Source organism: Ceratotherium simum, chromosome 5, assembly GCF_057802395.1.
Source record: "Ceratotherium simum simum isolate JZ-2026a chromosome 5, ASM5780239v1, whole genome shotgun sequence".
Lineage (NCBI taxonomy): Eukaryota > Metazoa > Chordata > Mammalia > Perissodactyla > Rhinocerotidae > Ceratotherium > Ceratotherium simum.
In genome coordinates, this window is record NC_141904.1 from 26,964,861 (window position 1) to 28,118,293 (window position 1,153,433).

The 1,153,433-nt window shown below is 36.8% G+C and overlaps 1 protein-coding gene across 4 annotated transcripts; it reads right to left on the reverse strand.

Moving 5' to 3' along the window:
* Nucleotides 1-79,952: 79,952 nt before the first annotated feature.
* On the reverse strand, nt 79,953-897,412 carry ZNF385D (zinc finger protein 385D). Of its 4 annotated transcripts, XM_087430607.1 has the most exons (10): nt 896,803-897,412; nt 700,724-700,942; nt 605,722-605,823; nt 286,491-286,633; nt 192,815-192,925; nt 157,305-157,467; nt 94,301-94,534; nt 83,542-83,720; nt 82,450-82,551; nt 79,953-80,346 (listed from the first exon to the last, which is right to left on the reverse strand). In XM_087430607.1, exons 1-10 carry the CDS (start codon nt 896,906-896,908, stop codon nt 80,113-80,115), a joined length of 1,593 nt encoding a protein of 530 aa, XP_087286733.1. In that variant the 5' UTR covers nt 896,909-897,412; the 3' UTR covers nt 79,953-80,112. The 4 variants fall into 4 exon arrangements, with proteins under 4 accessions (XP_087286733.1, XP_087286734.1, XP_087286735.1 ...); XM_087430608.1 differs by lacking the exon at nt 605,722-605,823; XM_087430609.1 differs by lacking the exons at nt 700,724-700,942; nt 896,803-897,412 and adding an exon at nt 620,092-620,329.
* Between the last annotated feature and the right edge of the window lie 256,021 nt (nt 897,413-1,153,433).

Genomic DNA, 1,153,433 nt, shown 5'->3' on the forward strand with positions numbered 1-1,153,433 from the left:
CTATATGTGAAGGAGATTCAATCGCTGGAGGGGCAGGGGCCTGCTGGGATACTCTTCCAGGATGGAGGCACTGCTGGGAGCCATTTCACACTTTCCCTCTACATTGCTAAAGCTGGTGGTTGCATTTTTCTTTTTTTCTCAGCAGGTGCCATCTTTACCCTCCAACTAGTGGGCCCCATCTTTGCACTCTGCCTCTGCCTTGCTAAGGCCTGTGGGCACCATCTTTTTTTTTTTATCCCTTGTCAGGTGCCATCTTTGTGCTCTCCCCCTGCCATGATCCACAGTGCTAATGTCTCCTGGAGGGGAGCTTTTACATACATCTGGTGCCCTAGTTTTTGCAGCTGCAGCCCAAGGCACACCCCTTGATTGCCTGGCTCTGGACACCAGGGGGACTTGCATTCCTGAGTCTTATGGGACTATAACAATTGAAGAGACAGTTTTTGGCAGACTACCATACCCGGGCACTGCACAGATGACAGATTGAAACACACTCCTAGTCTTCCTAAGAAAGAGAACTATTTGTGTGTCCAGGAGCTTTGGACTGAGGGACAGGCTTCTGGTACAGCCTACAAAGGATCATAAAAGACTACTATGAACAATTATATGCCAACAAATTAGACAACCTAGAAGAAATGGATAAAGTCTTAGAAAAATACAACCTTCCAAGACTGAATCATGAAGAAATAGAAAATCTGAATTGATCACTTACTAGGAAGATTGAATCAGTAATCAAAAACCTCCCAACAGACAAAAGTCCAGGACCAGATGGCTTAACTGGTGAATTCTACCAAACATTCAAGGGAGAATTAATCCCAATCTTTCTCAAACTTTTCCAAAAAATAGAAGAGGAGGTAACTCACCCAAACTCATTTTACAAGGCCAGCATTACCCCGATACCAAAACCAGACAAGGATGCCACAAGAAAAGAAAATTATAGACCAACATCCCTGACGAACATAGATGCAAAAATCCTCACCAAAATTTAGCAAACCGAACACAATACATTAAAAGGATCATACACCAGATCAAGTGGGATTAATCCAGGGATGCAAGGATGGTTCACATCTGCAAATCAATCAACGTGATATATTACATTAACAAAAGGAAGGATAAAAATCATATGATCATCTCAATAGACGCAGAAAAAGCATTTGCCAAATTTAACATCCATTTATGATAAAAGCTCTCAACAAAGTGGGTATAGAGGGAACACACCTCAACACAATAAAGGCCATATATGACAAGCCCACAGCTAACATCATTCACAACAGTGAAAAGCTGAAAGCTTTTCCTCTAACATCAGGAATAAGACAAGGATGCCCACTCTTGCCACTTTTATTCAACAGAGTATTAGTAGTTCTAGCCCCAACAATTAGGAAAGAAAAAGAAATAAAACACATCCAAATCAGAAAGGAAGAAGTAAAACTGTCGCTATTTGCAGATGACATGATACTATATATAGAAAACCCTAAAGACTCCACCAAAAAACTGTTAGAAAAACACATTCAGTAAGTTGCAGGATACAAAATCAATACACAAAAATCTTGCATTTCTATACACTAACAATGAGCTTTCAGAAGGAAATTAAGAAAACAATCCCACTTACAATTGCATAAAAAAAATACCTAGGAATAAATTTAACCAAGGAGGTGAAAGACCTGTTCACTGAAAACTGTAAGACTTTGATGAAAGAAGTTGAAGAAGACACAAATAAATGGAAAGACAGCCCATGCTCACGAATTAGAAGAATTAGTATTGTTAAAATGCCCATACTACCCAAAGCAATCTACAGATTCAATGCAATCCCTATCAAAATTCCAATGGCATTTTCCACAGAAATAAAATACACAATCCTAAAACTTGTATGAAACTACAAAAGACCCTGATTACCCAATCTTGAGAAAGAAGAGCAAAGCTGAAGGTATTATGCTCTCTGATTTCAAACTATATTACAAAGTTAGAGTAATGAGAACAATATGGTATTGGCATAAAAACATAGATCAATGGAACAGAATAAAGAGCCCAGAAATAAACTCACGTATATATGGTCAATTTATGATAAAAGAAGAAAGGATATACAATAGGGAAAAGACAGTATCTTCAACAAATGTTGGGGAAACAGCACAGCCACATGCAAAAGAATAAAACCAGCCTATGATCTTATATCATACACAAAAATAAACTCAAAATGTATTGAAGACTTGAATGTAAGACCTGAAACCATAAAACTCCCAGAAGAAAACATAGGCAGTGAGCACTTTGACACGAGTCAAAGCAATGTTCTTGGCAATGTTTTCTTTGGATTTGACACCAAAAGCAAAGGCAGCAAAAGCAAAAATAAACAAGTGGCACTACATCAAACTTAAAACCTTCTGTGCAGGGCCAAACCCGTGGCTTAGCGGTTAAGTGCGCATGCTCCGCTACTTGCGGCCTGGGTTCAGATCCCGGGCGCGCACCGAGGCACCACTTGTCCAGTCATGCTGAGGCAGCATCCCACATACAGCAACTAGTAAGATGTGCAGCTATGACATACAACTATCTACTAGGGCTTTAGGGATAAAAAGGGAAACAAAGGAGGAGGATTGGCAATAGATGTTAGCTCAGGGCCAGTCTTCCTCAGCAAAAAGAGGAGGATTGGCATGGATGTTAGGTCAGGGCTGATCTTCCTCACAAAAAAAAAAAAAACCTTCTGCACAGCAAAGGAAATTGTCAACAAAATGAAGAGGCAACCTACTGAAGGGGAGATAATATTTACAAATCATATATCCAAGAAGGGGATGATATCCAAAATACATAAAGAAGTCATACAACTCAGTAGCATAAAAACAAAAAATCTAATTTTAAAAAATGGGCTAAGGACCTGATGAGACATTTTTCCATGGAAGACATACAGAGGGCCAACAGTCACAAGAAAAGATGCTCAACATCACTAATCATCAGGGAAATGCAAATCGAAATCAAAATGAGATAGCAACTCACACCTATTAGAATGGCTATTATCAAAAAGACAAGAAATAACAAGTTTTGTCAAGAACGTAGAGAAAAAGGAACCCTTGTGCACTGTTGGTGGGAATGTAAAATGCTGCAGCCACTATGGAAAAGAATATGGAGATTACTCAAAAAATTAAAAATGGAACTACTATATGATCCAGCAATCCCACTTATGGGTATTTATCTGAAGAAAACAAAAACACTAATTTGAAAAGATATGTGCACCCCAATGTTCATTGCAGCATTATTTATAATAGCCAAGGTATGGAAACAACCTAAGCATCCGTCAATGAATGAAAGAATAAAGAAACTATGGTGTATATATAGGTGTGTGTGTGTGCATATATATATACCCTATTCAGCCATAAAAAAGAACAAAATCTTGCCATTTGTAACAACATGGATGGACACTGAGGGCATTATGCTCAGTGAAATTAGTCAGACAAAGAAACATAAGCCCTCTGGTGGTTGCCAGAGGCAGGAGGTGGAGAGAGGGTGAAATGGGTAAAGGGGTCAAAAGGTACAAACTTCCAGCTATAAAATAAATAAGTCATGGGGATATAATGTACAGTGTGGTGACCGTAGTTAATAATACTGTATTGCATATCTAAAAGTTGCTAAGAGAATAGATCTTAAAAGTTCTCATCACAAGAAAAAGAAAAAAAAATTCTGCAACTATGTATAGTGAAAGACGTTAACTAGACTTATTGTGGTGATCATTTCACAATGTCTACAAATAGTGAATCATGTTGTACACCTGAAACTAATATAATGTTATATGTCAATTATACCTTAATAAAAAAAAGAAAGAAAACAAAGTAGAGATGCCACCAGTGTAAACCAAATAAAAATATGATAGATTTAAACCTTATCACATCAATAATCAAATGTAAATGATATAAACACCCCAACTAAATAACAGAGATCATCATATAAGATAAAATTATAAGATTCAATTATACGCCGCATACAAGAAATGAACTTCAAGTATAAAGGCATAAATAGAAAAAACATAAAAGATAGGAAAAGATACACAATGCTAACGGTAATCAAAATAAAACTGGAATGGCTATATTAATATCAAAGTAGATTTCATGGTAAAAAACATTAGTGGGGTAAAGAAGATAATTTTATAGTTATAAAGGGATCAATTTATCAGTATAACATAACAATCCTAAACTTTTCTGAACATAATAACAGAGCTTCAAAATGCATAAAGAAAGAACTGCTAGAACAGCAAGGAGAAATAGACAAATCAACAATTACAGTGAGAAATTACAATGCTGCTCTCTCCAGAAACAATTAAATAATAGGTAGAAAATCATCAAGAGTATAGCTGCCTTGAGAAATCCTATCAACTTTTTTGACCTAACTGACATTTTCAGAACACTCCAACCAGCGATACATTTTTTTTTCAAGCATACTTGGAACAACTATACAGATAGACTATATTCTGGGCCATAAAACAAGTCTCAACAGACTAAAAAAGATGAAGATAATACAAATACTTCTCTGATCATAGTGGAATTATTAGAAATGAATAACAGAATGATATTAGGGAAATTTAAAGGACTGACCATACCAACCATTAGTGAGAATGTAGAGCAACTAGAACTCTCATAAACTACTGGTGACACATTCATTCTGTTAAAAAGTTTGGCAATTTATTAAAAAGTGAAACATACACCTTTCATGTGATCTATCAACTCCTCTCCTAGAGAAATGAACAGACATATCCATAAAAGCCTTGTACGTGAATTTTCATAGCAGCATTATTTGTTATAGACAAAAACTAGAAGCAAATGTAATTAACAGTTGTAAGTAAATGTCCATTAACAGTTGAATGAATAAAAAAATTGTGTACATATGTACAATAGAACACTACTCAGAAATAAAAAGGAATAAACTATTGACACATACGACATGAATAAATATCCACATAATTATGCTTAGTGAAATATGCCAGAAAAAAGAACATAAGTTGTATTATTCCATTTATATATAATTCTAGAAATTGCAAACTAATCTAGAGTGACAGTCAAAACTTATCCATTTGTAGACTTTAAATATGTGCAATTCATTTAATGTCAATTATACCTCAATAAAGCTTAGTTAAAAACTAAGTAAAATTAAATTCATAGCTCAAAAATAAAACATATATAGAAATGTATATATGCCTCAGAGTAGTTTCACCTCCATCTCTGTATCTTTCACCATATTCTATACACTAGAATAAATTACTAATATATAAGACAGAGAAAAAATAAACATTAAAGTCCTAGAAAAAGTATATATGAGTGTCTTTTAACTGGCTATTGTTTAAATATAAGGCGGCCTTGGATTAGATTATTTTAATTTTATATTTTCTCCCTTCTTAAATTCTTTTGTGTTAGCTCTATCATGGATTGTCTTGGGTATGCCGTATCATATCATCAAATAGAGAGATTTACTTCTTTTCCAATTCTTATGCCTCTATTAGATTTGTTAACTACAGCTCCACTATAAAAAACATATCCTTTGTGCTGAGTGCCAAAAGATTTACAAACTCCTTCCATGAGCAAAATTTAGTCTAGTTCTCTTTCTTATTAGACATCAAGAAATAAAATCGGCTAACTGGGACAATGTTTAAGAATATTTAAACATTCATATACCTAGTTTTAAAGGAGGAATAGTCACAGAAAGCAGACATATATTTCAAAAATGTAAGTTGTATGTACGCTGGTTGTATACATCAACAAAATTCTTAGGATTAAAAAAAAAGAACATAAAGCTAGGGCCGGCCCAGTGGCGTAGTGGTTAAATTCGTGTGCTCCGCTTTGGTGGCCTGGGGTTCACAGGTTCAGATCCCGGGCACAGACATATGCACCGCATCGAGCCGTGCTGTGGCTGGCCTCCTACGCATAAAGTAGAGGAGGATGGGCACAGATGTTAGCCCAGGGCCAATCTTCCTCAGCAAAAAGAGGAGGCAACCAATGTTAGCTTAGAGCTAATCTTCCTCACCAAAAAAAAAAAAAGAGAGAGAGATAAAGCAGAAAAATACTTTTCATTCATTATCTCATATAATTCTCAAAACAGCCTCAAATAATAAGTGATACTATCATTATCATTTTATAAATAACGTCTCTGAGATTCAGAAACTGTTAAGAACTTAACCATACTAACCCAGTAGCTAATTTTAGAGAAATTATGTAAACCCAGGTCTGTCTGATTTCAAGGTACATGACCTGACCATTATACTTGGCTAATTCAGACTATAAACTTTAGAATTTGTTTGAATTATCTGTTACTGTGTAACAAACCACCCCAAAACTTAGTGACCTAAAATAACAACAATTATTTATTTAACTCACAAGCATACTGTTTGGGCAGGGTTCAGCAGGGAAGGCTTCTCTGTTCCACACAGCATCAGATTGGATGGTTTGACTAAGACTGAAGGATCCACTTTCAATATGGCTCATTCACGTGGCTGACAAATTGGTTCTATCTGCAGCTGAGAGCTTGACTGGGGTTGTTGGCTGAAATACGCATGGCCTCTTCGAGTGGCCTTTCTGCATGAGCTAGTTGTGTTTTCCTCACACATGTAGCAGCTGGGTTCCAAAAGCAAGCCTCTCAAAAGTACCAGGTAGGAGCTATATCATCTTGTATAACTCAGCACCGAAAGTTACGTAGCATAGTCACACTCACTTAGATTCAAAGAGAAGTTACATAAATCCCACCTCTCAATGGAGGTACATCAATACCACAGTATAAAAAGAACAGGTGAGATGGAATATAATGTGGGAGCCAACTTTAAAAAATACTATCTTCCATAGAAATCTTCTAGAATATTGTTTCTCAAAGTATGGTCCATATACCATCTCAACAAAAATTACCTGACATATATGTTCAAATGATGATTCTTTGTTATGTTTGAGAAATATATAATTTAAAACTTTGAGACCAAGGCCTAGAAATGCACACTCTTAACAAATTATTTGGGTGGGTTTTATGCTCCTAAAGTTTTAGAACCATTTATCCAGTCTAACACTCTCACTTGAAAGAAAAAGAAAAAAGAACTAGAGAAGTTAAAAGACTTTCCCAAGAACACAGAGTTAAATATGCCATTTTCAGTCTCTCTTTAAGAGTGTATTACCGGTGAGTTATTAAGAACAAGATTCTTGATGATTCCTATCATAACTATAATAAAGAGTAAGCCCAGGGAAGAGAGTTGCAAACTCAAATGCCTACAGGGGCAAGGAGGTGACACAAATGAGTGTGGCAGACCTGGTATAAGATAAGATAAAATAGAAAACGAGGGAAAGGTCACGAACTGGAAACAATTTGAATGATCAAAGAACCCAGAAGAAGATAAGATTTTACCGGGCACCCAGATTGCTTGGCCTAGGAAAATAAGGCAAAAGTCACAGCAGCTATAATAAAAATGTTACACAATGTTAGAGAAATAAAAGACCCCATAGAGGTCATAAATTGCCTTTCATCCAAAGATGGCTCCAGTGTTTTATGCCACGCTTGGTGGGCAAGGATGTTTGCTGAATGCTTATTGAACAAAGAGTAGAATTGGGTAAGAGAAGTCCGATTTCAAGGTCTCCAAGAAATGGCTGAAACTGAGCAAATGACACACACTGACTTGTTTGCCCTAAATTTTAAGGTGGATGAACATTCGGTTTTTTCCCTCTCTCTTTGAGTATACACACTCACACACACACAAATACATATAAATAGTCAAACATACATGTGTATGGTAATAAAAAAATTTATAACCATGTTTATGCAGACACAATTCCTTTAGAATGTATAATTCTGTGAACACTCTTTGCCATTTCTGTAGATAATGGAGTCAATCAAGAATTTATTGTTCTCCCCAACAGGTATAAGTTCTCCAAAACGTCAACGTTGGTGGTCCTCAAGGAACAGGATCCCTGCTGACTCTCGTTCATGACCTCTCCAATATACAGCTTGCCCTCTCAAGAAATTTTCAATTTTCATTTTTCAATGCCCCCTATTACAGAAAAAAGCAGCTTCCCCTCTCGAGGCCTGCTGGATCAAAAGCTGATTCTCAGATACTATTGTTTCTATGCAAGAGGAGAAGGAAAAATATTCTTCAATTCTGATGGAGAACCTAACTTTGGCCATGAGAGTACTTTTAAATGCAGCAGAAACAACCATCCTCTTAACAACAACAACAACAAAAAAGCTCCAAGGTAAATAGCCAGAGGCACAGTGGCAAAAATAAGACCTGCTTTTGCACTTCTGGGACACAGAATAAAATGCATTTGAAAGAATCAAAACCAGCGAAAAGGAAGTTCTGCTGCTGAATCTCTGCTGTTGTGAGCCCTTCGCTGGCCTTTGCCTGTCAGGGGCGCTTGAGGTCAGTCCATAAGCCCATTTTCTCTCTCTGCCATTGCTGATTGCTAATGTCCTGAGTATTAATTACAAAGTTCAGTCCTTCCTCTTTCGAGTCTGAAATAGAGAATGAGGGCTAACTTTAGAACAAAGGCTGTCAAATTCCCCCATCCACTCAGTGCATTTAAGGCCAACGACGTGCAAAGCAAAGAGACACATTCCTCCTCTTTCAGGAAAATTTCTGTGAAATTAGGATGACTCAAACATTCCTTCTAGGTCCTTAAAATAAAGGGTGAGTGTTAAAGGCATTCCATTTTTGAATGGCCCTAAAAAAATCTTCTTCTGAGAGATCTAGAAAGAGGGGTAAAATTACATCAGCTCATTGAACACAAATAAATGTTCTGGCCATCCTTCTCTGCAGGATTAAAAAATTGTCTTAGTCACAGCCTGGCCTCTAGTTCCCAAATGAGTGCATTGCCTTAGTGTTGTTTTTCAAGAAGAGAGAAAAAGAAAAAGAATTTCAAGATAATTAATTTTTTCCCTTTGGTCTCAGGGACAGATCCCACACTCTGGGGCTGCCAGCTTGTTTCAGCCACAAGGTTCAGTTTGTGGTACATCCTCATACTTCCCTACCAAGAATTTGTTTCGTGGTTAGCAATTCCCCTGTGGGGCAGAAAGGAGAGTCAGAGAAACATGGGGCCAATCTACCATACTAGCTGAGGGAAGATGGCAGTGATGTTAAGAGTCTCTACTGCCACAAATATGATTTGACTCAAGTGTACTGTCGCGGGGCTTACTTTAAAGCAAAAGGCATCTTCCATTTAAAAAATTTCCCAAGCAATTATGATAAAGTAAATGGAGAAGCTGAAAGCAAGTCAAATCTGGAGCTTGTATACCTATATCTACTTTTTAGGCACTGCGACTTCCCTTAGGAAAGAATCTTAAAACTCTGTAAAGTTAAAAAAAAAAATCCTAAAACCTAAAACACAAACTAAAACCTGAAAATCAATCTCAGTATTACTCAGTGACTGTGACTCAGGGGCTCCATTTCCTCATCTGTAAGATGAGAGATGCTGGATTGCACAAATGGTTCCCAATCTGTACTCTCTACATTTCTAGGGATAGGCCATGTTTCCAAAGCCTAATGGAAATTGTCTTTGTATCTGAAATAAAGATGCCCATCTAGCTAACCATTCTTTCTTTGCTTTTAGCTGGATTTAAATCTATTCTAAAAGATAAGTGTGATAATTCTACACTGATCAGAAGGCAAAGGTCAGCCTCAGGCCCTCTGACGTATTGGGAGCTGCAAGAAACAAACCCCATTTCCCCCATGCCCTCCCACACCTCTATCCCCTCCCAACCATTTTGAACGTGATGTGATACTCAGTCCATTAATTCCTCCCATACCAAGCAATTTATAAATGATGATAAGATGTTGGCTATCCTTCCACCATCTCCTGGGCAGCTCTCTTCTCTCTCACCGTTCTCCCTCTCTCTGTTCCTCTCCTTTTTGTTGTTCCTCACTGGAGCAAAATACGTGTCATTTAAAGCCATTTAGCTATGACTTTTTGAAATTTCCTTATGTCATTGAGTTCTCATTTTCCACCCTACATAGCTTATTTAAGATTTTTTTTCCTTTTCAAACTATTATAGGAATTGTTGAAAATACATTCTCTCCACCTCCTAACCCATATATCTTTGATGAAGATAATTCATTATGTCATTTGATGAACAAAAGATAGTAAAATGAAAATGTTAATCCAGACTAGTGTTTGACCAAATATCTGGTTACTGTGGCCAAGCCAACTTGGCATGCAAAATTAACGATCACGATAAATTATTACTCACTGTTGAATGTAATTTGATAAATCAATTCTTTCAAAAATATACATTCCAGATGATGAAAAGTTTGAAGACAAGGATCGAAGAAGTTTTCTGAGGTCTTTTCCAAATTCAAGGAAGGAGAGAAATCCTGACTCAGCCGAATTTGTCTGTTTCCTGGTTTGACAGTATTAAAGGTTTCTCCTAACCTTTAAAGTATCTTTGAAAAGGCTAGTTCAAGATTCAAGGTCCTCTACCTCTATCCCTTGGACTTATAGTGATAACAGTCTGTTTTTATCTAATACTCTCTGAGATTCACTTTTCCCTTGCTTCTCCCACTCTTTAATTATTTGGTTGTTGTTTATTTATTTATTTATTTCTGCTAAGATATTCTTAGAACCACAAGAAAGGGAGAAAAATGCTGATTGCCCCACAGCTTATCTCTTAGGAGATTTCAAGAAGGTGTGAATATGGAAAAATTTTTAAGCATTGAGGAATTAAAAATAAGTCAAAATAGAAATATAATATAGTAATTGCCTTTGGATTTTCATTGAAAGGACTTAAATAAGTTTTGAAGTCACTTTGGAATAAGTTCTGGGGCAATCAACATTTTCTTCTCTCTCTTCTGCAAAATTTTTCTTGCCAAACCTGGCCAATCAGAAATGACCGGGAGTGACACTTCTCTTCATGTCCCTCCTGGATCACAGTTCTCTGCCACCGCATAATGTCTGCATCTCTGAAAAGTTTGCCAAGCAAAGAATTTTTCTTTAAATGGATAAATTGCTGTATGCATTTTATTTTGCTATATTATATTTGGTACTTAAATATAGATAAAATTAGTTCTAGATATACACTTAAATTAAATAAAAGCATGAACACCTGTGTCCCCACAATACAACAGCTCCCTTCAAGATATGTTCCTGAGAAAAGGAGAAGCCCATGTATATTCTATGTCCCAATTTGAAAATCAGTGTTCATTTTTCAAAATACTTTTTAGAATTAATGTGCTTTAATGGAGATAAAAATGGAAAAATAATTAGACACTATCCTCCTTATTTGCATTCTCCAGACCCATTCCTGATTAAATCAAACTAGTGGGGTGTTTTTTTTCCATTGATGGCATTTTTTGTGGATTGGTAATTAAGTCTCAGTCATGATGAGTGACCCACCAGCACCATAGGAAAGCCACTTCCCGAGACACAGCACCCAACCAGCCTGTCTAATCAGCCATTGTTTGTGAAATGAGGATTTTTGTGCAAAGGCACAAAGACTGTGCAAAGGCACATCAGAACTTACTCGTAAGCTCCAAAAGGTAGAGTTAAGCTTGAATTTCCCTCTGAAACTGCTGAAATCCAGCCCTTATCTCCCTGCTGTGTGTGTTTGTGTGTGTGTGTGTGTGTGTGTCTGTATTGGCACTGAAAGGGGAAGAATCCAAAAACCTTGTAAACTTGCAAATATAGAAATGTGCAAATCACTGAACTCAGTTACAACGTCTGTTGGATGGAATTGGCAGGAAGCCGGAGCTGAAAGTAATGGTGTGGACAGCCTCACCTCATTACTTTCAAAGCAATTGATTCTGTTGTAGCCATTATATCACTCTCGATTTAAAAAGAAAAAAAATGGAGGTGGTTTATCATCTCTCCCTTCTAATGAATAGGAACATAAATTTCCTCTCAATGTGGCATAAGTGAACTAAATATAAGGTGTTCAGTTTGTCAGTCTCTGCATCTGACCCAATGATGAGACAATATGTGCTCAACTCAGTTGCCAACATTGTTATTTGTTTCCTATGTGAGGGAGTTCTTGGATTGTGCGCTTGTCTACACTGGCTTCTGAGATTCAGACCAGCTGGAAGGAAAAAGAGATAATGTCCTTTTATTTGATATGTCACCGATATTTCAAATACCAACAGGGTCGCCCATGGTGGACAGGTTTCAGTGGAGCTTCCAGATTAAGACAGACTGGAAGAAGGACCTGGCCACCCACTTCCAAAAGAATTGTCCGTGAAAACCCTGTGAATAGCAGTGGAGCATTGTCTGATATAGCACTGGAAGGTGAGAGGATGGCGCAAAAAGACCGGGCAGAGTTCTAGTCTGCTGTAAGCTAGGGTCGCTAGGAGTCCTGAATCTACTCGACAGCACTAACAATATTGTCCTATAGAGCAGATGTTTAAAAAAAAAAAAAAAAGAACAAGCTAAAGAAAGTTAGAGAAAATTCTGTATTTAATACCAATTACGTAGTTACTCCAACATACATGATAGGATTTTGTTCAAAAGTTGTTCTGCCAACACTGGTTTAAAAACAAACAAACAAACAAACAAATCCACTCCAGAAGAAAATAAGATATGAGAAGGGCAATTTTAAAGGCTAAATTAAGAACAAGGGGAAGCAGATATATTCTATAAGTTTGTAGTTACTTAGTTAATTGTTTAAGCTAGCTTTCTGTGCTGGTTGGTTGCTTGCTGGGTATGAAAGGAGAAATCTAGACATGGTTAGAAAGGACTTTGCAGCAGTGTCTCCACTTGGTTAGGTAACGATCAGTTCATGTCTCTGGGTTTAACATAATGCTTCTCAAACTTCACTGCACGTTGGAATCATCTTGGAGCTTTAAATCATACTGATGCCTGTGTCCCACCCCTGGAGATTTGGATTTAAATTTTCTAGGTTTTGGCCTGGTTATCGGGACTTTTAAAAGTTCCCAAGATGATTGCAATGGGCAACCAGAATTCAGAACCCTAATTCTCAGACATGAGATCCCCAATCGTGTCCATCTGTCTCATAAATGCCGGCATTTGAGCTCAACTTGGTCTGGGTTTTGACACACCCCTGTTACCATTAACAAATGAACAGGACCCATAGCTTGTTTTTCTACATCAAGATGTTACTATCTTGAAGCACCATTGAAGTCACATTTTTATTTGTAGAAACAAAAGCTCAACTGGGAATTATTGGAAATATTTGATGGCTCATTCAGTTGCCAACTTAAGTAAATTCTGAATATTGGTAACAAGTTATTCTTTAGCTTACAATTCACCTCTCAAAAAAATTTGATTTAAGTAAAAAAAATTCAAACCATGAAGGTCAAAGGGTACAAACTTCCAATTATAAGAGTAATAAGTTCTGTGGATCTAATATACAACATGGTGACGATAGTTAACGATACTGTATTGTATATTTGAAAGTTGTTAAGAGTGCATCTTAAGTGATCTCACTATAACAACAACAACAAAGATGGTAATTATGTGAGGTAAAGGATGTGTTAACTAACCTTATTGTGGTAAACATTTTGCAATACATACTTGTATCAAATCATCACATTGTATATGTTAACCTTACACAACGTTTATATCAATTATATCTTAATAAAGTTGGACAAAAACCATGACGGACCTTGGATAAAGTTTAAGTTTTGAGCTTTACTGTTTCTTTTTAAAAAACATTTATTTATTTAAGCATTTTTCTAAGTCAATAGAAGTGAGATTATTGAAATGACTCTAACACTTTCTCGTTCAGAAGATAATATTTACATATATGAATACATAATTTACAAATTTGTACAAATACATAACTTACAAATTATGTATTCATATATAAATATATATTCCACATATACATAAGTATACATGTACTTTTGTTATATTCACAATAAATCAACAAAATGGAATAGAAAACATTTACTACCTCTATTTTACAGATGCGGAAAATAAGTTTTTGTGATGTGAAATGACTTATCTGAGGCTACTCATCTACAAAGTAACAAAACCAGAATCAAAATATATATTTCCTCAATCCAAACTAATATGTCATTTCCCCGGTAGAATGGTATATTACAAAGTCTCTTAGAGCCTTAATTTCCTGAGGAGTAGCTAATGGAAATTTGAAAATTTTCCTTTATTTTAAGATCAGAGCCAGTAGCAAAGTGGCAGGAGGAAACATATCTAAAAATAAACTGAGTTATATTTGAGGAAATATCCCTGTACAATGAGAACACCTATTGCTGAATACCGTTGTTAGGTAAAGAGTTCTCAAATATGGTGCTTGGTAACTGCCTTATATAGGAATTAATTTTTAATCACTTAGAGATAGTATATTAAAACAGAAATATAAAGGAAAGTTCTTTCTTTTGTTAGTTGATGTGTTCAGTCACAAAAATATCTTTGTAAGTAGTAATACAGATTTGTAAAAGTTGGTTTAACGTCTACTGAAAGCATGAGAATATTTTGATAAATGTGTGTTGTCATAAGAATGTTAGGATTCTGAGAGATATACTTTGTCATTGATGTTATTTCTAAGGATTGAAATTCAGAAATTAGGATCATAGAATTAAGTACTTAACTCTGTGTAGTGACTCTTAAATATTTTTATATCACAGACCTCCTTGAGAAACTAATAAAAACTATAGAAGTTCTTTCTGGAAAAACCACACATCATCACAACATTTTAAATACAATTTTAAGAAATTCACAGATTCTTAGACCCCAGATAACAGCTGTGCTCAATTAAATGGGTAGAAGAATTCAACTGACACAAAGTAATCCATTTAAATATGAGTCATTTCAGATAAGGAGACTTTAAGTGAAATGATTTTTTAGTGTAGAAGTTTCTTGTTTAAAGAGTGACAGTGTCTGCCATGTGTTTATCATTCTATGTATCTAGGACTATAACTTAAGGTTCAGAAGACTGCTTATTTCCTCTTTAGGTATTTGCTTATATTTTGTAATACAGAACTAGACCAACTGACCACTGATATCTGGTAACAGGGTAAGCTAACAACTAGATTTGGTAGAATTTCTAATGAAGAGAACAAATATATACATTTTACTCAATTATCCTAAAAACAAGCAAATCAAGGACTCATCTCAGAAGAGCTCAAGTTAAATGAGTTAAGAGAATTCTTCAAATCAGTCTTAATGGACACTTTGGTTCAATTTGATTTCTTTCTCATTGATCCTTAACTAATATCACTTACTGACATTGATCCTTAACTAATATCACTTACTGAATTTAATTTAAATTTGTTATTATACCCGTTTTAAGATACACTCTCAAATCATAAGTTGTTACAAATCTTAGTGTTTGATCTTCCCTAGAATTCATTGGGAAAGTTTAAAATTTCAGAACTCCGTATTAAAAATAGCACTTCTGGTTTCAGCTCTGACCTGTAAAGAGCTTGGAAGTTTGTCACTTCAGTCCTTACAAGAAAATTTGACAGGCTGAAAATCAATGACTATTCTTGGACCCTCCAGGGAGCTAATGTTGCAGGACAAACTGTCACCCCAAAATCTAGAAAGACAGGCACATTAGAGAGATACAGCAACTGAGATGCGCTTACGTGGAACAGAAGCTACTGGAGACATAAACTGGTAAGAAGGCTTAAATGGTAATTTTGATGAATTGCTGGAGATGTGGTATGAATTAGCATGAGAATGAAGTGAGAAAATCCTGGGGACTACAGTCTTAGGGGATCGCCCACACTTTAGTGGTTCTACCTGTAGGAACCCCACTAAATTCTCACGATGAAGACTTAAGAAAGATTCTCTTATATCTCTGCCAAGGGGAAGAGTAGAGAAACCATTGTGAAATACGACCAGAGCTTTCTCTATAACAAAGGCCTAGTCTCCAGGGATAAAGACTTTGCCAGAACTTTATCCAAGCTGGAGAAAACGGAATCTCTGCCACTGCAGCGCTTCTAGCCCTTCTGTCTCACTGAAGGAGGAAAAAATATAGTCAAGGCCAGGCTTCAAGGAAATAGATTAGGAATATTACAGCCAGAGAGGGGTGCAGGGGGGCAGGGGGAGAAAGAACTCTACCAATGGAGAAACATTTCTGAAGTTCACAGCCCCAAGTCACAGACCTACTAAAACACTGAGATTTAGTTAGAAGATGTTGGAATGTTTCCCGCCCCAACACCTTACCACCACACCAACAGGGCTGCGGTATAACAACAGTGAATTACAGCTTGAAAGAGCTGCAGGACACAGATTTTCTGTGAGGAAGAGTACTCAAGGAAGGCTGAAGTCATGAGGAGAGACAAACACAAGGATACCAGAAGAATTGGAAGTCTCTAGCACATACAGCTGCACAAACATTAAACATAGCCTCACTCTTAGCTAGATTAACATAAACCCTCACACTAAAAGCCTATTTGCATCATCACAGTCATAGTTTGCTTAACAATGAGAATACTATCTGAGAACTGCTGATTTCATTGTTGTGCGAACATCATAGAGTGTACTTACACAAACCTACACGGTATAGCCTTCTACACACCTAGACTATATGGTACTAATCTTATGGAACCATCGTTGTGTATGCCGTGTGTCATTGACGGAAACGTCGTTATGTACATCAGTTCGTATTATGCAAAACAACATGTCTGGCTTTCAACAGGAAAATTACAAAGCATGACGAAAGGAAAAAACCAATCCACGGTCTGAAGAGACAATGCAATGATCAGAACCAGATTCAGATATGATAAATGTTGGAATTATCAGACAGGAAATTTAAAATAACTATGATTAATATGTTAAGGGCTCTAAATTAAAAAGTAGACAAATATCCAAAAATAGATGGGTAATGCAGGCAGAGAGATGGAAACTCCAAGAAAAAGTAAAAAGTAAATGATAAGAATCAAAAAGACTAACAGAAATGAAAAAATGTCTTTGATAGATTCATCAGTAGACTGGACACAACCGAGGAAAGAATCAGCGAGCTTAAAGATGTGTCAATAGAAACTGACAATACCAATTTCTGTTGAGAATATGGAGCAACAGGAACTCACATTCATTGGTGGAGGGCAGTTTGGCAGTTTCTTACAAAGATGAACATAGCAGCCATCCTCCTAGGTATTTATTCAATTGATTTCAAAATTTAAGTCTATGGAACTACTTGGGTGCATATTTTATTCTTTTTGTTGTGATTGTAAGTGGGATTGTATTCTTGACTTCTCTTTCTGCTAGTTTATTAGTGTATAGAAATGCAACCAATTTTTGTAAGTTGATTTTGTACCTTGCAACTTTGCTATAGTTATTGATTATTTCTAATATCAGACTAAAAAGCTACTGCAAGGCAAAGGAAACAATGAACAAAATGAAAATACAACTCACCAAATGGGAGAAAATATTTACAAATCATACGTCTGACAAGAACTTCATATCTAAAATATATAAAGAACTCATACAACTCAACAACCAAAAAACAAACAACCTGGTCAAAAAATGGGCAGAGGATATGAACAGACATTTTTCCAAAGAAGATATATAGATGGCCCACAGATGCATGAAAAGATGTTCAACATCACTAATTATTAGAGAAATGCAAATCAAAACTACAATCAGTTATCACCTTGCACCTGTCAGAATGGCTATAATTACCAAGACAAAAAATAACAAATGTTGGAGAGGATGTGGAGAAAAGGGAACTCTCATACACTGCTGGTGGGAATGCAAACTAATGCAGCCACTATGGAAAACAGTATGGAGATTTCTCAAAACATTAAAAATAGAAATATCATATGATCTAGCTGTCCTACTACTGGGTATTTATCCAAAGAACTTGAAATCAACAATCCAAAGAGATTTATGCACCCCTATGTTCATTGCAGCATTACTCACAATAGCCAAGATGTGGAAGCAACCCCCGTGTCCACCAACTGATGAATGGATAAAGAAGATGTGGTATATATTTACAATGGAATACCACTCAGCCATAAAAAAAGACAAAATCATCCCATTTGCAACAACGTGGATAGGCCTTGAGGGTAAGAGTTAAGTAAAATAAGCCAGACAGAGAAAGACAAACACTGCATGATATCACTCATATGTGGAAGATAAACAAACACACAGACAAGAGAACAGATTAATGACTACCAGAGGGGAAGGGGGTTCAGGGTTGGAAAAAAGGGTAGAGGGGCACATATATATGGTGACAGATAAAAATTAGACTATTGGTGAGCACGATGCAATCTATACAGAAACTGATAGATAATAATGTACACCTGAAACTTCACAATGTTATAAAATCATTATGACCTCAATAAAATAATTAAAAAAATACTTGCATGCAAATATTTATAGCAGCATTCTTTCATAATTGCCCAAAGCTGGACGTGACCAAGATGTTATTCAGTAGATTATTGGATAAACATACTGTAGTACATCCATACAAAATAATACTCTTTAGCAATAAAAAGGAATGAATTATCTACTGACACAAAGAAATGGATGAAAATTAAATGATATTTCTAAGTGAAAGAAGTCAGTCTGAAAAAAGCTACATATTTATGATTCCAATTATACGACATTTTGCAAAGAGCAAAAGTAGGGATCGTAAACAGATCAGCAGTTCATATTGGGAAGGAGGTTGAGTAGGTGAGGCACAGAGATTTTTTTGAGGGGGATGAAACTATTCTGCATGATACTCTAATAGTAGATACATAACACTGAATTTGTCAAATCCACAGAATTCTAAAGAATGATGCTTAATATATAAATTTTTAAAAATCATTTAGGTGGTTGAGCTATTCCATTATAGAATGCAGAATATGTCAAAAAATATAACTGTATTACAAATATGTGAAATAATCTAACTGAAGGGAGTGGGGGGGAAGGTGCTGACCTAAATAACTTTGGAAATGGAGTCTGTACACACCAAAAGTAAAAGGTACATAGACACTGTACTCTAGTTGATAAAGTCGTTTCCCATAAAGATACAGGTAAACAATTCTGAAATCACTTCACATGTATTCCGGAATTAAGCAATTAAGTAAACGGATGGTGATGGTGGGAAGCAGGTTTCTCACTGCTGGAGTGTGAGATTACAGATAAGCAAGGGGAGGAGGCCAGAAAGATCCATGTGGTAATGGATTAGAGTAGGAGACAAGTATGAACTCTTGTTTAGCTTAATATAGGTAAAATGGTTAGGGATAAAAATATTTATATTTATATAAGATATATATAGTATTTCCAAAGTGATATTGGATTAAAACCCAAAGTATAAAGTTAATATCTAGGAGTCCATACTGATAGAAATAACCGATTGAGTAAATAATGAATAATAATCTTCCTCACAGAAGAATTTCAAATAATTCACGTAGATACTCCACTTACAAGGTATTGTCATGTAACTCCTCACTATAAGTGTGAGCTGCACATAGTGACTTCCTTCCAAGAAGAACAGGGTAGAAAGCAGGAAAGAAGAGTAACTTACAGTGGAGAGACCTGGTGAACATGACCTCAGCCAGGTGATCAAGGTTAATACCAACAGTGATAAGTCGTATGTACCCTTGACACGGTGTGTTTAGAATAGATTTTACCTCTGCGGTCTTCCTTCCAAAAACCCATCAATCCAGTTGAATCATGACAAAACACTAGACAAATCCCAATTGAAGAACATTCTACAAAATACCTGACCAGCACTCATCAAAACTTTCAAGGTTATCAAAAACAAAGAAAGTCTGAGAAGCTGCCATAGCCAAGAGGAGCCTAAGGAGACATGACAACTAAATACTATGTGGTACCCCAGATGAGAAACTGGAACATAAAAACGACATTACCTAAAAACTAAGGAAATCTGAATAAAGTATGGACTTTAGTTAATAATATATCAACATTTGTTCTTTAATTGTGACAAATAGACTATCCTATTATAAGATGTTAATAGTAGGAGAAACTGGGTGCAGTGATATGAGAATTCTGTACTTTCTTTGTAATTTTTCTGTAAATCTACAACTATTCTAAAATAAAAAGTTGATTTTAAAAACTTGCATAGAGTATTTATCATTTGTCAAATTCTTATGTTTCCAAGGTATAGATCATTTATCCCTTGCTAGAATGTTATATCTACCAAAAAGCTTACTTTCTACTTACTTCTCTACACCTTGTTTTTCTATCACTCTCCGTATACATGTGTACGTTATATATAGTTTACTTCATTCACAACAAGATAAATCTTATTGAGTCCTCTGTCTATTACCATATAAAATGGTTATCTCCCAGTTTGCTTTGCTAAAGCTCTCTGACATGTCTTTGGATAGATGTACACTATGTTAATTATTTCTCACATTTGGGTCTTTTTTGGAGAACACTGCATTTTTGTTCTGATAAATGTGGATTAGACTCAAACTGCTTTCTCTTAAAAAGAACTAGTTAAAATTCGCTAGATTAACTTTTAATAACACATTGAAAAATAAGTTACTAAAACCGAGCTATAAATAGTTTTAATATACAGATGCATAGTGTTTGATCTTCAAATAATCAATAGAAGTAAATTTAGTAATAGAGATTCATCAGCCTTGCTGGTTTCCCACATTCTCTGAATCTGAGTCTGCAGTCTAGTGGATTGGGAAACATGATGAGACAAGAGTGCCTGCCTCTTGGAGGCACATTTGCTACTGCACCTGAACACAGAAACAAGAATCATAAAATGGCAAATTGCATGTTCAGATGCCAAACTGCAAGACTGGACTGATATTTACACCTGCAATTACATGCCAAAATGCACCGTACATTATATGTTCCAAAGAGATATGAGATCACATTCTGCAGGCACAGCCTGACTGCTAGAAATCATGGCCTTCACTGACACACAATGAGTTTTCTCGTCTATAATCATGACTGCAGTGATGTGACCATTTTAGAGTTATGATTTAGAGGACAGTCATGCATTACATGTTCCAGCTACAGAGCTACTTCTGCAAAAGAGATGGATTAATCGTTGTAACTAAAATAGCTAACAGGATAATTTCTATTCATTGGTGATAGAGATGGTGCCATTTTGGATCTCAGAAAGCTTCACAGTCATTTTTTTAAATGTTTATTTCAACATGGACAGGAGAATAAAAAAAGAAATGAAAGAATAAAAAAAAAGAAAGATGTGGGTAAAACATTTATTGGGTGAAATTCTGTCTCATGATGTGAATTATATGAGATCTTAAATCATACAGACTTTCTGGCTGCAGAAATGTGGAAGAAAGAAATAGGGGGAAATAAGGGGAAAGGAATATATGCAAGATATAAAGAAGGACTTCATCCTTCAAGAAGACAGCCAAGGAAAAGGGGAGACATTCAAATAAATATTTCTTCATTCCGCAAAGAAATTTCTGAAAATTAATCTCTCTAGACAAATGGCTCAAGAAAAAGATGGAAATATTCAAAGAAGATATTTCAAGACTGCAGAATTTGAAAATTGTGGAAAAATTTAAAGTTGACAACCTAAAGTTGACAAAAATCTAAAGTTATAATATGGAAGATGACAAAATAAATACAAATTAAAATATAATTCATGATGTGTTGGACAGATCATGGAAAATAATACAAAACAAAATGACAAAGAACTAAGATATGTGTTATAATTAAAATGATAGATAATGGAAAACAAGGGAGAGTTAAATTCCTGAAGCCCAGAACTAAGTAAAACAGAAAACATTAGAAATATAATAGAAGAAAACTATTGAATCTGCAGATCAAAAACTGAGCATATCCTGGGATTTACTAATAGAAAGCAAAATTATAACAAAGTGATAAAAACATTAAGTCACTTTTAGAGAGCACCAGTCCTGAAGTGGGTGATAACTTCAGATTGAGACACACTGAGTTTGTGGTTCCTTAAAATATCCCAATGAGATATTGAATAGGCAGTTGCAAATGTAGGTCTTGACCTCAAAGGAAGTATATGTTACATACTGTATGGGATATATATATATACACGCATTTTTTTATATGGGATCTTTCTGTAACTTAGTAAACAAATAGAGAACACATTTATAATATATCATATATAATAAAAATTGTGCCCATCATACAAAAAGCAATTTCAGAATTCATAGACTATTTTTAAACAGTCACATTAGATGAAAAGAATTTGATAAAAGAGGCAATTTCTTTGCTGGTCTCTTCATGGTGTTGGTTTCCTGGTTGGACCGTGAAGGGTAGAAAGCATGAGGTAGACACAACGTAAGAGGTCCTTTTTGCCACGTTCTAGTAGTTTATGCTTCAGTTTCTGACTGATTTTAAATATACGCTGAAAATAGGGAGAGGGGAGTACCTTGTCTGAGTAAAAGCAATAAACCCACCACAATAGAGTTCTTTTCTTCAGGTTATGGTAAGCTGATGTTAAGTTAAGGACAACATTTATGTGAGAAAAACCTGACAGGTACAGGTCTGTGATGGTTAGTTTTATCTAACAACTTGACTGAGCTATGCACAGGGTGCCCAGACATTTGGTCAAATATTATTCTGGGTGTGTCTGTGAGAGTGTTTTGGATGAGGTTAACGTTTGAATTGGTAGACTAAGTAAAGCAGATCGCCCACTCTCTAATGTGGGTGGCCCTTATCTAATCAATTGAAGATCTGAATGGAGCAAAAACGCTGGGCAAGAAGGAAAGTCTCTCTGACTAACTGTTCAGCTGAGACATTGGTCTTCTCCTGCCTTCAGACTCAGACTCAGACTAGAGCTATGCCATCAACTTTCCCGGGTCTCCAGCTTGATGACTACAGATTTTGGGACTTCTCAGCCACTATAATTACATGAGCTAATTCCTTATAATAAATCTCTTTACATATATATATATAAAGGTTATCTTTTATATATGTTTATATCTATATCCTTTATATATATACACATATCTATATCCTTTATATATATGTGTATATACCCTTTATCTATATCTATATCTATATATCTGTTATATACAGATATGTATACATATATCCTATTGGTTCTGATTCTATGGAAAACCCTAATACAGGGTCAGAGTAGAATATGGTAAGAACCTATATTGAAAGTATGAAATCAACAAGTCTACAGATGTCAGACATTAAGACGAGGCAATGGACAAGGCATGCTAGATAGAAGCAGGCAACCAACCACATGCTATTGGTCAGTAACTGGTGAGTCAAGAGTCATCGGTAATAGTCTCAAACCAAACACAGGTACTACAAATAATTCTTTGAAACAGAATTCATTTCTTACTTATTCAGAAATTTGCTTTCTTCTAGGATGGGAGGCAATTAAAATGCATAGCCATTCCAGGTAGAAACAGGTAAGACAGATTTGGAATTTGGTAATTCAAACACTTGATTGAAAGACGAGAGTCTAAATACAAGAATGTCTTCTGATGGCAGTATTTCATTTATAAAGGGGTAATGGCAGGTTTTCTTTTAATCAAAAATTGAAAACTAGCAAAGAAAGGCCATATAAATAAAAAATGTCATGATATTAGGTTATCTATGGATATTTATCACAATTGGACATGGCTTAGTTATATGTAATGGACGCTGTGCTGCACCACCCAGATGATCTATGTAGGACAGAAAGACCTATTTTCCCAGCTGCTTAGAGTACTGCCAGCTGACAGCCCTTAACTGTCAGCTCTCTCCAAGAACTGCCTTCATCTCAAGAAAGTCGCCTTGCCCAAGACCACACTCCCTTCTCTGAAGCAGCCTACATTCACTGACTGGCGGATGTGAGGGTATAAAGACCCAACCTCTTTGCCCCTCTTTGAGAAAACAATGAAAGGCCATCTCAGTGTTAGAGCCTCCCTATGGGATCCTCTGAAGTCTTTGTTAAGACTATGTTGTGATGACATTGCAGTTTATCATCTCCTCCTGGCAATCTTGCTTCTTTACCTTTCCCCCTAGATGCCTCCTTTCCTTACCCAAAGCTGAAGGTATGGTTGAAGCAACAGCTTAAAGACAATAGCCTGTAAGTGTGAGGTTTTATGCAGAACGCACTCTAAATCAACATGTATTATGTCATGCTTTGCTCCCAAAAGTAGAATGCAGAGTCTATAAATCAAAGGGTGACAATAGGGGCAGCTTCGCTAATCATTAATTTGAGTAACCTGCTTGGAAATTTTTGCTTCCTGTCTCCACAAATCCAGGTTCTGGAGGTTTACAGATCCTAGTTCCCAAATGGTAATTCTTTCACCAAGGGACACAGAAAGAGTCCCATGGAAATTTTAGATGTGGCTGCCACTAGGTGCTCCAGTCTCCTTAAGGTGCTAAGGGACCAATGGAAAGTAAAAGGAGTAATTGATCCTAATCAACAAGAGAAAGTAGGGCTGCTCTTATACAATGGGAGTATGGCTGAAGATGCTCAGCATCCAGAGGATCCCCTTAAGCAACTCTTGGCACTCACTTGCCCAATTTTGATAGTAAATGGACAAGTGCAACAACCAAGGGCGGAGATGGGCATGGTGACAAGAGACCTAGATACTTTAGGAATAAGGATCTGAGTCAACCCAGGAGAAAGGATAGCTAAGTGTGAGAGGAAACTGAAATAGTTAGTAGAGGAGGGAAATAATGAATATCAGTTTGGGGAGACCAACTTCAATGGCAGGAACTATCATTTATCCCACTAATCTTCCTCTTACAAATTCACTCCAAGAAGACGAGACCACCATAATCCTGAAAGACTTACTTCCAGAACTTAAATAAAGAAGTGTGTTTGAGCAATGCAAGAGGTGAACTTTGACGTTGTGATGCGCCAGTAGATATCACTTTAGAATGGACTAACCTAGTTTCCTAGCTGCTAAGAGTACTGCTGGCTGACAGACAGGGTTTGGTCTATGGTAAAACATCTAATCAAAATGCATTAACCATCTGGGTATTGTAACACGAACTCGCTGAAGCTGGCTATAACAGATGCTATCTAGTCGCCCTCAGCTGAAGAGAGTTGCTTCACCTAAGATCTCACCACTTTTTGGGTAGCCTGCATCCGATGAAATAAGGCTATAAAGGCCTGGCTCCTTTGGCTAACTTTGATATAACTGTGAAGGTATAATCCCAGTTTCACAGAACTCTGTGGGATCAACTGAGGCCTTTGCTATGATTGCATCATGGACCAACTTCTTGCTCTGCCCAATCCTGAATTATTTCCTTCTCATGCTAGTGTAAATCCAGAGAGCATTCCCTAAATAACTTCCTGAATGCTAATCTTTGTCTCAAGGTTGGTTTCCTTGGGAATTCAATCCACAACATCGTCCAAATATAAGAGATGATGGATTGAGTGGTTTCTATCCTTGAAGATAGAATGAATACTCTAGAAACATATGATTTTGAAGAATGCTTGGTAACGTGCATAAAAGTTCATAATGTAATGTTGAATGAAAAAAAGCAAGGTATCGAATATGATTATCAAGACATGTTAGAGAGGCAAAGAGAGAAAGAGAGATCTGAAATCAAATGTCTCAAGATGTTTATATAGGTTATCTAGACTTAAGAAAAATTGTGATTTTTTTCCTTTGTGCTTTTCTGTGTTTCTGAATACTCCACAGTTAATATGCATTGATTTTTAATTAGAAAAGAATATTTTAATTGGCATCTAAATGCTTTGTCTGATACCATGGTACATTTTAGAAAGTTTTGGTATCAGTGTGATTTTCACCCATAGTTAGGATGACTTTTTCTCCTGATCATTTTAAAGGAGCTATGAGTTTCTTTATTTTAGCCAATGTAGTAACGTTTGATGGTTAAGCTATATTTTCTGTCTTCCTTTGAGATGAAATATTGAATAATTTTTATTTTCAAATATACAACCCCCAATGAGAGCTTCCCGGCCTGGCTTCTGACTTGTCTGCCTTTAGGACAAGAGACCTAGGTGTGCACATTTCACTTCTCACAGTGCTCAAATGTCGAGAGTGGTGACGTGTGCAGGCTGACGTTCTTGGACTGTGACAAAGCATCTAATCCACAGCCATCGACTCTCTGGCCGTTAGGACCCAGGCTTTCTAAAGATGGTTACCAAGGATGCTATCTAGTTACCAATTTCAAGCTACTCTCCTTCATACTACACGCATTCTCCTCATGAGTCATTTCCTATCTGATGAATTTATTGTCCCCTCTCACTCCTCCAACACTGCAATTTAACCTTGGGCCAAAGAGCAATAGACTCAGCTGAAAAGGAGGGGAGTACGTGTTTGTATGTGTGTGTGTGTGTAAGGGGCAAGGTGCTGTCGTTTTTAACAACCAATTCCCCCAAGAGCCAATTTCTTCTAAATTGGAAAGATCCTTTATTTTAAATGGCTGGCGGATGTGCTGTCTGGTTAAGTGATTGCCTTCCGAGTGCTGGCACCAGTGACTGATACAGGCTGACAGGCCCAGGTAACCAAAATAGGCATCCACTGCCAGCTGTTGTTAAATGAAGCAACGAAAGAAGAGGATTCAAATATCCTACAACTGTGGTCCCAAGAATGAGAATATAGCAGCACAGCAGTGACAGGAGCAGCGAGATAGAGGCATTAACTAGCTTTCTATTCTTGTTACAACTTTAAGACGAGATGGCTGTGCATTTTAGAGGTAAATCTCACTCCTGTTATGTATTTCCTAAAACTCATATGATTTCTGCAAGTGTCATGCTACCTAGAATCAGCCACATGCATTCCATTCCTTTTGTTCATTTCCCTTTTTATATTCTCTCCCAGCAAAATCAATTTTTTTCCAGCAAATAGAAAATGAGACGTGTGACATTTGTTATCAGAATGAAAATGCTCTTGTCTTGCTTTTGGTAATTCATTTTTACGTTTGTATATCCACATTTAGATTTATTTATTATTTTGAAAAAACTTGAACCTTTAAAACTGGCCCAATAACTTGCATGGCATATACAGCTATTAAAGAAACCTGAATCTTTGGACAGAGCTTTCCAACAAATTAAGGAGGCAGATTATTACCCCAAAAATGTCACTATAACTTGAGGTTATACATTATAAAATCATTTCCAAGGCCTAATCAGCAGCTCATCTATTTTCAGCAATATTTGACATAGCATAATGTTACTGCATCAAAGGCATGTGGGCAGTCTTATGGCATTCCTGGCTGTGATGGATTTAACTAAGTGAAAAAGGTTTGGATTTATTCTGGAATCTTTGCTTCAAGTACAAGCAATTTAGAGCTGAGTATGCTTGAAATAGTCTCCTGCTTTCTCTCCTGTGTCCCAAATTTAGGCATACGCAATTTGCCCCAAATAAAAAGTAGCAGATTCACCACATGTCTAATTATTACTTGCCAGAGAGGCCAAATTCAGCATCTTCATTAAGAGTAATTGAACTCACTAGACAATGAAAAGTTCTTAAAATAATCAGATTAGGTAAACCTAATGGCAGCATGTGTGTGTGTGTGTGTGTGTGCATGTGTATGTGTTTAACTTCAAAAGAGAATACAAAATAATCAAGAGCTGAATGGCTGATTTAATTTCATTGACAAACACAGTGTTTGAAATGGAAATCAAGGGAACTATCTTGATAATTGCTTTTACAGCAATTGAGATAAAAATGTTCCTGAAATATTCAGATAGTTGTTTTACTTATCCATCTCATTTTGTACTTCAAAATAGAGATTTTGAGACCTCAGCTATCAAAAACTTATCAAGTGCATAGTCATTAAAAGGAGAGATAGATTTCTGCGTATAAGTGAGATGAATTTTTAAAAAACAAATGAATAAACAAAAGAATGAATATGAATGAATGAAGCTGGTAGCTATTTAGTGCTTTTTAGGTTTCAAAGATTTTTACTTACATGCTTTAAGTGCTAATTGTTAACAATAAGACAAACACAAAATTCAAATTTGAGAATTCAGTCTGTTTCTTCATTTCTTACTGCCACCACCAATCCATCTTAAGCTTTGCCTCAATTATTTATAAAATAAAAACAGTAGTGTATAGGAATACACACCATCTGACTTACCAGTAGGCGCAGCTCCCCTCATCTATCCTTCTCTGTTTTCTTGCACTCATGCAATCATTCATTCATCCATTTAATAAATATATATCATTACCAATACTATGCTGAAACTGTGATAAATACAAAAAGAAATAGGTATAAAGTTTGGTTTCGTAATTCTAGGTGCTTACACCACATATGATAGACTGAGTGATGTAGGGGCAAGTAAATCAGTGAGATCTGGGTTAAGATCCTGACTGTGTCACTTTCTAGCTGTGTGTGGTAGAGATTATAAGTTGTCTGCCCCAAACCCATCTTTGACTTTGATTTAGAAACAGAAACTTTTTCTCCTCACCTCTCCACCAGCAGCATTGCACTCTATCCTAGGATGCTATGATTGACCAATGGCACTTAAAAGACTGTTGTTGTTGGGGGGGGCTTCCAAGAAAACTCCTTAAAAGGGGGACACACAGCTGCAGTGGACCTGTTCATTCTTCCCCCTAGTTTCTCCTGCCTCCTGAGTGGAGTATAGATGTGATTTCCATAACTCCAGCAGCCATTTTGGGTAGTGAGGCAAACGTGAGGATGAATGTCAAGTACATAGGTTGGCAGAGCAGGAAAAGAAAGAGCGTGAGTCCATGATGACTTATTGGAGGCTCCATGCAAATCATGGGACTGCCTACTTCTGAATATTTTTAACCTGTGAGTGAAATTAATTTCTATTATGTTTAAGTTAACAGTTAATTAACAACAATTACTAATTGATAAAATGTGTAACCTGGGAGAGTCCTCTGTTCTCTCTGAGTCTCCTTCTCCTCAGCTTTAAAATAATACCAGCTTTGTAGAATTTTCAGTTAAAAGGTACAATGTCTGTAAAACAGCCAGCACATAGAGGTGAGCACAGCAGACATTCCCTAGGCCTGGAACACTCTGACACAGTCTTACTGCTTGATTAGTGAGCTCTGTTTTGATCAGTCAGAATCTACGTCTTACCAGGGGTCATCTAGTTTTGAATTCATCCCAGTATATGTTATAGAAATTAGCTCCTAATCTAAAGGTAGTTTTTACCTACATAAAAGCTGAAATCATAATATGATTTAAATAACAGAGAAAACCAACAGAGATGTCAGAAAGTAATATCAGTGAATGGTCAACTATTTGGTGCCAAACATAGCGCTTTTGCCTTTTGAGCTCTATGATTTGATAGAATTACTGGGAAGAGGAAAATATCATTGAGGAATATTTATCTCATATCCCTGGCATGTTGGCATTCATGGGAAATGAGGCCATTAGAAAAATTATCAACAAAATATAAGATGTACATCCTGCTACAACGAGAGTTGAAAAGTAAGAAAATCCCACACAATGCCATAGCTTTGTAAACTATTAAATATTGTCCAAATTGCTATTGTCCAAACCAAATGCAGTTTCTGTATATATTTTTAAAGTGTAATTATTATTTAATCATTTCAAGTACTCCTCAAATACATGTATCTCTTTTAAGTTGCATCAGTTGCTTTTTTGGAAATGAGTGGGAATACACTAAATAGTATTTATTAAACAAATGAATTGACAAATAAATGTAGAAGAATGGAGTGGAAATAGATAATGATGAGTTTTGTCTTTGGCTTTAGGTATAAAGGATTTATTGGGGCTGGCCCTGTGGCATAGAGGTTGAGTTCACTCTGCTTTGGTGGCCCAGGTTGGTGGGTTCAGACCCCAGGCACAGACCTACACCACTCATCAGCCATGGTGTGACAGTGACCCACATATAAAGTAGAGGAAGGCTGGCACAGGTGTTAGCTCAGGGCTCATCTTCCTCAAGCAAAAAAAAGAGGAAGATTGGCAAAGGATGTTAGCTCTGGGCAATCTTCCTCAGCAAAAAAAAAAAAAAAAAAAAAGATTTATTATTTCAACCTTCTCGTGAAATGCAGAATGCTCCTAAAGTAATATTTGCAAGTTTCTTTTAAGCCCTGATATTTAACCTAATTAACACAAATAAAGAAAATGATAGTTAACACATACCAGCCTCTACATGATGTTTATGGCCCTCAGTGTGATGAAAGAGGGGAAATGCATGGAATATTGAATGATGTGATAATTAAATAGGGAAAGGAGAGGGATTCATTGTCACCATCGTAATGAAAGATATGAAGTCTTTCTAAGAACAAAGACTGCCTCAGGACTTGCACAACTCTGCTCAAGACCAGAGAAAGAATAGCTGGATGTCTTTGTAGTCTGTCTTTATAGGCGAGTTGAGGGTTACTCATGACCCTTCAAAACACTTCCCTTAACTTCTTTGCCATAGAAAAAACACAGTTTAACAAGTGCACAACCTTCCACTCCATAGTTTAAGAGAAGAGAGAAAGTATCAGTCACAGTATCACCAACAGAAATGGAAGCATCTTGAGATCCAAACTTTCACATTGTAGATGAGAAAACAAAGGCCAAGAAGTATAATAGTAATTTTTTAGGAATTTTTCTGAAACAAGAAAAAGTGGGATGGGGCTTTTAGGGTCAAAGTATATTATGGGCATCTAAAAGGAAAATATCAAAAAAAATGTCTACACAAGTTTTCAAACACATTATTTTTGAAATTCAAGCATTCTATTTTTGAAATAAAAGTTTCAAACACAAATTTCTATTGTGTTTAAAGTAGTTTGAGTGGAATTTCTGTTGTTTGCAAGTGAAAGAACATTGACTAATTCAATTTTCAAGAATTCTCCATTGTTAAATCAATGAATAGTAATAATAATGATATAATAAAAAACAATATTTAGACCAAAATTAATTTCTGCTTAGAAGCTAGCCTAGTAATCTAATATATTTCAGTGATGAAATAAAATGCACTGCTCTCAGGCCCTTTGCTAACATGTCTGGTAATATTGGTGTGTGGGGGGGGCAGGAGGAGATGGGTGGGTACAGCATAAGGTCCAGAGTATCTGATCTGAAGAACTAGATATGTACAAAAAAAGTTCATAAAAGGAGTTTTAGGGGTAAGTTCTAGACAGGTCTGAAATATTCTGTACATGAAAATAAGAATCTATTTGTTTGTTTTGTTTGTCTCTTTTGACTTCTAAAATGGAGAGTCAATAAGATAAGAGTGAATGACAGAATGACTTGGTAGAATGTTTAAAGGATGTTCAAAAACAGATTTTAAATACTCAGTTTTAAATTTCTTACATTTATCCAATATAAATCTCCTCTATTCCCAAAACTTTCAATAAAATCTGTTATACACATAATAACATAATATACATGTGCGTGTGTGTGTGTGTGTGTGTGTGTTTGTCTAAATAAGAAAAAGAAGGGCTAAGTCTCCTTGGGCCAATGTCATACTGAAGATAAAGAAATAACAGGAAGATGGAGATATGGAAAACAAATATTTATTGGACACAGGACGTCAGACACAGAAATTACCATGAAATTCGATGGAAAAACAGGCACAGTATTCGACTTTCTACAAGACATGACAAGATGATTTAGGCATTGTTATGAATCACTGTTCAACAGAGCAATTATTGAAGAGCATGATACTCTGTAACGAGGAGGACATGAACTTTACTATAAAATAATAGATTCACGTTGAATAGTTCAGTGAAGAAGGGTATATAACAAACATTTTATTGAAGTAAAGGCCCTCAGAGTTCACACAAAAATCTGCTATCAATGTTATATCAATGTTTCAATCTGTACACAACCAACATAATAAACAGGGTGAACTTAAGGATATACAAACATGAAAAAATTTTACTATTCTCCAAAACTGACTTCAGCCATGTTCTTTTGCGCTTCTGTTTCCTGATTCTAGATCTTTCCATTCACTCTAGGTAAACCTTTGCCATCCTCCTTCCATCCTCTGAGTGTAGCCTACACCCTTTTTTGCCATTGATGGTGCACTGCACAACTCCTCAATGCTGGCATGCTCTGTCTAGTCACAGCAAGACATGGCTACATTCCAAGGAACTCACTGAACCCATTAGAAACCCACGTATTCATGCCATGCCCAGAAGCAAAATTACAAATTGCTCCATTGTAAAGAGGAAAGAAAAGCCTCTGTCTAGACAAATGACTCAGGACTCCAACAATGTCTTCAACTTCCCCCTTCCCTACACTTATCTACTTACATAGACCTTTGAAGTAGGGGAGGTTACAGTAGCAGAAGAAGTTGGCCATCTTGCATCAGTCTTGAGGAGATATATGTCCCAGTAATGCCACGCTCCCATCATCTTTTTCTTATTCTCAATAGCAGAGAAAAAGAGCTAGAAGACACAGACCTATTAAAGAGATGATGTGACACTAAAATAACACATGGATTTTGTAAATAATTAAAGGAAAATAGCTCTTGTTTTGCCAATCTGGCAATACTAATCAAGATGGCCAACCATTAACATGGCCTGACATCGTGTAGTCACATTTTTTCTCTGGTGATGTAAAAGCTAAGAGGTGAACCTGTCTTCTAACATGGTTACATGTATTTTAAGATGCCACTGATGATTTTTAGTTCTACAGGAGGAATAGTGCTTTAGCTAGAGAGAGAGAGATTTAAGCTAAACGTAATTAAGATTTCTTGTCAGAGAAAGAAATTTAGTGATTAAACACTAAAATAAGATACTCAGAAAATATTTACATGATTCCAAATAACAAGGGGATTTGGCTATCCAAGAATTGATCTTTTGGGTCAGTTCAAATGATGAATCCTTTCTACCTGTGCTGGACCTAGCCTCCTTTGGAAACAGCAGCCTGAATCTGACAAACTTTTTAACTTGAAAGGTAGTTGTCAGTGGAGTAGTATCGCCTTCTGTAGGGAAATTGGATGTTTTTTCATTGATGTGTTTATTGGTGGGTACAAATAGGCATTTACCAGTTAGGTGCCTAGAAGGATCGACATCTCGTAATTCTTGAGACCATCTGGCACAATAAAGAAATGTTCTGTATTGTGCACAACTTTCAAAGAATTATCCACTAGACAGTCAAGTAAGTGAAAAGCCTGTTTGTATTTACCTGAGCCTAAAACTTTTCATAATAAACCCAAAGTATTTTAACACTGTCGTGTATGTATGTATGTATGTATGTATATGCTGAATGATCCAGAAATGTAGCTACTACGCTTATAGATTGAAGATCTTGCTTTGTTTTCTAAGGAATTTATGTCGAGTTGTTAGCTACTTCAGAAAACTACATGCCAACAGCAATGCTATTCATGATATTTGGGGCTTCAGTTCACACTCCTATATTAATCTATATTTGTCACACTTCAGGGATTCTACAATTAGGTGGAAACATCTGGCTACTTAATTTATCTTCAAGTATAGTAGTGCCACAGGAGTTGTATATCAAAAAACCTAATATTTTATTATAAATTATGTTCACTTTATTTTAAATTTACATTATAATTTGAGAATTATATTAATTTTTAACGTGTGTAAATAGTTCAGTAAATATATGATTTTCATTTCAGGATAGTAAAGGAGCATTACAAAGTACTTGTTATCAAAAGTGGGCAGTGGGCTGATAGGCTGGGCTACTAGTTAACTACATTATACGAAATCTTCAGGTCCTGGACATAACATATAGAGAAGTTTCTCATTCAATTCTAAAGGCATTGCTATTTATGTAAATGGTTGAAAACCAATACCACAAAAATTGGTGGACTCAAATATATCCTTAAACAATTGTAAGAATTCTTTGGATTTTTGTATTCAGTCTCCTAAAATGATGTAAAATTGGATGCACATTGTCTAAACTGCAGCTTGGCTGAAAGGCCTACCAGGCCTAACAAGGTGGGATTTTCTTTGGTCATAGAGGAGGAGAGCAGATTCTGCTGAATTTGGAATAGAGTAAGAATCTTCCGAGAATTGAGAGACAATGCTCAAAGACAAAGGTAGAAAGATTTTTTAAAAATGGAATGCAAAATACCTTCGGGGTATTCTAGAGATTTCCCATATTATGAGGCAAAAGGCAAAGTATAAAAGTTCAAGTATGGAGATAAATGCGGGGCCCTCCAAGGAGAAGATAGTGATCACGAGTCAGGAGTAAATGATTAATACACTGAGATGTATTTAAATCACTGACAATCCAAAGAAAAAAGATTATCCAGCCTTGCTCTCCAGCCCTAGAGGTTTCATTAAGGTGCATCAAGGTAATATATTTGTCAAGGTACCTCAAGAAGGAGATGGAACATACCGCTAGGCTCTTCTCTTCAGCCACAGCAGCAATTCTGCAAGGTCCAATTATATATTTGGGCTTCCAAGTAGACTACTAAGTAAAAATTTTTTGAATTCTGTGTTTTTTTTAGATTGAAAGACACTATTCTAATCCAAAGCTAGAGTTAACTTCTTCTGTCTTAGTCCATTTGGGCTGCTACAACAAAATAGCACAGACTGGGTGGCTTATAAACAAGAGAAATTTATTTCTCACGGTTTTGGAGGCTGGAAGTCCAAGATCAGGGCGCCAGTGTGGTGGGGTTCTGGCGAAGACCCTCTTCCAGGTCACAAACTACTGCCTTCTTGCTGTGTCCTCATATGGTTAGAAGGAGCTAGGAGCTCCGTGGTGTCTCTAAGAGCACTAATCCCATTATGAGGGCTCTACTCGCATGATCTAAGCACTTCCCAAAGGCCCCACCTCCTAATACCATCACACTGAGCATTAAGATTCAACATACGAATTTGAGGGGGACACAAACATTCAGATCATAGGTTATGAAGTTGAGATAGACTGTTGAAATAGATTGTTACATTGAGGTGGCCTTCACTGAACCAGGTCTCCCACTTGGCTGTGTGACTTGCTTTGGTCAATGGGACATTAGTAAGTGTGACACAAGCAGAGACTTGAAAAGCACTCACACATTGTGTCTTCCTATATAGAACATTCCCTCTTGAGATGACCATACTGTGAGGAAGCTCAATTTAACTACATAGAGGAGCCAAGTGGAAAAGAATAAAGGAAACTATCCAACAGCCAGAACTGAGACATCAGTTATATGACTCCACTGGAGCAGTCATAGGCAGCTCCCAACTATTTGGGATTGACCAGCTGAAGCCCTACACAACATGGAAAGAGACAATCTATCTTCTGCCCTATCTTAATTCCTGACTGCCAGAAGGGGGAATAACAACAACAACACACAAAAAATGGTGGGTTTTTTTTTTTAAGTCACTAAGTGACATAAGATAAGTGAAACAGGGAGCCTTTATGATCCCTAGCTAAAGGTCCAAGGCTGTTTTATGTGTGAAAGCAAGGGTGATGTGTTTCAACTATTTTCCATAGAAATGCTGCTAAAAGTCCCTGCTCCTTCTTTCTAGGTCAAAATTCAAATGTCTCTGGATATAATAAATAGTATTTTCCAATACAAAATAGTAAAAGTGTTTGGGCAGGATGTGGACTAAATTATTTCCTATTTGTGTGTTTCAAATGTCAGTGTCATGCTGTTTCTATGATGTCAGTGGAAATTCTCCAGAATAGAAAATGATGTGGAAAATTGTAAGTTTGGCTCTTTTGTAAAAATGAAAATTCACCAAATAACATTTTTTTTTTCTGTTTAGAGAGTAAGATCCAGAGATCCAGAGTCCACAGCTCACTGCATTTGCACATTAGTAACATCATTAATATTCATTTACTAGTATATAGCTTGCCATGTAAATTGACCTCAACATCCATATACTGCAAGGCATTTAGAAATCTTTAACTATTTGCATCTTTTTAGCTCCCGAATTTAGCTCCACATTTTATTGACTGTGTTTTTGTCTGCAGTGAATCATGTGGGCCATTGCATTTTAATTTCTCCATCAATTAGCTGCTTGGAAAAAATTTGCACATCTACTGTAAGACGTGTAAGCTCTCCACTGATGCCAGGAAGGCCAACTCCAGCCCCACCCCCTACCCTGACCATGCTTTCACCAGCCTCTACCCCACCCTAACTGAATAATTATTTCAATGAAAATGAATGTAAGCCCTCAGCTGGCATAAATGAGTAGCTGTGTGGAAAATCTTGCTTCACCCTGCTACCACCTTGAAAGGACATGATGTCTCTAAATGTGCACCATTTAGTGAACACCTGCTGGGACTTCCAAAGGCTCAGAAACCACCAGGGTGAAAAGTAGCCCAACAGCAAAATCTCAGTTATTTTCTTCCCTCTGTCCTAATATGAGACGCTGGGCAAGTCATAAAACTTCTGAGTCTCAGTTCACCCAGAAGTAGGCTGGGATTAGATGGTTGTTGGGAGGTTAAAATGAGGAGGTAAAAAATATGTGCAAATCTGTTTTTATATTAATTCCTGGGTATGGAGGGGAGAGTTATGTGCTAATACATATTGTTGTACAAATCCAAGGTAGTATTTTTATTAACATTGCTATTTAAAGTTTGAAACAGATACTGACCCTCTTGATCTCAAGTTCATGTGCCCAATGTGCAGTAAGCCAGTTACTAAGATACTGGCGCTTGGAGATGGAGAAACGTTTATCTGAATTGGCCAACATGAGAAAGTGAGAGGATAGGTTCTCTCAAATCCACCTTAACAAAAGAAGAAAGCAGGAGGGTTTTATAGAGTTTAAGGGCTTGGAGGTGGAGTTTCAGAGAAACAAAGGGGAAGTCTGTGTTTCTTTCACTCCAGATAAGCCCTTGGGCAACCAGACTTCTTGGCACCAGTGGCAGCAGGGACCTGGTTATCTGGTTGTCATAACGTCCTTAAAGGCATTCTTTTTCTTCTGGTAAACAAGCTCATAAATCCTTATGACCCTTGAATCACCCCTCAGGTTAAACAAGAAAAGAGCAAATAAACAAGATCAACTTCTTTTCATCTGTGTCTGTTTTGGGAACAAGGTTGAAGGGTAATCATGTTCTTACTGAGGGTTACTCAGGTATTCAGCTTCAAAATACAAAAAATATCCAAAACAACCATTATGACGGTTAAGTTTATGTGTCAACTTGACTGGGCCACAGGATCCCCAAATAGCTGGTTAAATATTGTTTCTGGCTGTGTCTGTGAGAATGTTTCCAGGAGATATTAGCATTTGAATTGGTGGACTGAGTAAAGCAGATAGCCCTTCCCAATGTGTGCATCAACCAATTCCTCGAGGATCTCAATAGAACAAAAAAGCAAAGGAAGGTTTAATTTGCTCTCTGTCTGACTGCTGAGCTGAGCTAAAACATCAACCTGCCCTCAGTGCTCCTGGTTCTTAGGCATTCAGACTCAGAATAGAATCTACATTATCATCTTCCCAGCTCTCAGGCCTGTGAACTACACCACCAGCTTTCCTGTGTCTCCAGCTCCCAAACAGTTAATTGTGGGACTTCTCAGCCTCCACAGACATGTGAACCAATACCTTGTAATAAATCTACCATGTATCTATCTATCTATCTATCTATCTATCGATCGATCGATCTAATCTCCTGTTGGTTTTGTTTCTTTCTAGAGAATGCTAGCCAATTAACTATCTATAAATTGGCAAAGGAAACATTTTAAAATCAAAAGTAGATTTTTTTTTTAATTAGTAGTCGGTATTGGGTAGATTCCCCAATTACTTTGACAAGAAGAAGTTTAAACTGAAATTTTTTTGTTTTATTTTTCTTACAGTGAAATTAATTTCCTAGTCAAACTAAAATGTATGCAAATGGCTACATCTCAAAGGAGTATGTTTAAGCAGCTAAATTATTTTAGCCTTCAGCTATCATATAATGTTTTTGCAGAATAAATTTAAAAGAGAATTTTTTTTCTACCTTATTTTCAACTACACACTAGTTATATAAATTTATTTCCCTAAATTCTTCAACCATGACCTAATCCAGTAGGAGGTTATCACATTTCAAATATTGTTGGGGTTCTGTAGAAGAGGGAAACATAGAAGGAAAACTGTAGCTACACTTGCAGACTGCCATGGAGAATCTTAAAATGAGAAGCTGGAAACCACTATGCCATTTCAACTTAAATGCACATCCAGGGCAGTGTTAGAGGAAGGAGGTAGGAAGTTCTGAGCTCAGGAGGAGAATGAATGGACATGTTGGTGATGAGACAGGAAGTAACTAAATAATTTCCATGCTTATGTCAACTGAATTTCACTAATTTTATTCTGCTATCACCTGACAGTTTTACTCCCCTCCCCAACCTACTGTGCTGCATTATTTGTATTTGTCTCTTATGGCTGTGCATAACATCACACAGCATGAGGCTTTTAATACAATTTTCTTATGCTAGGGAAGGTCCCTGATTATAAGAACCTTCAAAACTCCCAAAAAGCCAAGGTAAACTCCAACAGTGAATCCCATTGAGTAACGGAAAATGCATTGGACTAAATCCCAGGAGACACAGTTCTCTCCCACTCCTACAAGGTGCATTTGTGCAAGCCACTTAACCTTTCTGAGCCTCTATTTCTATTATGTGTGAAAGAGGAATAACAATGCCTTCATCCTAAGGTTGTTGTGAATACCAAAATAAGATAAAAATGTAAAAGGGCTGTGTATGCCTGAAGAGCTTCTTCACAAGGGAGTTATCAATCAGATATTACTGCAATAAGGAAAAAAGGAGTAATGGCTCCTAATTTTCATCTCCCAGTCCAAACACATTGACACCATAGATCTACATGTTTGTCTCTCTGGTGTTTATACTCTATATGTTGATTGTATGGTAGGGCTCAATACTTCCTTTTAAAATGCCATTTTGTAAATGTACCTTTAGGAAGTCACAAGGGTAATAAGACAAAATGGATACAATAGCAAGTATTTCTATGTCATATATACACACACACACACACAGACACATACACACACACAATATGAAAGTGCATCGTTGTCTTTTAGTCTGAAATATAATTTCATGTGGAGACTTCCTCTGTGTCAGCAGGTTCCTTATTTAGGTTATAACGAATGGTGGTCATTTGTATAATATGGCACCTACTATACTCAGTAATGGATCAAGTTTTAAAATTGGATCGAGCTCAGGTTGTGCCTGGATGACAACTTTACTGTGCAAGATTGATTACTGTAAGTCATATGAAATCAGACATCAATGTCGCAAGCACTTTGCTAAGAGCTTTACCTGTATTATCTCACTGAATCTTCACAAAATCTCCAGCAAAGTCAACATTACTGCCATTTCATAGTTAAGTGCTTCATAAGCATTATCACATTGAATTCTTATGACAAAACTCGTGGATACTTTTATCCCCTTTCCTTGGAAATAGGAAAACTGACTTTGAGAGAGGTTGAAGCAGTTGAGCAAGATCCCTTAGGCAGTAAGTGTTGGAGATCAAATTCAAACTCAGTTGTCTCTGACTTTACTACTCCACCAAATTGCCTGTTTTGGCACAAATAAGTAGGCAGATATTTTAGAATAGATGGTGTAATCTGAAGTGCCAGACTAGGAGCATTTGGTAAATTTAAAGGAGAAATCCCCTAATAGCATCTCAATAAAACCAATTTGCATTTATCAAGTAACAGCTTTTGTCCTTGCCATGTGAAATTTTATACTATGTAAGCACCATCACAGTATTAGCCAATGAGAAAGGAAAAGAATTTGTGGAGCTGACGAAAGAAGAAGGAGGAGGTGAAGCAGGAGGAGGAACATGGGAGCAAGAGGGAAAAAAAAAAGAGGAGAAAAAGAAATAAATAATAAAATCATTCTCCAAATGATACTATGGCAGGAATGCAGGATAACTGTGGTATATGAAACTCATATAAGGATAACTACAGCATCTTCTTCCTAGAGAAGATTAAAAAGTACATATAATTAAAGTCCCTGAAAAAAAAATCAAAACAGTGGATCAAAATTAATATTTAAATATTTAAAAGTTTAAAGTTAAATACTAAATCCTGTCCACAAAATGATTAGTAATAGGAAAAACCGGACCACATCTATGCCAAACAACTTTAAGAAAAAAACAAATATTTTAAGTACTTAAATCATTTCAGATAATGAAAATTTTCCTCTCAAAATCAACCCAAAAATATAAAAAACTTATAGTGTCACTGTATTAATTTTAGATGGTTTTTGTAACAAATTACCACAAACTTAGTGGCTTAAAACAACACAATTTTATTATCTTATAGTTCCACGGACCAGAAGTCCAAAATCAATTTCATTGGATTAACTTTGAGATGCAGGTAGGGTTGGTTCCTTCTAGAGACTCTAGGGGAGAGAATCCATTTCCTTGCCTTTTCTAGCTTCTAGAACGTGCCTACATACCTTGGCTTGTGACCCCTTCCTCTTATCACTCCAACCTCTTGCTTCCATCATCACATCTCTTACCTCCTCCTATAGTAAAATCTTCCTCTGCTCCATTTTGTAAGTTTACTTATAATTACAACAGGGTCAATCCAGATAATGCAGGATAACCTCCCCATCTCAAAATCCTTAACTTAATTACATCTGCAAGATTCCTTTTGCCATATAAGGTAACATTCTCAAGTTCCAGAGATTAGGAGATGTATATCTCTGGGGACCATTATTCAGCCTACAATAGTCACAAACTAAATTAAATATTCTAATATATGCCTGTGGGATATGCAAAACAATTGGAATCTGTTATTCAAAACTTAAACACAGAAATGGACAAAAGCAGGAAGAAATCAAATGTGTTGATTGGACTTAAAAAGATATAGAAGAAGAAAAATACAAAATCATGTCTGAAATGAAGATAAAATTATAAGGTATCCAAGGAAGAATGAATGTAAAAGAAAATTAAATAAGGAATATTATAAACATACAAGAGAAGGAAAATGAGATAAAAAGAAGTAAAAAATAGTCAGAGAGAAAGTAGGTGAAATGGAAAAAAGGAAAATAGGCACCATGATACATACTAAAAATGAAAACATTGGAACAGAACAAATGTATAAAATTATGACCCAAGACAAATTATTAGATGTAATAGAAAACTTGAAAGATTCCACCAACTTACTGGAAAAATTAACTAGCAAGAATCAATTTTGAGACATAAAATGATTAGAATTCAAAGGTAAAGCAAATATCCTCAGTGTCTCCAGATGAAAAGATGAAATAACTTGGAAGGACAAGATAATTTAGCCCGCATCAGAGTCTTCAAAAACAATGTACAGATTAAGGCAGAATGGAGTAGGATTTTCTAAAAACAAAGAAAGTGTGAATAAAAGATTTTCTGTTGAGTACCAAGGCTCCTGGAGAACAATTGTAAACCTGCAGGCACTCAGAGAATGCTGTACACATTCGTTCTCCCTGAGCAGTCTGCTAGAGGTGAGCTTTATCCAACCAAGACATGGCTGCGAAAACTGGCAAACGGACCAACAGTGGGAGTTTCATTTGCTAGTGCCAAACTAGGAGCATTTGGTAAATTTAAAGGAGAAATCCCCTAATAACATCTCAATAAAACCAATTTGCATTTATCAAGTAACAGCTTTTGTCCTTGCCATGTGAAATTTTATACTATGTAAGCACCATCACAGTATTAGCCAATGAGAAAGGAAAAGAACTTGTGGAGCTGACGAAAGAAGAAGAAGGAGGAGGTGAAGCAGGAGGAGGAACATGGGAGCAAGAGGGAAAAAAAAAGAGGAGAAAAATAAATAGACCTGAGTCACTTACAAAAAGTGGAAGAATAATATGTATACATTATAGGCTCTGGTAAAATAAAAGGAATGCAACTAAAATATGGGAGAATATGAGAGAAAGAAAAAGAAGTAGAATAAGTCATAGACTGTTGTGTGGGAATACCAAGAAAGATTGGCCAACCAGACAGAAATAGGTTACTAAAAAATAAGGGAAAGGGGGTTTAAGGGCACTTTAAAAGGTAAGAAAGTAAGGTTATCTCTAGAACAGACAGCAACTAAAGCAAAAACACAAATTCTTCATAAGTACCAAAAAAAATTTTTAAAGCAGGGAAGACATACCAAATGCAGAAACACAGTAAATATAACATAATACACACAGTAAGAGACCAAACAGTTGAGACCAAATACGTCAGTCACAACAAAAGTTTATAGGCAATTCGTCTTTTAAAGAAAAGACATTTTCAAATTGGCTCATAAAGCAAAATCTACCCCTATGTGTATACAAGAGAATACCTAAAACATAGTGACTCAAAAAGGCTAAAAATAAAGGGAAGGACAAAGGCAAAGGGAAAATATATGAAGGCAGTGACTGCAATCCTGACAGCTAGATCAAGTCAAATTCAGACTCCTAAAGAAGCATTAAGTGAGACCAAAAAAGACAGTATAATGCTAAGAGTACATGCTTGGGAGAAATACAGCATTAAGTCCTACTTCTAGTTCTTTCTACAACTTTGAGATCTTAAGCAGCTTCACTACCCAGAGCCTCAATTTCCTCATGTATGAAATGGTAATAATAAATTTACTTTATAAAGAGCACTTTCCTTTTGTAGTAAATATAATCCACATTCCAACAAGAGGGATACAATTTCTGTCACCAACCAGCTGTTTTAATTCTGAGAGGAATATACGTGGTCTATTGGCTTCTGTGTCCAGAATATTTTTAAGTGCTCCTCTAGACCTTATTTATTTTAAGTATATAATTTAAAAGTAAGTACCTCATGGCCCTTTTGGATTTCCAAGATGACTGAATCATAATTTTGACTGTGGGTTTCCAAAGGAAGTATCCCATAGTCTCCCACGGGAAACACAGAGAGATATAACTGAGAAAAGCCCATCCAGCTTCTAGTAAAACTCACTGCTTTTTCCTCCTTTGGAATCAAGACATGTTTATTGAATCCTACTATGCACCAGGCACATATGGCCCTCTTTTTTGTGTTGTGATTTATCTTAATTCTGATAAAAATTTATCAAATTTTTATTGACAGACTATTGTGCCAGGCACTAAGTGCTGCCAGGGTTGCAGATATAAACAACAGAGAGACACAGTTCTCAGTGACCTCACAAGGTGGCCTGAGTTTCCCATCTCTCTATTCTAAGGAGTTCTCATACTCCTGCCCTATAGATTCTGAAAATGATTACTTGTCTGCAAATTAGTCTGGAGGGCCTTTAAACAGTGATATGAGAAGGTAGTTGAAGCATGCGCACAACAACTATAGGACTGTTCAACATGGATGAATGAGGGAACCCCCAGCTTGACTTTCACAGGTTGGATTGGGTTTCATTGATGTTGAGTAGACAAAATCAGAGAGCTTTTCCCAGCAGCCATACAAGCAAGACATTTTCATTGGAACACTAAAAGGAGGGCAAAAGAAGGAAGAAAGAAAGGAAGGGAGACTGAGAAATACAAGAAGAAAGAAGGCAAGAAATAAATCAGAGAGAGTGAGCCTTGTATGTATTTATAGATTTTCAAATGTCACATAATTTGGCCTTTGAATATCACTAGAACGTACCTGTCTTTGACTTCAGCTTTTGCATTATGTATTTATGTAAAATACATTTAGCCAAGAGGAGCCTTTGAAATTCTCATTACTATTCCATTGGGGAAAATTATAAACTTGTTCCTGCTCATGCAAACTCTCAGAGAGAGTTGTCTGAGATCCTCTGCAATTTAACTATTTAATCAAACATCACCGTAATATGTCTCTCTTCTCTTTCTTGCCATCTGACTGACTGACGTGAAATTATCCCACTGTTATTATATTTCATTAATGCCTTTGGGTCCTGTGTTCCCATTTTGTTGTGCCATCATTTGATTTTAAGTGCATTATGTATGGTCAGTTTAATCCCAGCAATACTATACCTAATAGTTTGCCACCTACAGTATTTCCAGGTGTATTTTCAATTTGCAGAGTAAATAGAGAATTGGGGGCCTTAGCTCTGACTGAAAATTAGAGCTAAACATTGGAATAGTAGAATCTGGAAGAACTGACATTCAAAGGTGCAAACTGTTTTCATTTTGCAAGAGTTGAAGATTTGAAGACAACTTTGGGCACATAGTTTATCGGATAGGACAAAACTACTTGAATGAACGTTTCTTTTACACAAACACAAAGCAAAGTCCATAATATAAATGCAAATATTGTGGCTTGTAAGGCCTAAACAATGGGGTAATATAAAATGCAACTTAAGTGTGTTGTAATCATGAGTTTTAAGAGTTCATCTTTGACTTTACCTGTGGATTAACTGCTGTATTAATATAATGCAAATTTGGGCCGGCCCCGTGGCTTAGCGGTTAAGTGCGCGCACTCTGCTGCTGGCGGCCCGGGTTCAGATCCCAGGCTCGCACCGACACACTGCTTCTCTGGCCATGCTGAGGCTGCATCCCACATACAGCAACTAGAAGGATGTGCAACATCTATCTAGAAGGATGACATACAACTATCTACTGGGGCTTTGGGGGAAAAATAAATAAATTATAAAAATATATATATATATAATGCAAATTTAATTTTTAACATTGTAAATACTGTGATCATATTTTCTAAGAGTTTAGATAATGAAAATGATTCCAATTCCAATGCTAGTGATGGGGTTCAGGGCAGGCCACCACGGGATGTGCCACTCTGGTATGCAGATTATTTCGAGCTAAAGACAATAAAGCCTCAGAAGACGCTGAAAGAAACTTTGACACACACACACACACACACACACACACCCCAGCCACTAACTGCCTAAAAAGGTTTAAGATAGAAGGACTGTCCACAGGACAGGCCATCACCATAGATAACTCTAGGTATCAAGAGACTGGGAGAGTGCTTGCTAAGCCCATTCTTATCAAAGTTCTGTTTACCAAACATTTACATTTGTAAGGGAAATCTCCATTTGTAAAGGTATTGTCCTCTCTGTACTGGGAAGAAGTGGGGATGACCTCATCTCTAGAAACTTATCAATTTGGAAGGCGAGGCCTTAAATCTGTATAATAACCTTACTCTTGTTTACTGTGCCTTTCTGGTAATCTCCCAAAACTGACTTCCCCCACCCCCAACATCCTCCTTTGTCTTTAGCTGAAGATAGTATTTAAGATGAGAACCTCTGCCATTTTGTCGAGCTACCCAGGTTTTCCGGGTCTCTCCCATGTACACACGTTATAAAGCTTTGGTTGATTTTCTCCTGCTATTTGGTCACATGTCAATTTAATTTGTAGTCCAGCCGGAAAGGACCCAGAGTGGATAGAGGATAGTCTTCCTCCCCCTCACTAGCATGACCCAGATATCACTGAAAAAGAAGGCTAAATATCTGTTTTCTTTTAATAACTGATAGAAGTACACCTGGGCCATTGTGGTAAATGACCAAACAAAGCATATTAAATAATATGCTGGAAAGAATTTGGGAATGGGAAGGGTGGGGAAAGGGATATAAAAGCACATATGAAGACTAAATCTCACAAGTTGGGGATGAGATAGGCAAATACTTCTAAATCAATTAAAAATTTTTTTGATCTCCCCAAAAGATATCAATCCTCAATCAAAAATAGCAGCCACTGATTTAGCTTGGGCATTCCTCACAAATGAACACACATATCTGTGGTGACTTTTCAGTTAACATTTGGTAAGTAGAGCTGAGGAGTTTCAGATAGTGAGTCTCCTGTTAACAAAAGACCACAAGGGAAATTGAAATAGAGAAGTTTAATACTCACAGGTCCTGGAATAAGTACACAGCATGCCTGGAGGGACCACATAGGGAGGTCAAGGCAGGGTGCAGGCAGAGAGAGCTACAGGATCTGGGGCACACAGCTTTATTAGGATTAGTGGGTGGGGTGCTTTGGCGTTCCCAGGCTAAGGCAGAATCAGTCAATTCAAACCAAAAAGAGTAGAGTTTTAGTAAGCTCCATGGGGATCTTATCTAAGGACCACACAAGGGGAGGACCCTGGGAGGTGGGACAGACTTTATCACAAGGCCATTGGGCAAGTGCTATCAGAAACTTACATTTGTTTGTGATTCTGCATGCTTTTATCTAGGATGTGAAAGGATTTCGATCTAAAATGGAACTGAAGGATAGGAAATGGAGAATCTGACGCATGTGCCCCCAGGATAAAAAACTTAAGAGACTTACTTCCAGTAAATGCCTGACTTAGAGAAAACCAGAACGTATCTTCTGATAGATGAACATCCATCAAGAATCTTTCCCCATCCTCAAGCCAATGAACTTACTGCTTGGACTCTGGCTGGACTTCTCCTTGTCTTTGCACTCCTTGCCCATGAATCCAGCCCACTCTAAGCCTTCAATGGACTCCCCTGTAGCTTGCTATAGTTTGCATTTCCCACATAGCAATTCTCAAATAAACTCAATTTCTGGTAATGCGAGGTTGCCTCAGTTTAGCTCTTAATTTAGGTTGACAAGGTTGTGCACTCGCACAAGGGGCTAATGTCAGTTTAAAGCCCCCACTTAGCCAAACAAAATGGATGCGGAGACAACAATACCACACAGTAACCTAGCTAAACTCACGACAATATTGTATCATTCCCTTCATTCTGTGAAAATGAGTAAAATTACATTTCCTGGCTCAGAGATTGCAACTAAAATGTCTTGTGGGTAAACAAAATGAGAAATTTTGAAAATAGATATGTTGGCCCTTTACAGTGTACAGCTTTTCTCTCAGATCTTATCAACGATCATCCTTTCTACAGTATATCAAGTGATAAGCTGAATCATGGCAAAAAATAAACAAAATGTTATCTATAGCTATTAGGTACTTTGATTTGAAAAATGAAGTTGGAAACCATTTTCTTAATTTCCATGAAAATTTTAACGAAACGCCAGTACGTGTAAAATAAAAGATTGCTGATATCGTGTCCAAATAGACTCTAGACTCTGCTTATCATTTAGTGTATTTCACTGACAGGGCAAATGTAAATTTTGAAAAATTGCATTCAGTTTATAAAATTCTTACAAAAGAAAATAAAAAGATATTACCTGTTAAATTTCCTCCAAACTTTGTACACAACAGTGTACATGCGCCTCCATGATATTGAGGATTTTATAATGAAAATTTTTTGTCACTTTTCAGTTTCCTCAAATGTGGAGAAGCACTTAATGGTACTTTAGACTTTATTGAAATAAAAGGAGATAGCCTTTCATGTGTCAAAGGACGACTCTCATTGATGTCAGCCATAGGAAAGATATTAAAATGTTGGCCTATTGTAAAATCATATTTTCAAAGTTTGGGACAAGAAGAATGTTCTCCAATTTAGAAACACATTGAGGATGAGAAATGGGAGAAGGATTATAGTAAAACAGAAAATTATATGCTGTTTCTCCAAAACTGTTTGATGATCTTTGAAAGGCCATAAAGAATCTAGAAAAGGATGAACTGACTGTACCCGAATTATCTGATGTTATCTGTAGGTTGCAACAAAGACTCATTCAGTGAAAAGCATGATTCATTTTTTTGGAAGTAAGACTGTTTCAGAATCCAAAATTATGACTATAGAAAATGGAAACCAAGTTTAACAGGACTTTCTCCATATGTTTACTAAAACTGTGACTTATTTGGAATCCAATTTTGATTTCACAAGTTCATATTATCTCTGTGTATTAAAACCACTTTCCCAGAGAGATTTAAATTATGATGAAATCCAATGTGCTGCTGAATACTTGAAAACGATGGACACTTTAGACATGGATAGTCTATATGATGAATTTGTAGATGCAAAAGACCCAACTGACAAACAGTTCATCTACCAAAACACGCCTATAGATACAAGGTGGATGACAATGTCAGTGTTTTTTATTTTAGCCATTCTAATGGGTGTGCAGTTGTATCTCATTGCTGTTTTTATTTGCAGTTCACTAATGACATATGATGTTGAACTTCTTTTCGTATACTTATTTTCCATCAGTATATCTTCTTTGGTGAGGTTCAGATCTTTGAACATTTTATAATTGGGTTGTTTGATTCTTTATTCTTGAGTTGTAAGAGTTCTTTATATATTTTGGACGCAAGTCCTTTATCGGGTATGTTTTTAGTAAATATTTTCTCTCAATTAGTAACTTACCTTTTTATTATCTTAACAGTGTATTTCACAGTTTTTAATTTTAATGAAGTCCCACTTATCAATTTTTTCTTTCATAGATAGTGCTTTTGGTTTTACATCATAAAAACTCATTGCCAAACCCAAAGTTACCTAGATTTTCTCCTAGGTATCTTCTAGAAATGTTATGCTTTTCCATTTCACATTTAGATCTATGATAAATTTTGAGTCGATTTTTGTGAAGAGTGTAAGGTCTGTGTCTAGATTTTTTTTTTTTTCTCTTGTGGATGTCCAGCCGTTATAGCATCATTTATTGAAAAGACTGTCCTTTCTCCATTGAATTTCCCTTGCTCCATTGCTAAAGATTAGTTGACCATATTTGTGTGGATCTATTTCTGGGATCTCTAGTATGTTCCATTGATCTATTTTCCTCTTCTTTCACCAATACCACACTATCTTGATTACTATATCTCTATAAGAAGTGAAGTCGGGTAGTGTCAGTCCTCCAAGTTTGTTCTTCAATAACGTTGGCTATTCTGAGTCTTGCCTTTCCATATATACTATTGAATAAGTTCATCAATATCCACAAAATAATTTTTTGGGATTTAGACTGGGATTGTGTTTAATCTATAAATCAAGCTGCGAAGAACCTGACATCTTAATAATATTGAGCTTCCTATCCATGAACATAAAATATCCTTCCCTTTATTTAGTTCTTCTTTGATTTCTTTTATCAGAGTTTTGTAGTTTTCTTCACATAGCTCTTGTACATATTTTTTTCAGATTTATACCTAAATATTTAATTTTGTGGGTGCTAATGTAAATGGTACTGTGTTTTTAATTTCAATTTCCAGTTGTTCATTGCCTGCTTATAAGAAAAGATTTGCCTTTGTATTTAACCTTGTATCCTGCAACCTTGCTATAATCACTTATTAATTCCAGGAATTTTTGCTGTTGTTGTTTATTTGGGATATTCTACATGTGCAATCATGACATTTGTGAACAAAGACAGTTTTATTTCTTCCTTCCCAATATGTATGTCTTTAATTTCATTTTTTCTGTCTTAGTGCATGAGTTAGGACTTCCTGTATGATGTTGAATAGGAGTGATGAGAGGGGATGTCCTTGCCTTGATACTGATTTTAGGGAGAAAGCATCTAGTTTCTCACCATTACACATGATGTTCGCTACAGGCTGTGTTTACTGTTTGCTCTAGCTGTAGGTTTCAGAGGCTAAAATTTCCTTTAGTGTCCCTTTTTGGTCTCCTCTGTAGTCTTTGGATAGTCCTAGAGACACCTTAAATAGGGCCTGAGGCTTGTAGTTCTTTCAGCTGGAATCTGTTATACTGGAGCTAATCTATGTGGCTGTAAGGTGTGGGAGAAGGAGAAGCTTTCTACATCTTATGATTAGGACTCAGTCTTCTACTGAGCCTGTACTCCTGGGCTGTGACCTTCACAAGTGCTTCTCTGCTTTTATTTTTCCCGTTAGGCGAGACAGGAAGGCTAGAGGGGACTGGGGTTGGATATTTCCTTTCCTCCAGGTCAATAAGGCTCTGATAAAACCCAAGTCCCTTAGGTTCTGGCAAAATAGTTTCCTTTGAGGGTAGACTTGTAAGGAGAACAGAATGTTCTTGGCTTATTTCAAAACGGCGCTTTCCCCATCCCCATTCCAGAAGCATGAGGAGATTTTTCTCTGATCTTCACCCTGAGATTCTGGTGGGGCTCTTGGACATGAAACACAAAAGTAGGGGGAGGCTTAGACCTGGCGCTCCTAGCAGTTTTAACTCTTCAGCTCATCCGTGCTGAACCTCCAGCAATCCATCCATCATAGTTTAAGTGTTCCTGCTGGTACTAGCTCCATTGGTGGGCTTCTGCTCCAGGTAAGCTGTGAATCTCTTTATTCAACTGTCTCTCTAATTTTATGGTTGTGGCTTGATCTGTGACCTCAAGTCTCTGATGGATGTAGCAAGACTTGGTGATTTTCAGTTGTTCGGCCATTTTCTTATTTTAGGAACAACAGTCACAACTTCCAAACTCTTTACATGTCAGACCAAAAATCAGCAGTCTCTGGATGATATTATTGGAAAACTGAAAACTAATCCCTACAAATTGAAAAGGCCTGCTGTTGCTGGTAAGTAAAATCCTAAGTACTCTATGTCCACACGCTTTTGTTGAGAGGATATTTAGTTTGATGTTATCTTATTGGACTCGCACCAAAAATCCATGTAATGTGGCTTTAATAATAGCAAACTGCAAGTCAAAGTGAATTTTACATTTAACTGGATTCAATTTTGTTACTACATAAAAGAAAAAAGGGATATCCTAAAGGCTACAAGAAGTTCAGAAAAGTACTATTGGAAAAAGAAACAAAAAAAATAAAAGTATCCTATTCTATCATGGAACAGAAAAAAGCACATCATTGTTATCTTTTATTAAATATAGGTAATATCTGTTTAATTAGTGCTATTATAGTTACGTTCTCCTTTTCAAAGGTCTTAAATTTATGTATCTTTAGAGTACACAGTAAAGCAGCCTACAATATATAAATATCCAATAAAGAATTTTACAAGAGTTAAAGTACTGTATCAAAGGACAGAAAGGGAAGTTATATTTTTCACACACATTGTTTATATAATTAGTCCTACTAGTAATTACTACTAATTGCCACTATCACTTAGTCCTATTTTAGTTACGCTTAAATTATAGTATTTACATAACAGAAAATTAAACAACACAGAATAATACATAATTTCAAACACCTATTTTTCATATTTGTATGTTAAGGTAATAACTCACAGTGGATAATTATTTAATATGTATTATATTATTAAAATATTGTTGGTCTGATATGGCTGTCTTGGGCTAGCTCTCTGAAATTCGGTCACTCTATTTGACCTTCACTCTAAGAAGTATAGGCTTTCTTAAGGCAACTTGTGAGCAGGAAGCCATTGGCTAGGGGCCAGTCAAGGAAGCACCTGTGGTAGACCCCGTGAGTAAATGTCAAAAGCCTATTCAAGCCCACAACGTATATATCATGTCACTCATTCTTTACTGTAATTTTCAAATATATAATAAAATCCATTAAATAATATCAAGCCTTATCCAGTACTGCAGGGAACAGAGGCAAGGGGCTGTGCACATGGTTGGAAAATGGTAGAAAAGAGGAGAATATATACTTTACATACCAGTAGTGCCCCAGGATGAAAATCAAGAGGATGCATTCGTCAGCTTGGAGGCTCAGAGGAAATGATAAGAACAGGTTGCTGAAGACAGGCTGGTGTAGACCCCGGAGGTTAGTCACAGGTGAGGTATGGAGTCTAGAGTGTTACACCACCAAAATGACAAAGGGGAGCTTCTACACAGCTAAGGTGGCAGTAACAATAGCTTAAAAATTGCTTGTCAGAACATGTGAGACCTTTACAGACTCCTACAACTATTAGAAGGAATAAGAAAGCTTAAAGAACTTGCATGGGGCGGGGCAGGGTACAAGGATAGAGAATAGATTGCTGTAAAGCTGGGAGCTGCAAGCCAGCAAAAACATGATATACAGGGGCCCGCCTGGTGGCATAGCGGTTAAGTTCACGTGTCTGCTTTGGTGGCCTGGAGTTTGCCAGTTCCGATCCTGCGCAGACCTACTCACCGCTCATCAAGCCACATTGAGGCAGCATCCCATGTAGAAGAGCTACAACTCTACAACTACGATAAACTATGTACTGGAGCTTTGGGGAGAAAAAAGAAAAAGAGGAAGATTGGCAACAGATGTTAGCTCAGGGCCAATCTTCCTCAAAAAAAAAAAAGATATACATATTAATATGACCACATTTTCACATAAGGAGGGTGAAGCTTGGTGACATTCAGGTGTCTGTATCTGTAAGGTTAACCTTATTAATTATATTATTCAAAGCCTTGTAGTGGACATATGTTGCTTGTTCCTGCCCGGCTTCCTTTTCCTCTTCGGAAACTAATATCTTAATTTCCCTGTGAATCACCCTATCCATGTGGTTTGAGTGAGACTGACCCTACCCCAGCCCCAGAGTTAAGCATGTGACTCAGTACTAGCCAATCGGAACTTTGCGTATCTGGTCACAGGCATCGCATCACAGAAGTTCACCTGACTCATAATACGCAAATATAGCCACAAGTATTTGCTGGATTGTTTGGAAAGATAAAATCTCTTTATATTTGTACTGCCAGTTATTCAGATGATGTAAACATGAAGCTATTTGTACAGAGCCAAAGCTAAAATACAAGAATGCAGAGCCTAGAGGTGGAGAAAGAAAATGTGAGAGAGTGAAAGAGCAGGAGATGAGACACACACACACACACACACAGGGAAAGATAGAGAGGGAAAGAGAGAAATGCTCAGTAATAATAAAATCATTGAAAAAAGGTGTCTGAATCCTATCTCTGAATTTTGGTCAATAGATCCCTTTCTTGGAGTACTAAGTTTTAGTTAATTTCTGTCACTTGCATCCAAAAGAATTATAACACAATCCTCTATATTTACTTTGAATAATCAAAGACTAATAAAGATATTAAAGTCTTGCATTATTAATGTATTATCTTTATTATTTCCTTCATTCTAATCACTTTGGAATCATTTTGCTCTTCTTTTTTTAGCTCCTTGAGGTCTGAGCTTGGATTACTGCTTTGAGGCTTTTCCTCTTTTGTACTATATATATTTAATGCTGTAAATTTCCCTCTCAACACTGCTACAGTTATGTCCACAAACTTTATGTTGAATTTTCATTTTTATTCAAGTTCAATGTATTTTTAATTTTCCTCGAGGCTTCCTCTTTGACTCAAAACTTTAAGTGTTTTATTTAGTTTCCAAGTGTTTGGAGATTTTTCCCCTATGTTTGTTATTACTTTCTACTTTGATTCCAATGTGCTCAAAGAACACAATTTTTATCATTATAAGTCTTTTCAATTTGTTAAGGTTTGTTTTTGGTACAGGATACAGCCTATCTTGGTACAAGGTCATTGGGAACTTGAAAAGAATGTATTCTGCTGTTGTTGAGTAGAATGTTTCATAAATATAATTTAGATTCTTTTGGATGATGGTTTTGAGTTCTTTTATACCTTGCTGATTACCTGTTTGGTTGTTCTGTTGTGAGAGGGGTGTTAAAACCTCCAACTAGAATTTTGGATTTTTCTATTTCTCTTTCAAGTTCTATCAATTTTTGCTTCACATATCTGACAGTTGTGTTGTTTGGTGCATACAGATTTAGGATTGCTATGGTTGCAGTTGGATTGGTCTTTTATCATTGTATGATGTGCTTCTCTTTCTCTATGATTTTCTTTGTTTTAAAAACTACCTTGCTTAATATTAATGTTGCCACCCCTGCTTTTCTTTGAAAAATGTTTGCATGATATATTGTCTTCTATCCTTTTATTTTTAACTTACCTATGGTTGAAATGAGTTTCTTATAGACAGTTGGGTCATGCTTTTTAAATACATTGGGAGATAGTTTTTCTTTTTCTGGAAATTATCCCCATCAGCAGGATGGATCAGCCTTGTTGGTAAGACATTGGTTTCAAAAACACTTTTATGATTTATAGACATTAGATTTGGTGAAGCCACACACTTATTTCCTCCTATGCAGTTACTTTTACAACTATTAGTTTGGAAGTGTGAAAATGGTATTAATTTTGTTTGTCCCTATTTCCCCCTGGTCTCTCTTAACCTCTAGACCATATTCTCTCAGATTTAGAAGTTACCTCTAATATTAGAAGGAACTGGTATTACTGTTAAGAAAGTAAATTGTAGAAAAACTTCACAGAGTTACAATTTCTCTTCCAACTCTGTAAATATGAGTTTGAAGTACTATTGATCTGTAACTATGTCAATCATATTCCAGCCTCAGGATCTTTGCACTTGCTGTTCCTACTACCTGGAATTTTCTTCCTTTCAGTATTTGCATGGCTTGCTCACTCATTTTATTCAAAGTCATGTTGAAATGTCACTTCCTCAAAGACCCTTTCCCTAGTATCTCCATTTTATAAGATTTTTCTCTCACTTTCTACCTTCTCAGACTCTTTCATTTTTATTTGTCACACTAATCACTACCTGGCATTCTAGCTTATACATCTATTTGTTTCTTTTTCTTTTTTTTCCTCCCTTTTAGAATGTAAGATCTGTCTGCCTGGATCACTCTGTTGTCACCGGCGCCTTAAAACAGCGTCTAACTCAGAAGAGGCACTAAACAAATATTCATCAGCATGTGGCCAGAAAGGACTCAAAATAGTTGCCTCCTTACTTATCTAGAATCTTTCAGCACATGGGTGTGAATTATGGGACTTTATTATATTTGGCTCAAACTATGCAATCGCGGCCCTAACTTATCATTCTCTTAGAAGAAAAACTATGTGTTGGTCCTTGATGTCTACTTTTAAAACAATCTAATCAGTTCTTATATAGCAAAAACTCCTCTATATTTGTGATCAGAGGTTTGGACTATTGCTTTGATAGAGTAACTGTTAAATAGATTTTCCCAACTTTTCTTATTAAATATTTTTGGCTGTAAGTTGCTATAAGCTGGTAATAGGGGAAAGGATTGGCAATCTGCTTTTATCCACTAGTTTTCCCAGGAGTCATAAATATATTCTTTTCCGTAACAGGGTATCATATGATCACTACAGGGCGGTGAGTACCTACCAACTGGGGATGTTGAGGGTATTGTGAGATGTCCACAAAACCGTACGTATATCAAACATCACAATAAACCAAATCAGTAATCCACATTTACTAGTCAAATGTGTATGTGGTTGTTAGAAGGACACAGAAACAATGTACTGTTTAAAATTACTGGATTCATTATGGCTCTTATTTTTTCATTGTAAACATGTATATAGCTCATTTTGTAAAAAACATATGAATATATTCCATTATATGTATATATTTTCCTACCAAAAAAAGAAAATTTAGTTTCTATTGTGTGAAGATCCTAAATATTTTCTAAGCAGTTTTAGTATATTAAAATATATTAATATATATTATGCATGACATAATCTATTCTAAAATATAATAATTTCGCTGGTCTCATTGAAGAACTGTGGTTTTGACAATGTGATAGACTTGAGATGAGTTTGTGGGCCTTCCTTTCACTTAGTTTTGAGACTTTGGGCATGTTAAAAAACTTCCTTAAAATTTCAGGAATTTTATATATAAAATTTTCATGTATAAAATTTAGATAAGAATCTTTAACATTTCTGTAAGATTTAGAAATAATATATATAAAATCTGTACAAAATTTTACAGTGCATAATAAATGAAAGTAAATATTATGGTTATTAAAAGACAATTGAGTTATATAATTAAATGTTTATTTCTATGCACTTCTAAGTTTTTCATGTAAATAAGTTCACAATTAGGGAAACCAGTTATTTGTTAGACTAAGTATATTGAGTTTTCACTTATTGTTTTGGGTAGAATGTCCCCAAGGGATATTCTATCTGCACTGGAATATTAAAAATACTTGACAGTCAGCTATAAGGATATAATTTCCTTATAATATTAGTGGGTTGCACCACAAAGGAGTTAAGCCAAGAATGGAAGAGAGACTTAGAGGAAAAGACAAAAAAAAAAAAGGTGAGAAAGAATTAAGATGCCAGGAGGAAGCTCTAAGTAGAGACACAGGGAACTCCAGAATTGAATGACAGAGAGTTTAACACATCTCCTTAGCTGTTTATTGAGGGTTGTGCCCTTAAGGAAGAAGCTCATAATTTTCTAACTTCTACTAACAGATGAATTCAGAGAAGACTGAGGAATTTCCTGAAGCTTTATAAGTCAATGAAGTATGTCTTATACAGAGTCCTAATACAAGACTTCAGACCTGTTAGTGAGATTGACAACAATAACTATGATATATCAAGTTCCCACTAGTATGTGGCAGTTATGTGCTATGGGATTTACACCAAAAGCCTATTCTAAATACAACTCTGTAAAATAAGTCTTAAAATATCTTTGGATTTTCTTTTTTAAAAAAAACTTTTTTATTACGGAAAATGTCAAATGTAAACAAGATACAATAGTATAATGAACCTCCAGTTATCCATCACTTGTATTATCTTATAGTCAATTTTTTTTCATCCGTAGACTCACACACTTAACCTTCTCAGATTATTTTGAAGAAAATCTCAAATATCCTATGATTTCGACCGCAAATATCTCAGTGTGTATCTCTAAAAATAAGAAATCTTGTTTTTAATATACCCATGATTGTATTATCTCTCAATAAAAAATTGACTGTAATTCCTTAATATCAAATATCCCTTCAGTGTTCAAATTTCTCAGGGCAGATATGGAGGACAAAAGGGGAAAAAACAATGAAACAACTAGCAAACAAGTGACAAAGTAACAATATCATAATCACATTAAATGTAAATAGTTCAAAAGTTCAATTAAAAACAGAGAGTGTGAGATTGGATAAAAGAGCAATACTCAACTATATGCTGCCTGGAAAACATCCACTCAAAAAATAAAAACAGGGCCAGCCCTGGTGGCATAGTGGTTAAGTTCTGTGTGCTCTGCTTCAGCAGCCCAGGTTTGATTCCCAGGCACGGACCTACACCACATGTCTGATAGCAGCCACATGGCGCTCACATAAAAAGGAAAGAAAGATGAAGATTGTCAATGGATGCTAGCTCAGGGTGAATCTTCCTCAGCAAAAAAATGAAAAATAAAAAAAAAAATGAAAGTAAAGAAAAAATGCATCATGATAACAATACTATAAACATGAGTGTCTATATTAATAACAAACAAGGTAGATCTTAGAGCAAAGACTATTACCATGGATAAAAAGAGTCATTTTATAATGACAAAAGAGTCAATTCTCCAAGTGGATATAATAATCCTAAATGTCTTTTCACCTTATAACAGAGTTTAAAAATGCATGAAGCAAAAACTGACAGAACTGAAAAGAGAAATAGGCACATCCATCATTATCATCAGAGATTTTAACAAGCCTTTTTCAATAATTAATAGAAGTAAATAGAAACTTAGTAAGGATATAGAATACTTAAACAAGACTATCAATCAACTCTCCCTAATTGATATTTATTGAACGCTCCAACAAAAACCAGCAGAATATGTATTCTTTTCAAGTGCACATAGGACTTTCACCAAAGTAGACCATATTCTTGACCATAGAACAAATATTAATGCATTTAAAATTTTCTAATAATACTAAGTATATTCTCTAATCAAAATGGAATTAATTTAGATATCAATAACAGAAAGATATTTGGGACATCTGCATAAATTTTGTAATAAAACAACAGACTTCTAAAGAACCCACGGGTCTAAACAGAAATCACAGGGAAGTTAGAAAGTATTTTGAATGGAATGAAAATACAAACACAACGTATAATGTGTGGGATGCAGCTAATGGAGCACTGGGAGAGAGAGAGAGCACGCGCTAAATGCTCATATTAAAAAGAAAGAAAGAAAAATCTCAAATGAAACAGCGCAGCTTCCACTCTTTGAAATAAAAATGAGAACAAAGTAAACAGAAGAGGGAAAAAAATAAAGGTCAGAGCAGAAATCAATAGAAATCAGGAAAATAGCAGAGAAAAATCAATGAAATCAGACATGGGTTCTATGAGATCAATAAAGTTGATAAATATTGGCCAGATTGATCATGAAAAAAGAGAAGCATAATGTAAATATCAAATATGAGTGACATCAATATTCATTCTACAGGTATTAAAAGAATAATAAAAGAATATTATAAAAAATTTCATGGAAATATATTTGATAACTGGGTGAAATGAGCAAATTCCTTAAACATCAAACTTCTAAAGCTCATTGAAAACGAATCCTGTTTCTATTAATGAAATTGAACTTGTAGTTAAGATTCTCTCCACAAAGAAAATTCCAGGACCAGATGGCTTCACTTGAGAATACTACCAAACACTTAAGGAATAAATAATACCAATTTTGCACACAATTCCCAGATAATTGAAGAGGAGGGTATACTTTCCACTCCATTTTATGAGGCAAGAACTAGTCTAATTCCAAAAAACCCAGAGATGTTACAAGAAAAGTAAACTACAGACCAGAATCCCCCATCAACACAAATGCAAAAATTCTTAAGATTTTAGCAAGTCAATAAGTATATAAAATGGATGATACATTATTACCAAGTAAGATTTATCCCAGAAATGCAAAGTTCATTTAATTTTCAAAAATCAACAAATGTAATTCACTATATTGCCATACTATGAAATAAAAACTATGTTATCATCTCAATAGGTTCAGAAAAAGTATTTGACCACATTCAACATTTATTCATGATAAAAACTCTGCACAGACTAGGAAGAGAAGGGAACTTCCTCAACCTCACAAAAAGAACCTATGAAAAATTTCAGCTACCATTATACTTAATCATGAAATACTAAATGATTTTCCTCTAAGATAAGAAATAAGAAAGCTTTATTTGTAGTAGCCCCAAACTGGAAGCAATCCTTCTGTTTAGCATTGTACTGGAGATTCTTGCTAGTGTAATGATGCAAGGGGAAAAAAAAAAAAAAAAGACAGGAAATTCAGACAGGAAAGAAAAAAACAAAACGACCAATATTCACAGATGGCATGATTGTGGTGTAGAAAATCTGATAACATCTAAAAACAAAATATTACAATTAATAAGTGAGCTTATCAAGATTTTATGGTATAATATGAGTATACAAAAATCCACTATATTTCTATATATTAACAGCAAATAATCAAAGATTGAAATTTTAAAGATACCTTTTAGAATAACATAAAAATATGAAATATGTGTGTGGGGATAAATTTGACAACAATATGAAAGACTGTAGCTGAAAATTTTCAAATATTGCTGACAGAAATTAAAGAAAACCAAAATAAATGGAGTGATACACTGGCTTCATACCCAAATTTCTCCCCAAATTTATATACAGATTCAACATAATTCCAATCAAAACTCCAGCAAGACTGTTTTGTGGAAATTGGCAAGCTGAATTTAAAATCCATATAGAGGGGCCGGCCCGGTGGCGCAAGCGGTTAAGTGCGCGCGCTCCACTGCAGCGGCCCGGGGTTCGCTGGTTCGGATCCCAGCATGCACAGATGCACTGCTTGGCAAGCCATGCTATGGCCAGCGTCCCATATAAAGTGGAGGAAGATGGGCACGGATGTTAGCCTAGGGCCAGTCTTCCTTGGCAAAAAAAAAGAGGAGGATTGGCAGATGTTAGCACAGGGTTGATCTCCTCACAAAAAAATAAAAATAAAAAATAAAATAAAATCCATATAGAAATGCAAAGAGCCTTTTAAAAAGAAAATCAAAGTTGGAGAACTAAAACTACCTGGTTTAAAACATTGTAAAACTACAGTAATCAAGACAGTATGATATTGACACCAAGATGGATGAATAGAGCAATGGAGTAGAATATGTAGCCCAGAAACAGAGCACACGTATATAGTCAACTGATCTTCAGTAAGTGTGCAAAGACAATGAAATGGAGAAATTATAGTATTTCAACAAATACTCTTGAAACAACTAGATATCCATATGCAAAAATAAAGAATTCATATCTTGAGCCATATACAAAAATTTACACCATTGGTTCAAAGATCTAAATGTAAAACAAAGCTGTAAAACTTCCCAAAGAAACACAGGAGAAAACTTCTGTTACCACAAAGGTAGGCAAAGATGTCTTAGATTTGACACCAAAACCATGACCCATAAAAAAAAAGATAAATTAGATATTAAAATTAAGAACTTCTGCTTTTTGAATGACACTGTTAAGAGCATGAAGAAAAAAGCCACAGAACAGGAAAAAGCAATCTTCGCAAAGCATATATCTGATAAAGGGCTTGATTTCAGAATATACAAATATTCCTCAAACTTTAATAACAAGAAAGTGAACAACCCACTTAAAAAGAGGGAGGGCAAAATATTTGAAGACACACTTCACCAAAGAAGATATACGGATGACGCATATGTACACAAAATTCTTACATCGTTAGTCTTTAGAACAAGCCAATTAAACCCCAATAAGATACCACTACACATCTATTAGAATGGCATAAATTAGAAGGACTGACCATACTATATATCACCTTAACAGTGGTGAGACTGTAGAGCGATTGCAAACTCTCATAAATTGCTGATGGTACAACTACTTTGAAAATAGTTTGGGAGATTTCTTAAAAAGTAAAACATATACCCACCATGTGACCCAGCCATTTCACTCCTAGGCATTTACCCAAGAGAAATGAAACCAAATGTCAATACAATGACCAGTGCACAAACAAAAACCACAAGTTTTCTCCTGTGTTTCTTCGGGAAGTTTTACAGCTTTGTTTTACATTTGGATCTTTGAACCAATGGTGTAAATTTTTGTATATGGCTCAAGATAGGAATTCAAGTTCTTTATTTTTGCATATGGATATCTAGTTGTTTCAAGAGTATTTGTTGAAATACTATTTGTGCATACTAGCTTTATTTGTAGTAGCCCAAAACTGGAAGCAACCCAAATGTTCATCAATAGGTCAATGAATAAACAAACAGGTATACCAATGCCAATGCTGTGGAATACCACCCAGAAATAAAAAGGAATGACTTATTGTCTCAAATGCCTTTCCTATGTCCTTTGGTGCCTAGATAATGCTTACTCATTTTCAACAAAATTCAATTATCATTTCTTCCACGAAGTCTTCTCTCACACCTTCTTCACCACCCATCTCAGGCTGAAGTTTGCGGTCTTGCTTTGTGTTACCTTTGAATCTGTGTTTCACCCTGGGTTGCAGGTGCTCTCTGGATGCTCATAAACCACTCCTTTCTTCCTGGGCTCATAGCTACATAGCATTTCCCAGTCTCCCTTGCAGTTAAGTGGGCAATGTAATTGATTTCTAGCCAGAGGAATTCAAGCAGAGGGGCATGTGACTCTTCCAGTTCCGGCTTTGGAAAACCTCTCTGGTACAATCCTCCATCCTCTCTGTCCACTACACTGAAGATTAACAAATGTTTTCAGAAGAGGACGAATCACAAGGTGAAAGGATCCTGGGGACTAAGTAAACGTGGGAAGCCCATTGACCTAACCATTAGGAACACAGGTGTTGAAATCATTAATAAAAAGTATTAAACTGCTGAGCTCTAGGGATTTATCTGTTAAGAGCAGTTAACATTACCCCAACAGATACACTCCATAATCGTACTGAAAACATTGTATTGAAATCATATTTTTATGTATCTGAATCATTTACTAGACTGCTGTAACAATTCTGAGTTTAGAGACTATGCTGTGTCGTATTCACATTTGTCTCTCTAAGTAAATGCTTATTCAATGAATGCTTGATTTTAATGAATGATGACCCGAAGTTCCACATTCATGGAAATAACATGTTTTAGGTGATTTATAAGTGTTGTCTCATTTAGTTATCACAACATTGCTCATGGTATATATCATTTTCTCTATTTTATAAGCAAGGAAAGGAATAGAAGAATACAAATATTTTGGGCAAGGTTGACAGTCAACATATTGAGAATGAGAAATGATAACCAGGTCTGCCTCACTCTAAAGCCCACATTACTTTCTTGAAACATGTGTTACAGAGTCTATGGAAATCTGCAATTTGTATCCATAAACTTGTGTCTTGTCTTTTTCAGAACTACTAGGGCCATATTTTGGTTCCATAGTTTCTGATGGAGATGAAAACTTTCAAAACTCCCAGAAGTAACCTTTCTAGGCAAGCCTAATAGAAGTTATTCTTTTCCAAAATATTTTTGTTCTATCTTGTGCATCTATTTTGTTTTTAAAAAGTCTTTAGGCTTATCCTTTGCATAAGTGCCCTAGGTTTTTATGGGTGGGCGAAGGTTATTTTTCTTCAATGAGGTAGTTTATGATTTAATCGAAAATAAAATACCAGCGACTTATCTTCCAACAAGAACTCTGCAGTCCTTTGCTTGCACACTCCTTATTAGTATCCTTGGCAACGAGTAATCACTTGTTTCCCTTAAATAGATGAGATGCCAACAAATATGTAATGGTGCTTTGATACATCAGCAAAGAAAAGTGCTATAATGACAGCATAATAAATCTGAACATGAAAAGTTAATAGCCACATTAGTGACAGCCTAACTATAATGTGAGAGGCACATGGAGCCTGAATTGTCTGCTTCTATTTCATTCTCTTTGGGATACTCAGTTCTCCCCAGAATGCCCTTCTCCCACCCTCCCTCCCTTTGAAGGCCAAAACCTGCAGAGGGATGGAAACCTTTCAAAATTAAAATAGACCTGTTAATAATTCCTTCTTTTCCCTTACAAGAAATGATTTTATTAAATTCAAATTTATCTGGATCTAGGCAAACATTTTTATAAAATATTTTATAAAATATGACTTCAGGGTCATCTTTAAAGAGTTAAATGTATAATTGGAACCCAATATGTTTACCTACGTATGTTGCATTTTGAGGTATTCACCTTGATTTATTCTAATCAGGGTCATGAACCTCCATTAGGATATTCTCTCTGCTCTCTGGTCAAGTATCAAAGCTCTGTCGTAAAGGCCAGTGCAGAGCTCACCATGGTTCTTTCACAACGGAGCCAGGGATAGCTGAGGTGGGCTTAGAGTCACTGCTTCTGAGGGTATAACTACGTACAGTGACCCTGCTTAACCTATGGGGTCCATCTCCTCTCATTGCTGCTGAGTATATATGGGCATTCTGCAGTAGCCAATGAGCAGCCATTGATTTAATTCATCCTCAGAATTAACTGTGCTTAGTAGTGGCACCAGATTTGGGCCAAAATGAGAAGCCAGTCACACAGGTCTCCTATTTCCCCTCCCTTCTTTGTTTTTAGCTTCACTTCCTCCACTTCCACTGGTTCCTTCTAGTCTTTTTCATCTTCCCTTAATCTAGGGTACCCAATTCTGTCTTTTCCCTTGACAGAGTAACAGAACTATCTGAAAAATATGTCTCATTTAAAATATTAAATAGCCCAACATAAAAAAGTGAGTCTAGAGAATGAAACAGATTAAAGAAGTAAAAACCCAAATAAACATAAATATTATGATAATATTAGAAATTATTGTTATCATCTACCAAGTACTTACCATTTGTCAAGCAGGGGGCTAAATTCTGTGTACATTATTTTTCACTGAATTCTTATAATACAGATTTTACTGTCAAGATTTTACAGGCAACTGAGGTTTCCACAGATGTTAAACATCTTGTCCAGAGTCACATAACTAAAAAGTGGCAGAGTCAGGATTTGAATCTACATCAGCTTGTTTCCAAAGCCAATGCAGAGTTGAAAGGGTCATTCAAGGCCGATGAATAATTTTCTACAAAATGTAATCATCCTTCATCCAGAATTCTTGGAGGGTGATTAACCAAACTCTGAATAGTTCCAGGTCCCTGCCTTCCAAGGCATCTACTCCATTATTAATAATAAGGGGAAGAATAGCTACATTTATGTAATGCTTGCAGTGTGCCAGGCACATTCCTAAACCCAGAACATGATCAGGTTATAACCATGGGTTCTGGAGTCAGACTGCCTGGGTCTGAATCCTTATTCCACCATTGTGAGACTTTGGGCCTCTCTACCTTACTTAACACCTGGGTTTTCTCATTTATATAGTGGAGAGTAATAATATTCCCTATAAGATAGAGTTATTATGAGAATTAGATGAGGTAACACTCATGTAACTCTTGGGACGGCGACTGCACGTGAGAGGCATTCAGTAAATGTTACCTAGATTGTGAGTTGTTTTTATTGTTGTAAAGCAAGACAATGTGCTAAGCAATTTACACTCATTAGTTCACCTAATCTTCTTAGTAATTCTGTGAGTTACGCACTATGGTTATCCTTATTTTACAGCTAGAAAGATGAGGCACAGAGGGGCTAAGCAATTTTCCTAAGGATACAGAGCAAGTAGTGGCCAAGCCAGGATTCTAACCCAGGCATTTGTCTCCAAAGCCTGCCTTTTCAGCACGGGGTACCCTGACTCTTTATCGTTGGACAACGCTGCTGATTAGAAAGCATGTTTCTATTTGAAGCCAAACTGTGTCCATGAAAATTTAACCCCATAATCTTAGTTTTTGTTATTAGTAGTTTACACACATCACTGAACCACGAGAATTTTCCCCTTTCTTTCCTCCCATCCTTCCTCATCCATCCCATACCAACACTGACTTTTTTCACTAATGTTTCATCACAAGCAATTTGTTAAAGATACTCTAGGGAAAATGTACAGAACGAACACGTGTAACCCAAAGCAAGAATGCAGAATTTTCCTAATGTGTTTGACCAAAAGCCTGTCTTAAATTTAACAAATGCAGGCCTACATAGGGATCAATGATTTTCTTATGATGGAAAATAATAATAGAGACAATCCATTGAATCTGGATTCTCTGAGAGGAGTTGGTTCTGTATTCTCCTTTGCTACAATGAGAGGGGCATACTTGTCCAGATTTTACTCTGCCCCAGAGAGGACGGGGGTTCTGGCTTGCCAGCCCAGGTTACCATACACCCAAAATGCCCTGGAACTGCCTCCCAGGAATCAGCAACTTAAGAGAAGTTGTGTGTCTGTTGCAAATTTGTATCATAGCAACGCACACATTTTTAATAAATAAATGGTTCTCCAAATAACTTTATTCACTGAGGAGAGATTTCAGGTTCTTGTCTCTCAGTCTGAATAGCACTTGATATTCTGTTCTTCCTGTGTTGAATCTAAAAACCACACAAACTTTCTTCCTCCTCTGTAAATTATTATCACAAGTGGAAAATGCTTTGGTTTTCAGAGGATGGTAAAACGCTGTTTTTCAAAATTCTCCAGAGTTGTTAGAGAAACGATGTCAGGGATGAGAGTTTGATTTAAAAGGATGAATCTCTGTCGGATGTCATTTCCGAATCCAACAGTAGAACAGTGACTTGGCTAAGAAATGTTCTGATTTCATTTCCAGTCAACGCATACCTTGAGCGTCTCTCTCAAGAATCTTGCAGTTTAGTGGGATGGGGGGATGGTGGAGTGGAGTAACAGAAAAATATACGGTACAAGATAAAATATTAAATAATTTTTTACACACAAAATTGTGTGAGGAATTATGCCATTGAACCAATGAAATCAGGTTAAGTTCAAAGTAATCTCTACTGAAATGCCAGTTATCTCTATTTTCACTCACATCTCATCCTACCCCACTTCTGTCCTCCATGGTCTATGGTGTGTGGATCTAACATAGGCCAAAGACTCGTCCTATACAAATGTCTCTAGGTATCTGAAAACTACTTTCCCCACCTCTATGGACCAGAACTTCATCATTTAGAAAGATGATGGCATCCGTTCCTGTGTGGCTCCAGACAAATTTCAGCTCATCTTTCAACTTTCTGAAATACTCTCTCATCTGGGAAGCTTTCCCTGCCCCTCCCTTCTCGTCTTTCACCTAGAAGTTAGGTTCTCTTTCTTTCAGTTCTCATAGCATTTTGTGTATCCCCCTAGGATAATCTATATTTATTTGTCTGCACATCCACTTACTTTCTGAAGTGGGAACTTCTCAAGACAGATGCTATATCTTAGGCTTTTTATTTATTTTTTAATCCTAATTGCTTAGCAAATTGTTGTTTCAAGAAATATTTGTTGGATGGGTGGATGGCTGAATTAAATGATAAGACCTAATAGTAGAAATCTTGGCATCACTACCTGTAAAGCTTACTAATTAAACATTCATTAATTTAGGAGATGATTAAATAGAGTGAAACGAGTAATTGGTTTTGAAGCAAGAAGACTTTGGTTTAAATACCTACCATAATACTTACTTGCTATTTGGTCTTGCTCTGATTGCTTAACTTCTTAGACCATGAAATATATGTTTCATAAATTGGGGCTAATAAAGTTTGCTTCAAATAATTTTTACAAAAATTAAGTAAGATTATGTATATAAAGGGTCCAGTCAATTGTAAGTTCTCAATAAATGGTAGCTATTATTATTTCTAAATCTAAGAACCTCTCAACACTTTAAAACATACTTTTGTTTCTAATAAAAATTATTGAAAACCTCCCAGCACACATAAATACATGCATATACATTTCCTTAACACTAATGTTCAAACCAATAGATGATTTATCACACATAAAGTTGTGCACACACACACATGCAATCACGAGTACAAAATTTCTATTTTTCCCTGAAAATATCAGTTTTGGCTTAGGAACTCTTGCTTGTTTGTATAAGGCATACAGAGAGCAATATCTGGGGCATGTAAACTCTCTAGAGGCTGCCTCAGCTATGTAATCATATAAGCTGGTATATGGGTATATATATACCCTCCCATATTTATTCTGGTCTGTCTGTATATTGATTACATCTATGAAGCACAATTTACCTGTCCTTTATTATAGAGATATATGGAGTCATCACTGATATAAATAAATAAATAAATAAATAAATAAATAAATAAATAAATAAACAAACATATATACCCCTATGGAAGAGGTATGATATAAATTAATACCAAATTCCAAAATAATGTATCTTTCACCTAAATAATGTATCTATCCACTACATACCAAAGTGGAAAAATCTCTTTTGGGGAAGAAGCCCAGTCACAGTGGTGACAGAATTCTAATATTGTTAGTGTCATGCCAAAGATTATGAAGGAAGGCCACTAAAAGATGTCAGAACTAGTACGTCTTTTAGACAATGGTTTAGGGTACAGAAGAATCACCAACAGAGTTGGAAACAGCCTTCAAAGATTCTGATTCTCCCTCTTAGGTGGAGCCCAAGTATTTGCATAATGAGATTTCCTGGTGATTCTGATGGGGGTGGTCTATGTACCATACTTGGACAAACACTGCTTGAGGGCATCTTTAGTTCTTTTAATAGTTAATACTATTTGTTTTAAATGCTTCAAAAACTGTAAAGAATTACAGAAACAATCTCTTAACCCTCATGTCATGACCCTAGATCCTAAGGTATGCAGGCATTCTTATACCAGAAATTGGAAGGCAATTAGTCTCAAACACATCATAGATCATAACAAGATCCTCCATTAACTGACAGAGATATTTTGGTCCTCAGAGCTTTTAGGGTGCCATCAGGAAGGCAAATTTGGCCTTCTATTTAAAACATCCATTTCCTGTCGTAGATGTCACCTGTGTCGGTTGGAGGTTGGAGCCCTTGCTTACAGACAGTGGGGGCAGGCAAAATGCCTTGTGCGGAAGTCCCATGTTCCAAGATTTCTAACTTCTCTTAAAGAAGTCATTAGGTTCAGCAGAGCTCTGTTGCTGCTGTGTAATTGATGACTCTTCTAACATCAATCTTATCATTGTGTTAAAGTGACTACGAGACACTGAAGACTAAAAGGAATTTGAGATTTGAATACAACAGGTATTGCCAAGAGCAATGAGAGGGTTGATGACTGGGCATAGATTTTGCACTTTTGTCTGAACATCTTAGTCACTGTACTGCAAAAGGAAAGAAGGCAAACAAACAGGAAGTGCTCTGCATTTGAAATGAGCTCAGAGTCATCAGCACCATCAGCATCATCATTGTGATTACTGTCATCATTATTAATCCGTCACCAAATTTAACTGAAAACTGTGCCCTTCATCCTGTACTACAAATGATTTCTGGTTGTCTATTCGTTAGCTAGATTCTATGAAATTTTGTCTTTCTCTCTGTAAAAGAGGTTGATTTAAAATTTGGCATTGTATGGTAGAAAAAATTAGGCACTGGAGTTCTAGATCTAAATATTCTCTCCAAACTCACTTACTATTTATCTTGGGGCAGTTGCTCAACCTCTGATCTTATTTATTTTACATTTGTAATGTGGGGATAGTAATATTTTGCCCCTGTGATCATTGAGAAGGTGGAATAAAAAAACAGAATCATAGGATTTGGCATAGATCCTGGTACTGAATATGTTTTAGTTACCTTCCCCTCATGTATCTGATACAGTACAGAGTACTATACTATATCACACTAATAAAAGATGCATGAATGGATAGATGGAGGAAGAAAGGATGGATACGGGGTGAATGGGTGGACAAATAAGAAATTCAATAACTTCATTTATAACTTAAAATATCAACTACTTCTCTAGGAGAAACATTCTCTCTCTTTCCCAAATAGATTCCCTCAAAAAGCAACATGTTTTATTAAATATGAAGTACTATACAGAAAATATGTCATTGGAAGGATCCTTATATATTACCTATTTGAACCCACTCATTTTATAATTTGGGAAAAGGAGAGTTAAAAATAAAGTGTCCATAATTTATCAACCAAACCATGGTACTTTTGAGCTTGAAATGGAGCACTATTAATGATTGCACCAGTGCAATGGGTACAAATTGGAGATCTTCCAGGCAGACTAGGATGATAATCAGCTTATCCAAAGATGGCTCATGATTTGCCAATGGTCCAAATAACTGATGTTGTTCATCTCTTTTATTCCTCAGTTCAGCATTTTTTCTAACTGCGTTTGTCTCTTTTAATACCTTATCCTTGGAATATCTTAATGATCAAATACTGTTTTAGAGAATTATTGAAAATATTCGGAGCTCCATATGAGACCAGTCTGAAGCTAGTCCTCAGCTTTCGTCTCTGACCCTATCTTGCTTCCCTCCTTCCTTTTCTCTTGAAAGCACACGCTCAGTAAAAATCAACTTTCATGAGAATCCCCTTTTAGGCTCTGATTCTGGGGGACCCAACCTAAAACAACAGGATTAATTGTGGAGAGCAGGGGACAGAATTTTTGAGAAATAGAAAGGATGGGGGAAAGATAGTTTTCAGGGCCTTGGTCTGCTTGCCTGCCACCGAAAACTTCGACAATAAAGACGGAGGCCTTGGTGGTACTGGTTTAGCTCAAGAACTGGGTAAGTCCTAAGATTATAAACATCCTTTTAAAGGGAAAAGTATAAATTGCACGTGTAAGTACTCTGGAAGAGGTGAGATAAGCCTAAAGTGGATTGATCTGTCTCCCGCAAAAAACATATAGTGAAGTCCTACCTCTGGAACCTGAGAATGTGACCTTATTTGGAATTAGGATCTTTGCAGATGTAATTAGTTAAGATGAAGTCATACTGGAGGAGAGTGGGTCCTAAATCCAATATAACTGGTGTCCTTATAAGAAAAGCAGAAGAGACACAGTCCTGCAGAGGAACACAACATGAAGACACATACAGAGAACACCAGCGTGAAAACGAAGGCAGAGATGGGAGTGTGCATCTATAAGTCAGGGACTGCCAGCAACTACCAGAAACTAGGAGAAGGCATGGACCAGATCGTCCCTCTGAGCCCCTAAGAAGGAACCAATCCTGTGAACACCTTGATTTTGGACTTCTAGCCTCCAGATCTTTGAGAGAATGAATTTCTGTAAATTCCTTAAGTCATCAAAGTTCACGGTAATTTGTTTTCAGCAGCCCTAGGAAACTAATATACCTACGTTTACAATGGCAGTGAGTGAGCATAAACTGGGCTTTTCTTCATAAATCTGGTGGAAACTTATCGGTACGAGGTATTGCTGGGAATTGTGCCCCCTGCCTCTTCCACTTCTCACCTAGAGGGATCCAGAGAAAATGAAACAGTGGCCAAAATAGGCTTCCTTCTCTCCTACCCACTATAGCATTTTGCTTCCGTTAAGTTACATCTTTGGCTAAATAAATCACAAACACACCGCAGAGAGTGTGTTTATGTAGTCTTTCCCATCATAACCCAACCCACCTGAAATGCTCTGGCACTCTTGAAAATAAATCTGATTAATGAATAAAACATGATAAACTGATAATTAGCGTTTGAAGGTGAACTCCTTAACAGAAGGGTAATTCAGTAATGTTCTAATTGTTTTCCCCAGCATTAGACCTCAGCTGACATTTGGTTTTAGCTTCAGCATAACAATTCCCAGGCTATGTTTAGAAAGACCATGAGCAATTTCCTAGGACTTGGCCAGAAATTATTCACAATGCCTGGATTATACGCTCTGAAAAATGTGAAGTTGTATGTTAGTCAAGATTCCAAATCTAGCTTTGGCTTAGGCTCCGGGCTTGGAATACTCAACAGAAACTTGTGATCAGCCATAGATTCCTATTTCTAAGCAAAACAACATGAAAGAGAGCCGTGCTATTAGATAATTAGCAATTTAAAAATCATAGATGCTAATATCAATGTCAGTGGGTCGGTTTATTGCCCAGGCAGACGGTAAAGATAGATATTTTGCATGCTGTGGCTAATTTTATATTTTGAATGCTGTTCCTAAATGTGGGGAGGAATGGGGGTTATTTCAAAAGTCAATAAATATACTTTGGTATGGATTTTTTTTTAACTAATAATCAGGCAGTTTACACGTATTTGGGGGAAAGTTGTCTGTGGTCCAAAAAAAGATGCAAAATGTATTCAGCAAATGTATGTTCAGAAACATTATTATTTGAGTTTTCTTCATATTTTACTTGAAGAAAGAATGAAAGAGAAAAGGACTTGTTTTCATTTGAAACATGAAATCCAATTTCTGCTATTAGTAGAAGCCAACTCTCCTACAGGGAAACACAAAGAAAATGACAGAATTCCTTTCTTGGGTATAGTCACCCGTTGCCTGAAACAAATCTTTCCTGAGTGTCAACTCTAAGAAATCCCACACACACTCCACTCATTTAATTTTTCACAGGTCATATTCTGGTGAAGGGAATCTTTACTGAAATTGATGTTTGCAAAACATCTCCCGTTATGAAACCACGTATCCAAAATGAGAATCAAAAGCATTCCAAGATGAATCCAGCAATAATGAATTGCGGGAAAGGGTGGAGCGATGAGAGGACCTTGATAACTGGCAAAAGCGTACGTGGTGGTTGAGAACCAACAAGCCATGCTGGGGTTTGCAAACCAAATGATCACAGGGGCCCGCAGGAAACGATGACTGGGCCTCTGAGTGTGGATCATAGCAAACTGCAAAACTCTGCTCTGTGTAAAGGGAGCAGTCACAATTCAATTGCAGCTAATAGTTGCCTAGTGAGAATGCAGTACCAGGGCTCTCAGATCTTTTCAAGAGAAATCTGAAATTCCATTTTTAAAAAAATCCTTTTTTTTTTTAAGATGTTTTGGAGTTAACTAAAATTTGTTTAAAACACACTTTCCGGCCAAAAATCTTTTTCAGCCCTATGGAAACATGGACTATTATCTTGCAACGTCTTATCTACACTGAAATTTTATTTCAGCAAAGGCCAACCACAAATTTTCAAAATTATAAATAAAATGATTGTTGTGCCTTTCACTTAATTGAAATACACTAAGTGGTCAGTTTCAAGATAAGAACTCTTGTCTTTCTCACAAGCAAGAAAGAAGGGACAATGGAACAGGCATTATTCAGAGCTGAATGAAAACAAAGTATTTTCCTTTTTTTCCCCCTTCACACAACATATTTCTTTTGAGAAACAGTCATGAGACGCATGTTCTGTGAGTCACTAAGAATCTTAGTTGGCACCTGGAACAACCAGGTTACATCGGTTTTCTGTACTTCTCAAAATGGTAAGATATTACAAACTAGTGAGTAGAATGTGTAGAATGCACACTTAATTTATTCTAATATTCCTCTTTCAAAGAGCCTTAAAACTTTAACAAGGAAAAATGTCTCCCAAATTGGATACATTGCCTACAGGTTATTTATGGATGAGAGGAAAATAAGCAACCATCTTTATTTCATGAACTAAGTGAAGAATAAGTATGTAAATGTACCAATTTTCTGAAACCACCAGTAATGTTATGTTTATCTGGACAATTTTGACATTGTCAAAGAGAGAGGAGATAATGGCCGAGGATGTTTCCAGAGCAGCTGAAGGAATCGGTGAGCTTTCATCACATAAAACTATCACTAGTGTCTTTCTCTTATTGAAATTGAAAAGTTCTTTTTAAATGATTCCTGATAAAAATAAAGATTAATTTGTTCACAGATGCACGTTTAACTTAGCGCAGGACCAGAGACAGGATAAAATGTGCTATATTTTACATTTTTCAATCAATAAAATCGATGGCGGCTTCATTTCATATTGGAGAAATTATTAGCATATGGGGGGATTTTATTACATGACTTAAAACAAGAATTGCATGATACAAATTATGTGAATTGTCTTGATTATTATTATTTTAAATTTAGGACTTTACTGGCATACAACGGGCAGTTCTTTGAGCCTGCAATTAAATAATAACATGAATTATCATAATTCAAGTATCAAAATGTAAAATTTACAAAAAAATTCTATCTCAATGGTCCACACCTACCTGGGGACATCTAGAACCTCTGATTAAAGGTTATTCAGCTTGATTTGGCAAGATGAAAAGAGCAAAGTCGTTTACTGAACACTCGGGCTGAGAAGGGGGCACAAATTTGCATCCTGAGCTTCTGTGACTCAAGTCAAGCTGCCAGATGTGCAAATGAAGATGGAACATGCTAGTTCTACACCAATGTAGCATCACTGTAGCTGACTGATGAATCAGAGACCCCTATCTGTGTGACTGGAGACAAGTCAATTTCTTTGATCTTTGGTTTCTTTCTCTTTTTTTGTAAAGTCAAGAAAGCCATGTCTACTGTACCTCTTCAATGTTCGTGGTAACGCTCTTTCAAATATGAGGTATTATTGTTATCAGGGAAAACCTTATAAAACCTGCTGCCAAGCAAATGATATTGGACAAAACCCTGCTTGTATTTTCTAATCTATGAGAATAGAAAAGGAGAAAAAATACATAAATTTTTTTTCCCTTAAGTAGTTGTTTGCAGGGTTACAAAAATGTTGGACAAGTCATAACCTATATATTTTAAATTTTAAAATATTTTCCAATTTTTTTTGAATATTAATACCAAAGTTTCCAATCAGAAGCCTTGTAGTATTTGTCAAAAACAAATACTACCTTCAATTTGTAGTCACTAAATGCATGTGGATTAAGCTATTTTTAGGTCTTGAGACTAAGGTTCAAATTGGCTCGTGTGGGTAAATAGGCATAGTCATCACTTGATTCATTTGATAGGGTCTGTTTTTAGTTCTGTTAAGAATAACCATTTAAAAATAGCTAAACCTCCAGTTTTCTTCAGAGTTGAATATTTCTTCATACATTGACTATTACTAAATTTTCCTTCGAACACTCTTAGGAGGCAATTTAAAATTAATTGTAAAATTCCAGGAAATTAAATATTACTAGCAGAAATGATTGGCTATAATTAAATGAGGAAATCTTAGTTGAACTGAAATAAGATTTCAATTGATAAAAGAAATGAAAAAAAATGACTAACAAATTTCCCAAGAAAAACAATGTTCCTAGCATATAGCTCTGTGTGCGTACAGTAGTCCCCCCTTATCTATGGGGGATACATTCCAAGACCCCCAGTGGACGCCTGAAACTGCAAATGATACCAAACCCTATATATGCTATGGTTTTTCCTATACATACATACCTGTGAAAAACTTTAATTTACAAATTAGGCACAGTAAGAGATTAACAACAATAACATAATAAAATAGAACAGTTATAATAAAATACTGTAATAAAAGTTATGTGAATGTGTTTTCTCTTTCTCTCTCTCAAAGTATCTTATTGTACTTTACTTGTACCCTTCTTCCTGTAATGATGTGAGATGATACAATGCCAACGTGATGAGATGAAGTGAAGTGAACGATGCAAGCATTGTGATGTAGCATGAGGCTACTATTTACCTTCTGACAATATGTGAGAAGGAGGATTATGTGCTTCTGGAAGGCAGTCGACCTCCGGTAACTGAAACCACAGAAAAGGAAACCTCGGAAAGCGAAATTTCGGATAAGGGGGGACCACTAAGTAAGGAAATATTTCTTTCTTTTTCTTTTTTTTAAATGTTTATTTATTTATTTTTTTCCCCCCAAAGCCCCAGTAGATAGTTGTATGTCATAGTTGCACAGCCTTCTAGTTGCTGTATGTGGGACGTGGCCTCAGCATGGCCGGAGAAACGGTGCGTCGTGCGTGCCTGGGATCCCAACCGGGCTACCAGCAACGGAGTGCGCGCACTTAACCGCTAAGCCAGGGGGCCGGCCCAAGGAAATAGTTCTTAAAACAATCCATCAAGTTTTTTTTCAGGACAAAATTGAGTGTCTAATATAGCTACATGTGGCATTGCTTTGGCATCAGATCAATTCCTTTTGTAGGAATATGGGCACTAAATATAAGATGCCTTTTAAAATACTTACTGAAATTTATAGTAATTAGGCTTAGATTTTGGAACCGATTTTGAGAGGCAAATGACTTTCTTTTACTAAAGTCAGCCTTTTATTTTTTAGCATATCTTTGTAAAATAGTCTCATTATTATCCCTATTTTTTTCAGAAGGGAATCATCAAAATATCAAGTGAATTGGCTCAGTTTCCTCATAGATAATTTGTGTTGAAGCCAGAAACCATGCTCATTGCTCCGTGATGATCAAGCTTGTGCCCAGATCCCTTGGCCACAAGTCTTTTCCCCAATATCCAACACTTCCACACATTTTTCCATAACCTCTTTAAAAAACAGATGTCATCCCATGAAATTCTTCTTGACTATTTCACAAAAGCTAAACTTCCCAGAATCTCAAGAACTTTATTTCTTTTCTATTTCTCATAATATTAGCTCACAGTCACAGTAGACACAAAGCATTTAATGGAGGGTCATTACTGATTATTAGCCTCCCCTAGTCCTATGCTGAAATTATACCACCGTGTATTTTAAATTCAGTTAACAAGTATGCAATAAAACCCATATTGTTGTTTTTGATTAATAAAATTCCATACACTCTCATTATAGCTTAAAAACTCCATAACAACATCATTTCTCAGTGGATTTATGTCTCACTAGATTTGGACAATCAAGTAGCCAAATGATTTTCAAAAAATTTGTTTCCTGGCAAAAATGCAATCTGGACTCCCAATAAAGGATTCTCTCTTTGCTGATTTTCTTTAGTCCTGTTTTACCACATCCTGTACACTACCTGGATTTGAAGAAGATTTGATAAGGGTTCAACTTCTATACTCAAAGTTAGTAACTTGTATGAAATGATACAATTGCGTTACCGAACTCAAACTGCTAGCATAATAATGCTACTAGAGAGCATAGTGTTATATCTACTTGTCAACCTCTCCAATGCCCTAAAATTATTAAGATTCCCAAGAGTGAAATTAGTTTCTCTTCTTAAAGTAAGACCAACCTGATCATTGAAAAAGAAATGATGTTGCCATGGCTTTGAAAAGGATGCTTTCTCTATCACTTTATACACACACACACACACACACACACACACACACATTAACCTTAGAACTGGTCACTGTCGAGTACTTATTTTTAGTTATACTTGTTTTTGCTCACAAATCATTTTAGCCTTACTTTTTGGAAGTTGCTTTTAAAGCTGACTTGTCCTTCATGAAAAGAACATGACCCCATTCTCTATGGTCTTAGTAAACTTGACTAAACTCTAAGATAGTCCACTTGATCATACATATTAATCATACATATTAATCATCAGATTTGACTTCAAATGCATTTCAGTAGTTTCCAGAGTCAACTCAACCATCTAAGAAGGATAGCTTTCCATCACTGAGAAGAGGGAAATGAAGATGCTCAGACTGAAGGTAATTCTTGCTCCTTTCACACCGGAGCACTGATAACCCAACCAGGGAATTCTTTAAACTTTGTGACTCTTCGTAACCTGCATGGACATCTAATCAAGTAGCATATACGAAGTTTTTCCAGTGCAGAACCTGCCTTCCATCACCATTCGTAATTCTGGTAAGCTATAAATCCATTCCTGGAAGTAACAACCTTGTAGGCGACCTGAGGATGATATATCAACATATCCATCTTTGACTGGAAGCCCTGATACCGCTCTTAGAACTAGTAAGTAGGCCATGGAGACTTGCCATATAAATGATTTATTTCACTTCGTCATAGTAGCCTCTGCAGTTATTGATGCCTACCATAGAAAGACCAGAAAAGATACTCCAGAAATAAATCTGCCCTTTTAATGAAAACCAACAGCAAACAATATGTAAAACATTCACTGTCAGGACTCAGTTCAAATAATTCTTGCTGTAACAATGACAAGAGGGGACAACTGATATCCCTTGGCTGTGGAAGAGGTGACTTAATAAGGTGGCCATTAGTTAAAACACACGCAAACCCAGAGCAGAATTGGTGATGGGGCCCCTTTCCACTGAAGGCAGGAATTACAACAAAAGGACTAAAGATGAGGAATTTAAATATCTGTTGCTCCCTTCCACACTTACACTGCCAACTTTATATTGCTTTTATTGGGACTGATTTTGTTTAGAATTTATTACGTTCTAGACTGAGGAAAGAGACGCAGCATATCCTTCATGACTTTGTTATAAGTCCAGTGTGAATTAGCAACTCCTCTGATAATTGTTGGTGAAGTCTACATTCTGATTGATTAGATGAATGACCTACTGTGTGATGTATACTCGGGATGTAAAGGAATACAGAACACTTTTCTGGACACATGCAAATATCTAACTAGCTGTACGGTTCACTAAAAGAAAGCAGTTTTATTCCTATGAGGATGAGAGAAGTGGTCCTTTAATGCAGAAATAGTAAACCAGCTCAGCCTTCACTCACCTTCACCCCTATTACTGATGAAGAAATTAAGGACAAAGCATTAGCTGACTATTTGTTACCTCACTAGTCAGAGACAAAGTCTACACTAAACTTTGACTTCTTTCAGGCTCATTGTTTTCCCCACCACTTCCTGATGCTCTCCTGTATACAAAGAGTTATTACTACAGTGTCACCCATGCTTATGTAAAGCATGATTTCAAATCAATTCAGATTTGAAAGAAGACGTCTCTAGACTTTTTGAGTCACCTTTCAGCTTTGTGTCTGATTTCTTCAGGAAAGTTGAAACATTACACGGGTATGGAGACAAAGATATTAATTTAAAATTTAATTGTAAGTGAAAATTAATGCCCATGTCTACTATGTATTGGTTCTGTGCCTTAGAAACTTACATGGGCAGATCCACAATAAACTTTGAACGATCCTATTTTTAAAACTTCATTATCTTTTAATTTTAAATCCCTTTTTTTTTTTTTTTTATGATTTCCTGCTCTTTCAATTTCCAAATGTGTATAAACACTCTCTTGGCTAAATAGTTCCTTGGCAGCAAAATATGTAGCACCTTTCAAAAAATCAAATTATATGTCTGGTGATAATGGCAATGAATTATTGCAATAGATGAGGAGAAGTCCAATAGTACCTAAAGAATGCAATCCTTTCAGATGAGGCAGTGATGATATAAACTGCCAAAGCCAACTGTGTTTGCTTATGTGATAGAACAACCACTCTTCAAAGTTTAGGACCAGTGAGAGGAGCAATTTGTCAAGTGTAATCACCTGTTTTCTCAGAAGAGAAATACAGTACCTCCCCAAAAACTGTTTTCCATTTGTCTGGATGATCTGGATGAGGTGTAACAGTGCTTTTTTCCACAGGCATTTGGCTCCTGCAATGCATTTATATTTGTTTCAAATGAAATTAGAGATGTGTTCTCTATCACTTCTTGCCATGGGTGTGATGCATGGGAAGTGATATAACCATAAAATCAGACCACCCTTGGGGATTTTCAGAGCACCACTGCTGACCAATCTGAATTATTGATCTTTATTCATGAAAAAAGTTCCCTAAGGGAAAGGATATAGCTTTATAGCAGTCTAAACGGTAACAGATGTTGATCTCGTGTTGATAAATATGTGGAGTGGGGGAAAACAATTCACAGAGAATCCACTATAAGTTCTATGGTTAGGCTTCATCCTTTATTAGGTAGTGAGTAAAAGACAACTGATGCTTACAACTCCAATTTAAGAGACCATTTAAACAAAAATGGTTCCATAGCGAAGTGAGGCAGAAGGGATTTAGGTATTTCTGAGATTTCTCATATGGCTGATGGAGAAAATATGGCTGATTTGTTTGCTCCCAGCAAATCATTAAAGTTAGTAACACCTTGAAATCCAAAACTCTTGTATCCCACAGGCCCTGACTTCTAGTGGACTGGCTCTCACTGTGGTGAAAATGAGGAGGAACGGCGAAAGAAAGCACATTGTAGTGAGATTGCATTGAACCACTAAGTTCTCCAAAAGAAAGGGAGGTTTTCTCAGGTGTGAAGGTTGTTGGATAAGGATTCAGGCTGACTTACAGTGAAAGATCAAAATATCTGACAAAGCAGAAAAAGGAAACTAAAGCTCAAAACAGTCAGAAGCTGGTCACATGGAACACAGAGCCCCAAACAACAGACTCATGAGCAACTCTCCACCTGGCTGAACTTGCAGGGTCTGTGGGTGAAAAAAGGAAACACTTGCTAAGACCAGAGAGTAGAGATATCGGTGAATGCAAAATCACCAGATACTCTCAAAAACAAATTTTAATGCTCACCAACAGGTTTAACCAGAGATGTATGGTTTGAAATTCTTTTTTACCAAAGACTGATGGAATACTTTTTCTTTTCCTTCCTGCCTGCGTGCCCTCCTCCTTTTTTTTTTTTTTTTTGTTTTGGTTGTTTGTTTAACAAAAGATATACGTTTAAAGCCAACTGCTTTAAAGATATGTTTATATGACAAATGTCTATAGCTAGATGGCGGAGAAGAACTCCAAAGACCATGTTTAATGTTGAGCACCAAGCACGCTATGGGTGTTTCTTAAATATAAAATGACAAATGCTAAATACCTATCTCTCAAATGGTTTCATTTGGAATCTTCATACCTCTCATAAGGTTACTAGAGTTTAGATAAGAGCAGTTTCAGGAAGGCCATACCCAGCCCTTCCCTATATTTTTAAATAGTCTTTACAAAACCTTCCAAAAATATTTTTTTCTCTAAACCTAAATCCTGTAGGGTTGATCTGTACATGTTTTATCATTGTTCTAAGTTTGAGTGTCATTGTTCTTATTAATGCAACAGACGGGCTGCATTGAACCCCACATGGTGATAGGCATGTGTTAGCTTTCTATGGGAAAAAGAAAATAGCCTTTATGACAAATTAAAGGCACAGCTATTTTTATGCTATCTGTTACCAACATAATGATAACATGTAACACAGACTGGTTATATAATTATTTTATATAGATTTTCTTTTTATAAGTTATTCTCTTAATCTTTCTAACATATATACAATATACATATATTTATATATAACCCCTGATAAATCTTGTTTTAAAGGTAAAACATCAACTCCTTTCAGCCTTATGGTGAATATCGAAGGCTGTCAGCCTTTCACAACTCCACTAGAGAAATAATGGTTGAGTGCATCTTACCAGTATTTTTTGTTTAACACCACATCCTTGGTCTGCAATTAACTCAGATTCATTTTTCTTGTTTTACTAACATTTAAATATATATTAATTGTTTATATCATGTCAGTAGGAAATCTAAAAAACAACAAAAAACCCACAATAGCTAATGTCTATCATCAAAGCCGAAACCTTTGCCTAAGAGATAACCCTACTGGTATGATATAAAGGGGATATTGCAGAGATATAATAGTCTCTGTTTTTATTGGATATGTACTACATGAAAAATCTTTACTTTGCATTATCATCCCAGGTTATGATCGTCCCTTATCCATGAAACAGAATAGCTGTACTGGTTTCTTTCTAAACACCCATGATGCATGGGTTTATCTGTTTTCAGATGGAGGCTCATTACAAACATTTCCCTTTTTCCAGCAATACTTTCAGGGTGGGAAAATAGTACTTTTTAAGAAATCATCTTTCTTACTATCTCCCCCACCTCTACGCTTAGCCCTGTTCTATTGTTCTGAACTTAAGGTCATCTCCAAACTGGATAGAAGGGGGAGACTGTGGACCAGGGAGACCTCCACACCACCTTCTGGTGTTCATCTATTTTTTGACTGCTTCCTGGCATGAAATAGTTGTTCGTTCTACCTTTTGCAATTCTTTAAAACCTAGTGGCATAGATTGAGACACAGCACTATTGTTTTACAAGACATCTACTGTATCTACTTTTGTTGGGATAAATACCCAGTAATTGCTGTCATAGCAAGAGGACCAGCACGGGTACTACTATTCACAGTGTTGCTTTTGTTTTTTGTTTTTGTATTATTTTAATCTACAGAGTAAATTATTATATATACATTGGAACCAGTTAATGCCCTTAGACAATGTATAGTTGTTTCATAAAGCAGGAAAGACAATGCAGAGGGAAATAGGTGCCCAAAAGCACAGTCACAAAGGCTTCGGAAGTTCTAGATACCACTACAAGTCAATGCTGGAGATCACTTCTAAAACAATCAATGTCCAAGAGGAATGCTTTAATTTGGAGAAAATACCACCCCGTCCCTCCCGCCCCCAAACCTCCCTCCTGTTTTTATAATCTTTTCAATTCACTATATAAAAGTCCTGGCTCTTCAGATATACTTTAAACTATAAATAAACACTGCATAGTTCTCTTTTGTTGGTTTTGTTTTTCGTTTTTTGAAAAATTATTGCAGTACAATTACTCCCATTTGGAATTCAGTAAGGAGCAAACAGCACAGGAGTGTGGGTGGTCCGAATGGGTCCAGGAGCTGGCCGCAGCAGGGCTGGAGGAAGTGCAGAAGTCTGGAACAGTGTCGCTGCTGGGGCAGTTCGAAGACTGAAGGGGGAATTCACTGCCACAGCAGCAGCGGCCGCTGCAGCTGCCAGAGGGTTTGGTAGAATTCGTGGAGCCAATGGCTTTGAAGGTTCTTTTGAAAAGACTAATTTTACCTGCAAGGGAGAGAAGAAAGAGCAGAACAAAAGTTTTGGAGTCTACCCTCAGAATCCAAAATGGCGGGCAGTTTTAACATACAGCAGTAAACAACTACAAAGATAAACTCACACTTGTGAAGCAACAAAAATAATGGAAAGTGTAGAACATTTTTCCTTGGAAAGAGTTGGAAGATCCTTGAAAATGGTTGACCTAGGATATTGAAGAGTCTTCCAGAAAAGTACTCAGCAACTTTATTTTATTTTCCTTGATAAATATATTTCCTGAGGAAAGTATTCATCTTGAGAAAAAATAGGGAACTTTTACTCCACCCTTTACACGCACATTATCATGGAACAGACATTTTTAAAGAGAGATTTATTAATGCTGTCAGCTACTATTAGACTATCCAAGTATGTAAACTGAGTAGATAGCAAGGTGTAAGGTACTAATCAAGAGAAATAAAAATAACAAAATTCCACTCTTAATAAAGAAGTCAAGAAAACTTATCTCCCCCAAAGTTTGACATGTTCTGCTTTTTCTGTGCAAATGTAACAACATTCTCTGAATCCCACTCTACAAAACTAGTTCATTCTCTCTGGCTCATAGCATTAGGAAGATGGCTGTTCTCACAGAGAGAATGTTCCCATTTATGGAAACAGTAACATAATGATAGTTAAGAAGGAGGTTTGGGATGATAACATTAACAGAATTTGACTTCTCTATTTATTTAAGAACCATTCACTTCATTGTTGAAAGCTGCATCTACGCTGGTCAGAAATAGCACTCAAGGTTATGACCAGTGATACCGAAACATCAGCTCCGCACAGAATTCACAGCCTCTCAAGGCAGTTAAAATTGCTTCTGTACAAAAGAGTCAAGTGACTTCATTTGCATAAAAATGAGTGATGCTACTAAATTAATTGGGTCAACTCATACTGAGGTCTCATAATAGATGATTGCAGTTTTCCTTTAACTATATTTTTCTGTGTCAGCAGCACACAATAGCACCAACTATTAATAAGATCTATTTTGAAGAGAACAGATTTAAAAATGCACAATTCAGCACATAACTATACATCAGTTGTTCTTAACTTTTTATTGAGCCCTGGGTCTCTCTGATGAAAGCTATGGTCAATTCAATCAGGAAGAAAAGCAAATGCTCATAAATATTAGTCTAAGATGTCAGGAATTTCACAGATTTCCCTCAAAAATTCTATAAAAATTCCAGGTCAGACATTAGTACTAGTAGGTTTACTAATCTAAAAGGTACATTTGGGGTAATGGGAAGAGGGCATTCCCCAGGCCTTAGATCGTGTCCTTGGGTAAATAATTAAATAAAATAAGCCACGCATTTGAGACTGTGTTATTCAAAGTCCAAAATTGTTGAGGGTATCAACAATACCGAAGCTTTGTCTCTTAAAGATAAGACCAGCCTGGTGGTGTAGCATTTAAGTTCGTGGGCTCTGCTTTGGTGGCCTGGGGTTTGCAGGTTCAGATCCTGGGCACGCACCGACACACCGCTTGTCAAGCTATGCTGTGGCGGCGTCCCATATAAAGTAGAGGAAGATGGGCGTGCATGTTAGCCCAGGGCCAATCTTCCTCAGCAAAAAGAGGAGGATTGGCAACGGATGTTAGCTCAGAGCTGGTCTTCCTCAGCAAAAAGAGGAGGATTGGCAATGGATGTTAGCTCAGGGCTGATCTTCCTCGCAAAAAAAAAAAAAGATAATAAAAAGTAAAAAGGAGATGCAAGAACTTGTTCTTCACTGACCTTTCTTAAATGTATCCACTAATGTCAAGCTCAGATTTAAATGTGATTACTTACTTGACTCAAAAGAGTTTGCCTTTTCTCCCTTCCTCATGCTCAGTCATAACCCTGAGCCCAACTCAAAAAGGTAAGGGACTGGACTCTGTCTAAAGGTGGCAGAACACCCAACAACTCATGAAACCAATAATCCTATTGGTGGAGCAGGGATTGGACTTTCAAATCAATTGTTTGTCATTACTTAGGTACCTTCCATTTATTTCATTTATTAACTGCCAAAAAAAAAAAAAAAGTCCAAGTTCAGCAGACTGTGAGACATTAAAGACTACTGTGTTTTGGGAAACAAAATGACACTCACCCCCAGCGGATGTGCTGCCTTCTGCAGTTTGTTGTAAGGACTGTATTTAGGTTTCGGGGGCTTCCCAGCAGCTCTGTCTTTGTGCCTTCTACTGCTAATGTGCTATTAAAAGCAATTAAAAATGACAGCTGTAAAACATCACCCAAAAACCCTCATAAATATTGCTGTAACCTGGGGATAGTAATTATTTCATGCAAGTTTCAGAAAGACAAATAAAAGAGCATGCACTCTTGCCCTTGGATTCTGATGCCTTGAGGATATATATTTTTATGCTATCCATTTTAGTACATTTTTAACAGATAGACAGATCTTCTTTTTCCCAGTCTTTCTCCTTATCACTGTGCAGATCTCCTTTTTTAGAAGAGAATTTACACAGGAAGGGAATGTCTGAAGGAATTTTATGTGCAAATAAACAAAGAAGCCCGGCAGGCATGAATTTATTTCCATACTAATATTTACCCTCACATTTGTACAGCCAAATGTCAACCCCTTAAATTCTACAGATAAATAACGAAGGTGCATAAAATCAGTGCAATATTGTACATATGCACATAAAACACAACACAATATGAGGGCTGGGCCTTTGATTGGCAATGTATAACTGAACTGTTTGGAAGGCTATTCAGAGTAAATGTGAATGCAACAGGATTAGTCATCCCTGTAGCAGGTGGCTGCAGGATTTAGAAATACAGTACACACCATGTAATAAAGTACATAAAATAAAAGAATAGCACAGTATAAAATTAGTTGTGGCATGTAAATATCTAAACAAGTAAAAATGGAACATTGCAATTTGACCTTTAAAGAAAATCGACCCTTTTGACTGGGAAACCTGGTAGAGAACAGATCTAATACCCCTTTTCCTCCCACTCTTCCTATATAAGAATAGTACAAACCCCAGACAATTTCTGAAAGGTCTTAGAAGCCATTATGTTTTAGCATAAATAAGTAGGGACAGTGAGTAGAAGATAAGTGCATGGATGCATGGGTAGACAGATGGATGGAAGGCAAAAACAGAAAAGACAGAGAGCTAAAGGAAACACACATAAGTGTCCCCTATCTGTTTTTATGTCAGGAATATGTGCCGCTCACCTGTTTAAGTTGTGTTTCCGAGTTGACGTGCACATCACAGATTTCACAGTGAAACGTTTTGTTTTGTAGGCCTGTATTTCCCTTATTAACTGGTCCTTTGCCTTTCACGCCTGCCCTAGGAAAGGCTTTGATAGTGCCGCTTCCATTCCGGGCTTCCAGCATGGTTTTGTGCTTAGTACCTGCCAGGCATAGTTAGAAAAAAAGGAAGAAGAAAGAGGAGAAAAATCTTAGCTAGTACATACATGCCTTTAAGAAGTGATACAATAACAAAATGTCACGCCTGGTGTTGGTGCAGTTCCGGGGATTACGGTTGAAATATGCTTATGACATAGAAGGCTGTAATCATGTGCTCTGACCACCTTATATAACATTACTTAATTAATTACTCATTTTTTTAATAATGCATTACCAAAAAGCACTATCAATATCAGCTTTAAACTTGAGAGTCCCGAGATGAAATTAAATGGGTGTGACTTTGTTTCATTTCCTCTTGATGCTAATAAGACATAAATGATAGCTGATGAGGAAGAGTGATTTAGTTGCTAAAGGTATAGTTGGAGGTGATGTGTAACAAATGTAATCAGTTTAAACATAGTGTGTTTACAGAAGTGGCACTAATTAAATACCCTCTTTCTAAACAGAATACAAACAAGCTTTCCTGGCTATGTGTTTTAGGTTCAAGGAGGAAGAGTAACAGAATAGCACAAGATCTTCATGACTCTGAAAAAAAGCAGTAATAGGATAGTAAAGCCCACAGTGATTGGCTAATTTCAAATGCAAACAACCAAGAAGATGAGGGTTTGATTCATAGGCTAAGCAGACACCCTATAAATAAATGTTTCTCTTTAATAAACCAATAACATCTTTGGAGTGTCATACATAACCAAGGTAACTCTACTTATCAACATTTGTTTTTTAAAAATTACTAAAGTTCACGATGGCAGCTTTCTCTCAAAATTTTGCTCACAATTTCCTTTTTCTTACAGTTGGTATTTGTTATTTTTCTCACTTAGTCATGTGTTTTTGCTATGAAATTTTCTCTTGTAACCATTTATGTCCTTTCTGCCATTCCTGTTTTTTAAATCCTTTTTTAGCGGTTTTTCCTTTCTAATGGTATTTATTAGACTGTTGTCAGTTCTGCAAGCATAAACAAACAAAGATTCTTCTGATTGTCGTGCCAGCTTCCAGAACCACTGAATTTTTTATTTTTTTTTTGGTAAGGAAGATTAGCCCTGAGCTAATATCTGTTGCCAGTCTCCCTCTTTTTGCTAAGGAAGATTGGCCCTGGGCTCACAGCTGTGCTCATCTTCCTCTACTCTTTTTTTAATATGTGGGACGCCTGCCACAGCATGGCTTGATAAGCAGTGTGTAAGTCCACGCCCCGGGATCTGAACCTGCAAACCCCGGGCCACTGAAGCAGTGTGTGCGAACTTAACCACTAAGCCACTGGGCCAACCCCACAACCACTGAATATTAATGATGAAAATATGTTGAGGGGCACTCTAGCTCAGCACCAATTATCATCATCTTGAATAAGAGGCAATGAATACATGAAATGGGTTTATAGCTATGTTTCTCTCTTTGAAAATGATTATAACTTTACTGAGTCCAATATAAAAAATGTATATTTTTACAAATTAGATTCCCTACTTTGAACATCGCATTTTTATCCATAGCTATTGCAATGTTCATATTTCAACGTATTAAGGAAAGAAAAGAGGCAACATCTTCTGAGAAGACTCGAGGAACTGAAATACAGAGCCACACAGCTGCCCTGTGGTGGTGGTTGTGAGGTCTCACTGAGGTTTGCTTTCAACCACCTCCCTTGCCATGTGGTGACACAAATGCTTTCTACTTTGTATGAAGATGTTCTTGGGAGCAAGAAATATATATATTACATACACACACACATTGTTTTGCACTATTTTCATTTACGCCATCTTCATACAAAGTAGAAAGCGTTTGTGTCACTGTGTGTGTGTGTGTGTGTGTATGTGTGTGTATAGATGGTTTGCCAACCTTCTTTATCCACACAACTGATTTTATCAAAATATTTCTTTTCCGCGGAGCTTCTTCAGTTACACGGAAAAGCATTCCTGGGGCCATTTTGGCTTATGAATGCCTAAGAAGTAGTCAGTAGAAGACATTCTCATCCTGACTTTCTTGACGGACTCTTGATTCACTTTGGTTAATATCTTTTGTGACTGGGAGTTGGTGTGTGGGTAGGTGGAACCTGAATGGATCAGACAACTGTTTTAACCTAGTCAACAACATTTAAGTAATTTATCTTGCATGGTAGGCGATAAAAGGCAGATGTAGGTGGCCTGCTTCAGGACTGAGTGTCAGGTAAGTTAGGGAGATGAGGAGAAAGTCAAAAGTTTTGGCCTCGATAGCAGGGGCTTAGCAACAGTAGGTAAAGATCCAGAAAATAAAATGTTCCCCATAATATCTTTGGCTAGCTAAGACCCATCTATGTCATGTCCCCAGGGGAAGGGTGGAAATGATATGTAGAAATATGTGAACATTTGAGAAATACGCATCCTCTCAGAAAATCATTGGATTGTTAGCATTATATTTCAATGTAATATCTTCACAGAAGCTAGAAAAGACAGAAAAATTAAATCTATCCACCCATGGGTGCCTTACACACATTCACGCACACACATACATACACCATACACATACAGTTAAAAATGTGGCAAGATTGGGTAAAAAACTTCAACTACTCTGACTCTGGGGTTACTTTTCGTCATCAAATAGAGTGGAACTTTTGTATAATATAATCTTCTGCATTTAGTAGCAGATTGAGAGTCATAATTAAATAGCTATTAGATAGTTTTATAAGATCTTAAAGCTTGAATAGGCTCGAAGGGTGGATGTATTGCCTCCAAGTACAGGTAAAATTAAGGAAAGACGTACTCAATTTTAAAGCATTTACATTTTTGAGAGATCAAATGTGCATTAATAATATAAAATTGGTGATTATTAATAGAACTCATACTTATTTTATTTTTTAAACATCGCACGTGTGCTAAATTATTTACCTGTTCACAGTGGCCCTATGAGTTAGGTGCTATTATTATGCCCATTTTAGAGATAACAAACTGAGATTCAGAAAGGATAAGTTACTTGCCAGGCTCACAAAGTCAGCACTACTTGAAGTTCCTAGCAGGTAAAAAGTGGATTTCTCACTAAGTCTCTAGAACTATGGGGACTTAGAGAGAAATCCACTAAGGATTTCTGAGCCAGCTGAATTCCAGTTACACACAAATCTCTCATAGCACCTTTAATTTTCTATTTTGTTAATGAAGTCTTTTCTAAACTCAGATTTTAATTTGAGTCTTTTAAATTCCACCTCTCCTTTTTTCCTTCCGAGGCTCCTTCACACTCAGCAGAGTATCATGAAACACGACGCTTTGAAATGCCCTGGCTCTGTGACGGGCGGGTTTGATCGCCTCTGGTTTCAGCATCCTGTAAACATCTCACAAGTCTTGTGCCTGCCTCTGTGATCACACAGCAGGGCAGTCACAAGTCTGCTTCTGTACTTTCTTCCTTCTTCCTCGGGAAAGACAATCTGCAAGAAGCGAAATGGACTATTTTCCTCCTATCACTTTTAAAAGGCTGACACTGACAATGACCCTCATTTGAAGCTTCATGATTCCTGAAATGTGAAACCATACTCCAACCACAGTTTAAATTCAGCAAGTCATAATGCTTCAAGAAATACTGTTTTTGTTTGCTTGTTCTTGATTATCTTAGATCAAGATATTTATTGATCTTATACCTTCAAAAATCAAAGTAATATATGGAGGGGGTGGAAAGAGGCTAGCCTTCCCTGTTATTGCCCAGCATCTTTATAACCTCCCTTTTTGAGATGGTTCTCAAGTTAAGGTACTCGCATAAAGAAAAGGTAAATGGGCAAGAAAGCTGACAAATGACTTTTTTTGCGTGTGTGTGTGAGGAAGATCAGCCCTGAGCTAACATCCATGCCAATCCTCCTCTTCTTGTTGAGGAAGACTGCCCCTGGGCTAACATCCGTGCCCATCTTCCTCCACTTTATATGGGACGCCGCCACAGCATGGCTTGACAAGCGGTGCATCGGTGCTTGCCCGGGGTTCCAAACCCGGGCCGCCAGCAGTGGAGCGCGCGCACTTAACCGCTATGCCACGGGGCTGGCCCTGACAAATGACTTTTTAAAATTAAAATAAATCACTCATTAAGTCATCAGGAAAATTTTTTAAAAGTGAAAAAAAATTCCATAATTCCATCAAGGAGAAGTTTATCAAAATATTAATAGTGGTAATCATGTACCAGTCTTTTATTTTCTCACTATTTGTATATGCACATTTTAAAAAGTTTAGATAACTTAAAGTGACTTTGTATAGAAATTCTCATGGAACTATATATATTTTTAGAAATGCACATGATTTTTAATGACAGCATAGGCTTACAATATATAGAGGTGATATATCTAACCATTTATCTAATATTAGACATTTGTATTATTTCCTTTTTTCCCTATATAAATAGGTTGTAATGAACATCCTACTCATTAAATCTTTTATCACATATTAGGTTGTTTCCTTAGGAGAGATTTTCATAAGTAGTATTATAGGGCAAAGGATATGACTATCTTTAAGTCTCTTGATTCAAGCTACCAAATTACTTTCTAAACATTACAAAGGAAGTATCAGAAGGATTCATTTTATAGGGAAATGTATCCTGCTATGGTCTGCCAAATTTGCCCCTCTATAAAATAAATTTCAATACCTTAAAAGTTCAATCTTCCAGAGTGCCCATGAAATGATATTTAATAGTCTAGACTAGACCCTTAACAAACCCATGCAACTTCCAGTGATACATTTAGTTACCTTCTCAATGACAAGTTCTGATGATTCCACTTATAGACAAATGGGCAGAAAAGTGGTCAGTCTCCATATAAAAAGCAACATGCAAAGGTGTTTTTTTGATGTGTTTATTTATGACATTCAGTAGAATGGCATTATATTCCAACTCGTGTGTGTCCTAAGAAAGAAAAGTTCTCTTGAATCTATATACCTGAACTGTATAATTGGCAGCAAAAGCCTCCATGTTCTATTTTTTATCCTCTAAATGTCAAATTAAGCTTTTATTACCCTGACTTCCTATATAATATATATTTTCCATGTTAATCATATTTGCATTGTGTCTTAGAGATGAAAACTTTGGCTGACTTGATCACAGCATATCAACAAACATTAAGCATCCATAATGGCATCCCTGGTATCAAGTGACCCAGTAATGCCCCAAAAGAGTAAAAAATTGTATTTTTTTAGCTCCCGGGTTGAAAGTAATTTGCTGATTCATCAGTAATGACTCTAAGGTCCAATTTGCAGAGGTGAAAGTAGAGACAAGGAAAACAAGAAGTCTAAAACAGAGGAAAGTAGTACTTTCTTTTAGCATCAGAAAGGGTCTCGGAGGGAGAGCTATGAAGTTGGGATGGGATGGGGGACAAGCTACACACAACACTAGTGGGGATGGACTTGGTGACCAGAGATCGCCCAGGAAAGAGCTCTGCTGGCTCAGAATGCAGTGGGCAGAGCACGTGGCTGGGTTTGATGGGGAGATAAACACGTGGATTCCATACAGCAGAAACCCTTGAGATCCCAGTATGCGAGGAGATAAATCAGGCATCCCAAAAGCCTCTTTTATCCACAATAACTGACTACAGGGAACACTGAGGCTTTCCTGTGCTGCTTCAGACACGTGTTTAACAATCTTTACGTGTACCCATCTCATCTCCTTAAAAACAGGGCCTTGAAGAGCATGGAAAAATGTGACGTTGCTTTTATATCCATTACCAAAGAGAGCCTAGCCAAAAGGTCTTCACATAATAAACACTAAACAATCAATAAATGGACAAATTAGATACACTTTCATAGCATAACAAATATGATGCTGTCTTAGTTATTTATAAAAGCAGTGTTCTTGTTTACATTTTGTGTAACTAGTTTTAAATTTAATTTTTAAATTTTTTTTTAATGAAAGTAACACATGCTCTTGGTAGAAAATTCAAAGAGCACAGAAGGGTATAAAGTGAAAAGCAACAGTCTGCCTGCCTCTCACCTTCAAGCTGCATGCTCTCAGGAGTGACACATTTTCATGTGTAGACTTCCTGAAATGTTCTAAACATCAATGGCTTTATATTAGGCAAGAGTGGGAAAAATACTATAGGTTGAACATTCCACTTGGTTTGCACAGGAAACCACTTTTTACAAGAATAGCATGTAAATGTACACAGTAAGAAAATGCATCTTAACACAACTCAAGTCACTCAGGGAGATGTCACCAAATGTGAAATAACTAAATCCTAATGCTCACAGGTATGTAAAAATTCTTTTTCTTTGGTCAGGAAGGTTGGCCCTGAGCTAACATCTGTGCCTATCTTCCTCTATTTTGTATGTGGGTCACCACCACAGCATGGCTGACGAGTGGTATGTAGGTCCGCATCCAAGAACGGAACCTGCGAACCCCGGGCCACCAAAGTAGAGCATGTGAACTTAACTGCTACGCCACTGGGCCGGCCCCAGTGAATTTCTTTAAAGAAAAAGACAAAACATACCTTTTGTAATATCTGTGTCCATAAAATATAGTAAAAGGGGCCTTTCAGACCCTTGAAAAGAGTATGTCCCCTTTAAGTGTTTTGAGCATTCTTAGACTGTTTTGTGAATCGTGTGAGTAAGCTCAGGAGAGCTACTTCTCTTCCTAAATTCTAAAAAAAGCAAAGTAGGAATGCCCCTATTCAAATCCTGTATTCCAATGTTATGGAATATAAACCAATTAACTGCAACTTTGAGTGGTTACACATTAGTGAAAAATAAAAAAAGCAAGCAAATGAAATAACACAACTGATTCCTGAATAACGCTAGCAGCAGCTGTGGTTACACTAATAACCATGCCATAATATTTCATCCTCACAAGGTGCCATATGGCCTCATCTCCATCAGAGAAGGGCGGGGGGAGGCAGGGGGTGAGAGAGAGAGAGGGAGGGAGAAGCCCAAAGAGGACAACTGACTTGCCCAGGTTCGCATAGAAAAGTTATCTGCAGATCTGAGGTAAAAATTAAGTCTGATCACTTCTAGTCCATTCTAGCCCATTCCATTGGACCACACCAGAGGCAATGTTTGATGGAAGTTGTATTCCCAGACTTTGTTTATGATTAAGAATGCATTTTATAAGATTAAAAGAAAAACATGTTTTGAAATGTTGTTGGCTTCCCATGAGCAGACCATAAATGCTTCACTCTGCACTCAGAGCTTCAGGCCTTATTTTATGTATATAACGTGTTTCCAAAGGGAAAAAAAAGAAAAACACTTAGAATTACAATTTAGATTCAAAGAACACATTTCCCCACCCTGCAGCCTGGTTGTTTCTGATCAAAATTGGTGTTCAAACCTGGTTCCCTGAAAAACACAGCCCAATCTTAACAGGTTTCTTAATATCTGGCTATAGAAGAAAGCAGAGAAATCTTTTAAACTTAGATTGGAGGGTTTAGGGTGAATGTAGTGGGCAGTGGAGTACTAACGGTGGGGCAGTGATTGTGGTCTGCTCTGGCTGCAGGTAACAAGGGGGTACATTAAAGAGAATTAGAAAACAATAATTAAATGGACTAAAAAAAGGAAGTCTCCTTTCCACTAGCACCATGAACTGGCAACTCTACATAATGTCAGTAACAAAGGACTACTCTCTAAAAAATATTTTGTTGGTCTAAATTCTAAACAATTGATACAATTACTGCTGAGATTTAGTATATAGTAAATTAGCTCATTTTATTACTTATCCTATAATAAACATCTTTGGCTACATGGAAATTAATTTGGAGAGCTCTCCATTATACAGTCAACCCCGAACACACAAATTCAGCTACAAGCTTTTGTTTTATCAGTAAGTTCATAACAGTTTGCAATCCTCTGAGCTCATAAAGGCAGCAGGTCATGCATGCATCCTGTGGGACCACATATTTTTTAATGCAAACAGTAGATTATAGATAAACAATGATAGCACAGTGATTGTAAAGATGAAGAAACAGAATTTGAGTGAATTCAATTCTGTCATTCTATATGGCCCCTGAAGTTTTTATGTCTAAAACAATGAAACAGAGTGTGAGCCGTGTGGTGTAAGCTGTGTTTGGTGAGCTCCAGCCGCCCACGTTGGGAACTGGCTAAGTGATGCACCTGCGCTGGCTGGCTGCCTGCCCTCCCTGTTTCCGTTTCCCACTCCGCTAACCTGTTTCCTTCACCTCTCCTAAAAACCTTCTGCCCTCAAATCCTTGTCTCAGAGTCTGCTTCTGAGGCAGGCCAAACTAAAACACACCAGAATAACCCTATGATGAATCCTGTGACTACTACGCCGATTCCTGACAGAGTGAGCTTATACAGAGCCTCTCTCCTGTATGCTCACCCCACGGGTTTCCCCATATCAGGCCCTAAGGGAAAGATGCAGGAAGCCAGTGTACAAGTGGCAGTGTGTGGATACCGGATGGACCGCATTCACCTTGCCTACATTTAGAGGAAGTCCCAGACACAATGAGCCTTCCCATGCTATTCCAGTTGCCAATAATAGAGCTGAATCTAGAGATCAAAAATAGTGCGCAAATGGCATCGAAGAGCATCTAGTTGTGTATATTTTCTTCTTCCTTTGCCACCTCCAGTCCTGGCACAGCCGGCTAATGCAAGTCTAGGGTGAGTCTTAAAATGAGCATTAGTCCCAGATTCTGGAAAATGATTTCTGATGTAGGAAGGAAAATACAGGGATAAGAAAATCCAAGCAGCAGCTTGGAGGGAAGGGGAGTGGCCGCAGCCCCCGGGATAGGCTGAAGGTTTGGAGGGGACACTCCTCTACAGGGGTTCAAAAGGGATTCAAGTAAGGGAGACAACTACATTCACTGCCTTAAACTCTCAGATGAGATGGTTATAGCAGCTCTCAGCTCTGCCTGCATAACACTTGTAGGTTTTTTGTTGTTTTCTTTTCCCAAACACTATAGCTTCTTATTATATAATAATCAGAGTCCCTGGATATAGGAAATATATTTTATATACATAAATATATATTTAAAGAAATATATTTATATTTTTATACTCATAAAATATATGAATATACATATTTTTAAAACATCATTGGTGAATATATTTTTAGAGCTCTGTGGGTAATTCTGACACACAAAGCAGAGATGAGGACTATAGAATTGGAATATGAAAAATGTTGACCTGATGTGATATTAATCAAATAAGTAATTTCTCTTTGCTTCTTAATCAGGTGTTTCTGATAAGAATTCAAAAAGGACATCCAAATTCTTGATAAATTAACTCCAGCCTCTAAGAGAATGGTTGATCTGTCAAAATTGATCCTCCCTCAAAATGAATGTGTTTCTCTGTCACTATGCAGAATGATCAAGAATTCTTGAGAAATAAATGGACTTCCAATGATGTTTATGTTCTCCCAATTATCTTGCATCCAGGAAGAATGTATTTGCGTGAGTAAACATGAGGCAAAACTACGAGGTATAGATTCTGATTTGGGGCCAGATGCTTCTCTGTGTTTCTCAGCCTCTGAACTCATGAACTCTCCCTGACTACAACTAATGTTGTATGCAGGAGGAAGATATGTGCTGAAGGAATTGTTCTCCATCTGCAATTACTTCCTTAGAGCCTTGAAGTCAATACTTAAATATTACTAGTACAGCACAATGATTGGTCAATAACTCAGTCAACATACAGGTGCAATATTAACTCAGGGTATGATTCACAAATGATTCTTTTTCTATTGTAATTGCCAACAGAGTCCTGGCAATGAACCTAGTCTTTCAGAGAGAAGCTGATCTTAGGCAAAAGGGACGGATAAAATCTCAAGCAGGAGATAAATATATATATATTATCTATATAAATATCTAGAGATACACATAAATACTCTACATATATCTAGATAGATAGCTACAGACATGACTATATAATAGCTCTCTCTATATAGATATATAGATATAGATATAAAACAGGTATATGGAATCCAAACATATTGGGAAAGCATTTCTTCCTGACTTAGCAGTATTTTCTGTTATACGCTAAAGTTTAGTGTTTAAGTTAGAGAGACATCAATTTGAATCACAGTTCAGTCACTTTGTGCCTTCTCTGAGCCTCAATCAAATAATAACAGTATCTTTAGGTTGTCAGAGAGAGTAGATAAAATATTACACGTAGAGATTATACCTCAATGGCTGCCCAGAGTAAAGCATTTTCTAAAAGGTCATATAGATTTAGCCCAAACAACTTTATTTGCCATAAAAACCATAATAGCAAGGTTTTAGCCAAAAATTCACGGAGTTATGCAACCAAATTGTGCAACTATATTATTGGTACAACTCTAGAAAACTTCATTTAGAAGCAAATACATGAAAATACACAGCAATCTAGAAATCAAATAAATGCAAAGCTTATACTTTATAATTATATTTTACTTTATCTCCTAATGTTTAATAAAATACACATCCACACATCCACACATGCAAACACATATACAACATGGCACGGGGGCCCTGGAAACCCTCCCTTCTCCCTATGTAAATGACACTTTGCATGTCATTTTTATTTTTTAACGGTTAATGAATTCTATGTCATAATTGCCAGTTTTCCACCATCCCTATGTCCCCTGCTGCAAAAGATCTAATCTATTTGGAGGAAGATAATTGCAGAGCTGTTGAGACAGAAAAGAAATCGCTGCATCTCACCACTGTTGTGCGCCTCCAGCTGCGAGGCGGAGTTGACAGCAACCTTGCATAGTGAACAGTAAAGAAGCCGTTTTGCCTTTTCTTCCTCAGTCTCCGCGGAAAGACATGAGCTATTGCCAGTGGCTGTCGTGGGGCTTTTCTCCACTTTGGAGGTGATCTCAGTCGTCATAACACTGCTTTTGCGAATTTCCATAGTTGTCGTCGTTGATATTGCTGGTGTCTCTGCGGTACTGTCTGCATTCAAAATAGCGTAGAAAAAAAGAGGAAAAAACAGTGGCATTATCTTTCCCTATTTGGAAATGTATCACTAATATTATATTCTGCTAATAATGATAAGAGCAGCTAGCATTTGCTGCTTGTCAACTATGAGTCAATCATCTCATGAGGAAATTTACATAGATGACCCCATGTAGTTTCATATATTGATATAAAATATTCAGACACTGCTTGAAAATATACACAAATGCAAGTTAAATTTTTTCTATGGGGTAAATAAACATGCCCACAAAACTTTCTTGTTAACGTATAGCCTTAATAAAATAACCTTTACAATGTATTGTACTTTGTATACATATATTTCTACACAAATGGCTTTTTAAAAACTAAAATAGATGATAAATGCTTTCAAGATATTTTAAATTTTCTTGACTACTTGTCTATTTTCCTTCTACATTTCTTTCTTTAATTAAAACAAAATAAGTACTGATGCTTTTGTATACACTTGTGCAAAGAAAAAGAAAAAAATGGAACCCTGATGACATATTGCTTTGTCCAGATCAACAGTTTAGAAACTCATTGCCCTATTTACAAAGAATTGCATATTCAATACCAGGTACAAAAATCATTAATATACAAATAAGAGGAACTCTAGACTAGCATATTTATTAAATGCATGCTCTATACCAGGCTGTGTTCGGAAAGTTTGTGACACAGTATTCAAAAATCAATGGCCACTCTTTACAAGGAATTTACACACTAGTTACACAGTGTTAATGTCACATCATTTGAAGAGTTTGATGACCACGAAAGCGTTGATGCACTGTAACCCCACAACCCTTCTGGCTCCAAAGTCTGATTCTAAATCTGGAGAGGTCAACATCTAAAGTGAAACTACCTTGTCCTAACTCTCTTGGGTATACACAGCTCTCATTCCAAACATGCCAATTACCATGATGTTAGCAATGTTTGCCATATCCAACAGCAAATTGCAAATCAGCCCTATGCTTATATCCTTTCTATTCTTATGCTATTTTTTCTGTCTCCCGGTTGGCTGGTTCTTAACCTCTTGTTCAAAATATTCTCAGGCTGTCTCTCCAGCTACAGCTGCTCTTGGAACTGTTTCTCATTCCATATGCTGCTGTGGTCACTATCTAATGCCACACTGAAAAGTTCATGATAAATGGATTGGGCAGTGGCTATAAAGGACAGTGGTCTGCCTGCAATGAAGTGTTGTCCTCATAAACGCTTATTTCTTGTTAGCTCATATCATCAAGAGTTGACTGCAGTTACAGAATGCCTTTTAACTTGGGTATCCCCTTTGATCCAGATATAGGGGTGAGAATATACATGAGATTGCGTATGGCTTCTTTCCCAAATATGGCATCAGAAACACTAGTCAATAAGCAAAGAAATGGGCTCTCGTTGAAGGCTGTTGTATAAAACAATTCATCTGGATCTTATTTCCTTTACCTGACACTTGACACATTCTTAATTACTCATTTAACTGCTAAGATCATCAAGCAAACCTCCTTCAGTGTCATGCAGAATATCCACCAACATGTAAAGGAAAAAATCATACTGTTGATTAATCTCTCATGGCTGGAGAAAAATAAATAAAATTACTCTAACATCAAGTTTTGTCACCAGAATACATTTACTCCCTTGAACACTGAATGGTCCATTTCCTGATTAGTTTTTACTGATTTGCCTACTAAGGTACCAATATTAAAATATCAGGTAATAGCCAGAAAATATTTCTGAGAACATAGATATGGCAAAAAACACAATGACTACTTTAAGATAGTCTAGTAGCTATTCACTGCTCCCAATAAACCACAAATGATTGTTTGAAAGCATGTGCATGTGTGTCTGTGAATAAATAACAAATGGTCCACTAATTTGCTGTTTTACATGCATAATTTTATTTAACCTTCACACAAACTTGTGAAAATAAGGAAATGCCAGAAGTTAAGGAAATTTCCCACGGTCGCACAAGTAGTATATGGTGAGCCATGGCAGAGTGTTTCATGGAACAAAGAAATCAGGGATTTTGAAAAAAAAAATGTTTTGAAAGATACTCTTGGCCGTGATTGTGATTCTCCATAGTAAGGTCACAAACAGCAGTGGGCTAAAACCATTAAATTGTCTTATCATCAGCTCTATGGGAAGTGACAACCATAAATATAGATATATTTAAGCTTAGTATGGCTCATACTGGAGCCAGAGTATGATATTGTAGGTATTTATTTCATTTAAATTATGTAAGGATATCCCAAGAAATTCTCTAACAACTTCTCCTCTGGACTGACAATGTTTATTTTATGCTTTAATCTAAAAATTGTACATAGCATAGATCATAGTAATCCTAAACCAAGTTCCCTATTTACAGCAAAATTCATAACAAAAGTATACAATAAACAAAACCATGGATCTTCCAACCCCTGTGACAACTACATTAGTGTCTTTCCCAACCCCAGAGGATAATGTACATTTATACCAAAGACGCCACAAGATTAGAGACGCCAGATTCTCTATGCCTAGAGCTTAGTGAAGTATTAACATTTCTTAAGGCAAGTCCCTTGCATGAGACAGGCTTAGGGGAATTAGTATCAAAACACTTAACTTCCCAGAGCTTTTACATTGTTGCATCCTTTAGACCACATAGCTGAGCACAGAGCTGTTATTTTATCAAGTTTGCAGTTAATTTGAAATAATACAAACAGAAATTTTTCATTTTAAATTTAATGCATAGATCTTGAGTCCATAAAGGTAGGATTACTATTAATTTATAACAAGACATGGATTTTTCACTTACTGTTCATTTATCAGTGGTGAAGGGGACTTTTTTTAATGAAAAAAGTAAGATAAACATATTTTAAGATAATGTGGTATTCAAAGAGAATCAACTATTTTACACATTGCATAGAAAATTACATATGTCAAAGAGATTTTGCTTAATATGGTACATTAAATTACCAATTACACATAGTTCTTATCCACTTGTTAAAAAAGAATCTTAAATTGGTGATCATGATAATAGCATATGCTCTTGATATGATGTGATGAGAATTACCTCTGTGAGCTTCCTCCTCAAAACTCATAACTCCTGTCTAACCATGAGAAAAGCATAAAACAAACGTGAATTTAAGGACATTCTATAAAATTCGTGACCAATCGTCCTCAAAACTGTCAAGGTCATCAAAACAGGGAAAGTCTGGGAAACTCTAACAGTCCAGATGAGACCAAGGAGACATGATGACTAAATATAATGTGGTACTCTGATCAGGATCCTGAGGCAAAAGACAAGGACATTAGGTAAAACTTAGGAAATCTGAATATAGTATGGACTTAATAATAATGTATCAATATTGTTTCATTAGTTGTGATAAATGCACCACAGTAATATAAGATGTTAACAATAGGGAAACTGGATACAGGGTATATGGGAACCTTCTAGAATATTCTTGCACCTTTTCTGTAAATCTAAAACTATTCTAAAATTAAAAGTTTATTAAATTTAAGAAAAATGGAATTATAAATAGTTAACAAATAACGCATCATTTCAGCTACTTTGTAGAATCATAGTCAGAAGGGATCTTACTGGTTTCATAGTATAACTTTCTTGGTTTTTAGATTAGGAAATTTCAGTAAATTTTTTCAAGGTTACATAGTACTCTAGGGTATAAACTGGTACTTAACATCGCATCTCCCAATTCCAAATTCAGTGCTTGTGATCCTACATTGCAATGACTCATGTATTCAAATTCATTCCATCAATATTTATTAAGCAGTTATTTTGTGATAGGTTCTATATTAAGTCACTGAGGATGAAAAGGTCAATAAACATCCATTATGTACTAAGTGGTTTATGAGAGATCCCATAATGACTTGAAATAATAATAACAGACTTAACAATCCTTAATCAGTTTTGTTCATTGCTATATCCTTGCACTTACACTTGGTATGAAAAAGGCACTCAAAAATATTTATTGAAAGAAAATAAAGAATGAATTAACAACAATTATAGCTAATGATTGTAGACACTTTTAAAGTGTTTACAGGTATTAACTCATTCAATCCTCATAAAAACCTAAGAGGGGCATACCACTTTTATCCCCTATCTTAGAGAATAAATTGAGGTAGGAAGAGATTCGGGAACCTGCCCAATGCCAGAGCTGCGAGCTATAGTGCAATGATTTGAACTCAGACGGTCTGGCTCAGAAGCACAGGTTCTTCATTTATTTTTTTTTACTGATAAAATTTTGAGTTTTTCATAAAAGAACTGACCATCTCCCCTTTCAGTTAATTCAAGTTGGTCATGATTTATTACACATGTTTGAAGATAGTATCTTAATTTGACTTTAAAAGAAACTAAACATGGTCCAAGCTAGAGTCAATCATGTACATCTAATCACCCATTTATGTTAAAGTATTAAGTTCCTGGAATCCATTTAGGAGGAGGGGAGGAAAAAAAACCCTATAGCTCTCAAATAACCTCTTGTGCAAAATCATAAGAGTAACGCACAGGCCTTCCTTAATGCACCTTTTTCTTTTGTTTTTTTTTTTTTTCAAAAGATGAGAAACTAGAATAATGATTTACTTTTCTTAATGTTTCTCAAAGGTGGATTCAGATTTCTTTGCACTATTCAGCCAATGACCCTCTAGGAACAATATATGTGACAGGGAGTCGAAAATAATGGGTGCAGTTCAGTGGGAAGAGAAAGGCTTGAGATAGTTTGGGTTTGCATTTCTGCACTATTTTTCTGCCAGCACCCTGTAGCAAATATTCATTACTGCAACTGTCGCCATTTGGCTTTGGCATCAAAAAGATTGCTAATACTTTGTGGGGCTTTCGTTGAGAATGAAAAGAAACTTATCAGTATTGAGAGTGAGTGGCCCTCGTCCTTATAAAAAACATCATAAATCCTTTTTTAAAAAAATCCATTAAAGCATAAGAAAATATTCCAGAAAATATCAACAATTTGAATTCCAGATAATAAAGTAGAGCACCCAAGTTACATGGTCTGGGTAAGAAATTTATTCTCCTAGTTATAGATCTCATAACCCAAGTGGGAGAACCAGAGGTGAGTTATTTAAGTTTCTTTCCAGGTAACACGAATTAATATTACACCCCAAAGATGCTCATTGTGTTTTCCTGTGGATTGAAGACTTAGAATTATATACAATTTATTTCCTTCTTCCCTGCATGAATTTAAGTCTCACCCAGGCTTGCTAGCAAGGGAGCAGAACAGCTGCTTCCTCTTAAATATGCTGATATTCTGAAGTAAAAAAAGGAGCTTCGTGACAAAAAAAATCACAAGTTTTTAGAAATTATTACGGGTGGTTTCTTTCCTAAGGATTTTATTTAATTTAACCAACATTCATTGAGCACAGTACCAGACTCATAGACATCGGCAAGAATGGCTGTTGCACTGGACTCTGTCCTTTTGAGAGTTCCGCATATCACGAGCCACTGAAACCAAAGTCTATTTTTGTATTTTTTAATCTTGTAAAAAAGTTTTTAGAGAGTTCTATAACCAATTGAGCAAATGGGAATTATAGGAATGGGAGATGAGAGCTGAACTGGGTGCCGCAAAGGCCACAGTATAGAGTCTGATGGTTCACAAGTTTGTGTTTGTGTGTATATATGTTTATGATTGTCTGTCCCTATGTGTGTCTGTGTGTGTGTATATGTCTATATGTGTGCATGTGTGGCTACGTGTGTCTAGAGGTGGGAGAAGATCACAGCCTCTATCGTAATCCAGAGAAGGAGGTTTGATTGTTCAAACTTGGCTACCTCAAATCGCCAAAATGTGTGTCTAAGCAAAGTCCCCAGAAAATATTCCCCTCTTCCCCTCTGCTATGGTGGTATAGGCAGTGCTTCAAACTGCCCGGGTATCCTGAGTCCACAAAATGAGGTTGGGGATAAGGACACCTCCTCCAGCAGGCAACTTGATTTGGGTGGGTCCAGTCACCACCCAAAAGTTCTGGCTTTGGGAACAGCTTCTGCCCTGTCCCTGCAGATCTGTGTTACCACTTGGTAGGGCTGACTCAGACGAGTGGATTCCTCATCCTCCAGGTCATAGGGAGATCCCTGGGGTACTGACGATGGGGCTGCTAGGTGAAGCTTGAGGTATAACTTGTAAATATTTAGCTGGATGGCACATGGTCTCCATTTGTACTTCTGTCTTGGCCCTGAGACTTTTGGGGTGGGCCTGATTGAACTCTCATGTGTCAGACTCTGTGCTAATCACTGGGGGTGAAGAAATAAACAGCACATAATTTGTATACTAAAGCGTGATAGGCTCTAACACGATGAGAGCGGAGGGAACAATGGATTCACTCTCCTTAAGGAGGATCAGCAGGAGGAGGTGTCATGAGAAAATATTAGAAAAATAAGCTGTACATCAAACTCCGATTTTATCACACCTCCAATGGTCTGTAACTTGGAGGTGCCATGCAAAAAGTGATCCACTATACTTTTTTTTTTTTGGTGAGGAAGATTAGCCCTGAGCTAACATCTGTTGCCAATCCTCCTCTTTTTTGCTGAGGAAGATCAGCCCTGGGCCAACATCTGTGCCCATCTTCCTCCACTTTATATGGGATGCTGCCACAGCATGGCTTGACAAGCGGTGCGGAGGTCTGTGCCCGGGATCTGACCCTGTGAACCCCAGGCTGCCGAAGCGGTGCCCAAACTTAACCACTATGCCACCGGGCTATCAGGTGGCACATTCAGTCCTAGAAATATCTGAATGATACTCATAATGTCCTAAGGGATCAGGTGAGCAATTCTTTCTACCTTTGCATCATTTGAACTAGATTTGCCACGTCTTGAATGTATTAGAAATTATAGAAAGGCAAGAGATTTCAAAAGCTTAGAAAACAAAAATATTGAACTGCAACTTTTGAGATGCTTCCCCAAACTGCCCAATCTATGATCTGTTTGAGGCAATTACACCAGGAGTAGATTCATACACAGTGATAAGTGTTATCTGTTGAATTCACTTTGTGCCATGTATACCACATGCATATTAGAAGATAAATTATTCTGAGGAAAAGTATTTGAGACAGTGCTATTTAAAAAAAGGTGATTCAACTTTTTAATTTCCCTCTTAAATCCAGGACCCATTAGTTTCACTGGCATTGGCCATTTTTTAGGAGGATCGTGTGACTTGAGAAGGTCATGTTGGATTAACTTTCATGTCATAGGATAATTTACCAGAAATTTTAGCTATTCCTATCACTGACTAAAATTTGGGGGTAAGAAAGCGAGAGAATCAAGTTGCCAGGTTAGCTTATGGTTGCAGAAGCCCTCAGAAGGAGGCGATGATCAGGACCAGGTCAAAGAAGGCTTGACTTGGGTCAGGCAATTGATAGTGGAGCTAATGAGAAGGAGAAGGGGCAGGAGGATCAGACCAAGCAGGAGAGAGATCAGAGGCTCCTGAAGCACAAAGCCTTAGCAGGAATTGTCCAGTCCTCTGGGGATTTAGGCAGGATCCAACAGTTGGCCAAGCAAAGCTGAGATCTTCATATCTTTAAGCCTTACATCTCCGAAATGTCCCTCAAAATGGACCCCTCTAGTTTGAACTGGAATTCCACCAAGTAAAAGCAGGCATAAAACTAGGCAACAGTCACACACACACTCCCCTCAACACACACATACACCAGCCAACAAGAAAAGGCAGAAGATGTGAATGAGTGAAGCAGGGCGATTGACAATGATAGTCTTAGCAACTGTGGTCAACTGGAGAGCACACAGCTCCACACCAAAGGAGTAATTCATTGTACCACTCTAGTCAGTTCCTGTCACTGTAGAAATACAGGTCCAGTTTTACCAGACGCTTTGATTATTATTTTGATAGAAGCAAAACGTTTATGTAAAATTTCCAAATTTTAAATGTTAGCAACTGTGTGTGTGTGTGTAAAATCCTGTGTGGGCCAAAATCTTCTCTGTGTTCTATGTGAGCCATGGGCTGCCAGTTTTGGAAGGTACTCTAGGGTCACTGTGCCTGTGTTCCCAAACACTGCTCATTTCCACAATGGTTCAGAAACTCTGGTCATCTGGCTTGACCTTCTCCCTCAGAAGGCAAGGTCTCTATTTTAAGGAGAGATAAGCTGATTGGAGTTAGTCTTATTTTTTTCTTGACAAGATAATTTGCTCTTGTGCCTTTCTTTTGAATCCACAAGAAGGGACTCATTCTAGGGCAGAAGCCTTGGCATGTCTTGTCAGCCACACGTAAGGGTTCCTAACTTAATCTCCCAATGATGTTTTTGGTTGGTAACAGTCACCTCAGCAATCTCTTTCTATGTCTTATCATGTTGGAGCCTTAGTTTCTGAAAGTCAGTGGGGATTCTATTCCCTATTCCTATAGTACAAAATCCACAACACAACTACAACAGAGCTTGTGCATATTTGGTACTTGATAAATATAGAGGCTGTTGTCAACAAATTTGTTCTGTTAGGCATTTGCTTTTCTTTCAAAAGTTGAGGTCGTATTCCCATAAGGCACTAGACTGAAAATTGGCATAGCAATATAAAGAGCAGAGCTCTGACCTGATAACTTAGGTTTTCATTCTTAATCCTTCTCATTTGATAATTTTTAAAATGCTGTTTCTTTTCACTCTATTTTCTCTAAGCTCTTTTGGCTCTCACATCCAACAATGATGGGGCCAAGATGTTGGAAACTTGCATGAATCAAAAATAATCCTGTTATTGTAAACTAGTGATTCCAAAACTTCAGTATACATCAGAATCACCTGGAAGGTTGATAAAGCACAGATTGTTGATTTCTACCTCCAGAGTTTATGATTCACGGGTCTGGGTTAGGGCCTGGATAGCTGCATTTCTAACAGATGCCCAGATGGTGCTGTTGCTGGTCTGAGGGCAACACTTCAAGAACCACCACTGACAGATCTGCCAATTAGTTTCTGGTCTAGCTTAACTGGTCTCAACTTCGAGCTCTAACATCGCTTAAATAGAAAGTCACGAATATAAAAAAGGAAAACGAGGGATCGGGTGACCACTGTCCTGTTTTGCCTGTGACTAAGGGAGTTCCTGAAACATGGGACTTTCAGCACTAATTCAGGAAAAATCCCCAGCAAGTCAGGACAAGTTGATCACCCTACAAGGGAATTCGGAATAAATTAGGAAACAATTCTTTAAAAAATATTACCTAAGCAAGCAATGAACATTTCTATTGAAAGATGCATTTTTTTTGAGACATATAGGATAATGAATGAGGGAGGATGGAGACACATTCAGATGCTTGAAGCAGAGAAAAAGAACTATGGGGCTTAATTAACCTTCCATTTAGCAGCTAAACCAGGAATTCTTTGTAAGAATATAGTCTTCTCTCCATAATTTAGAGTCTGTATGTTTCCAAGGGAATTCCTTTCCTATACTGCTCACAGAATGTATGTTTCGTCCCTTCCAAATGTAAATAAATCCAAAGTAACTTAATTCAAAATTAAGTTAATCAGAAGGCAGGCCTACTAGGCCGTGCTGGAGTTAATTGAGTGGGTCTGGCCACTGTACATACAATTGATGAGCACCAAGTAGAAGTGGTGACTTTTGTTGGAATTTGTGAACTTTCTGATAAATATTAAAAAAAGGGAAAGAAAGGGGAAGACAAAAAGAGAATCAATTTATTTCAAAGCTATTTTAAGTGACTTGAATGCCACTAGATTAGGAAGCTGCCTTTTCAGGCCTCAAATAGAGATTTTTTTTTTCCATCAGTAAAGCAGAAGAAAAAAATCTTTCCAAATCTATGAATGGTAGTTCCCCCGTTCCAAGAGCTTTCAGAGAGAAAAAAGCACTGCGTGCCACAGGAACAGCTCCCGTTTCATCAATGAGAAGACCTGTGTATTGAAAAACTCGATTTAAATCCGGCAAAAAGTCAATGTGTGGTTTTTCAGCAACTGCCTTTGGTAGTTCATCTGTTTAATATATATAGCAGTAGTCTTCTTCCTTTTTGTCATGTGCTTAGGCTAAAAGTAAGGGTTTACCTTGCGTCCTTAAGTTCCATAATATCTAACTATTAAGAATTATGACATGATAAGTCATGAATCTTGAAAGCTTTTACTAATTGAAATTGAACACAAAGTGAGGGAGAGTGTGTCTTCTGCCTAGTGAATTTAGAATGCGTAGAGAACTGAGGACATGGAGATAGTCATGCCAAGCCATTTAGGATACAAATCTTAGCTGTAGAATCCTGTTAGGCAGCCCATATAACAAAAAGGAAGTAATAATTGTCAGCTCTTCAATTTTTTTGTACCATGGAGCTGTCTTGAAGATAAGAAACAAGCTCTCATAATGGATGGCACAATGATAAAATATTTAGTGCGGATATGACTTACAACATTATCCCATCTGGTTTCAGGCATTGTATTGTGTGTCAGAGTTACTTAGTAGTTTTCATTACAGTGTTAATGTTTCATACATTAACTATGCAGAAAATGTTTTAATCACCAGAAAGATAACCATGATGTAACTGATATGCACCTTGCCACAATCCATTTCTCAGACATCTGGATTAAGGGATTTTTTTCAAATTTCAGGGGGCCAGAAAAAGAGTTTTCAGGGAGTAAGTTCCACTGGACAAATCATGGGAAATGGTTGGCAAAAATGAAAGAGATATAGAAAAAAAGACGACCTTTAAAGAAATTGAGAAAACATGTTAGACCTATTTATTTATTTAGTTTTTTGCTGAGGAAGATTCACCCTGAGCTAACATCTGTTGCCAATCTTCCTATATTTTGTATGTGGGCTGCCGCCATAGCATGGCCACTGATGAGTGGTGTAGGTCCACGCCCGGGGAACTGAACCCAGGTCGCCAAAGCAGAATGTGCCGAGCTTAACCACTAGGTCACCGGGGCTGGTCCGTTATACATATTTTTTAATGACAACTTTTCAAGAACTGCTAAGCATTCTATTTAAACTGTAAACTGTGTTGTCTCAAGATTCAAACTACCAGTCATTTTGCCCAAAATAGTAATTTATCATGATTTTTCCCTCTACAGGAAGGGGAACAAGAGGGACATCATCATATAAAACAATCACTTTTTGATAGAATTTCTCTCTTCAAAGTAGTTGTTTTCATTTAATATATTTCAGCCAAGAAAATTTTTAAGAGTTGGAGGACACATAAAAATTAGGGAAAATGTGCACATCAACATAGAACAGGAGAAATCAGAATTCTACTCATTATTTACAGAAAGGTTGGCTGCTGAAAAATTAATAGAACTGCTTGGAAAATGGTAAAATTCTGGAGCAAACGCCTCTCTTACCCAGCAAAGCCAACAGACCTATTTCTAAGATGGTAAGATTCCCTTTTCAACTACAGAAATTACATAAACCAAATTTTCATGAAATCCCAGATATAAAATTCTCTCTCCTATTATTTCAATAAACTATTGCACTGTTTCAGAAATTCTAAGCTACAGTGGACTGCCTCTTGCACAATAATTCACCACATCATGTATTCTTATTTTGGTTTTGAGAATACATTCATTGTAGTTGTATCATCATTTCATCAAAAAACTAATTGAAACACTAAAAATATGTCAATCTCTCTTTTGTCTAAATGATGCAGAATAACCATTTTGATCCTTAGGCCGCATTTAGGAGACTAGTTATTTTGGCATTATTTAAATAGCTTCAATTTGAAGCTATTTTTTTTTTTATTTTAAGTATAAACTTAGGAAAAAAAGACTTCTTCTTGGTTAGCTCTATCAACCAAGATTTAACTCAATACTTGAAGATAAATATATTTTTTAAGGTAGAGCTGTGCTAGTAAAGGATATACTGTCTGAGAATTAATATCAAAATAAATTTGTATTATCTTTGACAGTTAGTACTGGCCATTCTGATCCTGTAGAATGCTAAATATTTTTATAGCTACAAAACGATAGAAATCTAGTCCCATGCGATCTGACCTCTCAAAGGATGATGGTATTTCTGTTCCATTTCACCCTTTGGAATCTCACTTCATGAGTCAAATCAGAATACCATATTAGAGACCATTTTCTAGGAATAGAAGTTCTGATATTTCATCACTAATTCAGATAAAATAATTTTAAACTATAATTCTTAATCAAGTCATAAAAAAAGTTATTATTTTATTTAGGACACATTTTTATAGCTGTTTTTAATTATCACTATTTCTGTTACTATTAATCAAAACCCAACTGAAAATTAAAATTAGAAGCCAGCACTTTGGGTAAACCACTTTGCTTTATAGATCACTTTTTAAAAATGAATTTTCTTGAGATAGAAGGTTTTCTTGTTTGTGTATCCTGTTTTCTGTAAACCTGTTTTAAATCAACATTAGGTTCTTTTGAAGGTGTTTCTCTGGAAATGGAAAAGCCTTACTGCGATGTTGACTAGTTTTGTTCACATTCTTACTGGCAGGCTCCTCTTGCTTGGGGAGGAAGCCAGGCCAAGAATCCTAATGGTTCAGGGCTGGATGTGGGGAGTCAAAAGTCTGAGAAGACAGGGAGTGTGCGAGGCAGAGACCACATCCAAGCCTGGCACTTGAAAGGCTGCTGCCAAGCAGTCAAGATGACAGCCAGGTCACGACAGCCAATTCACAGTGCTGGGGAGAGAAGTCAGAGCCAGAAGGCAAGCTGGGTGAAGATTTTCATGAAATCCCAGGGTATCTGAGGACACAGCTTGAGACCATGGCAGACAGACAAAGTGGTGACCTTGTCAGGTTATTTTTAGCACGAAGGCCTTACCTCTTGGACAGCCCTGTCATCGTTTTACTGAGGAAGGAGTACTCACGGCCACTACCTGCACCTCCCAGAGAAGGAGAGAAGCGGCAAAGGAGGAGATGGTAGCTGTGTGTCCAGAGACTTTGGGCTTTATGCCCCTGGATCATTCTAGTGGAAACTGGAATGCGCAGGCAGGACAGCATGGGGCTGGTGCTCAAACTCCTTTCTTTTCTCCTCTTTTTCTCAACTTGCCTACTCCCTACCTCATCAAAAATAAAATAACAATATAAGTAAATAAATTAATTAAATAACACAGGTATGTCTGTATTTCTCTCTTTGAAATTTCAATTTGCTCCCTTAAGCTACCTCTCATTGAGAACATTTCTAGAGAAAGCAAATTAAAAACTTTCCAGATTGGCTGGGGAAAAAAGAAAGAAAGAAAGAAAAGGGACCAAGGATTGGGCAAGTCGGCTAACAGAGTTGAGTTGTTCGATCTGCTTCAGTGAAATCATCTTTCCTCAGAAGCTCATCCAGAGAATATCACTGCCTAGGCCTAGCTTTATAAAAATACAATGCTTTTTACCAAAATTGAAGCCCCCCAAAAATTCACATAGATAATTTAAGTGTACAGATACTTCTAAGTGTTGGGGGAATTCTTGAAGAATGCTTAGACATTGAAAAAAATAATATATTTTATTTCCACACAACACCTGATATAATTTTTAGCATTGCAATGCCATAATTTCAGTAGTCATTTGCTTTTACTTAACATTTCATAAAAATTCCACTGTGACCTAACCTTCAAAATACAATTCCAAAGCCAGTAAATGTCTCTTCTCTGCTGATTTGTCACTCTGGGTTAATACATCTTTCCTCCGACTGGAAGTTTAATTAACTTAAGTTGAATAGATCTGAATGAAATAGAAATTATTTGTATTTGCTTAATTTCTAACTCTGTTTTTTGCAAGATAAGAGAGAACTAGAAAGAAAAGAAGAGAGACATGTGTCTTATTTGCCCTCATAAATTACAGATTTTATAGGGAAAGAACTTTTGTGAGCTTCTCTTCATAAAGGATATTTTTATCAGTCAGTCCAGATGGATCAATACGATGAACCAATCCATAGGATTTGGATGAAAGTCTTCTCTTTCGATCTTTGAAGATCTCATCATCACAGATGCTCCATTTCTCTTTTTTTTTTTTATAATTTTTATTTATTTATTTTTTCCCCCAAAGCCCCAGTAGACAGTTGCATGTCATAGTTGCACAGCCTTCTAGTTGCTGTATGTGGGACACAGCCTCAGCATGGCCTGAGAAGCAGTGTGTCGGTGCTCGCCTGGGATCCAAACCCCGGCCACCAGCAGCGGAGCGCGCGCACTTAACCGCTAAGCCATGGGGCCGGCCCTCCATTTCTCTTGAAAGATATAGCTTGTTAAGATTTCTGAGATGTTAATGGAAAAGGTGCCATCAGATATGATGATTTATGAATTCTGATGTGAATATTACTGAAACCCGCAAATGAATGGTAAATGCCAAAGAAGTCTACAGCTGATTTTCAAGATATATGTTATACAATATACTCAAAATGATAGATAATGCATCACTCAAAATGAGATAAAGACTGCTTCTTCAACTACTTTAATGTCTCATTATTTTTTGCTATTTTAAATTCTGCATGATATAGAGTGGCTCTATAGTTAGTCCAAATACCTACCTGTCTAGTTTTATAAATCCTTATTCTAAATGTCATTACTGTTACATGAACCAGCTATCGGGTAGAGCAATGCATTCTCTCAGAGGTAAACCTAAATAATTACAAAACTAAACAAATGTAAGATAAAGAAAATTTAAAAGATGCAAGATAATAGTAATGTCCCACATTTATTTAGTCCTTTTTAGTTTTCAATAAATTTTGTAGACACTTCTCCCTTTTTATCTTTAACACAATACCGTGAGATAGACATTAGAGTTCTTATTTCATAAAAGAGAAAACTGGCTTATTGATATAAAGTCACTTGCTAGAACCATATAGCTATTATCAGTACCAAGATTTTTTAGGGTTTATTGTTGCCACCTGGTAGAAAATATTATCTTTGATCATTAAGAGTTAAGTGTAAAAAAATTACATAATATCAATAGGACTTTGCAGAATCATATAGTGATAACTTCTTATTTCTACAAAAATATTATTGCTAAGACAATGTGTATGACTAGAACACAATATATATTTAATTTTGAACTAATTTTATACTACTTAGAATAGAGACATTCATATTAAACATTTTTGTGTAGTAATATTACTATATGATTTAAATTTAATGAACCATGTCAGATTTTCAATACCTACTTATATTTGTTAAAGTTTCTAGCCTAATTTTAGAAATTTTAATCATTTAAAACATAAAGAGACTAATATATCCTTTTAAAATAGGGGTTAGATCACATCTCTCTTCTCAAACTACCACAACAGCTCCCTATTTCACCTCAAGTAAAATCCAATGTCCAACTGAAAGCTTTCCCCATTAGATCAGGAACAAGGCAAGGATGTCCCTCTCACCATTGCTATTCAACATGAAAGTTCCAGCCAGGACTACTAAGCAAGAAAAAGAAATAAAAGATATCCAGATTGGAAAGAAAGAAGTAAAACTATCTCTATTCGAAGATGACATGATCTTATATACAGAAAACCCTAAAGAATCTACTAAAAAAAATTAGAGCTAATAAACGAGTTGAGCAAAATTGCAGAATACAAGATCAATGTACAAACATCACTCGTATGTCCATACACTAGCAACAAACAATCTGAAAATAAAATTAAGAAAACAATTTGATTTACCATAGCATGAAAAAGAATAAAATACTTAGACATAAATGTAACCAATGAAGTGCAAGACTTGCACACTGAAAACTACAAGACATTGCTGAAGGAAGTTTTAAAACACCTAAATAAATGGAAAAACATTTATTTGATTTCAAAACTTACTAAAAAGCTACAGTAATCAAAACTGTGGCAAAAGGACAGACAGGCATATAGATCAAAGGAATAAAACGTCGAGTCCAGAAATCAACTGATACATCTAGGGCCAACTGATGGACAAGAGTGACAGATCATTCAATGAGGAAAGAATAGTCTCTTCAATAAATGGTCCTGGGACAAATGGATATCCATATGTAAAAGAATGAAGTTGGATCCCTGCCTCATACCATACACCACTCTAAATGGATCAACAACCTAAAGGTAAAAGCTAAAATTATAAAACTCTTATAAGAAAACATAATTGTAAATATTTGTGATATTGGATTAGGCAATGTTTTCTTCAAAATGATACTAAAAGCACAAGGACCAAAAGAAAAAATAGATAAGCTGGACTTCATCAAAACTAAAAACTTTTGTATGTCAAAGACACTATCAAAAAAGTGATAAAAACAACCCACAGAATGGGAGAAAATATTTGCAAATCATATATCTGATAAGGGTCTAGTGTCCATAATATATAAATAACTCCTACAGCTCAACAACAAAAAGACAAACAGCCCAATTAAAAAGTGGAAAAAAGATCTGAACAGACTTTTCTCCAAATAAGACATACGAATGGCCAATAAACACATGGAAACATGTTCAACATCATTAATCATTAGAGAAATGCAGATCAAAACCACAATGAGATATCCTTTCACATCCACTAGGATGGCTACAATAATGATGGAAAATTAAATTAAAAAACCCAGAAAATACAAGTGTTAGCAAGCATGTGGAGAAATTGGAACTCTCATACATTGCTAGTGGGAATATAAAATGGTGTAGTGTCTGTGGAAAAGTTTGATAGTTTCTCAAAAAGTTAAATATAGAATTAACATATGACTCAGTAATTCCACTTCTAAGTATATACCCAAGATAAATGAAAATATATTTTTACACACAAACTTGTAAATGAATGCTCATAGCAGCACTTCATAATTGGGAAAATATGGAAACAATCCAAGTGTTCATCAATTAATGAATGGATACACAAATGTGGTATGCCCATACAATGGAATATTATTCAGCCATATAAAGAAATGAAGTACTGATACACATCACAATATGGATGAATCTTGACAGTATTATGCTAAGTGAAAGAGGTCAGTCACAAAAGACCACATATTGAATAATTCCATTTACCAGAATGGCCAAATCCACAGAGACACAAAGTAGATTAATGGTTGCCAGGGAATGGAAGAAAAGAGGAATTAGGAGGTACAGGGTTTCTTTTGGTGGTGATGGAAATGTTTCTGGAATTGGTTGTAATGGTCATACAACATTGTGAATATACTAAAAACCTCTAGATTGTACACTTTGGAAAGGGTAAAATAGTGAACTATGTTAAGTGAGTTTTATCTCGATAAAAAAATTATTTTGAAAGCTGATGTCCTTGCAACGGCCAGAAGGCCTAATGTGGTCTGTTCCTCCACTGCCTATCTGACTTTGTCTTTTTCTACCCTCTCTCTTGTTCCATCTGGAACAACCACACTGCACTGGCCTCTTGCTCCTCTTCAAGAACTCCAAGCATGCTTGGAGAAACTCAGAAACTTTGAGTTTGCTGTTCCATCTATCCAGAATACTCTTCCCCAGATAGTCACACTACTCATCTCCTCCCCATCTTTAAGTCTGTATCATCTTCTCAGGGAGGCTTTATCTTACCACCCTGGATCAAACTGTATCCCTCAATCCAGGCCTGTAATTCCTCTTTTTCCATAGAATTTATCACATTCAAATATGCTACAAAATATATGATAGCTTAAGAGGTGTTTATTATTAGTCTCCCCTCAGTGGAATGTAAACTCTATAAGGGCAGGGGTTTTTAGTGTTTTGTACTCCGCTGATTCTTAGCATCTAGAATTGTATCTGAAACATAATAGAGTCCCAATAAATATTTCGTGAATGAATGAACAAACAAAACAGCCCAGGAAATAAAATGATGCTTGGAAAATGCAGAGTGAATAGTAGGAGGAGGCAAAGAAAGACCCAAGATCAGTATGTGATTGCATTTGTGTGGAAATCATTTTTTAATCTCTTTAAAATTTCTGCTTTCTTTGGTTCAAGTGTGATTTAATCACGTGTTTTAAAAAAAGTGGTTAAGATTTTTTAAAATGAAGAACCTTGTTACATGATTTCTGAGGTCCCTTCCAGCTCTAAAATAATATGATGCTCTGAAAAACAGGATGTTTATAAAAACTCAGCTGTAAGATCCACAGAGTTTCTAAAGAAATGATTAATAAGTTAATTTGAGAATTACACACAAGTAATTCTTCAGTAGCCCTTCTGTTACCAAAGGCCAACAGCTAAATTAGAGAGGGACAATTATTTTCTGCATTCGGGAAGTTATGCCAGGAATCAGATCAAGCATTATTGCCATACCTTCTGTTTTTTTCTTTTCCATTCTGCTAGGTCAGGAAGAAAGGGATGATATAGTCCAGAAAAGAAAGTTTCTGAGACTCTTGGGATAAAAAAAACCAAACAACTAAACTTGAAGCAGCTGAAAAAGAGATTAAGAGAAAAGCTAGTAATGAAAAAAAAAAAAGGCTATAGGAAAATGTGAAACTCTCGAGCATCAAGTAGTTGTGTATAACTTAGCAAATGTGACTTCATGCTAAGAAACATATCGAGGTTCTCTCTTTAAAATCATAGGTTAAAATATGAAAAAAAGGGGCCGACCCCGTGGCATAGTGGTTATGTTCAGTGTGCTCTGCTTCAGCAGCCTGGGTTTGTGGGTTCCCATCCTGGGTATGGACCTACACCCCTCGTCAGCCATGCTGTGGCAGCAACCCATATACAAAATACAGGAAGACTAGCAACAGATGTGAGTTCAGGGAGAATCTTCCTCAGAAAAAAAAATACATATATAAAAAAAAGTTTACTTTTACTAAATATGATGGTTCCTTAAATTTATTTTAAACCTAAATTAATTTTACATATATTATTAAGACTATAATAGTTATAATTTATGCTTATCCATTGCATATGTTTTGTTCTTTTTTACAGAAACACCATCATTGAGTAAAAACACACATTGATACTTTTTTCCAGTTATTTAATTCTATGAGGAGCCTACCTGCCAAGAGTATCAACCTAGGGAAACTTGACAAACCACTTTTGACCTGATAGCTGAGAACAAATAGTCTCAAATCTAATAGCCAAGAAGTTGGTGCAGCCACTTTGGAAAACATGTTGACACAGTTCCTCAAAAGGGTAAACATAGAGTTACCATATGACCCAGCAATTTCTATCCTATGCAATTCCACACATACCTAAGAGAAAGGAAAACATATGTCCACACAGAAACTTGCACACAAATGTTCATAGCAGCGTTATTCATAATACTCAAAAAGTAGAAAAATCCAAATATCCATCAACTGACAAAAGGAAAAATAAAATGTGGTATATCCATATAATGGATACTTATTCTACCCTAAAGAGGAATGAAGTCATGAGACATGCCACATGTTGAATAAACCTTGAAAACATTATGTTATATAAAAGAAATCAGCCATGAAATACCAGGTATTATGTGATTCCATTTATATGAAATACCCAGCATAGGCAAACCTACAAAGGCAGAAAGTATGTTAGTGGTTGCCAGGGGAGAGAGGATTGGGGGAGTAATGGAGAGTGACTACTAATGAGCATGGGGTTTCTTTTGAGAGTTCTAAAATTGTGATAAGTGCACAATTCTGTGAATATACTAAAAGCCATGGAATTGTACACTTTAAATGAGCGAATTGTATGGTATGTGGATTATATCACAATAAAGCAGTTATTAAACAAAAGTAATAAACTGTGAAAATTCCTCTTAAATTCTAGCTCCTTCATTTCTGGCATACTATGAGGAAGCATGACCAAATGCTGACTCCTGCCACCTGTGAGGATAAGATGGGAGCCCAGGTTATATTAACTCTTATGTTGGTGCAGCAGTGGCTTGCAGGAGGATCAAGAGCGGGCAGGGCCCTTGTGCTACTTATGCCTTCAGGTTGCTCTCTTGGGAGGTTGAGCCATATAAACCCACACATGCAAATGGGGTGATAGTCTTCATGTATCTCAAGCCAAAAAGAACCTCCAAAAGACAACTATAATCACTCCTCTGCTAAAAACCTTGCAGAACAAAATCTAAACTACTCTGTATAATATACCACTATGGCCCTTGAAAGCTCTCTAGCCTCAGTTCCAGCTCCTCACCCACACACTACATGTTAATCCCATCAAACTATCCTCCAAATGCTATGCTCTTTCCTAGCTTTGTGTGAGCTCTTTGGCCAAGGCCCAGCACAAAATGCCATTGTAGAAGTTCAGTGATTACTTCTCCATAAGCTTATAACATCTTTTCTATATTCCTATTTGGGTACTAATCATGTTACGATAATTATTTTTTAAGTTAATGATCTTTTCCCTAGACTGTGAGTTTCGCAAGGGCAATATCTGGCACATGGTAAGTGCTTCAATAAAGTACTTATTATTTGGCTGGATGGATGAATGATTGAATCCAGTGTTGCATTTAACTATCTCTGCTTGACATCTCTGTCAAGGGAAGCAGGGGGAGGGTGGAACGAAACAAGACTTTATAAATGAAATGTGAGTTTAAAGTGATTTAAATGGTGTGGGCAATCATAAATTAAATGAGTAGACAATGGTGTGGAATAAGGACAAGATTAACAGTCAGGACATGTTTTACTCTCAGTGAGTTCTCAATCCCCTCAAGAGAGCATTCCATCACGCTAAGTATATTTTATTTTTAAACAACAGTGCCCATAAACACAAGTCAACTACCTCATCTAGTGCTCACCCAATGCACCCTAATCTATTGTATTGCTTGATGAAAAATGGAAGAGGTTGGGCATTCAAGAGAGATGGAATGTCTGCACCAAACTGCCACCTCTCTAAGATATGTTCAAGGGTAACTATGATAATACCCAATTTTCACCACAGGTGAAGACTTTAGAACCCAACTCCCATGTAAGATGGGATTCCACTCTCTAATTTTGGGAATATGAAAATCGGTTGCAGGTCCTGGACCTACCACTTACAACTCACAGTGCTGCTTTGCAGCCTCAGCTGCAACAAGCATCGGCCCACATCACTAATATTATTGGCTGCTGCTAAATCACCTGTCAAATTTTCTGAATTCTTAGTCAATTAACTCTGAATATTAAGCTTGGTCTTTGTGCCCACGTTTCTGTTGATGCTGTTCACATAGGATTCTCCAGAGACTCAGGCCTCCTAAGTTTCATGCTCGAATGCTCTTTTGGAAAACTATCTTTTTTTTTTTTTTCCAGTGCTAGACAAAATAAAATTCAAATATAGTTTAATGTTGTATGCATTAGCTTGCATGAACGACTGATGTAAATTTGGAGCAGAGTGTTTTGGTTTCTATATCTGCCTGAAATTCAGATGTCCCAGCCTAATGCTCTGCATAACTATTTCATAGATATCAGATCATGTGAGAAATAGTGTAGAGAGTCATAAAGCAGTTGGTGGATATTGAGTACTTATCATTTAACTTTGCTCATACCAGATAATATTCAGTATAAGCCTTTAACAACATGCTTTTAAATTGTGTACTTCAATGGGGACGAAAGGAATAAAGCAATTGATTTTTCTTTAAAATATTATATTCCATGCAGCTTGAAGCTACAACGAATGGGTCCTTTAATAAACAAACAAGTGTTTACATGTGTGGTCTTTGTGCTCTGTGCGTAAGAAGTAATATTTGATATCATTTTCTATCAACTACAAAAATTTTTAAAGAAAGAAGATACAACAAAGGTACCCATTAGAGCAGCTGTAATCTAAAATTGATGGTATTCTAATTTGATATAGAGTCACGATGTAGAAATTTGTAAAGATAAGAGCAATTAATAAAGGCAACTGGATTTGTGATCTAGTTCCTGAAAGACTCGACTCATCTTTCTGTTATGAAAAAAATATGAAATTGATTGCCTTAATAATATCTAAGATTTGTTTAGCTCTCTACAATTTGCTAAATGCTTTACATCCATTCATTCTCACAAAATTCTTTACAACCAGAGCAGGCACTATTTTTGCTTCTTCTAAAATGTGGAAACAAAAGTTCGGAGACTTGCACTAGCTCTTTTGAAGACATAAGCTCTGTGTTGGAGCGCCAAGACCACCGTGTACCTCTTCCATCACGTATGGTATCTTAGGGAATTGAGGTGAGGAAAGGATGTAAAATGGAAGAAGACTCTCTGCCTTCCATCTTTTAAAATCATTTTCAAGTTTTAGTTTTTCCTCTTTGGTCTCCACATTTTAAATGACATGTGAATTTTTTAGTTTTAAAACTCCTCTTTGAAATTAAATTTTAATTTTGAGGAAGACAATTTAAGAGAGCAATTCTAGTAAACATGTTATAAATTCACATTATTCCTGTTGGCCAAATGTTAAATAGCAACTTAATTGCCTTCAAATTTACACAGCAAGTAGTCAGGCCTCCAGCCAGTTGAAATCACACACTCCCAACTTGTAGCTGTACATTTCAAACGTTCACGGAAGGGAGTCGGAGCTCTTCTGAGAGCGTGCTCCCTGGATAGCTGCAAACGTCCAGTAGAGCTGCTTGCTGGTGCAAACTGGGACAAAAACACATCTGCAGCTATATTAAAGTATTTTTAACCTCTGAACACTTACTACTCCCTATGACTTTTTAGTTCTTAGCATTAACAGATAATACACCACGTAGATACGTGGTGTATAGCAGTTGCTGAATAAATATTTTATGAGTGAGCTAATTTTTTTGGTTGCTTATAACATTTTTATAGCTAAAATTTGACAGTCTGGCACACTATCTACATGTACAATAGCAGCAACAACAATAACAATCAACAACAAATCCCTTGGACTAGAAATTCCAGAGCGCCCCATAGTGGCTTAGTGGTAGGAACTGTCATATTCAAATCTAAACACATGTTCTACTTTTAATTTAATCTCTTTTTTTTTCCTAGAGGTAAGGTGCAAGAATTCTCTGGTACTTAAGATTTCTCAGGCGATAATGTTGTGAGGCAGGATTTAGTTTCCAGAGGAAAAGTTGTACAATGAGATCTAGAGCAGTTGTTATGGAACCAACTGGAAGAGACAGAGAGATTTACCTCAGAGCTGATCCCAACGCCTAGGATGCTTGCTTGCAATTAAATAAGTCGAGTCAAGAGAAGAAATTTAACTTATAAGTAGAGATAGATAGATAGGTAGATATATAAATAGCTAAATATTATTTTAAAAGTAAAAAGTAAACATTAAAATATGTGTAACATTATGCTAGAAGTAAATAGCAATTTTTAGGAGGCTATGGATAAAAACATAATGCAAGCAAGGGACAAAATAAATTAAAATAAATTTTAAGTGCTATAATGTTTGAATTATATAAGGTCATATAAGGTTATAATTACATATTATAATTATGATATAATTATAATTATGTATTATATATTATAAATAATTATATAATTTATATAATATACAACATATAACTATATATAATTACATATAATAATAATATAATGTTTTACACGGTAAGCTAAAAAGATAAGCAGGCAAGCCCAAGTAAAACAATCTTTAAAACATTTTTTGATGAAAAAAAATATACAGACTTAAAAGATTAAAAAAGTAGACAAAGCTACAATAATATTAAGGGTAATACATATAATTTTATTAATCTAGGTAATTAAAATAGTAAATATACAAAAAATAAAATAGATTAAGAGGAAAAATAAAGTAAAACACAAAATACTCAATAATATAACAAGATTACAAAACATTACACATAATGTGATCCCATTTTTATTAAAAATACATCCCAGAGGGCCAGCCCGATGGCATAGTGGTTAAGTTCACACATTCTGCTTTGGCAGCCCGGGGTTCACAGGTTCGGATCCTGGGCACAAACCTACACACCGCCCATCAAGCCATGCTGTAGTGGTGTCCCACATATAAAATAGAGGAAGATAGGTAACGGATGTTAGCGTCACCGACACAGATGTCAGCTCAGGGACAATCTTCCTCAAGCAAAAAGAGGAAGATAGGTAATGGATGTTAGTGTCACCGACTAGGAACCTTGAGAAACTCAAAAGTGGGTTTGGAAGCAATTAACTGTTTTTCCAAGTTGTTTCTTTTCCTGTTAAGGAGATGTAACCACCAACCATCCTGAAACTGACCAAGCCTCACCCTTAAGAGCTATGCCCATGACCTTTGCCTTATTTTTAATGCAAAGATCTCTCCAGGAGGAGCTTAGGCCTTATTATGTGGAAGCGTGTTCTCCAACTGAGCCTGTGCAAGTGAATACCCGCCTCTCCCTTTTGAATATTCATTCCCCAACCAAATAAAAGTTCCTGCTTCCCTTTGCTCAGGGATGCCATGACTATGGAAATGATTCCTCATGGCCTCCTATTTGCTGTAAATACACTTTACTTTGTGAGACAACTTCCACTGGTGTAGAGTCTTATTTAACTCACCAGGAGGTGAGCCCAGTTGGTTTGGTAACGTTAGCTCAGGGCCAATCTTCCCCACCAGAAAAAAAAATACATCCCATACGTTTTTAAATGGAGACTAGAAGGAAATATAAATGATTGACGCAGTCTCTTTCTGTATTAAAATACATATCCAATTTATTGCTTTCACAACTAGAAAAAATACTAATTCATTAAAATAATGAAGATACAGAGAGCATGGGCAGTGGCTCAGCAAGGCAGTTACCCAAAGGTCAGTGGCTGAGCCCCACACAGAAGGGCACCATGTAGGAGCCCATGTAGTCCTGAGGGCACCCTCAGAGCTGAATGCCACAGTGGAGTGAGGAGCAGCTAAGCCCCTTCAGACCCCGCCTTAAAGACACAGCTCTCTATAACAGCTGGCTAGTTTTTTCTCACCCATGGCTCCAAACACACTAGCCTTCTTCATAGATGTCTACAGATATGAAAAGATGCCTGTTTTCAGATGGTTACGTGACAGCCCAAATATCTGGGAACCAGGAAAACCAGATCTGAGGTCTCTCACTTTTCAGTGACAGATCTTACTAGATAAAGTCCAAGATTATGGATAGTGTTAAATGTGTATAGATTTTTCTTCCCAGATTGGTACTATCATATAGAGTACTCTTGGGAAGGCCACTTAGCCTCAGTTCTTCATATGCAACAGGAATAAGAGTATATGTCCCACACTATCTTATTTATAGGAGGCAACAACACACATAAATGAAACAATTGAAACAAGGCAAGGAACTGAAGTGAGTTCAGCTAAGGTAAATGCTATATACAATTCTTGGCTTAACCAAAGGAAGCAGAGGTAGCAATAAACCTTAAACTCATTTAAATCTCTACCTAAAGCAAATATTTTAGATTATGGTATTCTCAGGGTATTTGATAAGGTAATGCTTCAAATACATAAAGCAGACTTTTAAGAAAGTAATTGCACAGATTTAAAGATAACTTTATAATCACTGACTGGGAGTTTAATGTCGAATAACACATTATATACATATACTTTTTTGTTAACTGTGTAATCTTATATTCTCAAACGGAAAACCAAAAGCCTTCTGTTTTTTTTTTTTTTTTGAATTATATATATATATATATATATATATTTTTTTTTTTTTTGTGAAGAAGATCAGCCCTGAGCTAACATCTGTGCTAATCCTCCTCTTTTTTTGGCTGAGGAAGACCAGCTCTGAGCTAACATCTACTGCCAATCCTCCTCCTTTTTTTACCCCCACAGCCCCAGTAGGTAGTTGTATGTCATAGTTGCACATCCTTCTAGTTGCTATATGTGGGACGTGGCCTCAGCATGGCGGGAGAAGCAGTGCGTCCGTGCGCACCTGGGATCCGAACCTGGGCCGCCAGTAGCGGAGCGCGCGCACTTAACTGCTAAGCCACCAGGCCGGCCCCAAAAGCCTTCTTTTATATGGGTTTATAAACTTGAAGAAAATAAATATTAATGCTAATAAATGCATTTTTATATTTAATAAAACCAAAAATATATTCCTATGCTCGCTCTCTCTTTCTGTCTGTCTTTCCCTCCTGTAGGCGCATGCGCTCGTGCACACACACACACACACACACACACGCGCGCGTACAGCCAAGGAACCTCAAACACTGAAATGCTTATTGCTTTTTTCTCTCTTGAACATTGTATTAGTTTCAGAAATAACAGCAGTCAACTATTCTCCAAATAGAGTAGATTCTAGAATTGTAATTTTAAACCACAGCTGTTAGGAGCTACAGTCCAAAGTTAATATGTTTACGCCTTGTTTTCAACCCGTAGTCTCCAAAAATCCCTTTGTGTGAAAAACACAGAAACACATACTCAATTATTTACAGCCACTGGAAAATAAAATACACACACACTCACATGCACAACTCATGAACACCATTTCTGCAATAATTTCTGGATTAAGAGAAAAAAAATCATAGCAGACGTGTAGCATATTAAAATGTTCACAGAAATATAACCCATGTGAAAATGAGATAGTACCCCTGCTTACCACACATTACAAGGCTACTCTCTGCTTTCTCAGCAGGGTGCAGGCAGAGGGATCCAAGCAAATTCATGAGGCCATCATGTGACCCCACTGCCGGCCAAAGGCTCGGATACAAAGTACGAAGCTATAAATTTCTTTCTCATTAACTACTTAGTCATCTTCACAGAAAGATTTTATATCTAAGTACTCTGCATCTCTTGTTAACAGATTTCCAGTCATTTCTCTCCATACAGGACATTTTCTGTCAAATATTTCTTTGAACATATGTTTTCACTGTCCCCTTGACCACCTGGAAAACCTAAATTTTATTTCTATGTAGGCAATTACATTTATATCTAGAGTTTTCCCAATTTCTTTTGCTTTTAGATTATATTTTTATGTAACCCATTAAGTGTTTAATGGAAAACACACTAATTTTTAAAGATTGTCCTCTTCACTGACTATTTTTCATTCAGAACCATGGTTATGTAGGTGCATATAAACTAGTCTACCAATGCCACATGTAATCTCAGTTAATTTGAAGTATTTTCTCTTTTCTCAATGGGAAGAATCATGTATTGAAATATTTCATGCAGAGCTTAGATCTAATGGGCCTCTCTTTTCCTGTCTATACTCTTGCGAGCCCCCTCCCCTCCAAGAGGACCACAGCCTCTCATCATCTGGCAGGGGTAGATAACACAAGGCAAAACATTTTAAAGTCCAGGAAAAGCCATGAAAGAATGAATGAAACAGAAGCCAAATCTGTCAATTATCACCAGGGCTTAAGCCTAAATTCTCAAATATTTCCCCCAGGAATGTATCAGAGTTATTTATTTTTCTTGGCACTCTCGTCTCACATCTGTGTGAGTCTCAGTGTGTCTTGCTTTCTGTCCTGAACTTGCTTCTTCCTTTACTGTGAAAAGTAAGCCATTCAGAGTCCACCTGTCTGAATTTTATAACATTTCTATAATCTGTTTCTTTATCACCCATTTTACGTTTGTGATTAATCGCACAGTAGACCTAAGCTGGGCACTGGGGATAGGATTTGGCACATAACTAAACTCATTGCCTGCAGAGTGACTCACTCTTGCAGGCTACACAACACTCACTCTCCATCATGCTTCAGCCTACAGAGTCTGCTGTGAGCACGAAGAGAGATGCTCTTCATCTGCATGAATTCATGCCAGGCACCTCTACCAGGATTTGCAAGGATCTTAAAAGTTGTCGTCTCCATCTATTTCAATAGCAAAGTTCAGAGCACTATTATTTCTCATCTACACCACTGAAATAGCCCTGTAAATGAGGTCTACATGTCTTCGATTACACCACCCCAATCCATTCTAATATGCAAATCTATTATCAATTTTTACCTTAAAATATGTTCATTTGCTCAACATTTTGGGGAACAAAATCCAACAACCTTAATATGGTTTATAAGGTCCTTAAGGATCGGGACTCATCTTTCACCTTGCCCACCCTTCCATATATCCGTTTTGCTCTAGTCATATTGAACTTCTTTCATTTCCTTGAAAATCATTCTTATCTGAAGGCTTCAAACATTATGTCTCCTTTGCCTTTAATATCATTCCTCCGCATCATCTGAGTAATGCCTATTTATCTCTCAGCTAAGAGAGTTCTTTTTCCAGGAAGCCTTCAAGGATCCACTAAAATGGGTTGTCAACCCCTCTTGCATGCTGTTACTAACAATCATGGCTTTCAACACCTGTATCTCAATTTTCCGCTCCCTAGTCGCGTTCCTCACTAGTCTGAAAGCTCCATAAGAAATGGTAACATTTTCATCCTGTTCTCCATTATGTCTTGTGATGCCTGTTCAAGGCATTTATTAAGCACAAAAATTTGTTAAATTAGTGAAAAGCTGGTTTCATCTCCTTTAACTCCATGTTCTCTCCCAATTACACATGCCCTCTTTCTCCTGCCTTAGGTCTCCATGAGTTATTGGTCTTGAGAGTAAATACAGAAAAACTCAGAGAACTGCAAACTCAGGAGGGTATCTATTATTGTCCCACCATTTGATAAATAAAAGCACACTAGCCCAAAGAGATGAGACAACTTGCCCAGGACACTGAGCTGGAGAGAAGCAGGCTCCAGACATGAACCCAAATCTTCTAAATTCCTGGTCTATGTTCTCTTGACTACACCGAGCTCTTTATCAATGATCAGGAATTTCTCATTAACTCTCCCTAACCAGGTTCTTGTGGCACTGGCCCTTGCATTTACATCCTTATCCAACCCAAATACTGATGGAGGTAGGCAGCTTATTTCATTCCTACCTCTTCATCAATGTGCTCATCAATAACATGTGAAAGCAAAATTAAAAAAAATCTTAGTAAAATTCTGTGACAAAACTTGAACACATCACACTTACTTTTCTATTGTGTGAACTTGACAGCTTCTTCAAAATATGAAAACTAAGAATTATTTTGTTTTTGTTGGTGCTGTAGCTGTTGTGTTGTTGTTGTCAGGGGCTTACAAAATATCATGCGTATTAAGTATTTTTTTTGTGAAAACAATTTTCTGATTCTAAGTGCACATAATTTGAAAGACTAAGTAAGATAGTTTCTTTGAGATACTATTACTAATGCATACAGATTTTGTAGGATTTGGGGAACAAAATAGTTTTCAAAATAGTTTACGGCATTTTTTGCCAATCTTAAGCATCTCCCATTGAGTCTAACCAGACAAACAGGAGAAAAGATGATGCCAGCAAACAGGCTGGTTTCAGTTCACTTTCACCACTAGAGTTTTGTTCTGGCCTTAGATGCCAGGTGTCAGTGATACCTTTTTGTGAGATTTCCCTGGTAATTCATAATATCCAAGTTCTGTCTCAGCAAACCCATGCTTCCCCTCAATGACCATTTGAGGCTTATTCTGGTGCCACATTCTACAAGACCCAGAAATTCTACTTGTGACAATATGCATAGTTGTTAAGAGGACACTGGAAATGCTGGTTCGGCCACCTGTGTGCAGTGTGAATTTGAACAAGTTAATATTTCTAAACTACAGTTTCTGCATCTATAGACTGGGGATATTAATCACACTGAGGTATCACATCATACCCACTTAGAAAAGCTAAAGTTTAAAAGACTGACAATTCCATTTGTTGGCAAGGATATGGGGCAAACAAGACTCAACTATTGTCTATGGGATGTAAAATGGTACAATCTCTTTGGAAAAAAGTTTGACACGTTCTTATAAACTAAAACATACTCCTATTCTAGAACACAACAATTATATTTCTAGGCATTTACCAAGAAAAATAAAAATATGTCCACAAAAAAAACTGTACACAAATGTTCAGAGCAGCTTTGTTCATAAAAGTACCACCAGGAAGCAACCCAAATAGCCATCACCAGGTAAACGGATAATTTGTGGTATATTCATAAAATGGGATAGTATTCAGCAATAAAAAGAAGCAAATTAATTGATGTAAAAACAACACAGATGAACCTCAAAAACTCTATGTTGCGCAAAAGACACTAGGCATGAAAGAGCACACGGTGTGATTCCATTTATATCTCATTCTAGAAAGACAAAACTAGTCTACTGCGACAGAAAGTAGATCAGTGGGTGCCTCCGAGTAGGGAGGCAATTGACTGGAATGGGGCACGAGTGAAGTTTCTGGGGTGATGAAAAGGTCCTATACAGTACTTTAACTAGGGTGATGGTTACACTGGTGAACAGATTTGTCTAAACTCATTTAAAATCTGTGCATTTGATTGTATATAAAGTATGTCTCAATAAAACAGTAAAGCACGGAATTTCTTCACTCCTACTGATTCTTATATTGTAAATGGAACATGGGAGGAGGCCACAGACTTTGTGCCATGAACTTGGCACAAAATAATCACAGTTGCACTGTGATTTCACCAAGGTAAATCTTGTCCTTTTGGGGACAAAATATAAGCACATTATACTAGTCCTTTTTTTTAAGCAGCTTTTTTCAAAAAGAATTTAATAAATACAGAAAGTGTCAACATAAGTGGAATTCTTTCAACTATATATTGGATATATATCAAATAAAAGAGTAAATTTAGGTTCTCATTACGGGAAAAGTTTATTAGTTTATTTTCATTATAAGTTATTCTACTGATGTTCCAGTTCCATTCTCTTTTTTTTTTTTTAATAACTATCTAGCTTGATAGAAGTTCAATTACTTAAGAAAGGTTTTTAAGTTTTCTTTTCCTTATTTTAGTGTAACAATTTGACATAGGCATGGCCACTTAAAGCACTTATTAAAATGGCACTTAGGGAGGTAGTAAACAACCATACAAAGAAGACTCAAAGAAAAAAAAAGTCAGTCACTGTTTTGTGGTCTAGAAGTTTAATACTGGAGATCCAAAGCAACCTCTCACTTCTTGCAAAGTACTCCACAGAGCAGGTGCATTAAGAAAAAATTGATGGGTAAGAGGACTAAGAATATAGCTACTAATGGAATGTGTTGATTTTAAAGGTGGATATAATGGAAGTTATACCAACGAAGTACAACTGCTTTTCTCTTAGCACTTTGCTTTACATGTATCATATTAGGCACTTATAGCACTTTATTCCCTCTTGAAAATACAACTTCGTTGTATAATCATGGTAAGAGAACATATCATGTACTTCTTTTCTGTTTTCTTGCTTTACCTAGCATAGTGCTGCGCAGACCAACTCTTCAATAAATGTGTATTGAGAGCACTAAAGAATTAAGAGCACATTTTGAAAGGCCTTTATATTAAAAATATGCTGGATACTAAGTAATTATCTAGTTAGCGTGAAGAAAGTAGGCAGCTGCCCAGATTTAGAATTCTCTGCCCAGAGTCTAGTATTATTCTAAAATGTGATGGGGGTGGGTGTATTCTGTCTACATTATCCTCAAATTTCTATAAAACTGTCAGAGTATAAAATGACTGAGAAAAATATAAATTTCCAAATAAACTTATCTAAAACTTTGAAATATTATTTCATAGAATTAGCATCAAAAGACATCATTCAAAATAAACTGGTGACATAAAAATACATAAAGAAAGGGCCAAATTAAATGTGCTGTGTACCTAATATGATTTCTATCTTTAATTTTTCAGGGAAGCAAAAACTTTTTTTTCAGCATTTTATCAGGGGATGTTCTTTATTGTCATATCATAGATCCTAAGTGAGCCACACCTACAGTTTGAAAACTGCTTCTGCAGACAGAAGTGTGCTCTGGGACCGACTACAGAGGGGAAAAAATATAGGACACAGCAAAATGCTAAGGAAAGAGCCTGGAGTCAACTACCTGTTTGTGGTGCAATTGCTTTTGCGTGCTTACTCCCGGTCTTCAGCCACCACTGGACCCAAGTATACCTTTATACACATGAAACACACTTTGGGAAGGTTTGCAATTACATTCCAACACAATGTGGCGTCTGACCGTAGACTAAAGCAAGTAGTGGTTTGCTAAAGTAGACCAAATTCATATTCTATATCCAATTCTTAAAGACATTATGGGCTAGTGATTCATAAAATCAATGAATTTTAGAATTAGATGGTGGGTCTCATGTCATAACAATCTCAATTTAATATGAAAAGACAGGGGTCCAGAAAAGTAAGAATGACTTGCACAAAGATATCACACATACCTCAGGTCATAGCCAGAGTCAATCCCAAATTCTCCTGAGTCTGAGTTAGGGCTTCTTTCATTAGTGCACCATTCTCTCTCTCTTGCTCTCTTGCTCTCATTCTCTCGTCCACTTATACCCCAGCTTGTTTTCTTACCATTACTTGGTAGGATCTATTCCTACAAGGACATTATTTTCATGAACAAAATTCAAAGCCATAGTCTGCTGATACTGCAGAAGCTTTGCCAATACATAACCCCTAAAGCAGCTCTACTCCTCTCACTCAAGAGCCCAGAGCAAATAGGAAAACTCATTTCTCTGTAACAAAATGTCAGCCTCTTATATTTATGGTGGAAATATTTCTCTGTTAATTAATCTATTATATGAAATCTTCTAATGATCAAAAATTCCCAGCGGATGGAGTACAGAGAACACTTCTCACCCCTCAAGTTAAAACATCAAAATATTTTTATTATAATCAGTTTTGTGTTATTCAAAAGAGCCTGCAGTATGTAGGGTAACATTTCCCTTAAGACTCTTTAGTTTTGATACAATTGGAAAAATGATTTCTTTCTAAGTATATTTACAGGATCTTTCTGAACATCTTTAGGCGTGAAAATCTCAGAGAGGCGAAAGAAATCAATTATTGTTTGCTGGTTATGTTTTTTTCCCTCCCTATTAGAGGGAAACATAATCATTATCTCTTCCCATTCCATTACATATATAGGTTCAGAAAATAAAATGCTAAGTTTGCTAAAATACTTTGCTTAATTTAGGGAGAAATTTTGTGTTTATGTGAGGACTGGTTAGTACTATGGTCATCTTGACATATGCTCAAGCGAGTGTCACCTGAGTATTTAAACTTTACCTCATGTTACACTCTTTGATGAATTCTCAAGATTCAACTTTTTCCAGAAGCTTTTAAAGTGATAATTCCTTATGTTTATAACAAAACCATGTTGCCAGAGGTCGAAACATTTAATTCCATTTTAAAATTTGCTGACATAAGGAACTCTGCTAGGCACATAGGGAATACAAACGTAAATTTTTTAAAAAGTATGACCAGAAATCTCTACTATTGAAGAGGTTAAAACTAAGAAAAAGAAGCAGACAAGAACTTTGCCTAATGGCAATGCAAGGGGACATAAAAGGAGGGCCACAGCATATGAGCAAGCAATGTATTATGGAACCCCAAAGAGAAAGTGATGATTCCCATTTAGGAAAAACGATCCTATGCCACAAATGCACCACTATGCAGCCAACTGCTTAAGCTTGAACCTGCGTTGTGCTTGTTTTCTTCCCTCTCACCTCCAATCCATCAATAAGTCCTCTTGCTTTTATACCAAAATGTACTTTACATCCACCCACCACTTCTGTCCCCATACTGTTCCAAGTCATAATCACTTCTTGCTTTGACTGGTGTAATTACCTTCAACCAGTCTCCCTGATTCCACTCCTAATTTCTAATCCACTCCCTGCACTGCAATGAAAGTAAACATTTTTGAAACATGAAAAAGATGATTCCTACTTAAAACCCTCCAATGGCTTCCTATTGCTACTAAAAGTCCAACTGCTTGTCATAGCTTACAAAACCCCAGTATGACTTGGTTCCTGCCTGACTGTACATCCTCCTCTCTTCTTTTGTAGAGGACGTGGCAGCCAGACTCAGCATCCGTGCTAGAGGCTAGAGAGCTACAGATTCTATGTCCTGGATTTACTCCCACGTAGGTCCTGGTTATAGTTGCATTTCTACCAGTTAGATTGCATGAGATTGGAAGAAGGGATTTAGACAACATTTCCGTCTTTTTTTCTCTCCTTTTTCCGGCAAGTAGTGTCAAAGAAGAGTCAGGTTTTTTCTGGGGAAGTTTCCTATGTATGGCTGTTTCTCGATTGTGGTGTCTCCCTGATACTGGAAGTGGTCCCTTGTTGGCCCAATTCTACAGCTTGGTTCTCAAGGTGGTTTCTTTCTTTAGCTTTCCTAACGAATCTCTAATCCATTTTATCCTTTCAACTAAAACAAGCTGAGATGAATTCTAAATCCTGCTGTTCAACCCTGAATGATATATTTATTTTCAGTTTCTCTACTATGCCAAACTTGTTCTTATTTTAAGGTCTTTGCACTTACTTTCTTCCTTGGTTGGGTTGGCCTTCTTTGGGCTCCTTCTCATATTTCACTTCTTGACATCAATTTTATCTCTTCAGAGATACTTTCCTTGGTTAATCAAGTCGACTTAGATACTCCCCAATTTTTTCCTATTAAATACTCTGCTTTTTAATTTAATAGTAGTTAACATAAGCTATATCAACATATAATAGATCATAAAATACCAGATATTTTGTATCATATATGAGATATATTTATATCTATATAACCTTGTTTATCATAAATTCAGCCACTAAATTGTAAGTTCTGCCACTTGCTCAGCAATGTATACCTCATACCTTAGAGAGTGCCTGACACAAATATTTAAAAAATCAATCTGTCTTGCTTCTAGGAGTTGTCCAACATTGGAACAAGCACACACTTCTTTCATTGCTTTTCATTGCCCATGGCTTAGCTAGGGAAAGCAAGAGGGAAGTGTCTATCCAGAGTGGCTGGGGAAGTTCCCCCAGAACACAGCATTAAGGCAAACCATAGCACAACCGTCAGAGATGGTGAGGATCCCAGAGGATGGAGGCTCTCTCTGTACCGTCCTATCTCCCTGCACCAAGCAAGGTCTCTGTACTTTGAGTAGGTGCTCAAGAAATAAATGCTTGGTAAATGAATTGATCTCATTCTATCCTTCAATCCGAGAGTAATATGAGGTCCTGGGAGGTTAAATTATGCTCACAAGGTCAAATATGTTGTTTGGAGGTGACTCTAGATCCGGTATCCTCAGCTACACGGAAATTATACTTTTCCCTACACCATTCTCTTATAGTTCAAGCTGCTCTACTTCTGAAATTTCTCCCATTTTATGTTTGAGGTTAGAAACATATTTCATTTATTTCAAATCCTGAGAGAGAAAACTGAATAATCATTTTGGATACTTAAACTTTAAAATGTACAGAATATTTTCTAATCAAAGGTCTCTCTCAAGTCTTGCTGATCTCAAAATCCAAAATGATTTTATACTGCTTGAAACCCAGATCTAGGTCTTTGCTAACAACATTATACATAAATGATAAATTCCTCATATTAATGATCACATTGTCCTGCCACGTTTTCTTAAACAGTTTTATATTTTAATTTTGACTAAGATAGATTTGGTATAATTGATAAGGACCCTTTTCTCTAGCTGTTTATATAAAAAATGCAGAAAAATTAATAAAAAATTTTGTTTTGTTTTACAGCTAAATCTCTGACATGTTATTTATTTTTCATATGGTAGACAGAGTGATAAAATGCTACTGGGATAGTCATAAATTTAAAAAAAATACATATCAAAAAAAATTTGGTTGGGGGAGGCAATAATTGTTTTGTGTTATTCCATTGATCATTACTAGTATTTGAATTGATATTTAGATTAGACAATGTGATTGGACTAAGAATTTTATATTAAAATATATATGAATTCTAGAACAACATGTCTGAAAGCATCTATTTCAAATATGGAGCAGTCAACTCCTGTTTTTAATGTTTAAATAAATAATGTCATAAACAAAATAAGAATATGCCTCTGTTTAAAATATCTAATTGCGGGGCTAGCCCCATGGCCTAGTGGTTAAATTTGGTGTGCTCTACTTCGGCAGCCCAGGTTCGGTTCCTGCACATGGACCTATACCACTTACTGGCAGCCATGCTGTGGTGGCGACCCACATACAAAATAGAGGAAGACTGGCACAGATATTAGCTCAGGGCGAATCTTCCTTAGCAAAAAAGAAAAAAAAAAATCTAATTGCCCTTTTGTTCAGCTTTTGTCTTCAAGAAATTAGGGATTTGATATACATTTTAAAATCTTTCATAGCTACTAAAACAAAAGGTTCCCCTTTTCTTAAAATCCAAAGCCCTTATATAGACTCATCTCTTTAATATTAAAAAGATCCAAGAGGAAATTCCCTCTCGATCCAACATTCTAAAATTGTATAAAATTTCAAGACATCTTTATTTTTCTTATGAGCCAAAGAGCTCCATTCTGCTCAAAGTTAAAGGCACACACATTTAAAATGTCAGGTCCATTAACTCTTTCAGTCTCCTAAGGAAATAATTAATGCATACCTGTATTAGTGCCAATCAAATTTAAGACAGAAAAAAGATTACATTTTATAGATACTTAAATCTTGAGTTCAAAGTAGACTTCACTGGCACACTTAGGAAAATCTATCTCTTTTCTCTTGGTTTTTATGACTTGATGTAAAATCATTTCCAGTACATTATATATGGAAAAGACCTCATCTGTTAGATATAGCTCATATGTATATGCATTTTGCATACCTAGTAAATCATCAACAGACACATAAGCATGTTGCTTTCTCAGCAACTGTTGGTCATGTGGATTAAGAGATAGAGCACAGTTAAATATTCCTGATTATTTGAACATAGCTCTGTAAACCTTCCTCAACTCTGAACTGCAGTAGTAGACATTTAAACAACTGAAATTTGTTTGGGCAGAGAAGCTGCAAGCTATGATAGTGTGTGTGGCAGCTTTACTCTATTGAAACATAGCATTTAAACACAGAATTAAATCCATTTTAGTTGTGGTCTCAGGCTGGATTTAAACATTGTCTCCATGAAGGAAGACCACTCCTTATTTAATTGTTCACTCAGCCCCTAAAACAGACCTGACAGAGTAATCATAAAAAAGAACTCCTTCAAAGGGATAACTGCCAAATTTATTATTTATCTAATATTCTAAAAATTAGACCCTGCACTTCCCTCACATATAAATTGTAATATTTTTTAATGACATGGAACTCAATTTTCTCCTTCTTACAGAAGAAGACACCATGTATATTTGTTTGAATTATGTGTTTAAGAATGTGTGTGTGCACATGCGTGTTGGAAGGAGGCCTATGCTCTCTTTTTTTTGCATTTGTAGCATACAAAATGTAACTGTTTTTAGGTGAGTGTCGCTAATCTTTTCAGATTACAAAACCTGAATTTAGGTCAGAACTAAAATAGAACATTTCTCTTCTTTTGAATAAAAAAATTCCTTATCCAAAATCTCTCATCTCTTTTCATCTTTAACTTTGGCTAGAACCTAATTCTCCCCCCAAAACTAGTTCCAGGAAGCTCTCATTCTTTCCCATCCACGGAAGAGATTCCAGGGTGACCACGTTGCTGGATGCAGTCACATCCATCCATACCCACAACCCTCTCTCTGTTTCCTATCATTTGAAGAGTCCACAGTAACTCCCTGAATCACTCTCTGTCACGAGCAATCATATTGCTCGTTTTTGTAATCGCCTCACAGATCTAAGACCCTCCCCAACTCACAGTCTTTAAGGCACTGTTACTTCTTCCTTTACTATGTTTGACAGACCAAATCCACCAGACTTCAATGCCACTCCAGCTCACCGCTTCCTTTCCTGTCCTATTAACATCCCCAGGTTCTGAGTAGTGACTGCATCATATTTACAATTTACGATTTAGCAAGATCTCCCTAACACACTTTCTTCTTCAAGTCACTGCTGGCTCCCAAATACCCTATTGACTGCCAGGTTGGGCTCTCTAACGTCAAGCCCTGAGTCTTTAATCTACTGTGTCTGCCCTTTCTTGCTGTAGTTCCACCTTTCCTAGCCAACCCTGGCATTCTAACTCCCTATCAACCAACATAATGTTCAATTCTGCATCCCTGTTTTTGTTTAAGGTTACTTCCACCAGGCTTGCTTTTTCTCTGACACCCCCAAAATTGGCGCCCAAGCAAATATTTCCTTTAAATTTTACATCTCTCATGGAGCCTCACCCCCAGAAACTAAAACCAGTAAACATATATGCATGGCCACCAATTTTCTGCCCTACATGCTGCCACCCCACATTTTTAAAATATACAAATCAATGGGTGACAGTGGCTTTCTCTACTATTATAATGGAGTTGGAGGGGGCATCTTCCAGAATTGATCAGACTCTCTAGGGATGAGTATGAAAACGTCCTTGGTTCATGTCTTGCTCCTTCATCCCTAATAAGAATTTCTTTCAGAAATGAGTATTTGCAGCCTCTATGAAAGTAGCATAAAATTTCAATCAACATAATATCAATGAAAGAAAAGAGTATATCTGTTATTCATTACCCTAACCTAAACTCCAGCACAGACCTTAGCACATATTAGATATTCCAAAATATGTATTATATAAACACATATTTACTACGTGGATGATAGCATCATTGTTCTAAATACTCAAACTCTTTCTCTCCAGTGCCCTTCCCTACCAGACGATTGTATATGCCTGTGCCCCACTGACGTTAGGACTCACCATGTGACTAACCTTGCCCCCACCAAAAGAACATGAGCAAAAGTGACCTCTTGGCAGATGGTTTAACAGATAATGTATGGCCTACCATTTCTTTCTTTTTCCCTGTACCATAAGACAAGCAATGCCCAGACACACCTGCTGCATCAGACTATCTTCGGAAATGAAGGCATCTTCAGCAGAGTCATAGCAAAAAACAAACCTTTGTTTTTATAAGCCACTGAGATTTGGGGGTCATCTATTACCATAACATAACTTAGCCTAAGCTGTCTGATACAGAGAGAATCAAATATTTGAAGTAGGATTATTCTCTCCCAGTATGGGCTATTGCCTCCGAAAGAAAGAAAGGGCATTCTTTCTTATTCAAGTCTGTGAATATCTTCAATACAAAAACACTGTCCGCAGTAACACAGAAAACAGACTGACTGAAGGGAAAGAAAGACATCTAATTTTTTTCTCTTTACTTTTGTTCACATTTGGTAGCAGGAGAAATTTGAGGAAAAGGGGATTATAGGAAGTTGTTTTTTACCTTTTAGGTCACATAAATTTTATGAAACGTGTATAGTGAGCTTGCATACGTATAATTAAAATAGTAGTAATAACAAGAAATATATGACAGGATAAAGTGACAACCATAAATTTCTTATAAACTTTGGGTAGAAACATTTTTGTGGATATATTAACTATTTCAGATGAAAACATAAATTATCAAGTTAGTGTTTTTATATCTGAACTGGTAGCCTAGAAGTATGGGTATTAGTCCCTCTATGGAAAATTTCAGAAGATTCTAGAGATGTGAATTAATTTAGTTAAATATTCAGTCAGGAAATGCATATCTTTGTATAATTTCATCTAGGATACCACTTGAGAAATTTATCTTTGCTTTATGTAACTTTTGTGGAAATTTTCCTTCTCAGATCTGATCCATAATTTAGCATGTGTAATTAACACATGTAATGATGTGTTAATGATCTCTTATTTATACAGCATCCCACTTCAAGGAACACAAAGTACTCTATTTACTTAATTTATTCTCTAAACATATGCATCTGGAACTAACTTTGGACTTAAATTACCTCCACTAAAGAGTAGATTTCTGTAAAAGAAGATTTATTTAAGGGCAAGATTAAAAAATTAAGACACGCAAATATTCTTTTGCATGACAAACTTATTTAAGGCTTTTGATTTAGAATTAAGAATACTAGGAAAGTATTTCCAAACTCCTATCAGTGTTCAGCTGGCTCCTGATGACTACCTAGACCCTTACATTTTTATTAACATCATAAGAGAACTTACTTTGTAATGTAATGAAAGGCTACTTTGCATTTGCAGTTAATTCTACATTTACCTGCCTCGATAATTTGCTTTACTTATGGTTGTCTCTTACATTAATATTCATTACAAAAGCCCCCTTCTAATATTACTTGATTTGGCAGAAATGCATTAGCTATGACAAATGCTTCTTAATGTACTCAGACAGTATTAATGCAAGCAGAATCTACGGTAATTATTGCTATTTAAACACAGAGTATTCCTTATGGTCTTCTCTTCAAAAATGGAAATAAAATCTACAGCCACCAGAGATTAGAAATATCTGCTTTCAAAATAAACTTCACGTTAATATCATTTCTCCATATTAAAACATATACAGAGGTAGTGGCATATAATAAATACGGTGGCCCCATATATTTATTCAGAGAAGAGAAGAAAATAAAAAAGGATAAACTCCTCACTTGTATGGGAAAAAGGGAGATCTCAGGAGGATGAGTTCTTTACTTGGTATCATAGTAAGGTTAAGGCCTCCTGTCACTCAATATCAGTTCATCCTCCAAAGGTCCCTTTCTTGATCTTCTCCCCTTTCCTCATCACATACAGCCAGATCGCCAGCTCCTTCCAATAAGGAAAAATCCAGAAGACAAAGAGGGATTTCTTTTTCACTTTAGTGATCACTAAAAAGCATAACACATATGGCCTGATTCACTAGTAAGTTATTTGCCTGGTGATATTTGATATTTGACTTGTTCCGTTTTGTAAGCTCAGTCCACGAACATAGTCATCTCCCAACAATCCATTTCAATTCAGGGCCTATGGATCATTTCAAAGGAGTAAGTAATTTAAGGCTATCCTATGATTCAAATATATTCAGATGGATATTTGGATATTGTATTCTCAAGGATTTTAACAAATAACAGTATCATTAACTGTCATTTCATCGGTTACATAAATCACTAAATTTCATTTTCAAAAAGCACATTTCAAATTTACTTGTCACATAAGATAGTCTTTATATATTTATTTTATCTTCCAGGTTTTCCATATTTGTGAATTGATTCACTGAAGCTTACTCCATGCTAGGCAGAGTGAAAGGCGATGGGAAACACAAAGCTGTCTAAGACACTGGCTGAGAAGTCACTGAGGGACTGAGTTTACCTGGAAGGGATACAATTAAGATTTCTACTATCATAAAAATGGGGACCTAGATAGAATTTTGTTGAATTATAGGAACATAAGTAATATATTATATATCAGAATATACAGACTGTAAAAAGTTGAACACAATGCCTACAAATACTGTTCCTGCTCATAAAGGGATGGCTATGCCTAGATTTATTGATAATTGAGTGGTGGATGTGAATGAATGCAGTAGCAGTCCTAATAGGTTAGTTGAGCTAATAAATAGAATGCAATAAATGAGATAAACCACTTATACAGAGAATAAAAGGCAACGTCCAAAGAAAAGTAAAAATAAGATACTATCGAAACTCCAAAAACAGGTATTATTTCCTACTGAGAATATAACCTTTGGGATTTCTATAAATGTCTCTCCAAATCTATAGATTTCTGATCATGTGTTATAATTTTGAAGGGCTCCACTTGCTGCTGTCTACTTTGATAAGATAATAGAATCTCAAATTTAGAAGGGACATATCTCGTAGGGCATTTGATTGAAATCATTATCTCAGTGGTTTTAAAATATTTTTTCAGCCAAGGGCTTCCTTCTTCAGAAAAAGATTATGCAGAAGTCCCACTGTTAATAGATAAACACAGAGATTGAAACTGGAGTGAGGAATCCAGAGGTCTGAACCCCACACCATGGTCCTTTATGGGGTTCAGTGAGAGCCCTAGGGTCCATGGAGCAGATTATAAACTACTAATACTCCCTTCTAAAAATGCCCCAGGCCAACTTATTCTATTTGCTAGACTGTTCTTGCACAACTCTAAAGACCGAAAATTCATCACCTCCCAAGGTACTCCAGCCCACTTGCAGATAGCTTTCAATTTTTAGAGAAGCCTTTCTTATTGAATTAAAATCCATCTTTCTGCAACTTCCCTTCACTGTCTGGTTGGCTAGTACTATCTCTGGGGCCTAGAACAGCACATGAATGTAGCAAGTATTCGATATATAGTCGCTGGATAAATGAATGGATAAACAACCCCAACTCTTTTTTTTTTTTTGAAGTCATCAACTTCATAATCTCTCTTCCAAATAACAAAATATTTGGACACCGTTCTCCACATTTTCTTCAGGTTAGTGTTCCAGTTGCTTCAAGTACTTCTCCCATGGTATGGTTGCTAGACCCTTCACTGTCCTGGGTGGTTTGTTCTGATCTTGAATAATTTCATTAACTTTTTTTGAAGTGAAGAGACCAGAACTAAGCACAGTGCACTAAGCATAGTTTGACAAGAGCAGAGTAAGTAGAGCCACTGGTTTTCTAAGTCTGGACTCATTTGTTTATGAATTCTGAGATGGACCGCAAAAACTCGTGGGCTAGGACCATCACATGGTTGACTCCTACTAAGCATGTGGTCCACTGAATCCTCTAAATCAGTGGTCAGTGAACTATGGCCTGCAGGCCAACTCTGGTCCACTATCTGTTTTTGAAAATAAAGTTTTATTGGAACACAGACACATCCATTAATTTATGTATTATCTATGGCTGTTTTCACACTACAATGGCAGAATTGAGTAGCTATGACAGGGACTGTATGGCCTAAAATGTTTCCATCAGGTCCCTTATAGACAAAGTCTGCCGACTCTGCTCTAAATCATTCTTGCCCAGGACCAATTAAAGTTTAGGCCAAGATAAGCAGTGCCACCAAATACCACAAACCCAGGGAACCTAAGAAAATACTCCCTCCTAGGCAAAGCTAACTTTTGCCTTAGAATTCCTTTTAATCAGCATTTCCCCAACTTCTATCATCAGTAGAATTACCTGTGAAATTTTTAAAAAGTGCTAATCCTGTGCCTCAAACCAGGTCAACTAACTCAGAAACTCAAGGGTATGGCTTTGAATAATCCCTCGCATCAGCACACCTGTCTCTGTCTTATCCTACCATGTTTTTGGTTATTGTTGTGGTTGTTTGTTTGTTTGCTTAATTTTCACTTTGAAATAATTTTGGACCCACAGAGAAGTTGTAAAAATAGTACAGAAAGAGTTTTCGTGCAGCCTTCAGCCAGATTTTTCTAGTGATAACATCTTATATACCACAGCACAATTATCAAAATCATAAAGTTGACATTGGACAGTACTATTAACTAAACTATAGATTTTACCAGTTTTAAGATACAATCTTTTTAAAATATATATTTCTTTGAAATTTCCTCACATGTATATATTCTTGTAATCACCACCACCATCAGGAAATATACATCACTCCAAAGAAACTTCCTCCTGCTACCTCATTGTAGTCACAGCCTCCTTCCAACCCTAAACCTTGAAAGCTACTACAGAGTATAATTTGGAGAATGCTACGTAAATGGAACAACAAAGTCTGGAACTTTTTTAGATTGGTTTTGTTCACTCACCATAATGCCCCTGAGATCTGCCCAAATTGCCGCACACATCCATAGTTTATTCCTTTTTATTGTTGAGTAGCACTCTATTGTATTGATGTACCACAGTTTGTTAATCCATTTGCCCAGTGAAGGACATCTGGGTTGTTTCCAGTGTTTGGTGAGTATTAATAGAACTGCTATAAAGGATTTTGAGTGAACATTAAGTTTTCATTTCTCTTGGGTAAATACCCAGGAGTAAGATTGCTGGGTCATATGGCAAGTATATGTTTACCTTTATTAGAAAATGCCATCTGTTTCCCTGAATGGCTATACCAGTTTGCATTTCCACCAGCAATGTGTTCCCCTTGCTCTGCATCCTCAGCAGTATTTGGTATTATCAGTATTCATTATCTATTTTATTTTAGCTGTTCTAGTAGGTGTGTGGTATCTTATCATGGATTTAATTTGCATTTCCCTAATAGCTAATGATGTTGAATATCTTTTCATATGCTTATTTTCCATCAGTGCATTCTTTGGTGAAGTATCTGTTCAAGGCTTTTGCCCATTTTCTAATTGGAATATTTGCCTGCTTACTCTTGAGTTTAATGTGTTCTTTATATATTCTGGATGCAGGATCTCTGTCAGATATGTGAATTGAAAATATTTTCTCCCAGACTGAGGTTTGTCTGTGACAGAGCAAAAGTTTTAATTTTCATGAAGTGCAGTTTATCAAGTTTTTTACTTTATGGATCATGCTTTTGGTGTCATTCTTTATCAGGCAGGATCCAATCAGGAGCAAGGAACACAGTAATTTGAACACAGAAAGTTTACTATTAACTGTAACTAGGGATTGCTTAATGATGATTGGCTAGTAAGAAGTAAAGGCTCTCTAAATAATATATGACTAGCAGATATGAGGAGCAGCCAGTACCCCTAGGACTGAGGTCATGTGCCTAAGCAAGAGCCCACCCTTCCCAGGGCTGAGCTCCAGACCTTGCTGGAGAGGGTGTGGCCACGGCTCACTGAAGAGTTGAGAGGTTGCTGTGAGACCTTGCTTGTGGAACCTGCTGGAAATCTTTCCTTTAGGTGCCAGAGAAAGCTGTTCCTGGGGAGGTATCTCACCGGAGGCACAAAGCTACAAAACTGCCACAGGGGTGTGTTGGGAGAAGCTGCCGGCCTGTGGGTTTACTTCAGGAGTTGCGTATCTATGGGAGAAGCTGTCCACGCTGCAAGAGTCTGGCCAATGAGTACTTTAGACCAGGAAGAAAGACCGCTTCCTCCTGCAATGTCTCTCCATTGCTCTCCACTGACAAAGCTTAAAATCATGCCAACTAGCAAAGGAAGGGTATTTAAAGGGCCCAGATGCATTTTCACAGGGTGGGGCTGGACAGCAGGGCTCTGCCCCACAGTTTTCACACTGCCTGTTGGAAAGAGGCACTGCCTCTGCTTGCATCAGTGCTGTGCATGGATGCTCAACAGGACTCTTCCCCCCAGTTTCTGAAGTGTCCAGTGGGGAGGAGGAAAGGCGTGGCTTCTTTGTGCTGTCCACCCGCAGTAGAATGTGTATACTCAAAAGGGTTCCATCCTACAGGGCCACCGTCTTCCAAGTCTAAAAGAGGGCTAGAAAGAACAGGCTTCTCTTGGGGCTGTTATGTTTGCAACCACTGGCAGCTCCAGGTTACAGGCTGCTCTAGCGCCCAGGATGGTGTATATAGGAGGCAAAACAAAAACAAAACAAAAGAGAACTTCTCACTGGGTCGTCCCTCAAGTCCTGAGGTTCCTAGTCAGTCCTACTTCCCTCTATCTTCCGAGTCGTCTTTTTTTTTTTAGGAAGATTGGCCCTGAGCTAACATCTGTTGCCCATCTTCCTCCTTTTTTCCTTTTTTCTCCCTAAAGCCCCAGTGCATAGTTTTATGTCCTTCTAGTTCTTCTATGTGAGACACTGCCTCAGCACGGCTTGATGAGCGGTGCACAGGCCTGCGCCCAGGATCCGTGCTGACGGACCCCAGGCCACCACAAAAGCAGAGTGCACAAAATTCACTGCTATGTCACCGGGCTGGCCCCCTTCTGCGTCTTCTGACGGTTGCCTTATGTACTTTGTCCAACTTTCATAGTTGTAATTAGCAGGAGGATAGAATGGAATGAGCTTACTCCATCTTCTCTGGAACCAGAAACTCTCCAGGGCCTATGTTTAAACTGATTTATTTCCTTAGACCACATGCCGAGGCTTGTTCCACCTGGAGGTGTTACTGAGCCATAATCAGCTGGCCCAGGGAGATTCCTTCTAAAAAATGCTTATCCTGATCCACAAGCCTTCCTTATTTGCTAAAGCTGGAGATGGGAAATAATGTAGGCATTAAAGAGACACCCATGTTACTATGAAAGGCAACTCTACTCAATACTGGAGCCATCCTGAAGAAAGAACTTGAATTGTCCTAAACTGCCAGCTGGTGGTGGCAAATGTACATCTGGCATCATTGATTCTCCTTTTTGTGACATGTCAGCGATCTCAGAAGGTCTTGGCACTCTTCTGGCTGTACCACCATTTCTGACCTTGCTAGCTGTCAGCTTCCTCCATGGGGTTCCTTTTCATAGATGACATCTTTTTAATCCTCCCCCCTCCTTTTTCCCATTTATGTGGATCACAGAGGAATGGGAAATTCCACTCTTATCTCAAAATTACACATAATCTTAATAATAATGATCACAACAAAAATAGTATCAGTAATCTTTCTACCATTTTGGTGTACCTACTGTGTGCCAGGCATTATGATAGGTATCTTAACTGCATTAGTGATCAGCCTCACTACATTTTATTATTTGACAGATGAATTAAATGGTACAGCAGAGACTAGAAACCTAGAGTCTGATTCCAAATCTCATCTACTTTTCTCAAAATAATCCCTTGCCTTTACCTCCCACCCCTCAACACACACACACCACATCTGTACCGCCCTTTTTGTCTGTACCTTTAGGCATACACTGTAGTATTTCCATTTTGGTTTTATCTACTAAACAAGACTGAAAGCTCCTTGATGGCAGTGAATTATCTTAGGTCTTAAAACAACTAAGTGACACAGAATCCTCTGTTAGGCATTGAGTGGCTGCTGATTTTCATAGCTGCCAATTTAGAGGGTGTCCCTCTCTGGAAATTGACTTAACAGACAGATTAAAAGAATTTATCTAGAGAGTCACAAATCCAGCCAACGACCAGCTGAGTGGAAGGGATTGCTCAGTGAATAATGAGGCTAATCTGATTGATGATCAAAATTTGACCATGCATACATATGAGCACCCAACTTGAAATGAGGTGTCACTATATGCATTAATTTATAGCTACATATGAAGAAATGGAGCCAAGTATCATAAATGCAAGCACAAGCCCTTCAAGCACACACATCTGAGAGACACATATTTGATGATGATACCTGATAAAGGCTCACATCAGTCATGTCACAGCCTCCTGTCCTGATTACAAAGTACATGCTGTCCATTTCTCTGAACATGATGACATGTTATCAAAAGATGATAAATGTAGGGCTCACAAACAGGTAAGGCTAAAAAAAATGCTTGTAATATTTCTCTGTGGTTTTGCAACAACAAACATCTTGACTGGATTTCCTATCTGCTGGGGAGTAAAAAGCAAAAGGCTTTAACTATCAGGAACGCTCAAATGTAAAGAGACAAAATTCAGAGGATCTGAACACTAGAATAGACATTACATCACATCTAGGATAACCACAATCTAGAGCTGGAACTTGCTCCAAAACATTTCTAACGACTAGTCACACAGCCTGTACCAGAATTCCTCCATAATCAGGAAAATATCTGGAGTGCTCTATAGGATAGAAAATTCTTTTGTTTATCTATTCATTCACTGATGACTATTTACATCATGCTTTTTGTTTTTTTAATGAGCCAAGACTATGCAAGGCACTAGGAAAATAGCCATGAACAAGACAGACACATTCTTGCTCTTAAGAAATTTCTAGTCTACTGGAGGTGCACAAGAAATAAATTTACAAGTGTGATGGAGAGTCCATAATGTGGTATCAAAAATAAGTTCTTTTTTATATTGAACCTAGTGAGTTCCTCTGTATTTTTCACCCATTAACCCTGGTTGTATACTTTCACCATGCAGAACAAGGCTGTTTTCATTCTCCATGGTGATACACAGATGTCTGAGGACAGCTAGCATCTTACCTTCAAAACTTCTCCAGGACAAATGCCTCCAGAATTTTTTAAACTTTTTCACATTTGGCAAAACGTTGTGGCTCTTCATTCACCACTCTGGTCCTACATGCTAGGATGTTTTCTCTGTAAACGCAGTGGTTCACACTCTATCACATCTGCTCATAAGCACATTTGCTACAATTAATTATACGCTCCTGATATAAATGCAAGAGGGGCTTGAAAATGGAGGGAAATACATAGATATTTAGTGAGCAATGTCTCTATCGCAAATTCCAAATCTCACCCACCTTCATGACAGTACATCTAACAACACTAACGCCTTTCTCGTTGTCAATCCTATACTCACTGATATTTCCAAATGTAATCACACACACACATATACGCCACATAATACACACATACATAACATTAATATAGTAATAGAATGGAGAAAACTTGATTGAGGAAAGAGAATCAAATAATATGCTTACTGAATACTCATATAACACATACAACTGGATCACAACCTTGCATCACACAGGCAACATGCCTCACGCTCAGGATCAGCCCGCTGGAGCTCAATTTGCTGGATTCCGATCCTGGTTCCATCATTACCGGCTGTGTCACTCCGGGTTAAGTACCAAAACTCTCTGTTCCTTAGTATCTTCATTCACAAAATGAGAAGAGGATCAGAACCTTTGTGCATTAAATAAGTCAATCTACGTAAAATATTAGAGTGCTTGACTCATAATAGATGTGTATGCTATTGTTATTATTACAATTAAATGTGCAATGAAAATGCAATATCTTTATATGCTAAAACCAAGTCAGTCTTCCTTAAGAGCTTCCACCATGCTAAGATGGAAGGAGGTGGGAAGATGTACTTGAACACTGAACTTTTGTATTTACATCATCACGATCTCTGAAGATTGAACAGTCTCTTCTGGAGTTTTTTTTAACTCTACGGCACAGAGATAAAATCTTATGTCTCTTTCTCTTCTTGTGCTCGAGCTACCTCTTCCTTTTCCCTTCCACTAACTTCAGCAGGATTACAATTGTTCATAAAATTTGTTCTAATCTTCCTGACAGTCGAGGCACAAAGGGAAACACAACTCTCATTATGGAAAAGGAGGAAGCACGCCAGTTCCACAGCGAGTTAATATTAATTTAGCTTTTCTGGTGCTTGCATGTATCTGCATATCTAAAATAGAACCTTCTACCATATACCACCAAGGCAAAACTCTTAATCTTGTTCTAGTGCACCTGACTCTGTAGAAAAATTCAAATGCATTCCTCTGATTATCCTGGTTCTCAACCATTCATGTCCATCCAGTCACAGCTCTGTAGAAACAGGACAGAAATGACATTAAGGAGATTGCAATTGGAATAGACTTGGGCCCACCGGGCAGTTTGCTACTTGTCTTGGCTGTTTTCTTAGGCCAGGGTTTTTAGAGCATGAATAAATCCAGTCAGCTTCAGCTCTCTGGAAGGAACGGTTCGGCATTTATTTGTTTAATCTCTCCAAAGCAGTCCAAAAGCATTACCTGAAGGTAGAACTAGAATTGGATTTTTAGTCCCAAAGGACACTGCTTTTGCTGCTAGAGTCGGCCTAAAGCCCTAGCGTGTAACAAGCACACTCGCAGTTCGAGTCTATTAATAAACTATTGAAAGCTCACCAGTTAAAAGCTGAAGAACGCTATTTAATGCTCTCTTTTGCTTTTAATGGACTGAAACTTGTTAAAACGCTGCTAAATAATAAGACGAATTCTTTTTGCAGTTGATAAAGGGACAGGAACACCACACACACACAGTTGGGAGATTAATTTCAATAGGCTCTGCACCAAAAGCAGCGGGAATGGAGCAAAACCACGAGTCTGGAGGGTTCAAGGAGCCCGCAGAAAGGCTGGAGATGAAACTCAAGACGTTTCACTCAGACAGAACTTCTATGATTACATTATCAACTTTTCCTGGGGCTATTAAATCAGTGGAGCAAAAAATAGGCACATTTGGTCCACAGACAAAGCGTGCTGGGTACAGTGGAGAGAGGATTAAAATGGCACAACAGATGTCTGGGGGCTCTCATATCAAGGTGCGTGCTCGGAAGGGCTCTTCCGGGGGCTCTACCGCAGAGAATGGCTTATGAAGCGCAAAAACGAGAGAAGTTAGGGGATGGAGTTTTAAAGACTTTCCTCCTTCTTTAACTTCCCAGATGGGTTGTTTCATCTATTTTTGGATTCGTGATGTCAAATCAACCAGTTGACGCAGTCATTTTGGTGAAATTTTTGCTTTTGTGACACCTGTCAGGATTCAGCTTCACTCAACACTTGCTTCTCCCTTTCCACCCAAGAACAGTCATCTGTCTGCCCCATCCTATGCTACGGGTGGTCTTTGACTTGCAATAGGTTCCAGACCTCCAGAAGGTTCTTAAGCTCCTGGTTGGGTCAGAGTGTGGCTTCACTGTCAAGGGGCATCTCACTCTTCCGGTTATGGAGGCCTCTTTCTGACTTCCTTTCCTAAATGTCTGGATTTGGATTCACAACTTTCCTGCGAAAACTTGAGGTTATCCATTCATCTTTTATATATATTCCTAAAATTCTTTTACTTCAAGACATGGCTCTGGTGTTTTGAACCTTATACTAACCTGGATTTGCTCCTGCTTGCCTTAGCCACCATACTCAATGTGTCCTTCCTATTATTGTCCCAATTTCTCCCTTGCTCTCCAAATCTGTTGTCCTGCCTTTTCTGTTGCTGATGTTAGAATAGGATAGAATACCACTGTGGCAGATTCCATTTTACAAAGATGGCCATAGCAATAGCTCCCATCTCACATGCCCATCTTTGCCACTCCGCCGTCATTGAGTGGAATCTAGGCCCCCTCCCCTTGTGCCTGTCTCAATCAATAGAGTATGGTGGAAGGATGCTGTGACTTGAAAGGCTGGGTCATAAAAGGAAACGGAGCTTAAGCCTGGCTGTCTTTTTGGAACCTAGATGCCATGCTGTGAGGAGCCCAGGACATAGAGAGGACACCAGTAGGTGCTCTGGCAGACAGCCTCAGCTGAGCTTCCAGCCAACAGGCAGCATCAACAGCCTGACATGTGAGTGAGGCAAGTCTCAAGATCACTCCAGCACAAGCTGCCAAGTGACTGTAACTACACAGAACTCAGCCCCCTCTCTTTCCTCACCCAAGCAAATACCATCTACTTAATCTCGGAATCATGAGAGAGATTAATAATAAAATACTAATACTACTACTACTAAGATACTAATAACCATGAGAGATACTAATAATAAATGATTGTTGTTTTTTTCCCACCACTGAGTTTGGAGTGGTTTGTTTTGCATACATAGATAATTGGAAAAAACATTAAATAGCTGAATATTTGGAGGTATCTAGACCAGAGATTCGCAAAGTATGGCCTGTGGGCCAAATCCAGACCACATGTTTTAGTAAATAAAGTTTTATTGGAACACACCTCATTCGTTTACATATTGCCAGTGGCTACTTTCATGTGACAGTGTCAGAGTTGAGTGACAGAGACTGCATGACCCACAAAGGCTAAAATATTTAATACCTGGCCCCTTACAAAAAAAGTTGGCTGAATCCTTACCTAGACAAATAGCTGACTTTTCCTTTCTTTTCATTTCATTTCTTTTTTTACTTTTGACAGTGAATATTTACATGTTGCAACCTAATATACTTGTATCCTATTCAGCTATGTAAAATTTTGCATTAATTTGCACACTAACGGTAAAGCTACACATACATATTCATGCATTTGGGTAAAGCTTTTCATTAAATTAAAATACACCACAGACATTCTAAATAGCCATATATGTAGTTTTCATAATGCTAATGTTGAACTGAGTATGAGTTGAGGTACCCACAAATAAATATGCTTACTGACCAAACCAGGGGAATGTGACACATTGTAGTAAGTATTTTATTTTTCTTTCTAGAATAAGAAGACAGCTGATAAAACTGACAACTTCTGACTGTGCAAAAGTTTACATTCGGTGGGATTTTGATAAAGATAAAACAAAGGCTTTCTCAGGTTTTTAATGAAAGATAAATATCCTTAAAAAGTAATATCTAAACTAAATTAATCTGATGACAAAGTACGCACAAATTGAACAGTCCTGCTTTATGGATTCTAAATGCGTTCTGTGTGAAAAAAATTACTTTGTCAATCAAGTCCCACTTGGTTTCTTTCTTTCATTACTCTTTGTATTATAAAAAATTAAGTTTCTGCAGGATACAACTCAAAAAAACTCTCTTACCCTCCCCTGCTGATTGCAAGTTTGATGGAAGACGTTACCTTTACCCTTTTGAGTAAAGGGAATAATAGTGGACAGAAATACTCAATGGATTTGACAGCCATGACAAGTAAATTATTCTATCACTGTTCCAACCATAGCTATTAGATCAGTAGTTTTCAACACAAAGACATAATCTGGTTAGAATCTTGGATTACTTTGAAGAAAGAAACCGGTTTTCACCTACTATTTCAAAAACCTTTTTAAGATCATTCCTCCTTCAGGGTGATGAGTACTTCCCCCTTCCTAGCACACAAAAGTTAACACATACTAGTACCCAAAATACCTAAAAGACAGAAACTACATCACTAACATATTTTCCCATAATATTTGGCAAATGAGATTTACGAAATGTTCCTACTAACAGGGAGATAGCTATGATATCTGTCCCATTTCTGATATTCACAGTCTTCTATAAAGCAAATTCTTTAAAATGGGGATGTCAATAACTTACTCTTTGCATTTTTTTTTGTATGAGGATAAAATGCAAAAAATTATGGTATCATATCAAAAATTTTAAAACTATATAAATAAAAACTACACTGTTTTTCCTATTTAGGAAACTGTCAACTTATAGGGAAAACTATTTATGACCTGAACTCTAGACTACATTACCTTATTTTTCAATATCACAATATACTGATCTAAAATGTCTTAGTAACATAGGAGGAAGCTTGCATTTATGGGCCCTGAATCAATCCTTTCTAGGTTACTGGATTTTCAACTGCCAAAATAACTGCTCTAAATATCACCTTAGTTGCCTAAAACAATTAAAGCATTTCCAAAGTGGAAATTCCCAGGAGATAATACATATCCTACAAGACTAATTCCTTCTACTGTAGATAATCTTGTATCTTTATTTGATAATTTTATATATTCATTTAGAAAAATTAACATTTGACTGCAAAAAATAATTCAGGTCTTTTTTTTTCTTTTATATTTAAGACCTGAGTATTTTTCTTCCAGAGATTTCTGTCATTGTCTAGATAGCATTACAAAATCAACATACACAGAAAAACTAATGTTGAAATGGTTTCACGTGCAAGTCCTAAATTATGTACTATAAATTTTACATAGAGAGATCAAAGATGTTACTTTCCAATACAGATGAAACTTTTCTGTCTGGTAAAATAATAAAAATAACAGCAGGATTTTCACTAACAAAATGCAGACCAGCAAAAAGCTTTGGTCCTTAACCTTATCTTCTCTTACTAGCTTCATGCAGGTGAAAACCACAATAAAGATGTGAAGCATAAATGTGGGCAGACACACGCATCAGAATCTTTTAACAGGTCCAAGGTCTGACATCAAAAGGCAAGTATTTATAGCAGCATCCTTAGGGGTGTCACAGGCTTTTGCAAAATAAGAGGAATCATACTGAATAATCCAACAGACATGGTAATATCAATTGGCAACCAAAATTGGGGCTAGTGCTACCAAAGATTATGGGAAGATAAAGCATTTCACGACCTTAGAGGAGACCGCAAAGCTAAAGGAATCAGAACTCAGTTAAAATCCTAGCTTTGTCTCTTACAAATTTGTTGACTTCAGTCAAGTTATTTAACTCAGAATCTGGTTTCTTTAGCAGCAAATTAAGAATGTCTACTTCCAAGAGTTAGGTACTCCCATAACCTTCACAAGCCCCTAGCACAGAATTTCTAAACCCCTTTGTTACAGCCTTTTGTTCTCTGTCTCCTCCACTAAAGTGAATCACTAGAGAACAGGAGCTACATCTAAAGATGAGCAAATATTAAGGACTTGCTAAATGTTGGTTAAATGAAACATTTCATCAAAGAAGTTATTTTAGGGATTATATATCCTTGATATTAAGTTTAGTACAGGCCGGTTAATACTATTTGCGTATCCTTCCCACCTCCCTCATTTAAAAGGGTCATTCCAATTACTCTACACTATCATGGCACCATATCTGCTACTTTCCCCTGACAAATCATTTCCTACTCTGGATTATATTTTGGATTTATTTCTTGTTTTCCCAACCAGACTGAAGATACCTAGAGGTAGATTACAAATATATATATATATATATATAATATATTGCAAAAATACTTGTAGATGAATGAGTGGTACGAATGAATGGATGGATGAGTAAAAGAATAAATAAATAACCTAGAATTCATGAGTCAGATTCTCAAATCTCTTCCCATTTCAGAGAAAGATGGGAAAGTTTTTCTTTTCCACGAGTTCTTTTACTTCCTGGGGAGCATGAAAAAAATGCATTATTATTATTATTTTTTTTTTTCTGGTTTTATTTAATTCTGCTAGAGAGATGGCAGGGAAACAGAGAGCTGGGCAAAAAATAAAGTAAGGGCCAAATGGGTCAGCGTCATTACTGCTACACATTCTGCATCTTGACCTTCACCTTGGAATTTGGACAGCCACCAACTGTTAGTCGGAGGATGATTGATGTGACAATCACTTAGGTGTAAAATGTTGTCAAAGCTGCCCCCAAACTGAGTCTTAACAAAAGCAAAGCAAACTAGAGCCCTGGCTGTGCACTGGCCGAGTGGCACAGACTCTACCCCATGGAGTTAAATATGCTCTCTGCCCTCAAATTTAACCCCATACCAATGTCACAACTTGAAGTTAGTAGACAGTCAATCTGACTCTATAGAGCTTTTAAAAATGTTCTTAATTCTCATTAGAAACTGGAGTAACTCAGTAATTTAATGATGAATCTGAATGCAATTATGATAATTAAAATAGCAACTTAATTTTATACTGTCTCTGAGAAATGCTCAACCCAAGGATTGCACATTCAAATTCTGAGTTACACTGGTTAATGCCTTGGATTTGTATTAAAAAATAGTTAAATTTAATAGATTTCAATTAGTAAAACTTATTAATTATATGCATTAAAATTGTTACTATATATTTGGGACTGTGTTAGTTTTCACCGTTAAAAGAATTCTTAGGATGATCTTCTTGAAAATAAAATTAACGCAGCACTGTTTATTGATATTTTTAATGTAAAACTGTTAGTTGCTGGGACGACATACGGGGTAAAGGTGCATGCTCCATCAAGGAGATGAAAATTTGATGGAGTTGACAAGTAGCAAGACATACAATTTCAATAGGTGCTAGGACAGAACTTACACAGAGGCCTGGAAGTAGGAATTTAGCCAAGCCAAGACTGAATATATTTGTACACATTTGTGTGCATCCATGCACACATGCCCTGGCACACAACATGTGCATCCTCTGTGCATCAGTATGTGACGCATGGGATGGAGTGTGGTATACGGGAGGATTTTGCCAAGCAAAAGAATGTATACACCTTGCTCTCAATCCTGAAGTGATTGAGTGATTTGTTGGGCTAGAGTTAAGGAGAGATGTGGAGGAATGCCAGAAATGGGAGGCAAGCGCTAGATTACAGAAGTTCTGATGCCATGCTTAAGAGTGCGGAATTCATAGAACATAAAGGCAAGGGTCATTCTTAATTCAAATATCTGTTTCAGATTGGGTTTTAAGAAGAATTCAGCAGAAGCTTTATGTTTCCTGACTGCAAGAAATGTGCTATTGACATGGTTTGTTTCCTACTTCATGTCTAGTGCTAATAGATATCAAACCTTCACTTTTCTGCTTTGGAGACAAAGTTCTCTAATGGTCCACATGTTTTTATAGGGGCTCCTTTTGCATTCTGTCATACTTGATCATTATTCAATATTTTTGTTATAGTTAAAGATTCTAACTTGAAGAATTATTATTTTGTAGTTGAAATAATTTATCATTCTGTAAGCTTATATCTACTCAATTCCTAAGAACAGCATAAAAGTAGGAAAAAAACACTGCTCCATGAATTAAAAAAACACATACAAAGGCACATAGATGTTTCCAGAAGTGTGGTGTCTGTAGACAAAGCCACTGGGAGTTTTAATATAATTTTTAAAATTCATCCAGATGTCTGGTATTTCATAGATCCTGGTTAGGTGTGTATCTTATCATTTATTTTATAGATTTAATATTTCTGATAAAGACAGACAGTCTCATACACAGTGTGCACACACACACATGTGCATGCATACACACGTACACACACAAGTCAGGGACCCAGTTGCTTTGGACTATAACATAAAATTATACACTAGCTTGTCAATTTATTTTTAATTCCCTCCTTATCTTATACACCATACACCAGCACACAAACAAAGCTAGATGGTAGGTCCTTTAGGAAGTAGAGGTCCTTACTGCTTCACTCATTCATTAAGTTGAGGAAGACAACATGATCTTGTCCAGATGAAGATTTCATTGTGAAATCCTTCTGTGATTCAAGGAGCGGTTTCACATAATGTATCGAGGTCAAAACTTTTATCAGCCTACTAGAACCAGCAAAATACCATTCATTTTGATCTCCTCATGCAAAAAAAGAACAGGGTAGAATATTTCTTGATATTTCCATGTCACCCCTAATACACAACCTGTCAGCACTGATTCACGTACAAAGACCTTGGAACCATAATATTCAAATAAGTGTTAGGTATTTTTCCCCCGTCTGAATTTCCCTTCTCTTTTTCAGTCTTTCTAGAGATCTGCTACCAGCACACTCTGCTGGCGTTTATCACACATCTTGAGAAGGGAACGCCCGATACAATCTTTTTCTTTGACCAATCTGAAGCACGTCATGAGCCAGTGCTAAGAAAAGAAAAAGCAAGTTAGGCATAAATGGTCTCACAATGGTGCTTCAACTCCTGTGCCAAGAGGCTTCCAATGTGGTCCTTTATCACAGAAGTAATTGTCCCAGGGACGCTTTGTTTGGGAGAACAGGTCAGAAAGGAAAGATCCCAGGAGCTATCACAATTTCCACTACGCCAAGAGGGGGCATCTGTACCAGATCTTCTAAGTCCTGATAAAAATGTGTCCCTTTTCAAATGACTTTATATTGCCTCTTGAACTTCAACAGAGCTATGGATTCGTAAACCACAAAAACATTTGTTTCTCTTCTTTTTTTTTTGTGAGGAAGATCAGCCCTGAGCTAACATCCATGCCAATCCTCCCCTTTTTTTTCACTGAGGAAGACTGGCCCTGGGCCAGGCCTGGGCCCTGGGCCCATCATGCCCATCTTCCTCCACTTTATGTGGGACGCTGCCACAGCATGGCCTGACAAGTGGTGCGTCAGTGCGTGCCCAGGATCCGAACCCAGGCCACCAGTAGTGGAGTGCGCGCACTTAACCGCTAAGCCACGGGGCCAGCCCTTGTTTCTCTTCTTAAAGAAAATGTACAGTGGTGATTATGAAGACCTGGTGTAGTGGGATATTTCAGGGATAGGTATTACAGACAGAATCTTGCATATAAATAAATGTGTGTATAATATTTATATATAATATATACCATGCTATATCATATATATAAATATATAAGGCAATATCAAAGATACAAGCTCAGCTTGTATTTTGTAATATTTTTCAACCTTTTGGGACTTTTGTTTAAAGCCTGAGTCAAGAAAAGCAAACTTTTCCCACCATCCTTATGAAAACACAAACAAGGATGCCTCTGCTGAAAACTGTGTGTCTCTTTTCCACATGACATTCAGATTGGCTTTTCCTCACAAACTATTCACCTACCACCTTTATTTCCAGCTTACCATTCTTATGATTTAGCTTCCACCTAAATGGCAAGCGAAAAAAACGTGTGTGCTGAGCTTTGCCTGGCACTGGGCCTGATGTAAACAGCTGGCATCCGAGGGTAACGCTCAGGAAGGAAAAGAGCCCAGACTTTGTGACCTTACAATTGATTTACTTTCCCAAAGAAGCTTTGTTTCCCGATATATTTGTTTGCAGTCATTGGCCATCATTTTACATCAGATATCTTCTATATCATTAGAAAAGTCTCTTTATCAATCTAAGTCCCTGAACAAATAATGTGAATTCTAATAAACACTCAACTATTAATCCAGAGCAAATAAATGCTCCTTTGCATTCACAGAGCTTCTCAACAATAGATTCAAAAGTATTTCCCTCTTGGCACCTTTTGAGTGAGGTGAGTACAATATCCCTGGATTATAATTTTAAATTTAGAAAAAGAAAAAGAGAGGGGAAAAAATGCATACAAAGAAGACTGAATCATAAGAGTGAAAAGTGCAAATTTAAATGGTAACATAGTAGCTTTATCTAATGAATATATTTGCAATTCACTGAGACTTAATAAAGAGAATTATGTAATAAAACCAAGGAGAAATATTCTCAGATCTTGCCAGTTATATGACTAAGGTAAATCTATATACTCAATATACTAATTAACTCCTGATTGGAAGTCACTGAAGGGGCAATAGAAATGTCAAGTGTTCTTTACCTGTGCAACTAGAGAATCTCAAAACAAACAAACAAACAAACAAACTTTAAGGGTTAGACTTGGTGACCTTTATGAAAACTTGCAACTCTGAAATTTGATGAGCAATATCTCAGAATTCCTTGGATTAATGAGAACCATTGTTCTTTCATGGAATCATCTATGCACAAACAAAGGTCTAGAGCTTCGTTATGCTTCATTTCAAGAACAAAAACACAAAACTGGTTGCATCAAGTTTTAAACTACTTATTTGTTATCTTTTATATAAAAAGTACTCCGTAAGGAAAAAATAAATAAAAAGATTAATCAAGGATGTACTCACAACTAGCATGTCATCTAGCAATAGGAGAAGGTAAAGATTTATAAAAATTATATTTTAACAAGAATATGATAGGGTAATTAGAAAGGTATGGATTCTTATGGGACTTCATAGGCAGGAGAAAGAAGAGAAAAATAACGTAGTTTTAAAAGAGAAATCTAGAAGAACAGTATAAGAAGCAAGGATGGAAAAACACGATGTGTCTCTAGTGGAGAATATTGCAGGTGAGCAATAGAAGAGAACTTTGGAAAGGCAGGTTGTGGTCAAACCACGGATGGCCATGAGGCTCAGCATAAAGGTACACTGAAGGCGTCTGAATGGGTAAGTGCTGTGACCTATGCACTGTGTAGTATAAATGGAGAATGAAGAATACGGTTGTCAAGGGGCAAGAATGGAGGCAGTTGGATTTGCACGGAGGCTAGGGCAATTGTATGGGGAAGACACAGACCTACAAGGCCAGGATATGGGTGTAACCATGTGTGAAAGAGTGAAAAATGTTTTCTGGGAATGTGAGGGAAGCGGATTCCAATTAACTGAATAGACGTGTGGATTGAGATAGCAAGAAGAGGCAAAGACAACTAAAAGGCTTCAAGTCTGTGAACCGCAGAACCAAAAATAAAACTAGGAAAGACAGGATGGAGAGAAGTTGGGGATGATGGTCAGGATTAGATCTATTTTTACCTTAACCTGTAAAAGAGAGGTGATGACAAACCATCCAAGTGAGTGACCAATAAGCCACAGAAAATCAGGTTAGGTTTTAGGGAATAAGGCTAAAGATGTGGAATGCTGAGTTATCTGAGCACAAGTGATAGTTGAAGCCAAGGTGCAATGTTCTGTTTTATTGCTCCTAATACCTGCTTCCCCTCCCTGGAGGAGATTATTCTTCCCTGTTCATTATAACCAAGCTTGACCAAGCGACTTGCCAATGAAAGTGAGAGGAATGTTATGTCGCTTCCATTGAAAGGTTTTAAAAGCTTTTGATTGATTCGAAACACTCTTTTTCCCTCTTCCATAGAATTGGTAATGCCCAGCTAGTGACTGCTTCATTAGCCTGGCCCTGGATTTAAATTAACAGGGAAAAAACCCACAGCTGCTATGCAGTGTGAATGAGAAATAATTAGTTGTTGTAAAAGCCGCTAGGAGGTGGAAGTTGTTTATTACTGCAGTATAACCTAGCCTAACCTGAAAGGCCATGGGAATGAATACAATTGCCCAAAAAGGGAAGTAAAGAAAGATCAGAGGACAACCTAGCACGAGACTTATTCCGACAATTCTGCATTTGTTATTTCATAGGAAAAAAATGCCAACTGAGTTACATTTGCCATTACTTTGAGCGTAATTTCTTAATTTTTGTCATTACTTTTTTCTGTATTAAAAAACTTGCATTTAAAAAAAATGTGCTAGATCAGACAAAGTTATTCTGGTTATCTTTGGAAATGTTTGCCCTATGAAACATTCTGTAATGAAAAGCAACCACCCTCATATACCAAGAATTTTGAGTGTTCAATATATTTTTTAAAAATAGTACTTTTGCCTGTAAACTTTTCTTTATAAAAATTCACCAACCTAATACTCCTCATTAGATCAAAAGAACTAAAATTATGTTTTAATGTCAGGGGGTGTTTTCTTGCTTAGTGATAGGGGACGTAGGCTTTCTGGGAGCAGTTGGTGGTTAATCACTGAATATTATCTATTGCTCACCACTCCAGCATGCAGACTGACATAAGTAATGACAAAGAACTCCGAGATCATCAAGTTAGTGAATAAGAGTTTATCCCATAGGTCACTTAGACATATTTGTTAGCCCAAGGCTGCAATTAAAATCCATAATATAGATTAGGAATGTAAGAGGATTCTCTTCTTATCAAGTTGATTTGCAACCAAAATTTGTTTTTTTTATGAGTATTTTATCTCTTGTATTTTAGAGAATCCCAGGAAAACTTCAAATCAATTTTCTAATACAAGTCCCCACCACTTCTTGCCCTTTTCACTATTGTTGCCCAATGTTCCCTTAAGGTTCTCATCTACCAAATCATTGTATATTCAGCATTTTTAAAAGCAATTATGTTTTTTTATTAAGAATGACTTAGTAGAATTAGTAAAATATGATTTAACACATTTATACCTTTTGTATGGAGAAGTCCACAAATCACATAACAATCTTGTGCATTGAGCAGAAGGGTTACAATGTTTTATTATTAAAAAATACATGGTCTTTGATTCTCGAGCTGTCTCTCTCTCTCCTTCTGCTTCCAGGTATTTAACTGTTCTAGGAAACTAGCTCAGAGACCCATCTTGTTTTCAGGGTTGTACTCCTTCCTAATCAGTATGAGGAAGCAGCCAATTATAAAAAGGACAAGTAATAGTTTTAAGAAAACTCCGATTTATCAGCACAGGTGCCTCTGACTTATATTGCAACACAAATGGGATAAGAGTCTACAAAATGACGGGAGCTTTCTTGGGCTACTTCTCTTAGGTAGTTTTGTGGAAATCCCAGTTTAAGAATAGAATTTGGCTTAAAACATCTGGCGGGTGTGCTGGAATCATTAGTCTTCCAACCTATATGACTTGTTTTTTTTCTAGGTATAGGTCCCCATGGCTTAGTAAAGCAACGTCCTTCCTGATGCTCATCACTTCCTTCCTTTGGCTTTAGGATATCTGTACTAACTTTACAGACTTTACTATCCCTTCTGTCCTTCAGGAATTTTCTCTAGCTCCAGGTTGAAAGGGCATTTCACCATTTCGACACCATTCCAACCATTACATAAGTTCTGATATCTCCACTGGGAATCTGTTTATTTTATGTAGTTTCTCTTCCACAGCCCATCCAAAATTTGTTTCCAGTCAACTTCTAAAAGGACAGAGCTTTGATGACTGCCACCCTCTCCCTTCTAGCCTCTAAGTTGAGGGATGGAGGTATGTATTCATAACTCATTTATGTGACAGAGACAACACACTTGGGAGCCTTTTCTAACCCAAGTTACCAGCTCTACCCACCATGCATACATATTTTTTTAAATGGTGTGCATCCTCAATGTAACAGGGATTTTTTGCATTTTAAAAAGGAGTCACGGTAACCCAAACAACCATTATTGATAAAAATGTCTAGGAGTAGAAAAGTTTGGGGACAAGCAAAAACTTTACATCAAACTCATTTCTTTGTTTTTCCTAACTACTATCTTTTCATATTTCTTTATGGCAAGTATGGCTTTAGGGATCCCAATTTGTGACCCAATATCTGGCAGCAGAAATTACACTCACCTATTTCATTATTACTCATTCTCCTACAGTCCCCAAAATAAGGCAGTGAGTTTTCAATTAATAGAGAATAGATTAATGCTTTACCTTTAAGGTTTTACATCTAAATTATTAAGAAGGCATAATTCAGCTCTTGCTCTGAATATCAAAGAAGTGAACATCACAAGCACTGTTGTTTTCCTTCAGTATGTTGTGACACAAAATTGGATGCATCAGAGAACCAGAGGGGTGAGAGAAAATGCAGCCACCCAATAGACATTTTACTCAGCACCTACATCATGCCAGACTGGGTGTCAGGGTACAAAGATGACAGAGGCACTCAACCTCAGAGTGTACACAGGGTTCTCAGGGAGGGGGCATAATGCATCTACCAACAATAGCTAGGAAAAGGACATAAAATTGTCATGAGAACGCAGAGAGAACATCATTATCCCTTATAGATACACATGAGAACAAACATCTCTTCAAATCCATTGAGCAGTATTTGGGTCTAACGGATGATACCATGTGTAGTGAAGTTGCTTTATTTTATTCTATTTGTTCACTGTAAAATTTTATATTTTCATTAGTCACAGCCAGAAGATTTTCTTCTAGTTAAGACATTACCATCGATGATGATACAAATGCTTCCTGACCATTGCCATTTGTAGGGACTGGAAAACTGACGTACCAACCCTTGTGTTCTAGAAAGTGATTTATTAAAAGTACATCCACGAATCACACAGGACTTCCTTTTTTGTAAATTTTGAGGACCAGTGGTCTTATATTTAAAAATGCCAGCTTAGGGAAACCCCACCGGCTTCCCCTGCCGTGAATAAACTGGTTGTTTGCAGGAGCTATCCCAAGGGGCCATTCAGAGGCCATTATTTCACTGTGAAGACTCTGTTAAAAAGAATAATTGGTATCAATAACACTTACCTGTGTATGCAGAGGGAAGGTTACCCAGCCATAACAAGCCCAGAATCACACAGCCACTACTTAAAACAATGCAATGTCTGGAACTTATGAGAATAGGGCCTGTCAGTGATAATGCCCTTATTGGGGCCTTCTCGATTCATTTGGCATACTTTGCTGTGTACTCACAGTTAAATCAAATCTGCCATGCAGTTATAGGCTAAGGTGCTGCATACGAGATGCAAAGGATGCACACTGAAAAGGTTCACTTCTCCAAAGGGGTTATCGGGGGCATGGCTTCAAATGCCTTTATGACTCTTGTGTTCCTCTAAAACAGCCACAGGACTGTTTCAAATGTAAAATCTGCAATATAACTAGTGATTATCTTACTCTCTTAAGGTTTTTGGAAAAATGAGGGAAAACAATTACCACTACACAGAAAGATGGATCAAGCATGAATCAATGTGGCAAGAACATAAGGAAATAGACACGGGGTTAGACAAGGGAAGGAACCTCCAAACAACGATGACAATGAGAACAACAACAAAGATCATCGCTTAACCTGTTTTGTCAGAGCTGGTATTGATGGTATTGGTAGTGATGGAGGTGAAGGCAGTCTTTGCGCTGTCCTTGGCAGTTACAGATTTCTGCTTATTTTTCATGGCTTCCAGTGCTTTGAGCTTCTTGGCATGTTTCGTGCCTTTGTAGTGGGCCGCAGCCTGGCTCTACAAAGGAGAACAAAATGAACCATGCAATCAGGCTCATTTCTAAACTGGCATTCTCTGTATTACTGCAAATACAGACTCCCTTTCAATAATAGGTACCATTCGAGCTAATTCTGGCCGTGGCCAAACAGTAGTAGGGTTCTATTTAGAATGATGCTGGAAAGCAATGGGAATCAAGTTCTAAAACCTCTGGATGGAAGGAAGAAATATTCTTTTGCTTCTCTTAAGAGAAACGTAGCTGAACACTAACACATCAACAACATTTTCTTTGTGGAGTGGAAGAAAATCAGAATTTATGCCTGTATTGCCTTTGTTCTGCCACAGAAGATGCTGGGCTCCCCAAGACTGACAAGGGCCCTAGAAAAGAGTAGCTCTCACCTTCTTGGCTCAGGAAGTGTGTTTTCTCTTTCTACAATGTGTCTTATTAGTACAGTACCCAACAGATGTCTACATGGAAGAGTTCACATGTAACAAGGGAAGTGGGCAGCCTGGAGACTGAGAGTGAAGCTTGGGAGTTCAAAAGCAAATGCACTGCCTAAGTCCAAATGGAGTGCACGGAAGCTGGGCAATTTTCTGATTCTTTCTTTCTCCTTGTTTCCTGCAGAGAGTAGTCTGAGAAATTCAAGGTAGTGGCATGCTTTCAACACCTGGGTGTTTCATGCCCAGTTCACTCCATTCTCAGGAGGCTCCATTGTGTTTTGACTACCTAATGGGGCCAAGGAAATTCTGTTGCTTGTGCTTTCTGAGATTTCTTTAAACAGTAATCTACATTTTCCCAAGTTTATATTTTCTTAACACTATGTTTTTTGTTACTGGAGAGATACATTAATTGAGACAGAAAATCATCTTAAAGAAATCTATATTTATTAATATTTATTTATTAGACAAAAAAGCCTTTGTGGCTTGGTGTGGGGTGGGAGTGGACAGGGAGATCCTTAGATAAGAAGGTTTTCCAGCTTAAAATGTTACCTCATAAAGAAGAAATCTCAGTGGAGGACTATGCCTGTTAGACTACCCATCACTTTCCATGGCTTATTTAAACTCAATGCTCCATTTTGCCAGAAAAATAATAATTACATTGTCTTCTTCATCACAGCAACTGTGGTAGGTAGGGTGTTGCAATATAATTTTATTTTTATAAGTAGATAAATAAATAATCCACACCTTCATTTGCATCATTCTGACAAGTATCCTCAAAAGACTAGGTACCCTTATTGAAAGAACACTGGACGAGGAAATTATATATTAGAAACAGTTTGAACAGAGAGGACACTCATGCATCAGTTACAAGTTTTCCAACAACACATAACATCAAAAGACATAGTGTGAGCCAAAATATGAAGTTAAGACTTGCTAGAGTTAATTGAAGAACCAGTGATAGATTGGATTGGTTTGATTCTATACAGAGAATGCTACTTTGATGGACAGAGTTGTATCCCTTTTTTTCCTGCGTAGTTTTCCTTTTTAATAAATCAAGTCCTTTGGCTATATCATTTGAGGGCAATATGCTATATTCAATTAAATCTACAATATAGCTGGTCATCTTCTTTACGCAGCTGGCTACATATTCCCTTAAAGCAAAGTTCCTCTCTTCTCTCTGTCAGCATTCTTACCCCTGGCATAGAAGCAAATGTCTTATATACAATACATATTAAAAGACAGGGTTTAGGTTAACAGTACTATCTTCACTAATCTCCAAAACATACATTTTAGGGTTCTTAGCAAATCTGCATTCTTAGTGGTATTTCAAATCAAACAGGACTTTGTTTTAATACACCATAAAACCAGGTGAATGTCACTATTTTGGATATTAAGAAACCTATTCCAAAAGAACTCCACAAGTTGAAAGTACTTACATTCCAAAAGTACTATCTGCGTAGGTACAGCTAAGCCAATGCTTCCAACAAGTGAAATGGCTTAGGGAGTTGTGGGGAGAAGGGGTGATAAAATGACCAATAGTTGGTGGGCTCCCAATGAGACACCTGATATACCAAAAAGCAAACAAAACAAAATAATAAAAATGCTACTCACTCATTCATTGAATAATAGTTCCAAAGCACCCTGATAATAATTATTTCAATTAAAAATTATCTGATAAAAAAACGCAATTAAGCTTCCCACAAATTGGAAAAAGAAATCAATGATATGAAGGTCCAAAATGCTATGGAGAGACCAAGACACGTAGAATTTAGGGGAAATGATGAACTAGAGGGGGGATGATAGCACAAGAGGAGATCAGTGCGATTATGATGGTGCACGGTGTGTATGTTGAGGGTGGAAGTGGGCATACAAGTTGGAAACTGAATGTAGACAGATAACCTTTCTGGATATTTTAATTTTTCTTTGTCATCGACCTTTATTTAATGTTTGTAGAATTTCTGGACTGCTCTTGGGTTATACTAGTATTAATTTTTCAAGTCTATGTATATTGACCCCATACCTCATGGTCCACCTTGATACAAGTGTGTTGTATAAAGGTATGTTCCTTGTGTAAAGAAAACTCAGCCAGCTCTCCTTAACCCTTTAGGCGATTTCACTGGACTACAGCAATCATTCAGCCACATCTAATCTTTCTGTGACTGCAGACAAAGCTGCAGCCTAAGAAGGAATCCTGCTGGGAGATTTTTAAAAAGCAGCAGTTGGCCAGAGATGTCTCTTTGGGACTCTTATGCTTTTCCTTTGGGCCGAGAGGTGCTGGATGTAACACAGCACATCATATTCCCTCCAAGGTTGTTTCCTATTATTTATTAGCCAGTCTCTGAGTCAAGTCATTCCCAGAAGCCTGGGAGCCATGAGACGCAAGCAAATAGTTATTTTTCACAGGAACGATTTCAAGGTTAAGTAAGTGTACTACTTCATGACGGCACATTTCAGAATTCTGTATTTTAAAACTAAAACAGAATCAGATGATCAGAGTTCACATAGAAGTGAGCAGAACAATTGGGCTTTGACAACTTACTTTTCAATAATAAGTGGAATATTAGGGTATTGTGTAATAAAAATCACTACCACCGACCTTGAAATAGCACCTGACACCATGAAATCTAACAAGTGTCATCCCAGAGACAAGTGCTGACATTAAAGATATGCACACACTCCTGTAGAATAGAATGATGCCACTTTAAACATTATTGCCACATCCTAGTCATCAGTAGCTAGACTTTTCAATCTTCAAATTTTATCTTCAATAGTTTAAAATGGCTTCCAGTTTAGATGCAACTGAAGTTCCAAGGCAGATAAAAATATTGTTAAATGGCTAACATGTGGGAGAGGAGTTTTATCCTTTTCGAACACACATACACATTTATTTTACTTATCTAAGTAAAAGGCTTCTTTATAAATCACTGTTATCCTGTAAAACTCATTGGAAATTTAATATTCATGGATCATTTTATTCATTCGCACCAATACCTTGTACACGTTCACTCTACATCTCACTCATATAAGGTGTCTTAATATGCTTCTTAGAAACGAGGAAGTTTATTGTAAGCATACGTATCTGGTTACCATAACCAATTCATTTTCATGAACATATGTGGCTTTAAAAGGAACAAGGTGGTCTTTGTTAGCTTGTGATAGGATGTAACTTTACCACGAATTAAATTTTATTAAAATAAAATGAACAATATCATATTAAAATGTAACATCAAAAAAAGGAAGGGTGGTTATGAAAGAAGTTGCCATCCTCTTTGGGGAGGAGAGACATGACACTTAAGCCAGAGGAATTCTTTTTTTTTTTAAGAAATTATCTGATTTTTAAAATTTTAGCTTCGATTGTTGTTTTGGAGATGAAGAAAAAATAAAATGATGAAACATGATATAGTATCCTAAACTCTAAAGTTTAGATATATATTTTGAGAACTATTACAAAAATTACTCCAGGAAAAGTTTAAAATTTTGATCTATGTACAGTTGTTTTTATGTTGCATACACTCACTCAGGTCTAATATTGAGGCATTGTGCACAGGCTCAGCCATATGGGTTAAGACTAGTATATATTCTAATTGATCAGTGACTTGTTAAGCATTTTGAATATCACTTTTGTATACACCAATAGAAGATTTCCAAGTTTTAATTCAATCTTAATTCCTTTATTATCAATTCTCAGCTTCATTTAACATTCAAATAAAACATTATTTCTCAAAGTGTGGGCCCCATACTGGCAGCAGCAGCACCAGCCAGGGAGCTTGTTAGAAATGCAAATTCTCAACCTCCATCCCAGTCCTACTGAATTCCAAACTATGGAGATGGGGCTCAGCAATCTGCGTTTTACAAACTCTCCAGGTGATTCTGATGCATACTAAAGTTTCAGAACCACTCACCTTAAATATTCGTGCATTTTCTCCAAAGATGGCCTCCTCTTGTATAAGTAGCCAAAGTCTAGGTTTTTTAAGATTAATGTATAGCCATTTGAAGATTGAACATTTACATATGTCTAAATGTGAGCAATGTGCATTACCCATGAAAAATCATTAAAAGTTTCTTTCCTTAAAAACAAGTAATAAAAAGAAGTCAAAAATAACTCAGATACATATGTAATTGGGGAACTTCTATCCAAGACAGATGAAGGCAAAATAGCTCATCAGCCTTGGAAATCTCCATACAATTCCCAAACCCCACATAAGTGCTTTCCAAGCCCTTGGCTTTTCTCTTTCCGGTTTTTACCTTTTCTCTCCAAGCTAATTATTGCAGCATGAGCCATTATTTTTACCTCTATATTGAATGCTTTGCCATGATCCATTTTGCAGGGGCTGGGGGAATCCCTAGCTCCGTGACAAAAGAAGCAAAAGTCAAGCCTTGTGCCACAACTCTTAAAACTTCACTATAACAAGTATCTAATTCTCTTCTTTATTTGTATTAAACTGATTTAGTGTTAGTCACGTCTAAGTTCTTTCACTATGTACTTAGAGCTCTTTTATTGAGGGAAACTTCTAGCCAGTAGGCAAATAAAAATCACTCTGGTACGCCAAGAAGACTGCCTTCTCTGTTATTCCACTTAACAAAATATTTGAAGAAGAAATTTAAAGATAGAATAGTTCATTGTTTTACATTTTCCTAACTGCTGTGAATACATGTACCTTTCAAAGACTCATACAATGGGGAAAATGGCGTGATATAGATATTTCTATCCCTTAATTTACATGCCCCACAAAGAATATTTAATAATTTATTTTAACGTGTGATTGTGTAGTTAACATGTAAGTGGATGACTACATTATGAATAAAAATGAAATTTCACTTCCATTGAGTCCCAAAGTGAAAAACACAATTCCATTAAGAGTGTTCTCTCTGAGCTTGAGTGATTGATGCTTTACTTTCAGTGTGTTCCTGCCTTCTGTACTCTTCAATACAGAAATGAATACTAACAGTCACAGGAATAGAAAAATAGAAGGAAAAAAAGATACTACAGCAACAGTAGAATGATTTTTTATACACTACTGCTACTCACTGAAAAAAAAATTCTAAATAACTAGAAAGAAAAAGAAAAGAGGCATGTCACCATTTCTCAGATACGTTAGGTCACTCTAACTTTTATTTCATAAGCAAAGAAAATACCCTGTCACTAACTACTTATGTGGTTGTAAAAAAATATTCTAGATGAACTCACTAATCTTTTCAAAGCTTCTCAACTCATCTACAAACTCCAAGATTTTTAAACATTAAGTATTTAATGTTTTCAAGTATCTAATGTGAATGATAAAGTAGAGAGGACTTGGAGCGAGAGTAGCCCAGAGGTTTTGCTTGGTTCCTGTTGTGAAACCATCATTTTTGTATATTTGAAATCTGAACAGCTGTCTCATTGACCTCTACTGGTGGGGTCCTCATTGGGGGACACTGGCTAACAGCGGGCTCTGAAAGCTGGTACACACGGTCCACTTGAGCCAAAAGGAACATTTGGCTCTGGCTATGTCTGCTCACTATTTGGGGGAGCTTTTTGTAAGCCAGAGACCTCAAAGGAGTTTTAACTCTGGTGATATAATCACAAAAATGTTTTGTATGGAACTGAGACAAATCAGAAAAATCACTTTGTCTAACTACTCAACCAGTGTACAATACCCCTTTACAATGCCCACAGCTTAACACTTTGCTCAGTATATGACTGCCATGTACCATTTAAAAATGTGTGGGGAATTAGAAATGTTGAATCTAATTATGTCCGAGGGTCAAGCTCTCATAGGTGTTGGTATCAATAGCAGAGAAAAAAGTCTTTATTTCTTGGCGTGATGTGCATGCTTCCTCTAAGTAACCTCCAACTTCCTCCTCCAGGCAACTTACTTGCCCCCACCCAAACCCCCACCACCCAGTCACAGTCACAATGTTTGCTCTCTAGCAAGAATAACTGCTTGCAGTGTAGATAAATGAGGGAGAGCTCTCCCTTTTATTCTCATAAGAAAAATACCACAAGAAGAAATCATTTTCAAGCCTTTGTACGGCTAGCTCCCTCTGCCTGGCGCACCTTTACTTGCCTGGCATATGTCTATTCATCATATGTCACCTCCCCCATGTAGTCTTGGCTATGCCTGCATTATAGCACTTATGTCATTGCCATAAGAAGGGTTAAATGTCTGTTTCTTCTCCACAGAGAGACAAAGACCTATGTTACTCATCATTCTGTCCCTAGGATCCAGCATAGCAATCTAAATAGGTGCCTCTTAAATGCACATTGAATTAATTTCACATTTTGATTTTAAAATGGAAATATGCATATGGTGTCTCAATGGATTTTGTATGTGAACAGGGTTCAACTTAATTCCCTGCCATTCTTTGGCACTTTGCCTTATCTGTTGAACACACTTCAGGGAATTTTTATGGCACTTAATGCTGGAAAAGCATCTGGCACAAACACAAACTATTATTTTTTCTCTGGGAGAAGCTTATCATCAACCGCAAATTATGCTCTTTATGGGAGCTCTCTTGCATGGGATGTAGCAACGGAATAATATGGAGATTGTTTCACTTTTTAAAAATTTTGATGAATAACTAACAAGTTTTTTTTAAATCCAGGAAATGCAATGAATAATTCCAGTGATGACTCTGCATTTTAAGATTTATCTAAAAGATCAAATTCTTTTTTAAATACACATATAGAAATTTTCAGTTCTCAGAGAATGCTATTTCTCTAACACCACTTTTAAACTTTCAAAATGGAACATTTTATGCTCTAAAACAATATAGAGAAATTACGTATGACATCATTAACCCATTTTCCTTCCTACAAATTCACATAATAATATACAGCCTGTATTTGCTGAAGATGAGCACCTTCCATTAGAGGAAAATGATTAAATTTCCTGCTTCTCCAGAAATCAAGGAAGGGCTTCCCTCTATAGTTTTGCAGCATTTCTAATCTCTAATTCATAAATCTGAGAATTGTTCTGATTGTTCCTTAATGAACTTGTTCAAAAGGTCACCTCTAAAATATGCAACTGTTAATGAGATTCATCGGGTCCACAAAATAACAGTTTATATTTGAGCCAGATGTTTCTGAAGCACTTTGGGTACACTGGGAAAAGATGGAGAATGAGACCACAAATAACCTCAAGAACTTAGACTCTTATAGGTAGAATCCACCTGTATTCCAGTCCTTCCACTGTTCATTCATTCACAAAGGAGTCACTGAACTGAGGCCAGAGTGCTATTGTAGTTATAGGGCTACAGTGGAGAATAAGTCAGACTGATCAACTACATCTACAAATCTTTTCCATAAAAAAATACCATAGGCAAAGTAAAAATATTTGAAAAAATACAAAAAATATTTGCAGGTCCCGTTGCAAAGGTAACTCCATGTTACATAAAGAATAACTAGAAAATCAGGAGGAAAAAACACCAACCATTAGAAAAGTTGGCAAAACCTTCACCCAATTCAATGAGATAAATTATGTTAAAGTACCTAATGCTTCTTGGGATAGAATAAGGGCTCAATAAAGAGAATAAATGCCAATTTGGGGTCAAAATAAAGGAAAACTAATGTTCATCTGTATAAATCAATTTCATGCCTAGGTTAGAACTCTGGACAAATTGCGAATAAACTATACTTTTGTGGAAGTTGCGGGTTTAGGAAAAAAGAAAAGAAAATGCTTTTAAACAAGAGAAGCTCCTGACCCCACTTCAGAACATCCCTTTGACCAAAAAGGTCTAAAGTGGGACATATTATGGGCAAAACCTGGGAAAATCACTAAACTTCTCAAATAATGGTCTTTTCCTGGACTTTGGAAGATATCTGGTGGGTAGAAAAAAGTGTTTGTTGTTGTTATTGTTGTTTTTAAATTTCACATAACCAAAGTTGCAGAAAGAAATGGCTTTGGCCTTGGATTAACTTTTAGAGGAAGGGTGAGCCGGGAAGAGACAGTGGCAATGACTCTGGAAGCTGAGTTATCTGGACAAGTATAAATGCCTGATTTCTTGTTATGCCAAAATTTCTTCCCATTGCATAAAAAAAAATTGTTTACGTTTCCTGACTGGCCATGGTGTAGATGAGTTGTGTTAGAAAAAAAGAGTTCTAATCCCATGAGTTTAGCGTTTAGAGAGAACTCCCATGAACAGTCAGGTGCTAACAGCACAGTATCCCCCAAGAGTACTCAGTAGTCTTTGATAGAATTTTGGCCAGAGGGTTGTTTTCCTGGGTGATGCAGGGAGGAAGAGTTCACTGTGTCATAAATGCATTAAGGAGACCCTGCTGTTCCTTTACACAATGGATGTTTGTGTCAGGCCTTTATCAAATGCTCATCTTTGCCAGGTAGTGTGCTAAGGGCTTTAAATGAATATTCTCACTTATTCCTTACAAAGACCTATGAGGGAACTACAATTATCATGGGCATTTTATAGACGGCAAGAATGAGACTCTGAAAGCTAGAGCAACTCAACCACATAGTAAAGGCCAAACAGGGCATGTACTCAGGTCTGTCTAACTCCAAAGACCACACTTATAGCTCCTCTTCTCAATCCAAAAAGGAGTAAACAATGGAAAACAACACTATTACGTGACTTCCTAGTTGCTTACCTTACAGAGGACATAAGTAAGACTATATAGTGCATAGATGTTATGCTCATTAATAAGAAATTATTATTGATTTCTGTGGTCACTAATTCACATAATTTCACTCATAGTCTATCCCAGGCCCATGCTTTAGATACTATTATTAGCATCATTCTATCTGAGAGTCTACCTACTTCAATTCTTTCACTACCAGCTCCAATAAATTAATGCTGATGTGTTAAACAAAGTGTGGAAAACTATGTGATGTTTGTTTTTATCCCAAAACATGAAGCATTCAGGCATTAGGAAGTATCACTGGGCATGCATCAGCTCTTGCACAGAGAACCTTGTGGGTTTAGTTAAGGATTATGTTCTTTACTCTCTGTTCAGAAGGCAGGCTGCTCAAAGGTTTTAAGAAACACAGAAACATAAACATGTTTGCATTTTTATGAGATCACTCTGGCAGGAGCAAAGAGGCTGGATGGGAGGAGGAGGGCAAGAGAGGGGAAGGAGTAGAGGGTTGGATTGTTATTGTAGTGGTCCAAGGAAGAGATGGCCACAGATAAAAATTTCATGATGACAGTAAAAGCAGAGAGAGAAGAGTGCACATATTTGATGAATATTTGAGTTAATAATGTCAAGAATTAATGGTGAATTTGAGTTGTGGTCTCAAAGATGCCTCGCAGGTTTCTACTTCTTGCAAACACGACTGAGGTTCCATTTCCTAAAATTGCTGATATTCAAAGAGGTCCAAATGTTTAGGGGAAGCGCATGAGTTAGGTTGGGATATGTTGAGTTTGAGCAGTCTTTAAAACATCTAAGTAAAATATGGGCTCTGCGATTACCTGTGTGGTCTGGAACTTAGGGATGAAGCCTAGGCTGTAGCTAAATTGGGGAGTTATCAGCAACAGATGGTAACCAAAGCCACTGGGAGATGCCATTTGAAAAGCAAATAGATTTTTTTCCCGTTTAACCACTGAAACACAATCCTTAATCAGCTGCAACATCTGAATGAATGAACTAAGACTGCAACTAAGATAACACTTATCATTTCCAAATTCTTCATTGAGCTAACGTATGCTTCAGCACTTAGCTTTAAAAAAAGTATTTTCTTAAAGTGCTTAAAATCTTCGAGTTTGAGCCACAGAGTGAATCACTGCCTTTTCATCCTCACACCAAAATAAGTTAACTAAGAAGAAAAGACAGATTTCTCTCTGCTATATAGAATATCATGTGTCAGCATTTGGTCTCTACAGGCTAGATTCATCAGGATTAAAGTTCTATTACTAGAGCAGCATAATGACTCTTGAAGGCTACAACGAGGTGGCCTCCAAACCTGGCAGGAGGTTGTTCTCTCAGTTAAAATTGTAGTGGATGGAATTAGCCATTTACGAGAACCTTATTAAAGGGTAAGTCAAAGCAACAAAGCAGGATGGAAGCACTAATCAAGGGCTGACTAAATGTAAAAGAGAGCTGTGCTTAATGAATATTATTAACATGTCTGAAGTACACTGTCTTAGCTGAATAGCTTTCATCCCGGCATCCAGGAAAAGGGAATTGAACGATTAACTTCATATAGATTCTTTCTCTCCCACTGATAAATACAGGAGGAAAAAAAAACCTTAATGCTATCTGTCTCTATCTACTAAGACCAAAGTAGAAAGGGTTTGTTAATAATATTTTTTAAATTTCATAAATATAACATTTAAAAGTCTCAATAATAATAAAATTTAAGCATTCTTTGGCTTTTACATGTGAAGAAATTAAAAGGTGCAACTCAGTGAGATTACAAAAACTAAGAATCTGGTCTATATTTTTTCAATACTTTCAAATGTTAATTTTCAATTTTTAAACAGACCTTTAATTTTAATGCTTTAGGGGATGGTGTCAAAACAGGGACTGTGTCTGACATGTTTTTCCAATAGTATTTATGATTAGCACTAAAAAAAGTCAAAAAGTTTTCTCTAAATAAAAATTATTAAAACTTTGACTTTGTAAATATCAAGAAATTTCTAACCATTGGATTTTCTATGATATCTCCATCTCTAAGTTGTTTGAATTTACAGGGTCAAAGTAAATTAACAAAATTAACATCTATATTTTCATGACAAGTTGGGATATTTTGGATCCAATCTTAAATATACAAGTTGTCTAAGTGGTGCTTGTTAATATCACCGCCTCCACTGCTTAAACCAGCAAGTGATTCCCCCCTTGGGCATATATTAAGAATTTACTTTTTGCAGACAAGTGCACAAATGCGATTAGCTTTTGCAAATTGCTCTTTATTCTGTTAGTGGTAAGTAATTTTTATATTATTATAGTGTAAACAGATGCTACTTTCCACTACATATTCAGCTGTAATGAGCTAATTTAATGTGTTAAAACAACAAAAGAACTTCAAGAATGATTCAGTGATTCAAGCTGCATGGAAAGCAAGAGAAAAATCAAGCATTAAGTTTGCAAAATTATTCCAAAATTTACTTTTCAGTAAGGAACTGTAGAGCCCCTGTTCTTTGAGGTTGTTGATTCAAAGTTGTGTTTTTACCTTTGCAGGGCGACTCTTGCAAACAATCTTCCAAGTGGAAGAATTCCACAGATTCCTCCACTTATGGTGCTCCCATTTCCTGAAATTCGCACTATTAGTGTCACTCCTTTGGGTTAAAGATTAAATTTACTTATTTGTTTATTTATCTGTTCATTTAAATATTTATGTATTCAACAAATATTTATGCTGTGGGGCCTTCCAACATAGAGATAGGCATTGCAGGAAACGGAGCAAGAAAAGGAGATGAAGAAGATGCAGTAATGGAAACAGGATAAAACCCTGAACATTCTGGTATCATGGAAGCCAAGAGAGATGATAGCTTCCAGAAGGACATGGTTATCACTATTGCCAGCTGCTGCCATGTCACGTAAAGGAAGAGCATAGAAGTGTCTGTTGGATTGTGCAACACATATATTGTTGGTGATTGTAATCCAGGACAGGATAATTTAATGCTTAATCAATTATATGGAACTACGGATTTTGGAAAGTTCTGGAATAAATGAAGGATATGAATGCTTGGACATAGAGTTGCCAATTCAGGCGGCCTGCAGATGCAAAGTTTATCCATCTGACACTATATTCTGAACTGAGCACTATCATTTTATTTAATTCTACTAATACATGTTTCCACACTATAAGTGGATATCTGGAAACAGACCTGCATTTTGATTCCACTATTTGTAAAAGCACAAAGATGAGTTAATATTTTTAATAACATCAATGAGTTATCTTAAAATACTTTCACTTTTTTTTTAAGAAGTCCGTGGAGTAGAAAATCTTAAAGCACTTCTATGCTTTAAGTAAAGAGACGGAATAATGCAAAATAACCTATAAATCAATCATCCAGTATTAATCCTTTCAGACTTTCAGGGATTTTTTTTCTATTAATAGAAGCATAGTAGATGCTCAAAATCTACTTGTTGAATGATAGTTATATGCTATACAAAAAATGAGATCACACTCTTTACTGTTACATAAAATACTTTATTCACTTATTAATATCTCTTCAACATTTCTACATTTGATCAAGATTTTTTGGTTCACATCCTCATGATGATTGCCACTCTTAGGGAGAGGTGATGTAGCTTGGTACAGTAAGCAACAAGCTAGGAAAGTAAAGGCACAGCTCCCAACTAGTCTCCTAACTTTATGCATATATCCAACATAAATCATTTCACCTCTACTATGAAATTTTCCCTATCTCTAAATTAGAGCAATGGTACAAAAGGGTATAATCAGGTTATTGAGAAAAATGATTTATTAGTTACTTTGAAAGTAAACTGTTAGATAAAGACTAAATAAGAGTCTAATCTTAATTATCCAAAGAAATATTAACTTTAGGCTTTCTTCCATAGATTAGTATTTTAAATTGGCTACCCTCTGGTCTTCAATGTCTTCAATGTCTGCAATGGCCATGACTTGCTAAATCACCAAACCATATGAAGCAGAGCTGCTTGGCAACCAGAAATGCAGAAAGACAATGTAAAAGAGAAATAAACATCTATGTTCTCTAAGTCTCTCTAGTTTACGGTCTGTTTGTTATAGTGTCTTAGCATTAACATAACTAACACAAATCCTTTCCATAGATTTTCAGGGGAGGAACAAAGAAAGTAAAGGTGCCTAGTAATGATAACAACAGCTACCAAATATTTGCCAACTAATATATTCTATGTGCTATTGAAGGGACTTTATGTAAAATTTATAGTTTCCCTCAAAATTAGATTTTCTTATATCCATTTCACAGATGAGGAAACTGAGGTTCATAATGTTTAAGTGACTTGCCCAAGGTGCATAAGGAGTAAGCCACAGAGGAAAGATTTGAAACCAGGTCTTCCTGTCTCTAAAGCTCAAGATCTTTCCATCACATCATGAAGAATTTTTCAAATATTTCTGTCTTCAGTTCAGATATTTAGCAAAATAAAAAAATAGATCCAGGAAGGGAAGAAAAGATAAAAAAGAAGTACCCTTGGTGGTGAACATGATGTAATCTATGCAGAAATAGAAGTACAATGATGTACACCTGAAATTTTTACAATGTTATAAACCAATGTTACTGCAATAAACAAAAAATTTAAAAAAAAAAAAAAAAAAAGAAGTACCTTTCTGATAGAGCCGATTTCCTACATCCTTCTCTGACCCTCTATCTTTTACCACAAAAACTAAACAGAATAATTTTTGTAGTATTCTAGCTAGTTTCTAGGGCACAATGTCAGAGATTCATAGAAGAAACTTATTTCTTCTTCTCCAGCACACAACAAACTATACTTCTTTTACACTTAAGTGGCCATGTGACTGAGTGATAGACAATGAGTGTGAGTGGAAGTGATCTGCAATATGTCCAGCCTTGGTCTACTAAAGCATAGTTTTCCAGGCTCTTTCCCCTTCTGCCTGTTTGATGCAGACAAGCACAGCCACCTTGGAAAGTACACATTAAAGATATTAAAACCACAAGGTGGAAGGGCTGGATTCCTGAATCACCACTTTGAGGAGACGTGTCAGTGGATGAAGGACACATATCTTGGATATTACATAAGCAAAATTTAAATATCTATTATTAGAGCTATTACACATCTTTTGACTGATTTACACAACAGCCAGAGTTACATTAAACTAACGAAAGCATCTACTTTCTTATTATGCTTTAAACCTAGATAAACATAGAGTTCCCAGGCAAAGTAAAGAAGAGAGGGTGTGTGAGCAGATAGGCACAATTAAGTCTGCAAAATTTATTTTTTAGTTAATCTTTGCCTAAATGAAGCACCAGAGTGCTCTGAAAGTCTACATGTTCCATGATTTTAAGAGAAGCAAGAATGCAAAGCATCTTTCTTTGGGTCCCTTTGGGCATTTCTTTGGATAGCCTGGAGTAAAGAAATATCTAGGAGAGGTGCTTAACTACAGATCTGGACAGACCCAAATCACCCTTTCTATATAATTCCTTGTCAGTTCTTACTAAATCCATGTTTTCCTGGTTGGCACACCCAGTTTCCCCAAATGCTCTACCTGAAACCAAAGGCGGAACCATGACTGAAGGGTTTTCTCAGTCTTCCATCAAAACCAAGTAATGTCCTCTTACCACAGTGCAATGGGATTTTAGCCTCTGATAGCCTATTTGACTTTGACAGAATAAATCAAAAGACCCTGCTCCTTCCTAAAGAGACCTGCAAATGATTGATGAAACTCCCCAAGATCTTAATATGCGCTTCAACAATAAGTACTACTTTCATTTCAGAAACGCTTCAAATCTACAGCTTTTTATGTTTCTTCATTTTGCCTGGCTGTTCTTTCTCATCACACACTTAGAAAGCTTAAGAAAATAAAATAATTCACTCGTGTCTTTTAAAAAATCTTTTCAGGAGACACAGAGATAATCTTGATTCTTTTTTCAGTCTTACATGAATTTCATCTATATATCTCAAGTCCCTTTTGTAAACATTCATTTATTTTTCACTATCTTCAAGGGAAGAAGGTAAGAAACGTTGCCTTGCAATAGGTATGTAAATGCAAAAAATGCATATATCTTTGTACAAATCTTAATAACAACCTAGAAGATCATAATCCCAGGTTTATGAGCTAGACATTAGGCATAGTCTTATTCTAAAGAAAATAGAATGAAACTAAGTTTGCATTTAATGGTCCTGGGTTTAAATTTTGGCTTTCCACTCATGGATTGTGTGACCTTAAGCAAGTTACTATTCTCCAAACCTCAGTTTCTTCATTTGCAAAATTATTATAGGAAATGCTATTTTTTACTTTGTGAGGATCAAATTAGAGAAGCAAAATTTCAGTGCCTTGAACAAAGACTGAATTTGAGTGAGAAATACTGGAGTCTCCATCCCAGTCTTTGATTTACTTACCTTTTATCACATTAGAACTTTTGTGGATGGAATAGCTCTTTTTCTGTCCAACTCTCAGACTCATCTCATTTTGGGAACCTCAACTAACTGCCCCCAATCAGCTCTGAGCTACTCTAACATGAGAAGAAAATATCAGTAGTCTTAGGTAGAAAAAAGGATGTTAAGAATGTTTGCATAATAACTTACAAGAGTTACACTAAAATAGACTCTCAGCATGGGCAAAAGTTTGTTTTATGGGCATTTCATCCCAAGGAACTTAAAAAGTCTAAGTTCCCCCTCCAGAGCCCAGAGGATGCAAGATCTAAAGTTGTCGTTCCCTGCTACAGTTACATCTAAAGGAAAACAGAATGGAAGGAGAGGACTGAGAGTCATCTATGGGGGAAGTACAGAGAGAACTTGCTGGGGAGTTAACAGACCAAGAGAACAGTAAAATAGGAAATGAAGAAGAGATCAGGTAGGAAGGAATCCCTGATTGCCATCCAAAGGAACTTATGGATGATTTTATGGACTGATAGATGACTGGATAAGAGAGGTAAATAAATTTGTGAACTTGCAGAGTCATCTAATACATGATTTCCTTACTGGCAAAGGGCTAGATCTTCCCAACCTAATATTATAGGCATAGCTATGTTCTTAAAAGTTCTTGCAAAGAAATCATCATTACTTGTACGCAATACAAGTATAAGCTATAAGCTAGGAGTAGAAGAGGGTGGGAAAATGATCCTCAACTTCTTGGTCTTCCTCCCCACAGACGCTAATTGATCCCTCTTCAGAGGGTTACTGAGAACCTTCTTTAGGATCCTTAAGACTCAAGGGGAAGGGATGGAGAAAAGGGATGTGCTCACAGGGATCTCTCAGTTAAAATGTTATAGTTAAATGCCACTGTCATAGTACATTTTAAAGAAATAAGGAGCAAGATATGTAGTGTTTCAGAAACATTTCTTTTTCTTCCTTGAATATTTTAATTCTTGTTAAAGTTACTTGAAAAGACATATTCTAGATTTCCTTTTTCCTTTTAATTTTTGGTGGGAAAATAAACAATGTTTTTTGTTGTTACTGTTTGTTTATTTTTAATTAAACGCTGGCTTGACTACTATCACACTTAGTTTCAACTCCCACTCTCTTATTTTCTCGATAACTCAGATCCGTGTCACATTTTCCCAAGCCCTTTAAAGAAAACAGGAAACAAAATCACAGTTTAAACTATCAAAAGATGTATCTTCCCTTTCGTGGTAGCTACAGGGAAGCACTATATTTAACTAAACGTATAGCTTTGTGGTCAGAAGACCTGGCTCCAATCCTAGCTCTACACTTGCTGGTACAGGGAATTTATACAGTCTATTGCAAGTTCGAGTTTCTCATTGGCAAAGTAGAAGTAACAATCCATGACTATTTGTTCATTCATTTCTGCATCAAATGTTGTTAGAATCCATACTATATATTAAACACTGTGCTGGGTACCAGGGCTGTAGTGGTGAAAAAGACAGACTCAATCCCCGTCCTTGGTGAGCTTGGCATTGTAAGGACTAGAGGAGACCGTGAATTCACAAACATTAAGTTCTCAATACGTGATAGTTATATCTATTATTGCTCAGGAGACTGTTATTATTATGACAGATAGACTAATCTTGGTGCAGGTTACAAGGCTTTTAGGGAATTTCTAAATTTCCATTAAAAAAAAAATAGCAAAAAGAGCAATTTGCTCTCAGATGAAGTATGTTTCTCCCATACTGGATTGTCATTAGTATAACCCAAATGTATTTGTATGCACATATGTATGAATCACATTAAACTGCCAGCATTTGACCACTTTTGACCTATAAAACCAGCAATTTCATATGCCCATCCTAATATGTCAGCAGTGGGAGGGGGTGCATGAAAAGATGTATGTGGGAAAGAGAACACAGACTGATGAACAGTACACGTTGCAAAAACTTCAGTTTATTCAACACCATATTTAACTAAATATAGATTTCTGATAATTAGATTTTAAGATATTCTTAAAAATGGAACATTTTGGCTTCCTTCTGGCTATAGCTCCAATACGAATTCTCAAAGCCTAATGAAAAATACTTTTTTTGTGTGTGTATGTGAGGAGGACTAATCCTGAGCTAACATCCCATGCCAATCCCCCCCTTTTTTCCTTGAGGAAGATTGGCCCTGGGCTAACACGCGTGCCCATCTTTCTCTACTTTACATGGGACGCCGCCACAGCATGGCTTAACAGGTGGTGCATCAGTGCACACCTGGGATCCGAACCGGCGAACCCCGGGCCGCTGAAGCAATTACGCGCACTTAACCACTGCACCACCAGGCCGGCCCCCAAAAATACTTTTAAAATGAAATCATCTACAACCCATATCTGAAACAAATGCAGGCAGCATTCGTACAAAAGTTAATATTTGTCAGTTGTTCATAGCATAATATTCTGAGTAAATATTCCAAACAGAAACACATCCAGCAACTTCAAGGGTCATTTCCTTCCTCACATTTCTGTTTATCCTTCACCAATTCATACCAGAATATATTGAGTTCATTCAATGCTTATTGAATGCCTATCATGGCCAGAAACTATTCTAGGTAAGGTGTATTCAAATACACACTTAAGGTAGTAAATGAAGCCATTTTACAGAGAAAAATAGCCTACAAAATTCATTATCTGGCACTCCAAAATCTCATTAACCTCTGATTTTGGAGAGTTTGAGTAACTGCCTCACACAGGTCTAGAAATTCGAGGGTTAAAGATCTTGTGACTCAAACCCTGAGTCTGTATTCCGTGAAGACGGATATAATCACTGCCATAAATTGACAAGTTATGCATAAAGCTACAGTGACAAACAAGGCCACAAGCCATCACCGGTCCCTGAAATTACTGATGTACTACCAAACCTCCAGTGAGTGAAAGAACAGGTGGTCCTCGCCCTGTAGGCTGCAGCTCTAAATCTTCCCAATGGCCTGGGAAATAAGCACTTCACCATTTAATATGAGCAGTGGAAGTCACTTCATCATTGGCTTGTCTCATGCATTGCTGACACAAGAAACTTTTCGCCACTTAGAAAACCACAAGTACCATGCGATTGCTTATCAGTTGGAAAATGCCTGTTTTTTTGCCCATGGTAACTGTCTCGTATTTGAAAATAAAGGCCTGTTCTCATGGAGGAACATTTTGGTGCACTAAGCATTTGAACTCTAGTCATCTTCCACTAATCCTGTAGCAGTAAACCTTTCGTGAATCTGTCAATGGCATATAAATTTATTTATAACTGTAGCTGTGCATCTGTTATCCATCTCTATGACTCAAAATGCCAACTGTCTGATACCTGAACAGCAATTCACTGGATACCATTTTCCAAAAATGTTAGGTCAAACCTGCATTTATTACACAAGATCTTGTGGCTTAGCATTAGAAAGCGAAAGAGAGAAAACCCAGAATCAACCTGTCAGTTACCAAGTCAAGCTATAAACTGCTCCCAGAATTAATTTATATCATCTATCTATATTTTTAAAAATAACTTAATGACTATGCATGTTCAAAGCTTTACTGAAAGAAAGACTTGGCCAAAAGGTTAGAATACATTGGCTGAGCCCAATTAACTCTCAATTATCTAATTGAGGAAGAAAGCTAGAAGAAGAATTGGACATCCAGCAGTCTTTGCCACAGACACGTAATTTGTGATTTTGGAAAGATACTGAGTATGAAAAACTACTATTTTTATGCCAATATCAAAAATAAGAAAGAAATAAAATTAACTCTGAATACCTACTGTGAATCTGCTACTTTGCTTACAATACCCCCTATAGTCCTCAGAGACATCTTATATGATAATGTTATTATCTTCATCGTACAAGTAAGAATCTGAGATTCACAGAAGTTAAAAAACTTGCTCAAAATCACACAACTGTTAAGCACTGAGACAGGATTGGCCTGATCCAAGTCCCTTAATCTTTCTATTTCATGAAGCTGGAGCAAACAGTAACCTGGAAAATAACTCATTTCTCATCAGAACTTGCATTGTAGACTCAGTACAAAACCAAAACAATGGTCTTGGTGATTTATCAAGGGATCATCCAAAGATTTGAACAGATTGCTCCATCAACACTCTAAGATGTTTACTATAGCAGGCTTAATATAATCCTCTCTCCTCCCCATCCAATATCCAACAAAAGATGGTTCAGCTCTCTGTCACAAGGAAACTGGAACTAAACTCAACTTTCCTCAGCAGCAAATCACTGGCATGCTGACCGGAGAAGGAGAGAGCTGGAGTAGTGCTTTTACAAATGCTGCTCACTCCGATAAGCACAGCTGGGCTGAGGAGCCCTCTTTTCCTAAATTCTGTTGCCAAGCTGAATTTTATGATCTTCACTGGCAGATGATCAAATGCAAACTCTTAACTTACAGCCAAGTTATCTCACAGCAGCTGTTGGAAGAACTAATTTAGAATGCAAATCTAGTCCTTAATCTATGGGAAAATTGTTGCAGTGATGGATGGCTTTTGAAGCAATAGTTCATGAAAGACACCCCGTTGCCCTCTAGTATTATGGAAGAAAAAATATTTAGCTGCTTTTGTGTTTATTTGTTTTCTTTTGAGCAATTGCCCCTATAGGGGTATTGGAGTCTCATGGAAAGAGGAGTGTATAAAATCTGCCTCAACTCTCTTTCCTACATAAGTAAAATTGAGGTCAGAAGGCAGATGTGTAGATTAAGTTTCAGATAACGTCTTCTTTGTTTCTAGGATTCCACTACTTTAGGCTAAGTCATCTAAAGGACAAGGCAATGGGATGTAACAATTGCCTAGAATTCTTTGTGACGTCAAGAAAGTAGAAACAGCAGCACCTATCATTGATCCTGCCTCTAAAGAATCCTGTTACTCTAGGTATGAATTATCAATTAAAGTTGATAAAGTCCTTTTTTCTTTTTATTCATTTAACTGCCAGCTAACTGTGACCTTCTAGAATACCTAATACATGAAGAGTTCACTGAATCATTCCACAGCTTTGATCCTCATCTCTTTAATTGAACAAAATCTTAGAAAATACTCAGTCCTGGCTATTAGGAAGTTTTTTATTATTCCATTGAGTTATCAAAGAAACCTGGGCTTGCACAATATCTGTGAAGATCTCATCTTACGGCAACTGTCAGAGTTAACGCAACAGAAAAGAGTACGTCTCTATCTGTTCCTGTTTTGCTAGGCATGAAGAATGATTATTGTGGAACTTCAAATCAATTCAAAGAATTATTAGAATAAGAATAATGGGATATTGCTCTAATGAGTAAAGAATTATAAAAGGGAAGATATATCCACTTTGGGGTTTTGTTTTTGCTGTTGTTGTTTCAGCTTGGCTTTGTATACAACAGAGAAATACTTGTAGTCTAAGTAATTTAACTTTGAATATTAGACTAGAAACTCTCTTAACCCATGATGCGCCTCTAGTCGCTTTCACGTGTGTTCACTGTTCCACATGAGCCAACATACACAGAGTAAAAAACAAAACGGGGGGCCGGCCCGGTGGCGCAAGCAGTTAAGTGCGCGCGCTCTGCTGCGGCGGCCCGGGGTTCGCCGGTTCGGATCCCGGGCGCGCACCGATGCACCGCTTGTCGGGCCATGCTGTGGCGGCGTCCCATATAAAGTAGAGGAAGATGGGCACGGATGTTAGCCCAGGGCCAGTCTTCCTCAGCAAAAAAGAGGAGGATTGGCATTGGATGTTAGCTCAGGGCTGGTCCTCCTCACAAAAAAAAAATAAAATAAAATAAAATAAAACGGTACCACTAACCAGGCCTGTTTGTGGCCCTGCTTTTCCCTGACCCCATCCCATCACTTGTCATCCCTCATTTTCTTAGATTCACAGCTGTCTGTATTACTGGATCTACACGAGTCTGTGGTAGAGAAGGTAGGGCTTCAATTGAGATTATGAAAATATCCTGGATTCCCCACAATCTCTACAGGAAGCTAGAGCTGGATCTATTACAGTTAACAAATATTCCCCTATGTTGTCTAAGACCAGGCACTGCCAAAGTCCTTGATCATCCTAAATTTTCTTAGTGACCAAACAGGGACAACTTATCTGGAAATACAGTGCACTATTCTTTCATTTTACCATTGCTGTAATTGACATGTGGGGGATTTACATAACTGAGTATTCATCTCATTTGTTGATGCAGTACATGATTGGGGACTCTAACAATGAGTTTGGTGTTAAGATACCAAGAAAAGCATGGATCCACTGTGAAACTTATCTAATGACCATGGAGACCAAATACTATGATGTTGGAAAATGAAGTAAGCTCTCAGGAGGAAGACGGTATTCATTCACCAAGGATGAACTGGGCAAAGGTAGCTTCTTCCATCTCTCCTAAGAATGTCTCCATTTGTTGTCCTGGGGTGTAGGCTTTTATGGTTTGAGTAGGAAAGAGGAACAGAAGAGGAGAGAGCTGAAATATTATAAAGCTTCGGTGAAATAAAGCTTGTATATATATAGTTGGTAAGCATCATGATATTCATTTAATCATTAATTTATACACTTAATAAATATTTATTAAGCACTATCTATCAAGCACTGCTCTAAGTACTTGAAATAAACAGTGACCCAAACAGGCAAAAATCTTTGCCCTAAAAGAGCATACATTCAAATTGGCAGTGTACAATAAACATAATAATTAAGTAAATTATGTAGTATATTAGAAGGTAATTAGTTCTTAGAAGAAAATCCATCAAGTAAGGAGAGTGGGAATCACAGGGGTTGAAATTCTAAATACAGTAGTAAGCATCCTGAGATGGTGACATCTGAGTAAAGCTTGAAGAAACAAACCATGTATAAGTCTGAGGAAAGAGTATTCCAGGCAGAGAGGAGAGTCTGTGCAAAGGCCAAGAGGTAGGAGTGAGCCTGGTGTATTCAAGGTATAGTGGGGGCAGGGCTGGAACGAGGTGGAGGTGAATGAAGTATTTGCCACAGAAGAAAAATTGAAGAGGATATTAAAAAAAATCACTAATCAAGATGAATAATACTATAATGCAATATTTTAAAAAATTAAAGTCAAAGCAAAAAAAAAATCCATGATGAACAAAATATCAACATTTTAAACAAGACAAGATCAGACTGTGCACTTATACAACCCTGCCTCACTTGCCTGGTTCCACTAAAAATTTATTTACAAAAACAGACTACCAGCCTGCGGGCCACAGTTTGCCAATTTTATCTGTTTAATATTGCATTTATTATTTGTCCTGATTACTGAGTCTTTTAGCAACCCTTAAATTTTGCACCCGAGTGCCTCACTTGCAAAAGAGGCCAATGTGGCCACAGAGGAGCAAGTGAGGGGACGCCAGGAGGAGATGACGTCAAAAAGGCACCTGGAGACCACATCTCATAGGGCTGTGTAGCCATACAAAGGATTTTGCCTTTCAGTGTAAGTGAACTGCACTACCATTGGAGAGTTTTAAACAGAAAGGCCACCTGATCTCCACTTACATTTTAAATGATGAGTAAAAGGAGTAGAAGCAGAGAGAATGATTAAGAAGATGTTTACAATAATCCAAAGGAAAGATGATGGTGGTTTGGACCACAGTGGTAGCATGGAGTGGGGAAAAGTGGTCAGATTCTGGATATACTTTGGAGGTAGAACTAACATGATTTGTGCAGTATTGGACATAGGGTGTGTGACAGGAAGAAAGGATGACTCCAATATTTTTACCAGATGAGCCAGAAAGATGGAGTTGCCTTATCAGAGAAATGCTGTCTGCAGAGCAGGTTAGGGGAAGTGAGCCACAGCCTTTTGTTTTGAACATTTTAGATTTCAGGTATCTATTAGCTAACTTAGTGAAGATACTGAGTGAGCAGTTGATATTCGACTATGAAGTTGACGAAGAGATTTCACCTGGAGATAGAAATACGGACGTCATCTTGAAATCTATATAAATAACTTATTCCCTTCCTCTACCTTCAGATACTGAAGTCATTCTTTTGTAAACTAGAATTGAAATCTTTTATAGAGAATATATCTCTTCATAGGATAGGATTGTGTGAACTTCCACTTTTTCAAGGCTCTTCAGTGGCCTAGGAGTTTGTTTAAAAACAAAAGAAACTTGAATCTGTACATGAAATACCTCTGGTAGAATCCATGTTTCCACTGAGGTTTTAATTTTTAGTATTTTTTTTCAACTTAAAGATTGGCAACGTGTTTCAAGTTGGAGGAGATGACATGGTCAAAATTTTAGTAACTGGATCCCACCACAGATGTGCCACTTCCAAAAATCTGCATCAAATTTTCTGCCAACATGTAACATGCCAATAGAATTACCATGTAACAAAATATCTCCACAGGAGAAAAATTAGAAAAAAAGAGAAAGAAAACTCTTCCCTGAGTTACTTATTTGAAATAAAGATCTGTCATTTCATATGTCTCCAATAAATTTTTCAGACAGTTTGAGTGTTGCATGAACATACAAACATGGTCATTTATGTTGGGCTGATTTTCAAAGTTAGGCATAGGGTGATACACTGTGGCTACTGTTTAAAAGTATAAAATTTGGGGGCCAGCCCTGTGGCCTAGTGGTTAAGTTCAGCACGCTCTGCTTCGGTGGCCTGGGTTCAGTTCCCAAGCACAGACCTACACCACTCATCAGTGGCCATGCTGTGGCGGTGACCCACATGTGAAATAGAGGAAGACTGGCAGAGATGTTAGCTCAGGGCGAATCTTCCTCAAGCAAAAAGAGGAAGATGGGCAACAGATGTTTGCTCAGGGCAAATCTTCCTCAGCAAAAAAAACAAAAGTATAAAAATCATATGGCAGGCTAAGATGACACGTTCCTTGTGACAAGCCATTTGACTAGCCTCTCTGGGCTAAGAAAAGACGAACTATTTTGACCCACTCTTCATGTCAAGATCCAGTCTGCTGCCTGTTAATAAGGAGTGACAAGAGTGGGTACAGAAAAATATTCACGTAAATTGTTAAACCTGAATAATGACAAAGTACCGCTTGACAAAACTGATCGGTTCCTACCCTGCGAAGATTCAAGACCACAGGTATATCAGGGAAACCATTTGAGCTTTTAGCTCAGCTTCTCAAAACCAAATCCCATTCAATGTTGTGTGGTTTATATGTTTCTACATGGATCCCTTTCTCATTAATTGATGCCATTTGCCCTTGTTTTGTTTCACAGATTGAAGTAAGAACTAATATCTAAATGTCAGAATGAAATGAAAACAGTGGCCTCTCTTTCTTGTCCTATTTAACTCAAAAATAGAAATATATCATTATCATAGAAAGTCCAGCCATAGAAGAAATTTTAGATTTTTCTAATTAAGACTTTTAATAGAAAGGCATGATTTCTAATCAAATCTACATTATTTTGTAATTTCCTATTCTATTCAGTTTTCTTTATACTTTGCACTTAAATGTTAAATTATCTTTTATGCATCTCTAAATTATTATTCCAGATTGTATAAAGTACTAAAAATACAAGAAAGAGAAAAAGAATGTCTTTGTAGAATACACAAAGGACATATTAAATGTTAATTAATCAGATATTTGTTTTAAATACTTTATGAAATCAATAAATATTTCATCATGATATTGTTCTATCATTGCTCCAGTACCACTCTGAAAATGCTACTGTTTTAAGAAATGTGAGTTGGCTTACAGAAATAATACTTTTACTGCATATAACACACACTACAGACACGGCTATGAGTAATGCTGACTTTGAGCAATTGATTTTAAAACATTTACTTCTCAACGTCTATTTAAACCATGAAGATAGCTAGTTAGTGTTACTTAAAATAAGATGAAAATTAAAGATAAATATTCCCTAGCCCAAGCCAAAACATAAAACCAAAAACCTAACTTAGGAAACCATTAAAAATCAACACAATTAGACTTGCAAACATTCTAGTAAAACATATGCTAAACTGTTTTTTACAGAAGTACTGAATATTCATTGAATTCTAATTCATATGATTTTAATTTCTACAATAACTGCATTAAGAATGGGAAAAAGTTAACATGAAAATAAGGAAACAATAGATCATAAGCTACTGTTTTGAATTAAGAAGGCAAAAGCATAATAATAATAACAATATAGTACAAATTATCAACCAGACTTTAGGAACTATTTCGGGAGAATATTTTATATGAGAGAGCAGACAGAGTCAAAGATAGACATGACAACTCAATGAGACCCAAATGTAAATGATAAAACTATCAACAAAAGCCTTGAAGGAAATGCTTTTCCCATCCAGGGATGATTTGTACTGGCCTCCAGGTGTAATATTATGTGCACTGATGAGCTGATCAACAGAACAGAACTTCTACCCAGCTGTAATCAAGAGTGATTGATGGTTGGGACAAAAAAGTTGATTATCATGACAAGTTCGCTGATGCAGAGAAAATAAGATCTGCTTGGGAAATGGATAAAACCTGTTCAGAGACTACCTTCTGAAACCTTATTTATAAAGGAATCTAGGAGAAGGTTTAAAGTGATACAGATGGACCAGATATCCCGATAAACCTGATAAGAATGAATTTGCCATACATCAATCTCCACAGATTTCCTAAGTCAGGAATTTAAAAGCTCATTTAGGTCCAATAAAAAGTAAACAGCATACGCTCAATGTTACATGTGCAATTCTTAAAAGTTATCTCTTTGCTTCTCAAAGTATCACTGAAAATCACACATGGACACAGAAAATTAAACTTTCATAGCACACCATGCCTCCATTTGCCCTCCTCAGCTCCCTCCTCACAAGGCGTGAGTTCCCCCAAAAGACTGTAGCCTTTACCACTATCAGATTCAATTTCCGTCAAAACATAGATTTGCACTGAGACAACAGATCCCAGAGGTAGGATTTTGCATTTAAAATGAGGGTTGGCAGGCTTGAAAAAGGTGAATCTGGGCTGGAATGTTGGGTGTAAGTACGGTGTTCTACAACAATAGCTACATTATGCAGCAAACCATAGAAAATGAAAGAATACATCTATCTTTCCAAGCTCTGGTTCTAAGGTCATATAAGAAATTCGAGCAAGATAATCCAAATGTAGTGTACAACTTATAGCATGCCTGGTAAAATTTCACTCTCCTTAAGCTCTCGATAAAACCAAATAGCCACTCTTAAACTAGCCATCATAAGAAACTTTTAGTGTGAAGAAGGTAAAATGAATGGGTAGGTTCATTTCACCTATATAGAGATCTTTGGCTCTGTGGACACTTGAGAAAAGTAAAAGTATGTCATCACAATTAGTCTAGTTAATTAATACAGAGAATAGGTCTCAGCAAAAGAGACAATAGCAAATAGCAGGATTCAAAGGGCCATAAAACCCAAAATGACACAAGAGCAGACACTAATATGAATTACCTTTTTCTCAAAATCCTTTGCTCCTCTGCCCAGGCACAAATCCCTCTACTGTCCTAGTTTCTGGGGCTATGGTGAAACTGATGATTTATTACATGCTGAAATAAACTATAATGAAATATACCAAAAAGGCCAAGAGGCCTAATAAACAGTGACTACAATGATGGAAAGGGATGAACCAATTTTATTTTTGAGACTTTCAATTATTGGTGATCATTAATCCAGTTTCTATGTTTGGTTTCTACAACTATTGTTAGTGCCTAGTAATACTCTGAGAAACCTATACGGTTGTCAAAAGAGATATAAAACAATTGATGTTTATATCAGATATGTATATCAAGCAATTTGTGGGCAACTGGGTTACATCAAATATTTTATTCCATGGGTAATAAAGATTTCATTAGTCCGACAGTGGTGAGGTTGCTGGTGTGCTCTGAAATCTTCAGGGTATAATCATAAAGGTAAAATTGGGGATTTTTGACTGTACCGTTTTTTTTGCAAATAACTTAAAATTCAGAGATTGCCACAAGGCAAGCTTTCAAAATCTTAAGAACCAGTTTCTAGGCTGTGCTCAAGTCTAATTCCACTTATTCATTTCCCTTTCAAGTCACGTGAATTCTCATTTTTAGGTTTAAGGACCCAGTTGCTAAGGATGTGAATCCTGCGTTGTAGAGGGATCAGGCACTGGGGAAAAGACAACCGAAAATGCCATTTTTTCCCCAACTATTTTATTGAGGTCATAATGGTTTATAACATTGTGTAATTTCAGGTGTACATTCTTGTTTATCAGTTTCTGTATAGACTGCATCGTGCTCACCACTAATAGTCTAGTTTTTATCCGTCACCATACATATGCGCCCCTTTACCCCTTTCACCCACCCCCCCAACCCCCTTGCCCGCTGGTAACCACTAATCTCTTCTCTTTATTCATGTCTGTTTATCTTCCACATATAGGTGAAATCATGCAGTGTTTTTCTTTCTCTGTCTGGCTTATAAAATGCCGTTTTTATCAAAATGTAGCAATTATTCTAAATGCCCTTAGGGAAGCTGAAACTTAGATCATCTTAGAGATTCCTGTTTCTATCTTCATTTTCTTGTTACGGCAATAAAGAAAAGTGTTTCTGGTCTTGAGCATGTCACTCATTTATTTATTCGACATTTATTGAATGATATCTAAGACTTGTAGAACTTTCCAAACATTAATAGGCTTCTTGCCTCATCTTTTGGGGACACGTGGACAACTTTTAGTTCATTTAATTGGAAACATACCTCTTGCTTCACCACATTCTACCCTCCCTGCCACCTTCTGTCCTCTCACGCTTTGCCCAGGCTTAACCCTCTTCTCAAACTCTTTGCATATAATAGGTGGCATTTGATGAAACAGACTCTCAGCACAGATTCTCTCTTGCTCCCTTCAATACTTACAACAGTATTGCCCTTTTCAGTGGTTCTCAATTTTGAAATGTGTTTCTATATTCTAGCAATCTGGACTACTAGCAATCTAGCAATGAATGTACTACTGGTATCAATCCTGACTAACTTGTATTGTGTGTAGAACTTAAGTGACCAATTGTCTTAGCTGAAAACTGTCAGCTGACACCAATGCAAGTCTCAAGTAAATTTCCCTCAGGACATATCACCTGATATGATAAACAAAAGCACTATTTCCAGGCCTACTAACTGACCTTAAAAAAGTCAACTAAATATCCTGCCCTTTGGTTTCTCCATCTATCCAATCTATAAAATGGACAGAATGATTTCTCAGACATCTTTAAGTCCTAATATACAATTCTCTGAGGTGCTCACAGTACTCATTATATCTACAATCAACTTTCTCTTTCTAGAAATGCAAGGTGAAATTTTCCATGTCCAAGAGCATTCGATAGAAAAGCAAACTTTATTATTTTGTTTTTCTTTGTCTATAAAGAAAAGAAGCCCAGAGAAATACGGATTTTTTTATAAAGACTTCTCTTTCCTCAGACCCTTACCCTTCATTCCATTCACAGATGAAACTCTGGAATATCAAAGCCTGATTCAGCGAGTCCTGAAATGTTCCAATGCTGAAATTTTACTTTACACAGCCTGCCAAAGAAGCACATTGCTTAAACAGATTCCTGTGCTCTTGACTGGCTCGTTTTCTCCTGAAATCTCTAACAGCCAGACCCAATGTTTCTTTCTTGCTTTTTCTGTTCAAGTTTTGTTTTCTGAGAATTCCTGACAGAGCCGTGGGCTCCATTCAAGAAGTAGAAGCCAGGGAAGCTGCAGGATGAAATCGGGCCCAAATGCACACTCAGAGGATAAGCCCTTCCAAAGAGATGTCCCAGTCACTAGTTTCAAATGCAGCCACAACCTACAGTCCATCGCCGCACACTCCAGAGTTAGCTCCTCACACAAGGGGGACCTGACGGCCCAACCAAACCTCATCAGGTCCCAGACGTGTCTCCTCTTTCATGGAAGCAGAATGGCTCTGCCTTAGAACTGCTTTCGAAGAACAAAAAAGCACCCCGTGGGAAGGCCACAGTGCTTAGGCCAATGCTCTAAATAGCTCTGTGAGTCCTGGAGACTAACAGGGGACGCTCTCTCATGAAAGAGATGCTTCAAAGCTGCTTGAAAAGTTAATTTGTAACTGGGTCCCTCAGAAGATCCTTTGGGACTTAGCAGCAGCAGCAGCAAGAGACTTAAAGAGGTTGAGAGTTTTTAATAAAAGCAGCTTTGCCAGGGACAAGTTGTCTCTGCAGTTTTTAAAAGGTAAAAGGTAAAGATTTACTAGGAGTGAGAACCTCAAATCAACACAAAAATATGCTAAATACAGACACTTAGAACAGGGCAGATCCCTTCAAGTACTTTTCTTAAAGATAGATATTTTCAAACTTCTATATTTCTTAAGAAGTAATTTAATAATAATAATGTAATAATTAATTAGTAATAAGTAATAATGGTTAATAAAACCATTGTAACTGCATTATTTATCCTATCAAATAAAAATGACCTTTCCATTTCATTCACTATACAGTTAATAATCTAATTGCCTACATGTTCTATTTTATAATCCTTACAACATCACTGTAAAGAACGGCTAGTCATTTTAGATGAGATGATTGTGGAACGTGTAAGTTCAACGAAGAGCCCAAGAACATGCCAATTAAGAGAAGGTAGATCTTTATCTAATTCCTGCTTCAATAATTTTCCTACCATTTCACTCAGCTTCTCTGGACGCTGTTTTAGGTTTGGGGTTAGATGCATATATTTTTATTACCCTTTCTCCCAGGATATGTAATAAAATGCTGTAATCTGAATGAAACAACAATATCTATGAACTCTCCTGGGCATGTTTTGAAACCACAGACACTGCCAGAAATAGGCAAGAAATATTTAGAAAATTGCATCTGAGGCCTTCAAAATGGAATTCATAATTTGGGACAAAACATGCAGTTTAAAAACCATAATAGGACAGTAGATGCAACAATTCCTTTTTCCTTTATAAAATTTAAGCATGCTTATACAGGAAATTTGGAAAATAAAGAAAAGCAAAAAGAAATAAAAGAATAGTTCTTCAACTCCAATACAACTACTATTAGTTTTTCTCTGCATCTAAGCAGTATTTCCTTTAAATATCAGCCCCCATAAATAATACTGATTTAAAGATTTAAAAGATGTGTCTTAAGACATGATGTTAAGAAAGTTTAATTATCTAATTTGGTAGGAAAAATACTCCTATTAGCAACTTCATGATTATATTGCCACATTTGGTTATGAAAGTTATGACAGAGATATGAATTAAATTCAGATATATTGCTTAGTTTCACTAAATTTCTGGATTCTAAAGTGCAGAACAATAATAATGATTTCTATTTTATAACACCATTGGAAAATGTATTTATTGATTACATTGGTGATGAACCCAAGGATCCCCCTTTGGAGGGATCTGAGGTCATAAGCAATGTTATCTTCTAAGGAGGTTGTTTTCCCTTCTGGTTTATCAAACAGTCCCCTGAGGTAATTAGTGCTTGACAGTCCTGAGTCATAAAGGACGCATTGCTACTGTATTATGGTCCAGTTAATTTGCTTTTATATTTAAATATTCACTGTGTTTATGATTGCATTGTGAACGTGACTGAATGCAAGTGATGCCATTTGAGAGCACTCATGGGTACTTGTGGGTGAGGCCTAGACTGGGCTGTGAATGACTTTCCACATCAGCTCTGACTACAACCAATTAGTTCCATAAGGGAAGGAGCCCTCAGGCCCTCTCTCTGACACAGCCTGAGTGGGCAGGAAACACACAGATCTCCATCCACGCCATTGTTGCAGGATCCACTGGAACCTCTGGATGGTTGGTTCTTGCTGCCCTACTGGACCACGTGAGACAGAAAAAGCCAGTCAAGGGTCAAGTGGACATTGATCCTGCTTCGCCAGCTGCTGGCCAGGTGGCCTTGTACAAGTCTCCTATACTCTTCGCACCTTAGTTTCCATATGTGAAAATAGCAAAGGTTTTCTTCTGTCTCTAACATATTATGAAATACTGTTGTTCGGAGGTTAACCATAGTGACCCTTAGATGCTACAATTTTTTGATTCCTTAGTTTGGAGACTGAGATCTTATTTTCCATTCTATAAACAGTCACTGAGTAATCATTCTCTACTTCACTTAATAATCTTACATCCAGGCTGGCCCTGCTATAAGTTGTCTTTCAAAGGCACACTTACTAACTTGCACTGGCCAATGGTAATTTATGCTTATTTTAAGATGCTGATAAAATAATTGGACAAATTACAACCTTTCAGTCTTTAATTGGAAGCTTTTTGCATAACCCCATGTGTGTTTCATATAAATGTTGAGAAGAGTTTTTTCAAAGAAAAAGCCTACGCCAGGAGAAGGCAATCTGATTTAAAGTGCATACAATATAATGTACCATTTAAAAAGATATCTGCAGGGCCAAAAATGGAAAATGTACTGTACAGAAAACAGGTATGGTATAACACCAAACTACAGAGTTTATAATATGAAGGGTTAAAAAAATAAATAAAAGCTTAGAGGGAAAGGAAATTGAATTTTCATGATGCAGAGATGAAAAGAACTACAAGCTATTATTTTCATTGGAAGGAGAAGTTGTTTTGAAATGTAAAAAGGTTCATAAGGCAAAAATACTTTCCTATGTGATAGAGGTTTCAACCAAGCATACAAGTGAATTACAGTGTTATTTTTCCAGGAAGATTGTAGGTTTAAGAATGGAAGTAGGAAGGTAAATTCCAGATTTACCTAGAAAGAGCAAAGAGGAAGTTGTATTGGGATTAAAATGATCCAATATGATATATACATACATATTTTCTCTTAATTTAGAGATTATTTTCTTATATATGGATGAAGAGATGATAAATTCAATTAATCTTGGCGTTCAGTACTAAATAGTTCATAAAATTAGTATCTATGGATATGACGGGTCAATAAGTACACAAATCTAATACTTCCAGCACATTAGTTCCCCTTTTTGACATAATAGTGCTACAGAGACATTTTTAAAGTCTCTAAAGGAGTTTCTACTTCCGTATTTCAGTAATTATGTTTTGTTTGTAAATCACAGTTAAAATGTTGCCATGTCATTTATAAATTCAATTATATTGGATCTTCCTATTTAAAAAAAACTACAATTTAAAAAATTAGCCATGCGTACTGAATTTATATTCAAGGTTCAAGATAAGAAAAAATGTGAGGGCAGTGAATTCACATGTGTCCAGTTTATATAGACCAACAAAACTGGACTGGGTAATTATCCGACAAATTCAAGTGGTCATGAAATTCAGCTCAAACTTAAGTCAACCATCCAGATGAGTTATCTGTGGAAGGCAGAATAATGATATTTAACTCCTAATCCCTGGAAACTATGAACATGTTACATGACAAAGGGGCATTAAGTGAGCAGATGAAATTAGGTTGTTCATCAGATGAGATGAGAAATTATCCTGGATTATCCAGTTGGGTCCACTGTGATCACAAGGGTCCTTAAATGTGGAAGAGGAAGACAGAAGAGTGATAGTCAGAGTACTTCGATGTGAGAAGGACGTGATCAGCCATTGCTGGCTTTGAAGATAGAAGGGAGTCAGGAGCCAAGGAAGAAGGCAGCCTCTAGAAGCTGGAAAAGAAGGGCAAAGAACTGAATCCCCTCCTAGAGCCTCCAGAAGGAACATAACCCTGCTGACACCTTGACTGTAGCCCAGTGAGACCCATTTCTGACTTCTCACTTCTAGAACTATAAAATAATACATTTGTGTTGTTTTAAACCATTAAGTTTGTGGTAATTTGTTAAAGCAGCAATAGAAGATTAATACAGTAACCATCCAGTTGAACGGTCAAGACTGCAATTGCATTAATTGCATAATTAATTAATTAATTGCGTTAATTATGACCCAGACTGATTAGTCTAAATCTCCCAAATATCTTGGCCATTTTCCTTTTACCAGATGCCAGACAAACCTGAAGGCAAAGTTGTGAGAATGAGAAGCAATTGTCTCTAATAAATACATATTGATTCCTATATCATCTTGAAACTTCATTAGCAAAATAAATTGCTATTCTCTCTTACCAAGAAAATACATAATAAAATTACATTTTAGAAAAGAAGTGTATAAATGTTCTTTATGTTCTTTATGTTAATGTGAATAATCATATATGTACACACATACGTTTCTTAAAGCACATCTGACAATATTTCTCAAGTCTTCAAACATGGCTTAGCTATCCATCACTAGGATTAGAAACACTAAAAAATAAAAAAATGGAACAACTATCCTGAAGTGGGGAGTAACCCATCACTGGGGATAATCAACCAAAAGACCTAGTCTGGATGTGGCAGATGGTTTTCTTACATTTACTAGCAGATTGGGTTCAATGCGCTTAAAGTCTCTTTCTGACTCTCAGTTTACAGGAAGTTTTCTTCATACAGGGGAGAATACTGATAGTAAAATTGTTGGCAGGGGGATATCTGAAATAGCCCCCATTAGATGAAAGAAGCTGCCAACATGGCTCCTGGGAGACTTTTGCATCATTATCTGATTAGTTCCAAAATGAAATATCAATATGATTTAAGAAGAAAAGAAACCAAGAAGGAGCCACTTAAATTAACAATTATGGAACTATATGATTGTTCACTGAGTGTTTAGAAATGATCAAAATTGCAATTATTGAGTTCAGAACTCTTCTTTACATGTCGGGAGGACTCCTCCTTTTTTTTTTTACAACAGCTGGAAGAGATTATTACATAACATTCATTACTTGAATACATTTTTTGTTGATAAATTAAACTATAGTAAATTTCATAAAATTCAAATCAAATCAAGCCGCTCAGCATTAAAAAATAAACAACAAAACAAAACACCAAAAAAAATCCTTCAAATAAAATGCTGTATGTTTAGTGTATTCTTTTTCACAGCAGCAAATACCATTCAGGTACTATGCCGGCAATCTACTCTTCTCTTTTTTAAGCCATCAGACGGAATGTTATAAAATTACCTGATGATTGTCCTAGCAGGTATATGTTCATAAGACATTAGCAATCCTTATACAAGATGAAATGTTCTCACAAAAGAAAAAAGCCACGTTATTTATGCCACATCTATTTCCTGTGCTTGATTATCTCATGCTATTCTCATCACCAGAGCACCGAAGGGACCCACTTGGGAGATTAATGTTAGAAAGCCTAACATTCTCCAGAATCCACACCTGTTTGGTCATCTCCACACTGCGTAACAATTTAGGGCAAGATAATGCCACCTTGGAGGGGCCATTTTGATAGGATGGGGTACGCTCTTTGCCTAGAGTGCCAACAAGGTGTTCAATTCTTATTTTTTCCAAACCATCATTTCCTCTCTTTTCTGTATCTCTCAGCACCAGCTTCACACCAAAGCAAGTTAGGGGGAGGAGGCAGTATTTTTTACATTGGCCACAGCCAAAATTAGCTTCACTGTGATGAATCCAGAGTCCACGTTGATCCTTAGAAAAGGTATGAAAGATGTAAATAACTCTCTGCAAATAATTTGCAAAGCACTGGTCAGGTCCACAAATGTCTCCCTTCTGTCATGTTCTCCACTTAGGTTTTATCTGTTAGGGGCTCGAGTGCTTTGAGGTCTTTAGGATCCCCTGTTAAAATGCCAATTCTTCCAGGACTGTAACTTGAGAGGTCTAACACAAATACAATTAAGGAGACAAAGGCTAATCTGGAATTGGAGACCACCAATGCTGGCAAAAACAATTTACAAAGCCAAAATCTTGGCCTTGTAATATAACTTGGGATCTATCTTATTTCAGAGGTGCAATTTATTGAAAGCTTCATTGATCCTAAATTTGACTATTCCTCAAAGGGAAAGCGTATTACATAAATTTAGCATTCCCAAGAGACTAAAAAAAATACCATTAAACTGCAAGTATATAAGACTGCATAGGTGTGATTTTTCCATAGTAAACAACCAAACATAATATAATAAACTCCAAAATTAAAGTACATAAGGACTTAAAATGTTATCTTTGAATTGTGACATGCTCAGTCATTGGAGAAAAATGTTTAAAAAATCTCTTCAGCAAGATTAAAATTGCATAATACATTTTTTTAGTGAATACTGAATGATAAACTTACATCGGAATTAAATCTCAACTGGCAAATGTTGCATGATATGATTTGCTTTCTTCGATGAGGAAGAGGAACCCCGAATGTATGATTTATTACAGCTTTCTGAATCGGGTCCATCTGTAATGAGAAAAAAAATACAACAAATAGGAATAAACATTGTCAGTTCCATTGGAATGTTGCCTATTTCATTAAAGAGCCAATCTGCACAGCTTCAATCTACTGCTCACATTATAAAAAACATTTTTATTCTAAGAAACAGCATTTCTACTTTCTTGGAAAATAGACAACAATAAGCTCGAAGCCCAGTATTATAAGGAAATGATAAATGTACCCATTAGAATCTGCATACTAACCGTTTTTCTCATTTAGGATCAACAATTATCTCAGTTTGATAATCCTAAAATATAATTAAAGGTTTATCAAAACTCTAGTTATTGCAAATGCCAGTAATCTTACACAGAAGTGTGTCCATACCATTGCCCCAAAATGGACTTGACGTAGACTTGGTCACACGAGCGGCTCTGAAAATAAATGATGCACCATTATCCAACATTAACCTTATGCTATGCTAGATAACTTTTCTATCTTAAGAATATAGTATACAAATCCTGCTTTCTAAGAATTCAAACATACAGAGCTATGAATTCATTGAACAATCATTTATTGACCACTTAATATATACTGCTATCCTATGGACTTATTATTTGAGGTTCAGAGAGTTTGGGCCAGAGGTCAGTTATCTCTCTCCATCCCATATTCCCAGGACAGGACAAGCAACACCAAAAATAGAGTGTCAGCAATCCAACTCTGATAAAACAATGTCTCCTCACCAAGCTTTGCCCTACAGTCCACATCAGTGGTTCTCAACTGTTAGAATCATATAAAAATTTTGATGAGCTTCTTAATAGTTGTGCAACCTCTTTGTTTATCTGTGTCTATCTCTTAAGGTTGTGATGAGGTTTAAAAGTGATAATTCATAAAATTCACTTAGCAAAGTCAGTGCTGGGCACAGGCATATTAAGAAGTCAATAAATGTTGACGATTATATTTTCTCTATTGCAGCATATGTGAAGATCGTTAACATGAATTGTTGGCATACTACCAATTTCTCATGTAACCAAAAAACATTTCAAAATAATTTAAATGTTATACATATAGCCATTATTTCTGTTGAATGTCTGCAAACTTTAGAACTCTTAACTCTCATCAGATACAAAGTTCTTATAAGAGCCCTCACAATGGGTTGAGACAGCTCAGAGATGCTTTGACACACATAAAAATGCTAAGAATATGTCTGTGAAATGATGCTGTAATATTCAGCTTCTGTGACACGTTGTAGTTTGTTAATTACCCTAAACAAATCATTGATAAATTCCACCTCGTTTTCTGTATTTCAAATCATCACAACCAGTTTACTCATAGGCTCTCTACACTGGTAGGTAGGAAGAAATTTCTGTCTATATTCACAACTCCTATTAAGTTGTCTAGGCACTCTTAAAGTACCGTTCTAAATAATAACAATAATAAAAATAATAGCACTGGGCTTTTATTAAGTGATTTCTATGTGCTAAGCACTAGGCTAGGTAGTTTATACATTAAACAGCTACAACGATCAAGAAGATCTCATGGGTGTAATCATTTTCATCCTCCACCATCACTTTAAATGTTTTACCTGATGTTAATCCTTGCTCAGATTCTGGATAAAATTCAGCTGTCCGTGATTTTTCTGGTCACTTTCAGGTATTAACAAATTCTAGGATCCTCTCCCCCTTTACTAGTGAATTCTACCATGCTTTCTTTCTAACCACTTTTATTCAGATATAATTTACATATAATAAAATTCACGAAAGTTAAGTGTAGAATTTGATAAGATTTGACAAATACATACAGTAACACTAATCATCACGTGGAATACTTCCATTACTTGGAAAAGTTCCCTGCTGCCCCTCTGTGGTCAATCCCTGCCTCCCACCCCCAGCCTCTGAAACCACTGGTCTGCTTTCTATCACTATATTTTTGCCTTTTCTCAAAGTTCGTATAAAGGGAATCATACACTATGTGGTCTTTTGTGTCTGGCATCTTTCATTCAGTATAACGCTTTTAAGACAAATCCATATTGTTGCATGTATCGGTAGCTTATTCCTTTTTGTTGCTGAGTCATATTCCTTTGTATGGATGTACCACAATGTGTCTGTGCATTTGTCAGTTGATGAACATTTGAATTATTTCCAGTAAATTCCATAGTCTTTTCAAGTCTTAATACACAATCTAAAAATCATTCCTAAATTTAGTTCAGGGCTGGCCCCGTGGCTTAGCGTTAAGTGTGCGCGCTCTGGTACTGGCGGCCCGGGTTCGGATCCCGGGCGCGCACCGACGCACTGCTTCTCTGGCCACACTGAGGCCACGTCCCACGTACAGCAACTAGAAGGATGTGCAACTATGACATACAACTATCTACTGGGGCTTTGGGGGGGAAAAAAAGGAGGAGGATTGGCAATAGATGTTAGCTCAGAGCCAGTCTTCCTCAGCAAAAAGAGGAGGATTAGCATGGATGTTAGCTCAGGACTGATCTTCCTCACAAAATAAATAAATAAATAAATAAATAAATAAATAAATAAATAAATAAATTTAGTTCAGCATCTTAATCCAGACATTAAAAATTAATTTAAAATGACAGTCTCTTTTCCTTAGCTTGGATCTCCTGTCAGACAGCAGTACGAAAGTTTACAGAGCATGGTACAGGTTTCTATATATATATATATATATATATATATATATATGGACAGAGAGAGAGAGAGAGAGAGAGAGAGAGGGAGAGTATATACATATATATACTTCTCAAAGTCCCCCACCCCAGCTAAGCTTCCAAACTTCCCTCAACCCCATCTCACTCCTAGCTCCTCAGAACCAAAATGGACAATGCACAAAGCCTGAGAAAGCCAACAGCCACACAAATGTGTGAACCCAGGCTGCTTCGTAGCCTTCATTCTGCTTCCCAGGATCACTCTTATACTACTTTAAACATACCATCACAATCCTTCTATGACAACAATCACAGAGAACACGGGGGGATAATTTCCCTTTCAGCCAACAGCTAAGGAAAATTAAAAGCAGAAAGAGGTCACTGACTTAGAGGTAGTTGTCTCATCATACTATATTGCATCTGTTCTGTGCATAAATGGGGCCCATTTCTATCAGAGAATAAGGTGAATTATGCCTACAACCTATTTAGGAATATTGAAGTTCTCTTATGATAATATCATGAAATAAAAATGAACTACACATTTATATTAAAGATGCTCTCTGACAATAGGCAGTACTGAGTTTTTATCCTATATTGGTGAGCATCATATTATTTTGGTCTTTCAGTAACACTGGTGAAGCAATGAGCACATTCAGTCCAAATTTGTGTAGGAGGTATTTTGGAACTAGACACTTCATGCAAATGTGGCATATTCTCTAGATTTAATTCTTTTGTTTGAATTGAATGATGTTCTCATCACTGTGACTATAAAATCAAATTTCAAAATGCAAAATAGTGTATTCTTCTTCAGAGACAATTTTATTTCCCAGTATACTTAAAAAAAAGCCACTTAACTGAATTATATTTTAAAGATGCATTTCATAATCTATAGCTATACCAACAAAAGTAATTATATTTTATCATTTTAGGACTCTAGTACAACAAAATGACGTTTAATGCCTTTATTAACGAACATAAATCATATTCACCTCTCTAATATATACATCTGTAAATATATGTAAAACCGTTGACAACAAGGAATTATGAAAGGGCAAAAATGTAAATACTAACCAGTTCTGTTGTGAATAGTTAATTAAATGATGCCACATGGTATGTAACTAAAAGTAGCATCTACTATCAACTCAGGGGACACACACACGGCCACTTTGATCATTTTGTCTAAAACATAACATTATTTACCACTATAATCAAATATTTTGTTTAAAAAGAAAGTCATATATGTTGCCTCCCCCCCATGAACCAATAGGTCTGATCCGTCAAAACAATCACATCTTATTGTGTATATGCATATTAATGTTAGGAGTTTTCTAGAAAATCAATCTCAAGAGATACCAATGTGTGTAGGTAAGAAAAGAGGGGTTTGGGGCCAAATTAAGTTGTAGGAAATCTAGGTACTACAGCCTGAACATTCACAGTGCACAACAAAATATTAAATTCTCTGAGATGTCTCACAATAAAAATATCTGTTTTAAATAAATGATTTCTAAAATAATATAACAAAGCTTTTGTTGTTTTCTTTGTTTTTAAATTTAGCATCCTTGTTCAATGCATACATTTTAGAAAACAGCGACCTGGGAAAATAAAATCATTATAAAAATGTGAATAAAACGTAAAGCCTTGAGTACAAAAGTAAAGATATTAAACTAAAAGTGGAACACATAGAAATCGGATCCATAAAAGCTACAATGCATTTCACTTAACCTATGTAGCACTGAATTAAAAACTAAAAGAAATGGTAAACTCTACCATCTTTAAGACATATTTGTCTAATTTCTAAAGAGGAATATTTTGAAAGCTAAAATATTCTCACTACATCATCCAACCCCCCAAAACAAACAAAGTGAAGAATGATACACTGCCTATTGATATGCTTACCCAAACTCTAGACTAAAATTCAATTTCGAACTCAGCCTATGGCCTTATTGAAAGCCAAATGAATATGTTTTTCTTCATTTCAGGCTCAAGGAACTTTGCATTTCTACCTCAGGCCTAGCTTTTCCCTCCCCTCCCCTCTGGGCATTCTGCTAAATTGATTTGTAAATGAGTGTACAAGGGACAGCCACAGGTAGAGCAGCCACTGCTCAAGAGTCCCTGCTCTAGGATGCCTGCTGCATTCCCAGAGAGGATGAAGCTTAACCCTGAGCTTACATGGCCTGCTCTAAGAGACGGCCTCTGTTCCTATTAATATTGTGGCTTTCAGTTTTAAAATCAAAGCATAAGAACTTAAATGCCAGGAAGTTTAGAAGTCCAGAAATATAAAGGCTGTCTCTCTCAGTTGGTATTTCTATGTAACAAAGACCAGCAACAATAACTCTAAAGGTTACACTTATGGGTACTTACTGTGTGTTTTTATGTTTATAGGCATTATTTCTATCCTAACAACTTACTGAGGAGCTCTCGCCCCTTGCCTAACATGACACAACTAATAAATGGCAGAGCCAGCTAAGATCCACTGCCTCCCGCTCTGTCCCCTGCCTCTCACAGGTACCACAATAAAGCTTTGTGATATCCATTATCCTGGATATTCATGACTTCATAGTATTAAGTGACACTGAGTAGAGATCCTGGTGGATTTATTACATCAACTATGAGTTAGTAAAATTTGTGTTTTATTACTTATATTCATACATTAGAAAACATTAATAAAAAATTCCTAATAATCCCACTCCTACAACAAATTTGTCCTTTTGAAACATCTGCAACTTTAGTCCCTTTTATTTAACCTTTTAAATGGACGTATAACTTATTTACAAAAACCTGCACCCATCTTAAGTGTATTATCAGTTAATTTTTTTTACATATGCATACTCTCATGTTATCACCATCCCAATACAGATAGAGAACATTTTAAGCATTTTAGAAGGTTCCCAGTCCTGCTCCTGCCCTATCAATACCCTCCAGTGGTAACCACCATTATGAGATCTATCAACATAGATTATTTTGGCCTGCTTTTATACATCATAAAAATGTAATTATACAGTATTTATTCTTGGGTGTCTGGCTTCTTTCATTTAACATTGTGTCTGTGAGTACTTTGTTCATTTTTCATTGCTATACAGTATTCTATAGTATGACCATACCACAACTGTTTGCCAACTCTACAGTTGGATATTTGAGTTCTTTTCAGTTTGAATCCACTGTGAATAAAGCTACTATAAATATTTGTGAGCACGTATTTTGTTGGATACAGCAGTCATTTCTCTGAGGTATATATCTAGGATTAAATTCCTAAGTTGTAGGATATGCACAGGGTAAGCTTTAATAGGTACTGCCAGACAGTTTTTCAAAATGGTTGTTGCAATACTGCAATGCAATTCTGGCACCAACTGCCCAGAGTTTGTGTAGACTCCACAAGAGTCTAGGTCCCAAGAGCAGAGGTCCCAAAAGATTGTCCTCACATCAGAATCTAGCCACAAGTTCAGAGGTCCCCAAGCCACCTGTACTTCTCAAAACTGGCTACAAATTTGGGGGTTACCATGACCCCTGGGTCATCTCATTAGCATAAACTCAGATGTGATCCAAGCTGTGCGTGCATAGACACTCTTCTCACTCAGGAAATTTCAAGATTTTAGAGGTTACCTCCCAGCAACTGAGGAAAAAAACAGCCAAATTCTTTACTATACAACAGTTGCACATCTTTGTACTTCTGAATGCATAATTTTACATAGCTGTAAGCGTAACAGAATATTTTCTTTAATAATATATCAAAAGAATATTTTCATTTTTCAGTTTTCATATTTGCCAATTAAATGGTGGCATACTATTTCATTAAATTATTGTCCCACAATTTACTTAGCCTATTCTCTATTGTTGGATATTTAGGTTGTCACAATTTTAAACAGCACTGCACAGATCGTCTCTACGGGTGTAACTTTTTATAAGAACCAGAGCATCTTAGAGCTCGGAAGAATCTCAGTGGTCATGTTTTGCCTTCTCATTACCCTGACAAGGCCACTAAAGCCAAGAGAGGTGAAATACTGGTAGCAGAAAATGGACAAGAAACCAACTCGCCACCTCCCAGTTCTAGGTTCTTGCAGCTGTAATATTTGACACTAAATCTAACTTTTACTTTTTCCCTTAAGATAGAAAGTAACAAATGGTTAATATGTAGTCTAAAATGTTGCTGCTTCATTTGCTAGCTTTTTTATTTTAATCTTTCTAAGCCTCTATTTCCTCACCTCTGAAATGGGGTGATAATCACTGTTGAGTTATTGTGAATAATTAATTATGTAAGGTGGATACAGAGCCCAGCCCTGTGTCTGGCACATAGAAAACACTCAATAAATGTAGCTGCTTCTGCCCTTATTATTTTATAGCAATAACAGTAAACATTACTAGTCCTCTCGACAAGCAAAAAACCTAGAAAAAATAGAAAGATGCCTCAAAGTGTCCATGTGATCCAAAATCATTCAAGAAAAGATATATAAATTCAACTACATTAAACTTTAAATTATGTTTGAAGAAAACAACAATAGTAACTTTAAGTGAGCACCTCGATGAGTGAGGCGCTGTCGATAGGGCCTGTATGTCATATCTCATTAGGTCTTCATGAGGTAGTATCCCTACAAGGTAGATATTATTTTTTCCTTTAAAAAATTGTATTTTTAGAGCAGTCTTAGGTTCACAGCAAAATTGAGCAGAAGGCAAGAGACAGTTGTTTTTGCTCCCATTTCACATATGAGAATGTTTAGGTACAGAGACATAAGTTAATTGGATTAGGGCTTCACAGCTAGGAACTTCTAGAGTTGTGATGTGAATTCAGGTCGTCTGACACCACCATCTTTACTCTTAAACACTGTGCTAGATTTTTTTTTTTTTTAGCAGCGACAGAAAAAATAAATATATTTAAACAAAAAAAGATGGGGAGAAAATGTCTGCAATAACTAAATCAATCAAAGATTGTATACTCCGGCTACAAAGAGGAGCTCTGGAAATCACTATGCAAAAGATAAAATATCAGTGACAAAATGGTCAAGACAATTTAAAAGGCAATTTGTAGAGGAGAATATCTGAATGGTCAATTTAAAAAAACGTATTGGTTATTGTGGAAATGAAATTTAAAATAACATGGAGATAGTTTTTACACAGACAGTTGGCAAAAATAAATCTGACAACATTTGAGAAGGATTTGGGAAAAGTGGAGAAGAATTTGGCAGCACCTAGTAAAATTGAAAATCAACTGAACATGTGACCTAAACATTCAACTTCTGGAGAAACTCTGGCTCATAGGCACCACAAGATCATTACAAGGAAGTTCCCTGCAGTTTTGTTGGTATTAGCAAAAATTTCGAAACAATCTAAATGGCCAACAATACGAGAAATGATAAATGGTCATAGAGCTATGAGATGGAATGCCATAAAGAAGCTACAGGGAATTCATTAATATTTCTTTGTCAGCACGGACAGACGAACAATACCAAAAAATACACTAAGGATATCTACAATATGACATCAGACACCAAAAAAAATCATACATGCATAGTCGATAAATAAAATAGGAAGGAAAAATTAGGATAGCACCATTTTATAACTCCTAAAGAAATTATATGTCTAGGAAATGACCTTCAATTACTGCTAATGAAAAAAAAGAGACAACCAGACATCAGGTGTCTCCTGAAGAAGTACAATACCAGCTATGAGGAAGTCTTGTCCAAAATAACAAACCTGAATCTGATCCAGCCTCTAGATGTAATTACCTGTTTGTAGGAAATAGAGGCATGGAAGAACATGTTAAAAGTCTCCACATGGATAAAATCAGCAAATTCCAAACTGTGGGAAATTACAGAACAAATAACGTGCTTTTTTGAACAAATAAATAGCTAGAACATAATAGGGGGAAGACCTATAACTTGAAAGATGCTTAAGAGACATAGAAATCAATTCTGAACAATGGGCTTACAGGATCCTGGCTTTAACAAACCATACAATAAATATTAGGAGACAACTGGAGAAAAATAAAACTGGATATTTATAAGAATAAGGAATTATTTTGGATTTTTAGTGGTGATAATTGTAGTGTGGTTATGTGCTAAAAAATTCATTAGCATCTAGAAATACACAGTAAATATATATACTGAGGAAATGATATTATGACAGAGATTTGCTTCAAAATAATCAAGAGTATTTGGAGGCTAAGTGGGTGGGGACATACATGAAACAAGATTGGTCCTGAGTTGATAATTGCTGAAGCTAGACGATGGCTACGTGGGTTTTCATTAGACGATTCTATTCTCGTACATATTTGCAATATTCCATAATAAAAAAATTAATAATAATCACACATCAAAAAAATCTATACATTGTTTGAGCATGCACATATTTGTCTATAAAAGTATGTGAACTAGAACGGAAATAAAAGCACGTGCCAAACTCAAAAGAGTTGTTGTCCTTTGAGGCTTTAGGATGGGACTAGGATAGTGGCTAAAGAGAACTAGAGCTATATCCATAATGTTTCATTTCTTCTAAAATATGAAACTATTGGAAGCAAAATGACAAAATATTAATAGTAATAAAATTCTGATTGAATATAAGTTTTGTTGTAATATTCACTATACTTTTTTATTTCTTTCAAAAAACCTAAAACTAAAAGTTCATGTGCAAATCATTCAGTAGATCATACATGAGTGAAATAATTTGAGGGATGATGCCTTTATTTTCCTTTCTGTAGGATCTGGGTTGGCAGGGAATTTAAAAAGAATACCAATCACCTAAGACCAAGACACAGATCTGTGTAGGGTAGGGTGGGGTGGGGTGGGATGTCGAATGGGGGTACACATGAAGTCTCATGGTTTCTTTGCTTTTGCTTTTTGCAAAGGACATGCATGAATTCATTCAGCAAATAAATTTATTCAAGTAGAAATAGGCTTATCCCATCAATCTTACGAATTAGGTCAAGCCCAAATCTGCTGACTTGATAAATTCAAGTGGGAAATATAAGTAATATGTGTATAAGTAAATATAAATAAATATAGTAAATATAAGTATAAACATAAATATAGTAAATATAAGTATAAATATAAGTGTATAAGTCACAAAAGTACATTAAGGGCACAGTCAAGTTTTCACTGCACTAAGCTCTCTTTTACCTTCAAGTAAGTACCCCGTGCTTTCTAGTTCATCTTCCCCTGCCTAATGTCTACCCAATTTTCAGGACTCAAATCAGGACTCATCTCTTCTTCCAGAATTCTTAGTTGACCTCCCTCAGATAGGCTGGGTCCTCCCACTCATTCTGCACTACACTCCATCACATCATCTGAAGATATCTCTCACCTTGTTTATCCCTCCCAACAGAAGGTAAAGTCAAGGCAGGGCTGGGTCCCCTTGTTCTTTGTGCCCAGCAATCAGCAGAGTGGCTCCCACTTATCAAGGGCTCAACACATGTCTGTTGAGTTGCTAAATAAATCGAATAATATGGAAGCTCAATATCAAAACATAATATCAGTCTTGGAAGGATATTAACAATAGCAGTGGGAAAACCTAGATTCACAAGGAAACCTTAGGCATAGAGGGTAAAGAGAACATATTAGAAGCAAAGGCATGTGGAAAGTGACTCCATGATATAATATGGGATGCAGGATATAGATTCTGGGAGTAGACTCTACAACTGCAAGCCACCAAGCAAAATCTGCATATAATCTTTTGTCATGTAAGCAATGGGGTAATGGTTGATAGGTTCTCTCATGTACACTCATGTGCTAACATCAGACCATTTTTGCACCAGGCATCTTCCTGGACAAGGGCTAACAGCCACACTGGACTCCTGGTCAGTTAAGGAAAAGCTGATTTTGTTCAGAAAACCAATGCCTGAACTTAAATGAACAAAGGTATTTGGATGCTCTCCAAGTACTCAGAACATGTCCAATGTAAGAGACATTGCACTGTAAGTAGCTTTCTGCTATGGCTATTTTCCCTAACGTTCTATGAGCAGGCTAATAAAGTGAAACATAAGAACTTCAAAGAAAGGGACAGATGAGCTTCAGGGGATCTTAAGACATTATTTTCCTTAGATCATTTACGTGCTCAAGAAAATTGCATTTAACCAATGCACTGTGGCCCTGTCATGTAATGCCCACAGAAACCTGCACTCTGAGATTTTTAAGTGAAATATGGAATTGTTACCAACACAATTTCTTGGTCATGGAAGTTTAATCCTGGGCACAACTTTAGAAATCACCTATTTGTGGTATTTTCAGTGGTAGGAGCTAGGTCTCACCCATATCCATATCCCCTGTGGTTCGCATTCCTTTCCCTGCAACCCAATAAGCACTCAATATATGCTTAAATTTTACTGAAACTTCTCACTTTATAAATGAAAAAAACTATATCCTGAAGAGGAAAAAAGGTCTGAGGAAAAAGGAAGGACAGAAGGTGATTTCATTCCATTGATGGGCTTCCTTTTTCTGCATAGGGATTCTTTTTCTAGCCAAAAGAACATTAGGTTTCTTTAAAAAGAATGAATGTTGCCTGATCGCACTAATATCGCCCTGTGGAGAAGGCTCTAGTGTTGAATTCGGACATGTTAGAAGTCTTGTTATCAGAATTACAGGGATTTATTTTGACTCAAATGTTTTGATCGGAATCCTGTTTCTGGTGAACTTAAATAGCAAAAACTCTTTCAAAGACAATGAACGTCTAGGGTGCCTGCCTGTGCAAGAAGTCAGGCTGCTCAGTGGTCTTCAGGCCTGGTCTCTGAATAAAGTAATTAGATGCACCAATTCCAGAGTTGGGATTCCATTTACACGGAAAGCCCCAGAGAGCATGGCATTATTGATTGAGTAAGAGACGAAATTCCAGAAATCCATTCTACTTCCAGCTATACCAGAAGCTCACAAACACATCTGGTTTTTGGGCAGGTCATTGAAATGTGGGCCAGGTGCTGAAATCTGCTGTAGTCTGAGGTGAAAAGAAAGGTAAGGACAATATACTTTTGTACATAAATCACAAATGGCTAAATTGAAGGAGTTTTCTCTTATTCTGAAATTATGTCCTATGTACTTTCCTGTTGTCAAACTCCTTCTTTTCCAAATCATGGTGCTATTAGATGGATTGATTGATTGATTGATTGATTGATTTATTATGTTCCAGCTTGAAACAATTAAAACATGAAAGTTCTATGTTAATTGGCCTTTTGATATTTCCTTTTTAATATTTTAACCATATATTAATTTCCTGGGGCTGCTGTGACAAAATACTGCAAACTTGGTGACTTAAAACAACAGAAATTCACTATCGCACAGTTCTGGATGCTAGAAGTTCGCAATCAAGTTGTTGGCAAAGCTATGCTTCCTCTGAAACCTGTAAGGAGAATCCTTTCTGACTATTCTTAGCTTCTGGTGTTTTGCTAACAATCTTTGACCTATAGATGTATCATTCCAATCGCCCGTCTTCACATCACATTTTTCCTGCTTGGTCTGTGTTTGTGTCCAAATTTCTCCTTTTTTATAAGGACACCAGTCATATTGGATGTACAGGTACCACTCCCTTGAACTCATTTTAACTTAATTACCTCTGTAAAGAGCCTATTTCCAAATAAGGTCACATTCTGACATACTAGTGGTTAGGATTTCAACACAGCTTTTTCAAGGGGACACAATTCAAACCAATAAACAAATGGAATGGACAATATAAAAATCTAGAAACCACTGTGAAATTTCACTTAGGTGCTAATTCTAGGATTTCTTGGTTAAAGGAAAACAAAAACGAAAATCAGTTTTCTTGTCTTAGTGACTAAAAGGGAAAGTGTGAACAATCAACAGACCACTGAGACCATTCCTTGCCCACCCTTTCCCCAACATGATCAATTTTAGCCTCAAAGAGTTTTGCAATCCCAAGGGTCTGGGAAGAAGAAACAAGTTCAAGAAATTGAAATGTACATAGAGATGAGGAGAACGGAATTGAAAGAAGTAGTGCAAAACTTTATGAGCAAGCCTGCAAATGATTTAGATGAGGTATTTTTGAAATGTCACAAAATGAAAGTTATGAAGTCTATAGAAAAATTGAACAATGGCACATTGATGAGCTCTGTAAGTGATCATACTAACTTTGGTTAAATTAGAAAAGACAAATGTGGGGCTACATGTTTTTGCATTGTACTTTTTTTTTTTTTGTTCCTTTGCTTGTTTATTTGTTTAAATTACCATTTAATGCCCTTGAAGAATATAATGATGCACGGGATGGTTCTTTTTATACAAATTCCATCTGTGTAAGTAATCTATATGATTTCTTCTATCATGAAAATTCCAAGATAACACACATATATGAAATTAAACATGTAAGAATATCCTTGCTTGTTTTTATGTTTAGTTCAAAAATGCAAATATACATATATGTCTGTGCATATGTATGTTTGTGTGTGTGTGTATACATATGCATACATAGTATTTATGTACCAACTTATGTACTAGTATTTATCCACCAATTCCCTACATAACGTCTCTCACTGCTTGGAATTTGGCATGACTCAATTTCTTTTGTTCTGTGTTTGGGCTAGACTTGATAATTTCTTGAAATATTCTACTTCTCCTTACACTGAAGTACTCATTTACTAATTTACACACACATTTCCCCCACCCCTCATATGTGGCTCACGTGATAAGTTTCTCGGAGCCAGTGATGTGGAATTCAAGCCACAAGAGGCATTTCATGCTGGCAAACATTGCCTTCCATGAACTAGCCCAGGCCCACATCACTGTATTCATTTGCATTTCTCTTTGCCTCAGATCTTATGGTCCAGTAATACAAATCTGCTGGCAATTCCTTGCATAATCTGGTATAGTTTATCATCTCCTTATCTTTTGTGAGGCTCTTTCCTTTCTTCTATTTTTATTACTTATATATTACATGTATAATTCCTGCCTATCCCTCCAAATGCTATTTTTTCCAAAACGATCTCCTCTAGTCTCTCAGTAGGCAGGTCCAAATACCCCTCCTCCTAGTCCTCAAACCACTCTATACATTCTTAGCATCACGTCATATACTGTCCACCACTCAAATATTCTGCTTGAGTTCTCCCCTCCCAAAATTGCAAAAGATGTAATAAGTTTATTTATCTTTGAAAAACAAGTGCCTGAGCACAAAAAGTGCTCAAGAAGGGTTTATATTTGAAAAAAGTAATTAGATATGTAAAAGCAGCTGTTCCAGTCAACTGTCAATCATTTCAAGAAGAAAGTGGCTCAAGATATAACTCTTGGTTGAAGCCACGTCATTCAATTTTGTAGAAAAATTGAGTTGTCATCTGAGGCTGATTGTGTTTTGGGGCCTTGATGTAAATATTCAAAATAAACTGCATGTTTAAAAAGTAAAAATAATAATCTGGCTCTTAAAATGCTTGCCATGTGTTTAAGGCAATCGTTCTGAACCCTGGCTGTACACAGGAACCACCCGGGCAACTTGTTAAAGGTACAGAGCCAGGGCGCCAACACAAGGCAAACTCGTTCAAGGTTTAAAAGGCTCCATGCGGATGGCTAAGAAGTACTGGTCAAAAGCTTGGTAATAGAATCAACTTCCTATGATTAAAATGTTTCCACCAGATGTTTCCAGGAACCCAATATCTTCTTTTCCACCAATAAATGATTCTTAGACAAATAATCCTATAAAGGATGTGGTATTATCCTCATTTTACAGAAATGGAAACTGAGGAATGGCCAGGACAAATGATTTGCCATGGTAACTGATATATTACCAGGCAGCGCCAAGATTTAAATCCAGGTTTGTTAAAATCCAGGGATCTGCCTACACATCACAGTGACTCGCCAACATGTGTAGCAGCTCAACAACCTTCTGAACTCAATTTAAAAACTGGATCTGAATCTGGGTTTCTTAGGAATTGGCAAACCCAGGCAGAAACACATACACATTAAAAAAAAAAAAAAAAAAAAAACTGATGAAGAAAACTAAACCAGAACAACTTGAAATAGGCGAGGGCTATTATAAAGTATTTCTAACAACTGACTGACTTGCTTTTATTACACTGTGGGCTATTTTAATCCCCAAAGTGTTGCTAACGCACTGCTTCACTTCTCTCCATATCTTTCTCTACTCTGCCTGTTTTTCACTTCCCAATCTTTTTTAAGGACTTAAGGTAAAGAAACTAATGTAAAGTTGAACTGTAGTTAGAAGCTTGAATTAGATATAATGAAGGACAAGTGGTCAGCAAGATGTTCTCAACTGTGGAGGTCAAGGAAGAATGAAGCTGAGGTTATCCGGCACTGCCAGAAATCCTAAAGAGCAAATCCACCTGAAGCCAAAGTCAAGGTAACCCAATACCTAAGAACCTGTCTTAACCATGAAGGTACAGTTTCATTTTGTTTGTATTTTAAACACTTCTGGTGTCCACCCTATAGAAACACATGTACAAATTTTTGAAAAACCCCAAATACTGTGCTGTTGGACTATTGGTGGCTTACTGTATAAATTACAGCATAAACTGTATAAACTAAAATGTAAATCTTAACCATTTAAACCACTCTTCACATGGTGCGAAGGGGTTTGCACATCTCAAATGGATTCCCATGAGCACTCACATTGAGAACCACTGACTGAAGAGATTATTTGTTTGTTGGAACACTACCTTATACGTTTTGTATTTCCCATGCACTTCAACTCTTCCTCCACAGGGACTCTCGGAATATATTGTGCTATAATTCATTTCTGTTTTTGTTTATTTTATCAAGTAATGCACACATGGTAACAAATCAAATAGTACAAAAGAGCTTCAGATGGAAAGCAAAATTTTCCTACTCTAACTTTCCCAACCCAGAAGTAAATGCTTGAAATGTTTATTATTATTATTATTTTCTGCCAGTTGACACCATAGCTCTAAACAACATTCTAATATATTTATATCTCTGGACACTAATAAAGATGAGAATTTAACATGTATACAACATCACACTTTCTTTTTCTTTCTTTCTACATTCCTTTACATAACCTTTTGAAGTTTTATTAATTAGAATATTCTATTATTTTACAACTATACTTAACATGGCTCCACTGTTATGTTTGGTTCCATTAACTTGAGTCAGGATCTCAAATTCCCTGTTTGAAGTTACTCATTTTCTTATATCTTTTCTCCCTCAATTTCCAATTTCCAAATTTTCTCAACTACACTTACACTTTTAAATGTTCAAAATTTTCTAACTGAGATATTTTGTCCTTTAACTACAACTCATTCTTCTAGGCTTTGCTCAAAGATGACTATAAAATTTAAAAGCTAATAAAAAACATCATTGTTTTGACTTCATTGGTTTTTTTGTCTGTTGACCAGGTAATGCGATAGGATTTGATTTATTTCTCTGTGGTTCCAATGCTACAAATCTTGGTCCATTCAAGAGAGAATTTTTTTTATCTGCAAGCAAAGTAGCGTCTACTTTCTTATCATCCATCAATTGCTTGAACTTCAGTCTTATTTTTGACTGTTATGTATATAAAACATATTTTTCTATTGTTTCTTTTTGCCTTCCTTTTTCTCTTAATGTGTTTTTTTTCTTAATTTAAGATAAATTTTCCTCTTCTCAATCAGTCTCCATGTTTCCAGTCCCACCAGTGCCTCACTTTCTGCTTTATTCACTCACCATTATACCTGCAGACCCCAATTCCAGACCTTCTCCAAGGTTCTGACTTTATACTGTTCTCTATTTTCTTTTCTGTGCGCTTCCTCCACCATCGGGCTTTGAAATGTTTAAACCTTCATCTGCTGCTGACACAAAATACCTTTGTCCTTTTGCAGCTATGTCTCCTTTTGTATTTCTTTAGATTTATCTCAAGGAAATTTTGGGAGAAAAGAAATTGTATTCATATGATCTTTGTCCTCATTTGAAATAAAACTAGAAGTTATTATGTGTTTTAAATCACGAATCTGAAGAAAGGTAACCTTGGCTCCTAAAAATATACATTGGTCTAAAATATTTGATATTTGATGTCAATAAATTATAGTTTGCAGGTAAAGGATTATTGTTGCTTGTATTTGATCAGAAAAACTACTCCATTTAAATAATCACCCTTCTAAACAATATTTTAACCTCAAGAATATGATTTAGGATCATGTCACTTCCTCTTAAATCTTCTGGGAACTCTTAGTGAAAATTGCTTTCCTCTACTTCTTAGAATATGTAATTCCTTCCAACATGGAAATAATACATGATAGCTAAAAATTACATTTTCATCCTTTCTCTGTTGCTGAATTTATTTGTATTTTAAGTGAACTTTCCAAAAATCTTTCTTGGTAACAATTTGCATTTTGTAAGGAATTCTTGGCTAAAAAAAAACAAACATAAAAAAGGCAATAACAATGAAGAAAATGTACTAGTACTACAGATTTACGCTAATTACCTGGCAAAATAATCTGGCTGCCTGAGCACCTCTGGGATGGCAATATTAACTCTTAAGAAAAACACATCACAGATCAAGTGTAAGGCTGCTAAGCTGAATTTCAAACAATTCCAAAACATTAAACAGGAAAAGACTATGTACTGCATGACATAGCTTGGCAAGAGTTCCTGTAACCATTTGCACTTTATCACATAAATCCACACAGGAATAAAATAAAGACAACACAGGGTTCTAAAAGGCAGTGAAGGGGATAGCTGAGCATTGGAAAATGGAGAGACAAAATTGGTCTAAAGAAATAAGGTATCTTGGAACACAAATCTTGTGGAGGATAGAGTTGGATTTACATTCAAGAACGGTCCCCTACTAATTTTTTGAACTTGAGAAAGAGTACTGGGAGGATTAAATGTGATAATATATGCAAGGCACTTGAAACAGAGCCAGGCATGTTTAGGATTCATAATGATATTGTGGTTTACAGACATCATTATCCTCTAGATATTGAAGGCCAAATGAGTGGGAGAAATAACAACTCCTATGCTGTTTTTCCAGGGCTTAAGATCATTCCTAAAATATAGAATTACTAAAAAATAGTCTGTATTGATTGTTGAGAGGTTAGTGAATATGATAGCAAACTGAAAGCAATGAATTAAAGACAAATTTCAAGGGTTGATCAGTTTGATAAGGTTTTAAGGAAGAACTTGAACATGTAAACTGACCACGTAGGCTCGCAAGAAGGATGGCATTCGATCAGTGTTGAGAGGGAAGGATGCCCTGTGAAGTAGACAGATGTTTTCTGGATCTCTGTGGATTTTTATCTGAGGGAGGATATGTAATCTAACTGCTGGGGCAGACACAATACTGAAAAAATAATGGTTCTGATCTCCAGAACTTAGAATAATTAAAGTTAGAGAAACATAAATAAATTTTAGTCCAAATTAGCAAGTGTTGAAATAAAGATATAAGCAAAGTGTCATGGAAAAAGAGGAGAGGAGGCAGTTAGTGTGGGGATGTCCTGGAAGACATCATATGAACGACCCTATTTGGGCTGAAGGAGTAGGAATTATTTAGATGGAAATGACAATTACAAAAGAAATAGCCCATGTAAAGGTATAAAAGAATGTGATGTTGTCAGTAAACATTTAACATTTAGGTATGAATGGAGAACAGTGTGAGTGGAAGAGACGAATGTGGCAAGGTAAACTGGGGCATGTAAGTACATAACGTGTATGCTATGTTAATGAGTTTGGACTTTTGTCCTTTGAGGGATGTTAAGCTATAAGAAAACATTCAACTCAAAAGTATATGTAACAACATTTGTATTTTTAGAAAATAATTTAGACAAGCACCTGAAGGGAGAAAAATCAATCTGGAGTCAGGAAGACAAATCAGGAGGCTGCTGCAGTAGTCCACTGAAAAATACAGGTCATAATTCAGCCAGTAGCGACTGGCAGATTGAGGGAGAGATTGGGGAGATTTTTAGGAGACAGGCTTTTAAGGCAGCATTATCTATCTGAAATAAAGCCCAAGGAAGACTGATTCTTCTCATCTGGATAACCGAATGGACAGTGACAACATTGATCATCACATGAATAAAGGAAAAATGGCAAATTTCAGAAGGGTGTGTGTGTAGGTGTATGTATAGGTAGGGGAATTAATGAGTTCATTATTGGGAACATTAAATTTTATGTGCTAACAACAGCTTTTATGAGATATGTAGCATGTATGTGGGAAATGAGAAATAAGTCCCAGGAGTTTAAAAGTGTGTTCAGTGTTGAAGTTACGAATTTAATAAATCTTGGTGTCATTGAAGACATAGGAGTGGATGATATGGAATAGACTTTTGAGTAAGTGAGAAGAAAGGAGACTGCAAAGAGATTCCTGGGTGAGCACTGATGTTTCTGGGGATGGCAGAGGGAAAAGATCCAGCAAAGGAGTCTGAAGAGATGAGAGTTGGAGGAGAAATAGGAGAGAATGGAACACTAGTATCTAAGAAAGAGGATCCAGAAGGAAGGAATTATCATGCAGGCCAATTTCTGTGTAATTTTTGAAGACTTAACTGAAAGTATATTCTATTATCTCCTTTGGATAACCAATTTTAATGCCTAAAAGCTTATAGTGCCTATATTCTACATGGTAGGCACTGTGACTGAGTCTGGTGACACAAAGACAAGATCAAGTCTGTGGTCTCAACAAATGTACAATCCAATGGGGAAGACAGAGAATGTAGAGATAATCACAGCACAAGACAATATTATGATAATTGCTGTAAAAAAGAGTCATAGTGAGAAACATAAGGGAGAAACTAATGAATTTTGTTGGGGATGGGTCATATAAGGCTTCATAGTGGGAGAAAAGTTGCAAGTTAAGAGCAAAGTGTTTTTCTTCTTAAGCTTTCTCAGTAGTTTTAATTAGGTTCTTCTTTTTAGATTCTCATCTCTTAGTTAAATGGAAATTTTCTGATGAATTACAATTACTAGCTTCTTTCAAAATTTTACCTTTATTCAAAAATCCATGATATTTTATGATTTAATTTTTAGAATGCATAGTGTCAATGTTTAGTTAAAGATAGGGACATCCTGATTTAATTGAAGAATATATGAATAACTTAACTGTGTCTGCAAGAATAATAAGACCTTATCAAACAGTAAAGAAATGTATAGAGATAATTTTTAAAATATACTGCAAGACATCAAAGAAGAACTAAATAAATGAGAAATATATCATATTTATGGATAGTAAGATTCGAAATAATAAAAATGTCTCTTTGATCTTTCCAAACCAAACTATAGAGTCATTGCAATGTGAATCAAATAGCTGTGAGGTTTTTTTGTGGGACCTGATAAGATAATTCTAGAATTGACATGGGAGAGGAAATTATCAAGAATAAACAAACCATGCTTAAAGAATGAGAACATGGAGCCGGCCCCGCGGCTTAGCAGTTAAGTGCGCGCGCTCTGCTACGGGCGGCCTGGCGGCCGGGGGTTTGGATCCCCACACACTGCTTCTCCGGCCATGCAGAGGCCGCGTCCCACATACAGCAAGTAGAAGGATGTGCAACTATGACATACAACTATCTACTGGGGCTTTGGGGATAAATAGGGGGAAAAAAAAGGAGGAGGATTGACAATAGATGTTAGCACAGGGCTGGTCTTCCTCAGCAAAAAGAGGAGGATTAGCACGGATATTAGCTCAGGGCTGATCTTCCTAAAAAAAAAGAAAAAGAATGAGAACATGGAAAGGCCATGTCCTATCAGACATCAAACTTTATTATAAAGCTATACATTAAGATAATGGTACTCACCCAGAGAACAAGAAATAGAGCAATGAAACGGGTCTGAAGCCCATGAAGAGATCCATTCTCAAAATGTAATATGCTCATTCATCCACTCATTCAGTATGTATTCCTGAGTGCTGCTTATGTGCCAGGTATTTTCCAGGTGCTGGGGTTCCAGCAGTAAACAAAACAGACAAAAACCCTTCTCTTCCTTATGCTCATGTTATAGTGGAGGAAATAAATAATAAAATAAATATGATAAAATATATACAAATTCAAATAGTCATATAAGAGTGATGGAGAAAAAGAAATCAGGGAAGAGAGATTGAATAAGTTTGGGGAAGTGCTGAATTTTAAATAGAAATGGATGTGGTTTCTCTGAAAAGTGACTTTAGAGAAAAAGCCTGAAGGAGGTGAGGAAGGGAGCATGTGACCACCTGAGGGAAGAAGACTTTAGGCAGAGGGCAAAGCAAGTGCAAAGACCCTGAAGCAGGAGTATACCTGAGGCAGCTATGTCATTGTCATTTGGTGGAGACAGAAATGACAAATCAATGAATGAGCTGGGACGTTTGTTTACTCTTATGGGAAAAAATGCAACTGGATTTATAGTTCATATCATAAACAAAAACTAATTCCCAGTAGATTATAGTCTTAAATGTGAAAGGCAAAACTTGACCTTTTAGAAGACAAGGAGAATATTTTAATGGCCTTAAGGTAGGAAAATTTTTTTACTTAAGACAAAACAAAGGTTCAAACAACTTTGAAACTAAGAATATTTGTTCATCAAAACTCACTGCAAAGAGAGCAAAAAGATACGTTACAAATCTGACAAAGGATTAATATCCTTAATATATAAAGAACTCCAACAATGTAGTAAGAAGAAGTCATAACCTAACAGAAAATGGACATTTCACACAAAAGGAAAAATAAATAGCTAATAAACATATTAAAAACTGATCAATCTTGTTATTAATCAGGGAAATTTTTGAAAACACAAAATTATTTTAGGATTCTATTTTTTATCCAACAGATTGACACAACTTGTTTAAAAGGTACAACAGCACCAATGATTGGCAAAGATGTACAACAAAGAGAACTCTTATGCACCCAAATGGGAGTGAACACTGGTATCACTTTTTGGAAACTTCTACTGAAGTTAAGATCCTAGTATTGTAAGAACCAGCGTTCCATTCCTAGACAATAGACTCTAGAGAAACTCAAGTGGCTGTCCACAAACAGGCATGTGCAAGAGCATTAACGGTAGGTCTTTATAACAGTGAAAACACGGACCCAGATATCCATCTGTAATAGAACAGACCTACACTCGATGGTTTATTTGTACAATGCATTAGCCATGCAGCACAAAAAGAAATGAAGTATAGCTAAACCTGTCAACATGGATGAACCTCAGACACATAGGACTGAGTGGAAAAATAAATGACAGAGAAGGTACATGTGTGTCCCTCCTCATACAGATATGATATTTCTGTGATGTCAAAAAATAACCAAAACTAAATAATCCTTTACTTAAGAGTATAGCCTTAGGGACTAAAACAACAAAGAAAAACCAGAATGATGAATAAATCATTTTGGATAGTGGTTACCTCTGACAAAAGGATGTGATCAGCAGGGAGAAGAACAAATTATTTTAAAAGTTAATGTTCAACTTCCTAAACTGGATAGGAGGTATACGATGTTTATATTACAGTGTGCATTATAATTTATATATATAGCACATAGATTTGTAGACAGCAAACATTTCATTAAGAAAAGCAAAAGAGAGTTTATGAAATGTTTAAGAAGAAATGTCCAAAAAAATGCACTATGAAAAAATGAATTACATTGCTTTTGTCTATTGAATTTTTATCCTGGAGAATTCCTGAAAAATAGCCCAAACTACCAGGAATCTAAGATAATTTAAATTAACTTAATGGAGGTAGTGATTATTTCTTCTGTTTCTCCTCCTCTTTCTTCATTTGGTGGCGGGAGAGAAGCAGGGAATAGAAGGAAAGCAGCATCAGTGGTGTACTGGAGTCCCTCACAAGTCTAGAATGATTCTGTCTCTCTATCTAATCAGGAGAAAACCAAAATATTCAAATGAGTCTCAACTCCATTATATTTTTTAGAAAGTAAATTAAAATTTTGAATATGTATACAGCATCTTAAAATCACATGCTAGACATGGCAACTCAGAAAAATAAGTATAAAAATATGTTTCTTGAGTTTCTCCACATCCTCTTTGAATTAAATTGTAATAAACTGAAATTCCAGATTATAAATTTCTCTTTTTTTACAAGTGACCCTTTGCCTTCTCAATAAACAAAGCTGTTTTACAGTGTTCTCTTTTACCTAACCAAAAGGAAATGAAGAGTCTGTTTGTTCCTATATTACTTCAATACTTCTTGGTGGGGGGTGGGTGGGTGGGGAATCACTGAATGGTTATTGAAATAGTATGATGTGAAAGAAATTTAATAGATTTCCAAAATCATTATTCACCCAGACTTACCTTTAATGAGTTGATTACATGATTAAATACTATGATAATCAAGGTCTAGTTTTAAAAGCCAACAATATTAAGTCTAATAACATAAATTAACTTAGTAGGTACTCATAAATGTTTACTACGCTGTCCTCACATAGAGAAAACACACAGTTAATTTAGTATGCATTAACCTAGTCTTAGGGTCACACCCTGAACCCTGATTTGCCAGGACCTTCCCTGCCTCTGAAATCTTAAATGCATCATTCACTCCGTCCACAAACTTCAAGTTCTACTCTATTTTTTTCTCACTGTATTCTGTTTTGAACTTCCTTCAGAACCCTAGCTCTTTCTAGGGTTATAATTCCTTCTCCAATATCTAGCCTAGAAACCTTTCATATTAATGGTTTTCATGCCTCCATTGTTCCACTATACTTCCATCACCTTTTTTCTTAAAAATTCCCAAGATAGATCAACCAAGCATCTGAAGCCTTAGTTCTTTTGATTATTACTGTTTATCTTTACCAGCTGCTCACCCTGATACTCCTTGCAGTATCAACTTGTAATTCTTACTAGTGGTGAGATGTTACACAAGTTAATTAATCTCTTTAAGGCTTCGTATTTATAACTAAGATAACATGTGACTTACAGGTATGTTACAGGAGATCAATTGAGATTACATTTGCAAAGAACTTAATTAGTATATTTTCTGACATATAAGAAATTCTCATAAATTCTCGTAACTTACTGTTGTTAGCAGTTTTCTTGTCTTACCTGAGACAAATGAACCTCTTGTAGATTTTCTGCTTGATTTCCACACTCTTGCTAATTCTCTGTAAATTCTATTACGAGATCATGTTCCCTTAAATGATACCATTCTCCAGTATTCCATCTCTATTCCAGTGTGATGACATTTATCTATTATGATTTAGTGTCCTTATGAAAGGATACTACTTTTAAACTTATATACAAACATCAAGAGAAACAAGTTAATGATTGCCATAGATGGCAATATATTCATGAGTCTTGTATTTCCCCTCTTCTAACCGTGTCCTCTATAATAGGATTTCTATTTCTCATAAGCCTTCCCTCTTTCATAATTCAGTCTTCATGGCAAAAACCAATTATTGCATTATGTGCTCTTTTCTGCTCTTTGAGGGAGAAAAAACTTTAAAAAAAAAATGTAAAACTTTGGTTTGCTTAAATTCCTGTTCTCAAATCAGATCTTTTAGATGTGAAAAGAATGGCAATTCCTATTTTAAGATTTCAAATCCAGCAACAGGTATTTTTCAAGAGTAAAACCTATTGCATTTTCTTCTAAGCAGAAAGCAGTTAGAATCTGTCAATCAAAGTACAAAACTTCCACAGGGGAAAATCATTCTAGAACATAAAGCCATTCGTTGATCTAAATCAAACGAAAAGGTCTTAGGCAGGCCTTTTTCTTAACGTGCTCTATTCCCTACTCTGGCTAAGAGACGACAAGGGCTGAAATATGGCCTGCAGAGCAAGCTCCTGACTTACTGTGAAACGACACCATGTGTGGCAGATCCTCATGTGACCTCAGAGTGTTCCCTGCACATCTACAGCCACCAGAGAATAATAGCCCCCGGTCACAGAATGCCTTTTCCCCCTGCTGCTGGGTAGCATGCTTCTGCTCTCCCATCTTTTCTGGCTACTGCCAACTGGTCCTGATTGAGATATAGTAACCCAATTCCAATTCTCATTTTGCAGTGGGGTTACTCTGGTTATCTCTCTTTAAAGGAAGGACTGGTAGGCTAGGGGTGGGGGTGTTATGACCAAGGGTCTGGCTTTTCTCCACCCTCCCCTATCCACCCCCTAGTGGTGGTGGATAGAACACCTGCTCCAAGGGCGGTGTTCTTAGCAATGTTTATGGCTTCCCTTCCATCACCTCACTTTCCAGACAAATCTTCTGTCTTGCTCTCCTCACCCTTGGATTAGACCCAGCTCTGGGCCAAAACACCCAAAACAACTTCTGAAATGTAAATGACTCTTACTCCATCCTTTGTGGAAAAAGTTGTATCTTTTCTCTGAGTTTAATTGAAAAAAAGAAGGATGAAGTGGGCCGGCCCCGTGGCATAGTGGCTAAGTGCACACACTCCACTGCTGGCGGTCCGGGTTTGGATCCCGTGTGTGCACCAATGCACCGCTTGTCAGGCTATGTTGTGGTGGCGTCCCATATAAAGTGGAGGAAGATGGGCACAGATGTTAGCCCAGAGCCAGTCTTCCTCAGCAAAAAGAGGAGGATTGGCATGGATGTTAGCTCAGGGCTGATCTTCCTCACAAAAAAAAATAATAATAATAATATTAAAAAAAGAATAAAAGAAGGATGGGAAAGGGGCAGCTAAGTAAAGCAGACCCTTTTTGCCATCTCTTGCTTATAGTATTAGTAGTAAATCTTTCTTTCTAAATACAACTCCACTCCACTCCAAAAATATGTGCACGCACACACACATGCACACATGTACACACAATGCATTTTAAAAACTTGAAAAGGGCTTATTTTTAATTCTGGGTCCCTAGGAATAAATTATAGACTTTGTTTAAAATTACAGTGGACAACAGGAAGGAAAATGTGATTTGAAAACATTGGCAATGAAAAGAGAGAGGCCGAAAGATAAGCTAATCCCAAAAATCTGCAGAAAAAAGAGGGAAAAAAGAGGCCTTAAACGAGAAAACAAAAGAAAAGAGCCAGGACACCGGCCAGAGCCAAGAGGCTTTCTGATGGGTTTATCCTGCCATAAGACCTACCCCCACCACTGCTTACTGTCTAAATCCTGGCTTCCCAGTTTAGAGCTTAACCGGCAGGGGAGTGGACATGAAATAGTTAAAGCAGTACAACTCCAAAGAGACAGAAAACATAGCTTTTCCCTAGAGCTGCTGTCCCAGAAGAATGTTGGGAATGGAAGATAAGAAGCAACTTGAGCAGATAGGCCTTTTGCGTGATGGGGTAGGTTCATTCGAGCAATGCTCAAAAGTTGTTCTTTTTATCAATTAAAACCATAGGGGTTTTTGTGTAATACTTCACACCAGAACTACCAAGACCATTGAGTTACCTTACAGTGTGTATTTGTCCTCTGGATTTCCCGTGATTGTAGCATCTTCATGAAAATGTGGAATGACAATTAGGACCAGAGCTAGCTAACAGATGAAATCTGCGTACCTTTATTTTAGAACAGCCCTGCCTTAGGTCTGGTTTCCCAGAAGCAGAGATAAAGATACACTGTACAAATGATTTTTAATAACATGCTCCTAGGAGAGACCAGTAAACTTGTGGAGGAAACAGGACAGGGAGAGGGAAGAAGCCAATCAATGGTGTGATTTCAGGCCCTGCCTATGGAGAATGACTTCAGCCTGGTCCTACAGGGGTGTCTGGAGTGTAGGCTATGCCACAGTTTGTAAGGGAGCTAGGCTTGCATATTCCCACATCTGCCAATCACTGCTAAGGACCTCCCAAGGGCATCTTAAACTTCCAGAGTCTTCTGGTTCTCTGCCTGGGTTGGCAATGTGGCTCTAGTAGTCCAATGACTGTCTTAGGAAGAAGAGTCACAGGTGTTGGAAGCAAAAGCACATCAAAGCTGGGAGGGGCACAGAGATACAGTCAAGCGGATGAAGGCGATCTGAGTGGATAATGGACAGTATCCACTACAGACCCTTTAAGCTGCCATGACACAGTAACTAGAAATTTTAAGCTTAGTGATATTTGACATGAATAAGAATTAGAGAAAAATATAAGCCAATCCTAAAGTGGAAGATTCCCTCCATCTTGCCTTATGCCCAACAAATTATTTATAACTTTTCAATCCGTTTAATCGTATGCTCATTCATAATGTCATTCCGATCTTCTAGCCATGACCAATAAAAAGAAGATGCAAAATAAACCCATGACCTAGGACAAAACTGCCCTTCACAACTAGCTACTGAATCATAATGATAATTATATACACATTTTTAAAAATGCATGGACATATATATATACACACCTATGTATCATATAGTCAATCAATATAGTACACAATTAAACTGATCATTTGCTACAACAGGTAAAATCAACAGTTAATTAAATGTCCTAACCTTTCATAAGAGGTATTAAATAGTTAAGTAGTTGTGGCATCCTCCAGCCCAGGCTTAAAAAGATACATTTGTCTTAATAAAACTTAGACTGGGAGAAGGAACCCTGGAAAGCATGCTAACCACTGTTCACACACACCAGGGGGCTACTGCGGGTTCCATCAGACAGCCACAAACTGGGACCCCAACCAATATTTCTCCCAGGGCCAAGAATACAGCACACTCATAAGCTTGGTTCTTTGTTGTTCCAGGCCCTATAAACACCTGCAGTGGTCAATCACTGCAGACCTTCTTAGCATTGAGACTTCTCAAGTTTGTTCCATTCTTTGCTTCATCCTCCAAGCCCTGTTATTCATGTGCAGGTCTTCACTTTGACACACCTGGAGACAGCAACCCACATATATATAAAACAGGAAAACAGGTTAACCTACATGAGCAATATTGAATACCAGACCACTTGTAGAAATTGGGATGGACTAATCCTCAGTTTCCAATTTCTTTAGTTTTCTCTTCCCTCCCAGGACTCTGTGTTCAATGTGCGGCAGCGCTTGCCCACTAGAGAGGAAGGCATTGTTCTCAGCTGAATCTCATTTTAGCAACCGAGGTGATTTTTGAGCAGCAGAAATAAGGATAAAGCTCTCTCAGTGAAGCAAACTAAACATATCTTCAGATATAAACCTTCTAGACCAAGACGGACAAAGCAAAGAAGATAAGCATGAAAGTCTTAGAGAGATCTTTTGTGAATACCAATGTATGTCGTACATCAGCCTCCAATCCTTCATTCTGTAGTGGGTTTTCACCCCAAACATGTACAATACCTAATTGTGGATTGAGTCTCTTCTAAAACATTAATCTAGAGGTATAAGTATCAACGCAATTTCACAATGTAAATGAATTTTTATTTTTCAGGGTCCTAAGAACCTGGAATTTGACAGCTTTGACTGAAACATAATGAACGTTTAGCTGCAAAGGTTCATAGAAACTTCTTTCTCCATCGTCTTTTAATTAAAAGAAAACTTATCCAAAATGGTTCTGAATTTCAGTTTTAGCAGCTGCAAGAAGGGAAGAGGGTAATTTGAGTCTGAGAGTAATTTACTGCCAAACACTTCAGTAATTTTAAAACAAAATTAAAAGGATAAATAAAATTACAAAGCAAAGATAAGATGAGAAGGTCACAAGCCACACTATCCAGTTTACAGAGCTGGGGAGCCTTATAAGAGGGGGACTTACTATTCTTTGGAGATTCCTCATCTTCAAATAGTCTACACGCTATGTGATGCAGTCAGAAGACAAACTTTCCATCTGTCAAACATCCTCTGATTTTCTGAGGTGATGCTATGAGGAAAGGGAAACCTGGGGTAGGAGATAATCAGGTGCTTCTGCAAGTAGTTTAAAATTTCCTCCATGTTCCTGGGGATTTGAGTCCTTGTCACCCTCACCCTTCCTTTTCTCCTCATAAGGAGGAGATATAGAGCAGGCTAACGATGGAGGGAAAAAGAGGGTATGACTTTATGACATACTTCCCCCTCCACTTCCACACCTGAAAACAACTAATTCAGCCTAAGAACGCATCCCTCTGCTAAGGTACTCAGAGGAGTTGCAAGTTTTGCTTTTATAATAGTTATGCTGATTTTCCCTATGTTTTTCTGGGTGTCAAATTATGCCGGTAGTGTTGGTGCTGCAAAATATCATAGCCAACGGTGGTGTATTTGTAGATTTAAAAAAAAATACTGACGATTGACCTAAAAACAAGGCATTTTAATTAAATAGGGTTTGCTTTAAAAATGAAGCTATGTTTCAATTCAAGGTTTAATCAACTAGTTATAACTTATAATCTAATTAATTAGTGGTTTTATTTTCTTTTCTAGTGGGAACACTCAGAGAGATTATTCTCAAGTCGTATTATCATGTGACTCAGGAAGTCCTGCAATTCACACTCATTGATATTTATTAAGTAGAATAAGCACAATTCCTGTAGCTGTGTTCAACTTATGTGAGCTAGAAACTGTTATTAAAAAAAGAAAAAAAGAACATAAAGAAAAATGAGACATTATCTCTACTCCAATAAAACTTAGAATGCCCACAGAGTAACAAACAACATACAAATAAAATGGCATAAAGGGAGAAAGAAAATGAGAGCGATTCCTGAAGGAGTCAAGAAGGAAGATTTCAGTGCAGAATGGCATTAAAGCTTAGACTTGAGAGTTGGGTAGGACTATAAAAATGGAAGGAGTGGTGAGAGGCACATTAGACAAGGCAACTACATATGAAAATGGATGGAATGCAAAAGGTAGGCAGGTAGCAAAGCATTTCCAGCCAACTGAGTGTTTTGTGATTTATCTGGAGTATTGGGTAAGAGTAGGTGATAAACCTAGGAAGGTTGTTTTAAGATTAGCTCAACAAAGACATTGAATGTGTTTTTCAATAGGTGAGAAATGGCATCATAGACAGCCTTTAGAAATTTTAATCCAACATTCATACAGCGAGATGGTTGAATAGGAAAGAAAGACGACGACAAAGAAACCTAAGATATGACTAAACAATGGTCCAGGCAACATTTAATAAGTGAAGAAAAACAAAAAGTGAACCGGAAGGATGATTAAGATGGCAAAAAGAAAGAATTAAATGGAATTAGCAAGATATCTACTATTCACATACCACCTTAAAGAAAACCTACTACTACTTTATAGAACACCTATTAGCAAATACATTTATAATAATTCATAACGGGCTGAACTATTTACGATAGAAGATAACCATGCCATGAGAGTCTTAGCAAAAGCAATCTTGGAAATAAGTGCTGATTTTTTTAATCCTTTTCAAACTTAATATATATAAGGATATATTGAGCTTAATATTTATATGGATAAAATTATGCACACACATCTCACTTCTAAATTATTTTCAAAGAATTCTAGATTTAGAATATTGTTTCATGGGGCCGGCCCTGTGGTGTAGCGGTTAAGGTCGCATATTTTGCTTCGGCAGCCCGGGGTTCGCCAGTTCGGATCCTAGGCGCAGACATACTCACCGCTCATCAAGCCATGCTGAGGTGGCGTCCCACACAGAAGAGCTACAACTCTACAGCTATGACACGCAACTATGTACTAGGGCTTTGGGGAGGAAAAAGAAAAAAAAGGAAGATTGGCACCAGACGTTAGCGCAGGGCCAATCTTCCTGAAAAAAAAAAAAATAGCGTTTCGAAAAGGTAAGAATGACAGTAGTAGAGAACCACATACACGTAGCTTTCAGCATAACAGGAGAAAAATCCACAATAATAATTTGAGAAAACATAGAAGCATTTTAAGCCTGGTCATTAAGAAGGAAACAGGAGAAAGAGCTGGCAAGCACTATATAACTTATTCCCAACTGGATCATTTATCTGTGAATAAACAATATAACTGGACCAAATACTATAATTGGACTTAATGACAGTGGAGCAATGTCATTGCTCAAAAGAAAAAATCAAGAAAGTGGGATTTCTGCCCAAAAGAGAAGAGACTAGAATCTCAAATAATTTCTGTTGACTTAGATCCTGAAAGAAAAAAATCTCAAGCATTAATTTATGCCTTTAGGGAATTTATGACTATATGAACTTATGTGCTTTAGTTTAAAGGACAAACTAGGTACTATGACTTAGTAAATAAATATTTGGGGACTTGAAAGGTGAATGCGAATTTCTAATACAAAATACCCACTGTTGCTGGAGTTTCTCTTGGCCTCTCAGGAAAATACAGATCTATTCAATTTCAAAACTATATATTATTTATTCAACTTCTTTAATGATTCCAGACAAGTTCACTATGTTCTCCAATGTTCAAAAAATCTTAATTAGGGATTATCTACATAGCTGACCCAAATAGAACAAAGCGCCCTTGAGTCTACCTGCCATGTTTAAAATTATTTCCAGTGCTGTATTTATAAAAATGGCTGAAGAGAATTCCACTAAAAAAGGTAGTGATTTCCAAGTGAACTTCAACTACCATTTACTGTGAATCTGGGGTCACATATAAACTTTTCTACAGAAGGTCACTGAAAAGTAAATGCTGCTTCCCATTGAGACTGGCTCTATTGTTTACAGATAAATATCCAGCCTACTTAGAGCAAATGGAAGGCAAGCCATTTTATAGATTTCGTTGGAATATTGTTATTGCACATAAGAGAATGAGAAAGTTGAAAAAGGATGCTGGAAAGGATTCTTTGAGGGATAAGTATAGAGCTTGCAAATACCAAATACTGAACACATTATTTATTGAATAGGTGAGTTATATGTGGTATCAAAAGATAAAAACATTAAACACAAAGAGTTTGCATTTTACACTTTTAAAACCAAAGTTTTTCCTAAGTTGCCTAAGCATTTCCTCCAAGGTTTGCATAGGAGACAATTTTTCCAGGTGAACTAGAATAGCCACTCTTTATTGAGAATCTGCCTTGTGCTAAGCCTTTTGCTGATTGCAATGTTGATCCAACATACAAGAAGTTTGAAGTTTGATGTTATTATTTCTGTCTTACAGATGAGGAAAATGATGCTCAGAGAGGTTACTTACTTAAAGTCACAGGGTAGAACAAATATTTAAGGCTGAGTAAAAAGTACTTTAGTTGAAAGAAAGCAGTAAGTAGTCTAAGGATTTTTTGATTTCCAGGAGTAGCGCATTTCTGTTTTGATATATACCCATGCCTTTTTCCATTTTTAAAAAATTTCAAAATAAGGCCTTCTAACCTGATTTTGATTTTTTCTTCAAGATGATATAATCAATTGTATCGATTATTATCAGTTATATAAAATCAATTGATATAAAATCAATTATATCAACATAATATACCAATTTTTAAAAGGGCAAATTGGGGCCGGCCCGGTGGCACAGCAGTTAAGTGTGCGAGATCCGCTGTGGTGGCCCAGGATTCGCCGGTTCGGATCCCGGGCACGCACCGACGCACCACGTGTCAATCCATGCTGTGGCGAAATCCATATAAAGTGGAGGAAGATGGGCATGGATGTTAGCCCAGGGCCAGTCTTCCTCAGCAAAAAGAGGAGGATTGGCAGATGTTAGCTCAGGGCTGATCTTCCTCCCAAAAAAACAACAAAAAAAAACAAAAATAAAAGGGCAAATTATTGGATCCAATATGCCTTATTTTTATTTTTAATGTAAAATTTTAAAATATCAATTTCATAATAAACTAAACTATATTTACTCATAAAATATACTATGAAGATGTATCAATCACTTATTTCATTGATTTTTTTAAGGAAAAAATAAAAACATGGTAATCAAATAAAATTTTCTAACCAAACATGGATTATTGTTTTGGACAGATCTGGACTAACACTATGAATTCTTATGTAGCAAATTACTAAATGATCAAGTATTTAAGAATAGAGATATTAAATTCTTAAGAAATTTGAATTTCTAAAGTGGTTGGCACAATTCCTAAATTGAATATTTGAAGACAGTCAAATAACAAAGTATTATTTTATGGAATCACAACAAATTCAAATGGAAGGTGAAGCAACTCTATTACAAGATGAAGGACACATAAATTTTTGCCTCTTTCTCCTTTGATTTATTGCCTGAAAACAATCACTGAACACAAGAACCAGAATCAAAATCTCTGTATGAAATAATAATAGTTATGTTCCTGTACCACAAATATGGAACAAAGTGAAAAAAGATGAAGTCTAGAGACTTCAAAAGAGAGAAAGAACAAAAAAAAATCAATCTGATTTACTCCTCAGAATCACAGTGACCATCAGGAATTTGGGACACTAAGTACCTTGCAGGTGACACTTAGGACTATAAAAGTAGTAGGTGCTTTATAAGGAGTGGTTAGACCCACAGGTCCCACCTCCATTTCCTATTTCATGCTTACTCTTGATGCATCACTATGGGTAGCAAGAGGTATATTATTTGAAATATACCTCTTGATTCTTCAAGACCAGAAGATATCAAACACAGTAGTCATTGGTGGTGGAGTAATTTAAATGGGAGTTTAGCAAATGTCAGTATAATAACTGGTGAAATTTCCCATCCCCTTCTTACTCCCAACATCTAGAACTGTGCTGTCCAATATGGTAGCCACTAGCCAGTTGTGGCTACTGAATTGAATAAAATAAAAACCCACTTCCTCAATTGCATTAGCTACCTTCCAAGTTTTCAATAGCTACCCGTGGCCAGTGGTTACTGCACTAGACAGCACGGGTACAGGACACGCCCGTCATCATACGACAGACAGTTCTATTGGACAACACTGAAGAAATGAGCGATCTGTGTTACAGCCACCAGAAAGATTAAATAATGCCTCTCAATAACATCTGAAAGCCCCAGAATAAGACCTACGGTCCTTAATGTTAGAGCCTTCTAATGAAAAATGGCTCTCAGTCTTACTACTCTCCATTGCTGATCCTACCACTGTTGACACAGGGCATCACATTAGCTTTTTTGTGATTTACTCTTGAAAATGAATTTAAAGCTGATGATGATGAGACATTTGAGAAAACCTTCCAACATGGAAGACAGGGGCCTAAACAAAAACAAAATACACACACACACATACACACACACACACACAGAGGAAATGCAGAGAAAACAGAAGCAGTGCGAGAAACAGAAAAAAAAATTAATTTCCATGATAAATAACAGAATGTATTCATGCATAAAATTAGAAGATGTTGTTAAAATGAAATATTCAAATGCAAAAATAAGCTCTGAGAAAGTATAAATATGAGAGTCTAAACACAAAAAGAAGTAGAAAATTTTAAAGATAAACTTGAGAAATCCTCAAAATTAAAAACAAAAACAAAACATAAGCCAAAGGTATGAAGAACAGATGAAAAGATAAGAAAATTAAAGACTAATCCTAGAGAGCCTACATCTGACTAATGGGAATTCAAGAAAAAAAGAAAATCCTGAGAAAATTTGCAGAGAAAGTTGTAGAAGCCCGGGGAATACTTAGTATTTCTATTGTTGTTGTTGTTGTTAGCTTTTACCATGTTTTTGAATCACATTGATAAAAATTAAAATAATAATTATTATTTGAAAATCCACAATTTTACAAAAGGAAGTTAGATCCATATATTCCACTGGGCAGATGACCAAGTTATTTACAAAAGGCATATTTGAGATCAGTTCCTCAGGGTGAGCTGAAAAGATTTTTCTCTTTAGAACGCAGAAGATAAACCACAGACCAAGACAGATCTGAATTCTTCCTGCTGACTCATTTGTATGAATGAAGCAAAAACATTCAAAACCTCAAGAAAGATAAAAATTTCAGCTAATGAGGCCATTTGTGCAAATTCATTAGCATGAATACTTCCAACTGATTAGCACAAAGTGTTACAAGGAAACCTCAAGAGTCAAAAGTAACATATAAGATTGGAGGCTGCTCTCCCAAGATGGAGCAATCCCCTGGGGATGAGGCACAGTGAAGTTAAGAAAAGCATCTGGCCTCCTTTGCAAATGAAAATCTCTTAAAAAGCAACATCTACTAGTACTTACAAGACTGGATGAGAACGAGCGCTCACTTTTATAAGGTTGCTAAATGTGAAATCAGCTAAGGAAAGCAAAATTTAATGCTAATTATTTGTAGAACATTACCATTATTTTATAAACAAATGATCGCATCTCTTTTGATCACAGGCATCCAAAGACGTCCTGCTCCCTGCCAAGCCAGGTAACTGCATTTCATTAGTGACCCCTGAGATGATTGTAGCTGTCCTTTCCTCAAGGAAGCTTGAGCAGATCAGCTCATACGGTCGTGGTGAGGTGCTCCAACTAATGGTACCCAGGCATCCTTATATGTCTCCGTTTGGAGAACTTCCCACAATACTGTAATAATCTCTTCATTTGGTCCCGATTTTCCATGACACTATTTGTTCCAAGAGAATGAGGAACCAGGTTATCTTATTCATTGCTGTATCCAGAGCTACTAATAAACCCTCTAGTGCACCTTGGCAGGTATACAAATATTGATGGAAAGAATGAATAAATAAATGCAACTCTTCATTTTAGAGATGAGGAAATGCAGTACTAGAGATGCAAATACCAGCACAGGGTCAATTAGTAGCAAAACCAAGAGCAGAACTTGTCTCCTGCTTCCCTGCTTACTGCTTTTTCTAAAGTATTAAACCAACTTCTAGCCCACATTCAAGAGCCACAAGAAAATGATTATAACCTTATCCTCCATTACTTATTCTCACTTCTCTTACACCTGCAGACAAAAAGATCTGTTTACTGTTTAGACAAACCCGGCTTACTCCCTCCTGCTCCTGTCTTTGATGGCTCTGTTGATACCAGGAATTCCCTACCTTTTTTAAATACCCCAAACCTACTATCATTCAGGGCCCAACTTAAATACCGTCACATTCAATTGTAAAAATAAAAAGAAATTAAATAAAACACTGAACACTTTCTATGTACCAAGCAATAGAGGAGACAAAAAGATAGATAATAAACAGCCTCTCTTAAAGAAGCATACAATTTAATTAGGTGTTTATAAGGTTGATAATACCTAGAATGGGTAAGAGGGTGAGAAAAAATCACTTTTATACACTGTTGGTAGGCTGTTGGTAGGATGTAAATCAGTGCCACAGTTTCGTTTTATTTTAGGGGAAGAGAATTTGGCAACATCTCTCCAAGTTAAAAGTACCTGTCCCCTCAGACCCAGTCATTTTGCTTCTAGTAACTTCTCACAAAGATACTCTCCTATATGTATACAAATGCTTATGTACATTAATGATGACTATAGCAGTTTTCATAAGAGTCCAGAACTGGTAAAACAATTGTTCATTTATAGAAGGCTGGCAACATAAATTGTATTATATCTACACAGATAATATTTTATGTGTAAAAAAGAATGTGCTAGTTCTTGATGAGCTAATATAAAAAAAATTCAAACATAAGAAGTGATAACAGCAAAGTACAGAATAATATGTCTATGTTTCCACTTCTTTAAAAATATCTATGCAAATATGTCTTTATACACATTAAAATTATCAGAGTCAAAAAAGTACAAATAGTAATCGATTGTCTCTAGGAAGTGTGACTGGTGCGGGGTAGGGATTGGTCTTTACTTTTCATTTTTTATTCTTCAATATTTGATTTTTTCTAACCACACACAGCTATCATATTCATAATTATTTATCTATTAAAATGAAAGTTTTTTAAAGTCTGAATATTTATCTAGTTGATGGGAAAGTGGTGTGAACATTGGGGAAAGATTAAATGAGATAGTCATATTTCATATGAAGGAGAGGAAGACTATCTTCTACCCACTCTGGGTCCTTTCTGGCTGGGCTACAAATTAAATTGACATGAGACTGAATAGAAGGAGAAAATCAAACAAAGCTTTATAACATGTATACATGAGAGAAACCCAAGGAAACTGAGTATCTTGACAAAATGGCGGAGGTCCTCTTTTTAAATAGATTCAGGTAAAGACAAAGGAGGATGTTGGGGGTGGGGCGAGTCAGCTATGGGAGATTACTGGAAAGCACAGTAAACAAGAGTATGCAGACTTCAGTCCTCACCTTCCGCACTAATAAGAGTTTCTAGAGATCAGGTCATTCCCTCTTCTTCCTGGTACAGAGAGGGAGACACCTTTACAAATGGAGATTTCCCTTATAAATGTAAATGTCTCTTACAGAGGATAACTTCTACTTTTACTTGGAATAGGCTTACCAAGGGCCCTCCCAGTCTATCCATACCCAGAGTTAAATTCTTTTAGGTCGTTAGTGGTGGGGGGCCAGGGGGAGGCAGGAGGTCAAAGTTTCTTTCAGCAAAAATAATCAAGGTAAAGAGATATATTTTGAGGGGGCCAATTCTGATCTCCCACACATACAAGCCTTGAGGGGTAGGTAGTGTTTCAATAGGCAGAGATGGTGGAAGGATTCTGTGCATAGAGCAGACTAGACTTCCTGGAACATGGCAGTCAGGAATGGCCATATGACTCTTTCCAGCCAATGAAATGTGAGTGGAAGTGACATATCATATATCCACCAATATCCATATAATTTGATTCAATCATAGAGAAGGATTTGTATTGAGGTGATAAAACAAGATTGCTGAGCAACTGCAAGGAGAACAGCTGCTCTGTTGTATCATGTGAATCCTCAAGAGGGAAAAATAAACTGTGTAAAACCACTGAGATTTGAAGGTGTTTGTTACCATAGCCAAGCCTAGCCTGACTGATAACAGACAACATCAGAAGAGGAAATAACAGTATATATAGGGAAAGGTGTTAAAAATGGAGGTCTATGTTTATAGCAGTGTTTGCTATGTGTGTAGAGAGAGATGGAGGTGATGCTCAGAAAGCGATCTGGAGTTGAAAGGTAAATGAAATTGATGGCCAAAATGAAGAGTTACATTCAATTTGTTTGGATTAATAAATTGCTGAAAGATTTTTGTTTGCTTGGTTTTTTGTTTTTGTTTTAAGCAGCAAAGTGACATGATCAAAGTTTAGGAATTTCAATTACTTAGGAAAATTAGCCTGACAGTGCTATGCTGAGAAGAATATCTAGTTTTGAAAATGAAAGAGGGGTACCCAGCAAAAAAGACATAAAAGAGTAAGAGAAAAGTAGGAGAATTTTGTGTTCTAGAATCCAAGGACAAAAGAAGGAACGGGTGTTCACAATGTGAAACCCAGGGAGGTGAAATAAGGTAAGGCCTAAGAATTAAGTGATTCTGGTAATTAACAGATAAACTTAGAGAACGTAATTAGGAGAGTAAGGTGGAAAGAAACTAGGTTGTAAGAGTTTGAGCAGTGAGTAGGTGGTAAGGAAATGGGGTCACTTAGCGAGAAAACTCTCTAAAGAAATATACAAAGGGAAGGGAAGGAGAGAAATGGGAACAACTTGAAAAAATTTTTTAAAGTTAAAGAAAGTTTAGTTGTTCTTTTTATTTAGCTATTTGTTTACACAGGGAAGATAATGAAATATTTGTGGACATAGAAGAGTTCAGTTAGGAGGATAGAAAGAACGTTAAAGGGTGGCAATTAATGGCAAGTCGTGACCCACACGTTAGCGACGGGTAAAATCCAATACACAGGTGAAGAGAGGAACTTTGAGCATACTTCTGACATGAGCAAGAAGTGTTAGAAAATGGGCAAAACCACTGAAAGATTCTGAAGTGAAGAAGAGGGAACTTAAATGGAAATTAACCTTAGTCCTAACACTTCTCAGTAGCAGAAACAAAAGGTACGTCCTTCCCATCAGAGTATGGAGGCTGCAAGTAGTTTAGAAGCGAGATCATTGGCTAGGGGTGGTGTGGGACTTAGGGGTATTTAATTTCCAGGAACAAATAGGGGGGTAGGATGGAAGAAATATAAGGATATCTGAGCCCCATTGAGGGTTCAGATACAAAGAGGAAGGATTTGTGTTGGACCCAATAGAGATGTTTGATAAATATCACCAATTAGGCTCAGCAGCCTGGGGACAGTGCAAAACACAGAGAATTGAGGTCTCCTTGGGCTTAAATTGAGGTGAGCAGAGTAAGGCAAAGGTGTGAATCATAGCATGTCTATCACTGAATTTTCTAAATTCGTGGCCACAGACGTGAGCCAGGGTAGGGAATTACAAGTGTGTTGATCACAGGTGATGCCAAACAGAGGGGATAGCAGAACGGCAGCAATAGACAACCTAGTTAATGAAGCTTTTCCTGATCACAGGAAAGAGATCATTCTCTCTTCAGATGTCTGTCAACATTTTCGTCTGACTCACTCCCAAGGTGTTTATAACCTCTCCATGCCTCAGTTTCTTCATCTGCAAAATGTATATAATAATAGCAAGCACTCAGAGGATTAATTGTTATTTTTTAATGTTTAATTAATTGTTATTTTTATCTCATTTAATCATTACTATCATCTGTTGAGTTAGGTATTATCATTAATTGCAAGGTTATAGATGAAGAAATTGAAAGATTCTTACCCTGATCTTTAAGGACTTCATTAAAATATTTGAACGTCAACATTTCACAATAGCAGCCTATTCTACTTAACACTATCCAACAGTTGATGAGTCAAATGCAAAATGATTCATATATACTACATATCGGAAAACCACATAATGCACACCTTAGAATGTGCAGACTGGACTGGATATTGTCCTTTGCCACCTCCACCCAGTCCCTGACTTTCTCTTACCTCCTCTGTTCCCCGAGGGGCTCACTCTATGGTCTCTATCACCTGGATCCCTTCCACCTGACTTCTGGTAGTGTTTGGCCTGTAGAAGCACCAACAGGAGAACTGAGGGATGGAGGCGAGAGAGGTCAGAGTACATCTTCCCCAGCTCTTTCCAAAGGTTCCTAGCCCTCTGACAGTAAATGCTGCTATTTAAGACCATCGCTTAAGCCCTGCAGCGCTTCCTGAACAGCCCAGCTCTCCCGGGCTCCAGTAGCATTACTTCCTCTCCATGTCCCTTCATGCCCAGGGGTGGTCATGATGCCAATCTGGGTGCCTCCATACAACTTGTCGGTTCCTTTAGCATTGCCCTCACCTCTGAGCATAGTCCTTTTCTTAACTCTCTTCTATTACACCCTTTTGAGTAGATTTTTTTCCTATCAGTACCCTGACTGATCCCCAGTGTACATGAAATACCATACATTTTATGTACAAAATGGAACATCAATAATAAATTTGAGATCCATAGGTGACTTTAGAACGCATTTGAAATAGATGAAGAAACTGAGGGCTGGAGAAGTAAATTGGCTCACAGGATGCAAAGCTAGTAAGAGCAAAAAGGAGGAGGGCCAGGTCTCCCGACTCCCAGAACAGACGGTTTGGTCTCCATCCTGCGGGCTCCCTCACAGGGGGACCTGAACTGGAAGACAGAAGGTTTTGATTAGAGGAAGCAGCTGCAAGACAGTGACTGTGGCTTCTATTAAATAAATTCCACTGTCAGACCTTCCCACCCCATTGTCAGAAGAGTCCTACCATCTCTCTCTGTGGAGATAATTAGGATTTAACCTCCATGTCAGAAGCAGAAAGCTGCTAGCTTTCAAAAACAGACATTACCTAAGGGTCAAAACTATTTTCTTCTGATCAATTCTGCTGCAAATGGATGAAGTTCTTATAGCTTTTTCTTGTTTCGGGGTGGAGGGGTATCTCGTTCCCTTTCCTGCTCATGCAGACTTAGAGCAAATCATGTTGGCAGGCAAAGTTGAGGAATGCAGTCTTTAATTAAAACAATTACTCAATTGTGATGCATTTACAGAGCAGAGAATTTATTTACATTAATCAAAATTAACTTCCTAGCTGTGTTTTGTTCTCCCCAAAATTATTCTTAAAATTGATAGTGTACATAATAATCAATGGCATCTTAAATACACACACAAAATATAGTCTTGAAAAACTAATATAAAATTAGTTTAATCTACAATAAAGAATGATGAACATTTATTTATTGTTTAGTTGGGGAAACTTTTGCATTAATGACTCTATGGAATTCTCCAACAACTGAAGGTGGCATTTATTATTATCGTCATTTAATAGTTGACAAAATTGAAGCAGACTGAAATTAATAAAATCAGCGTAAGCTAGCAAAGCTAGGAAGTAGGGAACTGCAAATTTGAACCTAGGCCTTCCTATATAAAAAGTATATATAATCTATAATCTATACCATTTTCTTTTTTTTTTTTATAATTTTATTTATTTATTTTTTTCCCCCAAAGCCCCAGTAGATAGTTGTATGTCATAGCTGCACATCCTTCTAGTTGCTGTATGTGGGACGCGGCCTCAGCATGGCCGGAGAAGCGGTGCGTCGATGCGTGCCCGGGATCCAAACCTGGGCTGCCAGCAGTGGATCAAGAGCACTTAACCGCTAAGCCACAGGGCCGGCCTTATACCATTTCACAATGATCCACAGAGGATAATTGTATTGATGAGGCCAAATGATGTCCTCTGTCAATCATTTCTTTCCAATCCCCACATCTTCTTGGAAAACGCTCCCATCCTCTAGTCCTTAAAGGGACAGCACCCCTCTGGTCAAATCCCATTCTCTCTCCTGGGAAAATTTAGATTTGGGTCTTGGGGTGGGAGCGTGAGTTGGAGGCCATGTGCATGTTGGACTCTAGAGAGCTAAGTAGAGAGAGAGAGAACAAAGGCATATCTCCAGAGAGAAACACAGATGAGAGACCACTTAGTTAGACAGAGAGTAATCCAGGTCCCTGATAGCTGTCTGGTCTCTCCCTTTAAGAGGCCTGATTGTCAGTCCTGCCTTTGAGTTCCATGAGATGTCCCTTTATTCTTCCAGTAAATTACCTCTTCCTTTAATTTACAAAAGCAAGTTTGAATAGTATTGTGTTAGCTGCAACCAAATGACCCATAATGCAAAACTATATTTTTTTCTGATAATCATGTGCATCTTGTAGGAATATCATTACAAACACGAATTCTGAGTGTGCCTGGTTATTAAACCACAAGCATTAGTGGAATGCCAGATAACTAAAAATGTAAAATTATCAGATAGTGGTTAAAAGTGCGGCTCTGGATTCAGAATACCTAGAGTCAAACCTTTGCATAACTGTAACATAAAACAAGTTATTTTTACCTGTTCTGCTTCTGCTTCCTCTGCTGTTGAATATGGACAATAAAAGAATTTACCTGAAAAGACTGTTATAAAAATAAAGTAATGTATGGAAAGTAGTTCCCACAGTAACTGACCCAAAGAAGAGCTAGAAAAATGTCACTTGTTGTTTTGGTTGTTGTTATTTTTACTCTGATCATCTCCACAGTTACTTTTCCCTATCTTACTCTATAGATAAAGCTTTATTTTGGGTTTCACGTAGAAGTGTCAAAATTCCATCTACAAATGAAAGTAGTATCAAATCTAGTCATGAAATTAAATCAAGGTCTGCCATAGTCATTAGTATTAACACTTCTGGTTCTTCTTTTATCTTTGTTTACATTTCCGGTAAATTTTGTTCATTCTCATAAGAATGCATTGAGATGATGAGATTTCACTGAGATAAGGAGGAAAATTCTTTTTAAACATCTTGTCAATGATAAGTCAGACAACCTTGAGATATAATCAGGCACCTAGTATCAAAATAATTCTGACATCTTTTATAAATGTAAATGACTGCCAACCACTTTTGCAAGGGTTATATTGGAGTTGCTTTCCCAGCTGTGCTAAATAGAATTGTGCTAAATAATTTCGCTTGTTCTGTCCCATATCCCAAAGCACATGTTTTCAGAAGGTTAGAGTAAGAATAGAGTCCATATTCCACAATGAGTAAAACCTACTGGTCCACACAGGGATTTACCCACCATATCAGCCTCATTAACACACAGCTCTAGCCAATTGAGCTAAATAATTAGGGTCAGCTATAGATAGAATTACCATTAATTGTTTTCAGATTTCAATCTCTGGGCCTTTCATCTCAGAATCACTAATTAAAATAAGGGGAAAAAAAAGTGCTCAGAAGTGTAGAGTCAATTTATGCTTCAAAATCATCTATTAGCAAGCCAAATGACTCATTTATGAAAAATGCTATCCAAATCAGGTTTTCCAGGAGGAAATATTTAAATTCCAGGCACTTGAAAAAAATGTTGCTAAATAAATTCTAGACACCACTGTTTTGTCTAGGTAACACATCTTTCCACCTTTTTTACAGGAATAGTTCCACCACCCCTAGAAACAGGAGTAGACTCATGAACTATTCTGATCCTGTTAAAGCACCTTGCCTCACGGTCCTCATACTTATTGGTCTGAGGTGTCAGAATAGAACCTAAGGGGAGGGGCCGGCCCCATGGCTTAGCGGTTAAGTTCGGGCACTCCGCTACTGGCACCCCGGGGTTCGGATTCTGGGCGCACACCGACGCACCACTTGTCCGGCCATTCTGAGGCGGCGTCCCACATACAGCAACTAGAAGGATGTGCAACTATGACATACAACTATCTACTGGGGCTTCGGGGAGAAAAAGGAAAAAAAGGAGGACGATTGGCAATAGATGTTGGCTCAGGGCCGGTCTTCCTCAGCAAAAAGAGGAGGATTGGCATGGATGTTAGCTCAGGGCTGATGTTCCTCACAAAAAAAAAAAAAAAAAAGAACCTAAGGGGAGTCAACAATATTCATCTCTGGAATTCTTTTCAAGAAGAAGCTAAGAGAGGATGTGTTCTTGACACTCTGGTCTTGGAACTGTTAATATATAAGCTAGACTGGCTTATAGCCATTTCCAAAGCCACATGAAGACAAATGAAACCCACATGCAGAGAGAAACAGAGATGACATGCAGAGAAAGATGAAAAGAGAGGCCTGATGGTATTTGAATCCCTCCCTCCAGCTGTCCCTAGTTTTACTCTTACCATTCCCAATTACATAAGCTAATCAATTTCCTATTTTTCTTAAACTAATCTAACTTGGGTTTCTGTCACTTGCAATCCAAATGTCTTGATTAACAAGCCACTACACCAGGATTACTTTCTTCAAATATTGTTGAGGTTTGCTTCATTTTAAAGACCCTAAAATTACAGGGGCAATTTAGGCAGTAGTTATATCTACAAATATATTTACATATTTATATGTATAAATAAATATATATACACATATACATATATACATACACATAGGAACATATCTTCAAGGCCTCATAGTGAGCTCCTAGGAGATTATCTTGGTTAAAAAATAAAGTCTGATGACGATACTAACTTTTATTGAGTTATTACAATCTGCCTGCCACTGATATAAGCACTTTACATCTATTACTGTAGTTAATCCCACAATAGCTCTATTAGTGTGAATTAGTTAGGTACTGAGGTATAACAATTTAACTACAAATTTAGTGGCTGACAACAGCATGCATTTATTATCTCACAGTTTCTGTGGATCAGGGGTCAAAACACGGCTTAACTGGGTCCTCTGTAAGACTGCAATCTAGGTGTCAGCCTGGGATGCAGTCTCATCTGAAGCTTATATGGGGAAGGATCTATTTCATTCACTTCATTGCTGGCTGAATTCACTTCCTTGTAGGCTGTTGAACCGGGATTTAGTTTCTTGCTGGCTGTTGGCCTGAGGCTGCCCTTGTCATGAGGATCTCTCTATAAGCAACTCAAAACACGGCAACCTGCTTCTTCAAAGCCAGTAAGAGAGAGAATCTCATTGCAAGACTAGTGTTTCAATTGTATGTGACATAATCGTGTACATATAATCGTGTTTGTCTCGTCACCTTTGCCATATTCTATTGGTTAGAAGTACATCATAGGTCCTGCCCACACTTAAGAGGAGAAGGGATTACACAAGAGTGTGAAAGTGGGGCTCATGGGAGCCACCCTAGGGTCTGTCTACCACAGAGGTATATATTATTATTTCCCATTTTACAGATGACGATGCTCAGGCATCCTTAACAGAGAAGTTAAGGTGCAGAGCTATGTTTCAAATCCAGGCAGTCTGTTTGCACTATGCTACTCTCTATAAAACAAAAACAAACTACATTTGGTGAGTTCAATACCAGTCTCAGACCTGATGTTTACCAGCTGTGTGAGTTGGGATAAAAGTCTTAACCTCTTTGATCTTCACTTTATTCTTCCTCTATAAAGAAGAAATGATAAAAACATCTCTGGCTTTTTGTGATGGCCAAGTGGCATAATGCATAAAATATACTTTGAAAGTGTAAGAATGTTATGTTAAAAATATTACCCTATGTCCCTATGATATAGAATGAAGGTATTAAACTAAATTGCTCTAAATTTATCTTCCCCAAATAATTAGGTACTATATTTCCTATAAGTTACATATATATATCTATAACATCATGATGCAATTCATTCATTTGTCCAGTCATCAAATCATCAAGGAGTAATTGGGCTCTTATATAAAAGCACTGAGAAGTCAGATTAAATGTCACAGCGTTTTGAAAGAGAAACAATTTACTGGACTCAAAAGACATGTATCTTGCATCTGGCTGTACTGCTCACTAGCCATGTGTCCATGTCAACTGATTTAGATTCTATAGTCTAAGCCTCAGTTTTTCCTCTGTAAAAAATTTGCTAATTCTCTCTGTTCTTTTTTCAAAAAGCAGCTATTGAGACCAAATTAATTCATATGTCTGTAAAAATAAAGCACTATAAATGTAAGGAATTATCACAGCCATGGGTAAACAAATCCAATCTTGGACCCATTTAGCTTTGAGTAATGGTCAAAAAACAAACATCCCCTGCCACATCTCCTTTCACCAGAGTGCTTAAGAACACACTCTATATTCAAGATGATAACTTTGAAGCCTCTCGAATTTAATAGTAAATGTAAAATATGTACAAGAAAGAACTAAATTAAAAAATTCTGGCTTCTAATCGTTACATGAGCACAAGGGGACTAATTTCAGAAAAATGATGATGCAATTTTATGAGCTATAGAGAGATAGAGGCATCCTATTTACAGAGACATATTTTCTCCTAAATCTTTCAAATTTCATTTAAAAACTTGATGGCTTTTAATAAAAACAATAGAAAACATACTAAGCTTCACACACCTGCTTCCCTAACCCATCAGTATGTATCTGTGAACACATGGAAGAAGAATGGAATTTTCTCTCCGTGTCCCTGGCAGAGCCAGGACTATTGGTTCAAACCAATTTCAGCACAACTGCCTCAAAACTAACAAGGAAACAACAACAGTAACAACACAACAAACGTTTTCATGATTAGGACTGCCTCACACTGACAGGAGAACCCTAGCGTGGGAGACCCTTGTCACCAGAAGAGTTCAAGCAAAGGCTTATTACTGGGAAGATTCAGGTTTTGTGGGGCCTGAAGTTGAAGTTATACAATTTTGGTGAGTATTTTTAAGAAAAAGAACATGTACTTACAAAAACAAAATTAGACTGAAAAAAGAATATTTTTTTAATAATGAGGAAATATACAACAAACTCCAAAAAAAAAAACCTGACAGACACCACAAACATTATAAAATTCAGGAAAATAATATATATATACATATATATATATATTTTTTTTGTGAGCAAGATTAGCCCTGAGCTAACATCTGTTGCCAATCCTCCTCTTTTTGCTGAGGAAGATTGGCCCTGGGCTAACAACCATGCCCATCTTCCTCTACTTTATATGGGACGCCGCCACAGCATGGCTTGATAAGCAGTGCATAGGTCCGCACCCGGCATCTGAACCTGTGAACCCTGGGCCACCAAAATGGATTGCACGAACTTAACCACTACACCACTGGGCTGGCCCCAATATATATTTTTTAATTAACCACTTGATAACACTTTTTTCCACTCTTCATCTTTTGGATACACACTCTCAGTGCCAGGCTTTTTAGAATCAGTTCATGCTGAGTTCTAAGAAGTTCTAAGAAGACAATCCAATATCACATGAAGTTTGGTAAAAAAAGACCCTTAGTGAACTTCCCATTGTTGTAATTACATAAACTTCTGTTTTTTTATTCATTAAATGGCCCTTTGAACTCTTGAAGCAGTAAACAGGCAGAGTTGTATTATCAGACACGGACAGAGTGAGAATATGGGGGGTTGAAAGTTGGACCTAAACATGTGAATGAATCTTAGAAAAACTGCTTTGTAAGGGACTGGACACACTTAGTCCTCAGCTCACTTCCATGCATGCCACACCCATGTTTATTTGAGCAATCAATCCCTTCCCTGTATCTTAAGATTATTGTGCATAGAAACTACCTTTACTAGTTGCGAGAGGCAAACCGCACTAACTGAGTCAAATACAGGAAGGGTTTAATTCTTGTGCACAAGACAATACTGGGAGGGTGAGCAGGTCTGAAGCGAGACTGTCATCCATGTGGTCACTCAGGGACCCTAGATGACAGAGGTTCCACCAGCTTAAACATGTGGTTTGTAAGGTCACAGTATTAGTTTGATAGGGCTGCCATGAAAAAATACTACAAACTGGATGGCTTAAACAACAGAAATTTGATTCCTCACAGTTCTGGTGCTAGAAGTCCAAGATCAAGGTGTTGGCATGTTTAGTTTCTCCCGAGACCTCTCTCCTTGGCTTGTGGATGGCCACCTTCTCACCGTGTCCTCACATGGCCTTTCCTCTACGCATGTGTATCCCTAGTGTCTCTCTGTGTATGTCTCGTTCTCTTCTTATAAGATTTATTGTGGACAGGTGGGCATCTCTGCCACAGCCGTGTATTCAAATCTGTAGGCTCCTTACTAAAATGTAGCACTGAGTTTCACAGAGCAAGAACTCAACAAATATGATTTTATTTCATTTAACTTCTATTTCTTGCTCTCCTCCCCTAATATTCTTGATCTTGCCCTCTAGCCATGTCCTCAACCCATTTTTTTCAACTTTAAAACACTAGAGTTTTGTTTTCCTTTTGCTTTATCTTTCATTTTCCATTTAAAAATCCTTCCATGGTTAGGGTTTCAGGTAGTGAAACCAGCTTATAAAGCCTCCTCTGTATAATCAATGGAGAGAATAACCTTATAGAAAAAGTGGGGAAAATGTGTGTGTGTGTGTGTGTGTTGAGACAGTGGTAAAAAAAAAAACTGATCAATTTGAAAAGACTTCATTATTCAGTGAAAAAGGGGAAAAAGCATAACAAGCTAATTTAAACGCGGCTTCAGGAATCTGAGCAGTTTTATGTACTTAGGATATGAACAGACAACTTTCTGAAAGGCTAATCAGAATTAATGAATAGAAAAATTAAGGAACAGAATTAATGCATGGAAAACAGGAAAAGAAAAATTGTAATCAGGCATCAAGTTTTACCCTATTTAAATAAGCTGAAATCTATTAGAATTTAAAAAATAAAATCACCTTTAGACTACCCTCCCCCTCAATCTTAAAAAATACGTGAATAAAATAAAACACTTAAAAAAGAAAAGGAAATCTAATAGTAATCATGTAATGTGCATGATGTGATGAAAACGAAGGTCAGCTGAAGGGGTAAGACACAGAATATCAGGTGATTCGAGAATCCAGGAGAGGCCACAATTCACACTATTTCCTTGCAAAGGAATCTGGGTAATAGAAACAGGATAAGGAATGGCTTACTTCTTGTTTACTGTTGGGAATATACAGACATCTGACTCTGCTGGTGCTAAATTAGTGGCTTCTCCACTGATGCTAAAGATACCCTTCAGTACCTGCCATCAGAAAATCAATTTTCCTTGCAGGAGAGTTTTTGAAGGAGGACTGGGGACCTTCTACTATTATGCTAAATAACTATTCACAGCAAAACACACTTTCATTCCTAAAATGACCTCTACAAAACAGACACATTTAGTCTTGCAAATCACGAATGTTTCTCCATCCTTTAAATCTAACTAGTTTTACAATTTAAAAAATTAAAAAAATAACTCATGTTCCTGCTTATTTCTTATTGCTTGTTACACTTAGTAATTGGTAATGTCCCCAAACAATAGTGAACAGCTCTGGATTGTGTGTCTGTAAGGCTCACTCATTAAGCACAGTATCTGATGTCTAAAGCCATAGGACAAAGTACTTGTTCATGATATTTGTATGCTTTTGATAATTAACACAGAAATTACTAACACAGGTCACTTTGAAGCTGGAACTTGAATGTGTTATAAAAAGAATGTGTACATTGTCATCACTTAAAAATCTGCAAGAGTTCTTTATTGCAGCAAATACCCAAATTATTACTTCCTCTTCCCTGATTATTTTTTGAAAGGCCACAAACAAGTCAGCAGGTACCACATTTGACTAAATCACTAGAACACATTGATTTTTCCTCTACTGCATATTTTAGAGATACAAACCTGATATTTTCCTTCTTTGCAAGAGCCTGAATTTCACCTATCTCCTCTCTGTCCTTGAAACCTGTGCCATCAATAACAATTTCAACATTTACAAGCCTTAATGTGTTGAGTAATAGAGAATTCTGGCTTCTCTAGCCACTAAGGATATCAAATTTTCATTTCTATTTAATACAGTTGAAAGCAAGGAGTCTTGACACTCACATGCTCAGAACAATAAGCTAAACTCTTCACGAAAGTTTTCTGGCAAGAACTTGGGGTGTTACAGGGGCGATGGGCACAAAGAACTGGACTAGGTTCCAGAGAGCTGGGTTTGAGTCTAGCTCTGTTAGTAAATAGCTGTGTGACCTTGAAAGAGTCACAACTCTTAGGACCTCCCGTGTGCATTTGTAAAGCAAGGTATTTGGACGAGATACTTGCTAATGACAGCTAATGTGACAGAGTGCTCTTGTGGCCCAGATACCTCCCCGTGCTTTACATGTATTAGTTCACTTCCTCAGAACAACCCCAAGAGAAAGGTACTTTTATAACCTTTGCTCTATAGTTGTAAAAACCCAAGGCATGGTAAAGTTAAGAATCTTGCCCAAGGTCAAAACAGCAAGTGAGTGCGAAGCAGATTCAACCTAGGAGTAAATGCTCTTAGCCACCCCATTATACTGCTAAGGTCTTTTCTAGCAATGATGTGCTCTGATTTATATCAACCTCTTCTATAAAGCACTTAGATTCAGTGTCCTTGGTAAGATTTTTGAGACAAGTAACATGGCTGAAGGAGAAGAACCTGGACCAGGAACCAGGCAACTGGCCTTCTCTCCCTTCCACACACTTAAGAAGTTGCGTACAGCCAGAAAGGTTGCCAATAAGCTTTCTGTGCCTCACAAATCCTTAAAGTCTCTTCCACTTCTCCCTTTTTGGGATTTTAATTCTGTATTAATAAATGGCACATCTCTTATTGTGAATGGAAACCTGGATTCCTGGTACAATGATTTCTTTCCTCCATGTAGTGAGTTGAAAGGTGGCCTCCCAAAAGGTATGTCCATGTCCTAATCCCTGGAACCTGTGAATATTACTTTATATAGCAAGAAAGTAAATGTTACCTTATTTGGGAAAAGAGTCTTTGTAACATAATTATGTTAAGGATCTTGAGATAAGATTTCCCTGGATTATCCAGGTGGGCCCTAAATACTAAATAACTAGTTACAGCAAAGCACACTTTCAATTCCTAAAATTGATACCAGTTCAACAGAAGATTGACATAAGGGAAGCTATATCGTAGAAAAGAAACCATACTGTAACGTTGAATGACCTCTGATTAACTAACCCAGCTGGATATGAACCCTCCAGGAGATCTACCTGCTGTGTAGATTTTATGACCCCTGCTTATGCGTGTACCTCCCAGCTGAGATAAGACAATAACTTTGTTCTTCTGAGTTCCTTAGGAATATGATGACCTCTGGACAAAGAGTCTATCTACGCTGATAGCCATCATCAATGACAACTGAAAGATCTGGTGTGGCAACTCCTAATCTGTAACACCAGACGGTCAACATTCCTAACTCCCTCCCTTATGACCCACTGCCTATACAACTGCTGTAAGATTCTGTGCCCCCGCCCCTTAAGATGGTTCTTGAGCACACTAGTCCCCCCATCTTCCTATTTGCTAGCTTATCACTTAATAACCGCTCTTTCTCCTCTGCCATCTTGCCTCTTGACAACTCGCTTTTGTCTTGTGGCCAGCAGATCATGTCGTACCCTTTGTGCGGTAAAACGACTTCTACAAAACAAGGCTTAGTCTTGCAAACCACAAATGTTTCTCTATCCTTTAAATCTAACTATTTTTACCATAACACAAACTTTAAAACAGCTCATATAAGTGTACTTATCAAATAGAGGCAGAGGGAGATTTTACCGATGGACACAAAGAAGGACATATAAAGACAGAGGCAGAGATGGGAGTGATGCAGCTACAAATCAAAGAACGCCATGGATTTCCAGGAGCCAGCAGAAGCTAGGAAAAGACAAGGAAGCATTCTTCTCTAGAGCCTTCAGAAGGAACCAATCCTGCCAATACCTGATTTTGGATTTCTAGTCTCCAGAACTGTGAGAGAATAAATTTCTGTTGTTTTAAGACACCCATTGTGTGGTAATTTATTATAGCAGCCCTAGCAAACTAATATGGTACCCTATTCAGTATGAACTGGGTACGTCAAAGAGCGGTATCTGATTCATCTTTATATTCCAGTGATTGCAGAATAAGTGAGCAACAAATAAATTCTTTTAAATATAAAATCATACATGGAAATCAATATACTGTAGGTCCTTTATAAGTATAAATTGGGAAACACTAGCTAGCATTGGTAAATAAGGAAAAAGTTCATCAGTAAAAGAACAGAAGTCTACCTAATATAAAGCAATATAGTCAAGACTACTTGAAATTTTTTTTTTTTTTTTTTAAAGATTTTATTTATTCATTTTTTTCCCCCCAAAGCCGCAGCAGACAGCCGTATGCCATAGGTTCACTTCCCTCTAGTTGCTGCACGTGGGACCCGGCCCCGCGCTGGACGGAGAAGCGGTGCCTCGGGGCGCGCCCGGGATCCGAACCCGGGCCGCCAGCATCAGAGCGCGCGCACTCAACCGCTAAGCCACGGAGCCGGCCCAAGACTACTTGAAATTTAAACTTATCTTCTTCTGGCCTCAACCTTTATGTGTCTGTGAATATATGTGTATATATGTATAAGTACATGCATATTTAGGTACAACCAGGCACGCCTGTAGTTTTCCTTTCTAAATTCATACTCCGTTATCCAGCCAAAACATTGATAAAACATATATCTGTTGATCACATTATTCTTCTGCTTAACACTAACAACGTTGTAAAAGAGAGACTCCGTTCCATTAAAAATTCCTTGGAAAAAACAATTCTCTGTCTGTCTGGAGGAGGGCAGTAAGGGTTGCAAAACCTGAAGCAGTTTTAGGGTTCTCAGCCCAGACCTGCTGAGGGAATGATGGGGAAGACCCCACTATATTCTAGATCTAATTGATAAGATGAATCTGGGAACTCCATCAGATAAAGGGAGGACAGATACTCAGTACTTGTAATCACTAGTAATTTGCCCATGTTGTACCTGGAAAAAAAACAGGGGAGGCAACTACTTCATGTGTATGGAGACAGCTCCTTGCTCTGGGTACCAACCAGGCATCTCTCTTCAAAGCATGATCTTAACAAACGCAATGCAAAGGTATGTGTCACTTGACTGAAAGCCCATCAGAATTAGCATTATAAGTACTCAAGAGCCTATTAGCAAAACACTTGCAAATATTTCAGTGTAAGAGAAAGTTATTTTAGAAAGCAATGAAGAGTGCATCAGAAATACAGCATGGGGAAATTTATGTTTGAAAACAAAAGCAGTCAGAGAACTCTGGCTACTTTGTGTTTTAAATTGAGGACAGAAAGGATCTAGGCACTGGGTCTCCCACCTATTGTGTTCAAAACAGAGGAACAACAGCTAAAATAGGGCTAATTGCTATTCAAATGAGTCATCATAATTCATTACAGAAGAATCCTCTTTTCAGCAATTTTTAAAAACTCCTCGTCTCCCCCCACCTCCTCAGTCCCTTCTTAGTGGCTCTTTTTGGTGAATAGACGTGCAATTGGGGTGAGACTTTTTCTATCTTCCTTAGCAGGAAGTTTTACGCGAATGAAGTGGCCTTTTATACTAACAAGACAATAATTAGTCTCATTCAAAGCAGTCACTGACTATAGACCTGAATTCAGGCTACTCCTAGGCCAGAGCATTTTTCTTTTAGCCCCTAGGTCTGTTCTTCCAGCATTATGTAGCACGGAATGGCAAGCAAAGTACTTTAACCTCAGCCCGCTGGTTTTTTCATTTGAATACCCTTAGCCTATTTGATTCTGTTTTGGTTTAGCCCAATATGCTGAATCCTGAGTCATATATGCAACAAGAACATGGGTGGCTATGGTATAATGCCTACCACTACACTTCACCCCTGAAATGTCATAGCAGCAGGCAGTTTCCCACAAAAGGGCTCAAGAAGCAGAACTGGCATAGGACTCTAAGTCTCAAACTGGAAAGCTACAGATGCAAACTTCTAATATTGCGTCATTACTACGCAAATCCTTGTAGATGAACTCATCACAGATCAAACACAGTAGGTAACAAGGCTGTGTCCCTGTGTGTGCTGCACACATGTACACACACACCCACACACACAAAACCACATAGACATTAATTATTTTCTGAAGTAGTAAATATCTAGCGTGGGTTAACTATTAAGCAATGGAAAGCAATCGTTTCCTCATAAAAACCTGCGTGACTTGCCATGATGTTAATAAGGAGGCTGCAAAAGCACAACTTTGAAAGCTGGACTCCTTGCTGCAAATACTGGGTGGCTTCTTCCCCTGATAATTATGCATTTGCCGTCGAAGATTAATCAGGGAAGTTAATGATGCAAAAAATTACATTTATAATCCAGTCTGAATACAGCTGTACTGCAAGCTAAGTTCTAAGTCCTATTAAAGTAAATGGAATTAATGGGCTGTCGCTGGCAATCTTTATTTCTATCAGTTACTAATTAACATTCTTCCGCAAAGAATAGTTTGTGGCGGAGAAAAAATAAAACATACCTGAGTAGCAGCTATGGTAAAGCTTAAGGAAAGTCTTAAAGGCAAACCTAAGCAATGGCTCCTGGGGATGACAAGCAGGATGTTCACAACGCAGTGAGCAAGAAACTGCCAATTCGTCATGTCATCATTTAAAAAAAAAATCTGAGTGTGTGTGTGTGTCTATGTAAAGTTGTTTGTTTTATGCAGCAGCAAATGATCACCACTAAGGATGACCTTTCAGTGGGAAATGTCGAGGTCAGCTAATAATGCAAGAACAGAGGCATGCGAGCTGTAAAATGGAGAGTTAAATTAGCTACGGAGGACAAATGAATGTAGTTCCTTATCTTCAAGATGTTCAAGCACATTTGCTGCTCTCATCGCAATAAACTCCTGGTTTGATTGCTAATTTTATGTTTTCTGTTCTTGTATTAATTTGAAGTGACACTTCCCACCCTTTATCACCGTGTGTTTGTGTTTGTGTGTGTGTGTATGTGTGTTTTGTTTGATCCTTAGTACATAAGGGGAAATGTATTACTCTTCTGGATTTTAATTCTTTTGTATTTTTGTTTTTCTTTTATTTCCTTAGCCAGAAAGATGTGCTTTGTCGCTTTATAATCTAGAAGAGACTCAATTGGCTAATAAAGGATGCAGTTTCTTTTACAGGAGACACTGAAGAGTTCCCACTCATTTTTTATTACTCACAAACTGAGACTCGGATGCAATAAAATCTCCCTTAGGTCTTCTTGTAGATAAAAGATGAATCTACTTTAATGGAAAAAAAGCAACTGAGGAGGAAGGCACTCAAAAATAATGCTTTGAAAAGAAAATAAGGTAAAGAGCATTTGCCCTCAAATTTTCAATATCCCAAATCGGCCTTGAGACCAAGCAGTTAACAACTTAGTCTGAAGAGATCATTTATTGGTAAACTTTCCGGATTCGCAAGGCGTTCCTTCTTCAGTTAGATTCATACTCAACCTCACAAAGCAGAGGAAAGGCAAATGTTTTGAAAAGCTGAGTGTTGGATTAAACTGAGTCCTAAATTTTAGGACTAACTAGACAACAAATGTGCACTACCTAGGCAACAAATGAACACATAAGTAGCTCTTCTCTACCCATTATTGTAATTTTTCTTCAATAAATCACTGTACCTCATATGAGCTCATGAATTTGGTTATACATTTTATAATCAACCTGTTTTATAGACAGGAGCCCCACCGAACAATATTGGCCCAGGCTCTGCATATGCTAGGGACAATTCTGTGGGGCATCCTGTTTTGTTTGTTTGTTTTTTAATATATATACATATAAAGTCAAATTAATCTCTGTGTTGAATTCAGTCTATCTATACAGCTCAAGAGGTCTTAATTTTAATTTCTCTTGGACATGATTATTCTTTTGCTTTTTAATGTAAAATAAATATTGTAGTTTGCCTACTCCTCACTTTACTTGATGATGGCTATAATACTTCTATAGCCTAGGCTCATTTTAACCAAGACTCATGTCTTTAGACTAATTCATCTGTTCTTTCAAAATGATTTATGTGAATACTCCAAGCAAAATTTAATGGTAAAGAGAAATAATTTAAAAATCTTGTCCCCAAATGAAAAAGAAAATGTTTATTAGCTTTTCTTCCTCAACTTGTCACTGAAACAAAGTGATGCTAAAATAATGTTCTCAACTAGAAGAACTACCATTTTTTATAGTTAGAGGCAGTGTAACTTGTGTCTGAGAACAGGGGTTCAGATTTTACACTGCCGGCCTTCACACCAGAGCTCAGGTCTTTACTGGTTGTCTGATTTTTTTTTTTTTTTTTTTTTTTGTGAGGGAGATCAGCCCTAAGCTAACATCGGTGCCAATCCTCCTCTCTTTTTGCTGAGGAAGACCAGCTCTGAGCTAACATCCATTGCCAATCCTCCTCCTTTTTGTCCCCAAAGCCCCCCAGTAGATAGTTGTATGTCACAGTTGCACATCCTTCTAGTTGCTACATGTGGGACGCGGCCTCAGCATGGCTGGAGAAGCGGTGCGTCGGTGCGCGCCCGGGATCTGAACCCGGGCTGCCAGTAGCAGAGCGCGAGCACTTAACCACTAAGCCACGGGGCCGGCCCACTGGTCATCTGATTTTGCCTCTAATTTCCTCATCTGTAGATAAAGACAATATAACACCCACTCCACTGACTTATTGGAAGGCTCCAAAGAAATAATGTAGGTCAAGCACTTAACATCGAGTACCTAGAACCTAGAGTGTGTTTAATAAATGCAAGTTCTATTATTTTATCCTAGATCATAAAATGATGTTTTGCCTTAATAACACTTTTATTACATGTTAGTAACAAATCTCAGAAGAAAATGATTTTGCACATGATCCTTCCAATATCCCTCCAGTATATGGTATGGCTGCAAGTACCATCGCAGTTTTGCTTTGCCTCTTTTTTTATAACACATGGCCCAATGATACTGATTTTAAACCATTTTTCCCCATTCAGTTAGGCATACTATCTGAGCTGTAGATTCTCTTTCTTGCAAAAATACAGCAATAAAACTTTGATAACAATTAGTTCTGAATCATGCATGTCGATGGGTTTGAAGTGAAAAGATGAAATATGCTAAACTCATTAGGCTGTATTTGAGAAAAGGGAGGAATTGCCTTTATGATGGTTTGTTTGTTTGTGTTTTCAGAGACACAGATGGACTGAACCATGTATCTAGTCAAGACGGAACAAGATACAGTAAAGAAAATGTTGAAAGTATTTAGTTTGGCTTCTAAACTTCTTTGGATTCCCACTTCACATTAAACCAATCAACGTTATTTATTTTGAGGAAACCAACAGCACTATTTTAAGAGATGCTTCTGTTCATAAAAGTTCTTTTTATTGCCATCACAACACAGTTTTGGAAATTACAGTTTGGTCCATCTTTGGAGTTTCCCAGGTTGGCCACAAACCTTACAATGGAGCCTAGCTTTCCCCTGCATGGAGAATTACTCCATCATATATCTGCTTTCTGGGTGACCTACAAAATTAGCCCAATAAAAGCATTAAAGGGAGTAATTCTTCCTTTTTTTCTTTTCAAAAAGTGCTGCAATAAAAATAACAATGCTATTTCCAGTTAGATACATACAAAAGACGAAAAAGATATATTACCTGAATTGGACAAGATTTAGTTTATTTTAAAATAACAGAAATCTGGGAAATAATCATACTCTGAGGCCTTATAATGACTACTGGCAAGAAATGGACTGGTGGAAATCCAGGCAGCTGGAAAAGTGCTGGCTGGACAAGTTCACAGAGAAACCTGGAGTCTCTACCCAAAACTCACGCAGGAAACCATCACTCCCCAGCTCTCGCCCACCAGCCTCAGAAGACCCAACTCAAGCATCATGCAGGGTTAGTGCCGAGCATTCCAGGAAAACTGTGGGCCAGCTGCAATCTGAATCCTGGAAGGTGAGGAAGGAACTCATTTCAACTGGAGTCACAGTGCAGTCTCCAGACTGTCTCCTATTACTGAGTTGAAGCCAAGTTTGAATGCATTAAAAGGTAGAGGTAAAAATTTCCTTTTCCTTACAGTGACTTGCCAAAACCACCCTATCCTCACCCCCAAACACATAGGCTTTGAAAGGAAAAATTAAGATTCCATGAAAATTGGACTTTGTAAGCATCTACTGGCTTATGAATATTTTCATAATGAACCTCTTGCCTATCTGTCAAATACTTTCTTTGACCCAGTTTTAAGGATAAATAAGTTAAAATCATAGTGTAACAGGATTGAACAGAATTGATTTTTACAAAATACTTAAAATATTTTGATGGTCGACTCCAAGAGTCAAATAAAACAGTAAAGATATAATCTAATTCCCTTTATAAATAAGAAGCAAAGAAAACATTTCTTAATGATCCTAAGTGCAGGGCAAGGGACTTTGCAAGTCTTCCCAAGGTTTGTATTCTTGAAGATGCAGGCATTTTACATGTCTTTGCCCTTCCTGTTGACAGTCCAATTATGAAATGATCCAAACGAGGAACAACCAGGAAGGACTACATGAGAATTCTGTAGGGCATGCTCAAATGGGAAGTTTCTAAACCAGCCATGGTAAAGCTTCAGGACTTTAGGGACAAAATCGTCTATAGCCTAGGCTCATTTTAACTAAGACTCACATCTTTAAACTAATTCATCTGTTCTTTCAAAAAGATTTTTCAAAATCTTTTTCTGAATCTGGTCCTCTTAAACAAGAATACATAGCAACATTTTTCTCTTCCTTCACTGGCGGCTATAGAAATACACACATACTCACTAAATTTGAACAATTCAAGAGAACAATGTTACTTGACTACATTAAGAGAAAGAGTCTTGATTTGGCCCCAAATTTAGCCCTTGGCAAATAGCAAAGTGTTAAGAACTCATTTTTGTCCATTTTGATGATTGAGTGATCAAGACACAAAAAAGTTATATAGCTTCTATTCCTCTGCTGTCCAATACCGTGGGCACTAGTTCAATGTCACTACTTAAATTTGAATTAATTAAAACCAAAAATTCAGTTCCTCAATCTCACTAGCCACATTTGCAGTGTTCAGTAGTCACATGTGGTGAATGGCTACCACATTGGACAGAAATAGAACCCTTTTATCACCACAGAAAGTTCTATTAGGAGCATTGCAGAGGTAGTCAAAGTGATCTGAGGTTACATTCAAGCCCTCTTTCCTTTCAGATTTCTTAAGGCTTCTGTTTTATTTAAATCTTACTATTGGTCAGGTACTTTCCACATTTTATCTCCACTTAATTCTCAGAGCTGCCCAATGAGATAAATGATGCAATTCCCATTTTACAGATGAGGAAACTGGAGTTGAGGGAGGTTAAACACATTGTCCAAGGTCACTTACCTAAGACTCAACCCCAGGTCCGCCTAGCTCAGGGGAGCTCTAGGCACAATGCTGTGAGGCTTCTGAAGTTGATACTGTCTGGTCCAAGATATTTCAGAGGCTCAGACAAGGAGAAGAAACCCACCCAAATGCCCTTCTAATTCGTCCTTTGGGTGAAAATGTGACAGGGTGAGGAAGCAGAAAAGGAATTAACATGGTCTAAGAGCCACTTCTGTGCCAGGAACTGTGCCAGATACATTACCTCAATCTTCACAAAAAGCCCATACAATGTATACACGTAACACAGACAGGCAAAGTGATGGTCACTGAGCTTAAGCAATAAAATGGCTTATTTACTGAAGTGGATGAAATGTCATCTCTTAAGGTCGGGTCTGGTTCTCATCTGTGACATTCCCTTTCTCACCTTGTGGGACGTTCCTATCTGACTTGAGGTAGAGATCTCGTGGCTATGGCAGGATAAAGCGTTGAGGAGCTTTATCGCTACCACCACCTTGTGGCGACCTTGGCCACTGCATGTACTCCCTCCCCTGAAGGCTAGGTAGGTCACGGAAGTTCCCCCCACTTTTGGTAGAGGTGCTTGAATGTGATGGGAAGTGTCAAGATGGAACCTGAAAAGTGAGTCCAAGATGAAGGCCAATACAAGAAAACCTAAGGCAAACATTTGGAGGCAGAATGGGGACAGAGACGCGGGGAGAAAGAGAGGTAGACAAGTGCACTAGAATTTGTAAATGGGCAGTAATCCAAGTGGGTCTCAGAGCCAGCAGCCAAGGCTGATGGACTATTTATATGCTTCAGTGCACATGAATGTGGTCCTGACAGGCCTGTTTAAAGGCTTTGGGTATTGAGGGGCTCAGGGAGAAAAAGCAAGTGTCAATTAGGGATTTGGTGCTTACCAATGATGAGTTTTTCAGTGTTTTGTAGTAAAATAAAATATAAAAATTAGGACAGTTTAGGGAGGGCTTTTTCCATAAAACTAAATGACTAGAATTAGAGGATTATGTTTTTTTTTCCCCGTGAGGTTATGTCTTTGGTGTTAAAAGATCTTTTTTAAATGAAATAACATTAATAGTATACGGTAGGCTCTTCATTTTAATGCCTTTACTTGGCAAAATTAAATATTGGCAACCTTATGTTAGCTCAAAAAGATACGTGTGTGTGTGTGCATATGTGTGTGTACATGCGTGCCTGTGTGTGTGAATTATTACTGGTTTGTGAAGGCCAAGTTTAGGGACCATTGTGCTATGAGATAACTAGTAAGGAAGGTAAACCCAGCCTCCATACTCTAAGGTCCCCCACATGTTCAAATTTACACTGGGTCCTGAACCTTTTTAAGAACAACCATTTAATCAGTGAGTCATTTTTTATGAGGGAAGCTGAGAGTTTACAAGACAAAAAAATGCTGTGAAAATCAGGTGCCGGTTCAAGTGTTTCTCTCATCATCTAACCCATTCTAATTACCAAAATTCTACATGCCTCCTTTGCTTATCGGGGCTTCTAAGCTGTGCAAATCACAAACAACAGAATACATATAGAAAAAAATAAAAATGCAAAAAAGGTTAAAAACAGCTACCGTAGGCAATGCCCAGCAGTATGAGGCAGACTTGGCTTTCCCATGAAACAACATATCAAACTGTGTGCCCCTGGAGCAGGCATCGCCCCTGCAGTATTTACTGTTCTAGAGTGGTAGGTAATCTTCTATTAAATTATTGTTCCCCAGTCACTTATGTGGAAAGAGGTCTGATGGTCATCCCAGTGCCTTTGAATCAAGCAACAATACTGGTAGATGCTGATTTATATCACAACTACAATCTGATTCAAAGAGTTTATTTTAAATTTTGTTGTGCAGACGACAAGCAGAGCAGACTAAAAATATCAAGTGTTTTCTTTGCAAATATAATCTAAAACAAGGAGAGGGTATACTAATAATCCTTTTGTTCACAATTTGCACGACAAAATGAAGCAATGTCCTGAAAGACTATTATTCCCACCAACTAGTGGTTTTCCCATTCTGCCCTAACACTATGGAGGAAAGCTTGTTGAATGACAGGCTGCTGTTTTGTAGATGTTCGGAAAGCATGTAAGGTGTCAATGCATTTAGGAAACCTGAAGCTGGAGTTGAGTAAACGGCTGTTGCAAAAAGTCTTCACCAACACCATGGGCTTTGAGTGGCATTTCATTGTCAGATGGGGTTGAGTTTAATTGCTCACAAGCAACACCTCTGCTGTGAGGGGAGGTGACATTAACTGAGAAAGGCTGCGGGGTTCAACGGAGGAAACATTAACTGGCAGTGGAAGAAGAGGAGGATTATTTCCCAATCTGCCCCCAACTGGCTATGTCACTTTAGGCAAGTCATTTTTATTCATTTCCTATAGGGAACTCGTGGAGAGAAAGGATTTGAGGTATACGAACAATCTAGATAAAAGAAAAAAGTCAATAAAATAAGAAGATAAAAGGAAGTTGCTTAACTTCTCCAAGCCTGCATTGACTGTCTTCTAAGACAGACAGGTGGGTTTGTCAGTGGTTGCTGATTGCCAGAATTGGAATAACCTGGGCTCTTCTTTATACAGATTCCCTGGAACCACTCCTAAAATTCTGACTTAGTAATTCTGAGGAGGAGCCACGGAATCTGAATTGTTACAAGCACCCCAAGTGACTCCAACACCTATAACCAAAAGGGGGAGGAGCAGTAGCAACAATGATAACAATAATAGCCTTCCATAGCACTTACCATGTGCCAGAGACCCTACTCAAATAACACATGCATGTATCTCTTCCAATGTGACCCACAATATCCTTTCTAACTCCATGATTTTATGACTCCATGTACCTTCCCACTCATATTTTGCCTGGGAAATACTTATTAAGGGCAAGACTGTAATTTTTGTTTTTAAAGAAAATTTCCCATCAGCACTGTACATTATAATGAACAAACACTTAGGAAGGGTTGGCTAAAATGCACAGGATCAGACTAAAGTCTCTTTTTGTTGTGATCTGTTCCCAGTCAACTCTGGGGAGAATGAGTCTGTCATACTGGGGAGCTGCACTTCCACTTTTCCTGGAGACTTGCTAAAAGTCGTGGTCTGTCCAAGTCTTTTGCTATGGGCAGGAGAAACAAAAGAGGTGTAGAGCTCTTCCTCGGGCCTCTTCTGGCCAGGCCTGCCTTGAGCAAGGGGTGGAGGTTGGGGGTCCTACAGAAGTTCATTCAGTGGCAGTTCCTCCCCACACAACACCCTATGAAAATCTACTTCTGATTTCTATCTGTTTTTCTCCAGGCCTATTCTTCTCTTACCAGGTAAGAAGCTCATTCTTAAAACAGAAGAAAAACTAAGAACCTATTCATGTTCTATGTTCCATCTTCCCTTATTCACTTTGAGAATGAAAGAATTAAACACATGAAAAATGACCACTTGCCCAGATAGTGAAAACTGCTGACAACGACTGCTTACTCAAGCACACACTTCCATCTGCCCATGTGGAGTTTCTTTTCTTTTTCACCCACCACCAGCATTTTCTCAGGCTTCCTCAGAGGAAAGGCGGCCTCAAATTCCACCAAAAGATGGACAGCCTCCTATGCCGGTTACTATAGGCAAGTGGTTTCCAGTATTTATCAGAGAGGAGAATCTAAAATGCAACACATAACACAAACTCATCTAGCTTTTGAAAGTCTAGATACGGATTAAACAGAAAGATGCAAAACTGGAACACACTGTACTGGCTTACTCTAGAATTGCTTTGATGGAATTGTATTCTGACATCATTTCATTGGTCTCTGCCAAATAAGGGCGAGGAAACCCATTACAACATTTGCTGCAAGGATGTGATTAAATATTCATCATACTTAGAGTGTTTTCTCTAAGAGGACCCATGGAAAAAGTGTCCCTCTGTATATTTTTCCTCACTGCATCCTCCCAATCATTCTATGAAGTAGGTTTCATTATCCTCATCACCATCTGACAGATGAGGAAAATGAAGATTATAAAATTTAAGAAATTTTCTCCTAATTATTTAGCTAGTAAATGATGGAAGCAGCATTTGAAATTAAGATTTTCCAAAACCACAACCTTTATTTTCAAAAGTTTAATTGCACTTCTGAAACACCACTCCTATCTCAGTGTCACTAATAGTATGTACACTCAGGCAACTCACATCATCTTTTTAAGCGCCACTGTGCTCATCTATAAAATAGTGAGATGCGGCTAAACAAACTCAAAAGTACATTCGAGTTTGGATGTTATGATGACTTTTTAATCACTGTTCTCATCAGAAATGTGGAATTCAAGTTCCTCTTCATCCTCATCATCACCTTCATCATAACCTCCATCAAGAATATCTATTGAGCACACATCATGTGTTTAAGCACAGTGCAGAGTTTTACTTCTCTTACACACCCTATGATTTCTCTATTTTAAAGATGAGGTAAGAGATTTAAAGAGATGAAGTAATTGCTCAAGTCCACACAATTAGTAAGTGATGAAGATAAGGTAAAAATCCAAATAGTCTATTGAGTTTCATCAATAGACAGCAGGGAAGTCCTTTGACTCTTATTAAGGAATACTCTAAGGATACCTGAGATAGCAGAGGAAGCTTCCAATGCTGGAACTTGGCTATAAAATAAGCAGATGCTCCTGGTAAGCACTGGGATAAAGTTTTTAAGGGTGTATTCTCATCATGTTACTGGACATAAAAGCCTTTTCTTTTTTTTTTTATAATTTTATTTATTTATTTTTCCCCCAAAGCCCCAGTAGATAGTTGTATGTCATAGCTGCACATCCTTCTAGTTGCTGTATGTGGGACGCAGACTCAGCATGGCCAGTGAAGCCGTGCGTCGGTGCGCGCCCGGGATCCAAACCCGGGCCACCAGCAGCAGAGCGTGCGCACTTAACCGCTAAGCCAAGGGGCCGGCCCCAAAAGCCTTTTATTTAAGGCTTCAGATTCCCAGAGGCAGATCCTTATTAATTTGGATCACTTATATGTGTATTGATACTATGTGTATGTCTATTTATGGATGTCTGATAGAGATTTCCCTCATTTAACCAATATTTATTGAATTCCTAATATGTGCCAGGCACTATTCTAGGCATCGGTGATATGGTGATAAAAAGTAATCTCCACTGTCACAGAGATTACAATCTAGTGGTGGGAGAGACAGCCAATTAAAATTGGGGGGGATTATAACATTCTTACCCTCAGATTATATCTAGTGGAGGAGAGACAGATAATAAACAAACAAATGTGTAAACTAGTGTCAGATTTTGGTTAAGTATCGTATAGAAAACCAATACTGGAAAGAAGGCACAGCATACTAGTGAGGTAATGGAAGCTGCTAAAATTTAATTAAAAGTGACCAGTTTGAGGCTGGCTTTCTGAATTTGTTCATTTACTGAGTTTATACCAATAGTTTAAACCCTTGGGAAATATATTAAATTTTTACTTACTTCTTATGCTGATTTTTGTCAATTCAAAACAATTCTGCATGAAATGCATTAAGTTAATTTCCAAAAGAATGTAGTTAAGGGGGAAAAAAGGCAATATAATAGCATTTTGCTCTAGGAGATTGAACAATAATGCCCGATATGAATTGGACCACAGAGTATATTCTTTAATGAAAGAAACCAGAGAAAGGAGACATAACAAATCTATTTTCAGATTCAGTTGCTATGGACTGTTGCTTCTCCCTAATTTATAGCAGAGCATACATCATCTCAGTTAGATTGGATGTCGCAAAATTTGGGGAAGCAAAATAGAAACCATCACTTTGTGTAAAAATCGGAATCAAGTTACATTGTCATCAAGCAGTTTGAAGTCCTGAGAAATTATGTTTTCATGTATCTTAGGCAAATCTGAATAACTGAGGCATTTGCATTATATCTATTTTATTTATTTGATGAATTAATTTATAGGAAAGTTATTCTTACATGTTTACTTCAAACATTTATTCTGAAAAAATGTATGATGTTATTAGAATGGGATTTTTTTAACTTTGTAGAAATTGAAATGCATTGAAAAAAATCTAAAATTCAGTGTATTTGCGAGATTTAACAGAAAAGTAAAAAAAAAATATGAACTCACTCATTTTGGTCCCTTACCATATGAGAGTGAAATTAAAATGAAATCATTACAGGTGTAGCAATTTTTATTTTACTATATTATTTTGTCTTTATTTTACTCTACTATTCATGACTATTCAATTACCTTGAGTAAGAGCTGGCTATAGCACTTGAATTATACAGTCACATGAGCGTGTGTGTCAAAATGATGGATCTTTACATTGGAGTATGTACATAAACGTAGACAACCAAAACCAACTAGCAAGAAAGCAACAAACAAAAGATAAAGTGGGGGGACAGAAAAAAAAACACTTTAATATATTTATCTGTATTCTGCTATTGCACCGAATTACTATTTTCAGGCCGGTTTGAGTATTAGTTCTGGATGTCCTGAAAACTTCAAATCATATCTTAAGTTATTTAGATAATCAATAAATTCATTAAGATTCTGAAAGATGGAGCTTTTAGCACTGTGTTCTTGTAATGATTCTAGTAAACAGAAAAATTATAATCAAGTATAAACAGCTCATAAAGCTACATATTTCTTCCAAGGCTAACTTCTCAATAATGAATATATTGCATTATTCATAACATATTGATAAACCTAATGAATCTATGGTTGTATACTTAAATACTGTTTTTGTTAATGTTTTAAGCTAGTGGTACCGGTGGCTAAACAAAGTAAATAAAAGGAAAAGATGGCTTTTCTTTTTCATAATGAAAATAAACCATACAATCAGCCATAAAAACAAAAATCCATGATCTTCTACCTCTAAATAGCATTGTATGCTACACATCTTTGTTATTTAAAAAAATAATATGTATTTAGTATTAAATTTGAGAGATACTTATCAAAATTTAATTCTCATTTTCTAGTCAATAAAAAGGTGAATATATGATATAATTAGTTAAGAAGGACATAAAGGTTAAGTAACATCCTTCTGGTTTTTCCAACTACATAATAATATTTCAGGTAAATTGCATGTATGTTATGTCGTTGTGATGGCTTCTTAAGTACACAAATATCCAGCTAATCAAATTATACGCAAATAAATCAATGTTCTCAAACCTGATATTTTCCTTCAGTTCTGTTATTTAAGACTTACTCTTTTTTGGGATTGCAATATTTTTCTTTTAGATTTCATTTTACAGAGAGAAGAAAATTGTCACTTAGAAGAAAGGTAATTTAAAATGTGAGTCAAGAAAATGAATTTATTCATACATATCAGGGTAACGTGTCAATGAGCTTATGATTTCAATGGGAGCAAACCATGGTTTTCTTCTTCAGGTCTAATTGTGCTATCAAGTGGCACTTCTCTAAAAGTCAAAGCAGATCTTTATGCAAATAGAAACCCACAAACACATACACACATGTACAGAACACTATCACAGTCATTCTTTATGTTCCTGTAGATTCGTTCAGAATTTTAATAAAATGTTCCTTTAATTCACCTACTTAATAAATATCTATTAAGCATCTACTTTGTATAAGGCATTGTGGTTGCCCAAAAATTTAATAGTGAGCTGGCTAGACTTGGTTCCTGTTTTTGCAGAATCAAGTGCAATCAGATAATGTCATTGTTTTCTAAGAAAAAAAAATTCATAAACAGTTAGATGATATCTAAAATAACTAAAATGTATTGAGTGCCCACCATGTGCCTTGCTCTATTCAAAGTGCTTAATGTATATTAACTGTTTTAATCACCACAACAATCCACAAGTTATGTTTCCCCTTTATGTAGATGAGGAAATTGAGGCACAGAGAATTTATGTGACTTATCCCAGGCTGCATAGCTACTAGCGTGGCTGGGATGGGATTCTAGCTTAGGCAGTCTTGCTCCAGAGCCCATGCTCTTAAGCACACATGAACTTCTGTAACTGACCCTGTAAGTGCACCACCACCAATCCATGTTTGCCAAATAAATTTCAATGTGGAGTTTAAAGAATGTATTGTGTCAAAAAGTGGTCCAGTTGTCTCTTTCCATCATTCCGCTTTTCCTCTCCAACATCTCTCCCCACAAAATCTAGATTCTAGATTTTAGAAAACTAATGAGTGACTCTCAGGTGAACCTTCTTTGTTAAAGGAGGAAATAAAATTTTAAGAAACTCTTGATTATTTCTACATATCCAAAATTTCTACTACTGACTCTGGATTTAACTGAATCTAACATTTAGTCCTAATGCATTTGTCTCTGTACTTTCCTATCCTTATCTGTTATGGACCATGTCATCTACAAAACTTCCAAATAATAATCAGAGGAAATTAAAAGAAACATAGCAGTAAAAATAAAATAATACTGGTCACTATATTATACTGTACACATATTAACAGAGAAATCTTAGCCTGCATTTTTCCTAAACATACTAACAAATATGAACAAACCCAAGCAAACAGACAAAATTTAAATAAAATACAAATCACTCACCAAAAAAGTTTAATATGAAATATTCAATTGGGAGAAAATTTTTCATGGGTTTTATGTTTCTGTACTTCTGAAAGGGCCTTCACATCTTTATTCTGGACTATCTTTTCAAGGATGTTTGTATAACAAACAGCCTTTGAAGTTAGGTAGTGTCTCCCTCTGGGTAGAGGACAGATTTGTTTCCTGACCAGTGTAATAAATGACCAGAGCCTTTCTCTGGGACAAAGGCTGGGCAGGTTTGCTAGGAGTCTCCTTTAAAAGACTGTGGTCTTCCTAAGCTCAAGGTTCTTCAACAGTAACACAAAGCCACTATGTGGCTGAGGCCACCCCCTCATCACCCTGTGGACTTGGGAGGCAAAGCGAACCAATGTGAACACGAAGCTCATGGTGCCTGTTATTCTGTCAGTAATAAAATCCTTTGTCTCTGAACCTAGGAGTCTCATGTCTTCTGCCAGTATCTGTAAAACCGTGGTAGACTCACTTGTTAGCTTGCAAGTGGTGTCAAGTCTCAGATCCTGTACTGTTCTTGACATATTCCAATTCAGTAAGAGGTACAGTGGTTTTGTGTACAGAAAGCTATTTTAGTTATACTTTATTTAAATCTTTATCTAACTCTTGTAATCCTCAGATTTCTAGAAGAATGCATAGTGAAATATAAGCTTGTACTTGAACTCGACAAGAAATGACCCAATGGTAATCATATACGAACTTTTTACCCAGAGAAATTTTCTCAATAGCTAAAGAATACACACATATTCATTGGTATGAAACTACAAAGAAATGGCAGTTCTGATAGACATTAAAAAGCAGTTTCTCAAATTCACCACATAAAGATAAAGACACACACATACACACATTACAACTTCAAAAAGAGTTTACCTCACATTTCCATCTAATCCAACTACCACTCTGTGACTTATCAGAATTTCAGAACCTAGATAGCAACCAACTACAATTTTTCCAATTATTCAAGAACAATTAAGATAATTGTTATATATGACATTTTCATACTCGGTTCCTTCAACAACATAAAAATACATACCCACCACTCTCACATTTCCTACATCTTGTCTCTGCTTTATTTTTTTTTCAGAGCATGCATCATCTGACATACTTTATATATCATTTATTTGTTTATTTACTGTCTGCCTCCCTCCACTAAAATGCAAGCAGTATGCTCCCTGGAGCCATAACAGAATATGATACATAGTAGGTACCCAATAAATGTTTGCTGAATGAATCAATACATTAAGTAAACGAATAGATGTGCTAATTGATTGTTTTTACTAAATTAGGAAACTACTGAAAACAGTTTTATATTCTACCTTATAAATTAAAATATTATGAGCCTTGTCTTATGTCATTAAATATTCTTTCAAACCATTATTTTTTATGACAATATAAAATTCCATTTTACCAATCTACCATAACTTAAATATTTCTTCATAGATAGAAACTTGGCTTTTGTCCAGTGTTTTGATATTATAAATGATCCTGCCTTATACCTCCCTGCATATTAATCTTTGGCTATCCTAACACTGCTAATGCATGATATTCTCATTTCAGTGAACTCTTATATATACAATTTTACATGAAAACTTGCTATAGACATGCCCTACTTTAAAAATTGGGGGATAGGGGCCGGCCCCGTGGCTTGGCGGTTGGGTGCGCACGCTCCGCTGCTGGCGGCCCGGGTTTGGATCCCGGGCCCGCACATACGCACCGCCTCTCCGGCCATGCTGGGGCTGCGTCCCACATGCAGCAACTGGAAGGATGTGCAACTATGACATGCGACTATCTGCTGGGGCTTTGGGGGAAAAAATAAATAAATAAAAATTAAAAATTGGGGGATAAAGTGTAATTATTTGTATTAGTTATAGATTTCTTATTTTAAAAATATTCATCATATGAGTATCCCGAAGAAAAATTCCTTCATCACGTTATTATAGTTTAGAAAAAAGAAAATTGAGACCAAACATCTCAGACAGTTTTATTATATAATGAATAGTTCAAGTATACTTTAAGGCTTTCAAATGATCTTTCTGTATTATTTCTCTTTCCCAATAGTTTAAGTAATTAAACATTTAAATTGTTAACTCAAAATTATTTTGGATTTTAAAATTAGAGTTCTTTTCTTCCTTGTTTTAAGTTTTAACTTATTTTCTTTTTCCAAATCTTTGAGAAAGAAAGCAGCTTGAAATACACTCTGTACTGTGGGAGTTTTGCAGATCTTATACTGGTCCTCTCAATGTTTCTACTTCACACATTATGCTACAATTTACATGACGGAAAGAGGGCCTTCCAGCTGAAATACACATACACACACACAATTATTGAGATTATCACAGTAATTTATCATCATAGTTTTGCCTCCCTAGCTTTTTTCTCACTTTTTGATGTAGCCATAGTAGAAGCAAAACAACAACAACAAAAAGCGTGAAAGAGTGTTCCACTCCACGCAAACCACGTTCCTAATGTCTATCTCCAAATAATGGACCATCTCAGATTTACCACCCTTGAAACTCAGATGCTTACTATTTTCCAAACCTATTACATTTTTTTCCAAGTACTAAAAAAGTACAATGGCTATTAAAGGTGGAGGTGCCTCATGATTGGGAACTACCAACTAAATGCCTATAACGACGATCCAGAACTTTCTGTGAATGTGTTCTTTGGTATATATGATGGCACATGTGAAAACCTACAGCTTTGCCTCCTAGGAAACATGGATGAAGGGGTGGGATGGTGTGATAACTCTAATAATTAATGTAATCTAATAATTAAAGGATTTCTCTGCTTTCTTATAAGCTCTAAGAAGAGCTCTTACAGGAAGTTAGAGCTTCTTTGTGATAAAGGCCGTTGTAGGTTGGCCCCTTCTGTTTTCTTGACAAGAGAGTCACAGTCACTCCAACACACTAAATTTAAGTGTTTCATCAACACTTAACATTTAACACCCAGTGCCGGCTGTATTCAGTGGTCTGTAAACTGGCTGTATGGAGAGCTGGGAACCACATGAAGCAATACCTGGTAGATGCTATTATAATGCAAAGAGGACTGGAAGGGGACTTAGTCTAGGCCAGGGGTCAATAAACTTTTTCTATAAGAGCCAAGTAGTAAATATTTCAGGCTTTGTGAGCCATTGGGTTTCTGTCTCAACTACTCAACTCCTCTGTTGTAGCTTGAAAGCAGCCACAGACAATATGTAAACTAATGAGCATGGCTGTGTTCCAATAAAACTTTATTTACAAAAATAGGTGGCCCACTGGATTTGACCCACAGGCTGCTGAGCTGACCCTCAGCTTCTACTGGCTTCTATTCTGGCATGGTGACCAAGCACAGGTAAACCACCTAATCACTCTGGCCCTTAAGTTCATCATCTATAAAAACATTTACAGAATTCTAGAGTCTTAATGTACTAAAGGATACTGGCATATGTCCACACAAAAAAGACAATCACACATAGACCTCCAAATACTTTTGCTATAAATACACATACACGTGAGGATTTGATAGGATGCCATAGTTGGTGTCTCTGCTTCAGTTACTCCAAAGATACCTTTTGAGTATCCAATCAGAAAAATGTAGTCTGAAGCATGGGTCTGTCAATTTCTAGCTTTGTGAACATACGTAAATTAATTACTGCCTTTATGTCTCATATCCTTTTGTAAAATGGGGATAATTTAACTATACAAAATTGTTCTAACTGCATGTGTAAATGAGATGTTCAAATCTAGATGTTTCTAAGTCATTCAATCTTTCAGTCCACTCACTCATAAGCAAGAGTGTCTTAATGGCAGTTGTAGTGTGGTGGAATGCCCCAAATTCTCAGCAATATCTCCAAAAGTTGGAAGTGGAGTTATAGTGTTCCTATATGCGCCCTTGCTGTGACTACTTGCCCACTAGTTCTGCAGTGAGGATCCTTTCTGATTGGTCTGTGTTTTTGTCCACACTGGAGATTACCCCTCATCTTCAATTTTCCTAGAGCTCTTGTGTGTAGTAGTGTTATAAACAATTAAGAGGTACCTAAGTAAATTTTAGCATGAGGAAGGAAGCAAAGTACCAGACAAGTTAGAGTAGAAGAAGGAGGAAGAAGACGAGAAGGAGGAGGAGGAGAAGAGGAGGCAGGAGGGAGAGGAGGGGAGAGGAAGGGGAAGGAGGAAGAGAAAAAAGAAGAAAAAGAATTATTATTATTATTATTTTATTATTATTTTCTATCACTGTGAATTTCATGGGTTATATTCCTCTATTGTCTAGTCTTCCTTCCATGTACTCAGGCTCCTCTTTCTTGTTAAAGCATTATTACATCTCTCCATTCTCTCTATCCCCACACATCTCCCACTTTCTACAACCAGAAAATGTAAAATTTTTCTTACTTTACTACGAGGAACAAATCAGCTCTCCTTTTAAGCAATCTCCTTAAGATCTCCTTAGAAGTCAAGATGCACGTTGAAATATTTTCACTCTACTGCCATTTAGTCAGCAGCATTCACTAGTTAGAGAAACCAGAGACTCTGGGGTATACTCAAAAGATTTGAAAGCAGAGACTTGAACAGATATTTGTACACCTATATTCATAGCAGCATTATTCACAATAGCCAAAAGGTGGAAATAATCCAAATATCCATTGATGGGTCAGTGGATAAACAAAATGTGGAATATACAAACAATGGAATATCATTCAACCTTTAAAAGAAAGGAAACTCGGACACATGCTACAACAAAGATGAAGCCTAAAGACATCCTAAGTAAAATAAGCCAGATACAAAAGGACAAACATTGTATGATTCCACTTAGATAAAGTACCTAGAGTATTCAAACTCAAAGAGACAGAAAGTAGAAGGGTGGTTGCCAGGGCCTGGTGGACAGGGGATGGGGAATTATTATTTAATGGGTACAGAGTTTCAGATTTGCAAGATAAAACAGTTCTGGAAGTGGATGGTGCTGATAGTGGCACAACATTGTGAATATACTTAATGCCATTGAACTATACACTTAGAAATGGTTAAAATGGTAAATTGTATATTATGTATATTTTAACAAAATAAACAAAGAAAATGCATTTGATTTTCAAAAGCCAACGTTTTGAATTCTAAAAGCTGGGCTTTTGAGTTTAAAAGCACACGCTCTAAAGGCCACAGTGCATAAAGTCTCCACCATAAAAAGGCAGATTGAGAAAAACGCATGCTCAGATAAGAGCCATTTTTCTCACCTCAAAGGATAACCCCATTCTCTGGGCTGCGGAAGGCAGCAGAGAGTTAGAGGAGAAGACAAAAACTTAGCTTTGGTTGGTAAATAATAAAAGCCAATCTGAGTAGCAAGATGACAGGACCATCAGTGGTGCTTTTTTTTGGAAAGTAGAGAAAAGGAGACCTGCTCCAGCTTCATCCCCACCAGCACCCCCAACACTAAGAAAGGCCAGTAACACAGCAGAGCCCCGACAGTCCTTGTGCCCACCATAACTCAGGAGCAAAATATATGTCTGCACGGCAGGGTAGAGGGGATCTAAACAAACGAGTGAGTCAATCTCACAGAATTCCAGAATGCTCCAGGGATGTGAAGCTCAGGAGAATGACTCCTCACGCACACCAGAGTAGCACTGAAGCTATTATCGACCTTAGAGAGCCCCTTCAAATTTCCAAGGATCTAGAATGTCGTGGAGAAAGGACTGAATTTATTTCAAGATCCTTCACGATGTGTAGAAATGACTGGAAGTGAAGTGACCTGCAGAGACCCTATGGTTTAGAAATGTGCTGTCCAATACAGTAGCCACCAGCCAGGTATGGCTCTCTACATATAAATAAATTGAAATTAAATACAATTAAATGTTCAGGTACTCAGTTGCATTAGCTACATTGCAAGTGCTCAGTAGCCACATGTGGTTACTGGCTACCCAATTAGAGCGAATATAGAACATTTCCAACATCACAAAAAGTTCAGTTGGACGACACTGGTTTAGAACAAAGAGCTACAATAGCAATTTATGTGGCCAGACAACCCAGAATCATATGGAATAGACCAGAGTGTATTCCACCTCTTGCCAACATGGACAGAAAAGGACCAAGGACCAGATGTCTTCTGCCCCCTGACATTTTTAAAGCACTCAGAATATAAATATAACCCAGAAAAGTAGAGAGAAAGACTCTGAATTAACTAAAATTGTGTTTTTACTACACACAGAATGGAAGTTCAAAATAGACACTAAGTTCAGTTTAAAAAAAAAAAATGTCAAGTTTCCTGCACACATAGCCTTATGAATCAAAATTGAAACCACATCACACATAAATCACACTTCCTTGAGATGAAACAGGCCACACTATTGTGTGAAAGTGACTGCAGCACCTTTTTAAGATAAAATTGTGGTCTTATCACCACCTATATGAAATGCCTAGGGCAGTGCCTAGTTTATAGATGACACTCAAAAATGGTAGCTTTTCTGATTATTATGCCCTAAACCTATCTTGTTATAAACACATAAAATAAAAGTACATAGCTGAGAAGAAGCAAAACCTCCATATCTGAAAACGACCAAGCTACCTTTGAGAACAAGCAGCCTTAAATAAGTTCCAAGAGACCTTGAAGTTCTCTAAGTCAGAAAACTCAGCATGTCTTTGACGCAACAGCCCCTGAGAAAGTTCTGTGAATTCCAAGTTGTAGAATATACCAGGTTCTTGCCCCCATTGGCAGTAACGGAATTGGCAACAGCTGTGCTGTCAAATTCACACTAATCAGTTAACAGTTGTCCAAATCAAATTGCAGCCAAGGTTGTTAGAGTCGCTGATAAAATAAACAGTTGTTGAGAGGGAGATGGTGCAAGCTGGTGAGATCACTCTAGCAGCTGGGTGTTGGGGTGTGAATGAACAGGCAGAGGAAGTTAAGAGGTCAGTTGAGACGCCTGCTACCTACACACTTATAGACTCCAGTATAACTAACCTACTAACACTTTGTCTCTAACCCTCCTGATCGTGGGGGATCTTAACTGCAGTTGGAATTGGCAGAGACAGAAAGGATAAATGAACAGATAAACCTCAGGGGTATTATTCCTGACGTACAGCCTCCTTTTTGAGGGTGAGAGCAGGGCTTGGAATAAACCTCTGAATTCACTGGCAGGCCAAAGTGGGGGATTTAAAGCTAGGCTGGGGCTCTGAGAAAAATAGAGCCATTAAATTAGCTAGCTGGTACAACCGCTACAGATGTGTGTGTGATCTATGAGTTTCCGGAAAAGCTGAAGTTCCCTACAGTCTCTAGATACTCCGGAGGCAGCCACCAACCCTGTCAGTCAAGTTTAATGCCAACAGTCCCTGCACGAGGGAAGAAAAGGCAGAAAGAAGGGCAACTGGACAAAGGTAAAGTGGCTTCTTCTAACTAGCTGGTTTTTTCTTCCTCATCACGAAGTCACAGCTGCTGGGTCTTGTTTTAAATGTAGCTTTTCTAGGTCCATCTTCAGCATTAGGTACAGAGAAAAACGACACGTTAATAAAACTTAGCAAACGTCTCTTGCACCAGCAGGAGTGTTAGGTTTTTGCATTTGATTAGTTTATAATTCCATCCAGGTGAATCTCAAATTTGTCTTCCACCTTGAAGGGCAGCCGACTCCAAGAACTGAGTTGAAACGTTCTCTGTGTAAAGCTCAGCCAGAGAAGTGCAGTCCTCGTTTACAGGGCCTGAGGAAAGCCCCAAAAGGAGCACGGCTGCCAACGGCCCCGGGGCCAAATTACCTTTTTTAAGGAGGAAAAATTCAAGGAAATTTTTAAAAATTGTTTTTCTTTTCAAAAATTGAGGGGGCCGGCCCGCTGGCGCAAGCGGTTAAGTGCACGTGCTCCGCTGCGGCGGCCCGGGGTTCGCCAGTTCAGATCCCAGGCGCGCACGGACGCACTGCTTGGCAAGCCATGCTGTGGTGGCGTCCCATATAAAGTGGAGGAAGATGGGCACGGATGTTAGCCCAGGGCCAGTCTTCCTCAGCAAAAAAAGAGGAGGATTGGCAGATGTTAGCTCAGGGCTGTTCTCCTCACAAAAAAAAAAAAAAATTGAGGAAGACAGGCTGGCCCCCTGGCCTAGTGGTTAAGTTCAAGGGCACTCTGCTTCAGCAGCCTGGGTTCGGTTTCCAGCCACAGACCTACACCACTCATCAGTGGCCATGCTGTGGCAGTGACCCACGGACAAAAGAGAGGAAGATTGGCACAAATGTTAGCTCAGGGCGAATCTTCCTCAAGCAAACAGAGGAAGATTGGCAACAGATGCTGGCTCAGGATGAATCTTCCTCAGCAAAAAAAAAAAAAAAATTTAAGGAAGGAGGCTATATAATTTTGGGATGTGGAAATAAGCCATGGAAGTAAATGCAATCATGGATTTGGTTATGTTTAAGAAAATGAAGAAAGGAGGAAAATGCCATTTACTGAGCACCTACTTATCCGAGGCTGTGCTTAGTACCGTTTGAAATTTTTAGATTGGAGGATTTGCTTGCTACTGTGTTACACATTATTATCCTTATTTTATAGATGAGGAATTAGTCAGTCAGGAAGGTGAAGTAAATGGCTAAGAGCCACATCTGCTAAGTGGCAATTCTTGGATTTGAACCCCAGATCTTCATCTTCGAAAGTAAGCTACAAATTTGACCAAGGACTTATCAGCCATAGTGGTAACTGAGACTAATTCATTCAGCCAATATTAAGTGAGTGTCTATTGTGTGTTGACCACTGCTATGGGAAAATGGTACATAGTAGATTTTGGAAACATGTCAAACCTAGAGAAAATCTGATAGTTTTGACAATTCTACAGTCTCCACCTACTTCAGAGGCAGTACAAAGAAAGGAACTAACCTTTCTTGACTTTTCCACCATCAGAGGCCTGTTTAGGCCACTCCATTTACTCCCTTCCCATACATCATCTGGGAATGTTTTCGACCAACATTCAAAGCCAATAGCTTCAGAGTATTGGGTCACAAATGGAAAGTGCTGGGGCACTGCCTGTCTGGCAGCACTGCCCAGCTCCTCTTCGTCTGATTCTATGGCTCGCTGAAATCAAGGCTAGACAGAATTGAGATCCAGTCCAAAGTGATTCTGTAATCTGTCACTTATACTATGCTACCACTGATCTTTTTAATTGGTAATCAATTTCTTAATGACAAGCAGTTTCATTTCTAAGCAAAACAGAATACTCAAGGAAAACAGCAGGTATAGACAGATCTAAGATTTTCAATATGTATTTACAGACAATCCCAATGTCCAGAATAATTCTCATTATCCAAATTCTGATACGGCTGTTAAGTAAATTATAATCATTTCCTAAGTGTTAATCTTTTAAAGAGATTGCCTAAATAACACGTAATAAAAACAACATAAAACCTCAATATAAGAGTTTCTTTATTGTCTTACTGTAAATCTTATTCAGACTTACATTTCTTTGGCAAAATATTCTAAAATGGCAGTGATGAATCAATCCTTCCTTCCTTCCTTCCTTTCTTCCTTCCCTCCCTTCCTCCTTCCCTTTTTCCTTCCTTGCTTCCTTCCCTCTCTCTTTCCCTCCTTCCTTCCATTTACTTACCACCATGGATGCAACAAATCCATGCTTATTTTTCAAGATCGTTTTAAGTTCTGATGAATATTAGGTAATACAGCTAGTTATATAATACCCATTAACACAACACAGCTGAATTCATAAAATAATGATTTTGTTCCATTTTCATTATCTATAAGCCTGTTTCTTTTACCCACGGAATTAACTGAGGTGGTAAAATGTGCTTCTCCCTTTATATTACTGACTAGTTTAATCAAATAATGTCTTTAAGTACATCACTTTTCATTTTAAATGTAGCTTTAAAAAACAGGTTAACAACTGCCCACATTTAACTGTAGATTTTATGTGCTATAATATTATATGTCATCCATTGCCAATTTTATAGGCTTAGCAGAATAAAATAATCATTGATCTTTTTCATATGAATGCTATTAAGAAAAACGGTATAAAATTCAACTGATTAAAATGTTACTTAAGATGCCTTATTAAAATTTATTTTAAAGCAATTTTTCTCACTAAGACTTGACAAATCTGGAGAGCACTTCATTTAATCTCCTTTACAAGAATGTTTTGCATGCAAAGAAGAACCTAAAGGACTGTGAGATTCCAGAGAGACTTGGGCACTCTAGAGTTGCTGGGACTTGTAGGCAGTTATTTCTTGCAGATCCGCTGTGCAAATTGCTTCTTACACAAATCAAGGTGGGAAGAAAGAGTGGGAATCACAATCTTGTTTGTAGGTTTAGTTTTCTATAAACATCGATAACACATAGAGAAGAGAACAACTGCCAATAAAAATCTGGGTGATTCTTACACATCTCTTATAATTACTTGATTAGAATATCCCATAACAAGAATTCAACAGATTTAAAGGATGTTAGAATGTGACAAAAGAATTGGAAAAGACCTATAAAGAAATAACAAAGGAGCAATCATCATTGTCACTCTCACAACTACCCACAACCAGTACAATATTCTTGAGGTTGGGTTTGTTCCAGGAAATAAGATATATGTGACATCTCATTTAATCCACAAATAACCCATGAGGCAGCTAGTAGTATTACTTCCATTTTACAGATGAGGAAACTGAGGCATAGGAAGACCAAGTAACTTCTCCAACATTACATATTTATTAAGTAGTGAATCTAGAATATAAACCTTAGACTCTGATTCCAAAACCCACCCTCTTAAGCTCTACAGCCCTGCTTCTTGATGTGTGGGCCATGGACAGGCAGCATCAGCTTTACATGTGACTTGGTTAGAAGTGCACACTCTGATTTACTTGCATACTGACATTCAGGAGCACTGCTCTGTACTATAACAATAATATGAATAATAATAGCATATATTACATTATATATTTCTTTATAGATTAAAAGTATGTGCTCATATACTACTTAACTGTGGGCAAGACAAGGCTAGAATGCAAATAAGAAGAATGTTCTGGAAGAAAAAGTCTATTTGGTGTCACCAGAGGGTGTTTTGTCCTGCAGTTTATAAGACAACGTGGACATGTTGTACTCTTGGAGGATTATGAAGAGAGTGGTCATGGGTTCATGTCCCCAGAAACTACTTAGTGGGCTGACATCATGGAAATTTGCCGAACTTGCCTAGGAAGGGTTGTCCAACCACATCAAAAAGCTATCTTACCAAAAGTAACACTAAATGCCCTTTCTGAGGATATAACGAAAGAAATTCATTTCATGCGAGTTTCCATTTATACCAGGAGAAATCTTGGCAAAGCGACTCTTCAGAACCAGAAAATATTTAAAGCTCCAGTCTCTCATTGAACGTTTTAAATAGTTCAAAGACCAAATTTAATTAATTTATATTGAATGCAAAACCAGATAGCTCTTTTAACATAAATGCATGTTAGCTAAAAAAACAATGGGATAGAATAGAATTTATTTTTTCTAGTTCTTTGTCTTTGTCCAAATAAGAACCAATTCATTAAAGGGAATCAGTCTGTCAAATTAGTAGTATCGAATTTACTACTTAAATTATTTAAAATGTGTTGGTTTCTTGTGCCTGCCTCCTCAGCTAAATTATGAGCTTTATTCTTCATTTATTCTATAACATTCCACGAACATTTATAAATCGTCTGTTATTTGCATTTCTGAGAGTGCCTAGCATGGTATGGACCAATATTAGTCACATAATAAATAAACGCTTATTGATTCATGAATTAAGATAAAATTTACTCAGGTTCCCTGGATCAAGACACTAAGTTTCTTGAAGGAAAGGACTGGGTCTCTGTCATTGTTGTATCTCCCATGGCTAGAACTTTGACAGTAACACAGTATTTACTGAATTAATGAATGAGTAAAAGGTTGCAGAGAAGTAGGAAGTTACCATTCTCTTGAAGGGTACATTGAAATATGTTAGTTCCAACAAACAAATAATGCCCATTTTGATGGCTATAACGTGAATATTTTACATTTTAAAATATAAATTAATGATGGAAACCTTATGTCCTACACACCTATCAGTTCAATTAAATAAGACCAGCTATTGTCAAAGTTTTCAGTTTCTATTCATTTCCTAGTAGTTTATATAATTTGTGGTTCAATATTATCTGCTAGCAATTAAGCTGATAAACACATTTATATATTTATAAATATTTTTTTTATTTCCCAAAGTTAACTTCGACTTAATGTATTATCAAGAGCCAAAATTTACGAGGGCAAAGCTCACAATTATAAAACACACCTTAACGGTTTTAGTAGAAGAATTCCTTAGGCCAGGTCCTTAAACATCAATGTTCCATAGAAAGACAATTTTTTAAAAAAGTATAAATAAAATACAGGTCTTTGTTATAATGGGTTTTTTTTAGAGCATTTCACATCCATAAGATTTTTGTTTATGTCATTCTTAAAACAATTTTAAAAAGAAGAAAATAATACAGATATATTCAGAGAAAAATCTAGAGCCATTTATTCTTCCACTTTACTTACTCAAAAATACAAGTTGCCAATGTCAGTTAAAAATAATAGCTACCCACCAGCCAATACATTCATATAAAGAAAGAAGAAAACAGCTTCTATTGAAGCAGGCCAATGGACTAAACATGGAATAGGGTAGTGATTACACAACTAATTACCGTATTTACTGTCAAACATTGAAGTTGGCAAGAAGATCCAAAGATGTGATCAGAAGGGAAGCATCCTGGAGTCCTAGCATTTCAAAAACTGAAGGTGTAGGAAAGGTGACCAAAATAAAAGCAGCCTGAGGAATTACATATGTAATCAACATTTCCAAAAACCTATGGAATTGTATATGAAATATAAACAAATTTCATGTTTTGTCAATTTTAAATCCTCAGAATAATTTCAGGAGCCAAAACTCAACTTGGAACATTTTCCTTTGCTCTTGTTGTGAGTATTTTTCTTCAGGTTGTTTTTTGAGGTTTACTCAGCTCTATTAAGAGTAAAGCTAACACTCCTCTCCCTGCCAACTACTGTCAGGGCCATCTTAACCAGTTAAAAACAGGCAGGCAGCACAAGACGCAGATGAGAAAGAAGCTGCTACATTCATTTATTTATTTGTTATTAGGCATGAAAGTCTTTAAAACATGCAATTTTAAAAAATTCTCCAAACTGCTCTTGGGCATCAGCAAATGATACAGTATTTAGTATAACGTATCATGCTTCCAAAAAAATTATAAGATCAACATGGGCTCTCCAATCCTGCATGTTCTCCTCTCACAGATTCCCAACGCTTTTCAGAAAAGTTAGAAATCAACTAGTACAACACAAGGTGCTGAGTTTTTCCTCCTCATTTTGGACTTACTAACAGTTTCTAATGAGTACACTTGGCTTTGAACAGAGTGAAAGTCATCAGGCAACACTTGAAAAAGTAGTTAATTGATTGGCAATTTGTTGTTGTTGCTGACGTGGGTTATTTTCCTTTTTAAGGAGTATGTTAGATTTTATATTTTTGTTTTTGCCAGAAATATGTTTTTCAGGCACTTAGAATTATTTAAAATTGTTTAAAAAAGAAAAATGTGAAGAAAGTTCTGTGGCTAAGGACCTATAAAATATTATCTCATTTATGTTCTGGCTCACGTTTTCATTATTTTCATTCGGCTAAAACTGAATATATTCATCAGTTGTGCCACCTAGCATATCTGTAATCACTAAATTCCACTGTGTGGAAGAAATGGTTCTATGGTTCTGTTTGGGCTAGTGAGCACAAGAGTCTGTTTTTTTCTTTTTTTTTCGTGGTGAGGGAGGTTCCTACAAGTTATTACTAAAACTATTTAGAATAATTATATTTACATAGCAAGTTGAATGTATAGACAAGTGCAGTCGACCTACTTTAAATTAAAAGTGGACTTTTTAACCTCATTCAGGAGTTCTATAATAGACATGTTATAGTGGGCTCAATGATCCTTGCTTCTAAAATGAAAATTTTCCTAATACTCAGAACACAGTGGTTATTTAAAAACTACAGTAATTCCTTGAAAAAGACGGACCTTTCAGCAGAAAATTAAGTATCAACTTGACATTTTAAATTTGCTGGCTGGATCAACTTGTTTTAAGGAAGTGTAAATAAAGTTAACCACTTCTGAGAAACAAAAGGCAGTATTGGAATGGTGATATTTATTTGCCCAGCAGTCTAAAATACCATCCCTACTATCCTATGAAACTTGATATAAGGTAGAGTACCATCTCAATCAAGCTCTATTACCTTGATATTAATAATAAAACATAGAAATTTTACTATCCTCTTTTACCTTTACTGAATGTGCAAGTGTTTAAAGTAAATGATGATGTCTTTAATAAGTAAATTTGAATTGGATTCTAGGAGTAAGTTGCCAAGGTTGGTCAACACATTTTCTCATTGACTTTGCGATAACATCTAAATAGTAGAAAGATCCAAGAATCAATGCATTAAACTTTCCTCCTGGATATTAATCTACTAGACGGCATTTGAGCAAGCCAAATCATAAGTGTGACATAGAAATCACAGTTGGAGACATGCTGATCAGAAAATACAAACTTGTGTCTGAAGCTGGCACATCTAAGTATTAGTATCAGCTAGGCTCTTAACTAATACTATATTATAGGTGGTAAATGTTACAATTAAGTATTTTGCTGAAGACATTTGCAACTTACAAAATTTGAAATGTTTTTTTAATACATAAAGTACATAGAATATTATAAATAACCATGTACTGGTCACCTAGAACAAAAAACTAAATGTTAACAACTCTTTATTTTTATTACAGATATTTCTTTTTATAAATTACAAAACTTGAACATTACAGATATGTGGAAGTCTTCTTTGTACCCTCACTAGTCCTTTCGTCTCCCACTCACTTCTCAGAACCATCTGCACACAAGGATTTGATGTGTGTTCTTCCAGACCAGGTTGTTATATACTGTACATCAATCTCAATCTTCCCTTTCTGTCTGTCTCTCGCTTGCTCTCTCTCTCATAGCCATATGATTTTAAAACACACACATATATTTTAAAATTCTGTACCATTCTGCAACTTGTGTTTTCTCCCACCCAACATTATACTTTTATAATATCTCCATGTAAAAACAATTCTTTCATTTCAAATGTCTCTTGAAGTACATTTCATAAATAGATCTCAATTTATATATCCATTTTCCCATTGATAATCATATTGTTTGTTATGTATTCTTTTTGTTTGTTTTTTTGCTAATAAAAACATTGCTGCAATTACTATCTTTGAATTAAGCCCCCTCACACACATATGCAAGAGTTTTTCTACATACTTGCATTCAGTATTTTAAACCATGATCCACAGTAGAAGCATACATACATGCATAAACATATATACCCACAAACACACGTGTATATGTATACATTTTTTCCATCTTCAAAATTCTAAATTTTTTACTATGATTTTAGGTAAGTAGAATTACAAACAAACTCCAAGTCAAAATCGTTCTTCTTTTTTCTCCGCATCATTCCAAACCAGGATCTCAAAACCAGAGTGTGTCAACAGGACCTTATAGATAGTCTAAGAGTTAATTAAGTTGATTCTGAAAATCAAACTAGTATTTTCTGAACTTTTTTTTTACTGAAAAAAACAAGCAAGATTATCTGGGAAAGGGGTGGTCAGTCTCCCCACATAGTCCATCATACACAAGTGCCATCTATCTGAGTGTATAAATTCTATATATGTGGAAAGTGCCAGAAAGTGCTGGTTACCTCTCTTGTCTCTCCTTCCTATCACAAGTTCCTAGGAAAGCAGAGACTGTTTCTTTTCAATGTAGTAGGTGACAAAAGTCATAGAAGCACTAAAACAGTAGATATGCTTAGATGTTATAAAGGGCACAAGGATGTTTTGATAAAACTGATTATTCTTCTGTGTGATTTCCTTGAAGAAACTCCTTTAAAAAATGTCCCCAACCTATTGTACCGCTAGACTATCATTATTCTAGTTTCTATTTTAAAAAAATAATTTAGATTTAGAAATCAAATAACAAAAGTTTCTTATCCCCATATATAGTCACTTAAAATTTCCATTTTTTTTTTTAGTTTCTTAAAATCCCTCAGCAAGATCCTTTAAGTAAATTCCATTTTAAAGTGTTCAAGAAAGGACACTCAAGAATTAACTACAAATTTTACCACTTTATTATTTGCCCAAACTCACGATAAAATGTGGCATAAGGGGTTATGCTTCAGAGTGAGGCAAACTACAAATTATTTTACTTCTGATTCCACTACTGTCTTGATTTATGTGTTTCAGAGAGAGCCATTTGCCATTGCCACAGCTCACCAGGATAAGAGAAATTGGATAGACCTAAAGAAATTTGAGTCAAGTTGTATTTGTGGCTTTCTCAACCATACAGCCTACAAATTACCTAAATAATTGCTTCGAACTGTCCTTCACTTTATATATAGACAGAACCCTGAAATCCTTACAATAATAGAGCACTGCTTCTCAACTCCTTGCTGAAGGACCAGCACTTCTTCCATCAATCACAGGCCAATACTTTTATAAAATATAATAAAAATGAATTACCAGGAAAAGTAAAATGAAAAAGACATACAAAATATAAGCTATAATTCTTATTAGTTTCAACAGATGTAAAATTGGTCTCTTAAGTTGCTATAAAAACTTCTAAATGATGCTCACTCTCAATTTCTGTACTTATCTCATTGCAGACCTATAAACAGTTCTTGGATGAGTACTGGTCTGTGAATCGTACTTTGAGAAGCACTGAGTCATGAAACAAAATAGTCTTGCTGGCAAAAAGTTCTCATTCCTTTGGCTAAGAGTAATGAGAAATGGCATTAACATTGTTCTTTACATTTGTACTGAGGGCGGAGTGTAGGAGAGACAACTTTCCTCAAAAGATAGTCTGAGAAGGTTATTCTTTCATCTGTACTTTGCTGTGAAAACAGATTTTCCCACCAATTGTTGGCCACAGAGTAGAATACAGTGACTCTCAACATTTAAGGGGCAAAGAAATCACCCTGGTAAGGGTATAAAAAAATGCTCATTAGGCACCCGACACCAAAGACTCTGATTCAATAGACCTCCTTAATGCCTACTATTTCTGTAGCACTTTCAATCTTTAACTCCTTTAGACACTCATACGAGGTCAATATGATTATTCTAGTTCCACAGACGAGGAACTGTGGACTCACAGCTTTGTCATGGATAAAGTATTAAATAGAACTCAAATCTTTTAGATTCTAAGTTTAGTATTGTTTTCCTTATGTGTGCAAATTGGTCTTGAATCTTAAAAAGCCTAAATTGTTACTGGGATAAGAATGATTTTTTTATTTACTCTCACTTAAAAGTTATTTATTCCCCTAACAATGATTGCCCATATACAACATAAATGCTTCTGAAGGTGACATGATGTACAGTCCATGGATGCTCTAGATATTCTTTTTCATAACTGTCCAATCATAGCCAGAATACTGTTCAAGAAATAACAGTGTAGCTTACAGTCCTGGAGTTAAGTCTTCTAAGAAACTACAGATTATTTCATTGATTAGCTATTATAGTATACCAAGGCTCTGACTGCTGATTAAAGAAGCTACAACTGCAGACAAGAGATCAGCTAGCTATGCTGTAGATGAAATTTCACTGGGCTTAGATCACTAAACCTAAATCTAGCCATGATTCAGTGATTCACTATTTGTGTGATTTGGGGAAAATTATTTTCTCTCTCACCCATAGATTTCCTTACCGATGTCATTCAGATAATACCTATACCACGCAAGGCTCTTATGAAATTAGATTCAAAAGATAATGGATGTAAAACTGCCCTCCTTAAAAGCCCTTGTCACTTAGTTCATGATCAATAGATACTTTTTATAAAAAAGCAATATATTGTGTATTATCTTCTTCCCTGGTTTATAGTCATTACAGAGAGCCTGAAGTAGCTCCAAGTAGAGAACTTCTTTATAGTGTAGGTAACCTATGGTGTAGAGTCTCTCTCCCTCAGGGGTAGGCTTATTTACCATCACTGGAGATAGTTAAGCAAAAAGCTGGATTACAAATCTTCAGAAACAAGTGTGGGTAGGTAGATCAGATGGTTCTAAGAATTCTTTCTCGTTAGGGCAGCCATAACAAAGTACCACAAACTAGGTGGCTGAACAACAGAAACTTATTTTCTCAGAGTTCTGAAGGCTAGAAATCCAAAATCAAAATGTCAGCAGGACTGGTTCTTTCTGAGGGCTGTGAGGGAAGGATTTGTTCCAGACTTCTCTTCTTGGCTTATAGATGGTGTTCTCCCTGTGTCTCTTCACATCATCTTCCCTCTATGTGTGTCTCGACATCTCAGTTTCCCCTTTTTATAAGTATACCAGTCATAATGGATTAGGGCTCACTCTAATGATCTCATCTTAACTAACCACATCTTCAATGACCCTATTTCCAAATAAGGTCACATTCTAAGGCACTGCGGGTTATGAATTTTGGAGGACACAATTCAACCCATAACACTATGATTCAATGATTAGCATCCTCATGAGAAAGAGAAGGCAGAGGTCTCAGTTTTCTTTCAGCTCGGTCACTTACTAGGCACGAAACTGGAAATCTCCCAATCATTCCAGACTTATCTGTAAAATAAGTGAGTTGGAATAGACACAAATTAACTCTGAGAAGTTCCTTTCATTTCTAAAATGTCTATATCTAAGTGTGGAGCAGGATCTCCAAAAGAGCTGCTAGATCACAAAATGAGCTATGAGCTTAGATATTCTCTAATTCAGGTCTCCTTATTTGCCCCAAATCACAGTTAGTAAGAAAGTCAGACTAGGAAACAGGGAAAATATATTACTTGCAAGAGCAAAGCTTCAGCTCATTATGATTAAACTGACTGATAAAGGAAAATAAATATATTATGTGTATTATGCCTCAATCTTTACTGAGAGGAACACGTTCATACATCAAAATATCTCTGGAAGGATAAACACAAAAGCAATTAACCATGGTGATTGTCACTTAAGAGAGGAGAACTGAGGGGCAGGGGAAGAGCAGTTAAGAAAAACTTTTTTGTTCTTTTCACATTTTGAATCACAGGAAAATGTGTTACCTGTTCAAGGAGTAAACAAGTATTAAAACAGAAAAATATTCATGTATCGTGCATTTGTTTAGCTTTTTATTTTCAAGCCTAGATATTCTAGATTTAAATCATTTTGTGTTTTGGGGTCTTTATATGTAGGCTTGACTTTTTTTTTTTTTAAAGATTTATTTATTTATTTATCCCCCCCCCCCCAAAGTCCCAGTAGATAGTTGTATGTCATAGCTGCACATCCTTCTAGTTGCTGCATGTGGGACGCGGCCTCAGCATGGCCGGAGAAGCGGTGCGTCAGTGCGCGCCCGGGATTCGAACCCGGGCCGCCAGAAGCGGAGGGCGTGCACTTAACCGCTAAGCCACGGGGCCAGCCCTGTAGGCTTGACTTTTACAACTTCAGGCTTCACAGGAAGCTGCAGAACTCAGCAACATGCTTATATTTTTGTTTCAGTGTGAAAACGTATAATGAAAGAAGACTTCTTAAGCAGATGTTTCTTAAGAGGCTTTTGCTATACAAATATGACACAGTTAATGCACAGAACTAGCTAGTGATCTGCCACATCTGTCTTCAAAGGACTAGGAACTCAGCAGTTAATACCATATTTACTATGGCATTTTTCACCTGAAAAATTTCCACACACCCTGCCAGTTGTGACTAAGAAAGACAGGCTTATTTTTCTACCCATAATTTCAACTTGGCTGCCTACCTATTTTAGTGACAGCAGCAATTGTAAAAACTTAGTAAGAGCAGTTATTAATGTGTTAATTGAATTTAATTAATATCTCTTTGAACCAAACACAAGGAAGTGTGCTTAACCACTGTTTCTATAACTCCAACCCTGGCTGAGGGATGGAAGACATCTCCACAGCTGGAGTAGGTAACAAAATATAGAACCACAGAGGAGAGCAGTAGTCAAGAATAATTTTTGAAAGGAAAGGAGACAAAGTGTGCTAATAAATACGGTAGTATTTCCATTTTAAAGATGGAGAAAGTGAAGATCCTGAAGGGTATATAACCGAGGATAACAAAAACTTGAATTTGAAATTTCCTATTTTGGGGTCTGTATTTTTGTCATTCACCTATAATATTATAAATGCATATTTAAAGCCACAGTTGTAGAAAAGTCTCAATATCCTTTTAGATTCCTAAAGTAACACACCAATGTTTTATGGTGACAGCCCTTCTGGACTCACATGAAATGGCTGATGAATATTATAAGGCACTGATTTTAGAGTATATTCTATAGGCAACCATTGAGATTTTTACATCACTGTCCATTTATATAACCAGAGTAAACAAACACAGGAGCCAACATAAAATTATGGATGCAAATTAAAGGGATGGCTTGATGCTATGCTTACTTACATTTCTTAATAATTGCTTAAATTAATAATTTCTGTTAGATGGAAATAATCTAATGTATGAAAACAATGAGTACCTAAATTTTTTAAAAATTGAGACATTTCCATCAATTACATTTCTTATGGTACAACTGTAATGGCTATTTCTCTTCTATTAATTATCTGTCATGCATTTTTCCTATCTATCTATCTATCCATCTATCCATGCATCCATCTTTCACTCATTCATTCCAGAAATATGTGTTAAGGCTTTGCGATATTCCAGGCTGTGTACTATGGTTACCTTAATGAACAAGATAAATATGGAACTGATCTCAGATCCCAAATTAAACCTTAACTTTTACCATATAGCTTTCCTTAGCCACCTCCAAGTGACCTCTCCTTCCCTTGAACTCAGGTAGCACTTACTTTCAAAGGACTTCATTTAAGCATTTAACTACTTTATAGAATGATTTAACTACTACACCCCATGTTTTCAACAAATGAAGCCAACTATATACAGAGAGTGCCTGCTTGCATAGAGCTTACTGTCCAATGTAGTGTTTCAACAACCAGATGCTTTACCACTTGCTGATAGAAGAGTGTTTTAAGCAGTGACTAATCAATTGTCTCACACCGTAGTTACAAGGACCATTCCTCCTCCTCCTCTTCCTCTTCTTTCCCCTCCTCCTCTTCTTCCTCCTCCTCCTTTTCATCCTTCTCCTCTTCTTCCTTCTTCTTCTTGTTGTTTTTGTATTCCTAGTGTCTACGATAGTCTGACACATAGTCAATGCTTAATAAATGCCCAGTGAGTAAGAGATTAATTACCTCCTCTCCTTCCTTATACTCTCTCTTATACTTATTAGTACTATCCTTATAACAGATGTTTTGATAGAGTTATTTTCAGGAGGTACATTTTTCAACATATAGAATTATTCAGGGAGACTCAAAAGTTTGTAGAATGAAGAAATCATGAATGAAAAAATGAATAAAAAACTCATGCATGTATTTTTCTCACCAGGAATTTTAAGACTGTGACACATACAAAGCTTAAAAATTTCATAGAAAAACTTTTGCTTCTAACCAGTTGGGATGCAAGTGATAATGTCACATACCTGGCACAGAATAAGCATTCAATAAACGGCAGCTGTAACCAAAGTCCTGAACAATGTCACACCTGAACAATGTCAGAAAGTTAGTCCCACAATGGCAGAGACTTAGCCTGTTAGTTTTACTGCTGAATCCTAAGGGCCTGGCACACAGTAGGTCCTCAATAAATATTTGTTGATGAGTTAAAAGATAGTCTCCAGGAGCATAAGAACTGTCCAGTGTATTTAATCATTCTCTTGGCTTCTCCTCCCTCCACCCACGTATGTTCAAAATCTCCCTCCACCCACATTATGTTCAAAATTTGAATGACTGAATCAGAATCTGCCTTTTAACATGATTCCCCTGGAGATTCATCTGTACCCTAAAGTACGGGAAGCACTGCTACAAATCACATAAACTTCACTTTCCTGCCCCCAACCAATAAAACTTCTGAACCCAAACAACACCACACTCAAGTTTCTAGGGCAGCTGGTATTTCTGAGAGATAGGAAGAACTAGAGTCAGACGCTAGGATCTGATCTCTTTTTCTCTCTCAGTATCTCTCTTTTTCCGCATCTCTTCCTCCCCCATTAGCTCTCTCTAACATAATAAAATGATATTATACAGAGGAGAACCACAGAGTCAAAATTTGTATGCTAATTTACTTTTTTTAGTGTTGAAGAATATTAGCCAAAGCTAACTGAAAGCAAAATAGTCACTCTCCTGTATTTGCCCATCTTTCTGCCTCTTTGCCCTCTGTGTGACCTCCTTATTCTTTCTTCTGCATCTCCTGGAAGGGAGAAGGACTCAATATTTACTGAGTATCTGGCATATGCAGGTGCATTAGGTCAAGTTTACTCATTTAATCTTTATGCCAACAGCCAATACAGCCATGGAAGGGGGACAAGGAATCAGGCTCACAGTCAGTCCCCAAGAATACGTTTTTCAAAAGTTGCACCTTTTCAACATTTTGAAGGTTCATTATTGTCATAACTACTGATCCGAATATAAGAAAATATATTAGAGAAATGAAAAACAAAAGGGAAACTGTGAGATCGTGGGAGAAAATTGTCAAGGAGTATAGCCATTTTTTAATGATTAGCTCCCGTTCTAAACAACATCCCAAGATCCTACCCAAGCCCATTCTCAGTTTCAATCTCCAGCATTTTAAAACTCAGCTACCTCTCTGATAACAAACCTAAGAGCTATTTAGTCAGTCTCATTTTACAGAACAGGACACTGGGGCTCCACTGGATTTAGTCTCTTGCCCATGGTGTTGGACACATTCAGATTTTTCTAATCCCACACAGCCCTGTCCATTCTGCCATTATGTCAAGTCTTCTGTTGGCAGCTCAGCACTGCCTCCCCTCTTCTATGTTCTCCCTTACATCACAAGGACCGGAAGCTTGAGGCTTATGTTCCCACAGATCTCTGCCAGCAGTGTTCAGGCTTAGAATCCACTAAAGAGAGGCATTTCATGGGATTTAGATGAAAGTAACTGGGATTACTTGCCGTCCTGTATACTTCCTGACTCCATGAAAGCACACAGAAAAACCAAGAGCCAGCAACAGCCTTCTCTGCCCTTTGTTTGCCCAGCACCTCCAAAGATTTTGTAAGCATCTAAATCCTTATACTAATTCCCTTCCTGTTTGCATGCCTAGAATAGTTGCTATTTTTCTCACCAAATCCTCCTAAGACAACCATACAGTCTTACACTCCCGTCCTTGAGCTGCCATTCTATCCTACACAACTTTCTCTATAAAAGCACCCATGTTTACAAATAATTCTTTATTTGTCCGACTTCCCCTTTATAAATTGAATTATTTCATGGCAGAGGTCATAACATCATTTTTGTTATCACTATTTCTGGCACATAGTAGGTGCTTAACAAATAGCAGTTGACTGAATGGAACAAGCTCATACCACTTAGGAAAGAAATATTTCTTTCCTAAACATCATCTACCTATTTCCAGGATTGATTGCTTTCAAGAAATGCAGACTCAGAATGGGATCCCTAGGATCAGAATGACCCTAAGCACTGAAACTTCAATGTCTTAAGAGATTGAGGGGCAGAGTGGGGGCACATGAGGAATTGAAAGAAGGCTTTCTCTTTTCTGGAAGCTCCTGAAACATTCAGGGATACAACATCTTTAGGTCAAAGATGAACAGCTTCTGTTGTTGCTGTTCCTTAAAAGTTGGCTTTAAGTAGACTAAGGGATCCTAATGGTTTTATTGAATGTCCTCTTTTATATCCATGTCCCAGCTCAGATCCTACGTCTGTTTTCCTTTCTCTCCTAACTGTGCTTATTTTTACAGATGTTTCATTATTCTTCCTGACTCACATCCAAACCCAATGGTTTATGCTCTTGCTTAAGGATAATAATCAAAGATATCCACTTATGTTCTTGTGTATTTTATTTTACATGTATATATTTAAAAATTTTTCCTTTGTCATTCTGCCACACTCTACTCCAAACAGACAGATGATTCCATACTCATATCCTCAGAAGAAGAATATAACAGGCAGATAGTCGCTGATTGTCATGGACTTTGATTTCAAAGAGGTCAGATCGAGGGAAGGTTGTTGGGTGGCAAAGAAGTAATAGCAGTATGGCACATCTAGGCAGGAGGGACCTCTGAAGCCTCACAAAGTTTGTGTGTCCAAAGTTGAGAGCTGGGGGCCTAAAAGGCCATGCTCACCAGGTGCTGACCATCCCATGAATGCCTATGTGGATGAATAACCTGATGAACAGAGGAAGTCTCCCACCAAAAGCTGGATGGATAACCGGTTAGATTCCAGAATCTTAGCATACCATGAAACAGAATTAAATTGCATTTCCCTCCAGTCTAATAGGATGGGATTTTGAACCAGAAATAAAATCAATTTACAGCAATAAAAAATTACATTTCATACACCCTGAATTTGTGGATTGTGATTCACACCTGCTACAAAATCAAGAACTCAGGCTGTTACTTAGAGAGATGCTCTGTACCCTAATTCTCAGTCCAAAGCCACCCGATTACGAGCTTTGGAACCATTCCCCTCCATTGGAAGCAAAGAGTGGCTTAATCCTTGGCTGGCTGAAGCCTGCCTAGCACTAAAAGGAAATAACCAACAGGTGTAGCAACAGAGGGTCCCTTGGTTTAAATGGAACAAATACCAATATAAGTCAAAATCCATCACAGATGAAAAAGAATCAAGTCAAAGTTTTGCAGTCAGTTAGTCAATGAACTTCTACATTCAAAATAAGAAGGGTTTACAGGCTATTTATGAACATAATACCTATCATTCAAATAGTGCTTGTTATACTCTAAGCCCTGTTCTAAATGATTTAACTCACATAATCATTACCACAAGCCTATGAAGTGGGTAAACTATTAGTCCCATTTTACAGATGAAGATATTAACACACATGGGGATCACAAGACTCACCCAAGGCCATATTGATGGTAAGTAGCAGCTCTGAGATTTGAACCTAGTCAGTCTAGCTACAGAGTCCAGCTTGACCACCACACAATGCTGCCTTTGCTCACAAAAGCTCAAATATTTGAATGGTATAACCCCCATACGAAGAGATTTTCAGGTCCACTCCCTTTATTTTAAAGAGGAAGAAACAGTAGCAAAGATGGTAAACAAATTTGCTCAGTGTCATATAGCTCAGTATATCACTCATCTTTGTTTTATGACAAATAATATTTATTGTCAATCAAGTTAATCATTTTGCTTTTAATGTTTCCCGAAGGGCAAATCAAAAGTTTTAAACCTAGCCTTTTACAACGTCCCAGGAATTTTACCTCCACTGCTCTAAAGCTGACATAAGACCTGAGTGACAGGATGCCAAGTGGTCTCAGAGGCCAGGTAAAGCACCTTGATGGATCATCTCCCAGTGTCCAGGAAGCAAGACTGTGCCAGGAAGCCACTTAACACAAGAGCAGACAAGGAGCTTGGAGAAAGGGATCCCAGAGGACTTCAGCGTGGTCATTTAAGAATCAGGGAATTTGATGCTGAGCAATTTTTTCTCCACTCTTACTGAAAAGCCTAGGATTAGAAACCTCTGCTTTGGATATATGATCTTTATGCTGCTCTATTTATGCTCCATCCATTTCAAAATAAGATTCCTATGGAAAATCCCTCACCCACCAAAAAGCAAAGGGGTCATTGTCATTCTCCCTTGTTCTTTTTTTAAACTACATTTTTTTATTATTATTTTGTGTGTATGTAAGGAAGATCAGCCCTGAGCTAACATCCACGCCAATCCTCCTCCTTTTGCTGAGGAAGACAGGCCCTGAGCTAACATCTATTGCCAGTCCTCCTCCTTTTTTTCCCTTTTTCTCCCCAAAGCCCCAGTAGATAGTTGTATGTCATAGTTGCACATCCTTCTAGTTGCTGTATGTGGGACGCCACCTCAGCATGGCTGGACAAGCAGTGCGTGGGTGCGCGCCCGGGATCCGAACCCAGGCCGCCAGTAGCGGAGTGTGCATACTTAACCGCTAAGCCACAGGGCCGGCCTCTCTCCCTTGTTCTTTAACAAGGACTAGCACATAACTGTACCATCGCATTGGCATGTCCAAAGTCGCCACAACAAAGTATTATTTAAAAAAATAAGACCCACTTCTGTCTCCTGAAGGAGAATGATCTAACTGTGGGCAGAATTGTTTTGAAAAAATCCATCATGGGGACAAGATGTTGCAACAAGAAATCTGTATCATTTAGATCCCTGGGCACTCAATGACCTCCCATCTTAATCCTCTTTGCTTTGGTTGTGTTGACATGTCCTGTCATTGATAAGCTCAGACTTGCATTATAACAACTGCTGAAAGCTGAATCAGATGATATTAGAAAAAAAATGTCACTTACTGGTTTCTAACCTTTTCAACTCTTATTTCTATTTCTATCCTAAGAATACTCTCACTGCTTGTACAAAAAAAGGTGATGATGAATATGAGAAATCTGCCAACTTATAAAGGCATGCTTAAGAGTGAAAACAGAGGCAAGTAAGTAATGAAACTTGTGTTGACAAGGCTGATGACAAAGCCCAGAAAAACAAGGTAATTTAAGAAAGATTTAACTTGAGCAACTGTGGCTGGGCAGGAAGGAAAAGAAAAAGAAAACTCTTACTACCGGAACCCTGAGTTGTTTTAAGTTAATGAGGAGAAAAGTGCTCTAGACATGGAATGTATCACTATTGTGATTATCAGGGTCCTCTTTATTAAAAAGGTCCTCTCTGTTAAATTAGAAAAGAAGTAACAGATTTAAAAAGTAAAGTAGAGGGCCCAGATAGAAGAAACACACGTTTAAGTTTTTAGACATATACTCCAATTCTAATGTTCTAACAAATTCATTAAATTTCAATGTGGATATATTCCAACAAAATAATAAAATTTTTAGTGTTACCCAGAAAGACACTAAAAGGGAGACATGAACTCATGATCAACTCAATCGATTGAATCTCTTTTAATTTTCCTGGCTCCGGGGACCATACATAACTAGGCAGACAACTAACTTCATCATGGCTTTCAGATGAGCCATGGAATAAGCAATACAGCAAAATAGAGGCAGTGACCAACTCACTTCTGGCCTCTAAGGTTTTCCGGGATCTATCACTCTGGCATACACAAATTTAGCCCTGGGACTTACCGCATTAAAATTGGGGAAGAGGTTGACTGCGGCCGCAGTGTCAAGAGGAAAGGGAAGAAACGGCTTAATATCCAGCGATGGTTGTAAAGGAGGGGCTGGTGGACGGACCAGGGCTGGGAGAGCAGGACTCTGGCATGTACCACCTGCAGAGAGGAGAGCAGAGAGAGCAATCAGGGACATGATGCACATAAAAAACACCAAGGTCTCTTTTGGGACCTAAAGGCCAGCTTTGTGGGTCACTGGAAAAAACAAGACATGGAGTGTATTAACCTCAACTGGGAACCGGCCAATGAGCAGATTTGCCATTAGGCAGAGGGAGCTAGTTGAGCTGCTCTCTTTTCCTCCTTGGATTATAACTCTCTGGTTTTGTAACAATTAACATTTCAAACATTTCATACTCCTCAGTCTATGCTTCTTTTCCTGCCTAGAGATCTGTAACTAAGATCCCTTGATTCAAAAGGAAAATCCCTCATGGCGCCCCCATCCCTCTTTGCAAACTAACTTTTGCTCAGAATATGCATCCAGTCTGAGTGATTGTTTTACAGAACTGCTCTTTTCCACCACATTCAAAACTCTGGCAGCAAGATGACACGAACCTGGCATAGAAAAGAACCGTAACCACAAACACAGGCAGCCGTATCTTAGTGCCCTGGCAACCGGAGGATTAAAACCAGTGAACCCGGCTACAAGTGGGACAATCCCTGGGCTGCTCAGCACCCCTGTAGCTTTGAGCATTCAACAGCTACCTGCCTCATAAGTAGGTGGAATTTAGAGCCACCAATGAGAAAGCAGTGGGATCATTATGCCAATAAAGACACCCCCTTGGCATACCAGTAGGTAACCAACCGTTTGTAAAGGAGCACACACCTTTGCCCCCCGTTCTAGGACTCCACTGCACTCAGAAGCTGGAAGGATGGAAGCCCACTGCAGCATTCAGTCTCTCATACTTTGGTAACATTCCAAAACATCAATTTGCTGTTAATTAAAGGCTGTTTGAATCCCAGGAAACTGTTAAAATATGCTAGCATTCTTCTAATCTGAGAGGCAACCAACAGACTGTAAAAACCTGCTGGTGAGAATCCAAGAAGCATTAGGAAAACAAAATGCAGTGGGATTTTTCCTCGAAAAGAATTCTAAGAGACGAGAAAAGAGAAGAGAGGTTCACGTCTGTGCCACTTACTTGCCTGCCATCTTGGTTTTAAAACAAAGTAGAGTGAGACTCCATAGGAATTATCTTTACAAATCTCACAATCAACTCTCCGGCCAACTGCACACAGACCATCATTCTGCCCTCGATCAGTTACCTGAATGCAAGACGAACAGTCTAAAAATGATTCCCCAATGGTAAATCTAACCCTACTGGACCAGAGGATCTGCTAACAAGGTGGGTGACTTAATACCTAAAACAGAAGCCATCAGCATAGGATTTAATTAACCATACAAAAAACCCATTAGCTCTCCTGCTCCCAGGTATAAAATCAGCTGGAGCCAAATTAACAAAAACAGTATTTTTCCCACTCTTTTTATTTACTTCTTGAAATGCTCCTCAACAACAGCAAGGCCAACAACAGCAAGTTTGAATCATCAAACCGATTAAAATAAAAAATAGGACAAGTCAGGAAATAGAGGGCAGATGTTAAAACAAACAAAGATAAAAGCAAAATATAACAAGTCTACATTCACCAGAGCACATTCACCAGAGCACACCATAAACTTAGTTTATTGTCTACCTGGTAATATATTGAGTGTAGGTATGTAAACTTTCTTAGTGAGGGCACCCATAAAACTTTGGTGATAGACTTGTTGTGAGTTTAGTACTGCTAAAAATTTCTCTTTTGATAAAAAGTTAAAGAACCAAAATAAATTTGTGGTTGGTACCTTTTTAGAAAACTCAGAAGTAAAATAAGTTTTGGTTGAAATCAGTGGTGTGGTTTAACACGTCCACAAATAATAGTGAGCCTTAATGAATAATTTAAAATTATTTTTATCTGTGTCACAAGTCATGCTTTGCAAAAGGTATTCATATGCATTTATTACCTTGTTTGATCCTAAAATCTCAGAAATTAGGTAAGGGCTAACATAACGTCATGGAGAGAAAACATAAGTTGATAAACTCTTTAGTTGTTTATGTTGCTTCTGCAGAAACATTCCATTCTTATAAATACAAGAATGCAACTTAGCATGTATAAATTTATAAATTTCTTTTATAAATCCCCTCTGGTTCGGGATATCCAAAGAGGTTAAGAGATAGCTCAAGCATATTTCTTTATCCAGCACAATGAGAGGCACAAAGAATAAACATATGTTGATTTGATTGCTAGATGAAGTTAATTCCCACCTTCTCTCTTCCTCCATGGTATGTATTTCACTTACACTTAAACATATAGTGCAAGGCCCTTTCTCAATATTGCAACCAGGGTTTCCTTCCTGGGAATAAAGATCAAAGAAGAGTATAAACTTTGGGAAGCTGAGAAAGCTGAGTTCCTCTCTTCCTATCTGTTTAAAGAGAGAAACCTAAAAGATCATTGGAAAGCAGAGGACATGTGACAACATATTCTTTGGCCATGTGCTATGCAAATACAGGTGTAGTGGATGCTGTGGTGTGCTTCCCACAGCTGCCTTCGGGACTGAGGCTCTCATTCCCCCAGCTGTTGGGAGTGCGGAGCTGATGACTCTCACCTAAGATCCTCTTCACAAAGTGCCTTGGGCAAAAGGAAGCTGCCTCACCCAAGGTCAAACCCCCTCCTTAGGGAAGGGTTTGGTAACCCCACTCAATGACTTATTAATGCAGGGGTTTGATGGCTTCTCCCCCTTCCTCAAGGCAGGACAACTCTGAAGCTCTGTTTCGGCTCTAAAGCTCCTCATAGGATCTAGGATAGACTGAGGTCTCTTGTTGTGACCGCATCACAGTTCAACTTCTTCCTCTGCCCAATCCTGCATTCCTCACTCCTCTCAGAAGATGCTTCCAAGAGCACACCCCAACCAAGTCTCAGAGTCTGCTTCCAGAAGAACTTCATCTATGACTCCAGGGTACAACAATTCATGAATCTAAGTGAAATTGCTCAATTGCTTTAAATCTATAGTACTGATATTGAGCACAAAATTGAGGATATCTCTTAAAAATTATCTGTGAATGACATTTCTGCTCTTAAAATTTGGATAAGTCCTGAAATATTTTCCTTGTACCAATCTGTACACGTCCAGCAGTAAGAATATTATTTGCAAATAGTGCAAAATCAAACCCAGCAAATATAACATTTCATTTGTAAAGCAGATTAAAATATGCTCTGTAAGAAAATATCTATTTCATTCCTTCATTTTTAATAGAAACTACTGATTTAGGATATGAATATATGTTTATTACTATTTTCCTTATTATAAACTTATTTTACAATAATAAACATCAAAATATATAGTGAATTTGTAGATAGTTCTATAGGTTAAAAAGAGTTGTCTTGTTGTTCATTCATTAGAATGTCACATTCTTGGAAATATTGATATTCTTAATCTGAGGAAAGCATTTGAAGCCTCCATGGAGTGGGGATTGAAAAAGATATAAATTCATGCCCTTTGTATATGAAACTCTGCCTATATCTAGTACCACATATTTCATAGCCTATGCAATTTTAACTTATGCAGTTTTAACAAATTAATCTGATTTCAGAGCAATTAATATCTCTTTATACCAAACTTCTTATATGCCATTAAAGTCAACAAGTTAAAAAAATTCATTGAGTATAGAATAGTTATTAGACATTGAGTAAGGTATTGAATAATGAAGATAAATAGGTAAATAAGATAAAGTGATCATTAAAGCTCACAAAACTCTTCTCTGGGCCTTTGTGATGTTTGTTTCTATTAGATTATATTCAGAATTGAACTATAGAGAAAACAAATTAAATATTACTTTGGTCTATTTACAAGAAAGCTGTATATTCACAAAAGTACAAATTTGTGAATTTGAAAAATATACTGGAGTAACATATTTGTTAACAGAGTATTTGTTAATGGAGAGTATATGAGAAAGTAAGACATGTTCACTTCAAAAATTTGAATTTTTGATAATCAAATTAAAATGTAAATTTGGAAATGCTTCTTTTAATAATTTATACAGATAAATAGGAATTCTAAACCAGTGGTTGTCAGTCGAAGCTTATCATATAATGCATATAAAGTGCCTAGCACAGTGCCTGCCAATTGGTGCTCACTAAGCGAGACATATTTTTTTCATGAACCTAATAAATTCCAATGAGCTGTTCAGGTCGGTCCAGAAACAAATCCAAGCTCTCTGAAAGCAGTCAATCACAATAATTTTAAAAGCACCTTCATATTCCTGACTTTGTTTATTTTGAGCCCTGCAGAAGGAGAGTCTTTACAATAACAGGTTACTTTGAAATATTTTGAAATACCCCCTGAGAGCAGGACAGTGTTCTTTCCATAATACAATAAGTTTTAACCTTGAACTTCTGCACTTGATCCATTCGGGGTTCATTAGACAGTCCAGAGCCGTCCTGTCTGACACCTTAAGCTACTACTGAATCTTTCATTTTCCCAAATGAAAAAAATGAAGTTTAAAATGATCGGGGGTTGCTGCTGTTAAATATTCATGCCAGTGTATGCTTTAGACCCGTGAATCATTAAAACATATGTATATTTTTTAATCTACATTTCTAGAAAGCAGCAGAAATCCCTGATTACCTGATGGGAGAAATATTTCTATAGTATCTTTTCTCTTCACCGTCAATTTAATTATATATATACATACACATATGTATTTCAATAGTGAGCTATGATTAAATTACTAAACTGCTCAGAATATTCATACCTAACAGCAAAACAGCTAGACCGTTTTATATAACATCAAGTCCTAAGTAGATACTTGTGAAACAACTAATTTGATACACATGGAACACTACTCACATCCATTTCCAACTATTTCAGTTAGAAGTTGCTATGTCCATTGTGGGAGGAAGGGGCACACTAGAAATTCTGGGGTCTATGTGATAGTGGGCATAAAAATTTTAGATCTGATACTATTAATAGGAAGTAGAAAAGAAATGGTGAATTCAGGGCATAAAGACAAAACCTGATTTGACACAAAACACTGGCCATGGAGTGCTGTAGCCAATGAAACTGGCCAGCCACAGTGGGTGGGAGTAAGTGTCAAGAATACAGCTAAATTTTATAAATCTATCGAGTAATTGGCATGAAGTAGGCCTGCTATCCCCTTAATTCCTTTAAATGCACAATAATTCTGCCAGATAGCTATTAAAATACCCAATTTACAAACTCAAAAGGCAAGGATCCAGGAAGCAAAAGATCCTACCTCAAATCACACAAGTAATAAATGGCATTTGATGTGAACCTGAGCGACTCTAGAATTTTCAATGCGCTGATGCAAATAGCTTTTAATTTACAACAACAACAAAAACAACCAACCAACCAAACAAAATAACAACAAAAAAGAACACTCTACTAAGTCAGTTATGTCATATTAGGCAAGCCAGCTCCCTTGCAGCCAGAATCTAATGTATCAAAATCAAAAATCTTGTGAGAAACTTTTATTACTGCTCAAAAAAAAGAATCGCCACATTCCTTATAAAGGAGCTGATAAAAGAATACTCAGTATTTATCTATCACGGAACATGCTGGCACTGTCCTATATTTGAGAAAGACATGCATATCATATCAAACATGTTTCAAAAGCCCTCTAGTTTACATTCTTTAATATCTACTTGCCAAATTAGAAAAATAAATATGTGTTTGTCGTATTCCCTTGTGTGTCTGCCTCTTGTGAGTTGGGGATTACAATGGTCAGTTTGATGTTGAAATTATTTTTTACTCCTTGGCTAGGAAAACTGTATGTTGACCACATTTCCTGAAACCTCAGTAATCCAAACTCCCATTCAGTTTCTATCTTTGTTTGAATGTTGTTCCCAACTGAATGATAAAACTAGAAACTTATTTTGAGATAAAATTCTAATTTAGTGGGATTTGGTCACAATTTTTCTTTCATTGCTTTCATTTTTTCCCTCTGTTTTGGAGTGTGGATTCACCTGCTAGGTTTTGGCAAGTTGATCCAGCACTTTCTACCTCAGGAGGAAGGTCCTCATTGCCCTAAAGTGACTTGCCCTTGGCAGGTCAATTCCAGTGTTAAAAAGGGCAGTTGGCAACACTAAGCCACCAGGATGGTGACTGCTGTCTCACACCTCCTGCTGTTGACCACAGTGAGGAATGAGGTGAGAATGGGAGTATGAGTCAGGGCAACCAGAGCACCATTCTGGAAACATTGATTCAAAACCATTCGCCAACGAATCAACGAGTCAACGGTCAGTGACTTGATCTTTACCCGGGAAAGAAAACACATGTGAATGATCCACATTTTCCCTTGTCCAAATTCTTTATTTATTCACTTTAAGTTGTGGTATTTAAATATTCCAGTAAGTCACCTCAAAAATCATTTTGGAAGGAAGCTAAGAAAGAAGGACTAACTAATGTTTTCTCTGTTGTCGTCACTGAATGCCATGACCAAAATCAAAACACAGCTATTATCTAGTTGCCAATATCCTGAGTCAAATTTTCACTAGAAAAAGGTAGAATCTCACACTTATTTAACCAAGTTTCATGACAATTTCTGGTGCCTGGAAAACACTAGAGAAGATTCTGTTAGAAGTGCCGGAGTAAGGAGTTTTAGACATTTAATCCCAAATATCCTTCTGTACTTCAGCCCCTCTGTCAAACAGTGCATAAATCAGGCCAAGTACCGTATCGCAGGAAATCAAAAGATTTTGCCTGGAAACTTCCTCTCAAGCCAGCACAGTGAAAGTAAAAATGTAAAATATTCCTCAAGAGGAAATTCCCAAGATTTAATTCCCTAAAATCAATTATAACTAATAAAAAAAGGTACTATAGTGCTGAGCTGTCCAATATGGTAGTTATTAGCCATATGTGGCTATTTTACATTAAAATTAAGTAAAACTAAAAATTCAGTTTCTCAGTCACACTAGCCACATTTCACATGCTTGACAGCCACACGTGGCTAGAGGCTACATGTTGTATAGTGCAGTTAAAAAACATTTCCATCATCACAGAAGGTTCTATTGGACATTACAGCTCCAGTGCAAAACCAACATTCTCAAGTGATGAGTAATCTACAAATCAGGTGCCTGATACGGTCTGTTTCAGAACGCATTGCTGACAGGAGGGAAAGTCTTGCTTTCTCCTGGGTCCTTCTCATTTTGGGACTGAGGAGGAGAGCTTTCCCAGAGCCAAACGTGGCACCTGTCAGAAGGCAGACACTGCTGGGATCATTCCAGAAAGGATTAGTCATGCCTTCCTAGAGAAGACAATGGCCAATCTATGAATCTTCATGTGTGACCAATGATGATAATATTCAAAGGGCAAACTAATTTTAAAAATTGTTAATGTTGAAATCAATATTAATGAATATGAGTGCTTTGGATAAAAATATCACATCTTCAAACAAAGGATGCAAAAAGGGGCCCGTTCTGGGGCAAATGGATGTTTATTAATATCTGATCATCCTTGAGAGTGCTATCACAAAGCTTTTATTTCACCAAAAAAAATGTGTCACCACCCAGTCTCACTAATAGCCGAGTTTTAAATCCAGCTAATGTAGGCAGTTAAATCTGCCTAGCTACATCTGTCTCTTGGGGTAATTTTGCTCATAATATCGAGGCTTTAGTCTTCTCACTCTTTCAAGAGAAAAAAAGATGCTGAAGTCTTGTTATATGGTCTTGTTTTTCCATGATCTGTGCCTTTCAATTGGGACTTGCCTGCATGAACTTCTCTATGCCAGTAGAGCTGTGTGTGCCATTCCTCTATAGCCTGATACATATCTTCCCTTTCCCATGTTTTTTCCACATGATGTAACTATTTTACATTCTTTGCTTCATCTCTAAGCACTTGCCAATCTGTGTAGGCACTAAATGTGATCTAAGGTATTAATGAAATATTTCCTGTGCTTAAATGGTTTAGTGTGGTTTTCCCAATACCATCAAGGTGAGTTAAGTAAGAATCACACAAATTAGGGAAAATCTTCGTTTATCTCCCTAAAGTGTCCTTATTATGTAGATGGTGAGGCTATTAGTTGAGATAGAGAACACCTGAGGAAGAGCAGGTTTAAGAGAAGAAGACAAGCTAAGTTTTTGACCTAATAAATTTGAGGTGTAAGTGGAAATGTAGCCATTGGATAAGTGGGACTAATGCTTAGAAGATAGTTCTGGGTTGACTTCATTCGGAGGATACACTGGAGAGTCATCAGGTAGAAATCGAAATCAGGGACACGAAAAAGATTTCCTTGGGAAAGCGTAGAACAAAGAGACCAGTGCCTAAGCCTGAAGCTTGAGGATCTTTAGCCCGGTGAAGAAGTCTGAGAAGGATTGACAAAAGAGCAAGACAGAGAGGGGAAGATGTGACCACCCAGAGGCCAAAGGGAGAGACTGTTTAGCAAAGGAAGAGGTGGTCATTTTTTCTTAAAAAAAAAAAAATGGTTCAAACCATAAAAAGCTCTGATCTTTTTATAGTATAATTTTATTAACATTTTTTCTCTACATAAGCTGCTTAAACATGGATTTCATTTTTAGGTGTGAATTTATTCTATCTTCTACCAGGCTACCTGCAGAAGGATCAAGTAAGATAGCAACACCTGTTAGATTTAATGTCGTGGAGATTTTTAGTGATCTTTATCAGTCACTTAAGCGCAATCACTTAAGTGGATAACATCAAAGAGGAGCTACTTTTGAGGAGAGCCAGGGATGGATAAGGGATTCAGACTGGAGACTACCAAAGAAAATTATTTTTAGAAATCTGGGAAGGAAAAGTAGAGTAGGTCACTATAGATATGGGTAAATAAGTTGTAAAGGTATGGAAAGAAACTGATTCGATCCAGAATATCTAACATAACTCACTTTTGGAATGGCAAATCTCAGCTAGCAATTAAGCCAAGAAAATGTGAACCCACGACAGCATATTAAGCATTGTAATTTGTATTTATCTTAGTTATATCCCACCTCACATATTCTCTAAACCTACATCAAAGTATGGCAAGTAAGCAATCATCTATTCCTGGTTCAGGACCCTGTGCAAGTATGACTTCCTCTATGTAGTATCTCCCAGACTTCACTGTAGAAAGATCTCTCCCTTGGCACCTTCCTCTGCCCTGCACAGGCTTCCGCCTGAACATACAATGCTGGACTGACTTGCTTCTCTGTCTATTTCCCCACATGAGGATGCTGGGTCTTGAGAAGTATGTCTATTGTACTCCTCCTTGACTTCTAGTATTAGGGGGTTCCTGGCACCTATTTAGTGATTTGTTTGTCTTTTTCAGGAATGGGTGGATGGATGGACAGAAGGAAGAGCAAACAAATGACTGAATTAAAGTGAATCACAGCCTGCTGAGATATTGTACTCTCTCTTCTATCGTGCCCAAATTAACAATCTTGTCCATTTCAGAAACCAGCAACTTCCTTGAAGAACTAGAAAAGAAACAGGGACTAAACAATCAGAGAGTTTATTGGAGTAATTGCTAAAAGGTAAGGAACATTTTATCATAGATTTTTAGTTCAATTAAGCTTCCATTGTTGATTTTTTCTTAAAAAAAAAAATGGTCCAAACATAGAAAGCTCTGGTCTTTTTATAGTATAATTTTATTAACATTTTTTCTCTACATAAGCTGCTTAAACATGGATTTCATTTTTAGGTGTAAATTTATTCTATCTTGTAAACACTACCGTTTCCTCCACAAGCATAAAAGCAATGACATTTCAGCCCCTGCACACTGGGCACTGTGCTGGGTACTCTATGTAGTATATCTCTTTTGTCATTTCATAGCCTCGTGAATAAGGAAATGGAGCAATGGTGAGGTTAAGACAATTGCTCAAGGTCATATAGTTAACAAGTTGTAGAGCCAAGATTCAACACCAAATATTCTGCTTCCAGAGTCTAAGTTCTTATATCTACATTTTATTCAGAGATTGACATTTTTTTCAATAACAGGTGGTAGAGAAAAATAATTCTATAAACAAAAAGCTTCAATTAAACTTCGCCAAAGCAAATCAAATCAAATCAAAGTATACAGAGAGGCAATCATTTGTAAGACAATGGATTATTCAAGAAGCAGTTTTACATGTTTCTTGCCTCCACTGGATTTTATAATACAGTACACTGTAGATTATGCATATATTGTGCCTATCAGACAGCATAATACCACAGACTGAATGTTTGTGTCCCCCCAAAATTAATATGGTGAAACCTAACTCCCAATGTGATAGTATTTGGAGGTGAAGCCTTTGAGAGTTGAATAGGTCATGAGGGCAGAGCCCTCAAGAATGGGATTGGTTTAGTGTCCCTATTAAAGAGGCCCCAGAGAGATCCCTCAGGCTTCCCATCATGTGACATGGCCATCTAGAGGAAGTAGGCTCTCACCAGACACCGAATCTGCTGGTGCCTTGATCTTGGACTTCCCAGCCTCCAGAACTGTGAGAAATAAATGTCTGTTGATTATAAGCCGCCCAGTCTATGATATTGTGCTATAGCAGCCCAAATAGACTAATACATATGCATTCATCCAAAGGTATTGGATTTTTAGTCTATTTGAATTAACCTGTTATTGGTTCAGTTCTCCCTTTCACTTTGTCTATAGTCCAGAAGAGCAAAGTAGAAACTAAATTTACATCATAATTAATTTTATTGAACTTAATAATATCTTCTTGAGCATTTGCTTGATTGTGAAAGTTTTCATTCAATGTTTCACTGTGATTTTTTTCACATTTTGATTGAATTTTCTTTCATAATAGCTGTGGCACAAAATTCCTAGGAAATGCCACTGGAGTTAGCAGTGGGTGACATTTACAAATAACTATGAAAGAAGAGACTATGTCACTACACCATCAAGAAATTAAATAAAATGTATTAAGAACAGTGAAGATCACATTTTTGCTGTCTTAAGGGTCACATCCCATTTGTAACATCCATTAGCTTCCAGGGTTTAGGAACTGAATCCTGGTTTCCATTGCTTTGGTGAACATTCTTACAAACTCTATAACAGCAAAAAGAAATTCTGATTTCAATTTCCTCAAGAACATTCCCTGCGGAGCTGACATGTGCTCTGTTTAGTCTCGGCCTCAATGTGATTGTTTCTTCTGGCAGTTTTGCTTAAAACAAAGCTAACTTTATATTTTCTTTTAATTCTGAAACATTTGGTCCTTGGAAAAAAAGTAAAATCAGTTACTAATGGAATTGTAGTGATTGTGGTATCCTGAAAATGACTAGCTTTAAATGGAAGAGAAATAAAATGCTTGTAAGTGATTGCAAGCAAGACGATACACATAACTGTACTTTATAAGAAGTCCTGTCATTTTGAGCATTACTATATTCTAGGTTCTGTGCTAGATGGCTTTACATACCTTTTTTATGTAAACAATGAAGATATCCTTGTTCTCATTTTACAAGTGAAGAAACGAAGGCTTAGTGAGATCATTTTACTAAAGATAAACCACCTTGTTAAATGGTACAGCCAAGAAGAATTAGAACCAGAGGTGTCTGATTCCAAAGCCCATATTCTTTGATTATATTACACCTTTCTCCTTCTCAAATACCTACCGAGTTGTGATTCCCACCAATTTGAAAGTGAAATTGATGGAAGCAGAAATTGCCTCTGAGGAAAGCACCTAACTTTTTACATTCAAATAGCCAGGAGGCAGCAGATACAGGATTTACAAACCCAGAAAAAAAAACAGAAATTGCTTATGGCCACAGGGAGGAGAAAGTCAAACAGAAATTGATTATAGCCTTAGGGAGGAGAAAGTCATCACAGGAAGGTTATGGAGCCATCACCAAAATGCAACACACAAGGAAAAGGGACATCTACATTGTGATCAAATAAAAGACATCATACAACAGTGCAGTTAAATACAAGGATTAAAGCTAACTTAAAATGAAAGGGAAGCAAATGATCAGTGGGAGCAGTCACTGCTGGGAGCCATGTTGGTAGAGATGATGAGCATTAAAGGTTAATTCTGAGATGGCCTTCTGCAGAGGCCCTGAGCTCAGAGAATACCAGGCACTGACCAGAAGCCCAAGATCAGAGGCCAAGGTAGATAAGAGAACATAGGTTTTTCTCATTGCCATGATCAAGTTCTCACCTTCCTGTGAAGTGCAGCCTAAAATACACAGTTCTTGACTTGCCAGGAGGCACATACATGTCTTAACTTGTGCTACTAATTCCCATCGATTTTCCTCAACTCAGACTGAACCAGAATTAACTGACTGACGTAGGATGCCACAAAAATGGTCTCTGATTTTTCTTTGACTGCAAATTTACTAGAAGCTCATCTTATTATTATTCCTTAGAATTTGGGTGTCCTGAGTAGCACAGGCCTAAATAAATTTCTAAGAGAAAAATTTAATTTAGCAATGACAGCAAAATAGTTCAGTAATTAAATTGCACTGTGCTGGTGTGTGGTGGACCATACAGACTGAATTATTCAAAGCAGTATCAATTTCAAATAATAATGATAACCACTAAAATAATAATAACCTCTCTCAATTTTTGAGCATTTCACATATACATAGAATTTTAACTTTCACAGCAATTCTGTTAACTCTTAATAACTTAGTTTTTTAGTACTGGAAACTGAGGCTCTATGAGATTAAGTACTTTGTAGCAGCTAACTCAAAGAGGGATGCAAACATAGGTTGACTGATTTCAATACTCCAGCTCTTTGTAAAAATCATATTCTATCCATTGTCCCCATAAGCCAAGGCTAGAAATCCATGACACTGCTTCCCTTTCTAGTACTTAGAGCATATGTTACCAATCAATCATATTTCTAGATTCCTCGTGGGCTTCAGAATCTTTCTAATGCAAGATACCAGTATCTAAACCAGCTGTTCAGAGTTTGTTATCCCCAACATAAATACTCACAATGACCTAAACATGATAACATTAGGGCATCCTAAACTCTACTCTTATGGACATCAGGTTAGAAGATGTACAGAAATTCTTTGTAACCCTTGGAAGATGGATAGTGGAATAATCCTCATGGTTTCCTTATGCCAAGCCATTTGGCAAAGTGTTCAGCCTTCTTTTGGCTAGAATCTGATGAGAGGTCTAAGAAGGGCATTTGACTTTTCTACCAAAGCTTGCCCAGGTTATGAGGATAACTGGAGATTTGCACTTGCTCCTCAATAAGTAGGAGACTTCCATTCCTTGGCTTTCTGCAACAGTGAGTGTTGCCATAGTACTAAACATATTTTCTGAGACCCCCTCATGATTCGAATGTGACTGAACGTCTTGAGAATATACAGCTCCCTCACAGCTATTCCTCCCCATTGATCTGTCCTAGAAAATGGAAGCCTGTGGATTGATCTGATCAACGTGAACCCAAAAAAGTTCTATGGAAAACAAAACAACTACTGACCCTAAAAAGAAACTTGAGAAGGGGCTCTGATCACAGGCATGGAGAATTGGATTTAGTCCTTTCAAATTCCTGGGCCTTGTTTGCCTTAAATTGTGAAGATTATTTTGTGCTTTTGAAAGGACTTTAATCCCGAAGGAAGAACAAGACAGAATGAGTCAAATTGCTTTGAGCAGGAATGCCTGCTGAGAGAAGAGAGAAATTTTGTAAGAAGCAGCTCTTCTGAAATTGGCCCCGCATTTTCCTCAATGATTCTGATCTGTCCTGCATATTGTTTTCAAAAGTCATTATGCCTCCCAAGTGCTAACTATCTGTCTCCTATGTTATCAATGTCATTATGACCTCTCCTTGGCTATTCATACTATTTAGTGGCCTCCTCATATAACTATAAGATAAGGAAAATACCTTTTAATGTTTTTTTAATTTGTGTCATTTTTTTAACTCCTCTCTGCCCTTCAAGGTTTCGCTGAAATGCCACTTCTTCCTGCCCTGGCCTCCCCCTCCTGTCCATTTAGCACCATAATCAATTTTCTCTTTTGCCAACTTCCACAGAATATTTTAAGTGGTTAAGAGAACAGGCTTTGTCATCAGAAACCTGAATCGAAATCCCAACATTTTCATGTCCTAAGGAACTTCACAGCTATTTAGTTTCCTCTTCTAAAAAATAAGGAATAAAACACCTAAATCACAGGATTTCTGTAAGGATTACGTGGAGAAATATTTAACAGAGTAAATGTTAAATTATAGTAACTCTTATTATTGTTATTGCCTTTTTTATTCATTATTATTTTATTAAAATGATAGGAAATAAATTGATATATTTTATTAAATTTGATTTTATTAAAGTTATTGTTTAAATAATTAATCACTATGTCTCTTATGGGTCTTAATTTTTGTTTAGTAGTAGAGTTATTTGGTTCTGGCTTAAAAGTTTTTGAAGGAGAGTGCCTATGTCTGTATTACCTTAATTTTTTTCCACGATGTCTAACGAAATGCTTTGAAAATGATGGGCACTCAAGTGTTCTTGAGTGAATGAATGATAAATGAATGAATGAATAAGATATTGTTTCTTTGAAAGCTAATCCGAAGAGAAAAAATGGAAATCCAAAGAGAAAAAATGGAAAAATGCAAACTATATTTACTTTTATTAATACTATTTGGTTGATTCCTACTGAGAACTTGTAATATTCATTCATGCCTGTTTTCAATGTATGAGCACTACAGTGGTAGGCATAGGAAACAATATTAAAAAGAGAGAGAAAAATAAAAAGGAAGAAAAGAAGGAAGGAAGGAATGGAAAGAGGGGTTGGAAAAAACAATAATCTGGGGAAATGATCATATCCAAATCAGATAGACAGATGACTCACTTGACCTAGACAGGACTGTCACTGAAACAGCCTGTAAACTGCATGGAAAATGCCCCAAAAGATATCCTATATGGAAATACCCACCTTAAAAGATCTCCTGGTAACCCACAGAAGTATTTCTATCTTTGAAATTGGAAAGTAACCAATCAAACACATGACATTACCTGACAAAGTATTGTATAGGATAGAGACTAGCACAGTGCCTAAACATAGTGGATACTCAAAACATGATAGCTGACTTGGAATCTGGGATAGAAACATTTAATGTTATTTTTGGTCAGTGGAAAAATGGATACAACTAGTTCATATTAATCCCTTTTAGCTTTGTTCTCAATTACTTATCTGCTCTGTCATCTCTTCTCTCTTACTGCCCACTGCGCCTCACTTCTCTTTCCTCTCAGATTTACATCTTGGCTCACTCATTAGTTCTCACAAACGTTCACCAAATATTTATTGGTTACCCACTCTTTTGAATGCACTGACTAAATTTCAATAAAAGTAAATATGATCGCAAGCCCTTTAAATAAAGATAAAACAAAAGCAATAGCAAGAAAATAAGCAAATATTTTTTCCATTCCTATTCTCTACAACTTCCCCTTTAAAATAATAGTTTTCTATTGTTTAATAAAATGAAATCCTTTTCTGAACCATCAAGTAAAAACAAGTGCAATTTGTTAATATTAGCATATATTAACAAATGCAAACAAGCTTCTAACTGGACATCGGTTAGTCTCAATTTGGTCTTTCCTCCATATTTTCAAATAGTTTAAAACCCACTTCTTTCAGTAAAGAGCCATATGTGAAGTTTAATTAGCAGTATCAGACGTGATGACAGACACTTTTTTTTCTACCAGAATGTGACATGTTCTGGTATTCACATGGACTAGAATCAAGGCCACTCAATTTCATGAATGGCTTTTTTGTCCATTTGCTACATTTTTACCAACTATTCCAGGCAGACAAAGTTTGAGATGGCATACTAGCACTGGAGAAATCTTGATAATAGTTTTTTATGGCAGTCTTGCCTGTAGCTGGAGAATTCAATTAGTCCAGCCAAAATTTTAGTTGGCTCTTTTTTTCAAATACCCCCATCCAAATCATAAGTGCTACACAGTTCTACACAGAAATATCCTTTCTTCTCTGCCCTTATACACAAGTTCATTATCTTACATTCCCTTTTCCCCGCAGACAGCCGTGTTGTGTACACAGCCTTTCTTCAATGGCCACTGCCACAAAGCCAGATAGGCATTTTGGATTTTTTGTATTTTTGTTTTTAATTTTGTATTCCATTTTGAATTGCCTTTGGCTACATTTTCATTTAGCTAGTTTGGGTTGGATCTTAACTGACTGATAAATTCCAGTTATAGATATGAGCATAGTAGAATTGTTTGCAAAGAACTCAGACTTTCCATCACATTTCAGAGTATTATACTGTTACAAAATATCTGAAGTCCTTCCCTGATAACAAAAGAATATAGTAAGGTAAATCTTAAGAAACATGTTATTTTTATTTTATATAAGTCATATGTTCAGAAAGCCTATGTGAATATATTCTATGAGTAAAAAAAAAATCTACATTTTTGGCACATGGGATGCAAATTTGATTGGCATGGAACAAATTATGTTATTCATTATGTTTCTGGAAAGTTAAAGGCTATACAATTGGTAAATTAAAAGTGATTATTTCAGTAATGAGATATTTCAAATAAGCAGGCTTTAATCTGCTGAAGGAAATGGCAGGGCGTACCTCAAGGGGCAAGCTTAGGAAAGCTGGCTGTCCCTCAAAGAAATCCATAATACTAAGAGCACAAATGTACATCATAGATAAAGTGGGAAGAAGGGAAACCAAAGGGGACAGAACAGCAGCTCTGCATATATTTGGAACACACACAAAGTTTTCTGGAAGAATCCAGACTAAGAATAATAAAAGAAATACAAAAAAAGTTGAAACAAAACAACCAAACAAAAAACAATCATGCATATTTTTAGTGCCACAAATCAGAAAATATCAAAACTAAGGATCAAATTTAATGTGATGAAAGGAAGGCAAGAGAAAGCAGAGATTTCAATGATTGATTGATTCACCAAGTATTGAAAAAATGGGCAGAAATGAGAAAAGGATTGTTAAGTTAGAGATGGGTACCTACAGTACGCTGAACCAATTGGTTGGCCAATTAAAAACATCCGATGCCCGATGGCATCCAAAGTGGAGAAAAATTCCATTATGCCAAATGTTTTACATCATTGAGTCCAGCCTCAGAAAGTAAGAATTAACCACACTAAGTCTGACTGTCAGACTGATTTTGGAGATAAAGAGATGCAAAGTAAGGGACGCGGGCCACATTTAGTGAACTTCGAGCAAAGGTAAGGTCGGAAGATGTACAATACAGAACTCAACAAAATAAAGAGCTGAAACCTGGACTCTTGGAGAGTTTGTTGTTTTGTTTTCATGTAGAAGCTAGAAAGATTGGCTATGTTCAGAGTCTAATAACTTATAAAAGATGTACACAGCCTATAAAATATCTAAAGCAGAGAAACAGACATGATTAAAGGGCAGGCAAAGAAGAAAAGGGAAGGAATGGGGGAAAGCTAAAGGTACTGGCAATGTTTGCCTGAAGGGAAGAGACTCAGCGTGACTTGATAGCCTCCAACTATTTGAAAAGTAACATAGGAAGGATGGTAAACAGATGTTCTCCATTTTCACTTAAGACAGAAAAAGCAGACAGAGGACTGAAAGTGCAGAGGAAAGATAAAAAACTTATTTTAGTTGCAATCACGTCTTGAGGAAATGACACACTTTCAGGCCCTCTAATAGGAATACTGTCAAGGGTTAATCCTTTTTAGGAGAATAAGCCCATAAATCTCATATGCAATTCTGTAGGATTCATATGGGAAGATGTGCAAAACAGAACAAGTTAGAATCAGATGGGACTTGAGCAATCAAGTAATCTACTTTCTGAGCAGGGGAAGGCAAACTTTTTTTTTCAAAAAACTCAAATAATAAATATTTTAGGATTTGTGAGCCATACGGTCTGAACTGCAGTTCTGCCATTCTAGTGTGAAAGCAGCCATAGACAATATGTAAACAAATGGGCATGGTTATGTTCCAATAAATTTTTATTTACTAAAACTGTCATCAAGCCAGATTTAGCTCTCTGGCACCAGCCATAGTTTGCTGACCCTGGTCTAAAGTGTTGGTTCTCTAACTTTAGTGAGCATCACAAATACATGGAGGGCTTGTTAAAACACAGACTGCTGAGGCCTACTCCTACCTAGAGTTTCTAATTGAATCTTGAGTAAGGCCTGCTAATTTGCATTTCTTACTGATTGCCAGGTAATGCTGATGCTGTTGGTCCAGGGACCACACGTTGAGGACCTGAGGCCAGAGAACAGAAATGATAAGCCCACAGTCCAGGTGAGGGTGTGCGTGTCTGTGTGTGTTAAGGAGAATTCTAAGATGGCCCCTAAGATTTCCTGCCTCCTGGAGTACACACTGTGCATAATCCCCAGGACTATGAACTTGGCGGATATTACTCCTGTGATCAGGTTATACTACATGGCACAACCTCAAAATTGAGAGATTATTGGAGTAGGCCTGAGCTAATCACATGTGCCCTTTAAAAGCAAAGAGCATTCTCCTGCTGGTTGCAGAAGCACCAAAAAGATTCAATGTGCTGTTGCAGGCTTGAAGGTGGAGGCCATGCATCTTAGCTGGGGAGCTGAGAGCAAGCCTAGGCTGACAGTAGCAAGGAAACAGAGACCTCAGTCCTACAACCACAGGAACTGAATTCTGCTAATAAAAATGAGCTTGGAAACACTTTTTTTTCCCCCAGAGCCTCCAGATCAGAACTCAGTCCAGCCAACATCTTGACTTCAGCCTTATGAAGCCCTGAGCAGAGAACACAGCCACACCAGTGCTGGATTTCAGACCAACAGAACTGTGAACTAGTAAATGAGTGTTGTTTTAAGCCACCGAATTTCTGGTAAATATATTACACACTAATTGAAATCTAACACCGTGTGTGGTGTGTGTCCCACCTTAGACCTAAACCTTCACAGTTGAACCAGTTACATATCCACTGCCAAACATCATCATTAACTCCAACGACTTCCAGGCATGCTCTGCTCTATGCACTGCCCCCTTTACACACATATTCCCCAAAGCACTGTGTTTAGGAAGCCTCTCCCTTTGAATTAAAACATCCCGCAACTGCTCACTCTCCTCTTCCAGTCAGGGGCTTAAAGAAACCAAGGCAATAAATAGTTTATCTGTTTGGTAAGCTTAGCCATACTAAACCTAAAAATAGTTAACTGCTCTTTTTTCCAAGTAGCTTTACATTCTTTAGCATCTAATTCAAGCCAACTCTGACTATTTCAATGACAGAACCCCTTTAAGAATCTTTAATAAGCCCCAAATTCATAAGAAGTTCAAAAATACCCTCAACAGTTAAGTATTATAAAATCACATTAATTTAAAAGCATTACATTTTCTGACATTTAAAAAGTCTCTGACATGGCATATCTATAGTTTGATTTTTCTAATGTTCTTCTAAAGGTCATGTTTATGGTATAATAAGCACACATTTGCAAGGGTTATTAATCAGAGCAAAGCTAGGTTGCAAACAGATTTCCAAAGAATTTCCCATTTTTATTCTGAACATATTAGCTACTTAAGAATGTCACATCTTTCAGGAGCCTACTTAGAAAAAAAATTAACGATTAATTTTGTTCAAAGGGATGTCTTCATTTTAAATGAAGCAGGAGTGCAGCTTAGGAAAATAAATGACAGGGATGTATTCTGCTAGTTCAGCAAACTTGCATGGCAATTTGGAAAATTCTAATTTTTAAGCTAATGCTTTAGAACAGGTACATGGCCAGTTAGCAAGGAATCCGACAGGGTCTACAAGCTTCATAAAAAATCCAGTGGGTACTGGTAATAGGCTTTTCTAATTCATATGCTGCAAGAAATGCTAAAATATGCTGCAAAATCCTGGTCCATATGGGTGTTAAACTTTATTTTCACAAACAATTACCTTCCCATTTTTTTCTTAGCAAGAGAGAGGTTAGATAGATTCCTTCTTGTTGGATGTAAAAAAAAATAGACTTCTTTTGTTTTGATATTTAAGAAATGCCAAGAGGAAGAGTGTCCTCAAAGATTTTTTTGGCTACTAGCTATTTGGAGACATTATTTGCCTTAGTGACAAGAATTCAGCCTATTCTTGAAATATAAGCACACTTTCAAAATATTTAAGCTTAACAAAAAGAAACAAACACACAATATGGCACAGCCTAGCAGTTCATAAAAGACAGCAGAAGTGGCAGACTTTTAAGCATCTGATTTTCAAATTTCTGTCTCTCTTCAGTTTTTCCATATAAGTTTCTGTAACCTTGTGTGTGATGAACTTTACAAACCACATAGACAAACTGGCACATGCAATTTTTCTCCAGTAAGAGGAAGTATCAGCTCCAAAGAGCTGCTTCACCTAATGGGTGTTTAACCAAACGCTCCAGCCAGATTTCAAGGGCTCCAACTAGCACAGCTCATAAAAAGACGAAGTAAACACCCATTAGAAAACGATGAAATTAGTAATGGGCATCGCCAAATTACTAATGACACAAGATTTCTGGAAACCTTTCTTGTACAGAATAACACATCTGCCTCTCTTAATTTAGAAAATAAAGTGCTAGAGGTACAAATGATCAGCCACCCTGAGGTTTTGGCCAAGGGACCAGTAAAGGAATAAGCCAAGCGTGACAGCAAGACAGGTGAATTCCCCGGGCAATAATTCCTCAACTGAGACAATCAGAGCAGCGAGAATGGGTCAACCAAGACAGGACAAAGAGAAAAACGGTGAAAACTGGCAAGCAGGCATCCTTGGCTGTCACAGACGCCCAGCTTGGGTTTCCACACAGATAAGGGACAAAAGCAAGTTGAAATGTGCCAGCCTTTCATGTGACCCACATAAGAATAATTAAAGATAAATAATACAGAAAAAAGAAATAGAAGCACAATGAAAATTAAGAAAGTAACTTTTTTTAAATGTGAAGTGATTTGGTAGTTGTAAATATTATAATGTGCAGAAACGCGTACCGGTTTGTAATACTTTATTTCTAATATAACACCAAACAATGATTGTGTTTGAATTTTAAGGTTGCTATAATTGTTTCTGGCAAGTGCAGATTATACACTGATATAAAGAAATTTAAATTTTGCACTTTGAAATTATGTGTGGTCTCTAGCCATGTAATTGAAAAAATAATGATCTGTAGGTGTTATGAGAAACTGTATAAAAGCATAAGTATGTAGAGCAACATTGGCCAATTGCAATATACTGTGAGCCTGAGATGTGAGTCACATATGTAATTTTAAATTTCCTAGTAGCCACACGAAAAAAAGTAAAGAAACAGGTAAAATTATTTTAATAGTATGTTCTATTTAATTTAATATACATAAAAGATCATTTCAACATATAAGCAATCCAAAAAGAATGAGCGATTAGGGCTGGCCCCATGGTGTAGTGGTTAAGTTCAGCACGCTCCGGTTCAGCAGCCGGGGTTCACGGTTCAGGTCCCAGCTGCAGACCTACATCACTCATCAGCCATGCTGTGGCAGCGACCCACATACAAGATAGAGGAAGACTGGCACAGATGTTAGTTCAGGGCTAATCTTCCTCAAGCAAAAAAAAGGAAGAGTGGCAACAGATGTTAGCTCAGGGCACATCTTCCTCAGCAAAAAAAAAAAAAAAAAGAGCTATTTTACACTCTTTTTTAGGTATTAAGTCTTCATAAATCAGTGTGTATTTTACACTTACAGTGCACCTAGCCAATTTTAGGTCTGCCATAGCCACTTGTGGCTAGAGGCTACTGCATTTGGCAGTGCAGGCATAGAGGTTAAGAAATCAGGCTTTGGACACAGACTTTGAATTTAAATCCTATCTCCACCATTAACTAGCTATTTTCAGACAACATGGTTACTATTTCTTAACCTAATTTCCCTTATCTGTAAAATGGAAAAGATGATAGTATCTATCTGTCAATTAAATGAGATAATTCACATAAAAATAACAAATACTGACTTGACACTTACTAAACATTCAATACTTTTTAGTTTTAATAATAATATTTTAATACAACATTGGAATTATTTATAGCCCCAAGATGTGAGAGTTACAAAGCACTTTTTATTGATACCTGTGGGATTCTCCCTTTGGTCATCCCTTGTGGCAAATTAAACATGGCCACCAATACTTGGCTGATCTTCCCATCATGAAGAGAAAGCTATTTTCTCACCCTATGAGTTATCGCTGGCCTCATGACCTGCTTTCCCAATAGAATATGGCAGAAGTGACACCATGTGCAATCCAGAGCCTGGGCCTCAAGAAGCCTTGCACTCTTGCTTTTGTTCTCTGGTAAGGCTGCCTGGGGAGCTTTAGGTAAGGAAGCAGCTCTAGCCTAATGGAGGATCAAAGGCCATTAAAAGGAGAACCAGGGTCCACAGTCAATAACCAGCTCCCACCTCTGGAAAAGTGAGTGAGGTCATCTCGGACCTTGCAACCCAGGAGACCCTCCAGATAAATGCTGCTCTATGAATGAGCCAGGCAAAACAAGGAGAGAAAGTGCCCAAACCCAAAATACCATGAGAAATAATGATATTGGAAGCCAGTTGGTTTTGGAGTTGGTTTGTTATGCAGCAATAGCTAACAAAACTATTACCGATTACCCACGATATGTTTTTTGGATAAAGAAAAAGTTACTCCTAAATTCATAAGGAATAAACACAAAAGGGGAAAACAATGGTTCATCAATGATGATCACATACAATTTTGATTTGTTCCGTTTGAGAAATAGCTAAATGGCTTAATGAAGCTTTATGTTCATTGTAGAAAAGTTAGACAATATGAATAAGCAAAGAATAGAAAAAATTTTTAAAAAATCACTATACTCTCACTATTAGAAATCACCTGTTATTTCTGGCATCTCTACAGCTTTGCTCTCTTTTAAAATATATATTTGAGGGGGGTAAAGATATTAGTTTACAATAACAAACAGTTGAAACTGCCTTTGTTCTATTGAGAATAACTGCACATCTTAGTAAATATACTTTTAAAACATCATTTTAAACTCTGAAAAGTACTTTATTTTGGGGATGTACCATAACTGATTTAACTAAAGTCCCATAATTTGGCATTTATGATACGTCCCATTTTTTCCATTATAAATAAAGCTGACATACAATAATTTTACAATCATAACTAAGTTATTACAAATGAAACAAAATAAGAAGCCAATGAATAAATTGAGGAGCAAAGATAAGGCATACCATGAAACACATAATGACATTATTCATTAATTGTCTTTATATAATAAAAGTTACAAAACAAGTCTTTATCACAGCTAGACATTAACTGCATTCTTTCCAAGTTTCAGCTGCTTTAACTGTTTTTATCAATCTCTACTCCCACAGTGCATGCATAGCAATAAATTGTTTTCAATATCCATGAATGCAGCCATAACTATTGTCATTTGATGAAATTCTAATATTCAATTAATATTCTAATATTCAATTAATAACTCCAGAAATGCAACATGAAAACTAAATACCAAGCCATATAATTTTGAAAACAACAAAGAGAAATTTCTCAGTTCCCACTCAACAGCTTTGTACTGTACCATATGTTTGAAAATCAATTAAGAGCACACCAGGGTATCTGAAAACAGTATGTGTATACTATGAAATTATTGTAATATGCTTGTGTTCCCAACAACATACTTCAATACATACAGAGAGCTAGTCCTTAGCTAAGAAGACTGCTGTCTAGTTAAACAAATAAGCTAAGAAAAATATTCTCCATGACAATGAAAGGGAACTAGGGTGTACAAATCTTATGGACTCCCATGGCTGAGACTGTGCAATCTCAACATCCAGAGATTTTTCTGATGTCCAAATATTTAGAATCATCTGGCTGGCCCTGCCTTCTTGAAACACAAAGATACTATCACATGTAAAGATTGAACAACTAAATGTCAGAACGGTTATGCCAAGCTGACCGTGCTCTAATACAATACTATAAAAGTAGATGCCCAAGAGAGAGAATTTTGCTGTGTTTATCTAGTGCTGTCCAGAGGAGACCACCACTAGATTTAATGAACCACTAGTATTCAGTCACTGGAGAGGTGTGTTCTGTTGTGGGGTAGCATAAGCCCTATTAAACTTACAAGGTCTAGATGAACTCACTCAAAAATGATCAACCTCCCCTTTCTCCCACTCACGAAGCAACCTACAGGTTGACTGGGACTTGGTAGAAACCTGGAAAGGGTGGACTTGAAAAGTAACTATAAACATAATAGTCACTGGAAATTCGGTGTAGACTCAACTGTACATTAGTAATTAGACACTTATGTTGAGATTTCATGTGCATTTAGTTCATAGGTGTCAATCTTTGAGAACCTGCTTGCTTCTTCTTATAGTAGTGTCAGATTATGGGGGAAGGCCAGCGAGGTAGCTGCCTGAGGCATCTTTCTATAACGACCTCTAAAAGCAGTGATTCTCAAACTATATCAGAATAACCCAGAGGGCTTTAAAAAAAACAGAGATTTCTGGGCCCCACCACCCGAGAATTTGTGTTTCTAAGAACTTCCCAGGTGATGCTAACGCTACTGATTTGAAGACCTTATTTTGAGAGTCACTGCCCTAAAATATCCTCTGCTTACTTTGGGAATGTTATGGCAGTTTACACTGGTTTCTAAATAGGACTCTTTACAGATCCAGAGAAATGTAAATGCTTCTGCTCCTGCCAAAATTGATAGTGTCCTTGAGTGACGTCTCAGACCTGGTTCCTTAGGAAACAGAGCTTAAGACAAGACATAAGTGTTAAGGCTTTATTCGGGAAGTGCAGGGCCAGGCCAGTATGAGTGAGGAAAAGGGGTGTGAGGCAGGGAAGAATGGCAAGCAATGCAAGGTGATACACTGCCAAGCTGGCCACTGCTTCCTGACAAGCTGTGAAAAGACTCACAGTCACTTCACAGTGACTGCTGGGTCCAACTCTGTTGAGCCAAAAGTGTCATCTCCAGCAAGGATATTCAGAGAAACTGTAGCTCGGAGTAGTCCATGAAAGAGAAAGAAGGAGAGGGAATTTTGCTGCCTTCCTTCTCCTTTTCTCCACTGTCCTAAGTGTGCCCCACACGAAGTTAACTTCCCTGCTCTTCCAGGTTGCATCGTCTGACCTCCTTGGGGAAAAACCACATTCCACTTTTCAAGAGGTGTGGCATTTCATCCAAGTCTGGAAGTTTCAGGAGAAGCCAGACACCCAGACCTTCGTGCTGACTCAACTGGCCTTTTAGCAGCAGCCTAGAAGGAGGGATTGGCCCTTCCAGACCAGCTTCCGGACTGCACCAGATGGTAGAACTGTGAGGGAAAAGGTACAGTTAATTCCTTGACCTTGATGGTGGGTGACACAGAGCAAGAAGCAAAGGGTCCAGAAAATGGAGGTACTGAGAATTTCCAAGGAAGCCCATAAAATCTGTCTAACGTCAGTAGAAATCAAAAACACTCTCTCATTTTCACTCACTCAGCTCCAATAAATGGGGGTAGCAAAAGCCTCTCCAACTCTGAAATGACAACCCCTGCACCAATTCTGAGATCAATGAGTTCACAGTTTTCTGAAAATGCTAGACATCATCAGCCGAAATTCTAAGGCTGAATGATGCATATCACAGTGGTGCTTACTGGGAACAAGGAGATTATTTTCATTATTTTTCAAATCTAAATGTTAAACTCTTTAATATGCCTTCCAAAAGTTGGCTGGGTCAAAAAAAAAAGTGTTTTTTTTTAAGTGGAAAACATTTGCCAATAAGAAAGAATGAGACCTTTTAAACATATTTTGAATGAGACTTTACAACTGTCTTAACGAGTGCGATCCACTAAATATTTCTGAGTGACGGAAAGCTGAAAACTAAATATACCAACTAGATGAAGTACATGTAAAAAACCCTTTTTCTAGACATAAAACTTGTATACAATTTTTATACATATAAAATTTTAATTTTTTTAGTAGAAAGATCCATTTTTTATTTTCCTCACTAAATATCATAATTTTAATATAAAATAAATATGTCTGGATAAACATATACATCCATATAACAAAAATCCAAAGAATATTGATTTGAAAGGGCACTAAATCATTAAACCATCTGGGATGTATATAGAACTCAATAAGCCTTGTCTAGGGGCTGCAGACTCAATGCCACACCAAGGTTTGAACACTATGTAAAGCCCTGATTAGATGGTAAACTGGTCAACCTGGCAGAGACCTCAGGCTTACCCCTCATCCTGCTTACATTCTTAATTTTACATTCTCTTGATCATCATCTTCAGACCCCAGGACATTTTCTCATGTTCTTTGAAAACTTTAGCACCTGGAACAGAGCACTCCTTCTTCATCTTCTGCTATATCTAACACCTATATGGAAGATCCACTCTAGCCCCTAATCATAGACTTTTCTCTATGCTCTACTCCAGTGGTTCTCAAAGTGTGGTCTCCAGGTTAGCAGCATCAGCATCAAATGGGAACTTGTTAGAAATGCAAATTCACTGGCCCCACCCCAGACCTACGGAATCAGAAACTCTGGGTGTTAGGCCCAGCAAAGCATGTTTTACAGAACCCCAAGTGATTCTGATGCACCTACAGTTTGAGAACCACTACTCTACTTCATTCACACCCACCTGCCTTCAGCCTGAGTACTTATCTGATCAATATCTGGAACTACTCCTCCTCCAAAATCTTGAACTCTGGCATTCTAAACTCTGATCACAATCCATGTTTACTCTATTTTTCCCTTCACGAAAATCTCTGGTCCCTTGAAGGCTTCCATGTCTCCTCTCAGTCTCTCAACCCCTCCTTCTTTGCTTTCTTTCCTCTCCAGCCTGGACCACATGGTCAACCAATTAAATTGTATTCTCAGGAGTACCCTCAATTCCCTCAACTCTTTAACTTTTGACCGCAACTATCCTGCCAATGCCATAACCTAAATCAATCCAACTGCCTGTTTCTCCAGGTTGTTTCTGCGTTGCCAAGTACTGCTAGAGAAAATGACATAGCCATGCTCACTGGCTCCATTACAAATTTATTATATCCTACCTCAGCTGGTTCCTCTCTGTTACTTGACAATTCTTTTATTCCTGCCCAGTCAGCTTCCTTTCCCACCCACAGCAGCTGGTCCACAGCTTTGTAACTTTCTCCATGCCCCCAACCTCACCTTCAACCTTCACACTCCTTCACCAAGAGAAGAGAGTCACCAGGCAGGAGCTCCATACACCACCTTCCCCTATACCTCAAAATGGACTCAAATATTTATGCCCATCCTAGATACTTAGGATATCCTTTCTTTCTTTCCTCTGAGAAGAAGTGTCTTGACCTCTTTTTCCAGGCCACCCCACCCATCTCCCTTTTCTCCTACCTCACATTTACCAAGATCTTGATGCCTGTCTATTGATAATACTGATCATCACTGTTAGGAAACTACGTTATTTGTATGCACAGCCCACCTTAATTCTCACAACACTTTATTTTTTTATTGTGGCAAAATATACATAACATAAAATTTACCATTTTAAGCATCTTTAAGTTCAGTGGCATTAAGTACATTCATACTGCTGTGCAACCATAACCACTATCCATCTCTAGAAATTTTTCTTCACCCCTAACTGAAACTCTATACCCATTAAATAGTAACTCCCCCTCTCCCCCTTTCCCCAGCCTATAATGACCACTATTTTACTTTCTATCTCTATGAATTTGACTATTCTAGGTATTTCATATAAGTGGAATCATACAATATTTGTACTTTTATGGCCAGCTTATTCACTTAGCATAATGTTTTCAAGGTTCATGCATGTTATAGCAGGTATCAGAATTTCATTTCTTCTTAAGGCTGAACAATAATCCATTGTATGTATATACCACATTTTGTTTATCCATTTATTCATCAATAAGCATTTGGGTTGTTTCCTCTCACAAAACTTAGAGTGGGGTCTATTTTTAGTCTGAATTTTAGTTGAAGATCCTAAGGTTTAGAGAGGTTAACTAAATTGTTCTTACACGGCTGTTAAGCAGGTGGAGTAAGCAGATCTAAAAATCTCTAACTTTATATCTCTGGATTTTCCCACTATGTCCCACAGGCTCTATCTCATACACTCCCACTTCTCTGGAGATTGTACTACATCAGTTTTCCACCCTCTGTCAAGCTGACTTTCTCCCTCACTTCCCACTCCTTTCTAAAATTATTCTCAATTTTGTTCAACCCTAAAGATAATTGACTTCTCACTTTTGATTTACTTCCCAAACTCTCTCAAATCTGGCCATCAAAGGTCACCGATGATGTCCTAAGTGTATCTTCTCCCTCCTCTTCCTACTCAGTGCCAGTCATTCTGTGCTTTCACAATTCAGCATCAATGTTCTTTTCCAGCCTTATTTGCCAAAAACACCCTCGCTGCACTCTACACAGAATGCCACAAGCACACAGTATGCCTGTCCCTCCTGAAGAGTGCATGTCTCTGTTCTTCTCTCCACATTCTCCTTAGAATGTCCTTTTTTGCCATTCCTCATTCTGACAAACCCTTGTTCAGGCCCAGATCATAAGTTGCCTTGGTGGAGTCTCCCAGGCCATCCCAACTCCCACCTGTCTCAGGCAGAGTAACCATATCTTTCTCTGAGCTACCATTATTGATGCTACTGCCCAGAATTTTATTAGCATTATCTGAACATCTGTCATTCTCCTCCAAGATACTGTGAACATCTTGAAAGCAATCACTATTTTTAAATAGAGTAGAAAACATATATTGACTATTTCTTGTGACCTCCTTATAACCTCTTAGCCATTTTTTCTCCAGCTATAGTTGCAGCAACCAGCTTCACACAGCTGTAACCAGACAACTCCTTGCCTCAGGGACAATGATTATCTCTTGCTTTCTTCCCTAGAGCTTTTCTGATTCCTCAATGAGGGATGCCTATGGGAAGCTGAGTTCGCACACATGTGCAGATTTGAATTTATGGGGCAGTTATCCCATGTTGCCACCCATACCCAAAAAGAAATTGGGAGCTGGTGGACTGCCTCCAGCTTCAGTCTCTTGAGTGGAAATTTCTCAGGCAACTGTGTATAGCAACTGCGAGGGTCCCAGTAGGATTGAGCCTGGCTGCTCATCATAGTGATCTTCTGGATAACATACCTTTGTTTCACTCTTCCCAGTCTTCCATTCTTGTTCCCTGTGATCCTGTCTCAAAATAAACTACTTGCAGTGCAGACTCTTGTCTCAGGTCTGCTTTCTTGGGTGATCTCAAACTTACAACCAGAATATGAAATCTTGAACATGGCTTTGCCATTTATAAGCTATGAGACCTTGAGCAAGTCACCTGACCGCCCTGTGATTCAGTTTCCTCATCCATAAAGAGGAGATACCAAGAGGAATTATGCTAAAGATCATAAGCTGAAAGAGTTTATGTCCTTTGTAAAGTATAACAAGTTTTAGAAATATCAGAAGTAATTATCTCCATATTGATATTTTTAAAGTTTTTAAAAGCATTTCCCACAGATTTATGGAAATCAACAGAAGCCAATAAAAAGTTTATTAATTTAAAAAATTAAGAAAAAATGATGTATCATCTCATCAGAGAAGGGTAGGAACTACGGTCAAAAGTACTGATACTATAAAACTTTAGGAAATCTTTTAGTAGAGTCTTTTAAGGAGTACCGTCCAATATATTAAGAGCTCATGGGGAAAACCTTGCAACTTGGATATATACCTAACAGCCTCATAACAAAGTAGAAGAAGCCCACAGTAGAGGGTGTCACTTCTCAATGTGGCCTGAATCTGCTTTCTCTCAGGCCTTCCTGGTCCTTAGTAAGATCAGCACTAACTGGTCTTACAGGCATATCTGGGCACTAGGGGAGGATTCTTAGGTCTTGGAACATCCCACACTTGACAGAGGAAGACAGCTGGGAAAAAAAGAGAAATCAGAACTATGGTGAACTAATTCTCTAGAAGGTAACTTGAGTTCTCATTTGTGTACATCTAGACAAAAGATGGAATCTTGGGTGCTTGAACACATGACAATGAACAAGGATAACTTAGAAAGCTTCTTGTGAAGGATTTCAATTAAGCAACCTTGTAATTTCAATTGAGATCTGTCTCTTATTAATTGAGCAAGATCAAGCCAGCTATTTAATTTCACTGAGTCTAATTAAAACAAACAAGCCAAAAAAGAAAATTTTTAAAAGGAAAGGAAAGGTGAGGGAAGGGAAGGGAAAGAAAATATAGAGAAAGGGAAGAAGGGGGAAAAAGGAAGAAGGGAGTAGGGGAAGAAGGGCAGAGGATAAGCTTGGCTTCTGAAGTGAAGCCGACCTGGGCTTGGACCCAAACTCCAAGACAGAATTGCTTTTGTGTTTAATAAATCATTTAACTTCTCTGTAAAATGAGTGCGTTATATTGAATATTACATATGGGTATCACAAGTGCCTGAAATTTAGGACTTAATGCGTAAATGGACATCATATTCGTCATCGTCATCATCACCATCGTTACAAGTGTTAGCATCATACCACCTCCCAGAATACTAAAGTGCAATGTGCGAGTCAGGTATCCAAAAGGACATCAAAAGAGGAGCAGTGTAATGGAGTTATTTTTCTCTTCTAAAGTAGCTTTCAGAAATTACTTTTCTTTTCCTTTTTTAAATTAATCTAAATTAATCTTTGAATGCCTCTGGAGACAGGTGATTTTCAAGAGCTGAAAGAAGTGATCCACAGTGGATAGTAATACCTAAAGGACACAGTCTGGTCTGCAAAATGTGTGTCAGCAGCCAGAACTGCCCCGTGCATCACTTTTTAGTTCAAAGGTTGCAGCCACATGTGAGTTTAAGCAAGCATCACTGCAGGACACAGTATGCATTATAGCTTAAGTAGAGCTGACCAATAGCCCATCTAGCTAAGACCAGGCTTCTTCCTCAAATAATGCTGGATGCTTCAATGGAAAGTATAAAATGCATCAAGTATTCCTCACCATGCTCTACAACACCATTGAGAGAGCTTATTCTTGACCTCAGCCAGTCATCGAGCTCTGCCCAGAAGCATGAGATCTTACAGCCCTCCTAATAATTCTACCCTTGTAGTCAAACTGTAGATGCTATTCTATATGTTATACACATATAGAGTCCATGGAGATATTTCATTTTATTCCTTTAAAATGCTCTTCCTTTCAATTCTAATTGCTGCTACCTCTTGTTAGGGCGAAAAGATGTCGTGTAAATAAGAACAGCATTTTATTCTCCTGAAGTACCCTGTTATTATAGAGATAATTGCCATTATTGTGTCTTCTCAACACCAGACCCTGTGCTAAGCAACTTAGATATGTGACTTCTCATCATAACAGTGCTAGTGGTATTAGAGCCCCATTTTACAAATAAGGGAAATAAAGCTTTCAGCGGGTAAATCATTTTCCCCAATTTTCTACAGTTAATAAGTATCAGAGTTGCATGGGGACCCAGTTCTGTCTGGCTTCAAGGTAATAAGAGTGCACGTCCTTTGAGGTGCCTTCAGTGAGTAGAGAGAGGCAGAGGCCTGGTGAGTTAGGATGCTTAAAATGTAAGAGGGGCATGCAAGAAGGTTAAACTCAGACTTGGATTCGGATCATTCAACTCAGAGCACTGACACTTAGCAGGTGTGTGATCTTGGGGAATTTACTAAATCTCCATGCCTCAATTACTTCATCTGTGGAATGGAGACAGTCAACTCCTCTGCCTGACTGTGCTCGAGATAATCCCTGGCCCCTTACAAACCTGGCACAAAGAAAACACACAACAAATATTGGTTGTTATTATGATATTCATTGTGTTGTGACAGCACATAATCATATACAGTTATGTAGAAGCTGGCCCCATGAGTGAAACCAAGACAGTACATTCAGCCACCATCCAGAGCATTTAAACATTTCTCTCTTAAACCACTTAATCAATGAATAATAGGATTTCTGATCTAATCAGCATAACTGTGCATCCACATAACGTACCCACATCCATCAAACTGCAGCTCTTTAAACAACTGATCATTGTCTATCAAGCTCATACAAAGCATTTCCAGAGAATTATCCAACAAAATAATGAGAACTTAGCTTCTACCAAACAATGCTTTATTGTGGGGAAAAATCTACTCCTGAGTCAACCTCCCCATAAATGAGGAGAGCATATGCAATTACCAGGACCAGAAGGGAGCAAGGGCATTACTATGGACCCAGTCCTCTCTGGCTAGCTGTGAAGGACCTGAAGTTATTATTTTACTGACTAGTCTGTGTCTCGTTAATATTTGTTTGTTTTAACATTATTTGAAACAAAGGACAATTATGAGGAAAACATTAGAAAGTCACAGTTTATCATTCTCATCAATATCTGTATTTTTTTAGTTCAGTAGAACAGCTTGGATTAAGTATGCGCTCTCAAAGAGCAGACGCCTGGATGGAAACCCATTAGCTAGCTGTGAGCCTGAAGAGAGGCACTTGTCCTTGTGCGCTGCCTCCTCCTCTTGCAAATGTGGGTGGTCGACGCTGAACCTGCTTCATAAGATTGCTATTCATCCAACAAAGATCTGAGTGCTTACTTCGGGTGAGATATTATTCCACATATGGTGGACACAACAGTGAATAAATAAACAGTCTAATTTTCCTGCCCTTAACAAGTTGATAATCACATGAAGAAAGATAATAAATCAATATATAATATGTTAAAAGTAATAAATTGAGCTTCGTCTTTAGTTCTGATAGCAGTAAGTTTTGTGCTCTGTTCTGAGTAATTCATTTGGCTTTGCTGAGCCTCATAATATAAAAAAGTGAAGTGGGGTAAAGGGCACAGAGCTGCACTGTCCAATATGGTAGCCACTAATCCCATGTGGCTTAAAATGTGGCTGGTCCAAACAGAGATGAGCTCCAAGCGTAAACACAGTGTATTTACCAGGTGTGCCCTAAATGTAAGTGCTAGATTTTGAAGACTTAAGTATGAAAAAGAGAAGATAGAATTTCTCATGAATGTTTTATATTGATTACATGTTGAAATAATAATATTTTGGGCATATTAAGTTAAATAAAATACATTATTTAAATTAATTTTTACTTGTTTCTTTCTGCTTTTTTAAAATGTGACTACCAGAAAATTTAAAATTACTTAAGTGGTTTGCATTTGCGGCTTGTGTTATATCTCTGTTTCTACTGGGCTAGGGAGTGAGGGCGGCCAGTTTTGGTTGAGGGGGTGGCATACAGTAGTTAAGGAAGACCTCTCTTAATAGTGTGACATCGGTGCAGGGACCAGAAAGAAGTGACAGAGAGAGCCAGGTGTGTTTCTGGGGGAAGAAGCATTCCAGACTGAGGGAACAGTCAGGAATAAATGAAATAATTTATGCTACCCAACTGAAAACGGACCTGACACCTAGTGAAGGAGTAAATTTCAACTCTAATGATTATGCAGGCCCCAAAGCACGGACTGCTATTTATGGATCTGCATTTACACCAAATGATTAATTTTAAAAATTAGTTTTGAGTTTTCTTTTTCTGAGAAGGAACAGCCAGGATTAACCATCATTAGGGATTATGGAAAAGCAACTGGACAGGACAGAAGACCTGAGTGCACTCTGGCTCTGATAAGCTTTGTGACCTTGTGACATTCAGTAACTCACCTGGCCTTTCTGACCTCATTTATTGGTGTGTAAAATGGAGGGGAAAGATAAATATGAATATCTGCTCTGCCTTCTGTAAAGAATTGTTGTGAAGCTTTAGAAAGTTATTTAAATTATATAATGCAAGAAAAATCACATTGGAATACTCAAGTGATATGCACATATTAATTTCATAATTGAAATGTACAGGGGAGACATTTAGAACAGTTCTAGTTCATCTGTGTTGCAACTGCCTATAAATGCTTTATGTTGAAAAGGATTTCCTTCAGATTAAAAAATATATGTATCTTCAATAACCGTTCTGGGCATTTATTCCTTGCTTCTCCATGTGTACTCTTTAGCTTTCTTCATCCTTTGCTGTGCCCTGAGAGGCTGACCTGTATGAACTCAGCAATGGGCTCCTTCCCCTTCTAGCTTCTGGTGGCTTTGGTCATTCAGATAAACTATCTGAAGGCAGAATGAGTATAAGTTTGGGGTCTTAATTCCTGATGGGTCTCCATTGGTTGTCTGTGTCCCTCTACCAAACCGCCTATGAGGCAGCACTCTCCACGTTGTTTAAAGATGACCATCCTTCTCCTTGCCCGGGATACTGCACAATCCTTGTTGGTTTCCTTAAATCCTACCCAATCTGTCAATAGTCCCTTTATTAAATTCTTCACAATTACATAGTTTTAGTGTGCCATCTGTTCTTGCTGGATCCCTGACTGCCAATGGCAAATATGTGTAAAATAAACTATTTAAATGAGAAAGCACTTATTACAACCTTATAAAAGTAGCTTATGCTGTGTATTTTCTTCAAATCTAGGACACACATCCTCCTGTGTAAAGACACCACTGTAGACAGTTGTTTTTCACTGGTCCATGAGGTTGACCACTAAGCTGGTGAATCCGCCAAATTTGTTATTTGCGGCTCCTCCTCTTCCTGACCTTTGGGCTTAAACTGAGCCCAGTCACTTAGAAAGCAAATAGCTATTACTCCTGCATGGCCAACTCTCCCCACTTCCCTCCCTCAACCATACACTCTAGTGCTGTGAAGGCATACCTGTCAGACCACTGAGCATCCAAACTCCCTTCAGTGCCTTGCACACTGTGCCATCTGTTGGCAGTGCCCATCCCTGCCTCTGTGTGGTTTTACCTGCTCAAGTCCTTTACCAATCACAAACACTGAAAAGAAATTGTGTGCCCCTTTTCCTTACACAGTTCAAAATAAAAACAGTACTCAATCATAAAAGGCAAAATGCATGTATTTGAAACTAGAATAGAGTTTCCTAGGGCTTCTGATCCCCCACAAGTTTCCTGAGACCAAGCTTTTCTTATTTTTGAGGTGACATTGCATGCCTGTTTTAACTTTGTCGTTGGTTTGCCTACTCAGCCACCCATCAATGTTCCCCTCTGTTCTTCAAGATTCTATTCAGGTACAATTTCCTGCTGAAAGCTATCACTAAGTCCTAGACTCTGGATTAAGAGCCCTACTTCATGAGTACCTGGAACACATTGTATGTACCTCCATCAAGGTCCTGAGCATACCTTCCTGTCATTACTGGGTTACCTGTCTTCTCTAAAGTGCCACACATCATTCTCTATCCTCTTTCCTACTTTATTTTATTTTACAGTCTTTATCAACATCTGATATTATTTATCTGCTCCTTTATTTATTATCCTTTTCTTTCACTAAAGTGTAAGTTCCATGAAATCATATCTTGTCCATCACAGTATCCTCAGTACCTAGAACAGTATCTGACACATAGTAGGCCCTCAATAAATTTGTGTTACATAAATGAATGAATGAATAATCTCACATTTCTCACACAGTGCTAGACAGAGTAGGTGCTTAATAAATGCTTGTTTGAATGCCGAGTAGCTTCACTCTAGTGCCCCATTATGTGGCATGCTAACTATTTCATATATTTCTAAGAAGACGTCTCACATGGGGTAGAGGTAACCATGGTAAACCGGAGAGAGTCCAAGCCATCTAGAAGGTGCAGCTGGGATGCAACACCAGACGTTTATTATCATTTGAGAATGTAGGCTTGGTGCTGCCAGATTCCCATATTTCAAGAAAAGCCAAAATTCATAATTTTTCTATGTTAAAATTTCTCCATGTTTAAAAGTGGTAGTTAATTTAAAATATTACAATTATGTGAGTCAAATGAAATGTCTTCAAGTGTAACGCATCCAGAAGGCTATCAGTTTGAGAATTCTACCCCACATCCCTGCCCTATAAAACGCATCCATAAAAGAAGGCAAACTTTACTAAATATCAGCACCCTGGACTAGTGAGCTGCTTTAAAAACATCAAAAGTAATCTCTTAATATATATTAAGAAGGAGCAGCAACTGCTCCTATATTTGCATTTAAAAATGTTCTCTTGTAGACGTCACAAAGGCTATGAGACAAAATGACTAATTTGAACTTATTTTGAAACTTAATCAAAGTGAATTGTGTGTGCTAAATCAAAGTGTGCTAAAAACGCAGTGCTCTCAAGGATCCCAAGACCTTCAATTTGTTTGTAATGTGGTTCTTCCTAACTGGGCAAAGGAGGGCACAGAACATGAGAGTAAGAAGAGTTCCTCGAAAGTCGTTTTGCCAATCTTTTCCTTTTTACCGCCGAGGAAATTAAGGATGGGAGAATAAGAGACTTGCCTGAGGTCATGTGATGGCAGAGCTGGAAACAGAACCCACTCTGCGTTCCAGTACCTCTTTCTACCATCCCCCAAATCCACTTGCTCCATCGTGCCTCTCCTGCGGTTCAAACTCTTTGCATTAGATGTGGACCTTGTTTCCCTCACATGTTTGGGTTTGACTCTCTGGACTATCCTCTGCTTCCTGAGCCAGCAGTACTCAATGGCTCAATTCCTGGCACTCCCACACCAAGCCCGAGTTGCCAAAGCCTCAGCCTGGGACATGTGCCCAGATGAGCTCAGTCACCAGGGAGAAAGCATAACTTGACCAGTGATGGCGGAGGTGGGGGTGGGAAGTGGAAACTTACCACCCCTGCACACTGTGGAACATCTGATGCACTGCTTTGCCTCTTCCAAGGGTCTAACTCACTTCCACATGGTGATTGCCCTTAAAAGAGTTACTCATTGGTGACAGGACTGGCAATGACTGAAAACTCACCTTACTGTCCCCCAGCACAAAAACAGAAGAGACATCAACAAGGCCATACAACCTTACATGATTACACATAGTCTTATAAAGCTCTTGTTGAGAAATTTGTCCATGTCATGCAATCAGCTTTTTCGTCTTGTTTTTCCTAACAATTTGATTGAGATATGGTTCACAAACCATACAATTCACCTCTTTAAAAACAATCACTTTTTGATAGGTCACCTGTAACTTTCTACACTGGGGTCAATGCAAGACCACATATCACTACAAAAAGGTGGGTCTTTTGGTAGAAACTACAGTGAGGCCAGGGATTAATTTTCCATGAGTCATAGCATATTTATGACGTGAGGATACAGAAGACAAGATTTTACGACTTTTGTCAAGCTATAGCTGGCTCCTTGATGAAAGGCAGAAATTGGAGCTCCAAGGACGTTTTCAAATTCCTATCTATATTAGCTTTATAATCTTATCATCAGAAGTGATCATGGACCAGTAGGGTTTATTCCAGTTTCTAATCTTTTTAGATGTCTAAGAGTTAATTATAATTAAGACCAATATGCAGAAACCTACTGCTTTGCAAGCACTATGCACCCTGAAGGCAGCTGTTGGGTGACAGAGGGCCACATCCCCAGTATTCCACCTCTGGGGGAGGAGCATTTAGATAGATAGATGATAGATAGATAGACAGATAGATAGATATTAATATAGATTCTAATCCTAGAGTCAAAATCAAGTCTAGAAAGCTGACAGTTTATTTTTTTCCCACCTCCTTCCAGTGGCTGCCTCAGTCTGCATTCCTCTGTATATACAGGCATATTCACAGAGACAATTTGAAAAGTTTGATGAAGTTTCACTTCCAAAGCTTTCAGTAGCTTACCTTTAATAAAACCCAGATGTGATTCAAACTTGAGTGGGCCTTACTTGCCGAGTATTTATTATTATTTAAAGAAAAACTGAGCGAGCTTATGATCTGAATCACACTGCCAGGGGGAGAGAGAGGCTTAAATAATTATTATTCTTTTTTAATAACTCCTATTTAGATTGGCTTCATTATGTGACTTACAAATCACACCATCTTTATTAAAGGCACTTAAGATATTCAACATGAAACGAAATTCCGAATGCTTGATTTACTATAAATTGTGCACAGGTGTGGGATTGTTTACAGTCCTTTGGTACAGGAGGAAGTCAAGCTTTCATTTACATTTCATGGTGCAGTAGGTACCGTTTAACTCTAAAATGTTAGGATCATTACAAGAAGGCTTTAAATATGAAGCAATTGTCAATGCAGATCAACTTTAAGACTCCTCCACCAACGTGGTATCTCCTTAAGGACGTTGCGAGTGCTTCTTTGTTAGAACCTTGAAGGGAAAAATCTCTACATACTGAAAAGGTTTAAACGCCTAAATGCTCCAGGGAGAAAAACGACTGCAGATTAAGGAAGTGTATGCTAATATGGGCAAAACCTGAAGTGGGCTCCCCTGGGATGGCAGCATTTGGAAAGGGCATGGCCCATCTGAGCACAGCTATAAATTTCTTCTGAAGGTGAGATCATTTAAGAATGTACTGGTCTCTTTAACTGTGTCTCCGTTAATGTTTCCAATTAGTAATATTTAGTCTCTAATCAGGCCCCAGAGACTGAAAAAAACACAAATTGTAGAAGATGAGAGATCAGCTCTTTTAAAATTTTAAAAGATGAGAAGTGAGTGAGTAGAAATATATGTGTGTGTCTGTGCTTAGTGACGTGCGGTCATTTATTTCGTGGTGATGTGGAGGAGGTCTGGGCTGGGAACAGACAGCTGAGTTTTAGCGTTGGCTCTGGTACTAAAGGCATATGGGATCTGGGAAAGTAACAACCTCTCTGTGACTCAGTTTCCGCATCTGTCAAAGGAGCAGCTGGAAATCATATCTGGACTTCCTCTCAGCCCCAAAACTCTATGACAAGGTGCCTTCTAATAGTAGGCCAAAGCTCCTGAGTATCAGTTTAAAATTGTTGGTAATTGTAAGTAAATAAGAAAAAAACAAAGTCATTTCGGGTTAATTTTGGTTACTATTACTAACATGGGCAGCAGCAGTAACTACAGAATACTTACTATGTTCTAGGTACTAAGCTAAGCACTTTGCAAGCTCACGTAATACTTACGACAACTCTGTGAGGGAGCTGTTATTTCCTCTAGGGTAAGATAAAGGAACTTACTCAAGATGGCACAGCTCACAACCAGCAGAAATAGGATTTAAACTCAGGTAAACAAGTTACTCTGGCTTAATGCCACTGCCCTTAATCACTATCACCTCCTCATGTAATATGAGATTCTTGAATGTTCCAGCCCATCTCATAGCTTCCTCCCACCCATGGACATTTAAGCTGCCTTCACATTTTACCAATTTTCTTTAAGAAATTGTTTGTTCCAAGTCCCAGCGTATGGAAATAAATTTGATATTATTGTTTTATGCTACTTAGAATTTAAAAGATGCTTTTACTCCTTCCTTTTTATTTCCTTTTTATGTTTTTTCATTGATTTTTTGGTATTAAATGTTAAAAATTATTTTATTATAGTATGGCTTGCGTCCCATCATTAGTCTTAATATTTATATTTCATCACCAACTGTTGAACAACTGTACATTTAATTATCTAAGAATTTCAACTGATCTGTGTTGATAGCTTTCACTGGCTCTTTTTTATTTTTAGAATCAACCTATTTAATTGAGCCAATGATTAAAACAACCTGTTTAATTATGCCAAAGTGTCTTATACATGCGTGCGCGCACACACATACACACAGCAATACCTCGATCATAATGTCTTTACTGGAACTTAAATATCATAAAGCAATTTTTCCTTGAAGGTGACATTTGTTTCCAAAGCTCCTATGGTAGAAGAATCCCTAGTCAGAGACTTGAGACCACATGGGCAGACTGGGATTAAAGTCGTGATGGAAACTCTTGCAGGCCCATACTTCCTTTCATATTTCTTAATATAAAATGTGCACAGACCACAAATATAATGCATGTCAGTGAGACATTACACATTCTACTTTAGGGGTAACGGATACCAAACTGTTTATTTCCATTCCCCATCTCCCTCAGGATCTCACATACCTTTAGTAACAATGATACACATGAATTCATTTTGCTTTGCTGAAGCAAGTAAACACACTAAAAGACAGGTATATCATTTATTTTCTGTCATATCCTCCTTCCAAATATTCAACGCCTTTCTGATTTGATGACCAAGAGTCACCTGCACCTACTTTTCTCTAATGCCTTGGTCCCCATACGTTTCCAGAAAGTCCCTCTAACCTTCGGCTGACTTACTGTCCTCTTAACAGAAGCAGGCTCTCTCTCAGAGGACTATACCTTTCCCTCCTTAGGTGCTTGAAAAAAACCTCACCTCTTTCTTTAGCCTCTTTTTCTATTTTCAAAGCATCAGTTTCCTCATTTCCTAATTCTTTTCAATAGAAGTGACTCTTGCATGACACTGAAACTAAACACCTCAAGGTTTTATAGACAACAAGAGAAAACCTTCAGATACTAAACTTAACAAAAGGAAACTCATGGATGGGTGAGGCTACTGTACATATTTTTTCAATATTTATTTTAATTTTTTTGTGTGTGTGAGGAAGATCGGCCCTGAGCTAACATCCATGCTAATCCTCCTCTTTTTGCTGAGGAAGACCGGCTCTGAGCTAACATCTATTGCCAATCCTCCTCCTTTTTTTTCCCCAAAGCCCCAGTAGATAGTTGTATGTCATAGTTGCACATCCTTCTAGTTGCTGTATGTGGGACACGGCCTCAGCATGGCCAGAGAAGCACTGCCTCGGTGCGTGCCCGGGATCCGAACCCGGGCCGCCAGTAGTGGAGCGTGCGCACTTAACTGCTAAGCCACGGGGCCGGCCCTCAATATTTATTTTAAAAGTAAACATTTTCCCAGTTTCTTATAAAGTGAAGTATACCCTTACCACATGACCCAGCTCTCCCACTCCTAGGTATTTTCTCACTATTTCTGAATGTATACAGCGGAGTTATTGTAATCATCAAAAACTGGAAACAAGGAAACTATCCTTCAACAAGTGAATGGATTGACAAGCTGTAGCCCACCCATACACGGAATACTACACATAAAATAATAAGTAAAAATAAATAAATCACAACAAATTACTGACACACAAAACAACATGGATGAATCTCAAAGGCTTTTTTAAGCTGAGTGAAAGGAGCCTGTCTCAAAAGACTACATACTCTACAGTTTCATTTATATGATATTTTGGAAAAGACAAAACTACAGGGACAGAAATCCATGAGCGCTTCCAGGAGCTGGGGATGGAAGTAGGCATTTACTACTAGGAAGCCTGGGGAAATTTGGGAGAAAATGGAACAGTTCTATATTTGATTGTGGTGGTAGTTACATGACTGTACACATTTGTGAAAACTTGCAGAACTATAGCCTAAAAGGATAAATTATACCTTAATAAAAATAACGATACTTTTTAAAAAGTAAATTGGGTCTGCTAGACCCCATGACCTGGTAAAACAGGTGTAGGATGACATGGGTTATAAAATGTCAGAGACAGGACTGCGAGGAGAAACTTCTGTCTTACGAATGACAGTCTCCTTCTAAGGGAAAAGACTAAGGAAGGAGTGACATGTTCTGCATTACATAATCTGGCCTTGTCTCTCCCTGGCCACAGTGGAACGGACCCAGAGTGAGAGTCAACGCCAGGGCAGCTTTTTGAAGTTTTTGTGATATAGACTCTATGAAAAAAAAAATGCCCTAGGCTTTAGCTGGGGCTCTCAGAACTGCTTTGGAAAATTTGAACCCGAAAAAGAGAAAATTGGGTAGCGGAGAGTGAAGACACAGTGTGAGGGAAGCAGCAGCTGAGTCAAGTCACTGGAGAAGGGCCAGAATGAGCCCAGGGATTGCTGCTGAGGGGACTACCTGCCCAATTCCTGAAACCCATTTTGTTCTTCATAAGATCCAGCTATACGGCTTTCCCTGAGTTCCTATGAGGTCCTTTGACCTCCTTTTATCTCTTGAATCTTTACCCTAAGCCCCCATTATCTGGATCGTTTGGCTGCACCATGCACACTGGTGGGCAGGGCCTCACCTGCACCGCATTTTTAACTTAGTGTTCCAGCGCTCATTGTGGAAGCACATACGCTAAACGAGTGTTTCACAGTCCTCACATTTTCCCAGTTTTGATCCTCATCATTTTTACCTACACTCGGGCATGTTTGTGAGAGGATTTGTTAAGTTACAGCAAGAGTAAAGAAGAGATCTGTGCTAATTCTGCAGACTCAGTGTTAGAAGTGACATCTAAGGTCTTTGAACCACGGATGCTTAACTGTCTCCTCTATAATATCTCCTAAGAGGAGTTATTTAGGCTCTCCTTAAATACCTCCAGGGTGGAAGAACTCATCACTACATGAGCTAGGCTGATTAATGCTTCCACAGCCCTGATGTTAAGAAGTTCTTTCTAAAATTCAGTCATTCACACTCAAATCGTTTTTGCTAATCTGAAGCTTCTCTGATTTTTCCTTACTCACTCCTCTACCATAGCTATGTGACCTTTGTCTTTGGGCAAATTTAACTGCTTTGGGCCTACCTTGCCAGTCCCACCAAAGGTTTTCTAGAAATAAAAAATATAATCCTCTTCCCCTATAATGATTTCAGGATTTCTTATATCCTATTAATAAGTTTGTAAAGGTGGGAGAAACAGGATATTTGGAGAGGATTCACCTCTAACTCATTTCAACATTCTTTTTAAACAACATTTTAGGACAACTTTTTACAACAATTTAAGACATACTTTTACAACAATTATAGGACAATTCTGTTATAAGTAATCCAGTTCTGACAGCCCCAGAGCCATACATCATTGACATGCAGTCTACAGCTATCATACGGAGAAAATGAACAGAAATTTTCCTAAAAATTCTCATTCATTCTGCCTTTTCAAATTTTAAAACACATCCAAGTAATCTAGGTGTTTATATTTAGCTTTACTGACATGCATTTCCAAAGATATTAAAAGGAAGTAAACAGCAACATCGAAGGCCAATCTCTATTTCCTCTAAGAGCTGGGAGAGAGATTCTGAGACTCAGGGAGATAGACAACAACACTGGGGCTGGGAACTCCATCCAGAAAACCCATTTTTTCACCTTTCCCATATCACTGGGCATGACAGTGAACAAATACAATTAGACCAACTACTGTCTTAAAAACATACAATGACATGAAATCATTTTGCTAATTAAAACCCTTCCATAATTTCCAAAATCTGTTATATCAGTAATATCTAAACCTTTATTGATTTTATGGAGCCTTTGAGGCCTTTTTGGAAGGCCCCACCACCATTTCTGGCCTCTTCTGCCACCATTTACTACCACAGCCTTTACTCACTATGGCAATGGACAAGTAGTCGCCCCAAACTTGCTGTGTTCTCTCACATTTTTACACCTCTGTTCACTGTGGTTACTCTGCCCTAAAATACCCTTCCCTATTAAAAACCACTATGGATCTCCACAATCCTCCCCTCTCTTCCTTGGACTTGCCTATTTCCAAGGCATCACTGCCAGAATGGGATGCCCATGTTATGGAGCAGGATCTCTGCCCCTTAGCCGAGTGTCCTCCATTCCTTATTCTCCAGTGAGCACCTCACCTACCTGCCCTGGCCCAGTCCACTGGCCAGTTGAGTTCATGGTCTCTTGTCTTACTCCTTTTTGTGGAATGTCATTCTCACCCCCATATTTCAACCTATAATGTTTCTATAACCGGTAACATCTTATTTGCTTGGTTTAAATCATCATGAAATAATGTTATTTTAAATAATAAAAAGTACAGATTTAAGCAAAAGATTTCTCAATAATTCATACACCCTTGCAAAATTCTATTAAATAAAACTTTTATTTTGAGAAATTTCACTCTATACACATTGGTATCCAATGTGAGAATTTCATGCAGAAAGAAATGAGAACAGTTTATATGGAGATTATTCAAGTTTGCAAATATATAAGCTCTTGAAAACATGGATTTTACTGTTGTCTAAACACATGATGTGTTGTGTTAGCTGCCTTTACCTACTCTGAGCAAATATAGTTGTCTCTACTCAATCAAGAGAAATTTATTTCTTGAATCCATCATATCCTCTCAGCCTCTACTGACAATGAATTAATTCATTCTCTATTTATCTCCTGAAATATTGCAGTGGACTCCTAAATGGCTTTGATGCTTTCCGTCTCAACCCACTACACACACAAATACACATACATACACACACTCTCTATTTGCAAGTTACCAGTGGTGCCATATTTTTTAAATATAAGAATCACTTTTCATTGTAAAAATAATTTTCTTTCGCTTCCCCACCATGCCAACTTGACCAACCTCGGGTCCTCCAACGGAGAGAGCCAACAGAATACCCATGTGCTTAAATTAAGATGGCTCTTCTATTTCCATTGTCAGATGCCAAGGGAAAATCTACACACATGGGGTAATAATCCCTTCCCAAAGGCTCCAAAGACTCCACCAGCAGGGTATACAAAGGGAGTCCCATTCTAGAGAAAACACAGCCCTTCTGTAGACTACTTGTCCATAGTTGGAGTCAAGCAGCAGCACCCAAACTCTACATGCTCCTGCAAACCTCTTCTGTAATGCTCCCTTTCACTGTCTCGGCACTGAGGGCACTGCTTCCCCTGTGTTCCTGTCACGTGGGGGCTGTTTTCTCTTCCACCCTCCCTGTACCACTGGGCATGGAGGAGAGGTATATGTTCTCCTTGCCCCTCGTCACCATCTCTGAGGCATTCTCCCTCCCCACACCCAGCTTCAAATTTTACATATTCAGAGCAACACTGTCACAACCATTGTTGCTATCACTACTGACCCCAGGGTGCTCCTCTTCTTTTCTTGATGGCTTCAGCACTTGTTTCTCTACTACTGTCTCCTACACTATTTCTGACATACCTTCTAGTGCTTTCAATATACCCATAGCCAATACTTCCAGTTCACTGGAGTTTCTGTTCTTTGCCCTCCTCTTCTCCAACAATCATGTCTTCCACTCTACCTCAGTCACTCTTTCCCATGGTCACAGGCTAGACCTTGTCATTCACAATAACTGCCCTTTCACCATAATCTCAGTTTCAAACATCCGGTCTTCCAAACACCACCTGCTTTATTTACAAGTCACTCCTATTAATACCAACTCAAACAATCTTTCATCCCAGGAGTACCTATAATCTGCCGATCTTACCACCTTTTCAGTCCTTCACCCTACTCATTTTTTTCTTTCTTTACTCAGCTTAAATCTTTGGTTAATCACTGTAACACTCTTGCATGCATTTTCAGCTCCATAACCATTTCTTGCTTCTTTATCCCCTTGACTAAATGAAACTAAATGCTCAAATTTAAATCTTTGCCTAATCAGGCCCATACTCAAGCAGGTGAACTGGGCAGAAGAAGAAATTAAACATCTCATAATGACCGCTCTCAATTTAAACCCAAGATAGTTTTCACATTCAGGGGGGCCTTCACGTTGCTCGGTAAACAAACTACCTTTCCTGAGTACATTCACTCATTCTCATTCTTTCCTAGACAAGTCTTTTATTTTTTCTCCTTTCTCCTGCAACTTCCAATACCTCTTCCCCAAACCACCTGTGAGCCATTGGCCTTGCTTCACATCTCAGAGAAAATGGAAGCAACAGAAGATCAATACCATAAATTCTCATAATCTCATCTGTGCCTACATCGTCTACCACTCCGGCTTTCTACGAATGAACTGTATTCCCAACTAAGGCCAATCCCTCCTCTTGATCCCTGCCCTAAAGTCTGCACACAGATATCACTCCTTCACTCCCCCCTCTCTCTTCTGCATCATCAAATTTCCCTCTCTACTGTATCAATCCTATTAATTTTCAAACATGTTATTATTTCTCTCATCTTCAAAAACAAAAACAAGCAAAACATTTTCCTAATCCCTCATCTTTCCCCAGGTAACACTTAATTCTCTCCTTCCCTTTACAGCATAGCTCCTTGAGAGAGTTGTCTACAATTGCTGTCTCCAAAATCCTTGTTCCTATTCTTTCTTGATGGCACTCCAACCAAGCCTTTGCTCACACCATGCCATGGAAATGCCTCTTACTAAGATCACTAAAGACAATGCCCAGTCCTCCTGTTACTTGACCTACTGAACCTTCCTCTTTGGATTTTAGGTATTGGTTTTTCTCCTATCACTCTAGCTGCTCCTTCTTATTCTCCTTTCTTGGTTCTATCTATCCCCCTGGCCTCTAAATGTTGAAAAACCTCAGAGTTTGGTCCTTATAACTTACTGAATTTCTATCTACATGGTATTTATACTAATTTCTTTGGCAATCTCTTCTAGTCTCATGTTTTAAATACCATCTATATGTTGATGACTCGCACATTTACATCTCTAGCCCAGACCTTAATGCTAGACTTCGGACTCAGTATATCCAGCAGCCTACTCAATATTTTCACTGCATATCTAACAGGCATTTCAAGACTTACATGTGCAAAACCAAACTCCTACTATTCACCCTTCATATCTGTTCCTCTCAATATCGTTTCCATTTCAGGAAATGGAAGCTCCACCCTTCCAGTTACTCAAGCCCCAAAACTTTGAATCATCCTCAATATCCCACACCCAACCCCTCGGCAAATCCTGTCAACTCTACCTTTAGAATAGACGTTTCCCACCACCTCCACCATTACCACCCTTGTCCAATACACTACCATGCCTCGACTGAAATGTTTTGATAGCTTCCTAACCTGTTTCCTCGCTTCCACTCTTGTCCATATCCAGGCTATTCCCAAGTAAGCAGCCAGAATGATACTTTTTAAACATGTCAGGTCATTTTTGTCCTCTTCTCAGAAGCTGTCAATACTGGCTCATCTTAGAGTAAAATCAAAGGTCTTATAATATCCTAAGGTCCATCTATAATCACTCTATTGTTTCCCTATATGATCCCCACCACTACCACCCTCACCACTGGAAGTTCATCTCCTGCAACTGTCTACCTCTCTCACGCCACCCCAGCCACACTGGCCTCCATGTTATGCCTCTAACATGTCAGGGACAATTCTCCCTCAGGCCTCTTACATTTGCTGTTTCCTGTGCCTGGGATAATTTTAGCCAGTATATCTTCCTAGCTTGATTTCTCAGCTTCCTAAATTTGATACTCAAAGTTGACCTTTTCATTGAAATCTTCCCTGATCTCCCAACATTTCTCCTCACCCTTCCTTCCTTTATTTTTCTACTTAAAAATTTATTTCCATATAGCATAGAAAACATTTTACTGATTTATATTGTTATATCTTAATATCCCCACTAGAATGTCACCTCCAGCAGGGTAGGGAATTTTATTTCTTTTTGTTCATTGTTCTGCCTCCAGTGCCTAGAAAAGTTTCCAGTACAAAGCAAATCCTTACTAAATACTGAATGAATAAATGCTTTACTTCTAGCTATCAGTTGATTGAAAAAAACATATGGCAGAAAGTTTTTATAAATACTATGACTTTACATGATTTAATCATAAAATCATTTAGTACATTCAATGAAGGGTAGAATGGATAAGTACAAGAGAAGGTTCTGAGCCCCTCTGGAATTTTTTAACTGGCAGACAATACGTGGAGCCATGTGAGATTTTCAAATCCCTTGTGATAACTTCCTGAATCTCTCTGCAGTTCTGATCCAGAGATTGGAACCAATGCTCCATTGTTCTGGTAAGGTAATCTTTCCAAAATATAAGCCCCATCATATCACTCCTGTGGTTAAAATCCTTTAAGATTGTCTATGCGTACAGCAATGCTTCACAAATTTTCCGTGCATCCTTAAGACACAGGCTATTGGCTCCCATGGCAGAGTTTCAAATTCAGTCAATCTGAGGTGGGCACAGAGAATCTGCATTTCTAACAAGTTCTTAGGAGATTCAGTTGTTGGGACCACACTTTGCAAACTACGGGGCTAAAAAGTGAATGTTTGCTTGCCATATGATGTCCCCCCCCCCCAGATGAATGCACATGATATACTTCAGAAACAGGTAGTCTGGGGCTCTCCAGGCCAACCCGCTGGGAGCTGTCCTGGAATGCTCGTCCAAGTTTGCTCCTGAACAAACCTTCTGGGGCTCCTACTCAAACAACTCCACGCTGCAATTTGATCCCCTGGGGTTGATATGAAGAATGGTTCTGATTTGGTCTCCTGAGAAAGCCTTCCAGGGACATTCCTGACAGCCAAGTCAGAGGACTAAGTCCTGGGAACCACTGGTGTCTACATCAGTCAGCCAGCTGTAGCCACAAGCCAATGAGGCAGGATAACAATGAGAGCCAACATTTATCTAAGCGCTTACTAAGTGCCTGGATATTTGATAAGAACTTTCCATGTATTGCCTTATTAAATCCTCTCAAAAACCCTATGAGTCAGGTACCATTATTATTTCCAGGCAGAACCAAAAAACGGAACTGGATCAATTTAAAAACAATTAGCATTATGGAATTTAGTTGTCTCCAAATCACTCAATTTTTACTTTTTTCTTACCTTTAAACTGTATTTTCAGCAGAAAGCTTAAAAGTCATTAAAATTCTAACCCCAAAAATGAAGGAAGGAAAATTATTCAAAAGCCTCTAAAATTTTAAATAGCTACAAATTGATCTAATATAGTTGCCTAAGATATGCCCATTTTCCTTGTGGTAGCGATTATCTTGTATTTGGGGTCATGGTTTCTAATATATTTGCATTTAAAATACTGACACAGCCCAGGTAAAGGTACATTTCAACCTCACTACTCAAAGCGTAGTCTGTGAACCAGCCGTATGGACCAAACCTGGAAGCTTGTTAGAAATGCAGAGTCTCAGACTCCACCCTAGACTTGCTGAGTCAGAATCCACACTGTAACAAGATCTCAGGCGACTCTCACGTAGAAGTCACGTTATACACTTGTTGCTAAATTTTAAATCCAGGTACACAGGTAAAGAAGTGTCATGTAGTAAAAGTACCCTGGTCCAGACATCAGGAGAACTCTCTCTCATAACTAGCTGTATGATCCTGAATGATTTCACTTTTCTTGACCTGCATTTCTTCATTTGAAAAATAAGGAGCAAGAAAGATGGACCTAGAACAGTGGTTTTCAAATTGAGCTGCACATTGGAATCACCTGGGGATCTTAAAAAAATACTGATGCCTAGTTCTCACCTCTAAAGATTCTAATTTAAATTGGTCAGGGCCAGCCCCGTGGCTTAGCGGTTAAGTGCGCGTGTTCTGCTACTGGTGGCCCGGGTTCAGATCCCGGGCACGCACTGCTTCTCCAGCCATGCTGAGGCCGCGTCCCACATACAGCAACTGGAATGATGTGCAACTAAGACATACAACTATCTACTGGGGCTTTCGGGGGGGGTGGGAAGGATAAGGATTGGCAATAGATGTTAGCTCAGAGCCAGTCTTCCTTAGCAAAAAGAGGATTAGCATGGATGTTGGCTCAGGGCTGATCTTCCTCACAAAATAAATAAACAAATAAATTGGTCAGAGGTGTGGCCTGGGCATTGAGATTTTAAAAATTTCCCCGAGTGATTCAAATGTGCAACCAAGGTTGAGAACCTCCGGCCTAGAGTGGTTCTTACAGTATTTTCCCCAGGCTAGCAGCATCAGGGTCACCTGGGAACTCGTTAGAAATGCAGATTCTCAGGTCCTACCTCAGACACCCCTGATTCAGAATCTCTGAGGGTGGGGCCCAGCAATCTGTGTTTAACAAGTCCTCTGGGTGAGTCTGCTGTGCACTGCAGTTTGAGAACACTGACCTGAGGAAATCATCAAGGTCCCTTCATTCCGTATAAGCTATAATTTTAGCACATATTTCTGATTGGATATGTTAACAACATGTTTGCTCCGTAAGTCCCATGACATCTAATTTGAAGACCTTCTATCTTGGGGTAGTGAACAGGAGATTCTCAGGAAGATTTCCAAATGGTGACAAAAAAATCCCTGATAGCAGCCATGCAATTATTTGCACCTTTTTCCTGTATGATGAACTTCACAATTAAGGGGGCATGAACAACATATGCCCATCTGCTGAGTGACATCTGCTTAGAATTCCTTCTTCTTTATTTCTTTTTTTAACGTATCTCTCATTATCACGAGAAAATTACAAAAGATTTTTTTCTATTGAGTGGAGTTTAAATGTAAATCTAACCCTGTGGTCTATAATCCTGAAAAGGGGCATACCCACCTCCCCTTCTCCATTGCTAGAATGCTTACCTAGAAGTTCCCTCCAAGATCTCAGCCCGTATTAGCACTTACTCTGCCCGTTCCAAGACCCAGGACCAGCCAAAGGATTTAAGATCTCTACCTTCAGGCAGAGAGTTGAAGCAGAGCGGGTGAGATCTGAACATGGTGGGACATTTCATTGCACAGGAAGAAAGGGCAACTGAAATCCTTTGGACAGGCTCTGTCCCTCAGTGGTCTGAAACATCTTTCCCATGGTTATAAAAAGAAATAATCCAGAGAAGAAAGTACCAAAAGTTGGCATATCCTAAAAATGACTCCATAAAAACAAGAAAATCCCCATCTTTAAATATAAAGAAATAATTTTCTTGTGCCTTGAGTTTCTTTGAGGTTTTATAATAAAAATGAGGATAAGAAAATCCTATTTTGGAGAGTGCCTAATTTATTTTAAAATGCTTTTGATCCTTAAATCCCTTAGCAATGATAGCAATATTAATTCAGAATATTTTAAGTTATGCAAGTGAAATGTTAGACTTTACAGAAAAGATGTGTTTATAAATACACAAAGCCTCTCCACTGTGTTTTATAAAGATCAGCATGGAATCTGGAGCCCAGCCTGGCATTTTATGTATGAACTGTAATAGGGTCCCATCTTCCAGAGATATTTGCAAACAAATAGCAGGGCAGCAGGGGTGGCATCTGGTCCCCAAAGGGGACAAGTAGTGTAAGTCAATGGCCTCCCCAGCATAGTCACTGTTTCTAACAGACACGCTGTACAATTATAGTTCCCTATATTTGTGCAACCTTGTGGTTGCACAAACTGGCAAGCAGCTCTGGATAAAACTTTTCCTTCGACACCATAGTGTGTGTACAATAGATATTTTCTATGTTATGTATATGTAGCCCTCTTCCTCTCTCTCTCTCTTTCCCCTTTACCTTTGAAAAACAATGCTTTCAGCTATCTGGTGCGTAGGCCCTACCTGTTTGCTTTTCTTTTCTGTTTCTCTGCAGCAGTAAATGCAGTGCCACCCACAGAGCAGGCCCAGGGCTGCCTGAAAGACCAGAGCCTGGGCCCCTCCCACTGGAGGAACTTAGAATTCTGACTTGCTCCCACCGAAGCCCAGAGGAGGCCTGGAGGCCACTGTGGCCTCTGAGATATAGCTTTGATTTTCCTCATCCTACCCTCTCCTAGGGTACATTAGGGTTCCACGCCTCACACTTCAAACTCCATCTATCTCCTGTCCCGTGATGTGACCTAGATTCTCTTGCCGACTTCCATACCAAGGAGACCAGATCCTTTTCTTCAGGTTTCAAACCAAATTCGAAGCCTGCTGGCACTAACCAAAGGTCCTAAAACCTGCAAGTAACCCTAATTGCCTCCAAATCGACAGTTAGTTAGCCTTGTTCAACGTCTTCTTCTCCGCCAGTCCACATCACGTTGGTGAGCTTGCTGCACCATCTGGACAGTGGCTTTCTGACCTGGCTGTCTTCAGCTGTCCCAGGCCCACGTAGTTCCAGCTCACCCTTCTGCTACCCAGCTATGTGCTGCCTTCTGGTCTTGATGCTTCACATAAGCCTGCTCAGGTTAGGACCAAGGTGGTTTCCTCAAATATTATATAAGGTGAAAGGAAGAAAAGATCAGATGCCAACCCAACCAGTATGGTGGCATTTTGTCTCCCAGGCTCAGTTTACGGGAAAAAAAAATCCAAGGTTTTACCGGGTCACTCAAGGCCTGTGTGACACAGGGCTCATCTCCATTTAAAAAAAGAAATCCAATTAAAAACTATTTTACTTACCTTTTCTAAACAAAAGTTTAGACCACAAAACAAGCAATAAAACCCTATAGCTTTCTGAGGATCTATTAGAGCTCAGTTGCTTTAACAAGGTTTGTTCATTTAATTCCCTCCACAGCACCATTAGTTATATATTTTTGCCACTTCATAGGTGAGGAAACTCAGCCTCAGTGTGTCAGGGATCTTGCCCAACATACTCAGCTAGTTAGTGGCAGAGGAGGGATTGAACTCATTCAAATCTTGGCTCACAGATGACCTTCATAATGAGGCCCCCTCGAGCAAGCTGGCCCACTCCTCCAGCGTTCTGCCAGATCTCTCTCGAACTGCATTTCCCTCCCATAGTGCTTATTACATCTAACACACTCTATGCTTAATTATGTTTGTTGTTTAATGTCTGTCTTTTCCCAAGAAAATGTAAATTCTTCAAGGGCAAGGATCTTGTTTTGTTCACTGATTTACTGTCTAGAACAGTGCCTGGGAGATGGCAGAACACAGCACGTGTGTGAGAAGCCTACTAATCAAATCGCTGAATGCCTTCCCGGCCGGTGCCCTTAACTACTGCTCTACACTGCCTCTGTTCTGAGTGCAGAAATAGAAATTCTATTTCATTCCATGCTGAGTCACTCTCTGGTAATGATTCAGGAAGGCTGAGCAGGAGGTCTTCTCCCACCATTCTGGTCTCACCGATAGCAAAAATCAAAGTTGTAAGTATTCAAGTATGCCTTACACCCTGAGGTATAAAGATTTATAAACAATGAGAACTTAAAAGCAATAAAACCCTAAAAGCTAATTGCTCATTAGGGCACATTTATTTAAACATTGGTTTGCTAGTCATTGGCTAAAAGGCCTTTATTCAAGCTATTTTAAGATTAAGAAGAGGTAACACTTATTTTATAACCTGCAGTGAAAATGGATTATCTTCCCACTCCACTGTCTTTGAAGATAAAACTGTCATTTCCACACTCAGTGGAAGGCAGTGTGACTCGAGGACTTTGGCGATCTTGTCAACTAGGAGGAACTTGGGTGCGATGGCAGCTTCTCTCTCCCCACAGAGTGTTTTAAAGATCAGGAGTCGGGCTCTCCTAGTGCGTTAACAGGCTGGGTTTCTGTAATCTCTCAGAATCCAGTGCTGAATCGGGCTGTCAATTGACTGGGTGGGAAATCCGGCACAAAATGAAAACAAGGGAGGTCTGGAGGGACAGCAACAGCTCAGAAAGCCAGGGCGATACAGAGGAAAAGCCTTAACGAGCCCAAGAAATGACACCACTCATGATGCTGCTGGGAACTGGGCCTTTAACACTAAGCAACTGGGCTAAGGAACAACAAATGGAGACGAAGATCTCCTTGAACATGGAAGAGGATTAACTGTATATCCAGCTTGGAGTAATTCACCAGATGATTTTTCATTAAATTCCATGTAGAGCTACTGAGATACAGGAGTACCTGCCTCAGGCCTCCCATCACAACGCATGAGCTTCATTCTTCATTTATCCATTCTTCATTCATTCAGGAATCATTTACTGAGTATACCACTCCATGCTAGATAACAAACTGCTACCATTCAACACTAAGAAGATTGGATTGTGCACACTACATACATTATCTCATGTAAGAACAACCCTATGAGGAAACTGAGACACAAACACAGGGCATTTGGCCAGGGTCACTCAGCTAACAGGCACAGGGGGTGGGACTAAAACCAGGCAACCTGACAACAGAGCATCTGGATCTAAGTCATTTCTCAGCACTGTTCAAGAGATGAATCTATCTGCAAAGGCCCGCAACCTAAAATCAGAGATGATTCCCAATCACAGACATCTGTCCTGCTATCTGAAAGAGACACTTCCCAGAAGCGGATAAGGTGATGCACTAACAGTGCTCTCCAACTCTGGCTGGGCATCAGAACCACCTGGGAAGCTTTTACATATATCTCATAATCATTTTAAGCTAATATATTTCCTATCTTTGTTAATGCAGAGAAATATAAATAAGAGAACAAAAAAAAGTGGCCAATATTCCAATGACAGATAACACTTGCTGAGAAATAAGAAGTAAACCAGTCATTCCACATAGAGTTACTGAGCACCTATGACTGCCAGACACTGTTTTCATGCTGGGCACAGAGCAGTGAACTAAACAGACATGAACCCCTGGCCGCGTGGAGCATTCTATCTGCAAAAATAATGAATGCTTATAATCTGCAAAAGATGACTTAAAAAGCATAAGTCCTGCCCAAATCTAACAACTGCTAATGATTTCTCATGTTTATTTTCAGAAACAAATGTGGTTATATCAGTATAGCTATCAAAGAACCTCTTTAAATTTTTCCTCCCAAAGGGATTTCTTTTGGGATTTCTCTTTACCCTTCTAAGCTTTGCTTTTATAGCTATTACATTCTAGATTTATTCCATATCACAATATAAAGATATACTTAATTTTTTCATGGCTGCACACTATTCCAACATTTTGAATGCGCCATAATTTTATTTAATGTATCTCCTACTGATGTTCACTTTTGTTGTTTCCAGTTTGTGCTTTAAAAACCAACATTGCATTTAACATCCTTAATCACATGTGTGAGTGATCTTTCGGGAATATACAGTATATTCCCAGTAACAAGCTTGCTAGGACAGAGTACTTGCTATAAGGAATATGTATATATAAATATTATCAAATCACCTTGTGCAGAGTTTGCAAAAGTTTATTCCCTTACACACAACTATGTATGAGTGGCTTTTTCCATACCCAACTCTTACAAGTTTGTCCAACTTTTAAAAATTTACCAATCTCCTAAGTGAATGACTACATATATTCCATTATTTTTATTTATGTTTTGTTAATTATGAGTGAAATTGAGTGTAGTTTTACAATTTCATTGTCAATATATATTTCTTTTTTGTAATGTGTTTGCTCATATTCATTGTTCTTTTTGAGTTGTTTGACTTTTCTTATTGATTCTTATAAACTCTTTGTTAATTAAACAAATTAGCCATTTATCTGACAACAGTGTTTAAACACTGTTTGCCAAATTTGTCATTTGTTTTTACTTAGTTTTTGAATTATTTTTCCCAAAATAACACAAGTTATTAATTTGATGGAGTTAGATTTATCATTTCTCCCCTTTATAGTTTGGGGTTTGTGTCCTGATTATAAAGGCCTTTTCCATTGCAAGAGTATAAATTTATTCACCTGGGCTTCCTTCTATAAATTTATGGCTTCAGTTTTTATGTTTGAATCTTTGTTCAATCTATAATTTATTTTGGTGTAAAGAGTGGAATACGAATCCATTTTATTTATTTGTCTAAATGTTTATCCAGTCATACCCAAACCATTTATTTAATAGTTCCTGTTTTCAACAATGAATTGAAATGTCATTTTTATCATAGCCTAAGTCCACATAAACATAAACATTGAGGTTTACTTCTAGATATTCTAATCTGGTTTTTATTACCTGTCTATTATGCAGGACCAAATTATTTAATTATTATGGTTTTATGGTATAATTTAGGGTAAGTCTTCCCTGTCAGAACACTTCTTTTTCATAATTTCCTAGAGCGTTTACTTATGTTTCCTCTTTCAAATAAATTCTTGTATCATTTTGTCTAGTTCACAACTAAATCCTATTCGTATTTTTTTTGTTGTTTTGAGGAAGATGAGCCCTGAGCTAACATCCATTGCATATCCTCCTCTTTTTGCTGAGGAAGACTGGCCCTGGGCTAACATCCCTGCCCATCTTCCTCTACTTTATATGGGATGCTTGCCACAGCATGGCTTGATAAGCCATGCGTAGGTCCGCGCCCAGGATCCCAACGCAAGAACCCCAGGCCGCCAAAGCAGAGCACGCGAAATTAACCACTACGCCACTGGGCCGGCCCCTCCTATTAGTATTTCATCTGCTATTGCATTACATTTATAAGTTTCTTTATGGAGAACCAAAAATCTTATAATATTAAATGAGGGGGGTTGAAAATACTGATTCCTGGGGTCTATCCCTGGAGATTCTGATTCAGTAAATCTAGGGTGGAGAATAAGAACACTCTAGGTTTAAAACACTCCAGGTTTTTGCTCAGTTTTGGGAAATACCATACGTGGAAATTCAGAGAAATGGTGTTTAATCCTTTTACAAACAATTAGATGGTCTTCCTAAAGGAGGTGCATTAGTAGTAGATCTTTTTGAAGAATTTGTAAGATTATTATTTTATATAATATGTGCAAAGGATAGAAAATAATAAGAATTAAAAAATAATGAATGCTTAGATTTTTGGCACACAAAGGCAAAAACAAACTACATAGCAGGTAAGAAGGACAACATGAGGCAAAGTCTCAGAAGAGTTAAGAAACAGGGAGTGGTTCTGCAGAGCCACAATTGAGGATGAGACAAGGAGAGTTGGTAAAAATGAAACTGCAAGGTAAATCGGGGCCGGAACCCGGACTGTACTGACCACCTGGAGAAGAATTTTGGAAGCTCTGTATCAGGAAGTAAGAACCACCACGGGCATCTGAGTATCTATGTGTGTGTTGGGGGTATCACGTCTGTAGCTACGCCTTGGGACACCCAAGCGTTGGTTGAGTTGTAAGCATAAGAGAATCAAGTCAGGAAACTCATTAGGGATGATTATAGCAGTTCACACAAGAGATAAATGATGTACACTGCTGACAGTGAAGAATGGAATAAGGGAGACTTGATCATGCTTTTGGGACTCATGTGGGCTGCAGTGATTTATTGCTCCAATGAGTTCCACCCTTTTATCCCCACAGCTATTGTAAGATCTGAGAATTTTAGGGCTGGGAGGGATCTCTGAATTCATTTAGATCCTGAGAAGTGCGGGGATCCACCCACATTCAAACCTAATACACATAACGGCAGACTGGAGCTCTGAATCCAGGGAGAAGAGAGATGTAGAAAGCACATGAGCCTGCATTCAACTCCTGGCTCCCACACTTTCCGTATAACATTGGGGAAGTAACAATGTCGGTTTCCTCATCTATAAAATGAGAATAGTAATATTCATCTCCTAGATTTGTTGTGAACAAACAATGAGATAATGAACATCCCCCCCTACATCCCAAGGAGGGCAAATGGTACTGGGAAGGAGTCAACAGGCTTGAATTCTAGGCAGCCCAGCTCTACCACTCACTACTGACTCTTTATTTGGGTTAAATAATTAAACTCATTCACTTCCTTTTTCTCACCTATAAACATAAGGATGTCAGATGAGATCCCAAGATGCCATCCAGATATGAGATCCTTCAAATGCATATTACACAAGGTTCATGTGGTCTCTAGGGTGTGGGGAACTTGAAACGGCTCAATGAACAGAGGGGCTATAAATTAGGACACTAGACAGTGAGCTCCATACCGCATTCTTAATTAGCATATCATAAAGTGCAGTGATTTAGTGATTTCCTTCACTTAATTTTTGTTGCTTTGACAGCACTGGAGACTGGTAAGACGGTCCAAAGAGACAGCAGGTAACACAGGAGACCATCTCTCAACAGAAAAGAGAAGAGACAACTGGTCATCCCTCCCTTCTCAGAGCCCCTACTGTAGCATAGGCCTCTTAGTACTATCTATACCTTAGCAGGGATTGCTGTGATTGTCCTTAAGACTCTTCAACTGCAAGTACCAGGGAAGTGAGACCCTCCACTTTATATAAATGTCCCTTCCTACCAAGATTCCACAGAAGTGGCCCAAGAGTAGTGCCCTGGACAGAAAATACCAAAGAGTGCTGTCAACATTTTGACATACAAGCTGTCCAGTCAGAAGGTCTTGGGTTTGGATCCTGTGCCTGCCATTTTCAGTCTCTTTGATCTTGGGCAATAAACTTAACCTTTAAGCGCATCTTTCCTCTTTTATAAAATAGAGAGACTGACATCTAGTTCATTAAAAACAATATCATTCCTTTAATGAGTAAATGAGTTGATGTTTGTACAGAGCTCAAGAGCTGAATAAATGGTGACCATCATCACTGCTTGGGGATTTTGTTTCTTTAATAAATGTAGCATATTTACCATAGAGATATGCTATAGACATTCCAGATTATTTCTAAGCCTAATGTATTCTAAATAGAGATGCTGAAAAAGTAAAAGAAGAATATGGAATTAGGAACAGAAGAAAAAACCACCAAAATATGGAATTAGGCAAATGTGTTTTTACCTTTTAACGCACACTGGCTCCAAAGAAAATGAAACTTCCTACAATATTTGGCTTTAGATCTAACTGATTTAGAGATCTTTCAAGGATCAACATTCTAGTTTTGAGGGAGGAGGGTACAACTTCACTTACAAGACACATTGTCTCTGCTGCATTTATCCCCATTCTTAAGGCACAGGGCATCTTTTAATTTTATGGCACCATTACTTTTTTTAATATTGAAACTAATACCCATAGGGAATTAGCACACCGGAAGGGAAATGGAGAAACAGCCTGGGGAGGGGAAAGCGAGGACAAAAAAGCAAGAATCCACTTCATTTTGCTCCACTTTGAGATTTCACGCTCTGAGAAGTCTGCAAGGCAGTTTTCATATAAACAGTTTACCACGTTGAAAGCAGCCATTCTATTTTTTAATGACAGACATATATGTAGAAACTGACCAACAAAAAATTTCCATGGGGCACTTTGGCAATACCAATGAGAATTAAATATGCCTTGCCCCATAAATTCCACTTCTAAGAATTTACCCTACAGATATGTGTGTCCATGTGCACAAAGAACTATGTACACACAATGATATTCATTGTTTTTATTAGTAAAAGAATAGAAAGATCTTATTTTTCTTTTAAAAGGGCCAGTAAAATAAATCTCAATATATTCCTGCATTAGAACACTATGTAGCCATAAAATTTTAAAAAATGAGAAATATTAATATATGCTAAATAAAGCAATATGCAAAACAAGGTACATGGTATGCTTCCATTGCATGTAAAAACAAGAGGGAGAGTATATACATACACCCTTCCATAGAATTTTTTTCCAGTTTTATTGAGATATAATTGTCATATAACATTGTATAAGTTTAAAGTGTACAACATAATGATCGGATATATGTATATATATATATATCCAAATGATATGATATGAGAAATGATCACCATGGTGAGTTTAGTTAACATCCATCACCTCACAGAGTTTCAAATTTTTTTCTTGTGATGAAAACTTTTAAGATCTACTCTCTTAGCAACTTTCCAATACACAATACAGTATTAACTAGAGTCACCATGCTGTACATCACATCCCCAGAACTTATTTGTCTTATAACTGGAAGTTTGTACCTCTTGATCACCCTCAATCATTGCCCCCACCTCCATCCCCTGCCTTCCATAGAATTTAGTCTCTCAAATGCAACAAAGTGCACTAGGGTAGAGGTAGGAGATTTAGTTTTCACTATTTACCCTTTTATAACATTTGATTTAAAAAGTTGTACATGTATTACCTTTTGAAAAAATAGACAACATTCTATTGAGAGTACAGAAAGAGTTCATAGTCTCTCTCAGTTTCTGGTGCTCCATGGACCTAAAAGAAGTTGGGATTATTATCTGATAAGAAAAGATCAGCCCACGTGTGGCACATTGCAATATGTGTCCAGGAAGAAGTCAGTGAGAAGGGAAATCCCTTGTTCCATTTGGAAGAGTGTGGTCCCTGTATCAGGCACAAACACACAGGGAAAGGCCCTGCAGCACATCTCCGGGCACACAGAAGCCAGCAATCATTGTGACTAGCATTATTTGTAAGCCATGATTTTGGACTATTATTACTGGGATTGGTGCTGCATGTTCCATGAACGAGATTTTCTATCTCCTGCCCTCGTGTAGACTTTCTGGAAGGGAACTGGAATCTTTCCCTGATCTCAGCCTCGGGCCCCACCACCAGGTGGCTGCTCGGCACGCAAGCTGAGAGGAATTCTGCTTGTGTGTTGGTTCACTTGTTAGTTTGTTGCCTGCTGCAAAAACCTGCTGCTCTGTCTGAATAGTGAGAATCTGCCCCTGGGCTCTGGTTTTCAGAGGCTTCGATTTAGTCAAGGTCACACAAAACAGTGTGGTGGGGGAGGAAGCTTGTGTTAGGGAGCCAGACATTTTGGGTAGGACCCAGGTTGGCCGCTTGCTGTAGTCTCATTACTTAACCTCTCTGTACCTCTGCTTCCTCATCTGTAAAATAGGCATACTGATCATTCTTCCATCCCAGGGCTGTTATGAGGACTGGCTGAGCTGATATACTTAGAACAGTGATGGCAGGAACTAAGTACTTAATAGACCTGAGCTATTTTTAGGAGTCAGCGCTGCCTTGGGAGGTAGGGTGACTTGTCATTATCTCAATTTACTGACTTGGAAGCTGAAGTTCAGGGCAATTCATCCAAATTCACACGGCTAAATCAAGACTTGGATTTTAATTTTTAGTTTGAGTATTGGTACCAGCCAGGTATGTGCATTTACTGATCATTTGGCCTCTATTTTCCCATCTATGAAATGGAGACTTTGACTCCATATGTTTAATGCCCTTTCAGAATGACATAGGCTATGACTATAGTTTTAAGCAGAAATGGGACCAGAGAAACATCTCCTAATTTTGCCTCTAAAATGGACATGAGTGAAAGTGTGACTGTGTTGGGCCCTTTCTGCAATTGCATTTTATGCTCGAGGAAAGCAAGAGTAGCTTCTGCTTTGTTGTTCATTTGTTTTCTTGTCTAAAATGCTGGTCGGCAGCAGTTCAGGCCCGGTAACCCCTACTGTGGAATAATTTGCTGTTTGTAGCAGCCCTACTTACTAGTCATAACAGAAAAACAAAAGTGCACTTTGCTTCGCACATAATAGTCACATATTTGGCAGACTAAGTGCTCTGATAAGCGGACGGCGTTTCACAGGAGGTGAGTGAACTGGCTTTCCTAGGTAAGGACTGGCAAAGCCAGCCTCATTCACTCAACACCAGCCAAGTGATCACGAGGAAGTGCAACCTCAGGTCTCTCCCGGAAATGCACTTGCATCAAAGAGAGATGCCGACGGCTTGGGATTATACTCAATAAACATTTATGATTCCAGTGCCCATGTGCCAGGCTGTGTGCTAGGAAGTGTGTGAGTTAAAAGTCTTTCTTTTCTCCTCTCCGTGGGCATTTTTAGTGGAAGCTGCGGTGTAGGTGTTGCCTTGCCTCTGCGTGTGAGCACGTGTGTGTGTGTGTGTGTGTGTGTTTAAGTTGTTTTAAGGATATCGATTGTTAACACAATGTCGGGTCAGGAGATGGAAGACACAGTCATCAGCAGCTGCCCTCATAAGTTGTTACAGAGCTCAGAGAAACACTAATGGATAAACAAGGTCAACAGGAACATGAAGGGCCAGTTCAGAATATCCCAAGGTGGCCAAGCTTTAGCCAGGCCTTTCTTTCCCTAAACAGCAAATAAAAAGCATTAGTATTGATATTCAGGGTAAGCAAACTGTACACTGAGCCAAGAATGACTTCACCCTGGCTTGCCCATCATATTTCAGGGCAGGAAGTGATTTACAAGCTGCCCTCTCCATAGAGAGAGTGCAGTCAAGATGATCCATAACCACTTACACTTGATCTTTGGGGTATTTCTTCTTCTTTTCAGTAATGAAGGGGAGTATGGACTCAGGTCTACAAATTCGTGGCAAGAGCCATTGCCAGCATTTAGTGAGAATGAACATTGTGACAGTGTGTCAAGTGCTTTACATATGCCATTTAATTTAATTCTTACAATTATTCTAGGAAGTATCATTTATTATTCTTGCTTCACAACTAGGGAAACTGAGGTCAAAGAGATCAAGTTACTTGCTCAAGTTCTCCATGGGAACTCAGTCTTGAGCACTGAAGTTTAGATTTGAACTTTATCTATTGGAGGGCCGGCCCCATGGCTTAGTGGTTAAGTGCGCGTGCTCCGCTACTGGTGACCCAGGTTCGGATCCCGGGCGCGCACCGACGCACCGCTTCTCCGGACATGCTGAGGCCATGTCCCACATACAGCAACTAGAAGGATGTGCAACTATGTCATACAACTATCTACTGGGGCTTTGGGGACAAAAAAGGAGGAGGATTGGCAATAGATGTTAGCTCAGAGCCGGTCTTCCTCAGCAAAAAGAGGAGGATTAGCATGGATGTTAGCTCAGGGCTGATCTTCCTCACAAAATAAATAAATTAATTAATTAAACTTTATGTATTGGAACTAGGATGACCAATTCATCCCAGTCTGCATGAGACTTTCTCAATTGCAGCACTGAAAGTACTACGCCCTCAGAACTTCTCAGTCACAGGCAAAGTAGGATGGTTGGTCACCCTACTTGGAACTCACACCATGGACCGTTCAGTATCTTGTGGAATAGAAACAGGGAAATTTAGGTTAAAGCCTTAGATGTGATTCCCTGTATCTGCAGAAAGCTGTAGCTCAGATAAATGACCTCTCAAGCCTTACTATTTCAAGTGTGGTCAGTGGGCCAGCAGCAGTGATACCATCTGGGAGCTTGTTAGAAAAGCAGAATCCTGGGCCACACTCCAGACCTACTGAATCAAGATCCTCATTTTAATATGATCCTCAGGTGATATGTGTAACATTAAATTTTAAGAAACATGGTTCTCAAGTCCTTTCCAGAACCATACCACTGTGATCCTGAATCACAGTGAATGCTACCTAGTGTAGCATGAGCCTCTTTTTGGTGTCAGCTCTACAAAGAGTCCCAAGTAGAAAGGAGGGGGGCCCGTCCCTTAGGGACTTCCACTCTGGAAACCAGGGGACAGCACAAGGCAGTTTGCAGTCAGGCCCGGACTTCATGCCCTGGACTGATTTCCCTTTGGGGAGGCAGCATGTGGAGCGGGGAAAAAACACAGACTTCAGACTCAGCTCGACCCGGGCTGGAATCCTGAACAGGCAGCCTGGATGATGCAGGGCAAGCTGGGTACTCCTAGGGTGCAGGATGTGCTCTATAAAGTGGTTACAATTACCCATTTCAGTGGTTCTCAATTCTAGCTGTCCTTCAGAATCAACTGAGGCATTTTTTTTTAAAAATGCAGATGCCTGGGCTCCACCCCAGGGAAGTGGATTTAATCCGACTGCAGTGGGGCCTCAACAATAGCATCATTTCAAAGTTCCTCAGGGGATTCCTTTGTGCAGCCAGGATTTAGATCCACTGATCTTCCTCTTAAGGATGGTGTGAGGTGCCAACGAAATAGCTCACGCCAGCACCTGGCACGCAGCAGGCATTCAGCCTCTGTTCAATTCCCTTCTCTGTCAGTGGGCCCGCATCATCTGTCAGCACCAGCCTCCTCTCCACAAATGGGAGTTGAGGAATTCTCTAAGGAAACCCAGAGGACCAGAAAGCCCACGTCTTAAGCCTCTCACTACAATATTCTTACTTATTAAGCATTTAAAAGTTAGGAAAAACCAGGTAACACTGCCAAAAAAGAAGTAATTTACCAGAAGGTTGGTATTTAGGATCCTACACAACTTTTTTATGAAGGAAACTTTTTTTAAAAGGAATCTGCCTTCTAAAGCACCTTTTAACTGACAAAGCTTCCTTAGGATGTGAATCCAAAGAATTCCCATAGACCTCTAAGTTATAGCCCGCCCTTCCTTGGGGCAGCTAATTAAAACACCTGGTGGTAATCATGCGACTTCCACACTGTGCACTGCATAGGCCACGATTCCCAGCAGCCCCCGCAGCGTCGCCTGAAAACAAGGGCACTGTAAGTTATGAACTGTCACAGGGCTTTACAACCAGGCTTTGAGCGAGATGCTAATAATTCCATACAGGAAGGGTGGAATGTTTTGCCTTAATTTTTTTTTTTTTAATAGCAGGGCCAGTCAGCCAAAGAAATCAGTTTTTAAAAGTCCAGCAACACATGGAAGGATAAAAATCGATACCCAATCCCTCTTCTCTTCCCAAGCAACTATTAATAAACTCCCTCAGCTTTCAATGTGTCTATCCCTGTTAGAGTCTTGGAGAGGAAGGAATATGGGGCACAGAATCTTTACAAAGGGTTTCCTGCCCTGCTCCCTTTCTCTCCCCTGCCTCTGCTTCTGCAGTTTCCCTTTGTTATAGGATAATGACAAAGAACAGATTAGATGTGGCCTTGAAGGTACATCTAACCCCACAATACAAGGGGCTATTTGAGGAAGTAAGCAAATTCTCCCTTCCTCAGTGAACTAGAAATCTCTGCTGGAATGCTAAGCTGCAGAGCTGAAAGTATATTTCCAAGCTGTTTTTATTTTTTTTAATCCACTCTTCTCTTTCTAATTCACTTGGTTTTTCACATCCTCATAACAAGGCCCATTCATATGGTGCTTTGCAGATTACGAAGCTTGCATTCAACATCTCATTGAACCTGGCTCTCAGAGAGACTCTTTAACCCATTGTATAAAGCGAAAAATTGACACAGAGAGAGATGCAACTATTCGTCCAACATCACACTACCAGCAAGTGACAAAGTCGCTACTTGAACTGGGAGGATTGGTGAGGACTTGCTGAAAGCTCTTCAACTATCCTCCTGTCTCTCTTACTTGTGTCTCTTCCAACCAAACCTCTCACTGATAATTGAGATGTTTTTACAGAGACATTCTCATTTAAAGTGCCACTTATATCAGGTGTAAGATCTCCTTCCAGGTCCGTGGCCAGTTTGCCCTGAGATCAGTTTATCCAACTCTCCCTGGACTGCCAGGTGCTGACACCTGCAGGATGCATTGCCCAGGCTGCCTTGTCAGTTGGCATCTGGCTCATTTCCACCAATGAGAGGCAGAGGCAATGCATTAGAGGGTGGGCGAACAGGAGAAGCCAGGGTATTTCTGTCTCTCTCTGTGCGGAAGGCTGAATCCTTCCATCTTTCAACGTCTTAGGCCTGCCATGATTCTAGCTCCTGCCAGGAGGCCCTGGGCCTTGTCCTCCAGGACTCTATCTCTTCCCTCTCCATCTTACAACCACCAGTTTCTTGCTATCGCTAATCTCTGGGTTACCTCACCATCCCTCCTGTGGCTTCTCAGCTCTTCTATCACCCATATAACAAATTATCGGCATTAAAGTCCTTCTTTGTGAATTAATTGGCATGGATCCTGATTTCTGGTTTGACCTTAACAGATATAATAACTTTTTTCAATTTTCATACATTTGTATATTGGGCTGATATAGAGGGAAAAAGTAAGAAAGAATCAAATTTCACTGACGGCTTAGCATGTACTTCCTGGGGCTTGGCACTTTTATATGCCTTGTATATTTCAGTCCTCAAAATAGAACTGTGGGAAACATATTATCATTATTCTCCTTTTACAAAAGAACTGAGTATCAAAAATGTGAGGTGACTTGCTCAAGATTACAGAGCCAGTAAGTGGAACAGTTAAGATTCTAACGTAGGCCATTTTTTTCCTCTTGATCAGTCACAGAATAAAGTGCCAGGCTGGGACTCCATCTTGAACAAATCCTGGAGATGGTGTCCCTGTAAATATCAAAGAGTTTCTAGCACACATGACTTGGATTTCTTTTCCAAGCATTGAGTTAAATAGTGAGACACCAGCAAATGTAATTATTACAACCCTTAATATCTAATAATGCCTTGGAAAAACAGAGAGAGTAGAGAAAGCCTGGGTCCCACCTGAGGCCAATTTATGTCTTCTAAGTAGTATTTTTTTTTCTGATTATTAATTATTTGATGTAAAAAGACAAGGCAGAATAAATAAAAGTATGAACTATGTTCAGGCCTCTGTTATCAATTTGTGATTCCACAAAGCCAAAACACAAACGTATTATAGAGTCCAATGATTTGTATTCATTTCTTTAGCTATCAGCTGGAATATTTTTTCTAGTGTTGATATTACACATAATCTTCCATTCATAAAAACATCCCCTATGCTCTGCTGTAAAGAGTCAAGAGCACTGAAGTAAGCCTCCGAAGTACTGAATTGGAGTCTTGGCCTTAACATTTACTAGCTGTGTGACCTTGAGAAAGTTGTTTCAGGCATCTGAGGCTCAGATTCCTCATCTAAAAATAGGAATAATTATCTTTTGTCTACCTCCTGCAATGGGTCATTTTGAGGATTACAAAAGCATAATGTTGATGCCTTTTGAAAAATACAAATTGCTATACAAGTGTAAGGGAGCATGTTTATTAAAGTACGTTTACATTCATTATTTTGTTTTTATCCTCAGCAATCTGCCACCAGTACTTTCCCTCATCAGCAAAATGCATGTATATGAAAAAGGTAAGTGTGAAGAACAATTTCACAAAAGCCTTGCAAACAGTAGTCAAAATTATCTCCATTTTCTTCAGCCTACACAAATGGCAATCTTCGAAATTGGTGGCCTTCCTGGACATTTTCAGCTACTTATACTCAGGGGGTTTTCCTGCCTACCCCAGCCTGGGGGCAAGAGAATGCTGTGATCAGATGAATCGATACAATGTGCAATTCTACCATCTTATAGGATGATTTTAGGTATTCTTCAGACATTTTTGTACATTGGTCTCAATATTCTTTGGATTTGTCCCTCTTCTCTTGACACTGCAGAGTTCTAAGTGGACATTGAGGGCATGATGCAAAGTGAAATAAGTCAGAGGGAGAAGGTCAAATACCGTATGATTTCCTTCATTAAGTAGTAGATAATAACAACAATAAACAAACACATAGGGACAGAGATTGGATTGGTGGTTACCAGAGGGGAAGGGGGGAGGGAGGAGGGTGAAAGGGATAATTGGGTACATGTGTGTGGTGATGGGTTGTAATTAGTATTTTGGTGGTGAACATGATGTAATCTATGCAGAAATAGAAGTACAATGATGTACACCTGAAATTTTTACAATGTTAACCAATGTTACTGCAATAAACAAAAAATTTAAAAAAAAAAAAAAAAAGAAGAAGTAAATGGAAACAGAAAAAAGATTGTGGACTTCCTTACATCTATTTCAAGATCTAATTGGTAAGGACTGGTCCTTACTTTCACAGATTAAGAAAAAAAACAGCTAGTGTTCAGGAACAAAGCAGAGCGTTTCTCTTGTCAACACACATACACCAGCTTGCATAGAGAACGTCACCCTTACAGGCTCTGCTAAGGAGGATTCCTCCTCTCTGATCTCCAACACAATCAGTCTTGCACATTCAATACGTTTGTAAGTGACTGTGTGCCTGGCACTGAGCCAAGCAGGGTGCTGAGGACACAGATCAAACACTCATCCATTAACAGAACTCTCAGCTGACCAACCCCATGCCCGCCCCAGAGCCCCCATCTCCCACCAGGTACAATCGTGCTCTGGGGCAGACGGCATTTGCTCAGAGCACCAATCCTGACTCTGCTGCCGATTTCCCTTCCGACCTTGGCCAGGATACTTTTCTCTTTCCTCCCTACTTACAGAAATGTGATATTGCAAGTGGGCGAAAAGGAGAAAACTGAAATGTTCATAAGGAGAAGGGGTTCGATGCATCCTATCCAGTGCTCTGATAGAGGTTCATATGCATTTCAGGATTCGGAATCATGAGGGTTTCATGGAAATACCTTCGATTTTAAAGGCTGTGCAAACCTGGAGTTCACATTCAATGAAGGCTGACTTCCAGCTGCTTCATAACGATTTTAACGCTGCAACAGAGCAAAGCATCTTCCTATTTTCAACCCTAGCAATTTGGTGCAAGCATGATCTCAACCACTTTAAGCTTTGATATTTCTAGCCACCTCTTATGCTGTATTTTCTCTTAATGCCACCAATCATGTGTGAAATTCTGTTGCAAAACTAATCTTTGTGGGAAATGATATGTAATGGTTTCTTTAAAAAGAGACAGAGAGAGAGAGGGCAGCGACTATGACCTTTGTTGTTTTTTGACAGGTTTTTCATAGTGTAATACAAATGGAAACATCTCTTTCTCAAGGTCAAAGTAGAAATAGGTTTCTGCTTATACAAGCATTACTCTTTCTTAAGCAGGTAAAGCTTTGAAAATTATCCTTATGACTTGATTTTTAAAACCTCTAATGTATATAATGGCTGTTAAACTTGAAAGCCAGCTGTGCTTAAAAAATAGTTTAATATCCATCTTATTAATTCAATATTTAATGTTTTACCTTGCAAATAATGTGAAAAGATTTAGGAATACATAACAGATGTGAACAAGGAATAATATCTGGGTATTTATATAACAAGGCACTATTTGACGATCCAGTGTGAAACACACACACACACACACACGCACACATACGCCAACACATCTCGTCTTATCAAGGGAAGTTTCAGTCAAAAGCAGTTGTGACCAAATCTTCTGGAATGGAAGTCAGAAACCACTAATTTAAATTATTCATTTGTTTTTCAGAACAATTATGCCACCCACAAAAGGGTAACTTTGCAAGTCGTCATTATCTCATGAATTTTGGAACTTATCCCTTAAATAAACCCATCTTATTTCCATATAATTACAGCAACTAAGAAGGTCCTTTAAAAAAAAATAAAAATTCTTAGCTCAAAATTTAAGGGTGTAATGAGGAATTCATGTTACTGGCATATTGATCAAATTTGGCTCCTTAAAATAAAAACTTCATATGAATTTAAAGAGGACTGTCTTGAGGGAGAAATCTATGGTTTTTTAAGTCCTCTTAGATTTCAGGTTTCTGCATATGATCCTTTCCAACAGTATTCACCTGCCACATTCTCCATCCCAGTTATGTAGTAATTTATTACATGTTATTTAGATTCATTTGTAATAAAACATAATAGTAATGACTTCAAATTTTAAAACAGGGGAATCTGGACTAAAAAGTTCCTTCCTGAATGATTCTCTCCCTCTGTGAGCCTCAGGAAGACAGAAACACCTCCAGAGTGTTAAATGACTCTAGTGGACCTAATTCCCCATAACAGATCACTCAGTACAAACTAATTAGGACGAGTTAAATGTTTCCACTGAAAACACAAAAAAAGAGGAATGTTTTTCTCTGCTGCCCGCTGTTTTTTGCTCATTTCCTTCCTCATAACCTTGCCACTTAACTATTTTCCTAACATACTGCTTTAGAGGTGAAACTTGATGGTCCAGCCACAACCAAAAGTGTAAATGCTGACTTGAGAATCTTTTAAACATCCCAGGGGAAAAACAAAAGTCCTTCCTATGACAATGTACAAATGTGTCTATTATAGGCAAGGGAATAGGTTTCTGGCCTAGAATTTTACTACTGGATTTTTTTTTCTAGCTGTTATATTAAAAACTTCCTCAATCAAGTATTTCTTGTTATGACAGGCACACCATTAAGTATTTTTCCTATTTTTCTTAGGCATTTTAAGGAAGACAGCAGATCCACAATTAACCCCAAGCTGAACTTGAATGGCTCATTCACACTTTCTAATTTTGCTCGCTGGTTTCTCCATGTTTAATTAATATGCCATTAATAGTAGCATTTAGAGTGGGCTTTCGTGTTTGTCTCTAAGTTCTGCTCATTTGTTTAAGATGTATCATTTCTTTTTTGGGGAGTATTCTCATGGAGCAAGCACCAGCCTCTCCTTGGCTGTAAGCTCACCATACTCTGCATCTGATTGACTCCGGCCTGAAAACGTCCTGATCTTCGGCCACATAGAATTTCCTCAGTGCAATCAGCCTCCCATTTTCTCTCCTGATGGCAAAGGGTTGCGACATGGCACCTCTCTGGCCAACCATGGACAATTTGTGAGGTTGACATGACCACTGGCAACGACTCACCATTCCAGCAGTGGAGAAATGTGTTGGGCCAGATGGAAAGGGGAAGAGGATTCAGACATACGGTGCTTAGAGCTGGAGACAGTTCGAGGTTACAACCTTCTGCCAGGCTCTGAGAAATAGCTGCGACGCACTCAAGCAAAGAACCTGCCCTTCATCCCAGCACACTCCTCTTCACAAACTGTAACCTGGCAGCTCAGGTCTGTTGTACTGACAACCACCCACGGCCTCTCTTCCTTAATCTGGGGAGAAATCTCCAAGCTGCCTTGCTTTTATTTCTGGATAAATTATTAATGGCTATTCATCCTTGGCACATGTAATTTTTAACTATGTAAAATATTTATGGGGGTGGAGAGGGTAACTTCATAAGTATTTGTTATTTCCCTTGCTTTTACAGTAAATCCCAATCAGGTTGCTGACTGGGATTTTCCTTGCTTCTTTCTCCCATGTGAACCTTATTTTTAACTCCCAGTAATGAACGCAGGATCGATAGAATAAGTAACAAAAGTATCCACAGTGACTGAACAGCAAACTCTTAAATCACTGCGCAGTAAGTGCAAATGAACAATTATTGAAAACACTGCACTAAAATTTCAATAGGAGATAAGAGTGAGGCTTAAGTCATTAAAAGGCTCCATTAGTCTTTTAAGTCTGAGACAGCACACTCAAAACATGAGCTATTCTTGAGAACTGGAAATATTACATATTCCACCAACTTGCATACACACAACTGACTCCAACTGAGCAAGGATATGGTCCAATTGTCCAATCTCTACGGGGAAGGAGGAGTACAGAGAAGCAGAGAGCCTGAGCCAGCCTGTTCCGGCAATGATTCTTCAGTTATATCTGAAGGGGCGGGGGTGTGCAACACTGACAAATTAGATTATTTTTACGGTAAGTAAATATCCTGCTTGCCTATCAATTCACTCAGTGTTACTCTCCATCACTCCTGCTGGGTATGCAAATAAAAGACTTCTGACACCTCTACCCCATTTCCACAAATCACCAGAAGAGCCCAAGAATGCAGCCCTGCTTTCAACCTTTGTCCCTGTTCTCCCTGACTTGATAAACCGTTTACAGTTCAAAAATGAAGAAGAAAGTAACAGGCAACCCAACTGCAAAGTGAAAGCACTGCTTTGAAAAATTACCCAAAATAGCTAAAATTTTGGACACACACACACAAATATACACACTCATAAATACAGATACATACATACATAGTCTTAGAGATTTGCAAGCGTTAGAATGCTATAGAATCTGAACATGCCTGGGTTGTACTGCTCAAGTCTTCTTGCCCTAGCTCTTGTACCATGGATTTTATTAGAGACAGGTGGGATCCCAGAGTTCTGGATGTCTAACAGCTTGAATGAGGGGCTGCATAACATAACCTGAAAGAAACAGCATTCCTAAACACACATGATTTCCTCCGTGAATAGAAAAACACATCTCATGCTGGAATGATGGTAAGACAGAACCATGCTCACGACACAGAGGGCAACTTTAGACTTGCCTTTCAAAGAGTACAGTTTCATCTGAAGTAGGACATCACATTTCAATTTGTACTATTAAAACCTGCATTACACAGTGAAACTAATTGTCCTGTGAATCACTGTGCTTTTCCAGACGGCTGGACTGGCATACAGTTAATAACATGAGCGAGCCCAGTGAACATTTCTCCAATAGCCACATGATAATCCAGTACAGCATGGATGGCCTCTGACTAGTACTTTTAGACTGTACCACTACTCTGGTTAACAGTACTTCCTCACCACAATCACGTAAGAATTGTTGCAAGAGGCTGAAAACTTAAGCTAAAATTATAATCTACTTTCCATTCTTCCGATATCATTACACATGCAGAAGTTTTATTTTGCCCAAAAGACATATTATCTTTATAAGCTTTTACACTTATCAAACATATATTCACAATAAATACTTGCTATTTTATTAATTGCCAATAAACAAGCTTACCACCTCCATCTCTCTCCCCTGAAAAGAGATGTTACCTCTGGATTCTGCTTAAATTTGGCTATGAAATGAGAATTATTTCTTCCCAATCCATTTCAGTTATTTTAAGACTTCTTTTCTAATATGACACAAATTATAGGGAAATCAAAACTGCTGTCAAGACAACTAAAGGCGTTCGGCTTTTGCAACTTGGGTTCCTTCCAGACTTTCGCAAATGTTTCAAAGAGGCTCAAGCAAACAAAACAAAGCAAACAGTACACACAGAAGTAAATGCCCAAGAAACTAATAGTGCCCAGTGCAAGTTTATCTAAATACCTCTTTAATTGAAAAATGACTCTAGACTTCATATTTAAAGCAAACCAAGAAATCACCCAGAGCATTTGCATCTTGGAATCCTTCCCTTGTCCCTCTCCAGTTGCTCTCACAAACCTTTTAATATCAGATAGAAGACCTTAGACGATGACGCGGGATGGAACTTACAGAAGGAAAGCATAACTGCAGGGAAAGAGAAAGGATATTCAGTCCTAATTCTTGGCTTCTTATTTAGTGAAGGGGTTTTGCCTTCTCTCCCAGCAGTAAGTTGCAGCGTTACAGTGCAAATGTACAGCTCCCAGCCCGCTCACAGTGCTCCACTGATAGCCCAGATCTAAGCCTCAACATGTTTTCTGGAAATGCAGACAGCTCAGCTGAAAAGCTAAGGGAGATTTCCACCGGGGCACACAACTAAACTGCACAAATATTTAACAGCTTCGAGACCTCTAACGGTTTAAAATAATATGCATTGTGTGCTAGGCTGCTCTAGCTAGATGGAAAACTGGGATGGTATAGACGAGTGTTCTCAGCTGCTCAACTATTGCACACCAAAGAATATTTTCCCCTTCTGCCTCAGAATTAGGGAAAAATCAAAATGCTTAATAAAACATTGATATCGACTAAGCCTTCACAGCATCAATAGTATAGGAACTTTCTTTTACATTCCATTAAGTTAGCCCATGACTTCCCATGCCTCATCATTTCTCCTTCTTCACCTAGCTAAAAAAAACCAACTTCATGCAGACAAATCAAGGCAAAGTTTATCCACCCCCACCCCTGTCTCTTTTCTTTTCCAACTTAAAACTCATTCATGACTAATAGTCCCAATCGTAGCACAAAGCAAGCTTTGAAGGCTGCACCAGTTTGGTCCTCCAGTTGCCAAGTGGAGGTAGGTTTAATGTAATATATTCTTTCGGCTTAAAGATTTTGTAAAGGGCTTGTCTGCACTGAGGAAGAGCTGGGCACCCCCAGAATTACATCATCAGAGTTAACACTCACCAAAATACATTATGTTTCTCATTAATCAGACAGCTGGAACCCCACCGCGGCGTCTTCAGCATCAGCTCGCACCCAAGGCTGACACGCAGAGCAGAGCCGTTTCATGCTACATTCCCTGGAAATGTCCCCGGCGTGCAGAGCAGCGAGCGCCGAGCGTGCCTCCTCCGCGGGATGAGCGCCTTGCAGGCTGCCTTTCCCGGGCTACGATCCCCGGCGGCTGGAGCGTGCGCTCGGGCTGCCTGCTGCACTGCCCATCCTTACTGTAATCCGACTCCTCCTTGCGATGTCCTTGCCGCGCCTGTGACATCAGGACTGAGAGTACTACAAACAGACACCCCCACCCCACCCCACCCCACCCCCGGTTAGCAGCGGCTCCATGAGGTGCTCCGATTGCCTGCCTGGACCAACCATGGTTCTCGGGAAGCTTTGACGAGCCCGGAGATCTGGGAGGGGGCGGAGTGAGGGGCGCGAGAGCTCTCTTAAAGAGAGAAGGGTCTGTGGATCCACATAGAAGCACACGGGGGAAATTCACCAAGGTGCGGGAGGGGACGTGGTTAAGGCGAGTTCTGCCATTAACATGTAATTAGACACACTTATCCCGCCCCTCCCGTGAATGTCATCCTCCTCGCCAAAATTTAGCCTCCTCTCCCAAGTTAAAAAGGCAGTGGGAAAAGGAATGGTGCCTTTATTCTCTTTGCCGTGGGCTTGAGGGTTAGTTGTTTGTGATGTCTATACCTAAAAGGAAGAAAAGACTAAAGGGACCATTGCTAGGGTAATAGAGGTTTTCACTTAGAAGTGATCATATCACAGAAACCCAGTAGATGGTGAAGAGTTATTTTTATTTCCTGAGTATTTTCTGAGCTAGGCTGATAGAGAAATGTAAAGAAAAATAACTGGTGATAAAAGTCACCTCCTACTTTTACGAGATCACATTTGCTGCCTCACTTAGTAGGCAGTAAGAACAGTAAAAAGGACACTGAGGCTGAAATGATCTTTGACCCCTAAAGGGGAGAGATATTTCAGCCTACAACACAGCCAAGATTGTCATAATTCTGGTCACCAGTATAATATAGAGACACACACACACACACACACACACACGCTCACACTCCCATTAAATTTGAGATGAACAGTCGAGAAAGGCAAAGCTTAGCCAAGCCTCTGGCTCCTCCAATGGGCTAATGAATTGCAGTCCTTATCTTACATAGAAAAGGATGTTAGAAAGAAATCCCTGAAAGCCGTGCTGATTAATACTTAAATGCTTAGCATGGAAAATAAACCCACAGAGCAAGTTCGGTTTCCTATGGACTCATCACTTCGGGACCCAGTTTACCTACTGGACCATTTAAACTTAAAAATTTCTATAAAAATCTATGAAATTAAGAACTGAAGATAAAGAAAGAACTGTAGCCTATAGAAGGAAGCAACTGATATATTTTATTATGGGTTTTTATAAGCCATGGTAGCATATATTTCTACATTCTGATATTAAAATATTCAGTTTTCTTTGCACAACTCTGTATCTGTTGGTGGACTTAATGCATATTGGAACCAGAGGGCTGAAGCTCATAATAACAGCTTGCTGCGCAATCTTGCAAAAATACTTAACCCCCTATTTCTTCTCTGTGAAAAAGCACTATGACCAATATCCTCTCTCACAATGGATTATAAAGAATTTAGTGAATGTGACTAGGTAATCACATATAAATCAGAAATATTTCAGTGAGTCGTAGGGTAAATCTAGCAATAGTCTTTTAGAAATACTCTTCATTAAAGCAATTTGGAGGGAGAACATTTAAATTGTAAAGAATGTTTACTTTTTTACTCCTTTTTTTTAAATTAAAAATAAGAAGACTGTTAACAGGAAAATACTGAAGAAAACACGCAAGTGTTTTTCCTTTTGGACAAATGGAAATAATCCAAAGGTACAATTAATGGCCCTTCCCTCAGGCAAAAGAACCATCTGTGGCGGTGCTTACTCACCAGGCTCATCAGCTGTCTTGACCTCCTACAGGGGCTAGGGGGCACTGTAGTTTAATGTTAGAGTTTTTGGTCCTCTTGAGTTCCTGTAGTTAGCAGATGCAGACATTGAGAGTTGAGGTTAAAACAGGAGGTTTCAGATGCTAAAGGAGTGTCTTAATAATTAATAAGACTCTTGAATTTGCATGGCATTTTGCAGTTACAAGGTACTTTCACTTATGTCCTCTTTCTTACTAACAAAGTGAGATATAGAAAGGTGGACATTATCAATGTCACAAATGAAGAACTTGAGGCTCAGAGATGTTAAGCAACTTTCTCAATGCTGTGGTCGGTAAAGAACAGTTGTCTTGTTATTTGTATGTTGAATTTATGTTAAAGTTCCCAGTAGATGTCTTTATTCAAAGACATAATTTATAAATTTCCCATTTATAATGGCTCAGGTAAAGGTCTTCCCCAATCAAATTATGTCACTGAATGTTCCAGAAAAAAAATACGTCTCTGTGGTCGTGAATATACAAGCGGAGAATATCTGGTAATAAAACATTCCAACCTCTGCCTGGTCTTAGAGGATTATGCCTGAAAGAACAGCATGTAGCCTCTGAAGGAGTATGGCATCCCAGAAGCAACTGAGTGTTACACCCGTACAATGGAATTCTGTCCAACCAAAAAAAGGAAGGTGTCTGCTTTATTTAAAGCTGTATGCCCCACCCTCCTTCAGTTAAGGGTTATCTGGAATGTGAAGGCCTCAAATACCAATGCTGCTTTTTTCTGGATGGAAAACAAGTGATTTTTATTTTAATTTTACGTTTTTTATTGTTTCCCCTAAAATTACTTTCTTTGTATATATTTTATTTATAAAGGAAAACAATGCAACTATTTTTATTTTGAAGCAGAATAATACCCAAATAAAGGCACAGCTGGTGTCGGCTAGACATGGTTTGTGGACATAGCAGCTGTGCCTGAGAGATGCTCCCACATGTCACCTCCAGGAGAGGACCCAGCAGTTTCCAGGGAAGGACATGGTTCACACCTCTGACCTTTATCTGTCTCTAAGAAGGTCTGAGAAGTTGGGAGATTCTGAGGGGGAATCAGGTCACTACTTGTCAGGTAGAAATACTCCTTTCGCTATTAAAACAAAGGATGCCCTGAAACCAGTTACGTATTTGAAGTGAAAACATTATGGTAAGATGAGAATTTTCTCTCTGTTCAAATATCCAGATAGATGCCTGCCTGGATCCCTCATCTCCTTCAAGTCTGGCTCAAAGATTTGTCAGTGTAGTCACTCCAGCTCTCCCTTTACAGAGTTTCAGACTGCCTTCGTCCCTCCCCTGGCATTTCCTGGCCTCCTCCCCTCCCTTTTTATTCTCTGTGGTAGTTATCACCACCTGACACTACTGTAGACATCTGTCTATTTTGATCTCTCTTCACTGGAATACAGTCTCCATGAGGGCAGGGATTTCTGTTTGTGGTTTACTGCTATATCCACAGTCCTTATAAGGGCATCTGCCACTTGTTGCTCCTCAATAGATAGTTGTGAATGAATGCATGAACATACTGAGTACAACCATATTGTGTGTAAAATATCATACTTGTCGATGTACCTGCAGTTAGTTCTTTGAGGTTGGTGGTGTTTTATGCAAAGTGTTTACACAAATTGAATTTGTCCATGCTTAGCAGCAGCTGTTCTTAAATTCCATGCAATACAGATGCCAGGTGGTACCGCAGGCCACAGTCTGTGAGCTTGCTTGGCCTCTCAAGTTCTCATAGCCGAATGCAGCAGTGATTTAGCGCTGAGTTAGCACAGCCTAGTGTGTCTTCCATTGCTTTCCCCTGAGCCTTAGTTTAGTCCACTTTCTCTCTTACCCATATTGCAGCAATAAAATTTTGTCCTATGTTCCTGACTCCAGGCTTGCCCAAGTCCAATCCATTCTCCATATTAGATCCATTATTACCTTTTTAAAACAGATATAATCAAGTTACTCTCTTGCTCGATACTCTTCACTGTCTCTCTGTTTCACCAACCAGGGTATATAGGGCCTGTCACAACCAGGCCCCGGATTACTCCTCCCTTTGTAAATGCTTTATCCTTCACACTCTTCACTCCAGTCCTATTGCAAGACTACAGTTCCCCTAAATACTATATTCCCTCCTACCCGCTCTCTTTACCTGAACAATTCCTATTCAGCCTTCAGCTCTCTGTTAAAGTATTATTTATGCTGAGAACACTTTCCTAACCTAAAGACTGAATGAGGAGCTGCTCTCATTTTTCTCATATAACACATTAGACTAATTCCTATTCTAGCACTTAAACACAGTGTGGGAATTTCCCTTGACTTGTCTGTCTCTCAAGTGAAAGAGGATGCTCTTTTTTTTTTTTTTTATCTCCATGACCTAATACAAATCAGTATTTAATGAATGAATTCATTATTTATCTATTCATTTATTCAATATTTGTTGAATAAATTCAATGTCTTTTAAATGCCTGCTTTGTGCCATGCATTGTTCTAGGTGCTGGATAAAGAAAATTGTAGAAAGTGCAAAGGGCAGTGGGGGGCATGCCTGAGGGGTACCAGGAAGAGTGATAAGGCCAATGTGCTAGAGCTGAGTAGGTTCTGAAGGGCATATTAAGACTTCAAGTCAAATAGGTCACATGGAGTCTAATTCAGTAGGATTTTGTAGGCCATATTATAAGGACTTTGATTTTTATTCTGACTTATGTAGGATGCCTTTGGAGTAACAGGATTTGACATATTTTAACAGGTTCACTACGGCTGATGCATGGAGAATGGATAAAAGGGAGCAAACAAAAGAAGATGCAAGGTGACCATTTAGGAAGCCTTTGTAATAATCTAGAAGAGAGATGATGGCTTGGACTAGGGTAGCAGCAGTGGAGGTAGTAAAAGTGGTCGGAGACTATACATATGTTAAAATGGGTCAATAGGATTTCCTGATGTGTTGGATAGGCAATAGAAGAGAAAAAAAGAGTAATGGATTATTTAAGATTTGGGGAGTGAGCAATTGAAGGATGGAATTTCCACTAAGTGATATGGAGAAGACTGTGGAAGAATATGTTTGAGTGGGAGTTAGGAGGTAGTCGATGGGAGCATATTTATTTTGAGATCCCTATTATATTTTCAAGCGGAAATATTCCATAGCAGTTTGGCTATATGGGTCTGTAGTTCAGACCCTGAACTACAGGGGAGATGTTTGGGTTTCATATTTAAATTTAGAAGTCAGACCTGCCCCGTGGCTTAGCGGTTAAGTGCGCTCCGCTGCTGGTGGCCTGGGTTCGGATCCCAGGCGCGCGCCGATGCACCGTTTCTCCGGCCATGCTGAGGCCGCGTCCCACATACAGCAACTAGAAGGATGTGCAGCTATGATGGACAACTATCTACTGGGGCTTTGGGGGAAAAAAATAAATAAAAAAATTAAATTTAGAAGTCATCATTTTATAGATGGTAATTAAATCCATGAGACCAAATGATATTTCCAAGGAAGTATAGATGGAAAAGGAGAAGGATGTCAACATTGAGCCCTGAGGCATTATAAGAGCAAGAGGCCAAGTATGTGGGTATTTGGTGTTGAATATTTGTTGAAAGCATAATAATCTGTTGAATGAATATTCGTTGACATATGAATGATATTTGATGGAAGGCTATTTATTTGAAGCCTGCGTTTGCGTCTGTCTAATATACCACCACCCAACGTCAAAACAGTTTTAAACGTGGAGGAATAAGTAATTGGTCTATATGAGAACAAATGCCTAGTTCAATCAATCTGTGTAGTGTTTTGATCAGAATTTTTCAGATTGAGTAGACATAACTACAAACTTATAAATCGTTTTTATTCCTAGATTCCCACTTGATGCTTCCATTAAAATTAAATGCCTAAGGACCTTAGTCTGGAAAATTAATTGCCTACAAGAAAAGAAGTGCTAATATTGTGATAAGAATAAATACTATAATATTCCAAAATCCTACCTATCTGAATTTCCCTGACTTTGGAGACATCCAATAAATCCCTTCAATATGTGGTCCTATCTATTCTGATAGTCAGTTAATAGGGGCTCTTTTACAATATTTAGTAACTGGCACTGAGAGCCCTCTTAGAATTCTTACCTTAGAGCTGGCTATGGCCTAGGCATGTTTATTCATTCAAAAAATAGTTATTGGGTACTCACGTGTCAAGCAATGTTCTAGGTGCTGAAGGTACACTGATGAAATTACAGAAATTTCTGTCTATCTGGAGCTTACATTCTTACATTTTAGCCTATCCAGTAGGATTTGGAACCTCTTCCACCTTACTCTCATGCAGAGAAAATACTTAAGACATCCTTCGTCTCATTCATTCATTGGTTACAGTTTATTGCTTCTTTACTCCCAACAGAATAGACATGAGGCAGGGGCATTTCTACCATCTTCATGCTTTATCCAGTGCCTCAAATAGTGTCTAAACAATAGGAGGCATGCAATAAATATGTGTTGAGTGAATAAATATCTCTCAACAGTCTTCTACCCCTAGGTGATGCTCCATCCTGATCCTACTGAGATTATAGTTATATTCTACCAGGAATGCCCTTTTCTATTCCCCTTTATTTGTCTAGATAGGTATATTCACCAGCCAAAACTGCTCAGATATTTTGTTTTCAAGATTTTATTTATTTTTATTTTTTCCCCCCAAAGCCCCAGTGGATAGTTGTATGTCATAGCTGCACATCCTTCTAGTTGCTGTATGCGGGACTCGGCCTCAGGATGAACGGAGAAGTGGTGCCTCGATGCGCACCTGGGATCCGAACCCGGGCCACCAGCATCGCAGCGCGCGCACTTAACCACCAAGCCACAGGGCCGGCCCCGATATTTTGTTTTCTAAGAAGTCTTTCCTGGGCTTATGTCTGACTCCTTTGTTCCCCTAATGAGCTCCCAAACATTCTTTGCATAACTCTATTATAGTATTTATCCGGGCTGGCCCCGTGGCTTAGCAGTTAAGTGTGCGCGCTCAGCTACTGGCAGCCGGGGTTCGGATCCTGGGTGTGCACCAATGCACCGCTTCTCCAGCCATGCTGAGGCCACGTCCCACATACAGCAACTAGAAGGATATGCAACTATGACATACAACTATCTACTAGGGCTTTGGGGAAAAAAAAAAGGAGGAGGATTGGCAATAGATGTTAGCTGAGAGCCGGTCTTTCTCAGCAAAAAGAGGAGGATTAGCATGGATGTTAGCTCAGGGCTGATCTTCCTTACAAATAAATAAATAAATAAATAAATATAGTATTTATCAGATTGCATTTCAATAACCTGCCCAGTTATCAATATCCCCCAAGTAGAATGAAGGCTCTTTGGAGTCATGGAGAAAGTTAGATAAATATTAACTCTTTGAATGTTTTAACATACTCCAGAATGTAGCATAAATGCATGCCAAGGACATAGTATATTGGGTTAGTGACTAAAGCATGCCATTAACATCAGACATTTCCCGCGATTTAGGAAGCAGCACACTTTGCTATGAATTACACAGACAAAAAGGAAACATCAAGAGTAATCTTAAGGTATAGAGAGAATCCCAAAGCTCTGAGGGGAGGCCAGCCAGGAATCAGAAGGCTGATCAGCCATTAAGCAAAAGTCAGATTAGAAATTTTGTGGGTGGAGCAGGTCAGGAGGCCAATATGGGAGCCAAGCACCAGAGTCAAGAAGAGAGTTTAGGCAGAGAGTGATTCAGGGAAAGCTAATCAAACCCTTGGCTGCTCTTATAGGTGCTTTTATTAGTACATTGGCCCTGATTGATTGATAGTCCCGATTCCCTTATAACGGGAAGCATCACAAGCTTCCTTTCCGAAGACACTCAAATTATCTCCTCACCATGCCTCCCTTTCTTCTTCCTTTTTTTTTCCTCCTCCAAAGCCCTTCAGGAAGTTGTTTATATTTTTATCTAGTTTTTTATAAAGTTGACTGAGCTCTTGCTTTATATCTATGTAAATTTGTCTCCAAAAATCGATGGACACCATGTCATAAGTTTAGTCGCCTCAGACCACTTAATTTGGCAGCTCACTCATAGGAAGTTATGTTATTATAACTATTAACATCACTGGCAAAAGGAAAAAAAAGAAGTGGAGATCCTATATAACAAGGCACCAAACTGTACTGTTTAAGCTGCCGTCCTGCTCCTCAAAGGAATTGATCTTATTTAAGAAGATGAAGCATATATCCAAAAATATAAGTAAAAACAAAGGTAATATAAAGTAAATGACAAATAAATAATCTATAACATGTATGTAAGGGTTTGGTAAAAGATGAAATTATGATGGCTTCAAGCAAACCTGGAAAGTGGCAGGGAAGAGGTAAAACTTAACTGGATCTTTAATATTGGCCTAGATTGATAAAATGCAGAAAAAGCTGGCAAATGACATAAAACAAGGGTGGGATTGTGAATGATATGTCTGGGAGACAAAGAACAAATTAGCATATTAAAGAGCAAGTTTCATAAAAGATTTTCATGCAAAGTAGGAGAGGAAAACACAGAGACCATATTAGATGTGATGTCACATTCCAGGTTAAAGGGTTTGAATTTTATTTGACACATAACGCAAGAAGTGTTTTCTGAATGAATATATGAATGAACCTGAAAGTGTTTCCAAGGACAGAAATGTAATAATATGCCTCCAAAGATATCTGGTGACACAATAACATGAGTTAAAACATCTTGTATAGCAGATTGAAAGATCTTGTAAACTCCAGAGATTTCCAATTTTTCTTAAAATAAAATTCATTTATGGTTCCTGGGCAGCAATTTGAGAATCAGCCCTCTCCCTACCCAGCCTCACAATAAATGTGCTTGCAAACAAAATGGAAGAAGAAAACAGCATCACGTTGAATTTCTTCTTTTGCTTTAAAAAAAGATCCTTCAAGATAAATTGAGTACAGCTCTAGTAAATTTGGATGCTTTAGGTCATGGATATTCCATTTTTATATATACTGTGATAATAACTATATAGAGTGAGCAGAGAGACAGTGCAACCGTGCCCCAATGTTGCAAGAATTCACAAAGTAATTGAAAGTGTTTCCAAGTGTGCATAATTCTGTGCCTCCAGTCAAATACAGTAGATGGAAATTTGTTTGGCTTCCTCTGTCAAAATGTCTAAAACACATAAAGGAAATGTGTAAACCGAAAACAAAATATTACAGTCTCAACATTCTTTTAATTATATCTCAATTTCAATCTTGGCTTTGCTCAAACACACTAATAATTGTAAGGGTTCATCTCTGATCCTTTTGGTGGATAAAATGACCGAATGTGATTTTTACCCTTGACTCAAAAGTGTCAGTTCTGGAAATCTACAGTATTTGTCACCATGAATACCATTTAACTGCAGCACTACCCAAAGGAACTCTGCACAGCCACACGTGAATACGATCGGAAGAACTTAATTAATCTTGCTGTCACTTCCATGATGCTTTTCATTAGTTTGGCTGCTATCTGATCAACTGGCCTTCTCCGTATTGGAAATGGCTACCCATAGCCTCTTGTAAAAGCATTTTTGAAAGGTAAACAAAGACTCACCTTTGTGGGAGGGAGCTTTTATACAAACGAACATTATTACTGCTACTTTAATAGGGAGGTAACCCTCACATTTCATATTTAAGATTATAAAATCACAGGAAATATGAATATATAGTCTGTCCCCAACTGAGAAACTGCTTTAAAATCTATATACAGAGTATGTATTGAAATAAAAGGTCATACTTTTCTTTATATTCTTTTCATGAATACTGATTCTTAGTGCATTATTGCAGACTGTACTGACTAAATATAAACTCCAGAGGTTTCCAATATAGAATAAATATAGAATATATTTATATATTCTATATAGAATATAGAATATATTTATATATTCTATATAGAATATAGAATATAGAATATTCGTATGACTAAATATAGAATATAATTCGTAAGAAATCTAGACTTTTTCACTGATATCTGGTAAGTGGATTAGATGAAAGTTGGATTTAACTGATAGAACAAAGCAAGTGATAATTCAATGATAGTATCAGCCCTCTCTGTGAGTCATATTTTTGAAAAATTGGTTTAATAGGTGTATATTGTAAGTATAATCTTATTTATATGCGTTCTTTTTTGCATCATTTTTTCAATGCTGACCATAGCTTAATTTGCTAAAAAACAAACTGGAATGATTTTCATTGCATTTTGACTATATGAAAGTCAATTCATACCTGTGGGATAGCCATGGAGAACCAGAAAATGAACTCACCAACAGCTCAGCATATGTGGTGGGCTCTGATGAAGAAATACAAGAAAGTAATGTGGTCTCTTTCTTCATGTGTGGAAGCCAGCCTCCAAATAGTCCCCAGTGATTCTTGTCTCCCAGTATTCACACTCTTGTGTAGTCCTTTCCCACTTTGGATAAGGCTGACCTGTGTAACTAATAGGACATTGTTGAAATGACCAAGTGTGACCTTCAAGATTTGGTCATAAAAGGCAAAGTGGCTTCTGTTTCTCTCTCTTAGATCACACACTCTAGAAGAAGAGAGCTGCCATGCTGTGAGGACACTCAAGAGACCCTATGAAGAGGTACACATGGTAAGGAACTGAGAATTCCTGCCAACATCCAGCATCAACTTGCCAGGCATGTGAGTAAGCCACCTTGGACATGGATCCTCACCTTGGGTCACGCCTTCAGATACCTGCAGCCATGACCAACATTTTAAATGCAACTTGTGAGAGACCCCAAGCCAGAACCACCCAACTGATAAACTCCCAAATTCCTGACCCACAGCAACTGTGTGAAATGATAAACATTTATTGCTGTTTTAAGCTTCTAAGTCTGGGGTAGTTTTTTTTTTTTTAAGTATCAATAGATAATTAGTACATCATGGACCTTTATAGCCAAGTTGTAACAATAAGACTTCTGTACAATATTAATTAAAATTATGACAATGTGATCTAGAGCTCAGCTGAGATAGAGATAAATACAGGGCCTTGAAGAGGTATGTGCCTGTTGGGTCTTAGTTTCTTAATACATGAAATGATGGTGTGGCTATGAGCGAGGGTCACCAATGCAAGAGTCTATAGAGAGAGATGAGGGAAGTAACACAGCTGCATAGGGTAAGCTAGATATATGTTTATAGAGAGCATTGGAGACTTTGGAGGATTGACGGGTGTGTGCCAACTATCAAGGGGCTCCCCATACTTAGCTTTAATTGATAGTACTCTACGAGGGAATGCAAACCCAATGTTGCCAGATTCTTCCATTTTTACCCCCGTTTTTACTTCCTATGACTAACATTATCCAGTTGGTAAAAACTTTCATGGAACTTCAATTTGAAGCTGTGGTGGTTTAAAATTATGATTGAAAGAGCATTTTTTTCCTTTCTTTTTTTTGCATTTTCCCATATCTTCAGGATTTTATTCAAGGATCTCTGCTATTGTATTCAGCTGTTCCATCTGCTTTTCCCTTCCATCACACTCTCTACTCTTCTCTCTCTATCTCATACACAAACTTCTACCAACGCGTATTCCTCTCTGCCTGGTATCATGCTCTTCCCTCAGCCTGTCAGGCCCTTCTCCATACTTTCTTAACCTGTTGAAATGCTGCTCATCCTTGATGGTTTGTTTGTTTTTGGTTTATAGGAGATATTGATTTGAAGAAATATTACAACATACAAACTACATAAAGTCTTAATTTCTACTCAGACAGAGGTAGATTTGATATAATGCATAATAAAAAACTTTTAAAAACCAGAATGCACAAAGTACTGCATAGTTTGATCACTAAGTCATTGGTTGATGACCATGATGGATGAGCCTCCTCTTGAAGGCTCTTCTTGGATGCCACAGTCATAATTAGTGACTACTTTACTTATGCCTCAAGAGTAATGTTCTTTATTCCTTGAGTCCTACTAGAAGCGTCTCCCTGTTCATATTGTGAAATCTCATTTGGTAAAATTAATATGTCTCATTTCTTCTGTTGTCACTGAGCGTTTGTACAATGCCTTTCTGTGATGCACCATCCCAGTCTCCCTAAAACGACAGAGTTGCTGCTCAGCTGCTAGGAGTGCTGGAGACAGAAGGCTTTCAACTGCCAGCCCCTGTAGGTATTCTCCCAGCTGCTGGGAGCTGCATTGCTAAGGTGTCGCCCCTTTGTGGTGGACCACATCCAGTGATCAAGGTGGAAATAAAAAGGCTTGGCCATCTTAGACCAACTTAGGGCAATTTGGTCAAGTTTGGCCATTCAGGCACCAGAGCATCTAAAGCTGTTGTTGGACCTGCATCACAGCTCAACTTCTTCATCTCCCCACTCCAAATTCCTCTTCTCTCTTCCATAGTGCTGACCCAGAGCAGTCCCTAATAAACATCCTGCATGCTAACCTTCATCTGAGTCTGTTTCCAGAAGCACCCATCCTGTGACACTGTCATTGAGTAGGGACTCAATAAATGCTTGATGGCATAAATTTAAGTCCCCAGTACCTACAAGCAAGCAAGACTAATTTCCCAAAGAAAAGAGTATGGTTACTCCCCAAGAAGCCCTTGAAATTGCTGGATAATTTAGGAAGAAAGCCCACCTTTTCTCCAGAGACTTGTTGATTTTGGAATTAATGCGAGGAAAGAAAAGCCCAGAATTTAAATGAATGCCCTGGTCTGTGTACTCTGAGTAATAGTGATGGCTCAGAGCTGTCAGGTCTGCCAGCAGATATTCAATCATGATGCTCTCCTCTTTCTCTTCAACAAAGGTAATCGCTCAGCATTTTATCTTTTCTAGAAGGTGTCATTACTTTGAAAAGACAATAAAAGTCTCACAAGGGTTTCTATGTAGTGGAAAGTTTTCTCTTCACCTTCAAAGAAAAAACTAAAGGAGAAAAAGGCCCTAATTGATCTGAGCATAAGAAATACATTAGCTTTGAGCAACTTCCATAATTTTGAAGTATAAATTTTCTTGGAAAATTCTTTCAAATTGGAGTAATTTGTCATGTTTTTAGTGTCCATAATATATAACACATATCTTTGAAAATTATGTTGTTTTAGTTAAATAACCAGACCATTCTTTGTGGAGGGAGAAGAAAACAAAAAACAAAACCACTTCGCCTTGGAAAAATCTATGATGCAGAGATATGTGTGGAGAGTCTACTCTAAAAAAACTATCCACAATAAGGCCCTTTTAACCACTGACAACATGTTAACAACAGCAGCATGGAATAAAACCAAGTGGTTTAGCACCTATTTTCAAGTCTACTGCTTAATCTAGAAGTCATTGAATTTTTTTCATTCATTCACCGGCTTAACAAATATTTATTAAGCACCCATCGCCAAGCACTGTGCTTAGGGCTAGGGATATAGGAGTGATCAAGATAGATATTGCCCTTAGCTGTGGAGCTTACAGTTTTCCAGAGAATGGAAGATTGCAATAACAGGTGGATCAATGGCTGTAATAATCTGTTGAGATGGGCAGAAAGGGAGGAAAAGGTGCAGTCAGGGAGGTTAGAGGAGGACTTTTGAGAATGTGGCATCTAAGTTGAAGAGTGCGAATAAGTTGGAATTAGTCAGATAAAGATAAGGGAAGAGTACCCCAGGCATGGTAAACAGCATGTGCAAAGGCACAAAAGAAAGAGGAGTGTGGCTACAAGAGCTAAGAGATGTTCAATGGGAGAGGCGGGGGAAGTGGTATAGAATGAGGTCCGACAGGTAGCTTGGAGGCACGTATGAACCTGCAACAAAGATTTGGAAAATTACAAAGGGTTTAATCAGAAAATCATCTATAACTCACATGGTTATAGAGTCAAAAGACACTAGAATAGTTAACTCCTAAGTATTCTGTGGAAATAAAGCTCTCACATAACCATGGGACTTTGAGGTAAGCATATGCAGTAATGCTGTAAATCTCTAGTACAAGCCACAGTTTTCCCTGCTCAGTTTTCTGTCTACATGCCATCCCATGAAACATAGCAGGCAAGGAAAAAAAAAAGGTGTCTTGCATGGCTGAGGTTGTCTAGTTGGGAGTCACCAATTCAACCAGTTTCAGAGTAAATCAGCTTTTTTACCTGTCTTGGGAGCTGAGCATTGAATATAAGAATGAAAACTGAACTGTTGGTTGGTTGACAATTGACTCAGATTAGCCTTCAAATGATGGCGTCAGTGTACTGGCTACATTGGATTCTGTGCCACACACATATTGGCACTGAAATACTATTAACATATATATATTTTATAATATATATTATTATATGTATTATATGTTATAATATTATACGATATTATATTATTACTGTATTATATGTATTATATGTTATAATATTATACCATATTATATTATTATTGTATGTTATATATATGTTGAATCATATATATATATGATTCATGGAAGAAAATGGGAAAAATGACACTTTGAGGCATATACCATAAGTTTTTATGTGTATATGCAAGTTGTGGTATAATTTTACATTTCTCGCTCCCAAGCACAACTTTGTTACAAATTTTGTAAATAATTTCTGTCACATTATGAGTGGCCCTGTTTTTGAAGATTCTCAACTACTGAAGAGTATTCTTACGCTGCCATGACCTATAGTTGCTTCAAGGAAATAGAGACCTACATATTTGCAGTGGCCAGAAATGCCTTGTTTCTTCTCTAAAGTTTCAAAAATGAGTGTCTTTCTAATCACAATAATATTTTCACAAAATAAGTTGATTGTTGCCTTTATTTCAGAAAAATAAAAGTAGCCATTTCCAAAAGGTTGTGTATGTATAGCACCCATACACTCTCTATTTATAATGTGAGCATGTGATTTCACTGTCTTACTTCCCTAGAAATAAAAGTAAGGCATCAGTCTTGGTAGGAAATATAGGGAACTTTGACATATTTCAGGGTGGCTGCCAAGCCATTCCCCTCTTTGAGGAAATCCCTTTTCCATGTGAAATATGCAGGGCTTACTCACCCCTAGACATGACTGATTTGATCAGGGTGGCCTCTGAATAGGATTTTCTGAGACCTATAACTTGTATGACCTAGCTTGAAAAGATGAACTGAGATAATCATGTTTGTTCTCGAAAACATAAACTAAGAGATGGAGAAGGAACTTGTCAATTGGTGATTGGCCCTGGAACTACGAGGTCATATAGACTCAGGTCATATAGACTCATGTGCCAGAAGGATATGCATAGGAAGGTAGAAAAGAGGGGAAGAGGCAGAGACACGGAAAGAGAGAGCACACACGCTGGATGCTGGATGGGGAGATAGGCACATTCTTATAGGTAAGCTTTGGTTATTCCCTGGTTTCTTTTCACATGCACCTTTCCAATAATCTCATATTTTCCCCCTGAGGCAACTTTAATAAGTCTCTGTTCCTTCAATAGTAATATCTTTTATGCCCTCCCAGTTAATTGGAAGAGATTCAGTAGACTGACACTAGGAGGAGTCATGGTCAAGTATTGTATACTAGCCTTTTGACTACTTCTAAATAAAAGAACACAAGAGGGCAGCATTGTGAAGAAGGGAAAGAATAGTCTAGGGAAAAAAGGAAGAGCCAGTAATGCTGGGGGAAATCCAGACCATTCAGGAAGTGAGCTAAGAGTAGTTATAGGACTAATAATAATGGTTTCTATAAGGAAAAAAATAATCACTTCTAGCTCTCCAGATTTAAGACCTAGTCTCTCCCAACCTTTATTTCCCACTAATATTTTATAAAGATGTACATGTAAACAGTAAGAGTAAAGGTTTTTGACTCAGTGTTGATATGTAGCCTGTATTCCTTATGTTCCATATATTGTTTTCCTGGTAATCAAACCTCTTTTATTAATAGAGTGATGAAGAGCATTTACTTTTGTCAACCAGATGATTTCCTATCTGTTGTGGATGAGGGACTTTGGCCCATGTTTTATGGCATGGTCAGCACATTTTTTAGAGATGAGTTTGTGTTTTTGCGAAGTGTTAGAGTGTGGCATATTATTGGCTATAAGTAACATAGATTCATCGATTCTCTCCTTTATCTCAATTTCTGGTAGTTCACAATAGATATGCTCTAAGATGCAAATCTCAGGGGAGATCTTGCAGGAGAAAGAAAATTTTATTAAACTACTATGGAAAGTCAGTTATGGGATGGAGGATAACAGAGAAATAAGTGGTAAGGACAAGAAGGGTAAGTCAGAAAAGATGAAATTTAAAAGAAGGTGTATTAAATGGAGTAAGGGTAGAGTGAAAGGATATAATGAGTGAGAAGGTGGGATAAAGTAGTGGAGATCCTCGAAGTCAAGAACACATAGTTAAAATTATATTTACTAGAAAAATCATTTGGAGTTGAACCAATGTACTTGAAAGGATTTGTGGCTGGGGGTAAAGAGGACAGCCAGATGAGATTCTATTAATATAAATCTTACCTAATCCAATACTTGATTCAAGTTGTGGGATCAATGACCATATATAATGTAGCTATCAAATACAAGATCTTTTCAAATCCAATCTTTTCTTTTTACTCACGAAAAGTGGCTAAAGAAGATGTGTACAAACATGTCCCCCCCCACACACACATGCACACTCCAGCTACTTCTGTCTAAGCCTAAATTGAAACAGAATTTGGTAGTAAATATTATCTGTTGAAAGCCATAGAGAAATTACAGTTCTTAGAAGAATACTAGGACAGCGTGAGACAGCCACGTTTAAACAAGACTGAAGCTACACATTTGTGTAATTAGCCTACAAAATAAATTTCTCTTTTCAGTTCAACTATCCCTTGTATCTGACAAATTTTTCACATTCTTTATCTCCAAGCTTAGACACCATTTCTTCCAGAGCATTTCATGACTCTGCTGATACACTTCCTATGTTCTTCCTTGGCACACTTTACTTAGCAATAATACATTTGTTATAATTGTCTTAACACCTGCCTCTTCCTTTATAAGACTGTAATATTCTTGAAGGCAGATGCCATGGTGAATTCACCACTGTGTTTCCAAGGGTCTAGTGTGTGATTCACGATAAGTACTAATACATTCCTGTTAAATAATGGGTGGATGAATGGTGAATGGAGAGAGTGTTGGGATGGAGTGTGGGGAGAGGGGAGAGAGAGACAGTGAGAGAGGAGGAAGAAAGAGGGTTATATACTGTGATGTGAGTATATGAAGTGATTAGTTGTTGTTAGTGTTGTTGAGTCAGTTCTGACTCCTAGTGACCCTGGGTACAGCAGAGGGGAACCCTGCCTGGTCTTTTTGAGCCATCCTCTCATCTTCTGGTGCTGTATTAGACAGTGCTTCGCTGCTATTCATAGGGTTTTCACGGCCAATTTTATCCTAAGTGGGCGGCATTCTTCCTAGTCTGCCTTAGTCTGGAAGCTCTGCTGAAACCTGTCCACCATGAGTGACCCTGCTGGTATTTGAAATAACAGTAGCATAGCTTTCAGCAGCACAGCAACATGCAGCCACCACAGTATGACAACTGGGAAACAGCAGTGAGAGTGCTGAATCTTAACCACTAGACCCACCAGGGCTGCCTCTATGAAGTGATAGTTGTAGATATTTGTAGATATTTGGATAACAGACAAATATGACCTTTCTTTTGGAACACTTCAGTAATTAAAGAAGTGGACTGTCTTTATAATGTTAGGTTAGAGCACAAAAATGCATATGATAGTTTTATATTACTATGAACATCCGTCGCATATCCAGTGGACTAGCCCCTTATCATAAATTCTATCCAACAGTTAGAAGAATATTTGTATTTTTACATTATTACAATTTGTTGTAATTATCCATGTAAGTACATTCTAAGCATGAAGGAATTATACAGACATATTACTTGTCTCTCATTACTGGCCTTGTTGTGTGTAATAATAGGTATTAGAAGGAGATATCTTGGTGGGATGTGGAGACAGATGAATGCAATGAATGAGAGAATCCCCAGGGATTCACGCCATATGACTTGTGTCTGCATTCTGGTCATTGGCAAAGATGGAGGATTTTCTTGAAGATAGAGTCATGACCCATTTTATAATCAGAATACAGCATTTAAAAAAGTGATATGCTATGATTAAATATACAAAAAAGGAAGTTGATAATTAATAAGAACTTCTTATAATGAAATATTACATTTTTTTCTTCCTAGCTTCTGTTTCCTCTTTATCTCTGTTTAAAGAACCAGAATCAAGGTGCAATTAACAAGTTTGCCCGTGCCAGGCAAGGTTACCATAAGGAATGAAACTCGAAAGAAAGTCTTACTTGAGTACCCTTTTCTCAAGGAAGAGATAGGGCCTTTCGTCTTTCTCCATCAATTTCAACCTAATCACAAATCTCTTGAAGCTTTGATTACAGAGTGTGGTATGTCTTTGTTTGTGTGTCCTCCTTCACTGGACTGTGCATTCCCTGAGGACAGAGTTTTTGTCTCTATATTTATCTTACTCATATCTGCGCTCCTGGCACCGACGACAGCATCTAGTACATGATGAGCTATCAATAGATGTTTGTTAGATGAGTGAAATAACGTATGTATGAAGGAGTGAATGAATGAACACAAGAAGAAAAAGAGTCACCATTGACCATGTGACTGAGAATCTGTATATTTTCTCTGATGAATATTTACAAAATATGATGAAATATTAGGATGGAATTTTGCCATGAGAATTTGTTTTGTTGTTGTCTTGCTTTGTTTATACCAGAAATAATAATTTATTGTCTTAAGATAGGAAAGCTTTTTCCAATGACTGATGTGCTACTGTTCCCTACCTACTACTTTCTCCCTTCCTTAACATCATGTAATGTGAATAATAGAAATATTAGTTAGATAACCGGTTGTTCTTAGGGAATATAACATCAGAACAAAGGGAGATGGAAAGACTTATGGGTTTATCCAGGCCATGGGGAGGTCCTCAGCAAAACTCCTATCTTATTATATCCCTAGTGTTTATGTCATTAAAATTTAATGTCCCACTCATCTGGATAGTGCTAGACAGATATTGCCAAGTTTAAGGCACTTACTTATTATTATTTAACCACAAAACTCCTATAAAACTGCTTTATTCCCAAACCTGGTTTTATAATGTTCAGTTGTGGAAATTCTATCTATCTTAATTAAGGTGGGGATTAGATGGGTACATTTGTCAAACTAATCAAATTTTAAACTTAAGAACTGTGTTTTTTATTAAACGTAAATTATATATTGCAAAAAAAAGAGAAATGAAAAAAATAAATGCTGAATACACACACAAATATGAAAGAATTGGATTGGGTAAACATAACGTTGAAAGTTGAAGTTAGCTATGAGACATGGTCAGAAAATAAAAACTCCAAATGGATCTTAAATGTGTAACAGGCTTAAACCCAGATTCTTACAACACCAGGAACAATGGGCCCCTTGGGCTTGCTGACAAGGCAAAATGTTACGGTAGAAAGAGCACGGGTTTGGAGTAATCCTGACCTAGGATTGAATCCAAGCATTGCCACTCAGCAGCTGTGTGACCCCATGAAAGATACTTAACCTTTTGAGATTCCATTTCATCATCTGTAAAACAGGGAAAATAATCTTTAGTTTGCTTTGTGGTTTTGAACAGTTGGCTCATATAGGTGCTTAATAAATAGCTGCTATCATTATTATTATCCATCTTCTTAATGACATGATATTAATTTCTGTAAATTTAAAATAGTTATATTAATATTAAAAAGAAATTTGCTATTTTGTACTTTCATCCCTGGTAACATCAGGCTTCTCTAGTCTTCTCTCTGAAGTGGGTTTGTCTGTTAAAAACAGAGGTCATAAAGAAGTAACAGCTTGGGCCAGCCCCGTGGCTTAGCGGTTAAGTGCACACGCTCCGCTACTGGCGGCCCGGGTTCGGATCCCGGGTGCGCACTGACGCATCGCTTCTCCGGCCACGCTGAGGCCGTGTCCCACATACAGCAACTAGAAGGATGTACAGCTAGGACATACAACTATCTACTGGGGCTTTGGGGAAAAAAAAAAGGGAGGAGGATTGGCAATAGATGTTAGCTCAGAGCTGGTCTTCCTCAGCAAAAAGAGGAGGATTAGCATGGATGTTAGCTCAGGGCTGATCTTCCTCACACACACACACACAAAAAAAGAAGTAACAGCTCTATGAAGAGAGGCCAATGGAACATTCTGATGGAAGCAGGAAAAGAGAAATAAGGAGTAGAGTCTCAATTCCATGGTATCACAAAGCCCAAAGACTAGTTAAAAAGAAATAACAATTCCCAGGAATGATATTATGGTAGGTGCAGAGATGGAGAGGAGTGGAGTGATTTGAGAAAAATTGAAGGGATTTGTTTACTAACTGGATAGATGATGATAGGTGTTGGTGAGGTTGATGAAGGAGCGAGTCTGATTAAAAATAACTTAGAGTTTTGACGTTTCCAGTTCAGTGCCTGTCATTGAAATAGGTACTTGGGGAACTTTGAAGATGCTCAGTTTGGGTGGCAAAGTTAACAGATTTGGATAAGGTCATTGTGGTACTTTGAAACCAGGAAATAGAAATGACATTAGGCAGTTGAACAAATGGTGTAAAACTGAGAAGACAGATCTAGGCCAGTGGGATGCTGGTAAAGGTTTAACAACTGGCTCTCCAGGGAAACAAAGTCCTGATTTATAGTGTTTGCCAATATCTACGGCTTAAATACTCCTACTAAGACACTGATTTCATGGTATAATACAATCAGCATAGCTACGGAAGAGATGTGCACAATTGGCTCTTGCAAGGGGGTGCAAGCCACCTCCATCACATAAGGGGTGATTCAAGAAGCAGGAAATAGTCAAAAGTGTAAAGTATTCACAGAAAGTTGAGTCAATTTCTCTGGATGAGGTATGGCTTTTGCATCTCTTTTGCTTCTGTTTCCTTTTTTTTATTATTATTAACTCTTTCATGCAGGATTGCTTAGTATTTGCAGAAAGAATTGGCATCTGTTCCTTAAATCAGCTTAGAGCTTTCACCTGTTACTTGTCAAGGTCATCTGAAGGTTAGGGTAAATGAAGAATAGCTTCTTCTTGCTGAAAGAAAAAGAGGAAGGGGCATGAAGGAGGGTGATAGAAGTTGCTTTTATGGTTCTATTCTCCCAAAAGTAGTCTAAACTCTCAATGAACCTATTTGCACCCATCTGAAGTTAAACCCCCGCTAGCTATCTCCTTCAGCAAATGGGACTCTGTATGTTATCTGATTTACAAATTTAAATCTTCTATAATTTTATCATGACTGTTTTGGTTATTCAGGCATCTTTTCTTCCTCCATACATTTTTGCTGTTTTTGTAACCCCAGAAATTAAATTTTTATACTGAAATACTTGAGGTTTTCAATGACAAACAAAAATTAATCATTTTCTTATTGATATAAGGATATGATTCTAGTGTACATTTTTGGATTATCTAAGCTAAAAATAGTATAATTTCTTTTTAGAGCTCGTTTTTAAAAATGGCACTTTTCACTATTTATAAAATTATGTCATACTCCTGTTAAAGAATTTGGAAACTTCAGAAAAAAGTAAAGAAGAAAATAAGTACCCTTAATGCTATAACAAATATTATTAATACTGTTTTCTTTCAGACAGTCAACTATACCGTTTATATTCATGATGGCATATACTGCTTACATATTAAATATTTTATAGTATTTCTTTGTATTCTGAAATTTTGTTTAATATTATACTATCAACATCTTCCCTATGTCATTAAAATTCTGCCAAATGTACGTAATACTAATTGTTGAACCATATCCTCTGTTATGAGTATACCACATGTATTTAAACATTGTTCTATTTTTGGACACTTTGATGGTTTTCAAGTTTTCGTTATTATAAATGGAATAGCAATGGACATCCTCTTCCATTAGTTTTGTGCTTATTACTCATTGCTTCCTTGGATAAAGTCCTAGAAATGTAATTACTGGGTTAAAAGGTAAAATTGCTGCAAAGAATTTTGGTACATAGTGTTCAATTGTGCTCTCAAATGATTGTGCCAATTTACAATCACATCAGCACTGTATGTGTCTATTTTCACTCTACCATCACCAGCATTAAATATTATCTAAAAAAAAAAAAGGAATGTGTGTGTGTGTGTTTATCCAATTTGATAAGCAATTACTGGTATTTCATTGTTATTTGCATTTATTTGTCTTTTCTTAGGATAGGTTAATGTTTTTTACAGAAGAAATTTGTGTGTGTAAGTGTGTGTGAATTTCTCTTCATATCACTTGTTCATTTTTCTATTGATGTTCAGTGTTTTACCTTACCTAAGGAACTTGTTGTAATTTAGAGGTAACTGAGATAATAAACTTTATATGAGCTTATGGAAATATAATTTCTAAATGGAGCATCAGCAGTTACTATAAAAGGAAAAATAAAACTTAACTATGAAAATGATGTTTACAAATCATAATTACTCAAAGGAAAAAGAAACATTATCCCTTATAGCTATTAGAACCTCAGAAGAAAGCACATTTTGTTACCTCTTTGGACAGATACTGAAAGGTTTTTTTTTGTCCATGGATGCAGTTGGATTTTAGAGTAAAGACTAGATTCAGAAGGGTTCCCAGGTACCTTCCCATCACTGTTGAACAGAACTGCAGAGGAATCCTTGCAAACAATTGCTGTGAGCTTTAGATATGATTTTCTAATTCTCCCTTGGCCCCCAAACACGCTACTTCCTCAGTCTTTTCACCACATGGGATCATGTTGCCAATAATGTCTTTGGGATAAATTTGAATTCATCAGGCTTGAATTTAATTACATTATGTAAACTAGAAAATGTCCCCAGTAGGCTTTGAGGGAATAGCTTCTGTGTGCAATTGCAACATCCTGTTTTGTTTAAAATATTTGCATTTTGATAAATCCACTCTGACTCCAAACCCCTTTTTGATCTTTGTCAGGAACTCATTTTCATCACATCGGCTTGAATTTACTTTTTTTCTTTAATAAATATTTACAAAATTTTGCATAAGTTCCTTCCCTCTAGTCTACATCCTTCCAAAATGCCTGCATCTTTACCCTGGTTGTGGTAGGCTGGCGAGAGGAGATGGACAAAGGCATCCTTTTCATGGGTTATCCTAGCACCACAGAAGTTGACAAATATTAATCAACTTCTGAATACAGAATATTCTTAGTGCATAGGGAAGAAAGGCTTTCAAAGTGATCAAACAGGGAAAGAAAGGAATCATTTGACACTCTACATGGACTCCACACTTAGTTTCATTATGACATCTGGGAAGTTGCTCATACAGATCCCCTGTTGTAGATTGCATCATTGGCCCCAAATTTTCACCCTTGCCCATATCCATGCCCTTTATCATATAACTGTGTAGTTTCTGCCTCTAGTGGGCGTATTATATTTCACCCATGCCTTCTATTGGGCTTGGCTTTGTGACCAATTTCGATTAACAGAATTGGGTATGCCATATTTGAGCCTAGCTCTCTTATGCCCCTGGTATCACCATGAGAAGAACCTATCTTGGTAAGCCTGCTGGTCCAAGGAGAATGAGAGACATGTGGAACAGAGACAACTCAGCTAGCTTAAAGCCTGCAATGAGAAGCAGAGCTGCCCAGCAATTGCAGCCTAAAGCAAAACCATCCAGCCAAGCCAAGCCAAGCCTAGATCAGCTGAACCTCAGCTGATATGCAGCGTGTGTCCAAGAATAAAGATAATAAGTTACTGCTGTTTTCAGTCAGTGAGTTCTGGGATGGTCTGTTAAACAGCAATAACAAACTAATATAATACCCTTAGAAGTTTTAGCAACTTACAACTTACACACTCAACGCAAAAATTGGAAAATTTAAAAACTAATCAGTTAGGAAGAAAGCCAGTCAGTGCCCCTGATCTAGGAATGTGATTTCTAATTTTCTCAGGTTCTTGTTTACAGCTCTTGAGATACGCCTCCCACTGGAAGCATTTCTACTTGTTGGCTTTTTGAGAAATATTTCTCACCACAAATACCCTTTTCCCCCTCAACGCACCTAGCTATCTCTCTTCAAAGCTCCTCCCAACTACTTCATTCTTTTTCTACCCACAGAGATGCAAAGAGCCTGAGTGAAAGGTGGCGACGGTTGAGTTCAGAAATAAAGCAAGCCTTTCCATTTCCTATTCACCTCACAGGGGTAATCTAAACATTGAAGCACTCTGTAGTCAATCAGACAAGTGCTCACTGACAGCTCTTGAAAGATGCAGAGAAACAATTCTGATTCAGGGCATGGCTCATGAAAAACAAAATCTACAACCACAGAAAATAATATATGTACACCTGTCCCAAATGAGGCAGAAAAATTGCAGCCCATGTCTTTATGTCATTTCTGATTTCTCACAATAGAAAAAGAGGATCATACTTATATCACAGTTTAATTAAAAATAAATTTAAAAATCTAAATCCAAACTCTCTAAGGGTTGTGTTGTGACTCAGTTTTACTAAAATCAGTAGGCCACTTGTGACTAAGTGTTTTATAAACAGTCAGCAAACTCAAAGAAAAATATTGTGATGAAAAGGCTATTTTAATAAGACAAAATCACTGTCTGGCACATAGTCCGGAACATTACTATATGTGGACCAGATCCTATTAATATCCCTGCTTTCCTAAGGGCAACAAACCTCGCCTGTTTTGTTAGGCAGAACTAAATCTTCCCCATGGAGAACCGGGTTGGAAAAGGGGATATTCTTTTAGCAGCCCTCAGTAAGTGGTGCTCGGTGGCTGATGTGGACAGAAGCATACCACTCTAGCCTGGAGTGGGAAAAAAATCAACCAGTCATGGCTGGGACAAGGACAACTGCCTAGAAATTAACCACCCACACACTTTACCTTCTCAGCACCAATGGCAAAGCCATGGGCATGAGTGCCACCAAGTACCACAGAGCGTTTCAGGACAGAGACATTCCAAATGCTCTGTACTCTGTGAGACAAAATCGAACAGATTGCGCAAGTCAAATCGATTTCTATCTCAACGATCCTAAGCCCTAAATGGTTCAAAGGTTTATATTCCGAAACACGTCTAAATAGCCCATACGGAAAAGTATATTCACTCTTTTCTACTTTTTTAAAAATGTGAGGAAAAAAAGACATTAAAAGGGCTAGTTGTTGCTTTTTTATAAATTGTGTGGCCTGAAGCATAATATTTAATTATAGTGTGAAAATAATAAAAAGGCAATTTAAATATCTATTGTAATTAGTGAATTTAGCATATTGAGTTTATACAATAGCTATTTCTGAATGTTAGAAACAAAAATCATTTTTGTGACTTTCATTTCTACCTTGGAGAAAAAGAAAAGAGTGGGGAATGAACATTGAATACCTTCTGAATGAGACCCACTTTGCATATGTAAGTTCATTAAATATGGTACAGTAAACAATCTATGACAAAAGAATAAGTAGAATGTGAAGCACATACCCATTCAGAACTACAAGGTCTCAGATATCTAGACATGTTTATATTAGTTTCTGGGTATGGTGTTAGATTTAGCAGATTTTATATTCTGTTGAAGAGTGCAAGGATCTACTAATACAATTATTCAAAATAACTTTTTATTCTTTTTCTTTTGTCCTCACTATATATTTCCTTAGACTTAGTCCAAAAATTAAATTTACATTTTTAAAAAACAGACTCAGAAGAATCCTGGCTCTAAATGTAATTTCTAGGCATTGTCTTATGAAGCTACTTTTTCACAAAGAATAAAGAAAGATAGGGTTATCTTTTGCATTATGTGAAAATGACTTGCAGGATTTAACTAGCATATTAGTGAATAGCACACATGCACACAGAAACACACACACCATCTCTATAGGAAATAAACACTTCCGGAGAGCCAACAACAATAGCATAACAACAAACACATAGCACTTACCATGTGCCAGGCACTGTTCTAAATACTTTACTTCTATTAACTATTTTAATCTTCCTAACAATCCTGTGAGACCAGTTTCACACATATCAAAGGAAAGGAACAGTTTAACAGAATGCTCACAGCTCAAGTGAATACTAGATATAGGGCATACTATCATTGTAACTTCCACCAGGGGATTCATGTCACAGTCGACTGAGTTTTCCTCTGACATTTCCCTTTCTTCCTCACTTGCTTGTTTCTATTGCTCAGCCTGTGTATTCTTCTGTCTCATTGTCTGCCGTATATGGATATAATATACATTTGTGCTATTTACTGGTATTATTTATTTACTGAAAATATGAATATGTTCTCTTTCTTAATTTTAAGTGAATTTGTTGAGTATTTACTTTTTCTTTCTCTTAGAATATTTAAGATACGTTAGGGACCAATAGAAGTTCACACATGGAGGTGCCTCTGAGACACACAGTATCTTTTGAATGGACCAAGTCCACAGGTGCAGCATTAATGCCCCTAACAACGTGCTAGAAGAGTAGCCCACAGGACCTCCAGGGGACTACTGCATTGTCCTCCAATAAACCCTTTTTCTCCAGCTTTCACCTGAGGAAACATTTTCTAGAATCTTCTCCATCAAGTAACCAATAACAATATTCAGCAACAATATGCAACAACAACAACAAAACCAAAGACTTCCTGTGGGGTCCATCTAGCATGACTGCTGGTTGTTTATTTCCAAAGCTCTCATAGAAATTACTTGAGACATGAGCATTTGAAGCAATCGGTTTTAGATCCACCATACTTGAGAAATTTTGAGGCAATGATTTTAATGAATTTCTCCAAGTTGGGACGGAGAAGCTAGGAGATTATAACAGAGAGGTAACCCAGAATAGATAGGTAAGGTTGGCTATACTAATCCTTCAGAAAATGAAAGAAAAGAGTACAAGATAAATATGAATTATAGGACTAGAGTAGCTATCGCTTTCTTTTAAAGATAGAGAAAAATAGGGAAAAGAATGGACTTCAGCAAGAGAAAAAATAAATTAAACATTTTCAGGGAAAATATTGTCAGAAGGAAAGGGAGGTAGAAATCTAAAGCTCTCTTGCCTGTGTAGGACGGGCAGTCTCTCTACATCTAAAATGGAGACAGTGCATAAAATATGCCAAAAAATTCTTAAATTATTTCAACTCCCTCTAGATTTCATTTGGAAGCAAATCATGTACAGCAAACATTAAATGTATCCAAAGCTGTGCCAAGCAGTGTCAAATTCTTGAGTGTCCATACGATATGTAAGATTTTGAGAAAAGAATTCTTTATAGAAAATGTTTTTGAATAATGGTTCATTTACAAGTCATTTGGGACAAGTGTTTCACGAGTCTCATCTCTAATAATACCTCATATAATTTCAGGCCAGAGAATGACTAAGGAATCCTTGCTGTTCTTGTCGACATGAGCCAGACATCTTGAACAAACACTTAAGTCCTAAACTCATAATATCAAAGGTTATAAATATCTAAGCAGCATGGGTTTTAGAGGCTCATCCCTTTAGCAGACTGACAGAGAAAAGTTCATACGAGTAGGCCTCTAGCCCATAGGTCAAGATGAATCAAATAATTGACATCCCCAGCAATGGCATTTGGCCCAGAAAAAAGCTTTAGCGATGGAGTGAAAGCTCAAAGGGCTAAATGGGGATGGAACAACCAGCAACTTTCATCACTGCTCAAACTGATGAAAATTGCCTCTATTGATAAAACAGGCACTTCACTTTCTGGGCCTTCTCTCATCTCCACGAGGGGGAACACTCATCTGAACCGTTTATCCTATACTCTCTGTTCCTTCTCTTTAATGATAAGGGACTCATTTCATGACTTGGATCAAAAACTGAAGCTCTCTCGTCATCTAATGCACCGTTAGCATAATTCATTCAGAGAAGACACTGCTCTGCTTTTCATGGGTCAATAGCTACTCCTGTAAGAGCCGTGCAAATATGGCTGACGGTATTCAGTATCCTGGGCAATATTTAGGGGTGCCTGCCAAGTGGAGGACACAATGTAAGCACTTGTCTTCACGAGACATCAGCATAAAATCGCCAGGCATGGAACTGAGAGAAATGATCTGTCACCTGAAGGGAAAGTAGGCATCAGAGAATTTAAATACATCTTTTTTAAGAGAGGAAACCGAGGATTGGAGAGATTAAGTGGTTTGTTCAACGTGACCAGTTGACTCAAGACAAATGAGCGTCTAATTCAGGGCCTTTTCATCTAGACTCTGATCATTTTAATTTTCATACTATTGGTTCAATTTAATTTGTATCTCCTTTTACAACCTGTCTTTGCCTTTAATTCTTTAGATTTGCTGTCTATGTGATTCTGAGCAGGTTACTTAACCTCTCTGAAGTTATTTCCTTATAAGTAAAAACATGCATCATGATATACCGACTAACATCACTCTATTCTTCCTAGGATTGTTTGGAGAATTAAGTTAGGCAACACTTTTAGAAAACATGGTCTATTACTTATCTTATACAATAAGTATTTGATAAATGTTAGTTCCCTACCACTGCTCGTCTAGTGAGGGTGATGAAATACATTGAACTGATGAATATGTAGGTTATGGTATGTTTGAACAGAGGATGAGAGGGAAAGTGTAGCAGGAACTTAATTTAACCCGGTCACTTCACATCCTGGGTAATTAGTCTTACCTACCTGAAAATTTGTTATGCAGTTCTAATTGCATTCAGACTTGGAGAAGCACGACTTCACTAAAATATTCATGCCTCCACTGCATTTCCCACTCATAGCCCTGCTGTTTTGCTTGATCTTCATGATTAGTAACTGATCACTGTTCTTCCTGATCTTTGGCTCAGTATTACAAGATCACAGGAGAAGAATACCATATTTCTTTGATAAATTATATTTAGGAACCCTTATGTATTGTGATTTTCTTGTATTGTAAATAGATAGACATCTGGAACAACCTGACATACGAAGGACCTGGATACGTAATGAACAAGCCATTAACTCAGACAGAGTTTTATGGTCAAAGGGTTTAGTTTTATCAGGGCTCCCATTAAACTATATTCAAAATTAAACTCTCTCAGAGAGTCTCAAACATTCCATCAGAACAGTGGAAAGAGAAGAGCCTGAGAAGAGACCGTCCCTGAAAATCTCCCAAGTAGAAGGGAAACAGTACCTTCTCTTAGGAAGGCACTTAAATGTTACATATTACCATTTGGCAAAAACATTTTCAGAGAGGTCTAGTTGGCTGTAGACTGTCTATCAAGAGCATGAATCTAAAAAATCATCTGCAAACGTCTTGGACACCTAACAGCACAGTTCAACGTATAAGCACTGAGCCCTTGGAAAGTCCATCTGTCTCATTTCATCTGAACCAGCAATTTCTCCATCCTTGGTCCCACTGTCAGACTCCTTACCTGGCCTTTCTGCATGCAAGAGGAACACCATTACAGAAGGGCAAAGGCACCAGCTAAAAGATGCTCTTTACAAAAATAAATAAATAAAATAAAATAGCAGCCCCGGACAAAGCCAGCTGATCTTTTCCCTGACGAATGTGGGGATATTTATTTGAATCAGGAAACATTCAAAAGCTTACACTATAGCTGGGCAAAATTAAGCCTTTCCTAAAATATCTTGATAGACACCCACTTCCTATAACAAGGCTAAAAATACAGCATGTAAGCAAGTCTTCCAGAAAGAAAGTCGTGGTAGTGATTTTTTTTCTTTCCTCTTTTTCTCTGAGACCTCATAGACCACAGTGAGTCGTTATCAGCATTGCCAGACTAATTCAGTGGGCAGTCAGATTCTCCCATACATGTGCTTATCAGTCTCCTGTAAGAAGTTTGTCATTTAGTGCACTCTGGGTATTAGGACTGAGTTACTGCGAGCAAATTCTGCCAAGAATAAAACTTAAAAAATCAGCCTATACAGAAGAAGATTGTTATTATGGCTTCAATATCCATATATTTTATATATATGGATTATAACATATATAATCCAACTATAATCAGCCATTGGGTGGGTATTCTTAAAAATGGAAATGTCTCTTTCTAGCCAACTCTCAGCGTGGGCTACTTATTTACTTACCTAAAGATCTATCTTTCAGTGTTATGTTTCAAAATACCAGCATAATCACATTAACCATTTTGTTGGTACCTGCAGTTCCTAAGATTGACAGCATCTCTATTCTGCATGGCCTAAATATGGTTGTTTAACATATAGATTTCAGGTTAATGGAAGCTATAAAGAAGTTTCAAATAGTCTACTTTTAAGTGTTATGTATATGTACACACACATAGATAGATAGATGATAGATAGATAGATAGGTAGATAGATAGATAGATAGGGAATTAGGAAATGAACAAGAGTGAGAGGGGTGAGCACCCACCTTGGGAACAAAATTTAAGAGGGCACCAAACATCTCAGTAATCAAGGTAAAACGAATTCAAAGCACTTAAAAATCTAAATTGATGCAAAAATCCCCATAATAAAAAAAAGTTTAATTTTAACAAAAGACAGAATCAGTCTTACTGATTTCTCCTCTTGTCTTAGGCTCCAATATGGCGCCACGTGGCACAGCAATTGATTGTGATTTTTATTTAAAACTTTCATAATTTGTTCATCATGGATTTTTTTGCAGTTTATTTTTAAATACTATTGCAGTAAAATATTACTTACCTTGATTACTGCATTTTTTTGGTGTTCCCTTGAATTGTGCGACTGAGGCAAGTACCTCACTTGCCTCCCCCTAATCTGGCCCTGAGAGATGCACACGTGGGCTTGGTGCCGTGGGCATCGCTTGTGGCATCACATCTGGTCCTCTGCGCAGGCCAGGGGGAGTAGGGTAGTGGAGACTAAGGTTAGAGCCCTTTAAGAACTCGTCCTAAATCACCTAACAGTTTAAGAGGGCAGCTAGCACATGCACCCTGGTCTGTGTGGTGCCTGAGTCCCACATTGGACCACTCTGCTACACTGTCTCTCCCTTTCTGTCCAGGGTTATCACAGCATAACAACAAATTTGATTCAACAAACACCTAGCAACTACCTACTCCATACTTACGGCACTTTGATAGAAATTTGAAGACAAACGTTGTCACTGACTAGGTGCCTTGAGAAACTCAAAGGTGGGTTTGGAAGCAATTAATTGGTTTTCCAAGTTGTTTCTTTTCCTTTTGTATTTTGTATGTTAAGGAGATGTAACCACCAATCATCCTGAAACTGACCAAGCAAGAAACTCAAGGGAGATGTAACAACCAGCCTTCTTGAAACTGACCAAGCCTCACCACAAGAGGTACGCCCATAACCTTTGCCTTATTTTTAATGCAAAGATCTCTCCAGAGGGAGCTTAGGCCTCATTATGTGGAAGCATGTTCTCCAACTGAGCCTGTGCAAGTGAATACCTGCCTCTCCCTTTTGAATATTCATTCCCCACCTGAAATAAAAGTTCCTGCTTCCCTTTGTTCCAGGACGCCATGACTTTCGAAGTGATTCCTCGTGGCCTCCTATTTGGTGCAAATACAGTTTACTTTGTGAGACAACTTCCACTGGTGTAGAGTGTTATTTAACTCACCAGGAGGCCAGCCCACTTGGTTCATAACATCATTTTGTTTCAGTGTATTCATGATCTATTGAAGCTCACATAAACCTATTCCACTAATTGCCTTTTTCCCCCTGCCTAGCCTCCACTCATATAAATCATATTGAATAATACTTCACTTCCATAGATCCTTAACCTTGATGTGAGAAAGGGAGGAAGAAAAGCGGGAAGCACGGAACATGGAGTCTATCCCAAGGGCTGGTACTTTAGGACTTTTTACATGTGACTTCATTTCTCCTTCATAAAATCCTTGCATGATATTGATGCCTTTATTATTCTAACGAAGAGGTTCTCAGAGGTCCGTAATCTGGGCAGCATCACAAATATAAAAGTTAGGACTGTGACTCAAATACAGCTCTCTCTGACTGTCCCTTTCCAGGATTCCTCCCCGAGAACTTTACAAGCTGTTCCGAATGCTAAGTGTGGCCCTACTGACTATGCTGGGAAAGGACAGGGCACTGTGTCCTGAGCACAGCGTGCCAGTTAATGACCTGACCAGAAATGTTCTTTTCAGTCTCAGTCCGAGAAAGCCAAGGACAGCTTGAGACTACAGTACTTCTCTAGGGAAGTCAGTTTTTGAAATCTTTGTTGTTTGCTTTGACATATTTCAGATTTTAAACATATACAATTCCCAGCAAATGGGATATAGTGCCTCCAGCAAGAATTATTCAAAAGGCTTTAATCAGAAATTTTGCTCTCATTCCCAGTGCCCTGAAACCACATATCCTGCCTTCACCCGTACATTATCTCTGAATCAATCTAGGCTGGGCCATCAGTGAGAAAAACAACTTTTAAATACCTCCCATTGTGCAAAAACTATGATCTGGAGCAGTACAGCATCAGCGGTGACAGAATAATAAGGCCATTTATACTTTTCTGTTTGGTAATTCATAAAGCCAAATTGCATCTAAGTAATTTTTTTAGCATTAAGCTTTGCCATATCTGTGCACATATTCTAATGAATGAAATGAACAGATTTTTTTTATGTATAAATGAACCTTATCTTTTAAACCAGAAAGAAATTCCCAAGCTAATCTCCAAATATATTTTTCTAAGCCCATGTGAAGTAGTTCATTATGTTATTTTAGGAATTGTGCTACCAAAATAAAAGATGAATAAAAGAAAAAGAAAATTTGACACTTATTTAAGCTTAATAATAAAACATAGTCGATTGGGGCCGGCCCCGTGGCTTAGCGGTTAAGTGCGCGTGCTCCGCTACTGGCAGCCCGGGTTCGGATCCCGGGCACGCATTGACACATCGCTTCTCCGGCCATGCTGAGGCTGCGTCCCACATACAGCAACTAGAAGGATGTGCAACTATGACATACAACTATCTACTGGGGCTTTGGGGAAAAAAAAGGAGGAGGATTGGCAATAGATGTTAGCTCAGAGCCGGCCTTCCTCAGCAAAAAGAGCAAGATTAGCATGGATGTTAGCTCACGGCTGATCTTCCTCACACACACACAAAAAAATCATTAAAAAAAAAAACATAGCCTATTGAATACATGTTTATCTTTATTCTTGCCTGAAACCACATTTAAATGACAGTAAGAAATAAGAAAAGTATTAATCTGTAAGGGCAAAAAATAAGAGAGGAAACACCAATATATGAGTGATGTCAACTCATTTTTGGAAGATAAACAGAGAATGGAGGAAAAATACACGACCAAGCAAAGCAGTGGAAGCTGAAACTGAGTATTCAGAGGAGATACTGACGAGAGATCAGCTTGTTGAACTTCTAGACCCTTGAGAGGCTCAGGAATTGAAGATGAGGTACCTCCGATGGTGTGAGTGCAACCGGAGAGCACGCCTCTCCCTTTTGCAGAAGAAAGGAGACTTCAAAGACTCCCTAAGTGGGGACATGAGGCACAGAGAAGGGAGGGAGTGAGCAGCTAAAATAAAAACAGAAGTATTTAATGAAAGCCTGAAAATTAAATGAAACTAGACACACCCCCTAAGCCCTCTGCGCCTGTTCATCATTCAGAGGCTAGCATCCAGCACGCCACTGAGCACACACACCCTGCCCTGCGGGACATTAGGAGTTCCTTCTCAGGAGAAACAGAAAAATGCCTTACAGATGCTGACATTTTGGAAACTGTCAAGAAAAAGCCAGCTTTCCACCCTACAGTGAAGGTCACCAGCCCATGAGCTTAGCCATCAACTATTTAACACATCATTCTTAAATATGAATGAACAGAAAGATCACCACATGTTTGAGGAAAGCCTCCATCATGAAAAGCAGAGACCAAGATGATTGAGGATAAAACTCATAGGAAGAGAGACAATGCTAGGGGCAGGAGAGAGACCTTTTTTTTAAAGAACAGTAGTTAGTAACCTCAGAGAAGTAGGAGTTAATATTGCACCATAAAAAAAAAAAAAAAGAATGCCATGAAAAAGAACAATCAGATAAGAGCTCTAGGAAATTGAAATTATGATAGGAATAATCAAATATTCAATAGAAGCATTAGAAGGTAAAATTAAGGATATCTTCTAAAGAGTAGAAATAAAAAGACAATTAGATGGAAAGTGGGAGAGAAATGATAATGAAATTAGAGAATCGATCTGCACAATTTGATATCTGCCTAACAGGAGATGCAGAAATAAAACCAAGGATAGAAAATTACAAAAAGAAAAAATAATACTTAAATAGAAAGACGTGTCTAGATAGAAAGGGCCCAAGTAAAATAAAACAAGGGGGAAAAGGATCCTCACTAAAGCACCTCGTGTAAGTGTGAGGCTAGAATAAAAACATTTTTGAGACAATAAGCTTGAGAATGCTAAGTTCTCTGACGTCTACTCTTTCTCTCCACTGCAGGTGGTGCTTCATTCTAAGGAGGCAAGAAACATGCTAGAGGAAACAGGGAGCCAGGAAACAGGAAGCATGGGATCCAACACATGCTAGAAGTTTGGAAATTTCCAAGGTGATGGCTGATGGGATGTTGTGATCCAACAGCCACACAGGAGGATGAGAGGACTACTGGTCCAGATTAGGACAGGAAGCCAGAGGGTATCAGGAAGGAGGAATAGCAAAAGAATGGATCAGAGAGAGAATCTGACAGACCAGACCATGTCTATTGAAAGGTGTGGAAAAAAGTATCCCTAAAGCCCTAAGCAAGTGAAAAAATTAAAACAACGTTTAACTCCTAGAAAAACAAAAAGAAATTACACAATAAAAGTAATTATAGTCCATTACTTGGCTTCACCTTGAACGGTATGTCCATAGGCATAATAAAGAAAATGCTAAATAGTTGATTTAATTAAATCTACAGTATAACTGTCTTTGGAGAATGTGGGAGGATGTGTGTGCCACATATATTCCAATTTAGGAATTCAAGACATGCTATCTAAAATTATAAATCAACCCAAAGCGATAAACTCCTGTTATTGGTTAAAAAAAAAAAAAAAGCAGATATAACAGAAGAAATACATAGGAGAACTGAAAGTGGCAGGTTCTGGTGAGCAGGACTTGGGAGTGGGGACAGTTAGGGCAGAATGTTGGCTTTGTTGTTACTCTAAATCTTAAAGTACCATTTGACTTTCAAACTATGGGCATGTGTTCATTTTTTAAATAGATAAGTTAATAAAAATAAAAATAAAAATAATAGATGCCTTTTAACTTCATTACTGTAAATAAACCTCCGTGAAAAATAAAGGTAGACATCACTGATTTACAAGGTCAGAAAACAACCTTATTTGCCAATCTTTAAAAAATTCTGGGGTCTGGCCCGGTGGCGCAAGCGGTTAAGTGTGCACGCTCTGCTGCGGTGGCCCGGGGTTCACTGGTTGGGATCCTGGGCGCACACCAATGCACCGCTTGTCAGGCCATTCTGTGGCGGCCTCCCATATAAAGTGGAGGAAGATGGGCACGGATGTTAGCCCAGAGCCAGTCTTCCTCAGCTAAAAGAGGAAGATTGGCAGATGTTAGCTCAGGGCTGATCTTCCTCACCAAAAAAAAAAAAAAAAAAAAAAAATTCTGGATTTGCATGTTTATGTTAAAAAAAAGCAAAACAGGAAACTAAATTAAATACAAAACAAAGATCCAAAATGCTTAAAGTATTTAGCAGGATTATTGCATTTTTATTTCATTTCTCACATATACTGTAACAAATTTTTGGATATAATTAATGAAATTCTATGACCTTGATGTATATGACTTCTTGGCTTCTTTTAATTTGTCCATGTTGTCAGAATATGGCAAGAGGATGAGGTGAAGAGACGCAAAGCTCTTCAACAGGAAACTGATTAAGTACAGGCAGACCTTAAAAAAAATATTTTGAAGCTGTTACTAGGCTGAGATAGATCTATATGAAAAGATCTCCAGAAATATTAAGTAAAAGCATCAAAATGCAGAGAATAGCATGTATTCTGTGGTTCTTTTTGTACACACACACACACACACACACACATGTATTTATGCTTGTGGATACACAGATTAATTTTGGGAGGGCATTTACTATACTGCTAACAGTGTTGGCCTCTCAGGAAGAAATCTCAGGGGGAAGATTCCTATTTCCTTCAAACTTCTTTAATACTCTGATTTTTTTTTTAACCTTATGCATATATGGCTTATTTTCAATAAAAAAGTGGTTATACAAAGGGGAAAAGGAATTGTGATCATATTTATGTAAAACTGACATACAGAGTTATCTCTTGGCTATAAGATTTGTAGTGGTTGCTGTTTCTTCTTTAGTTATTTTCAGGTTTACAAATTTTCTTCAGATATATTTCTATTACTTTAAAATGAAAAAGTATTGTTAAAAAGAAAAAAGAAGAAACGGGAGAAAATGCCATTCCTTTATAAATTCTCTAGGGCACAGAAGATGTTCAGTTAGAACGGAGCTTTTCTGGAAGGGGAGAGGAAGCATCTGGGTATTACATTTGCAGATGGACTTCATACAAAGCATATGGTAGATTTTCTCAAGGAAAATTGTTGCTGTAGAAGCACGAGTTGCTATTTAAACCTTGGCAGACTACGTCTTTTTTATGCTTGACTTTTCTCTCTCCAATGTGTGAATTAGGCATCTGCTCAGACTTTCTCAAGGAGTTCCCCATTATTGAAATTAATTTCTTTCTTTGTAAAGATTGTAAATTATAGATTGTGAAATTTTAATAGCTTGGATGCGCTGGGGGGGATAATGTTTTAACTTGTTGTTTAGGCATATTTATTTTTTCTTTCTGCTTCCTAAGGGGCCAGATACGTCAAAACAAGGACTAAGGAAAAAAACAGAACACTATAAGCCAATATGAAGATATTCACAGAACCAGTGGCACTTGAACCAAGCAGGCAGGGCACCGTTTCAGAATAATAAGCAACTTCATTCTCAGTTTACCAGAGGTTATAGCTCTAAAAATCACAAGTACTTTTCGTGGAAGTAAACACCTTTATAAAGGTCAACACAGAATTTATCAGCTTTATTGCATGTTTTCTGTCTTTTTCTTAGGTGTGTAAAAGGAACACAGCGAAAGGGTTTTTCTTAATTTCTTTTCTGCAACATGACTCAGTAGAGCAACTGCTTTGCTTCCAACTCAGCAAGTTGTTTTAATCTCATGTAGGCCCAATTTTAACAATAAACAAACAAATGAAAAAAAGTTCAGTGGCTTGAACTAGGAAACAGACATAAGGTGTGCAGTGGTTTATGAGATAGACAGGAAAGAATGACAAACATTTATCCAGGAGAAAGAGTGACAAATGCGGGCAGCATCACAGAAATGTCTTCACTACAGATAATCGGCCCCTTAAATTTAGGATTTTCAGCCGAAAGTTTTAAGAGAAACTCCCTTCCCCAAAGAAGAAATCTGGCTTCTTCAACTTCCCATCCTGCTTGCCTTGGGGACAAAAATCCGGAACTCAGCCAGTGCTCAGAGTTCCCCAGGGAATATTTTACAAAACATTAGCAACTCTAATGGTTTTCATTATCTAACGATTTCTTACATTATGCATCTGAATGAAATTAAAGCAAAGTTTAGAAAGTTTCAGTATTAACAACTTACAGTCTACATATTGGGCCTGACTTGAATCATTTTCATATTCATTTTGGCTTTTTCTGCAAAAGATAGTTGATAATCGAAAGATGGGGGCTCAAAGTTTTAAGCTTCTTCCCTCTGTAAGTTGTATTGTTTTGAGCAATTAGCTTCTTTAGGCCTTAAACTTTCATATCTGTAAAATGAAGTGATGGGGCAAATAAACTCTGATGTCCCTCCTGAATTTAACCAGGCAAATCTTGTTTCATTGCACTTTGCTTTATTGCGCTTCGCCGATATTGCGTACTATACAAATTGAAGGTTTGTGACAACCTTGTGTTGAGCGAGTCTATCGGCGCCATTTTTCCAACAGCGTTTGCTCACTTTGTATCTCTGTGTTGCATTTTGGTAATTCTCACAACATTTCAAACTTTTAAAATTATTATTATATTTGTTATGGTGATCTGTGATCAGTGATCTTTGATGTTACTATTGTAATTGTTTTGGGGTGCCATGAATCGAGCCCATATAAGACCGCAAACTTGATAAATGTTGTGCGTGTTCTGACTGCTCCACCGGACTGGCCGTTTGTTTCCTGGTCTCTTTCCCTTTCCTAGGGCCTCCGCAATCCCTGAGAGACAACATATTGAAATTAGGCCAATTAATAACCCTACAACGGCCTCTAAGTGCTCAAGTGAAAGGAAGAGTCGCACGTCTCTTGCTTTAAATCAAAAGCTAGAAATGATTAAGCTTAGTGAGGAAGCATGTCGAGGGCCCAGATAGGCCGAAAGGTAGGCCTCTTGTGCCAAACAATTAGCCAAGTTGTGAATGCAAAGGAAAAGTTCCTGAAGGAAATGAAAAGTGCTACTCCACTAGACACACAAGTGATAAGAAAGCGAAACAGCATTCTTGCTGATATGGAGACAGTTTTAGTGGTCTGGATAGAAGATCAAACCAGCCACCACATTCCCTTAAGCCAAAGCCTAATCCAAAGCAAGGCCTTTACTCTCTTCAATTCTATGAAGGCTGGGAGAGGTGAGGAAGCTGCAAAAGAAAACTTTGAAACTAGCAGCAGTTGGTTCATGAGGTTTAAGGAAAGAAGCCTTCTCCATAATATAAATGCAAGGTGAAGCAGCAAGTGCTGACGTAGAAGCTGCAGCAAGTTCTCCAGAAGATCTAGCTGAGATAATTAACGAAGGCGGCTACACTAAACAAGATTTTCAATGTAGACAAAACAGCCTTCTATTGGAAGAAGATGCCATCTAGGACTTTCACAGCTGGAGAGGAGAAGTCAGTGCCTGGCTTCAAAGCTTTAAAGGACAGGCTGACTCTCTTGTTAGGGGCTAATGCAGCTGATGACTTTAAGTGAAGCCAGTGCTCATTTACCATTCCAAAAAGTCCTAGAGCCTTTAAGAATTATGCTAAATCTACTCTGCCTGTGCTCTATAAATGGAACAACAAAGCCTGGATCACAGCACATCTGTTTATAACATGGTTTACTGAATATTTTAAGCCCTTTGTTGAGAACTACTGCTCAGAAAAAAAGATTCCTTTTAAAATATTACTGCTCATTGACAATGTACCTGGTCACCCAAGAGCTCTGATGGAGATGTACATCAAGATTAATGTTGTTTTCACGCCTGCTAACACAAGATCTGTTCTGCAGCCCATGGATCAAGGAGTAATTTTGACATTCAAGTCATATTATTTAAGAAATACATTTTGTAAGGCTATAGCTGCCATAGATAGTGATTCCTCTGATGGATCTGGGCAAAGTCAATTGAAAACCTTCTGGAAAGTATTCACCATTCTAGATGCCGTTAAGCACATTTGTGATTCATGGGAAGAGGTCAAATGCAACATTAACAGGAGTTTGGAAGAAGTTGATTCCAAACCTCATAGATGATTTCGAGGGGTTCAAGACTTCAGTGAAGGAAGTAAGTGCAGATGTGGTGGAAATAGCAAGAGAACCAGAAGTGGAGCCTGAAGATGTGACTGAATCTGCACGCTGCAATCTCATGATAAAGCTTTAATGGCTGAGAAGTTGCTTCTTATGGATGAGCAAAGAAAGTGGTTTCTTGAGACGGGATCTGCTCCTCATGAAGATGCTGTGAAGATTGTTGAAATGACAACAAAGGATTTAGAATATGACATAAACTGGCTTGATAAAGCAGCAGCAGGGTTTGAGAAGATTGACTCCAATTTTGAAAGTTCTACTGTGGGTAAAATCCTATCAAACAGCATCGCGTGCTACAGAGAAATCATTCGTGAAAGGAGGAGTCAATTGATGCAGCAAACTTCATTGTTGTCTTGTTCTAAGAAATTGCCACAGCCACCCCAACCTTCAGCAACCATTACCCTGATCAGTCAGCAGCCATCAATATCGAGGCAAGACCCTCCACCAGCAAAGAGATTATGACTCGCTGAAGCTCAGATGATGTTAACATTTTTAAGCAATAAAGTATTTTTTAATTAAGGTAGGTACATTGTTTTTTTAGACATAATGCTATTGCACACTTAATAGACTACATTGTAGTGTAAACATAACTTTTATATGCCCTGGGAAACCAAAAAATTTGTGTGACTTGCTTTTTTATTGCGATATTCATTTTATTGCAGTGGTCTGTAACCAAACCTGCAATATCTCCGAGATATACCTGTATTCAATGACAAAGATGTGCTTTTCCCTGTGGATCACTTAACATCCTCCATTAAAAGAAGAACACAGGGATTTATAAAGTCGTGGCAACCATTCTCTGCCTTTAAGTAAGTAAACATAGGGAAATGCATATTTCAGCCCTTCGGCCAAATCTAGCCAGCACTGTTTCTGTAGAAAATGTTTTATCAGAACAGAGCCATGCCTATTTGTTTGCTTATTGTCTATGGCTGCTTTCATGCTACAATGGTATAGTTGAGTACTTGCACCAGACACTATCTGGCATGCAAAGCCTAAAATATTTACTACCTGGTCTGTTACACAGTCTGCCAATCCCTGGGCTAGAAGCTGTCTGAATGCTAAGGACATTCTTGGCCTCTGGGCCTGGTGGGGATGCCAGGCAGGTGCAAGTGTTCAGGTTGGGAATGCAGAAGATGTGCACACATAGCCAAAGGCAGGCCCCACATCCCCTCTTAGCCAGTTCTTTTTTTTTTTTTTGGTGAGGAAGATCAGCCCTGACCTACCATCTGCCAATCCTCCTCTTTGTGCTGAGGAAGACTGGCCCGGGGCTAACATCGTGCCCATCTTCCTCAACTTTATTGGGACGCCGCCACAGCATGGTTTGCCAAGTGGTGTGTCTGTGTGTGCCCGGGATACGAACCGGCGAATCCCCGGCCTCTGCAGCAGAGCTCGTGCACTTAACCACTTGCACCACCAGGCCGGCCTGTCCTCTTAGCCAGTTTCATCCTGCTCGCTGCTCAAGGGCAGACCCCCATGTCCAATTGAGCAAAATCCTATATCCAGATTCTTTAGATTAAAAGACAAGCTTTTATCAGTACCATCCAGCATTTGATGCCAAATGGTTGTTTTCATCATCTTAAAAATGCTCTCAATAGTCCTTGTTTTGTACATTTTAACTAATCTCTGACCAGTACTCAAACTTTTTGGTTGATCTCTGATCTTTTGAGCATCTGATTAAAGCTATGGACCCTCCCTAGGAAAATGTGTTTGCATAATTCAAAGAACATTTTACACCCAATTTTCTGGGTGGAGGTTGGTTCACATTAGTCTAAGACTTCAGAACACATAGCTACCATAGCTTCTAAACGAGATAATTGGTACAATATTCTCACTATAAAGATCAATATTACTATATAGGATTGAATGCCAATGTGACATAGCAGGAAGAATATCAGATGAGAAGCCAAAAGAACGTTTATGTATTGTCTCTGCGGCTAACTCGACATGACCGACCATTGAAGCGCTCCATGCTTTGGGTTCCTATTTATTAAATAGTGAAAATAATAAATGTCCTGTCTACTCCACAGGCTGTGTTAAGAATAAAATGAGTTAATGTCAGAAAATTTTATAAATCATACAATCTTCCCATTTGAGTGGTGAGGGATTTTGACAATCCGTTTCATAGGAAGGAACAAAGAACTATAGATACTTTGTATTCACAGTGTGATCCTTGGGCCAGCAGCTGCAGATTCCCAGGCCTCTCTTCAGACTGAGTGAATCAGAATCCGCATGTTAACAAGACCACCAGGGGATTTGTGTGCATGTTAAAGCTTGAAGAACACTGCCATAGAAAGACCTCTCTGCAAAGTACAACTGCTTCATAAGGCTGATCTCCCTCAGATATGGAAACTGAGGTCCACAGAAATTACAGGATGTGCTGAAGTTTTGCACAAGTCAAGATGCAAAGAGAGGAAAGCACAAAAGATGTTAGATTTTAGAAATATTTTCAAAATAATTCTGTGCTCATGGCACTCCCTGCCTAGTGAGAGATAGACACATCATTAAACAAATACAGCATGCTGTGGGAAGCTTACAAACAGCGTGACCAGGTCGCTGAAATCCACAAAGAGGTGCCGTCTCTTATTATGACGTCATAGAACCCTTGTCAGGGCAACTCGCAGACTTCTAAATCTTCTTTTTATTTGCAAAACTGTCATATGGGAAGTAGCACATCTATTTCCCTGTGTCATCTCATTGAGATGGAGTAAAATTAGTAATGATAATTATATAGACTTTATTTTCTACTTTCCCTACCACACATCACTTCTGCCTCTAAAGCAGAAGTCCTAGAAAATAACATGATCAAGGACATGACACGGAAGATGATGTGGAGAGAGGAACAAGAATCACTGGGGATATTAAAAGAAAAAAAACAAAAACCCTGCTGCTGACAGTATAACCAAGAAAAACAAATGAAGGAGGGCCGGCCCCGTGGCTTAGCGGTTAAGTGCGCGCGCTCCGCTACTGGCGGCCCGGGGTTCGGATCCCCGCGCGCACCGACGCACTGCTTCTCTGGCCATGCTGAGGCTGTGTCCCACATACAGCAACTAGAAGGATGTGCAGCTATGACATACAACTATCTACTGGGGCTTTGGGGGAAAAAATAAATAAATAAAATTATTAAAAAAAACAAATGAAGGAGTATATGTGGGGAACAGCATTTCTTGGCGTGACGGAGGAAGGCACCCTATCTCCACCATCCCAGTCTCTGCCACCAGGTGCAACTTGCCAGGTTAGGGTAGTAGGAGCAGGGATGAGAAGTAAGGGAGAGGAAATGAAAACTTTTAAATGGAAGAGAGCTTAAACTGAGAGGGGACCTGGGTGGGGTTTAGACCGTTGGGAACTTGCGCTCTAGTAAGGGCATTGGACATTCCTGACAGTTTCTGGTTCTGAGGCATCTCTCCTCTTGAGAGCTAGAGGACAGAAAACAGAGAGTGGGTTGAGAGGTTTTGCCTCAAATTTGAAGGAAAGACAGCTTCTAGGTTGTCAGACCACCAAGTTGAGGGAGCAACAAGGATTCAGAGCAGAAGCCATATCCAGGGGTACAGTTGTATATACCTTACAAAGTGGGTTAAAGCGTTTTCCTTATCTTTTATCTCTCAGAAGCCTGAGCATGGTAGGCTGGAATGGAAGAGAGAATAATCTAAGAGGTGATAATATTTAAAAATGATAACCTTCGAAGCTGCTGTTGCTACTCACTCTGGGGGTGTTAAGAGAAAGGGCAAAGTATTTGGAATAAAAGAAGCCTGGATTTGAACTTCAGTTCTGCCACTTATCACTACTATGTGATTACACGTGTCACGGTTTACCTCTCCGAGCTTTGTCTGAAGACTGCAAATTATCGTCACATATCACGTAATGTTATTACAACAACCAGGTGAAATGATGATTATAAAGTGTTGACAAGTTGTGAGTGCCTATGACATATTCATTCCTTCCTCATCCTTTTTTGCTAAGGCTCAGTTTGTTAGTCCATACGTGCAGAGTCAGTATCCACTGTGTATTGAGTATTGTATCAAACGAACAACTCACGTAGGATCCTAAATTAAAACAGAATGACAAAGTTTAAAAAGTAAGGAATCTAACGCTTAAGTTTGCGTTTGCTAGCCCCGGCTGTCCTCAACTCACCCTTTAGGTTTAGTTCTCTAACAGCAGTATTAGCCCGCTCTAAGATCACCCAGTGTGAATGGAAAAGCCATCGAAGTCTTTCATGTAATTATGTACACAGTTGCTGTAGGCCTCAGGGGCCCCATTGGCCCTCTAATAATGGAAGAGCCTGGAAAGTCTGTGCCTCCCCAAATTACAGCAGTGGCAGGCTACGGACTCACCCCGGTAACAGATGGTTTTATTAGTGGCCACTGCCAGACACTTGGCTGAGGGCGGAGCACATGGTCATTAACGTCTGTTCCACTTTGGGGGAGGAGTAGCTGAGTGCACGAGGAAAGCTGGGGCTGAAAATACTTGACAGTTAGGGAGACAAATGCACTCTTGATGTCACCGAGGGAGAAAACAAGTTGAAAGAAATCAAAAAAAAAAAATCCTTTCCCTGTGCTCCTGAAACAGCAAAGATACACCCAAATAATTGTGTTATTTCCATGAAAGAGGAAGGTCAGGATGTCTTCTAGTGGGGAAAAAACAAAGCAGGGAACAAGATGTCCACAGGTCCCTAACAGTGAGTTTGTGTGAAGAAATTCTGACGCTGCCTACTTGGCAAACAAAACAATTAAAGACAAAACGAAACTAAACTCTTCTCCATCAACCACTTCCTCAAATTATAGGCACTCCAATATGGTGAAGGGAGGACTACCAGACAGTATGTAAGAGGAAGGACATGCTCCATCCTCAATGGCAAACAGAAAACATTCTTTTTAACAAAAACAAAAGAATGTTAATATTTAAGATTTGGAATGCAAAAGCTGGTAATTAGCTATGAAGACAAGTAAAAGTATTTAAGACATATATTTGAAAGATCTAGGAGTCGATCATCATCCATTCAGATAAAAGTAGATTTGCAGCAACAGCTTCATAGCAAGGCCCTCCCACTTGGTGTCTGGATGTAAATGCTGTGACCGACTGTTTTTTTAATCACTTTCTGGTAGATTTCTCTAGTCCTTTGGGGCTTTCACAGACTCAGGGTATACTAGAGAACTTCGCTGTGGTGAAGTCTCTGTATCCTTCTGAGTTTTCTATTGCTGTGTGACAAATTACCACAAATTTAGCAGCTTAAAGTAGCACAAATGTATTATCTCACAGTTGGATGGATACGGTTTCAGGCACAGGTGAGCTGGTTGCCTTCTCTCTTGGCCTCCCTAGGCTGAGATCAAGATGTTGCCCGGGCCTGGTATCTCCTCTGAGGCTCAGGATCCTCTTCCAAGCCCACTGGATGTTGGTAGAATTCACATCCTTAGGTCTGTACCACTGAAGTGCCCGTTTTCTTGCTAGCTCTAGATCAGGGACTACTCTAAGCCCCTAGAGGCCATCTTCAGGTCCTTACCACATGGCCCCTCCTCATACGACAAAGCACCTGACTTCTTCAGTGCTAGCAGGAGAACATCTGCTACTGCAGCTTGTCTTTTTGAATGCTTCACCTAATTAGGTCAGGCCCATCCAGGATAATCTCCCTTTTGATGAACTCAAAATCAACTAATTAGGGACCTTAATTACATCTACAAAATTCCTTCATCTTTGCCACATAAGAACCTAATCACGGGTGTGCTATCTCTTCACATTCAGAGGTTTTGCTACCACTCAGGGGGAGAGGATTATACAAGGCATTCACACCTGGGGATGGGAACCTTGGGGGCTATCTTTGAATGCTGAGTGCCACAGTCTTTTTTTTATTGAGGTAAAATTTATATAACATAAGATTAACTATTTTAAAGCATACAATTCAGTGGCATTTAGTACATTCACAATGCTGTGTAACAATCACCTCTATCTAGTTCCAAAATATTTTCATCACCCTAAAGGGAAAGCCCATACCCATTAAGCAGTCACTCCCCATTACCTTCTCCCCTTGGCCCCTGGCAACCACTAATCTACTCTCTGTCTCTATGGATTTACTTACTCTGGATATTTTGTATAAACGGAATCATACAATATGTAATTTTGTGTCTGGCTTCTAACCGTTGGTGGACGTTTGGGTTGTTTCCACCTTTTGGTGATTGGGAATAGGGCTACTCTGGACATTCCTGTACAAGTTTTTTGAACATCTGTTATCAGTTCTTTTGGGTATATATCTAGGAGTGGAAATTTCTGGATCGTATAGGAACTGCCAAACTATTTTCCACAGTGGCTACACCATTTTACATTCCTACCAACAATATGTGAGTGTTCCAATTTCCCTACATCCTCACCAAGTCTGTTATTTCAGACTTTTTTGTTTGTTTGTTTTAGTTATAGCCATTCCGGTGCATGTAAAAAATAACATCTCATAGTGGTTTTGATTTGCATTTCTCTAATGACTAACCATGTTCAATTATTTTCATGTGCTTTTTAGCCATTTTTATTTCTTCTTTAGAGAAATGTCTAAAGAACAAGTCCATTGGTCATTTTTTATTTGGGTTGTTTGTCTTTTTGTTATTGAGTTGTAAGATTTCTTTATATATTCTGGATACTATACTCTTATGAGATATAGGATTTGCAGATATTTTCTCCCATTCCATAGGTTGTTTTTTCACCTTTTTGATAGTGTCCTTTGATGCATAAAATTTTTAATTTTGTTTTTTTTTTGTGAGGAAGATCAGCCCTGAGCTAACATCCATGCCAATCCTCCTCTTTTTGCTGAGGAAGACGGGCCCTGAGCTAACATCTATTGCCAATCCTCCTCCTTTTTTTCCCCTTTTTCTCCCCAAAGCCCTAGTAGATAGCTATATGTCATAGTTGCACATCCTTCTTAGTTGCTGTATGTGGGATGCCGCCTCAGCATGGCCGGACAAGCGGTGCATCGGTGTGCACCCGGAGTCCGAACCCGGGCCGCCAGTAGCGGAGCGCACGCACTTAAATGCTAAGCCATGGGGGCAGCCCCCCCAAATTTTTAATTTTTATAGTTAATTTTATAAAATTTATCTATTTTTTCTTTCGTTCCCTATTCTTTTGGAGTCTTATCTAAGAATTAATTGCCAAATTCCATGAAGATTTACCCCTATGTTTTCTACTAAGAGTTTAGCACTTACATTTGGGCCTTTGATCCATTTTGAGTTAGTTTTTATATATGGAGTGAGACAGGGGTCCAATTCACCCTTTGCATGTAGATACCGAGTTGTCCCAGAAACATTTGTTGAAGAGATTATTCTTTCCCAATAGAATGGTATAGTACCTTTGTTGAAAATCAAGTGATCAAAGATTTATGGGTTTACTTCTAGATTCTCAATTCTAGTCCACTTATCTATACGTCTATCCTCTTGACAGTATCATACCATTTTGTTTATTATAGCTTTGTAGTAAGTCTTGAAATTGGAAAGTATGAGTAGTCCAACTTTGTTTTTCAAGATTGTTTCAGCTATTCGAGGTGCCCTGCAATTATGTGTGAATTTTAGGATCAGCTTGTCCGTTTATGCAAAAAAGTCCATTGGGATTTTGATAGGGATTGAATTGGATCTATAGATTGCTTTGGGTAGTATTGCCATCTTAACAATATTAAGTCTTTCAGTCCATGAACGTGGGCTGTCTCTCCATTTATTTAGGTCTTCTCTAACTTTTCTCAGCAGTGTTTTGTAGTTTTCACTAAAGTCAAGAATCTCATCAGTTAAATTTACTCCTAAGTATTTTTTCATGTTGTAATAAATGGAACTTTTCTTAACTTCCTTTTTCAGATTGTTCATTCATTACTAGTGCATAGAAATACAATTGATTTTTGCATGTTGATCTTATATCCTACAACTTTGCTGAATTTATTGTCTCTAACAGTTGTGGGATTTTTTTTGTAGATTCTTTAGTGTTTTCTAAATGTAAGATCATGTCATCTGCAAATAGAGATAGTTTTACTTTGTCTTTTCCAATTTGTATGCCTTTTCTTTCTTTTTCTTGCCTAATTACTGTCTAGAACTTCCAGTAATAGCATCCTTGTCTTATACCTGATCATAAGGGGAAAGCTTTTTCTTTCACCATTGAGTATACTATTAGCTATTGGTTTTTCACAAATGTTTTTGACCTTGTTGAAGAAGTTGGCATCTATTCCCAGTTTGAGTGTTGTGGTTTTGTTTTTAATCATGAAAGAGTGTTGGATTTTGTCAAATGATTTTTCTGCATCAGTTGAGATGATCTTGTCTTTTTTTCCCCTTTTTATTCTGTTAATGTAGTGTATTACATTGATTGATTTCATATGTTGAATTACCCTTGTATTCTTGGAATATATCCCACTTGGTCCTGGTGTATAATACCCTTAATAAGCTGCTGGATTCAGTTTGCTAGTATTTTCTTGAGGATTTTTGCCTTGATACTAAAAACGGTTATAGGTCTACAGTTTTCTTCCAATGTCTTTATCTGGCTTTGGTATCACGGTAATGCTGGCCTCATAGAATGAGTTAGGAAACGTTTCTTCCTCCTCGATTTTTTAAATGGTTTTAGAAGGATTCGTGCTAATTCTTTTTTAAATGTTTGGTAAAATTCACCAGTGAAACCATCTGGTTCTGCACTTTTCTTTGTCGAGAGATATTTTATTACCAATTCACTTTCTTTACCTTTTTATCTATATATTTTTAATTCTAAACTTCGAGCTAATGTAGCTGGAACTTAACTGAGGGACTGCTTTCTTTCTCTCTGTGGTCAAAACACTTGCATTATGAATCTATTGTGGTGAAGCCATCACCTTATTTAATAGGAAGACCACTTTGGAGTGAAATGGGACCTAACACATGCAGCTGCTGTGGCTTGTAGAGGGAGAACAGATTGTTTACCACCTTGAAACTGGGAGTTTTAGAAAATTGTTCTTGTTATTATCTTAGAGGTATTGAAGCTTGGGTAATTTAGAAGATAAATCATCTATAAGGAATTAATGTCTCATAAACGTTAAAAGGAAAATATAAACAAGTAAGAAATGGTACTTCTCCACAAAAGGGAAAGAATATAATATTCAACTTTTGTAAGAGACTGGATAACTTTCTTAAACTAGGTCACACACTGGGCAATCAGAGGCTACAGAAATGTCTAATCGATACATTTTTTTAGAGGCAAGGAAACTGCATAAAAATCTAATTTATGGCTCATGAAAATGTTGCACATTAGCTAATATAGATTGCAATTCCAATTTTGTCCAGAAGTTTATACTTATGAAGGAGTTAGCATATATTAAATATTGTTTCCAACAAGAGTAGAGAATAAGAAAGGCTTTGAGCTTCAATTATGGAGATGGAGTCATTTCTTTGATAAATCCAATTATTGTTTCCATAAGGAAATGAACTCACTCTGGAAAGGATTTTCCATTATTGTCTCCAAAACAGCTTGTTTTTCTTTGCTTAAGTCCTCTGAAGCAGAAGGTTATGAGCCTCTTCAAAAGGACGAAGTCAAAACAATGTTTATGTAATAGATATCTTCAAATAAGTAATATAAAACGCTTGAACCAACACCTCATCGTACAGAAACGGACCTTGATTTTTCGAGTGGGTCCATTTTGGTTTATAAAGTGTAGCAGGTACAACTTAAACTCTATGTGCATGGGTGACATGCAGGGAGTTCACACAGGCCAATTGCATCAGAGGATGATTTTCTTACTCTGCAGGTAGGAACATACTCAATAGAACATCGTTCTAGAAGTCCCATCTCACCAGCTGTGTGAACCCAGGGCAAATCGTTTAATCTCTGAGCCTTTGTTTCCTCACTTCTAACATAAGGATGAAAATGCTCACCTGCCCACCTGGGTTGGTTAATAACATAATGTTTATGAAATGCTTTGAAAGCCGCCAGACCTAAGCAAAGATAAGTCTTCAAGGATTTGTGTGCAAGTGATTGAGTGGGAAGTGCTCCCAGGAGAAACAAGAAAGCCAGGGAAGCAGGATAAGGAAGGGAGAGAAAAGAGAGAAGGGTGGGAATTTAGGCAATCTTGATCTTGCAGGGAGTTTTGGAGTTTTAATTCTGTCAGTTTATCTGGTCTCAAGGCAAGATGGCTGCAGGTCATTGCTAAAGTCTCCCCTGTGGGATTAAAACCCCTCAGGCACTCCGATTCTCTGCATATGTGAGCCAAGCAGCTCCAGGAACCTAAGGGCAGCCTTTCAAAGCGAGTCACAGATACAGGCGGTGGCACCTTAGAAGCAAGGCACCCAAAGTGAGGAAAAGGGCATGGGTGCTCAAATGGTAAAACTCATCTTCCAGGATCTGGCTGGACCAATAGTATCCACTATAACCATCCTCCAAAACTTTTCATTTTCTTCCCAGATTTTCATTTTCTAATAGTTTTCTAGAAAATTGTCTGGACATAGCATTTTTTCCCATGTAAGAGCAGATGCAGTCACTGCTATTTAAAATCAGCATGCTTTAATAACTGTGCAAATCAATTATGTTCCAGAACTCAGCAGAATGCCTAAATATTCCATAATAAAATAGCTTTTTTAAGTGTTTCAATTTTAAGCTTAATTTTACAGCAAAGAAAAAATATTTTTCTTTAAAACTATACAGAGGAGGTGTGAAAACAATTAGAAGAAATGTCCATTTGTTCTAGTGCATAAAACATACATGTACCATTCTTGTCATAATTCAAATAAAATATAACTTCCCCAGACAGCACATCAAGAAACAAAAGCACTTTTCTCAAGCTTCACCGTTTTTTAGGATTCCTGACATTGGACAAATTCAAGTAGCTTTTGAAGATCTGCATTTGAGATATAGTTTGCGTGGAACCATTTATCCCAAGAGTCTTGGAAAGCAAACTAGTGATTGGGGAAAATGCTTTAACAGGTCCCCATGGGATAATTAATCAGCGCTCATTTTGGAATTGCGCTCAGTTATCTGTGGCACTATCATTTGAGAATGAGAAACTTGGTTCTTCAACATCAATAGAAATATTTTCAAATTTTGTAGAGTTTCATTTCATACTTAGACAATGAAGAAATTTTTGTTAGCAGAAGCTCAACTCATCTAAAACCAAAGTTAAAATATTTTATAACGGTGTAAATTATTTTAGTTGAGAAATTAGTACTGTCACAGGCAAATTAAAACTATTGCACAGTTTTTACCTACAATGAAACTATTTGAATATAATTATGACTAAATTAAAATGTCTTTGACATGGTTTTTTAATCTTACTTCTAGGCATGATATTTTAGCTCACTTTCGTAACCGTATATGGCAGTGTTCATCTTTAAGTATTTTGTCAGATATGCGGTAACATAGAAATCATATTGCAAATTTACAAATAAGCCAAGAGGTTTGGAAACACAGACATTTTCTCTCATTATTTGAGAAACCTGGAAGACAGTGCTGAAACTCATACTCCCAGCAAAATGCCACTTAGAGTCTTCTATAGATAAGATGTCAAGCGAATAAGATGCCAGACATTAAGATATTCCATAATCACTAGGTTTTCCCACCTTTCATTTATTTGTTTTTTCACATAAAGGGGAAAACGTGTAGCCAAAGCAAGTGTCACCTTAGACAGAAGCAATAGTTTGATCCCTATTGACCCCCGAAGGTGGAGTGGAAAAAAATCAATTTCTTTCCCTCTTTTCCTCTTTCCTTCTTTACTTCCTTCCTTTCTTTTTTCCTTTTCCTCTTTCCTTTTTTCTTTTGTTTGTTATACCAATCTAAACTCCTTTTGCCTTTAGTAGCTGAAAAGAGAATGTTCTGACACAGCTGTAATGTAACACTTTGTTGATATGGCCTCCAACACCATTGTATCAGGATTCTTGCTCACTCCCTTTCTGTAATACTATCAGGATCGCCAGCACCTATTTACCAAGTGCTCTGTACCACCCATTTTATTTTTAAAATCTACTTCCTCTATTAAATATAAACTGCTATTTTATACTAGTTAACTAGGACCAGAAGAAACTATATGGACTAGAGAGAGCTTGTTTATGGTTAATCGAGGTCATAATAAAAGTATACATGAAGCTAGTGCTATTTTTATAGGGGAATAGAAGAGAATGTTGTTCTAGAAGTTCTTTCTCTAAACCACACATGCCTAATTTTTTAAAAGATTTTTGTTGTCAGTGCAAAGAAACATATGCTACATAGTAATGAAATTTAATTTTTAAATCAACTCATAAAAATTTTTGTTTGTATCTCCCACTATCAGTGGTTTCCCAGCTTTCCTAGTGCTGAGGATCTTGTTAAAAATGCTAACCCTGGAACCTTCCCCTGGACCTGGAATGAGAATCTCAGAAAGAGAAACCTTAGAATTTGTATGTTCACAAAGCATCAGCAGTAATTCTTACGACTGCCAAGTTTGGAAACCATTAAGAAAACCAGAAGAAAGAAAGAGGGAGGAAATGAAGGATTTAGAATAGCATTGTCCACTAAAAATATAATGCCAATCACACATGTAATTTTCAATTTTCTGGAAGCCACATTTTAAAAAGTAAAGAAATAGTTGAAATTAATTTTTATAGTATATTTTATATAATTCAATATATCCAAGGCATTGTCATTTCAACAAATAAATAATATAAAAATTATTGATATATTTTGCATTCCTTTTCAGAACAAAGTCTTAGAAGTCTGATTTACACTTGGAGTGTATCTCTATTTGGACTTGTCACTTTTTAAGTGTTCGTTGGCCATTGTTTCCAGTGCAGATTTAGAATATATTGGTTTATGACACTATGAAAGTAAACAGTAGCTCTAATTTGTCCCCATCATTTATCTCGTAAAAAATTGCAACAGTTTGTGGGCTTCCTAATGATGATTTCACTTGTCAAGATTAAAAGTAAAGAGAAAAACCGGAAGCACAGTTTACAAAAATAATATGGCCTGGCTTTGGAGTTTCTTGTAGATAATATTTCATTTCATTGTATAAAAATGGTATTGAGTTAAGAAATACAATAGAGAATATATTCTAATTCTCATTAGTAGGTATTAGATATTACTCCTTACCATGCCTATAAAACATCATACTGAAAATATATTTAAATAATTAACTTTAGTATTAGTTGATGGAATCATGGGGAAAATATTCCTTAGAATCTTTCAGTTCCTTCCTTTTTTATATTTTTAACAAAATAAGAGCTCTGTTTATATTATTTCTTAAATTTTTCAGAATACCAACCTCTGTTTTTCAATGGCATCTCTAAATACATTGGTTTTTGAAAAGGCCCCACTTCTAAAGAAGGTTTGAGGAAAGTTTCTGAGATGCTATTATAGTTCTTACAAAAGCTATTTATTCAATCCTCATATGTCATTTCTGAAAATAAGGTCCAGATAAATTTCCCACAGTAATTTTATTAAAATAAAGTAAGAATATAGACTAAGTCAAACATCAGTACAGGGATTCCCAAGTCAATCCATTTTCTTGATAATATCTGGAAACAGATTTGCTCTCTGAGGTAGACAAAGTCATAATAAACATTATAAGGTCACAGTTACCTAGTTGCTTATCCTAAATTCAAAATCTTCATTATTTTCAGGATATAAATTAAACTTATAGAAGAAAACTATTTCCTGGACATTTGCATTGTGCCAATAATTCAAATCTTAATTTTGTATTATGTCTAACCTCATATATGTCAAATGTGTTTGGAAACAGAATAGCTTAGTATAGATTTTATTTTTATCATTGCTCCCTGATACTGCAATGAAATGATTAAGAGATAGGAAGTCAAAAGCAAGATTAGGGCAAAAAGGACAAAAAAGTAATTTACCAATCAAAAATTTCTATGCATAATGGATAGTGACAATATTTGCCTTTCTTGTTGTCATTGCATATATGTGTTGTTGCATATATGTGTTTTCTACTTTTTCTTATATACAAACACACACTCACATGCAAACACATATGTTGTAATAAGGAAAACCGCTACAAATCTCCTGAGGTCCTAATATGAAAGAAATTCAAATATATCATATTGAACACAGTGGTACATATTTTGATTAATTTCCCACTCTCTAATCTTCTAGTGCCCTTGACAAACAGAATCCCAATTAAGTTGAGGCATCAATATTTCCCTGCCTATCTTGAACTTAGGGCTGCCATGTGACTCAGTGACAATCAATTAAATGTAAGCAGAAATTTCTGGTTGGAGCGTTTAGTTAAGCCCTTTACAATAGAAATGACCTAGTTAGCTTGTCCCTTTTTTCACCAACCTTCATGTTTCCTCTTGTTGACTAGACTAGAGTTGATGTCTGGAGATAAATTAGCTCTTTGATCTTCAGATCAAGTGGCGTGAGGATGGTGGCTTGCCCTCAGGATGGTGAAGTAAAATGTCAGAATAATCTCGAGTGCCTACTGACATCATGGATTACTGTTCCTGGACCAGCCTTCTGTCACCTAACGCTGAAATTAGTCCACTTAGTAACTTTTGCTGAAATACGCAGAAAGTCTTGGAAAAAATTGAAGAACTCTTCTGAATATGTTAGCAATATTATCATTTTTCAGAAAGAAGAGGTAGCTCAATGATAACAATATTCTCTCCTCTTCATGACAGCTGCCTCAAATAGTAAAAATACTAACAAGATCTCCTAATTTTCTGAATCTTTTGTCACTGGTATAATTTTACCTATGGACATTGGCTTGTGTGTTATTAAACAGGACATGATGAAATTACGGGTAGAAATCAATGATCAGGAGGGAAGTTTTGAAAGATTTGCCCATGGGGATTAAAGGTATTAATAGGGTCATCTTGACTTTGCTAAAGTGTGGAGTTGAGAAAACCGGAAAGCAGTTCACTTCTGCTCAAAATGTCTCCAAACACTGTCAGAAACTTCCTACAGTGTCCACAGACAGGGACTGCATTGTGCTGATAAGAAATGGAAAGTAATTTCTTACATATAATATATAAACTCTTCAAATTGATTTTTAAATCTGCTCTTTCCAAATTGTCTATTCCGTAGCTCATCCTGATATTCTCATTGCCTAGAAAGTCAATTGTGATGGCTCTTGCATGCCAAGCACATAGTCCTGTCTTCCCTTGACTTATAGGAAAACATAAGATTGCCCATCTGCTTCAGATGCGAAAGCTGTATCAGATGTTGGATTCCACAAAAAAAATGAGAGATGTTTTCAGCCATCAATTTTAACATGCGTTCTCTGAAGTAAGCTTCACTACAACCTACTAGGTTTCTTTCCGAAATAAACAGTTCATGCTATACAGAATTTTTATGGGTGTGGAAAAATATTTGCAGAGAACTAAGAGTTTTAGAAATAAAAAGCAAGCAAATAATTAAGGGAAATAAAATTAACACATTATGAAAATGTGAAAAATTATATAACTTATGAAAATATATTATTATATGTTATATAAAATATTATATGATATATGCAAAAAGTACATAATTTATGGTAGATAATTTGAACATCCAATGGTCAAAGATAAGGTAATGAATGTATATTTTTATTACATTTATTTATTTATTTATTTATTTTTGCTGAGGAAGATTCGCCCTGAGCTAACATCTGTCCCAATCTTCCTCTATTTTGTATATGGGTCACTGCCACAGCATCGTCGCTGATGAGTGCTGTAGGTCTGTGCCTGGGAACTGAACCTGGGCCGCTGAAGCAGAGCACACTGAAGTTAACCACTGGGCCACGAGGCCAGCCCTTTTATTACATTTATTTTAATGTGACTAGATTAATATAGGAACTACATAAAATATCATATGTACACATGTGATCATTAGCATTGATCTTTTTAAAAATACGTATAGCATAACAAAATCCTAGCAACTGTGAGAAGCATGACAGTAACTGTTTCTCAGGTAGTTAAAGTGATAAAGATGAAGGCAAGAACTCAAAGTTAAAGAGTTTATTAAGGAGCTTAGTTTTTTAACTTAAAAAGACAAAATACTCATCTATTCACTATGCGTCTATGTAAAATAAAAGTGACACGGTATAAACAAACGCGTATTGGAATTCTTTCAAATATATGAAAAAGAAAATTTGAAGATGCTTGAAGGAATGAATTAAATAAATAATACAGGCAAACTTTTTTTAAAAAGTCACCCCACAAAAACACAGTCTCTTTACAAAAGGACCTGGAATATAAAACTCTTTTGAAGATACCTCTCCTACTCCAGGCAAACACCAGAAGCTGTGACTCCCCACTCTCCGCTCTGTGCTGTGGCCTCAGAGACTGTGGGAAGTGGCCCTGTTGACCATCCCCACACTGTGCTAAGTAAATGCAAGCAGAGATGGCATCCATCCCACTCACTTCTGGGCATGGCAGCTACAGAGACTGTGAGGAAAACCCTGTTGACTATCTCTGCCCTCCATTAACGTAAGCACTGTGCCTCCCCCTCCCTTTGCTAGAGTTATGGCCATAGAGACCGTTGGGTGGAGCATTGTCAACTATTCCTCTCCAGCCCTAAGCTAAGGACATCAAGGGGGCAAAGTAACTCACTCTCCCAACTAGAGAGTGGAGGAAGGATTATAGAAAGGAGTGAACTGAATAAAGCAATTCTTTAAATCAGTATATAAAGTCCCAGGGCACACCCTGGAGCAGCCTGTGCACGTAACCAATTAGAATCAACACAGCGAAAGCCTTGAGAATTGAACAATGGTGTGGAACACTGCCCAGGTTTCAGATTGGCCTCTGGGTAGCACATAAGTAGGGCAGACTAGAATAAATAGTATTGCAAAGACTTTGAAAACTAAATTGACATTTGAACCACAGTCCATAAAGGATAGACAGGACATGCATTCTGAACTTCAATGGGTTGCCTGCATGCTACAACAGAAGATTTAAATAGGAACCAGAGTCTCATAACATAAAAAGTCCAGGATATAACGCAAAATTGCTCATCATCTCTAGAGCTGGGAAAATCTCAACTGGAACGAGAAAAGATAATCAAAATATGCCAAGTGCCAAGATGACACACATTTTGGAATTATCTGATGTAGATTTTAAATCAGCTCTTATAAAATGTTCCAGCAAGCAACTACAAACTCTCTTGGGGACAAAAAAGGAAAAATGAAATTCTCAGCAAAGAAAAAGAAATAGAAATTCAGGAAGTTTTCAGGAATAAATAAAGAGAAACAGATGGAAAATATCTGGGTAAATATAATAGGCTTTTCTTATCCTCTTGAGTTTTTAAAATTATGTTTGTTGATTGAAAAAAGTTATAACATTGTCTGATGTGATTTTTAATGCATGTATAGTTAATATTTAAGATAATTATATCACAAAGGGGAAAAGAAAGAAGAGGGAACTAAAGAGTGGTAAGGTTTTTACATTCCCCTTGAAGTCATAAAATATTGAAACCAGTAGATGAGATAACTTAGGAATTCATGAAACCCCCAGAGCAACCACTAAAATCACCATGCAAAGATACATACTCAAAAACACTAAAGATAAATTAAAATTGCATACTAAATATATGAACAAGAAGGCAAGGAAGGACAGAAGAGCAACAACAAAAAAACCAGAGAGAATAAACAGAAAACCAATAGATAACCTGAATAGAGTTATAACTAAAAAAGAAACTAAATTCATGGTATGTAAAAAAAAAAAAAAAAAAAAAAAAAAAAACAAAATATCCAGGCACAGATTGTTTCCCTGGAGAATTCTCCCAAACATTTCAGGAAGAAATAACACCTATTTTACACAATATCTTCCAGAAAATAAAAGAGAAGGGAACATTTCTCAATTCATTTTATGAGACCAGCGTTACCCTGATACCAAAACTAGGCAAAGACAGTACCAAAAAAAAAAAAAAAAGACAGATCAATATCCGTCATGAACATTGACAGATAAATTACCAATAAAATATTAGCAAATCAAATTCAACAATGTATACAAAGAAAAATACACCATGATCAAGTGAGGTTTATTCCAGGAATGCAAAGCGGGTACAATATTTAAAATCAAACAATCTGCATAATCAATCTAAAGACAGAAACTACATGATCATAACAATTGATGTGGAGAAAGCATCTAGCATTCATGATACAAAGAAAGATGCTTCTTTTTATTAAAAAAAGCTATATGTGTGTGTATCATACATACATATATATAAACAGACATAGACACATACATATACACATTTATATATGTTTATATTAAAAAATGAAAATGTAAACTCAAACTAAAGAGCTTGATTACCTATGGGGAAGGAACAGAACAAGGTGAAGAAAATAGAGATTGAAGCTGGATTCTCTGAATATACCTTGTTTTAAAATTTGTTTTTTGATCCATATAAATGATTTACATAATTATTCAACAAAATGAATCAAAAGAAACTAGCTATATATAAAGAACTCACACAACTGAACAACAAAAAAACAAACAACCCGATCAAAAAATGGGCAGAGGAAATGAACAGACACTTCTCCAAGGAAGATATACAGATGGCCAATAGGCACATGAAAAGATGTTCAACATCATTAATCATCAGGGAAATGCAAATCAAAACAACACTAAGATATCACCTCATGCCAGTTAGAATGGCTATAATCACCAAGACAAAAAACAACAAATGTTGGAGAGGATGTGGAGAAACAGGAACCCTCATACACAGCTGGTGGGAATGCAAACTGGTGCAGCCTCTATGGAAAATGCTATGGAGATTCCTCAAAGAATTAAAAATAGAGATGCCCTATGATCCAGCCATCCCACTACTGGGAATCTATCCAACGAACCTAAAATCAACAATCCAAAGAGGCTTATGCACCCCTATGTTCATTGCAGCATTATTCACCATAGTCAAGAAGTGGAAGCAACCTAAGTGTCCCTCAGCTGAGGATTGGATCAAGAAAATGTGGTATATATATACAATGGAATACTACTCAGCCATAAAAAAAGACAAAATCGTCCCATTTGCAACAACATGGATGGGCCTGGAGGGTATTATGTTAAGTGAAGTAAGCCAGAAGGAGAAAGACAAACACCATATGATCTCACTCATATATGGAATATAAACCAACACATGGACAGAGAAATTTGTATTGTGGTTACCAGGGGCAATGGGGGTGGAGGGAGGGCACAAGAGGTGAAGGGAGTCATATATATGGTGATGGACAAACAAAAATGTACCACCCAAAATTTCACAACATTAAAAACTATTAAAACATCAATTAAAAAAAAAAAAAAGAGAGAAACTAGCTATATATCAAGTTGAAACTTAACTACACAGGTAAGAACTATTTTGAGTGAATTTAAACAAAGGACTTGGAATATATACTCCTGGTGAATATATCCAAAGGTTAAAATAAATTACAAAAATAACTTAAACAGTAATCATATTGTTATATATATTATTTATGAAATAAGTAATTATGTCAAGGTCTTTAGTGACCGAATTTTCCACATAGGAGAAAGGAGATAGATAAGAGATACAGATGCAAAAATCGAAAGAGTTAATAATAAAAATAATCTGAAATCTTAAATTTGAATTGAAAATAACAGTATACATTTATTTTATTCTATTTAGCATAAATCCTATTCCTTTGCTTATACCATGAAAAAATCCTGGAAGCAGGGCCAGCCTGGTGGCGTAGCGGTTAAGTTCACACTGCACTTCAGCAGCCCAGGGTTCGCAAGTTCGGATCCCGGGTGCAGACCTATATACCACTCATTAAGCCATACTGTGGTGGTGTCTTACATACAAAACGGAGGAAAATTGGCACAGATGTTAGCTCAGAGACAATCTTTCTCAAGCAAAAAGAGGAAGATTGACAACAGATGTTAGCTCAGGGCCAGTCTTCCTCACCAAAACAAAACAAAACAAAAAATTCCTGGAAGCGATGACAAATATAGTAGCAATGAACACCCTAATCACTGAGACTGTGGTCTTTAAATGACATTTTCGACTTAGAACAATCAAGACTTCTTGGGAAAATTGCTGATTTTCAGGACTGGGAGAGGAAATATTCAAGACAAGACCAGAATATATTTTTATATTAGAAAGCAAGAAAGTTGTCAAAGACTATTATGATCATGTCAAAAAGACAAAGAATCATTAGAAGGGGCTCCCACTTCTCAAGAGGGGGCAATTCTAACAATAAAATAATAATGAATGTAATTTATTGAATATATATAAAACACATTAAAAGGTGAGAACTCAGTAAAAACAACTCAAAACAAAATAGAATTCAAACATATTTGGAGATGGCTAATATGTGACACCAATTAATTATTCTGAAAACTTGTAAAGAAAGGAAAGCATCTAGCTTTATTCTGTCTTTCTGTGAAACCACACAATTGATGAGGAATGGTACCTCTTTATAAAAGAATTGCAGCTAATTAATCAGAAAGAAAGATAGAATTGACATATCACCATTTAGCAAACTTTAATAAAATTATGTACTTAGGCAATGATCATCAATTGTTGCTCAATTATTTAGTAAAACGCTGATTGATGGTGAACTGTATAATGAATTCTTGAGGGGAACAAAACCTGAATCCACTGACCAATTTTAAAACCACAGAAAAAGAGACAAAAAAACATTTTGTACCTTCTGATAGAATGCTATTGAAAGCACATAGGAAAACCTACAAAATATTCTGGAAAAAAAAATCAAACCTGAACCTTATCAAGTCTGTAGATATAACTACTAGTTTACAGGAAACACGAGGAATAGAGGAACAAGTTAAATGCCACCAAAGGGATGTCATCAGTCAAATTCAGAACATGGAAAATTCTGCGAGAAAAATAATCTAGTTTTATTCAATTAAAAAAAAAATAGACAAGGAGAGGCCGGCCTGGTGGCATAGTGGTTGTTTGTGAGCTCTGCTTCGGCGGCCTGGGGTTCACAGGTTCAGATCCTGGGCGTGGACTTACACACCGCTTATCAAGCCATGCTTTGGCGGTGACCCACATACAAAATAGAGGAAGATGGGCACAGATGTTAGCTCAGCCACAATTTTCCTCAGCACACACACACACAAATAGACAGGGAAACTCTTATAGACTAAAAGATCCTTTAAAAGATACCTAAGAGACCTATCAATCATATGCTGCCTCTTGTTTGGAATTTGATTTAAATAAACAACTGTAAAAATATATTAATGGGACTATTGGGGGAAATTTGAACACTAATTGGATATTAGATGGTATGAAGGAATTATTTTCCATATTTAGGTGTGATCATGATAATGTGTTAGTTTTTTGTGTGTGTGTGTGAGGAAGATTAGCCCTGAGCTAACATCCGGTGCCAAACCTACTCTTTTTGCTGAGGAAGATTGGCCCTGGGCTAACATCCGTGCTCATCTTCCTCTACTTTATATGGAACGCCACCACAGCATGGTTTGACAAGTGGTGTGTTGGTACATGCCCGGGATCCAAACCTGCAAACCCTAGGCCACTGAAGTGGAGCGTGCACACTTAACTGCTGTGCCACTAGGCCGGCTTTGATAATGTGTTAATTTTTAATTAAAGAATGTTTGTCTCAGAAGTACCTTCTGAAATTTTTATAGATGAAATATATAATACATAGGATCTGCTTGAAATAATTTATTAGGATATGGGGAGTAATAAGAAAATAGAAGAAGGGTAATACTGAAATAAGATATACGGCCTCTATCAGATTATATATTTATAATTGTGGGAGCTAGGTGATGAGCATTCACTATACAATTCTCTTCTTTTCTGTATGTATTTTAAAATTTTCTATATTAATAGAATAAGTAATTTCAGGTTGAAGAAAACGCCAAAAAGAAGGAGGGAGATTAAAGATGGAGTCATGGACAGAAAAATTGAGAACACAGGGATGAATCTAAACCAACTTTATTACATTAAACAATAACAAATTTATCTAATTTTTCACAGTGAAAATAAAATAGAACCAAAGTTATGATGGAGAACTGCTTATAAGCTATTAGGAGGTGATTGACATTAACAAGTTCTAAGGGACTTATATTTTTCTAGACTGGAAGAGATATTATTTAAATTTATGCTTGGTTATAATAAACATGCTGTTAAATGTGTTAGAGTAACCACTGAAAATACAGACATAAAATAGAGAAAAAAGAACAAGAAAATGGCAAAAAGAGAACAATAAAAGAAACAAAGAGGCAGCAGAATAAATAAAAAGCACACATTAAGATATTAGAAATAGGGGCTGGCCCCGTGGCCTAGTGGTTAAGTGCGTGCGCTCTGCAGCTGGCGGCCCTGGGTTCGGATCCTCGGTGCACACTGAGGCACCGCTTGTCAGGCCATGCTGTGGCGGGTCCCACATAAAGTGGAGGAAGACGGGCATGGATGTTAGCTCAGGGCCAGTCTTCCTCAGCAAAAAGAGGAGGATTGGCATCGGATGTTAGCTCAGGGCTGATCTTCCTCACACACACACAAAAAAAGATATTAGAAATAAATTCAAATACATATATCAATAATCACCATCAATGTAAGTAGACTAAATTCTAGAATGAAAGGACAAAGATCGTCAGGCAAGACTGGAAAACAAAATAGTTATATGCTCTTTACCAGAGACTCAAACTTAAAATAAGATAACACAAAAAGTCTGAAAGTAAAACAATTGAAAAATACATGCCAGCCAAATACTGAGTATAAAGAAAATTTGGAGTTGTTATTTTAATATAAAAAATTATGCTTTAAGGAAAAAATTAATAGAGGTTAAAATGTATTACATAATGGTAATAGACTTAATTCTTCAAGAAGAAATAAATTACACAATGTAAATTAACAGTACTTCAAAATTAGAAAGCAAATTTTGAAACAACTACAAGAAGAAATCCGTGAATCACCATAATATGGTGCTATGTTATATGAATGTACCTTTTAGAAATAATATATTAAGCATATAAAAATCAGTAGTAAAATAGAATATGTGAATTACACATTTAATACACTTTATCTAATGGACATATTGGTAACACTTTATTTCCAAATTCCAGAATACACTTTTTTTTCAAGCACAGCTGGAACATTTACAGAAATTGATATTATTCTAGTTGAGAAAACATGTCTCAACACATTTCAAAGAATACGTATTATACAGATCATATTCTATGACCACCAAGAAATAAAACTAAAAATCAATAGACAATATAAATAAGAAAAACAATCAGAAGAAAATGAAAAGAAAAATAAAACTTCTAAATAATCCATGATTTAAGAAGAAATCAATGGAAAATTAAAAATACTTAAAATCAAATTGTAGAAATAGCTGCATATCGAAACTTAAAAGATACAGCAAAATCAGGTCATAGAAGGAAATTTATCACCTAAATTCTTATGTTTTAAAAACTGAAAATAAATTTTCTAAGCATCCAACTTAAGAATTTATGAAAAGGTAAAATAGAATAAATAAAAATTGCTAAAACTAGAACATAAAAATAAAAAAATGAAATAGAAAACAGGCTTAGTTCTTTTAAAAGACTAATAAAATTTAAATCTGTCTTGGAAGAAACCAGAGAGCTAGTACACATGAGTAGTATTAGGAATGGATGAAAAAGTGGGATATAATTATAGCTTCAGTTTGTATTCAAAGAAAAATGAACAAATTTATGTGTAGACATTTAAAAACTACTAAACAGAAAGAATTCCTAGCAAAACATATATTACAAAGCTGAAGAAAAAATTAAAACCCTCAATAAACTCATGATAATGAACTAACTGAATCAATAATTTAAAATATTTCAACAGGCACAGAAGGTTTCTCAGAGGTGTTTACCAAACTTCAATGAACAGATCATTCTAATCTTATACAAATTCTGCCCTTCCATAAAATTTTATAGGAAAAAATTTCTAAGTAATTTTATGAGACAAGGATAGTAGAAGGCAATTATATTACAGGACAATCCCATAAGTTTAGATGAAAAAATGTTCAATAGGGATGAGTAAGTCAAATTCAATAGGGCACTTAAAAATATAAACTATCTTGGTTTTATCTCAATAGCACAAGGTTAGTGCAAGCAAAAAACACATGATTATCCTAATATCCGAAAATTATTTAAGCATTTGACAATTTTTTGAAAAGGATTTCACAATAGAAAAACAAAACTCCAACCTACTAAAAGTTGAAGAGAGCTCTTTTTACCAATAAAGGGGACTTAGAATTAAAAAAAAATCTATATCAAAGATCATATTTAATAATGAAATGTAAAATCTATGCACTTTAAAATCGGAAATAAGATAATGCTGATAAACTCAACGGAGAATTTGGCAGAAGATTTGAATGTGCATCTCAGAGAAGAAAAAAGATCCAAATTATCATTATGCTTGTGAAAAGATGTTCAACCTCATTGGTGATCAGGAAAATGTAAATTAAAATCACAAGGCAATGCCATTGCACACTCACCAGGTCGTCAAAAATTAAAAAGTTGGCTAAATATAAGTGTTGGTGAACTGCCAACACCCTCACACTTTGCTGGTGGGCATGTAAAATTGTACAACCATTTTGCAAAACAATTTGTCATTACCTAGAAGAGTTAAAGATGCCGTCCTATAACCTATCCCATAACCCAGCAATTCTATTCCTAGGTATATTGTCTATAGAAACTCGTGCAAAGGTACAAAGGATGACCTGTACAAGAAAGCTGACTGTGGCCTTACTAACAGAGCAAACTCTGGAAAAAAGCCAAATGCATAGCTCCAGGAAAACGGCTTAATGAATTGTGGTGTACCTATCGACTGGAAAAGAGCAGGAAATAGCAACATGGATGAATCTCAAAAACCTAATACTGAGTGAAAAAAGCAAGTGACAAAAGAATGCATGCGAAATCTTACCCTTTACATAAAGATAAAAAGCAAGCAGGCAAAACTGCATAAAATATTGTTTAGAGATGTGTGCATATGTTATAAAGATATAAACAAAAGGAAGGAAGTGGATCATTCAAAATTCATGATAGTAGTTACCTGGGGAGGGAGCAAGAGAAGGAGTTTGCAATCGAAAAGGGTAACACTTCAAAGCTATTGTAATTTTCTACTTTTCAAGCTGTAGAGTGGATACACAGGTGTCCTTTTTATTGTCATAATTATACTGCATGCATACATTATATATATATTTTTAGCATTAATGATATGCTGCATGAAAACCTTCAAAGACTGTACAGAGAGTAGGTAGAGATTTCAACATCATAGTTTATGTGGTTGCTTATTCATACCAAATTCAACTGTATATAAATTAGTAATGTACCGTTGTGGGCAACTTCAGGCTTCAATCGTTGTAGCCAAATCTTCACTATGATAACTTTTTGGGTGTTGACAATTCCTATTTGTATCTTAAACATTGATTTACTGGACTTGCATTCATTACATGTCCAACGCCTGTGTGCTCCCTTCTAAGCCCCCTAAACACACACACACACACACACACACACACACACACACACACTATGTGTATGTAGTATATAAACACATTTTGTTTTAATTCACTTTTCTTTTCATCAGACATTACAGGCTCTCTAGGGATGAAGTCAAGCGTTGCTATGTTCAGATGAATTTTCTGGCCCAAGGAGATAATTTTGCACACAGTCAATAGCAATATCCCAGAAGTGAACCAGAAAACTCAACCAGTGAAACAAAATTCAATAACAATATCAGAGCAGAAAACTCCTTAACCACAGAGGGTATGTTTTCCAAAGAACACACCAGTAAATGCAAATGGAGCACATAATACCTACATATGATCCAAGCTGATTGTGCCACATTATCAGAGAAGGTTGCAACAGAAAAAAAAAAATTCTGCCTCAGTAACTCCTATGGGGTCTCTATTGCTTAGGTTTACTGAAAGTCAATTTATGTTAATGTATTGCACAGAGCCGTACATCACACCTGAGGTGAAGCTGTCACTTTATTGAGAAATCATTAAATTATTACACTATTTAATGATGCATGAAATCAAAATGCAATTGTGAAGAAAAGCATTTTGGGTATAGACTCTGCGTCTTAGTAATGCAAAATGGTGCATTTCTGTCAATTCCCCAAATGCAGCATGGCCATCTGTGCAAACCTAAAACTGAAAAGAGATGACAAAAGGTGACTAATTAAAACACGACTTCTTTCAAAATTCATTATATCACAGTACAGTGCACCACCGGAGGCCTTGGGACTTCTGAGCAAAACAGTGAAGGCTCGCCCTTCACATTATTTATATTAACTTTGTATTCAGAACAAAATATCTATGCCTTTAAAATTGATAAGAAACAAAATTTTCTTCAAGCCAAAAGAACACACGTGTATATATACACACATATATGCACATATACATATATTCATATACATGTGTCTATATATATATGCCTCACCTGATCTTACATAGCTTATATATCCTGATCATATACATATAGCTATATATAGTTATATATTACATCTGTATAACTATATATATGGATAGTTAAGTAGTTATATGTATAGCCTAGATATTTTTTTTAATAACTTGATATAGAATGGTGGTAAAACTGAGTACAAACTGAAATGAAACTGAAATGATTCCACTTGATGGTGTCATCAACGTAGGAGTTCTAGTAAGTAAAAAATATTAGCTATGGATGAAAATGGAATAATTTAATACCTTACTAAATAATTTGGAGAATTATGGAAAAACTACAAGTTGTTCTAAAATTCCCCTTTGAGAAGATTTGATGACTGTTTTTACACCATAAGGAAATGGTGGGGAAATGTTGGCTTGCTCCTTTTACACCATAATGCTGATTGTAACTGTGATATGATAACGTGACATTTCAAACAAAATTACTTTCATTAAAAATGTTATGCATAAACGCTTTTTAGGAAATTAATATATTCAAATTTTAAGATGGTAACAGACTCCTATATCATTTAAATATTGATCCAATTGTCTATATGAGATTTTTCAAAGTTCATCAGGATCAGTACCACATAGGTCAGTCACAAAGAAAAATTTTCTTCTAAAATTTACATCTTTTTCCACCTGCCAATATTTAATGAATGCACACATCAGTGCAAACAAGGAAAAGAATATAATTTTTTCCCCTAAAGAATGTTCTAGAATGACAAGCACTTCTAACTGGGATGTCAAAAGGAACTTGAGGTCCAGGTGAAGCCCCATGGGCCCCATGAAGCTGGCATTGAACTCATGCATCATTTCCTTTCTTACCTACAGCATTTATTGCCACAACTATTTTGCCAGAGTGCACACTATTTGGTATTCTCAAATTACTTCTAATGTTTGTGTTTTGTCTCCCTACATCAGTCGAATTGCTTTTAGCTTCAAGAAATAGAATATGAAACTAAAATTGGCTTAAGCATTTGATATTGTTTGCAAATAACAAAAGGTATACAGTTAGGTTGTCCCAGAATTGTTTCAGTGGCTTATAAACCTCATGAAAGACCTAAGCTCTTTATTTTCACTCTGTTTTCCTCATTTCATTAGCATTGTCTTTCCTCATGGTCACAAAATGGCTACAGAAATTCAAAAACCAAGTTTTCACAGTCCAACATCTAAGAGTGGGATAGAAGGGAAGGACAGTGGGAAAAAGGAGAAGGAGATCATCTTGCCATCTCTCTCTCTCTCAGTTCATGCAGGTTAATTTGTCCCACAGACTCTCCAGTAGATTTCCCTTATGTTTCTCTGACCAAAAGTAGGTCCACGATCATTTCTGAGAGTAAATGAAGCTGAGAAAATAAATATCTGGCCTTCGTAGTCTCTATCATGGAAGGCTGACTTTGCCAATAAGAAGATGGGAGAGGGGAATGCCTGGTGGATAGGAAACAAACAGTGTCTACTGCAATCCCCAATCTGATTGTGAGTTGCCCAAGGACTTGGGCTGGGTAATATATTACTTATGTCTCCAGCTGAGTGGCCTGTTGAATGCTGGTAGCTTAACGCCCATACACTACCAGTAAAATTCCCCTAGGCAGCACTAGGCAGAAGAAATATTTGATAGGGCACACAGATCGCCATATAGTTACTGATGTCTAAACAGTAGTTGGGGGTAGGGGAGATGTTCAGGTAGCAGTTCACTTGTAAATTATTCCCTTACTTCAGAAAATGTGGGCGATCTAGGTAACTTCTGTCACTGTTCAGACTGAAAAATAAGCAAGTTTGGGGTCATAGACAGCAGCTGTTTCACAGAACATAAACTATAATGGGCGTGGGGATGTGCTCCTTAAGTTCCAAAACTTTACAAATAAATGGAGGTTTCACACAGTAGTGAAGATTCTATTAATCATTAAACAACTGCAGAAAGAAAGCTAGAGAATTCGCTGTGATTAGTATAAACAGAGAAGAAATGGGAGAAGTGATAATCAGGCAACTGACATAAAACTCTCCTGCAGAACAAGGGTGTAGGTGCTCTCGGCATCCTCTTCTGGATGGACCTGAATGAAACAGTGACCAGTATGGGCTTCAAGGTCAAAGTGCCAGAGCATAGAGCTAGTCTCTGCCACCTGCTCAACCATAGAGCTTTTATCAACTCAACCTCTCTACCTGTTTCCATAACTCTAAAGTGAGGATCTCATACTACTTCTCTCACATAGTTATTGCGAGGACAAAATTAGGTAATACATGTAACATGCTTTGAACGTTGACTGACAACTGTATGTATTCAATTCTTGTTAGCTTCTGTCACCACTATCGACACTCTTAAGCCACACCTGACTCAGAGATTGGCAGTCCTTCATTTGAAATCAATACCACAACCTCCCTGAATATTGTTTATTTTATATTAATGCATCTTTAAATCAGCTGTTGTGTAAACTATGCATAAACTCATACACACACAAATATATACATACCTATGCACATATCATATGCATAAATATACATTTAACTGGATCATTTTAAGCCTTTTACAGGCTTCAGAATCCTGATTTATAAGGACTCATTAAAATATTTTTTAAAAGATCAACTGGCATTTGTAGGCAAGCAGCACCCTTTATAATAAGTGCCTGGTTTAAGTTTATTTGTGTGCCGAGATGACACATGCTATACTAGATCAGCAAAACCACGGTTAAACTAAATTTACATACTAAGCAGTTTATATTTCATCCAGATTTCATATAGGAAAGAGATCAGTAATCATACCAACAACCTCCTTATATTAATATACTGGAGTACCTCTATTTTGAAGCATTACAAGTACTCTTGGAATGCTGAAGGATGACAAATTATAAAAAGAATAATTCTCCCAGGAGTTACAACTCTAGAAAAGAAATGTGTATGACATTTGGCTCTTCATTCAAATGCAATTTCTGATGTTTTTGAAGTTTGCCTTTCACTAGCTAAATGTATAGTGCAGGAAGAAAAACACTGAGTTTGTGGCATATGTTTCTATATTCAGAGTATTGGTAAAGGGCTCACTATATTGAGGGCAATGAATCTTCAGCTTATTTACCTGGATAAATGCCATTATGAGTCACTTGTATTGGATAATAAGAAAAACTTGACTTATAGTTTATGCATTTTCTTCTGATTACCTTTTTTTCTCTTTCCTACCCTGTACTTACAACTAAGCCCAGGGGAATATCATGTCAATAAACTAATCAGAAATATAAACCATAAATGAGCACTGTGTATTTTACTAAGAAACAAATCCATGCATACTAGGGTTGGCTATAATTTCTAAAAACCAGAGCCATATTTCCTACACAAAATATTCCTTTTAAACCAATATATTCATCTGTGCTGAGGAGACGTGTGTGGCCATATAGTCACACATATTCATCCTGAACGTGCCATCTCTGAATGTCAGTTCCAAAGACACAGTCAGGTAGGCGTTCATAGACAGTTTTCAGTAAACCTTCAAGTTGGCAACAGTCACATTTTAAACAACTTCTGAATGATATAATCAACACATATTTTACTATGTTTTGTTACTCACTGGAGAAATAAGCAAGAGAATGGGGAAAATTTTATGACTTTTTAAAATGAATGGGGCTTATGATTATAGTCTTACTCATCTACAGTCTAAATCACTTCAGCATCCATGTCTTCCTGTAATGACATTTTGGTGTGCGGTTTACCATTTGTTTGTTCTACAAATATTTATCGACTATTTACTATGTGTCAGGAGGGTATTGACAGGATGGATTTAGCAAGGAACGAAATAAACCATGTGTATTAGTGTCCTATTGCTGCCCTAACAAATGATCACAAACTTAGTGGCTTACAACAATACAAATGTTGTAGAAGTCAGAAGTCTGAAATTAGTTTCACTGGACTAAATTTAAGGTGTTGCTAAGGTGGGTTCCTTCTGGAGACTGGGAGAATATCAGTTTCCTTGCCTTTCTCAGCTTCCAGAGGCCACCTGCATTCTTTAACTCATTGCCTTTTTTTCCATTTTCGAAGTACATCACTCCAACCTCTGGTTCTCTCCTTACATCTCCTTTTACTGGCTTTGACCCTCTTACCTCCCTCTTATAAGGGCTCTTGTGATTGTAGTGGGCCCACCTGGATAATCCAGAAAAATCTTCCCATCTCAAGGTCCTTAACTTAACTACATCTTCAAAGGATTAGGATGTCGACATCTGTGGGGGTTGAACATTATCCTGTCTACCACACCAGGTATCTGCTCTCAGGAAGCTTACTTTCTAGGAGGAGGATAATAAATATGTAACCAAATCAATTAGCTGCATAATTTCAGGTATGAAATTATGTTGAGATTCAGGTATGAAATTATGTTCAGGTATGAAAAATGTTGTATGTACTACAACAAAAATGTAAAAGGCAATAGGAGAGTAAGTAATTAGATATGGAGGGAGTGGCTCTTTTATCTGAGGTGGGCAGAGAAACCCTCTGAGATGTGAGACTTGAGATCTAAATGATGAGAAGGAGGAAAAGAACTTTCCAGGTGGAAGGACCAGCAAGTGCAAAGACCCAGCATTAGTTACAGGCTTGGGTGTTTTAGGGCAGAAAAAGGTCATTGTAGTGTCAGGAGACAGTCAGAGAGGAAGGCTGTGCCCTGACCACGTAGGTCTCTGTAGGTCGTGGTAAAAGCTTGAATTTTATCCAAATTAGAAGGGAAAGCAAAGGAGAATTTTAATCAATAGGAAGATGTGACATAGTTTATTCTTTGAGAAGATCAGTTTGGCTGTCATTTAGAAGTGTGGACTATAGAGGGTCAAGCTGGTGGCAGTGAGACGGGTTGGGAGGAGCAGTTGCCGTAGCCCAGGTAGGATGCCATGGTGTCTTGGATTAGGGTTTTCAAGGGGTAGAAGCTGAGAAGCTATTGGAATATATTTTACAACAGCTCCAAAAAGATTTGCATTTAAACCTCTAATTACTCTAGCAAAAATGTCATCTTTATATCTACCCAACTGACACTGTATCTACTATGTACATACATAACAGGCATGAGTATTTGGGGATTATTTTCAAGTTAATTTGGTCTGGCAGTTGATTTGACTGGTATTTGTTTAACTGAGTTGACCAGCTGTTTGGTTGAATTGATTGGATTGATCTGTTATTTTAGCAGTGTTGACGTAGCTGTCACCATCTCTAGGGTATCCCAGGCTCTACACTTATATTCCTTTGATGTAAAACTACTTGTAATCGTCTTGGTTGAGATGCTCTTGGCCCCACTGGGAAAAGCCTCTACATAAAATTTGTACCGATGGTTGTTTGATGTCAAATGGATTCTGTAGCCCAAACTATATTTGCTTAGCCATTCTTACTCAGTGTTTGCTTTCTTTTTTCACATCCCTGCCCCTGTCTGTCCAGGATGAGGTGAACTCTGGCCAACATCTTGCTACAGTATCTTTATTAGCAGAGTTGTGGAATGTGCCTGTCAAATTTTAAGTAGGTGTCCCATGTTTGTGATTTCTTTGCCTTAGCAAATGTTTGTGTCTGGAAATTTTGCTTGCAGTGTACAAAGAAACCTTGTACTCCTCCTGGTGAAAAAACAAACAAAAAAAAAGCAGGTCCATATTTGCCATTGCCTTGGAATAGACAGAAATCCTGGAATGTATCTGGAGGAAAATATTCACGCAATTGATCTAATCTATTTACCAAATTCATTTGGGGGATGCCATGTCATAAACTGGCTTTAAAAGCTGATGTATGAAATACTCTGTTAAAAAGAAGTACACGGGTTTCAAGAGTAAAGTCTTAAAAAACTAAACGAGTCAGATTCCAGGACTTCAGAATTTCTGTACACAGTGAGACTGGAGACTGAATCTAAGCATGAAAGGAAATGTTTTCTTGACACTTCTTTTCAAAACAAACCAACACCTGAGGTTGTTTTTAGAGGCACAATTCGATAACTGTGTAAAAACATTTTGCTTAAAAATTTCCTCTCCATTGCTACCTGGAATGCCCTTTCTCTTAGATTCTATCGCTTCCTTCAAAATTTAACTATTCCCGGACTCTGCCCTGATGAACCTCGCTTGTGGTGGGGAGGAGTGGAAATCATACTTACCTCAAAGGATACTATGATAAAAAAGAAAATATATATGAAATAGTGTGGCAGAGACATAGTATGTACTCAAAAGTGTTATGTATTTTATTATTTTTTTATACTCCTTCAGCTGTTTTATAGTAAATTGATTCACTGGCAAATTGTTCTTGATAAATGAGCCTTGCACTGGGAATAAGAAAACCTCAGCTTTGTTCCAAGCGGGTGATAGTGTTTGAATTTAAACCCAGACCTTTCTACACTCAGTTCAGCGGTCTTTCGGCCCACTTAGCTACTCGTTTATTCAATAAGTATTTACTAAGCTTCAATCTGGTTCAAGTCAACTCCATTCTATCCGCGAACACAACCTTTGGGAACATAGGGAGTTGGAACTCTCCCACTATTCTAACTAGTGGGGAGGTGGATTCTTTCCCCTCTGTGGGACATAGACACACACAGGACTCATTCACAGGCCACAGTTCCAACGCTGGAGTCAGAAAACTGAATCTGATCAAATCTACATTTTTATGGTGGGTTTCACCACATAGAATTTCAGCTATGTTATCTTAGTAATCTATTTAATATTACATAATTTTGTGCTCAAACCAAAATAACCTACAGTTTGAAAATATTAAAAGAAGCTTACATGCACATCTTTATACTTAAACATTTTATGAGAAATGGGGGAAGAAATGTGCTTTTAAAATGTAAACATTTCGACATTAAAATACACTAACCCTTTAACAAGCATGGATATCATCCTTCCAGATTTACTAATAAAAACATTAAAAATCAACCCCATGAATTTTCTAGACGGTGTTGTTAAATAATTTATCTTTTGCCTATTTCTGTCTTGTCTTCTCCTTCAAGCCCATATATTTGAATTTTTTCTTTTTATTAAATTTTACAATACTGAAGATGTTAATAAACTACTGGTCTTATTTAGTTCTTTTATTCACATCTATTTCCATTTAAAAATGATTCAATAAAAATATGAAAAATAATTATAGCATTTTTCTTTAATATAACAAATCTTATAGCAAATCAGCTCATCTCTACAATGTTGTCTGCCTTTTAGCATTTTATATGTTAGTCTCATTTACTTTCTGTCAGGGTTTTATGATAAATAATAAACATTGTTTTCAACAAATAATTTGAAAATCACTAGTGCTCAGTCCCTACTTCTGGGTAGAAATTACCTTCCATTTAATAGAGTGCTTTGCATTCTCACGAATCAGAAAAGCAAGTAACGCCTCATGATCATAGAAATTTACAATATGGAAAGTTGCTCTCTCTTGGCTACAAGACTCTCCCAAAACCTAGAAATGATAGCTGCCCCAGACAATGCCCTGTGCAATTGGTTACACTTATTTGAAGCTTCGTGTTATTCACTTTCCCCCTCCTGGATCAGCCCACTGATAAAACGGGCTGAAGAGTCGGGTAATGTGATCCTCAGCAATGGGGCATTTAAACAGAAGCCGTCAGTGTTTCACAAGTGTGATCGTTTGTCATTGGTGTGAAATTGGACTAGACACATTTCAGGTCCTTTCAAACTTGAAGACGATCTGCTTCTGGGTTCCTCTGCTCCATCTAGTATCTTCTGTTTCTCACTGATAACAGGAACAAGATTCATGCAGCAGATATTCAGTTATTCCTACGACTTCACTTAAGGATATCCTTATGGTCAAAAACTTTTTTATGAGAATATCTGAATATCTTATATAAAATCAATCTTACTTCCTTAGCTATGTTCTTCATCTGCAGCTTTTCTTCAATGGTAGGGCACATCCTACCAGTATCAGGACACTTGCCACTCCCACATGCTGATGTATTTATTCATTCATCCATTTAACAAATGTTTACTGAGCACATACTACCAGACATCATGTTGTGTTGGATACTAGGAACACAGCAGAGATCAGAATACACAGGAACATTTTATCATTGAGATTTCTTTTTTGTGTGTGTGTGTGTGAGGAAGATTAGCCCTGAGCTAACATCTGTTGCCAATCCTCCTCTTTTTTGCTAAGGAAGATTGGCCCTGGGCTAACATCCGTGCCCATCTTCCTCTACTTTATATGGGATGCTGCCACAGCATGGCTTGATGAGTGGTGCATCGGTCTGTGCCTGGGATCCAAACCTGTGAACTCTGGGCCACCAAAGCGGAGTGCGTGAACTTAACCGCTACGCCACCGGGCCGGCCCCTCATTGAGATTTCTTTTAATCAGGTTTTCAGCATGGTATGTTTAGTGGGCTGAAAGGTGGCCCAAAAGATATGCCCATATCCTAGTCTCTGAAACCTGCTTATTATCGTCTACTGCGAGTAAATATTAACTTAAATGGCAAAAGATGTGATTAAATTAAGGCTCTTGAGAGGAGGAGTTTATCCTAGATTATCCGAGTGGGCTGCAAATGCAATCACGTGTATCTTTATATTGGAGAAGAGGGGAAGGTTCAACACTACACACGGTGGAGAAGGCAATGTGAAGATGGAGCAGAGAGAGATGTGGCCTCAAGCCAAGGAATGCCAACAACCAGAAGCTGCTGGAGATAATGCCAGAAGCTGAAAGAGATAAGGAATGGATTCTGCCCTAGAGCTTACAGAGAGCGTGTGGCCCTGGAGACACCTTGATTCTGGATTTCTGACCTCCAGAATTGTGAGAGAATAAATTTCTCAATTTGTAGAAATTTGTTACAACTCCACGAAACAAAATAGTGTAGAAAATCGGGACTTAGAAGGCAATAACTTGGGAACTCTGAGCTGTGCCACCTGGTGAATGGATGACTTCAGGCAAATCACTTAATCTTCCTGGCTCTTTGTTGACTTATCTGTAAAATGGGAAATACTGTTTACCTTCTATTTAATCATTGGCTTAAAAGGTAGTATGTGTTTGAGTGGCAAGACTAGACCATAGGAAGCACACAATAATGGTAGGCATTTCAATATGCTAGCCATTAGTCATTTAGAAAATTATATAAAAGAGAAAGTTATTTAGAGGAGTTCTTCAATTAGAAATATTAAAAGTTCATCTTAGATTTACTCTTGTGGGGATAAAGAAATACAAAATCTTTTATCTATTTGTGATCTTTGTCAGTCACGACAACAAAATAAGAAGATGATAAAAGAAAAGAGGGTACAGCTGTTCTATAATATCAAAGTCTCATTACATTTCACACACACATTGTTGGCTGAAATGGATATCATGTTTGGTTACCTAACATCTACTCCCTTCTGTTTCTTTTCTGAAGTCCCCCAGAAGTACCTGTGTGCAAATAGCCACACGGCCCATGAGACCCAGAGCTGCCCTCGTCTCCTCATCTTGAGCTCCAAGCCTAAGCACCGAAACTCCATTCTCTTTATAAAGGATTGATTCAGGAATGGATACGTGCTACAATCTGACCAATGATACCCAAAGGACCCATTTATTGAGGGCTTCTTAGAAAGTTCTTGTTTGCTTATCTGGGAAAGAGTCTAGGAGGGTTCTCTTTCTTCTATCCAATGTGAATAAGGAAGAATGCTACTGTTGCCATCCTATGATATTTTAGGATGAAGGTGGCACTTTTGACTGCAAAATGGAGAGAAAGTTGATGATTCTATCATTGATCTTTTCAATCAGCCAACACTGGGCTTCACCCTACCTTTGCATTCCTGGTTAAGCAAGCCAGTGAAAAGTTCCATTTTTCAAAAAGGCAATTATTAATTATATTTTCTGTTGTTTGCATATATCTTAAGTGATAGATTAGAATAGCAAATGCTAGGCCCAGTTCTGGCTCTAAATAAATCCAAGTGTTCACTGGCAGACAGTCATGGCCCTAAATACTTATTCCCTGCAATTTAGTTATTAAATTCAAATCTAATAAAGGTAGTGTCATATGTGAGAATCAACCAGAAAACGAGATGTTCAATAGCTAAGAAGGAAAGATAAAGAGTAGTGAAGATAATTATAATTTGCATAATTTTTTTTTAGGTTTGGGGAAAAGAAGCAAAAATAGATGTAGCTCTTAGTACTAAATAGATTCTGTGCAACTATATAGCAAATGGTTCATGATCCTTCCATTGTAAAATTTGCTTATAACAAGTTTTCCCTCCAGAAAGTTGTTATAATAGCATATGTTGCCTCTGAAATTCTCGAGTTGGATACTGTTCCTTGCTGAAATACTCTTAGCCCTCTCAGGAATGTGGCACATACAATGTGATTTGAAGGGTGGATCAAAGCGAGATTATTTTTTAAAAATACCTAAACCAAACACATATGTTCACTAAGGTAAAAGACACAAGTAATGACTATTAGCATATGGTCTAACAGGAAAAGCTAAAAAACATGGGGAAAGAGGCATGCAGCCTAAAAGAGGGAAGGTTTTACACGTTATTTGGAAAGGTTCTTGGTAAACCAGAAATTATACGTGAAACTATATTGTTACAGGAAAAGAGGACTTGTTTTTCCTTCTTCCATTCATAAGTAATGGTGTGTCATTTCCAGAAAAAATAAAAACTTCTTCTAGGCCACAATTATTGTTTCTTTAACCAAATGTCACTTTCAATTTGGTATCCTGAGATTACATAATCCCTCCAAAGTTGTAGAAGCCAAGTATATTAATAGATTCTGAATATTATTTCCAAGGAAATCATAGGGTGCCCTAGGATCACGTTTTTGAGTGAGGGTGGGAAGGAGGCGAAGACTACAGATGCCTGGGAGCCTGGGAAGATCAGGCAGTTAGGGAAAAATGTGTCTAGCTTTTTTACTTATATATTTAATTATCTATTGTCAATGACACTATCACAATAAGAACTTTCGGAGAACCTTTAATTGTTGATGACGGAAGCAAATAGGAAAGAAAAAGTTATTTTTTAGGGCTAATGTTGTTAGTTTTTTGCTATTCTGGCTCTCAAAAACAGCTTTGATTTATAAACAAAAAAGTTATTTAGCAGATGTACCAGGAAAGAAACATAAATGTGGAGTTTTCAGAGTTACTTTTTCAATTGTTATCATCAAATACTTAATCTGTGATCTACTGCTCTCTTGCTCTCTCTCTTCCTCTCATCTCTTCTCCTAACCAAATTTAGAACTAAAACACATTTACATTTGTCCATATTAGACCAATAAGGTGTGAGGGCTGTGAGGGTGAGGTGGAGGAAGTCAGCTGGGTGTTTATTTATGGGTTCACAAATACTGCCACGAGATATAACACATTACAGCAACCTAAAAAGAAAATGCTCAATTCTGCATTTTAGACCAAGAGTTGACAAACTTTTCTGTAAAGAGCCAGAGAGTAAATCTTTTAGGTTTTGCATACAGCCTCTGTCACGACTATTCCACTCTGCTGTTGGAGTGAAAAAGAAGCCATAGACAATACGTAAATGAAGGAGCGTAGCTGTGTTCCCATACAACTTTATTCATGGACACTGAAATTTGAATTTCAGTCCAATTTCCACGTATCATGTAATATTATTACATATTCTTTTGATTTTCTCTTTCAATCACATAAAAAATGTAAAGCCCATTCTTACTCACAGACGTACAAAAACATATGACGAGCAGATTTGGCCCCTGGGCCATAGTTTGCCAACTCTGCTTTAGATCCACCCCATCTGACATATCTTAGACTGGTGAAATCTAGGAAGTATCATCCAGCTTAATCTAGGCTTCTTCCTCTTCCCATTCCTTGAGATATTCAGGTCACTTTTATATGTTGCAATATGAGAAACTTTTAATAGGGAAGTGGAACTAGTTTGAAGAGCACTTTGTGATGATTTTATGAAATAATTATTAAAAAATTCAAAATATCTTTATAGCCCCATAAAGTATAAAGTCTTTCACATGAAGCCAACATTGGAGTGACAGAAACAAAAGTTAAAAAAAAGTTAAGTGAAACTTTTTTTGTGTGTTTCATCGTCAGATACCTTCCTACAGGCCTCCTTCTTTTTAGTCTCTAATTCAGAGAAATGCCTTCTAGCTATTGAAAATCTTTGGCTTCTTTCCGTCACCTATTGGTGTGTAAAAACTACTCTGAATTTAATGTCTTCAAACAACAGCAATTTATATGTCTAGCAGTGTAGTTAGTGGGTTGACTGTGGAGTTTTTCTGCTGGTCTCCCCTGGGCTTACTCATGTAGCTGTGTTCAGCTGATGGGGAGATAGGGGTCTGGATTCATCTAGTGGGAACAGCTAGACCTCTCTCTCCACGTCCCAGGCTTCTTCATGGTATGGTGAGCTCAGGGCAGCATTCTAAGCGAGCATAGGTGGAAGCTGCAAAGCCTCTTGAAGCTCAGGTTCCAGAATTTGCACGTCATCATTTCCTCCACCTTCTATTGTTCCCGGTGAGTCAGAATCCCAGCTTAGATTCAACACAGAATTTGTGGCCAGCAAACAACCCACCATATCACACTTGTCTTGGGGCATGTGGAGTCTGTGGGCCCAAATTATCCCTTTTATTTTGATGTATTTAGATTTTCATAACTGCACATTAAGAGAAACAACCTTAATGGTATAGTTACAAAGCTTAACGATGAGCTTTCAGAACAACGTAGATGAACACCAGTTATAAGACTAGGTGTTGCCATAAAATTGGTTTGTGTTGGCTCTTGCCATTTTGGAAATATGGAAAATTCAAGGAGATTGCCTGTGGACACAATGTAGAGGATGAGCACACTCACAAAAAATGCAAGTGAAACCCTCAAATATGTCAGGGAGAGGCTTTAGGACAGGTAATTGAAGGATTTGGGAGGAAGAAAGGCATGGATGGTGTAGATTGTAGACACAAAGGTAATGGGAATGCTTTGGTCATGGTCACAGCATCGTGGATCAGGAGAGCTCCCAGAAGTTGTCATAGTCATGAACTTAGGCATGAGTCAACAATCAAGTGGCCAGCCTTCCTTGTTAGAGTGTTTTTAGTTCAGATTTAAGACCTTCTTTGTCTAGAATGTCACACTAGGTCTTTACGATACTGCAAAACACATTTTTAAAGGTCACTAGGAAACAAGTGGGGCTCTGAGTTTTGATAGTTGAAGTGATGGGAAGACGAGATGCGGCAATGTTATAATACTGCTGCAGGATGGCAAACTGATCCCATCCATCGTGACTTAATGCTCAAGTCAGCTCCACCCAGAAACCTATGAATGCTATTAATAATAACCTGTTCAAATCTAAGATGCCATCTATTGTAAGTTGCATCCCGATTTATATACCATTCAGTAACTATAATTATAAGGTGCCACCAATTGTAAGATGCCTCCTGATTAATTTCAGAGATAAGTTGCGAGAAAACATGCTTTGTTTCCATAAAACGTGGAGATGATGAAATTTGCTGGTAATAACAAAAACAACATGAACTAAATTATAAGCATAGGAACATGTTAAGCATTTTCCTATTTTTTCTATCAATTTTTATAACTGTCTGTGAGGGACTTTCTCTTATTATAATTCCTATTGTTTGGACAAGGCAACTGAGGATAAAGAGATTAAGTCACCTGTTCGAGGTCAGGTGGCTAGTAAATGCAAAGCCAAGATTCTATCCTGGGCCTTTCTAACTCCAAAACCTGAACTCTTAATCACTAATCCTACAGCTTTTCCTGCAAATTGGTCATAGACATGGGGCAAGATATGGCTCAATTAACCTCATGAAAACAAACAAGCTACAACAAATTAAGACTCGAAAATCTAAAATTAAAACAGAATGGAGAAAAGTTGCAGGTAAGTGGGATCATTTTCAATTTTCCACCCATCAGAGGGCAGTGCAAGGAATTTGATCATTACACAAAAGGCAGCATACCTTCTATTCCCAGACATCTTCATGTAGACATTTAACGCTTGCCTTTTGTGTAATCCTGTGGTGCTCAAATTTGAGCAAGCATAAGAATTACTGTATGCACAATCCTAAAAATTCTCTATTTATGGGCAACATTGGGAACTTTCAAGAAAAATCTTTAGCCAATGTTGGTGCACAAATGTGTTTGGGATTTGATAACCCTTAAGCTGGATACCACTGCTTCCACATGAAAGCATCTAGTGGGTGATACTCTTCAGTATTCAGTGGTATTCCATCTAATTCTAATATTCTACCATTACTTATTTAAACATGAACTTTTGGAATATGGCTGAACCATTACTTTTTTATTCATTTAACAAAGTTTGATAAATCACCCTTTATGTCAGGTACTACATCTATATACCATGCTGGGGATGCTGAGATAAAACATATAGTCCCTGGCTTCAAAGAGTTTGTGGTCTATGAGAAACTGAGAGTTGAATAAGTGGCCATGACTGAGGTCTGCTCAGGGTAACTTGGCAGCACAGGTAACGGACACATATCTCACCAGGTTGATCAATTTAGCTTCCTTGATAAGCTGAGGGTTCTGCTGCATTGTTAAGAATATGTAAGAATTAGACAAGATAGATGGTGAGAAATGGCTTGCAAGTAAGAGGGGGAAAGCAAGCCAAAGGCAAGGAAGCAAGGACATTCAAGGGCACCAACTATTCATATTATTCTGCAGCTTGTGTTTTTCACTAAATTGCATATCATGAGCATCCCTACAGATCACTGACAACAGATCTAACTCTCTTTTTAATAGCTCCATAGTAATCCCAAGAATAGAGGCAAATTATTTGGCCAACTATTCCTTTACTGGTGGACGTTCAAATTATTTCCAGAGTTTTGCTACTAGAAATAATATTGCTGTAAACATTCATTAATGTATAACTGTATGCTTAGGTGCTTTGATTTCTCCTAAGATCAATTCTGAAATTTGACATTGTTGAGTCAAAGGATATTTCATCAAAAAAAAATGCCAGACTACTGTATCAGTTTATCTTCTCACATAGCAGTGTAGGTTACAAATCTTATTAAATTTTGCTAATTTTATGAGCACAATAATAACAGATCTTCATTGTAATTTGTATTATCCTGACCACTGATGAGGTTGAAAATGTTTCCTTTTCTGTGATTAGCCTGTTTGTATCCAGTGGGCTTTTACCTATTGTTTTTTCCTTGTCATTTTTAGGTATTCTTTTTTTTTTAATGATACAATTCTATTATTTTATACACAGCTCATATTCAGGTTTTATCAATTGTCCCAATAATGTCCTTTATAGTTTTCTTTTTCTCGTTCAAGATCTAATCTATGCTCATACATTGGTTTAAGTTATGTCTTTTTTTATTGAGGTAACATTTTATTTATTTAAGGTTTATAATATTATGTAAATTTCAAGTGTATAGCATTATATTTTGACTTCTGTGTAAACTACATCATGTTCACCACCCAAAGTCTAATTGCCATCGTCACTGTACACATGTGCCCTATCACCCCTTTCTCCTTCCACTCCCCTCCTTCCATTCTGGTGTTCTTTTGAATACTTAGCTTATTAACTATTTTTCTTGAAAATAGTACACACTTTTCATATTATTTGTCTTTTGGCTTTTTTTAATGATGACTTTGACTGTGATGACTCCATTTATATTTTTTTTAAATCTTTTTTTTTTTTCTGTGAGGAAGATCAGCCCTGTGCTAACATCTGCCAATCCTCCCCTTTTTTTTTTTTTTGCTGAGGAAGACTGGCCCTGGGCTAACATCCATGCCCATCTTCTTCCACTTTATACGGGATGCCACCACAGCATGGCCTGCCAAGTGGTGTGTCAGTGCATGCCCGGGATCCGAACCGGCAAACCCTGGGCCGCCGCAGCAGAGAGCGAGCACCTAAACGCTTGCCCCACTGGGCCGGCCCCTATATTTTGTTATAACATTATTTTTAGTTTTTGTAAATGCCTATGCAGTTTTCTTTGCTTTTATAAATTTTTCGGTTTCTAATCTTCCTCTAGAAAGTTCCCATGCCTTTGAAGTTATACAAATGTTAATTTAAAATTTATTGTAATACTTTTGCCATTTCTAAAATTTACGTCTTTTGTTTACCCTAAAACTATATGTCATTTTAGGGTTGCTTTATCTTTCAGATAAAAAACCCATGATAGATAACTGATTTCTATATAAATAATAATTAAATATATAATCTTTTCTCACCAGTGCACGTCAGCTAGGACTCAACTCTGCTCTGTTCGCAGACCCAGGCTGACAGAACAGCCACTCTGGACTGACAAGAAATTAATTTAGAATATCTCTCAATTTGGATGGATGTGCTAACAGGGAGTTGGGAGAGGAAGGAATAAGGTAGGAAAGGGAGTGAATTTTATCTTGAAATCTGATTCCTATGAGATCTGATTCCTATTGCCTATGTAAGATTTTCCCCCACCTATTTCCAGCAGTTATTAATCGAATTTCATCTGTTTTTGAAAAACCAGGCAGTGGCTGGTAGGCATGAAAGATGACTTCAAATTCAATTTGGCCAACCAGAGGTTCTTTGGAGCCATGATGGATGCACATGGTGATACTTCTTTATATCAACGCTGTAATCAGATATTTGGAATGGTTGCTTATATATTGGTCTGAGGATGGGAATTTATATCCAAAGGGTTGTTTTACAGTTGTAAAACTTTGTAAGTGAAATGAAAGTCTTTTCTTGCTTAATTCAGCCCCACAGTCAATCCATCACCTTTTGAATGCCAAAATGGTACAGAAATACATTACTTTTCAGTTTTGGTTATCTCGACATTTGATCTTCTGTCAAATAGCAGTCAAGCTGATGCAGGAGGATTATTTTGATAAGGCCATTTCTAAAGACAGAATTCAAAACAAGAACATTATGATCTCCCCCATTAATGTTGGTATTCTGCCAGATATTATTGGGACACTTCTTGAAAATCTGTTCTCTTTCAAATTGCACTGCATTATATTTTCTGAAGAATGCTTGGTCCTTGTTTGAAATAGTTTAGAGTAAAAGCTTTTAAGAATGGTTGGCTTTTAATTGGAAACTGTGGTTTATCCTAGAGAGTAGTTCCTGGATAACTGCTAGAGAATGATCTTGGTCTTGTTTCAGAAGAAACTGAACAGGACCATCCCAGTGTGGGGAGCTCTGAATAGTTAGAAGATGGTGTAAGCACATTGAGCTCTTGGGTGTGGTGAAGAGAGTTTCATAACCAGCAGGTGACAGCACCGAGGAGATCAATCTTAGCTCCTTTACCATTTTGCTCTTTGCTGGGCATCATAAAATGGGCCTAGCCAAAAAGTCACCAATGTGGTGCTAGTGGCCCAGGAGTTATCTTGGCCATTTGAGTTATCCTTGAGGCTATGATTTAGGCCATCGGAAATGCAAGCCTGTTGTCTGTTTTAGAAAAGTGGACTCTGGGGATACAAAGCCATTTATATTTCTCATGCTCTGTAGTCCAAGCAACTGAGAGGTAGATTCTGATTCAAGGGGGATAACAATTGACAATGTTTATTTAATTCAACTAAAATTTATTTAGCCCTTAAAATATATAGGGCACTGTACTACTCACTGCAGGAAAAACCAAAGAGTTACCTAATAGTGGGCATACATGAAAGTCAGAATATGGTAAAGAGGAATAATCAAGGCATTACCAATTTTGAAAAGGAAAGAAATCCAAGCAGGTAGGAATTCTTAATGAAAGAGTTATTCGATATGAACTTTGATGAGGAGAAACAATTCCAAGGGTCCCAGGTGGAAATAGGAGGTCTGGGACTTTCAAGGTGAGGGGAGAACATTCATTCTAGTTTTCACTCTAGCGCATCAACTCCATTCAAAGCATTGGTTTCCTGCTGGGGGAACAAAGTTGAAACAGACATGGACTGTTGCAGGAAGGAACTCCAGCAGTGAGATAAGATACATTCATAAATAAATATGATACAGGATAGATAGTAATGCATTACACAGGAAGTATAGATACTTGTTCTTGGAATTGTGTTAGAATTTAAAGATTTTATTTATTTATTTTTCCCCCAAAGCCCCAGTACATAGTTGTCTGTCATAGCTGCACATCCTTCTAGTTGCTGTATGTGGGATGCGGCCTCAGCATGGCTGGAGGAGTGGTGCCTCGGTGCGCACCCGGGATCCGAACCCGGGCCGCCGGCAGCGGAGAGCACGCACTTAACCGCTAAGCCACGGGGCCGGCCCTGTGTTAGAATTTAGAGAGATGACACTCAGCAGGACAGGAGGCCAGAGATGGGGATTTGGAGACACTTGTATACATCTTATAGCATTTTCACTATGTTATCTAATTTTAATCTTAAAAGAACTGTGAGAGGTAGACAATATAGGACAGTCTAAGATTTATTATCACTGTTTTACAGATGATAAAACTCAGGTCAAGAGAGGAGGGTTTTTGTTATTATTTTTTGTTATAGTTTTGTTTCACTCCTCAACAGTAGTTTCAAAAGTGTTCTTGCTAAAATGAATTCATCAGGAGTTAGGACCAGAGCTTTGCTTGTTGTATTCTAGCTAATCATCTGATCGGACATTATGGATGGCTCTTTCTTGGTGTTTTTGATTCGTAACCTGGATGCTGAAGTTGTCTGAAGCTCAGTTTCCTCATGTGCCAAGTTGGGGGTAATAAAGCCTGCCCTACTTACAAAAATCAAATGGGAAAGCCCTTTAAAAATCATAAATCACCACACAAAGGTAAGATGTTAAGTTTTGCATGGTGAACATTCAATTCAAAATCAGTGCCATGACATCATTTTAAACATTCATCCCAATGAAAGATGCTTAAAATCTGACATATTGAGGCCTATAAAGAATTTGTCACAATCAGCAAAATTGCACTATCACTCAATTGTTCATATTCTACTTGGAGCTATATTTTCATTTAGCTTTGAAAAGCAAAGAAGATCAATTTTACTGTAATTCTACAGAGCTGCCTTTTCAACCTCACAAACAGATAAATATCAGTGTATAGTGCCACTGTGACTATGCTGAGATAATTTAAGAGATCCTGATGGCCTGTAGAATTGGTTTTATAGACGTTGGTTTCACTTACAGTACTATTGTACTTCTGACACTTTAAAACATGTGTTGATGTACTGCTAAACCATGAATAGAGGCAAAAAGCAACAACAAACAGAACTTGCTAATCTCTGACACACAGGTCTTAACGTTACTTTGCAACATCTTTCTTCCAGAGAATCACTTAGAGTTAAAATGGTGGAAACTATTATGAGTCATTTACTCTCCAGTCTAATACTCTGAATGCCAGATTACAGGTTGCATATCTGTGTTGCAAATTTGTTGTCTGTTATAGAATAGAGCTTCCTGAGATTAAAAATAAAGGAAAAAAAGTGTGGAGATTTCCATTTGTCTAGTGGCAGTATTTTTCTGCACAAATATGACTGCTGGTGTAATGGAATATAATAGAGATGATTGTTTTGGCTGTGGCATGAAGTCACGCATTAAAGCACCAAGTAGACAGTAGCTCCTACAACTAGTGTTATTTTCTCTCTCTCCTTCTCTGCCTTCTTCTCTTTCTTCTTTAAATCCCTTTTCAGTTAGGAAATCTATTCTCTGAATTGATATGGAGATCTTTCTAAGCAAAAATAAATTTGTTCAGTGTTAAATTTTATAAAGATGAACTGAAGAAGCCATGCCAGTTTCTGTTAATCCAGAAAACCTTGTTCAGCATCACAGTCTCTCCCAGGAGGGACATTTTTTTACAGTCCTGTAAGTGCTTTTTGATGTATAAATATACCCCCTGAAAAGACACTTGAATAACCTCAGCCACATTTGCCATATTATAAGATCAGAATGTTCAGTGAGATGGCTTACAAGACTTGATTATCAGAGATGGGATTTTTGTGGTTAATGAAAGCTCCTAGGAATCAACATCTCTGACTTTTAAAGGAGAGAGCTTGACTGCAGTTTCTACATCAATGTCAGGTTAAGAAAATATACCTGAATATAGGAAAATATTTGAAGATTCACGTAAAAAGAGGCCACTAGAGAAAAAAAAATTAATTTTATTGATAATGACCAGGAAGTAGCTTTACACAAGGCATAAAGTACCCAAAGCATGCTAGAGCTGACAACTGTACTGCAGTTCTGATCAATGGGGAGCCTGCTAGAAACATACAGAGAAAACTTCTGCTCCAATGTCAGAGTGAACATGTAGGCTGTATCAACCCCGGGGCCATGGGAGTTGGGAAAAGAACTGCATCACACTGCATTGCATTGCATCACGTTACATTACATTAGCCTTTGTTGTGGAAAGGCTTCCTAGTTAACAACTGCACAACTGGGGAAACTGAGGCCAAGGATGGTAGAGTGGAGGATTTGGATAAAGTATTTGAGAGGTGGTTTTCGGGTCTGAAGTTCTCTACAATGCTCAAATCTAAATAACGTATCCTATAGCCTTTCACATTTTCGCCCTTACATCTCTGCCCAACCCTGGAACAGGTAATGCCCAAATTATTCAAAAGTCTCTTAATGTTGGGGTAGGCTTTTACAGATTTTAAAAGCACTTTCTCACAAACTAGTGGAGTAGGGAAATTACTGACTTATTCAACTGTTTATGCTCTCTTGATCTTTTTCTCTTGTTTTTGAATTCAAGTAGGTAGCTCAAGTTTGCAATGCCTCGCTTTAGGGATTTAGCCACAGCTGAGAAATGAAGCAGCCTTTTCCTCCAGGCACGTGAAAAAACGAATTTATTGAGAAGACTAGGACATGTTGCTGGAAGGGGAGGAAGCAACAGAGTACCCCTGTGATGTAGGGGAGATCTAAGAGAATGGAAAGTGACTGGTATTTCTCTGGGTCCCTGGGTCTGGCTCCGAGGTATTACTCATCCCCAACATACACTGTACATTTGGAGAGTGAGAATGAGAAAGACTCAAAGGAGTGGCTTAGTGGTACAACTAAAGAAGCTCAAACCTGGCACAAATCATAGCCCAAAGCCACAGACACTTGGGGCCTGAAGGGACCTTGCAGGCTGAGATAGTGGCTGTACTGGCAGAAACCAATAAGTATTGATGGCCTATTACTGCTGTACTGATTTTCACAGCCCTATGGATTTATGACTTAACAAAGATCAGATGACTAGTTAAAGATAAAGCAAAGCAAGAACCCAGATCTTCTCAAGCCCCATCCAGATTCCTTTCTGTTACAGGGCTCCAACCTCAACTTTTTCAAATCAAGCTAATTCTAAATTCTAATCCCATATCAGCTGCCAAAGATTTCATCTCTGGAAATCCAGCTGTTAAAGCTATTTTTCACCAGTGGAAACATGGAAGAATTTATATTTGATTCATTTCCCAGGGACCCTGAATGAATAAAAAAGCTATATACACATAGGGCATTTTTAGCTGTTTGAAGCATCCCATTATCTATATTCAAAACAGTTGTTGCTGGGGTGCCTTTGCTTCAAGGGGATTGAGAACAGGATAAGAAGGAGTCTATGACTTATCACAAGGAAAAAAAAATGTATCCATTAATAAAGCTGAGTCAATTAAGTAAAAGACTGCATTTATATGCTTTTGACAGGAATAATAGCAAAATATTTTAATAATCCAATTGTTTTATGCTGATTAAGATATTTCTTAAGCTCTTCACATATTTTAGATTAATAGAAAAAAGAATTACATAATTACATAATGAACATAGTTTATTGACTAGAATAATGCTTTTGCAGTTTTCCCCCTCATTTGAATACGTGCATGTCAATTTTTTTGAGGTACAATTTACATACAATCAAATTCACTAATTTTAAGTGTATAATGTTATGAGTTTTGAAAATTGTGTAAAGTCTTATAAGTATCACCACAATCATGATATAGAACATTTCTATCACCTTCAGAAAGTTTCTTCTTGTTCCTTTGTAATCAATTGTCTCCTCTACCCTTGGCCTTTGGGAGCCACTCATTATTTTCCTTTTCTGTATTTTAATTTGATAAGAACATCTAACATGAGATATATTCTCTTAACAGATTTTTAAGTGTGCAATACAGTGTTGCAAAGTGTAAGCACAATGTTGTAGACCAGATCTCTTATTCATCGTGCGTATCTGAAACCTCATGCCTATTGATTAGCAACTCCCGTTTCTCCTCCATTTCCCCCAGCCCCTGGAAACCACTATTGTATTCTCTGTTTTCGGGAGTTCGACTATTTTAGATATCTCATAGGTGGAATCTTGCAATATTTGTCCTCCTGTGACTGGCTTATTCTACTTAACATAATGTCTTCAAGGTTCATCTTAACCATCACATATTGCAGAATTTCCTTCTTTTTAAAGGCTGAATAATATTCTATTGTATGTATGTACCACGTTTTCTTCATCTATTCATCTGAAGACGGACATTTAGATTGTTTCTACATCTTGGCTATTGTGAATAGTGCTGCTATAAATATGGCAGTGCTAATTTCTCTTTGAGATCCTGATCTCCATTCTTTTGGATAAATACCCAGGAGTGGGGTTTATGGAGCATATGACAGAAAATAATAAGGATTAGAGTAGCAACAAATGAAATAAAGAATAGAAAAACAATAGAAGAAATCAACAAAGCTGAGAGTTGGTTTTTTTGAAAAGATAAACAAAATTGACAAAGCTTTAGCTAGGTTAACTAGAAAAAAAAAAGAGAGAGGACTCAAATAAATAAAATCAGAAATGAGAGAGGAGACATTACAACTGATGCCACAGAAATAATAAAGATCATAACAGACTAATATGAACAATTGTATGCATACAAACCAGATAAGCTGGAAGAAATGGATAAATTCCTAGAAATATACAACCTACCAAGACTGAATCATGAAAAAATAGCAAGTGTGAACAGACTGATAAGTAGGAAGGAAATTGAATGAGTAATCAAAAACCTCCCAACAAAGAAAAGTCCAGGACCAGATAACTTCACTGGTGAATTCTACCAAACATTTAGAGAAGAATTAACACCAATCCATCTCAAACTGTTCCAAAAATTTGAAGAGGAAGGTACAATTCCAAACTAATTTTATATGTCCAGCATTACCGTGATACCAAAGACAAAGATACTATAAGAAAAGAAAACTATGGGCCAATATCCTTGATGAATATAGATGCAAAAATCCTCAATAAAATACTAGCAAACCAAATTCAACAGTATATTAGAAGGATCAAAAACCACGACCAAGTGAAATTTATCCCTGGGATGCAAGGATGGTTCAACATGAGAAAATCAATTAATGTGATATATCACACTAACAGAATAAAGGATAAAAATCAGAAGATAATCTCAATAGATGCGTAAAAAGTGTTTGATAACATTCAACATCCTTTCATGTTAAAAACTCTCAACAAATTAGAAGTAGAGAAAAATTATTTCAATATAATAAAAGTCATATATGAAAAGCCCACAGCTAATATCATACTCATTGGTGGAAAACTGAAAGTTTTTCCACTAAGAGCAAGAACAATGTAACGATGCCCACTGTTGGCACTTCTATTCAACATAGTACTGGAATCCTAGCCAGAGCAATTAGACAAGAAAAACCATAAAGGGCATCCAAATCAAAAAGGAAGAAATAAAATCATTCCAGTTTGCAGATGACATGCTCTTATACATAGAAAACCCTACAGGCTACACACACACACACACACACACACACACAACTTTTAGAACTAATAAAAGAATTTGGTAAAGTTGCAGGATACAAAATCAACATATAAAAATCATTTGCATTCTATATATTAACAGCAAACTACATGAAAAGAAAATTAGGAAAATAATCCCATTTACAAAGCATAAAAAGAAGAAAATACTTATGAATAAACGTAACTATGAAGTGAAAGATTTGTACATTGAAAACTATAAAACATTGATGAAAGAAATTAAAAAAGACACAAACAAATGGAAAGACACCCTGCACCCTGCGTTCATGGATTGGAACACTTAATATACTTAATATTGTTAAAATATCCAAACTACCCAGAGCTATCTACAGATTCAATGCAATCTCTATCAAAACCTCAATGGCATTTTTTATAGAAATAAAAATAAAAATTCTAACATTCTCATGGAATCACAAAGGACACCAAATAGCGAAACCAGTCTTGAGAAAGAAGAGCAAAGCTGAAGGCCTTACACTTCCTGACTTCAAAACATATTACCAGGGCTGGCCCAGTGGTGCAAGCAGTTAAGTGCGCAAGATCTGCTGCGGTGGCCCGGGGTTTGCTGGTTCGGATCCCGGGCTTGCACCAATGCACTGTTTGGCAAGCCATACTGTGGTGGCGTCCCATATAAAGTGGAGGAATATGGGCACGGATGTTAGCCCAGGGCCAGTCTTCCTCAGCAAAAAAAGAGGAGGATTGGCAGATGTTAGCACAGGGCTGATCTCCTCACAAAAAAAACAAACAAACAAAAAAACAAAACATATTACAAAGCTACAGTAGTCTAAACAATATGGTACTGGCATAAAGACAGACTGTAGACCAATGGAACAGAACAGAGAGCCGAGAAACAAATCCGTGCATACATGGTCAACTGATCTTTGACAAGGGTAACAAGAATACACAATGGGGAAAGGACAGTCTTTTCAACTGGGAAAGCTGGATATCTACATGTAAAAGAATGAAATTGGACCCTTATCTTAACACCATACACAAAAATTAAATGTTCTTGATCCCAATCCCAGTGGGTGGAGGGAGATTTCCCCCATACTACCAAGCAGTTCTCCAACACCAGCTGGGTGTCCTACAATTCACCTCAATTCTAACACTATCTGCCTGGAGATAGCATCAGATTCCTCAGGTTAAGGGCTCAGTCCACAAGACTGCTCTCCATCTCAGACACCAATTGCAAGCCCAGGTTGTTGCCTGTGCTTCTGACCAATCAGCTACAGATTGGAGTTTCCCGTGACCCTTGGACTTCAGATGCCAGTTGCAAGTATAGCAGGTTGCCTGTACTTCTGACCAACTAGCTATAAACTGGAAGTTCCCAGGACCCCCTCCTTGGGTTCAGTTAATTGGCTAGAGTGGCTCACAGAACTCAGGAAACCTATTTATTCACTAGATCACTGATTTATTACAAAGGATATTAAAGGATATAAATCAACAGCCGGATGAAGACATACATAAGGGAAGGTATGGGGAAAGGGCTCAGAGCCTCTTTTCCTCTCGAGACATGGCACCCTCCATGTGTTCACCAAGCCAGAAACTCTCCAAACCCTGTCCTTTGGGTTTTTATGGAGGCATCATCGTGTAGGCATGATTGATTAAATCATTGACCATTGGTGATTGATTTAACCTCCAGCCTCTGTCCCCTACCCTGAAATCAGGGGGTGGGACAAAAAGTTCCAACTCTCTAATCATGGTTGGTTCCCATGGCAACCAGCTGTCATCCTTAGGTGCTTTCCAAAAGTGACCTTATTAACGTAAACCCAGTTGTGATGGAAAGAAGCTTGTTATGACTAACAAGACATCCATGGCTCTGAAGCAATTTCAGGAACTGAGGAGAAGAGATCAAATATAACAGAAGATGCTCCCATTGTTCTTATCACTCAGGAATTTCTAAGAGTTTTGGGAATTGTAAGCGCAGGAACTGTGGATGAAGACTAACATATATTTCATATTATAAATCACAATATCACAAAAATCAAATCAAAATGGACTAAAGACATAAACATAAGACCTGAGACAGTAAAACTCCTAGAAGAGAATGGGAAAACCTTCATGATGCTGGTCTTGGCAAGGATTTCATGACTATAACACCAAAAAAAACAGTCAACAAAAGCAAAGATAGACAAATGATTTGTTTTCTATCATTCTTATTTTGTCTTTTATCTCTTCCAGAATTTCTTTATCAAAGGGATAATACAGGATGTACTTTTCTGTGTCTGATTTTTTTCACTTAGCACAATGCTTTTGATATTCACTTATATTGTTGCAAGTATCCATTTATAGGAGATAATGTCTATATCTGATGGCTATATTCTAAAATACAAGATCATGTATCTCTAGCTATTCACCCAGGGTATGTGATGTCTGTAGGCATTTTTAGAGTCCATTTCAGGCCAGAGAAAATTATTGGAAGTTTAGTAAGTGCAATACCATTAGTTATATACTGTTTTCTGATGGATAAAGAGAAGTCACATGATAATAAATAGTTCAAATTTCTAAGCTAACTAACCAGTTTTCAAGGTTTCAGTAATTTATGACTCATTTAGTGATTGAAATTATGTGAGTTTGGAACGTTTTTATTCCAGGTACTCTATGACTTGATTAAAATACAATACTCTGGATACCCGGTGTGGGAACAGATCCTTAAAATAAGATAGCAACATCCTGTTGGTAATTTAAATGCTAATCCCTATTAATAAATCTAAAGAAATCTACTTTACACTGACTTTAGTGCTCTAAAATATGTTTTATTTTTCTCTTGAGATTCCATAGGGAATGTCTAGAATTCAGAAGAGAAAAAGAAACATTTTAAATGGTACTTAAAAAACTATTTGTGGGCTGCCCAGTGGCGCAGCGGTTAAGTGCGCACGCTCCGCTTCGGTGGCCCAGGGATTGCAGGTTCGGATCCCAGGTACACAGCAACCCACCGCTTGTCAAGCCATGCTGTGGAGGCATCCCATATAAAGTAGAGGAAGATGGGCAGGGATGTTAGCCCAGGGCCAGTCTTCCTCAGCAAAAAGAGGAGGATTGGCATCGGATGTTAGCTCAGGGCTGGTCTTCCTCACACACAAAAAAAACCCAAAACTATTTGAAAGGTATTTTCATCTTTTAAATATAGAATAATTATTCTTAAATTTAATTTTTTATGAAATTAGATTGTGGATAAAAGTAGCCAAAAGTAAACAAGGCTATTGTTAATTTATTTTTGTCTGTTGTTTAACAGTATCACTCTGGATCAGAACCATTCATGACTGTAATAATCTGTCCAAGTCTCAGATATTCACATTGGATACTGGGATCCTGGAAGCCTGAGGTATAAGCAGCTCTTGGAAGGCGTAATCAAATAGGCTTCTAGCCCAAGACTCCTACTTCACACGTGGCAGGGACTTTTCCCCTAGAATTCAAACACAATGGCTAAGAGGTTTTTTTGGCTTTGCTTTTACTGCAGAATTCTAACAGCTGAACACAAATATATGAAAAAACAGTAGAAATCAGGTGAACATTGTTCATTACATAGGACCACAAGGTGAATGAAACTGTCTAGCAATTCTAAGAATAAAATTCAGCCTTAGGTAGGATTTCCCCAAATTTTACCAGCTAGAGTCCCTTTACTTCATCTTTTCTGCTATTTGTATGTACTGATGTTTTCAGAAAGTTATTCTTTGCTTTTTCATTTTCTTAACAGTTCTTTTTGAAGAGACAAACTTTTAACTTTGATAAAGTCCAATTTATTAAATTTTTCTATAGTTTGTACTTTCTATATCCTATTTTGAAAGTCTTTGCCTAGCCTAAGGTCACTCATATTTTCTCCTTTTTTACATTCCAGAAGTTTTATAATTTTTCTCTTACTTTTAAGCCTATAATCTGTTGTGAGTTAGTATTTGTGTATAGTGTGATATGAGGGTCAATGTTCCTTCTTCTTTTTATTTGTTATTTTTGCATACTGATATCTATTTATTCCAGCAGTATTAGTGGAAATGATTATCCTCTGCCCATTGAATTGCCTTGGTACTTTTGACAAAAATCAATTGGCCATGTATGTATGTGTGTATTTTGTATGGTCTGCAATTTTCCATTCATCCATATCTATTTCTACCTGGTACCACAGTATCTAGATTACTATAGCTTTATAATAATCATTGAAATCATAAGTGTGAGTCCTATAACAGTTCTTGTTTTTCCCAATTGTTTTGACTATTCTAGGTCCTTTGTATGTGCTTCAGAAAGCAGGGCAAAGAATAACTAACAGAGATAGAAAAATTATCAGAGAGCTAAAATTTAGAAAACTAACAGAGTTCATGCATGGTTGGAAAATGTTAAAGTTTTTACTTGTCAAAGTAGAGAAAAGTTGCTGAATGCTTGAGACATTCAGCTGTGATTCCAGAAAGGCCATGCCTTAAAAGGAAGAATAAACTGGCCCTACAATAAAATTTACTCTATATGTGTCCTAAAAAACCTTAAAAAATGCCTTAAAAATTTGACACACAAGTAAATTAATTGCTTTCCAGAACAAAACTTAACACTTTTTAAAAGAAAACAGCAAAATTCAGATAAACCACAATGTATAATTCAAATATCCAGCACCCAATCAAAACTAATTAACATATGAAGAAGCAGAAAAATATAAGTTGTAAATAGGCAATAGAAACAAGCCAAGGAATGAAAAAGTTTATTAGAGGAGAAAGATTTTAAAACAGCTATTGTTATTACTATGTTTAAAGATTTAACAGAAAACATGAAGCCAATGAAAACATAAAGGGAAACTATAAAAACAGAACCAAATAGAAACTGTAGTGGTGAAAAATACAACATCTGAAACGAAAATTTTACTGGATAGTTCTGATCGTTGGTTAGAAACTATAAAAGAAAAGATTTGTAGATCTGATGAAAGGGACTTATGAACTATTTGAACAGAAGAAAAAAAAGGAGGAAAAACCTGAAATAATGAAGAAAAACTCAAGAACTTGTGGGACAATATCAAGAGGCCCAGCATACAGATAACTGAAATCTCAAAAAGTAGGTAAGAAAAAATAATTTAAGGAAATAGTGGCCAAAAATATTTCAAATTTGATGAAAAACACCAACCCACATATGCAAGAAGCTCAAAGGAAATGCCAAAAAATAAATAAACCACCAAGATGCATCATAAGAAAATTTAACAAATATTAAAAAAATATAGAGCAACTATAGAAAAAGTATATTAAATACAAAGAAACAAAGATAATGATACCACTTGTTTCTCTTTAGATCAAATGCAAGCCAGATGATAATGGAATGACAAAGTTAAAGTAATTGAAGGAAAAAGTAACTGTGAATCTAAAATTCTACCACCAGAAAAGATATCCTTCAAAAACAAAACAAAAAGAATACTGTATGATCTCACTCATTATGTAGTAGATAATAAAAACAAACAAACACATAGAGGCAGAGATTGGATTGGTGGTTACCAGAGGGGAAGGGGGGAGGTAAGAAGGTGAAAGGGATAATCAGGCACATGTAAAAGAAGCATTTTCAGGAAAATAACAGCTGAGAGATTTTGTCCCCAGCAGAGCTGCAGTAAGAGAAATATTAAAGGATGTTTTTTAGGCTGCAGGACAGTTATAGCAAATGGAAATTTGGATCAATCTAAAGGAATGAAGAGCATAATAAGTAGTATACATGTAAGAAAATACACATTTTCCTCATTACTAAATTTCTTTAAAGGCAATTATGAGGTTTGTGTCAAATATAGAAATAAAATGTCTCAAAAAAAAGGATAAGATGGATAAAAATAAAATGTACAATTGTTAAGTTCTTTCATTACATAGGAAATGGTATAAAATTATTTGAAGGTAGGTTGTGACAAGTTAAAGATGCAAATTGTAAACCCTGGAGTGAAATCCACAAAATTAAACAAAGTATAGCCTATAAGCCAATAAAGGAGATAAAGTGAAATATTAACAAATACTCAATCCAAAAAATAAAAATAGAAAAAAAAAAGAAAGAATGGATGAGACAAAGAGAAAACCAATAGCAAGAAGGTAGACTTAAACTCATGTACATTCATCATTACATTAAATTTAAATTGTTTGAATACACCAAATAAAATGCAGATACAGTAAGAACAGATTTTTAAAAAGCAAGAAGCAACTTCTTAATGTCTTCAAGAAATGCACTTTAAATGTAAAGACTGAAGGAGATTAAAGGCATATGATGGAAAAGATTTATCATACAAATAATAAACATAAGAAATTTGGATTGACTATATTAATATCAGACAAAGTATTTCTGACATGGAATATTACCAGACATAAAGATGGATATTCATGATGATAAACATTATATATAAGACTATAATAACTCAGACTACTTAATAATATTTGTAGAATTCTATCAACAAGTATAGAAATATATGCTCATTTCAAGTACACAGGACACATTCACCAAGACTGACAATATTCTGGGTCATAAAATAAGTCTTAAAATTTTAAATCAATCCTGAAAACATGACTTCTGTTCAACATTGCCCAGACAGTTTAAAAGGCAAGAAAAAAAGCAATAGAATTAAAATAAAATAAAGTAAAATAAAATGGATACAAATTGAAAAGGAAGAAGTAACGCTATATTTATTTGTAGATGATATGATCATATACCAAAAAACCCTAATGAATAGACAGAAAGCTACTAGAAATAGGCAGTTTAGCAATATTATAGGCACAATATAAATATAAAAACTAATTATATTTCTATATATGATCAACAATCATATTATATTTACAAACATCATTTCAAGGCATTAAAAAGCTTAAAACACACAGCAATAACTTTAACAAAGATATGCAAGACCTGTACGTTAAAAAGAAGAAAATATTGCTCATAAAAACGAAAGAAACCAAAATAAATAGGGAGATATACTATGTTCATGGATTGGAAGACTCAATATTGTTAAAATGGCAATTCTTCTCAAAATGATCTGTAAATTCAATACCACCCCATTCAAAATCCATGCATGCTTCCTTGTAGAAATTGACAATCTAATTCTAAAAATTATATAGAAATGCAAAGAACATAGATTAGGAAGAAAAATTTTGAAAAATCAGAATAAAGTTGTGGGATTTATGCATGCTATAAAGCTACAATAATGAAGAAAATGTGGCATTTGGATAAAAAATATAGAAATATAGGTTAATAGGACTAAATAGAGAGCCCAGAAATAGACCTACACATAAGTGGTCAATTAAATTTCAATATGCCAATGTTATTTAATGGGAAAGATATAGAAAAAAATGAGCCTTGATACATATCTTGCACCATACACAAAATTAAACTCAAATGTGTCAAAGACCTAACTATGAAAGAAAAAATTACAAAATTTCTGGAAGAAAACATGGAAAAAATCTTTATGTCCTTGGAGTAGGCAAAGATTTCTTAGATACACCACAAAAGGCATTAAGCATAAAAGAAAAAAATGATAAAGTGGATTTTATTTAAGTTAAAATTTTCCGGTTCTCAAAATTTCTCCTGAAGCAAATGGAAAGCAAGCCACAGAGTGGAAGAAAATATTTTGAATACATATACCTAAAAGGAACTTTTATCCAAAATTTATAAATGACCTTACAACTCAATTGTAAAAAGAAAAATGACCCATTTTACAAAATGGCAAAGATTTTAACAAATACTTCACAAAAGAAGGTATACAAATGATCACACAAAGAGATTCTCAACATCATTAGTCATCATGGAAATGCAAATTAAAACTGAAATGACACCCCAGCTCTTCTCAACTAGGACGGATGAAATTAAAACTTCTGAAAATATCAAGTATTAGTGAGGCTGTGGAGCAACCAGAACTATAGCACTTTGCTTGTGAGTGTAAAATGAACAAACACTTTGGTTTTGCAGCTTCTTGTAAAGTTAAATATACATTTAGTATGTGACCCAGCAATTCCACTCCAAAGTATTCACACAAGCGAAAGGAAAACATACCTCCACGTGAATGTTCATGGAATCTTTATTTAAAATACTAAAAACTAGAAATCTTTCAAATGTCCTTAAACAGCTAATGGATAAACAAATTGTGGCATATTCACTTAAAGGAATACTAAGCAGCATAAAAAGCAACAAAGAAAATCTCCTGTGATCATAAGACTCTATGTTAAAATTTTCTTGTGATTATCAATTAACAGTAGCTGATTATTCTTAACGTATTCAGGACACTCCACACTGTTTTCCAGAGCGGCTGTACCAGTTTTCATTCCCACCAGCAGTGTAAGAAAGTTCTCTTTTCATCACTTCCTCTCCAACACTTGTTGTTTCCTGTCTTGTTAATTATAGCCATTCTGAGGGGCATGATGTGATTTCTCATTGCAGTTTTGATTTGCATTGCCCTGATAGTTAGTGATGTTGAACATCTTTTCATGTGTCTGTTGGTCATCTGTATATCTTCTTTGGAAAAATGTCTGTTCAGGTATTTTGCCCATTTTTTAATTGGGTTGTTTGTTTTTTTTGTTGTTGAGATGTATGAGTTCTTTATATATTTTGGATATTAACCCCTCATCAGATACATGGTTTGCAAATATCTTCTCCCAATTGTTAGGTCGTTTTTTCATTATGTTGATGGTTTCTTTTTACTTTGGTGTAGTCCCATTTATTTTTTCTTTTGTTTCCCTTGCTTGGTCAGACATGGTATTTGAAAATATGCTGCTAAGACCTATGTCAAAGAGTGTCCTGCCTATGTTTTCTTCTAGAAGTTTTATGGTTTTAGGTCTTACATTCAAGTCTTTAGTCCATTTTGAGTTAATTTTTGTGTATGATCCAACTATTCCACTTCTGGCTATTTATCCAAAGGACACGAAAATGGGCATGCATAAAGATACATGCACCTCTATGTTCATTGGGGCATTATTAACAATAGCCAAGACTCGGAAACATCCCAAGTGCCCATCAAGGGACAAATGGATAAAGAAGATTTGGTATATATACACAATGGAATACTACTCAGCTATAAAAAAAGATGAAATCTTGCCATTTGTGACAACATGGATGGACCTTGAGGGTATCATGCTAGGTGAAATAGGTCAGATGGAGAAAGTCAAATACATATGATCTCACTGATAAATAGAAGCTAAAAACAACAAACACACACACAGATACAGAGATTAGATTGGTGGTTACCAGAGGGGAAGGGGGGAGGGGGGAGGGTAAAAGGAGTGACTGGGCACATGTATATGGTGATAGATGGTAATTAGTCTTTGGGTGGTGAACATGATGTAGCCTACACAGAAATTGAAATATAATGATCCTAAAAATTTACACCTGAAATTTATATAATGCTATAAACCAATGTTACCTCAATAAAAATAAATAAATAAATAAATAAATAAAAGAATAAGAGCCAAAAAAATAAAATACACATTGGATTTCAAAGACTTAGTACGAAAAAAATTTAAAATATCTCCATCATAACTGTTTTATATAATTACTTGTGGAAACTATAATATTTTGGACATATTGGGTTAACCAAAATATATTATTAAAATTAAAAAAAAATAGCTGATTAAAAGAACATACAATAAATGTTATAAAATATTAAGAACATATAGGCTTTAGCATCAATTCTCTTTCTGTTTTTGTGTGTGTGTGTTTATAGATGCAAGCACTGAGCATTACATACACTTGCACAAGTAAATGGACAATGTAAGTTTTGTTACGGCAATATTACTGAATTATTGGATCTCTCTATATGCCAACAATCACATTGTGATCTACTCAAAAAATATTTTCAGCAATCTTGTTAAAATGAAGAACTATAAATCACCTAATTTTCAAAAGGAGTTATTCCATACTAGAGTCATTTACTCTTTCAATACAAAAACTGGTATTGCTAATTGTCCCTTTGTTTGGTGTCCTAGAGAGGTTTACCAGGGCAATATACCATAGTAGATTTTGGTGGATAAGAGGTGAATCTTTATTTTATCAATTATGAAAGGGGAGGTGAGAAAATAGAACATGCGTAGCATATTTTCAGGAAGACCAATTTTAGAAAAGACTGCATATGAAAGTTGAGAAGTTGTAAACTGATTCCCTTAAAACAATCCATGCCACAAAGTACTTTTGAGAATGACTGCCCCCAGGAGTGGTCTGAAGACCACTGCTCCAACAGCTCTCCATTCTTACCTCTTGCCTCCTGCAGTCCATTCTCTTGACAGCAGCAGCCTAAGCGATATTTTGGCAATGAAAATCAGATTTTTAAAAAATTCTCCTTCATTGCCATTCATTCGAAACCCATCTATACATGCCTACTGTACTTAGAATAAAGTGCAAACTCCTCAACTCTGAGGCCAGTCAGTCTCTTCTCTCTCATTTTGTACGTCTCTCCTTCTTCATTTCTGGGTTCTAGATACATACATCCTTCTGTTTCTCAGACATATCAAGTTCACATCTACTTCGGCCTTTGTCCCCTGGCTACTCAATCTAAAGCAGTTCCTGTAGACACTCCTTTTATTATTGCTCTGTTTCACCTTCTGTCTGCTATTGCTCGTTTCCCTCTTCTAATAGGCTCATGACAGCAAAATCAAAATCTTTCTTGTCTTTTTTTTTATTCATTGCTTAGAACTGGGCCTGGTAGGTTCTCAATACATATTTTTCGAATGAGTGAATGAGCCAATGAATGAATACCCAGTAGTTTTTATAAGTATTAGTATTTAGAAGACATTTTGGTGTTGTTGGGCCACAAAAAATTGCTCTATCTTCTGATGAGATTTTATTCTTTCCTAAAGCTAAAATATTCATGTTGTATGTCTCTCATTTGGCTATATATCTCTAAGGAATCTTTGACTGCAAGATAATTTAGAGAAGGTAGAAATTTCAACAAGTTCAATTAACTGCATGGTAGTTTCCCTTAGGACATTTCCAACACTGTTCCTAGGTCTTATTCATAAAGAGCTTCACTAAGTGACTATAATAGACAGCAGTCGTTTGAAAAGTGTCACCTCCAGACTTATGGCTTTATTGAGTTCTACATTGCTTTTACTTTCGAGGCATCAAAGTCAGAAACAAAATGAACATCATGATAAATGGTTGACTCTAAAGGGGAGTATTTTCTCCAAAGAATTCTGAAGAAATGTTGCTATTCTGAATAGGATAAGATTAGGCAGTAATTACTGCCCTGAGCTGAGCAGTAGGTTCTATGATTTCTACAGCAGTATTTAGAACAAGATGATGCAGTAATTACTAAGAATTGACTGAGAATAAAATCGTGGCCAAGATGAGAAGTTATGAATTGAGGAGCTACTTCAGGCATAAAGGTCAGTATGAAATAATTAAACCTTAATTGAAAAGGGAAGAGAAAAGGGGTTAGGATATTGAAAGATAATGGACCTGAAGGAAATTGTATCCAAAGAGAAAACGGTCTCCCTTAAGCCCCTTATAAAGTCATCATGAAATACAACAGGATAATCCCATGAAGAAAATAAGTTAAATATCCATGTTCAGAAATATTGTGGGAGACCTGAATTCAATTTTAATTTCTTCCACTTGTTCCCTCCATACACTAATGCAAAATCTGTTTGTACCTATTTCTAAGATTCCCTTCCCCAGTAGGAAAAGCCAATTAAAGTTCTACATACATTTCAAAAATCAGACCTCCAAAGAAATTGAAAGTGGTTCATGATAAAACTAAACAAAAAACAAAAATATACGTCCAGAGTAATGTTTTTTTTTTTTTTTTGTGAGGAAGATCAGCCCTGAGCTAACATCCATGCTAATCCTCCTCTTTTTGCTGAGGAAGACTGGCTCTGAGCTAACGTCTATTGCCGATCCTCCTCCTTTTTTTTCCCCCAAGGCCGCAGTAGATAGTTGTGTGTCACAGTTGCACATCCTTCTAGTTGCTGTATGTGGGACACGGCCTCAGCATGGCCAGAGAAGCGGTGCGTCGGTGTGCGCCCAGGATCTGAACCTGGGCCGCCAGTAGCGGAGCGCACGCACTTAACCGCTAAGCCACGGGGCCGGCCGCAGAGTAATGTTTTAAAAACCAGCAAATATATGTTAAAATTAGGTGTGACTGAAGTTATATATTCTTACCTATATAAGAGGATAAAATTTTTCTTATTGTTGGTAAGAAATTCCTACAGTTATTTTCAGTGAAAGGAGAATAAAAGGTCTAGAAAAATATATCTGACTCTTTTTAACTGTGTCTTTTCCTATTTGGTGGTTTAAAAAAATTGTTTTGAAGAAAAAAGGTGGCTGTCTTTATTAGCTCAGAAATAATATGCTTGATAAGTCAATTCACTTTCATATTTATAGCATGATGATGAGCAAAGTCATTATAATTAGTAATGAAAATGCTAAAGTTTTCAAGTGTTTTAGAATTTAATTTTTCAAAATTTGCATTCCTGTTCCTTTTGAGTTCTAGAATGTTACTTTATAGGATTATAAATGCCCAAGTAGGCAGTTGTGAAAAAAATGGAGGGGAACTTTAGCTTAGAGTTGGAAGAATGGATTTTGAGCTTTGATTTTATTACTTGTTAACCCTGTGATGGGACATGTTATTTCATAACTATGAGTATTATTTTCCTCAACTGTAAAAAGAGGACCAAAAATAATTTCCTCACAGTATTACTATAAGGATTAACGGAAAATATGGCTGTGAATTCATTCATTAAAATATAAAGTACAAAATAAAAGGAATAGTATATACTCTGTGGTTCCATTTATATGAAGGTCAAGAAAGACAAAACAAATGTATAGTGACAGAAATCAGATCAGTGATTATGGGGGATTGGGCTATTGATTGGAAAGGAACACAAGGGAACATTCTAGGGTGATAAAATAGTCTATACTTTTATCTAGGTGGTAGTTAAAAGATTACATACAATATTAAATGTCATAGAGATGTGCACTTAAGATTTGTGCATTTTGTGGTAAATTAAACCTCAATAAAATAAGTAGAAGGAAGATATTACTGTGATGCTTATCCATGTTCCTTTGCATGGACACAAGGACAGTCATGACCTGCTCCTTATCTGCGTTTCTATTCTCAAGTCTGGCCACTTCATTCTCTTCCTTCAATCAACTTTTGGAACAATTATTATTTCCTGGCCACAACATTTGCCTTTTTACAGTTGAAAAGAAATTGTAAAAGGTCCACCTCTTTGCTTAATTACATCCTATTCCAACCTTGCCAAGCAAACTTCAAGTCCTCTCTCAAAACAGAACTTATATACCGCTTATTCCAAAAATCTTTCCAGACGTATTCTACAGAGACAGAGATAATCAGATAGTCCTCCTTTGCAGAGCTAGCTTCATGAGCATGCAACCTTGGCAGTCGTACAGGGCCCCGTGCTTAGAAAGGCCTTGTGCTTGGTTAATACTCTGCTATAGCCATCTTGAAATTCTTAATTTTCCAACAAGGGGACATGCATTTTCGTTTTGCACTGGGTCCTGAAATTATTTGCTGGGTCCTGCTCTTTTGACCTTTTGCTGTACCTGTACCAGCATCTTTTTTGTTGGGATTGGTTATACACTTCTCTGACTCCTTGACTTACCAAGAATCCCTTTAATCATGACTATGGCTTTTCCATTTCTATTTGAAGAATCTAGCATAACTTTTACCATGTAGTAGGCAGTGAATGAGTATTTGTTGATTGATAGATTTACTAACTGACCCACTAATTGGATGAATTAATAACAGACTGAATTAATTAATGTTATTGGATAAGAGAGTGATATGGCAAGCTAAGACATGATAATAGAGTTGAGTAGTAAACTGAAAATTGTAATCACTCATTATTCAGATCTGTAAATTCATTCAACAAACATTAAGTATCTACTCTGTGTCAAAAGACTTGGTTGGCTGGCATTCACATCTATCATTTCCTCTCTCTAACAGCCTGATTTGACTGTCCTCCTCCTCCACATGCCTGGGCCAAATCAACAGAGACCATTACCTCTGTGCAGTGTATTGGTCCCTGAAGACCATGGCAGGAACTGAAGGTAAAGCTGAGCAGAATCAGTGAGTTTTAGGCATGCCACCATATTGTTTTCAAGCTTACGTTCTAATTTTCTTTTAAACTCTACTCATCTTATATCCTCATAAAATCATTCCATGGCAACTCACTTGGCAATTTACTCCTTGCCAATGGAGGGAGAAACAAAGGATAGGGGAAAATGGCTAGGGAAGTGGTGTTGGATACATCGCAACATCCATTTTGTTTCAGAGGCAAGCCCTCTATAAGGCAACTGTTGGAGACACCGTGATTTTTAGCACGTTCAGACTCCACCAGAGTTCTCACTGAGCCTTTCTCAGTGGCTTCTAGGTCTTTTAATAAACGAGCAATGTTGTTATCAACAGCTATATTACCATTCCCCAAACCCATTCTTATTCCCATCCTCGAAAGTAACTCAGCATGTTGTTATTTTCTCTAAGAATTTGCTTGCAATCTAGTCCTTACATACCGTCTCAAAATAATTTGTTTCTCTTCCTTTAAGAATTTTTTAGTTGATGAAAAATTGTACTCTTTGGCTTCGCAAACTGCCTCGCTCAAGCCGAGATTACGCCTGGACCACCCAGGGAATTAATCACAGCGTGGTGTGTGACCAGACTCGCACACTCCACAGACTGCTCAGAAGTTGCATTTCTTCATGAAGATAAGGTACTAAAGGCTCCATATCATTTGCCCTCTATGGAAGTAAGGCCTTCCTTGTCATCTTTAGTGTTTTAATCTTGTGAGTCTGGATTTCATTTCTTTCGTATTTTCACAGGAAATTAGAATAACTGCATTAATCACAATCCATTGAAAGCACAGTTTCTAGTTTTCTTCCTTTCCACGTATCAGAAAAGGTCGTCCAAATGAGATGTAGGCAATATAAACCTAGAGCTCTCTACTTGCAGAGTTGCCGTTTAGTCTATCCCAGACTTTTTCTTAACCATTTGCGCTAAGAGATACAGGTTGAGAACTTGTTTTTGAAGTAAACAAAGTAATAATTTATGTAAACTTCTATTGAATGTAAATATGCTTTAAGGGCTATGAGCTGATCTAGATCATGTCTGAATTTTTATAATAATGATTTGTGGCAATAACTCTAATATACTGTGATGTTAATTCAGTTTGTTTACATCTTGCTGAAGGTATTGAGAGGAGGTAGCTAATAAAAATACACCACCAAACACAGGACTGGATGAAATCTGTCTATCTATCATCTATTTTCACACAAATGTACATAGAATATACTATGTGAGTATAGTATGTGTGCATATGTATACATATGAGATTATGTTTATATATGTACATATATGTATAGTGTGTGTGTGTGTGTGTCCATGTGTTTTGTGTGTGTAGTAGAGTCCTACTAGTTGAAGCATAAGGGGAAGAGTATAAGTTACAACATGCTCATTATCTAAGAGGAGAAACTTTTTTCTTCCTATAATCTCCAGGAGAAATTATTCACATGAGGTATCTTATAGCATTGGTTGATATCAAACTTGCCTAGTTTTCTTCCTCACTCACTGATCATTTCTTCATAACCTTTTTTGGTGGACGTGTTTCAATAACTGAAGTTTAGACAGTGGAGTGTCCAGGGTTATTTCCATGAACTGCTTTACTTCTCTATATGCATTCACTCCCTGGTAATCTCATCTAGTTCCTGGACTTTAGGTTACATTCTGAATTTTTTTTTTTTTTTTTTTGGTGAGGAAGATCGGCCCTGAGCTAACATCTGCCAATCCTCCTCTTTTTGCTGAGCAAGACTGGCCCTGGGCTAACATCCATGCCCATCCTCCTCCACTTTATATGGGACTTCGCCACAGCATGGCCTGACAAGTGGTGCATCGGTGCGCGCCCGGGATCCGAACCAGCGAACCCCGGGCCGCCACAGCGGAGCGCGCGCACTTAACCTCTTGCGCCACCGGGCCAGCCTGAACATTCTGAAATTTGTATCTTCTTTCTGGACCTCTTCTGTGAGCTTCAAACTCAATTACCCCGGGGGCATCTCCCCTTGAATATCAATAAACATTTCAGAATTAACTTGTACTATGGGAAACTCCTGATCTTCCCTTCAAAATCTGCTCTAATTGCAATCTGTCTCATCCTTTCAGCTGCTCAGGCCAGAAATCTTGGAGATTTTTGGTTTGTTCCCCCCTAACTTCTCTCTTTCACATACTACATAGGATCCAGCGGGAAATTTGTTGGCTCCACATTCAGAATAAATTCAGGATCTGACCACGACTCATCCATTCCACCATTGCCACACAGTCCAAGCCACCATCATCTTTTGTATGGATTATTGCAGTGTATTCCTGCTTAGCTGACCCATTTCTCCTCTTGCCCCTATACCTCTGAGAAGGCAAATGAGGAACAAATAGCTCATAGGTGCTCCATAAAGACCTTTTGAACAAAATGCAAGAGGGCAATGTCCTTAAAATATGGTTTCAAAGGACACTTAGACATTGACTCCAAGTGACTATTTCAGAAATCTTTTTTAAGAAAAGAAATCACAGACATAAAATAAAAATAAAACTCAAGGGAGACAATTCTAAATGAGCTAAGGTAAGTAGGTAGCTTTCATGCATTCTACCGTGACTCCACCTAAGAAGGGTACTATTCATAGCAGAAATACAATTTCCACATCCTGCTCAGCAAGACCTTCCCTCACCACTGTATTTAAAACTGTAGTATCCTGATCTCAGCCCTCACTAGCTTTTCCTATTCCCTTGATCTTTTTTATGTTACTTCATAGTACCATCAACATATTATATATTTAGTTATGCATTTTTTTCTATATATATGTATTTTTTTCTGAGGAAGATTTGCTCTGAGCTACCATCTCTTGCCAGTCTTCCTCTATTTTGTATGTGAGCCACTGCCACAGCACAGCCACTGATAGACGAGTGGTGCAAGTCCGGGCCGGGAACTGAACCAGGGCTGCAGAAGCGGAGTGTGCCGAATTTAACCGCTAGGCCACCGGGGCTGGCCCATATTTCTATATTTTTTATTGTTGGCTTTCCCTATTAGAGTATAATGACAAGAGGGCAGAGTTTTTTGATGTTTTGTTCACATTGTATTCCCAGGTCTAGAACAGTGCACAGCACGTAAGTTTTATTGTTCGGGTCACAGCAGAGAATAAAATTCTGTTCAAATAGTAAGAGTTTTTTTTTTTTTTTTTTTTTAAGGAAAAAGTACATAAGGAGGTGTACTTTTTTCAACAAGGGATTTGAGGCACCCAGAAATGAGCAACCGTGGGAATGGGAAGTCCTTGTAATCCTGAGGCCCCAGGAGGAAGTAGGGAGGCTAAAGAGGTACTGGAGCTCAGTGAGAGCTGAAGTCATGGTGGAGGGGGCGGGATGCCTGCCAGGAATTGCAGTCCTGGAGGGAAAGTGAGTGGCCCAGTCACACAGCCTGAAGCAATGAGGGGCAGGGGATATGTCCCCTGACTTCTGTCTCTGCCTTTAAATCTCCTAATGATGCTGTCCACTGGCCAAACTCAATGGAAGGTTGAGGCCAATGGATCCCAGCAATTCAGGCCAGGGGTCAGCCTCCCAGGGCACAAAGCCAGGCAGAGAAGGCTGTGAATGGATCTAAGGGATGATGGGAGAACAACCAGCTAATATGCACTTAATAGATAGCCATGGAACAAATGTGAGGCAATATCCTGAAAATATAGTTTCAAAGGAAACTCAGAAATGGAATCAAAATGACTGTTTATCTCAGAGACCTTAAAAAATGTCAAGGACATAAAATCAAAATAAAACTCAAAGAGGCAATTCTGAGAGGGGTTAATATAAGGAGGTTCTAATGTGAACCAACGAGGAATGGTTATTTGCACAAGTGGACACTTTGGTCAAATTAAAATATTCACATGGGCGGGTAGATATACATGTCCCAAAATTTCATGGTTTTGTATAAGTTTTACCTGTAACCCCTTTGTTTAACTAGGTGGCATTCATGAATTGCATCATTAATTCAACTTCCTGCCATGTTGCGGCTCTAGGCTGCTCATCTAGCATGCAGGCAAGGTGTAAGGGCTTCACAGTGACAACAGATCAGATAACAGGGCCAATCTGTAAACACCACACGGTTCCTGTTTTCCTTGATTGTATATCCCACTTTTGGTGAGCTCTGCTTTATGTCAAGAGATCTAGGAACCGATTTGACATCAAGAAGCCAGAATAGCAGACATCATAGCCATCACCCCCTACATATAACAGGGGAGAAAAGGTAAAACTCAACTTTCAGATTGAGGTTTGAGGAAGGGGTTCTTTTAAGTAGCAATGCCACCTGGAACCAGAATTTATTATTTCTGTAAATAGTAAGGAACACAAGTGAGAGATGAAAACCACAAAGCAGCTACTGAGCCTTTCTGCTCCAAGGGATCCTAGAAGCTCAAGGAACTTCCATCAGCAAAACTGCCCTTTATACTCTGTCTGCAGATTTACTTCTGCTTCAGGAAGAAAGCTTGGAGCAAAAACAGCCTGTGGAGAGCCCACACGTCAGAGAGTTGGGGGTTATGCATGTGTGCATTTATCTTTCCTCTTAAGTGGTTGGGTTTGGAAAGAAAGAAACAGAAAAAGATGGAAAACAATGAAAGGAGAAATACAGTTGCCCATTTTTATGGTCATATAGATGAAAAGAACATTCTGCTTTTCCCCCCTTTGCTCTCATCAGAGGCCCACGGAATAGGGCATTCAGGAAAAAAGAGACAAAACAGCATGTCTCATGCCATGTCAAGGTGCAGGCCCATCAATTCAGCAGCCTGCAGAGCTCTCCTCCCTGCAAAGGGCCTGCTGCTGAAACAACGTTATTGCTGGATTTGACTCTGGAAGCTCTAAGGGCATTTTTTTCCCTGTAGCAATGAGGTGTTAACCTCACTACTGGAATTGGAAGATAAGAAAAATGTTTTAATCCGTATGTTAATTATTGAAATTAGAACTGCAAACAAATATTTTGGGAAACTTCAAGTTGCTTCCAAACGTGGCACTTTCCATTTTAAGCCCAAAGTGTAATTGTGTATTCAAAAGCTCACATCTTCCCTAAGATTCATGCATTATGTATGCTGTACTTGCCTGGGACACGGAGGATGTCACGCTCCGCATCCTGCTGAAATGGGGAAATAATTTCAGACAGAGTTTGACTTGAAAAAGTATCAAAATTTATAAAAGAAAAGAAAAGAAAAAACTTGGAACCCACTTTTTGGGACTCAGAAACTTTACTAATATACAGGCTCTCTTTTGGGTAAAAAAAATTATAAAATTAAGATGAAATAGCACATTAATAACTACAGAAGTACATTCTTTTATGCAAAAAAAAATATTTCTAAAAGAGGTTGTTATTGACTGAGGTTCAGCACACTTTTTCTGTAAAGGGCCAAATACTAAATATTTTAGGCTATGTGGTGACATGATCCCCATCATAAACATCCAACTCTGTCATTGCAGTGCAAAAACAGCCACGTGTAAACAAATGAGTAGGACAGTGTTCCAATTAAACTGTATTTACAAGGACAAGTGGTCAAACAGATTTGGCCTGCAGGCTATAGTTTGACAAGCCCTGTTATAAAATATACTTTTACAGATTAATTAATATTTTTACTAGGCAAGTTAAATATTTGAAAACCTACAATATTGCTTATTTTCGTAAGTTGAATATTCCCCATATAAATTCCTGGCCTCTTTCATCAGCTGGACAAGGACAGATTTTCCCACATCAACATCAGTTAAGAAGATAGATGTTTACATCACCAACATCAAAGTGCTCCTGGGAACAGATCAAGCATCCTGTCTGTATTAGGTTTAATATTTCCATCGTCAGATTTAATAAAATCTGAATAGTTTTCAAAGCCAGTCCCACAAACATTTTCTCTAACTTCTGCCTCGAAATTATATATTAATTTCAGCCATTGGTACCCAAGTCAGTTCCATTGCAACGGCATTCTGCTGCTCCAGGGAAGGCCAGGCTAAGGGAATTTGAACATCTGTCTGTGGCAACTCCACTCAGAGTCTCTATTCGGAGATTCCTGTCAAACCAAATGAAAAGGGGCAGAACGTAATAACATCCCTTTAGATTCACTGCCTGATTCTCATTTAGTTGTCCTGATTTCTTTTAGTCTCTGGGCACATCTGCCAGTGCTTATTTTTATGGCTGATTTATGGTAAAGGTTTGATTAAGATATCTCCATATCCTGCAATGCTTAAAGTATATAGCATAAAGCAGGAAAGGAGCAGAGTTTAAACTGTCGGTTCAAGGTCACACTAAAATATTTTAGTCCATCCAACCAAGCCAATGAGGTTGGCCGTCACTAGCCTCCTATTTCATCTTTGGTGCATCTGGGAAACTCAGGGAAACAGACTGCTTTCAAAACAAGCTCTATTTTTCCGTCATGCCACAGTACAGGTGTTTCAACTGTTTCAATATGGTCTGTCATCATAAAGCAGAAAATTCAGTGAATTATAATTTTCCTGTGTTCAAAAGTAAGTGAAATTTTTTGTGTAGGGGCATCAGTTGCCGCTCGTGAAAATGCATTTTTCTAATTGCCTTCACTCACATCACTTAATGTTCTGTACTCTGATGACATTTCTCACATGACCTTGAAAACAGGTAAACTCTCTCTTCTGTGCAGAGTGGAAATTCAGATAAATGTAATTAATTAAAATGAGTATGGGGAGAATTTGATATAATTGATTTGAAACAGCTTAACACTAAAATCACTGACCAGGCAGCATTGTTTTACAAACTCTGGCTGGGAAAGCCAGATGGCATATGGTGGAAGAATCTTTCCAATAGCCCTAGGTGAATGTGGCTTCAGTAAAACAGGAGAATATAGTGAATACTGTGGTTGTCTCCCCAAGAGCCTTTTCTTCTCTCATTTTATAAAGTGTGTGAATTTGTGGGTAGGATCTGCTTTGTCTAACCCAATCAATGTAATCCCATCCCCTTGCCACAGTGGTTGGTTGAACTAAACTGTTCTATGCCAATCAGCGCATAGCATCCCCGTGGTACTTTGCACACATAATCAGGGCCAGTAAGACAGGAAGAAAAGTCCAAGCAGCTATATGAAAAAGAGGTTACTCACATCTCAGGAAAGCTATGCCATGCCTTGAAAACATCCTTGCACAGTTAAGTCAAACCAACTCTAAAGCTAGACCATCTGGTCATATGACCTAAACAATCCCTTTACTGTCTTATACGTATAATTCATATTTTTAAATTATAAAGTATTTCAAATATACAGTATTTCAAATAATCTTTTTACTGTTTTATAAGTATAATTTGTATTTTTTAATAATAAAGTATTTCAAATATACGGAAAATATAAAGTACTTCAAATATACAAATTTGTATACGGAGAGTATACAAAATATACTAAGACATACACCCAAGTACCTCACTTTTATTAGGAAATGTCAACACTTTTGTATATCGATATGAAATCCATTTTTAAAAATAAAAGTGTTTAAAATGTTGTAGAATGTCTTAAGTCATAATTCTGTGCTCAAGGAATTAAAAAATAGAAATAGCACTACCACGGAGTGCTTACCACGGAAGCATTATTAATCAATTCTGTGTGATAGAGGCAGGATAGTTCTCCTTTTAGCAAGTTCAGGTTAAAAGCCTAAGAATAATACAGTAAATACAACAGCTTTGACACTAAAAACACGATCAAAGTAACATGAATCAGCATGGAATGTGAAATAATGTGAGATTCTTATACCACATTACGATTATAAGAATTGAAAATGAACACCAGAAACAGAACAAAATATTTTCCCTTATCATTCCTGACCAAAGATATGCCAATACTTTGATAAAGAGGCCACAAGTAACTCCCACCATTGCCACATCACGTGGCACATTTGAATGAGGAGTACTTTTCTCTCCATAGCCTCATTATGTTGTGTGTGTGGGATTCCAGCATAAGGGCTTACGCTAAAGAGAGGCAATTAAACTAGAAAGAGGCAAAAGACCTTGGAGATCATCATCCTGTAGCCCAGATGAAGCTGCCCAGGCAAACAGCTGTGCTTCCTTATAAAGGTCCTTTTCTTGTTTGCATGGGCCCTGTCACATCTGCCACTACAGATCTGAGAATGCCGTGCCAACAGCTCTAATGACCTAAGACACACCTAACTTCCAGTCAAACTGAACTATTAGCTCAATTACAACTGGTCTCAGTTGTTTCCAGGATTCCCGGAGCCTAATGAAGGTAGACTAATGGCATCCTACATCCCACTCCACTTAGTTTGTCTGAAAAACACACTTTCCCTTCCTTTCCTGACTTCACCTCATTTTGTGTACAAATATGTGAAAATATATGCAAATACTATGCTTGCAAAGGGGTATACATATTTGAAAATACACACATAAATATTCATAGACTCCACTGTCCTCAAAATCCCAGAGGCCAGTAGCATAAAATCATATTGGGAAACCATATTAGAGTTCCTATCTAAGCAAAATAACTTACTGATATTGGATTAGATGTATCATCTGAAAAATAAAACTGTATACTGATAGTTTAATTTCTTTTCCTTCTGTATTTCATCATTTGTCCCATTTATTTCAATTTTGTCAAACTAAATGTTCAAAATTGTTGACATTCTTTTTAAAATAAATGTCAGCATTTGATTATATTTTGTAATATATCTTCTCTTTTCTGGGTCATTGTAGGTAGTCATTACTTGTTGAGTGCATGGATGGAGGAATAAATTAATATATGTCAAAATGCTCATATTAAACATTTGTCTTCATTCTTTGAGCAAACTTCTTGGCTATGAGAAATAAAAATAGTAGTCACATTTAACACATATAGAATGGTCATCAAATTGCTGGTTTTAAACTTATGTTTCCCAGGGCAAACCAGTATTTAACCAAATAGCATTCGACTAAAGAGTTGGGGGAATTTAATAGTGGAGATTAGATAAGAAGCTTTGGAGGATCTACTGAATACTGGAAGAGAGTTGTTCAGCAAGGATTTAACACAGAAAAAGACAAGGACTTGCACAGAAAGACAGTCAATACACGTCAGTGTGATTGATGTGGAAAGACTGGAACTTTTAAAGACTGGACTCATGTTGCCAGCAAAGAAAGAAACTAAAAGCTATCATTGTATCTGTGCAGACACAAGGAAGTGGCCAGCTAGATCCAGACATCCATAGAATATAAACATAGTGAGTTAACAGTGCTTCTCAAACATTAAAGTGCACGTGAGTCACCTGGGGATCTTGTTCAAAATGCAGATGCTGATTCACTATGTCTGCGGGAGAGTCTACATTTGCAAGGAGCTCACAGATGATGCCAATACTGCTGGTTCATGGACCATACATTTTGTAGCAAAGAACAGGGTCCTTACAATTAACAAAGGAGCTAACTCGAGGTAAGATTATGCCTCAGCAATACATATGTTGTGTATATAACTTGCTTATGTGCGGGTGCACGTGCGCACACGCGCACACACACAGACAGTTCATTTCATAGTTCAGTTTTCAACTAGTCATTTTGTTGCCATTTTGAAAACCTGAGTTCAGCAACCCAGATCTTTTAAAATAAAGGTACATGATGTTTGATCCTTATCATGAGGTCTGATTGGTTGGGCAGGTAAACATCCTTTTCATATAAACCCCATTTATGTAAAAAGAGAATGTACTAGATGAAGAGTCTTAGGAAAGTGACAAATTCTCTGAGCATCAATTACATTGCCTATGATTTGGCTATTTGCCTTGTCTCTCTGAGTCCTCGTTCCTTTAATTCTAGCTGAGTGCCTGGAAAAATTGCTTAATCCGTATGAGCCTCAGTTTCCCTGTTTTTAAGTAATGAATACAATGTATACTTTTGAAGATCAAACAAGGTAATATATTTAAAGTGCTTAGCACAGTCTTTGGCACATCATAGATCCTCATTAAATGACAGTGTTATAAATACTAGTAAAATAATCCAATACTGTTATCTATATTCTAAACGACTATTCAGGTTTATTATTATTGTTATGACTCTAAAATTAGTGTTTTGGCTGTGAGTGTGCCTGTAGATAACTCTAAAGCTTTCCATTCCATTATTTATTTCCTTCTACCTTATTTAATTCGATTCATCGTATCGTCTTACTTAGAAGCTTGGTATTCAAGCCTAAAAATGTCCTCGTAAAATATCATTCTTTATTATGCCAATAACTCAGAAATGTAGGTCAAGTAAATACAATTGGTGTGTGAAATGAAGCCTTCAGAGTGAATAGTGCTACTGACCAAACAGTCAAACATCGTTAGTGTGATTATAACCGCCTGCAGGAGCCACCCTACCTTCGGAACAATGCTTTTCTTCTCTTTTGCAGCGAATACTCTCGGGGTTAGGGGGAAGGCATTTTTTTACTTTCAGAGGAGCCTACCACTTGCCATATTTACTTTCATTTGGTGTAATACAATTGTTTTTCTTCAAGTCATTATTTATAAGATTAGGCTATGATAGCACTACAAGTAATTAGAGCATTTGCTACACATTATAGGCTTCCGGAGTCCTTAAGAAACACCATGAATCTGCTATACAAACTTATAAATAGATGAAATCAATACACAGTGAAACCTCAAAAACTCATTCCATGCTAGTTTAGAATCTGTAATTTATCGGACATAGGTCTGACTGAATTTGCTGTTGCATTATCTGCGAAAGAAACAAAAATCTTTGTTAAGCAACTTAACAAGGTCATTTGCCTTTCTTAAAGAGTCTATTATTAGTAAGGCATTTTAAATGGGTCCAAGGGGATACAGCATGACAAACACCAACATTGCTTTCAGTTCATTAAAGCTGAATCTGGGGATCTTCTTTGACAATATTGTTAATGAGCATTCTTAAATATTATAAATAAATTTTTAGAAATTATTCAGAATGCCTTTATTGAGAACTTGCTAAGGTATGGTAGCGAGTTGAACACTACTGGGTAAACTGTTAAATTAGAAGGTCTTATAGCTTGAAAAACTCACTTTGTGGAAAAACTTGATCTTTCACTTACACAGATTGAATTTCTTTTCCATTAAAATTACCTTGCTCAAGGGGCCGGCCCTGTGGCTTAGCGGTTAAGTGCGCGTGCTCCGCTGCTGGCGGCCCCTGCTGGCGGCCCCTGCTGGCGCCCGGGTTGGGATCCTGGGCATGCACAGCTGCACCGCTTGTCAGGCCATGCTGAGGCCACGTCCCATATAAAGTGGAGGAAGACAGGCATAGATGTTAGCCCAGGGCCAGTCTTCCTCAGCAAAAGGAGGAGGATTGGCATGGATGTTAGCTCAGGTCTGATCTTCCTCACACAAAAAAAAATTACCTTGCTCAATACCAATGTACCTGAAATTCAAGTACTGCATAATTGATCTAGTCACTTTATTCAAATGTGTACACTTTACTACTTCAATACAACCAAGAGATTTTTAAGGCAAACATCAATATTTCACTTGCAGCTTAGTGCTATAATTTATCCCGTTTGGGTTACCGGATGCTGTGACAGTGCAAAGGACAGTCACAAAATTTACATCATTGGGCTTCAAATGACTAAACACTAGCTCGGAAAATAATACTAGATTATATCATGATTTAGAATTATAAATATAGTATGCTAGTATACTTCAATATGTATCTGTTAACATTAGTATGTGTACATATAAATACACACATTGATAATTTAAAAAATAGTAGCAAAATATAGAAAATAGTTTTATTCTGATTTTATAAATCTGGAATGAAAAACAAATACTGCCCAGGTTTTATGAGTGCACCACTATGCATTCATGGCAGTGGTTCTCAAACTTGAGTTTGCATCAGACTCAACTGGAGGGAGGGCTTGTTAAAAGAGTTTCTGATTCAGTAAGCCTGGGGTAGAACCCAGGAACCTGCATTTCTTACGAGTCCCCCCCGCTGCTTCTGCTGCTGCTGCTGGTCCTGGCAACCACACTTTGAGAGCCACTGCTCTAGAATATCTCATTTTTATTTGGCATACACAGTAGCTAGAGTTCTCTTTTGACTCTCATTTTTTCCCACGATAGCAAAGATTTACAGAATTTGTTACCATGCTTTTATCATCATATTCTTTAGATCAATCATTAGAATTATCCGAGTATTTAAAAAAATATGAATATCTGAGCCCCACAGCTTTAGGCTGAAGGTGAGGCCAGGGATTCTACATCAGTGGTTCTCAAACTTTGCTGCCTGTTAGAATCCACTGGGGAGCTTTTAAAAATCCTGAGGCCCGGGCTGTACACCGTACCAATTAAATCAGAATCTCTGGGGGTGGGACTCAGGCCTCACTAGATCCCCAAGTGATTCCAGCGGAGCCACAGTTGAGAGCAATCTGCATACTTGGGAACCACTGCGTTAGGAGTCTGTATTCCAAAGTGTGCTTTATGGCTCTCTTCCTAGAGGATTACAATAATCACGAAAATCAGTCTCTCTCTCTCTCTCTGTCAAGACTGCATCTTGATCACGTATTTGCATTTATGCTATTTACATTTAAGTCTCTAGTTTTTAGGTATTTATAAATGTTCTACTGGAAATACATATATTTCAATGTCATTTTTAAATAAGACGTGCTATTTTATTAGCATATTTTAAGGCCTTTCAATCTCTCACTTAATGCCAAGAGGAAATATATTTTAGTAGGAAAAAAGCCCAACAGAATTTTCAGTAAGTTTTGAGACCTTAGACCAGAGCTGTCCAATAGAACTTTCCGAGGTGATGGAAATCTTCTTTATCTGTTCTGTTTAATATGGTAGCCACTAGCCACATGTGACTTTTGAACGCTTAAAATGTAGCTAGTGCACCTAAGAAACTGACCTTTAGATTTTTTTAACTTTAATTTAAATTTAAGTAACCACATGTGGTTGGGTGGCCACTATATTGGACAGTACAGTCTTAAACAATAAACTTAATCTAACACAACATTGGCCTGCAACAAGTAGAGATAAATATTTTTTAAACTTCTAATAAAACACATATATGTACTATATATATATATGATTCTTGAAGGTTTACTATATACTAGGCTCTGTGTTAAGGAATCATGCATTATTTCATGTGATTCTCATGATAAGCAGTTGGTAAAATTTTTCTGTAAAGGTAGAGAGAAAGTATTTTAAGTTTTCAGGCCATGTGATCTCTGATGTAAATTCTCAACTCTTCTGCCATAGTGGAGGCATCGTAGGCAATCCATATATAAATGGGTATGCTATGTACCAATAAAACTTTATTTATAAAATAGGCAGCAGGAAAGGTTTGGCCTGTTGGGCATAATTTGTAGACCACTGTACATGGTAATCCTATAATTTTGTAAATGAGGAAATAATAGCAGAAAGTGAGTGTGTAGCCACTCCAGGCAAGGGTCTTGTTTCTACTATAAACACTTACTTCAACATTCACTTCCCTATTTCTCATTATCATTTTATTGGAACCATAAGAGGCAACTTCTTGACATGAATTATCTATAATAAGGAACTCCTTCCTCCACTTTGTTCCTGCTCATCTGTTTAGAGACAAATGTCCTTATACTGTTATTAGACCCCTATTATAATGTGCTTATAAGCTGGGACTTTATGGTGCAATTCTTGGTTCCAATGACTGGACAGAAAGGAGAGTTGTTACATGGCAGTTAAACATTTATGTGAGTGTACACATGTTATTGTTAAATACAGGTGTAAGAAGCTGATCTGCTATATATTTTTATTAATTCACCTAATAGTAATTAAATGCCTATTATAGTCAAGGTACAATGCTGGATACTATTGCAGAACACAAGAGAATACAGCATAATTCTTTCCAGAGAACTTAGAGTCTGAGTAAGGAAATGCAATGTACACGCATCACTATAATACAAGTTGACTTAACAGAGTTAGAGGCTAAGTATTTAGGAGTCCAGAGAAGCTAGAGATCACTTTTCACTGGAATTCAATTCAATTCAATTAATGTTCACCTACTAAATGTCTACTTTGCCTAGTATTTTGCTAGGCTACTGGCAGAATACGAAAGAAGAAAAATACTAGGTTTCTTGTCTCTTTAGTTTAAGATATTAACTAGAAAAAGCATGAATACACTCTTCAAACAACTAAAAGAAATTCCAAGGGGCTAGTTTCAAAAGTATTTTATCAACTATATAACATAGCTAGTCAAGGAAATCAAAAGCAAGGAAGACCTGGAGCCAGCCCAGTGGCATAGTGGTTAAGTTTGCACGTTCCACTTTGGCGGCCTGGGGTTTGCAGGTTCTGATCCCGGGCACACACCTACACACTGCTCATCAAGCCATGCTGTGGTGGCATCCCACATACAAAAAAATAGAGGAAGGTTGGCACAGATGTTAGCTCAGGGACAATCTTCCTCACCAAAAAAAAAAAAAAAAAAAAAGTAAGGAAGACCTTTGCAAAATGTAATTAGCCTGTGAAGAATCACGTCCTATGGGAGGACCAATGTAGAGGGCTAATAAGTTTGCGTTTACACAAGAAGCAATGTCATAATTTATTATCGTGTGGATATCCTGGTTTTACAATAAAAAAGAATTTTAGGTCAAAGTGATATCACTATCACCCAGCAATCAATAGAGTCAAAGACTTGCAAGTCTTGACATCGTATAATTTAAAACAAACTATGTCAAAATGTGTACACTCAACATAGAAATCTTAGAACTCTTGTGGCAGAACTGAATGATGCATGGGGTGAAGACTTTTGTGGTAACTGTGAATAGATGAAGGATGGTTAAATCTTCAGTAAATAAGTATTACTGGGAAAAAAGCTAATTTGGTATATATCTGCTCTAAAGCACATAGGATTCAATACAGTAGAAACAAACCATTAACAGGAATGGGACAGTAATAACAATTAGAATCCCTGGGTACACACCATAATTTTTCACCTACATTTTTAAAAAATGACCTTCAGTTTATTTTTGCTATTTCAGCATATTAAGAATATTCTTAAGAATATTCTTATCCTTGTTTTTCCTCTTTCTCCTCATTTTTCCTCTTCTTACCATTCCTTTAAAATGCATCATGTTGCCATTTTCAGATATTGCTTGGAAACCCTATTAGACATTTTTTTTTTTTTTTGCTGTTAATTCTAACTATACTGCCATCAATCCAAAATGTGTATTTGAAAGTATCATCATGAGAAAAAACACATTATTTCACATGTGTAAATCAGATGGGAAGTAAAAACTATTTCCCTATCAACTAAATAGGTTAGTAGAAGATAGTATGTTTTTACCTGAATAGAGCATAGTGTTCTCAGTTACAGTAATACCTTCTTGAACTGCGTTCTTATTTCATCGCGGACATGTTATCCATCTGTTACGTGGACACTTGAGGCAAATTGCGCCTTCCTGAATGAGACTCTATTTTCAGAGGTGAAATTTTAGGCTCTCTCATATACTATAGATTGCCTAAAACATGAAACATTAAAATGCCACAGCACCAGCTGGCAAGAATTATGGAAAAAGGATTCATTTTATCTCTATTTCAGTTGGAGTTTATGATATTTTTTTAATTTAAAGTGCCTGTTTTCCCTCCTACAAAAGTTGTGTGCTGCATAACAATGCTTTGAGGGACCTAGAAACAACATTACACAAACTCATTAGCACATAGATTAAGCCAACAGAAAGAGATTACTTGATCGTTTCATTTAAAGGCTATCATTCCAGTGCTAATGGCTTGGTATATTTTGACAGGGCAGAGGTGCAATGTCAAATAGTATAACATTTGGATAAGACTGAAATTATCTTCAGAGGGGGAATGCACACATTCTATTACTAGCTTCCCTAACACCGAGTCATCAAGATATGTTTTTTATTATTATACTTATTGTCATAAACTATAATGCCCATAGAAACTATCACGAACCTTCAAATCAAATATCTCTTCAACATATGACACCCCCACTTCCCATAAAGGTGTCTGTTTTAAAGTGGGAATATGTATTACAGTCGGAGAGTAACCCTGATACTGTCAGGTCTGAAGGTCAGCAAAATCCACTAAATGGAATAAGCACCATTAAACTATATTCTGAGGGATGAATAATGAATAATTAACAAGCTAAATACAGGCTTACAAAGTATCATATGTTGTAAATGATGCAGTTCACATGCAGTCTTAGTGAAAAAAAATACATAATACTCTTAGCTTTTAATGCTATATAAGAAGAAAAATAAATATTTTATGTATTATAGTCGTTTGTTAATGTCGCCTATTTTGAGTACAGATTAGATTCTTATACCATAAGACAGAAAATTAAGCCTGAAGCCAATCTAAGATATTATTTAAATATGTTTCTTGCCAGAACAGTATTAAAAGCAGTTTAGTAAAGTAGTTGTGGATCTCTTAAAAAGAGATTTGCAGCTTAGTGTTAGGGCAAATTTTTCTTTAACTTCGATGAAAGCTCATAAGCTCAAAATTGGTAAAAGAAGGTTTGTAAGTAACGATGATTAAACAAAAAAGATACTGTGCTTTTATATACTGTTGTAGAATTTAAAAAAAATTCTCTCAAATGTACAGAATACACATTCCCAGTTTAAATTTGAACAGTCAATTAAAAAATATCCACTAAATAAACTACAGCTACACATTTAAAGAACATTTCAGTGGTAGTTATCTAAACATTTTGGGAATCTTTTTCCCCCACAGGAAGTTTATATTCTTCCTGATCATGATCAGTTTTCAAAAAGCATGGCTGGACATTTTGACCTCTTTTCATCACCTATAAATTAAAAGGTCCATGCATGCTAGTCGGGATATACAGAGACTGAGCAATTCCTCTCTGACATGCCTTTTTATTTAGATATTAGCTCTGAAACAAAGGGCAAGCACTAGCACTGGTTTCATCATGGTAACAGTAAGACTGGATTCAAGATATGGATGCCCTTATATCCAGTAAATAAATAAATTTACCATTAAATAAATAAATTCTTACTGCGAGCATGGCTAAATAAATCTACAGCATGTACGTTATGTATGATTCATGTAAAAAGTAGCACTATTATAAATATGATTTCTGACTTTACAACTTGCAATTTTGGATTCATATTTACAATCAATAATTTTTTTTTGTCGTATAATAATCTTATTTGGTAGGGCATCATCCACCACATGAACCTGTTGTTAAAATGTACTGTTACTGGTCTCAAACTTTAGTGTGCATCAGAATCACTTGGAACACTTGTAAAAAACAAACTCTTGGACCACAGCCCTAGAGATTCTGATTCAATTGGTCTGACATAGGGCCCTTTGTCTGCATTTCTAACAAGATCACAGGTGATGCTCCTGGTGCTGTTCCGCAGAACACACTTTGAGTAACAGAAATAGAGGATGTCTATCTGGAGGATGACTATATCTCGTTGAAGATATACAGTATCTTCTCCTTGAAGAATCCCAAGGGCTCGCCAAATAAATTTCATTCACATAATGGAGCCTGTATTTAATTCCAGGCTATTTCAAATAAACCCTCCAAATTTGGTGAAACTCTTCTTATTGTCATAGGATGTGATAATAAAATGACAGACAACACTAATAAACAAACTAAAAGCCCTTTTCCATAATATGTATAATGACTTATACAATATAAAATATTGAGAAATTTTTAAAAGGAATATGGATGCTTAACCATTATTAATGAATGGGTAATTATACTCTAAAGCTGTACTTCAAGAATTACAAGTTAGCTATATGTAGAAAGATAGAATTTAAAAGATTGACTTCTGGTGTCAGCGTCAACATGTAAAAAGCTTGAAAGTCATCACTTCCAGCCTCACAACAAGAAAAAAGCTGAGCAAACTGAAATTCAATGACTTTCCTTAGATCCGTCTCAGAATTGCGGTGACAAGGCAAACCACCACCCCCAAATCTGGAGAGACAGGTGAATACAGAGAGTCACACCTGAGGGCAATTTACCTGAAGGAGAAGCCCCTGAAGCCAGTAACTGATAAGAACATTTAAAGGGTAGTTTGATGAATTGCTGGAGGCTGAATGTGGGCTAGTTAGAGAGTTAACGAGTCTTGGGGGCTGAGTTTTAGGAGGGAGCCTCACACTCCCATGGGTTTTACCTCTAAGAATCCCATCAGGTCCTCAAGAATGAAGACTGGAGGGAAAAAATCTACTTTTGTGTTGGGCAGATGGAGGTGAAAAGCAACAATTTTGAAATACCCCCAGGACATTCTCCATAAAAAAGACCTGCCATTCAGGTTACTATATCAGAGTCTTTCCCAGCTTGAAAAAGAGACAACAAAACAACTCCAGACCACTCCAGCCTTCCTCCTCCACCTAATGGAAGGAAAAAAAAACGCTGAGAAATTTTTCTGAAGGTCACAGCCCAGGGACTAAGGCCAATTAAAACAACTGAGATTTAATCATAAGATTAAAGAATGTTTTTCCTTCCACACATCATACCACTACATCAACAGGGCTTCAGGGTAACAGTGGACTACAACTGAGAGTGTTGCAAGACACACACACTCTTTTTAAGAAGGAGTTCTTAGGGAAGATATACAGGGATGAAAAATATAAGGAAACTACAGGAATCCTACAGCTATGACAAACATTAACATAGCCCACCTTCTAGCCAAATTAAGATAAAAATCTCACACTAAATGCCTAATTACCTCAGTTCCTAGAACCAGAAACATATTGTCCATTTTCAACAAAAAATTACAAAGCATATTAAAAGATAGGAGAAAAAAACAGTCTGAAGAGACAAAGCAAGTGTCAGAACCACATTCAGATATGACAGATATTTTGAATTATCACATAGGGAATTTAAATAACTATGAATAATATGTTAAAGGTTATAATTGAAAAAGTAGACAGCATGCAAGAACAGATGGATAATGTCAGCAGAGAAATGAAAACTCTAAGACAGAATCAAAAATATGCTAGAAGTAAAAACATTAACAGAAAAAAAGAATACTATCAAAGATTAATTAATTACATTGGTGTGTGTCTACTTATGTACCAGTGAAACTATCCTTCAAAAAGTATGGAGAAACAAACAAAAACTAAGGGAATTTTTTGCCAGTAGACATGTCACATAAGATATGTTAAAAGAAGTTCTGTTAAATGTTAAATGTTAAAAAAAGTTAAGAAGAAATGTAATATAAGTCAGAAACTCAGATCTACATAGGAAGGGTGTTAGAGAAGGAAAAAATGAAATTAAATATATAAATTAAAACACAATGCCATTAACATTAGCAACAATAACAATAACAAAGGAATACTTAAGTACAAAACTAACAGAATATGTATGGGTTCTATATGAGGAAGACTGCAATCTCTGATGAAAGAAATCAAAGAATATTTACATAAATGGAGAGATATCCCATGTTGATGGATAGGAAGACCAATACTGTTAAGATGTCAGTTCTTCCCAACTTGATCTATAGATATAACACAATCTCAGTTAAAATCCCAGCAACTTGTTTTCTAGATACAGTCAAACCAATTCTAAAGTTTACATGGAAAGGCAAAATACCCAGTGGAGCCAACTTCAGTGGCCCTGGTTCAACTTCAGTGAATATTGAAGAAGAACTGAAGTTGAAGGACTGACACTGCTGAATTCAAGATTTATCATAAGGCCTGGGTAATAAAGGCAGCGTGGTATTGGTGAAAAAAATAGACACATAGATAAATGAAGCATAATAGAGGGCAGAAATAGACACACACAAATGTAGTTAACTGATCTTTGATAGAGGAGCAAAGGCAGGTCAATGGAGAACAGAAAGTCCTTTCAACAAATGATGCTGGAGCAACTAGACAACCACATGCGAAAAATGAATCTAGACACTGACCTTACACTTTTCACAAAAGTTATTTCAAAATGGATCATAGACCTAAAGGTTAAAATGCAAAACTATAAAATTAGACCACAACATAGGAGAAAACATAGGAGAGTATAGATTTGGACATAAAGTTTTAGGTACCAAAAGCATGGTTCATGAAAGAAAAAATTGATAAATTGGACTTTGTTAAACTTTAAAATGTCTGCTGTTTGAAAGACATTGTTGAGAGAATGAACAAACAAGCCACAAACTGGGAGAAGATATTTGTAAAACACCTATCTGTTGAGGGATTTGTATCCAAAACATACAAAGAACTTATAAATTCAACAATAAGAAAACAAATAACCCAATTAAATATGGACAAAAGATCTGAACAGACACTTCAACAAAGAAGATATACAGATGTTAAATAAGCATATGACAAGTACTGAATATCTTATGTCATTAGGCAATTGCAAATCAAAACCACAATGAAGTACCAATATCTACCTCTTAGTGATGGCTAAAATCCAAAATTCTGACAATACCAAATGCCAGTGAGTATGTGGAGCAACAAGAACTCTCATTCATTGCTGGTGGGAATTTAAAATAGTACAATCACTTGGGAAGACAGTTTGGTAGTTTCTTACAAAACTAATTTAGTCTTTACCATATGATCCAGCATCACTCCTATATATTTATCCTGTTGAGTTAAAAACTTATGTCCATACAAAAACCTGCACACAAATGTTTGTACTAGCTTTATTAATAACTGCAAAGATCTATAAGTAACCAAGATGTCTTTCAATAGGTAAATTCATAAACAAACTGTGGTACATCCATACAATGGAATATTATTCTGTGAATAAAAGAAGTGAGCCATTAAGCCATGAAAAGACGTGGAGGAATCTTAAATGCATATTGCTAAGTGAAAGAAGCCAGTCTAAAAAGACTATATATTGTATGATTCCAACTGCATGGCATTCTGTAAAAAAAGGCAAAACTATAGAGACAGTAAAAAGAAAAATGGTTGCTAGGGATTCACTGGAAGGTGAGGACAAATGAATAAGTGAAGCACAGGGGATTTTTAAGGTGATGAAACTATTCCGTACGATAGTGTAATGGTGGATACATGACATATTTGTCAATACCCATAGAAATATAGAACACAGACTGAACCTTAATGTAAACTATGGACTCCAGTTAATAGCAATGTATCAATTTTGGTTCATTAATTGTAAAAAGGTATTATATTGATGCAATATATTAATAATAGGGGAAACTCTGTGTATGTGCTTGTAGAGGGAGGATATATAGGAATTCTCTCTACTATCTGCTCAAATGTTCTATAAATCTAAAACTTCTAGAAAGTAAAGTCTAGTAATTAAAAAATTTTCTTAACTATGTCAATTTAAAATGCCTGCTGATAATCCTAATGAAAAAATCTTTTAGCTTATTATATATAAATGTATATGCATACATATATACCATGAATATACCTATATACCACAAAAATATATGTGTATGTGTATATATGTATGTATGTCTGTGTGTGTGTGTGTGTGTATATATATATATATATATATATAATGAATATATATACCACTTTTTCCCCTGTGAGCTAGATGTTGGATTTTGCCAGCACACTATTGCTTAGACTAGTCCTTATGTCTCCTCTTTCTTTCCCATCTTTGAGGGCAATACTGTAATGTTGTTTTCATTTCCATCCTCATTGTTTTAAACAGTGCCTGGCATGTAGTAGGTACTCAATAAATATTTGTTTAACAACCCAATGTATGAAGGAATGAATGAGTATCATTATTAGCAATCTAGTAAATGCTTACATCTATTGGATCTATGCATCTTTTTGGGAGATTTAATTTGATTAAAATAGCAATTTCAACTAAGTTTTCTTTTTAAACTGAACTTAGAAACAGACTTTGAAATTACTCCATCATTTTGATTAATGGTAATTTTTGATAAAATATTTTTCTTGTGTAAGAATAGCATTTATTAAAATATGGGTTTTTATATCATCTTACTTAATGTCTACATTTGAAGATGTTTATGTGCATTACTATTACAGTAGGAGATCATTTATAGTTATAAATACATAGATATACACAAAACATAATAAAAACAATATAAAAATTTGCTGATGTTGATGCATGAGTCAATACATTTGGAGATAACTGCCTTTCCCAATACAGCCTTTGCAAGGTTTATTTCTATTTTAATGCATTTGTAGTTGCATTTTTCCATAGCACATTCTATAAAACTCTTTGAGGGCAAGAATCAACTTTCATTATATGTGTATTCCTAACACTGCGCACAACTGGAACTCAATATAAATGTTTTTTAAAAGAATGAAAATCTATTGAATTGAAAATACTGAAGGCATTCTGGACAATCAAGAAAGAACATATTGGTCTTATGCAATAACAACGCATCCTTAGGGGTAAGAGTTTAAAAATTACAGCCCTTAATCTAAAAGTCTTCTAACCACATGGATTTACTTACCACCCTTGTAGACTTAAAACAGTTCCCATGCCTCAGTGAGGACCTACTATTCAGACTCTGAGACCATGAAGTGATTGCTATTCACTAGGTGGTAAAATGGACTGATAGAGATAGAGTTTGCAGAGCTTGCAAATCTAAAGTTACGAAGGGTTAGGAGCATCACAAAACATAACAGTCTATCCTCAGCAAATTTTGCAGCCACTACCATACTGCCTTAATAACACATTTTCTTTAAAGATGTAATTGGATCCATATAACTTGGAGTATTGAGGGTATACAGCTGATAATGTCAGTGTTAACCACAGAGGATGCACACCAAACAGTTTTAACTTCTATTTACAGTTGAATGGTTATAGCGTGCATTCAAGACTGGCTGACACAATTGTTACCACTATTTTCTACTAGTTGATTTGTGTAAAAGGAGAGCATACATTCAGGTCAAATCAAGGTCACTGAATCACACAGTTTAGTCTAATTCCCTCTTTAAAGTTTATCTGGGGGCTGGCCCAGTGGCGCAAGCGGTTAAGTGTGTGCGCTCCACTGTGGCGGCCCGGGGTTCGCCGGTTCGGATCTGGGTGTGCACCGATGCACTGCTTGTAGAGCCATGCTGTGGTGGCGTCCCATATAAAGTAGAGGAATATGGGCACGGATGTTAGCCCAGGGCCAGTCTTCCTCAGCAAAAAGAGGAGGATTGGCATCAGATGTTAGCTCAGTGCTGATCTTCCTCACAAAAAAAACCAAAAAAAGTTTATTTGTATCAAATGGATTTGATCACTTTAAATATATTTTGAAATGAAAAAGTATATATGTTATAGGTAGACAGCTAGAAGACAGAAAGATAATGCTATGGTTTGGATGTAGGGACACAGAAATATGTGTGTATTTGTGTCTTCATGCAGCACACATGTACTATTAAACACTTTACATATGTTATGCATATTACATACGTTGTAGCACTTAAAATCACAGTGAGCCCATAAGGTATATGTTTTTAAAGTTAGTTTACAGATAGAGTAATCTCCGAAAGTTGAAATGAACCATCCAAAGGCACACAGCTAGCAAGTGGGAGAGCCATGACTTCGTCTCAACTATTTGCCTGTTCTCACATATAATACATCATACTGCTCCCCATATTTCTACTTATTACTGCATTTCCTTAGTTGCATAATATTTCACTCTTTTCTCTTCCTCATTCCCCCCAACAGATCACAGCTTCCATCAGTTCTTCCTTCATTATATTTCTTGCATCCATTTCTCTTGGATCCCACTTTAGTCACCCTAGTTTAGACTCTTTTCACCTGGTAGCTTGACTATTAAACTGCATTCCTGCTTCAGTGTATCCCTCCTGAAGATGCCAAATGTAGCATCTCTAAAGACCACTTTAAGCCTGTCACTCGTCTGCTAAAACCCCCATGTCCTTCGCGACCCCGTGCTCTGATCTTACTTTCTGAAGGTATCTGTCTGCTTCAGTGTGAAATGGTCTTGATGCTGCCGTGTGATTCTCATCTCACCTTTGCTCAGGCTTTCTCATACATGCAGTGTACTCTCGCTTCCCCCTCAAGCAGCTCAACTCCAGTCTAGCCTTTGATACCCAACTCTAGGCCCACTCTGAGTAGCAGCAGCAGTGTCATTGTCACTGTTGTCCCCATCACATTGTCATCATCATCATCTCAGTTCTATTTGTACAGACACTAACAGCATCACTACTCAAAGAGCAGACCATGGAAGACCCTGGTGAGTCAGCAAACCGTTTCCTACTGTTCCACAAGAAGCTAAGAACTGAAAGTGAGCGAAAGCATTTAGAAACCTCCATAGCAATTTAACATGGCTGACATTGACATGTGGAGATTTGAAAGTATCAGTTCTCAATGGATTAGAAATTAAAAATCAAGAAAAAAAAGCTAGTTCTTCATCACAGATGATTTGAGAAGTGTTGCTTTACAGTCTTTCAAAACATTTTCACACATAATATAGCATTGTATTTATGCTGAGATGTCAAGAGTAGATATTGTTTCATCTTATAAAAGCAAACAAAACAAAACAGACGGACAGAAAATGTATGTGATTTGCCGAAACACAGATCTCATTAGTGGTAGAACTTTTATTTCACATCTAGTGACCCTTCCTCTCCATTCTATTACCTATATACCAAGGGAACTGCACAGTGATTGTCCGCCTTCTGTCTGATCAAAATAGGACAGACGAAATAATTTACCTTGGATCACTAAAGAGCCGCTGGCTACCTGAATATTTCATCTATCAATACATATTAATCAAACATTTGTCTTCAAGAAAATGAAAGAGTAAAATATATATTTAGTCTTTCTACTAAGAATTACTCTAAAGGCTGGCTTACTTCCTCATCCATGCATTTATCTTTTCAATCAACTAACACTTATTCCATTTATTGAGCATCTACTATATCCTGGGCATTGTGCTCAGTGCTGGGTATACATGAAGGACAAAACAGCTTTTCTACAATAAGTTCATAGGTAGAAAAGAACAGCGGTTTGAATAAGTTTTCTCATATTTCATGTAATTGTTTTGTATCATTTGGAATCATCGGAAACTCAATTTTCTTGTGTTGTAGTACAAAAGCTTTGAAAGAATTCCATCTAATGTGGAAATAAAATTCTGCACAGCTTCACCCTGCTGCAAGCTACTAAGTATTAGCTTCTGCCTAAATGTTCTTTCTTTCTCTAATTGCTTTCTTTAGGATCACTAATCTTCCGGAGAATCGTTGTTTACATTATGCCTTTGCCCATTAACCAGAGAAGCGTTTCTTTCCACCCGTTCCCCACGCCGAGGAAGGATAAAGAGCAACTGTTAACACGATTAAAGCTCAGTTTAATTTCTATGATCCATTTGCATTTGCAGTAAAACACCAAGACTGTGGACTCCTGGAGGGTTTAAGCACCATGGGATCAGGTTTGTTCTCCCGCCTTCAGTGACCTGTATAGCAAGAAGACAAGGCTTTCGTGTGGAACACCAAAACACTCGGATGCTAAGCAAGGTCATTTTGAATGCTCTGTTTGCATAGGAATAAGTATTATAATAACTACCCTGTTTCGTCTCTCTATGAAGCCGAGAATCAACCTAGCAAACACTGTACCCAAATATCTATTACAGCCTGAAGTGGAGTCTCAAAAGCACAGTGGCCTGGAATTTTGATCCACTAAAGGAAATCAATTCAAGAGCAGATGACCTCAATACATGACCCATTCTCCGAGCCTATGACTCTAGGTAGCATGCACATTCCCAGAAACGTGTTAGATTAGAAGGATGACAGTGGTGTCACATGGACCGTGGTAGTTATTTGAAGTTAATTAATTTAACCTGACCTTTCCCTATAACCGTAAGGCACAATAGACTACTAGTGATAATTGATTCTGGAGAGTCTCTGAAATGGTTCAAGGAAAACACAGCTGTGCTGTGTAACAGTTCTTGTTTGCTCTGGATTATAAACTATCTTTAGCCCTTAGTTAATAAAGCTGATTTTCTTAAGGAGCCTGCAGTGGAATGCACAAGCTGCCGTGTCAGATGCTGTTGGGATTGGGATTTGCAATGGATGAACCTAAGAAAATTAACTCGCCAACGCTGCCTGATTTTTAGGGCTGACGCATTGGTGTGTCTGCTTGTGGGGATATCTAACGGAGGTAGTTAGAGCCTATTTCATGGTTTCCCGAAATAAACCTATGTTTGAAGTCACAGATGGACTCAATAAAGTATATCTCCCTTTTATTTTATGCATTGATATTTTATTAATTTTAACAGATCAATGAAGATTTTAAGTGTAACGATAAGCAACATATATAAATTGCTCCTTATAAATGGTTTGCATATATTTTTTCTGTTTTAAGATGCTCATCTTTCTCATTTTGACATCTTTGAAGATGTGATGTTATCATAACAGTACATCTTATGATCGATGATATCTTAGGTTCAGTAAAATATGGCAGCTGATGTAACCTTCCAAGCAACTTTCTTTAAAAAAATTTTTTTTATTACTATTTTTCTTTGGTGAGGAAGATTGGCCCTGAGCTAACATCTGTTGCCAATCTTCCTTTTTTTGCTGGAGGAAGATTGTCCCTGAGCTAATCTATGCCAATTTTCTTCTATTTTGTATATGGGATGCTGCCACAGCATGGCCTGATGAGCCGTATGTAGGTCCATGCCCGCGACCTGAACCACCGAACCCCAGGCTGCTGAAGTAGAGCGCGCAAACTTAACCATTATGCCACCAGGCCAGCCCACCAGGCAACTTTCTAAAGGAGGTATTGTTTTTACTCCCATCTTACAGATGAGGAAACTAAAGCACAGAGAAATCTTAAGTAACTTATCCAAGGTGATATTTATAAATTATATCTATATCTATAATACCTATAAATTACTATTTATCTAGTAAATAGTGGAGTTTTGATTTAAATGTACATGATCTGGTTCCAGATTCAAATTCCTAATTACTATGAGATGTTGTCTCATGGATCCATTTAGATCTGACTAAGGACCATTTGAACAAGACCTTCTCAGAAGGAACCACCATTATCAGTTTCATGTATGTCTAATCAGTATAAAGAAGGCATTTATATATATAAAATAGAAAATATAGTATTCTGTGTGTTTTTACAGAAGAGTGTATCATACTGTGCAAATCTTTCTATTTTGTTTTCATAATTCAATAATAATTTGTGCATGAAGTCATTTTTACATTTTAACATCCTTCTTAAATGCTGCATAGTATTCCATTACATACACGGACAAGTGATTTTCATGTTTACATTATTATAAACAGCTCTGTAATGAAACATGTTTAAATGTTCTTATTTAAACAAATTATTCTCTAGGTAGATACCAAGAATTGGAATTTCTGGGTCATCAATGTGCTTCTACTTGCTTTTTACAAGATTGAAATATTTTAGCTATAATACACCAAGCCTGGTATTTGTTCCTAAAATCAGCAAGTTATTTACAACTATACATTAGAGCAGTAATTTCTCACTCATTTGAAGTGCTTTTCTGTGTTATGCACAGAATCTTTTGTAATACCATTTTTATTTAGGTTCATACATACCCTAAAGATATTTTGTATAAAGAACTCCGTACATTTGCGGAACAGAAAGATAGATAAGACTTGCTGCCAAGAGTAGTTCTCCTGTGATATACTACAAGAAGAAAAGAAGTGCCCTTGTTATTTTTCATCATTCAAATGCCTCTCAAGTTTGTAAAACACGTCAAGACAGTGACATTTTGCTTGTCACAAATGACACTAACAAGGAATCAAATGATGTGATAATTTACCTCTTATTGGATCAAAAAATCGTGAATGGGAAAAAAGAAATCCTGTGTTTGTCATATTCTTTCAGCACAATGAGTTTAGTTCTCTTGACTCCAAAGTGTTTGTTTTCATAAATTATTTCTGCCAAACTGCAGCGTTGTCTAAATGACAGAATGTCTGCTCAGGAGAGGACATGCAGGATCCCTTTATTGCCATCTCTGGGATTAGAATGCTGGCTCTCAGCTACCTTTACATGTGCTTCTTGTCTGTATTCGTAATATAGTTGTTTAGCATTAAGAATAGTTATGTCATCATAACACCTAATATGAATAGCAGGACTGTAATCTTGAAATAGTGTAGGCTTTTGTGTGTTAGCTGATCTGCTATAAACTAACCTTTCTTCGAAGGCAAGAAGCTATTAAGATGAATTTATTAACTTAAGTATCAAATCCTTCACACACTCACTAAATACAACATTTTTCTCACAGCTGCTGTAACACACAACAGCACTTCAATGAAAAAATAAATATTCACACGGTTTAGGAATAACTACACATGACAAAAATAGCTGTCTCTGAGCCACTGGGCGCTACATTTAAAAGGGCACCAGAGGGTCATCATTTGATAAGTTGCTTATAAACTTCAGCATCAGAGGATGCACGAATATACAAGACTTTAGTTGGTTTTGTGATGTTATCCCTTGAGTCTTACAATGAAGAGCAGGAAGAGAGTTGACATTCTTTCTTCCTTCTTAATGTTTTCACCCTTCAAGGATAAGTGCAAGTAGGAGAGCAAACCCTTCCCCCATATACGTTCGAAGTGTTAAGTCAGTCCACCAAATTAGTTCTTGGCCATCATTTGGCTCTGCATGGCAGTCATAAAGCTAATAAATTAAGTAATTTTTAAAAATATAAAAGTACGATGGATATGCAAATAGCATGCAAATCAAGCCATTGAAATGCTTCAAATGGCCTTATGGCCTCCCACCTTATCCTTCTTTAAAGGCTCCAGAAGTACAAAAATGACTATAACAGAGTGATTTTGCTCCTCAAAATGTGCTCTGGATCAGCAGCATCAGCCTCACCTGTGAGCTTGTTAGAAATACAGAAGCTCTGGCCCCATTCCAGAACTTGCAGATCAGAATTTTGCACTTTAACAAGATCCTCGGATCCTCAAATATTCAAGTTTGAGGAGCATTGCTCTATATCACAGAGTCAGTAATAACTTTGCTTTTCATTTTCATTAGACCAAGCACATGCGCAGTTGCAACACTGTGTTTTGCTTAACAATTATGTGGACTTCATTTTAAAGAGCACGTCTACTTGGAAACCTTGCCAATTTCTCTACCTTGTCCTCAAAAAAGTGTGCAAGAGCCTTTAGATGAAGGTAAAAAGTGATTAGGAAAATCATGCTAATGGTGTTTAGAATTTAGAATAGTTACTCTGGAGAATGCAGTATAATTTCACACTTCTCACTATTTAACAAAACTCTCATTAGAAGACGATTCTGAAAAACAATATTATTTATGGTTATTTGGAGGTGACAGATTTATGCTTTGTCCCCTACCACATTAAAGAAGTGTCATAAGAAAACACCATACATCATCTATGGGCTAGTTTGTATGTTGAACATTATCTTACCATTTTGTCTAGATTTATGACAATGTCTTAGTAGTTTGTCTCCTCATCAAGAATTCTATTTTTTATTTTATAATCACTTGTTCTACAAGAATTAGTCCATGGGAGAAAAGTCAAATTGATTTTAAAGCTAGAAATATGAATTAGGATCATTTAAAATAATTTGTCTTTAAAAATAAACCAACAAACTCCTTTTTCCTCCCATAGAAAGAAAAATAAATAAAAATGTTTTTCCTAACCAGACAAGTGTCTAGCCAAATTGACCATGTCGCTAACATATTCTGGGCTTTCATTTTCCACATCTGTAAAATGAGGAGGTTTTACCTGATCATGAGGTTTTATGATATTATACATTTAAGATATAAAAATTTATGATTCTATGAATCTACCATTCATTTTCAGTAATGCTATTTCATGACATGAATAAACACCTACAGTTTGGCAGACTTTCCCCAAGATTCTTGAAGCTTGGAATGGTCGAAGTTTAAATAAATTTACTGGAAATAATGAGAAACGGGTTTGGTGATGTGCAATGCTTTCTGCACAGCAAAGAAAGCACACTGACTACAAAAATGAAGGTCGTTTCATTTTTACTATATTTCATCAAGTTGTTGCACATATAAGGTTAGAATTTATGAATGTGGAAAACACGATTGTTTATTAAAGCAATGCATTTTTATCACCATCTTTGAGGTTCTTTCAGCAGCTAATGTAGGTTAAACCACATGTAAGAAAAATTGGTCTCAGATTGAGACATGCTACACCATCTCATCCATTTCACTATCCTCAGCAGGAAATCATAGATACTAAGTCAGATTTCTCATCTTTCAAAGGGAATCAATTTGTGCAACATTTTATGGTATCCTAAACGCATGTTAATAGAGGGATGCTAAGACTTGCAGAGTTGACGTGTAACACAAGACACACAGTCATGATGCGGGTGGTCTGCAGAGGGGTAAGGAAGACTGAGGGTTTGCTATCTGATTGCTTGTTACTATTTTGCAAGAAAAAATCAGGATCACTAAGTTAAACACTTAGTAAAACTATTACTATGAATTCTATTTAATCCTATTTTGGCAAAATGTAATTTACTCATGCAAAAATGACCCCGTCTTTTGTATATGTACAGGCAGTCTCCAAGTTATGAACATAGTGTCCTAAAAAGGTCCTTTATAAGCTGATTGTTTGGAACCTGAGATTTATTTTCCCACAGAAATAGTGTTTTAAATGATAATTATGTTCTCTGGTCAATTCAGAAAATCCTTTTCAACCCAGAATGTTGCTAAACTGAAATTATCAAGGCAGTTGGTATCGAGTGCCTTGAAAATCAGTAGACAAGTCTGAAAGTAGTTTTGCCTAAGTAAAATGCTATTCCTTCATTGTTATGGCTCTCTGAGTGTCCCTCCTAATGTCTTTATCTTCTATCTAAGTTTCCACTCTATAGTTATCCCCTGGAACAGTTTCATGGCTTTGACCCAGACATTAAGTGTGTTCTACACCCTGGCTAGTGGTGTGCTGGAGCCAGCTTGTATTGGCTTACAAGAGCTAATTTTTAAATTTCAGGAATTTTAGAAGCCAGTTGTTCAACACAACCAATATTAAAAATTAGATTATATGTGCTTACAATTAAATTATGTTAAAAACAAAGGTAATAAATGGTTAGAACTCATCAATTCTTAATTACTTTACTACATTTTACTATTATCTATTCTCTTGAGATAATTTACGTGCATTGTATCTGTGTAGTGGAAATACTACACAATGGGGTGGTACTGCACATCTCTTTCCAACTCTAGGTTTAGTGACATCATGTTGGTAGCTTGAAATCGACCACGATGGGAATACATACAGCATGGAAATCAGCAAACACTACAAATCAAGCCCTCGCTTCATTGATTGTTGATTTCTAGACTAGGAGACAGGAAAGTATGACCCTTGAGCCAAAACTGTCCCGCCACCCGTTTTTGTTAATATAAATTAATGAAATACGGCCACGCTCATTCATGTACATATTGTCATGGATGCTTTTGCACTGCAATAGCAAAATTGAGTAGCTGAGACTCAGACTGGCCCACAAAGCCTAAAATAGTTACTCTCTGTCCATTTAAACAAAAAGTTTACCAGTTTCTTCTCTAGATTTAAGAAAGTGATAGAAAAAAATGTTGATAATTTAAATTAGGCTCAAAAGTGTGTCATGTCTGTACCTGTTACATTGAGCACAGAAATTGAGGAATTTTTTTCCAGTATTCTAAAACTATTATCCAATTTAGTAGAAATCAAATGAAGTACCAAAATAAGTCTTTGTTCTTCCACTTTTGCCTTACTTGTTAATATAAATTAAAATATCAACTACTATTCGTGTTCACGACGATGTGAGTGACTTCTTTGCTGAATCAAATAAACATTTATTTGTAGTCTGATTTTGTGACACAATCATTAGCAATAGAACTTTATAAAACTGATAGTGGATTTCAAAAGTTCATGTACCAGATTTTATGACAATAAGTTTATTGGGAAAAGAGTGAGCAGATTGGGATATAGCTCAATTTGTCAAATCATGGTTAAACTGCAACCATAGATTAGCTATGAATACAACAGTTTGTCAAGAACCAAGAAAGCATTTGGGAATCAACTGGTTATAAGGAGTTTACAATGAAGAATTCTAAATACTTTATTATTATTTTTATATTAGGTGCTACACAATTTTTATATCAGTAAACTTTATAACAAACTTACGTATATTGTATTAGTCAGGATTCTCCAGGGAAAAAGAACTAACAGTTATACATATATGGAGAGAGAGATTGATTTATTTTAGGGAATTGGCTCACATGATTGTGGAGGGTTGGCAAGTCCAAATCTACAGAGTAGGCCTAAAGTCTAGAGACCCAGAGAAGAGTCCAAAGGAAGTCAGCTGGAAGAATTCCTCTTTGCTCAGAGGAGGTCAGTCTTTGTTATTAAGACCTCCAACTAACTGGATGAGGCCCACCCACATTATGGAAGGTAATCTGCTTTACTCAAAGTCTGCTGATTTAAAAATTAATCTCATCCAAACACCACCTGCACAGAAACATCCAGAATAATGTTGATCAAGTATCTGGGTGCCATGGGCCAGACAAGTTGACACATAAAATTAACCATCACATACATATATACATACATTTTTTTTCCCCTTGAAGAGCCATTTATAATTTTATTTATTTATTTATTTTCCCCCCGAAGCCCCAGTAGATAGTTGTATGTCATAGCTGCACATCCTTCTAGTTGCCGTATGTGGGATGCAGCCTCAGCATGGCCGGAGAAGCGGTGCATCGGTGTGCGCCCAGGATCCGAACCCTGGCTGCCAGCAGCGGAGTGTGCGCACTTAACCACTAAGCCACGGGGCTGGCCCCCTGAAGAGCCATTTAAACATTGACCAGACACACTGACTCTGGCCCACTCCCATCTCTGCATATCCTCTAATGGTCTGCCTATTTCATGAATGCTCGTCAGTTTCCTACTTCAAAGTTATAGCTGAAGGATGGAAGAAGCTCCTCCCTCATATGAGTCATGGTATAGATGGGGTCTTGCCCCCAATTTACTACACAATGATTGTGGGTATAGTAGCTGGACCTGGGTGTGATTGATGAATGGTGTGGAGAGGAGAATAGAGTGGAAGGAGGAAGAATCTTCTCTTCCCTTTCTTGGTTCAGAACTAACAACCTTTTGAAGTGACTTCTGTCTGCATTTGGCATCCTTCCATCCTTCCCTCTGAACATCACCCTCCCTCACTGCTGTCCCTGTGACTAGCTCTGGCCCTATCCCTTCTGGAGAAATAGGCCTGAGGTGGATGTGGGATATGGCTCAGAAAAACCATAGCAAATTTTACAAACATGAGTCTGTGTAGGTCTAGTCCTGTTAAATCTTAGAATGCTTCCTTGTCCATATTGAATTGGAGTGCCTCTATACAAAGAAATGGAGGCATGGACAGTTGATATATATTTATGAAATTCCCCTTGGTTTACGTTTGGCCAAGACTGTAATAAGTTGATGAGATCTGAGTTCAAACACATGATTAGCATTACCCCTCCATAACAATCTACAATGAGTTGCATATTTTTCAATATTTTTTTTCTACCTAATGGAGTTAACTTAATCTTTAGCTGTGGTCATGATTAGATCTACAGTGTCCCTGTGGGTCCCCTTCTAGCATATTCTTTCATTCGCATGTGTGGACCACCTGGCTAGAACGTCTGTCACCCCATTTGATGCCAGATTTTCCAGTAGACTTGCCAACTGTTCCTTCCCTTCCTCACCTCTCCAAGGATGTCCCTCTGGAAGTAGTATTTATTAATTCTTTCTTATGGATGTTTCAAATTGCTCCGTTATGCTCCTTAGTGGAGAAAAGAAATAGTGCCTGCGCCTCCGGCAGGGGTGGGGGATCACATAAAAATTTTACCTTTGGGAAACTTTTTATGAGGACAAGATTTTAGCTTGGGTTTTTGTAGTTTGTGGATTTTCAATTGTGGAGTGACCATTTATTTCATACATTGAAATGTCATGAAAAAGATGTTTGATTTTTGTGGATTTAGTCTTAAATACCAGAGTTTGCTTCTGAGTGTGCCTTTTAGTTATCTACTACCAATAATTGATTCTAACATTTTGGAAATCATTCAGGGAAACATAAAGTGCTGCTTAATGGCATAACTTATAAAAAGCGAATTATGGAACAAAGGCAGAATACTTGTGGATGGAGAATTTAGGAGAACAAAAAACCAACAGCTACAACTAAAACTTTGAAGTTTCTTAAGTCTAGCAGACTGATACATGCTATAGAAATAAACAAAAAAATAGAGTTTTCTTTTAGTTTTTAAGAAACATTTTTATAACAATTATATATCAGCTGCTGCATGTTGGGGAGGCAAAAATTAACAACACAGATAGTGTTTGCTCTCTTGCAAGTTGTTTAGGGACAAAACCGTGTGATAAAAGCAAAAATAAAACAAATAATATGAATAACAACTGTTAGCAAAGGGAATAGGGAAATTATAAATTTAAAATCATCTAACAAAGTGGTTAAGACATGGCACAGACTCTGATGATTCCTAAATACAGAATGTGTAGAAAAGATACTTCTAAGATGCCTATGAACTTTTCCTACGTCACTAAAAACAACATAAAAAATAGAAGAGAGAAAAAAAGCATAATTAATATATTGGTAAAATGATTTAAAATGTTGCTTTTTAAAAATTATAACAGAATGTTTCCAAATGGATGACATAGTTCAACTGAAAGCGTATTAACATTTTATAAAATAAAGAGTATTTAGTGAAGAAAATTATATCACAATGAATAAAATTATTTTTTAAAATAAAGTGATTAAATGATTAAGAATTTATTTCCTTTTCATTTTTCCCTTTTATTCAAACTCAATAACTGTTCTCTCTCTTTTTTGAGAGATAACCTCCTCAATGTTTTTAATTCCAAGTACTTCTTCCTCCGCTGTCTAGATTGCAAAATTTTTGTATCAAGAATAATAGTTCAAAATCGTATAGCTTCAAAAATGTTCATTAGGTAGTTAAATAGTGATCCAAAATTTAGGAAAGTGAGCCAGCGTAGACCTTTAAATTTGGGAGTGATTAGAGAAAAAACTTTTATATTGGGTTAAGTTGCAAAGAGAGAAAGAAGAAAAGGTGCCACAGAAGAAAGCTGAAGACCGCTAGCGTTGATGAAGGGTGGAGGAAGAGGAGCTTTTGGAAAGAGATGGAGAAAGCAAGAGGAGAGAAAAAGGTGTCAGAGACCACAGCGGGGAGAGTTTTAGGAAGAAAGGAGAGGTTCAGAGTGGTTCACAGAAGTTCAAAAATGCCAGAGAGTTCTCACAGAGCAAAAATGCCGGTCAATTCTCAATGTTCAATTGGATGGAACAATCAAGAGTTTATCAGTAATTTCTTCCAGGACAGTTTTCAGTGTTGCTGTGGAAATACAAGTCAGAGCTGTGGACTGAGGAGTAGATGGAAAAAAATGGAAACAACAAGTCTAGCTACTTTTTGCACGAAGGTTGGCTGAAAAAAAAAAATAAAGAAATAAGGTTCAGGGGCAGGTAGACAGGTAGAAGTTAATATAAATGATAATAGGATGTTAAAACCAGACCTGTCTTTCATCTCATCCAAGACCTCAAATTGACAGCAAAATAATAGGTGATGAGTTTTCGCAAAGTGAGATGCCAGTTCACCTAAGTTGAGGGTACCAAGGAGGTGGCAGAGGGCCAGATCTGTGGCTCTTGTCTGACCATCCACCTCCAGGCAATTACCTGTTCAAAAGGCAGGACTTGCAGGATGACATCAGAAAAATTACTTTACTCTTTCCCTATTCATGACAATAAAAGAGGCTGGAGGCCTAGAGCTACTCAGGAAACTACAGATGATTTTTTTGAAGAGGGTAGATAGTGTGAGTTCCCTTGACATCTGGTGAGAAGCTCAGCAAGGAAAGTTCTCAGAGACCTTGATAAGAGCATCTTAGGGGACACAGTGGACAAGCATTTGACATGGAAAGCAGCCTACAGAGAAGCAACTAGCTGAGGCAGCTTGCGGCGCCAGAATAGGATATTTGAAATGCCTACAGCCCCTTTGATATCAAGTGAAAGGTATACATTTCCCATGAATCAGATGTGACACACAGGAGAAACAGAGCAGGCCTGGCATGGCCATAGTCCTGCCTAAGAGGCCCATCTGGAAGGGCAAGGAGACCTCAGCAGAAAGAAGACAGAGGTGAGGTGCCAGATGACCTGGCCTAAATCAGAATCCTCACCAATTAGACTGTGGAAATTTATTGGAACAGATCCTTCTCTAGGACCTCACAAAAGCAATACATGGCTTTTAATGTCTGCCAGGCCATCAGAAACAGGCATTTTACATTGGTGACAATCAAATAGGACTTGGTTGGCTCTTAAATTTCCTCAGAAACTATCGGGAAGAGACATCCCTGGGGGAGAAAGAAAAGGCTCCGGGTGGAAACATACAGAAAAGCAAGTAGGTCTGGGGGAAAAGTGAAGTTTTTATTCTCATGTCACCCTGTGTATTTAGTTTACTAGGGTGGACATAAAAAAGTACCACAAACAGAGTGGCTTCAACAACAAACCTTTACTGTCTCACAGTTCTGGAGGCTAGTGGTCTGTGATCAAGGTGTCAGCAGGGCTATGCTCTCTCTGAAGGCACTAGAGAAGGATCTGTTCCAGGCCTCTCTCCTAGCTTTTCTGGTAGTACTTTGGCTTGTGGCAGAATAACTCTTCATATTGGCATCTCCCTGTGTGTGTGTGTCTGTCTCTGTGTCCAAATTTCCCTCTTTTTTTCAAAGACATGAGTCATATTGAATTAGGGTCCACCCTAATGACCTCATTTTAACTTGATTACCTCTTTAAAGACCCTATCTCCAAATAAGGTCACATTCTGACATACTAAGGCTTAGAACTCCAATGTAATTTTTTGGAAGTGGACAAATTCAACCCATAACACTTGATAAGTCCTAATTTTTGAATATGCAGATTATATAAGCAAGAGAGGGAATAATTGATGTATTGCAAAAGGGAGAGGATTTAAAGTTAACAGAGTAGCCTCAAACTGAGCAAAAAAAAGTCTTCTTTAAAACTAGAAAGAAGTAGAAAAGAAAGAATGGTGGTAGGCTCAGAAGGGTGTAAAAAAAGTTGCAGGGAGCACAGGCGGGCATAAGAGAACATAGTCTGCTGAACTGTGTCTTCTTAGAGAGTAAGAGGGCTAGTGAAGTTGTTGCTCGAATATTCAAGGAGAGCAGCATGAGAGTTGCTCATGGAAGGAGTAATCAGAAGGGTCAAAACAAAGCAAAGATTGACTCATGGTATCAAGAGGCCAAAAGAGAACAGAAACCATGAACTTGCATTGACCTCAAACCACATTGGTTGTGTGATTTTGTTTAGTTTTTGTTTTTTTTGTCCTCAGAAGCACTTAAGTATTTGAGAGTGGGAGAAATGAAAGTGAATTTTTGAAGCAGCATGGCAAGGCAGCAAGCCTTCTTGAGGTGAATGGATATAGGTTTGAATTTTGTCTCTGACACTCAATGTGCAGCAAATTTAGACTTTCCAAAATGTTATGTTTCCATTATTTGTAAAATTGTTAAAATAATACTTTCCTTATAAGGTTTTTATGAAAAATAAATAAAATGATAGAGAGAAAGTGTTTATCTAATACATTGCTTGGTACACACTAGGTATTCAATTAATAGATATTTTTATTATTGTTATTGCTGTTCTGTTTTCAGTGTTAAGATTCTCATCATCATCATCATTTTTCAGGTTTAGGGGTTTGGTGGATGGTTGGGGTAAAAGGATATGGAGGAGTTCTGTGAGTTTTATTAGTTTTTTTGTTGCTGTGTAACAAATTACCAAAAACTTAGCTGCTTAAAACAACACACATTTATTATCTCAATGTTTCCATGGGTCAGAAGTCCAGGCCTGCTTAGCTGGGTCTTCTGCTCAGGATCTCACAAGGCTGCAATCAAGATGTTGGCTGGGCTGCATTCTCATCTGGAGGCTCAACTGAGGAAGAATCTACTTCCAAGCTCAATCAGATTTTTGGCAGAATTCATTTGTTTGAGGCTGTCTGACCTGGGGCCCTGGCTTATTCTTAGCTACCAGATTGAGGCTAACTCAGATCCTACTGGCATCCCACAGTTCCTAGAGACCATCTAGACTTCCTTGACACATGGGCTTTTCCAACATAGTCACTTACTTCATCAAGCCCATAAGGAGAATCTCTAGCTCCTGTCTGCTGGAGCTAGCATATTCATGGGAGTGACATTTCTGTTAGTCACATTCTATGGTTAGAAGCAAGAGTCACAGGTCCTACTCACACTCCAGTGGAAGCACTTATACAAAGGTGAGAACACCAGGAGGTAGGAACAGTTGAGGGCCTCTTAGGGTCTGTCTGCCAGACATAGCAGGTTATTAATAAATATCTCCGTTTACTTTTGACCATTGATCATATTGGCTCTACTCTTCAAGGTGAGTAGGAAAAACACACGATTTAAATGGCACTTGTTAAAACCTTGTGTTAAAAACAAAACTAAAAATAACCAAACACAAAATAGTCAATTCAGCTATGCTTGTAAGTCAAATAAAAAAGTCCTTTCCAAAACAAAACCTTAATTATCTTAAAAGAATCACTATTAATTAGGCATTAATGTGGCCAGCATGCAGATAAAATAAAAAGCCCACCAAACATTAGTGTTCTCTTATATAATCCTACCATCTTAGGCAGTTTCTAGAGAAAATTCTTCAACATTGTTCATAGGCAACAATGAACATTAAATGGAAACTTCTCTGATTAGGAAGGTCTAAAGGCAAGCCATTTACCATCATTAAAGTGCATGGTATTCATAGAATGCACAAGGGGCAGTGAATTGGAGACATAGGCAGGGAAGGAAAAGAAATCCATTTTGATATCTTGAAGCACAGTTTCCAAGAAAGAGTATAACTGGTTCAAATATCCCTTCCTCAGAGGGGTCTCCTCAACCATCCTGATTAAAATATCTCCTTACCTTTCAGTCTTCAACTCTTTACCCTGTTGGTTTTTCCTGAAAGTCCTTATCACTACCAGATGCTATATTATGTGGTTGTTTGTTATTATCTTTCTTACTAACTAGAAGGTAAATGATATAAGCATGGGATTTGTCTATTTCACTTGTGTGTGTCTATCTAGTGCTTAGAATGGAGCCTAGAACACGGGAAACAATAAATGTTCACTGAAAAAATAAATGCCATGGCTTCATAGCAGCAGCAAATACCCAGCTAATGTTCTACCTGAGTGGTTGACTTAGTTTGAAATCAGGCTGAGAGGCCTTGAAATTTGCTGATTATCTGAGATATGAATTAATAAGGTTGTAGTCTACTATCATTATTACTAAATGGTATCTATCTAAAATTCTGAAAACAGTAAGCTTCTGTTATTTTTAAATCTATACTAATTTTCCAAATTCAATAATCCATAGAAGGATTATATGTCATTGATGTGATTTAGAAAAGTTCCACTCTGTCTACTTAATAGGCTTTTGAAACAGAGATCCAAGCTGATCACAAAATACTAAATCAAAAGAATATTATCAATGGCAACAGATATTCGTCTCCACGTGTGCATGCAAAACATCCATTTTAATTCAACTGTAGCTTATATGATATCTATTCATTTCAAGGGCAATTGAAATTTGCTTTAAAAATTAAGTTCTAATACCTGCTTCATGGGGTAGGAGGCATTCTGAGTAAAAATATTACTAAAAGCAGTAGAACTTAAAATATCTCAAATGAAACTTTATTTTAATAATTGAAATGCATGAATTGAAATTTTTAGAGTGAGAGAGATGCTTGCCTGAATTTCTCAGACTCTTTAGTTTACAGCTTTGAAAACCTACAGTGTCAGGGATATGCTGGTTCAGCACAGAAACCTCAAGGGAAAAACCATAGTAAATGACAGCCTTAAGTTTGCCCAAATAAATTTCTCAAGAAATCTCTAAGGATGTAACAACCCAGAAATATCATTCTCAAAATGTACTCTTACCCTTAACTCAATATTGCTTCTCCAAATAGACTTGTTTGTGCTTTGTTCTCATTAGATTTAGAACTATTGTTATCCTTACTGATTTAATTTGGTAAAACTCGTGTTAATGTAAGCATGACTTCTCTCAAAATACACTTGAAGAAATATCGAGATTGAGATTTATTGATTTCCTTCCACAACAAGTCCTATTTATATTCAAAGAAGCTAAACATAGGTCTTTAATGGATTTTAAATTTAAATCTAATTTAATTTAAAAGACACTGCCTCTCTCCATCAACTTTCCTACTTCTTTTACCACAATTGGTCCATGACCTTCTGAAGTTAATTTCCAAAAACTATTTTGGAAGTCCAGAATAAAGTGATGATCAGTGTTTTTCCAACCACGGGTTGTGACCAATTAGTGGATTGTGAAATCAATTTACTGTTTTATGTCTTACAAAATGAAATAGAATAGAATGTAAAATATTAGAGTAAATCACATGTTGTAAAGATAAGTATTTTTTGAAAACGTTTTTGTTGTGTGTATCTGCATTTGGTCTCATGTAAAATGTATTTTTTAGAATGGATTCCAACTAGAAAAGTTTGAAAAACACAGGAGCAGAGAAGAGAATAGAATTTAGAGGCAAACAGGCCTAGCCTGAACGCTGGCTCTAACACTCCCTGTGTGACACTGAATAAGTAACAGCTCGGAGCCTCAAATTTCTTATCTAAAATGGTGGTGATATTTCCAGGTGGTGAAGTGGAGAAGTATCGGTAGATTAGAACTGCTTTGAACATGAGACAGAACAAATTGGATTGACATCATCTCATCCACATCCGCTTTTATCACAGATATACCTCATTCCAAATTCGAATTGCATATTTATGGAAACAAAGGAGATCTGTCACAAAATTTAAAACAATGGTAAAATTACCAACAAACAAAAAAAGTGTCTTGCACATTGCAGCCAGCCAACTGACTCTTACTTGGCACCCAAGTCATCGACCTGTTTTGCTGTGCTGGACTGTGGTCTGGGCGCTAGCACATGAGATATGTAAAAATGAACCATGATGGCTATGAATATTTTAAAAGACTAAGCAATAAATAACTTAGCATTTATGTGAAACATAAAACTCTTTAAACATTTTAACGTGTCCTCAAATAATTGAGCTTCTTGAATATTTTCCACTGAACTTATTCAAATCAGTTATCTTGAGAAGTCCATCTGAAATTTTAACTGTGCCAAGAGAGAGAGCATGAATAGTGTCCCAAAGGTTGAAAGTTGCTGTATAGAGAACTTTGAAATTGAGAGCTGACAACAATTAGAATTCCCCTGTCTCAGAACTTAGAGAATTAATAAAGAGATATTCCACATCTTATCAAAGCCACTGTTATAAATTCTAGTACCTGAGTTAGTCAATTATCAGCTTCTACTCTGTGCAGACTTTCAATAACAACATCACTTGAGATTGAATTTAGTCTTTTTATCATCCAAAAGAGAAAAAAATTTGGCTACAGAACAATCTAAAAATAATCACTGCCTCAGATAATTTACAAAAGCAACTTTTTAATATATTCAAAAGTCTTCACCTGACTTAGCAAGTTCTGAAAAATCCAGTGATGGATTATTTGTATATGTGTCTCTAGGCAATTCGATATATGTTTCATATTTCTTAAAATCTCTCAAATTTTTTAACTTGCATAATCATGCATATCAAATCATATTTTAAAATTGCCTTAATCTAGAAAATTTCTGATTTATTTCCCTTTGAACCATACAAGAAAAACAACAGCACTATCTTTATAGTAATTAATTAAAGCGAAAAATGCAGGCCACTCAGTTAAAAACGAATGCAGTCCAAATTATCACTAATACTAGTATGTCATAATTGGTCTATTCATCTAATATCAACACTTAGAAAACATGGTTTTTTAAAAAAAATGTTTAAAGATTGTATTGTCATAAATGCAAAGAAAAACCGTTGAACCAATTTTTCAAGCAAAAAACACCCCTGATTTTTGGATTTCCTATTTCTTCCCCATTTGTCCTCTCCCTTATCTTCTATAACATAACTTGTCTTTGTGGAAAAAACACAAACTAAGAGTTTTAGTTGATTTTTCTTTCAGCTTACAGACTAGTTATTTTAGAGCTGCAAAACTCACCTTATTTTAAACTTAAAGATCTACTTTATAATTATTTTTAATTAATATACTTTGTGAGTGGTAATGATTCTCTAAATTCATGGTATATGGGCTCCCTCCAGTGGCTAATTTAGCATCCGCAAATCTCTTGAAATGACCACTTAAACAACTAAGTTTGTTTAAGTAACAATCAGCCAGGGTTTCAAAATCTCTAAGTTTAAATCTCACAAGAAACAATAAGTATCAGGTGAGCACGCAGCCATAAACTGTTCATCCATTTATTCACTTAAAAAGAAATGGTAGAGCTTAAAAAATATGCCAGGTACCATGCCAACCTCTGGAGATTCAAGGTATGAGGCAACCTCTCTCTTGAAGCTCACTTTGAAGAGGTGACACAGATGTTTATAAAAAACAATAAGTACCACACATCAAAACATAGTGAGATGAGCACAATATTGGTGAGATGCACAAAGCAGAGTAGAGACCCCACAGAGTAAGAAAATAATCCTAGACAGGTAGATCAGGGAAAACTTCTCAATAGGTAATAAAATAAGAATATGTGATTTGGAAGAAAGGACATTCCAAGCAAAGAGAACAGCATGTTCAAAGGCTCAGATTCATAAAATAGTTGGGTTTATACGGTAAATTAAGTATTTCCGTTTGACTCATTAGAGTTCACCCGGGTAACTGGTAGGAGCTAAGGATGTTCAGGAAGATAGGAATCAGAATATGGAGGACATGAGATTCCTACTATGTAGCTGAAAGATACCATCTTAGTATGGATGGACGGCTAAAGTGTTTTTAAAAAGGGAGTGACGTGGTCAGATTACATTAAATTCATACTAGTGCCTAATTTGTACAATTTTTAAAAATTAAAATGATGTCATTGGAAATTTATATAATGTCATTAACGACCATTATATTGAATGGGTGGAATAGTTATTTGGACCATCTTAAAATTAAATTTGGGGCATGGGTAAGAGATTCCTTCTTTAACATTGGGATATGGGATGTTCCTGAGATAGCTCTGCTCCCACATCAGTAAAAGAAATTTTGTGACACTCTGAGTCTACTGGCAAGAATGTTAACGGAAATCAGGGAAAGAGAAGCTTGGGAAGCCTGCAATTTCAGCACCCAAACAGTTTACTCTACAAACACGTTATGTCTGAGTGGGCAATAAGTGACCTTGGGAAGCACTGATGCTTTGGATGTATGTCATTCATGACTGCCTCACAACTCCATAATTTGATAGTTGCTCATATTGTACATACCACCTTCCCAGAGTAGGATGAAAAAAAAATTTAATTTTCCCAGCCTCACCTAAACTAAGGCACATACACAAGAGTTGGGTTCTACAACAGATATATCCATGGGAGACATTGATTTTGAAGTGAGTTATGTAGGGTAATGAGGAAGCACCTGGAGTATTCTTTTTTTTTCCCCCAAGTGTAGTCTATGAACAGGCAGCATGTCCCTGGAACCAACAGCTTCCTGTTTAGGAACTACCTGATTGTGACAGAGACTGTGTGGTTTTAGAGCCGACAACTGTGTAGTAATTTACTGATGCAATGATACATGATTATGACAAAAGCAGCAGTTCCTTTTGGGGAATGGCGAGGGTTGGGAAGGTTAGTGATATGATCTGGGAAAATGTTCTTGACACTCCCCCTAGAGTCTGTTTCTTTATTTCTCCAATGTGTTCTTAATAAATTTATGCTTAAACTAGATAGAGGTGAGTCTGTTGCCTGTGATTAAGAATTCTGGCCAATACTCAAACTTCTAGTAGAAGTCATTGCAGGTATCAGAATCTTAATGGAACAAGAAACTGGGATTGGATTTCTGATGGCTGGCTTTTAGGCAGTGAGGAACCAGTTATCATTAGAGGCTGGAACATTGGTAGTCCATGAAAGGTAGTCATGAAACAGCTACTGCAATTATCATCCAAGGGCACATGGAATGTGGAGTATATTGAAGGTGAGACTTTGGCTGATCAAGTAGAGGTGTCAATAGACTTGCCACTTGAGGCTTTTCTAGTTTAGAGGATTTTTAATACCTGGATAAGAATGTTTAGACCAGTGAATACAGCAGCGGTTCTCTTGAGACTGCCACATGGCTCTTTCAGACTACTCATGACCTTGAAAACCAGGCAAAAGTGAATTAATACATTGCTTGGGTGTACATCGCAATACCTTGTGAAGTAAAAATAGAGTTCTTTACAATATTTAGGGAAGATGAATATATATTAAACCCAGGTGATCCAATGTGATTCTTTTGAGTATTTATAACCTCATGACTAGTTGCAGAAAACAGGACCATTAGCAGCTATCCTTATTTTCTTCCCTCCTTGTTGTGTCATATGTTTATTTACATATGGTAGCTAATTCTCCTTTCTCCTACCTCCCCTTCCCCTTACTATTTTATGTAGGGTGCGCTGGTTGTGGCTAACTTTATAACTTATTTCCCAAATTTCAGAATATTGAGATAGGATTGCGACTGCGCAAGAGGAGAAATGAACATCAAGCAAAGATTCTTGACTTGGAATTATGTGTGCACAGCTTCAGCCAGATGCATTCATGTGACCATCACGTTAATTTAACTAGGTCTGAGAGTTTAATCTCATCACTGTGTGTAGGAAAGGAGTGAGCTGAATCCTAATCAATATCCAACATGGATTTATTAGTTTTTGTTGTTATTATTTACTAGTTTTAAATAAACTATACCATCTAGCTTCTCTCTTTATATCAGCCAAAATTTATTTCTCATTTTTACAGACCCAAAGTTTCTTTTTATAAATATAGAAAGACGACTAAATCATGAGCACTGGAATTGTATTTTTGTTCATTCAAATGTTAGACTATGTAGTGTGTGAATAAAAATGTACAGCTTTCCATTCCTCTAGCATTTAAGTATTACTTTTGAGGCCAATTATTTTAAAACAAAAAAAGGAACAATGCACAATAAAGAGATAAAATTACATTTCAGTGATGTTCAATATCACAAAAAAATTTCATTATCACTGAACAGCAAAGACACCTGGGCACATATTCACTAATAAAACCCCCTTGAGATCTAGCATAATGGCACTGCTCTATACTAAAATAGCTCATTGTAATGGAATTTTCCTAATATAGATATCTGAATGTGACTTCTGGAGAGTTTCATTTTCATTGCTATTGGAAGACAAACTTCATACATAAACACATAAGAAAATGTTGTTCATGCATAAACTACTTCCAGATTTTCTTTTCTGTATAGTTCAGTATTGTTTCAGATTATTTATATTTGTAGTTTGCTGAAATTTAGTTATTTGAAAGGGACTAAGATATATACATATATATTATAACTTCTCATTTACCAGATTTTGTAAATGCAATATCTCCAGGCATATGCATATATCAGTTAGGGTGTTTTAGCTCCAAGTAACACAAACCAACTAAAGTTTACAAAAACAATAGGTTATTTTCTCAAATAACAAGAGGCCTGATGGTGGCTATTTTCTGGACTGATTGATGTAATAGCTCAATTATGACAAGTTCTCTCTGATCTTACAGGCATTCCTCCGATGGTGCAAGGGCTGCCACAACTCCAAGCATATGGCAGACGCAAAAGAAAATATCCAAAGAGAAGGAAGAAAGGAGACATTTCCTCCTGTGCATCTCCAATGTTACTGGACAGGAAAACCTTTCTGAGGACCTCTCAAAAGACTTCTCTTCATGTCTCATTCACCAGAACTAGGTTTTATGCCTTTAATCCCATCAGGAATGGGATTATGATGCTCAGATTAGAACAAGTATGAGTCATCCCCTAGGCAGTGATTCCAATCAGAAGGGGAGTTTTGTCCCCCAGGGAACATTAGGCCTGGAGACATTTCTGGTTGTCACAACTTGAAGTGAGGGAGTGTTACTAGAATCTAGTGAGTAGAGGGCAGGATGCTGTTATGCATCCTACAATGCACAGGACAGCCTCCCACAACAAAAAATTGTCTGGCCCAAAATATCAATAGTGCCAAGGTTGAGAAACCCTGTCCTAGGATTTCGCTCATATTCCCTGGTTAGATTGCCTTTGGATAAGTGAACAAAATCAAGGTTCTATTAGCAAGAAATCAATAGTCTCTCCCACAAGGGAAAAATAATGTATTATTAGATCAGAGTTTAGAAAACATCAGAGTTATCTGGAAGACCTGTTAAACACAGATTCCTGGACCCCATTCCCAGACATTATAATTCAGTAGTTCTGGGGTAGGGTCTCAAAAATTTGCACTTCTAACAAGTTTCCAGGTGATGCTTATACTGTTGGTCCATACACCACATGTTACAAGAACCACTGTATTCAATCATGCCGCAGGAGATTGTGAATAAGCAGTCATCAGATTGTGACATTGGGCAACTAACTTAACCTCTCTGAGTTTCTGCTTTCTCACTGGTAAAATCAGCAATACACTAAAGGTATATTACTTTATACTTGGTGAACTTTTTGACTCCTGTGTGACTAAACTTCCCGTTGAAACTACACCCCCTGCCTCCCATGGTATTGGGATTGCATAACAGAAGATCGGAAAAGTTGATGGTTTGTTGAAGAGATAGTAAAATTTGAGCCATATTAAAGAAAAAGCAAAGCAGTTGAATTTTTTCTAAGAAACAGCTCACTTCAGTGTCAGGTGATGCAGTTTACCTTAAACAGTTGGGCAGCTGGTCAGATCTGGTCAAATCTCTACTATTTGGTCAGAAATAGCATGGTGAAAAACTGCACCAAGAGCCTGAGTGGGCTATTTGCAAAAAAGAAATACAAATTGCTAACAAGAAAATGATAAAATGTTCAACCTACCCAACAAAGAAATGCAAATTAAAACAACCATGAGATACTTTCTGTGTTTTGACAAAGATAAAAGCGAACAAGGAAAACACTGAATGGTGGTGATTACGGGAAAATAGTTGGAGCCATACCTCACACTATTTAGAAAATTTCACTCTAGAAGGATGATAGAAACAAATAAGAAAGACAAATTATGGAAAAAATCAAGCAGGAAATAAAATGGGATATTTACGAAATCTATGAAAGAATGATAACTTCACCAGCTTCAAAACAAGAGAACAACATTATGGCTATTTCATCAGGATGATGTTGTTGATGATGATGATAATACACCTTTGCTTATTAACATACTAAAAAGAAAAAGGAAGAGATAATGGAAAATGTTCATCTATATCGGGAAAGCAGGTAACATGCATGCTTTATAAGTGCTCATTTGGGTGTAAAGGAAAAATTACAAAACAACAGATACATAGAAAAAGAATAAGAACTGATGAGCCATATGAGATGAACTATATATGGAACTAAACCAAGAAGGTAAATTGAAAAAATAAAAATAGTGGCATTAGGGTGGTGTCCTTATAGTTGACATATATATTTATGTACATACACACGTAAACAGAAAAACCATTTATTTGTTTGCTTGGTAGGTATTAGGCAGCTTGGTTAAAGGTCTGTAATGACTGACTGTCTTTGGACTAGAATAATTACTAAAGTTGCCATGCCTGGTGCTTCTTATGGAAATCATCTAATTTAGTGCATTAAACCGTCCTCTCAGGAAAGCATTATTATCTCCATTTCACAGATGAAGACACTGAAGTTCAGAGAGGTGAAGTGAACAGCCCCATCCAGCCTGACTTCAAAGCCTGGGCTCTTTCTACTGTAATTTTGGTGTTGCCCTTGGATGGTGATAATAAACATCCCAACATTAATGACTAACATTTATTGAGTAGCAAGTGCTGTGCTAAGCATATTGCCTGCATTACCCCACTTAACTTTCAATATAATCCTGTTATCTACTCCCATTCATAGATGATAAAATTAGGAGGATATTTTCAAGGTCCTGGAACTCTTAAAGCTAGGTCTGCACGATTCCAAAGCCTACCCATAAACCACTTTCTCCTATTTTCTTCTTTAAAGTAACTTTTTTTTTTCTTTTTAATAGAAGGTAAGAAAGGGGAAAAAAATCCAGTGGGAGAAACAAATTTTTGACTGATGGTCACCTGATCAGTGTGAAAGAGGCATTTGTCACTTTGTTAGGGATTAAAGAACTGGTAGGAAGACCCTACCTGCCTCGATTTAGCTCTTAATTTCTACCCTCACCTTCCACCCTAAACGCTGATTTAAAATGGAATCTTCATCACCAAATTTACTAGTGGTTCAGCCTCCAAAGTTTGGAAGAGTATGGAAAGTGGGAATTAAATTGGATTTAGAAGCTGCCTGTTTCTCTCAAAAAGTACACTAAGTAGCTAGCAACATATACATCAGGCAATGATGTTCTAATAGCAGAGGTAAGATAATTACAGGAGTAATACCAACAGCTGGCATGCATCACGTGCATACCAGATGCCAGGCTCTGTGCTATATGCTTTAAAAACTCATTGCTGTTTAAGCCTCACAACAGTCCTCTAAGGTACAACATTATCTCCATTTCACAGATGAGGGAAGTGATGGTTACGGATAGGTAAGTGATGTTAAGTGATGGGACAGCTTAGAATGGTTAAAGAAGCTGTTGACAGTAGAGTTGGGATTCTATTCTCTATTTAGCTCCAGAGCATACATGCTCAACCCGTGTGCTAAACGGCAAAACAGGCAGCTTTGTAAAAAGTTATGAGTGAGAAGTATTAGGACACAAGTTAGCACAGGAAGACCCAGATTGACAGCTCATTTTAAGAATAAAAAGGAAGGTAGGAAGACTTTGAGAATGGGTGAAGGATCTCAGCAAAAGGAAGGAAGACAGGATAAGCCTACAGCCTGGTACCAAAAATGCCATGTGTAATTCATTTGTTTGCCAGTGTCAGCTTTCAAGAATGGCAGGGATGTTCGTAGTCTCCCCCTTTACTGGGTGATAGGCTGTTATTCTTTGTTCCTTTTCTGTCACCTGAAACACAACCCTAAACTTCAAGTTCTGCTTAGTAAGGAAGGGTGCCCAAGTAAAATCCAATGTTGGTCCCACATAATTTGATAAAAAGTTGCTTTTCTCCATGTCAAAATATTTGTAGATGGGGCCGGCCCCATGGCCCAGTGGTTAAGTTGGGCATGCTCTGCTTTGGCGGCCCGAGTTCAGTTCCTAGGTGTGGACCTACACCACTTGTCAGTGGCCATGCCGTGGCAGTGACCCACATACAAAATAGAGGAAGATTGGTACAAATGTTAGCTCAGGGCAAATCTTCCTCAAGGATAAAGAGAAAAATTGACAACAGATGTTAGCTCAGGGTGAAACTTCCTCAGCAAAAAAAACCAAACAAAAAACATTGTAGAAGTGTATATTAACTACCTCCATTTAAAACTTTATTCTATTCATTCCAAATTTGCTTTAAATTTAGTGCACAACCTTCAAGGATACACAGTTTTTTGTATAGGCTTCAATGACTCATAAAGACCTCAAACTAATGATCAGTCAACACGAAATATCTGATGGGAATAGATCAAGTTATCTGACTTTACATTCTTCTGTTCCTTCCTCCTTTTATAGAATAAAGTTGTTTTCAATAAAAAATATAAAAAGCAAAGAAGCCACGCTTTGGTAATGGGAATTAATGGAGCTCTTCCATTAAACAATAGAACGATATCACTGAAAACTGTTTTTCCTTGGGTTATTATTTGTGTTTATTTTTAATATTTAATTTTTATTTTGTAGGAAGCAAAGCAAAGGTGTTCGAAAGACAATAGCATGTTTTTTAAAAAGATTTAGTGATACAGTTATTTAATAGGAATAACTAGCTGCTTTACGATATTTGTGTAGAATTGTGATTGTCTTTGTCTTTTAATTAACCTCATCAATACAAGCTTGGTTCTTTAGTCTTTGAGACCATGACCGAAACTTCACCACTGGCTAGTGGAAGGATAACTTAATTTCTGGCATGGGGATTTGTAGGTGAACAACCTCTACAGTGCTAACTTTGCAACCCCCCACCTACAAAATGATTGCACCTGCCACACCATGACATGGGGTCTTAAGGCCAGAAGATAAACCAAACCACCCGGTCATCTTTCTAAAAAGGGATGGCCTATGTTAATAACTAGTAATATGTACAAGCTCTTTAGCCTTAGGGCAGAAACTGATCAGTAGAGGATATAGGAAGGCATTTTCTCCTCTTTCAAACACAGTATCACAAAATTAAATATGTGTGTGAGGAGGCTCACTTCAAATAAAAACCACTGCTAGAGGAAAATATAAGCTTTGATGCAAAGATTCAGTCATTTAAAATAGGATCCAAGCTCTATTGTGTCACATTCACACCTGTGCTCTATTTTAAAAAGATCCTCGGAGTCTGCGAGGCTGGCTTAGAAACACCATCTCAGGCAGGCAAAAGGCCAAGTGTCTAACCAAGCATTCTATGAAAATCAAAATTGATGGCTGTCACAGAACTTTATAGGTTGATGAAATTGTTCTGTATTTTGATTGTGGTGGTGGTTACATTGGTGTAAACACTTCTCAAAATTCATCGAACCATACATTTAAAATGGGTGCTTGTCATTGTATGGAAATTATACTTCAATAAAGTTCCTTTAAAAAAATGACAGCTGTCTGTGTCGACCATGAACACATGCCCCTCTGGCAGCTCTGGGTGCACACTAATAAAGATTAAATAGAGCATTTCAGACTTTGTGCAGTCATGAGCAGGACTGTCTTGTGAGACATTGGGAGTGATAATTAATGATCTACTGGGAACTTTATCTTACACTTGAAGACAAAAATATTCACTTAAAATGAGATGCTGGAATTTGCTTTTTCCTTTATCAAACCAATCATAGAGAGTGTCAGCATGTTCAGTGGCTTTTCAAAGGTTTGTATCCCCATATATGTACCCAATTCATTATTAAAACTGGCAAAGATCACGCTTAGTATGCATATTAACTATTAAGAGTACATCTTCCTGTTTCAAGAAAATAAAATATAGCATAGTTCTCTGAGATTATTGAAAATATATCTAAGAAATATAATTATGAAGGCTAATTTTCTAGAGTAATATTGTACATACTGGGAGGCAACACATAGTTTTAGAAACTACCATTGATTGTGTGACCTTGACAAAATCATGTTATCTCTCTAGATCTCTCTCTATTTTTGCTTCTGTAAATTGAAGGGGCTAGACCAAATAAAGCCCTATGACATAGAACAACATAAACCAAAGTTATCTCGAGGATTAGAAGCTCTATTTTTACTCACTGGAAATTCTCTCTTTTTGTTATCACCTAATATTTTCTTTTCTTTTGTCATACTAGATTTGGAGAAAGGACGGTGCTGATGAGAGAATGAGAAAAAAAAATTTTAGTTATCTCGTTGAGGCACACAGAAGACACTCTAAAAATACTAATTTCTTTCAAGTGGACTGGATTTGATAGGAGGAATGTCCTAGAAGTTGGAATTGTCAAGAAAATATTAGGAAGAAAAAGAATATTATTGATGAGGGAAAAATAAAAAAGAAATGAAACTATGATTCATCTCATTGATATTTTAACAAAAGATCTATAATAGATTAAAATGTTTTTCCTTAAAAGAAGTTGAACACATCTTTGACTTTTGTAGAAATAACCATACATGTTAGAAATTATGACATTATGGAATCTTGGATTTACAAGGGAACATGAATGGCCATCAATACCAGTTTCCCCACTCAAAGTCTGATAGTGGCCCAGTATTTTAACATTAAATACAAAAATAACAAAACTTGCCTTGATTATTTTACTTTTGTAAGGGAAAAGGCATAAGAACAACTTCACACAGCTGTCACTTTGCATGTTTAAGTCAAGCTGTGATTAACATTTTAGAGATAAATATTCAGAGACAGCAGCAAGGACTTTTTCTTATCACATAGGGTCTACATTTTATCCAAGGTTGCATTTATTCATTTACTTTAACTTGTCAGCATCAGGCAATCTTTCTCAATTTCAAACCAGGTCACACTTCTCAACCTAAGGAGAACTGATACAATAATGGATTTGCCCCGGGGAATCTAAACCCAAAGTGTCTGGAGGATAAAAAGATAAAGCAAAGAAAGCAAATGATAAAAGTCCAGAGCATCAGAGAAATTATCTAAAACTTGGACACCATGTGCAAAGGTAGTGGCACATCATTTCAATGTCATTCGCGGGCAAAGGCCACCCAAGGACTCTGTACCAGAATATCCTCAGTTATATTATTATTATTATTGATTAAATTTCTCAAACTTAGTAAAGTTACTTGTTTACTTGTTAACTTAATGATTTTTGGCTGATAGAGGTGCAAGTAAATTTTTACTTTATTTTATTTTGTTGAAACAGATAACTCCAAAATTTATGGCTCTTTGGACATTTCCCAGTATTTTTTTTTTAAATATAACTCAGTTATCCTAACCTGACATTTCTCTGCTAAATGGTCTATAAACACATCGTTTCTTAAATGCTCTCTGAATTGGTTGTAACATCTTACTCTTTGTCTCATTAACTAAGGAGTTAAATGAAATAAAAGATTCCACATATTCACTTTATATTTGCTTGACAATCATGATTTTACCTTTTAAAAAATATATTTTAACGAAAAGATCGAGATGTTAAATGGAAACTGTTAATTGCTGTTTTTTTAAAAAAGAAGGTTAAGAGGAAAGTGCTGAGCCATGTAACTGGAAGTTATATGAATCATGGATGCTTGGAAGAAAACTCAACGAAGAAATGTCTTAAAAGTGGTTCGAGCCCTATTAAAAGGATGCAGTGTTGTATATGTAGTTCCCTTGATTTGGAAAGAACTCCATCTCCACAAGCCTAGCTCCTACTCATCTCTTAAAACCCAGCCAAATTACCATTTCTTTTGCAAGGCTGTCAGTATTTCCCCAAGAACAGGTATTGACTATGAATCATTTGGTTCATCCTTTTTTAAAGCACCTATCATTTTGTATTGTAATTGATCTGTTTAAATGTCATTACGGACTCCTTCTCAGCTTCATGCCCACCGAGGATTCCTTTAGATGCAGGCCCAGCATTGAACTAAGATGAACAATGAAAGATGCACTATAATTGCTCCTTGACAGACTTCTAGCTGGTGGCATCCCAATGGAGCTTTACCTTGGAGAGTTTAAGCTCTGCTTTCCTGGAAGGTCAAAGCCCTAAATAAATGATCACCTCTGGATCCCCTTGGGCTTTACCACCCCCTGTGACTGGAAGAACACAGGCTGTAGAACTTTCAGGGTGGATCCAGCTCTTACCTCTGCTTCACTTAAGGATTTTGCATCTGACCTTGCCTTCACCAATATGCTCTCTTTGTTTTTTCTGGGTTCCTTTCCCACAGCCACGGGCCAGCACTGCTCTAGTCCTATGCCCAGCCTTGGCTCCAAAAACACAGGTTTGGCCAGAGACTCAGGCTGTTTAAAAGTTATTCCCAGATGTTTGGCTTCTGGATGCCATTATTGTTCTCACTTCCAGGCCCCTTGCCTGTCTGTCGCACTACCATTTTCTCCGGCTGCCATGGGTATGAACAACTGAGAGAACATATTATGTGATCAAAAAGGACACACCCCAAGTTCCTGCATTCACAGTCCTCATTCTTTAGCCTCTGCACCCTTCAAAGTCCATTGGCAGGTTAACTTGGGCTTTGTATTAATTCTAGAGTTCTGCACTGCATGATTTCCCACTGCTCAAGAGCTAGCAATGTGGTCATTCTCTTTAGAGTGTTGCCATATTGTGCTGCATCTACCCATGATCCATGTGGATATCAACCTCTAGTGCTGCTAATTTGGCTCCTTGTACCAGACCATTTGAAAACATGTCTCCCACCTGCTTATCAAGAACGCTTGTCAGAACTTACACCTCCTCCTCCACAGGGAACCCAGTGGTCTCTTAATCTTAGTTTTTCTTTTATTTTCATTAGATATATAATAAAGCTCACTCTAGTGAAATTTAAATATATATATGTATTTGCAATAGGATAAAAAAAAAGCATAGTTGTAACTCTGCCATCCAGCAATAAACACTGCTACCATTGTGGTATATTAATTTCATACTTTACCTCAACAATACATAAATATACATTGTTATTATGAAAAATGACATTTTATTACCCTTTGTAGTCTCTTTTATTTTCATATAAGAAAATCCACTTTCATGTCAATATATATACTTTTAAATAGCTAAACTGCATTTCATTGTATAGATGACCAGTGTTTATATGAATAATTCCTTATGGTTGGAATTTAGGTAGTTTCCATTTTTTCACTTTTATAAACAGCACTGCAATGGACATTTTGATCATAAATACACATAGTCAGGTTAGGAAAAATTCCTAGACATGGAATCAGTTCAAAAGGGTGCACTGTAAGACTCTCTGATCCATATTACCCTTCACAAATGTCATTCCAGTTTACTCCTCCACCAGCGTGTCCTCATACTCCCATCAAAATTCTGTACTATCAATCTTTTATAATGTTTAACACTAACATATAAGAGAGGACTATCATTCCCTACAATAGAAAATGTTGCTACAGGCTGTGCACGTCAGTGTGCCCTTGACCTTACCCTCTGAGATCAGAATCCTAACAGAACCCAGGTAGTAGATGAGGGAGGCCAAAGGGAGTCTGTGAACTTGCCTGTTGGAAACAACAGTCCCAGAAAGATCTTTTCTTATGGAAGATAAACAAACCATGGAAATAAAAACAACAAGGGGCCTGTGAAGGGTGAAACATTTAAAGAATAGAGGACATTATACCCAAGAAGAAGAGGGAAAAAATATGTTTAAAACATTACTGATAGGAACTGGGGATAAAAGCTATTTGTTTACTTTCTTAATATATTTTACAAAAACAAGGACTCTAGGAAACAGGAAAAAGAAAGACGAGACCAAGAGCAAATGGATGAGTTGAAAATTAGATGGATGAATCAAAAATTGCAAAGAAAAGAGAAATGTAAAGACAGAAGGCAAAGCTGCTTTGGAAATAGGAAAGAGCCTGACTGATATTATCTGAGAAGCAGATACCTTTTCTGTTGAGAATGGTTAATGTTGTATATCACTCATTTATCCTAACAAACAGTTCTGGGCACCTACTGTGTGTGTCAGCATTTGTGGATAAATGCCAAGAGTCCCAGTTTGTAAAGTCCCCCCTGTAGAGGGGAGGCCAGCTGGAAATATTGTAACAGGCTGTGTTCTCAAACTGAGGCTGGGCACAGTGCCCCGGGAGCACGATGGAGGAAGGATTAACTATCCAAGTGTGAGGAAGGTCTTCCCACAGGAGGTAACCTGTAAATCAGGGCTTGCAGAATGAGGAGATTTGGCCAGACTCTGGAGGGACAGGAGGAATTCCAGGGAAAGGAAACGGCATGGACAAAGTTCTCAAATCCATCTCCATCTAGATTCAGGAACCCTTAGTATACTAGTTCTTAACATTGTGAGGGATCATTTTAGCTCCTTAAAAAAACCTTTGCCCGAGAAACACGCACATTACGAGCGTGTACACCTACCTGTCAACGTTATGACAATTTCAGCTGTTAAAAGTTTATATGAACACAGAATGTGAGAATTATTTTTTTCTATGGGCTAGCTCTATTTTGCATAGTAAATAATCACAAGATTTTTTGCCTATTAAAAAGTTACAAAAACCCTCAAATCTGTATTTTTAAAAATATGGTAGGGGCCGGCCCCATGGCTTAGCGGTTAAGTGCGCATGCTCCGCTACTGGCGCCCGGGTTCGGATCCTGGGCGCACACCTACGCACTGCTTCTCCGGCCATGCTGAGGCCAAGTCCCACATACAGCAACTAGAAGGATGTGCAACTATGACATCCAACTATCCGCTGGGGCTTTGGGGAGAAAAAAAAAAAGGAGGAGGATTGGCAATAGATGTTAGCTCAGAGCCGGTCTTCCTCAGCAAAAAAAAAAGAGGAGGATTAGCACGGATGTTAGCTCAAGGCTGATCTTCCTCACACACACACAAAAAATATGGTAAAACAAAGTAGAAGTACAGTTCCTAGTATTCAAGTTACTTTTTCTCTAAAGGTCTCAGTGTCTAAACAAAGAGTTAATTGCTCATTGATAGCTCAAGTGTTGAAAAGACAGATGTTCTATTTCTTTAAATAACTTCTCTTCCTACAGAATGGCCACGTCCTGTGAGCTATAAGCTCATCCACATATAATATGGATCACATGTGGAAGCAATCACATTCTATTTTGGAACCACTTGACAGAACTCTGTCACTGCACAAAATACAAACATCCTCCCCTTCCAACTTTTTTTCATCTTTATGCAGCAAGTATTCAGTTTAACCACACAAAATAACTCTGCTGTTCTGAGAATTTGGCAACATTTCGTTTTTCATGTCAGGTGGGAACGAAAAGGGACTGGACATTACTAATAATAATATTAGAAAATCTTGTCCTCTTGGCTTATGTGCAGGTGGGAATCATTATAGGTAACAAAATCTTTAAGACAATCATTTTATTCTAAATATAGCAAAACATTGAGCTCTGTACCCAATTTAGAAAGAGAGAAAGTTAATAGGTGGGCATACAAATTCTACTTCATCCTCAAATTTCTAGTTCAAGGCTCTGAATGAAATGCTCCAGTCATCCCATCTTCCATGGGTAAATGTCGTGGGAATAGCGCCGGTCTGGTAGTTATTGTAAGGGAGAAGGAACAGTGTATACGGAGCAGGACACAAATTCCAGATACTTAATTCTGAGAACACTTCAAAAAAAATCACTTTAATTTAATGGGTTTCAGTGTTCTTGAATGAAAAATTGGACTACTAGTGAGTGTATATTATGCAAAAGGAAAAAAATGAGAATATATGTGGGACAACTCTTTTGTAAATGATAAGGTATTATAAGCCTATGAATAATGCATCATTATTATTATATGAGATAATCTACAACAAATTGCTTTTGTGATTTTGACAATTAACATACAACTAAAGGTGGTTGGAGAAAAAATATAAACTGCTTTTCAGGCACTCATACTATTTAGCTAACTGCTGCATTTCAAAGTGTGTATAGACCCAACCAGCTATGGGTTAACTGTATGTTTAAATGTTAAATTGCCAATTCTCTTCCTTCCTAAACCATCATGTCCTGCTTCCCTCCCCTGATAGGATTGGTCTGCTACCAATAGTTATGTGGCTCTAGGGCTTCATTCAGCCATTTAGTTCATTGTTGTTGGAAACGATAACATTCGCCAGGCATTAGATCTGTTCCATGTGTTTATTATATAGGTTCCATATGTTCCATGTAGTTTCCAGATCTCTGAAACAGGGAAAAGACAGTTGCTTATTAAAAGCTGTTAAAATGATAATCTTGAAATTTCTCAGCTCAACAAACAATCTTTTAAAATATCAAAATACAGAGAGCTTTTGCACTTATTTCAAACTCTTTTAAATATTGTCTCCCTTGACTGCTGCGAAAAATACAAATACTAAAACTTTAAATTCCTGAATTTACTACTTTCAGGAAATTATTAAAGTTCGTATTTAAAAAATGATGTAAATGCTCCAGTGCAATGATTTAAAAGCCTTTGAAAGTCTAACCAGCAATCTGGAAACACATTCAGTAATCATTGTGTCTCATGTACAATAATGATATTCGTGTGTGAATGAATAGATATGATTGATAGGTCAAAATATGAATATGGAAATGTGGGATGTGACATGAGCTAGGGTAAGGGGAGCAGAGGAGGCTTTTACTGGAGAAAGCAATAGAGAATGCAAAGAACACTGCATAAATTCTCTGCAAATAAAATGATGGCATTTAAGGAACAAAATAAATATGGCATAATTTCAAATTGTAGAGTAAATGGTTTTAAAATTGAATTTAGTTGTGGAATTTCATCATATTTGGTGACTAAGTATTTATATACATTTGTTTGAAGTAAAAAATAAACATAATGCTCTTTAATTAGTATTTGAGAAATTGCATAGTATTTTCTAAAATCCCTGGAATAAAATATATGTGTGTGTCTCTGTGTGTCCTATATGTTGGGGAGGGATGCTGACGAAGAGAAAGGGGATATCTCTGTATATTCAAAATGATATAGTTTAATAATCTTTTACACATAATATTGGAGCTTCTAAAACTCAAAATGAATTTGTAAGTACTAATGACTCCTAAAACTGGAAATATTTGGGTAATTATCAAACTTAACAGAAGTAATTGCTACTTTTAAATAAACTAAAAAATATGAGTTTATGCAATCTTATTAGCTCTCATTTTTATATTTAATATATGTTGTAAGAAAAATTAGTAAAGTTTACTGTTAAGATTCTAACTGAAGTCAAAGAAAGTGTAAAGTGTGCTGTAGATCACGGGTTTCATGGTGACAATACGCCCACTGTGATAGGCCATGTTGTGAAGAGGCTGGAGACTTAAGTTCATGGTCTTGCTCTGCCATCTACTAGCTATGTGACTCCATGCAAGTTACATAAATTCCTAAGGTTTTGCATTTGTAATATGGTCATATTCGTAACATTCACCTCATAAAGTTGTTGTAAGAATCAAATGATCTAAGATGATGCTCAGAAATCATTCAACATGACAAATTGGAAATGCTCAACATTTTAGCATTCTTACTGAGAAATAAGAACTACATTGGAGAAGTTGTATTTTCCTACTGATGCACATTTTTTTGAACATTTTGATGGAATTTTATTTTTTTCAGAAGCTGTATTTTCCCACGGATGTACAATTTTTAAAAATATTTGATTGAATTATTTTTCAGCTTTATTGAGATATAATTGACATATAACATTGTGTAAATTTAAGGTACACAAGGTGATGATTTGATACATGCATATATTGCACAGTGATTACCACAAATGGGTTAGTTAACACTTTCATCTCATAATTACCTTTTTTTTGGTGGTAAGAACATTTAAGTTTACTCTCTTAGCATTGGACAATTTTTATTACCATTAAACTCCATTAAATAATTTCTCTAACTATTTGCCAACAAGTTATTTTATCAAAATTGGATAGATCTGAAGGATTTACCACACATCTATAAATAGGGATTTATCATACTTGGAAATCATCCCAAGGATTAGAGAGAACTGTATTATATGACAGATCTCTAAAAAATTGCAGTATGATCACGTTTATTGTTTCTCAGAAGTCATAGAAGATAGTCATATGGACATCCATCAATATATCAAACTGAAAATAAACTTGAGAGTGATTTAGGAACTTGAAAATGAAACTAATGAGAATTATAACCAAAATAAGGTCCTATCTCTGTGTTAAACAATACTCACGCTGAACAAAATCAACCTAGTTTCTTACTCCAAGAAATACTTGCTCCTGGAATCTAAGACTGCACCAACTAAGGAGGTTATTTATCAAGTTTGATTATTAAGACTCACTTCAAGACCCTCATTTTGCTATCTACACCAACCCAAAACTCATGGACTCTGCTCAATCTCTACCTTGCAAGATCTGTCCTAAAATTATCCGGCCCAGCCCCTACCATTATTAAATACCCTGCCCTAATTTCCTATTCTGAGACATTATTAACTCTAAGTGGTGCACTCCCTTGCTGCAGTAGGTCTAATCAACTTAGCTTTGCTTCCTCAACAGATTTTTCTAGTTGACTTTCAGGGAGTTGACAGCTGACATCCATTTTTAAGACCTTTATTTCTTATCTAGAGAGATAAGATATGAATGAGTATCATATATCCTTTTGATGGTAAAAGGTAAAGTGTTCTTCCCATTGATGTATAGATAAAGCTAAAGATGTGCAGAGGAAGGTAAATAGACTGTCACACTTTCGTCTAGGAGTTGTGCGCCACGCAAAGCAATCCAGTGGATTGTTCCCTTGTGCGTGCAAGCCAGGAGATAGGTATCTAATTGTGCATCAGTAGGAAATGGATATCATTAGAACTGCCCCCATCCTTCTGAAACTTAAAAAAGGAGAAAATCCAATTAATTATATTATATCCTACAATATACTGACAATAAATTATGCTATACTTGGCCCTCTACAGAAAAGCAGTTAATAAGATAGATCAGCATTTCTATTCTGTTACTTGTCCCTTTACTCTTGAACACCTCTCTGAAATAGCATTTGGCTGCCTACCAAGAATATATAGAAAAATCTTGAACTATCTTGGCTTCTACATCTAAGAAATTGAAATAGTACTGACAATCTTACTGTGGTTTGAGAAGACTGGAAATAGAATTGCAATGATGATAAGAAAAGAGTAAATCGTTCACTTTCTGGATGGGGTTTTCACTTTTGTGGACCAGTGAATAATCACTCTCAATGAGGGTTCTGGAAAAGTACTCCGGAAGAGTGATTGACTGAACCAAATTGAATCTTCTGGGTGAAGAAGCAATGTTCCATCAAATGTGAGTAATTTGCTACCTTCTCATCAGGAGAAAGAATTCTTGCGACCCATTGTGGGTACGATGGGGAAAAGAAGATCAGGAAGGAGAGAGTGACACCATGGAGGGCTGCATGAGTCCTAGTTATAACTGTTACACCTTAGCCTACAATACAATTCTTGTAGCTATATCTTCCTCATATAAAACTATTTCCTCAGGTTACATATCTGCTTTTGTATGAAATAACCCTTTAACAGAAAAATCCAGCACATCCTACTTCCCAAAGCTGACGTTAGAAGGAGACTATCTACACGAATTTCTGAGTTTGTCTTGCTAATTCATTTAAAAGCATTTACTGAATGACTATAATATTCCAGGTATTATTGCCATCCTTAAAATGACGACTTTTAATGTTCCAATAGAAAAGGTGGATTCTACAAACAGGTACGTACTCATATTATTTTGTTTATTTCATTTATCTTTGGGACTCTTCTACATCAAAAGCCTTGTCTTTATTAAACTGTAAATCAAAAGTCCTTTGCTATTCCTTTTGTGCATACAAAGGTTATTGTGTTTCTATCAATTTGGGATGAAAGTATCAAACGCCTGGCTTTCTGCAGAGAGAGTAGAACTCTCATTTGGTGGAGATTCGTAACTCCACCTCCCTCACCACTCATGCCGCAGCCATCCTTCCAGCCTTTGATCACAATGCTAGTTCATCATGAATGCATACCTCATAATGATCCATCTGTTTAGATTTTCTCATCAGTAGTTCTTAAAATTAGGCGAGGATTTGGTGGTTGGTTATTTTTATTCACAGCCACGCTGACGCAAGTCCTACAGTAATCAGTTGGTGTTGTGTGGCCTTTCACGCAGGGTGCGCAGACTTGCAGCTTGTTTCGTTTATCTAGGCTCATGCTTGTGCGGCAGCTGTTAGGCATTTCGTTAATAAAATCCTCTTCCTCCAGGGAACTGTGCTTTGTCCATTCACAGAGAGACACATGTAGCCTACAGTTTAACACTGGAAACATTTGAAATCACTCATCTTTTTGTTTTTTTAATGAAGCTTGCTCCAGAATTTTGGCAGACGTATTCTCTAAAACTAGTTAACTAATTCAAGCATGACAAAACTTGGCTACTGTGTTTCCTATGTTAATTTTCTTGAAGAGGGTGGGTTAACACTTCATATTATATTTTTTAGATAAATCACATTGACTTCAAGCGTCAGTAAGTAAATGATCTTTGAATGTAGTTCAACTATTCAGTCTCTGACCTGACTTCTGTTCAGTGCTTTATTTGACTTTTTTTTGGTTGGGGGGTCTTATCTGTCTTTTTCAAATATTGAAGAAATGAAAATATATGAGATTAAACCTTTTCTCATTTGATTGTGTCCCTGCCAAAAGATCATATCAATGAAAACTCATTCAAATACCTCATTAAAATTCAGTCCCTAGATGAGCAAACCTAATTGGCATTAAGTCAAGATACATAATTATTTAAATTATGAACATTTCTAGAAACAGAAGATTATGATGAAAGTCATCTATTTACATTACCTCATTCCATTGTGTTGGAAGTTACGGTAAGAACAATTACTGTATATTGCTGCTAAAAAGGAAGTGAAATATAAAATTATGAATATATAATATCTTTAAAACAAAAAAGGTTTTATTTAAAATATCTTAAATGCCTTTTGGTTCATTTGTAATGAAAAGCAGTTTCATTATCTGAAAGATAAATGATAAATCTTTCTTTTATGAAGAGTTTAGAACAAATCTAACAATATTGTGATAATTACCCTGATGTTTAGCACAGACAGTTTTGGATATTAAAAAAAAAACAAAAAGAAAACAAACAAAAAACCCCAAAACTAAGGGCAAAAAAAGTCAATAAAAAATATTTTCAAAATTAGTATGTGTACAAACACATACTAATACACATACACATACATAATACACATACACATACGGGGAGAAGTTTGAGACTTGGTTAATGTGACTCACCACAACCGTATTCAATAGAAAGCCAGAGTGTGAAAATTATTTTAAGAATTAGTAAAAGCACAATACAAAAGAGACTTGCATGTTTCTTAACACCCTGCATACTTCTCTGTCACTCCATTCATATGGCATATTTTTCTTACTAACCAGGGACCCTGGGTAGTATGCCTTGACAGTACTGTGGTTATCTGGGAATAAGATAAATACTTTCAGAATCTCAGAGAAAGAGTTTATAGTTCATTAAAATTCAACACACTACAGAACTGCTGACACTCTACTTTTCATGTCCCAAAGGCACCTTGGGTTGAGGTTATTTTTCTTTAAGATTGGTATTATTATTATTGTAGGTATTTGCTAGTTCGAGACAATGCAAATAGAATTGTAAGCATAAAACATCTAATGGCATTGTATAACTTTAGACATGCTATCATGCTTCTTTTTAATATAAGGGTATCTCTTTCATTTTCATTCTTTTAATGTTCTTGTTTTAACTATGTATTATTTTTCTTGTAGGTAACATGAATAAGAGTTTCTCTCTAAATACTGTCAATCGATATGATGATTTATATTAGTGGCTATGGTAAAGCAACTGGTTCATTCAAGAGACTGGAAAATACTCCCCTCCCTCCCACATTAAAAGGCAAAAACAAGAAAAACAACAAAAGTGGTATATACGCCTATATACAAACAACAAGTGGGTCCGTTGAATAGAGATTTAAGAAGCTAGACTATCAAGGGTAGGTTGGATGTCAGGGACTTATTGAAAGTTAGCAGAAAGCAAAGATACTGTTCACGCCTCATCCCTTTTATGGGACTCATGGCAAATGGAGGGCTAGTTGGGAAATTTTTCTCCCTCATGTATATGTTTCAACATACACATCAATAGATGACTCAGAAATGAGGTTTTCCTGCTGAGACTACCACGGCTATGGCTCTTCTTACACTGGCCAGTGGCAGCTTAACCAGTTTAAACTGGTTCCATAAAATTCTACTTTAAAACCAAAGAAGATGACCATTAACAACCATGTATATACTAGCCTTTGTTTTAATAGATAGATTTCAAACTTCTTACTTTAATTTCAAAAACGACTCTTTCTTTCTAAATGCCCATGAATATCGAAGGTATGTTAGACCACATCAAAAGCTTAATATATATCTAAAGGTAAAAACTCTATAGGTCATGTTCTGCTACCCGAAGGCAAAAAAACCTTGAAATATTCTAAGATGATTAGAATATTTGGAAAGTAATAAAGGTTTCCTGGAGAGATGATGTCAACTTAAGTAATGTATATTGTGTACAGTTTTTTGTAATATTTGAATCTTATTTATTATCTTGCTTTTGTTATCTTGTTATCATGGTTTTTTGTTCCTTAAGCTGATCTTCCACACTATTTATTTGATTTTTTCTTGGGTTGATTCTATACTTGGCTGCTTCTGATGCATACTTTTTTAAAGTTTGTTTTTTTTTTTTTTTTGTGAGGAAGGTCATCCCTGAGCTAGCAACCATGCCAATCCTCCTCTTTTTGCTGAGGAAGACTGGCCCTGAGCTAACATCTATTGCCAATCCTCCCCCTTTTTTCCCCCTTTTTCTCCCCACAGCTCCAGTAGATAGATGTATGTCATAGTTGCACATCCTAGTTGCTGTATGTGGGACGCTGCCTCAGCATGGCCTGAGAAGCGGTGCCTCGGTGCATGCCCTGGATCGGAACCTGGGCCACCAGTAGTGGAGCGCATGCACTTAACTGCTAAGCCATGGGGCCGGCTCCCCGACGCATATTTTTAATTGTGCATTTATGTTTAAAATATGATCTTTATGCAAAGAATGCCTATTATAGACTTAAGAGAATAGAATAAACAAAAAGAAGAACAAACATGACATATATTCCTATACCCAAAAGTAGCTATTTTAACCACTGATAATATGCTTGTATATAGTGAGTCATAGATATTTTGGCATACATTTTTTCAATATAGCATGTATACTGCATTGTAACTTTATTTTTAATTTTAACACTCTACTGTTAGTCTTTTCAAGTAGTTAAACATTCTCTATAAAAGCAATTTCAATTAATTCATACTAATTATTGTAAAGGTCTACCACAATTTATCTACCCAGTCCCTTATTGTTTGATATTTGGGTACTGGAAGAGCTATTATTATTCTTGTTGTTATTATTTTGGTTCATTTAATCAAGGATGGAGCAAGCAGAACCAGTGAGGTTTGTAATTCTAAAATTGCCTTCTTTGATATTTCAGAAAATTGTAGGCTGTTTGTCTGAATAATATAAGTATTTTTATTCCTAAATTAGAGAATGTATGTGAAACATTCATACTTGTCATTTTGACACTGTCAATACTTCTAGTGATCAGCATATTCGATATGAAAAGTGAAGTAATAACATAGGGAATTATGTGGTCTGTTGTTTAAAAAAAAACTATTCATTTTTTTTGACATTTTCTGTCTCTTCCTCTTTATTCTAATATCATTTTATAATTCTACAATATATTGTATTTATCTCTTTATTGGCTGAAGGGTACAATGTTTAAGTCATTTTATCTTCCTTTAATTTTTAATCATTTAAGTTAAATTGTCAGCTGAAATGACTACTTGACAGGGAAATCTTGTGATATTAATCAATGTCTTTATCTTCAGGCTCAGCCTTGGTTATTTATTAGCTCCAAGGTTATTTCAAATGCTTGCCCTAGATCCCAACATCCAAGAGGAAATATTCAAATCCTTCCAACTCCTATCAAATAAAGACAGCCTTAATTTAAAATCTCTTCACTTGCTATCAGATGGTTTCATAATGCATTAAATAGTATCAGGAACATGGTCTTCTCTAATAACATTTGTTTGAATAGTTGTCCCTCATATCTTTTCTTTGATAGTTTCATTGTAAAATTGCTGAGGGATTTAGAGAATGTTGAAGAATAATGTCAGCATTCAGCCTTTGTTCATTCATTATTCAACAAGCATGTATTATGGTCAACCCTGTATCAGGAACCAAGTTTGGCTCTAAGAGTTCAAAGATGTAATATACATGTCACCTGGCATCAAGGAGGTTGACATTCCAGCTGTAGACACAGACAAATACAATTATAATACACCTTGAAAGGTACGACCCTGGGGGCTGGAGTTGACCACCCAGGGGCTCCTCCTTTATTTATGTAATGTGAGGCAAATTAATTCCCTTAAGTCAGTGGTCAAATATGTAAAATGGTAATTATAACTGGATAGAACTGTTAAGAGGATTAAAAGACATGCTTATGTAAAGGCTTTAGCACAAACTCGGGCACACGGTAAACACTCAGTGAGTGTAAATTATTATCACTACTAACATTGCCATCATTTATGAGAGAATGAAATATACAGCCTGGTGCAATATTGGACTTTGAAGGGCTTACATTGTCTCCTCATATGGTGAAGGCTTTGCAGAGAAGGGAATAACCAACTATGACTTTAGGCATAAGTAGGAGTTTCCCTTAAAGTAGAGACGGGGTGAGAGGGCTTTTAGACAGAGGGTAAGCTAGAGTGGCCAGCCCTAGTGGTCTAGTGGTTAAGATTCAGCCCTCTCACAGCCATAGCCTGGGTTCGTTTCTTGGTCAGGAAACCATACGACCTGTCTGTCAGTAGTCATACTGTGGCGGTTGCTGTGATGCTATCTTGCTGAAAGCTATGCCACTGGTATTTCAAATACGAGCAGGGTCACCCACAGTGGACAGGTTTCAGCAGAGCTTCCAGACCACGATCGACTAGGAAGAAGGACTTGGCCACCCACTTCTGAAAAAGTTGACCATGAAAATCCTATGAATAGCAGTGGAGCATTGTCTGATATGGTGCTGGAAGGTGAGAGGATGGTGCAAAAAAGACTGGCCGGGGTTCTGCTCCGCTGTACTCAAGGTCACTAGGAGTCGGAATTGACTCAATGGCACTAACAACAAAACCAAAACAAAAGCGTGGAGAGGTGAAAATGCATGACATGATCATCTGCAAACAATCAAAAAATAGGAAGCAAATTGCTGCTTAGCTAAATGGTAATGGTTATGTAAATTACCGTGAGCCTATATCAGGGGTTGGCAAATTATTCTCTAAAGGGTCAGATAGTAAACATTTTAGTCTTTGGGTGTCAAACAGTTTCTGTTGCAACTACTCACCTCTTCTGTGGTAGCGATAAAGCAGCCATAGAGAGCACATAAACATATGAGCATGGCTGTGTTCCAATAAAACTTTATTTACAGAAGTTCACATTTTAATTTCATATAATTATCGTGTCATGAAATATTATTATTACAATTATTTTGACAGTTTCAACTATTTAATGGGCTGTACAGAAAGAAAGAGCTGTAGGCTGGATTTGGACTGCAGATGAAAGTTTGTCAACGTCTAGTGGATATGATGAAATATTATGCAGCACCTAAAAATATTATATTGATTTAGAAGAACATAATGGCATACCAAAGTGCACCTGTTTAATAATCCTAAGCCTAAAGAAAAGACTGAGAGAAAACGCACCAAATAGTCAACAGTAGCTTATTCTCTGTGTTATAGATTGTAACACATTATGGTGATTATACTCTTTGTTCTTTCCAAATTTTCTAGGCTGAGCATGATTTAATTTTAAAATTATAAAACATAGCTTTTAAATATTAATATGTACTCAAAGTTGTTAATTGATAAGTAGTCCAATGTGTTTTCAGTACCTGCTCATTCAAAACAAAATTCAAATATTCCAAGTCAAAACAAAATCTGTATCCCCAACAATTTTTATTTCTTTAACAATTGCTTCACAATTTTAATCTAAAGTCTGTGTTAATAATTAGGATTTCCTTTCCTTTCAAGTCTCACTTTTGTGTTACATGTACAGTTCTTATGGAAAGGAATATCAGATGGTGGCAATGAGTCCTGGACATTATTGACATTTGCTCATGGGGAGAGGAGTAGATGCTGATAAGTGGGAGCCCAAAGAAAATATAAGGGAGAAGAAGCGGTCTTTTAGGCAAGCATAAAATTTGGGAGGAAATTATTTTGGTTATCCTATCTTAAAATCCCAAAAATAGACAAACAAAGAAATTCTTTAGAAATAGAATCATTAAAAATGAAATATGGTACTTCCTGAGAAATATAACCAATTTGGAGCTCTTTCCTTTGCAAATATTTAATAAATCTCAACTTGACACAATCACTGAAGATAACATTGAGACAAAGTCATCATATTTGATAGGGAAACATTTTATGTATATCCAGAATGAAACAAGTATCCCCATTACCACAAAGTGCAGTCCACGTGAACATCCCAGTCAGCACAATAACCACAACAATAACTTCAAAAGCCGAAAAGTTTGCAAAAGAAAAACTACAAATGCTATTGCTTACCAACATACTCTAGAAAATCAAAAGAATCTATAAATTATTAAAAATAATACAAATATTCAGCAATGTAGCTAGATTCATGATCAATATAAAAATCAATTCCCTTCCTATGTAAAAACAGTAAAGAGCTGAAAATAAAATTAGAAAAGAAAGATAGGGCCAGCCCCGTGGGTTAGCGGTTAAGTGCTGCGCGCTCCACTGCTGGCGGCCTGGGTTCAGATCCCGGGCGCGCACCGACGCACTGCTTCTCTGGCCATGAGGAGGCCGAGTCCCACATACAGCAACTAGAAGGATGTGCAACTATGACAGTACAACTATCTACTGGGTCTTTGGGGGAAAAAGTAAATAAATAAAATTATAAAAAAAAAAAAAAAAGAAAGATAGCATTACAATAGCCACTTAAATATCAGTTACTTATCAATAAATCTGTAACAAAAACTGTGCAGGGTCTTTTTAGAAGAAACAGTATTGAAGGATATCAAAGAAGACCTAAAAGATGAAGGGCACCTATGTCATAAATTATTAATTCCCTCAAAATTAAAATATAAATTTAATGCAAATTCAATCTATATGTCAAAAAGTATTTTGTGGTGTTTGAGAAGATGATGGTAAAATTTGTATGAAAGAGAAAAGGGCAAAGGATAGCCAAGACAATTTTGAAGATGAACAAAACGAAAAGACTTGCACTATCAGATGACAAGGTTTGTTATAAAGTTACAGTAATTTATAGAGTATGTGGTATTGGTATTAGTACAAAATAGATTAACAGTTGTGAAACAGATTGGAGAGCCCAGACATATGTCGATTAGAGCTTAAAGAAAACTGTTTGATAATTCATCTAGGAAAACATTATTAGATCCTTACATAACACAATACAGCACACAAATAGGAAATCTCTATACTTTCCTATACGTATTTTCTGTGGTAAAAAAGTAAAAGAAGTTAGTTGAGCTCTAGCAGATGGTCCTTAATATGCATTTTAGTCCATGAGAAAGAATGCACTATTATCAAAAGTCAGCCTGATTGCATTGTTAGTTATTCGATTTCAAGATTATGGGTACTCTGATTACAGGTGACTTAAACCTTTCATGCCATGGCATTCTTTTAGTAAAGAGCACTGCAGTTCTCAACTAATCTATACAAGAACACATAAATGGAATTCACTGAACACGCTATAATAATCCCTCATTTCTTCTTAACCCAAATGTCATGGAATCAGCTCAAAGTCCTCAGGTCCAGTGGTTCTTCCTTCCAGTAAAATACTGGTTATCCAAAAAAAACCCTGGAAACTCTACTTCTCCCTTACCTCATATAGATGTAAGTGATTAATTATACAACCATTGTTGAGAGGAATTGTTATCCTCTTGGAGAATATGAGAGACTTGGCAGAGTCAGATTTGGACTGGAATATTATCTGACTCTAGTGGCACTGGGCTCACCATGTGGCCAATAAAATGACCTTAAGAATCTGCCTGCCCTTCTAGGATGAGCAGTCTATATCTTGCTACCACTGTGGGCTACATGAATGGAGGCATCTGCCAATTCTTACTGAACTGTAATTTTAAGACCCCTTTAATTTGTTACATGTAAATTATATCTCAATGAAAAAGGTTTTCAAGGAAAAAAATTAAGTGGTGTGGTGAGTGGGGGTGCTTGGGCAAAGAAGTTTGGGACCTATTTCTTTCCATACCCATCTTCCCTTTTGGAGAATGCACAGCGCACATGAATGTTAAAGTTTGATAAATGATGCAGGAAGACTTGAGATTAGCTTTGTTAATACAGACAGTGTGACACAGGCATAAGGAGAGGCAACCAACAGAACTGAGACCAGAAATTAATCCTTGTATTTATAACCAATTGATTTTTGGCAGTGATGTCAAGGCAATTCAGTGTGACACAGATAGTCTTTCCAACAAATTGTGTTAGGAAAATTGGATATCCATAAGCAAAACATAAATTTCAAACCTTACTTCCCAGCATACACAAATAAAAACCTCAAAATTTATGACAGGCCTAAATGTAAGAGGTAAACTATAAAAAATAGAGGAGAAAATCTTTACGACTTTTGGTGAGGTGAAGATTTCTTAGATATGACACTAGAAGTACAATCCATTAAAAAAACTATAATTTTGACATCATCAAAGTATAAAGATTTGTGCTTTAAAAGACCTCATTAAGACAATGAAAAGCCAAGCCACAGAAGGGGAGAAAATGCACATAAATCATATTTGCAAAGGACTTGTATGCAGAATATATAAAGAACTTTTACAACTCAATTATATAAAGATAATACAATTTAAAAAATGGGCAAAGAATCTGAATATCAAAAGAAGATATGCAAACTACTAATTAATAAGCACGTGAAGAATGTTCAACGTCATTAGTAATTAGGGAAATGTAAATTAAAATTACAATGGGATATGATTTTTCACCCCATAGAACAGCAGTAGCATAGAATCAAAAGACAGATGGCAGCAAGTGCTGGAGAGATCATAAAGACACTAGAACCTTCACACATAGCCAGTGGGAATGTACAATGATACAGTCACTTTAGAAATAATTTGGCAGCTTAAAAAGTTAAAGATATACTTATCAGATGACCCAGCAATTCCACTCCTGGGTATCTAGCTAAGAGAAATGAAAAACATAGGTCCACACAAAGATGTGTATGCAAATGTACATTATGGTATTGTTTATAATAACCAAAAGTTGAAATAATCTAACATTTCCATCATCTGGTGAATGGATAAATAAAATATGTTTATTGTATCCATACAGGGGAATATGATTCAGCAATAAGTGGGAACATACTACAACATGGATGAACCCCCTAAACACTACGCTATTGCAAGATGCCAGATGCACAGGCACACACATTGTATGATTTCATTTATATAAAAATCTATAGAGACAGAAAACAGATTAGTGGTTACTCTGGCCTGGAAGTGAGAGCAGGAATTGACTGCAGCAGACATGACAGATATTTTGGGGATGATAGAAATGTTCAAACTGCATGGTGGTGATGTTTGCACCATTCTGTAAATGTATTAAATGTCATCGGATTGTATACTTAAATGGGTGCATTTTATGGTATGTAAGTTATACCTCAATAAACCTGTTAAAAAAGTGTGAGTTGATCAAGGCAAATAAAAGAGAAAAAGACCCTTTGTGATATAGGATACAATACTCTGCATGACATCCTTACAGTAAATACCACATTTAGCTGACTTTGTTAATGTTCCTAGATCTAGGCCTATGGAAAAAAACGTGAAAATGAAATTAGTGAAAGTAAGTTTTCAGTACACGATGCAGCACTCTGTGGCTTAATACATGGATAGATTTTTCACATTTAAGTGATGGGCAGCCTCTCCCTCAGGCTGTCTGCCATAGGTATTATATCTCTCTACCTAGCTTTTGATTAAATATTGAATAGCAGTGAGTTTGATGTTATAATCCTTGACAAGTGTCTGGAGTGCAGTTATTCTATGTGGCTGATTAGGTGGGGAGCCATCAGCTTTTACAGTCAATTGAGCTGGAGTCAAGATTACTCTTTACTTGAGAAAGTTAAGTAGCTTGGAAAAATACATGCTGGAATAGAAAGCCACTCCACCAATTCCTTGACTTGCTGGTTTCTCAAACAGAATAGGTGAATAACTTCCAAAATGTCAGCCACATCTAGTCATATCTGCACTAGAAAATGCCGCAGAATAATAACAGCATATAAAACAATTTTACAACCATGCTTATTCTTTTTCATGGCCATGATTAGGATTTTATTTTATATTAACTATGACAATAACAATTACGTGTGGATTGTCACCCAGACCTATCTTGAAGTATTTACTGAAACTGACTATAGGGACAAGAGGCCATAGGGCTAGAGCAGATGCATGGCTTTCTCCAAACCAGGCTGGGTGGGATTTCCCTAAGGAGATGATGTTCTGAACCTGAGGGAAACGGAGGAAAACTTCCTGAATTGTGCAGGTCTGGACCAATACCTGTGTACCATTTCCCCACATGCTATGGACATTCTGTGGATCTTACAATACTGACACCTGCCTCGACTTGGAGACATATATATATTTAAAGACCAATAAAATAAGCTTAGATCAATTCTTTGTTTCCAAATAATATTTTATGTTGCTTTCCCTTCTTTCCTTCCACAGCTTAATCTCCTCTAGATCTGGGACCTAAAGCATTGAAAAGGTTCGTCACAGCTTCTTTTGTTTTTCTATCCCCAAAAAGAATTTCTCTGACTTTGTCTAGATTTTGCTATTTAACCTTCACACTTTAATTCATAGTATATTTGAAATCATGTAACTGTGAGCTGATTTATAAATATGTAATGAGATTAAAGATAGTGATTAAAAAAGATATTAGTATATAGAATTTTTACCCATTTATAAAACAGCCAATGCTTCCTAGCTATAATTTCCTTAGTATTTCAGGACTAAAACTGCTAGACCTGTTTTGTATCTACTGGGCCTAAAAGAAAACAGAAATATAACATTTACTTTTAATTTGGGAGAACTTTTACTAATTTCTGTATACTATGACAAATATCGATAAATGGGTCCTATGCAAGTATGACTCTACCAGAGACTTTTCAAAAAATTAAATCTGATTGAGAAAGTCAAAATATTTACAAGTCAATTCAAAGAGGCCTACAAATAGTAAAACCTGTACAACTTTCATATCTCCTTGTCTCTTAAATATAGCATTTAAACTCTGTTAGCCTCTGTTTCCTCAAATCCAAAAAGGAGTTAATTTTAATTACACTTAGGTCATAGGATTTCCAAGAATTGTGAATGAGATAATGCATAAAAGGTACTTAGCAAAGTTGATAGCACATAGTTGGCTCTCAATTAATTAGTTATTATTATTTACATAGTAATTCATTGGTAATAATAAAACTAATTTTCACAGAAAAAGTGTCAGAAAATGACAATTTGGAGAGAAAGTTGTTTTTTAGTATTAAGGAAATCTGAGCATGTTTTTCAGACAAAGGAAAAGAATCAATAGTCAACATATCCTATAATTTTTTGTTCTCAGCTCTGAGAAGCAAGCATTACTACTTTTATTGAATCTTATTTTAGAAACCATCTGAAAACAACTATTGTTGGATTATATTTCTCTTTTCGGATGGGAATATATTTAGAGTGAGGGAAAGTCTATAAAACCTGGAATAATAGGGGCTGTATTTGGTTGAAATATCCTCTATGCTCTGTGTATTCCCTCCAGAAAAGAAGAATTTGTTAGAAATAACTGTAAAAAGATTATCTAAGTTCCTAGGAAATCTCTATTGCTGCTTTTTAAATTACTAGCATCCATCATCAATTATTTACTCTGTGATTTGTAATAAATTAGCTTCTTAAATATTCAGCAGCTTGTAAAAATCTTGGCTTTTACCAGATGACCCCTTCTTGCAATCACATATGCAAAAAACAGATGTAACTTTAACTTCTAAGACTTCAACTATTTATTGACTACATCATAAAGACATTAAACTATATTAGTGATCAAAAATTGGGGACAGATTGATCACACACCATGACGGAATCCTAGTGATATAATAAGAGAGTTCAGATTTTGTGACCAAATTGCTCCAGTTAAGGGATAATTAAACAATTTCAGCCCTGAGGAAGGCTGCTTTGGCTGGCAACTTGACTGTACTAACAGATGAACTTGTTTTGCAAGCAAATGAGTAAACAAATCTGTTAAATATAATTAATTTGGTTTTTACACATTGTTCCTCCACTTTTTATTTACCAAATAATTCTCATCTCTACTTAAATATAGAGGATGGATTTCACAAATATTAGTTACTACTTAAATGATGTGAATAAGAAGTCGAACAAAAGCTGTTTCTACTTCCCTGTCCTGTGGTATTTGGTACATTGTTTGCTCTTAGTTGCATGTCACTATTAAGGATGCTCTTTAAAACTACACCACAATTAATTTACCTGATTTGTTTAATAAGTCCCCTTTATAGATGATTTATCTAGTTAAATATGCAATTATCTAGTAATAAACTGTACAGAAGGAGAAGACAGTGGAGGAGTATTTGTCCCATGATCATGAAAAGCATACACTAGTGGCATTAGTGATTAACAAGTCCATTTTTAGCCCTACACATGGTTTACAATAATCTTCATGAGAACACCATTTCAATGAAACATTGATTCATTTATTTTATATAACAAACACTTACATAGCACCTACTAAACAACAAATTATTCTAAGTGCTTTATTAACTCATTTATTCCTCAAAATAACCTTAGGATTAGATATTATCCCCATATAATGAAGAAACCAGGGCATGGACATGAAAAGAAGTAGTTCACTGAGGTCATAAAGCTACTAAGTGGATTTAAACCTAGGTATTCAGGTCACACGACATGGCTTCTAACATCTACTGGTGGTTTCAACTCTGTCTCCTTAGAGTTCATTTCGGAACAGTACAGTTGAAAGTTTTATTGACCAGATACAATTTTATACTGGTTTACTTTCTTGGACAGCCAAAAGTTGCATGTCTGTTTGGAAGTGATTTTTTTCTTACCATATAGAATGAAGACTACATGGGCTGACCCAGTTTCCCTAAAAGATCAGCCCAAGGAGAGCAAAGTTAAAGAGGATTGAACAGACACTGGACCTGAGTCTAAGCTTTACTTTGGCACCTTGTTTTCAGTTGGGCACACTCATAGGAGTACCTTCCTTTGCTGGCCCTGAGCATATAAGTATCCTAGGAGCCCACACCATGTGATGTTTTGGAATTTTTCATAACATAGTGCAAACAGAGTTTGGTTTATTTGAGTAGAGTCAGGTTTTAAAGGATCTTGAATGTTGAGTTTGAGGTGTTCAGCCTAAGTGCCAGAGAATGGAGGCCACTGAAGGTGCTTGAGGAGAGAAATGGCAGGTGGAAGCCATGCGTAAAGGCTAGTTTGTGGAAAGGTGTAGATTGAATTGGAGTAGGCACAGAGAGGGCCAGAGAGACAGATTATACAGGTAACTTGGGTGAGGAGGCGAGAGAGAGAAGGATAAAGAGAGAGGTCTAAGGGGATTCCAGAGCTTCAATGTGGGTAACTAGAAGAATGTCATTTCACTCACATCACCAGATCAGAAAAATCTTTTTGGAGAGGTGAGGAGAGGGACAGGGAAGATGGCATAGAATTGGAAGAGAGACGATGAATGTGACTTTAGAATAACATACATAAAGGCTTATTTCAGTCATCACTTAGCATAACAAGGCTGAAAATGCTAAGCTTTGTAAAAGGAGAACTGAGTTGAGATGTATAATTTTTTTGGCTACGCCAGCACTGGTCTGTGTAGAGGAGCTTTTTACCAATACTATCATTTCTTCACTGTAACTCGCCCTACTCTGTGAGGTAATCAATCTGTATTGGTACCTCCTATTACTTTCTCATGGAGCCCCTATGTTTTCCTTCATAGCATTTATCATAACTTGTAGTTATATACTTATTTATATGTTTACTTGTTAAATGTCTGTTTCTGCCAGTAGACTGAAATCTTCGTGCAGCCATACACTTTATCTCATTTTACAGCAATGTACACCCGATTATTAGCACAGTTTATGGCACCAGATGAATAAATAAATGATCCAGGTTTCTTCTCACTAAAAGCTAAGATTTTTTTTAAATCTTACAGACTAAAAAACTAAGGTAACACCTGGGAGATGTTATTCATTTTACTGTGTTAAAAAAATGAAATCAAAGTCTATAAACTTCCTGGGCTTTTATTAGAACTCAAAGATTAGGAATAGTTGCAACTAGGTTAGCAGTGAATTGCCAAATTTAAACATTCCTCTTCCAAGTGGTTCAATTCTATTAACATTCCCACTGTTCAAGTTCTTGGATGTAAAGTGTTCATGAGGGCCGGCCCCGTGGCTTAGCGGTTAAGTGCGTGCGCTCCGCTGCTGGCGGCCCGGGTTCGGATCCCGGGCGCGCACCGATGCACCGCTTCTCCGGCCATGCTGAGGCCGCGTCCCACATACAGCAACTAGAAGGATGTGCAGCTATGACATACAACTATCTACTGGGGCTTTGGGGGGAAAAACATAAATAAATAAAATCTTTAAAGTGTTCATGAGTACAAAAGATTGTAATGTAACATTGTAAAAAGCAGAGAGAAAAGCACTATTCTGGATCAGAGAGATTTACATTATAACTAATAGAAGTTAGCCTCACCACTGGAGTGCTACAAGAAAGAAAAAGTACTTCTTGAGATGGAAAAAAAATGTGTGTTCATAAAAGTTCAAATACTTCAATCAAAGTATAGTATGGCATACACTAATTTTTTTCACAGATGAAAGACCCAAATAAAGTAAGCTTTAAAAAAATCAAAGTACAATAAAGGTCTGTGATCCAGAACATCTTCAATCACAGCCTCTTATTCTGCTCTGTCATCTAATTTCACCATTCTCCACTCCAGTGCCTTTAACCTTCAGAGAACAATAATGCCAATGGCTTTTACAGTTATTTGCCCCATTGTGCCACTGTAATTGAGTTCACCTAAGGACCTATTTGACATTGTATTAATGATTGTTTATGCTAGAGGTATTTTAGCCACACTAAGAAGTCTTTGTAAAATCTAATCAAGAAACTTAAAAGATGTTTTTGTGTTATTGATGATGAAACATCCTTAACTATATTGAATTTCTCACTTGTTTGAATTTTATAAAATTGTTTATCTTTACAATTATGCTTAGAAGTAAAAATACAAAGGACATTTGTTCTTTTTTGTCTTGAAATTAAAGGAAAAATTCTCCTTATGGAGGTGTTCCTAAAGTTTGATATTAACAAGAAAACAATTAGTGTTTTCCTTTTGGTGATGAATGAAGTATGTGCCATTAAATTTTATTGTTTTATACATTCTCCAAGTTCTTATCATCCTAACATTCTCTTAAAATATATTCAATATAAATTATGTATACAGCTTAAGTAGTCTCTATAAAATAAGTATATTTTTCAATCATCAAAGTTTCAAGCAAAAAAAACAAAAGTAGAAAATAATGTTCTTCAAAAAATATCTCTGCTCCTTGCAACAAGTGTCCAAACTTTTCCATATGCCGGACATGTGATTTCCAGAAATATTAACACAGTGCCAAATCTCCACGTAAAAAAGAAGTTCCAAGTTTTTTTTATTTCCTTCAAGTAATACTCAAGACAACAAAATCCCAATGCATAGAATATTGTGGATGGTTTCATTGTTTAATGTAATTTTCTTTATCCACTGAACTAAGATTTTTAAGTGTACTCATTTAAGTTGAAAAACTCACCCTAACGCCTAAGTACGCTTTGACTTTATAGCTGGCAAGGGCTTCATCTAATCAGGCTAAGATCTGAAAAAACCACCAAGAACGTTTTTGTGTACTGACACCGGGGAGCCTGGAAGCTGAGAGTGTCTCCCAGGGCAGTCTGTCTAATACCATCGAAGTGTGTCAGGTCCAAGCCTGAACGAACCTCCTGTGAAGGTGCGTGGACTGCAAGTGTGAAGAGGGCAGGGATTGGAGAATGAAAGTAGGCAGAGTGTTTCTAGTCAATTATTGCCTGCCCACCTCCCATACATGACTTAGCTCTTTGTCAGACAATCATTTATCATATTCTGCCCCAGATGATGAACATGTGATTTTTTATCCACTCTCTACCTCTTCACAATAAACTACTGTTGACACTTTAAGCACGTCTGTAATTTGGCCATGTTCCTTCTCTCCAACTATGGCAGTCACACTTATTGCTCATCACCCACTACACATACTAAACTCATTCATTCCTCCCTGTGTTTTTTTTTTTTGGGGGGGGGGAGGAAGATCAGCCCTGAGCTGACATCCATGCTAATCCTCCTCTTTTTGCTGAGGGAGACTGGCTCTGAGCTAACACCTATTGCCAATCCTCCTCCTTTTATTTTTTTCCCCCCAAAGCCCCAGTAGATAGTTGTATGTCATAGTTGCACATCCTTCTAGTTGCTGTATGTGGGACGTGGCCTCAGCATGGCGGGACAAGCGGTGCGTCAGTGCGCGCCCAGGATCCGAACCGGGCCACCAGTAGCAGAGCACGCGCACTTAACCGCTAAGTCACGGGGCCGGTCCCCTCCCTGTGTTTTAAGCGCACTTTGCTTTAAAACTAATTTCCATCCCAACACCTGGATCTGAAATGTCCATCTTTCTACCTTCACTCAGTACAAATTCCTTCATCCCTCAAAGCCAAAATCAAGTTCATTTCTTCTACTATTCCTTTTCCAATTTCAGTCCATCCCAATTATTTTCACTCTAATGTTAGTCATTACTTTTAAATTTAGTACCTAAGTGTTTTTTAATTGTTTCAAACCCAAGGGTAGTCATCTAACTGAACTGTGAGATCTCTCAGGTCAGGGCCCATATCTTGTGCTTCTTGGGGTCTACCGGCAGTGCTGGATGTCATTTGGATGGGGTGGACTTTTCACTAAACTGATTTTCCATGCTGTTGGCTGAACTGGAAGTAGAAATCCACTCAGTAAAGACAAGGATAAGTGGACAGTAACTTTGTACTATCATTGCCAGGGTAAGAATAGTGGTGAAATCCCTATTTTTGCCTACTGAACTCCCAATGAGTGACAACGCTATCAAGCAAGTATTCCTCTCTCCACTTTATAGACGAGGAAAGGTAATCTTGGAGTAAGGAACTTGTTAAAGACCAGTCAGCAGGTGAGAGTAGTGAAACTTGAATTAAAATGTACTTTGGTCTGACTCTAAAGCTATTTACCATGGAACTCTAGGAAGAGTTTAGGCCTTTATATACTTGTTCACTAAAACATTAATCATCCACCAAAACCACCTGTAAGTGATGTATTAGTTATACCTTAAAAACAAAAGTCACTTGGGGCCGGCCCCATGGTGTAGTGGTTAAGTAAGGCGTGTTCCGCTTCAGCAGCCTGGGTTCGCGGGTTTGGATCCCAGGCGTGGACCTACACCACTCATCAGCCATGCTGTGGTGACAGCCCACTTAAAAAAAAAAAAGTAGAGGAAGATTGGCACACATGTAGCTCAGGGCTAATCTTCCTCAGCAAAACAAAAACAAAACCAAAAAACAATAATCATTCAATCAAGCCTCATGAGTGCCTAGATATTGTAAAATATACAAGGAATTAAAATATATGACCCTTACAATTAAGGATAAAACTTAGATAAATCGCAAGAAATCAAGAGTTACACAAAAATATAATAAAATAAGAAAAGTCTTAAAAGCAATATGTGATGTGTTCAGTAACAGCTGCCATGAGTTTTTGTAGGGAGGAACAGTTGTTGCAGGCTGAAGACTTCAAGAACTACATGGGCTAGGAGAAAGACCTAGGAAAACAAAAGGAAAGCTTTTCTAATCACGGGAAGGAAAGGCCTCAGAGTTGGGAGGAGATCTGCTTACGTAAAACAGTTGCTGGTTCCGATGACATTGAGCAAACTTATTTGACAAGAGGAGAGAGTCCACACAGGGAGTGATGGACGGTAGGCTCAGAAGTTGTCCCAAGGAAAGAGAAAGGAAAGCCCTTCCAGACTAGTGTGGCAGGAAAACTTGGAACTAAAAGAATTTTCTCTATGCATGCCGTGATCACTTCTTTCCAGTTCTTTTCTTTCCTCTCTTTTCTTCCCTGGGCCCTTCTCTTTTAGAGGCCTTTGGAGATTCTCATTTTGTTTATGTTCTTTTGTAAGTTCTGGCCAATCATGAACTGTGACATTGTTTACCCGTATCTCTCTATCCACCCCTCCTCCCCTGTTCTTTTTCCTTTTCAACAAGTGAAAGAAAATTTTTTTGCAAGTGAGATACATTACCAGACAATGTGAGGTAGCAAAAAGGTATTCACAAATTTTGAAGGCATATAGAGCTAGATTTGACTCCAGTTCAGCCATTTAGTGGCAAGTTACTTATTCTTTATGTATTGTACATTCTTCATCTATAAAATAGGGGAAGTAATAACTATTTGGCAAGTCTCATGTGAAAATTAGAAATATATGCAAAGCACCATTTTTATAATATAGTAAATACAATATTAGCTCTGGGTACTATCAATTCATTCGACATGCATGTCAAAAAGATTATATTTTATGCCAGAAACTCTCCTTCTTATTGTAGTAGAGCAATAAAGAAAAACAAAACAAAACACAGTCTACATGCTGTCAAGGAACTTATATTCTAGTTAGGGAGATAGAAAACAATCAGATAATAACTATATAATATAATTTTAGCTATAGTTAAATGCTGTGAAGGAAAATAAGACAGGTTAAGAGGATACGAGTGGGGTTAGGAGCGTGGATGGTTAAGATAGAGCAGCCAGGGAAGTCCCAATACATAAGTTTGTTCTCAATGAAAAAATATCACATGTAAAAATATGCTAAATGAAATATTTGTCCACAAAGCAATGGTTCAGAAATAGTTTTGAATACTGAAAAAATATTATCAACTTTACAAGACTTTACTTCAAACAGAGATATATCACAGAGGATCCATCTAAGAACTTTTGGATAATTAGTATTTTATCAATGACTAAAAGACAAAGAATATTAAACCTAAAGTATTTGAAACCAATAACTGATAACAATCAATGAGAAACAGAAACAAATTGTCTTTGAAAGTTTGCTTTCAGCCAGTGGAAAAATACGATACATTTCCTTTTAAGTATCTACTTCATGTTCTTTCAAGAACACACTATTAAATGAAATGAATTGAGTACTATCTCTATTGTGTGGTGGTTAAAAGAGAAGCTTCAGGAAACAAAATATCTGGGTTCTTAAGCTCTGACTTTTCTTAACTGTGTGACTTAGCTTATGTAACTTGTATGTTACTTTGTTGATGATGCCAATTTTGTGGAAATTTTATTTTTATATAAAGACCAATACACTCCACGGCACAAATGTGATCTCTTTGGAAAAAGAGTAGTATTTTACTCTTTTTATACTAAGCTGATAAAATTTCTTGTTCATCTAAAACAAGTAAAGAAAATAGTCCATAAAATACAGTGATTGGGCTGGATATTTTCTATGGTCTTTTCTAATTTTAATTCCATAACTCTTTAATTTCCTTATGTGTTATGGCCTACCTCGCTCTACAATTAATTTGAGGCAACTAAATCTTTAGGCTCTATGATTGGAAAGGAAAATGAAATAAAAAAATGTGTTTGTTCTTTCTCTTTTACAGGCTCAAGTTCTTTTACAAAGTGGCATAACTAGATGCCATCAAGTTACATACAATAATCCTCTTTGATTTGGGGAAATTCTACTATGCTAAAATTTTTTTTTCTTTAATAGAGAAAATGTATATGACACACACATATGTATGTATATGTATACATTACAGCTAAGAGCATGACAAAACAATAACACTGTAACTTGATATATTAGTATTATTTCAAGCAACTGATAATTTACCAATAATTTTATGGGATAATTAAAAAAATTTTCTGATATACCAAAAGGTTCTCATTTTTAGAGAAATCATACCCACTTAGTCCTCAAGTAGCTTGTATTTGAAATAAAAGGACACTTTTTTTGAGCAGACAGAAGAGAATAAGCAAATAATAATGTTCCTTTCCTAAAATTGTGCACTAGTAAAGGGCTCTTTAAGATTATGCTCCACATTCTAATTTCTAGTGAGTCATCCTTCTGTCCTATAAAATATGGTACAAACAGAAAGCAGGGACTCATCCTCCAGCTAATGCATTGTTTAGAGTCTTACTAACTTTGGATAAGAGCACATGGCTATGAGGACACAGGGAAATCTAAGCACTGCAGGAGCAACCACATAATTTGCTCCTTGATTTATTACATCTTTGGCAGGCAATGCTCCAAGCTTCCATGCATATATGGGCAATTGGGGCATCTGTGATGAAGTGCTGTTGACAGAAGTATGGCCCGTGGTAACATGATTTCTATAATAAGGAACCATGGTAAGTCAGACAGCTGTATCAATGGTTATTCTCTGCTTTGATATTTCAAAATGTCAACATACCTTCACAAACTGTCAGGGGAAAAAAATTCAAAAGATGTAGGGAGAGGAAAGAACATTTCTATCTGCAGTCCTTTAATCAAGTCATTGTTCGCAATGTTCCTATCACAGGTACATAATACATGCAGTTCTGCTACTTCTCTAAAAAATGAGGATTTCACCAAAAGCTGAATGCCAAGTTCATCAGTCTTATTTTAAAGTCATCATTTATTTTGCCTCATAAGATGTTACAACTTAACCCTTCTAGGTCCATACTGGAATATTCTTGACAATACATAAGAACTTATAACTGTAATATTACTTCACATAAAAAATTATATTTCTAACAATAAAATTTATATAAGAGAAGCCAGAAAAAGTCCTAACTTTAGGCTGAATTTAGCTATTTTATACCTGAAGACCTAAAAATGAGGGAAGAATTAATTTAGCCCACCCATTCCACATTTTGGTTCTGTCTATCCTATAGGAAAAAAAAAGCATCTTAATGAAATAACTAATTGTTCCTCATTTGATTCATCTTGTTTTTCTAACCTCTTTGTCTGTGGTCCAGTTTATCAAATACTGAACTTTAAAGTATTAATGATGTACCATAACAACTTCAAGTAAACAAATGCTATATATACCATTTATAATATAGAATATAGAATAAATTCTAAAAGAGAAATTAAGAACAACGTGTAACCAACAAATTATAGAGTAGATAACAGTAAAATCAATTTACAAGGGAAGTATCTTGTTCTTATATATGTATATATAATATAAATACATCTGTAGATTAGTATTCTGTGCTGTACCAAATATAAGTGTATTTTTCTCAACCAGAGTTAGAGATTTTACTAACCAGATAGATTTTTCCTAGCAAAGAAGAAAAGATGGATGCTACATGAACAGTAATTTAGTTTCAGCGGTTTAATGCAATGGCCAAATTAAGCCTGAAAATACTGATGCATTTTGTTGCATATGGAAATACAAAGAAATCATTAAATATTGTTACATTCCATGACAAGAACTATGATTGTGCTGAAAATTCAATCAGGTTTTCTTGCCAGTCCAATAACGATAATTTTAACATGTTCATACCAAAAAACCAGTGAACCATGGTATTGCATTCAACAAATAGAATGAAGTCAGACGCTAAGTCTATGGTTTAGAAAACACACAAGTATATTTACTATTTTTTTATGTTTTCAGCTGTTTTATACTTAAGTAAAAGGACAGTTTTTTAACATCGAATAAAAATTCATATATATAGCACTCTGCTTTTTTTATAGTCTTACACATTAACTTACCCAACAGCATTGCACTTGCTGCTAATGAAAAGAGAGCACGCTGTACAAATCTTCTTAAGTCTCCTGTGGCAAGAAAACTATTACAGAAATGAATAGAAGGAAGTCTCTGGAGCTTTCCCTTGCCTTCTTGTTTTACCAAAGGCTGTTAGGATCACACTGAGAACTGTCAAAGCTGAATAAACCACTGGCAATTGGGTTTATACCCTTTGGGCAGTCAGACTTTCATAGGGGATGGTTCGACTTTGTCCAAGCACCAATATATTAGAAACAATGTGAAAACTCCCAGGGACTGGAGCCTGGCTTATAACTGTAGACAAAGAGGCACTTTGCTGCTGGTGGTTTGCAAGGGAGGGCTTGTCAGAGAGAGTTAATTCAAGCAGCCTGAAATTACATCAACCCGGACATCTAAGTACTGTTAATCTGCAGCTTTGCACATTGTATTTTCAAAGCTGTTCAGCTGCAGGGTGGGAGAACAACTGGGTTTACAGAATCATTTAGAAATGGGAAATTTCTTAACTCTCATGTTGGACAAGAAAATGCTCATTAAGTTTTATGGGGTGAGGTGGGAGGGATGGCTTCCAAGCTACCTCTAGGAAATTGTTTGAAAGTTAAATTCAGATTATTATTTTATAATATTTTCTGAACACATTTATTTATTTTCAGATTAAATGAGTGAACTCAATGGTTACTAGAATTATAGAAATATAGATATATATGGAAGGTACTTGGGAGGTCAAGACTTCATCTTCATTCTACAGAGAAGTATAGATGAGTATTTCACAGTGAGTTTTGGAAATCTCATTTATATAGACAATATTACAAATGCATTATTAATATGACTAATTTGAAATTCTTATTTTCAATTTACACATAAGTAAACTCTTAGAAAATATACATCAATTTTAAGATTTCTCAAAATATTGCAGGCATACATTCACTGACTCTATATATGAATGTACGGATATGTACATTTGAATGTACACAGAGAGAGAGACGAGAGAGATTTTCTTATGCCAAGCAAGTCTGGCTGGGACAGGAAAATTGCATCTGACTTAATAGAGTTTATGAATATATTTTGATCCTCCAATATTGTCTGGACTTCAAAAGAATTTTTATAACCTATATGGATGTTCATGCATATACAATGCACGTTTATGGTGAGATTTATGGTAGTTGTATGTTTTCTGCAGGGAAGGGCAAAATTTTAAGCCTGGTTCCTCTATTGATTAGCTGTGTGAACTTTGCTGATTTAAAAACTTAATTTCAACGTCTATAAGCAGAAATAATAACATCTAATTAGAAGGCTGTCAAGATTAAATTATTTTACTCACATCAAAGAATATGACTTAAAGTAGGTTGAACAAATATTGGTTTTCCTGGACTCAGAATTTTACATGATGGCAAAAATTTATTTTCAAAAACATATTTTGCACTTGTATTAGAATGCGTGTTTGCTCAATGATCCCATGTCTAATTGATATACCATCTTAATCATACCCTTAACTAGAATTCTCATATTAACTTATATCCTCAAATTGCTAAACTTTGTGAAGATATCTTAGAAGAAAAGATATTTAAATATGTGCGCCGATATATCAAGTTCATGACCTGGTACTATGTAGTAATTCCAGAAACATTAGTAACTATGCTTCATTTCCTCTAAGGAATTCACATTAATAAAGATAAATTTCACATTCCACATTATGCAGCTCAGTTTTAGAGCTCTCTAAAAATTAAGAAATCAGTTCACAGTAATATGAATTTAAGCTGAACCCAGTAATTATCTCTTAATTTTACTTAATGCAGTGTGTATATTCACATGGCAAATTAGGTGATTTAGTTGACCCCTGCTCAGTTCATGGATCAGTTCACCAAATGTATTTATGTATTTCTCCAAAGTCATACACCAGTGAACCAGAAAATTAGGATCTCTTCTTTTTAGGATGCATCAGTTTATCGATTTTCCAACTTTTCCCTTTTAACTTAACCATTTCCATCTTTATTTAAAATAAAATAGAGAAAGTGAATAATGTAATAGTTTATTAGTTATTTTACATTATTTATATACACAAAACATTTTTACATCTGTCTATTCAATGCTTTGCATTATGTACATAATAATCAACAAAAAAATCAGTCTACGCAGTCACCTAATCTTTTATAGGCATTCCAAAGTTGAAGCTGCACTTATTATATTCTAAAGATAAAGAGTCATTGAATAGCTGCTGTGAATTTTTCTTTATTTTCCCTTATATATATTTTTAAATAGAATTTCTTAAAAGCTGATTTTTTTTAACTTATACTATGTTAAGAATGACTTTCTAACTTTGTAAAGAGTCTTCTGTGAAAGCAATTTTAAAGAGGCCAGATAGTATTGCAATGGGTAGCTCTATTATAATTCTTTAAATAATCCTCTGTCTTGAATGTAACAATGCCAATTTGACCCTCCGACAAAACATCAGTTTGAGCATTCCTGAGAGATTTATAAATCTCTATGATTCATTGTTTAACATAAATTTTTCAAAATGGAATTTTTGGACCAAAGATGATGTGAATATTTCGGTTTGCCCTCATGAAACTTTGTAATAGTTCATATACCACTTGTATTTAAAAATGCCTGAATATTTTACATGTAACTCTAGTAACTCTATACACAATGTCAAGTAGATAGATAAAAATATATATTTATAATTTAAATATATATATATATTTTTTTTGGTGAGGAAGATTAGCCCTGAGCTAATATCTGTTGCCAATCTTCCTCTTTTTGCTGAGGAAGATTGGCTCTGAGCTAACATCTGTGTCCATCTTCCTCTAGTTTGTATGTGGGATGCCTACACAGCATGGCTTGATGAGCAGTGTATTGGTCCATGTCTGGGATTTGAGTCTGCGAACCCTGGGCCACGGAAGCGGAGCATGTGAACTTAACCATTATGCCACCGGGCCGGCCCCTATAATTTAAACATATTTTTGAATTGCTTATTTATAAATGTTGGCAAATATGTATTATATTAGCCACTCTAATGAATTCATAACATTTTTTATTATTACAGCTCTTTCATGTCTTTTTCAAATTATTTTCGAATTGCCATTTCCATGAATTTTTTGTGTGTAATGATATATCTCTATATTTATCTATCTTCTATACTTCTGTTGATGCACAAAATTTATCAATCTTTTTCTTTACCACTTCAGCCATTGGTGTTATTCTTAGAAAGTCCCTTCCCAAGACAGAGTTATGTATTTGTCAATATTTAACTTTAGAATCTTATGTTATTTGTTACTTTTGAACCAGTATGTCTCGGGATTCATTTTACCATATCATATGAAGTAGATATCTAATTACTGTTTTTAACTTTTGATATAATTAGTTTTCATGTCCTGCTACTATTTGAAAAATGCACTATCTACTGACTTAAAATGCTGCTATTTTATAATTAATTTTCACATAAATTTGTGTCTGATTCTGATCTGCTATATTCCACTAATTAATATCTACCTTATTTTGTCAGTATCACACCATTATAGTTACTATTGCTTTGTAGCATCTGATAGCTGAATCCATCCACATTACCCTTCTTTTTCAAAACTGGGTTGACTCTTCTAATTTCTTAATTACATCAATACATTTTATCAGGGTGGCCATGTTTTGTGTGGCTATATTTGAATGCTATTGACCCCAAATAGCTGAGGGGCTTCTAAACTAAATGACTCCCTTCTCATACAAGCCTAGCCTCCCCTCCAGTCTGAATTAGGGCATGCCAGTAGGCTTCCGCTGCTATTTGCTCTGTTTGCTTTCCACAAAAATGCTCTGCTTCTTTAAAAGTAAGGCTGTGGCTGCACCCAGACAGTCTTTATCCTGATCCTATTTTTATTATATATTAAAATAAACCCTCCAAAATTTTTTTGTTTTTTGTGTATAATCCCTTTTCCAAATTCTCAGCTTAACTGCAGTTTTTTCCCTCTCAAGTTTATAATCCTTTATTTAGCTCTTGTAAAAAGAAAAGAAAGAAAAACTTTCCACTTCTGTAGCACTTGCCTAGGAGATAGCACAACTGAATGATATGTTTCCCCAAAACTAGTTCTAACCAGCTGAGGTTGCTAAAGAACCATGAACTTTGAGGGACCTCAGTCTGTCAGACGGTCACTGGACTGAAGACTCTGGAGCAAAGAACAATGGGCATTGCTTTAACCAACCATATACCATGATCTCACACCTTCCTATCCCAGAATGCTGCTTTCAATGCTTAGATAGGATAAGCCTGATGGAGCCTCCTCCCGTTCTAGGACTTAGAAACCCTGACTTGATCCCTCAGCAAAATGTTCAGTGATTTTTTTCACTGATCTGTGTTCCCTTGCCTGGCAGCTTCCCCATCTCTACTTGGTGGTCTCTGCTTTAGTCTCTAACATCCCATTTCCTTGATTCTACATCATACATTTTTAAGACATCATAAATTTAATAGAAGGTTTTATTGGGGGAAGGCATTAATAAACATAACCATGATGTAAAATTATTTACATTAATTTTAAGCCACAATCTGATTTCAGAATTGTTGAAATGTGGGGAAAAATGAACTTGAGCTCTAAGGTCAAATGTGTCGGGTTCAAGTCCTGATTCCACAACTTATTGTCCAATGATCCTGGAATTTCCCTCGACCTCGGTTTTCTCATCCTTAAAATGGATAAAAATAATAAAGCCTAACTCAGAGAGTGGTTGTGATGATTAAACAAAATAATTCAATTTAAGCACCTAACTCGAGAGTTTGGCACAAAACAATCAATCAATAAATGTTGATTAATATAAGTATAAATTAATTCTTCAGGACGAGTATCAAAGTTTTGTTATACAATAGTATAATTAAATGCACTTGATTCTTATCTTTTATGATGCTTTCAAAAAAGTTCTAAAAGTAAGCATATCCCTTCACCTTGCATTTCCACAAATAAACTAAACTCAAAGGAATGAAGTTTAGATGCCAAAAGTAGAACTGCTGGGTACATGGAAAATGTTGATGATCTATGAGCTCATTTCTAAGACTTCCAGAGAGGTTTCCCCTGGTGCCTTAACCACACTCTCTTCCTCTTCCTTTTCCCCCAGTGAACACATTCAGCAAGCACAAAGTCAAGATTACATGTGGCCAACTTTATTTTCTTACTTTATGTTCTTCTTTGGGTTACAAACCACCACAATTATCAAGCCTGAATACTCTATAATGTTATCTCCTCACCTGTCTGGATTTCCCTCAAGTGTCTTCTTACCCCCTTGTCACTGTCTAACTAAACTTAACAAAATATTTGTAAAGGTCATGTGGGTAATACACATTTCAAACAGCAGCACTTAAAACGAGACGCTCAGAATATACTTTTTTTCTCCCTCTCAAAAGTCACATCAAACTCAATGGGTAACTATTTAGTTTTCAAGTGGCAGTAAAACATCTAGAAAAAAGTGGAATTGACTGATTCTTTGAGTTCCATTCTGATTTTTCCTGACATCATTATCCTGTAACTCATTTTTCATGACGATATTCATTATGATAAACTTGAAACCTCCTGAATAAATATAACTTCAGTAAAATTAAATAGTTATCTCCAAGTAAAGATTTTTTAAAAGTTTCACCAAATGGCTAAAATACAATATATGAAATAGCTTTGGTTATTAGTGAATCTTTTCAAATAATATAGCTTCCAGGAAAATGACATTAATCATATTTTTGGTTTGACCTAAACCTTGTATTTTCTAAACATTCAAGGAATACAGAGCATTTTTTGCACTTTCATTTAATTTCAGCAAATAATATACCCAGCCATTTATATTTTTTAATGTACATGTAACTAAAATGAATGTGGGGGGTGAGAGAGCAATTTATTTAGGCTTGCACAAAGATATCACTGCAGTATTTGGAAATTGGAGGAAATTAGAACAGGCGGTTTTTAATTAGAATAGGAAACACACACAGATACAGACACACACACACACACACACACACACAAAATGAAGGCACATGTCATCTGCGACAAAACACTGCCAGACACTTGTTTTAAAATGAGACACTTTCAGGGTCGGCCCCGTGGTGTAGCGGTTAAGCACGTGCGCTCTGCTGCTGGCGGCCGGGGTTTGGATCCCAGGTGTGCACTGATGCACCACTTGTCAGGCCATGCTGTGGCAGCGTCCCATATAAAGTGGAGGAAGATGGGCACGGATGTTAGCCCAGGGCCAGTCTTTCTCAGCAAAAATCGGAAGATTGGCATGGATGTTAGCTCAGGGCTGATCTTCCTCACACACAAAAAAATGAGACTCTTTCAACCTGCTTTGCTGAGCCATATTTATAATATCAATGACAAATATGATCTGGCTGCAAACGTGGACCAAGGACAGCAGGATACTCTTAAATTATTTCTAATTGAATTCCTTAAAGTAAAAAGTCAGATTGGAGCTTAGTTTATTTAATTACAGGATGAGAGCTACGCTCTTTCCCCATTTAGAAAATAATAAAGATGCCAGAGATGTCACCAAAAAGCACAATTTTGAGTCACAGTCTTCTCATTCCTTTGCTGTGTAAATAAAACTCTGTGTCCCTCAGTTTCTTTGCTGTGACAAGGGTCTTACAATGACAACTTCAAATGCTGAATATTCTATTTTAACACATTTTTATTGGGTGATATTTGACCCAAAGCAGATGGGATTTATCTCTAACTAATCTACCACTATATATATAACTTCAATTAACCTCTTAGGGATCAATTTGCTCAAACTTGCAGTTTTTGATACATTCTCATAATGGAGATTTTTCAGTTATTTCATCGACTCATAGAGATCTAAAGAGTAATCAAAATAACTCCTCAACCCAGAGGTTTCCAAACTTTCTCATTTTGTGGCACTTTTAGTGTCTTAGTAATTTTTACACAATATTCACAGGTCAAAAGGAATATGTGAGTCCTGTTTATTAATCAGTTTGGTCCAAACAACTAAGTAAATATTTATGTCCTAACAACTTAGTAACCAAATGACTAAATAATATATATCAATGAAAGTGAAACATTATTTTTATTTCATTCTTAAATAATCACAATTCATTACTGGTGGGATGCACACATCTGCTGAGCCTGATACAATTTCTCAAACTTTGGAATAAGATTGATTGAAAATCTTCACCCCATTTCCTGTTGCCCATTGACTTTTGTGTTGTACTTGTTTTTTATCATAGCAACTACCGAAAACTAAGCTTTGCAAAAAAATATGACATTATGAAAAGTAATGTATGTGCTCTAACGTTGAAACTGTGAACAGCCTGCATCAAATGGTCTGTGCACTGTCTCACAGCCTGTGTTGCCTTTGAAAAATTTAAAATATCAGGTGACTGCCCCCCCCATGAGTTTAGTGACATGCTTTAGCCTACCTTCTCACACAATTTGGAAACCACGACCCTATTTTTCATCATGAAAATTCAAGGTATTTTATTTATTTATTTATATTTATTTATTTATTCATTCATTCATTCATTCATTTATTGTGAGGAAGATCAGCCCTGAGCTAACATCTGTTGACAATCCTCCTCTTTTGTGCTGAGGAAGACTGGCCCTGGGCTAACATTCATGCCCATCTTCCTTTGCTTTATATGGGACGCTGCCACAGCATGGTTTGACAAGTGGTGCGTCGGTGCGTGCCCTGGATCCGAACCTCCAAACCCTGGGCTGCCGCAGCGGAGCACGTGCACTTAACCACTATGCCACTGGGCCGGCCCTCGAGGTATTTTATTATCATCAAAAGACATTTTTGTGTCCTACTACAAGTGGAGTGTCATTTGGAAAGCTATGACAAATTCTTTCCTCAAACAAAGGAAGACAGCTAGATGAAATCCTTCATTCTCCCCATAACACGTGGCACAATAACACAAATTGGGATGTATTGCTCTTGGTGATTGGCTTCTTATCCTTCTTCCTGGCCTTGTCAAAATGGCTGGGAGGAGGATGTAATATAGGAGGTTGCAGCTAACGTTCCTTGTGGGGTGTAGGATAGGACAGGAAAGGGGGAACAAGGCTGGATGGAAAATACAGGTAACTCCACCCTAAGAAATGGGTAGGGGGAGGATGGGTCCTCTCATCTCCGAACTTCTCCCATACTCATCTCCTAAATCTGGCCAACACGTATCCACTAAACAGGTGATTCCTTAGGGCTCTGATGGTGTCCAGGAAGGCCCAGTTAGCCACAGGATCCAGAATCGTCTCTAGTACTTAAGCCAGGGCAAGCAAACACCACTAGGTGGTGCCAAACCAAGCAAGAACTTGGATTTGTCTAAATTTTTCAATCTGTTCCCAAATTCCTAGCTAGCCAGCTACATAGGCTCATCCTGGCCATTTCATTAACTCATATTTTACAAAGTTGAATATTTTGGATCCACTCATCAAGTTACGATGGCAGGAGGGTTAATTTTATCACGTATTAGATATCTACTGCAAGTCAGTTTTGTACTAGCACATGCTAGGTGCTCCAGGAATGACACAGATGATTAACTCTTCCATAATTCACAGAAGAGAATATCTTTAAGCACCTAAGTTTATTCATCCAGAGTCCTAGCCATGAGCCAGATCCTTGTCCCCAGCTCCAATATGGCCCAAAGGAGAGGCACCCAAACTTCTGCCAATAGGGCCAGATCCTGGAGAACTCAGACAGCCTGGTGGAATCTTCCAGTCATGCCAGAAGACAGGTATCCACCAGGAGTAGAAAGTGTACCATAGTACTCTAAAATATAATTGAACCTGTTTGAAGTAGGTGTAGAGAATGTCATTGATTTTTCAATATTTACTTTATAACTAATCATTTTATCGAATTTGTAATGTTTTTAGTAGTGCTTTGGTTATCAAATTATTGTAAAATTGTGTACCTTTTTCATAATATTTATACTTCCTATTCCCTCTCTTTCCTAATTGAATTGACTAGAGTTTTCAGAATAATTTTAAATGATATTACTGATAGCAAATTTAGACCATTCCTGACTTTAACAGAAATCTTTCTAGCATTGTACTATTAAATATATTTCTGGAAATATGCGCCAATTTAAAAATTGTGCAAATAGATATTAATATATTTTATATTACCCTTTCATTTACTGTCATACAAATATACATTTTTTTGTCAGCATGAGTATCTTTAAAATAGGTTAATTTTTGACAAAGTACATTCCATTACATAAAACAAAACATGTGTAACACAACAGGAAACAAATTCTATTAACAGTGCTCTGTTGTTTTCATTAAAATAACAATAATACAGTAGTAACAATAATAATTTAAGAATAGTGCCATTCCTCAAGACTTCTTTATGTATTTATTACTTCTTATTTTACTAATAGCCAACATTTGAATTTATGGTCTACCACTGACTCGTTATAACCAAAAAGTCAAACTTGAACCACTGAAACTTTGATTTGAACGAGCTCATTAAAAAAAAATCAGTTAGCACTAATGTTTGTAGTAACAAGACATATTAGATGATATCAGTTTAATATTTTTCTTTTTATCTGTAAAATCAGAGCAAATCAGAGCAAGTAACAAATAAGCCAAAACACAGACATCAGGGCTTTGATAACCTACCAGATGGAGGACAGACCACAAGACAGAGATACGACTCAATTCACTTAATTTTGCCACTTGATAGCTGTACTGATAATATGAGGGGTGGTGGAAACTGTTTAAAGGAGGTGATAAAGTACCCCATTTATTTAAGTGATATAGTCCTTTATTAGTGCCTATTTATCATAGATAAATTAAAGTGAATGGTGGGAATAGTTTATAATCATAGTCAAAGAGTTAGCAGATTGCTAGGGCTCAAGAAAAATATTATAACGGCTCTTAAAAGATCAATGGGTCCGAAAGATTTAGGTCTTTTAATAACCATTGCTGCACATATATAAAAACATTTAGGTCTCATGTGGAATATTTTTATTTGAGTTTTTTTCTTTTTTCTATTTCTCTCTCAATATTTCAAACTATATGCTGGCTTCAGACATCCTTCAGTGCAGTTGTTGTCAATAAACACCATCTTGCTCAAAATTCTTTCAACCTATAGATGAGAATCAAGAATATAAACCAAGGTGGAATAATATTTCTGAAAGAAGGTAATTAAAACACTGAGACAATAATGTGATGATCAAGCTTGACTTACTAACTTACTACGGGCTGATTGTTCCTCCTCAATCTAGAAGGAAACTTTGATTTGACATAGTATCCATTACCTTAAAAATGTCATAGAATTATCGAATGTTCACATAAATCTGAATTTTACAAAACCATTGCTTTTAGAGTAAATATAAATAGCTATGGATTCAAGATAAAAGCTGATTCAATTTATTGAATTTCCTAATAATTAATTGATTAGGGGGGCTGCTTCTATATTTTTTATAAAGTTGTTTCAACTTCTACCCTAAGAAGCAGTATTGGTTCTACCCAATTCTATCATTTGAGGTTTGCTTTATAAATGTGATATTATTGCTCCCTTTTAAATTCGACTACAGTAATAATAATAAGATGGAGTCAACTTTAAAAATGATAAAGTTTAGGTGGGAGAAGGAGAGGAAGGATTGACCCTCAACGGTGATCTAATTGTAAACGTTTACAAGGGAAACAACTAAGGCGTTACCCCAGGAAACTAAATACTTTCCATTATACTTAACTTGTCAATAATTAGGAGAGAGTCCCTGGCCAACAGAGGGACATATTTAAAGCAATCGGTATGTCAGAGAAACCTGTTCATACTGATGGATGAACCTTCCACTTTTGGATATATGTGTGCGGTGGTAAAGAGTGATTCACAATTCTGGTAACTTGAGTAAGTGCTATGCTAAGCGTGTTCTCTTAAAATAATCACGAAATGAGCCTGCTTTCAGAAAGAGGGATGCACGGCTACAGGGCCAATGCCAGACCTTCAATGAAAGCATACCTCAAGTAGAAAGGAATCCGTACTATTTTATCCTGTGATCTGCAGTCTCTCCTCAACAGCTGATCTGCTTTAACCTTGACTTGAGGTCGGTTGTCTCTAGATATTCTCTATCCTTAGCTTTGGTACTCTAATTGCTTCTTGCATTAAGGTTGTCCTTACCCTGCAAGTAATTCAGTAATTGTAGTTCCCGTCTATACTCTTCCCTTAAATTTCCACTTCTATTTCACAACTTTGTTCTGGTAACGACTCCATGACAGGTTTATTGCTTCCTGGTTCCAGAGCCCCAGGTCCTGTCCCGTTACTAAACTTCATGAATCTTCCTACCTTATGAACAATGGCATACTTGGGGATTATAATAGCTCTCATCCACATCTTCAAGAGGAGGACATTCTTCTAGGAGGAAAGGCTCTCTGCTTGCAATCCTACTGAACAGTCTTAAAAGCAAAATTATGTTCTTTTCTACCTCCATAAACTCACGTGGCACAAGCCTGCCCAGGTCCCAGAGGATAAACATAAGATATTGCTGAAACGGTGTGCTGCTTGACTTGGGGAATTACTGCAGGCTTTGTCTCCAGCCCTCTGCTTCTGAATGTCACCATCTGGCCACCCCTTATTTCCGTTCCATTTTCTCCTCCGTGGATTTTCCCTCACGGCTTAGAGGCTGATAACGCAGCTTAGCCTGCCAGCCCAACATTTTGCTTTGGCTTTTTCTCCTTTGCTTCTCCATTCTGTAGCCCATAGGACCTCCTCCAGCCCCACCATCACTCTACTGGTAAATAAAATGTCACAGTAGGAAACTCACTAGTTCCATTCGATGTTCCATTCCATCCATTGACAATCTTTTTGGGGATGCAGGTAGCAGGCAGTACTTGATGAGACAGTTCTATTTAAATCAGCACCCTAATTCTCAAGATCACCCCTGGTGTGCCTAAGTGCTACTCTGCCAGAGTGCTACTTCACACACTTGCACACACGCACATACATACACACACATGAGGAGAAGGAGGTGGTGGGAGCAAGGTAGCTATGGAGTCATGCTCTTTTAATAAAACTGCCATAATTCATTGGAATGGACATGTGCAGCCTTATCTCTCTCCTCCCTAAAAATCCTTGTCTCTTTAGTGGTTTTCAAAATTAATGTAACTGAGCCTTGTAGATCATATTCCATTTTCTCTACTTAAGAGTACCGGCTTGTGCAAATGACTGGCAAAATCATTTTGTTAGCCACTCGGAATAAGAGGACCTATGTCTTATAGTGTGGGAAATTGGATAGTGACAATAGAGGTCAGGAACATGGGCTTTGCTGTCAGATAGACCAGAGCTCAAACTTTATTGCTTTTCAGTTGCAGGAATTCCTGTAGGTTTCATATCTCAAAACCTCAGTACCTTCATCTCTAAAATGGGAATAACAACACTTCTCTCTAGGCTTGTTGTGAGAACAAAGGAGATAATATTTATATAGTGCCAACTTGCTGGACATGTGTTATGTAATTAATAAATGGGAGCTCATTTTATTGTTATTACCCTTATTGTTACTGGCAAGAAGTTTTATATCTAATAAAAAAATAAAACAATTGCTCTCAATCGATGAAAATGAACATTTTCACCCATAATATAATCCCAGGGTAGAAGTAGATTCTGTTGCAAAATTATATAATAACCAGATAATCTATTTTTCCAAATTATTTCAGGAAGTTTCACAATTGAAATAAAAATCCAAATAGATATTAAGCCAGAGATGGATGGCTGGGGGTTTAGAATTCAGAAAATTTGCTAAATGTAAACCGTGGATGTTCACAATATAATTTTTCTCTCTTAGTAAAGCAATATACAAGTATTTTTTTCATTACAAACAATCCAAAGAAAAGAAACCATTGACTGTAAATGAAACACTGTATTACATTTTATATAAGGGGGAAAAAATACAAACCGTAATGTTCTCCCCTTAAAGCCCTGAGATTTCATAACACAACGTTACAAGATAACACCTACGGGGATTGCAGCATAAAATATAGGCTTCTAGTATTTGTTGTTTTCATTTCATGTAGTTAATAAAGTTACATTTTTTTGTGTGTGTGTGTGAGGAAGATCAGCCCTGAGCTAACATCCACGCCAATCCTCCTCTTTTTGCTGAGGAAGACCGGCCCTGAGCTAACATCTATTGCCAATCCTCCTCCTTTTTTTTTCCCCCTTTTCTCCCCAAAGCCCCAGTAGATAGTTGTATGTCATAGTTGCACATCCTTCTAGATGCTGTATGTGGGACGCCGCCTCAGCGTGGCTGGAGAAGCAGTGCGTCGGTGCGTGCCTGGGATCCGAACCCGGGCTGCCAGTAGTGGAGCGTGCGCACTTAACTGATAAGCCCCTGGGCTGGTCCCATAAAGTTACTTTTAAAGTGTTTTTGCAACCAATAGTTCAGTTACATAAACGGCTTTGCTCTTACAGTGTCACAAATAACGTATGATATCCAGGTCAGAAATCTAGTTTTAACAATTTGAGATTTCTATGCTCTTCATCATTCAGAAATCCATTTAAATTAGCAAATCAGAATGAAGCTTAGTGCTTCCAACAGATAGGAAAAACATTCCTTAAATAGGACACAATGCATAGTCGAAAACAAATGAACGTGCTGAATGCAGTTAAAGAAATGCAATTGCTCCTTCAAGATATTTTTTGCCATCTGTCAGGCAAAAATGATAAAAGAAAATAATTCATAAAGTTGTAAAATATCACAGTATTTCTGAAGAACGAGTCAAAAACTTAATCTCTCTTTTTCCCCTCCAGCTGAGAATGCAGGCAGTTAAGGCATTCATTTCACTTTGATATTTTCAGAGCACTGGAAACAACCAGCTGAGGTTATTGCCCTGACTCCACACACACAGAAGTTGGTACTCAAATCAAAGCCCATGGATGTGATGCAGGGGACTCTGTCACCTAGTCTCCTCCCCTGGTGGATGGGGGCTGGCCCCATGGTGGGCACAGGGAAAAGGAACCTTGGTCAGTGTGACTGCCTGGGACAGGGGCATCCTGGAAGGCAGTTTACCTAATTGCTTCCCTCACCCCAGGACAAAATAGAGAATCTGACCCCAAAAGAGAAAATGACTCACACAGGCTGGGCAGAAGCTCCTCAAAGAGCAGAAGCCTTCTCTGTCTTATTCAGTTCTGGTTGACCAAACTCTAAAAGAACACCTTGCATATAAAAGGTCATAGTGAAAGAAAGCAGTGCTTCAGATTATAGTTCCAAAGTCTAGAAATATTATATTTCTACAGTAAATCAACTTGGATAAAGAGAGGTAAAGAGAGCTCATCTTTGAAATTATTGTTAAATAACAAAAGTAATAAAATCTTAAGTTATCTTTTAGAGTCCAAGCATGTTTAGAAATTCAGGGAATGAGGATGCATGCATGTATACATTCATTTTTTAATTTATTCATCCATTTATCCACTACCCATTTGTCTGTCTGTCCATCCGTCCGTCCGTCCATCCGTCCATCCATCCATCCATTCATCTGTCCACCCATCTGTGCATGCATCTATCCAAGCTTTTGTTCGTTCATTCAGCTACTAAGTGCTAAGTCTTATTGATTTAGTGGTGAAAAATATTATCTCTTTCTTTAGTTCTAGAGACATAGACAAATATTCAATAACTAATTAACCAATTAAGTATTAGATTAAAATTGTGATATATACTACAATGTAGAAATGTAGAATGCTGTGACTGCTTATGGCAGGGATTTCTGAAATTATTTGAGGATCAGGAAGGGCTTTCTTGAACACGTTAGTTCTGAAGGATACACACAAATCCATTATTTAGTGGGAGAGCATGGACTCGATGGGGAGTAGTTTTGAAAGAAGGAAGAAAATTTGCAGAACTCCAAAATAAAAAGGACCAAAGAACCTATGAGAAATTGAGAGAAAACTAATGTGACTAAAAGGAAGAGAGTAAGAAGAAGAGAAGTCATCCCAAAGAGAGGTGAGCTGGGTTGTTAGGATATCATAGAGGGTCTTGTGGGCCAGCTTAAGGAAGTGGGCCTTAATCCTAAAAACAATAGGACAACACTGAAGAATGTCAGGCAAGGGTAAGACATGGTCATATGAGTGTCTTTCAAAGATCCTTCTCACCGAAGTTTGGAGAACACATTATGAGCATCGTAAAAACAGGCAGAAGATGTTTAAGAGGCTGTTGCTGGAAAGAAATGATTATGTATTCAATCAGGATCCTGGTGGTAGACATAAAGAGAAGTAGATAAATAGGGATTTCAATGGTAAGCAACGTGACATTCAGAAAGAGGTTTGGTCTGGATTCGAAAAAATTAGTAGAGAAAATTGGGTTCCTTACATCTTTTTTAAGAACATAAAACTTGGAAGTACTGATTTCTTTCAGATAGAATCCAGCAATTCAGCTCCCAGAAGGGAAATCTGGTATAATACGCATGCTGGCTGCTAGCCACTTTTGTTAGCTGGTGAGGCGTCTGGCCCTCTGCATAAATGTATTCTTTGTACTAGATCATTTTCTTTTTCTGTGCTACAACTTCTTTGCTTACCATAAATTCTAATAGTTTTGTAGTGTTGAAATTGTGTTTTCTGATGAAGAAATATTAGTATGTACTTGGGAAATGTTTCATTAAACAAAGTCAAATTGATTTTGATCTTGCAAGACATCTTAGAGCCACATTAGTGTAATGTGTGAGTGGGACACGTAATGACACATTTCCATAATTATTTAAACAGCGAACACTCTTTCCAAGATCATTTCTTACAACTTTATGAATTATAATTTGGGCAACTCTTTGTTAAACAGTAGTCTCTTGCTCCGAGCAGTATCTTCTATTCAATAGTCCCATCCTGGCTTAAAAAACCAAAATAGCCACAATGGCCCTTTCTGGAGATTCAATAGGTGTGTCTGGAAATACTTAAAGATGTTCATTTGCTTTTCTGACTGTTAAAGCGTGAGCAAACTGGGGTGTGCCACTTGCAACTCTGTTGTAATGATCATTTAGGAGAAGAAGTTTAACGTCTGTCTAGTAGGTCGTCTTTTATTCTTGTGGTATTGGCTCTGTGTGTGGTGTGTTTGGAGGTAGGGTGGAGGCAGTGGTCAGCAGGAGGGTGAACAGTACTCAGATTATAATCAACGATCTAGCGATGGTAGCTTGTGGGACAGTAGTTAAGAACAGAGAAGGGAAAGAGTTCCTATTGCTGCTTCTACTCACTGCTTCCTAGCCTTAGGCAAATGAATACCCTTATTGCCTAAGGATCTGAACACAGTATCATTATACAAAACTTTCTCAATTGAATCTACTTTTTGAAAATCTGTACCCATCAAAACAATGAACTCCACTTCTAAAAACATTTTGTTTTATAATTTGCTATCCCTGGTGGTCAAATAATTTCTCCATCCATCTTCCTTTAAGGAACAATACAATTAATATGTAAGGGATCTCCTTATGAGAGCTTTATGTATTTCTTCTCTTTGGTATCTAAAAATGTATGTATATCCAGGATTCCAGAGACATACATTAAAAGCAGCAAAGTATAAATAAAAATGATGGTTCTGGCAATGATGCTGGTCAAAATAAAAGGACAAATTCAGAGCAGAGATACAATGACAAACTCGGAGCAATTTTAGAATGGCTGCCGATATTAATGTTACCTTATGTTATACACTATGCTGAGTACAAAGTATCATGAAGACATTTATGCAAAAGGAACTAAATATTACCTGAAATATTTTAAATAAACAAGCCATACTCAATGAATTGCAGGTAAAGTGTTCAGTGCAGTGCCTGGAATATAATAAATGGTATATAAATACTATTTATTACCACCATTCCAATTTAACTCTTTTAATTCAATTTTGTATGACAGTCCGCTTGGCCCACAAATCAGTTTATAATCTTGAGTAAAGAATGACCCAAATATCACTAGCCAGGATAAAAAAAAATCAAGATAAGTAAATGTAAGCTCTTTCAGATGTGAAACATAACTTTCTATCTCTTTCTGCATCTCCTCATTAAGTAAAACCTGGAGTTGGCATCATTATATGTGCAACAAAGTGAAAACACTTTCACAAATGGAAAAAAAAATCCCTGGGGCTTTTTCACAAACACTTGCATCAGAGAATTCTTCTTAAGTACTTGCTCCACAGTTGGTCCTTCAAGAAAAGAAAATGAGAAGAATCTCTGCTCTCAAAGATTTTGAAGCAACAGAATATCTTGTTTTATGTTCAAAGGTAATTTTATTCTTATTACAGACTATATTTGGAGACTAGCAATATGAGGATATGAAACATCCTTAGAAGCTACCGAACTTAGGAAGATGCATGTGTTTATGTACTAAGCAGATAAAAATAATGTTAGCCCTTAGGTTTCTTTCATTCCATTCAGCTACAGTTATTCCTTAATAGATTTCCAGCATAATGAATTCCAAAGTTGACACTGAAATCAGGAAGAACTGTGCTCAGAAGATGAAAGAATCTGTGCTCAGTGAGAGTGAGCAGAGTGTGAAGAGATTTTTGAACAAGAGAAATGTGGCTTCCAGTCACAGTACTGCAACTTAATAGCTTGTGTAACTCTGGTGATTAGTAGATTTTCCAATCCCAAGTTTCCTTATCTGCAAAACGGGTTTAAGGATAATTAGATCTCAAAGCTGTATCAAGGACTCAAAATGAAGTAATATGCATAAAGTGCATGCCACATATAAGCAATCATTTATTCAAAAATCAATTATTGGGCACATATAAGCACTCATTTATTCAAAAATCAGTTATTGAGCACCGATTATGTACCAAGGCACAGTCTTAATGATGAAAACACACAAGTGTACAAGACAGATACATTTCTTAGACATATTCTCTTCAGGGGATATAGAAAGTAACCAAGCAAACGAATACATTTTAAAAATATAATGTCAGAAACACAAACTCAGGAACATTCTTCAGAATAATTAGCTTGTACTCTTCACAAATGTCAAGAAAAGAAGGATCAAGAATGGTTGAAGAACTTTTTAACAATAGAAGTCTAAAGAACATGAAAACTAAACACAGTGCATGATCCTAGATTGGATCCTGGCCAGGGGAGAAATGGCTACAGAGGACTTTACTGGAATAATTGAAAAAGTTGAATATGTACTGTGGATTTGGTAACATTATAACAATGTTAAATTTCCTGATTTTGATAATTGTTCTGTGGTAAGAGGATATCCCTCCTCTTAGGAAACACACACTGAAGTATTTAAGGGTAAAGGAGCAAAATGTTTCCAACAACTGTCAAAATGCTCAAAAATATGGAGGGAAGAAGGGAGGGAAGTTGTAAGCAGGAAGGATAACAATAAAGCAAATGGGAAAAATGCAAATAATTAATGAATCTGGGTAAAGTCTATATGAGAGTTCCTTGTACTATTCTTGCAAATATTCTGTAAGTATGAAATTATATAAAAATAAAAAGGTACTTTGACAGAAGGTAGAGAGTTATTCAAAAAGTATTCATTCCCTTTTTTTCCTTCTTTTGGAACCTACCTTTCTGGAGTAAATTTTGCTAATCTTTAGAATTTCAGCCATGGAAATAGAGACTTACACTCGTGTAGCCTTCCATATTGAGTAGTACAGTTCTACCTCAACGGATTTGATGATCAATAATTTATAGTACAGGACTTTAAGTAGAATTATATTACTGACTTGAACGAGTTGAAAAACATCCCTAAACACCTGGCACAGCTTCTAAAGCTGTTGTTTTATTTGCAAAACAAACTCAACATGTAGCAAATGTAAAAAGCATGTTGACATTTCAAAGCTAAGGAACTGACCTCACCTTCATTTCCCATAACAAGTGAGAGAAATGAAGAACTTTAGGTTAGCAAAGATGCATCAGTGGCTTCAGTTTCATTACTCGGGCATTTCTTGGACTGGATCAAATCTAAAACATGCAGCACAGGCTCTATAATAAGAACTGCTCGTTATGTTCATTTACTGACTACTCTAATTAATAATGTCACACATGAACCCATCAGTGTCAACTAGCAGATTTACTTCTGATTTTTTTAGAATAAGTGTGCTTGAACATGCATGTGAACATATGAGTTCGTGTATGTGTTTTAGAGCAGACAACCTGGATACAAACCTAAAAGAACACATATAAACAGATAAAAATTTTTGACAGCATGGGAAAAATAAGGTCAAATGATTGTGAATAGTACTGTAAATCATATGTGCCACAAAGAAAATTTCTATCTTTGACTTCTGAAAAGTGGGTACTTGCGAAAATACTAAATCTAGAAGTACTGCAATGGTCATTATTTTAAGTTTTTAGCTTTGGCATTGTTGGCTTCTTTTGACTATTTCAGTCTTGGGCAAGGAAATAATATCTGGCCTATTTTACTCAAACTCCTTAAAATTCAATGATGTGAAGACAATTGATTTCTCCAAAATTTACTGTCTTAAATGTTGGCAACAGCTTTGTCTTATTACCATTTGAGTATTTATTCTAAAAAATAGGATAAATAGGGGCTGGGCTGGTGCCGTAGCAGTTAAGTTCACACGTTCTGCACCGGTGGCCCGGGGTTCGCCGGTTAGGATCCTGGGCATGGACCTACTCTCTGCTCATCAAGCCATGCTGAGGCGACGTCCCACATAGAAGAACTAGAAGGACCTACAACTAGGATATACAACAATATGTACTGCGGCTTTGGGGAGAAAAAGGAAAAAGAGGAAGATTGGCAATAGACGTTAGCTCAGGGCCAATCTTCCTCCAAAAAAAAAAAATAGGATGAATAAAAATTCAAGCCTTCCACTTCCAGTTATATTGGAGTATCTTACAGTAGACCAGTAATCCTGCTAAAAATAAAAAAAAAAAATAATGGTGAAACAATCAGATTTGAAAGCATGAGAGAGGTGCTGAAGTAGCTGGTTTTGAAGGGCCAGATCCTGGAGAGACGGAAATCTTATTGAGGTAAGCTAAATTTTCTGCACATTGGCTTTCTCCTTGGGACATTTACTGATTCTTGACATATGCCAAGATGTGACTAAGCTGGGTAGAGAAGCTGCTAAGAGTCCTAAAACACAAAAGAGATTTTGGTGATTTCACAGAGTTGGGGAAACAAAGATTGGAGTTCTGGTAAGACAAGGCATCTAGGACTTGATTGACCAAAATTCCAATGATGAACAAGGTTCACAGAAGTGAGACTGGCACTCAAGACCTGTGGTCCCATTGAGCCATTATTTGTTAAGCTATATGGGAAAAGATGCAAAGGAACCAAGCAGAAAGTGTATGAAAAGAAGTCAAATATGACTGAAGAGTAGTGTAGAGTTTTCAGCATTCCCACAGTGCTAGGGAGACCAAAATTGTACTTCAATACCTCCAAGGAGGAGCGGCACTAGTAAACACTCCAGGCTCTAATTGGGACCCCAGAGGGATATGCCATAGGTGTGGGGGTAAACTAGAGGCAGACTGAACCTTGCCAAGACTGCAAACTAGCATCAAGTTTGTTCAAGATCTAATCGGATTTAGGTGATATGTCATTTTTGTCCAGTCAGAGGATAGGGTAAATCGTCACTAAAAGTTTTCAAACATAAGATTGGTAGTGAAACCAAAATTGTTTGAAATATTAATAAATAAGACCAGAAGAAAAAGCAGGTAATAAAAAGTAACACAAATAATAGATTTATCAGATGAAATTTTAAAATAACTGTGGTTAATATTTTTAAGCAAATAGATGACCAGGTGGAGAATTTTAACAGAAAATAAGAAAAGAATCAAATGGAAATTTTGGAATTGAAAAACACAATAATTGAAATCATAGCATGATAGATGGGACACAGCTGAAGAGAAGATGAGTAGACTGGAAGATAGATCAATACAAAACATCTAGACTATAACATAGAGGACAAAACAGATGGGAAGTACAGAGAGGAGCACGAGAGACATATTATATGTAACAGATAAGCACAAAAATCATGTACTACATTGTTCATGTCTGTATTATTTATAACAGTTTCAAACTTTCCATCAACTGTAGAATGGATAACTATATTTGGATATGTTCATATAATGGAAAACTATTTAGTATTGAGAAATAATGAACCACTGCTATACACAAAAACATCAATGAATCATTCAAACATATTATACAAAAGAAGCCATGTACAAGAGTTCATGCTGCATGATGCCATTTATATACAACTCAAAAATGGGTAGAATCAATCTATTATTATTTTAATTATTAGAGCGGGGTTAATTACCCGGGCTGCCGGGGGTGGGGGGAGCTGTTAATATTCCACTTCTAGACTCAATAGTGATTACACAAGTGTATTTGCTTTGTGAAAGCCCATTGAATTGTACACTTATGATTCATGTGATTTTGTGTATATATGCTAAACTTCAGTAAAAAAAAAAAGATTTTAAGCAATTAAAGCCTGAGTATGTTAAAGTTAAAATTAAAATTAAAGTTTTATGGGATAATATCAGTCCCTTTCATTCTCCCACAGCTGATAAGGTTCTTTTGGACATTGATTGCTTTTGGTTTTCAAGGAATGTGAAGAATTAATCAAGAGAGAGAATGTCAAAATATGAAAAGAAAAGTAATCGGAGGCTGGGTGGAGGGGTATGTTTGCAAGGGTTAAAAAAATGAAAAGAAGTAATAGGGGCTTGGGTGGGGGGATGTGTGTATATCTGAAAGACTATTCGATAGTCCTGTATCTCCTTAAAGAAATGAGCAGAATGGAGGCTGCTTAAGAACACACAAACTGTCCCACCAATTCTTTCCTCCTCTAATAGTTAAGTAGACCTAGGGATAGTTCAAGTAGCTGAAGGCAAGAATCAGAAGAGCCAGATATTAACAATGACACTACTATAGAATTCATAAACAAACAATAAATCAAAGTGTTTCCAGTCTTCTTTTCCAGATAAAGACAAACTAATTTTTTCCTTTGTGGTTTTTTGTTTGCTTGTATGTTTGTTTGTTTGTTTGTTTTTACCATTTCCAGAGGTAAGATGTCCCAGACTTACTTGGAGCCTCTTTCACTGCTTTATACTCTTCTGATTAGGATCTCTTGATTCTAGACTCTGAGCTCCTTGAGAGCAGGGTCTGAGTCTTACTTAGTTGTGTATCTACATTGTCTAATCACCTATCAAAAAGTAAGCATTAAACAAATGTATGCTGTCTGTTACTAGCATGATCCAAACCCAGGATTTAAACTAAATTAGGGCTAATATTGTAGTATTTTAGATATGGTATATGTTTTGCCTTTGCTTTTTTCCCCCTGGAAAAAGAGAGGAAAATAACCCAGGAACTACGCCATCACTGGCAAACATAGATTAGGATGTGTTTGTCCTAATGTGACTTAAATCCTTGCTAATTTTCTCTGAGATTAGAGGTTTTGTCTGTGATCTGACACGTATGTTTATGATCAGCCTTTGTCTCTAGACCAGACTGGATATTAGTAAAAATTTCCATATACCTTTTTCTCCGATTACTCTTTTGTGTGTACAAGGCATTTCCACTAATCATGTCTCTAGATGGCTCCCTGCAAATGTAATCAGTAAGAAAATCACAAATTGGCAAATTAACACTTTAAAAAGTTTCCTGGGGAGTGAGGCTAGATGGCATGTGAAAGCTACCTTAAGGTGTTCAATATTACCACAAATGTTTCCTACACGATAGACCTCAATTCTATGAAAATATTCACAAACATACCCTAGAAGAATATAAAATCTATGAAGAAACAAAACACATTTGCTTCATGTTAACATCAAAATAAGAACTTCGGGTTTAAAAGCTTATTTGCTCTGGATACAACTTCCAAGAATCCAGGTTCTTCAGCTCCAACAGCCTCAGGAAAAAAAAAATATGTCCATAAATACTTTGATACTCTTGTCTTCAAAAGGCAGAACCTAATTCCCCTCTTCTTGATTTTGTGCTGGACTTAGTGAATCACTTCTAATGAAGAAAGTATGGTAGAAATGATAGGGCCTGACCTTCATGATGACATGAAGAACAATAGAAAATAGTTGCAACTGTCTCTAGTACATGCTAATTTTCTTTTTCAATGGTCACTTTGACCAAAGGATACACGGTTGATGATTCACTTGCCTGGAGAATTTTCTGGGCTAGGTCCAAACATTACAAAAAAGAGATACAAGAGGCATTTTGTCACTGCCCTGTACAACTGCACCAAACAGAAAGGAAACACACAATTCTGTGATCTTATACTAGGTATATTTAATTCTATATATCATTATTAATCATAATCATATAACATTTTTATTATTAAATAAAACCTTCGAGGCAACTCTACCATAGAAATGAGAAATACCGGGGTCTAGAGACTGAACTTCTAACCCAACACTTGACAGTTAAGTAGTAACTAAGCTGAACCACAACTTACTTATTCTGGCCAATGAAAAGGAGATTTTCCTGTAACAAACTGTTGGGGTAGCTCTTTTTAAAATGTGTGATTTTGAGATTTGAAATAAGTAGGGGAGGCATAAAACTCTTGCCCCACTGCAGTAAAACATTTACTTTCTAACCTGGAAAGTTCAATAATAATTGCCTCTTAGGCCCCTGAAATGACTAGTACTTTTCAGATGCTCTATCTCAACAGAAATGTTGAGAAAAGGAAGAGAGAAGAGTGAAGTCTTTGCAGGAAGAGTCAAGATGAAGAAGGGATAAGTAGTCAGAGAAAGAGAGCTCCAGGGTGGAAAAAAATATGTGTCAAGACTTAGAACAGAGGAACTTGTATTGAAAACGTTTTATGAATATCAGTCATATATGTTTGCATGGAGAGCAACCATTGCTATTGTGGCAATTTAAAAATATGTCCATGGGGCCGGCCCAGTGGCGCAAGCGGTTAAGTGCGCAAGCTCTGCTGTGGCAGCCGGGGTTCGCCGGTTCGGATCCCGGGCACGCACCAACGCACTGCTTGGCAAGCCACGCTGTGGTGGTGTCCCATATAAAGTGGAGGAAGATGGGCATGGATGTTAGCCCACGGCCGGTCTTCCTCAGCAAAAAAGAAGAGGATTGGCAGATGTTAGCTCAGGGCAGATCTTCCTCACACACAAAAAAAATGTCCACAAATTCTTTGATACTCTTGTCCTCAAAAGGCAGAACCTAATTCCCCTCTTCTTGATTTTGTGCTGGACTTAGTGAGTCACTTCCAATGAAGAAAGTATGGTAGAAATGATAGGGCCTGACCTCTAAGACTAGGTCATCAAAGGCATTGTGATTTCCTTTCTTTTTACTGGACCTCTTGCTCTAGGTTAACCCAGCTGCCATATGTGGGGACACTAAAGCAGTCTTATAGAGAGGCTGTTACGGCAAGAAACTAAGGCCTCCTGCCAACAGCCAACTAACTTGCCAGGCATGTGAGTAAGCCAGCTTGGAAATGGGTCTCCTAGCCCCAGTCAAGTCTTCAGATAACTGCAGCCCTGGCCAATAGCTTGACTATAACCTCATAAGAGATCTTGAACCAGAACCATTCAACTAAGCCACTTTTGAATTTCTGATTCACAGAAACTGTGACATAATAAATGTTTATTGTTTTAAACCACTAAATTTTGGTGTAATTTGTTACACTCTAATAGATAACTAATAATGTTGTCATGTTGAAGTGAAGAATATTGTCATAGAACTTACAAAACATAACTACTATTGTGGTGAACTATGTGAAATTGCTGTTTTAGCAGGTCACAAATCAGTCATTCCATATGGTTCCTCCTACTGTACAGGAGCTCAATCAACTTGTTTCATTTGAACTGGACCTTGGTCTCCTAGGACACATTTGTTCAGTATGTTTGCCATTTTCCAAATTATAATCACATGGCAATATAGTCATGATTTTCTGACACAATGTTCTGATGCAACAGCTGGAAACCAATTATTTGTGGATTACTGCTTGGTTTAGACACGTAAAAGATAATTATTAGCAAATGATCATCATTCTCTCTTTCAAAAGGTATTTTGGGTTTTGGACTTGGAGCAAATACTTGAATAAATGATGAAATATGCTTCAAATATCTTACACAATCCTAAGTACCAAAAGCTAGTTTCTTCCGATCCTTAGAAGCATGGGGTGGATGTTCTTAGGACATCATGTTTTTCTTTGCATTAAACAATAAAACAACAACAGCAACAAAAACAGAAAACAAAAAAAGCAGACAAACCATCCAGTTTGTAAGTGGGTAATTACCTTTGAGTGCTCTCCTCATTTTAATCCCATTAAGATGCCTCAGCTGGCCCAGGTAACACAAAATTAGCCTCTTGATAACTTACTATCTTTTTTGGCACAACCTTTGCCATTTTCACATTTCCATTGATGGTTTATGTCAAGCTGTTGAGTGAGAATTTATTTCCGCTTCTAATCTCCTGGGAGTTTTCACATGGGTGCTTGATTTAACGCAAAGCAGTACGTGTAACATTTCCAGCCCCAGATCACAACAACTTCTCACTTATATTTCTCATTTTCAGCTTTAATTGAAGATAAATCTTAAATGGCAGTTATAAAAAATTGGTACATTGTACCCTGACCCCAAATGCAAGATTCTGCTATTATTTTAAAGAGCTTTCACCAATTATCTTTCTTAAGAGTGTGGGAATGTATCACATATGAATAACTGTCATAGGGTACTTATTTTCTTCGAAAAAAGGATCCCCAAGCTAAAATTCCTGACTTGCTAATGAAATTACTCTGTCATCTTAAGGATCTATTGACAGTGGGACAAATGTGTTATTTACTTCTTCTCATAATTATTTTTAGCAAAGGTTTGGTCAACACCAGTAATTAATTGGAAGCAACAAGGAACTCTCCACAAATTCAACGTTAGAAATCAAGGTTCTATTTTGTATATTATAAGACCATGAACTTACCTAACTTCCTAGTAAGAGCTCGTAATGTTAACTGTGCCTTTTTCTGGGTAATGAGATTAGAATTGATTTTTATTTCATTTCTGTTCATTTCTGTTCCTTAACATTAATTTTAAGTTAATATGTATTTCTATTCTATTCTATTCTATAAATATGTCATTATTAGTAATAATATTTGTACTTAATATATAACTTATGTGTTATAAATTATATCTTTTTGTAAACATAGTGCCTCTATCTGGCACACTGATACTAGAAGTAATATATAAAGTTATCAGTTGACCCAAATGTAGGTACAGAAATCTTATTGAGTCTTTTTCCTTCTTTGCTTTTTATAGATCTCAACCTATGTCTACATCTTCTACAGAGAAAGATTATGAGCTGAGACACCTATTGATACCCACATGGGGAAATTCTGAGCTTCTTAAACTATTGAAAACTGTATAGCTTGGACTTCCTTTGAAACCAGAATTCTGCATTAAAGGACAACAAATCTTCTGGCAATAACTCAAATTTAATAGTTTGCTACAGAAATCTATTTTTCTAAACAACCAGTGTGTTATCTGACAGCAGTATCAACAGTGTACTGTACCGAGAATTAGAATGCTATATTAAAGTTGCAAATTTGCAGTGGCTTTTATGGAGGTATAATTTTCCATTTAAAATGTAAAATTCCCTGTACAAAAACACTTGAATAATTATGAAAATGTAAGTAATCCTTTGCAAAAAGTAATTGTGGTGAGGGAGACTCTCCTTTGCCTTCAGTGTTTTATGCATGTGTTTGGTTCCATAAGCAAACTAATTGCAAGACATACTGAAATGCTGGCATTTTAGATGGAAAACAGTTGCACTCCTGGCAAAGAGTGTTTCGTGTTTCTAAGGAATTTTAAAATTGTAGTTATAATAAACTATTCAGTCAAGCAAACTGAAAACAAGAGCCAAAATCATGCTATCAGATTTGAGATCTGTAGCCACATGCCACCACAAAGCTGTGAATGTTCTAAGTATAAAGCGCGACAAAAAACACATTTGTTTTGTTAGCAAACATTCGGGGCAAGGAGAGATAAAACTCTAGTATTTATACAGCTAAAATAAGAAAAATAATTTGGAAGTCGTCTTACTGTTTTAGGTTGATTGTTTCCATGATTTAGAAATGGTTGGCCAAATGGCTGGCAAATAATGTTTCCGCCACAAACAAGAATGCTGTAGCATGACAGCTAATAAGATGAAGAACCATGTTACGGTAGAGCCTCAATAGTAGGTACTTGACCTGAGAGCCCAGGAGGTAAACGGCAGCTGCAGAATGATTATCAGGAGTGCTCCATGCAACAGAATGCATTTGGAGCACGAAATGTCCATACTCTTCACTTTTTGGTCTGTAAGTCATGCTTTGAGCAAGATTTATTGACTTGCTACTTTGTATTAATCACAGTAGTTGGAAGTAGAGTTTCAGTGGTATATGAGTCTTATACAGTGTCTGCCTGCATGGATTTTTAAAGTCCAGTCTCTCTAGAAGGCAGTTTAGTGTGTTAATGAGTTATGGACTCCGGGGTCAGATCACATGGGCTTAAATCCTGGCTTGTCCACTAATTATCTATGTGACATTGGGAAAATTAACTAATCTCTCCAGTACGCTCTTCTGTGGAATGAGAGTAATAACAGTCCTGCCTCATATAGTTGCAATGAGAATTAAATGAGTTAACCTAGGTATAAATGTATCACGCCTGGCACTCAGTACTATATAGGTTCTTTGCTATTCTTTCTACCTCTACTCCAACCCAGCAGTACTATTAATATTGTCTACTAGATAACACAATACCTAATTTTACAAAAGGTAGATATCCAGTAAAAGTCAAAGATCAGAAAAACCCCTAGAATGTATCTAATAGCTGTGGGCATCTGATATCTTTTACTATTTATTCTGCATGCAAAACATAAGGATACACTTGGGCTATTACCCAAACAAGTTCATATTAAACATGTTAGAAGACGTACAAATAACAGCTGATGGCAGCAGGTTGTGTAGAAGAACCATTTCTATGAGACAGAAGAAAAATAGCAGCTTGAAATTATATTATCATCATCCATCATAACTACCACTTATTCAGTCTTCACTGCACTATAGTGCCAGGCACTAAACTCTTTAAAGGTCATCCCAATCAATCCTCACAGCAACCCCGTGGAACAAGTATTCTTCTTTTACCCATTTTATAGATGAAGAGATTGAGGCTCAGATAACTTAAGTAACTTTTCCCAGGCGATGTGGATAATTAGTGATGAAGATATGACAGGAACTCAGGTCTCTCTGAGGCTAAAGTGCATGTTGTTATACTCTACTGCAGTCCATATGAGCATGTTGCCATGTCACTAAATGTTCTTCAACAACATGTTTTCTAATGGCTGCCAAGTGTCCTACTCTATGGCTGTGCCGTAATTTATTTACCCATGTCTTGTTGAATATGTAGGTTGTTTCCAGTCCCTTAGCTATTATATTATTTGTAATAAAAATCTTCATGTGTAAGTCTTTGTATACATAGTTGATTAGTTTCTTAGTATAAATTCCAAGGAGTGGAGTTGAATGTTTTTAAAACCCTTAATGCAAGTTGCCAAATCACCCACCAGGAATGTTACAGCAATTTGCTCTCGCTTTAGCAATTTTCGAGCTTGCTCATTTCACTGCATTCTTGCCAATCCTGACTACTACTAGTACATCTTTTCTAAAAGTTTCTTATCAATGTTCCAGATAAAAAAAATGTCTGCTATTGATTTAATTTGTATTTTTATTTCCACTGGGTTGCTTAGAGAGAAAAGTATTACTTACTGAACACAAAACGTGTGGACAATACTGTAACGTTCATGTCTATCTCTATCTCTCAGCCTTCTCCTTGCATTCCATCTTTGCTTTTCTCTTAAAAGAATTTTATATAAAACTCCAAGTCTCAATTTAATTGTTACAATGTTTGGGAAGTTTTCCCAACTTGTCTAGATAAAATTTGTTACCTTCTCTGATCTGTGCACATGCCATTATGTTATCATTTATTCCATTGTAGTGAAATCATTGTTTACCTCTCTCTGATCTCTTCTAGATTATGAGCTACTGGAGAACACAGGATCTTATGATTTGTTGGATCCCAAGGACCCAAAACATAGTGAAAATTTTCATAAATAATTTAATTAGCACTTCCCACAAAAACATACTGACTTTGGATTTCAATCAATTTTTCATTGTTTGATTAAATTCTAAATTTACTCATCGTTAATCAAAAATATACTTGATTAGGTGCTATGGAACATGTTTGGAAATGAATACAGACAAGTAGTGGAATTACCTTGTTCTAAAAGAACTGTACTGTGAGAAAGTAAAAATCAGCCATACTGTCACCAGAATGTGAAGCTCTTATCAAAACGAAAGCAATGTTTCCAAGAGGACATTGATAAGGCCACATACACAATCTTTCAATGTTTCATCCAAGGTCAAAATGACAAACAATACCTCCTTTTTGGGTAATTTCTGCTTTTTACCAATGCCCAATGCAGCCCCATTTCACTCATCTTGTCTCCTCCATGAGGTTACTCAATGGTGAGGTACCCAACTGCTGAGCTGCCCTAAGACTCGAGAGTACCGAATCTGGAATTGGTTGCTGCTTTCCCAGATCCTCCCAGGAATCATTCAGCACAAGCCCAAACCTACACACAGCGCCTCCGCACACACTCTTACTGAGTCTCTCCCAGGATCTCTTCCTGGGGTGTGGTTTCTCTTGCTGCAGCAAGCTAAATAAACCCAACTTTGATGGGAGGTATGTTCCAGGTCATCTTCAGTGGGCTAGCTTTGGCTTGTGTTAGGTCACCACATACATACAGACCTATATAATGTTTTTACTTCCACAGAATTCACCAACTGATCAGTTACTTGATGAAAGAAAATTGATAAATCAAGGTTATTCCCAATTCGTAAACCTGAAAATACTGTCAAGACGCTCATGTCCTTATCATAAATGGGGAAGTAGGAGAGCTGCTCTTCAGAGAAAAACAGTTTGGTGTTAGACTTTTTTTGTTTGAGTGCCACTAAGACTTTCTCATTCTTCTGTTTAGTGGGTGGTTGGAAATGCAGAACTCTAGTTCCTGAGGGAGAACTAGGTTGGAGCCAAAGATTAGGAATCACAAAAGTAAAGTCTGCTCTTTAACTTACACTTACTATATGCCAGGCTCTTTGCAAGGCACTATATATATATACACATACATATATGCATATGCACATACATATATATGTAATTTCATTTAATTCTTAAACAGTCACGAGATATAGCCACTATAATTTTCATTTGATAAACAAGAACATTGTGTTAGAGATATTAGTTAACAGGTTCAAGGTCAAAAAGTAATGATAGACTCTTACTTGAATATTAGTCAAGCTGACGCCACAGATTTTGCTTCTGCCTTCCAACAATACAGTTAAAGAGTTTGATGAGAAGTCAGGTAGTCCAAAGATGGTGGTGATGGCCAATTTTTTCTCTTCCTTTTGAAGAACCGTACTCATAAAGTATCAAAACCAAATAGGCAATATTAAATATTTTCATTTTATATGCTTAGATTGCATTAAAACTTGTCCATGTTACCTTCAGATATGGCAGGATGAAGAAAAAAACAACTTTATTTTGTCTTAGGTCCCCTTTCAGATGGGAACAGCAGTAGTTAAGATATCCAGCTAGCTTCATAGAAATTGTTTGTCAGTGAAACCCCTAGAAAATGTTTTTGCCGTGTGGTATTTTAATGCAGTGTAATGCCCTTGGCTTTTTACTGATAAAAACAACAAAACTGCAAGGGAAAGGCTGCAGCTCTGTGAGCCTGACTGATGCGTATGGCTGGACTTCTACATTGCTAAAATAAAACTCAAAATGAGTATTATTTTTTAACAGCAGACGGGATTTAGGAGGTATGGTAAGGTCTTTTGAAAAGCTAAACCCAGGGAACCAATTCTATATCATTCTTTTTCAAGGAGCATGTATGGTAAAAGAAATTCTTTTTTCAAGGAGCATGGATTGCAAAAGAAAATTTATTTTTAAGTTGTATTTATTTATTTATTTATATATTTTTGAGGAAGTTTGGCCCTGAGCTAACATCTGTTGCCAATCTTCCTCCTTTTTTCTTTTTTTCTCCCCAAGGCCCAGTAGACAGTTGTATGTCATAGTTGTACATCCTTCTAATTGCTCTATGTGGGACGCCGTCTCAGCATGACTTGATGAGCAGTGGGTAGGTCCACACCAAGGATCCGAACTGGGGAAACCTGGACCGCCGAAGCGGAGTGTGTGTACCTAACCGCTGTGCCACCAGGATGGCCCCGAAAATTTCTGTTTAATATAATTGCATCAATTAATGCAAGAACTCTTCAGAGTGTGTGTGTGAGAGTACATGCAATGGACCACATTGGCAGTCTATTTAGGCCTATGCACTTCTAATAATGATAACTTAAAATACAAATAATTACAAAGCAAACCAATTACATTAAAATATTATTATGAAAATATTTTTAAAATGTGATATGGTCATATATGTTCTTATTTATTAACACATTAAATAACAGATTTCTTGGCAGGTCTAATAACGATTGTTATTTCAAGGTGGTGATAAGTATAAACAATAGGTCAAGATGTCTGCAACAACAACACGTATCTATTATGTCTATTGGTGACAAAGTCACTGTGACAAAGTCACAAAGAACCGTGGTTTGCTGTCAACATTCATAATTGAAAAAATGCTATATTTCCCTTAGAGGCGCTAAAAATAAAGACATGATTTTTTTTCTTTCTAATTACACACACACACACACACACACACCGAACAACAGCAACAAAAAAACAACTGGAGTCTATCCACAGACCCCAAGTTAAGAACTTCTAGATTAATGTGTTTCTACTTTGTAATACAATTTGCCATTTCCTTGAAAAGGTAAAGCAAATTAAATTATCCTACTGGGATTTCAAGTAAATAAATCTCTGAACACTTGAAAGAGAGAAAAGCTGAGAGAGAAATTAACTATGAAATGCAAACATATCATCACAAGGAAAAAAACATTTTTATGTGTATGTGTCTATAAGAGATGATGGATGTTAACTAAAATTAATGTGGTAATCATTTCATAATAAACGTAAGTCAAATCATTACGCTGTACACCTTAAACTATTTATAAAGTGACTTGTGTCATTATATCTCAATAAAACTGAAATAGAAAAAAATGCAAGCACATGAAACGTGCTTGTACATATGGAAACTAATTAAACAACAAGTTTGGAAATGAAATAGTTAAGATATCTAGCAGATCTGTCATTTTTCACTGATCGTTAGGGTCTAGTATAAGTTCAAAGAAACTAGTATAATTTTGTTGTGGTTTTAAATTTTACAGCATGTTGTCAAGAACATCACATTATTTTCCATTTTTTTCCTTTTGCTTGCCAAAGTTGTATTCTCTCTCTCTCTCTCCCTACACTCTCTCCTTTTTATACTGTTTCATCTTCAAGGAGAGTTACATTTAAAGAAAATCTTTGGATTAACAATAATCACGTTTTTAAAAATGTTAGTCCTCTGATGATTTTATTAAGAGATGAACTTCAGACAACATTGGTTTAATCTTCCAAGAAATAGAAATTTAGATTTGTGGTTTGGCAGCAAACCCTATTGCTATTCATGGACAGCTATGGCAGGATTAAAGTCTTGATTAATTACTGAGACAGAGAAGCAATGAATTCATCATTTTTTTCCCAAACACAAGTATGTACAAATCTGCCAATCCTCCTTACTCTTATATGTAATAGACACCCTTACAACTAAGGTTAAGATGACATTTAAAATTTTTAGAGGGTTTTCTATTCTTGGCAAAGGAAATTACACCTTCCAAGATAAAAGTAATATTTTGAATAAGTGACCTTTAAAAAATTTATGTAAGATTAATTCTGAACAAATCAATGAAAGTGCAAGGCTGTGCTAATATGAGCTAAAAACATCTTTGGGAAGTAAATGTGTGCCAGTGAGTGCCCACTCATTAAACTAATTGCTCAAGCTTTGAAAAGGATAGATTATTCTCAGAAAATGTGAGTTTCAGCAATTGCAATTCAACATTCAACATTCACCCCCTTCCACCTTCCCCTGCTCCCTACCCACTTAAGAAATGGACCTCTATAAACTCCCCTTCGAAAATTTAACATAATGAAGGAAGGACCCATTAGAAATTTTTTAGAACACTAAGTGTGAAATATCGAAGTGCTACTATTTTACTGAAAATGCTCATTCTTTTGTTCCAACAGGCATTTGTAGGAATGGGAATGAGCTGTAGAGTAGATAAAAGCAGAAGCAGAAATCCATGAAAGCCCATTATTTTGGGGTCTATCTCTATCTCTAATGACTGATTATTCAAAGCTATTTAAAATTTTAAAAACCTTTTCCCCCCTCTTGAATGTGTCTTTTTGAGGTTTGGCCATAAATGTAAAGGAGAAGACTAGCACTTTTATGTATTTAACACAGCTTAAGAGACACATCTTCTGGTTCTAATTCCATGACGGTCTGGGCTTGGATCATTCTTTAATCTTTAGATACACTTTTTTTTTAAGTAGAGGCAAAATGAACACATTTTAGATAAATTTATGTCCGGCTTAGCTTTTTGAGAAGAGACGGGGAAGGAAGTTAACTAGCGCATCTGTGATAAGACAAAATATCATCTTTGTTGATATCCATTACAAAAAAGTCAATTGCAAATGGTTTGGGGATTTTTTTACTCAAAAGACAATCTGTGTCGTGTTTCTACACGTTTTACTTAATGAAATGCTTGTAAAGTTGAAAATGTTTGTGACACAGTATTTCAAATTTATAACTCTAGGAAAACATGGGTGTTTTCAGAGATGTTGTTTTACATCATCTTTCATGATTATATACAAAGGACTTTGGATAATTACCTCTTTTGAACTATAGTAACACATGGAAAATAGAGATAGACACGAGATAAAGGAAGTTGAATCTCTGATGGATAGTAAGAAATAAAGTATCAATAAGAGTTAAAAAAGATAATTATGGAAAGGAGAGAGAAGTGGGAAGAAAGAGAAAGAAAAGGAACATAGAAGAGACATCAAGAAAGAATGTCTTTTATTTTTGGCAATGCAGTGAACTAGATTTGCTGAAAAACTTCTCTTTTGTAAAAACATAGAAACGTTGGATGAAATATAATAAACATCCTTTGAAGTATATAATTGAGCTTGTAAGTTAATACTACCAAAATCAAAGAGGAAAACCAAGGGGAAAAAAATGAGTGGTAAATAGAAACATAAAGCTAACACAGAGATGGTAGAAACAAAGAGGTTTGGGTTTTAATAGTGATGCAAGGCAGACATCAAGATCTTGGGCCTATGTGGAGTGTGACGTTGTTTACGTTGTCAATATGACACAGAGTTAGATTCAATTTTAGTTTTTTAAATCCTCATTTTTTTATTTTTATTTTTTAATTTAATTTAATTTTTTTTTGGTGATGAAGATTGGCCCTAAGCTAACATCTTTTTGCTTGAGGAAGATTGTTTCTGAGCTAACATCTGTGGCAATCTTCTTCTATTTTGTATGTGGGATGCTGCCACAGCCTGGCTTGATGAGTGGTCCTTAGGTCCATGCCTGGGATCCGCACCTGCAAACCCTGGGCCACCAAAGTAGAATACGCGAATTTAACCACTATACCACCAAGCCAGCCCTTAAATCCACATTTATTAATAATATTTTTGCAAAGGTAAATTGTTTACATGGTTCAAGAAAAATACTATATCAAAAGGTATACTCGGAGAAGTTTCAACCTCATTCATACCCCTTCTATTCTGTCTCACCTACTCCTATTAATAACCATTGTCTTTAGTTTTCTGTTTATCTTTCCCAAGTCTCTTTATGCAAAATAAGCAATACTCTATCACATCTTGATTTTTTTTCATTGAACAATAAATTCTGGAATTCATTTCATAGAAATTCATAGAGATCATCATTCTGGTTAACATTTGAATAATAGTCTTTTGTGTAGGTCTACCATAGTTTATTCAAATCAAGCTTTTATGGATATTTATTTAGGTTGTTTCCAAAACTTTGCTGTTACAAATAACACTATATGAATTATCTTGTTATAAGTTGTTTACTATGTGTGGAGGTTTATCCTCAGCGTATATAGCTATAAACTGCATTCATTGCTGGCTCAATGGGAAATGCTTCTGTAGTTTTGATAAATGTTGCAAATTCTTCCCCTGTGAGACTGTGTATGCCTATCGGCAATGTATGAGAGTAAGTATTTCTTCACATTTTCATCAATAGACTGTACTTCTTAGCTTTTGAATTCTTGACAATCTGATAGGCGAAAAATAATAGTTCAGTGTAGTTTTAGTTTATATTTTAAAATTTTTGAGTAAAATTTAATAATCATCATTTGTATAAAGGCCATTTGTATACATTTAATCTGAACTGCCCATGTATTCTGCCTACTTTTCTACTGGGTTTTCAGAAATTTTTCTTGATTTCTAGGAATTTATATATTGGGGATATTCATCCTTTATCTGTGATAAAGACAGATATATTTATATCCATTTATCAATAATATTTTCTCCTAGTTTGTCATTTATTTTACTTTGTGTTTATGGAATTTTCTTTTTGTTCATACAAAAGGTTTCTTCTTATAATTTTTATGGGGTCAAATTTATCGATATTTTCTTTATTATATCTGAATTTTGAGACTTGTTTAGGCTTTCCCATATCCAGATTATAAAGGCACTGAGCCATCTTTTCTTCTAGTCCTTGCTTGGTTTATCTCTTTACATTTGGATCTTTGATGCATTTGGACTTCATTCTGGTGTTTCGTGAAAAGTATGGTCCAATTTTATTTTTTAAAAATGATTATTCTGCTGACTGATCATTATCTATTTTTAAAAAACTATCTTTATATGTGCATTGGAACTGAGACTCCTCATAAAATTCAGACCTTCAAAGTGCTACGCTTTCAAAATAAAGCAGACTGGGAAAATATCCACTTAAAAGCAAAGAGAGATGAGAAGGAAACTTGCTTTTATTGGCCTGGGTTTTGGGGAAAATACTTTCTGGAATATAAGGCAAAGCTCAACAGATATAATCACATTCATACAGACCTCGTTTTTCTAGCCACAATACAATCAAGTTGGAAAGCAGGAACAAAACACAACTAAAAATGCAACAAAACACAACTAAAAGGTGTGTGGAAATTTTTACCCACACTTCGAGTAAAAAGAATTAAAATCAGGAAATGCTTAAAGCCAAACAATTATAAAACTACTGCAAATCAAGCTAAGTCAATCAGTAAATCAAATTGTAAATTTAAATGCTTATATTAGAAAAGAAGAAAGTTTGAAAATTAACGAGAGACATGCCTAACATAGGAAAACAAAATTAGAAACACAGAATAAATCAAAAGAAGTTGAAAGGAAGGAAATAAATGAGAAAGAACAGGAATTAAAGAAATCATAACACTACAAAATTATACAAATCCTAGTATCGAGAAAGATGTGGAGGAATGGAACTCTCATAAACTAAGAATAGAAGGGCTAGGAAGGTAACTTGGTCAAACCACTTTGGAGAACACTTTGTAATATCTAGTTCATTTAAAAACACAACATACGAGCCAGCCCTGATGGCCTAGTGGTTCAAGTTCGGAGTTCTCACCACGTTGGCGGCCTGGGTTCGTTTTCCCGTCACGGAACCACATCACCCATTTGTCACTTGCCATGCTGTGGTGGCAGCTCACATAGAAGAACTAGAAAGACTTACAACTAAGATATACAACCATGCACTGGGCTTTAGGGAGAAAAAAAAAAAAGAAGATTGGCAACAGATGTTAGCTGAGGGTGAATCTTTCCCTGTAAACAACAACAACACACAATACACCCAAAACCTAGCAATCCCCAATAATCCTATTCTTATGTGTACTATCTGTTAAAATACATATGAAAATGTTGTCCAGTAATGTTTGGAATAGGGTAAAACTATCAATATCAATATATCAATAGCCATCAATAGGAGAATGAACAAATACATTGTGGTATATCCATACTATGGAGCATTAAATAATATAAATGAATCTTTAAAAAAATAAATTCAATGAGAAGTTAAGTTGTGGAAGGTTATGTCAAATATAGAATTTTTATAAAGGTTAAAATATGTAAATTAAATATTAAAATACAGAACTTTTAAATGCCAAAATCTGGATAGTAGTTACTTCTGGTTGAAGAATATTCGGGAAATTTTAAAGTGGTCAGGGTTCATCAGTAGCATTGTCATGTTTTATTGCTTAAGTTCAGCTATGGGTATATAGATTTTTATTATATTGACTCTATAGTTTTATAAAGAATGTAATACCAAAATACTACAAAACAAAATAAAAGAGAAATGAAAAGGAACAGGATAGAAGTAGAAATAACAGTAATGATAGAAATAGTAGAATGGAGATAAAAAGGCATAAAGGAAAAGGGGGAAAATAGATGAGCATATTCCCTTCTGAACTGTTATCAAAGTCCTACAACTTGGCTAATCATCTGCCTGACTGTATTTCCCCTTAGTAGCCTGTGGCGGGAAAACAAAACAACAATAACACTCTAAGAGACTCCAAGACTAGAAGTTTACAATTAATAAATATGTTATTTATTTTAAAAAGCAGCTTGCCTGTGGGCCGGCCTGGTCTCACAGCGGTTAAGTGCGCGCGCTCTGATTCGGCGGCCCGGGGTTCGCAGGTTCGGATCCCAGGCGCGCACAACGCACCGCTTGTCAAGCCATGCTGTGGCGGAGTCCCATATAAAGTGGAGGAAGATGGGCACGGATGTTAGCCCAGGACCAGTCTTCCTCAGCAAAAAGAGGAGGATTGGCATTGGATGTCAGCTCAGGGCTGGTCCTCCTCAAAAAAAAAGAAAAAGCAGCTTGTGTGAAAACACAGGGTGAACGTGGAAGGCAGAATCATAGAAGGTGGGAAGATCAAGAGCCACGTTAGCAGGTGTTGCCACAACTACCTTATCAGCCTACGTCACAAGACTCAGAATATTCAGGAAATTAACTTTGGAGCAGAACAAAATTCACAAGAGTTCTACCCTTGTGATTTACCAACAGAACCCCGTTTGCCTTGACAAGGAAAGAAATATTAGCTTCAGGAACAATTATTTACTCCCAATACTAGTTCATCTCTAAACCAGCCCTTGAGTTTATTGGGAGTGATGGGGGTGGGAAGAGATATCTATTGAGTTTCCTCTGTTTAGGCTCAAACCTGCATCTTATCCAGTCTAGGAACTGGGAGTTCAATAGGATATAGTTGGGATAACTACATTTTAAGCCTAGAAATCCACAATATAATACTCTCTGATTGGCTCTAGATGGGCACGAGGCTCACATGGACCCAATACTACAAAAATATTTTGGGGCCAAACTGGATTCCAGAAACTCACCTCATCCTACAAGCAGAAGAAAACCAGCTGGACTTTTTCCCAGGTGTTATCACTATCTCCTCATAAGAATTTAACAATTTCTGCACTTCTGTATAAATAATTATTTTGACAAGTGTTATTTGTATTTTGAACAGGGATAATAATGTAAGGACAGCTATTTCAATAAATCTTGTCTTATTTTTTTTTCTTTCCTTCCTTTCTCCTGTCACTCCACCAGCAACCCCCAAAGAAAATATCATCTATTCAGAACTAAATGTACATCATAGAATCCTGGACAGAATATTTCAACAGATCATAACTGAAAAGGTTTCATTGCTAATATAACTCATTGAAGACATGATACATGGATTTCTACAAGTTTTATTAATGAATCATTCCTAAATTATTCCCAGAAGCACAGTAAATAATTACTTAGAGCTTGATTTATTTATGCATATAATTGCAGTAATTTATGAGTGAATTCCACAGTGTTTTTTGTTTCTAAAATATGTGTATGTAAACAAAAAAGTCCCCAATAAGAAATCTTTTTATGGAAATAAATTCAAAATGAGGCCAGATGGTTATTTTAAAGCATCTAAAATATCGAAGAACAGTATATTTATTCTTAGAAAAAGGTCATCATATTTCACCAGAGTTTTATCATCTGTTCCCAAATATATCTATCATTAAAATAGAAGAAAACTGCCTAAGAATGAACATACTGGGTTATTATCCACTTGACTTCATTTCTTCACAGTGATGAGCTTGGCAGATTCAGCTCAGGACAAGAAGAGAACAACTCTTACTAGCATGGAACTTAATGAATACATAGAGAAGAGAAACACATAATAATACAGTATGATATTCTTTAGGAACTTTTTAACTTTGATGCATAAATTAAAGTTGTGGATGATCAGAGGAAAATTTTGGAATCTACTTAATAGTAAATTAGGGAAAGGATTGTATGAATAAGTATGGTTGTAAACATCTAATGAAGTAATAATAAAATCTATAATTTATAAAATGATCATTTAATATTTACAACAATCCTTTGAAGAAGGTAGGAAATTATTATTCTATTTTAAGGAGAGAGTTGCTGAGACACATAGTGACACAGTAATTTACCTAAGATCACACTTTTGGTAAGTTGCAGAGCTGAATTCCAAGTGTAAAGGCTGATTATACTACTATAATACTCCTTGTATTTAGCAGCACAAATTAAACATTTTTTTAAGGACCTAAGCAGGTTGCAGCTTTCTTCCTTCTCCATCCCTTTCTTCTTTCTTTTATTTCTTTCAAGTATTGTGGCTCAAGAGACATGTAAAATAATCAGTACGTGTGCATGATATTATCAAACGGAATTATATTAACTTTCTCCAACAACTCCTAACTTGAGATTCATAGATGGACTCTCCTTCTGGAATTATTAGCACAATTTGTTTTTCATTTTTCTGATGTGAAGTGCCTTGTTTTCAACACCAGATTCTTGAAAGGGTATATGACACACCTCTTCCTTGACATTTGACAAATGATTATCCTAAAGTATTCACATTTGTAAGCTAAGACTGAAATGTAGCACTTTCTGAACTTTATCCAAAGTACTGGTTCCGTTAACAACTATCAAATGTTTGGTCAATCGTAACGAGATAACACACTAAATATATTCCACAAATGTGTCTTAATACTAGTTGTACTGTATTTACAATTGCAGTTGTAAAACATTGCTCATAAAGTCCTTCTCTCCCTCTCTCTCTCTCTCTTCCAGAAGATGCATGTGCTCCAGAAAATGTCCCATAATTGGGTATTAAAAAGACGAATAAACTATGACCCCTAATTGTAGCCTAATGAGGAGACCAGATTTACGTTGAAACAAGTATTTAAAATAATTACCATAAAATGGGAATATTGATGTGATACAGCAGCTTGGTGTACACCTTCCAGAGCTGGCTTCACCTTTACTCTCACTCAGCATTAAAGTACAATGACTTATTCTGGTCTTTGGATACATTCTGACTCATCCAGGGGTGTCCGCCCCACTGTGTTACTGTATAAGGTTAAGAACATTCCCCGTGAGCTGCCAAACATAGAATTCTTAGGAACTGGGAATCAGTTTCTGTCTAAATTTAAGTAGTGGTGATAGATTATATTTATTAAAAATGTATATGGTAAAATTGAGGGTTTCTCAAACAAGAGTGATTGCAAGTTCCTGGTCAAAACTCAACAACGGTGTTTAGTTTTCCTATCTCCTCATTCCATTATTATGACAGAAGAAATGCAAAATTAAAAATAAATCAATATTAGCACTGGAGGGAGAAGGTCAAATACCGTATGATTTCCCTCATTGGTAGTAGATAATAACAACAACAAAGAAACACATGGAGACAGAGATTGGATTGGTGGTTACCAGAGGGGAAGAGGGGAGGGAGGAGGACGAAAGGGATAATTGGGCACATGTGTGTCGTGATGGGTTGTAATTAGTATTTGGGTGGTGAACATGATGTAATCTATGCAGAAATAGAAGTATAATGATGTACACCTGAAATTTATACAATGTTATAAACCAATGTTACTGCAATAAACAAAAAGTTAAAAAAAAATATTAGCACTGGAAAGTAGAGGAGGAGCATTAGCAGAACAAAAATTTGAGGAATTTATGGAAGATTTAAAGTAGATAAGCTCAAATGGAAGATAAAATCCAAAAGAGCTAAGAAATGTGCGATCCGCTCAGGTTAAAAAGAGGGTCAGTGCTTAAGTTCTACAAATATGTTTCAGTATTGAAAAAATATAATTGGCATCAAAATACAAAAAGGACAGACTTCAAATAAAAAAAAAACACTTGCTTAATTTTCCTCTGAACTTAAAATTCTAATAATTGCCTTAATTGTTATACATAGCACACATAAAAATTCTATTACATTTGTTAATGAAGTTAGATATTCTCATTTTGCAAGAATTCCCAAGTATGATGATAATTACTGAGAGAGCAGAGCCAACTGTATTAAGTTAGTTACTTTGGGCCAAACAATTTGTTTTAATTAATACTTTTTTTGTACTGCAAAATATTTGCATTTATTGTTGATGTGGGAACACTTTAATGTGTTTGATATTTGGGTTGAGGCCTCCCCAAAATAATTGAAAAAAGTGAATTTTCTCAGTAGAGCTTTGATAGCAGGTTGGAAGCAAAATCAGCCAGTGGGTTGAAAGGTAGAAAACTTAATTAAGGAGCTGATTAGCTGAGAAAGTCCAGCCAGGCTAAAGCTTTAAGTACATCTTGCTAAATAAAGTGCACACTCCCCTAGGAGACACAAAGTGGGTGAGAGGGCTGGAGGATGAGCTGGGTCATCCCTCCTGTACCTCAGGGAGCATCTGGATCCCATGCGGGCAGAGGAGACCTCGTTCTTAGAGCACAAGTGTTCCACAGTTACAGAAAAATAAGCCAACTGGACTGCAGGTTCCCAGCAGCATCATCTAATTAATCACACAGATCTTTGAGAGTACTGAAATAAGACCCTCCATCAATAGTTTTGGTCAATCAAGACCCCCATTTACATATATATACAAACTGCCCAAATCACCAAATGTTTGAGGATAATCATTGGGAGGAAAGACTGCAAAACAAGGAGTAATCCTAAGAAACAGAGCTAAATCAGGAATGAGAAGAAATATTTGAGAAAAATAAATGTAAAATAAATGAATCTTCAAAGAGTTTCAAGATGCTATCACATAATTAAAAATAGAAGGTCCTGTGGTTTAAAAAACAAAGCCAAAAAACCCAGGTTACCTTTCTTAGAAATTAAAAGCACGGCTGCAAAATTTCGAAAAGAGAAAAGAAAGAAAGCAAGCAAGAAAGGAAAGAAAGGAAGGAAGAAAGAAATTAAACGGAAGTAGAGAATTACCCAATGGCAAAAGATTGAATCAGTATATTAGAAGTTTAAATGAAGGGAAGAAATTCTCCCAGCACACAGAATACAGAAGTATCATCACATCACCATGCCCCACACTCCTAGACAGTGAAATCTCCAAGGATAAAAATAACAATCCTATAAGCTGCCAGAGAGAAGAAAGATGATACCTATGAAGAAATATGAACCAAAGTCATTTGTAACAAGGAATGCTAATGAAACAAAAACAAAACAGGCGAAAATACAAAAATACAAAATACCAGTGTAACAATACATAAAACACAGTGAGATAAGACAGTTTTGAGCTTGAAATGTGCACCCACCCTCCAAAATATTTAAAACAGAGAAATTTTTACATATACAAATACTCAGAAAAATTACCACCTGTGGAACTTTATAAAAGGAATATGTTTATATGTGTATGCAAATGGAAAAATGAATTGAAGGGAAAATGAAGACATGATATACAAGAAATAAGAATGAGCAAACAAAACTAAGGATAGTGATTAACTTAATATATTTGTTAATAGTGGAATGTCTATGTAAGTATTCACAAAAAAGTGTATAATGCAATATAATAAAAGGGTGACAAAAAGTAACTCTTTGGAAACTGACTTCAAAAAAATTTTTAAAAATACCCTAAAAGTGAAGACTACAAATTAATCTGAAAACTATTTACAGTTTAAAGTGACTCTTAACAAAGTTTTGGGGAGTGGATTAGGGGCAGAAGAAGAGAGAATTTTCATTCTTTATGTGTGTCTTTATTGTTTGAATTGCTTATAAGGAGCATATATCACTATATCATTTCCTTTTTTGGTTAAATTAAACATCGCTGTGCCCATGGGATGGATCTACTTGCTATTTCCCTAAGCAAATAATTTATAGAGTAAGATATTAAAGAATTACTTCCTTACCAATTATAGGATTCAATTTAAAGCAAATAGGTTTAGTGTCAAGCATTAAACAAGATCCAGTGAATTCATGTTATAGCACCAATTTATCAACTTATTACACTCTGAATTAGCATACAAATATTGATAATAGCTAAATAGATTGAAAACACATACATTGCACTATAATTTTTATTTCCCTGTGCTTCATAATGCATCTTTCAAGGATACAAATTCTTTCATATCATTAACACCTAAGGAAACTTGAAAGAAAATATCTAGACTTGTCACATATTTCAGCTGATTATCTCCTTTCTCTCTCCATAGCAATAATACTAAGGAACTTTGTCTCTATCCTCCTTAGGCGGCCGCACTGCTCACTGGAATTCATTTCCAGTCCTTTGGTTTATCAGCGTAGAGGCTGGTGACTCTCAGTCCCATTCCTGTCCATTCACCCAGTCGGGCACCCTTGGGCTTACATCTCTTAGCCCAGAAATTTGAGCTATGAACACTCATCTATGAGTGAATACCAACATCAACAATTCTTGTTTACTTCTGGCAACAGCAGCCATATTACAGAAACCATCTGGCTCCTGGTTCTTGGTCTTTCCCTTGTTTCCACTGCCTTAATATGTTCTTTCGTCATTACATCTCTGGAAATTGATCTCCATCTCCTGGCTTCTCTTTGAAGACTGGCTTGAATTCACTCTTACGCTATTGATGTTTGAACCACCATGCCGGGTTCTAGAGAAACAGCCCAAGGCTGCATTTTTTGCCTGGCACTTTGATTAATGAGCCCACATGCCTGTCAAAAAGGCATCTTTTTCCACTGATGCAAGAAACAGTGGACATTCTATAAGAGTGTATGATCGTCATCCTTTTTGGAGCGAACCAAAAAGATAAGGGAGAGTTTCTCATATTGTTAAGAAGGACATCGTGAAAGTCATGGGTGAATCAATATAAACGTGGAGATAAACTTATTTATATTCTCAGGACTTGTTACTTCTTACTATAGAATCTCACGGATATATAATCTATTCTATTAAACAGTTCTTTTCTTTTCTGTTTTTTTCTTTTAGACCAGTGTTTCTCCAACAAGGGCAACTGTTCCCATAGGGGACGTGGCCATGTCTGGAGATATTTGGAGTTGCCAAAATTGGCAGATGCCATTGGCATTTAGTGGGTAGAGGACAGGGATGTTTCTAAACATTCCATAATGCATAGGACTGGCCTCTACATCAAGTAATTATCCAGTCCAAAATGTCAATAATGCTGATGTTAAGACATGTTGATCTAGACTCTACACTCAATTGCTAGTTCCCTGATGGCAGGAAAATTGTGTTTTTGCACAACGACCTAAACTAATAATTCTAGTCCCTTTCTCCTTCCTGTCACTTCACTGCTTATTTGAGGTTTGGCAGGGCCATCTGCCTTTCTTTCACCAATAAAACACAAGTAAGAGTGAGAACATCCAAGGGTGAGAACATTTAAGAACTGGTGTGCGATTCTCGACCTTCTCATTTTCCCTTCTGCGTAGACCAAAAGTTGGTGTTCCAAAAATTGTGGAGGTCTTTTCAGCCCACATCAGCCTGAGAAGAAAAGCTCTGGAGAGTCATCTGAACTTGCAATGGACTTTGCATAAGTTTGAAATCATCCTTTGTGTTAAACCTCTGAAGTTTTTGAAGTCGTTTGTTGCTATACCATAACCTACCCGTCCTCCCGACATTTATATTTACATCCCCAGCTCCTAGCTTGCCTTCATGGCTGGAAAATTGTAGGCATTTAATAAACATTTACTGAATTTATACATGTATATGTATACAGACATACATATACACAAAACCCTGGCATAGTTCAAACGGCTTAATTATAACAATAGTTTCCCGATTTCTAAGGTACAAAAACCACTCTTTAAACTTCTTAAATGTTATTAGGAAATATTTCAAACATAAAAAACATCCGAAGAGTAATATAAAAGACACCAGCATAACTGTCGCTCAGATTTAATATAGTTTAACATTTTGTTATCTATTTACAGTAAAATAGATTTTCTTATCTATTTTACAGACAATTTTATATTGTCTTAAGAAATAACATATTAGATAAAACTGAAGTTCATTTTTCTTCTGTCAATTTTTTTTTTTTTTTGGTGAGGAAGATTCACCCTGAGCTAACAACTGTTGCCAATCTTCCTCTTTTTTTGCTTGAGGAAGATTAGCCCTCAGCTAACATCTGTGCCAATCTTCCTCTGTTTTCTATGTGGGTTGCTGCCTCAGCATGGCTGACAAGTGGTGTAGGTCCACATCTGGGATCCAAACCAGTGAACCTGGGCTGTTGAAGCAGAGCACCCAGAACTCAACCACTATGCCACGCCCCATGTCATTTTTATGTTTAGGCTATGTTGTTAAGTGTTTGGGATTACGTAGTGAACTACATAGGAAGACATAGTGAATTATCTGTTTTTTCTGAGTGAAATTAACTCGCTTCATTCTAAGTGCTTTTTGTCTTATATTAGTATTGCTATATGAATGTTCTTTTGGTTAGTAGATCTCTGGCATATCTCTTTCCAGCTCTGCTTTCAACTTCTGTGTGTCATGTTTTATCTGTATCTCTTGTAAAGAAATCAAAGTTCTATTATTCTTTGTTTCTGACTCTGTTAATAATTTCTGTCATAATTAGAAAATTAATAAGTTTATATTTGCTCTGACTGATTTAGATTTATTTTTACTACATGTTTTTGTGCTACCAGTGCTTCTGTCTATATTCCCCATTTTCTGATAATGTGTTAGATTTATAGATTTTAATTTATTCCTCTTTCCCCCTTATTCATTTGCAATAAATGAATTCACTATTTTTTAATGCTTTTTAGCACTTAAATGTAATGAAGTTGCACACTTAGCAACAAAGTTTGTTAATAATATATTCCTTCTTCCATTTTAATTTTTATGGTTTTCTAGTATTTTAGCACACCTTGTTTTTAACACCCAGCCCAAATAAGTATTTTCTTATTATTTTTACCCATCTATCTTTATTTGGGTTTATTAATATGTTTACCCATGTATTTGAACCAAATTGCTCCTTGCGTCTAATTTGTTTGTTACAAATTCAATTTGTTTCTTACTGAACTACAACTTTGGTATTTCTTTCAGTAGATTTCTATGAGTGGAAAACAGGCTTTATGTTGTCTTCATTTCATATTTAGTGTTGAATGATATTTAGCTGGGTATAGGATTTTACAATATTTATTTCCCATTAGCGTTCTGAGATAATATTGCATTAACTTCTAGTTCATAAGAATTCAACTGTAAGTCAAATTAATTTTTATTTTTACTTGAACTGTCTTTTTTCTGGTTTCTTTTAAGGTGTTATCATCATTTTAATTTTAATTTTTAAAGATTTTTTGCAGTATTAATTGCTCTACTTAGAAATACGTGTGTGAAAGATTGTCTGCGAAAGACATGCTTTTCTTTAAACAATTTCATAAAATCATTGGTTATTTTCTTTTTTCTTCATTATCTCTATTTCACTTTGGATACTCTATCAGCATATAGATTGAGCCTTACCATCTAAACTCCATTTCTATTAACTTTCCTTTTATAATTATCTTGTTTTTATATCTTTGTAACATTTTCTGGTAATTTTCTCATGTGTTCCTTCTAATACACTCATCATTCCTTCTTCAAAATTGTAAAATCTGCCTATTAATTTACCTATTGAGTCTTACATATCTCTACTATATTTTTCATTTATAATTATATTTGATTAGTTTCTAATTCTTTAAATGTTTTTCATTTCATCTTTTGTTATATACTCTAGTTCTTCTCTATCACTTCAATAATTTTAGATATTATTATTTAGAGTTTCTTTGAGAGTATTCCCTTTTATCCAGCTTTCAAGTGTGAATGCCCCTGTTTCTTGTGTTTGCTTCCTCTCCCCCATTATGGTCTATTCACATTTTGCTGGTCACGTGCTTATCTGCAGTTTGGATTGCATTGTACATAGGATCCTGCGTGCATTGGGTTGTGGAAGTGTCCCTACAAAGACATTTGACTTTTGCTTTTGCAGGTGACCCAGTTGTTTTACACAATTGGTATAGTTTAAATGTTAATTTTTGAGTTTACATTCACAATACACAAGCTGTATAAATTTGGACTCTTTAACTATAGGGCACAGGTTTGGAAGTGCAATTTCCACCCCCTTTCCCTTCTCTACCCACACACGCTTACAGCCTTGATAGATATGTAACTTCCATGTCACTTCCCAGTTTCATGGGTAGAGTTATTTAAATTCTCTTTTATGAAGAAGTTATACCTACAGTGTCCTGGCTCCTTTATTCCAGTCTCTTGTCCCCTATGCACGGGTGAGTAATAAACTGAGGCCCTAGGGCACAGGACCTATAACTGATCCGAAATCCTCCAGAGCAAGGCATTTCCACCTTGTTTCTGGAGTATGAGAATTTCTGTAAGCTCAACTATGTATTCTTTTAAAATTATTGTTACATTTTCACATATTTTTATCTCTATGGGCAGAGATGGTAAAGTTCACTTTAATTCATTCAGAACAAGACATCAATTATGTCAAGGACACGTTTAATGTCATAATATATGTTTAGCTCCCCTCACATAGTAGTAGCTAAACTTCTAGCATTTATGAATTCAGTAAAGATAGTAAATGAAATTTTGTTTTATTAATCACAACTATATACATAAAAAATGTGAGCATGGGGGCAGGCCCTGTGGCTTAGCGGTTAAGTTCACGTGCTCTGCTTTGGTGGCCCGGGGTTCGCAGGTTCCGATTCCCAGGCACCGACCGACGCACCGCTTGTCAAGCCATGCTGTGGTGGCGTCCCGTATAAAGTAGAGGAAGATGGGCATGGACGTTAGCCCAGGGCCAATCTTCCTCAGCAAAAAGAGGAGGATTGGCATTGGGTGTTAGATCAGGGCTAATCTTCCTCTCTCACACACACAAAAAATGTATATATAAAACATGATTATTCAGACTAATTCTAAAGTAAACGCTTTATTTATGTATTATTTTCTATATTCATTACAATAACCAAAAGATGTTCAAGGTGTCTGTGACCAACATGTTTGGTGCCAGGAGTCTAAATATCCCCCAAAGTTCTGCCTAACCATTTTGGAGACATTAAGTTCATGCTCAGATATATGCTCTCCCTATGCAGGACCAGCTACACAAGCCTATGCTCCTATACATACTTTGCAGGAACTGGTGAAAAATGAAAATATGGGGCCCTTCTTCACAAATTATTAAGAATTTCAAGATAGTAACAGCAGCGCATTAAGCTGCCTTCTGATCATGGAGCCTTACTTGACTGCACAAGTCACAGGCCCAAGAAGCAGGCTTTGCTTCTAAGTAGACCACTTCTAGATTCAGTAAACCTAATTCATTCATTTATTCCATGTGTTTTATTAATTTTCTATGTCCCAAATGCTATGATAGAAAATGAACAAAAAAAAATAACACTTTGTAATTAAATTACTGCATAAATATTTTATAACTGTTTTACTAATTAAATTAAAATTAGAACTCTGTTGATTTTAAAAGCAAAATTCATAAAATTTCAAACATGTAATACAAATATTTAATTTATATTCTTCTCTAATAAGAATCTTTCCTTAATGGATGCTTGGGAAATTCTCAATTCTGTGTAACGAGTCCACGATTTGTCACGCAATACATAATAAGTAATTCTTAAAGTGGTGTAGGGTTACAGAGCTATAACTTGGAGTTAGGAACATAACAAAGAGAGACAGCCAGCAAGATCTTTCCTGAAAGGAGAACCAGGCGGCAGGGGCAACTCTGGATGCATAGATTTTAAGGATGTCGTGGAAGCTCTTTCTTTTTATCTCTCTGTTTTTTCAGTTGAACCACATGGGGAACACAAGACAGAGAGAGTTTCTGTGCTTCAGCAGTTTCATCAGCAAGAACAGCTGGAACCTAAATATAGACAAGGCTCTAGACACAGCAGTTAGCGTGATTAAGACTCTCAACATGGGAAGCAGAGTAATGCTAAATATGGAGGCTCCAAATCTCAAAGCTTCAGGAGGAGTTGGGGTCAGCAAACAGAAATGTTAGAAACCCACAACACAAATAGGCTCCCAGGCATTATAAGGATAAAAACAAAGAAAAGTGACCTCAAAATAGAGGCAATCAATATTATTCCCAGAGTCCCAACATCTTGGGTTCTGAGTCAAGCCAACTTGAATTTTGAATCCTGGCTCCACTACTAACTAGGTCTGTGACTTTGAGCAAGCTGCTTGAATTCTCTCAGCCTCAGTTTTCTTGTATACTCTATGGGAGGACTGAGTGAGATAACCCAGGTAAAATTCTCCGTTCAATGTCAGCTCTATTACAAGTTCTCAGTACCAGTTAAAGCAGAAAGATTCTTTTGGGAACCCCCAACCAACTGGGGGTGCCTAACATAATGAAAACTGGCTTAGGAATGAGGGTAGTTTGGCTCTTTCCAAGCATTTTCTCTAATTCAGTGTTTCCCAAACTTGTCTGGACACTGGAATCCAATGGGGAACTTCAGAAATTCCTGATGCCTGTGTCTTTCTCTCTGAGACTCTAATTTAATTGCTCTAGGGTGTGGATTGAGTTTGGAATATTTAAAAGAATCCTCAGCTGGTTCTAATGTACAGACAAGTCTGGGAACCCTGCTCTAACTTGTTCTGTGGGGTGGTGAAGACTATGAAATGTCGCTGAGCCTCAGTTTCCCTATATATGACATATGTGGAGGCAGAGAGGGGTACAGAACAAGGATTCTGTTTGGTTAATAGCACTAGATTGGAAACCAGAACTAATTGAGTGTGAATAAGGTTTAAGTCACTGACTAGCTCTGCAATGTTGGGCAACTTAATTTCTGTGCACTTAGTTTTCTCATCTATAAATAAGGTACCTAGAACTATAAACATCGGAGGATTATTATAAAAACTAAATGAGACAACTCATATAAGGTACATGAGGTACAGTGACTAGCACATCGTTAAACTTCTAAAGAACGTTAGACACTATTATTATTATCATTATTTGTAACTCACAAGCATTTCACACATTAATTATTGAGTTGCCATTTTCGTGCTCCCGTTTCTACATTGACTTATTGACTACAACATTGATTTTATAAAAGAGACCCTCCCCAAACTCTGATCTTCTCAACTTGTGGTTATTCTACGAACTTTCTACTCTCGGCTCCTCAAAACTTCTGAGAAAACTAACAGCATCAAAAAAGAACACACCACTCTATGATCCTAGTTCAGCTCTTTGTACCGAAAATAAATACACTCCAAACGAAATCAATAAAAAAGAAATGACACATCAAAAATTCCTAAGATCGGCAAATAAACAGCATGTGCACTGTGAGACCATACCCTAGATCTTATCAGAAATCTACAGTTCTAGAAAGGAAATAATATTTGTGCTAAGCAAACTCAACAGGTTCTACAGTACATAGCAAAATTAATTTTTTTAAGAATGAACAAGGAATTGAAAACAGAAATTGGAGAAGAAAAATGTCAAGGAGAATATTTAATTTTTTAAAAAAAATTACTATTCAGAAATAGCATCTATTCTCTCAAATAACATGCACAGTAGTTACCAGGAAAGTGAATATAAGAGCCAAAGCCACTGTGGCTTGTTTGTTTGTTTATTTATTTAGCATGGAAGGGAAAAGAAGGCTCACACGGTGAGCAGCAGGGAAGAAGCAAAGGACTGAAGAGAAAATTGAGGAGTCTGGAGGAGCCAAATAAAGAGAAAATAAAAGTACACGGTTCTCTGTACCTCACAAATAGCAGGTATTTCACTCTACTCTTTATAAGTGTTTTCCCCCTCCCTAAGATGTTTCTATTTTTATCTTCCCTACTCATGCCTTGTCTAGGGCATGGTATCATGAACCTTTCAATTAATATGATTAGATTGAAATAATGATGGTAGAGAAGTAGCAGAAAGAGATCGTGAGGGTTAAAACAAGAGAGATCAAGAGGAAGCGCTATGGCAACTCAGCCTGGTCAGCAATCAGCTCAACTCTCATTTACTCTTAGCGCCACCAATTAGCTCAGTCTATTCAGAGACCATACGCTTTAACCTCAAAGACCAGGACTGAGGGAACGAACTCATAATGTTATTATCATGCACGTATCACTTTTATATTAACATTTGAAAACCCAGCGGCATAGAACACTAAAAAGGATCACACTGAGAAACTAAATCCAATTTCTCCTTTCAAATTAAAGTTTTACATCAAGATCCATTTTCACTGAGAATAAAAGGGAGTCATTTTGACAATGTTTCTTCCCTTTGCACATTTAGATAAATTACAAAGCTGATTTGGGCCTAGGGCAAATGAAGAGAAGTTGATCAAAACAAACAAAGACATTCTAAATATGGTTTGAAAGCAAAGAAATGCATTTTATATCAAATCGATAGTTCAGTGCATTTCAGTAGAAATTACTATATTTTATCACGGATTCTACTATACTGCAGGTCGAGTCATGTGAATCTCATACTACTAAAAGGTACAATTTATTATAGACAAAGGCCAAAAGTAAGAACTTTGAAGAGTGCCCTGTAACTGGCATTGTGCTATAGGATGAGGCTGGTGACGTTGGGTTCATTAAGGGACTCAGTATATGTAAGTTCCAAGCATTGTTTAGAATTAATAACAGAGGTGACTTTCTTAGTTTTAGATGCTCAGATTTTAACAGAGATCTGCCAAATTAACTTACTGACAAATACTAACCAATTAAGTAAAATCAGAGCGTGGAGGCAGTGATACTTACTATAACGGTCAGATAAAAAATAATCAAGATTAATAATATTAATGATCACCAAATACTTAATGTGAGCTATGGACTGACTTAAGTGTTTTAGATGCATTAATTTCAATTTTCACATTATCCTCTAAGAAGTAGAGATCCTATTATTGCCCTAATTAAGCAGCAGAGAGTACTGAGACAGAGAGAGGTGAAGTGACTTGCGAAAAGTCCATAGCTGGCAAATAGTGAGCTCAAGTTTGAGCTACACCATTTAATTCTGAAGTTCTTACTCTTAACTATCACACCATACTGCAGACCAAGGGGAAGAAGGCTGAGCTGAAATTCAGAGATTGAGTTCTTATCCAAAACATTCAAATTGCATGATGATGGTGTGAGGGTCCAAGAGTAGAGTATGAACGGTGTGATGAGTTGAAGATGGAAGTTGACGGAACCAGGGAAATCCTAGGAGAATAAGGGAATGGGATATTTTTTAAAGACCTCAAGTTTCACTGAAGTCATGAGTAGATAGCAGAAGGAGATGTTATCTGTTAGTGTTCAGAGGGTAACTCCACCAGGAGGAATGCATTCTGAGAGCCAAAGGCAAACTGAAATCATTCCACGGGCAATCACCATGGAAATTAAGATGATTATACGAGGAAAAAAGTCTACAGCACTTCCTTGAACAATGTGCGATAGAGAAGAAATTAAAAACACGTAAAAAAATTTTCCAGGAAAAACTTGTTTGAGAAGACTGACCACATTAGGTTACACTGGATTATCATTAATATTCACTTCAATGCCAAGCACCATGACTAAAAATGCTCTAAATTAAAAACTAAAATAATAATCAGGATGTAGGGTCACCAATCATACCGGTTCACCTAGAGGTTTCCTCATTTAACACTGAAAATCCTGCATCCTGGGAAACTCCTTTGTCTCCAGACAACCTGGGATGGTCTTCCCAGGATAGTCTCAGTTTTAAAATTGGAAGTCTTGCTCTCAGAGAACTCTGTCAGTCCTGGGCAAACCCAGATGGTTGGTCATCTTATCAGAATAAAATATTACATTAAAGTCCCATCAGAATTATCATGAATTGGATCTCAAAAGGGAATTTACATGGTTAAAAATTATTGACAGAAAGTTATTTAAAATGAGGAAGAAGTAAAACGAATACAGTAACTTGTAAAACTATGTGTCATAGATTTAAACCACTGCGCAACCAAAAGAAATAGATGTTGGAGCCATCAAATGATCTCATAAGTAGTATCATCAGATGCTAATTCACACCAGCTTTCTTACTGACCTGTTGTTTTCAATAATATTATAATTATCACAACTGTTTAAGTCAAGGATAGCAACAAATATTAAAAAATAAGTAGCATTACATGTGGTAAAAAGCAATAATCAGGGAAATAAACTATTGTACATCTTAAGGCTGTCCTTGATAGTCTAGACAAAAGACATTATATGATAATTGAATAAAAAATATCCAAAATCAGCCCACAGATGTGTTGGATTTATCCTTTTGTATAATAGTATTTCAAGATACTTTTAAATATAGGTTCAACAGGAAAATTTACAAAATGGTACCATTTAATCGCTTCGCATTGTTTTTAAGTTACTCAAAAGATTTGCACATGAAGTCAACATTGCAGATTTATATACTGCTGTCTGTTCAAGGAAATCACTGAACACTAAATAGTCTAATGTTAGCTTACATCTGGGCATTAATGAACTGTAGAGAGGACATAGAATGTTCTGGATGAAGTGCGTTAAATCATATATCATTTAGTTTGATCTCCATTAAAAAGCACTCAGGTTCAAAACAACTAGTGAAGTAAGAAGAAATACTAGAAGAACAGATAAAACTTTCCAACCCTGTCCTCATAGGTCCAGATAATGCCATTTAAATGATCATGAGACACACAGCTGGACAGCCTTGTTCCCAGTGCTTATCTAGCACGCCCCCCCCTTTTTTAAAAGACATTTTGAATGTTAAGCAAAATGCTGGCACTATATCCAAGCATAATACACTTTCAATTAAAAAGAAGAAACCCTTTATTTATCATTTAAACCCAGAGCATGACAGAATATGCACAAAAAAGATAGTTCCTTGAAAACATGTTCAAATCAGTTGTAAAAATTTTCTTTGTTTTGAAATACCGTGGTCTAAGCCATGAGTATTTGCTACAGTAATTGTCTTTGATAAGTTGCATTAATAGTACAAATGTGGCAGAGACATGGGAAAGAGAAGTGGCCAGACCAGCTTAAAAGTAGCATCCCCCAAACTCCCACCTAATCAAGGAGACTCCTATAAAGCAAGCCAATGAATCATGGCTATTTCCAAGGGGAGTTTCTGGAAGGAGCAAGTGGTTGTGGTTCATTCTAAAACGCAGAATGTAGACTACAAAATTATGACCACTCTGCAGAAAAATGAAGAGAATTCTGGCATCCAAAAATGCTATGGATCCTGTTATGATTTCCAGGAAACAGAGACACGCAGCCTGCAGGTGGTTTGCTGATGAATGATTAGGGACACATTGAAAGTGAACAGTCCAAGAGAAAAGACATAGTTAAAAGAGAAAAGCAGAAATGGAAAGTGAAGGGTCAAAGTAAAATGTATTTAATACCTGGCATTAAAATGATATGCTGTCTGCAAGTGGTAGGGTGCCTACCATGAAGACAAGGGCATTCTGGCAGGAGTCTCATCTCCACCATGAGCATTTAAAACAACAAGCATGAAATCCTATGATGTTCAGGAGTTAGAGAAAGGATTCACATAAACAGTAGGAACTAAATCATCAGGGAAGAATACAAATAGTCACTTTTCCCCACCACAGAGCACAGTTAATCAACCAAATGACTATAGTTTAAAGCATGCTCGTGACTGATAGCACAGATATCACCAAGTTTGGTCCAATGAGACTAACAATTGGAATATATCTTCTATACATGAAAAGATCCAGTAAGAAAAGCAAGGGAGTAACATCAGTTGACGAGAGTATTGACCTGTAGAGAAATTCACAAATCAAAGGGAGATTGGAACAGTGGGAAATTCTTGAATGAGAAAGAAAGAAGGAAAATGGAGTAGTGATATGAACATCAAGGTATATGACATATGAAATTGTATTTCATCTGGATTTATTGGGCACTAACCAAAAGCAAAGTGCTAGATTAGGATATGTAGGAGATAACAAGATGGATAACACATGTAAAGGAATGTTTTCATGACTGAAATTATAAAACATTCAAGAAAGACAAAATGTGTTAGTGATGGGCTCCCTAAACTACCTGAAGTAATTTAGGAGTTGTTACCTAATTTTTGTTGGCCTCAGTTTCTTCATCAGTAAAACAAGGATAATAGTAGCATGTGTTTCACAGATTTGTTGAAGGCAATTAAATAGACAATACACGTAGAACAGTTAAATGGAACCTAGGGCAGAACTAACATTGGCAAATGTTATTTAGTGGTGGCGGCACTAACATTATCATCGTAATCTACAGACTGAAGTAAATCTTATTCTACTAAAGCAGAGTTCTAAACACATTGCTTCATTTGCTTTCCTGATGGCTTAATCAATCAAAAGTTTGGAGAAGTTAGCATTATTTCTGGCTTCAATTTGAATTCTTTCAGACGTAATCAAAAAAGAAAAAGTTAATATATTGGTATCAAGAACTTCAGATTTTGATAACGGATGTTAATCATCCTAGATTTCATACACGCTAAGGAAAAAAATAGACACCCGAGACTCTATAGTTAAGCACATTTAAAAAATATACACTGCAGTGATGAATATGGTCATTATTGGTTCTGTCATATCAAAGATAGTTATAATACATATGATCAAGCATGATCCTATGGATAGAGACTAAATTATAACCATATAATTTTATCTTTCATTTCAACAATGCCTTACCATTTATGTAGTGGTCTAGAGAGGTTATGGTCTATCACAATAAAATATCAGCAAAATAATTGTAAAAGATCCCTATGCAGAACATGTAAATGAGCCAGAAGTGAGACCACATAGCAAAGCTATTGCAAAAAAGTAGCCAAAAAACCTCTAAGGATGTCAATATGACTGATGGAAATAATGAATGGAGGTTTCTAAAAATATAAATAACAATAAAAACATTCTATTTGGCTATGATCCAAGCAAAAGAAAGAATACATATAAGCAGGCTGATTATTAGAGGCAAATAGCATGCTATTCCTGGAAAATATTACCTTCCTTTCACCAGGACTGGTAGCATCACACACCTGTTTTAACAGCTCAAGTGGCTTTTTCACTATTACAAGCTAAGTTTAGAACTTCGTAGCATGACATCCGATATCTTTATCTACCTGTCTCCAGTCTACCATTCCAGCCAAATTTTCCATCATTCTCCTTTAATTCAAAGTGTACTCTAACTCCTAGTCTCAGGAGCCTACAGGGGACTCAAGCCCAGTATATTATTTTGAACCACATGAAAGTGTAGGCACTAAGCTCTTTGTGACACACAAAATGACAATTTCACGTGGTTCAACCTAATGCACAACATAAAAAAGGGTAACCCACGGCTTCATGTTAAATTTTCTGCAAATCTAGGAAAATTACATTCCAGGATTGTTAGGGAACCTGAACAGGTAACTAAATGATTTTGGTTAAAAAAAATGGATAACTGGGGGCCGGCCTGAGGGCGTAGCAGTTAAGTTTGTGTGCTCCACTTCAGCGGCCCAAGGTTCACAGGTTCAGATCCCGGGCGTGGACCTACGCACCGCTTATCAAGCCGTGCTGTGGCAGGCGTCCCATATAAAGTAGAGGAAGATGGGCACGGATGTTTGCCCTGGGTCAATCTTCTTCAGCAAAAAAGAGGAGGATTGGCAACAGATGTTAGCTCAGGGCTAATTTTCCTCAAAAAAAAAAAAAGGATAACTTTTATTAGGGTGTACAGTTTTAGGAATTGAGCTTTTGCTGAATGTATTCCATTTGCTCCTTCAGTATCACTGTCCATGCTTTTCTGCTCTTTTCTGTGCTGGGGAGACTAATCTATACTCACTACCTTAACTGGCTTCCTTGTCTTCTGGCTTTTTTTTTTTTTTTTTAATTTTTTGTTTATTGCAGTAACATTGGTTTATGACATTGTAAAAATTTCAGGTGTACATCATTGTACTTCTATTTCTGCATAGATTACATCATGTTCACCACCAAAAATACTAATTACAACCCATCACCACGCACAGGTACCGAATTATCCCTTTCACCCTCCTCCCTCCCCCCTTCCCCTCTAGAACCACCAATCCTATCTTTGTCCCTATGTGTTTGTTTATTGTTGTTATTATCTACTACTTAATGAAGGAAATCATAAGGTATTTGACCTTCTCCCTCTGACTTATTTCACTTTGCATTATACCCTCAATGTCCATCCATGTTGTCACAAATGGCTGGATTTCATCGTTTCTTATGGCTGAGTAGTATTCCATTGTGTATATATACCACAGCTTCTTTATCCATTCGTCCCTTGATGGGCACTTAGGTTGCTTCCAAGTCTTGGCTATTGTGAATAACGCTGCAATGAACACAGGGGTGCATGTACCTTTACAAACTGGTGTTTTCAAGTTCTTTGGATAAATACCCAACAGTGGAATAGCTGGATCATATGGTAGTTCTATCGTTGATTTTTTGAGGAATCTCCATACTGTTTTCCATAGTGGCTGCACCAGTTTGCACTCCCACCAGCAGTGTATGAGAGTTCCCTTCTCTCCACATCCTCTCCAACACATGTTGTTTCCTGTCTTGTTAATTATAGCCATTCTGACGGGCGTGAGGTGATATCTCATTGTAGTTTTGATTTGCAATTCCCTGATAGTTAGTGATTTTGAACATCTTTTCATGTGTCTGTTGGCCATCTGTATATCTTCTTTGGAGAAATGTCTGTTCAGGTCTTTTGCCCATTTTTTAATTGGGTTGGTAGTTTTTTGTTGTTGAGATGCATGAGTTCTTTATATATCTTGGAGATTAAGCCCTTATCAGATGTATGGTTTGCAAATATCTTCTCCCAATTGTTAGGTTGTCTTTTCGTTTTGTTGATGGTTTCCTTTGCTGTGCAGAAGCTTTTTAGTTTGATGTAGTCCCATTTGTTTATTTTTTCTATTGTTTCTCTTGCCCGGTCAGACGTGGTGTTTGAAAAGATGTTGCTAAGACCGATGTCGAAGAGCGTACTGCCTATGTTTTCTTCTAGAAGTTTCACAGTTTCATGTCTACATTCAAGTCTTTAATCCATTTGGAGTTAATTTTTGTGTATGGTGTAAGGTAAGGGTCTACTTCCATTTTTTTGCATATGGCTATCCAGTTTTCCCAACACCATTTGTTGAAGAGACTTTCTTTTCCCCATTGTATGTTCTTGGCTCCTTTGTCAAAGATTAGCTGTCCATAGATGTGTGGGTTTATTTCTGGGCTTTCGATTCTATTCCATTGATCTGTGTGTCTGTTTTTGTGCCAGTACCATGCTGTTTTGGTTACTATAGGTTTGTAGTATATTTTGAAATCAGGGAGTGTGATACCTCCAGCTTTGTTCTTTTTTCTCAGGATTCCTTTAGCTATTCAGGGTCTTTTGTTGTTCCATATAAATTTTAGGATTCTTTGTTCTATTTCTGTGAAAAATGTTGTTGGAACTTTGATAGGGATTGCATTGAATCTGTAGGTGGCTTTAGGAAGTATGGACATCTTAACTATGTTAATTCTTCCAATCCAAGAGCATGGAATATCTTTCCATTTCTTTGTGTCTTCCTCAATTTCTTTCAGATGTGTTTTATAGTTTTCGGTGTACAGATCTTTCACCTCTTTGGTTAAGTTTATTCCTAGGTATTTTATTCTTTTTGTTGCAATTGTAAATGGGATGGTATTCTTAATTTCTCTTTCTGCCACTTTGTTGTTAGTGTACAGAAATGCAACTGATTTTTGTATGTTGATTTTGTATCCTGCAACTTTACCATATTCGTTTATTACTTCTAAAAGTTTTCTGGTGGATTCTTTAGGGTTTTCTATATATAAAATCATGTCATCTGCAAATAGTGACAGTTTCACTTCTTCCTTTCCAATTTGGATCCCTTTTATTTCTTTCTCTTGCCTGATTGCTCTGGCTAGGACTTCCAGTACTATGTTAAATAGGAGTGGTGACAGTGGGCATCCTTGTCTGGTTCCTATTCTTAGGGGGATGGCTTTCAGTTTTTCACCATTGAGGATAATATTAGCTGTGGGTTTCTCATATACGGTCTTTATTATCTTCAGGTACTTTCCCTTCTATACCCATTTTATTCAGAGTTTTTATCATAAATGGATGCTGTATCTTGTCAAATGCTTTCTCTGCATCTATTGAGATGATCATGTGATTTTTGTTCTTCATTTTATTAATGTGGTGTATTACGTTGATTGATTTGCGAATGTTAAACCATCCCTGCATCCCTGGAATAAATCCCACTTGATCATGGTGTATAATCTTTTTAACATATTGTTGTATGCGATTTGCTAGTATTTTGTTGAGGATTTTTGCATCGATGTTCATCAGTGATATTGGCCTGTAATTTTCTTTTTTTGTGTTGTCCTTGTCTGGTTTTGGTATCAGGGTAATGTCAGCTTTGTAGAATGAGTTAGGGAGCTTCCCCCCCTCCTCAATTTTTTGGAAGAGTTTGAGAAGGATAGGTATTAAGTTTTCTTTGAATGTTTGGTAGAATTCCCCAGGGAAGCCATCTGGTCCTGGACTTTTATTTTTGGGGAGGTTTGTGATTACTGTTTCAATCTCCTTGCTGGTGATTGGTCTATTCAAATTCTCTACTTCTTCTTGATCCAGTTTTGTAAGGTTGTATGATTCTAAGAATTTATCCATTTCTTCCAGATTGTCGAATTGGTTGGCATATAGCTTTTCATAGTATTCTCTTATAATCTTTTGTATTTCCGAGGTGTCTGTTGTAACCTCTCCTCTTTCATTTCTGATTTTACTTATTTGTGCCTTCTCTCTTTTTTTCTTGGTGAATCTAGCTAAAGATTTGTCAATTTTGTTGATCTTTTCAAAGAACCAGCTCTTGGTTTTATTAATTTTTTCTATTGTTTATTTGGTCTCTATTTCATTTATTTCTGCTCTGATTTTTATTATTTCCCTTCTTCTACTGATTTTGGGCTTTGTTTGTTGTTCTTTTTCCAGTTCCTTTAGGTGCATTGTTAGATTGTTTATTTGAGATTTTTCTTTTTTGTTGAGATAGGCCTGTATCGCTATAAACTTCCCTCTTAGAACCGCTTTTGCTGTATCCCATAAATTCTGGCATGTCGTATTTTCATTTTCATTTGTCTCCAGGTATTTTTTCATTTCTTCTTTGATTTCTTCGTTAACCCAGTCGTTGTTCAGTAGCATTTTGTTTAATCTCCACGTATTTGTGGCTTTTCTGATTTTCTTCCTATAGTTGATTTCTAGTTTCATACCGTTGTGGTCATGTCTTCCAGCTTTTAATTGGATTTAGCCATTGGGGATCCCTGGCAGGAGATAGACAATGGGAGGAGCAGGAGGTTGGGTATTTGGTCTCTTGCTGCTTCCATGCTGGGTTGCCTAAAGCTTGGCTGTGTGTCCCCACTAATGGTCACTGCTCCTCTGAAGGTTTTTCTATCTACCTGGCTACTTCTGGGCTTCTGCAACAGCTCCCTCCTCTCGCTGCTTAGGCCTCCACCATTATCCTCCTGATTCCCCTACTTGCTGCCCACATCTTTGTAAAGAGCCTCTTTATTAAACTCTTTGTGAATTATCCTAATTTGAATGTATCATCTGTTGTCTACTGGTATCCTGACCGATACAGGACTAAATTCTTTATATGCATTATTTACATCTAATTCTTACAAGTCTTCGAGGAAGGTTTGATTTTTATCCCCAGTTTATGGATAAGATAACTGAAGCTCAGAGTGCCTAATTAACTCACCAGACATCAAATAATGTGTTGCAGACCTAGTCCTGGGTTCCAGCAGTCTGACTCCAGAGGCTGTGGTTGTGATGGGTGATGTGAATTTGCTATCCTGATTTTCTAAAATGGGGAAAAAATAAATTTCAGAAATCACACATCGATACAAAAAATAATGCTGATCACAAGTTTTTAGGGTTATTAAATATGTAGATTGCATCATATGGTATGTTTTCTTGGGCATTATAAAGAATTATGGGAATGAGGTCTTAATTAGAGTTTAGGCGACTTGCCATTTGATGTTCCAGATTTTTGTCAACAACTTAAGGAAACACAGGGAAGAGAGACTTTTTAAATTTGCTAATGATGCAAAGCTGGGTTAGAAAACTAATGGAATCAGGATTTCAAAAATGTTGCTGGGCTGGAAACACTAGAAAAGGCAAATGAAATGAAATTGAATGAATAAATATTGCACTGTGCTATGTTTGTATTAGTCAATTGTCTTATTTGCTAGAGGCAGAAATCCACTCAAATAGGCTTAAGCAGAAGAGAGCATTTATAGCTCAGGTAACTGAAAATTCTAGAGGTAGACATTAAACAAAATTGAATGAAGGGGCTCAAAAGAGGTCATCAAATGGGTTCTCCCCTTCTGTAAATTTCTTCTCTGCCCTCCTCTATGTTGGCTCCTGGGAAAGCTCCTGTCACTATGAGGGTTATTTTGCCTCTCAGGTTCAGGTCCAGTAGAAGAGAAAATTTCTCTTGGAAACATCTCTACAAATGACCCAGAATTGTATATCACTGGTTCTGAAATAGATCAACTAACCATCACTGGACTACAGCCAGAGGAATGTGGTGCTCTGATTGGCCAGGCATGAATCCTATGCCCACCCCAAAGAGGGAGATGGCTCCACACAACCACATGAATACAAGTTGGAAAAGTGACACACCAAAGAAAATCAGGAAGATATTATTAAAAGAAGAATGAGTAGGGCCGGCTCCGTGGCTTAGCGGTTAAGTGTGCGCGCTCTGATGCTGGCGGCCCGGGTTCGGATCCCGGGAGCGCCCCGAGGCACCACTTCTCCATCCAACGTGAGGCCGAGTCCCACGTACAGCAACTAGAAGGATGTGAACCTATGACATACAACTATCTACTGGGGCTTTGGGGGGAAAAAACTGAATAAATAAAATCTTTAAAAAAAAAAAGAAGAATGAGTAAAGGTTATATTAGGCAAAAACACAATGAAAACTGAAAATGAAGACAAAATTTGAAATGATTTCAAAAATATAGAATGTGGGAGACATAGTTTAATTACAGTATTATTAATGCTAAAAAGGTCTTTTTTTTTTTTTTTTTTTGGTGAGGAAGATTAGCCCCGAGCTAACATCTGTTGCCAATCCTCCTCTTTTTGCTGAGGAAGATTGTCCCTGGGCTAACCTCTGTGCCCATCTTCGTCTACGTTATATGTGGGATGCCGCCACAGCGTGGCTTGATAAGCGGTGTGTATATCTGCACCGGGGATCCAAACCTGTGAACGCTGGGAAGCTGAAGCAGAGAGCATGAACTTAACTACTGCTCCACCAGCTGGCCCCGGTCTCGGGGCTTTTAGATGACATGAAACTCAATATGAACCAACAGGGTGATTTGGATACTAAAATAGGCTCAGACCGAGGGCTGGCCCAGTGGTGTAGTGGTTAAGTTTGCGCACTCCACTTCCACTGTGCGGGGTTTACAGGTTCGGATCCCGAGTGTGGACTGATGCACCACTTGTCAAGTCATGCTGTGGCGGCGTCCCATATAAAGTAGAGGAAGATGGGCACGGATGTTAGCCCAGGGCCAATCTTCCTCAGCAAAAAGAGGAGGATTGGCAACGGATGTTAGCTCAGGGCTGATCTTCCTCACACACACACATACACACACACAAATAAATAAAATAAAATAGGCTCAGACTGAATTAATCAATGTACATTGTTCACAGCAATAGAGGTTATATTTGTATTCAGCTGCACTCATCAGATTACACCTGGAATATCATTTTAGGTGCTAAACACTGCATTTTACGAGAGACATTGAAGAGCTGGTGTCCACCGAATTGAGACTTATGAATGTGCCTGGAAGCCACATCCTTTGAAGAATGATTGAAGAAACAGGGATGTTCAGATGGGAGAACGAACATTTCAGTGAGGTTATAGTATCTGTCTTCCATTATTGAAGAACTTCCATGTGGAAAACAAAGTAGATTCATACAAAGTAAATCCTGGTGACATAATTAAGACCAGTAAATATAAACTCAGCTGTATTTCAATGCTTTATAGAAGTTAGAAATATATTTAAACATGGAAGCCAGGAGCACCTGCCTCCACCTTTGTTGGTGTTAAGTAGAAGTTAGATGACCACCTCTCAGATATGCTACCAAAATAATTATCAGATTAGATTAAAACATTGGACTAGAATCAGCCTTAGGTTCTTCCAGCTTGTGCATTCTATAAGGAATCCTACCGGCTAGACCCAAACACATGTCCTATTGTTTAAGAGTTACGAGATTGTGGACAATTCACTTATCCTCAAACTTCCCTTTCCATCGGTAAAATGAGGATCATATTCTATCCCTTTTAGAGCTGCTGTATTAAATTATTAATATCCACAGGGCACTTATGTATGGCCCATATTGTGTTCAATATTAGCCATTATTAGTATACAGTTGATTAGGGATACCTAACTTTCTTTGCTCTACAGTTGGGGTGCTATACCTAGTTGTGATAGAGTTTTTTAAAAAAGTTTTTCTTTTGTGTTACTAAACGTATGGTTAGTTGAGGGTCTTAAAGAATTGTTCTACTGCAAAAGAGACTGTGTTCATCTAATCCTTTTGCAATAAGCTATTTCCTTGAGCTTATAGTCATTCAGGTCTAATTCTTTTTTTTTTTGTGAGATCAGCCCTGTGCTAACATCTGCCAATCCTCCTCTTTTTTTTTTTTTTTGCTGAGGAAGACTGGCGCTGGGCTAACATCCGTGCCCATCTTCCTCCACTTTATATGGGACACTGCCACAGCATGGCTTGCCAAGCAGTGTGGCGACGCGTGCCCACTCATCTCTATATTATGTAAGAGGTGTGAACTTTGCAATCACCAAATCAAGGGACTAACTTAAAATTCTAATTCTTACAACTAGGATCAGTTGTGGTCCTTTAATTTTCTGGACCCAATTGACAAGGCTATTGTTTGCAATGTTCCAGAGTTGAACAAGACTCCAAACTGAGAAGTCCACTTTGGCTGACTCTGCCACACAATTATCTCCTTGACGTCTTTGCCACTCAGAGAACAGAAGCCACTGTCATTCGGTTTAGAAGGAACAAAGCAAAAAGGTTTTTGGGTTATATATCCCAAACGCACATGTAGGAACAGGGAGTATATGGGAACTCTCTGTAACTTCCTCTCAATTTCACTGCGAACATAAAACTTCTGTAACAAAATAAAGTCTTTAAAAAGAAAAAAATAAAAAGATAAGAACTTCAGCTGAATGTGAGGAATGAGAGGAGGGAGGAAATGAACTAGTCCTATTGACGACTGAAATGTAGACAGTTCCTAGTAATGATTTTCTATAAATGGGATTAGAATTATGGTGCAGAATGGGGGGAATGTAAGAAGCGTTCTTTTTGCTTAGTGTGATTTAATACAGTACACATACACAGAAACCTAGTACAGAGAAAGAGATAATGAAAGGAGAGCGGTTCTTGAGAAATGGGAAGGGAGATGCAACCCAGAACACAAAACAGAATTTAGCCTTCCACGGCATTCGGAACTCTTCTTCCATTGTCAAGCTGGGAAGAGAATCCCACAAGCTCTTACCACGCTTTCAATTTCCACTTCACTTCCAGTTGCTGCCAAGTTATTGAGAACTTTAGAGATAGGAGTGCTTCATGTGCAACTTTTCATTCTAACACCACCCCAGAATGTGGGAACTTCTCTACAGGTTTCACTATCATTTCTAATGCTGAGGTAAGGTGATATTTAAAAATAATTTTTATGTATAAAATGCTGTAGTCACTTTTGAAGATTATTCAGAAAATCTAGCTTCCATGTTTTCCCTTTTGCTATTGGTATCCAGACCTTTCCCTCAAACCAATGAAGCTTGGAGACAAAGGGGTCAAGACCAAGCTGTCTATGTGTTGTTACTTGGGACTCCAACTACGCCTAAGAAATGAGACTCAAATCTCTTTGCCGTTAATCAGAGATAGAATTATAACTGAGATCTGAGCAAATTTCTCTATCTCTAAGCCCCAGGTGAAGAGCTAGGGATGGTTCATATCAATTGCCTCCAGGGAAGAAAAATAATGAGGGAGGCAATCTGAATGACTGAACATTACTGAACAAGCACTTGTTAGTATAATAATTGTCAGCCTTGGCAGATTCAACTGGGAGGAAAATTGATGATAGTGGCTCAGCACAACTGTTCCAAGCAAAAGGACAGTGGAGTGGGCAGCAGGGGATCTGCTAAGTGGAATAAACAAATGGCCACTAAGAGAAAAAAGTCAAAGGAAAATATTCACTTAGGGTTTCAAGTCAAAGCATTAATACACGTTTTTGCAGACCAGATAAACTTTTCTTTTCTAAAACTGCTCACGTTTGCTGCAATTTCATTAACCATATGTTTTCAGGCCTATTATTTCTTACTCTCTCTCTCACTGTTCCAGAATACTCAAAAGAGACATTTTCTAAAAAAGAAAATGCCTTGACAGCCCATTACATCTTATATTCATATGAAAAAGACATTATAGATTGCTTAAAATTTCTTTTAAGGTGGTTTGTTGACATTTAATCAGAATGGACAATCCACTAGTCATTTTTCCCCATGTTTTCTATCTGGAATGTTTAGAGAACTGCTATTGAAGGAAAGCAATTTCTTTCTCTTCTTCTATTGATATTAATCAACCGTCATTTTCTTCTTTCATTTTCATTCACAAAGCAGTTGCAAATACCTTGAGATTTACTAAATGAGTCACTTTTAATATCTATGAAATTCAACATCTGTTCATTAATTCATTCAAGACAAGCTACATTCCAGCTGTGATGGGTAGAGCTGAGTGTCATCTTGTCCTTAGGAAAGTATTTTATTTGGAGCAGATTATGAGTCAACAATGGGTACTTTTCTAAATGAAATTGTATTGGAAGAAGAAATTTATTTTATGGAATAATTTTAAGGCTTTTCCAGTATGAACAAAGGAAAAGTTGAAACCAGAAAAACTTTAAAATAGATTAAACTGCATAACATCCAACAGGTAACTGGGAAATATGTGTCTATATTAAATTACATCTACTTTGAATAAACAATGAGCAATTACTAAAATTTATAATAATTTTCAGGCGACCAACATTGAAGAATTTAAATGACAAATTATACTAGTAACTGGACTGTAAATTAACAGTTCACCTGATTTCTCTATGCCAATAGGGAAAGCTTCTGCCTTCTGATTAAATCATTAAATAGATATAAGCCACATCATTTTTCCATGTAAACTAAACAGTTTTTAATGAGTTAATTTCTCAGGTCTTACCTAATTTTATTTTTTTATTTTCTTTTTGGTTTGTTTGTTTGTTTGTTTGTTTGTGAGGAAGATCAGCCCTGAGCTAACATCCATGCTAATCCTCCTCTTTTTGCTGAGGAAGACCGGCTCTGAGCTAATATTTATTGCCAATCCTCCTCCTTTTTTTTTTCCCCCAAAGCCCCAGTAGATAGTTGTATGTCATAGTTGCACATCCTTCTAGTTGCTGTATGTGGGACGCGGCCTCAGCATGGCGGGAGAAGCGGTGCATCAGTGCGCGCCCGGGATCCGAACCCGGGCTGCCGGTAGCGGAGCGCACACACTTAACCACTAAGCCACGGGGCCGGCCCCAGGTCTTACCTAATTTTAAAGTTCTATTAATCCATTAAATAATATATATTTATATAAAAATATATGTTTATGTAAAATAAACTAAATAAAAACAATCCCAAACAGTGAATATTTCTTCCTGACTTGCACAAACTATCCAGCTTTCTGACTCGAAAAAGTTCAATATGAGATACAGATCTCTAGAGAGTAAAGCAAGAAGGAGGTAAAGTAACCCATGTGTAAGCTTAGAGACTCTCTATTACAGATTCTGGCAAAGATCACAAGCTTAAATTCTGTCAAGGGCCAGGAAGGTGGGAATGTAACCGGGTAAAATAAGCCCCAGGGAGAACTGGCTTGAGTTTTGGGAACCATGCGCACTGGAGGGTACATGCCCTCCTGAAGCCATTCCAATTAAAAAGAAAAGAAAGTGGTTCTGACCAAAAAACAAAACAAAACAACAAAATAAACAAACAACAAGTCTACAGACCAAATTCAGCTGGTGCAGTTTGACAGTTTAATTCAAATTCCTGTTCTACAGCACATGTCAGCTAATGCCATAATAAGGCTGTGTAACAAACCACAGCAAAATTCAGTGGATTAAAACAGCTGTCACTTATTCTCACGCTCACGGGTCTGAGGATAGACTGGAATCAGCTGATCTCAGCCGGTTTGGCTGGGCTTGGCTGAAGGCTGCAGGTTCCATTCAATTCAACCCCATGTGTCACATGGTGGAGCCCAGGCAGAATGGGCAACAGACACTCAGAGCAAGAAGGCAACTGTGTAAGCACATAAGTCTCTGTTCTCATCGTTTTTGCCAGAATTATATTGGCCAAAGTAAGTCACATGACTAAGTCTGAAATGAAGGGTTGGGATATGCACTTCTCCATCCACGATGAAGCTGTGCGGAGATGGGAACTAAAACACGAGAAATGAAAGATTGAAACCAATAATTGAACCAACCACATCTGATCATTTGCTGTGTGATCCTGTGCAAGATATCTGTGGTTAAAACTCAGGCTCTAGAGATGCATAAGGCTGATTTGAATTCTAGCCAAGCTGTTCACTAGCTGTGTGACCTTGGCAAGTTCATTAAATTCTCTTAACCTCAGTTTATTCTCTCACAGAGTAGAAATAACAATACTAATGATACCTACCTCATAGGTTCTAAGCATTAAATCAGATAATCATTTTAAAGTGACTAGCACTGCTCCTAGAACTCAGTAAACATTCAAAATGATATAACAGTACACATCATTATTAACTGCTTTGGAAAAGGAATTGAAGTAGAAAAATCAGTATTTTATTTTTATTATATCAACCAATATTGCAATCCCATTACCTAAAAACAGATGCAAATTACTCCAGAGCATTTTTTCAGCCCAATTTACTTTTTCTGACCTCCACCTGCTGGAAACACCAAATTGGCAGATAATCAGATCAGTTGAAATATAGACGAGTGGAGAAAATCATTACAACTCATGGTTTCACTCTGCCAAACCTGGCATTTACGCCGTATTCTTGTTTATCCCAATCAAGCAGTGTAATCGAAAATAAATAAAAAAATGAAGGAAGGCAGGCAGGCAGGCAGGAAGGAAGGAAGGAAAGAAGACCAAGTCAAAATAATTCCAGATGGTTATGCTGGACCCTTAGGCAATGCTACATAGGCTGACAGAGGGCAGAAAAGAATTTTATGCTGGTTGAAAGAGAGATGACTTATTAAATTATCTGTAATTCATGTTTTGATAATTCAACTTTATGGCACTGTATAATTCAATTTCTTGTTGGACAAAACAAACTGTATTAGTTAGAACACTTTTCACTTCAAATGAGAGAGATGTGACTCAGTGTAACTTAACTGAAGAATAAAAAACGAGAAAGAGAATTTGATGTGAGCTCCCTCCAAAAAGCTGCCTCTCTTTATCAACAGCTGACTGGGACCCAGGCCTCCAGGATTCAAGCTACATAGCAGCACTCCTGAAGGCCACTGTTTATAAGAGGACTTGACAAAATAGGGTTGCCCGTTCTGGCTGTCTCCCTCTTCTCACATGACTGTGGCCTTCACAGAATACATCCAGATAGTGGATGTACCATAAAATGAGGCTGCAATTCCAACCCCTAATTGGTCAGGGGGTATAGGAGGCAGGGAGTTGCTGGTAGGGGCAGGCAAATGAGTGCTGCCAAAGAATATTTCAGGACTATGAATTAATTTGAGAGTTTTGATATTTAAACAATTTAGTGACACCTAAAAGAAAAATAGAAACCTACTATGTGTTTTCTTTATATTTTTAAATATTTTTATTGCAAATCTATCCTATTTCAAATTTATGATGTATTAAATGAACTTTTGAAAGCCAGCCTGAAATTTTAACCTTAATTTATAATTTCCGTTGTATATTTGCTAAGGCCCTGTGGGTTGCCTGTAACAGAAATGACTAATGTTTAGATGGACCACTGGCCACCTCCATAGCAAGAAGTTTGGTATCTCGCTTTTCCTCTTAACATCATTTTCAGTGATCCTTATTAGCTAAGAATGTAATTGAACTCACAGGAGCTGTATTTCACTCACTCCAAAACCTTCTACTAGCTCTGGTTTGAAGAGAAGGTAAAGGACCTAGAAGGAACCCAGGAACACTTTCCTGGGGACAGCCAAGCAGCTGGAAAATCACTTGCTGATCTGGCTTAGGAACTAACCTATCAGGAGTTTTGTCTTCGAAATGGCACTATGTAATCACTGGGGGTTACTGCTCTTCTGGTCAGTACTAAGCGTTAATAAAAAAAACACCAAACTTCTCATTTAAGTGACCGGTGTGTGTGTGTGTGTGTGTGTGTGTGTAAGAGAGAGGGAGAAAATGAGGAGGAAGGGAGGGAAAGGGAGAGGGAGACAGAACAACAGAGACTGTGTGTGTGAGTGTGCCAGCGGGGGTGTGAGAGAACCAGTGGATTAGGGTCATTGGCTTTCTTAACATCAACACCAACCTTGAGGTTGGCTCTGAGAGGACTTTCTCCTCTAAAACAAGGCATGGAAGTAAGATAAGTAAGATAAGAGACGGGTGACAGGTCTCCCTTTCTTTTGCAAAGCTAGAGAATGTCCTTTGCTGTAGTATTGGTAGGGGGTAGGAGTGGGCAGGAATCATTTGCCAGGGGCTTTCTCAAGTACATTCATTTTAGGGAAGAGTATGCACAGAATTGAAAATCTGGGTATGTATTCCCTTTAAAACCATTCATCAGCTTCTAGGAATTTCTCTGGGTCCTCCAATAGGTATGTGGGCTTCACATGGAGACCGTTCCAAAGAGCAGGGATTATGTCAGTTTTGTTCACTGCTGTATCCCTGAGCCGAAGCACCTATAATAGATGCTGAACAAAAATTTATTGAAAAATTAATGGTAGCGACTAAAGTCAAACTGAATTTCAATCAACTACCAATACACACTCTATTTTCCATAATTAAGTGAATAGAGTAATATTAATGAAGAGAATGGGATAGGCAAGCCTTTTTCTAAAGAAGAAATTAAACCATTATTTGGTCAATAAGTTTTAATTTTGTAAACCATATTTCCTTTTTGTAAAAAAATGCACATTAATATACTAAATGCTCTAGAAAATTCAGAAAAATTTTCCTTTTGAACTTTGTTCATATTTCCAAAACTTATTTGAACAATAAATCAATTTTAATTCTCATTTAAAACATGTTAACATCCATGGAAACTAGTGATCTTAAAGCATAAAGAAAGTTTGGATTGTTCAAATTAAAGGTAGATACATAACACGACACAGTAGATTATTAAGTTAGCACTGCTCAATTAGAAAATAAGCGAAAATCTAATATGAAAAGCCATCCACATGAGAGTTTTTCCAAAAACAGTGAGTATTAATTAAAGAAGAGAGTTTTGAGCTCCAGTTCTAATTGCTTCATTATTCAATTACCAGACAGAGAACATTCAGGCTCTTACTAAAGAATAAAAAATATTATCAAAAGAAACTGTAAATTGATAATAAAGTTAATATCACATCAAATTAAAATTAAGTAATGATATTTTTACTAAATAACTTTTACACAAATGTATAATGAACTGATAATCATGGATATTTAAAAGCTTTATTGATTTCCTCATACTCTGCAGGCAGAATTAACGAGGCTATAGCTTGGGTAATGGGGAAAATGTTCATTTAATTACTTGATAGCTGTAAAGAACTATTTTCCCAAGCTAAGTTTGTTTTTTGAAATTTCTTCTAGGGGAAAAACTAAGTCTGAAAGCATTCCAACAGTGAGCATAAAGTATAAGGAAAGTAGTCATTTATATATTAATGAATAGGACCATAAGGCCAAAAGCCATTGGGTTACCCTTTACTCCTTTATTTCTCTCCTCTCCAGCTGTCTCTGAGTCTAACCATTTCTTTCCCCTTCCCTGCTTCCTGCTATTCTAAGACGCTGTGATCTCTAGATTCTGCAGTCATCTCCCAGCTGGGAGTCCAGATTGAACTTCTACCCCACTAGAGTTTATTCTCCAAAGAACTGCTAGAATCTTGCTTTTAAATGTACATTAGATCATGTTACTTTCTTGTTCTCAAGTGTCCCTTGGCTTGTATAACACTTAAAGTAAAACCCAAAGTCTTTAATTCCTATAGCTTCTAAGACTCTCGGGATCGTCCCCGGCTACATTTCCAACCTCACTTCTTATCACGCCTTTAACATTTCAGTCATAGTAGCCTCCATATTGTTCCTTGAACATGTCAAGTGTTATCTTGTCAGAGAGGTCTTCTGTGACCATCATATCAAAAATGTGCCCTTCCTTCCTCTGCCCCCACCCTCCACCACTGTTCCTGTGCACATACACTTCACCTGCAATTACTTTATCCCGATTCATAGCTCATATCACTATCTAAATTACTTTTTATTTATTCACCTTGTTCCTTGCTTATTGTTTGTCTCTGTCACTAAAATGTAAGATGTATAAAGGCATATTTTGATCCCTGTCTTATTTGTTACTTTATCCCCAGCGCCCAGAACAGCACTAGTGAATAGCATGTACTTGATAAATATTCACTGAATAAGTTTGTAAATACAATAATGTTAACATTGAAAATATTTATTATGGCATTAAAACAATCTTTTACTTAGAATATTCAAAATTGCCATAAAGAATTAACATTCATTCCACTTCATAACACTTTACTATGAGCAAATCTATATTCAAAACTAAGTAAATATTTCCATATAAAGGATCTGCTTCTTGCAGAAATCAAGAAAGTTGGTTCAATTAATGATGGTCCTAACTTGTGATGAAAATTTTGAAAATTAAGCATACGTGCTACTTTAACATTTTTAACATTGTGGTGGTTTTAAAATATGTCTACAAGGTCTTAGGTTACTCATCCGCCACCCCACCCCAAAAGCACAGCCATCTGCACTCCCCACAAGTGTGGGCCAGACTTCGTGAGTCACTTTTCGGGAATAGGATGATAGAATGTGGCAGAATTGACGGTGTGTAACTTGTGAGATTAGGTCATGAAAGACACTGCGGCTTCCTCCTTGCTCTATCTCTGGGGGACGTCAGCTGACACGTTGTGAGGACACACAAGCAGCCATATGGAAACATCCATGTGGCAAGTAACTGAGGCCTGCTACTAACAGCCTTAGGAGGGAGCCAGCATGGAAGTGGTTCCTCAGTACTAGTCAAGCCTTTGAATGACTGCAGCCTTGGCTCACATTCCAACTACAACAGAATGAGAAACCCAGAGCCAGAACCGCCCAACTGAGTTACTTCCATTACCCACAGAAACTACATGAGGCAATAAACGTTTATTATTTAACTACCTATTTGGGGGTAATTTGTTTGCAGGTATGTATAACTAATACAGACATATAGTGCACCTTTTTCACCAAAAGGGGGAATTCCTGAAGCAGCCGCTTGATATGTAGTTCTGGCCAATTTCTTTACCTTATCTCTCAGTTTCTTCATGTGAATAATGGGACTGCTATTATCTATCACACTGCTTTACTGTGAAGATTAAACAATTTATTGTATGTGCACAACACTTAGAACATTGTCTAATTAATTTTTATTTACTTACTTTTTCATCAGTGAGGAGCCAGCAAATATATTATATCATTTTGCTTGAAAGATTGATAAAAATGGAGTGGAGCCTCAGACTTATAGAGAGTCCAATTTCTAAATGCATCATGATACAAATTGAGTGCATACCTTTTGTATTTGAAATAGATTTTCTCATAAAAACTTCTAGGTAAAAAGAATATAACATTTGGAAAGCCCACTAAAGCCTATTAAAACTTATAAAGTCCCTCACAGTAGATTGGAAACAGCAATAGAATGATAATATATTTGTAGAGGATTTTGTGCTCAGATGCCCCTTTGAGACTGAAGGATTTATGTCCAACTGCTGGGCATGCTGCCTGCAGATAGCCCTCAGCTCTCAGCCTTCTCTGGGAATTATACTCAACTGAAGACAGCCGCCTTACCCAAAGTCACTCCCCTTCCCCGGGGGCAGCCAGCGTCGCATGACTGGTTCTTGTAGGGCTATAAATGTCCAGCTCCCTTGCTCCAACTCAGCACAACTCTGAGGAGGCAGCCCAGCTCCAGAGCTCCCCACATGGCTGGCTGCGGCCTCTGTTGTGACTGCAGGACAGCCCACCTTTTCCTCTGCCCAAACTTTCTTCCTTTCCTGTCACCAACAGTCACCAACCCCAGAGCATACCCCAATAAACTTCCTGCAGGCAAATCTCCATTTCAGAATCCGCTTCTTGGGGAAGCCAGATGGTGACTGACATCTTGGACTGCAGTGCATCTCCTCAGGGGTCTCTCTTTGTACCCCACTTTTCGGGGCCTGCTGGGATTTGAGTCTTGCTGTAGGTCTAGAAACACAGAGGTGTGCTGGGCGTGAGTCCTGAGGAGACTCAGCACTGTCTTGCCCGGCAGCTGTCCTAGGGGGCGCTATTACAGATTCTACGGGCAATGCAGGGTTAGTCCCCTCAGAGGCGAGTGGAAAGAGATTGTTCTCCAACCTAAGTGCTATTGTTTAGGGAGCAGGAAATTTGATTAGAAGAGCACAGAAGGGCAGAGATTTTGTGATAATTTGCGTGGTCACTCCATGACAATTTCAAGAACTATTAAAAAGTAGAGCATTTGCTGCTCATTAAATGTATTTCTTTAATAATTTTGTTTTCTAATGCTAGTGTATCAATAGCATGATTCACTTAGACCTGCACAAATCATGTTTTGACAGTATGTACAGTGTCATAATTAAGATATGGTCTTTAGAATCTTAGAAATGTGAGTTTAAATCCAAGTTATGCTACTTACTAGCTTTAAGTTCTCAAACAAATTAGTTAACCTTTCTCAGCTTTAATTTTCACAACCACATAATGGGGGAATATAATATCCACCTCTTAAAATTATTGTGATCACTAAATGATATAATACCTGTAGAACATTTAGGTGTGTGCCACACATATCTTAAAACCTCAGTACTTGGTGATAAGTTTTGTTTTTATTATTAACGCAGAAAGCGAAAATACTGAAAGAGATTTTTCTGATGTTTGCACTGGGTTATCTTAAAAGACAGGGGCAAAGAAAAAATATGACACAATGCTGAAGGATGGAGTCTTTCCCCATATCTCAGAAATTTGGCCAAAGCCCCCAAACACAACAACAACAGACATAAGCACCTCTGTACTCTAGAAAAATTCTCACAAGATTCTCTAGGAGGTGACAAAACTGGTGCTTCCGCCCTTAATTTACCTTTATTCAATAAATACAAATATAATCCAAACATAAATACTGTAAATATAAACTAAGAATAAATAGAAATATAAGCATTAAATACATACGGAAGAGGAACTTATTTAGCATTACGGAGTTGGTAAGTCTTAGACCCAAAGAGGAAGTTAGCTACTCTCTGGCGCTCCTCATAGAACTATGAGGGATGTACCAGGAGAAGCACTAATAAAGAATGAGCATCGTTAAGAAGACAAGACGAACATCCCACTCCCCAGCTAGATAGATGCCTGCAAAGTTGCAGAAAAAATCAAACCTGTACCAGAACTCAGATGCCCACAGAGAATGTGGGGAGAGCTTGTCTCTCTACTTGGCTGTGAAGAGTGGTGCCTTCCTCTTCAGAAAATTCTGAAGGTGGGAGGCAACTGGAACATTCTGCACTGGCAGAGTAAACAGTAGGGGCAACGAGAGTTTATGGCCGGCACTCCCATGTTGGTGTGGCAGGAATAAGTGAGTTTCTCCAATGCCAGGTGGGTGTACCATAGCATCCAGCATCCCCAACTTGATGGGACCTCAACCTAACAGGGCTTGGGCATGGCAAAAAGATCAATTTGTTGAGGAAAGGAATGGGTGTGAGTGTAAGCAAGTGGTAAGCTGGAGTGTGTATTGCTCCAATTAGGCAAATACCCAGGACCAGAAATCTGGGTGTGTGTGAGGGAGGAAGGGGGTGTTCCAGAAGAATATAAAATACACTGTAGAAGAGAAGCAGCACATCAATGCCCATCCTTACCGAAGGCCACCAATAGCCACGAACTGTACCAGTCATAAGAGACGGTTTGTCCTTTTTCTTCTAATCTCTACTTTCCCTGTGTTGATTCTGCAAAAGTCGGAAGGGAAAAGGGATAGAGAAAATGAAAGCATAGATCACAGCCCCATCTAAAACAGCCCCAGCTAAGTGGAGGGGGGGAATCTTTGAATAATATCTCAGGATCAATTTTGACATTGTATCACCTAAGGATCGTTTATTCCTGATTTGAGAATTATCAAAAAATAAGACAGTTCTGGTAACTGAAAGTGACAAGAGAGCTATTGTATCTTTCAGATATATCGTCAGCGGGCAGAGAAAGGAGAGCCGACAGAGCAGTGTTGAAAGGAGTGATGAGAGAAAATATAAAGTCTTTTCCTGTAGCATATTATGTTCAGCCCATTCAATAAATTGGTTTAGAGTTAAGAGCTATTTTCAGGCAGAAGAAAAAAGAGATTGTTTCCTTGGTGCTATGGGGGCCATGAGGGGAAAGAGATGAAAATGCTGGGTGAGATGGTTCCCTATCTGTGCACCAGGGGGCGCCATAAGACCAGAGCAGCTTTGTTGTGCGTGGTAACCAGACCTCAAGAGGAAAATGGAGTTAGGGAGGGCCTGCTAAGAAGGTAAGGGGTGTGCCCTTAACTATTTATGTTTACTTGACCTTCCCTAGTTGGTTGTTCATGACCTGAGATGTGTCTATTCTAGGAAGAGATTAAGCCACATGAAAAAGAAATAGAAAATTATATTTCCTTGGAAACATAATCCAGGTTGCTAAATAAGTCTCACCTCCACTGGATGCTTCTTCAAAATCAATGATGCCTGTAATCAGAAGTGCCCCATTCCTGTGTAGTTCCTCTACTTTCTAACATCCATAAATTCAGCAATGGATTATGAAAGCTTAGATCACACTCGGGCACCTAACGTGACTGTAAAGGAGCATTCTTTTCCTCAGTGGAATTAATCTTTTAATGTTCTTGCTTTCCAATTTACATCAGTTAGAAGCTATTAAAGAAATGGCACAGGCATTAGAAAAATAAAAAGAATATGAAAAGGAAGATTGCTCATGTCTGTGTTTTATTCATCACACTGCCTGTTGAGTTTATATCACTGCCTTCAGATTTATCCACTTGCTTTTCTTTTACGACTGGGGACATTAAGGGCAACCTGTCAGCTCTGTAAAATAACATTTGTAGTACTCTGAATCTTCTCGGTGTAATCTTTAATAACTGTCTTACGTTCAAGTTGACAGCAAGCAAGTAATAAAATGTCTAATACCATTTTATAGGTCACATAATACAGCAGTTTATTTTAGTTCAACAGGGCAATAACAGGTAACAGATAATGAAGTCACTATACATTTGTGTAACATAGTTTCCGAGATGGCAACAGCTTCAGACAAGCCTTAGAAATCTTCTTTTGAGCAATAACAAAACAGAAGTGCATTTCCCATTTTCTCTCTTTCTAATGGTTCATAGCACTGAAGTTAACCTCAGAGATGGTACACTTCAATTTTCAAAACTCGATGTAAATTGTGGTGTAAACTAATCAGCTTTTTAACGGGAAAGGCTGTCTCTGTCCCAGAACTTCAAATTACATAAGTGAAAGAAGCAATTATTTTACAACTATTTAGAAATACAAAAATATCTGAGACATCTCTGTTCAATACAGTAACCACTAGCCACCCATAGCTATTAAAATTGAAATAGAAATTAATTGAAGTTAAATAAAATTAAAAGTTCAGTAACTTTAACAAGGTCATATTCTTTTATTATGGGTTATCTCCCTTATATCTATTTTATTGGTTTAAACGTAGTTGCTTTAGAGGCTCTTTCTGATAGCTGTATCCTTTCTAGATGTTGTGGTGCTAATTCTACTCTTTGCTGTACCTAGTACTGCTGCGTCTTCATAGGAATGGGTACTCTGTGGCAGTTTTAGTTCCAGCCCAACATTCTTGGCAACTACAATTACTATCCCGTCTTGGGCATTAAAACTCAAGATGCCATCCTTAGTGCCTAATTCCGTGTATAATAATCCAAGAGCTAAATATTTTTCTATTTCCTTTTCTTTCTTTCTCTCTGTCTTTCCCCTCCCTCCCTCTTGAGATCTACACATTTTCATTATATTCTTTTGTGATCTACTCTAGCAGTTGGATGAGCCTGGCTTCCTACATGGCTTCTGTGCCATTCGCTCACAGCCTGGCTGGTTAGTGATTTTTCTTTGATCCGTTTGGATCTCCTTTTCCCCATCTCTTCCCACATATCTGTAAGGTCTAATTCCTATAACAAATTTTTCATTCTATGTACTCCTAGTTGAACCCTGAGTGAACTCTTATACAAAGGATAACTGAATTTCTACAGTTGATACATGAGGAAGGACGCTACACAAGCGTGGACAAATGTACAACCATGAAGAAATACTTCCAACTAAATAGTCTAATAATAGTAGCTTAATCACAGTGGCATGTAAAACTAACTTAACAATAAATATGGAAGATGGTATCTCAGAATTAGACACTTCAAGATGTCATTACATACCCAGGCTCTATCTTTACTCTCCATCATCCTCAGCTTTAATCTTTTGTTTTTATGCTCAGTGTTTCATTGTCACAAGATGGCTGCCATGTCTCCAGAAATTACGTCTGTGTTCATCTAGTAAGAAGGTATAAAGTACAAGACTAGCTGCAGGTGTTTTTTGTGTTAAAAAATCTGTTTTAACAAATTCTCCTCCAACTGACCTCTCCTTACATCTCATTGGTCAGTATTGAGTCAAAGGAAAAAATGAGATAACAGTAACTGGCTTAGAATAATATGGATAATCTCTTGGAACTGGAAGAAGGGTCTACATACTCTCACAACAAATGATTTCTCAGCACTGGCAAGAAATCAAGGTTCTGATAGCAGGAAACGAATATATGAGAGGAAAACAGAATGCTTTTTGGGTAGGCAATCAACAGTGTCAGCCTTGGGGTTGGGGGCGGGGGGAGGAGCAGGATATATTCAGGATATGGTGAGACCTCAGTGGGGCTGGATAGTAGAGTATATAGGTGATATAAAGGTAAAACAAACAACAAAAATTGCGTGCTAGAAATTTTGGACTCGACTGTTTAGAAAATTGAAGTTACTAGAAGAGTTTTAAACAAAAGAATGGCACAAACATATTAGTGTTTTAGAATGGTATCTAGGAGAATATTTGGTCTCTAAGGAGAAATAAAATATCTCCACAATGACTCCCTCTTCCTATAATCTTTCCCTAAGGAGGAGGAGTCATGATGAAATTCCAGGGTTCTGGACCCCTTTTCTAGGTGTGGAGCTAGTGGCTGTGTCACAGTGGGAAGTAAACTAGCACTCCTCCACACGGCCCTCCTTTCCTCCTTTGTCCCATGAAACAGCCAGGACCAATCCAGCAGCCTGGGGAACCTGAACAGAAGGCAGGCACCTTCCTTTGCTCCCCTCAGGCCCCTGTTGTGCTGCTGTCTGGTACAGGATGGATTCGAGAGAGCTAAGCTCTCTGCTGCACTTAGAGAAAAGAACAAGCTAGGGCAAATGAGCCTTTTGTTGCTCTACTATTCTTCTTGGTTTATTTTTTGTATCACAGATTGGCTGAGCTCTGTACTGTGTCCTCACATTGATAATGATGTTTTCCTAGAATTGGAAACACATTAATTTCCTTCTTGATTTAATAATTTTCTACAAATGTTTCACTTAAAACTTTAAAATAAGCTTATTTTTATAAACATAATCTACTCACACACACAAAAAAAATTAGTGGCCTTATCCATTTAAAGCACAATTTCAGTCTTGGATTAAAAGAAAAGATCTGTTTATTTTTAAATGGCACCACCTGAAATTATTTTTAAAAAAAAACAAGACAAGTAATACATACTGCAGAGAAATAGATGTCTGTGAAGTAATGCTTTCCAGACACATTGTTCCTAAACTTTAAAACTTTATATTTAACATATCATTGAATGGCATACACATTGCTAATTATTTCTGTTATAACTTATAGGAGGGAGTTGTTTACTCTGTTCATTATCTCAAATTTACACTTAGAAAAACGAAATGAGTTTCTATGAGAGTTCCTTCCATCCTTGGATACATTATGATGAGGGAACATAAAAGGGCAAACCTATGTTCAAATAGAAAAACAGCTGTTCTAGTCACAGGAAGTCCTATAGTCATTCAAGGACAAAGGGCATGAGAAAATACTGAATAAAGATGTTGAAAAAATAAACAAAACTTCCAAATAAAATCAGAATATTTATAATGTTGAAACTTTGTTAAGGGTCAGAGGAATCTAGATTAATGGTATTGCCTGAGCAAACCCCAGGTTTACAGGTAATTTATGAAATTATAGGAAGCATAAAAATTAACGAACAAAGTCACTTCCAATTATGCTATCTGTAACAACTTACAATTTTAGCTAGATTCAATTCAATCACTTTTATTAAGCTCTCTTCTCATGTGTCTTCAGAAAGCATTTACTACATTGAAACTATTTAAGAAATAGTTTTATGCATAGTATAGGTATTAACCTATGTTAAGAAAAAAATTGAATCCAGTGTTCTTCATAGTCTGCCAAAATCTAAAACCTTCTACCTGTTCATTCTCCAAAGCTATGACTGGAATACAAAATGTCTGTGGACTGAACACTTTGAAACAGAAAGGTAACACGACATTGATGAAGTAGCGCAATCCTGGATGCTGAATGGAATGGTCCTGTGCTGGCTTTGCACAGAGTTAAGAATGCATAGTTCTGCATTGCAACTTCACTTCTCCTCTAGCTCACTATGAGAACTACTTTACAACATTTGACAGATAGTATTCCAAAGTTTCCACCCCATTCTTCAATATTTCTCAATCATCTTAATCAAACTCCTGCCCAATGTGGAATCTCAGTAATATCTGTGGCAGATGGCAACCTATCAAAACAGTGGGAAGCCAAATATTTTTTTGCAAAGTAGTAGTTTAGATACAAACCTGAGAAAGAAGATTTTAAACAGCTTCATACTAGAGGTCACTGGGTGACTGAAGAGAAATTGCTGGCATTTGCCTCCCAGTTGTACCTTTGATTATTAAACCCCCTGCCATCTGCCCTCACTGGTCCTCCCTCCACTCTTCTGCAGGCACCTTTGAAATCGCTTTACCTCATTCCTCTATATGTCTCTCATTTTCCAGAGAATAAACATCAGCCTGATATTTCAACGTACTTAGAAAATATCCCTGATTATTTCTTCATAGTAACTTATAACTTCATTTCTGAGTTGGTGCATATTCTCTTGGGTTAGCAGATGAAGAAGCTGAGTTACAGAACATATCTTTTATCCAAGGACCCAAAGAAGGTCAGTAAAATCTCTAAATCTAGGTTTTTCTCTCTGGATGTGCAGTTAAATGCCTAATACGCATGCTCGCGCTGTTTTCACTCTGCCATTTATAGGTGGTGCATGTGATGATGGCCTCATCACAGCCTCCTTTGAAATAAGTCAAAGACCATTAACATACTGGCCCTGCAGTGTCTTCTTTCAGTAACTGATTCTGTTTATCAGTGCATCTGTAGGAAGCTATCAAATCCAGACAAAAAATATGATGTAAAGTTCTTTTCTTGAGAAAGGCAATAATTTATATCTGCAATTCCCATGGTAGGTAAATTGTAGTATTATTTTCATTTCCCAATCTCAGTGACAATGATGAATTCAAGCATTGAGGAAAATTGATCATGGGACTGTAAGTTAGACTCTTATTCCAAATAATAGTTATAGATAGTAACTGAAGCTACCCTGTGGTAAGAAGGACCGAGAAAAGGCAGAATATCTTAATCGGACATGGAAAATTCCTTAACTAGACATGGGCAAAAGCCATGTGAAACAGACCACTGTGGCTGTACTTTGGCGTTATATACTCCCTGGAAGTTACGTGTGGATTGAAAAATAAAAAGGAGTGTGATCATCTTATTAAATTACTCAAGATTTTGGTCAGATAAGAGACTTCTGTTCCTTCAAGCAGAATGGAGCATTCTCTACAGAATGCCACCAAGGATCACTAGAACTCAAGAATAACAGCTACTTGCTGAATAGCTGGTAACTAAAGAAGTATTATACCTATAAAATTTTCTTCTATGGATGTAGGTTACAGAGTTAAATTTTTTAAAAGCAAAATGATTTTTAAATCTAAAATATATTGTTATATAAAGTAAGCAAAATTCAACAAAAGAAGTACAGAAATGGAAGTTAGATCTGAAGGAAGGAAGAAAAGAAGGAAAGGAGGGAGGGAGGGAGGGAGGTGTGGAGGAAAGGAGGGAGGCAGAAGGGAGGGAGAAGAAGGAAAGAATGGAAGGAGAAGGAAGAGAAGGGGGAGGGAGGGACAGGAGAATAGTCAGACAAGGAGAAAATGAAGAGGAAATTAAAGGTTCGAGGAAGGGTGGAACAGAGGAGAGGAACTAAGGAAACCAAGAATAAAAGGAAAGGTCTAGATTTGATTCCTAGTGCCCTGGAATACTTATGTTTCCCTGAGGCTGTGCTGTTTGATTCTAAATTGAGATTCCTGGGGAAGACTCGGGTCAAGTTTAAAGCCCTGGCTCTCAGTTCATAGAGAAGAGAGGCCACGACTGGCTTGCCTCTCAGATGGTTTCCAGGCACTTTTATTCTTTTCAGAAGTTCAGACTTCTAGCTCCAAGCACCTCAAATCACCATTGAACTAGAAAGCTCTTCAGTCATGAAAAAGCAGCTTCCCTCAGGGCAGAGATAAGCAGACTTAAAAGGTTGGAAACACCCTTAGAACACACCTGCTGGAAAATAAGCTAGGTTCTGGTCAAAATCCAGACCTTTAATCATCTTTAAATTCTAAATTATTAATTAAAATCAAAATTTGGAGACAAATCCAATAATATTTCCCTTTCAGGTTGCTGCTTTTCATTTTCTAATTTACTTTAAGTTAAAATTAGTTTTATGTGAAGAAGAGATTGGCAGGGAGAAGGGGAAATGAGCATCATTTCCTCTGAAGGAGGATGGGGTGAGAAGGGTAAAATGCCATGATTTCCCCAGTGTTAATGCTTTATTCCTTGGGTCAAAGTAATTTAAATTTCCAGAAACTTATCCTTTCTTGAAATTTAATAATTGCTTATTTTTAAAAAGTGTAAAAAGCCATACTTTTCTTGGGAAGAAAAACATTAGCAAGAAATCAAAAAGCGTAGATCCTAGTCCCGTTTCTCGCACCAATTGCAAGACTATGCGAATAATTTAGGTTTTTTATTTTTCTTCATCTGTAAAAGGAGCATAATATTAGCTTCCGTATCTTACAAGTTTGTAGCGGATATTAAAGGAACGGAGAGCTTGCACAGTAGGAATTGAGAACAGTTTGCTGAATTGAAGAATACGTTTGGAAGCTCGCGGAATAGGTAGAAGCGCACGATTTTTAGCATCATAAAAAAACAATGTAGAAAGAGTTTAACTGCCAATCCCATACACTTCTCAAGGCAATACTCATTTATACCAAGAGAAACATTTATCTTTTATAAAGCAACTTCTTACAAAAAAGATTATTTTATATAATTCACAAATGGTTTTGCATCCTTTAAAAGTGTGGTTTGTCCTCATGTATTATTAAAAATCTGTCACTTTAATTTTTTTCTGCTTGTACCATGTACATAAAGTACATTGATTTAATGCTCCCTGCACATTTCCAGGGATCTTCGCATTTGGTTCCTGGGTATTCTGGTATCCTAAGTAACTCTTGGTAGATATTAATATTTTCCTAGGATAATTTTTTCTGTTGCTGTGTACCTATAAGATGAAGACATCTAGAGGGAGGTTCCCAAAGGGTTTTACAGAAACAAGTGTCAACAGCTGCGTGTTGCTTGCCTGTGCCAGCTTATTCACTCTGAAGTGAAAAGGCAAAGATAAGCTGATCCCACAATGATCAGCTGGAGTGAAGGCATTGATTATGTCAATGCAAGAATAATTAGATACAGAGTTACCATAAACAGCCTTTGAAGTGTTTCAATAGCTCTAATTCCATCCACTGCTGTCATCCAGCTCTTGGCAGAGAAGCCAACTCTATTTTTCTATGGATGGATCTAATCAAAAAGCATCTAATCCTAGAAAACTACTAATAAATGGTAGTTTAACAAGAATCTTACATACTGGTCACCTCTGATTGTTGTAAGAGAAAATTATACAAGTAGACTGACTGTGTCCCCTTTTAAAACTCCTGATTCAAACCTCAGATGGGGACTGCCTGTATTAAGCCTACTGTAGTTCCACAGTTTGCTTAATATCCACAATATAAGAAAAAAATCTTCCTCTTTCTTCAAACTTTTATGCTCCCGTTCCCCACCAACTCTTGCTTGATTATCTCACATATACTTCATTGAGATGGCCATGCCCTTGCCTTCCCATCACAGATCAGTCTTACATTTTTCCATCATCACTTTCCCCTCCCGTGATAATGGAGGAAGTGAGACTCTGTCCGTCAAGGGTGCATCCTTCCACTAGTATCCTAGACTCCTTTCCTTTCACACCTTTGTATGGGCTACATTTGTTCTGTTAGTTCAATGATTCTCAAAATGTGGTCCTCAGACCAGCCACGTCAGCGTCACTGAATCAGAGCCTGATTAGGAACCCGAATCAGAAACTCCGGGGAGTGATTCTGATGTACTCTAAAGTTCCAGAAACCATTGAGTTAGTTTAGTGGCCCTCAACACTGGCTACAAATGTGAATGATGTGGGGAATTTTTTAAAATATCTATGCCAGGGCCCCACTCACAGAGACTCTGATCAACTGGTCTGGGATTGGCTCAACTATTGATATTTTTAAAATATTCTCAAGTGATTCTAACACGACACCAGGGTTGAAACCACTGATGCCAATAGCCTTTCTCTTTCCTATGTTGTCAGTCTCATTCCTACCACTGGATTATTTCCATCAACACATATATACACCCTACTCACTTAACTTTAAAAAATTTTTCCCCTCAAGATTCCCCTCCAGATACTATTATTTGAAATTATGCACAATCACCTCCCCTTCTTCACCCCCCACTCACTCTTCAATGCACTCCAATCTGAATTATATTCTTAACACTCCTTTGAAAGTGCTCTTACAAAAGTTGCCAGTGAACACATGTGGCCAAATTCAAATGTTGCTTCCCTGCACACATCATCCTCTTTCACTTTTCTTCTCTCTCTGTAACAAACCTTCTTCCTTGGATTTCATAACACTCCATGCCCTTGGATTTTCTCCTCCAGAAGGAGCACCCTTTTGTGAGAGTGTCGTTCTCTGTCTAACTGCTGAAGCCTAACCTCAGGACTTAATGTTGTGTTCCATTTTCTTTCTTGCATACTCTTTACAAAGACGTTTTAATCCATTCCCTTGGCTTGGAAAATCATCTAAGTAAAAAACTCACATATATCCCAGATTTTTATCTGAGCTTTAGATTCAAATATCTAACTGTATTTCCCATTTTCTCTTGCAAGTTTCACAGCCATCTCTGATTTCAAATGCTGTAGTTTAGTACTAGTGTCTGCTTTGGGGAAGATTGTATGAGCGTATTATTTCTTTACTTCATCATTGCATGCTGCACTAATTAAGTCTAAATTCTCCTAGGGTAGATTCCATTCCCATCAAGAATTTTGCTTAAGTTCTGCTCTTTCCTTGCCTATTTCTACTACCCCCAAAAGAGCATCTTTGGTATTAGAATAGAATAATTTTAAAACAATCATAGACTCAACAGAGAAGATGAAATTGAAATTGTGCCCTATTGGTAATCAATTGAATACATCATCTATACTGAACACAATTTTCTCCAGTTCAGTCATGACTGAAACAGGTAAGATTCCTTGTCAAGAGACTGCTCCAGAAGCTGGTTGTCTTTTGTCTCAGCAAAGGCCCACTGAGGGTAAGGTGTGGCACCTAAACACAGAGCAGCCTTCCTCTTTAACACTTCCCTCAATGCAAAGAATCAGACGAACATTTTATGTTTTCTGGCACACATTAGCTATCGTTTCGGTTAGCATTTAACAACCCCTTCACGCAGACATTCTTCTCATCACTTGATTCAAAGTGCAGTTCTAGCCATCTACATAATTTCTGCCTGAGGAGCTATTTCTAACACAACAGCAACAACAAAAGAAATAGGGATAATAGAATGTCATTCCAAAGCATCATCTCAATTAATAGATGCATTAGTGACAGGTTACTATTTATTCATTTTCTAAGTGAGAAACACTTTTTTACAGAAAATGCTCACTAACTCCACTTCTGATACCTGAATCCTGGCTGTGGGGCGTCTGCTTGGATAGCTGGAAAGTCTACGACAGAAGAAAAAAATATAGTTGGCCAAATAAGATCATGTATTTTTATTAGATTTCAAAATTGAAGATGATCTATCTTAAATGCCCCCCAAATTTAGGAACACCATTTTATTTTATTTTAATTTTTTTTTTTGTGAGGAAGATTAAACCTGAGCTAACATCCAATGCCAATCCCCCTCTTTTTGCTGAGGAAGATTGGCCCTGGGCTAACATCCGTGTCCATCTTCCTCTACTTTATTTGGGACACTGCCACAGCATGGCTTGACAAGGGGTGCGTCAGTCCGTGCCTGGGATCCGAACCTGGAAACCCCAGGCTGCCGAAGTGCAGCGTGCAAACTTAACCGCTCCGCCACGGGGCCGGCACTTAGGAACACCATTTTAGTTTCTCTGGATTCCTTTTCATGAAGGCTGCAATCATGGGAGAATTTCCTAGGTTCATTATCTGATATGTCCAGCTGGTTATGCAATGCCTAGAATGTTTAGCAAACCGCCTTAAAAACAATCATGCCACAGACCTCTTTCAAAAGATATAAATGATACGTTTTTTAATGTTGTAGGAAGAGTCTCCTGTTGTTTGGTGCCTATTTTTAGAAAATGTTGACAAATCAAAGCCTGAATGATTGCATAATGTTGCAATATGACCATGAATGGTCATTATTTGGTGATTATAACAGATGATGCTGACCAGGCTCAAAAACTGAGAAAATGAACTAGCTACACAGTGCTACCATCAAGTGCATATGTGTCCTTCTTATTTATTTGTTACTTTTCTTCCTGTCAAAAGATGAGCAGATAAGGATATGATTAACTAAGATATTTTGTCTCCAGGTTCACAGATGAGAGGATTTTGCAACACTTTATAAAGAAAATCATAGAAGGCACAGTGTTTAGCAAGGCAAGAAAGTTCAGCAACAAAAACTGTAGTGTCTGGTCACCTTGTTGACAGTATCTTCAAAACAGAAATCTCTAATAGTGACAGGGGATGGCAATCAGTGTGTTTTCAAGTTACTTCTCAGGCACGGCTGTCAGGAGCCTGTAACATAAGTAGTGGCAGGTTGCAGAAGTAAATGTCATAAATTTGAAGAAGGATTTAGGAAATAATTTTTCTATATAGGATATAGTTTCAAAATAATATGGACAGATAGGCAAGGATGAGTTCAATAAAGCTGAACATGTAGAGCTTTATACCTAACAATTTCAATACAATTATGTTGTTTCTATAAAAGTGTACTTTGTCCAAAAGTGTGTGTAAATTAACCCATGTTCGTTTATTTCAAGTGCATTTTTTAAAGATTCTTTATGATTATCTTAATTTTTAAATAGCTAAAACTCTTGTCTTTAGACTAACCAGAACTTAAGTGGAAGATGTGGGAGACAGAAGTGCAATCAAAATTAGTCAGGATATGTGAGCAAATTCTGGATAAATAGGAATAAACAGAATGGCCACGTTCTCGGGATCTTACTGGTAACCTAGTTTAGCCAACCCTAAACTTGAGTGCCACAGTACACACATAGCTGTGACATTTCCTCCACTGTTGAGATGAAATGAGCTGATAAAAGAAAAATCCAACAAACCAAAAAATTGATCAGACTAGGGATTTGATTTTACAAATACGCCTTCAGAGTCAAATATGTTACTGCAAAAACATCATGCAAGAATCAAATAAATTATATGATTAAAACATTTTATATGAAACTATTTACCAAGTACAAATTAACTAACTATGATATTTAATAAGAAAACATTCTTTTGAAGGTCTTTGCTATATTTCTGAATGTGAGGGTTCAATCAAGTCTGTGCTGGAATAGGGAGAGATTTCTGAAGTGAATTAATCGTATTTACCAATTAATAGACAAGAGCACAACATAACGAGTGTTCCCTCACAGTTCTGCAAAGCAGGTGAGAGCTTTTTCATTATGTGGAAATGCCAGCATTCTACTCTAATAGGGAGATTTTGCCCTAAGGAAGGTAATTTCAGTTTTCATTTATAGCATAGGGTATCCAAAATCAGATTACCATATGCTTTTATTTGTATTATTATCTCTTGGGAGGATGGTTTCTGCCTTTGATTTTTAAAATTACAGCAAGTAGTACTTCTGTTGAGAAAATAAAGACATAGGAATAATGGGCCTTAAAGACGTGTGTGAAACGCACAAGGCTGATTCTGATCTTTGCATATGTTTAAATATAGGTCCCTAAAAATTGTATCTGAAAGTATCAGAGCAATCATTTTAAATATATGCTCAGGGGAAGAATATCAAAGCTGATACACTTACCTGGCAGACAGCCTACCCATACCTATGTTAATGAAGACATAAAATGTTCAGGGATCGTTTCATAAGACGTTTTTGCCATTATAGTTTGTCGTGTAATTACTTAGGAAGTTATAAAATGTTCCTTGTCTACCTCTTTACAGCTAATGGGTCCTGAAAACCATTCTGTTTTATCACACAAATTAGAGTGTTATTGATGTGGTAGCTCCCAACAACTCCAAAGTTGTGATGATCTTGTGTTAGTGACCCCAGGAGACTTTAATGCATAGACAATTGACATAGTTATCCATGCAGCTGACACGTTTGCTTTAAACTCACATGCTGAGAACACTCATTCTACTTTTGTCTTTAGAGAAGCCAGTGTCCATGTACAATATTTACCAAAGAAACAATTTCCTTTTATCCCACATCTTGAGAGAAACTCATAAACTTTAAAGAAAACTATTTCATCATGTAATGCAAAGCTGTAATAGTTATTTTCCACTCAATGAACATTATCACAGTTATCTTTTTTTTTTTTTTTTTGCTAAGGAAGATTCACCCTGAGCTAACATCTGTGCCAGTCTTCCTCTATTTTGTATGTGGGTCGCTGCCTCAGCACAGCCATTGACAAGTGGTGTAGGTCCGCACCCGGGAACCAAACCCCGGCCTGCCAAAGTGGAGCACGCTGAACTTAACCACTAGGCCACAGGGCCGTCCCACATTATCATGGTTATTACCTTTAGGTTTCTATGCATATACCTATATAGCTGTAATATATACTATAATAGCTATAGATATTATATATAAAACATATAAGTATAGATTATATATACACAATATTATAGTGTATATTATAATAGTGTCTAATATATTAATATATTATATTAAATATATTTAATAATAAATATATTTAGGAATAAGATATTCTACATTATATTATATTATATATACATATAAAATATAATATAATATGTATTATATATAGCCAACTAAATTATAAATCACTGAAGGTCAGCAAGCATATCTTTACACCTCTTTATATCTCTTCTATCTACACATTGCTGTATAAAATATAGTAGACGCTCAATTAATGATTTTTGTTAAATGCTTATTGTTAACTTAGAGTCATTTATTAATTTATTTGCACAAAATTCTTCCTACCTTCTTCCCATATTCCATCCACCTGTAGGTCCTAATTCAAAATTTTAGGACTATTGTACTATGAAACTGGTTTGGGAACATGAGTTTAAATCCTTGTTCTCATATTTAATAGTTCTATTTCTTTGAGCAAATTACTTAACTTCCATCTCCTACAAAATATTGTATTAAAATCCAAATTATCTACTTCACAGGTTTACAGTGAACATGTTTTTCAAACTGTGAAATAATCTGAAAGTCCAGTAATTGTTACAATAATGGCTGGGGCAGAGAAGAGCTAGCCATTAATCAAAGCAGTTACCTCTTACCCCTGGGCACACAGGAAGCTTATACTTTCCTAGGAGCCTGGTGTTCTAGAAGATTGAGTATGGTAGCCACCTGTTGGCTAGAAACACCCACATTAAGCCAGGATCAAATGCTGATAGCTACATGTTTTTTGTAAGTAAAAATTTATCGGAACATAAACATACCCATTCGTGTACATATTATCCACGGCTGCTTTCAAGGTAAAACGGCAGAGCTAAGTAGTTGTGACAGAGACTATATGGTCAGAAAACCCTAAAATATTTACCATCTGGCCCTTTAGGGAAAAGGTGCTGACCCCTACTTTAGCAAAAAATAATCGCTATTGTGTAGATTCACTGAAATTGTTTGATTTGCTTGATATAGCATATAGTACTACCTTAGCTAAGACTGTGATCTGATGTTCTCTTAAAAATAGTTTATTTCTTCTCTCTAATTGTCCCAAAGGCAGTTACCTGTTTTGTGGGGTTTTTGGTTTCCTTTCATGTTTTTAATTTAACAACCAAAATAAATGATTTGGAAGTACAATGTCAGGCATTTTCTGATTGGAGGATGTTAATCAGCAGAATGTATGATTGTGAGATCTTCTTTGAACAGCATAGATTATTTGAATATCACAAATTATTTCTGAAAATTATGTCTTTTATTTCAAACAAGACAGTAAAATTAAACAATATATTATTTTCTCACTTACTATGGCCACCATCAGTAAAATATGCATGTGAAGAAAATGCTAATTGTCTGCGAATATCCATTTCATTCGAGCCCTCCATTTTTTTTTTTTTTGTAAAAATGCATGGACGTCCAGAAGGAAAAAAAAAAAAGATTATATTACCCAGTCTCCCTTGCAAATATTTATCCTATGTGACTAAGTTCTGGCCAAAGAAAGTAAGTAAAAGTGAAATATACAAATTCCAGGAGTGGAAGAAGAATTCTTTCTCCTTCATCTGCCTCTGTCCTGTTTGCTGAAATGTAGCGTAATGGCTGGAGCTAGGGAGTTTTTCTTGGGCCTTGAGGTGGAAATTAGGCATGGAGAATGATGCCACCAGAGAGAAAGAGCCTGAATCCCTGGTGATTTGGGGGCCATTACACCACCTGAGGACTGACTACTTACATGAGACAGAAATAAACATCAATTTTTGAAACTATTTTTGAGTCTTCTTACTTCAGGCCAAACTTAATCCTATTTGATGGAATAGACAAGTGAATTAGAAATTAGTGATTTATTAATAATGAGAAAAAGAAAATAGAACAATGAGAATAATTTAAAAATAACAAAAGCCAAACAGCAGAGTATAGGAGTGATTATCCAAAAGCCTGTGTAAGAAGGATAATATTTTTAAACCATATTAATGGCCCTCGTCTCTCATATTTCCTTTTATCAACATTCCTGCTATTCTGCCAGAAGCACTTATTTCACTGGGAAAGGCTTAGGGTTGTTATGGCAAGAATGCAAAGAGAAAGAATGTTGATAATCAGCTTCTGACGCCCAAAATAGGATCCTGTAGCTAGTATTGAAGCAAGGCTTTGCCTAGAACAAGAGGATTTTACAAAATTAATTAACTTAATAAATCAAAAACAAGCATGAAAGAGAGGATAGAAATCATAGATTTTCTCCCAGGCAATTAGAGATAATCTTCCTTCATGATGCTAGCCTACAAGGCATGTAAACATGAGTACCATGTACACGTGCTGCAGAGAAAGACAGAAGCCAAGGGCTGCCTCTCCTGGCCCAAGAGACTGTGAGAGGAAGAAGGAAGACAAAATTTGAGATAACACATGAGGGGCCTCTGAATAACCGCCTTCCCATCTTGCTCTTTCTAGGTGACAACATTGAAAACGTTCTGATAAATGTGAGGGGGCCTCGCAACACTGAGTCTGGTGATCCCCTTCCTTTGTTGCAACACTGGGCAACTTTTAGGTCTGCCTTCAGCTTGGTACTATCCAACATGGCGCAAGAGCAAAGGTGTGTATGTGTGAATCTGAGGCCAGACTCCTAGTTACCTATGGTCTGAAATTGTTGTGTAAGAGACTTATAAATGCTCTTGGGCCTGTGTATGGACACCACTGATGAGAGATCTGGTGGAGTGGCACAGGGTAAAGGCAGAGCAGTGACTGGAATGTGTGGGAATCTCAGGTGAAGGTTTTGTGTGGGACCATGGGCTCCCATGGTGGAAGTCACTGCTCCACCAAAAAAACCCCCAAGATCAGACCTTAGTAGTAAAAGGAGAAAACCAGTCAACATTGCAGCAAGATCCAACGAGAATTCAGAAAACAGTGACCAGTGAGAACTGAGATTCATCTTTACCCACTGCAAGTAAGTTGCCTTGCCCATATACCATACACTAGATACCATCAAAAGAAGACCACAGGAAGAAGGAAGGGGTCAAAGAGATTGGACATTATATTTAAAAGGACTGAGTTTTTATAAAAGGACATTTTAAAACAATTTCATTAAGATTGTAAATTGTAAAATTTACACTGTAGTATTTTTTCCCTTACCCAGTGGGTAGGGATTATAAGAAAGATTACATCAGCTAAAATAATTAATAAAGATGTATATTCCTTTATATGTCTAAGTGTGGTTTGAGGTAATTAGCTAGATCACTATATTTACAGTGTTCAAAGAGAAGGCATGCCAGACACTGCCTTTTTAAAAACTGTACCAAAGAGCTTCGAACAGAATATTTTCTTAAAAGCTTAAAATAATTTATGTGTATATCTCTTATTTCTGAGATGTGGAAAAGAGCAAAACAGTTATATCAACACGACACATTAGAATGAGGCTGAATAAAATATCATGAAAAAAATATATGAAACTTCCTTTGGGTAACTTCAGAGAAAAATATATCAATTTATTCCAAGTTCAGATTATCCAATCTTCCTTTTATTCTTATAAACATCTGTTAAAATGTCATGTCGGGTGGCCTCAGTTGAACAGGCTCAGTTTTTCTCAAAGATTCTCTCTTCTGTTTCTATTATTGTTATCATTGTTGTTATTATTATTATTATTATACTGATCCTACATGGCTCCAATACTAGTATATAGATTTCTGCACCATTTATCGTCAGAAAAATAACATGGCTCACTCTCCCACATTCTCCACAGTATATTAAAGCATATGTTCATACCTGCTGGGTAAAATTATCTGCAAATATAATTTTAATCTGAGAGTGTTTTGTGATAGCCATTAATTTTTATCTTTCTAGTCTAAATCCGCCCTTCACTGCCTATTCTGTAACAGTGTTGATGGACCCTGTAAATATTTCTCACTTGTCAGCTGGCATGATGATAAGCTTTGTCACTAAAAAGTGCTAAAGGGCCACTGGAGGAGAAAAGGGTTTGTTTTCCTGGTTCCGGTGAGCTCTGGAGACAGGGTCCTGCAGCGTAAGCAGTTTCTGCAACACCTGGCTCCCGCTGTGTGCGTGGCTTCTGCAGCTGTGCTTCTAGCATCTCCCGGTGGCTGGCAGCCTGCAGTAGTTCCCTGGCGGCAGTTCCCTTGGCACTCCCCCAGGTGGCTCATGGCCTCAGTGAACTTTTTGCTGTCCAATGAGCCATGGATTCAGCCTCTCCAATGAGGTTTAGATCTCAGCCCTGGGAAAGGCTGTCTTCCAGTTCCTAATGATTCCTTGGCTACACTATCTCAGCCCAAGCGATAATGGGTGCTCCCTGTATGTGCTCTTCCTACATTCTTTAAAGTCCTCATTAATCATTATTAGCCTGTTTCCCGTTACCTCAATCCCCTGTTGTAATTAATAATTCTTTATATTAAACTTTTCCTGTTCAAATTACTATGAGGTTTCTGCCCTGGGAGGGGTCTCAGGTGATGGACCTGCAAAGATGGGATTGGGGAGTGATTTGGTTGTACCCTTGGGCTTGACTGCAGTGTTGAGCTCCTTGCTAATGGGGAATGGAATTCTAGGAATCCATGGCATGCAATGATATCACAGTTAATCAAACCGTCACCTGTGGTGTATTGTCATCAAGTGCCAACTGAAGCCAGTGTGTTGAGAGCCCAAGAGGCTGCAGCTCTTGACCCTTATGGCAGTAATGATGACTCCAAGGACTGTGGGGTAGGATAGATTTTTCTGAGTGCACTTGAGCACATACAGAGAAAAAATGACATGCTTTCAGCCCAAGTCACAGCCTGAGGACCAGAGAGCTACCAGGAGAACTATGAAAGACTATTTTATTTATGGTAGCCACAGAGCTGATATTTCTGAAAATCAAACACAATATTTAATTGTGTGAGTTGCTAAATGACATCAACAATTGACGTTCCACAATTCGTTGCCTTCTCTATGACAGTGGAGCTGAACCCTGTAAACATTTCTCCTTTGCCAGTTGGCACAACGTTAAGCTTTGTCAGTAGAGAGTCCTAAGGGGAAACTGGAGAAGGAATGGGTTTCTCTTCTGGCTTCTGGTATGCTCCTTGGGGCAGTTTCCTGAAGCATGTCTAGTTTCTGCAGTGGCCAGCTCCAGCCACACCCACAGCTTTTGCAGGGCCAGCTCCAGGCATTCGGGGAGTGCTTATTCCGGAGTCCTCTCAGATGGCTCATGGCAGAGTACCGCTGGCTTGACATCTCCTTGTGGATGGCTTCCACTGGCATCCCCTTGAGCAGCTTTGCAGCCTCAGAAAACCCTGCCATCCAGACAGTCACAGCTATGCCCTCTCCAGTGAAATCTGGATCTTAGTACGTGGTGTGTGGGCTACTTCCAGATCTTGTTCCATCCATTGTGCACTATTTAAGCCCTAGGAGCAGTGGCCCTGTTCCTGTATCTGCTATTACTATATTCTATACAGTTCTGTTTATTCATTGCTAGCCAGTCCTCTGTTATAGCTAATAATCTTTAACGTTCATACTACTGTGTGGGTTCATCTTCTCCTGAATCTTGACTGATATACTTCTTGAAATTTTAATACTTTAGTTGGGGAAAAAGAAAGTACTAAAACTAAGGTCTGATTTAATCATAATCTCCCAGGAATCATTCATTTTTAGTTCTTTATCATTTATAACTCGTCTATTCTTGAAATTATCTAAAATGAATTAGATGTAATGAAATAATTATTTTGAATGTTACATAAAGTTAAAATTAGTAAATGTACCAAAACTTAGTAGTACAAAAAGCCTGTATAAGAAGAATGTGTAAGATTCAATTTTGTCCTATTTATTGATAAAAATAATGACTATATTGAGGTTAGTGAAGACAAAATCTTGGAAAAGTCTGTTAAAATTCAGAGGAAATGTTTTATATATGTAATTCTAATGGAAATATTAAAAAAATAATAAATGGGATATAACTGAAATACAATTTAATTTTGTCTACCAATACTTTTCTAAATGTCAAAGGAAATCCATTTTTCTCTTAATCCACGATGAAATCTTGGAATCCAGTAGGTCTCATGGCTTACTGGCTAATTTTTTAATATTAAAAGAATCTCTAATCACTTAAATCATAAACACAGTGTCAATTGAGACTTCTTCAAAAATTGAAGCTTTATTCACTACAGCTAAAGTGAAGAGACACAGACCCTACTCCCACTCCATTTATGAAGAAGATGGGGTTCTCATTACTCCAGTGACTCTTTCAAAAGTCTTTCTCACAAAATATTCTTTTTCTGTTTTTGGTCATTCTTGTGAAATTCTTATTTCTTTTCTCTGGTTTAGGATTATTGAATGAAGGGCGGAAGAGTAGTGAAACCATATATAGTTTGCTAACTTCACATTTTGGTCTGACATCTCGTTTTTGTATGTGCATCTTCTGTTGCATCTTGGTGCATCTTTGAAAAGTCAAATTTAATATTATACATATACATGCACACACATAAATATAGTTATATCTCTTACAAATATTTACTATCTTATTTAATAAAATCTAACATTTTGATTGATAATATTAATTCATTTGAAGGAAATTTCAAATTATTGATAGTTTTACATCAAGCGATGTTTTTATAATAAGAAAGAAAGTTAGGAAGGACATTTTAGTTCTTCTTTATTTTGTCTTCTGAAAGATCACTTTTAATCTTTAGCGCATTTGTTGTTTTATCAATTGCCTAGTTTGACATGCTCTCAAAGCCTCTACAGGTAATCATGCTAAAAGTAAATGTAAAACTTGGGCCTTGGATAATATTTTATCAAATTACTTCTTTATAATTCCCTTGTATAATTTTTACTTCTAAATTCAACACCATTTTGACTTTTACGTGTTCTTTCCTTTCTTCCTATATAAATTGCCATTTAAAACATTTGAACAATGTATTTTAATTTCATGTAAGCAAATATAATGCTTATTGTTGTTACTTTAAAATAAATTCTTTATAAATTCACACCTACTCATGAAAGAGAGAGAAATAAGGAAAATCTATATTGTTTTAAAATAAGGAGATTTAAGTATTCCAAGTTTTGTTTTGTTTTCCATTAGATTGAGGTTCTTTGTTCATTAAATGAAATGTATTCTTCAAGGAGAAAGAACATATTAAAAGTACAGGGGCCGGCCCTGTGGCATAGTGGTTAAGTGCACGTGCTCCACTTTGGTGGCCTGGGGTCACAGGTTTGGATCCTGGGCGTGGACCAACGCGCCGCTTGGCAAGCCATGCTGTGGCAGTGTCTCACATAAAGTAGGGGAAGATGGGCATGGATGTTAGCCCAGGGCCAATCTTCCTTAGCAAAAAGAAGAGGATTGGCAACGGATGTTAGCTCAGGGCTAATCTTCCTCACACACACACAAAAAGTACAAAGACTACTCTGTAAAGCATCTCATCTTATTTATTAATCGTTACTATATATTGAATTGTAAGAAAATAAGGAACATTGCAAAAGTCTGTTAGTTATAAACATCCTTATTCTGAGCTTGAGAAATGAAGAAAAACCCTAGTTACAGATTTTTAGGGAAATTTGTTGTGGGCATTGTTCTGTAGAAGCGCAACATTAGAAACTTACAGACAAAATCCGGAGACAAATAGGAATTTTTTTTTTATAATTTTATGTATTTTTTCCCCCAAAGCCCCAGTAGATAGTTGTATGTCATAGCTGCACTTCCTTCTAGTTGCTGTATGTGGGACGCAGCCTCAGCACGGCTGGAGAAGCAGTGCGTCGGTGTGCACCCGGGATCTGATCCCAGGCCCCCAGCAGGGGAGTGTGTGCACTTAACCACTAAGCCACGGGGCTGGCCCCCAAATAAGAATATTAATTAAAGTATACTGTAGTGTTCTTTGCTCTTTGCTTTTAGCCTGGCTAAAGAAGCATGAAAGCAAAGCACTTCATTATTTGCCTATTTTTCCAAATATCATTATATCTGATATTAAGTACAGGTTGCTTTTCCAAAGATTTAAAACAGAAGGAAAAAATCAAGAAAGAAATAGTAAACATCTTTAATTTTAGTAATTTATAACTTATTTTAATTTATTTAATCATAATGTCTCTTCACTTATTTCTATAACTAAAAATGTGCTAACAAAGGGGCCGGCCCGGTGGCGTAGTGGTTAAGTTTGCACGCTCCTCTCGAGCGGCCTGGGGTTCACAGGTTCATATCCCAGGTGCAGACTGATACACCGCTCATCAAGCCATGCTGTGGTAGCACCCCACATACAAAGTGGAGGAAGATTGGCACAAATGTTAGCTCAAGGACAATCTTCCTCAAGCAAAAAGAGGAAGATTGGAAACAGATGTTAGCTCAGGGCCAATCTTCCTCACCAAAAAATATATATATACAACAGAATAAAAATAGTATTCAATCTGGTTTTGTTCATTCATTCATTCACTCACTCATACATCCATTCAACTATAAAGGGCCTATTTTATTGGAGGGTCGGGGTTAAGAAGATGATCTTAGAATCCTGGTATTCAAAGTGCTTACATTTTAGTGAGAAAGTTCTTCACATTAAAACAAAAAGAAACATTAAAGTGTAAATATAAATGTTCCAAGCAAAATGACAAATATGCTTGGAAATTCAGAGAAAAAGAAATAGCCTGTCTCTGTTAGGAAGGGAAGGAGAAAGGATAGATACCACTGAATGAGGTTCCATGTGAGCTAAGTCTTGAAGAACAAGTAGGATTCCAGCAGATGATGAAGAAATAATAGTGGAAGAAAGGTTTGAGGTCCTGGATGTGCCATATTTGGAATACACAAGCAAGAGCACATGTAGAGTCATGTAGAAAATGAAGCTGGAAAAATAGGACGGGCATGGACATCAAATATAATGTATAATTTGCCAAGGATTTTGAACTTTAGCCAATAGGCCAGCATTTTCTAATCTGATGTATTAAGGAACACTTTAATGATTTACTCCTACTAGAAAATAGTCAAATGCTTAGATATAGTTGATGAACGCACAAAACATATTAGAATAACGTTATCAGCTATTATTGCCACAATAATGCTGCACAACAAACAAACAAAACTTCAGTGGTATAAAACACAAGCATTTATTGTTCACTTGCCTAGAGTCAGCTGAGGGCTTGGCAGCTCTTCTAGTCATAGCAATGCTAATACACAGGCTCATATCATGTATTGCCTGGCTCACACCTGTCAACATTTTATTGCTCAAAGCATGTCATGCAGTTAAGCCCAGTGTCTAGTGGTAAGCAGGTCATAGCTCCTTGACCCCTCAAGTGGCAGGGCAATGTAAGGTCATATGACATGCATTGGGGCCTCATGATACAATCTACTAAACATAATAAAGAACTAAAAAAAAGAAAAACTCTCCAGGAAAAAAAAATCATTAAATTGTCTCTAAATCACTTACTTATTTAGTTTTAAGACTAGCGACTTTACTGTTCTTCATAAAAATGAAACATATTTCTTTTAAAAAGAGCAAACCAACCACCATCTAAAATGTAGATAGTGTAGTCTTTTAACGCATGTAAATCAACGTAGACGTCAGTTTACACATAAATACAAATAAAAGGATATATTATTGTTAGATATATAAAAAGATATTTAAAATAATTTAAATGCAATTTGAATAAAATATGTTAAATTTATTTTACTTGTTTTTTACCAAAAGCAAAAGAAATCAAAGTGAAATAAGTAGAATTGCTAAACTTCAGATAAATATTTCTTTTCTACAAAGAATCTTATTAAAAGGTCCATTTATGAGTAAAAACATTTTGTAAAGTACTAAGAGGTTGAAAAGCTTTGTGATTTTAACAGTAAATTTTATTCTTATCTATCAATTGACACCTCATTATGAAAAAAATTAAGAAAGTTAGCAAGCATTCAATCCTGTCCTCCTACCTACCCTTTTCCTAATTCCCATTTTTTTACTCATTTTATTTTTATTTTTTCAAGGACTGGTAACATCTAGATTATGTTCTGTAACTATAATTGCCACAGTTGTTTAGGTTTAGTTCTATATTAATATGAATTCTAAGCAAATTTTGTATTAAGGTATAATATATACACAAAAAGCACACATGTACTAATATTAAGCACCATAATTTTTTATAAACTAAGAAAACTTGTACAACCACATCCAGATCAAGAAATAGAAGATCACTGTCACTCCAAGTAGCCCCGAAACCACTGCTTCCTTACTGTCTGCTAGCCATATCTATCCCAGAGAAACTAGTATCTTAATTTCTAAACTGCTATCAGTTTAATGCTTTTGGTTTTTAATAAATGAGTTAACTAGACTTTATTGTCAATTTTTTTAAATAAAAGGCTTATTGCCGCTGAACTTCCCAAGTTCTTTCATCTTTAAAAATGTGTCTGTTGTACCAGTTTCCTTTACACACGAAATCATTGCTCTAATGTCTTCCGGCATCAAACATTCTATCGATCTTTTTTTAACAGTTATCACATTCATCTTTTGGTTGGTTATATTTCAATGTCAAATGGTACTGTTTTTTCAAAAAAATCTCATAGCTCTAAGTTCTTGAATATTTGAGAATGCATGCATCTTGCCTTTATACTTGAATTATAACTTGGCTAGGTATTTTGTTCTTAAGTTTCACATTTTTTTCATTCAGAAATGTATAGACATTGCACTGCCTTCTGTGTTTAATTTTGTTTAATAGAAATATAAAGGCACTTGCATCAGATGAATCCTCCAAGAAAAAGACACTAAGACAGACTTAGAAGTGCCAGACATTTATTGGGAGTAACCTCTATGAAAGAGAAAGAGGAGAGGGAGATCAGAATACGCAGGGAAACATTTCAGACCAAGACACAGGTCTGACATCTGTGAAAAGAGAGGGGTAGAGGAAGGAGGATTGGGTAGGAAGAGCCTTGGACTGAAGGGTGGTTCTGAGAACATCTCAGCCATCCCCATGAGGAGCTCTAGTTTGAAGCTTGCCCATTGAAGAGTCCTGGGCTGGGAGGCAATGGCTAGAATTGAGTATCTCCACCATGCTCAGTCATTTACCAAGGTGGCCACACCAGAAAATGTGTGGTTTCAGATCAAATGCTGTGGCAGATCTTGAAGACAGTGTAACTGTAGGTTCTCAGCCAACTACACTCCTCACAGCTGACTGACAAATTCTTTCTTGAAGGCACACCTCCCTGGCTGCCAGGGTGTTATCTCTTTTCCTTTCCAGATGCCTGGAAATTCTTTCTTTATCCTTGAAATCAAATAACTTCAGTATAAATAATGTTGTATTATTATTTTATTTTTTCTGGACCATTCTGTTTCATTTAATTTTTCAGGTCCATTTCTTTCTTTATTCAAGGAATTTTTTTGATATGCCGTCATTTTTTTTTCTCTCTCTCTTCTATCAGATGACATGGGTACTGACCCTTCCTTTGAGAATTTTCTTAAATATTCTCTACCCAGTTTCATTCTGGAGAGTACTTTCCACAGTATATCCCATTTCTATGGGGTGATACTGTCAAGCTATTGATCTACCTCCTGACTCAATATGGAACTCTGGATGTTGTGAGCTTTGGGCAAAATCCCTCCCTCTCAGAATGCTGCTCTGATATATAGAATCTTCTACTCTTACTAGTTTTTCTCTGACTTTTTCAGAGTGCAGCATATGAAAACCTATGGCATGAAATAGAACTCCTTTATTTTAGTTTTGTTGCTATTGGTGAATAATTGCTTTTAAAAGAAAACTATTCTTCATTTGGTTTTGAAAAAAAATAGATTCCATTACCCGGCATCAGTTAATATCTTTACCGTTCAATAAAACTTAATTCACTATAAATCCATTTTAAAAACTAATTAATTATGAAAGGAACAGTCAGTTTTTTATTTAACAAATATTATCTACTATGTTTCAAAATTCTTGAATCATGGAGCCAGCATTGACTGCATTATATTTACTAATACCACATTGGACTTTTTGTGTGGAATCTATTTTGGTGAATTCTGTAACTGACTAAAGATTATAAGTCTTTAATAATAAAAGTGGAAAATTTGAGGTTAGTTTTGAAAATGAAGAGTGGAAATAGAGTAAATGGTAGACAATGAAGGTGAAAAAGCAGCCTTGAGATGAAGAATAAATTGAGAATTGGGGGTTGATATAGGGCCAAAAATACACACTTGAGGAATGTTAAGATTTGCTGTTGAAGAAATATGGGCTTCTTTAATTATCATACAATTTCTTAGAAAAATAAAAAAATATCAATTGACAAGTTATAGCTCAAATCAGATTAATAAATATAGAGAGCTACAGAACTCTAACAAAATCTCTTCCTTTATCTTATCAGAGAATAATACTGACAAATGCTCTACAAATATAAATATGATAAACTTACTACTCAAAAATTGTTGAAGAGAAATTTTGTTCCTCCCCTATGTATTTCTCCCTTGAGATCAAAGCCTTTGGCTCTTTGCCCACAATAAAATTGAGAAGACAGATATCCCTGTACAGCACAATCTCTTTTTTTTGAGGCAGTCAGAAGGAAATGACATTTTTGTCCTCCTCTACTCTCTTTGGGACATAGAAAAAAGAAAATAACTGACATTGATATCTGTGGAGTTTTAAAATTTGGTCCACAATTCTTTGCTGTTCCTCCCATTGAGAGGAAGGACCTATGTCATTACTCCCTTGTATCTGTGCTCTGTAATTGATTGACTAAAAGGACACGGCCGAGGTGACCTGATGTTATTCTCCACGCCCAAGCCTTAAGAAGCTAGAAACTGCCACTTTCTGTCTTTTGGGATGTTCACTCCTCTAACCCAACTACCACGCTGTTAGGAAGCCCAAGCTTCCCCAAAGAGAGGCCCTCTCTGAGAGGAAATGACAGTCCGCATCGACTTGCCAGCTATGTGAATGAGTCATGAGAAATGAATCTTCCATCTTCAGTCAAGCAACCCTAGCTGACACTGCATAAAGCAGAGACATGCTGTACTTGCTGAGCCCTATCTAAGTTGTAGATTTATTGGCAAAGTAAATGATTAGTGTTCTTTTATATCACTACAGTTTGAGGTGGCTTGTTACACAGCAATAGATAACTGGACCGGATTTTGGTACCTGGAAGTATGGTACTGCCATAACAAAAACCTAAAATATATGGCGTTGGGTTTGGGACTGGAGTGGTGGGCTGAAGTTCAAAGGGCCTTGAGGAGAGTGTTAGTGGGAGCTTAAGATCCATGAGGAGGCTCTTGGTTAAGGCACAAAGAAAGGTCTGGAAATATCATTGGAAGCTAGAAGAAATTGACAGAAAAGTTGACAACACTATCACCACCAATAATGTACAAGGTAGGAAATATTTCTAATGAACTCAAATCTAGCTAAGGAGTTTTCTGGCCAGAATATTGGAAGATTTATCTAGCTTCTTCTCACCAAAGAATAAAATGTGAAATGAAAGAACTAGGATTTACTGTGTCTCCACTCCTATCCCCCAGGAAAGAAAGGCCAGTATTGTAATTTCTTAGGTCCATATATGAAATATTATGCTGAATCATCCCTGAGTAGAAGGAGATGTGTGCTTGGAGAAGTGGAAGAGGAGGCAGGTAGACTTGAAATAATTTGTACAGTACCCTTTGGGATAAAGAAAGAACAACTCTGGGCACCAGGAACCTCAATTTCATCCAGATACCCCTAGAAAGTCAGGGCTTTGATAGAGTGCCTTAGAGTTATTACAGCCTTGACAGGAAAAGCAATAATATCCCTTGCCCACAATAACATAGAGGTAGTGGAGTTGCCCTCCTTTAGAAGCTTATGTGGGCTTGGACAAGGAGTGTGTCAGTGTTGACCAATGGCCATTGAAAACCAGAGGACTTTTCCCAGAATGTCATAAACGTCTAGCCACATGGAGGTTAGGATGATACCCAGGGTGGGTCTGTGTGGATGGGTGATGGTGTATGTTGGGGGAAGAAGATCTCCAAAACACAACTGAAAAAGAATATTCTCCTATCTAGGCAGGGAGTGGAGTTCAAGGTATATTGAATGTGTTATGAGAAATAAAATATGATATGACCTGCAGCCTTGCATCATGGGCAAAAATGTGTATCTACAAAAAACTCCCAGAAAACCCTCGTATTAGAGGAAGCGACTATTCAATTGACTCAATTGTTCTGGGAGGAGTGAGATCAACAAGTTAAATACTTTAGACAAGTGCAAGAACTGTAAGTGCATGAATTGTTATTTAAGGTATAGACAATAGCTTTTCAAATATTTGATCAATTCAGTGTTTAAGACAAGGAAGCACTTGGGACTGGAGAAGATTTTCCTTTAATTCATTGAAAGAAAACATGATAAATGTATGAGCGTAACTGGAAATTGACTTAAGAGTTGGATGTTTAGGACCTTCTAGCTGACCTTCTTAGAATGGTCATCTTACCAAAACCAAACAGAGGGTTTCAAATCTGCTGCTTTTTAACTGGACACTCCTCATTTGAAGTTCCTCTCTGGGAAGCAGGGACTTGCCATGTAGTCATGGGTGCAAATGACATGAACAGTCTATTCACAAGACAGGAAATGTCACATGCTGAGTTAGCATGTGAAAAACTGTTCAACCTTCTTAGTATTCAAAGAAACACACTCTAAATAAAAAAGACTACATTTTTTTACTGGCAAATAAGCAAAAATAAAAATAAAAAGATCACATAGAGTGTTAGTGACATAGTGGAAAAATAGGAGAATACTGAGAATTCAGTTAGGCAAAAACTCCTGGAAGAAAATTTGGCACTATTTATCAAAAATTTTAACAACTGCCTACTATTTAAGTCAACAATTTCCATTCTAATACTTTATACTAAAGACATAAATAGCGTTGTGCACAGGTTCTTTTTGGATGTTTATCACGGTGCTATTTGTAACAGAGAAAGACAGAAAGAAGAGAAAAACATCTGCTTGTTCAAACTTGAGAGACTGCTTAAATAAAGCATGGTATTTCTAAATAATAGAACACTAAGCAGACAATAAAAATATTCACGTTACTATGTCATTTGACACGCAAAAACGTTCAGGATAAATTTTTAAGTGAAGCAGCAAACTACAAAATAGTATACACAGTGTTATACCATTGTTATCATAGAATATGTACATATACATGTAAATATATCCATATGAACTTGCACCGTGAAAGGGGAAGAGATGACCCGCGGAAAATGCTGAAGGTTTGGAAGAGACACGTGGTCCACGAAAAAGGAAGCCAACCAGGCACAAATAATGTAAATGATTTCTCCATATACTTAAAATATGAGTTGTAATTAATGATCAGAATATTACAGTGATAGCACTCAACCAGATTAAGCAATATTCTCCAGCTTGTCTCAAAGAGTTGATATAAGAATTAAGAATGGGGATGACTAGGGCTGGTCCTGTGGCTTAGCGGTTAAGTGCGCACGCTCCGCTACTGGCGGCCTGGGTTCAGATCCCGGGCGCGCACTGATGCACCGCTTCTCTGGCCATGCTGAGGCCGCGTCCCACATACAGCAACTAGAAGGATGTGCAACTATGACATACAACTATCTACTGGGGCTTTGGGGAAAAAAAGGAGGAGGATTGGCAATAGATGTTAGCTCAGAGCTGATCTTCCTCAGCAAAAAAAAAAAAAAAAGAAAAGAATGGGGATGACTGGATTTATCCACAGAAATTGGGATGTGTAGGAAAAGTGTGAGTGGGTGACAAGTGCTTAAAAGGACTGACAAAACAATTTAAATGATAAACCTAACTGAGTGGAAGTGGAAATAATTTCTCGTGTGTCCACACAGAATAAATACTAAAGTAGGCAGTCATCCTGGGCTTTACGGAAGACACTGGACTTGCAGTGGACCTTGAAGCATAGGAGGGATACCAACAGATGGATGGAATATAAGGACACCTGACACCAGCAAAGGTGAGTGTCTCCTGGTTGGCATCTGTGGAAAGGCCAGAAGCCAAGTATTTACAATGGTAGAGAGTGGGAGCAAATACTATAAGAATAAACAGTTGGGGTCTGGTTGTCAAGTCCTTAAAATGCTAGGTCAAAGAACAGAAATTCTGATAAGTGCCCTTGATGAAAAATTTCCAAAATTAAATGTCAGTTTTTAAGGTATTTCAGAAATGATAGACTTTCAGGGTTGCGCTAGAGATTTTAGGAATTAACCAAATGGTAAAAGTGAAGTCAGGCAACATTTTATTGAACAAAAATACTCAGATCTACAATATAATAATGGGGCCTTTTATAAATGGGCTACCCAAAAAGCTTTTAATGCTGTGGTTTCTGAGGTACATTAGCTGGAAGTTAATAGAAATTTACAGAAAATGAGATTTTGTTGAATCCTAATGCTCATAAATAATAGGGTTCTATTTGAACTAAAATTTTACAAAAATCAATAATTATTGTCTTTCCTAGTAGTATCCAAAATGCATTTGGGAGTTAAAAAGCACCAAAATTTACCATGAAGTAGTGAATAAAAATGCTTAACTTATAGCAAAGGTCCAAACAATAAGATAGATAAAGAGATCTATCTAGACTTCCATGAGTATGAATATAAGATGCTGGCAAGAAAGAAAAACCAAAGGATGTCAGTTCATTGAGCAGGTACCATGTACCAGTCTGTGTGCTAGGTGTCCCCAAAGAGGTGAAATAACATGTCTACTGTCATACTGGCAGTAAACAGTAGATATGGGATTTAAACATTAATCTAAGTGACTGAAAAATTGCATATTATTACTCCTACACTGAACCGTTTCCCTAGAAGTTCTATTTATACTGTGCTTAGACTGGCAACACCAAAATAGAAACTGACACATTTAATGTTGCCAACTATAGCTGCTAAAAAAAACAATAGGGGTATGTAAGTTTTGCAAAGTCTCAGTTCAGCTACAAACCATAGACAGGATTCTCTGGCAAAAATAATACCAAGTCAGCAGTGTTTTTGTGCCCATAAATTGTGGGCCCAGAAGAAGATGAAATCAATTATTAAAAAGTGTACATTTCTTGGAAATCTCAGAAGGAACCCAAGGACACAGTTTAAATCATCTGGTGACTACAGACTTCATTTTACAAATGAGTAAGCTAAAGCCCAGAGAGGCGAAATGATTTACTCCAAGTTAACAGAATGAGTTAGTGGACAAATTGGGCTTCTATAGAGATCAAGTTTTATGGGATTTGGGATGCTGCTACTTTTCCATTGTACCACATCAGGTTTTTTCTTAGTAGAATAAAAAGAGAAAAGTGTTTCCATGGGTGTCCTGATATGAAAGAAAAGCATCAACCATGGTAAGTTCTCCTTTAGAACTCAAAATGCCCCAGGATTAACAGTCAAGAAGGTTGAATTGTCTGTTTTTTCCCAGTGGGATACCTTTTATCCATTGTGCCATTGAAGGCTGATAGTACTTCTAACACTGGCCAATACTTACTGAGCACTTGATATTTGCAAACACTGTGCTAAGAGCTTTACATTCATGATTTCATTCCATTCTTCTAGTTACCATATGAAGTACAGTTATTTTTATTGCCATTTGAAAGGTGAAGAAACCAAAATGGAGAGAAGCAGTGAGTCCCAGGTTGCTCAGACAGTAAGAGGGGAATCTGAATCCCTGCGGTTTCAGCCAAGAGTCCCTGTACTTTACGGTTACTTGAAACCAATTCCCTATCTCTCACGTTACTGAGCATCAGTGTACAATATTTTTACTCAAAATTTATTCTAAAACCAAAGGAGGCTGGCTCTTGAGTACTGAGAACCCCCTAGGAAAGTTAGCAACTTCTTTGGTGTCATTGGCCAAACAAGGTATAGGCAGAGATGAGAAAAATATACATTGATGACAGGAAAACAGGAGTAGATAGAAAGGGGAAAGAAGAAAGGCCTTAACTCGTCTTTAAACTAAAAGGGTATTTTGACTGGTCTCTAACTCCCCGCTGGCCACAAGATTAAAGAGGAATCATATGCCATTCCATATTTGCTCACAGCACTTTGTACATACTTCTGTGATCCTTGTGATAGGACTTGTTACTTGCACTGGGGCCATTTTTCAAAATATGTGTTTGTCTCTCCTGATAAACTCGAGTTTCTTCAGGGCAAGGGCCATATCTAAATTATCATTATCTCACCAATGCCTACCCGTTTGCCTGGAACAGTAAGTGCTCAGTAAATGTTTGGGGAAAAGTAAAAATGAAATCATATGGTTACAAAGTAAATATTTGCCCCACATGCTACCCAAGACCCCCAGGCTGCCCAGGGCTCCCCTAGAGGTGATATTAATGATTCGGTGATTTTGATAAGTTTGTGTTCTCAGTCTACCTCTTTGTTTCTCATATTGAGTCTGAGGACGTGACCTCAGGGTACTGAGGAATTCTCTTAATAATTTATTTGTAAATGGCTTGTTTGCATTTTGACAACCTGGAAAACCGACATAATGTTATGGATCATCTGGGTGATCACAAAATTAAAACTGCATCCTGTTTTCCAACTTCAGTGGCCATGTTTGGGTTGGTGCTTATGGTAACATTGGTACCACATGAAGGTCAAGCAACATCACTGATGAAATAAACATCTTACGGTAGTACCACCAGAAACAAGTGGTAGGAAAGTTAAGTGTTCGTATGGCTCGTGTCAGAATAGCAAACTATGCCTTAGGACACTTGTGAGGGGTAATTTCACACTGAAAGGGGTAATCTCATCTTAAGAAAACACTAACTTCCATCCTATTAAATTAACATGATTAACTTGAATTATATGGCTTTAAGGTTTTGTTTGAATTTAATAGGTATATCAGTTTTGACTTTTTTTGTATAAAATCTGGCAGTATCAGTAATTTATTCTTCATTTATAATTTTATATATCATTATACATAATATCTATAATATATTACATACACATTATATATAATATATAAAAATCACATCATAAAAATAGTTTGCCTACTTTGGGAACAGAAGGAGGTCTGTGAGACTCTTTCGTTTTTTAAAAGGGGCCCATGTATTATTGAAGCTGGAGACAAACTGGTCCAGCTCTTATGGAAAATGCATTTCTGCCAATGCAATTGCCATCGCTCCATGATGGATTCCAGCAGATGCATCTGCAGAAACCTTCTCTCTTCCTCCATATGGCATCCTCTGTAGAGTGCCATCACTCTCAGCTTTCACGTGCAGTAAAATTCACCGAGTGTGCCTCCTGCTATCAAAGACTGCTTGAAAAAAGACGGTGTTTTATTACTTGTTCACTATAATCTACTTTGTTGATTCTTGTCATTGCCCTGCTTTAGAGGAAGAATAATGACGTTCTTCTGCAGGTAGTATTATGATGCTTGGACTCATTTTTTTTAAGATTTTATTTATTTATTTTTTTCCCCCAAAGCCCCAGCGGATAGTTGTATGTCATAGCTGCACATCCTTCTAGTTGCTGTATGTGGGACACGGCCTCAGCATGGCCGGAGAAGCGGTGCGTCGGTGCACGCCCGGGATCCGAACCCAGGCCGCCAGCAGCGGAGCGCGTGCACTTAACCGCTAAGCCACCGGGCCGGCCCATGGACTCATTTTTTTTAAACACAGCAATTTCTTCTATTTCACCGACTGTAAATGTTTCATTCAATACTTTACAACCCCCTGAGTTTGGCAGGCAGTTCCTGTTGGGATGTGTACTTCTGAGCAATATTTCTGGTCCTTCATTTTTTAGAATTATGAATTTCTAGTGCATTCTACATAAAAACTACAACACGAGACAGTGGCATAAAAAGGAGCCCAAAGTTGTTAGTCTCTTACTACCCAGACTAGAAAGAAAAATTGTTCCAATCAAAAGCACTAGAAAATAAAGAATTGTTATGGGAGATAAATTGCACCACCTAGCAAGTATGAATCATATTCTGTGCCACAAAGCATACTGCCTGAAAGTATATTGTCTGAAATAAAAAAAGAGTCTATGAACTTGAGTGAATTAACTAAAAGGAGATTTTCTCCAGGGAATCCAGTGACTACTGCCGTAACTGAAGAGAGTTCTGAAGAATGGTTGGTGTTTTACTAAAGTCTTTTGCTACTTGCCACGACATCTTTACACTGACCCAGCATTATTAGAGAATTAGAACGGTTCAGAAGATTAAAATTGCTGTTCTGTTTGAAACTGAACTGTATTTCAACAATAAAAAGAAATGAAATCCCTTTATAAAGAGATTTGGGCACTAAGGATAAGTATTCACTTTTACAGTCTATTCTTAGACACTGTCTATTTATCCATTCATTCATTCATTTGCATATGGAAGGACTATGGGAGGTAAGTAGAAGGGATTATAATCTTCTGTATATCGGAATCATGAAATAGTATCATCAAAATCACACTTCTCTCTTTTGTGGATATAAGTATCAAATAGTGCATTTTAACACACCTAAGACAATTAAACTCAGTGATTATTACATATTGCCCTTTTTCTTCAGAGACTAGTTTAGTAGTTATTTCAGTTCTAAACCAGTGAATTTATCTAATTGAATAGTATACATCTGTTACAATTGTGTTTCTTTAAGTAATCATAAATAATATTTTTGCATTACTTTAAATAATCACAAATAATTTTTAGTAAATGAATCACTACCACATGCTTAGTCATCCTTTACAGGATAAACCACCCCTGGAATTCTCTGAAAATTAGAGATCCTCAGATGTCATCCTGAGAAATTCTAATTCAATAGGGCTGGAGGCCAGGTATTTGCAGCTACAAAAACTCCATGGCTATTCCCGCTTGCTATCTGAGTTGAAAACCACTGGTAAAAACATTAGGTTATAAGGGAACTGGTCATCAAAAATAATCAAGTTCTCAAGGGGTTGTCCTGGTGGCATAGTGGTTAAGTTTGCACGTTCCTCTTCAGTGACCTGGACTTCACAGGTTCGGATGCTGGGCGCGGACCTATGCACCGTTCATGAAGCCATGCTGTGGCGGTGTCCCACATATAAAACAGAGGAAAACTGGCACAGATGTTAGCTCAGTGACAATCTTCCTCAAGTAACAAAAAGAAGAAGATTGGCAACAGAGGTTAGCTCAGCAACAAGCTTCCTCAAGTAAAAAAAGAGGAAGATTGGCAACAGACGTTAGCTCAGCAACAAGCTTCCTCACCAAAACAACAACAACAACAATAAAATAATCAAGTTTTCCCAATAACAAATCTAAGGACCTAACACACATTAGTTATTCCATACAACACTCGTATGAGGTAGGAACAATGATTGCTCCCATTTTACAGATGAGGAAACTGAGACATGTTCAGCCTATTAGTGATGGTCCTCTTGGATCCAGCTGCAAGGAGTAAAAGCCTCCATCTCACAGGCTCAGTCTCATACAATAGAGAGAACATGAATAGGCAGCATATTAGGACCCTCTGCTTTAAATTTCTGTTAGGGCCTGGAAAGTGTTTGCTGTTTTCTCTCCTGGTGTGACTTTCGTTATTGGGTGTCTGCTTTGAGGCCCTTGTTAGTCAGCTTGAGTCTCTCTCTCACCAGTCCCTACTTCCTTGGTTCAATACCAGCCTTCAAGCTCACCCCTGAACCTGAGCCCAGCTGGCTGAAGGCCTGACCTCTTGCCTAGTACTTATTGGTCCTAACCCTTTCAGAGTCCCCTCGAATTGCCTCGCGTGACCCATCTTCATCTATAACTCACTGTCTTACTTATGCTGAGAAACCTGAGCAGTTTAGATGAGTATCATCATTGATTAGACTCTGAGTCACTATGATCCCTTATCTTGGGGATTTGGACACTTGTTCTTCACAGGAGGGTCAGCTAACTCTTCCTGCACCCCTGCCAGCCCTGGCTAGTTGCTGCTTCTCTCAAACAGCTTCCTTATAGGAGCTCCCAGCAGGCTTCATTGATACAGCCACCTTATCTAACTATACAAAAAAATATGCAATTACCGATTTTAAAAGGCAGTTTCCCTTTTGACAGAAAATTATGTTAATTTTCTAGATTCTTTCTAAGAGTGGGGGTTGTAAAATGAACTAATACGTAGAAAAAAGTACGAGAAGAAAGCAGAGGTTATACATGGAAATATCTTTTTGAAACCGCCAAACAAAAAAAAAATCTACAATTTTCTGAAATAAAATGGGGCAGTTAACAATTATAGACTTTAGATGCAAATTGGAACCTAACTACTTCAATGTGACTACTTCAATGACTATAAATTCCATAACTTTATTTAAATTATAAATACAATATATGCTATTGCAAAAGATATATATTAAAATGTTGAGTAATTCTATTAATAACTAATTGTTACTGGTTGATATACTTCCTTATATAGTTTCTTCTTTTCTGTGCATGGGTCGTATTATACCAATTATACGTATGAATGTTATTTTATATACATAGGTAGAACGATTTTAATAATGTTGATTTATGTAGATATTTATATACATAATAAATGGAAATATTTGTATGTTTACATACATACACAAACTCAATATCATAGAGGATTCATTTTTTTTACCTTGCTTTATTTTCAGTAGCAATTTTCCTTCCATTTTAATCCATGGTTTTGGTCAGAACAGCTGTCAAGTGTGTGGTTTTCTCCCAAGAGGTCATTTTCAATGGAGAAGCTATACATATAATGGAGATTCTTTTGCATGGTCTGTCAAGGCATAAAATCCCTTAAGAGTGAAGAAGTAAGGGTGTGAAATGAAGCTATAGCTTGAAGGGGACAGAGATAGAAAGATTTGAATGACTGGACACATTTTTGATCTCGATCACCATGAAATGATTGCCAAATTAGTACACTGTGTATGAACTAAGGCTTTTGCAGTTAGAAGAATCGGAGTTCAAATTCAAGCTTTGCAACTCATTATCAGAGTGGCCTTAGGAAAGTTACTTAACCCCTCTGAGCTCAGTTCTCTCATCTATGAAATGGATATAATTTATAATTACTTCACAGAGTTGTTATAAAGTCTAAATAAGATTAATATGAAAAACATAAGCAACGATGCTTGCACAGGGTAGAGACTGCACACATAGTAGTTATTTGTCTCTGTCCTTAATACCACTGCTTCATTAAGGTGTACCCATCAGTGAAGGGAACTCCACCTGACTTCTGCTCCTTGAAGCTACAGATAACTAAAATCAACTCCTACTGAAGACAGGCTATTTTGGACGGATGGCTCAGCCAGAGGCCCAACCCTACACATTCATTCATTCACCCATTCATTTGTTTAGACACTTATTTGCTCAATAATGATTTATTGATCTCCCAGTATGTCCCAGGCGTTACAGAGATATGGACATGTAAGATTACATATAAGATACTGCCCTCTGTACAGACATGTAATATAAGCCCCTTTCATGTCATAGCTACTATTACAGAAGTGTGTGCACAGTAAAGCTTGAGCTATTGGAGAAAGGCATTACGACTTCCTGCTGGGTAGTGAAGAGAAAGTGGTTTAGAGCAAATGATTTTTGAGCCAAATTTGGAAATGAGAAGGTAATTGCCAGAAAGATGGGACTGGAGGCAGAATAATAGGTTTTCCCAGTGGAAGAAATGAAGACGAAGGGAATATGAAATAATGTTGGGGGAACTACAGGTACAGCGAAAGGTATGAGGTAGTTGTGAGGGGATTCGATACAGCTGTCAAGAAAGGCTGGACTTAGCTGAGAGTCTTGTATGCGAGGACAAGAAATTCGAAATGGATTCTGTAGACAATTTTGAAAAGTGGTGTGCTGAAGACTTTGGGGCTGTGGTGTGTGGTTTCCTCAGGTTGTTTGAGAAAGGCCCTTCTGGTGTCATTTTTAAAAACAGGTTAAAATGGTATAAATTCAGAGATTAGGACTAAGACTATTAGAAGAATTTATTCTAAAATGGATGGTATTCAGACTAAGGCAGTGACATATTGAGGCTCCATGCTGGCTTTCTGGACACCCACGAGACTGTTTTACTTTTTCTGAATGTGGAAAGGAGTCTGTAAACAGCTTGATTTACTTAGGAATAATTCAAGGAAAGATGAAGAATATCTAGAAAGTAGAAATCTGTCCTGACTGTGAACTTAGTAAATATAAATTTACTAAATATGTATGAGAGCTTCAATAGTAATCTCAAACAGATGCAAACAGAGGACACCTGGATTGGACACTGCAGGGATTGGCAAACTCCTGGAGAACACACATGATACAGTCACCAAACGTCATTATGTGCAGGATTGTGAAAAAGCCACACTGAAGTGACTGAGAACTGTGGATTAGGCACTATTTGATGCCTTCCCTAATTTGCCATCTTGGCATTTTGTTCAACCACTGCTGATTCCTTGCATATTTCCTTTCAGTGACTCAGTGAATTGAGCAAATGGGTTTGTAGTTAGACTTATACTGTGTTGGTAGATGGCAAGGTTAAACCCGTAAACGTAAAAGGCATCAGATCAAACTTTTATTTATTTTCTCTTTTACTTCTTTTGACAATTTTCCAAATGCTTTTGCTCAAGGGCTCTCATGAAAATCTGAACAGTGAAGCATGGAGTTGACTCACTATTCTGTTGGTTTTAGAGACACAAGCTGGATTTGTAGGACAGAGAACACACTACTGACCAGTAGAAAGCATAGGAGAGGCTACATTCAGTTTTAATATTTGTCTACTTCCATCAAATGCACCTCAGTCTTTAAAAAGTAGAAAAGCTGGCTGCAATAGTACAGCTAAATTAATCAGGCATCTACCCTAATCTCAAAGGCTTGCAATCAAATCTACTTGACTTGAATACTGATGAGGAGAAGTCAAGATGCTGCAGCAAGAGCCAATAAATACACTATAAATTAACATGGAAACGCAACCAAAGCGGCAGTGTCCTGAATTTAGAAACTGTTAAGGCTATTGTTTAATAGAGTATTATTTATTACCCTTATATCTGATTAGCTTTATCTGTAAAATTGTCTCCCTTTTTTGCATAAATTATAGGTAGAGTGATTTCTGAATTTCATAGTCTGGGAAATTAAAATAACTAATGAAAAACCACAAGAAAGCTTTTCAGTAATTAACAATTTAAACCAATCATTTTCCTGTAGCCATCAGGATCCAGCAGAAATAATGCACAAAAATATTATATAGCATAGAATCTTTAGAGGACATAAAAAGAACAAGAACGGTGGACGATGACTTTACTAATCACGCTAGTAATTCTTTTTTTCTTGCTGATAAATAAAATTATATCTGTCAATGTTATCAATCTATATGGTTTATAACTATTTATACCAATTTTATAGGTATTAAGACTTAGCATGAATACTTTCAGATTTAGCTTTATTTTTATAAATGAGGGCTGGATATGTGCAGATGCAATTTGGAACCGTGAACCTAGGTGGCATATGGAGAAAGCTGTGCAGAGAGGATTAAGAGACATGTGCTCCATTCTCAGGAAAGGGCGAAAGCTTTGAACAGAGTGTTAAGAAATACAGGTTCCATTCTTGGTTAAGCCTCTGTTTACTCAGGGGCTGAACTGTCACTTTCTCTATGGGGAAAAAATATAGAAGCAATTTCCTACGATGTTTATGTTCTTTTTAGTGAATCCAGAGATGAACAGGTGATAGACTGATACAACATACATGGGTAGTGAAAGTGAACACGCCCAGGAATTATGGAATTTTATTCTGTGCTTCAACTAACTAGCTGTGTGGACTTGGTCAACCCCATTAATTTCCTTGTTTCTTTTGTAAAAATGAGGGAGTAGATTAGGCCCAGAGTGACAAATCATTTTCACATCAAGCACCAGTAATGGTGGGTTGGAAGAAGCTGCTTGGTGCTCAGTGTTGAAATAGATTGTGAGCTTGTGTTACCGCTTAACAAGGAAGAATGGGGATGGGGATAAGGGCTTTGGCAGTTCAAGCACCGGTTATTTGCTGCTCCTGAATTGGTTTATCCCTGGGTAATTTCTAGTTCTAAATCTCTGACTCTATAATTTAACATCAAGATAATAGGCAATGCTGAAACACATACGGGAAGCAGGCAATCTTCTGACAGGCTTTAGGAAAGGTCCCAGTACTTAAAAATATCACCTTCAATTGATTGCATTGCCTTATACAGTGTTTAAATTTCTTTATTTGTTCATCCCTTTCGTTAAGGCGATGGAGGCAGCTGTTATCAGATTGAACAATTACTAATCATTAACACCTTAGTTCAAATTAATTGATCGATATACCTAACCTATAATGATAGAGATCTTGGAAAAAAGGAAGTCTATGATAAATATGTTTGCATAATTAAAAAGGAGAAAGGACTTATGTACAGAACATTACTGTCACTAAGGGTAGCGTAGACTGAAATAGACAGTGAGCAATCCAGGAATCAGCAGATCACAGGATTTGTCTTATTGCCAAATACTAGGAATGTGTCCAGAAGTCAGGGATATGGGTGGTGGGAGATTGACCAAATGATACCCAGATACAAAACTAAGCTCATATGTTTCTGCAGTTACTTGGGACCTGCTCTGCTAAAGGAAGTAAGAAAATTTGGCTCATTTTCAAGAATGAATATGTCAGTAGCGATCATTTATACTCCCCAGGATTAAAGTGCATGGTTCTACTTTGCTAATCTACATCAAAAGAATTAAATGTAAATATTAGAGTCCATTCATCAGATCTAGAATCAGCAATTTCAGCCAAGGCATTGGTTAATGTTTTTCATTTACCCTTAATAGAACCAAATTGAAAATAGCGATAAATCTGATTATATAAATGTTATAATTATTAACAGCATTAAAAATGCATTAATAAATATTTAACGAGGGAAATGAGAGAATACAAGTCATATTCTTTAGGAACATTTAAAATTAAATACTTACAGTAATTGGATGAAAATATAAAACCATCAATTTCAAATCACTACTAGAGACTAAGTGAAAATAATTATTTCTGTTTGTTGTATATTTATTTCTGTCCATAAAACATTACCTATAGATAAGGACCCATATAGCATTACATATTTAAATTGGCAGAAATATAAACATTTACATGTTCACATATACATTTGCGTATATGAAATCTGAATAGTTATATAGTTATACAGAGTAATAGTTATAATAGTTATACAGAGGCTGTGTATGTACGTATGTATGAATGTGTACATGGATATATATTTTACATATATATGCACATAAATATGCAGTTTTAACAAATTATATTCAGTTATTTTTATATTTGAAGTGCAAATTGAACTAATCTCTTTCAAATTGGTTGCACTGGTAAAAGCCTCCAGAAGAGATATACTGAAAAGGATTTGAAAAAATGTGCTCTCAGCAGGAATGAATGTTCTAATTGATCATTGGTGTCTGCCACAGGACGAGCAGTACAGTATTGACACTCATTTCACGCATTGATATTCCTATTCTGTGTGTTAAGGTAGGGGATAATCATTACTGAAAAAACATTTTCAATCTTTCAAATTATATTTTAATGCTCAGACCCAGGATAAGTAAAAAATGAGTGGCTGAGAAAGTGGCAAAAGCATGAGGGGGTGAAAAAAAAACAATCCTCAAATATCTAAGGAATTACAAACTTCAATAATAATCACTAGAATAATTACGCAGGATTATTAAGTAATAAAAAAAATCACAAAAGCTATAAGTTTTCTAGAATCAGGTCCTACGGCTATATTATGGTCATTATGACATAGTACTTTGAGAGACTAAGCAATAATGTCTGCAAAAATTGATATGTAACAAGCTTTTCTAGAAATATAAGCTATTATTGTTATAACACTGGGAAAGATAGCATCTAAATTGTTTGATTTTATATTGTTCTTGAAGTCCAAGAATATTTAGCAGCTACGATAATGAAGAATTTAATGCTAAAAGGTTATTTTAAAGTATATCAGGGTATGTATTGTTTACTTTACACTAAAATGTTATTTTTCATTTTTATTCACAGTGAACATATAACAATTGGAATTTTTTCATATAAAACTACTGATAGGATTTTCTGAAGATATTAATTTATTAATAGTAATATTTTCTATGATCTATATAGGATGGAGCTTGTGACTATAAACTGCAAAATCATAGTGTGTGTCTTTTAATGAGAAAACTTTCAGAAATAACACCATTTAAATTTTGCCTTAATAAAACCCAACATGCATGGAAATAAGAGGCAGCGTTTTTTCTTCATCTGTGTCTGATTTCTCTTCTCACTACAGCAATTATGTTGGATTTATTATGCTTATAGTTTGAAGTGACAATATCTTGACAGATTGTCCTTTTGCATTGAATTTAACTCAAAGTACAGTATCAGCTCTTAATAAATATCTGTGCAAAATAGCTATACTGGTCTTTCTACATATGAAGAGCAATTCATATTTCTCCTCCACTCAGTTACTGTGACAAAGGACATTTTATCTAGCTATTACATTTTCTCATGTTGATATTATATGAAGCAAGGAGATAACTGAGGAAATAGAAATAAAATGTTTAGACCGGTACCTCAGCTAATTGGATACTATCTAGTTAAAGTTTTCTTTAAAAAATGGAATACTTGATAACCAAAATAAAGGCATAATTTATTCACATCTACCCACCCACCCACCCATCCACCCATCCATCCATCCATCATTCAACAAGTATGTGTTGTGATCCTGGTATACACAATGTTTTAATTTGTGTTTCCCCAGCAGTAGATTCTGAAATAACGACTTGAGCACAAGTACTGTAATTTATTTGGGAGGTGATCACAGGAAACACTAGGGGATAGGGGAAGAGAAATAGGAAATGAAAGCAAGCCAATAGAAGGTACAATAATGAGCAGAACACTGTTGTGAGCAACTTAGGCTCAATCCCACTGGTGGCCATTGGGTAAGAGATCTCTCAGCTAATGGATAAGAAAGCCAGGGTATTTTCCTGTCAACTCCCATTAATTATTAACTGAGGGCTCATTCTGGGGTGTTAACTCTCTAGCACTTCTAGACTGCCTAGGGTGTATTATCCCATGGCCAGAGGAATCCATCAAGCAAACCATTGTCTAGGAGCTGGCAGCAAGAAGTCATTGGTAAAAGGTGAGAATCTAGTGGATTTGGTCAGGGCATTGAAAATATTTGCAACAGCCAGGGAGAATGCTGGACATTGCAGAGATAAAAAGGAAGCATAGACTCTGTCCTCATGAAGTTTCCAGTAGAATCGAAAAACCTTGGAAATCAATGATTTTAATAAATAAGAAAAAGAACAAAAAGTTTATGCACAAAACAGAAAGCGAGCATAGGTGTCCTCAAGTTTCCTAAAAAATTCGCTCTGATACCTGAGCCCAAACTATTTTGAATCATATGGTTATTGCCTTTCATCTTTAATTTTGTTGTGAATGAAAAGATAATTGTCATTCCCAACATATTTCAAATGATGAGACAATAATGCTATATGGCAGCCATCATTAACAGCGACAAAGAGAATTGGTTATATGTTGCCAATAACATCAAAGAAAGTTAAGGAGACTTTGCAGAGCGGAAACCCTAAGCTTCCAGTGAACCATAATGAGAACTTTCGGTGCTTAATTAGCTTTGTTGCAAAGCCCAAAATGTAATCTGGTAGTAGGTTTCCTAATGGAAGGAAAAATATGTGCAGCTTTAGTCATATGACCTCTGAAATACTTGGGTGATTTGAGTAATTATCAGGAAAGACCTCTAGAAGTAGAGTTACAACCTCAAAAGGCAAAAGGTTTTTGCTTTTTCAAAATAAAATGATCCTACATCATATGATCTTGATAGTACTGTAAAGTGAGCCGATGCCTGTGCTGAAAGCTGTCAGAGGTTGCAGCCATGGCCACTTACAAATTAAAACTGGAGGGTTAACAACAGCCTATTTGGGGTAAACTTTCACATCTTGAAAGCAGGATTAATTCCTGTATTTTCCTGTGTCCATATAAAGAATGCAGGCCTTGAGAACTATTAGCATTTATACGTGAATATGATTTCAACCATGCCAGGGTAGAATGATAATCTTTATGAACCAGTGAATTTTTATAATAAACAGATATTCAGGGTGAGAGAGCTGGGCGAATCAGTCTTTCAAATCACAAAGTGCCCGTTGCATTATCTCCTAAATCTATCGCATATATGCTTCTTGCATATCCACATTTGGTATTTAATGTCAAATAGTACTTTCTGTTCAGGTCGTAACTACTAGACCCCAGGGAGTGAAATCTTTAGTGGTTAATACACACCTCCTTCCTTTTCAATAAATTAGAAAGTTTGCTCCTCAGGAACCACTCAGATTCATTTTGTTCATTTCCCTGCATGAAGGAATGCACTTCATAACTAGTCCAAGAAGGAATTTAAGGCCTCTTGCAAAAATATGCACAATAAAATTTAATAGAAGTGAATAAAGAAAACAGAAACAAAGGGAAAACTCATATAAAGAAAAAGATATAAAGAAATGTGGAAGGTTAAATTACACAAATTTGCCAGAAATAAGGCAAAATTTTGAATGTAAGCTTTCTAACAACTAATGCAAAGACAGAACCATGACAGATAGTTGATTCAAAGTGATCTTTAGAGAAAGCCAAATAAATTGCCAACATAATCTAAAGTATGACAGTGCTAAAATTAGAAACACATTTCTTTCACAGGGCCTAGTAATATAGTGACAATGTCCTCAAAAATATATTTTCTATAATGGAATGATAGGTTTTAAATTTTTATTTATTTATTTTTTCCCCCAAAGCCCCAGTAGATAGTTGTACGTCATAGTTGCACAGCCTTCTAGCTGCTGTATGTGGGACGCGGCCTCAGCATGGCCGGAGAAGCGGTGCGTTGGTGCGCGCCCGGGATCTGAACCCAGGCCACCAGCAGCAGATCGCGCGCACTTAACCGCTGAGCCATGGGGCCGGCCCGAATGATAGGTTTTATAAGGCTACTTCTAATAACCTCTTTATAGAAACTAATATATATATATTATATTATATATAATATATTATATATATATAATATATTATATTATATATAATATATTATATATATATAATATATTATATTATATATAATATATTATATATATATAATATATTATATAATATATAAAACTAATAATAAAAACATTTATTGAGTAGTTACTATGTTCTACTCACTTTATTAAGTGTTAGGTCATTTACCCATCACAACCAGCCTATATAACAGGCAAAATTATTATCCTCTTTCAACAGATCAGGGAAATGGCTCAATAAAGTTACATAAATTGTGCAGGATCACCTATCTGTCAGTGGCATGGACAGGATTCAAATTGATGACTCCAAACTCAGGCTCTGAGAATCTGGGCTTTAAGGGTTCCCACTGGTTAAGTTCAAAGTCATAATATCTAAGTGTTTAGAAACAGAAAAATCCAGCAATATGGAAATATCTTAAATCATTACAAGTAGAAGTATGATTTTGCTATCATATTTGTGCTCTCTCAGAGTTTAGAGTAAATAGGAGCTCAGTAAACCACTCATAAGGCATCCTTTGAGCAATACAACTTAACGTTCCCTCCAAGATAAACAGGTTGCAGGACGGGTTCCTTGTAACTGGGTTAAATTGCTATGTGGGAATGTTAGCTATGAGCCAAATGCATTATGGGTGATGGATATACAAACAATGATTCTGAAATTAAGAAAATGCTTATCTCTCTGGCTTCAGGAAGAAGAGATGAGGCACAGGCATCTTGTTCAATCAGAATTGTATTAAAGGGTTAAGTAACAAGTTAAATAGAAAAGGTGTCTGAATTCACAGATTTATCCCACTGGATTTTATTTTACAAACACTTAATATTTTCTCAGTTAAAAAAATAGGCTCAAATTGAACATTTTATATATTTAATTTTAAATAATCTTAATGGTCATAAACTCTAACTTGATGAACATTACTGATAATATTACCATTGATTAATATTAATGAATAAAAAGTGTTTACATGATAGAATGTTCATTATGGCCATAAAAGAAGAATTTAAGAAAAAATATTCACCTTTCTATATTACAGCATTTAGCTAACAAAGCAATCTCTTTAGTCTAATATGATGGTAATAGTCATTCAAAGGTTCCGATTTTTTTTTTTTAAAGAATTTCATGAGGCACAAATTTCTTAACATCTGAACCAGGTACTCTACTGCCCTCTCATGGATATTATAAAAGTAGCAAGAAGAATAAACACATCACCTTAAGAAGGATCAACAAAATGAAACTTGTTTAAATGAAGCCTGTGTGTAACAGTGCCACCATAAAATAAAAAAATGTTGTTTTCTTCATAAATATTAGTTTTACAATAAATGTCACAAAATATTTATATACAGACACTTTCAATAATTGTAAAGTAAAATAAATGCAGTACACTTTACTTATGGTACAATGAACTTTGGAATTACTAATGTCCCGTTCACTTTCAAAATCCTCTGATTCTAAAGTATGCTACTATTTCTCTGAGTTTTGTAATCTCAGATGCCTTGCGGAGAGCAAATGACTTCAGGTTGGTAACCCCTCCAAATGATAAGCTGTTTGCCATAATTGATAAGTTCCTTCATGGAGCAAGAGGTAAGAAATCTCAGGAAATTGCAATATAAGTAGAAATACAAGCATGGTGTTCAGAGTAAGAGGTTGTGGTTATGGGGGTGGAAGGAGAGAGTGAGAGGAAGATTGCTGCATACAGTTGTACAGGTTGTAGACTGTACATCTCCAAAGGGTGTTGTATATATAAGATATTTTTAAATAATAGCACACGTAAATTATACCACTGGGACTTCTAGTACTTTGAATTAAGAAATTAAACATTTTTTCCAATGATATCACTGGGAAGTGAAAAAAATTCATTGGTACTCATGCGGACGTGCAGCCTATGCACTGTTAAGACAAGCAAAGAGCTGATAGGTATAGCATCTCTGAAGAATAACATCCTTAACGTGACTTAGCACATCCTCAGCTAACAGTAGCAGTTCTGAGTTTAGAATTTCACAAGCCTCAGGAACATGATGTAAGCACTATTTTAACACTGTTTCTTGGCTCATTCCAAACATATAAATATGAGCCTTCCACATGTACTTTCTTCTACTATTTTTTGGATAAAAGTTTTTAGAAACAGTTACAAGTCTGACAATATTGGCAACCAAATTGAAAATGCTTTTAGTTGTTCAACACGTAATATAATCCAAGACATAGGAGACTGGCACTGCTATTTGGATTGTTTCTTCAAGGATTATTTAATTCTAAAAGAACACAACATCCATACCTTATATACCAATGAATCAAGTCCAGATTAACTGTTCTGGAGGAGCTACAGAGCCCACCAATGGGATGGCAACGTGGGGCTGCCAAGAATGCCACCTGTCAGATAACTTTGCCATTGGCTCTGCCTTCAGAAAGGATTTGCTTGGAACTTAATATAAGTACCTAGTCAGCTACTCAATAAGGATTAAGGATACAAATCAACATCTTTATTGCTTTAAAACTAAGTTAGAAGAAATATTAAACAAACACCAAAAGAAGGCATTGACACGTCAAATTTTAACAAATCTATTCTAAAATCATATTTCCTTGGCATGTGAATTGGAACTCATTGGAGAGTAATTTACTTCCACTTTAATCTGAAAACATTTCATTTAGAAATTATTTTGGGGGTAGTATGCTTGTGTATGTGCATGCTCAAATAATTTTTATTAATAATCCTCATCATATTTTATTGATCTGTTCTCTGCTTCTTTAATTGGTTCCGTTTCCATAGTAGGCTCTCCACCTATTAATATTTAGAGTTGTTGCTCCCCTTTGAGCCGCTGTCTCTCCCTCAGTAGCTTCTGAGCATTCACTCTGCTGCCAGGGACTTCATATAGCTCCCTCAGCCACCAAGCAGCTCTGGATGCTGGGGCCTCGCAGATAGTAGTGGATTGGAAAATAGGCTGCTTATCATCAATTCAGTGGATTTACTCTCACGGGATTGATTGAGATCCCTCTGCTGAATTGTTTTGGGAGGTGTTTGATGAGCCTCTATTAGTGAATATTTATTCAGTATCTATTACATACTAGGTATTGTGGCAAATTAAAAAAAAAATGTGAAGGGACTTCAGGCACCTGGGAAAGGTATAGTGTCTCAGTCTGCTGGGACTGCCATAACAAATTACCACAGACTGGGAGGCTTAAACAACAGGAATTTATTTCTCACAGTTCTGGAGGCTGGAAGTCCAAGATCAAGATGTTAGAGGTTTGGTTTCTCCTGTGGCAGCTCTCCTTGGTTTGCAGATGGCCGCCTTCTCTCTGTGTCCTCACATGGCCTTTTGTCTACGTGCCGCATCTCTGGTGTCTCTTCCTCTTATAAAGGCACCAGTCATGTTAGATTAGGGCCCTACCCTTAATGACTTCGCTTAACCTTCATTGCCTCTTTAAAGGCCCTATCTCCAAATAGAGTCATATTGGGGGCTAGGGTTTCAGCATATGATTTTGGTGGGGGGCACAATTAAGTCCATAACATACAGCATAGCACATACATGTTCCAGCTTTGAATTCAGGCTGTCATAGTCTGAATTGCATCTCCACCTCTTAGTAGCTGTGTGATATTGCATAAACCATTTAAAGGAAAACTAAGCTGTCAACTTATTCATCTATATTTTGTGAATAATAACATAATCTAGTTCATAGTAATATCGTTTATCTCATTTAATACTCATAACAACCCTATGAGGTAGTTCCTAAAGAAAAAGAAGTCCAAAAATGCTTTCTTATTGACTTTTTATATTCCTAGCTTATTACATAGGACTTGAAACAAACAGGTCTTTGAAAAGTATTTGTTACTAAATGAGTACAGTATTACAAGCAGTGACTCTTAAAGGTAGAAGGGAGCTTTGAGATCATCTGTTTTTACTCCCATAAACCAAAATGAATCACCAAGTTTGTGTTTCCCTTCTGTCTGGGCCATATTCAATATCTGGAAGCCCACTGCCAATAACGCATAGAAATGCAAGGTTGCTTTATATCAAAATTATTTTTATTTAAAGAGACCCTGATTAATCCACCTGGTTGTTGCCCACTGTGACGTTATCAGTTTCTTTGAGTTTTCACTTTAACAACTTCATCACTAACGCCAAACTCTAAGCACAAGAAATTCAGCCTCCCTCTTTCACCTGCTCTTGAACACTCACCGTCCCAGGGATCTGTAAATAATTGACCAGGCAGGCACTGAAGCACAAAGGCAAATAGATCCATACTCCTCCTGCAAGCACTTACAGCACGGAAAGAAACCCTGCCTCCCTTCATTTCCTACCGCAGAGGACCTCATACGTGAATCAATTCACAGTCTGCAGCCCCAGATTTAATTCAGCATGTGTAATCAGCAACAATTGCTGAAGCCTTTGATTAAACTTTTAAATTGCCTCTTAATATGATGTAAATGGAAAAGGGTATTGATTACAGAATCTTAAAATGGTAACCTGTTCAGATGAGAAAGGAAAATGCTATGAGTTGGTGAGCCTGCGGGGCAAGATGAAGAGTGTGAACAATGCAAAAAGGATTTCCAATGCACAGATGCAAAACAAGCAGTAAAAATATCTACTAGGTATCATGTTCATGGACTTAGAAAACTTAGAGAAAGTTGTTGAACGGTGTGGCCTTTATTTATAATGAAAAATGAGATAGATAACCTGCAAAACATGATCCCTAAAGGCCTAAAAATGATTTGATTTTTACCCTAAAAAATTCTTTGTTTTTTCTACTACAATTGATTCTGGATTTTACAAAGTGACTAGTTGTACATGTCATTTCCCGATAGTATTCTCTCAAATAAAGTCATAACAATTATATCAAAAGGATTCTTTTCCTGAATGAAGAATTTATTCATTCACTCTAATCATTCTACAAATATTATTGAGCATACAATATATGACAGGATCTTTTCTAGGTATTGAAGATACAGCAATAAAAAATTCACAAAACTCTTTGTCTTCATGGAGCTTAGTTTCAAGTGGGGAAGAGAGAAAATGAATACAATAAAAAAATACATGTATGGTTTGTTGAATGATGATAAGTTCTAGGGAGGGAAAGGGAAAAGGAAGTATACGTATGGAGGGGTCACAATTTGTGTATAAAAAGTGTTAAGCAAGGTCTACTGAGATGATGACATTTCAGTAAAGAGTTAAATTGGTAAGGAAATGAGTCATGCAATTTTCTGGGTAACAATACTTTAAACAAAGGCAACAGCAAGTGCAAAGGCCCTGAGGTGAACTCAAGCTGAGTTTGCATCAGAGAAAGAGCAACCAGGCTGGTATGGCTGGTTTGCTATAAGTGAAGGGGAAAGGAGCAAGAGATGAAGTAAGGTGCCATAGGGGGAGCTCATGGAAGATCTTTGCTGCTCACTTTTATTTTCATAGTGACATAGGAAGCAAATTCATCAGCTGAGAATAAAGATAGGCAGAAGACTATGAAGATTTGAGGAGTGAGGGACAGTATGAAATTGTCATCTAGTGGATTAGGAGGAGAAATAAACCAGAGAAATATAGTATGATAATGCAGCAGCATTGAGAGCCCACTGGAAGTCAATGATCATGAATTTAAAATGAAACAAGTCAGCATGGGTATTTGTGTGTGTGTGTGTCAAATAAGTTCGCCTGCACGGGTGCAGTCCTGAAGTAGAAAGAGAGTTGTATGATTTAACTAGAGTTAATGTTTTGTCCACCAAGTGAGAAAGGAGGAAAGAAGTTTAGGGTATATCCAAGGCAGTTATTATAATGGTAAAATGTGTAATTTAAGCTAGATAAGGAGGGAACTAAGAACATGAGGGTAAGTTTCAGAGGATAGATGGTGAGAACGATGTGAGGGATTGGTTAATCCAAATTTATTTCAACACACACCTAAATATACTAAACAACCAGTGTTCCATTAAATCCATTTCATAAAAACATTCCTGTAGATGAATTGTAAAAACATTACTGAATAGTAATAACGATTAATAGTCGTTAATTATTTAATATTGCAGAAACTTATTGCCTAATGATTTAGTGCCGAGGAGACATTAATACTTTAAAAATCTAATAATTACCCATATGTCTTTAATAGTAACTTAACAAAAAGGCACTAAAAGTATATTTATGATAAATTAGTAGTGATTCATTCTTATTCTGAAATTCCAGAAAATGTACCTTGTGTAAAATGTTAAAGATATTTCAACATTTAAGGAGGAGATTAAGTAGTCCAAGTTATTCACTGAAAATTCTGGTAACTTATGAAAATATAACACAATAGATTCAGACTATGTAAATATTGTGACGTTGCCTTAAATTGTTCCTTTTTTTTTTTGTGAGGAAGCTTGGCCCTGAGCTAACATCTGTTACCAATCTTCCTCTTTTTGCTTGAGGAAGATTGTCCCTAAGCTAACATCTGTGTCAATCCTCCTTTATTTTGCATGTGGGATGCTGCCACAGCATGGCCTGATGAGCAGTGTGTAGGTTCGCGCCTGGGATCTGAACCCGCAAATCCTGGGCCACCAAAGCTGAGCGCACAAACTTAACCACTATGTCGCCAGGCTGGCCCCAAATTATTCCTTTTTAAGACGAAAGAATTAGACTAGAAAATCTCTATCATCCCTCCAAGGTCTAAAATTCCAGATGTTTATGAAACCTCTTAAATGGTTTATTAGCTGGAAGTGCATTTAAGTTATCTCTTTTAATAAAAGAGTAGTTATTTTTATATGAATGACTTTTTTAAAAAATACCCTCAAATATTCCCTTTCTAACCTATCCTGGCAGGGATAAACAAAGCATTTGCATTCTTAAATTAAATATTTTTGGCTTTGGGAAACACTTTATATTTTCAACATCCTTTTTTTCGTCCCCACAAATAAAATTTTCTTAATATCCTGCTCGATAACATGAAGACTCTGAGGTTTAAAACAACAGTTCTGTCAGATTAAGGAGTAGAATACTGAACAGAGACTCTCTATGTGGGATGTGAGCATGTACACACATGTACGCATGCGTGTGTGTGTGTGTGTGTGTGAGAGAGAGAGAGACAAAGCAAGAAAGAGAGAGAGGAAGGATATATACAAAAACAGTCAATCTAAAAAACTGCTATTATTTTATTTTATGCTATACTAGAGCACAGTACAATGGCCACATTAAAATAATAATTTAAAAATTTGATACAGATCACATTTCTGGTTTGAGGCAAGATAAACTAAACACATTCCACCCTATTCCTCCTACTAAGTACAACTAAGAACCCTGGACAAAATACGTAAAGCAACCATCAGAAGACTGAAAGACAGAGAAGAGAAGGCAGACTGGATAGAGACCTCAGTACTCAAGGAATGACCCTTTCAGCCCTCCCCAACCTGTACTAACACAGAAGAGGCAGCCCCCTCCCCTTCTCCACAGACCTGCAGTTGCAGAGACCATGGGGAGGAGCCTGGTAGATCATCCTTGCCATGAACTAAGTAAATGACAGCAGACAGTAGCCCCTCTTCCCCTCCCAACTATAGAGTGAAGGGAGGATTCTAGGAGATGACATCGCTGGTGAAAGGGATTTTTTAAGCTGTGTATGGACTTCTGAACAGATCCATGAGTGGCCCATATAAGAACCTGAATAGAATGTCCAGTAACCTATAGGAAGGCAGGAAAGGGGAAACAGGGAAGGAAAAATCAGAGAGAACAAACAGAAAACACACAATCAAATGACAGACTGAAATGCTAATATATCAATAATTTCATTAAATGTAAATGGTTTAAACAAACCAATAAAGATAGATTGTATGAATGAATTAAAAAATGAGTCAACTATATACAATCTATAAGAAATGCACTTCAAATACAATGATATAGGTACGTTAAAAATATCAATGGAAGAATAGATAAAGAAAATGAGAGAGAGAGATATATATGTAAAATATTACTCAGCCATACAAAAAGAAGGAAATCCTGTCATTTGTGACAACATGGATGGACCTTGAATCCTCAGCATTCTGCTAAGTGAAGTGAGTCAGACAGAGAGAGACAAATACTGTATGATCTCACTTATACATGGAAACTAAAAAAGCCAGACTTACAGAAATAGAGTAAAATGGTTGTTGCCAGGGGTTGGGGGCTGGAGGAAATGGAGAGATGCTGGTGAAAGGTTACAAACTTTCAGTTATAAGATGAGTAAGTTCTGAAGATCTAGTGTATAACATGATGGCTATGGTTAACAATACATATTTGTCAGTAGCTAAGAGAGTAGATCTTCAATGTTCTCACCACACACAAAAAAATAAAGGTCATTGTATGAGATGATGGAAGTGTTATCTAACCTTATTGTGGCAATCGTTTTACAATATATACGTGTATCACATCATGTTGTATACTTTGAAATTACACAATATTATATGTCAATTACATCTCAATAAAACTAGAAAAAGAAAAAAGTAAAAGGATAGGAAAAGAAATTGCACATAAACACTGATCAAAGAAAGCTGGAGCTCTGTACTAATATTGGACAAAGTAGAATTCAGAACAAAGAATATCACCAAAGGCCACTTCATCAAGAAGATATAACAGTGCTAAATGGATATGCATCCACCAATAGAGCTTCAAAACATATGAAGCAAAAATGGCAGAACTGAAAAGAAAAATGTTGTTAGGGACTTCAAAACCTTTCAGTAATTACTAAAACTATCAGACAGAAAGTCAGTAAGGATAGGGAAGATCTAAACAACACCATCAACCCACAAAATCTAATAAAAAATTATAGAACATTCTACCAAACAGCAGCAAAATACACATTCTTTTCAAGCACATGTGGAACATTCATCAAGAGAACCCACATCTTGGTCCATAAAACAAATTTCAACAAATTGAAAGTAATTAAAAATCATACAAAGTATATTCTCTGATCATAAGGGAATCATATTAAAAATCTTAAACAGAAAGAAAACAGGAAAATCTTCTAACATTTGGAAAGTCACTCTCCTCACTCCTATTCAACATCATACTGCAAATCTTAGCCAGTGAAATAAAGCAAGAAAAACAAATAAAAGGCATGTAGATTCAAAAGGAAGAAATAAAATCTAGCCTATTTGCAGATAACATAATTAGCTACATAGAAATTTGCAAGTAATGTACAAGAAAACTCCTGGAACTCATAAAGTATTTTAGAAAGGTCAACTCACATACACGTGCACGCGCGCATGCACACGCACACAGACACACACACATCAATCTTATTTCTATGTACAAACAATGAACAACTGAAAACAGAGATTAAAAATGCAATTTATAATAGTTCCAAAAGTTATCATATTTAAGTATAAATCTAAAAAAACATATACAAAATTTGTACGCTGAAAGTACAAAGATCTAAATAAATGTAGAGACACACCACGTTCGTGGAAGGAAAGACTCAACATAGTAAAGATGTCAAGTCTTTCCAAATGGATCTACAGGTTTAATGCATTCCTATTAAAATACCACCAAGATTTTTGCAGATATAGATAAGTTGACTCTACATTTAAAGGAACTATGACTCTACCATTTAAATCAAAAAGAACCAAGGAGCTATAATCACTGAAATTATTTCAAAAAAGAATAAAATTTGAGTCATCACATTACCCAATACTAAGACTTACTATAGAGCTACAGTAACTGGGACACTGTGGTTTTGGCAAGAGTATACACATAGATCAACAGAACAAAATAGAGACTCTGAAAGTTGACCCACACAAGTGCAGCCAATCGATATTTTACAAAAGTGCAAAAACAATTAAGTGAAGAAAGTTTAGCTTCTCAACAAATAGTGTTGGGACAATTGTACATTCATAGACAAAATAATAACAGCAATAATAATAACTTCAACCTCAACCTAACACCTTACACAAAAAGTAACTGAAAATGAATCAAAGCTCTTAATGCAAATTATAACTACAAAACTAATAGAAGAAAAAAATAGAAATTTTTTGTGACCTCGGATAAGTAAAAAGTTCTCAGGCTTGGCAGCAAAAGCGTAATCCATAAAAGAAAAATATCAATCACCTGACATCATCAGAATTAAATACCTTTTCTCAGTGAAATGCATTGTTAAGACAATGAAAATACAAGTCACAGACTGGGAGAAAATATTTCCAAATGACAAATCCAACAACAGATACGTTTTTAGAATATACAAAGAACTTTCTAAAATCAATAATAAGGGAAAATATTCTATTAATAAATGGGGAAAAGACTTGAACATACATTTGATGAAAGAGGATATATGGATAACTAGCGCACGAAAAGATGTTGAATATCATCTGTTATTTGGGAAATGCAAATTAAACCACAACAAAATACTTCTATACTCTTATTTGAATGGATCAAAAAAAAAATACTAACAAGTTAAAAGTGTTATGAGGATGTGGATAAACTGTATCTCTAGTATTGTTAGCTGGAAAGTATAATGGTATAGCTGCTCTGGAAATCAATGTAGCAGTTTCTTCTAAAGTTAAACATATATTACCATACAACTCAGCAATTGCACTCTTGGATCTTTACCCTACAAAAACGAAAACTATGTCCATACAAAAACCTGTACACAAACGTTCATAGCAGCTTTATTTGCAGTAGCCAAATGTCTTTCAACTGGTGAATTAATAAACAAACTGCAGCACACCTGTGCAATGGAATACTACTCAGCAATAAAAAGAAATGGGTTATTAAAACATACAACTTGGATGGATCTCAAATTCTTTATGCTGCATGAAAAAAAAAGCCATCTGAAAAAGTTAGATACTATATAATTTCATTTATATAACATTCTTGAAATGAGCAAATTATAGTAATAGAGACACTCTATTGGAGTGTCTCTATCACAGCAGCGATTGGAGAAAGGGAGTTAGAAATTAGCATCATAGGGAGTCTGGGAGTTTCTTTATGGTGATAGCACAATACTATATCTTGCTTGTGGTGGTGGTTATACGAATCTATCTACGTGATAAAATTTCACAGAACTATATAAAGCAAAATGACAGAGTGCACTTAAAAACTGGTACAATCTAAGTCTGTAGTTTGATAGTATAATACCAATGCCAATTTCCTGGTTTGATAAAGTACCATGGTTTTATAAGGTGCAATCATTGGCAAAAGCTGGGTAAAAGGTATATAAAAAGTTTGTACTATTTTTGCAACATCTTATAAGTCTTAAATTATTTTTTAAAATGCATATGGAAAAATAAAATAAAGTTGATAAGTTTGTAGGAAATTTGAATCAATATATATCTTCAGGATGTTGCCATTTCTGAAATTATTATCTTGAGGGCCAAGGGCAGGAGAAGGTTGTGCTAGAGTTGGTTACATTTTAATCAGAGGACAAAGGAGGCAATACCTTGGTTCTTTAAACATTCATATTTTGGGGTTGCTGACCCTTGGTTTACGTGAAACAAGGTACATCGAAGCTCATATAATTGCCGAACTCAAATACAAATGGTACAAGCCCGCTGGGATTGGAGTCCTGAGCAATTTTGAGTACAATAAATACTCAGAGATTAAAAGATATTACTATAATGCATTTGGAAGCCAAATATTTAAAGAAAAACACTTAATTATTTAAAAATACAAGAGAGGTTTATACAGCTCCTGAAGAAATTAAAAAACACTTCAAAAGAACATTAAAAATTTCCTTGGATGCTTTATATACAAATGTAAAGAGTCACCTGTTCTTTATGGAGTAGTACAGTAACAGTCCCAAAGCAATATTTCATTATTTAAAAAAAGCCACTGGCAAGACTAGTTCTCAAAGAATATATTTTCTTTCTCCTAAAGTCATCTCACTAACAGAGCAAAAGGATACTCAAAAAGAATAACTTTATTATTTAAAAATACACATTTTGAAAGTATATAAATTAATTCTCCACCTACCTTTTTCTAAATCTTGATTTGTTCACATCTTGGGCAAAGACAAAGCAGGAATCCTAGACATTTTTTTTCATTTGCTGAACTCTCTCAGATTATGGAGACAAATTCTCAATTATTTGCTCTGGTGGGGAAGAGCACTGTCATGTAAAGTAGAGAACACTTACAACTCAGCCTGGTGAACCTTAGACCTCCAGGGCCTGTCTGGGGAGACCAGCAATAGTTCACCTCTTGGAGGCGAGAATCAGATGAAGAACTGAAAACATTGCCCCCCCGGGAGAGGCAACATCAAGGGAAGAGAAGTCACCTGTGTTGAGCAAACATTACGTGCCAACACTTATTCCAAGTTATCTCAGTGAAATCTCAGTGAATTTACAATGGCCGAATGAGGTTGTTATTCATTTCTCAGTTTTACAGGTGAGAAAATTAAGGCTTAGAGATAGTAAATACCTTGACCAAGGACACACAATTAACCAAGTCAAATTCAGGTCTCTTATCTTTGCCTTGTTGTCTTTTACTGCCTCTTAAGCATGTACAGATCAGAACACACTGACTGGCTACATTTCAACATTTATCCACATAACTCATGGTTAAGTGACAGTCAATTTTACAGATAGCTAAAAAGCATCATCAAGTTGACAGCTTTTTCAGAGGAACTGAAATAAGAACACTATAATTCTCAGGTATAAAAAAAGACTTAGGGCTTGAAGGAACCTTGGAAAACATCCAAGCCTACCCTAGGAGATGTCTCTATTTTTGGCAAAATGTTTAGGCCACAGTATTATTGTGGGGTTATTTTTTGTTTTCTTACCATATTTTTTCAGTATGTTCTTCACTAGTTTTGTTGCTAAAATAAAAAAAATTTTTTTTTACTAGTTTTTTATTAGGAGTTTATATGTATAATGAATTTAATTCTCTGGGGTTTTCCTCAAACTCAGTTGCTGTTTTTTCCTTTGTCTGTTTGCTTGTTTTTATCTCCAGAGCTATTTTCTTTAAATTCTTAAAAAAGCCCAATTTAAATTGGTGATGTATAAGAAAGTCCAATGTGGAAAACCAAATCAAACCACAAAATGGGGTAGTTATGCTGAAGTTATGAAAAAAACACACCTATATAATGAATTTAATTCTCTGTGTGTTTATTTATTTAAATTTTTTTACCATTTGTTTGATCACGTAGCTCTTCTCTCCATCCTTCTCTACCCTGGTCTCCAACAGGAGAAGCTTACCTATATAGACTATATCTGTGAGTGTCCTTATTTTCTGGAAGCCTTTAGCCAATGGATAGCCCAAGCAGGCGATAAGAGCAGGAAAGATAAACAAGGGCAGTGAGCTCGGTGGCCTTGAGGTGTTTTATTTCCCAGTTCCCTCCCTGTGGGTCACGTGGGTCTAGCTGTATCTCCAGGCCTAAGAACACAACTTCTCTCAAAACAGCCTTCTCCACAGGATTTTCCCTTCCTTGGGTTCCAAAAATCTCTTTGCCCTCACTCCTTCACGAATAGGCGGTAATTGGGCACTAGGAACAGCCCCAGTGTTCCCTTTTCACTATCCACCCATTTGCGTATGTCGTTTGCTTCCTCTGGAGCCATGAATGATGACAATAATGATGAAATACATACAGAGAAACAGAGATTCATTTGACATATTTTATTAAATCATGCGTGTGTTTTATGTATTAAATTTAAAACAATAAAGACAATTACAAAGTAAAGTGAAGAGATCTTTTTCACACCCCAAACCTCTATGCTCCCCAGAAGTAGCCACTGTAATATTTCCTATGTATGCACCAGATCTATTTCTATCCATTTACACACACATGCTTGCAGATAATTTGTTCTCTTTGGTGTACTGGGATCACATGATACACATTCTTCTGTGATTTGTCTTTAAATATTTCTCTAATGGTGGCCATTTAGATTTATTAGGCTTTTATACTGTTATCAACAATAATGTAACAAACATCCATATGTGTGATTAATAATTACTTTCTAAAAAAATTCTTACTCAAGATCATGTTCTTCATTAAACAATGTTATTTAAGTTATGATCTAGTAATTGAATTTTATTTGGAGTTCATCTTCCAGGTCAGTGAAACTTTCTGATCTTAAGTTCATGTAATATTGTAACTACTAAATTCATTACTTCTTTATAAATAACATCATAGTTAGTAATATCTTTTTCATTTTTTTTGTGTGAGGAAAATTAGCCCTGAGCTAACATCCAATGCCAATCTTCCTCTTTTTTGCTGAAGAAGATTGGCCCTGGGCTAACTTCTGTGCCCATCTTCCTCTACTTTATATGGGATGCCACCACAGCATGGCTTGATAAGTGGTGAGTATGTCCACGCCTGGGATCTGAACCTGTGAACCCTGGGCCACCAAAGTGGAGCATGCAACCTTAACCACTACGCCACTGGGCTAGCCCCTATCTCTTTCATTTTTAACATTAGCAGTTTCCCAGGGAATTTTTTAAAAGTCTCGTTTTTAACAGGGGCTCAAAATAAATATTTAACAGCTACATTTAGTGTTATTTTATCCTTCTTTGTTTTTCTAACATTAGCATTTCATAGAAAGATTCTTTAACGAGTAAAATATTGCTTGGAAGATCATCTTTATAAGACTTTTTTTTCTAAGTGTGGGAGAATGTTTGATTAAAAAATGTATTTGCACAGACTTTGACAATCATACAAGATTCAATTTTTAGTTAAAATTGGACAGTTATAATTTCACAAAGAATAACTATAGAACCAGGATTCCAAAAATAGACACTCTGTTTATGTGATAAATATATGATAAGTTTAAATCATTTAAAGGCATAGCAATTTCATATTTTTCAAGAATGCCCTTCAAACACTTATTTATATCTTTAGTGACTATGATAGTGAATTTAAGGTAGTCTTAATTACTTGATATCACCAACACTGTATACAGATCAACAGTACTCAAAATACTTTCCGTGTTTTTATTATATGTACAATATTCAAGTAAATAAGGGGACAATATTTGGAAAAAGAATTTGAAATTTAATAAAAATATAGTAATTCTATTAGTTTTATTTTAAAAATTAAAGTCATTTATAACTTTATTACTACTTTGGTTCATGAAATTTGGGTTGAATTAGGCTGCTTGATAGAAAATGCGAAATGTTTAGAAATGCAAACCCTTCCTTATTAAAAAAATAACCGTAATTGAGAGAGCTAACTCTAAAAATGCAGTGTTGGTGGTATATACATATGTATGTATGTATAGATATAGATATGTATATATGAAACCCGAGCTATTACTAGAGAGTTTTCTTTGAACATTAACAACTATAATGTACTTTTTTATTTGACTGAATATTACATTTCATTCTTCATATGTATTTTTCTCTATTCATTACAATCACCATGAAATATAGCTGTATTTTTGTGAATCTAATGTTGAAGACAATGAGGCTGAGAAACTAAAACGCCTAAGCCTACACAGCTTGCAAGCAGACCTCTATTTGAATGCAAGTCCCCCTTTCTTCAGAGCCCCTGCTCTTGGAACTACCCTGTGCTCTCTCTCCTCACTAGACAGGCTCTTTGCCTGTGAAGGGAACTCAGTCTCCAGTAGGGAAGTTGGTTATAAACACAAGGTAGAATACTGTTTTTGAAATATTATTCTAGGCTTCTTTTCTGGATATATGAAGGAGAGCTACCCTTAACTCTTCTCCCTTGTGGCATCCCCAGATTTATGTCTAAAGGAAGAGATTTACCAGTAGGACGAAAAGAATAAACAAATGCAATTTCTGAGTTTTGAGTTTCAAAAACTAGTCTTGCTTGGGTAGGGATAAGGAATCAGCAGAGAAGAATCCAGACATAAAGAGCACATTTGTAAGAATAAGGATTCAGTCATTCTGCAGTTAGAGCAGGGCAGAATAATCCAGTGTGATAGAGAGCCTAAAAGTGGAGTCTAGAGGCCAGTCGTTACCTTACAAGGAGGCCTGTGTTTTAGCTGCTGACCACAGTGGCCACTAGTCAAGTCATTACGGGAGTTGGAGGGGCATAAAGCTTCAGGTAGTTGGGGATCAGAGAGAAGGGAACTTCTCTCCCCAATAAAGCAGTAAGATCATGGTTTTCCCCCATCCCAGCTGGGGGAAAAAGATAGATTTACTGCGGGTCTTAGAGCAGAGGAATGCAGTGATAGAAGCCCGTGCCTGAAGAGTCTGGCTATTCAGTGAAGGCAGAATGGAATAGTGACCTGCAGGAATGACGACCGTGACACATACACATGATTCTGAAACAAAGTGACTGTGGATGACATGAGCACAGTGGAAAAGGTGCTTAGGGAATCCTGTGAGCATTCACGGAAAGGATTAATTAGCCTAAGAGGGAATCATCTGGTCCACTAAAAATGTAGGAAACTTCCATTTTTATTTATAGGATTTGATCTAACATTTCTACAATGTTTCATTTAATAGAAATATACAATAATATTTGATAAATAGCTCCAGTTAGAATTTTATTTTATTTCCTATTACTTAATTAAGCATATTACAATATAAGCACTCCATAGGGTTTCTCCATTAATATCATTATCTGTTATAAAGCAAAAAGCTAAAACAATGGGTTGGACAGAATAAAATTTTTCCTGTGTATTTCCCCCTTATCTTAAAGCTTGAGACTAAAATAAATCACATTGAGTACCTAAAATAAAATCTACATAGTCCCTATACTATATTATACTATACTGGCACCATATTATACTATACTGGCACAATACATTTACAATATTTACTTTTTTATGGTGTCCATTTTTATTGTCTGTCTCTATTTTCTAAATTATAAACTCCATGAAAGCAAAGATCTTTGCCTGGCAAATAAGATTCTGTATAATATTTGTTGAATGAATGAACACATTACATAAAATATTTTGTTTATGATTACATTTAGATCATGTTGATTCTGATATTCTGGTTTACCTGAGACTGTAAACCTAAAAATCTGTGCACCTTTGAAAAAATCTTATAGAATAATTTAGATGAATAAACACTAGATTGCAGAGCAGACCAAAATAATACATTTCAGGGATAATCTTATAAAAATAAAGAGGATCTGTAAACCAATATGTCTGGAATATGTGAAGCATATTATGTGAAGATACTTGTTTTGTTGTGGGGTTTTTTGGTTTGTTTGTTATTTGTTTTCGGGAGACTATTTTGTTTTTCACTATCAATTGGAGATAAAACAAAAGAAATAATAGAGTAAGCTCTTCAAATGAGACAAAATTTTTGGTAACTAAAAGCTGTATCTTAGTTAGTGAATCTGATATTGTATTTACGGTTAGTGAACTATAGTTATAGTACTAAATATTCCTATTGCCGGTCTATAAATGCTTGTAATTAGAAAGAGACCAAACAACTTAGAACAAACATAATGATGTAGCCAAAGTGTTAGAATCCAAGTTAAAAGAAATTTAAAAATAAACAGCTATTGTTCTTGCCCGCCCAGATGGACATCCTCCTCTTCTGGTAAGAAGACCTCAATTTTCCTTGGAAAACCACCCCTCCCTACTTTAAGACTGTGTGGGACTGATGCCAGGTGAAGGAGTGGCCATGTGACCCACATCTGGCTTATCAGAGCAGGGCACATGGCTTAGCAGAGCAGGGCTTCCCTGCCATGGGGATTGGCCATAGCCCAAATCAGTGCTCAAGAGTGTTATCCCAAGCTCTTGCTTTAATAATTGGGAAAGTGATCTTCTCTTTTGCTGATCGTAGTGTTGGGAAAATGGAAGCCCGGAGCTGCTGGTAAGGATGGAGTCAATACAGAGGAAAGCTCACCTGAGGAATGCGGATTTGGAAATGGAATGTTTATGGTAAGATAGTATGGTTGCTATGTATCAGGTCTCATTCTAAGCACCTCATGTGTGTTAATACAATACTTTGAAAAGATAACATTATTATACACATTACATAGTTGAGAAAACTGAGGCCCAAGGGCTGTAAGTAATATGCGCAATATCACATAGCTAGTTAGTAGTGGAACCAGGACAGTCTGATAACAGAGGCCATGGCATTAAATACGGCTGTGCCTAAAGCCAGGTATATCCCACCCCTGACTTCATTAACTGAATCTCTAAACTTCCTTTTTAAGTTGTCAGTTTGATTTTTTTGACATTTGCAACTAAAAATTCTGAATAGTACAATACCATACTCATAAGAACAATAACAAGTATACTGAAATAACATAAAATTCTACTACATAATGTGTCCCCCAGAACAAAAAACAGAAGATGGACTATGTGTGTGTTTGTGTTTTAATAAAAAGCAAACTTCTTTGAAACTATTGCTCTCCTGAGGAGTGTAATTATATTTGAAATCCACATTTCCTATCAAGTCTCATTTATATATGATTACACTTTAAAATGCTACAGTTCCACTGGTAGGATATCTCTGGAAATAAAATTAAATTATTTTAAAATAATGTATGATTTTTAAAAGTTCCCCTTATAAGATAAACTTCGATCAATGACAATGAAACTCTATTAAAAAGGCTGTAATTGAAAGCAAACTAATATTTACACTAATGAATAGTAAACAAACTAGTTATTCAAGTGGTCTTAATAAGAGTCTTGGCTGGAAATTTTGAAGAGGTCAAGATGTGATAGATTCTGACAGAAAAAACTTTTTCCTTTTTGGGGCAATAATATGAAATTGAAAACTAAGGCTACCTACTAGTAGAGGACTCATTTATGATGAAAAAATTGTATCCTTCTAGGTGTTAAATATTAGAATCTAAACTTATAAAATGACAGAAGGCAATAAAACATTTTCTTAGCAAAGGTTCAAATTATTTTAAAATCTAAACAACAAGCCAAATGCTGCCCATGAAGTATACAAAACCGAGGCTACAATCAGACGTTTTAGGAGACACTTTTAAATTTATTATAGGCCAAAGTGTCCTTTTGAGTTGCAGAGATTATGTGATTTTTCCCACAGAAATTTTTGGCAAAGGAGATTTTCTTCTTGGCCCATACGAGAGCTTGGTTAATGTTTATTATCCTTTAAATTTTTGCTATTCCTGGTAAAGTCTTTAAAATCATAATTTTCCAGGTGTCTCTGCTCAGGAAACACATCCTCCACAGTGAGAGAGTCAGGTTGACTCTAGAACCTACTACCCATTTTCCCTAGTCCTGCATTTGCCATAGGATTCAGTGATAAATGAGGCTGTTTGCTGCAATAACTAGGAAAGAGATATTCTCTTTTATTGAGCATGGAGTTGGGAAAATGAAAACCTGGAGCTTCTGGTAAATGTGGCTTCAACACAGAAGAAGTTTGGCTCAAAGAATTGGAGATTTAAAAGCAATGTTTCTAAGGCTGACATTATGTAAATATTGCATTTCTGTGATAATTGTTTTATGACTTTATTATAAAAATGTAGTTTTATTATAGCTTATTCTTATTATACAATACCACTTTAGACTAAGAGCTTCATGAATAAAATTCTGAATGCGTAAAATTTGTGTAACAACCTTAAAATAAACCCATATAATTCAAGGAAACTCAACTGAGTTACAATTTGTGCTTTATAAATTTGTCTTCAACCATGCATGATGGAGTGATCCAATCCAATTAAGTACAAATTTACCAGACCTAAAAGAACAGAATCCAGAAGCAGTGAAAAGTCTTACGCTTAAATGGGTTCCACTTAAATAAGTTGTGTTATTTCTAGTCTGTCATACCACACTTTTAAACACTTAACTGTGTTGGTTAAAGGACAGAACCACTTGCTCAATGCCACCCAGCTCCTCTTTTAAAATGCAGACTATATTTTCAATCACTTTTCAGAAAACCCTCAAAATTGTAGAAGGAAGGGCTGCCCCAAATGAAACATAATTATTTAAAAATTCCCCTTGATGGCATCCATGTGGCTACATACCAAGAATCTATGTATATGAGTCAACAATTAAAACTAAGTTTAGCTTCAAAAAATGAGCTGCTTTTGAAAATTAAACATGAAAGGTTTACTAAGCAAAGCAGGAGCATGGACTTTTCTAGATGGTTTTGCAAAGATCTACATGGTGGTAGTTATATATGGCTTGTCTAAGGCATCTGCCTTACCTTTCGTTTAGTGCAGCAGTACTAATTGTTTCCCTCTGAAGTTATGTAATTAATGGGAAATGATCATAAAACTTTAGGAACTTATGGCTACTTTCCAAACTGTCTTTTCTGAGAAGTATTAAATTGCTTCCTAAAGAAAGATGGACAAAAGCTATAACTCAAGGGACTAGATCATGTGAACGCCAGAGAGTCCCAACTTGCTGCCAGCCTTCTATCCTCTGGCTTTCCCATGAATACTCAAACTTCTGTTTCAGATTGTTTTGGGGGCTGCAAAGAACCCTCAAGTGGAAGTAAAAAGGACCATGGACCAGATCCTTGCTACTCCAAGTGTGGGCCCAGGACCAGTATTTCTCACCTGGGAGCTGGTGAGAAATACTGAATCTCAGGCACTGCCTCAGACCATTGTGAATCGTAATCTGCGTTTTAGACTCCCAGGCGATCTGTATGCAAGTAAAGTGTGAGAGGTCCCTGAGCTACTTTTCTAAGGACACTATAAGTCCTAAAAGTCTATGTCTCTCTCTCTCTCTCTCTCTATATATATATATATATGTTAGTTTCCCAACCTTGACTTTCCTTCTAGCTGCTTATAGTGTTTAACAAGGACTAACTATAATTATAGCTAACACTTATTTTATTGAAGGTTAACTCCATACTTGCACTAAATATATTACATAAATTACCGTATTTAATCTTAAGATTATTGTTTCTGAGGGGCCGGCCTGGTGGCGCAAGCAGTTAAGTGCGCGTGCTCCGCTGCGGCGGCATGGGGTTCGCTGGTTCAGATCCCGGCGCAGACCGTCGCACCGCTTGTCATGCCATGCTGTGGCGGCGGCCCATATAAAATGGAGGAAGATGGGCATGGATGTTAGCTCAGGGCCAGTCTTCCTCAGCAAAAAGAGGAGGATTGGCAGATGTTAGCTCAGGGCTGATCTTCCTCACACACACAAAAAAGATTATTGTTTCTGAGATGGTATTTATCACATAGGGAAATGGTTCTCAAACTTGAGCCTGCAACAGAAGCACCTGAAGGACTCCTTAAGACACAGACTGCTTGGCCTACCGCCAGAGTTTCTAATTCAATAAATTTGGGGTAAGCCCCCAAGAATTGGGTTTTACCCAATACTCAGGTGATGCTGATTGGAAGTGCTAATATAGAGGCCCCAAATAGAAGTGTCTGTCAGTTCAACTACCTGGGCCCACATCTCAGATACAGGCTATTTGTTCTTCACACTCTTTCAAAAAATTTTCTGGCTAATCCTAGGGGCTCTGTTTGTGCTCTTCTCCTTCCCACAGTTGTCCCTGCTCATTTTCCCTTCCTTTCTCAGGTCACCTGTAAAAGACAGGGCATTTTCCCCACCTCTCCTCCTTACTGTCCCTAAGTCTCAACTCTTTTGGCTTCAATGCCATCAGTGTTAAGTACTACAGCGTGATGGGTAATTTCTACGTGTAAGAAACATTCCAGAAATCTCACAAATTCTCATAGTTTATTCTCTTGACTTTTACTCCAGGTTTCAATATAGAATGAAATTCCTGTTAAATTCTTGGAGGCCTTTATGTTCAAATAACTCAGAGTTACATCAGAGGAAATTAAATAAAATTCACATCTTTTGAAGAAAAAGAGATTGTTGAAATACTTCCACTTGCATTACCTCATTTGCTTCTTTCAAGAATCTTATTAAATAGGCAAGGTAAATAAAATAATGTCACAAATAATTACAAACCAGAAACAAAATAGCAACAGTAAAATAAGTCTTCGTTTAGGAAGATCCTCCTTTCACAATAGCCATATTTCCATCTTTTCCTACATATTTGAATAGGGCCTTATACACGTTTCAAACTATGCAGTAATTGTCAGTTACACGTGTGTGTGTGTCTCTACTATGTACACATGTACACAAACATAGTTTCATTGCTTTATTTACATAAACATTCCTCAGTAGGAAAGAGATGTGTTCGTACTAGATTTTGTCTAAAGAAATCAAGTGTTAGATGCTTGGAATAACATCCCCACAATTATGAAAATGGCAAAAAAGTTTTTCTTAGATCAATAATTAATAGTGAGAATTCATGCTTACTTTTATTCTCTCCTAGGTTGTGAATAGGAATTCTATACATAGAAGACATACTCATTGCATTGAGTTTTAAGTAAGAGATAAATATTTTTAATTTCTTCCTTCAGGCCATTAACCCAATTAGTCTGCTAACACATTAAATTACAGAAGGATAGGAACAGTGGTGAAGACATGATTTAACAAGCTTACTGTGAACCAACAGATTAGTTTTTAAAATATATTTAATATTCTAAGAGGAGCACTCAGAACAAAATTTAAATAAATATGACTAGTGGAGGCTTCAGTATAATCTGATCCACACTCATGTGAAAATCTAGACCTATCTGATCATGTGTAAAGTGCATATGGGGTCAGGTCCCTCAGGAGACAATTTGACTGAACATTAAGCCTTCTGAGAAAGCTTATCTCATAAGGGACTAAAAATAAACCATTCTGAGTGCATTGAAGGGAAAGAATGATTCTCAATTTACATCTATTTATATAGCGTATCCACTAACAATTTAGTTATAGTTATTTTTAATACTTTCGTCTTTTAACTTTTTTGTGTGTGTGTGAGGAAGATTAGCCCTGAGCTAACATCTGTCGCCAATCCTCCTCTTTTTGCTGAGGAAGACGAGCCCTGGGCTAACATCTGTGCTCATCTTCCTCTACTTTATGTGGGACACCACCACAGCATGGCTTGACAAGCGGTGTGTAGGTCTGCGCCTGGGATTCGATCCTGTGAACCCTGGGCCACTAAAGCGAAAAGTGTGAACTTAACCACTACGTCACCAGGCCAGCCCCTAACTTTTATATTAGAATTAAAAGTGATTACCCACCACTATTATGGTAACATGATATTTTGTTTTTGTCTATATATTTCTGTTACCAATGAGTTTCATGCTTTCTTATGCTCTAACGTTGCTGATTAGCATCCTTTTGATTCAACTTGAAGAGCTCTCTTTAGCCTTTCTTGTAAGACAGATCTAGTGGTGATGAACTCCCTCAGCTTTATTTGTTTGAGAAAGTTTTTATCTCTCCTTCATTTTGGTAAGACAGATTTGTCAGGTATAAAAGCTTAGTTGGCAGTTTTTCTCTTTCAGCATTATGAATATATCATCTCTCTCTCTTCTGGCCTTAAAGGGTTCTGCTGAAAAATCCACTGGTAGTCTTATAAGGGCTCCCTTGTATGTAACAAATTACTTTCCTCTTGCTGCTTTCAAAATTCTCCCTTTAACTTTTGACGATTTGATTATAATATGTCTCCATGTGGGGTCTCTTTGGATTCATCTACCATACGATCCAGCAGTCCCACTTCCGTGAATTTATACAAAGAATATTAAATCAGTGACTCAAAGAGATATCTACATTCTCATATTCACTGCAGAATTATTCACAATAGCCAAGATATGAAAACAACCTAAATGTCTGTTGACCTGATGAATGGATAAAGAATACATATATATACACATATACACACACTTAATATATATAATATGGAATATTATTCAATCTTAAAAAAAGACGGTAATCCTGCTATTTGAGACAACATGGACGAACGTGGAGGAAATTACGTTAAGTGAAATAAGCCACACACAGGAAGACAAATACTGCATGATCTCCCTTATATGTGGGATCTAGAAGAGTAGAACTCATAAAAGCAGAGAGAAAAATTGTGGTTTCCAGGGGCTGAGGAGTGGAGGAAACGGGGAGAAGTTGGTCAAAGGGAACAAAGGTTTGGTTTTGTGAGATGAATAAATTCTGGACATCCGATATACAGCATGGTGATGATATTTAACAATATTGTATTGTATACTTGAAATTTTCTAAGAAGGTGGATCTTAAATTAAATCTCACCACACACACATACACAAAAGGATAACTATGTAGAAGTGATAGATACGTTTTTTAGCTTGATTGTGGTGATCTTTTCACAATGTATACATATATATAAAAAATCAAATTGCACACCTTAATATACACAATTTCCATATGTCAAAAATATTTCAATAAAGTTGTCTCAAAAAAAAGTGCTTCTCAGATTGGCTGAAGCCCCAGCCCATATGGACTTCTTCCTAGGGACAGAAACTATGAACTAAAAAATAAAATAAAATCTTCTAATTGGGGGCTGGCCTGGTGGCACAGGGGTTAAGTTCGCATACTCTGCTTCAGTGGCCCAGGGTTCACAGGTTCGGATTCTGAGCACGGACACACATATCACACATCAAGCCATACTGTGGTGGCGACCCATATACAAAGTAGGGGAAGATTGGCACAGATGTTAGCTCAGGGACAATCTTCCTCAAGCAAAAAGAGGAATATTGGCAACAGATGTTAGCTCAGGCCCAATCTTCCTCACTAAAAAAAAAAAAAAAAATCTTCTAATTTTGATTTCCTAGTTATGTCAACATGAACAGGATATCTCAGCTCTAGATCTGTCTTCCCCTATGCCATAGAAAATGTTGAAGAGGATATCGTAAGTCATTGGCACAATTGGCAGTTTCCTTGGGCTGGGGCACCAATGCTGGGGCATTGGCGGATAGGGCTGGAATATCGCAGGTACATTTGGGCAAACTGACTGACAGTGGTAGCACTATGCTGGCAGCTAAACAAGACTTTTCTTTAATGAACCACAGGAAGAAAGAAGGAAATATCTAATACAAGGTGGAAACCAAGAGTATTATGTTCTTAAATACATGCAAAAGAGATAGCTCTTGATCTCTTTTAGACATTATGGGTTGAAGAGGTGAATAAGTGGGATTTGAATAGAGATTGCAATTCCTACAGTTGATGGAATACATGTATATTGAGGTTATAAGCTTACTTAAACTAAACTTAGACGTGTGTATTAGCCAGAGCTTTGAGATTACATTTGTCCTATCCAGATAATCCAGGATAATCGCCTCAATCTCAAGATTCTTAACTTAATCACATCTTCAAAGTCACTTTGTCATGTAAGGTTACATATTCACAGGTATCAGGGATTAGGGCGTGGACATCTTTGGGGGGATATTATTTGGCCTGCCACGATATCATTCTACACATACAGGTCCTGTACTATCTTCTGAATCCACTGGTCATACGTACAACCAGGGGTGTGGTGGAGCCTTCCATTGGCTCAAGAGAACCAGTTGTGTGCATTTCTTCCCTATCCTACTCTGTGTTGTGTGATGTCACGTTAGTAGCTTGAAACCAGCCATGGTAGGAAAGAGGTAAATGTCACAAATCATGGCTTTTATTTTCTGGAGAGCCAGATGTTAAACATTCACTAACATACCACTGCATGCAACCATTTTCTACACAGTTGTTGGGCTCCCTGCTGACCTCTGATGTACAAATCTTTGGCTGGTAAATTCATGTTCTGTTCTCTTGCTTTGAAAATGCTACCATGGAGAATGAGCTACGTACCCCCTGATTGAGCCCCAATTCTCTTCTCTTTGGTACCATAGTCTCCCTTGGGTCCAACTAGGACTCCCATTGCTTGCTGGATTTAGTGATCTTACCTGTAGCCATTGCCCACATGACCAGGTCTTCCCTGAGGCCATAAGCCCATCAGGCAAGCTCACAGCCAGGGCCAGCCTCACAGCCTGTGACCTGTTCAGTCACACAGAGCTCCTCACTCACAATGGCCTGAAGCCTGGTTTAATGCTCTACTGTCAGCATCCTGAATTTCTTAATAGATTTTGAACAAGTGACCACACATTTTCATTGTGCACTGAACCCTGCAAATTATGTGGCTGGTCCTGCTCACAGTGAGCATCCTCAGCTATATTAATAGGAACTTCTGGATACCTTTTTACTTCCACACCACGTGGGAGACATAGGAGAGTTGCAAATTAATATCTAAATATGCTAATCATGGTAGCTCTCTCTCTAGTGATTGAAATGTTCCTATTTGGATCATTCAATCACTTTTAGTGTTAATATTCAGTTTTTCAGCTTAATCTCTAGTTCCTCTGCTCCTGTCCAAGAAGGTTTTTGGTACATGGAGCAAGTCTTATGTGAATAAATTGAGAATAAGGGTGATCTCTGGCCTCATGATGCTGGTTCTTGAGAATATGTTGGCTGATGTCTACTGAGATATAGTTGGTTGGATGCCCATCCGAGGGTATTCTGCAATGTCTGCTGCTGAAGTCCTGTTGCTATGAGTGAAGCTCATTTCATTTCCATCTAGATCAGAAACCAAGATATCTGTGTGGCTAACCTAACCTTATATTGATTTATGTTGATGCTACAAACCACTCTACATCCCTGCTATACTATTGAACCAAGATGAGGTCTAGGATGTGGGCTTTCCTTGCCCCTCACCATGCCAGGCCCTATAGCAACTCAACCCAGCTAAATAGGGTTTCACCATGTAGGGAAATAGGGGAATATCTGAGTCTCTCTTCTCCATCAGAAGGGAACAGAGGAAAGCTCTAGCATGCAACCTAAGCTCTCTTTTTCTGATCTGTTTCCTTGGCAGAAACTCATCAGACAAAGTAGAGTTATTCTGGAGTCCTAAATGAAGCATGAGCCAAGAAGCTCTTTCAGGCCTTGATGTTTCTGTGAATCTCTCTAATATATCTTGCCACTCTGGGACTTCTTATCTCACTTCCAGTTTTCTTCTATATCTGCCCCCCGTCTTTCAATTTTAATCTCTTTCAAAATCACATATGATAAACAAATATATTTCACATAATAGAGAATAATTCAGGAATAATTTAGATATCTTTATTCTGCTTCAAATTTGAAAATCCTTCAACCGTTAGATTCCTAACAGGACCATATCTCCACAGGAAACAAAGAGCATTCCTCCTCCTGTGATGTTAAAAGAAATATGTTTTTTGGTTTATAAAATTTGATTGCAATTGAACCTCAAAGAAATTAATACTATAGCATATAATACTTGGTGGTGGGCTTTTATATTAAGTTTATAATAAAGGCAGTCCTTAAACAGTATAATGGGGAAAATGCATTGGGAAAATTTTTAAGCATCATTGAGTAAGTCAATCAATCTCATTATGTGATGGACAATGACAATGTTATTGATAGCTTGGGAAAGAAATTATTTAAGGATCAGATACATGGGCTGTAGGCGTCTTTACTTTGATTTTTTATTTCCATCTCAGAAATATGATTGAATTAAAATAGGCCCAATGCTCATATTAGTGAGAATATTGTATATTAAGATATTTCTGGAACTAAAGAAATATCTCAAGGAAATTCTATTTTACAAGAAAAAATACTTTATACAAGTAGGATTAAAAACCTGATAGCAGGAATTACAAGCATTGGGACACTTTCATTAGTCATGTTGCCAAATGGAGCCCTTGACCAGTTGAGTAAATAAAATGTGCCTGACAGGATTATAATCATAAGTTAATATTTATTGAGCACCTATAAGATATGTGAGGCTTTTCTGACACTATTCTAATTTATTGTCTCAAACGTTTAGGCACTCCTGACTAAAAGATTTAAATAATGAAGAGAAAATGTTCCTACTTACATAAAATTGTGTTTTTCAGCATTAAAAAAATAGATTTTGAAATTAGAGTAAGTACAATTCTAAACCTCTTATTGTCTTGATAAAAAATGATAAAAATATTTCTCAATTTTCGTTGAAATAAAATAAGGATAATATAGTTTGTTGCTAACGTTTTTCAATTTGGGTCTCTTTTACGTTTAATAATGGATGAAGTAAGCACAAGGAAAGGTAACAGTATTCAAAAGAGTATTCAGATACCTCAGGGTAAAAATCTATTTATCAAGTATCAACTTTGAATTTTAGATAAGAGATGAAATGAAAAGAAAAAAAAAACCTAAAGACTCCCTGTCCCAGTAACTCTCTCAGGCACAAAGATATCCTAGAGGTAGGGACTCTAGCACATATGTGACCGGTGTAGGAAAAGAGAAAAAGAAACGCGACAGAATACTCGGCATCAACATATATTGATAATTGCACAATGAGCATTTATCAGATGAAAAATAAATGTACTTCTGGGAACAAAATAACTTACCACTATATGAAGACAACATCCTCAACAACTGAAAATGTAACAAGAAAAAAGAAAAATATACAAAATATTGCTGAAGGAAGTAGTTTGGGATAAAATATACACACTTAGACACTCTTTCATGATGAAGCTGTAAAATTTGATGGTCAGAATGCTAAGAAAGAGCAATACCAAGTACAAACTGTGGTGTACATAACCCTCCTGCCCTGCACAGGTGGATTATCTGCTCCTCAAATTACCTCCAATGCTCAGAACCCACTCACAACCACCAGAGCTAGATTCAGAGGGTGATAGCCATTTGGTTTCATGACTTGTAGATCTATGAGAATCCCTAACACACTGCTGAAAATATAAGAAGAAACACTTCGATTAGTCTCATGGGCGTGCAATTAGTCTTTCCCCAACACATGTTAAAATAAAAACAGATGGTCACTAAAATGCCTCCATAGCAGAGCTTTTGTTGCCGACAGAAGTATGTAAATTAGCCCATGGCCACCCCATTCCTCTTCCTCCTCCGTTCCCTCTTACTGACTTTCTATTTCTTCTCACTAAATGGTCTTGGAGAATCCTAATTAAAGGAGTTGGAATGTATACCCAGGGAATCTGAATTTTTAAAAAGCACTCAGTGTGATTCTGAATCAGGCAGTCTAAAGCAAAGTTGTCTTTACTGAAGATTCCATAGGTGAAATGTAAGAGGGAATGAGAGCACACATTACAAAGGTAACAAATTAAAAATTCATGTGAGACGTGTCCGTTCCCTCTATCCTCTCTTATCCTTGACGCCATCAAGATATTCCCTTTCTGACCTTTCTGGCTCGTGTCCCCAGACTCATTTTCTTTCCACCTTTCCACTATTAGGCTGGACAGGTCAGTTATGCCCCAGCTTCTAACTGCAAACCAACATAAGTAAATTCATCACAGTGTTCATCAAACAGTGAGCCCCACCTTTAAGGCTACTTCAGATTAACCTTAGAGCTATTCTGAAGTTTTATTAGAAACCTAAGTTATAGAGCCCATTTTTCCACCTTTGGATTTTCTTACTTGTGTTTAGATTCAGTGTTTTACCTCATTTTCATCCCATTTCCTTTATATCTTCCAGAAATTCCTATTTTACTCTTTGCAATGTGCACTGTTGCTATGGACTTATTTACTTTTGTTCTCAATTTCTTGTGTCACATCATTGCAATTTTGGAAACAAGGATAGTAAATACACGTATCTGGGCTACTACTTTTGAAAATTACTTTCTTATCTCTTATTTAAAGATTTAAAATTAATATTTTAAAAGTCTATTTAATGAATTAACCTATGATACCATCTTAAAAACACATACATGCTCACACCATCACTTAGTATTTTTGAGAAACAAGCACAAAAAGATGAGGCGTCCCATCCTTGGGGTGAAGCTATAGAAATTGGGAAGCCAATTTAAATAGGGCTGGCCTCCAAATGCAAAATAACTTGTTCAGGAAAGGAAAATTCATACATAACAAAATCCCACCTTGGGAGGGGGTGGGAGGATGGACAAAATATGTGAAGGGGATTAAGAGGTACAAACTGCTAGTTATAAAATAAATAAGTTGTGGGGATGTGATGTACGGCATAGGGAATATAGTCAATAATATTGTAAAAGCTTTGTATGGTGACAGGTGGTAACCCAATTTATTGTGGTGATGATTTCGTAATGTATAAAAATATTATAATGTTTTTAATGTTTTACACCTGAAGCTAATATAATATTGTATATGAATTAAATTCAACAAAAATAAAAGAATCTCACTTCTATTACCAACTAGCTCTGTTATCATGGGCAAACTACTTTTAGGGGAAACATAGAAGAAACAGAATAAAAGTGAAAAAAAACTTGTACTTTCAAACCTAAAAAGTAGAAAAGTGATTATTTTCCTAAGATTGGAGGGTAGAGAAACACTAGCCTGGAAGATGTTGCTGCTGGAGGTGGTTAGTGACTGAAAGAGGCAAAAGGTGAGGAAACAAGAGGTAGTTCCACCTGTGCTAAACAGAATTGAGGTTCAGATGCCCAAGTTATTCTGCACTCTCCGTTTATACTACCACTGCAATAAGCTCCCAATTCCTGCAATTCTTCAAATTCCCCAAACACATACGCACATATACACACAGAGAATCACAAATGGAAATCTCTTCTATCCCAAATAAATTCCACTGTCAAACTAAATGAAATGCACTTAATTCACTTTTTTTTTTTTTCTCTTAAGGCTTCCCTTAATGGTTATTTCATCTAATTTTTCATGGATAACAATGGTTATGAAGAACTAGAGTATACTTCTTGGGTACAGTAGCCTACCAGGGTGGTCTCCAGATGGGTCAGACTGAATTATCCGTCTCAGATTGTAAAACCTCACCATTATCTCAGTAAAGAGGGGTTTCTTAAGGACACAGATTGGATAAATAAATCTCTGTGTTGAAAAAGATGATGTCCTTCAATGGAATTAATATTAAGTCCAGGTGAAGCAAGTAGCTGGTGGCTAGAACTCTATCCCTTTTGAAATGGTCAATGTGTTTTCTCTTTAGGGAGAAAAAAGTTGAAAAGCAAAGCCACAAACCTGCTCAAAATTTGAACATGGTAAAATGAGCATTTGTCATTTTCTCCCATATTTTTATCCTTCAGTGACAAAAAAGAAACTTAGATCATTCAAACAAGAACAAAATGTCTTATTACATAATGTTGGGAAATTCAATATCAGCATTTTTTCATTGCCTCCCCTTGGCTGATATGGTCGATAAGAAAGAAGTATGAACAAGCCATTATTCTTTATTGCCACGTTGAAATATGTCATATACAATATGGATAAGGTATTCTTAGAAAAGCAGTTATCATTATTATATAAAATGATCCCCAAAAGGATCACTACGAATGCACAAATATACTGGCAAGTTCTAATTAGTCTACTGACATTCTACAAAAGCACAAACTGTCCTTGGGGACTAAAGATGAGATGAATTTATATATAAATGAAGAATTTATATATAAAAATAAAGCCTTGAGGTACCAGAAAATTCTATGAAGCTATTTTGTTTTAACTATCACTGTTGCAGAAGAAGGAACATCTTGTAAATTTAAAATATACTAACACTTTAAACCTCATCTGGGACAATCGATGGAAAGAGGAAAGAAAATGGACCAGTGAGAACTAGAAAGTAAAATTTTATTTAGCTTTGGTGTTAAATAAAAGAAAATTTGACGCTAAGAGGATAGATAAGGACGACAATATTCTGGATTTTTGTGCTACAAAACAATGCACACCAAAAGACTCCAGAATACTGTCAGATAAAACTGAATTATTTGATAGCAGTTTCAGCCCAATAAACATAGAAAAGCAGGCTTAATAAAATAACTCAAATATGACAAAGATAGTGTGAATAAAATAAAGCTGCCACAATATGTCAGCTTATTACTCAATCTTTCAGCAAGCATTAACAACAGCTTAACTTTGATGAGCACATGAAATTGAGTTAAATTAGTTGACCATAAAACTTTAACATCCTGAAAGTTGTACACTTTGTAATATATTTCAAAATGCTCCTATGAATCAAAGAAGCATTTTTATTCTAATCTTCAAATTTCTGTTTTTGATAAAACCCTTACGATACTTCATTATAATGTTAAAGTTTTTCCACTGTAGAATATATCACATAGTTGGAATGCAAAATGACGAATGTGAGCAAAATCTAAACATTTAGCCAGAACTCTCAACTCCATTATTAATTTCTTTAGGGTAATTTTAAAATATGCATTCATAAAAAGGTGATGATCTGCAAACACTATTATGTTATAGTGAATGCAATACCATACATATAATACTGCTGACTCATATTTATTTGCATACCTGGGAGAATCCTGACAAAAAGTTTAGAAGTAATTACTTTTGTAGGATTCTTGGTGATTTTTATTTTATTTTTGTACATTTGTGTACAGCCCAGATGGGACAATATTATTTTTATCATCAGAAAATAATCGTTATTTGCAAAACTTAATTTCCTCATAAATATAAAAATCAGAGACCTTTTCCAAAAAGGAAATTAATAAGCTATGCAGTTTATACTGGAATTTCTTTGGTTTATAGTTTTCACGAGAAAGTGAAGCATGGAATCTCTGGAATATGATAAAGTCTACACATTTAAACAACTTTTAATTATAGAATACCTTTCTGCCACTGCTGTATCTCACCTCATCGTCAAAAAGTGTACTAACATAAAAATAATTGTATTTCTGAAATGAGAGAACATACAGTAATATGTTACAAAATAACCTGTTTACATGGCTCTATTTAGTCTGCACAAAATATTTCAGCAGATTTGGTGAAGATAATTGAAGAAAACATCAGCTTTGTTGTAATAATGTAAGTTAAGTGCTTTAAAAAATGACATAAAGTCAATAACATGAGAAAATACCCAAATGTATGCCATAATTTTGTTGACAGTAGAATTTAAGTTTACCAGGGAGATTAGTATGTTGCTGATAATGTAGACATGGGCAACTTTATGGACAAACAGAGTTATTTGGCAAGTCTCTATTCCCTTTGATTTTTGGCTATCTTATTTGTAAAACAGAAGTAATAACACTTGCTTTGCAGAATTGTTGGCTGGGGTTCAATAGATGATGTGTATAAAGTACCTGGAACAATAAATACTAGTTCACTTTTCATTCCTTTTCCATTTGTGATGATAAATCTTAACTCACAGACATCAAATGGAAAGTAAATATGGGGGAAAGTATTAAATTTTGTTGCTTTTGCATAATGAAACACATTATACATATTACTTATTAAGATATAGAAATCACTGGTGGTAGCTTAGATGGCTTCCCAGGAAGCAGACTCTGAGATGAAGATTTTGTGGGCGAGTGGTGGACTAGGGATCTATACGTGTGAGGCACGAGGGAAACAGGACAGGGTAGAGGGTGAGGTTGGACTGTGACACAATTGCAACAGTGGCATCTGGAAATCTGAAGCTGGAATGGCCTGTTGGAGATGTTCACTCACTTTTGAGGCAAGGAGCTGGGACTTCCTGCGGGCTGCCCTCAAGGAGGAAGAAAATTCAGGAGAGGGAGCTGCTTTGGCTGAGGGCAATGCCTGGGGAGAACTCAGCAGGCAACACTCCCACCTCTGCAGGAGGGACCTGGGGGGCTCAGGCCAGCATGCACTCAGGGGGTGAGCATGTGTTCTACACAACTTTACTTCTGCAGGGAGTGCAGCACTGTCAGGAATTGAAGTTATGTCTTACATGTGGGAACAATGGCCTCCTAATTAACTAGCACACACGATATATTTTTTCACTGTGAGCTTCAGAACATTTTCTCTAATAAGAGAGATGACATGAGAAATGCCAGATTTTGCTCAGAAATACAGAAACCATATTTCAGATACAGTGATTGTCTCTCCTGTTCATTCTTGCTCTTTGTAGTGTATATTAGGATACGCCTCTAGGCATGCAATTATACAATGTTCTACAATCATTCAAGATAGAAATGATATTTTTTTCCATTTAGATAATCCTGAATGAATAATAAAAACTTAGTTCTGTATCTATTATTTATTTTATTTGAACCCTTAAAAATAAATTATGTACAGGGTTGGATGAATTCAGGTAAACATCTCTATTGCCATATTTCTTTTCTTTTTTTTTTTTTTAAAGATGCAGTTCAGGCTGCAATTCAAGTAAACTTTTTTTTTTTTTTTTTGAGGAACATTGGCCCTGTGCTAACATCTGTTGCCAATCTTCTCCCCAAAGCCCCAGTACATAGTTGCATATCATAGTTGTAGAGTTGTAGCTCTTCTATGTGGGACGCTGCCTCAGCATGGCTTGATGAGCAGTGAGTAGGTCCACACCCAGGATCCGAACCAGTGAACCCGGGCCACTGAAGTGGAGCGTGCAAACTTAATCGCTACGCCACTGGGCTGGCCCCCATATTTTTTTCTTGGCACTACTTTATTTCCCATTTGAAATCTAAATTGAGGTGAGGATTTTATGAAGATGGAAGAAGTTCAAGCAGTCATTTTTGCAAGTGTGCCTATTCAAGGAGAAGAATAAAACAACTCCCATATCTTCCTCTAAATAAACTAAAAGTGATAATTCTCGACCAAGAATTTATAACATCCATTCTTGGGAATTCTCATTTTTAACTTGATCTCTGTGTAGGTAAAGGAATGACCATTATTAGGTGTCTAAAATTTGGAATTGGGCTCCCTTTTTATTCCCGACAGGCCCGAAAAGGTATGTTTTCAGAGAAAGGAGATAGGGGATATACAAAAGAAATAATATGTTTCTATAGTAATGTAAAGTACTAACTAAATTGTGAGATTAATTGCCTGCAGTTAGATCCACCTGTAGTTAAAGGTGAAGGCTCCTCTGACATATAATTTCAGGCCAAACTAATATGACCTAAGCCAAGTACTTCCCTTAATTCATAGTTTTTTTTAATGACTTTTACTAACATGATGAACCTGAACAAAAAAAGCCTTGGGAAACAATAATACAAGTAGAAAATGTAGCAATAAAATTTTGTTAAACACCATATTGATCAATGCATTGCTGATCAATTCATATGATAGAATTTTATTTTTTTATGTTCCCTTAAAATGATATCTTTCTTTAAATAAAGAAAGGCACAGTTTCTACAGACTTCATTGTGGGAAGACAGTAGACTTTAGTAGTGCAGGTATTTAAAGGAATAAGACCTGAGCTTGATTGCTAGTTTGACCATTTAATAGTTGTGTGACCGTCAGCACACTATGCAATCCATGTTATCCTTGATTTCTACATCTGTAAGAGGAAGATAATGGCAATATCTCTCTGGTTATGAGGAAAAATTAAATAAGAAAATGTACATAAAGCCTTTAGTACAATGCTAGCCCATAATAAGAGCATTGATATAATTATTTTAAAATATTCAATTTGAGAAAACTCATTTCTATTATTGTGACTGGAAATTCTTTGACCATTCTAAATTTTGTCTGGGACTAGCTCTGATTTGAGTCTCCAAGCCAGGCACGTCTTTTGTCCCAGTCTTTTTCTATGATATCATTTATTACTTCCCCAAAGGAGATTTGTAAATATCAAGGTAGGTGAAGTAAAAACACCAAAGCGGACACCATTACCACCAACACAAAGAAAAGCAACTTGAAATTGAGTCATACTGTGCCTAGGATGATTTTACCTAACTGTCTATGATAAGGAATAGATTTGCGTTAAGCAGTTCAAAATAGAGACTGAAATATATATTTTTAAACATAACTTGATAAGTACATTTGCCTTACTAGTTCATCTTTTGCCTATAGAATTTAGTGGTTCTCAATTACTTTTTGGTGACTCTTTTTGTTTTTTACATCTCTTTGACCAGCAACATCCATGATTAACTATTTGCCATACAATATAAAGAGAAATACAGAGTCTTTTCTATTAGAGTATTCCAGCTCATTCATATGAAAAAGCACAAAGCAAGCTGGAAAGAATTTCCATTTAAAAAAACGTACTGTTTTTTTCTTCTCATTATTTGGTGGCCTTGAAGCAAACCACAAAATTACATTAAAAAATCTCCATGATGTCAAATATTAGGACAGATAAAAATTCAATCTCATTTTTAAACGTCATTAAAATTTAGATAAAATGTATCTTATTTATCAAACATGAAACATACAACCAGAAAACAACATTGTAACTCTTTATAGTTGCTTCCAAAGTCACTACTGCAAGAGTCTACCCTCTTCTCCCTCACTTTTCCACGGTTTTTCTAATAAATTTCCATTTGTTTCCAAAAGTACTTTTGTGCTATTTTTAAAATCTATTTACTTCTAAATTCAACATACATTTTAAAAAAGTAGTCTAAAGTGATTAAACAAATCATTAATTCCCATTAGCAAATTTAAACAATTTGTCTGTACTAATTCATCATATTTTATTGGTTAAAACACCTACTTGAAAAGATATGTATTTTTTCCAAATCAATTGCAATCTTACTAACTGAAACCCCTAACATGCAAAAAACAAACAAAAAATATTTTTTTGTATGAAATGTAAAAATACGTTCGTTTCCAAAAAACTATATTAAAGGCAGACATCAAGGAATTCTAACGTCAACTTTTTCAAATTATAGCATCAAAATCACAATTCTAATACAGTCAGGTATATACAACAAACAAAATTTAACTTTTCCATCCAAAAAGCTGTGAGAAATTATTTATTTTAATGTACGGTGCTGATAAAGATTTTGTTTCATGTTTTGTCTTGCTTTTAAAAATAGAGATTAGCCCATTCTTTTATCTTCACATCTACAGGTACACAAATAACCTAAGTTGATGATGTAAAATTGAGAACACACTTTTAGAAAAACTTACCATTGTCATTTTTCAGCATCCCATTGCTGAGTTGTTTTAATCTCTTTTGATGTGATTTGCCATTGTAGTGGATTTGTGCTTGAGTGGCCGAATTCAGCTGAATGTTACACACGTTGCACAAAGTGAAATTGGCATGTTTCTTTTCTCTTTCTGTTTTTTCTTCAAAGTCATCAGGTAAAAACTCTGCCTCACTCTCTCCATCTTGTGCACACGTGAAATCTAGAGGTGCAAAGAAAGTTATGAACAAGCCAGTGAAGATTTCTGGATTCCTTCATATTACTAAATGAGTAGCAAAAAGTATTGTTCTAGACACTTAAAATTCAAATTTTCCACTTACTCCTGTTTTAATAGGTTGCTTTCATACTATCAAAGTGGGTAGCCTCTTTGATAGAATACAAACAGTAAACATTTTACTTTGTTTTTACTATGTCAAATAAGTGTCCCACAAGTGGTTAGCACACAATATCTCATTTAATCATCACAACAATAGAATAGGCACTACAACTTTTCCTATTTCATAGTTGAGGAAACTAAGGTTTAGAGTGGTTAAACAACTTGCCTAGGGTCCCATGGTTAATACACGGTATATTTGGGATAAGAATGCAGTTTTATTTATCTCCAAATCCCAAGTTCTTAATCATCTTGTTCTCCTGCATTTATTCTTGTATTAGATATTTCCCTTTTGATTCAACTAAATAAAATTCCCTTATTTTTATATTCCTTATCAATTAAATAAAGTCACTTACATCTGGATGGACACATCCTACACATACAAAAATGCTACAACTGTTTCAACACCTAAAATTATATTTTGTATACCTGAAACACAAAGGAGGTTCTGAATACCCAAGATAGCCTCATAATCGGGGTGCAGAAAAGTGTGACTGACCTATGTATTACATAGGGACATATTATTTTTGGATAAATGTAGTTTTTCTAGACTCAAATCTAAGAGCAAAGCACAACTGACAATACCAGCATTTCTGGCCTTAACATGGCAATAAGTAAAGTAGCTATTGTAATACATATCTTACTATTCATTTACAAGTCATTTAAAATAGTAATGGCTCCTTAAAATAATAAATAATAATAAAGGAATAAAAAATAATTTCTCTGTGCTTTCACTACACAGGCCTCTGCAGAACTCTTACGGTCCAGACATGATTTCTCCATTCCAATTTTCCATATTCTTCAAGGAGTTATTTTATAGTCTTTGGAAATATTGGCAGAGAAAAGCAATCATTATTTTAACTTGTATTTATCGGCTGCCAATATGTGGCAGGCACTGTCCTAGGTGGTGGAGATACACTGACTGACGAGCAAGACAAGGATGATTCTCGCCATTATACAAACTTACTGGTAATGATGGGAAGGGCATGGCCTTTGGCACAGGCAAATGACATAACAAGTGCCCACATAATTTTAACAATATGTAAAGATTAGTTTGCTAGTAAAATTTTAAAGAAAATCTAACTGCTGAACTCAAGCCAAACACCTAATACTTAAATCTCTTAAAGGATAAAGTATCCAATTTCCAAAAGGAGTAAAAGATTTTAAGTATATAATTCATGCTTTTGTGGGGACTAATTTATTTAAAATGTTAACGTCTTTCTAAAAAAGAAAGTTTATCTTTCTTACTCTGGTAGCCCCTATTAGAATAATATTAAATATACATTTTAAGTGGTCACATTTAAAAGAAAATCTATAGGTTTTGTAAAATGATTACATAATTTTAGTTGATGAAAAATATATAAACACATTAGCTTTTCTTATTTTATATAAATAAAGCAATTTAAATATCTGCTCCAGGTTGTATTCAGAATGTTTCAAAACTACTTTTTTTGTACACTCGATCTGTATTTTTAAATTCTTTTATCTCAAATATCATTAAGTAATAAAAAAGATTAAGTAAAAGATGGTGTATATAATCACTGTGATATTGTACAGCCAATAAAAGCAGATTGGGAAAGTTTTATAACATGGGAAATTCCTTCTGTGTAATAAGAGAAAAATAAACACAAGATGTAAATTTATGTATAATATGTTCACAACTATGTAAAACACAAATAAGAGAAGGAAAAGATTAGTAGTAGTTAGGGCGAGATTAGAGTGGCTTTTTTTACCCTCATCTTTTTCATATTTTCAAAATTTTACATCATCACCACTTATTACATTTATTGTAAAAAAAGTAAATCCATATATTTGAAAGAAATAAGCCAAAAAGAGAGGTTATATCCTACAGAAGGAATGGTTTAGATGTGTCAGAACTAGGCGAGAGTACACAGACAGTCCAAGTACATGAGCCTGCATGACTCATCATTTTTGCTAAATATATGCGAATGTTTGAAAGGAAACATTTTCTTCCCTGATTCACATTTACACCTTGACCATAAAATAAGAATTTCTGTCAACAATTTAGTAGGGGAAAATATTGGAGAAGAAATTTCTTCCAAGGCTGTGAGATTTATTTGCTTACACGTGGGATGTTCCCTGATCCCAAGAGAAAGTGAAGACTACGTCACCAGAGGAAGAATTAATTTTGCGCTGGGAGGGGAAGGGGCAAGGACTACAACTCTTAAAGGAAATAGAAAGTAAGAGATGTTAACCATGTGGTATGAACACTAGGAGAAAAGGGAATATCAAATAAATTCTTGTGACTGGGGTGTGACATCACAAAACATTTATAGATTTTGCAAGGAAACTGCAATGTTTCAAATTGCACTCTCTGAAGTAGGAGGCAATATGCGTAAATAATTTTTACTCCCAATATGGTAAAAGTATCATTTAAATTCTGGAAGGAAATTTTGGTTCATTTGAGTTCCATTGAGAAAAAATTCAGTGGTCATAGGCTTTAGGTAACTGGCTTGAAACCCAAAATATTTTATCAATTTGTCCATATATTTTTTCCATCTAACCTCCATGCCCAGAACCACTAAGATACTGTGAAAGTCTGTGGCTTAACGTGATAATGTGGATCTAGACTACATCATGTAATAGATTCAAGGACTTTAATTATCCTGGGAATGATTATTGTAGGAATGCTTGTGTGTGTTTTGTAATTTTGTAGATATGGAGCTTAAATTAATCCTACGGAATCATAGAAATAATTAAAAACTGGCATATATAAAAGAAATAATCTTTGGTAAGCTATATTAAACAATGTATCTGAGCACAATTTGAGAAAAAATAAAACTGGAAACTATTTTTCCTGGGAGGCAACATGGTTCTTGCAGTTGACTTATAGGGGATTGTTTTAATCCACTTGAGAGCTTTCTAAGACAAAAGCTGAAATATCACCACTTGTACCAATGCACCAGCTATTGTTATCAAGACTGCCCTGAATGTGCTGATCTTCTCTTTTCCTCCCCATCCCCAGGGAAACAGGCTATAACCTTGGTGGATCCTAAGCTTGATGTAACCCCACTGATCAATAATAAAAAATTGGGGAACAGACACAACAGCCAACTGAAAGAGCTCTCAATGATCAAAGCTGGAATAACAACCTAAATAACATGTTATTGGATTATAACCCAAAGTACAAAATAAATATCAATGAGTACATACTAATATAAAAAATTAAATGGGGAAGATACAAATTCCCATATAGAAGTATTCCAAATACTTTAGATGATACTCCCGTCTCAAGAAGGGATGGAGCATAACTCCCTGCTCCCTAAGTGTAGGCTATGCTTAGTGACTTGCTTCCCAATAGCACAGTATGGAAAGAAGAAACAAAGTAACTCTACCGTGGAGAAACCTGACAAACACTACCTCAGCCACAAGTGTAATCAAGGCTAACAACAGTGATAAATCATGTTGATAGTGTGTATCCTTGATATGGTGTGCTGAGAACGGCACTTCACCTCTGCAGTCTTCCTCACAAAACACATACTATCTTGGCTCTGTATTTCAAATTAGCCTAAAATTACATTCTTACCTTCTCAGTTGCCATATATGAACTTCAGCTGTAAAGGCTTCACATCCCTGAAGAAAAAGCCTAGAATTCTCCAGCTGCCCTGCATGTGACTGGGGAGGTAAATTCAATTCAGAAAGGAAAGGATGGGAAATCCATTATGGATCATGGTTCCAATCCATTTTCTCCAATTCAACTTTGCCTGCTAAATAACTAACCTACAAACCCACTAAGAAAAAATCTAACACACTTCAGCTGAGTTTTTGTGTCTATTTACGATTGGTTCCTATCAAGATGAAGGATGAGCTATTTTCACACACACACACACACACACACACACACACACACACACACACTGTGTTATCTGACCAATCTCCATATAATTATGAATTCATAAATTTCATTTTTTGTTTAGTATTTCAACTTTATCACAACAATCAGCAATCATTAGTACAAAATTAAAAGTATCTAAAGGAGTGTGTATTAGTTGACAACCAAACTTAATTTTATTTAGTGGAAAACTTTCCCCACAAATAAATTCAGTGTTGTATTTCAAAGTTAACAAGTCAGTTTCTATTGTTTGGCTCATGGTTGGTTTTATCCTTTGTTCTCGGATCTGCTACCTTGTCAAAATGGAAAGCCTCTGAAATCTCCAAGAATCTTGAGGTTCCACGATAATTGAAAATGACAATAGATGACTTGCTGCTAACAGGTAGTTTAGAGCACAAAAAACCATATTTTAAAAAGAGTTTTACAAATGACCTACAAAGTTGTACAAGTGTAAATAGCATAGGTAAACCAAACTAAAATATCCTTGTGTTTGCACTGGCTTCTCCAGCCATAGAATTTTTTTTTTTTTTTAGGAAGAGTGGCCCTGAGCTAACATCTGTTGCCAATCTTTCTCCTTTTTTTTTTCCTTTTTTCTCCCCAAAGCCCCAGTAGATAGTTGTATGTCATAGTTGTACAGCCTTCTAGTTGCTGTATGTGGGACGCTGCCTCAGCATGGCTTGATGAGCTGTGCGTACGTCCATGCCCAGGATCCAAACTGGCGAATCCCAGGCCGCCAAAGTGGAGCGCGCAAACTTAACTGCTACGCCACCAGGCCAGCCCCACATAGAAATTTTTAAAATGAGGTAGACAGGAACTTATAAGTGTGGAATGTATTTAGCAGACTTGCTTCCATAAACAGTGACAGAACCAATACTAAACACTGACAATCCCTTTACAAATCTTGGTCTGACAGTGGATCTAGCAATCATTTTTCAACCAAATGAAAATAAAATAAAAATTTGATGTACAGATATTTCACAGTCATACAGTTGAAAAATGACTAGTTAGGGTGGATGGCAACCAGCTATTTAGTAAAAACAAAACCAGAAATCTTAAGTCCATTTGATAAAAAGCTTTAATTCTTTGAGTTTTAATAGTATTTATACAGAAGACAACAGGTGATAAATTTTGGCTATTTCTTTCAAAATCAATTTCTTTGAGAAAATAAAAGTAAAGGTCTAAATATTGCCCAAATGTAAGACAAAGTTTGTTCTCAAAAATTCTCTCTCTGAAAGGAGGAATCTACCGAAACTGAATTCCTTATAGAGTCTATTATAAAAAGCTTTCTCAATTGCTTTACTGTGCAAAAAAAAAAAAAAAAAAATTACTCTTTGGGGAGAACACATCAATGTAGACCATTTCACTAAAGGGAAGTTGTACTTTGTACAATCTGTACAAATTCTTACAGAGTTTGTAGTTCTTAGGCAACTTTTCTTGACTGGGTCAATAATAAAGAAGGTAAAAAATATAACAAAGATTCAGGCATTATTTGTGAGGATATTATCTCACAACTGCAACTTTAATTTGTCATTTTGAAGAAACTTTTCAAAGCTCATCTTAAAAATTAGTAAAATGTTGTGGAGATCATTAACAAGCATTTATAGAATGAAATGGTTAGAAAAAAATACGATACTACTGTCATGTGATTGGATACTGGTTACTTGGAATAAGATTTCCAGAGTCAATATCATAAATGGATTTTAAAAGCACTCATTTAATTCAAAATAACTTACAAAAAATGAAACTATTCGGTGTTCGAAGGTGGTTCTAGTGATGACAAAGACATTGTTGCCAAAGGTGCCTGTGTAGAGTTTAAATAAAGTTGCTTCATGAAATTAGGGTCATAAATGAAACTTTACAAGCTAATATTTTAAAATCAGATCCTCATTTTTAAAACTTATAGAAGAAAAATCAGCCATTCTTTTGCCTTCTTGGTAGAAAAAATGAGGGATTAACTTTTATTAAACATTTCCTTATATGAGGATTTGTATGGTATAAATTACATCTTTATATTCTTATTTATATATATTCCAAATGTGCTGCAGGAAATCAAATGAACTGTTTTATGAGTGGATTTTGCTCTATTTTTAAGATCAATGTAGGGAAAAAACATATTACACTACAATGGTTAAATATTAAAGATATATATAATATATAAATTATATTTATAGCATGTCATCATTGAGAAAATTGTAGATCACAGCATTCTTCTACATTTCACTTTTAAAATTGTAAATAGTCTGTAATTTGTGCTATAAAGTACCAAGGTAAGAACGATTTTGCATTGATCTTAGTCTCCACTAGAGTGCAGTATGAATTTAAAATTAAAACTACAGTATCTGGAGATTCCCATAACACTAGGCATAAAAATAGCATTACTGTAATTTTGTAAATATATAATACATACTCACATATTTATAAACACAATATTCAGCTTTAGTGGCATATGTATGCAGAATATCTAATGAATTCCACATAAATTCACCAAAATATAGGCACAAAAATCAGACTTGAAAGATAAATTGGAGGAAAGTCACAGAAAAGCAGATAATCTAAATCAATCACCATATGTCATCATAAGTTCTTTATTAATAAGCAGCAATTGGTTCACATAGTCTCCTGACTTAAACATCACTCTGGAACTTTAAAAATGAGTACATTTTAATTAGTAATATCTTACCTTTATGACAGGAAAAAGATTATAGAAGATTACATGAGACAAATCAAGGTTAATGGATTTTTATTTCAATTACAGTTTTTATTACATCACAGCATCAGACTAAATTTGTCAGCCTCAATAAGATTATGGTTTTCACAAGGTGATAGAACTCTTCCTGAATATTCAAGGATTCACATACAAAAATTAAACCAGGAGTAGCAGGAATAGATACGGAATGAAACTTTTAAATATATTTTTCCCTTTTTTAAGCAGTACACTTTTAGAACTGTAAACTCAGAATTAGAATTTCTATTTTGAGACCTCAAATAAAGAAAATTCTACCTTATTTTTCAAGTGACTCATCAGGAAATATGGCTAGAACATCTTTGAGACCAAACAAGAGCTAGATGTTTTAATCTCAAAAATAAAAACAAAGGCAATTATTTTTTTTTAAGTCATTCTTCATCTAGAACCTATATTCAATAATAGGTCAGATATATCTTAAATTTCACTGTAATCAATGTTATCCCTCAAAGTTTCAAAGTCCTATAAAATGTATTATCATTTATTATTCTTTTTTACAAACAAGCTGCTAACAGTTTCCTATATTCTGACCTGTTTTTCTTATTTTAGGAATCTCTTCCTGAATCAGTCATGTCCTCAAGGCCTCCTTGGCAAAACACGACCCTCTGGATTTATGCCACCCAGGATCCTTGCCATCCCACCAGGGATGTTAAGACTGAATTATGAGCCATGCCCTTGAATTCTCAGACCATAGTTTTTTACAAGGCTACTTTAAATACTAACCCTGTTCCCTTGAGATTGCAACAAATATCTTTGTGCTTTTATCTGTACCCTACTTTGCATCTAAAACAGCTTATATAAAGCTTAAGAGTGGTTTGCCCCAGAAAAACTTCTGAAGACCCAAATTAGAGAGAGATTATTTTGGCTTGTATCTGGTGAAAAGCTACATCAAGAAAAGAACTAGGAATCCTAAGGATTGTAGAAAAGTGATTCAATAAACATATTTTAAGCATCTCCTCTGTGTCTAGCACTCTTTTCGGCACTTGGCATATTAGCACACCACGTAAGTAAATATCCTAGATCTCCATGGAGTTTGAGAAGAGGGTGAAAACATAGGTTATATTGACTTTAGGATGATTTTTGATAGTCAGTTACATGCTAAGAAAGAATACAACTGTGGTATTTATTGTGAATAAGATGTGTCTTGCAAATTCAGCAGTTGGATGCTTAAGTTGTTCTTTATTTTGAGAAACAGCTTTGTTTTCTCTCTCATTCATCATGCTTAAAATCCCAGGATTTTCTTCTTTTTTCATAGACTCTGTCTCCTTAAAATATATTTTGACATTTCAGTAAATTCAGCTGTTGTCTGTGTCTAGTCTTTTTGTAATATGGATTTTCTCATCATATTACCTGCATCCAGTTTTTCCATAAGCATTCTTTAAGAATGACATAATTACTCTTAGTTCTATGTTTCCTTTCACATTTTCCCCCTCTCAGTATCAGAGGAGTAAAGCATGTACTATTGATGATTCAGAATATCTTCAGGCTGCTTGAGAATATTTTCTCATATCAAGAGAAAGTTCCCTGATAAATATATGCATTCCAACTGTGGCAGGCATACTCGATGATGGCCTCTATGATTTCCACCTCCTGGTAGTCAGACATTTTCATAATCCATACCCCTGGAGTATAGGCAGAAGCCGTAACTTGCTTCTACCAATAGAATATGGTATATGATGGGATGTATGTGGTTACACGGACATCATTATGTTACACAAAATTGTAATGCCTGTTTTGCGAGGAGAGACTCTTCTTTGCTAGCTTTGAAAAAGCAAGTTGCCATGTTACGAGCCTCCCTACAGAGGGGACCACTTGGCAAGGAGCTTAGAGTAGTCTTTGGTCAACAGCCGAGAAGAAACTGAGGCCATCATAAGCAGCTGAAGGCTACCAGCAACCATACGAGGGAGGAAGTGGTTCCTTCCCAGGTCAAACCTTATATGAGACCACAGCCATGGCTGATATCTTGGTAACCAACTTCTAGGAGCCTGAAAGAATCAAAAGGGCTGCCACAACCTCCCTTCATCAGCTTTCTTATTCAGGATTTCATATAGCCATTTGCCCTATGACTCAGCTGATACAATTTGTTGAGAGCCATTTTGCTCCAAACCTCTTAGGCCTACAACAAGTAACTGATATATCACTGAGTAATTTAACTCTGAGTCAGAGCATTTTAACTAACCAATCAGATGATACTTTACATTTCACTTTTCTCTTTTTGCTCATCAGCTGCAAGCTGACAGAGGACCCAGCTAAGCAATGTCTAGACTCCTGATGCTCAGGAGCTATGAGATAATAAATCTGTGTTGTTTTAAGCCATTAAGTTTGCTGTGATGATCTTATGCAGCAATGGATAACTAATACACCAACCAACACTTCTGTATTAATTAATAGTGAAATTAGGAATTAACTCAAATTTCTAAGGATATGTAATTGTTCTTCAAGAAAAATTCCCACAATGCTTACCAGCTAAGATTTTAAAAAAGGGTTTAAGATATTTTTTTCTTAAATGCTTTAAAACATCCCAGCTGTATCCCTAACCTCAGACATATAAGGCATATTTGAGTAAAACAGATAGAAAAATAAAATAATTTCCCTCATGAAGATCTAGATAATCTGATGTACATCATGCAGACATTACTAATCAATTACGACACCCTTTCCTTCAGAGTCTGGATTTGGTTTTCCACACTCAACACATCAGGGTAGGGATCCACAAATTGTTCAGATTTTCCATATAAGATGAAAACTTATTTGCTAAACTAGACATGTTGACTAATATATCACTATCAAATTTGACTTATAAGTAGAAATCTATTCAAAAAAGATGAAATTATGTAGTCATTTTTCACTGTAGTACCATTTAACATATAGTACCATTTAATATATTTTTTCCATTATCTGAATGATAAGTTTGGAGATTGTTAATTAAGTTTGTAGAACTCAATAGTTCTAGACCCTGTAAAAAGAATCAAAATTGAAAATGACTTTGTTAAATTATAGCAGTTATCATAAATAAAAAAGTAATGCAGGTGGTAAGTTTAAGACAGAAAATAACTATACAAATACAATAGAGTTTTTTTTTTTATATATGGAAGACTTTAACAAAGATTGCCTTATACTCACGTTTCTCAAATACGTTATACTCAGCTTTAAGTTCCAAATAGAGTCATGATACATATGAACACAGGTCTAAGAAGAAGTGTGACAGACCATTAAATGTTAGAGAGTAGATTTATAAATTTAAATTGTAAGAAATCAGGTTCCTTAGACCTAAAAAGACCAAGAAGAACCTGAATAACTATCTCAAAATATATAAAGGAATATGATTAAATTGAAGGTGGTTTTCAGTTTCTGTCCATTTCTATTAATGAAAGAAAAATAACACATGAGTTTAAACTACAACATGAATAATTTGGCTTCATACAGTATTATTATTAAGAAAGAAGTTCCTTCGTTAGATGTTTTGCTTTTCTTTTGTTTTTTAATAGATTTTCATCCATCTAGGGTAGTTAAAATTAAATCTTTTTAAAGGTAAAAGGATGGATTCTGCTCATTTCAAGTGCTTTGATCTCCAGAGAATGAAAAATTTTACTAACAAGGATTCTTCATGAAATGAAAAGTTCCTTATAGGGTGGGCCCAGTGGCGTAGTGATTTAAATGCGCGCGCTCCTCTGCTGGCCACCAGGGGTTCAGATCCCAGACAGGCACTGAGGCACCGCTTGTCAAGCCATGCTCTGGCCGTGTCCCATATAAAGTGGAGGAAGATGGGCACAGATGTTAGCCCAGGGCCAGTCTTCCTCAGCAAAAAGAGGTGGATTGGCATGGATGTTAGCTCAGGGCTGATCTCCCTCACACACACAAAAAAAGTTCCCTGTAAAAGTATATTTATATTCTACCATTAATAATTATATTTTCATTTAAAAATAATTTTAGTAGACAAATAAATTTATAATTCCCTCTTTGAATGTTGCTTTATAATTGAAATGAAATTTAGCAAAATACTGGGTCTTAAGACAATAAGTGATTTTTTTCACCTTCTTTTAGCTTGAGTTTTTTCTTTAATTTGGTTTTCAACAATATACATATTTCATGTGTTTATTTCACTCTCATAACCTGAAAAATGTTAATTTAAAAAAAGAAAGTTCCAATTTTCATTTATTTAGGTTAGGTTGTATTTAAGAGCTGTGGGGTACAAAACGACGAGGTTCATTTTGTCAGTACTTGGGTTTTATGTAAATATCATCTCCAATTCTCTGGTGAATTCAAAGATAACTTTAAGGAGTTCAGATCATGAATTTACAGCTGTTGTATAAAGAACAAGGCTCATTAAAGTGTGCTGACCCTAACATTTTCCATGTGTGTGGTCTCCAGAAAACCCTTCACCCCGCTGGCTTTGTTTTCACTTTTGCAAAGTGGAGGAGGTGGGCAAATGATCTCGTTTCCTTTCCAAAGCTACAAAATGTAGCCCAGTTTGGGAAAGTGCGATTGTACGTTCCTGCTCATACTACCATTACTGACCTTGGTGCAACATAGTGTTTTGTCTTTAGAATTTTTTTAATCTAATATTTGTTTTGATTTTAAGAGTTGCTAAATCGTTTTCACATACATTTTCTCACTTAATTTTCCTCTAATTGTCCCAGGTCTCAATTCTTCAGCAATGCGTCTGTTAATTGATACGATCGTTGCTTTTGATTGAGACCTCTCACAATTAAACTACTCAAGCAAAGTCTTGATGGCCGAAGAGTCAAGAATGGGCAAGTGCACTAGATTGCCATGAAGTCTCTTCACACTCCAAGATTTTATGGATTTATCATTCCATATATCTTTAATTTTTAAATTTATAGTGGTCCTATGTGGTTATTGAAAAAAAATCCTTTTTTTTAATCCTAACTTTTGAGGTATGTTTGAATTAAAATATGTTTTAAATAAACATGTCTTTCCTTCTAGAAATGCTGAAATAGTAGATACATTGCTGTATGTTGAATATGATTTACTATCAATTTCAGTTCATTATAACTATAATTTACCAAATGAGAGAGCCATCTACTTTATCTGAGCCAAAGTGCCAGTGATGAAAAAGGAAAAGGCTGTGGAAAATTTAAAATTGTGAATTTAGGGGAATAAATGTATAGACCAACAATGGACTAGGAGAGAAATAGAATACTAAGAGAAGATTTAAGCCAAATTAAACTGCACAGTAGATAAATGTTTAGATATAGCATTGTCAGCATCATACTCATTTCTAACTCAATGATGCTTATCAGTAAAACAACTCTTATTGCAGCCTTAGTGCAAGCTAGACTACAATTCCATGTGCAAAAAGCATGCACATTGACAATATTTTTTCTCAAAACAATTCACAAATATATAAATATGATGAAAACTATTAAGCATTCATGTCCATTTTTTTTAAAAAAGGATTCCTGTCTCAGCTGAAAAAGCTGTAAGGGAGATGTTAGTTATGTTGTATCTAAAATCTGTACAGAGAAGAAAGGGAAATTATTGCTGATTGTCTTCTAGATTAAACCATGTGTTGACCTGAGAACTCTCTTCATTGCATAAAGACAGGACGATGGCAGAAACTGGCATGAAAGAGTAGATTTGCACTAAACTCCTGCTGGTTTATTTTAATGCAACTTTTAATAACAATACTTTGCTAAGTTGTAAATAGGCATAACTCAAGACTTTCCTAGTCAAACAGTCACATTCTTTTAAATATTTCAAAATGCAACTTAGCTTTACATTCCGATTGCTTAATTAAGCAAGCTAACTCAATATACATTGGAGTTAGAAAATGAGGCTTCTTCTTTAGGAACTTGAAAGTAAAAAAAAGTCACTGAATGGGGCTGGCCCTGGGATGTAGCAGTTAAGTTCGCGTGCTCCGCTTCAGTGGCTCGGGGTTCGCAGGTTCAGATCCCAGGCGCGGACCGATGCACCACTTGTCAAGCCATGCTGTGGCAGCAGCCCATATAAGCAGAGTAAGATGGGCACTGGTGTTAGCCCAGGGCCAATCTTCCTCAGCAAAAAGAAGAGGATTGGTAATGGATGTTAGCTCAGGGCTAATCTTCCTCACACACACACACACAAAAGTCACTGAAGAGTTAACCTTTAAAATTAATACATAATGAGTCAGAAAAGAGATTTGCAAAGTTACAGGAAAGAGAAAGAATGCGCCCAGGCTAGCACAAGTTCAGAGGAAACTTGAAGTAACTTGCACAAAGGCATCCAGACATATGAAGAAACATTGACTTCAAGGGATTGGTCAACCAGGAAAGCATGTGAAAGAGTCTGAGAGGCAAGTGTCACATGGATTTATCTATTAAAGCGCTTTCCAGGGGAGACCATGCCTATAGAAAAGACTGGCCATAGGTATGACCATCTCTGTTGTGAGAGATGTTGCAGGCTTCAATGATCTGATATCATAAAACTCTTGATTTTAAGAGTTCATTTAACTCTCCCTGTCCTGATTACATGACCACCATGGCACCTTTTGGTTTTGATCTGGCTTTCCTATGTGTATACAAGAGGAGATGTGTCTACAAGGGGCAAATGAGCTGATCATAGGAACTTGATATGGTTTTGGTCCTGTGGCAGTAATTTCCTACTGAAATCCTGGTGTCTTACTTCATTTCATTTTCTTACTGGAAGGACTATACCCTAGTATTCATAAAATATTCTTGTCCAAAACCAGTGTCCAAAGTAATTGGTACCAATACCATATTTGAAACGTGTTTGCAATTAATTGGTATTTTATGAATAACACTAATGAAAATGTCAGGGTTTTTTTGGTGTTTGTTTGTTTGCTTGTTTTTTGATGAGGAAGACTGGTCCTGCTAACATCTGTGCCCATCTTCCTCTATTTTGTATATGGCACACCACCACAGCATGGCGTGATGAGCGGTGCATAGGTCCGTGCCTGAGATCCGAACATGTGAACCCCGGGCCACTGAAGCAGAGAGTGCGAACTTAACCACTATGCCAGCAGACCAGCCCCTAGTGTTTGTTTTTTAAAAAACTAATAGTTTAGGAACACTTATATAATGTTTACTAGGTTCCATACTCTGCTGAAAACCTTACAAATATTAATTCATTTAATCCTCTAAATGTCACCAATGAAGTATATCCTATAATTAACCCAAATTTAAAGATGAAGAAATTGAGGCACAGCCAGTAAGTGGCAGAGCTGGGTTTTCAACTCAGGGTCTGGCTCTAGAGTCAGAGCCTAACAATATCTGCAATCTAAATGTAACAAATGACGAGATCCTGCAATCTAAAATCCCCTCACATCTAAAAAGTCATGTGTAAATTCTTAAGAAAGTACATGACCATTCTTTACTGAGATTTCTTCATTTCTTGGTTCAGTACCTTTTTCTAGCAACAACTTTTAACTGGCAATTTGTAGTCTGGATATACTGCAGTCATTTATTTAATTGAGATCTATTAAAATAAGATCACTAAGCACTAATCAACACCATATGTTTTTCAATTAACTGGTAATACATATCTGTTTCTCAAGCTCATGCTAACTAATGGGGCACTTTGGGTAGTTTAGAACTATTTCAGACCATAATTAATTTACAAAAATCAACTTTCAAAACATGAAATCTCTCCTACTGTGACTAATTTCTCTCTCTCTCTCTCCTTCTCTCTCCTTCTTTATTTGCCCCCATATATATACGTACACACACATATACTTATGCACACTTTTTAAACACTACACAGATATTTAATTCATTTTGTATGGAGAACGGAATTAGTAATGAAATCAGAAGGGAACAAATTTCCTCTCATGAGGAATATTTAGATATTCTAAGTAACATTTAATTTCACAGACCTGTGCCAATTCAGAGTACTCAAGCTTCTATTTAAAGAGGGAAGTGATAACTGAGGAGAGATTTGAATCAGGAGCAGGGGAACCCAAAAGAGGAAGAGAGGGAGGGAGGGAGGGAGTTGTGATAATACTGGGCAAATTTGGATAAGTTTGTAGATTTGTAGACCTAAAGCTTTAATAAACTGATTCACATTATCTAAAGAAAGGCATTACAGGAATACACGTCTTTATCTTTTTCCTCACATCAGAAATTTCACATTTTTAGACTTGTCTTGTGTGTCTCTCTTTAGGGGATGACAATAAGCCAAATTTAAATAGCTCAAAGTTGTTTTGCTTGGCATCTACAAAGGCAGCAGTTAATGGAGAAACAGGGGAGCTAAGCAGGTGGCTCTACATGGCCCTGTGTCCTATTGAGTGTCCCATTGTTCATTATGCACAAACACTGCCTTCCAAATTATATGAGGTACCCTAGAAAGGGAGCGCTACTCACAGAGCTATGTATTTGCTAACCCTCATATGCCATCTGTTATTCTTTACTTTCTAAGACACTTTTGCCCTGTTGTGTTTGCATTGTTTGGAAAATGAACACTTATCCATTTAATTCAACAATAAAGAATGGCCCAGTGGGTGTAATGAAGCAATAAAAACAGTATTCTTGGTAAGTGTTACCATCACAGTTTGAGATTTTATATTACTGCTGAGGAGTAATTTCTAAAACAATTACTTGTGGACAAATATATTAATAATAATCAAATACAGTCAAAATTGAAACGCAAATCTACAAGATGGGAAATTTGATGTTCAGACTGATAAGCTGCCACAATACGGTACATCCCCCAGGCTCAGATCCCCAGTATGTATTAATTTTATCCTGACTTGTGCCCTCTGTGATGATGGCCACATTTTTGAGGTAGAGCAAATAGATTTTTTGAGGATAGTTCTGTTATTAATTTCTTTTTTAATTCATATGTTGGTAACCTTGGTCTCATTTTAAATGAGTGAAAAGTTCTTTTTCAAGTGTCTAGAGGTAATTTCTCCAAATATATGTGTTAAGGCTTTTGCTGCACTCACTGAGCGTGTCTTGCAGTCACAAGTCCATAAAGCAATTGATAATATCATTAGCTGTACAGGGCCGAGGTTATGTAAACAGTAACATAGCAATGTGAAATAAGCCCACTAGAACTAGCTGAAGTAACTTGGTATGGAGGTAAAATAAAAGTAAATGTTGGTATATATAAATCTGATCTCTATGAATTCTCTGGTATTTCTTCAAGAAATTGCAATCTTCTAAACACATCCATCCACAGGGAATGATAAGTAATATGACATAGATATGTGCTTTTTTTTTTCTCTCTACGTAGATAGCTTTCCATTCTTGTCAATTTAGGTAATTTAAGCTAACTTAAAATAACAGTAGCATGACCCACTGCTTCACAATGACTATTTATAGAAGATACTCTGTGAAATTCTAAAATTTACAAAAAATGCTTGAAAAATACCTAAAATTCATATTCAAAGTTTTTTTCCTCAGATTACATGACTCTTGTTATTTATCTCTAAGAAATATGCCCGATTTTAATGAAATTGGCAGGATTTATCATTTCAACTGTTGATTTAGCATGAATTAAGTGCAGTGTTCTCTGTCTTTATAAACACAGGGAATACAAAGCAGAAATTGCTGTCTATATTGTTGGTTGGGCTAGATTATTTTTGGTCTAGTTAAACATATTTTTAAATAGTGTAAGTTATACTGACTTTTTAGGACTGTTGTGCCTAATGTGATCTCTTAGAGGCGTCCCTAGAGCATCCTCTTCTTCTAGAGTTAATTCTAGCTGGATAATATTGTGATAGAATAGGAGCATTTTGTTTTTATACAGCTCCCTATTGTGTTTAAGCCTTTAAGCTGATAAAATCATTTTTAAAAAAATCAGGAGACACTAATGAAATATGCAGTACTTACAAAACAGTAATTAATGAATAAATGTTTTTGATGCACAGTCTAAAGAAATATAATTAAATATTATAATTAAAAATATTTCAGTGAAGGAACAAAATGACCCAGACATTAATAATTCAAGCCTTTTAAAATTATACTTTATGAGAAACACAAGAAAAATATACCAATATCTTACTACCATGCTTATAGAATTACCCTGAAGTGTCAATCTCTAAAAAATCAGTGGTAATGTCCAGATCCATTTAACAAAGCAAGATTCTTCCCATATAGAACTCTCTCCCATATAGACCTTGTTATGATGATAATGACGAAAAAGATGTAATTTTCTTCTGCCCAGCTACCCTAAAAAGTCTAAACTCATTCCTCTCCTTCTCCACCCCACTTAAATAATTCAGGTGAATCTACCAACCATCGTCCTCTGCCCCTGACCTCAGGGTTAGGAGCATGATCCCAGGACTAACAAATCACGGTGATCTGTTCCAAAGGAAGACGTATGACCCAACACTAGGCTGATCAGAGAGCTTCTGTGAGACTTGGTGTTCAGATGCTGGAAGAGATATTTTCTTTACCCTCGATTGCAAGCTATGATGCCAGTGTTAGCTGTCAACAGCCATTACTTCCCTTTGAGTGAAGAAATCCTGCTGTAGCCCAAGAAAATGAAGCTGTGATACCCAGATTCCAAGATAGTTCCCAATGATCCTTACCTTGTGGTACTCATGCTACTGTGCAGTCCCCTTCCACAATGAATAAGGCTAACAGACATAACCAAAAGGATATATTACAAAAACGATGGTGTGTGACCCTGAGGTGAGGTCATAAGGTTTCTGCCCTGCACACTCTTGGATCATCTGTTTGGAGGGGAACCAGCTATTACATTGTGAGGTCACTCAAGCAGCTCTTTGAAAAGTTACCCATGACAAGGAAATGAGGCCTCCTGCCAAGAGCAAACCTCAACTCACAAGCCATGTGTGTGAATCACCATGTAAGTGGGTCCTCCAGCCCAATCGGGCCTTCAAGAGATTACTGATGTCATGGCCAACATCTTGACTGCAACCTCATGAGAAACCCTAAGGCAGAACCACCTAGCTAAGCTGCTCCTGAATTCCAAACCTACAGAAAATGTGTGAGATAATAAATGTTTATTGTTTTATGCTGCTAAGTTTTGGAGTAATTTGTTGCACAAAGATTGATAACTAATACCGATGCTCAGCAGTCATGAAGAAATGAGAAGCAGAAAGGGAAAGAGAATTCTAGCAGAAGTCTTCAACTTTGAGCCCTGCTTTACTTAACTTTTCCTTCCACTCTTTAAGTTACTCAGGATTCTTTCCATTTATGTGTCAGTAAACTTCCTATTATTTTTCTTGCTCACTATTTGATTTGCTTTTAGGTCACTTGCAACATAAAGAGAATTCATACAGTTGATAATGATGATGACGATGGTGCTGATAATAGCTACTATTTAGTGACACCTCTGATGAACTGGGTACTGTGTTGAAGACTTAATAACTATTCTCTCTAATCCTTTAACAACACTGCTAGGTTGTCATTATTATGATCAAATCAAAACTGAGTGTTCAAGTACATTGACCAGAAACAAAACTGGGTTTTAGACACAGGTCTACTTAATACCAAAACCCAAGTTTTTTCTGCTATGACTCTACAGTTCATATTTCCATAAATCTAAATAGGGTTTATTTTCAGATAAGGCAGGAATAACTGTTTATATCACTCTACATTCACAGGACATTAGTAGTTATCACAAATTAAATTTTAACTGTTAGAATATTAATAATGTTTCCTTATAGATATTTCATATCTCAACCAGTTTGAAGAAGTCTTTTGCTTTACTTAGTGCCTTCTTCCGACATTTCCCCTCCAGGCAGAATTAATTTTTCCATCACTTTGCTCACTTAGAAGTTCATTCATAAGGCTAACATATCCCTTTTACAATGTAGCTATTATTAGTTAGAAATGGCTTTCTCTCTCCAATAGATTATAAACTTTTTGAGGGCAGTAATTTGAGCTTAGTTCTTTTTGTTTTTTTGTATTTTTGTATTATAAAGTAAGACAATCATACCAATTTTAAATAAGACAAAAACATTAAAATCTTAATGCAGTTATTCTAACACTATTTTCCCTAAAATTCATTATATAAGATATTAACAGTTATTACATAGGAAATACGAGATATGAGGATAAATTAGTTTGGAAAAATCTGGATTAAACAAAGTTAAACAGAATTCTTTCCTGTAGGACAGACATCTTAGAATCTTTAATGTATAGGTTTTTATTGTGACTTTACAAATGAAGAATATAGTATGCAGGATTCTCCTAATTTATTTGACCACCAAAGCTTTACCACAAATCTTTTGGCCTAGTGATCCACAGAACTTTGGGAATGAGTGCAATATTCTAGTACATATTTAGGCTCTTTTCAAAGTCCAGGATAAAAATCTTTGGGCATGTACATTGTTTTGCATATACTCTGGATAATTTCCTTAAGTTAGAGTCATAAAGATGTAAGTATTGCTTCAGAAATTATGAGCAATTTAGAGATTATAGCAACTTCATCTGTATTGCTAAATGGCATTCAAAATGATTATACCCATTTTTATGCTACAATGAATGTCAGCCTCATTGAACTCATGTCAGCAGTAGGTATTATATTTTTTCCTTAATTTTCCTAGTGAAATGAGTGGAAAATGATAACATAGCTATGAATATTTTTATTTTTGTTTTATTAGGAGGTAGGACACTTCTGTGTATGCTTTTATTTGTAGAATTTTCTCTTTGTGAAATATATATTCCTTCCCTTTACCCATGTATGCATGGTAATTTGGAAGCCTTAATTTTCTTTAAAAAAGCAGTTTTATAATCTCTTTCTCAATGGGTATTAACTATTAGGTCATAGTTATTGACAATTTTTATTTAACCTGCTGAAGGACATTGGGTTTCCCCAAGTTTTGGTGATATAAGAAACACTCATGCACAGATTTTTGTGTGAACAGAAATTTTCATTCCTCTAAAGTGAATACCCAGAGGCAGTATTGCAGCAAGTGTGTGCTTAACCTTATAAGAAACTACAAACTGTTTTCTAAGGAAACATTTTGAATTCCCATCAGCAATTTATGAGAGCTCATAATCTCCAGTTGCTCCAAATCATCAACAGAACTTGATATTGTCAATAGCCATTCTAATAGATCTTTAGTGGATTAGTGGAATCACTTCATGGTTGTAATTAATATTTTCCTAATGGCTAATGATGTTAAACATCTTTTCATGTGTTTATTTTTTCTGCCCTCCTCCTTCTTCCTCCATCTAGACAGGCAGCTTCTTCTTACTTGGTTATGAGGGTAGTTATTTAAGGGAACCATAGTTTCCTCTGCGTTATGTAAGAAATATTAGTGGACAGACAAAACAAAAGATGTGAAGAGAGCAGCCTTGGTAACTAAGACTATCAACTTAATAATATATCATTCTCCTGGTGGAGCTTTTACACATAGAGGGTGCTCCAGGTGCTGAACCAGGATAATGGGTGCTGAAGAAAGAGAACATTTTTTTTAACCAAAAGAAGGAGAAAAGTTTACCCCGCATTATATCCTCGGATAAGAAATTTAGAAGTGTCATTTGCCAGAAAACTGGAAAAGAAGACTTCTCATTGCCACCACCCCTATCAAATTTACATACATGAAAATTGCTTTGTGATTTTTAGACACAGCACCAAAAGCATAACCCCTGAAAGGAATAATTGATAAGCTGGACTTCATTAAAATTAAAAACTTCTGCTCTGAGAAAGAAAATGTCAAGAGAATGAGAAAATACGCCACAGACTGAAAGACGATATTTGCAAAAGATACTTCTGATAAAGAAATGTTATTCAAAATATACAAAGAACTCTTAAAACTCAACAATAAGAACAGAATCCAATTAAAAAATGGGCCAAAGGCTTTAACAGACATCTCACCAAAGAGGATATACAGACGATGAATAAGGGCAGTGAAAATAGTCTGTATGGTACAATAATGACGGATACATGTTGTTACACATTTGTCTAAATCAGTAGAATGTGCAACACCAAGAGTGAACCCTATGGTAAACTGTGGACTTTGGGTAATACTGATGTGTCCATGTGGGTTCATCGATTGTAACAAATGTACCACTCTGGTAGAAGATGTTGATATTGGGGAAGGTTACACACGTGCGGGGGCAGGAAGTATATGGGAAATCTCTGCACCTTCGTCTCAATTTTGCCGTGAACCTAAAACTGCTCTGAAACAATTAAGTCTTTTTAAAAAATACTATTACAGATTGACAGAGAAATCATGAAAGATCGGGACAGGTTTTACATTTTAATACACTTAATGACACTTTTTTCCTGCTTTCTGAACAAGAGACCCTGCATTTTCATTTTGCACTGGGCCCACATATCATGTTTCCAACACTGTTGGATATGTGCATTGCAAATATTTTCTTCCAGTCTGTAGTATGTCTTTTCAGTCACTTAACAGGGTATTTTGCACAGCAAAGATTTTAAATTTTGATGAAGCAGAATTTATCAATTTTTCTTTAATAGATTGTGCTTCTGGTGGCATGTATGAGACCACTTATTCTGACCAGTTTATAGTGACTTTCTCCTATATTTTCTACTAAAGTTTTATAGTTTTACATTTAGAGATCTATAATCCAAACATTATGAGCAACTTATGTTTTTCATCAATATTATTTCTACTCAAGACTCTCTCTTCTCTTCTTCCAGGACTATACTTACATCAACATTAGAACTTTTCTTAAGGAACTATATATATCTTTTTTTTTTCTGTATTTTCACAATTTTGTTTCCTACCAGTGCTTCATTACAGATGTTTCACCTGAGTTGTATGACAGTTCAAAAGCCTCTCTTCAGCTTTGATTAATTGGCTAGTCAACTCACCTATTGAGCTCTTAATTAAAGATTATGTATTCCAGTTCTAAAATTCAGGTCTGACTTATTTTTATAGATTCCAGTCCTCTGGCGAAATTCTACATCATATCATTTGTTTTTGTCAATATATGAATCTCAATTATATTTTATATCTCTGAATATCCAAATAATCTGTGGTCCATGGATCTACTTTTTCTCTTGATTTTTGGTAATTTTTCCTGGTATGCTTGAAAATTTTTATAGAATGGTGGGAAATGTATATAAAAATTTATAGAGGTTCCTGAAGATGTTTGTCTCCTCCAGAGAGGATGACTTTTCTTCTTGCCTTCAACTAGAATTGAGGCAGATCCTCTTGATTCAATCAGAGAATGAGATGTTTAGAGTCTGGGTTTTTGACCCTTCATCCTAGGGTACAAGTCGTCAGCAGTCTCAGATGAAAGTCAGGAGATCTACCCCAGCTTTTCCTCCCGACCATGAACTCCAACCTTTGTCTCTCTGGCTCTGTGAGTCTTCCAGAAGCTCTCCTTAGAATTTCAGCCTCTTTGCACCTTCATTCTGTTAAGTGTCTGGGACTCCTGAACCCCCACATTTTAGCATTAGACCAATGCCTTAATGAACAAAAGCTGCTTAAAATATCCAACTCACCTCTTTTTGGTTTCCTTTGTTCTGGCATCTTGCCTCTAAAAGTCCTGCCTTCCTTTATTATGTTCAGATTTCAAACAGCCATTGTGGTATTTTATGTCACTTTCATAGCTGTGCTTGAAGGGAAGATTGGCTTGACACAAACCACTCTGTCATACTCAGAAATGGAGATCCTCTTTTACTTTTTACCCTATATACCTGTGTGTTGCTATTCAACAAGCATGTATTCATGAATTACTTATATACAATTTGTAAAGGAAAGTAAAATGTTTTCATAACCTAGAATAAAAGGCTAGGAACAGACATAGAAATTGTATATGGAACCATAAGATATGAGAATATTTAAGTAATGATGTAGAGAAGAGAACCAAAATGAACAAAGAACTCCTAATGCTTGGATTTGACAAGTTCGCCTAATAAGTTTGAAAGGTTAAGATTAAGTTTAAAGATAGGAAAAGGATTTTACTGATTTCACATTTAGAAGGAAAAGGACAATAGTACTCTCAATTTATGGTGTTGAGGCAAACACTGATATTTGCAGCAAAGACATATTAAGCTTGAGTTGTGAAAGGACATTCAATGAGAGAGAGCTGCAGGACAATTAATGATCTGGTACTAAGCATATTGTGAAAGACAGCTCTAAATCTCTTATACATAGGAGAAAATTGATGAGTCCTTGTTTGTATAAATAAGCTTTCAGGGAATGGATATGGAAAATGAGAGAGAAGTTAGGTTTTGTTGTATTATTGAATTGCAAGTGTTCTTAAAGCAAGGGAATAAAAAAAGGTTTATCTCAACAAAAGCATTGCTTTGGCAATTTTAAAATCCCCTTTTAGACTTTATATTGTTTTTCTCTCTTGTATTTCATACTAACACAAAATTTAAACAAACAGCCATGTATTTGTATGACTATTATTAGAATATTCACATGGCAAGCAACATGGCAATAGAGCATACATTTGATATATAACTAAACAGTTCAACAAACAACCTTTCCTCAGTCTCATTCATGAGAACTTGCCCCATCAACTTCCTTTTCTGAAGTTAGATTTCACCATTTCTTTTAAATAGAAAATGTTTTTTAAATTTACCATGTTGTCCTTATGCTACATATTAATTGAAGGAAAGACAGTAGCAGCTTCCTTGAGGTTGTACTTTCAATAAGGCTGCCTTCTTTAACATCTGCAAAAATATAAATTTTACACCATCTATTGCTCTTCAACACATCTGATGATTATTGATCATTACATACATCACTCCTCATTGACTAGATCTCATATGCCTTGCTTCTCGTCTCAAATTTCTGCAAATCTCAGAATTTCTGAGTTCTGAGATTTGAAAAACAAAGACAAAAATCAAACAAACAAAAAACACCATCTCATCTCCACATTCTTTTTGCCATTTTATGATCTGAAGTGTCCGGCCCCCACCCCGCCCCGCTTTTCTGTCTCTTTGTTTCACCAAGCTATAATTGTCTGCCCAATGTAGATTACATTTTACATCTCAGATCAGGGAAATGTGTGGAAGGAAATGCGGAAGTTATAAATAACGTGATTTGAATGCTTTATTCAATGCATACTTCAATAAGCAGTGTCATTAACAACACTGATTGACAATAAAGCTGAAAACAAGAGCTGTCCAAAAAGGGAGTGTTTTTCCCTGAAAAATAATTAGATGCTAGGCCATGGAAATAGTAAAAGTTTAAAGTTTCACTTGGAAGGTTCCACATAGTCAAGGAGTTAGACTTGCTGACTTCAAGTTTAGCATTACTATAAAAGTTCATTATGCACATTAAGAAGGAACAGAAGAAGGGAACTAGCACATGTACATTTCTACTATTGGAGAGGAACAATGTAACCCTGGAAGACACGTCTTATTGTTATCCTCATTGTTCAGATGGGAAAACTGAAGCCAAGAATTTTAAGCAAATTAAAGCCAGAATTCTGACTTAAATGATGTATGGCTAACTGTAAGGCCAAGAATTGAAGAGAATTAGCACGTAGTTAACCAAAGATATGCATATATATATGATGTACAGACAGAATTTATGAATTATACTTTAAATAGGAAACAAGATCAAATGTGGAGTTTTATGGAAAGAGACTCAAATAATAACAATAGCAATTAATACTTTACATTATTGGTATTTATTATATGCTAGGAACTCTTTTCAGATTTATCTGCCCTGATATATTTAATCAATAAACAAACCCTATGGAATATGTACTAGTATTTTTCTGATTTTATAGGTGGAAACTGTGTATGCAGAGGTCACAGAAAGGTGAAGATCATACAACTAAAAGCTGTCAAAGAGGAACTGGAACCTTCAGAATCCACGCCCTGACCATTATACCACACAGCCCTGAGAGAATTTACGTACCGTAAGTTTGATTAGGAAATTAAGAAAAAGAGGTCCATTCATTTTTTATTCTACTTGAATCACGGCAAGATGATGGAGTCAACTGAGAAAAGATGTTTAAAACATAGTTTGCTTCATTCTTGTTTTAATTCTTGAAGTTTAATTAATATCGAAACACTATTTGTCTACTCTTCTAGCCATTAAAAGTTTTTACTCATACATGAAAAATGAAAAAGTGGAGGTGGCTATCCTGATAAAAGAAATATAAAATCATTTTAATTTTTAAAATACTTTTTATTCAATTAATTTTTGAGGTAACATGGGTTTATAACATTATATAAATTTTAGGTGTACATTGTTATATGTCAACTTTTGTGTAGACTATGTCGTGTTCACTACCCAAAGTCTAATTGCCATCTGTCACCATACTCATGTGCCCTTTTACCCCTTTCTCCCCCCTTCTCCTCTGACAACCACCAATCTACTCTCTGTGTCTGTTTGTTGTTGTTTTTATCTTCCATGTGTGAGTGAAATCATAAGGTATTTGGCTTTTTCCATCTGATTTATTTTGCTTAGCATAATGCCCTCAAGGTCCATCCATGTTGTTGCAAATGGCAAGATTTCATTTTTTAAATTTCTGAGTAGTATTTCATTGTTCATATATATACAATATATACATTGTATATATATCTATATATATCTCACATCTTCTTTATCCGTTCATCTGTTGATGGTCACTTAGGTTGTTTCAAAGTCAAATAATGTTGCAATGAACATAGGAGTGCATATACCTTTTCAAATTAGTGTTTTTGTGTTCTTTGGGTAAATACACAGAGATGAAATAGCTGGATCATGTGGTACAACTATTTTTAATTTTTTGAGGGGTCTCCATACTGTTTTACACAGTGGCTGCTCCAGTTTGCATTCTCAACAGCAGCGTATGAGGGATCCCTTTTCTCCACATCCTCTCCAGCACTTGTTAGTTCTTGTCTTTCTAATAATAGCCATTCTGACGGGTGTGAGGTGACATCTCATTGTGGTTTAGATTTGAACTTCCCTAACAATTAGTGATGTTGAACATCTTTTCATATGCCTGTTGGCCACCTGTATTTCTTCTTTGGAAAAATGTCTGTTCAGATCCTCTGCCCATTTTTTGATTGGATTGGGTTTTTTTTGTTTTGTTTTGAGTTGTATGAGCTCTTTATATATTTTGGATATTAACCCCTTATCAGACATATGGTTTGCAAATACCTTCTTCCAATTGTTAGGTTGTCTTTTTGTTTTTCTGATGGTGTCCTTTGCTGTGCAGAGCTTTTTAGTTTGAGGTAGTCTCATTTGTTTATTTTTTTCTTATGTTTCCCATGCCTGAGGAGACATGATATTCAAAAAGATACTGTTAAGACTGATGACATCGAGCATACAGCCTATGTTATCTTCTAGGAGTTTTATGGTTTCAAATCTTACATTCAAGTCTTTAATCCATTTTGAGTTAACTTTTGTGTGTGATGTAATATAATGGTCTACTTTCATTTTTTTGCATGTGGCTGTCCAGTTTTCCCAACATCATTTATGGAAGAGACACTTCTCTCTCCGTTGTATGTTCTTGGCTCCTTTGTTGAAAATTAGCTGTCCAGAGATGTGTGAGTTTATTCCTGCGTTCTCAATTCTGTTCCATTGATCTGTGTATCTGTTTTTGTGTCAATACCATGCAGCTTTAATTACTACAGCTTTGTAGTATATTTTGAAATCAGGGAGTGTGATACCTGCGTCTTTGTTCTTTTTCTTAGGATTGCTTTGGCTATTCTGGATCTTTTGTTGTTCCATATAAATTTTAGGATTCTTTGTTCTATTTCCATGAAAAATGTCATTGAGACTTTTATACAGATTACATTGAATCTGTAGATTTCTTTGGGAAGTATGGATATTTTAACTATGTTAATTCTTCCAATCCATCATCATGGAATATCTCTTTCCATCTCCTTGTGTCTTCTTTGATTTCTCTCAGCAAGGTATTATATTTTTCAGTGTACAGGTCTTTCACCTTCTTGGTTAAATTTATTCCTAGATATTTTATTATTTTTGTTGCAATTGTAAATGGGATCATATTCTTGATTTCTCTTTCTGCTATTTCATTGTTAGTGTTTAGGAATGCAACGGATTTTTGTATGTTGATTTGTTCCCCACAAATTTACTGTATTAGTTTATCATTTCTAATAGTTTTTTGGTGGATTCTTTAGGATTTTCTACATATAAAATCATGTCATCTGCAAATAGTGACAGTTTCACTTCTTCCTTTCCAATTTGGATCCCTTTTATTTCTTTTTCTTGCCTAATTGCTCTCGCTAGGACTTCCAATACTATGGTAAAGAAGAGTGGTGAAAATAGTTGTCTTGTTCTTGTTCTTAGGGGGACAGCTGTCAGTTTTCTACTGTTGAGTATGATGTTAGCTGTGGGTTTGTTCATATATGGCCTTTATTATGTTGAGGCACTTTTTTTCTGTACCCATTTTATTCCGAGTTTTTAACATAAATGGATGCTGTAGCTTGTTGAAAGCTTTCCCTACATCTATTGAGACATCAGGTGATTTTTAGTCTTCATTTTGTTAATGTGGTGTATCATATTGATTGACTTGCAGTTGTTGCACCATCCTCGCATCCCTGGAATAAATCCCACTTGATCATGGTGTACGATCCTTTTAATGTATTGTTGTATTTGATTTGCTAATATTTCGTTGAGGATTTTTGCATCTATATTCATCACAGATATTGGCCTGCAATTTTCTTTTTTTGTGTGTGTTCCGTGTCCTTTGGTACCAGGGTAATGTAGGCCTCATAGAATGAGTTAGGAAGCATCCTCTCCTCTTCAATTTTTTGGAAGAGTTTGAGAAGGATAGATATTAAGTCTTCCTTGAATGTTTGGTAGAATTCACCAGGGAAGCCGTCTGACCTTGGACTTTTGTTTATTGGGAGGTTTTTGATTACTGTTTCAATCTCCTTACTAGTGATCAGTCTATTCAGACTCTCTATTTCGTCTTGATTCTGTTTTGGGAGGTTGTGTGATTCTAGGAATTTATCCATTTCTTCTAGGTTATCCAACTTGTTGGCATCTAGCTTTTCATAATATTCTTTAATAATCCTTTGTATTTCTATCTGTTATTTCTTCTTTATCATTTCTGATTTTATATATTTGAGCCTTCTCTCTTTATTTCTTGGTGAGCCTAGTTAACGGTTTGTCAATTTTGTTTATCTTTTCAAAGAACTAGCTCTTAGTTTCATTGAGCTTTTCTATTGTCTTTTTAGTCTGTATTTCATTTATTTCTTCTCCAATCCTTGTTATCCTTCCTTCTACTAACTATGGGCTTTGTTTGTTCTTATTCTAGCTTTATTGAGGTTTAAAGTTAGCTTTTCTATTTGAGATTTTTTCTTGTTTCTTGAGGTAGGCATTTATCACTATGAAATTTCCTCTTGGAACTGCTTTTGCTGTATCCCAGAAATTTGGTATGTTGTATTTCCACTTTCATTTGTCTCAAGGTATTTTTTGATTTCCTCATTGACCCACTGCTTGCTCAGTAGCATATTGTTTAATCTTCACGTTTGTAACTTTTCCAATTTTCTTCTTATTAATTTTTAATTTCATATCATTGTGGTCAGAAAGGATAGTTGATATAATTTCAATTCTCTTAAATTTATTAAGACTTGCTTGTGGCCTAACATAGGGTCTATCTTAGAGAATGTTTCCTGTGCACTTGAGAAGAATGTGTATTCTGCTGTTTTTGGATGGAATATTCCATACATGTCTTTGAAGTTCACGTGGTATGACGTGTTGTTTAAGGTTGACTTTTCCTTATTGATTTTCTGTCTGAATGATCTATCCACTGATGTAAGTGAGGGTATTAAAATCTCCTACTATTATTGTATTGCTGTATGTTTCTCCTTTTAGGTATGTTAATATTTACTTTATATATTTATGTGCTTCTATGTTGAGTGCATAAGTATTTACAAATGTTGTATCCTCTTGTTGGATTGACCCCTTTATTTACGGAATGCCCTTCTTTGTTTCTTGCTACAGTTTTGTTTTAAAGTCTATTTTAACTAAGTATTGCCACTCCAGCTTTCTTTTCATTTCAATTTGCATGGAATATCTTTTTCTATCCCTTCACTTTCAGTTTGTGAATATCTTTAGATCTGAAGTGTGTATCTTACATGTAGCATATATATGGGTCTTGTTTTTTTATCCATTCAGCCACATTATGTCTTTTTTGTGTGTGTGTGTGAGGAAGATCAGCCCTGAGCTAACATCCATGCTAATCCTCCTGTTTTTGCTGAGGAAGACCGGATCTAAGCTAACATCTATTGCCAATCATCCTCCTTTTTTTCCCCCAGAGCACCAGTGGATAGTTGTATGCCATAGTTGCACATCCTTCTAGTTGCTGTATGTGGGACGTGGCCTCAGCATGGCTGGAGAAGCGGTGCATCGGTGCGTGCCCGGGATCCGAACCAGGGCCGCCAGTAGCAGAGTGTGCACACTTAACTGCTAAGCCACGGGGCCGGCCCACCTTGTCTTTTGATTGGAGCACTTAGTCCATCTACATTTAAAGTAACTATTGATAAATATGTACTTATTTCCATTTTGTTACTTTTTTCTGAATGTTTTTGTAGTTCTTCTCTCTTCCTTCCTTCTTCTCTTGCTCTCTTCCCTTGTGATTTGACAGCTTTCTTTACTGTTATGTTTGGGTTCCTGTCTGTTGATTTTTTATGTATTTATTATAGGTTTTTGGTTTGTGGTTGCTATGAAGTTCATATATAATAACCTATGTTAATAGCAATGTATATTAAGTTGATGGTTTGTTAAGTTTGACCTCTTACTAAAAGCCCTACACTTTTATGCCTCCCCCCCACATTTAATGTTTTTGATATCATATTTTACCTCTTTTATTTTTTGTATCCCTTAACATCTTATCATAGATATAGATAATTTTAGTACTTTGGTCTTTTGACCTTCATACTAGCTTTATAGGTGGTTGATCCACTACCTTTCCTGTATATTTGCCTGTACCAGTGATATTTTTTCTTTGGTAATTTTCTTATTCCTATTTGTAGCCTTTTCTTTTCCACTTAAAGCAATCCCTTTAACGTTTCTTATAAGGCCTGTTTAGTGCTGATGAGCTTTAGTTTTTGTTTGGTTGGCAAACTCTTTATCTCTCCTTCCATTGTGACTGATAACCTTGCCAGGTAGAGTGTTCTTGGTTTAGGTTTTTTCCTTTCAGCACTTTGACTATATCAGGCCACTCCTTTCTGGCCTGTAAGATTTCTGCTCAAAAATCAGCTAATAGCCTTATGAGGTTTCCTTTGTATGTAACTTGTTGTTTTTCTGTTGCAGCTTTTAGGAGTCTTTCTTTATCTTTAATTCTTGACATTTTCATTATAATGTGTCTTGATGTGGGAATCTTTGGGTTCATTTTGTTTGATGCTCTCTGTGCTTCCTGTACCTGAATGCTTGTTTCCTTCTCTAGGTTAGAGAATTTTTCAGTGACTATTTCTTCAAATAGGTTCTCTGCCCCTTTGTCTCTCTCTTTTCCTTCTGGGACACCTATAATACAAATGTTAGTATGCTTAATGTTGTCCCAGATGTCCCTTAGAGTGTCCTCATTCTTTTTAATTCTTTTTTTCTTTTTTCTGTTCAGCTTGGATGATTTCCTCTATTCTTTTGTCCAGATCACTGATCTGTTCTTCTGTGTCATCTACTCTGCTGTTGAGTCCCTCTAGTGAATTTTTCATTTCCATTATTGTATTCTTCACCTCTGATTGGTTCTTTTTTATTCTTTTTAATTCTTTTTTGATGAGAATTTGTCTTGTTCTTTTATTTGGAACATAGTCCTTTGTCTCCTCATTTTGCCTACTTCTCTGTGCTTATTTCTATGTATTAGGTAGATTTGCTATGTCTCCTGATCTTGGAAGCGTGGCCCAGATGTAGAAGATGTCTGATGGGTCCCAGGTGTGTGCTCCCACTCCCCTCTTTTCACCCATGCTGAATGCTCCAGGGTGTCCCTTGTGTGGGCAGTGTGTGCCCTTTTGCAGTTGCAGGGTTGCTATTGCTGTGCACATGCAGGTAGGCTGGGATGGCCCTTGGGCTGACTGGTTGTGAGGCCCAGCCACGTGCAGCTGCTCTGGGCACCTTATTGGGTGGAGCAACCCCCCAGCATGGCTGGTTATGAGGTCTGGTAGCACTCAACAACTGCAGTTTTACTGGTAAGAGAGTCAGGCCCCCAGTGTGGCTCATTGCTAAGCTTGGGGGCACACAAGTGCCACAGGCCCCCAATGTGGCTGGCTGCATGGCCATGCAGTGCTCGGCTGCCTTAGATGTGTTGGCAGACTTCCAGTGATGCTAGCATGGCATGGAGCTTTTGCCTTCTAGCTTATGGGCGGGGCAGGCCTCTGGCAAGAACTGCCTATGCAGCTCTACAGTGCACAACTGCCTGCCTCAGGAGCACTGATGGGCATGGCAGGCCCCAGGCACAGCAGCACTCAAACGTTTCGGGAATTGGTAAGTGTGTCAGATCCCCTGTGTGGCTATTTGTGAAGCCAAGTGGCCCAAGTCTGCTGCAGGCTAGCTGGTGGGTGGGGTTGGTCCCTGGGGTGGGCTGCCTGCTACCTGGTTGCACTCAGTTGCCTGGGGTTCTCTAGCTGGCAGGGCAGACCCCTGCACAAACAGGCTAGAGAAAGGATTGCAGTGGTGCCTTCCAGCATCTGTGTCAGCACACTGAGCTAGGTCACAATGGTGGCTGCCACCAGTGTCTCAGTCCCTAGGGAGTGGGCCCAGCCACCTCCCGCCTCTCTGGGATGCACTCAGAGCTTAGTAAATGAGTCTCCTTTACCAATGGACTATGCACTTTTCTACCTGGTATTTTTGTGCTGGTTTCCAAATTGAGTGAGTCTGTGAGTGGGCCCTTTAAGAGCAGGTTTTTCTTTCCCTGAAGATGTATATAGTTTTTCTGGGTCTATTCCCCACTGGTTTTCAAAGCCAGGCATTATCAGATTCCATCTCGTGCTGGATTTAAGGGCTAGAGTGCATAATGTGGAGTTTGAATCTCTTGCTCTTCTGGGAAAAGCTCTATACCTTTGAAATCATTCCTGATCGTGAAGCACCATGGCTAGGGTGTGGTTTTTTCCTCAGCAGGTCTGTATCTCTGCCTCTTCTACCCCTGTCTGTGTTGATCCTTCCCCTGGAGGTTCTTTTTCTCTAGTTTCCAGATCTCTCTCAGAGGAAATTGTTCCACTGGTAGCCGGAGGTTTGTTGTGTCCATGGGAGGAGGCCAGTTCAAGACCCTCCTAAACCATCATGTTCCAAACTCTCTCAAACATTCTTTAATTAAGTAAAGATTTCACATATTCCATAAGGAGAAAAGTTAGGATAATTGTATTTACTGTTTACATTTGGATTATTTCATCATCAACTTTATGAAAACAATCAACAGGATTTTAGTGGAAAACCACTAATCTCTTTGCTTGCATCTTGGGTCTACGTTGGAAGCAGTGTTCTCTCTCCTTGGCCTTTCTTGGAAGTTTTCAAGGTCAGTAATTTCAAGGCAATATGTCTCAACCCTGGATGCCAAAAATCATTTCAATTTGATAATTTTGACTAAGTAGAATTATTTTTGCAGTTCTCCTTTGAACCTGAATATAGAGAAAATCAGTTGCTAATTGGAGGAAAAACACACGTTAAAGAAACAAAATAAACAACAACAACAAAAAGCAGGTGTTAGCCAAATTGAGATATTAAAAGAGGCTTTATGAAATTTCTTTAAATGTTCTATTGGTGGCTTTGGCACCAAAAGTCTTTCTTTCCTGTTTGAGACTAGCAAACTGGGAACTCAGAGGACTTCAGACTGATTATTTACCTTCTCTCCAAGTATTATTTTATTTTTTTTTAAATCTACACAATAACAGTTAACTATTGACACTTTACTAGGGTGATGTAGGGATTAGCTGAATTAAAGTACAGCATATAAGAAGAGTCTACCAGTAAACTTTATGAAAACCATTTTCCCTGGCTTCTGACACTGATCTTATAAAAGTTCTTTGGAAAAAGTTGGTAGTGCATCTTTTGGGGAGAGTTCAGACTCGCCATGTCTCTTTCATCTCAGAAGCAAGTGGAAAGACTTTTCAAAGAGATGACAGAACATGGTATAATGTCCTGGTGCCACCAAGGAAAGTGCGCCTTGGTGAGGTGAGGAACAATAGGGCTTTAGGGCCTTGAAGTTGCTTATTGTGCAGGACAGCTTTCTGACAGGTGTTATCAGCCATTAGATGAGGAGTGGCCAGCAGTTTCCAAAATTTACAAGCTGGCAAAACAAAGGAGAGAGTAGAGCTGACTTACAGTCCTTAAAGCTGAAAAGGCTCCTAGAGAACAAAATGATGGCGTTGTAATGAGGTATTGGGGAATCTTTGCTGCTGGTTTTGTAATGTTTCTTGCCAATTTATAGTTCCATTTACAGATTCCAATGTGATCCCCACTTTATGAGACTTTGAATGTTAAGTGTCTCAGTCTTTGATATGGCCATCTAGAGGCAAGGAGAATGGCATTGTAGTGGAGAAATGCTGGCCATAAAAGCATTCTGCTTCTCAGATTCGTTCAGTCAGCCCATAATATTTACCCAAGGCACACTGTGAACAAACACTGCGCTATATATATCTTGGGAGAGTTACAAAAAGAAGAGCAGATATGACACATTCCCTTGAAAGCTTGAAGTTACAAAACAGAAAGCTTCTTACAGACATGTCACAAATGCTCCCATTCATCTTTAGTCTTATAAACACAATTTAAATAAGCTGTTAAAATAAACTTACTAGTGGAAGCTAATAAAAGAGACTTGCAAACACAATAGGGGTTGATTCAACTGTAGAATATACCCACACATTGAAAGCATTCATATTTAGTAAAAACATTGTGCATTTTTTCATTAATGCTTTTAAATTCCTTTATTCTATATCTGGTATTATGTTATTTATACTAGTATCTATTTATAATAAAGTTGGTCAGGGAGAAAAAATATGAACATAAAGTATAAGTGAACCATTTTTGTGTGTGCACTGGCAAATTTTTTTGTATTTTCACAAGACTATTCATCATAAGTATTCTTGAAATAATTGTATTCCTTTATATTTATATCGTATATTTCTAGCAAAAAATCAAGTTACTGCTGACCCTACCACTGTCCTGCTAAGTACATTCATTTACTTGGCTAATATCCCTGATGAACATAGATGCAAAAATCCTCAACAAAATATTAGCAAAACAAATTCAACAATATATTAGAAGGATCATACACAATAACCAAGTGAGATTTATTCCAGGGATACAAGGATGATTCAACATCATCAGTCAAATATGTCAATGTGATACAAATCAGCAAATCAGTCAATGTGATACACCACATTAACAAAATGAAGGACAAAAATCATGTGATCACATCAGTAAATACAGAAAAAGGTTTTGACAAAATTCAACATCAGTTTATGATAAAAACTCTCAAAACAGCAGGTATAGAGGGAATGTACCTCAACATAATAAAGGCCATATGTGACAAGCCCACAGCTAACATTATACTCAATGGGGAAAAGCTGAAAGCTTTTCCTTTAAGATCAGGAACAAGACAAGGATATCCACTGTCACTGATTTTATTTAACATAGCATTGGAAGTTCTAGCCAGAGCAATTAGGCAAGAAAAAGAAATAAAAGGCATCCAAATTGAAAAAGAAGAAGTAAAACTGTCACTATTTGCAAAAGATATGATGTTGTATAGAGAAAACCCTAAATACTCCATCAAAAAACTGTTAGAACTAATAAACAAATTCAGTAAATTTGCAGTGTATAAAATCAATAAACAAAAATCTGTTGTGTTTCTATATACTAATAATGAACTATCAGAAAGAGAAATTAAGAAAATAATCCCATTCACAACTGCATAAAAAGAAAAAAATACCTAGGAATAAATTTAACCAAGGAGGTGAAAGACCTGTATATTGAAAACTATAAGATATTAACAAGAGAAATTGAAGAAGGCATCAATAAATGGAAAGATAGTCCATGCTAATGGATTGGAAGGATTATATTGTTAAAATGTCCATACTATCCAAAGAAATCTACAGACTCAATGCAATTCCTATCAAAATTCCAATTGCATTCTTCACAAAAATAGAACAAATAATCCTAAAATTTGTGTGGAACCACAAAAGACCCAAATAGCCAAAGCAATCTTGAGAAAGAAGAACAAAGCTGGAGGCATCAGGCTTCCTGATTTCAAACTATATTACAAAGCTATAGTAATTAAAACAGTATGGTATTGGCATAAAAACAGGCATATAGCTTAAAGGAACAGAATAGAGAGTCCAGAAATAAACCTACACTTATATGGTCATTAATTTATGACAAAGGAGTCAAGAACATACAATGGGGAAACAGTCTCTTCAATAAATGTGCTGGGAAAATTGGACGTTCACATGCAAAAGAATGAAATTGGGCCACTATTTTACTCTGTACACAAAAATTAATTCAAAATGGATTAAAGACTTGAATGTTATACCTGAAATCATAAAACTCCTAGAAGAAAACATAGGCAGTAAGCTCCTGGACATAGGTCTTAGTGATGATCTTTTGAATTTGACACAAAAAGGAAAAGCAAAAATAAACAAGTGGGACTACTTAAAACTAAAAGACTTCTCTATAGCAAAGGAAATCAACAACAAAATGAAAAGGCAACCTACTGAATGGGAGAAAATGCATACAACTCAATTGTAAAAAAACCAAACAATCTGATTAAAAAATAGGCAGAAGATCTGAATAGACATTTTTCCAAAGAAGATATACATATGGGCAATAGGTACAAGAAAAGATGCTGTACATCATTAATCATTAGGGAAACGAAAATCAAAACCACAATGAGATATCATCTCACACCTGCTATAATGGCTATTATCAAAGACTTGAAATAACAAAAGTTGGCAAGGACATGAAGAAAAGGGAATCTTTTTGCACCGTTAGTGGAAATGTAAATTGGTGCAACCACTATGAAAATAATACGGACGTTCCTCAAAAATTTAAAGATAGAACTACCATATGATCTAGCAATTCCACTTCTGGATATTAGCCAAAGAAAATGAAAACACTAATTCAAAAAATTATATGCAACCCCATATTCATTGAAGCATTATTTACAGTAGCAAAGATATAGAAACAAAGTGTCCGTCATTGGATGAATGGATAAAGAAATTGTGGTGTACATATACAATGGAATATTTTTCAGCCGTAAAAAACAAATGAAATCTTGCTATTTGCGACACTATGGGTGGACCTTGATGGCATTATGCTAAGTGAAATAAGTCAGACACAGAAAGACAAATAGTGTATGATCTCTCTTATATCAAACAAAGAAAAAACCAAGCTCATAGACACAGAGAACAGATTGGTGGTTGCGGGAGGTAAGGGGTGGGAGAAATAGATGAAATATTTTTTTTTTTAGTTTAAGTAAATTGAATAAAATTTTTTTAAAAAAAAGATGAATCCCCACAAAGGTTTAAAAAGAGAGCATTATATTCTAGATCATATTTTGCTAAGTACTAAAATGTGTTGAATGAAAGAAACCTATAGGAAACTCAAGAGCTAACTTCAAACTATTCGTATCAACCAACTCCCAGGAAAAGAGTCTGTGGAAGGCAAGGAAAGGAGTTTTTGAGTGGTAATTGCACTGCTGTGCTTAATACTCATTTAGAGACCTGCATTAATAATCAGTAAGATGTATCTCCAAATGTTAAATACACATCATGCTTTTGCATTGATTAATATCTTAAGTAGCTAATGTTTTAACAGGGATAATTTTTTTCTATTTCAGAAAGCACGAAAAAATAATGAAATTTGTATAATAGTCCTATACTTATATCTCTGGAGCAACAGACGCATCTGCAAGTGAACTGGAAATTAGGAAAGTCTAATTATACTTAAAATTAATGAGCATAAGGGCTTAGTCAGTTAAAATACATTTACTGATCACCCAAAGAACCCATAAAGCTGTAAGAGAAGAATACGTGTGTAGGCTAAAATACCATACTAAGAAAGAGATGATTTAGGTTAAGAAAAAATATGGTTCTTGACTGCAAGAAGCCTACAATCTATTGGAATGCAATGGATATGGATAAATATAAAGTCAATATAAATAACATGTCTGGTATTATATTTTTATTATGAATATTTTTCAGAAATTAACTGTTGTCAACACACAAAAGCCTACTGAGAGGTAATTCATCTCCTTCACCCTTCCCTCCTCCCAAACCATCTTCCTCTGCCCGAATCACATTTTATACTCTAGCCATAAGGAACAGGAACTTGTTCCTTCACACCTCTGGATCTATGCACTTGAAAGCAGGCCAGTATACTCAAAGCCAGTGCACTGAATTACAAATTTACTAAACACCAATTTCATCAAATGATAAATTCAGTAAAATTATAAAACTCTCTATGTATCTGTAAACATAACGTATTCATATTGAATATGTATTGAATCTATTGAATGTATTCATATTGAAAGGATGATATTCCTTAACAACAAGTTTTTACAATAGGCAAATTTAGTAAATTGATCCTTTGATGAATTGGTTTTTTAACAGTGTTCTTTTTCTTTTTTTATACGAAAACAGTTTATTCCCTTTCTTTCTTCTTTTGAACTTATTTCTTTTTACAGACTATTAAAATGACAAAACTAAGATGAGGTACCCAGTAAATCTTCCTATCATTACGGCTTGGTTTTTTTTTTTTTTTTAATTTTTTGTTTATTGCAGTAACATTGGTTTATAACATTGTAAAAGTTTCAGGTGTACATCATTGTACTTCTATTTCTGCATAGATTACATCATGTTCACCACTAAAATACCTATAATTAACAAGACAGGAAACAACATGTGTTGGAGAGGATGTGGAGAGAAGGGAACTCTCATACACTGCTGGTGGGAGTGCAAACTGGTCCAGCCACTATGGAAAACAGTATGGAGATTCCTCAAAAAATCAAGGCTAGAACTACCTTATGATCCAGCTATTCCACTGTTGGGTATTTATCCAAAGAACTTGAAAACACCAATTTGCAAAGGTACATGCACCCCTGTGTTCATTGCAGCGTTATTCACAATAGCCAAGACTTGGAAGCAACCTAAGTGCCCATCAAGGGACGAATGGATACAGACTGTTCTTTTTGACAATTGATCTTAATCAAATGGACTCAGACCCTGAACCATTTGTCGCTCCCTATATGGTTTTCCCCAACTATCTCTATCTGGCTAACTTCTATTCATCTTTTAATAGATGGCTTAGCTCTCACTTGCTTTTCCAGGAAATCTTTTGAGTCCCGCAGAATGCTTTGTATGGGCATCCTGTGCTTACCTAGCTGAAGAACTGATTTCAGCAGAAGGAATGTTCGCAGAGTTGTTTGTCAATCTCAGTAGATAATAAATTCCTTAAAAGAAAGGACTGTATCTTATTCATCACTATATCTCTAACACATACCAGATGCTCAATAAAGCATTTGGTGAATAAATGAATATTCCTCAATGTTCACAATGACTGGAAAACCAAATAAATGTCCTGAATATGTAAATGTCAATAGCCACTTTTCTCACCCTGAACTCCTGTCTTTTCAGATAATCTGATCTCTGGACCCTCTTGCAAAGTCAATGGATCATGTAACCTCACCCAAAAGATCGCAGTTCATTTGTGTCACAAATGAGCATCTAGCCCAAACAAGGACAATCTGCTTTTCGCATGTTAGCATTCGGAATTTAGATTCAGAGACTAGACTTAGAGTTTCACTTGGGTGATTGAACTAGGGGGGGAAGACAGAGTAGGAGGAGCAACTATGTGTTCTTCCTGTATATGATACCAAGAAATCAAATCTATACAGAAAGAAAGTAGAATGCTGCTGTGGGGCGGGAAGAAGAGAGGATGGAAAACAGAGGATAAGGATAGTGGGGCAGAACGTGGGAGTGAGCAAGAAAGGTTCTGAGTGTCTCATATTTCTTGGGTACACTTTTATAGGGACTTTACTGAATTTCTTGTATTAGAGTCTGTAAGATCACCCAAATACTTCTAGTAAATTTCTTCATCTCTCTTTTCCTTTCTAAATCTAGTTTGACTATGTTTTTAATTCAACCAAATGACCCCTGACTCTGGCAGCAGATATCTAAGCAATGCCTTCCAATTCTTCTCTCATTTTCTCTGCCCTGCAATATTCTTTATATATGAGGTGATTATAGCTGCACAAATGGTAATTCTCTAAGATGTTTTGACAATTGAGAAGTAATATTTTTACGGCATCACTAGGTCTAGCTTTCTTTTCCACAAACCTCTATTTTCTATTGCAAGTGTAAGAAAGGCCTGACAGTCTCTTGCTCAGTTAATCCCAGTGGACTACAACAGACAGAGGAAGAGGAAAATGGGTAGAAGATGGGAGAGGACCATCAAATGCTGCATCATCCCACCTACTCACCATAGCTCAGCCTCCGCTCTAACCTCTATCAATCCCTGATCCACAAAAGGACAAAAGAGCAACAAAACTTCTATGCTTCTATCTCTTCATGCCATCATGCTACACTCCCATCCCCATATGTCTTCCTGTAACAATTTTTGAGCCAAGAAGTTTGGAGGGAAAAAGAAATTGATTAGTTCAGATCAAGTGGCTCTGATCCACCTGTTATAAGGTAATAAATTGTTGACCTTTTGGAAGCACATTAGTGACGTTTCACTTAAGAGATTCTCTTTTCTTGGAACTAATATGTCTCTAAAATGTCAGGCTTTATTCCCTCATCATTAAACAAATCAGCCTTAATATGTTTCTCCTTTCAAGTGACTATTTTAAATAAGTCAAAAGGCCATTCCGAATGTCAATATGAAGATCATTTAGGTGAGAAAATGTAAAGGCAAATAAAGCTCATCTTGGGTTAAGTAATGTATAAAGCTTATTTTCTTCTTATAATTAGAAAAACTCAAAGCTAATAGTATAGCTATAGTTCGTGTAGAACTATTTAAACTAAAAGCATTCACTTTGCTTATTTATAGCCCTTCTGAGAAGAAATCATTAAGTAATACTTAATTGTGCGATACTGGGCTAAGATGTACATCCAAATTAATTACATTAACTAAGCTGAAAAGAACATAAAATGTGTTAATTTGGAACCAGTGAAAGATTGTTTAAACATAATGGTTAGAATAAATTTATTTGGAGGTAGTGAGTAAGATATAACTAAAATCTTTTGTTTTTTAGCCTCTGCTGTATCAAATGCAAGTTAATCTGTGGAAGTTTATAAATCACATTCTTTTCAGAAAATTCCTTTCATATGGAAAAGACATTTCTCAAGGAACAGATATAATTACAGGAAATTAGTCATATGACAATATAATTAGTAAATTATAGTAATGTCATAGCTTGGCTTGGTAATCTAAGGCAGAGATTGACAAACGTTTTCCATAAAAGGCTAGGTAGTAAATATTTTAGGCTTTGTGGGTCACAGACAGTCTCTGTTGCATATTCTTCTGTCTTTTGGTTTTTATTTGTTTGTTTGTATTTACAAGCTTTTAAAAATGTTAAAAACATCCTTAGTTCACTGGCAGTACAAAAACAAGCCACGGACCACATTTGCCCTGAGGGCTGTAGTTTGTTATCCTAAAGCAAAGGGTGATTGGGTTGTTGCATAACCAGATATGATTTCCCTCTGGGAGTAGAATACTGTGTATGTCTCGCATTCATGTTGGCTCCTAATTGAACAAATATTAATTTATGGCCTATTGCTAACAAAGCACTGCGTAGGCACTGTAGATAACAGGGTGAATCAGTCTAAGATCCGGTATTCAAAATTAGTAGGGCAAATTTATTTTAACATTCCCATCGAACTATAACACAAGACAGAAAGTGCTGAATGCCTTAAGAAAGCCTCAGGTTGTTGATGCTGGAGACATATTGTTCATTAGGTCACTATAACTCCAAAGGTTTCAGACGACAAATTTTCTATGGACCAGATTCTGGTACTCAGTAAAAAACACAGTCTTACCAGCATGCTAGAGGTGAGAAATCCCAGGGAGATTAATAATAGGTAAAATCATAAGAGACTGATTAAAGTCTCAAATATCAAATGCTTATATCTTTGTGACCCATTTAATCTCCCATTCTTAGGCAGATTTATATGGGAAGCCAATTTATAAAGCACAGGTTGTTGAGTTATTATGGAATTAGAGCAAGAAAAGCTAGTTGGTTGAGTCCAGTTTTTCAATTATTAAGAGCTCATTCATCAAACGTGAGGGGCACCCCCCTAGGCAAAGACTGGACAGCCCTGTCGGTCAGAGCCATCTTCTCTTGGACAGTGCTAAGGAATCGCTGCCAGTGCTGCTTCTATGACCTTGCCATGTCTGTGATTCAGGCAAAATATATTATTCCAGCTGACTCTCTCTTCTCCCTTTATCACCCTGACTCACTTACCCCCTTTAACCCTTAAAGTTTATATCATTTCCTCTGAAACAGTTTAGATATATAAGTAGAATCTGACTTTAAGTGGAATTACTCTCATTCTTGTTGCCAGAATAATTTTTTCTTATGTTAAAGGAACATATTTTATATTTATCCAATTTCATAATTTGATAAAAATTTTAATAAAAAATTGTCATAGTTTCATTAATATAAACATTCATTCAGGTTATAATTTACGTCTCAGACTATCATGGCTGTCTTGGCCACAACACTACCTTTGTGGATAGATTGCTGTTGGAAACAAAAATAATGAAAGCTCTTTTAATTTTAAGTCACAGAAGGTATGGGGACACTTCTTGATGGCATTGAACAAAGAAGTAACATTCTTCATGGAGAGCTGGGAGTGAGGAGGTAGGGGTTTCAGTAGAAGGAAATCTTGAGTATTGACTCAGATGTGACAACACAGGGAAAACACGTGGAGAATAAACATATTTCATTTTGGCTTAAACAAAGCTCATAAAAGGGATGAGTGTGATGTATGAGTTGGGACAGTAAATTGGACTGTATCACCGAAAAGATTGAATATCATGCAGTAAAGACTGCTTGCAGCTCACCAACCCATTTCTTCTTCCTCTGAGGCAACAAATGGATGATACTTCCCAGTCTCCCTTGCAGTTAGATGTGGCCGTATGACTAAGGTCTAGTCAATGAAGGATGATTGGAAGTGATCTATGGCAACTCCAGGCCTGGCCCATAAAAGCCTCCCATGCCTGTTTCTTCTTTCCCTTTTGCCTTGTGTGACCAGTTTGGAAGCCGTATGTTGAGGATGGGTGACCCACAAAATCACACTGGGAAGAGAAGTACCTGCCAAGTAGAAGCATCTGTCTTGAATTTTCATAGGTAAGAATTAAACTTTGATTGTGTTAAACTATAGGCATATCTTATTTTACTGCACTTCAATTTATTGTGCTTTGCAGATACTGTGTTTTTAATAAATTGAAAGTTTATGGCAATCCTGCGTCAAGCAAGTCTGTTGGCGCCATTTTTCCAACAGTATTTGCTCACTTTGTGTCTCTGTGTCACATGTTGGTAATTCTTGCAATATTTCAAATGTTTTCATTATTATTACATTTGTTGTGGTGATTTGTGATCATTGATGTTACTACTGTAATTGTTTTGCAGTGCCACAAATCATGCGCATATAAGATGGTGGTGAACTTAATTGATAAATGTTGTATATGTTCTGACTGCACCACCAACTGGCCAGTCCCCCATTTTCCTCCCTCCCCTTGGGCTTCTCTGTTTCCTGAGACACAATAATATCGAAATTAGGCCAATTAATAACCCTACAATGGCCTCTAAGTGTTCAAGTGAAAGGAAGAGTTGCACGTCTCTCACCTTAAATCAAAAGCTAGAAATGATTAAGCTTAGTGAGGAAGGCATATTGAAAGCCGAGCTAGGCCAAAAGCCAGGCCTCTTGCGTGAAACAGTTAGCCAAGTTGTGAATGCAAAGGAACAGTTCTTGAAGGAAATTAAAAGTGCTACTCCAGTGAACACATGAATGATAAGAAAGTACAAAAGCCTTATTGCTGATATAGAGAAAGTTTTAGTGGTCTGGATATAAGATCAAATCAGCCACAACGTTCCCTTAGGCCAAAGCCTAACCCAGAGCAAGGCCCGAACTCTCTTCAATTCTATGAAGGCTGAGAGAGGTGAGGAAGCTGCAAAAGAAAAGTTTAAAGCTAGAAGCGGTTGGTTCATGAGGTTTAAGGAAAGAAGCCATCCTCATAAGATAGAAGTGCAAGGTGAAGCAGCAAGTATATGTAGATGTAGATGTAGAAGCTGCAGCAAGTTATGCAGAAGATCTAGTTAAGATCATTAATGAAGATGGCCACACTAAACAACAGATTTTCAATGTAGATGAAACAGCCTTATATGGGAAAATGTCACCTAGGACTTTCACAGCCAGAGAGGAGAAGTTAGTGCCTGGCTTCAAAGCTTCAAAGGACAGCATGACTATCTTGTTAGGGGCTAATGCAGATGGTAACTTTTAAGTTGAAGCCAATGTTCACTTACCATTCTGAAAATCCTAGTGTCCTTAAGAATTATACTAAATACTAATTAATTAATTAATTAATACTAATTAATTAATTATACCAAATATACTCTGCTTGCGCTCTATAAATGAAAAAAAAAAGCCTGACGACAGCACTTCTGTTTACAACATGGTTTACTGAATATTTTAAGCCCACTGTTGAGGTGTATTGCTCAGAAAAAAAGATTCCTTTCAAAATATTACTGCTCATTGACAATGTACCTGGTCACCCAAGAGCTCTGATAGAGATGTATGAGATTAACATTGTTTTTATGCCTGCTAACACAAGATCCATTCTGCAGCCCATGGATCTAGGGGTAATTTTGACTTTCAAGTCTTATTATTTAAGAAATATATTTTGTAAGGCTGTAGCTGCCATAGGCAGTGATTCCTCTGATGAATCTGGGCAAAGTCAATTGAAAACCTTCTGGAAAGGATTCACCATTCTAGATGCCATTAAGAACACTTGTGATTCATGGAAAGAGGTCAAATATCAACACTAACAGGAATTTGGAAGAAGTTGATTCCAACCCTCATGGATGCTTTGAGGAGTTCAAGACTTCAGTGGAGGAAGTAACTGCAGATGTGGTGGAAACAGCAATAGAACTAAAATTAGAAGTGGAGCTTGAAGATGTGACTGAATTGCTGCAATCTCATGATAAAGCTTTAATGGATGAGGAGTTGCTTCTTATGGATGAGCAAAGAAAGTGGTTTCTTGAGACGGAATCTGCTCCTGGTGAAGAAATTGCCCCAGTCACCCTAACATTTAACAACCACTACCCTGATCAGTTAGCAGCCATCAACATCAAGGCAAGACCCTCCACCAGCCAAAAGATGTCAACTCACTGAAGAATCAGATGATGGTTAGCATTTTTTAGCAGTAAAGTACTTTTTATTTAAGGTAGGTACATTTTTTTAGACATAATGCTATTGCACACTTAATAGACTACACTATAGGGTAAACATAACTTTTATATGTACTGGGAAACCAAAAATTTTCTGTGGCTCTCTTTATTGTGATACTTGCTTTATTGCAGTGGTCTGGAACCAAGCCTGTAATATCTCCGAGGTACGCCTGTACTTAGATTTTGCTTTGTATCTGTTAGAGCAGCTAGCATGACCTTAACTTTTGGGTATTAACTGAAAGGTAAAAGAAAACCATTAAAGGATAATGTATTTGAAAGAGCAGGAGAGACCAGTCAGATAGTTGTTGCAATATTCTTCAAAAGAGTATACCTCATTCTCTGCAAATTAGAGTACAGACTCCAAAATTAGGTGGAAAAATTCAAGAAAAATTGCACAGGTAATATCATTAGAAATTCTTCAACATCCACCTAAACCTAGCTTTAAATTATCTCTCCAACTCTTTGCCATTCTTCAATTACTCTCTACTCCTTCTTTCCAATCCTATTATTCTCCCAAATACATACTCTTTTTATTTGTCATGATATGATATACTATAGAATGTTATATGTTATGAAATTTTCAGATTTTTTAACTCAAAAAGTCTACAAGTAAATAGGTGCAATTGCCTCTGTTATGGATTGAATTGTGTCCCGTAAAGTTCATATGTTGAAGTCCTAACTACCAGTACACAGAACTTATTTGGAACCTTATTTGGAATAGGATCATTGAAGAGGTAATTAGTTAAGATGAGGTGATACTGGACTAGAGTGGGTCTCTGCATGAATGTAGCTGGGACTTATTTTAATTGAGGATGAGTAGGCCCACAGATGAGGAGACTAGCGCCACAAGGGAAGAAGTTTTTACTCACAGTTCCCTAGAAACAGGAGGTATGGCACACCAAGCAGGGCCACGTGGAGAAATACCTGGGTCAATCAAGAAGCAGAAAGAATGAGGGGAAGGCATGGATAAAAGACTTTATTGTAGTTTTCATGGGAAGGAATGGGCAAGGCAGGGGGAACAGGCTGACCAGGTTTGGGATTGGCTAGTTTGAATATTTTGGTGGGCTGCAGTGAGTAGGGGCTGCCCCTAGTTGTCTGATGCCTGCCCCTGGGTTGATTAGGGCAGAAGAATATTGCCTCCAGGAGTGTAAAAGCCTTATAGAGGAGGTGATTCAGGGTATGCTCTTTGTATTGATTGGTTTGCATAGCAAAGATGTGCCGGCAGGCAAGTTGTTTACTGTCTCCAGGAATTAGCTAGCCCTGGGAGGGGCAGTCTCTCCACCCTAACATTTCACACCAATATAAAATACAGAAAATTTTAAAAACATGATTAATATAGCCTCTAATATGACTGATGTCCTTATAAAAAGGAGAAATTTGGACACAGGCACACACATAGGGTGACACAGTGTGAAGATGAAAGAAGAGATCAGGATGGTGCTTCTGCAAGCCAAGGCCAAGGAATGCCAAAAATTGCCAGCAAACCACCAGAAGCTAGGCAAGGGGCATGGACCAGATTCTTTCTCACAGCCCTCAGAAGGAAGCAACCCTGTTGACACCTTGATCTCAGACTTCTAGCCTCCAGAAATGTGATACGATAAATTTCTGTTGTTTAACCACCCAATTTCTGGTACTTTGTTATGCCCGTCCTAGCAAACAAATACAACCTCTAATGTCTTCACATTAAATTGCCATCCAGCAAACATTCATTCTACTCCTACTTCATCCAAAGGAGACACAGTGTAAGGTGTTGTAGGAGAAATAAACAGGTCATAGAGTCCGTGCTCTCATAAAGTTTGAAATCTGGAAGAGGAGACAGGAAAGACACAATCCCAACATCTATATCAGAAGGCAAAAACAAATGCTACAGGAATTTTCTCTTTTAACGTAGATAATCAAATCAAATACATGACTATTTTGGTTCAAAATGAGGTATAATTATAAAATTTTTTTTGAGGAACTTTAGTTCTGGATATAATTTCAAAAATTTAACTTTAAAAACTCTTTTAAGAATGGCAATGTCCCTGGAATCATGTAATAAAGAGAACCCTAGATAAAATGACCACATTTCAAGGTCTGGAGCTGTGAGCTGTGTGGCTTCTGAGAAGTAAACACACGTCTCTGAGCCTCACTTTCCTCTTCCAGAATCATGGGGATCTTGATGTCACCACTTAGTGTAGCCAGTGAATTCAAATCAGAGTGCTTTGATGTCTAGAAAACACTCTATATACATTAGGCATTATTATTCTACCATCCTACATGCATTTTTGTACCATAATATGACACATTTGAAGTGTTGGTTCTAATATATTTGTCAAAAAACAATCATGGTTACACTGTAGTTGTAGCTGCTGTATTTTTATAAACCATCTAATTTTAAATTACATATATGTTAGAGATATCTTTGGGCCTATATTTCTTGAGAGTACATAACAGGACTGCCCATGTCATGGTTACATATTTTAAGTACAAATAATTGTAATTAGACTTGAATGATTGGTTTCTTCTCCTGTTTCGGTGACTACTAGAGCTGATAGTTTCAAATTCTAAGAAAATGTACCAAAGGAACCACTACGTATGGTGAAATTTGTGAAGCTAACCATTCACATCCTGGCTGCTGGTGATCAAGAGCGCATTCTACTACTCTGCATCCTAAATGTGGTGTGCGGTATAGTGGGGCATGAAGACAGAGGGCCCCCGGTCTTGACTTGGCTGTATTCTAGCAATGTGGTTTTGAGAAAACTCTGAGATTGCTCTAGGTTTCCCATATATGATAGACAAAAATAGTTAAACCCAGGGCCCAGCATTGCTATGATGATGAAAAGAGGTAATGGTGTGGAACAGGGCCTAGAACAATGCCTGGTCCATAGCAAATACTCAAGGAAGTATGGAAATATTCAAATAGTTAAAGTTCCTCATTTAAAAGAAGTGACATTTAAAATATTTAACACCCAGTGCAAGTAGGGTTTCCTCTTTCTCTATCAGCCATGTTGGATCAACTAAATGGCTTATTGTGTATCTCACAGATGGAAAAATGAAATTTCTGAGAGCAGCACAAAACCCTTCTCACACATATATGTGCACGCACAAAATTGAGGACTGGCTGTCACTTCAGGCTCACTGTGAGTGCAATTGTAACTCCCGGAACCTTTTTTTTGTGAAGAAGATCAGCCCTGAGGTAACATCCAATGCCAATCCTTCTCTTTTTTGCTGAGGAAGATCAGCCCTGCACTAACATTCATGCTCATCTTCCTCTACTTTATGTGGGAAGCCACCACAGCATGGCTTGACAAGTGGTGTGTCGGTGTGTGCCTGGGCTCGGAACCTGCGAACCCCAGGCTGCCACAGCAGAGCGTGCGCACTTAACCGCTGCGTCACCGGGCCAGCCCTCGTAACTCTCAGAAACTTTAGCAGAGGAGGAGACTCTTCTTTGGACTACCGCTAAAGTAGCAGTCAAGGCAATTACCGGTGACCCAATGTAGCTGGTAAGTGATCTTGGTCTAATTGTAGCTATTAAGCAGCAGTGGAGGGAAATGCTACCTCCAGAGCCTAAAAAAGATGGAGATAGCATCCAGACCACAGGAATTTCAGATAAACTTATATGACAAGTTGACTTTTATCCCATTTTATACAGACATAAAATTTGCCAGCTGGGAAATTTCATTCACTGAAAAACAATATTTACTAGTTGTCTATTGTTTGCCAGACACTGTACTAGGCACGGAGGTAAAGTGGTAAATGAAACAGACCTGGTCACTGCCCTCATAGCACTGAAAATGCTGTAGTTTACCATATAACCATTAGCCTAGTTATTTGAAAATGCTTTGCATTATCCGGAGACCTCTCTGTTCCTTCCTTGTTGTATATTCTTTCTGCTGTGGAATGCTTAACAACATTCCACTGCAACCCATGAGTGATTATGGTTGGCTTCAGAGAGATGTAATTTAACGTACAAAAGTACATGGCAGGGATAGATAGGAGAAGGGTCAAGTTAGTGCTGCTTTGGTGCTATGAAACCAGACATCTTGTAATTCTCTTAACCAATGAAGAAACAAGCATAAGACAGACACAAAATGGGATAATGAGTTTGCCTTTTCTAGATGAATTGGAGGTTTGTACATGACAATAAATCTTTGGAATATGATTGAAACAACTAGCTCAAATTTCTACTAACCAATTAACAAGTATTTACTGAGTCTTGATTCTAAATTCAAACATAAAAAAGTAATCAGTTATTTGAATGCTAATGTCTAGTTATATTTACACCATAAAATCATGACTTAATTCAAGGAGCAATTTAATCCAATCAATATAGATATAAATAAAGAAGTATGTCTGTGAATGTCTATATATGTCTATCCATGTGTGTGTATATTATATGTATGTATGTGTATATATATATACACACACAGCCAGCCTGGTGGTCTAGTGGTTAAGATTCAACGTTCGCTCCACTGCCGCAGCCCAGGTTCGTTTCCTGGTCAGGGAACTACACTACCTGTCTGTCAGTTGTCATACTGTGGCAGCTGCGCGTTGCTGAGATGCTGAAAGCTAAGTCACTGGTATTTCAAATACCAGCAGGGTCACCAATAGTGGACAGGTTTCAGTGGAGCTTCCAGACTAAGACAGACTAGGAAGAAGGACCTGGTCATCCACTTCTGAAAACATTGGCCATGAAAACCTAATGAATAGCAACGGAGCATTGTCTGATAACAGCCCTGGAAGTTGAGAGGTTGGTGCAAAAAGAACAGGCAGGGTTCTGCTCTGCTGTACACAGCATCAGTAGTAGATTCCTACTCTATAGGCATTGTTATATCAATTTCAACATAATTCTGTATTTTGAGCATTTAATGGCCAAACAACATAAGTGTCCATGATTGATTTTAAAATTCCTTGACTATTAGGTGTTTAGGTTATTTCAAATGTACATACATCCACTTTTGTTATTTTCCAAGGATAGAGTCTTAGGAGAAATACTAGGTCAAGGACTGAAATATTCTTGCCAGACTGTTTTCCTATAATGAGTACCAATTTACAATACTGAGGTACTGCATTAATGTAAAAGTATTACCAATATTTCCTCAATATTCAGTATATGGAGGCCAGTTTGATAAGTGGTAGCTTGTTTTAATTTTATCAATTTTAATTTTGATTTTTAATTTGCTTTAATCTTGCTTTAATTTTTTAATTATCTTGCAATAATTTGATTTCAAGGGAAGCTGATTTTTGTTCTTATTTCTTTGTCATTTAGGGTTCTTCTTTTGTGAATTACCTATTCACATTATTTGTTCACTTTCACATTCACATTATTTCTCTCAGAAAATAGTCATTGGAATATTTTGTTCATTTTTATTTCTAAGAGCTTTTCAGACAACAGCAATATTATCATCTAACTTTTATGTTTATTTAAACATTTCTCCGGTTGTCATTTGCCTCTTTTTTATATTTCTATAGTGCAGAAAATTTTTATATCTATGTAGTCAAACCTTATGGGGTTAAATTATTGTGCTTTCTTTTATGTTAAAAATTCTTCTCTACCTCAAAATTTAATAGTTACCCACATTTTCTCCTAGTTTTTTATTCCATTTTTTTCCTTTTTCACTTTTAACTCTTCAACGGCCAAGAATTTATATTTCTATATTAGTTGCTGACTCTCAGTGTCTTAAGTTTTTACTAATACTATAGGTCTTTATTGCTTTCAAAAGAGTTTTTAAATATAGATTTTTGTCCAGAATTCCTATTTGTCCTTAGTGCAAGGCTCATCTGAATTATCTAATCAGCCGTTACTAGAGGCCTCACTTTTTTCCGCTAAAAAATACATCTTGGAGGTTGTTCCCTGTACCCAAGAAGGCTAATGTTCCCCTCAGCTTGACTGAACTTGAGACAAGTTTTTTCCTAACTCTAGGCCCCTAACCTCACTTTTCTTAGAGCATGCCCCCTTTGAAATGTAAATCTTCTCCCAGGATCTTGCCAGTTTTACAACTCACAGTGTCTTTCTCAAGGACCTGGGAGCCATCCCTGTGAAATGTTACCATCAAAAAAGATAATACCCCTCTCCAAGTCTCTGTGGGATGGTAGGATTCTAACTTGGATAAGTGCCAATTAGCAAACACAGATGGCCTAATCACATTGACCAACCTTCTCCCCAATGTCCTCCAGTACATTTCCTCTAGCTCACCCCAGTGCTTCAAAATTCTCTTACTTTTTGTTTGAATGGAGTTGAGTTCCATCTCTTTCCACTGTTGTAATAATCTTCACCTATACTGCAATAGTCTTGAATAAAATCTTCCTTGCCTGTTTAACTTTGCAATCATTCTTTGACATGTATTAACACATAAAACTCGACCTCACTCTTTTTATTCACTACAGAGAATTGCAAGGTATAAATATATCATAATTTAGTAATTCCTCTTTTGATGAGTATTTCAATTTAACATTCTCAAAGCTTAAGCTACAAGCAAGGCAAATCAATTGACATAACTCAGTCAAAATATATGGTGATGAGCTGGTATTTACTGCAGCTCTTTTTTTTTGGCTGAGCAGATTTTTTTTTCCTGTTTTGTATCTCCTGGAACTATGAAGATATGTTATCCTTTGATAATTTGCAATAAATTTGGTAGAAATTCTTTATCAAGTTGTATCAGAAACACTACACTCGGGGCTGGCGCCATGGCGTAGCAGTTAAGTGTGCGCGCTCTGCTGCTGGCAGCCCGGGTTCTGATCCCGGGCGTGCACCGAGGCACTGCTTGTCAGACCATGCTGTGGCGGCGTCCCCATAAAGCGGAGGAAGATAGGCATGCATGTTAGCTCAGGGTCAGTCTTCCTCAGCAAAAGGAGGATGATTGGCATGGATGTTAGCTCAGGGCTGATCTTCCTCACTAAATAAATCAATAAATAAAGACTAGAAATGTTTTAAAAAAAGAAACACTACACTCACTTGAGAATTCCTCCTTCAATGTTCTCCTAGCAAAGTCTCTGAAATTTTTAGTCTTTGTTTACATTTCCATCTCAGAGTTCCCTCCATTCCATGTTTTCATGTGTATTCTAGTCAGGGGAATATACACAAGCCAAATACTAGAAATCTGGAAATAGAGAAATTCGGAGTATATTCTATCCAGTTCACATGTGAGTTAATCATTGATAATTTTGCCCTTACACCATTCATTTTACAACCTATTCTCCAGGTAATGCTCAGAAAGGTCATGCTTGAATTCTATAGAGCTATTTTACCTTTTAAAAGACGAGGTGGCATCTTATTAATAAATGACATCCTGTTAAATAGTACTATAAATCCGTAATTCCTACTAGAAATCTTTAGGATTAGATATATTTTGGTATGCAGAGTATTTTGGATATTATAAAGATAATGAGATACATACACCATGTATTGTATATATACAACACTCTCAGTTCTTTTTAGGGCAATGACTCATAATTAAATATATTAATATTTATGCATCAAATGTATGAATATTTATACTAAGTGGAATAAATAAAAATTTTTGAATAGTCTTGCATCAATTCAAGAAATGGTTTGACAGTAAATGAGTTCTGGTAACAAGTTGGTAAAAATTTTCTGGTTTCAGAGGCTTGTAGATTTTGGCATTGTAGATAAGCAAATATGGACCTGTACTCTATGGTCATTTTCCCAAATTAGAAATCTGAGTCATTTTTTTGATACTTTCTTCCTCTTTTCTCACTGTCTTCAACATAATGGGTTAGTTCCATACTCTAGTTCTTTCAATTTATTCTCTATTGTCACTGCCTTTAATTTAGACCTTTGTTTCTGTCACCGGGACAGTTATAATTACTTCCTTAGAGTTATCTTTGACTCTAATCTCCCCAATTTCAATCAGAGTCTTATAGCGATAGTTACACAAGTGATCATCTAAAACTCAACTGGAAATATTACCTTTCAATTTAAAAGCATCAATGGAACCCATCTCCTATAGGTAAAAGTCTTTGACCTGGATCTCTCTCCTCTTCTAGATATTTTTGATATTTTTTAATACACATACTATTCCTAAGTCTTGTTAATCTTAGGATTTTCCATATACACCATTATTATTCATACTTCTGGGTCTTCACATGTGGTGGTTGCCTCTGTATGGAATTCCATTTTACCTCCAGATCACACGAACTCTTACAGACTCATTCAGTGTTAAATTCCTAAAGCCCTTAACTATCCATTTCTCCAACACACACCGCCACCACTATCATCGCTTTCACTAAGTATTCTTTTCTACAATGCTATTATAGCTATTTGGAGGTTTTTTCCTCAATGGAATTTAATTTTTTATTTTTATTTTTTGTGAGGAAGATCAGCCCTGAGCTAATGTCTGATGCCAATCCTCCTCTTTTTGCAGAGGAGGATTGGCCCTAGGCTAACAGCCGTGCCCATCTTCCTCTACTTTATACGGGATGCAGCCACAGCTTGGCTTGACAAGCAGTGCGTCGGTGCGTGCCCAGGATCCGAACCTGCGAACCATTGGGCTGCAGAAGCACTCATTTAACTGCTACACCACTGGGCCAGCCCCCAGAATTTAATTTTTAATAATTTTTGTTCCACCACCATAAGTACAGTTTGTTTATATTTCATAAAGACATTATCTGGAAAATATATTATTTTCCATTTTTCTTTAGGAAAGAGTTGATTCTCACATAGACACTTAATAATCTCTGGTGAGCAGAAAAATAAAAGTCTTCTTTCATCTCTACATATGGTAGCTTAATCTCTTCCAGAACATTGCAGCAATAGCACATAATCAGATCCAAAATATTTATTTACCATGCTCTCTAGTTGGAAGTGACATAAGTGTGTGTGTACGTGTCTGTATACATATACACACACAAACACAGAAACACACACATGCATACATACCCACACATAGACACATGCATACACACATGTGTAAATACAAAATGTATGTATATGTACTTTACAAATATGTTACCACCCAAAATTGGAGTTCTCTGCCCAATGAGCATAAACAAGCCAATTAATTATGGCATCAGGTTTTGGGAGAGAAATCAGCTTTATTCTGTGAGATTGATCTGCAGGGACACAGGGGGCATGTGCTCTCAGATATATCTCCCCGATCCAGGATTTGGGGCAAAATTTAAGAGGTTGGGGAGAACAAGTTGGCATGCAGAAATGCTGCTGGGACAGGTTTTGATTTGTGGGCTTCAAGCATTTGTGGTAAGGTTCTAAACATTTATGATGGGATTCTAAACATTTTTGATGACCTTGGGAAGGAATTTTAACACCAGATCTTCCTGAATGAGGATCCCCTTGCTTCTGATAAGAGTCCGACTTTCAAGCTCTGGCCGTGTCCCTGTCCTAGGCTTCCATGGGAAGGAAGATCTTTGGTTCCGAGGTCGTTTCACGTCATGATTTCTTCTTTTGCGCCTGCCCTGGTTGCGTGACTTTGCAGATTTTCTGACAGGCAATTCTTAACCACTCTGTTGATAAGAGATGGGGTCAATTGAACTGGTCCTAGAGGGCCCATGGTTACAAATATATGGAATATTAGAATGATAAACTTTTTTTATTTTTATTTTTCTTATAGGAGTAGAAAAATTATTATAATGAAGTTCATGTATTCATTGCCCACCCCTAACAATTATCAACTCGTGGCCAATCATACTTGCATCTATACCTGCATTCAGTTCCTCACTCCAATCTCATTTATTTTGAAGTAAATCCCATACATTATAACGTTTCATTCATAAACAGTAATCTGTATGCACATTAACGTTTGACAAGCATTTCTTTAGAACGTTCTTAAGACTGAAAATCTTCACTAATTTTCAGATTCACAGAGGCAATTTTGATAAATGATGGTTTAATTTCATTTTGCTTTATTTTATAGAGATTTCTAATCACTTCAGGGCTTATGAGAAAGCAGATTTCTTTGTAGCTGTTTTCGATCTTTTTAATAAAAAAGACAACTCATTTGCTCTTTTTAACTTGTTAATATAGACATCCTAATGGTGTATCATCTGCATGGCTGACAATAACTAAATTATAGAGTATACATACAAAAGGCTGGTGCAAAGATTGAAAAAATTGAATTTAATTTAAATATAAATTAAATTCATCTTTGTGTGGTTGATTCAATTTAAGCTTTGTCTTCTTTATTCATCAAAGCCTCTGAGAAATCCATAAAAGAAATATCTCCATGACTGAGTAGCAGATGTGAATGCCCTCAATGAATGCACAGAGAAGGCATAGGTTTTCTAGGATCTTTTTCAAAACAAGTGACACAGATTTCGTTAACCACCCTCAATTCTGCTGACCATAAAAGCCACGTAGTCTTTACCAGCCAGCCCCAAATTAGAAAAAGAAAAAATGTCTGAGATGACAGCCTAGTGAATGAACAAAATTTGTATCTACTTAATCAGTAAATCACAAAAATACAGTAAGTCCTGAGGTCAAATATATTCAAATTAAGGGCCATCAAAGGTAAAGGTCATTTCTTTATATATCTCCTTAAGGACAATGACAGTAAGGAGTGGAACAGTCAACTTCATTTTGAACTTGCTTTTAGCATAGCTGAAATTGAAGTGGGCTTACATAACAGAGACTGGCAGGATACTGAATTAGCTACGTGGACTTGGGCAAGCCACTTACTGCTCTGAGCCTCAGTATCTTCATCTATAAAATGGGAATAACAAGAGCTCACTTTCCATGGCTATTGTAAAAACCAAATGAAAGAACGGCTGTAAAAGTGCTTTTGCAAATTATAGAGCTCTAAGTAAAATGTGAGTTTTTATTTATTATTAGGCAGAGTATTCAGCAATTTAGAGGGTTTAAAGGATGGAATAATTGCTCTGTATTACTACCAAAATAAGAACCACAGGAGACTTTTTATAATGAAAATGAGAACGTTGAAACTTTTAAAGCCTTATTTGCTGATAGTGCTCATCTAAATATTCTTATGGATACTATCTAACTCAGTCAACACAACACATTTCAGTCCTTTCTGTGTGGCTTTGTTTTAATCATCTAACAATTATCCCTAAAGTCTTCACTCATGCAATCATCCTTTTTCCAAACTCAATTCAGTTAGGTATGCCATTATTTCCATTTTTTAAGATATTAAGAGTTTAGTTTCACCAGTCTATAATTTCTAGTAATAGCATCTGAAATTTTGAAAATAAGAATTTCAATAATTATATTTCAGTTCTCTGGTTTCTCACTAGCCCTCCTTCAATTTACAGAAGCCAATATGTAGGCTTTAATCATAAATGTTCTCAGCCCATGTTAAGTCAAGGTGGGAAAATGAAAAGCAGATAAGACAACTAATGAGAAATTTAATGCACTGTGCTTATTTTTTTTCCTTCATGTTTTGTATCTGGATTGTTTGTTGTAGAGCTTGTTGGTAATTTTCATAGGTGTAATAATGGTTTCTGGCAGACTAAGCTACTATGAGCTACTGTATATGTTGCTTAAAAATATAGGCTGTGAAATGAAACAAATCTTTATTTCTGCACATACACTTGCTGAATGGTGTAGCATCGGATATATTATACAATTTTCCTGGGCCTCAAATACCTTATATGTAAATTCGGGATAACAATAATGATTGTATCATAAGATTGTCGTGAAAGTGAAGTAGGGGTGATTGCAAAGAATGTGGCAGGGCTCCTGACTGTTAGCAGAACACAATGCATTTAACATTAATAGATAGTGTTTTTGGAAAGTATACTATGTGCCAGCCACTGTGCTTTGTATTAAATATACTTTAAAAATTTTAAACAAGTCAAATGCATAAGACAAAGAAACAAAAATGTCCAAGAATGTGTCAATAAAAAATAAGGTGAAGAAGGGGCTCCAGCCCCATGGGGTAGTGGTTACGTTTGGCACACTCCGCTTTGGCGGCCCAGGTTCACAGGTTCAGATATCAGGTGTGGAACTACACCACTCGTCAGCCATGCTGTGGAGGCAACCCACATATAAAGTAGAGGAAGATTGGCACAGATGTTAGTTCAGGGCGAATCTTCCTCACCAAAAATAAGTAAATAAATAAATAAGGTGAATAAAAAATTTGCACGTCAAATTGAGTGTCTAGCTTAATGATTTTGGACTATTATTTGTAAAATTGTAAGAGATACTATATATTTTCACGTAACCTAAATCATCCTAATAATTTTACTGATTGATTCTTTACCATGCGCCAACTTCACTAGAAGGAAGCTATGTAAAGGTAGGGACCTTGCCTATTTTACTCACCATTATGTACTGCCTATACCCAGTACTTGATACCTGCTTCATAGAGTAACCCCACAAACAGCTGTACAAAGAATGAATGCATTTAAAAATTCATTTAAAAAATGAATAATATCCTGCCCATTCTAAGTATATGCAAGGCACTGTCCTAAATATTTTGAGGCAAAGATAGACTGGTCATGAATTTGACCCACACAGAAGAATGAGGAGAAAGGTTATCCATATTGAGACAATAAGACATACATATAAGTAAATTCAATATAGATAGATTTCAGAGGAGGGAAATATTTCAACCATCAAAGAGAGATAATTAAATTGAAGTTTTTTGTTTTTATACTTTAATCTTTGGAGTAGTAGTCACAAACATGCCACATGCCAGCTCAGTACACCTCACATATGTATTTTATTTGGATGAGTGTTTAAAATGTTTTTATTTAAATGTCTTTAGTTGAGGCATGTATTTTCCATCTCACCTCCAATTCTACCTCCCTATACTGTCATACCTTTAAGACACTTCAAATGGTTTTACTGCCATTCTGATCCCGAAGGCATAGTAGACAACCTATAGTGTCTATTAAACAAAGCTTTGCAGTGACTGGCAAAGGATATTTAAGTGACAGCATGTTCAGGGAAATAACAGTTGAGACACAGTGATGCACAAGTTGAGAACACAAGGAAACACTTTAGGAAGCAAAAAGATGTGGAAGACCTTTATCAGCAAGTCACAGCAAAATTCAATTGAAGTTGAGTTATTCCTATTAAATTGATCTCATTATGTCCTGCACATAGGTGAAGCTTGGGACACTCTGGTTCCATTAGGATTAAGATCTACCAAGTCACCAGCCCAGCACAACTGACTGAGTACTGCTCACACTGTAGGGTACGACAGACCCACCCTGGGAGCCACCAGTGCACCTCTGTTCACTACAGTTTGGCTATAAACTTTGTTCATCACCAAATAGGAATACACATTTCTATATCTTCCTTTGTTCTCAAATAAAACACATCATCAGAAAATCAGATCACTGAAAACATACCAATATGTTCCTAGTAGATCTTATTCTCAAGAAAAAAAGTCTGATAGATTTCTAAGTATTCTAACAATGTGTGTATATTTACAATCACAGCTAAAATTATGTTCAGAAAACTTGTTTGTCACATTTTCACATCTCTACATTCCTGACTTCATATAGTAATCATGTGCTCCCTTTCCTTCTTACATTCAAAAAGAATTCTTATTGAGTAGCATATGCTTGTAGGAAAAGATGACACATATAAACTGGAATTCTATTTTATAGTATGTAGTAGACACTGTTGGTGCCCCATTCATATCTTTTCACCCTTACTCCTCCACTGTGTACCGGTCCAACTGGCAGCATGGGCATTTCTTTGCCTGAGGCTCTCTTGGAACCCAAGCCTGCCCTGCACCCATGTGGGAAACCACAAATGCCAAAGAAGTAAATCTCCCCTCTCCAATGGAAGCAGTTTTCAACTAATCGCTGATGGGAGTTGGCATATAAATACCCAGCCCCTTGTCTCTCAGTGTAGATGTGTGTGGGGTTAAGGGTGCAGGGCGGGGGGTGGGGACATGGAATAACACGAGATCTGTGTGGTATGTGTTCTACACTGGCTCCCAGGGGTTCTTCAGACATGTTAAGCAACAACTGCCCACTGTGGTAGCTGCATGATAACACCCCCTAAAGGCTGTCTTTCCCTCCCTGTCCCACTTTTCCATTTCTTCACCAGTATTTGCTGGGTTCAATACCCAAGAAATTATTTAATCTCAAATTGTTGTCACAGGTCTAACTCTGAGGGAACCTAAACTAACAGAGTAATATCAAATTTTCACTCTCACTCAAATGGAGGGAGCATTTATTTGCTAAACTTACACAAATGTGATCTTGTTAACATTCATCAAATGATCTTTGCCAGTAATACTAACACATTCACTGTGTTTAGTTCAGCTGAAATGACTTTTGCACATTCCTCTCTTTTTAGTCGTTTGTATCGTATCTGAAAGCACGGGAAGGGTCTCTAAACCACTCCCTCTACCTTAACCCACCGCTGATTCCCACTGAAATTAAAACCCCGGTGACTACTTCCACATGTGCAGTTATTGTCCCTTCACTGCAGGATGCAACATGAAAAGAAATTATAAGTGGACAGAATCTTAACTTATGTCTCTCCCAAAGCAAATGGAAGTGAAAAAAAAGTTATCTAAGTACTGCTCATTTTGTACCAATGTTCCATTTTCCAAGTTTGTCCCATAGAAAGAATTAAAAATACCCCTCAATTCCTTTTTTTAAGAGCATTTACTTTTACCACAGTTGGACACAAAAATTATAAGCAAGTTCTCAGCAGCGAAAAAGGTGCTGAGAAGCATGGGGCCTCAGCATGACAGGCCAGAGAAATCTTAGAATCATAAACAGACAATGGAAAAGACTGTCATTTGAGAAAGCTACACAGTGCAAACGAAGAGAACTCAACAGAAAATAGGTGAGGATTCCCTGATCCCCAGCAGATTAGCATTTTATACAGCCTTCAAAAGTTATTCCCAAAGCTCAGCTGTTTTGTTCTCCTATCTATAGGTGAGAAAACACTCAAATTGTGAAAACAGTAACCTTGGCAACAGATGTGTAATAATTACTTTTTGTTTGTTTAGGAATTTGTGATTAAAGTTACCAAGCAGAACATGAATTTCATTTGTTTATGGTGTGTTTCATTACGACTTTCTTTCCCTGGGGAAGCTTTCAACAGTTATCTCTTTTTTTTTTTTTAAAGATTTTATTTATTTTATTTTTTGCCCCCAAAGCCCCAGTAGATAGCTGTATGTCATAGCTGCACACCCCTCCAGCCTCTGCATGTGGGACTCGGCCCCAGGATGGACAGAGAAGTGGTGCCTCGATGCGCACCCGGGATCCGAACCCGGGCCGCCAGCATTGCAGCGCACGCACTTAACCACCAAGCCACAGGGTCGGCCCAACAGTTATCTCTTTTGACGTCTAGGTCATCCATTTATGGATGCTCCTCTCCATTTATGGAGAGGAGCATCCTCTCCACATACTTTTCAGTCATGTTTTTATTTTCATCACATTCTTTTACCCTCTTTGCTTGTCTTGCTTTTCTCTCTACTTCATCATCTGTCATTTTATTATATGGCATTGGTTAGCATCTGTGTTGATTCTCCTATGTAATAGTGCAATGCTGACAACTCCAGTGACCTTAATATTCTCTCCATTCAATCTCCTCGCATGTTTAATCACATCTTTGAGTTCATTCTTCCTTGACATATTTTTGCCTGCAAAGGCCAAGATGGGGAAGTACAGGCTAGAGCCTTTCATGGTGTGATTTAAGCACATCAGCATATTGTGGTAGCTTTCTAGAAATGCAGATCCTCAGGTCCCAGCCCAGACCTACTGAATCAGAGCATCCATTTATTAAGACCTCACATTATTCATATGTACATTAAATCTCAAGAAGCTTTAATGTAGGTGATATAAATGGTAATAAATAGAATTTATAGCTGTTTTAATTTTTTATCCTAAGGGTGTTCATTACTGGATCAGGGTCAAGTAATACAGCAGGAACCGCAAGGACTTCACAGAGAAGAAATGAGAAGCACTCGACCATAGGGCATTCTGGGAGCTCCAAATTAAAGAAAAAGGAGGAGGCTGAATGTAAGGTAGCACTGAGTTTTCTGACGAAGTACATATGGTTCTAATTACTTAGCCCAAAGGGCCTTCAGAGAATTCTAGCCCAACACAGGAAAGCATCAATCACCAAAGGACCCTATTTTAAAGAGAGGACACTTTGGTGTCTAATTTATGGATCATTAAATCACCCAAGATTCAATGGATTGGATGTTTTCAGATTCTCAACTGTTTTTTCCTTTTCCCTCACTCTTACTCTCCTCATCCATCAACTTCCTGGACTTTTGTTCTCTCTCAATCTAGATCCCAGAGTTAGTATTTTAAAGGATACTTCTCGTAGCACACGGAAACACTTCACTTTCTTGACCTCTCACCGTACTCATTGTGCCATTCCCAAATATAAGATCATCTGTGATTACTATCCCCCTATATTTCAAATGTTGCTAGAATAAGTAAGAAATGTGTTGCGTATACGAAGAAGTCATCAGCAGATTCAACATGCCTTATTAATAAAATGATATGAACCCTTTTCCTCGAATTTCCAACCCAAGTCTATATTTCTCACTCTCAGAGGATGGTTTCACTTTCTTATAGGAAAAATCTAAGCCATTTCATGTACATTTTATCCATTATCTTCTCTCTACCACAACTCCTGACATATTCTTTATATTCTGAAAATTTCATTTGAACTAGACTCTCTTTTTAGTTCACCTTATCTCCTTCACTCCGGTTAAAGAAACATTGTGTTTCTGGTTTATGTTTTGTTTGTTTGTTTTATTTCTAAGGCTAAATGCCCTACTTATACTCTTATTTCATGTTTTTTTTTTCCTGTTATAATGCATGGTCCTCTGGGAATATTTTAAGTAAATTTTTTCCTACTTAGTATACTCTATTTTCTCTATCAAGTCCTTTTATCTGCTTCATAAACACCCTCAGATTTTTGCTATCTCAAAAAAATTAAGAAATTTATTTGTATTTGTCTCTTATGGCCTATACCTTACCTCACTAATAAAACTGTTCAAAAACATATTCTACGTATTCAGCAATAAAAGAGAATAGATTACTGATACATACAATAACATGAATAAATCTCAAAATCATGCTGAGTGCAAAAGGCCAGACATAAAAGATTACACACTATATGGCTGCACTTACAAGAAACTCTAGAAAAGGCAAATCTAATCTGTAGTGAAGGAAAGCAGATCAGTGGTTGCCTGGAGCAACAAGTTAGGGAATTGAATTGAGAAGGGTCAGAAAATCACTTTTGGGCGTATTGAAAATATTCTATATCTTGATTGTGGTGGTGTGTCTAAATTCATCAAAACTCATTGAAATGCACACTTAAAATTGGTGCATATTTCTGCATGTCATTTATACTTCAATAAAGTTAATTTAAAAAATATTCCCCATTTATTGTGTATATGACCCTGAAACTACATTATTAGCCCCCAGGACATCTGGCTTCTGCTCACACCACTTCACTGACTGAAACTTCACTGACTGAAACTTCACTTCACTGAAATTATTTCAGTGACTATCACAAATATAGTCCTAGTAGTCTCTACCTTCTTGAAACTTTCTCTTCTTTGACTTCTAGAGAAAAATGGCTTACTTACCCTTCTACTTATTTGAACATTTGTTTTACACCTCTTCCCATAAATCTTTCTCCTCTGCTCTTATTTTGATATTTGGAAGCAATTTAACAATTGCATTAAAAGCTCCTTGCCTTGCTCATGAATTACTGTGATTTTCTAAAGCTTTAATTATCCTCTCCTTTGTGATGAGATCAAACTCTTCACTCTCCTGTCTCCTAATCTGCACCCCATAGTTCCAGCTCAAAGTTCACACATTTGAAAACAAATCCACTCTCCAATCTAAAGCCAGCCACTTCTCCTAACTTCTCTGACAGTTTTGCAGTCATTCAAATTAAAAATTTCAAAATAATTTTATCTGCACCTATTCACACCAAACATCCACCAAGTATGTAAATGCATTATTTGTATTGACTTTCAAATTCAAATTTTACTCTCCATTCCCATTACATCTATCTGAACTCAAGCCTTTATCTGCTGCCTTATCAATACAACTGGCCTCCTTCCATCCAGAACTGCCATTTTAAACTTCATCTCCTCAATGAACTCTATATACTGCCATCAGATTTATTGTCTAAAATGAATTGCAGTGGTTGTTCCATTTAGCGGCCCAATAAACCACAAAGATCATCCCAACGCCTTTTGAAGATAGTTTCAAATCTCGAGCTCTTGGCAATCTCTTCCTCTGCAGCCTTATTAAATTCCATCTTCAAACCAAATCACACATTTCATCCAGTCTGAAAGAGTCACTCTTCCCCAAAAATGCCCTAGGTTTTTCTCACTCCTGAACTTCTGTTTTATTCTTCTCTTTGATGGAAAAGTATCCCACCACCATCTTAGCCTACAGATGTCTTGTGATGACTATCAATGCCTTGATACACAGCAGATGTCAACTCCTTCAAAATGACTTTATTCATGATCGTTTAAGGGACACATCCCCTACATGTTCCTAAATTAGTTTATCCTAAATATTTGCCAAGTATATACTCCTTTGTATCGAAGTGATTTGAATGAATATGTGTTTTATTTTTTCATATCATATTCTCTCTGAATGGAAATACTACGAAACATATCTGTGTAATAGAGTGCTAACATGAACCTCCACATTGTGGGTGCTCAATAAAAATGGAAACTAATAATATTTCACCATCCATGCTGTATTATAATCTCATTAATTCTCAAATAATGTATTTAGGGCTACTTTTGATACCTAGACAGACAAAATATCTTCAGATAAACATGTTTTTAGCACCAAATAATTAAACGTAAATTTTCTTCATTTTATTATGTGTACCAAATCTCAACTACATAATAGGAAGATTTTAAATGGTGTCAAGATAGGTTGAAGCCACCAAGGCACAAGTCAACTTTTAGTAAAAGAACGCCCAGTAGGCCAATTAAGGACAATAACTATGTGTGTATGGGATTTTGTGTGTGGGTGTGTGAGTCTGTGTGTATCTAACCAAAAAATAAAAATAAACTTTTTCTATAAGAATCCAAAATTTTACCTTCAGCCAGACCCAAATCTGTGCCTTTCACATATTTTTCTATTCACATACTGTCTTCTCAAAAGGAGTAAATACTTTGACTTTAAAGATTTTTGCTTATTTTAAACTGGAATAAAGATTTAAATATGAAAAATAAACCTGAAAGAAACTAAATGTAAATAATTTTGTAATCTTGAAGGAAGGTAAAGTAAAGCTGATAACTAGGGAGAAAAGGGGGAAAGCAGACATTCATTGTAACATGGCAAAACACTCAGAAGCCATAAGATAAAAGATGGACAAAACCAAAACCTTATAATCATCAGCACGGCCAAAATACCCAAAACAATGCAAAAATAACAACTTGTGACAAAATATGCAACTCTTATGCTAAACAGAGAGTTTTCTTAATGTTTAAAGAGCTCTTGCAAAATAAGACAGTTACATCAAAAGAAAAATGGTCAAATGATGTGTGCAGGCAAATCTTTTAAAAAAGAGAAACAACAACCAAATATAAAAATATTCTCAATCACACTCAGAGTCAAAAATAGGAAATCAAAACAATTTGTGGTTATCCACTTATCAAAGATTGATATGCTTAATAACACTCTATACTAGCAAGGGCAAGAGGAAACAGAATTTCACACATAATCTGGTGGGAGTACAAATTGGTACAATCTCTTTGAAAGGTAATATGAAAATATCCATTAAACTAAGTGCCTAGATTCATGTCTGGCAAATAAGTGGAAAACATTTATTGGTGAATTAAAATTCAAAACTGCACATGCTTTTTGATCCAATTCCTCCTCTATAAATTTACTATGGAGAGATGCTCACAAAATGTACAAGATATAACATCAAAAATCATTGCAACACTGATTGTAATAGCAAGGAATTTGGAAAAGACTCAAAAGGTGCCATGGTACATCTAGAATAATATACTGCCAGCACAAAGAATAATACAAATTTTTAAGTGCAAATAAGGCACATTGCAGAAGTCATTTAAGCAATGATTTCATCTGGGAAAGAAAATTTTATGATATATCTATGTGTTTATAAGTATGTATATTTGTTATATGTGTATATTTATATATGTACACACATATATATTTTGTTTATATATAAAAGTATTTCAAATTATTGATAACTGTTATCACTAGAAAGTTAACCAGGAGAGAAAGGAGGTTTTTAATTATAATGGTATGTCAGATGAGGCTTTATTACTAATATTATCATATCTGTTATTACATTCAGGGGTTCACCAGGTCACGTTCTATTGTGTCTTTTAAAAAAAAAGGCTGCAAATTCTTCAACACTTTTTCTGTTAAAAGGTTTGGGGGGGGGGGTCTTTGTTTCCTTGCCTTGAATCTGAGTGGTGTCGTGACTACTTTGATAATGGAATATGGTAGAAGTTACACTACATAACTTCTGGGGCTGGGTCATAAAAGGCCATTCAACATCTGTCTGGTTCATTGGGGATGCTTAATCTGGGAGAAGCTAGACTCCACGTAAAAAGCTTAGAGGTCGGCCTGGTGGTGCAGTGGTTAAACTCAGCGCGTTCCACTTCGGCGGCCCGGGATTCACAGTTTCGGATCGCGGGCATGGACCTGCACCACTCATCAAGCCATGCTGTGGCAGCACCCCACATACAAAATAGAGGAAGATGGGCACGAGATATTAGCTCAGGGTCACTCTTCCTCAAGCAAAAAGAGGAAGATTGGCAACAGGTGTTAGCTCAAGGCCAATCTTCCTCACCAAAAAATAAAAGAAGAAGAAGAAGAAGAAGTTTAATTATCCTTGAAAGGCTACATGTAAATACTCTGGTTAACAGCCATGGCTGAGCACCCAGCAATCAGCCAGCATCAACTGCCAGCTGTGTGAGTGAGCCATCTTGGATGTCCTGCTAGGCCAAGCCTTCAGAATAGGGCCAACTTTATGGGCATTTGACCTTTGGAGCCGCAGAGGGCACCATGCTCTAAAGGACCCTATCCTTGGTGTAGTGCTCTTCTGTCACCATCTTAGAATTTAATGGTTTTATCTTTGAACTTGTGTTTTGCACATGGATTCCAATGGGGCAATGGAGCATGCAAGTGGGCAAAGGAGGTAAGTACAGTAAGTGCATCTGCTGTTTCTTGCTGCTCTGCTAACATATATTCATGATGCCCCAGGAGCACAAAATTCTGCTGGACCCACAATGTGTGGGAATTCAGCGACTCAAGTTGAGTACAAGGTAAGTGAGTTACATCTGCCACTAAGTAAGCATGGGGGCTGGCATGCCCAAAATGCCATGCTTTCCATTCAAACGAGAACTTGCTTCTAATTCAGAAGGCAGGCAGTGGCACTCTAAGAAATACAAATGACCAAGGAAAACTATCATATCCTTTCTTACTCATGTTACTTCCCTCCATTTGCCAACCACTTACCGTGAAAACAATGACGTAGGAGGAAAAGGAAAATAGGGCAATTCATAGTTCCTTTTCCTTTCAGCTCTTCCTTATTCAGTAAGGCAAAAGTAGAGAGTATTGGTAGAATATGTGCATATGAAGTAGTGAAATAAAAACAATTGTGTTGCTTTGTGCAGTGTTTCCACTGTTCTGGTAAGATTGAAATATACATGCATGTATTTTAATTTCAGTGATTCCACATATTCGTTAAATGTTCTTATATCTGTATTTAAAACTGGCATTGCATAATATAAAGATGAATGGTACAGTTCACGCTGATAATCAAAAATTTTAATTTTTCTTTACTTAAAAAGACGTTAAAAAGCAAATAAAATATACCATGACAAGTTGAGAGACCATTTTAAAAAAGGAAAGCTTTGTTTTTATGAACTTTAACACAGTACTTTTTTTCCTACTTTTTGAATAAGGGGTCCCACCATTTCCTTTTATGCTGGGCTCCAAAAATTATGTAGCTGAATCTACTTCAGATGATTATATCCCCAACAGATTTCTGACTACAACTTCATATGAGACCACAAAAGACCCGCCCAACCAAACCATTCTTCAATTCCTGACCCCAAAGTTGTGAGAAAAAAAATAAAATGATCGTTGCAATGCACTGTTAAGCATATTTTTTAATATAACAGTAGTAACCTGAACACCTGCTGTCCCAGGCTGATTCTGGGCTTACCTAAGCACATAGTTCCATTTAAGATTACTCATACTTATTGTGGCATTTTTGTAGTGTTTTTCTCTCTCATTATTTTAAAAATTTCTTTAAACGTTTATCGAGTGGATACACATATAACTTAATGATAACTTTGGAAAACTAGAGAAAAATCACAAAAACTGGACTCTTCGAACTTTGGGGTTGGATCAATGTTGGTAATTTCTGGACACTCGTGTGTAACCTTTTCTTTCATCAAATATAGGTGATGTGTTTGCAGAAGAGAATGGCTCTCTTTATGGACAAGGAAATTGTCTCAAAATGTAAGGGAAAACTTCAAGAAAGCACATAAATCCCTAAGTACCTGAGGAGATGGGAGTGTGTGGAGAAATTAAAAATAGGAAGGAGATCTCACAGCACGTGGTGAACTTGCACAGTGTGAAATGCAAGAAAGTCATGAACGATAAAAAAAAATCCTGAGTTTGAAGGGTTTCTCATAAACGTCCATTAAACAGCTTATAGTAAAACAGACCTGAAAAGATCAGCTTTGAAGACATGATGAAAAACAATCTGTATATCTTCTTTGGAGAAATGTCTGTTCAGGTCTTTTGCCCATTTTTTAATTGGGTTGGTAGTTTTTTGTTGTTGAGATGCATGAGTTCTTTATATATTTTGGAGATTAACCCTTATCAGATGTATGGTTTGCAAATATCTTCTCCCAATTGTTAGGTTGTCTTTTCGTTTTGTTGATGGTTTCCTTTGCTGTGCAGAAGCTTTTTAGTTTGATGTAGTCCCATTTGTTTATTTTTTCTATTGTTTCTCTTGCCCGGTCAGATGTGGTGTTTGAAAAGATGTTGCTAAGACCGATGTTGAAGAGCGTACTGCCTATGTTTTCTTCTAGAAGTTTCATAGTTTCAGGTCTTACACCTGAAACTTTTACAATGTTATAAACCAATGTTACTGCAATAAACAAAAAATTAAAAAAAAAAAAAAAAAAAAAAAGAAAAACAATCACTACCACAAAGACACAACTCACTGTGGGTTCAGTAATGCAACATATCTCCTTAATCACTCCTGCTAAACATTTAGTGACCAATAGACATACATGTATCGACTGGGACGAATCAAACCTTAGTGAAAAGAGAGACTATTTAACACTGCTATCTGTATACTATAATGACAACTGGTCCTGAGAGGAATTTCAGGATCAGGGTCTTCAGAGTAACACAAGAAATAGATGATAAAGAAGTACCCAGGAGTACTATAAGAGGAAGTTTAGGAATCCTAAAGAAAGAATTGCAACTTGAGCTGGCACTGTGCATTTAATATTGCAAGATATTTGAATTTTTTAACAATAGAGGACAAAGTCTTATGCAGCTTAAACTTTGTAAATCAAAAATTCATTAAAAACTTAAAGGCCTGTTGAAAACTGGGAAAAATCATTTGGGACATGATTATTATATAATGTGTTCTTACATGTCAAAAGAAAGAATGAAGAACACATAGAAAAATGGGGAGAAAAAGTATATAAAAAGGCAAAACGGGATCTGATTTATCCAATAAATCTACAAAATAATATCCCATTAGCATCAAAGATATTTAAATCTGAATAGTAAACCAGTTCTATGTATCAAATTGAAAAGAGTTAAACACATGGCAACGGTGACAGGGCTTGTAGGAAAGACACTCACACGCTGCTGTGGGAAGACACACTCATTCCAGAGGACAATCTGATGAAAGTCTGACAAGTTCTTTTACACTTGAAGAATGTTTTTACTCTTGACCAAGTAAGCACTAAAGAGAAGAGAAGTGAGCAAACATTTATCTACAAGGATTATAAATTCAGGATTGCATATATTAACAAAAATATAAAGTTGCCTAAATGCCTACCTAAGTGAGAATGATTACATAAGTTGTGGTTTAGCCATATGGATGGATAGAGTATATACAGAAAATATACTAAAAAGTATATTTTCAAAGATTATTTAATAACATGGGAAGGATTTCAGGAGAAATATTAAGTTAAAAAAACAAAAACAAAATTTTATATATACATACACACACACACATACTACAATGTCACTTGTTTAAATACATGTATGCATATATAGAGAAACTTGGAAGAGAATATACAAAAATGATAAAGGTGGGGGGGGCTGGGGCAAGATACAGTGAGATGGTTATAGATGGTTAATTACTAGGACTCTGGAATTTTCTCTAGGATTTGAATTCCCTTTACCAATTCAGTTGAGTCATCTTGAGCGATTGGCTTCATTTTTGTGCTTCAGTTTCCAAACCTGTAAATGAGGTTTATAATAGTACCTTTACACTTGCAAGGTTATTAGAAGAAGTAAATGAGATAATACATGGAGAATATGTGAAACAATGCCTTGTGCATAAGTGCTCAATAAATATTAGGTGGTACCATTAATGATGGTATTAGAATGATGGCAAATTTTTACATTTTTCTCAATACATTTCTGTAATTTCCAGTTTTTAAACAATAAATAATAAATATTATCTAGATCTTCACAACATTACAAATCTATATTTTATTTAGGGCTTTTAACTTCAAATGATAAACCACTTGGACCCCAAAAGATGGCAACAGTTGTTTCTAGCATCTTTAAGACATTTAAGAAGTATATTTGGTTGTATTATTTGAATAATTTTATTTTCTTGTTGTAATCATCTCTTCTGCCCAAAACTTCATAGTTTACTATACTCAATTTATATACATTTCACATGCCTTTACTTTTGCCTGAATTTAAAAAGCTTCTAGCATTACTTTCTATACACTGAGAGGAAAAAACACAACAAGGAAAGCAACAAATCATTAACATTTACTTAGAGTAAGGAAAAAAAAGCAGGAGAATGTATCAAAACAAGAGAAAATAGCAAAATTCAGTCCCTCACTCTATATTTTTTCCTTCCAGATTCACAAATCGCTAGACTATTTTAAAGATACTTGAAGTTTTGCTTGCTAGGTAATTTTGTTCCTATCAAAATTGTAGACAGTGTATCAAAATATGTATATATTTATATACACCAGCAAGAAGCACAAGACAAACTGATCCAAGGAAAAAAACGAGTGTAAACAATGATGTCTGGCCCAAAATACACAGCGTTAGGGTTTGGCAAAGTGCCTGATTTTCAAAATGTACCAAGGGATTTGCAGAACGCCACCAAACCGTCCAGTTTCAGGCTCTCCGAACTCCAAAGTGGACACTGATTGCCTTTTAATTTCTTCAGTCAACGCTAGTCCTTTAGAGAGGAATTTTAATAGCTATTTAAATCAGATTTCACCATTTCTATTTCCTAAAATTATATTCTCTAACCTAGCAAGCATTTCAATAAATTAAAAAAAAATTCTTTCTATAACCTCCCTCATCATGAAAATGAGCTTGAGGGTTTGCATGGCAGTAGAGTTCACGCATGTGGGCCTACGACTTTTCAAGGAAATATTACAATGCCAATTGCCTTCTTGCTGTTAGCCTCCAGAAATTCTCTATGCTCCCCATTCTAAAATGACAATTCACTTTTGTTCTGTTCTCTTAAAAGGATTTTACAACCTTTTCTCACTCTTTTAGGCAGAATTGTAAAGAAATGACTTTTAATATTTTTCCAATTCAAAAAGTATTATATACATTAGCAGAAAAGTAGAAAAATACAGAAAAGTATAAAGAAGAGATTTAAAATCTTCTACAATCCAGTAACCTAGAGTAACAATTTTCAAATTGTGATGTATTTCCTTTCAGTCACGCCCCCGTTTTCCTTCCCCTTCCCCTCTTTCTCCCTCTCTCTCTTCCTTCAAATCCAGTAACCCAGAGTAATAATTTTCAAATTGTAATGTATTTCCTTTCAGTCACGCCCCCTCCTTCCCTCCCTTTCGTCTTTCCCTCATCCTTCTGAATTTCCATATAGTTTCCAAGGATCCCCACTGCACCACACTTAAACAATAAATACTAGGCTATCTGTCTCCAGACTATGAGCCTGTAGGGAAAGATTCTATCAACAGACAGCACACATGCCATCTCCTCCCAGAAGCCTTCCTTCACCTACGCCCCCTAACTTTACCTCCACATATCTAATCACTTCCTTTTCTGTATTATCTCCATTTTAAGTGTCTCCTTCTACTGTTGCATATCAAAGTAAATTATAACTAGTTTGCTGTCACATCCACTGTTTTTATTAGATTATGACTACCTTCCACAACCCCATACACACTTTAGGCCTTCTGTGACTGTCTGTTCAATTGAGTAATGTATGCATTTGAATCCTGAACACCCAACAAGGAGCTCATATATAGGAGACATTCAGTATGTAGCTGATGGATGATTAAATGAATAAACTCTCCTTGTTGTATATAAGAAACTCAATTAGCCTTACTGCTCTAAGAAATTTTCCCCCTTTCCCAAAAATAAGTGCCAAATAATGCTCTCAGAAAACCAAGCACAACATTAAAAGTGAAAGAGCTGAGTATAGTGGGGAAGTTGCCAGGGCTTTGGTCTTCAGAAATAAAGCAAATTCTACAGGGCACTGCCCCCACGCACTCATCCTCTCTGACTCCTCACCTTATTTCTCATATCCTATCTCCTCGTCAATTCTCTCTTGGCTTTGATCTCAGCCTATTTTATGTTCTCAGTCTCTTTGTTCACCTTTACCTAGATTTCTTTCTTTTCTTTTCTTTTCTTTTTTTGGTGAGGAAGAGTGGCCTTGAGCTAACACCTTGTCAATCCTCCCCTTTTTTTGCTTGAGGAAGATTGTCACTGAGCTAACATCTGTGCCAATATTTCTCTATTTTATATGTGGGATGCTGCCACAGCATGGCTTGATGAATGGTACACAGGTGCACAGGTCCACGCCCAGGATCCAAACCCATGAACTCCGAGCTGCTGAAGCGGAGCACACAAAATTAACCACTATGATGCTGGGCCAGCCCCTACCTGAATTTATTTCTTTTCTGGATGATTAGCTATTAGCCCATTCCCAACTTAGTTTCCAAATCATGGTCAAGATTTATTTTACATGTTCTCTTTAGACACTTGGAAACACTTGAGTTTTGCCTGCTTTGGGTTTTGGATTTATTATTTCTAAGCTTGCAGCCCTTTGGCCCTTAATGAATTCACCTGGCTTTTGGCATGGGAAAGGGTGTTACCTGCCACATCCATCCTTTTCTGGAAGGGAGGTAAGAATGCTTTCATATTGTTTTACTTTAGTCAAGGCTGAAGTATTTGAAGTTCAAATATTTAAGAAAACTATTTTTCTCTAGGAAGAAAGCTACATAGTGGTTAATACATTTTCTACAAGGCAATGTCCGTCATTTGCAATCTTAGCCACTATGTACCGATAACTTACATATTCTGAATATAGTACTTTTTCCCATATTTTATCACAGTAATATTTATTGTAAAAGACCTTCTTTAAACAAGAGGGACAACTACTCTAAATATGCACTTCTTAAGAAGTAGACTGTTGTTTATAGATTGCACTAGGGGAGAAGTTAAATTTAGGATGGAAACCATAACAATTTACTCTGTAGTTAAGAGACTGCTTCTCAGTTATCAAAACACAATGACGAATTCAACGGAGAAAGGATAGTCTTTTCAATAAACAGTCAGGAACAACTGGACATCCACAAGTAAGAAAATGAACCCTAATACATTCCTTGCATTTCATACAAAATTAACTGAAAATTAATCACAGACTTGAGTGTGAAACGTAAAAGTATAAAACTTTGGGAAGGAAACAGAACATCTTTGTGACCTTGAGTTTTTAGATAAAACACCGAAAGCACAATGCAGAAGAGAAAAAAAATTGATGAATTAGACTTTGTCAAAATTAAACACTTTTTGTGACAGCTCTGTGGGAGATACTGTTAAGAGAACGGCAAAACAAGCTATAGAATACAAGAAAGTATTTGAAAATTATATCCAGGTAAAGGACTTGTATCCAGAATTTATAATGAACACTTAAAACTCAACAATAAGAAAATAGACAACTCAAATAAAAAAAACCAGACATGCAAATGATCTGAACAGACACGTCACCAAAGATGATAAATTAATGACAAATAAGCACTGAAAAATTGCTCTGTATCATTAGTTAGAAAAATGCAAATTAAAATCACAATGAGATACAACTGAACACGTATTAGAATGGTAAAAACAAACAAACAGAAACTGACAATATGAAACGCTCATGACACTGCAGAACAACACAGCCTCTCAGTCGTTCCTGATGGGAATACAAAACGGTAAAACCATCTTCAACAGCAGTTTAGTGTTTTTTTGATCTGTTTTTTTTTTCTTTTTTAATAAAGTTAAACATATATTTACCATATGACCTAGCAATCCTACTCCTATTTATTCATGTAACAACAAGGATAACTCTTAAATACATTTTGCTAACTGGAAAAAGCCAGATCCAAAAATGTGCTGCAGGCAATCATTTATATGGCATACCAAAAAAGGCAAAATTACAGTGAAAACAGATCAGTAGTTGCCAGCACTTGGGAGAAAGGAGTTGACAATAAAATGGCCACACAAAGGAATTTTTAGGGGGATGGAAATGTTCTGTATGTTATTGTGGTGGTGGATACATGACTACCAATTTGTGAAACTTCACAGAACGATATACTACAAAGAGTGAATTTTACCATATGCAATTTTTTAAAAAACAAAATCAACTGATGGCAGTGAAGGCATGTAGATTATTACAAACGAATCCAACTGTATTGCAAATGTTTAACCTAACCTCACTGAAAGGGATGGAGACAAAGGAGCAGATCTAAGTCATTCTGGGAAATGGTGTTTTGACTGAATACTGTGAGGCTAAACATAAATGAACTGTACATAAACACTGTATGGGTTATTAACTCTGAAACTACTTTTCATGCAGTTTAGGGCTGAACAAGTAAGTATATAAATTGTAGCCAAAGCCATGTTTCACACTGTCAGAGAAAGAAGTAACAAATAATCAAAGGGGGAAGGCTAGAACGAACCCTGTGGTGCTAAATTAGACTCAGATACATAAACATGAAATCATGTTTAGTTTAATAGATAAATAGTGATGTTACACACACACACACACACACACACACGAGTTAGTATACGTAAATACATTTTCTAGCTCAGTCCATTGAGTGGGATGAAAAGCAATGACACTACAAGCACACCTAGCACCCAGATCTTGGTTTCTGAATATTCTCCAATTAAAGATCCTGGGACTCTGTCTTAGTAAGTTTGGGCTGCAATAACAAAGTACCATAGCCTGGTGGCTTATAAACAACAGAATTTTTTTCTTGCAGTTCTGGAGGCTGGAAATTTGAAATCAGGGTGCCAGCATGGTCAGGTTCTGGTGAAAGCCCTCTTCCAGGTTGCAGACTGGAACCTTGTATTGTACTCTTATATGGCAGAAAGACAGCAAGCTAACTCTCTGGCCTCTTCTTATAAGGGCGTTAATCCCATTCATGAGGGCTCCACTGTCACGACCTAATTATCTCCCAAAAGCCCCACTTCCAAACACTACCACATGGGGGATTAGATTTAAACATGAATCTTGGGGGGACAAAAACATTCAGTCCATAGTAGAACCCTTAGAGAAATGGCTGATTCCAGGACTGGGGCAAGGGAAAGAAAAGATAGCATAGAGCATCTTATAGTCTCAGAAAAGTGAGGAAACGCTTCAAGGAACAAACAAAAAAGGATAGCGGTGTGCCAAAAGGGGACAGAGGCCAACCCGAAAAATCTCTCAATGGCCAAAACTGGAATAATTTGAGCAACGAACTAATAATGATAGCATTGTCTATAACTCAAAGACTAAAGTAAATATCCATCTGTTCATACTTATCTTAGTAAATGATTGATTTAAAAAGTAAATGCAGAAAGAATGAATCTTCCTAAAAGAAGAATTTCAAATAACGAACGTAAAAGGAACAAGAAAAATAGAAAATCACCAATGAAACACCATAGGAGTAATTGCTGCAGGCAAAATCCACACATGAATGATAAAATAGTGGGCAAAACTCCAAGAAACAAGATATTTGCTTATCCTTAAAGTTATCTCCCCAAAATACTTATTAATTACTGTGGTGTCTTTAACATATGTCTATAAATTCTTTGATCTGTTTTCCTCCAGATGGTAGAGGTTATTCTCCTGCCCTTGAATGTGGACTAGATTTAGTGATTCTCTTCAAATGAATAGAGTACAGAAGGAGGGAGGGGATAATAATGGTACAGTGGAGAATCTGGCAAACATCACCTTAACCAAACGATCAAGATTAACATTACCAGTAATAAGTCATGCTGATATCACGTAAACCCTTATAGAAAGTGATGAAAAGACCACTTGGCCTCCGTGGTATTCTTCCCCAAAACCAATAACTACAGCATAATTATGAGAAAACATCAAACTCAAAAGAAAGGACAGTCTACAAAATACCTGATAAGTACTCTTTAGAAATGTCAAGATCATGAAAACAAGGAAAGATTGAGGAACCGTTGCAGATTGGAAGAGACTAAAGAGACATCATGACTAAATACAACATGGCATCCTGGATTAGGTCCTGGAACATAAAAAAGACATCATTGGAAAAAATAAGTAAAACCTGAATAGGGTCTATAATTTAGGTTAATAGTACTATATAAATTTTAATTTCCTAGTTTTGAAAAATGTATCACGGTTATGTAAGATGTTCACATATGCGAAGTTGGCTGAAGGGTACAAAGGAACTTTCTTTTCTAACTACACAACTCTTCTGTAAATCTAAAATTATTTCAAAAATAATTTTTAAAAAAGAAACAAATCCAGGATTTCTACTAGAAGCATTGTCAGTTAGCAACAGTGTCAGGAAATCACTTCATATAGCTGATTTAAAGTTTAGTTGTACAACGTGTAAATCTATTTTAAAATATAAGGGCCGGCCCCGTGGCTTAGCGGTTAAGTGCGTGCTCTCCGCTGCCGGCGGCCCGGGTTCGGATCCCGGGTGCGCACCGAGGCACCACTCTCCCAGCCATGCTGAGGCCGCATCCCACATACAGCAACTAGAAGGATGTGCAGCTATGACAGACAACTATGTACTGGGGCTTTGGGGGAAAAATAAATAAATAAAATCTTTAAAAAAAAAAAAAAAAAAAAAAAAAAAAAAATAAAATATAATTCATAAGATGATTGATCATGCAGACCAGGGCAAGTAATCAGTAAATATTGAGTAGTAAAGTGTCCTAAAGCGGTGGGCTAGTCCCCTCTATTGAGAGAGAAACACGCCTCTCCCCAGTTTAAAAAATAAACATCTTGGGGGCTGGCTCCATGGTGTAGTGGTTAAGTTCAGCGCATTCTGCTTCAGAGGCCCAGGTCTGTGGGTTCGGATCCTGGGCGAGGACGTACACCACCGATCAGCCACGGCTGTGGTGGCGACTCACATATAAAGTAGAGGAAGATTGGTTATCTCAGGGTTAATCTTCCTCAAGCAAAAAAACTGAAGAAGATTGGCAACAGATGTTAGCTCAGGGCTAATCTTCCTCGGCAAAACATAAAAAAATAAATAAACATCTTGTGTTTCTGTGACATGAATATATATGAACAACTAAACTCTAATTTTCCCAACCTCTAGCTTCTGCTATCCCCTGTAAAAATGAGTTGCTTCCTCATTCAAAGGAATAAATAATGGGTAATTAGCCAAACAAGAAATGATTTATAGCATAAGAAAATCTTTGGAAATCAAAGGCTCTAAATTAAAGTTCAAAAACATAAGAGAAGTGATAAAGAGTTGTAAAGTCTAAGGAAATTGATGTGTGGTGTTGAAGCCAATGACAGGTTTGGAAGAAAAAAGAGCTATCAGTATTTAGAAAATAGAGTCCAGTTAGAATATGAACAAGGGGAAACTCACACTGGACTAAGCAATTTAAAACAAGTAAAAATAACCTAGACTATACCTGGACGTGTATATGATTATATGTTGTTTAAGAAGCCTCATTCAAATACATGTCATAGCCTTAAAAACAACACATAAATCGGCAACCTCAAGAACGTTATTGAAACACAAAGAACTTTTAGAAACAAAAGACAATAATACAACAGAGGTTTACTTTCTAGATTTTGTGTTCTACTTATTTTCTCCTAAGATCAAATTTAAAGCTAAGAAACGAACACAAACAAACCCATTTTCCCTCTTGCTACTATAGCCTTGAATTAGAATTGTGAATTCATGAGGTGGTTAAAAAGATAATACAAGTTCCATTATTTACTAAACATGAGTAAGTAAAGGGAAATACACCCTAAGATGCTGAGATCTTGGCTAAGTTAATGATACAAGTCACCATTAGCCATTCATTGAGATGATCCTCCAGCAAAGATGTTGGTCCACGTTCTTGGTGTCCCAAAGGCAAAATCTATATTTGTTTTTCCTTCATATGGTTTCCTCAGAATACAAGATTCTTTGGGGAACATAAGTGTAGGGAAAGTATCATAAACCTGGCGCTAAAAACAAATGAAAAAAACGCATATCATCATTTTCGCTAAGTAGTTGTGTTTCTCCCTTAAAACGAAAATTAAGATTTTAAGAACTATTTTTTTCTACTAAGTAGCTATGTCTGTGTGCATGCAATCAACATGTAAAGAAAAAATTCCATTTTACTAACCATCCTATATTACATGCTGGATATAATAAGAGCGAAGTATTCAAAATATTACTGCTAAGGAGAGAACAACTAATACTTCTTGAGTAACTGCTGTGTACAAAGCATATTTTAGGTTCTTTATAAGTAGCATTTTATTTAACCTAGAAGTGCTCTTACGTTTACTTTACAGATGAGGAAACAAAGTAAATTTTAGAAAAGTCAAGGTCCCTCTCAACTCCACATTTTTCTATTAGCCTAAATAAATATTCTCCACCTGGGTATGCATGAGACAATCCAGGAAACCAAAAATAACCTTAAGGGCTATTATAGCTTATCTACACAATTTAAAATTTCCTATGTTTTCTTCAGAATTTATTGGCATTTTTGCTTAATCAAAACAAATAAATGATTACAGGCAATTACGTAAGGCATTGTACTAGAAAATGTGGGAAATGCAAAGAAAATTAAAATTTACTAACTCCAAGAATCTTAAGATCTTTTGGGGGAAACAAAGTGAAAACATAGATGAACAAATATTAATATGCTTATAAGACAATTTTTTAAGACCACGACATGATAAATCTCCTAAGAAGAGAGTAATTCATGATTAAGTATTAAATAAACTACCTGTGGTGGGGATAGAGGATGGGGAAGTAGAGCATTTGCTCAACAGCTGTTCCATGGCAGCGAGAGAGAGCCAGCTTGTCTCAATTAGCCAGCCTGTGCAGCCTCTCCCAGATGTGCAGGCATTGAAGCATGCTGGGTGGTAGCTTTCTCAGTCCTCTACCACCTCTGATTGCCCTACCTCCATACCTGGCTGCAGAGACTAACTAGAACAGATGGTCCACAGTGTAGTCCACAGATGAGTGCCGGTCTAGGCACTATTTGTTAAAATAAATTCAGACATTGCAAGTTCACACTTGAAAAATTCTATAGTAATTAGACAGCATAATGTTATGGCTGTTGATTCTTATAGTGGGACTTGATTTTTTTAATATCTTTGTTTTATTCACTCTATTTTTCTGTGATTCATTTTATTATGTTTATAAAGTATCAGTCTGCAGTCAGTTGGAAATAAAAACTTTAAAAAATAAATAACTGGTCCTTCAGTACAGATGGTTTGAGAAGCATCCTACTAGAGGTCTTGGCCATTGGAAGAGGGTTGTCCTCAAAGAATAGGCTGCTGAGAAAAATCTCAAGGTACAAATTGGTCTCATGCCTTCTGATGATCAGTTAGGTAACAAGCTGGCTAACAAGCTGGCTGCTTCCAAAGGAGGGCCCACCTAGACGGTAGTGAGATATAACTTCAGTGATGATTCTAATTGCTCTCTTGTCCAGATATTCTCTCTCTTCCCTTCTCCAACCCCCAGAATGCTAACCAGTCTGGGAAAAGATCTCAAATATCTACCCATTTCTTTCTGTCTTACATCCAAGCCATCAGCATTTATGCTTAAGTGCTAAGAATATACTTAAGAGCTTTCAATTCTGTGGCTACAATGACTATCATCTGGAAAAGTACTTGGAGACTTAGGTCTAATTCTCTAAGCAGGGTGCAGAAGTGGAGGATGTTTGGGGGTACAAGAGAAGAAAATAATTGAAGCTGATAGGAAGAAAATCACTTTTATTAATTAATACTTGGAAATATTCCATCACAAACAAATAATCATTTCTGTGTAAGTTCAGCAAATTATTCCATGCTGAGTTACCATGAAAGATTTCATAGAAGAAATCAACTTGGAGACAGAGAAAAACGTGAAGAAACTTGGTAATTGTGTAAGAATAGAAAGAATATTCTATAGGTTGGCCAAAATGTCTAGGAAACTAGGAAAATATACACAAAAAATCATTTATCTATATTACATGACAATATATAATAAATTCAATGACATTACATACTATGTTCAATACGCTGTCCCTCATTAGCAATGTGCATAGTTCACCGCTATGCTGTGGAAAACTATAGTAATGTGATGCACTAGTATGTTTCCATCAGTCCCTACGTGTGCATCTGTGATTTGTATCTCATCACTGAATAATCTTGGGCCTGTAGCATTACAATGTGTTAGTAATCGAGAGGCTTGCTTCAGATCTGGTAAGCCAACAGCCCACTCCGTGTGGCTACAATCATCCAATCCAGCTCTGGAAATTATCATCCAATGAGTCTCTCATCGCTGGAAATACTGGGTGGTATATCAACCTGTTCAAGTCACTCCTTGAACAAGGTGGCCTTCCTCTCCCTAAACCATCAAAGAGAGGCATTAAGTAGTCACTTAACACGGTCAAATACACCAAACATTGCCTATGCATCTAGAATTTATGGTAGTGCTATAGATTAGCAAAATGTCATGAGCTGAATCATTAAGGATGAATATTTTGAAAGGAGGAACAGGGAGTTGTCATGGGCTAGATTTGAATATTTTGATTTTAGGCTATAAAAGCAATCTGGAGCTAAATTCTAAGCTAACAATATATACTTATATCCTATAGCAACGGGGAGCCATTGAAGATTTCTGAGCAAGAGAATAAGATGTTCAAATGTGTTTATTGAAAGGTGAGTTAAGTCAGAACACAGGGAGAGGAATTAGTCTACAACTATGACAGTGAAAATGCCATGAATCATTGCCTCCATCAGTTTGGGGCAATGAAAATGAAAATCAAAAGGTTTTCAGAGTACTTGAAAAGCAAGAACAGGCTAAGCACAGTGGCTAACTGGATTATTTGAAAGAGATGAGGGAAAGGCAATTCTTAGGTTTTGAGCCTGGCAAAATGATGGCACTGTTACCAGGAATGGGCAGGTGGGGTCAAGAACTGGGTTTGGTTTTAAGAGGAGATATTCAGAACTATGGATATGGCAAGCTTGGAGCTCAGCACTCCATCAAGTGAGGCGTTCAATTGACAGCTAAAAATATGGGACTTAAGCCCAGTAATCAGGCAAGAACACCCTTTGAAATTTATTCATCGTATATTTCTGATAATAATGATTAGAAATTTACAGTCCATGACAACAGCCAATCTTTCATTTAGTAAATCTCTTCATTGACTTAGCACTCCTCCACTGGAACAAAGAAAGTTACTGAGAAACCTCTTGAGATTGTTTTTATTTCCCCTTGAAGCCAACAAGCCACTACAAAATCTGTAGTTCCAAAAAGTGTTAGTACTCTGTGCAAGAATCTTCCTAAGGGAAAAAATAAATTAGCCATTATTAAACTTTCACTCCAGGGTTTACAATAGTTTTTCACAATGTGTTGCTTTGTTATAACTGCCTAAGACTTGTGAAGTGGTTTATCTTGAAATTGTGTCAGTCTTTGGAGAGTTTCAAGAGATTCCTTACTTAGCTTTGAAGCACAGTGATACCAGATGACTGAATACACACACACACACACAAATGGAAAATATCAAAAGCAGAAAAGTAAAGCATGATAAATACTAGGTATATTCTTATCATCAATCCAGGAAGTGGAATTTCTTCTTTATCTTTTGCTTCTTAACAAATACTCCAGTCAAAGTGAAACCCTTAACTACCTTGAATCAGGATCATCAACTCTAAAATGAGAGGCTTAGAATGATTAATATTTAATGTCCCTTTCAGGCACATCAGCTCCCAAAGTACAATTGATAAGTTTGAAATAGGATGGGTTTCAAAGTGTGTTTAATACCCCTTAAATACAAATGACTTCACAGTCTATAACTCTACACTAAATTTACTATTTCATGGAACTTTCCAAATGCAGGTATTTCATGCCTCATAGGTATATTCAAAAGTAATAGCAAGTACTAAAAATATTCTAGGTACAGCTATTATTTTTTAGGTAATATTTTTTAGGATAAATTTTTTAGCTCATCTGCTGTACAACTTGGCCTGGCATGTACCCAGATAAATAAATATCAGATCATTGAGTCTTCCAAGGTCTCGATATCAGCTATGATTTCCAAAATTTATGCTTGAGGAACTGTGACCTTGGCATATCCCAGATCCAAAATGGCCTACATTCTTCTTTTTAAGTTGTCTGCATTTGCATCAAAATTGCCAAAGAAATGAGGAAATGACTTCCAAGTGAATAGAAGATCTATGTTTTATAAGTACTAACTCAATGGCAAACTAGAAATACTGTTATGGACTAAATGTTTGTTTCTCACCCTTCCAAAATTTATATGTTGAAATCCTAACACCCAAGGTGATGGTATTAGGAGGTAAGGCCTTTGGGAGACAATTAGGTTGTGAGGGTGGAGCCCTCATGAATGGGATTAAGAGGAGACTTGAGCGTTTGCTCTCGCTCTATCTGCTCTTGCGTGTAGGATACAAGAAGAAGCCAGCCATCTGCAAGCCAGGAAGCAGGCTTCACCAGATACCGGATCTGCCAGCACCTTAATCTTGGACTTCCCAGCCTCCAGAATCGTGAGAAATAAATATTTGTTGTTTAAATGACTCAGTCTATGGAATTCTGTTTAAACCACCCAGCTTCCCGAGTTGACTAATGCATACTGTATATTGCATTCAAGAAAACTGTGAGGTTCCAGAGCTTGGGGAGACAGTCCAAAATATAAATGAATTCATTTCAGCGACTTTATTATTTTTTTCTTTGCTTTCAGGTTACTCTTGATATAAAATTTTTGATTAAAGAGGTGTCATAGTAAAAAGAGAGATGGGATTTATATCTTGAGTTTTTCACCATCATTCTGGCCTCAACATTCCTACCACATGGCAAAAGTGTCCTGGGGCTGGTCCAACTGTGATTTCTGCTTTCCAAGCGAAGCACACTGCTGATTTCACTGCAGCAAATTCTATATAAACCAGTGCGTTTCCAAACATTTAGAAGCAGTGCAATGTGACTCATCTATTTGACTTTGCAAGGACAGGATAACCAAAAAAAAAAAAAAGTTAGCACATTTTCTCTTCTATTCTCCTTAATCAGCTTTTTAAAGTCACCTGGTGAGAGCATTTTAATTTTAAAATGGCAAATTTGTTTCAGACTTCACAGCTCACCACAATAGATGTTAGATGGATGTATGCTATGCAGCAATTATAAAGGATTTAGCAAAAACTGTGCAGAGGGAAGTGGTTTAGAAAATTGTTCATTTCTTCTTTAAAAAAAATTTCTTTTTCAGTCTGTAGAAAATATTTAGTTTCACCTGCCTTATCAGGAAGATGATAAACTTTCCAAGTCTGCCACAAATTGGAATGAATTGTGATTGAAGTTGACATGAAGAACCACTCTAATCAAGTAATAATCACTCTGAAACATTTCCAGGAAAATCCGCAAAGTGGTTCGGATTTAAGTGTAATAGCTCAATCCGAGCTCCTTATGAAGACAGCAGTCTCAGTCACAACCAATCTGAACGAAAGTGACAGGGCCACCAAGCCAGCCTACCACTACTTTTACCTCCTGACACACAACATTTGGCCATGGCATTTGGACACCTTAACAGATGCTAGGATCAAATTCACAAAACCATGGATAATGAGAGAATGTTTTAAATGTACAGTTTTATTCAAATATTTGATAATTATTTTAATGGTTCACACAAGAAGCAATATATTTCTTTTCAAAGCTAACTCTCTTTCTCTTGACTCTCTCTATGCCTTCCTATGGCTAAAGGCAAAATTATTTTTCAGTCCTCGATTTTCATATAGAAGGACTAAGTGTGCCTTTTTGCTGACCTCTGTCCACTCCTAAGTATGTTGCCTACCACAGCCAAAATGGTTTACCTTGTGTGTTAGAAACTCCTTCCTCAACACCAGAAAGTATTAAGTCACTATTATAGATCGTCCTCAAAAACTTCACAGACACATTTGCCCAAAGAAACTCAACCAACAAGTAAGAACTATACTCTGAACCACACTTATGAATTTCAAAGATACATTTTCTCTCACTCCAAATCCTAGGACTGACTTTGTTCTAAAACTAACTGAAATACCCTAGAGTGTTGTTAACTTTACAAGATTTGAGGTTAGTATCTCAATTGCCTGACATCCACACTAAATCATTCAAACAAAAAGAAAGCTTTGAGTAGCTTGCATTTTTCTAATCTATGAACAAAGGGGGGAAAAAAAGAGTATTGCATTTTTCTAATCCTATGATAAAGATAGGAAAAAAGGAAATTCTTTCAGAAATGATTTTGAGAGATACTCTACCAATTAATTCTCTCATTCTGTTTCAAACACTCCTATTCTCAAGCTTTCTTTCACTTTTTCTGATAAACAATGGCTGTGATTTCTTAGAAATCCTCTGATTCTAGTTATAAGGATTAACTTCTCAAATATTTTTTTCAGAACTAACATTCTCTGTGTAGATACATTTGTAGTATATATCATTGCACCTTTTTGTCAATTATATGCATATACACCACACTTCCACTGTTCAACATACACACAGTTCCAGTTCAGTTTATCCACAAACACACACGATTTCAATTATACACTTACAAAGTTTTATTTATATATACACACACACACAGTTTAATTTTTCTTTTCTTTTCTGTTAGATTTTAAATTTCTAAGTATGAGGAAATAGACCTATATTGATTATTTCAATCATCTTGGGCCATAAAAACACAGCTTTATTTCTCATTTTCTTTGTAAACAATGTCCTTTTGAATGCTGATTATTTAATATATTAGCTGAGTGGTTAGCAGAAAAATATAATAAGTTTTAGCTAATTATAAAACTAGAAAACTTTTTCCTTAAGTCAAGTCTAAAAACTTAAGTGAAAGCGGTAGAGAGGGGAAGCATGCATATTTAGCACGTTAAGTAGAATAAGATTTAAACCAGATTTTTAAATTATATGATAAATTGTTGCTGATGACTAATTTAAGCTCCACATAACCTATACCAAAAATTATCTCAATAAAAAATACGAGATCTTGAAAATGCATATTTTGATGAAGATTTGTTAGAGGTGTTTTGGAAACCAGTGTTATTGTTAAAAATCATACAAATTAAACTTATTTTGATTTTTTTTCAATATTTAAGAGATTTCTATTTACATACCAAAATTTTCACAATTTTCTAACACGACAATTTGCAAGGCAGAGTTCCCACGGATTCAAGAGTATATGCATAAAAACAAGAATTTTAGTGTGTATTCTATACAAATAAGTTCAAAAAAGCATATAATAGAGTTTTAAATCTACAAAATAAGTGACAACATTGTTTGGTAGTCCCCCATCAAGCCGATGCAATGGTACATTAACTACACAAACTTTCTCTCTGAAAATTCTGGTTCCTAGAATCATGCAAATTCTCAACATTTAGTATTCCAATGTAATCAAGGTTATTCTAGACAATCATTCACTTTGCTAATGGGAGAGAAATCCAACAATCCCTAATGACCTGCAAGGGATGTAATGACCACATATCCTGTACAGGACCACACAGTTGTATGGGAAGATAAGCTGAGTTTTACTCAAGCTTGATGAAATTGAACTTTCATTCCTTCATTCCATCAAAAAATATTGATTGAGTTCTTAATTCCTGCTTTGGGGATAAAGGAAAGAAGGCAGACTTAGTCCTTGCCTTTCATGAAGTGGTACAGGGGGAGGCAGAAGATTAAAGAAAATCACACAAGTAATTATAGGTACTCAACTAAGATCAAGATGATGGAGATGTGGAAACTGAGCCTCTCTAAATGACATTACTCTTCGGGAGGCACAGGCTTTTGAATTTGGATTCTGATTTTGTTATTTACTTGCTCTGCGAACTTGGGCAAATTATTCTACCTCCTTTAGTCTCCTCAACTCTATAATGGGAATTAACTCCTATCTGTGGAAGTCTTAAAGGGGGACTGCAAATTCGTTGCCATGCCTCTCATGAAAAGGTGCAGTTATATCTCCTCACCTGAAGCTAGGCAGTGAATTCTGTGACCTGTACAGCCTAGTAGAAATGATGCTCTACTCTTCAGGTGAGGTCAGCAAGGTCATGCAGCTACACTTGTCTCTTTTGGATGCTTCCTCTCGGAAGGCATCCACCAGTCTGAGAGAAGCCCAAGTCATAGGGAGAGGTCATCTGTAGGTTCTCTGGTTGATGTTCCAACCCAGCCACAGTTTACGTGGGTAGAGAAGCTATTTAGAAGTAGATAGTCCAGAATCTTTTTAGTTTGATATAATCCCACTTGTTTATTTTTGCTTTTGTTGGCTATGCTTTTGGTATCATATCCAAAAAAATCATTGCTAAGAAGCTTTTTGCTTGTTTTCTTCTAGGAGTTTGACTGTTTCAGGTCTTATATTTAACTCTTCAATCCATTTCAAGCTAATTTTTGTATATGGTATAAGAGTGCAATTTCATACTTTTGCATGTGGCTGCCCAGTTTTCCCAGCACCATTTATTGAAGAGACTATCATTTCCCCATTGTGTATTCTTGACGCCCTTGTCAAAGATCAGTTGGCCACAGATGCATGGGTTTATTTGGGGGCTCTCTATTTTGTTCCATTGGTCTATGTGTCTGTTTTTATGCCAGTACCCTACTGTTTTGATTGCTGCTTTGTAATACAGTTTGAAATCAGCAAGTGTGATGCCTCCAGCTTTGTTCTTCTTTCTCAAGATTCCTAGCTCTGATAGTTTAACCCCAGTGTTCCACTCACTCCCAGCCATTTGCATCTCGCAGGTTGAGAACTCAGACTTGTGGAACAGACAAGTCATGTCCATTCTGAATCCTCTATCTAAATCTCTAATCTTAGACTCTATAAGCATAATAGAATGGCTGCTGTTTTGTGCCAGTAAGTTTTGGACTGGCTTGTTATGTAGCAGTGGATAATCAGAATCCCATCCTCCCTAGTAACAACTGGGATAATAAATGTCAAGCAGACACTATAGTGTCTTGAACATAGTAGGCACTAAGTAAAAGGAAACGTGTTCATTATATGGCTTGTCAGAAACTCAAAAGAAGTGTTGTATCCATGACAGCAAGAGAATCTCCTAAACATTGAGCTAACATTTTTCAACCTCCAGGGCATTCCACCATCATAACTCTGCTCTGTATTTAAGGAATCTAATACTATGAAATGTTATTTTTTAAAACGTGTGTAAATAGAAGAATACAATGCACATCCTACCACACATCACTCTATAGGTAGGGATGAGGTCAGCAGGCTGATCTGCTATGCTGGAAATTACCAAGGATAGAGACTGATATACTATCGATAAATCAATAAATAACTAAAGAGCATCAGCAACAGTTTTTGACAAATCCTTTCAAAGTTCTGAGAAATGTGCAAATGTGTATTATTTGCAATTACGCTGAGCTTCAACTTCTAAATGTTGGAAACTAAAATAGCATTGCCTCTATTTAAACTTAGGTCCATAAAAGTCCACCTGAAATGAGAGAGGGACTTATATGCCATGTCAGCTTTTCCCTTCTGCTGAGAGGCCTCTCTATCACGTGGCCTACAAGGATATTGATCACCACTTCTAGGCTAACTGGACACCACATCTTCTGTCAGTGATGCTATCCAAAGTACCCGAAGCAAGTACATAGAATGGAAACTTACTTCAGCCGAAAAACAAACCTCAACCATCATACAGCACAGTTAAATGAAGGCTATTTGTAAGTGTTTACAGTTATTTACTCTCAAATTTGTAATTTGGGAAAGAACAAGGCAAGGATGTAATAAACTTAAAATAATTTCCCCAAATTTTACTTAAATATAGCAAAACACAGTGCTATACAATCATATAAGATACAGTGAAAAAAACTGAAAGTACCTTTATAGAGAAATTTCTCGTATTCCCTGAGTGGGTTGTATCATGTTTTTTTAATATTGCAAAAAGCCTTTCAAATTTTTTTATTCTTATTCTAATAGGGATGTTAAAACAGATTTATCAATTTAGAGTTTAACAAACACTGAGTGTCAAAATGATTTTTTGCAGACAAGTGTATTCCTGGTTATTGCTCTCCCTAGGCTACCCCTCTCTGCTTTATTTTTCTGGAAAAAAAAAATAAATGCTATTTATTCATATTGGAATGACTTTGCTGTTAACTGATCCATTAGGAGTGCACAAGAATATTGCCCCCAATACTCTGCACGCTCAACCTGACAATACGTAAGCAAAATGCACTTGCTGCAGATGAATCAGCTACATAATACGGGAACCCAGTGTAAATGAAAAGGTGGGACCCTGGTTCAAAAGTTAAGAATTTCAAGATGATGAGAGAAGAGCATTAAACAAAGTAGGAGGCCCTTCTAAGCACAGGGCCCTGTGCCACTCTATAGGGTGTACATGCATGAAGCCAGCCCTGGCTGTACAATATTTAAAGAAGACTGCCTACACAGAGCACTGACCAAGTGAACAAAAGGCAAAATGTTCTGTCAGTGGAGAGTTCCAGTGTGAGTCTGTGGGGGCCTCAGTGGTTTTACAATTAAATCCTTCTTGCCAAGGAAACCTTAATCCGTGGAATCCAAACACCTCTCAAGAACTTGACTAATTAAGGTTTGAGAATCTACCAAACACTTCAGCAAAATGGGTTTCCACACATGTTTGCTCATCCAAAAACCCTCAATGCATGAATGTTGGGATCAGGACAAGGCCAAGGAATCCCTCCAGGCTCTACAAAATGAAAGCATCAAGCTAAAAAATCCATTAGACACTGAGCCACTTGCAATTCCAATATTAATTCAGGTTAAGAAAAATTCCACACCAAATTTAAAAGATTTAGCTGATACCCATTTGCTAAAATTATCAAGACCACAATTAATAAGGCCTGAAAACCTGAGATTTTCAAGTAGGTATGTAAAAGTAAGTATTCCTGCTTAACTATCATCTTTACACGAGTGGCAACTGTAATCTTTCTTCACTGAGCAATTTAAGATGAGGTATTCTTGTTTGAAGTTCTATTAGAGAAATAAGCACTCCAGCATCAGCATTTCCATGATAATGGCTGTCTTCCACAAAAAACAAACAAAGCAAGTACTGTATATTACAAGGCTTGATTGTATGCAAGCCTTTCCCCACCCATTTCTCTATTTGGGAATCTCCTGAGTGAGCCTCCATAATCTTAGAAGTTTCTATGCCTTTACCATAGACCAGGGTTTCTCAACTTCAGGACTACGGGCATTTTGGACCAGATAATACTTTGTTGTGGACGGTTGTTTTGGGCTTTGACCTGGGCCAGGATCTCTAGCCTCTACTCTCCAGATGTCAGTAGCATCCCCTCTCCCAGTTGTAAGAAGCAAAAGTGTATCCAGACATTACCAAATGCCCCTTGAGGGGCAAAATTGTCCCCCACCTCCACTGAGAACCATTGTCTTAGACCTACCTCTAAAAACAATGAAGCGAATAGAACAGTGGTTCGGAGTTTGAGCCTGGAACCCTATAAATATTATTTTTAGTTCCATGTCTGTCACTCAGATGTTGTATGGACCTGGGGAAATTCACACAGCCTCTTTAAAGTTCAATTTTCTTCTTTGTAAAATAGAGTTTGTGAGATTTACCTCATGGGTCTGTGGTCCAGACTGAATAGATAATGCTTGTAAAAGTGCTTAGCTTAGTACCTGGCACATACTGAACATTCAATAAATGTTATTTAAAAACTGCAATTGAAATGCAACCTAGTTCAAATCAATAAAATGAGAATAAAGAACTCAGGGAAGGAAGAAAGAGAGAATGAAACATTTCCAAAAGGAAACACTTTTGTTTTCCTCCATTTTGATGCGAACTTTACACTTATGGTATTATATTATTTGCTTCAGAATTTCAAAAAAGTGATTTAGGAAGTTTTAAACAATTGTATGCTTTCTTTGCACTTGTTTTAGTCCATCCTTGTAAAAGTAAATTGGAAGGATGAATACTGGTAATTAGATTTTATACCACCATACTGAATTTTCCTCAATTTGAAAATTGTTTGATATTCATTTATTTAATCAGAAAAGAGCAAGTAGTCACTGTGCTATGAGGAAATAAACCCAACAGAAAGAAGCCTAAGATGCAGGTCATGCCTTCTTATATATCCTAGTCTTGAGGTGGTGTGGATGTGTTTAAGTGTATCATTATATCACAAAGTAAGTGACATAATAAGGTATAAACAGAATCCATGGGAGCAAAGATAAGAAAACTACTGTTATTAAAAGTAATTACCATTTATTTAGGGATTCTTAGTGCTGAGTATTGTGCTAAGTACTTAACATATTATCTCACTTAACTAACACTGTCTGGGTAGCTGAGGAAGGGAGTAGAAGCTGGCCCTCAACGATGAAGGATGATTAACATGCATCTGATAGAGATGGAAAAACGGAGAAGAGCATTACAGGAAAAAGAAATAGCGTTAGCACGCAGGCACTAAAATATGTGGCATGTTTGAGTAAGTTTAGTGTGGTCAAGCATAGGTGTATTTCTGAGTTAAAGACAGAAAAAGGGCTGGCCTTGTGGCCTAGTGGTTGGGTTCTGCACAGTCCGCTTCCGCGGCCCGTGTTCCCAGGTTCGGATCCCGAGCACAGACCTACACCACTCATCAGCCATGCTGAGGTGGTGACCCACATACAAAATAGAGGAAGACTGAGGGAGATGTTAGCTCAGGGTGAATCTTCCTCAAGCTAAAAGAGGAATATTGGCAACAGATGTTAGCTCGCAGCCAATCTTCCTCACCGAAAAAAAAGAAAAGAAAAGACAGAAATGAAAACTAAGAGGCACGTTGGCCAAGATTATAAAAATGTCTCTTATTCCAGGCTAAAGAGTTCATTTTTTATTCTGTGGGTATCAGGAAGTAACAAATGATTGTGTTAACTCCCAGCATGACGCAGTAAAATCTGTCAAGAAGATGATTGTTGTCCCACAGGGTGAACCTGAATTGAAGAGCAAGGGAATTTGATAATTGGTAGGATCTTAAAGAAGAATGAAGTGTTCTGGAGAAATACTCGCCTTCTACCCTGGGGGAAAGGATAGATTGTGATGACAATAACTGAGATAAAGAACATACACGTTAAAAATCACATTTGAGGGTAGGAAAATGTTAAACTTTGATGTTTGGGGGACACCTAGGAAGGGCTGTCCAATAGGTTGTTGGAAATAATCATTGAATCTTGGTGGTGGAATGGGAAGGAGTTAGGAATAGGATACTGATGTAAAAACTCTTGTAGAATAGATTGTAATTGAAACCATAAGTTTAGTTCTAATTAGGAGAGCAATTTTTAAGTTGACCAGGTCACAGGTTTTGGATTTCAACTACAAGTTCAACATCTTAGTAATTGTAAATTATAAAAGAATTTTCTTATTAGCCAGCCATACCTTCAGTTACAAAGACAGGAGAATTTTCATCCAGTACAATAGTAATAGTTTTCCTTTTAGTAATACTGAGAGTGATAAATAACAATATGCCTAATGGTAAGACATATCACATTCCTACCATATGAGGAGACTCACCAATGACAAGATTCCAACTTTCTTGTATTAAGTTTTGTAGGTTTAATACAATTTAATTTCAAATCTCAAATGAGATTATTTTGTTATTTTTGTCAGTCATTTAAAGTTTGGTCTGGAAGAATAGACAATAATAACCAAGAAAATATTGCATAAGTGAACACATTAGAAAATATAATTACTGAAACAGTGCAACACTGGCACAGAATGGCCAAGCAGATTGCTAGAACAAGAGAGAAAATACAGAAACAAACATAAATGTCATAAGAGAAGCATTTCAAATCAGTAGGAAAATACAGCATTATTAAATTTGTGCTGGTTTAACTATTAAGAAATTAAAGTAAAATTAGATCCTCTCTCATCCAACATACCAAATTAAAAAATAAAAAGTCTTTTCTACACTAAAAAAGATAGGAATTTTGGTAGTTGTGACTACCTGAAAACTAATTTTTTCTGTGTCTTAAAAAATGCCATAAACAAGTTAAAAAGCACATAATTAACTGGGGGAATTATTTGCAATATGTATAATCTACAAAGCATTGATGACCTTAACATACACAGTTCCCTTATGATCACCTAGAGAGTTTCTTGTGGAAGCAAATTCAGCAAGAGACATAACTAAACAATGTGTAAAAGAAATGAAAATTAATAATAAATATTTCAAAACTTTTGAGTCTTACTAGCAATCATAATTATGGAAATTAAATAAGTAATGGATAATTTGCTTATTAAACTGTCCAATGTATATGTACATATTTAATTTTCTTTCTCAATGTAGGTAGAAGACACATATATAATACTGATTGTCCCCTCCACTGACAGTAGCCTGAAGTGTTGGACAATCTCTATCAGGAGGATTTAATCTGTGCATTTGCTTTGACTTAGCAAGTCTCTTCTGTGTTTATATATTAAGGTTATTTATTTTTCCATTTTCTTATATATTTCATTATAAAATATGTATCATTTTCTAAATACAGAAGTACATTTCATTTATGGTATAAACTTTTAAAAATATTGATAAGCAAAAACACATTTTGTAATTACCAACACCCTAAGTTAAATCAATGTTGACACTGATTTTATAATCATTGAAGATTTTTTTCCCCACAAATGGAATATTATAATACTAGTTTTTTAAATTTATTATTTTCTCCTCCCTTTATGTAATGTGTACATCAGTAAATAGACATGTATATCACTGTTTCGCTTCTGGGTATATTTCATCCTATATATACCCAGAATATTTCATCCTATATATTCCTTGGGGCACATGTGGCTGAAACACCACGACCTCAGTAGGCTTTCTCCCCGTTTCCCAAGCAATTTCCAGATGATAGTCTTTAGGCTTCTTAGTCCCACTAGAGGAAAACCTGCTTCTACATTTTCAATTTTTTTTGGTAAACCACCTACCTCAGCCTATATCTGTGCTCAAGTCTCCTGTTCTTTAATAGGATCTTTCAATTCTACACTCAAAGTACGAACTCCTTCGGTTCCTTTACATTTCTCAAATTAAAGAAACCACCATCAGGCATTACCACTCCCAGAAATGCTATAAAGATACCAATATGTTTTCAGTCATCATAGTCGACCTCTCATTTTTTTCCAATTGCCCAATCACTTCTTGAAACTTTCTTGTCCCTTAACTGCAATTGTATCATCATTTCCTCTTCTAACTCTCTGGCAATTCCTCCTCTGTCTCCTCTACTCTGCATCCTTCTATTATGCTCTCGTTTTAAAAGTAGCTTTTCTCTGGGATTTCAGATATGGTTCTAGTCCATGTGCAGTCTATTTATTTTATGAGGCTCATCTCTGGTGGAGATAAAGAAAATAATTAAGAACATCTCCACTCAGCCCAGCATCTGTGTGAAGGATGTGAGGATGGGGTCCTGTCAATCTTCCATACAACACCCCTTTTAAATCTAGTTCGCCCTTCTCACCCACACAACCACATTCTCAATTCAGACTGTCTTCCTCTTCACTCTGGACTACTGCAGCAATTTCCCCTCCAGTCTTCTTCTTTGTAGTGCCAACTTCAAATCTCTCAAGCAATCACTCTTCTCTTTAAACCCTTCCATGACTCACATGAACTTAGAGCATAAAGTCAAACTCTTCCCTAATCTGGTTTTATCCTATTTCTCAGCCCCATTTCTCTTCCAAGTCTCACTCAATAATTGATGACTCATCAATACAAAGGAACCTGCAAATCAATTTGTAACGATATTGGTTTATATTTCTAAGATCCCTACAAATGTCATTTCTCTAAAATATCCACATTATATATATTCCCCCCCAAATTTCTATTCATCTTTCAAAACCATGCATCTTCATGCATGAAGTATCTTATAGCACCTTCACTGAAGGCATTCCAACTGTTCCTCCAAACCTCCCCCAAAAATCTCTTTTCCTTTGTGCCGTATCTGAATTTTGTACATGACTTATATATTGTATTAATCACTATGTACATGCATGTTTATAGTCACGTATCTATGCAACTGATCTCCTCTTCTAGACAATGAACCCCATAAAGACTGAAACAAATATCTCCTAGCAAATAAGTGGAGAGTAGGACTGTTGTTACACCAACTCTGATTCTCACCAGGTGACTGAAATGACAAAGAAATGTAAGATTCTCGGTGACTACTTCAAGACTTTGGTATCAAGTTAGTTTCTATTGATGTTTACAAAAGAAAAGTCAGGTCAGCAAATACTACAAAATATCTTACATTATATTCAATCTTTTTTAATTAGTTGAGGTTATGCAGCGCTATTTAATAGTAAAATCTTTATACGTCATGCAGGAGAGGTGTTTTAAGGACAGCCTCAGAGCTAAATGTTTCCTATAGAGGTACAATGGGATATCAGAGTAAACTGATGAGTTTGCAGTTCAGGGCGGGGATAGGGGGAAGATTTACTGTCTATAACTAGAGAAGATTACACTTTTAGTCTGTCTAGGGAAAACTTCGCCAAAGAATGTTAATTAGAATAATTTGTTTTGCAAGGATGGGGTCTACTGTGAACACGCTGTAAATGTTAGAGGTAACATTTGCTCTAAAGGAGAGGGGGGCATAAAAAGAAAAGAAATTGTTCGTGCAGCCACATTCATGCAGCATTCCACTAAAAAGAGTAAGAGAAGAAAGAACAGTACACAATTTTCTCAAGTCAGGATTTGTGACTATTTAAATGGAGCTTAGATCAAAAGTAAATTGTGAAACAAATATATTTTTTGTTCTTTTCGAAGTGATTCACAATGTACTCTGCATAGTATCATGAAAAATATTTTGCTTTTATAACCAAATTAATTCTTTGTAAAGAATTACAAAGAAAGGCTTCTCTGGGCAGCAGAACTCATAATATTCCCATAAAAGGCATCTCAGAACAGATATGACCTACTTTGACCTACTACAGAAATTCTCAAACTTTTTGGTCTCTGGACTCCTTTTTACTCTTAAAACTTATTGAAAATCCCAAAGAGGTTGTATTTAGTGGGTTATGTCTATGTTACTTGCCATATCAGAAATAAAAACTGAAATAGTTTAAATAATTATTAATTTACCTAAAAATAATAATTAAAATCCCATCGCATGTTAAAATATATCATGTTTTGGGGCCAGCCAGGTGGCGCAAGCGGTTAAGTGCACGCGCTCCGCTGCAGTGGCCCGGGGTTCGCCGGTTCGGATCCTGGGCGTGCACCGACACACCGCTTGGCAAGCCATGCTGTGGCAGCATCTCATGTAGAGTGGAGGAAGATGGGCATGGATGTTAGCCCAGGGCCAGTCTTCCCCAGCAAAAAAAAAAAAAAAAAAAAGAAGAGGATTGGCAGATATTAGCACACAGCTGATCTTCCTCATAAAAAAAAAAATCATGTTTTATGAAAAATACCTATATTTTCCAAAACAAAAAAAAAATTAGGAAGAAGAATGGCATTGTTTTACAATTGTGCACATCTCTTTGCTGTGGTACTCAATATGCTGTAATATGTTGCAATGTTTGAAGTATATGAAGAAAAGCCAGGCTCCTGAAGGCATTTGGTTGGACAAGGAAGGAGTCTTTAAAATCCTCTTCCAGATAACTGTGGATATTATTCTTTGACACTACAACAAAACTCAACGTGTGGTAGTTTTGTAAAGTTTAGTTGCTATATAGATTCTGAAATATTATCAATGAAATACTATACATTGGTCTATCTTGCACTTCGAGTAAATCTCTCATGTATGATTTTGTAATTACGCATAGCTCACTTGGAAAATGTTGGTTCACTAAGTTATACTGATCTTTTAAATGTGGGTGCATTTTTTTATATAACATATATACGTATTCAAGTATCATTTGTTAAAATTACCACTGAGCTCATCAGAAAAGTCATTAAGAATTGGGAAGCTGTCTAACTCATTGTAGCAGATTCAAGTTTTCCGAAATTCTCACTTTTCCTTGAAAACTTCAATTTTATCATTGGCAGAAAATACTGAGAGTTGTTTTCCTTGACATAATAGGCTCACTTCATTCTGCCAAATACCGATGTGTGAATAACCACAGTTTGTCAGTTGTTCTCTCAAGTACTATTGACATTTCATGATAAAAGCTGTTACCTTAGCCTGCAATTCCAACGGTGACACTAGTGCTTTCCCTGGAGATAACTGTCATATTTCAATATGTCGCAGAAATCCTATATGCGTACTTTCCATTTTTGTCACTAGAATATTAAAAAGATGTGTATACTCAAAGTTTGAGATTTAATAAAAGTAATAAGTTTTACTGCTTCATAGGAGAAATTCTCAAACAAAACCAGAGGATTTTTAGGGCAATGAAAATACCCGTTATGATACCATAATCAGAGATATATGTCATTATACATTTGTCCAAACCCATAGAGTGTATAACACCCAGAGTGACCTGTAATGTGAACTATAGACTTTGGGTGATAACAATGTGTCAATATAAATTCACCAATTACAACAAATGTACCATTCTGGTGGAGGGCGTTGATAACGGAGGTGGCAATGCATGTGTAGGGGGCAGGAAGTATATGGAAAATCTCTATACTTTTCCCTCAGTTTTGATGTAAACCTAAAACTGCTCTAAAAAAATAAAATCTTAATAATAAAAAGAAAATTGTTTGCACATTGTGTTAAGAATCCAAGGACCACTAGTACAGTTGGTGCCACTGCATTGATTTGTGCTAAGTGCTGGCATTTTTACCACTCTTGCTGTGTTCTCCATCAGTGGAAGTGTCAACACAATGAAAAAAGCAAATGAAAATCTTGGTTTTATTATGAAAATAGTTTTCCCCTCTCAGGCTCTCTGAAAGGGAATTCCCAACTTTGTGCTTCTCTACTTTCAAGGACTTCAAAATCCACATAAAAGAGAAAACGGTTGTTGGGACACACAAAGGTAATAAAGAAAACAGAGAAATTGAATGTGTGAAAGAGACATGCACCTAGTATGTACAATTAACAATGTAAACACATAATTAATCAGGTTATTTTCAATGTGTTCCACTCTAGGTGGTTACTCAAACACATTTAATTCAAGCTTTCTGTACTAATATAGACTTTGAAGAAAAACTAAATTATATTCTAATTAAAAATTGTGATTATTGTATCTAATAAATGAAAATTACATTAGAATTGATTTTGATAGGTTGTAAATCATTTTGTAATCTGTTATAAGAAAAATAAGATGGATATGAATTTGATAGATATTGTAGGATTACTTAATACTGAACAAGACTTCATTAGTAAAATGGTTATAAATCTGCCTGCTCTCAAAGAGGAAACATTTTTCCCTAACACAATAAATATCTTCTCATGTTACCCTATACAAAAATTCAACCATAAATTTTTGGTTATGGTTTTAGTTTTAAACATTGAATGTGATATTCCTACCACTTATCAAACTCAAAAATTACAGTCAGATTTTCAATTCTGAAGATGTGTGTTTTTGCCAATTTTTCTATGGAAATAGTTTTTAGTGGAATAATATGTTTAATAAACCTAGCTATTATTACAAAATTGTATTAAAGAATATTTATAATGGAATCCTTTAGAAACTTAAAAAAATTAAAAGTGGAATTTTAATGTGATTTGAATGAGGATAATTATTTGACTAATATGTACAAAAAATAAACTGAAATTAACTTAACCAGCAGTGCTTCTCCCAGAACTATCTATTTATCTATATATTTACTTACCTACCTTCCTATCTATATATTTATATTATCCAAACTCCCCACTCTTCCACACCCCTCCAACAGCAAAGTACAGTAAAGGGGTAAGACCAGACCTTCAAATACATTTAAGTAGTTGGAGAAGAGACAGAGAACCTGCCAGAGAGACCGTAACATCATAGTTAAAGACTAGGTGGACAATGGTGCAATACAATATCAGGAAAACAAGCATGGCTTTATAATGCAAAACAGGATGCAAATGCAAAGGTGTTCATTTTGAGAAGAGGTGGTTCAATCAGCTTGGTAAGGCCTGTGCAGTAACCATTAAAAATAGTTTCAGAGAAGAGGATGAGGATGTCTGATCAAAGGTGTTCTAGGAGCTAATACATTGGGGAAAAAAAAAAAAAAATGGTACTGTCAATGAACGTGCTGGATTTGCCCCTCCAGAACCACTCTTCACCTTTCCCCACTCTGTTCTGTGCCCAGGTGCCTGACCTTTGCCATCTGCCTCAATGGGCCTCTGTTTTCTGACTGGACTGAACCAATGGGAGGGGGAGGGGTCAAGAAGACCAGAGGGTGGTGGAAAGTGAGGTTAAAATCTTCACCTACCCCTCGCGTGTTGCCTCAATTTTCCTGTTTTCATCTACCGAAGGCCATGTGCCTGGCTGTTGGCATCTTCTACAGCAGCAGCTCTCTCTGAGTCTCTGAAACCCATCCCTCGACTTCCCCCTCAGGTCTAAGGGTGGCAATGTGCTTCTACCCTGTGGTGCCTCCCATCCCCTGTTGATGTATCTTAACCTTCCTCTTTTCATTAAATTCTCCTCAATTACTCTATCAAGAGTGCCACCTGTTTCCTACAAGAACCCTGACGGATAGAATTAGAATAGATTGATCCATTAATATATCCTATTTCTTAAAATTTCACTGTATTATCATATAAAGTATTTAAAACTAATATTCTGAAAGCATTTCACAAAGAGTGACTTGTTTAATGTTACAAATCTCCTAAATATTATTTTTCAATCTTATCATCCTTTTTCTTTATCTTTTTCTTTTTTTGCCTAGACATTCAGTACAGACAGAGTAGGAAACATTGGGATATTAGTAGCAATATAATAAGGTGCTTTGAGAAAGGCTATCTCAACTATTCTGTAAATAATCATTGTATTGCTATAGGCCTCCGGGCCTGGAGGCATTAACTATGAGGGGAACATTTAGAAAAATTTCCAAATGTTGCATGGAGTTGACTCACACTGACGAATGGGTAAGAAAAAAGACCAGGACCCAAAAATGGTCTTTGGAGGAAGTTGATCAGATTGTGTTGTGGTAAGTGCAATTTTTCAGATATTTTTTCCATAATTTCACCCTTGATTTTTACAATAATTGAGACACAGAGAAAAAAAGATATAAATGCTTTAGAGACATATATTTTCAGTTTGGACTCGTACTTACTTTCTATTTGCTGTGAAGTATAATAGGAAATGGTTTCTGTTTTCCAATTTTCACACAAAAACATTAGAAAATTATTTGACAGCTGTAACTGAGGGTACTATTTCAGAGTCTCAATTTAGAGTCTGAATTTTTGAGTACAAATCTTGGTTCACTCAAAATAGTTGTGCCAACTATCCCTACACACTTTGGAGATTGTCTTGAGGACAAAAAGAGATAACTGAGGTAAAACGAACTGCTTATACTCAACACCCCCACGAATTGCCATTTCATACTTAAAATATCCAAAACTGAGCTCTCAATCCCTCCCCCAAAGCCTGACATCTCCCAGTCTTGTCCATCTCAGAAAATGGCATCAACACTCACCCAGGTTCTCATGCCTATGAGTCATTCTTGGGCCTTTCTTTTACTTACATGCAACATCCAATCCATTAGCCAGGCCTTCCTTCAAAGGACATCTCTTAATTCAACAATATCTCAGCATCTTCTGTATCATCATCCCACTTCCAGCCACCATCTTCTCTCACTTATCCTCTTGCAGTAACCTCCTAACAGGTCTCTTCTATCCCATTCTTGGCTCCCCTACTGTTGTTGATTTTGTTCAGAGTAGTCACAATATACCTTCCTGATTAAAAATCAGATTCCATTCCTGCCCTGCTAAAGCTCTCCAACGACTTCTCATCATACCCAGGACCTAGCACTCCAACCTAGTCATTCTTCTCTCAACTCTAGTCATGCCGCCATCTTGCTGTTTATCCATCACAACTAGCTTGTTCCCACTCAGGGACTTTCCTCTTTCAGCTTCCTTCTTTCTTCAATAATTTTGTCCAAGATCTTCACAAAACTCTCAACTTTCCTTCCTTTATGTCTTTGCTCAAAATTTATCTCCTCAGAGAGACTTTGACTACTCTCTCTAAAACAATACTCAGCTTCTTTGCTTACTTTTAATTTATTGTACCTTTTATGAACTGAAATTATATCCCTTTTTTAAATAACATATTTCCTCTACAAAAATGTGAGTTTCATAAGTGCAAAGGATTTGTCTGTATTTATTACAGTTGTATTCCCAATGTCTTGAACGGCTTCTGACACCAAGTATAGGCGCTCAATAAATATTTCTTGAATGAGTCAAGGAATGAATAAATGAGTGAGTGAAATGTACTTTGGTTACTTGAAAGCATGCTTGGTTTTCAATTGGGGAAATTTTGACCCCAGGGGACATTTGGCAATGTCTGGACACCTTTTTGGTTGCTACCACGGGGAGAGTGGTGCCATTGGTGTCTAGTAGGTATAGGCCAGGGATGTCCCACAGTGCACAGGACAGTACCTCACAACAAAAAATGATCTGACATAAAATGTCTATAGTTTTGAGGATGAGAAACTCTGCTGTAAAACGTTAAAAAAACACAAGAGAAGAAATATTCTTAATGAGAAACTTTCTTTATTTCCTTGTTTATCATCCAGCTGCCATAGTTCATAGTTATCAGCAAGGTGAATATATAAATATGGAATCAAGAGGGACATGAAACGGTGTGAGGAAGGTAGAGAGAGAAAGAAGACAGACTTGAAGGGGAAGAAGACCAGAAGAATCTGACTCTAATCAAAACCCAAGTCATATGTGAGGTAAATTTGGGCTAAGTCCTGACAGAAATCCAGGAAGTGTGTGACAACATAAGGTTGGTACTAGAGTGAAAGTGTTCATCAATTAATCCTGAACAGGAAATGAGCCAGCAGCTACCATACAGGAAACAATATATTTCTCCTGTATACAGGATTGGCAGAGAAGAAGTTGGCAGGGTCCCAGGCGAAAGGGAAAGGTATCCAGGCAGGACACCAATCTCACTGGGAGAGGGGAATGCTCACTAGGACCCAAGACAATGAGTCAGTGACAGATCTGTATCCACATGACAAGGACTAGGGATCGTCTGAACCCAGTAACGCATGGGTGTAAGAGTGCCACAACCACCAGGGTCAGAGCAGAGGGGCCAATGGCTGATGACATGGTGAGACCGAAGATCCTAATGTCTCTTCCTTACAAAGAGATTCTGAGAGACTCTTCTCTCCATACTTTAAATTAGGTTTTCCACTTGATTTCTTCATTATACTTATCACTGTAGGTAGTGATATATTCACGTACATGTTTGCTTGATTAATGTAGGTCTTCTCATTGCATTCTAAGTCTACTGGAGAAGGAGCCTTATCTGTGTAGTGCCTGGTACAAAGGGTCTGCTTGATGAATATTTGCTGAATGACCTAATGAATAAAGGTATACTCAGCAATGAATTGCACTGCAATTAAAAAGAGTTTCATTATCAAAAATGAACATTCAGGTCCCTACAATTCCACTCTCCATCTCAGTATAAGAGGAAAGGATTCAAATAATTACACTGAGCTTCTTCAAGTCAAGCAGCCTTCCAACCCAGGTTCTGTAGTAACCTCAGGATTTCCTGGTCATCTTCTACTCCAAACTCCTCAGATAATGGACAATATTTTTCTTTCAACATACATTTTATTAAATACTTTTTATGTGTCACTATTGGAAATAGGTGCTTGGGATAGAATGATAAGCAAAATAGACCTGGCCCCAATTCTCATGGAGTTTACAAACTAGTGATGGAAGCAAGCATTAACAAATATAATTGCAAATTTGGTAGGTGCCATGGAAAGATAAGGAAATAAGCCAAAGATAGAGAATTACAGGGTGACCTACTCAGATAACATGATTAGCAAAGACCTCTCTGAGGAGGTGATGTTTAAGCTACGAATATGTAAGAGTTAAAAAAGCCAGAGCTGGAATCATTTTTAAATGACTAAAAATACTTAAGCTTTCATCATAAAAAATTACAAAATCTTTTTGCGAAACATTATTGGCAAATGAGATTAAATGAACTCTTTTGCATCTAAATAATAAACATTTGTAGAGTAGAAACCTTTAAAACTCTCCAGGCCTTTTAAGGTCTCCACATACCAGAGGAATAAAGCTGATTATTTAGAGAGGAAAGCAAATCGAACTCAATTGACCTTGTCGCCATCAACCTGACACTCACTATCAAATCCATTTTTGTCACAAAAGGATTATGACACCGGGCCTGTGAGTCAGCATTCTAAACTCTTGAGTGATAGAATTATGGACAGGAAAGGAAGGAGCAATCAAAAAGGACTGGCTTGAATATCAACGTTCTTGGGCCTCTTTGAGAAGAGAAAGTTTCACTGATCCAACGCCTACTATATGTTAGGCACTTCACTAAGTGTTTTAACATTTGCCTTCTCATTTTAGGCCTGTATGTAGTAGGTACCACTTTTATTGGTGGGGAAATAGGGTCATGTAGAGGGTCAAGCCATTGACCTCGACATTAGATAACTAATAAGTAACAAAGTTATGATTTGAACCCAGTTCTTTACAACACCAAAGCATGTTTCTTTTGATTTTAATATGTTATCTCCTCGTTCCAGAAGAAAATAATTCAGTAGCCCATTTTCACCCCCACTTCCCCATCTGTAAAATGAATAAGCTGGCTTAGAGTCACTCAAATAATACTCAAAGCTCTGGATTTCTGTCAATGGTTGAGCTTTCCTTCAACTCGTTTGATATCCTCATAATTCTATAATTTAAAAAATACTCTGTCCATTTAGTTCTTAATAAGTGTCAATGCTTCTTTTATTTGGAAGAGAGCTGGGTCTGGAACTATACAGTAATCATGCTGCTTATCATTGTCTCTTCTCCAAAATGGTGCCCATTGTAGAAAATACTAAAAGCAATATACTCATCTTCACTCAGGTTTACAATACTTAACGTACTCTTCTTGATTAGAATATAGAAGCAAAATTGACTCCTCTTCTTTCTGGGAACTAGAGCTTAATGCCAGCAGGTAGAAGAAGAGGCGTGTGGGTTAGAATTCTTGTTCACATATATTGGCTGGCTGATTCTCATTTTCCATTAGCTTGAAGAGACTACTAGGATGATTCTAATTAATAATAATACCTAGGAAATTAACTGAGAAGCATGAGAAAGCACAATTAGAAAGTAGACAGGTCATTAAAGAGCACAAGACTTAGGAAAGTCTGACAATCAAGGACTAAATCTAATAGTTAGGACAGGTAAGCAGTATGCAACGGAAATTTTCTATTCCACCTGCAAAAATATTTTTTCTGTAATTTGATATATTTATATTTCATGTCCCAAAGAAGCACTCTCCTTGGGCATTGCTTTCAACTTTATCAATACTTGACAAGGCTGCTCAAATATTATCAGGGAGTCAGTTCCTGAGTATATGATAATGCACAGATATCCAAGTGGAGTCAGGCTCTCTTTTCTGGAAAAGGCAGTGTCATGCATCACTTTTATTCCATTCACAAAACTAAGCAAAGCTGAACCAATAAACTATCCTACCAAGTTTTATGTAACGACAATAAAGATAGAACCCAATGCTTTGACACAATATTCTAAATATCCAGAGTTTACATGTATTTAAAGCAAAACACAAATAAATTAGGCTACTTTCTTGTGAAGTTTAATTTGTAAAACATAAAGAAGTCAATATACTTAATCAAATATTTTCCTAAATGAGCTAAGCTAAGTCATGGCTTTCTGCAGAGCAGGACCCAAAAAGAGAGTTGAACTTGCATCAGATGTCCCTAGGAAAAAGTACTTGAGAAGTAGCTACTAGGTGTCCAGAATAAGTAAATAATCAAGCTTCAAAGGATAAATGACACACAGAGTCAAATTTTATATACGTATATTTAAATCCACAGATTCTTTCCTTGTCATAATCTAAAAGAATTAATTTCTTAATTCCTACTTCTAACCAAATTCTGTTTTTTATTACATTTACCAAAGAAAATCATTTTAAAAATTGCATAGTATTTAGATATCCACTCTTCTTTTAAGAAACAGAAGGTAAAGAATAATTTGCATATGTAACAGTAATTATAATTCTTATTTTGAAGAAAGAATATTCCACTTCCAAATATTATAGTTACAGTGAAAATAAGATCAATAGTCAAATCAATATTTCTCAGTAAGAAATATGGACTAACAACCCCAGATGAACAATAACAGAATGATTAAGAAAAAAAAATCCTTTTAACTTTATTAAAACACCATTATTTTTATTTTAATTACACTTTAATTTATTTGTCATGTAAAAAGATTTTGAGCAAATGATTAATTGCTTTCCCTAAAAGCACTCCCAGATTAGAATGATGCGTATACAATCAAACGCTCTATTTTGATTCCATTTCACCTATTAAACTATTAAAAACAAATTAAGCTCTAAGTAATTAAAGTAACAAAAAAATATACTCGAAGCATACTTTTTTTTTTTTTTTGGTGAGGAAGAGGGGCCCTGAGCTAACATCTGCCAATCCTCTTCTCTTTTTTTTTCTTTTTTTGCTGAGGAAGACTGGCCCTGGGCTAACATCCATGCCCATCTTCCTCTACTTTATATGGGACACCACCACAGCATGGCTTAACAAGTGGTGCGTCGGTGTGCGCCGGGGATCCGAACCGGCGAACCCCGGAACGCCGCAGCAGAGCACGCGCACTTAACGGCTTGCACCACCGGGCCAGCCCCTTGAAGCATATTTTTTATACTTTATGTGAAACAAAACAAAAGGCAATAAAAAGCGTTGATGGAACAAGATAAATATTGAATGAATTCCAGCTTACAGGGAAAAAATAAAAACAAACCTGACATTATTATTTTGTTTTTTTCAAGTTTTGGCATTCCAATAACTGAAATAAGGCAAATATTCTTTCTCTTCTTTTCCAATTACAGTGTAAGTATGCACTACAAGAGACAAATCGTCATGTAAATTTATTTTGCAGTTTCAGATTGTGATAAATAATTGCTAACAAAAATGTATTATTTAGCTTGGAGACACGAAACAACAATAAAAGGAAATGGTAACTTGCTACTTCATGATGGCAACCCCAGTTTTCCAACATCAGGATCACTGATGCCATCATCAGGGGCACTCGGCAACGGCACAAACCAGCCACGCTCTTTGAAAGAGAGAATTATTTATCCACTAATTCTTACTGAGATTATTTGAAAATTATATGACTGAAATACAAGTAGTTTCTTTACGTTCTTCCATTCAGTTTCGTTGCAAATGTTATAGTCAGTGTATGAAAGCATTATTGTCCCCATTTTTTATGTGACATGTAAAGTTGTGAATTGATTTTGTCCTTTTGTTTGAACAGGGCTGGCAAATTTTACGTTGAAGAGCCAGATAATAAATATTTTAGGCTTCTCAGGTCAGAAGGTCACTGCCACAACGACTCACCCCATGCCATTCTAACACAGAGGCAGTCAGAGCGAGATGTCAACAAATGCGCGTGGCTGTGTTCCAAAAAAGTTTTATTTACAAAATAAATCTGGCATGGGGCATAGCTTATAGACCTCTGGTATAGATGAGAGTGGGAAGTGTATCAGAATGTAAAATGGGGAAGATATTGCTTTCATCTATCAAAAAGGTATTGAAAGGAGCTTTATGTTATAGGTGACAACGTGCTTCAAAGTGAATACGAGGTGACGACTCGGGAGCCAGATCACCTCCATTTGACTCCGAGCTCTTTCACTTGCCAGCTATATGGTCTATGCCAGTTACTTAACCCTGTTTTCTCACCTTTCTCATCTGGAAAATGGGGGGAAAATGGGACTGTTGAGAGGATCAAATTAGTACAGGTAATCTACTCAGAACCATTCCTGGTAAATAGGAAGAAGTAAGTAATATTGTCTGTTATCATAGAAGTTCGTTTTCATATACCATGGCCTGTCAGGGAAAAAAAAAGCCCCATTTATATTTTCCAGCTTGTTCTTATCATCAGAAAATAAATAATATATAAACAAACAAGCAAGTATGAATGCACTGCCAGTATATAAAAGATCTGTATGCATCAAATCGTCGTGAGTTCCCCAAAGGCCGTGACTGAGGCTTATTTATTCCTGTATCCCCAGCACTGAGCTACAGTCTAACACAGAGTTGGGAAATGTGAAATGAGGGAAGAAGTGGCTGAATGAATCTATGACTATAAGAACTATCAGGGACATCCCTGGTGGAGAACCACTGTGGAGATAACCAGGCCCCCGAGAGTTAATTGAAGGCTGGAGGCGCAATTAGACAGCGAGGTGCTAACATCAGACATATCTTAGAAATTAGAGCAGTTGGGGGTGTCTTAAGGGAAAGGACAAATATGTAGCTTGTAAGGAATTCAACGTCAGGGATAGAGTACAGCCAAGGAAGTTCAGACTCCATCCAATGACTTTGGAAAGACTTTCTAGAGGGCATGGAAAGTCAAGAACACTTTGAGTGATGGACGAGAGAGAGCTGATGATTTGAGACATAAAAGGTATTCCGTGAAAAGGCATAGATTGCAAGGTGAAATTGGAATTAAATCACAATGTGGGGAAAAGAATTTTTCCGGCTTCTTCAAGGTCTCCAAAGAGAAAATACAACTGAACATTTTCTTTATTTTGTCCGTGCGAAACGGTTAATATGACTTCCAAACACCATGCTATGGAATCATCTTTCCACATTCTTTAATCCTGCTTCTGGTCTTAATCTCAAGGCTAACCCTAAATTAACCCTAAACGAACCTTCAGTGGCACATTTCAGCTTATTCTCACTTTTATCACTTCCTTAAATTCTGGTAATCAGCATTTTACCCTGTGCTGACAACCCAAACTCCCTTCCACGCTCCTCAGTGGTGTGCAGCAGTGCTTCTCAGACTTGAACGCGCATGTGGTGCATCTAGGCACCTGGGCAAGCGCCAATTCTGGCTCAGAAGGTGTGGGGTGGAGTCGGAGAGTCTGCGCCTCTAACAAGCTGCCGATCCCTGAGCCCTATTTTGAGGAAGAAAGGTGTAGAGAACATTTAATTCTTATTTTGTGCCTAATATCGTCCTGTTCTTTTCCCTGGAAAGAGGCTCCTCTCTGGCTCACAGCTCTGATGGAAGATAAGTGGTCACTTACTCCTGCCACCTTCACCATATCCACAATTTCCTTCAGTCGCCTAAATGGATTTGTTACACTGAGGGATTCTAGGACAGCACCTTAGAGATTTCAAAACTGAAGCTATCCACCTGGGCTTTCATATACAGCTTTTGATCTTCATTTTGATATTGAGAATCCTGTTTTGCTCCTCCTCTGCTAAAATCTACCACACAATATTTTTTCTCAATTATTTAACACACTTGAAAATGTTTATGTGAGCATATTCCCTGCTGGAAACGCCTACCTTTAAATTAAAAAGCAGTGCCTAGTCTTCCTTTTAAATTACATTATTATATGGAGTGAATGACAGTGTAATATAAATACCTGTCTAAGTATAATAAAATTTAAATATTCCGTTGCTATGGTAAGGAAGCATATAAAAACAATAAAGCTATCCGACATGAAACCCTCAGTTATTACCGCATTATTTGTGGTAATAACCTATGTTGTTTGTGTTTTGTTTCACAGAGTTGTACAATAATATGTTATACCTCTTGAATAATGTATATTGAATCTTATCCAGGTTTTAATTATTTTAAATGTATGCACTTTTAATACATAAATGTATTGCATTCGCTTATATAATTCTCCTATTTTCTTTCTCTAGCCTGAAATTCTCTTTGAAATTCTGAAGTCAAGAACCCATATCACACAAACATCTTATTGTGTCCACCTTGGATCCATTTCTCAGTTAATCTCCAAGTGTATTCTTCATTGGCTCTGCCTCTTGACTGTTTCCATTCTTGGTGTTATCTATGTAACCCTCTTGGATGTCTTTACCCAAATACCTCCCCTTGTCGCGCCCCCCTCGACAAACTTTTTCTGGGACACTCCCTGTCTTGAACCAGAGATCCTGCCATCTATCCATCCATTCAGTCATCTGTTCAATCATTTCTTCATATCCATTGATATTAAGTGAGAGAAACACACTTGGTTATACATTGGGCATTCTCTTTTGGGCTTTTATAGTCTGGAGACAGCAGTAACAGCTTTCCTTTATAGGAGGGGACAGGAGGAAGAGGAGAAAAAAGAGAAAGAAAAGGAATAGGTGAAAGAAAAAAAAAAAGACACTGGAGGAGAGTAATTTTGGTTCATTTTCCACACAATCTTTCTAGACAGACATTTCTTTTTATTCTAAATTTTTTTTTCTAATGCAAACATTTTCCTTCAAACTTTTCCAAGATTTCTCAGACAAGTAATCTCAAGATAAAAACAAGCAAAATGAACCCGATTGCGTAGAGAAAAAGAAATTACCCTGGGAACAAAACACAGATTTCTTACCATGGCTTGCAAGTCCCCACTTCATCGGGCCCCAGCCTACGTCTCCAAATCCACCACCACTTTCTCCGGATGCCCTTGAGGCAGCTGACCCCAGCCACACCCTGTGTTTGTGTTTCCTGAAACACAATAACTTCATTCCCACCACAAAATTATGCACTTGTTCTTTCAGTGTAAGAGACTTTTCCTCCAGGCCTGCCCAAGTCTGTTTCCTTCTCATCATTTAAGCTTTTCTTAAATGCTCTGTTCTCAAAGAGGCCTCCCTGCCTTCCCTAGCCCCACGCATCACACCACCACTTAGGCTCAACCCATTTTACCCTGTTTTATATCTTAGTACTTTTCGGTAGGTGGAATTATCTTATTTTTCATCTTATAATTTACTGTCTTTCTTTGCCCTGGGGTATAAACTGCTTGAAGGTAGAGTGTCTGTTGTATAGATTAATTCTATATCCTCACCATCTAGGACAGGACCCAGAATGCACTCAGTAAATATATACTGGCTGACCAAGACTTACTAATTACATCACCTTCACTGCTGCCCCTGCAGAAGTGTGTTCTCTGTGTGCACAGGGAGCAGTGACCTATGATTTTTACTGATGGAAGCAGCCTTGTAAAACCCCTGATTGAGTTTAGGTAGGGATATTCCGAGGACATTATCTACCACCGTGTCATCACCGTGATTCTCTACTCATAAAACTTTTCTTTATATTTCCTTTTGAGATAATTGTTAGAAAATTTATTGTATTGAGAATGTGGTGTATTTGTTTCCTATGGACCATATGTAAATGATTGTATTCCTTGTTTGACTTTGACACCAGTAAGCTCAACTACAGTATCTTGGACATGTCTTCAATATCTGTATCTTTTCTAATATATATTACACCCTATGTTCCAAAATAAATTCTCAGTGTTCATATGGTTTCTCACTTAATCTTTCACTTGTGGCTTACCTCTATGGTCACCTTCCAGGACCTCTCAGGAAGAACATTGGACCATATTATTGATGACTATTTTTACTTACACATCAATTGCTGACTTATCTCTGTAGATATATAATACACTCTTATGCTGACTAGGATCATTGTCTAACACACAAATGAAAACAGTAGGGGGAAAGAGAGAGAGAGGATAAAAAGAGAAAACAGGAAAAACAAGAAAAAGAAAAGTTTCCTGAAGTAACAAAGAATGTTTTCAAGGACTAAAAGGTAAACAAGAATCTGCCTAAAAAGAATATGATTCTAAATCAAATTAGCTGCATTTCCTAAACGTGAATTTGTGATTGGCCTTATTCACAAACAATTGTGTGTGTGTGTTTGCTGCTCAATAGACATTAGTTAAATGAATAAATGAGCAGAGGACATTAATTTTTTGCAGGAAACTGCAGCATATATATATTTTACCCTAGAACAGTGTTTTTCTACCAGGGGTGATTTTAAATATTCTCCACTGGGACCTTTGGCAACGCCTGTAGACATTTCTGGTTGCCACAACCAAGGGGCTGTTACTGGCATCTAGTAGGTAAAGGCATGAGAAGTTGCTAAATATCCTACCATGCACAGAACAGCCCCTCATAACAAAGAATTATCTGGCTCAAAATGCCAATAATACTGACCTTGAGAACGTCTGCTCTAGAGAGAGAAGTGATAAAAAATAATTTTTTAAAAAAGATAAAATCATGATTCTCATACAAATATAAAACGAATATGTCTAGAATATTTTATTTCAATCAGTCAATGAGGGAGCCAGGCAAATCTTGTAAGTGGTTTAAAGGAGAATTCAAAAAACAGACACATTAGGAATTTGAAATGAATGTGCAAATGGAGGTAAAATTATCTTTTCCACAGGATGGGGAGGGAATAGAACTGAACCTCTATTGGATCAGTAGAGGTTATCTACAATTTACGGAATTGTAGAATAGTTCCCACTGAATCAGAATCGGCTAAGACGGAAGGGTGTGCTATGGACAATGCATAGTTTTCCGCTGAAGCACACACTTTTTTCCCCAGCAGAAAGAAGGAGAGATAGAGACATTGGTCACTATCAAATGCTACCATTGGTCAAGCATATTCTGGTGAATTTTGGGTAATCTTCACCAAAGAATGAGTTTAGTCAGCATATAAACAATCTTTCTATTTACCCGATATTTAAAATTGACAGATTTTAATTCAAGGATCTCCTCAAATTTATCCCCTTCTCCTGGAAGGTGCACATCTAAAATGGATATTTTACTGGATTTTATTTTATACTAAAACTAGAATCAAATGTTTTGTCTTTTTAAGTGGACCTTATGGAAGAAGATATCATTTTTTATTATAACATAACCATGAGGACAGTATAAAATCTCATAACAATCTATACGGAGGACAAATTAATGATTCATAGAAAACCACAGGCCTGGAAATAATGATTGAGACACTAAGTTTAATAGAGACTATTTAGAATGTCCAGTACAGGCCCCGAAGGAAGCACAGATAATTCAACTTCATATAAATCACTTACAATTTTTAATGGCTCACCATCTTAACTTCATTTATGTCTGAACTATTTCACCAAGCTTGGCCAAGAGTGCATTGTAATCAAGATGTTAAATTCCTTTGGCTTTCTAATAGTTTGGCTGATTGAACATGAAAATAATATCTCCAGTCAATGATACCAAATGTGTTCATTTTGCTAAATTTGAAAAAAAAAAGTAAAATATGTATGAAAGAAACTCTCTGCACCTGAGATAATATTTTCTATTTAATCATCTCATAGAAATGAAAATTTGGGCTGGGATTCAAACAAAGTTAATCTTCATTTTTTTTTAAAGTCTTCTTTCTTATTCTCTCTAGTTAAAATATTGAAATCTTTAAGAATATTTTTTAACTAGACTATAGAATGATAGAGCTACCAAAAATATAATCAAAATTGAAAACATTTAAGTGAATGAAAACTAAGATCAACTTAATAAATTAAATCTGAATTTGATTGATTAAAGAAACAAGAGGAGTGTATATATTACAGGTCAACTGACTAGAGGATAAGACGAATCCAGCAGATAGCCATCATGCTTATGGAAAGGTTTTTTTCATTAAGCCAGAATCCCAGGAACCATGGTCATCTCTAATTTAAAAATTAGAGTCAAATATGCCACATTTGTCAGCTGGGTTCTATTATCACTCTATTGTCATTTCTCAATTACCTGTGAATATAATATCTCACAAATACCTGGTGGTAACACATAACACAGATCAATGCTTCCGCTATACTAATGAGAGCATACTTTCAGTGAGGGACATTCTACATTGTATTCTAATCCCTTAAATGATTACTGTAGCATTCATCAAAAGGAAACCTGATCAGCAAATTAAAAATTTGATCAGCTTTTTGCAGAATGAAAAAAAAAAGATATTAATCAAAGACTGTCAGTAGGGCATAACTAGCCCCCTACTTCAAGCTACACCTGCATGCCGGAAGCAGGAGAGAATGGCTGCTGACACAGGAGACTTTGAGAGCCCTTTGATTGCTGTGAAACCTTTTTATTCTTCTTTAATCAAGGTAATTACTGTGTACAATTGTTCTTCGAGGCCTATCCTATATTTATCAAAGTAAGACTGAAGTGTTTTTAAGAAACAGTTCACTTATGCCGAGGTTAAAAAATACAACAATGTATCTCTACCGATTCTGGGGCTGGAGACTTTGCTTTCCATTTCAAAAAGTTAAAAGCCAGGTTAATATTCTTATCTAAGAAAATACCATATTTCACCTTGGATAGCATGAGTGTTTGGAATTGTCAGAGGCAATAATGACATTTTTATCAACTTTAAAAATGACAGAAAATCCCCAGCCTTACGTCTGGTGGTGTCAAAAGACTCTCATGGCAAACTCCAGTGTGGGGAACTTTCAATAAACTAGCATATTCATTTTCTTTAAAGAATTATGAAAATTGAAATGGTGACGGTCATGATGGGCATTGGCACAAAAATGAAATTGTTTCTTTACTATGAATGAATTCAATTTTGTGTGTAGTGTACATTTCGATACTTCTGGGATGTCAGTGGAGGAAGCACTAGGATCCAATCTTTTGCATGAAAGATCGGAATTTAAATGAGGAAGATTCCTTCTTCTATAACTGTGGACTTTAATTGCCACTGGACATTATAGTTTATGATAGCCACTCTTTTTGTTTATACACTCACTAAGTACTTTGACAATGCTCTTCTTGGCATAGTAATCTCACAAAGAGGTAGAGAATTTAACAGACACAGGCCTGGACTGAGAATCATGAGACCTCTATTGGAGACCCAGTTCCACCAACTCTTTAGCCATGTCAACTCAGGCAAGGCATTTAAAGTTGCTAAGACAAATTTTGTGTGTATTTGAAAACTGCTGATGATGGTGTATCACAGTGCTACCTTATGGATTAAATGGGAAAATGCATTTGGGAAATGTTGGAAAAAATCACAATAAAGATATGTGATTTTCTTAATCATTATCATGTATTTCACTACTGGTGATATATGGCCACAGAATATTTGCCTCTCCATTTTTTGTTCATCAAACCATAGTCCTGGCCTTTGCTGCTTATGAATGGCACCCTCACGGAAACCAAAAATTATCAGTATGAGGATGTCAGGGGTAAAAATAAAGAATGGAAGCAAATAATACAATAATACAAGAATGAATACAAATAATAAACTTGAGCTCCTTCTCTGTTCTAAAATTTTTGCATCTGAGAATAGATCGTATGAGTAAAACTATCAGGAAAAAGCTATCATATATGACAAAAGACCAGTTATTTCAACCACATGTGTTTACTTAATACTTTACTTTGTATGGTTGGTAAAGAAAAATAGAAAATATAAACACTATTTAAACATAATGTCACATTTCAATGTTTTTATTTGTGCTTTCTTTCTATCTTTACAAAGCATGAGACAGATCAAAATTCTAATTCTAAGCAACAGATTTAGCTCTTTCCATACCAAAACTATCTTAAAACTTCCCCCCACAAAAGTGAGAAATAAGATGAAGACAGAGCTGGGGGCAGGAGGGCATGTGAAGGCAGCAAGATTGCAGTGGGGAAAGTAGAAGCAGGGTTGTGGGTCCAAGGGAACCAGAGGAGAAAAAGAAAGGAATATAAAGAGAAGCGTTGAGAACAGAGGATTTAAGTGGCTTTGAGAGGCTGAGCCTAGAAGAATCCCTGGGCACAATCCATGCAGGGGAAGGAATGTTTTTATAGAATGCCAGGACCTGAGCTGTAGCCTGGAAAATTGTAGTTAAAGGCAAGAGGCCCATTCAGACTGGCCCTGAGCAGCTCAATAAAATCATCAAATTCAAGAAAGCAGGGGAAGAAAGCAATGCCAAAAGCCAAAATAATCACACACTGATTAACGATTCACTAAATAATCACGATCAAATTAATGCAGCAAATATTAATTGTGCACCTACAAGATGCTAGAAGCACAATAGTGAAGAAAACAGGATTCCCAGTCTCATGAAGCTTATAATTTCCTGGGATATAAAGGTCTTAATGATGTTAACACAGAATTACTTATGAAGAGATGTGAAGGAAACAGCAGGCTCTGATGAAATAACAGGAAGGCAAATTTTAGTTTTATAGCTCAGGTTACCTTTTTCTGAAGAAACAGCATTTCAGCTGAATCTTAAAGAATGGCTAAGCATTAGATGTTGGAAGAGTGAGAATGTTCCATGCAAGGGGGTATGCCTGTATATGGATGAAGGCTTAACATGTTCAAAGAACAGTGTGGATAAAGTACAGAAATGAGGAGTAGTGCCTCTAAAATATGTTTAATATTTTAATCTAGACCTCCTCCAGGAAGCCTTCCTGATTTCTCCTGACTCAGTTGGGTGCCCTTCTATGTGCTCCCTAATACTGTGTGTGTCTCCACCACTGCACTTACTAGATTTTGTGATAATTATCTACTTAAATTACACTTTCTGCAATGTATCACTAACTTAGAAAGTACAGAACGTGTTTTATTTGTGTTTATACACAACACGGCCTACAACAGTATCAAGAAGATAGATGCAAATTATTACGGGATAGAAAAAATTAATGCAGTTATAAATGTAGTCATTAAGTACACAACAGTAATTCAAAAAGCACACAGTCACAGAAAATTAATCAAACTTTCCATTTTGGGCTGTCCTGAGTATATCATTATTGTGACCATGTGAATATATTTCTAATCTGAAGCCAGTATTGCCTTATCTACTATAGCACATCACAGCCTTAGGTGGCTCATTTATTGAACAACCTGAACCTAGGGATGTACCTGATGAAAGCATTTGATTTTTTTTTTTCTCTCATCCTTTTTCCCCTCTCTAATCATGTTCTATTCACTCTCCCTTTTCCGTACCTTAAAATTTCCTTGGGCAGATCCAATGACTTTCCCATAATTCAAGTACTGAACAATCCAGTTCGGTTAATTCAGTTTAAAATTTGATCTCTTATCCTATTTAGTTCTCCAGTTCTCCCCCTCGCACACACTCCTGCATCAGTCCATCCTTTGCCTAAGGCCGAAGGCTGTAGAAGGCAAATCTGTGGTTTTTCCTCCCTGCCACCTTCCCCTTTCTTCCAGTTCTTTTGGGGTGGGATTTAGGAAAAGTTCAGAGAAAATGACAAAATTTGTTTGCACCTAAAAGACGCAATTATAGTCTTGTTTTAGTTAACAATTCCCTCCCTTGGGCAGGAATCTAAATGCTGTCTCTCTTGTGGGGTCTGGGTTCTTTGGGAAGACTTGCAGGCTGCTCCCCCTGCTCCAGGCATAGGAAATGAGATTGAGGGACCTTCTCCAAATCCCCCCTCTGGTTCCCTCCTGCAGTGGCATCCCCAGTGGCTCTTACTTTTCGGGTCTCCCCGCCTGATATGCAGCTCTCTTAGGCAGGTTATTGGAAATACAGACCTAGACTTTCTCCTTTCTATGGGGTCACAGAACACTGTGCATCCTGCCACAGCACACAGTGGAAATGCGGTGCTATCTCCATCCATTCTGAATTTCTTTCTAATTCTTTTTTTCCTTTTTAAATAGGCACACAGCACAGATCTACAAGTCTGAAGTGTAAGCAGATGTCCAATCAGGGAACAGCATCCTAATCGTCCCTTCCTGTCACAATCCAAATCTCTGTCAGTGAGAGGCAATTTAACTTTTAATGAGTGAAGTTTCTGGATCTAGAAAATATGAGGTTGAAGCCAGATTCTGACAAGAGATTGTTGTGTGTGACTTTGAGCAAGATGTTTGTCTGTACCTCAGTTTCCTCATCTGTAAATGTGAGACAGTATCAGCTCTTACCTCAGAGAGTAGCGGTGAGAAGCAGATGAGTTCATGGTAAGTGTGATGTGATTAGTCCACTCCCTGGCACACAGTGAACAATCAGTAAATGTTAGCTACTATTAAACGTCTCTTGGATTCTCTGTGTCAGTGGGAAGGTATAATCTTCCATCCATTTTCCCCATGAGAAAGGAAGAGAGCAACCCCTTAACAGAAATAATGCATTCCCAGTGACTTATGACCCTCAAATTCATCTAATTCTTTAGGAAGAAGGTAGGGAGTGATGGTTAGGTTGCCATAACTGGGTCTGATGCTCCTTCATGAGGACAATCATGACGTGTCTGGTGGCATTCTTTATTATGTGTGGGTGCTTGACTATAATTCCAAGACAGTACGAAAATTAACATCTAACATCATTTTACAGCCTTTTACACTTACTTGAAACAAGATACTACTACTGCCATTCTACATGCACCAATGGAAGGGAATCCTCTTCTTTAAAAACTGAAGTATTATCAATAAGCACAGGTATCTTTTAAATGCTCCAGATCTTTTGCATGTCATGCATCAATTCTAAATTGTACGGCAGACCGCAAAGAAGAGTGATCCTTCTAGAGCCGTTAGACACTATGGCTGATTTTAATTTCAAAAGAATGGCTAAAATTGCAAAAACTCTTCATTACATGTGAAATAAAGAAAAGGCAAATGTGAACCAATCACACTATCCAAATACAGATACTTCCCACTTGAGCATTCTTGCTCTATGAACTGTTCATTCTTGTGGAAAGAAATAAGAGAAATTCACAGACATCATTTCAGAATGTCAGAGGAGAGGAGACTCTGAATCCGATATGCTTAAAAAACAAAATCCTTCCTGAGAGATTCTATTTTGACAGACCCAAATCACTTTAGATAAAAGAATATTTTATTACGTTAAAAGGGCAGACAGGAAAAAAATGGCACCACAGAGTGAATATGGAACAAGGTGCAAGGGAAACTAAGCAAAGAGGAGGAAAAGTTCTAGAATAAACGTGAGTTACTGAATAATGAGTTAAATGTTGCTGAATAATCCATTGGAAATTGGCCTTGCACAAACTAAAAAGATAGAAAAAGGAATTTTTCAACAGTGATTGGAGGTGGTGTTTCCCTGGCAAACCAACTGAATCATCGGTTTGGTTATAAACTAAGATTAGTATCCTTAGAGAGGGTATCTTTGAATAGACTATCTTGCAGGTGCTTCTGAATAAGCCGCGATGTTTTTGGTGATAGGAGGCCCACCCAGCACTCACCCTCCAAAACACTCCTGTCTATCTTCAACTTCATGAGTGCAACTCTAAAAAGAGACAGTTGACTATCACAAATGACAAACGTTTATTTTCTATTTAGTTGGTTGAAAAATATTGGACACATTTGTAAGTCAAGGGTTCGTTTTTTATTTATACCATTTTTTCCACTACTGAGGAGTTGAGGATAAAGTAGGAAGAAATTTTCTAATTGGAAAGTGATATTTTGCTTTGTCTTCATGCAAAGATTGGGTTGGTTGTCTATGGGAATTTGCTCTCATCCAAGTAACAAAGTGTCCCTAAAATATCTCCCTAGTATTAATATCATCGCTTCATCCTTGAAGAAGCATCTGCTGTAAATCTTATGCCAAACTGTATTCTGAGCAAACAGAAGCTACACATAAATTCAGGAGGCCTGGTCACCTAGGAATCAACTAGATCTTAACACCTCCCAAGGGCATGTCTTTCTAAATTCATTTCCTTTGTAAACAGTGTGTAAGGACACACTGGAAGGTTTGAAATACACTACAGTGGTGCACGGGTAGCACTTAGTAGAGTAAGTGCTGTTGATTCAATGTATTGATTTTTCACAATCTGTAGCTTTACTTTCAGCATTATTATTTATCAACATATATAAAATCTGCCAAATATATTTTGGGTTTAATTTTAAGATCAGCTAATTGATGTTTTCCTAACTCTTCTTCTACAATGTGTAGTGTACTATTACCTCCACTCTTATACAAAGCATAACGAAGAAAAAAAATAAAATCTGTTTTTAAAAACAGAAAGGGGAGCTCTGAATTCTTGAATTTTCTGGAAATAACCATTTTGTTTGAATCATTTCAATCAAAATCGTTTAAAAATATAATGGTAGATTCACATGCAAAACAGAATATGTTGACTATAAATGAAGTTTTGTTGGTGTTATTACTGTTTTGTTGATTGAAAGTATTTGAGCCCCTTCAGTATTATAAAAGCAAACACCAGGAATCATTGTAAATGTGGATATAATAGGTGTAGAAATTTGATACCAATAAACAGGCCCTGAAAATTCCCTGAAAAGTTGATTTTCACACACACACACACACACACACACACACTTGTACACACAAGTGCATGTGATTCTATTATTTTCTTATAATTTACCTCCGTCCTAAAAGAGGAGAGTAGAAAAATTCTTGTTAACTGGAGGTTCCAAGCAATTTAGAATTTTGTTAGGAACACAACTGAATTTTCAGGAGTGCAGTGAGGCCTAGAAGGAAGAATTAAGAGGTGTATCTTTTCTCAAGTTTTTCAAACCTTGGATGCACATTGAAATCACCTGACCAATACATCTGACAAACTTCTGATCAGAGGGAATTAAAAAGGGAGGGTCCTTCATTTTCTTTCCTTTTCTAACGGTACAATCCATTCAATGATCCAAAGAAAATATTTTTCAAACATATTTATGCTCTCTCACACAATATACAATTTGTATTATATCAGCAAAGCATGCAATTAAAAAAATGATAATATTCCCTCTCTAATTAAAAGAAACGAATATTTTTTGCTTCTATTTTTGGAAATTTGAATAAAATTCTTTAAAGGATCTCTTAAAGTCATCAGTTTAAGTTTTTTTTTTCTTTCTTTGGTGAGGAAGATTGGCCCTGAGCTAACATCTGTGCCCATCTTCCTCTATTTTGCATATGGGATGCCGCCACAGCATGGCTTGATGAGCGGTGTGTACGTCCATGCCAGGGATCTGAACCCATGAACCCTGGGCCACCAAAGTGGAGTGTGTGAACATAACCACTACTGGGGTAGCCCCACTAGTTTAAAATTTTCATGTTGAATGTCATGCATTTATTTGGCCATGGGATTGCATTCCACAACTCCTCAACTATCCCATGCATGGTGGCTTCCTAATTTCGGAACTATTTCCTAAGACTCTTATGAAAGCAATCTTATGAACCTATAGATTCTCAGCAAAGTAAGTGCAACAGGAATCACAGCCAGATAGTTGTGAGAGACCAGAAGAAAATAGCTGATCAGATGCTCCAGGAAGAAAGTGTGTCTCATCAGCTAAGACGTATAGTTGCTACCAGGCACAAGGAGAAATGTGGCACCACTTCTATTCTATGTCCTTCTTGTTCGCAGTGCTACAGTGAAGGCAGGAAGGACTGGTAAGGAATGAAGAGGCAAAAACAGGAAGCAAGAGAATCATGTAACTTTAGAGTCAGCGTGAGCCTAAGATATACACTCATTTAACCACATTTTAAAGATGCGAGGTGCAGCCATCACACGTGATATTATTACATGACCTGCATTTACCTTCTACATCCCTCTATTCACCTCAGGCAGACACCAGTCGAGTTCCCAGCAGCCTCAGATCAGCCCTATATCCCCATAATGTCCCTGACATGACAAATGCCTACATTGGCTTTGAGAAATATTTCAAGGATGTATCAAACTAAAAAGTGAATTAAAGCTTCATTAATGAAAAATCTTCTAAGATATTTTCTTAAATGAAAATACCAACACGCAGAAAACTAAGTAAAAATGTTGCATATACTATGTGTGCTATTTTGAAATCTACTTCCATTCTCTTTAAAATATGTTCTGGGCATTTCATATCTTGAAATCTTCGGGACTTTTTAATGGTTACATAGTATTCTACAGAAAGGATTTGTCAAGATTTTTCGACTAACCAATATGTATATTTTTGTGTGCCCTTGTAATTATGTCCTTTGGAGAAATTCCTAAAAGAAAAATAACGTTAAGTCAAAGTATACACACATATTTCCCAAGTGCCTTCCAGAAATGCACCAATAGCAAAAGTGTATGAAACCGTGCCTCCTTGCATCTTTACCAAAATGTTGTGTGTTTGCTATGTGTTCATACCCACCGAAATCTAAGTTAACAAATGATCACTCACTTACACTTCATTTCACATTTCTTTACTACTACTGAGTCTAAATATTTTTCATGTATGTAAATACTGACTATATTTGTCTTTCAGGAATCACACACTAATGACCTTTGCCCACTTTTTCCATTGAGTATTTTGATTTTTTCCCCTTTGATTTATAAGATGCTTTTGTATATTAAAAGATAATGATTTTTGTCATATATTTTGCAAATTTGCAAAATGTTTGTTGCTTTGTGCTTTGACTATATAACTTTAAATAGGGATCCAAATTCCACCCCCCAATAATATTAATTGTCCATATTCCATTTTCTAAAAATCATATCTGTTCTTTTCAGTGGCTTCTCTACCATATTCTAAAGTTTCATAGTTTCCAGGCTCTGTTTTTCTGTTATTCATCTGCACAGTTCTCTATATATCGATAGCTCATTTTGATTTTTTTCTTTTTCCTTCCTTCCTTCTGTCTGTTTTTTTCTCTTGCTCCCCGCTCCCTTTTGTTCTTCCCTTCCTTCCTCTCTCCTTCCTTGTGTCTTTCTCGCTTCTCTGTCTTTTTTGTGTGCTTCTTCCTTTCATCTTTATTTTATCTTTCTTCTCCTTTTATTTCCTCTCTGATGTTTCTGAGAGAAATCTAGTAACTCTGGGTGTGGTTCTTGATGTTCCAGATCTGGGCAAGGCACATAGAATTTTGCTGCTGCATCAACCATATCTGACAGTTACACCAAACTAGAGACCCCATATCAATCCCCATTGAATAGGTTGGAAGAGGGGATGACAAAAAGAATGTAAATTAAGTTTGTTGGTGACAAAGGTCCATCCATATTAAATATCTGACCATGACAAGTTGAAATGGTCTGCCATCCAACCTTCTTTACATATGCTTAATAAATATTTAGTTATTGAATTCAGATTATCAATGTTTTGATGATTTCAGCTTTATTTCATTTTTTGTTAATGTAGATTTAATTTTTTGTTAATGCAACCCTCACTTTCTCCCCTCCCCCCACTTACCCTAACTCTTCTTTGTCAAAACGGTCTTCATAATTTTCTGATTTTTTTTCAAATGAACTTAAATTCATTTTGCAAAGCTCCTACAAAAAAAAACCCCATTGTAATATTCATTGTGATTTGCTAAAAATCTACACTGATTTAGAGAAAAAAGTCATACTGTTATGCAAGATTTAATCATCAAGGCTTATTTTCTGCCCCTCTGGTTTTTTGTTTGTTTTTTTTAATCTTTGGGGTCCTACATATTTCTTGATAAACTTATTTCAAGGTCCATTAATTAACTTAATAGTAAATTATTAAATGGAATAATTTTCTATTCAATTTTATATCCTACCATATGTAAACATCAATAATTTCCCTTTATACCCTTTATAATTAAGAACCCTACTGAACTTTATTTCCAATAGATTTCAGTTAAGTATATTTCATCAAATAATGATATTTTTATATTATTCATTACAATAATTACAATTATTATACTTCTTCACTGTTTTATTGCATTACCAAGAACTTCTTGAATTGTTTTCAATATTGTAGAGTTTGTGACAATGGGTATCTTTGCTCTTTTTTTCACTTTATTAGGAATACTTTCTAGTGGATGATGTGATGTTTTATAATAGATTTCATAATATTGAAAAAATTTTGCATTCTTAGGCTAATTCTATTGTTTATGCACTATTACTCTTTCAATATGAAAAATTAAATTTTAATATTTTATTTATTTATACACTTATTTATTTCAGTTTTCTTACATGAAATTGGTCAGGAATTTCCTTTTCCTCCGTTGTTTTTCTCAGATTTTGATATCATAATCAGCTTCATTCATAAAATGGATTGAGAATTGGTTGATCTTCACACAAGATAATCACATACTATGTGCTTTGTGTATGTGTCTCCAGGACACATACTATGTCTCCTTGAGAATACTGGATATTGGAGCTTCTCTTCTTTTAATTTTCATCTCTACCTTTTTCCTTGAGTTCTAGGTGAATTTCTAATGCTGGTTTCTGCTCTAGATAGAATGTTCGTGTTCTCCTAAAATTCATATGTTGAAATCCTAACCTCTAATGTAATGGTATTAGGAGGTGAGGCCTTTGGGAGGTGACGTCATGAGGGTGGAGCCCTCATGAATAGGATGAACGCCCTTATAAAGAGACTCAGAGGGCTCCCTCACCCCTTCTGCCTTGTAAAGTTACAGAGAAGACAGCCGTCTATGAACCAGGAAGTGGGCCCTCACCGGACACCGAATCTGCCAGTGCCTTGATCTTGAGCTTCTCAGCCTCCAGAACTGTGAGAAATATATTTTTGTTATTTAATCCCCCCAGTCCATGGTATTTTTATTATAGCAGCCCAAACCGATTAAGACAGTTTGTAATTGACTAATTCTGCATATCTAATGTACTCTCTGTTACCTCCATTATTTTCTAATTTAATCTCTTGGTGAGTTATAATATGCTTTTGAAAGTTTTTTTTTTTTTTTCAAGAAGGGAATATGGAAAGTTTATCTTCTGAGCACTAAAATATATTTAGAATTTTTTGGTCATTGTTATTTTAGCATATAAAATAAAATGCTGTATATTTGGGTTGTTATATTTTCATTTCATATTTCTTGAAATATTTTTCCAATGTAGTTTGTAACTGTTGTACAAAAGTCAAAGGCTTTATGTCCATTTATAGATAAACAGATTGCATGCCTTAATTTGGGCATTTTCTTGTTAGTTCATCCTTATGGAGGACGATGGCACTTGATTGTCTGGTACTGCGACTATTACGAGGAACTACTTGAGAGATTCTATAGACCTCTACTTGAAAGTAACATGCCCACACGAGTGTCAAAATAAATTTAGATTTGTCTATAATTTTACATGGCCAATTTAAAGATCTAAAGGCTTCAAGAGATAAGGAAAGGGGCCATATACAAGTATAATAGTGGCGAAATTTCTGCAACAAATATTTGTTTTCTGTACTTGATAGTTAGAAATTATGAAGGATGTGCTAGAGTCTCATGCTTTTCCTGATATTTTTTGCTGTTGACTCCCTGTTCTACTTCCGTTACTTCGTGGGACCAAAATTCTCCAGTAACAATAAAATCAAGAGATGATTCTAGGTAGCAGCTGCTGTAATTGTTTCAGTTCCAGATCTCCAAGAGAATGCTTTTTTAATTTTCTCGGTCCCAGGCACTTGTTTTTGTTTTCCCAAAATATAATGCCGATGAGTTGAATAATGCATATATGCAACTGCATGATTTATTATCTCTATTGATTTGAACAGAGTTACCTGGCAATGTTAGTATTAGTACCAAGAAGCTTTCTCGACCGTGTATGCTAAATATTAGTCTTTTATATACAACTCAAATACCATCTTATCATCATTTGTACATTATAAGTCCCTCCAAAAAGCGTCCATAGAAATTCCCCAAATTGGATCCTGGTTATGTTTTTCATTGCATGTGTCATTATAATTTTATTACCTTGGAGAGCAAGCCTCATTGTTAGGGCAACCAAGGGTCAGAAATATATTGGACCCTTTGATACTTTTGGTTAAACTCCAATTATGTCCTTGGCTTACCTCAATGAGTGGTCACATGAATTTTTAAATTAGTATTTCTCCCTTTCTCTCCATAAGATTTTGACAAATTATACATTTTCCTTTTAATTTAGAAACTTCAAATATTCTCTTTCTAGTAACTAACCTAATACTTTTTCCTAAGCCAATAGAATAGACTGCTCTTTGGTCAACAATGTCTTCTCAGTAATCGTTCTTACAAGCTAATTATAGCAATGTCTGTGGTTATACCTAGCATAACATCTAGGCTCAGTGTAACTGGGGAATAAGTTCCACAGTGGCATATACGTATTTGAAACCACACATTATCTTTTCTGCCAAATGAACATTATCTGGAGATTTTTCCCAGGTGTTCCACAGCCTCACTTCCCCATGTTGGTCGTGGTTCTCAAAGTGTGGTCCCTAGACCAGCAGAATCAATTTCAGCATCACCTGGGACCTTTCTACAAATGAAAATATAGGATCCCACTCCAGAACTACTGATTCAAAAACCTTAGGGGTGGGGCCAAGCAATCTGTTCCAGGTGATTCTGATGAATGCGAGTTTACAAACACTGGTCTAAGGGGTCAGCTGTGTTCCTTACATATTTGTTCATTTCACCTATGTTAAATTTTGAGTCAATGAATTTTTTTCCTCCAGAAATTGGTAATTCCATTCTTCCCTAGACTACAGCACTTCTGATACGTTTTTCCCTAATTTATCATATTCTTTTGGGTATTTAGAAGAGAAGTGTTGGATACATACACTCAAGATCCCTTGAGGTCATCATAAAGATAAGCTTGATACTACATTATGTACTTCTACTGAGTAGGTATAAGAAACAAAGTCATGACAGGAAACCTTGGAAAAGTGGCTCTAAAAGGAGGTGGATGCAGTTTTAGCATCCCCACAACTTAACACTCTTATTAGTGCCTCTTTGTACAATTTCTCTCCTTGATGAGCCTCCAGTATTAAGTGACATTTTTATCATGTTTTCCACTAGGATCTCTCCTGATAGGAAAATTGTGCCTGTACATCTATCCTTTATTCTAGTATTAGTGAATATATATACATATATGTTTTTCCATTCATTCCTGATCCTAACTGGCTAGCTAAATAGATACACTGATTTAATTTAATATTTCAAGGCTAAAATAAGTCAAATAAAAGAAAACATGAAATTCAGGGTCAGAGAGAGCAGGATTTGAATACTGGTGCTGACAATTACCAGCTGTGTTTTGATGCATGCACTACCTTACACCTTTAAGTCTCTACTTTCTCAATTGCAAAAAAAGGTTGATGCAAAATTCTAGATTGTTGTAAGAATTCAAAATAAATAAGTAAAACATCAAGACAGTAGGAATTCAATGCATTTTGGCTTTTATTGCAAAGTTACTAAATAGTAAGTCTTTTATCCATTACCACTATTAGATACCCTTTGTGTTTAAAAGGAGCATTCAACATATTAATCGAAAGGAATGGGAAAATTAGATACCTGGTTTCAACTATAAATGAGAGAAATAACTCTCTGTCTCCATCTGTTTATACACACATTCACACACATCTTTCACTATAGGATGATAATTGGTTTCAAAATGTTTGCTTATGGCCCATTAATTTCTACTATTATTAGTGGGAAAACTCCAGTGTTCCTATTAATGGAAAAGTCATCATGCCAGTAATAACAATAACATGTGTTTGGAATCACATACCATAAAGAACAATAAATTCTTTCTCTACACTTGAACATTAAACTATAAAAATTCCTAAGCTAAACTTGGCAGTCTTTCAGAGGCGGGCTAAATTATAGTAAAATAGTACTTAAAACATCTCTAATATGTTTGGGTGTAATTTTTGCACAAAATGAAGGTGACAGTTCAAGCTGATGAGAGAGTCTACCTTATATGCATCCAAAGGCTGGAATCTGGCTCCAGGCCCCAGAAGAGAAATACATTGAAAAAATAAATCTTTGCCAAGTAAAATTGGACATATGTTTATGTGTATGGCTCAAATCACCAAAAAGTCACAACAAGAATACTCATAAGAGGGCGCTTCATCTTAACGAAGGAAGTTTCTGCCATCAGTGGGATAATCCTGGGGCTGAACCAGCTGAAGGAGGTGGACCTGAACCTTTGGTTGGTAGAAAAACATGAACATAAAAGAAAATGCACCACCTTTTTTGATGACTTTGTCTGCACATCACACAGTCTGACCTCTGATGTTTCAGGCTCATATTTAACAATTTTTCATCCAACATTTTCCATCACCCTCTCAGCAACCACTGAAAAGCCAATTTCTGTTTGTTATCTACTGCTACAAACTACTTCTAAAACTTATGGGCCCTAAACCACTGTGTTTATTATCTGCTCAGGATCTTGCAATTTGGGCAGGGCTTGGTGGAGACAGCTTGTCATTGCTCATGTGGCCTCAGCTAGGGTGGTTGGTTTGAATGGCTGGGGGCTGGCGGGAATGACTCAACTAGTGTCACCTGCTTGAGTCCTAGGTTCTCGCTGCTGGCTGGTGCCTCAGTTTCTATGTCAGCTGGGTTCTCCAGGAAAAGATATTGAGGTGGAGTTAGGATTGCAAGTAGTTTTGTGGGGAAGGGTGGGTTAATGCCCGTGAAAGTTCAAAGGGGGAGGAAGCCAAATTGGGCAGAGAATGCCATCAGAGCATGATGCAGATTTGGCACCTATAAAAGGGAAAGAGGAAGGAAACTGAATTGGGCAGGGAAAGCTTTTGACTTCGATGCAGATCTGACAAACTCTCAGTCAACCCAAAGTGGGACTCCACAGCAAAGATCGTCATGTTGGGCAGAAATTGCCAGACACTAGTATTCCCACTCTGCTCAGTGGTTGGCTGGAGGCTGACTGAGATAAGCATGACCTCACCTTGAACACCAAGATAGAGCCTGAAGGAGCTTCAGCTAATGGCTCTTAGCTAACTGCACTCCTTGCTGAACAGAAAGTTCCTTCTCAAAGGGAGTGTATCTCCATGGCTGCCACAGGAGCCTCCTCGTGGCCTTTCCCGGCGGTTAGCTTGAGCTTCCTCCAAGCACAGTGGTCGGCTTCTTCTGAGTGCCATTTCTGTTATGTTGCATTGGTGAAAGCAAGTTAAAGAGCCAACCCAGATTTAAGGAGAGGAGATTATACAAGAAGGTAAATACCAGGATGCATACCTAGTTCATTGAGGGTCTCCAAACTAACCATCTACACTGGAAGCACTGACAGGCCCATCCTTACATTTGCAAGGCCTGAGGCATAAATATTAACTAGGTCCCTCATACTACCCCAATTATTTATGTTATAAAGTGTATTTATGTCATATATTGAACTAATTAACCATTAAAATATATTGTATTCTCCTTTCTCAACAAATATAATCTCTTAAGGACCTGAAAAGCCCGGTTCAAACCTGTTTCTCAGGTTTTCACACTAGAATATGGTGGTATACAGAGACTAACTGGCTTCCAGTTCCCAGCTCCCAGACTGGAGCCATCAACCCTTATTCCCAACCCCAGGTGCCCGCAGTAAGGCCTATCACACATATGTCTAAACACCCCAGATGACATATCCCAAATCCATTCACCTCCTCCACTCTTCCCTTCATCTGAAAAAAGTCTGGTCTTTTGGCCAGATCTCTGGTACAGTTTGCCTTTGGGAGCATGGCCTGGGAAAGAGGCTCACACAGACCCTGGAGGGATTCCAAGATCCTGCGTACCCTGAGAAAAGTCTAGACGGGCAGACATGGGCTGTCAAAGGACGAGCTCCTTGATCTGCAAACTTCTTACCTCATAGAGGTTAGGGGCATGGTCAGAGGAGGGCTCTGCAAAGGGCAAAGCCCAGAGCAGAAATCCCCCATGTCTGGGCAATACTGGCAATGAACTAAGAATTGCCAAAAGGAGTGGAACACTGGGTGACCTGATGTTCCCCTCTCCTTCTCACATCCTTCTTTGAAACAGTATAACAACTAAAGTAAACACGTGTAGGAGAATGTACAACAACTGGGCATTCTCTTATATAATATAGAAGCACATGATCTAGGATTGCATTTTAAAAGCATGTTTAAATATGCAGTGTATATTTTTGTCCAATATTTATAGATAGTGAAACAAAACCAGAAACTAATCTGTGCATCTATAAATGTGTTTCGATAGCTTTGAGCACAGACAAAATTGAGTGTGACAGTTACCAGCCCATTGACATTGATCACTTTTGGAGAATGGATCAGTGGAGGGTGTAGGATTGAAAAGAGGGAGTTTCTGAGCTTCTTCTCACATATGTCTCTATCACTTGATTTATTAAAATAAGCATATACTTTTCCATGCTTTAAAAAAATTAAGTCAAATAATTTAAAGTTAAGGAAAATGGCACCTATTAAAGATAGAATTTTTTAAAAGGTTGTTAAGAATTTTAAAAAACACACAGTAGTCAAAGAGAATAAAGACTTAGGAAAGGTCATCAGATTTGGCGACTTAAAGGTCACTGTACAATGAGCCATTTGAACAGAGTAGTGGAGGTAGAAAGTTGACAGAGACTTAAAAAGCAAGTGAAGAATAGGGAAAAAGCACTGTGACCATCAATAGCCCTCTTTTCTTTTAGTATATTACACCAGTGCTTCTCAAGCTAAATTCTGCGAATAACGTTAATGGGCATGTCTAAAACAAAGAATAAATACATAACAAAAGATTATAAATGATCAAATTTCCATTTCAGGGATTCAATTTTCATAGCATCAAAATGATAAAAGACTCTGAGAAACAGTAAATAAATTTTTAACTCTATTTAAAAGTTTCCTGAACATACTTGGACATGGACTTAAGATCTTTCATTTTATTTTTCCACCGAACCCATGCAATTATACTTGTATTATGTTAGAAATTTCTAAAAAAAATTTGTAAAATTCTTTTGTTTCCACTTAATTCTAAGAAAACATGATTTGGCAGAGGGAACATAGGCAGAGCCAAGGGACTTTTACAACTAAAACATATTACAGAACAGTTTCCACCATAATTCAAATTTTGTGAGCTTTTGTCAGGAGGAGAATATGCTTCTATCAATAATGAACCGGCATCTCTTCTCAAATTGCTTTCAGGGTTCACTGAGTCTGTGGAAATTAAAGAGGCTGATGGTGATTTTAATAAGCAATAAAATGACTAACATCTACATAAGTTTGCTGTGGAAATGACTATCCCTTCTTTTAAGATTATAATTTATATGACAATTGTAATTTAGAATATATCTACAATAAATGACAAAAACTAAAAAAGCAAAATTGAAGTCCACTATCAGAATAAGTCTGTAGGTCACTACTTTACTGTAGGCCCTGAGAACTCAAATGCTGGAAATATTTCTTACCCAAAGGAGGGTACACACAAGGAATAGAGGAATATATATGAGTAACATTAAACAAACTATAATTTGAGAAACAGCAAAAGTAAAACATTCTATAGGAATACCAATAAAAAAATTATTTTTGAGGGTAAAAAAGTTTAGACATAGAAAAAGGTAAAGAAAAAAATCCTACGTATTTAACAACAAGCTTAAGAAGTGAAATATAGAAAATATAGTTGAATTCTCTACCCTAACTCATTCCTCACCTTTGTGTCTAGAGGACTCCATTCTTATGAATTTAGGATTTATCATTTCAAGCTACTGCATATGAACTTGGCATTATATAGAAATATATAATATTTAGCAAAATATGCTATTTTTTATGTATTTTAAATCTTATATAAAGAGTATCAAATTGCATATATTCTCTGCAATTTGCTTTTCTTTGTTCTATATTGTGTTTTTGAGATTTTTCCCTGTGCTGATGCATGTAGACTTCTTCATTTTGTTTCACTAGCATATATATCACTATTTATCCAGAGTGCATGCTTTATTATTTATTCATTCTCCTATTTATTGACATTTTTGTTATTTCCATGTTTACACTTCTTAACACTGATATGAACATTCTTGCTTGTGTCTCCTTATACATATAGCATGAGAGTTTCAACTGTACAGTTGGAGTCACACACAGAATGTAGCGATACAGATTTTCATTTTTATTATCTCTTAACAAATTTATTCCCCAAATTTCTATATCAACTTTCACTATCACCAGCTGTCTGGGAAAGGTTCTGGTGCTCCGTATCCTCACCAACACTTAATATTGCCACAGTTTTAAAATTTCTCACTCTAACTCCTGTGTGTGAGTTGGGTTCTCATAGTGATTTTAATTGTATTTCTATCAATAGATAATAAAATTATATGCACATACACACACACACACACACACCCCATTAATTTCCCTCCTCTGTGAACGTCCTGTTCATACTCACTGATCTGTAATGCTCCATTGTGATGTGTATAGTTTACACATATGCTTAGGTCTGTCTTCAGAGGAAATATTATAGTTTTATGATAACATTCTATATTTACAAACTGTTTTGACTATTTTTTTGTCCTTTGTATTTCCAGTAAAATTGTCAATTCAGATGGGACAGCTCTGTTGGGCTTTTGATTGGATTACATTGAATTTGTAGATTAATTTGGAGACAATTAAGATTCTTACGATTTTACACATTGTATCCTTGTACACAGATATATCTCTGTTTATTTATATGTTTTTTAATATCTTTCCAAATAGTCTTCATATTTTTTCCAAAAAGGCCTCACATGTCTTTCATTAAATTTATTCTTAGTTACCTAATATTTTTGTTTTCATTTTAAATGGAATATTTAAATTTTGTCTTATTTCTCTAGCCAAGGAAACTAGTGAAATGTCTTATAGGAGCTAGGACAACAAGTTTTCTTCTATTCTTAGTTTTACAAGAGTTTTCATGAAAAAGTGTAGAATTTTAATTAACTCTCTAATTTCCAAATTTGAAAGGTGACAGTTAACCTTTTTTGTTAACATTGCTAACTTAACTGTATTCCGATAAGAGAACAAGATCAGTGCATATTAATTCTTTGATAGTTGTCAGAATTTGCCCCACACACCAGAAATTGCCATTTGTCCCTCAATATTCACTCCCTTCTTCGGTAGTAATAAAAGTGTTGGCAACACTTCTTGCCGAGGGTGATGACCTCTTTTCCCAGCCTCCCTTGCAGCTAGCTAACTACATGTATTGCCCATCAGGTGACCAGCTTATTTGGACCAACAATGGCATTTCCCACCTTGCACACAATCTAGATTTTGTCTCCTGCCCCCACTCCCTTCCCATACACATATGACCAACTAAAAGCAAAAGTTCTAGCCACCAGGGATTTGCTTGTGTGCCCAGGACAGCTGGGCTCGACAGCTCTGTCAATTATCTTGACTCATTCCTTTATAGCTTATGACTTTTATCAGATTGTGCATTTAAAGTGATTTTTTTTTTTTAAAGATTTTATTTATTTATTTATTTTCCCCCAAAGCCATAGTAGACAGTTGTATGTCACAGTTGCATATCCTTCTAGTTGCTGTATGTGGGACGCGGCCTCAGCATGGCCAGAGAAGCGGTGCATCGGTGCACTCCCGGGATCCAAACCGCGGCTGCCAGCAGCTGAGCACGCACACTTAACCGCCAAGCCACGCGGCCGGCCCTAAAGTGATTTTTAAAGCATAGTCTATACAGTACTTTTAGCTTTTCTGTCCCAACAGAGTTTATAGTTTGCCTAGTAAACTCTATTGTTACAATTCAAGTCAAACAATTGATTTTGTTTTTTTATATTCTATGTAAGTTAATAGTATATTTCTAATGTAGAAAACCCTATAACTTCAGTTAATAATATCTGTTTCCTCTTTTCCAAATTTTTGCCGCTAGTTCTATTTCCTTTTTGTTGCCTAGATCTTCCAGGGTAATTTTCAATAAAAATGCTAAGACTAGGCTTTTCTTGTCTTCTCCTCAAATGAATGTCCCTATCATGCATTTTCCTATCAAGCATGAGTTTTTATTAGACTTTTTATTTTTATGTGTTTTGAATGTAACAAACAACATTATACTTTATGATTTAACAGATACGATACTTTAAAAGTCAAATTCTTTTTGCCCATGATTTGTATCCTGTTGAATTCAAATTATTTGTATTTTATTTTTCTTGAATACATATATTTTACCTGACTTTGATGTGCAATTTTCTTTTTTGTTCTTTTCCTGTTATTAATTTCAATGCTGTGTGAACATCTTAAAGTGCATTGGAGACTTTCCTCTTTATGTGCCAGAAATTTTGAAACAAATAACCTTTAAATTCATCTGAGGCCAGGATTCTTATAAAGATAATTTTTTGATACATTTTTAATATCTTTCATAGGTAGTATTATAATCATGCTTACCACTTCTTCTAGCACCAATTTGATAATTTATTTTTTCTTGGACAATGATTTCCATAATGAGATTTCCAAATATGTCTAATATTCTCTTTTCAAAAATGTTCATATTTATGGCTAAAATATTTTTTTATTGATATTCTTAATATTTCCTATTCTTTCTCTTTACATGATTAGGCATGTAAGAACTATTTTTTATTTTTAAGTAGCTAGGTATTTTATTTATCACTGCTATTCTTTGTTCCCTTGTATTTCAGTTAATATCTGCTTCAACAGTCATCAAATTTATGTCTTCTTTGTTTTAGTAAAATCATTAGTTCATTTATTTTACTTATTTCTTTTTATAATGAAAGCCTTGAGTCCTTAGTACAGTAATTTCTCTTTTTTTATAATGTCAATTTTGCTCATTATTATATCCAATAAAGATTTCCATTTCAGTTTTGCATTTTTAATCTCCAAGTATTTTTCCTTATCTCATTCAGCTCTCTTTTAATCTCAGCTTCCATCTTAGGCAGTTTCCTTTCATCTTTTTTATCAATTTATTCCTTGTAATCTCTTTATTCATGAATTTTGGGTTTATTAGATTTTGTTGAGAACACAAAGCAGATGGTTTCTAAATATGTATATAATTCTATTTTTTTCTCCTAACCTATGTTATCATTTATCTGCTCCTAGAGTATTAAGCTACAATTTTGTTGTTGTTTCAGATAATTTCTCATAGGCTTTAGAATTTTTTTCTTTGTTCTTTAAATTCACTCACCCTTGCATGAATACTGGACTCAACATTTCTTAGGTTTACCAACTATATCAGGTTATGATGCAGTAACAAACAACCTCAAAATCTTAGGGGCTCAAAACGACAAGAATTTCTTGCTTATACCACATGTTCACAATACAGTCAGTGCTGGGCTCTGCTTCATGTCATCATCACAAAGAATCTCATACTGGTGGAGCCTCCACCTCATAGAGTATCACCCATTGTCACAGCACCGGAAAGAGAATATGGTGAATGGACACACCAGCTCTTAAAAACTTGTGCCCGGAAGTGACATAAGTCACCGCTGCTTATATGTCATTGGCCTAAACAAGTCACACGGCCACACCTAACTTGAAGGAGGCTTGGAAGTATATTTCTACCATGTGCCTGGAAAGACTAGAGAACTAAAAAATATCCCACAACAACCAATGATTACCACACCAATAGACAGGGCAAGTGTACTCTCTTTGGTTTTGTCACTGTCCCCCTGTGTGTTGTTACAACCCTTTTCTTGAATCTTCAACTAGAAGGAAATTTTCAAACATAATTTCTAAACATATATATTTAGCATGACTTTTCTACCTTAGCACTAATTTTTCTAGCATGATTCTGTTGGACTGAATAAAGATTTATCAGTGCTCCTCTTTATCTTGACCCTGTTAGCTATTTCTCTTACCACTTTAGGGCAAATTCTCCCACAGATATTTTTAAAAGTCTACAGTTTGTTCCCTTGTAAAATCAGAGCAAGAAAACTGTCAGAGTTCCCCATTACACTTTATATTTTCTCCTTCTTATTTCAAGTTATTCATACCTAGTGATGAGGGCAAGGGTGGAGGTGGAGGTGTGGATAAATTACCCCAGCTACCTCATTAAGAAATTTTTTTTTTAAAAAAGACTTTTTCTTTTTTAAAGCAGTTTTAGGTTCATAGCAAAACTGAGCAGAAGGTACAGCGATTTCCCATAAACCCCCTGCCCTCACACATGCACGGCCTACCCCATTATCAACATCCCTCACAAGAGTGGTGCAATTTTTACAATTGAAGAACCTACAGCGGCACATCATAATTACTCAAAGTCCATAGTTTACCTTAGGGTTCACTGTGATGTTGTACATCCTATGGATTTAGACAAATGCATAATGACATGTATCCATTATTATAGTATCAGACAGTATTTTCACTGCCCTAAAGGTCCTCCACATTCTGCCTGTTCCCTCCATGCTCCCCTCCAATCCCTGGCAAACATTGATCTTTTTACTGTCTCCATCGTTTTGCCTTTCTCCAGAATGTTGTATAGTTGGAATAATCCATGATGCAGCCTTTTCATATTGGCTTCTTTCCCTTAGTAATATGCATTTACGGTTCCTCCATATCTTTTCATGGCTTAATAGCTTATTTCTTTTTACTGCTGAATAATATTCCATTGTCTGGATGTACCACAGTTTACTTATCCATTCACCTACTGAAGGATATTTTGGTTGCTTCCAAGTTTTGGCAATTATGAATGCAGCTGCTATAAATATCTGTGTTCAGGTTTTTGTATGGACATAAGCCTTCAAATCCTTTGAGCAGATGCTAAGGAACACGATTGCTGGATCCTATGGTAAGAGCATGTTTAGTTTTGTAATAAACTGCCAAACTATCTTCCAAAGTGGCTGTACCGTGTTGCATTCCCACCAGAAATGAGAGTTCCTGTTGCTCCACATCCTCACCAGTATTTGGTGTTGTCAGTGTTCTGGATTTTGGCCATTCTAATAGGAGTGTAGTGATATTTCATCGATGTTTTAATTTACATTTTTCTGATGACATATTATGTGGAGCTTCTTGTCATACCCTTATTTGTCATTTGTATATTTTCTTTGGTGACCTGTCTGTTAAGGTCTTTGATCCATTTTTTATTTGGATTGATTGTGTTCTTCTTTTTGAGTTTTAAGAGTTCTTTGTACATTTTGGATAACAGTCCTTGATCAGATATGTCTTTTGCAAATATTTTCTTTCAGTCCATGCCTTGTCTTCTTATTCTCTTGACATTTTCTTCGCAGAGCAGAAGTTTTCAATTTTAATGAAGTTCAGATTATCAATTATTTCTTTCATAGATTGTGCCTTTGGTGTTGCATCTAAATATCATAAAGCAATTTTCATGTGTAAGAATTTGACTGAGGTGGCACAGAGAAGTCTTCTTTTCCAGTTTTATGGCAAATGACATTTTTAAATCTCTTATCTATGGAAGTAAAGTGGGGTAAACTCTTCTCCTTCTGTGGTTAAAAGATGTTCTCTTTCTTCAGTGCCTGTTGTCCTGGTTCAGCACCTGGAGAACACTCTATATGTAAAAGCTCCTCCAAGAGAATGGCATATTATTAAGGTGATAGTCTTATTTACCAAGGCTGGCCTCTTCACATCTTTTGTTTTGTCTGTCCATTAATATTTCTAAGATAATGGAAAGGAAACTATGGCTCAATTAAATAACTACCCTCAGAACTAAGTAAAGAAGAAGCTGCCTATTTATATGGAGGGAAAAGAAGGGCACTGATGTGGGGGCTGATCACGAATCTGATACTCTAGCAGGGTGACGGATCAATGGTTTAGTTGGAGAGAAATCGTTCATATGTTCCTTAGTCTGTATGGCTGCAAGGTAAGGGGAATGGGCATGAGATATTTCAGATAGTCAGAGAGATGGGATTTGCTAATAACTGACTGTAGGGATGAGAGAACAATGGACTTCAGCTTTCTAGGCTAGGCCTACTGGATTTGTAGAAATAGAGAAGATCAGGTTTACATATAATGAGCTAAATGTTAGATATTATATTTCAGAAGAATTACCCCTATATTCAAGGCATCTTCACTTTGATAAGGAAAAAACCCAACTCCAGAAAAAAATACAAGGCTCGTTGAAGGGTTTACAGAGGTTCTATACAAACGTGCATTAGAGCTCCAAGGACATGAAGATGAAATTCCATTGGTGGCTCCATGGAAGGGATTTAATTTGAAAATCAAATAAAGGAACTGAAACCCTTTTATTCCTCTAGAGCCTAGAGTTTAAACCATAGAGATAGACCCACGTTTTCTGGGCATGGGAATTGAGCCCTGAAGAATGGAACAGGGAAGTAAGTAACAGACAAAAATAATTGCCTGAGAAAAGTCCTTCTTGGCTGGGGAATTGTGTTGGAGAGTTAGTTTAATTCAAACAGGCAGAAGCACAAAGAAAAGAATGATTATTCTGTAATAGTGGATTGGAGTCATAACGCAGAAAGCCTTCAAGACCACCGTGAAGACATTAAACCTAATAATTTAGGTAATAAAGAGTTTTTGATCACAGAATTGATCACACAACTGGACTACAGATGAGATTTTGGAAACCTTCACTACAGCAATGGTTGAAAGCCACCCATCTGGAGATGAGAATTGAAGGTATGGGAAAAAACATGATTATTTGGAGAATACATAAGTACTGTGTATGTGTGTGTGTCTGTGTCAGTGTGCACGTGCCATTCATCCAATCACATGTGTGTAACACGTGGTATTTTTGGGAAAGCATGACACAAATGAACTGTGGTGGACTCAGCTTTTCGTGGAATAGGTATGTGAGTGTTTGTGTGTGTGTGTTGACCTAGAGGTAAGGACTAAGGTATTTGTTTGTGTAAAAGTCATATTCTCAACATACCTAAAATTTATCCTCCTTGTTTTTTTTTAAAAAAATCGTTCTCTTAGGGTAATTTAAACTAGGCCAGTTTTAAGCAAATACATAAGAGGCATGCAAAAAGCAACACTGCTTATTTGCAGGGAAGGTTAATGACATTACCAAACTCAGAATATGTTTCCAAGGGGAAAATTAGAAAAGATAAATGAGACTCTTTAAAGCCAGATAAAATTTAAATTACCTTTAATTTTTTAACTAGCTGAAGCAGATTTTTTTCAATGTATAATCAAATTCCATCCTATATTTCAGGCCTCTTGAAAGCTCCATTTACTCTTAGGTCAGGAGAATAGAGTAGGAGGTAGCACAGTTTAAAGCATTGAAACAGTAATTAAAGAGCTCTCTGGTGATCCTAAGAGTTACCACAACTCCCAAAAGAGTGCACTCTATTTAACGTGCAAAGAAAATCTACTTTTAGGTGCCCAAAACGCTGAAACAATTATTATATTAGAAAAGAATTTATTCCAAATTGCATTTTATTCTTTATTTCAGGTTGTTACTCATCTCTCCGAATGGAGTTTTATGATTCAAAAAGAAAAGAGATCTTTTTTTTTACTTCATATAAATGCCATACTTTCTCTATATACATTTCAAAACATTAACAGCATAGTTTACCATCCTTGTTAAATAAATTATTTAAAGAAAACTGCATTCTTATAACAAAAAAATTATAAGAACACTGCAACTGCCCTTTTTTTAAGAAAGATGGCACCATTGGCTTGAATTCCTTTAAATGATTCCCAGTGAACAAAGAACGAAATTTAGTGACGGAAAATGTAGAATGTTCTCTGCAATTGATCACATGATCATTGCTCACTGGGCACTGTTCAGATGGAGCAGAGAGATGGATGAAGAGCCCCAATAGAGGCAGCATGGGAAAAGGCCCTGAGATCGGAGTTTATGGAAATGAGAATTTATTAAGAGAAGAGCTCTTCCCAGACTTGGAATATTCTGAAAAAACAAAGCAGTGGCAAAAAGAGGCCATGTTGGAAAATCAAGATGTGGAGATTTTAACAAGGGTTTACAAAAATATTACCATGCAGAATATGAACTTGAGGTCAATCCATTATTCACGTAAGTTTCCAATTTTCTCTCAGCAACAGAGAAAACAAATACAGCCAAAATCCTTCTGCAGTTTTCAAATTAATAAATTTCAAAAGTTTGCTTAATAATTTAGGGAATTTTTTCTAACTGCAGATTGATTAATCCCTGCATCGCTTCTGCAATAAAATGGGAGGCTATAAAGATAATTTTTCCATTTTCTGTACTTGTTTTAAAATACTGCCAGAAAGGAAATAATAACCCAGAAAACCACACTGTGCAGCTCTAAGGGTGCCAAGATATTCCACTAATGGCTTTGAAACAAAAAAGGAAAAGCAGCCCTTGTGTTAATCTCCAGGCTATTCACCATTTTGAATAAGTGCAGTAAAACGTGAAAAGGCAGAAGGTTTTTGTCTTTTCTTAAGAAAGTCAGCACCATCTTAAATTCTCTGCTGCTGCTTTGACTTGAAATAAAAATGAGTTTTTGCTTGTAATTATTTACTTATCTCTGCCCGTACATTTAAAACTTTAATTATTCATGTGGTAATCCTTCCCATAAAAAAGCATTCAAAGGAAAGGGCGAAGCAAGTATAAATAAAACACTTCTTGGATTTAGGAGGACGTGACCTTGTCCCAGTTTTTCATTTCTAAAGGTGAAAATAAGGACATCAAACTATTTTGGTCTAGGCTATATATAGAGAGGGTATCAATATAATTGTAAGGTCAAAAATATATTCTATTCAAGAGTTGAAATATATGAGAAAAGTTTAAACGCAAAAGACAGGCTTCCAGATAAAACATGGCCAGGTCTAGAACAAAATTAAAATGCTTTTAGAAAGAGAGATAGCTTTCTTGTATTTTAAAGTAATTAAAAGGTCATTGGTGACAGTTGACACTTATGCTGACCAAACTCACTTTTGAATTATGTCCTGTTTTTGGTAAATCTCAAAGGTTAATCACTCTTTTGGAAAGAGTATTGTCCCTCTCTTCTCTGTAATTGACTAATCTATTTTAGCCTCTCAAAAGTCACTCTTTTCACACGTCAGCTTTCCATTCTCTCTACTGCCCATCTTGACACCTTATCATTCTGAACCAGTCTTGATATCCGAGAGGAAAAGGTACCAACGGCCAACAGGGTGGAATTTTATGTCCCTAGCAGGAACCAACATTACAAGACTCGAAATAAGTAAGAGAAAACCTGCCAATCCCCGATAAAGGCACGGAGCCTTGATGTCCTGTTTGAACCAACAGTACCTCCCGTGAGAGGTCAGAGTGACTTGCATTGCGATAGGGGTTATCCCAGTAGAGCTGAGATCCCCAATAAACACTTACGTTCCTCTGGGTTTTACACTATATTAAGCACAGTATCATATTTGCTTTCACAGTATTGGATTGTGATCATTGACCATTCTGGTGACAGTATAGTATAGAAGTTACCAGTGGGCTCCAGAGACAATTTCCTGGGTTTATATCCAGGCTTCACAAATTACTTGTTGTGCGAACAAAGTCAAGTAATTTAACTTCTCTGAGCTTCATTTTACTATGCATAAAACAGAAAGATTACCTTTCCTGGATGGCTATGAGAGTGATATGAGGTATGACGTGAAAGTCCTTAGTATAAGGCCTAGCACACAATAAGTGACTTTTATATGGTAACCTTCATCATTATTACACAACCAAAATCTTTGAAAGCATAATCTAATTCTTATATTTTGTGGTATACTATAATGTCTTTAATCCATTATTCAATTTTGAACATTTATGCTATTTCCAGATTTTCGCTGTTATAAATATTACAGCAATTAACCCCACAGTTGGATCACTGATTAGTTGCTTAAGGCAAATTCCTAGACACATAATTATTGACTCAAAGTAAACAAAAATAAACATCTTTAAATATTTTGATATTTACTGTCAAATTGCTTACTTGAAACAAAAATGAATTTAAACTTCTACCAGTCATTATCTTTCTTATCTTACCATAAGGAACATTTTTTCTAATGCTCACAAAACTTGCACATGAAAATTACATATGTTGTTTTCATTTGTAGTATTTTTAATATTGTTGAGGTTCAACAATTCTTTCATAGTTTTACTTCTCATTTCTATATTAACACGTAATATTGTTCATCAATTTTTAATTAACATTTTTATTACTGATTAGTAAGTATGATTATTATATTAAGGGCTTTTGTTCTGTTTGTCATATTATTTAAGAAAAATTGTTTCAGCTTTTTTTTTTTCTTGTTTTGGTGAGGAAGATTAGCCCTGAGCTAACATCTGTTGCCAATCCTCCTCTTTTTTGCTGAGGAAGACTGGCCCTGGGCTAACATCCGTGCCCATCTTCCTCTCCTTTATACATGGGATGCTGCTGCAGCATGGCCTGATAAGCGGTGCATAGGTCTGCTCCCAGGATCCAAACCCACGAACCCTGGGCCACCAAAGCAGAGTGCGTGAACTTAACCACTAGACCACCAGGCCAGCCCCTGTTTCAGCTTTTAATTTTGTGTACGGATGTTTTGATGTTGAAGAGTTGTTACATTTTATAAAGTCAAAACTATCAGTCTTTTCCTTTCTAGTATTATACAATGATTTTATGCTTACAAAGACTTCCTATATCCAGATATAAATGATTATATGTATATTAATACTTCTATTTTTATTTTGGACACTTTAATTCATCTTGGGTAAAATTATATATAGTGAAAAACAAAAAGATAATTAGATTTTATGTGAATGTGACTTTACCTCCTTGACATAGGATGTTTAAAAAAACTATCAGGTTGCTTTATATGTTAATATTTCCAAGATTCTATCATTGTAATAATAAATATATCTTCATAAGTGTTTTCATTTCTGGTAGGGCGTGTTTTCCTTTCTTTTTTTCATTTTTGAGAATAGCATCGGGTATATTTACCCATTTATTCATTCAGCTAAATTTTGTCTTAAAGCCAAACCTAGGCAAAGACAGAGAAAAGTAGATGGAAAAAATCCTAAATATATAGATGTAAACTCTACAAAATGCAATACTAATTCTGTTTGAAAAAGAGTAGATTTTTAAAGTTCTCATCACATGTAAAAATTGTAACTATGTGATAGATGTGTTAACTGACTTTCATCATGATAATCATTTTGCAATATACACATATATAAAATCACTATGTTGGACATCTTAAATTTACACAATGTTACATGTCCATTATACCTCAATAAAGCTGGAAAAAATTCTGGTTTAAGATATGATGCAATAGAGTGGAGAAAAAGAAGACAGTATTGGTGCTTTGCTATCTCACAATGTGATACAAATCTGGTATTTTTTAAAGCTTCAGGAAGTCAGATGATTCTACAACAAAATGTGTCAATTTTTATGATTATAATCCCTGTCAAGCTATGAAATCAGTATTCCTAGCAGCACTGCCATACACCTACAATTTTGTCAAGTGGCATACTTGCCTTTAGAATGATGAAGGATGTTAGTTCCAACACAAATTAGCCCTAATTTATGCATTATACAACAGGACATCACTTGGAGACATCGGAGCCCTGTAATTATCCTTTCCTCAGTACCAACCACCATTTTGGACCACTGTGCTGGAAGTCCTCACACTACCCACTCACACTTCACTCGCTTAATGTGGCAAAATTGCCTAAGTATGTAGGGAATGACTTAATTCGTCATTTGTGAAATCCTGAGTCTCTTTCCCTTAGGTTAGGTTTTACATCTTTGACTTGTGTAGATATTGTTCCGATAATCAACTTTCCTCTTCTCTTCAGAAGCATTGAGAAAAAATTAGATATGCACAGTAATCTGCGAGTGAAAATGCAACTTAATCAATTTTCTCAGGCAGTTATTTTGAAAGCACTCTACTAGAACCTGGAAATACAAAGTTAAATAAAACAGTGTTCATAAAAACTTCAAATCTCATGATCTCATTAGGATATAGCCATATCAAAATTTTAAAAAATACATGAAAAATACTAAAACTAATTTATGGATAAGTTTCTATTATAGTACGGTGTGGGAGAACTTCACTGAAGACTACAGCATAGATGACATTTTTAACACGTCTTAAAAAGGGGAGTTTACAATGCAGACAAAATTATGACTAAGAAAAAAAACTCACACTAAGACAGAGAGGTATGAATGTATAATTTATGATAAAATTGAAAGAGAAGATGAGTAGCAGGGAAATGTGTATGAACACAAGGCAAAGTCAGAATATTCTTGAGGGCTTGGAAGGTGATAAAAATAAATAAATAATAACAACCCAAAATGGGAATTTGCCTACGTAATTAAGAAGTCCAGCTTTGGTTCTCACTTCAGAGGAGCAAAGGATGTCATCAGGACCCAACATCTCCCATTCATCCCTGGGTTTGCTTCCTCATTTTGGCTCTGCTCTCAGACATCCTATTGCTTTGTGGTATTAGAGGGTTGCAGAAGTTCAAACCCGGATTTTTTTCAGATCCCAAGGCTTGCAAGAAATAACAGTATCTTTTTCTATCAGTCACTCTAGCTCAGTGTTTCTCAAGCTTTTTTCATTATCTTTCTCCTAAAGAGAATTTTAACACATTTTTTCTGAATTGCTCCCCCCCACCCCAGGAAATTAAGAAATAAGATTTTTTCAGGTAGGGTTAAGTAGAAGAGTTGTGCTCTGGAGGGCCACACAAACCACTGTAATATTTAAGATTTTCTCATCCCCACCAAGACCAGTTTTTACCCCCTTGAGGGTATATCACCCCATTGAGAATGCATGCTCTAATCGAAGTCTGAGAGGCTTTAGAGCTGAGTGGCTCTAACCGCGTTCCATCTTTAAACCAATCATCATGGCCATTTGCCGACTGGCCAGGCCTGGATCAGGTGCTCTCCCACAGGTGGGTAGAGTCAGCCCCATATAAACAAAACAGGTATTGGAAGGATTGTGCAACAAAAGAAAATTTGCAATACTATGATCAAGAGGAAGGGGAATTGATGTAAAGTAAGGGTTAAAAAACAATAAAAAAATAAAGCTCCATCACATCTCAGTTTCGAAGTAAGGCCTGTTTATGCAAAGCTACTATGGCAAAGACTGAATTGAATAAGGGAATGACTAGAGGTAACGAATCAGGTTATTGTGACAGAGGATATTCACAAAGAGAGACAATGAAATCTGGGGTACAGGCAAGAGACAAAGGAGAAAAAGGAAGTAGAACCTCAGTGAAACAGAATCATTAGGATTCAGTGGCCACTTGATTATGGAGGATAAAGGGAAAATAGAAGCCAAAGCATCTTAGCCAACTGAGTGGATGGCAATGTCTTTGATGAAGGCAAGTCAGGCTGAGTAAATGAAGGTTTCAGGGAAATAACGACTTGTTTATAAACGATATTTTGATTGCCCTTAGAGATGGTTATGAGGCAGTTGGAAATTCAGGTTTGGCTATTGAGAGAGAGTTCAAAGTTAATGTTTATAATAGGGAGACACTGATCTACTAGATGGTATCTGAAACCTTGGAAGAGGATGAGATACCCGGAGGACAGATTATATAGTGTACAATACCCAAAGACAGAACCTTAGGGAACACACTATCTAGGGAGAGAAAAGACAAGACTAAGGAAAGATGAGTGACAGGAGTGGCATCAGTAGACTACAACATCAGAGGAGGCTAGGGAGAAGGCAAATTCAAAATGGAAGAAGTTGTCTCACCGACAAGGTCAAACACCACAGAAGTATGAGCTAAGACAAGGTTTTAAATAACGTAGGCCTATGCCAATGTGATAAGCACATTAACGTGATTAAGCAGTAAATTGAGAATGAAACATTTAAGAAACCAAAGGTAGATTTATGATAAAAAAAAAAAATGAGACTGGCCGTATAGGATCAAGATGCTTAAGAATATTTGTTTTGGAGTCATATAGGCCTAGATTTGAGTCCCATTTTTGACATTTATTCAGATTCTCTAAGACTTGGTTTGCTCATCTATAAATAAGACTATTAATAACATTTGCCACATAGGGTTATCTTAATGATCAAATTAAATAATTACTGTAAAATGTGCCATAGAATGTCAGTACATTGGGAGTACTCAATATGTTTGAGCTATTATTTTTTTTAACTGCAAGGAAGAATTCTGAGATTATTACAAATACTGAGAATACCAAGGGTGGAGAATAACTGACATAGCAAGGTGTAAATGAAATTAGACAAAGATTGTATTGAGTACCCAAGTGGAAAGTAAGCTTTAAGTAGGATGAAATGAAATTCTTTATCAAATATAAGAGGCAAGATTGAGAAAATGGATGAAGATGCAAAGAAAATTTAATGTGGAAAGGAAAACCATGAAGAGAGCAAACACCAGATAACCTTGATAAATCAATAAAGAATCAGACAAGTCTGTCTCCAGAGTGAAGAGAGTTAGGTCAGAGGCTTGAAGTAAATGGAAAATTATGGAGCTAGAGACGTGGAGAATAAACTAGGAGATAAATTAAAGTTGAGTTTAAGTGTTTCTGATTGAGAGAGGAGCCAAGATGAATTAGCACTAAGTGAATTGGTGGTTGAATAAATTGGCCCACTGCCTGACATTTTTCAGCAATATTTTGGAAGCAGCAAGTGGAGAAATAGATACTGACTAGCAGGAATTTTTCAAGATTGAGTATCAGCAACACAAGACTAAAAAGAAAAGATAAGATCTCAGGAAATCTCGAATTTTTGAGAGAAAGGAATCACAGCCTACTGGACTGATCATTGTTGAAACAGTGAAGCACTGTATATGAAATGAAGATGTACTGTGGAAAAGATAATGATTAAGGAGCTGGAGGTCATGATGGGGATAAAGATAAATATCATTAGAAATAAGAGAAATGGAAATTTGGTAGCTTCAGTCAGAGAAGAAATATTCAGAGGTTAAGTTCTCTAGAATGCATTTTTTAAAAAGTAGAATGCTTTTTAAAAGCATGAATATTTTCCTTATAAATGATCAAAGAGGTTACCTTAAATGCCTGCAGTGCAGGCTTTTAGAAATTCTTCCATTTCAGAAAATATGCCAAAAATTAGCACAAAGCAAAAGCTAAATTTATAACTATCATGCAGCTGCCTAATATAAACACCATGGAGAATAATAGATGGTAATAGTTTTTTAAAAGCATATGGGAGAAAAAAAGACCAAAACTATATTTTTAACCTAATCTTTACTATATGTAAAGATCTTTACAAAGTTTAGTCAAATATTATCGGGAATATTAATTAGTTAAATTAACTTTAGTTACATAAGTATTATTTAATTCAAAAAGCTCTTTTGAATGGATATTCACGTCTAAAAAAGTCACAACAATGAACACCTATAGAATAATATGCAATATTAAAAGAGTTTTTCTACAAAAGGACTTGCTAGAACTTCCAAAATTTGGACAAAATGAATACAAATTACATTAAAAAAAAAAAAGAAGGCAATATGGAAAAACTTTGGGGAAAGTTGTCAAATGACCATACTGGACACTAAGAATAATGTTCCTCAAATGCCAGGAACAAGGGATATCTCAATGAAATGCACAGAGACTTGCAGTAGCACTTCGCTTCATAGATGACTTTGAGAATATGATAAAAGTCATGGATCTTCTACTCCATGTAGAAGAAGAAAAATGTAATTAATGCCATACAAATGCAAAATTTTGCTTACAGCGTCAGAGGATCTGCAGATTCCCCTATATTTCGTGGGCTCTAGTTTGTGAAACCCTGAGCCCTGACTCACAGTCTCCTCCTGTGAAAAGCTATGCTCCCAGGGAGTAATTGGACGATGTCCTATGAAAATATCAACAAAATCCTCTAATTCAAAGTGACAAGGACAGATTGGGGATCAAAAGGTCACAATAAGCACAAAGCTGATATCGCAGACAACATTCCTTAATTTGGACATGAAGGAGGCGGTCTTGAAGTTATTTCAATTTCTGACACTTTTTTTTAAATGATAGCATTTTAGTTTTACATTTTCCTTTGAGGGCAGCTGTTGCTATCCCATAGATTCTCACATGAAACATCTATCACTTTATTATTTTAAGATATTTTATAATCAGAGCTGCCTTTGACCACAAAAGGGACCCCTGCCACTGTTTTGGAGGACCCTTCACATCACAAAACACATGCACACAAATTTCTCTGAAAGAGTACATGTGTGCTTCACGTGGGATCTGATGGTCTGCACAACCTCAACATCAGCTCTCGTGACTTACACTGATAAGATCAGACGGAAAACTCTTCTAGGCATCTCCTATCCTATGTCCTCGAAACTAAAGTGACTCTTTCCAAACGTCAGCAAGGTTTATGGGTTGTTCTGCAGCTAATACCAGAGATCAAGATGGTTTTAGAGCTCAAAGTGGATTTGAATGGGATAAGTACTCCAGTAAAGGAAAAGACAAATTAACTTGTCCCAAATCCTTCCTTTCAGTTGTTATGAATGCAATAAATTCTTGCCTAAAGGGCCATTTCCATAGTATTCCCAGAATACTAGAATACACCAGAATGGGAAAGTTTATTTTTATTAAAATATTTTATAGAAAGAAATTAAATTTTCAAAAATTGATTTTAAGATGTCAGTTTTCTTTAAGGAATATTCTTATTTTGTCCTTTAATTTTAATTGATAATTAAATATTTTTAAAGGAAAGTAATTTTAATGATCTTATGTTAATTGATTTTTCAGCTTTCTATTTTTGATGAAAATATATTTAAATTTTGTATATTTTGAATAGAATTACTTTTTAATTGTTTAGATTATCTCTTATTATAACAAAAATTGATTATAAAAACATAATTAAGCATTTTGTTGAAATTAAAGCAAGAAAAATCAATTTATGTAAAAACATAATAAATCATGATATGTGGTTTGGTACATAAGCTCCTGATTTTTATAACAGTTTCACAAATTGCACTTTTTGTCATTATTTAATGTCACATTTCATCTATTATTTAATACCACATTGCATTTCTTAACCCTAAGTATCACCTTATCTGATACTAACACTCTGATCGTCCTTCCTTTTTTTCTTTTTCCCACTTTCTGGTATCTTTTTTACCACCACTTTATTATCAACCTTTCATTATCATTTTATTTTGTGCGTTCTGTATAAATAACACATATTCCTTTTTTTTTTAACCCTTTCTACAAGTCCCTACATTTTAATGTAGGAAATTTGGGCTATTTATATTTGATATAATAACTGATACTCTTTATTTTATTCCTTTCAATTTGCTTTATTACCTATTTCAAGTGCTGTTTCCTAATTTTTTTCCTTTTTCTTTCATTTGCTGCTGTTAACAATTTACTATTCTTTTCACTCTTTCCTCTTGCTAAATAGGAAGATCTTTATGCTTTTCTATTCTTTTAATGGTCTCCATTCTGTTAATAGCTACACTCCTCTTGTTGAGTGTCTTGACACTACTACTATTAATTTTTTTAAAGATTATTATATCTCCTACCTATACAAACTGGCTTTAGCAATGTTATCCATGACTTCTCTTTCCCATTTTCATTCTCCTCACATCCTCAATAAAATGAGATCTTTAGAAAACTCTCTTTCTCTCCCAACTCGTAGTTTTTCTCTGAGATGGTGTAGCCCAGTTAGGTCTGAGCTATTATGAAATTTTGTTGGCATGTATATTTTCTAGAGTCCTTCACTCACACATACATCACGTATCCAGGCAATATATCTTTACCCATGTCATATATACCATTTATCATCACTATTTTACTCTCTTCTTTATCTTTCCCTAATTTGTGTTATCTCTTGTTTGTTACTGATAGTCTTTTCTTAAATACTTTCTTCAGAGTGGGACATAAGATATACTCTTTGAATTATTTATACCCTCAATTTTTTTTTTTCCATCTAAACAGAGGAAGGATATCTTGGCTGAAGACAGTAATATTACATTGTAGTATTTTTCCCTCTGAAGTCCGGACACTATTTCACTCTATTCTATCTCCCAGTGCTGTGAAGGAGAAGCACAACGAGTCTAACTCTTTTAGGAAACTTGACTTTGCAGAATTTTCTAAGGTTTCTCCCTTAACATTAGACATCAGGGATTTTACCAGTCTATCTCAGCCTTTTCTCACCAACCCAGCCCTTTCAATCTGCCCAGTCTGCTACTTTTTCAGTTCAGGAATATTTTAGTCTATTATTTAATTTTTGTCTCTCCATCTGTTTTTTTTTTTTCTCTCCCACTGGAGTACCATTATTTGCATACATTATCTAATGGATAGATTCTCCAAGTCTTTTACAAATATTTTCTCACATGCTATCTATCTTTATGTTTGGCTTTTCCATTTGCCCAACCATTCCGTGATTTTCCTCTCCTTTAACTCTCCTCCTGAATTATTAAGCTCAGAAATAATTTTTGTAAGTTCTAGATAGATACTCTTCACATGAGTACTTTTTATTATTTTTAACCAGGTTGTCATCTGTCTCTGCTAGAAGCCCTGGCTAGGCTGCTTTTGTTCTGTTTTGTCTTTCTCATTACTAGGGCACCTTAAAGGGACATTTATTGTTGTTTTCTCTCACTGGGATCTGTAGGACTGTTGTTGACAGTGATGGTGCAAAGTAGGCAGTCTCTACCCTCACAGCCAAGAAATGTGTACAAGTACTCCGCAGAGGAATCCCCTTGGTTCTTGATCTTCCTGCACTCTTAGGGGCAGGAAGGACTGGCCCAGTCTCTTTGTGACTTACAGGGAGATCCAGCACAAACATTTGGGGTTTCTATCAATCATTCACACACCCACGGCCCACAGGTTTCTGTGGGTCAAGCTCTTCCTAGGATGTGTACCTTTCTGGGCTTTGCCCAGGGCTCCATGTTGATGGTTTATGGGGATATGCCTGGCTCATAACTGAGAAAACGTCTCCCATTATCTCTGATACTCATAAGGCCCCATAGGGTTCAAGATAATAAATAGATGAGAGTAGGAAATGGAGCAGAAAGTGGGGGAAGTGCTGAGTCACAAGACTCCCCCACCCTCCTGGGATTCTGATTACGCGCTGACTGCTTATAATGCTTACACATTTAGTTATAACAATCATCTAGACTTGAAACCTCAAGAGTCCAAAACTAGGAAGAGGAAGGGGGAAAACGAATGTGGAATTTAGCTAAAGATGGCTGAATTTCTTATTTTCAAGGGAGGGAGTACTAAACACTGTTTCATTCTTAAAGATGATTAAAAGTAGATTTTTAAAAAGAAAAGCTAACAAAAATTCTACAAAATAATCTCATTTATGGATATAGATGCAAAATCATACATAAAATAATAAATTGAATCTGTTCGTTAATAATAAAAATAATAGCAGATAACCTCTATTATATACTTAAAATGAGTCAGGCAATGTTCTATGTGATGCAAATGAATCATCCCCCCAACTATCTAAAACTAATAAGACACTTCAGTAAGCTGTCCATTTGTGAAATATACAGAATTTAATGACTCTTCCGTATACCAAGAATAGGATTTATAATATAATAGAAGTCCATTCATAGAGGCAACACAAATAAAACTAGAAAAAAATAACAAAAATGTGCACAACTTCTTAGATGAATATACAAATATGCTGACTAAAAGAAGAAAATAAAATGAAAAAATATTTCATGATCCTATGAGCAATCTCATTCTAAAGACTTCAGTTATCCCCAAATTATATTGAGTGCAACCCCAATCAAAATTGCAACAGCTTTTTTTAATGGAATTTGACAAGCTAATTCTAAAGTACACTTGGAAAAGGAAATACAAAATATAGCAAGAGCATTTTGGAAAGAGAGATCTTTTACTGTCCCCTATACATCTTGACCTCCACTCAACAAAAGTGCCACCTGCTCGATCCTGCCTCCCCTTTGATTTACTATCATTATTATCCACGCTGGGCACGAAAGTGACAAAGTGGCCTTTTTAGAGACAGTAAAACATAGTGATTAGAAGCAAAGATCCCAAACCTCCTGGGCTTGAATCTGAGCTCTACCATTTTTCACCTGTGTGACTTTGAGCAAGGCACTTAACCTCTCCGTGCATCAGTTTCTTCAGTAAAATGGAGATAAAAGTTATAATAATAGTACCTACTTCATAGATTTGTTGTGAGGATTAAATAAATGAAACTGTAAAGTTCTTAGGTCAGTGCGTGCCACAAAGTACTAAATAATTGTTAATTATGCATATTACTATAATAAATTCTGAATGAAAGGATGTCAAGGTGGTCTGGTCTTGAGTTTTATTAGCAAATTGGTCCAGGATTTTTTAAAGTTTGGGATGAAAAATAAACTACTTAGAAAACTCCGCTGTGGCACTTTTACATATGGTTAGGGATGCTGGGGGTGTTGAATGTACCTTTGTTCTTTTTTTAGTGGGGAATGGGAACAGGTGGGTCAAGCCTTTGAATTGATCATTTGGTTATACAACAAAAAAGTAAAACAATTGTATCTTAAAAGACAAGTTCTAGAAAACTGTGCTATAAATCTTTATATACTGATACATGTAATCTGATAAAACTGGGTCATCTTGCCTTCTCTTAAGGCCAGTCTCAGTATCATGAGGGAACAACAACAACAAAATCACATTTCTTCTCTAAAGGGCTGGTAGTTCTCAAATGAAAATGTCCTTGAGAGGTGGCACAGAAGAAATGCATCCCATAATACAGAGCAAACTTTCCTAACAATAATCATTATCCATTTCTTTCCCCAAAGCACCATACCACATAGTGGTTACATAATCTTCCCCTTTCCCATAAACAGTCCAGACACACTGGCTCCCTTCCTCTCAGTCTCCAGTTGCCAACTGCAAGGGTAAGTCCATTCTCCTTCCCTCTTCCCTTCTATTTTCCCCTTCAGTTAGTTCTTAAAGTATGTGGCTCAAATTTGGCTCTTTGAATTTAGACTTAAGTCTGCATCTTCCTTCATAACATGACAAGGGGAAAGGTCATGAATACTCACACTTTAATTATTGTGCCCCTGTCTCATATAAGAGGGTGTGTCCACGGTGGTCAAAGTTCCTGTCTGTATTGATTATGCTGACTTTGGGGTAGACTTGAGTCTGAGAGGGAGAGGGACACTCCTTTCCCAAGCTCTAGAGAAGTTTGGGGGCCCAGAATCCCAGCTAGAGGAGAGGCAACACTGTCAAAGAAACTCCGGCGGTCAGGGGAAGGGGACCGGGATCTGGGCTCTACAACATAAGGCCACTCCATGCGCTGGCTACACTGACAGCAGCCAAGAGCCCTGTGTAGAAGGCCGTGGCCGTGGAATCTAGCTCTTCCATTGCCTAGACATTTTCCGTATATGGTTTAAATCTTTCCTGTTATTCCCCATGGCCTGAGGAAAGATTAATTAAAGCCTGTTCTCCTCTATGCTTCCAGCACTAAAGGGAGAGGTCTGAATCCACATGTAGGGCAAGGTAGAATGGGATGAGTAGAGAGTAGCAACGTGTTAACAAGGCAAGAGGAAACCAACCAAGAATGGAGCATCAGTATCAGATGGATGGTCAAGAGATGGGATGAGTAACACCTAGATGGATTGGTGTTTTAAAAACAAAAGACATTTCTGTTTTAAGACTTTTTTAGCGAATAAATCTACCTATTGAAGTGTATTCATCTTAAGTGTTCATTCTGATAAATTTTCACAGACTAAACATATCCACGTAAGGAGCACCCAGTTCAAGGAATGGAACATTCCCGGCACCCCAGAGGGTCTGCACCCTTCTGCACCCTTCCAATCACTACCTGCCCCGTCCAAGAGATAAATGGAATCAGACTGTATGTAATCTTCTATGTCTGGCTCTGCTCACTCAATATTTGAGATTCTTTACTAGTTTTTATGTAATTGTAGATAGCCTATTCTTACAGCTTTATAGAATCAAGAAAATATTCTTTAGGAATATTCAGAAATATTTGAGAAGAAGAAACTGATAAAGTATTAGGTTTGCTACCCTAAAGCGGGAAGAAGGGAGGACTGGTGTTACTTGGATACTTAAGAGGAAAATTACTACTTTTATTAAATATTTCTTTCTTGAAAATGGGCCAGTGACTGTGTTAACTGTGTTACATGAATTATCTCACTTTGTCCTCCCAATGACCCTGTAAGTTATGATGATGATGCCATCCATTTTAGAGATTAGAAACCAAGGCTTAGTAAAGATAAATAAATTGCCCAAGGTCGCTCTAATTTAAGTAGCAGTAGAGCTGAGATTCAAAGTTAGGTAGCCGATCCTTAGAGTCCTCTGTAAAAGATACTCTGCTTGTAATAAACTGCATTACATTCTAAAATATAATATAAAATTATTCCCCACAGTTAAACTCAATAGAGTCGGCCGATCTCTATTGATAGATCTCTATCTAGCCTGGTTTGGTTACTAAATACAGAAGGACCTCCTTCAATCAAGGTTTGGGATTATTATGAAGACAACTACATATCCTATCACATAAAAAAAATAAATAGAAAAATTCCAGTGAAACATTATTTGTTTTTTGGTTTTTTTTTTTTGTGAGGAAGATCAGTCCTGAGCTAACATCAAAGCCAATCCTCCTCTTTTTTTTTGCTGAGGAAGACTGGCCCTGGGCTAACATCTGTGCCAATCTTCCTCCACTTTATATGGGACGCCGCCACAGCACCACCTGACAAGTGGTGCATCGGTCCGTGCCCAGATCCGAACCCAGGCCGCCAGCAGCGGAGCACGTGCACTTAACCCTACGATACTGGGCCAGCCCCATTACTTATTTGTCTTTAATATGTAAACTTTTATCCCGATTTTGTCTGAGAAAATAAGCAAGCTTATGAGAACAAAATACACAAAGCATTTTATATTATTTATTCACACCTATGTCTGCATTTATCATAAGGCCAAAAGCAAGTTGATAAAAGCAACTCGGGTGCCAGAAAACAGGTAATTACCTCCTGTTTAAACTCCTTGAGCCATTTACAAGGTTTCAGGTCTTTTTTTTTTTTTGCAGCAGCAGCAGCTTTATTTTTAATATTTAGAATCTGGAAAAAACCCAAATGTCAATTAAGATAAGTAGATTAAATTGTAGTATATCCATACAGATTACTCTGCAATAAAGAGAATGAGCTATTCATACACACAACATGGATGATTTTAAAGTAATTATGCTACATAAAAGACAGCAAACAAAAGCTTTTAAGGTTCTGCTTAAATCAAATTCTAGAAAAGACAAATTTATTTATATTGAAAGTAAATCAATGGTTGCCTAGAGATAGGGGGGCAACTATTAGGAAGGACGTTGAGAGAGGGATTATGAAGGAGCATGAGGTAACTTTGGGGGTGATGGATATGTCCAATATCATGGCTAGGTTGATGATTTCATATGTATATACACATATTAAGGCTTACCAAATTGTACACTTTAAGTGTGTGCAGTATACTGCATGTTGACTACACTGAAAGAAACTATAAGAAATGATTCCTCTAAAAGTCTGGGGTTCCCACTTCCATTGGAAAACCAGAAGATTGAGCATCAATATAGTCATGCACGACGTAACAATGTTTCCGTCAACAACAGACCCCATATACAACAGTGGTCCCATAAGAGCAGTACCATATGGCCTAGGTGTATAGTATACCACCTAGGTTTAAGTACACTCTATGGCATGTGCACAATGACAAAACTGCCTAACGACACATTTCTCAGCAAGTTTCCTTGTTGTTAAACAATGTATGACTATAGTGACTACCATCTCATTCCAAACGCCTTTGAGGAGAACCTCTTCCTCGGTAGCAAGAAAAACTGGTAAGCAATGAAGGCTGTTTCCAAGTCAGTCACCAGGAACTCGGGCTGGTCACAAAATCTATATCCTTGGTTCCAGGTCTTTTGCTTCGAGTCATTAACACCTTTACTATAGGGAAGAGGGACAGTGGATGAAAGCGAAATCCAATGACTTATTTTTGAAACCTATTTTAAGTTTTTGTAAAAAAAAAAAAAAATGAAGGAGAGAAGTGCAGAAATCATTGGCTAAAAAGAGGTTTGGAGATTATCTGAGGATCTCTTTCTGTCACTCATCCACTCTTACTAATTTGCAAGTATAACTGAGAATCGGCCAGAAAAGTCAATTTGAAAACTGGTTGTCAGGAGAGTTAAATCTTACAAGTTGAATAATGTAAGGACAGCTTTACCCCCAAAGAGAGCGGGAAAAAAAGCGTCTTTCAGACGACAATTATTGTAAAACGAGAAACCTAATTCCCTAAGTTAAATTATAAGCAGGGAAAAAATCAAAAAAATGTGAAAGCTTGGCGTTCCGTTTCCTCTTGTAACTTCCACAGGCTCACATTAGCTAACTGACCGTAAAGTGGTGGTATTAAAATTTGAAGAGACATCAACGTTTCCAGAATGTGATGAAAGTTATTGACCTATCACATTGAAAAATGCATATAGCCACATTTTCGTGTATCATTTCAGGAAGCCCAAGGATTTCCTGAAGCCTAACATGAACCTCCCTCTAGATCCATCTACCCAGTTAAGTTTCTTCTCCAGACTGCGATGTCCACAGATGACATGGCGTCATGTTTTCTTATTTTGCTTGCCCGGTGGTAGACTGCATACTGCTTGGCAGATGAGAAGAGCCTGATGTGTGTTGAAACTGAGCTCTGGGCCAGGGTAAAGGAGCCATAGCTCAGTGATGCCGTGGAGATGTAATTTACCATCTTGGCCCCTACGTTTTGTAAACGTTGACCTTGTACAGAAAAGAACGTTGTTATTGCTTAAGGCATTTCTCTTCACTTTGCTTCTGTTTCAACACTTTGAGGTATATAATAAAAGAACCTAATAATTTTAATATGAAAACGTTTATTATCTGGGTGAAAATTTTAAAATAAGTAACATATTGAATTGCTAGTATGTAATAAGCACCCTTCTAAACATATCCTTTTTCTATTCCCTTTTTTTGTTTGTTTTGCATGATCTGAGTCTTTTACAAATGGCTTTTAGGTTATTTTTTTTCATCTAACAATTTCTGACTTTTAATCAGTGTTTAATACATTTATATACAATGTGATTACTGATCGACTTGGACTTTAAAAAGAAAATCTTATTTCGTGTTTCTTGTGATTTTCCTACCTCTTTTTTTTCCTCCCTAACTTCACGCTCCTGTTGAATTGATGCATTTTTTATGGAAACCTTTTTTCTTCTTTTCTACTTTGGAAACTATAGATTACATTTCTGTTCTTTTAGGGATTACCATTAATTTCATATTCTTGATTATAAATAAGTCTAACACAGTTAAATATTCAGTATTTCTATACTCCTGGTGTTAACATACTCTAACTATACATTGAACACCTGCCCGACCTGTTTTATTACTTCTACTCAACTTAAAAATAAGTTAGTACAAACTTCCAGTTATAAAATAAGTAAGTCACATAGGGATAGCAGGTACAGCATGGTGACTATAGTTAATAACACTGTATTGTATATTTGAAAGTTGCTAACAGTGTAGATCTTAAAAGTTCTCATCACAAGAAAAAAAATTGTAACTATGTGTGGTGATGGATGTTAACTAGACTTATTGTGGTGATCATTTCACAATATATACAAATATTGAATAATTATATTATGTACCTGAAACAAACATAATGTTATATGTCAACTATATCTCAATAAAAAAAGAGTTACTAATATATTATCACTCTCTATGCCCCCTGCTATTTCTCATACACCATGCCTTCCTCTGGTCCACTGTCCTTGCTGACGTACATCCTTCAAAAACTCTTTTAGTGAGGCTCTATAAGGGGTAAACTAACTAGACATCGTTTATTTGAAAATATAATTTTCCTCATTCTTTTTTCCTTATACTTGAATAATGGTTTAGTTTGGTACAATGTTTTTAGATTGACAGTTATTTTTGCTCACCAATTTAAATATGTTACTCCATTGTCTGTGACCTCCAGAGCAGTCTACCATCAATCCAACTGTTGTAATTTCATAAGTAACCTGTTGGTACAGTCTAGCCATGTTAAAGTTGTTCCCTTTATACCTGATGTTCTTCAGTTTCACTGTAAAGTTCCTACATATGTCTTTACTTCATCTATCTTGAACACTATCTGGTGTACCATTTTGATGTGACTATACCTACCTTGTTTTCAATTGTAGAAAAATTTTACTAATATCTCTTCAAATATTTCTTCTCCACCATTCCCCCTGATATTGTTTCCTGGAACTCTTGCATAAGCGTAAATATTATACAGACCAACACTGTCCCCTAGAAATGTAATGCAAGCCACACACTTAATTGAAATTTTATGTGGCTGCATTAAAATAATAAAACGAAAGAGATGATAATTTTAATAATATTCTTTAACCCAATATATCCAAAATATTATCATTTCAACAGGTAATCAGTTTAAAAATTATTAATGAGATATCTTACATTCTTCTTTTGAACCAAGTCCTTGAATCTGGCATGTATTTTACACTTATAGCACATCTCAACTGGGACTAGCCACATTTCAAATGCTCACTAGTCACTTATGGTAATAACTACCATATTAGTCAGCATGCGTTATAAACCCTCAAACTATCCTCTGTATCTCTTAACTGCTCCTTTGTATGTTTGTCTCCCCGTCTATCTGTGTGGCATATTGACTGATTCTCCTTTAAACTAAGCTTAGTCTAGTATTTTATCCCATCTACTGAGATTTCATTTCAATGACTGCATGTTTTACTTCCAAAATTTCTAATTGATTCATCTTTACAGGAACTATTCTTGTATCATTTCTGCCTGCTTTTATTTCATACTTTCATTTTTAATTTTCAAGGGAAATTAAGCCTGCATTTATCCATTTTAGCATTTAAAAAATGCTTATTTAAAATCTTTGTGAGACTGTTCCATAAAATCAATTTTATCTGGAGTGAATTCATGTATGACTGTTGGGATTTATTTTTTATTTATTTTTTTCTCCCCAAAGTCCCAGTACATAACATATATATTCCAGTTGTCCTTCTAGTTCTTCTGTGTGAGCCACCTCCACAGCATCGCTACTGACAAACGAGTGGCGTGGTTCCACACCCAAGAACCAAACCTCGGCCTCTGAAGCAGAGCATGCCGAACTTTAACCACAGGGCCATCAGGGCTGGCTCTTTATTTTTTGTTTTTACTGTCTTTATTAGAGTTATAATTATTTAAAAATTTTAGAATTTAGATTTGCAGGATCATTTAGGTTGGGTTTTACTTGTTGTTTTATGTTGTTGATACCTTCACTCGTATTCCCTCCCTTTGTAACAGTTTTGAGCTTGTCTCCATCCCTGGGATTCCTAGTTGAAATTCAAGTCTTCTATTGATATCACGGGGCCCCTCCTCTGCTACTATGTAACAGATCAGCTGGTAAAATGTCTCAGTTTCCCTTCAGGAGGTTCTCTTCCCATTCTCTCTCACCCCGGTTCTCCTAGCTAGCCCATGAGCTGCTTTTCACTGTAAAGTAGACTCCATCAAGCAGGGATATGTGTCTGCGCAAATGCATACCCAGCACGAGAATAGTGCCTCATACACTGTAGAGGCTTGTGTATTTGTGAGTGAATTATTAAATAAATAGACAACCCAAGCAAATTCTTGCTCTACATAGAAAGCCTGCCTCTACTTTGTACTTTTGGTCCCTAAAATCCCACATTAACCCATAGGTTCAACAACCACTCTTAAATTTAGAGGCAGACGTCAGAAGCCTTGTGGTATCAGCCCAATGTCTGCCTCTTTTCTGCTCTGTGGCCATGTTTACCTTATTGTGTTGTTATAAATGTCTTTTTGCTCTATTCATATACATATATATGTACATTTGCTTTATCTCTCTATGTATGTGGTATTTATTTAGTTTAGTGTGTTTATTTATCATTGCTCTGTGTTTGCAGCAGAAAAGATTTATTGAAGCTTAAACTCCATATGCCAACTTTAACATAAGTTGATTTAAGAGCTGACTGCTCATTAAGTATTCGTGTGACAAATATTTCAATGTCTTTATTCTGGACATCAGTAATGCTGGCCGTTTATTATTTTTTATTTTAAGCCATGCTTTATGATGAAAAGTGCTCACTTTAAGTTATACAATATGAGTGGCACTTGAAGGCCTGTCTATGTAGGACTATCTATAAAAACTCACCTACCAGTCAGAATAAATTAATTTACCAGAAGTATTTATTTCTCAAACATCCATTTAATAACCTACTTTTATAGTTTCTTAGCAGTTAATACAAATAAATTATAAAAACTCATAATTGTTATGCAAAGTAATATGAATGAAGCAAAAAGAAAACCTTACAATTAGATAGTTACTTTAATAGCTACACATAATCATAAAATTAATAAGAGCACACTATTATTTCATGAAATTAAATTATCTAAAACATACTTGAAAAGTAACAATTTTGTCATTAATACTCATGGTATTATTATCACATCACAAAAATTCAAACCTAGATCTTTCTAAAACAGAATAGAGGATGGCCTATACAACGTCAAACTTCTTTACAAAGAATAAATTTTGTGCAGGGTAATTTTAGCCAGAACTAAGAACAAAATTTGTATCAACTATAGATAATCAAATTATGTTGCCCTGTATATTTGCTAGGAATTACTTGAGAAGCACTGTTGATACACCTAAGTTTTTTTCAAAATTCTGCTAAGAAGGAACATCATTAATATAGTGAAGTAATGATTAAATACATAATTATCAGATTCAAAACTTATATCATTTGAGTTTAGGTAACTTCTATAGTAAATTTAACAAAAACCTTTTATCTGGCTTTTTGATACATGCACTTGATTTAAAATTTATGGTCTCATTTCTCTAAACGCCACTGATTAGATTTTTATTTGAAACTTAGTTTGACGGGCCGGCCCCGTGGCTTGGTGGTTAAGTGAGCGCGCTCCACTGCTGGCGACCCGGGTTCGGATCCCGGGCTCGCACCGACGCACTGCTTCTCCGGCCATGCTGAGGCCGCGTCCCACATACAGCAACTAGAAGGATGTGCAGCTATGACACACAACTATCTACTGGGGCTTTGGGGGGAAAAAATAAATAAATAAAATCTTTAAAAAAAAAAAAAAGAAACTTATTAGTTTGAAAATTTTTAAACCTACAGAAAACAAAAGAATAGTTCAATGAATACTCATGAAACCCTCACCAAGTAGAACCAGTGGTTAACAGTCTACTAGTCATCAGGCTAATAGTCCCATTCACAACTTCTAAAATTCCTCTTCCTCTAAAACTTTAACATTCTATTTACCTGTTATTGACTAAGAGAAGATCCATCAGACTTCATTGTACCAATATGCAGGATATGTTGATTATTTTTGCCCAGCTCCCCAGTAGCTGCATCCGTGACTATGAGTTCACTTGAGGGCTAGGCAAATTCCGTTTCAGAACTACAACTATAATAGCAAGTTTATTTGTAAAGCTAGTATTTCAGTTCCCAGAGACTAACGGGTTTTCATCTAGCATGGCCTCATAGAGAGAAGTGGGCTTTTTTCCTACACACAAGGAATATTAGCCTGAAGATTCAGTGAAGAAATGACTTATGAAAATGATTTCTATAAAAGTAAAATACTTTGAAAACTATTTGGAATTGACCAAAGGAGGAAGAAGGCATAGCAGCAACAAATTATAGTTTAAAACAATAAAGGGAAACAGGCTTCTGTTAAAAGATAATAAGGTGAGATTTAAAAACTGAAGAGTAATAAGATAAGAATCGATTACAAGGGAAACAAAAATGCAACAGCCAAATTAAAAAGTGAATTGGAGGTAAAAAAAGAACTTAATTCATTTTGCAGATTATGAATTTAATTTATATGGAAAACTAAGATGACAATTTGATTCAGCATGTGGAAGCAAATGGCTATGAAATGAAAACAATGAGAAAACCAGTTATACTATTGTGTAAGAATAGGATTCAGACTAAGAATTGAGATGTTTCTGAGAAATTAACCATCATATTGGAAAAGTATTATCAAAATATCTGGTTAAATGTAGTAATCTATTATATTTATCCAGATTTTTACCATTTCTCTTTTTTTCCTCCCCTGATGTTTCAGGTTTCCTTCTTTTAACATTTCCCATCTGTGGGAAGAACTTCCTTTATCAGTCCTTTTAGAGAAGATCTGCTGAGAACAGATTCTCTTAGATTTTCTTCCTAAGAGAATGTCTTTATTTCCCCTTCGTTCTTGAATGATATTTTTGCTGGACGTAGAAATATAGATTGGCACTTTTCTCTCAACACATTAATATATGCCATTTTGTTTTGTCTCCTGTGATTTCTGGTAAGAAATCTACTGTCATTTGAATCATTGTCCCCTTAGAGATTTTTCTCTAGTTGCTTTCAAGACTTTTCTCTGTCTTTAGTCTTTATACATGTCTAGGCATAGATTTCTTTGGATTTATTGTTTGGGCTTTGCCCAGCTGCTTACATATGTAGGTTTATGCCATTCACCAGATTTACAAAATTTTCCACGATGATTTCTTTAAATATGTATTTCACTGTACTCTTTCTTTCCCTCTGGTACTTTTATGACATAAATATTAGACTTTTTGGTATTGTTCCGTAAGTCCCTAGTGGTCTGTTCATTTTTTCTCAATCTTTTTTTTTCTATGTGTTATGTGAATTGGATAATTCCTATTGATCCATCTTCAATTTCTCTAATTTTAATTTCTGTCATCTCCATTCTAATATTTAGCCCATCCAGAGAGTTTATTTGGTTATTTTATTTTTCAGTTCTCAAACTTCCCATTTCATTCTCCTTTATATATATTCTATTTTTGCCTGAGACTTTCTATATTTGCATTCATTTCAATACTTTTCACCACTTCTCATTAGAGCATTTTTGTAACAGCTTCAACTGCTCTTACTGAGAGGAGAACTGCTTTCACACTTCTCAATCCCAAACTAAATGATTTTTAGTTTGTGCTAAACACTGTGCTGATGCAGACACCCAAAGTTCAGGTGACCTTGAGTGCAAGCTGGTAAACACTAGAGAGAAGAAAAGGTAAATTCACTGCCATTTGGTGGTACTACAAATTCTGGTCTTATTCCCCAATCTGTCCACCACAGTTCACCTTTCAAAGTCCTCAAGTCGTTGTTCCATACATTCTCTCCAGGTTTTATAGCCACATTCAGTGGGAAGGACAAGGTAGTCTATGTTTATTTCAGCTTACCTGGAATAGGAACTCTATGTATACTTTTCTTTAAAACTTTATGCATCAATATATTTAAGGTATGTCACTTGCAAATTAAATCTTTATTTACTACAGTAGCTGGTTCTCTTTTTTTATCGCTGATACATTTGGTTTTAAAGCAACTATTACCTTAAATCTATTATTTTATTTCTATTTGTTCTGCCTGTTCTATGTAACTTTTCCTGACTTTTCTTGCCTTCTTTGGATTATTTCTTTTTAATAATCCATTTGTCACTTCTATTAGCTTTATGATTCTATATTATTTTATTATGTGTCTAGTGTCTATCATAGACATTAGGGAAGTATCATTTACTTATCAAAGCCTAAAAATGAAAGGACTATAAAACACTTAATCTCCATTTACATTTTCCAAATTTATATATATATGTATAAATATATACACACACATATATACATATATACATACTTATATATATGACTTTATAGATATTTATATGTGTTAGACTTTATTTATATAGATATATATTTGACTTTATTTATAAATTTTATATATATATAAGACTAATTTTTAGAGCAGTTTTAAGTGCATAGCAAAATTGAGCACAAAGTACAGAGATTCCCCATGTACCCCCCTGCCCCCACACATGCATAGCCTCCTCCGTTATCAACAGCCCCTGCCAGAGCGGTACACTTGTTACAATTGACAAATCTGCATTGGCACGTCATTATCACTCAAAGTCCATAGTTTACATAACAGTTCACTCCTGGTGTTGTGCATTCTATTATATTCATTCAACAAATATTAAGCAGCTTCTATGAGTCAAGCAGACCTCTAGGCACTGAAAATATCAACAACAAATGGACCAAATTTTCTGCTTTCATAGAGTATTATATTTTATATTTAATATAAAATATGATCATAACATACGAGAAAGAGAAAAGCAGCCCCTGCAATCTAGGAGCTAGGCTTTGGGCGCGGTTTTCAGTTGGCCAGGTACTCACAGATAGGTCTTATTCTGCTGATGAACAGAAACAATATCACAGAACATCAACATCAGATAAGGCCACTCTATGATCGTGAAGTTTCCAGATAAATATAAGATCACTCTGCAATGTCTGAACACAGACAAATCATGAACTTTGTCAAACTACAAAAATGACTGAACATTCTACTACCCTGGCTAATGTAAGCGACCATTGCTTCTTCACCAATTACAGTATTAGTCTCAATCTAGTCTTCCCTCCTTCTAACTAGATTTATTAAGACACTCAATCATAGAAATTGGCAGTGCTTCCTGACAGCATCCAATCCAAAGCAAAGCCTTGCTTCCTTAAACCCTCCTCTAAATCACCAAACAAAAGCCTAAATCCTATAATCAGTCTTTTCTAATACACTTATACTCCTTTCTAATATTGTCTTACTCAACAGTTCTCCATGTAATATATTCTTCCTCACCACAACAGGTAATAAGCCCAAATTGTTCAACCACAGGTGTGTTCCTGGTCGTCTCTGACTGAAGGGCATTGACATAGATGAACATATGTGTAGAAATAAAACCACAGGAAAATGAGCCAAAAGGTTTGCCACAGTTATTTCTGAGGAAGATTTTTCTTCTACTTTTATTTTCCAGATTTCTATTAAACACATATTTCTTTGCAAATTCAAAAAAATGATTTAAAATTGTTAATTTGTGAACCTTTATTAAATAGTATTATGTAAATGTGTATAAGTCTCTTTTCACATATTTTTGCCTAGAATGTAGTAACCTTTGTGTTGTCTGCCAAAATGAAAATACTAAGTATATCTGGGTGGTGGGTTTTTGGATGATTTATATTTTTACTTTGGGCTTTTCTGAATTCTCTAAAATGTACATGTACTCACTATTCAGAGTCCACTAAAATCAATTCTATTCAAAAACTATCCAGCACTGATACTATAGATTAAATACACAACATTACTGATCTAAATGAAATTAAATAATATGAAGGATTATGACTAACCCTCACCTCCAAAAGAACCCTGACAATGTGTTTGTCTCCTCCCTGGATAAGGCTTATGTGGTAAAATTGTTGGCTTGAAGTGGAAAGATACAATAAAGAATAAAATAAAACCCAGAAATTGTAAACACATAAACAAAGGTATAGTCTGTTGTAACGTAACATGGAATTTTAAGTAAAATATTTAAAGTAGAGCTGTCCTTCTAAGGTGAGGACCGAAATCATATTGAAAGGTGTATAATACCAAGACCTAATTTTGTTTTTATTTGTTGGAACTCAAAAACCATTCAACTGTATCAGAAATAGTTTTGTGGAACTGACTTATTCAGCAGTAACTCTAAATTAGTGTGTGCCTTCTGATTTTTTTTAGGTCTTAATTACACACAGGCTATTTATATACTCTATGTGACTTTTGCTGAAGAAATCCAAGTTATTATTTTCAAAAGTTAAGTGGGTGACCTACAGAGGAAATTATGTATTTTTATCTTGTCACATATAATGGCTATTTTCCACAGCATATTATCAAGTATTTCACTATCTATCAAATGCTCTTATTTGCAACTGTAAAATTAAACACCAATCTAGACCAAAATTCTTTCCATATCATTTCTGTTGTAAAAAAGAGACTGTTTTATTACAGCATTCCTAAAAATAGTGCCACAGTTTACATCAAATTTGAATATAATATGGTTAGTAGTCTTGAAACACTAAGTTTTAGTATATAGAACCAGATCGTTCAAGGGACAGGCCACCTGTGCCTAAAATGGTTTATTACAGACATAATGGTAATGAGTGACATCCTTGAAACCATTGCGCAAAGAGAGCTTTCTTTTTTCTTCAGGAAAAAAACCTTAGTGTTAGTGAGGAGGAGATATTTTATGCACCTTTAATGAACACCTCTAGCGGCTTTCTTTACCTACAATAATTCAAATAAAGAATCTTAAAAGCCCATTCATTTACCTGCTGTTAAACACTAGAAAGTCATTAAGAATTATACATTTAGTAATACTTTGTAAATCATTCTAATGATGTTTTATGAACCACTTCAACGTTTGGAAATAAAGCTTAATCTTTTTCCATGACATTTTTTCTCTAATGTGCTATGCTCATTTTAAGAATGGATAGTTCTACATTTCATCAAAATAAATACAGTTAAGATACCCAATTGGTATTACAACCTACTGAAAATGACCAATTAGCTCAATGGTCACAGAAAGTAGACAGACTTGACACTTTAGAAATGTTTCTTGATTTGGGGATGAGATTGATGCTAATGGAAACGAAGAAGCAGAAATGATTAAAAGCTTATATTTTCTTTACCTTCTTTTTTCCTTTTCCTTTTACATTTGTATGGATTCGTAGCATTTCAAAATAGCAAAAGCGGAATGGTACCACATTGGTTTCATATTCACAAGGTGAGAGGAGAGATCTAGAAATGACCAGAACTATCATTGTCTGGTTTTATATCCAGAAAGTAGGATGGAAGGTAGCCTGGCCATATGGATAGTAAAGGGAGTGGATCCTTTGACTTTCCAATAACTAAAATTTCATACAGGGGCTGATTGAAGAAAGAAAAGACACAGTCTATTTCCCAACTGGAGTTGAAGTTGCCACAGGTAGGAATTCCGTCTCACCCACACATCATTTGCCTCAGAGCCTCTAATAAAAGGTTGAAAGCACAGAAACTTCTCATTTACTAAAATTTAGTTGAAATATTTTTCTAATAAGCTGAGAATCATAAAGAGAAGGTAGGAGAAAGGTGACTTTTAATACCAAAGAGAACTGCCTCAGATCTCTCTTAAGTAATTATCCTAAGTAATTACCACTTAGTGCATGCTTAATCTTACATACAGCATAAAACTTGATGAAAGAAAATAAACTTTGAAAACTCTATTTTCTGAGAAAAACTTTGGTGAATATATAATTTCTATGTGAATTTCTAGTTCAGTACCTTAAAGAGAAACATCAAGTGAGAGAAAATATCTTAGTTGTGATAACACAGTTCATAACACTTTAGTAATTCAAGATCTGTATAGGTGCAGATTGCACTTTGCTGTATGGAAAGAAGTGTGAAAAGTGTGATTTTTCACAATGGATAAACAGAAATTACAGAAATATCTATGTAGAGTGAATGGAAATTGATGCTGATTCAGGAATAAGTTTAACATAAATGGCTGTAGCTACTTCTTGTCCTTTCTACTTTGAAAGCTGCGTTCAGAGCACAGAATGTAACAAGATTTTTAGTTATGAAATGAATTATAAAGCAATACAAAAAGAATGTAAAGGAAACAAAAATAATGTGCACCAAAACAATGTTTATTGGGCTTTTTTAAAAAAGAAAACATTGTCAATGTTTAAATGTGTGTAGATACATATAGATATATACACATTATAAATGTGTACACACACATACATACATGTGTGTATATGTGTTTTAAAGTGCATGCTCCTGCGTGCTGGCCTTGCTTAGAAACAGCCCCTCCCTGTTTTGTTTTGTTTTGCCATCATTTATAAAGTTCAGTTATTTTTGCTGAAGTCCAAAAACTAAATACAATAAAAGCTTGACACTACAAAACAAAACAATAAAGAGATTGAAGTTGCTAAAGTACATGGCTAGAATATTTGGAAATTTCTCATGGTTAGTTTGGTATAGTATGCTACTGCCCATACCATTCTCTTACTTCCTTCGCAAACGGGGCCTGGTCTTTTTAGTTCAACTGCTATTTATCAAATATATACTGTGTGCTAGGTGCTGAATACCTAAAGATTAATTAACCATATCTCTACTGCCAAGGGGCTATTACAAATGAAAGATATATAATAAAGTACACATGCAGTATAGAAATTCGAACTGAAAACCCTCAATATCTCTAATAAATGCTAGATATTTATGTCACTTTTCTAGTAGCCCCTTCCATTTGATGTTCAGATATAAACAAATGCCTTTTTATAAAAAATAAAAGTGATTGTCCTTGTTACTGTTCTATGATCCATTTTAGTTTCCCAATTTTCTGAAATTAACATTCACCTGCTCTATTTGCTCACTCCTTAGACATCTACCTATGCACTGGTTTCTGGCCTCAGCATGTTGAAACGTCTCTGAAAATGTCACTAATCACCTCTCAGCTGCCAAGTCTTCTGGTATTTTCTGTAGCTTCTGATACTGTTTAACAATCACTTTTTTTTAACTCTTTCCTCTGAATCTCTGGTTCTCTGAGTTTTTCAGTTTCTCCACCCAGCTCTCTGAGCTCTTCTCCATATCATTTTCTGTCTTCTATTTACTGGGAACATTTCTCAAAGTTGATTCATCAGTCCTGTACTATAATACTCATTTCCCACTCCGCTTGATAAAACTCAGCCATTCTCATAGACTTAATTAAAAATTTCATTTAAAAAAGTAAACTATATTAAATATTATCGATGAATGGAAATAGGATACTACTTGTTTGGGGAGAAATTCAGAATTTTGCTTATCTCAAGATTATTCTTATAAAAGATGGATTTAAAATTAAATATAAATTATAAGCATGCCTGTTAAATTGCTACTTTGAGAATAAATGAGCTATGAGCTATGCTACACCAGAAAAGGCAGGTCTGGGTTCTAAAATTGGAGTGAATGAAGACTTAGACTCACTCCAAATGTATCTTTTGTTTTCTACTCAAACAAAAATAAGATGAGAATAGTACGTAAGAGTTACAGACACAAGGGTATGATAGGACACACCTTCCTAGCATCTACCTAGATCCACATGAATGTACACCCATGTGGAGTGAGGAACTCACCAGGATAAAAAAATCCAGAGCCACAGTCTTTATGCCAGTAGGCTAGGAGAAGAGCCATATCAGCATTAATCTCTATCTACTATCACATAAGGGAATTCTTTGCTGTGCTACCGTAATATATTTCTCCTCCATATTCTAGTTCTTCCCGTGTTAACAGGTCAATGGCAGGTCCAGATCATGGCCTGCCATGTCGAATAACTCTATCAGCATTAAGGTGACAACCAAGGTCCTTCAAAACAGAGCATCAAAGTATGATGGTTAGAGATCTAGAATAAGAATCAAGGAAACCTGGCTTCCTATTCTAGTTCTGGTAACATCGATGATTTTGAGCAAGTCTTTGACTTTCTTAGTATTTCCTTTTTCTTATCAGGAACAAAAATGAGGAGATTAAACCTCCTGATTATTGATTTCTCTTCAAACTTTAACACAATATGATAATACTTTTATCTATATCAGAAGTCCACAAACTAGAGCCCAGAGGCCAAATCTAGCCTGCCATCTGCTTTTGTAAATAAACTTGTTTCAGAGCACAATTACATCTATCTCTGACATGTAGCCTATGACTGGTTTTGCTACAAGGACAAAGTTGAGTAGTAGTCGCAACAGAGATAATATGACCCAGAAAGCCTAAAACATTTCATATCTGACCTTTTACAGAAAAAGTTTGCTGACCAATAAATCTACAAATTCTTCTCTGATCTCTCTGGAGGTCAAGTCTCAGATGTTCAACTAATTGTTGTAAGCACCATGTGGATGTGTCACCATCACCACATATCCAAAACGAACCAAAAAATACATATTCATTATCTGGATGGCAAAGTGGCATTCCTTTCTTCCCCCTCCATTGCTATTCATTATAGAAGTAATTGCCACAAAAATCAACATTATACAGAGTTGACAATCATATTTTTTGGAGGCTGTAAAGTGGTGGCTATGAGCATCAAATTCATAATTGCCAATGAAATCAACTGCTCAAGTTAAACTCCGAGCACTTCCACTTATCATTTACTATCTCCTAATGTATTAATATACTATAATCCTTAAAACAACACTATCTCATGAAAAGCACTTATATCAATTTCAGAAACATAGCAAGTGCTTCATAAATCTGAGCTATTACTATTAATTATGGTAATATCCCTGGCTTCTAGAATAGTGCCAAACACATAATAAACAGTTAATAAAACTTTATTGAATTAATGAATGAATTAAAAGATTGAATAAATAACTACCAATGATAATTTCATTTCACTAGTTAGGCTAAACCCTCAGTCCTACCTTTGGCTTTAATATCTCCCGTAGACCCACCATCAAGTTCTGCCGATTGTTTGCCAGGAAACTTTACGATTCTGAGTCTCTAGACTTTTCTCCCTATATCTAGAATTGTCTCCCTTTCCTTTTACCTAAACAAGTCCACGAGAAACTCATATATAGTCCATGATTTGTGAATTCTGTGACAGCTACCTGGATAGATCTCTGTAGAAGGTTAGATTTTAACCTACATGTAACAGACAGTTGCTGGAGATTTTTAAGAAAGGGAAAAGAGAAGCAGTGATGAACTACTGATTCTTCTGTATCCTCCAAGGTGATTTTCCATGAATTAAGTTAGATCACCAACAAACAAAGACTAGAGAACAGAATACCCTAAGCCCTTGCAGAAACGTCTTCACTGGGTTATAATTTAGTAACATGCCCTTGATGTTTTTGTAAAGAACTTGTCCAAGAGACCTCTGTCTTTCAAGCCTCCATAGTATTCCAAATCACAATAGAAGATACCTAATAATCTAAAGCTTCTGTGTCTAACAGTAGCAATTAGCTCCCAGTAGCTTGAGTGCTTGGAAGACAACTAATTCAAGTAGAGATGTGCTATTAAGTGCAAAACACGGAGCTGATTTTAAAGACATAATAATAAAGTAATAATATCATATAATTAATAATTTTATATTGATTATATGCTGCAATAATAAAATTTTGGACATATTTGGTTAAATTATTAACATTTTCTCATCTGTTTTTACTTTTTTAAATGTGGCTACTAGAAATTTAAAATACATGTAGTTTGCATTGTATTTCTATTTGATAGCAATGGTATTAAGAGCTGATTCAAAGACCCTCATTAAAACCATGAGTACAAGTCTTTCACCTCTTTGATTAAGTTTATTCCTAAGTGTTTATTTGTCACTTTCGTAAATGGGGTTGTTTTCTCAATCTCCTCCGCAGATAGTTTATTGTTTGTGTATAAACGTGACTGATTTTTGTAAGTTGACTTTGTAGCCTGCAACTTTACTGAATGTGATTATTAGTTCTAAATTTTTTGTTGAGTCTTTAGGGTTTTCTACAAATATGATTGTGTCATTTGCAAACAGAAATAATTTTACTTCTTTTCTGATTTGGATACCTTTTATTTCTTTTTCTAGGGGGAGGGGGAAACGGGGAGATACTGGTCAAAGTGCACAAAGTTTTAGTTATGCAAAATGAATAGTTCTAGAGATCTAATGTACAGCAATGTGAATATAGTTAACAATATTTTATTGTATACTTGATATTTGCTAAGAGGGTAGATCTCAAATATTCTTATCACACATAAAAAAAGAAAATGCTAAATATGTGAAGTGATGGATATGTTTATTAGCTTGATTGTGGCAATTAATTCACAATTTGTATACTTTAAACATATATAATTTTCATTTGTCAATTATACCTCAATAAAGATAGAGGGAAAAAAACATTCACTAAACAAAAAAACACAACAACTCAGCAATTATTTTGGCCTATCTACTTTCCCATTTTAGGGAATTTTTCACTGTGGAAGCCAAAGGTGCCCAGATATCCCCTCTCTCCATTCTCTGGATCTAGAGTTGAACATGTAACTTCAGCTCGGCCAGTCAGAGACTCCTGCCCAGGACTTTAGAACCGAAGGAACACACAGAACAACCAAGCACCTAACTAGTTACGGACTGCCCTGCTGGGAGCAACACAATATGTCCAGTGGCGACGGGATCTGTGGCAGTGCCAGTGGAACACCCTATTGATTAGACTTGTGACTTGACCCTTGCCGTGTGCTCTGATTCTCTGATACCCTTGATTTTTGCCTACTTCCTTTACCTCATTCCCTAGTAATCTCATTGATTGTGTGAGCTACCCAAAATCCTTCTAATAAATTCCCATCCTGCTTAAGTTAACTAAAGTCAGTTCCTAGGCTTGCATCTAAGAACATTAAATAATACGAAGAATATTTTACTAGCTTTTCTTTTTATTATAAAAAATGTCACAGTCAGTGCCCCTTGTACAGTGGTTCTCACACTTGAATATACATAGGGATCACCTGGTGGGCTTGTTAAAACACAGACTGCTGGAACCACCCCTACAGTTCTAATTCAGTAGGTCTGGGTGGGGCCTGAGAATCTGCATTTCAACAAGTTCTAGGTGATGCTGATGCTGCTGGGCCGAAGACTACACTTTGAGAACCACAGTCCTAGTAATTTCTATTCCTGCTACTTCCTTTAAACGGTCTTCTCAACAAATACCATTTTCTTTCCTATTTTTTCTAACTTGTTTAACTTGTATCTTTTAGAATTTTTATAGGGTATTGGACAAATAAAATCTTAATGCCTTCATCTTGAAGCAGAGGTACTGCACAATCTGCCTCAGATGTATATTTGCTGACTTAGTCCAATTATACTCTCGGTTCCAGGAACACCAGTCCACTACCATCCATTAGAGCTATGCTTCTCAAGCTTTAATGCGCGTCAACTCACCTAGGGGTCTTGTTGAAACACAGATACTGATTCAGCAGATCTGGGATAGAGCCTGAGATTCTGCACGTCTAACAAGCTCACAGGTGATACTGATATTGCTGGTCTATGGACCACAATTTGAGTAGTAAGACTTCAGAGCATATGCAGCATTTTACCACCTCTGTATTTTTTTTTTTTTAAACTGAACAACTGAGAAGATTCTTTTGACTTTTCTCTTCTTATCCACTCTCCATGCATTATTTAATCCTTCCTCTTAATGACTTCTCAAAAGGCAGAGATTCATCTTTGCAGTGACCTTACTGTGTATACTGTGTACTATTCCTGTGAAAATGAATGGCAAACTGTTCTATTTTGTCTACTGAGTTTTGCTGAATGTTTATAGGGATGTATGTGTATGTGTGTGTGCGTGCATGCACACTAACTGCAGGACTACTAAGTCGTCTGATTTCAGCATCATCTTTAAAGCAAGAATAATAGTATCTACCTTTCAGCCTTTTTTAGTTAGGATTGAATACAATTAATGAAGATAAACACGTAACACAGTCCTGGCACAAAACAGGTGATGAATAAATGCTTGTTATGTTTCCCTTCTTTCCTTTTTATGGTCTATGCATCAATTCACCCACTAACCAATTGATTTTAAACTTCAGTATGCATGAGAGTGATCTCGGGTGATTTTGAAAAATACAGTCATCTAATCTTACCGCAGTGAGATGCTTTGGGGTAGGATTAACTTAACTCCTTAACTCCTACTTGTACATGATTCCTATGTGATTCTGTTACAGGTGGTTCAGGGATCTTATTTTGAGAAGCATTAGCTCTAAGGTCCCACAAGGTGTTGTAATTGTTTATGATCACGGTGGGTCCTAGTCTAACATTTCCCACACATTGGTATTCAAAAACACTGGCTACGTGATGCAGTATTAGCTATAGTAATAACAACAACAATAATAATAGTAACAAATGCAAACTATATTAATGATGATTAATGGCATTATTGTTTTTATTATGAATTGCATTTATGGTAGCTCTCTAATAACTCAATTCTTTTACTGTACAGGTAATTCCATTACTAGATCAAACTAGATACAGAACAGAATGTTCCTAACTCCTAAGTTTGCCTTACGATAATAAATTTCTTTGTTTAGACTTCAAAAATAAACGCACCTACCTGTCCAATGATTAAAAACTATGTAATTACTCACCTCTTTACACACAAAGTAAAATCCTTATTTTTACAATACCAAAGCTTCAAATTCTTTTGTTAACAAACATTGTGGATCATTTTTTTATGACATTAGGTGGCCACAATGTCCCAAGCACAATTTTAGGCAATGAAGATACACAAGACAGGCATATCCCCTGCTGTCATGGGGTTTTCATTCTGGTGGAAAGACAGACAATAACCAAATAGATACTTAATATAACTTATATAGAGAGGAAATAAAAGAGTTATTATGTACAGGAGAGTGGCTGTGTTGTGGGTTCTGTGCTGCACCTCCCAGATCCCCCCTGAGGGACTAGATGACTTCATTATTCACCTTCTAGAAATTCTACCAGCTGACACTCAGCTGTCATACTTCTCCAGTTATTTTGCTCAGGAGAAAAGACCCCACTTGCCCAAGGTTATTTCCCCTTTCCAGGACAGCCTGCATCCAATGTCTGGTCAATGTGGGGATATAAAGGGTGGACTCTTGCCCCAACTTGGGACAACTCTAAGAAGCCATCCCAGTTCTAGAGCTCCCCATGGTTTGGCCGAATCCTTTTTGTGACTGCATCTCCCTTGTCCCAGTCCTGCTTTCTTTCCTTCTCCCATAAATGTTGATCCCCGGTAAACTTTTTACACACTAATCTCCTCCCACAGTCTGCTTCCCATGAAACCCAACTACAATGGGCTGGAGATAGAAATTGAATGTCTGCTTGACTCCCTTGGGATCCCCAAGCATACCAGAATTTATTTCACATTTCCTATTCCTGTTAGACTTTATGCTTATAGAATGACTTAATTTATAAGCCAGGCTCTATAAATTCATGTCTACCACTTTCTTCAGCTCAAGAAAATAGGACTGACTTTTTGCCTCAAAGAAGAAATATTCATTTCTTTCTCCAAAAATATTTGTCTGAACTACAAATGATGATTTATCTGTTAGAAGAAAAGAGAATTTGGATTACTTGAGGCACTGTACAGGGAAATCTCCCTTCACTCTATTCTGAAGTGTTTTAAAAACAACCATAGCAAGTTACATTTATAGAGCATTTGCTATGCATCAAACATTATGTGAAACGGTTTTATATTCATTATCTCATTTTATTCCCAAGAATAACTTCATGAGTTTCAAATTATTATTATCCCATTATACTAAAAAGAAAACTAAGGTTTATTGGGTGTAAATAAATATGCCAATGAACCAAATTCAATAGGTTATGTAATTTTAATTTAAACCCAGGTAGTGGACACTTGACCTTTAGTTATCATTTAGAGTTACCTTGTATATCATTTAGGAACTCTGCTGGGAGTTAGGTGTCAATTTATATGTTCATTAAAAAATCCTACTCTCTTCCCCCATCCCAAAAGGACCACAGTATATTTTATACTAATCATGAAAACAAAGAAAACCATGTTGTTTTCCACTGTGTAAATTTCAAATATAACCATGCTGATACTTTTTCTTACTTTAAAAAGAAAAAGGAAATTTCTTTTATTCTCCGGAGTGTTACACTCCACTATCATAATGCTCTCTTCTATTCTGTTCTGCTTTGTGATCAGTCAGATGTTAATATGTTGGTGGAACAATACAAAAACCAAGTATCAACCTGAGACATTGACTATTTGAGATTATTAATCCACCTAATGTAATGTTGAGACAAGAGGTCAAATTTCAAGTATTATGGTAAAACATTGCGAAAAGGGGGCGGGCCCGGTGGCATAGTGATTGAGTTCCCACGCTCTGCTTTGGCGGCCCAGGGTCTGCGGGTTCAGATTCCAGGCGTGGACCTACGCACCACTTATCAAGCCATGCTGTGGCAGGCATCCCACATATAAAGTAGAGGAAGATGGGCATGGATGTCAGCTCAGGACCAATCTTCCTCAGCAAAAAGAGGAGGATTGGCAACAGATGTTAGCTCAGGGCTGATCTTGCTTACCAAAAAAAAAAAGAAAAAAATTTCAAAAAGGACAGTGATATAAAGGAAAAAGACACATTATATTGTGTACCATATAGTATTTTTTCACTACCCTTTCCTAAATCTATTTCATTTTGACCTATAGAGAAAAATCATATGGTTGGTCCACAATATATTTATTTGTATTTTAATCATTCATATTTAAACAATGCATTTAATTAAATTTATCATGGATATTCTTTTTTAAAATAGGTTTGAAAAAAACTAAAATTTACAGGAAAATATATCATTGGTGGCATTGGAACACAGTTATTTTAGGTCAAACCACTGCAGGAAAGAAAGATTTATCTCCCTGAGTTTTGATCTATGCAGTTCTGAACTGAAGTCAAAACGTCTCTCCTAGAATCATAACAGTAAACTGCACTTGATCCTTAGCCCTCAAAGAAAAAAAAGCAAAGTTGATGCCGAGTCAATTTTAGGAAACGCCAGCTAACATCAGAAAAACTGCACAGCTTCAAAACAATCAGGCATAGCAGTGAAGCTTAGGCCATTTACTGCTCAAGAAAATCAAGATCTAAGTTGGAGGCTGAATGAAAGTACATTCTCCAACTTGGTTAATACCATCATAAAGGTTAGGATAAATTGTCAGTCAGTTTATAAAACGATGATAAGGCTATGTAATTTTATGTGTACCATAATAACACAAGAGTCACAAAAACATGAGAATGGAGGAAAATCTCAGCTACGAAATCTTGGGAAGAAAACCACATTCATATCAGAGTACATAGTCTCTCAAATAATAAATTTTGCATATAAATGAAGGAAATTCTAAGTTTCTTATTTTTATAAACTCGCCCATCACTCAAATAACTAGAGTGGATAAAATGCAATGTACACTATCTAGAGCTTGCCTTCAATGTGATTGCTGTCTCTCGTTTCACCTAAAATATGAATAAATGCCAAAGGAAATTTTAGTACCTCCATTTCGGGAATTCTGTGACAACTGCAGCATGTATAAAATCCAAATAGGTCTATAGTTAGAGCGTTAATAACATATAATATGTTCTTACCTGGTGAATGTCTTTCAAGGAGCCCACATTAATAGGAGAAAACAGGCAACTAGTTGTTTAATGAGCTTATTTTTAAAAAAATAACATAAGCCCACTGTTAGAAAGGCATTGTTGTGGATCCCAAATTTATACATTGAAGCCTTAACCCCTAATGCCTCAGAATGCAATTGTATTAGGAGAACTAGTCTTTAAAGAGGTAATTACATTAAAATGAGGTCATTAGGGTAGGCCCTAAGCCAATATTACTAGTGTCCTTATAAAAAGAGGAAATTAGGACACAGACAGAGGGAAGACCATGTGAAGACACAGGACTGACAACTACAAGTCAGAGAAAGAGGCCTCAAAGAAACAAACCCTGCCAACACCTTGATCTCAGACTTCTGGTTTCCAGAACCATGAGAAAATAAATTTCTGTTTACACCAGCCAATCTGTGGTACTTTGTTATGGCAATCCTAGAAAACTAATACAGGCATGTAGACAAAGCTAGTCATTAAATGCCAAAGCTACATAAAATTATTTAATCTGGTAGTTATCTGAGAGCAAATGATTCCAATCAGAGCAAATTCTAATTGTTACATTCACGACCCAAGCAATTAATCAATCTTACTATCTTACTTATCTCATTAGTCTTTCTATAGGTTAATATTTGCCTAAAATTCAAAAGTCTGTGACTCCTCCTCTAGATTGTAGATTTCTCAAGGCCGAAAAACAGTATTTATTAATCTTAGTAGGCAGAGCACCTAGAACAAAGCCTAACACACATTAAATGGTTCAAGAATGGAATGGGTCCATGAAGTAGTGAATGAATAAATGCTCATTTGGCTGAATAACAGCAGCAACAGCAGAACATCAAGTTGAAACTAGATAATTACAATGTGAGTTACCCGTTCACCATATTCATTTCCCAATGTGAATAAAGAGTGGCACTAGGGGTGCCTGTTTTGAAATTTGTGATTTAGTAGCAAGACTGCTCAATGTGGAACTAGAAGTTGTGAGTTCTAGTGGCAGTGCCTGAGTAAATCGTTTAATTCTTTAGTGGTACACTGGTGCTATCTGCCTTTCTTACCTTACATGCACTGAGCATTTACTCCTCAAGAATGAGAAATAAACAAGATAATGCAACTGCACATATTTTGTAAAACATATTTTATGAGATTTGACATTTCTGGGACCAAACTCAACGTTTTACAGTTTCTGGACTCCCTCATTTTAAAAAATGGAAGCCATATATGACCAAATATTGGTGAAACAATAAATGCACTTAACCATAAATCAAGACAATGTCTGAGTTCTCCTGTATTTTCTGATGTAGTCTTTATAGCTTGGGTCCAACCACACTTTTTATGAGAATGAAATGAAGAAGATCCAAAAGTGTATTGAGAACTACTAATTTCTATAAATTTCTTGGCATTGCTATCATTTTTCTTTTAATTTTCTGAATTGTAGAGTAGGACATTAACCAATTAATAATGTAAGATGTAGCCACCCAAAACATTGTAAGATATAAGCAAAAGATTACCAAACAAGGGTGAAAAAAGGAATAATGCAATTGTGTAAAATGTGAGATAAAACTCGGCTATGAATTTAAGTGTATACGGTTGAGTTAGTTCAGTTGCTCAGGACATAACCACAAAATGTTCAGTAGAACTTACTAAAATTCTCTCCTCTCCTGTAAATTCACAACGCTCAAGATCTGGATGTCCAGTGGGTCTATACTGCTGACCCATGGCTCTAAGCCAAACTGTTTCTATGCAAATTATTTTTTCTTACTCATGAGTTAGACTAGGAAAAAAAAACACAACTGTTTTAACATGTTATGTCAACTGTTATTTATAATTGTGTCTCCACTTTCCATTATTTTATGTCTTTTTGTTTAAAATTCAATATTGTTTTTTAAAAAGAAAAAGAAAGAGGTGTATGGTTGGGAAATACCTCAGTAAAACTTTCTTTGTGTAGCTAACCCTTTAAATTGGCATTACCCATGTGTTTAAGTACTCACACTTCAGCCCAAGTGTGGATATCTTAATAAAATGTTGACTGTAAATAATATTCCCCATAATTAATCAAAATCCAAAATATGAGCATTCAGAGCACTAGTCCAAGACAAATCTATTTGTGTAAGCTATTGATTTGAGGCTTGGTAAACCATGGCAAAACCTTAATTCAATATTTGTTGAGTACACACTGTGTGCAAAATACTATTTAGTCATTATCTTCATAAAACTTATAATTCAGTGTAGGAGTCAAACATAAACTCAAGTAACAATACTCCAAGAGATAACATATCTTATAAATAAGATAAAGAGTTTTAGTTTTTCCATATGCAATTATAGCTTCCTTTATGGAATGGATCCAGTTCTTGAAAGAGAACCCACTTTGAATGTGTAAATATTGGACATCTTCCATTGTTTTTTGCCGTGTGGGAGATGTGTTCTACTGTGGCAAAAAAAAAAAAAAAACCTAGCTTTCATCACAACACTTTACAGATACTGTTAATAATAACCACTGCTTAAGGAGTGGCAGGTTTACTGTAAATCCTGAGTGCATCTAAAATCATCCTGAGAGGTCTAAATCATTTTTCACATTTCATTGATGAAGAAACTCATCCTCGGTGAGGCTGCACAAGGTCCCATAACTAGGATATGTCAGACCAGATTCAATGGACCTGCTTCTCTCTGACTCAGCACATACTCTTATCTACAACTCTATATTGACATCGGCAAAAAGTAATTAGTGTTATTTCTTACAACTGCATGTGTAGCTACAATTATCTCAAAATAAAAAGTTCAATTAAAAAAGTAATTAGCCTGATAAAATAAATACCTAGGTTATAAAATAGGAATACAAAGTAGACAGAATTGTTTATGTTTGCCACAAAAGTAGCAATTTTAGTTTAGCTAAACAAATACACTGCATTCTGAAGTCCCTGAGATTCTATCAAAATCCTCCCCTGCAAAGCATAGCAATATAATGTTCACTTATGGTTTGTCCTTAGATTCCTCTTTTTTAGAACATTCTGGAAGAGTCCATATTTCAGAAATGAGCAGTTTGTTCAAAGATAAGGGATATTCAGACTTAAGAGATATAATTATTGAAAATTAACAAGCATAATTGCTAAAATACTTAGCCAAATTGGCTGAAAGATACTTTAAGAGTCATTTCCTAGATACTGCATTTCAAAAATTTGAATCAGATTTTTATATACCAAGCTGCATATAAGTAGTGTACCTGCCATAACTAAGTTCCTTCAAATACAAATATGTCCAAGAACTCTATATGAGAGTAAGATGAAAACCCAATGCCAACAAGCCAACAGTGAAAAATAGCAGTAGTTTAAGACTAAATAAATACCTATCAGCACAAAGCACATTTAAGATGAACACACATCTTCAACATAGATTCCAAGTATGGTACAAATACCAGATTTGTGGAATTCATAGTCCAAAGATCTAAATTGCTTCCCTCTCTAACAAAAAAAAAAAAAAAAAAAAAATGGCAGTTTAAAAATCAGGTTAAGTATGAGTGGGAGGTTTAAGGTAGTTTTCTTTCCAAATATGGAATGAAAATGGTGCCAGCTTGAAGAGAAAAAGAGGAATTGCTTGTGCTCCTCTCACTGACCCTGAAGTAGGGATTTCTTTTGTGTATGTTTTGTATCATTACCTCATATTGTTCATGTAGCCAACATAAAAGGACTACGCTGATGTTTCCTTATCTGAGCCAGCCACAGACCTTTATACGGAGGCAAGAAAGAAATGACTCCAGAGCACGGCGGATATCACAGACTTTCTTTCTCCCTGCAAGGCTGAGAAGTCTTTAATAACTTCAAATAGCAGGATAGCAGAGAATTCACAATCCTTATTTTTCCTGGCACATATAAAATAAAATCTGAAGGAGAGAAAAGTAAGATAAAAATTACCAGTTTCCTGATTAAAAATCTATGATAAAAAAAATCCTTCTATTCCTCATGAACATGTTCAATTATGTACATGAGAAGAGTTCATCAAAGTATCACAAAGTGTTTGTGTCAGTTTATATCCATTAAGGTTAGCAGAGCCCATTTTCACAATTACACGTGATCCTGTTCCTGTGCATGACATGGTGAGACTGAGGTTTGCATTTTCTGAGGTGAGAAGTGTAATTCACAGCCCAGATGGGAGAGTCGTCATAAGATTCCAGGATTCCAGATTAAAAGATTTCTTTGGATCTTTGATTCCTGCAATATAATTATTTCCTTGCACATTTTTAGAGGAGTGGTTTCATCTGGGCCTGATGAGGACACAGCCACCATCTAGGTCTCTATATTTTCCTGTCACTAAAGATTTTTGCACAAATGTCTCAGGTCTTAAGTATGAAATGTTGAACTATAATAGAGTCTGAGTTATTCATTCACTCCACAAATATTTAGTGAGTAAAAATTTGGGGGCATACATAGTTTTCTAAAAACTGATACCAAATATTTTCTGTTGAATTGTCCTTTTCTATTAGGTAACAGGCTCCCATAATAACATCTTAGTCTATTCTATAATCTGTGAGTCCTTTTCAGTTATTAAGAGTCCATTTTAAAACGTCAGTCTCATATTTGGTTAAAAGCTCTCCTCCTTCCTTCCAACCTCTGGAGTCCTGCTTGGAGGGATATGAGGCTTCATCTGATGTCACAATTTCCTTTTTTCCAGAAAGCTTCTTATTCCACAAAAGATGGGGTAGGAAGGAAGAAGAGGGAGAAAAGATGTTTCCTGCTGTGCTAGCCCATGGAGATTTGGCTGTCTTCTTCTTATGATTGTTCCTTACTTGAACAGTCCCACAAGCCAATAGTGAGCCTATGAATTCCTTCATGTTGATTTCCTCTGTGTGGGCAGCATCCATTGCACCCCACTCTCACCACCTCAAGCAATTTCCTGGCATGGGAGATCTGGTCTTAACCCAAACCCATCAGCCCTGCCACAGCATCTTGCTGCTGGAATCTCCTCATCCAGTGGATGGCCTTCTATCCATGGAAATTTACTCATCTGTGCCATGCCAGTGGTGGAAACACAGCCTGTGCCCTCAGCACTCCTTCTCTGAGTTACACCATGCCTCCTGGACCATAATCATGCCCAAGCAGCATCAGGTTCTCATCCAACTCAGTGGCTCAGCAACTTTCATACAAGACACAATCACTCCTCCCTAATTTATTGTTGCAGTCTCTGTACTATTTGGCAAAAGTACAGGAAATCTGCCCAATAGGAACTCAGGACATCTTGATACAATGGTGTTACAATAAACAATCGAACATGGCAACAAATCATAGACTGTAGCACCAATCCCCTTCCTCATTGCAGTCATCCACAAAGCACTACAAGATTTTAGCTCTTGGCTCACCATCACTGTCTCCAAAATTACTCCTGTCATACATGATGATGATTTCGTGCATGTAGTTGGCACATCCAAAGCCTTGTTCTTTCACTCCTTTAAACTGGTTCCAATCTTACCCTCCATCCTACCTCAGCCACACACTCTCACATTTATACTCTCATCTTAACCATGCAAATAACTGAATCCCCTCCAAAATCTCAGACACCTCACTCTCTGACCGCCACCTCCTATCTTTCCTGCTCATGTGTTCCACTACCACGACTGAAACAAATTTTACCCCTTCCTTTCACATTTTAGTGTTCCTCTTTTTGCTCTCATTTTCCATCTTATCCAATATAAATTCTGTGGACAATAATTCTAATCACAAACACACATGAACTCTCAACTCCCTTACCTTTTTCTTGCTTTATCTTCTTTCTCGATTGGCCAAAGCATAACCCTGTTTAAATCTAATGCTCTACCTGCTTCTCAGCAGCACCCTCTCTGCTGAACGTGGATGGAGAAACACATAGTTATGCTGATTACAGGGCTTTCATATTGCCTGGGTTTGAAAGCCAGATTCTCTCCCTCCACACCCTATTTTCTAGCTGAGTAATCTTAGGCAACCTACTTAAATTCTCTGTGCCTCAGTTTCTTCATCTGTAGGATGGAGAAAGTATTAGTACATATTTCAAATATATACAGTAAGGATTAAACGAGTTAATATATGTAAAGCAGTGTCTGGCACTTACTAAGTCTTGATAAACATTGGCTGTTATTGTTGCTAATATTAAAACTATTTTTCTGTCCTTTGAAAACACAAACTTAATCCAAGAGACACAGGCATATCCCTTATGAAAATTTAATTATTTCTGAAATATGACAGAAATGTTGACCTGAAGGAAATGAACAATATGCTTATATATTATTAAAAGCTCAAATAATGATTTAGATACCATGGTTTTGATAGTATGACAATATCTATCAAGCATATTTTCTTCAAAATAAAGATTCCTTTATTGTTTTTATCATAAATTTATTTTTAAAAATATAGATAAGAACAAAAAAACATAAGAAAAACTTAGAATCAATGATTCCCTACTAGAAACAATTACCATTAGTAGTATTAGTCCTCTATACCTATGCCGTCCAATATGGTGTTGTGGCTAGTTAATTTAAATTAAACAATATTAAAAATTCACTTCCTCGGTCACACTAACAACATTTCAAATGCTCAGTAACCACAAGTGACTACCATATTGGACAACACAGATACAGAACATTACCATCATCACAGAAAGTTCTGAACATCACTGTTGATGCCCTTTATTATACACATATAATTATAAAATTGAATAGAAATTAGAACCTACATTGATTATGATTTCTTTTATTTATTTACAATATAGTAAGTGTAATTTAATGTCAATAGATGCTTTTTGGCTACCTCATGTATCCCATCATGTTGCTAGAACGTCTTTTGAGGTCCTTTATATAGTCTCTATTATCTTACAAAAAAGTTGCAAGTATAAACTTATCATTAAGTCTTTATAGGTATTGTAATATTTTCATTAAATAAATGCATTTTAGAAGAAATTTCCATGTGTTTATTTGTTATATCAAATGACATACATATTTTTAAAGCTTTGGATGTATGTTGTCAAGTCTTTTGCAAAGACTCAGATGTTCTATTTTACATCACACAAATCCTTTCTAACATAGTTATTTGTTATGAATTCCAGTAAGATGACAGTAAGATCCAGGAAAATAATGATATGGGATAGAAGAAATAGTAGAAAATATAAGTGTGCAAAAAGGAAATAAAATCTCAGAGTGGCAGCTAAGAGGCCTTGAAAGAAACTGAGACCAAGAAGTCAGTGAGCTTCACGAAAACTTAAAGAAAGAAACTTGAATGGATTCCAAGAAGTTAAAAAGAAGCTGGACAGGGCCAGCCCGGTGGCTTAGCGGTTAAGTGCGCGCGCTCCGCTACTGGCGGCCCGGGTTCAGATCCCGGGCGCGCACTGACTCACTGCTTCTCCGGCCATGCTGAGGCCGTGTCCCACATAAAGCAACTAGAAGGATGTACGACTATGATGTACAACTATCTACTGGGGGGCTTTGGGGAAAAAAAGGAGGAGGATTGGCAATAGATGTTAGCTCAGAGCCGGTCTTCCTCAGCAAAAAGAGGAGGATTAGCACGGATGTTAGCTCAGGGCTGATCTTCCTCACAAAAAAAAAAAAAAAAGAAGAAGCTGGACAATGTTAGCAAGATGATGAAGATAAAGATCCTGCATCAAAAAAAAAAATCCAGGAAAATTTTTTAATACCCACAAGAATATCATAATCAAATATGAAGCAAGCTAAAATGTACTATGACTGAATCACCTGTAGAGCGTAACAATAATCATTTGTCCTTACAAATGAATACAGGAACAAATAAAGGATTTTTAGCATACAAAGTATACAACCATGTCACAAATTTAACAGTAGAGCCTGTTGACAAAGAAGAACGTATTTTCAAATTATGAAGTACAGAAGGTACAACACATGAAAAACTGTATTACAGCAAACAGACACTTAACTCAGTAAATTCCTTATACTATCCTTTAACTAGCATTTCTCTTTACTGCATATAGGTTGCAAATACTTCTGATTTCTTTCCAAAGAACAAACATGTAAAAAACATATGTGGAATAATAAAAACTCTTAATTCATGTATGTATACGTGCCTGTCTGAGCACATGTGCATGTTTTAAGCAGCTTGAGATTTAATTACTTTGAGTTCCAATGACTAGCTGGAGGTGGAAATCAAGAGACCAAAAAATACAAATACCATATAACCAAAGCATCTGTGTTTATACTTTACAGACACCGTGTTTTGCTTTATTATTGAGCATTTGTAAAATGTTCCACATGTGAAACAGCAAATTGCACAGGAGGTAAATTTTGATGCATATGGAATGTAATTACATACACTATTGTTTTGAGCATTTGTGTGATTTTTATTTTAGTATCACCTTTATTTCCTAAAGAAAGATTTTTTTCCAGGGGGTATCTGGATGTGGGGCAGCAGATAGGGAAGGCAAGCCTAAGAGAAGTGAGGGGAGGAGGCGAAGAGAAAAGAGGCCAACACAATAGTGTCCTTTCCTCATGGCCACAGAAACTCCTGCCTTAATGAGATTCTAGTAGGCCTTCTATGCTAGAATTCTGTTTCCCAACCCTTAAGCTAAGATTTCAAGGAAATGTAAAGATATGGTTTCAAGCATCAAAATTAGATAGATTAGATAGAGTGGGGATTGTTATGGTTTAATTTCTTAAGAGTTGGAGATAGAGAAATATATGATATATAGGAGTATAAATCAAAAATAAGGCCCTTCCAAAGCGATATTTCTGAGTTTAGCTCATTCAAAGTTATCCTCAATTACATATAATTGGACATATTACAAAATAAGTCTATGGTGAAATATTTAAAGGAGAGGAAAAGATGATATAAAATACAAGGAGGAGAGGTTAGAGTGGTAACAAAATCAGAGTCTACCATTAAGTGAGCAAAACATTTCCCATCCAGACAATGCCCTCTCCCCAGTACGTATAGGAAATGAGATAGCAAGTAATAATAGGAACTATATTATTGTGAGCAATTAATTATGTGAAAAGTGCAGGAATAAGCACATAAAATAAGCACATAAAAAGAAAATTCCACCATTGAGTTCACACACATAATTACATAGCACTTTTCCAGTCTTAACACAATGAAGCTTTCAGATAGGAAGAAAAATAGACCAAAGCATATCATTATCCCCAAATCTCTAAGCAAACTTGAAATGTTTTTAAGTTTCAAGAAGTTTGTAGAGAAAGAAATACAAACTCCAGTGTAGCCCTAAACTCCAATAACAAGTATGTTAAGAAAAGTATATGGTTGGTTGTGAATTGATTTTCTATTACCTTTTAGTTTGATGCAAGACAGCTAACTTCAGTCACTTATTGCCTAGCAATTACTTTCACGTTTTTAAGAAATTTTCTTTTTAATATGGTGAGTTTAGGGTGACTTTGGAACAGGCAGTTTAAAAAGTCTAGTAGGAAGCTTGTAAGTGCAGATATAAATGCTTGAAAGTGCAGGGTCATATTTTCACAGTACTTTATTTACATTTTCATGTAGCTCTGAATCAATCAGGATATGCTAGATTATGCTGCAGTGACAAAATCCTAAAATCTTAATGACTTAAAAAAACAAAGACTGACTTCTTGCTCACACATGTTCATCACAGGTCAGCAGATCTTCTGTTTCAAGTTATCCTTACTCAGGGTCACAAGCTATCAAAGCCTACACCATCTGAAACACTATTGGTCTCTGTGACAGGGGAAAGGAACCTGACAAAACACACACCAGATTTTAAAGTCTTCTGCCAGAAAGTAACACTTAAGTTCCACCCACATTTTCTTGGCCACAGCAAATAATATGTCATAACTTCACTTCGGGGGGTGGAAAATCACAATCTTTCCAGGTGATAGGAGAGAGGAAAATAAGACGTATTAGTAAACAGATTTAGTCACTATAAGCATTTGCTATGCTCTACTTTAATCGTTTATTTAGTCCTTTCCCAGTTAACTTTGAGTTCCTGGAAAGAAAGTGCTGAATCTTATCCAGGATTTGTACCTTATGCAGTACTGGGCACTCAGTAAGTATTTGTTGAATGAAAAACAAGGATAGTCAGCAGTATTAAATATTTCAGCATGTTCAAGAAGAAGTAATATTGAAAAGAGACCTTTGGATTTGACATAAAGTTCATGTGTAATCATTGGAAAGTGTCTCAAAAGTATGACAAATGGAGGTGAGGAAATGATGGAAAAGCATGGAGACCGCCCTTTCCAAAAGTTTGACAATGCTTCCGAGGAGAGATTTAGGACAGCAGATGAAGGAAATTATTCCATTCAGAAAGGAAAGTACGTCAGGTCTGGAGGGAGAGCAGATGGAAGGAGAGAGTGAAGTTTTAAGAGACAGGATGAGTAATTGATGAAATGTTTAGGAGGCACCAGGAGGAAGTGGGATCATAAAATAGGTAAGCGGGCATTGGGACAGCAATCTTTTTGAGATAGAGATGTGAATCAGGATGGTTATAAATAAAGCTGTGACTGGTAATTAAAGAAAGAAAATTTGAAGATGCGCCTGTCTAATGGTCTTTATTTCAGCTGAGAAGCAGAAACCAGATAATATTCTGAATGTAAGAGCAGGCATTGGACAAAGGACTTGAAATGCAAGACAAAATTTAGAATGGCCTTTATAGAAAGGCAGGTACTGTGGATTAGAAGAATGACTTGGCAACACCAAGAATGGATGTCCAGTGGAGCTGAAATTTTAAATGGCAAAAGCAAACACTCATCTCCACAGTTATTAGAACCATCTAAATGATTTGGTGACTCAATATCATAATTCTGCAAACCATCTGGCCCAGAACCCAGGAAATGAAAGCAGATGACCTCTTTCTGACGTCCAGCAAAAAATGTGATGCTTTGCCTCCCTGTACAAAAAATACTAAAACTATTGTTGACCATTTTGACTTAATTACTCGGAATGAAATAAAAATGTAATTGTGGAATGACTTCTCTCAGTGGCCATTTTAAGTCTATTATCATTGGGTAATGCTAGAAGGAGGCCGGAATTGATATAACTAGCTTAAAACATATACAGAAATATTATTATGCAATGCAACTTCCAAGAGATTTTTCTGTCTGTTGTAGAATCTAATACCTCCTTAAAAATGAGCTGGTATTAGCTTTTTAAAAGAAGGAAAATAAAATAGACAGTTTTTGCATTTGGCTTGAAAATGAAGCTAAATCTTCCCCGAATATTTGCAGATGCTCTGCTCCCTTGGGCATATTGAAGGAATGTAGTATTTGTCTCAGCAATAGTGAGATCTGAAAAAGAAATGTAATGATACTAACTTTAAGATCTTTTAATGTTCCCTATGATTATTAATGTACAATGATAACAAGGCAATCACTGTAAGTCATTGTAAGTCAAGATTGGTATCTGCTGCTTAATTGTGCAGAAATAGTTAAACTCAGAGAAGACAGTGTTGGTACTGAATGAAAGAGTTAAGTCGAGAAGAAGTGGAGCTGAATTTAGGGGTGAAATGATGAACTCATTTTGAGATGACAATGGGAATGCCAGTAGAACTGATAGGAAATGATGCCCCATAGAGACAGTAAGTCTCGTATTGGTAAGGAAACTAGTTATGAATCATATAGAAACAAATGAATGCATAATATCATTTATGCTGCTTGGCCATATGAATAATATTTTTACAAAGATTATAAGAGAGAATTAGATATATATATTAAAGGCAGCATAACATTCAATAAGAATTTTTTTTAATGTAGAGTTAAGTTCTCAAAATTGTTTATGGGATTAATTTTTTACTTGAATGCAAACAAGACACAACTGAGGTTGGGATTACCATGATTATTACAGTCGCAGCCACCTGACTATAGCTTTAACAACATCCTCTTTGGGGACATTTCCAATGTCATCTTGGAAAGTATTCGCAGTTGAACTCTTACAACTTGCTTCATTTTCTGAAAAATTTCAGGAACCAATAAAGCAAGAGTTAAATAAACCTTTGCTAGACTACTGAAAGAGCATGATTTCTTTTTTAAAACATGTGCCTGGTAATTTTATTCTTTTAGGCCAAACTACTTTTACGATTTTCCACAAAAGTATGCCAAGCCATCCTCAAACTAACCTCTTAATAACTTCCAAACTACTTTACTTTTCAGACACACATCACACGCCCATACACACACAGCCATATTCATGGAATCAGTACCACAATTCTAGTTCCAGACACATTAAGTATTGCACAGAGCTTGGCAGTATCCTAAAGGACATACTTCACTATGTTCTCTATACACATTATGACAATCAACCAAATTTCAGTAATTTATTACCATCATCATTTATTAGACTCTATCGACACCTCAGTAAGAGCACACTTCCAAGATTCATTGTTGTTTATCTTAATGAGAAAGCAATGACGTGAAATCTTAAGAATTCTTTCAAAATGGAACAAATATCAATGCCCTTGTGTGCCCTGTTCGTTGTAGGGGCACGAGAGGCACGTTGTGTTGGCATACGTTATCTCACTGTGTGTCCTTCTGTTCACCTTATGCTTTAACTATTAGAAACAAACAAATAGCACTTAAACTTTAATGTTTCGACTCTCCTTTACTGGAAATTCATGAAATAGAAATGAATAACTGTGTATTCCTATGAGGCTCTGATAATCAGGGTGATCACTCAGTTGGCACAGTTCTGTTTCCTTCAGGTTATAAAAATTGAGAGCCTTCTAACATTATTTGATTACGCTGCCCCTCTAGAGATCACTAGCTATTACTACCTTAAACCTTTTATTATTCTGAAACACAAAATGTTGATTATTAAAATATTCCATTTGACTTATAAGGACGAAAAATCATTGCAGCCTTTTGCTATTCAAAAGAAAACTAGTTGACATTGCATCACAAACACATTTGGGAAAGTAGTGAAGTTGCCAGGTTTCAAATAATCAAAGGGATGAGGTAAAAAAAAAATTCATTGAATAACACAGAGTTTCCAAACTCAGCTAATGGACAAGATGATTCATTGTTCTGATGTGGCAAGACAAAATGGAAAGCCAGCAACTGGGAAAGCACAAAAATGTAGAGACTGGAAACTTTCAAGCTTGGGCATGGAAAGCGAGCAATTGGCTCTAATCAGAATGTAATAGGCAGCATTAATTTATAGGAAGATGCCTTTTGGAGTACCAAATTAGCCTAATCAATTTAGAAACTTATTAATGGTCCTGACAATTTTCCTTAAGGATCACATCAAGGTATATAAAATAACTGTTAAAGTCACTTTAGTATTTGCATAAAATCAGTTTATCTTCACATCAAATCCGAGTATGGTCATAAAGCCTATCCTAGAGTGCATTTTGGAGCAATTTTCAAATTAAAGTTTCATTAGTGCTCCCTTAATACTGTCATTTATTGATTATTCTCATCTCTATTCCATTCATATACTATCATTGTCCCTCTGTAAATCATTCCAAAGTACGATAGACTTAACAGAAGCTATTTCTCTGTGTATGCGGAAAGAAAAGGAAACTATTCAGAGCAGCACAGAGAACACCAGGCTTTGAGTCAGACATGGTTAGTTCATGATCCAGCTTTACCACCTACAAGTTACTTGGCCTTGCAAAATCAGTTGACCTTTCTTAGTTTTGTTCCCTCTTCTTAAAAAATTAAAAAATGTAAATGTGGCTAATGGTAACACCTAGTCACGTAATTTGTGGGAAGAAACAAATGAGAAATTGCAGATGTCATTTTTGTATCCTGTGAAATACTATTTCAATATAAGATTTTAGTATGTGCACTAGTAGGAAAAGATTAAAACAATTTTGCTCTAAATGAACACAGAAATGTGAATCTCATCATTTGTAATGGCAGCCTTTTCTATACTGAATATTATTTAGTTCTTCTCAAATTTTCTTATGCATGCTAAAAAGCCCTAAACAGGAGAACTTTTACTCTTGTTAAAGCAATCTTTTAAGAAAGAAATTCTTTTGACTTCCTCAGAGTTCTGAGGGGTTCCTTTTCAACTTTTGAAAATTAAATTAAGAAGACATGTTCTAATTTATGATCTAAAAAGAGAAAATATTTTTTATTTTCCCAGTATCATCTCTTCAGGTTAACTTGTTCTGGTTTTTTGCTTATGAAGAGTCAAAGAAGGATACATTGCAATCAGACATAATTTATGATTAATAAGTAAGAATTATGCCACTAATTAATAACGAATTTTTACAAATACAAAGAGCTCACCAAAGTTCACAGAAATTGAAAAATGGTATTTTGAAAGCAATCTACTAAGCTTACTTTCTTCTTTATGAGGTACCAAATAACTTGACTCAACCTACTAATAGCCATCAATTAACCAGTAATTGAGCTGCGTCTACTTTATTCAGGAGAGAGCAAATGACAAGGTATATCAAAATATGATAGATTATTGTGCTGTTTTTAAGAAAATTTTCAGAATATCTTCAGATTCTGACCATTATTTAGCTCAATTTTCTACAAATTCTATGTCTACCACAACGTGGAATTTAATTACTTATTCATTAGACAAATGTTTTGGGACACCTACTTTGTTTAAGGCACTGATAAGCATTGCAGGAGGTAGAAAGGTTAATAAAACATAGTCCCTGCCATAATGGGTTTATTGTCTATGAGATTATATCTATTATCTAGATTATTGATGCTCAGGGAGACCTGGGAAGAACTGAACTATTAGGAGAAATCCAACTTAGTTCACTGTACCCTACCTATTCTTAAGGCAAATATGGACATTGCCCACTGCTCCTACTTAAGAGATATCCCTACCATTCCTGGAAGGTATCCATTTTCTCATGTTCCTCAAAGAGTCAAGCTGACTCCAGCTTTCAACTCATCACAAAGAACATCAACACTCAGAATTTGTCTAAGTAAGTGGACTCAAGATGACTGTCACACAACCATGGCCAAAAGTGCGATTAGAGGGAGCAAAATTTATACAGCATTGTCTAAGGGGTACATAGCCCTCCAACCCTTCTAGAAACTTTGAAATGCTTGATGTTAAGCCAGACCAGAAAGCATCCCAGTAACTAAACTGCTCTGTACTTTGTAAGAAAGATTCCTATGAAAGTCTCTGCTACATTAACAAGGATGTTGCTCATTGAACCATTCAGTTCCCTCTTGATGAAGACTCATGGGAAAAATTCTCTCCAGTCTCAGTACTAGGAATTGTCTTTTTTTCTTGAACAATAGGGTTCTGATAATATCTGCTTCTATGGGTCTGATGGTTGTTTAAAAACTTAGGGCCAAATTTATGGACCAAGTCCTCTGAATGGATACTCCCTGAGAACACAGGTTGGAGTACTTCTTTACTTATCTTTCCTACTCTTAAGGAAATTTCTCTCTGTCATGTGTTTCTCAATGATTAACTGTTTTGTAACTTTTTTGAAGTATAACTCAAATACAGAGAAGTGCATAAATCATACGTACAACTTGGTGAATTTTTACAAGTGAACAGACCCATCTAATCAACACACAGCTTAGGAAAGAGAATATTTTCAGCATCTTGCCCCCTCCCTAACCAATAACTATGAAGTGTTCATAAGTTAGCTTTGCTTAATTTTGAACTTTATGTAAATGGTATCATGATTTTGGGGATTTATGACTTTTGTTGGTGAACATAACATTTGTGAGATTATTCATGTTTTAGTCTGTAATTGTAGTTCATTCTTTCTCATTCTGGTCTCTTATTTTTTAAATTTAATTTAGTGATATTTTACATTGTTTTTAAAACATTTTAAACCCATTACCAAAACAAAGGTAAAGAATAGGCACTGATTTCTTAGATATAATACCAAACGTATGGGCAATGTAAGAAAAAAATAGACAAATTGAACTTTGTGAAAATTTTAAAAATTTGTGCATCAAAACACTCTATTAACAGAGTAAAAAGGCAGCCGACAGAATGGAAGAAAATATTTCCAAATCGTATACCTATTAAGGGATTAAGATGCAGAATATATAGAGAATTCCTAAAACTCAACAAATAAAAAACCAAACAACCCGATTCAAAAATGGTCAAAGGACTTGAACAGACATTTCTCCAAAGAAGATATACAAATGATCAATATGCACATGAAAAGATGTTCAATACACTAATCATTAGGGAAATTCAAATCAAAACTATGGTGAGATACCACCTCACACCCATTAGGATGGTCACTATAAAACAACCACCACCACTGCAACAAAAAAACAGAAAACGAGTGTTGGTGTGGATTGGAGAAATTAGAACCACTGTGTACTGCTAGTGGGAACGTAAAATGGTAAAGCCACTGAGGAAAACATGGTGGTTCCTCAAAAAATTAAAAATAGAATGACCATATGATCCAGCAATTCCACTTCTGGGTGTTCCAAAAGGATTGAAAGCAGTCTCGAGGTGTTGTTTGTACACACATGTTCACAGCTGCATTATTCACATTAGGTAACATGTGAAAGTAATCCAAGTAAGTGTCCATCAATGGATGAACAGATAAGAAAAATGTAGGATATACCAACAATGGAATATTTCTTTGCTTAAAAGGAAGGAAATTCTGACGTATGCTACAACATGGATGAACCTTGAGCATATTACGCTAAGTGAAATAAGCCATTCACACAAAGACAAATATTAAATGATTTCACTTATATGAGGTTCTTAGAGTAGTTAAAATCAGAGAGAGAAAGTAGACTGGTGGTTTTTAGAGATTAGGGGGAACGGGGATGGGGAGTTATTGTTTAATGGATACAGAGGTTTAGTTTTGCAAGAAGAAAGAGTTCTGGAGATAGATGGTGGTGATGGTTCTACAACTATATGAATGTACTTAAAATCACTGAACTGTACCCTTAAAAATGGTTTAGATGGTAAATTTCATGTTATGTGTATTTTACCACCACTAAAATGTTCAAAAAAGGAAAAGAATAAATAATTAAACAAATATGTCTGTTCACTAAGATCAGAAAATCAACTAATGCCTTTTAGAAACATATGTACAAAATAAACAAGAATTTCAAAGAAAAGTTCTTAACTTTGCAGTTAAACCAAAAGTCCAAAGAACCAGAACATCTCATTAGTTGATATTTCTAATTAACTACATTATGTGGTTGATGAAATTCTGTTTATCTTTCTAAAAATTCATTTTTTTTTATTTTGTTAGATTTGCTCCTGATTCTTCATTTTATTTCAAGGCATGTATAGTGCAACCAGAAGCAACAGAGTTCAAAAGTTGTCTCTTCCTAGCTATGCACATGTATAGTCCTTGGCTCAGTTCCTTTTCTCTAAAGTGAGTTAAATAGTATTCTTTTGCTCCTAAAATGTTAAGGTTAAACATAAAGAGCCAACTATACTCAATAAAAGTAATTGTTAAAAGGTAGTCGCTGTCTGGAGTAGTGTTATTATTTATACACTAGACACTACAAGAGTCCAGGGTCTTGCTTTTCCTGTCAACATTGAAATTTCCAACACTAGTGCTCTATAAACACAAAGTAATCACTCATCAAATATTTATTGACTGCATTATGTTCAAGTGAAGTGAAAGAAAATAATTAATTTCCCTGAAGTCTTTCAAAATCTAGTCAAAATTTGAATCTAGTCAAAAAATCTAGTCAAAAGTTGGACATAAGTTAAGACAATGTATTTTAAAAATATATGAAATTTCTGGTCCTTTCTATATTTTCCACAATTTATTTATGTTGGTTCTGCTATCATTTCATACATTCTGCACACTATAAAAATATGAGGGTGAGGATTGTAGTAGGCAAAATAATGTGCACACACATACCCAGTACATCAGATCCTAATCCCTGAAACCTGTAAATCCCTGAAGAGAGTCTTTGCAGAAGTGGTTAAATAAAGGATCTTAAAATGAGAGATTACCCTGGATTATCAGGGTAGGCCCTAAACACAATCACAAATATACATAGAAGAGAAAAGCAGAGGGAGGGTAGACTCATAGGAGAAGGCAACGGAAAGACAAAGGCAGAGATTGGAGTGATGCGACCACAAACCAAGGAATACTAACAGCCACCAGAAGCTGCCAGAGGCAAGGTACAGATTCTCCCCAGAGCCTCCTGAGGGAGCACAGCCTTGGTGACACCTTCATTTCGGCCCAGTGATACTGATTCCAGACTTCTGACCTCCAGAACTGAGAGGACACATTCTTGTTGTTTTAAGCCCTCGAGTTTGTAGTTATTTGTTTCAGTAGCCATAGGAAACTAACAAATGATGATGATTAAAAATAGCGAACATCTATGGCATAGTCACTTTGTACTAGACGCTATCTGAAGCACTTCACATGTATCATCTGATTAAGTCTTCAATCAACTTATGTCATTTATTATCACCATTTTATAGATGAGGACACTGAGGCAAAGAGATGTACAATAAGTTGACTGAATGCTCACAGCTTGCAAGGAACAGAAAAAGGAGGCAAACCTAGGTATTCTAGTTCTTGAGTTCACACTCTTAAATGCTACACCACGTTAAATGACTATTTTGTCTCTAGGAGTTTAATGTCAAATTTTACTATGAATGTAAAATTTGTAATCACCTGAGAACTCAATCCAGTACCTGCAACCTCTATTCTCTCAATTCTAGGTGATCTGGATTAGATTTGGTACACTGAGACTAACTACGAGAAGTTGTTCTCTACAAAATGCAGTTTTAAAATCTAGATTTTTCAGGATGCCTTCTGGAGTTAGATGTGTAATCCTCTGTTCAAGTAAAACTAAAGTAAAGATACTATAGAAACATTTCATTGATTTTTCTTTCCTTTCAGTTAAGGGTAGATGAGAGATTGTTAAAGGAGAAAGAAATCTCTAATAATTTTTAATAATACATTATAAAAATAGCAGTGAATACCTCTTTAGATATAAAAGCAGAACACATGACAAGATCAAGAAAAAATGAAACACAGGATGTCTGTTCCCACGTTATGAGAAACCCTTAAGAAAATCCTCAAATGGACCTCCCTAACACTGCACTGTAATATTTTCTCTTCTCATGGAGACAGACAGGTCTAATGGGCAATCAAGACACGACAAGATCAGTACTGTTTGCTGGGAAATGGGCTACATAACTACATTGAAGAAGAGGAAATACTTTCCTTTACTGCAAATCTCTCACTTAAAAGACCTTTTTAGGAATGCTGCATACTTGCTTGTTTAGGGAGATATAATTCCATAAATAGATCAGGAAGATCTACTCCTTTGTATTCCAAATAAAGCAATAAATTAAACACACGGCTGGATGACACTATAGGCAAAGTAATAAAGTCATTAAGTGGTCTAGAGGTCCCTATCCCATTCTAGAACGGTGTTCTAATATTCTCTACCACTTCATCAGTAGGTTAGAAATAAGATACTCTTTGAAACCCAACCTCAATCTGGGCAAAATATTGAAAGTGGTATAGAATTATCTGGATATGATGAAAATAATATTTAAAATGGGAAGAAGACTTTATGAAGGAATTTGATTTATCTATGTCTCTTGATATTCTTAAATTTCTCTCTCATTGTGGTTTTTTTTTTTTTTTTAAAGTTTAAGGTTGGGTTATTCCAGAAAGAGGAGTTATTGCTAATTTTAGCAAGCCCTAGAAGATATAAATTAATATACTTTTAATGTACTGGAATTTTAAAAATAATCTCCAATGTGTTATCCACTTGTTCAAAAGATTAATTACACTAACAAATTTTAGGCATGGACACTAGTTGAGCTGATCTAAGTTTCCTAAGAGGCTATTTAAGTGCTTGCCTGATTTTCAACCCACAGGCTTTATTTTACTCAAACTCTCACTGTAGAGCCTTTGTCAAAAAACTAAGTGTCATCTACCTTTGAGTTCTAAGCTCTTGAAACATTCAGAATTACAAATCGTTCCCCAATATTAGTTTCTTCAATCTGTGATATCAATGTGATTCAACTTTGTACAGAGTTTAAATCACTTTTCAGAGATCTGGTCATTCAAATAACCAAATACTATCAAATAAACTATTAGTCCTATCGTACAAATATGGAACTTAAAAATTTGTAAAACATGGAAGAACATTTGTTCACGTGATTATAAGGTTCACAGATTTACAAGACTCTTATCGTCATAAAATATTTTGTAACTCAACAATTCAAGTTTATAATTAGTTTCAATACTTTACTACTAAGGTTAAATGTATTAGCCACTATAACAACCTCATTGTCTACTTCCAAAAAAATAAACAAAACCTCTAGGCAAGGTATTCCTATGCTATTTTTATACTTCTGCTAAAACCCTTAAATATTCAGAAATGTATTATTTCCAGTAGGCAAAAGATGTTATTTTTAAGACTTCAACTATATCAAAAGAAAAGATGGGAATTTATATTTCATGCAATGTTAACTTACTACTAGAAAACACAGTTTAACTCTAAAAAGAGAATTCACAGCAATAACCATTAGTTTAATGGGACAGGGAAATGTAGTTTTATTTGAAAACAATAACATATCATGGACGTGTAATGAAACATGATAAAATATCTTTAACTTCTCAAAAATTCTCTATTTCCCAAAGCTGCTCCCACATCTGGGATATTAATATCATTAGCGTCCGAATGGATTCATATGCTTTTATTTGATAATTCCATTCACATGAAGGCAAATCAGATCTGTGACATAAAATATATTACTATTCCCAAAAGAAGCATAACTACAGCTTATAAAGAAATATGACAAATGCATCTTATTTGTTGTTCTTGCTCTCAGTTTTAAAACCTCAAAATCTTTACACTGGCACTAACATAACTTATCTGAAGAACTCATGAGTAATACATTCATAAAGTTGGAGATTATAAGAAAATAATGGAAGATATGTACTCAGCTACCAAAGTGTGCACACAATTTGCAATAAGAAATGCAACATCTTAATTAAATTTCAGATAAAATAAGTCCTAAATTAGATGTGAATCTTTTAGCCAGAGCTCTTATTGTAGATGAAACCCTATGTTTCGTTGAATTGCAAACATTTTTCATTATTAAACTTTTGATGCACCTAGTAAATAGCAAATCACAGCAGGGAGTGTAATTATTTTGAAAATACTATTCAAAATAAAAAGGAAATTTTAAAACAAGCTGCTAGTATCTCTTAATAGAAATTCAACATCCTATTAGGATCTGAGCATTAATTACAAGCTGGCTGAAACATGTGAGTGTCCAGGTAGACCTCAGGATAACTCAATACAGTCACACAAATGTGATGCTAGCACCAGATATATTTGATGTCATAAATCACACATTGTTAAGAGAAAGATTATAATACAGTACTATTGATTTACAATAAAGGGCTCTGAGGAAGGAAGGACATCACCGGGAACACCAAGGCCTCAGCATTTAGCCCTCTATAGGGCTAACAGGCAGAATTACATAAATGCCACACAATTTTCATTTGATTTAAGTCTCAAGGTCCACATTTCTGTTACATTCAACATTTGAAATAGTTGTGGATGAATCAATCTATGATATTGTCACCACCATACTAATTTTTCGTGGGATTTAGAACTTAGAGAGGTCATCCTTCCACTTTTCAAATGAGGCTCAAAGAGGTTGTGTAGTGGTTAATGGAACCGACTTCGGAGTCTAGCAATCTTGAGTTTCAAAACACTAACTCTGGAACTTTTTCAAATTTAACATCTCTAAGGCTCCCTTTCCTTATCCACAAAATGCAGATGGTAAAGATGCTGCTTTCTTGGGGTTGTTGTGCATTTACAGGGGCCGTAAAGCCCTTGACACACTGCTTCGTGTGCAGTGAGTGGGAAACAAATGTTAGATGATGTTTTGTTGTTGTTATTACTTTTATTATTATATGATCCCAAAAGTCCTTCAACCACTTTGTCATAGAGGAAAAATAGATCAAAAGTCCTAAATTTTGGCTTAGATCTCTTTCTCCTAACACAAAGAGCTTCTAACACTTCACTTACTTAAATCTAAGATAATATGTTAACTCAAGATATTTGCCCATTCCCCCAGTCTATATTTTAGCTCCATGAATAGAGAGCTCAAGTTAATTTCTGAGGAACATCTGGAAGGAAATGTGAAGAAATTGCAGCAAACTCCAGACATGCTGCGCTGCATCAATCTACATAATTTGAAATGACCCATATTTGCCTTTCAAGCCTAGAGACCAGAGTATAGTAACTGAATTACCCAGTACAGGGCAAGGTGGCATGAAAACCCAGAGGGAGATACACCTTTCCAGCCGATTTCAGGAAACATGGTGAACCAGAATTGGGTGGACACGTGAAAACCACATTTAACAGACCTACTAGCAAATAGCCTCAAGAGAAGACAGCGAAATTTCCCCATGGCGTCTCCAGAAATCACCACGGGAATGTCATAGAAAAGCGCCAGCTCCAGGGTCCTTAGTTACACCTACAGAATGTAGGGTGGTCTTGGAAGTCAGTTCAAGGTTCCAGAATTTGGGGATGTTCAAACACCCAGGAAGAACACATCACCTGTTACTTTAACCGCAGCTCAGGCAAAAGCAGACTAAAACAGAGCCTCCAGAAACACGAGACGCGAAGTCTGAATTCTAAGGGAAATTGGGCATTCCACAAGGGGTGACACCACAGTGGGGGCTAATTCTCACCCACAATAAAACTTCTCCCAAAATGCAAGAAGTCCCAAGGTCCGCAGACTGTGCTCTCTCTTGCAACTCAGTGCCCCGGACCAGGAAGGCCTTCATGTTCAGGAGCGCTGCTCTATCCTTAGCCTCCAGCCCCACCCTAAATGTCAAAATGATTCCCCCAGAAAGTTTGCGACAATTCAATAACTTCTCACGGTGCCCTAAAATCGTATGCATCCCGAAGAGAGATTTTGAAAAGAAAAAAAAAAGGAAGAAGAAGACGAAGCAGAAAGGAAGAACAAGAAAGGAAAAGACAATCACAAAGCTGGCCCCGCTGTGCTTTCTTATCCCAACAACTTCGTCAGGTTTCCCGAGGAGGGAGAGCGCCCCGCACACACCCAATAGGAGAAGGGCAGCAGGGCGTCTATCCTTGGTGGCCCAGCCCTCGAATCCGACCGCAGCCAGGCTGACCCTGGCATCCCCACCCCTGCCTCCCCTGCCCCTTGGTTCTCGACAGCGCGTGGTGTCCAGAGACCCTCGAGCTCTGCGCTCTCCACTCCGGCCCCCACAACCTAACATCTCGGCTTGGCGCCTCCCAGCAGAAGAGGCAGGGGTGCAGACTGATGGTGTGGGGTACGCGGGAGAGGGAGGTCCCGGGTCTGGATCCTGTAAATGCCCATTCTGTGCGTCTCACAGCCGGCAGGGGCGCGACCCCAGCGCCGTGGGCACCCCAGCCAACTCGACCACCCTAGCCGAGACGTCTCTTCTGCGCTCAACTTACCGTGGCCGGGCTGAGCTTTCGGCGCCCCCTGTAGCTTGTCTCTCCTTCCTCCCACCGAGCCCTTCATCCTTCTGCTGACGGCCGCCCGGCGCCCCGGCCCTGGCATCTGGGAAGAGCAGCCGCCGGGCTGGCTATGCCCGGTCCGGGGGCTCACGGCTGCCCGCCCGCAGCTGCAGCGGTGGTCGCCACGAGGTGGGAGTGGCGGCCGTGGAGAACGGTCCCTGAAGCGCTGCGCGTGCTGTCCCCCAGGCGCGGGCTGGAGGTGGCAGCCAGCGCGCCTCTGCCTCCGCCGCGCCCGCGGAGCTCCGCACGCGTCCCCAGCTCGCGCCAGCCTCAGGTGCACCCGGCTGGGGAGAGGTGCAAGCCGGTGCGGAGGGAGGGGCCGGCCCGGGGGTGCCGGGAAATTGGGAGAGAGCTGAGACGGAAGAAAGAAACCTGGAGGCGAGCAACTAGCTTTAATGGAGGGAGTGGGTCATGGGTGTTAAGGGGAAACGCGAGGAGGCGAAATGCATCCAGAAACTAGAGATGCTGGAAATGAGCTCGAGCGAGCTGCTTCTGGAGGCTCAGGAAAGGGGTTTTCCTTTTGTGCTTAGGTCCTTTATCCTCCTGATTTGGGTACAGTTACCTGACAACACCCCCCCACACCCGCCCCTACACACACACACACACACACACACACACACACACACACACACACCACCTCTCTCTCTCTTTTTCTAACAGTTAACCTCTAACCTCAGAGTGCAGGTACAAAGCGATCATCGGATGAAGCTACTGCAAATATACAGGGAAGTTCCACCTCCACAAAACCCCGAGTGCTCACCCCTCTTGAGAGACCTATGTCCTACTGAGATTTTTCTTCCCTCGCTTGCTCTCTCTCTCGCTCTCTTTCTCTCTCTCTCTCTCTCTCACACACACACACAAGTTACAGTACCCTAGGGGTGAAAACATACCCTCTTTTGTCCTATTCTAGGATGTAGAGGGTGTTTCTCAGACTTCATGGGGGGCAGAAATCACCTAGGGATCTTGTTCAAGTTCAGGTGCTGATCCAGAAGGGCTAGAGTGGGGCCTGAGATTCTGCATTTCTAATGGCGTGGCAGAGGCTGCTAGTCCAAGGACCACATTTTGAGTTGCAAAACGCAAACAAAATAAACACGTTTTCTAACATCAGCTGAGCCACTATTTGTATGATCTGAAATAAGTAGCTAAGGCACTATTTTTCATGGGGATTGGAGATGCTATGGAAGCCAAATAAATCCTAAACACAAACACAGTGCAAAAAGATAAAATACCCTATAGATACAAGTATATCATTATTGTCATTAATAATTACTATTGATAACATCATTAGAAATACTAATGCTGATGAAAGCATAGAGAGATATTGGTAACTTGCCACTTCATATGTTCTCAAGAGAAGCTCTGAAAAACAGTCAACAGTGACCACCCCACAAACACATCATCATTTAGAAAGAAAATGCTAAATAACAGCCTCTAAGGGGCAGTCTATTCCTCCTCTGAGCCAGTTGTTGACTTGTGCAGATATGCAGTGCTGTTCCACTGTGTATCATCAAGTTGTTAAACTGCTTGTCAAGCTAATAGATAAAGCAAATCAAGAAGAGCAAATACCAAGAACAAAGAAATAAAAAGAGAAATATAGCCAACGTATCGAAAGGTGTGTGTGTTGACTTAGCATGACTATCTTACCGTTGTTTGATCCTCTCTCCACGTGCTTTCATCTGATTTAAACACTCATCCGACCGTTTCAATTCAGCAAGTGTTAATAAGCCTTACTATGGCAAAGGGCTTTCCTGGAGGTGAAGAGAATCTGACACAGTTGCTGCTCTGGAAGTCCACTTTGACAATATTTATACTAATAAACACCGCACTAGACAGGCTATGTCTAGAAGAGAACATCAAACACATTATCACAGAGAGCTCAAAAGAACAGCGAGGTCTGGAGAGACTTCATGGAAGGGAGACCATTTGAGATCAACCTTAAAATGTGATATGATTCCATCTGTCAGATGTAAAAAGGAGGGACGTTTCAGATAAAAGAGTAAAGGCAGAAAAGTATGGGGAATAGTGGACCCTTTTGCCCAGAACATACAGTGCATGGAAAAAGGTAGAAGAAATGGCTTGAAAGATAGGCAGGTGCTATGATTGCTGGCCTGAGCAGTTTGTACTTCACTTCAGAAGGGTTGAGCAGGGGACCACTATGATCAGAAATATAGCAAGAAGATTGGTCTGATATAAACAGGTTAATAGGGTGACCTAGAACCAGAAAATAATGGAGCTGTAGAAAGCACTTAAGAGGCAGTGGAAATCGTAGGTAACCCATAGGGTGTGAGAGGATAGGACCAGGTGTATCACATTCACTGTTGTAGCCTCAACACCAAACTTAGTGTTTGGCACATAGTAGGCTTTAAAAATGTTCATTGGATGAATAAATTAATAATTCTACAAAAAGAAGAAGAGACAGCAAATCACAACCAAAAAGACGAGAAGAGACGGCTAAGTGCGTTCTGTTATTTCAATGTCAGGGAAATCAAGTCAGGGAAAAGTTTTGCTACAGAGATGCACACTGGCAACAGACAGTACAGAGAGATTAAAGGGGAAACATTAACACACATTAAGACAGCTTTTGGTTTTGTTTTGGAGGAGGATCTAGTTTAGAAGAGCTTATTGATTACATTTGAGAGAATTGTTGTGCTAGAAAAGTATTACTATTATGAGTGGCAAAGGAATCTATGGAAGAATCTTGGATTATTCTTTAAAGAAGTTTGACACTGAACTGAAGATGAAAAAGAGAGATTGGGGGAAGGGATGGTAGCAGAACTGAGGAAAGTTGTTCCTCTTCAGTAAAGAGAAAGTCCAAACGTACTTTGTTGATGGGGTTAAGGGGCCAAAAGCATGGGAGAGAAGTTCCAGGTGAGAGAAGGGGAGAGGTGATTGAGCAATATATGAAAAAAGAAACAGAACTAGTGAACCAAGAGTGAAAGTAACCAATCTTAGTGGAGAAAAGGGTCACTTCTTCCTTAGAAGCAAGAACAAGGAGGAGAAACAAGAAGATCAATTGAGACTCTAGAGTGGAATGGCAGGAAGTGAGAAAGTCTCACGTTCTCTTGCCCCTGTCTCTCTAGGAAAACAGAGGTGAGGCCTTCTACTGATATCTCGTGATCAACAAGAAATAGCATTGTGAACTGGAAAAATGTGGAGAATAGTTGGAAAGTTTTAACAGGGATATCATAGTGAATCCACAAGAGATGGGAAGAAAGATCACCAAGTGAGCCCACCGGGTATAAACCTGTCCCAGGAGGAAAAAATATACATTTATTATAATAAAGACAGCATTTTTATTTGTTACTCTCCCAGCAATATTCAAAAACATAAGTACAGAAAAAAATAAAGCGTGCAGTGTGGTTTATTCAAGTTTAATAATCAACAAAGTAGAAATTATGTGAGATCAAGCAAGTGAGAGATTTCATGGAGTAAAACTTGAGAGGATGGACTCTCAAATCTTCCAGACCTGGGGTTGGTTTGTCATGCTGTCATCTTCAGTTTCTGAGACATTGTACATTTACTTAACCTCTCTGAGCCTTAGTTTCCTCATCTGTGAAACTGGGATAAGACTATTTACCCTTCAGTCTTAGGCTTTTATAATAAAATAAGATAATATTGGTAAAGCAGTGGTTTTCAAATGAAAGCATTCATCAGAATCACCTGGGGGACTTGTCAAAACACAGTTTGGTGGGCCCCACCCCTAGAGTTACTGATTTACTACATCTCGGATGGGTCTCAGAAATTCGAGTTTCTAACAAGTTTCCCAGGGATAGTGATGCTACCGGTCTGGAGAACCACACTTTGTCAACTCCTGTTGTAAAGCATTTAATATAAGGTCTGGTACATAGCAAGCACTAAATACATGGTAGCTAGTGTTTCGAGTTGGTGGTCAATACATGGATGACAGCTGAAGATAGAGTTCAAACTGCAAAGATTGTAAAGGAAACACGAAGATGAGCGATGGACAGTGACTACTGGGGGATATTGAGAATTTGGAGGTCATAAAAATGCAGATCATATTTAGCATGTGGGAAGTTATGGGAAGGAGTAGAGATCAGGAGGTTTCGGCCAAGGGAAGAATTCAAGAATTCAGAATCTTGGAGATCAATTTTTGTTCAGCCTAACACTTTCTAAAAGGGTGGTTTATAATAAAATGCCAAGGCCATAAAAATAAAATCAGATCATAAAAAGAGAAAATTGGGTCAAGGGAGGACGGTAGAGCTGTCAACAGAGTGGGTCAACTCCGTTGCTGTGACTGAACACAAAGCCAGGCTCTCTGCGTTGAAGCCACCAAGAAGCAGGAGTCAAGTGATGTTACCTAACTGTCATTGTCTGAGGTGAAGATTTGTAAATCCCAGTCTCTCATGCTGGAAAAATTTTCCCTACTCTCAAACTTGGAGGAAAATCTTACCCCTGGAGCACTGAATAACTTGGAATCCATGTGGCTTTTTTAAGTAGGAGTCTTCAATATAAATCAAGGCATAGTATTACAACATAATGAATAAAAAGCACATCTGGGAGGAGTGAAGAAGATGTGCCCTAGAAATTTAGCTTTCTAGTGATTCAACTTGACTCACTTAGAGGCCTCCGTGTTCTGAGCACCTGTATGTTTTCAAATGCTGTGTAGGTGCTTTATATGGATTGTCTTTAATTCTAGAAAGATCACTCGTTAGAGATGAGAAAATAGGCTCAGAGAGATTCAGTAGTAATTTCTCCAAGATGATACCTGATAAACTCCCATCTCTCTGATTATAAAACATATGCAATTTCCACTCTAATGTATTGTCTCTAAAAAAGTAAAATAAAATTAATAAACAGTGGTCAGTCCACACTCCTTTTGCCTTAGATTGGGTTCTTCAGGAAGCAGACTCTGGAAACATGGAAATTTGTGTGCAAGAAGTTTATTGGGAGAACCCTTGAGATCAAGACCTGTGAGACAGTAAAGGAGTTAGGATTGGTAAAGGGAGAAGTTGAACTTCAATGCAGCCTCAACAAAGGCCTCAGCGGATGCCACAGGAGCTCTGGGCTGAATTGGTCCTTCAGAGTTCTCCTGAACTGACAGAGAACCAGTACCCTCACATCAACAAGTCATTCCTAATAATCAGAATTCAGTGCACAGAGAAGCCTGTAGAACTAATCTGCTCAAGTATCTGCATATTTTATCATCACTGCTTTATAGCAACCCCAAGAAGACTATCTCAAATGCAGCAATTATTTTAATAAACATGATTATTGCAAGGCACTGTGATGGGTATTTTGGGGAACACAAATGTGCTTAAATCACATGTTTGATGTCACGCAACTTAAATTTAGAAATAAAATGAATCATACCAAAGTAAATTGCCTGTAAAATGGCTGTAATCATAGTATCTATCTGGTAAGGTGGATCTGAGGATTAAAAAGGCTACCATAAAATAAATGCTATAAAAGTATTTGGATTTTTTTTCTAACTACAATAGGTGGAAATGAAAGGTTTTGCAAAATAAAAATAACAAAGCACAAACAAATATGTAATAAGTTCAGGGTTAAGAAGTTATCACTTTATCTACGAAAATTTAATGGAGAAGAAATTTAGTTGACTCTTCAAGAATGGGTTGGCCTTTGAAAAGCAAAAACAATGGTGAGAATAAGAAGTCATTCCAGGGAGAACAAATAGGATGAACAAATGTTAGGGCATGAAGGCTTAGAATTTTTTTGAGGGCCAATAAATGGACCAGTTTGTCAAGAACATAGGTGAAAAGTTGGGGACACTGCTAATGATTTTCAATTTCTGGTTAATTACTATGACTTTATTTAGAAGCAAATGAAGAGTGAAAATTTTGAGCATATTAGAGGTATAAACAAAGTGGTGTTTTGTGAAAATTAACCCGTGCACAATTAAAATCGAAATAAATTGGAAGCATAAAATTTTTGTTTCTTGTTCCCGCCTAACACTAACCTATCTTTCTGGAGGATGTTCTCTCTAAGGTAGTGGTTCTCAAAGTCTTGTCACTGGACCAGCAGCATCGGCATCACCTGGGGACTTATTAGAAATGCAGATTCTCAGGATCCACCCCTGACCAACTGAAGCAGAAACTCTGGGTGTGGGTCTCAGCAGTTTTTGTTTTAACAAGCCCTCCAGGTGATTCTGATACACGCTGAAGTTTGAGAATCACTGCTGTAGTGTTTCTATAAACACATTTTTCTCCTGGAGCAAACATCCTTCTGGAATATCCTGAAGCAATTCACTTCTCTAACTCTCTAGAGAGTGTGATTGCTGTCTACTAACATCTTTCCAGACTGTCTCTGACCAAATGAGTCAGCACTGAACTGTGCTATGCTGATCAGATTGTTTTTAAACAGTTTTTCAGAATAAATCTTTAATACAAAGTTTCTTCCTTTTGTTTTGAATGTGGAATGCCTCAGCACCAGTGCGTCTATTCTACTAGAAGTAAGACACCAAAAAAATCCTCAGAAAAAACCTCACAGAATATCAGAAAGGGGCCACTCATTGCTATATTTTTCTATGGTAAAAAACAAACAAAATTTAAAAGTCCTTTCCCATTATTAGGAAAACTCTGGAATGGCTAATGAAAATATATATGAAACTACAGCAAAAAAATCAAAATAATTAGAGGTTGGACGTTGAGGAAGAGACTATGGTTGATAGAAAATGGCTCTGAGTACATGTTAAATAAAAAAGATCAATGTAATGGCCAAATACAGAACATATTTGTGAGTCTCTAGGGGTTCTGGATCTTCTTTGATCAATGGATGGGAAAGGAAGAGAATGAACTGACAAGGGAGTGAACTTCTGTTGGAGGAGGTCATTGAGAGGACGTGACTGCTGGTTGACCCAAGAGCTGGACTTGGGCAATCGGAGGCTCCCCACCCCAGCCCCCTGTCCTTGGAATGTACGCTCTGCTCACCATTCCCACGGTGGGAGCTCTTCCAAGGACATAGCATTGAGAGAGTACAGTGTTGTTGAGTCCATCTGGATAGTATACATGACCAACCCCAGTTAAGGCCTCTATACGAACTTTTAAGATTCTGGCAGGCGGGTACAGAGATCTACTGGTCTTGTAGCCGCCCAAGACGAGCCTTGCATGTAAGTTCCTTTGCTTATTAAACCTGCCATCTACCAGTCGGGAGTGGTCTGCCTCTTGCTTCCATCTTTTCTTGCTCTCCGTGTTTCGGATTTCACCTGGGGAACTCCTGAGTTTTCAAACCAACAACTTAGCACTTGATGCATCCAGCCTGGATGGGGGTGATGCCTTGAACTACACAAAGCAACCTCATGGAGTGGTGTGGCTGCAATAAACACAGCAAGTTTTGCAGATGCAAGAAAATCACATACAAGCACAGTGTGCCACATAAATAATCCATTCATGCTTAAAAACATTTTTATTTTGCTATCCAAACAAGAATCTCTCCTAAAACTAATATACTGATTGCTATATAGTTATACAAGTTAGCGGAGACTGAAGTTTGTCTTAAATATGTAAGCATAAATTGTGTGTATTTTAGCTTGACCATCCAGCTGTCTTTCCAGGGAGATTTATGGAAATTTTCGTTTTTGAATTTTTGAGAACAGTGCTATCCTGGATGTCTAGAAGGATGAATATAGTAAACCATAAATCCCACCCCACCTCAAACTACGTGTGTCTCTTTCAGCAACATCTCCTCTCTTTGGCTCCTTTTTGCTAACAGTGGTATTTCCATTCTGCCAGACCTACTTAGAATCTCAAAGCCATTTTTAACCACTTTCTGTCTTCCACCCTAACCTCCAGCTGAGTGGATTTTCCCCTCTCAATAGGTCTGATTCTTTTCTACTTCTCTCTCATAGTTAGCATCCTGGTAACCTGATTCAGGCTCTTATCTGGATTAATTGCCTGGATTAATTTATAAGTCTTTGCTGACTGAATTCTCAGCCTGAAATCGTGATCTTCCTCTAACTGAGGTAGATCAGTGTCAGATACATCTGCTTTTCACCATGTTACTCCCAGTCCTCCGTATCATGTCTCACCATTGTCTTTAGAATATAGTTCCAACCACAGCTCAGCATCCTCATCACAACCTACCACTCCTGTCCTTCCATCCGTGACTTCACTAGGGCCAAACAGTCCCCTCACTGTGACTCAGTTGCGCTTTTGAAAGGTTTGCTGCCTGGGATGTTTAGTCCTCTTTATCCATCTTGTAAAATTCAACCCATCTTTCATAACCAGGTTAAAGGATCAGGCAGGCAGGTAGGAAGGAAGTGAAGAAATGAAGGAAGGGAGAGGAGGAGGAAAAGGTAGAGAAGAAGAAAAAGAGAGAAGGAAAATAGGAGGAAAGAAAAGCAACATGGAGAGAAACAAAGGCAGAAAATTAACACTTATTTGGCCCCCAAAAGGCAGGTGTCATCACCCATACCTCTCATATGAAGAAATTAAACATCACAGCAGTAATTAAGTTGTCTGAGCTCACAGTTAGAAACCAACAGGGGCCGGTCTGGTGGCGTAGTGGTTGAGTTCGGCACACTCTGCTTCAGCGGCCTGGGGTTCATAGGTTCAGATCCTGGGCGTGGACATACACCACTCATCAAGCCATGCTGTGGTGGCGTCCCATATACAAAATAGAGGAAGACTGGCACAGATGTTAGCTTAGGGTCAATCTTCCTCAAGCAAAAAGAGGAAGATTGGCAACAGATATTAGTTCAGAGCCAATCTTGCTCACCAAAAAAAAAAAAAAAAAAAATCAGTAGAGCAAGGGTTGAAACCAGATCTTTGCCTGGTAAAGTGAGTGTGCAAGGGATGCTGAAAACATGGACTACTGGGATTCAGCCCCAGAGTTTCTGAAAAAGTCCGTCTGGAGTGGGGCCTGAGAATTTGCATTCCTAACAAATTCACAGGTGATGCTGATGCTGCTGATCCAGAGATCACAATTTGAGAATCACTGGCCTAGTAACTCCCTCCATTGCCATCATTATTAATTGAAACATTGTAGTCATTCCATTACTATTTATTGAATAGATAAATATCTATGAAACTCACATTTTCTGCTATATTCTGAAGCCTTTCCTAATCGCCACAGTTGGCAGTGGTAGCCCTCACCTCTGAAACCCTCTAACACATATTGTCTACACCACTCAGTCTACACTTACTCTTCCTTGCTGTCCTATGGCAGGTTCCCCAGAAGCACACCTTGAGTCAAGTACTTGTGTGCAAGTGATTAAGGGAATTCTCCAGGAGAAATCAGTAGTAAAGTGGAAGAAGCAGGAAAGGAAAGAAGAGGAAGCCAAGTGAGTGTGGGATGTCGGGCAAAGTCTCCTAGAGGGTGGCTTCAGCCTCATCCTGCAGGGGAGCTCTGGACAGGGAGCTGGGCTTTCCTATTCCCACGCCCTTCGCTTAGCATTGGTTGAAGCTTCCCAGAAGGACGTACATTTTCAGGCACTTCCACTTAGGTGGGCAAAGTGGCTCCAGTAGCCCAAGAGTAGTCCTCTGAAAACGATCTACAGACAGTAGCTGTTGAACGTAAAAACACCCAAGTGGTAAAAAGGGATCAGAGAGAATGTGGGTGGAACACAAACATGTAAACTGACTTGAAATGGTGATTTTTTTCCCCACAGGTGTATCTTAGCTCCCTCATTGGATATTAAATTCTTGGAGACTGAAGGCTGTGTTGCATATTTTTTAGGTTGAACCATCTGAAATTGTCAATATTTGACCATTTTTGAGAAATAAAATTGGAAATTGCATATTGCTTGACTTAATATGTTAGGCCTTAACTGATCACCATCCATTCAATGAGATTGATAGATTAATCAATAGCTTTCAACCTCCCAATCCTGTCAGATGCCCCCTCTCTCTGAAAGCTCTCAGCTGGCCGAAGGCTACTTTTTAATGTGCCTGCAAACACTGTTCTTACCAGTTGTGCTGAATGTTTACTAGGATTCAGCCAATTTTGTTGCACTTAATTATTGTAGTTGAGCATTTCAGTTTTAAAAATTACATAAACTAATGAAATATGAGTGTGAAAAAGACATTTTGCCTCTGAAAATTAAATTAAATAGTTTGCAAATTTCCAAAAAAAAAAATGAGTTGCTTAAAAAGAAACAAACAAAAAACCTGCTCTTGAAGTAGGTGTCAGTGAGACAGCTGTAAAAGACTGAAGAAATCATAACAATCCAGAAGAATTGTTCACAGACAATGTCTTAATAAATATCTTTAATGTCTAATTGCAAGTCTAAAGAAACTCAAACTAGGAATTGTGGTGTTTTAATTAGGATGTTTTTAGCTAGAAATAACAGAAATTCTACTTGAAAGGCAAAAAAATAATGGAATTATCATTCCAGTTAGCCACAAATCCTGAGGTAGAAAAACTCCAGGGTTAAAACAGCAACTTAGTCAAGCCATCATATATCATTTCCACCTTTCTGTCCAACCATTTATGGTTTATTGGCAACCTTCCTTCACGGAATCAAAATGGCTACAGGAGCTCAAGGTCTCCCACACTCATAAATCAATAGCCAAAGGCAGAAAAGAGACCCTTAGATCCCCTGTGCATTGCCTTTTCAGAGCAAAGACATCTGTCAAAGAAGCTCCCTAGGTTTCTTTTGTGTCTCATTGGCCAGCACCAGGTTATGTATCTAACCCCTTTCGCTGACAAGTAGAGAATCACCCAATTCATTTGGGAAATGGGAAGACACCAGGGGAAAAAAAGAAAAGCTCTTGGCAGCTTGGAAGAGGGGAGTAGCTGTTAGACAGGAAACCAATACTGTGTGCTTCAGGTAGATTATGCATCATGGCTTATACATGATAGATGACAATGACACTCACACTGAAAGAAAGATCTTTGCCCTACATTAAAAAAATCAGTGAATGAATGTGCATTCATTTGTAGTAAGTCAAAACCAAAAATGTTTGTCACATATTCCCTGTTTTAACTGACTTTTACTGATCTACTGATCCTGATCACACCAGATAAAACAGTTGCTAATATACTTACTATACTTAATTGTATTTTTTTAGAGTAGACAGCACAGAATCACACATACAGTATGTAGTCAATAGGTGTTAATAACAGGGTGGATTTTACATATTTGGTGCAACTGGAACTCAATTAGTGCTTATTGATTATAGATGGGGAATGCTGTATATGACTATTAAGTGGCTTGCCCCTACCTGGGAAGTCATATCTACTGCCAAGCAAATGTCTGGTCTATTACAAATATTAAAGACTTTTTGCCTTCAAGATGATGATTCCTATTAATAATTTTGAAAACTAACAGTGACAGAAAAATGCCATATGTTCACCAAACCATCTACTTTCTTTCCTAGGAACATGGAAAAACTGGCATCTAGAAGAAGCCTGATGATTGGTTTTGGCCAAGGAAATGTCGACAGAAAACCTTGGCCCCCAAAATCTCCTGGGATTTTTGTGCAAACACCTGCTCACTCCTTCTCTCTCCCCCCGTCATCTGTAAATCTGAAGCAGAGGAACAATGGAGGACAACAAGTTCCAAGGGTCTGACCGATTTGCCACGTGCCAAACCTCCTGAAGGAATGTGCTCTTTTTCTTTATTCTGTGAGGAAGATCAGCCCTGAGCTAACATCCATTGCTAATCCTCCTCTTTTTGCTGAGGAAGATTGGCCCTGGGCTAACATCCATGCCCATCTTCCTCTACATTATATGGGATGCCACCACAGCACGGCTTGAAAAGCGGCATGACCGTCGCGCCCGGGATCCGAACCTGCGAACCGCGGGCCGCCGAAGTGGAGCGCACGCACTTAACTGCTATGCCACGGGTCCAGCCCCAGAAATGTGCTCTTTTATTGTTCAGTTCATGAGATGGTGTGGTCAGGGTTCTGGTTTTTAGCACATCTCCCCACTGACTTCCAAAAATTTACCTTCCCTCTCCAACTTTCAGTGTCTTACTTTCTATATTTCACTCCAAACACATAGAAATATTTATGTTGCTATGTTCAGAAAAGAATCCATCTGATATTTGCAACCACTCTAAATTGCAAAGAACTTAATCTGGTTGCACTCTTCTATGTGCATTTGCATTTTAAAAGGCCTACAGAAAGACCACAATGCTTGCACCTAGGGAATGAATTACTAATGGTTGAATTTCAATAATCAGAAAGAGAAAAAATATTGCTAAGCAAATTATACCATACAGGCAATAGCCTACTTCAATTAGAATTCCAGTCCTGAACAGAAATTAAGTTTACATTTTTTTTCCTGAAATAACATCCCAAAAAAGGGCAATTGTTCTATTTAAACTCTTTCTCTGTAGGGTTCTCAGTCCACACTTATTTATAGTATACTAACTAAAAGTCTTTAAAGATTTTATTTATTCATTTTTTTCCCCCCAAAGCCCCAGTAGATAGTTGTATGTCATAGGTTCACATCCTTCTAGTTGCTGTACGTGGGACTCGGCCTCGGGTTGGACGGAGAAGTGGTGCCTTGGGGCGTGCCCGGGATCTGAACCCGGGCCGCCAGCATCAGAGCGCGTGCACTTAACCGCTAAGCCACGGAGCCGGCCCTAACTAAAAGTCTTTAAAACTGGAAAGTTTTTATTGTATTTATTGTTATATCTCATGAATTTAAAAATGTCTAAAATAGAGAAAGATAATTAAGGGAAATGTTGCATATAATTTAATTGTGTAAATGAACAATATTACTAACTGCATAATGAACTCAGAATTGCTTTACTTGTATTCAGAAATGTTTATACCAATGTCAGTTTTCTCTATTTTAGGCTATAAGCACTTCCAGGGCAAGAACTTATACTTCACTTTGTACACGTTGTGTGGAATCATGAATAAATTCCTATTCGGATTAATTCTTACCCTTTGGAATAGATGGTAAATTTTACATATGTGTTGAAGTTGAAATTCATACCCCACAATTAAGATGTGTAAGAACAAACTCAAAAAAGTAGCTCAACTGCTTCTCTAAAATCCAGCAACCTCCTGATGAGTCCCCATCCCTGCTGAGAGAATGTGGGGGAAGGTGGAGAAAAGCAGGGGATGGAAGATTTAAATTTAAAATTAACTAGTTTCTTTTAGTTTCAAATAATCTCTTTTGAGTAAATATTCAGTCAACTCAAAGTTCAAATTTTCTTTAAGGTTGAGTTCCCTCTCAAAACATCTCTCTTCTCCATATTTTTTCCAAAATGGCATCAGGCTCCAGGGGAAAGTTTTGATATTTTCATGGCACTGTGGGAGATGAGTACTGACTCTCTCTACCCTGAGGTTGATGAAAAACGTTCCTTCTTCAGGATGGAGGTAATCCCATGGCAGGGCACATGGCTGGGATTTCAGTCTCCACTTGAGCCTATGCTGGCCACCTTTGTGCAAATTTACAATGGTACGTAGCAGTCCTGAACATCTCTCATCAGCTAAAAAATTACTTTTAAAAAGAAGTTCTTACAGATAGTTTTCAAACAGCCGGTTGTCATTCAGGTTGGTTGAGAGGCAATTTATGACCAGAAAGTATCATAAAATAGTAAAGCTAATTTTATTTTTATATTGTCCTGAAAAGGGAGAAGAGGGAAATGATCAATATCAATTACAAGCATTTGTCTGATATGTTGTGCATTGAGTTAGGTGTTAAAATCCCTAGATCTGATTTTGCTATGTGTTAGTTTGGCTTTCTTTAGATTTATTGCTTAACCAATTGGACCTTAGTTTTTCTGTAAAATGGGTGATAATGTGTCCACTTCACATTATCTTGAGTATTGACTATGCTAATATATTTGACAACTCGTTGGAAATGGCAATATCTGATAAAGATGGAAAGTAGTCTCTCTCATATCTTTGTGTGCCGCCTCCTATCTAGATTGTAAACTTCTTGGGGGCAGTGGCAATATCTCACCCTTCCTTGAATTCTCACAATGATCTGCACATAATAAAATTTCACTTGTCGACACGAGTAACCAATAATCGTACTATAGATTAAAAATGAGGTGAGTTTATTATATGAGCCAATCTGAGGACTATAACCCAGAAGCACAATCTCCACCAGGGAAGAAAGCACTCCAAAGAAGCGAGCTGTACAGCATGGTTATATACTGTTTAGGAACAAAGAACATACATCAAACATGACAGGAATACCTTTTTTCTCTTTTGCACTATAGTCATAAGATGTTTTGCTGCTTTGAGAGATCAGAATTGGCCACCCAAAAATGTGTCTCTTTGGCATGAGGATTATTTGGGCTGGTTACTTTTAAAAGCTGCAGACATGGGAGAAGCTCTGAAAAGTAGAATTTACCCTTTGTAAAGCTATCTCCTTCTCTATACCAGGAATAAGGGGGATGACCTTATCTCTAGAAACTCTTATCAATTTGGAAGGCAAGGACTTAAATCTACATAGTAACCTTACTCTAGTTTACTGTGCTTTTCTGGTAATCTCCCATAACTGACTCCCCCCACCCCCAACACCCTCCTTTGTCTTTACTTGAAGATGGTATTTAAGATGAGAGCCCCCTCCATTTTGTTGAGTTACCAGTTTTTTCTGGGTCTCTCTCATGTATACATATTATAAAGGTTTGGTTGATTTTCTCCTGTTATTCTGTCTCATGTTAATTTAATTCGTACCCCAGCCAGAAGGACCCAGAGAGGGTAGAGGATATGTCTTCCTCCCCTACACTGCATACACAGCAAACTGACCCTGGTTTCTGGGAAGGAATGCTTATATTCAAGGAAATATTGATACAGGGAGGGAGGCATTCATCCCTGTTGTAGGGGAGAAAGATAATTCCTGTACCCACTCTAGGTCCTTCTGGGTGGGCTATGAATTAAATTGACATGAGACAGAATAACAGGAGAAAAATCAAACAAGTTTAATAACATGTATACATGGGAGAAACCCAAAAATACTGAGCAACTCGGCCATCTGGCCAAAGCTGCCACCTGAAATATTATCTTCAGCTAAAGGCAAAGAAGGATGTTGAGGGTAGTGTCTTGGGATTTCAGAGGGGATGAAGACAATTTACATGGAGATGGAAATGCAAATGTTTGCTAAACAAGTTTTGCTGGGCCAAAAATGGGCTCGTTGGTGCCTTTCTATCACACCTATTTTACATTATACTATAGCTATCTTAATGTATTAGCTCCTTCCTGGATCAGGCCTTCTATGTTAAATTCTTTTAGGCAGTTTGGGGGAAGGTCAAATGTTCTTCCTGAGTCTTCTGAGCCTTTATTGTTTTCAGCTCAAAATAGTCCTTATACCAGAGTGGCGCATCTTGGGGTGGCCTGCCCTGAATCCCATCACTATCTTTAAAGGCAACATCCTTTGCTTTGGGATACTGTCTACTGTTTAAAGCAGATGTACAATGTATTCTTGACAGGCCATGTAAGGCCATTCCGGAAAAACAAGTTCAGGTGGAATCAGTTTTAAACCAAAATGGCTTCCTCATATACCTCAATGTATTAACTTTCTTTATTAGTTTTATTGCTTTTAATTTATTCCATAACACTCAATATCCCACAGACTGGTGCTTGATTTGCTAAAGAGCAAATCAGATAACTATGCTAGCTGTTATGAAAGTGTAGATGGTCTGATAAAAGAACTCTCTAGAGTGGAGAAGAGTTTAGAAATCCTTTTTAAAAATGTTGATGAAACACTTTAAGAGAGCAATTCAAAATCAAATAGTGATTTCTGCTCATATAAATTAAAGTCATAAACTGCAAAGAAAAGAAAACCAGATTAACAATAGTTTTAACCAGGAGTGCTCACAATATGCTCCCACCACCACCACTACTACCACATCAGCATCACCTGGCAACTTGTTAGAAATGCAAATTCTCAAGCTCCTTTCCAGATCTACATAACCAGAAACTCTAGAGTTAGAGCCCAGCAATCTGTGTTTCAACAAGCCCTATAGGTGATTCTGATGCATGCTAAAGGTTGAGAATCACTGGCTTCAATGATATAAACAGTTATTATCTGATCTACAAAAATTGAGATAATTGGTTACAAGCACTGGTTCAGCTGCTAAACATAGTCACACGTCTTAGGCTCTTTTTGATTATTCCACTCCTGTGGCCTTAGCTTGCTGACTTTTTTGCCCTCAAAGTCATCATCTCAAGGTTGCAATACCACTGCTATAGCCCCAGTAATCATGTTCTTACTCAAATCAGGAAGGAAGGAGATAAAAGGAGAAGGGACAATGCCAGTTGGGAAGATCACTTTTACTAGGAAACTAAATGAAAGTCTCCAGCTGAGTTCTCCTTACATCTCATTTTCCAGAACTGAGTCTCATGGCTACCCTGAGCTACTTTTCAAACTTTATTTTGGAGGCAGGTAAGGGAGAAGGGAGTTGAGAATGGGTATTTAGTTGGCTAGCCAATAGTGTCCTCAAATAAATGGATGATTATAATATGTACACAACAATTTGGAAGATTTATCCTAGAAACGAGAAAACATATGGAAAATGAGATATCTGTCTTTAAATACTGTATTTGAAAGGCTGCCATGTGGAAGAAAGCTCGAATGTTATATGAAGCTCCATGAAGCAGAAACAATAGGTAGAAGTTAGAGATCACAGATGACTCAACAAGAAAGGATTTTCTAATGATTAGAACTGTTCAAAAGGAAATAAGATGTTTATGGGTAGTGAGCAACCTATTACTTTATAACCATTTCTCAAAAATATAGTAGAGAGAATTTCTGCAATGGATCTCTTCTAAGTCTAAGATTATATGTTTTAATTTACTAAAATTAAAATATGTTATAGAAAATAGTAATTATCAACACTTTGTGAATGTTGACTCTATCTTTGATACTGTATTAAGACCTTTACATGCATTATCTCATTTTCTACCACAACAACCCTATGAGATAAGCACTATCATTACTCCCATTTAAAGAAACTCAGACATAGAGGAGTTTTACACTTTGCTCAAGGTCACGGAGCTGAAGTGTGAGCCCAGGTAATACGAGTTCAGAATTCATACTTTTTATTCTTGCAACCATCTCCTGGATTTAAAGCAATCATACATCTTGAAAATTTAAGAAAAAAAAAGAAAAGCCCTCATTTAGCTATAGATGCAATTTTGTATCTCACTCCCCTCTAGTTACTCAGAATAATAAAAGCCATATCTTTGAATACTCCTTTCTGGTATGGTAACATTCACATGTCTTCGTTTTCCTAGCTCCCACTTATATCATCACTTTTCTAAAACCCAGGTCAAACAATTAGAGAATCTATCGTGGTGGATTAACTTGACTTCTCCTCAATATTTTTGTTTTAGATAATGGTCTTGTGGGAGTGACTGTCCCGCACTGTTTCTGTGTACCTACTCTGGAATGAAAATTCTGACTGCTGAGAACACTTTCAGGAAGAATGTATCTTTATATCTGACTCCTGGACTAATCTGAGAATAGTTTTGGCAGCTTGTCTATTCCTACTCCCAGTTTTCAAATGCCCATAATGCCTGATATGAAGTAAATATTAACTCGCAAATTTGTCGAATGAACAAATGAATTCATAGATCTTAATCACAACAGCTTTTATTGAAATATATAGTCTTATACTTGTAAATCTTCTGATCCTTTTTTCATGGCTGTACACGAGCCTAGAAATAATGGCAGATCATTCTGTACACGTTTATTAAAAACAAAATGAAACTATATGTTTTTAACAATAGGGCTAAGTGTGTACTATCAATAGAGAATATTTCTACACCAAGAATTACCATAGTGGAATCATGTAAGCAAACAGATAATGTGAGGATGCATATGTAAAAACTGATGCCAACTTGAAAGCTGGACCCACTCTTCCAGAACCACACCGACACACATAAAAGGAACTCCATGTTCGGAAACTAAGAAGTGAACATAGTTTTACCAATTTCTAAATATAGGGTAAAGATTGAAATGAAGACAACAGAGAACAGAATTCCTAAGCTTAATAAAAGAGATGGGCAAGATTAGAAGACCAGCAGTCCCAAATGTGACAGAGGTCAACTAAATGCCTCACAGCAAGAAGCAAGGGCAACAGCATCCCAACCACAGTCTCTTGAATTCAACTGTATTTGGTGCTAACGATGTCCCTCTTCTGACACTGATACTGCTGCTATCCCCATTAGGACCATATATTTCACTACTAAATTAGAATATTTCTGAAAATAAGTATGCTGAAAGAAGAAATATATTTTTCCAAGAAGAAGTTTATCCTCATGACTGATAGCAACAATTATAGATGTCAAATTCATGTCTAAAATAGGTAGAGTTAAAATTATGGTTAGTGTTATTTAGAAATGAATACCAACGTGAATTCATAAAAATATAGGTGTTGGATGATTCTGCTTTCTGGCATCAGGCAAACAGAAAATGAACTGGAGTTGTAGGTTATTTCTGCCAGATTTAAAAAAAATGCATTTAAAAAATAAATTTGCCAACTGATGATGTGGTTTAAAAGTCAATGCTTAAATGCCAACCAAAACCAAGTGCCCTAGACTCTCAAGCATGGACTACGTGTTCTCTATTTTCCGTGTACAATACCAAGAAGGTAGGTGAAGCACTTCGAGAACACACAAAATCCTAAGTTGACAGCTGAAAAATTGTAGCAGACCCATCATTTTGATGTACAGAATCAGAAATAAGTTTTTTCTCACAGAATAATAACTCTCTTCTATCATTTATGCAAAAAAGACAGGTTGTGACTGGGGATTTCAGGCATAGAAATAACTATTTATGTGCATAAAAGGGGAAAGATCTGCAGGTGATGAATGCATCTCTATAGTGACATCATCGACCTTAGAATTTTAAAGTTGAAAGGGAACTTCTGATCCAATCCCTTCATTTAGCAATCAAGGAAACTGGTTATCCGAAAAAGCCAAGTAAATTATTTAAGGTTATCCATCTGATTAATGACAAAGCTAGAATGAGATCCAGTCCAATTCGCCTGTGTTCTTCCTAACCATTAAGGAGATTTTTTTTACCCAGTCACAGAATGGGAACGGAGGCAGGTAGGAGAGGAGCTAATTAATTTCTCTTCAGCACCACCATCATTCTAATCCACACACATACACTAGAGCTTTGCTAGCACAAGGGGACACACAAAGGTAAAAGGCATAATACCTCTCCGTAAGAAGCTTATATTTTAATTAGGGAATTTATAATTCAGTGGAAGGAAAATATTGCTTATAGACTAGAATGCTACACTCTTTGTCAATGTGGAACACCCTAAGATGTCAAGTCTCCTTTCATTCCTAGCCTTCTATGACATTGATTCTACTGTATCTCTTGCTTTGACCTTTATTTTTTAAACTTGCTTTTGTTATGAAATATTGTAAGAAATACAGAAGAATAAGGAATAATCTTATAACAATTATCTAAGTTCCCACTATGCACTTTAAGAAACAGAAATTTTTGAAGTCTCTCCTGTGTCCTTTCCCACAAGCTTTGAATATAACTTTTTGTCATAGTCATATATACATACACACATATATATGTGGAGGTATGTACACAATATATTGTTAATTTTATATATTTTGGACTTTATAAATGGTAACATTGTATATATACTTCTATGATTAGTATATTTATTCAGCTTTATATTTTCAAGATGCAACCATGTTTGCAGGTGAACATTCATTTTCCCTGTTGTGTATAATTACATTGTGTGAGTATGACACGATGCATTCATTCACCTCAGAATAGGCCTTTAAGTAGCTTCTGATTGTTTTATTGCTTTACTGCTTTTAATTTTACTATTGTAAACAATGGTCAATATTTTACAGATATATTATTGCACATATATGGGAATATCTTTTGGGCATGTGCAAGATAATACCACAATACTTTTCGAAGCAGTAATGCCCACGTATGCTCCCAGAATCAGTAAGGAAGAGTTCCCAGTTCTCAGTATCCTCACTGCACTTGGTATCATCTGACTTTTTCAATTTTGCCAATCTGGTTAGTGCAAATTGTATCACAGTGTGGTTTTAATTTGCATTCTCTGTTTACTGATATTGAGCATCTTTTTACATGTTTATTAGCCATTCGGGTTTTCTCTTCTGTGAAATACAAGTTCATGCCTTTTGCCCATTTTTCTATTTAGCTGTTTTTCATTTTTTTATTGATTTGTAGCAATGTTATCCTCAAAATTAATGATTCATTGGTTATATGTGTTGCAAATATCTTCTCCCAGGTTATAATTTGCAGTTGCAGTTTTTTACATTGTCTTTTGATAAATGAAATATTCAATTTTAATATAATTATATTTTCATCTTTTAATTTATGGTTAGTGATTTTTATGTCTTGTTTATGAAATCTTTTCCTACAATGAAATCATAAAGAGAGTGATTGATCCATTCCTGCAGACCCTAATTTAATTCTAGTCCTTATTCAGCCCTGCCAAATGCAACAGTATTTGGCAGGGCTGAATGACCTCTGCGACTCCACTATTCTCTATTCCTAAATCTGTATTCCAGATTGCAGTCAATTGCATGTCTAACATGTTGCAATCCTCTTCCTGCCTTGCTGGTCCTAGGTGTTATGCCCCCTCGGATTCATGCCTTCCCTTCCCTGCTTGATCTGTGTGATAGCAGGTGAGGGCTGACTCCTTAGGAGCATTTCCCAGGCTTCTGCTCTTTGTTCCTTGGGAAACACTAGCCGAAGAGTGGAGGACTCTTTCTCCCCCACCAGCTGCCTGCCCTAATGACTCAGCAGCATCTCTGCATCCCCTCCCTAATAGGTCAGGCTTAAAAGGATCCAGCTTCCACCAGTAGTTCTGGGTCCTGGGGTCCAGTAACTACCTTCCTTTGTGCCTCTGACCTAGGGGATTCATGGCTTCCTGCTGTGATTAATATCTGTATGACCTCACTATCCCTTCTTTGGCCTCCAACTCCTACATTATCAGTGTGGCCAATTCCCAGATTAAGTTCCTGATAGAAATGCTTCAAGTCTATTCTGTTTTCTTGATTTCAATCCCAAGTGATGCTCTCCCCATGATCCGCACTCTAATCCTCTCACATTGCTTACAAGACCCTTCAGAATTCCCTCTCCAACTTGATCCCGCTTCTTCCTGCCCTTAAAAAGTTTGTGATATTGAAAAGCCAAACTTCATGCGCTTCTTTTTTATCCTTCCTTGGCTTCTCTGCCTGGAAGATGCCACCCCCACCACCACTCCCCCTTTATTCTTACCTGCTTGGGAAAATTAAATTCACTCTTCAAAACTCTGCTCACTCCACTGTAATCCATTTCTACACCTCAATCAGACAGAATCAATCAATGCCTCTTGTTTATGCTGCTGCATCACATGGGGAGGAGGAGAACCTCCACTATAATAGTTAAGTGCACTGACGCTTGAGCCAGGTTTTCACTAGTTCAAGATAACCCCTTCCGCTAAGAGCTATACAGCCTTGAGCAATATACCCAACCTCCCTCAACTCCATCCTATCTCATGGAATAGTTGTCAGCAAGTAATGAACTAATACATATGAAGCATTCGATAAATGGTTACATATTAGCATAACTTCATGTTGTCTCATATTTGGGGTTTAAATGCCTCTACACATTTTTATGAGTGTGTCCATGAGCTCCTTCAGAATAGGGACAACAGCCTTTTGTTGTCTTTATTACTGTGTCGTCGTCGTTCTTGTCTTGTATAGCAGCCCTTTAACTTAGTGCTTTGCCTTGCACCTATAATATTTGTTGAAATATTTGCTAAAAGGTGCAAATCTGTTCCAACTCTTGGGTAGGGTAGGGCTGGAAGTTTGCAGGTCAGGAAGCATTCTCCTCTCATGTCACCTTCCACTTGTCACAACCCTTTCACAGAATTTACCTTTCTGTTCTTACACATCCAGTCGCAGCTTCCAAATGCATTTAAATAACAAAAAAATCAAATAATATACCCCATTTACCTCTCTAGGGGAGCAGATAAGCAGGAAATTCAGTACATCTGTGAAACCTTTGCTCTCCAGATGATACACAGGAATACCATTTACAAAACACACACTAGTCTCAGAAAATAAGGGAGGATTTTTTTTCCCCTTAACTGTTATCAGCAGGGAGTGAGAAACTCAGCAGGAGCTCACAACCCTGGTGATGTGCCCAGTGCAAAGGGAAGAACCAAGCTGAGCATTTCAAGACAAGTAAGTGATGCATTTGGCAGAGGTTGTATAAGGAAGGTCACCTGAAGAGCAAAGCAGTGCAAGAGCGGTCCAGATGATCAGTCTCTAGAAGTTTCTACCCAGACGAGGTCTATTGAATAGTAAACTTATGTCAGCACAATAACCCAGAGTCTGTACTGCTTCACAAGTTCCTCTTAGAATTAAGAGGGGCTAATAACTGAAAATTGTGAGATGCATAAAGTTAGGGATGACCATTCCTATGAATCAAAAATCTATATCTTTAAAGTAGGTGGTATATAATTCCTAAAGAATTTGAAGAAACAACTACAGAATAACAGAGATATATATTAGACCGCCAAGATACCAGAAGTGTTTTAGGCTTAACAACATAGGGAAAGAAATTATCCAAGTTAGAGTCAACACATTGAGGTTTTGCTAGTTCTAGAAAAGAATCTTGTCACTGCTTAAGCATAGGAAGAGTCTTAGCTGTTTAGTTCCTCTGTGGAGCATTGGAGCATCCTCTTTCTTCCAACACTGTGTCTCAGGTGCAGCAAGTGCCAAGATAAATCATTGAGTAGTCTTGCTCTCAACAACAACAAAAAAATCAGAGTGCTGTGCTACTATAAATCTTGCTAAAAGTTAAGAGATTAAATATGAAAAAAAAACCCTGTATTCCTTCCCTTAAAGCTTTTACATATTATGTACTTTGCAGAATTGATACTGATGGAATTCACAATTAAAAGGAAGAAAATGAAACAGCCAAGCCAGCATCAAGACTTAAACCAACATTACTGACCAGCAAGTTTCCCAGCCTCAGTAAACTTCTATGGAAAATTAATTTCATGCTTGTCTGCTCTGGTAAAACCCCTTACTGAGTTGTTATGAAAAGAGAAAATTGAGATCAGCTGTGGGAATACCAAAAAGAGTTGATGCAGCTGAAAAGAATTGTCATGTTTACATGTTTTATTGCTTTAAAGCCCACACCCACCTAGAATCTTAGTAAGGTTGCCTGTCTGCTGACCTTAAAGCTCACAGGTATTGCTCACATGGGTTCTCACAAAAATTCCAGAAAGATGCATATATACCCAGAGTAGTAATAATAAGAAGAAATAAGAAATTATTAACCCATTTAAAGAACAGGTAGGTAAACTTTCTATGTAAGAAACCAGCCAATCATTGGCAAATATGTATAATGTTTGCTGTACAGAGCTTTTACCTCTATTCTCTAATATTTGTGTTTACTATAATTTGTTTCACAAGACTAAGTCTACGGTACATCCACCTAGGTTAGGGAGCTGTGTAACTTTTCAAATTCTGTACAAAAAATTCCTAGCAGACACTAAACATATTATTTTGTTTATCATAGGAAGCAATTTGTTTCAAGGTGAAATTTCAAAAAAAAATCACCTTCCAAATGATTTCACATTTTTTGTTATCATGCATTTGAAAACAGCTTGGGCATGACATACCACACCTTCTGCTCTTCCAAATAAGACTGAGGAACAGATGGCTACTGACCTTTACCTCCAATCAAGTTCTGCCTGCCTGAATATTATCTTATTTGTAAAAATTAGTCTTCTTACCTTCCAATATTTTTCAAATTGGAGCAGTTGATTCAAGAGCCTATCAGTAATCAAGATAATTATTGAAAGCTTGACACACATGCATATTCTCCCATGAATTCCTGTTTAGGAAATAAACTTTTAGGTATTTTTAACAATCAAAAACTCCAGTTGGAGATATAAAAGAAGAAGTATATTTGCAAATCTAGTGTGTCCACCCTAAAATGCCCTGGCATGTTTATCAGACAAATGGACGAATCATTCAAATATCAACGTAGAAAAACCAATTTTCAATGGTCCGGCTCACAAAGAAAAATCTACCATTGGAAAAAAAATGTGTTATCCTCATTCTAAAGCGTGTAATTATTAACCACAAAAGGAAGGCACTCTATACATGAAAACCTTTGTGATGTATACTATTTCTTTAGAAATTAAGCATGTATTTTATGAAGATAGAATATTTCCTATGAATCACATCAATTTTAAGAACTTAAAGTTTATGTCTGCATGCCCATAGGCACACACAGACCTAGGGCAGAGTTAAGACAATGATAACTGTATGCTTACTCAACAGGTTACAAATTCTTGAACATATGTTTTCTCATTTCACCTTCACATCTTAAATGATAGATATTATATTCTGTTGGGTAGCAATCTAGAAAACAACTATATATTTTAAAATTTGGAGCAATAATCTATATATTTCAGAAGACATTTTCTTAGAACTGAAATATCGAAAATTATCCAAAATGGTACTTTGCATATGAAGACCCAGGCATCATGTGGCATACTCAAAGAGAGTAGCAAATGACAGTACAATATTTGAAGAAAATGACTGTTCCAGAACTGTGTGATTGTTTAGTGAATTTTGTCAAGTAAGTTTTGTGGTCAGAAAATAATCTTTCCCAAATTAACAGTGACTACAGTTATATAAATGGCCACTGGGAAAGGACTTAAATTTTTGCTCTCTTTATGCCGGTATATTTTTATAAAGCAAATAAGTCAGGCTAAAAGATTTATCTCTTTGAAAACAAAAGTCAGTGTTACCTATACAACTTTTTACACAGTTGTTTTTGTATTTTTAATGTTGGCATCGTTATCCTGATATTTTCTACTTTAGAGGAAAGTGAATTTTCACGGTAACCTTGCTATACAGGCACAATCTCTTACCAACGTGTCTACAGCTTCAATTCAGAATGACAATTTACAAATAACTTAAAATAAAATGGTACTCACTGTATGGGAGTCTTTTGGAAATTTTCCTTGATCCCAAAATAATTAAAATAATGTAGATGATAAGGTCAGAGTCCCGAATTCTGCCTGCCTGAGTCTTCATGAGAAGTGACTACAAACATTCAAATACTCTTTGAAAAAGGAAATTATAATTGCTCACCTATCCTGGCTTATTAATAGCTTAAAGCAAAACTTGACAATTCAAGCTGCAATTATAAAAAAATAATGACACTAGTATTTCCCTAAAGTATATTGAAAAATGAATACTAGTTCATCATTAAAAGTATGCAATGGTATAGTTAAGATAATATTTTTATGGGTAAATTTTAATTGCATTTAAAAAAATCTAACAAGAAGTGAAGGGTCTTAAGAAATGACTCAACACTTCTATTTAATATCACATGTTTAATGCCCTGAAAAACAAAATGCATGTAAATACTATAGCCTAAATACTTATTTTATTTTAAAACTTTGTAAACGTAATTTACACTAAACCATTTTAAAGAGGTATATTTTATAAACGATAATAACTAATATTACACTCATTTGATGATAAGCAGGGATCTTAGATGAAAGACATTATTGATAATGTATAAAGACAGATAGTAATAAAAACAGGCATTATAAAATCAATAAATTTTAGCCCTAGAGGTTTGAGACTTCTCAAACTTCCTCTGTCAAAGTATATCTAAAGGTTTGACATGTACTCCAGCACAACTGAGGAACTCATCCAGAGGAGCCAAGGCATTAATTCCAAATTTCTTTGAGTTACATATTTTAAGTCTGATGATCTATTCATTTTATCATTATTATTCATACACTGTGTCTTTCTCCAAATCTTTGAGTAAAAATGTGCTCCAGGGTTGTGCCCATATTATTACTATGGATTTATTTAAACTCTTGTAGTCACAGCGCCCCAAAGTTCTAGCATGTGGGTATACCTATCAAATCTCCCCCTAGACCCAGCTAGATCAAGCTGAACCTGACCAACACACGGTACTTCTAAAAGAAGAACTCTATTTATTGACTCTCAGTCAATTTCTCTGTCTTCTACACCACACCTTGCCCCAACAGATCAGTATTTGTGGCTACAACTCAGAAACCCTGGATTCTACTTCCGGTTTTACCTGGAAACCTGTTTATAACACACCTTGCTATTAAATAAATCTAGATATTATGTGTTAAAATTAATCCATCAACATCCTTCCCATAAAGAACAAAAAAATACATAAGCAGGGAAATCATATTTATGCTAAAGAGTTGTCTAGTGCCTTGAAACTTCTGGAATGCTTCTAAATCTACAAAGTAGACAATGAGAAAGAAGAGAAAATGCACTACAATAATTGGGAGGAAAAAGGAAATCTTTAATAATGAAAATACAAACTAACATTTATTGAAACTTTACTCCATTCCAGGTACTTTGACAAATCCTTTACATGGATTAATGTCCTTGGTCCTCACCATAACCCTATAAGGTCATTATTATTAGCATCCTCATTTTTGCAATGGGGAAAAATGAAACTTTGAGGATTTAAATAAAAACATGTACAAGTCAAGTAATTAGAAAGTGGTAGATACAGGATTTAAATTTGAGCTCTCTGGCTGCAGAGAGTATACTCAATAACACTATGCTCTAATCCTTGCAAAACCAAAATGGATTGCTAAAACATGAAGATTATCTCGTTATATACCATGAGTGATTAGTTCACCAACTAGAAATTATGGAATCTTCAGAAGCAGTGCCACTGCCCATCACAAGGTGGTCGACACAGAAACTCAGATACTTGGGAGACTGAGAAGGAAAAAAAGAAAAGCAGACATAGAGTGAGAGAAGTTAGAGGGGCAGACTGAAGCAGTGATAGGGAGAGAAGTAGCAAAGGTGGTAATTAAAAAATCAGAAGTCTCAGAGAGAGTGAGCATGGAGGGGTGGTCAGAAGCAGCAGAGCCGTGAGCATCAGACTCTGCAGCAAGCGAAATGGGGAATGAAAATTCAAAAAAAGACAAATATTTCTGCAGTGAAGTGATCCATGGTGATGGTGGTGTGGGGGGTATGTGGATCGCTGGGAGGCAGGAAGAGGAGAGGCAGAGAGCATAGAGAGTAACATTTAACTCCATTCATAAAGAAGGTTAAATAAAAGCAAAGTCAGTCAGTGTGAAGATCTCCAGCAACAAGAGCACGAACAATGCTCAGATCTATGGTTCTAGAGCCTGCAAATTGGAAGGTGTGGGTTGTATACTACCAGAAGACATATCAGGAAAGGCATGGAAAATTGGCCCACAAAAAATCTATCAGTGTGTGATTTTAATTTGAAGTACGTGTCATAATTTTATAATTAGAGATACTCCATAAAATTCAAGATTTGCAGGTTTTATTTAATAATAATCTTTGGCAACCCTGAGCCCCTTAGGGTAGGCCTCTTTAGCTTACTAGAGTACACACTGTTCCTATGTCAACACTAATGTCAGTGAGATCTTCTAAACTGCATATTCTTTGTCACCCTTATACCTGAAATCATTCAAAATCCAAACTCTAACAAGATACTAGAAGCCTTCTGTGGCCTGGCATTGCCAACTTCTCTAGTGTCACTTCTACTTTTCCATATGCACCTCCACCAAAAGAAATTACTTACAGAGACTTGAAAGCACAGTACTCTTGCTGTCTGCACACATTTACACAGGATACTCCCTCTGTCTTAAGCACGTTTCTCCAGCCTCTTTGCCTAACTAACTCCTTCACATCCTTCAAGCTCAGAAACCATCTCCCCTAGGAATCCTTCCATTACGCTAGTCTTGTGCTTTTCTACATCCATAGCACCCATCTCACCTACAATTATCACCTGTCTGATCATTTTGCCCAAATTGCCCAAATCTTTATCTCCAACCCAAATTGCTCACTTGTGTACCATTTCTGTCGCATATGCTTATTTGTAACTTCCATGTTCATAGTTCCAATTTGTCCACTTGAATGTGCCTCAGCCATGTACAAGCCTGAACTCCTTAAGTCCCCAAGTATCTCCCCAGGAGCTGAACCAGCTCCCCCCCAACTGTTCCCTATTTTAATAAATGTCTCAGAGGCTCAAGTGAGAAACCTGGGGGTCATCCTTGATGCTATCCATGATGACCATGAAAATGTACTCACAGACCATCAACTATAAGGCTACAGGTGATGCGCTTTGAAATCCACCCCTACATTTGTACTGAGACCATGATTCCTAAGAGCCAATGATGGAATGCATCAGGGATACCATGGTAGAAGGATTCCTGGAGACAAGAGAATTTTCAGTTGGCCAACTGTAGCTTGAGGACTCTTTAACAATTTTGCAGAAACTTTGTTAGACTGCGTGGTAATTTAGGACACCTCCACCTAACTTTCTCTTCTTCACTTGGGGTCAGACTTGTATCATGATCTGCTGGCTTTCCCAACCTTATCCAGCTCCCTCCCTACTTTCTCTTACACAGGCACTTCCTCTAACAAAAGTCTTTCACGTTTAATTCCATCCTTGCTGCTGCTGTTGGAATGTTTGGACTAATACACTATCTTCTCTCTCTTATTAGGTCCAGTTGATCCTTTTTCCTAAATATGCCCTGAATAGATTCTCATTGCCATTAATATGGTAGACCAGACTACCAGCAGACTTTGTCTAGTATTTTTTAATATAATAGCTTTATGGAGATATAATTAACATACCAAACTATTCACTCATTTAAAGTGTACAATTCAATGACTTTTAGTATATGCACAGAATTGTGCAACTATCACCACAACCAATTTTAGAACATTTTCTTCACCCCTAAAAGAAACCCCATACTCAGAAGTCACTCCCTATTTCCACATAATACCCTCAGCCCTAGGCAACAACTCAGCTACTTTCTTTCTCTATAGATTTGCCTATTCTGGACATTTCATATGAATGGAATCATAAGATATGATCTTTTGTGATTAACTGCTTTTACTTTGCACAATATTTTCAAAGTTCACATATCTTGTAACATTTATCAATACTTCATTTCTTTTACCGGCAAATAATCTTTTATTGTACAGATACACCATATACTTTTCCATTCATATATTGATGCAAATTTGCATTTTTTCCATTTTGGGGCTATTGTGAATAACATTGCTATGAATATTCACATACAAGTTTTTGTGTAGACATATCTTTTCATTTCTCTTGGATATACACCTAGAAGTGAAATTGCTATATCACATGGTAATTCTATGTTTAACATTTTGAGAAATGTTTTCTATAATGGCTGCACAATATTATATTTGTACCAGAAGTGTTTAAGGGTTCCAATTTCTCCATATCCTCACCAAAAGTTGTGACTCTCAGTCTTTTTGATATATCTATGCTAATAGGTACAAAGTAATATCTCTTTGTGATTTTGATTTGCATTTTCCTGGTGAATAATGACAGTGAGCATCTTTTCATGTGCTCGTTGGCTATTTGTGTATCTTCTTTGGAGAAATGTCTATCCAGAAGACTCTTTTCCTATTTTTAATAAGTTTATTTGTCTTTATATTATTGAGTTGTCAGAGTTCTTCATATTTTCTAGATACAAGTCACTTATCAGATAAATGATTTTCAATATTTTCTCTCATTCTGTTGTCTGTCTTTTCATTTTCTTGATGGGGTCCTTTGAAGCACAAAAGTTTTAAATTTTGATAAAGTCCAACTTATGTATTTTTTTCCGTGTTTGTGCTTTCAGTGCCATATTAAGAAATTTTTGCTAATCTTAGGTCATAAAGATTTAAACCTATGTTTTCTTCTAAGAGTTTTAGTGCTTACATTTATTCTTTAATTTATATTGAGTTAATTTTTGTATATGGTGCCAAGAAGGCATCCAACTTCATTCTTTTGCATGTGAATATCCAGTAACTTTGGCACCATTTATTGAAAAAACTATTCTTTCCGCCATTGAATTGTCTTGACATCCTTGTCAAAAATCAATAGATCATAAATGTGATGGCTTATTTCTGCACTTTCCATGCTTTATATTAATCTACATCTGTCTTTATGCCAGTTCCACACAGTTTTCATTACTGTAGCTTTGTATTAAGATTTGAAGTCAGAAAATGTGAATCCTCCAAATTTATTCTTTAAAAATAGAAGGTTGTTTTGGCTATTCTGGGTCCCTTGAATTTCTATACGAATTTTAGTATCAGCTTGTCAATTTCTGCAAAGAAGCCAGCTCAGATTTTAATAAAGATTGTGTTGAACCTGTAAATTAATTGAGGGGTACTACCATCTTTGCAATATTAAGTCTCCCTAATCCATAAATACATGATGTCTTCCCAGTCCATAAATATATGATGTCTTTTCATTTATTTAGGCCCTCTTTAATTTCTTTCAGCAATATTTTATAGTTTTCAGGGTATTAGTTTTATACTTCTTTTATTAAATTTATTTATAAGTATTTTATTTTTTGATGTAAATTGAACTGTCTTTTTAATTTTATTTTTGAATTCTTCATTGCTAGTGTGTAGATATACACTTAATTTTTGTATAATAATCTTATATCCTATAATCTTACTAAACTCATTGATTAGTTCTAATAGTTTTTTAGTAGATTTGGCCGATTACTGCAATAGCCTTCAATCTTGTCTATAATATTGCTTCTGTCCAACTCATTGCTCAGAGTGTATCTAGTGATCCTTTAAAATATGTCTGAACTCGGGCCCGCCCCGTGGTTTAGCGGTTAAGTGCGCGCGCTCCGCTGCTGGCGGCCCCGGTTCGGATCCCGGGCGCACACGGACGCACCGCTTCTCTGGCCATGCTGAGGCCACGTCCCACATACGGCAACTAGAAGAATGTGCAGCTATGACATACAACTATCTACCGGGGCTTTGGGGGGAAAAAATAAATAAATAAAATATGCCTGAACTTATAGTGCCCTAATTTAGAAGTCCTCAGTCACTCTCCTTTATCCTAGAATAAAGTCTAAATAATATGATTTATAAGGTTTGGCTTCTTAACATAGTTTTCATACACTAGCTTCTCTCTACCTTCCAGGCTTGTCTCTTGCCATTCCCTTCTTTGCACTCTCTGTACCGGCCAGGCTGATTTTGTTTCAGGACCACAAACACACCAGGGTTTCCTTTGTTCCCAGGCCTTCTAATATGTTTTTCCCTACATCTAGAGCGCTATTTTTTTTTTCTTCCTCTTCACCTGCTATATTCTCTTATTTTTCAGGGCTTTGTTTAAATATGGTTTCACTAACCAGCAATTAGCCTTGAACAGGAAATCTTGTTCATATCACATCACAAATCTCTTACTAAAGACCTTATTCTTTCTGATTTTTCTTTGTGTAATTTTCTGTCTTTCATGGAAAAATTTTAGCCCCGTTGCTGTTATTCCAACTTCATCATTAAATTATTCAATGAATATTGTAGGTACATGGGTGAATAAGACATTTGTGGTTTTAGACTCACAGGGTTTACAATCTAATATGTTAATAATTAAACAATCAAAATAAATGATTGCAAATTTTAATTAAAACTATGAAGAAAACAAGTTACTAGAATTGAAAACAAGCATTTTTCTGTTTGGCTCATTGCTATATTTCTAGTACTCAAGTTAGTCCTGTCATATACTTGGAGTGCAATAAATATTTATCGACTGAATAATATGGAACATAGACAGAAACAAAGAACTGAGAAGGAGACTAACAGGACATTATGAGAAACAACAACAGGGAAACCTAAAGTTAGAGGATGAGAAAAAGCCTATTATGGAATATGGCATTTAGACTGAGAACTAAATAATAAAGAAGCCTGCTATTTAAAAAGTGAAGGAAAGAGCATTCTAACTAAAAAAAGTAGCATACGCAAAATTCCTGAGAGATGATGGATGGATGGATACATGGATAGAGAGATAAATAATAGATAAGAAATATTCTCTGCATTTATCAGGAATGACTCACCAATGACTGGTCTTGAATTCTTGAATTTGGAGAAGGGCTTTAGAAACCATCCAAGCAAAGTTAGACTTGTAGAGGATGGCATTAGGCTCCTACCCCATCCCCATTGTTAGGTCTAAAGTAAGGTGTGCTAACAAAATTTATCTTGTTCTCCTCTGGCCTAGAGCCCAACAGTGATTCCCAGTGTCCTGTCTAGCCCATACCTGCCTACTCCATAGAGAGACCAGATTCCATGTCCTGAACCAGCTGTCACCCCACTTTTGGACATTTGAGATCAATACCTGGAGTCTCCTGCTCCAGTGACCCACTCACCAGCTAATATCTAACCTTGTCTTTTCTGCCTCAGCCAAGTTCTAATTTCCAACATCCTTTGGACACTGTTTATTAGCCTTCCCTGGGAGCTTCTTAGAAATGCGGATTCCCAGACCTACTGAATCAGTATCTGCATTTTAAGAAGATTCCTCAGATGATGTGTATGCACATGCAAGTTTGACAAGCACTGCTCTAACTAGTCTACTCCTCAAATTCTACTTTTACTTGTGTTCAGCATCCTGATTCTTCCCTTTGGTGGATTTGTGCAAGTACCAGAGTGACTGATACTGAACCTTTCTGAGTTTTGGCATTCTTATGGATAATTTCTCTTTTTCTTTCATTAAAGAAAATTGTTTGTTGCCATGGCTGGCAGGGGTGAGGATGGGGGAAGGAATTAATTCTAGGGTGCTGTTACAGCAAAAAAAAGTATTATTTTGATGACACCTTGAACAACCTATGTTAATCTGCTTAGCAGTATGATCCACATCTACAGCAAAATGAGGAAGGATCCTATTAAAACTAAAAGGAGATGGGGCTGATATAAAGCCTTCTCAAGCTCTGTAATAGAACCACTTTAAGCAGGACTTCAAGGCCTTTGATCCATTCTACATTCACATAAGTTGCTTAGAGGATCGTCCTTTATTAGAGCAGAACCTCAAAGGTCTGTCCATCATATCAGCATCATAATATATTTGCCATCCATCCTTCGCTTAGAAATAAGATATTTGATAGACTTGTAGAATTCTAGATAATCTCTTCACCAACAGCATCTGCTATAAGTTTTAAATGCCATGAGGAAAACCCATAACCTGATACGAACATAGGTGGTTATAGTAAAGAGCTAAGCCATCAAGAACTGGTATCAGGACTCACTCCTGTAGCCCCCATCTTCATCAATCAAACCTGCAGCCCTTTAGGATTCAGGGACAATTTAAAGGAAAGAGAGGTCAGGTGACTCACAGACATTGAGTCATTTCTCAACCACACATCTATCAACACTATGAACTCCAACACAGCCCTGGTCCAAGGCTAAATAAAAGAAGATACTGAAGATTTTATACGCTTCATTTTTGCAAAATAGTCTTCGGCAGCACTCCCAGTTCCTTCTTTCTGACCTTATCACTACACACATAATAAAGACGAAGAAGTGATGTTTTGGATATTTATCTTACTCAGGGGCCTTATTCTGTCCTTTGATTTCCGTAATTTACACCACCAAGGAGTCCTAGCCAGAATCTTCATCACCTCAGGTGATAAATTCAAAGTCCTAAGTTATAAATACCAGCTGGAGAAGGCATACATTCTTCACCTTCCCCAAATCATATCCTTGCTCATAGCATGCCAAAGCTGATCCTAGGTACTATCTGAAGGAGGACTTTGTGTGTGGAAAATAATCTTTATAATCGCTATGCTTAATTTCTATTAAAATTATAAATATATTTTTTTCTTAAATCCCCTAAACTCAGCTTATAAATCTTGCTGTTTTATTTATAAATCTAGTGATTTGGGAATTAAAATTAAAAATACTCATTTTCACTTTTTTCTTTGATTAACTCATAAATCTGACAGTTTTATGTTTCCCAAACATTTGTAACCATTATCATATTTAGTTGATTAAATTCCATTAAATAATTTAAACGCTAATCATAATTTTCCTAAACAATTAAAACACCTACAATTTAAATCATAGTTTTCCTAGGGATTAAAAACATCTTAAGAAGTAGAAAAAATCTATGCCAATTTTAAAATGTTTGCAAAAATTATTAATATAATCATAGTTACATCAAATTAGTTTAGCTCATTTATTCACCATCTCTATCCTTTATACTTTCACTAGGATTGTAAAGCCATTTACTACTCAGAGAGAGTGGAATTAACAGTATCAATTTCAACCAAGTCTTATCAGCAGAAAATTTAAGACTAGGATACAATTACAAATTTGGGCTATAAATCTGAGAGCTGTAACACACAGGAACCTGGGAACTTTCCAGGATTATTTGAGTAGAACTGGCATTTCAGGGCTTGTGCCCTTATAATTGGTTTTTCCAAGTACATGTTCTTTCCTCCAAATCTAGCATCACACATCCCCTTATGTTCCTAGGTTTTCATCTTACATAATGATTACTGTAGCTTTGACGATAATTTTTACAACTTTATTCTTTAACCTCTATCACAACTTAACGTTACTTATTTTGACTTCCCAAGCCTTTTGTACTCCAAACCTGGGTTACCACACTCTACAGCTGATAGTGGCCACAATTAGTTGCCTATCAGCCATTCATTACACCCGTCCTTGTTCCTAAGAGAATCTGATTTTGTTCAGAAATTCATTCCAGATAGTGAGAGACATCTGTCCCATCCTTAGATTCAAGGATGTTTCCTAACGAATCTTAGTCCATCAGAGCAAAGGCAGACACCTGGAGGTTTTTGTTGACCACCTAGAGGTAAGCACAGGACTCAAGTTGTCCCGAGCTGATTAAAGAGAAGGAACGGATGAGAGGTTCTCCTCCTACTTACTGCCGGGAGCTGTCTCATGATCACTTATGATCATGAGGCAACAAGTCTCATAGGGAAGCCATTGTGCATGACCAAATGACATGGAAAGGACAGGGGTCCTTGGCGACATGGGTATTGGAGCTTACCCTACATCTGGATGTTCTTTTATAAAAGATAGTTGTTTTTGTTTTTGTTTTTAAATAATGAGGTGCAATGGAAAGCTATGGAATTTTACAGAGATTTAAAGTTCAGATATTTAGTAAAATTTGAATGTAGTATGCATACAGTTCAAGTTGCTTAATATAAACCCTTTTCATGATAACTTACTGGAAATTTATGGCTGCCTTTCCTTTAAAATACATCATATTATTTGCCCACTTTGAGTATTATTAAAGACTCATAACTTTGAGGAATTATTGTTTTCTTTATGATGCTCAAAATGTAACATCTTCACCTGTGAAGGCCACTTTAACCAGCTCCTCCATCATTTTAACAATACCCCATCAACATTTTTTTTTTTCTTAATATTGTTTCTTTCTGGAAATAGCAAGAAGGTCCTGGATCATCTTGAATTCCCCGTCACAAGGAACTCTGGTTCCTTTTGGATAAAGGACAGTAATAAAGACCAAAATCTGAGTGCAAATAAGTTGTTTCACAAGATTAATGGTATTTTTTTTTAAAAAGTAATAGCTCTTGTAGGCCCATTTAGTAATATAGCTAGAAAATATTTTTAAAGGTGATAAATTCATATTGATATTTCTGATATAATTCTTAAAAAACTAAGTCCTTTTAAAAACTTTATGCCAAAATAAAAATATTTACAACATGCTTAGATTTTTTTAACTCCTCACCCATATTGTCCACAGAGTCCTCATCTTTTCAAACTCCTATCTGTCCCATGAGACATCAGTGTAGTCACTTTAATAACAGATATTCTAAGGTGATTATTTGCAGGCAAAAGTAAGAATAGAAAGTTCATTTTGTAAGAAAGGGCCTTTAAGCTTTAGAAAATAACAAAGAATGGAGGAGAGGGTAGATTCAAGCTTTCTGGCTATGTGAGTTCCTTCCAGTTATCTAGTGGTTTGAATATAAATATCTCCTTGTGATTAGTATTAGGGCTCTGTACCCATAATTCTCATCCTAACTTACTAGTACTCAATCATACCATATGTATAAACCCTAAAATTTAGGGGGTCCATAAATGATAAACTGCAGGTTCATCTTGCCTGTGGAATTTACAATACAGCACTCCAGTGAGGCATCTTGACTGACGTAAATACATTTATAATGTTTCATAAAAAGCACCAGGCAGTAAGGCTCTGTCTTTACATGCTAGACAAATTTTAAAAGTAGTTTCTACTACACTCATGCAATAAGCAAGCTTGCAAACAGATAATCTAAAATATGCCTTGATAAGGGAGTCAAGATGGCGGCATAGGCAGACTCTGAACTCACCTCCTCCCATGGACACAGCCAATTTACAACTACTCGTGGAAAAATTACCCCTGAGACAGAACTGAAAACTGGATAAGAGGAACTCCTGCAACAACGGACAATCCTCTCTGAGGTGGAAGAGGCAGAGACTCCCTTCTGGAGAGAAAAAACGCCGCCTCCACAAGCCGCCAGCGTCACGGCCGCCGGGAGCAGCTCACAGGTACGCACCCTCCCTGGAGGCGGGGCCCTGAGCCGAGAGCGCCCCGCTGGGGGCTTTTTGTGGTCCCAGCACACTCGACACCAGCGGCATAATATCTGACTTTGCCTGCTACTAAAGCATTGGGTAGCACCCCCAGAAAACCCGGTTCACAAAGAAACTAAAACTGGCTCTTAAAGGGCCGTGCACAAACTCACCCGTTCAGAAAGCATCCTAAAATCACCAGAAAGAAAGGTACACAGTGCTTCGGTGACAAGAGACTCACCTAATAGGCCCTGAGTGCATCACGGTGAGGGGTGAGACCTCTCCAGGGACTGGGACATTGGCGGCGGCCATTGCTGTGGCCTGGTGTGAGCGTGCTGACACAGACGCCATTGGAGTTCTCCCTGAGACCTGCTAGCCCAGGGTCTGCTCCACCCACTAGAGCACCAATTTAATCCAGCTCAGCCAGGGCAGGCAGCCCACCCTAGAGACTGGCCCCACCCAACAACAAGCCCTCAGGCAACGTGTGGGCCTGCATAGATTGGTGACTGGATTCTCTGCAGCCTGGCAACTGAGCTGACTTGAGCGGGGCAGGGTGTGCACAAGGAGCGGGTGGAGAGTGTGGGGCAGTGGTGGAGTGTGTGGGGCTCCCGCTGTGGAGAGACTGGGTCCACTTGCAGAGGTTGGGGCACTCACACAGGGCAGGACTGTGTTGACTGTGTGTGTGGACCTGTGGGCAACAGGACTTGTCAGCTGCAGAAGACTTGTGCTTCTCAAAGACCCACATGGGAGGTTTGCCCCATCTTCCAAAGCCTGAAACAATTGGGTGCTCCTGTGCCTGAGGGCAGCCCCACCCAGCTGCAATCCCCAGAGAGCTGACAAGAGACCTAATAGGCTAGAGGTTTACAGCAATTGTAAGGCCCTGAGCCTAACAACCTGCCACACTGGGGGCCTACTCACTTAAAAGAAATACTGCAACACAAATGTGGTATTAGAACTTACAGCCAACTGTACTGGGGCTCCCCACACCTGATAAAGAGACTGAAGGGCCCACAACAACTACAAGCAGCTGAGCATTACAACAGCTGGCCAGGAGCATAACTCAGCCTCCCTGGGCGCCTATAGGGAGAGCTAATAGGCCACAATAGAAGGACACACGTAGCCCACATAGGGGCCACCCCTGGAACATTGAGAACTGAGGGAAGCACACTGGAAGCATCCTAAGGCATCACTTACATAAGGTCACCTATCCAAGAGCAGGAGACGTAGCTGACCTACCTAATACGTAGACACAAGCACAGGGAAAGAGGCAAAATGAGGAGGCAAAAGAATACATTCCAAGTAAGGAACAGGACAAAACCCCAGAAAAGGAACTAAGTGAAACAGAAATGAGCAACCTACCTGACAGAGAGTTCAAACTAAGAGTGTTAAGGATGCTCACTGATCTGGGGAGAAGAATAGATGAACTCAGTGAGAATGTCAACAAAGAAATGGAAGATATAAAAAGAACCAATCAGAAATGAAGAATACAATACTGGAAATGAAAAATTCATTAGAGGGACTCAAAAGCAGAGTAGAGGATACAGAAGAACGGATCTGTGAGCTGGAAGAAAGACTAGAAGAAATTACCCAAGGTGAACAGGTAAAAGAGAAAAGAATTAAAAAGAGTGAGGACAGTCTAAGGGACCTCTGGGACAACATCAAGCGCACTAACATCCGTGTTATAGGTGTCCCGGAAGGAGAAGAGCGAGACAAGGGGGCAGAGAATCTATTTCAAGAAATAATAGATGAAAACTTCCCTAACCTAAGGAAGGAAACAGACATCCAGGTACAGGAGGCACAGAGAGCCCCAAACAAGATAAACCCAAAGAGGCCCACACCAAGACACATCATCATCAAAATGTCCAGAATTAAAGATAAAGAGAGAATCCTAAAAGCCGCAAGAGAATGTCAAGTTACATACAAGGGAAACCCCATAAGGCTATCAGCTGACTTCTCAGCAGAAACCTTACAGGCTAGAAGAGAATGGCACGATATATTTAAAGTGCTAAAAGGAAAAAACTTACAGCCAAGAATACTCTACCCAGCAAGGATATCGTTCAAAATGGAAGGAGAGATCAAAATTTTCCCAGATAAGCAAAAATTAAAGGAGTTTGTCACCAAGAAACCAGTGTTACAAGAAATGTTAAAGGGACTGATTTAAGGGGAAAAGAGAAGACCACAAATAGGAAAAATTATCTATTTCCACGATTAGAACGTAATGGATACAAATGCACAACAAAGAGGTTAGATATGATATCAAAAACATAAAAGGAGGGAGGAGGGTAGTTAAAGAATACAGCTTTCAGACAGAGGTCAAACTAAAGTGACCGTCAATTCTGTATAGAAGAAGAAAGGAACAGAGAAGGACTACTAAAACATTGAGGAAAAAAAAAAAGGTAAAAAATGGCAGTAAGTACATACTTATCAATAGCTACTTTAAATGTCAATGGACTAAATGCCCCAATTAAAAGGCATAGGGTGGCTGACTGGATAAAAAAACAAGACCCATATATATGCTGCATACAAGAGACACACTTCAGACCTAAAGACACTCACAAACTGAAAGTGAAGGGATGGAAAAAGATACTCCACGCAAATGGCAATGAAAAGAAAGCTGGGGTAGCAGTACTCATATCAGACAAAATAGACTTTAAAACAAAAACTGTAAAAAGAGACAAAGAAGGGCATTACATAATGATCAAGGGAACAATCCAACAAGAGGATATAACACTTGTAAATATCTACGCACCCAATGTAGGTGCACCTAAATATATAAAGCAATTATTAACAGACATAAAAACAGAAATAGACAGTAACACAATAATAGTAGGGGACTTTAACACTCCACTTACACCAACAGATAGATCATCCAAACAGAAGATCAATAAGGAAACATTGGCCTTAAACGACACCTTAGAACAGATGGACCTAGTAGATATATACAGAGCATTCCATCCAAAAACCGAAGAATACACGTTCTTTTCAAATGCACATGGAACATTCTCCAAGATTGATCACATATTAGGCCACAAAACAAGTCTCCATAAATTTAAGAAGATTGAAATAATACCAAGCATCTTTTCTGAGCACAACGGTATGAAACTAGAAATCAACTATAGGAAGAAAATCAGAAAAGCCACAAATACGTGGAGATTAAACAAAATGCTACTGAACAACGACTGGGGTAACGAAGAAATCAAAGAAGAAATCAAAAATACCTGGAGACAAATGAAAATGAAAATACGACATGCCAGAATTTATGGGATACAGCAAAAGCAGTTCTAAGAGGGAAGTTTATAGCGATACAGGCCTATCTCAACAAACAAGAAAAATCTCAAATAAACAATCTAAAAATGCACCTAAAGGAACTGGAAAAAGAAGAACAAACAAAGCCCAAAATCAGTAGAAGAAGGGAAATAATAAAAATCAGAGCAGAAATTAATGAAATAGAGACCAAAAAAACAATAGAAAAAAATTAATAAAACCAAGAGCTGGTTCTTTGAAAAGATCAACAAAATTGACAAACCTTTAGCTAGACTCACCAAGAAAAAAAAAAAGAAGGAACAAATAAGAAAAAACAAAAATGAAAAAAGAGAGGGTACAACAGACAGCTCAGAAATACAAAAGATTATAAGAGAATACTATGAGAAACTATATGCCAACCAATTCGACAATCTGGAAGAAATGGATAAATTCTTAGAATCATACAACCTTCCAAAACTGGATCAAGAAGAAGTGGAGAATTTGAATAGACCAATCACCAGTAAGGAGATCGAAACAGTAATCAAAAACCTCCCCAAAAATAAAAGTCCAGGACCAGACGGCTTCCCTGGTGAATTCTACCAAACATTCAAAGAAGACTTAATACCTATCCTTCTCAAACTCTTCCAAAAAATTGAGGAGGGGGGGAAGCTCCCTAACTCATTCTCACAAGCTGCCATTACCCTGATACCAACACCCGACAAGGACAACACAAAAAAACAAAATTACAGGCCAATATCACTGATGAGCATCGATGAAAATCCTCAACAAAATACTAGCAAATCGCATACAACAATACGTTAAAAAGATTATACACCATGATCAAGTGGGATTTATTCCAGGGATGCAGGGATGGTTTAACATTCGCAAATCAATCAACGTAATACACCACATTAATAAAATGAAGAACAAAAATCACATGATCAACTCAATAGATGCAGAGAAAGCATTTGACAAGATCCAGCATCCATTTATGATAAAAACTCTGAATAAAATGGGTATAGAAGGAAAGTACCTCAACATAATAGAGACCATATATGAGAAACCCACAGCTAATATTATCCTCAATGGTGAAAAACTGAAAGCTATCCCTCTAAGAACAGGAACTAGACAAGGATGCCCACTGTCACCACTCCTATTTAACATAGTATTGGAAGTCCTAGCCAGAGCAATCAGGCAAGAGAAAGAAATAAAAGGGATCCAAATTGGAAAGGAAGAAGTGAAACTGTCACTATTTGCAGATGACATGATTTTATATATAGAAAACCCTAAAGAATCCACCAGAAAACTTTTAGAAGTAATAAACGAATATGGTAAAGTTGCAGGATACAAAATCAACATACAAAAATCAGTTGCATTTCTGTACACTAACAACGAAGTAGCAGAAAGAGAAATTAAGAATACCATCCCATTTACAATTGCAACAAAAAGAATTAAATACCTAGGAATAAACTTAACCAAAGAGGTGAAAGATCTGTACACCGAAAACTATAAAACATTTCTGAAAGAAATTGAAGAAGACACAAAGAAATGGAAAGATATTCCGTGCTCTTGGATTGGAAGAATTAACATAGTTAAGATGTCCATACTTCCTAAAGCCATCTATAGATTCAATGCAATCCCTATCAAAGTTCCAACAACATTTTTCACAGAAATAGAACAAAGAATTCTAAAATTTATATGGAACAACAAAAGACCCCGAATAGCTAAAGGAATCCTGAGAAAAAAGAACAAAGATGGAGGTATCACACTCTGACTTCAAAATATACTACAAAGCTATAGTAACCAAAACAGCATGGTACTGGCACAAAAACAGACACACAGATCAGTGGAATAGAATCGAAAGCCCAGAAATAAACCCACACGTCTATGGACAGCTAATCTTTGACAAAGGAGCCAAGAACATACAATGGGGAAAAGAAAGTCTCTTCAACAAATGGTGTTGGGAAAACTGGATAGCCATATGCAAAAAAATGAAAGTAGATCCTTACCTTACACCATACACAAATATTAACTCCAAATGGATTAAAGACTTGAATGTAAGACCTGAAACTGTGAAAGTTCTAGAAGAAAACATAGGCAGTACGCTCTTCGACATCGGTCTTAGCAACATCTTTTCAAACACCACGTCTGACCGGGCAAGAGAAACAATAGAAAAATAAACAAATGGGACTACATCAAACTAAAAAGCTTCTGCACAGCAAAGGAAACCATCAACAAAACGAAAAGACAACCTAACAATTGGGAGAAGATATTTGCAAACCATACATCTGATAAGGGCTTAATCTCCAAAATATATAAAGAACTCATGCATCTCGACAACAAAAAAACTACCAACCCAATTAAAAAATGGGCAAAAGACCTGAACAGACATTTCTCCAAAGAAGATATACGGATGGCCAACAGACACATGAAAAGATGTTCAAAATCACTAATTATCAGGGAAATGCAAATCAAAACTACAATGAGATATCACCTCACGCCCGTCAGAATGGCTATAATTAACAAGACAGGAAACAACATGTGTTGGAGAGGATGTGGAGAGAAGGGAACTCTCATACACTGCTGGTGGGAGGGCAAACTGGTGCAGCCACTATGGAAAACAGTATGGAGATTCCTCAAAAAATCAACGATAGAACTACCATATGATCCAGCTATTCCACTGTTGGGTATTTATCCAAAGAACTTGAAAACACCAATTTGCAAAGGTACATGCACCCCTGTGTTCATTGCAGCCTTATTCACGATAGCCAAGACTTGGAAGCAACCTAAGTGCCCATCAAGGGACGAATGGATAAAGAAGCTGTGGTATATATACACAATGGAATACTACTCAGCCATAAGAAACGACGAAATCCAGCCATTTGTGACAACATGGATGGACATTGAGCGATAATGCAAAGTGAAATAAGTCAGAGGGAGAAGGTCAAATACCGTATGATTTCCTTCATTAAGTAGTAGATAGTGACAACAATGGACGGATACATAGGGACAGAGATTGGATTGGTGGTTGCCAGAGGGAGGGGGAGGGAGGAGGATGAAAGGGATAATTCGGTGCATGTGTGTGGTGATGGGTTGTAATTAGTATTTTGGTGGTGAACATGATGTGGTCCATGCAGAAATAGAAGTACAATGATGTACACCTGAAATTTTTACAATGTTATAAACCAATGTTACTGCAATAAACAAAAATTAAAAGAAAAAAAAACTAAAAAAAAAAAAATAAATAAAATATGCCTTATTCTTGAAGGAACGAAAGTGAAGATCAGAACATTGGAAATATGCCCTACTGGATATATCAGCCCCATGCCTTCCTTCTGGTTTCTAGAATGCGAAAAATATACTCTGCACAAGGATGGGGTAATTTCAGATACTAGACCTTCAAACTTCATTCAAAATTCTTAGAAAGCAGCAGTTTTACATACATTGTAGGATATAATTATTTACACAGCAAACACAGAAGTTTTATAAATTCTGAAAATATAAGATTCTAGAATACATAAGACCAATATGTAATGTGGATATTGGTCCATACTATGTTTAACACAACTTCTGTATTTGCTCAAAAAAAGCCTTTACCAAAGTGATTGGACACACTGTGTGTTCCTGAATGTGTCTGTGATCAAGATGATGCTATAGCTGGGTGTTGTCATGTCAATAGGAGGCAGAACTTTTTCACAGTGAAGATTTCACTCATCACAGCAAGGGGGAGCACAAAAGGAGGAAAAAGAAAATAGTTCACATCAGGAAAGAAAATCAGAGTATAGAGCATTTTACCATTAAAACAGCCTGACTGAAACTGTCAATAGATTTCTTAAACTACTCTCAGAAGAACTGAGGACTTTAGTTAGACAAGGAATCCAGCATGATTCCATCTGGATCCAGCCTTTGCACTAATTTACTTGAACTCTAACAGCATATGTGATGCTTGAAGGAATAAAACTGACGACTACTTTGAGCCTCTCTTCAAAGAAGTCACCCTTGAATCAGTTACATGAGGAAATTCACTAGCACATGTCCAAAGAATTCTCGCCATCTTGAATGCTGTATCTTTGACTGTTTTGGTAAGGTGGGCTTTATGAAGTCCACAAAAACACAACCTCCTTGAACAGCACAAATAGTTAATAGGCTTTAGAACTAGTCATATCTGGGTTCAGCTCCTTACTCTGCTAACTCTCTTATTAGCTGTGTGAGTTTGATAAGAGACAAATCTCTGGACCTCATTTTCTGTGTCTAAGTAAGCATGATAATAGTGCTTGGTAGCATGGTTGGAGGAAATAAAAGGTATAATATGCAGGAGCAGAGGGTGCAAAGCAAGGCAGTTAAGACAAGGCCTTGCACTTAGTCTTAACTAACACTGGACATGAGATACCAAGAGAATTAACCATCATGGACCATGGGACCTGCCACCCTGGCTACTGCCCTAATGCTCACTGCTTTATCCTCTAGACAGGCCTCAAGACCTTTCAGATAGACAGACTGCTTCACTGCCCTTGGTAGTTCCTATAAAACAATGTTTTAGTTCAGGCAAAAGCTGCCCGGACAGTATGCTTACTCAGCCTTACAAAAGTATACTAGAGCTAAAAGTGATTAACTTACTTTTAGGAAGTATCTTTATCAGGGGATACTGTATTTTTCTACCTCACTCCTTGTGATATGTATATTACCACAGACTTCATTGTGGAAGGATTTTGTACAACTTAAAAGTTACCATACATGTCCTCCTTTAATAGAAAATGGAAAACATTGGAGTGAAAATGTCACTAAGGAATTCATAGTTAATATAGTTTGAACTTAGATTTTCTGATTAGTTTCGTATTTAGAAAATTTCCAAATAGAGGTTCGAAATCACATAAATTATAGGAAGTTCTCATGTACAAATAAACTTGCTTTGTGGTAATAGTACAGATAAAAAATATAATATTTTAAAAAGCTACTCCTCAAAAGCCTTCTTTGACAAGCCTCAGCTCACTTTCTCTATATCTTTGACATTAAATTATTTGACTTTTCCTCATTTGTATATATCTAAATGACTTAAGCCTTTTCCTTGAGATGATGTGTTTTTCATTAGATGTAAACTCTATCGTTTTGGGCCCTGTTACTGCCTAGGACAGTTCTCAAGGCCTAAAGAGCACTGCATTCATTTTGCTGACTAATTGACTATGAGTTTAAATTATTGCACCAGATTTTCTCATCCATAAATTATGACTTGATCATAAGTTGACCAATTCATAAGCTGCTTCAAGTTTAGTAGGACACCAGAACCTCAAATTCAAATTTATGCAGCTTCCAAAATGCCCAATTAATTCTTGAGGTGTAATTTACTCCCTGGAGGAATCTATCTTAATAAATTTATGTTCCTTCAAATTAAAAGATTATTTTAAAATAAAGAATGTTGCACACTCAATATCTCTTAGTTCCCCAGATGTAATATCCCAAATGTGACTGTAATTAGCTTAATAATACTTTTCTACAGTGCTTTATAGTTTTTAAAGTACTTCCACACTTGTTCTACATACAAGTCCTGTGAGCCAACCAGACCTGGCATCTTTTACTTCACCTGACAAGGTAAAATATGGTGACTTGGAGAAATAAAGTGGCTTTTCTAAGGTCACATCACCAATCAGAGGCGAAGCTGACAGGTGTCCCAATGCTCTTTCCATTATCCTACACTGCCTGTCTCCCATCAATATTTTTTTGTGACTTTATGTACTCCACATGAGCCTACACAGCCACACATAGTTTAGTCATAGGCTAATGGAATGTCATTATTTTAAAACTCTCTTTTTATGGCAAGAGAAACCACCTGCCTCTACTCCACATATTTCTTCTACTGCAGCAGCAACTTCCCAAGGTAAAGATGCGTTTAATGATGCCCAACTGAATTAGGTGATGGAGATAGTGGGAGGAGGGAGAGGAACTCTTCTGCCAGTTTTAAGGATACTCTTCATTACCTCTTCTCTTCACTCCATTACATACACCTTAGGGCTTGAGAAAACAAATCAGCACAGCTCACCATCAACCAGCATGTTTGTAAATGAGCAAAAGAGGAAGGGAATCATTGTCCTCCAGAATTTTAAGGGTGAAAAGTTAGACAGAGAAGAATGGTGATGCAAATTTCTGTCTCTATCACGAGCTCATATTCTATTTGTGTTCACACTGACTATAAAGGGAAAAGAACAAAGACAATTCAACAGAACTTAATCTAAACTTGCCTCTTGAGTCCTGTCAGACCAATATCTCTCAAGGAAATGAAAAATAAGTGGCAGAACAAACGTGACAATTACATTCTGAGTCCATAGGCGTAGGGACTATCAGACAGCTCTTTTTGACTAACGTTTTGGGTTGGGACATCATTGACTTGGGGTCTCTTTTTTTCTTACCTTCACTTTAAATTGTCAATTAAAAAATGAAGAAAAAAATAATTGTAAAGAAATAGACTTCCAACCAAATTATCAGAACTTTCCTGAAGGGGTCTTAGAAGCAAATGAAGAAACTTATTAAATAACAATATGGCAAAAAACCCACTTAGGAAGTTTGTGTTCAGGATAAAAATTCAATAAGGGCCCCAATTTATTAAGTTGGTTTTTTTCTTTTGAATGATTTTTAAACATTTTCCATTAGGAAAACTTATTTTTAATATGATTTAACTGTGCAAGTCACTTGACCTCTCTGGATCCCAGTCTCCTCATTCCTGTGTACTTTAGTGAGTTTCCATTAGAATTATGTAAGTCAAGGTATGTGAAAGCATCTTATAAATGTCCTTGCTTTACTTTCCACTCTATTGCCTCTTCAAGAGCAGAGCGCAAATATAATGGGCGTACAGTCATGTGATCCAGGCCCATCATATTCTTTCTTAATAAAATATTTATGTAATGACAGTTACATATGCAGCTTTTCTGGTTTACTTTAAAGTTTTCGGTGTAACTTGCATTTTTTTATTTTAAAATTTTTTAGGGAGAGAACCTTGGCTCAGTCAAATGTGAGACTCAGCTGGGCCTGTCATCCTACCTTGTAGAGTTAAGTACAAATACAGTCAGTGGTCTATAGATGCATTAGGCAGACAGGGCTCTGTAACCAATTCAGAGATATTTAAACTTCCATCAATACTTAATGATTTATATGGGGCCCACAGGTCCTGTGGGAAAGATCTTGAACTTTGTCCACAATTTAGATTCAGACATATACAAATAGATTGATTGGGGTTTGGGGAAGTTTAATTACTAAAGGCAGCCATTGAGAGAAACAAAGAAGCCCTAAAGAGGAAAATACTTGTGGGTGAGGAAGAAATCTGACAGAATGGACTAGAGTCAGTTGGGTTTCTGAGGAAAGTGATTCCAAGTACATTGTGAGGATATGTGCAACCAGGACTCAAACCAGCTTTTCCTACCAAAATGCCTGTGCACTCTTGGAAAGTAGAGAACTGTGGTAGAAATGAAAGAGATGTATTCTCAGGAGAACAAGCAGCATTGCTGGGAGATCACCCTCTCATGGACTTGACACAAAAGAAGCAAAGATTTTTTAAATTATTATATATTTTTTTTGTTTATTTTTCTTGTTGGCTAGAAAAAGGGGTAAGTACTTAAGCTACATGGACAAATTCATTCCAGAAAAGCTGTGACATGATAGCTTTAGTTTATCTAGACAGTTCAGTTAAAGCCCACAAGACCATAAAATCTAGTGAGTCCCCCCCCCTCACAAAACCCACATATTTATGTCCTTTTCCTAGAAACATCCATTATCCTACTAGGTAGACACAGGACAAAGGGAAGTAAAGAAGGAGTTTTTAAATTTGTTGTCAAGACAGGCCTCTCACCCAAACCCAACTCCAGCTTGGATGAAGATACCCATACACTCATGTAGGAAGTAAGTGTAAATAAGGGGCTAGAGTCCAGTGTTCAGGAATTAGTATGGAAGGCAGCAGGCTTCAGGCAACAGCCTATGAATCTTTTCAATAAATTTGGTAATAAATTTTTTAATGAAACCCACATGTAACTCATCCAGCTGGCTTCCTGATTGGTTTTATGGACATGGTGGTGGAATGTTAGATACCTTTAAAAATTTCCACAGAATCTGCCTCAGTGGTAGGAGACTGAGCTCTTCAGGTGGACCAGAGGTGACCTATAGCTTTGGGAAGACAATAGGTAGCAATTAATACTAAGTAGTGGCAGGGGGGAGTTTAGACTCCAAATTCTCCAAGGTCACCCCAGGGATCAAAGGGGCATTAGTAACAGCAGGGGGTATATAGTCCTGGAGATTCAGGAGCTGACTGACAACGGGGCAAGCACTGGTCCACAGTTAGCACATGATTAGTGGTACAAAGAAGCTTAAAAGGAAATAGACATTGGCCCCAACTCAGCAGAGATCAAGAGTTGAAGGAGAAAGAACACAACCATTCTTGTCCATATTCCTTGTAGGGTCTGTTAACCCTGTAGAAATAATAATATGCTGGACTGAGAGGTCCAATATGGTAGCTACTAACCATATATGGCGGTTTCAATTTAAATAAAATTAAAAGTTCAGTTCCTCAGTCACACTAGCCACATATCAAGTACTCAATAATCACTTGTGGCTCATGGCTACCGTATGGGACAATACAGATACAGAATAGTCCCAACATCACAAAAAATTCTATAGATCAGTGCTGATCTAGAAGTGACCTTACTTATAACCAAGAAACTACTAGAGGGCACCTGCATTAAACATGTAAGAATTTTAAATGATACCTAATTGAGTATGTGCTAATAAATAATTATTGAATAAATGAAAGAGGAGAAAACATCAAAAATACTAGAATTCCTGCTATTCACACAAATAGGAACAGGAACTGTGAGGCATTGAAATGTTACTTAAATAAAAGCCCATAGTGCTCCCACTACACATGTAATGACATCCGGATCCAACAATAGCCTTCAGGAGCAATTTGGCAATGGCTTTCAAGTCCTCCCTCCCAAATATGGGCAGTGAAAAATAAACATGTATATTAATAATCCCGGTAAGACAAACTTTAAGAATTCACTCACCTTCAGTGTCAATGAATATCTTTACAAGTAAGAAATGTTTCTAACATTCGGATTAGATAAATATCATCAGTGTTCTATGTTGGTAAAGTTAGTGTTTTGTAACTTAACATAAAAAAAATTATTTTATGTAAGGAAAATATTGTTAAACCTTGAAACTGTTTTATGGAAGTGTAGTCATTGGCTTTATTACACATTGAAAAGCATCTTAGGAATAATTCCTTGCAAGCAACAGAAATCAATTCAAATAAATAATATTTAAACAAAGCTGTAGATGTGTTCCTAATACTGATGTCCAGTCCAATTAAAACATGGACGTGTAAACTAAAAGACACATGTTAGTGCTACATTGTATAGAAAATCCATTTTTCTTTCTTTTGGGACTACTGTATCCAACATTTCTACACAAAAGCAGTAGCTATTGAAGCTTTATGATATTAAGAATTTCTATGGCTCATCTCAACTAGAAGGACATTTTCATTCAGGTGTACTAAAATGGAATTCACACCCTGACCCAAGGACAGGTAAATAATTAAAACCAGCTGCAAGATATGAAAATACACTTTTTATCAGTTACTCCATACCCACCCCAGTGAATTCAATAAATTTACTTACACAGTACAAATACTGTGTATGCGCCATCTAATCTAAGATGCACAACAAAGCATTCATTATTTATAAATGCATTTGGTTAAAATGATGCTAATGAAGCAAAAGAAAGGAGTTTCTCTATGTAGAAATTAGATTTACAGAAAGAAATGTCTGTTCTATAACTATAAGGTAAATCTTCTGTCCTGGCTTGCCTTCTCATCGATTTCAGTGTCACTGAGATAAATTAATGCATTTACTTTATTCATTTAACAAATACGAATTAAGTACCTATTATTTGCTATGGTAAGTTTTTAAAAAAAGAGGTAGTTCAGGAGACAATTTAAAGTGCTGGAGGGGATGGGGTAGGCAATTTTAAATAGGGTGGCAAAGGAAAATCTCCTTTGGAAGGTGGATACATGAGTAAAGATTCAAATGTAAAAGATGAGTGTGGTAGCAATGGAAATGTCTGGGGAAAGAGTACCCCAGAAAGAAGGAAATGCCAATGCAAAAGCCTCAAGATGGGAGCATGCCTGGTGTACTAAAGAAGAGCAAGAAAAATAGTGTGGGTGGTGCCAAATGAGTGTGGGAAAGAAGTTTTAGAAGAAGCCGAGGGGTAACGGGATGACAGATCATGTAAAGCCTTACAGGTCATCGTAAGTTTTGCTTTTACTCAGAGTGAAATGGGGAGCTATTGCAGGTTTAAGCAGAGAGGGACATCGTTGGACATACCTTTAAAAGGATCACTCTGGCTTCTTTGTTGAGAATAGACTGTGAAGGGGCAGAGGATAAAGCAGGGAGCCCAGCTAGAATGCAACTGGCCGAATCCAGGGGAGAGGTGGTGATGTCTGGCACTGCGATGGTAATATTAGATGTGATGAAAAGTGGTCAGATTATCCACCTACTTGGAAAATAGAGTTAACAGAATTGTCTGATGTCAAGTATCAACAATGTCTCACTGTAAGCTAATAAATTCTTAGAAAAAATATATGTGCATATATACATATACATACATATATTCATCACAGATAAACTGGTATCACATTCCGATTACAACATTTAGAAGAAACTGCTCTATTCTTCAGCAAACTGTCAATAAATACTCTATGCCATGCAGGAGGGATGTTGGAGCTTTAAACAGATCAAGAAAACTCTTCAAAAGGATGAAGTTCTTTTGTGACCCAAGCTACTTCTAGAGAATTCATGTGGTCATGAGGAAATGAATATTTTAACCTTATATGCTAGCTACAGTTGGCCCTTGGGTATTACAATAGTAAATGAGAATGTATCACAGCTTTTGTTGCTTTCATTTAATAATATCAATAGCCATGGTCTCATTCTTTTTTAATTGAAGTGCTCCTGCTCCCAAGGATACAAGAGCTTCCTAATTGATCCATTTTTCAGGTTATGCACTTGTGCTCTCTTTGATATTATCTTTTAATAGCTAAAACTGTTTTACATCTCCCCGTTGAGAATATCTGAATCTTGCCTCTCATTAAAAAGACTTTGGTAGTATTCCTGGGATCTTGATCTTGTGGAAGAAAATCAAAACCTCTAAAGAAGAGACAATTTTGCTGAAATAAAGAATAGGTGTTTTTAGATAGCTAATATTGATATAAAATTTTAATGTATATTAAAAATCTTAAAGACAAATCTGTTTTTTAATTTAATAACATTTATAGAAAAAATTGTCCACACACTTCCATTAATTACAATTATTTCAGAATGAAATTGACAGGCAAGTGAGACACCCATTAAAAAGCAATGAAAATACAAAAGATAGTTTAAGAGTATAGCCAACATACACTATGTTGAATGTGGCGTAAACTTTTGGGGTTTGTTATATTAGACACATAGAAGAGAAAATGTAATTTAAACTTATGCAAACAACTTTCTTTGCACAGATAAGATATAAACCCAGATAGCTTAAACACTAAGGAATAAAATCTTTTGCAGCCTGAGTTTCTAATAGGAAACAATGAAACGTAAAATATTCATGAAAATTAGGTTAAAAACTTTTAAGTTACAACATATTATTGGAATGCTTTTATATTTTGGAAGCAGAAAGTTCTCTAAAACTGGTTTAACGGGACAATACAAACCCAGATGATAGAAGGTATACTCCCTAAGAATGTGCATGCACATACATTCAGTGAGAGTGGACAAATATATTGTATTGTTGAAATGAGAATAAGAAGGAAAATACCATGGCTGGAAATTTCCTGCAAAGGAATATAGGCATAAAAGTGGGGGGGGGGGGGGAAGTCCACAGTACCCTTTGTTGTTAGCTATTTGAGACAAGCAAAATCTGTAAGAGCATAAGGAGAGGGTTTAATAAATTCCTGTTCTTGATGTCTTTAATAATTGAAGCCTGGATACTTAGAAAGAGACCATCTCAGGTATCAAAAGGGGAAAGATCAACAATCTATTACTTGTTTCCCCAGAGGCCAACGGCTTACAGAAAAAGCAAAGCTACCCAAAAGATGAAATGAATAGAATTGAGAGAAGCCAGCCAAACTTACATGTATTTGATCTATACAAGATTCGTCATTGTATATTCTGAAGAACTGTTAAAATTCAATGTATCTGATGATTTACCCAAAAAGAACAAAGAGGGTTGAACTACTTTCTCCAGGCCGTAGACTAAGGAAGAAAATTCCTTCCCATTCCAATCCCATTGGTGATATTAGTAAACCATGCTGTGGACAATCTCAGGTAGGTTTGGGTATAATTCAATTTAATAATGATTTCAGAGGCAGAGTGCAGATTTTCAAGGTTAATAAACCAACCCATCATAATCTTAGCTCACATAATGTAAGAAACCCTCATGTCACCTGACCAATCCTGTAAAGTCTATTTTGTAGACTATCTTTATCTCTATAAAAGGTCTGAAATATAAAATCCAAGCATGGGCTTCTGCTTCCAACAAAGATGGATCAACAGGAAGTAGATTTATGCTCCAATCTAAAACGACCCCCCCCTCCATAAAAAGATAAAATATTTGAAACAATGATTTTCAGGACAATGAATCTCAGGTAACAAAGGATGGTTGTCACTGAGAAATGAGACACAAACAAGATGAGTTCTATAACTGCTCCAGGTTAAGAGCATGGCAATTAGAGGGGTGCATAGAGAGAGGGAAGCAGGAAGAACCTGGTGATCTCAATGAATTAAGGAATGGAAGTTAGAAACTGAGGAAAGCAAGGCAATTACACTTCCAGAGAGTTGCACAGAAAGAACTTAGGAGAACAGCAGAGAGTTTTGACTATTTAGCAGAGTATTAATCAACACATGTGTGTGAGGAAATTCTCAAGGCCTGAAAAGAATCTTCTGAAAGGATTAAATGGAACAGTGTCTGGCATTCACACAGGGTTAGGAAGAGTGCCTGCTCCTGCTCCCACCAGCCAGACTGGAAAACCTCATCATTCACGGGTTACGTACTCAGGAAAGTCTTGCCTCAGCAGTAGGAAATAACTAGCTCTAGACTGAGCACTAATTCAGATACACCTAACAAATCATAAAGCAAGACCTTAAAGGGTAAGACTGTTTCTAAATAATTCAACATACCCCAGCATAAAGCAAAGGATATTTATAGGAATATTAAACATATTCAATACTCAACAGGGTAAAACTCACAATGTCTGCCATGTAATCAAAGATTACTAGATGTGCAAAGAGCTGGAAAACATGGCCTATTATGAGAAAACTACTCAAGTGAAAATGACTCAGTACTGTCACAGATTTATAATTGACAGACAAGGAGATTTAAACATTATAATTATATTCCAAATGTTCAAAGCATTAAATAGAGAAATGGAAGATATTTTCCAAAAATAAATTGAACTTCCAGAGGTACAAACTGCAATATTTCAAGTATCCTATACACTGGGTAGGATTAACAGATTAAATATTCCTCAAGAAAACAATTTCGAACTTGGAAATGTAGTAATAAAACTATAAAAATTGAAACAGAGAGAAAGAAGAATTAAAAAAAAAAACACAACTTCAGTGAACTGTGGGATAACTTCAAGCAGGTTAATTTATATGTAATTGGGGATCTTCAAACGGGAAGAGAATAGAAAGGGTAGAAAAAATATTTGAAGAAATAATGGCTGAAAATTTTCCAAAATGGATGAAAATTATAAATATGACTATCTAAAGAGCTCAACAAATCCCAAACAAAAGAAACATAAAAAAGCTCATCATAACCAAGTTCTTCAAGGCTAGTGAGAAAGAGAAAAACATATAAGCAGCCAGAGTAAAACAATGTTATGTACAGAAAAAGAGAGACAAGGATAATAGCAGATTTGTCATCAGAAACAATGCAAGCAAGATGACAGTGGTGAAACAACTTTAAAGTAGTAAAAAACAAAAACTATAACACCATGCTAACACCAGTCCAAAGAAAGCTGGAGTGGCTACGTTAATAGTAGACAAAGTAGATTTTCCAATGAAGAATATTATTAGGGATATTAGAAGGTCAATTCATCAAAAGATCAGAGCATTTCTGAAAATTTATGTACTAATAACAGAGCTTCAAAATACATGCAACAAAATTGATTGAATTGCAAGAATCATTTTTAGGACAGTAGACAAATTCACAATTATAGTCAGATATTTCAATACCTTCACTTAATAATTGATAGAACATGTAGGAAAAAATCAGCAAAGATATACTAGATTTGAAGCACATTATCAACCAATTTGACTTAAATGGCTTTAAATAAAATTTCTACGCAACAACAGCAGAACACACTTTTTCAAGTACACATGGAACATTTACCAGCATATTCTGAATCATAAAGCAAATCTCAATAAATTTTAAATGATTCCAGTCATACAAGGTATGTCCTTTGACCAAAATGAAACAAATTGGATATCATTAACATAAAGATGTTAGAAAAACATTCAAATATTTGGAAACTAAATAACATACTTCAAATAACCAATAAGTCAAAAAGGTAGTCAAAAGACAAATTAGAAAATATTTTGAACTGAATAAAAATAAAACACAATATGCCACAATTTGTGGAATGCCACCAAAGCTGTACTTAGAGGAAACTTTGTGGCAATAAACCCCTGTATTCATAAAGAAGAAAGATCTCAGAGTACTGACCTCATTTTATACCTTAAGATACTAGAAAAATAAGAGCAAGTGACGCCCAAAGTGAGCAGAAGAAAGAAAGTAAAAAGGTCAAAGTGGAAATCAATAAAATACAAAACAGAAAAGCAATAGAGAAAAATCAATGAAATGCAAAATTGGTTCTTTAAGAAGATCAGTAACATTGATAAACCTCTAAACAGATTGGGGGAAAAAAAGATAAGACACAAATTACCAATATCAGAAATAGAAAGGTAACATTTCTCAGATTCTAAGGACATTGAAAAGACAAAAAGTATTAGTAGTAACTTCATGCCTATAAATTTGACAGCCTAGGTGAAATGGACACATTCTTTGTAAGACACAAGTTATCAATGCTCTCTCAAGGAGAAAGACAACCTGTATAGCCTATAGTTACTAAAGAAATTCAATTTGCAGTTTAAAAACCTTCCCCAGCAGAGAACCCCAGGCTAATATGTTTTACTTGTTTATTTAAGGAGGAAATATTACTAAGTCTATACAAATTCTTCCAGAAAATTGAAGAGAAGATAATTCCTTATACATTCTATAAGACCAGCATTGCCCTGATACCAAAACCAAAAACATTATGAATAAAACCATAGACCAGTATCGCTCCTGCACATAGAGATAAAAATCCTAAATGAAATTTTAGCAATATACAAAAAGTATAATATATTATAACCAACTGGTATTTATTCCAAGAATGCACATTAAGTCCAACATTTGAAAATCAATGAACATAATTTACCATATTAACAAAGAAAGAAAAAAAGAAATCAAAACAGAACATATGATCATCTCTACAAGCATAGAAAAAGCATTTGACAAAATCTAAAATCCGTTCCTGACTTTAGAAAAGCTCAGCAAACTAGGAATAGAAGGGAACTTGCTCAATCTGAAAAAGGATTCTAGAAAATTCTGTGGTTTACCCCTACGATCAGGCACTTCTGCTCTATTTCTATTCAACATTGTACTAGAGGTTCTAGCCAGTACATTCAGACAAAAAATTAAATTAAATAAAGTGAAAAGAGAGAGAGAGAAAAAGAACAGTCATCCAGATTGGAAAAGAAGATGTAAAATAGTCTTTCTTCACACACAACATGATTATCTATATAGAAAATCTGATGGAATCAACCAAAAAACTACTAAATATAAGATACATATAGAAAAGATCAACTGTATTTTTATATACTACAATAATCAATAAGAATAAATATTAAAAAGTATTATTTATAATAACATCAAAAATATGAAGTACTAAGGATAAATCTGATAAAATATGTGCAAGATCTATGTACTGAGAACTGTAAAACATTACTGAGAGAATTTAAAGAAGACAAATAAAAGAAGTTATATTTTATTCATAGGTTAGAAGATTCAATATTGGTAAGATATCAGTTCTCCGTGAGATGATCTATACATTAAATGCAATCCCAATCCAAACTGCAGCCGACTTTCCCTTACATAAAACCCAAAGGTATGTGTGTGGAGTCAGGAATCTTTAAAGTGTAAATGCTGGTTCTATGTAATATGTATTTTTCAGATGCTGAGTGGAGAGGAAGGAGGGCTATGTTCTGGCTCCTTTTGCCCACCCAAAGGAACAAATCTGAAGGATTTAAAGCATGGGTTGTTCTTGCACAGAGCATAGATTGTTTTAGTCAAGAGTAAGAGAATCAAGATGCAATACGAATGCGTGTTTTACAGAAATTTATGTACACGCACACGCACACATACACAAGTAGCAAGAATAGGTACAGATAGAATATGTCCCCCAAAATAGACTTATTTGTGGAAAAATACTTCAAGACCAAGTCACCTCTAAGACAAGTTGTGTGGATAACAATCCTGCCGCTGAGTGAGAGAATCTTTGCACATATGACACAGATACCCAGCAATCTTCTCTCGTATTCTATTGTCATTTATTACCAGCCTTGAAGCAGTTCTTCACAAATCCTCCATTCAATCCACTCACAAAAATCACTGCTGAGTAATGAAGAAGTTATCAAAGATTTCATAGGGAGACATGGGAGAGAGTTTACCAAAACAGAGCAAATCCTATGTCATACCCACCTCAGTAGTCATCATCAGATAAGGCAGGTATCCAACGTTTTTTCTCACATACCCTGCCACCTGAAGTATGTCTTCTCTGCCATTCTAGTGCCTTGTGTCTCAACTTGGTCCCACACTTTCATACCCATTTATATCATTGTCTAACAAAACAAATACCCTCTAATTAATGGAGTACCTCTTCCTCCTTAAAAGATAGCCTATTGTTGAGTGAGCATGCTCTGTGGCAATTTCGCCACCTACCCCAAACGACTTACCAAAGTATTCCTTCTAACCATAAGCAAGTCTCTCCTTGAAAGGGTTCTGCTAAATAAATCTCCTGTATGTCATTATATGCAATGTAAATAAATAACCCCGTGTATTATTTATGTAAATGTCCATTGATACTGACATGCAGGCATCAATGTACAGATATTCACAGCTAAATACTTGCCCTTCTATATATTTGGTGGGGGGAGAGGGTATTGATTCTGTTAGATTCACTCAGAAACCCTAAACATGAAGGTGCACCTATGCGTGGTTTACATTAACTTTGTAAATAGTGCAATCTTGACCATCTAGTTCACAGAAATATCCTAGTTTCACTTTTAGTTCCATTTCATTAAATCCCAGGCATGACAAGATTACCCATTTATTTTTCCACACCACAGGAGAGCTATGCTCCAGGCTGTACGTCCTTTTGGACTTGGATTAAAATAACTCACAATATGGATGGAAGCCCTGATTCTCAGTTCAGATTACAAAAGAAGAGAGAAAAGTTTGAGGATATCTAATTTTAAAAAAACTCATATATTTAAATTTTAAAAATATTTCTTCAATGTTAGTCTATTTTTCTCAAAATGAAACTAAATTAAAGACATATTGTCTTTATTAAATATTGATTCAATGACTAATACACCTGATTGTCTAATGTCCTTTTCTAAACATGCACACACAAAATAACCCCAAGGAAAAGGACAAGCTCTCGTCCAAAATTGGAGTGCAGTTGGTGTATGTAAGAGAATTGGGCTGAAGAATCTTATTTCCAATCTGAAGCAAATTGTTCCCTATTTGGTTTTAACACATGTCATTTAAGCTAGTTTTCTTTTTTTATAGTGAAAGAAAAATTGGAGAGGACAGATAGAAAAAAGAAATCTTATCTCTAAATTTACCTCTAATTTTAAAAGAAGTGAAATGACAATTTAGTGCCCCTGAAAGACGTGTTAGTTTCCTCTTATTTGTATCACTTTTCTAGGCTTCAAAAGATGATAATGTGTATTTAACTGCATCGTTGCATGTTTCAGAAAGAATTCATTAAACTGAATTTTAGCAAATCAAGACATTCTAAATACCAGGAATTTCTTCAGTTGAAAACTTTTGTAACAACTGTTATGGAAAGATGATTAGTGCTTCCTAAAAGAGTCATTTGGATAATGATATTCTATAATTTGGTTTCATCTTTTATTCTGATATTTTGATTTCTTATAATGTAATGTTTTTACAATGTGAAATAAAAATATACTTGTTTAATAAAACAATAAATAAGTTGTATTTCACACACATAAAGTTTGGAAATGTAGCTTATTTGGCCAAACTGAACTCTTCAGTTCAGTAGTCCTGATATCAGAATCTGCTTTTTATTTATCCAAGTTAGTCACTCAATTATTTATTGACAATATCCACACAAGCATTAACTTAGCAAATTGATATTGTTAATCTCAGTCACTGGGGGGAAAACAATATCATTACTGTCAATTTACTGACAGCATGGTGTCTGGTCAAATTAAGTAAGTTTACTGTTTCTTAATAAATCAAGTTAATGGTTTGCTTTGCTTAAGTTTAAAATTAATCTTTCAATGGTATAAAACTATCATTTGAAATGACACAGTTTAATGACCAAAAAAGTATTCATTGGTTTTACCTAAAACCTTGATTTGGGCAAGTCAAAACAGATTGTGGGTAGTGTTACTCACATTTAAAAAAAATACATCTGGGTATTTTTAATTAAAATATTTTTCAGAATATGTCATCAGTGTGTGTGTGCGTAATTACAAGAAAACGAGAAGCAAAAGAACTTAAAACCATATCTGCATCTTGATGTGTACCAATTAGTTTATTGATTGTCTACCACATATTAGGCACTTTGAAAGATGCTGGAGATTTAAAAACAAATGAGCATAAGGGATCCTGTTTCCGCTAGCACAAAACTAACACTCTTTTAGAGAGCACAGGACTGGGCAGAATGGTTAGAAACGGGAAATTTCTAATGCAGTTTGATAAGTGTGGTTTGCGACAGAGTACAGAAGGTGATGTGATGACAAAGAGGAAGGTGATGGGGAAACTTTCTTGAAGAAAATGATGATGAAGCTTAGGTACTGGACAGGAGAAGAGTGAGTGTCTGGGTAGGGTCAGATAAGGGATGTGACTTGGGGGAGCTTGTCCCAGGAGAGTGAAGAGTTTGTGTAAAGGCTCCATGGTAAGACCATTACAACTGATTTCAAGAATTTTAGTATGGAAAGAGCCTTGGGGCCGGCCCCGTGGCTTAGCGGTTAAGTGCGTGCACTCTGCTACTAGGTTCGGATCCCCGGCGCACACCGTCGCATGGCTTGTCCAGCCCTGCTGAGGCAGCGTCCCACATACAGCAACCAGAAGGATGTGCAACTATGACATACAACTATATACTGGGGCTTTGGGGAGAAAAAGAGAAAAAAAGGAGGAGGATTGGCAATAGATGTTAGCTCAGGGCCGGTCTTCCTCAGCAAAAAGAGGAGGATTGGCATGGATGTTAGCTCAGGGCTGATCTTCCTCACAAAAAAAAATTAAAAAAAAAAAAAAAAAAGAAAGAGCCTTGAGTATGATGATAAAGTGGCAGGAAATAGAGCTAAAACTGGGACTAGGTTTTTAACATTTATAATTCTTTTCTCCTACCATAATTCCCATATTGATATTAATCTTCGACATAGTTAAATGGATTCATTGGCCACCATAAGTCCCTTAGCCATAGTTTCTTCATTCATCTTTGGCTGGGTGAAATTTACCATCTGGTTTCTTTGAGAAGGTTTTACATGATCAAAAACTGTTTGTTGTCTTTATACTTGAATGTCCATTTGGTTAATTTAAACTCTAGAAATTTTCGTGTTTAATTTCCCTAAAGATTTTGAAGGTATTTTATCACTGTCTTCTTCCCCGGAGAAGCTGAAGGCCAGACATATTTGTGCTGTCTGATATGATTGTTTCATGAAATTTTGTGCCAATATCAGCGGAAACTCATCACGCTATCAGACTCCAAATTTATAAATAGTATATTTTTTAATAGGATAGTGAGTAAAAGATTAAGACTTCCAAGAAATGATCATCAGTCGCTTAAAAAAATTAGGAGATTTTTTAGCAAAATTCCACTGCCTGGAAAATAGTAGGACTGTAATTCCAAGAGATACCTCTCCATGTCTAAATTTCAGGGTTGCAAATTTACATACATTATATTCAAAGTGAGGATAAAATGTATTTCTTTACATTTTCTTAACTAATTTTAACTTCTTCTCAACTCTTTTTTAAGTAGCAAGGAAACATAAGCCTTCCAATTAATGATATTTCTATCTCATTTACATACATTATATTCAAAGGGAAGATAACATGTATTTCTTTACACTTTCTTAACTAATTTTAACTTCTTCTCAACTCTTTTTTAAGTAGCAAGGAAACATAAGCCTTCCAATTGATGATATTTCTACCTCATTCCAGTCAAATAATGTCCTCTCACACTCGAAAGATTTCTTTTAGGAAAATGCTGTCAGTTTTCAAAGCCTCCCCTCTTCCATTTTCCTTTCTTTAATGGCATCTGTAAGTACAGGGGTGAGTTTGGGGTAGAGAGGGTCTATTAAACATTCCTGGAGCGGAAGTAGGATCTTAGATTTTTCATCCAGGTCCTTTGCAGTGTCTCCTGTCTCCCTCCACAAGTGAACTTCACCTTTCTCTCTTGGCCTCTGCTTCCCTGACCCCAACCCCAACCACCTCTTGAGGAAGTGTAGAGACTGTATATCAATAGGCAGAGAATTTATATAGATGGGAAAATACGTAGACAAAAGGCAAAGAAACTAATCAGAAGTCTGGACTAAACTAATCGTAATAGTCCAGGGAAAAAACGAAGATATTCTGTACTAAGTAAGTAGCAGTAGGAATCTAGACACAAAAATTACAAATATTGTTTTATTTAATGCTCTCTATGACTCTTATCTACTCTGATAAGAGCAAATATGAAAATAGGTTCAGAGAGATTAATAAATTGTACAAGACCTCATAGTTGATACATTGATCTACTTGACCCATTAATAGATGTGTTCATGAAAGAATTTCTCAATTGGTCAATCAATGGATCAATGAATGAATGAAAAATATCTGTTTCTGGGGCTCAGTAGAGAGGACCATCAGTATATGTGTGGTGCCTGATTCTTGAAGCCCTAGTGGGCGATGTTGTCCAGCAAGTGTATGCAGAAAAAGCTAAGAAGGGAACTTTTTAAAAGGTTAATGTGAAAGGGGGTAGCAAATGCTACCAGGATGGTCAAATTCAAGCTATTTATATTATTATTTCTAAACTTCTACCCTAAAGAAATTCTGTGAGCAGAGCTTAACTTCAGTTTGTTTTTACCCATCTGGGATCCACAGGTCAAGATGAGCCTGAATCCCACCAACCTTTTAACTCTCCACCTCCAGGCGGTTCTCAGTGGAAGGCAGGGTCTGAATTTTCCTATCATTCAGTGTTCTATTTGTTAGATGTTAAAATTCTAAACAGTCTTATTAGATCCTTTGGTTTGTTTACTGAGTTTAATGATTTGGCTATCCTCTTCTACTTGTCTGTTCAAATCTAATCTGAATTCTAGTGACAAACTTTGATTAAAAGATAATGACACTAGGACCACGAGAAGTTTAAAATGAATCAGGCGTTAACATCGCACAAGCAATTCCAACTTTGGTACTAAACATAAATGACTCTCAAAGAAAACAACAATTTAAAAAATCCTTCTCATCTCAGACTAAGTCTCTTTGAAGTCAAATTATCTCCTTTCCTAGCTTTTTATACCTGTTGAGTCAAGATTTAGGGGGATGCTTGGTTTTATGACTTTCCTCCAGTAGCACTGCCTTACGAAGAATATCTATATATATGGCTGGTGCATCTCTATGCATGGCTTTTACATAACTCCCCTTCATTGACATCTGAATGAAACCATTGCCAATCATAAAAATAATTTGTTGTAAAAAAAAAAAAAAAGAAGAATTAACACAACAATGAAATACCACTACACATCTATTAGAATGACCAACATCCAGAACCCTGACAACACCAAATACTGGAGAGGACATAGAGCGACAGGAACTCTCATTCATTACTGGTGGGAATTCAAAATGGCACAGTCACTTTGGAAGACAGTTTGGCAGTTTCTTTAAAAACTAAACATATTCTTACCATATGATCCAGCAATCACACTCCTTGGTATCCACCCAAAGGAATTGAATACTTACGTCCACATAAAAATCCACTAATTAATGTTTATAGCAGCTTTATTCATAATTTCCAAAACTTGGAAAGCAACCAAGATATCCTTTAACAGGTGAATGGATAAACAAATTGTGGTATATCCATACGCTGGAATATTAATCACCACTAAAACCTCGAAAAGACATGGAGGAACTTTAAGTCCACATTGCTAAGTGAAAGAAGTTAATGTGAAAAGGCTATGTACTATATGATTCCAGCTATATGACATTCTGGAAAATGCAAAACTATAGAGACAGTAAAACTATGGTTTCCAGGAGTTGAGGGGGAGGGAGGGATAAAGAGATGGAGCACAGGGGATTTTTATGGCAGCGAAACCATTCTATAGGATACTGTAATGGTGGATACATGCCATTATGTATTTGTTAAAACTCATAGAAGGTACAACACAAAGAGTGAACCCAAATGTAAACTATAGATTTTAGTTAATAGGGATGCATCTATATTGGCTCATGGATTTTAACAAATGCAACACACTAACGCAAAATGTTAATAAGAGAAAATGGGATGGAGTGACAGGGTATATGGGAACTCTGTACTTTCCATTTATTTTTCTGAAAACTTAAAACTTCCCTAAAAAGTAGTCTATTAACTTAAAAATATACAGGGAAAAGACTCCACTTCTTATATAAGTCCATTCACTAAGTATATCATCGTATTATCTTCTTTCAATAAAACAAGTTTAAAGTAATGATTTTGTTTTTGTTCATTCCTTGACTATAGGCAGTTTACATTTGATAAGAGTATTATTTAAATGATCACTTGCTACAGAAATGTGTAACTTCTGTCAGTTCCAGGCACTGAGACAAATCGTTGCTATAGGATATAGCACATAGAGTGTCCATATGTTCCACGGACATCCATTGACATTTATTCACAGATACTAAGAAAGCAATGTAGCAGAACACCTAAGAGTATCGTAATGGAAGAAAATAATTTGTCTGACATCATAAAAGCATTCCTGATCCGATTTCTCATCTCAAGCGAACAGTACTGTTCTCAAAAAATCAACTATGGCACTGTAATGGATTTTTTGAGGTACAAAAATTCAGGCCCTGAATATAAAAGGAGTAGCAGACACTTGTTTAAGCTGAGAAGAAGGGGGAAATAAAAAGCTGTTTTCTTTATTTTGCATGCTGTGTAAAATTTATTTACAATTCTGTCATAGTTTTGCCTTCTTTTTTGACTTAAGTGCCACTTATTTTTATTATATTTAGCAATAATACATCTGTCACATTGGGTTTTTATCCAGCACTTGCTGATGTTTACAGACATTTTACATGGGGGGCTTTCAATGATCAAGCCAATGCATGTTGAATTATAGGGCAGGGCAATATATTAGTCTTAGAGTTGGACTAACTAAAAGTAGTTTAGTCAAAGACATCACACAATTTTTTCCTAGATACTGCTTATCAAAAGAGATCTAGGCAATCCCAGAACTGGTTCAATTTTTATCCAAAGATGTATAAGAGAAATTTATTTTTCTTTCTTATTCATAGTGTTCCTGTATCCAATTCAGGAAAGGAGAAAAAAGTTCCCAATTTTATTTCTGTGAATTAAAAAAATTATTACAAATAAAGTATTACAAAATATAAACAAACTACATGTACCATGTGCAAAAAGTTTGATTTATCTGTCATAGCAAAATTCTCTAAATAAATTAAAACTAACAGTAAATATAATTAATGAGTATTTTCTATATTCTAAGGGCTTTACGTATATTAACTTGTTTAATCTTCCCCAAAAACTTATAAGATAGATATGATTACTTAGTCTGTCTTACAGATGAGGAAACTGATTAATAGGTTAAGTGAAACGTTAAGGTCATTCCAAGTGACTGGAGAACCACGATTCAAACCCAGGCAATTGGACTCCAATATTGGTACTCATAACCCATCCATTATACTTAAGTAATATCCATAACAAACAGTTTGCAGGTGTTCAGAGAACTCACCACTGAAAGAAGACTCCAAAGTGACTCAAATGAACCTTTACAAAGCAGTAGAAGAAATCCTATATCCCCACCAAGTGAAACATGGTTTTATATCTACCCAATTTTAAGTTCAGAAGTTTCTAGAGGCACTGATTCATTTTTTTGCTAGTATGGAAAGTATGTTTTTAACCAAGTGTTTGCATCTCTATTTATGGTGTACTTCTACTAACGTAACAGAAAAGTGCCCAATACCCTCAGAAATCTCAAGGAGACTACCCCAAAGGCCTTTTGAAATAAAATCAAGATTTCTATTTTTCTTTTTTAGAAGCCAATTCAGTGAAGTTTTCTAAAAAGGAGAGCATGAGAAAAACAGTATTGCTTGTATGGTTATATCAAATGCTGTTTATCCACTATTATGATTAGTGTTATTGTAAAACTTTAAATTGATTATTTATCATATAGAGATATATAGAAATAAGAATATGGATAAAGGTAGAGATGGATGTATAAATATACTTACAGGTAGACGGAAATATATGATATTGATAGATACACAATTGATAGATAATAGATTTAATGAACAGTTGGATGCTCACCACTCTATGAGGCAGGATTTATCATCTCTACTTTACAGATGAGGAAGCACAGAAAAGTAAAGTAACTTGCTCGAGGTTACACAGCTGGTAACTATTGCTAGGATTCCAACCCAGTGTTGCAAAGGCAGTGTTCTTTCTGCACTAACTTACTCTGAGATTTTTATTCCTAGAGAAAAAATGGAAAGAGGAACAGGCAACAGGTACAGTGAAAGACATAGCCCTTTGCCTCTCTCTCTTCATGGTGCTGTAGAGAGTGAGAAAAGTGAATGTGGGCTCTCATAAATGCTAATGGTAAATCTTTGGGCGTGTATGTACTGAGGTACATACACTGAGGTACGTCCACTGGGAATATAAATGAGGTGAGAGGCAGGCTGGGGATTCGCCTGTGACTGAGGTAAAGCTGGGGCAGGGAATCATCAAGGGAAGTAGCAGATGTCAGGATTTTCCTTTTCTTTTTCTTTGCCACTTTAAATGGCTCTAAGATAAGGCTAGAAGTAAAGAGAGGGATTGAGAATTTAGCTTCAGCAGCTGAAATGATTAAAGGAAAGGGAGAAAAAAACTGAAGACCAACAAAGAACAGTAGAATAAAAAGGTATTGACTCTCGTGGCCACCCAATGGGAGGAGAGCATTCCTGTCCATGGCATAAGTGGGCATAGGATCCTTGAGTATCTTTTAAAATTGGTGTACTTGGTGGAGAATGGCTTTAAAGCATTGGTTCCCAACTGGGTATGATTTTCTCCCCATCCCCCGGACCCCTGTCGAGAACATTCGATAATGTCTGGAGACATTTTTGGTAGTCAAGATTGAGGGAGGGGTGTTACTGTCATGTTGTGTGTAGAGGCCAGGAATTCTGCTCAATATCCTGCAATGCACAGGACAGCCCCTGAAAGTACAGAATTATTCAGCCCCAAATGTCAGCAGTGTCACCGTGGAGAAGTCTTATGTTGGGGAATCTGTTATTTGTTTCTTTGCTTGTATAGACACAGGACCCTCAGAGAAAAGTTCTGGAACTGATGGAAGAAACAAAATGGCATCTGTTCTCTCCCCAGTCTCTTGGATAAATTTCTAGCTCCTGTATAGAAAGGATTTAGAAGTGAAAGAACTGTTTTTAGGAGAAACTTTGGGAGCCTATGAGTAATAGCACCTCTGTTTGGGCTTCCAAGAACAAAATACAACCAAAGATTGGGGAAACGGCTATTTTCCCTACTTCTACTTGGATTCCACTATGGATCTAGCATTTTAAGGATGTCTTTGGCCTAAGCATTAGTTTAATCATGGTAATCATCAATATACAGTTCTCTCAAATGACTATGAAGAGAAGACAACTTCAAGAGGGAACTGGGGCAAGAGAGGAATAACAAGGTGGGTGGGCAATATGCAGTGACTATTGCTGGTATATGGGTTTATGAACATGTCATTTAACCCTCAATTCTCTGCCCCCATGACTGCCAGAAATACATGACGGGGGAGTTAGGAGGGTGGCTGGAGGACTTGTATAAGCAGACAGAAGCAAAAACAGGGAATTTGAGATTTCAAAGTTTTTGTGGCCACATTATGGGCACATATTAGTGACGTCTTGAAAGCTTTTGCATTACACAAGATATACAAAAATAAGACAAATGTGTGTTTGTATGTTGGGAAGTCCAGCGTAGGATTTCCTTCAAACATCACAACTAATTCAAGACCTATCCATTCAACCTCCCCTTTATCCTTGGTCTCATTATCAGGCTATTATGAACAAGCCACTCAAACATTTATGATCTGGTTTCACCACTATTCAAGAGAACTTTTTAAAATATATTAGATATAGTGGCCAAATCTCGGTCTCAAGTATCATTCTCTACTAAAGGGAACCAGGTAGGAATTGCTGGTTCCAAGGATCAGGCAGGAAAATCATAAGATGGACCTTAAGCACATTATTTGCCAGAGAGGAAGAAAGGGCTCTAAGAATGATGGGGAAATGTCAAAAAGACCCAGGAGTTAGCTTGAAGGAGCTTCCACTAGCCAAATATGAAAAAATTTGAGAATCAAAATGAATAATAATAGTAAAGGAGTATAATTCATTGATTAAATTAAGAATCCAGGAGTCCATGCTGATACATACATATACATACGCACTTACACATATACGTATATACACGCAGATATATATCCTGCGTATGTATATACATACATATGTATATACTTATCCTGCATATATATATCCTGCGTGCATATATATATATGTCTCTATATATCTATATACATATATATATACACATAGACATATGTAGACTTAACCACTAAGCCACTGGGACTGGCCCAAGATGTTTGTATTCTTATGGTTGAGTTTTAAGACTTTGAATATTTTGCATAACTGTCCTTTGTTAGATGTGTCTTTGGCAAATGTTTTCTCCCAGTTTATGCCTTGTAGTCTCATTCTCTTGACACTGTCTTTTTCAGAGCAGAAGTTTGTAATTTTAATGAAGTCCAGCTTATCAATTATTTCTTTCATAGACTGTGCATTTAGTGTTGTATCTAAAGTCATCACCATACCCAAGTTCACCTAAGTTTTCTCCCATGTTATCTTCTAGGAGTTTTATAGCTTTGCATTTTAAATTTAATGTATAATCCATTTTGACTTAACTTTTTTGAAGTGTGTAAGGTGTGTCCGGATTCTTTTTTTTTTTTTTTTTTTTGCATGTGGAAGTCCAGTTGTCAATGCACTATTTGTTGAAGAGACTGTCTTGGCTCTACTGTATTGCCTTTGTTCCTTTGTGAAAGATCAGTTGACTCTATTTATGTGGATCTATTTCTGGGCTCTCTATTCTATTCCATTTATCTATCTATTCTTTCACCAATACTGCACTGTCTAATGACTGTGCCTTTATAGAAAGTCCTGAAGTCAGGCAGCATCAGTCCTCTGACCTTGTTCTTCTCTTTCAATATTGTGTTGGCTATTCTGGGTCTTTAACCTCTCCATATAAACTTTAGAATCACTTTGTCAATATCTAGAATAAACTTTCTGGAATTTTGATTGGTATTGCATTGTATCTATAGATCAAGTTAGGAAGAACTGACATCTTGACAATATTGAGTCTTCCTGTCCATTAACATGGAATACCTCTCTTTGATTTCATTCATCAGAGTTTTGTAGTTGTCCATATTTTGTATATGTTTTGTTAGGTTTATACCTAAGTATTTCATTTATGGAGATTCTAATGTAAATGTTATTATATTTTTAATTTCAAATTCCACTTATTCATTGCTGGTATGTAGGAAAGAAATAGACTTTTGTATATTAACCTTATATCCTGCAACCTTACTATAAACAGTTAATCGTTGCAAGAGTCTTTTCATCTATTCTTTCAGATTTTCTACATTGACTATCATGTCATTGGCAAACAAAGACAGTTCTATTTGTTCCTTCCCAATATGTATACCTGTTGTCTCCCTTTCTTGCCTTATTGTATTATCAAGGACTTGCAGTGTGGTGTTGAAAAGGGGTGGTGAACAGGAATATCCTTGCCTTGTACCTGATTTTAGTGGGAACGCTTTAAGTTTCTCACTATTAAGTATGATGTTAGCTGTAGGTTTATTTGTAGATATTCTTCACCAAGTTAAGAAAGTTCCCCTCTATTCCTGGTTTACTGAGAGTTTTTATCATGAATAGCTGTTAGATTTTTTCAAATTCTTTTTTTGCATTTGTTGATAAGATTGCATGATGTTTCTTTTTTTCTCTGCTGATGTAATTGATCACATTAATTGATTTTTTATTGTTGAACCAGCCTAGCATACCTGGGCTAAATCCTACTTGGGTGTGGTTTACAATTCTTTTTATAAATTGTTGGATTCAATTTGCTAATATTTTGTCGAGGATTTTTTCTTCCATATTCATGAGAGATATTGGTCTGTAGTTTTCTTGTAATGTCTTTGCTGGTTTTGGTATTAGGGTAATTCTAGCCTCATAGAATGAGTTAGGAAGTATTCCCTCTGCTAATCTCTGAAAGAGATTATAGAGAATTAGTATAATTTCTTCCTTAAATGTTTGGGAGAATTCACCAATGAACCTATCTGGGCCTGGTGCATTCTGTTTTGGAAGGTTATTAATTATTGATTCAGTTTCTTGAATAGATATAAGCAGATTGTCTATTTCTATCCAGATTGTCTATTTCTCCTCATGTGAGTTTTGGCAGCACGTATATTTCAAGGAAATGGTCCATTAAATCTAGGTTATCAAATTTGTGAGCATACAGTTGTTCAAAGTGTTCTCCTACTATCCTTTGTTATTGTGGTTTTGATTTGCATTTCCCTAATGATTAGTGATGTTGAACATCTTTTCATGTACCTGTTGGCTATTTGTATGTCTTCTTTTGAGAAATGTTATTCAGGTCATTTGCCCCCCTCCCTTTCTTTCTTTCTTTTTTTTTGCTATTGAGTAGCATAAATTCCTTACAAATTTTAGATATTAACCTCCTATCAGATATATTGTTTGCAAATATTCTCTCCTATTTTATAGGTTGCCTTTTCACTCTGTTGATTGTTTCCCTTGCACTGAATCTGTATATCACTTTGAGTATTATGGACATTATAACAATATTAATGCTTCCATTCCATGAACATGATATATCTTTCCATTTATCTATGTCTTTAATTTCCTTTATCAATGTTTTATAATTTTCAAGGTATAAATCTTTTACCTCTTTGGTTAAGTTTATTCCTAAATATTTTATTCTTTTTGTTGCTGTTGTAAATGAGATTGTTTTCCTAGTTTTCCCAAATACTTTGTGTATAAAAACACAACAGATTTTGTATGTTGATTTTGTATCCTGAAACTTTACTAAATTCATTTATTAGTTCTAATAGTTTTACCAGATTTTTGTTGAATCTTTAGAGTTTTCTACATAAGATCATGTCATCTGCAAACAGAGATAATTTTACATCTTCCTTTCCAATTTGGATGAGTTTTATTTCATTTTCTTGTCTAATTTCTCTGGCTAGCACTTCCAGTACTGTATTGAAAAGTAGTGGTGAGAGTAGAAATTCTTGCCAGTACCAGATCTTATAGAGGAAAGCTTTCAGATTTTCCCTATTGATTATGATGTTAGCTGTGGGCTTTAACACATGGCCTTTATTGTACGAGGTAAGTTCCTTTTATATCTATTTTATTGAGAGTTTTAATATCATGAATGGATGTTGAATCTTGTGAAATGCTCTTTCTGCGTGTATTGAGGTGATCTTATGATTTTTTGTTAATGTGTTGTATCACATTGATTGATTTGTATACGTTGAACCATCATTGCATCCCAGGGGTAAATTCCATTTGCTCACGGTATATGATTCTTTTAATATGCTGTTCATTTTGGTTTTCTAGTATTTTGCATCTGTGTTCATCAGAGATATTGGTCTGTACTTTTCTTTTTTTGTAGTGCCTTTGTCTGGTTTTGGTATCTGAGCAATGCTGACCTCATAGAACAGGTTTGAAAGTGTTCCTGCTTCTATTTTTGGAAGAATTTAAGGATTGGTATTAATTCTTCTTGGAAGGTTTGGTAGAATTCACTTGTCAAGCCATCTGGTTTGTGGCATTTCTTTGTTGGGAGATTTTTGATTACTGATTCAATCTCTTTTTTTATTATTGGTGTATTCAGGCTTTCTATTTCTTCTTGATTCAGTTTTGGTACGTTAAACCTGTTTGGTTTTGGTAGATTGAATTTCTATATTTCTAGGAATTTATACATTTCTTTTAAATTATCTAGTTTGTTCACATATAATTGTTCATAAGTGTCCCTCATGATCATTTTTATTTCTGAGGCATCCATTGTAATGAGCCATCTTCTTTCATTTCTGATTTTATTTTCTTCTTTTTTTGTTAGTCAGTATAAAAAGTTTTCTCAATGTTATATATCTTTTTAAGAAGCCACTTTCATTTCGATTTTTTCTGTTGTTTTTCTAGTCTCTGTTTCCTTTATTTCTGCTCTAATCTTTACTATTTCCTTCCTTATAACTTTGGGTTTAGTTTGTTCTTTGTTTTATTTCCTTGAAATGTAAATTTAGGTTGTTTATTGACATCTTTCTTCTTTAATGTAGGCATTTATCATGATAAACTTCCCCGTTAGTATTGCTTTTGCTGCATCCCATAGGTTCTGTTGTGTTCTCATTTGTCTCAAGATATTTTTAAAAGTTCCTTTTGATTTCTTCCTTGACCCAATAGTTATTCATGTGTGTGTTGTTTAGCTTCCATGTATTTGTGAATTTTCCATTTTTCTTGCTGTTATTGATATCCAGTTTCATTCCATTGTAGTCAGAAAAGACACTTGGAATGATTCTAATCTTCTTAAATTTGCTAAGACTTGTTTTGTGACCTAACATGTGATCTACCTTGGAGAATGTTCGATATGTTCTTGAGAGGAATGTATATTCTTTGCTGTTAAGTGAAAAGTTCTACATGTCTGTTAGGTCTATTTTGTGTATGGTATTGTTTTAATCAGTTGTATCTTTATTGATTTTCTGTCTGGACTTCTATCCATTATTGTAAGTGGAGTATGGAAGTCCCCTGCTATTATTGTGTTGCTGTCAACTTTTGCCTTTGGATCTGTCAATATTTGCTTTATATATTTAGGCACTCTGATGTTGGGTGCATATATATTTATAATTATTATACCTTCCTGTTGAATTGATGTTTTAATCATTATGTAATGATTTCTTTGTCTCTGAAGAGAGTTTTAGACTTAAAGTCTATTTTGTATAAGTATAGCCACTCTTGCTTTCTTTCAATTACCATTTGCATGGAATATTTTTTCCATTTTTTCACGTTCAGCCAATGTGTGTCTTTAAATCTAAAGTGAGTCTCTTGTAGGCAGCGTATCACTGGATCTTGTTTTTTACCCATTCGGCCACTGTAGGACTTTTGATTGGTGACTTTAATTCATTTATTTTAAGGTACTTATTGATAACAAAATGGTAATAATAAGTTCTTATTTGTTTGCTTTCTATTTATTCTGCAATTGTTTTGCCCCTCTCTTTCTCTCTTGCTATCTTCCTTTATTATTTGATAGTTTTTATACTGATTTGCTTTGAGTCTTTTCTCTTTATCTTTTGTCTATTATAGGTTTTTTTCTTTATGATAAGCTTAAGATTTGCATAAAATGTCTTATAGTTATAACCTTCTATTTTAAGTTGACAACAACTTAACTTCAATCACATACAAAAACACTAGACTTTTATCCCCACACACATTGTGTTCTTATCATCAGAGATTATTCTTTTTTTTTTTAGAATTTTTTTGTTGATGTTTTAATAGTTTTTAACATTGTGAAATTTTGGGTTGTACATTTTTGTTTGTCCATCACCATATATATGTTTCCCTTCACCCCTTGTGCCCATCCCCCACCCCCACCCCCATAGCCCCTGGTAACCACAATACAATTTTCTCTGTCCATGTGTTGGTTTATATTCCACATATGAGTGAGATCGTACAGTGTTTGTCTTTCTCCTTCTGGCTTACTTCACTTAACATAATCCCTCCAGGCCCATCCATGTTGTTACAAATGGGACGATTTTGTCTTTTTTTATGGCTGAGTAGTATTCCATTGTATATATATACCACATCTTCTTGATCCAATCGTCAGTCGAGGGACACTTAGGTTGCTTCCACTTCTTGGCTATGGTGAATAATGCTGCAATGAACATAGGGGTGCATAAGCCTCTTTGGATTGTTGATTTCAGGTTCGTTGGATAGATTCCCAGTAGTGGGATGGCTGGATCATAGGGCATCTCTATTTTTAATTCTTTGAGGAAACTCCATACCATTTTCCATAGAGGCTGCACCAGTTTGCATTCCCACCAGCTGTGTATGAGGGTTCCTGTTTCTCCACATCCTGTCCAACATTTGTTGTTTTTTGTCTTGGTGATTATAGCCATTCTAATGGCCGTGAGGTGATAACTTAGTGTTGTTTTGATTTGCGTTTCCCTGATGATTAATGATGTTGAACATCTTTTCATGTGCCTATTGGCCATCTGTATATCTTCTTTGGAGAAGTGTCTGTTCATTTCCTCTGCCCATTTTTTGATCGGGTTGTTTGTTTTTTTGTGGCTCAGTTGTGTGAGTTCTTTAAATTTTATGGAGATCAACCCCTTGTCAGATGTATGTTTTGAAAATATTTTCTCCGAGCTGGTGGGTTGTCTGTTCATCTTGATTCTGGTTTCGTTTGTCTTGTAGAAGCTCTTTCAGAGATTATTCTTTTTAAATTGAGTTCGTACAATACTTTATATGCTGTGTGTTCGCAGATTCTTTCTTCTGCTTGGTCAAGTGTTGTTGAAGATCTTTATTGCATTTTTCATTTCATTTATTGTATTCTTCAGCTCCAGAATTTCTGTTTGGTTCTTTTTTATGATTTCTATCTCTTTGTAGAACTTCTCATTTTGTTCATCTATTGTTTTCCTGATTTTGTTGTCTGTCTGTGTTCTCCTGCATCTCTCTGAGCTTCCTTAAAACAATTATTCTGATTCTTTGTCAGGCAACTTGTAGATCTCCATTTCTTTGGAATTGATTACTGGATATATATTATTTTCCTTTGGAAGTGTCATGTTTCCTTGATTTTTTTGTGTGTCTTGTCTTTCTATTGATATCTTTGCGTCTGAGGTAGCAATGACCTTTCTTGACTTTACAGACTGGCTTCGGTACGGAAAGACCTTCACCTATGTGTGGGTGTGAGGGTACTGGCTGGTTGAGACGTGGCAGCTCTGACTCAGTTGGGGGGTGCACCATTGTCTCTGGCTCCAAGGAGGTGCATAGTGGGGAACCTCAGCAGCCGAGGCTGTGGGTGTTTGTGACAGCAGCAAGGGCTGTTGGGATCCTTGGTGGGAAAGCCTTCCCTCATGGGGGCGACTGGCAGCCAAGACGATCTCCCTGGCACTCTCTTGGTCTGGCTCACAGGCATGCATGTAGTGGCACTGCAGTCCAGGGCATCTGCACGTGTGGAATGGCTGCAAAGCTGGGCTCCAGGTCATGCACATAGTTGTGCAGGGGTGGGAGTGGATTGTGGCTCTTGTCCTAAGTGGCACCAGGGTGGCTCCTTCTCCAGGGGAGTGCAGCAGCGTGGACTCTGGGCAGCTCTGTCAGCTGGGATCAGCAGCAGCAAAGACTGTGGGAGTCCTCGGTGGCAAAAGTTGCGGGTGTCCTCAATGTTGGTGAGGGCTTCTGGGGTCTTCCTGACCTCCTTTCCCCCGTAGAGGGAGGTCACACCATGGAGATCCCTCTTGTTGCCAAGTTGTGCCAGATTGGGGAATGGGGTGACACAGGCGAGATACTTTCTTCACTTTTCTATGAGGCCATTCTCTGTATTTTCGATCCTCCAGGTTGTTGTATGTTCTTCATTGTGCTCCCACAGCTCTTTTCAACGTAATGTAGTTGTGTATTCATTATTTTTGTTGTTTTTCTTTTTGGTCGGTGGGGGATGAGCATTGAGACCTCCTAGTTAACCATCTTGCTAACATGTCTGAATTACCCTTGGAATTTTTCTGTAAGTTTGAAATTATTTCAAATTTAAAAGGTACCAAAATAAATGAACAAAAAATGTTAGTTAGAAGACTTTTAATGATCAGTTGTCAGGGGCCCAGAAAATGCACTAGTGACTGAAGACTTCGTGTTTGTAGAAAAAACATTATGTCTTTCACCTCGTGACTGAGTCTAGAAACACCTAAATGTATTTGCAAGGATATTCTAGAATGGTATGCAAACTAATATAATGCCTGAAGACATTAGCTTCACTGTTAAGCAAAAATGACTCATTAGAAAGTTACTTCTCTCTAGGCCTTGCTTTCTCCATCTTTACAATGGGGTTAAGCAGCAGCACAAACCACCTAGCATTACTAAGAGGATAAAATTAGGCAAAAGAAGTAAAGTGCCTGACACATGAGTATTGGCTGTTATTTTGTTATCCCAAACATATCCCAATGTATTTCTTAGCTTGATAAGAGTATAAGCAACTTAGAAAAGAAAAACAAATGTTTTTATAATAAAGACAGTAAAAGGATAAAATATTTTTCCCTAGAAGAAAAAAAATAATTAATTTACTTTTTAAAAACACATTAAAGTAATAGGTATTACTTCAGCACGCAACTGAGCACGCCTTATTACACAACTCCAGAATGAGACAAATGAGTGTCTAGAATTAAATCATACGACACGTCTCCACGAGTCAGTCTTAGCCTGGCATGCTGACATTATTATTTCTGAAAGGCCACACATGGATATCTAAAGAAATGATCTAATAATAACAAGAACAACAATATTATTTTCCATTTACTGGGCATATTACCCCGGGCCAGATACTTTGCATATCTCTCTGCATGGATTAGCTTCTTATAGCCTCATAAAAACTCTTTGACATGGGTATTATTATCCCATTATACAGTTGGTTGGTGTAGTTGAATTTTGAATCCTGACAATAAGATTTTATAGTCTTTGCTCTTAACCAGTATATTATATTGCCACTTTAACCACCGTTCCAGTGAATAATCAGAGCAGAGACATGGGACTCCCATGTGGGGAAGGGAGTGATACTTGGATATCTAACTTGGAAGCTTCAAGAAAGTCAGCCAGGAAGCAGCAGGACTCCAAATTCTGTGTTGGGGTTAAGAGCACAGGAATCCAGCTCTTGGACAAGATGTATGTGGAAGTAGACTTATAGTGATGATAAATTAGAATCTAGGTCTAGAGAGCCTAGACTACACAGCAAATTATCAAGAAAGGACTCAAATTCATGAAACAAGGCAGAATTTTGGTTTTAAGATGAGAAATAAACCATCTATACATTTGACTTTATTTCCAAGTTCTAGAACATTAAGCCAGGCCACAAGTTTTGAAGCAAGGCCATTTTGATTGGAATTTAAGCACTACCACTAAAAGGTTGTGAAATTTTATACAAGTTACGTAAGTTTTTCAGTCTTAGCTTCCTCACCTGCAAATAGCAGGTAATAACACCTATTTTATGGTATTATTATAAGGATTAGAGACAATTTATGTTTAAAGACTAATTTATTCTCTGGCTTTAGTAGAAAATAAATACTCACTAGTAGAGATAAAGGGAGAGTCTGGGTAGGTGGTACTCAACTTGGCATGAAGCTGGATCTTTATCAGGGGCCAAGTTAGCCTGGCAATACACAATAGAGTAATGGGAATAATGCAACAATTTGGACATCAAGCAGAGATTATAAAAATGAACTGCAAAAAGATTTCCCTTCCAAAATTCACTATTTGTTGTTGTCACTCATCAATTTATCCTTTTCTAGGGACTAAACCCTAATTGGCTTCTGGAAATGAACTCTTCTCTACTCTTAATCTAGGTGATGTGAGTGGAACTGACCATTCTTCCTCCTTGGGAGACAGACTTGAGACTATACCTCACCCAATCAGAACATTACGCACCCCTGGCTGCAAGGAATGATTTGCATAGGCATGTGACCCTTCCAGAGCCTATAGGGTGCCTAGAAGCTTTCTCTAAGACTTTAAGTCAGAGTTCATGGTCCTTTATCACTAAACTGTGAACCTGAGAGGGTGTATGGTCTGGAGTTATGACTTTTGGGAGAGAACTTGTCTTAGAATGGAGCCAACTCCAGAGAAATGGAGTCCAGAGATGAAGAAAAGATAACAAGATCCTGGTAACATTTTTTGAACACTAGCATTAAACTGTGCCTGAAATTAATCCTACTCTTTGATTTTCTACTTATGTGGATCAATACACTCTTTTTTTTGGCTCAAACCAATTTGGGTCAGATTTTCTATGACTTACCACTTGAAGATTCTAAACTAACGCATTCCTCACACCATATAAAAGGAAAGCAAGAAATGCAAACCTCTTTCATTCACCAGTTCTTTTCTTTCCCCTACTAAAATTTTAATTAAAATAATCAGAACTTTGAATATAGGTATAAGCAGTAACACATTCTCATGCTAAGTGTACCTTTAAGCACATTCTTGTGTTATTTTATATGCAGATATTTATTAATTATTTTATTCTCATATACATTATGTACATGCACAGGTACAATGAAGTGGAAGAATCTGTGTAAATAATTTTTACAATTATTGGGTAATAAATTATTGAAATACCATCTTTTGAATAAGCCATTGGTTTTAACAGGTTCTAGTTGATATCTACAACAACAGTGAAAGAAATCTATTGGATGTATACTCAAAATTAGTCTGCAGTAAACATACCATGTTATACTTCTGAAAGAAGCTTCTTTGATTGAACATGGAGAGGAGGGATGGAAGGAGAAAGAAAGAAAGAGAAAGATAGGGCACAAGGGAGGGAGAGCAGGAAAGAGAGAAGATGGGGGTGGGGTGAGTGGGGTGGGGAGGATGAAAGGAAGAGACACAAAAACCAAAACACCAACATCAAGTCAAGAAGAAAAATCAGCATGTAAATCTGCTTATTTTAAGCCCAATGTAACAATGCAGGAAGTAACTAAATGTGATCCCAGTAGTCTGAATGGGCCCCCCAAAAATGTTGAATTTAGAACTGGGCACGGATTCAACAGAAGAAAGGGAAATAGAGCGCCCTACTTAAATTCAAAATTATTCTCCTTTTACTTTGAAAGCCTTCAATTTGTAGTAGATAAAGAAAGCCTATCCAGATAGTTTTAATATCAGAAATGGTTACAGTAAGAAATTAAGTCAAGTTATAGTACTAACACTTTTGAGAAATTCAAAATTTGATAAAGATTCGTCACTGTTTATTGACTTAGAATTAGTTAACGCACAAATAGTCATCCCAACAGGACTTAGTTCTCTAGATATGCTGCAAGTTTAACTAAAGTTTTTAGAGGCTTTGATCTGGGAAGTCCTGGCCACAGGCTGTAGAGAGTAAAGTAAAACATGATTTGAGATATCCAAAACAAAAGTGAAATCAAGGCAGACCTTGTCTTTCACCTTGTCTTTCACAAGTGTCAGTCTGAAGAGAAGAGGCAGAGATGCAAAAATCTAGAGATGACTCAACAGACAGAGATGTGGCCCAGACCACACAAGACTGTTAGGAATGTAGAGTAGAAATCAGAGCTGGAGAGAATCTGTGAGCATAAAGTTGCAAATTGGGAGAAAAACATTAGGAGTATACAACCTAATCCCTACCAGGGCTAGACAGGTAAGGTGAACAAGTAAAGAAGGCAGGGAAAAAAAAAAATCTTAGTCTACCCTGTATATTCTCACTTTTGAGAGAGGATTCCTAAGACAAAATCAACAATATAAACATGATGATAAGTGGAAACTAACAATTGCCCTCATATGAAGTAAGCAATAGGGAATGGTGGAGACTGTGGAGAATTAGACAGTTCATTCATTTATTTATATGCATGTATTTTGTGTGTGTGTGTGTATATATATTATAAATATATATTATAATATATAATAAATATATGATTTTTATATATTTATATAAAATATAAATATAATATATAATAAATAAAATATAAATATTATATATAATATATTTATATATTTATAATATATATATATATTTATGGCAGACACCAGCCTCCCAAAGAATTGAAGATGGGCTCCATAGTTCTCAGAAAGCATCATTTTCTCAGTCCTTGTTTTTGCCTCCTGGACTTCCATGGCTGCTCAGTCTGCAGGGCCGTTATGTTTAGGTTTCCAAGCAATCAGCATTCTGGTCCTATGGGCTGGACCCAGACTGAGGCCTTATGCCACATCTTCAGCCATGAGCCCCTTGCCTCAGCAACATTCTTCCCACTCATGCAAAGAGAGTGGGTTAGGGCGACCCCTTGTATTTTGCAGATCTAACACAACCCATAGATGCATCAGCTTCATTCGCCACTTTCAATAATGTGTTAATACTCTGTCTCTCCCACACCAACACGTCATTCACCCACTGTCCTCTTGCTATACTTTCACTCTCTTTCCAACCACTTCCAACAACTGAGGAGGTTCTTAAAAACAGACATTTATCTGAACTTCTGCCCTAACATACTTAGTTGAGCCGTAAAATTCTGCCCAAATAAGATAAGATAGATATGCCAGAATTCTCAATCTTACAACCTTGGACCAGACTCTGAATTTATTCTTGCATTTTTTATGCTCTACATTACCTGCTATGAAGCAATCAATAGAAGAGAGGGCGTCACTTAAGCAGTATGTGAAAATTTTGATTTAATGTGTTATCATTATATTTGTTATAGTTAGCATAAAAATTAGAAGGTGGCAACTTCAGAGTTCCTGTAAATGAACGACAAGCTATTTGAAGAAGGGTGGGGCTAGAAGACTTGTCTTGAAGCTGTGCTTGCATTTTTGTGGGTAGTTATGCGGGAAGTAGGCTGATAGACGTTACAGAAGGACTAACTCTTCCCCATCTCCGTTCCCAATCATGTCTTAATCTAAAGTTGTCTTTTAAAGCAGCTTGCAATTTTTGAAAATATTCCTTCTGAAATTGAGAAAAATACACTGAAAGACATCTAATTGTCTCCCAGGATAAAGCTATGGTTACCATTATTAAAATCTCTTGATAGCTATAGATTTGATAGAAATTTCCTAACATTATTTCAATGACATGAGGCTAAATTCAGTGCATTTTTAAAATTCATATTCCACTATGTAAGAAGTATCTCTCATGCCTGACCCACTGATTGGTATAATTCTTGAGCTTGTATAAGATAGCTGTTCCACAATTGCCATTTGTTCAGACACCCTTGCTACAAATTTAACATGATTATTTAAAACATGATTTTCAAAATGTCCTTAGTAGTTTTTTCTTGTGCTATTAATTATTAAATGAAGTCAACAGTTAGTATGAAGTAGTTTGCTGTTTTACTGTTTGCATGGAAATGATTATTGCTCTTTTTAAACATTTTTTAATTTTGATTACATATGTCAAAGCTTTCCCATTGTTAATTTGTTTGACCATCACTGTAGTGGGAGGAAAAGAAAAAGGAAATGGGAGAATATTCCTCTAAACTGTATTTGGAAGAACTCTCACACGTAAATCTCAATAAACAGAGAAAGGTAATTATGTTTGTTTATACACACACACACACATACCTTTTACTAAGTGACAAGTAAACTCTAGGTATTACAGTCTAGGAATTTAAACCCTGTCAATAGTGAGTGAAACTGTACTTATTATAAAATGATGTGACATTTTTGATAGGTGTAAAAACCCAAGAATTTGTACATCAGTCAAGGTTCTTGTTTGCCAACAACAAAAACAAGCCCTGGTTGCCTTAAGCAGAAAAGAATTTGACTAGTCGGGAATTGGTTGACTCACAGAATCAGGGAAGCACTGATAATCAGACTTAGAAAACAGAGAGCGAATCTTTCAGTTAAAGATCACAGATTGAACATATCTATATGCTTACATTCATTAAACTTTAGTCCCATCTGAAACATTTCTAAAATAAAAGGAAAGACTTTTAGGACAAAGCTACTCAAAACAGGGTCCTCTACACTGGTATCATTAGCATCACCTTAAACCTTGCTTAAGATATGCAAACTATTGACCCTCCACCCAGACAACTGAATCAAAATCTCTACTGGTGAGCAGGAATTTGTAGTTTCACAAGCCTTCTAGGTAATTCTGATGCAAGGTTAAGACTTGAGAATTACTGCTCTAAACCACTGCTTCTCAAATATGAGCATGCATCAGAATCACCAGCAAGGCTTGTTAAAACACAGATTGCTAGGCCCCACCCCGGAGTTTCTGATTCAATACACCTGGGGTGGAGTCCTAGACTTTGCATTTCTAATAAATGCCCAGATGATGCTGATGTAAAAGACCTGGGGATTGCACTGTAGAATAGTGGTACTCAATTTTGTCATGGAACCCCTTGACATTCTAAAAATTTTCTAAGGAATCCTAAGAGTTTTTGTTTATCTGAGTTATATCTACCAATATTTAATTCGCTGGAAATTAAAACAGAATTTTAAACAATATTTATTATTTCTTTAAAAATAATAAAATTCATTACACGCTAACAAATATTTTTAAGAACTATATTTTCCAAAACAGAACAAATTGAGTGAGAAGAATGATAATGTTTTAATTTTTGAAAATCTCTTCATGTCTGCCTCCTTTGAAGATAGCTGGATTCTTCTAGATTTGCAGCATTCGATCTGTTACAATATCACGTCACGTAGCCTCTGGAAAACTCCACTGTACACTCAGGATAAAATGTGTTGAAACAGGCAAATAATGTGCTAGTGTTATCATGAAATTAGTTTTGATTTGTGGACTCCCCTGATAGGGTTCCAGGACCCCCAGGGGTTCCTGGACAACACTCTGAGAACTGCTGCTCTAGACCATCGCTATTTTTTATGTTCTCATTCTTGAATTAAATTCCAGGCAAGAGCACCTGTTTGGCTGAACTCTAGATGCCAGAGGTGAGGAAGAGCAGGCATCTGGCCTATTGCATTCCTGGTAGGGAGAGGTAGAGTTCTGCTTTCACGATAATTCACATAACTGTAGTTTCTCCAAGCATAGAAAGAAGTTTCAGACACTCGTCAGCCAAAAAAAAAAAAAAAAAAAATCATCACAATGTTGAATTTTTACCAGAATTCATTCTGACAACCACATGTGGCATTGCATGGTTATATACAGAAGAACAAGCACTTACCTAAAATGAAACATTAGGTAAGAAGAGAAGACCAAGGAAGACATGGCAGGTGAGCACTACTATCATGATGATTCCTGATGTGGCATAGTACTGGATACTCAAAACCAGCCCATTAAAACAGCATCCTAGGGGGCCGGCCCCATGGCCTAGTGGTTAAGTGTGGCACACTCTGCTTTGGTAGCCTGGGTTCAGTTCCTGGGCATGGACATATGTCACTCGTCAGCGGCCATACTCTGGTGGTGACCCACATACAAACTAGAGGAAGATTTGCACAGATGTTAGCTCAGGGAAAATCTTCCTCAGCAAAAAAACAAAAAAAACAGTGTCCATTATTCTCAGAAAAGTTGGTGGATAAAGAAATGTACCGTGAATCCTAACACAAATGTAAGATATTAGACCCCCTCATCGGGGGTAAAAAGTTTTCCTACCCAAACATGGAAATGGAAATTGTATTTTCTAATCAGAATAAGCAAATTCTCTGATCACAAGCTTTCCATTTCATTATCTATTTATAACTATTCTTTCGTTTTTCTTCTTTGAGAATTGTCCAGAGAAACATTTCATATGCATTTGTATCATAGCCTATATTTTAAACTAGTTTAGAGTCTATTTTTAAAATGGTTCGTGTCATATTGGGCATTTTGTGTGAACTACTTTGTTTTTCAAGCAACTGTTTCTTTTCTGACATGGCAGGGTGTGGTCATTTAATACTGTTTATACACTTCACTGCTAGTTCTGTAGTTAGAAGCTATCTTCAGTCGCAATTGACAAAGTGCCTGCAACTTAATAGCATCTTAAATACTGGTGATGTGCTATTCTAATGGAGTTGTTATTATTCTGAGCATCAGGCAAGTGGGGAAGAAACTTGTTCACAGGGCCACAGGATTGAATGATTCTCCTTCAGGTGCATGGAGGTTGGCTTCAAGAAGAATGCAAACTAGCAGAAAGCTTAATTTATGAGCTCTGTAAGTACAAAGCTACAGAAGTAATGGACTTAAAAATTGACTCCCTTGAACAGCAGTTTCATCAGCTGACAACAGTGTGCAAAAGGGTGGAAGAAAAAGAATAGACTGTCTTTGGAAGAAAATAATGTGGCACTTCACCAGGGTATGACTAGCTGATCATAACCATCCTATTTCATATCAAATGCAAAATAAAACTGAGGATGTGTTGAACAGCATATTATTTTTGGTATTTGTGCAGATATTAAACAGTAAATAATATGCCATCTTCAGATTCAAAAACATAATCAGATAAAGTATACTTAACATGGTATTAGAAATTGTAATATGCTGTGATAACATGATGGTAAAATATTGGCATGGGTCATTCTCTTCAGTAAAGATGATATTTTCTCCACTTCATTTCTCCAATCGCCCCACTTTAAATCACTGAAAGACCTGAGGGGTCAATACTGTTCTGTACAGGTGAATTAATTTTCCTTAGGCATTATGACTCTGTTAGGTCAGTGTTAGTATCTTAATAAGGAGTAAATTTCAATTAGAACTTTGCTGTGATCACCAATGAGCAACTGAGGCCATCCCTTTGCCTACTCTGAGATTCCAGCGTCAAGTGATCTCCAAAGCATTGAATTCACTTCATAATATTTACCTGTGAAACTCACCTGCCAAAATTCTAGAAGTCTACAAGGATTCCTATTCAGAAGGTAAAAGCTATAGCAGACCGTAAAGGCAGAAATAAGAAAATAGTGAGAAAACTCACTCCACATGATGGACTAAATGACAAGCAACAGAGTACAACTCAGGTAGGGCCAAATATATCTGCTATAGAGATTTTATATTGTTCAGTGAACCAATTTAGGAGTAGCTGTATTCAGGAGAGAGAGTGATATGGGATGGGATGTACACAAAAATATAATTCAACATCATCTAACAAATATTTCAGGGTAACATAAGGAAAACAGAGGAGCATAAGGCAGGTTAGACCCTTGGGGAATTTAGGATGGTGTTAAGAAGACAGGGCTAACTTCCAGAAACAGCTATAGACCATAAGAAACAATCTGTGCAAAAATGCTACCATTCCCACCCGTTAACAGAGAGCCAGGTGGTGACTATTTGGAGAGAATATGTGATAATAAAATGAAAGGCAAGGCAGAGTCTTGGCCGCACTAGGTGTTAGATATCTTTACTTTGCACTACAGCTTTCATATGGAACCCTAGTTCTGCAAGCTGAGCTCCATGCGTACAAGCACGAGCATGTGAATCCGTGACCCATAGGTTTAAATAAGTAGGTTCTAGAACTACCAGAGAAATAATCCTAAATGAATGTCCTATCTACACATTTTCTACTAGCAACAGAATTTTCCTTTCAAAGAATATTTGTTTCTGAGAAGCCATAGAGAATAGAAACATTAATTTCCAGAAAAAGTCATTAAATATAAACAAAGGGTTACAATTATCAAGTAAAATTCATAGATACAGGAGATCTTTAATATGAAATGTTGATTCATATGCTGAAACTATGTACCTCATAAATTGCTCTCACTTTATAAGTTGGGCTCTGGAAGGTGTCTGCAGATACCTTGCAATTCATGCAAATGACTGTCAATTGATAGCATTGTCAGGGACATGGTCTTGTGATACAAAGAGGTAGGCACCACTTAGGTATTAATGACTCAGTCAAATATTCTAACACTCAAATTATTAATTACACTTTCCCTTTTAATATGAGACTATCAATTACTGTAGTTTGGTGTCTATTTAAATAGATACTTGAAAACAGTACAACTCGTCATACTTGGCACCTCTGAGTAGCCTGCTGTGCGTCTCCATTCTAACCTAACCTAACACTGGTTTTGCCTGGCTTGAGAAGAGTACACTTTTTACTCACTTGGACCTCTTTGTTTTGCTATTTGGGATGTGATTGTGGCTTCAAAGCGTCCAGGACAGCTAAGACTCCAAAACCCTCCACCTCTCTTCTACTGCAGACTTCCAGTCACCCTCATCTTTCCTAACTTCGAGACCTAATTAGAACTTACCATGGGAAAAGACCAATTTGCCCATCTGAGTTTTCTGCTCTACATTCTCAGGAACCAGGAAGAGAAATAAATAAAAAATGAATGGGAGCTAACATGCTGACCTATATGAACCACCTCATGATGGTCTTTCCCCAAGAAGGAAACTCTTAGAACTGTTTTACTGGCTCGTTTGGGTAGCACACGTTTATTTGAGTCAACCACATTCTACAGGGTAAACTGATGCTAATACCCTTGTGTTTGTTATTTTCTAGCATTTAATTTTTTAAAATACAATATAAAAGATTATGATAAGCGTCTAGAGTATCATTTTCTAAAACATGAATATGAAACAATTTCCCCCACAGAATTATGCATTTCTTCTGGAAATCAGAATACTACTTCCACATCATCCTCACCTTCAGGTGCCATTTGAAGCAATTGTCCTACTAGACAAGAGTCTTCGCATCCAAGCCCAAAATCAGATACAATTCCTTATTACTCAGACCCTCTTGATGAATCTAATGCTATAAAGAGCTCCTTCCTACAGGCAAATTCTGATTAGTTACTTTGTGAAATGCCTTCAGCAAGAAGAGAGTTTCCAGCAGGTGCGTGTACCATGCTTGTTACAAAAGAAAAAGAAATTCAGTTTCATGATAGCTCTTTCACTGAAAAGAGAAAAAAAATCTAAGTAGAACTCTGAAATATTCATAAGTATTAAAATCTGTTCTGTTAAAATGAGGAAGAATTATAGCCCAGACAGATCTAGTGTGAAACTACTTTTAAAGGTCAGTTATCTCCTGTTTTGTCCTAATCAGTCACATGATTTAATCAAAGCTCAGAGATCATGTGGTGGGACTCTTATAATTCATAGAATAAACATGTCCATCATTTTATGACAGCTAAATATTTTATAGCTTAACCCAGAAATCTTGAGCACAGATTACTCCAAGAAATTACGTTTTTTATCTGAAAAAATAAAGTCTTAACAGAATAACCATAGAGAGAAGAGTGCTCATACCTTCCCACTCCCGAATTAACAGTATTTACACTAAGTTTGTGGGCATGTTCTTACAATTAACTACACGCCTCTATTTGATTGATCATCATAATAGCAAGCTTGTGGCAACATATAGAGCTGAGAATTAACTTTCTACAGGGAAAGCAACAAAAACTCAGGCCTATTAAAGAGGATTTTTCATTTTCCTGATTTTTTTTTTTTTTTTTTTTTCCCCTGACTTTCAATAGGCCTTGGGTTTGTTAGCCTGGCAAAGATGAACATGTCAGCTTTCATTGCAAATCACTGCCCAGCTAAAATGGGATTTTGAAAAGATGTGCCACCTGCTTCATTAATAATAACATCAAATTCTTTTTCCCTGGTTTGCTTTATAGACATATCCTTCTCGGCTCCACAAATCATTTCTTTATGCGACTGTGGATCTTAAAAAAAAGACGACTGAATTTTTGTCCTCTGTCACTATGAATTACCTAAGAATAAGATACAGCAAAGTCTTTCTGCATTAAATACAAGGAAATCTCTTCCAAAAAGGAAAAAAAGCAAAAAATAAAAAGTGGGAGGAAGGGAGGAGGAAAAAGAGTGAGGGGGGAAAGGGAAGGAGGAAGACCCTCTCTATAAAAAAATCTAAACCTATAAAAGAATTATTAGATGTGTATCAAAAGACTTAATTCTCAAAAAAAGGAAGTTTTTAATTTGATCTATTGATTTACAAGCCACTTGTATTACTGATAATGCAAAATTCAGAAGTCAGAATAATATTAAAGCTCAAAGTTTTATGATTTTGCATAATCTCCCATCATGGAAAGTCAGTGCACTGCAGAACTTACATGGCACAGCTGGAATGAACTTTAGTATAACCCCAACAGCAGTTAGCTTCTTTTACGATACATGAGTTGTCTATGGTTATTATGAATGGCTATTTTTTTTTTCAATCATCAGCATTTGTCTGCTGTTTGCATGGCCCGATTAATATACAGCATTTGTTTTTCACAGGTACAGCCATCAGACTGTCACTTCTGCCTCCAGGTAGACATACACAGTTTGAGGCAATTGTTCTTTATAATTTCCATACCAACCTCTGATTGATGGAATGCCAAAGCTATAAAATGTTGTCAGTAAAACAAAAACTTGGTCCAGGTGTTTTGTGATTTTTATGATCCTGACTTTCAAGGGCAAAGCACAGCCTTTGCAGTCAGGTTTCATCACTGCTCAAGGGAAAAGTGATGAAGTCTCGATGGGAAGGTACTAGAATCTTTCTTCTCAACTCATGAACTGCAGAGCAGCAACTTTGCATTCCCTCCTGGAAGTGAAGAATCTCAGGCTAAGCCCCAGACCTGACACATCAGAATGAGCATTTTAGCAATTTCCATGGATTCAGGATGCACTTTAAAGTTTGAGAAGCCTGCTAGAAAGCTTGCTCCCAAGTGTGCAGTATATTCCAGTAGCTCAAAGCCCTTTCGGTGGACTTCACGACTAGCCCCTCCCAACCTGAATCCTAGGTGGTTTTAATTATGCTATTTGTATTGATGGATTAATCTCTCAGACATAATCCAGTTAAAAAAAATGACTTTCTTGTGTATGCAGTTCTTAGAACTACTCTGCCAATTAATTATCCAGTCTGATTTTGATTTTGAAATTCTTTGATTTAATTTATAAAAAAGAAAAAAAAAAACCTTTTACATGCAGTAAATCTCACCAGCCAGCATATGTGGGAATGAAAACAGTAATTTGGTGTGCCTCTAAGTTATTTAAACATGTTATTATTATTTAATTATGCATGCATTTAAATGAGGAGTTTGCAAACTTTTTCTGTATAGGGCCAGACAGTAAATATTTTAGGCTTTGTAGGCCAAGAGGCAATATCACTTAATTTGGATCCAAATTTAGTGTTTCCTATCATCAAAACATAAAAATCATTCTTAGCTTTTGATGACACAAGAACAGACAGTGGGCAGGATTTGGCTCACAGCCCGTAGTTTGCTGATCCCAGGTCAACAATCAAAACCGTACTTAAAGAATGAGGGCCTGAGAGCTAAGAGGTGCCATTCTGGAACAGGATCCAGGAGCCACTGCCACATTTGTTCCATAGAGATAGCAATCTAGTTGTCACTGTGGCCCTAACCCCAGCCAAGGCTTTGGTCTGGTAAGGCCAAGAGGCAACATGATACACTTCTATGATTTTGGAGAAAAAGGATAAGGATAACTCAGATTTAGTTATCATATTTCATTGTATTAGAAATGAATGTGTAACCTCCCTGACACTCAAAGGAAGTAAGTTTCACTAAACACAAAAATATGCTTCCTCTAACATAGGGAGCAAACTTACTGCATTCTGTGCAACATGAAGTGATAAGGATGGTTCATTTACAAACCACTTTAAGTACTGAATAGAAGAGAAATGTTAATGATCAATGATTAAAAAATTGTGTTCAACATTATAGCTGAGAAATTTATAATTCTGCATTTTTTCCCCCAAGAAGTATACTGCAACTTAATTAATGACAGGTCCCAAATAGACTATGTTCCAGGTTTGAGGGAAGTGTTTTGCAATTGTCCGTAACTTTACAAGTTAGTTTTAGGGGCTTCTGAAAACTCACTTTCCCACCCACATCCTTGACAAACACTGCTAATCCATCACAGCACATCTGAGCCCGAACCAGAGCTCTCAAACAGGCTACAAATCAATTATTCTGGCATTTGAGAGGAAGCCTATGGCCGTCCTTGGGCTGTAGACACATTTTGCCAAGCATGGCGCTTAGTGCTAAAAGAAAAGATAATGCTGTGGGACATGTAGGAATGTAAATTTGACTACTGTATCAACTCTCCTCTCATCTGTGTCCGTGATCTAAAATGAGATACTGGCAGAGACTAATATAACACTGTGTATCTCAAGAATCCAGTGAGGAGTGACTCAGCTTTCTCAGGAAGTCCTGCCTTGTGCTACCTGGGCTCCAGTGGGGTCCAGCTATCACTGTGCTCTACTTCTAGGCTGTGTTGCCTAATGCCCCCTGGGAAGCAATAAATAGGGCCTATTCTAGAAGTATAGCATTGTGTACAAAAATCTAACTTTTGCAAAGACTATTTAGGTTCTGTTAAGGTGTTTATTGCCCAAATCACCTTGGGAAAAGCCCATTAGCAGATTTCTTGGCGTTTAGTAAAAACAATTACTGTTACCAAGGTGTGTAACTTTCATGTAAGGGATCTAGCTATTTTTTCCTACATGTCTGAACTCACAAGCACATTAGTGGAATCTTTGCTCTCAATAGTGGAAGGAAATAAGAAGAGAGTGAAGGAAAAAACTTTTTGTTAAAATATAACATTCTAAGGCTTTTTCAGGAGAGGTGGCAACAGGGATATCTGTCTTGGCTGTCATTTCAGTGAACTTGACATTAATTTTTTCTTTCTGCTAGTCAAGATACTTTTTATTCTTTTTACGTCAATTTATATGTGCCTGATGTGCACACACAAGGTTATATGGAAACACGTGAAAGTGCATTTTGCCTTTGCCTTAGAACTCCACAGTCGGCTATTCCTCTCCTGGCCCAATGTGTCAGCCCAACTCAGTCTCACTGATACTTGGATCCTAAATTTCACCCAATTTTGGTTCTGTGCTTAGATTGTCACTTCATGTCTAGCCTCTTGATATCGTGATCTGGTTTTGGACTGTCTATTCTGGCTTCAACTGTTACCCTTCAGGAAATTATTTCTAATGTTCTCTGAACATTAACAATTAACAATTAACAAAGTAACAATGTCCCAAAACCTAAGCTAAAAAGTAACCACCCGACCCTCACCCCTAGTCCTTTAACCAAATGGATGATAAGAGAAAAAGAATGGAATCCCACTAGAGATTTTGAAACCAACTAGCTCATGACAGAGTCCATGAGCTTCAACACCATCTCTGTGGATCCCAGAAGGCTTCCAACACTTTCATTTCCAACACAAATAAAAAGCATTTTAGGATTTATTTGTTACTGGTAGACCCAGGTATTTTCTGTGCTCAAATGAATGGTTTCCTTCGTAACTCGATTGGCACGTATGGTTCTATAGTGCTGAAACCTAAGCAGGAGTTATAGCCAATCTCTGGTTTCTTTGCAGATCTGCACAGAAACCCAGGTGAAAAGTCACAATACCTTGCCTAAACTCATTCAGCAAAGAAAGTTCACTGACAGTATCCAGTCACCAACAGTGAAAGCCAGGGACTCTGCCGTTAACAGGAAGTAAAGACAGAGGAAATGATGTGTCAACAGATCCAGATGGCTCAAAGGACAGACTGGGAAGGCAAAGGCAAAGCAAAATCTCCTCAAATTACCTTTCTGCTTTCCCTAAAAAAAGAAAATGTTATGCAAAATCTAAGTTATATAAAAGAAAACATAAGCTGAACAGCTGTTCTCTTCCATCACATAAGGATACCTCTGCCAGCTCTCTCCACCACTAACAACATGTAACATATACATTTATAATACAATCGTGGTCACATCCAGATTTTGAGATAATTTACATTGGGCGGAGACCTCATACTTTTTATACTTTTGCCCCCATTTTTGAACCTAAAAATTCCATGATCATCTGGCAAATCTGATATGCCTTCTAGAAGACATTCTCCCAATTAGGGTGATTGATGTATTAAACTTGACAAATATTTATGGAGCTCTTACTATGGGCCAGGCACTATTCTAGACATTTGGTACTCACAATGAAGGAAACAAAGGTCTCTGCCTACAGGGAGCTTACATGTTAGTGCAGGGAGGCAGAGTGGAGAGTAGCAGAGAAAAACTATAATCAGTAGAAATGATAAATTAATAAATAATGTAACATTTTAGAAGAAAAACCAGACCAGAGTCGGGGGAAGGAGAGTGCAAAGAGTGGGGAAGGATGCTGAAAGACTGTCTGTCATAGACTGTAGGAACTCATCTTTCCTTTGAACCTGTAGCTCTTATTTGTATCCACCTTGGAATTTTTGCATTAAAATGTTTATTGAGGCAGTTTATCATAGTAGCTAAGCATATGAATTTGGAGTCAGACCTAAGATCCAATCCTTGGCCCATTATTTATTAGCTGTGGACTAATAAATTGGGCAAATTATTTAATATCTCTAAACCTTAGTTTCCATTAGTCTTTTATGGGTTTTGTGAGGAGTAAAGGAAATTTTTTAATTGGCACCTAAAGTAATGCCTGGATATATTAAGAACTAAATAAACAGGAAATAATATTGCCTTCTGCATACAAGGTACTCTGCACTTATAATTATTCATCCACCTGTCTTTTCCTCCTCTTGTAGATCTGCAGAGTTCCTGAGAACAGGGCTATATCCACTGGCACATCACCTAGAAGTAGGAATCCTGAATACATAAAAGATAGAAGACATACACTCTAGCCCAAAATCTGGGCTTCAGATTTCTTAATCAGTAAAATGAGAACTTTCTAATAAATATTTAACAAATGGATAAAACAAATGAAGGTATTAAAACTCTGTTGTGCAGGGTAGGAGCTCAACAAATGTCTCCCGAATTGAGTCAGTAAAGATTGTGACTATAATGGATTTGACTGGAGGGTATTTTCCTGATAAATAGCTGAAGTTTGTTCTCTGTAGGGAAAGGAGGATTAGACACTGATAGTCTCCTCATCTTCTCTGGGATGACAGTGATTCTTTAAAGAAGTATCTAAGACAAGACTGTAAAAGTGGTTCCTTTGCTGCATTGAGTGAATATAAAGTTACCCAGTAACTTTCAGCAAAAGGAAAAAGAATATGATGAATGGCCCTAGCCAAAGCTTTCCCTTTGTAGGGGGAAGAGGGAGAATCTCCCTCTGCCCTTTCCCTTAAGGTTCTTCTGGCTGGCCAAATAATCAACAAGACAGGTTAGCAGGAGAAAATAATACCAAGTTTAATAACATGTATACATGGGAGAAACTCAGAAATGAGCAACTCGTCCCTCTGTCTAAGCTGCTTGCTTAAGTATTGCAGCTAAAGGCGAAGGAACGTGTTGGGGGTGGGTAGTGGCCTGGGACTTCAGAGGGCAGAAGGACAATTCTTTTCAGGGTCATCTATTGATAATTTGGTCAGGGAGAGATAGAGTTTTTTGATAAAAGGGGCTTGCTGCCCCTCCCATTGCAACATCTATTTTACATTATCTTTATAGCCATCATGATAGAAGATCTGTTCCAGGAATGAGCCACCATGCCAGATTCTCTAGGCAGTTAGTGGGGGAGGTCAAATATCCTTATTGTCTTCAGCTCGAAATAATCCGCATACCAGAGTGGTGCTTCCTGGGGCAGCTTGCCCTGAGCACCATCACCTTAAACCAAGATTAGGTTCCAGGATAGCACGGGGCATTAACCTGCCTAGTGAGGTTTTCAGAGAGGAGAGAGTTTGTATAAAGGCCAGGTTCTGCTCATTATAATATTATTAAATAAAAAGTGGAATTTCACGGATAATGAAATATTGCTTCCTGTATAACTGTTTTCTCTCTCACTCTCCCTGGTAAACGCCTAGGGTTTCTTCTTTCTGTGCAGTCCAGATGCTGCCTCGCGACTTCGTACGTCTGTGAACACTTCCAGACGGACCTCCACGGTCCTTACCGTTGCAACTGCCTTACCGGCTCACTGCTGCTGGCAAGTTTCTCAGAAAATAAAGATATGTTCTGGAACTTAATAATAGTCTGTTATTTTCGCAGTCGAGTCACAGCTGTGAAACATACCCAATAATGGACTAAAACTTAAAGTACAAGTAGCTTTATCATCATGTAATTGAAAGGAAACAACATGGACAGGGCAAGAAAAATTCTTGGCTAAGCAAAGCGTGTGACAAGAAGAAACACCAGAAAAAAAACCGCTACGGGGCATGTCGTCATTTTAAAATTGTAGTTCTTTCCCAGAAGTAAGGCTGTAGTTTTGATTATATTTTTTAGGACATCAGAATTCTCAAATGAACATATATCATTATGTGCAGCTAATATTTTACGCTGATGACCCATCTGTATATCCTTGTTCAATGCTTTGTTTTTATCACGCCTCCTAGGAGGGCTCTTCCTCCATTTTCTGGTTCACCTTCTCTCCAGACACATGGGGGGACTGAATGTTCTTGATCCCCTTGAGGTTAGGCATCACCATGGGGCTTTCTGGTCAATGAAATATAAGTGAAAGTAACATATGTCACTTCTGAGAAGTTTTAAAAGCCAGTTCAGGATTGTTATGTTCCCATTCCCCCCTCACGGTGATCATGGAGGCACAGGTGAGACGGAAACTCCGTCACCCTCAGTCCTGTACATTAAAATGAGCAGAGCTCCATCAATGGACATATAGCACGAGTGAGAAATAAGCTTTTTTTGATGTTTGGCCACTGAGATATTGGGGTTGGTTGTGACTCCAGTATAGTGTAATGAACCCTGATTGATATAGAGGCTTAGTTATTAATTGTAAATGACTAATTTTACAGCATTTACTGGGAACTTGGTGAAGGCCTGGGCATCCAGCATTTTAAAGTAGAACGTCTTCAGTAAAAGATTAGGATAGCACAGATCAAAGCATGTCTCCAGAGTTCTCAGCTCTGAATAGTTTTGAAACAGAACATGATGAGATAAAGAACTCATTTCCAGCAGCAGCAAGGAATGAAGATCATCCCTCCACTCCATCCTCTGCCAATATTTCATTCAGTTAAAGACAAATGCCTCAACCGTATCAATTCTGTTTAATTCTGTTTAAAATCTTTGGTGAAGGACAAGAAGCAACTGCAAATGAATAGAAAAATCAATCCCCTTTGTTGTGGCTGCACTGGGGGAAGAGACAAAAACACCGGGCTTATGTTTGGTTCAAGGTTCCTTGAGGTAGAGCTGTGGCTGACATAAAATGCATAAAATAAGAGGAAGAGAGACAACTCTTTGAGCTGTACACTAGGAAAGGTGACTCTGACTGTATGTTAATTATACATCAATTAGATGTTTTTAAAAAAGGAAGGAGTCAAAGAAAAGGACTTGGATAAAGAAAAAACAATTTAGGAAAAATGTTTCAATAATAATAATACTAGCTCCAAAGGAAAAAAAATCCATTATCTTTTCTCATCTGAACAGCTGGAATAAAATTTCTCTTATTAGTTTAAAGAGAAGCAATAATCATCTTACACGTAAGCAAGCTTGATGGAACTCAAGATGGAATAAATACTAGCTATTAGAAGAACATATCCCTTAATGCAACTTCAAATATTGCTGCCTTTTGGAGGAAAAGGAGTGTGGGGACATTTAAGAACAGATCACTAACCTATGGCTCAGAGTTGTGAGCATCTGTAAGTTTGGAGAAGAAAGTGTCTCGCAGGTTTGTGTGCTTGTGAAGGGATGTAGTTTTAGTTCTCATTGTTTTACAAAACTATCTACTCCCCAGGAGTTCTAGGAAAGCTATGAGAAGCCCCACGGGGCCCATGTTATTCCTTCACTGCTTCTCAGGAAGAAGACTTAAGTTTCGCATATTGCTCCGACATGTGTTTCCTTATTAGCATTCAGAATTGAGAATTTTACCTTATAATTATTCCAGCAAGTAATTTTCTGAAGTTGATGACTCGGAGGATAAAACAAATATGTTTTGTAATTTTGCTTTGCAATTTTATTTTTACTTTTATGAAAATATTGGGTACATGAATCACACAATGCTAATAAAACCTCACACCTTTCACCACATCTAATTTGTGTTCTCAACCTCATGTTATAGAATGCTTCCTTAAAAATGCTTTAATGAAAAATATTATAAAATATATAGATTGCTATGTTGATTTCTACTTCAGAAATCCATATATTTGTCATATTTATTTTTTAAAAAACTTCCTAATAGCCTGCATGAGTACATGGTATTTAAAATGAACACCTCAAAATATCTGGTAACTTTGTCCAAAATATTATCTCTTAGAAGCTGTCAGCCATCCATGTTAAGAGTTCATAAGAAAATAGTTTAAAATCATATGAATTTTATATGAGAAAAATAATAATAATAATACCAGACTTTTACGGGCACAAATTATTTACTAAAATTTTTGAGCTACAAAGGATCTTAGAAATCAATTAGCACAAACCTCCGTATATTTGACTTGCTGACCTAGACTCAGGATGTACACAAAAGCGTTAAGTCCTCAAGTGTAATATTCACACATAATTTCTTCCGGTAATTAAATAATAAGGATGTATTAGACCCGGGAGAACTCTTTTAATGAAGTGTGTGACTTTCTGACATGCTTCAGTCTGTGCTTTAGGAATATGGAAGAACGAACTGTAAACTCCTCCAGTAGTCTTTAGTCAAAAGGGGGCAATCAAAATTTTAGAGGCTGACCTGGTATAGCATATTGTTATAAAATTAATAGTGACAGCCCTAATGAAATCTTTTAATGTGATGATTAAAAAGGTCCTATGAAATAAAGTGCAAGTATAATTTAAAAATGCATTCTTAGCCCTGGGGAAATGAAGGCTAGGCAAATGGTCTGAGTTTTTAAAACTTTCTTTCATTAATAATATCTCACATTGTGTAGGCATTTTAACTTTTCCAAAGCACTTTCATAACTTCCACCTAACTGTGTCCTTGCACCATCTCTGTTGAGCAGCCATAGAGGGAATAACAATTTGCATTTGCCACTGAAAAAACTGCTTCCAAAAGGGCTTATGAAGGGACTTGCTCAAGGTCAAGGAAATCAGTGGGGGAACTAGCCCTGGAAACTGTATTATGCAACTCCAAACCCAGCCCTCTTCCACACAGGCAAACCAGTTCCAGTGGGTAATAATATCTCCTGCTCAGTGATAACCATTTTCCTAAAGAGGATTACATTCTATTCTGGGAGCCACCACTTAAAGTAAAAATGGTGAAACTTGGAGAAGGTTTGAAGACAAATAATAAAAATGATCCATGTTTGAGAAATACGTCCTAGAAAAACAATGCCCTGAAACTGATTTGTTGGGAAATTTTAGCCTTAGGCAAAAGACCAAGAAAGGACTTGCTATCATTAACAAACAACACACACCTTTTTCCATTTAAAATTTGACAGAATGGCAAAGTATATTCATCAGAAGATAAGGTCATGTTGTGTTGCTGAGAATATACTAGGATAAGAATTACCAGATGCCTGTATTACCAAGTGGTTTATACCAGTCAGTTCCTGAGAGATTGTAAAGGCTGAGTAAAGAGTGCAGTCAATTCGAGTATAATAGACGCCAAAGTCAAAAGGATGCATTCGGCAACTCTACCTGTGATAATTCAAAGCTCCATCACCTATAAAGGAGACTTCAGTTTAAGTGGAATGGAGCCTCTCTTGAGTCACACTGAAGTTTGGTCACTCAGCTCCACCTAGAGAGACATTCATTCAGAATTTCCAGAAGTCCCCAAAACTAGCAAAAAAACAGCAGAAACTTGTAGAATCTGCACAAATTTCTATCCAGGCATGCATACATAAGATAAGCATACATGAGATAAGTTGATAGTACCAAACCAGTTCTTTTTATATTTGCAACTGACCTGGGAACACAGCATGGCAGCTGAATACATGTTCACAGCAGTCACCTTAAGTTTCAAATGCTTATAACTACAGTGATCAACAAGTCCAACAGAAGTATTTTATATGAAAGGAATTTTTAAAAGATAGTGACATCTTATTCTGAAAACAAAATACAATAATAAAGTTAAAAAGACTCACATGTTTTTCCAACTCTAGGCATCATCATCCTGACTAACTGCCAAGAAGCCAGTCAATTCAGGCATCATCATATATAACCCATATACAATGATATATTATGTTAGAACATTCTGAAGATGGCGATAGGATATGTTGAAAATGACCAATCTGCTCTTTAGAATACGAACTGTGAGGCAGTTCATTATACACACACGACTATACAAAATGAACTTGAAACAATAGGTTTGCAATCGGTTTCCAGTCCTTCCCCAAAGAACTTGTGCATCCCCTTAACTACATGCCTAAAAGAATAAATTTAGTTAATTTAAGATATTTCTGTACTCCATAACTCAGATCTTAAGTGCTGATGGTTTACTGAGTTCCAAGGAAAGATTAAAATACTGGCTTACTGATTGATTTGTTAAGCCCAGTAATGACTGTGGTGATATGACTCTCTATTTTCATCTAACCTGGACATTCTTCATATTCTCTATCTATCGCAGGGGTATATTAAATTAGGTTAGAAAAAGCTCTAAGAAAGTACTTTTTCCACTCTAAAATGCTATTAATTTTAAGATTCACCACCAATTTAGTCAATAGTGGGGTTTTAGTTGTTTTTGGCTTTGGCTTTCTTTTAGGGGGAGTGGGAACTGACACTGTGCATATTTGTACACTGTGAGATTCATCCTCATATCAGAACTGCTTAAAAGTATCCAAGGTACTTCTAGAATTGAAGAACCATGGTACTTCCTGCTTAGAATTGAGTTGAAAATAAATCATCCATTCTGTTGTACCCCATTGCTTTCTAAATTGTATAGAAATTTCTATCCCAATATGAGAGTTCAGACCATGGCTAGTACCCCATTCCACACTAAATATTGTGATCATTGTACTGGGCTAGATGGATCCCATGCAGAATTATTGTAATATCTTAACAGAATGTACCTACTATTTCTGTTCCTAAAGCCTCTTCTGTTATTTCCTCACATTTCTCCTTCACTTAAAGATCAAGTTTTAGCTAGAAATGGTTTGTCAAGAGATGGGCAGAGGCAAAAAATATGTTGTCATTTTATCAGTAATGATACAGTCATTTACTGTAAGGTGATTATACTTACCTTACAGGATTGATGTGAGGATTAAACAAAATAATATAGCACATGAGCATCTAGCATGGAGTTAGACATTTAATAAGCAATCAGTAATTTGTAGCAACTGTGAGTTTCCCTCACATTCCACACCTCCTCCAAAATTTCCTGTAAAATTCCTTCCATTTCCCTATGGAGCCCACCATTTGTCCAAGAATTCTGTGTCACAAAAGTCCCAAAGCACTGCTCTGGCAGTAGCAGAGCCCTTCTTCCTTCCCTCCTCAACAAGGGAGAAAAAGAAAATGAGCCAGCAAGGCCAGAATCCTCTTCTGTGGGTGAATGAAGGAAGGAATGGGAATACCCAAGCACTCATATACGTTTTGTCTATCCTATCCCTGTGAGGGCTGGTCTCATGTAGGCCATGGAGATTGTGACGAACAAGACAAACCCAATCACTATCCCTCAGAGCTCAGATTCCAGGCTGTAACAGTTACTCAGCAAGGCAAGTTCATAGCATGAAACATAACTTAGTCCATGTTTGTGTGTGGTGGTGGGAGGGCTTAGGGAAGGATGGTCAAGGAAAGTTGTTCTGAGTAAGATATATTGTTGGGATTTGAGAGAGAGTTCAAATTGGATAGTGAGGTGTAAACTTTTCCAGACAGAGGAAACATCATATGTAATGACCTTAAGTTTCAAATGACCTTCAAAGCATGGAGTACCAGTGTAAATGAGACATGGTGAGGAGGACAGTGGTGGGTGGTGAGCTGGAGAGGTAGGCAGGGGCCAGGTCCCTTGGCATAGTGCCTAACTAACATACTGTAGATGCTCACAAATGTTTATCAACTCAGGAATGAACAACTTCTGGAAGCAAGACATCTATTCCTCATATAGGGATGCATTGGTTAAATAACTTTTCAGTGACTATCTTTGGGTCTGTCTGATTCCCAGACTAAGCTTTCTCTCTCCTTACTGCCCATTTGCTCCATTTATACCAGCTCTGGGCTCTGTTCTGTATCGGCATCAGTGACAATCCTTGTAACAATCAGAGCAATTCAAGTGACTAGTGTGGTAGATATAACACAATCTCTGGAGTCCACCAGGCCTACATTCAATCCAGGCTCTAACAGAGAAAAAAGAAAAGGAAAGCATATGGGTTGTGTTGGGAGAGGATGAAATAAAAGTGGCAAAATGTTGATAATTCTTGAAGCTGAGTGATGGGGACACAGGGTTCTTTATATTATTCTCCCTACTTTTGTGGATCCTTGAAAAATTCCATAATAAAAAGATTTTTAGAAATCTAGGTTCCATCACTTATAGGTAGTTTAATCTGGGTAAGTTATTTAACTGTTCTGAATCCCAATTCCTTGATCTGTAAATGAGGGAAATGCCTACTTCACAGAGTTGATGTGTAAAGATTAAAGAAAAGATAGAGGAAAAGAATAGGGTCAGTGTGAAGAGGGAGCCCTGCAGGCATTAGTGCTCCTAAAGTTCAGCAATTAAAGCCCCAGCATCAAGGCCAACCTTTTGGCCCTCTAGCCTGGCCCTAGGTCCTAGAACTTCTCCAACCTTAATGAGCACATGAAACGCCTGAAGACCTTGTTAAAATGCAGATTCTAATTCAGTTGATCTCGGGGAGGCTCAAGACACTGCCTTTCTAACACGCTTCCAGGTGGTGTTGAAGCTGTGGGGCCACACAACTCATACTTTGTGAAGTAAGCCCTGACTTCTGCTTTATTTCCGAGACTCAGTTTCCAACTGTACCCTCTTCTGATTATTGTGTTTCTGTCTTATTCTCCTGCTCTGACTCCCTGGTTAGATGATACCCCCAGAATTCTATTCCTTCCAGGACGAAGGTCCTGGATACATGCTAACAGTTACTCTCAAAAGTCTCAAGTCTTGTTCCTAAGCTTAGGAATGGAAGTTCTCTCTCCAGCAAGAGTGCCCCAACCCCTGATTTCTTTCATGGATCCCTGAGGAATTTGTGCTTCTAAATCCACTGTTGCTGCACTGCCTCTGATTGCATCGGCATCCCTATCTCCTCCTCTCTTCCTTAGACTAAATTGGGCACCAAATGCTTCCCTGGAGCAGCACCGGTTGTTTGTCTTGGCATAGCGTGGACTTGCCCATTGCAACATTTTCCAGTTGCCTGAGTCTAGATTTGTCCCTTCAGCGTTTCTCAATCCCAGTGGGTAGTTTCACATCCAGATCCTGTCCTGTAATTTCCTCCCCACCAACACTTTCTGGCAGCCAATGTTTTCACACCCGTTTGTAGCAAGCAAAACTATTTCAATACTGGAAGAAGAGGAAGATGCTTAATCCCATCAAAGGTAAACACTCAGTAATGTGTTTATTCATAAGCAGTTGCCTTATTTGAAAGCAGTCTTCAGTGTATGAATATGAAACTTATGTAAACTACTTTATGCAGAACTCTAGAACAAGGCTTAGAGTTACTTTTTTTCTAATCCACCAATTGCATCACCTTTGTAACTTGCAGATGAGCTGGATGTATAAATTCTGAAAACTTGCTGGGAAAATAACTATCAGCTCTGTTACTTGTAGTTAGATTATAAGATTATATTCTGGCAAGGTTTATGGAAACAATCATCTGCTATATATACATGTGTGTTTTCCATCCCATCGGGAACAATCACAAAAGTTATTAAAAATCATGACAAAATCAGACATCAAGAATAATGCACTCATGTTTAAACATGACCCTTCCATTTGACGGGAGTCACCTTGACAAGCTGCCATCCATGAATGCTTTCTAAACTGATGGGATATTCCACATCTTTCCTGCAACATTAAAAGACAGTTTGCAAAATTATCAACTCACAGTGAACTTGAAGGGAAGTTTCTCTTCCTAATGTAAATGGTATCTCTTAAGGTTCATGGAAACTGAACATTCATGAAGAGTTAAAATTGCTTTGTATAAAACTCACACCTGCTCTTAGGACTTACTTCGGTGTATAGTTTTCCCGGCTCATGAAGCTTCATTTGACTGTTAAGGAAGAGTTTACTTCCTAGTTTTTGTTCTTGCTTTATTTTCACTTCATACCTGTAGGGCACACAAAATATCACATAGCTGGGCTATAAGTTTGTTGGCAACTGCTTTCTGACAAGTAAACTTTATAGATTTAAGTAGTAGTGATGGATATTCACTGGGTTTTAGCTATCCAGCATACATTTTCTCATATTCTTTTGGGGAAAAACATTCCCAATTATACTCTGAGAAAGTATTGCCTCTGACCCTATCCATGGAGACATCTTTGGAGCCTGGCTGCTGTTGGCTTTACTTCCAGCTGCATTTGGTTCTGGTTTGACCTGCCCACAGTGATTGGGTCCAGAACCACTGAGAAAAAATGAGACTTCTGCTGGGCTACGAGGAGAGAGGCTAGTATTTTTTCCTGGTCTTGAACATGGGAGGATATAAGCTAGAACTGCTTCAGCCATGTTGCCCTCAGGGAGGAAGGGCAAATCTGAGAATTCAACCAAGACAGAGAAAGTGAAAGTGAGAGGTGGAGAGGGAGCTTGAGAGTTGCCTGAGCTCCTGGCCTGAGGCAAGCCCTATTGCTGATTTTTTAATTACCTGGATCAATAAATTCCATTTTTGCTTAAGCCGGGGTGAGTTGAGTTTTCTGACACATACAGTCAAGAGGAATACTAATTAATGCAGTATGTTAAGTGAGGCTAGAATGGAGAGATTGAAAATATACAAGAAATATAACTCTTCTCATAATGTATAAAACCTAGACAAAATCCTCAATTACCAGTGTGTAGAGAACACGAAAATATAATATAATTACATTTGAATATTATTGCTTTATACAATTCTACTCTATGAGCCAAAGGACTTTTGAATTACTTATTTAAAAGGCAAATTCTCTCTTTTTTTATTTTTTGCTAAGGAAGATTAGCCCTTAGCTAACATCTGTGCCAGTACTTTACACGTGGGCCACTGCCACAGCGTGACTGACGAGTGGGGTAGGTCCATGCCCAGGATCCAGTCCGTTGAACCCAGGCCACCGAAGCCGAACATGCCAAACTTAACCACTATGCCACAGGGCCACCACAAAGGCAAACTAATTTTTTGGTGTCATTTAGACATACATACATGTTAGCTATGAAAACAAATTGTGTGGAAGTCACATCAACACAGATTATATAAAAACATTTTTTGGAGAAAAATTACAACTTAAAAATGTCATTTTATTTAAAGATTTTACCCATAATCAAAAGAGTTGGGCTAGTGTCAACTTTTTGAATACTGGCTCTCTCATAATTATTCTTGTTTACTTTGTAATAATATTTTTTATCTGATAGCCAGTTAATATTTATAAAGATTTTTTACATATATCATATTGTTTGAGACTTATTTTTTAAAAATAGGAGATAAACATTACATACACTCCACATCACTCCCCCACACACACATCCACCCAAGGACCACTTCCCAAATTCTTTAATTGCAGACAATGATATTCAGGGGTTATAGAGTTCAATAGAAGAACTATATTTTAGCAAAATGTGTACATAAACTGAATGTTAAATGTGGAATAATTTGCCTTACAAGATGTGCCACGTTATTTCAGACCCTGAATATTGATAGAAAAAAGTAGTTTAAGATGATGGATTGTATCTGATAGTGGTATAACTCTGCTGTGGTACTGTCATAAATTTGGAACTAAACTACAAAGCCATTACCTTGTTCAAGATAACATGATAATTTCGGGCAGACATTATCTGGGGGGTCAAATTCTGAGAAGATAGAGAGAAAGAAGAGCTTAGACTTTGGTCAGAGAATCTGGCCACCCCACTTACTGCTGTGTGACCTTGAGCAAGTTCATTCTCTAAGCCTCTATCTCCTCAAGATAATAATGGGATAATCATATTAGCTAACTATAGAGTTACTGCTATGATTATATAAGATATGATATGTAAGGGGCATAGTCCAGTGCCTGATTATGGGGATCCCTACTTCTGGACTGAGGCACCATGCCTCCCTCCACTGGTGTTGGCAGTTGATGATTCTCACTTGAGTCACTCTCTGGGAATTGCCCTCAGCCAGACAGCTGCCTCTTCCTGGGGGTATTCTACAGCCAATGCTTGGTCAGTGAAATAGTGTAAACTCACAGACCCGTTGTGTTATTTTAGGACAACTTTTCAAGGCCAAATCCAGAGCCACCCATGGGAATGGCCTCTCTTATGACTACATTGAAGCCCAAATTCTCTTTCTGTCTAATCTGCTTTCCTCATCCTCTTACTGGTGTTGATCACAAGACCGTTTCCCAATAAATTTCCTGCACGAGTCTCCATCTTAAAGTCTACTTCTGGGGAAAGCTGACCCAAGACACTGTTAAATAGAAAAGGCTTGATCAGGGCCGGCCCCGTAGCTTAGCGGTTAAGTGTGCACGCTCCGCTACTGGCAGCAGGGATGCAGATCCCACGCGGGCACCGACGCACCGCTTCTCCGGCCATGCTGAGGCCGAGTCCCACATACAGCAACTAGAAGGATGTGCAGCTATGACATACAACTATCTACTGGGGCTTTGGGGGAAAAATAAATAAATAAAATAAAAAAAAAAAGAAAAGGCGTGATCAATATTAGCATTGATGATGATGATGATGATTATGAAGCTGAAGGGAATATAGAAACAGGAACTTGACTGTTCCATTTTGATAAAGTCAATCTTAAACATGAATAGAAACCATTCCCTTAAATTATATTCTCTAATAGTGTAGGATACAAATTTAATGTTAAAAGTAGAACTGCTGCGGGCAGGCCCGGTGGCACAAGAGGTTAAGTGCATGCGCTCCGCTGCGGAGGCCTGGGGTTCGCCGGTTCGGATCCTGGTCGTGCACCGGCGCACCACTTGGCAAGCTATGCTGTGGCAGCGTCCCATATAAAGTGGAGGAAGATGGGCACGGATGTTAGCCCAGGGCCAGTCTTCCTCAGCAAAAAAGAGGAGGATTGGCAGATGGTAGCTCAGGGCTGATCTCCTCACAAAAAAAAAAAGAGTAGAACCGCTGACAATTATGACTGGCTACTCTCCACTAACAATCAGCTTAATTAGTACCTAAATTGACACTTTCATTTTCAACTCAGTGGTTGTTTGTGTAGCTATTTTTATCTTGGAGCTTTTATCAAACTGAATAAGTGTTGAATGAAAATTTAAAAAAATAAAATTCCCTTAAACAACAATTTCTTCTAAAGACCCTCTACACACTAATATTCTATAATTCTGTAATTTTGATGATGGTGATATCTGAATAATACATTCTCTAGGACGTAAGGTCATTTAAATACCAAAATTGTCCTTGAAAACAACACTTCATAAATTATGCACAGCAGTGGCAGTGTGAAACAAATAATTCAAGTGGCAACCTGCAAACTGGCAAATGAAGAAGAGTAAGGGTGTCAGGAAAAATAATCCCAAAGTATTGTCCTCACAGAACCATAGGAGCAATGATGCAGGTATGGCCTAGCCTTGGATAGTGGAGAGCTTCCAGGAATGAAGAAATAATGTCATACAAATTATAGAGCAGTAGAGGACATTGGAGGTCACTATGTCAAATCATCTCTCTCTATTGATAAATGAACTGAGGTAAAACTAAATTACTTGCTCGTGCCACACAACTAGAGAGCGACAGAGCCTGTATTCAAAACCAGCTCTTCTCAACATTTTCCCTTGATTCCACCCACACACTCTCTTTCTCAGACCTTTGGCCAATCCAAGAAAACTCCTTCCCCCTCCTCCTCCTCTTTATTCCCATCAATTATTTCATGTTCTCTGCCTGAGCCCACGCCAGTCTTCTTTTCTCTAACATCCATTTATAAAATTTCCATCTCGGAATTTCTCCAAGATATAAATTTTTCCCATTATATCTGAAATAACTTTAGTTATTATTAAATAATATATGATTCCATAATACACATATGCATGTGCTTTAAATAAATCCATTTGCTTTCTGCATGATTTCTATCAATGGGAGCAAAGTTAGATACAAATGTAGTGAAGTTAAAACAATCCCCTTCATTTAAAGATTTATTAGTATAGTCTTTGGAACCAGAAATAAATTATTTTGCCTGGTTCACAAAACACTATTTTAATGTAAATGTGGGCCCCCACTAGTCACAGCCAATATGATAGTTAGTAGGTTTTGGAGATATTTTTTTCTAAGCATTTTATGAATTTTGATAAGTAACACTCTAAACTTTAGATTAAAATAGTTCTCAAAGACCCTTGGTAGAGACTATTAAAAGGCACCAAGAAAATAAATTTAAAGAAGGATGAATACCAATTTTTAAATAATTATTTTTAGGGCATGCTGGTAAAAAAATGGTCCTGATTAGCTTTGTGGATGAGGATTTAAAGTCAAAAACAGGATAATCGTAAGAAACTGAAATTGAACCAAAAGCTGTTAAGCAATGAATCTGTTTCCAACAGAACTGAAGAATATGACACATTTTAAGTTAATCCATGAAATTTTTTAATAGATTATTTATCTACACTGAAGACGTCCTCTAAGTCACAAACATAATTGATCCTGGTGGCAGTTACAAAGGCAGATGTTTCTTAACGGGCTGACACTAAGAGCAATCATTACATGTGCAGTGAGTTACACAGAACACATATACTACCCCTGTCTGAGCCTTTTGAATTACTCATAAACTAGCTCTTTTAAGTGTTTCATATGCTTCCGTCTTTATTTCGTAATTAAAAAACACATGCATGCTGCAAATGAGAAGCACATTTCCTATTTCCAAATAATGCTGGGGGAAAAGACCCACTCATTATTTTTTTCTAATCATTTTATTCTATAATTTTTGCCAATTCTCCGACTTTGGTTTGCTTTGGGAGCGATAAAGATAGGAAGGCAAGGAATCTATCCTGTGTTTAGTTCTTGACATTGACTTATCTACTGCCCAGGATATGTTCTCTCTTTCTTATTTAGAAAGTTCCTTACTGTATACTATTTTTAAAAACATATGAAGAAACAAACCTTTTTAGCGAATATTTTTGAAACCAGGTTTTTGCAAGTTGCTATATTCCTGTGGCTAGATAACTATCAGAATATTCATACTGTGTTAAGGCTGAATCAATAAGGAACTAAAGAAATTACCACCAGTCAAATAAACAATTAAATTTGTGGTGGGGGGAAATTAGTTAAATTTGATTAAAATCAATCAGGTTCAGTCTTTCAACTTAATTATTCAGTTAATTCTGTCAAAGTAGTCAATTTGGTAAACTACTGTTGAATAGACATAGTTTAAAAATTCTAGCATTTGTTTCCATTAATTTTATGACTGCCACTCACCAAGCTCTGGTTTAGCCCTTTAAATACATAATCTTATTAAATGGCCATAACAGTATTGCAAGTTAGATATTGCCATTCCCATTTCACCAAAGCATAAACTGAGACTTAGAAAGGAAGAGAGGCTTGCCCAATGATAGACAAGGAGTAAATGGGCTGTGTTTCAAGCCCTTGGCTGTCTGGCTCTAAAGCTTTTGCCATTTTCTTTCTAACATGTTGCCTTCCTTTATATAATGTGCAAGGATTACAACAAAAGTATTTAAAGTCATAATCCATGGCAGATCTGCCTCTCCCAGCACCCAGTGCCTCCCTCACAGCCCTTCCCCAGCTCTTCCCAAAGGTAGACTGAAGATGGAAAGTTGGAGGCAAAGTGAAGCATGCACACACACACAAGCACACAAATAAATCTTATTTCCAGGGGACTGTGATATATCCATCCTGACTCAAAACACAGCACATCACAAAAGGAGCTGGGGGAGTGAGGCCTCCAGTGTAAATCCTCCTGAATGCTTGCTCAAAGGCTAAGCCCAACCCACACCCCCTTCGAGCGATCCTGCACCTCAAGCTCCTATTGGGTCCTATACTCTGAAGTAGTGCATTGTTCCTACATTTATCTCTTTTAAACACGTTCAGAGATTTCAAGAATCTCCCAATAACTTGCAGAATCTTGGGGAACTATGACCAGATATGTTATGAAACAAAATTCAAGGATGACCCAAATCCTCAAGCACGGTAAAAAGTAAGAAGAGAAGCAAAATTAATGGAGCGGGGGAAGCAACTTGATTCTGTTTTCATACTTAATACTTATGCTGGTCATTCCTGAAAGAGCAAATGTGGCTTGCTGACAGTTTTCTATTTGAATACCAGTGACTGTGCAGAAGAATGACTAGCGCCTACGTGTCAGTTGTGCAAATCATGGGCTCTATTTGTCTTTTGTTGATGGGTTTAGGTGTCTGTGTGTGTCAGGGTTCCCACAATCCATTGCTAAAACGAATCGTTATACTTTGATTAACAACTTCCCCATTCCTCTTTACTACCAAATCCAATAACAAGGACAGCAAAACAGGTACCAAATGTATGCTGCTCATTTGCCTCTACCAGTAGAAACAAATACCCACTGGTGGAAGCATGCTTTGCTCAAAGTTTACTCATTAAAAGAGAGGCTGGATGTATAAAACTCAGATTAATTACCCCCAAATGACTAGCTGAGGTTGAATAAAATATAGGCTCATTAACATTCAACAGCGCTACTTAGAGAAGACAGGACCAGAATGAGAGATTAAAGTTAGATGAGAACAAGTACATTTTCAGTATCTGAGTTGAGTTTATCAAGGATGAATTCTTCCTCTACTCCAAATCAAATTCTCTTGATAAGCTACGCTTGCAAATGCAGACCAGAGTGACAGATTCCTTGGGTTCAAATTCTAGCTTACTAGCTATGCAAGTTGGGCAAATTACTACATGTCTCTGTGTCTCAGTTTCCTCATCTGTAAAATAAAGATAATGATGCTGCCAGGGGTTGTTTTGATCATGAAATGACTTAAAACTCATAAGATTGTTTTGATATTGAAATGACTGAAAACTCATGTACAGTACTTAGTTCCTAAACCAGAGCTATATGTAAATTTTCGCAACCCAGATCTAGAGTACCATCCTATCACATGGGACAGAGGCTTTCAGTCCTTATTATTCCATAGTTTCAGCTACTCTTAATAGTGTTTTCATTTCTAGAAGTGTCTTATTTATTTATTTATCTTTTTATTGTGACGGATTTTGTTGTTGCTGCTGTTCTTTTGAGAGCTGGAAATTATCCCTTTGGATCAAATAAAACACCATAGTGGATGTATTTTGAAAGGCATTAAATGTTATATAAGTGTAAGGAAAGGGAGGAGTAACAAAAGAGAAAACGCACTCATGCCTTTTTAGCAAATAATTACTTTCACTAAGATAACAATAATAAAGATTATACCACCTGTTTGTCTAACCAATGGATGGTTTCTAAGCTGCTACTGGGTTGTTATCTTCAAACAAACCACTTCTGGAAAAGAATTATGTTATCTACCTTGATAAAAGATAAAAATTGTGGTCATCTTCGTTTCCCATTTTCCAATGAATGACCCATGATTTCAAAAAATCAATTTGATTTACATGTTGCACTCTCTTTGCTAATGCTGATAATGCTGCTGACAATGTGTGGGTGTGTGCCTGGGATAGTTTTCTGGAGTTCATTTTGCATCCTTTGAACATTCTGTTCATTTAGGTGACTATAACTGAAGATACCAGATAAGAGATGAGGAGGTGGGTGAAAACTGAGATATAACACAAAGGATGGAAACTAATTATTAATTATGACTGATGTCTACATATGGCCAAAATATCATTTTAGCATTATACCTAAACATGAGTGTGCATTTATCATAATCTCAGAGATAGTTTCCTATTATTTGGATACCAAGCTCACATGGTTGATATAAGCCTTCAGCCCATGTCTTAGTCCATTTGGGCTACTATAACAAACTACCATAGACTGGGTGGCTTATAAACAACAGAAATTTATTTCTCTCAGTTCTGAAGGCAGGGAAGGCCAAGCTAAAGGCACCAGCAGCCTCGGTGTCTGTGAAGGCCTACTCCTGGTTCATTGATGACCATCTTCTCGCTGTGTCCTCACAGAATGGAAGAGGCAAGGGAGCTCTCTGCGGTCTCCTTCCTAAGGGCACTAATTCCATTCATGAGGGCTCTGCCTTAATCACCTCCCAAAGGTCTCACCTCCTAATACCATCACATTGAGCATTAGAATTTAACATGAATTTTGGGGGGACACAAACTCAGTCTACAGAAGCCTACAAAATTGAAAAATCAAAAGTGCAACAAAATGTATGCAGTTTTATGGGCTTTAAGATTCCTGAGATGAATGAGCACCATGCCTTTGAATAGGCCACTTTCTAGAATACATCCTGTATCTTTCCCTGAACTGGGAGAAGCTTTACTGGATTTCACTAAGTCTCATGGAAAGGCCCAGCTTTTACGTCCCAACTAGCATCATAACACACAAGGGAGGGCAGAGTATAGAGTTAGCAGTATTTTGCATTTAAAATGCTGAGATATATTCAAGGGGACACCATAAGTCTGAGACCTTTTTCATTGCTTACATTCCAGGCCTTATTTATTTGCCAGGCATTTCTTTACGGTAAGTGCGTATACATGTACCTTCTTTCCATGCCCCTGCTACCTTCCCTCAACACATATCCCTGTCGGGAGCCTAAGAAATTTATTGTAGATATTTTTCTGCTGCTGCTAATAGGCAAACAGAAAATTATACTACGTAGAAATTAACTTCTTATCAACCTATACCATGTACAAATTGTAATGGGATTTTATCTGTATCACTATCCAAACACAGGACCTTATACTCTTAAATTTATGGCAGTGTTATTTCTTACACTCTGTAGCTTCGGTGGTGCCAAGCAATAACTCAGGGCTTCAGGAACACGGAAGTAATTAACACTTGACAATGTTACAATTCCTGCAGAGGTGTAACTGCAGTCCTCACCTTTTCGCCCTGAGTGATCCCTAATAGGAGATTATGGGCAATGGCTTCTGGACCCAATCTCTTCTCCCTTCTTACAGTGATTATGCTTTCCTATCAGTGGAGCTGGCAGGTGTCCTATTTAAAGGCACAGAAAAAATTTCCTAGGAAAGTAACCTTTGGGAAGATGGTTTACAGGGATAGCATGGAAGAAGAAAGGGACTTTAAACTTGCTTTCTTTTCAGATGAATGTACATGGGTCTCTGAGTCTTAGTTTCTTTATCAAGTAGAATAGCACCAATAACAATTGTCTATTTCATAGGGCTGTGGAGAGAACCACAAGAAATCAAACATATAAGCCATAAAGTATATTACAAATATAAGTGAAGGTCATTTTCCCACCTCTCTCCCATTCTTTTTTTCAGAAATATAGAGGCTTCATCACAAGGCTCTGGGACATCCTTACTGCCAAAAAGACAAAGATAACTGAATGAATGGTCCTTACACACCTGGATGCCACTGAGGTTGGGATTGTTAAATATGGGCACTGAGAGCTCCTGGCTGAAAGCACGTGCTCCTCCTGGAAAGACAGGGTGGATCACTCCATTCAGGAAAGAGAATGGGCAAGGAACAGACAGGAGACATAAAGCCCTTCGTCTTGTTTAATCTGGAGTCTTCTCTTAGGTAAAATTCAAGATTTCCAAAGCTATTCCCTACCCCAAATCAGAGAGGTGCAGTACAGATACTGTCAAGATTAGAGAGGGTCAGAGGACTGAGAAGTCACACAAATAGTGAGGCTGTTCATAAATATATTAACAACTGCAGTAAGCATTTTTAAAAGCACGTTGAAGACGGAATCACCTTAGATTCTATGAATACACATCTTCACAATAGCTGGAACAGTAAAAATGCAGTTGCTAAGGATTCTGTACTTAACACTAGACTTTTCAAAGACTGATGGTTCTCTGACACTGATAAAAGGCATCTTGGTACATGTTTACATTGAATGTACAGGAAGCTTCTATAGCTCTCAATCCTTAATGGGGTTAAGCGACTCATTATAAAATCCTGAGTTGTTGAGAGATGGAGAGATAGGTGGACAATTTGGACTCCATTTGACAGATGGAGATGCCAGACTAATCAAACAAGCAGCACCACTTACTGAACGGGGTCTTACCAAGGGTTGGCACTGTCTACTTCTGCTACAAGTTACTTATACTATGTAGAAAGTAATTTCTTTTTTTTTTTTTGAGGAAGATTGGCCCTGAGCTAACATCTGTTGCCAATCTTCAGCCTTTTCTTTTTTCTCCCCAAAGCCCCAGTACATAGTTGTGTATCATAGTTGTAGAGTTGTAGCCCTTCTACGTGGGATGCCACCTCAGCTCGGCTTGATGAGTGGAGAGTAAGTCCGTGTCAAGGATCCAAATCGCGAACCCCAGGCCACCAAAGCAGAACCCACGAGCTTAACCGCTATGCCACCGGGCCAGCCCCGAAAGTAATTTCTTGATGAAACAATATACAGATTGCAATGGAATTTTATCTGTACTAACTGTCCAAAGACAGGACCTTATACACTTAAAATTATGTCAAAGTCATTGTCTATACTCTATAGTTTCAATTGTGGCAAGATGCATCAGCAAGGCAGATATTCTGGGTTGCTTGTACAGGATGGTCATATCTTGGTTACCCAGAGCTCATGTCTGGCTACAGTATGAAGCCATGCTACAAAACTGTTTACTAAGTAGTCTATATGCTGTAGCTATCTGAAACATACAGCCATAGCATCAAAAGCAGGAAGTTATCCCTTGTGCACTGTTGGTGGGAATGTAAATTGGTGCAGCCACTATGGAAAACAGGATAAAGCTTCCTCAAAAAATTAAAAATAGAACTACCATATGATAAAGTAATTCCACCTCTGGGTATTTATCCAAAATTGAAAACACTAACTCGAAAAGATATATGCACCCTCATGTTCATTGTAGCACTATTTACAATAGCTGAGATAAGGAAACAACTTAAGTGTCCATCAAGGGATGAACGGATAAAGAAAATCTGGTATATGTATACAATGGAATATTATTCAGCCATAAAAAAAAGAATAAAATCTTGCCGTTTGTGACAACATGGATGGACCTTGAGGGCATTATGCTAAGTGAAATAAGTCAGACAGAGAAAGACAAATACCTTATGATCTCACTTATATGTAGAATCTAAAACAAAACAAAACAAAAAAACCGAAACTCATAGATACAGAGAACAAATTGATGGTTGCCAGAGGTGGGGGTCGGGGGTCAAAATGGTTGACAGTGTCAAAAGGTACAAAATTCCAGTTATAAAATAAATAAGTCATGGGAATGTAATGAACAGCATGGTAACTACAGTTAATAATACTGTACTGCATATTTGAAAGTTGCTAAGAGAGAAGATCTTAAAAGTTCTCATCACAAAAAAAAACATTTTTGTAACTTTGTGGTGATTGATGTTAACTAGACTTATCGTGGTGATCATTTCACAATGTATAATAATATCAAATTATGATGTCGTACACCTGAAACTATATAATGTTATATGTCAACTATACCTCAATTAAAAAAAGAAAGCAGGAAGTTATAAGCAATTGTGCTAACTGGCTCATGCTAATTACTAAAATTTAGCCATGGAAAACCACAACATTCTCTAATCCTGATATGTAAACAATTATGTGTTACAAGTTTATTTCTCCTGGAGTTCTTATATTAAGCCTAATTTTTATATATGTCTTTTATCTATTTGCTGATTTAAATAATTTTTCACTTGGAAGGAGCATATATGGTTACTTTTTTGCTTTCTTAGGATAGAATCAAGCCTGTTTTGTCCATTTATTTCATAACTTCAAGCATACACACAAATACAGACTTACATACGTACATACTTGTATCATGGCAACTCTAAGATATTCCAGGTATCTACTGATAGCAGGAACTCTTCTTAATCACATCTTTTCTGGACACTTATTTTCACCTGACAATCAATTTCCTTTTAAGTTATATTTGATGGTTCCTTTCCCTTGATTTGTCTATGTGTCTCTCATTCCTGACCCACTGGCTTTCCTATAACTTTTTTCAACTCAATATATCCAACGAGGCATTTTATTATCGGGCAAAAATAATATTTCTCCACCTCCTTTCTTTGGTACTTCTAGCTTAACTGACAGGGTACTTTACAGAAACTAACCTCGAAAGAAAAACCAGGGGCTCCAAAAACCCTGTCAGACCATACACACTCTCAAAATCAAGTCAAGAAGAAGACAATAAAACCTACTGGGTCTTAGTAACAATAGGGTCAATAACTCAGATTTCTTCGAAGCTTCTGTTTGAAAGACTTCATTTAAAAACTCTAGCTCCTCATGATCAGAAACATAGGAGAAGGAGAGAGTCTTCATTTTCATCTTTAAATTCCATATCATTGTCAAAGCACGTTTTCCATTTAGGGCAGCATGGAAAGTCTGTGAATCCAAGCCTGGTGGCTCAGATATCCAGGTGGTTTTAAAGGGAAGCGTACGGTCTGAGAATTTTTTTCAATATTGCAGAGAACTTCATGAAAATTGCTAGTGTTCTCCAAGCTGAGGATGGACAGACTGACTAAAACTGCCACAGGCTATAGTACATTAGCCTAAGGTAGTTAGTCAGTTTCCCTAGTGGTCACTAGACACTCAAACTGCTATTTTATGTGTCTGTAGATTTCACAAAGAGGAGAGAAATTATTACTTTATAATATTTTTTGCTTCATAAGCATCATTTCTTAACATATCATGTTCATTTAAAAATACATAATTCAAGACTTCTTCTGATAGAAAACTTGGAAAATGATGCATCCTTGAGGGTCTGGTCGTTTAACCTTACTTTGAAATACCTTTAATTATACACATTTAAAACGTATTCCAAAATTATCTTGGTTTACTCCCCAACCATGCCATCTGTAGTCTTCCCTCAAACTCAGAAGACCCTATATTAATACCTCTCTTTTCTATCCCTTATGTAAACAGTCCAGAGTTCAATATTCTCCAACTGTAACTACCCACCAATAAAAACAAATTCACTTCTTAAAAATTCCAAGAAAAAAAGAAGAGTAATAGTATCTGAATCAATATGCTAGCTATTTCACCCCATTCTATTGTACTCTGACTCAGCTATTTCCTTGTCTCCTATCTCTGTTAATAATCTACTCAGTTCAAACCACAACACACACTCTCTTGTATTTTATTTATTTACCTTCCCTAATCAGTTCCTTGGCTGAAATGTGTTTTCATTTCTATCCTTCTTCCCAATCACTCCATCACAAACTAGATATTTTGCCCAGCAGCATCATAAACACTTTTGCTAATCTTTACTTGGAACTCAATTTTTTCTCTCTAGGATTGATAATATTTCTTCATCCTTAAAAGAAGTCACTCAAAAAGTAACTTCCTATTTGTATGTCCCAAGTGTCCCAAAATTTCCCCTCAGAAGTGGTAATTTCTTAATTTCTATGCCAATTTTCTGACCCTGCCTATACGTTGCCCTTGTGAATATCCACACAGCAGCAGCTGACAAAGCAGGATTCTGCAAAGTGTGAAGAATCCTAAAATGATAAGAATGACATGACCAAAAGCACTTTGCTTTCACTGAAACATTTGAGACACAGCCATGAAAAAAAAAATCCACCTCTAAAGTTAGAATATGTTGATGTCAAGGGAAAGTTATTCTTTCTTAGGGATCAAAAAAAGGGCAAAAGATTAATCCCAGAAGCTGGAAGCAGCCAGGATGTAACTATAACCATATCAAAAAATGCTATAATTTTATGAGAAAGTTTTCAAAATGATAAAGTAAGACCTGAGATATGAATGAAGTGTCTAGACACAAAATGAAGTGTCAAATATATGTAGATCCTAAACCATAAAAGCCTAGTGGGGATAGAGAGAGCAATCAGTCAACTACTCAGAAGGTGGGAGGGGGGAATTTGTGCACAGCGGAAGCTCATAACCTTAGAACCAAAGTGCTTGGCGATGAGGTAGCAGATGTTACGTACTGCACAGAACTTGAATTTGGATTAAAAACTAAAGTAAATCAGTAAGTGTTCCCTCAAAAATCTGTATAGAGGAGCAGAGCTCATGTGCAGTGAATATAGGTTAGATAACGTATAACTAGTTGTAAGCATCTCATTAGGTAGCTCTGATCATTTTAACAGTAGGGACTAATTGTTGGAAAACCCAAAGGGGACCAGCCAGGAAGAAGTGAGATGATCTCAAGTGTTTACAACAGCTTTGTATCAAGGCTATGATTAGCATACAACCATCAAGTTCAGAAAGTATCCTGTAGGCAAACCAGCCTTCATGGCACCGAAGTACATGCTTTGGGAAGAGCTCTGGGTTGCCTAACCAGGAGTCCTCCCACCAAATACTCACTTCCTCCCACATACCCAAATCTTCTATCTCTTCACTGGTTTTAGGCTCAGGTCAGATCTTACTCACCTGAAAGGAAAAGTAAAATCCTTCTCTGAATCCTTATGCCTTTAATTCCTGCCCTAGTGCTTTTTCCTTTCAGAGTTAAACATTTCAACAATTCATATGTCTGGCTTCATTTTAATACTAACACAGCCTTCCTGACCCAAATCAACAGAAGTCAAACAGCTCTAAACCGCAGAGTTTACTTCAATTTCTCTCCTCTTTGACCATTATGACCATTATTATTCAGCACCTTAAAAGTTATTAAACCCTACTTTATTTTTCCTCCAAATACAACTTTCTGATTTAAGCTGTTCTCATCAGGAAGCCCCTATTTCATCACCTTACATTACACTTATGGAAACAGCCTTCTTTGATTCCTTGTCTCTGGTTCCTGACCTATTCTACTCCATTATTCACACATGGCTGCCAAAATAATTTTCCCCAACATTTTCCATTTCATTCTTTTAATCAAATATTAAGAGGTGATTTCTCTGGTTAAACTTGGCAAATCGAATACATGTGTTTATCTCCATTACTTCCTGAAACCACATTAAAATGATAGTAAAGACATTTCAAAAAATATAACCAGCAAGGACAATGAAAACAGGAAGAGAAGAAGAGCAGAGGAGAGAGGTCCACCAGTGTGGGGACATCTGACTTAACAGAGCACTGAATATGAGCACCTAAGGTTGTGGCAGATAAATGTCTGTCAGAATCTCATAAAGTCTCCATTAACTGAACCACCAAGAAGAGGAAAAGCAGAGATGGGTGACTGGATTGAAAACAAGAGGACTGTCTTAATCTGTTCAGGCAGCTGTAACAAAGATACCATAGACTGGGTAGCTTAAACAATATTTATTCCTCACAATTCTGGAGGCTGAGAAGTCCAAGATCAAGCCACCAGCAAATTCGGTGTCTGGTGAGAGCCTACTTCTTAGTTCACAAATGGCCATCTTCTCCCTGTGTTATTAGATGGTAGAAAGGGTAAGAGCTCTCTGGGGTCTCTTTTATAAAAGGACTAATCCCATTCATGAAGTTTCCACCCTCATGACTTAATCATCTGCCAAAGGCCTGACCTCCTAATACCATCACACTGGGAGTTAGGTCCATAAGAAAGACATAAAAATCTACATAAGTAACTCCCCTAGGTCTCCTCTCCTTTTCCAACTAAGCCAACTGACAAGGTGAACAGATGTTGGGCAGTCAAAAAACAGAGGCCCACTATAAAACTCACTTTAAAAATAAATATGTACCATTAGCAGTTTTAAATATATTATAGCCCATTAGAGCAGAACAGGATCTTCATTATCATCTACTCCAACACTTCTGTATAAGGATGAGGAAATTTAGGCCTATCTATAGAAGTGCCTTGCTCAAGCCCACTGTCCAATAATTGACAAAACTGATATTTAAACACGGGCCCCTAGACTCCCAACAAAATGTCTGAAGTAGCTTTGCAACTATAAACTTCAAGACTGTAACATGAGAAAATATGTTCAAATAAGAATGTCTCCTGGTGTTAAAAAGAAAAATGGAGAGTAACAATGAATAAGTGTTTTTCCAGTAGCAGCTATAAGAGGTGATATTTTTAAATGACTGGCTTCAGATCTTTAGCTATAGTTCTAGAGTTTAGAACAGCATTTCATCAGCTTACTTTAGCCGGAAATGATATCAATTCTCTTTCATGAGATTTAACATGTGGGAAGAAATCATTTGCTTTATCTTCTAAGATAACTTCCAGCACTGATGCTTGCCGACCCCCTACCATGACCCTCACTGCACTACCATCACCTACCAGATCCTAGTAGGTCTCAGGTGAAGTGAATTTCCTACTGTAAAGTAACTCTGATTTGTGCATCATTCTCTTACGACTGGGCTAGTATGAATCAGCTTGCCAGTGACTGCAGACGTCTTCATGAATTCACGGAGTCGAATGCCTAATTCTGTAAATCTGAGTAAGAGACAGCTGAACCAAATAGCAACTGCAAATCTGCCCTGAAATAAAGAAGAAACTCTCACCCTGACCTCCTTCTCTCGGTACCCCCTACACAGCCTTGTCTTTTTGGAGCAGCTCCAGTCTTTCTCTTTCTATTTCCCAAGAAGCCCCCTCTGAACAGCTACACCCATTCATTTCCTGCCCAAATCTTGCTTATTCCTTTTTTTCCATAACTTTGCTTAAGTATCTTATAGCTCTTTTGAGGCTAAGTTCAAATTCCTTTTATTCAAGTAGCAGAGTCTGCTCGTTCTTATAATTTATTTTGGACATCCCTCCAGAGTTGGAAGCTTCGGTCTAAATCCCAGCTCTACCACTTACCAATTTGGACGAGTCACTTCAATGCTCTGAGCTCAGTTTCCACAACTGTAAAACTAGAACAATTCTATATACTTCAGGGGGGATTGTAAAGATTAATGAGATAACAAAGTCCTCAGTAAAGCACATCACTAATGAATATTTGCTCGTACAGCTGGAAGTACAATATGTGAGATGTGATGGTAAAAAACTGCATAGAAATTGGAAGACTAGGTTCCAAAACAAGTGCTATTTACTAGACAAAAGATTCAAGGTAAGTAATTCAACTTCTCTGAACTCAATTTGTATCATTTGAAAAATTCATTCAACTAATATTTATTGTGAGCCTTCTATGAGCCAGGCAGTGTTCTAGAGTTTTGGGAGACATTAATAAACAGAATGGGGAAGGATTGCTGTCCTCATAGGATGAGAATAACTGTAAAACCTACCTCACAGAATCATTGTGAAGATTAAGACAGATGCTTAAAGGGGAAAGTACTTTATAAATAGAGTGGTGTTCCACCGATGTTATTGTCACCTGCATTCATAGAACCATAAGCTGGAGTGAATAGTACATAAGATTTCATCAAACAATCTCATTCTAGTGATGAAGAAATGGAGACTTCGCTGTGACATCCATGATCACACAGCTATAGAGTTAACACAAAAATTTGAGTCTCCTACCTACCACAATAGTCCTCTGTCCCCTACATCACAGTGCCTCAGTACAGTGGGGTACCAAGTGCAGGGTGCTAGGCAGTTGAAGATGATAAGGGGAAGCATTGTGGAGATTTAAAGGTAATAAAGTCAAATAAAAATTGGTCTCCTTTATGGACTCAAACATATTTTTGCAACAATGTTTATAACAGCATTTTTTACAATAGCCAAAAGGTGGAAACAACCAAAATGTCCATCAGTGGATGAATGGATAAACAAAATGTGGTATATACCTACAGTGGAATATTATTTAGCCTTAAAAAGGAATGAAATTCTGATATATGCACATACAACACAAAGAAACTTGAAGACATTATGCTAAGTGAAATAAGCCAAACACAAAAGGACAAATATTGTATGATTCTACTTAAGAGGTACCAGGAGTAGTCAAATTCAGAGAGACAGAAAGTAGAATGGTGGTTACCAGGGGCAGTGGGGAGGAAGAATGGAGAGTTATTCTTTAATGGGTACACAGCTTCAATTTGGGATGATGAGAAATTTCTGGAGATGGATAATGGTGATGGTTGCACAATAACGTGAATGTACTTAATGCCACTGAACTTTAAGCTTAAAATGGTCAAGATGGTAAATATTATGTTATGTATATTTTGTCACAATAAAAAAAAAGAAAAAATTGCAGGTTTTCGTCACCACACTCAGCAGTTTTAAACAACGTCAGCAAAATACTCCATCCCCCAAAAATCTTTCCTTTGTTTAAATTCTAGAAAATTGCTGCAATTACTGTTGAGATTTAGGTAGATAGATGATAGATTGCATGTAAGTATACAGATAATTATACAATTATATTTGTATATAATATATAAATATACACGTATGTATGCTTCAGCTTAGCACATTTTTATTATTATCTTTTAATAAGCCTTGCATTCTACATGGAAGTTAATTTGGAGAAACGTCGGTTACAAAGTGAACCTCCAACATATGTGGATTCAGCTACATGTGCTCATTTTAAGACTAAGCTCATAGCAGTTAGGAATCATCCCAACACACTTTAGGCACAGTTCACATCTCCCACCACTGTGGTACTAAGATTCCTGCATTTAAACATTAGGTTTGAAATTAACAATAATAACATAGTGATTGGGAAAACAAGGAAATTGAACTTGAGTTAGTTCAATTCTATCATTCTGTATGACCAGTTGGAGTTTTTATTTAAGGTTCAAAACATTGAAATAGGCCGGCCCTGTGGCTTGGTGGTTAAGTGCGTGCGCTGCAATGCTGGTGGCCCGGGTTCGGATCCCGGGTGCGCATCGAGGCGCCGCTTCTCCGTTCACTCTGGGGCTGAGTCCCACATGCAACAACTAGAAGGATGTGCAGCTACGACATACAACTATCCACTGGGGCTTTGGGGGGAAAAAATAAAATAAATAAAATCTTTAAAAAAAAAAAAAAAACATTGAAATAGAGTGCAAACTCCAAGGTGTAATATTTCTTGCTTGGTAAGTGCAAACTGTAGTTATATACATATGTTTGTTTCACTTCATCGTTATCACTGAAAATGATGTTGAAATATGGAGGGTAGGAGTGTTGAAAAATGGGCTGTTCCAGGCATCAACTTTTTTAGATATAGTAATGCCTTAATAAATGCCTAATGAATGCAATGAATGAATGAATAATAAACTCAAAATGCAAATAATGTCAAAAACACTTCATCTAGTCCTCATTTAAGTAAATAAATCATGTACTTTTGGAAGAAATTACTTTAAAATATTCAGAGATGCTATCAAATGACAGGATCTCTGGGGCTGTAGGAATAAATGCCACACACAGAAGCACCACAGGAAAGTAGCAGTTGAAGGATTTTTTTCTTTCCCACAGTCAGGTAATATATGTTCTGAAGTATCAGCCATGTTTCGGAATTCTCTAACATGTCTCTGCACTAAGGGACACACATAAACACACACACACACTCATTGCACAGATTTTTCTACCAAATTTCCAGTCCCATCTTGCTGACAGAATTGATGTTTTAATACCAATTCTATTTTCCATCTTAGAGAAAACAATGAAGTTAACTTTCCTGGAAAGACTTGGGACAATTCTTCTTCCCCTTCTCAAAATAGAGAAAAATTGGGCTATCAAGGATAAACAGCCTTCATATCTCACACTACACTATCTTCTCACACATACATTCCAGGATAAAATTTAATCAATTAAAACGATATGTAAAGCAAATGACTTTCATTTCATCTTCTTAAAGCACATAGTTTATGAACCTAATTGTTTTTTCTTATTTTTAGAGAGTACTGCAGAGGTGAAGTTGAGCTGTATACAGATCACATAACTGGTTTATTTCATTCTCTTTCATGGTTTCTTTAAACAGTTATTTTTTACCTACAGGGACGAGCTCACAGTGAATGCCTTCAACTCTAAGACCAGATAACATTGCTCAGGGTTCAAAACTAATACTTTGAGTTGTGCACAATAACTTCTAAGCTATTGCCCCACCAGGAAGCAAATCTCCTTCATTCATAAAACAGTGTGGATACTTACCTTCAACTGGTAGAGAGAAAATGGGCAGCCACAAACCCCAGCCTTGCTAAGTCTGGCATTGATTCGAAAAACATGTTAGGCACTGTTTGTTTTTGGCCTGGGAGGGAATTTCTTCAATTGGTAACCCACTGTGTCCCAAACACTAAATTATGGAATGGTTTGTTTTGTTTGGATCTGTTTTCTTCTCAAAGAAACACAAACGACACTTTTTCTAATGTAAAATTAAATGTACTCACAGTTCCTGTGGTGCAATTTAAATATGTTTTCAGTATTTCCTCCAGAAATTCACATAGAGTGTAAAATGATTCACAGCTTGAGTTTCTTTTTTTATTGACGTAGAATTAACTCTGCTGACTTGATAAAACAAAACTAAATTAAGCCAGAATTATATTAATTTTGTTTTAAAAAAAATAGTTGCTTCACTTAAGATAGCCTTAGTGGAAATATCCATTTTATGCTTTATTTAACTCTGTGGAGTTCCTCTCATGTAAGTCTAAGTATTAGACTGCTTCATTTGAATTTTTGTGTTTACTTAGTTTGGCAAAGAAGCAGTGTGGCTGATACTTTTTGTTTCCTTTTTATGAATTAAACCTTCAAAACATGAAGATCATTTAGGCTGATGAGGCCAAACAAAAAAAAAAAAAAGCTTGTAGTAAAAGTGAAGTTCTACTAACTTCCATTTCCCCTTGAATGCAAAGAATTCTCATATTTATAATCAATAATAAAGATAAACAATGCAACTCCTCCATTTCCTTTCTGTCAGAACCGTCTTAGAATCTTGTTCCATGATTCAACCTCATAACTAATCGAACAGGAGATTTTTCTCACTCTCCATTCACAGAGCACATTTCATGAAAAAACATCCACCCAGCTGTCCTTCAGCCTCCTTGTCAGATATCCATTGCCACAGCAATGTTACAAAACAACCACAAAACATCAGAGGCATACAACAACTGTGTATTGCTCATGTATGTGGGGTGGGAGCCCCGCTGATCTTGGCTGGGCACATTCACATGTCTTAGCGTTGGCTACCTGTCAACTCATCTAGGCTGTTCTCTGCTGGGAAGAGTGCGCCACTCAGCTCTGTTCTATCCTAGCCCTGGGTATGTATTAGTTTTCAATTGCTGCGTTGGCAAATTACCACAAACTTAGCATCTTAAAACAACACAAATTTGTTATCTCATGATTCTACAGGTCAGAAGTCTGGGTTATCTTAGCTGGTTTTTCTGCTCCAGGTTTCACAACACTGAAATCAAGCTGTCAGCCACTGAGGTTCTTATTGTGAGACTCTTGGTAGAATCCACTTTGAGCCTCATTCAGGTTGTTGGCAGAATCTATTTCATGATGGTTGTAGAACTGAGGTCCTGTTTCCTTGCAGGCTGTAGCTCTGAGAGGCTTTCCTCTGGTCCTTGCACGTGAGCCCCTGCATCTCAGAGCCAGCAGCAGTGCGTTGCATCCTTCTCATGCTTGGAATCTCTTTGACTTCCCCTTCTGCTGCATCTCTCTTTTGCTTCTTCTTCTGCCCATTTTCTGACTCCAGCCTGAGAAAGTTCTTTGCTATTACATTGTGATTGTATTGGTCCCAAAAAGAAAATCCAGGATAATTTCTCTGTCTCAAGGTCTGTGATTCTAATCACATCTGCAAAATTCTTTGCCGTGTATCATAGGCTATTCACGGGTTCCAGAGATTAGAATGTGGACATCTTTGGGGGCCATTCTAACTACCACGTCTAAGAATGCTATCTTGCCATGGCAGAACAGTGAGAGAGGGTGAGCCCACTCACACAAGTACTTTAACAACAAAATGGTCAAATCTAGTCACATGGTCAAGTTCAGTGTCAGAGTGGGAGGGCGTTACACAGTTAGTTATATGGCAAAGGATATGGGTGCAGGGAGGGCAAAGAATGGAGGTCATTGTTGTATCTACCACAGCCTCCTAAAGACAACAGAAACATATTTATTAACAGAGTGATGACAGTATTAGGCATGTTAACCACCTAAACACCATGTGGTAGATATAAAAAGTAAATGTCTTCACAGCCTAGAGATGGTCCATAATGAGAATCACCTGTACAATTACCATCAGCCTTAATGCATCATGAGTGCCTATTGATCAAAGACCCTATCTTGTTCCCCACTAATGCCTGGCATATAGCAGATGTTTGAAATAAAAACATCATGGCTAATATTCTATGCCAGGAACTGTACTAAGCAGCAAACATATGTTAATCCATAACAATTCTATGAGGTAAGTATTACTATATCCCCTGCACATACACATTTCATAGATGATAAAACTGAGACAAAATGATGTTATGAAAATTGTCTAAAGTTGTACAACTAGTAAGTGGTAGAGCCAGGATAAAGACCCAGAAGGTAAATGAGTATTTGCTAAAAAGGAGAATCTGATATTCTCAAAATCCTTTTAAAGTATAGGATCACTTTATTTGAGTTTATAAAAAATTTTGCCATGACAATTTTGATTTTTAAAACACCCTAAAGGTTACACCACTCTATAACAGCCGTGGATATCAAGGATGGATTCAATGAATCATCAGTCATTTGTTGAATGTATTCTATATGCAAAGCCTCCTGCTCAATGATGTGAAGTTTTAAAGATATAACACTGATCTCAAGACCACTACGACACATATTAGAAGCTCCAAGTACACCCATGGGTAAAGGGCAGTTGCTCAATAAATGGAGGTTGGTTGTATAAGACATATACACGCAAAATGAATAATAGTACTATGTACTATAGCATAGGTGCAAGATGTGTGAAGACGACCAGAGTTAAAAGACTGGAGAGATCAAGGACACCTTCAAAGAGTATAGACATGAACCAGGGGTGGAAAGGAAAAAAGGTTTCTATGAGAGAGGCTATTTAATGACAGGCTTTGGAATTGTATCCCGAAAACAATGAATTTCGAGACTTGTGGTATGTTTGTTCATCACTCCTCTTCATTGATTCATTTATTCATTCATTCATTTGAAACATATTTATTGACTATCAGGATTTGTCTAGGTCTTAAGGATGTAGTAACAAAAGATGATAAACCCAGCCCTCATGGGAAGTTTATTCTAGCGGGAGACAGACTACATGCAAACAAACAGACACACCAAACAATTACAAATAATACTAGTGCTGTGAAGGAAATTAATAAGATTCAGTAACAGAGAATAAGTGGACCTGTGGGACCTCATTTTAGATGATGTGATTATCCAGGCCCCCAAAGAGAGGGTCATTTTAGCTGAGACTTGAAACATGAGGAGGAGTCAGCTAAGGGAAGAGACAGGGTAAAAGAATTCCAGGCGAGAGAACCAGGAGTGTTTTAGACATTGTCTGAAGATGAAGGTGGCCAGACTACAGGGAGTGAAGAAAAGGGGGGTCCCCAGTGACACTGCAGAGGGGAGCAGGAGGCCCATCAGTCAAGCCCTTTGCCTAAGGAAAGAAATCTGTGTTTCTAAGCAAAGAATTAATGCGACTTTGTTTATATTTTGAGATTTCTCAGTACTGTGTAGAGAATGGATTTGTATAGATCAAGAGTGAAAGTTGGGAGGCCAAGTAGCAGATAAGAAATCACCAGAGTCCTGACCAAGATGACGGCAGTGGGCATAGGGAAAGATAGACAGATACCAGATATTTTAGTAATAGAATCTGTAACGGGTGAATCAGATGGGTGGGAGGAGGGAAAGAGAAAGGGGGAATTCTAACAAAATGCTTAGATTTTTTTGCTTGGACATAGCAGCAGGTGATGGTTCTAAATAATTATATAAGGAAAGCTGAAGTGGAGGGACAGAGCTGTGTGTGTGGGATATGTTATATTTAACATACAGAGGAGGAAGTATTGAATTTGCAAATCTGTAGCTCAGAGAAATCTAGACTAGAGATCTAGCTTTTAGGGTTATCAAATAGAGATGGCATTTAAAGGTTGGAACTAGATGAAATCACTTGGGTGAAAGTGGAGAGATGGAAAGGAATGAGCAAAATTCATAAGCCTATAGAATATCAATTTTTAGAGATTAGGGAGAGAAGGAGAAGCTAGCAAAGAAGTCTGAAGAGTCAGGAAAGAACAGAGAATAATGTGGTGTCATGGAAGTCGAGAAGATAAAATTTCTCCAGAAAGTGTGAAATTGACTGAAACATGATGATAAGAGACTGAGTTAGATTTGGAAAGAGATATGCCCACTGATTTTGGCACTGAGATTTTGGATGACCTCCCAAAGGACGGTTTCTGTATAGGGATAGAGATTGAAGTCAGATTCAAAGCTATATGGGAGGTCAGGACAAGTGTGGACAACAAGTTTGAGTTTTATCATAGATGAGAAGGTGGAAATGCACAGTGGTTGTAGGAGAATGCGGGGCCAAGGTCAAGACTTTTTGTTTGTTTTAGGTGGATTATGCTAGAGCAATGGTTCTCAGACTTTATCTTACAGCAGAATTACCTGGTAGGCTTATTAAAAAACCAATTGCTGGGACCCAGAGTTTCTGACTGAATAAGTCTGGGGTGGAATGTGAGAATCTGCATTTCTACAAGTTCCCAGGTGATACTGATGCTGTTGATCCAGGGACCACACTTTGAGAACCACTGCTCTAGAGTATGTGCTTATACTGCAGAAAATGGTTCTGTGTAGAGAAAGACATTGGTGATGCAAGAAAGAAAGAATTTTAGGAGTAAAGTTCTTGAAGATGTGTGAGGGTCTGGGATCCAAAGAACAAATGTCTTTGATTGCAGCAGAGATACTTCTACAGAAACAAGAAGAAAGAAGGAGAGGTTGGTGCTGCCTCATCCTTTGCCTTGCTCCCCACATTCAGGGTCCCCTCTGCAGGCTCCCTCTGCTCCCAGATCTAGGTCCAAGCCATATCAGTCAGATGGGGTTAAAAAGCCTGATCTGGTTCATCATACAAGAGGCTTGAGGCAACACCAGTCAGTCACTCTTACTGCTAGCCCTCATTTGACCTTCTGCCTCTCACCCTCCTCCCTCACCTGCCCCAGCTTTGGCACCTGCACATCTGCCATGTTCCTTTCAACTAAGACTGTATATAGTTGCTCAGTGTAACACTAGGGATGTTGAGAAATTACTTTTGGGGTTGCCACTCTACAAAGAGAAGGGGTGGAGACCATGATGCCTTCAGCCAGAGCAGCTCTGCTGTCATCTAACATGTATATTAAGGTTCTGAATGTTTCATCTGAAATAGCAGTAAAATATCTAAAAGCCAGTGCCTTGTAGATGACTGTGTGTCTCTAAGTCCTACCTATCTTCTCTAACATGAGTTCTGACCTTCATAACCTGTCATACCTCTGTGCTCCAAAACAGATACCTACCCTTCATCATTGCTCCTAGGCCCCAGTTTTCATTTCAGACTGTTTCCTACCGATATCTGCCTACATGAATCTACACATAGTCAATGCTCCCAAATTCTTATGCCCATGATCTGCTTAACTAAAATGAGAACCATCTCTCTCTGGGTTGGGCCTTTTCAATGCCCACTGCTTGACTGGATGAATGCCACATTCTGTCTATCATTATACTCTCTCAGGTTGCGCATAGGTTAAGCTTGTTCCTGAACCTTTTTCGCCACTGTTTTTTCAGCTACAGTGGATGAGGTTGGTTTAGGATGTCTGCTTCTCTACTGGTGATCCCAACCATGTGGGATCTCTTTAACCCTTCAGTATCATGACACATTTGTAGATGGGCTAGTAGGAAAATAATGGATTATTTGGGGCAGAGGTTAAATAAGAACCTCTTTGGTTTGGAGAAACTTATTTTGTGGCTATGTGTGAGGTGGACAGGGCTAGGAGGTACAAACAAGAAAATGTCTATGGATGAGGCTAAAATAATCATCTAGGTGACAGGTTAAAAAGGCTTAACCAGCAAAGTGACATATGGAAGAAAAAGAAAAAAATGAACTGGGAGATATACCAATACAAAGAACTTTGCGGTAGATATTACTTCTGGGCACAAAAGATGGCTGTACTTAACTGCCCTTTGAAGGTAGATATAACATATGATTTACTTCAACTCAAGAACTGTGGGTAGAAATGATTTTGTAACTTCCAGGTGAAAACATTCAGAGCTGGTGGGAGACACTCCACGTCCTCTCTGCCCTCATCAATCTGAAGGCAAGTATTGTTTGCAGGAGCCATAGGAGAAAAACAGCCTGGAATACTGAGTCTCCATCAGGATTGCCCTGGAGAAGCACTCAGATACCCACTGAACATTGTGTATTGTGCTAAACCACTCTTCTGGTGGGAGCCAGAGGAAGAAGAGACGGTTTCTGCAGCAATACCTAGCCTCGCCTGTATAATGCAAATTTTATCAAAAATTATTTTACTTCTTGGCAAGTATGACATGGAGTATAAACATAACCCTCCCTCCCCCACCACCAGCCAGTCTTTCACTTGTTCAATCATTGCCTGTTTCTTCTCAGAAAGCTGAGTGCATGTTTTCTTTTACAATGCCCTAGATAAAATAAACCTTTATAAACATCAGACACTTTAACGCCGTGTATTATGAGTTTCCATATTTTTCTATATACATCCCTCATTTCTGATGTAAGGCAGTCTTTAAACATTTCTAGGATCAGACCTAGTAACGCCTGAGAAAGACAGAAAAAGAGAGCTTGTTTTCATGCTTTCTTTTCATTTCCAGTTTCTTCAAACTCAAGTTCAAAGTTTGGCCTGGCAATTTTTATAATAGATTTTTGTCTTTCCCTTGGGCGGTTAGTGACCTGAGATCTTTTGGGTTTGAAATAAGCCAAAGTTTTGGATCCTTTTCTGAAGCCAATTGTCTTTCTAGTTAAATCTGGCAACAAATTCTTTGTTAAAATCCTTATTTGGGAAGAAGACATTATTGTTAGACAATAAAATAACCTATGTGACACACACACCAAAAAATCCATATTTATTCTCTTCAAAGTATGTTGAGTATGTACTTCCCCGAAAATTTTTTATTTCTCTTTAGGTAATGGTTAAATAGATTTTTATTTCAGTATTTTATGTCACTAGCTGTTTCAAGCACTAGAAAATGCTTGGCATTGTGCAAGAATTATTTTTTTAAAAATATCAGCACATAGTCAAGTGGCAAAATGGTCAAAATAATGACACAGTATATCTGCAATGGTAAGGAAAATCCCAAGTGAAATATTGGGATGAAGCTGGGGAAAATGCAACATAGAATTTATTTTGATTAAAAAATCAAGTGGATTTTCATAAATTGCTAATATTTTAAAATATATGTATTTTAAATCATCTTCTAAGACACCCTGAAAATTTAAGAGATAAAATTGCCTAGCTTATAGCTAAAGAACTATTTATAAAAACAAATTCTGTGAAAATTGCATTATAAATGCACACAGATGCAGACCTGACTTAAACACCTCTTTATAACTCTCATTCTTTTTTTTTTTAGCTAACACTTATTCTTGATGTGATATGAAAATATTACAGGATTATATTTGACCTCTTTGTGGCTAAGTTGGCTGTGTAAGGTCTGATAAGAATTCTGAGGCTCCCTATTGTTTTCAAGCAACCCCACATCTTTCCCATGAGGATTATGATCTGCAATGAGTAATTATGATATTGATGTAGTCAAACCTTGTGCACAAAAAGTATCATCAGGGAGAGCACAAAAACCCTTCTCAAATGCAGAAAACCCTGAGGGCTTGCATTCACTCTGTAGCATTTTGCAAATAAAAAGACAGAGCTCCATAGACTTATACACTTCATGAGAAAATAATATGTTGCAACATGTACACAAACTTCAGCCTGGGTTGATTCTGAGATTAGTAGAGATGAGGCTAGGGACACAAAAATAATCAGCAGTGAATTCTGTGAAGAGAAGAGCCTGAGTGAGATACATTGGATGATGATCAAGACCTTGATGTTCAAAATGGGGTCCGTGAAGCATCAGGATCAACATCATCTGGGAGCTTATAAGAAATGCAGAATCTTGGGTCCCATCCTAGACCTCTGCAATCAGACTTTGCCTTTTAACAAGATTCCCAGGTGATTCTTTTGTACATTAAAATTTTAGCAGCATTCAATCAGCATCATGGCAGAGTGAGTTGTTCCCTTTGTCTCTCCCCTCTAAGTTACAACCAAATGGACATCCATTGACCAACAGAGGATTTCCTACACAACACAACAGGATGCCTGAGAGATCCATGCAACTATACATCTGAAGATGGGTAGACTGGACCCCTGGGAAGCAGTGGAACTAGGGGAGCAACACCCTTCCCCTCCCCTGGCAGCAGAGATCCAGAGCATGGATCCTCACGCAGCAGCCAGCATGACTATGAGTGAAGGTGGGGACAGACCAGCCTGCGTGAATGCCTGTGGAGCAGCAAGTGACCTGGCCCTGTGCAAATGAACCCCACTGAGCAGCAGCGGCCCAGCCTGCGTGATGGTTGGTGGAGTGGTAGCAGTGGCCTATCCCACACAACTACACGCAGATGAGGCGGGGGTCTAAAAAACAGCATCTGCTCCTCTCCTCAAATGATGACAGGTGGAATCTGTGACCAGAAGCATCAGAAACCACAGCAGAACTGGTGACACAGCCCCCAGTGGTGGCAACCCCAACACTGGGCTCCACCAGTAGCAGAGACTGCATACAAGTCCCCAGGCCCCCAGGCCCCTGCCAGCAACAGTGACACCCATGAACCCAGCACCCTTGGCAACCGTGCAACCAGCACCCCTGACAACCTTGGAACAGCAGTGCAGGTGGTGTATGGGATAGCAGCATCTGAGCTCACAGAGATCCAGTGGAAGAACACAAGACCTAGGTGACCCCAGAAGCAACAGAAGTGTTCACAGCCTGGTGATCCTGGTGGCACCACTGGAGACTGCAGCGACATCCAAACAGCAAGGCGCCAAAAGCCCCAGAGGCACAAGCAGCACACTTCTGGCAGAGGCAGTGGAGATTAAAAAGTGCAGGCTCTCAAATACAATCAGAGGCAGCTTAGAACCAAAGTAACCAAAGCCTACGCAAATAAGAAAAGGTGATTACTATCACAAATGCACTGGCAGAGGATCAATTCTTCAAAGACCATGAAGAACTACAGTAACACTGCAGAACAGGATGAAAATGACAACTCTCCAGAAACCAAACCTGAAGTCACAGAAGATTACAATCTAACTGACAGAGAATGCAAAATAGCTGTCATAAAGAGACTCAATGAGTTACAAGAAAACTCAGAAAGACAGTTCAATGAGCTCAGGAATAAAATTAATGAACAGAAGGAATACTTTGCCAAAGAGATTGAAGCACTAAGGAAAAACCAAACAGCAATTCTGGATATGAAGAACACAATTAATGAGATAAAAATAATGTAGAATGCATTAAAAATAGAGCAGACCTGATGGAGGAGAGAATTAGTGAACTCGAAGATAGAAATGTAGAAATGATTCAAGTGGAGGAGGAGAACTAAGATTTACAAAAAATGAGGAAATTCTTTGAGAAATATTCAACTCAATTAGGAAAAATAACATTAAGATTATAGGTATCCCAGAGGGAGAAGTGAAGGACAAAGGAACAGAGAGCTTATTCAAAGAAATAATAGCTAGAACTTCCCAAACCTAGAGAAGGAACCAGACATGCAAGTACGTGAAGCTAATAGATCTCTTATTACATCAATGCAGAAAAACCTTCTCCAAGGCATATATATTAAAATTGTCAAAAGTGAATGACAAAGAAAAAATATTAAGAGCAGCAAGAGAGAAGAAAATAACCTACAAAGGAACCCCCATCAGGCTTTCAGCAAATTTCTTAGCAGAATCCTTACAGGCTAGGAGAGAGTGGAATGATACATTCAAAATACTGAAAGACAAAAACTATCAGCCAAGAATACTCCATCCAGTGAAATTATCCTTCAGATATGATGGAGAAATAGAAGATTTCCCAGACAAACAAAATTTGAGGGAGTTCATTGCCACTATACCTGCATTAAAAGAAATGATGAAAGGAGCCCTCCTACCTGAAACAAAAAGGCAAGGGTTTACAAAGCTTTGAGCAAGAAGATAAATAGACAGACAAAATCAGAAAATTGCAGCTGTATATCAGAATAGGTTAGCAAACAATTATAACACAAAGGATAAAGGGAAAGAAAAAATCAAAAATAACTATAAACACTTCAGTTTGCTCACAGACTCACAACACAAAAAAGAATAATTTGTGACAACAAAAACATAGAAGGGGAAAAGGAAAGGGATGGAACCTGCTTAGGCTAGTGGAGATAAGAGGATATCAGAAAATGGACTATCTCTTCTATGAGATCTTTTATACAAACCTCATGGTAACCACTAAACAAAAAATCAGAGCTGAATCACAAAGCATAAATAAAGAGAAAACTGAGAAAACATAACAGAAAACCACCAAACTGAAATGGCATACAGAAATACAAGGGAAAAGAAATAGTGGAAATATAGAACAACTGGAAAACAAGAGATAAAATGGCAGTATTAAGCCCTCATATATCAATAATCACTCTAAACATAAATGGATTGAATTCTCCAATCAAAAGACACAGAGTGGCTGGATGGATTAAAAAACAAGACCCAACAATATGTTGTCTCCAAGAAACACATCTCAGCTTTAAAGACAAACAGGCTCAGAGTGAAGGGATGGAAGATGAGACTCCAAGCAAGTGGCAAGCAAAATAAAGTGTGTGTAGCCACACTTTTATCAGACACAGCAGACTTCAAGATAAAAAAGATAACAAGAGACAAAGATGGACATTATATAATGAAAAAAGAGACATTCCACTAAGACATAACATATTAATATATATTCACTTAACACAGGGGCACCAAAGTACATAAAGCAACTATTAACAGATCTAAAGGGAGAAATTGGCAACAAAACAATAATAGTAGGGGACATTAATACCCAACTTATGTCAAAGGATAGATCATCTAGACAGAAAGTCAACAAGGGAAGAATGGCCTTAAATGAAATACTAGACCAGATGGACTTTATATATATATATATAGAACATTCCATCCCAAAACAGTAGAATACACATTCTTCTCAAATGCACATGGAACATTCTCAAATATAGACCATATCTTGGGACACAAAGCAAGCCTCAAAAAATTTAAGAAGATTAAAATCATATCAAGTATCTTTTCTGACCACAATGCTATGAAACTAGAAATCAACCACAAGAAAAAAGCTAGGAAAGTCACACACATGTGGAGACTAAAAAACATGCTACTGAACAAGTATTGGATCAATGAAGAAATCAAAGGAGAAATCAAAAAATACCTGGAGACAAATGAAAATGAAAACACAACATACCAAAACTTATGGGATGCAGCAAAAGTGGTACTAAGAGAGAAATTTATAGCAATACAGGCCTACCTCAAGAAACAAGAAAAATCTCAAGTAAACAAGCTTACCCTATACCTAAAAGAACTAGTAAAAGAAGAACAAACAAAGCCCAAATTCAGTAGGAGGAAGGAAATAATAAAAATCAGAGCAGAAATGAACAAAGTAGAGACCAAAAAAAAACAATAGAAAGGATCAATGAAACTAAGAGCTGGTTCATTGAGAAAATAAACAAAATTGACAAACCTTTAGCCAGACCCACTAAGAAAAAAAGAGAGAAGACTCAAATAAATAAAATCGGAAATGAAAGAGGAGAAATTACAACAGATGCCACAGAAACACAAAGGATTATAAGAGAATACTGTGAAAAGCTATGTGCCAATAAACTGGATAACCTAGAAGAAATGGATACATTCTTAGAATCATACAACCTCTCAAAACTGAATCAAGAAGAAATAAAGAATCTGAATAGACCAATTACAAGTTAAGAGATTAGAACAGTAATCAAAAACCTCCCAAAAAACAAAAGTCCAGGACCAGAAGACTTCTCTGGTGAATTCTACTAAACATTTAAAGAAGAATTAATTCTTATCCTTCTCAACCTATCCCAAAAAATTGAAGAGGACAGGATGCTTCCTAACACATTTTACAAGGCCAACATTACCTGATGCCAAAATCAGACAAGGACAACACAAAAAAGGAAAATTACAGACCAATATCACTGATGAACATAGATGCAAAAATCCTCAAGAGAATATTAGCAAATCGAATGCAACATTAAAAGGATCATACACCATGATCAAGTGGAATTTATTCCAGGGATGCAGGGGTGGTTCAACATTCACAAATCAATCAATGTGATACACCACACTAACAAACAAAATAAAGAATAAAAATTTGAGCAGCATTCGGTTGTATGGAAGTAACCTTTAGGATTAGGGCCTAAGAGAAATCACATTGCTTCCAAATGAAACTTTGGACCAGGTAAGAATCCATGGCTCAAGCAAGAAATTCAGCTATTGTTATGTTCCTGGTAAGGTTTGATAAGGTAATCAATCTACTTAAACTTTCATCAATATCTCTTTGGGATTTTTGCTGTGATAAGAGTGATGCTGATGTGGCTATTTTTCTTTTTCTATGAATTAGTTGTGGATAATGAAATTACATATGTAATATAAAGAAGAGAAAAGAGTCAATCAATATTACTGCAATCCTGTATCCCTTTCATTTTCTGTGTGGAGCATTTCTTTTATTCATTCATTTATTCATTCAACCTATTTTATTGAATATGCAGTATATGTCAGGCACTGTGCTTGGCACTGGGGACACAGAGGAAGAATATACTCCTCAGCACTATCTAGCATCCTTCTCTAACTGTTTAATTTAAGAAAACAATGGATAGTTTTCTAGAATGGGGATTGTAACAGAAGGAAGGGAGCCCTTGAAGATCCTATTACTAGATGGGTTATTTTCATCTTCTGAAATGCTAGGCCAAAATTTTTTTTTAACCAAGCAACTGGAGTAGAATTCACAGTGTTCTCAATCCCTTTGGGTATATTGTTTTGTCAATTAGATGGTATGCTCCTCAAAGCAGAGGCTACCTCTTCATTTGCTGACTCAGTAAAGTGCCTTTGACTGATGATCTGAACTGGCTTCTCTTCAAGACAGTGCTAGAAAGCTGCCTTTGCATGAGTCAATGTTGACCACCTTCATGTTAGACATTCTGTTCAAAGTAACCACTGGAACAGTAACTTCATGGCTAGTGCCACTGCCTTCATACACTGTTTATGATTTCTTGTACCTGGATGATGCATAACAATACTAATTAAACAAGAGAACAACAAGAGCTACCATTAATTGAGCAACTAGTAGTGTGCATTGTTTTGAATACACGTTCTTTAATCTTCACAATGTTATGATCTTTTATATGATTTATGATATAATGCGTCTTTTACAGGGGCTATAAAACTTTTACATCATCTTTTATAACTGAGGCTGAGAGAGCTTTAATGATTTGCATATTGTCATAAAAATACTAAGGGGCAGTTTTACTATTTGATCTAAGCTTTGCCTGGCTCCAAATACTACACTAGTTAACTATGCACATCAAAATTAATGCCAACCACTTGGCACTTGTATTTTTATATAATTTTTTTCAAAGTATTATATTTAGGAGAGGGGAGAAAGAAGCCATTTCTTTCAGAGATATTAGGATTTTGAGAAAAACTTCTCCCCTTATACTGAGTAGTTAATGTGCATTAAGAGTATGTCAGGAAATGGTTTCTATAAGCAAGATTTTCAGCCTCATCCTTTCAAGGATAATGCTTTATATCCATTCATTAACTCATCTAACAAATTCTGAGAATGTATTTGCCAGATATTGTCCTACTCGCCAAGGACGTCAGGATGAACAGGATCCAATTCCTGCCCTCAAGTTGCTCACACTATTGGAGACATACCCCATGACCCACAAACCTTAAAATGTTTAATAACTGGGTCTTTATAGAAAGAATTTCCTGACTCCTCTAGATAACATGAATGTAAAACTCGGGAAGATGTCAGTGCTAGGAATCATCAGAGTATAGATACTATTAAAGGCATGAGATAGGATAGGGTCACTTGGAGAAGGAGGAGAGATCTGGGATCTGAGCTCTGAATCACAGATTTGAAAAAAAAAAAATGGTGCTCAGGGTAATGGTTAAGACCAAGGGACTTGACATTAGAGGCACTAGCGATAGAAACACATCTCAGGCAATTACACGCTGCACGTAACTCAGGCTAGTTACATAAACTTTATGAACCTCAGCTTTCTCATCCGTAAATTAAGATTAGAGTACCCACTTTCCATGGTGGGTGTGAGCAATGAGTGCTAACTCATATAAAGCCCCTGGCTTTGAATGACAGGCCGTAGAGCACAGTGGTTGAAAGCACAGACAGCTGGGATGGAACCAGAGCTGCGGTACGGGCTAACTCTGTGTTTTGGCAAGCTCTTCATTCCTTCTGGGCCTCCCTTTCTTCATCCACAACATAGGAATAGCAATAATACTTGCCTCCTTAGTTTTTGTGAAGATGACTGAGTTAACTGATGTAAAGTATTTAGAACTGCATCTGGCAAAGAGTAAGAGCTATATGGGGGTTAACACTGGTTATCTGACTAATTGTTGTTATCTGCTCAAGAGGCCATGTTTCTATTTGCAAGGGCTTCTGCAATAAACACACTGGGGAAAAACCCACAGGGGAAATCAAACTGAGCTAACTAACCAAGCTCTTAGCTGGAAGCAGAAAAGAATAGGTGCTGAAAAGAGGAAACTTCAATCAGACCCAAAAGGAAGAGCAAATCAAGCAAAATTCAATAAGGCAAAGTTCTGCCAGAACAAGCCGAGTCTCGGAGACAACATGCTTTAGAGGGCACTGAACAATAGAAATTGAGTTTTGGGCATTGAGCCACAATTTGAGCGATTCAGCACGCAAGCAGGCTCTTGTATCAGAGGTTTGTGTCACCAGGGCAAAAGGTTTCACTTTAAAAAGTCATTTCTATCCATTATCCATAGATGATACTTGGTTCTATTCTAAACTAATAAATGATGGGCATTCAGTCCATACTTTCCCTCTAATTTCCCTGAGTAATTACTCTAAGTGAACTGTCTTTTTTATAAGTACTCACTATTCAGGGAATCTGCTGCTGTTTTCTCTTTGGCTTACCAACCTTTTGAGAGGTCGGTGGGTCTACTGCAGTCACTCAAATGGAAAATGTGAAAAACACCTGAAGATTAATGGATTAGGAAATTTTGAGCACAAACTCCATTTGGCACAGCACATACATCAACTTGCAGAATAGCATAAAAGAAAATAAGAACCCAAAGAGGGCTCTTACTCACATTTCAAGGTCTAATGGAGTCAAGGATTATGAAAATGGAAAGCTTTTTTGCCTATGTGCATACCTTTCTCCCAAGGCATTATTTTCAGCAACTCTATTCCTTTTCCACTCTTTTCTACCTGGGAAATTACTACTCATCCTTCAATCCAGGTCAAATGTCACCTATTGGATTATGCCTTTCATTCTCTCAAAACTGGATTATTTGCATTCTTTACTAGGCTACCTTCAGAATCCATACTTTCTCTATTACTACATATAATGACACATTGTGACGTTTACCTACCACTAGACCATAATTTCCTTCAGTACACTAAGAGTGTCTTGTTTTATCTCTAATGCCTGTCAGGATACTAATATGGCCTCCCAAACTTGTAATCATTGATCAAGAGATGCTGTAATCTTGCTTTCAGTTGGAATTTACCCAAGGCCATAGGGAGATGAGAGTATTCACCAGGCTAAAAATCGTGTCTTCACCCAGTACCAGAATCCACACATTATAATAGAGCCTTAGGCAATATACTGGCCCACTGCGCCTGCAAAAGCACCAGGTTTCTCTTGAAAACATCTGAAGTCCTCCTCTCAGATCAAGGGTGTACGATTCCAAGGTCTAGAAACACCTTGCCTCTGTTTCTTTCAGTGTCAAACTATCCATTATTACTCTCATCTGTTTTACTAACTCTCCTTCTATTTCCAATCATTTCTAAACTCAGTACATGTTTGTAGAATGAAAGACTAAGTAACCAAAAGAACTCAGGAAGGCTTACGTTTAATGTCATCTTGAGCATATGCAGTTAGAAGACTATCTCTGTGAGTTCTACTCCTGATATATTATTTACAGTTAGGGGACAAATCAAGTGAAAGGAGAAAGGAAAAAGTAAGGTAATACTTATAACACATTAGTTTGGGAAATGCTAAATTTCTAAAACAGGAGAAGTAAGCATATCTGTCCTGAAATCAACATGCTTATTCCCCCAAGGAGGCACGGCCCAGAACAGCCACTACTCCTTGCCTTGCTCTACCCCAGAATAGAGTCATCTTTTGTATACTGGCCACATCTGTCCACACAACAGGGTTAGAGGTCAAAAAGATTGAAGGATTGTGGATAAAATCAAACATCTAATATTCCAAAAGTCTGAAAAAACTCTCAAGTCAGAAATGGTTTCTGCTACATCCCATAGGTGTTGAAAGAAGAGATTTTCTTTTTCCTCCATAAGCCTGGATTTATATTAGATCCCTCAAAATGTTTTTTTAACTACTGACTTAAATAACTTTTCAAGAAATTCCAAACTCTTTAGCCTTCTCTTTTCCCATGGTGCTGGTGACAAGAATGAGCAAATTTTTACTCAATTTATACAGTGTTGTTAACACAGTAAGTACCTTTGGGCACACAAACAACTCATTTGACAGAATTCAGCAATTTTTGTAAGCAGAAACCAGTTAATCAGTCTCTTTTTGGATCACATAGCACCAAATAACTCCTAATGGGTTAAACATTTTACTTATTATGTTTAACAGAATGCTGAATTTTCCAACTAATAGTCTTGCTGCCACTGACATACAGGCCTTTCAAGATAATTGATTTAATGATGATTTAAGAAGTCAACTTACTGAATATAAGAAATATAATGGTTTTTCGGGCATTAGTGGAGAATTGGGAACTATCATCCAAGACGTAAGGAAAAGATAATTATGTAACTTGAGAATTCCATAGTAGCCAAAATCTAAGATGGTGGAAGGTATGTGTAGATGGTCCTACCACCAAATGGCTCCACCTACAGATTTCCACCCTATTCTCTACTGAGAGGTCCTATGGCACAACAAGGAGAAATACAGGAGGTTTCTCAGCTTCAGTTTAACTCCACACTGATCTGGTATGCCAAAATATCTGGACATGTCTGACAAACTGGGGGATCTGACCTGCTGGAAACCAATTTCCATGAGAGACTGAGGTGGCTTCCGGATAGGAACTTGTTATGGGGAAGAAAGAGCCAGACACAATAAGCCCAATGGACCCGGTAGTATGGCCTTATCCCTCAGAGGAGAGGAGAAATTCTGATTAAGTCAATTTCTAGAGCCACATACCAAGTGCTCAATAGCCACATGTGGCCAGTGGCTATGATATTAGACAGTAGTGACAATAGAACATTTCCACCATCACAGAAGGTTCTATTGGACAACATTGTTCTAGAAATTCACTTTCAGTCTTGGGGTATGTAAGATAATTCTATTTGGGTCTCATTATTCCTTTTGAAATTCTTATTTTTTAAATTATTTTAGTAATTGTTATTTAGATTTTTACTACTACTTATAAAAATCTCATTTAAATGCCAAAGAACAATATTGCTGATCATGGCTATTATCATCATCTGTTAATGAGATTGTTTTTTCTAAACCTGACAGTTTTCAGAATTGATGTCCATAAGATAACCCCAGGTCCTGCCTAGTGACCCCGACATCATCCTAGTCTCTGAGATCATGGCTGGCTATTGCAGTGAAGCAATTTCCACTCTATTTCATAATGTTTAAGAGGATCCATCCCTTCCTGTGACTCGGGAGGTGGGAACCAAGTGAGATCATTAGGGAGGAAAATAAAACCACACTAGAGGATTGGAGAGAAAAAAGCTGGGGACAAAAAAATAATCACTGATTCCAACTGTAAGTTCAGGGCATCATTGGAATTGAGACCTATAGTGTACTCTTTAAAAAGTGAAGGACAAATAGTCTGTTGACTTCTGCTGAATACCGGAAGGACTTTCCAAAACAACCAGTGAATTCCATCACACCTGTGAGGTTCTTTGATCAATAAAGCAAAGTAGCAAAATTTGGGTTTCATTCCTTCCTCTGACTTTCCTAGTTGTTCCTGATTAGCTATTCTCAGAGGCTGTCTAGTCCTTTGACACATGCAAACAATGTATCATGCTCATAGCAGAAAGCCGGATCTCCCAAGTATTTCACGACTGGTTGAAGAGACTCGCTACCCAGGTCTAAACTCCCAAGTCTGCCTGCCTTTCATCACTCATGATGTTGTGACTATAGCTAGGTTTTGTTTTGTTTTGTTTTATGATGTTACAACTGGCATTGTTTTTTAAGCCGTAAATACAAAACAGAGTTTACTCCATTATGAATGCCACTTCCTCATCTGTGAGTTAATATTTCAAAACATTTAGAAAAGTAATTGGCCCATAAACAGACTCTTTGTAAGACAGATAGATAGACAGATGATAGATAGATAGATAGATAGATAGATAGATACATACATACATACATACATACATACATACATACAGACAGACAGACATACATACAGACATACATAGATACATAGATACATGGATAGATAGATACATAGATAGATAGAGATAGATAAAAGTCATTCACTTCTTGTGAATAATGACTGTAAGCTGTGGAACACTGTGATCCTGCTCCAATTGTACAAAGTTTTCCAGCAGTCCTTTTTTTAAAGTATTTAAGTCATAAATTTTTTTTCTTTGTCCCAATGGGGCAGGATCAAGGGTACTGAGGTTTTTGTACAGATATGGAGATAGATACGGTATTTCCTAGCAATGCTTTCCCTCCACCCTAACCACACAGGGCTAACATATCATCTTAGAACAACTAATATGAACCAAATCTCTCTGATGTCTATATACTTAGGAAAAATCAGGATCATTATTATTAATAAAGTTACTAGATTCATCTATCCCATCATAGACATGATGATCAGATACAACTATTCAGCTGACAATGTTTATCTCTTGGCAAAGATTCTTAGGAAAAACTCTCAGTGACTAAAGATGTTATTATTGAGGATACAAAAATAACCTCAGATGAAAATTTCCTACAATAAGCTATTTAAATCCAGTTAGACTAAATATTACCAGCTACAACAAAGCATTAATAACGAAGCACTTCAGAGATAACATGAAGCTTTGAAGTCCCTATAGCCCGTTGCCAGAATTCACTTAAATATCCCATCTTTGCCAAAAGGGAACAGTGGCATTTTAGATTATTTTGAATTTCTAACTTATAAAAAAATGTGTCATTTCTTACAAAGAACATTACAAACTAGAATATTGTCTATAATATTTAGTAGGTAAACTTTATTATGTTCTAACGATTTATCACGGGTTCTACACATTGGGTCATAAGTTTCTTTATATGTGTTTAATTTCTGATTATTTTCATTTAGAGTACCTATGGACTCACTCTATCAATAAGAATCAAGTAAGTTGAGAGTGTAAACCCATAGATAATTTTCTTTGTGGCTGAATCACGATGAACTTTCCTGGTTACAGTCCTCTGACTAGTTTTTTGTACATTTACCAGAGTGGGCTGCCAAATGATGGTTTAACTTGAGGCCGATGATATACTTTGAAGCAGCACGTTAAGATCTTTGGGTTGACTCACCCACTTGCTTAAAATTATAACTTAAATGTGTTTATTATAACTGTAAAATAATGTAGTATTAATAAACCTGTTTATCCATCCTTCTGCCAAGCTAAGTATCAAAATGTAATCAGCATTTCTAAAAACTTCTAAAATTAAACTGAAATTGTAAATAGAGAAGCTAAGCAAAAGACAGCTAAAGAATGACTTTGGAATACTGTTTGTTCCCATGGTTAGGTTTGGAAAGAAATGAGCTTAGTTTTCCCAAGTCCATATAAGTAAATTTTAGAGTAATTCTGATCATGCTTATATGTGCCAAGGGGTGATGGGGGAAAAAGAATCCCACTCTGAGTTCAGCAGACAGGAGGGGAAGAAATAACTTAGAAAACAGAAATGGGGCAACAGCCCTGGCAGTAAGAAAGGAGATCCAGTGAATAGTCACTCATTATGCAATCTTCTCAGAGAAAGCACAGCTCCCTCTGGATTGAGTAGGTTCACTCTCTGTTTCAGAGGTTACAGGGCGTTTCGTTAAAATGGAGCAGAAATCCAAGTTCTCCTGTAGAGTTGGGCCTATTTTACAAGAAAAATAAAAATACGGAGTTTAATAGTGAACACGCTACATTGCCACCTAAGCAGGCAAAGACTCAGGAGTACTAGGTAAATAATCCCAACATAGGATGATGTTTCCTTTATATTCTATACAGTCTTACTGTTTCTAAAGATGCTAAAACATTGGTTTAAGGAATATCATCATATATAACAATTATATGAAAAAAATCATGCGATGTTAAGTGAAAAAGGCAGGTTATAAAACCATTTACATATAGCTAGCCTGTATTTTATAATTAGATATTATATTTCTTTAAAAAAATCAGCGTATAAGAAAAAAAGATTGGTAGAACATCTGGGAATGTGGATGATCTTTTTATGTAATAAATCTATAAGCCCTTTATGACCTTAAGAAAAAGTAATAAATGTTGTCTTGCTGTAGCCTAACATTACCCCTTTAATTCTTAGCTCATTAATAAGATAGCTTCCTGGGAGAGGGGGCAGAGGTTAAGAAGTTTTGACTCTTCTTTAGATCTGAAAATAATATATTTCCCAGAAAGTCCTGAGCATAAACAATCCACAAAGACTATCATTTCATGGGGAAAAAATAATATAGACATTAATTTAGATACATATATAAATATATATACATACTCAAAAAATAATGTGATAAATAGTTTTAACATGGTGAGAGATCCAGTGAGCAGGGCAGGAAAATGGAAGATTAAGCTGTTAAATTAACTCATTGATTTCATAAATTGATTGATCACTGACATCTTCTAGGAAAACATTATCTGCACTTTGTCTCAATCGTTGCAAGAGAATGATTGCTTATTAATGATTTTACTTTACTTTTCTTTCTTATTTTTAAGAATTATTTTAGAGAGAGAAAAAAGTGCAAAGAATAATAAAACATACATCTACCTGTCTACCAGGCACACATATTTGAAAAATGTTAACATCAATTAACCATATTTTAAAATAATATTTTATTAAAGCATAGCATACAAAAAGGAAAGTGTGTCAATCAAAAGCATATAGCAAAATGACATCCCATAAAATGAACATACCCACGTAACCAACACCAAGCTCAAGAAATTGAACACTACTAGTACCTAGAAGCTCTCCTCGGGTGTATCCTCACTTAGAACTACCCATTCCTTCACCATGGCAACCACTATCCTGACCTCTGATATCACAGAAGGTTTTTGACTGTTTTTAAATTTTTTACAAATGGAATCATACATATTTTTGAATCTGGATTATTTCACCCAAAATTATATAAGTGAAATTCATCCACGTTTTCCTGTAACAATAGTTCATTCATTTTCATTTCTATATAGTATTCCATGTTGTGAATGTAACATAATTTTTTATTCATTGTGTTGTTAATATACATTTTATTATGTCCTGTTAACTATTATGAATAATGCTACAATGAACATTCTCATACCTGTCCTGTGGTGAACATATGCACACATTTCTCTTGGGTACATAGGAATGGACCTGCTGGGTCATAGGATGGGCCTATGTTAAGCTTTAGAAGATACTGCCAAATAGTTTTTCCCAAATAGTAATACTAATTTTTATACCAACAAGTAATGTATGAGAATTCCAGTTACATCACATTCTTGTCAATATGTAATATTTGTAAATTTGTTTGTTTTTCTTTGGTATTTAGTGGTATCTCATTTGGCTTTAATTGAACATGGTATATTTGTTGGTCATTTGGGTATATTCTTTTGTGAAGTGTTTGTTCAAGACTCTTGCCCATTATTCTATTGGGTTGTCTGTTTTTTTCTTGTTGATTTGTAAGAGTTGTTTACGTATTCTGGATACAAGCACAATGTGAATTATATGTATCTAGGATATAATCTCCCATCTGTTGCTTGTCTTTTTACCTTCTTACAGATATTACAGTTATTTTAATTACAGTGTTTTCATATAGCCCAACTTATCTGTATTGCCTTTTATTAGTAGTTTTTCTGTCTTGTTTAAGAAAGCTTTTCCTAACCCAAGGATTTTTTTTTTTCTAGAAGCTCTTTTGTGTAATCTTTCACGTTTAAATTTACAATACACTTGGGGCAGATATTTGTGCTTAATATTAGAAGTCAATATCTGTTTTTTCATATAGATATTACATTGACCTTACTGTAAAGACTATTTTTTTCTTGCTGTTCTAAAGTGCCATTTTCTTATAAATAAATTGTTCATCGTTGTGAAAGTCTGCTTCCGGACTTTCTAATCCCTTCCATTGTTCTTTTTATCTATCTTTGTGCTAATGGGTACTCATAGTTACTTTAGTTTTGCAATAAGACTTGATGGTTGGTAGGGAAAAAACAAATGACTTTCTTCTTTTCCTTTAAGATTATCTTGGAGACTTTGGCCCTTTGAGTTTCCCAACAAATACTAGAATCAAATTTGTTAATTCCCATTAACAAAATCCCTGAATTTTGATTGAGATTGCGTTTTATCTTTAGATACTTTTGGAGAAGAATAGATATCTTTACAATATATATTGAGTGTTCCAAATCATGAACAAGGTATATTCCTCAATTTACTTACCCTCTTTATTTTTTATCAATTGTATTCTTATAGCTTATGTGTAGAGTTCTTACACATTTTGTTAGATGTTTATATATTTGATGTTTTAATACTATATTAAATCACATTTTTTAAAATTTAATTTTCCACTTGCTTGTTGCCAGTATATAAAAAAATACTGACAATAAAATGTTTATATTGTATCCAGAAACCTTTCTAAATTCACTTAATAATTGTAATATTTTATCTGTGGATTCTTTGGATTCTCTAGGTAGGCAATTTTATTCTACAAATTACAGTGCTTCTTCCACTCTAGTTCTTGTAAATTTTTTTAATTTTTAATGGCAGAGTATAGTAAATAGGACCCCAGTATATTGTTCATCAAAAATAATTATATCAAATATTCTTGTCTTATTCCTAATATCAGGGGAGAAAGATTTAATATTTTACTATTAAGTATGATAGCTGTTCTCAAATTTTAGAGGTAATATTTATTTAAGAGTATAACCTTCTGGTGTGAAGATTTTTATTAAACAATCAGTGGGTGTTGAATTTTATCAAATGCTTTTTCTACATCTATTGAAATGATTTTATGATTTGTCTTCATTTTCTGTAAATGTGGAAAATTACACTGATTTTCTAATAAACCACTGCTGTATTCCCAGTATAAACCAAATATTTCACGACATAGTAGCCTTTTTATGTAAAAATAGATTTGCATTGCTAATATTTTTGTTTAGAATTTTTGCATTTTATGTATATGAGAAAAATTGACTATAATTTTCCTTTCATGTAATTTCCTCAGTATTTCATAACAATGTTTTGCTGTTTTCAAAAAAATGAGTTAGGAAGTGACATTTTACCTTCTACTCTCTGGAAGTTTTGTGACATTTTTCTCTTAAACGTTTGGAAAAATTACAAGTGAAGCCATCTAGACCTGGCATTTTCTTTGTGGGAAGGTTTTTAATAAAATTTTTTAATTACTATAGGACAATTCAGATTTTCTATTTCTTCTTGTGTCAGTTTTAGTGAGTTGTGTTTTTCTAAGAATTTGTCCAAAACTCATCAACATATTTCTAATATCATTTATTTGTGCCTTATTCCTTGATCAGTCTTGACAAGTTTTATCAAATGTATTAGTCTTTTCAAAAAAAGTGAATTTGGGGGACCGACCAGGTGGCGCAAGCGATTAAGTGCACATGCTCCGCTGTGGCGGCCTGGGCTTCGCCAGTTCAGATCCCGGGCATGCACCGACACACTGCTTGTCGAGCCATGCTGTGGTGGAGTCCCATATAAAGTAGAGGAAGATGGGCACAGATGTTAGCTCAGAGCCAGTCTTCCTCAGCAAAAAGAGGAGGATTGGCATCAGATGTTAGCTCAGGGCTGATCTTCCTCACAAAAAAAAAAAAAGAAGTGAATTTGGTTTTGTGGATTTTATTGTGTTTTCTATTTCATTAATTTCTGGTCATCCCTTTTTTATTTCTTTATTTTTTGGATTTAAATTGCTGTTCTTTTGCTAATTTTTTTGAGCTGAATCTTAGAACATTGATGTTCAGCATGTTTTCTAATATATACATTTATGGTTTATTTATATCTCACAAGTTTTTATGTCAAATATTCATTATAAATTTTTTCAAAATATATTCTAATTTCCATTTTGTCTTCCTCTTTGACCTAGGGGTTATTTAGAAATTTATTGTTAATTATTTGGAAATTTGCCTGTGTCATTTTGGTTTTGATCTTTAGGTCATTTTCATAGAATTTTCAAAGAATATCATCTGTATGCTATAATTTTTCAGAAATTTGTTGTGACTTGCTCTCTGGCTAAACCCATAGTCAACATTTATAAATGTTCAAATGTGTACTTGAAAAGAATGCGTATTTTGAAGCTGTTGGGTGTGATTTTCTCTACATATGTATCAATTGGCGATCGTATTGTTCAAATTGTTTACATCCTTCTTGATATTTGTATCTGCTCATTTTATCAGCTACTGAAAGATGTATGTTAAAATTACCATTATAATTGTGAAGTTGTCTATTTAACCCTGTAATTTGGTTATTTTTTCCTTTGTATATTGTAGCTATATTATTATGTGTATACATATAAAGATTTACTATATCTTCCTACTGATTGTGATCTTAGGAAATATCTGTCTTTATCCCTGGAAATGTCTACCCTTTTGGTAACTACCCAAATTCAAATATATGCTGTTTATAAGACACATACCTTAAATTTAGGAACGCAGAAAAGTAGAAAGTGAAAGAATAGAAAAAGGTATCCTGCAAACACTAACCCTCAGAAAAACTGGTTTTTCCCATTATTATATTTTTTACTTTCCTATGTCCTTATGTTTAAAGTGTGGTTCATATCAATAGCATATAACTGAATTGGGCTTTTTGTTGTTCTATTTTTGTTTTGTTTTGTTTCTCTACTTTTAAAAATCCAATTTGGTAGTCACTGTGTTTTAATTGAAGAGTTTAACTAATTAACATTTATGGCTATGATTTAAATTTTGGACCACCATTTCCTTCTCCTTTCACTCCTTCCTAATAATCCTTCCCCTCATATGTTTGTTATAATCTATCCATTATCTTTATTTTAGCTCAAAGCCCTTCAGAATATCTAATCTTCCCTACTATTAGAGGGAGAATACTATCATCTCTCATATGGTTGACATTTAAGTTCTTTCTAAAGTGTTGATGTTGCCCACAATTCTGGAATGTACATCCTTTTACCTGCTTCCTGATGATCTGTATTATACTTTTCCGAATTATAGCCAGGAGAATAATAACTATGTAAACATTCAATTATATTTGATATTGTCAAATTGATCTCTGAGGTGGTTAAACCAATTATATTACAACCCATAGTATCCACAAGAGTTGATATTTCCCTACTTCTCCGACATTTGATATTTTAGTCTTTTTCAACTTTCCAGTTTGAAATGGTATTAATTATCAGATTTTTGATTCAATTTGCATATATTTGTTTATTAGTGATCTCGAGCTTCTTGTGTTTTTGGACTTTTGAGATTCCTTTTAGATGAGTTGCCTGTTCATATCAGTGCCTTTATATTGGGTAGCTTTCCTTTTACACATTCATGTGTAATTTTCTTTATATATTCTCTTTCTTTCAATTTTTTTATTTTTTATTTTTTTGATGAGGAAGATTCACCCTGATCTAACATCTGTTGCCAATCTTCCTCAATTTTTTGTATGTGGGATGCCTCCACAGCATGGCTGATGAGTGGAGTAGGTCTGTGCCCAGGATCCAAACCCGCGGACCCAGGGCACCGAAGCAGAGTGTGTGGAACTTTAACCACTCTGTCACAGGGCCAGTCCCTTCTTTATATATTCTTGATTCTCATACTACATACTTTTTCACTTTGTTTATTTTGCCTCTTCTTGTATAGAAGTTTGGATTTTTTGTCATTTTCAAAATTTTTATTTCCTCAAATTTTAAGTCATTTTCTTTCTTTGTTTTTGGTATGTTTTCAACCATTGAAAGAATCCTTATCTCCCCTACTCTTTCATCTTTTTCATAAATTTTGAGAGTTCTAGCATTCAGCTTAAACTGGTGAGGATTCCAAACCAATAACACTTTTCTCTCATTCTTCACAGAGTATGTATCAATCTCTTAAGAAATGTACAAATAATTTTTAAAAATATTTCTTTGGTTTACTGCAAGGATTTTAAAGTAAATATAATACAAGAAGGATAGCATTTGATCTTAATGGAGATCAGGGCTTCAAAATAAATTCACACTGTATATGAATAAAAGTGTAACATAAATAGGAAAATACAGAGTTGCTACTCCATTGAATATCTATGATTTACCCACAATAGCGCTAACCCATTTATGGGAATATCTGTCAGATAATAAGAGGAAATGAACAGTTATGATAGATCCCTCTGTGTCTTTCAACAATCATCATCATAATACTTCAAAAGCTGGATCCATTGACAGATGGTTGATGTGACTGAGATAGCTGAGCAGTCATTTTGGATCAATGACTGGCAACTTAATCTATGGATACGCCATTTTTATAAGGCTATAGCACAACAAAATAAAATAGTATTTTATTTTAGGACCGCATACAAATTTCCATCCATCTTGTTACTTGCTACTCCCGTGATCAGAACTAGTATCTCCACATTGTAGCAGTAGTAGACATGTCTGAAGGCATGTGTGTATGTTTGTATGTATCAAGACATATTCATTTCAGTTGTCTGAATACTCAGTGTAGATGAGTATATGATTTATTAGTAGTGATTATCAATTTGCCAAACAAATGGAGTAATGGAGTGGCCTTTCTCCGAGTCCTCCACTTTCCTAAAAGATGAATGAATTCCTTTTCTACTGAAGTGACGTTCCTAAATGGTCTCTACATACTTCCCTTCCTTTATCTAATACAAGATTTATGTAAAATTTAGCATAAGGGATCAAAAACACACTAAAACTTTGGAGTGAGGAGAACAACACAGTGCTTAATAGAGAGAGTGGTTTCACAACATTGTGAATGCACTAATGCCACTAAATTGTGTACCTTAAAATGGTTAATTTTATCTTGCATGAATTTCACTTCAATAAAAAAACAAAACACTAAAATAAGATGTACCCCACAGTTAAATAAACTATTCTGTGTTCTAATTACAACTGCAATTCTCAACCCCCAAATAAATATTGAGAGGCATGTCACTAATATTTTGTAATTAGTAGTAGTCGAAGTATAAAATTTGTGAAGATGGATGTTTGTATAAATTAGTACTGATTCAAGATTAGTCTTGAAAGCATATCACCTCACACACTTGCATCTTAATATGCTTTCTCAACTGGTAGAGAAACAGTAGAGTTAAAGCAGCTACCAGCTACAATTGCACATAGACTGTAGTCTGTCTTATTCATCCAACCATCTTAGGGATAGAACTCTACAGGCATACCTTACAGTAGGATGTTTGCAAATTTTCACTGCGCCTTTTAGCTGTGATTTTATATTTATTTCTGGATTAATTTTTATTTTATCCATGGATAAATACGTAATAAGGAAGAAGGCAGAAATAGATGAAGACAGGGTGATTAGAGCACATATATTCACATTGCCTTTCAGGAAGAATAATACTAGAATGTCTCTACAAAGACAAAACAATTTTATATATCAAATCAAAAGTACACAAATTAATGATGCAGGTGAAATTGACAATATTATTCATATTAATAGTTGTGTTAAAAAGCTATGAATTCAATATATTCTAATTTTAACTAAGAAAATTTGGTTATTTTGCTTATTGTTTTACTACCATACTTGTCTTCATTAATGTTATCTGAGAAAAACATCGAGTTTTATCCAAAGAAAGTAAAATTTAATACTTTATTTTAAATCTGCGTAACCATGTTTACTTTTTCATATAAACTTCTATTTTGAGACTCTGAAACGAATAATTTTCTGATTCACGTATTTACAAAATGTTTTTTATAAATGCCAGGCCAAAGGGGAAAAATGTCTACAGGTGTCTGCCTTACTGACCTACAAATTTTGAAGTAGTTTTGTTAAAATCTGCACACGTCCATCAGAATATCATATGTGTAGTTTTGCGGTGAAATAAAGAGATTTAGGTAGTCAGAATTAACACCACTATCCAAAAGGGACCAACAAATCATAAAACATGTTCTCATTAATTCAGCAAGCATTCATTGACGAATTATTTCGTGTCCATTATTTTCTGGCCGTGTTACTTGCATGTTCCAATAAGACTGCTCTTGCCTTTGCCTTTTGTGGCTCTCACACCACTTTTGGCCCTGAGATTCCTGATGTTGTGGTCATCAGGATTTTGACTGTGTACCAAAGCATGCCTTATTCCTTATCCTCCTCCTCCCACCCACACCCTGCCTTTTTTTCTTCCAAAGCCCCAACTTTATTCATTGTCTTCAGCACAGTCTTGTTCTTAAGAGGAAGCCAGGCCACAACCCAAGCCCAAGGGGGTAAGTCTTGACTGGTCTAAGCCAATCATGGCGGTATCATTCACCTTCCCAAGTGATTGGGTTTGGCATTGGCACGTGACACAATTATAGCCAATGCAAATGAGAAGAAGTCTGCTGAGTGGTTCTGAGAGGGATTTCCTCACTCTTCAAATGGGACATAAGAGAGGTATGGTCTCTTTTCTACCTTTAATTGTCTGTTTGTCCCACCTGGAGTTGAGACAGCAATCTCAGGATGGAGCCCCAGTTTTACAGGCTGTGGCGAGTTGGATATGCCAGAAGCAGACATTAAAACAGAGGTTGGGGGGGCTGGCCCTGTGGTGTAGTGGTTAAGTCCGCATGCTCTGCTTTGGGGATCTGGGTTTCAAGGGTTCAAATCTTGAGTGTGGACCTACACCATTCATCAAGCCATGCTGTGGTGGTGACCCATATAAAAACAGGGGAAGATTGGCATGGATGTTAGCTCAAGGGCTAATCTTCCTCAAGCAAAAAAAAAGACGAAGATTGGCAACAGATGTTAGCTCAGAGCAGATCTTCCTCAACAACAACAACAAAAAAAAGACAGAGGTTGGGATATTATTCAGCCTTAAAAAAGAAGAAAATCTGGGGCCAGCCTGGTGGTGTAGCGGTTAAATTCGTGCGCTCTGCTTTGGCGGCCTGGGGTTCGCAGGGTCGAATCCTGGGTGAGGACCTATGCACTGCTTATCAAGCCATGCCGTGTCAGGCATCACACATATAAAGTAGAGGAAGATGGGCACAGATGTTAGCCCAGGGCCAATCTTCCTCAGCAAAAAGAGGAGAACTGGCAACAGATGTTAGCTCAGGGTTAATCTTCCTCACCAAAAAAAAAAAAAAGAAGAAGAAAATCCTACCATTTGCAACAACATGGATGGACCTGGAAGACATTATGCTAAGTGAAGTAAGCCAGTCACAGAAGGACAAATACTGCATGATTCCACTTACATCAGATATCTAAAATAATTAAACTCATGGAAGCAGAAAATAGAATAGTGGTTTCCAGGGGATGGGGAGCAGGAGAAATGGAGAGTTGTTGTTCAATGGTCATAAAGTTACAGTTATACGAGATCAGTATAACTAGAGATCTACTGTACAACATAGTGCCTATAGTTGACAAGACAGTAGTGTGCACTTAAAAATTTAAGAGGGTAACTCTCATGTCAAGTGTTCTAACCAGACGCATATACACAAAAAACAAAGAGACACAAGGAATCTTTTGGGGATGATGGATATGTTTATTACCTTGATTGTGATGATGGTATCACGAGTGTGTGCATTTGTCCCAATTCATCAAAACGTATGCATTAAATATGTGTAATTTTTTGTATATAAATTATATCTCAATAAAGCTGTAAACACCAAAAGAGTCTTTAAAATGGCATACACTTTAACCCAGTCGTTAACCCTTTAAATCAGAAGTAGATGAGCTCTACATCCGAGAATCTATCCTAAGAAAATAATTTAGAATACATAAAAACCTTTATGCACAAAAAAAGACAGAAGTTGGGGTGCGATGTGTTTATTAGGGATCAGCACCTGTGAAAGGAAGTGGGAAGAAGCAGGATGGGGCAAGGGAGAAGCTGCACTGTGATGAAGGCCCAACGAAGCTTCAACCAACCCCACAGAGAGCTCTGGACCAGTATTAGCCGGAGAAGTTGTCCTGCTTTGGGCTGAAATGGCTGCTTCTTTTACACCCCACTTTACTCAGCCATCTGAACAAAGGGAATGACTGAGGCAGCTCTCTTTAACTGAGGCATGGTGTTTCTGAAGGAGCTGACAGCAGGAGGCTGCCTGTTGACCCCACTCCTCACAGCAAGACCTTCCTTGAAGGGGGGATCCGGGTAGCACGTCCACTGAGGATTTCATGTGAGATGATGGAAGATGCCTGGGTCCTTGATGATTGCCACTGATCCATTAAGTTACCAGTCCTGGAAAGTTCCTGCCTCCAGGCTTACTGTTGTATGAGATCATAAAGCATCACGTTTTGTTAAAACGTCCATTACACTCAGCAGGCAGTGTCTTAGTCAGTACGTTGAAATTTCCATCAAGCCTCTTGACTTACAGACTTTGGGAAAAACTTCCTCAGCCTGACCTTGAACTCTTTCTTCAGGCATAATTCTATGACTTACTCTTCAACTGTACTTGCTGTGACTGAGATGCTGCCTGCTTGCAGATTCCTTGCTAGGAGAAGCAGCTCAGACCCCATGCCAGGCTTTATGTGTGTGCTGGGGAAAAGAAGGACAGGGCAAATTCCTACCTGAAGGAGCTCAGGGACATAAGGAAAAAATCCTGGTTTGAATCATGTAATAAATAGAGGCGGCTAGAGTTATCAGAATTGTTTAAATGAAGCAAAATATGTGTCCCCATCTCCCCGCGTTGAATTTAATTTTACTCACCAGATAATCTAGTTCTTATAAAGAATATTCAAAATTTAGCTCCTCCATTGACTAGCACTACAAACCTCAGAAAGTCCAGGCTCTCACCAAACCTTGATTTCTTCATAAAATAAGATGTTTAGGCTACATTATCTCTAGGGCCCTTTCTAACTTTAAAATCCTACGGTTCTATGCACCATGTGTTCAGTTCTGCCTATGACATTCTGTTTCCTGAAGTACATTTTCAACAACAGCCATCAAATAATAGCCATCCAGACACTTTCTGCTTAAGTCACCCCTTTCACTGGATGTCACCCTAAGGGCCTCTGAACACCTCAGTGGAGCAACAAACGCAAGGGAAGCTGTCAGACAGCTCCCTTCTGAGCTGTCTTCCGCTAAAATGTCTAATCCTATCTGCTCTGTGCAAGCAGCCATCCAGCCCCAGGCACAGAACAGAGGCAATAAAGCATCCCCAGTAATGTCTATGTTCTATAGGCTGTGAACAGTGGCAACACCTTATTACAGGATCTTTTGGAAATCAACTGAAGGAGACTTCTGTGTATTTTTTTTTAAGAAAGTCATAGTTCTTTACAGCCAATTAGCCTTGATCTGGGAAATGAAAGTATATTTGTATTGGTTTGACTTTTTAAAATGATGATTACTTCCAAGGGAAGCACTTACCTATCCTCAACACACAAGGACCTCAGAAAGCACAACTGGTCAACAAGTTTGTGATTCTATCAATAGGCATTTCACAAAAGAATATATCTGAATAACCAGTAAACATATGAAAAGATATTCAACTTCATGTGTACTCAGGAAGATGCAAATTAAATGCACAATAAAATGCCACCATGAAATCAAAAAACAATTGCTAAAATTCAAAAGACTGACAATGCAAGTTTTAAGGAGGATGTAGGGTACCGGAACTCTCATACACTGCTGGTGGGAGTAGAAGTTGGAACAACCACTTCGGAAAACAGTTCAGCGGTTTCTAAAATTTTAAACATATGCTTCCTTTATGACCTATAATTTTAATCCTAGGTATGTAATCAAGAGAGATGAGAAGATATGTCCACAAAAACGCCTGTAAAAGAATGTTGATAGTAGATTTTTTTCATAATAGTCAACAGCTGGAAACAACCCAAATATCTATTAGGAGGAGAAAGAAATGAAGTGCTAATACATGGGTAAGTCTCAAAAACACTATGCTGAGCAAAAGAAGCCCGATCCAAAAGACATGCTGTATGACTCTCTTTATATGACGTTCAAGAACAGACAAAATTAACCTATGATTATAAAAGTGAGAATAGTGATTACCTCTGGGCAGAGTGGAGGAGATTGACTGGAAAGAGGTAGGAGGGATATTTCCAGGGTACTGAAAAAGTTCCATATCTTGACAAGTACATATATATGTAGATATTCACCAAGCTGTACACTTAAGATTTGTGCAATTTCTTCTATGTACATTATACTTCAATTTAAAAAAAATATTTAGTTCTCTCAATATGGTAAGAAGGGGCCAGACTTGGTTCTACACGTAGACGCTGGACATGCTGCTTTTCTTCTTGAAGCAATATTCCCAAGTAAGTTGGACCCTATTAGCTCCACCTCACATAAAGGGACATCCAAAGTCCAGATCGACTGGAATTTAATGGAGAAGTCAAAGGCAATACCATCTATACAAACAGCTTCCATATATCAAAGGCTTTCTATATACCACACACGGTGTATGTCATGATTTGTCATTCGTGACAAGAAAGAGGTACTTGCAAGGCAAGTACTATAAACAGCAGTTAAGTAACTTTCCCAGTTTAACACAATGACCAAGTGGTAGACCTATGACTCAAATGGAGTTTTGTTTGCATACAAATCCCTGATGTTTTTAATGCATCTTGCCCCTTTACACAGGAGAAATGCTGGAGGTCACATAACCCAGCAGGGAAAATACCTACACATGTTCCCTCTTGCGATTTTGAAGATGGATTCACTGGCCCCAGAAAAGGCTAGAGTGGGTCAGAGTGTAAGCACCTCGGGTGTGAGAGAAGGCTCCCTTGCATGAAGTGAGAAGAAATTAATGAATCACCCAGGCTCCTGCTGACAAAGCGTGGTCTTCACACCTGTTCAGGGGAAAAATGAGCAACAAAGCATCCTCCCCCTCACCACCACACACACGCACATTAAAGTAAAGCTTTAAATCTTTATGAATGTGCTCCTTGGTGGCTTCACAAGATATGCACATTTTTTCATTTTAAAAATATGTCAACACTGATTCTAACTGTAATTCTCATTTTTCTCCACCCCAGGCTGCCAAGATTTCAGGTCAAGGAATTTTCATGTCTAAAATTGTTTCAAACCGAATAGTTCCTTGGGGATGGATAGCTGTGATTAAACCTGGCAAACCGTTACGAACCATATGAAAAGGACACTGAGATGAATGCCATGATGCTACGATTCTCTGCCATTCTACTTTTTGTGTTTTGCAACAACTTTTTTCAAGTTATTATTAGAAATATATTGGGGCTTGGTATAATTATAAACACAGAGAAAAATAATGAAAGCAAAACACACCAAGCACCCATTGTAATTTGAACATACCACTGCTGCTTAAATGTACTCGCTGGAAAACGCATAATAGAAGGCTTGAATTTTTAAAGTAAGGTTTTTAATCTTTTGGTTATCTGTTGCTTAGCAAAATCCCATGATAATAAGGAGCTCAAATTTAGTGCTAACAAGTTCTTGTGACTTAAAAACACATCTACAATAACGGAATACACGAAAGCGTATCTAAAGCCTCATGCAAACAACTACGCTATCATTATACCCAGATCGCTACAGTTCCTAAGAACTGTTTGTTAATATGCACCAAACACATCTAACGGAAAATTACCTAAATTAATAAATCCTCTCAGACAGACAAGTTCCTGCAAATCAATTAATAAAATATAAATTCTAACCATTTCTTGGAAATATTGTGTAACTCACTTCTGTAGATTTATCTTCTCAAAAAAAAAAAAAAAAGACATGATCTGTTCCAAAAAATAGCTCAAGTTAGCTCTGACATTTACCAGACTTGTGACCTTGAGCAAATCTCTTAACCTATTAAAGTCTCAGTTGTCTTATCTACCTAGCAAAGGTGATAGTGAGGATGAAAGAAATTAAATACACGCAAAGATAAATACAAAGAAATGTTACAGCTATGGACTGCAAAGAATAGGAATGCTTTATTTCACTAAGAGCTGAAGATGTCATTGGAAGCACAAAATACTGAAACCAGCCCCCTGGTGGGTGAGCGGGGGCACTTTTGCACCTGAGGCGGATACAGCAAAACATGTTCTGTGTATCGCCTTCATCTTCCAGGACTACTTTATCTTTGAATTTCCAGACACTGATCGTTTTAGGAAAACGAGCAAAACAGGTGACCACCTACCCTTAAAAACAAGCCAGGAGACTCAAATAAACTACAAATCTGTCTTTCCCACTGTGATCTTCCACTTGGAATTTTAATTACATTTTCTTGTACCGTATTTTAAATGGACGTTATTTACAGCTGACTGGAATCTGACTAGGCAAGTTGCAAACTTCCAAAATCCTACCAAAAGTCTATTCTTCCAAAAATTCTAGGGCAATCTAGCATGCCTAATATGCCTAGATAAAACACAAGGTGTACCCTACTTGATAACATATAGTATTTTCCTATTTGATTGTCTTCTCTTTCTCCTTTTTACCCCATGTTTGATAGTTATTAATCAATAGTTTCCCATCTGTGGGCCACTGTGGAGTTTTGTCCTATATTAGAGAATCTCTTTGGTCTCTCCTTTGTGATTAACACATTCGATTACATAAGAACACCTGTATCGGAACACAAAGGCACCACCTTCCACAGCTATAGGCAGCCACACACACAGAGACCAAAAGACATTAAAAATAAGTCAACTGAATCGAGCTCGCCTGGCTCCTGCAACTTACAGGAACAAACTGTCTGCTAGCAAGAACACTGAAAATTGCAGCCGTTCATTCTCAGGCCATTTGGCAGTTTCGATCACCTCACAGATCAACAGCTACGCCAGGACAGACTGAAACCTGTCACTGAGCTAGAAACCAAGCCCGCAGCTCTCCCTTCCCTCAAATAGACCCACAGGCTAGACTCGCAGGCCCCGGGGCTGGAGGAACACAGGTTACGGAGGCTGTGAATCTCAGGGTGATTTCCAAATGTCAGTCTTATTAGCATGACTAGAAAGAACAAAAACTTGACTCAATTTAGGTAACCCTTCTTTCATATTTAACGTTTCGGCCACTGCTACTTTTGACCATGGCACATCCTGCCTGTAGCTGAGAAGAACATAGCTCTAACCTCTGGTAATTGGTTTACATCTTTATTTATTAATTCCCATGATGGCCCAAGAAATTATACCATGCAAACAGGCTGATAGGGGTAAACTGCTTCTGGCTATGAGTCACTGGTAAAGAATGAAGCAATACGTGGTTAGTTGTTTTCATCTGAGAAACTCAGTGTTTCTGGTAGTAACCAGATCCTTCTCACTGGGAGTTTATTGACTGGACAGTGGGGAATAGATCTTCTGCTGGGTCAAGGAAACTGGATGGAACCCTCACATGGATTAGGAATTTTCTCGTATCATTTTACAATGAATAGTGGAAGAGAAATTCCATATTCCACACTGGTCATTGTGTTAGTTTCCTATTGCTGCTGTAACGAGTTACCACAGATTTAATGTCCTAGAACAATACAAATATATTATCTTACAGTTGGAAGTCGAAAATCAGTCCCAGTGGGCTGAAATCACACGTCCGCTGAGCAGCATTCCTCCTGGTGGCTCTAGGGGAGAAGTGTCTCTGACCTTTAACAGCTTCTGGAAGCTGCCTTCATTTCTCGGCTCATGTTCCCGCATCACCTTGCCTTTTCTCCCTCTGCTACCATCCTTCTTTTGTCCCTGATCCTCCTGCTTCCCTCTTGTAATGACCCTTGTCGTTACATTGGACCCACTTGGGTAACCCAGGATAATCTCCCCATCTCAAGATTCCTAATTTAATCATATCTGCAAAGTCCCTTTTACCATGTAAGGTAGCACAGTCACCAATTCCGGGGATTAGGATGTGGACATCTTCATGGGCCATTATTCAGCCTCCCATAGTCATCAACCAAGCACAGTCCATTTTATCAAATCTGTTTTTATTCAAATTGCACATGTGATTTTGGGAGAAAAATAATTTATAGAATAAATAAAATTATTTGCATAGTAGGCAAAACTCTCTGGACTTGTTACATACACACCACTACCACAGAAAATGATGGATTTTACTGGTCTTGGACTAATTTAACAGGAAAGCAATCTCACTATTTTGGTTTTTAATTGATCTTTTTCTCTGATTGCTAGTGAGTGTGAATTCTTATGTCTAACGGCTGCGTTCCTTTCTTGTGCTTTTGTCCACTTTTGAGTTGTTCATCTTTTAGTTATTGTGTTGTATGTATTCTTTATGTGTTCTTAATATTGAGCTCATTCTATTAGATATGTTGCAGATATCACATTTCAGTCTATAAATTAACTTTTAACTTTGTTTATGATATTTTATAATAGAATTTTTAATATTAAATTGGCCAAATTTATCTTTTCTTCTATATTATGTGCTCTTTGTGTGTTTTTTTAAATAAACCCTTTCTATCTTCAGGTCATAAAAATATTTTCCGGGGCCGGCCCAGTGGCGCAAGCAGTTAAGTGCGCGCGCTCCGCTGCGGCGGCCTGGGGTTCGCCGGTTCAGATCCCGGGCGCACACTGACGCACCGCTTGTCAAGCCATGCTGTGGCAGTGTCCCATATAAAGTGGAGGAAGATGGGCATGCATATCATCCCAGGGCCAGTCTTCCTCAGCAAAAAGAGGAGGATTGGCAGATGTTAGCTCAGGGCCAATCTTCCTTGCAAAAATAAAATATATATATATACAAAAAAAATTTAAAAAAATATTTTCCTATGCTGTCTTTGAAAATTTGGAAGTCTTTGTTTTTTGTTTGTTTTAAAAATTACAATGATAATCTTTTTATATGATGCAAATTAGGGAACTAATTTTATTTTCAATAGACAGCCATATCTATTTTTCCAATACCATTTCATCAGATCATTGTCTCCCCAGTAATTTAAACACTAATTCTATCTATGCAATTTGTAGTATGTGCTTGGATCTGTTTTGAGTTTCTATATAATGTTCTGTTGATCTTTTAAATACTTACATTGATATCACACTATTTTAATCACTTTATCTTTACAAAAAATGGCTTTTTTATAGTAGTATTTCTCTCTTCTGTTTATCTGCATAAGAATTATCTCAACTATTACTGGAACTTCCATCATCTGTATTAATTTTTAAATTAATTTTGTCAAGTTTCATGAAAAAAAAAACTGTTAAAATTTCCACTGGACTTACACGGAATTTATAGATTACCTTGAAATGAAATTAGCTTGACAAATTGATGGAATCCAGTCGCTCACTCAATCCACAAACATGACTATTCTCTCGATTTATTTATCTCTTCATATATATCTTTCAATAAACCTTAAAATTTTCTTCATAAAGGTCTTATAAATATAATTTTGGATTGATTTCTTGATACCTTAGTTGCTATTGCTAATGGAATTGTTTTTCCTCATTACCCTTTGGAATCAGCTATTCCTGGTATGTGTAAACACTATTAAATTTTGCATACTGATCCTTTAGCCAGTAGCTTGCCTTAAATTAATATAAATTACATTCACTTTTATTCATAAATTTGACTAGTAAATTTCTTGGATTATATTGTAGACCTTCTTTTTATCTATAAATAATGATAATTGTACCTCTTCCTTTTAAATAACTTTCTCATTTATTTTTCCTTACCGTATGGGCTGTGATTACCCATAGATTAAAGAACAATGGAAGTGATAGCAAGCATGCTTGCATTATTTCTGATTCTAATTGGATGCTTTGAAATTTAGACCACTAACTCTGATGTTGATATATGCTATGTATCAGATTAAGGAAATTGCCTTTTGTTGCTAGCTTGGTAAGATATTTTTAACACGTGTATTATTGGCTTATACCAAATGCTTTTTCTGTATCTATTTAGATGATCATATATATTTCCTTAATATATTAATAAACAGGTTACATTAATTTTTCATGTGGGTCATGTTTGTAATTGTGGAATAAACTCTACTTGATAATACATTTCTTTTATACAGTGCTAGATTTTAGTTACTATGTTTCATTTAACCAGTTTGCAGCTGTATTCATAAGTGAGTTGTCTTAAAATGGTCCTTTTCTTTACAATTCTTTTCAAGTTTTGATATTAAGATAGTTTTACCATCATAAAAAAATAGAATACATTTGGCAAATACTGTGACTGTTCCATGAAGCCTTGAAAATGAAACTGTGAAACTAAACCTTGATTAACATACTTTTTTGTGGGGATGGGGGAGGAGAAGGGAGAAGGAAGAAGAAAGGAAGGAAAGTCTCACTAAATCAATAGTGCTCTAGTATTTTGATCTCATGACCTTTTTACATGCTTATAAACTATTGCGGACCTCAAAGGGTCCTGTTCATGTCAGTTATATCTATGAATATTTACCATATTAATTTCGGTCAATGAATATTACATGTAATACTGATTCTCTGGAATTGGTTGAGACTCCTTTTGTGGCCTTGTAATAAATAAGTTTATACAAGTTTAATAAGCACCAAAAAAGAATGCATGTTCTCTATTTGTTGGATGAAAGATTTTGTATACATTATTTTAAACTTATTAATTCTATGGTTCTATTACGTTATATTCCTACAAATATTGTCTGCTTTTGCATTCTTTATCTTTGTTTCTGGAAGAGCTGTGCTGAATTCTTCCAAAGTGTACTTATTTTCATTTTATGCCTCATGAATCATGCCTAGGTTGTTAAATGAATAAAAATTTTGAGAGTTATATATTCTTAGTAGACTATTTCTTTTAACATAAAGTGATGTTCCTCTCTACCACTTTTATATTTTTGGTTCCTATGTAGTTGACATTTCAGCCCTTTATTTTCACAATTTCTCTAGCTTTAGATTTTAGATGTCAGTCTTATTAAGTGCATGTAGCTGGCTCTTTTTTTAATCCTATCTAAAACTCTCTTTGTTTTAATAGGTGAATTTAATCGTTGTATATTTATGCTACTACTGATATATCTGGCCTTGATGGTATCTCCCAGGAGATGTTGTAGCCTTTGCCCCTATGGTATATACAGACATACCAATAGATCATTTCCTGAGCTAATATTTCCCTATTGTCATACCTCTTGTTTATTATCCAAAATTCATATACCATATATACCTCCCCATACAATGGTTTTATGTGATGTTTATATAAAATAAAACTATATTTGTGTCCACAAAATTCAATACAATATTTTTAACAAAATTTTATGTGGGAAAAGTCTTGAGCTATGTTCAAAATACATTTGCTAGGGGCCAGCCTGGTCGCATAATGGTTAAGTTTACGCACTCCGCTCCGGTGGCCTGGGGCTCACAGGTTCAGATCCTGGGGGTGGACCTACACACCATTTATCAAGCCATGCTGTGGCAGGCATGTATTTATACTTTACATATAAAGTAAAGGAAGATGGGCACAGATGTTAGCTCAGGACCAATCTTCCTCAGAAAAGAGGAGGATTGGCAACGTTGGCTCAGGGCTTATCTTCCCCACCCGCCATCCCCCAAAAAAATACTTTGGCTAGAATAACCTAATCACTGTATAAGAACCCATGTGGAAAGCACCTCAGAATTGTCCCACTGGAAGGTGAGGATGGTTGTGCCATTTAGGACCAGACTCCCATGCCCATTGTTTGAGCATTGCCCCAAGGGCGTTAATCACCCACCATCTCTCACATGGACAAGCTCCCATGGTGCAAGAGAAACTGTCAGTGTGTGGGGCACTGTCCTCCCCACATGCACGTGATCTCAGATGGGCTGAAGGGATACAATGCAGAGCATCAATGATGTCTGTTACAGTCTGAGTGCTGATTTCCTTGCTGTGCTATCCCTGCAAAATTCGTCATGTTGTCCACTTATGTATGGATACTATACTTCAATAAAAAAAGTTTATTTAAATATTGTTCGTAGGAAATGTATGACGTACGAAGAAGGTGTCATTCCAGAAAAAGAATAAAGACAGAGATACCTTACACTTAAGATCAAAACTGTTTCCCCAACTATTCTGGCTGGAATTTCAACGTCACCCAATCTGCTACTGCTTGTCTCACCAACAACAGTGTCTTAGATTTCCTGACATGACATCAAAGTTTTGCCAATATAGAAAATGATGCTGCCCAGGACATTCAACTCATGCTTGCAGATATAATTATTCATTTGGTCATTCACTCATTCACAAAGTATTGCCTGACCACTTAGTTGGTTAAGTACTGTGGGAGATCAGAATTGGTCACCCCAAAATATGTCTTTCTGGTCAAGGACAAGAGACTCTGAAAGAAACTTTGACCTTCCGCCCACCTGCCTAAAAGAATTTAAGGTAGAAGGCCTGTCCCCAGGACAGGCCATCAACATAGATAACTCTGGGTATCAGTAGACTGTGAGGATCCTTGCTAAGCCCATTCTTATCAAAGTCCTGTCTACCAAACATTTGCTTTTCCATCTCCATTTGAATTGCCTTCCTCCCCTATGAAGACCCAAACCACTACCCCCAACATCCTCCTTTGTCTTTAGCTGAAGATGGTATTTAAGGTGGTGGGATTTGCACATTCTGGCGAGTTACTCAGTTTTCCTGGGTTTCTCCCATGTATACATGTTATTAAACTTTGATTGTCTCCTGTTTTTCTGTCTCATGTCAACTTAATTCTTACACTAGCCAGAAGGACATAGAGGGTAGAACTGTCTTCCTCCCCTACAGTACCATGCATGCTGCTAGTGAGAAAATGATGATTAAGTTCTTCCCTGCCTTCAAGGAGCTCATAGACCAGTAAGGAAGACAGATATGTAGCCAATTAAGTATGACAGAGAAAGTTAATATAACAGCAGCATAAGCAAATTTCCATGAACATCAATTTAGTACAAGAAGTTTGGGAATGGCATTAAAGAGACACTCAAGTAGGAGTAGGATTTTGATGCGATGAAAAAGCAGAGAAAGGAGATAAATGCATGAGGCTGCATAGTGCATTCAATGAAACAGGACATAGTTGAGGATGGCCAGACTCGAAGGTGGGGTGGGGAATGGGGAAACATGTAACGAGACTGATATGGTAGGTAGTGTCAGATGGTAAGGGACCTCAATTTGTGTATTATTGTGATCAGAACTGATTCTATAGATAAAGCAGAATCCAGAAAAGGTTTTTAAGTGAGGAAATGGCATCCACAAATCAATGTTTTAGGAAATTGGGACATAAACTAGAGGATGAGTGGGAGTGAGAAGAAAGTATAGACAACGAGATCAGGTGAGAAGCTATTGAAGCTATTCAAGCTATTGAAATACTTCCAGGGAAGATGATAAGGGCATGTTTTTAGGAGTATTTAGAGGTAATCTCTCTGTAAATGTTTAAGCTTCACCATTAGATGTGTGGTCATGGCCCCAAGCAGGTGCACAAAGCAATAAGTACCTTTGTTAGACAAAGAAAAGAAGAAATAGCCCTCTCTAGAAATCATATATCTACAGAGGTGAGACAAGACAAAGAAGCACAATTTAAACAGCCTGATAGAAAATCAAGCAAAACAATAAAAGAGAAAATGAGCAAATAAAAGAGAGGTGAATGTGTAAGGAACTGATACAGACATTTCTAGTGGCTAAGGTCTTAAGTTAACAAAAAAAGAAAATCAAGCTTTTATGAAGGAAAAGTCACTTGGCACACAGTTTTGTTTTACAAAAAAAGAAAGGTATAAAATATAATTTATAGCAGATTGAAGGGTACGAAAAGCACAGGCCCTTGCAAGGAATTTCACAGATGTCCAGCATGGAATTTCACAGATGTCCAATCTGTCCGTATAAATTGTGCAGACTAAACAAAAAAACAAATGATCAATTTCCTTGTGAAAACAAAGTTAAACTTCCAATAAATAAAGCTATCTTCTAGGGAGAAAGTTCATAAGTAGTTGGAGGAACTCGAGGGAAAAAAAGGACGCTTAACAAAATCTACTAACAATCACAGGAATACACACACACACAACTAATTGTATCTTCCACGGATGTTATTGAGCACCTATTATATTCTAGACACTGTCCCAGGGGTGGGGATATAGCAATGAATAAAACAGATACAAATCTCTGCCCTCACGAAACACTCATTCTCATGCCCTTTACAATCAATCCATTCCTTACAGTTCTAACACAGAAATGTGGTCTCACTCTGCTTGCTTAAGCCCCCCAGTGGTGTCCCAGTAAGAATCCTTTACTATGCTCTACTCAGCCCGACCCACCAAGCCCTCGGTTCCCCTCTGACCTCGTTTTCTTTCACCCATTTCTTTGCTTTCAATAATCTTACCACTCTGGCCGCCTTTATGGTGCTCAAACACTTTAAGCTTATGCCTCTTTTAGAGCTTTTCCCCTTGTTCTTCCATTTGTCTGGTAAGACTTTCCCCAGATATTCACATGATGGCTCCATAGGACCCATAGATTCAGTTCAAAGGTCTTCTCCTTGGTAACATTGTCCAGACTGCACTAACTCAGTGTGTGCGCTACTTAAAATTATTTTATTAGTTTATATCCTCGAGTTCCATGAGAGCAGGGACCATGATGATCATATTCAGTCCAGTCTCTATAAGTAGGTGTTTAGAAAAACTGCTTGTTAAATGACTGAGTATATATACGTGTGCGCGCGTGTATCTATGGTTTAGTGGAAACTAGTCACTAGACTATTGCAACTTAGCTAACTGCACAGTCATAAGAGTCTAAACAAAGATAAGCTCTTTCCACCAATTCATGATGCTTATGTTATGCCCATGTTTAGTAGGTTCACAAACAACTGATGTTTGGTGGCAGGGTGGCAGTGGTGATTTTGGTGGTGGTGACGATAAATAAATGAATTTTATTGCCCTGTAATTAAGGCAGCAAGTCTGTGCATAGGCCAACAACCTCAACCAATGGACCTGCAACTAAAAGGTCAGAAAATGTTAGAAAGTGAATTACACTCTGCTCCTGAATTTCAATTGTGATCTGCAATGTACGTGTGTTTTACACTCTATCTTCTCTAAAACACAAGGCACAGCCAGTTTTGCTCAGTATTTTTACTACAATGAAATGTGTATAGCTATCTGTATGTGTATTCACTCATTCATTTATTCAGTCATTCATTCAAAGATTTTGAGTGAGACCTCAAGTTTTATTGACATTTGTAAACCTGCAAATCTCCAAAGCCACAGGAAACATCAGTGCTGACTCTAAAATCTTTAGACATGCTGTTTTGCCTTCAACTTGGTGGCAATCAGGGTTCAGGCAAAGTTTATGTGGCCTTTTAGTCCCAATAATATTTAAACTACGAATGCTGAGAATCACACGTACTGGCACTATGCAGTGCAATCTGAACCTGGAAAAAACCCGCAGCACCTTTGATCATCCTGTTGATTACACAGTGGTGAACTCGTGTGCATTGACTTTTCAATCAACCATTTTTTGTCTCAGTGAGGCAACCATTTTTGCTCAGAAAGGCAACCTCGGCTACATAAACATTCCTGACTGTTGACCTGTAATGCAATAAGCTGCTCATAAAGGAAAAAGGAAAAAAAAGGAAAGATTTAAACTGCCTCTCAGCCTTTATTTTTGTGATAGGAGAGCTTTAGGTGCTTTGAGAACAGTTACAATTTGCATATACCAGTGGGAATAGAATATAAAATCAAAATGTAAACCTTCAAAGTATCATTCATTTTACATTAAAATAAAGGACATCAGGAATAAATGAAAATCACTTCTATAGAGGCAGTGAAAAGACAACACTCGTGTCACAAATATAGCCATCTCCACCTCTGCCCTCCTCATAATGCGCTGAAAAGAGGAAGAGTGGGGCCCTCCCTACCCAGGCGAACTCTTCCCTGCAGTTGGAATATGAGCCCACAGGCCCCAAGGGTAGGCGTTGGAAGAACTTTGGATCAGAAGTCAAGCTGGCCGTGTGACTCTGGGTAAGTCACTTCATGACAGAGCCTCTAGGTTCCATCTATGAAATGAGGAAGTTGGAGATGAGCTCTACAGTTTCCGTTAATTCTAATATTCTAATAGCTTGTTTTTACAACCTGCAGAAAAATAATAGGGGGAAAAAACTTGATAATTTTATTTTTCTCCTTTCAATGAGAGTAAAACATGAATTACTTATATTCAAATTGAAAAAGACCGAATAGAACTTTGCCCAGTCTTCCTGTTCCTAGTTTTCCCATTAATATGTTTTCAATCTACTTCCATGTAATTCAGGATCTAAGAATATTTCTTCCTAATTTGCACCTTCCAAATTTGCTACTTTAGGGCATATACTTTTTTTTAAATTTTTTGTTTATTGCAGTAATATTGGTTTATAACATTGTATAAATTTCAGGTGTACATCATTATACTTCTATTTCTGCATAGATTACATCATGTTCACCACCCAAATACTAATTACAACCCATCACCACACACATGTGCCAAATTATCCCTTTCGCCCTCCTCCCTCCCCCCTTCCCCTCTGGTAACCACCAATCCAATCTCTGTCTCTATGTGTTTGTTTGCTGTTGTTATTATCTACTACTTAATGAGGGAAATCGTATGGTATTTGACCTTCTCCCTCTGACTTATTTCACTTTGCATTATACCCTCAATGTCCATCCATGTTGTCACAAATGGCTGGATTTCATCGTTTCTTATGGCTGAGTAGTATTCCATTGTGTATATATACCACATCTTCTTTATCCCTTCGTCCCTTGATGGGCACTTAGGTTGCTTCCAAGTCTTGGCTATTGTGAATAACGCTGCAATGAACACAGGGGTGCATGTATCTTTATGCATTGGTGTTTTCAAGTTCTTTGGATAAAAACCCAGCAGTGGAATAGCTGAATCATATGGTAGTTCTATCCTTGATTTTTTGAGGAATCTCCATACTGTTTTCCATAGTGGCTGCACCAGTTTGCACTCCCACCAGCAGTGTATGAGAGTTCCCTTCTCTCCACATCCTCTCCAACATATGTTGTTTCCTGTCTTGTTAATTATAGCCATTCTGACAGGCGTGAGGTGATATCTCATTGTAGTTTTGATTTGCATTTCCCTGATAGTTAATGATTTTGAACATCTTTTCATGTGTCTGTTGGCCATCTGTATATCTTCTTTGGAGAAATGTCTCTTCAGGTCTTTTGTAGGCATTTACTTTTTAATGAGTAAGTGTGTTTTCTTTAAGAAGGTATGCTGACGGGGGGAGTGGAGGGAGGAAAACCAAAAGATATTCTTTCTCTTAGGAATCTGAGACCAGAAATATTTTATGTGTGTAGATTTTTTTAAAGCTGATATTTCTATCATTTTATGTAGAGAGGAACTACCTTAAGACAGCTTGATTTGTGATCCTTATATTTATAGCCTTTTTTTTAAACTTAAAATTGCAATACTAACCAAAGCTGGCATTTACCATTGCCGAAAGATTGCTACTTAAGTACACATTCCGTATTGGGACATAGGAAGTTCATCTACAGCCATGTATGCACAGTGAAAACACTTATTTCATAATTTACTTTTATTTTTGTGGATTTTCGTCAGTTTTTGAATTTCTTTTGCACCTAACTATAGTTGAAATAGGAAACACAATACATGGCCCATAAAGTTAAAAACAAAAAAAAGTCAATGAAATCTTTTATTTGTGATATTAATGTCTGGTGATTTGAGTTAACATGAATCAAGAATGAAAGATAATGAACTGACCTCCCCGTAAGATTAAATTGTCCCATTCCACAGTATGGGAATGGGACATTCCCATTCCTTCCTCCTCCCAGGCAAGGAAAAGACACTTGAAGCCAGTGAAGAGTGCTGGGCCAATACATTAGTGGTGATAAGAAAGCTGTTGTGCTGATTTGCAAGATGGAAAAACTTTTTATTCTATTTTTCTAGAATCATATGATGTGAATTAATGTACCTCTAAATAAGACAATTAAAATAGGCTTGGTGACACTGACACCACAAAGTTTATAGACAAACAAGAGAACTTGATGGGCCTAGCATCATAGTTCACTCATAATTTGGGAACTCGAAGAAACTCTGCCCTAAATTGGGTCAGGATTTTAAAGACTTGGCATCATGTACTAGCTAGTATCACTGAAACTGTGACAAACATCCCACATATCCTAGAACTAAAAGTTCCTTTCACAGTTTGAAATGTTGGATTCAAAAAGCTTAGCACTGAAATTGTTATTGAAATGGAAAAGCAAGGAATTGTTGGAGATTAAAAAACTAGGTATGAAAACCGTATTTTAACTAAGACTAAACTTTCCAATCTTGCTCTAGATATAAATGCATGTAAAATAAACAGTGTCAGTGTTCAAGACAATAGCTCTCCCTCGTCTCTGTCACAATTCCTGTTTTATCTCCTCTGTAGAACCTTTCATTCTCTGACATTACCTCATTATATACTTCCCCTGTGTAATCCCTCTTTCCCTAACAGAAGGTAATCTCAATGAGGATAGACACATTGTCTCATTCACCATTGTAACCACAATAAACACTAAAAGCATAAATAATTGAATAGACGAATGAATAAATGTAGGAGGTGAAATCTGAATGCAGTACATTTTTTCAGCACAACAGAGAATGCTTGTCCGCTACAAAGAGAGTAAGTAGGAAAAGAGTCATCTTTAATATAACTTTCTAGTATTTTAAGAAGCCTCAAATAACTTACGCAAAAAAGTACCCAAATAATAAATGTAATGTGCCTTATAATTTAAATACTTGATAGCATATAGTTAATACACTTTAAAAAGCATATATTTCTGTTTGACTTATTTTATGATAAATTAAGATATTTATATGGTACGAAATGGGCTTTCAGAACTTAAGTACAGTGTATATAACATCTTATCCATCAGAAATAAAGATTCAGCTTACAATTGTGACACTTAAAATTATCAAGTAGCCTCTAGTGTTTTATTAGGGATTTCCTATATACAATTTTTGTCCTACTCTTTCAGGTAACACAACCATATTCATGAGTTACACATTTCTCATAACTATCACTGTAAGATATATATAATTATGTCAGGTTTTGATGCAAATAATCCATAATCAATCTATAAGTCAAAATTGGGGTGAGTTAATTATGAGCCAGGTTTGAGGACTAAAGCTCAGGGCCTTCCTTCCCCAAGGAAGGACAGCACAAAAGAAGTAGAGTGTACAGAGTGGTTATGTACCGTCTTGGAACAAAGAGCATACATCACATCTGACAGGAATATCTCTTTTGCTACTGTCACAAGATGCTTACCTGGCACAGCAGGTCAGTCATTAGTCCTTAGTTTCCAGGAAGAGATGCTTATTCTTAAAGAAATGCCGGCATTGAGGGAAGTTGCATCCCTATCTTTAAGGGCATCGTTCTTGTCTTTGGGACACAGTAATTGTTTAAATCAGATGTACAATGCATGCTCAACAGGCCACGTCAGGCCCTTTTGGAAAAACAAGGTCAGGCTGAGTTAGTTTTACACCAAATTGCTTCCTCATATACTCCAATATATCCTATTGCTTTTCATTTATTTATCACAGCTAACAACAAAAGTAAAAAAAGATAAATTGGACTGTATCAGAATTTAAAACTTCTGTGCATTAAAAGGCACAATTAAGGGGTTGGCCCAGTGGCACAAGCAGTTAAGTGTGCGCGCTCCGCTGCAGCGGCCCAGGGTTCACCGGTTCAGATCCCAGGTGCACACCAAGGAACCGCTTGTTAAGCCATGCTGTGGCGGCGTCCCATATAAAGTAGAGGAAGATGGGCAGGGATGTTAGCCCAGGGCCAGTCTTCCTCAGCAAAAAATAGGAGGATTGGCATTGGATGTTAGCTCAGGGCTGGTCCTCCTCACAAAAAACAACAACAACAACAAAAAAGGCACAATTAACAAAGTGAAAAGGCAACCTACGAAATGGGAGAAAATATTTGCAAATCATTTATCTGATAAATATTTGCAAATCACATACCTGCAAATCACCCAATACATAAAGAACACCTACAACTCAAGTACAAAAAAATAAACCATCTAATTAAAAAATGAGCAAAGAGGGCCCAGCCAGGTGGCACAGAAGTTAAGTTCACGCACTCTGCTTCAGCGGCCCAAGGTTCGCAGATTCTGATCCCGGGAGCAGACCAATGTACCAATTATCAAGCCACGCTGTGGCAGCGTCCCATGTAAAGTAGAGGAAGATGGGAATGCATGTTAGCCCAGGGCCAATCTTCCTCAGTAAAAAGAGGAGGATTGGCAACGGATATTAGCTCAGGGCTAGTCTTCCTCACAAAAAAAAAAAAAATGAGCAAAGGACTTGAATAGACATTTCTCCAAAGAAGATATACAAATGGCCAATAAGTACGTGAAAAGATGTTCAACATCACTAATCATTAGGGAAATGTAAATCGAAACCACAGTGAAATACCACCTCACACCAGTTAGGATGGCTACTACCAAAAAAAGAAAATTACAAGTGTTGGTGACAATGTGGAGAAATTAGAAACTTTATGCACTCTTGGTGGGAATGTAAAATCGTACAGCTGCTATAGAAAACAGAATGGCAGGTCCTCAACAAATTAAAAATAGAAGTACTATATGATTCAGCAATTTCACTTCCGAGTATAGATCCAAAAGAATTGAAAGCAGGGTCTTGAAGAGATATTTGTACACCTGTGTTCATAGTAGCACTATTCACAATAGCCCAAAAGTGAAAGCAAACCAAGGATCTTTCAATGGATGAAGGGATAAACAAAATGTGGTGTGTATATGGAGGGAATATTGTTCATCCTTAAAAAAGAAGGAAATTCTGACATACACTACAATATGGTTGAACCTTGAGGACGTTATGCTAAGTGAAATAAGCCAGTTACAGAAAGACAAATACTGCATGATTCCGCTTATATGAGGTACCTAGAGCAGGCAAATTCAGAGACAGAAAGTAGAATGCCGGTTGCCAGGGATAGGAGGAGGGAGGAATGTGGAATTGTTGTTTAGTGGGTATAGAGCTTCAGTTTTGCAAGAAGACAGGGTTCTGAAGATTAGTTGCACAACAATGTGAATGTACTTGACACTACTGAACTGTACACTTAAAAATGGTTAAGATGATAAATTTTACATTATGTGTATTTTACCACAATTTAACTTTTTTTAAGTTGTGTCAGGTATATATGTCTTTATTTATCCAATACTCGTTATTGGGCTTTTGGTTTTCTTAGGCCATGTCTAATGCTTACCTATTAAAAGAAATGCCACAGTAAATATTTTAGTGCCTTAAGCCTTTCTTTGCATTTTTGTATTTGGTTTAACATTAGACTAGGTCCACAGGAGCTAAATTAGTAGGTGATAGATTATCAACATGTTTAAAGTTCTTTACTCATAAGAATTGACCTTTAAATGTATTAAATTAATGTCAGTTGTCTAGGTAACTTGCCAGGATTTACTGGTTATAGGTGCTTTCAAAATATTAGATAAATAGACTTCTAATAGTTTTCTAATACTCCTGGAAGATACGTCTTTAATTTTAATATCTGCCATGAATATTTTATATGCAAGAAAAACATTTTTATAGGGTTGTTATTACAGATATATATTAGGTTATTTAAGGTCATTTATAATGACTTTTGTGATGAGATCCACTCAGAATTCATGGTCAGAAAAATATCTGTCCCTTTGTCAATTTTCCTGCCAGGCAGTGTCAGCTACGTCTACCACCATATTTCTCCCTTTGCTCTAAATGCTAAGAAGCTTGGGTCTCCTTTTGTGCAGTGCTCTTCACCCAGAGTTCTGTTACACTATTTCCTTGTCTTTCCTTTTTTACTAGAGAGGATAAGGATGGGAATTATAGACCACGAGCTGTGCAGGGATTTTATATGCATTGTCCCATGTAATCTGCTGGACAGCTGTGTAGCATAGTGGTCCAGATTCCCTTTCTACCAAAAGAACTGATATGCAGAGTTTGAGTAACTTGACTTTTATTACCCAGCAATTCTTGGCCTTATTATATTCAAGTTTTTATTGTAAGTTGCTATAAGCCTTCTTGGAAGTAAAGAAGATACATAAATAAATCATGTAAACCAGTACTTTCAACATCAAAACATCATTTTATATAGTGTTGAGCACTGATGATGGTAGAACGTTAAAGCCTGAAGGAGTCAGTCGTCTCTTCAGCCCCATCCTTTGACAAGTGAGGCCCAGAGAGGTGACCTCAGCGACCTGAGGCTTATAACTGGCCCTTAGCTACATTTCTGTCTTCTCTTCCGAAAAATAAAGTTGAATCATTTTTTCTGGCTCATTTTTATTTCCTGTGCAAGGATCTCACCGCCTATTAGTCTCAGGATCAATGAACTCTCAAAGAAAGAATGAAAAAGAGATTTAAATATATTAATAAAATCAATTTGTACTAGATTGTACATTGTACATTGTAAATACCTGTCCAAAATTAACTTCCCATAATATCAAATCATAATGAACATGGCTGGAATATCTCCAGCAGTAATCACAGATTTTTACACACATGATGCACTAATAAAAAATCATCGAAGTCAATCAATAGAATTAAAAGCTTTTATATGGTATCTTATGATCTGGTGAGAAATATCTCATATTTCTCTTATTTAATCTTGTTTTCCTTGCCTTTTTGACCTGTGGTAGGAAGAATAATGCTCCCCACTCCAATATGCCCACATCTTAATTCCTAGAACCTGTAAATATGTTATGTTACGTCGCAAAGGAGAATTAAGGGTGCAGATGTACTGCTGTTGCTAATCAGCTGATCTAAATATAGTGAGAATATCCTGGGTTATTCACATGGTCCCAATGTATTCACAAGGGCCCTTTAAGTGTGGAAGAGGGAAGCAGAAGGTCCGTGTCAGAGTGAAGCTGCATGAGAAAGACTAAACCAGCCATTGCTGGCTTTAAAGATGGAAAGGGGACAGGAGCCAACGAATGCAGACAGCCTCTAAGAGAAGCTGGAAAAGGTGAGGCAAGGAATCGGACTTTTCTCCTCGAACCTCTAAAAGGAGTGCAGCCCTGCGGAAATCTTGATTTTAACCTAGTGAGACCCACTTCAGGCTTCTAATCTTCCAGCACTGTAAGATATTAAATAAATTTGTGTTGTTTTAAACCATCAAATTGATGGTAATTTGTAGTAAAAGGAAACTAATACAGGCATTAATATTTTCATATGATTTTTAATGTTAAATGTAAAGATTCTGCTCCTTTAATACTAACTAGTACTGACATATTATTGTCATAAATATAAAACATACCCTTGGATAGGGAGCCAGCCTTTATCTTACTACGTATCATTTTTCCTGGAAATCTATAGAGACACACACTCATGCCTTTGATTCATTCTTTTATCACTCATTTATCTTTTGAACAAATTTTTATCTTAGAAGTTTCCTTTCATTCGCAGTATTCTGACCTCTTAAAGAATAAATTCAATAAGGACATTTCTCTAACCTCCCCACTACCCCCCATATCATCTTCTCAGTTCTTGTTGTACCAAGAATGACCAGCGAATGAGTTCCTGACCCCAGATTCTCACTTAAAAACAAGGCCATTAGAGGAATTAGCATGCATCTCCTGCTGCAACCACAAGGGGGCACACTGTCCACAGAGTAGTGCTTGGTCTGAAAGATGGAGCCAGGAACACAGTGGAGCTTTGATTCCTGAATTCCTGTTAGAACCACAGACTGGCACAATACCACTCACATAAGTCCACTATGTTGAATGGTCTTCCATGTACCATCCCAGCCTTGGCTGCAGCCTACTGCAGGACTCTTGGTCACTGGGAGCTAAGGAATCATGTAGCCACAAATCCAGAGCCCAGAACCACATATATCTTCCTTCTCCCGATCTCGTGGGCTTCTCCTTTCAGACGTTATATATCCAAAATATCAGGTTAATGTCCCTTCCTGAACAATGACTTCTTGGCCGCTTTCTAATAGTAAAATTCTAAATATCTCCAAGACTTTCTGCCATCCAGAATTCTTTGACTCGCTTCAGATAGAAACATTCTGGCCCTTCTCCCTAGAGGAAAGGAAAACAAATTGACAAATGAAAGAAAAAGGTAAGTTTCCAGATTACGTCTCATTACACAATAACTAGAATATTTATGCTGTTTCAAACGATTCATATATCCCCACTTGCCTAGTTTGTACTGTTATCTCAAAGTAATTGTGTAATTTGTTACTTTTTTCTTTTAATAGAAAACGTTTACTTTATCATTCAGCTAGGTATATAAAACCAAAGAAGTTTCACAAAGAAGGCAATGCTTCATGTCTTTGCTTACCCTGTTCATGAAGGAAAGAGCGTTTAATAGTTGAGCCTTTAAATACTTCCTTTTCTCTTTTTCCTACATTGTCCTTGAAAACCCACACTGTAAGTAAATTTTCTTTAAAATTGTCAAGCTTAATTTTCAAAAAATTAAAAGCGTCCTACAAATGTAGATATATGTCAAAGATTTATTTATTTTACAAGTGAGGGAGCCAGGAGGATGGTAAAGCTGGTTCAGAAAGCATTTGAGAAACAGATTTATATAGCCAGTCAGAGAAAATGTGCTGAAACAGATTTGCCAAGTTAGCGAAAGGACTAACTTTCTAAAAGGTTAATGTTCTACAGAGCAATAAAACTGTAACCGTTGTGGTTCTCTATTCATTTGCATCTGTACCAGAAATCATTTGCTTCTCAATGAGACAAAAATCTACAAGTTAACATGTAACTTCCCAGAGTCTGGCATGGCCCTAATCCGTAGTAAATAGTAAAACAAAACTACATTATCCTAGAAAATTAAATAATCCTTGGTGGGTTTGTTAACACTCAGGTATGATATTGACAACATATGCCATCCTCCTTTTTTGTTTTTCCAGGTTTTTGGTAATTTTTCTTATTACAATCAGGTGGGAAATCTCCTTACCCCCACATCCCTCCCCAAGGTGTACTCTTTCCCAATTAACGTTTTAAGCTTGGACATCTTTGATCTGCCCTTCTATTAATGGTGAACTCATTCACCTAACAATTTTTTAGCATCTTCCATTTGCCAGGCCATGTTCTAGATACCTTTGAATAACAGTTTACACTTCACAAAGTACCTTGATAGCAGTAGTCTCCTTTGTCATTAGCATTTAAGGAGATACATAATAATTCAACAAGTATTGAACAAATTCAAAAAATTATTATTTAGTAACAAGATTTTATATAAATATAAAATGGTCACTTTGTACTTATTTATTCACAATAACCTTCTTTGAAGATAGATTTTGTTACAGATATGGAAACTAAGGCACAAAGAAGGTAATTTCCTTGTGGCAAGTAAGCAGAAAGGTTTCAAAGCTTGTGTATTTTCCACTAGGCTTCACTGCCTTGAGCTCTTTTTATTTTAAACATGAGGATTGAAGTTTTCCATTTAAAGTTTAGGTTTATCTTGTTTATAGTTTAAACGGGAATCTGTTACCAAAAAAAAAAAAAAAAAAACTGATGAAATGGTTCAAAATCCCTTGCTAAATAAAACTCAATAAATGATAGTTCTTTAAAATTATTATTAGGGTAAGAGTCCCACCATAAATAATTGCTAAAATGCTGCTTTTTCTTCACATCCATTAAATCTGTACTTTTCTGTGAGATTTATGGCCCAATAAATCATACCTTTATTTTCCCTAAGGAAGATTCGCCCTGCGCTAACATCTGTTGACAATGTTCCTCTTGTTTTTTGCTGGGGAGGATTAGCCCTGAGCTAATATCTGTGCCAATCTTCCTCTATTTTGTACGTGGGATGCCGCCACAGCGTGGCTGGTGAGTAATGTAGGTCTGTGCCCAGGATCTGAACTCGAGAACTCAAGCCTCCAAAGTGGAGTGCACGAAACTTTAACCACTCAGCCACAGGTCTGGCCCCCTTTTTATCATTTAGATTTTAATTACTGTCAATTCTGAGTTAATTAACCTCTCCAGGTGTCTCACCTGAAGTTTAAGTGTCTCAAAGTCCCTAGAAACAGTCTTTAAAGAAAAATATATCTATAGAGAGAGAGAGAGAGAGAAAGAGAGAGGAAGAGATGTTTTCTCAGATAAAACTCAGTTTCTCAGGTAACTGCTGGAGAAAGAACTAGATTTCTCCAAACTCTGAGTTTTATCTAAAAGTTTATATACTTTGGATGTCAATACATCAGAATCCGTAAATTAATCATAGAAGAGAATGTGAACTCAGCATGAGAAGTTTGAGGCTCAATTATAATTTTGAGCCAGGAATTTTATTTCATTCCTATTGACCTTACTTACTGATATGTCAGCTGAGGATGTTGTGAGTAATAAGCCAGATATGCATGAGAAAGCACTTAGTAAAATTTAAAGAGCAATACAAATGCTAGGTGTTATTACTTTAGGATGCTTTGAACATTGAACTTTTTATAGGTTTTTAAACTTGCCATATTCTCTCTAGTTCAGGAGACCTGTAATGTTCTTCCCTACGCCCGGGACTCTGTTCTCACCACCTTCTATTCTATAACTCCTACTATCCTTGAGACTCTTGCTCAGAGAGAACTTCCTCTGGAAATTTTTCTCCATTCCCATTTCTGGGTTAATTAACAATATGCCCTCTCCTTCTGCCATTACAATATTTATCTCTGTAGTCTACTTACTTGCCCATCCCACCATTAAAATCTCTCTAAGAGAAGGGATCACATCTCTCTTATATCTGCACCACTTAAGACAGTTTACATTATATGGTAGATACTGAATAAATACTTGTGGAATAAATTTTAAACTGCCAAATCGCATATCTCCATCTCGTTACATAGAGACAAAGTGTGTTGAGCACCAAGCACTTCTTAAGTAGTATATATGATATTTAAATGAGATGGTCCCTACTCACAGGAGTTGAATTATTAAGATTTATATATAAAAGACAATTACAGAATAATGAAATCATATTCATGAGTAAGTAGAGAATGTATTACACAGACAAGTAGTACTGCATGTGGATAGAAAAGGAAGGAAGTGTTTTATAGGAAATAGGAAAGTTTGAGGCATCCTTCCATAATAGCCTGAAATCATCAGTATTCAAAACTATAAACTCAAACAGAACATCCTACCATGGCACCCGCACCGAGGCTATCCCTGGCAACATGACAACTGTGGGCTGGAGCACACTGAAGTTTCACAAAGGAGGCAAATGAGAATGTTTGTTTACAATCACTATTTGGCATTGTTTCCGTAGGGCCTTTGTTGCTGTGCTTAAAGGGATTCATTCTCAGCACATAGTCTGTCAGGTCATTATTTTTACATGAGCAGATCTTCTAGAATATTCTCTGCGCTAACTGCTTTTTTGTACCAAACATCCTTCCTACGAAGGCCTTGATTCACTAGAACTCCCTATTCACCTCCCTGCCACTGAATTGCTTTGAAATGAATTATTCTCACTGTGGCAAATGCTGGAAGAAAATTATAATGTATTTGATTCAGATCTAACTTTCATTATTTTGGCAATAGGTCTGACTAAATAAATTTATCATTATAGCTTTAAAATAATTTTAGAGTCTGAAAGGAAAAAAGTTTGCTTTAAATATATTTCTTCCTCCAAGGCTTAGGATAAAACAATCACTTGAGTAAACTGTTCTGTGTTGATGTATATTCACACACATATGTCAAAGTGAACATATGAATTTTTGTTTGTGAATATATATGGACATTTAAAAATATATATATATGCATATATTAAATTACACACACACACCATATACATATAGTATACTTTCTGTCTATCTGTGTGGATCATTTCATACGTGAGCAGCCATCAGTACACACCTGAGATGCCCCAGCATGCTCTCTTTCTGATATTATAGCACAAATATACACATCAAACTGATAACATCACCCTTAAATAATGAATTATGTTGCCAAAGTAAGGAAGCATAAAATGCAATGTTAGAATATTTCCATCAAAAAGGGCTAATGTTAAAAAAAAAATGTTTATCTCCTAACCATAGGTTTGCTCTTTAGAAATATGGGACATCCCAACTGTAGATGATCAATGTGGGCCCAAGAGTCCCATAACAGGTATTTGTTCCTTTTCTTGATCCCTTCCCTTCCACCTACAGAACATCTGAAACCACATAAGGAGAAAGGAATCTGTTAGGTCATCATTTAAAACATTCTGTCCCTGATTGGACTAGTTTTGTACTTTGTAACTTTGCTTTATGATTAACAAAAAAAAACCTCACTGTGCTAAAAATACGGATTTGCAGAAACCCTCTAGTGCATCAGAATCTATGGGAGAGGGCCTGGAAATCAGTATTTTGAACAAATGTCTGAGGTCAGTAGTTCTCAAAATTTAATACACAAACTAATCACTCGGGCAACTCGCTAAAATGCAGCTTCTGGTTCAGCAGATCTGAAGTCACACCTGAAAGTCTGCATTTCTAGAAAGCTCCCAGGGGATACCAAAGCTACTGGTGAAAGGGCCATATGTCGAGCCTCAAGGCCCTAGCTTATTGTTCCCACCAGACATTAGCTTGCTTAAATACTTTGGAGTCAAATTACAGGAGTTGGTAACAACAACAAAAAAAACTCAGCGAGGGACTGTCTTAACCTACTGTGTTGCTGCTCTATGCACCTAGGCAGTCGTGGTAGCATTGAATAAAATCTGATCAGCATTTCTTAACTTGATAGCCTTCTGTAACTTAACTTCTGTAGTCTATTTAGCGTTATAATTTCTCTGTTTGGTTGATTGTTGGCTTTTGTCATTCTTTCTGTTTAATTCTCAAAAGGCACCTTTATTTCTTGGATTCCTTCAGTCCACAGGTACTGACTACATACCAGGAAGGTCCTGGGCTGAAGGGGTATTGGGAGTCACAGCAATAAACAAGGCACAATCCTTACCCTTCAAAGCATATGCAGTTGAGTAGAAGAAACAAGATATGGACCGGAATACCTTAATTCAAGGTAACATGTTATAACATTGCAGCGCAATTGTTACGGGAATTCAGAGGAAAGAGAAATTATCTGTGATCGCAGTGTCAGGGCAGGACACAAGATTTGAACCCAGATGTGTCTGACTCATCACATCCAAGAAGATGACTGGGGCCCAATTGTCAAAGCCACAGGACCCTGACCTTGTCCTCAGGCAAACAGGGTGCTGGCAAAGGTTTTGTTTAAGCTTGGCAATCATGGCCCCAATTGTGAGTTTAGAAAATAAACCTCAAGTTTCTCCTTGAGGCTAACCAGAGTCTTTTAGGAGCCCTGAGGGAATCTCTGTTGAATGAATATAATTCTAGTATGATCCTTTAACATTCATTTCTCTGCTGTGTAATCTTAATCTGTTGACATCATCCCTCCAAGAAGTGTAATTTTTAATTTTATATCTTGTAATCCTAAATCTTTTTCAAGTTTGTTTAGTTAGTCCTCTTTTTAGCAAACTGATATGAGACAAAATTGTCATGTACTATGTGGGGACTGCAGTCACTTCGTACTGCTCTATTGAATTATGGCCATTATTATTTTTGATTCTGTAACAAAAGACTATGAGAAAATAATGTAAGATTATATCTAGCATAATTCAAGATATGCAAAACAAACAAATCTAATTTGTGTGAACCATTTTGACTTACAATTTTACTTTCACAAGAAGCCTTGAAAATAGGTTATCAGTTCAAAGGAAGCTATTCTAGCAAGGACAAATTATGAAACAATGTACCAGTTCTATTACTTGGGGGAAAAATGTTACTTGTATTCTGTATTATGAACCTAAATCTGCATAATTCTAAAAATGGACTCAATAGTTCTATGAAATATAGAGTTGTATGTTTTCATGCATGAAGCAACATATACTTATGGAAGAAAATATATGCAAAATTTTTATTGCAGGAGGGCAAGAGGTCAAAACATCTCAGCAACGTGATGATATATTTTGACAAAGGTTATTTATGGTTTACCTGTGTATTGAGATAAAACAGAAGGCATACATTTTTAAAAACAATGCCCCCAATTCCTTTCCCAAATTAATCACCTTTAGAGTGTTCCAAATCATAGACATAATAATGTTTGATTTGACAATGTTGATTGTGGGATTTTCCTATAACCACGTGTTAATCAAGCAAAGTCACCTGTCAAAAAGAATAGCAGTTTGAAGACTAATTCCATCACATTCATACTACGATGGATAAGCCATAATATTGATGATTTGCAAAAAAATGTCATTCATATTTTGACTTAGGAGCTCAGTTCTGGGACAACCTATCATTATGATGGACACTTACCTTACATGGCTTTAACATCCTTAAAAAAAATGATGGAACATGAGGGGAGCAAACTCAGGCTTGGAACACACTGGGTTAAGGTACTCAGAAATTCTTTCCAACATTCCCAGTAGATGCTCAATAAACATCTATTGATGGCCCAATCCTATGCAGGCATTATACTGAAACCAATCCTTCCAGCAACTGTGCGTAAACCAGATTCTCATTCTGCTGTGTGGCTGTTATTGACTCTGGCCCTCTCTCCACCAAATGTACAAGAAAGCCTAGTGAGGTAGAAATTCCTCCAACTCCCTGAATGTGAGCAATGATTGGCTTCTAGAGGTGTTATCCACCATACACTGATGAAGATAGCCCAAGATATTTCTATGAAAAAATGGAATTATTGTAAATACACTGAAACCAACAAGGCATTACCTTTTTAAATCTCCTTTGTAAAAAGGATCCCAAAGGAAGAGTGTGGGAAAAATAGAAATAGAAAATAGGAACAGAGAAGGTACAATCCTAAGTATGGGTATTTCTACCATATATGCCTAAACATAGAATGAATTATTTTTTCCAAAAAATTCTCCCTTAGCAAAGGAGTTTTATCTTTATTTCTTTATGCGTTGTAATAACATTTAGGGAATCTTTCTCAATTGCTTTATTTTTAAAGAACAAAACTGTTTGGAGAAGATATATTAGCATAAAATTACACCAATAAATGGTAGTTTTAATGTTTGTAGAGGTCACTTGACAGAATCAGCAAAAAAAGATTAAAAATTTGGCATAAATTTGGTGACTATTCCTAGGGATATGACATCACCATTGCATCACTGGATATAATTGTAAAGAAGCCTTTCAACAATCACCTAAAAAGACATTATAATAAGTAGTCACTTTGTGGCAACCATGTATATCTATGCACGGAAGAATGAGAAAACAATAATGCTATTGTTATACCTATGGATTCTTGTAGCATAGCATCACTATCTCAATTTAGATAAAAGTGAAAACCATATTCTTAGTTTGTAAAACTGCCAGGTTAATCAAAAAAATCATAATGATGATCTTTAAAATTTCTATAAAAATCATATGTAAAAGTTTGAACGAAATTGTTTTTGAAACGTGAGATTGGAAAAAAGGAATGTTCAAGGGGCCGGCCCAGTGGCGCAAGCGGTTAAGTGCGCGCGTTCTCCTGCGGCGGCCCAGGGTTCACCGGTTCGGATCCCGGGCACGCACCAATGCACCAGTTGGCAAGCCATGCTGCGGCAGCGTCCCATATAAAGTGGAGGAAGATGAGGCACAGATGTTAGCCCAGGGCCAGTCTTCCTTAGCAAAAAAAAGAGGAGGATTGGCAGATGTTAGCACAGGGCTGATCTTCCTCACAAAAAAAAAAAAAAGAGTATTCAAAATTGTTATTATTGTATATAATATTAAATAGGCACATGTGACTAAGTAAATTAAATATTACACTAATGTAATGATTCCATCTACATCACTTAAAGTTTCTATTTCTATGAGAGCAGAGATATTTGTGTTTTGTTTACTGTTGGATCCCATGTGCATCAGTGATTGGCATAGGGTGGGCAATCAATAACTATGGAATGAATAAATATAGCTGGCTTACAACTCTCTTTTAATCTTCTCACTGGTAAAAGAGTGAATTTCCTTATACTCAGGATATCATTAAATTCATACATATATGGTAGTACCATATTTTTGTTGCGTTTAAGGTGTGGATTCATTAGGGAACAAAAATGAAAATAGCTTTATAATGATTACATTCTGTTTATAGAGCTATCAGTAATCTCTCTTTAAAAACGTTAGTACCATTCTCAGAATACTTAGGTTCTCTTACTATGAAACATAGAGTGTGAGTTAAACCAATTAAATCTATTAGGTAGAACATATGCATTTTATAGGCAAATATTCAAGAAGCAGATAACATGAGCCCTTCAAAGTTTGTTCTTTTCTTTGTTGTTTTCATGAAGGACAATGGACTTTTCTATGTATATGGAAGTACTGGCTTAGAAATAAATCTGTGTTATGAGCTAGGCCTATCTGCTTGATCAAGTTGGAAGGATTATCTGCTGACCAGTAAAATTAATGAAGTGAACCAACTCTTGGGACAACTTTAGGGAAGAAGATGTTCTGAGCTATAGTTTTCTCTCCAGTAGTAAAAAAGGAACTGGCGTACTTTATAAAGACCATTTTAGCTCTAAAATTTTCATACTTCTAAGCTACTTGCTAGCATTTCAGTGTATGTAAAATAAGATTCTTTATATAATTGGCTAATTGTGTCTTGTATCTATCTTCAACACCAACCCACTTGGAGATTATCCTTCACCCCGATATAAATAAGGGTTGATGATTAATTTCCACTAAAAGCCAACCATTATGCAGCCACCTTTACAAAAAGCCTGTGGCTTTTCTTCATATTGCACAAACTATAAACGTCCTGACAGCCTCAACTTGCTTGTGTATTCTGTTAGCATGTCCCTCAGCATCAATAATTGTCAGAAAAAATGAGCAAGCTTGGATTTCCATGTAGTCACTGAAATGATTGCTTTTTATATTGAACTGCTTCCAGGGTGCCAGTCTTGCAGTAAGCACCTATATATTGAATACCTACTTTGCCTCAAGGAAAGTTCTATGCACCACAGGGAATCCAAAAAATGAAGGCACAATCCCTGAGCAATATGTTCTGGGACTGGAGTTTCTCTTTTTATATTTGGTTCTCTTTCATTTTTATAATGTCAGTAATATTAGTTACACACAGAGAAATAACAGGGAGAACGTTGCATGGCGTAATAGGCTAGGGCTTTCAGAGTAAGAATTCTTGAATTGGATGAAAAAATTGTACTAAATGAACTCTAGGATCTCTTCCAACTCTAAAATTTCATGATACTTTTACTTTCTTAAATAATAAAAAACTAATGCATCAATACATGAAGCTGCTTTTTCACACTTCAATCCTTTGGCCTGTGTTTTTATACTAGGAATGCCTCCTTATACATTCTTTCCTAGTAACCTTCCAGACTCAAATCAGGCATCCCTTCTAACCACATCCCAGGTCCAGATAGGTGATCCCTCCTCTCTGCTGTCATGGCAACATGTACACACACTTATACTGCGGTACTCCTCATTTTCTTGATCACAGGTTAACTTTTTTTTTCTCATAAACCTTTGTATACCCACAGCCTAGTTGGTTGTCCAATAAATTTACATTAAATAGAACTTCAGAAATATTGACATCTAGTACAAAATGTAGTCAAAATCTCTCATCTGGCAGTTAAAATCCATATTAGACTCCATTCTGACTGGCTTCAGCTTTTTAATATTTATGGGATCTACCAAAAAAAAAATCACCCTGGGACTAGAAAGTATGATCCAACAAAGTGTATTTGAAGGCCTTTTTGAAGGAAAAGAAAGCCATTTTCTATTCTGTACCATTTCAAATTCAAAGTCTATTCAATAAACCAGTTTCCATAATTCTTGTTGCTGTGGTTGTTGTGGTGGTGGTTGGTGTTGTTTCTGTTATTGCTGGTAGTAATAGTAGTAATATATGTTTCTAGGTGTTTCTTATCCTACTTTTTAATGTTCTTAAAGGCATAAAATGTTTTTTGTTTGTAACCTCATAACCTAAAAGAGACCAACTACCCAGTTTTTAAAATTTCTGTCTAAATATCTCATGAAACGAGAGAGTGTGAGTAAATTTTCCCTCTGCTACATCCTTAGCTTTTTAAAGAAGGATGATTCATTCATTCACAAACATTGATTATTTGCCTACTACATGCCAGGAAGTATGCTGGACACTTGAGTGCAATTATAAACAAAAGAAATATGATCACTGACCCCATGGACACCACAGTCTACTAGGAAAGACAGGAAGTTCCTGGGCACCTACATTACACAGTGGGAACTGATGTGAGCACGGTCTATAGGAGCACCTAGAAGGGGTACTTAATACACATTGTAGTATTAGGTTTAGGGGAGGGACCATTAAACCTAAGATATTTACTATCAGGTCATTTAACAGAAAAAGTTTGCCAACCTCTAAGCTTGAGTGTTGGCTAGGCTAAAGGTCCAACATGGCCTCACTCACTCTGGCAGTCCATCTGGCTTTTGGTTGAGTTGCCTCCCTTTTCTTCTCCATGGCCTCTCATCATTCAGTAGGCTAGACCAGGCTTCCTCAGAACATAGTAGTCTCAGGATTTCAAGATTGTGAAGGCAGAAGTTCTGAGAAGTTTCAGTACTCACACAACATCGCTTTCAGCACTTCTATTAGTCAGAGTAAGACTTAAGACCAGCCCAAATTCAAGGAGTTGGACAAATGAACTCTTATCAGTTAACAGGAAGAGTGGCAATACTGTGTCCACGCCCCTTTGCACTGCTATGTTACACTGTGAGTTCTGCTTTAGTTGCATCTCGTAGATTTTGATATGCTGTGCTTTCATTATTTTAATGATCTGCCACATTCAAGAGTAAAGTGCCTGTATCTTGATTAGGATATAATTACATGCGTATATAATTTGTGAAAATTCATCAAGCTGTAAATGTGTGTATTTAATATAATTAAATTATACCTCAATAAAGTTGTTTTAAAAAGAGTAGAGTGGAACACAATGGAATTGGAGAACTAAGAAGTGACCAGATGTATTCACTCAGGGTTCTCCAGAGAAACAGGATTAATAGGAGATTATACATAAGTGTGTGTGTATGTATTTATATACATACAATATCTATTACATATCATATTGCATTATTATGTTATATATTAATTTATTTATTTTAAGAAATTGGCTCACACAATTATAGAGGTTAGCAAGTTTGAAATCTGTAGGGCAGGCTGGCAGACTGGAAACTCAGGCAGGAGTCGATGCTGCAGTTTTGAGGTAAAATTTCTTCTTTGGGAAACCTCAGTTTTTGCTCTAAAGGCTTTCAGCTAATTGGATGAGGCCTACCCACATTATCAAAGGTAATCTCCTTTACTTAAAGTGAACTGTCTGTAGATGTTAATCACATCTACAAAATACCTTCACAGCAACACCTAGATTAGTGTTTGATTAATATAGCCTAGCCAAATTGACATATCTCATGGCACCTGCCTATAATACACACACATTGATATTTCCTTTTCACATGAAGCCAAAAAGTATCTTTTTGCCCCTACTGACAAAAGCCAGTTTAAAACTATCCATTTAAAAACTGTTTTTATCCATTTATAATTTTATATGAGGTATAGCTAACTTTTAACAAAGTAGTACTAAAGATTTCTTTCCTTCTCTTCTTTTTTAGTTTATACCCTGAATCATCATACAGATCTTGATTTTTTATGGAAAAAGAGTCTAATTGATATTTCTTGAGATATTACTCAATAAAAACACCTACTAAGAACAACTAGACAGAAAATCAGTGAGGCTATAGAAAATTTGAATTACGCCACCAACCAGCTTGACCTACCTGACGTACAGAGAACCCTCCACCACTAACAGCAGAATATGTATTGCCTACTATTTTCAGGTATACATTGAGTATTATCTGGGGTAGACCACAGGCTAGGCAATAAAACAAGTCACAATATTCTTAGGATGATTTAAATCATACGAAGAATGTTCTCTGACTACAATGGAATAAAATTATGAATCAACATCAAAAAGAAATCTGAGAACTGCTCAACTATTTGGAAATTAACACAGTTGTAAATTACTAATAGATCAAAGAAGAAATCACAAGAGAAATTTTAAAATATCAAACTAAATATAAACACAACTAAATAACAACAAAACATATCAATATTTACGAGATATAATTAAATCAGTGTTTAGAGAGAACTTTATGTCTGTAAACACTTACATTAGAATGGAGGAAAGATCTGAAATGAATCATCCAGGCTTGATTATTAAGCTGAAAAAAAAAAAGAAAATCAAAGACAAGAGATATAGAAGAAAATAATATAGATCAGAACAGAAATCAGTACGATAGAAAACAGAAAAAAATAAAGAAATTCAATGAAATCAAAATTTAGTTCTTTGAAAAGCAAAACTAATAAAACTTTACCTAAACTGACCAATAAAAAGAGAGATAATACAAATTATCAAAATTAGGAATGAAAAAGAGTTTATCACTATAGAGCAGAGAGAAATTAAAAGGATAATAAGAGACTATTAAAGAAAACTCTATACCCATACATTGGACAGCTTAGGTGAAATGGAGAAATTTCTGGAAAGACACAAATTACTAAAACTGACACTAGAAGAAAAAGAATATCTGAATAGACCTACATATTAAGTAAAGAAATTAGAAATGAAAAATCTTCCTAAAAATAAGGGCCCAAATGACTTCACTGGTGAATTCTATCAAACATTTAAGTAAAAAATACCAATCTTAAACTCTTAGAAAACAGAGGAGGAGTTAAGATTTCCCAATTTATGAGGGCAAGATTACCCTGATACCAAAGCCAGAAAACAACATCACAAGAAAAGAGAGCAATGGTGGCAGTATAATTTGGTGATTTGGGAGCATAATTGATCTTTTAATATTAGTTAGCAATATCTGTTCCCCCAAAGAGATGAGAAGGTTGCATTTATAGATACAATAGAACTGATTTTTGAGATTTTTGCCGAATGTCTGTGGCACAGACTAGAAATTTTTAACCAGTGATTTTCTAAAGTTTGAGAACTTATATTTAGTAATAAGCTATCAGTGAAGGGTTTTGATGAGGTTTATGGTAACATTAACTATTCTTAATCTTCACTTTGGCATCTGCTAAGTTAGTTCTTCTTCCCAACTTGTCTATTCTTGGCCATTCTTAACTTCTTCCCCATCCTGGGCTCTACAAGCACTAACTCAGTCACTGTGACCTTCAGTAGGTCTCTACATCTTCCAACAGGTCATCTGATCTTCCACTGTCTTGGTCTCAGTCCCAAGGGATCAACAGTTTTCCTAAATGAGTTGATTAAACCATGCACACAAAGTCCACTATGTCCATGTCATTCAATCTCAACCCGAACCTTGATCTTCTTGGCAAATGCACATTGACTCCTTGGCTTGCTACTCAAATCTACCACCTTCATATTTTCTCTCACTAAAAGCCCATAATCTTTTCAGTTCTGTTTTCAGCATATTTCTTCCTATGTTACTAATGAAATTACTCCTCTGGTGATTTTACATAGTCGTACATTAGAAGAGTTGAAAAAATACTTTATATGGCTACGTGAGATGGGAGATATTTGACAACAACGTTAAGTATAAGAATTATCAGGAAATAACTTCAATGCAGGGGGCAGAGAGAAGCCCTTTCATAATTGTAACAGATTGGAAAGTGTTTTTCCATCAAAAGAAAAACCACTGTTATTCAACACGGAGAGATAGATTTCACAAAAATGCAAGAATTCAGAACAAAGAGGGAGAGTGAACTATGACAACATGCTTTCCTCAGACAGAAAAGCCCTCAGAGGAACAGATAGCAACCATTAGAAAAGCAAATTTCCTTAAGTTCCAGAACTGAATTGAAATTTACAATAGGTATTAATCAGAGGAGAAAAAGCTATGTACATACAGTTGATGAAGCTGATGTATTACAACGTGAACTTTGAACACTACTGACAAAGAACTTAAATGTCTCGGCAATTAGGATGAAGAAGACAATTATTCAAACACAGATATCTGGGGACCTGGAACAGATGGAACTCAGAAGAGACTCACTGAATGACTAAACACCAGAACAAGGGAAAAACAGCAGCAGAGAAGAAGCATTTCCCTAAGATTTTCACTAGTTCTTTCCTGAAAATGAACTAAAAATTTGACATCAGAACCATACTCTACGTGGGGGTGTTTGTTGTATATAATTTATAATTGTGCTTACTTGAACTGCTAGGTGAACTTTACCTTACGCATTTCATGTAAAATTTTAGTTACTCAGAGTCCTCTTATTGTCTTTAGAAAGTCTTGATTTAAGATGTTAATGATATATTTCAGAATTTTAATGACTTAACAAAAGCTTTAAGACTCTGGTCCTCAAAGACAGGAGGCCAGATATTTATCTCCCATTACAGAAGGATATCTTACTGACGTCTGAACATTGATGTGGGTCTCAGGCCACACGTTCACCCTCATATAGCATTAAATTCATCTTAACTACAAGCACAAGAAGGTTAAGCTCATTGACCTGAGTTTTCACGTAGACTTTCATTATCTCCTCAACATGTCTGTAAAGGAATGAACTCCCTGGACACTTTTGGGTTGTACTTTCTGGGAAGCCAGAAGCTCTGAGCGTCTGGTCCAGTAGAATCTGGGTATGCGAGAGCCTGAGGCTCCTACCAGATGGATTCAATGGAGGTTATAATAAATCCTGGCCCTCATCCCTGGGGGAGGCTGAGCTAGACAGAGGTATTAGAGAAGTGGTTCTCAAATTTTAGCACACATGGGAATCACCTGGAGGGCTTGTTAAGACATAAATTGTTGGACCACGCTTCAGTTTTTGATTTAGCAGGTCTAGGACGGAGCATGAAATTTTGCATTTATTACAAACTTTCTGGTGATGCTGATGCTGCTTATCCAGATACCTCACATGAAGAATCCTGTGTTAGAAATGAAGTGATAGCAGCTTAGGCCTAGGAGTTAGGTGAGACTGAGTAAATGTGGGGAGACACATCAATCAGGTCCAGAACAGATATGCTTCATTCATTCATAGACATCCTCCAGCTGATTTCACATCAACTGGGAAATCCAAAAGTGTGCTATACAGTGTGATCTGAATAAAGGCTAATGAGACTATCCTTTCATCCAAGACCCATTTATTGAGTGCCTACTGTGTAGCAGATGCTGAGCTAGGCACTAGGCACTCAGAAATGAAACACGATCCTTGCTCTTGTAAAGAGCATCCTGTTTTGAGATGTTTAAAACAATGATTCTTCCATCCCCATAAATCATGTTGCCTCTGGCTTCTGATTTAATGGCTTTTCATTTCTAAGGGAAGTAAGATGCTGCCTAGAACAAAGGAATCATTGTTCAGCTTTAAACTTCAAAAAAATATTTTGAGTCCGTAGCATAATAACAGTCTTTGAAAGCTCAGAATTTATTTAGAGACAAAATGCTTTGCTAAATTCCAATGCCTTACTTTCACATATCAAGAGCAAAGCTTGGAGGTTGGCACATAGAGTTTTGTTCTATAGAAATGGGAGAATTTGATGGAGGCACAGCTCCTGTCCTAGACAAAGGAAAAATAAAAATCCTTTTGGCCTCTAGAAGGACACAATTTTAGAAATAAATTTTGATGAGATAAGATCAGGGTAAGATTGTCGATTCTCTGGAACTCAGCGCCCTATGCTCTGAACATGGATCCGAAAGGGCAATAGACACCTGATGATAGAAACTTCAAGATGATAGAAACTCAACAACAACAATCCCATATAGCTTGAATGAGAATCCAAGAACATCTAAGTTGGTATTCTGCTTCCCCTCCATCATGTCCAACATGTTGCAAGAATGGTAGAGCATTACTTGTGGAGTGAGGTGTCTAGATGACGGTCCAGAAACATTGTTTTCCTCTTTCTCTATTGCTTGCTCATAGCATGGTAAAGATTCAGAAATCCTCACATGACTATATAAAGGATGCAAAAGGTAAGTGAAATCAATTTGAGAATCAATCAAGTGAAATTTGAGAATCGATTTGCGTGCTGAAGGATCACAGCGGTACAGAGCAAGGGGCTCCTGCTGTCCAGGCTAAGGCCTGGACAGCTCAAAACCAGGAGGGAGGTGAAGTACCTAATTCACAAGAGGGTCAGCAGCATCGATTAGGCTGAGGCAAGGAGCCAGGCAACACTCATGGTGAATGTGTTAATTCAACCATGAACTTGTCACCTGAAGATGCAGCAGGGACAGACACTAACACCCAAAGACTCAGTTGAAATGAGCTATGCCTCAACCAAAGGCCATCACCAGTGTCAACACAGGGACCCAAGGCCCCTATGACCAATGATGTAAAGTCGCATAAGATTTCTCCTACATTCTGATGACATAAGAAAAAGAAAAGAAAAGAGAGAGAGGGAAAGCTCTTGAAAGACTGAGATGTTACTCAAAAAGAAATCGAGTTTACCAAATGGAGACACCTAAACTGGAATAAACAGTTTATCCAAAAGAAACTATTTTAAACTAGAAGACACTAATTTACCTTTAATGGACAAGCTTGAAATGTATTGTTTTGGCTGTCATGGTTGTTGCTGCTCTATTTCCTGCTTCTAAGCAGGGATAGGGATTCCAGAAAAAAAAATATTAGGGAATTTTTAAAAGCTGAGATTTGTTTTACTGTGGGGAAGGAGAGTTGGAGGTTCCTGAGTTGCTCTGAAGAAATTTCAAACCCATCACAGTCACAGGAATTTCTACTACATTTGGCTCATGTCTACACACAGAGAGTTACAATAAAATCACTCTTTTATTGGTTAAGTTGGAAGAACTCAGGGTCCAGCTGAGATTGAGACTTCTAGGTAAAGCTGAACAAGGAATTGGGACCCAGAGTTGAAAACCAAAAAGATAGTCAGATCCGAAGGAGCTGAATAGATAGGTTAGATGATGATGATGATGATGATGATGATGATGATGATGAAAGTGATAGAGGCATATAAGACAACATGACAGTAACTAGAAACACCATCATCAGCAATGAGGATGCTATGGATGTCCTGGAACATAGCAGGTATTCATTACGTATATTTTAAATAAGTGACTAGCAGGTAGGGAGTAGAGTGTGGAATTATTACCTGTGTTCTAGAATGTAAACACTTGGGGATTTTATAGACTACGTGTAAGTTCATGAATAATTTGAGAGGGAAATAATGGGGATTATTAGCCATTTCAGCCACACTCCCTCATCCGCATTCATTTTCCACAGGGGATCGTGCTTGGTGGAAAGTGTGAGGTTCTACTGACGGTGGAAAGTAGACTCTCATAACCACTCCTTTTTGGGTTGTATTTTTCCCAATAAATTTGTTAATGAATTTTGGCCGGGAATCTAGCACCTCCTGGTAACCTGTTCTGGTTCCCAACTCTATACTCCTGGAGCAGTCACTGAGACATAGAATATCTGTGTCTGGCTCTGGCAGTGAGGAATGTGACAGATCCTCGAAGAAAGAAGCAATAGGATTCCAAAGGCCTTTGTATTATGACCACTGTCACCTTGAAAAGCATCCTTCTGGTTTCAGCACTGGCTGCTAGTGTGTATATAATTGGAATAGAGCCAGGGCCATCTCCATGCTCCCAAGCTGGTGAGTGAACTTCTAGTATAAATCATCAGAAGAGGGTGTATTTATGATACTTCTAGGCAACCAGAGTTACCTCCTTAGAGGCTTTCTGCTGTTCTTATTGGCCCCAGGAATCTCAGGGAAGAAAGAAAGACAGAAACCACAGTGTGAAGGCTACATTTTTTCTGCCCAACACTCCTCCTTCCCTCCACTCTCATTTTATCTTGATGAACACACAGAAAAATAACACAGAGTTAATAACTCTACCAGGTTATCCTGCTCTAGGGAAAAATGTTTCCCAGGTTACTAACACAACTATAGCCCAGAGCTAAGACAGAGTGGTTGATCAGGGATGTGAATTAACATCTTCTTGATTCCAAAATCTTATATTTCCTATGTACGCCATGCTTTCTCCCCCAATACAGCACCAGTCATATTAGTCATGTATGAGAAGAACCTATGGGCTTTTACAGACTTCATGTCTTTTTTTTTTTTGGTGAGGAAGATCAGCCCTGAGCTATCATCTGTTGCCAATCCTCCTCTTTTTGCTGAGGAATATTGGCACTGGGCTAACATCCGTGCCCATCTTCCTCCACTTTATATGTGGGACGCCGGCCACAGCATGGCTTGATATGTGGTGCATAAGTCCACACCCAGGATCCAAACCTGCGAACCCCGGGCCAAAACAGAGCACGCAATCTTAACCACTACACCACCAAGCCGGCCCTTTCATGTCTTTTTTTTGCCAAAAGATGTTTAAATTAAGTCTGAGATAAATGATTCTAGGCAAATAAATTTTGTAATTAAAGGGACTGATTTTGAATTGGAGATCCACTGAGGAAGAGAGCTGCTGTCTGAGAACACCCAGGAGTTGAGTACGCTGCGCAGCCTAGTCTTTCAAGTAGAATTGACTGTGTGTTAAGGAGGCAATTAAAGCTTTGCCTCTGATGAGCAGCTGGAAAAAGGCTGAAGTCAAACATAAGCAGCCAGGAGCTATAAAAAGTGGCCAAGGACAATGCTGTCGGCAGGGGGATGTCGGAGTTGAGATAAGAAGTCTGGAAGAGTGTGGCAGCGTGAAAAGGTCAGCAGACTGGAATTCAGCAGTCCAGGTTCTTCTCCAGCCTCTGGCACTCATTCCTAGGGTGACTCATCTAAGATAGTGCAACTTCTGCCTCAATTTCCACATCTGCAAAATAAAGGGATTGAATCATACAGCTCTTGAAGACTCATCAAGCTTCATCATGCTCTGAATCCATAACACCTGAGTGGTGCGTGTACCATCTTTAACCAGGTGATTTCTCATTTAGAAACTGACAGCACCCTGAGTATCATTAATTAGAGATTTAATTAATAGCACCCTTTTTGACTAGAATTCTATTTTGGTAAAAACAAATGCATTGTTGATTTTTTTCTAGTCTCAGTTATCCAAAGCTAAGAAAATAAGAGCTGCTAATGCCTTGATTCCACCATCTGGGTTTTCTGGAACAATGCCAATTTTATTTATTCTATTGAATTGCCCATTGCCACCACATTTTGAAATTTCCAGCATTTTGTCATCCCAATGATTTCTCCCTGACTGTCACTTACTACCCAAAGTGGCACAACATTACTGTCAGAGATGTTTTCAGCTTTTCGCCCTGGAAAATGTGTTCACAGCACCTGTACTGATACACAGGTTCTGTCCATAGAGGCAACAATAATCAAAAGACATGGGAGCAATAAATTATTCCCATAGTACTGTGGAAAATGTAGCACTGTGATTATTTCTACACACCATCAAATGAAATGCAATCAAAATGTCCCTTTGAACCCTCCAACTTACAGGCCCTAGGAAGTTTACTTTAATATTTTGTTCCTAAGAGCATTGGATCAATTGTCCCTGCTTGTTAACTCGCAGGACCCAGCCCTTCGCCTGGCTGTGTGATTTAGATTGTCATAGGGAGGAGTGTGTCTCATAGATAAGCCCAGCCATGGACTGGCTCACCAGCGCCCTTGCCATCCATCACTTCCTATGTGTGCAGTGGCTCTGCTCACCATCTTGTTGGCACCATCACTGACCAACACATTGCTGTGTCTCCACTCAAGCAAAGCAAGTAGTAGCACTGGCTACACTGAGCTTGCAAGACCTCAAAGTATTTACCCTTTCCACCACTGCAGGTAGAGCGGCGTCATTATCTGTCTCTGGATTTCCACTGTTCCCTTCTACTGGCAACAAGTTAATGCCCCCTTGTTGTGGCCTGTTCTTAGAAGGTATCCCACAGCACATTGGGTGGTTCCTTACTAATCTAGAGCCTTTTATTTTGTCATTCAGCCTTATATTTGTTTCCCAGGACTGTAGTACAAATTACCACAAACTGGGTGGCTTACAATAGTAGAAAATTTTTCCTTCATAGTTCTGGAGGCTAGAAGTCCAGAATCAAGGAATTAGCAGGGCCTGAAGGCTCTAGAGAAGAAACCTTCCTTGTTGCTTCCAGCTTCTGGTAGCTCCAAGCATCCTTGGCTTATGGCAGCATCACTCCAGTCTGCACTCGTCTTCTCTGTGTGTCTTTCCTCTGTGTGTCACTTATGAAAAACACTTGTTATTGGATTTAGGGCCCATCTGGATAATCTAGGATGATCTCGTCCCAAGATCCTTAACTTAATTACATCTGCAAAGACCGTTTTTCCAAATAAGGTTCAATTCACAGTTTCCAGGACAAGGTGGACATATCTTTTGGGGGACCACCGTTGGACTGCTATAAACCTCTAACACTGTGAGAGTTTCCTAGAGGATCTTAGATTTGTCGTGATACACTTTTGTCATTGTATATGCATCTCCTCCTCACAGAGCATGGAGGCCTGTAGACCATAGAGCAGGTCTACTTAGAACCACTGCTCCTTCTTGACCTGTAGATCCTGAAGCTGAGTGTAAGCCATCATGCCAAATTTCCTCCTTACCAATGGTTACGTTTCGCTCAGGAGTTGTTCCTCCCTATGATACGATTTCTACCTCTCTTCAAACGTCTGTTAGGGTGTCTTTATTTGTCTGAACTGTAAAAGAAGGCACGTTTCAAGTTCTTTCTCTTAAAACTGCTGGACCCTAGAAAACCAGAAAACATAGGTATATGCCAATATATATTAGTGTATATGCACACACACATATACATAGGTGTGTGTTTATATGTATAGTTATGTACATATTTATGTATATATTTAGGGCATTGTTGCCAAACCTCACACACTAGCTTCTCCAAGTCTTTGCTCCAGCCCAAGCACAATGCCCCAGTTATCTGCACAATTTATACATTTCAGAAACTCAACAGGAAGCAGACAAAAGTCATGTTGGTTTTCTTCAGAGATCAAATAATGAGAAGCCAAATTTCCAAATATCTTCTGTATTTCTGGCTCTCAAGATACAGAATTATGGTAATTGATGTACTAGGGGATAAAAGCTGAAGTCTTTTTTAAAGCTGGTTGCCAGTAACAGTTTTATCATATCGGTTTTCATTAAGTTATTTTGAGATCAGGATGGGAAAAAAAATGTAGTTCCACATCTAATCTCAGATTTCCCTTAACCAAACCAATGAATTCATCACTCTTCTCTTTCTGTTTTCACTCTTACATTAAGAGGAAGCTTGGGCTTGTATCAAAAGATGATCGAGGACCAATAAATGAGACCACAATACTGGGTGGTATAGCCTTGGGTCAGAGGAGTTTGTATACATATGGGGAGAAAGGTTAAGTAGGGTTTGATATGGTCACCTATTGTGGAATTTTATTACTTGAGTTATGGTTGATTTTTACTTAGGACACTCAGAGCCATGGAGACACAGGGTTATCATGGAGTCTGACAGAAATAGACCTTTTGACATGGGCTCTAGCTGGTAGAATTGGCATACATCTAGAACACCTGCCTCATTCCAGCAGCAGAAACTTGAATGAAGCAGAGGTCCTGCACAAGCAATAATACCACTGGCCTTGACTTAAGCAGGTCTCATCTCCCTCCCCTGTGTATAATATATCCAGTGGTGTACTACAGCTGGCTCACACAAGTGCATAAATTTTCAGGCAATTTGTGAGCCGGTTAAATACACTATATTAAAATTAAATCTATATAAGCTTGCAATTAATTATATTAAAAACAAAGGTAATAAATACTCAAAACTCATCATTTCCTAATTATTTTATTGCAACTTGCTAGTTCAACAATGTTAAGATAGTATGTCTGAAGGCCTTCAATTTATTTGCTCTCATCACTATGGGCTTCACATCACCTGACACAGGGGGACAGAAACCAATTCCTACATCTCTCAAAGAAGTCTTAGGAATTCACGGACAGACGGATCTGCAACAGATATAGTGAATTCATCTGAAATTTTCTGCTTTAAGGTACTGTTGAAATTTTCCTCTGATCCCCACATCCAAATTTCCAGTCTTTTTGTTATATTTGGAAGAAACACAGAGAGGGCAAGGAAAGTAACAAAGTGGGTGGAGGAAGAATGTAGAACAGAAAATCTTGCCTCTGTGGAGGACAAGCCTCAGTCACTTCATGCTCCCTAAGCCTTTCTTGGAAGCTGCATTCTCACCCAATTCGTGAACCATGCAGCACCTCTTCTAATTTTTGTCTGGCAAGAAAATCAAAACTCAGAAGCCCTATTCCCAATAAATTATGTTAGATGTTATTTTAAATATGTCAAATACAATCTATTTCCACCTGAGGGAAATCAACCTACTTCTTTGGAGCAAGTTATACTATTCTAAAAGTAGCCTACTTATATTAAACCATCACAGGATGGAATACTCTACTAACTGGGATCCTCATTAGTTAGCAGATAGAAGCACTTAGGGTCTTATTTCTTATTATTGCACTTACATTATTATCAAGCTAAACTGTACAAGATCTTAAATGTCTAGGAGAATAGATGCTGTTGGTTGCCAATCCAAAATCCTTTACCCAGCTCTCCCTTGCTGACCAAGTCATGATTAGGTTTGGAGTATTCACATTCTTCCACTTGTCAATGTGCCTAGGAAGGTGAGCCCACCTTCTGCTCGGAGGTAAATTTTAATTCATCCAAATGTAGCATGGTAATCCTATTCCCCTTGCTAGGTATGTGACTCATTTGTGGCCAATAGAGGTCTGTTAGGAACACCTAGGATGGGGTTTCCCCATGGATTAAAAGAAACACACCAGAAAATATGGTCCCTCTACTTTCAATAGACATTCTTCCTTCTTCATGAGGTACTTTGTACTGCAGCAGCTGTATTGTGACCATGACAGGAAGTGAGAAGGCGAGGCTGAAAATTTGATAATTTTTGAGTTGCTTAATTTTCCAACCCTGGAGCTGCTCCATCCCAGGATTTTTTGTTATTTAAAATAAACATCTTTATTATTCATGCCAGTAGTTCTCAATCGGTGGTCCCCATGCTATAAGCTTCATTATCACCAGGAAGCTTTTTAGAAATCTAGAATTTTAGGCACTATTTCAGATTTACTGGATCAGAACCTCTTGGGAAGTGACCCAGTAATCTATGATTCAACAAGCCCTTCAGGTGATTCCGATTCATGCTCAAATTTGAGAACCATTGATTTGAACCATTTAATAACACCTGGCCACAGGATTTGGAATTGGATAAGCAATGGAGAATTCCTAGGTTGTGGTGATGTACATATCAGGTGACCTATAGGAACTAGTCCCTAAATGTCAGCTCATGTTTGGTGACCTCCAGCAAATCACTTGACATCTTTTTGTCTAAGCCATATTTATTATAAAATGAGGTGATGGTAGCTCACAGACTATATAGAGAAGCTGTTAGAATTCCATGCTAGAGACAAATAATTATACACCAGTTATCTCATTTGAAGCTTTTATGTCTTCTCTCTTGGCTGGACCCTAAAATGCTCTATTACATCTACTATGATTATCTAAACAACCAATTATATGGTGAAGGGTGATAATTACTAAAATATTCTGCACTCTTGTTTTATTATGAGGAAGGTGAAGTGAAAAGTTGACATGCATTTTCTATGAAATTTTGAGGAAAAGACTGGAGAAAATGTATGAAACCCCCATAATTAAAATGCTGAGCTTAACAAGACAGGCTTTCAGAATATAGAAGATATGTGAGGATATAGAATGCAGCTTTATACTTGACCACAAAAAGTATCTTGAGATAACATGGGACCCCTTCCCTTTGGTTATAAACAGGCCAATACATTGCAAAGAATGCTAGTAATGTTGATATGTGCATAAGGAAAAATAAAGTAACAATGGATGTAACTTGGATGCTAATTAAACTTGTTTCCCTCTGATGATTTTAAATTATATTCAGCTGTAGAATGAACCAATAACCAAAAATTATCACAAATAGCAAGGCTCTGGTACAAAGTAATCAATAAATGAAGAAGCGCGTGTAGATTCACCAAACCCTACATACTGGTGATTTGAGGTCTACCAGGATGAAGGTACCAAGTAGCTTACACAGAGCTGCACTCAACTCCAACAAAACACAACTTTTGCTGTAGCTGCTTTTGATTTACTCTATTTATATTAACATCATTATGACATTGCTCTTATATAGGCCACATTGCAAGGTCTACTATTTTTTATTCCAGATTATCTTTCCTATTCAACCTGGTTTCTAAGTTTAGCTTAACCCATTTGTCTTTATTCCATCATGGGAGAAGCAGCAGTCAGTGTAAGGTTTATGAGCATTGGCTCTGGAGCTAGTTTGCTTGAGTCCCCATCTCGTAGGATAATATGAGTTAATATTATGTACAGTGCTTAGGACAGGAGCTGGCACAAAGTTGGCACTCAATTAATGTTAACTCTTACATTATTAGGGAGTAGTGGTCTTAATCTGTCTTTCCTCATGAGAGTGTATAGAAATTACCAGAAGAGATTTTTCAATCAAAACCTATTCAAAACTAAAAATCTATTCTTTAGGAATTCTGAGAAGTACTCATAGGGCACATGGCTACCCTTTACCCCCTCCATCAACACCACAACACACACACACACACACACACACACACACTCCTCACCCCCTTGCAAATCATTATTAGACTGAGCCTGTTACTGTTCCGTGTTTTGTGTCACAGGAAAGAATGTGAATTAGTTTTTAAGTTTCTTGAGGATATGATTTTGCTTTATTTACCATTTATCCTCAGTACCTAGGAAAGGGTAAAATAAAAATTTACTGTATGAATGAGTATGTATTTACTAGCCTGCAGTTCGACCTTTGAACTATTCTAGAGGTTGTTTTGTTTGTTTTTTATTTTGTTTAGCTACAGAAATGCCTTCATATATATTTTTTTCTTTTGTACTACTTCTTTGGAACGTATTCCTAAAAGCAAGGAATTACCAAGGCAAATGGTGTCATCTTTATGATTCTTATGTCCTATTGCCAAATTACTGTCTGTAGCCGTTACTATCTAGAGCACCTCCAGTAATACATGAGTGTGCCTGTTTCCCTTATTGATAGTGGAGTGATTTTTATCATTTTGCTAATACAACAGATGCACTGTGGTTATGACAACCAGGTCTGGGAGTATAATTTCTAAGTGGACTTCTGGGGCACTTGGGACAGATGGTCTGGCACATTCAGAGTATTTTGTTGGTAGATTTAGTTACTTTATAGCCATTTGAAACTTGTATTCCTTTCATTATTAATAGGCCTACACATTTATTAAGGATGCCCATATATCCACATAGAAAATATAGACATTGGATTGGAAAGATATATGTTAAATACATTAAAATAGGATCATGAGATATAAGTATTTGCTTCCTAAGGCTGCTATAACAAATTGCCATAAACTAGTGGCTTATACAAACAGAAATTTATTTTCTCACAGGTCTGGAAGCCAGAAGTCTGAAATCAAGGTGTCAGCAGGGCCATGTTCCCTCTGAAGGCTCTGGAGGAGAACCCTTCCTTATCTCTTCCAGCTTCTGATGGCTTCAGGATTTCCTTGGCTTGTGGCCACATAACTGCAGTTTCTGCCTCCTTCTTCACATTGCCCTCTCCTCTTCATCCATGTCTCTCTCCTTTGTATGTCTCTTTAGGAACAGTTGTCATTGGATAATCCAGGATGGCCTTTTCTCAAGTTCTTAATTACATCTGCAAGGACCCTTTTTCCAAGTAAGATCACAGTCACAGGTGGGGATTAGGACATGGATATACCCTGTTAGGGGACACCATTCAAGCCTCTACAATGGAGATCGATGATAAAGGAGACAAATAAAATGAAACAGGGATCCTGCATGGATCTGCATATGAGAACTCAGTATGAGGAACTTAGGAGTATGCTGAATTCAATTCTAGATAACTAAGGTTCAAAGGGGAAAAAAATTAAGGGAAAATACAGTCTGTATAGATCTGTATCATTTCTGTTAAATCTGACATAGACCCCAAAATAGCACTCTAAGGGTTTCAACATAAACTCAACTTTGAATTCTCCCTGAAAAGAAGAGGTTTGTATTAGCCACCCTAATTTGGAAGGAAATACTCAAAAGAGTTTTGACCTGCATGCAGGATTATAGATCAACACCTAAAGTGTGCCAGTTATTAAGCTGTTGTCTCTCACACCAATCCTCCTTCCGTTCTAAACTTTGCTTTGTGATGCTGGGGCTGGAGATCTGCACACTACTTCTCTCCTTTGCCCCCTGTTGGATTTTGCCAACAGGAGGGGACTAGAAGCTGGAGGAGGAAGAGACAACTTGCTCCTTTCTATTGGTCTATGGCTCCCATCCACATCACCTCAGTGAGAGCCCTTTACTCTGACAACGGTCGTTGGTTCCAAGTGCACTTGGTTCTAGTCTATAGTCTTTCTACCCTGGCATTTCAGAACTAGCCTCACTGTGCTTCCTCAAGGGTACCAGTACCAGCCGTGCCTCCTCCTCAGACATCTAAGTCCTAGCTCAGAGCGGCCCTTCTCCAAGCTTCCAGGCCCATGTGATGATAACATCTGTCTGAAGTTCCTTTCTCTGGGTTACCTCAGGGTCTCTTCTTTGTTCTTTCAGTTCTCCAAATGTTTAACCAATTATTTATGTTAGATTTTCTCTGGTAAAATAACTGGTAGAGTTTCTGTCTGCATGACTGGACACTGACTAATCCAGCAATAAATAGGTCTTCTTCCCCCCAGCTTTATTGAGGTATAATTGACAAATAACATTGTATAAATTTAAGGTATATAACGTGATGATTTGATATATATATATATATTATAAAATGATTACCAGAATTAAGTTAGGTAACACATCCATCACCTCACATAGTTGCCATTAGTGTGTGTGTGTATGTGTGTGTGTGTGTGGTGAGAATATTTAAAATCTACTCTCTTAGCAACTTCCAACTATACATTGCAGTATTTTTAACTATGTAATGCTGTACATTAGATCTTTAGAACTTATTCATCTTTTACCCTTTGACCAACATCTCCCTGTTTCCCCCATACCCTAGCACCTGGCAACCACTAATCTATTCTGTTTCTATGAGCTTGATGTTTTTAGATTCCACATATAAGTGAGATCATACAGTATTTGTCTTTCTCTGTCTGACTTTTTTCACTTAGCTTAATGCCCTCAAGTTTCATCCAGGTTGTCACAAATGACAGGAATTTCTTCTGTTTTATGGCTGAATAATATTCCACTGTGTGTTTGTAGGGGTGTGTGTGTGTGTGTGTGTGTGTGTGTGTGTATCTCACATTTTCTTTATCCATTCATCCGTTGATGAACAATTAGGTTGTTTCCATGTCTTGGCTATTATGGATAATGCTGCAATGAACATGGGAATATAGATATCTTTTCAAGATAGTTATTTCATTTCTTTTGGATATATACCCAAAAGTAGGATTGCTGGATTATATGGTAGTTTTATTTTTAATTTTTTGAGGAATCTTTATCTTGTTTTCCATAGTGGTTATACCAATTTACATTCCCACCAACAGTGTACAAGGGTTCTCTTTTCCCCACATCCTTGTCAACACTTGTTATTTCTTGTCTTGTTGATAACAGCCATTCCAATAGGTGTGAGGTGATATCTCATTGTCAATTTGATTTGCATTTACTTGATGATTAGTGATGTTGAGCACATTTTCATGCATCTATGGGCCATTTATATGTCTTCTTTAGAAAAATGTCTATTGAGGTCCTTTGCCCGTTTTTTATTCAGATTGTTTTTTGCAATTGAGTTGTATGAGTTCCTTATATATTTTGGATATTAATCCCTATATCTTGCATTCATTTGTTCGATAAACGTAAATGGAGGCCTTCCACGTATCTGTAACGCCATAATCGTAGTATATATACAAAGATGAAAATAATAGTCCAAGAACCTGAAAGTCTCCTGGTAGCCTACTGGATGAGTGAATGAAGTGTTGCTGCTCTCTCTTGCACAATGACAACATTGTAATATCCAAGGTATCCTTTTGTATCACTTCAATTATCTTTCTTCTTATACTTCAAAATACTTTCAAAAACCTTTGTTTTTTCAATCTACTGACTAACATACACTATTAAGCACAAGTGTACTCTGATCTTTACCTGTGTTTCTTTAGTTGACATTTAAACATTTTACTTTAAACCTGAAGGTTCAATTTGTTAGCTCATTTGTCACCTTTTTTTTCTTTTTACTAGATGAAAAGCAATTCTACTAAGTGCCCACAGATACTTCTGGGAGGGCCAACCCCGCATATCTCCAACTCTACAGTCAGACTTTTCCAGAGATATCTAAATAGATGCCACAATCAATCACTATGTTGAAACCAGTGCTTCAGATATAAGCCCAGCTTTTAAACTGCTACTTCTCAGAAATTATGGACTCTTGCTGGAAGATAAACTAAGTTGTTGTCGATGATCCCAATTCCCACGTAGGGCACGCTCCAGAAATTCTCATTTATCGAAGTTAATGCTGACACGGTGTCACGGAAATAGTTTTCATCCACCTATTTAAAGGGGAATAGGACATCTTCAAATTGACTGTAGAATAAAAATAATGATTGGCAGGATTTCTAGAATGGCAGAATAAGGAGCTCAGTGAAGACTCTCCCCAACGAAATAAAAATTTAACTGAGGAAAATTTTTTAAAACCATTTGAAGTCTCTGTAAATTGTCCTAAGAGAACACATCAAATGGAGAAATATTCGTTCATGACAATCTACTAAACCTTGGGAAGATTGACGAGTCTGTGGCATTTAAGTCGTGACTCACCCCATCACACACCCTCTCCGTCCAGCTCTGTGTACGGACCCCTCCTCCAGGCACTCTACTTCAGGCGGGTACAACCAAGAGGGTGCTGAATTCATCCAGCCAAGTCACTAAACAAATGACCAAGTAAACAAAACAATAATTCCTGAGGTGGGGGGGAATCAGTATCCAGAGTTTCTGCAATACATTATCTAAAATGTCCAATTTTCAACCAAAAATTATGAGACATATAAAGAAACAAAATATGACCCATATGCAGAAAAAAAAGAAAAAACAGGCAGCAAGAACTGCTTTTGAAGAGGCTCAGATGATAGACTTAACAGCCAGAGATTTCAAAGCAGCTATTAAAAAGATGTTCAAAGAACTAAATGAAACCATGCTTAAAGAAATAATGACATTGTAACAATATCTCTTCAAATAAAGAAGATCAATAAAAAGTTAAAAATTATTGACAAGAATCAAATGGGAGAGATGAAAAAGCACACAACCAATATTAAAAATTCACTTGAGGGGCTCAGCAGTAAGTATCAGTTGGCAGAAGCAAGAATCAGCAAACTTGAAGATAGATCAATAGAGATTATGTGATCTGAAGAACAAACAGAGAAGAGTATAATGAAAAATAAATAGGCTCAAAGAAATACGGGACACCATACATACAAATCAACATATGTGTAATGGTGGGAGAGGAGAAAGAAAAGGAAAGAAAAAGTCATTCAAAGAAATAATGTCTAGAGTTTTCAAAATTTGATTAAAAAAAAAACCACTCATCTATATTTACTGTACCGCCATTAGGTGTCTCAACTCTCTAGGCCTCCTTAGAGACCCCTCCACAATTGTTGGAGGCCTGCTGCTGTCCTTGCCTCTGGGACTCTCTCCAGCATCTGTACTCCTGAACTCATTCCTTCAGTCTCACCAAGCCAGGCTACTAGCCCTCTGCTCAAAGCCAGTTATTGCCTCTCTGCCCTGTCACTTTGGGTTTCGTGTCACCTATCCTCTTCCTGAGCCCATTTGACCTGGCATCCTACAAACATCAGATTCCCCTTTGTTCCACATTTCCCAGCCTGCTGGAATCAAGCCCTTGCCCTTCAGTGGTACCCAGTGCCACCCCTGAATCACAGCCTTGGTCAGAGCTGGACAGAGAGCTCAGACATTAAGAAGTAAGCACTGTATTATCTCCAATTTACAAAAAAACCCTGAGAAGGTAGGTATCTTATGCCCCTTTCAGAGATGATAATATTGAAGTTTATAGAGATGAAGTACTCACTAAGGGTCACCTTACCACTAAATGGTAGAGCAGGGAAATGATCTGATTCCTTTCTACTGAGCAGACCACCTCCAGGTCTTATGACTAAACTCCTTTATTCTTTCTACTACGTTCATGGGTTACAGGGTCTAATAGTTTTTTACTGCTACTATAACAAACTATCCACAAACCTATTGACTTAACACAAATTTATTGTCTTATAGTTTTGTAGGTCAGAAATCTGCTGCAGGTCTCACTGGGCTAAAACAAGGTGTCGACAGGGCTGCGTTCCTTCTGGAGTCTCTAGAGGAGAATCCGTTTCCTTGCCTTTTCAGCTTCCAAAGGCTGCATTGCATTCTTTGGCTTACAGGCCCCTTTCATCTTCAAAGCAGGCAATGCCTGGTCAAGTCTTCCTCACATCTCATCCCTCTGACACTGGCTTCTTTTATGCAGCCCTATTCCACTTTTAAGATCCATTTGATTACATTGAGCCCATCTGGATAATTCAGGCTAATATTAAGGTCAGCTGATTAGCAACCTTAATTTCAGATGCAACTTAATTCCTCCTTGCCATGTAAAATAACCTATTCAAAAAGTTCCAGGCATCAGGATGTAGACATCTTTGGGGGCCATTATCCTGGCTGCCTTATAGAGTCAGCATACCTAGTCACTGTAACATGTAGCAATTCCGTTTCCCCTCCCCAGTCCTCCTTATTTTGCCATCCCATATCCTACCTACTTCCACACTCTTATCCTCTGTTAGGTTCTGCCTTTGACACGTTTCATGGACTGCTTCATGTTCCAGCTCTTATCAATGCTTGCATCACAATTCACATGTTGTCTCCCTCATTCATTTGGATTTCCACACATGCCTGGCTCAATGGATAGGTTAAGTTGAACTAAAATGTATGTGATTAATAATAGTTTAAGGTATTACTGCTGCCAGAAAACACTGACATTTTAATAGTGTCCCTACCCCATGCCTTAATGCAGAAGAATTAGTAGAGTCAATCTGCTCATAGGCCCTTTCAGGGGTTCTCTGTGTGGACATACTCTGGGAGCTCAGATTTGAATGGGACCCAAGTTTTGTTTAAGTCTGTCAGAGAGCTCAGGGATTCTATCAGTTAAGGTTTTCTGTTCTTGTTGCAAGTGATAGAAACGGGCTTGGCAGTCAGTTTTCGCTGTGGCTGAGCAAAAGGAACATTTACTAAAAGAATGCAATGGCTATGAACCAGGATTGGAAATAGAGAAAAAACAGGGAAGAAGAAACTATTAGAGGATCTTGTTGGGACACATTTATTGGAAAGAAAAAACTTCAAAATGTCAGGGTTTTTGTTTGTTTTTGTTTTTATTCCTTATGTGATTCTCAAGGGAAAGATGTGAAAGTCGCCAGCTGGCCAAGCTTAGTTTCATGTCCACCTTGGCTCTACTAGGGCAGAGAAAGGAAAGATCTGGTGAGAAGGAAACTAAGCTCTCCTAGGGCATCCCTTTAGTTTCATTTGGGAGAAAGCGGAGATGGGAAGGTGTATCAGCCAGGGTGCAACTAGAGAAGCAGAGCCAATACATAGTGATATACATTAAGAGATTTATTGCAAATAATTGGCTTGCAAGATCGAACAGGCTGGCTAGGTAAGTCCAAACTCCCCAGGCTATCAAGAGGGAAGGCTGAACCTGTAATGAACAGTCTGAAGGTGCTGCCCACAGGCAGAATTTCTTCTCACCAAGGGAAGCCTCAGCTCTGCTAATAAGGTCTTTCTACTGATTGAATCTGGCCCACCCAGATCATTGAAGGTAATCTCCTTACTTAAAGTCAACTGACTATGAACTTGAATAACACCTTCAAAATATATTCACAGCAACACTTAGATTAGCTTTTGATTAAATAAATGGGGACAGTAGGGTAGCCAAGCCAACACATAAAAGACTATCACAGAGGAGGAATAGCAGAACAGGGCATCTCAGTTTACAGACTCACCAAATATTCCCCACAATGGGAGAGACAGAATTCACCAAGGACAATGATGGGAGGGTACAGGGAAGAGTCAATGAATTCTAGGCATCCAAAAACAAACTCCCACTCCAGAGGCTGGAGAGGAGATGACACAGAGTGAGTGGTCAGCTCATGGTGGCAAGGGGGCACTTCCACCAGCCTGGATCTTCCTATCAAATCTCCATCGGTTATATGTCCATCCAATGAGCTACTGTATCTATGTGGTACCATAGTCTTCCTTGTTATCTTTAACTCCTGTAATGCAGAGCAACTTTCATGTGGTAATTTAGGATTATCAGGTACTTGGTGAGTTTAGTTGTAGAAATTTTGAAGGCATAGATGCCTAGCCTATGGGAACTCTCAAATTATAACATATTAGAAGTTACTGTTTCAGCCTATGATCGGGTCAAGTGCTAACTTGAGTTGGAGAATCACTAAGGCATATCAATTCTTCTATTAACAACATACCCACAGGGACTGAGAGAAATTCACCATACTCGAGGAGAACTATTCTGTGTTATCAGCACAAAACAAGTATGTGATGGAGACATGATAAACCTCAAGTCAAAACTTCAAGAAGTATGTCTGTCAAATAATAAATCCAGTTGACGTCTAAATTCCTCAGGATTTCTGAAAATGCAGGGGATAAAGTTGAGCTGGTGCCTCACCTTTGTCTGTTCCGTCATCTGAACCGTTAGTTCTTTCCTCTCCTGCCATTCATTTTGCAAGTCTGGATAAACTCTCCCTTTTTTTGTTGCCTATCATCTTTCCCACTTTCATTTCCTCTATAAACACCATTTCTGCTGCATCTTCTAAAGCTTATCTCCTCTCCACAGCTGTCTGTTCTAAGTTGAGAGCCTTACACTGATTTAAACAGCTTGAATTGCTCGGAAATAAACTCCTCAGGGCAGAGACCAATTTCTTACTCATCGTCAATAGTTAAATAGAGTGTTTGTGCTTCATAAACACGGTATGAATATAAATAACAGAAAGTCCAAAAATAGGGTAGTAATTTCTGTTTACTATACAATTAAAATCTGATGTGTTAGATTGAACTCTGAGTACCCCCAAAAATTTATCAGAAGGTGGATGCTCCAGTCTACTGTATGGGAGATAGAGCTTTACAAACAGAAAATCTCAGGGCCTTTCAGCATGATATGAATGTCCAGGAAAACTGACTGCTTATTCTACTGTACCTAGACTCTCCATGGTAGAGAATATTAGTTCTTCAAAATTATTCTTTTCCCCCCATGGCCTCCCCGTGGGTAGAATAGACTTCACAGCTGTATTGACTTTGGGCTTAACCATGTGGTTTGACTTGGCTAATGGAATGTAAGTGGCCATGGCATGAGCAGAGATCTTAAATGTGCTGCAATGTTTTGCTTTAGCCTCTAGAGCTCCCGAATTTTATCTTAAGTTCAAAATGGAACACTATCATGGTTCCAGAATGAGGAAACACATGGAACATACCTGGACCCACCCACAGCCTGAAGTCTAGTCCAGCTGACCCCAAAAGATCCAGGCGAGCCCAGCAGAGCCACAGCTGACGTATAGACACAAGAAGGAAATAAACGTTTGTTATTATAAGCCACTGAGATTAAGGGGTGGATTTTTACATAATGTAGTCAGAGCAATGACCAAGATATATATTCCCAAATCCTCAACAAATTTCAATTAGAAGAAATGAAACATTAGGAAATATTGAGTCTAAAGAGGAGTCTGCTCCTAGTTATACTTTCTTGGGATATCCCAGGCCAATCTCATTCCCAAAATGTGATCTCAGAAAATTTCAAGCCACTCCACATAATGAATCTGTAGTCCTTTTTTCAAGGATTTTTGCAATAAAAGACCCAGATACACGCCCAACTAGTTCATAAGCATTAGTCTGTGCACAAATATAAATGAATACTCCTGGAAGAAACACAATTATTCATTGAGGTAGCTTGCCTTCAAGAGGACCATCCCAATGAATCATGCCTCCTAGTATCGATGCACTGGTATAGTTCCTTTACACTTTGAATATGAGACAGCCCTGTGAAAGCAAAAGAATGCAGCATGTGTGACACTTTGTGACTTCTGAACCTATGTCATAAGAAGCCTTGCAGCTCTTCTTTGGTCTCTTAGAACACTCACTCTTGAGTCTTGAACTGCTATGTAAGCAATCTGACTATCCTGCTAAAGAGACCATATGGAGAGAACCTAGAACTACATGGAGACGGAGAGAGATCAAGTTCAGACGAGTCTTCCAGCTGTCCATCCCAAGCCACCAGACAAGTGAGACCCCAAACAAGTGGAGCCTTCTTGTACTATCCAAGACCATGCCACCTATCAGCTGTAAATGACTGAGTGACACGAGGTGATAATACACCCAGCCAAGCCCTGCCCAAATTCTTGATTTATAGATTATGAACCTAACAAAATGGTTTTTGTGTTAAACCACGAGGTTTGGGGTGGTTTGCCACACATCAATAGATACCCAAAAAACGTTTACATGATATGCCAAAGTGAAATAACTGGTTATAACAATATGCGATATTCACTAAATGTTGTTATATGCATGCTAAGCACCATGTATTCTTATTTAATTTCTTCATCACATTAAAATTAGTACCTATGATATATGTAACATAATTATTGCTGTTTGGTAAGTGAGCAAGTTTAGAGATGGTGATATTAATTAAATTGCCCAAAGTCAGACGGGTAGTAACATAGGGGAACCAAGGTCTTATCTAGGAAGCATCACAAGTCCTGATCTCTAACCATACTAATTAAAATTTGGGAATAACCCAGGGCTCTGGTTTCCTAGGGCAGTGCTTATTCCATTTGGCCAGTCCACAGCAACTGGGCAGCCGGTTCACAAGCCTTTTGGTAAATGTTACAACATTGGCATTTGTGAAAGAAACAGGCAGGAAATTAAATTACACCTATTAAAGGAAAGGCTGGTTTAGACCGGTTGAAGTTCTGGCCCACTAATGCTTTGAGGTGTTGGAAGAGGGGCAGAAGGCCAAAAGAATTTCTGCAAAATAAAACACTGTTGCCAGCTGGCCATAAAAACATTAGTATTCACAACAACAACCACCACTACCTGTCAGTTCAAGAAAAACCAGCAGAATTATAAAGTAATTCTGAGTTATAATAGAGTTATAAAGTAAACTACTTTCCCTTTCTAGGTGGACTTGTCATTAGGGCCTGATTTAGCTGAGTGTGAAATTTGACGTGATTGATTAAGGTTTCACAAGGCTATTGTCTCAAATATAATTACCTTTATGGCCAACAAGTAGGCAAAAGTTTTTCTAGTCATTTATCAACAAAATGGATCTAAGAATAATACAGGGAATCTAACACCTCCAGGTAATATGGAAATGATAGGTATTATTTTGTTGGCTGTCACTGACATCAGGAGGTCTTCTCATTGTGGTCAGCAAGTGGCCTTGAAAAGAAGGCCCCTGAGCCATGGGTCCATCCATTTTTGCCACTGAGCAGCCTTCAATCAGCAGTATAAGCCACCGTTTGAAAGTAACTATGTAAAATAATAGATCAATCAAAAGCATGGTGAGGAATGTCTTCAGTTATATCAAGCAAATCAAAATGAGGGACAGCCTACAAAATAATGTCTATCCTTCTCAAAAACGTCAAGGTTATAAAAGTGAAAGAAAGACTGAGGAACTCTTCCAGATTAAAGGAGACTAAGAAGACATGACAACCAAGTGCAACATGATATCCTGAAATGGATCCGGGACCAAAAACAGAAATTACTATTCCTTCTTTGCTTAAAAAGACATTAGTGGGGGGCCGGCCCAGTGGCGTAGTGGTGAAGTTTGCGTGTTCCGCTTCAGCAGCACCGGGTTTGCTGGCTGGGATCCTGGGCACAGATCTACTCACCGCTTACCAAGCCGTGCTGAGGTGGCGTCCCACATAGAAGAGCTATAACTTTACAACTATGATATACAGTACTGGGGCTTTGGGGAGAAAAAAAGAAAAAGAGGAAGACTGACAACAGACATTAGCACAAGGCCAATCTTCCTAAAAAAAAAAAAAAAAACATTAGTGCAACAATTGGTGATTAATACTGTAGTTAAGATAATATTCTGTCAATTGTAATTTCCTGATTTTGCTTGTGATTTTGATTGTACTGTGATTGTTTTTAGAAAATACATACTGAAGCGTTTAGGGGTAAAAGGAAATTATATCTGCAAATGGTTCAGGAAAAAAATGTCTAATCCATCTGGAATTTATTTTTGTACATGATGTAAGATGAGACTCATTATTTCTTCTGTATACATAGGACATAGGGTCAGCACAGTTAATTAAATAATTCATCCTTTCCCACTAAATTAAAATATTACCTTTGTCATATATTATATTCTCATATGTAACTAAGATCTACTTATGAAATCTGTCTTTTGTTTCGTGCATCTACTTTCCATTCCTATGCCAGTATCATAGTGATGTGACTTTATGTTTTAACATCTTGGAAGACAAGACAGCTCACCTTCTTTTTCATATATATAAAATTATATATATGCACACATATATATATTCATATATATGAAATATGTGTGTGTATATGCTTGTACATTATTTATATGTGTGTGTTCATGTGAACATGCATATTTTGTATATATATTTGTATATACATATATTGCATATATGAAAGTGTGTATACGTGTGTGTGTGTTGCTATAGTTGGGCATTTTCCCCAAATACCCTTGTAATTCTAAGTTCAAATGCATTGAATTTGTATATTCATTTTTGAGTGAATTAAAATTTTCATATTATTCTATGTTTATCATCCAAGAAAATATATTTTACCATTTAGCTCTTGATTTATATCCTTACATTAGATTTTATAATTTTCTTCATATAAGTCCTGTGTCTTTCCTGTTAAGTCCTAATATGGTATGATTTTATTGTTATCATAATGAGAATATCTCAAGTCCATTTCTAAATGCTAATTGCTAGAATAGAGAAAATGTGCTTATTACTACCTTACTAAATTAATGTATTTGTTTTAGTAGTTTTTTACTCTTTGGTTTTCTAGTCATGCAATTAAATCTTAGCAGATTAAATGGTGACACATCAATCAAATCTTGGCAAAAGGATAACATTATCTTTTCTTTTCCAGTGTTCATATCAGAATTTCTTGTCTTGCTTCATTTTCTTGGACCTCTAAATTGATTAAAAAATAACAAGTCTCTCTATCTAATCCTGACTTTAATTATTCTAATGTTCTGTTTAATTGTTTCAACATTGAAGATAATATTTGCCATTGCTTTTTGGTAAATTTTCATTACATTTGGTTTCCTTCCAATATTCTTTTACTTAATTTTAATAGGAATGGCTGCTGGATATCAAGTAATTTTTCAGCAGCTTTTGATATCATTATATATCTAACAGGATTATGATAATAACTTTCCTAAAATTGGAAACCACTATTTTCCTATATCGACACTACCTGGCTATGATGCTTTAAACTTTTGCTCAATTCCTGGATTCTATATACTGATATTTTATTCAGAAATCTTGCCTTTGTGTTTGTGAGTTATGATGTGAGTTTCCTTCTTTAGGCTACATTTCCTTATCTAGTTTTACTATTAATATAATACTATCTTCATGAATAAACTAGAGTAATTTCTATCTTATACTAGAGGGTTATCTTAAATAAAATTCAAATGATCTAGTTTTAAAGATTAGATACAACTTCTTTTTTGAATCTATCAAGACTGCTGACTTTTTCAAGGCTAAATCTAGCACTTTCCATCACTTTAATCAATTATTCAGTTGTCTACTTTTTTTTGCAATAATTTGGTAATTTATAATTTTCTAGGAAAGTATCGTTTTTGTCTAGTTTCAAAGTTGCTACTAAAACCCTTTTTGTAGTCAGCTCTTAAGGTTTTTCCTGTTGCTGTATGCATGGTTGTTCCTTTCCATTCCATATTTTTATAATTTTGCTTTCTCATCTTTTTCTGTAGACTTCTGAATGGTTTAACTAGTTTGTTTTTTCAAAACTCAGTACTTTGATTTGTTTATCCTTCCCCCCATTGAGTTTTTCCCCCACTGCTTTTTTACCTTTATTAATCCTCTTCCTTCTGATTTTTTTCTGTTCTAAGCTTTTAAAATAATTGGTAATAATTTAAATCCCTTTAATTTTCATCTTTCTTCTTCAAGATTAAAGGCATTCAAGGCCACACTCTTTCACTCTGAGTACAGCTTTGGCTGTGTCACGTATTTCTAATTTGCATTACTTTCTATACAGTTTACAATTTTCTTTCAATTCCCAGTTTCATTTAATACTTATCTAGAAATGCATTCTTAGCTGCTACACATTTAATGTCTTGGAGTTACCTTCATGTCATTTATTCCTAATTTCTAATAATTATTTCATTCAATTTCTAACATTTGTTGTATTATGATAGAAAAGGAGGCCTATAAAATCTATACTTTACATGCAAAATTTCTTTGGGCCAAGTACATGATCAATTTTTGTAAATATCTTATGAATATGTAGAGAAAAGTATACTCTTTTGAAAGATGTTAAAAATCTCCCTTTACTACATTTATTTTTCTATGCTATTGCTTAATTTTTGTGTACAAGATATGCATAATTCAAAAAGGTGTATGGAAGTAATCCACTATATTTGTATTTTTACCAAATTCTTCTCATATGTTTAAGTTTTGCTTTATCTCTATTAAAAGCTATTGAGTTGTTCAGAGCTGGCCAGTTCCTGGAGAGTGTACCTCTCTCATAAACTATTGCTTTTGTTATTGCCCCCCAGGCCTGACTAGGTGCTTTTATTCTTAAATTCTACATTGTCTGATATTCCTTTTGCCTCTCACGCTTTCTTTTTTTCTTCACATTGCTCCTTTTTAATCATTTTAAATGTTTTTCTTGTAAATAGTAGTTAACTGTATTTTTTAAGTCAGTTTGACACTTTTAACCAAAGAATTCAGCTTTCACACTTGGTGAAATCAATGACATACTTAATTTTATTCCTTCTCCTTTACTTTGATCATTCTTTTCACACTATTTTTCTGTCCTATTCTTTTAGTTTGATCATTATTTTTCTCTTTGCCTGTGTTCGTTTGGAAATTTTACCAATAGATTTTTTTCCCTATTCCTGAATGATTACCTTATCTTTTCTTTGTTCATTACCAGAAAAATTTCCTCTACAGTTATTTGAAGTAAAAATAAAAATTATTTCCCCTAATAAAATGCTCTATTTCCATTATTTTCCACTTCTCTATAAGATGATACATTTAGCATGCATGCATTTCTCTCCTTGACTCTCCCCATCAAAATGGATGAAGAATTTGAATGCTTTTACTTCTCTTATCAAAATTTTTCCCTCACCTCAAATCCTATGATTTACTAAGAATTTAGTAATTTTAGTTCTAAACCATTAATTGAGTTTTCATTGTAGCGTCTCTTCTCTTCATGTAGCATTTTATCATATTTAGCATTTCTATCACACATTCTCAGTCTATCATTATTTATATTTAAGTAAACACATAAACAAGCACTCATTCTCGGATTCATTGTTCACAATTTCCACTTCATTTCACATTTCTCTAGCTTGATTACTCATTTCTCCTTGGCTTGTTCATTTAGAATCTCTTCTAGACCATTGTGTTTCCCTTATAGATATATTCTCTGAATTATTATAAAATATTAATTGATTCTTTAGCCTTACAGGTAAATTACAGATTTCTGGGTAAAGATATTCTCAGGCTAAAGTCCTGTACTTTCTGTTGTCCCTAGAACTATATGACTGTTTCCTAGATCCCAATATTGCTGACTAGAAATAGAGTAAGAGTCTGAATCTTTTCCCCCATGTGTAACTTGATCTTTCTGACAGGAAAGTTGTCAGAATTTCTTTTTCTCCTTAGAGCTCAGGAATTTTCCAGGTATACTTATCCATGTGTCTTTTCTCATCAATATTCCCTAGACCTCAGTATGCCCCTTCATCCTGTGACTCAGATCTTCCAGAGAAATTTCCTTAAGTTGTATGTGCATTTAGATGTCTAGGATCTATCCTCCATGTCTCTTATCTTTTTCATCTTAATTTTTCTCTTTGTGTTTTTGTTTTATGCTTTAAGATATTTATCCCAATTGGATTCCTGGACCACAAATTCAGTCTCAACTCTGACCAGCCTCTCCTTCAATTAAACCAAAACTTTTGCACAGCAGTTGTTTTTAACAGCAGAAAATTTACTTTTATATTGCCTTGAATTTTTATTATGTTTTTCAAGTTGGTACTTGGCTCCCTAGTCTCTCTTTCCCTGGATGTGTACTCTGGTTTGTTCTGACTGATCATCTTTCTAATTTCTGGGTGCCTTTAATTTTATTTTTCCATAGAGTCTAAGGCTTGATCACTGGAGTACTCTAAGCCTATAGACAGTGGAAAGCTAAATGTTCTCTACTCCATAAGTCTCTGAAGGCATTCAAAGGAATCCTTTGCCTGGTCCCTGGCCTGCTTTCACTCTCTTAGCCTCAGGGGCAAAGAGGACTCCATCCACCCATTCAATTCTTATTTGGCCTCCTGAGCACCACAGAGACAAACCAGACACACATGGGCAGTGTTGACTTCTACCAGGGGGTCCACACATAAGTGAGGTCCATGGTTTCCTAAGTCTTGACATTTCTGGTCCTCATTACAGTTTCCTCTGACTCTGGTCTTTAGGATCTCATCCACCAATGAAGGCAAAAAACTCCAAACTTCATTGACCCACCATACCTCCTGCAGAGTCAAAGTCTCACTTGCAGCCAGCTTCCTCCCAGCCCCAGCACTCATTTAGTTCATGTGAGAAAGACAGATTGGAAATAGGATTGAAAGAAAAGGAGCTGTCATATTCCCAGACACCCCCTTTTCTTTACGGTTTTAAATATTTTCTCTATATTTTATCTCATTTGATGCTTCTATGATGCTCATAGAACAACACTATGTGGTACAGGTTCAGACCCTGAAATTATAGGCTCAATGCTATTTCTACTTTTTTTGTTAAAAAAAAAAAAGTGTAGTAAACAGAGAGAAAAACAAAACTCAGCTTGGCCCCACTTAGGCACGCATGGTTACAATCCAACATAAACATACTCAAGTTCCAAGGCCTACAACCAGTCATTATATCCTTGCATTTTTTTGAGAACACAATCTCCAAAGGGAGAAAAATCTGAGGTGTGGATAAGTGGAAAATGAAACAGCTCGCACAATTTGGGGCATTAAGATACGCTTTTCTAGTAGGACTGTACCAGTACATGGTCATAGTTAACTTTCCTTGGCATCTCGCACCCAGCACAACTGGCAGTACAGACACAGGCACATGGGCCACTCTCTGGGTAGATGAGAATCAAGACAGGAACAGATTAAGGCTTTTTCCTCTGGATGTTAAAAGGGAGACGTACATCCTTTTCCAAACTCCTAATAGCATCTAACAAACCTTCAATCAACACAATGTACAGAAAAACATGTATTGGTTTTCTAGTCATTTATTTTTCTTATAGGGTCTACATGTTAAAATTCAGACATAAAGATGATTCATGTACTCTCCATTTAGAAATAATTAAGAGAAACTGCGCTTCGTCTGACACAATAAAACCTTAGCCATTTTTGCCATGCTCCAATGTTTGAACAAGTATGGGAACTATACTAGACATCCCTTCCGTGTTGAGATATCTCTCACCAGTGACTTGAATGGTGTGATAATTCTTGGGGAGCTTTCAACTTTCTTTCACCCTCCTCTTTTCCTTAGCTCCTGCTCAGAGTTATTACCCCGGAAAACCGAAATTGCACGCCCAAGATTAGAACTTGGATGCTGGTGACAGCTTAAAAGGAAATGCCTCTTAGCAATTTACATTCTAAAATGTCCTCCTCTTTGTTCTCACAGGAAACCTCCCTAACCAATTCCTGGATCTGCACAGTCCTGCAGAAAATACAGCATCTTTCAGGTTTATGGGCAGAATGCTAAAGACACTGCCTTCACTAATTAGCCCTCTCTAATCACTTTTTAACTTACTGTCTCATTGGAAAGCAAAACTTAAGGTAAACTGCAAACTCAGATAATCTTACAACAGACTCAGGGTGTAAAAGCGTTCCCTCTTTTTTTCAGGGAAATCCATTCAGCCCTAATGCAAGCAATTATCCATCCATCTTCTTTGACATGTTTCTCTTCCATTTCTTCTTAAGTAGTCACAGACTTGGACTCAAGGAGATCCAAATCCTCCTTTTCTATTTAACTTCTCTAAACTGTAGTTTCTTGTAATAGTGTCTACTCCATAGGTGATCAGGCATGCAAAGAGCTCAACATAGTGTTTAACATAAAGTAGCCGTTCAATTAATGGTGGATATTTAGAGTAGAAGGCTCTGATCCCCTTCTCTCTCTGGCGCAAAGTATACATATATCTTGGGAGGAAAGGTAGTAAGGAGGGAGGGAGAAGCATAACAAAAATAAGGCTGCACTTCATAAAAACTTACAGTTCTAGAGTGATGCAGATTTTTCCCAGCATTCTTTGCACCACCAATAGACTAAAGAGTCAGGGTAAATGCCTTTGGGAGATATAAAAAATATTTTGTCTATTTTCTGTGTACACAAGTTGTTTCTGCCAAATTGAATTGGCTTGTAAATAGGGATCACAGTGCTATCAAGGCATGTCTTCCTTCTGGGCCAGTCACGGCACAAATATTCCTTCCTGAGCTAGGTCTGGTGTTACAACCTATCTACTATAACCCAACACAAACTCTCTTATAGACTCTCTCCTATATCCAACAACAACTCTCCTCATCCCCATTAGGGACCTACAAGCAATAGAAAATGCTAATGATAGTAACAAGTGTTTCTCTAGCACTTAAGAGTTCTTTATTATGAATTTGGGGCCTGGCACAGAACTCACCCAGTAGTGCTTTATCGGATGGATGGATGGGTGAATGGATGAATGTATGGATGGCCTAAAAGTAGCAAAGATTTCTCTCAGGGCTGCTTCCATATTGGCCATACTCTCCTGGATTGCCCTGTATTTTTATCAGGGTCTTACGGGCCCACCTGATCCTAATGTTCAAGTGAAATAAACTCAACTGTAGAATATCAATCCTGGATACCACAGGAACAAATACTCCAGGGAAGAAACGTATAACACTAATAAGAACACTAACACTAATGATACTACTGCTACTACTACTACTACTACTAATAATAATAATAATAATACAATGTGCAACTAAAACATTGCATACTTAATATCTGACAGTCAATTTCATAATTCCTTTACTTAGGAAAACAGTTTTATTTTATACTTTCTTATTCCGTTTTCTTATGGTTGGGGCAGTAAAAGCCCAGAGAGAATTAAGTAACTTGCCCAGGGTACCCAGCTAGAAAGTATGGAATTTGAACCTAAGTCAGTCTGACAATGGAGCCCACACTCATATTCATCATATTGTCACTCTGAAGTCATCACAACTTATCAATCCACAACTTCTTGATGCTCTGACAGCCTTCACTAGAAATAAGCAATATGACTTGTATTTGCTAGTAGTAGGTAACTTGATTTTTTCTTTTGCTTTTACTGGTAATCAACTAGCTCTAGGCCAACACACAGCTTCTGAGCCTGGATATTCCCCTGTGTAAAATAGTGAAAACTGCTAGATGATCTCCCAAAGCTTCCTTCTACCTTTGACACGCTATGATTTTATGTCATCAAGGATCAATGTGGTAAGTCTATGTTGATTAATCATGATGTTAAAATACAATTTTGATGATAAACAAGAAGAAATAATATTAGAAATATATTACACTAATAAAAAGTTTTCTTTCTAAGAAATGGGATCCCTATGTATGATGTACTGTACCTATGTTTCCTAGATTTTAACTATCCTTGCTGTGCTTTATGGGACATAAAGCTGTAATCCACAAGTGGAGAATGAAACCTGATAGTGAAGTTCAATGTGGTATTTACACTCTTAAAATCAGATGCCACTTTGTCATCATAATGGGGCACACTATGAACAGAAAGAAGTAAGACTGAAGAGAATTGCAGGCAGAGTTACCAAAAACTCTCAGTGAGAGGCTGAAAATAAGAATCAGATAAATTTTAATAATAATTTAAAATCTTTAAAGACTGATTATTGAGAGGAACCGATATGCCACATGATTTCTTTTTCACTAAGAACTGACCACAAAATTGAACAATAAGAAGGAGGAGGGGAGTGAGAAACAGGAGGAGGAAAGAATGAGAAGAGGTGGAGGAGAGGGTAGAGGAGGAGGAAAAAGGAAGATGAGGGAAAGAAGGAAGGGGGAAGAATAGGAGGAAGGAGGATGGAGGAGAAGGAGGAAGGGAGTCAGAGAAAGGAAGAAGGAAAAAGAACTTCTGGCCATGGATATAGAATTCATATTTACAACTAGCTCTTCAGCTCCAGGTGTTCCTTTGTGCAGATTAGTCCCAAATCTAAGATAAAATTGATCCTTTGCTGCTGTCCCACCCTCTTACAGATGTCAAGATGTCAGCAGAGAAAGCTATACTACTATTTAATACTTAGAGAAAAGGAAAAGAAAAAATATTAAAATACACATGCCTATACACACATTTAACGTATATTTGACAAGAAAAGGATTTCCAGAACTATGTCCCGAGCTGTCATCACTTTGAAATTATTCACCATCCATGGGGTAATGGGAAAAGGCAGAGATTGTCAAACCTCTTCACTTCAGGCCTTTTCTTCAGACGTCAGTTTTGTAACCTAGAGCTTCCCCGTAACTGTAAATTATGACAGGTGTCAGTAGCACCCAAAATAAATGTGAAATATTTGCTTTTGAGATGTCTCTTCCCATTTCAAGGAAAGAGCATAAGTCCTTTCTCTGTGTGTCTCACTGCTCCAATAAGACATGAGAAGAATCCCTTGTGGAAAAAACTAACAATAGTGTCATTATTTATTTAGGAATAAGCACATTCATTTTATTTTATGGGACTGATGGCAACAGGAGTCAGCTTAGAATCGGTAAGAAATAAGTTCTGAGGGCAAAAAGCAGAAAGCACAGTAAGAGGTCAGTTTGGGACCTTAAATATTTAAAGGTATATGGATTGAAAACACTACAAGGTGCCTAAAAGCATGTCTACAGTAATCAAGTATATCCAAGCGTACTGATCTGTTTTACTTCCCTAGATGAATTTTTTATTGATCAACTAAGTACATTCATATATTTATCTATTCAGCACACATCGTTTGGAAATCTACAACACAGATCAGAGCCATAGGCCTGATAAACCAAACATAAATTTTTTCCTAGAGAATTCACACACAAGGGACAAAACTTCGCCAACCACATGCTAAGAATAATAACAGCTAATGTATAGTGGGTGCTTATAATGTCAGGCAAGTAGGTACCGTTATTATCCCCATTTTAAAGATGAGGAAATGGGGACTAAGAGAAAGTAATTGTTCCCAAGTTTGTACATCTAGTAAAAAACTGGCATATAAACTTTAATCCTGAACCCCCGCTTTTAACTGCTATGCTACATTCATTAGTAGAAATGATTTGTATCATCAGAGAACAATCAAGCATCATGTGAGTTTATAAAAAAGAGAGAAATTTGCAACTGGAAGGATCAGAAAAGATTTAATGGAAAAAGAAGCATTTAAGCCACATAAGGTTTGATTCTTTGAAGAAGGGGCTCAATGTAGATCATTCCAGGTGCAGCAATTATATCTGCCTGTGTCTTTAGAAATATTCTGATGGTACTGGAATTCCTATCTTTTCCTCTTAGGGATATGTATTAGAATCATCTATACTTTGATGTTCATTTAGAAGTTGGGGGCTCGTGGCTTCCTGTCTTCTCTCTTCCCCTGCCAACATCCCTGAATGGGGAATCACATCTCATAGTGAGTCACTGTTGCCAATAGGAATGCTCAGGTGTGCTGGGCCTGAGAGGAGGGGGCATTTTGCTGTCACAGCAACATACAAAATGGATTACAGCAGGGAGTTGAGTAGAGCTGAGGAGACCACAGCAGAGAGGCAGGCAAAGGATAGTGACAGGAAATTTCATAGCTATTAATTATATGGCAGCAGTGCCAAGAATATAGAATGATACTTAATCCTCCCAACATCCCTCAGTAGGTATTGTTTCCTCACAACATGTGAGTTAATGCAGATTCTGATATGGTAAGTAATTTTCCCAGGCTTACACAGAGAGTAAGCAGATTTGAATCAAGATCAGTCTGACACCAACATTCAGGGCTTATACGTCACCCAAGCTAGGGTCTCCATAGGTCTTACAACAAGGGGAAGTGAAAAAGCAAACACATATTGGCTATTTGTAAGAGTGTAGCTGTCTTACTTGATGAATAGCTTGGTATAATTCTTTTATCAAAAATATCTTACCCACCTCCAACTTTAGATAAGATAATAATGAAAATTAAAATAAAGACCGTCCAAAGATAGTGTCAGCAATAATGAGCTAGAGGAGATAGGAAGAAACAGAAACGTAGTTAGTGGAGAAATGCTTAGTAGCAAATGCTGAGGGCTAACCTAAGAAAACCTCAAATCCTTCTGGACTTTATCCCTAAAGAACAGTTAGGATCCAATCAGGAAAGCACTATAAATGCAATGAAATAAGAGGTTTATTATAGGAATTAGACCTTAGACAAGTGTCAGAGGATCTGGAGAAGGAAAATTCCAAAGAAAGGAGCAAGTCACTTACCAGCCATGGTGTAGGTGACCAAGTTTCAGTTTTCAGAAATTCCTGGAAGCTTGGCATGTCTACATGCTGTAATGGGAGAGTGAGTGGGGCTGGTTCTATGGAAAGTGTCAGCTTTCTGTGAGTTCACAGCAAGCAGTCTCATAGTGGGCCAGGGTCATGACTGGACAAAGAGCCAGCCATAGGAGAAGAGCTGGACACCAGCAAGATGAATGGGAACCTCCCTGTACCTCTCTTCATCTCTAACCACCAAAGCTCTTAAGAACTTGATGGATGGGAGGATGCTGCCTCCCAAAATCTCATATCAATTCTAGCCTGACACCATCCTGGGACTAGGTTGTGGGAAATGTAGTTCTCACCAAAGCCAAGTAGATAACAGAGAAGAGGTCAGGCAAGTACAGCCTGCAGGCCAAATCCAGCCCACCTACTATCTTTGTAAATAAAGTTTACTGGAACATAGTCATGCTCATTCATTTATGTATGTGCTTCTTTTGTGCCACAAGGGCATAGTTGAGTAATTGCAATGAGACCATAAGGCCCACAGAGCCTCAGCTATTTACTCTCTGGCCTTTTAAAAAACAAATTTGTTGACTCTGCAACGGAACATGCCAGAAGAACCACCCTCATTACACTTATAATTATTTATTCAGTGACACTACTCCCCTCTAAATAGTTAACTGAGAACTCCTTATGGGCAGAGACTGTGTCTGTCTTTTTCCCAGTGAATGTCCAGCTCTAAGTCCAGAGCTTGGATCATGGGGACACTCAATAAATGTTCCTTAGACAAGTCAGTTGAGCCCTCTGTTTGATTGGGGTCTGGCCTGAAGCAGTAGAAATCTGAACAGGATCCTCCTTGGGGCAGGTGGACAACATGGGGAACTCTGCTCAGATGGAAGGGCCCTCCCCAGGCCAGGGCTCAGGAACGGGATGCTAGCCCTTTAGAAGGGCAATTGTTGGTGGCAAAATAGGACCCCAATCATAAAGAGATCAGGATGCTAAACAATTCTCATGGCAGGGATTCCAGCTGAGAGGAGAAAGGCAGAGGCTAACATGAGCACTGAGCCAGATCAGGGCCCAGAGGCTACAGCAGCATTGCCTTTGCCATCACTTGGACTTGGGCTTCATTGCTTACTCGCTGTATGAATTTTGGTAATTGCTTCACCTATCTGGGCCTGATTCCTCTTTGAAAAACTGAAATAATATTTCTCACCTCCTAGGGCCATTTGGAAGATAACTTGATATAATGCTTCCTATATAGTCAGAACAAATTAAAACATATTAGGCTCTCAATAAATGGTCATTCACCCGTTTGTTCATTTATTCAAACATTTATTGAGCACCCCATTTGTGCCCAGGCACTGGGCCGAGTTCTGGGAATACAAATTACATAAAGTCCTTGTCCTCATAAAGCTTTCATTTTGGTGGGAAGATACCAAAAATAAACATTCAAACAAGTAAACTTTTAATATTTCAGAAAATTATAAGTGTCATAGAGGAAAACAAAGCCAGGTTAAAGACATAGGGAGTACCTCTGTGAGTGAGTGTAAGTGTGGGTGTGAGTGTGAGTGTGTGTGAGTGGTGGGGTTTGTTCTTTTATATAAGGTAGGTGGAAAAGGTCTCTTTGATAAGGTGGCACTTGATCAGAGACCCCAAGGCAGTGTGCAAATACCTAGAGATGAAGTATTCTAGGCAGAGGGACCAGCACATGCAAAGAACATGAGGGGCAACTTGTTGGGCAAGTTCAAGAAACAGCTATTTTTCAAAATGTTGATGGTAGGCCTTGGTCTTGAGATAGACGCACTTGATATACTTGCCTAAGGTTAGAATTACGCCTAGATTTGGGAGGGAGGGTGAGGGATGTTGGTTGAATGGTTACAAGCTTGGGAATCACACAATGCCCAATATGCTGAAACTAGAACTTACATGCCTGGAATTTCTAAAATGCAAATTGCTCTTATTTACTGAAAATAGCAACTCCAGCTACTTTCTCTCTTATTTCAAAACAATCATTGTTTTATCGATTCCAACAATTCCAGTTGCAAAGTTGGGAAATGGTTGCTCTAAGCTCCTCGAAAGCAGAAAGCCTCAGAGTCATGGATATTTCCAAGTGGGAAAACGCACATTGTCCATTAAAATTAAAATATCCCCTTTCCTACAGTCCCTAGACTAGTGCATATAAATTAACCTCATCTATATTTAGGATGTGGTTAGGAAAACCTCTATCAAGAATTTTTATTTTTTTCAACTTTGGCCCCAGAATATTGCCACTTGACTGTTAGACTAATGTTTCCAAATTCTTATAGGACAGGCAAAATATGCATCCTGGCAGTCTGATCTGGGTTTATGGCCTCCTTTACTTGAATAATCCATTAAATTATATCATTCTCAGTCAAAGTGGCACTACTAAACGCTGAACAAGCTCTAGCAATGCTCATGAACCCTATCCTGACCTTGAGAAGCTCTAGAAGAAATAATTCTAGAATCTTTGATACACATTCACCAGATGGTCAATGTCACTTCCAATAACTCTGACCTGCCCCATAAAGCACAATGGACTACTAACTGTCTTGTCTTTGGTCACTTCAAAACTCCAAAGGAAACAAATACTCTCAAAACTTTACAACCTAAACTTTAAAATGTTGCTATTGCCATCTCTAGACTAAATTGCTCGTGTTATACTCAATCTATTCAATAAGCACAAGAGCATCTAAAATATACTAGGCTCTACTCTAAGTGCTTTGAAATATTAACTTAATCCTTACAAGAACCAATGATATAAGTATTAATACACACTTACTTTACAGATGGGGAAACTGAGGCACAGGAAGGCTAAGTACTTGCCCAAGTTTATATAGCCAAAAAGTACCTAAACTGGAATTTGAACTCAAGCAGCCTGGCTCTTGATTAAGATTCTCTAATATTAATCGTTTCGTGACTATTCTGCCCTTTTTATTCATTCTTCTGACTTCAGTTGTTGAAGGTTGGGAGGGGGTAGTATCTGGAGGGAAAACTAGGAGGGGAATAGGAAAGGACTTTAAAATAAGAATTTTTTCCAGTTATAAAAATCATATTTATTCATGGCAGAAATTTCAGATTACAGAACAAAGAAAAAGAACTCACTATTCTAGATAATTACTATTAATATTTTATTATGAAATCATTTTTTTCTGTATATCTGCAAACAAATGTGAGTTGAATTTCAGAGAGTTGGATTCCTACTGCCTTTTTCCATTTCATAATATATCATGGACATTTACATCATCATTGAACATTCTTTTAAACATTACTTCCAGTGGCCACATAGCTTTAATTCATAAGGATATGCCATAATTTATTCTAACGTTAAATATTTAGATTGTGTCTATATTTTATTTTTTTGCAAATATAAATACCATCATAATAAATATTTGAGCCCATCTCTGCTTATTTCTTCAAAATGTTTCCAGGAATTAAATTACTGGGTTAGAGGTTATACAAGCATATAAGGCTTTTTATAAACTCCTTAATAAATTGCCCTCCAGAAAAACTGTAGCAATTTGGAAGAGAAGGATGATTATTTTCTCCCACCACAAGCTTCTGCTTTAGATGGGGTCACATCTCATCTAAGAGACATCCCAAGACAAATAGGTATAAGAAATGTACTTCTATACAACGGTCTTTTCCACATCTCCTCTCTAGAGTGAGTCAAATTAACTATCGTTCTATGGTAGCAAACTGCAAACAGAGCAGAGTGGAAGGTGGAGAAAGAATCCCTGCAAGGCTGTGTTCTGCATATTTAGGGCTGGTTTAGAAAAACACTAACTGATTCTGATTAGCCATCTCCACTTTGCAAAAAAATTACATTCGTTACTTTGGGGTTCTCAACTCAAATTTCCATAGGATCCAGGCAGGTAAAGCAGACCAGCGATGCTGACTAGGAGTAAAAAAAAGGGAAAAAAAAAAATATGGGGAACTTTTTGCCCTTGTCAAGACTTAACCCCTCTGCAGAGGGCAGTCCCTGCTTAGCAACAGCTGGTTGTGGTCATGTGAGAATGCAACTCCAGAATTATAATTTTCCAATTCTTAAAGGGAAGTTGAGAATCTGGGATTTTTTTGTGCAATCTTCCAATTTAAAATATTGGCAACTGAGTAAATTTTAAAAATACTGCATTCAGTGGAGGACATACTGTTTCTAATTTAACTTCTTAAGATTCTTTCCTTTTTACTGTACTTCTTAGTTTTACACCAGAATCTTCAACATAGCCAAGGGAGTAGCCACAGAAGAGCAGCTTTTATAACCAGCGCTCTGCCCAGGAAGCAACTGGTAGGGTACTTAAGAGGTGCAACCACCTGTCTTCCCCCCAGGTGTTAATTATTAAGATGAAATAGTCTAGTCTGCCACCCTCTTCATATCCTAAGTGAGAGAAGAAACTGACTTAAAAGGACTCCGTTACTACCTACAGGTTTATGAATGACTGCCACTTTGAACCTATCTAGTTATAGCTGAAACTTCCTAGGAAGAAAACTCATATGATCTATGATGTGCTGCTGCTGGCTTATCTGTGACAGTCATTGGAAACAGCCTCACTGTGATCTATTTTAATATGTCTCTTGACCTATTTTTATATTCCAGCACTGAAAAGTTAGACTGCTAATTCACAGAGCCTGGGCATGTTATTTTCCAATAAAATACATTTTTTTCAAGTAGCTTTCTATCCCATTTTCCTTTTTATGGGATAGTTTCCATTGTACAGAGGTACTGATTGATCTTCAGTAAGTTGAGAGATGGAAAAAGTCCTTAATGCGTTGTAGCCCAGAGGTGATCCTTAACTTCTGTCGGCTTGGAAATCACTTATACTCGGTGCATGCATGGTCTCTGATCTTAACTTTTTCCCTTTTGTGGGAATAGTATTATATCAGTTATAAAAACAAACAACATGGAACAAAGCTACTAACATTAGCGCTCAGGAAAAAGTTAGCACATTGGTATCAATTCTTTGTTATAGGAATTCTTTCCTTAGCACCATTCCAGGTCATTATTCACTCCACTTGCATCTCTGTTACAAAAATACCCTTCAGATATTGAGCCGTCTAGCTTCTGAGAAAACGTAGGGTAATAGGCTTTTTACTGTCCCAATTACCACCCCACCTCACTTACTTGTATATAGTCTTGCCTAAAAGCCTCACAATCTTGATTGAGGTAAGAGAGTAAAACTAATCTAACGAACAGAAAACTAGCTGATCAAAATGGAAGGCTAACGCGTTCAAATTTTCTGGTATTGGGTCCCTTGCGCAAAATGATTTGACTCATTGAAAAGGCCAGGGTTTATAAATTTTTTTATTCTTTGCTAATAAAAATCAAAGAAACGAAAAAAAATTCAAGCCCTCCTTGAAGTTTTAACCATACTTTGCTTTGCAGAAGCTCAAAATGGTTTATATAACATGTCCCAGGCGAGTACGAGGTCAGGAGAAAAGTTATAAGTGATGGCAACAGGTAAGAGGATTCCTCCAGCAAAACTCGAGCACAACGGAAGAGTCATCAGAATCATCCTGAAATTGCTAAACAGTCACATGGCCCCTAAGTGAATTTCCAAAGCAAAGCGTACAATTAGGATAGGCTTTACCCATTTCAGGCAGCAGTAAAATATTTAATGATTAAACCACTCTTTCCATTGTATCCATAAAGGTCAGGAGAAGCAATGGAAGTATTATATACCCTGTGTTTCCTCTTCCACTAACAGTAACACTGATAAGAAATCATCAACAACAAAATAGGCAACTGTCAGAGTGGAGAAGAAAACAAGTTGCCCATTTTTAGGTCATTCAAGGTTCTGACCAACCACGCGGCCCTCAGTCCAGTGAAATGTACCAGGGCCCACAAAAAAAGGAAGTTGCTGAGTGGGTGTACAATGTTCTTAGGCTCCCATTTAGAAATGATCCATTTCATTGGCTTCCACTTGTTCCTCAAACTGCCTCCCCCTCTCGCACTCATTTCATCCCCAAGAAATGAGATTTGCCATTACTACCACCTTAGCCAAAGCCACCATTATCTCTTGCCTGGACTAGTGCAACAGTCTCCTAACTGGGTTCCCTGCTACAGTCTTATCTCTACAGATAAGATTGAAAGATATTCATTTTTTTAAATTGAGGTGAAATTCACATAACATAAAATGTTACGTGTACTCATTTTAAAGTGTACAACTCAGTGGCATTTAGTACATTCATATGTTGTGCAAACATCAGTTCCAAAACTTTTTCCTCACCCCAAAAGGAAACTCTGTATCCACTAGCTGTCACTCTACATTCTCCCTCCTCCTAGTCCCTGACAACCACTAATCTGCTTTCTGTCTCTATGGATTTACACCATTCTGGATATTTCATATAAACGAACCAAAAAATGTAAATTTTGTACCTGATTTCTTTCACTTAGCATGTTTTCAAGGTTCATCCATGCTGTAGCATGGATCAGAATTTCATTCCTTCATAGGGCTGAATAATGTTCCATTATATGCATATACCACATATTGTTTATCCATTCTTCAATTGACGGAAAATGGGTTATTTCTGTATTTGGCAATAATGAGTAGTTCTGTTCTGAACATTTGTGTAAAGGTTTGTTTGAATACCTGTTTTCAATTTTGGGGGGATATATACCTACACGTGGAGTACAATTTAACTTTTTGAGGAACTGCCAAACTTTTCCACGGCAGCTGCTTCGTTTTACATTCTCACCAGCACTCTACCGAGAAATCTATGATTCTCTGTACAACCTAGAAAGAAATCTACAATTTCACATACTTACCAACATGTTATTTTTTTGTTTTGTTTGTTTCTTTTTAATTTTAGATAGAAATATCTATTCATAGCTGTAGCTCAGATGATGTAACTCCCCTCCAATGGCTTCCCATCATTTAGAATAAGATTTAGAATCCTTACCACGCCTCCAAGGCCCTAACTGATTGAGGACATGACTCCCTCCCTCATCTTATCTCCCACCACTTGCCTTCTTTCTTGCTTCATGCCAACCACGTTATCCTTCTTGTCAATCCTCAAAAGTACCAAGCTTGCTCCCACTTCAGGGTCTTTGCACTTGCTGTTGCCTCTGGAGTGAACTTCTCGAAGATCTCTACATTCTGCTTCCTTATTCAAGCTTCAGCTCAAATGGGATATCTCCTAAAATGTTTGCCCTGAACAAACCATCCACAGTTGCACAAACCCACTGACCCTGGGTTGCCTAGAAAATGAAATTTGATTCAAGAGTCAATGATAAAACGTATTGGCTTGGGGGTGGAGGAGGTTGAAATCCTAAGGAAATAAGAGTAAGCGTAAAACAGAGGTGAGATCATGAATAAGAGATAGCATATGCCAGGGGAATGTATTACTCAGCTGGCCACAGTTTCTCAAGAGAAAAACAGCTGGTCACTTGGTCTCAGAAGGGCTATATGAAATTACTGAGTCTCCTAATAGTCTGTCGCTGTAGGGGAGAGAAAGAATATGCAATTTATCTTCTAGCTCCTTCCAATCTCCCGTCATTACTTGAAGTCTACCGCACGAGGTTATTTTATTTTTTTAATTGTGGTAAAATATACATAACAAAATTTACCATCTTGGCCATTTTTAAGTATACAGTTCAATAGTGTTAAGTACATTCACATTGTTGTGCAACCAGTCTCCAGAACTCTTGTCTTCATGCAAAACTGAAACTCTGTACCCATTAAACAACAACTCCCCATTGCTCCCTCCCCCCATCTCCTGGCAACCACCATTCATCTTTCTGTTTCTAAAAGTTTGACTACTCTAGGTACCTCATATAAATACATACACAGTATCTGTCTTTTCATGACTGGCTTATTTCACTTAATAATGTCCTCAAGGTTCGCCCATGTTATAACATGTGACAGGATTTCTTTCTTTGTTAAAGCTGAATAATATTCCATTTTATGTGTATACTACATTTTGTTTAGCCATTCATCTGTCAATGGACCCTTGGGTTGCTTCCACCTCTTGGCTATTGTGCATAACACTGCTGTATAAATACCTATCCAAGACTCTACTTTCAATTCTTTTGGATACATACACAGAAGTGTAATCGCTGAATCATATGGTAACTCCATTTTTATTTATTTAAGGAACTGCCATATTGTTTTCCACAATGGCTGCATCATTTTACATTCCCACCAACCATGCACAAGGTTTCCAATTCCTCCATATCCTTGCCAACACTTGTTTTTTTGTTTTTTGTTTTTTTATAGTAGCCATCCTAATGGGTGTGAGGTCCCACAAGGTTTTAACTTCTTCATTCTTTCAGGTTGTGTAAAGTGGCTCTTCCAGGAAGCCACTGAACAAGCCAGAGACTTCAAACATCCATTCCAGGTACGGAATGGACAGGGGCCTCTTCTTTCCAGCTGGCATCATGCTTGGAGTCTCAGACTGTGGTGGTGGCTATGGTAGCTTTATGACCCAGAGATGGTATAAGCAATTGTTAGGTCCACTCCAGCCAAAGAAGTCAGCACCCAGGATGGGTATTCAAGTAGGTAGGGCTAGGCAAATCCAAGATGGTAGATAAACTGGGTATAACATATCCATTTACTCTGCTTTATTTCTTTCAATGTATTTGCCATTATCTAAAACTATATGTTTAAGCATATTTGTTTGTTGCTTTTTGTCCACCTCCCCTAAAATATGTAAGTTTCATGAGGGCAGGGAATTTATTTTGTTCATCCCTGTATTTCCAATGCCTAGAACAGTCCCTGACACATGCTAGGAATATGCAGAACTATTTATAGAATGAAAAATTAATAATTTATCTAGCTTCCTTTTGCCTAAAATCCAAATTCCCCTAAGCCTTTTCCTACCAGTTCTGTCTCAGAGATTTGGATACAAGGCTTCTACTTCCAATCAGCATGTAAAGAACCACAAGAAACTATGCCTCTTATCCTAACAACAAGAACAAACCAGAAAAGCTACAAAATCATAGTTGCAAAGAACTGAAGATGCAAAGAATCAAAAGGGAACTAAATGTAATGAAGTGATAATCCTTTCTGAGGAGAGAAGAGAGCTTTTTTCCCTAGAGGAGCAGTGAGGGAAGAAATCCACCATAGACAGGAGTAAGAAGAAATCAATGGAACTTTCAATCGCTGTGTGTGGAATAACACGATCCACTAGCACGCTAGAAGCCCTGCAACAGAGCAAATCTCTTCCATCCACCAGCTCTTTACCTTGGCTCTTCACCAAGTGCATGGGGGTAGTATGCCAAAGACTAAGGTAGAATTGCTGAGAGATCCCCCTGATGTGTACAGGGCCTTCTACAAGTGCAAGGCAAAGAAAGACTTGGCATAGCAGATGAGTTGAGACAAATCTCTGAGCACAGCAGGATTTCACATGGGTAAGGCAATAGTAGCTAAAGGCTGGGGCTGAGGTAGGAGAGCTAAGAGAGATTTGTCCAAGGGACCGTGCATCCCTATGAAGGCTTGGGACAGAACATCAGGGCAAAGAGAGATTGCCTAAGGTGAAAAAGTTGGGGGCATGACTGGAAAGTAAAAGAAATGGACTAGCTTCCCCAAAAAAACTACTAGCCTAGCTATCGAGCAAAAGGATATTTCCAGGGTTTCACTGATACTCAGACTCCAAAACGTACTGAAGGGAAACCTCCTGATTCTGGTCTCACAACAATTGAAGTGAATGGTGAGCTGAATCCAACCAAAACTGCAAAGCTCAAAGTCAAATCAACAATAGATTAGATTAACTCAACATGTCAGAAACATGACAGCAGAGGTGTGCCTTTTTATGGTGGTAAGATTTAGTTTTTTCTCTGCTGTACTTTACACAAGATATACAGCATACAATAAAAAGTTACGAGATGTGTAAAGAAGCAAGAGAGTGTGACCCACGGCCAAGACAGGAAACTATCAGTAGAATCAGACCCCAAATTGGCCCAGGATAGATATGTTACAGGATATAGTGGAAAAGATGACCAATGTGCATAAATACATGCAGAATTTCAACAGAGAAGTAAATTATAAAATATCTGAAATGGAAATGAAAAATATGCTATCACAAATTAATAACTAATTCCATGGGCTTATTAGCAGGCTGGATACAGCAGAGAAAGTCATCAGTGAACTTGGGGCTTCTGTACTTGCTCTTCCCTATGTCCAGAATGTTCTTTTCCTGTATAGCACGTGACTCACTCTCACTTCCTTTCATTCTTATCTCAAATGTCATTTCAGCACTGAGGCATAGCCCCCAAATCCACATTTTTCTCCATAATATTTATTATCTGAGGTTATATATACAGACACATGAACAAGCACATATATGTGCGTATATATCTTCTGATATATAATTACTTAAAAAATTTTTTTTCTGTTTCTCCCTGTCAGAATGTAAGCTTTTGAGTTATGAGACTTTGTTTGTATTGTTTCATCCCTAGAACTTAAATTTTCTATTGAGAATGTAGTAGCTGCTCAATTAATATTTATGATTTATTGAATTAATGAATATATGAATGAAGCCAGGGAGCCTCTCTAACAGGTGTCTGCTGGAATAGGGTGTTTACAGTACAGTGTAATTGAAGGATGGAAAGAAACAAAGTCATACTTCAACAGTTTGCAGAGGTTAAACTTTGAAAACCAAAAAGAACAGTTTTTATGTAACAAGCGATTCTGTGTTATAAAAGGATAGTTCTGATGACCGAGTGGTAGAATAGACCTGACAGGGAGGAAACTGAGATGAAGAAAACCAATTAAGAGGTTATTATCTCCACAGCAAAGGAAACCATCAACAAAGTGGAATGGGAGAAAATATTTGAAAATGATGTTATCTGATAAGGGATTAACATTCAAAATATGTAAAGAACACAGACAACTCAAAAACCAAACAATCCAATTAAAAATGGGCAGAAGATCTGAATAGACATTTTTCCAAAGATATGCAGATGGTCCATAGGTACGTGAAAAGATGCTCACTGTCACTAAACATCTGGGAAATGCAAATCAAATGTGATATCACTTAGCACCTGTTAGAATGGCTATTATCAAAAAGACAAGAAACAACAAGGGTTGGCGAGGATGTGGAGAAAACGGAACCCTTGTGCACTGTTGGTGCGAATGTAAATTGGTGCAGCCACTACGGAAAACAGTACGGAGGTTCCTCAAAAAATTAAAAATAGAACTACCATACGATCCAGCAATTCCACCTATGGGTATCTATCCAAAGGAAATGAAAACACTAATTGGAAAAGACATCTGCACCCCCATGCTCATTGCAGTGTTATTTACAACAGCCAAGACATGGAAACAAGCTAAGTGTCTATTGATGGATGAATGAGTAAAGAAGATGTGGTACATATACACAAAGGGAACAGCATTCAGCCGTTAAAAAGAAGGAACTCCTGCTTTTGCAGCAACACGGGTGGACCTTGAGGGCATTATGCTAAAACCCAAACCCATAGATAAAGAAAACAGATTTTTGGCTGCCAGGGGTGGGGGTTAAGGGGTGGGTGAAATGGGTGAAGGTGGTCAGAAGGTACAATGTTCCAGTCATAAAATAAGTCGTGGGGGTATAATGTACGGACTGGTGACTATGGTTAATACTGTATTGTATATTTCAAAGTGGCTAAGAGTAAATCTTAAAAGTTCTCATCACAAGAAAAAAATTTTTAACTATGTGTGGTGACAGATGGTAGCTAGACTTACTGCAGTGGTAATTTTACAGTATATATATCAAATCAGTATGTTGTACACCTGAAACTAATATAATGTTATATGTCGATCATAAATAAATAAATTAAATTGTTAAAAAATGAACTCTAAACTTTCCTCACATATATACAAAACTTAACTAGAAACAGATTGTAAACCTAAATGTAAAAAGTAAAACTAGAAAACTTCTGCAGAAAAACAGGAGAAAATTTTCATGACCGAGTTAAGCAAATATTTCTTAGATAGGACACAAAAAGCAAGAAGCATAAAAGAAAAATAGATAAATTGGATTTCATTAACGTTAAAAATTCTGCTCTTCAAAGATATTGTAAGAAAATGAAAAAAGAAGCCATAGTGTGCGAGAAAGCATATGAATTTATGAAACGGGGAAAAAAAAGAGGTTATTGCTATAACAAAGACAAAGTTTATGGAAGCCTGAACCACTAATGAAGTACAAAATAAAATGAGGCATTGGCTTTTAGAGATATGTTGGAGCAAGAACCAGCAGGTCTTGGTGATTATTAAATTTGATGGTGTGGAGGTGTGAAGATGAACAAGCATTTTAATACAACTTGGAGGTTTATAGCTTTTGCAACTGCACAGTTGCAATGACTTTACAAAGATAAGAAATACAAGAGCAGAACCAAGGTTGTTGGGAGAAGATAATGCTTCATCTGGGTCATCCTGAGGATGTCAGATGAAAACATCTAAAATATAGTTGAAAAGATAAAAATGAAACTGATTAAGGAGGTCAAGGTTAGAAACAGTAATTTAGGAGTCACCCCACTCTAGATGCTGTACAAAGCTGTGAGAATGAATGAGATTCCTCAGCATTTCCCATCTGCGCCCCACCCTGGGTTCTTACCATGTGGTCCCATGTGCATGTCATTTTTCACAGATACCTGTCTCTTCAGATAAAACATTCATTTCCTTGAGAGTAGGAATTGTGTCTTACACTTTCTGTGTATTCTTCTCTACACCAAAGATTTCCTTGATGATAGCAGGGTTCAATCAATATGATGATTCATTTGTTAAATTATTAACATCTTACAGCACAGAGCGTTATGTTCTCTTGATTCTGAAAAATATTCATTTTTATGTATCCAGAAATGGAATGTTTATTATAATTAATAGGGGCAGTCAGTGTGGATATAATTTTTTTCCAATAGTGTTTGTTATATTTTTGTCATGCATCTTATGTATCTTAAAGTGGAAACACACACAGATACACACACACACACACACTGGACTGGAATTTGAGAGATTAGCATTTGAATCCAAGATTCTCCTCAACTATTTATACAGTCTAAAACAAATAATTCAACCTAGATATCAAGCCTTCTATTTCTTCTCATGTAGAACAAGTCCAGACATCCTTCATCTCATATTTAAACAAAGTTGAGAATAAAATGAGCCTTGAAATCTTTAAACGTTAGATAATATTTCAGATCTTAATATTTGCAATTAACAGGTTAAGTTACCTGCTCAACCATTTTTTTTTTGACAGCAGAATTCTTAATGACTGAACCTTTCAAAAAATGCTATGCTATTATGTGGAAAATCCAAGATCAAAATCCTAGTTTTTTTAAACTATAGGTGCCTTAGATTAGAATTGCATGTATTTGAATGACTATTTTGGAACCTCAGTGACTTGCTCCAATATTCAATATAAAATTATACAAACTAGGGGCCGGCCCAATGGCGCAAGCGGTTAAGTGCGTGTGCTCCACTGCGGTGGCCCGGGGTTCTCCAGACCAGATCCCAGGCGTGCACCAATGCACCTCTTATCAGGCCATGCTGTGGCGGCATCCCATATAAAGTAGAGGGAGATGGGCCTGGATGTTCGCCCAGAGCCAGTCTTCCTCAGCAAAAAAAAAAAAAAAAAAGAGGAGGATTGGCAGATGTTAGCTCAGGGCCGATCTTCCTCACAAAAAAAAAAAAAATTATACAAACTACTATGTAAAATTGTTGCTTGTCTCTTTATAATAATGTAGTTCCTAAATTCTGTGACCCAAACAATTGTAAGATGTATTATTAATATTGTGGAAACATTTTTGGAAGGAACACAAAAATTCACATTAAATATACATGTCAATTTTAAATATGCAAAAAATTAGTGAGACTTAGAATCAAAGAAATATATTAATGAAAAGTATCATTTGGAGACTAGAGAGGCTGTGTTCTTTATTCAAATGTAAACCTGAAAGAATATAACCAGTAAGTTGAACAAACATGTCCCATGGCTATGTGCTCGTAGGAGCTACTCTGTACCCTCTTTAAACCTGCTGATGGAGTAGTTCACCCCTGCTTGCTCCTATGAGCAAGAGAAGATAAAAGCCTAGGCCACTTAAGGCCCTAAGCATTCTCAATTCTATAGCTAAAAAGTCCAACCACATATCATAATCTAGACCTGCAGGTTGTGATGGCTCCCTGAGCTAGCCCTTGCTAGAGGCCGATTTCTCACAGAAGTAGTCTCCATCACTGTTCCTGAAACCATGAGGGTCAAAGTACTAGGAAAGGAAAGAGAAATAGGAAAATTCTTACTTAGCCACATTTTAAGCTAGCTTCACATTCTGAGCCTGGCAGATGTTTAAAGTTGATTCCTTTGCTTGTAAGTGATTTTGTGCCTTCTTCAGAGATTTCCCAACTGGGGACATTCTATTGTTTTTTCCCAAGACCCAAGAGATCAATTTTCCCATTGTTCCACTCAGCCCACTGATTTTTAGCCATTCACCACACACAGACTCTTCGGGGAGCCCATAGAACTTCCAAGAAACCTTTCTGGCTGGATTTCAAATGGCTCCAGGCTGGTTCTCCCATGTGGCCATCCTCTCACCCACAGGTAAAACACATTCACCCTTGGCCCAGAGAAACTCTGGGAGCACAGACTAATCCAAACCCAGTCACAGCAACCCCGTTAGCAATGCAGCTAATGATCAGACACCAGTCCTTTGTTCCTGTAACTACAGGAATCCCTGCTCAAAAATTTCCATTGTCCTGATGAAACGCCTTTCACTAGGTAGTCTCCCAACCCCCTGCCAAGGTCAAGGGTCAGAATCACTATACACCTTACACAAAGAAATCCTTTTCACCAAATCCTGAAAAATCTCCAACAATCTAATTCTTGTATCACCTGTTTTGGATGAAGGTAGCCTAGAGCTATAAAACCCCTTTATTTCTTTCCTTTGAAAATGTGCATCTTGATTTTGTAACTCACTCTAGAAATTCCTGTCTGTTGTACCTTGATTCTTCAGCTGCAATTTCCAGTTGCAGAAAGATAAACATGAAGTTATATATTACCCTAATGTCATTCTTAAATATTCCACTGGGGCAATTTTTTGTTTTCTTATACCTTTGGTTAATAAACAACAGAAACTTAACCATTTCCTTGATACTCTGCTGCAAGGGAAAAGAATCCCTGAAGAAAGAAAGGAGATATATACAGCTTATAAGTCAATAAAACTTATGATTTCAACATAATAGAAGAGTTTGGAAAATTATACAGGATCTGGTCTCTGATGTATTGCTCATTTAGAATGTTGCACTGATAGATGTTAGCTTAGAGCCAATCTTCCTCAGCAAAAAGAGGAGAATTAGCACGGATGTTAGCTCAGGGCTGATCTTCCTCACAAAAAAAAAAAAAAAAATAGAATGTTGCACTAGAGCATATAACCCTTTCATTCAGACTTTCTTTAAGCCAATCCCAAGTTTCGAAGGAAGCTTACTTCCTTTCAACGTTTAGGTACTGAGGCTGTGTGAGGGGTGAAAATTCCTATCTTCTGATAGATAAACTGTATTTAGTTTTACAAGAGGCATTCAGTGGAGTCAATGGCAGATGTTCTAGGGGGACGTAGAAGAATTGATCACCAAACCTATGTATGTTTGATATGAAAATTAAAGAGCTGATTATGAGAAGAACAAAGACATGAATAAATATTAGCAATATTTGCCTCAGTACTTGACCCATACGATAGTTGTGAGAATGAGTGAGTGCAGTTAGCTGATACGGAAATTTACACAGTCTTAGGATCATCAGGATAAGCTAGGTCATGATGTGGTGACAAACAACCCCCAAATCTAATTGACTTAAAACTGAACAAGGATTCTTTTCTCGCTTATATCATATCTCCACTGGGATCCAGCAGGGAGGCCTTGATCACAGCAATAACTCAGGAATAATTCAAACACCATCTCAATTGTTGCCAAGTGCTGTGCCAAAGGGAAAGAGCTCCAGAGGGCCCTATATCAGTAATTAAATCCTCCACTCAGAAGTGATACATCAGTTCCTCTCATGATTTATCGTCCAGAGAAAGTCATATGATGTCATCAACCACAAGGAGGCCTGGAAATACAAACCTACTGTGTGATTTAAAGTCAGGGAGCCAAAGATATTCACTAAAGAGAATTAAGGATGACCACAGCTTTTTAGATTGACTCTATCCACATGGCAAGCAAGAAGACCACTGGCTAACCATGGTTACATCCTACCAATTTAGCAAATGTACCAGAAAAAGACTTTCTCGGTAAGTCTGCTCCCAAAAAGCAGCCTCATATAAGATTATGCAAGCTTTTGTCAAGTGTCTGTTCGCCTTCGGACAGACCTCAGTCACATGGCCATCCTCTCACGATGTTTTGTCAATCTTAGGGCTCTGTCTCCCACCACAAGGGTAGACACATGATCCAGGCTGGGCAGTCAGAGCTTTCCATTAGAGATCATAGTAATTCAATCTGAGATAGTAACAGAAACCAAGTTAGAACAGTCAAAAGTCATTCACAGGACTGTCTTGACACTATCTAAGAAGTCCTGGTTTTTCTCTGGCATCACTAGCTATAAAGATAATATAATTCTTGAAATGATGGCATCTATTTTGACTCACATAAAGAAAGCCTGTCTGAGCATGAAACCAACCAAGCAGAATGAACAGCTTACAAAACAAAAAAATACGTTGATGACATTGATTAAGCCCTTATACTCAGTTACAGCTAAAGTGAGCTCCGCCTTTGGTTTTTTCAATAAGTGACCCAATTACATTCCTCCTGCATTGCCTTAAAAACAAAAACAGAAGCCTCCTTTTATGCTGTTCACTGAAAAAAAAATTTCTGTGACCTATATACACCCAAATCTAAATATAGTGCTTGGAAACAACTGAGACACTATATTGATCATTCCTGTGGAGTTTATTGACTTTTAAAAGATAATAAAATGTTCCCAGTTATTAGGAACAGATTTCTGGGGGGAGGGAATCACTTTTTTTCAATTATTCCTGATAACAGAACCCTAATGGCAGTAATGACTTTGCCTTGTTCAGAAATTCTAGCTCTTGTGTAACCTAAGCCTATAAACTAGCAAAATATTGTCTCCTAGAAAGAGAAACCCCAATAAAACATAATGTATTCCCCAAACACCAGCACTCTTCCTAGAATCTTCACTTTATTTATTTTTTTATTTATTATTTTTTTTTAATTTTTTGTTTATTGCAGTAACATTCATTTATAACATTGTAAAAATTTCAGGTGTACATCATTGTACTTCTATTTCTGCATGGACTACATGTTCACCACCAAAATACTAATTACAACCCATCACCACACACATGTACCGAATTATCCCTTTCACCCTCCTCCCTCCCCCCTTCCCCTCTGGTAACCACCAATCCAATCTCTGTCCCTATGTGTTTGTTTATTGTTGTTATTATCTACTACTTAATGAAGGAAATCATACGGTATTTGACCTTCTCCCTCTGACTTATTTCACTTTGCATTATACCCTCAATGTCCATCCATGTTGTCACAAATGGCTGGATTTCGTCGTTTCTTATGGCTGAGTAGTATTCCATTGTGTATATATACCACAGCTTCTTTATCCCTTCGTCCCTTGATGGGCACTTAGGTTGCTTCCAAGTCTTGGCTATTGTGAATAAGGCTGCAATGAACACAGGGGTGCATGTACCTTTGCAAATTGGTGTTTTCAAGTTCTTTGGATAAATACCCAACAGTGAAATAGCTGGATCATATGGTAGTTCTATCCTTGATTTTTTGAGGAATCTCCATACTGTTTTCCATAGTGGCTGCACCAGTTTGCACTCCCACCAGCAGTGTATGAGAGTTCCTTTCTCTCCACATCCTCTCCAACACATGTTGTTTCCTGTCTTGTTAATTATAGCCATTCTGATGGGCGTGAGGTGATATCTCATTGTAGTTTTGATTTGCATTTCCTTGATAGTTAGTGATTTTGAACATCTTTTCATGTGTCTGTTGGCCATCTGTATATCTTCTTTGGAGAAATGTCTCTTCAGGTCTTTTGCCCATTTTTTAATTGGGTTGTTAGTTTTTTTGTTGTTGAGATGCATGAGTGCTTTATATATTTTGGAGATTAAGCCCTTATCAGATGTATGGTTTGCAAATATCTTCTCCCAATTGTTAGGTTGTCTTTTCGTTTTGTTGATGGTTTCCTTTGCTGTGCAGAAGCTTTTTAGTTTGATGTAGTCCCATTTGTTTATTTTTTCTATTGTTTCTCTTGCCCGGTCAGATGTGGTGTTTGAAAAGATGTTGCTAAGACCGATGTCGAAGAGCGTACTGCCTATGTTTTCTTCTAGAACTTTCACAGTTTCAGGTCTTACATTCAAGTCTTTAATCCATTTGGAGTTAATTTTTGTGTATGGTGTAAGGTAAGGGTCTACTTTCATTTTTTTGCATATGGCTATCCAGTTTTCCCAACACCATTTGTTGAAGAGACTTTCTTTTCCCCAATCTATGTTCTTGGCTCCTTTGTCAAAGATTAGCTGTCCATAGATGTGTGGGTTTATTTCTGGGCTTTCGATTCTATTCCATTGATCTGTGTGTCTGTTTTTGTGCCAGTACCATGCTGTTTTGGTTACTATAGCTTTGTAGTATATTTTGAAATCAGGAGTGTGATACCTCCAGCTTTGTTCTTTTTCTCAGGATTCCTTTAGCTATTCGGGTCTTCTGTTGTTCCATATAAATTTTAGGATTCTTTGTTCTATTTCTGTGAAAAATGTTGTTGGAACTTTGATAGGGATTGCATTGAATCTATAGATGGCTTTAGGAAGTATGGACATCTTAACTATGTTAATTCTTCCAATCCAAGAGCACGGAATATCTTTCCATTTCTTTGTGTCTTCTTCAATTTCTTTCAGAAATGTTTTATAGTTTTCGGTGTACAGATCTTTCACCTCTTTGGTTAAGTTTATTCCTAGGTATTTAATTTTTTTGTTGCAATTGTAAATGGGATGGTATTCTTAATTTCTCTTTCTGCTACTTCGTTGTTAGTGTACAGAAATGCAACTGATTTTTGTATGTTGATTTTGTATCCTGCAACTTTACCATATTCGTTTATTACTTCTAAAAGTTTTCTGGTGGATTCTTTAGGGTTTTCTATATATAAAATCATGTCATCTGCAAATAGTGACAGTTTCACTTCTTCCTTTCCAATTTGGATCCCTTTTATTTCTTTCTCTTGCCTGATTGCTCTGGCTAGGACTTCCAATACTATGTTAAATAGGAGTGGTGACAGTGGGCATCCTTGTCTAGTTCCTGTTCTTAGAGGGATAGCTTTCAGTTTTTCACCATTGAGGATAATATTAGCTGTGGGTTTCTCATATATGGTCTCTATTATGTTGAGGTACTTTCCTTCTATACCCATTTTATTCAGAGTTTTTATCATAAATGGATGCTGGATCTTGTCAAATGCTTTCTCTGCATCTATTGAGTTGATCATGTGATTTTTGTTCTTCATTTTATTAATGTGGTGTATTACGTTGATTGATTTGCGAATGTTAAACCATCCCTGCATCCCTGGAATAAATCCCACTTGATCATGGTGTATAATCTTTTTAACGTATTGTTGTATGCGATTTGCTAGTATTTTGTTGAGGATTTTCGCATCGATGTTCATCAGTGATATTGGCCTGTAATTTTCTTTTTTTGTGTTGTCCTTGTCTGGTTTTGGTATCAGGGTAATGTCAGCTTCGTAGAATGAGTTAGGAGCTTCCCCCTCCTCAATTTTTGGAAGAGTTTGAGAAGGATAGGTATTAAGTCTTCTTTGAATGTTTGGTAGAATTCACCAGGGAAGCCGTCTGGTCCTGGACTTTTATTTTTGGGGAGGTTTTTGATTACTGTTTCGATCTCCTTACTGGTGATTGGTCTATTCAAATTCTCCACTTCTTCTTGATCCAGTTTTGGAAGGTTGTATGATTCTAAGAATTTATCCATTTCTTCCAGATTGTCGAATTGGTTGGCATATAGTTTTTCATAGTATTCTCTTATAATCTTTTGTATTTCTGAGGTGTCTGTTGTAACCTCTCCTCTTTCATTTCTGATTTTACTTATTTGTGCCTTCTCTCTTTTTTTCTTGGTGAGTCTAGCTAAAGGTTTGTCTATTTTGTTGATCTTTTCAAAGAACCAGCTCTTGGTTTTATTAATTTTTTCTATTGTTTTTTTGGTCTCTATTTCATTAATTTCTGCTCTGATTTTTATTATTTCCCTTCTTCTACTGATTTTGGGCTTTGTTTGTTCTTCTTTTTCCAGTTCCTTTAGGTGCATTTTTAGATTGTTTATTTGAGATTTTTCTTGTTTGTTGAGATAGGCCTGTATCGCTATAAACTTCCCTCTTAGAACTGCTTTTGCTGTATCCCATAAATTCTGGCATGTCGTATTTTCATTTTCATTTGTCTCCAGGTATTTTTTGATTTCTTCTTTGATTTCTTCGTTAACCCAGTCGTTGTTCAGTAGCATTTTGTTTAATCTCCACGTATTTGTGGCTTTTCTGATTTTCTTCCTATAGTTGATTTCTAGTTTCATACCGTTGTGCTCAGAAAAGATGCTTGGTATTATTTCAATCTTCTTAAATTTATGGAGACTTGTTTTGTGGCCTAATATGTGATCAATCTTGGAGAATGTTCCATGTGCATTTGAAAAGAACGTGTATTCTTCGGTTTTTGGATGGAATGCTCTGTATATATCTACTAGGTCCATCTGTTCTAAGGTGTCGTTTAAGGCCAATGTTTCCTTATTGATCTTCTGTTTGGATGATCTATCTGTTGGTGTAAGTGGAGTGTTAAAGTCCCCTACTATTATTGTGTTACTGTCTATTTCTGTTTTTATGTCTGTTAATAATTGCTTTATATATTTAGGTGCACCTACATTGGGTGCGTAGATATTTACAAGTGTTATATCCTCTTGTTGGATTGTTCCCTTGATCATTATGTAATGCCCTTCTTTGTCTCTTTTTACAGTTTTTGTTTTAAAGTCTATTTTGTCTGATATGAGTACTGCTACCCCAGCTTTCTTTTCATTGCCATTTGCGTGGAGTATCTTTTTCCATCCCTTCACTTTCAGTTTGTGAGTGTCTTTAGGTCTGAAGTGTGTCTCTTGTATGCAGCATATATATGGGTCTTGTTTTTTTATCCAGTCAGCCACCCTATGCCTTTTAATTGGGGCATTTAGTCCATTGACATTTAAAGTAGCTATTGATAAGTATGTACTTACTGCCATTTTTTAACTTTTTTTTTTTTTTCCTCAATGTTTAAGTAGTCCTTCTCTGTTCCTTTCTTCTTCTATACAGAATTGATGGTCACTTTAGTTTGACCTCTGTCTGAAAGCTGTACTCTTTAACTACCCTCCTCCCTCCTTTTATGTTTTTGATATCATATCTAACCTCTTTTTTGTGCATTTGTATCCATTACGTTCTAATCGTGGAAATAGATAATTTTTCCTATTTGTGGTCTTCTCTTTTCCCCTTAAATCAGTCCCTTTAACATTTCTTGTAACACTGGTTTCTTGGTGACAAACTCCTTTAATTTTTGCTTATCTGGGAAAATTTTGATCTCTCCTTCCATTTTGAACGATATCCTTGCTGGGTAGAGTATTCTTGGCTGTAAGTTTTTTCCTTTTAGCACTTTAAATATATCGTGCCATTCTCTTCTAGCCTGTAAGGTTTCTGCTGAGAAGTCAGCTGATAGCCTTATGGGGTTTCCCTTGTATGTAACTTGACATTCTCTTGCGGCTTTTAGGATTCTCTCTTTATCTTTAATTCTGGACATTTTGATGATGATGTGTCTTGGTGTGGGCCTCTTTGGGTTTATCTTGTTTGGGGCTCTCTGTGCCTCCTGTACCTGGATGTCTGTTTCCTTCCTTAGGTTAGGGAAGTTTTCATCTATTATTTCTTGAAATAGATTCTCTGCCCCCTTGTCTCGCTCTTCTCCTTCCGGGACACCTATAACACGGATGTTAGTGCGCTTGATGTTGTCCCAGAGGTCCCTTAGACTGTCCTCACTCTTTTTAATTCTTTTCTCTTTTACCTGTTCACCTTGGGTAATTTCTTCTAGTCTTTCTTCCAGCTCACAGATCCGTTCTTCTGTATCCTCTACTCTGCTTTTGAGTCCCTCTAATGAATTTTTCATTTCCAGTATTGTATTCTTCATTTCTGATTGGTTCTTTTTTATATCTTCCATTTCTTTGTTGACATTCTCACTGAGTTCATCTATTCTTCTCCCCAGATCAGAGAGCATCCTTAACACTCTTAGTTTGAACTCTCTGTCGTGTAGGTTGCTCATTTCTGTTTCACTTAGTTCCTTTTCTGGGGTTTTGTCCTGTTCCCTTACTTGGAATGTATTCTTTTGCCTCCTCATTTTGCCTCTTTCCCTGTGCTTGTGTCGACGTATTAGGTAGGTCAGATACGTCTCCTGCTCTTGGATAGGTGACCTTATGTAAGTGATGGCTTAGGAGGCTTCCAGTGTGCTTCCCTCAGTTCTCAATGTTCCAGGGGTGGCCCCTATGTGGGCTACGTGTGTCCTTCTATTGTGGCCTGTTAGCTCTCCCTATAGGTGCCCAGGGAGGCTGAGTTATGCTCCTGGCCAGCTGTTGTAATGCTCAGCTGCTTGTAGTTGTTGTGGGCCCTTCAGTCTCTTTATGAGGTGTGGGGAGCCCCAGCACAGTTGGCTGTAAGTTCTAATACCACATTTGTGTTGCAGTATTTCTTTTAAGTGAGTAGGCCCCCAGTGTGGCAGGTTGTTAGGCTCAGGGCCTTACAATTGCTGTAAACCTCTAGCCTATTAGGTCTCTTGTCAGCTCTCAGAGGATTGCAGCTGGGTGGGGCTGGCCTCAGACACAGGAGCACCCAATTGTTTCAGGCTTTGGAAGGTGGGGCAAACCCCCTATGTGGGCCTTTGAGAAGCACAAGTCTTCTGTGGCTGAGAAGCCCTGCTGCCCACAGGTCCACACACACAGTCAACACAGTCCTGCCCCGTGTGAGCGCCCCGACCTCCCCAAGCGGACCCAGTCTCTCCACGGCGGGAGCCCCACACACTCCACCACTGCCCCACACTCTCCACCCGCTCCTGTGCACACCCTGCCCAGCTCAAGTCAGCTCAGTTGCCAGGCTGCAGAGAATCCAGTCACCAATCTATGCAGGCCCACAGGTTGCCTGAGGGCTTGTTGTTGGGTGGGGCCAGTCTCTAGGGTGGGCTGCCTCTCCCGGCTGAGCTGGATTAAATCGGTGCTCTAGCGGGTGGAGCAGACCCTGGGCTAGCAGGTCTCAGGGAGAACTCCAATGGTGTCTGTGTCAGCACGCTCACACCAGGCCACAACAATGGCCGCCGCCAATGTCCCAGTCCCTGGAGAGGTCTCACCCCTCACCGAGATGCACTCAGGGCCTATTAGGTGAGTCTCTTGTCACCGAAGCACTGTGCACCTTTCTTTCTGGTGATTTTAGGATGCTTTCTGGAACGGGTGAGTTTGTGCGTGGGCCCTTTAAGAGCCAGTTTTAGTTTCTTTGTGAACCGGGTTTTCTGGGGGTGCTCCCCAATGCTTTAGTAGCAGGCAAAGTCAGTTATTATGCCACTGGTGTCGATTGTGCTGGGTCCACAAAATGCCCACAGCGGGGGCGCTCCCCGGCTCAGGACCCCGCGCCTCCAGGGAGGCTGCGTACCTGTGAGCTGCTCCCGGCGGCCGTGAAGCTGGCGGCTTGTGAAGGCGGCGTTTTTTCTCTCCAGAAGGGAGTCTCTGCCTCTTCCACCCCAGTTAGGATTGTCCGTTGTTGCCGGAGTTCCTCTCATCCAGTTTTCAGTTCTGTCTCAGGGGTAATTTTTCCACAAGTAGTTGTAAATTGGCTGTGTCCACGGGAGGAGGTGAGTTCAGAGTCTGCCTACGCCGCCATCTTGACTCCGCCTCTCCAGAATCTTCACTTTAAAAATGAGGCCATGTTATAGACAACATTAGGAACACTTTACAATACTGCCATCTAACTTTTTGGGACTTTAATCAATAAGGAAATCATTTTATTACATCCCTTATTTGTGCTTGAGGACACCAATAAATTCTAGTTTATCACCAGTTATATAACTAGTTGTCAAGCACAGCTTGACATTGTGCAACTAACATTATAAACGTGAAATCAAATGAAAGAGTCTCCAGTTATAGCGTAATTTTTTTTCTTTCAGTCCCTTTTCTCTTTAAATGTCAGATACGGTAATTGGTGATCTTCAGCACACTAGCACCAAAGCTCTATCACTAATTACAAATAATGGGTATTTGTTATTGTTTACCATTTAATTTCCATGCCTTTACTGAGAATCTCAAATTTCTTCTCTATTATAGATCATTGATAATTTTATTACTAATCACATTTCTTAGCATAATGTCTAAGAATGTGCTCTCTGAAATCAGATAACCTGAGTTTAAATCCAGGACCCACTACTTGTAAGTTGTATGACCTCGTGCAATTTGCTGTACTTTTTTATGTCTCTGCCTTCTCTTCTATCAAATGGGCATAACAGTAGCTTACTCACAGATGATTGTGGCAAATAAAATAAATAATCTATTAAAACTTTTAGAATAATGTGTGACATATAGGAGGTCAATATAAGTATTATTTATTACAATTCTCGTTATTATTATTAGACATTCAGGAAGTCCTCATCTTACTAATGCTCGATTTCCAAATTACCCCAGAAAATGACTTCCACCTAAGTCTTATATTTCCTTAGAAATATTACCACTAAAATCATAGGAGTCATGATTAAGAGATCTTTAGAGATCTTAAGACATTTGTAGATTCTAAATAGTATAATCAAAAATGTCAGGAAATCAGATCTGAAGCTAACCATAAGGAGTGAGTTGGCTCTTTAAACATAGTGGCCTCCCTCTTCCCTTTCATTCCTTCCTGCTTCTCATGTAACCCTCTTCCTCTCCCTCTACAGAGCCTAAAGTTTTCCAAATAGTAATTCATCTGCGTTAAATCAGAATACCCTTAGGAGGCTGTACATATTTCTCTTTACATAGCCAGTTAAAGAAAGAAAAACAATATATATTGTATATATACATACTTACAGACTCTTAGTGTTGAATTTAATTATAATGTTATGTGTATATACAGGAAAATCTTAGTATAAACTGACTATAATAATTGTTCTCATTAAATAATAAAACCAAGTTAAAACTCAAAAAGTTACTAAACCAATAAATATAATTAATTAGCAACAGTAATTTAACATAACTGATGTTATTTTGCTGCAACTAGTCCAGGAGTCACAATCAGAATATGCCATTGACAGCTATGGCACAGACAAAATTGAGTTCCACATTCTTCACTACCTTGTGCTTTGCTATAATTTGATTTTCTCAGCTGTCTTTTCTTTTTTTTTTTTTTATAATTTTATTTATTTTTTTTTCCCCCAAGGCCCCAGTAGACAGTTGCATGTCATAGCTACACATCCTTCCAGTCGCTGCATGTGGGACGCGGCCTCAGCATGGCCGGAGAAGCGGCGCGTCGGTGCGCGCCCGGGATCCGAACCCAGGCCGCCAGCAGCAGAGCGTGCGCACTTAACCACCAAGCCACGGGGCCAGCCCTCAGCTGTCTTTTCTAATGGGAGGACTGGGAAAGCTTTGCTGGAACAATCGGCAGGGAAGACATTTGGCCTTCAATCTGTGTTTATTGTTAAGTCTGACTTCGCTTTTTGCTTGTTAGGAGCTGACAACTGAAGCAGCACTACTCAATGTCAAACAGCCAAAAACTTATGTATTGAAATTTCTAAGCAATATCCTGTTATAACGTAGACATTCTCAGATTTAAAAAAAAAAAAAATCTTACATTTAACTTTATTATAATTGAAAAAAAGTCATAATATTTCCATAGAGAATTGTGAAAATATGTTGCACTAACTCCCAGACACCAGTATGAGAAACTTTAGGTTTGGAAATTACCAATCATCCATTCATATGTGTCCATTATTCCAATAACACTGCTTTCTTCTTCCCACCTAGGTGATCAAATTAAGGAAGAATTAATATTTTTACTGGGAGAAGTAGGGTGATCAACTTGTCCTAGTTTGCCCAGGTATCTCCCAGTTTTCGCACTGAAAGTCCCGTGTCTGGGAATCTCCTCAGTCCAGGGCAAACCAGGATGGTTGGTCAGTCTATTTTGGAGCATGGAGCACTTGATGTGTCAAAGCAGGCTTGTGTCTGGCTCCACAATGGGAGACAGTTAGGGATAAAGTATGCCTGCATATCACTAAGAGCTTCCTCCTTACTCATTCTCCACATCTCATAACAATCCGGTTATCTTCAGACTTCCCTACCCATTTCCTGGAACCAAGAAGAACTTAGCCCTCCCCTGGCCAGACAGCAAAATTTAGAAATAATCTTGGAGTATTCCACAAATGATCAGTAGCTCCCCAACCACTTTTTGAGGAGGTCACCCCACCTGATCTGCTTCTGCTCACAATCCTTGGATCTCCAGGTCTCCACCATTTATCCCGGATCTCTAGGTCTCCTCCATTTAGCCTGAGTGCTAGTACCCAGAGGAGGGAGATTTTCTTGTACTTCAACCCAGCAGGGCTTGCTTTCAGGCGTCAGACATCACAAGAAAAGAAACTATAGACCAATATCTTTTATGAATATAGATGCAAAAATCCTCAGCAAAATATTATAAATTAAATCTAACAACATATTAAAAGGATTATTGTACACCATGATCAAGCATGATTTATCCCAGGAATGCAAAATTGGCTTAACATCTGAAAATCAACTCCTGTAATACATCATGTTAATAGAAAATTCTAAGGAATCTGCTAAAAAAAAAAATTTGTTAGAACTAAAAAAGTTCAGCAAGTTTGCAAGATATAAGATTAACATATTAAAATCTACTGTTTTTCTGTACAGTAACAATAAGCAAACTGAAATAGAAATTAAGAAAACAATTCCATTTACGTAGTCTCAAGAAGAACACTATAGAATAAATAGAACAAAAGAATTGCAAAACTTACACTCTGAAAACTACAAAACACTTTTGAAAGAAATTAGAGAAACCATAAAAGGAAAACATCAGTAGACTTAACATTGTTAAGATGGCGATACTTCCCAAACTGGTCCACAGATTTGACACAATCTTTATCAATATCCCAGCTGATTTCTTTGCATAAATTGCCAAACTAATCCCAAAATTTATATGGAAATTCAAGGGACACAGAATAGTGTAAATAATCTTGAAAAAGAACAAAATTTTTCAACCTATTTAACCCTTACTGCATTTTTCAATCTTTCTTAAAATATTGCAATTCAGATCAATAGACATAATTTTACAAATTTAAGTAGTTTAGCAAACCCCCAAATGGGAAAACTCAAAGAAAACCCTGTGCAAACACCTCATAACTAAACCGCTGAAAACCAAAACCGCCAGAAAACAGTCAGAGAAAATAACATATTACATAAATAGGAACAATTCAGATGACCGAAGTTTGCTCAACAAAAACAAGAAACCAGAAAGCAGAGGACAGTTGCATTACTTTTCAATTGCTGTGTAAAAAATTACCACAAACTTAGTGGCTTTAAAGTTCATAAATTGCTTACCTTACGGGGTTGTAGCTTCAAGTCCAACATGGGTCTCACTAGACTAAAATCAAAGTGTCCCTAGGCTGCGTTCCTTTCTGGAGGCTCAAAAATAGAATCTGGTTCCTTGTCTTTTCCAGCTTCTAGAGGCTATCCATGTCCCTTGTTTCATGGCCCCTTTCCTCCATTTTCAAAGCCAGCAACATTGCATCTCTCTGGAAAAGGTTCTCTGCTTTAATGACTCATGTGATTAAATTGAGCCCACCGAGATAATCCAGGAATCTCTATCCATCTCAAGGTCCTTAATTTAATTACTATTAAGTTGCAAAGTTGTAAGTAATGTAACCTCTTCACAGGTTCCAGGCATTAGAACATGGACATCTTTGAGGGACTATTTTTCTACCTACCACAAAAGTAGAACACCAACTGCAATAAACAAAAAATAAAAAAATAAAAAAAAAAGTAGAACACCAGTTTTAAGTTCTGGAAAAAAAAGAGCTGTCAATCCAGAATTCTATGTCCAGCAAAAAATATCTTTCCAGAATAAGACAAGAAAAAGCAATAAAGGCAATAAAGATTGGAAAGAAAGAAATAAAATTGTTTCTACTTACAGATAACATGATTGTGTATATAGAAAATACCAAGAAAGCTACAAAAAAGCTGTTATAACTGAGGGAATTTTCACAGGATAAAAGATCGATATACAAAAATTAATCACGTCTATAAGCCTTCAACGAATAATTTGAAACAAACTTTTTTAAAGGATAATTTATAATAGCTACAAAAAATAAGTTACATATTTGCAAGTTTAACAACATATGTGTGGGATCTGTATGCTGAAAACTATAAAACACGGATGAAAGAAATCAAAGACCTAAATTAAGGAGGAAATGTTCCATATTCATACATTGGAAGGCTCAATATTGTTAAGATCTCAATTATCTCCAAGTTGATCTATAGACTGAATGATATCCCAATCAAAATCGCAGGAAGATATTTTGTAGATATTGACCAGCTGATTCTACAATTAGCATACAAAAGCAAAGGAATTAGGCACCGAAACAATTTTAAAAATAAAAATGTTAGAGGACTTACACTACTTGATTTTAGGGCTTACTATATAGCTACAAACTCAAAACTGTATTTTATTGGTGAAAGAATAGACAGACACATAAATAAATGGAAGTTTCTAGAGAATCCAAAAATAAACTCACACAAATATAGTTGATTGATTTTTGTCAAAGATGGAAAGTCAATTCAGCAGAGAAAGAATAGTCATTTCAACAAACTGCTGGAACAATGGATATCTATGTCTCACACCTTATATGAAAATTAACTCAAAATGAATCATAGATCTAAGGGCAAAACACAAAACTATAAAACTTTAGGAAAAAAATAAAAGATCTTCTTGACATTGGGTAAGGCAAGCGTTCTTAAGTACAAAACTGAAAACACAACCCATAAAAGAGAAAATGAATAAATTAGACTTCTTCAAAATTAAAACTTTTGATCTGTGAGAGATGCTGTTAAAAGAATAGGAAGGCAAGCTACAGACTGGGAGAAAATAGTTGCAAATCTGACAAAAGACTTGTATACAGAATATATAAAGAACTCTCAAAACTCAATAAAAAAACAACCCAATAAAAAGAAGGCAAAATAGTTAACATACACTTCACCAAAAAAGATACACAGGTGGAAAATAAGCATATGAAAAATTGCTCAACACCATTACTCTTAAGGAAATGCTAGTTGCAACCACAATGAGATGCCACTTCATACCTATTATAATGGCTGGGGAAAAAAAGTAACCATATCAAATGCTGGTGAAGAAACAGAGCAATTGGAACCCTCATTCATTGCTGGTGAGAATGTAAAATTTTATAGCCATTTAGAAAACAGTGGCAATTTCTTATAAAGTTAAACATACAATTGCTATATGACTCAGCAATCCCACTTCTAAGTCTTTACCCTAGAGACATGAAAATTTTTGTTCACACAAAAACTTGCATGTGAATGTTAACAGCAGCATTTTTCATAATTACCAAAAACTAGAAATAATGTAAATGTCTTTCAACAGAAAAATGGATATATAAACTGTTACACTCAAACAATGAAATATAACTCAGCTATAAAAGGAACAAGCCGTGATTCCATTTACATAACATTCTGGGAAAGGCAAAACTATGGAATGGAGACCAAACCAGTAGTTGCTAGGGTTTGGGAAAGGCAAAACTATAGGGATGGACACCAAACCAGTAGTTGCTAGGATTTGGGGGTGAGGGGTGGGCTGACTAAAAAAGGGCAGCATGAAGAAATCATTTGATTCCCTTGCCTGAGGAGACATGATATTCAAAAAGATACTACCAAGGCAGATGTCAAAGAGTGTAATACCTATGTTTTCTTCTGGGAGTTTTATGGTTTCAGGTCTTGAATTCAAGTCTTTAATCCATTTTTAGTTAATTTTTGTGTATGGTATAATATAATAGTTTACTTTCGTTTTTGTTTTGCATGTCCTGTTCAGTTTTCCCAACACCATTTATTGAAGAGACTTTCCTTTCTGCATTGTATCTTCTTGGCTCCTTTGTCAAACATTAGCTGTCCATCAATGAGTGGGTTTATTTCTGGGCTCTCGATTCTGTTCCACTGATCTATGTGTCTGTTTGTGCCAGTACCATGCTGTTTTGATTACTACAACTTTGTAGTATATTTTGAAATCAGGGAGTGTGATATCTCCAGCTTTGTTCCTTTTTCTCACAATTGTTTTGACTATTCAGGGACTTTGATGTTCCATATAAATTTTAGGATTCTTTGTCCTATTTCTATGAAGAATGTCATTGGGATTCTAACTGGGATTGCACTGAATCTGTAGATTGCTTTAGGAAATAGGACATTTTAACCGTGTTAATTCTTCCAATCCATGAGCGTGGAATATCTTTCCATTTCTTTGTATCTTCGATTTCTTTCAACAATCTATAGTTTTCAGTGTGCACATCTTTCACCTCTTTGGTTAAATTTATTCCTAGGTATTTTACTCTTTTTGTTGCAATTGTAAATGGGAGTGTATTCTTGATTTCTCTTTCTGCTACTTCATTGTCAGTGTATAGAAATGCAACTGATTTTTGTACGTTGATTTTGTACCCTGCAACTTTACTGTATTCGCTTATTATTTCTAATAGCTTTTTGGTGGATTCTATAAGGTTTTCTGTATATAAAATCATGTTAGAAACCAAAGTTACCTTGATAGAAATAAATAAATATAAAAAAGAAATTATTTGAAGTGATGTAACTGTTCTGTATCCTAATTATGGTGGTGGTTACACAACTCTATCCATTTGTCAACTCTCATAGAAATTTACATCAATAAAAATAAATTTTAAAGTATGTAAATAAAATAAAATAAATATTGACAAAAAGGAGATCATGAATGGCTTTTCTTCAATAAGTTTGCATTTGTATCATATTTAAGATATTTCTAATATTCTATTGCAATAATGTATCATAATTTAACTAAACTCCTATGGTTTGACATTAAATAAATATTAAAAGTTCCATCTGTTTCTAACTACGTCTATCAGCTATCCACACATGTACACACCGTGTACATACTCACTCATAGAGATGTACACACACACACACACATACTCACACAGAGATTAAATCCTTTGATGTAATCTACACGGTGCTGTATGATCTGGCCCCTGCCTATCTTTCTAGACTCATCTTTTTTTTTTTTTTTGGTGAGGAAGATTAGCCCTGAGCTAACCTCTGTTGCCAATCCTCCTCTTTTTGCTGAGGAAGATGGCCCTGAGCTAACATCTGTGCCCATCTTCCTCTATTTTATATGTGGGATGCCTGACACAGCATGGCTTGATAAGTGGTGCACAGATCTGCACCCGGGATCCAAACTGACAAACTCTGTGCCACCTGAGTGGAGCACATGAACTCAACCGCTACACCACTGGGCCTGCCTCTCTAGCCTCATCTTTTGATGTTCTTTCTTTGCTTAATGAGTAAAGTATTCTCTTACTGGCATACCATGCTGTTTCCTTGAAATTTCACTTCCTAAAGGACCCCTGCTTGATGAAGGAATCCCCATACATATTCTCACTCACTCCACTCTCTGCCTTTTTTGTCAGGTGCTCATCACAACTATAATTAATTACTATATTTTGTGATGATCTGTTAGATGTTTCTCTCCCTTCTCCACTCATTGAAAGTTAAATCCATGATGGCAGAGACTATATCTGTTTGGATCTCTGTTGTATTCCCAGGAACTAGCACAACACTTGGCGTATAGTAGACACTCAATGAAAACTGTGTTAAATGAATGAATAAATGAAAGCTTTATTCAATATTTATTATCTTAAAGGCATTTATGCCTGTAGTTCACAGATGGTAGAAGTGCTTCCTATACGGGGCCAAAAGCAAGTTAAAGTATTCTTTTCAAGTGAAATATAGATGCCTAATCTCAAAAATAACAGTGTATACCAATGGTTCTCCAACTTTTTAGTTTCAGGATCCCTTTGTACTCTTAAAAATTATTGAAGAACTCAAAGAACTTTCATGCAGGCTATATCTATAACTATTTGGTGGAATTAGAAATTAAAGCTGATCATTTCATTAAATACTTAGCTATTCCTTTTAAAATAATAGTAAAGCTGTATGAATTAACATAAATAACATTTTTATTCAAAAATATATAGTGAGAAGAGTGCCATTGTTTTAAATTTTTTCAAATCCCTTTAATGTCTACCTTAATAAAAGACAACTAGATTCTCTACCTGCTTCTGTGGTCAACCTGTTGTATCAACTCCACTGCACACACATAACTGAATGAGAGTGAAAAAGGCAAACATCTTAGAAATACTATGAAAATAGTTTTGACTCACAGACTCCTTGCAAAGATCTCTATACCACATTTTGAAAATCCCGGTGTAAACAAATCCCAGAGAAATGCTTTATCTAGGAAAAATATGTATAATTAAAATATCACTATGTCTATTGATGGAACACTTATCTACACTTAAGTGGTAGTTTGAAATGAAAACACCATTTGAAGTTAAACTTAAAGAGAAGTCAATCCAGGCCCTCTATGGCTTTGTCTTTCCAACTTCAATTTCTTCAATTACATTTTCTTAATCCTTTGGAGGACTCCTCGCTCTATTAAAAGTCTTACATTAATTTTTTCCTTAACTTTTTGCTTAGAATGCAAAAGCAGGAAGGAGCACCTCACCCTACCCCTTCTGACTTAATTGGATTTTTTTTTTAAAGCTTCCCAGGACATACTAATTAGCAGCCAGCATTGAGAATCGCTGTCTTAGTGACTCAAAGGCCCCAACTCTAAGTGTATTTCATCCTTTCCTAATGCCTCTACCTTCTTTTAAGTCACTCCAGGGAGGAATAAAAAGTTTGGACAACAGCAGCTCTCCCCGCCTTCAGGCATTATGGCAAAATATGTATTTTACTTAAGACTTATCTCTATCTTGGCGGCTATTATCCTCTTCTATTGTTTTAAGTTGGTCGCTTCTCTTCCTTATATCCATGGATTTAAGGCAGGGCTGGTTTCACAGGCATGCACACTGCAGTTGCACAGGACTTCACACTCAGAGGGACCCTGCACTTGGTTTATAGCTCTGCTGTTGCCATCCTGCAATTACTAAGAATTGTTTAAGGGTCCCTGCATTTTTGTTTTTCACTGAGCCCCATAAATTATATAGCTTGTCCTGACTTCAGGCTAAATCACGAATTATAAAAATTTGAGGGACAAGTTGACATTATTGTCATCACAAGAGACCTAGAATGAGCCTCTATGCAAGAAGAGATCCAGTTTATAAAATAAATAAGTCCTGGGGATGTAATGTACAGCATGATGACTATAGTTAATAATAAAATATGTGAAAGTTGTTAACAGAGTAGATCTTAAAAGTTCTCATCATGAGAAAAAAAATTTGTAATTATGTGTGGTGATGGATGTTAACTAGACTTATTGTAGTGATCATTTTGCAATGTATACAAATATTGAATCATTATGAGGTACACCTGAAACTAACATAATGCTATATGTTAATCATATCTCAATTTTAAAAGAGAATAATAGAAAAGGCAACCTACTGAATGGGATAAAATATTTGGGGGGGAAAAAAAAGAAGAGATTCACAATGATTCCCTACATTCTTAATCCCTAGCTCTTCCTCTTCCTTCTTCTAAAATCCCCAAGCCACAATTCATAACCTCTTCTCTACCTCCAACTGTTATTCACAGCCTAGGTTCTTTTTACTAACAGGAGTTATAAAAGGTATTACAGTAGATCCCCCCTTATCTGCAGGGAATGCCTTCCAAGACCCACAGTGGATATCTGAAACCATGGGTAGTACCAAAACCTATATATACTACTTTTTTTCCTGTACATACATATATCTATGATAAAGTTTAATTTATAAATTAGGCACAGTAAGAGATAAAAACAATAACTAATAATAAAATAGAACAACTATAACAATATACCGTAATAAAAGTTATGTGAATGTGGTTTCTTTCTCTCAAAATCTTATTGTACTATACTCACCCTTCTTCTTGTGATGATGTGAGATGATACGATGCCTATGTGATGAATGACGTAGGCATTGTGACGGAGCATCTGGGGCAGGATGAAGTGGGATGGGGCGAGATTTCATCAAGCTACTCAAAATGGTATGCAATTTAAAACTTAAGAATTGTTTATGGAGTTTTCCATTTAATATTTTTGGACTGCAGTTGACCACAGGTAAGTGAAACCGTGGAAAGCAAAACTGTGCATGAGGGAGGACTACTGCATGTCAGTGAGGTTCTTAACAAGAAGCAGATGATCACACAATTTAGGATAATTTGAGAGGGGCTTACAAACATGTATACAGGCTCTAGGAAAACCAGAAGGTGCTAGGAGATGAACCCAGAGTGAAGACAATGACCCATAGGCTTGGAAGGAGTCATGTAGAAGAGGGTACTTTGAGTGAAATATTCAACATTAGTCAAAGAGGCCAGCCAGAGGCAACTTGAGCCAGAAAAGTAAATAGTTAGACCTCATTCTTCTCCCTCCTGCTGATCTATGGCCTTGGCAACCTGTTGGCCAGACCCAACACCAGAAAGTAGAGGGCAAAAGAGACCATACCTTTAAGCCTTATAACTTGGTTGCCTAAGGCAGAAAAAGGTTAGAAAGTGGGTCATGAGATGAAGAGTGAAATTATCTATCACAGTCAACCCGTTTTTCCTCTCGGCATTCATTCTTGCCCTTTGTCCAAGTGAAAAGTCCACGTCCCCAACGCAGGAAATGTTTGAAATCCCATTGGCAACTATGTAATAGGATGATGTCTATTCAGTCATACTCCCACCTCAAACCTTACATGCTAGCCAATATTGGGGCTCTTCATATAAAGTATAAGGAAAAATAAATAATTAGATAAATCACAGTTGCTTCAGTTGTTCTTTCTGAACCTGGTTCCTAAGACCTAAGTTTGTAATTAGGGCTTCCTTCTTCTACTCTACAAACTTCATTCCTGTGGGAAATGAGTCAGTGGTCTTGTTTTTATTGGGTTGCCACATTTTTCTATTAGCCAGGACTATTGGGAAAGGGAGGATAAAAACTCACTCCAGTGAATTTCCTGGACTATAACCACGTGGAACTATAACTATAGTTAGAACTATAATTGTGTTACCTGGTGATCGCACTCCTCCCTTGAGCACTGGGACCTCCAAAATCACTGGGTCCAGGGACTCAGGAAAGAGCAAACAAAAATGCTTGCAGTGGATTGTTGGGTGTAATAATGAAAGGTGCTACTCCCACCTCTACCCATTGGTTCCTGACCCAAACACTCTGACTACAGGGTAGAAAGCATGATAAATATGTATATGTGCATGCGTGTATGTATACGTGTGTGTATCAGTGTGTGTCTGTGCATCTGTATTCCCATTCCCTTTCTTCTTATCTACTTTAGGTGAGGGATCTTGATAAAAGGATCTTATAAGGACTTTAATAACCCTTGTATTTTCTCATGTGTGTGTTTGTGTATGTGTGTGTAAGAGACAAATGAAGGACCCAAGCTCATCAAGCCCATTTAAGATTAATGGATTTGCTTAAAGATTTTTAAGATTGTAATTAGCTCACAAATTTTTATGTCCAAAACACTGCACAACCAACAACAGGTTTTATAAGATCTATTATATAGAGAGAAAGAAAAAATGAGTAAATTGAGCAAGGAAAATGAAAATACAACAGAGAATGCACAGACTGCATTAAGTGATTACAAGTTTATTAGAATTTTAAGCACAGGGAATTTATCAAGGCACTAAGGTAATAAGACTGTCTAAAACATCAGCTCTTGACATGTACATCTACAAAAGCCCACAAGCTACATATGTTTCTTTCTGTCAATGTTAAATATTTGGTTATTTACAAGAGTTAATGATTAAAATATACTTAAGCCTCTTTTCTTGACTTTCTTATTAAATTTTGCTAAATTTGCTTTCCTCATGGCCTTTAGCTTTATAACTTTTGGGTATCAGCCTGGTTTCACTACATTTTAATGAAAATGTCTGATTTTAAAATGGAACACTAAGAAATCTGTCAAATGTTATGCTCCAAGAATAGTGCCTCTTATGGCAGGCAGATGAACAGAAATATGTTGGGCTTTATATTACAATTTCATTTCTATTTGGCCTGGGAAATGCTAGAAACAGGGATGCAAGTATCTAAGATGGTCCACTCATTTATATATTCATTTAACCAGTGTTTTGGAACACCTGCTTGGCACCATCCACTGTGGTAGACACTGTGTGCCCTGTAGGGAGCAAAGGGGATGAGCAGAGTTAATAAATAAAACTGTCTTAGCCCTCAAAGGGCATATAATCCTATGCAAGGGATTCAACACATACATGATGAATGACTAATTAATTAGAAGTATCTGATAGTGATAATTTCAGAGAAGCAATGTGCTATGAGAGTTCAAAATAGGAGGAGGTCACTTTTGTTTGTGGGTTTAAGGAAACCCACCTTCAGAGAGAAGTTTCCCTCTGAGAACAAAGAGCCCCTGGCAGTTGAAAAATGAGACATGAGTTAAGAAATTGATGAGGCAGAAATATTGATTTAAAAGCTATTTGCTTTGAATTACTAATTAAAACTAGAAGTATATAAAATCATCCATGGAAGGAATATAAAGATAAAAGAGGCCTATGCCTTAACTTGGGATATATGGGCATTCGTTGGTTAGGGGGCTGGAGGAGTGGTCATTCAGGATTAAATGATTCAGTGAAGGGCACCGAGAAAGAACGGTTTAAAGATAATTAAGATAATATCCTATCACAAAAGCAAAAGCTACAGTGAGAATTTCAGCTGGTCAGCCGCAACTCAGTGCCTTTAACAGAAAGCAACGCCCCCAGCACACAGTAGGAGCTGGTCCTGAACAGCGCAGCCTTACTCATGGAAAATATCCTGGATCCTCTAAACTCCTTTTATCTCAGACTCTTATGCACTGATTATTTCCAGGCTTCTGGCTCCATTTCCCTTTTGGCCCTACCTCCAGCCCTTAAACCTGACTTGTTCTCTAGCTCAATGTTTTTGAGCATTTCAGCATCCGCAGACCACTTATTCGGCATTTGGTGCACACATAGACCACCAATTTTAGATTATTTTAAAATCTTTTTAAAAACGATACAGCAATATTGTAAATTGAGACTATTACTACTAATAGTTTAATAGTAAAGTTTTCTTTCAGCAAATTTTCCAAAGCAATGATATGTGATGCTATGCTGAATAGCTAGGGGCATAGATCAGACTCTCTATTCAGACAGTTTCAATTTCTTTTCTTCTGTTAAATGTGAAACTTCAAATTTACATATGTCATCATCAATGGCAGCAATGGTCCAAACATGGGCCTAGAAATTATGGAGAGATAGCTTCATATCACACTACTTTAAGAGCACTGTCAGGTGCTAAGTTTATGAGTATACCACACCTAAAAACAGAAAAGTCGCCTATTTCTACTCGTGAAATAATGGAGACTGGTTTTCTAGTTTGAGTTTTGATTGCATTCAGCTTTAGGAGGCTTTTTTTAAGTTGTAATCTCTAGCAAGCTTTAGATATTGTTTGTAAAGATATCCAGTGTGTCACTGTTTTGTTTCTTCAATGAAAATCATAAGATATAAGAGAGCATCAACTCAACAATCAAGCCATTTTTAGCTGTGCAATCACAATGTGATCTTCATTACAAATTCTGCTGTTTTATCAGGTCTTCTAAACACTGACATTAAAGAACAGTAACATGGTTTTACCAGCATTACCAGTGTTATGAAAATGTTAAAAAATCATCTCTCATTTTAAAAACTCATGTGTGCTGTTTTTCTCTCCAGCATATGAATATGCTGGAATATTCATATACCCACATTGGATGCAAAATGAACTTATTAAAAATGTCCATTTCCTTCAAGGCTGACTCTACATCAGAATAAGTGTTTTCATTGCCTGCTGTTCTCTATAAACAAACCAGTCCATGGATGGACATCCATGTCATCTGCCTTTATTTATGTAGTAACGCCCATCTTTCTCTGCACACAGCTAGTGCTCTATCTACTGCTTCCCAAAACAAGTTTCTAATTTACAACATAACTAAAAAAAAAAAAAAAATCATTAACTCCTGGGAGCATAGTTTTAATTGAAAAACAGAACAAAATGTAATCAGTGTGGGTCAGAAGCTGACCCACGCTATCCACAGCTGTGGT

What these genes read in the sequence shown, in the direction of transcription:
- ZNF385D (XM_087430607.1), bottom strand. Translation starts at nt 896,908, where the DNA reads ATGCCAGGGCCGGGGCGCCGGGCGGCCGTCAGCAGAAGGATGAAGGGC. An exon ending in AACACATTATTTGATGTCTG is followed by an intron (nt 286,634 to 605,721) that starts GTGAGTTAATTA and finishes TCCTCTCTGCAG; the next exon opens with GTGGTACATGCCAGAGTCCT. An exon ending in TACCAGCTCTGACAAAACAG is followed by an intron (nt 94,535 to 157,304) that starts GTTAAGCGATGA and finishes TTTTGAATGCAG; the next exon opens with ACAGTACCGCAGAGACACCA.